A 1153433-nucleotide genomic window follows, 5' to 3' on the forward strand; every position below is an offset into this window, starting at 1 on the left:
CACCAAACATCAAGCAAAAAAAACGAGTATTGGAACATCTGCGGTCTATTAGATACAACAACAGGCTATACCCCATAGCTCGGCACTTTTTTGAGAGCCACATGCAAGATGACACACTAGTACGCATGGTGGTTATTGTGAATCTGGGTTTGAGAGGGGGCAATAGAGAATTGTCCTTGAGAAAATTGGAATCGAAGTACATTATCGATTTGGAAAGTTTGGCACCAAAGGGGTTGAACCTAAGTGAGGAATTGGCAGTTCATTTATATGATTAAGTATTCACTAAGAACATTGGTCCGCAGTTTGTTTATAATATTAATTTTAACATATACTTTTTCCTAGGTTTGCACTTCCTCTTGTTACTATCCTATCACAGTGTGAGAAGTTACGTTGATGAATGGAATTGACCTACTGGATCGCATATGGATGCCCATATTTATTGAGAAAACTTCACTCTGTTTATAGAAAGAATAATTTTACTACGAAAATATGTGCAATATGCCCACTGGGGCAATAAATGTAAATGTATGTGGATATATCGTTTTTGTGCCATAACCCACTTGGGGAATAAGGTTAAGTCACTAAGATTGAATAGTGTATCTTTATTGCTCGCTGACACCGACATCCGTTTAGATCATTGCCCTTATCACGTGCCAGTGAATATATTTGGATGGTGTATACCGAAAGACAGCGGAGGCATATAGAACGCTATTGTCCATACATACATCATATTAATCAAGCTTGAGCTACATGACTTTGTTAGAAGATAAATTGGGCATCTTGCGATCTTTATTCGTACATTTATAACATCATATGTAACAAGCGGTTCAAAATGTGGACTCGTATTCAGGATGACACTTGAATTTAGTTCGCAAGAGTAATTGATTCTTTTGTTATTATTTATTGCATTTAGGATGTTAAATGGATTACCAATGAGGATATCTGTACCTTTCCAAGATGGCCGCCATAGTAACAATGGTGTGGAGGCATTGATACGATAAGTCCGTTTTTTGTACATGCAACCAGGAAGTGTATTTAAACATGGTGAATGTGTATACATACGAGCGTGAACAAGGCATAAAGCTGAAACGCGTAGTTTTTTACCCTGCCATTAAAATTATTTGCAGCATTCTGAGCGTCTGAGTTTCTTCCTGGATTGGTAGAGAGTTGTGGAGTGCATTATAAGGAGTATCTGTATCCTACCTCGGACCGCCCACCACAGCCCGATTTATTGCACCGATATTTGTGGATTGTATATATATTACCTACTGGCGGTCGCCAGTAGGTAGTTATAGTTAGGACCACGTTTCCATAGGAAATCCGCAACATTCTATTTTGAATAACTTTGGCGCCGGTCGACGAATCCTCGCGAATTTTTCAAAATAGGTGGGGCGCTACGCTCCGCTCCTACCCTGAAAGTCTCGGGGGGATTCGTCAAGCGGGGGCTGAGATAAAAGGGGGGTCCCAAAACACGTTTTTCCCATGCATTTTTCCATAGGACCTTTAGACAGGGCTACAGCCCGAACGGCTAAACAGAATTACTAGAAATTTGGCAGAGAGGTAGTCCTCAGGTCAAGGAAGTGCCTTTTGTAGGTTTGGTGTAAATCTGTTCAGTAGATTCTGAGAAAATAGCCTTTAAATCAATATATATATCTGAGCCAGCTTACGGTGCGCTTACGGTACGCTTACCGTACGCGTACGGTGGCGTGCGCGAGCGCGATTATGATTGGCTCTTAGATCTTAGTAAACATTCGAATCGGCCGAAACCAGGAAGCGGCGGCCGCCATTTTCTCTCTCGCACTGAGAGTGATTTCTAAAATATAAAGCCCAAAAACATGTAAAGGAGCTGTTTAGACAGCTCCCACACACATACGCATGTTGAGGGAGTCCCCAAAGATCCCCCAAGGCCAAAAACGGAATTTTTATTTTTTCGGTAATTTCGCCGATTACGCTTACCGTACGCGTACGGTAAAAAATTATAAAAAAAAAAAAAATTATCCACACTCTCTCCACCCCGTGTGCAATAGGTGCCCGAAGGTCACCAATTGTTCATGGCTTATGTGGTGTCAGATAAACTAAAATATTTTAAAAAAAAATAATAAAAAAAAAAATTATCCACACTCTCTCCACCCCGTGTGCAAATGGTGCCCGAAGGTCACCATTTGTGCATGGCTTATGAAATATACGAAAAATTAAAATATTACCTTTCAAAACGAAGTGCATCATATGTCCTCCATGTGCGCACGGTGCGCGAAGCGCATCGTGCGTACATGGCCCATCTAGCGTAACGTGGGCCCGCGGTGCGCGTAGCGCACCGCGTGCCCACCGTGCGTGCATGGCACTAACTGCGTAAAGTGGGCGCGCGGTGCGCGAAGCACACCGCGTGCTCACTGTGCGCGCATGGTGCGCGAAGCGCACCGTGCGCGCACGGAACGAACTGCGTTAAGTGGGCGCGCACGCCACGAATGGCGTAAAGTAACTTAGCATTTAAAAAACCGTACAAATTCACTGAAAAAACCATAGGTTTCACACACGTTATAGTTAGGAATTAGCATTTAAAAAACCTTGCAAATTCACTGAAAAAACCATAGGTTTCACACATGTTATAGTTAGCTGGACATTTTACTGATAAAAAACCAATGAAATTCCCCCGTTATAGTTACTGTAGGCAACTATAACTCACGCGACCGTAATCCTCTGCTGATGACATATGTGTCTTTATGAAAAAAAAATATTTGTAATATATGTATAGCTAAAATTTAATGGAAGAAGACATGGGCAAATAAGTGTCTAAATACAGTATTAGCATCAGCAGAGGATTGCGGTCGCGTGAGTTATAGTTGCCTACAGTAACTATAACGGGGGAATTTCATTGGTTTTTTATCAGTAAAATGTCCAGCTAACTATAACATGTGTGAAACCTATGGTTTTTTCAGTGAATATATATATTTATATAAATAATTAAAACTTTTTTCAAATATAGTAATATTTTTGTAGATTAACATTTTAAATAGGCCTGGGCGAAGCACTACGCTACGCTCGCGTAGTTTGCGAAGTTCGCGCTACTTCGCGCTACGCGAACTGCACGTAGCACAGTGCGAACACGCGTAGCGTAGTGTTGCGTAGTGCTGCGGTCATTTTTTGCTTGCTCGCGGTCCTCAACGTCAAGTTGGCGACCGCGAGCAAGCAAAATGACATCCTGGCGAGACTTTTTCCTTGTTCGCGATCGCGAGCATGGAAAATAAACCTCCCGGCGAGATTCCCAACGCGAGAAGGTCAGGTTTCTCATTGCGAGGGGTCGCGTATGCTCGCGACCGCTCGCGATGAGAAACTACCAGTTCGCGTTGAGAAAGCTGCAGCTCGAGTAAAAATCTACTCGAGCAGCAGAAAACTACAGCTCGCACTGTGCAAGATGCCATTTCAATGATTGCACAGTGCCGGTTGCTTGTCTGCACTGTGCAATCATTGAAAACAACATCTTGCACAGTGCGAACATGTTACTTCGCAGTTCGCGAAGTGCTACGCGTAGCTCGCGTAGTGCGAACTTCACTTTGCGTAGCTTCGCGAAGTGCTACTTCGCGAACTACGCCCACCCTTAATTTTAAATACATTACATATAATGCCATATACATTAATATTTCAATATTTGACTCAATATTTTTGACACAATATTCTTTTGACACGATATTATAGTATAACGTTATTTTGTCATACAACGTAGATATAATATGAGATTAATAAACATGTATTTCTGAAGATGTTTATGGAGTAATCACAAATTTTGGATGACTGGACTTGACTTTGGGTAAAATGACTATTATCCCTTAGTTATGCTATGGCACATCGATTTGTAGAGTGCAACTTATCATCATCACCAATGAGGGCATACAGGCGCTGGAGCAGGAGCGAAGATTGGGAGGAACTCCTAGTTGAACAGCCAGGTCTTCAGTTTCTTTGACACTGATTGGACCAAAATACAGCTACCGATCAAAGCTCGCCTTACCTCAGGTGTTGCTCATCACTGCTTCTTGCCACTCCATGGAACACAGTGTAGACTCAGAATAAAATGCATGATTTGAGTTTGCTGCCACCGTTCATGGTGGCATTGTCAGTAGGTGGATGCGGATGTGATACGAATGGTGTATGAGGGTAAATTAATAGATAGATTTCTTTCTTGAATGATAACTGAGCCAGTACTGTCAATTTTTCAGTTTAAATGACTCTTATCCAGCAACTTTGTGTGCCTCTGGTTGTTCCCTTCTCTGGGACATACCAGCCACAGCTGGGCAGGTCAACTCTGCAGTTATTGCTGCTAAAAACATCTTGCTGGGCCTGATCAGGTATATCCATAGATGTGTAAATCATGCATTAGGAAAGTGTACACATCCATATGTCATGGGAGTCTAGAAGGAGGGGTTTCTCCAGAGAAAAAATATTTTGTTCATGAAGAAAACTATGAAAAGAGAAATATGTGGTTTTGCACATTGCCTCCAAGCGTAAAATCCACTGAAGATAGCATAGTGGACAGTAGATCTGGAAATATGCAATTTGCATAGATTTCTAAATGTATGCCTATAACGTTTTGTGACTAACCGAAATTAGAAATTGAACCCAATTTTGTAACTGAAAACTACAATTTGCGAATTTGCAGTTTGGTGAATCGAGCCCTGCGCACTGAAGAATTCTCTCGTTTGCTGTTGCACATTCTGTCTCGCTCTGCCATTCTCTCAATCTCACCCTCGAAGACTCGGCCTGTCTTGCTTCCTTTCTCAATTCTCTCAGTCTCTCTCTTTGGTGTCCTTTCACTGGCATCCACTTATTTCATTCTGTGTCTTCTATGTTCACCACTGCTCCACTTCCTCCACCATGACCATGTTTCCTTTATCTAGCCATTATCCTCTTTATCTCTCTCTCTCTCTCGCTCTCTCACTCACTCACACACACAGGCTACCCTGTTTCCTTGAAATAGTCATTCTTCTCTCTCCTACACACACACAAGCTTATACATATTACCCTGTTTCCTTACCTAGTCATTCTCTTTCTTTCTCTCTCTCTGCCTCTCTCTCTCTCTCTCTCTCTCTCTGTCTCTCTCTTTGTCTCTCTCTCTCACACACACAGTCTCTCTCTTTGTCTCTCTCTCTCACACCCACACGCGCACACACTCATACCTCTTTAAAAAACGGTCGTGGTTTAGTGAAGTGCTCCATACCTTTTTCACAAATCAAAAAGGGCCAGCACCTTGGTGTTTTAACGAGTGAGACAATCAATCCACCAATCCATGAGATAAAAAAAAGCCTAGGGCCATATTATGATGGGCTTTGCTGGAGCACCGCAGACTCAAGCGCCTGTTTTATGCACCTGCTGTGTAGAAAGGGAATTCATTTAACCCAGTTTTCCTCCTTCTGCTTTATTTTCAAACAGTACAGGCCAGAACCCGTGAGCAAGCTTTGCCTTTTTCTGTTTTCTGGCCCGGGATGTCTGAAAATAAAGAACTGACTCAGACAAATATCTGGTGTAATTAATTCCCTCTACACACTGCATAAAAGAATCTCGGTATTACACAAGCAGAATCTTGCACAACTTCCATGTTTCGTGCTGCACATATTGTACATAACTGTTTTCCTCGAACAGTTGTTACAGCTGTTCATGTACTTTTCATCTGAGAGAGACTGCTTCAAGCAGAACATTTCTTGCAGGAACTGTAAAACTGATGTCTGCCGCCTCATGGAACTAATGCAAGTGATTTATGTTCTCTGGCACAATGATCACTCAGACAAAGGGCAAACTGCACGCCCTGCAATATGTATATCTTTCCCTCACCCATTATATTAATGTTGAGATTGTATTACATTGTGGACACATTTGTATAGCGCTTCTTTTCCACGATGAAGTTTCAATGAACTTTCTGTAGACTGGTAGCTGGTTACTCCTTAGGTTGTGCTTGGACGTTTCTCTCAACTGTTTGGGGTTCTAAGGCTGGTGAGTAGTTTTGGAATGGGGTTCCATTTAATTCAACGGAGAGTGAAATACGTTTTGGGGGGGTGTGCATAGTTTCCAGGCAGGGTAACCTCATTATGGTCTTAGGCAGCCTTGTGCTTATTTGGAGGGTGAAGATGAATCGCTGACTGCAATTGTGGTGAGTTAATAGCAATGACATAGGCCCTCATTGCAAATTTTCCTGAGTGGTGTCCATGAGGAATACAACTCTGAACGACTGAAAGGTTTCCGGCGTCTCTGGCCTCAGAATTGTAAGGCGCTCAAACTCCTGAACCCTACAATTATGGGCCTGGAGACACCAGACACAGAGACTTGTGAGGTGCTATGGGAAACTGGGCGACGGCTGAAGCCAGACCCCACCTGCCCTTATACTTCAGAATGGAGGGAACAGACCCCCCTCCCCACACCCCCCACCCCAAGCGGACTTAAAAAAAACTCTTTCGTCTCACCACTCCTTCTGGGGCCAAGAAAAAAAGCCCCCATACATTTATCACTTGCTTCAAGCCCTGGATAATGTGTGCTAATTTGGGGGCATTATTTCAACTGAAATGGGGCAAAATATGCAGAATTGTACCAGTATTCCCAGGTCCACATGTTATTCCCAATTCTGGGGGGAATAACTCATAATCGTTGTTAGATCACATGGAGAGATGGTCAGGAATCGTTACTCCTGGTTTTGGCTGCAGAAGTAACAGGGAACCCGTAATGCAGGCCTTGGAAAAGTTTGCTTAAAGCTTGAAGATGTGTAGGGTTCTGCCCCATTCGTGTTGTAGCCAACAGGGTGGTCATATTGGACCATGAGCGAAAACTCACTGAGATGAATATGGACTTTGAGTCGGCTGCATCTGGATAAAAATGCATCAGTCAAGCGAAAAGGCTTTCAGCGCACAGTCACTTCCCATTGCCTGACTCCCACATTTTCATAGAGAATTTTAGAACACATTTTATTACCTTAAATATCCTTGTCTACGAAAAAATGAGAAATGTGAACACTAAAGAGCCTCGTGATCTATTCAAAGCCGCGTCTTGGATTCAAAGTGCATAATTTAAAACCAAAAAAAGTGCCAATTAAGAAGAGACCCAAACCGTGCTGGGAGCTGAGAAATAATTGTTAATTACCCCCACAATATCAGTTTGCCTTCATTTCATGGTTCCAAGCATGCCATTACCGGAGCGTAGAAAATTGTTAGCTTTCACCCCACAGTCATGCAGGAGTTAAAATAGCACTTTAATTGGCTACAGCGAAAAAAGGGATGCGGTTACATTATGGAATGCTGTTAATTTGGCTGCAGGGTCACACTAGATCCTGTACCTTTAAATACAAAAAAATAATAATTGAGCCTAGAGGGCAGTGGAACGATTTTGACTTTAAAGAGAGCGAGAGAGAGAGACAGGGAGAGGAAGGAGTGAGCTTTAACAACTCCTGATACAGTCCCTGGGCATTCATTAATGTTTCATGGTGCTTTCAATTATTGCCTCCTCTGCCACTGCCGTCATCTGTCTCCTCAAATCGGCGGTATAATAACCACTCAGGCAGAAATCCACTCTGCTGTCTGCCTGTCCTCCCTCCCCCGCCCACTCCCAGCCTTGAGAAGGAGCTCTCCCCAGGAAACCTGTTTCATCTCTTCCTCTTCCCTCAGACGGGCTTGGAGAGGCGCGTGAGCGTCCGACCGCTTCCCAAGCCGAGGAAGACGCTCTCTCCCTCAGCCGAGGGACAGGCGCTCCCTCGGGTCCCACCGGAGAAGTGTAAGGGCTGATATCCTGCCCCGCGAAGAAGCAGCCCCCACGCCCCCTACTGGTGAAGTGTTCCCCCTCCCAGTCGCAGCCGAAGAAGAGGTCCCAATGAATCGCGCTTTGCTCTCCCAATCTATGGAGAGGTGATTCCCTGCCCCTTTCCTCTGTTGAGGGAAAGGTGGGCTGCACTCCTCCAGGTGGTGATGAAGCCATCATCCTTTGCTCCTCGGGCCAACCATGCCAGCTCAGGAAAGGGCTGCCCACACCCCCCCTCCAACCCCATGCATGTTCCACCCTCAAGCAGACTAGAAGCAGGCCTACATGGCCTACCAGATGAAGGGAGCCCCCACAGTCTGAATCAGAAAAGATTTGGGCAACACACAGCAGTAAGGAGGTGGCCGGACTCCCTCAGCTGGAGTGCTAGTGGCCCACACTCTCTTAGAAGATGAAGTACAGGCTCGTGCTGCCAGGGCCAGTGAAGTGGGTGGACTCACGCTCTCAGCTTGTCCCATGTGGAGGTGGTTCTCATTCCCGTGGCATCTGAAAGGCAGACCATGATCCCCTAGCTGCTTCTTCAACAAACATTTTTGGTAGTCGACCATCTTAGAATAAACCGATTCCACAAGAATGGCTTGGTGAGCCTCCTGAGCTGTGCATTGGGGGAAAGATTGATCCTTTGTGGTTTTACACAAGTCTGACCAATAAAGGGTGGAGAGAGAGCCAGTGGAGGGCTCTATACACTTCTAGCATACAAAAGCACCTCTGAGATTGTAGTGCCTAGTGCCTCCTCCAGACATTATCTGGACATCCAAGAACAGCCGTCATCTCGCAGAGGAACCCACAAATGCGGAAACCCTGAAAGGGCTGAAGTACCATTACAGCCCAGCAAATACCAAAGAACCCCCCAGCAGCTGCACCGCCCCTCCATGTTCTAAGTCCCAAAAATGAACTCAAAAACAATCATTCCAATGAAATCTTCAAGATCATTGGTCTGTGCTTTTTGGGGTTCTACAAAAGTTTCTTGGAAACTTAATGTCTCTATCTCACCTAGGTCTCACCAGGGTAAAAAAAGAAAAAGAAAGCCCACCTGTGGGATTATTTTATTCTAGTCAAGACATTGGCCTTTAATCCAAGCACACTTCATAGAATGCTGTGGGCTTATATCCCTGGATTGAATTTCTAGCAGGGACCTCAGCCTGGGTTTCTATATATTTCCCTAAATGTGCTCGGTGTTCATTTGGGACTGGGTCTTCTTCGAATTTCGTCCCACTAATGTCAAATGACTCATCTATTACATTAAATTCATTTGATTCCTGGCTCCATCAAAAATTCACAACATTGTCATACGGTGATAGATCTAGTTTCGCAGCAAGTTAATGATCACTGTGAAACTGGGGAGCAAGTAATAAACAAGGGGTTCATGGCACTGAACGTTTTCTTTTATATCAGTCTTTTACACTACCGCCCACAAGACCATAGTCGAGATACTAGTCAACCTCAGTATATGTGGTACTGCAATACAACGATCAAATGACTCCTTTCCAACAGCATAAGTGGTCACAACAGCATCCTGTATAATGACCCGAGAGCTAATATTTTGTGGCATTCCTCAAGGCTATTTACTGTCTTCCCTGCTTTTCTAATGAATCATATCCTCTCATATGGTATATGATTTTTCCCATTATTCTGATGACGCTCAGCTGAAAGCAAATCTTGCAGAAGCCACAACTGAGGAACATAAAAGCATCAATTGCCCAAAAGCCTAGGATCTGTCCTTGTGAAATACGGCTGAAAGTATGTGTAGAAGGCCTACTTTCCACTCAGTAGGTAAAAAACCTAAGCTTGTTAATTGACATAGAGTGATCGTACACTGTGTGAGGAAAAAGGCAGATATTCCGGTTCCTAAACTTTCAACGCTGCACTTAGGCGCTAATGGCACTGGTCTAAGGTTATGATGTATGAGTGAACTGTGAATCTCCAACGAGTCGCAAATTGGTTAGCGAATGCAAAAAAAATACATCACAATGTATCAAGGCTAACAAATAGGTCACAAATTCTGCAAAGTGAACTGAGTAAATACCACATCCCATAAAACCGACACAAAATAACGCAATGCATGCATTTATTTTATTCCACCTGACTTGTACTGACCAAGAAAGGCGGGATACAAAGGAAATTTGCTTTTCTTAAATGGCTGCATTTTAGTCCATGGCAAGTCAAATGAGGGCTCCGGTAGAACAGTAGAGGAGGGTGATGAGGCAGGAGAGAATGTTGAGGGTCAGGATCAAAGGTTTTGATCAATGAGACACATTTATCAAGGGCAGGTTGAAGCAGCAAGTGAGTAGGGAAGCACACAGCAGTGAGGCCATTCCTACTCATGTGCATCTATTGGCCTCATGGAGTAATCAGGGAATTGGTGCCACCGCTGCCCTTCTTACAAGCTGTTATGCAGCTTTAACTCATATCTCAGTACCTCAGATTGACTCGTCTCAACTAACTTTGAAGCTGGGGAACCAGGTTCGAGTCTGGCTGGAGGCTCAAGCATCCTGTGATTCTAGGCAAATCACGTAAACTCCCGGTGCATACATTTAAAAAAAAAAAAGAATGTGTTCATTTGTAATGCAACTGGTGGTCATGTAAAGCACTCTGATACCTTGGGGTTGAGTTCCTGCTATATAAAAATGCTAAAAAAAAGAGTACTAGTGACAGTATATCGTGCAGCATTGAACTTACCAAATCAGAGATGTTTTAAAGCATGGGCAAAGTGGCTCTGGCCCAGGGCCCCAGACATTCATGGGGCCCCCTTAGGGCCAGCTATGTTTTGCAGAGAGGCTTGCCCTGATGACCTTTATAAATTCCTAAACAGACTGTTTTGAATACTTTTTTCCTTTCATTTATTTTTAATGTGGGTGGTGTGTGAGAGAGTCTACAGACATTTGAGAAATGTTGTGTTTATGTTTAATACAGCATCCATCAAAAAATATCTTTTTAACTAAAACAGAACCTCACATATGAGAGAGGGGAGGGTGTCACGGAAATTATTTGCCATAATATTAGTGAGCTTCTGCTGTGTTACAATATTGAAAACACACATCACTATCACTGAATATTGGATGTAAACACATTTAGAATTTGGACGAGTGTGCCTGTGCACTGTCAATGGCCTAGCCAAAGAGGGCATGAAAGAGCTGAAACTGGATCATCAATTAAAAGTTGTTCTGAACAGGAACCCCAAAAATACTTTTGGCCCAGGGCCCCCAAAATCCTTAAAATGTGCCTGTAGCAAATAAGAACTTTTTAACAACTGATCGCCTGCTCCCACCTCTGTCCCTCTGTTGATAGCGCGGAATTTCCCTCCGGGGGTGATTCCTGTGCTCTACAAATCCTTCATTCATTCATTCAAGACCTTGTAAGTTTTTCGACCACCATCACTGAGTGCTTAAAGTGTGTTGAGCAGGACATTGTAATAAAAAATCACAACCTGTTCCAATACTCCTTATCAAGAGTCTGAATGTAAAAGTGTTTAAAAATTGTTATTTATCCTGCTCTCCTCTGCTCAATAAAAATAAAAAAAAATAAAAAAAAAAGAGTCTGAATGTATTAGGGGTCTAACTATTAACACCTATGCAATGCAGTCCTGAGGATAGTCTCACCTATTCAGTAAATCGGAGACCGAAACGTTGACAGAGGTTCCACTTCTTTTTTAAAACCCAACAGGTAAGAGTGGATTACCATTCGTTCATCAAAAGAGACTCTGCAGTTGTGTATTTGTTGTTTACTTTTTGGTTTCAATGGATGCATGATCTCTGCTAGTTGAGACATAACCCATATTGATGTATTACATTTTTTTTTACTGTAAAGCTTATTAATCGAATGTCTTTACATGTGTGCGCCTTTTGATTCTTACAACTCTGTGAATGCCGACATTTAATTATTATTTTGTTAGATTCTAAATACTTTCTCACATAGATATACAAATAATATGGAAACAGGCAATAAGAATACATGTAAATGATCCCCATGTTGGCCATTTACCTCAGTAGAGGCCGCAGGCGGGGTGTCACGGAGTACATTAGCTACGTTTTTCTATACGATTATTGATTTCATGTTATTAAAGATGCTCGCCCACATTGCCTTTCCCTATACTGTTTGGGAATTGATTAACACCAAAGTTGATTTTTATAGAACACGACAATTTCCTCAAGTGCAGGTGATGTGTTGTGTATATGGTAGACATGCCCTCATCTACCAACCTTCAGCAACTGAATTTCCACCAACACTCAGGAAACATTCATGGCCATATTTGTCAAGGGATTTGCATCACCCTTGTGCCACGCAAGGGGGCGCAGGGTGATGAAAAACCTATAATGAGATTTACCAAGTCACACAATGCCAGCTTGCATGGCCCTGTGCTTGGTAAATCTGGTGTAATGTAACGCAGCGCAAGTCGCTTCCTTGAGTTACTCTGCCCCAGGGAGGCATTCCTTGGGTGGAGTGAGGGTGTTCTGCGCATCCCCCCATGGATTCTGAAGTGTTCCCATATTTATCAATACTGGTAGACCAGGGAATGCGCCAGAATGCTACACCTTCCCAGGGGAGGTGTAATGAGGATAAATATCCTTATTTCTCCTCGTTTTGTTCTCCTTCTGCTTGTGCTGCACCTGTCCCTTTCTGCAGAAAAGCAATCCTGCCTATAAATCAGCCAGCCTGAGTTGGGGCTAGGCAGCGATTTGTGTGCCAGCGCAAGTAGAGAGCAGGAATGCACCATATCTTGATAGAATTGGCACATTTCCGCCGTCTCCCTTTCACGCAGCATAGCAAGGTGTCCTGCTGCACTGTGCTGCGTGAAATAATGATATATAAGGCCTTCAGATTGTATACATTGTAGAATGCATTAGTTCACTTCTTATGGCACGCTATCTTGGAAGTACACAACTCCTATGTGTTCAGACAATATGACTTCTACAGCCGTGCCATGAGGAGAGATTTTGGAGATGGCATCATATTGAGTAAATCAATTATTTTGTGGAATTGTTTCATAACATCCATTACATTTGATACATCAATGAGCATATTTTTGGGGATTTCTTTAGTAGGTGATAGTGCATATGCCACATGACCCTGGGTACTCATGCCATCTCTAAATGCTGTTACAGCTAGTGAAAGGAGTTACAACATAGCTGGTACCACATGAAAGGTCTGTAGCAGAACATACATTAGTACTTCTGAAGTGCAGATTCATATAAGTAAGAAAGTCAATTTTTTATTGTATAGTTAAATAAAACCATTGGTAAACAGAGAATAGTACAATCCATTTTCCTGTATTCAAATGTACTTTGTCGATGTAACCTTGAAATGCCAATAAAAATATGTTTAAAAAAAATAATAATAATAAGGCACCTAATTTCTTAGTTAAGAAGTACTTAATTAACACCACAATTACCATATTTCCAAAGGTCGGGTAACCTAAGCAATGTACCTTGTTTAAAAAAAGCAAAGTGCTTTGGCATCTGACCAAAACTAGAATATATAAACATCATTTTTGAAACAACATCACATTACCTCTAAAATTCATAATCAATGTAAGAAGTTACTCACAGTACAAAATAAACAGTGTGCACTCTGGGCTAATATATAAAGTGCAGTGAGCTATCTAAAACTGCCACAGGATGGAATACAATATACAAAAATAAAAGGTGATACTATGTGGAAGATAACAAAGTATACACTAGCCAGGTTTACGAAAGATATGAAGTGCAGTGAGCTATCTAAAACTGCCACAGGATGGAATGAAATTAACAAAAATAAAAGATGATACCATGTGGAAGATATACAAAGTATACACTCGCCAGGTTCACGAAAGATATAAAGTGCATTGTGCTATCTAAAACTATCACACCCATTAGCTCCTGCATGCCACCCTGATACCTCCCTCTCCTAGGGATAGATTCAGAGTGCGGATATAACTAGGGGAAACACACAATCTAATCTTTGCTTAAGGCATTCTTAAATTCTATACTCTTGCTTACCCCATAAAGTGCTTTTGCGTTGAAATATCTAACAATATATAATGATAATAAAAATAACTCTGTTATGACTTTGCTACTAAGCCCTTACAACTACCCTACCATATTTACTAATATTTTGTGCAACGCAGCACATTAAAACAACTTGCTACTCTGCATTAAATGGAGAGGGCAGGAAGGCGCCATATGTAATTACATATTAGCACATTCCTGCTCTCTCTCTGTTCTTATGCATTTGTGGCAGCAAAGTGCCAATGTAGCCACCCTTGCACCATGGTACAAGAGTGCATGTGTTACAGGCAGATTTGGTTTTGTATGCATTTGGGCCTTATTCTTTTCCTCCTAATACTCTGTCCAGTTTATTTCAGAGAATTAGATGACTTACCTTTCCTATTACGGATGCCATTTTTATGATTTTTGCTGTTAATTGGGACATAATTCTGATTTTTGTGACCCCTGCACATGAGCCTTCATGGCATATATTTTGCGTTTCTCTGTACTACTTAATGCGAGCCTGTAATAAATCCCTTTATCGTTTTCATGATCTAGAACTCAGTTATTGAGTAGTCCCAGTTACTATTTTGTTACTTTGCTAAACTAATGTTGGGTCTTATGTCCAGAAGGGTGTTTATCGCTAGATCAATGATGTGGGAGCAGAGTCTCTTAAAGTAAGATTTTGGGATGCATACGTTTTTTGGGGTTTGAGGTTCTGCTCCTACAGCTGCTTTGTAAACATAGTCCTGCACTTATATATGCTGATGATGCGATGCAGTGATAATGTACAGGAGGGTAAATGGACTAAGATAACTGATTGATTGTTACTTTAAGTATATGGATAGTGTTGATCATACCACTAATATTTCTAACTAGTTTATTTTAACCTTGGGCCCCAAATCTACTAAAGTCAGGGACTCTTCTATTAATGATGATACTGAGAAAATTGCAGATGTTTTTAATATTTTGGTATCTGTTTTGATAATTAATCTAGCTGGACAGTCTCATACATGATAGAAGGATAAAACATTTCGGGGATCCGCCTGACATTATACACCACCCATCACCCATTTCCCCCCACCATATTAGTATGGCGGGGGGGTCCCCGTCAGACGGAAAGACCGTCCGCCGGTCGACCGGGCGGAAAAGGGGCTGGATATGGTGGCAGTGTCTGGAAGATACCGCCATCCATATTAGCATACAGGCGGATTAGTGCCTTTCCATGGTGGCGTTGCCGCCATGGAAAGGCATGCGGTGCATGACTGTGGGGGCCAATTGCGGGCCTCCAGGGTGTTAGGGGTGCACACGGGGGGTACCTATGGTACCCCCCTGCATTTGCATGCACAACGTGGCAGGCACCGCGCGGTGCCTGCCATGTTGTGCAGGCAAATGCACAAGGTGCAGCCACAGCATTGTGGCGGGCGGTGCTGAGTGCACCGCCCGCCACAATGATGTGAATGGGGATGCCACCGCCACGGTGGCATCCTAATTTCCTGTGCGGGACTGCCGCACCACTGGCAGCCGGTCCCAGCACCGCTAGGGTGGCGGGCGGACATAAGTCCGCCCGCCATCCTAATAGGCCCCATTAAATCTATGGGTTTGGTATTTAATTTTATATCTAAAATTGGGAGCATGTTGGTGAAAGTATTAACACTTTACATATGACCAGGGCTTTAAGTGGGCCGGGTCTCACCGGTGCTGGGACACGGAATTATTTTAAAGGGGGCCTCGAAACGGGTCTCTATCGGGCTCTGTTTTGTGCCCTAGCACAGGTGGTCCGTTTTTTTCTCCGAACTGCAGTGACAGCAGGCACATGGATGTGCGCTGCTCACTGCTCACACTACTCACTTCTCACCAGTGGAGAAGTTACGGCATGACGTCATGCCAGGTGAGCGTGGTAGGGGAAGGGAAATACTTTAAAGCGATGCATTTTCTCTCTGGATTTCCCTTCTCTTTTAGAATCTCCGGAGCAGCAACATTTTCGTGGTGTCACCAGGGCTTTAAGTCGAAGCTTTTTCAATATTATATACAAACCATAGTTGCTGCTTATTTATCTTATCAACTAACAACCATGGACAAAGCAAATAGTCTTAACTTGTTATAGGTATGATGTCACTTGTTGTATCATATATCTGGATGCAATGACAGAAACAGCAAAATACAGGGTGGCACACTATGCTAAGCAGAGATTTTTAGCCCACGTGTTTGAACCCGCGACCTTAATTACACTGGCCACTCCCCTTTGAGAGACCCCCCCAATTTTTTCATCCTACTTAAAGCCCTAAATATGACCAAATGCGTTTGAGTTTTTCACAGAGCGGGTGTCTGAGGCTAGGCTGATGTGAGAGGTCTGCAGGAGGAAGAAACCCTTTTTTTTTTCGTATGAGAATGATGGTTTAAACACAGGCGACTCCTGCTTTAATCTGCCATGAGAGACTCCGCTATTTGGAAGATTCGATTCACCTATCCTCCTTTTCTTCTGTGGCTACACTACGCCACTGGAGTCAAGCTATCCTGGCTGAAGAGGGGTGAAACCCTGAAACCGGTCCTAGGATGCTTGATTCCGGTCCAGGGAAGACATGGCTTGGCAGTTCGGGCTGGACTGTTCCCATGAGGCACATGGTCAAGACTGATTTGCATATGGCCATTTCTGAACTGGGGTGGCGTGGTAAGCAAAATAACAATAGATTAAACCCAGATCTGTGACTGGGGGTGAATGTTTTGCCAATGTGCAACATTCCGCCCATCATCTTGTGTGTGTTAAACACAGGTGACTCCTGATTTCATCTGCCATGAGAAACTCCGCTATTTGGAAGATTCGATTCACCTATCCTCCTTTTCTTCTGTGGCTATTCACTGGATGATAGTGCAACATGGAATCAGGAAATTATCCACAATTGTGTCAAAATGAACTCCAGCAATAACGTTTCATGGTCGCCCTTACATGTTTTCAATCTGTAGGATGTTTTATAAAAATATAAGTCTATAGCTTAGAAATTGTACTTTGAATTCAGAATCATGGTGAGTGAAGATCCAGCACTTCCTAAAGCATTGAATAGAGTATACTGGCCAAATGTCGGTAATATTGGTTAGGGATTTATCTGGAATTAGGAGCCCTGTTGTGTTGCACTTGCACCACACGATGCAACTCAAAAATCAGATTTATAAAGCTACGTACTACCACCTTGCGTGGCCCTGAGTGGCTTCATAAATCTGGAGTAACCGAACGGAGGGCAAATAGCTGCTTTGCGTTACACTGCCCTTGGAAGGCGTTCCATAGGCTCTGCGTGGGCGTTCCCACTAAATTCCCATGGTCTATGATGCATTTCCAGATATACCAGAGCTGGTAAACTGGGAATGCGCCAAAAAATAAGTCTTCTCAGGGGTAGCGTAAGGAGGAAAAATATCTTTATTTCTCCTCGTTACTTTCTCTTTCTCCATCACACATAGATAGTGGAAACGGTCTCTGAGGATTGTTTGTGTGCAGGAAGGTGCTCCTTCCGGCACACAAACAATACTGCATGCAGTGCAAACACCCTTGCACCATGGGCGCTAGGCAGCCAAATGGCACCAGAGCAGGGACATGGACAGGAATGCACCACATTCGGCAAATTCCTGCCCTTCCCCTGTGCCACACCCTCATAAATATGCCCTTTAGTACTTAATTATTTTTTTTAAAAATTTTTTTATTTACTTTGCTCGGGAGACCAATCAATACAAGGTTGTGCATGAATATCAGTACAGAAAATAGCATTTGAAATGACAAAGTATAGCATAATGAGACACATGCGGGATAATTAATAGTTACACTCCCCCCTCCAAGTCCACTCCTGATCCCCTGTATTGCAGCCATGCCCCCACACTTTCTTCCATTTCTTGCCACACCCTCTACTTCTGCATACAGTTTCTTCAGCCCTTTGGCATCAATCAAGGTCTCGCCTCCATTCTTCCCACTGTGGGGCTGTCAGTGCCCCCCACCCCCTGGCAATGTTGATTTGCGCCACCCCCGCTGCCAATGCCAACCAAATCTTCATGTATCTGGACCAACCTGAGTCGCCTTTAATCATTAACAAGAGCCACTTTGGCTCCAGCGGAACCGTCTCGCCCACTACCTCCGACATAATGTCAGTTACTTTGGTCCAAAAGGGAATGACCTCCGGGCACTCCCACAGTATATGAAAGAAGGTGCCCTACTGTTGACAACCCCTCGCACAGAAGGCCGTGTGGCTTCTAACCCATGCATAAAGGTGCGTGCGAGGGTAGTAGGTATGGTGAAGGATTTTTAAATGCACCAGTCTGAACCTTGCACGGATTGCTATTTCACACGGACTCTGTATGGTATCCTGCCAGTCCTCGTCATCGAGGTTGCCAAGATCCCTAACCCATGCAGCCCTGAGAGTGGTCAGAGGATCTGGAAAGTTGTTTATTAGTTTACGGTAGATGGTAGATGTGGGCTTCTCTACTATGTGATCGAGTAGTAGTCTATCCTCCATGGGGGAGTATTCCGGGATAGACGTATCGCTACGTATGTAGGAGTGCAGGGCATTGAGGAGGCGTATGTGTTGGTACCTTTGCGACTCGTGGAGGTTGTATTCTTGTTGAAGGTAGTCAAATGATCGGGGGGCATCTACTTTCCAGACATCACCTAAGTAGTCGATGCCAATTAACTTCCACACCTTGAATCCTGTCAACGCCGCCACCTCCCTTAGTTGTTCGACCAGCCACAGAGGAGTTCTCCCTGTCAGTGTGTCTGCCCATCCTAGGAGTTTATTGGCCTCTCTCCAGCACTGCAGAACCACTCTGGTATGTTCGGGCCACACCGCCCGTGACATCCGGGCATAGAGGAGAAGCTCACAGTTGCCCCCCGGCATGGCCATCCTATCTACCCTGTATGTCAGTTCGGTACTGTCCATGTAGACTCAATCATTAAGTACCTGGAGTTGCGAAGCCCAGTAGTACAATTTGACATCTGGAAGCGCCAGTCCACCATCATACACTCCTCTGCAGAGCTTGTGCAGCGCAATTCTCGGGGACCCACCATCCCATAACAGCATGCGTATCGCTTGCGATATGTGTTTAAAGACTCCCGGGGGGACAGGATATGGCATATTCTGCAGGATGTTTAGATGTCTCGGCAGTGTGAGCATTTTGAATAATGCCGCCCTGCCTATGAGGGAGAGCGGAAGGGAACGCCAATGACTTACGTCTGCACCCAGGCGAGCGATTTGGGGCTTGAGGTTCCTATCGAAGAACTCCTTCTTGTCCCTCGTGACATAGATTCCTAAGTAATTGAACCCGTCAGTTGCCACGGAGGCTTGGCACCGAGTGGGGATCCGAGGGGCGGGGGCCCCGATAGAGGGAAAATCACTGATTTGGACCAGTTGATTGTGTAGCCAGAATAGCTGCCAAACAGCTCAAAGAGGTGTAGCACCTGAGCGATTGAGTGGTACAGTCTCACCAGGTATAGAATAATATTGTCAGCGTACATGGAGATACGCTCTTCCCACTCATCTGTCGCCACCAATCCCCATTTCGCTGGGCCCCTCCTAATCCAATGGGCAAATGGTTCCAGTGCCAGAGCAAAAAGAAGGGGGGACAGTGGGCAACCCTGTCTGTTGCCCCTCCCAAGTAGTACTTAATTTTTATGAACGTTGCCTTTCAACTAGATTTAGAGCTGAAATTATGTAAATCCCACTTTCCACTCCAAGAGCATTTGTTGTAAAAATCCCTCATACATTGTACTGATATGGTAATCTATTTAAACCTTTGCTGCAGAGATTACAGTTTGACAATTGTAGAGCTGAACCCTCTTTTTATTCCTACAGATGTTGCCCTCTATTGTCTCTGCTATGCTGTGGGAATGTTTTCAGATAGCTCATGTATTTAAGATCTAATTGGTAATTTGCTCAATAATTTTATTGATTAATTTTGTAATATCATTTATTATGCAATTTTCGGAGAAGAAACCTGCTTTGTATAACGTGATTGTTTTTATCGCATTTAAATTGGCGATCAAACTATTTTATTGCTTGATTGATAATGGTCAGCATCTGTTCTAAGCATTTATTGATACAGTAGAAGGATTTATCAACAGAGGTGACAATGTTTTATTGGGGCAATGGCAGCATTTCTGGTGTGTGCCCTGAAAGTGAATTATTCATTCATTAAGGAATTGTGGCAGCATTTTTCAGCATAGGTAAAATAAATGTCATCGGACAATGTGTTCATTTTTCAGCAGACATGCTAATCTTTTAATGGGACAGTATAACCATTTCTCAGCACCGGAACTATACCATTACTGGGACAGTAGCGGGTTTTCCCAGCAGATATGCAATGCAAGCAGCTGGTATTGCTGCATTTCTCAGCAGGACTTTTGCTCATTTAGTGGGACTGAGTTAGTTCTTGCCACCAGTGGCTGCATAGCTTAGTCAGCACTTGCATCTTGTCTTTCTGCCTTCAATTCAAGAGTTAACCTTACATCCCCCAGAGGTCAGCTGCTAGAATGGCTTCTGATTGGAGTCCAAAACGTTCTTGTCTGAGACGGTACTTCCTCTGTGTAGCAATCAAACTTTGCTCCATGCCTATTTTTTTAATAGTTAGAATAGTTTTATTTCTGTTGTTTTCTCAAAGAAAGAGAGGGTTTTTATTTGTCTGCGTATAGCACGGACGATTTTATTACCACCCTCTATGTCAAAAACTGCTTCTGAAGAAAGGCGAAAGAAGCTTAAAGGAACAACAGAATGAATTTTACAGAACCTTGGGGCATATTATCAAGACAGGCGATAAAATTATCGCCGCTTTAGCGGCAGAAAACTGCCGCTAAAGCGTCGATGATGGGCTTGATAATATGCTCTATGGAATTCCAATTGAAGCTCAGGTTAAATGTCCTTCACATCTAACACGGGCTTCAATTGGAATTCCATAGAGCATATTATCAAGCCCATTATCGCCGCTCTAGCAGCAGTTTACTGCCGCTAAAGCGGCGATAATTTTATCGCCTGTCTTGATAATATGCCCCCAAGACACACAGCAGCGGTAGAGAGGGAGCTCTGGCTTACAAGGCAAAACAGGCAGAACACAGACCAGCCGGAAGAGAAAGGCATGTGATCGGGCAAAAGGAGTCTAAATTGCTCACTTTAGAAGTCATTTGCCTGATCCATTCTTCAACACTCTTTCAAGAAATCTAGCTGATGCTCTGAGTGTTAGTGCGTTCAAGAGGGCCTCTTCTGCTTTGCTCAAGTGTAGTCTGTCCTCCACCTTTCCACACAGAGCTGTATTTACTTTCCTATGCCCACAACGTCTTGGCTGGACCGTAGCAGTGTGGGCTACTGCGACATTCACGAAATGCTGTAAACACTGCCCTGAGGAGCTATGAAGGCATACGGTACCATGAGGCTCAGGAATCCGGGCTGTTTAACCCAAACCAGAGGCTGCAAACAATATGTCATGGGCAACTGGCTGATGCTTCTTGCTTCCACTTAAATCAAAAAAGCATTGGCATAGCCAATAGGTATCGCCTTTGGGACCTTATAATTGTTTAGCCATGAAGCACATTATCCTGGGTACTGTGCCACCTGGAATTGAAGAGCTGTGCAATTGACCATACCCGCTGGCATCTGTGGTCTTAACATGGTCTAAATTGGGGCATGTGCTCTGTTCTTATCGGTTTAATAAGGTTGTTGCTGATGCGTCTATTTACGCTGCTACTCCAGTTCCCATAGCGCTTACAGGAACATGCTGGAGAAGCGTTCCTGGTGCTGTGTGTTCCTGCCATATGCGATAGGGGATGGGTATTCACATTCATATATTAGTGCTCCGAGCCAGACACAGTGACGCTGAGCGCTATGTGTGCTTGAGTGTATGTGCTGCGTGCCAATGTTACACGAAAAGCAGACAAACAATAAAAATTACAAGCAATACTTAAAGCTGAATATTTTTGATTTACACAATATTACACTAGCGCAAAATGTCCCTGTGACCACACCTGCAACATTTAGACTAGTGCTGGGGGGAGGCCCAGAGCAGGAGCTTTGAGCGGGAGACCAGGGCATCCGCTTTCATTAACAAGCTACGCATTTTATCAGCTTAGTGAAGATAAGTGGTTGAGTGAGCCCTGATGCATTTTACCCTAAGCTTCCTTCTTCAACTCCTGTTTGGGTTCCATCCTCTTACATGGCAGGCTTGTTTTAAGTGGGTATGTTAGAGAGTAAAGGACGCCGCCTCCCACTTGAAAGTGCCACAACATGGCCCTTGTGCCAAAAAGTACGTGCCCTGCACACTAACCACATCATTAAAAGCATCAAGTTAACTTGCCGGCAGGCTAATAAGTGGCCTTGTGGCACAGATCAGAGCAGTGGGTCTGCTGGGAAACAGAAGGCTCCGTAAGGCGAGCAGATGGCGAGTAACAATTGCACTGTTCGGTGGGGCACACTAGCCTGGCGGCACTTCCAAAACCCAGTCTGCCTCACTGGTTACAAGGAGCAACAGTTACCACAACCCCACGTGCTGGTTAAATATGCGACGATTACCTACATGGATTACAAATGTCCATTACTTATGCATGGACAGGAGGAAAAGCAACACGACTTCATACACATCATTTGTTTGCAGATATTAAATTAAGTGCAATGTTGTGCTTCAAAATCACAGAGAAACAAGTAGATAGTAACCTGACCCGAGGAATGCAGCTGCCACCCTGCGTGCCGCTACTCGTTCCCGCAGGAAAAACACAGTGGGAGTGAACACGTAGATAGTAACCTGATCCGAGGAATGCAGCTGCCACCCTTCGCACAGCTGCTCACTCCCGAGAGCAAAACGCCATGGGAGTGAACTTTAAAAAAGAAGGTGGGACATGCACCCGCCTTTAGCCATTTGCGTGCTTTCATTAGTGAAAGACACATGCAAAAAGCCAATCCAATGTGTGGGAGGAGTTAGACCCACACAGAGAAGTTTAGAGTACTTACAAGAAGCCTCCCATAGAGCAGCACATGCGCGCTGCTCTAGACTCGGCCTAAAAAGGGGGAAAAGTTGTCCCCTCCATATGCTGATTCTTTTTAATTCTGTAAAAATCAAACTTTCAAATGGCGGTGCAGTGGCAAAACTATATAACTCATGAATGGCAGTAGCAATCACCAAATGGTTGGGGAATGTGAGATGATACACACAAAAGAAGATGGGAGGATGCTTGCAATAAGTCTAACTAATGGCAATCACTCAGGGTAGTATTCTAACCAATCATTCTTTTGCCCACCATGCCACCTTAGTTTGGACCCGGACATATGCAAATCAGTCTTGGTGCTGCTCCAATAGGAACAGCCCAGCCTGAACTGACAGGCCAGGTCCTCTCTGAACTGGAACACAAGCAACCCAAGACAGGTTTTGTCCTGATTGATGCTCTTCAGTCAGGTGTAGCTTGGTTCCAGTGGTGGCACAGTGACCAAGGGATCCAAGTCTAGTCATACCCTTGCCACTTAAAACGGTACATCAAACTCACAAAAGGTGATAGGAAAAAATGCTTGCCAAACGTCTAACCACTGGGAATCATTCAGGGTAGCATTCCAACCCGTTGTTCCTTTACCCAGCATGCCACCTCAGTTTGTGCCTAGCATATATAGATCAGCCTTGACCCTCTTCTATAAGGAACAGTTAAGCCAGATATGGCAGGCCAGGTCCTCTCTGAACTTGAACACAAGCAACCCAAGACAGGCTTCACCCTCATTGGGGCTCTCCAGTCAGGTGTAGCTTATTTCCAGTGGCACAGTGAGCACGGGACCCAAGTCTGCGAATACCCTTGCCACTTAGGGCAGTACTTCAACCACATAAAAGGTGATGGGAGGAATGCTTGCAATAAACCTAACCACTGGCAATCACTCTAGTAGCATTCCAACTCATAGTTCTTTTGCCCGCCCACACCATCTACATTTGCTCCCAGCCATATACAAAATAGACTTGACCCTGCTCCAATAGAAAAGGTCCTGCCCGACTACCAGGCCGGGTCATCCCTGAACTGGAATATATCATGGATATATCAATCCCAGTTAAATCTTCGTCAGAAACAAAGTCTCAAAAATCAGTGCTATGCATGTGGCAACCAACACTTAGCTGCTGTTTTTTAACAATTTTTGGGGGCTTAGCTCAGTATCTACATAGACGAGCACTTGGTTTGTTTATGCAATGAATAAGCAGTTAGTATTAAAACATTTGTCACCAAGTCTCTAAACATCAGTATCCATGCAGTCTGTTTTGTCCTTTTCATTAAAGTCCTAATAGTATGATGGATTGTGATGAGAATCGTGCCCAAGAGAGCATAAAGTACTAAGAGCTAATGATGATTTTGAAAAATACATGATATTCTTGAGCTTTACTTGCATTGTATTTATCACCATGTGTGCATTGAACTCCCCATATGATCAAACTGGGGTGACCTGAAGGAATCAGGATGGATTAACCCACTAGGGTATTATAATTATTTCATTTCAATGCGACAAAAATGTTTATAGATTATACCACTCGATTGTTTTATTGTTCTTGGGCTTACCACAACATTTGATATTGTGTCTGGTTAATCACAAGATGTCATGGGACATTTTTCAAATTATTGTCTCAAAATACCCATTGGAGTATAATGACTATTGCATTCCATGTGGCTGAATTGTTCCTGGGTGATACCATCAATTTACTATTGCTCATCATAATATATCGTACTGAGTTCAATCAGTGACTAGATGTCAAGGGACATATCTCAAATTATGACTTTAAAATTCCCCTGGTACATCAAGGGAAGCATGACACTATGTGTGGGGTAAGTCACAAACGTCATAACATTGTAGTACTAAGTGATCCTCCCATTTATATATACGAAAAAGTGATATATGAATTCCAGGGTGGTCCCACATACTATAATGTTTAGGAGACATTGCACAGCTCTCCAGATATTCCTTGGTTGAAAACATGATAATAATAAGTTATTTACTGTTAATTCATTAATTTATAATCAAGCATTTGAAATTGTAAAAGTGGCTTCTATGACTTTGTAAATATGTAATTATGAATTTACTAGAGATGATTTGGTTTTGCTTGATGTACTTTTTAAGTCTATTTTTCGATTTCACTGTATGTGCTTTACATAGCTTCTGTGGGAAATGAAGCTTGTACTTAAAAAAGGCGTGGGAAGCCGAAATGCGTTATACATGTCATTGTGATTGTAAAGTCCTACTTTTATGTTGAAGTAGTCACTCTGGGAGCTTTATGCATGTATTAGCATACAAGAACTGACCTGTGACCAAGTAGCTACGAGCTCCAAAACGCGTCGGGCTATTATTGCTGCCAATTCTGAATTAAACACATTGTGATAATTGAGCCCTGGGCTGTGTTCCTTCTTTTGGATGAAAAGAGAAATTATTGTAAGTGTCGGAAGTGGTCTATATATATCACTGTGTCCTTACAGTTTGTTTTTTTAATAAAGTTTTATATAGTGCGAACTAGACCAGGGAAATCAGGTATAAGAGTGCTTTACATTTGCACCAGTTTCGTTACAGAAGGACACATGCAGTTTTGTTAGGCACGGGGAGATTACGTGATTTGCCCAGAATCACAGGATGTTGAGTGACGTTGCCGCGGCTTGAACCTGGTTCCCCAGCTTCAAGGTCGACCGCTCTAGCCATAAGGCTACATCCTTAGTTAGGACCATGATTCCATAGGAATGGCGTTTAATATTTTACTTGTAACTTTGACGCTGTTTGACAAATCCACACAAACCTTTCCAAAAACAAAGTTCATCCACCTCAGCTCCTTTCTTGAAAGTTTCTGGGTGATCAGTCAAGCGAGGGCCGAGAAAAAGAGAGGGTCAGAAAACATGCTTTCTCCGTGCCGTTTCCCATAGGAAAATTGAATAGTGATACCGCAAAAACGACTGAATGGAATTACACTAAAATGTCGAAAAGCTAGATCTTGGTCCAAAAAGCATGCTTTTTGTGATTTGGTGTATATCTGTTTAGTAGTTTTTGAGACATTAAGGTTCAAATGTAATGTTTACATAGAGATGCAGAGGGTCTGCAGATTAAACAGATCAAAGGATAAGATTTGATTGGCTGCCACAACATCAACATATTAGCAGCCATTTTAGGACCCTAAGACTCAATTCCCTGTTATGTAAAAAGATTAAAAAAATATTTAAGTTGCAGGGTAGGGTTACCTTGCCCCACTTGGTCTGGCGGAGACCAAAAAAGGCATTTCTTACTGCCACGTGGAGGATTCCTGGATTCACATATCTGTAAAACAATAAGACAGGCTCCAGCCCTTTTATTTTTGAAACCCCTCAGGTGAGCTAGGTCCCATGGGTTGCCAGTTTGCTTATTTATTCTTTTGGGGAGAAGAGAGTGAATGGACTCCCCCTCCCAGAGGGTTCTAAAGACCCTTAGGAACCCATCCCCAAGGGCGATCTCATTCTTTTGGGGATTTGGGGAAAGGGGTGTGGGGCCTCCTCCACAGCAGTATTATGGGAATGGGGACCCCACCACCAAGGGCTGATTTCCTTTTTTGGGGGGCTAGGGGGTGAGGCACCCCCACCCCAAGCCAAAGTATGGACCAGGGGACACCATCCCCAGGGTCAATTTCTCTTTTTGGGGAAAGGCCATGGGGACCCCTCTCGAACTGTAGTTCAGCACCGTAGATGGGGGCATAGTTGTTGCTTGGATGGGTGCTGACCAGGGAGCCTTGGGGGCCACAGAGCCCAGGGGCTCCCTCGCAGCCCCCAACAAATTTTACTGATGTGAATGTCCTGGGTAGGACCAGGGCACACACCAAAAACAAAAATTGTCTGACTCCTGCTGGCACCCACAATGTGTATGCCCTCAATAGGGCCCTAGGTCTCCTCCCCACAGTATCCAACAAAAAACCTAAAACTGTGGGTGTCCCGGATAGGACCAGGACATTCACAGAAAAAGGAAATAAAAAAGAATTGGGGGAAGTGTAAAAATGAGCGACTGGCGCTGCGGACTCATAATTCACTGCTCCCGGGTAGAAGCGCACTATAATGCCTTTTGTGGGCTAATTTAAATATATTTTGGTGCATTGTGATTCCCCAATATGGGCAGCGGCACCACTCACTTATTTGTTTGTGTTGTAGGGGGTTACAAGGAGTACAGCAGCCCCCAGAAATACTTAAAAATATTAACCCTAGAAAAATGTGATGGTATTTTTAAGTGTTCTGAGACCTGGCGCTTTTGCTCGTCAGCTTGAGAGTGCAGTGTCTCTTTGTCGTTGGCCTTCTGTCTGTATTTTGTGGCTTCATAATTGTTAAAAGAAAGACTCTGACACATTAATGTTGTTTTGATTATAAATGCTTTATTTTAAATGTAATGTTTATTGACAGACATTACAATGATCCCTTGACAAAACAAATAGGTCTAGAAATTCACTGAAAAAACAATTTCGGTAACAATATCAGTTGCAAAATAACATTTTAAACTAAAAACAACACGGTAATTCACCAGTTACAGTTTCAGTTACAACTTGAGCCCTCAAATAACTATTACTTGTGCCCTTGCCATGCACTGCTTATACCCTCCCATATTACATCACACAACACATGTTCAAGGACAGCACTTATGGTATGAAATAACATCATTTATGATAGGACTGTGCATGGCAGGGGCATGAGTTATAGTTACTTAAGATTTCAAAATATAGCCACTTCAGTTAAATATAACAGGTGATTTTTTGTTTTTTTAAGTTTAAAATGTTATGTTGCAACTGACATTTTCACCTACCTATAACGTCACTTTAACCTTTGTTTTTATTTCAGTGAATATCTATCTATCTATCTATCTATCTATCTATCTATCTATCTATCTATCTATCTATCTATCTATCTATCTATCTATCTATCTATCTATCTATCTATCTATCTATCTATCTATCTATCTATCTATCTATCTATCTATCTATCTATCTATCTATCTATCTATCTATCTGTCTGTCTGTCTGTCTGTCTGTCTGTCTGTCTGTCTGTCTGTCTGTCTGTCTGTCTGTCTGTCTGTCTGTCTGTCTGTCTGTCTATCTATCTATCTATCTATCTATCTATCTATCTATCTATCTATCTATCTATCTATCTATCTATCTATCTCTCTGTCTGTCTGTCTGTCTGTCTGTGTGTGGGAAGTTCTTAAACCTCTCTGTTTACTCCCCTTGTCACTATGGACCTCATTTATGGGGATTTAGCATAGGGCAGCACAGCAAGTCAGCTATCTATCTAGCCATCTAGCTATCTAGCTAGAGATAGATATAGATATAGTTAGATAGACAGAAGATTGATGCATAGATAGCATATCAAACAAGCATTGGCATAGCCAATAGGTCTCACTTTTGGGTCCTTATAAGTATTTAGTTATGCAGCACAATATCCTTGGTGCAACAACATTAACTGTTGCATGGTTAAACACTTATAAGGTCCCAAAGGCGAGACCTATTGGCTCTGCCAATGCTTGTTAGACTTTACAAGCGCTTCCCTCAGACAGTGCACTTACTTCTAGTGGTACAGGAACTAGTCATCAGAGCTCAGCTTCTGGTCACTCACTCCCGTGAGGCAGTTACAGTGGTAAGTAGTGCAAGTTAGACACATTTAAAAAGTCCTGCTTTAAACTGCAATGCTGAGCCTGACTTAAGCAAGGATCCCACAAGTAGCAGCTTTGGCCTGTAGATGTGTCTCTCACGTACAGCAAAACGTCTAGTGTTTGCCGATTTCACCACAGCAGAATTTGACCAAGACATAAGGGATACAAAGTGATATCACTTTGCCTTTCTCCCCATGATGATAATATAATAAATGACAGAAAACAGTTGTAGAACTTGATACAAAATTCCACAATTTCTATGTAAACTGTGCTCCAACGTTGTAATTCTACATGGTCAAAATGAACAGCGATTGAAAGTAGCCAAATCTATATTTTCTGCACTATTTATATATCGATTACGACCAGTGGCGTAGCAGGGTGCCAAGGGCCGTACTGCAATCAAGGAATAAAGTGTCCTGATGTCTGGTTGGAGTGAAACACAGCAAGAATCAATCTTCAGTAGACCACTCCCGCTTCTAGGCCCCTCATTACGGTGGTTTATGTTACCGCATATTTTTTATTTCATCTCATTCTTCCACTGTGCCTCATTCTTCTGGTCTCTCTACTCCGAGTTCTTGGCTATGCAAGTTATTCAAATAATATTGCACCATTTAATTTATTTCTGTACATCACATTTTCGAATTCGCTTTAGAAATCATGTAAAAAAAATATATATCGTACGCCCAACTAATTAACTCATAGGGGGTCACAAAAACAATTTAGAATGGCTGCTGTGCTTTGCTTAATCAGCAGTAGTTAGCCATAAGTGATGCCGTGCGAAGGTGGGACCCTAGAGTGACCCCTCTTGTGTAGTGCCTGAATTTGTTTGGTTGGTGCTGACCTCTGTATCCGTGCACCTTTACTATAATACTCCCCTTGCTGTGCCAGTAGCTTTTCTTGATAGAGTAGCCTAGATTTCCGCGGGAGTCTCGACAATAATCAGAAGGGAACTGTTGCGTAAGGATATGTAAAGAGGCTGTCCCAATGCCTTTGAGGAGGTTACTCGAACACTTAAGGGAGGGCGGAATAGATATCCGTATGTCGGCACGTCTAACATGAAGCATGATGGCCTGCACAACAGGTAGCGTTTCCCTCTAGGACTATTTGCTGGACTGAAGCAGTGTTTTCAATGAGTCGTTGGGCAGCGAACCTAGGGACAAGTCAGAGTGATACTCCGCCAGAATACAGGCAAAGGAATGTCTGCTTCCCTCACTCCAAAAGGGGCATGGAGGAGGGAGAGGGAGTGGAGAATGAGAGGAGAGAGAGCGAGTGAAGGGAGAGGTGGGGGTTGTGGGGAGAGAGAACAGAAAAACGGCAAGGCGAGAGAACGCAAAGTGGGGATATGGGAGAAGAAAGGACGAGGTAGAAGAGAGACAGGTGAGAATGCTGAAAACTGGAGAGAAGGAGCGAGGATAGAAGAAGAAAGTAACGATGAAAGGTGAGGGGAGAAAGGTAATATTTGTAAGGGGAAGAGGAGAGGACGAAATGTAATATGGAGAGAGCAAACACAATAAATTAAAATGATAGAGAAAATATACAAGAAACAGGTTGGAGAAAGAGTGCTAGTGACAGAAGGAATAAACGACAGAAGGCAGAAAAGAGGGATGGAAACAGAAACAAAGAAGTATAAAACAGAAATTAAAGGGAATTGAAAACAAGCATTGGCCGCGCGGCAGTAAAAGTAACGCCGCGCGGCCGTAAAAGCAAAAGTCATCGCGATCACTCTGAAAGCGAAAGTGATCGCGATGACACGCTAAAGCACGCTAGGGATGCACGCGCAGCAGCGGGGGGTGGGGCATGGTGCTGAAGGCTGGGGCAGGAAAGGCAGATGGCTGGGCGAGAAGGGAAGGGGTATGCGGGGAGCAGCTGTGTGCGTGCACGCCATTGTGCACTGAAGCTTGTAGCCAGCACAAAAATGTGGGTAGCACTTTCAAAACCCACCTACTAAATGTCTCACCAGACCAGCGCATACACTGGGTCAGGCGAGACCTAAAAAATTATATCAGTACTGTAGATTAGTTTGTCTGCAGACTGTGACATAACCAGCAGCATGTGTGTGTGTGTGTTGCTCTCAATTCCTTCTGAAGGAGGATCATCTCCTGAGGAACCAGAATATGATAATATTAGTGGTGGAGTTTAGATCAGTTCAGTCAGGGCTGTGGCAATGATTACCGCATTTATTGGTCCTTTCATACTTGAGAGGAAGAAGGATGCTTTTGACTCATCCGGTGTGTTTCGATACCGCACCGCTCAAGTCGAGTGAGTTGAGGCTTTGGAGCGTCAACTGGCAGCATTGCAGCTGATGAATTCTTCAGTGAACTACAAGTCTCTGCCCAGTCCCACGTGGGTTTCAGTTCAGTAAGGAACTGTTATGAGCAACCACTCAAAATCTTACCAGGAATAGTAGTGCATATTTGAGGCCAAGAGATCGCAGTCTTTTTATCTCAACTTGCATGAATGACATATGCTTATGATGTACAGCAATTATATATTCAGGGAAATATATCACCTGAGCTTTGTCAATCTTTATGCGGCCCTTTTTCCTGGCAGCCACCTGAATAGCATCTCTGTTATGGGAATTTATGATCCGAACCACTATTGGTCTAGGAGACAACCATGACAGCAGGTGTCTCACAGGTAACCTGCAATCATGTTCCATCATAAGCGAGTGGGACAAAGACAGGGGGTTATATCAATTTTCAACTACTCTTCAAATTAGAGACTGGTATCATTGCTCTCAAGTCCTTCAGGCAGCACAATTATGCAAAAGTTGATACATCGAAAGCGGCACTCCTTATCTTTAAGCCTTCCCTCTGAAAGATCTTGGACTTGATGAGCCTAGTCATCTGTGCATGGGAGCAGTTCTGTGAAAGCAAGATCATTATTGATGACTTTCTCTGATAGTTTGCAATGGTTTTCCCAAAAGAATAGTTGAGCCAATTGTTAGGTTGTCTACCTTTGCCTCCAGGGCCATTTAAGTCTCTGTGATAGCCACCAGTATCATGTCAAGTTTGTCTGAGTGTCTGGAGGAACCATGCAGAGAACTTGGTGGAGCCACAAACTCCTACATGACAGACATAGTTGAAAGAGAAGTGTGTTGGCCATCTTCTTAAGCCAAGGGTCTGTATGAGCATTGTAGATTGCCCATCTGGGAAAGTGTCAGGCTAGTGCTGCGGGATCAGTACTATGTAAAGTAAGGTGAACAGTCTCTGTAGCCATAGCATACAGGCAGCAGCCCATCTAGTGTGATGACTTGTAACAATCTAGCAGTTCACTCACAACAATTGGTATGCCTGTATGCACACATTATGCCTGTTGTGCCCAGATCATTTGACCTTGATTATGTACTTGCATGCACACAACCATCTGGGGACACATGCAGCCACAAGGGCCAGTATGTGAGGCTCTTAGCATTTCCCAGAACAATATGTGCCTTCCAAGCCCAAAACAAACATCCTGTCTGACAAGGCTACGCAGTCTTTTAGTGCTCTTCAGTCGGCCACATTCACCTCTCCAGCCTTCATGTACTCCATGCATCCACAGTGTAGCCAAGGAGTAGGGGCTTGCAGGTGAAATCCGGCGAGACTCTAAATTCAGGCCACTCTGCTCCTGTCACACAGCCACAACTGAAGTTTATTGATAGCAGGGAATCGGGGTGCCAGGGTGAGGGAAGGGCCACATGGAGGCCAATGTCACCACGGCTCAACAGAGCAGCGAGTCTCACAGTGTGTGTCAGTTGTGTTTGCTCCCCAGAAAAGGAGCCGCCCTCCAGCATCATCACTATCCTCTGTTGGCAGTGCTGCATCCCACAGCATCTCCCCAGCCTCCGATGGAGCACATCTAGTAAGTGCAAGCCCAGTTTCAGTGGGAGAGTGGTTTGTAAGCTGAGCAGGCCACAGAGATTCGCAGCAACCTGCAGTGCCAGATAACCCTCACTACTCATTCAGCACCAGTGACTCCTCTGTGGTCACGGCAGTTGGCCTGCAGATTGGCAACGTTTGCGGGCTTTATCCTGATGTAGACGGAAAGTGTCGGCCCAGTGTAGTGCTTTTTCAAGTGGCAGCCACCATGATTGGATGCTAGCCATGCCCCCCTTGGCTTCTCAGCAGACTCTTGTTGATTGATGAGGAGGAGGAGAAAGGGCATGAAATGGAAATTCCACATTTTTTAATTTTTCTTGTAGAGCTCTTTTTTCTACCTGGTGATGCCATCATGACCCCTAAGAGCAGTGGAAGTAACGGTAGTGCTTGGGGTATCCAAGCTACCTAGTGGCTACCTACGCTACCCCTAACTGATACCACATGAATAAGGTGAGTTGCATGCCATGTCGTCTTATAGGTAACAGGTTGTACCCCAGCTGTGCCTCTGCTGTTAAATCCACCATGCAGGTGGTACATCTCTTGATTGCCATGGGTGTCAGTACACCTATGGTAGAGAAAGAACCTTCAGGGAATCTTCTGTACTTAAAATAAATTAACATGCTTTACAAAGGCTGTTCTGTGGACTGAGGTGGAAACAGGCGCACTCTGTCACAACAAACTGTTACTTTATTCGAGAGCTGCACAATATTTGAAACAATTGTGGCCAACAACTGGCAAAAAATGAGCCCCCCTGTTGTGCTTCTGTTCTTTTTACAATTAAACACTGGTACAGTCTGTCTATTATTTCCTTCTTTTGAATTACATTTTTTATCACTCTGATGTTGATACTCAATACACGAAAGCCCATCTGAAGTGCAATGGAGCGCTGCACATAAAGTTTAGACTAGGCACCTATTTCTTATAATATATGTAAGCACGGCTGGACTGGAAACAGCAACCAGCCCTGGCAGATTGCTGCTCGACAGACCCCGGGAGTTAGGAGAAGGGAGGGTGCTAGTGAGAAGCACCGCTCCCGCTTTTGTTACAGGGGGCTGATATTGCAGCACTGCTGCAAAACCACCGGCCCCCAGTAACAAAACTGGCCTCCACGGGTACAAAACCGCCCCCCACCCCTACAGCCCACCGGGGAAATGCCTAGTGCCCGCTACAGCCAGTCCGGCCCTGTATGTAAGTGAGGAGGTATCAAGAGATTGTTCGTGAGTGGATGTTCAATAAAATGTCCTGATGCTCGATTCTCTGCCCTGAAACTTTAGAGCTTGAACAACCACTGTGTCACAACTGGTCGTATAAAGGAGAGTTGAAAATTGAGAGATTTATGCATCCAGAGGTGTTTTCCCAGCCTGCCCCTGGCTGGGAACTTCATAGTCTTATACTAATGTTGGGCAAGCCAGTCTGGAACTATTCCAGAACTGTACACTTATGAGAACGGAACCCGCATGACTGACGCAGCAGTACTTGGCTTCCAACCAAGATCCCATGACTCAGCATATGAACTCTAGGTCACACAGGGTAAGTTCTGCTTCTCTGAATGCCATCTGTTTCTGAATGTGCCCTGAGAAAATCCCAGGTTTGTTTTATGCCAAGCTTCTGAAAACTATTCATACACATTCTGAACTGTCTAAGTTTTCCATGTATTCAGAGTTTGCTCCACATGCCAACGTAGATCCCAAAAGGGCTGTACACTTTGTTTAAGCTCTACAGGAGAAGCAGGCCTTGCATGATAGTAGAAAAATGTTTTATTTTTACAGTTCTTTGTTGAAGAGCACTGCACAGCAGAGCAATGCTGAATGTGTTTGGCAAGCCCTTACCAACCTTGTGAGTATGCACAGTGTTGTGTCACGGTATAAAGTGTACCTTCGGGCACATGGAAGCTGGTAATATTCTTTTGATTACAGCTGTAACAGCTTAGACCTACTAAATAGAATATTGTGTGTAAAGACTGACAAACTCTGCTGTGAGCAACCTTATTAAAAACATATCTATATAATGTAATATATAACATAAATAAAATGTTTTTTTTTAAAATAACATTCCCCCAGGGCACTAATTTTTCATGCATAGCTAGAAAAATAAAGAAAATAAAAACTAGGAGAGACTCCAATCTTAGAGGGTCATTAGGATGGCGGGCGGACATCCTGTCGTGGAATGGGACCGCCCACCATTGGTGCTGGGGTCCCGTTGGTGAAATTAGGATGCGGGTGGTACCATAGGTACCCCCCATGTGCACCCCCCACCCCCCCAGAATCCCTGGGGGCCCACTACGGGCCCCCGTGGGGAAAACCGCCAGCTTTTCGCCGCCACGCAAAGGTAACACCCCGCCTGCATACTATTATGGATGTCGGTGTCTACCAGACACCGCCACCATATTAACTGCTTTTCCGCCCAGTAGGCAATCGGGCAAATTGCCCACCGGCGGAAGACCGGCAGACGGTCTTTCTGTCCGCCGGGGTTCCCCCCGCCATGGTAATGTGGCGGGGGAATTTACATGCGGGCGGTGGGTTTCTGCAGATCGCCACCGCCATATGGGCGGTGGCGATCTGCCCGATATCTTAATGAGCCCCTTAGTGTAGAAATTGTGTAGGGCCACAGGAGCTAAATTGACCTCTGAATATTTGTGTATTACATCACTGCCCCATTGATATTCCGCTAATGTTTGTGGGTCAATTCTTCAGACATGCACCCAGGTTAAGTGTTTCCATGTGATCTGTTTCTGAAGGCATCCGAGCTCTAATGCTGAAAATACCACTTGGAGCGCCTTTTGTGTAATCAGATTCTGTCACGGTGCTGTGAAAATGCACAGGTAAAAAGTAAATATTTGGAGTTCGGTGAGCGTTGTAACAGTTATTTGAAACATATCTTCTCTGACAAGACTATATGTCTTTTAGGGAGAAGTAAGTTCTTTAAGCTATCCATGACAGCCCGAGTGAAAAAGGTGCCGCCCGGATGGGGTACCCATGGACTTATTTAAGGAGGACGCAGGATTCTGGTCACCGGTACTCATTTCTGTCTTAAATACAGTTTGCAGTGATGGGATATTACCCCTCACTGGAGCATTTCAATCGTTGTACCTATCTTTAAAAATGGGCAATGCCAACGACCATGAGGGTGCTAAGGACAATTATCCCTGCTTGACTCCACCACTAAAATAAATGGTAGCGTGGTTTTAGATCAACTTTTTTGGTGGACAAGGGAGAATAACATCATATTGCGAGTTCAATGTGGTTTCCAGAAGACCTTGGTACAATTTAGCAATGTTTAAACATACATTCATCATTACCAAATATAAATATTGCAAGGGGCATCCCACTCCATCATGCATTTATAGACCTATCGAGCGTCTTTGACTGCATAAATAGGTCAAAATTGTGGGCAATCCTTGAACTTATGGGTCTTGAGGCAGACCTAGTGTCTTTTCTTAGACTCTTACACCAGGATCGCATAGCCTTAGTAAGATTTGGTGAGGCCAAAGAGTGTACTTCTCCATTTAAAGTCAATCGAGGAGTACGCAAAGGTTGTGTACTCGCCCCATCCTCTTTTTATTATATAGTAATGATTTGGAGAGGACAATAGATGTTGCTGGGGCAGATGTACAGCTTGTTAAAAATAAGATAAAGCAGTGCCCGCCACATTATATGTAAACCTGGGCGGATAACTTCGCTCCGCCAGCGGAGTTTACCTAGTTTTGCCCACTGGGTGTTCCGTTGTGAATGCGGAGTTCAGACAAAACTACGACTTTGTGGCACATAAATAGTAACTTTAATTGTCATGTGAGATACTTTACTGAAACTCCAACAGTGTCTCTCATCAGAGAAGCATCAATGGCAGACGCCTCTCTTGTATTTCTTCGTCTATGCTGATTGGAAGTCAGCAGTAGAAATAGGTGTCGATCTCAACGTTCACCCGTTGGCTTGACTCTTTCCCCACTGTTTGTCGCAGTCGGCAAGAAGCTGGGCTTATGAAGGTTACTCATCGAGGGAGAGCAAGTGAGCTAGGAGGGACAGGGTAAAGTGCGATGGGATGCTGTCCAAGAGCAAGGGTTCTGTTCCTGGGGATCCTGGAGGACACTGTAGAGCAGTACAGTACTTGTGGTGCTGCTATCACAGAACCAAGTTGTCATGATCTTAACTTTCTGATGCATCATCACATTCTTCTTCACAGAGAATGACCTGAGCGTCATCATGTTCTTTGTTCTAGAGTGTTGGTTCCCTTGAGTGTACACATGATTCCTTTGTGTCAGTTGCTGTCAGCCCAGTGTGGATAGGACGTATATTATAACCTGCTTACTACTATCTGCTGAATAAACCTCCTTTCATCAACCTGATACCAGTGTACTTACTTCATTACACTGGCGACTAGGATGGGATATAAGGTGGAGTCTCATACCATTCTACCTAATAATACTCCCTCTTGACCTAAACAACAGTTATTTATATATAACGGGTCTACCAGCCATAATGGGAAACCATACCTGTGGTTCCTGTCACGCTTGTAACACTGCTTTGGTTACAGACGTATTTGTGTATCAGGGACATACTGCCAAATTGAAAGATCTCACAAACTGTAGAAGTCGTAACATCATTTATATCCTCCTATGTCCTTGTAATCTAGCTTACATAGGAGAAACAGCACGTGAGTTCAGGGTACGTTTTAGCGAACATAAATCTGCGATCCGTACTTGTAAGGCCTCTGCTCCTCTTGTTTAACACTTTTGTACTCAACATCACACTGAACAAGACATTAAATGGTGCATTCTGGAGAAAGTGAAGGGCCAAGAAGGGGTCCCTATGGAAACCCTGCGCAAAAGGAGAGAGACTTTCTGGATTTTTACTTTCGACAGTGTGAAACATGGCCTTAATGAGGAAATTCAATGGAATATTACTAAAACTTGGTAACTGTTTATGTAGATATTCTCCATTTCAACCCTCGATGCTAGGCTTGCCTATACCTATGGATTCCTGTTATATTCTGTTAGGAATCTGATTGAGGGATTTACCGGTAATAGCTATATAATTTGGACAACCCACGGTTACCTCGTCACGAGACTTAGGACCTAGTGTAACTATTACCTGAGACTTTCCCTGTATGTTCTATTGGGAATAGTCTTAATGAGTTTTCTAAATGAGCTGACTTTTCTTTATGTTGGGCTTCCCCTACAGTCCTGGAGTAAAATGTTCACTTGGCCACAGTGTTTACCTATAATTAAGCGTAATCTATTAGATTATTACAGGTTTTTTATATTCTCCTTGTTCTTTCTGAGTGAGCATATGTATTATCAACTCTGATGGAGACATATATATATATATACAGCTGGTTGTACACTATGATGTTGAGTCTGTCAGTTGTCGGATAGCTTTGTGTGGATAGTTCATGTCGTAAGAGAAGTTGTGCCCTTGCTCGAGGGATTTTCTATATTCTGTTTCCAGATTTCGTGGACAGATGGTCATACATGGACTGCTTGCTTGCAGTAGTGGTGCGAGTTTGTTGGCCTTGATACGTTCCTTTCTGTGGCGGTTTGTGTGTGCACTTATTGGTATAGTAGGTCGGGCTGAGGTGTGCATGCCTCCTCGGGTTGTGTATTTTGGGTGGAAGTCTTTTTTTGGGAGCTCGAAGGTTGGGTTTGGTTGTTTGTGGTGTACTGTTCCAAGATGGCGTGCAATAGTGGCGGTACCGGGTTAGTCCCCTTTTCTCTTTCTTAAGGTGACCTGACACACACCACTACAAGATGGCGCTGACAATAAATCCCTTCTCTGTAATTAAGAATCGGTGTGCCGGTAAGTCATGGCCTTCACATAGACCTTTCTTGCTTATTTCAGGCATGATACTAGTACTTATACTCTAGAAAACCCTGTCTTTGTACAGTATGCATACTAAGTCGGACTAATGCGGTCTCTGCTGATATAATATATTACACCTTTCAAAGATGGCGCTTTGATTAGCGTACATTTGTTAGTCCCTTTTTAGTGACTACCTCATCCACTTATTGGTATAGTAGGTCGGGCTGAGGTGTGCATGCCTCCTCGGGTTGTGTATTTTAGGAGGAAGTCCTTTTTTTGGGAGCTCGAAGGTTGGGTTTGATTATTTGTGGTGTACTGTTCCAAGATGGCGTGCAATAGTGGCGGTACAGGGTTAGTCCCCTTTTCTCTTTCTTAGATGACCTGACCCACACCACTACAAGATGGCGCTGACAATAAATCCCTTCTCTGTAATTAAGAATCGGTGTGCCGGTAATTCATGGCCTTCACATAGACCTTTCTTGCTTATTTCAGGCATGATACTAGTACTTATACTCTAGAAAACCCTGTCTTTGTACAGTATGCATACTAAGTCGGACTAATGCGGTCTCTGCTGATATAATATATTACACCTTTCAAAGATGGCGCTTTGATTAGCGTAAATTTGTTAGTCCCTTTTTAGTGACTGCCTCATCCACAGGTGATACGGTTTTTGACAATCTTGATTACGGAGGGAGGAGTATAAGTAGAGACACGCATTTGGATGTAGGCTCACTTCTTGACGGCAGGACGATCTAAGGGCGCCTACGTGTGGCTGAAGGACTTAGATGTTTTGAACGCTGGTGAGTTAGGAGTAAAAAGCTTGAATTTTTGTTTCCTTTTTTTTATTTTAAACTGGGGCAATTTGTATGTTTGCTCCTTTATTCCTTGTCAGTAATCCAAGCTAGCGCCTACCTCACTATTACCTTTGGTTAGTTGGGTACCCTATTTCACTAACAAGTTTTTAATGACTACCTCTTTCACAGATGATACGGCTTTGACAATCTTGACTACGGAGGTAGGAGTAGAAGTAGATACACGCATTTGGGTGCAGGCTCACTTCCTGACAGCAGGACGATCTGAGGATGCTTACGTGTGACTGAAGGACTTAGATGTTTTGAGCGCTGGTGAGTCAGGAGTAAAAAACGTTTGAATTGTTATTTTTCTCTTTAAACTGGGGTAATTTGGGTCTACTATTGCTTGTTAGTACTCCAATCTAGCGTTTGCCTCACTATTACCTTGGGCTAATTGGGTACTTAGCTTTATTTAAGAGTTAAGCATTGTAACTTTCCACCAAACGAAGGTAGGCTTAGACCTATATAGAATGGTGAAAAATAGCAGGTCTCTATCGAAAGTGTACTTACTGTTAAGTAAAGGGTGCATCTTGACATACCCCCTTATACTCATCCCCACTATTTTAGTGAAGCACAGTCATGATCTTGGACGTCCGCTGACTTTACTATTGGTCCCATGCTTTGGGACACAGACTTTATATATGGGTCGTTAATATTAATTGACCGTTATCGTTTTGGCTGTCTCTCTGTATCTCTTTTAGGGACACCGTAAAGAATTGCAACAGCGTGTATTTGTACGGTTGAGACTCTGCCTATATCTGGTTATGGATGGAAATATTATACTTTGGTGATCTTTAAACAAACTTTCTTTTAAAGGTATTTACAATCATTTAAATCTGGTGATAGTGAGTAACAATTGATAAATAGGAGACAGACTATGATGCAGTATATTTTAAACTTCCCCACACAGATACATGGAGTACTACGGAATCATTGTTGGATGTCTCCTAGCCGCATACTGCATTTAGTGGGATTTAGAGTCTAACCACTATCGGTATGTAAACTCTATGTGGATATCGTTGCCCACGGCCAATATTAAAAGAACTAGCAGTACCTAAATAGAGAACTTGGAGCGATAATTAAAATATGCTATAATCTTGATCAAGGTTTTTTCTGCCTTAAATTTCACTAGGACATCTACAGATAAACAGACAAATAAGAGGAAGAATTTCCACTGTGATTACGTCTTACAGTACAAACAGCAGGCTTTGTAGGGTGATATTGTCCCCCTAAATAGTAAGTATCCTTCTTTACTGTATTTATAGGACTATTACCAAAAAAACAGGATTTCCTTACATAGATCCATACCTTTCTGATCAGAGTAGAGAAGAGTATTATAGGGATTATTTCCACTCACACACTTTCTCTTTTTAATTTCTGTCTAAGGTAACTCTCTCTCATTAGAAATTGTACTTCATATCGTACTAATTTGTGTGTTGACTCTCTCAGACTATCTTTATTATTCTTTCTTCTTCTCATTTTTACTTGAATGCTCAGTTGTATAGATTGGCCCAACCGGTGTCTTTTATTATAGCACACAGTATTGACAATAATAATGTTTAGAGACTAGTGACTAATTTGTCTTTTGTATGTAAAAATTCTCTTTTCTTTAGATACCCCAGGTTTTGAGAACTTGCGCTAAGAGAAGTAGCTGGTCCTGAAGAAGGTGGTTTCCACGTTTGCTTATACCACCGAAACGCGTTGACCAAATCTTCTTGTAGATCCTACAAAAAATTTTTTGTAGCAGCTCCTTTCTTTGGGGGCTATTATGACTACCTTACCACTCATTATGTGTTAAGTGGTAAAGCTACTGAGATATATGTGTACGGAATGTCTGATATGTGTCTGCATGAATGAAGAGTTTGTATGTGCAGTGTTCTTTCTCCCTGGGTTTTGTTTTCCTTTTTTTGTCATGAATCAAAAGAATATCTTTGTCTTATCGAATTGACATGAACAATGTGTAAAGTATAAGTGAAAACGTTCATTTATGAAAAATTGATTTATCTGTTCAAAATTGATTATATTTTTATACTGAAAAAATGAAAATATAAAAATACGAAAAATAAAAAAAATATTAAGAATACACTTTTGTGCTTTGTGTGCTAGTTTATATATAAATAACTGTTGTTTAGGTCAAGAGGGAGTATTATTAGGTAGATTGGCTTCATTTTCCCCTTTTCTCCCTGACCTATTGGAAAAGTATCTCGTATAAAGGGGGTCCCAGTATTTTCTGCATTGGAGTCTCATACCATGAAATCCTTTCCCAAACTTTCCGAGCCACAATCGTCAGGGCTAAGAAATCCTTTCCCGGGTTGGTGCTACCATTGTAACAATGTTGGCTATCTCGCTGATGACAAGTCTTGTCCTGCCAAAAAAGCGCAAAATGCCTCAATTGCGGAAAAGTAGGACATTTAGCAGAAGCGTGCAGACTGCAAATAAAAGGAAAGAAAAAACGAGTTAAAGAAGTTTGGATACAAGATGAATCTGAATCAAGTTCTGATGATCTTCATTGTGGTGAGATTTTGACAGAAGTTGCCCATACTAAGAGCTCAAGCCCTGTTGACAGCGTCCTAATAAATGGCCATCCTGTTAAAATGCTGTTTGACTCAGGGGCTAAAATCACTCTAATCCCTAAGTCCTTTTACAATGCTTTTCTTATGGGAAAACTGAAAGTCTTGAAACCTGACATTAGACCTCTTGCATACGGAGGGCAACCCATCAAGCTGTTCGCCTACTTCCTTGGTGATATTGAGTTCAAGAACAGACTTACAGCTGGGAAGATATACATCTCTTCCAAGGGAGATAGTATAGTGAGTTGGATTCATCAGGCTGAAATTGGTGTCATGCTAGTTCCCAGTGGCAGTCCTTGCATTGTCTTGAGGGATGAACTGGTTGACCTTCTCAAGGAGTCACATGTCTCAACACATACACCTACCCGTAGACTTGAACTCACTGATGTCATTCAAGTAGACACTCTACGCTCCGAATTTAAACAAGTTTTTAGTGAGCGTTTAGGCCGTTTATCCAACTACACTCACAAGATCATCTTAAAACCAGACGCCATCCCTGTAACTTGTAAGGTACGCAATGTGCCTTTAGCTATGAGAGATTCCATGGAGAGTGAACTAAAAAACTACTCGAGGAGGACATCATCGATAATACTGAGGCAAGTGATTGGTTGGCCCCTGTTGTTCTTGCCCAAAAAGCCTCAGGTGAAGTCAGACTTTGTGTTGACCTGCGTTCACTCAATCGCGCTGTCGTACCTGACAGGTAACCACTTCCAAACATCGCAGAGATGCTGACTCAATTGACTGGAGCTGAGGTATTTTCTACACTTGACCTCAGGGCCGCGTATCACCAAATTAAGATCGACCCTGAGTCACAGAATCTCACAGCCTTCATAACGCCCTTCGGAACGTTTAATCTTACTAGGCTCCCTTTTGGACTTAATTCAGCAGCATCTGTAGTCCAGAGAGCCAACGAAGATGTTTTGCAGGCACTGCCCAGTGTTAAAATTGATCAAGACAATGTGTTAGTCCACGGCCCATCTCAAAGTACGCATGATGTTAGGCTCCGAGCGGTACTGGATCGCTTCAAATCACGTGGTTTGACACTACGAGAGAATAAGTGCAAATTCAATCTGGACGAGATCGACAACTTAGGTCACAAGCTATCCAAGAAAGGGGTCAAACCTATTGATACATTAGTAAAAACTATTGCTGATCTCCCTGTACCTCAAACCAGAGATGAGCTTGTCTCCTTTTTAGGGATGGCAGAATATTATAAAAAATGTGTTTCTCAAATTGCCTCTCGCACCTACACCCTCCAAACACTTCTTAAGAAAGGAGCAAAATGTACTTGGTCAAAGGCGTGCCAAGAGGAATTCGAGGATGTGAAGAGAGCTTTGGGTGAAGCTCCTTCACTTCAAAGCTTTGATACCTCTGCTTCCTCCATACTCGTTACTGATGCTAGCTCTAAGTGTCTTGGAGCCGTTCTTAAACAAGTTAAAGATGGTCATGAAATGACTATAATGTTCCTATCAAGAGCACTCATAGGGGCAGAGTTACAATATTCGGTAATAGAGAAAGAAACACTCTGCATATTCTGGGCAATTAAAAAACTTAAAAAGTTCCTCTGGGGAAGCTCCTTTACAGTACAGTCTGATCACAAACCTTTGAAAAACTTGTTCATGAAAAAGAGTCTTGATGCTGTCTCCTTGAGGATCACCAAATGGATAGTTGCGTTACAAGACTATGATTTTGTTGTTCATCACATACCTGGTGCACAAAACAAAGTATCTCATTGTCTGTCTCGCCTTGTTAGGAACGACTCAGTTGACACGAGTGATAGGTTAGATGAGACGTGTGAATTAGATGATTATAAAGTCTGTGAAGTCACGGATGGCGTTTTGAGTGCAGATGAGTGGAAATCCTCCATGACAAGTGATTCAGTCATTCTTAAAGTTTGTGAGTTGGTAACAGAGGGATGGAAGGGTATAAAAGACCTTGATGTGGAGACGAGGAAATTCTGGAATGTACGGCATGAGTTTCCTCTGGCCTACTTCGGAGAGGCACTAGGTTAGTTCCACCCATTTCTCTAAGAGAGAGAGAAAATTGCTCAACAAGCTCATCAGGGACACCAGGGGATCTCTAAAATGAAAGAAAGAATCTGTTTGCACTTCTGGTGGCCAGGAATTGATCTGTTGGTTGAACGTATGGTGAGAGATTGTCAAGAATGCAACTCTTCTAATAAAATATATAAGACTAGAGTTCAACCCATGGCTGAACGAGAGGCTACCACTCATTGCTGGCAAGAAATAGCTCTGGATTTTCTTGGCCACATTTCTAGTAACTCTGGACAGTCATTTGTTTTAGTCTTAATTGATCTGTTCTCAAGATGGCCGGAGATCAAAGTTTGTCACAGTATTGAAACTAAGGATATCGTCACATTTCTAGATGAGGTTTTTTCTCGTGAGGGTCTTCCTGATTGTCTTCTTACCGACAATGGGGTCCAGCTAGTTTCAAAAGAGATGGAAACTTATCTTGCAAAGAAAGGGATCAGGCACAAACGTTGTGCCCTCTATCATCCCGAAACCAACGGAATGGTAGAGAGGTTCAACCGTGTACTTAGAGAATCCATTCAACTAGCTAGGTCCCAAAACAAGGATTGGAAAGCAGAGATCCAAGAAAGAGTAATGATGTATCGCCTTAATCCCCATTCGACAACATCCGTGGTTCCCTTTGAACTGTGTCATGGTAGAAAACCCAATACCCGTATATGTGTCAATCATGGATGAGAGGTGAGAGTACAGATCCTGGTTTGAATGTTGAGATGAATTTATTTCCTAATTCTAGTATGGGGTCTCAAAATGTTGGTTCGACCTCTTCAAGTCCTAACTTTAGGACTCCTAAACTGAGAAAAATCCTAACTCTAAGACTTTCGGTATTCACAGAGGGCATTTAGGAGTCCTAAAGTTAGGAGTCCTAACTTTACTACTCCTAAACTGGGAAAAATCCTAACTTTGAGACTTTCGGTATTCACAGAAGGCATTTAGGAGTCCTAAAGTTAGGACTCCTAACTTCTGTGAATACCGAAATGAGTAAGTGCCTTCTGTGAATACCAAAATGAGTAAGTGCCTTCTGTGAATACCAAAATGGTAGTAAGTTTAGGATTTTGTTTTAAGTTAGTTCTGTGAATCAGGCCCTGCAAGTCTTGTCTGAAGTTGTGTTAAAATAAATATTTTTTACTTTATTGCGGTGTTGCCAGCTATTTGGGAAAGGAGCATCTATGATAGCGCTTTCAACTCTGTCACTGTTTGAAGCACTAGCAAAGGAGCTCTTAAGAGTGTACTGTGCCATAATTGCAGGCTGCTCCTGATGCACAAGTAGACACCATCTCACACAGCAAAAAGATTTCTGTTTCACTTGGGAGGGATCACTATGAAACGCTTTATAGTGCAGACTGTCTTTTTCAGAGGAGGGAATATGTATGATGACATGCAGTCTTGCGGTCAGAAATGTTGCTTCATTTTTGCAGTGCCCACAGCGAGCATGAGTGAGCTATGAATCCTGTCAGATGGCATCACCATTGAATCATCACACCCCTGTATATCCTAAAGCCCCATAAGTAATATCATGGTAACGGCATGGAAAGATTTGATGGGTGGATTGTTAACAGTGGGTTTTTTTAGAGGTGGAAGGGCATGGGCAGGCACTCACTGTTGTACTGCAGTACACCGACATATATTCTACTTTATTTTGTTACCAATCTCTTTTTTTATGCAACAGCATATATTTCAATGCTCATGTTTAAATGAAACTGTGTAGGCAAATGTACTTAATATAAGATCCTTAAATCACCAATAATTTAACAGAATTGTAAACATTCAGAAAATATTAATTTCCGTAAACATTACCAGAATTAAACTATCCTGATATGTGAGTGAAGCTACGTTGCAGCAATGTGCGACAATGTGCTTCATGGCTAAATACTTATAAGTAGGGGTGGGCGGAATTTGTGAAATTCACATTCGCAAATTATCGCAAAAATTTTAAAAATCTCCGCAAACACGCGGAAATATCGCGAAGATGCGGAAGTTTTTTTCCCGCCCGTTCGCGGTATTTTCTGCGTGGTCGCGGCTCGCCAACTTACCCATGCGGTTGCTCGCGGGCGCGGCCATCTTGTTTTCACTTGTCTCGCGGTGCATGATCGCGAGAAGAAAGACGTGATCGTGCGATGAATGACGTTACTGCGGGCGCGAACTGTCGCAAGACAGCGCAAATGGCTACCAACAATCCAACATCTCGTGGAGAACGCGACCAGATCAGGAAAACTTGTTGGCGAACGCGGGGATTCAGGTAAGGCGATCGCGCGCACTCGAGAATGTATTATTTTACAGCGCGAGCAAGCAACAAATTTCCGGTAAAATGCGGATTGCGGAAATTTTGACATTTTCGCACTCTCTGCGGAACGCGAAAATGTCAAATTATCGCAATTTCCGCGAGTGGAACGGATTTTTAGGCCAGGCCTACTTATAAGATCCCAAAGGCGAAGCCGATTGCATTGCAAATGCTTGCTCTTTTAATGTAATATGATAATTTTGTCTGTATTTTATTTGTATATATTTGTATATTTATGTAAACAAGTACTGTGTCACTTGCAGCCCTGAAAAATATTTAGAACAAACCACGTTGGCTGTATTGATTTTAAAGAAACACCTAATTAAGAATATTTTGAGAATCAACACATAATTATCTCTATTGGGAAATTCACAAGAATGACTGGATTTAGAGTGTCTCCTTATTTCATCGTATTGTTCTTTCTAATTTTTAAAGTGTTGTCAATTACATTTTCAGAGATAACACTGATATTTACCATGAGTTGCTGACTTTGCCTTATAGTATCCCATCCCAGTTAAATCAACCTCATCTACTTAAACGATAGTCAACTCATGTTGGAGTTATCAAAACCAGTGAAACATTCAGTTATTGATGACTCCTTATTGCACACTTTTGGAGATAAGGATCAATGAGTGCTTTTGAGGATGTTGTTTATTCAGCTGATTCGTCGACTACTTCTATCATTCTCCTATTGATCAAAAATACACTGTTCATTGGGATAGGTTTAGCCTGTAGTCTTTCTGTGGTTAGAGGCGCACATTATCATTGCACCAATTTAAATACCCTCAATCTGCTGCAGCCCCTACTAAAAAATCCCACGATATTTCCATCTATCGTCCACTGGGAGACTATCACTTACAGTCATTGTCGGCTGTTCTATAAATCAAATGATACTATTCCTGAAATGAGGAGTTCTTTCAAACAGAACAAAAACAACAAAAAAATTCCTGCAGAAACTTTTTAATTTTTCCCCTGGGCTCGCATGGATAGGCTGTTCCCGGTGTATACAAAGGGCATAGACAGGGGATTACTTTCAGACTCCATGAGAGGGGCCTTAATAGTTCCCTAGTCATGTACTGATGGAGCACTTGCTACCCCACATCCCTACTCTGATGCATGCCGATCAGTCAGGTTTTAATCTGCTGAGAAATGCTCTGCGCAACCTGCGTCGGCTGACTCGCGTGCTCCAGGTGCCCAGGCTTGACAAGGACAAACATACACTTGTCTTTCTCGATTTTGAGTAAGCCTTCGATTCGGTGCTCTGGGGCTACCTTTGTCAGTTGCCTAGATAAGAAGGGAGTAGGGGGCACCTACATCTACAGGGTTAAATTGCTCTACACAAACCCGGGAGCGAGGGTGAGAACTGGGTAATATGTCTCAGCCGAGATTGTCCTACAGCGGGGCACTCACCAGTGGTGTCCGCTGTCCCCCCTAATCTTTGCCATTGTGATGGAACCGCTAACATGCCAGCTCAGGCAGACCCTTCATGGGTGAGGAATACAGATAGGTAGTACAGAGCCTGCGGTATCCCTGTATGCAGATGATGCCATGATTTACCTGCGCCAGCGGGACATATCTGGGCCGATGATGTTTAATGCGATGCATGAACTCTGGGAATTCTCAGGGCTCTTGGTTAGTAGTGCCAAGTCTGCGCTGCTCCTGTGGGGGCGTTTGGCAGGCCTCCTTGTGGACAACCTCCCGAACATGGGACTACCCTGGAAGTTGGACATTGTTAAATACTGGCATTCCGATTGCCCACAGAGAGCGACAATCATATGACTTGAATTTGGGCCAAGTGCTCCAGAATCTGTGCCCCTCAATCCCATTCTGGGATATACTGAAATCATCCCTAATGGGAATGATAGCGCTAATTACACTGGTGGTTTTACCCCAGTGTTTGAATGTGCTACAGGGCGCGATGCCCAAAATCCCCAAAGGGTGTTTTGGGAAATGGAATTGATGCTGGTAGAGTGAGTCCCTCTGGGCCGGCAAGATATGTAGAATAACCCTTAGCCCCTTGAAAAGGGAGTGAGATCACGGGGGGAATGAAGGTTTTGGATTTGGAAATGTACTATCTGACGGCGCAACTGCAGCACACGGTCCACTGGCTAGACGGGGAGACTAACTGGGCGTGGTTCCTGCTGGCGGCATTCATGATGGGCACCAGCTCAGGGTGCTGTTGATGAGGGGGTGGTGATACCAGCTGATCTCTTGCATGTGATCCATCTGATGGGCAATCTCTGGGAATGAGTGGTACAACAAGTATTGAAATGGCACCATATGCCCCTGACTTAGACATATTGATAGTGTGCCCCTTCGTGTAGATGGGGCGCCTGATGGCTGTACATAAATGTCAGGCTGAGGGCTGTATAATGATGTTGGGCCTATACCCAGCGAGACGCTTCATCACTATGCAAGACGCCATTGAGACGTTTGGACTGAGGGGTGGACAATTTCTCCAGTATGCAAATATTGCGGCCATTGCTCCCCAACTATGGCCGATGTTCCCCAGGGCCCCTACCTTTGACGCAAACTCATAACGCACATATATATGCCGTGCCTTACATGCTGATAGATTGTGTTGCTCCGCATAGGAGATACCTGGCAGCACCTTAGCGACAAGCCTATTACCCCAAAAGACTGGCAGAAAATACATGATGAGGTCTGTAGGGTATCAATCTGCTCTCGGTTTAAGCAGATAGAGTATAACATAGAACATATGACTTATTTGTCCCTCAGACGGCTCTATGCCATTTAACCGATCACTGCTGTGCTCGTTGCGCCATGGCAGAGGTAGGTTTCCTGCACATAGTATGACACTGCCCAGTTATTATATCATATTGGTAGGATGTGCTCTCACAGCTTAAGCGTGCCACAGGATGGGATGTACCACGTAAAATCAACCAATGCTTACAGGGGCTCCTCCCTCAAAACCGCAAAAAGATGCTGAAGAGGCGGTTCAAAATAATAGGGCTCATTGTGGCTAAAAGGCGCAGAGCAATAAGTTGAACTCAAGGGAGGTACAGGAGAAGGACCTATTGGAGTGGGAGGTGCAGAAGAAGTGCACATAAGGAGAATCCATAGGGATGCAAAGGTAGCAGATTCCCTGCTTTTCTGTGATGCGATGACACAGGTGCTGCTGGAACCTGCAGAGGAGGACCAGCCTGTAGGTGATACATGGGCTGACCCTACAGAGTGGGGCTGCTAGGTGAAGGTATGGCCAATGTGCCAGGTAACAAGATTCCATACACATTAAGAATTGGAAACATAGGACTGATGGATAGAAGGGAGGATAATTCCATATTCACTTGAGCACCGCATATCCAACTGGAAGCAGGAGGGTTGGGAATTTTGGGGGGAACTCTGTCTTCCATTTTGTGTGATTGCAACGTGTTCACGTTTAGGTTATTAACTGTAGTACCCTTGTATTTCAGTGCTGGAGTGCTGTGCAGTGGCCCATCATTGAAGACTGAGCGGCTGTAGGTGTGTACTCTGCATACTTGAACATGGGAAGAGTATTTTCTAATACCTTCTGTGTAATAAATTGCCAGATTTTCCTGTTCAGCCTACTGTGCGGGTGAATACGACAGGCTGCTGTCCTATGCTGTTCAGTTATTAGAGTGCAATGTATGCTGTACTGCCACTTGAAATGCCATTAAATAAATATTTTTTAAAAAGCCTCGGTGTACAGTGGTGCTGGTGCTATTATCAAAGTGGGGGTGCTGCCATCAATGTTACATCACTGAAGTCATAGGGATTGTAAAAAACCCAACAGTCACACTAAAAGCAAGTATAGCAAATTAGTCAGGCCCATTCAGCAAGAGAGTGGTAAAGATGTGGTACGTAGCTGTGGTGTATTTTGAAACACATTGTCCCAAATATATCAGCAAAGCATGGTGTGGTAGCACTCTGACATTTACTGACAGCACATTTTCCATTGAATTGTCAACTAAATTTGCACATAAACAAAAATAATTAATCAGGTCAAATATAATAACAGCTTTCAGAGGGTCTCCAACCAAGAGACTTATTACTATGTCGGTCGGAGTCACCTCCGACTGACAACATCTCAGTCTCGCGACTGACTGACCGCCTGATTACTATGCGTCTGAAAACTGTTCGGTAGGATACTCACATTTCTCTAAGGGAGCTTGCGTTATGGCCGCAGTCTAAAGGGGATTACAGTGCGGTTCAGACTGGCTGAGAGCCTGTCGGAACCACGTCGGAATGAACGGTCGGTTCATGCACTGACCGCTGACATCGTAATTTAGCTGTCGGACCTCAAACCGACCGTGCCGGTCTGAAAGCTTCCAACTAGTGGTTGGAGGCTATCAGTCCGATCATCGTAATCAGCCCCCATCGTAATCGGCCCCCAAGTGTCTCTTGATTAAGACAAGTCTATGTTTTTAGGATAAAAAAATCCCTCACCCACCATTAGGTGGCATGCTTCATCATTGGGTTCCTCCCACGCCACTTCCCAAAAGCCAGTGGTGTGAGCTGTAACTCCCAAGAACAGGAAGGAGCACAATAGTGAACAATCAATGTGCGATATCTGTTGTATCATTCGATTTTCACACATACTCTTCACCTTATCCATGTACTTCTCTCGCAGAGCGATAGATATTTCGGTCCTGACAAATGCCACACACCTTATTGTAGGGTTTACAGACTGGCAGAAACATGTTTACCCCGTCATCACGATTGGGTTGAAGTCACATTCCCCTTATATTTAATATATCCCTTGGGGGCATACAACAAACTTGCGAATCAGTACACCAAGAGGAATCTTTAGCTTCTTCACATTTTTCACTGTACACTCTGCCATACTCACTTGTCCCACACATTGTAGCTCACATAGGGTGCTACCATTTACAAAAGACCATAAGCTCGCTCCACTGACTTGGGAAACCACAAGAAATAGGAAATAATCTGTGAAATTTGACCTGGAAAATCTCAGTCCTCCACATAGCTGTTCTCCATTCAGTTAGGATTAACTCAAAACAGCTGGATTTAGGTGTGGGTATACCAGCTGGAAATGCTATTTCCAGCCACATAGTGCTTCCTTACTTAAATTCATCCTACTTTTAATTGGAGCCCTAATGTTGTTTTTTGCCATTTCGGCACTCAGACCATGGCTCAGATTTATTATGATTGAGTATTTTGTTGTGCACCCCTGACACAAAATCATTTTTGGCATTTACTAATCCAAGCAAATCCACTTTTTGTCATTTAGTAACTACAAAGCAACTCAACACAGTGCACAGCGCTGCCATGCATGACTTTACTTTGGGTAGGCGTTTCATGGGTGTATCATGTGAGTTCCCATGCACCCTCCCATGTATTTTGAAGCAAACCCAGATTTATAATGACTTGCAAACCTGTGTTTTCTCTAAAATTGTGCGCCTACCAGACAGAGGTGTAACATGAAGAAATAACTTTATTTCCAGGCCTGGGTGTAGTTCGCGGAGTTTTGCTACGTGAAACTCTGCGAAGTTCCAAGAGTGGTGCAGTGCAGTGCGAACTGCAGTTTGTACTGGCATTCCTGCCGCTCGGGTAGAAATTCTACCCGAGCAGCAGCTGGCGCTCACGAACTTGCCATTCCCGATCGCGAACTTACCATTTGCGAACGAGAGCAGGAAAAAAACTCTGCTGCACATCGCGAAGCAGAGTTTTCTGCACTTCGCGAGCTCCGGTGAGTGCGGAGTGCAGAAAAATCCGCAATTCTCCGCGAACGGAGCGAAGGTCACTGCCCAAGCTTATTTATTTATTCTTGGTACTTCCTCTTTCCATGTGTACTGCATTCTGCAGCACACATAGAAAGAGGAATATGCCTCTAAGGATTGTTTTTGTGCTGGAAGCTGTCCACTCTTGCTCAAAATCAATCCTGCCCATAACACATTCACCTTGACTCCATGGTGCATGGGTACCTGCATTGGCATTAGGCAGCACACAGTGCACCAGCACAAGGAGATAACAAAAAAGCTCCATATCTTTTTAGTTATAGAGTATTTCTGCTCGCTCCCTTTCACGTAACGCACCGCAACAAGTTCCCTTGCTGCGCCACTTAAAACTTAGGTAAATAATTGTAAATGTGCTCCCACATCTTCTCACTCATTCTACTCTCTCAACACTAAGCACTCCGTTTGGTTGATGTCACCATTCACCTTCAGGTCATGATAAAAGACATATAATAAAAGCCAACATATGCTTGCTACCTTCTTGGTAACAATGACTATAGACGAAGTAGTCAAATCTTTAATCTGTATTCCCAGAAAATAGGGCTCCTCCATCCTCTCTTCCTGCACTTCTATATCTACCTTCAGTTGTCAAATCCGGAAGCCAAATTGAAATCCATTTCTAATCATTTGTGTCCTCTGATTATATGGATAATGTAACAGCACCCATTTCATGTCACATAAATGAACGTAAGGACTGAGCTTTTTTCACCAGCTTTCTTGCTTGTTTAAGGAAAGCGTGTCTTTAGATTAGAGCAGTACTGTGCTGGTGGTCGTCTGTGACCACACTTGTATCATTTGTGCTGAAAGAAGATGAAGGACAACTAGTAAAAGCACCTCTATTAAATACTCAGTACGTGACTTTCCCTCTTGCTGCCTTTTTTGGAACTCCACCCATACCTAGGTAGTGTGCCTGGGAAAGCGCATGCATAGTAAAGATAACATACTGCCAGTGTACATTGTCGGGATCAGTCTCAACACCCACTAAAGCCACGTGTCGGTGTCACCAGGTGGGGCTACTGCGCTAAGGCACAGGTGCATCACCCCACTGCTTTAAGAGCAGTGCAGAGGAAAAATAAAATGATAATACCAAAACATTATTATCATCTCATATTTCTGTTCCTAGGTGTGGAGAGGGGCGGGGCTGGCTAGAGCAGGAGAGGAGTGGTGAGCACACTCAATGTGCGCATGAATATTTGAACGGCGGTCTTGGCCCGGCTAAACATTCATTCGCACTTTGCATGTTCCCTACCAGGCTACAATACTCAATTTGGTGGAGAACATGCACAGGCTCCCTGACCACATCTGAGCACCTAACCATGGCGCTCAGACCAATCACAATACTGCAATGCAGCAAGGTGATTGGCTTTGGGGAACTTAGGGGAACCAATCACAACGGTGCATTGCAGCGTTGTCATTGGCTTAGGAAGCCTGGGTGCTTCCTGCAACGACAAGGAGAGAAGGCGGCTGGCAACGAAACCAGCAGGTATGTTTTCTTTATTTTGTTCTTTTCTTTTTTATTTTCTACCCCCTTCAGCCCCCCCAGATTTTCCCCTACCGTTCCCTACCAGCCGCCACTGAGTGTCGCCATTTTGCTGCTGTGTTTTTGCTTATCTTACAGCAGAATGCTTCATCATGAACATCATTTAGGGGTCGCAGCTACAATCCTTGGTATGTCTTTACAACCCATGACACTTTCCTTGTAACCCCAGGCAACATTGGTCATACTCTGCACAGGTATTTCCCACTGCACTGCTGACCTTGGGGAACACATCGCTGCAATTTCTCCCTGCATGCGCTGTGCAGGGGCAGCAGTTTCTTTCCCTCCTTCAGGTGCTATATGCCTGTAAATTATGTTTTTTGCCCCAAGTGGCATGTGAAAAGTTGCAGTGGCAATCCAAGAACCAGGAGACTGAAGACCAGTTTCTGCCTCCAAGGTCAGTAGAAAGACATTTAGCTCTGCATGTGTCTTTAAGGATACCTGCCAACTTGAAGAACAATCTCACTGTGTGAGGAGGGGTGGGGCCTGGGAGGAGGCAGGGCCTCATGCCGAGAAGTACCTACAATGCACTTTTGAACCCCACCCTGCCCTCAAGCACTCTCCTCCCAAAAGAAAAAAATCTTGCTGATGCTGGTACCAATGTTCTGGGGTGCTTTCACATCCCTTAATGGACATCGGCAGTTCAAAGCCTAGGAAAACAAGCTGGAAAACACAATGTACAGTGGTTTTCAGCTTGTTTTCCCTGTCACCGCGTTATATCGCCGGGAGACCGTGTGATGAGAGCCAATATCGTGTGTCATATGGTGGCACTGTGTGAGCTAGCAGGTATGCATTAAGAGCCATAGGCTTTCAATGCACATGTACAGTAAAATCAAAAATACACTTGCCGCCACCGAGTCCCAGGAGAAGAGGGCCGAATGCAGGGAAGCACATAAGAATCTGGTGACAAATGTAAGAAACACTTAATTCCACCGATCAAAGCCATGGCAAAGCCCAGCAGTTTCTCACAGAATACTCTCCACACCTGGCTGATCCAGGCTAGCTTTTTGATTGTGTGGCCATCAAAAGGTGTTCTTACCATTCGCATCCACTACCTCAAGAGAACAGAGACCCCCTACTACCTCAAAGACTTTCAAAATGTCCTTTCCCATGTCCTCATGCTGTTTAAACTGTGCATTAATTTAAAATCAGGGTGCCTTTCTAATATTGATTTCCATACCAGGGACAATCTCACCCTTTACTACCTTAAGGCCCCGTATATTAGCCCAGGCCCGAAAACTGATGCACTTTGCTAACTTGACTACATTTTGGTTTTGCATTGAATGATAATTTTTGTGTGAGGAAACGTCCCACTCCATGCACAAAATAGTTCACAGAGTTATAAATCATGTACACACACACATATGTTAAATACTGGCGGTTGCCAGTAGGTAGTTATAGTTAGGACCAATTTTCCATAGGAAACTCGTTTTTTGTTTTCCCAATAACTTTGGTGCCAGATGACAAATCTTCGCGAAATTTTCAAAACTCGTGGGGCGCTCCGGTCAGCCCCTATCCTGAAGGTTTCGGGGTGATTCGTCAAGCGGGGGCCGAGAAAAAAGGGGGGTCCCAAAATGCGTTTCCTCCATAGGAAACTTTAGACACGACTACAGCCCGAATTGCTGAACGGAATTACACCAAATTTGGCAAAAAGGTAGCCCTTGGTTCAGGAAGAAATGGTGTTAATCCGTTCAGTAGTTCCTGAGAAATTCAAAAAATAAGAGTCAAAAAATCAATTTCCAATAGGAAACTTTATGCAAGGCTACAGCCGAAACTACTGAACGGATTTACCCCAAATTTGGCAAAAAGGCACTGCTTGGCTCAGAATGTGAAGTTGCTGAGAAAAGCAAAAATAAAAGTTTTGATCTTTAGAGGCACTGAGGATCCGCGCACCCTCCCGACCACGAGCTGTATTCTAATTGGCTGTCAACACTCCAAACCAGGAAGTGTTGGCAGCCATCTGGTGCCTCGGTAGAACCAAGGCACAAGAAACCAGGGAAACAAACACATAAAACAAGAAAAGGGGGCAGGGTAGAAACACCCTGAACCCTAGGCCTGCTTAGGGGGTCCCACAAGGACCCCCAGGGCCCAAAAAAACATTTTTTTAAATAAAAAAAATTGGCGAGATTCACGGAGGCTCTGCGGATCCGGCCGTGAAAATAAAAAAAACAAAGCGTGGGCTCCCGCGCTTCGTTATTATTTAGCCAAGTTCCGGGGGCATTCAATAATGTTATTGCGGGGGCCCATGGAGGCCCCCGCAGCCCCGGGGACCGCCACCCCTGGGGCTTTCCATAAATATTTGCAGGGGGCACATGGCCCCCCCGCAGCCCCGGGGACCGCCACCCCCAGGGGCTTCTTATTTTTATTGTGTGGGGAGCCTCCAAGGCCCCCCAAGCCCTGGGGACCGCCACCCCTGGGGGCTTTTATTAATTATAATCGCGGGGGCACATGGTGCGTTTTAAGTTGGGGAATTAATTCCCCTTCAATCCTGAGGGGCCCTGGGGGCCAACTAGCCCACCAGGTACCTCCAGTAAGCGCCACAGGTCTGCGTTGCAGATAGGTGGCCCAGGCCAGGCCCCTTTTTACACCTCTCTGCAACGCAGCTCTGTGGCGCTTACTGGAGGTACCTGGAGGGCTAGTTGGACCCCAGGGACCCTCAGGATTCAAGGGGACTTAATCCCCCAACTTACAACGCGCCAGGGGGCATGTTTGCAGAGTGGTGGAGAAAGGGGGCGTGGCCTTTGCCTACCTTTCACCAATGCCACTGCGTGGGGCTTACTGGAGGTAAAGGGTAGGCTTATTGGCCCCTAAAGTACCCCCAGCAGTGAAGGGGACTTCAATCCCCATCCAAGAGCATGCCAGGGAGTGCGTTTGTAGAGTGGTGGGAAAGTGGGCATGGCCTGGTACGAGTACTTAACAATGCTGCTGTGTGGGACTGACTGGAGGTAATAGTTTGGGAAGTTGGCCCCGAAGGATGTCCTTGGGGGCCAACTACCCCTCTTGGTACCTACAGTAAGTTCCACATAGTGGGTTTGCTAACACGTTCTTCGGAGGCCATGGCCCCCTTTCTCGACCACTCTGCAAGCGTGTCTCGTGGCAGACTACGGGATGGGGGATGAAGTCCAATTTAGTCCTGAGGGAGTTTGGGGGCCAAGAATCCCTCCTGGTACCTCCTGTAAGTCCTAAGCAGTGGAATTCCTAAGCGTTGGTTGGACGCCCAGCACCCTTTCCCCACCACTCTGCAAACGCGACTACTAGTTAAAGTAGCATATTTCTGCTCCTCTGATTTAGAGGTAATTTTAATCCCCCTGCCCTATTATGTACTAGGGGCTTACAGAGGAGGTCAGGCTAATCACAGGGTTACCCCAACGCATAGTGTTCCCTAGTGTATGTAGGTCTTTTCACTGTATTCTAAGTGTCTTTTAGCATAGAACTGTCTCTAGGCCTGTTTAGTCAGAGTTAGTTACCACCAGTACCCGTCAGAAAAAGTTGTGGGCACAGGATGATTTTGCCTCTTTCTGCTTCTCTGTTGGTTCTTTCTGCACATGTCTTGCTTCTTCCTGCACTTTTCTTCGTCCTTGTTGACTTCTGTTACTTCTTTTTGCATTTCTTTTGCTTCTTTCTGTGCCTTTTTCTTCACATGTCCTACCTCTGTAGGCATAGTTAGAAATTAGCATTTAAAAAAACCTTTGAAATTCACTTAAAAACCATAGGTTTCAGGCACATTATAGTTAGAAATTAGCATTTAAAAAACCTAAGAAATTCACTGAAAAAACCATAGGTTTCAGGGCCGTTATAGTTAGTTGGACATTTCACTCGTACAAAACTATAGAAATCCCCTCGTTATAGTTAGTTCAGCTAACTATAACTCACACCCCCCAATCCACTGCTGATGACGTCACATATTACATCACTCATGACATGATCAGTGACATCACTCATGACATCACTGATGACATTACAAATGACATCCCTGATGACATCACTGATGACATCATCCTTGTGATAGAGTGTCAGACCTCCTATCACCCTACTATAACCTTTGATACACACACTCTAAAATACAAAATACCATTTTCAAAACAATGGACACACCAATACCAGTTACAACATACCCATTCACTTATTCCAAGATCTACACACACATCCACTCATTCACCAAAAGTCCTATACAGTCACTCATACATGCACTATTTCATCATATGTACTCATACACCTATACATACACTTACACACCACCACTTATTCATAGAGTTACTCACACACAGTCACACATGCAAAGAAAGTATCAAACATCCATTTACTTGCGTATACAGTTATACACACACCACCGCACTTACTTCTACAGAAACTAACACATATCCTCTTAAACAATCACTTATAGAAATACATACTCATTTATACAGGTACTCTTCCAATCTCTCACTCTCACATATACTCACTTACATACACCAATACTCACATATACTAGTTTAAAACATATGTAGTTACTCATAAAGACATTACTGAGACAGTCATTCACTCACCAACACACCCATACACACACTCATCCACCCATACAGTCCTGCACACATGCTGTCCTCAACACATACAAACAGTGACTCACTCATTCATGCATCTATGCAGAAAGTAATACCCCCAACGAACCACACAGACACTCAGACACTCATACTGATACTCAAAAAAACAACTAATAACCCATATAGACACTCATGTAGCTAGCTCACCAACCCATGCTGCCACTTATACACAAAGTGAGAGACTAATGCAGATATTTACACATTTAAAGATTAACCGCTAACCCATGTATTCACTAAGATACACTTAATCAGTCAGTTATACAATCAGGTTCACACAAACAAAATCATCTATTTAGGCACTTATATACCCTCTTATTTTTCTATCAACCTCGACATATACATATACAAAACATATTTAAATTTCACAAAAACACACATTCACTGGATGATGTCATCAGTGATGTCATCAGTGATGTCATTTGAGATGTTATCAGTGATGTCATGAGTGATGTCACTGACCATGTCATGAGTGATGTAATATGTGACATCATCAGCAGCGCATTGCGGGGGCGCGAGTTATAGTTAGCTGAACTAACTATAATGGGGGAATTTCTATTTTTTTGTACGAGTGAAATGTCCAACTAACTATAACGCCCCTGAAACCTATGTTTTTTTCAGTGAATATATAGATATATGCATCCACAATGGCAACCAATTTGAAGTCAGACAGAAAAGAGAGCACTCACAGGGTTTGTAGCAAAGTGCTTTAACCCCTTCGGTGCCCGCCCCTTTCCCCGCCCTGTGCCGGCCGTTACATTAGCGGGCGGGGTTTGTGACGAGCTGGACTCGTCATGGGCACAGCGCCACCGCGGCCCATGACGAGTCCAGCTCGTCACGGGCATTGAAGAGGTTAATGTGCAAGACCTCCGGGCACTGACAGATGAGTTTCGGCACTACGCCTTTTTCGATGTCAGTTTGTACCTAATCACAAAGCTATTTTAAAGTTTATCAAATGCTTCTCTTGACAAATATCATCAACAGCAAAGGTGGCCTCAGATGGATTTTACAATTGAAAAATGTCAGCGAACAACTTATAACATGTTTTGAAACACCAAATCGGACGTTAGGCAAATGAGCAGAAAAGGAAAAGCAGAGGGCAGAAAAACGAGCACGAAATGCAAAACAGAGGTCAGAAAAGTGAGCAAAATAGGCAAAACAGAGCAGAAGAGGGCAAAACAGAGGGCAGAAAAATGAGCAGAGAAGGCAAAATGGAGGGCTTAAAAACAAACAGAAAACACAAAACAGAGAGCAGAAAAGAGCAGTAAAGGCAACACAGAGGGAAGAAAAATGAGCAGATTAGGCAAAACATAGGACAGAAAAACCTGTAGAAAAGGCACAACAGAGCAGAAGAGGGCAACACAGAGGGCAAAAATATGAGCAGTGAAGGCAAAAGGGAGGGCAGAAAAACAAGCAGAAAAGTCAAAACAGGACAGAAAAATTAGCAAAAAAGGAAAACAGAGGCCAGAAAAATGACCAGAACAGGCAAAACAGAGGGCAGAAAAATGAGCAGGAAAGGGAAAACAGAGGGCAGAAAAACAAACAGAAAAGACACAACAGGACAAGAAATGAGCAGAAGAGGCTGAGAGAGCAGCAGGTAGACATGCAGCAGAGGGTAGAGGAATGTGGGCAAGCTGGACAGGAGAACTGTTGCAGGGGGACCTGGCATGAGGACCTGCTTCACCTTTACAGAAATTAAACCTCACTGAGAAACTCTTACATACATAAATATTTCAGGTGCCCCAATCGAAGCTCCACTTCTGTAAAGACAAATGATCTTGACCTCCTGGGCTTGACAAAGGCAACACAAGTGTGTTTTCTCTGCAATTCCACATTAAAAGACGATCTGAAATGCTTTGTGGAGGTGAATGCATTTTTGATCTATTGGATCGCAATGTGTAGTGACAGTGACGAGTGTGTTCTTTCTTGTCATTACCTGTTGAGAGCAGAGTCCATGGTTCTCCCTTTAAATGACTAAGAGTATACAAATGTGCAAAGTAACCTGAAGCTTGCCGGTTTGGCCCTGCCCGGTCCACCTTAGTGGTATGCAATGGTCTTCTTGCCTTTTGCCAGGATTATGGGCAGCTTACAAAAAGCCCACTCCAGCGCTTTTCCTGCTGATTTTGGTGATGCATTCATGATGCTGAGGAATGTAAGGATCTCTCCACCAAACAAAGAAGCACTTACTTCATATAGTTAAGAGGAATTACCTGGGTTTGGTGGAGAGTTATCTTTTGAACTATGGTTGTTTTCCCTATAGGAAGATTCATGTAATCACACATTTCTGGTTAAAGATTCAATCACATTGTCAAAACGCACACAACGTTACTGCTGATATTTCCTCATGCTCCATCATGCAGCTGTAGTGTAGAATACGTACTGGACATTTACCCAATGAGGTAGCAATTAGTAATTAACCAGTAAAAAGTATTCCACTTAGATATTTTGTGCAAAACTGTGTGTCCTTTTTGCATAAAGGGGCAGGTGTGGTTCTGTTGTGGTCCAATCACTGACACACCCACCCAAACAGTTAGACACTCACTCACACACTCAGGCACTCATATACCCACTGACAGAAACACTCACTTACTGATACACTCACTCACAGACCCACTCAGACACTCACACACCCACTCACAGACCAAATCATGCACCAACTCACAGAGCTACTCAGACACTCTCACCTTCACTCATAGACCCACTCAGACACTCATGCACACACTCAGAGATGCACTCACACACTCTCAAACCAACACAAACCGACTCATGCACTCATGCACCCATTCACAGAACTACTCAGACACTCTCACAGCCCCTCACAGACCTATTCAGACACTTGTGACCCACTCACAGATCCACTCATGCAACCACTTACAGACCCATTCAGACATGTACACCCACTCAAAGACCCACACAGATTCTCATGCACCTACTTACAGAACCACTCATACTCTCTTACACCCACTCAAAGATCTACTCAGAGACTCTTGTACCACATCACAGACCCACTCAGAGACACACACTCAGTTACAGAGACTCATATTCCAACTCACAGACCTACTCACAGGCCTACTCAGACATTCAGGCCCTCACTCACAGACTGACACGCACACACACATTGAGGCACTCTAAAACACATTGAGGCACTCTAAAACCCACTGAGACACTCTCATACCCACTCACAGACTCTCATGCATCCACTCAGACATCTACTCAGACACTTACACACCCACTCACGCACACATTGACACACACACACCCACTAAGACACAAATGCACTTATTCACACACTCACTCTCAAAAGTTACAGGTTATTGTTAGGAAATACACGTTTTAAAAGCTTAGAAATTCCCTTAAAAAACAAAGGTTATAGGGACATTATAGGTAGGAAATAACAATAAAAAAACAGAAATTCATGAAAAAAACAGAGGTTACTGGAACATTATAGTTAGTGAATAACATTAAAAACCTTAAGAATTCACTGAAAAAAACCGAAGGTTACAGAGACGTTATATTTAGGCTTACATTTCACTCATAAAAAAAGGTAAAATTCATCAGTTATAGTTACCTGAGCTAATTATAGCTTACTCCTCCGCAATGCACTACTTATGACCTCACATAGTACATCACTCATGACATGGTCAGCGACATTACTGATGACATCACTCAGGACATCTTAAATGACATCACTCATGACATCATCCAGTGAGTGTAAGAGTTTATAACTGTTAAACATATATACTAAGCTTATTTAAAAGTTAAATTAGTATATTAGGTGTAATATTAATGAGGTATACTACATCTAACATATATTATGTGAGTGGCTGAGTGACTGTGTGTATCCATGTGAGAGTGGGTTTCTGAGTGGCTGTATGGGTGTGTGAATAGTTCTATGGGTGTATAAGTGAGAGTGTGAGTAGCTCTGTGTGTGTGTGTGAGTGGCTGTATTGGTTAGCTAGTGGGTGTGTCAGTGGCTGTATGGGTGAGTAAGTGGCTATATGAGTTGCTGTATGGGTGGGTGAGTGAGTGTGTGAGTGATTCGGTGAGTGAGTGGATGTCCGAATGACTGTATGAGTGAGGGTCTGAGTACGCAAGTGGCTGTATGGATGAGTAAGTGGCTGTTTGAGTGGGTGTTTGGGTAAGTGAGTTGGTGTGTCAATGGTAGTATTGGAGAGTGAGTGTCTCTGTGAATGGCTATATGGGTGAGTAAGCAGATGTGGGAGTGTGTGTATGGGTGTGTGAATGGATATGTAAGTGGCTGTGTGGGTGTTTGAGTGTGTGAGAGCTTGTCTGGGTGAGTGAGTGGCTGTGTTGAGAGGCTGTATGGGTGAGTTAGTGGCTGTATGGGTGAGTGACTGGTTGTGTGAGTGACTATATTAGTGAGTCATCGGGTGTGTGAGTGGCTCTATGGATGAGAGATTGTTATGTGAGCACTTGTATGGGCCTGGAATGAGTATGTGAGTGGATGTGTGTGTGTCTGAGTGAGTCTATGAGAGGTTGTATAGGGGTGTAAGTCGGTGTGTGAGTGGGTTTGTGGACGATGTCATCAGCGATGTCATTTGAGATCAGTGATGTTACTGACCATGTCAAGAGCAATGTAATATGTGAGGTCAAAAAAGTGCAATGCGATGGCGTAAGTTATAGTTAGCTCAGGTAACTACAACTGCTGAATTTCACTGGTTTTGTACGAGTGAAATCTGAGCCTAACTATAACATCCATGTAGCCTTCATTTTTCCCCAGGAATATATATGTATATAAATTACCTACCGGTGGTCGCCAGTAGGTAGTTGTAGTTTGGACCTAGTTCCATAGGAAGAACTTTTTTTGTTTCGCTAATAACTTTATTGCAGTTTGACGAACCTTCATGAAATTGTCAAACCTAGTTTGCCATTCACCACAGCTGCTGTGTGGAAAGTTTCAGGGTGATCCGTCAAGTGGGGGCCTGAGATCAACGGGAGGTCCTTGGGGGAATATGCCATGATACCATATTCTTCTAAGGCATTGGTTGTTTGGGATGTCTTATTGTGAAGTCGGCTGCTTAGGGTGAGGGATTTATCAGTGTTGTCTGTAGAAAGGTAAGGATCAAGGCAGCATCTACAAATTGAAGAGTGAAGTTTTTACTGCTTTCCCCATGCAATTTCCCATAGAGATTTTTGACTCAACTACACATAGTAAATCACTCATGACATGGTCAGTAACAATACTGATGACATAGTTATCTCAAGTAACTATAACTCAAGGCCTTAGGTAACTATAACTCACGCCCTTGTCATGCACTGCTAATTACTGCACATATTTCATCACTCATGACATCTTCTATCACAACATTGAAAATGTCACTGCAATGTTTGCAGTGAAATTGTTGTTGAGAAAACTGTGCATGGTGGGGGCACGAGTTATAGTCACCTTAGGGCATGAGTTATAGTTACTTGAGATAACTATAACTAAAATAGGTGAATTTATGCGTTTTTGTGAGCTTAAAGCGTTACATTGTTACTGAACATTTCACCTAACTATAACACTACTTTAACCTTTGATTTTGTCAGTGAATATATATACACAAAGGAGCCGATTCGGATCCTGGAAATAATTTCCCCATACGAATCGTATCCGGGATTTTTACCGTACGAATCGTACAAGTAGCGTACAAACTGCCAAGTACGATTCGTATGGGAAAAAGTCCATACAAATCGCATTGGGAAAATATCCCCACACGTCCTCGGGTCGGAAAATGTGTCCGACACATCCTCGGACGATTTACCCTACGAATCGGAAAAATGAAGTCCGACCGCGCAAGTACGATCCGTCCCAACCTTCCAATTTTACAACCGTATGGAAAATACACCGTACGGACCGAACTGCAATAGCAACCATGGAGACATGTGCCTGCATACGCGCCGAAACCCCCCCCAGACCCCGCAGATGTACGTGCCGTACCCCCACCCGTGTATGTACGAGTCAAACCCCCACCCGTGTATGTACACCAGTGTATGTAGGAGTCGAACCCCCACCCGTGTATGTACACCCGTGTATGTACGAGTCGTACCCCCACCCGTGTATGTACACCCGTGTATGTACGAGTCGAACCCCCACCCGTGTATGTACGAGTCGAACCCCCACCCGTGTATGTACACCCGTGTATGTACGAGTCGAACCCCCACCCGTGTATGTACACCTGTGTATGTATGAGTCATACCCCCACCCGTGTATGTACACCCGTGTATGTACGAGTCGAACCCCCACCCGTCTATGTACGAGTCGAACCCCCACCCGTGTATGTACACCCGTGTATGTACGAGTCAAACCCCCACCCGTGTATGTATACCCGTGTATGTACGAGTCAAACCCCCACCCGTGTATGTACACCCGTGTATGTACGAGTCGTACCCCCACCCGTGTATGTACACCCGTGTATGTACGAGTCGAACCCCCACCCGTGTATGTACGAGTCGAACCCCCACCCGTGTATGTACACCCGTGTATATGTACGAGTCGAACCCCCACCCGTGTATGTACACGGGTGTGCATACACAGGTGGGGGTTCGACTCGTACATACACGGGTGTACATACACGGGTGGGGGTTCGACTCGTACATACACAGGTGTACATACACGGGTGGGGGTCCGACTCGTACATACACGGGTGGGGGTTCGACTCGTACATACACGGGTGGTGGTACGACTCGTACATACACTGTTGTACATACACAGGTGGGGGTTCGACTGTACATACACGGGTGAGGGTTTGACTCGTACATACACGGGTGTACATACACGGGTGGGGGTACGACTCGTACATACACGGGTGTACATACACGGGTGGGGGTTCGACTCGTACATACACGGGTGTATATACAGGGTGGGGGTTCGACTCGTACATACACGGGTGTTCATACACGGGTGGGGGTTCGACTCGTACATACACGGTGGGGGTTCGACTCGTACATACACGGGTGTACATACACGGGTGGGGGTACGACTCGTACATACACGGGTGTACATACACGGGTGGGGGTACGACTCGTACATACACGGGTGTACATACACGGGTGGGGGTTCGACTGTACATACACGGGTGGGGGTTCAACTCGTACATACACAGGTGTACATACACGGGTGGGGGTTCGACTCGTACATACACGGGTGTACATACACAGGTGGGGGTTCGACTCGTACATACAGAGGTGTACATACACGGGTGGGGGTTCGACTCGTACATACACGGGTGGGGGTTCGACTCGTACATACATGGGTGTACATACACGGGTGGGGGTTCGACTCAAACATACACGGGTGTACATACACGGGTGGGGGTTCGACTTGTACATACACAGGTGTACATACACGGGTGGGGGTTCGACTCATACATACACCGGTGGGGGTTCGACTCGTACATACACGGGTGTACATACACGGGTGGGGGTTCGACTCGTACATACATGGGTGTACATACACGGGTGGGGGTTCGACTCATACATACACGGGTGTAAATACACGGGTGGGGGTTCGACTCATACATACACGGGTGTACATACACGGGTGGGGGTTCGAGACTCGTACATACATGGGTGTACATACACGGGTGGGGGTTTGACTCGTACATACACGGGTGTACATACACGGGTGGGGGTACGACTCGTACATACATGGGTGTACATACACGGGTGGGGGTTCGACTCGTACATACACGGGTGGGGGTTCGACTCGTACATACACGGGTGGGGGTACGACTCGTACATACACGGGTGTACATACACAGGTGGGGGTTTGACTCGTACATACACGGGTGTACATACACGGGTGGGGGTTTCGACTCGTACATACACGGGTGTACATACACGGGTGGGGGTTTGACTCGTACATACACGGGTGTACATACACGGGTGGGGGTTCGACTCGTACACACATGGGTGGGGGTTCGACTCGTACATACACGGGTGGGGGTACGACTCGTACATACACGGGTGTACATACACAGGTGGGGGTTCGACTCGTACATACACGGGTGTACATACATGGGTGGGGGTACGGCATGTACATCCGCGGGGTCTGGGGGGGGTTCGGTGCATACCGGGCCCCCAATTCCGCTCGCATCGCGCCGTACTTCGCTTTTCCGGCACTTTTTTGGTGCCGTAAAAATATTGCCGTCCGGACTGGTGTTGGTACGATTCGTACTTTCTGGTTCGTGAAATGCAGCCTGCATGCGTCCCGACGTCACGTCGGCGCTGTCCCGGATCACATTGGTATGTGTTTTTACAGTCGGTCGGTGTTTTTTCCGACTCGTACGGAAATGGTGTTTCCATACGAATTGTAATTGCAAGTTTGTAGGGTTATTTTACCGGGTACGAGTCGGACGGAGAAAACCCTCCGACCGACGATTCGTACCCGGTTTTTTCAGGATCGGAATTGGCACCAAAGTGGCTACACACCTCTCCCCTTTACACACAACATAACACATATCCACATATCAAAAATGTCCATGGAACTGCATGTTTTCCATTCTTTTGTGAGGTATGTTCATGGCTAACATCTCACATGATGTTACTTTAAGACAAAATGGTATTACATGAATAAGGGCATTCCCACATAGATTTGTCGACTGACTTTGGGGGTGTAATAAACTGGCATTTCTGAGGGCATGAATATTGAAATGGTACATCCGTAGTCAACAATAAAATGTTTGTTCGGCCTGAGTGTAGAGTATATGGAATTAAGATGGTTGTCAATATTGGAGTCCTTTTATATTTTGTCAATTTATTACACTGTCACTTTTATGTTACTATTGAAATTTAATTATTGTATCTTCATTGCCAATTGATTAATCTCATGCCTGTCCCTGTGATGTTGTAATGTATCTATATATTTAGGAATGTAAGCATATATGCACTTTACACAGTCAAAGACAAGCATAAAGTCAATTATTGATTGGAGAGGTGGCTGGTTTGCGGACAGGTAATGGATTATAATGTAGTGTTCCTTAAAGAGATGTGTTTTCAACTCTATCCCAAATTGGAGAAGTGTTATGGTAATCCTGATGAATACGGGGATGTAGTTTGAGATCCTGAGTGCATAGATGGAAAAAACTTGCTGCCGTGTTTTTTGTTTTGTTTTTACTTTTCATAGTCTAGAGCTGTGGTACTCATAGTGCGGCCCGCGGGCCGCCAGCGGCCCGCCAGGCCTTCCTTGGCGGCCCGCGGACTTTGCAGTTAATGCACCTATGGCCTCCCAGCTTTTCGAGATTTCACAGTGAAATTAGGCAAGGAGCGCGATGGCTGCAATTAAATGAGGGTGCCGCGAAAAACAAGCGTTTGTTCCCGCTCAGTAGTGCATTTAGGACTGCCCAAATCGATATTATCTCTTTATTACACAAATAAATTAAAGCATAGAAGACTCAGGAAGTGAACAAACTGAATATTTTGTGGTGTGGCATGCCTAATAATTATTGGAAAGCATGTCTGCTTTGTGCAAGTGATTCTGTTTTTAGTTTTCTTTACCGAAAACTCCCTGTATCAATGTGTAGCAGGTTTTTAACTAATTGCACTGGTGAAAGGATACAGGTTAATGCTGCTAAGTTTAAAGTCATGATTGCCCGCCCAGATAAAAATCTAAGAAAGGATTTTGTGGGATAACTAAAAATTTGAACTGATGGAGAAATTCCATTATCTTCCTTTTCGAATTTGACCATATAACATGCACTCAAACCATTTTTTCAAAGAAACCCAGTTAAAGAGGAACACTGAAACAAATAGTACTGTTGGCCAACCAGTTATGAAAATAGGAATAAACTGCTTTATTTTGAATGTATTTATTGTGTTTGCGTAGAGCTAGTGCAGACCAAACATCACTTTTTGGTTGTATATTGCAGAAATAAATTTTGAAGGACATTTCCCTTACAAATGTAATAATTTTTTTGAAAGTCAAGAAAAAAGTAACATGAAAAAGAAAAATGCATAATTTTGGAAACTGTTATTATGAGATCGTATAATTTTTTCCTTAGGATGAATTTCCCTGAGCTAATGTACAACCTACCAAGATGGTCTGTTTCCGAAACGCTGTGTGATGGCATCACTGACACATGCCATTGATTCGCCAGATGGACTTTGCTCCTCTACTTTGACACATTGTGGGTGCTGTAGGGGCACTGAGGAGAAAGCGCATGGCATTTCAACCAACCAAACTGTGTGACATTGTCACTTTTCCACACAGGGGTGGGAGAGAGTCAGGAGAGTGTTGACAGGAGAACATGCTAGAGAATAGAGAGAAAGACCAGTTGAGACTAGATTTTTTTCTAATTTATAAATTATTTTATTAAAGTTTTGTGATATATATAAACGCAATAATAATAAAAGAAATTAGGAAGTTGTCTTGCTGTTTCATAACGGAGGGCAGTTCCTTCCACCGACCCCCATTTACGCATTGCTCTCTGCCATGCAACTCGTATTTGAGTGGCAGAGGCTCTCCATTGTAGTGTAAGTGTCAGTTTAGCCAGTAAGAGGGCTAACCCAGTAAAATGAGTGCGCACTGAGTGTTTCTCCTTGCGCTTAAAAATACACTGTCTGGTAATGTTTTGAAAATGTGATGATTTTTTTTGTTAGACTAGCCCCGCCCCCTACTGGCGTGGCCCTCAAATACAAACCACACTGTAATTTTGGCCCTCGACAGAAAGTTTGTGAGTATCCATGGTCTAAAGTCTGATGGTGTCCAGGCTATGGGTGTGTCATGAAGAATCAGATATGGAGAACTTGTCTGCAAAATAGGCAGGGTGCTGGTTGTGATGACTTTATAAATGTTGCAGCAGGTTTTAAAGATGATGTGGGTCAGCAAAGGAAGACAAAGGTGTTCCATTAGGATGGGGGTGTGTGATCATATTTCTTCAGCCCCTGAATGAGAGACGTTCTGCGGCATGAAGGATGTGCTTAAGGTGACGTCCTGTGGCATGAAGGATGTCCTTTAGGTGGTGCAACTGTAGAGTCTAGGAGGCCATGGAGCAGAGAATTGCCAGCATCCTAGAGGCAAGAGTATGAGGGTTTTAACAGCAATTCTGAAGTTGCTTTCTGGAAGAAACAGTTTCACTTCATTAGAAGAAAGAACTAGTACCAGGCTGTCTTTGTTATATTGCCAATGTATCCCTTGAAGGTGAGGTAGGTGTCCAGGGTGCATTCAGGTGACAGCATTGAAACTGTTCAAGTAAAGGAGCTAGCTCTCTACTGTTTCTTGTTGGTACTTCTTGGCAAATAACAGGAAGTCTGTCTTGGCTGTGTTAAGCTTTAGGTAGGCGCTGAGCCTCCAGGTCTGGATGATGTGTGCTTGAGGCATTGAATGTCTGAAGCAGAGGAAACTTTCAAGTAGAGTTGTATATCATCAGCCTAGTTTTGTGTTTCAACACTATTATCCTTGAGGAGAGCACCAAGCGGCTGGATAAAGAGGTTGAAGATGACAGGGTATGGTTTGAAACCCCGGAGGACACCGAAGGCGATAGGGATTTTTTGTACCTGGTGGTGCAAGTGTGAACAAACTAGTATTGGTTGTAAAGAAAGGAGCAGAACTAGAGAAAGACATTGCCGGTAAATCCCAATAAAGACTCAAGGATGGAAATGAGGGTGGAATTGTTGGCTGTGTAGAAGGGAGTTGCCTTTAAGAAATAACTGGAGGCATGGGTCTTTTTCATCTGTGGCTAGGAAGGCATTCTCTATTATGCAAAAGGCTGAGATATTCATGCTACAGAGGGATTTGATGAAACCTGTAAGTCATGCATGAGATGGTTAGAATTAATTCGATCTTGGAGTTGAACATAAACTTTTTTTTATAGATTATATATTATTATGTTAGAAGCGTTTTAGTCTATTTTACAATAAAGTCTTACACATGAGACAAATGTTGCAACTTACACAAATTATAAATATTGTTATGTATGGCTCTCATAGCTAGCCTCAATCGTTTTTTTCAGTTTCTGAATCTCATAACCCATTGCAATGACATCACAAAAGTTGGTAACAAAACTGGTTACCCACTGTTGTGATGTCAAAATCCTTCCAGGTCAGGCTACCAGGCCTCCGTGAGAGCCTGTCAGCGCAGCTCTGCTTGGCTGCTTTGACTGAAATCAGAAAGCTAAAGCTGTAGGAGGGGGAAGGAAGGCACGGAAGGTGGTTGGGACACGGATACATACCAGAGTCTATGCTATGTATGGCTCGATAATTACTCCTCTGCCACTGCCCAAATGGGGGCCATACATGACGCAAGATTATAGATGGGTCTAGGGTCAGATGGGTTCACCTGTTGACAAAATTTGGTAAAGGTAACATATAGAATTATAGATCTGTAAAAAGAGAATTATGGGGATGTTTTTCACCTGGGGTTCTGCGTGACATCATATAGAACTCGAACATCGCTCGCTTTGTCTAATTGATGTCACTCCGAACCCATCGGTGAAAAACATCCCCGTAATTTACTGTCACCCATCCATAATTCTATATGCTACCTTCACCAAATTTCATCAACTGATGAAATTTCATACACAAAAGTTTAAATTTGATAGTAAAGTTTCCTGCATGACCTTTTGCAGACAAAAACCTTTTTCAGGGATTTCTGAAGTTGGAAAGTTTAAATAACTTTCCACATTTGTTGAAAGGCAACACAGTAAACCTCCCTTATGCTTAATACAAATAGTAAATTGTATTGATATTTTTCATATGTTCGGAGGTACGATCAATGCACATAAATAATTACATATCAATTTGAAATATATAAAGTTTTAAAGTACGGCTGGACCAGATTCTGAATTTATCCATATGAATACTTTATCACAAAGGAGTAAAAGAAAAGTGATGCTGCAAAAACAAAGAACCTGCCGTGACTGGCATGAGCAGCTTTAAAAAATTCACCATGAGCCATGTTTCTAGAATGCTAAGTTCTTTTGTACTTTTGTTTGTTTTAATGGAAATAGTAGTCAACCAAACAAGATCCAATACATCCTGGTCAGTAAGAATTTTACAAGTAAACTTGATTTGCTCCTTGGATAAAAAGCTTGCATAGAGAAACACCTGATGTCCTTTACTAGTATATGTGGATGGTGTATAAGGTTGTTTGAAGTGTACACAGCCCTGTCAACAATTATTTTGCAACATACTTTTGTACCTTAAGAATATGATCTGTTTTTATTCTGACCACTACAGAAGGCTAATGAAGAGTTTTGACACGAAACAATAGCATAATGTTTTTGGCCAACTTGGAGTCGAAAATATACTTGTGCGAGATTTGTGGTATTGACTAAACTTGTTAAAGCCTGTTTTTTTCAAGACATCAACTTCAAAGACGTCTTCCTGCAAAGCTCGATTTTTTGGGAGAACTCTCCCAACAGTAGGAAATGTGCTTGTAGGAAATGTGTCCGACTTATGAAGTTTAGTGATTGACTTCTCACTTTGTGCAATTTTTAAAGCTTGTGAAAGGTGTACAAATTGAAGTTGTTTGATTTTGCCTGCTGCATAAGGTTTTTTCAAACTTCAATAAGTTGACAAAGTAAGTAAAGTTCTTTTAAAAATAGCAGATCCCACATACATCACAGATACATTTTCCTGGGACAGTACAATTAAGTATAAAAATAGGGACCCTTCTGAATAGTGTTGATCGCTTCTGTTACCTATCTATCTTATTACCTGCTACTCAATTATTTTCCTGATTTGATAGATATTAGCACAGGCTACGTTATATTATCTAGAATTTGAAAAGCACACAAAAACCACTAATGTGGCTTCATAACGGTCGAAACTATGTGGGGTGATTCTTGTGGACCTATTGGGTGCGATGCTTGTGGTTGCGACACGTGGTGCTTTGAGTTCCAATGAAATTGATGCTGCAAGTATTCATGCAATTTAATAGAGTATTAGAGATGGGATAGAGTCTGGTTCATGAGGGGGCTCCAACCAGTAGCTTGTGAGCTACTGTAGCTCTCCAGCTACCTCTGAGTAGCTCACCTGTGTGCAGCCCAGCTTATTAAATTAGAAAGCTTTTGCTTGGATGAATTAATATACAAATAACAAAAGTGAAATCATACAGCACTAATAAGATTAGTAGCTCTCAATGTGTTTCATTGAACATAAGTAGCTCTCAGAACAGAAAAGGTTGGAGACTCCTGTATTGTAGCATTTGTTCTACATACCTGAAGAATGAGTAATAGTGCGATGGGTGTGTTCCTCAATTATTTCACTTAGAGATCTTGGTATGGTGCATCAGGCATGCTTGAACATACTTGGGGGAGTATGCCATGATACAATATAGATACGTAGAAGGCATTGGGGCTTATTGTGAAGTAGGTTGCTTAGTTTGAGGGATTAATCAGTGTTGTCTGTAGAAATTTTGAAGACCTGAAGAAACACCTGGAGGAGAACATGGCAGCCGGCTGAAAGTTCCGGTCGGGAGCACCAACCTGCTCTGGACGAGATAATGTGAAATTAGCGCTACAAAATTCAACTTTCCCCCTTTAAGCACAGCCCCGATAAGGAAATTTACACGAACCTTACAGGCACCAAGGCACTCCAGGGAAATTCCCAACGACTGCCAGATTAGCGCAGTGTATCCCGCAGAGGATGCCGCCGATTCTTGGTCCGGCAGGAAACGAGTCTCTGGTCCCAGGAGCAGTCCGCGGAGACAACTGCGCACGGACATAGCGTGTGGGCAAAGGCAGCTGAAGGGCTGCACACGTCTCATAGAGCGGCTGCCAGAATATCGTATAGAGGTTTAGTGGGCTGCATTAAGAGTGGTCCCAAGTACGCAAGGAGCAGGAGCTGCAGGAGCTGCAGCAACAGAAGCTAGGAGGAGACGGAGAATGGAGGACTGTGTATGACTCCGGTAAGAGGCAGGGGGAGGGATGAAAAAAGTTTAAGGCCCCCTAAAAACCCCATAGACCTACCTCTACCCGCAAACACTGAACAAAAGGGGAAAAGGGGACGAAGACAGTTTACAGATCTATCTAAGGGAGAGCAACGGGTTTACGGGGCTAGTTACTGTCTTAGGAGTAGGAACTTTGATGTAAAAAGCTCTGGTCCCGAAATAACAAGAAAGAGTCTAGCAATAACCTCCACAGTTCGTAAAAGCAACTCCAAATACAGCACCACGTAAAATAAGCGGGATATATTTCAAAACCAGGGGGGGTATCACCTCTTCACTCCTCATACCAGGGCAGAACAAACAAGGAGGAACATTTTAAATTACCCCTTCACTTCATTCTTATTTTAAGATTCAGGAAAAACAATCTCCTCAAACTACATCTCTTGGAGAGGCAAAAATGCAAAAGGGGTTTAGGAGCTGTACAGACATAAATATGCAAAGAGACACACAAACCCCCAAAAGTGGAGAGATTGCGATTAGTGACAGATTTCAAGCGTTAGTCACGGAAGAGCCTGAAGCAGAAATGCCGTACTCTGGGTGAAAGGAAGGTCCAGAAATAGACGAGACTCCGGCACAAAGCACACCTCAAAATGGGAACATAGAGTTCGGCCCTAAAACATCCTTGGATCAAACCACAGAATCAGAGATGGTAAAACTCATGGGAACCCTAATTGGCGAAATGAGAACTAATTTTGCTAATTCAGAAAAAAAACAGGAAAAGATTCAAGCAACATGTGAGGCTCTAGAAACAAAAGTAAATTCTTTAATGGATCGCATGCAATCAATTGAGGCAACAGTAGATAAACTTGAAAGAGACACCCTGGAAAACCAAGGGGAAATCCTCACCTTGAGAGCAAGTGAAAGAGGGCTTAAGGACAAAATTGAGTCATTGGAGAATAACGCAAGGCACAACAACCTCCGAATCTTAAACATACCAGAAGGGACGGAAGTACAAAACCTTAAAAACGTAGTAATTAATCCTATGAAAGAGTTCATCCCTTGGATAGAGAGAGGTTAAGGCCCTAGAAGAAGATATTCAAAGAATTCATAAAGATCCTTTTAAGCTAGGGAAGCCCAAAAAAACCCAAGGAAAATCCTAGTTAATTTTAAAACCTACACACTTAAGTAAAGGATCCTGAGTGAGGCATTGAAAGCAGGAGTCTTTACGAAAGGAGAATACAATTTCAGAATTCGCTCAGATATAGCATGAGCGACACAGGAAAGGCAATGGGAACTTGTGAACCACATGCAGGAATTCAGATCCCTGGGAGCAACAGTTCAGATGAAATTCCCCGCCACACTAAAAATCATGTGGAGAAATCAAATGTACAGCATTCGGGAGCCAAATAAAATGCCAGATCAAATCAAAGCAATAATAAATAAGAACCTGGAGAAACAGGAAACAGGAAAATCTCAGTACACAGAGGGGGCTTCTTGAAGAGGGCAAATCCGATCAGCCCCACAGAAGCAGGGAGGGTTCTCCAGGGTTGGGGAGGAGCAGGGGTACACATAGCATAAGTATAAACACGAGGTGTGGGAGCATTTGGGAAAAAATGAAAAAAATTAATTATTCCAACATACAATACATAAGGAAAGACAAGGCCCTATCTCTAGAATCTCAGTAATAATTGAGCCTGGTAGTAAAGGTAGAAAGAAAGAATATGTCAAATAACAAATTAAAGATCATGTCTTAGATAGTGAACGGTCTTGGAGTAAAAAAAAGAAGACATTATATTTTTGAAGTTATATTCTTACAAGAGGAACAAAGCACCTCCTACAAACTGAAGAGCAAAGTTTTTTTTTTTTTATTTCAAATTATCTTTATTAATTTTCTGAAGAATCATAACAAGAGCTGGTAACAAGGTCGAGTACAACCGTATACATGACAAAGTATTTAGCTGAGCATAAAGCATTACTAGCGATAGGTGTACATCTGGACAATGAAGTGACCTCTTAGTCAACAGCTCAAGAAAGGAAAAGATAGAGTGAAAAGAAAAGGAAGGAGGAAAGGAGAACCAGAAAGGGAAGAGAAGAGAGAGAAGAGACAGTCCAGTGCCCTAACCCATTACGTAGTATGGCATAATACAGTAAACATCCAGCAAGCACAAATTCCAAAAATGTAAAGACCCCATAGGAAATATCGAACCAAATAAAGAGTTCATGGCGGTTTATGAGAAGCAAAGTAGTCGTCCAGGGTAGACCACATGCTCCTCGTTGGGGATTTCCAAGGCGAGTGTTGCAAGACGATGTTGTCTGCCCCCCTGAGGTGTATGACCCAGTTCATCCAGCCGTTGTAAGAGGTTTTGCTAGTGTCTTTCCAATTGGTGAGTATCATTTTGACTGCAGAAATCAACAATAGGTCAAGAAGAGCTCGGTCATCTTCCGATTGCAAGTCCTCCTGTAAAAAAGCAGTTACCACAGTCTGCAAATTCCTGGGGAGTACACAATTAAATAATGTATTCAAAAAAGAAAGGACCCTATCCCAGAAGGGCTTCACTACAGTACAGTGTATTATAAGGTGAGCCAAGTCTCCCCTGCCCTGGTTACAATTCCAGCAGATGTCATTCTCCCGGATCCCCACGGAAAACAGCCTAGCTGGTGTCCAAAAAGCCTTGTGCAATAACCAGAATTTAGTTTGAGAAAGAACTGGGGAAATCTTATTGCGTGAAACTGAACCCCATAAGGAGGGCCACATCTCTACAGTCAACTGAGTAGGCGAGAGGAAGTTCCAGTAATCGACTACCTTAGCATTAATCTTTGAGGATTTTGGGCGCAACAGTTTGTAAATCTGGGAGACCTGATGGCCAAGCCTATTGAGTTTTGTTACAAATGCGGGCAACGATGGGGAACTAGAGGACAGTCTGGATTTCGCAATGGCAGCCCTCACTTTCAGGAAATTATCAAATTCAATATCGGCTAATTGATATCTAGTTTGAATTTCTCTGAATGTCAATGGGAATGCAGTGTTTTCCAATTGATGGAGAAAAAAGATACCCTTTTTGCACCAGGATTCAAAGAATAGTGGTTTACCATTGTAGAGGAACTTGGAGTTTAGCCAAAGCGATTCCATGTTGGAGCCCCTCATCCTGACCTCCAGGGTCCTATCTATTTTCAAGAGAGCTAATTTAGTGTTTTTAAAGATGGGCTTGGAATGGGAGGCGACAAGACGATTGGCAGTGAGAGTCGACAGATGATGTATGTTATTGAGGAGGGCCTTCTCCACTTCTAACCACACTGGTGTATAATTACCAGGGGGAGAAACCCAAAGTAGGCCTTGTTTCGCCAAAAAGGCGTATTGGTAGAGGCGAAAATCCGCCAGGTTAACGCCTCCCAGTTTCTTATCGAGCCTCAGTTTACGGATGCTGATTCTGGCTTTTTTCCCGCGCCAAAGGAATGACGTTAAAAGGATGTCTAATTTATGATGAAAGGAATCAGTTAGCATAAGTGGGAGCATGCATATGAGGTAATTAACTAAGGGGGTAACCATCATCTTGACAGTCTCAATTCTTCCCCACCACGTGATAAATTTTGGGGACCATGCATCCAAAAGTTTCTTAATTTTCTCTAGAAGCACCTTCTCATTTTGATACAGGGTGTCCATGATGTTGTTCCCAAATTCAATCCCCAAATATTTAATGTAGCCTGCCTGCCATGCCAACCCAGAGTCCCCTAGCATATCGCTAGTGCAGAACACATTTAATGGTTTAACTTCCGATTTATCTCTATTGAGTTTATACCCGGAGTGTATAGAATATAGTGCAATTGTGTCCATCAGGGCTGTAATTGAGGAATCCGGGCACTCAGTGACTATCAATATATCATCCGCGTAGGCGGCCAATTTGACTTGTACGCCACTGATGTCTACTCCTTTAATATCTGTGTTGAACTTAATGGCCTGAAGAAGAGGCTCCAATGCCAAGAGAAAAAGTGATGGAGATAAGGGGCATCCCTGTCTGGTACCCTGATAAAGGGGGAAGGCCTCCGAAAGTGACCCGTTAACAGCTATACGGCCAGTCGGTTTTTGGTATAGTGACATAACCATTTTAATAAACTCATCACCTAAATTGGAGAAGTGCAAGCAACGTTCCAAAAACGCCCAGGAGACTCTATCGAAGGCCTTCTCGGCGTCTAACGTAATGGCAACAGAGGGTTCACTTTTAGTTGCCGCATTTTCCAATACGTGGCATAGCAGACGTGTGTTATCATTGGATAAACGATTCCGGAGAAACCCCACCTGGGAGTTGCTTATCAATTTATGAAGGACCGAATTTAGCCTAACCGCAAGAATTTTGGCATATATTTTACAATCGACATTTATAAGCGAAATAGGTCTATAATTTTTTGGATATACGGGGTCTTTCCCATCCTTGGGGATAACGACAATGTTAGCTTCGGACATAGAGTCAGGCGTGCGTCCTGTGGTGGCACTGTGATTAAAAACCTGTTTCATAGTAGGGCCTAATTGAGCTAAAAAGGATTTATAGAAGGACGCCGTGAAGCCATCTGGTCCTGGCGCTTTATTCTCCTTCAAGGATCTGACCGTCTTTTCTATCTCCGAGCTATTGATTTCCATACCTAACATGGCCGAGTCCGCTTCTGAGAGTTGTGGTAGATTGAGATCGCGGAGGAAAGCAGAGCATCTCTCACTGTCAAAAGTCTGGTTATTAGAATACAGGTCTTGATAGAATTGTTTAAAAGTACTGAGAATGCCATTATGTGTTGTGTGAGTTTGGTTGTTAGCGTCTTTGATTGAAGAGATGACATGTTGGTTTTGTCTATGTTTAAGATATGAAGCTAGGAGTTTCCCAGCCTTATTGGCTTCACATAGATTCAGAGCTTTAAATTTATTAATCCACACCCCTGCTCGTTCACTTAGTATCTTATTGTACTCATATTTCTTCTTTGTCAAAGACAACAATAGAGTGGCATCGTTAAAGGACGCAATGTGGGCAGTTTCTAAATCTCTAATTTCTCGTTCTAGTAGGAGTAGGCTTTGGTTCAGGCTTTTATTTATTTTCGTTTTTATTGCAATGACTAGTCCCCGTATAGTGGCCTTCAGTGCATCCCAGTGATTGTTTATGTTAGTATCATTCACCCCATTGTGACTAAGATAATCTGTAATGGCCTCCGCAATCTTCTCTCTGTCTGCGGGGTCTGACAAAACATCCTTGTTAAATCTCCATCTTTTAGGAGTTTGTGTCTTGTGGCTTCCCGTTAATTTAAGCGAAATGCAAGAATGATCAGAGATCAGCCGTGGGGCTATATCAGTATCCTCTATGAGGCAGGTGTATGCCCCAGATACAAGGATATAGTCAATCCTAGTGTACGAGTTGTGAGGGGCCGAGTAGAAGGTGTAGTCCCTTGTGTTTGGATGTTGGAGTCTCCATGGATCTTTAAGGTTAAGTTTAGAGCAAATAGTTGTGAGTATCGCATGTGAGCTCGTGGGATGATACTGGCAGTTAGACTGCCTGTCAATTATCGGGTCCAGGGGCAGGTTGAAATCTCCTGCCATTACCATAAGATCATCCTGGGGTATACTGACCAATCTGTCTGAAACGCTGGACCAAAAGGTGGGGTCGTCCGCGTTAGGCCCATAAATATTGACTACATGTATTAAATCCTCTCCTCTCCTCAAGTGAGTGATCAAAAAACGACCATCGTTGTCGTGCGCAGAGGATTCTAGCGTTATGTTAGCAGATTTCGAAATCAAGGTAATGACACCTCGTTTCTTCTTATCAGCTGGAGAGCATGCCATTTGCGAAAACCAGTTACCTTTAAGGAGGGTAATGTCATCCTCAGAGAGCTTTGTCTCTTGTAACAACACAATGTCACTTTTTGTCTTGGCCAAATACTCTAAGACTTTACGCCTTTTCACAGGGTGATTAAGACCCTTAACATTTAGAGACACAATCTTCAGATCGCTCGATAGGGCACAGTGTTTGTCAGTGGCCATCAGGGTCGGTTGCAAATGGTGAAATCATTAAGTATGGGACTTGACACAGGAACAAATGCGGATAGTTATAAAACCATATAGTAGGACTCATATGGCAGCCATCAATAACACATATATGCAGCAGCATAATCAATTTAGAGTCCCGACATTCAAATCCTGAAAATTGTATATGGGATGCAGGGCACCAGACATGTCTAACGAGCAGAAGAAGCCGGGAAAGGAGAAGAGTGAAGGAAAAGGAGAAAAAGAAGAAAGAAAAGAAGAGAAAGAAAAGTATATGGAGAGCAGCCGAGGAATCAACAATAAAATCAGTGAAAACGTTACTGAAATCATGGGCGCTCTCAACCCAGACCCCCCCCTTCCCCTCCCTCCCCACCCCAACCGGAATACTTAGCATGTGGGAGGTGCGACGACAGAAGTGTCCGCCCGCACCCCGGAGGAAACCTCAAAATCAAGACATATACAGATCTTCCCAATATCTAACGAACAGTTAACAGTTAACCTTCGGCTGAAATGCAAGCCTAAATAGGAACAGATATCAACCACCAAAATACCATCTCAACCCATAAAGGGCGTGTACACAGACTCAAGTTACGTATGATTAGTTGCAATACCCCGGGTCCTCCGGGTCATCCAAAGGGAGCAATGTTATGAGATACGATGGAGACAGTGCCCTCATTACGTCGGACCAGGTGAGGACTTTCTTTTACTGGCAGAAATCTGTGACGAGTCCATGTCTTGAGCAGGAGGACCCTCTAGATAATTCTCAAGATCTCTGGGGTCGGTGAAAAAGAGGTGTCTACTCCCATCAGTGATCTTAAATCTAGTAGGGCCGACAAAAGAAAACAGAATACCTTTGCTCTTCAGCTTGTCCCTTAGATTAAGGAAACCCTTACGCATATCAACAGTAGGTTTCAAGAAATCTTGGGTGAAAATAATTTTGTGACCCTTCCAGATGAGTTGATGGTTTTTCCGGGCATAGGTAAGTATTGCTTCAACCTGTCGATATCGCAGAGGCTTACAGATAATTGGACGAACCCCCTGCCGTGCAGAGGATTTAAATGATGGGATTCTGTGTGCTCTGTCCAATTCAAAGGGGTGGTCAAACGATAAGCCAGTAAATTTCGGGATCCAGTCCTCAAGAAAGGCCAAGCAAGAACCTAGAACCTCCTCCGACCCCTCCGGAACACCAAGTATTCGAATGTTGCCTCTCCGATTACGGTCTTCCAACTCAGCTGACTGTCTCAGGAGCATAGACGACACCTTCTGCAAGGATTTTACCTCAGAGCTTGACTTGGCAGCGATGTCCTCCACGTCACTGATCCTCTGTTCAGCTACAGAGAGTCTATTATTCACCGTGTTCATATCTGCTCTAATGGCCGTTATTTCCAACTGTATAGAGTCTGTGGTTTGTTTAGTTGATTTGGCTAGCTCGTGAACATCGGCCAGTTTTTTAAGAATTAAGTCTAATGTGTTGTTGATATCTGGTTTCATTTTGATGGGCGAATCTGACTGTGAGGGTTCACCTTTATTCCTTTTGTGCATCGACTTAGAGTCGCGGTCCGCCATATTAGAGGTAATGAGATGCGGTATATAAATGGATAACTAGGTGGTCGCCTGCCTGGGTAATGAAAACGTCTAGGGACTCTCGGGAGCGCCGTGCTGGGAGCAAAGAAAGTCACATAGAGGGCCCTTATAGAGCTGGCAGCAGATCAGAGTGACAATGCGTGGTCATAAAGTGTGATCATATGAAGGGCTATTGGACCAGGTAGCCGTGAACATGGCGATTACAATGTTAATTTACCCAGGTAGAGTAGGAAAAGCTGGCCTGCACCCACGCATCTGGAGAAAGGAACAATCCTGTCTCCGGTTTGGTGTATAGATCCTTCCCTCTACAGTTCGCACCAATAGAGCTAGGCGTGCAACACCCACCCTCCGCAAATCTCAGCAGAGGAGCACACACTAGGGTGACAGGGCACAAAGATAGGGAAAGCAGGAGAGTCAAGGCTGCTACCAGATACCAGGGCCCGAGCCATGTTCAAGTGGCTGATGGAACGGCGTAAGAGGACCCCAACCGGGACACTAGCGGACACATGGCATGCGCTGGGCTCAGGCCGGCTGCTCGAGAGCAAGCGAAGTTGAAGGGCCGAGATTGGATCGAGGTTTAGTGCAGCCATACCGCCATCTTGAAGTCAGGCATGCCGGTACCCCAACAGACAGCTCACCAGGTCATCCAAGACTCTGAAAGGACCTTGGCCTCACCTCGACATCAGCGCGAGTGAGCAGTCTTGCTTCTCCGATCTCCATGTACCTGTCAGGAGACGTCTTGTCAGCCGCACGGGACCGTCAAAACGAGACATTCAGGACGGCGCCATTTTGGTTCTCCTCGCAGCGCGTCGTGAAGCGGGTCTCACCCCAAAGACGATTTTTCCAGCCTCCGCCGTCAACTGCAAGGGGCTCCCCGAACTCCATACACCTTACCGAGCGATATCAGCGCCATCCGGTGCACGCCTAATCGGTCACAGGGCTCAGGGAAGACAGCGTATTCCTCCGGTCCGACGGAGCGGCGAAATCAGGCGGCCATTTCCACTGCCGTCCAAGCCACGCCCCCCTGAAGAGCAAAGTTTTAACTGCTTTCTAAAAAGTGAGATCATTCTGTATTTTTCCTATTATGTTGAATTTCAAAGGTTACTGTCTTTGACCTTAGTTTCATAATTTGTTGAAGGGAAGCACTTAGAGTTGTTACAAAGTGTTGGAGTGGAGACTGTGTCGATTTTGTTAAGTGTGGAATAATTGTTGCAGGAATCTCGGCGGAATTCCTTGGAATGCTCAAGAAGATACAGTACTCATTACAGGTGATCCAAAGTAAAACTGGGAGAAGTCTGTCCCTTGAGGTTTGGACATGTTGAAATTAATTCAGGAAGATTTCCGCTGCTCCTAGGTAAAGCCTTAACTTGAGAATAGAGTTAACAAGGAATTTAGACCATTTTTCTTTACAAGAGTCAACGCTAAATACCATGTTGCTTATTCCAAAGCACACCATATGGCACCCTTTTCTTTACATTCATCTCACTTCTACTTGCTTTTCTCACCTCCCACTTTTAAACGTTATTTCTTTCTCCCCAAGTCACTCACTGTCACAGCTGATGTGAACACTAACATTGTCATCCCTACTGTCATTAATTACATCATCTGTCATATATCTTGTCATCAGTGATGTGATAGGTCTAACCAGCCGCGGCCCGTGCAGGTAAGAGCGGGGGGTGGCAGGGTGTGGGGGATTTCCACAGACGATGCTGAAGGAAAATTAAATAAATAATACATTTTCCTTCGACATCATCTGTCGAAATCCCCCCCACCTGGCCTTTCCGCCCTACCGCTCTTACAGGCCTCTGGGCTGGATCTAAACTGATCATGTTTATGATAATTATAGTGGTGGCTTAATGAGCAATCTCATAGAATCCATAGACTTGTGTTTCTTTTACAACTTGTTTTGACTGAATGTATGTATCTGAGATATCTTAAGTATTTGGGGGCTCTGGACGAACGGATTTTGGGGGTCCAGTTTTCAAAACAACTTTGAATTTATGATCCAATATCAGCTCTTTCATGCCTTTTTTGGCCAAGTCACTGACAATGCACAGGCACATTTGTCCAAATTCTAAATGTGTTTACATCTAATTTTCAGGGATATTGACGTGTGTTTTCAATATTGTAACACAGAAGCAAACAATCTCTGTGACACTCTTCCAATTCTAATATGTGAGGTCCTGTTTTGATCTAAATAGATTTTTTCATGGATGTTCCATGAAAAATAAACACAACATTTCTGTGTAAAATGTCTGTAATAGACTTACACATCACCCACATTAAAAATAAATTAAAGATAAACAGTATTTCTGTTCAAAAATTGTTCAAGGTCATCAGGGCAAGACTCTGCAGAACAGAGCCTGATCTATCAGGGGCCCCCCTCAAAGGCTGGGGCCCTGGGCCAGAGCCCACTTTGCCCAGGACTTAAAACGTCTCTTGTATGCATATCTGTAAGTGTGGGCAATTCTAGAATACAGTTTGGGGGCAATATTTGTCTCCCTGTTGCTGGTTCATTCGTTTGAGGCAAACAAACAATATTTGTGTGTGTAACTGTGGTTTGCTTTGGTGACATGCATGTGGCACTAAATGTTTAGATACTTATAAAGTTAGCTTTGTATACAATTAAATAGATGAAGAGTTAAAATATTATTCCAAAGATCACACGCTATATGCTTCTAATCAGGACCTATCTGTAACCACATGCGAAAAAAAACAAGCAGATCACAACTCCCAGTGTTAACACTCCTGGCTAAGTCCATCGTCAATTTCCATGAAGCTATTCCATTGCTCCTGAGCCAGGTGAAGCGGACATATTTGAGACTTTCCGACCACAACGCATGGCGGCTTGGGGATTTGGTTTAGCAGTGCATCGTCTTCTCCCTCCCTCTCTGACTCCCTCTTTGCTAATCCTCACAAATGCTAAGATATTCAAATGTGGTATTTTCAAATCTAATCAACGCTCCAAAGCTGTTCTGCCGCCACTCAAATTTAATTTGATCCTTTCGCTAGCTTTGTGGCGCATCTAATCAAAGCGGGAAGACAATTAGGTTAATCTCAGAGGTCACACGGGCAATGTCTCCTCACCAGTACTGGAGACAGGGAGAAGGACATTAGCTGCATTTTATCGATGCAGGTCAGGATGCGCAACCGCGGGAGCTCAGAGCCTTCAGGCTTCGAACTCAGATGGCTGCATCACCGGCTTCCAGAAAGAAGCAAACCTGCTTCTTTTTCATCAGTGCAAAATCTGTAGATCTATATAGAGTGCATCCCAAATATGTTATATCACAATATTATGTTAAATATAAGTTTTTTTAGTGCAATTGACACTGGTCTGTTTTACTGTAAATTGATGATAAATGTCTTAATTTCAGGATTGCTGAAGCTGCATCAGTTTTTAACTGACACATGACAATATGCTTTCGCCTCCATTTGTCTTCACCCTCTCCCATCCTCCACTGGCAAAAGGGTGTCATCAATGATATTTGTGTAAGAAACCTAGGGGCCAAAGGTTCTTCTTAAGGAGGATTTTGTTGAATTCATATAAGAAATACAATCAGATTTGTTTGTTTTTTTAAGTTTAAAAGGAGGGGGGCCAAAAGTTCTATTTTTTTAATATGAAGTGGTTCTTTCATATGCCTGTTAATGCATTCATCTGTTTTATAAGAATGAAAGTGATGAAAGTGCCACAAGTTCAACTGGGTAATAAAGTAATGACAACATCTTGTTTTCCTATTCACATCTTCTGTCTACTCCACACCAACTCGTGTGGCGTACTTGGCGCCATTAATGCAGTCAGAAAGCAGCCACAGGTGTCGTAATGAGGGACCATTGAGCAATAAAAGGCAGTTTGTATCCTTAAAGTACATTAGATCAGTTCCTCTGGTCACAGTCTGAATCCTTGGTTAATTTCTTTGATGGTATAGCCTCAAAATGCATGATACTAAACCCTATGGGCCTGATCTAGATTTTGACAGAGGAAGAATAGTCCATCAGGGTGGCGGAGGACATTATGTCTGCCACTCTGACGGACTGCCATGCACCAAATTTAAAGATCACCACCAGCAAACCCATAATCTCTCTACCTTGATGGCAACCTCCATCATGCCGTTTCTTGTCAAAGTGCAAATATTTTGATGAACAGCTGCTGTCGGTTTTTACAGCAGTTCACAAAACTTTACCAAAGATTTTTGGTTTTCTAAAATTTGAGGGGCATATTTTCAAGCCCCTTGTGCCACCGGAGCATCTCTTTTTTTGACTCACAGTGCAGACCCATATCTACAAGGCCGCACAAAGCCACCCGCGTGTCTTTTCGTGGTTTTGTAGGTAAAAGTGTAAGGCCACATAACGTAAGTCGCTGCGTTGCCTTACATTGCGGCAGGGAGGCGTGTCATGGGTGTTGCTGTGGATGTTCCCACGCAACACCCATGGATTTTGACATTGCCTCAGATTAACAACATAGAGTGAATATGGGGCAACACCAAAAACGTAGGCCTCCCCTGAACAGGCGTACGGAGGAGAAATGTTTACATTTCTCCTCGTTTTTTCCTCTTTCCACGTGTGCTGCATTCTGTATGGTATGGTGCAAGGGTGCTTGCGTTGGCACACAGCAGAGATTTTTGCGTTGTATGTATGATTCATAATGTGTTGCAAAAGCTTTTCGTAAGTCAGAGTTTTCAGATTTGTAAAATGGCTTTGTACATTTTAAAAAGATGTTTTCAGTTTCAAACCTTGTGTGTTTTTGAACCTTTGTACAAGAGGTTCAATTATCAGCATCGCCCATCAATCCACCTCATGCTGCCTGCTCTCTGCTACTGAAAATATGGGATGCTTGATGGTCCAGTGGATTTGGCCAAACTCTAAGGAGCACTTGTGATTTGCCAATGGGGAATTAAAAAGGTAATTACCCACCAGAGCAGCAACCTTGCATTGTTCACTTTGAACAGTTTAAACTTTGGCACTGTATTCTCCTACCAGCATCCCTGCCATATCCTCCAATAGGCCTCTTGATGCCTGCTCCCTCTAACAAAGCAGGTGGGAGGAGTGATGAGCCAGAGGGTGGGGCCAAACTCAAAGTCAAACACATAATTTGCCAAAAGAGAGGATTTTCTGTCTGAAGAGGAATGAGGGAAGTGAAACACGAAATGCGTAAAATGCACTTGCCGTCAGGCTTTGCGACTATAGGACTGTACACCATAGAAAGGGGACGTATTTAAATCAAGAGGCAGACAGTTAATTGTTTAGACCCATTATTACTTGGAGCCAAACATGATAGGCTTAAAGACAACATTTATTGAAAGCTATCCTAAATGTAAATGTCAAGGTACTTATAGAGTGCACTGTCACCAGACGGACACCTTGCGGTGTCACCTTTGCGGTTTCCTGGCGCTGATACTCATACCGCTGTGGAACCCCTCCTGGCTTTCCCTGTGAAGTATCCACTCCTGGGCACCCCCAGGGTGAAGCCAGGTATCCTTAGCGCTGTTGGGGCCGGTGTGGAGGCTAAGCAAGCTATTGCCCAGAGTTGCAGCGTGGGGCCCGTGATTAGAATAGGCATCGAGGCGAGAATAGACAGGTCCGAGAAAATTGAGGCCGAGCCCCGCCGAGGCAGGAATAGAACCCTGGTCCCTGGCCAGAACTCTGCTTCAGGGTCTGCCGCTCTAACCATTGAGCCACACTCCTTCTTGAAAGCTATCCCAGTGGTAGCTATGGAGAACAGCCTTCAGGCTAAGTATTGAAGAAGTGTAAAGCAGCTTGGTATACCAGATTATAACCTCTTGAATCACTAAATGAAAGGAGAACCACACAAGGTATATATCAAATATAGGTATTTATTTCTAAACACTCACAACTCTTTATGAGATTAAAGTCCAAGATACACAATAATACAGTTCTAAAACGACAGTAAATAGCACAATATACAATGGGCCCTAGGGGCGGACCAAACCATATATTAAGAAAGTGGTATAAGAACCACGACTTGACTAGACACAGTGCCTAGAGCACCTGGAATCGCTGGGACCCCAAGGAACCACCCAAGGTAGTGACACAGGGGACGCGTGCAGTGTGAGAACACAGGCACGAGTCCCGTTCTATTCTATGGGAAAGTCGTGGTTGGAATTTTAGAAGTTAAGGACACTTAGGAGAGGACTTTGAGAAAACCGCTTTAGACTTAGGGGGTTCTAGGGCCAGCACCCATGGGAGCACCGCAGTACTCGAGTCACTTCACCCAGGGAAGCCGGGTGCATAGGTGTCAAATGGTGTCGGGAATCGTCGTTGATTTCAATGGCGATCTGCTGCAAAGTACTGCTGCCAGGAAGAAGAAAAGTGTCCAGTGTGATCCAAGCCTGGATCGAAGATCAGAAGAACCTGAAAGCAGACGGGACAGAGTCTGGGTCACTTGCCAGTGACCAGGGGCACGATAGATGAATGCCCACCGATGTCGGGTGTTTCAGGTGCGAAGAGGTGACGCTTGACTCTGCAGCCACGAGGACCAGGAGGCATCGACGATGACCAGGAGCTGGATTCGAGCTGTCCCACGTAGGAGGTCGAGTGCTGCGGTGTCGGTGCTCAGATTAAACACAACAAGCCTTAGTAACAGAAACCCACGCAGGAAGAGAAAAGATGCTTCGGTGTGGACCAGCAAGGTCCTGGGGACTCCCAAAGCAATGGAGAGTCAGGGCAAGTCTGGAGCACTAAGGTAAGCCCAATTAGAGTTAGAGTTGCCTTCACAGGGACCCACCAGTCGACGGACTAGGGATCACAAAGGGACCTCATGAGAAAACACAAAGGGCCAGCTCACGGAACACTCGTGGAGTGTAGGCAGGCAATCTTCAGTGAAAATGCTGCTCGGGATCAGGGCCACAAGTAACCCAAAGCTCAGCTGCAGGAGTCGCTGGAAAGCTGATGCGCCTGCAAAGTGACGTGGTGTCCAGGGGTTCAGGCTGCACGGTCGCCACAAGGGATACGGGCCTCAGACTTGCTGTGGGCACTGATCGACCTCTAAGACAACGGAAACCCACCTCCTGTGCTGCAAAATTCTTCGGAGACCGGCAGGAGCTTCGGAGATGCAAACCGGTCAGACGCGTCTTTGGTGCCTGCCTTGCAGGGGTGTAACTCCTTTACTCCAAGGGAGATTCGTCAGTCATCTAGTTCAATGTAGATCATCGAAGTTACAGGATTCTGTATCAGAGTTTCGTCCAGGTGTAATCTAAATTCCTGTAGCCAGGGGTTCCCTTCTTATACCAAAGGAAGGGGTTGGACAAACTCTATGGACCCACCTATGGGAGGGTCAGGAAAGAGGGGTGGCTACACCCATTTCCTTTGTCCAGTTTCACACCAGAGCAGGGGCTGGTAGCCCCTGCAACCGGTTTGAGCTGGACTATGCACAGGGACACCAAATGTGCCCCCAGTGCAGACTTCAAAGCACTCTTGGAATGCACCCACCCAGCCCCAAAACACTAAAACCTATCTGGGAGGAGGTGACACCTCCCTGTGACAGGAAACCTATTGTCCAGGCCTCCCCTGCCGGAGTTTCATCCAGCAGCAGGAGCGCAGACTCGTGTCTGTGGCTGGCAGCATCCATTTTGTGATGCCAGGGCTCTGTTAGCTGGTACCGGGTATACCGGTGCTGTCATGTCTCTCCCTCTAGAAGAGTGGGATCATACTCCCACACCAGTTACTGGTGTGGGGGTATGATTCCAAGGTGTTTGACACCAAACACAACATGTTTCCATGCAGCCATTCCAAAGTTAGCATTTACCGTTTGGTTATAATGCACCCAAGAGTATATGGTCTGGCTGCATCACTAACAACCTTGGAATAAAGCTTCCGAAAGCTGCAGAGGGGCTCTGCTCATGCATGGGCACCCTTTCACATGAATCCCAGCACCCTGCCTTCAGGATTGTTAAGGCCTGCCATAGGGGTGACTGATAGGTTTATATGTGCAGTGATATGGAGAGATATAGTGAACCTATATCTCAGTAAGGGGTGCATGCACCACCTTACCCAGGCTGCAGTACCAGACCTGTGGTGTCATTTTGGAAAGCTTCCCAGGGGTGGCATAATACATGCTGCAGCCCCTGGTAGGCCTCTGGGGTACCTATGCCTTGGGTACATAGTATACCATATACTAGGGACTTATAAGGGTACCCCAGAATCCAATCTGGAGTGTACCTAAAGTACTGGTAATCAATTTAAAGGGGAAAGCAGATAGGCTGGGGTCCTGAATAGCAGGATCCCTGCAAAACTAAGTCAAAAACCAGCAAAACACCTGGAAAAAGTGGGGGCAACTATGCAGTCAGATTTCACCTTCCTACAGGGCTCACGGATACCCTCTACTACACCGCAATGGCTGTGCAGAATATTTACCACCTGGAGGTGTGATCAGGCCATCCCACAGGCACCTGCGAATAGGTGGTCTCCAATTCCCCTTGTCCTGTGGAAGACCTGCGAGCTGAGGATATAACTTACCCTCCATGCGCCAAAGTCGGGTCAACATTCTTTCCCAAGTCGGCCTGTACCCTACACCACCTTTAGCCTGTCCCACCACAGATTATATTTCTCTGTTTCCTTGGAAGTAATCGTGAATGACATTATGTTTTGTAGTATTGAGCCTGGAGCTGGGCCGGGATTAAGATATTCTGTGCCAATTTGACTGAATGAAAAAATAGAATTTCCGAGGCTCCAGTCTCCACTTTCCACTTTGTTGCCCGATCATCCATATCATCTTTCATTAATGAATTAAAGAGATTATAAACTACACGTATAGATAGGTCACTGTTTCTTCTCAATTTATCAATTGTATCATTATTAGTATATCCTATTGGCCACCCACCTTTCTTGTTTAGAAAATCTCTTATTTGAAGATATTTATAAAGTCCATCCAATCTAACGCATACTTTAAGATTTTTGAAAGAGGCTAGACCTGTTGGAGAAAAGAAGGCTCCGAGCTTCGCCAGCCGCGCATCGCCCCACCTTTTGATGATTGGGCCTTTAAAAATTTGTGGCAAGTTGGGGTTATTGCAAAGTAGTGTGTAGTAGTTGAGCCGGCCAATTCAGATGAATTTTTGAACTGACTTCCAGATTCTATACCCCCTTGCAGTGTTTTAAAACTAACTTTCTTGTGATGGTTGTAATTTAGAAATTCGCCAGACCCAAACCCAAGGAGAGGCGTGATTCAAAGGGAAAGTGTGCTGGTCTGAGTAAATATATATGTATATATATATATATATATATTAACCAACAAACACTTGAGAGGTCACTGTTGCCTTGAAACGCGTCGGGCATGGTGTAACGTGGGAATCAAAGATAGCAGGCTGCAAGAAGGCTAACAAATCCGGAAGGTAACAGAGCACCGTCGAGTGACCTCTCAAGCGCAGTGGTGTTTGTTGGTTATTATATATATATATATATATATATATATATATATATATATATATATATATATATATATATATTTCTCCTCCGTTTGCTTCGGTATGCCCACCACCTCCAAACCAGAGGGCGCGTCGACGAACGGACCTCCCAAGCACGGTCCGATAATATCAGGCAAAACTTCCTCCCAAAGCAGGGAAGCCGACGCCGTGTCTTATGCGCAGAGTTTTCTTTATTAGTCAGCTAAATCGTTAGACACGTTTCACTTGTCCTGCAAGCTTGTTCACTAACAATCTCCATAAAGTTTTTCCGCCATTTTAAGTGCTTAGTGCATGCGTGATATGTGTAAAACTACTAAACAATAAAGAGTGACAACAGACTCGTAGTTCAAACTTAACAAAGGACTTATAGGCAACTCAAAACGGAATTACATAAATTCATCTCTTATTGATACACTCAGTCTGCCCTTATCCTTAAAGTCACTAACAATTCTAAAATAAAAATTGTTGACAATATTTAAGTATAATACATATTGTAGTGTGAAAAGGGAAGATAATCAAATAGAACTTGGGTGAATATCAGCACCACTCATAAATACACGATATGCCCCAGTGGGCTAATCTCCAAACACAGTGACCCTACATAAATTGCAATAGCAGTAATAAAGAACCCAAGTTATACATGATTCAGCCCAAGTGGGCAAATGACATCGTTCTGAGCCCCCAAACATGCCCATTATACGTGCAGTCTACTGCAATAGACAAGTCTGTTAAAATGTGAATGTGTACAAATAATAATAACTCAAAACTTTCAGGAAATACAATTTAAAATTCATTCTAAAAAATTATTTCAGGCATAGGGAGTAAAGTCGCAATAACTTTACAGATGTGTGTGAAAGTCTTCTTCAATGTTGAGCCCTTCAGGGATCTTAGTATTGAGCCTAATAATGTAATTTGATTCTAATCTCCTTCATTTTTTAACTCGATCTCCACCCCTCTCTCTCACTGGGACTGCATCAATTACATAGTACTCAAGTCCTTTAACATTGCTGTCATGGAAGTGATCAAAGTGTCTGGCCACGGGGTAGGTTTTATCCCCATTTTTAATGGCTCTCAGGTGCTGTAGGATTCGCTTATGCACAGGGAGTATTGTGCTGCCAACGTACCGCAGGCCACACGGGCAGCGAAGTACGTATATAGCAAAATCCGATTTACAGGAGTAATACCCCTTAATTTTGGTCGCATATGGCGAAAGGCCTCCCATGAAAGTAGAGGTGTTTTTACCATGGACACATGCTTTGCATTTAGCACACTTGATAAATCCCTCCTTCCTACTAAGCCAATTTTGAGCTGTTTTTCCTTGTGTCACTGGGAGCATGTTACTGACCAAAGCTTGTTTAAGCGACTTGGCCTTTCTGAAGGTTATCAGTGGTCTACGTCCCACAGATTTCTTAAGGATGGGATCGTTCACAATGATATGCCAGTGTTTTTGCAAGATTTTTCGTAAATTACCTTCTTGTGTGTTGAAGCCGGTAATTAATCTGCATTTGCTCTCACTATCACTGTCCTGCATACCTGATCCATTCTCACGGCTAAAGAGTATTTCCTCTCTTGATTTTTTGCGGGCTTTCCAAATAGCTGTGTCCGCCCAAACCCGGGGATAGCCTCTGGCTGCAAAGCGACCCTTCAGACACGCTAATTCTGCATTGAGATCTTCGTTGTTGCTACAATTCCTCATAGCTCTAAGGCATTTACCATAAGGGATACTTCTCACTAAATTATTAGGATGAAAGCTAGTCGCATGGAGTAGGGTATTCCCATCTGTACCAAACAACAAATTTATAAGAGGGTCAAAAACATAAGGGACTTGGTTTAAGGACTGAAACACCTCCAATCCCAAATAGACACAATGAAACCAGCAGAAGGTGCCCAGTCCGTTGAAGAACAGAATAGCAAAACAATAGTTATTGTAGAGAAATACAAGAGATCCTGCAAATAGTTGGGACAACCCCTCACAGGAGGTAGGAGTCCATCAGCCCACCCTTATTGGCGGAGCATCGTCATCTGGTACTCCAGGGAATCACTGTCTAGGCCCGAAATCGCAGATCCCCAAGGACTCTGCCTGGTGCGCAGACCAGTGATACCCAGAAAAGGAATACACTCCTGCCAGGGTGTGTGCCCAAGTAGTCGAGGGCTCCAGAGGTGTGCAGTGCAAGAAAGTGATGTGGATTTAAAAATGAATACTTGGTCAAAAAATATGTTTAATGTGAATCAACCAAGTTTCATGTCTAAAAGAACCTATAGTCTGGTATATATTTTACAGGCTAATCTTTGGTTCGTGTGTAAGTGTGGTCGACATGTTTCAGCCGATACGGTGACTTAACCCGGCTTTCATCAGGACCGAAAGAAAAAAAGCTACTGCCAAAATAATTATAAAGTGATAAAACTAAGCCCATGCACCAAATGTGAGTGTGGGGTACCAGCGTGGCAATTGCCACCCTACCAGAAAAGGCTCAAACTTGAGCGTAAGAACAATGTCTTCATTCCTGAAAAAGAATAACAACATGAACCTCAAGCTTATCAAAACATAACTACTGATTGCCAAACGGCAGAGCTGATTCAGCATTGCCCAGATTAATAACTAAACTCAAAATGATGTTTTTAAATACACAATTTGTATAGAAAGATGAAAAAGACTCACCCAGCTTTGTGTGGGAGAACAGCCTCACCTCACCCGGCTGACTGCTCGGAGAAGGAGGCACCACTCTGTTTAGATGTGGAGAAAGAAACCAGACAGATTGCCAATTGATACCCATCTGCTCAAAGCTCAACACACGTATTTTTAAACAAGTTAAAAAAGGGGGGGGTCCAGAATTGATTAAAAAAGTTCAAGACCTCGTGGCTGCCCAAAAGGGTCTATTATTGTTAAGGCGATGTCTCATTAGTACAACCTCTCAGACATCCAGTGTGACCAGGTATAACTATGAATGATAGTTGTTAGATGGATGAAAAGCTAACTCTAGTCATAGAATCTGTCAACAGGATTCCACCAACCAATTTTGTGTTGAAGAACATAGGACAAGCAGCCTACCACCTTGCCCAACTGGCGATACCTCTGACTGACTAGCATGCTGTCTAAGAGGTATCCGCAGGGAAGGGAGGATGCTATTTAGTAGCGATCGTGTTTGACGTGCGCATCTTAGATTGAAGTCGCATTCAAGAGACAAGTCCAAAACCTCATGACTATGTCTTGTGTTGTTACGTTAATGTCTCTGTAAAACAACCTATCAGGTATCCAGTATGACCAGGAACAGATATACCTATGAGAGATTGTTGATAGAGAAAAGCAAAACTGCCTCTGGTAATAGAATCTATCAGCAGAAATCCACCAGCCAATCCAGTGTTATGGAATATATCCAACGATGGAATGAGCAACAAAACGAAAGCATAAGCAGCCTGCCACCTTACCTGTCCGTCGATACCTCTGACTGACTCGTGAGCTGTCTGGGAGGTATCGGCAGGAAGGGGAGGCTCCTATTAATAGCACTCGTGTGAGACGCGTGCGTCTCAGATTGAACTCAGCTGTGTATTCACGTTAAGGAAACAGCGTCTGTGCGCCGTAGAGCATGCGCCTGGGGCGGATGCTGATTAGGTGTAGAGCGCGCATGCGTTAGTAATAGACACTACGATGGTGTACCAGTTCCGTGCAAATTTGAATGTATTACCAATTCGTAAAAAAAGGAAGGAACGAGACACCACTTGATAAAACCGCCAGCGTTCAGGGTGCGGTATAGGGTATAAATCGCGCCACAAGTGGGGGCCTCGTATGTCTGGCGCGCATGCGTCGTGGAGTAATTAAATCTATCCGCGCGTGCGCCAGACATCTTCACACACCGGGAAATAGGGAAACCCAGTCTTAAGTACCGATGAATCGGAGGATTCAAGTATCACTGATCAGTGATGGTCATGTCATCTGGCGACTTCATCAGGAATAAATTAAATTAAACAGTTTGAAGTTTTACATACTTTGGAACCTAGAAAAAGCACAAGGAGTGGTTGACCCACCAGGACTGTGGGACAGTTAATCATGTATAGTCCCTACTGAATTTCATGAAGTGTCAGTGTGCCCTAAGCTCCAGAATAAGATCTTGTGTGAGTACAACAACATCTTCATTATAAATGATGGCCAGCACGGTCCTCTCTAGGAAAGAATATTAAAGAGTGTTCTATTGAACCTTGATGTTTCCAATAAAACTAACCTCACAGTTTGTGACAACAAGGGTTGGGGAGATGATCACTCCCCTTAGGCGATCGAGCCCCCAATTAGTGTGCTGGTCAAAAGGATAGGTCCCTCTAGGACGGTCACCCTAGGTCCCCGAGTTTGACTGAGGAACACAAATCAAAGTACAAGGACAAAAACTAACGTCACAATTCGTGACAACTAGGGTTAGAAAGATGGTTACTCCCCTCAGGAGTACGAACCCCCAAGTAGCGTACCGGTTAAAAAGGAATAAAAAGGAATAATCCCTCTAAGACGGTCACACTAGGTCCCCGAATTGGACTGAGGACACAAATAAGCACAGAATCGAGACAGGTGGAACTAAAGCTAAACATATCCGCATGTTGTGGGATATTGTAATAGCATATGTTCAGTTAGACATCGGAAAAACCTTTAAACAGTACCGTAATTTATTTTCTGCTTTTTTAACTTTTAAAACTAGATCTCCTTGAAAGACTTTTTAAATTGTAATTGTAATGCTTTTATGGATCGTAAACAATCCGAATAAAGTTTATATTCATTCATATGTTCAGTGGACACATAGCGATGTATTTATGGGAAAAGTATAACGACTGAACCCTGGAGTACCCACAAGGGTGTAAAGGAGCTTATTCCTCCCACTCAGGAAGACATCTCGTGGTGATGAGGGGACTGAACTAGATACAATTAACTGTAAGACAGTCTGACTGGTTCAAGTGTAGACAGAAGCCCACGGTATGTTGTCGTTCAGTCCTTTGGTGTCAGTCTTCAACTTAAAAATCCATTTTTGTTCTTTGAGAAATAAGAACTGGGAGACGTCTGTTATGTGTTGAGGAATAAACGGGCGTTCGAGTACAAGCCACCTAAGTTCCTCAGCCTTATGTTTTTTGGCTAGGAAATGCTCCGTCATCCGAGTGGATTGTCTCATGCAGCGGATGGTACTTTTGTGCTCGCTTATGCGAAGCTTCACTTTACGTGTGGTGTACCCGATGTAATGTAGGGTACACGGACATGTGATTCTGTATATTACGCATTCTGAATTACAGTTCGTATGATTGCGTAATATCCAGGGACGTTCTGTGCCTATGTCCACTGAGGTGGTCTTAATGGTTTGTTGACAGATTCTATGACTAGAGTTAGCTTTTCATCCATCTAACAACTATCATTCATAGTTATACCTGGTCACACTGGATGTCTGAGAGGTTGTACTAATGAGACATCGCCTTAACAATAATAGACCCTTTTGGGCAGCCACGAGGTCTTGAACTTTTTTAATCAATTCTGGACCCCCCCCTTTTTTAACTTGTTTAAAAATACGTGTGTTGAGCTTTGAGCAGATGGGTATCAATTGGCAATCTGTCTGGTTTCTTTCTCCACATCTAAACAGAGCGGTGCCTCCTTCTCCGAGCAGTCAGCCGGGTGAGGTGAGGCTGTTCTCCCACACAAAGCTGGGTGAGTCTTTTTCATCTTTCTATACAAATTGTGTATTTAAAAACATCATTTTGAGTTTAGTTATTAATCTGGGCAATGCTGAATCAGCTCTGCCGTTTGGCAATCAGTAGTTATGTTTTGATAAGCTTGAGGTTCATGTTGTTATTCTTTTTCAGGAATGAAGACATTGTTCTTACGCTCAAGTTTGAGCCTTTTCTGGTAGGGTGGCAATTGCCACGCTGGTACCCCACACTCACATTTGGTGCATGGGCTTAGTTTTATCACTTTATAATTATTTTGGCAGTAGCTTTTTTTCTTTCGGTCCTGATGAAAGCCGGGTTAAGTCACCGTATCGGCTGAAACATGTCGACCACACTTACACACGAACCAAAGATTAGCCTGTAAAATATATACCAGACTATAGGTTCTTTTAGACATGAAACTTGGTTGATTCACATTAAACATATTTTTTGACCAAGTATTCATTTTTAAATCCACATCACTTTCTTGCACTGCACACCTCTGGAGCCCTCGACTACTTGGGCACACACCCTGGCAGGAGTGTATTCCTTTTCTGGGTATCACTGGTCTGCGCACCAGGCAGAGTCCTTGGGGATCTGCGATTTCGGGCCTAGACAGTGATTCCCTGGAGTACCAGATGACGATGCTCCGCCAATAAGGGTGGGCTGATGGACTCCTACCTCCTGTGAGGGGTTGTCCCAACTATTTGCAGGACCTCTTGTATTTCTCTACAATAACTATTGTTTTGCTATTCTGTTCTTCAACGGACTGGGCACCTTCTGCTGGTTTCATTATTCCCATCTGTAGCCTTACGATAGAGTTTCGTCTGTAGTTTGTCACCCTCAATGTATACAGTCACATCTAAAAAATTGACGCTAGTTGTACTGATCTCATAAGTCAATTTCAAATTAAGGTCATTGACCTGCAATCCATTAACAAACTTACGTGCACTTTCCTGAGAGCCTTTCCATACAACAAAAAGGTCGTCAATATAACAGCACCAAAACATTACATTATCCTGCCATTCCTTAGGAAACTGCATTTGGATCACCTGCTCCTCCCACCAGCCCATATGCAAATTCGCATAGCTGGAGGCGAAGCAAGTGTCCATCGCAGTCCCGCACACTTGGTGAAACAGTTCTCCATTGAATAGAAAATAATTATTGCCAAGGCAGGTAGCGGTCATAGTTAATAGCATCTGGGTATGGTGCCATAGCTGTAAAGGCCTAACACCCAGATAATGCTTGATAGTATTAAGACCATCTACATGCCTGATGCTTGTATACAGAGTTGTTGCATCAATGGTCATCAATAAGTAATCTGACTCCCAAGGTATGTCATAGATCTTCCGCAAAAAGTCACCCGTATCTTGTATAAAAGACGGGAGTTTTTTGACCAAGGGATTTAGAAAAAAATCAACATATTTCGAAGTATTTTCCAGTGCGCTGGAAATGGCTGAAATAATCGGCCGACCCGGGGGGCTCTCAATGTTCTTATGCACCTTAGGTATTAAATAAAAAACAGGTGTCGTTGGATTGTTAATTTTTAAAAACAACATTTCATCATTGCTGATTAGATCACGCCTATACCAGTCCAATAACAAATTGTTATATTTATCGTGACTTGCAATCATTGCTTCCTTGCTTACTCTTACATAATTTGATTTGTGGTTTAGCTGTTTATACGCTTCCTTGAGGTATTGATCCTTACCCCACAACACCACGTTTCCCCCTTTATCAGCATCACGAACAATACATGCATCATTACTTGACAATTGTTTGACTAAAGCATAGTATTCTTTGTCACGCTGGGTATATGCTTGTTTCTTCACTTTTAATGTGCGGCACAAATTCTTAACATCATTAACCACTAGGTCATTGAACACATCTACAGAATCCCTGCTTGTTAGTGGCGTGAATTTAGAATTTAACTTAAACTTGGTCGGTGCGCTCTGCTCTATAATCAAGCTCTCATTACAGGCTAAACCCAGTGCTTGCTGTAGAGTGTTGCGCACTTCCTGGCATGCCTGAGCATCACGGTTTGAGTCATTATTTAAATCAGCCATTACTAGCATTAAGTTCATGTCATCAACAGCTAAATTACTAGATTCATTTGCCACTAGATTGCTACTTTGTCCAGCCGGACGTTTAGGAGCAACTGCAAAGAATTTCTTCAATTTCAGCGATCTAGTAAATTTGAAGATGTCAACTCTAGTTTGTACATAGTCGATATCGGCTTTAGGGCAATAAGATAAGCCCAATTTGAGAATGTTTTGCTCTTTATCCGATAGCACAATGTCCGTAAGGTTAATGACTGTAGCAGCATTGCTCTGTTCTATTTGTTTGATTTCGTCATCCTCTTGCCGTTGTTGCTTGCATTGCTTTGCCCCCTTGCGCCGCCGCTGCCTCTGCCTCTTCCTCTTGGAGGCCTGGCGTTTATTGGGGGGCGTGGTCGTAGGTTGAATCGTCTTTCCTCCCTTAAAAAATCAAATTCATCAATGACTGATGGGACCAATGCTCCAGTGCTGGGCCCCTCCTCCAAATCTGTATCCTATTCAGAACTTTGTAAACTACTCAGTTCAGATTGCTGATCATGTGATCTTCCACTGGCAACATTGAGTCTTTGCTTCCGCATATTATCAAACTTTTTGGCAAACGTGTAGATCGGCAAATCTACACGTTTGCCAAAAAGTTTGATAATATGCGGAAGCAAAGACTCAATGTTGCCAGTGGAAGATCACATGATCAGCAATCTGAACTGAGTAGTTTACAAAGTTCTGAATTGGATTCAGATTTGGAGGAGGGGCCCAGCACTGGAGCATTGGTCCCATTAGTCATTGATGAATTTCATTTTTTAAGGGAGGAAAGACGATTCAACCTACGACCACGCCCCCCAATAAACGCCAGGCCTCCAAGAGGAAGAGGCAGAGGCAGCGGCGGCGCAAGGGGGCAAAGCAATGCAAGCAACAACGGCAAGAGGATGACGAAATCAAACAAATAGAACAGAGCAATGCTGCTACAGTCATTAACCTTACGGACATTGTGCTATCGGATAAAGAGCAAAACATTCTCAAATTGGGCTTATCTTATTGCCCTAAAGCCGATATCGACTATGTACAAACTAGAGTTGACATCTTCAAATTTACTAGATCGCTGAAATTGAGGAAATTCTTTACAGTTGCTCCTAAACGTCCGGCTGGACAAAGTAGCAATCTAGTGGCAAATGAATCTAGTAATTTAGCTGTTGATGACATGAACTTAATGCTAGTAATGGCTGATTTAAATAATGACTCAAACCGTGATGCTCAGGCATGCCAGGAAGTGCCCAACACTCTACAGCAAGCACTGGGTTTAGCCTGTAATGAGAGCTTGATTATAGAGCAGAGCGCACCGACCAAGTTTAAGTTAAATTCTAAATTCACGCCACTAACAAGCAGGGATTCTGTAGATGTGTTCAATGACCTAGTGGTTAATGATGTTAAGAATTTGTGCCGCACATTAAAAGTGAAGAAACAAGCATATACCCAGCGTGACAAAGAATACTATGCTTTAGTCAAAAAATTGTCAAGTAATGATGCATGTATTGTTCGTGATGCTGATAAAGGGGGAAACGTGGTGTTGTGGGGTAAGGATCAATACCTCAAGGAAGCGTATAAACAGCTAAACAACAAATCAAATTATGTAAGAGTAAGCAAGGAAGCAATGATTGCAAGTCACGATAAATATAACAATTTGTTATTGGACTGGTATAGGCGTGGTCTAATCAGCAATGATGAAATGTTGTTTGTTTTTAAAAATTAACAATCCAACGACACCAGTTTTTTATTTAATACCTAAGGTGCAAAAGAACATTGAGAGCCCCCCGGGTCGGCCGATTATTTCGGCCATTTCCAGCGCACTGGAAAATACTTCGAAATATGTTGATTATTTTCTAAATCCCTTGGTCAAAAAACTCCCGTCTTTTATACAAGATATGGGTGACTTTTTGCGGAAGATCTATGACATTCCTTGGGAGCCAGATTACTTATTGATGACCATTGATGCAACAACTCTGTATACAAGCATCAGGCATGTAGATGGTCTTAATGCTATCAAGCATTATCTGGGTGTTAGGCCTTTACAGCTATGGCACCATACCCAGATGCTATTAACTATGACCGCTACCTGCCTTGGCAATAATTATTTTCTATTCAATGGAGAACTGTTTCACCAAGTGTGCGGGACTACGATGGGCACCTGCTTCGCCCCCAGCTATGCGAATTTGCATATGGGCTGGTGGGAGGAGCAGGTGATCCAAACGCAGTTTCCTAAGGAATGGCAGGATAATGTAATGTTTTGGTGCCGTTATATTGACGACCTTTTTGTTGTATGGAAGGGCTCTCAGGAAAGTGCACGTGAGTTTGTTAATGGATTGCAGGTCAATGACCTTAATTTGAAATTGACTTATGAGATCAGTACAACTAGCGTCAATTTTTTAGATGTGACTGTATACATTTAGGGTGACAAACTAGAGACAAAACTCTATCGTAAGGCTACAGATGGGAATATCCTACTCCATGCGACTAGCTTTCATCCTAATAATTTAGTGAGAAGTATCCCTTATGGTGAATGCCTTAGAGCTATGAGGAATTGTATCAACAACGAAGATCTCAATGCAGAATTAGCGTGTCTGAAGGGTCGCTTTGCAGCCAGAGGCTATCCCCGGGTTTGGGTGGACACAGCTATTTGGAAAGCCTGCAAAAAATCAAGAGAGGAAATATTCTTTAGCCGTGAGAATGGATCAGGTATGCAGGACAGTGATAGTGAGAGCAAATGCAGATTAATTACCGGCTTCAACACACAAGAAGGTAGTTTACGAAAAATCTTGCAAAAACACTGGCATATCATTGTGAACGATCCCATCCTTAAGAAATCTGTGGGACGTAGACCACTGATAACCTTCAGAAAGGCCAAGTCGCTTAAACAATCTTTGGTCAGTAACATGCTCCCAGTGACACAAGGAAAAACAGCTCAAAATTGGCTTAGTAGGAAGGAGGGATTTATCAAATGTGCTAAATGCAAAGCATGTGTCCATGGTAAAAACACCTCTACTTTCATGGGAGGCCTTTCGCCATATGCGACCAAAATTAAGGGGTATTACTCCTGTAAATCGGATTTTGCTGTATACGTACTTCGCTGCCCGTGTGGCCTGCGGTACGTTGGCAGCACAATACTCCCTGTGCATAAGCGAATCCTACAGCACCTGAGAGCCATTAAAAATGGGGATAAAACCTACCCCGTGGCCAGACACTTTGATCAATTCCATGACAGAAATTTTAAAGGACTTGAGTACTATGTAATCGATGCAGTCCCAGTGAGCGAGAGGGGTGGAGATCGAGTTAAAAAATTGAGGAGATTAGAATCAAATTACATTATTAGGCTCAATACTAAGATCCCTAAAGGTCTCAACATTGAAGAAGACTTTCACACACATCTATAAAGTTATTGCGACTTTACTCCCTATGCCTGAAATAATTTTTTAGAATGAATTTTAAATTGTATTTCCTGAAAGTTTTGAGTTATTATTATTTGTGCACGTTCACATTTTAACAGACTTGTCTATTGCAGTAGACTGCACGTATAATGGGCATGTTTGGGGGCTCAGAACGATGTCATTTGCCCACTTGGGCTGAATCATGTATAACTTGGGTTCTTTATTACTGCTATTGCAATTTATGTAGGGTCACTGTGTTTGGAGATTAGCCCACTGGGGCATAGCGTGTATTTATGAGTGGTGCTGATATTCACCCAAGTTCTATTTGATTATCTTCCCTTTTCACACTACAATATGTATTATACTTAAATATTGTCAACAATTTTTATTTTAGAATTGTTAGTGACTTTAAGGATAAGGGCAGACTGATTGTATCAATATGAGATGAATTTATGTAATTCCGTTTTGAGTTGCCTATAAGTCCTTTGTTAAGTTTGAACTACGAGTCTGTTGTCACTCTCTATTGTTTAGTAGTTTTACACGTATCACGCATGCACTAAGCACTTAAAATGGCGGAAAAACTTTATGGAGATTGTTAGTGAACAAGCTTGCAGGACAAGCGAAACGCGTCTAACGATTTCGCTGACTAATAAAGAAAACTCTGCGCATAAGACACGGCGTCGGCTTTCCTGCTTTGGGAGGAAGTTTTGCCTGATATATATATATATATATATATATATATATATATATATATATATATATATATATATATATATATATATATCAACCACCGACTCCAATCTTCAACAAAAGAAAGGACACCGACACCAACGACTTCACTGGATTCACAGGTTTTAATGATTTCATTCCATTGCTACGCGTTTCCGCATCACCTGCCTTACTCATGCAATATATATATCCACACCTTCCATTTCCCCGTCGAGGCTGCCCACTTCTGGCACCTGCCCCAAACAGTACAGACACAGACCTCAATTCCAGTGCAAATGTTTATTAGATTTCTTGCGTGCTAGTCGCCATAACGTTTCGGCTCAGCCTGAGCCTTGTTCACATGATAACGTGAATACTATAGACACACCCTTTTGTAGGAGAAATATACTCTGCACGTGATACCGGAGAATTGGCATAGACATGGTAAAAAGACTGTACATGATTAAAAATTTCCATATACAATGCCTTTGTACTCACTCGATGTATGTAACAAGTCTTATTGTAAACCTTTGTACCGTAATTGATCAAGTTGCCTTAGCATCCACTGTTATCATTATACATTGTAACCAAAGTGGCTTGAAATTGAATTTAAATTTAAGTGACAATAGCCGATATGCCCACCTGTTTATGGATACATGGATTCCACGAACACTGTTGATACATAGTGTTCACGGCATTCTTATTTGAAGCTTGCACTACATCGTGAATAAAATGTTAAATATTCATGCTTTGACATATTCTGATATCATAAAATAAATATATAGATATTCCTCATGTAAGTACATGTGTATAGCTGAATCTATATCACAAAAGTGCAAACATAGCCACTACATATATTGCAGGCATTGGTAATTATCTATACATTGCGATCTATATTGGGTACAGCATTCACGTTTTACATCAAAGCACATTATAAACCACAGATTGCTCAATTTAAACATAACGGGAAAAATCCCTGTGTCTTCCATACCATTCAAACAGTACCAATTTTCTGCTGCAGGTCCCTGCAACTGTGCAAACAAAGGGGAGTGTAATAAAGTGCAATGTGGGTAAATAGTGTGACACCACTAAATATGATAATAAACATTTTTTTTTTAAACAGGTAAGCAGCAGTTCTTAATTCAAAAATGCATGGAGTGGGCTGACTGAGCCCAGTCATGTCCAAAAACTAATATTGTGAGCCCACAATGAATTATTGACAACAGTGGTCAGTATTTCCATATTTCTAACGCATACTACCTTATAATCTCTTATGGCTCATGGAGTGCATAAATGAGGTATCAATATTGGGGTCCAATTAAAAGGAGTGAAAATGATGTCAAAGTGCATCAGAGCCTAGGTTCTGCTTGTTTCAAGCTTTCCTGAGTAACATATATATATATATATTCACGCTCAGGCTTGCACCCTCCTCATAGGAAGCACTCGAACACCATCACGAACTTCCAAGCCAAAAGTTCTTTATTAGGTACGGAAGCTGCCAGAACACACTGCGCAGTCTAATTAGGAGCAGCCCATCCAGGGCGCGCAATTACGTGCATATAAGGGGTAGTGCCGGACGTGCTTCGTCTTACCAGCAGCCTTTGAAAAAGAAGAAATTCGAAACGCGTCAGGCAATACTGGTACACGGCTGTGAAAGAGATCGGCGAGATAAAGCATCCGTACCTAATATAGAACCTTTGGCTTGGAAGTTCGTGATGGTGTTCGAGTGCTTCCTATGAGGAGGGTGCAAGCCTGAGCGTGAATTTGAAAGGCGGTGGCCCAGCCGCCAGGAATGCACCACCCCAGATCTACAGGGGGCCACGGGGGTTGGTATTTACCGGCCTCCCACTGTGGGGCACTTTCACAGGATTTAGGAAGCTTTTACTCGTCGAGGCCCATTTGCGGGCTTTGAACATGTCCGCAGAAATAATCTTGCACTTTAGGGGAACGCATTTTCCCTGGCACTACAATACCCAGGACACACTGCGCAGTCTAATTAGGAGCAGCCCATCCAGGGCGCGCAATTACATGCATATAAAGGGTAGTGCCGGACTGTGCTTCGTCTTACCAGCAGCCTTTGAAAAAGAAGAAATTCGAAACGCGTCAGGCAATACTGGTACACGGCTGTGAAAGAGATCGGCGAGATAAAGCTTCCGTACCTAATAAAGAACTTTTGGCTTGGAAGTTCGTGATGGTGTTCGAGTGCTTCCTATGAGGAGGGTGCAAGCCTGAGCGTGAATTTGAAAGGCGGTGGCCCAGCCGCCAGGAATGCACTACCCCAGATCTACAGGGGGCCACGGGGGTTGATATTTACCGGCCTCCCACTGTGGGGCACTTTCACAGGATTGAGGAAGCTTTTACTCGTCGAGGCCCATTTGCGGGCTTTGAACATGTCAGCAGAAATATTCTTGCACTTTAGGGGAACGCATTTTCCCTGGAACTACAATACCCAGGACACACTGCGCAGTCTAATTAGGAGCAGCCCTTCCAGGGCGCGCAATTACGTGCATATAAAGGGTAGTGCCAGACTGTGCTTCGTCTTACCAGCAGCCTTTGAAAAAGAAGAAATTCGAGAAACACGTCAGGCAATACTGGTACACGGCTGTGAAAGAGATCGGCGAAATAAAGCTTCCGTACCTAATAAAGAACTTTTGGCTTGGAAGTTCGTGATGGTGTTCGAGTGCTTCCTATGAGGAGGGTGCAAGCCTGAGCGTGAATATATATATATATATATATATATATATATATATATATATATTACCTACTGGCGGTCGCCAGTAGGTAGTTATAGTTAGGACCACGTTTCCATAGGAAATCCGCAACATTCTATTTTGAATAACTTTGGCGCCGGTCGACGAATCCTCGCGAATTTTTCAAAATAGGTGGGGCGCTACGCTCCGCTCCTACCCTGAAAGTCTCGGGGGGATTCGTCAAGCGGGGGCTGAGATAAAAGGGGGGTCCCAAAACGCGTTTTTCCCATGCATTTTTCCATAGGACCTTTAGACAGGGCTACAGCCCGAACGGCTGAACAGAATTTAATGAAATTTGGCAGAGAGGTAGTCCCCAGGTCAAGGAAGTGCCTTTTGTAGGTTTGGTGTAAATCTGTTCAGTATATTCTGAGAAAATAGCCTTTAAATCAATATATATATCTGAGCCAGCTTACGGTGCGCTTACGGTGCGCTTACCGTACTCGTACGGTGACGTGCGCGAGCGCGATTCTGATTGGCCGTTAGATCTTAGTAAACATTCGAATCGGTCGAAACCAGGAAGCGGCGGCCGCCATTTTCTCTCTCGCACTCTGAGGGGGGGAGGATAAACAAAGTGTAAAAACATGTAAAGGGGCTGTTTAGACAGCTCCCAAGCACCTAGCCATGTTGGGGGTGTCCCCAACGATCCCCCAAGTGAAAAAAGGCAATTTTTATTTTTTTGTAAATTTCGCCGATTACGCTTAATGTACGCGTACGGTAGCAAATAATAAAAAAAATAAAAAATATCCAAATTCTCCCCACCCCGTGTGCAAATGGTGCCCGTAGGTCACCATTTGTGCATGGCTTATATATACCAAACAAAACATATATTTTACCAGTCACAACAATGCTCATCATATGTTTCCTCCATGTGCGCACGGTGCGCGAAGCGCATCGTGCGTTCATGGCCCATCTAGCGTAACGTGGACACACGGTGCGCGAAGCGCACCGCGTGCTCACTGTGCGCGCACGGTGCGCGAAGCGCACCGTGCGCGCACGGAACGAACTGCGTTAAGTGGGCGCGCACGCCACAAATGGCGTAAAGTAACTTAGCATTTAAAAAAACGTACAAATTCACTGAAAAAACCATAGGTTTCACACACGTTATAGTTAGGAATTAGCATTTAAAAAACCTTGCAAATTCACTGAAAAACCCATAGGTTTCCCACATGTTATAGTTAGCTGGACATTTTACTGATAAAAAACCAATGAAATTCCCCCGTTATAGTTACTGTAGGCAACTATAACTCACGCGACCGTAATCCGCTGCTGATGACATATGTGTCTTTATGGAAAAAAAATATTTGTAATATATGTATAGCTAAAATTTAATGGAAGAAGACATGGGCAAATAAGTGTCTAAATACAGTATTAGCATCAGCAGAGGATTACGGTCGCGTGAGTTATAGTTGCCTACAGTAACTATAACGGGGGAATTTCATTGGTTTTTTATCAGTAAAATGTCCAGCTAACTATAACATGTGTGAAACCTATGGTTTTTTCAGTGAATATATATATATATATATATATTCACTGAAAAAACCATAGGTTTCACACACGTTATAGTTAGGAATTAGCATTTAAAAAACCTTGCAAATTCAGTGAAAAAACCATAGGTTTCACACACGTTATAGTTAGCTGGACATTACACTCGTAAAAAACCAATGAAATTTCCCCGTTATAGTTAGTTAAGCTAACTATAACTCGCGCGCCCGCAATGCACTGCTGATGACGTCACATATTACATCACTCATGACATGGTCAGTGACATCACTCATGACATCACTGATGACATCTCAAATGACATCACTGATGACATCACTGATGACATCATCCATGTGATAGAGTGGCAGACCTCCTCTCACCCTAATATAACCTTTGATAGACACATTCAAAAATAGAGACTGAAATTATCAAAAAAATGGACATACCAATACCAATTACAACAACCTCTTCAATAATTCAAAGATCCACATAAACATCCACTTATTCACCAACAGTCCTGTACAGTCACTCATTCGTGTACTCACACATCATATGTACTCATACACGTATACATCCTGTAACACAATGCCTCTCATCCATAGAGTTTCTCACACACATAGTTACTCATGCTAATAAAGAATCAAACATACATTTATTTGCATATACAGTTATATACACACCACCACACTTACTTCTATGGAAACTTACACATACTTAGTCTTTTAAACAATCACTTATAGAAACACATACTTATTCATACAGGAACTCTTTCAATCTCTCACTCTCACATACACTCACTTATATACACCAATAGTCACATATACTAGTTTAAAACATATGTAGTTACTCATAAAGACACTATTGAGACAGCCATTCACTCACTAACACACCCATACACACACTCTTCCACCCATACAGTCCTGCACATATGCTGTCTTCAACACATACAAACAGTGAGTCACTCATTCATGCACTTATGCACTACGTAATACCCCCCACCGAACCATACAGCCACGCAGACACTCATACTGATACTCAAAAAACCAACTAATAACCTATATAGACACTCATGTAGCTGCTCACCAACCCATGCAGCCACTTATACACAAAGTGAGAGTCTGATACAGGTATTTACACATTTAAACATTACTCACTTAGCCATGTATTCAATAAGATACACTTAATCAGTCAGTAATACAATCAATTTTTCAAAAACAAATCATCCATTTAGACACTTATATACTCATTTATTCTTCCATCGACCTTGAGATATACATATATAAAACATATTTAATTTTCAGAAAAACACACATTCACTGGATGATGACATCAGTGATGTCATCAGTGATGTCATTTGAGATGTCATCAGTGATGTCATGAGTGATGTCACTGACCATGTCATGAGTGATGTAATATGTGACGTCATCAGCAGTGCATTGCGGGCGCGCGAGTTATAGTTAGCTTAACTAACTATAACGGGGAAATTTCATTGGTTTTTTACGAGTGTAATGTCCAGCTAACTATAACGTGTGTGAAACCTATGGTTTTTTCACTGAATTTGCAAGGTTTTTTAAATGCTAATTCCTAACTATAACGTGTGTGAAACCTATGGTTTTTTCAGTGAATTTGCAAGGTTTTTTAAATGCTAATTTCTAACTATAACGTGTGTGAAACCCATGGTTTTTTCAGTGAATTTGTATGGTTTTTTAAATGCTAATTCTTACCTATAACATATGTGATTCCCATATTTTTTTTATTGATTTTGTATGATTTTTTTATTATAAATTCTTATATTAAATGTGTTTTTTTTTTAAAAAAAAACAAGTTTTTTTTAACTTTTTATTCTCTTAAAGCACTATGTTTTTTTTATAAAAAATCTGCAATATATCAAGTTTTCTCTTTTTTTTTTTTCCAAACAGGTAAGATATATTAGTATAACTTTGAAAATATTTTTTTTTTATTTATTTTTTTTTTTTTTAGTGCGCGTACGGTAAGCGTACGGTAAGCGTACGGTTTACGCAATGTCCGTAATTTATCTACTCTGTTTGCGTATAGTTATGCATTTTGCATAGCCGCGCATACTGCGCGTGGGGCGCGTAGGCGTGTACGCTACACGCGCACGTTACGCGGAAGTGTTGGGGAGTGACTGTTATGCGCATGCGCGCGAGCGCGTGTCTTTTTTACGCGCATGTGTACTTTTACCGTAAGAGCATCGTAAGCGCACCGTAAGCGTAACGTAAGCGTAACGTACGCGCACGGTGGGTCATGTGATCATGAAACACAACTTTTGATTGGTTGAAACTACTTTCAGTTCTAGAACTCTCCTACACCACACCCATTCCCCTCATTTCTGCTTGTGATCCCTTAGGTGAAGGAGCTGACTTGTCTTTGTGATACGATGGCAGACCAGCACTCTTCTACTGAGAGTGAGGCTAGCAGCACCACCATCAGGCAGAGAAAGAGGAAACAGAAGAGCTCTTTCATATGGGAGTATTTCAGTTTTCCAGAGGGTGAGAAAAAAGTCAATGCTGCCTTGGTGACTTGCAAGCTGTGCCAGCGTGTACTTTCGCGAGGTAATCCCAACAAGAAGTATTCCTTCGGGAATCACACTATGTTGAGACACCTTCACGACGTACACCCTAGGACACATGCTAGACATACTAGGGGCAACCCTAGAGTAAGTCAACCAAGCACATCCACAGCAGCTCAGCCGAGTTCTTCTTCGGAAACTCCGCAGAGCCCTTCATCTGTGGGGGCACATTCACCTTTTTCTGATCCTCTGGAAACGAACCCTCGGTTTGGTAGGGTTACTATGCGGTGTTCATTTTGTCATGATCTAATTGTTCATAGGGAGACCAGTGTTCCCCTCATTAACAACAAAATAGACCAGCACAAATGTCCAACCAGCTAATGTTCCCATACTTCCTTTCCTCTGTCCCTGCATGAACACAACGGCTCTTTTAAGAGCAAACCTTACCTCTCAACTTTTTTTTATTTTTTCTTTAAAACTTTTTTTTTTTTTTTTACCGTACGCGTACGGTAAGCGTATTTTTTTTTTTTTTTTTTTTTAAAAACACTAAAAATCAATTACCACATCTCAAGATCCTTGAGGAATTAATAACTAAATACTAAAAATCTTTTTGAGATAAAGTGGAAGAAAGAGACCTTCTAATTTCTCAGTTACCTGACCCACCCAACAATTTAATTTTTAATTAAAATGTAATTGAAATTACTTGAAAAAATGGTTGGGTTTTTTTGAAAATTTTCTTTCACAATCTGAAAAAAAAGAAAAAAGTATTAATATTTAATAAATCAATATATAACACAGTACACGTATTTACATATTTTTCCCCAAAAATGTTTTGCCTTTTTTTTGCTGTTTTCAGAATATATTGCATTTCACTATAAATTGTGAAAGCAATTGCATTCATCATTTAACAGCGGGCAAAAAAAAAAATAACAATCTCAAAGATTGTTTTAAAAAAGCCCACACTCTCTTTTTACTTATACATAACATTATAGAAATGCATAATATTCTAAAAAAATATCATCTAATATCAATACTTATTTCTTTAAAATACCGTCTGACATTTTTGTTTCAGAAGTATAATCACAAAAATATATCTCAAATAACTCCACAATACATCTGGTTCCATTTCCTTTAGGCCAAATAGTAATTTTAAAATTCTTTTTTGATTAAATTTCCAATGGTAATCCAATAAAATTCTAAAGTTTAAATTGTACAGATCTCACCGATTCTCTGTAACATTTTGGTTTCCGAAACATTAATTAATAATTAAATAAGTCCACAATACAATTGTTTACCTTTCCTCATGGCCAAATAGTAATTTTAAAAATCTTTTTTGAATAAATTTCCAATGGCAATCCAATAACATTCCAAAATTTAAATTGTGCAGATATTACCGATTTTGTCTAAATTTTTGGTTTTCCAAAGTTTCATTAAAAATTTAAAAAGTCCACATTACAATTGGTTACCTTTCCATTAGGCCAAATGATAATTTGAAAAATCATTTTTTTAAAAAATTCCAGTGCATGATTCCACAGGATAAGCAGCTGGCTGTGTGCTAAGAGTCTGCTTCTGCACAAAAAAATAGCTCCCCCTTTACATCTAATGCAAATGTAAAATCACCAGAGCAATACGCAATAAATCTCTGCCTGTAATTCCTCTTTGCACACAGAGTCATGTTTTCATATTAGTCAAAAAACAAAATTTCTTTGCCAATTTGAAAGCACACTTACTACTCTTTTTTTTGGCAAATGATAAGTACTTTTACAGTCTGACACATTATGAATCCACTTTTTAGATTCTTAAAAAAGCACATGTCCAAATAACATTTTCAGACCAGCATCATGTGTAACCTGGGTGACTGAGTACACTCCAGCAAGGGCAACCAGCCTTAGTGAAGCTGAATGTATTTGCATTACTGACTGCAACCTCAAACCCCACTCGGTTGTGAATACTGTGCATGATTCCACAGGATAAGCAGCTGGTTGTGTGCTAAGAGTCTGCTTCTGCATAAAAAAATAACACCCCCTTTCCATCTAATGCAAATGTAAAATCACCAGAGCAATACCAAACAGCTTTCTGAGACCAGCAACATGTGTAACCTGGGTGACTGACTACACTCCAGCAAGGGCAACCAGCATTAGTGATGCTGAATGTATTTGCATTACTAAGTGCAACCTCAAACCCCACTCGGTTGTGAATACTGTGCATGATTCCACAGGATAAGCAGCTGGGTGTGTGCTAAAAGTCTGCTTCTGCATAAAAAAATAGCTCCCCCTTTACATCTAATGCAAATGTTAAATCACCAGAGCATAACGCAATAAATCTCTGCCTGTAATTCCTCTTTGCACACAGAGTCATATTTTCATATTAGTCTGAAAACGTAATTTCTTTGCCAATTTGAAACCACACTTACTACTCTTTTTTTTGGCAAGTGATAAATACTTTTACAGTCTGACACATTTTAAATCCACTTTTCAGATTCTTAAAAAAGCACATGTCCAAACTGCTTTTTCAGACCAGCAACATGTGTAACCTTGGTGACTGACTACACTCCAGCAAGGGCAACCAGCCTTAGTGATGCTGAATGTATTTGCATTACTAAGTGCAACCTCAAACCCCACTCGGTTGTGAATACTGTGCATGATTCCACAGGATAAGCAGCTGGGTGTGTGCTAAGAGTCTGCTTCTGCAGAAAAAAATACCTCCCCCTTTCCATCTAATGCAAATGTAAAATCACCAGAGCAATACCAAACAGCTTTCTGAGACCAGCAACATGTGTAGCCTGGGTGACTGACTACACTCCAGCAAGGGCAACCAGCCTTAGTGATGCTGAATGTATTTGCATTACTGACTGAAACCTCAAACCCCACTCGGTTGTGAATACTATGCATGATTCCACAGGATATGCAGCTGGCTGTGTGCTAAGAGTCTGCTTCTGCAGAAAAAAATACCTCCCCCTTTCCATCTAATGCAAATGTAAAATCACCAGAGCAATACCAAACAGCTTTCTGAGACCAGCAACATGTGTAGCCTGGGTGACTGACTACACTCCAGCAAGGGCAACCAGCCTTACTGATGCTGAATGTATTTGCATTACTGAGTGCAACCTCAAACCCTTAAAGTATTCCTTATTTATACCAGTACACCTTAATTTATCGTGAAAACATAGTCCATATTATTTTACATGTTCCTCACATTTAAATTTCTCCCAAAACAGAAAATGATAAACACAACTTCAACAAAAGGAATTCCAATTCTATTATTCATTTCTTAATTTACCATATACATCCCCTCTCAAACTCTAAACTCACCTTTAAAATTAGTTAGCTGTGAAAGAAATGTGGCACTCAAACAGCAGATTATCAGAGCCAGGATCTCTGTTCTGTACACCTCTCTCCTCTCAGCAGAACCAGATAATGGCAAAGTTTCCCTCTCTTTTTCCACACATATACATGTTAATTTCAAATCTCAGTGCTTCCCCCTTTTTTTCAAATGTAATCACACATTTCTATTGGTTGAAAACCAACCCTTTTCCAAAAGTACCCTTCCCCCAACTTGACTTCAGCCTAGTACCCTTCCCCCAACTTGACTTCTGCCTGCTACCATAGCAACAGCTCTTGAAACACTGCTGTTTAGAGTTAGGTCAGAAGTTCACCACACAATGTTTCATTTCCAAAGAGCAGGAGTGCTTGACTTTTCAAACCTAACAGCAAATCCATAGTACTGTTCTTTGGTAACACATTTTTCTGTACCAATACAAAACATGCTTCTATAAATTTACACATACAGCCTAGTTTTTATTGTAGAATGGTATGAAACAGCCAATCAGTTTAAAAAAAAAAAAAAAAAATATGTATGCCTCCATTTCCAAACTGTCTTTCATTTCTTTTTTCCATTCTACTGAAATACACCTCCTGAGTGCATCCAGATCTCCTTTGAAGATGTTCACAGTGTGGATTGTAGGGCACAGCTATGTCTTCTGGAGTGAAAAGTATGCAGAGAAAACAGGTATGGTGAGAGACCTTGCTTTGCCAAATGTAGACATTAAATGGATTGGTCAGAGAGGGTTAAAGTGGCACCAATCGATGCCATTGGTGAAATCCTTCATGCAAATCCAACACCCTGACCTCATAATAGTGCACTGTGGTGGCAATGACCTAGGCACTTTGACTGGGGTAGGTCTGGAAATGCTTATGAAGGAGACCTTTGCACAACTGTTTTCACTTTTCCCTAAAACTGCCTTTGTGTTTTCTAACATATGCCAAAGGCAAAAATGGAACTGGTCCAATCATTTCTGTCCACAGATTGACAAAGCAAGAAAGCACGTCAACAAATCTGTTTCTGCTTTCCTCCGTGACTATGGTATGGGTTCCATTTACCACAACAACTTGCGTTACGACATGCAAGACATTTATAGAGGAGATGGTGTACACTTCAATGATGAAGGGAACAGAGTCTTCCTCTTGAACCTTAGACTCTGCATCGGTACTTACTTGTAGGTACCACTAAAAAATCACTTCATAAACACAACGGCTCTTTTTAGAGCCCCCTAATATCTAAACACTTAAATCTGCATTTCATTTCTTTTTTTTTTTTTTTTTTTCTACCGTACGCGTACGGTAAGCTTACCGCAAGCTTACCGTACGCGTACCCCGCGATTTTTTTTAAAATTAATAAATGTTTTTTTTGTACTTTTCTGTCCTTCTTTGACCCCCTTTCAAATGTTATGGGGTCTGTAACTCTATTCCTTGCCCCCTTTTCAAGTTATCACCCTAAGTTATCACCCTTTTTTTCTGAGTGAAACACACAAAATGGCGGCCGCCGCTTCCTGGTTTCGACCGATTCGAATGTTTACTAAGATCAAACAGCCAATCAGAATCGCGCTCGCGCACGTCACCGTACGCGTACGGTAAGCTTACCGTAAGCGCACGGTAAGCGCACCGTAAGCTGGCTCAGATATATATATTGATTTAAAGGCTATTTTCTCAGAATCTACTGAACAGATTTACACCAAACCTACAAAGGCACTTCCTTGACCTGAGGACTACCTCTCTGCCAAATTTCATTTAACTCTGTTCAGCCGTTCGGGCTGTAGCTGTGTCTAAAGGTCCTATGGAAAAATGCATGGGAAAAACGCGTTTTGGGACCCCCCTTTTATCTCAGCCCCCGCTTGACGAATCCCCCCGAGACTTACAGGGTAGGAGCGGAGCGTAGCGCCCCACCTATTTCGCGAGGATTCGTCGACCGGCGCCAAAGTTATTCAAAATAGAATGTTGCGGTTTTCCTATGGTAAGAGGGTCCTAACTATAACTACCTACTGGCGACCGCCAGTAGGTAATATATATGTATGTATATATATATATATTGTACTGTATTGTACAAATGGCAAAAGACTTTGGGCCATATGTAGAAAGGCAAATTGCGATCGCAAATGCAGAAATTCGCAGAATTTCAGCGTTTGCGATCGCAATTTGGGCAGTATGCTATGTAGGGAACAACAACCCACATGCAAAATAAGGAATCGCAAAATTTGCGATTCCTTATTTTGCAAATGCATTTAAAGAATCCCAAATAGCGATTCCTTAAATGCAATGCAGAAAGCACCCAAGTTGTGCTATTTTGGCTTAAGGAATCGCAAATTACCACCAACTTCAGGTTGATGGTAATTTGCGATTTCTTTCAATAATGTAGTTTTTGCATTATTCAAAGTGCCATGTGGCACACATACATGCCCTTAGGGCATGTATGTGCGCCACATGTGCACCCATGATCATTACAGGGGTGCAAAAGGGTGTCATGTTGACACCCTTGCCCCTTGAAATTGCATTCTCAATTTGCGATTCTCTAATTGAGAATCTCAAATTGAGAATGTCTTCCTATTCATTCCTATGGGCCTTTTAGCCCATAGGAATGAATGACAAGGTATTCCTTATTTGCGATTCTCAATTAGAGAATCGCAAATAAGGAATAGGTGGGATTCGCAAAAAAAATTGCTAATCCTACCTACATAGCATTTTGCTATTCTCTAATTGCGATTCCCTAAAAATTGCAATTAGAGAATCGCAAAACACAGCCTACCTACATATGGCCCTTTGTCCTTTTCTATCTCGGCGTGGATGGCACTGTGCTAATCCTATGCTTAAAGATTTTGATAGAAAAACAAACATTTGAGGTGAGCAGATCTAGAGTGTCGCTGGTGTTGAGAGTGCTCCATACAGGAGCTGCTTTCCACCTAAACTTGAGAACTACCCAGAGTTCTCTGCTTCTTTTTTGCATAATTTATTCGTCACTCTATGCCTGAAAGGGTATTTCTTTGACTTATACTTGGTGCTCCCTTGTGTCTGGACAAAGCTATACCTCTCTGAAGAGCTCTAATTAGAGCGAAACACTGTGTCAGGGGTTGATTTTACTCATTTCAGGTTGGCTTGATTGGTATTTTACCAACTCAAAGCTGTAATACTGTGCCTGGAGTGGTAATTGGCTTTTGTCATTTTACAGCTCGGCAAGGACAGCACTCTGCTAGTCCTATGCTTAAAGACTTTGCTGTACAAATGGCAAAAGACTTTGTCCTTTTCTATCTCGGCGTGGATGGCACTGTGCTAATCCGATGCTTAAAGATTTTGATAGAAAAACAGACATTTGAGGTGAGCAGATCTAGAGTGTCGCTGGTGTTGAGAGTGCTCCATACAGGAGCTGCTTTCCACCTAAACTTGAGAACTACCCAGAGTTCTCTGCTTCTTTTTTGCATAATTTATTCGTCACTCTATGCCTGAAAGGGTATTTCTTTGACTTATACTGGGTGCTCCCTTGTGTCTGGACAAAGCTATACCTCTCTGAAGAGCTCTAATTAGAGCGAAACACTGTGTCAGGGGTTGCTTTTACTCATTTCAGGTTGGCTTGATTGGTATTTTACCAACTCAAAGCTGTAATACTGTGCCTGGAGTGGTAATTGGCTTTTGTCATTTTACAGCTCGGCAAGGACAGCACTGTACTAGTCCTATGCTTAAAGACTTTGCTGTACAAATGGCAAAAGACTTTGTCCTTTTCTATCTCGGCGTGGATGGCACTGTGCTAATCCTATGCTTAAAGATTTTGATAGAAAAACAGACATTTGAGGTGAGCAGATCTAGAGTGTCGCTGGTGTTGAGAGTGCTCCATACAGGAGCTGCTTTCCACCTAAACTTGAGAACTACCCAGAGTTCTCTGCTTCTTTTTTGCATAATTTATTCGTCACTCTATGCCTGAAAGGGTATTTCTTTGACTTATACTGGGTGCTCCCTTGTGTCTGGACAAAGCTATACCTCTCTGAAGAGCTCTAATTAGAGCGAAACACTGTGTCAGGGGTTGCTTTTACTCATTTCAGGTTGGCTTGATTGGTATTTTACCAACTCAAAGCTGTAATACTGTGCCTGGAGTGGTAATTGGCTTTTGTCATTTTACAGCTCGGCAAGGACAGCACTGTGCTAGTCCTATGCTTAAAGACTTTGCTGTACAAATGGCAAAAGACTTTGTCCTTTTCTATCTCGGCGTGGATGGCACTGTGCTAATCCTATGCTTAAAGATTTTGATAGAAAAACAGACATTTGAGGTGAGCAGATCTAGAGTGTCGCTGGTGTTGAGAGTGCTCCATACAGGAGCTGCTTTCCACCTAAACTTGAGAACTACCCAGAGTTCTCTGCTTCTTTTTTGCATATATATATATATATATACACATATATATATATAGATATATACATATATATATATATAATTCACTACGTGTCCCAAAAGCCAAGGTGATTCCTCCAAACAGGGGTCCTAGCAAGAACACCTATGTGAATGACACTTCTCACTCAGAATTGAGTTCAGCAGGTGGCAGTGACTCTGAATCTGAGATACGGAATAGTCTGGCAGCAGGCTTGATCCCCAAACCAACCCCAGCTGAGGAAATGAATTTTTTATGTGTAGAGAGGAGACAAACTCTACGCCCAAGACCAACAACAATGAGTCACGACGCAAATGCTCAAACTACAAATGTAGGCAGAGGCAGAGGGCGAGGAAGAGGAGCCTCAAATCAAAACAGGAAGAGAGGAAGAGGATACTGGGCGAAGAAGTAAGCTCTGACAATACCAATACAATAATCAGTTTGACTCCTTTAACTCTCACGGAGGATTATAAGAGGATCCTCTCTTTGGGTCTATCGTTTGCACCTCAGGTCAACTTTGACTATGCGGCCACACGTCTTGATATATATAAAACAGTGCGCAAACTTAAACTCAAAAAATCTTATGCGCTCAAAAACAACCAACAAGATAGTCTTAGAAGCACACCTGAAATATCTCTTTTGGACGCTATACAGGAGCTGTGGGATACTGAGGGAACAGGTAATCAAATTAACCCCAATTGCCAAGATGGCATTAATCCATTAGTGCCTACAACTCCGTTCAGACCTAATTCTACATACAATCCTATTATGCCCCGTGATGCTCTTGATATTTTCAATAAGAACTTGACAGCTGAGGTGAAAATTCTACACAAGGAGACTCAGAGGAAACAACGTTGGTACAACCGACAAACTCAGCAATTCGAACAGCTTATGTCGAAACTCAAGCAGAATAAAAATATCATTATTCGCCAAAGTGATAAGGGTGGTAACATTGTACTATTGACAAAAGAACAATATGATCAAGAAGCGTATTCACAATTAAATGATAGAGACTGCTATGCCCGCACTACTACAGCAGCTATTCAAACATCCAACAATGAATTCTATTGCAAATTGGCTGGTTGGAAGAGACAAAAATTAATCTCTGAGGCCGAGTATGGTTTTTTGAAGATGGGTAACCCGGTCATTCCTACCTTATATTTTATCCCGAAGGTCCATAAGGATTACAACAGGCCTCCAGGCAGACCAATTATTTCTGCCCGTAATGGAATGTACGAGAAAACTTCACAGTACATTGACTTCTTTTTACAGGACTTTGTCAAATCTCTAGACTCTTATGTACAGGATACAGGGGATTTATTGCGTAAAATTAGTAAAACCAAATGGGAAACTGGTTACTGGATGTTGGCACTGGATGTAACGTCATTGTATACTAGTATCAGGCACAGTGACGGCATTCAGGCCACGAAATATTATCTTTCACTCAAACCAGTACAGTTCAAAGATCACAACGAGATGCTAATTGAGATGTTGGAATATTGCCTTCTCAATAACAATTTTATGTATAATAATCTTCTGTATCGCCAGTTGAGAGGCGTAGCTATGGGGGCTAGTTTTTCCCTAGCTACGCCTGTCTCCATATGGGTTTTTGGGAAGAGATGGTACTTAAGAATGAGCATGCCAAATACCTGAAAGATAATGTAGTTGTCTGGTTGTGTTTTATTGACGACTTATTTGTGATATGGAACGGCACATTGGAAGAGGCAACTAATTTTATTGAAGTTTTAAATGTAAATAATCTTAATCTTCATTTTACAGCATCATGTAGCCAAACTAATGTCACATTTTTAGATACAGAAGTCTATATACATGCAGGTAACATTGAGACTAGACTGTACCGCAAACCGACTGCTGGTAACTCTACACTGCATGCAACCAGCACTCATCCTTCCCATCTCATTAGAAGCATACCCTATGGTGAAATGCTGTGTTTAAGAAGAGTGTGTAGCAATGATATCGATTTAAAAATGGCACAGACCTCGAGTAAACAAAGGTTTAGAGAAAGAGGTTATTCTATTAAAATTATCGATAGTGCCATTACAAGAACTAATAACCTCAATCGGGAACAACTACTACAGCCTACCACTAATATATCTAGGAGAGCAGCAACACAGGATAACACAGTAAAAAATGTAAAAAATCCCCTCAATGCCTTTAGGATTATCATGGGCTATAGTCGACAACAGGCTGATTTACGCAGAATTATCAATAGGAATTGGCCTATTGTACGCAGCGACCCCATCATCGGTCCAATGCTCCCCCAGCGGGCCATGATAACTTACAGTAGGGCCCCCACTATGAGAGATGCCTTGGTCAATACAAATCCAGAGATACTTGAAAAAACTTCGTGGTTGCAACTTAACAGTGGCTTCTACAAATGCAAGACCTGCAAAGCCTGTGCCCATGGGATTAACACCAAAACATATACTGATCCTTTTAGCAGTAGACAGCACAAAATCACTAAATTGTTGACGTGTAAAACCGAATATGCTGTCTACGTCCTCACCTGCCCTTGCAATCTCAGTTATGTAGGCAGTACGAAATTAGCTGCACACAAGCGCATTCTGCAGCATTTACGTGCAATTTCCAATCAGGACAATACCTACCCTGTTGCCAGGCACTTCAGAGAAACCCACAAAAGTAACATCAGGGGTCTCAGATATTATGTTATTGACACCATTGTGCCCAGCAGGAGGGGTGGGGACAGAGAATCTAGCTTACGTAGACTGGAGACACGGTACATTTTACAACTTGACACAAAGTCTCCATCAGGTCTTAACATAACAGAGGACTTACACACGTGTTTAGGCTAATTATATGTCCAAAATACTGTATCAGTTACATTACGTGAAGGACAGTTATATGAGACCCATGATTATATCCCATACAAGATTTTATCTATAGATTTGTAATAAGGTAATAGGATCAGATGTGTATACAGCAATTTATATATTTTTAGACATTGGTCTTAATCTATTTATTCCTCTCTTTTATGGTTATTTATTTGTTATTTAGTTTACTATTTATTACAGATAAATTGTACTGTATGCAGGAAGTTTGCACATTTGCACATTTGTATCCGCCCTTATACTCTGGATCAGATCTTGGGGTATACTGTGATGACTCTGACTTTAGCAGCCTAGGAGCTTACCAAATTTGCCTTCATTATGAGGATTAGTGACTCCCGACTTAACTCTGACTCTATAGACTATATTTAATTTACGAACATGAATGAAATGATATTGTTTTTAGCAAAATAGATATTTAGTGATGCACCGGAATATATGATTTTCTTGATGATGCACATTTCTGATACTTTTGTTCTCTCAACCATCAGTACAAGCACTATTACACTTTAAATTGCACTGTAACTCTTTTTATCTCATCAGACAGGGGGAGGACTATTTTTACCACTAGTTATTGATTTCATGCTGTGTTCATTTCCATATAGATGGCAGTATCATTAGTCAACAGCAATCAGTTACTGTACATATTGTTATTTTATATTTACTCCCTGTTGAGTGAATTGGCATTTACGCCATTATTGGATTTCAGTATTGTATATATTATATATGATATAACAGTGTGAAATATACTATGTGGGGCCATTTACGTATTTGTATGGTCCAAATATGTTTGCTGTGGTAGTATTTCTTCAGTGGCAACGATGTCTCCCCCACGTGATGCAATTGTTAATCTGCACTGGCACTTTAAAAATCCGGCACTTTGTAAATGACGCTGTCATGTGAGTGTCCGGAGGATTACCGAGGCTGGCAAATGCGGTATTCAGGATATATATATATATATATATATATATATATATATATTATCTACTGGCGGTCGCCAGTAGATAGTTATAGTTAGGACCCTGTTTCCATAGGAAATCCGCAACATTCTATTTGGAATAACTTTGGCGCCGGTCGATGAATCCTCGCGAAATTTTCAAAATAGGTGGGGCGCTACGCTCCGCTCCTAGCCTGAAAGTCTCGGGGGGATTCGTCAAGCTGGGGCTGAGAAAAAAGGGGGGTCCCAAAACGCGTTTTTCCCATGCATTTTTCCATAGGACCTTTAGACACAGCTACAGCCCGAACGGCTGAACAGAGTTACTTGAAATTTGGCAGAGAGGTAGTCCTCAGGTCAAGGAAGTGCCTTTTGTAGGTCTGGTGTAAATCTGTTCAGTAGTTCCTGAGAAAATAGCATTTAAATCAATATATATATGTGGGCGGAGCCTAACCACACATCTCATCCTGAGATCTGATTGGCTGTAAGCACTTCATCCAAGAAGTGTTGGCAGCCATCTTGGGACCAATATACATGATAGCACCTCATTAAAAAGCATTGCAGTTAATAGAAGGTTTTAAGACTTTAGTTACATTATAAATCATTTGTTGATGGTACCATACTCATTTTAGGAATTGTGGTATGTTCTAAGGTGATTTCACCATGTGAAAAAGCCTTCTGCTGGGATATCATGATTGAGAGAAAAATATTTTCTCATGCTTTTACCACAGAGGTTTGGAAGGTGATCTATAAGCTAAACTGAGAGCTTATTTTCTGTAAATTCACATTATCTTTCTCAGTCATGTGAGAATGAAGTCTGACATTCTCAGTAAAACATGTACATCCAACAAGGGCAGAGACTGTCAGTTGATTCCTTTGTGTTCTACTGCAGCTTTCCAGAGTGTTCCAAAGAACTACTAGAGCGCTAACCGTCCTACTTATGATAAATGTATGGCACACCTGAAGCCATCTTGCTTGGATTAAAGTGGTAACTCTTAAAACATTTAATTTAAAAAGGAACAAAATGAGGGGGTTCATTTTTCCATAAAAAGTATGATTAGTGCTGCAGAAAGAAAAATTAGGGCACATTTTGAGTGACTTCTCAAATCCTCTTCTATTTCATTAAAAAATTCTGACATGCAGACTGAAACATGCACTTTCAATACCAGCAGCAGTTTTCCCTGGTGAGCAGTAGCTTTACTACAGTGATCTAATGAGCAAAAAGAGTGCTAACATTCTGATTTTATGGCAAATGTGTGACACATTTGAATGCCTTCTTGATGGAATCAAAGTAAAAAACTGAAAGTATTTCCTACTGAGGAGACTGCAGTAAATGAGGAAATTAGGAAACTTCATAACAAATAAGTCTCCCAAGATGGCCACCAGAGACAAAAGAGCCCAAATGTAGCCCAAATATCACCCAGATGTAGCCCAAGTATAGCCCAATGACAGAATGTCCAAGAATGTTCTTAAAAACAACTAGAGCACTTACTGTCTTCATTATGACAAAAGTATGGCACACCTGAACCCATCTTGATTGGAATAAACTGGTAACACTTAAAACATTTAATTTAAAAAGGAACACAATGAGGGGGTTCATTTTGCCATAGAAATTATGATTAATGCTGAAGAAAGAAAATGAGGGCACATTTTGAGTGACTTCTCAAATCCTCTTCTATTTCATTAAAAAATTCTGACATGCAGACTGAAACATGCACTTTTAATACCAGGAGCAGACTTCCATGGTGAACAGTAGTTTTACTACAGTGATCTAATGAGCAACTAGAGTGCTAACATTCAGAATTTATGGCAAATGTGTGACATATCTGAATACCTTCATGATGGAATCAAAGTAAAAAACTGAAAGCATTTCCGACTGAGGACACTGCAGTACATGAGGAAATTAGGAAACTTCATAACAAATAAATCTCCCAAGATGGCCACCGGAGACAAAAGAGCCCAAATGTAGCCCAAAATCACCCAGATATAGCCCAAATATAGCCCAATGACAGAAGTGTGCAAAACACTTATTATTTTGTGTTTTTGCAGTGTTATATAGTGCAGACTTGTCAGGTATTGGAGTGCTTTACATGAGCATTGGTTACATCACACAAGAACAAATTCATTTTGGTTGTAGACATGGGGAGACTTAGTGATTTGACCAGAATCACAGAATGTCGAGCTGAAGCAGAAACTTCAACCTGGTTCCCCAGTTGCAAAGTCTGCAGTTCTGGAAGTAACACCACATCCTCTCCCCTAAGTGCAACATTTAATCAAGTTGTCAACTAGATAAAAAAACATAAAGATAACAAATAATTTAAAAGTGCTTTGTCGCTATTTGAAAACTCAGAAAATATGTCCTTATTTTAGTCTTTTAGAGCACTAACCATAATTTTGATGCCAATAAGACCCTCTCATATATGTAATTTCTAAAGGAATGCTCTAGGTATTACAGTTTTGATTACATCAAGATGATGTCAGGCGTTCCACACTTTTGTAATAAATATAGAATGTTAGCAATCTAGTTGTTCATTAGGATACTGTTGAGAGGCAGAGGCCAGGGGCACGGACTCTGAAAATTGAAGCCAGGTAGGAGGGTGCAAAGGCAACAATTTAACCACACTGAGCAGGCAGGAAGGGCCGTGGAAGCACAACAGACTATGAAGGGCAGTGGAAAGGGGGGCAGGGGCAACAAACCAACAATACAGGACTTGCAAGAGAGGCTGTTGGAGGGAAGATCTATTACGGGTCAAGGAAGCTAGGGGCGGTCCCCAGAGCCCCGGGAGCCACCACAGAACTGAGCAGGAGAGTGAGTCAGGGACAAAAGGGGCACCTTAATTTGAGCCGGGGTGCCTAGGAACGCTTGCTCCAAAAATGAAGAAAACAGACATATGAGACATGGAATTGGAGGCAGAATACAATGGCAGTTTAATGAGAAGATGCAACTTCAAAGAAACCGCAGAATAGAGACATAAAGTACAAAATACAGAATCCAGATAATCATACAGCTGTCATGATATTCTCTGTATCTCAATTAATGGACTGACAGAGAGAGAGAGAAAACACATCTATAAATGCATCATGAGAAACAAGTTACACCAAGGAAAATGTTACCTAGGAACACTCACATTTACTCTTAGAGCAAGCATTCCTGCAATTACAATACAACATCTTTTAAATGCAAAAGTAAAGAGAACAATGGTTAAACATAACATGACATTTCATATAGGTAAAATAGAATAAGATACTTCAAGCAAAGCAGAGCAAGACATTTTAAGCAAAGGAAGACAAGAGCTCCCAGTTCTTGGGGAAAACCTGCACAGCCTGTTAACCTACATACAGACGGCGAGGTTGTCCGTTGATATCTGTGGGTGATCCCTTTTTATATCATTTTGTGGGCTCCTTTGCACGCTACATCTACCTACGTATGCTACCCAAAAGCTTCGTCTGCAGATTTTACCAGACATTTCGTCATTTACCCACTTAATGCTGACAATGGACTGGGTGAAAAGGTCAGTCTCTCAGGACAATCGCTTATCGTAAGTTCCATAGAGCAAGCAGAAAATAATGGGTATTGTACAGGAATTCAATATATTCATGTATAAAATCTCCTCAGTTCTCCTAACTTGATGCTCTGCGGTTGCCACTTCCTTAAAAGCGGGAAACCTGCCCAGGAAGCAAGTACCAGTCCAGGATGCAGCCTACTGTAGGTCGACAGCTTCAGGGGGATGTTGAACTTTGATACCGAGCACGGAGCACTCGGGTAGGGTGGGGGCTACTAGTTTGGAGCAGAAGGCCTCGCAGACCTGCCTTCAGACTGCTATACACTAAAATTGCAGAGCTATGGTCAATTTAACAAAGAGGCCTACATATTGAACAGAAGGGCCTACACAGGGGTTTTATGCTGGCTGAGTGGTAAGGATGTCGCAGGATAATTATATAGCAACACAGGACCCGCTGGTCAATTTAATACGGCCTACAAATGCGGCTGGCAGGGCAAGGACAAGGGTCTCATACTTCAGGTGTGGACAGAACGGGCCAGGGGCCCCCTGTGATACAAAATCTACCCTCCTTCAAGGCTGTGGCAATGTAATAGACCATTGTGGGCAGAAGGAAGAGGCAATGGTAGTACAACCATACATGCCAACAGACCCGATTCAGCCAGGAAACGTCCAATGTTTTTAAGCTCAAATGGGCTTTATTTGATCTGTCTCCTGTCTACAATATCCTCTTTTTCAATGTAACTCAAAGGGGAAAATCAATACCCCAGTTTTTTTTCAAAATCTCCCTCTTACCAAGTTCAAAATGTTCGCAAGTATGGTACATTGGATCATGGAAGGAAATGGGATAGGGACATGGACTTGGATAACAGAGGACAGGAGAGACATGGAGAGGTGCACCAAACTGACCCTGCAGGGCAGGCATCAGGGTTTGCAGCAGCACAATACACCACACAGGGCATGCAGGACGGGAGTGCAGCACAACAATCCATAGAAAGCAAGAGGGAGGGGACAGGACCATGCACATGGACAACAGAGAACAGAGGGGCAAGAGGCAATGGTAGCTAGCTGACCATAATGGACAGACAGGAGAGAAGGCTGCAGCATAACAGACCATAAAGGGCAGGAGGGACGGATCAGGGGCATTACAATGGAACAGACAAGCCAGGAGGGAGGGAGTAGGGGTCTGCACATGTAAACAGAGGGCTGGGGGCAAGGGGGCAGGGCAGGAGCAGCAAGATAGCCATGGAGGTCAGGCAGGATGGGCACTAGAAGCAAGACACAACATGAAGAGCAACAGTGAGACTGTGATGGCATACACACAGACCATGGAGGGAAGGTGGGAGGGGGTCAGGGGCAGCTAACTGACCACAGAGGGAAGGTGGGAGGGCCATGGCAGCACAGAAGACCATGCATGGCAAGTGGGAGGGTTAGTGGCAGCACAATGGCTATGATGGGCAAGGAGGAGGGTGCAGGGGCATGCACAAAGGACGATGGAGGATAGAAGGGAGGGTTAGGACCTGTGCACAGACAAGAAAGTTCAGGGGAAGGGGCCTCACAACAGACCACACGGGGCAGGCAGGAGGAGCAGTTGCAGCACAACAGACCAGGGAGGGCAGAAGGGTGTGGCAGTACAATGGACCATGTAGGACAGGAGGAAGAGGATAGAGGCATGGCATGTGGACAGGCAGGGTGGAGGTGGCAGGGACAGGTTACAGTCATCTGACAATGCTAGGCAGGTGGGAGGGGAGTGGCAGCTCAACAGAACACTCAGAGTAGATAGGAGTGGCAGGTCCATGGGACATGGTGGGCAAAAAGGATGGAGCAGGGGCATGCACAAAGACATCGGAGGGCAGGGGGAAGGAGAATAGGGGCAGCAAGCTAAGCACAGAGTTTAAGCAGGAGGTCAATGATGGGGCATAGAATTGGGCAATGGAGGGCAGGAGGAGTGGACTGGTACATCATACTAAATTGAGGGCAGTGGCAGCACATCAGACCATGCATGGCAGGAGGTAGGAGGCTAGTCCATGGATTCACACAACAGAGGATAGGGAGGAGGGGGATGGGGCAGCAAGCTAACTGTTCAGAGAAGGCGGGTATTAGAAACGTTATTGTTTTTAAAACATTTTGTCTGTGCAAACTACTTAAAATATGAACAAGTATGCAGCATAATCTCACTTTTATTCAGGAAGAAGAAGACGTTAGTGACTGTGACTCCGGGCTCACTTGGCAAAAACACCCCCTGACCCTCCACCCCCTATCGCAAAATGTAATGCCCGTGAAAAGGGTAGGTGAACACAGTGTTATATAGAACATAGTCCTGAGAGCACGATTGAAAATGAAAACTAGATATAGTGTATGGTATAAACTATGCACCAAAAAGTGTGATATAAGATGAACCAGGCGTGAAATATAATATGCAATACATTGTGCGCAATGACAGATTCATTGGAGAGCGCGAGATAGCACAGGCACTAGCGCGTGCTATGCGATATGCGCCTTGGAGTGTAATATGCACAGGGCAGTGTTGTGTAACCTAACTAGTCTCTAAAGTTGTAATATAAAATATGTGCTGGGGAGTGTAACGTTGCACATGCACTGTGACAAAGATATGGATCCCAAATTGTAATATGTATGGCATAGCACTGTGCGTTATAACATAGGCATCGAGGAAGGCACGTTTGATGGGGCAATATAACCCGTGCGAAGACAAGTGTGGCATGACATATTCACGGGGTGGTGTTACAGTGCACATGGGCTAGAGAGTGTCATAGCATATGCACTAGCTAGTGGAATACAACACAGAGGTGTGTGGTACTCGGCAGGCAATGGTGGGTGTAACACAGCATTGGGCTCTGTCAGGAGCGCGCTGTGACTCGCAAGTGATGTTCGTCCCCTTTCCAGAGAGTAAAATAAAAAGTATTACACATCCGGCAGTGGATGTGTGTTTTATTTACCGTGAGGGGGGTTTCTTGCATAGTTTTGGTCGAATTTTTGTCGAATCCCCTTTGAATGGCTTGGTGTGCATGTGTATTAAATGTGCCCGTCAATAGCTACCCATGTTTGTATAAATAAACGACAAGGGTGTCTACCGGGATTAGGCACGGTAGAGCATCAGACATGTCAGAGCTTCACTAGTGGTGTAAATACATTCCACGTGGATTAATTGCATGCATAGTCGCCTTTTAATGAATATCACGCAAATCGTCATGGTGATAGGTACGTACGGTTTGTCCAGCATGTCCTAGGTGTGTCTATAAATATATATTTTTTAAAAATAATAAAAAACAGTGGCCGGCCCTGGGGATTGGGGTCAAAAAAATATAATTAGGAGACAGGCCCTGGGGGATGGGGTCATCAGGGCCAATAAATTAGAATAAGAAGGGGAACCACACAGCCCCCCTTCTTAAAAAAATAAAATAAATAAAAGACTGGCATCGTGCCGGAGGCCATGCCCCCTCCGTGCAGCACTCTGCAAACGCGCCCCCAACAGGCATCTCCAGTATGCGCCAGGGAGCTGCGCTGCAGACAGGTGTTCTGAGGCCAAGCCCCTTTTTACACCTCTCTGCAACGCAGCTCTGTGGCGCTTACTGGAGGTACCTAGTGGTCTAGTGTGACCCTAGGGACCCTTAGGATTCAAGGGGACTTAATCTCTCAACTTAGAACAGCCACAGGGCGCGTTTAAACAGTGGTGAAGGGAGGGGACAGGGCCTGAGGTGACGTGTGCAAACACGCACCATGGCACGTTTTAAATTGGGGATATAATTTCCCTTCAATACTGAGGGCCCCTGGGGGCTAACTAGCCCACCAAGTGCTTCCAGTAAGCGCCACTGAGCTGCATTGCAGAGAGGTGGTCCAGGCTGTGCCACTTTTTACACCTCTCTGCAACGCAGCTCTGTGGCACTTACTGGAGGTACCTAGTGGGCTAGTTGGACCCTAGGGACCCTCAGGATTCAAATGAACTTAATCTCCCAACTAAAAACGGACACAGGGCGTGTTTACACAATGGTGAAAGGAGGGGACGGGGCCTGAGTGAACGTGTGCAAAAACGCCCCGTGGCCTGTTTTAAGAGGTAGTTTTAATCCCCATGCCCTATTATATACTAGGGGCTTATAGAGGAGGTAAGGCTAATCACAGGGGGACCCCAACGCATAAGGTTCCCTAGTGTATGTAGGTGTTTTCGCTGTATTCTAAGTGTCTTTTAACATAGCACTGGCTCTAGGACTGGTTAGTCAGACTCAGTTACCACCAGTATCCGTCTGAAAAAGTTGAGGGTACAGGATGATTTTGCAACAAGGCTTCTTTCTGCTCTTCTTTTTGTTCTTTCTGCACGTTATCCTTCTTCCTGCACTTATCTTCGTATTTGAGGACTTCTGTTGCTTCTTTCTGCACTTCTTTTGTTTCTTTCTGTGCATTTTTTCTTCTTTCTTCACATGTCCTATCTCTGTAGGCATAGTTAGAAATTAGATTTTAAAAAACCTTTGAAATTAACAGAAAAAACCATAGGTTTCAGGCACGTTATAGTTAGGAATTAGCATTTAAAAAACCTCAGAAATTCACTGAAAAAACCATAGGTTTCAGGGGTGTTATAGTTAGCTGGACTTTTCACTTGTACAAAACCATTGAAATTCCCCCGTTATAGTTAGTTCAGCTAACTATAACTCGCGCGCCCGCAATGCACTGCTGATGACGTCACATATTACATCACTCATGACATGGTCAGTGACATCACTCATGACATCACTGATGACATCTCAAATGACATCACTGATGACATCACTGATGACATCATCCTTGTGATAGAGTGGCAGACCTCCTCTCACCCTAATATAACCTTTGATACACACATTCAAAAATAGAGACTAAAATTTTCAAAACAATGGACATACCAATACCAGTTACAACAACCTCTTCAGTAATTCTAAGATCCACATACACATCCACTCATTCACCAACAGTCCAATACAGTCACTCATACATGTACTCACTCATCATATGTACTCATACACCTATACATCCTGTTACACAATGCCACTCATCCATAGAGTTACTCACACACATAGTCACTCATGCTAATAAAGAATCAAACATACATTTACTTGCATATACAGTTATACACACACCATCACACTTACTTCCACGGAAACTTACACATACTTAGTCTTTTAAACAATCACTTATAGAAACACATACTTATTCATACAGGAACTCTTTCAATCTCTCACTCTCACATATACTCACATATATACACCAATAGTCACATATACTAGTTTAAAACATATGTAGTTACTCATAAAGACACTATTGAGACAGTCATTCACTCACTAACACACCCATACACACACTCATCCACCCATACAGTCCTGCACACATACTGTGTTCAACACATACAAACAGTGAGTCACTCATTCATGCACCTATGCACTACGTAATACCCCCCACCGAACCATGCAGACACTCAGACTGATACTCAAAAAACCAACTAATAACCTATATAGACACCCATGTAGCTACTCACCAACCCATGCAGCCACTTATACACAAAGTGAGAGACTGATACAGATATTTACATATTTAAACATTACTCACTAAGCCATGTATTCACTATGATACACTTAATCAGTCAGTTACACAATCAATTTTTCAAAAACAAATCATCCATTTAGACACTTATATACCCATTTATTCTTCCATCGACCTTGAGATATACATATATAAAACATATTTAATTTTCAGAATAACACACATTCACTGGATGATGTCATCAGTGATGTCATTTGAGATGTCATCAGTGATGTCATGAGTGATGTCACTGACCATGTCATGAGTGATGTAATATGTGACGTCATCAGCAGTGCATTGCGGGCGCGCGAGTTATAGTTAGCTGAACTAACTATAACGGGGGAATTTCAATGGTTTTGTACAAGTGAAAAGTCCAGCTAACTATAACACCCCTGAAACCTATGGTTTTTTCAGTGAATATATATATATATATATCATGCATTTGACTTCCATTGTACATATGGCCCTTTCTAGTCTAGAGGAATCGATGTGTACATGGAGCAGCTGCCTCAAAAAGTGGTGGGTACCTTTTTTTTAAGAGAAGGAAAAGTTCTGCTGTTCATGTATGTTATAGGTGCCCTGTGATTAGTTTGAGCAAAATCCTCTCCAACGCCCCAGGATCCAATTATGGATAATTGAAGCAACAAGACAGTAATGGGTGGACAAAACTCTCCCCTTTCTCAAACATCGCCGCTTCCTGCCCACACCCTGCCCTTTTACCTAGTTTCTATCCTCTGTTACTACCTTTGATCCTTGGTGGAAAGATTGCATTTGCAAAGACATCACTTTCAATTCAGAAACTTCTTTCTTTCTTTAACAGCTGCACAACCATTAGCCACAGAAACAAATTCAAACAGATTCTTACTTGCCTACCCACACAGAACATTCTTAGCTTCTCTTGCACCTTTGGCAACAAGTCTTGCACAAATGGCGCTCCAGCCATCTCTAAAGCAGTTTCATCAACGTTCACAATATTAGAATGATGATCAAGAATATCCTTAAATTGATCTAGGAAGTCAGCTGGAGATTCACCCTTATTGTGTTAACAATTGTTTATTTTGATCCATTCAGTCTTTGTAGGGTCAGTCTCAGTAATAGCATTTGATAAAGCACCTCTAGCAGCTTCCAATGTATCAATATTCTTCGGTGTCTGTTTTGGCCAGTATGCCTTATTTACCAATTGGTCCTGGATTTTGGATTTGGAAAAATGTCTAGTAATATTCATCATGGTGTGGTTAGGAATCCCTTTGGTGGGAATGTCAGTTTGCTGTGACTCTCAAGTGCCCCTTTTCCTCATATACCCTCACTCTCACGCAGGTAAAAGCTTTAGGTCCTATGCCTTGTATCATTGCATCTTGTTCCAAAGGAGTGGGAAGGAAGGTTTTATGATAAAAGGGAACGAAGGGTCTGACAGCTTTTCTTGTCATTTCATATCATTCTAGGAGAGAGAAAGGAAAGCACTCTCACTATTGCCACTGGCCCCCTAGCAATTGAACTACCTCCAGTAACAGCCCTTCGAGGATCACAGAATCTCTGGGTGGTTAAATGAGTGTACTTCTTTCAACATATAGATCTGTGTTAGGGGTACTTAAGGAATCAGAGTGCCATCCCTCCACAGCCTCCTGAATATTATTGATAATTATCACTCACATCTTTTCCTCTCGACTCCCCTATTTTCCTACCAAATAATTCCTTCCCATCGTTTCTGACAGACATTACTTTTTTCCAAAATTACAGTAAAGAAGAAAAGCTTGTGTTTGCTCAATAAATACCAAACAAGCAGAATTCAACTCACATAAGACTTTTATCTGACCAGACTGGGGAGCAGAGCATTGGGATATCCTGGACCCAAATTCCCCATTGAGAAATGTCTTTATTACCTTTGGCACCTGGTCAATTGGAGATCCAGCACAGCTCTGGTCACTATTCCTCAGTTAATCCACTGTGAGTCAATGAACCAAGGTATTTTGAAGATAACTCTATCTCACATTTAGCACGAGCCTGCACGGCACTTATAGCCTGACAATCACAGCAACCAGTGACAGTGAAGTATACCATAACTGCTAAATGGAGATACGCTCCCGATCAAATGCAAGATTACAATGGAATTACTATTCCTGGACCTTTGGATTGGTTTGGTGACTGTCTTTCTCTCTCTTCTGAATGGACACAATCTACCAGAACGCTCTGCAGTACAACTTGTGAACTTGGTACTGTAATTTTATACTGTACTAGGACAGTTTCTAGCATTGATATTGTGACTAAGTTCTGATCAAGAATATAAGGAGATGCATAGCTGAGATTATGAGTGCTAGCACTTGGCCTTCACAAGTAACAACAATATAAACAATTTTGGCTGATCAAGCTAGTGTGTGAGTTCTATACCTCATGTGAGGCTCATCATGACTCGGAGGTGGGCACACCTGGTGAGCAACGTTAGCATGAGCTACAAAATATGGCATTTACTTTAGTCATGCGCAAAAACTTTAAACTTCACAATGTGGTTATAAGAGGATGCACTAGATTTACACTAGTGCAGCAAAATGTGAAGGGTGTCAATTCTCTGGAAACCAGACAGGGAACTGAAAGCACAGTACAAAAAGGAGGGCAAGAGGAAATATACAGACAAAAAAGTGAACTATATTGTTGAGGTCCTCAAAATGAGGATTCCAAAATACAATGGGCCATAATAAAGTAAATGAGTCAGAGAACACAGCAGTTCCGTAATCTAGTAATAGTGTATCAAAATAGCAAAGGTCCCAAGCATATCTGCCATATGTTGTAGAAAACGATGGATGAAAAGCTAAGTGAAGGGGGCTGGAACCTAGCATTAGAAAGAGGAAGCTCGGACAGTGGCCATTTTAAAGTAAGGAAGATCCTCAGGTATCAAACAGCGTAACCATGAACCGATAAAAGTACAATCCAGATTTAGGAGTTCTCTCTTGTTTCCTTTCTTTTGTACCCTCTTTCTAAGCTTTACTACACCAATCTCTGACAAGGTTCAGTTGAATCCCTCATGGAAAAGAAAGAGGACCCTGTCTTTCTAAAAAGGTACCAACTTATAACTCTGTTAGATGTATAATTAAAACTCCCACTGTTTAGTCTGTATGAATATATATATATATACACGTAATTTGGTTTGAAATGTCCGTGACTTTAATTTCTGGAACAGCTACATTTGTAAACTAATCCCTATCTGATGGACATAGACTACAGGCAATAATAGACTTTTAGTTGGGGAAGGATAACCTGGTTTGGACAATCTCAAGATAGGGAAATATTTAATGAATACATCAAGATTAATATTCTTCCTCCCTCTACTAGACTTTTTTGAGGTAGGTGTAAGTTTTTCCTGATCATGGAGTTCAGAGCCTCATTGAAAATGCAGTTGCACACACCCAGGTATGCAGGTTATTTCCACTTTATCTGCATTTGTAAAGGTTTTCTCAAAGACAGAAGCTATTAGGTGAACATTGTACCATAATATTGTCAGAATATCTCCTGACATCTTGTTATAAATATCAAAAATTGCCCCATTAGAGTTATTATTACAAAAGCTACAATCTATGGAAATATATTTTTGTAACCCATATTTAGGAGACAATACTTATGACTGATGATCATTTTACCAACAATTTTCCTCATTACAAACACTGCCAGATTCCGCTAATTAACAATCTGGGATTCAGGTGCATGAGGGAGAAGCTGGACTGTGTGTTACACATCTTCAATTGATTGGGTGTTTTTTTTAGCTGTATTGATTGTTTATTAAATTGATCCACATCAACTAGGAAAGTGGCTTCACTTCTGCCTTCATGTACCTATTTCTGCCTACCTGGGGTGTCCCTATTGGCCCATGAAAGGATTCTCATCCACTAGGGTTGCTAGTGGAATACTTCATCATTCTGTCTTGATTTCAGATACAGTCCATATCGCGGTGGGCTCAACCTTGGTAGTCAAGGAAGCTCTTTGCATTTTATTGTGAAGGTATCTGAACTTAAGATTGCCTAAAGGTATCATGTTAATTTCAAAAGTTTATACCGAGGCCCTTTGGTAAGGTTAAACAAGCATTGGCATAGCCAATAGGTCTCGCCTTTGGGAACTTATAAGTGTATAGCCATGCAACAGTTGCATAACTAAATACTTATAAGGTCCCAAAAGCGAGACCTATTGGCTATGCAAAGCGGCCGTGCGGCCGCAAAAGTGAAAGTAATTGCGGTAAAGCGCGGCGCGCGTGCCCGCGCACATGCACTGTAGCTCTAGGCTGGCCTGGTAGCACTTTTTGGAGCCCTCTCAATAAGTCTCGCCAGACCAGCGCATGCGCTGGGTCAGGCGAGACCTAAAAACAGGGGGTATTGTTATGGAGTGCACAATGAACTCGAACATCAATAGGTCTACATGTTTCAGCCATTTAATGGTCAATTAGCTTACTCCAAGACCAAACCTAGGAGCCCTAATAAATGCAATAACCTAAATTAATGCACGCTCTTTGCCAGGTTCATCTCACTCATACAGCCAAACTGACTGCAGCATTCAAACCAAATTGAGAACTATACTGAGCTGTATATTCATTCTGGAATTGTTGTAGGCTCCATAGAGGATTAGAGGTGGGCAGACCTTGTAGTCACACTTTTGTCAAAGGTACTCGTCTGCAAAGGACCTAATCTGCTCCTCTGATCTCTGAATCTGCTTCTTCTTGAGATGTGCCCCTCAGACGGCCCCCAGCGCCTAGAGACCCTTACGGATGATTGTTCGCGCTTTACAAATGTGGATTATCATTATAATATTATTATTATCAATATGTTGTTTCCTTAATTCAAACAGGAGGACAAGGCCTAAAGTGAACATCTTTTGTATAATATCAATGTTGCCCATCCTTGGGTTTGGGATGGCACAAATGACATTTACATATGTTAAGGATGTGCCCTGCTCTAAGGAAAGACACAGCAAGCCTTTGTAAACACTGAGTGGTAAGCACTGGTATATTTTAGCAAACCATAGAGATGACAAACTACAGAGTATTGGCAAACTGATTCAAAGCATCCAAGTGTAAACCTTCTTCAGTGTTTCAGAGCGGTTATCAGAAACAAAGACTTTTGAGGAATGGGTGACTCTTGAGGGAATGACACCCTGCTCATTGTATGGTTTCCAGAAATAGCCAGGAGAATAGATGCTATTTTGACCTCTCTCTGTGATTCTAACTGAGAAAGGAGACACTTGCTTACCACCAAGGCGGCTGGAACTCACCCAGTGTTGTCACTAAGAAGACAAAAAGGAAGACCAGTGCTTCTGCCATCTTTAGGAAAGGTTAAAAGAATAAATGTTTGCGTGCGCAACAACCAGATTCACTAAGTTTTTATAGAGATTTAGGATTTGTTCGGTGCTCCTGGGGTGACGTATCGGTCCCTATACGTCATATGATATGATCAAGAGTAGCACATTCAACAATTATAACACGTGTTCTTAAACAGCATCGTTAATAACATGTGCTTTTATACGATTAAATAATTTCACTTGAACACACGAATAATTACGTTCACCATAAAACACACGATCCCCCAATGTTTTGCGTACCGCTCCAGCATGGCTGTCAGTCCGCTTACGCGTATGATTCGTTTGAATCCCTCTTTAGTTTCCACACACTCTATGAGTCCGTCATTTATAAAACCACATAACAACACGCTATACCGAAACATAGCCACCAGACGCTTGAACTATTGAAATCCCGGACACCAAATGTAAGTACCTTACACTTAATTCTCCAAATGTCATCATGACATTAAAACGTTCACGTACTGTTTTCTGTAAAACTATTCTCAACCGGTCATTTTTTTACCGTAAAACTCTATCAAATATACTCATAGTTAAGACCATGTAAAACAGCCATTTTAACTTTTACAGCCAGCGTCACGGCAGGAAATAAACACACAAATCCCCGTAAATGCTGATCTGACAAGTGTGTGTACCAGAATCAATCGAGGCATACTTTTTCTCCCCTAGACAGAATTTGAAGTATGACATGTTTAAATGCAAATACAGTGAATAGATTGTGTTACACGACTCCAAAACATTTTTTTAAAGCCTCCTCATCTCTGATTGCGTTTACCGGTTTGTCCCTGACGAAGGGTTCGTAGTAACCCGAAATGCATTGGATTACAAACAAACATTGATGTCATGAAAAGATGTATATACTTTAAAGAAAAACAATGAATTGACAACGTTGAAAACTTTATTGATTTAAGCAAAGCAATGAATAAAATTGCCAAAACAAATGAACAATTGTAAACGTTTTTCTTCTTCCTGAGTGCCCAGGGGGACACACTCAAATTTGAATGTGCTACTCTTGATCTTTAGGAAAGGTCCCATGAGGTCTTGTAAATTGTAATGTCTATGACAAGGGAACCAACTGACATAACCTTTTCTGTTTGGGAGTCAACTTCTATCCTGATAGAATAGCATGTTTTAATGATACTCGCTGGCACACAGTGCAATCCACAATGAGCAGCAGTTATGCGACACTAACCCCTGTAGATATATTAAAAGACATGGGTGTATTGCACAGTTATACACATGCTAGAAATCATTGGTGTAAACCCTACAACTATACTAACATGCAAGTGGAGAGCATGTGGCAACTTCTTTGCTGCATATAAAGATAGATGCAAAGTACATACTTAAAAAAATAAGAAAGCCCTATTAGGTCCTGGATTATAAGATTGAGTTGGATAAGCTAATAACTATCAGCAAGAACAAAGAGTAACACGAACTATAGAAATATAACATAGAAAGCCCAGCCTGGATAGATGAGATTTCAGAGTTCCCATTGGAAAGTAGAAGGACTATGGTGTGGTATGTTTGGCCAATGGAGAAACATGTGTGTGTGCACCTGCACTAGGGAAACTAGATCAGAAAGATAGAAGCATGAGGGAAATGCTATGGGTGAGGTAGTGGGTATTAGTGAAAGAGCAGCACACTTTGTTAACAATTTATGAAGATTCAGCAACTAGCTATAGGATAGGATTATTCAAAATTGTCTGTGGTAAATCGGAAAGAAAAGTTTTACTGAATGGGATTAAAAGTAGCAGTTGACTTCCACTGAATTATTTGAAAAAATAATAATAATAATTGAACTATATGAGTGACGTGTTCATCAAACATGAAACCTAAGTTCCTCACCACACTAGTAGGGTAGGAGGATGGTGGTGATCCAACAATTGATAGCCATAAGACAGTTCAAATATTTGGCTATAGACACCAGATCTATCTATCTATCTATCTATCTATCTATCTATCTATCTATCTATCTATCTATCTATCTATCTAACTATCTATCTATCTATCTATCTATCTATCTATCTATCTATCTATCTATCTATCTATCTATCTATCTATCTATCTATCTATCTATCTATCTACCTACCTGTCTGTCTGTCTGTCTGCCTGTGTGTGTGTGTGTGTGTGTGCGTGTGTGTGTGTGTGTGTGTGTGCGTGTGTGTGGGGTGAGAGCAGCTCTTCTGTTTTTCGAGCAGTTTTATAATTGTAGAATAAGACCAATGTGATTGAAAATGAACTAGAGAAGTGGCAAAGCATTTAGCCATTTTTTAGCAAAGTCTCTAAGCATAGGATTAGCAAGTGCTATGCACATCAAGCTAAAAACTGACAATAGCATTTTCCCATTCCAGGAATAGCATTGCAATTTTGAATTATGCAAAATAACTTACTACAAGCTGGATTAAGTAAAAGCAGCTCCATACTGAAGTGGTTTGTCCTATTAGAGCTCTTGAGAGAAGCATAGCTTTTTTCAAACACAAGGGAGCACCCAGTATAAGTCCATGGAATGCCCATAGAGTCTTAGAGTGCCACAAAAAGTATGTAAAACACAAATAGGGAATGCTAAGTAGTTCCCAGTATTTGGGAGGAGAGCAGCTCCCTTAATATGGAATGCACCTACGACACCACCAATGCTCTAAATCTGCTCACCTCAAATGCCTGTGTTTCTGGCAGAACGTTTGAGCATCAGACAAGCTGCCTCCATCCGGCCTTTCTCAAAATGGCCACTCTCAGACACTCTTCTCTGAGGACCCTCACCACAGTTCCCCATTCTCCTTTCCTAGATTTCCGCTTTCTCATGGACAACCTCAATTGCTCCCTCATCATTGATGGACTACCCTTCCAAGTCTGGGTTAACGTTCTGTTCAACAAAAGTCCTGATGAAGTCTTTGAGTATTACATTCCCAGCCAACGTTGCACTCATTGCACACGTTGCATAAGTACCTCCTATTCTCCAGGGGCTCAGCTTTGTCTCCCTACTGTGACACCACTGGTGTCCCCACTTTTAGAGTCCCATGTTTTGTGACCATATTTGAAGCCAAAATGGATCAGATGGAGTAAAAAAAGGAGGTTGAGTAAAGGGCTCTTGCTACAGTGTTACAACTTGAGGCTGCTTTCAAGAGCCTAGAAGATAGCTGCCTGAAAAATATGTAGTTCTAAAAGTGTGTGCACCAGTGGGGATGCACATGGAAGATAAAGTTGTGCACTTTGAGAATGCGGAATCTGCAAGTGCAAGCAGTGGTGGCTGCTCCAGTTTTGGGATGGTAGGGCAAAGGGGGGGATGGAGGTGAGAGGAAAATATATATTTTTTTAACGTACCTCCTCCTGTAGCCGCCGCCTCAGTGCTCCTCTTCCAAAGCTGGTCATGCGGCACAGGCTCCCAGGGGGGCAATCACAGCGCAGCCCTCCTGCTGGTAATAACAGCATGAGAACAGCGCTTGGCCTGGGTGGGCTGACTTGACTCTCGCTCAGGCCCAGGGAGCCTGGGACTTTTCTCAAACCCGGCTGTACAACACAGCTGGGTTGGAGAAACATGGGTGTGCATGTTTGTTTGCCTGGTGCATGTTTGTTTGCCTGGCTGAGACGGCTGGCCAAACAGACATGCTCGGCAGGATGCCCCCCCGCCCTAATCTCGGCTGGGAATAATGAAAAATAAAATGATAATAAAGTGGTTTTATTATCATTTTATTTTTCAGTGTGGCGACGCTCCTCTACAAAATGGATGAGCCACCCCTGAGTGCAAGCTGGTCAGCAGTGGACAAGTCTCATAGCCTCACAAGGTTTTTTTGCCACACATTTCCTTTGGAAGATGTTTCACCCAGACATGGAAGGGAAGTCCAACTGGCTAGCAGAACGAGCTACTATACCAGCACTTGCTAAAGCAGTAACACAATATGGAGTATATTTAGATGCATACCTTTCTGTTGGGCATCATTCAACAATGGCAACCAAAAACATTAATTTTCATCCAATGTTGTTGGGAATGATCATCGTGTTGCTTCAGCTTCATCACTGGATCAGACTTATGACAACGTTGGTGGCATGAAGTCTGGCCTATTTGTATGTGGTCGATGTTGCAGCACCAGGAAATGAGATACAGAAACTCCAGAGACTACAAAGCCAAAAAACAATACTTCTAATAAAGGAAATTGCCTCATATTACATACGCTCTTAGGGCCACATGCATCAAACTTCGTAATTGCGATTCCTAAATTGTGATTCTAAAGAAATCGCAATTTAGGAATCGCAATTCCTTATTCATGTAGAATCGCAAACAAATTTGTGCTTCCCACACATTCCTTATTTGCAACTCGCAAATTGCGACTCGCAATTAAGGAATTGCTTCCCATTCATTCCTATGGGTCTAGAAGCCCATAGGCATGAATAGGAATTGCACGTGCAATTTGCAAGTAACAAATAAGTACTCACAAATTGGGCATGCAATTGCAAGGGTGCCAAAAGGACACCCTGATGCACCCTTGAAATTGCCAAGTTACCACAAGGGCATGTATGTGTGCAACATGGAACTTTGAAAAAGGTACTTTTGCGCATTTTTCAAAGTTCTCGCAAATTACCATCAACTTTGAATTGATGGTAATTTGCGTTTCTTAATTGAGAAATCGCAATTTTTTGGAGGTTAATGCATTGCATTTAGGGAATCGCAATTTGCGATACCCTAAATGCAATCGCAATTTAAGTAATCGCAAATTCAGCTATTACTTAAATTGCAATTTTTACATTTGGGATCATGCATCCCAAATGCAAAAATACCAGTCGCAAAGGGGCAGATTAGGCGAATCTGCCCACTTGCGACCGGTATTTTGAATGATGCATGTGGCCCTTAGAGTACTATATTGGCAGCCGGTGATGCAGAGAATTAAGTTCAACGTCCTCTGAATTGTTTCAAAGCTTGGAAAGGAATCAATCCCAAAGTGCTTCAGTTGCTGTTCTTGTCTTGTACTGAGAAGCACAAATGAAAATTCAGCCATGTCAATATGCTCACTGAAGCCAGACTGTGCTGAAAAACCTGTTGGGCGAAGGTCAATCCAGGTCGTGGAAGTTTAGGGGCCGATTCACAGAACTAATCTGAGACAAAATACTAAATTTACTACTTTTGGTATTCACAGAAGACATTTAGTAGTAGTAAAGTTAGGATTCTGTCTTAAGTTTGACTTAAGACAGACTTAAGACAAACTTAAGACAAAATCCTGACTTTACTACTACTAAATGCCTTCTGTGAAGACCAAAAGTAGTAAATTTAGGATTTTGCCTCAGATTACTCCTGTGAATCGGGCCATTAGATCTGGACATCCGTTAGCCTGCCATCTTTAAATAAACTGAAAATAAGACTAATCAGAGATGCCTTTCCATCAATTCATCGCAACATTCAAGAAGGGGCGGGCAGGGCTTAATCCGGTATATGAGGAATGAATGAATGATAGCCACTGCATTTTCATTTTGCACCCGTAAAAAACATTTTTTGCTAGATTTTCAAAGGAAAGTACGTGTAAAACCCAGGAATCATGTCTGGAGCACATGAGCAGTGCATAGCGACCTTTCGGAGCTCCTGGGGTTACATCTGTAGTTGTGGACTCAGAAGGCGTGTGGATTGGTTGAAAGAGTGAGTAAACCTTCATGAGTCACTGAATGGTGGTTGAGTCTGTGTGTGGCTGAGGTGACTCAGTAACTGATTGGACTATCTGATCACCCTTCACCTGTGTGGTATGTATGTAAATGTTCTGTGCGTAACAAACAGTGGGATTGCTTGTAGAATGAGTGCTTTTGAGCAGTAGCTCTGAGCAGATTGCATGTCTTGGTCTCGCACCATGAGATTCTCAGGTGCTAGCTCAGTTTCTCGCTGGTTCCCCCATTTTATGAGAACTTGCGTATTATTTCAGTTTTCAGGGTTTGGGTCAGACCCAGTCCAGGAGCTGAACATGCATGTGCTCACCCCTTCTCTGGTGCTAGAAAAGCTGCCTAGCGCCAGCGCAGGCACCCTTGAACCATGGTGCACTATTGCCTGCTTTGCAGGGATGATTGTGTTTGTGCAGGAAGGGACACCTTCCTCCACAAAAACAACCATTAATGGTGTTTTGCTCCTTCTATGGACATATTTACATGAAAATTGCGCAGCGCTGTGCCAGAAACAATTCTGCTTTGCCGAGCAGAATCATTTTCAAAACTCAGGAATGCACCTTATTTCCAAGAATACAGCACATCCCTGTGCTCACACCAGCGCCAGTGCTAAAAAAAGCTGCCTAGCGCCAACGCAAGCCCTGTGGTGCAAGGGTGCCTGCGTTGCAGGGATGACTGTGTTTGTGCAGGAAGGGACACCTTCATGCACAAAAACAATAATTAATGGTGTTTTTCTCCTTCTGTGTATTCTGCAGAATGCAGCACACATAGAAAGACAAACAAAAAATGAATCGAAATAAAAGTATTTCTCCTCATTGTGCCACATTAACGCCTCCTTTTGAATGGCGTTACTTTTTGGCGCTTCCTCAGATTTACAAATCCTTGTAAATCTGGAGCAGAGTTAAAAAGCTATGGGTGTTGCTGAGAACACCCACAGCAACACCCATTGGACGCCCCTTTGCCACAGAAAACTGCATTGCAGAGGGCCATATTTACAAGGCTGTGATAAGCCAGGCAAAGTGGCTTAGCTCTGCATCGTAAATATGGGCTTGCATTGAGCGCCACCGGAGAGTAAAAAAAAAGTGACACCCCGGTGGCATTGGTGGCTTGTAAATATGCCCCGTATTTTATTATGATTTAAGCATTGAGGGACAGGAAACGCATAAGAAAGGGAGGAAAGCGGTCAATTTAGGAGCAGGGAATTGGAATGGGCAAGAAACTTTATTTATGAGCAACAAACAGACTTAAAGCCCATTCTATTTATGCACTTAAGTACTGCTTGCATCTATCTCTCTGCCAGCTAAAGCAGCCTGTAGCAAGACCTAAAAAAGACTTTAATGCAGTTCAAACTAGGACAGCTCAAGACACACAATCAAGGCTCCTGTTAAATAACAGGTCACCTTCCCCAGAAGCCTATGGTTTTGAATGTCCAGCTATTAGGCGAGAGGCAACCATAAGAGTGAGTCTGCTGTGCCTGAATACTTTTAGAAGCTCTGGCTCTTGTTCCAACGTAGCCAGCCCCATACCAACTTATCAGTTTGCTGTTAGATTGCCTTTCTAAAACTGCTTTAATGTTTCATATATTGGCTCTGCATTTTGGTTGGATTGAATTAAGTTTGCGTTGTTTTCACTGGTAGAGAATCACGCAGGGGAAGGCATCGATGGCTGCAGGGGCCTAACTCAACCCCCTGCAGCCCAGGCGAGCCACCAACCCTTCTGGGGGCCCCCAACTCTTCAAGCGGGCCCCATTCAGCCCAAGGTCAATCAATATCTGTGAGATATGGAAAACTCAGGGGCCCCTCATCGCAGCCTGCAGGTGGGTCCCATCATTCTGCGTCACGCCACTGATTGACAGGTCAGCGTGAAGCAGAAACAGCCGCCGGTGTTGCTTTCCGTTCATCACCCAGGTAGTGTCTACGTCTCGTTTGCACAGTATCATCCGGGGCTTCCTTCCAGGACAGCCAAGCTCCAGACAACAAACAGTAGCAGTGTGTGACGTGTGGCTCTGGTCCAGCCTGTCAGGGGTTGCCCACGCTACGCCTGAGCCATGCCTTCATTACAGCTCATGAATTATTTTGATGGAAAGGTGTAAACTGGCCAGAGCAGGGCCTCTGCCGCTCTAACCACCCTACAATGCGTATTAAAATAGATATTTTATATAATACTTGACATACCCCACGAGACATAGGACCTGGCAAAAATTTATTATTTTACTAAAAGTTGACATGTCATATTTCCCCTGAATATAGCAAGTGGATGGAATTGTTTAGACCGTTATGAAGAGAGGCCGCAGATAACCTTCAAATGGGTAGAATGCTTGGGGGGGGGATGAAATTCAAGTGTAATGTCTACGTAATTGAATAATTTTCCCATGATAACTCCACTTTTATGCAAACCTTGCAATAGGCATGCTTTTTTTATATTTGTGCAATCTTTACAGCATGCCCCCCCAGGTGAAACCGAACCCACAACAATTCATTAAGGGAGTTTTGTTCACAAGCCATCCCTTTGGGCCTGTCAGCAGTGCTGTCAGGGTACATAAAGGAGGGAGATTGTAGTATTTGTTTAAATGACCAGATGAATCAAAGCCATCATATGAAATGTGAAGTACAGAACTGGAACATCCAAGTTCCATCCTGTCTGAGCCCTAGCGCGAGAGCGGATAGGATGGGCTTCTATATACGAGAATGCCAGTCCACGGACAAAACGAAGGAAATGAAAGGACAAGAACGGACAACCAAACAAAGCCATTATGTAGGCTGACAATAGAGCCAGATATACAGATATTACATCCTGGTCATTGTAGATTTGGAGGACATGAAGGCCCTACTCTGAGCTGAAATGGACCAGAAACCCCTCGTTTTAACGCTACAAAGAAGTGGTCATGCGCCTCATTCTTGGGTCACCAGGGGTGCCACTATGACCGCTGGTGCTACCCTTGCAACTTCTGGCAGCCCTGCCAAGTACCACGCATTCGGTGTGATACTAACGCATTTCAGTGAGGTGGTCCGCATCACTGCACTGAAATGCAAAGTCACGCTGAATAGCGACTCTTCAGCTATCAAGCTGGAGCTCTGGTATTCATGCACCATACGGTGACTGAAATTAAGCTGGAGTGGCAGCGCTATTCCCGGCATGCTTGAGAGCTGGCTCAGAGTCCGCAGGACTAGCTGGTACGCTCACAATGTAACAATATTCACCTGACACCACCTCACGTCTTTGATACATCGGTAAGGATGTGACTCACGCTTCAGTAGCCAAGGCGGGACGTCCTGCTGCAGCAGCCCGCGGCTGCCATTCAGGAGAATAAAGTTGCAGGCTTCAGTGGCAGTGGCAGTGCTGCTCGCAGTGCGTATGCCAAGGTCATCATTAAAAAATGGGGATATCACGACTGCCGACGACCCACCAGCGGCTGAGAGAACCGCAACGACCGCTGTGGCTGCTGGAGTGGTTCCCCAGCAGCGCCAGCCCAGAGAACACACCACCAGTCCACTTTACTGGCCTAAAAGGGGGTGGTACCAGGAACATCAGAACAGGAACATTTGACTGTTCAAAATGCTCCAGAGGCTTGTGGCAGCGTTCCTCAAGATTGTAACTGTTGTAACTGTTACAAATTGGCCTAATCAGTTGAAATGTAGCCAAGCAACACACTTCCCAGACCACAGACACCCCCCCCAGTGGGACCTGGAGCCTTCAATATTGCCCAGATTAAACTGCGCAGGAGAAGAAGTTGTGTCTAAATTCAGGCAACCTTTGCTGTTCAGATATGAAACCTGCTGAGATGGCAGAGAGTCATAATATATGCTTTTATTTCGCATTTTATATTCATATCAGCGCATGTTTAGTTTCACTGCAGCATAACGTTTTTAAAGGATCCTATTTCAGGCATTTGTTTTTAATTTAAGTTTGTGTGAGAGAGAAAGTGAGACTTCACAGACCAGCAGGACTTGAGTAAGGGTTGCGGCTAAAGATTGATGTGTATGCATTGAGTACCAAGTAGGGGATACTACAGCAACCCTGCCAAAAGCCATACATCAGGGGTTACAATTAGGTATTTTGCTACAATTCCGGCATCACAGCTCAATTTCAGATTGTCAAGCAATCAGCTGAGCAAATAAACTGAGTGGTGTCTTTTTCTGCTTTATGGCCGCACTGCCGCATACTCGTTTTTCTAAAGCTAAGCTCTAACCAGAGTCAGTCACACTGGGAGCGGGATCACTGCACCCAATCACAGACACGGGCTGAGCTGCCCACCTTTGTTGAACTCTTCTGTTGTTGCTTAGCTAACTAGGCTGGCCTCCACTGGCTAACTTAGTGCATCACTTGTGGAACACTGCTTAGCACAACCTGCCCAACTCTGCCACAGGTTTGTCTACCTACCCTCAGGCACATGTATTTCAAAATTGGGTTCAGAGTCATTTGGAGTAAAGAAGCCAAGGGTGATGGGAAGAGGTGTGGACTCGGTAGTGACTTCCGGGATTCTTCTGATGTGAGACAAACTATTTGCTAACTCTGGAATTTTGGTGAATCAATGCCCACGGAAGTTCATAGTCCATTGACGTCAAGGAGGATGGCCAATTAATTAATTGTTGCAAACAGTATATTGGTAAGATGGAATCAAACTGACGTTTAGAAAGACTGGACAGAAATTTACAGCCAGATATTGAGAAATCTGGGATGTCCTTACAAGGCGAAGGTTACAAGAGATTATGAGAGGGTCATGCTGGCACATTAGTCTTGAAGAGATTTTTCAGTAAATGATCTCTTAAACATAGGTCATCTAAGAAAACGCAAAACAAAGGGTTTGAAGAGTGTAGGGCCACTAAAGCACAATTACTTGCTACAGTTTCATCTGCCTTTGAAGAAAATTGTGATGGTGTACCAAGGATTAGAGGAGAGTATCAATTGCAAATTAATAACAAGCATTTACAATGCAATGGTCTCGGCATTGGTAAAGTTAGAGCTATTGGCATTGCTCATGACATTATTTTTGCTTATGTTTTTTGTTTTTAAAACATTTAAAGAAACGGCATTGTCATGAGCAATGCCAATAGCTCTAACTTTAACAATGCCGAGACCGTTGCATTGTAAATTAAGTTCTTAATGATAATATCAACTCCATTTTCATCTTTAACAAGCATATGTGTGTTCAATAAACGTAGCCATGTTACACGGCTGTGTGTTTACTAGTCTGTTTGGCGGGTGGGAGGACTGCTTAGCGCATGTGTGGCCGAATTTAGCGCTCTAAAATGACTGCATACCTGAACTCAGCGCTATACAAGAATTCTTAGTAAACATATACACGAGACACCAGAGGCGCAACTAGAGCCAAACTTCGGGGGGGGCTAAGAAAAAATTTCGGGGGGGGGGCTGAATCCTTAAGCAATAGTCAGAATGGAGCTGCAGGGGCTCTTAGAAGGGGTGAAACAACAGCGAGGCCTCATTAACATCCAAATGGTCTTTTAAAGACCTGTGAAGAGCTCGGGTGCGGCCTTGTGTGCGCCGGGAATCTGTCTCCTCCCGGGCTGCCACACACGACGGGGGGGGCTGAAGCCCTTTGAGTCCAATGGGTGTTGCGCGCCTGCGAGACACGCATAAGAAGTGAGGGTTAAATGGCTTCCTGGTGGCAGCTTCGAGTTTAAGATTCCTGAACAATGCCAGACATTACAGGATTGCTGGATTGGGGTAACGCGACGAGGCGCCCTGAAGCACGCAATGAGCCCTCGCCACAAAAAGGGAACACGTTCTGAGGAACATATTAAAAGAGGGAAACGTGAAGATTGGTGATGTGATAAGGGATTTAACAATGTGTCACTGAGAATCTCCTTCCCAGGGAAAACATGTGTTCTCTGGCAAAACTACTGCCCGGACCTCAGTTTCAATCTGGCGCCCTGCGTAACAATCCCAGCTCCGGCACTAGACCAACCAGTCGTGTGATCTGGGGCACATCACTCTGTGCCCTGCTTGAAATTCTAAATGTGAAAAACGACAATGTGCTGTCTAGTAGTGTTTCAGCTCCTCGTCTCTTTTGTGTCCCGACTAAACCGGTCTCCCGGGGTATCCCCACACACCATCCTGCTCCAATAAAAATGTTCTCTCTGCAGCCCCGCGCTGCCCCTCGAGGCCTGTCATCTTTATATGAAATACCTGAAGCAAGTAAAGGGCTATTAGTTCTATAAGTACGCTCACGCCCAGAGCAAATGCTCTCGAAAGATGCGTGAGACTTGTTTATTTATAATCCCTGGTGTCCACGGCTGTTTGAACCATGCCATTCACTTTCGATAACCGGGTGAATAAAGCTTACGCTGCCTTTTTATGTCCCGGGCAGACTCATTACGGCTGTTTGTAGTGAAAAACGATGACACGGCTGAACGAGAGGGGCGAGAAAGCACAACGCCGCGCGCGCTCGGTTTCACTGGAGATACGGAGGGTATAAAATCGCTCATTAATCGGTGCGACTTCACAGAGCTAAAAAAACAATAATGAAAATAACAGGCTCGCTGGGAGGAGGGGGGAGAGAGACAGAGAAAGAGAAGGGAAATATAGGAGGAGAGGGAGAGAAAAGGAGAGGAGGAAAAGAATCAAATGGATCGAGCAAGGGAAGCAAGAGAAAAAGAGAGACTGCGATAAGGAGACAAGAGAGAGGAGGGAGAAGTGAATGGGGAGGGAATGAAAGAGCAGGAGAACGAGGAGAAGGTGAAAGATTTGTCCAAACCAAGCGCGACAATCAGCCGAGGGGCCGCCGCAGCAAAACAAGGCTCAGTCAGACACATGTGAAAATCCCGCAACATGGCCGCCATTCATAAACGTCAATCGGGTAATTAACAACACTTTTGTTCAAAAGCAAACCCGCGCAGCAGGATTTGGCGCCGAGTGTTTCTTCCCTCTCTCTCTCCCTACCCGATTGGAAATTCAGCACCATGCTTTGGCCTTTCTAAAAGTGATCAAGCGGTGGGGCTGCAGGGCGATTATCAGCTCTTGCTTTGGTTATCTGCAGGAAACATTATTCCTTGACGCCGCTCTCCCACAGGTGCCTTTGTGAGATAGAAAAGACACGTGGCGCCAAAGCGGAGTATAAAGGACTCTTCCTCCGGGGCCACTTTCTGAGGAAAGAAAAACATCTACTCTCGCAGCCTCGGCGGGAAAAATACGGGTTCCGCAGCGACTGGGGTTTTTCCGGTGATTGGAGACTCTACATGCCTCGGTAGAGAAGCCACAGGCCTCTTGAACAAGGAGATCAGGTGAGGGAGCAACGCCGGGACACCACCGCCTTTCTCCGAGGCCGAGCAGAAATGCCTCGGAGAAAGGCAGCGTACTTTTCGGATTCGGGGGCGTGTTTTGCTGTTGTCTCCTCCCTGAGACTTTTCGCAAAAAACACGCCCCCGATCCGAAAAGGACGGGGCCTAATCGGAGTGACTGACCTCTTCTCCAGTGGCTGGCCAGCATTTACGAGGCCAGCCAATGGAGAACAGGGGAGAAGAGGGGCGGGTTCAAGCCCCTCTTTTCCAAGTCATTATCTCTCGCGAGCAAGACTGCGCAAGCGCAGCCTTCGCTAGCCGAGACCTAAAAAGGAAGAAATCAGGCATGAGGAATACTGGGAGACTGAAAAAAGAGAGGCAAAGAATAAAAAAAAGTGGTTGCAAAGTACAGTAACTATGTACACTGTAGAATAGATACTCGTCTCTCAGATGATGAATGGTTTAATCGCTTCTCATCCTACCCAACTCCCATGGATATGGACGCATTCCCAGATTAACCATTAGTGGCAGACCTGGCAATGTGCCACAATGCTACGTCTTCCTAGGGGAGGCGCAACGAGGATAAATATTTCTATTTCTCCTCGTTATGTCCTCTTACTATGTGTGCTGCATTCTGCAGCAGACATAGATAGAGGAATGTGCCACTGGGGATTGCTTTTGTGCAGGAAGGTGTCCATTTCTCCACTCAAACATTCCTGCATGCAATGGAGGCACTTTTGCACCATCTTGCAAGGGTGCCTGTGTTAGCGGTGGGCAGCCTATCGTGCGTCAGCGCTGGGTAAAGGACAGGAATGGATAAATATGTGCATTCCTGCCCTCTCCATGTAATGCAGTGCAGCAAGGTGTTTTGAGATGCTGTATTGCCCTGTGTTACTTTCTCATAAATAAGCCCCTATTTATGGTGGTTTCTTGACTTTTTTGCATTTTACTTGTCCTTGCCTTGGGGGCACTGGCTTATCATACAGTGGGTAAGTTATTAAAATAATTAATTTCAAAATGGAAAAAATGGAAAAGAAATCACGCTTGCTGACCATGAAGTAGTGTTTTTGCTTAAAGTGAACACTATCTCCCTCATGCTTGTTGCAGGTTTTAATTTTTAATTTCAGCAACTTTTCTTCGTCTACTGGGAAATAAATATAAACCTTAAGTCATGCTTTTACAAGTTACTTACTGCAGCGTAGCAAATTTTTGCCCCTAAAAGTGCATCTGTAAAATTAGTCAAATTATATTGTCTAACAGCAAAAATGGTGCATTTGCTAGTGTCTTCTGGGAGCTATCCTTTACAAAAATTGCATAAATAAGTTCCCTATACTTATGTTTAGTTTTATTTTGTTTATGAAGTTCTCTCTGCATTACTTAATTGCTTCGCGGCACTCAAAGGAGTTTCGACAGGGCCGTATAGGAAAGCTATTTCCATAGTGTTCTGAACACAATTTGGGCTGGTAGGCACTTCCTTCCATCACATCACTCTGGGCAATCTTGAATACGTATAATATGAACTATATAATGCCATTTATCAATCATGCTCTATATATGCCAGTATTTATGCCCCCTCTTGTCAGGTATTGATGAGTCTAAAACTGTAAGGTTGCACCCTGCTTTCCTAACCATGCTGCTTACTTTGTAGGAAGGGCTCATCATCCTTGTGGAAACCCTGATTAGCACCGGCTCTAGCTTAGAAAATAGCTATATTTTAGGTTAACATTACCCACCCTCAGATTCAGCACATTAAGGACAGTCCTTGCCACACACACACTTATTACATGGGAACATCTCTAAAGGTCGGTTTCATCAAATTCCATCAGCGTTCTCCAGTCTGTCACACTATGCACCCTTGTTCCAGACACCCGTCAAAAGGTGACCTCTAGACAGAACACCTTATTCAGATCCCTTACACGCTCATGCACTGACCACGAATCCATATATCTGCCAAAGCTGGATCATACCACCAGCACTGTCACTTAACTCCAACATATAACTTTAAACCACTCAGATAAATCCATTATAAACACACCTCCCTCTCATGCGTTCAGTGTTGCATCACAATGGCGTAACTGGAATATTAGAAATAGAGAAAGGACACTTTACTCTGGCTGAGACGTGAAAACCATTCACCCAGCGCTAAATTATGCATTTGTGTCAATCACATTCATAACTTTGCATCAGCCTTTTATCAACAGTTTCGGAAGTATCAGGTTGTAGGTGGTATCCTGTGTCACAGTGATGGTTGGCAAATATGAGTTTTTAGTTTGCTCTGATGCTTTCCAGGTTCGTTCATATATTTTCGATTTGCAGAAGAAGGTTTTTCTTGAGGAATAGCTGGTGACTGAGCAGCACCTGTTTCCCCCACATTTGCATTTCATCCTAAGGTTGTTGGTTGGATGCGATCGAAGGGGCCACGGTGAAAGGTAACCTTTGATTTTTCTTTTGAATTATGTTGAGGTAGATACCTCCAGAACAGGCGTCTTGTTGCACTAAAGTCTCTATATAGTATCTGGGTAGGATGGTGTACAAAGCATTATTTAAAGTGATGCAGACATTGACTAGATCACCCAAAGCATGGGGTGGGTTGCTTTTAGACTGAAGGGCTGCATTCTCAATGTAGTGGAATATAGATTTGGCTACGCTACCTATTTTTGTGTTGAGGCTGAGGCCGACATCCCAAACTTTGCCTAAGTTTCCGATCCTGGCCTTGATTAAATGTTTGAGTAGGTGGGTCAACAAACCATGCTTCCTGACTTTTCTATTAAAAATCTGTGGAGTTCCATTATGACGTTTGAGACTACAAGAGAGCGTCTAGCGCAGTGAATAGACAATAATTGTAAATTGGCTCCAGCATCCAGGTGTTCTCTTGGACATCCTTAATTATTTGAAAAATCCTAGCTTCACCAAGAGTCTCCATTCTAATTTCATTAATGATATTCACAATTCATAAAGAATGTAGAAATATCTAGAGTATCATAAAAAAAAATAGCGACATATATACATAGATTAGAAATGAATAACCAGCATACCATGTATAAGTGATTGCATTTTATACACGGTGGTGGGTTCTCAACCCTGTTATTGGATCTAGTACTCCTTGACCCTATGAAATCCGTACTATTGTTTAAGTACTCCTAATATAAAGGGGTAGGTGTGAGCACTCTTCAAATCATAAATTCACAGCTCGCATAAGGCCTCCAGAGGAATATTGTTTGGGGGTCAGGATGTAAAAATATTGTCCAATGTCAACTCAGCCTTGTCTATAACTTAAAATCTGACCTTCAGGATATATCATGTTTCCCCAAAATTTGGGAAAATAAACGTTTATCTCCATAGGGGTCTCCAACCTTTTCTTTAATGAGAGCTACTTATGTTCAATGTAACGCATTGACAGCTGCTGATATTATTAGTGGTGTATAATTTCATTTTATTTTTATATGTATAATAATTAAACCAAGCAAAACTTTTCAAATGTAATATGCTGGGCTGCACACAGGCTGAGCTACTCAGAGGTAGCCCGAGAGCTAAAGTAGCTCACGAGCTACTGGTTGGAGACCCCGAGCTGCCATCTGCGCTACTTAGCAGGCAAAAGATGAACTTGTGAAAATGTACAGAATTTAATTTTGTGATTTGTGATATACTTTTCTGTGAAACGAAGGCTAAACTAAACATTTGGGGGCAGATTTACAAGCCCCTTGCGACACATTTATGCCGCCGTTGCGTCACTTCTGTGACGCAGCGGCGGCGTACACTATGCGCCATGTTGCGCCGTACTTACAACGTGACGCATCTAGGGAGATGCGTCACGTTATAAACCCCTGCGCCACATGAAACCTGCGTCAGGCTTCATGTGGGCATTCCGGCACAGGGTGGGCGTTCCCTCGCTGGTACGCCTCGTAAAAGTGACGCAGTGAAATCTACAAGATTTCGCTGAGTCAGTTTTACGGCCATGCTGCGTCAAAATCCTGCACCTGCTTGAAGCAGGCGTAAGGAGTGACGCAGCATGTTAGGCATAGGGCACCCCCGAGTCTTGCTGGAGCAGCGTTGTGCTTGCGACGCAACTCCAGCAGTGCGCAGCATTCCCGCCGGGGGATGCGACACGCATCTGCCCATCCGTGCGCCATGGCGCGCCACATTTACAATGCGGCGCATCAGTGGTGGCGCACGGATGGTTTTGCCTGTCGCAAGTTTCCTGTCGCATCCCTGCTAATTTGCAGGGATGCGCCAGGAAACGTAAATCTGCCCCTTTATTGGGAAGAAGAAACATGGATCGTCCCTTTTCACTGTTGTATAAAGACCTTCCAATATGTTTGTGAATTGAGCTCTGTTTCCTGTGACCTGCAAGTGCGAAGGTGTCTCATTGGCATAGGTCAGAGTGACTGTGAAGTGTCCATTGGCAAAGGTTAGAGAGTGAACGGGAAGTGTCCATTTGTGGAAATTTAGTTTGCAATTGAACATTATCTGCGCCATCTTGCCTCTCCCCAGCGCCACGCACCGAAAACGCACGGCAGCCATTTTAGGCACCCCACTCTCTCTCCCCGCTCATCGCCGATCACCAGCGTGCCCCTCAGGCGCTGCGAACATCCCCCGCGCGCTGGCCACCCCCGCTCTCTCGTACATGGGCTGTAAAACCTCTCCTTCTGCGCGACCCTGCCATGGAATCGCACCCCGTGCCTGACCAACACCTCCTTTTCATCCCATACATGGTCATACATCCTTTCTGATAACCCCCTTCCTCCGCGCCCGATTGTCCGAACCGATCCCAGGCCATCACCTAGCCCTGCGGATGCAGTTTATTGCCCCTACTGTAAAGGAAACACCCCACATCAAAGGGATTACAGCAGATCAAGGCCCCCACCCCCTGGGACCCGACCGGTTGCACACACCCCCGGGAATTGGCGGAATGTCCAGCTGTGTGATAGCCATCTCCCACTGTGGGTGGGGTGGGGACTTCCACTGTAGATATGTGTGGGAACGAGCTTGAAGTAGGGATTCTGAGGATGTTCTTTCATGTATCAAAGCGATCTCAAGAATGTGCCATGAATGATAACCCTGCAATAAAGTCATAAACGTGTGTATAAGAGACCAGGTCTCTGAGATGCAGTTAGAGCACCTCATGACGATACCTTGCTGTCTGACCTGACGTGTTCTCCTCCGGAGAGAATAAAACTTTGTTTCCTGCCTTCCAGTCTCCGGCGCCTGCCTCTTTGTTGGTTTAGCATCGAATGGTATAAGAGGCGATTACCGCCGGGCAATACTTGAAAGGTTATCGACTACGACTGCCGCTACCATTTAACAATTGGCGTCCCAAGCGTGGGGCCCATCAGCGACACGTGGATCCAGTGGGAGAGGTCCCGACGACAGAGTGAACGACTGCAACGATCGGGAGAGCTCCTGCCCGATAGACCCTCGTCTGGCAGCCGATCATCCGAACTTCACTGGTTCTGAGCAGACCTCTCTAGAGTGATCTACGGTCCTGACTGGGAACCATCAGGAGTGCCGCGGCAATAACGGAGAGTAGAGGACGATCGGGCGCTGGAGGCGGAAGACGAGAAACTGTCCACGCGGTCCGGGTAAGGTCGTGAAACACGACAAATTGCGAAACGATTGATTGATTGATTGAAATACTAGTATTTGCTTATTGATTGTTCTCTTTGAGATATTCGCTGTCTACAAACGGGGAGGAGTAGAAATACTCTCTCTTCCTTTGCAGATAGTGAAGGGTAGGTAACGCAGACTTTTGTCCCCATTGTAACCTGTCGTGCCTATTTTTATCTCCCCACTGATTGATTGTCCGAATATTGATTGTTTTGAAGGATAGTGCTCTTTGAGATATTCTCTGTTTGCAAATAACGTAGAATAGAAATATTCTGTCTAGTCTTTGCAAATAGTGAAGGGTAGGTAACGCAGACTTTTGTCCCCATTGTAACCCGTCGTGCCTATCTCTTTCTCACCATTGATTGATTGATTGTCCGAACACTAGTTGTTCGATATTGGTTCTTTGGAGGTATTCTCTGCTTACAAATAACGTGGAATAGAGATATTCTATCTAGTCTTTGCAAGCAGTGAAAAGATAGGTAGTCCTGACTTTTGTCCCCGTTGTAACCCATCATGCCTAACTTCTCCCCACTGATTGGTAGTTGGTTCTGCCCGGACCGCTTATTAGAGGCGAACCATCCAGCTCCACTGGAAGACACCCCTAATAAGGACATATTTACTAAATATGGATTAGTCGCTGTAGCTTACAGCAAGCTAGGGCATAAAAATCGCTATAAAGAAACAAAAATAATCTAGTGAGACCAGTAGACCGCTGATGGGACCCTTTTTGACCCTACAAACACAAGAAACGCTAGGAAATAGCCCTTTACGAGGAATATGAAACTAGGAGGAGGAGCCAAGCCCACGGTCGAGGTAGCCACGAGGTAGCTCGGCTCCGCCGCTCTCATTGCCTAAAACATGTCTGCCTTACTGCCCACCCCGCCTAGTAAACGGGACAAAATCCTGCACCAACGGAAGCCTGTTGGTACCCACTATCGACGTCACCGAACTGGGCTAGATCGCGCACAATTGGGCTATGTTATTTTCCGGTTGCACAGTAACATCCTCGTGCTCGTTGCCAGATTGCAAATATATGCAACACTCCAACAAAGTAGTACAATTATAACATTTTAATAACTTATAGGTATAACAACACGCCAACAGGGTAAACACATTAAAACATGTTTTAAACAACTATTTACATGACAGTCCTCGCCCCTCCTTCTTCGAAATAGCAACATTGGCCTGTTTTGGGCGGTCCTTTTAGTTGGCTTTGGGCTATAAAAAACCTGCAAAATCCATCGGCCTGTGAGGCGGCATCAGTGGCGGACGATTGTGCGAACAGGCCGGAGGCTACACGCAGCGCCGAGGCCCTGGCAGCGCCAAGGTGGAGTCCACCACGTTGTACTGGTCTTCCCATTCTCTGCTTCGACCGGCAGCGAAGGGTGCCCTGGCAGGGGTGAAGCGACGCGGACGGGCCTCCCCCGCCTCCCCAGGTGGAGGCTCGCCAGCAGAGAAGGCACCCCTGCCGTTTCATTCGCCGGCCAGCTGAGTTGCACCCAGCCGTTTCACTCGCCGTCCAGATGAGTAGGCGCCCCTGCACTCACCGGCCAGCTGCAGCAGGACAGCCATTCACGTCTCGCCTGCCGGGCAACCACTCAGGCGCGGGTCCACTAAGATTGCCATTAGCGTTTGACTCGAGAAGTGGGTCCCCGCAGCCGAGTGATCGGGGAACCCACCCCGGTGGCTGTAACGAAGAGCTGCTGCTGCTGCTGCCTCTGGACTCTGGCGGTCGGTTCTTCAGATCCAGGCCTGGCCCACCGAAAGACGGCCCTGGACTCGGAAGCTTGTCTGCTCGGGCGTGGGCCCCACCCTTGAAAAACACCTTCTCAACTTTGCAGATTCTGCGGGAGTCATTGACATTCGACTCCCGTGGACTTCCGGTGGGGGCAACCGCCGCTATTTGCTTGCTTATTCCACATTAACTTGTCTTTGCCCCGGGCGGCAGCCATCTTGCCTCCGTTTGGTGCCGTAAAAGAAAGACTGATTCAAGGCGTCGGCGGAAGAACCCGCCTGCTGTCCCGCCCCAAGAACGGACCACGGCATTGCTACAAGACCGCGGTGACGCCATGCTGACGCAAGCTGACGCTAACGAAAGTTCTCGAACTACCGAAAGGGATTCTGGTCCGGCAGCTAGTTAGTGGGAAGACTTAGACTGTGCACTGGACCCACCGACCTCGCCCCAAAATAGCGCCAATGTAGGAGGGGCCTGCAACTCCTTATGGCGTCCCGGTTACTTGACATTTATGTATGCAATGTTTCCACACATGATGGTCGGAGGGACGGGGAGGGTACTGAATTTATGCTAAAGTAGTGTTGCTCATGATACTCGACGCCTTTCACACCGTGGCCGGCCTGTAGCGGTTGTAGGCCCGTACTTGTATACTGACATTGTTTTAAATAAAGGGCTTCTTAAAGGAATTACGGAATCAGCGTCATGACAAATCATCTAGGTTGGTAAAGGTTTTTGAATAAATGATTGTTACTCCCAAGCAATAGAAAGCAGATAATGCAGACCCTATTTGCCTGAATTTTTTTTTGATTAACGGAATTTGTACCCGTCACACCTGTCTTTTTCCAAGAGTTGTCAGAAAATGGTCGACTATAGCTTAAGGTATATGCCGAATGCAAGGTACGGTATCTTGCACCATAATATACGACCGATTGAGAAATAAATGTACGACCAGGGAACCCGAATTTAGGAGATGAATGAAATAGAGCATCTTTGTATAATCGAAAGAAAAGAATAATAGGTCTGTGGTATTACCCACTCCTGCGGCTAGCCTGGTACGTGGTAAGTAGAACTTTTTTCGTGTCTACGCGCGCTAATGTACTTTGAATGCTGCGCACCCCCCCCCCTTCTTCTCTTCTCTATAGGCCACATCGGAATGGAATTCCGACTGGAGAATGGAGTGAACATGGACCGCACCGTGCTCAATGTAGGGAAAAACATAGACAAACGTTGTGGGATGGTGCGTGAAGCACAGACCACCACTGGGAACGTGAAAAACTGTATGGTATAACTGTGCGTATGTGCCCTGATTGTACGGTATGAATGTGTACGTATTGTATATGCCTGGGTCGCTGGAGAGAACGTCGTTGTATGGACTGAGACGCTTGTCTATCGACCAAAGGGAGGGGAGTAAAAAGTCCGACCCCCCCCCCAAAATGAATTACGGAAAATACTGAAAAATACACAGCACGCGTAGAAAAGGGGACAGGAAAAGAAAGGCCCCTTTTCCCTAATTAGCTCTGTGTCTTCGTCTTCAGTTTCTGCGCTTGGTGTATGTACTGTCATGTCCTATCCGGTATTTGTGTGTACGTGAACGATGAATTTATGTTTTTCCAGCCTATGTTTCTTTACGTAAAACTGACCCGTGCTGCTCTGCGTTGTGTGCACACCAAGTAGCCTATAATCATACACATTTATCGCTCTCTCTCTCTCTCTCTCTTTATGTCGCACGTTTATCAAATAGCCTACTTGATGCGCACGTACTCTCTCTCTCTCTCTCTCTCTCTCTCTCTCAATAAATGATGTACTCTCTCTCTCTCTCTCTCTCTCTCTCTCTCTCTCTCTCTCAATAAACGATGTACTCTCTCTCTCTCTCTCTCTCTCACTCTCACTCTCTCTCTCTCTCTCTCCCTCTCCCTCGCCGAAGGCTCCCTTGCCCTCTTTTTAAATAAATGACGACACTGTACCACCCCAGTAGATATATAATTGGCCTAAAACACGGCGGTGTTCGAACAAATTGACAGAAACAAAAACGACCGTACTTTACCACGTTACTACCTCTCCTTTCTGCAAATGTTGAACTTAATTGGCTGAGAAAGAAAGGACAGGTAAGACGACTGATGTCTCCCAATCTGGCCCTCATCACGGGGACTATTTGTCAGTGGTTTTCGTTTTTAGAGCTCTAACGACACCATCTCCACCGCCCAGAATTGCCCCCGCCCAATTGTTCCGAACTAGAATGTCTAAGCACCCCGTCCTCCCAGAATCACCCCAGCTCTGTACTAGCCGTCCCAGAGTATTTCGAACAAAACAGCTGATGACTTTATTTTCTAAAGGTACATCGCCTAAGCTGATGAGGGTTACCTATTGTCTCCAGCAAGATAAATGTTTAGCTTGTGTCCCTCCCCGAAATAGATATCTGTGAATCCATGACAGTAGCACCTCGCACTTTTTCATAAACTTAGCAGTCCTCGGAGGAAAATGTGTTTTAACAGAACTTGTGTTAAGAGGAACGAGTCTCTACCGGAGAAGCCGGTTCGAATTTTTGACCAGAAAGTTGACAGATGTCAGGCTTCCTGCCACGATTATAGGGCACAGGAATCGACACCTAGCAGGCCAGACGATGGACAGGAACACCCACAGAAACCTGCACCACAGCAATGATTAATAAATTAGTAACACACACCGACATAAGAGTTAATAGACATCAATCATACAGCGACCGATAAAAGCATTTCCCAACTACTCGGTGGTTGGGAGAGAGGATGAAGTGTGTAAATGTCTTCCCTGCCAACTCTCTAAGATTTTGTTTCTTGTACCCATTCAAAGATAACCTGCGGCCATCGGAAGAGAGGGGTCGGACGTGACGCACAGCCTGGCTACGGACCATGGAACATCTATGGCATCGACCAAGGGGGAGCCACGAAGCAAAGGGATGCGGGACGAGGCACCATTCACAGCATGGAAAGCAATAGAACGAAAGGCTATCCCGAAGCCCCCTGCTCGCTGATCAGCTCGTGCCTGGAGTCCCAACCCGTCGGGCCCGATTGATGGGCCCAATGCTGAAAGATTCTGCTCTCCTTGGTCCGCCCTTTGATCCAATCCCACTCCACCCCCTCTTCCCTCGGCCTCCCAAAAGCACCCCTATTTTTCGACATTGACCTTACAAAAGAAAAATGAGAAGCGGGTACCCAGTCTCAAGGTACCTACGATAAGACCAGTCAAGGGAAAGGACAGAACAGGACTGTGATCCAAGAGCAAAGGATGATCACACCCTGAAACGCTGGATTTGAGCTGGACCTTAGCTCCACCGCCGGTGCTCAACAGTGCCAACGAAAGAAGAAGAGAGAGCTTACCAGTGATGGCTCACTGCAATAAGACACTGGAAAGCAGAAACACCCTCTGACTGTAACCCATGTTGAGTTGTATTCCTCTCCCAACCACTTTTTGATTTGACTACCTCCCAACCAAGTTTCCAAGATCTTTTTTCGGTCGCTTCCAGCTACACACTAAATAGATGAGGAAACATTAGCTTATTATAAATGACAATTGTATAGCATCAACCGTACACATGACTATGCTGTTTAGCTTGATCCACGCGAAGTCTAGGCCTTTAAGTAAATGAGCGTAATTATCCCTTGTTTTACCAAACCTTTTTCAAGTATCGAGTTTGTGTTCAAGCAAGTTTCCCTCCACCTATCTCCGTGTCTGATATCTGATGCAGCTAATGAAATTCTGTATACGCTACGTCATCAACTGTCACGTCAACCACATGTAACTATGTACAATTGTGTCAGATTGCTCCCGCCTGTCCTAAGACTCTGTACTTTTAAGGAACGCATGAAAACATTTACGATATTATGGCTAAAAGGTTAACGAAGGTGAATGTCGGCCAGACAAGCTGGCGAGATATGTTAAAAGGGAGGACTGTGGAAATTTAGTTTGCAATTGAACATTATCTGCGCCATCTTGCCTCTCCCCAGCGCCACGCACCGAAAACGCACGGCAGCCATTTTAGGCACCCCACTCTCTCTCCCCGCTCATCGCCGATCACCAGCGCGCCCCTCAGGCGCTGCGAGCATCCCCCGCGCGCTGGCCACCCCCGCTCTCTCGTACATGGGCTGTAAAACCTCTCCTTCTGCGCGACCCTGCCATGGAATCGCACCCCGTGCCTGACCAACACCTCCTTTACATCCCATACATGGTCATACATCCTTTCTGATAACCCCCTTCCTCCGCGCCCGATTGTCCGAACCGATCCCAGGCCATCACCTAGCCCTGCGGATGCAGTTTATTGCCCCTACTGTAAAGGAAACACCCCACATCAAAGGGATTACAGCAGATCAAGGCCCCCACCCCCTGGGACCCGACCGGTTGCACACACCCCCGGGAATTGGCGGAATGTCCAGCTGTGTGATAGCCATCTCCCACTGTGGGTGGGGTGGGGACTTCCACTGTAGATATGTGTGGGAACGAGCTTGAAGTAGGGATTCTGAGGATGTTCTTTATGTATCAAAGCGATCTCAAGAATGTGCCATGTATGATAACCCTGCAATAAAGTCATAAACGTGTGTATAAGAGACCAGGTCTCTGAGATGCAGTTAGAGCACCTCATGACGATACCTTGCTGTCTGACCTGACGTGTTCTCCTCCGGAGAGAATAAAACTTTGTTTCCTGCCTTCCAGTCTCCGGCGCCTGCCTCTTTGTTGGTTTAGCATCGAATGGTATAAGAGGCGATTACCGCCGGTCAATACTTGAAAGGTTATCGACTACGACTGCCGCTACCATTTAACACATTGACAAAGGTTAGAGAGTGAAAGTGAAGTGTTCCTTGGCAAAGGTCAGAGTGAAGGTGAAGTGCTCTGTGGAGGTCGAGCAGTTTCATATCAATACTAAAGTAGGTGGCGCTGGTGAAACCATTGGGGAACATCGTAAAGAACAGGGTTGAGAGAAGATTTCAGTTCTCCTTCCCTGTTTTGCTTCCTTCGCCAGGTAATGATTTCACTATTTTATTTCAAGTCTGAAGCAGTGTCAGTGTTTGCTCAGAGGCAGTGTGTGTGGATGCCATGGTGAAGAGATAAGTTGGGTCAGCATGCTAAATGCATCTCGGTCTGACCCTTCTAAGAAGTTGCTGCCGACATTGATCAGAACCATCTCCTTTCTGTGTTTGGGTGTAGGAATATGTTAGTTTCTATTTGGGGTGGGAGCAGTGACTACTCTTTCCATACTTTGGAGTGCCCTGCAAGCCCTATCAGGTGGTGTTAGTTGGTGGAGTGTATTAGGTTTAGAGTCACTTTGTTTCAGGAAGGGTTGACAAGCAAGAGTTTCAGTGGTGTAGAAAACACCCACTTGTAGACAGCTGTTTATAGATGCTTTTATAGGACAGCTAGACTTTCGATTTGCAGCTGCACCTACTGTGATGCTAGGATTCCAGAGTTTTTTTTTCCAGATCTTGGGCTTTTTAGCACAATGAGTATTTCTTCCAAATTGACCTAGGTGAGAGAGAAGCCGTTTGGTATAGACTGTTCTTAATTCTGGTTTTGCTGGGAGAAGTGAGGTTTGTAAATGAATGAATGAATGAATGATTTAACTTGATATGGCACACGACTGGATTGCACAACTAAATGGAAAGGCTGTGCTCAATTTCTATCCTATAATGTGGGGTAGCTTTACGATATTGAGGGTCATATTATCAACGGCTGGCGACAGCATTATCGCCGCTTTAGCGTCCGTTTCCGGACAAAAAGCGGCAATAATTTTATCGCATTCTCATCAAGGACACGCTGGCGCGTGTTTCCTTGACTTAATGCCCGTTTCCAGCACACCTAGCCTCGCATACTCTAATGAGATGCAAAGTAGGCGTGCCTGACACAACTTCATGACAAAATATCGCAAAGGAAGCTTCGCAATATTTACAACAATGGCGTGCCGGCGTAGCGATAAAAGAAATCGCGCTAACTGGCCCTTATCGCTGGATTTTAATGTCTGCTAAAATCCAGACTTATGTATACATGACATTGAGGGTGGAGTATGCTGATATGACCACAGGGTCGTATCGGCAAGGTTATCGCCGTTTTGCTTGTGACATCGCTGGTTTTCCAGCGATGTTGGCCCATTTCCCCCGATATCGCTGGAATATTAATCACCATTGAGCTAAGCATTGTTAATACAGCGCTAGCATGTCGATATATTCCAGCAATACCCGGCGATAGGAAAATTCGCAGTATGCGCGGGCAGCGATGATTATCGCTGCCGCTTGATAATATGCTCCTGGGTCTCTGGACCATTTCGAAGACTTTATGGAAGCTGTTTACATCTGCTTGGTCCTTTCCTTGAGAACAGCAACGACAGCAACTCGACAACCCTGATCGATAACCTTGCCAACCTCGGCTCTCACAACACCTACCCACTCCGCCGGCCACACGCTCGACCCCGTCTTCTCCTCAAGCCCCCACGTCTCCTTCAGCCACACCACCGAACTCCTCTGGATCGACCACCGCTGCATCCACTTCACCTTCCAGAAACCCACCACACACCACCTTACCCAACAGATCCCTCTTCGCTGCTGGAGAAAAATCACCGAAGACCAACTACACGCAAACCTCGCTCTCAGCCCACCCACTGAACCCTCCAACACCGATGACGCTGCCCACAGCTTCAGACGCTGGAGCGACGGCTGCGCCAACACCTTCGCTCCGCTGAAGAAACCCCCCACAGAGACACCAGCAAGAGGGCCAGCTGGTTCACCCCAGAACTCCTAGCCTCCAAGCGAGCCTGCCGGAAACCAGAGAAGAAACAGCACAGCGAATAGATTCTGGACAGCCACGCAGCCCACAAGGACGCCACCCGCAACCACCATCACCTCATCAGGACTGCCAAGAGGACCTCCTTCAAAGACCGCCTCGACAACAACACACACAATAGCAAGGAGCTCTTCAACATCGTGAAGGAACTCTCCAACCCCAGCTCCAACACCAACGACATCCCGCCGTCGCAAGCCCTGTGCGACCCCCTCACCACTTTTTTCCATCGCAAGATAGCAGACATCCACGATAGCTTCAACACCCAGACAGCCCCAACAGACAGCAACACAACAGACTCTCCGCACACCATCGACCACGCCCCCCTGCTAGCCTGGTCCAGCGTGAGCATTGATGACACCATCAAGACCATGAGCACAATCCACTCCGGCTCCCCGTCAGACCCATTCCTGCACCACATCTTCAACAAAGCCAGCAGCTCCATCGCACGACACCTGCGCAACGTCATCAATCTCTCCCTCGAGACCACGACATTCCCAGAGAGCTGGAAACACGCAGAGATCAACGCCCTACTCAAAAAACCCAAGGCAGACCCCAGAGACCTCAAGAACTTCCGGCCCATCTCTCTGCTCCTGTTTCCAGCCAAGGTCATCGAGAAGATCGTCAACAGACAGCTAACCCGATACCTTGAAGAAAACAGAATCCTGGACCCTTCCCAGTCAGGGTTCTGCAGCAACCACAGCACCGAGATCGCCCTCATCGCCGCCACCGATGACATCAGAACCCTGCTGGACAATGGTGAGACTGCAGCCCTCATCCTCCTGGACCTCTCCGCCGCCTTCGACACCGTCTGCCACCGCACACCACGAGCACGCCTCCACGCCGCAGGGATCTGAGACAAAGCTCTTGAATGGACCACCTCCTCCCTCTCCGGCAGAACCCAGAGCATCCGCCTCCCCCCATTCCGATCCGACGCCTCCGAGATCATCTGCGGCGTACCCCAGGGATCTTCCCTCAGCCCGACACTGTTCAACATTTACATGGCCCTGCTCGCACACGTCGCTCGACAGCACGACCTCAACATAATCTCCTACACCGACGACAATCAACTGATCCTCTCCCTCACCAATGACCCCATCACCGCCAAAGCCAACCTCCCTGAAGGAATGAAGACCATCGCCGACTGGATGAAGATCGGGCGACTGAAGCTGAACACGGACAAAACAGAGGTTCTCATCCTCGGCTCCAACCCTTCAGCCTGGGACGACTCCTGGTGGCCAACGGCACTGGGGGCAGACCCGACACCCACCGACCATCCACGCAACCTGGGAATCATCCTCGACTCAACGCTCTCCATGACCAAGCATGTCTCCTCCTGCTTCAACACCCTCCGCATGCTCCGCAAGATCTACAGGTGGATACCGACAGATACAAGAAGAACAGTCACTCAGGCCCTCATCAGCAGCAGACTCGACTACGGAAACGCCCTCTACGTGGGAGCCCCGACCAAGCTCATCAAACGACTGCAACGCATCCAAAACGCCTCGGCACAACTGATCCTCAACGTACCACGCCATGGCCACATCACCCCCCACCTGAGAAATCTGCACTGGCTCCCCGTCAACAAGAGGATATCCTTCAAGCTCCTCATCCATGCACACAAGGCACTCCACAAGACCGACCCAGCCTACCTCAACAGACGACTTTCCTTCTACATCTGCAACCGCCAGCTCCGCTCCACCGACCTCGCACTCGCCACCGTCCCGCTCATTCGAAGAACAACCACCAGCGGGAGATCCTTCTCCCACCTAGCCGCCAAGATCTGGAACACCTTCCCACTGAGCCTACGACAGACCCAAGACCTGCTGACCTTCAGGAGGCTACTCAAGACCTGGCTGTTCGATCAGTAGCGCCCCTCCCCCCCCCCAGCGCCTTGAGACCCTCACAGGTATGTAGTACGCTCTACAAATGTTTGATTGATTGTTTTTCTGAAACATGTTCGTATTTATATTGAAAAGAGTCTTGTTGTGGGTGCATGTTGCACGTTTGAGGTCTAGTGCTGTTTATGATGGATGATCTATGCCAGGCTACTCCAGGGATCCCCATCACCTCATCAGGACTGCCAAGAGGACCTCCTTCAAAGACCGCCTCGACAACAACACACACAATAGCAAGGAGCTCTTCAACATCGTGAAGGGACTCTCCAACCCCAGCTCCAACACCAACGACATCCCGCCGTCGCAAGCCCTGTGCGACCCCCTCACCACTTTTTTCCATCGCAAGATAGCAGACATCCACGATAGCTTCAACACCTAGACAGCCCCTACAGACAGCAACACAACAGACTCTCCGCACACCATCGACCACGCCCCCCTGCTAGCCTGGTCCAGCGTGAGCATTGATGACACCGGCTCCCCGTCAGACCCATTCCTGCACCACATCTTCAACAAAGCCAGCAGCTCCATCGCACGACACCTGCGCAACGTCATCAATCTCTCCCTCGAGACCACGACATTCCCAGAGAGCTGGAAACACGCAGAGATCAACGCCCTACTCAAAAAACCCAAGGCAGACCCCAGAGACCTCAAGAACTTCTGGCCCATCTCTCTGCTCCTGTTTCCGGCCAAGGTCATCGAGAAGATCGTCAACAGACAGCTAACCCGATACCTTGAAGAAAACAGAATCCTGGACCCTTCCCAGTCAGGGTTCCGCAGCAACCACAGCACCGAGATCGCCCTCATCGCCGCCACCGATGACATCAGGACCCTGCTGGACAACGGTGAGACTGCAGCCCTCATCCTCCTGGACCTCTCCGCCGCCTTCGACACCGTCTGCCACCGCACACCACGAGCACGCCTCCACGCCGCAGGGATCTGAGACAAAGCTCTTGAATGGACCACCTCCTCCCTCTCCGGCAGAACCCAGAGCATCTGCCTCCCCCCATTTCGATCCGACGCCTCCGAGATCATCTGCGGCATACCCCAGGGATCTTCCCTCAGCCTGACACTGTTCAACATTTACATGGCCCTGCTCGCACACGTCGCCCGACAGCACGACCTCAACATAATCTCCTACACCGACGACACTCAACTGATCCTCTCCCTCACCAATGACCCCATCACCGCCAAAGCCAACCTCCCTGAAGGAATGAAGACCATCGCCGACTGGATGAAGATCGGGCGACTGAAGCTGAACACGGACAAAACAGAGGTTCTCATCCTCGGCTCCAACCCTTCAGCCTGGGACGACTCCTGGTGGCCGACGGCACTGGGGGCAGACCTGACACCCACCGACCATGCACGCAACCTGGGAATCATCCTCGACTCAACGCTCTCCATGACCAAGCATGTCTCCTCCTGCTTCAACACCCTCCGCATGCTCCGCAAGATCTACAGGTAGATACCGACAGATACAAGAAGAACAGTCACTCAGGCCCTCATCAGCAGCAGACTCGACTACGGAAACGCCCTCTACGTGGGAGCCCCGACCAAGCTCATCAAACGACTGCAACGCATCCAAAACGCCTCGGCACGACTGATCCTCAACGTACCACGCCATGGCCACATCACCCCCCACCTGAGAAATCTGCACTGGCTCCCCGTCAACAAGAGGATATCCTTCAAGCTCCTCATCCATGCACACAAGGCACTCCACAAGACCGACCCAGCCTACCTCAACAGACGACTTTCCTTCTACATCCGCAACCGCCAGCTCCGCTCCACCGACCTCGCACTCGCCACCGTCCCGCTCATCCGAAGAACAACCACCAGCGGGAGATCCTTCTCCCACCTAGCCGCCAAGATCTGGAACACCTTCCCACTGAGCCTACGACAGACCCAAGACCTGCTGACCTTCAGGAGGCTACTCAAGACCTGGCTGTTCGATCAGTAGCGCCCCTCCCCCCCCCCCAGCGCCTTGAGACCCTCACAGGTATGTAGTACGCTCTAAAAATGTTTGATTGATTGTTTTTCTGAAACATGTTCGTATTTATATTGAAAAGAGTCTTGTTGTGGGTGCATGTTGCACGTTTGAGGTCTAGTGCTGTTTATGATGGATGATCTATGCCAGGCTACTCCAGGGATCCCCATCACCTCATCAGGACTGCCAAGAGGACCTCCTTCAAAGACCGCCTCGACAACAACACACACAATAGCAAGGAGCTCTTCAACATCGTGAAGGGACTCTCCAACCCCAGCTCCAACACCAACGACATCCCGCCGTCGCAAGCCCTGTGCGACCCCCTCACCACTTTTTTCCATCGCAAGATAGCAGACATCCACGATAGCTTCAACACCCAGACAGCCCCTACAGACAGCAACACAACAGACTCTCCGCACACCATCGACCACGCCCCCCTGCTAGCCTGGTCCAGCGTGAGCATTGATGACACCATCAAGACCATGAGCACAATCCACTCCGGCTCCCCGTCAGACCCATTCCTGCACCACATCTTCAACAAAGCCAGCAGCTCCATCGCACGACACCTGCGCAACGTCATCAATCTCTCCCTCGAGACCACGACATTCCCAGAGAGCTGGAAACACGCAGAGATCAGCGCCCTACTCAAAAAACCCAAGGCAGACCCCAGAGACCTCAATAACTTCCGGCCCATCTCTCTGCTCCTGTTTCCGGCCAAGGTCATCGAGAAGATCGTCAACAGACAGCTAACCCGATACCTTGAAGAAAACAGAATCCTGGACCCTTCCCAGTCAGGGTTCCGCAGCAACCACCGCACCGAGATCGCCCTCATCGCCGCCACCGATGACATCAGGACCCTGCTGGAAAACGGTGAGACTGCAGCCCTCATCCTCCTGGACCTCCCCGCCGCCTTCGACACCGTCTGCCACCGCACACCACGAGCACGCCTCCACGCCGCAGGGATCTGAGACAAAGCTCTTGAATGGACCACCTCCTCCCTCTCCGGCAGAACCCAGAGCATCTGCCTCCCCCCATTTCGATCCGACGCCTCCGAGATCATCTGCGGCATACCCCAGGGATCTTCCCTCAGCCTGACACTGTTCAACATTTACATGGCCCTGCTCGCACACGTCGCCCGACAGCACGACCTCAACATAATCTCCTACACCGACGACACTCAACTGATCCTCTCCCTCACCAATGACCCCATCACCGCCAAAGCCAACCTCCCTGAAGGAATGAAGACCATCGCCGACTGGATGAAGATCGGGCGACTGAAGCTGAACACGGACAAAACAGAGGTTCTCATCCTCGGCTCCAACCCTTCAGCCTGGGACGACTCCTGGTGGCCGACGGCACTGGGGGCAGACCTGACACCCACCGACCATGCACGCAACCTGGGAATCATCCTCGACTCAACGCTCTCCATGACCAAGCATGTCTCCTCCTGCTTCAACACCCTCCGCATGCTCCGCAAGATCTACAGGTAGATACCGACAGATACAAGAAGAACAGTCACTCAGGCCCTCATCAGCAGCAGACTCGACTACGGAAACGCCCTCTACGTGGGAGCCCCGACCAAGCTCATCAAACGACTGCAACGCATCCAAAACGCCTCGGCACGACTGATCCTCAACGTACCATGCCATGGCCACATCACCCCCCACCTGAGAAATCTGCACTGGCTCCCCGTCAACAAGAGGATATCCTTCAAGCTCCTCATCCATGCACACAAGGCACTCCACAAGACCGACCCAGCCTACCTCAACAGACGACTTTCCTTCTACATCCGCAACCGCCAGCTCCGCTCCACCGACTTCGCACTCGCCACCGTCTCGCTCATCCGAAGAACAACCACCAGCGGGAGATCCTTCTCCCACCTAGCCGCCAAGATCTGGAACACCTTCCCACTGAGCCTACGACAGACCCAAGACCTGCTGACCTTCAGGAGGCTACTCAAGACCTGGCTGTTCGATCAGTAGCGCCCCGCCCCCCCCCCCAGCGCCTTGAGACCCTCACAGGTATGTAGTACGCTCTGCAAATGTTTGATTGATTGTTTTTCTGAAACATGTTCGTATTTACATTGAAAAGAGTCTTGTTGTGGGTGCATGTTGCACGTTTGAGGTCTAGTGCTGTTTATGATGGATGATCTATGCCAGGCTACTCCAGGGATCACCATCACCTCATCAGGACTGCCAAGAGGACCTCCTTCAAAGACCGCCTCGACAACAACACACACAATAGCAAGGAGCTCTTCAACATCGTGAAGGAACTCTCCAACCCCAGCTCCAACACCAACGACATCCCGCCGTCGCAAGCCCTGTGCGACCCCTCACCACTTTTTTCCATCGCAAGATAGCAGACATCCACGATAGCTTCAACACCCAGACAGCCCCTACAGACAGCAACACAACAGACTCTCCGCACACCATCGACCACTCCCCCCTGCTAGCCTGTTCCAGCGTGAGCATTGATGACACCATCAAGACCATGAGCACAATCCACTCCGGCTCCCCGTCAGACCCATTCCTGCACCACATCTTCAACAAAGCCAGCAGCTCCATCGCACGACACCTGCGCAACGTCATCAATCTCTCCCTCGAGACCACGACATTCCCAGAGAGCTGGAAACACGCAGAGATCAACGCCCTACTCAAAAAACCCAAGGCAGACCCCAGAGACCTCAAGAACTTCCGGCCCATCTCTCTGCTCCTGTTTCCGGCCAAGGTCATCGAGAAGATCGTCAACAGACAGCTAACCCGATACCTTGAAGAAAACAGAATCCTGGACCCTTCCCAGTCAGGGTTCCGCAGCAACCACAGCACCGAGATCGCCCTCATCGCCGCCACCGATGACATCAGGACCCTGCTAGACAACGGTGAGACTGCATCCCTCATCCTCCTGGACCTCTCCGCCGCCTTCGACACCGTATGCCACCGCACACCACGAGCACGCCTCCACGCCGCAGGGATCTGAGACAAAGCTCTTGAATGGACCACCTCCTCCCTCTCCGGCAGAACCCAGAGCATCCGCCTCCCCCCATTCCGATCCGACGCCTCCGAGATCATCTGCGGCGTACCCCAGGGATCTTCCCTCAGCCCGACACTGTTCAACATTTACATGGCCCTGCTCGCACACGTCGCCCGACAGCATGACCTCAACATAATCTCCTACACCGACGACACTCAACTGATCCTCTCCCTCACCAATGACCCCATCACCGCCAAAGCCAACCTCCCTGAAGGAATGAAGACCATCGCCGACTGGATGAAGATCGGGCGACTGAAGCTGAACACGGACAAAACAGAGGTTCTCATCCTCGGCTCCAACCCTTCAGCCTGGGACGACTCCTGGTGGCCGACGGCACTGGGGGCAGACCTGACACCCACCGACCATGCACGCAACCTGGGAATCATCCTCGACTCAACGCTCTCCATGACCAAGCATGTCTCCTCCTGCTTCAACACCCTCCGCATGCTCCGCAAGATCTACAGGTAGATACCGACAGATACAAGAAGAACAGTCACTCAGGCCCTCATCAGCAGCAGACTCGACTACGGAAACGCCCTCTACGTGGGAGCCCCGACCAAGCTCATCAAACGATTGCAACGCATCCAAAAAGCCTCGGCACGACTGATCCTCAACGTGCCCTCTTCCCTGTGGCTTGATCTCCTCTTTCCTCCTCTGGATTCTTGTGGTTAGCGCCGGGACGCCCCTTTGTTGGGGCAGCTGTGCGCTTTATAAAAGCTTTAACATAACATAACATACCACGCCATGGCCACATCACCCCCCACCTGAGAAATCTGCACTGGCTCCCCGTCAACAAGAGGATATCCTTCAAGCTCCTCATCCATGCACACAAGGCACTCTACAAGACCGACCCAGCCTACCTCAACAGACGACTTTCCGTCTACATCCGCAACCGCCAGCTCCGCTCCACCGACCTCGCACTCGCCACCGTCCCGCTCATCCGAAGAACAACCACCAGCGGGAGATCCTTCTCCCACCTAGCCGCCAAGATCTGGATCACCTTCCCACTGAGCCTACAACAGACCCAAGACCTGCTGACCTTCAGGAGGCTACTGAAGACCTGGCTGTTCGATCAGTAGCGCCCCCCCCCAGCGCCTTGAGACCCTCACGGGTATGTAGTACGCTCTACAAATGTTTGATTGATTGTTTTTCTGAAACATGTTCGTATTTACATTGAAAAGAGTCTTGTTGTGGGTGCATGTTGCACGTTTGAGGTCTACTGCTGTTTATGATGGATGATCTATGCCAGGCTACTCCAGGGAACATTATTCTTTTTTTGAGTTGGTCAAAGTGTCTGTGAAGCAGGGTTTGGGTTTTTTGCAGGCCAGATCTTGTTTTTCTCGAGAGGGATGGACTTGTGTACTGCCTGGATGATGACTGTGGTCAGAGAGTCGATGAGTGGTGTGCAGTTAGAGATTTTAAAGCCAAAGAATATTGCTTAGCAGCGAAAGTTGATGGAACATCCAAAAGAACTGGAGGTTGTGAGCAGAGGAGGGGAGGTTAAAACACTTGTGTGAACCCCAGCTCGCGACGTATGTCTTAGCTTCATTTAGAGTGAGCAGTGTATATGGGCAGCTAGAATTTTCTCAGAAATTCACACATCTCAATCACAGACTGTTTCAGAAAAAAATTAGCATTTGAGAATTTGTCCATGAACCAACATGCTTCACCATCAACATTTTGCTCAATTGACAATGTTGAGCAGATCGTAGTCATTGGAGCCAGGAGTGGAAAGGGAGTGGATCTCAGGAGAACACCGCCTTTCCTTTGGCTTCCTTATACACTTTCAGGAGATGCTGAACAATCAGCTCCGATTCCCACATTGCATTAAGGGACAAAAATGCTGTCATGTGACCGTCTATTAGTGCTAGGCGAGGGGAAAAGACAACCTTAAGATAAGGCACAAACTGATGTTGTGGAGAAATTCTGCTGCCTGAGAATATGTGGAAATGTGCTCAGTACATAAATAATTTATTGATTATAAGTGGCAGAGTTTTCTAACCAAGGTCCAAGAGGACAGAGCGAATAATAAAAGTTTTTATGGTAGCTTCAGAGTATGCAACAAATTACACATTCATGGCATGTACATTTAGCTTATACTGCTATCTCAAAAGCCTGACATGGATTGGTTCATCTAGACCAATGTTGGGCATGGTTTTGCCATGCAATAGGGTGAGCATGTGAGTAGGCAATCCTGGGAAACTTTCATTTAAACCTTGGATGGGCTGCAGGTTTTGTACACATTGGGCTTAAGTGGATCTTTAAACCATGATGAGTGACTGGGACCAGCAGGGGATGATTAACTTTAGAGTGGATGGAGTCGTAGGAATCTTTAACAGCGGGTAAAGGCCACAGAGGTGGATTGTTACTGGAGCAAGGCATGGTGTTCAAAGACTTTGTATGCCTGCTGACAAGGTAAGCCAAAGGACCCTTTTGAAAAAAGGCTGGTGGGCTATAACTATGTGGTGGATGTTCAGGTAATAGATGATTCGGCTGTGGATGGAAGATCTAAATTCTGACGTCCTTTTTAGAAAGACAGGAAATATGAATGTTTATCTGATGGTAGGCATGTCTATAGCAAAGCAATGGCAGTTCTCTGTTAGGTGTGAATCTTTCATTTTTTACTGTCACACACGGGGCCGGACTGGGACATAAAATAGGCCCAGTCACTAAACCTAAAGTGGCTCACACTAGTGAATCAGATAGCTAAAAAAAGAGGCCCGCATTTGCAAGTAGGGCAGTTTTTAATTTGTAAAGACACGCTCTATATGTTTTTTGCAAGGTATGGAGGCAACATGCATTTGTGCTTGCTACAGATAATGTTTGTGGTCATAAAAGGGAACTTGGTCCACCATACCATAAACAGGGTCACAAACCTCAGAAAACCCAGCCCACACATTGATAAATTAGACTAGCTCCCGGGCACTGCCTGATTGCCCTGTGGGCCAGTCCGACCCTGAGGACATATGAACAGATAGGGGTAGAAGTCTGTGAGCCCCCATGAGCAAAGGAGATTTATTTGGCATAGGTGCCAAATACAATGTTGTTTTGTAGCTTAGTGGGTTGTTTGTGCCTTAAAAAGGTGGCTGGCACAAAGGGACGAAGATGCTTGGTAGAGCAGCGTGGAAGGGCAGTGGGATATAAAACAAAATCACTTACCTGCCACCTCGTTGCTCCTCCACCTCTCCTCCTCCAGAAGTGGATGGGCCTGTGTTCTGCTTGGGTTTTCGGATCAGATAGAACCCGCTCATCAGAGCCTCACTAACCCAGCCAGAACGTTACCCCCTCCCTAGGGCCTATTTACAATAGTGCAACCACATATATCTACCACCTAAGGACAGGGAATTCCTACTATACATACCAAGACCTCTTATAATCGGCGGCCTCGCGATCCCATACGGATCCAGACCTCTCTGCCCATACGACAGTATCACAAGTGGCGGCCTCGCGATCCCATACGAATCCAGACCTCTCTACCCATACGACAGTATCACAAGTGGCGGCCTCGCGATCCCATACGAATCCAGACCTCTCTACCCAGACGGCAGTCTCAGCACAATCGGCGGCCTCGCGATCCCATACGAATCCAGACCTCTCTGCCCATACGACAGTATCACAAGTGGCGGCCTCGCGATCCCATACGAATCCAGACCTCTCTACCCAGACGGCAGTCTCAGCACAATCGGCGGCCTCGCGATCCCATACGAATCCAGACCTCTCTACCCAGACGGCAGTCTCAGCACAATCGGCGGCCTCGCGATCCCATACGAATCCAGACCTCTCTGCCCATACGACAGTATCACAAGTGGCGGCCTCGCGATCCCATACGAATCCAGACCTCTCTACCCAGACGGCAGTCTCAGCACAATCGGCGGCCTCGCGATCCCATACGAATCCAGACCTCTCTACCCAGACGGCAGTCTCAGCACAATCGGCGGCCTCGCGATCCCATACGAATCCAGACCTCTCTGCCCATACGACAGTATCACAAGTGGCGGCCTCGCGATCCCATACGAATCCAGACCTCTCTACCCAGACGGCAGTCTCAGCACAATCGGCGGCCTCGCGATCCCATACGAATCCAGACCTCTCTGCCCATACGACAGTATCACAAGTGGCGGCCTCGCGATCCCATACGAATCCAGACCTCTCTACCCAGACGGCAGTCTCAGCACAATCGGCGGCCTCGCGATCCCATACGAATCCAGACCTCTCTGCCCATACGACAGTATCACAAGTGGCGGCCTCGCGATCCCATACGAATCCAGACCTCTCTGCCCATACGACAGTATCACAAGTGGCGGCCTCGCGATCCCATACGAATCCAGACCTCTCTACCCAGACGGCAGTCTCAGACAGTTCATCCTATGATCACCATAACATACAAAAGGGAATCAGTCTCACTATTCATCAGATCACACAAGGACTGCCAGTTCGAGCATAGCCTGTTCTCCGGTTCGAGGGGCTCCTCTTTCCCTTATTCAGTTACCACTTACCTGATCAGGGTTAACATCTGTTCATGTAGCCGCAGCTGACTAGAAGAATAGGCTACCCTCTCATACAAGAACACGCAGCTAATGTTGGTTCACTACAAACTGGGTACTTTATTACTCATTACATACGCAATCACATAACATTACAATATAACACATAACCTGCAAAGAAAAGTGAAAGATTAAGTTGTACACTCTAATAAGAAAGGGTCGACATCACCTTAGTAGTGTGTAGCCTGCACTCAGTGGTCATCTAGGTTCCCTTCTCGTCTGTGCCTCGGCTCGCCTGGAAGTCACACCTCCGCAGTCACGGATACATGTCTGCACCACTATGCGCTGTTCTCTTCACCCTTCTCCGAGTCACTGGGACCTCTTCCTTATCGGCTACTCTCTCCTCTCTGGCTATTCTGCTAGGAGAGTATCTGTCTCTCGGTTCTTCTCCGCCTTCAAGATGGCGTCTGTCTTCCCTGGAATAAGTAATAGCTTTACTGCTAACGGCTAGATGCCGCCTACGGACTGAACATGTAACTGCCTCAGACTTTCACTAATATAGAGGTGCGTTTCCTCATGGAAAATTCCGGCCCGTAACCTGCCGCCCACCAAATTCTTGTACCTCCCCGTACCAAGGACACTTTCCCAGCCGGCCGGCCTGATGTAGTGTCTTCGGCATGAAGAAAAATACAATCCTTTGATAAGGGCCGGCCTGAACCGGTTCTCTCCAAGCGAATAACACCTCGTAACTAAAACATTACATTTGACCTAGAAGCATCCCAAGCTGCCGGAGCAGAAAGAAAGATGGAGTCTCTCCCGTTTGAGGCCTACCAGGCCTGAATTCAGCACGGCTCCATGAAATACCCTCACTACAGGACAGGTTATCCCTAATACTAATGAATCTATCCCCTAGGCTATGTGTGCAAGCCCTGATCTATGGGGAAGAGCACAGGATCATGTCGAAGTGCCTAGTAAATAGGCTCCATTCACTACTCTAACCCTTAGACTTGAATGGTAAGAGACTGAAGTCACATTCAATTACTTTTCAACACAAGAAGGCCGGGAAAATCGAGCAGAACATTTCACCCTTGACTTCAGTCTATTATACATTCATTAAACAGAACCAATATCTGTGGAAGAATAATATGAAACAAGACTAACTGATCTATGTCTAGTACCAGGTGTGCAGAATTGAAATAGTGAAGGAATACACTGAATAAAGCAACAGATAGAAATCAAAATGCCGATAGTAACCAGAATACCTCCTAATATCTGACGTAACATATGCAAATCAGGTAACCAATTAAAGAGCCAGTCAAACCAGCCCTGGTCAATGTGTTTTCTAACTTCTTCTGTCAAGTCATGTAGTTTATCAATGTGAGCTTGAATGGATTTTGTATGATCCGACAAGTTAAAACAACAAAGACCCTCAAAATCAGAACAATCGTGTCCATGTTTAAGCAAAAGATAATCAATGGCCGCTCGATTTTGCAAGATAGCTCTACGTTCACCCTGGGCGTCTAATAGCATGTCAGACAGGACTGTAGAAGTATGATTAATGGATTTTACCATCCAGCAGGCCATTTTCCCAATAGATTTGGCATTATAAACTGCCAAAGCAGGAACACCAACAATTGAATCAGCCAGGCTAAGGTATTCAGACTTGGAATATAAATGCAAAGATGAGTCACAATCCTCCTGTAACCTCACTGTATCTCGAATCACACGAGAGTTGGCATTCGGATGTGATGAAAACATTAACAAGCTCAGTCTAGTAATGGCACAAGGGCCTCCAGAAATATTTGCGGGGATATATGGCCAGGAAGTATTACCACATGAGAAAAGCCATCCGGCAGGTAGTAACATCGTGCGATAATGACTGGGGGTAACTACCATACTCTTGCAAGTCATGTCATTCTGAACAGAAGTACATGTTTTCGGTGTCCTTTGAAGGCACAAAGTTCGTTCATGAGCGGTGAATGAAGTGGCACCTTTCAATCTTAAACGCATACATTCAGAAATCGCACTAGGATCACAAGTAAGGAAAAAACACAAATCACCCTGTGTGATATTATAGGTAACTATTTGGGACTGGATGGGGGGTATCGGGTCTGACAGTACAGTACACAAGGGGCAATACTCATGGGTAGCGAAATCGCCCAGAAGAACATTGGGGCGAGCATTCGATATATTAAAAATATGAGTCAAAGTCTCCAATGAAGCAGGGACAGCAACTAAGCAAGTCGCTAGAATGTCAGTCACCGATCTCATCGGTGTCAAGCAGAAATGAGGGGCTTTAGTTACTCGTTTGGCTAACGTAGTCCAAAAGTTCGACGACGAATCCCACGCAGCGAAGGAACGCGACACTCGGGTTCTCAACTCAGCCCGGGTTGATGGGATCCCTCCTCTCTCGTCGTACCAGCCCAAAAGGAGTCCAACGCCGACACATCCTGCAGCAACAGTCCAAAGAATGATCTGAAAGAGAATCAAATACAGGCATTATTCATTCTCGTAAGTAACATTTGTCAGCCGGGACTGCTTCCCAGCTATCTTTCCCTGGTCTCATAACTAAAATGGTGTTGTCTTGACCGGTTGCAATGACTTTTGCTTGTTCAGGGGGATTCTTAGGCGACTTCACCCAAACTCTGGCCCCAGGATTATCTGTGGAGCCAAAACCTTTCTGGCCTCGTACAGTTAGCAACGTTGGGGCAGTGCCTTTTGTGATCTCACCACTGAAAACAGGCATTATTAGCAATTGAGCCACTCGGTCAGTTTGATGTATCAGTAAGTCAACCTCACTGCTATTCAGCAGGAGCACCTTAATCTCTCCCTGATAATCACTGTCAATTATTCCTCCAAGCACCTGAATGCCTTTTACAGCCAGCCCCGATCTAGGGGCGATTAATCCGAAATTCCCAGTTGGTATATGAACACCAACACCAGTTTCAATGATGACTCGATCCTTACTTTTTATAACGGTGTTATCCATGGCATGCAAGTCTAAACCTGCCGACCCTGGGGTCGCTCTACATGGAGCCAAAGCTCCGGGAGTAATCTCCCAGTACATCACAGTCTCTCTGATTTCATTGGGCTTAGCATCAACATTCGGAGGAAACAAACGCATGAGTGGGGATTCAGCATTTAGAAAAGGTCGGTTATTCAAAATCAATTGCGCTTGAGGCAAAAAGTCTCGCCAATTCTTATACTTGTCATCTGTTAATTTACGTAACTGATCTTTCAGCAGGCCATTCAACCTCTCCACAAGACCCGAGGCCTGTGGATAATATGGTATATGAAACACCCATTCAATATTGTTTTCCACACAGAATTCCTGTACCAATCTTCCACGAAAATGGGATGCATTATCAGATTGAATTTGGAATGGCACACCATAATACATCATAATCAATTCCAATGTTTTAATAGTATTCAATTGGGTAGCTTGCTTACAGGGAAGGGCCACCAACAGGCCACTGTATGTATCAACAATAGTGCAAACATATTGACAATTCCTACTCATAGGAAGTGGACCGATGTAATCAATCTGCCAAATTTGAGCGGGCAATTTCCCGCGATGTAAATGACCTTTAACAATTTGGGGCACTTTGCGCTGCCTGATATGCTGACAAATGGGACAATGTAGAATAACATTTTTGATTAAATCTAGGGGAATATAAATTCCTCGATCAGCAGCCCACCTGCTAGTGGCTTTCTCTCCAAAGTGTCCTGCTTTCTGGTGGGCCCATTTCGCCAATCCCGCAATATCAGAATCTTGCCTGTCCACCACTGCCTCAGCAATTTTAGATTTCTCATCTGCAATGTTATGAAAGAATTTGTCAAGAGAGTCTATCGGGGTATGAGCATCCACATGGAAGATTGTAACAGTACTCTGTGGGAGCATTTCCCAAATCTCCTGCCATAATTCTTTTCCCCACAGTTCTTTTGAATGGATTTTCCAACTATGGGAATGCCAAGTCGGTAACCAAACTGCCAGTCCATTGGCAGTAGACCAAGAATCGGTGAAAATATGACATGTGCCAGGTAACTCTTGTTTCAGAACTTGATAAACAGCATAGAGTTCAGCAAATTGACTGCTCTTACCCTCACCAGTTGTACTCAGCAATTTTTGTGTGATCGGATTATAGGACACCGCCTTCCAATGCCGTTTCGTCCCTATGAACCTTGCTGAACCATCCGTAAACCAGACATGGTTTCTGTCCTCTGCGGACAAATCATCAAAAGGTCTACCCCACTGAACAGGAGACTCCTGTACTAAAGGTACGGAACATTCACTCTCAGTCTCAGTCGATGGCGCCCGTGCCACCTGCTCATGCAAAGATGCAACTCCTTTTTGTCCCACACGTGCCCTGTCTTGTATATACCATTTCCATTTAATCACACTCGCCTCTTGAGCGTGTCCAATTCGGTGAGTTTTCGGCGAACTCATAACCCACTGCATGATAGGAATTTCAGGTCGCAAAACTATATCATGTCCCAAAGTCAATTGCTCGGTATCCACCAGAGCCCAATAACATGCAAGTAACTGTTTCTCAAAAGGTGTATAACGCTCACCAGCATCAGGTAACTTTTTGGTCCAGAAACCTAACGGTACTCTACTCTTGCCTTGTTTCTGCCACAAACTCCAATTCGCATAAAGGCCTTGTACAGACACATTCAAATCCACATCACCATCACATACAGGCCATAAATCCAGAGCATGCTGAATTGCTTCTTTTGCCAGACTGAACGCATCTTGCTGTGGTTTATCCCATTCAAATGCATTCTTTTTACGAGTGACATGGTACAAAGGGGCCAATATTTGACTCAAATGAGGAATATGCTGGCGCCAAAAACCAAACAAACCAATGAAGCTTTGGGCTTCTTTCCTATTCCTCGGAACTGCAAAATCAAGAATTTTCTGTTTAACCTGAGGGATCACTTCTCGGTGCCCCTCATGCCAATTAATACCCAAAAATTTCACAGCCTGGGACGGACCTTGTAATTTATCCGGGTTGATTTCCCAACCTTTCTCACGCAGGCACTCAATGACTCTGTCCAATTGGGTCTGAACTTCCTCTTGTTTTTCGCCTTGGATCAAAATATCATCAATGTAGTGACATATCTGAATTTGCGGATGAACCGGTACCTCAGTCAAATGCTCTGCCACCAGCCGGTGACATATCGTAGGACTATGCACATAGCCCTGAGGAAGACTTCTAAACGTCATCTGACGCCCGTTCCACGTAAAACTGAATTGTTCCTGACACTCAGGGGCAATCGGAATCGAAAAGAAAGCATTAGCAATATCAATGGACGCATACCATGTACCTGGATGTTTTTGGATTCTTTCAATTAGGGTAATAATATCCGGTACTGCGACAGTCAAAGAGGGTATGTGTCTATTCAATTCTCGATAATCAACAGTCATGCGCCAAGAATTATCACTCTTACGTACAGGCCAAACAGGATTATTCCAAGCAGAAGTAACTGGGGTTATAACTCCTGCATCCACCAACTCCTGAATAGTGGTACTAATCTCTTCATGACCACCTGGAATACGATACTGCTTCTGACGAACCACTTTTGTCGCCTGGGGAACTTTTATGGGGGGCATTCTTAAACGACCAACCCGTACAGGCCTGGGCGATATATAATGTTTAGTTCCAAATTGGTAACATCCATCATCTAAGTGCAAAGTCATTCCTTTCAAAATATCAATTCCAATTATGAATTCTAAGAGTGGTACCACTAATACAGAGTATTCTTTTCTAGGAATTCTACCTATTCTCATTTCAAGTAAAGTTTGAACTGCGGGAGTTTCCTTTCCACCTAATCCGGTAATTGTAAAAGGCTGACCTTTAAACTTCTTTGATTTTCCATGAATAAGAGTGGCCTCCGCTCCTGTATCTACCAATGCTCGGGCCCTTTGGACATTACGATGTCTCCAATAAATATCAATATCTACATAGGGTCTATTATCTCTGTGAGCCCATCTGTGTACTGGAGCTTGACCTATTTCCTAGTCATTTTTACTGCGTTCTGTGTACCAGGATAAATCAGGATAAAGACTCTCACGTTTCCCAGGTATCGATACCTCCTGTTCATATCCATCTCCATTACGAAATGGATTCCTGTTCTCTGCATTGTACTGCGGATTTCGATCGGCCAATCTGTGTCGATCCTCTCTCCTTCTCAACTCAGGGGATTGATCCCTATCATCTCTACGTCTGCTGTTAACATAATCCTCCCTCCCCCTTTCTCTTTCCCCCTCTCTCTCTCTGTCTCTCTCACGACGGGGGGACAAATCACGTACATAACGTCGATCATCACGACGATCAGAGCGCCCACGGCGGTCGTCATCACCGCTACCGTCAGAAAAACCACGATCACACTCAGTCGTCCGAACACGCCGGGCACCCTCCTTTCGATCCAAGCCACGTTTGCGAAACATTTCCCACAAACGAGAAGTAGTCTCACCGTCAATGTCCTCCTTCCGCATACCATCGGCCATAAGACCAAAAAACATATCACGTCTAGTAAGTTTATTGTCACCAGGAGTACGAGTGTCAGGCCGGGATTGCCGTTCAGGTTTAAACCACTCACCCAACTCACCGAGTTGGCGTACCGATTCCAGCACCATAGACAATACGTTACCAGTCTGATTAATCAATAAAGTCATCATGACCTGCTTATAAGCAACAGGGGAAGAACGAATAATACGATTCCGCACAGAAGATGTCAACAAACCATCAAGCAACCTGTCAGCAGTATTCAGAAAAATTGCCGTTTTCATCACCTCCTCTTTGAGACGTTGTGCAGCATCGCGCAAAGTATACCACGGTTTGTCATTCACAGGCCAGTCAGACTCAGTAGGATATTTTTGATTACAACCCTCAGTCGCCAATTGAAGCAAAGAAATTTGACCACCAACATTAAAGTTACGAAAATGATCCTGTACAGTAGAGTCCGAACTCAAGGAACAAAACTTCAAACAATCGCCAGCATCCAACATAATGCCAGCAGCGCCCAGTTCATAAAGGCGCACCATCCATGTGAGTAAGGTCTCACCAGCTCGCTGCCGAAATCGCTGCAAAATATCACTAATTTCTTGTTGAGTAAAATCCTCCAAAGAGTCTAAAGCAATACCATTCGGAGCACCGGGAGCCTGCTGCAACTTCCGCCGAAAAACTGGATGCACCGAGACCGCGGGACGAGCATCACAAGGAGCTTGACCAGTACACGTAGAGAAACAATCAGTGCAAGAAGCATCGACCCCGCTCGAAGGACGAGCGCAATCACGGGGTGCACCATCAGAGGCGCAAGAAGCAGACTTACAATCACGGCCGGAGCGAGAGGACTCGCGCTTGGCAGACTCCTCACCCGAGGAAGGAGAATCACTCGAGTTCCAGATATTACCATCCCATTCATCAGGATTCCAATCCAGTCCGGCTTTCGCCACGACCAGACGCACCTTTCGCGTCGAAACCCGACCACGCCTATTCTTGTATTTATAACGAGCAATTCGCACAGCCGCCCTCTCGGCAATAGTTTGGTACGTCTCAAGTTTGTCAGCAAGCAACTTATTTTGACACCGCAACAAAGTATGAGCATTCTGAATCTCAACAAAGTTCGCTTCCACATCCTTATGCAATGTCTGTAACTTCAACAACCTCTCATGCAGAATCCTGTACGCAGACAGAACAATCCAACCTCTGCGCCCCAAAACGGGAAGCTCATCACCCTTAGATACCGGCGCCTTCTGTAAACAAGTAATCACATTAGCCGGCTCCGCCAGCTCCAAAAAAGAATTCCAATTCACACTCAAACCAGTAGAATCAGCCCACTCACGGGCTAAGGCTTCATAAGGCGTTGAATCCCAACCGGGAATATCAACGGGCAACTTAAAAGTAGATTTCGACTTTCTAGAAAACATCTCGGAAAAGAAAGAAAAAGAGAAAAAGAGAAGGAAAGAAAGGAAAAACAAACTACAGACAATTATATAAAAATAATATACAAACGAAACCACGCACGCGCCGAAAGCAAACACGATACAACCACAACGCACACAGGTTTCGTAAACGGTTCGTGACGCCAAATGTTCTGCTTCTTGGGTTTTCGGATCAGATAGAACCCGCTCATCAGAGCCTCACTAACCCAGCCAGAACGTTACCCCCTCCCTAGGGCCTATTTACAATAGTGCAACCACATATATCTACCACCTAAGGACAGGGAATTCCTACTATACATACCAAGACCTCTTATAATCGGCGGCCTCGCGATCCCATACGGATCCAGACCTCTCTGCCCATACGACAGTATCACAAGTGGCGGCCTCGCGATCCCATACGAATCCAGACCTCTCTGCCCATACGACAGTATCACAAGTGGCGGCCTCGCGATCCCATATGAATCCAGACCTCTCTACCCAGACGGCAGTCTCAGCACAATCGGCGGCCTCGCGATCCCATACGAATCCAGACCTCTCTGCCCATACGACAGTATCACAAGTGGCGGCCTCGCGATCCCATACGAATCCAGACCTCTCTACCCAGACGGCAGTCTCAGCACAATCGGCGGCCTCGCGATCCCATACGAATCCAGACCTCTCTACCCAGACGGCAGTCTCAGCACAATCGGCGGCCTCGCGATCCCATACGAATCCAGACCTCTCTGCCCATACGACAGTATCACAAGTGGCGGCCTCGCGATCCCATACGAATCCAGACCTCTCTACCCAGACGGCAGTCTCAGCACAATCGGCGGCCTCGCGATCCCATACGAATCCAGACCTCTCTACCCAGACGGCAGTCTCAGCACAATCGGCGGCCTCGCGATCCCATACGAATCCAGACCTCTCTGCCCATACGACAGTATCACAAGTGGCGGCCTCGCGATCCCATACGAATCCAGACCTCTCTACCCAGACGGCAGTCTCAGCACAATCGGCGGCCTCGCGATCCCATACGAATCCAGACCTCTCTGCCCATACGACAGTATCACAAGTGGCGGCCTCGCGATCCCATACGAATCCAGACCTCTCTACCCAGACGGCAGTCTCAGCACAATCGGCGGCCTCGCGATCCCATACGAATCCAGACCTCTCTGCCCATACGACAGTATCACAAGTGGCGGCCTCGCGATCCCATACGAATCCAGACCTCTCTGCCCATACGACAGTATCACAAGTGGCGGCCTCGCGATCCCATACGAATCCAGACCTCTCTACCCAGACGGCAGTCTCAGACAGTTCATCCTATGATCACCATAACATACAAAAGGGAATCAGTCTCACTATTCATCAGATCACACAAGGACTGCCAGTTCGAGCATAGCCTGTTCTCCGGTTCGAGGGGCTCCTCTTTCCCTTATTCAGTTACCACTTACCTGATCAGGGTTACCATCTGTTCATGTAGCCGCAGCTGACTAGAAGAATAGGCTACCCTCTCATACAAGAACACGCAGCAAATGTTGGTTCACTACAAACTGGGTACTTTATTACTCATTACATACGCAATCACATAACATTACAATATAACACATAACCTGCAAAGAAAAGTGAAAGATTAAGTTGTACACTCTAATAAGAAAGGGTCGACATCACCTTAGTAGTGTGTAGCCTGCACTCAGTGGTCATCTAGGTTCCCTTCTCGTCTGTGCCTCGGCTCGCCTGGAAGTCACACCTCCGCAGTCACGGATACATGTCTGCACCACTATGCGCTGTTCTCTTCACCCTTCTCCGAGTCACTGGGACCTCTTCCTTATCGGCTACTCTCTCCTCTCTGGCTATTCTGCTAGGAGAGTATCTGTCTCTCGGTTCTTCTCCGCCTTCAAGATGGCGTCTGTCTTCCCCGGAATAAGTAATAGCTTTACTGCTAACGGCTAGATGCCGCCTACGGACTGAACATGTAACTGCCTCAGACTTTCACTAATATAGAGGTGCGTTTCCTCATGGAAAATTCCGGCCCGTAACCTGCCGCCCACCAAATTCTTGTACCTCCCCGTACCAAGGACACTTTCCCAGCCGGCCGGCCTGATGTAGTGTCTTCGGCATGAAGAAAAATACAATCCTTCGATAAGGGCCGGCCTGAACCGGTTCTCTCCAAGCGAATAACACCTCATAACTAAAACATTACATTTGACCTAGAAGCATCCCAAGCTGCCGGAGCAGAAAGAAAGATGGAGTCTCTCCCGTTTGAGGCCTACCAGGCCTGAATTCAGCACGGCTCCATGAAATACCCTCACTACAGGACAGGTTATCCCTAATACTAATGAATCTATCCCCTAGGCTATGTGTGCAAGCCCTGATCTATGGGGAAGAGCACAGGATCATGTCGAAGTGCCTAGTAAATAGGCTCCATTCACTACTCTAACCCTTAGATTTGAATGGTAAGAGACTGAAGTCACATTCAATTACTTTTCAACACAAGAAGGCCGGGAAAATCGAGCAGAACAGCCTGAAACTGAAGGCTCTCCACCCAATCCAGATGCTGCTCTCATTGGATGAGAGCAGCAGCAGGATTGGTCTGAGTGACCTTGTTTGCCGCTCAGACAGTGCCTGGGAGCTTGTGTCTTTACTTGGAGAAACATAAGTGCGCATGTCAATTTGGCTGGCCTAAGACGGACGGCCAAACTGGCATGCACACTTAGAAGTGCACACTACTCCTCCCTGCCATGGCCCGGCCCGCCCCTCCCACCCCAACTATAGCAGTGCAGACAGAGATAAATAAAATGATACATTTTATTTATCATCTTCTGGCAGTGAGACGATGCTCCTCCGCCATCATGGGGGAGCCGCCCCTGTGAAGATGAACTGTTAATTTTTATTCAATTTCTTTTTCTGTTGCTCACTCAACCAAGTGGTATCAGCACGTTTTATATTATTAAAGAATTGTGAAGACGGAGTGTCTCAATTTACATTATTATCTTGCTCTACATTAAACATAATTATGCTCCTTCATGGTGTGTGAACGAGCTCAATAGTATGATGGTGAGCCATGTAATTTCACACCACTTTCAACACGGTTGCGTGAAGGCAGGGGGAAAAAGGAGGAAACCGATGAGCCTTGTAGGGTTGAAGGCCCCTTTAGCATGGACCAGGAAGTGATGGGCCATGCTTGAGATGGAAGGTATGCAGCTGATCGTGTGGTGAGATAGTGCATCAGCACTTGGGGAGAGATAAGGCAAAAGTGGGAGAGAAATTGACCCTAGGTCGAGGTCCTGGGGGACCAAGAGGAAAAGATGTGATGACATCCCTCAGTTCCTTTAACAGGAGGTCTAGGAATTAGTAAAAGAGTGGCAGGTATGACTCCAGAGTCCAAACACAGGGACTATCTACAGTGGGTCTGATTAAGGGAGGCGGTACAGAAAACAAGCATTGGCATAGCCAAGAGGTCTCGTCTTTGGGACCTTATCAGTGTTTAGCCAGAGCTTTTGGCTATACCAATGTCTTTAAGCTATGTTGTACAGCAGTGTGGCTGCTGTGCAGCATGTTGAAAAGTTATAATAGAAAAGTCTTATGAGCATTTTTATTACCTTATATATAATTAAAAAGGCATTATGAACAGCTGAACGACCCTATTAGAAAATTAACATTAAAAAATGTCTTCTAGTTTTTTTGTCCTTGCAATGCTGACAACTTCTTTCTCTCTGTTCTAATGCTTGTTTCTTATAGCTTTTTTTGTTATGTGGGCGGGCACATAAACAACAGGAGGGTGGAGGTTAGGAAATAGTACCTGAATTACAACACAAGCAGTGGAAGGACACTAGAGGAGAATCAACAGATGCCAGATTCTGAGGGCAGATTGAGGTGGTGCTGAGTGAGGCTGAGGTGGTACTAAGGTGGTGGCGTACTGGTCCATAGGTGATGCTCAAGTGTTCCTGAGTGATACTGAATTGGTGCTGTGCTGAGGTGATGCTCTGCTGATGCTGAGGTGGTGCTGTGCTGATGATGAAGTGGTGCTGCATTGGTGCTGAATTGCTTCTGAGATGGGGGTCTCCCTGATAGTGGTGCATTGATGTGGAGGTGGTGCTGTGCTGATGCTGTTATGGTGCTGATGCTGAGATGGTGCTGGGTTGATGTTGAGGTGGTGCTGTGCTGGTCCTGAGGTGGTTCTGCACTGGTGCTGAGGTGGTGCTGCACTGATAGTGGTGCACTAATGAGGATGTGGTGCTGTGTTAATGCAGAAGTGGTGCTCATGTGATGCTGAGTGATGCTGAGGTGGTGCTGGGTGATGCTGAGGTGGTAGTACTGCGCTGGTGCTTAGGTAGTGCTGAGCTGGTGCACAGGTCCTGCTGAGTGATGCTGAGTTGGTACTGTGCTGAGGTGCTGCTACACCGATGTAGAGGTGATGCTTCACTAATGCTGAGATGGTGCTGCATTGGTGCTGAGCTGCTGACTAGGTGGCTCTGCACTGATGGTGATGCACTGATATGGAGACGGTGCTGTGCTGAAGCTGAGATGGTGCTCTGCTAAGGTGGTGCTGTGCTGATGCTGAGGTGGTGCTGTGCTGATGCTGAGGTGGTGCTGAGTGATTCTGAGGAGGTGCTGAGTGATTCTGTGTGGTGCTGAGTGATGGTGTGGTCGTCATATTGTGGTGGTGCTGAGTTATGCTGAGGTGGTGGTGCTGCGCTAGTGCTCAGGTGGTGCTGAGTGATGCTGAGTTGGTGCTGTGCTGAGGTGAAGATGGTGGTGGTGCACTCATGCAGAGGCTGTGCTCTGCTGATGCTGAGATGGTGCTGTACTGATCTTGAGGTGGTGCTGTGCTGGTGCTGGTGCTGCTCTGGTGGTGGTGCACTGATGAGGATGTGGTGCTGTGCTGATGCTGAGATGGTGCTGTGCTGATACTGAGGTGGTGCTGTGGTGGTGCTCAGGTGATGCTGCGTGATGCTGAGGTGCTGCTGAGTAATGCTGAGTCATGCTGAGGTGGTTGTCCTCTGCTGGTACTTAGGTGGTGCTGAGCTGGTGCTCAGGTGGTGCTGAGTGATGCTGAGTTGGTGCTGTACTGATGCTGCACTGATGCGATGCTTCACTGAGGTGAGGCTGTACTGGTACTGAGGCGGGGCTGCACTGGTGGTGGTGCAGTGATGCAGGGGTAGTGCCATACAATGGAACTTGTGCGCCAGAAAATAGAAGCTACACAGGCTAAGCGGCCTGCTAAGATTAAAGTGACCAATACTGCCTCAAGACAGTTACTATCTAACAATTGGTGAGAAAAGGAAACATTTTATTCACGAGGCATGACACAGAGTTTTCAATAATGTGTTGGAAGCAAGAGAAGACAGAGTACTCCTCAAGACACCGCTCACATCGCCTTTACCTTTTGATCACTGGTTTGCAATCTTACACTCTAGAAGATATGATACTTTACACACATTAACACTACCCAGCATAACACGGGAATCTAGCGTTCATTCAGGAGGGCCATACCCATGCTTGCTTTTCAGGATAGCCAATTACTATGTTCCATTTAGATTATATGTAGCCTAAGGACATCCGAAAATTTAGCATAGATCCGATCTTCATAGACCTACGCTGGACACCACTGCAGTATGAAATGTCAGCTCCCACATTAAAAGAGAGAAGAATTCACTTCAATTACTCTTGATACAAGTAATGACCAACACGAGTGCTGGCGGGGAAATGAATTATCCAGCTGAACAGCACTTCTAAAGGTCAGCTACTTTTAAAAGCAGGTAAAGAAAGCAAACAACTACGGGAAGCAACTAATTCACAAAGACACTACCAAAACTGGTACTAGACCACAAGCAAGTGAAGAGTGTGGACAGTGGCCACCTGTATAGAAAGCAACTGCTATTGCTCCTATGACTGCCCAAGCAGGAACTACTAAGTGAACCATGGAGTGATATCTGTAGTTCCATGAGAGATCACACACCCAGCTGCACATTGTATCTTGTAAACGACATCTCTTAAATCAGAATATCTCACAAAGTGCCTACTAAATGAGCAAGTGTAAGGTGACATCTCCCTCCTCAACAATTCTTATACTGGCCACATCCCCAGTACATAGAATATCGCTCGACAGCTAACACTAAGATGTGAGATCATAATAACTAGTCTATAAAAAAAAACACACGTCACGTGCTGATCCACAGCAAAATATCAGCTCTTCAAAGTTATAGATGTTGCAGGCAGCACCCAAAACCAGACATTTTATAGCATGAGAGCACTTGCAACAACCTTCAGCCTTCCTTAACAATACAGCACACAACTCTGACCCCAACAAGCTCATGTTTAGAGAAGAAACATGTGCGCACTTCCCTCTCCAACAAGGGGGCCCATACTTCATTGGAACGCATAATAATTGTGCGTTCCAAAGTAGTGCCAGCCATCTTAAATGCTGATCAAGAGGGGAGAGTGTAGTGTCGCGGTCTAGTTGACGCGCACTACGTCGAGGGGCAGGAACGCGCGTAGGCCAGATCGGACGCTAATGCGCATGCGCGTGAATCAGCGCGGCGCGAGAGCAGCGAACGGAGCGTGTAGCCCGGCGCTCTCTCGGTAAAGTGAATTTATAGATGAATAAAGGTTTCCTCAACCTTACAACCAGTCTCCTGTGTGTCCTTGGGTAGCACCAGCCCCCCTACTGAGAGAGGTAACTTTACAGTGGTGACGAGGGTGGGATAGAGCGGACCCGGTGACCCTCAGTGAAGGAGGCGCCCCCAATCAGCACATAGAAGGTAGCCCTACGCAGGGGGACGACACAACAAGTGGAGAGCAGATCCAGGAGGTCGAGGACAGACCCCAACGCACCGAGAGAGCGCGGCAGCGGCGGACGGACGCCAGAGGAAGGCACGAGAGCAGTGAGTGTGCCCTCCACGTGGTAGGAGACAGCCAGGGGCCTAACACCGGTCGCCAGGCCGGCAGCGGACACCGACGTGTTCAAACACGCCCTGGAAGATTTGGACAACCACTATCGTCCTGCAGTTTGTACCTCCATCGACCGCTACAACTTCCAGCAGAGGAAGCAAGAAGCGGGATAAACAATAGATGATTATGTGGCGGCACTGAGGAAACTTGCGATAACATGCAAATATGGAGTTCTACAAGACGAATTCATCAAGGACCAAATCGTGATGCATACGACAAGCAAATCAGTGCAAGATAAATTGTGGGCGAGTGGTGACGCGACGCTGAAAGACGTGATCGCCATAGTGAAGAGGGCAGAGCTGACCAAGCGCTGCGCAGAAGCAGCAAAGAGAGATCAAGCCCCAAGACTCACGATAAACAAGGTAGACGACGCGGACCAGTATGGAAGAGGAAAACCGGCGCCTGGAGACTACAGGGGAGCATACAAGGCGAAAGGAAAACCGGGACAGCCGTGGAAACCAGACAAAGGAGAAACGGCGAGATGCTACAGATGCGGGAGCCCGAGCCACGCGGCACATGACAAACGGTGCCCCGCCTCCAGAGCCAAATGCGCATTTTGCGGCCTGGTCGGCCACTACAAGAAGGTGTGCAGAAGGAAAGGGAAACAACGCGAGGTGAAATTCGTGGCGCAGGACATAGGTGAAGAAGAAGACGGCCAGGAGGAAGACGATGAAGTCCTGTGCGTGGAAGACCAGGTACTGGGCATCGAGGGTAAAAGAGCGCGCAAGCCCCAGTGCGACATGCTCATCGGAGGGGTAGGAATCACCATAGTGGCGGATTCGGGGTCTCCTTACACGATTGTCCAAAGATCGGTATGGAACGAGAAGTTCGAACCCACACTGGGCCCACGCCTGGATCCACCCGACATACGACCAGTCACCTACACAGGGGAGCCCATCCCGATGGTGGGATTCAGGTGACTGCCATTCCAGTTCAAAGAACGCAGCGCCCACTGTAAACTATATGTCGCGGAGAAGGGACCATCAGTCCTCGGGTGGATGGACCAAGGAGAGTTGGGGATACAGCTGAACCCAGGAGGGGACATCCAAGTGCTGGTGACTTTGGACGGAGAAGAGTTGACAGCAGCGAAATGGCGGAGCGGACACCTGAAAGTGTTCAGCGGCAAGATTGGTAAACTTGAGAAGTTTACCCACAAGATCGTCCTCAAGGAGAATGCCAGCCCGGTGGCGCATAGAGTAAGGAACATACCGATTGCAGTGAGAGAGGCGGTACGACAGGAACTACACCGACTGGAAGACGGGGGAATCATCGAACCGATCGACAGCGCGGAGTGGTTGGCGCCACTGGTGGTGGCCATGAAACCGTCAGGCAAGGTGCGCTTATGAGTGGACCTCCGTGAATTAAACAAATGCGTCGTGGTAGAAAAATTCCCCTTGCCGCGCATAGAGGAAATGTTGGCCCGCACGAAAGGTGTGAAATGGTTCTCCACCATCGACCTGCAATCGGCATACCACCAGGTGGTGCTGCATCCCGCGAGCAAGAAACTAACGTCATTCATAACGCCGTTTGGATGCTATTAATTCTGTCGCATGCCCTTCGGACTAGCGTCTGCAGCAGCAGTGTTCCAAAAGCTGATGGCCCGCCTATTCAAGGGTGTAGAGGGAGTACAATACTTCCAGGATGATATCCTAGTAATGGGGAAGGAGCTAGAAGACCACGAGGAGAAGTTGGAAGTGGTGTTAAAGATCTTGGAGGAACACGGACTGACGGCGGAGTGGGCGAAGTGTCATTTCGGAATGACATCGGTCACATACCTGGGGCATGAGATAGGAGAACAGGGGATAACACCGAAAAAAGGGAACGTGAAGGCCATCTGTGACGCGCCCCCGCCCACGTCCAAGGAAGAAGTAAGGTCCTTTCTGGGAATGGCGGAATACTACAGCAAGTTTGTCCACCATTTCGCCACGAAAACACACAATATGAGACAACTCACGAGGGACAAGACGGTGTTTGCATGGACAGAAGAGGAGCAAGAAGAATTTGACACAGTGAAACGCGAAATCAGCCAGGCGATCCCGCTGCACGGGTACGACCCCCGGGGAAGATCTATACTGATGACGGACGCAAGTGAAAAAGGGCTAGGAGCGGTACTCATGCAGGAAAGGCCAGAAGGTGGAACGGAGACGATCAGCTTCGCATCCAGAACGTTGACGTCTTCCGAACAAAAGTTCAGCGTAATCGAAAAAGAGATGCTAGCCGTGGTCTGGGCCATGGGAAAGTACCGCCAGTTCCTGTGGGGCACACGTTTTCAAGTGAAGACAGACCACAAACCCCTAGTGAAGGTTTTGACGTCCTGCGGCCATGCTAGCGCCACACCCCGGATTGCAAAAATGACGCTGAAACTCCTGGAGTACAGGTACGACGTGGAGTACATCCCGGGCTCGAGGAACAAGATAGCGGATTACCTCAGCAGGGCGTCAGCAATGGAAAGGGCCACCAGTGGCACGGAGGAAGAAGACGAGATGGTAGCCCTGATGGACGACCCGGAAAAGACCATCAGTAAACAGGAGTGGACAGACGCGTATGCAGCAGACGGTGATCTGGGCGACATCAAGGAGTACGTTATACAAGGGTGGCCGGAGAGAAGACGACAGAAGCCCAAGGTCCGGCAGTTCTATGAGGTTCGAGAGGAGCTGTCGGTGGGGAACGACGGAGTGTTCGTGTACAGAGGGAACAGAGTGGTACCACCGGAGAATATAATACCGGACCTGCTATCCATATTACACGAAGGACACCTGGGAATTGTGAAGACGAAGGTCAGGACCAAACAAACATATTGGTGGCCGGGGATGGACATGCAAATAGAAAGGCACGTGAGAGAATGCGCGCAGTGCCAAGGAGCGGACAAAATACTAAAGCCAATGAGGCCGGCACTAGGGAAATTCGCGATTCCCAGCAACCCATGGGAAGAGGTGGCAGTGGACATCTTAGGACCCATACTGGACGATCAGGGGATACCGAAATACCTATGCGTATTGGTGGACAAGCACTCGAAGTGGCCAGAGGTACACACCCAAGAGGTCATGGACACAGACACAATCTTGCGCTTCCTCAAGGAGGTGTTCCTCAGGGAAGGCATCCCCAGAACGATAATCAGTGACAATGGACCCCAATTCACCTCGGACAAATGGTCCAAACTTGCTGAAAGGAACGGCATAATACTCAGGCACACGTCGATTTATCATCCGGCCAGCAACGGACAAGTAGAGAGGTTCAATAGGGTACTCATGGGCTCTATACAGGCCGCCATCACGAGGGGCAAAGACTGGGAAAAGGAAGTACAAAGCACCATCTGGGCATACCGCATCACCCCCACTGGCACAGGGTACAGCCCCTTCCAAATCCTACGAGGAAGGCAACCATTCACCAGAGACAATGTTGCTTGGCAAGAGAAGACAATCACCAGTAAGTGGTCTCCAGCGGTTGTACAACACAATCTGGAACAGGCACAACGCATTTACACGGAACACTACAACCGCAACCGGAAGGTGAAGGAGGCAAAGTTGGAAAAAGGGGAGTGGGTCAGAGTGAAGCTGGCAACCCTAAAGCGAAAAGGAGAAAGCAAGTACTCCCCACCCCTAAGAGTGGAAGAAGTGTACGACCGAGCAGCGTTGCTCAGTGACGGAAACGTGTGGTCCCATGACCGCATGGCTAAGTGCAACAAAATCTTACAATGGCCCCGGGAGGACGCGGAAGGGGCGACACCATCAGAAGGCACGACAAGGGGAGCAGGAGCTCCTAAGGGAGAAGGTGGAGAGAACAGGAGAGAAGAAAAAGACAGAGAGAGAGACATACAGGATGGATGGGCCCCAGAGGAAAGAGCCCGGGAAGACGAGGAGGAAGGAGAAAGAGAGGGCCAGGGCACTACGGAAGGTAGAAGAGGGAGCCCGGTCGCAGAAGGAGGTCAAGAAGGACATACCACCCCGGTAAGACACACCCGGGTTGGGCGTGCTGTGGTGAGACCAGCCAAGTTCAGAGACTATGAAATGGACTGACCACCAGAGTAGGCTTAGAGTGTTGTGTGGTATAAAAGGGGGAGATATGTAGTGTCGCGGTCTAGTTGACGCGCACTACGTCAGGGGGCAGGAACGCGCGTAGCGGCCAGATCGGACGCTAATGCGCATGCGCGTGAGTCAGCGCGCCGCGAGAGCAGCGAACGGAGCGTGTAGCCCGGCGCTCTCTCGGTAAAGTGAATTTATAGATGAATAAAGGTTTCCTCAACCTTACAACCAGTTTCCTGTGTGTCCTTGGGTAGCACCAGCCCCCCTACTGAGAGAGGTAACTTTACAGAGAGGATGTGTGCCGTAAGGGCTAGAGCAGTTTGAGTATCAGTGGAATGGTCAACATCCTCTGTTTCTTTGTAAATCACTTAATCTCTCTGTGCTGGTTAATTCTCCGTGCTCTCCCTGTGTGTAATGAAACTGGGGCTCGTTTAAAGTGCTCCGATACTTTGGGGTGGAGTTCGCCGCTGTGTAAAATATTATTTAATGAACAAAGTAGAGCGCCTCTAAAAAAAACAAATAGAAAAAAAATGGCAGGATACGGTACTAGTTCAGGGGAGTGATCAAGAGACGAGAAGGAGGGACATATACCAAAAATAAACCATAGGGAAGAAAGCTCTTACGAACTATGTTCTCATTAACAAATCAACAGTAATAGGCGGGCTGAAATTCTACAGACTGAATATCAGGGGAGTAACACAGGTCCCCACACTACCGGCGATGCAGGGGGGCCCCTGAGCTGCAGGAGGCCCCTCAGCACAGTACTCTCATCCGAGACCTCTTAATAAAATCAAGAGGAGGGCCCCAGCCATGCACATTGCAGGGGGGCCATCTCAACTTTCGTTACGCCACTGCTGAATACAGCAGGCAGATTTACAAGCCGCTTGCGGCACATTTATGCCGGCGTTGTGTCACTTCTGTGAAGCAGCGGCAGCGTAAACCATGCACCACGTTGCGCCTTATTTACAATGTGACGCATCTAGGGAGATGCATCACGTTGTGAAGCCCTGCGCCACATGAAACCTGCGTTAGGTTTCATGTGGGCGTTCTGTCGCAGGGTGGGCGTTCTGTCACAGGAAGGCCTCTTAAAAGTGATGCAGTGAAATCTACAAGATTTCACTGAGTCACTTTTCCAAGGCCGCTGCGACAAAACCTTACGCCTGCCCGAAGCAGGCGTAAGGAGTGGCGCACCACGTTAGGGATAGGCGGCCCCTGTGCATTGCTGGATTTGTGTCGTGCTTGCGACTCCAGCAATGCACTGCCCTTACGCCACAAGATGCAACAAGCATCTGCCTATCCTTGCGCCACGGTGCGCCGCATTGTAAATGCAAAGCATCCGTGGTGGCGCAAGGGGAGATTTGCGTGTTGTATGTTTTCTGGCGCATCCCTACTGATTTGCAGAGATGCGCCAAACATTGTAAATATGCCCCAGAATGTCTTCGACTAGGCTCGACCGAAAAAAGGAAGTAAAACATGTCATAGATGACCCTGCTGCCACATCACTTCTCTCATTTCCCCTTTTTATAGCATATTGATCAGACTTACTATCCAGAAGATCAACAAAAATGTTTAGTTTGACAGATCCAAAGAGTGGCTTGCTGATGTGTGCTCTATTGGTGAGACAAGCTTTTGGGACAAAAATCCAGTCCAGCTCTTGCGTTCAGCTCGTGCGTTCAGCCGACTGTGTCCAGGAGCAGTAACCGCCGAAAACGCCGAGGACGGCCCCTCAGAGAGAGCCGCTACCAAACGCAATTTTGAGAGCCAGCTTACGGATTTTGTTTCCCCTCTCGCTCCCCCTACAATCCTGCCATTATTAAGTGGCTGCGGGGGTCGAGCGAAGCGAAAACAAGTGTAAGCGACCGCGCTCCCGAGGGACCCGGGGACCTAGCAGCTGGCGGCCCCTCGGCTCAGAGGCAGTCAGAGGCGGTCGAGAGGTTGCTACTCACTGGAGACTGCAGGTTGCTGACAGCTCACGGACAGCTCACGGACATTGGATTGCTGTGGCTGCGGACTGGTTTCCATCGGTGAGTGGCACAGGGAGTTTCTTCCCCCGTAATGAAGTAAGGGTAAAACGTAAAAACGTTGATCAAATATCAGCTTTGTGTTTTTTGCGCAGAGAAGGACGTAGAGAAGGACGCATTAACCCCTAAGACCCAAAACTCCAGATTGTCACCTGGCTCTGGTAGTTCTCCTGCACCTTCGCACCCATCCATCCATTCAGCGCCAAAGTACTAAACTGTGCCGGAAAATTAAAATTACAATTAAAAACGCGCAGAAAAGGCAGAAACAGCAGAACCAACAGCACCACGACTTAATCACAACCCTACCCTGTTAAACTGCAAGCTTAGTCTCAGGGCATTCAAACTGCCCCTACTGTCCTCACTGCCTAACTGCTTGACTGCCTGACTGCCTGATTGTATGTTGTTTCGCTTGATTACACCGCTCGGCGGACCCTAAAGAGACCTGATGTGTGGCTTGCAACGGGCCTGAAGGAACTGCGAAGTAAGGCTAAGCAAAGCAAGCAGGGCAGTAAAAGCAAGGCAAGGCAAAGTACAACGCAAAGTAAAGCACTAAATAAAATAAAGTAAAGTAAAACATCAAGCACCAAGTATTACTACCTAGCAGCCAGAGATGCGTTCAGGAAAAGCCAGAGGAGCGCCTCCATCCAAATTAAAGCACAAAGCTAGGGAGAAACCCACGGTACTCACCACAGCCCTTCTTAGCAGGTTGTTGTCCAGATCGGATCTACTACGTGGTAGAGATCCAGACTTCTTGTGCGAGCCTGCACCCTCGAAACTCCTTATAGCCTCTGCCAGTGCAACCCAATTTGAGTCAAGAATTGAGTCAATAGCGATTCCGAGTAAACATACAGCATCAGCCTCGGACGCCAAGTGGAAAAAAGGCACTATAGCTTCTTGTATGACCCAAATAAGGTCCCACTCAGGCCAAAACAGCAGTAAACGGGCCCTGATTACTGACTTTCTAAAAATCGCCGTCAAAAATACCTCGGAAAATCAACACTACAATGACCCCAAGACTCCGAATTGCAATAAATTAACTCAACCTACCTCAGCCTCCACAAACGAGGCCCTCACGGGTCCTTTATGGGATGGAACAACCACAAGGAGCGAGGACGATAGGAGTGGCTGGGTTGCCACATCCAAAACAACCACCGTAGTCCCAAGCCTACAAACTCTATCTTCTAATGCATTTCACTCCTTGGACTTGCAACTAAAGCCAACACCGTCGTAATTGAGGCACAAATTCATCATCATTTTCAGTCGTCTAAGTCTCTCTCAGCTCCTCCGTGCTTGCAGTCACCACTCTCACCCTTATTCTTATTAGGCTCTCAAGACCTCAAAAGCCTCAATGACGGCACCCCCAATCCCCAATTGACCTCAAATACTACGAGTCCTCTTGGCAACCTGATCATGCTATCAGGCGGCTGCCACCTCGAGGCGAAAGAGCCTTCCAATCTTAACACAAACAGCAGAGATAGGCCTGTACAGTTGTCATACCAGCTGGAAGCTGTACAAAATAAATATCAACACCCTAGCCAATTTGAACCACTGGAGGAGTCGTTCTTTCAGTTCAACACATACAGATCCACCCCCGCTCTGCTACTCTCTCAATCCAAGGGCAAAAGAATAAGGGGCCTATCTCGTACGCCACATAGAAGCCAGAGTCAGAGCGATCGGCTCCCAGCCCCCACCAGTAACAACACCATGCTCAGGTTCCCATCGAAGAAACCAGCTGTTCCCCAACATCTTTTGTCTGGCCACTCCTGCTCAACACCTTAGACACAATCAGCAAAGCTATGACCCTCCACGCTGACAAGCTTGACACTCAAGTAGATCTTTTAAACATTCTAGCTACTCACGTTCAGGGGATTGAACAAAAAATACATAGCTTCAACGATATGATCGTGAAGGTACAGCGAGACCAAGAGACCACTTACCAATTGCGCCACTGTCACTGCACTCAAATTATCGACAAACTTGCTGTGGTTCCAATCTTACTGACAGACCTTTTGGGCACCACCAAGGAAGCCCTTTTAAATAATTCTCCCAAGGCAGGGAAAGCTCATGGCACGCCCTAGGCCCACGGAAGGACTACTCATCGGCAGCATGGGCCCATCTTCAACGTCAATCTTACAAATGCCCATGATAATTCCAATACCTCGGCCTCTCAATTTTCCGATAATCATGACCAATCTCTTGGAAGGCCGATTGAACCAACCAAGCCATTAACTAAGCGGGAGAAAAAACGTCATAGAAAAGCGAGAAAAAGTAAACAACCAAGTCATTTAATTAACGTAATTATTGTCCAACCAGAAGAGGGAAGGAAACAAAACACCAATAATATTTTGGAAGCAACAATCAGCAAAGAATCCCCAATTGCCCCACTTGATTCCGTCGCCACACTCAGCAGTCCAAATTATATTAAAATCAAAGAAACGTTGCCAGATAATCTATACAGTTTATTCAAACCACCAACTAAGAAAGAGAAGCAACATCTTAACACTCGTTTAAACAAACAGCAAATTCTGTAACTTTGTCCAGGATTGAACCACACTATCCAACCACAATGTGCCCTAGTGCGGAGAACTCGCCAAAGGACAACGCCTGGAAAGACTGTCGTAACTTTGGAAAAATTGAAAAAAAATTGATAAGCCAAGTCCGGGATGCAACGTCACCACAAACATAAAGGCTAATAAAACAATACTAATGTCTCCCCGTACTTGCCTTTGACACTTCCAGGGCCTACAGAGGGAGCAACCAAAACGGAACATGGCTCTGACTGCGCGCCGCAGTTTGAGATCTTCCCAAATAATAAAAAATTGGACTTTATCCCCCACTGTGTCTCAAGGGGCAACCATGACTTCCTTAACAGAAGTGTTCTGCTGAAGTTATTCAAGGCACTGCCCACTCTGAGCCACATTGGCTCCAGGGACACTGAAAGCATAGGGTTCTATCAGAATCAGCATTGAGTGGAACTCCAAGAATCAACCACCGCCACGTTCACCTACTCCCTCGTCACTGAGCAAATCTGGCAGCAGAGCTTTCATTTGAAAAATAGGGCATTGAGTTAACCCCCATGTTATCTCAGTCCATTACACATGCCCAAACATCCAGCGAGCCTGTTAAAAGGTGCCAAAGGCCCGGACAATCGAAGTCCTCTTCCAGGCATAGACTCCAAGGCTAGGACAATCACAATCACCTTTGTTCACCCTGAAGTCAGTCAGCCCACTGGACCCCGGCACTTTAACAAGCCTGGAATCTTCCAAGCCGGGGCATGAAAAAATCCACAAGTTGCCATAAATGTATTTAAAGGCTACCAAATCTGCTCCTGGAATGTGTTTGGCCTCGGGATGAAATTAGAAGACTCTGACTTCATGGAGTTTATTATACCGTACAAAATACTCCTCTTCCAGGAAACCTGGCTAATAAAATCTACTCCCCTAGCAAGCTATAAGGAATTCCAGAATCTAGCCATAAAGGGGACTACTCAAGGGAGAGCAAAAGGGGGCCTCTCCACCTTCATTTCAACTGATATTTCTGGACTCGCCGTTGCCATAGACCTTGATTCCCCCTGGCTGTTATGCGTCAAACTAGACACTCCGTCTTCCAACAGTCTCCTGATCATAAATATTTACATCCATCCAGCGTCCAAACAAAAATGGGCAAGCATTGACCACTTATTAGCCTCAACTGCCACTCTAAAACTTGCTTACCCGGGCGCTAACATCATTCTGTCAGGGGACTTTAACATGTCTTTATTGCAAGCAACAAATGGCACCAGGCGGCACACTCAGGCTAAAACTCGACATGACACTCTCGGCAAGCAATGCGCAGTTCATCTGCATGACCTTTCACTGCAAATGCTTAATGGGCACAGCCCGACTGACACCCCAGCGGCATACACAAGGGTCACTCAAAAGTCAGCCTCTAGCATTGACTATTCTTTCATAGATTATAATCTCGCTCCCCAGATTACAAACTTTCAAATCTTGGACAGAGCAGAGAATGACCATCAACCGCAATTCTTCACACTCCTAAGAAATAACATAAATCCAATTCTCACTAACGCAAAGTCTCAAGAACTCCATTGTTATAATCTCAAACGCCTAATTTGGAAAAAGGATAATATAAGTGACTTTATGGAAACATGCATTAGCATCTTGGAGAAATCCAAATTCGAACCATCCAGCATTTGGGCCTGGGAGTCATTCACCATTGAATTATATCAAAAATGGTCCAAAACGAGTACTAGCAAAAAAGCTGGTAAACTGTTGGGGGCAGCATGGTTTACCAAAAGCCTCAGAATTCAAAAACAACAACTGAACAAAAACCTACGCAAACTAATAACACAGGGCTCACCTTCTACTAAAGACCAATTGCTTTTAATTTCCAAAGCCAGAAAAGATCTTAAAAGAGACATCATGGTGGCCAAGAAAGTATTCCAGGAACATCTCTCGGCGAAACTCCATTACTCTTGCAAACAAAGAGACTCCAAGCTTTTCTGGGAAATCATTAACCAGTTAACCAACGGCAGGAACCGACACTATAACTCGGACATCATGGAGGATACATGGGGAGCCCACGTTGAATCACTATATAACAAAAACTTTCCCCCAGGCATTGCTGTCTGCGGCTTCCAAATTAGTATCAGAGCCACCGTTAGAGATTTAAAGAAAATCAACTCTCCCTCTGATTCAGACTTTCCCCCACGGATCCTTAAAGAACAAGTACTGAAAACAATAAAAAAATTAAGATCTGAGGGTGCCCCTGGGCCTAACAGCCTCCCAAATGCCTTGTTTCGGCACAATCCACCATTCTGGGCAGATCATTTGTCTCCTCTTTTCTCATACATTCTAACTTTTAACATGATCCCTGACTCTTGGAGGGGACGCATTCTAAGCCCAATATATAAATTGGGTTCTCGTTCCGATCCTGCAAATTACAGATTGATCGCGTTAATTGACATGGAGGCTAAAATCTACGCATCAAACTCACTGGTAGATTTAGAGGACTGGGTGGCACGAACAAACGTTATTCCCCCAACGCAAACCGGATTTAGGGCTGGGATGGGCACCCTGATGAACCTTTCCGCAGTAACACTCATGGCCAATCAAGCCCTCAGAAAATCGAGGCCACTCTACGTATGTTTCATCGACCTTAAAGCGGCCTTTGATAAGGTTTCAAGAGCTAAGCTATGGGTAAAACTGCGCAACTGGGGTGTCTCAGCTAAGTTGCTGGAGGCCATAACCAATCTGTACTCCCAGACGTGGGTCCAGATTAGGAAAGGAGATGGACTCAGCATTACCAAGAAGATCCACACACTCAACGGGCTAAAATAAGGGTGTGTGCTGGCACCGTGCCTTTTTAACATTTACACCGCTGACCTGGATGAGCACCTTTGGCCAATCCAATGTGACCCTCCGAAACTTGGCACAACACCCATACCCAGCCTTCAATACGCGGATGACATTGTCTTATTGGCGCAAACGTAATTGGTCTGCAACGATTAATTACTGAACTTGGAGCCTATACCACCTCGGTCCAACTGACCATCAACTATAACAAGCATTGGAAATGCAATAGGTCTCGCATTTGTTGGAGCTGGAGCTATTGGTATTGTAAATGGCAATGTTTTGTACTTTGAAAAAGGTCTTTTGTTTGTTGGAGCTATTCACATTGTAAATGGCAATGTTTTTTATTTATCCTTAGGGTTTCATATAGCACGAACTTAACAGCCTCAGTTGTGAATTTCGATTCATTAAAGTTTTGTGAGCCCTGAAATTTGCACAAGTAAAGTGCTAACAGTATAAATATGGGCACTGTTTAATAAACAAAGCCACTGCAATACAAGAGCAAAGGTGACCGAGTGACTGCTTCTGGGTTGACGGAGTTGCTTACACTCACTGGCCGTTAAAGCTAGCTAGCCCTCTACTATGAGTTTATCAAACTTAATGCTATGTTTTCTAATGTTATGTTATGCTATGCAATGCTATGTTTTGTTTTGTTATGCTATGCTATGTTTTGTGTATGCTATGTTTTGTTATGCTATGTTTTGTTTTGTTGTGTTTTGCTATGCTGTTTTGTTTTGCTATGCTATGTTTTGTTATGCTATGCTATGCTTTGTTTTGTTGTGTTTTGTTATGCTATGCTATGTTTTGTTGTGTGTTGCTATGCTATGTTTTGTTATGTTATGCTATGATATGTTTTATGCTGTTTTCTTGTGTTTTGTTATGCTATGTTTGTTTTGTTATGCTATGCTATATTTTGTTTAGTTATGCTATGCTATGTTTTGTTGTGTTTTGTTATGTTATGTTATGCTATGTTTTGTTATGCTATGCTACGTTGTGTTTTGTTATGCTATGCTATGTTTTGTTCTGTTATGCTATGTTTTGTTTGTGTTTTGTTATGCTATACTATGTTTTGTTATGCTATGTTTTGTTTTGTTATGCTATGCTATGTTTTGTCATGTTATGCTACGTTTTGTTATGCTATGCTATGTTTTGCTATGCTATGCTTTGTTTTGTTATGCTATGCTATGTTTTGTTATGCTATGCTATGTTTTGTTATGCTATGCTATGTTTTGTTGTGCTCTGCTATGTTTTGTTGTGTTTTGCTATGCTGTGTTTTGTTATGTTATGCTATGATGTTTTGTTTTGTTTTGTTATGCTATGCTTTGTTATGCTATGCTATGTTTTGTTGTGTTTTGTTATGCTATGCTATGCCATGCTATGCTATGTTGTGTTTTGTTATGCTATGCTATCTTATGCTATGCTGTTTTGCTGTGTTTTGCTATGCTGTGCTTTGTTATGCTATGTTTAGTTGTGTTTTGTTATCCTATGCTGTTTTGTTTTGTTATGCTTTGTTATGCTATGCTATGCTATGTTTTGATATTTTTTGTTGCTATGCTATTTTTTGTTGCGTTTTGTTATGCTATACTATGTTTTGTTATGCTATGCTTTGTTGTGTTTTGCTATGCTATGCTTTGTTTTGTTATGCTATGCTTTGTTTTGGTATGCTATGCTTTGTTTTGTTATGCTATACTATGTTATATTATGCTATACTATGTTATGTTTTGTTATGCTATGTTATGATTTGTTATGTTATGTTATGTTAGGCTAGGCTAGGCTATGTTTGTTTTGTTATGCTATGCTATATTTTGTTTAGTTATGCTATGCTACGTTGTGTTTTGTTATGCTATGTTTTGTTATGCTATGTTTTGTTGTGTTTTGTTATGCTATACTATGTTTTGTTATGCTATGTTTTGTTTTGTTATGCTATGTTTTGTGTTTTGTCATGTTATGTTATGCTACGTTTTGTTATGCTATGTTTTGCTATGCTATGTTTTGTTATGCTATGCTATGTTTTGTTGTGTTTTGTTATGCTATGCTATGTTTTGTTATGCTCTGCTATGTTTTGTTGTGTTTTGCTATGCTGTGTTTTGTTATGTTATGCTACGACGTTTTGTTTGGTTGTGTTTTGTTATGCTAAGCTTTGTTTTGTTATGCTATGCTATGTTGTGTTTTGTTATGCTATGCTATGTTTTCTTATGCTATGCTATGTTTTCTTATGCTATGCTATGTTTTGTGATGCTATGCTATGCTTTGTTTTGTTATGCTATGCTTTGTTTTGTTATGCTATACTATGTTACATTATGCTATACTATGTTATGTTTTGTTATGCTATGTTATGATTTGGTATGTTATGTTAGGCTAGGCTATGTTTGTTTTGTTATGCTATGCTATGTTGTGTTGTGTTTTGTTATGTTATGCTAGGTTTTGCTATGCTACATTGTGTTTTGTTATGCTATGCTATGTTTTGTTTTGCTATGTTTTGGTGTGTTTTGTTATGCTATACTAGGTTTTGTTATGCTATGTTTTGTTTTGTTATGCTTTGCTATGTTTTGTGTTTTGTCATGTTATGCTACGTTTTGTTATGCTATGCTATGTTTTGCTATGCTATGCTATGTTTTGTTATGCTATGCTTTGTTTTGTTATGCTATGCTATGTTTTGTTGTGTTTTGTTATGCTATGCTATGTTTTGTTATGCTCTGCTATGTTTTGTTGTGTTTTGCTATGCTGTGTTTTGTTATGTTATGCTATGATGTTTTGTTGTGTTTTGTTATGCTATGCTTTGTTATGCTATGCTATGTTTTGTTGTGTTTTGTTATGCTATGCTATGTTTTGTTATGCTATGCTATGTTGTGTTTTGTTATGCTATGCTATGTTTTCTTTTGCTATGCTGTTTTGTTGTGTTTTGCTGTGCTTTGTTTTGTTATGCTATGTTGTGTTTTGTTATGCTATGCTATGTTTTGTTTTGTTATGCTTTGTTATGCTATGCTATGTTTTGTTTTGATATTTTTTGTTGCTATGCTATTTTTTGTTGTGTTTTGTAGTGCTATACTATGTTTTGTTATGCTATGCTTTGTTGTGTTTTGCTATGCTATGCTTTGTTTTGTTATGCTATGCTATGTTTTGTTGTGTTTTGTTATGCTATGCTTTGTTATGCTATGCTTTGTTTTGTTATGCTATACTATGTTATATTATGCTATACTATGTTATGTTTTGTTATGCTATGTTATGATTTGTTATGTTATGTTAGGCTAGGCTATGTTTGTTTTGTTATGCTATGCTATATTTTGTTTAGTTATGCTATGCTATGTTTTTTTGTGTTTTGTTATGTTATGCTATGTTTTGTTATGCTATGCTACGTTGTGTTTTGTTATGCTATGTTTTGTTTTGTTATGATATGTTTTGATGTGTTTTGTTATGCTATACTATGTTTTGTTATGCTATGTTTTGTTTTGTTATGCTATGCTAAGTTTTGTGTTTTGTCATGTTATGCTACGTTTTGTTATGCTATGCTATGTTTTGCTATGCTATGCTTTGTTTTGTTATGCTATGCTATGTTTTGTTATGCTATGCTATGTTTTGTTATGCTATGCTATGTTTTGTTATGCTATGCTATGTTTTGTTGTGTTTTGTTATGCTATGCTATGTTTTGTTATGCTCTGCTATGTTTTGTTGTGTTTTGCTATGCTTTGTTATGCTATGCTATGTTTTGTTGTGTTATGCTATGCTATGTTTTGTTATGCTATGATGTGTTTTGTTATGCTATGCTATGTTTTGTTATGCTATGCTATGTTTTGTTATGCTATGCTATGTTTTGTTGTGTTTTGGTATGCTATGTTTTGTTATGCTATGTTTTGTTTTGCTATGCAATGCTTTGTTATGCTATGGTATGTTTTGTTGTGTTTTGTTATGCTATACTATGTTTTGTTATATGTTTTGTGTTTTCTTATGCTATGCTATGTTTTATTTCGTTATGCTATGCTATGTTTTGTTATGCTATGCTATGTTTTGTTATGCTTTGTTATGCTATGCTATGTTTTGTTTAGATATTTTTTGTTGCTATGCTAGGTTTTGTTGTGTTTTGTTATGCTATGCTATGTTTTGTTATGCTCTGCTATGTTTTGTTGTGTTTTGCTATGCTGTGTTTTGTTGAGTTATGCTATGCTTTGTTATGCTATGTTTTGTTTTGTTGTGTTTTGTTATGCTATGCTTTGTTATGCTATGTTTTGTTGTGTTTTGTTATGCTATGCTATGTTTTGCTATGCTATGCTATGTTATGTTGTGTTTTGTTATGCTATGCTATGTTTTCTTATGCTATGCTGTTTTGTTGTGTTTTGCTATGCTGTGCTTTGTTTTGTTATGCTATGCTATGCTTTGTTATGTTTTGTTATGCTATGTTTTGTTATGCTATGCTATTTTGTGTTTTGTTATGCTATGCTATGTTTTCTTATGCTATGCTGTTTTGTTGTGTTTTGCTATGCTGTGCTTTGTTTTGTTATGCTATGTTTTGTTGTGTTTTGTTATGCTATGCTATGTTTTGTTTTGTTATGCTATGCTATGTTTTGTTGTGTTTTGGTATGCTATGTTTTGTTATGCTATGTTTTGTTTTGCTATGCTATGCTTTGTTATGCTATGGTATGTTTTGTTGTGTTTTGTTATGCTATACTATGTTTTGTTATGCTATGTTTTGTGTTTTCTTATGCTATGCTAGGTTTTATTTTGTTATGCTATGCTATGCTATTTTTTGTTATGCTATGCTATGTTTTGTTATGCTATACTATGCTTTGTTATGCTATGTTTTGTTTTGATATTTGTTGTTGCTATGCTATTTTTTGGTGTGTTTTGTTATGCTATGTTTTGTTTTGTTATGCTATGCTATGTTTTGTGTTTTGTCTTGTTATACTGTGCTATGTTTTGCTATGCTATGCTTTGTTTTGTTAGGCTATGCTATGTTTTGTTATGCTATGTTTTGTTGTGTTTTGTTATGCTATGCTATGTTTTGTTATGCTCTGCTATGTTTTGTTATGCTCTGCTATGCTGTGTTTTGTTATGTTATGCTATGGTGTTTTGTTATGCTATGCTTTGTTATGCTATTTTGTTGTGTTTTGTTATGCTATGCTATGTTTTGTTATGCTATGCTATGTTGTGTTTTGTTATGCTATGCTATGTTTTCTTATGCTATGCTGTTTTATTGTGTTTTGCTATGCTGTGTTTTGTTATGCTATGCTATGTTTTGTTTTGTTATGCTATGCTAGGTTTTGTTGTGTTTTGGTATGCTATGTTTTGTTATGCTATGTTTTGTTTTGCTATGCTATGCTTTGTTATGCTATGGTATGTTTTGTTGTGTTTTGTTATGCTATGCTATGTTTTATTTTGTTATGCTATTTTTTGTTATGCTATGCTATGTTTTGTTATGCTATGCTATGCTATGTTTTGTTTTGCTTTGTTATGCTATGCTTTGATATTTTTTGTTGCTATGCTATTTTTTGTTGTGTTTTGTTATGCTATACAATGTTTTGTTATGCTATGCTTTGTTGTGTTTTGCTATGCTATGCTTTGTTTTGTTATGCTATGCTATGTTTTGTGATGCTATGCTATGTTTTGTTGTGTTTTGTTATGCTATGCTTTGTTTTGTTATGCTATACTATGTTATATTATGCTATACTATGTTATGTTATGTTTTGTTAGGCTAGGCTATGTTTTGTTATGTTATGTTAAGTTATGGTATGCTATGCAATGGTATGCAACGCTAGGCTATGTTTTATTATGTCAAAGGCAAAGCTGGCTGACATTGTGTATCCTCTTGAGTGCATACGTGAATGAGAACGAGTCAGGAGAGAAAACAGAGGAAATAAGATGCAGTTTTCAGAGAATGAGATTTGAGAGGAACAGGGAGGCATTCGGCGTGAGGGAACGGATCAGAACGCTGTGCAAAAGTGCCATGTGTAAGGATTAGGCTATGCTATGTAATATGTAACTTCGGGCACTAGAGTGTTGCTGCAACTGAAAGAGAAAGGAGTGACGGGAGAGGAACAGAGCAGCAAGCGACGAACATAGGGGGTGACAGATCATAGGGGAAAGGTAAAAGAATAGAGACTAGAAGGGACTAGGCAATCGTCAGGAAACTGTACAGAAGACACTACACAGGAGAGTATGAAAGCGTAGACAGTAGGACAGCGGGGAAGGAGAAACAGCAGGAAAGGGAAGAGAGAAGGACCAAAGGACATACAAGAGGGAGAACGAGCAGGAAAGGGAGGCGAGAATGGCTAGAGGACATGGGGGGGGGGGGGGGAGAAATGCAGTTGTGTAAACACAGAAGTATTCCACACATTAATGTCGGTATGTTTAACGCATATCAAAGAACTTGGCTGGTAGAGGGCCCGGTGCTGACAGACCTGTTACCCGCTTCTACATAACACAAAATTAGAACATTTCCTGCAAGTGAAGTAAACTAAAGTAATTAAAAACATTGCGTTTGCGATCAAACATCAAAGCAGCGAAAGTGAAAGTAATGGAGCAGTGCATCAAAGGGCTGGGTGAGAAGGGAGGGGGGAATGCAAGGGTCAAAGCGGCTAAAGTGAAAGTAATCGAGCAGAGCATCAAAGGGCTGGGTGAGAAGGGAGGGGGGAATGCAATGAGTAGAGGAGCAGCTGTGCACGTGCATGTGATCGTGCACTCAAGGTTTAGGCCAGCCAAAAGACTGTGGGTAGCACTTTGAAAATCCCACATATAAAATGTCTCTTCGAGCCTTTGGCTCGCGAGACCTAAAAAACGAAGGTGAGGTGCTTTAACAAACATCATAAAGCAGACCGCAAAGTTACTTGGACTTTGGACAAGCGACCTTTGACTGAGGTAGATTCATACAAATACCTTGGCTTCCAAATTGATCGCAAACTCATCTTTAAGATTCACCTGTCCCAAGGTCATATGAAATCCAAACAGCTGCAATTTGCCTTCATATTTTAAAAAATAAACTTGCAGGTGGATCTATTGGGCACTTATTAAAGGTTATAGCAGCAAAATTCCTGCCTTCTATCTCATATGGTACAGAAATCCTGAATGGTAAGGACGCTATAGGCTTGAACCTGGAACAATCAATCCTTTTTAAGAAGTTGTTTGCAATCCCCCGCCACATTCCGCAAGCCCAAATTCGACTTGAGTATGGTCTAAAAAACCAGATCCCTGACAAACAAGGTACACTAGTCAAGTATTATTGGAGGATGCGGGATGCAGAGGAAAACACACTCGCACATTATTGCTGGGCAGAAATCGTAAAGCAAGCTAGCTTTAAAAATTCAATCTTCGAAGCTCTGAAGGCCTCCCTCTCAGCACTGAAGTTAGAGGAGGCATGGCTTACAGCTCCCACCTACTCCGGCTTTAAATTATTGGTCAACAAAGCCATAAAACGGCATTCCATTTTATTAGACAAAACTGCCCTAGCAAAAAACAAACACGCCTGGGACGTGATTCAGTCATACCAGAGGTTGCAACCCCAATCCTACCTGCTAGACCACTTTTCGCACCAGAAAAAACATTTTTTAACTTTATTAAGGCTTGGGTCATACCCATCAAAGGACCTGACCCCAAAATGGAAATACGTATGGCAATCAAAGGAATGCCGCTTGTGTGTAGCTTGGGATGAGTCCTTACTGCACCTACTATGCATCTGCCCTGCTTTGGCAGAAACGCGCAAAAAGGGCCTTCGGGAGTTCTTTAGGACGGAACAAATAAGAACTTGTAGAGCAGCAGTGATCCACTGTCTCACGGGCTCATCTATCCCATTGTCCTGCAGAGCCATAAACTTTTTTTAAAACGCGGCAAGACACCTGGCCAATGCAGAACCTGTTAACCAACTCATGCAGTATTAGAACATCTGGCTTTGAAACCATCTGACAGTTCTGCTTACACGTTAACTTTTTATATTTTTTACAAAAATAATTACAATGTATATTCTTGTAAGTTGTATTCATGGTGGTTTTTCCACTCTTTTATGGTTTTTTTACGAAATCAAATGAAAGTAGTCTACTACTACTACTACTACTACTACACTACTATTGGTGAGAACACATTTTTTTCAGTTATGGATAACTAATCACTTTTTCTAGTGATATACAATATATGAAAATAAATTGTTTTGTGGTGTTACTCTATTGGTTGTCAATGCTATTGGAAAAAATTATAACAAATTGCAGGGGAATATTTATCATTAAGTCATGCAGCGCAGCAAGCCACGTTGCTGCCCTGCACTGGGTAACAGGGAAAGGGCAGGAGTGCACCATATTTAACATAATACGGCACATTCCTATCTTTTCCCAGGGCTGGCACACAATGTGCTGCCTAGCACCAACAGAGGCACTCTTACACTATGGTGTAAGGGTGACTGTGTTGTAATCAGGATTGTTTTTGTGCAGGAAGGGACACCTCTGTGCATAAAAACAATCCCCTAAGGCATTTCTTCTTTCTATGTGTACTGTAAAGGTCAGCACACATAGAAAGAGGAAAGAATGAGGAAAAATGAAGATATTTCTCCACGTTATGCCTCCCCTGGGGACGCATGCCATTTTGGGGCATTCTCATGTTTACCAGTAATGGTAAATCTTGAAATGCGCCAAAGTAAAAGGGTGTTGCACACACCACCCACACCACACCTTCCTGGTGCAGAAATAACACAATGCAGTGATTTGTGCTGTGTTGCGTTACTCCAGTTTTATCAAGCCACTCAGGGCCATGCAAGGTGGCCTTGCATGGCTTTAAAAATCACACTTAAGGGTTACATCACTATTGCACCCCGTTGTGTGGCAAATTATGCCCCTAGGTGTCAACTTCACCACACTAAGCCCAGTTATTTAAATTACTGCCACCCAAATGCATAAATATTTGAAAAAGCACACACAATTATAATTATATGCACAATTAATTGAAGCTAGGCATTAGACACCAGATTAGGAGGTCAATAATTAGCCAATAATACACTAGCGCAATTAAGTCCCATCTGTGGGAGGCAGGGACGGTTCAGGATTAATCCAGTGAGGGCTGCACTGGCCACTGAATACCCTGTCCCGGGAGGGATTACTGCTTAATGTAGACTACATTTCCTGTTGAAAGAAAAATTATACCAACAGAATGAGACAAAAGCTAGCAATTGGCCACAGAAGCAGAGCTTGGAATGCGTACAGGAAAACTGACAGTCAGATCCAGGCACGGGCAACACACTGCAACAAATGAGCACATTCGCAGCAACTATGAGAAACACAGAGTCGGAGTCCTCCGAACTTGGAAAAGGAGCTTTGCAGACTAGCTTTTGACTGTGATCAGACCAGTAATCTCACCTAGACATTTCTGATCCCGAAGGAACCCGCAGGTGCTATTATATACTAACGGGCCTCAAACTAGGCCTGGGCAGAACTTCAATTAGAACAGAGTAATCAAAGTAATGTTGGTAGCTCTTTGACACGGAACTATCCATACTGTGATTACACCAGTTCATGTAATTAACAGTAATTTGGGTGGAAAATCCTACTGTGAGAGCACATTTAGTGAGAGTGAGTGGCTGCTCGCATTACTATTTATGATAAATTGCATTTATCACTATTTTCTTAGTAAAAAAATGCATCCTTGCATCCATTTTGGATCCGAGGGTGTAGTTAAAAGCTGGCCGTAAATTGGGGGAAAATCCCACCCCAAGTATACATTTAACAGACGCGAGCAGCCCCTCGTGCTCAATATTTATGGTCTGTTACATTTAGAGCTATTTTTAATGCAAAATGCATCATCAGGTGAATTACTCTTCTTGTGTAATACTGAAAATGTTTAGAGTGATGATTACGCTACACAAAAAAACACGTGTTATGCCCACCTCACCTCAGACGTTGTTCCTAGAGACCTTACTTGGGGGCATATTAACTAGCCATGCTTAGCGATAATTATATTATCGCAGGCTATCTCTGGTATTTATCACGCTGGTAGCGCGTTATTAACAACGCTTTACTCCAGTGCGATAAAAATTGCAGAGATAGCGTTTTCGCCAAGATTTAATGTGTGCTAAAATCATGTGGGCTGCCTTGTAAATATCGCGATGTAAACATCGGCGATATTTGCAAGGCAGTCCATCTTGAGTATGCCCAGTAACGCCCACTTTGCATCTCATTGGAGATGCAAAGTGAGGCGTTGGGAAATAGGGTGCTAACATGCGATTATGCATGTTAGCACACTCTTGTAAACAGGGCGCTGGTTTTATCTCTGCTTTTTTGGCTTTGTAAGCCAAAAAAGGGTTACAAAGGCCGTATTTACAAGGACACGAAAAGCAACGCAGGGTGGCTTTATGTGTCCTTGTATATATGGTGCAGCAAGATACACTAACGGTGCGTCTCAAAAAGTGGCATAGCGGCTGCTCAAGGTGCTTGTAAATATGCCCCCTAGTGTTCACCCAATAGGCATTCACCATTTGGCTTCGCCTGGCACAAAGCCCAGTGTCTCCTGCCTCTCAATCTCTGCCAGCAGGCACGAGGAGACGGCCAGCAGCCACCTGTCCTCGTGGAAGTAGAAGTGCTACCCTCACACGTCCTTGATGGAGTTCAGATGGAGAATTAACAATAAAGAGGCCTTTATTAATTAGTCTTGACGCATTTACTGTGCTTTAAAGAGCAAACTGTCTCAAGGTAGGCAGTTCGTGTGACAAAGTGCTGCTAATTATTTTAACATGCAGAGCTCTGTTTACTGTTCCTTCCTATGACTGCCTCTTTATGGTTATTTGTGATTTAATTAGTGACACTCTTGCTGTAGTACAGGTGAAAGGAGATGGCCACATTAGACAAGAGGCTTTCTAACACATTTTTAAATAAAGACTCCTTAATTTTCGAAGGAAAAAGCAAATCTCTCAAAATATGTCACCAGCAAGGAAATTACAACCAAGGCACTCAAGTAAAGTGATGTGGACGGGAAGTACCCCCACTCTGGAATTTCTTCCTGCACCATCACCTTAGTGCCAGGAAGGCTCAGGAGCAGGGTGCGTGTGTGTGTTTTTCCATGTGTGTGTGGTGTACACTCCAACTGTGCTCGGCACTGTGGGGTAGAAAACTCTTAACTGTGCTAGGTCGACATCTACGAAACCAAATTTGATGTGAAATTACAAGAAAAGGGCAGAAAACATGTATTTTGCTTAGCTGATCGGGTGCACTTCAGCAGCAAAATTATATTTTGCCTGTAAATTCATCCATCCTTCCACCGCTTTTGTCCTGTATAAGCATGTATGATGTTGCCCAATGTAAGGTGATTATTTCTGATAAGTGTGTACAAGATTTAAGCAAGTCAAATCAAGGCAGAAAAAATATTTTAACTGTTTCACCTTCTCCAGTGCAGATATCACTACATTTCACCAATGACAGGAGTGTTCAAAGAACTCATGGGTGGGTATTCTCAAGAACTTGTGTTAATCATCGCAAAATTAGCTTAACGCAACTACCCACATCGCAGTCCAGCACGGGAAAATAATACCATGTCAACGTAGTATTCTTAACCAAGCGGCACCATGTGATAGTCCCACGATAACGCTTCAACTCACTGAGTTAATATCAACGCGACGCCGCAAAAATGCGAAACACGAACGCGAAAAAAGTTGCAATGAGGCCAATCGCGATACAAAAATCAGCGATAACCAGTTAAAGGCCTGCAATTCCAACGGGTCATGCGAGGAAAATGCACCATAAAAGCAGAGTAAAAAAACGGTGAGATGACAATGTATGAGCACAACCCCACAACCGTGACGTAGAACAAATGACCATTGTCCCGCATCAAATAGGCATCTCCTCACAGTCACAATATACATTGATATGCAGTCTGCATGTAAACTGTGCCAATGCTGAAACTTGCATGGAAAACACTGTGAAACTGCATCTCCCCTTCACATTGCAGAGGGACAAGCAACCCCACCTGCACACAGATGTATCATGACCATGATCAATCAATTATGAAAGCGTGTACGAATGTAGGGGCAGTGACTCCCACTTACGTACATGTTGACCATGTTGTGGGACTTGAGTCACAGGGGGCATCTCTGCATCATGGTGGTACATATCTGACCCCAAAAGGAGCCCTGTTGTCACCTGTAGGTCACAAATGGCAGCCAAAACGGAATGATTGAGGACACATGTGAAACGCCAGACTGGGATTCCCTACTAACTGTGACACACAGAACTGGCAGTTCGAATACATGACACCCTTAACAGCCTCTCTGCACAGAGGTGACACACCCACCATTCATGAACAAATCATAAAATTGTTAGCGCTACATGTCGCACTCACACTTGTCTGAGTGATGTGCCTGTACAGATGTGTGACATGCACTCAGGGAATGTGTTTTTGGAATGCATTTATTTGTACCTGCTGTGCCTGGGGTTATTTTGTCCCATGATTGCTAAGGACGGTCACAATGTGACGTGCTCATGTGAAGAAATTGTCAATGATGATGTTCCTACGGGCTATTCCTGCTGCGGCTGCAGTGGGGTGTGGTCCACCTGCCTCATCTTCATCATCATCGTCCGGTGCATCTGGCACTCGTATCCATGGGACATTGGTGCGTACACATATGTTGTGCAACACACAACATGCAACGATCATCTTTCACACGATATCTGGGCTGTACAGGAGCCTTCCACCTGTGACGTCCAGGCACCTGAAACTTGACTTCAACACACCAAATGTGTGTTCCACGATGCCCCTGGTGAGTTTGTGGGCCTCATTGTACTGCCTCTAGGTCTGTGTGTTCGGGACTCGGAGGGATGTCATCATCCAAGCGCAGAGTGCATATCCTTGGTCACCTGTGACAGTGCAGAGAGACATGAGTCAATAGTTGGTTCTGCATAATGTGTTGGCTGGCCCACTGGTTCATTGGTGTGTGATACGTGTGACTTTGTGATTCCTGTATGACATGTACTGCTTGTTGCAAATGAGCGGCATCAATGTGTACTACATAGCCTCACTGCTGCTCCTCCCTCCCTCGAGCCTATTCACTAGTGTGCGCAGCGCGGTTGCATCACTTGCACCCCTACGGCACACCATTGTCATGCCTGTCTGCGCTTGTCCACAAGCCTGACAACGACACAGTGATGTTGTGCGCTGAAGGTGGGCTGCCACGTGTGTGTAGGCCTATGGTAAGGACAGGGCGGACACAGATGTAAAGTTCATGCCTGGCTGAACTCGCCATGCGGTTGAGGCTTGGCTTATGCTGCGGAAATAGCGACACAGCAGTTGGCATGGCTGATCCCTTACCCCAAGCAGGCTTGCACACCCTCACTTACCCCTCGGCTGAGCCCGCACTCTGGGGGCATGCTACATAGCAACATTGTATATTGAGTGACGGGTGGCGCTGACACTACACCAGAGACACGCGCATAAGTAACTCCCTTGGCAAGGCCTAAACTCAACCGCGCCCTGAGCCACTTGTTGAATGACCACACCCCTACGCCGTACTGCCGTACGCCGGTCCACTCCCTTACACTCACATGGGGGTCGGGTATGCCCAGACGTGGGTCCCGTGCTCTCCATGCCACTGGAGTCAAGCTATCCTGGCTGAAGAGGGGTGAAGCCCAAAAACCCGAGTGGGTCCGACACAGCTAAATGTCCCAGGTCTAGCCTACTGCCTGAGGTGACAAGGTTGCGCCCCCTGTACACAGCACAATGTAATGTGGTATGGCCCGGGGCCCTCATGCATACATAATGACCACACGGACACACTGAGATCATTTGTGGAACTGGCTAAGGGGACATGCGCTCGGCAGCTTTTATTGCCAGGGTCACATGTCCAGTGACGCCTGTGCTGGATTGGTGTTGGGTAGTGTAAGCCACCCCTCAGGGGTTGGTTGGTGCTGGCAACAACTACAACAGTGATCAGACAATCAGAAGTTCAAAGTACAAACAGCAAGGGTCCATGACTTGAGCTGCACAGTGTTAGTGGCCCCGGATGCACTGCGGCCGGCACAGGCACACCCACAAGGGACGGTGACTTGCTGTGCAATGAGATTGGGGCATGTGAGCTGAGCGGGTCCTCGTTGATGTCCAAGGAGAATGTTGCGGAGTGTTACGGGGGACAGTGGAAGGTGTCCATCCAAGGCATGATGCAGAGGGCAGAAGCAAGCAGAAACAGGCAACATGGAGCAGTTGAATGCTACAGTCTTCTTTTCCCACCATGTCAGTATCAGCTACATGATGATGAAGACAACCCCCAGGCCATAGACTCAGATGCCACCAAAGTTCAACCAGAGAATGTCCATGACTCCTGGGGCAAAGAGTCAGTGGCACCAGAGCTGGAAGGGGATGCAGTCTGCGATGAAGCCTGTACAGTGATATGAACTGTGCCATGAAGAAATCAAGACTCAGTTCCAATTGTGTGTCCTACTCGACTGCAGTGTAGGCCGGAGGCAGCGGTCAGCACGGGTCAACCACTGTGCAGCCAGCTCGTCCAGGATCTCTAACACACCGCGTTGAAATGGCATGTGGAGAAGATTTCTGGTTGACGGAGGTGGAGGCACCAGAACTGAGCGGGTGTGCACCCTGCGACGATGCCGTGTCCTGCCTGGTACAGACTGTATTGGATTTGTGTGGGGCCTGCTGGACCGCAGTGTAGGCCAAAGGCAGAACGCAGCAAGTGCCCACAGACACGTGCGGTCAGAATGCTGTGCATAGAGTTGGTGGCACCACATCGAAGGGAGTATAGTGACATAAACGCAGCCATTAAATAGGTACTCTGCCATTGTGTAATCAAGACTCAGTTCCAAATGTGTGACCTACTTATCCACTGTGTATGCCGGTGGAGTACGTCAACGAGAAAGGAGTACTGCGGACCTTGCTCGCGGAGGCCGTGATGGTCTGAGGAGGCTGCCAAGGTTGCGGGCCTCTGGCTTGGAGCTTGCACCGGCACGTGGTGGGCCCTCTTGGAGACATGTCGGTGTTGGCAGGTGAGAAGTGAGGCCTGGATGCGCAGGGGCAGGCAAGACGAGGTCTGAGGACTAGTGGCCTGGGGTGCAGCAGGCGCACAGGATCGCAGGCACCACCGCTCACGGTGTCGCCCTCATGGTGGGGTGAGAGGCGCCACCCAGGCAGACACTTTGGCCATTCCAGAAGAGAACCACGCCCAGGGCTATGTGCTTTTTATTCACACCCCTACGCTAGCCTTGCGTACGCCAGGCCACCCCAATCTGCACACGCTTACAGGGAGGACCTAACAAGCTACATTTCCGAGATCTTCCCACTGGCTGTGGTGACATGGTTGCGTCCACTCTCCACAACACTACCACCACCAGCAGTATATGTTGAGATGGAAATGTCTGTGGTCTGCATACTGCAGTCTGTACAGCACATCCACGCCACACCTGGCATTGTGTGCATTCTCATTCATGGGTCATTCACCTCCTCCCCACATTCTGCTATTGTGTAGCTGAGGTGCCATGCCATTGATGGCTCATGTACATAGCTTGCCCATGTTACCGAAGTACATTGTGCTGTCGTGTATGGTGGGTAGGCATGTTGTTTGGCATGTTGTATGTGAGTATGTAACATGTGCATTCCCAGAGTTGTGAGTTGCATGATTGTGGAGTTGCGGTGTGTGGTGTGTTCATTTGGTACTTACCAACAAGCACTGCATTTCTGTAGGTGCCATCCTAGAAGTGCCTGTTGATGATGGACTGTCGGAAGATGTATGAATCATGCACACTGCCTGGGTAGTTGGCGACGACATTGGTGAAGAGTCCTCTGTAGTCCACTATTGCCTGCACATTGATGGAATGCGTGTGCTTTCTGTTGCGGTAATTGTGTGCAGTGTCGGCAGGGGGCACAACTAGGACATGTGTGTAGTGTAGTCAATTGCCCCCAACACATGCGGGAATCGAGCTATGGCATAGAAGCCTTGTTTGGTCTACAGCTGTTCCTGCTCAGTGTGGGGGAAGTATAGGTACTGGGGTACCAAGCTGATGATGGCATCCAGGACAGATGTGAGGAACTTGAATAGGGCTGGCTGTGAGTCTCCTCCAACTCTGGCGGTTGTTGGTTGGAATGTCCCAGAGGCCAACAGGTGCAGCACAGCCAGCAACTTTGTCTGAGTGGGATGTTGGTTGTCCGCTGTGTTGGTACCGTCAGCCTGTGGGCTATGATGTTCAGGATGCAGAGGATGGTTGTCCTTTTGAGTCTGTAGTGGGCAATGACCTTCTCTGGTGTTAAAACTGTGAGGCTGGTGCGTTTCCTGAAGGTCCGCTGTCTTTGTCTGCACTGCCTCTGTGGTGGTCCGTGGGGGGCGGTGAGGACCCGGGGGGGGGGGGGGTTGGCGGGCCTATGGGTGGTTGCGGTGGGTGTTGTGGCCCTGTTGGGGCTCCGAGCTGCATGATGAGTAGCTCCATGGCATCTGTTGTTCTTCAGGTGTGGCTGTGGGCTGGGCTCCCTTTTCTGGTGCAGGTTGTCATCCGACTTTGCACCAGGTCAGAGTAGGTGTTAATTTCCTGCTGCTAATGCACCTTATCGCCTGTTTTGTGTTCTTATCGCCGAACTAGCTGGTCGTTGAGAATGTTGAGGTGTGGTGTTGTCGCGGCTTTTTGGTCCTGGAACGCCTACTCTGCATCTCATTAGCGATAGTTGCCGGGCTCATCTGTGGCAATGTTTTTTGCGGCTGCTATCGCAGGTAAATTGGTTATATCGGCTGTTTGCACCAGCTTGTGAATGGGGCGATAAATTTATCACAACTTTGGCTGCGATAAAGTGCTGATAACTCGCCGATAAATCCTTGAGAATATCACCCATGGTTTCATTAGCAGTTTCATCTCAATTACATTGCCTCAACTATACCGCCCAGCCACACACCATCACCACTACAGTGTGTGTTATTACTTTCTGTCATGTAAGTTAGTTAAACCCAAAGGGTTGGTTTGATAAGAAAATACGCTAAATTAGAAAAAAAAATGCATTAAATTAAATACATTAAAACATCGGTAACAGAAGGATATCTCCTATGTACTAACCCAAAATGCAGTTGGGGAAATGTAGTTGTCAGGCTATCATAAAATTACAGACACACAATTGATGGACGGAATGAAGAACCAATCAAAACATTCACCCCCAGTCAAGAGATCTGGGTTAAATCCATCATTTGTTTGCTCACCATGCCACCCCAGTTTAGACCTGGCCACATGCAAATCAGTCTTGGCCCTGTGCCTCATGGGAACAGTCCAGCCCGAACTGCCAGGCCAGGTCCTCTCTGGACCAAAAACAAGCATCCTAGGACCGGTTGCAGGGTTTCACCCCGCTTCAGCCATGATAGCTTGAATCCAGTGGCACAGTGAGCCCTGGACCCACGTCTGGGCATACCCGGCACACTTAGGGCGAGAAAGCAAAAGACACTCAATTGATGGACGGAATGCAGAACCAATCAAAACATTCACCCCCAGTCAAGCGATCTGGGTTAAATCCATCATTCTTTTGCTCACCATGCCACCCCAGTTTAGACCTGGCTATATGAAAATCAGTCTCGGCCATGTGCCTCATGGGAACAGTCCAGCCCGAAATGAGTAAGTGCATTCTGTGAATACCAAAATGGAAGTAAGTTTAGGATTTTGTCTTAAGTTAGTTCTGTGAATCGGGCCCGCAGTCATTAAATGTGACTGTCATCCTACAAATTCGTTGATCACGTGCAGGCACAACATCAAAAGAAACACAAGATTGACTAGGTGAGCTTGTTGATGAACTTGCAGTAGGACTGGATATATTGCATTAGAAAAGTCTATCATGTCTAAAACCAGGTCCAAAAGTGAAATCACCATCATCTTCATCAGACCTCTTGGCATAAACTTTGTTAAAACATTTTAACTTGGTTGTCAGTAACTTTAATAACATTGTTCTTATTCCACCAACCTCTGTTTTCTAAAAGAACAGAAGGTTTGGTGACTCTGACAACCCGAACAGGTAAAGTGAACTTAGATTGCCCTTTGCAGACTTTGTAAGGCTTCTTAATAAGAACCCAATCATTGACTTTGAGAAGAGGGCCATGAGATACAGAACAACCATCATAAGAACTTTTTTGTAATGCTGTTGAAATGTTTCTCCAATCATGTAAAGCAGAACCTACGGCTAAATCATTGAACCATTGTGGCATGAGTTTAGATCTAGCTTCTATGCCCCTGAGAGCTTTGAAAGGTGTTATTCCAGTGGTGGAATGAGGTGTTGTTAACTCCTTCCCTGTGCTAAGCCTTTTTTGGGCTATTTGGGGTAGTGTGCGCTTATGCCCCTGTAACTTTTTGACCACATAAGGTATCCACACCAAATTTGCGTCCTTTTCTCTAACATCATGGGGATTCTAAAGGTACCCAGGGTTTGTGGATTCCCCTGGAGGGGACCCGGAAATTAGCCAAAATACAGCTAAATTTTGTTTTTTGGGGGAAAAATGGAAAAAACGGGCTGCAAATGAAAGCGTCTGGGTTTTCCCTGCAAATTTTATCAAAAAAGAGTTTGTGGGGCTGATATCACCATTTCCCCAGCTTTTAGGGAATGACAGACTTTTGTCAGAAAACCAACATTTTTTACACAGTATTGGCATTTTTCTGGGACATAGTCTATTTTTGCTATTTTTTGTGCTTTCAACCTCCTTCCAGTTAATGGTAGAAATGGGTCTGAAAGTAATAATGGATCCTGGAAAGCTATACGTTTTAGAAAAGTAGACAAAATTCTGAATTCAGCAAGGTGTCATTTGTGTAGATCCATCAAGGTTTCTTTATAGAAACTAAAAGGTAAATTTAGGAAAAATTGAAAATTAGTTGAAAAAAACAGCCTTTTGTGTCAACGTTTTCACCTCTAATTTCTTCTAATTATGACATCTCTTTGAAAGCAATATACCGTTACATCCGCGGGACCTTCCTGGTTGTGGGGATATATAGAACTTGTAGGTTCACCAAGAACCCGACGAACCCAGAGTCAAAAACTGAGCAGCAATTTGCAATCATTTTTTACTATGTTCCGGGTATATAGCAATTATTGTAGGAAAATGTATACATGGAAATATCGGTAGGAAAAACACCTATGTATTTCTGAAATGGGAACAAATTATAGAGTTTAGAAACAGCATATATTTGCACATTTTCGAAAATGGGAATTCTCATACTAGCATGAGAATTATCGGTCGTTTTTTAAAATGACTTCTTTTTTACACAATCTCTTTCATTTGGAAGGCAGAAATGCATAAAAAATCAACAGGTAAAACACTTGTGTGGGTAGGCATAGTGCCCACGACAGGAAATGGCTCAAAACCCAACGTGAACACACCACATTTCCACAATGAAAATGTACCCTTTTTTTGCGAAGTGTCTTGCTGTAGTTTTTTAACACTAGCTCTGCCGGGACCTAGGGAAACCTAGCAAACCTATACATTTTTTAAAACTAGACATGCAGGGGAATCCAGGATGGGGTGACTTGACTGCCTCCCACCAAGTTCTGTTACCCAGAATCCTTTGCAAACCTAAACATGTTTTTAAAAAAACACATTTTCCACATATTTCTGTGGTGGAAAGTTATGGAATCTGCGTGGATCCACAAATTTCCACCCACCCCGCGTTACCCAAAGTCTTATGAGAAAAATGGTACCTCACTTGTGTGGGTCGGCCTAGTGCCCGCGACCGGAAATGGCACAAAACGCAACGTGGTCACACCTCAATTTCGCAGTGAAAAATGACCCTTTTTTGGCAAAGTGCCTAGCTGTTGTTTTTGAACCAAAGGTCTGCCGGCACCTAGGGAAACCTAGCAAACCTATACATTTTTCAACTATAGGTCTGCCGGCACCTAGGGAAACCTAGCAAACCTATACATTTTTCAAAAACTAGACACCCAGGGGAATCCAGGATGGGGAGACTTGACTGCCTCCCACCAGGTTCTGTTACCCAGAATCCCTTGAAAACCTAACAAATTGCCCAAAAAAACAAATTGTCCCCACATTTCTGTGGTGGAAAGTTCTGGAATCTGCGTGGATCCACAATTTTCTACCCACTGCGCGTTCCCCAAAGTCTTCCGAGAAAAATGGTACCTGACTTGTGTGGGTCGGCCTAGTGCCCGCGACCGGAAACGGCGCAAAACGCAACGTGGTCACCCCTCAATTTCGCAGTGAAAAATTACCCTTTATTGGCAAAGTGCCTAGCTGTAGTTTTTAAACCCTAGCTCTGCCGACACCTAGGGAAACCTAGCAAACCTATACATGTTTGAAAACTAGACACCCAGGGGAATCCAGGATGGGGTAACTTGACTGCCTCCCACCAGGGTCTGTTACCCAGAATCCCTTGCAAACCTAAAAAATTGTCCAACAAACCACATTTTCCCCACATTTCGGTGGTGGAAAGTTCTGGAATCTGCGTGGATCGACAAATTTCCACCCACCCCGCGTTCCCCAAAGTCTTACGAGAAAAATGGTACCTCACTTGTGTGGGTCGGCCTAGTTCCCGCAACAGGAAATGGCGCAAAATGCAACGTGGTCACACGTCAATTTCGCAGTGAAAAATGACACTCTTTTGGCAAAGTGCCTAGCTGTAGTTTTTGAACCCTAGCTCTGCCGGCACCAAGGGAAACCTAGAAATCCTATACATTTTTGAAAACTAGACACCCAGGGGAATCCAGGATGGGTTGACTTGACTGCCTCCCACCAGAGTCTGTTACACAACTTTCCCACACAAAAATGTGTGAAAAAATGATTTTTTCAGCTAAAATTGAGGTTTGCAGGGGATTCTGGGTAAGGAACCATTGGGGGATCCACGCAAGCCATACCTCCCTGGAACCCCCCGGTGTCTAGTATTCAGAAATGTGGGGATTTGGTAGGTTTCCCTAGATGGCTGCCGAGCACGGGGCCAAAAACCCAGGTGACCTCCTTGCAAAACCAGGTGGTTTTGAGATAGGCAATTTTGATGTCGCCTCACTACGTTTTGGGCCCTTGCCTGTCGCGGGTACTTGGGCCTCCCACACAAGCAAGGCCCCATTTTTACCGGGAGACCTGGGGGATTGCTGGGTGGTGGGAAATTTGTGTGAGCCCGGTGATGCCACAACTTTCCCACACAAAAATGTGTGAAAAAAGTGATTTTTTCAGCTAAAATTGAGGTTTGCAGGGGAATAGGGTAAGGAAACGTTGGGGGATCCACGCAAGCCATACCGCCCTGGAAGCACCCGAGTATCTAGTTTTTAGAAATGTGTGGGTTTGGTAGGTTTCCCTAGATGGCCGCCGAGCACGGGGCCAAAAACCCAGGTGACCCCCCTTGCAAAACCAGGTGGTTTTGAGATAGGCAATTTTGATGTCGCCTCACTACGTTTTAGGCCCTTGCCTGTCGAGGGTACTTGGGCCTCCCACACAAATGAGGCACCATTTTAATCGGAAGACCCGGGGGAACACTGGGTGGTGGGAAATTTGTGTCAGCCCGGTGATGCCACAACTTTCCCACACAAAAATGTGTGAAAAAGTGATTATTTCAGCTAAAATTGAGGTTTGCAGGGGATTCAGGGTAAGGAAACGATGGGGGATCCACACAAGCCATACCTCCCTGGAAACCCCTGGGTGTCTAGTTTTTAGAAATGTGTGGGTTTGATAGGTTTCCCTAGATGGTCGCCGAGCACGGGGCAAAAACCCATGGGACCCCCCTTGCAAAACCAGGTTGGTTTGTGATAGGTAATTTTGATGTCACATCAATAGGTTTTGGGCCATTCCCTGCCGCGGGTACTTGGCCCACCCATACAAGTGAGGTACCATTTCTATTGGGATACTTGGAGAAATACAAAGGGGTTGGAAATGTGTTGTTACTTTCCGCCGTGTGAAAATCTGGGTACAATAATGCAAGGAAAATGTCACCGTCACATTTTGAGGTTTGCAGGACATTGTGGGTAAGATAACTTGTTGGGATCCACAAGAGAGACATCACCATGCACTCCCATGGGCGTTTAGTTTACGGCAAGAACTACAGTTGTTAGGTTATTCTTAAATGAAATGTACAGCTTGGCAGAGAGACAAAACAGACAAACATTACTGCACAGCCATCTATTCCTCAAGCACACACACATACTGGTTGGATTAGGCATGAGGGCGAGTGATGGTTCAGTATATAACATTTTATTAACAAGAGTTTTCACAAAAATGAAATGCACTGTCAATAATTGAAAGGACAAAAAACTGAACCAGTGACTCGCAGCTTGTGAGCTGTAAAGCCACGTCAAGGCACCAACTGCTTTCCAGGCCATTCACACACCTTTCATACATGATACTTACAAGACCGTTCACACCACCAGGCACAAAACCAACACATTACAACATTCACAAAAAGGGACAAGGTACACCTTGCTTGACAAAAACAGAATAGAAAATGTATTCTACACAACCATCTATTCGTCAAGCACACATACATACTGATTAGATTTGGCACGAGGGTGAGCGATGGTTCAGTATATATAGTTGTATTAACCAGAGATTTCACAAAAAAGAAATGCACTGTTAATAATTGAAAGTACGAGAAACTGAACCATTGACTCACAGCTCGTGAGCTATAAAGCCACGACAAGGCACCAACCTCTTTACAGGCCATTTATACACCTTTCATATGTGTGACACATACAAAACCATTCACACCGCCGGCCGCGGGCCCAGCACATTGCAACACTCGCACCAGCAGACAGCGCCATTCAAGGGCCCATCCCTTTCACTTGCTCACATTCTTGACACAGCAACCACACCAGCTCACAGATTGCGTGGAGTGGCGTTTGGCTAGCAGTGTGTGTAGTGACCAGCAGCCAGTCACTACTCCCACACCGCCAGCCAAGTGCCAGTCCACACACACCGCCAGCCAAGCACCAGTCCATACACACTGCCAACCAAGCGCCAGTCCACTCACCGTCAGCCAAGCGCCAGTCCACACACACCGCCAGCCAAGCACCAGTCCACGCACACCGCCAGCCAACCGTCAGTCCACGCACACCGTCATAATTTTTTTTTAAACAAGAAAGAAAATACAAACCAATTGCAACTAGATACCAAACTATAACTACAAAAACAACAGCAGAAACTAAAGACATCATTCTATTGCCAAACGTGAAACTGAACAACTATATCAAACCATACAGACCAGGCAGTACACTATTAGACTCACGGTTGCGCCCAAAAACTCTTTTTAGTGTGATCCAATCTGAAACATGAGGGCACACACAGCCCAGGATTAGGAAGACAATCAGCACAGTGCATACGACTCTCCTTCCGCACACCTCTTCGCAAGCAGACTCTACATCTCTTACAGGGATTGTTTTTTTTGGGCGTGGGAGGAATTAAATCAGGAATGTGGCGACCTTTCTATCTATCCACATCCTCCCCCACTCCAACTCTAGGAACACTTGCCTGTTCCACAACAACAAGGCTTCCTATCACAGACTGCTGAAATTGAACAAAAGTCAACTTTGACTCAGGAGAACACTCCTTGTACACAACAAAAGCATTGAAAGTTGCTAAATTGAAGAGATGGATGGCCAACTTTTTGTACCAAATGTACACCTTACGAATAGCAGTGTAAGGTTCCAACCTCTGATCTACTCTATCAACACCACTCATGTGCTTATTGTAGTCTAAAATGCACACCGGTTGGCGTACTTCAGCAAACTGATCCCAAACAGCCACAGGTGAAGTACTCTCATCATGGATGGTAGTCAGCATGTACACATCCCTCCTGTCCACAAATTTCACAGCAAGTAGTTCATCACTACGCAAGGAACTGCACTGCCCCCTCTGAAGTATTTTGGAAACAATCTCTTTTGGATAACCTTTACGGTTAAAGCGGATTGTACCTGCTGCACAATTCCTTAAACAATTGCACAGCAGTGTATAACTTATCAAGGTACAAATGGTGGCCTCTGTTAAACAGTGCTCTAGCAAGATCCAACACAATTTTCTCTGAAACTCTAAAAGTGGACGGACAACCAGGGGGGTCAATAGTGGAATCCCTACCACTGTTCACACGGAAATTAAAAACATATCCTGTCCTACTCTCAGACAACATATACAGGTTAATTCCATAACGTGCCCTCTTGCTAGGGATGTACTGCCTGAAGTACTCTATAAAAATCCCAAGGGCCACACTTACCAGTGGCCCGCAATATCCTTCAAATAATAGTCTGTTGGCAACGGAGAAGGTTCAGAAGTTTTATTGACCAAAGCAAAACTCTATATAGAGGAGCCTCATCGATCCTCACCCATCAGGTGCGCCGAGGAAGACTGCTGGCCCCCTGACAAAACCACACTTATATACATAACAGATTCAGCATACAAAGCCTTACAAGTGGAAAAATACCAGTTAGTCCATGGGCTCCTGGATGAGCTCATGCAGTGTTCAGTTTCAGTCTCACATAAAAGGTTGCTATCTATACAGAGGAGGTCGGCAGGGTGACTCCCTTTTCGTCCCAGGGCCTGAAGGAATTTGCTTAATACTCCCTACAGCAGATGTGACCTTGGGCCTCGGCCGTAAATACAATTAACCAGTCTCTGGGCTGGTACGAACTAAATCATGAGGATGGTAGGCAAAGGAAACCACGTGATCTGACACATGGTCTATCGCAAACCAAGATGGCCACAGTATGGTTTTCGGCCCTTTTTGTCGTGTAGTAAGAAACAAAAGAAACGCTTCTTTTAGAACATATGAATAGGTGTTTATCTGATCAGAATTACCGTCATAGATACATTGTGCTAACTTTACATGGTGCGAATAAACAGAACAATTGATTTTTATCCTTCAGATCGGCCCTTTTAGCATAATGTAGCTAACATACCAACTTAATCTTCAAAGATGCCTTCATCTATCTGCATCATGTCGTATATCTCCTTCTGTACTAACTGAGTGCCTATCTTAGCTGAGCGTGGTTTAGATTCGGAAAGGGCAAGAAGGAGTCGATTAGTACAATAAGAACAGCAAGCAGGTCTATATTGTATGCAGACACAAGAGGTGAAAAGGAAACCTGCTGTACCTAAAAGGATCATAAGTAATTTCCATCCCCAAGTGGCAAAGAGGCCCCAGAACCAGCTAGAAAGAGACCAGGTACCGGTATCTGTATGAATTTCAGATGCTAAACGGTGCAGCTTTTGAATGGCTAAATGCACTGAGGGGGCGGAGTCAGGTATATACACACAGCAAGAACTGCCAATCACTCTGCTTGCTCCTCCATGATCAGCTAAGATAACGTCTAAAACCATACAGTTTTGAAGCGTTACAAGCCTGGTCGCTTGAAGCTCAACAGTTATGTTAGTTAGTATTCCGGCAGTGATATTCACTACTCCCTCTACCACTCTAGATAATCTTCTGATTTCTTTACTGGTCAAAATGGGTCCCCATATGGGCAGGACTCCTTTCATTATGTCCACAAAGTCTTGTGCAGGAGTATCGGTCTGATCAGTAGCATCCCCCGTAGTAGCTCGTTTTCCTAAACTCCGCTGGTTCAGTAATTGGGTCTTATGATAGTCAGAAGGGGCTATATAGACTGGTGGGTATAGGAAAGACAAATAGCATCTACCTGACCATCCTCTGTGGAGCCATGTGTAGGCATTTTCCCCCCATACAAAATACACATTCGGAGGAGTAAGCATTGGGGGGCTGCTGAACGTTCGTAATCTGTACGTATAATTGCATTTACTAAACCCAACTGATAGGTGACCGGTGCCATGTATACAAAAGAAAGATCACGCATTCAATACAGGGACCGGAATAACCTTATCATCTGATACATTTCGTTCCTGAAAATATTTAAAATACTCAGTGAAATTGAAAGACATAAAATCCAATACTTCATCCCTTAACCAAGTGTCATTTGCATATTCAGTATACTCATTCATGCAAGCAGTTGGGTCTAGAGTACCATCTGTACCATCTTCATTCGGAGTGAATCCCTGATGTACTTCTATATATGCTAGAATCATTTCATAATCCTTTTCTGAAAATCGGTGTTCATCAACAGTATAGTGCGTATATATCATCGACAGCAACTTAAACCATGCTTCACAACTGCCTACATATGACAAGGGCATTGAAATAAAAAGGTCATGTTTGTGCATAACCGAGGGGAGGAAGCCACAGACCCAGCAATTTGTAGCATTAGTCGAGCTATGGGTTTGGTGCAACATTTTAATAAAAGCATTCTTTACATATGTCTGACGATGTCTTTACTTATGCGGGGCGAAAGTATGGAAATTATGCTTTTCAGGAACAGGAGTAGAAGTTACCAGGGTGTGCACAGGGTGACGACATTCTAAATAAATGAATACACCTAAACATGTCACAAGTGATATAGTTATTATAGTTATGAATACTATCTTGATACGCAAACTCCAAGTAGAAAACATAGGCATATATGGGTGCAAAGGACGTGGTGCTATAGGTCGCTCCTCTTCGGGAACAAAGCGAGCAAAGGGATACATTCTTGCTAAAAGTTCAAATATAATCTAAGGGGAATGAGCCTACTTGCAGTCCAACCTGCCAGAGGGTGCTTCTTTCCTGTGTCCGTTCAGAGCCTCACAGGCAGACTCCTATTGTTCATAAAAAAGAAAATACCAAAACAGAAAAATTGCAAAAACTTCTTGCGTTGGGGCTGCACTTGACGCAGCTCTTACTGAAAGACTCCACCTGGGCCCACTAATCAATCAATGTCTCTATTTTCTTTCTGAACAGAGCTTTACTGAAAGTTCCGAGCTCTCAGCTGGTTCAGTCCAGTGTTCTTTGATTATACCAGGATTTACTCAAGTCTCTCTTCTCTTTCTCTAGACTGAACCTGGTATCTTTGCTTTTTGTCGGGGCCGCAGGTTATAGCGAACATGACCAGGTGTTCGGGAATCAGGAAAAAGAATGGGCACAGTAGGATCAAATGAAATACTGGAGGTGTGATCTTTCTGATCAGATACAGCATTACCGGGAGCAGAGCTGATAGTTGAGCCAGCTGCTGTAGGCGTTTCTGAACTCACAGTGCCTCCCTCTCGCCCGTTCACTTCTCCTCGGGCTTCAGAGAGAGATGAATCTTCAATGAGCTGCTCACCATCATGCACTAACCCTTCACTCTGGTCCTGCTGGTCATCCGGCAATGGGAGAGGAACTCTTTTTAAGTGTGACACGTGAATCCAGTGCCGCTTCCCTTCAACCTTAACAGCCGTTCTTGTAGAAAGGAGTATCTGATGGGGTTTGGTCCATCGTGGATCCAAACTCGATTTTCGCTGGTAGTTCCGGATCAAAACCCACTGTCCAGGTTCAAGACGATGTCCAGGACCCTCCGGCAGGGGCTGCAATACCGCTGATATCTGTTGATGAATGGAACGAAGATCTTTAGTTAATGCGTAAAGATAATCTGTCAACATCGGGTACTCAATGTCCCTAAAGGATTTCGGTCTCGGTACACCCCAGATATTAGCGGGCCTACCAAATATCACCTCATATGGTGATATTCCAGAACGAGAGTGAGGAGTGGTTCTCACCGACAACAAGGCTAAGGGTAAGAGATCAGGCCATTTCAACCCTGTGGTGTCTTGCAATTTAGCCAATTTCAACTTTAGAATCCCATTATACTTTTCTACCAACCCCGCTGATTGAGGGTGGCGGGCAGCGTGAAATTTTTGCCTAATGGATAAACCGTTACAAATGTGCTCAATAAGGTTGGCATTAAAATGCTTTCCGTTGTCACTCCAAATTACGCGTGGCAAAGCATATCGAGGGAAAAATTCCTTTACTAAAGCTTTGGCTGTGGCTAGAGTGGTATTTTCCTTGGTGGGGTATGCCTCCACCCATTTACTGAATGCACAAACCACTACTAGCACATACTTGAGGTTATTTACCCGCTCTAATTGAATGAAGTCCATTTGTAACACCTCTAAGGGTAAGGTAGGAGGCGCAAAATTACCTTTCAGGACAGGGACACTACCTCCTGGATTATGCTGTAAACAGATCATACAGTTCTGGACCAAATGTGTTGCAGTCTTATTAATATTGGTGATATACCACACAGAATCTAGTACTGCACAAAAACCTTTAACACCTATATGCGCAGGGCCGTGTGCCATGGATACTATCACATTCACAAATGCATTTGGCAGTAACCACCTGCATTTGTCTGACAGGTCGATCCAACATCCATTTTCGTCTAGTTTCCCTATCTGCTCTTGCCAATGCACTAGTTCTTCAGGGGTCGCTTCTTGTTGTATTTCTCTAACACTATCCATAGTGCTATTGAATATTTCTGTTTCTACCATTCCTCTCGATGAACTGGTTACAAACATAGAGGTGGTGTTTGACTGGGCAGTTTCTTTAGCGATTCTGTCAGCAAATGAATTTCCTTTGCCTACAGCATCGATTACAGCTTTATGGGCGCTACATTTAACAACAGCAATTTATTTTGGTAAAGTCAGAGCAGTCAACAGTCTCAGAACCAACGGGCCGTTCCTTATCTTCTGGCCATGCGAAGTAAGGAAACCCCTTTCTGCCCATAACCTACCAAAGCTATGCGCTACACCGAAAGCGTATTGGCTATCGGTGTAGACATTTACTCTCAAACCTTCACTTAACTCACAAGCTCGAAGCAAGGCTACTAATTCAGCAGCCTGGGCAGATTGATAAGACACTTTAGCCGTTTCAACTACAGTTTGGAGAGTGGTGATCGCATAGGCGGATGTGGTAGTGCCATTCGGTAACTTAAAACATGAGCTATCGACATATAACTCCCCTTGTGGGTCAGATAAGGGAGTGTCTGTCAGGTCTATCCGTCCCTTCGTTTCTTCCTCTGTCCGAAATATACAGTCATGTATGTCCTGATTTTGCTCTTCCGAAGGGAGGGGTAGTAACGTGGCAGGATTCAGAGTGGCACATCTTTTGATAGTGATGTGGGGTGCAAACAGGTTCAATTCATACCCTGTAAGACGCGCACTAGTTAAGTGCTGCGTCTTGGTCCTGTTTAATAATACATCCACAGCGTGAGGCACCATCACCGTGAGGTCAGTATTCAGGACGAGCCCTTCTGATTGTCGAATTGCCACCGCAACAGCCGCCGTGGCCCTTAGACAACTGGGAAGTGCTCTGGCGACATTGTCCAATACCGCCGAAAAATATGCACAAGGTTTTTGCTTACCACCAAAACCCTGTGTTAACACAGAAAGCGAGCAACCGTCCACCTCATGCACGTAGAGTGTAAAAGGCTTCCGGTAGTCAGGAGTGCCAAGCACAGGAGCAGCACAAAGAGCAGACTTCAGAGAGACAAAAGCATCCTGACATTCAACAGTCCAAGATAAAGGTTCATGCACATCCTTAGTTGTCAGATATAGTAGGGGTTTAGTCAGAAGAGAAAAGTTAGGAATCCACTGGTGACAATAAGAGGTTATGCCAAGAAAAGCGCGGACATCACGTTGCGTGCAAGGAACAGGCATGTTAGAGATAGCTGTTATACGATCAGGAGTTAGACGCCTACCCTCCTTCGACAGGAGATGACCTAAATAAGTCACCTCCGGTCGACAATATTGAAATTTAGACAAGGATACCTTATTACCATGGTTTGCCAAATGCGGCCATGTCTGAACTGGGGTGGCAGAGTGGGCTAAAGAACGGTGATGGATTAAACCCAGATCAGTTGACTGGGGGTGAGTGCTTGCAATGTTCAACACTCCGTCCATCATTTCCTTTGGTTTTTGCTTTGTTCGCCATAAGTTGGCAGGGTATGCTCAGACGTGAGTCCCTTGCTCACTTTGCCACTGGATTCAAGCAAGCCTGGCTGAAGACGGCTGAAATGCCAGAAACCGGTCCTAGGAAGCTTGATTCTGGTGCAGGGAAAACATGGCTTGGCAGTTCAGGCTGGACTGTTCCCATGAGGCACAGGGTCAGACTGATTTGCATATGGCCATGTCTGAACTGGGGTGGCAGAGTGGGCTAAAGAACGGTGATGGATTAAACCCAGATCAGTTGACTGGGGGTGAGTGCTTGCAATGTTCAACACTCCGTCCATCATTTCCTTTGGTTTTTGCTTTGTTCGCCATAAGTTGGCAGGGTATGCTCAGACGTGAGTCCCTTGCTCACTTTGCCACTGGATTCAAGCAAGCCTGGCTGAAGACGGCTGAAATGCCAGAAACCGGTCCTAGGAAGCTTGATTCTGGTCCAGGGAAAACATGGCTTGGCAGTTCAGGCTGGACTGTTCCCATGAGGCACAGGGTCAGACTGATTTGCATATGGCCATGTCTGAACTGGGGTGGCAGAGTGGGCTAAAGAACGGTGATGGATTAAACCCAGATCAGTTGACTGGGGGTGAGTGCTTGCAATGTTCAACACTCCGTCCATCATTTCCTTTGGTTTTTGCTTTGTTCGCCATAAGTTGGCAGGGTATGCTCAGACGTGAGTCCCTTGCTCACTTTGCCACTGGATTCAAGCAAGCCTGGCTGAAGACGGCTGAAATGCCAGAAACCGGTCCTAGGAAGCTTGATTCTGGTCCAGGGAAAACATGGCTTGGCAGTTCAGGCTGGACTGTTCCCATGAGGCACAGGGTCAGACTGATTTGCATATGGCCATGTCTGAACTGGGGTGGCAGAGTGGGCTAAAGAACGGTGATGGATTAAACCCAGATCAGTTGACTGGGGGTGAGTGCTTGCAATGTTCAACACTCCGTCCATCATTTCCTTTGGTTTTTGCTTTGTTCGCCATAAGTTGGCAGGGTATGCTCAGACGTGAGTCCCTTGCTCACTTTGCCACTGGATTCAAGCAAGCCTGGCTGAAGACGGCTGAAATGCCAGAAACCGGTCCTAGGAAGCTTGATTCTGGTCCAGGGAAAACATGGCTTGGCAGTTCAGGCTGGACTGTTCCCATGAGGCACAGGGTCAGACTGATTTGCATATGGCCATGTCTGAACTGGGGTGGCAGAGTGGGCTAAAGAACGGTGATGGATTAAACCCAGATCAGTTGACTGGGGGTGAGTGCTTGCAATGTTCAACACTCCGTCCATCATTTCCTTTGGTTTTTGCTTTGTTCGCCATAAGTTGGCAGGGTATGCTCAGACGTGAGTCCCTTGCTCACTTTGCCACTGGATTCAAGCAAGCCTGGCTGAAGACGGCTGAAATGCCAGAAACCGGTCCTAGGAAGCTTGATTCTGGTCCAGGGAAAACATGGCTTGGCAGTTCAGGCTGGACTGTTCCCATGAGGCACAGGGTCAGACTGATTTGCATATGGCCATGTCTGAACTGGGGTGGCAGAGTGGGCTAAAGAACGGTGATGGATTAAACCCAGATCAGTTGACTGGGGGTGAGTGCTTGCAATGTTCAACACTCCGTCCATCATTTCCTTTGGTTTTTGCTTTGTTCGCCATAAGTTGGCAGGGTATGCTCAGACGTGAGTCCCTTGCTCACTTTGCCACTGGATTCAAGCAAGCCTGGCTGAAGACGGCTGAAATGCCAGAAACCGGTCCTAGGAAGCTTGATTCTGGTCCAGGGAAAACATGGCTTGGCAGTTCAGGCTGGACTGTTCCCATGAGGCACAGGGTCAGACTGATTTGCATATGGCCATGTCTGAACTGGGGTGGCAGAGTGGGCTAAAGAACGGTGATGGATTAAACCCAGATCAGTTGACTGGGGGTGAGTGCTTGCAATGTTCAACACTCCGTCCATCATTTCCTTTGGTTTTTGCTTTGTTCGCCATAAGTTGGCAGGGTATGCTCAGACGTGAGTCCCTTGCTCACTTTGCCACTGGATTCAAGCAAGCCTGGCTGAAGACGGCTGAAATGCCAGAAACCGGTCCTAGGAAGCTTGATTCTGGTCCAGGGAAAACATGGCTTGGCAGTTCAGGCTGGACTGTTCCCATGAGGCACAGGGTCAGACTGATTTGCATATGGCCATGTCTGAACTGGGGTGGCAGAGTGGGCTAAAGAACGGTGATGGATTAAACCCAGATCAGTTGACTGGGGGTGAGTGCTTGCAATGTTCAACACTCCGTCCATCATTTCCTTTGGTTTTTGCTTTGTTCGCCATAAGTTGGCAGGGTATGCTCAGACGTGAGTCCCTTGCTCACTTTGCCACTGGATTCAAGCAAGCCTGGCTGAAGACGGCTGAAATGCCAGAAACCGGTCCTAGGAAGCTTGATTCTGGTCCAGGGAAAACATGGCTTGGCAGTTCAGGCTGGACTGTTCCCATGAGGCACAGGGTCAGACTGATTTGCATATGGCCATGTCTGAACTGGGGTGGCAGAGTGGGCTAAAGAACGGTGATGGATTAAACCCAGATCAGTTGACTGGGGGTGAGTGCTTGCAATGTTCAACACTCCGTCCATCATTTCCTTTGGTTTTTGCTTTGTTCGCCATAAGTTGGCAGGGTATGCTCAGACGTGAGTCCCTTGCTCACTTTGCCACTGGATTCAAGCAAGCCTGGCTGAAGACGGCTGAAATGCCAGAAACCGGTCCTAGGAAGCTTGATTCTGGTCCAGGGAAAACATGGCTTGGCAGTTCAGGCTGGACTGTTCCCATGAGGCACAGGGTCAGACTGATTTGCATATGGCCATGTCTGAACTGGGGTGGCAGAGTGGGCTAAAGAACGGTGATGGATTAAACCCAGATCAGTTGACTGGGGGTGAGTGCTTGCAATGTTCAACACTCCGTCCATCATTTCCTTTGGTTTTTGCTTTGTTCGCCATAAGTTGGCAGGGTATGCTCAGACGTGAGTCCCTTGCTCACTTTGCCACTGGATTCAAGCAAGCCTGGCTGAAGACGGCTGAAATGCCAGAAACCGGTCCTAGGAAGCTTGATTCTGGTCCAGGGAAAACATGGCTTGGCAGTTCAGGCTGGACTGTTCCCATGAGGCACAGGGTCAGACTGATTTGCATATGGCCATGTCTGAACTGGGGTGGCAGAGTGGGCTAAAGAACGGTGATGGATTAAACCCAGATCAGTTGACTGGGGGTGAGTGCTTGCAATGTTCAACACTCCGTCCATCATTTCCTTTGGTTTTTGCTTTGCCAAATGCTGCAACAATTGAACTGTAGCATCCCGGCAATCCTGTTCGGTATCCGACGCCACCAATAGATTATCTATGTATTGTAACAGTACGTTACCGTCGGGCAAAATTAGAGTATCCAATAGGGCTTTGAGGGCTTGACTATAAATACTAGGGCTTTCTGTATAGCCCTGAGGAGCACGACAAAACCTGAAGCTGCGACCAGCTAATGAGAATCCGAAAAGATATCGGGTATCAGGATGAATGGGGATGCTGAAGAAAGCATTTTTCAGATCAATCACAGAGAAATATCGAGCTGTAGGAGGAATCATAGTTAATATGGTGGTTATATCAGGCACCACGGGATACTGAGGTACCACGATCTTGTTAATTTCTCGCAAATCAATCACAAAACGATATGTATCTACATAATCAGGATTGCAATCTACGGGGGCCCTTTTAAGAATAGGAAAAATGGGACTATTACACATATTGGAGGCTGTCTCCTCCACCACCCCAGAGCGGATCAGATCCTGTATAATAGACAACAAGGCTCGTTCACCTGCAGGGGCAATTTTATATTGCGGTATTTTCGGTAAACAAGCATTTTGCTTCAAGGTAATTGAAATTGGGGGTATCCTCAACAAACCCACATCAGTGTCTCCGGTAGCCCAAAGGGTTTTTGGAATCTTCGCGAATTCAGGGGGTAAGGTGTCCGTCTTAGAGAAGTACTGCACCGAAGGAGCTTGGATAGTCAAATAGACACCGTCTGGGGAACAATATATACGAGCAGATAACCTTTTCAATGAGTCTATGCCTAATAAATTCTCCCCACATTGCGAGGTTAAAAGAAATGGCGAATCAATAGAAATAGGGCCCAGAGTGAAAGAAAGAGGTTGGGAAATGGGGCTCACCACCGGAGTTCCAGAGAAACCTACGGACACATTATTCTGGCCAGACAGAGCAGCCCCAGGGACAAGGGCATGTGAAACAGAACTGTTCATAGCTCCTGTGTCAACTAGAAACTTACCCGATGCGCCCATTAAATGTGCATTAACATAAGGTCCGTTCTGATCTATAGGAATTGACACACCTCTCCCACTCTGCCTTTGGCTGTCCTATGCACAAGGATAGCCTGCCGATGCAGCGCTGCCACATTCTTCATTGAAGTACTCTTTTCCCTGACCATGATCAAAATAGTTTTGACTATTCCCACCTTGTCCAGACTCCTCCTGCCGTGTATGTCCACCCCGACTACCACCACCGCGTCCTCTCCCTTGGCCTCGCGTAGTGCTCTTTTGCGCATATAACAACGGACACTGGGAACGCCAATGTCCTTCCTGTTTACAGAATGCGCATTGGTTTATTCTTAAATCAGTTCGTCCTCCACCCGGTACTTGGCCCGCCCTACGTGGAGCAGAGGTCGGCCCTCCCCGACACCTTCCACGGCCTCTCTGAACCTGCTGTAACAGGACCCGCGTTTTTAAATCCTTTGCTTTCTTTTCCGTTTTATCCTTACTTTCATTCTCTCGGTGCTCATAGTATTGAGCCATGCTTAATATAATTGAAGGAGTAGACGTCGTCCAAGTACTTTCTGCTGCCTGGAGTCGGGCCGAAATTTCGGGCAGTAAATTCGTTACAAACCTATTGACAAACAAGCGTATACCACCCTCCTTGGATAAATCTTGGCCACTGAAGTCAATAAAAACACCTTCAAATCTAGTGAAAAAATCCGACACACTCTCATCTTTCTTTTGTCGGCACGCTGTCAATTTATCCCTATCAACTTTTCTAGGAGGGATTAACGAATGCATGTATGTAATTATTTTGTCAGGTAACGTTAATATTTCAGCCCTGGGCTTATCTCCTGGTTTTCGATCTCTATCCCAATCTTTCAATTGATCCCATGTTCCCCCAAATTCAGTCACATTATCTTGGTCATGTACCTGACGCCATATATCCACTGGTACAAATAGAGCAAAGAATAATTCTATATCGGCCAACGTCATTACCGCCGACGAGGCGGCTTCAGTAAGTTCTTTATAATATGCTGTAGGATTTTTCCTAGGGTCGGGCAAATGAGCTTTTAATGACAGCACTTCACTGCGTTTCCACGGGGCGTACACCCACTGTTCCTGAAAACGAGCATCTACTCGCGGGCAGGTAACCGCCCCCGTTGCATCTACTATTTCAGTAATTTCCGCAGGAACAGCAGGTTGAAGTCGAGTTCTATAACTAACCAACTTTACAACATTTCTGTACACCTCCTCCGGGCTTAATTGAAATTTATGCGCATGGTCATGAATATTATACAATTTGCCGGGGCCTTCCCCCCTGTATGAACCTGTTCCCATAATGATATCAGGCATGCAGCCATATGGTCTAACGCATGCTGTTGCATCACGGGCTCATAGTCTTTCATAGTGCTCCATATGTCGGACAAAGTGTAAATAGGCTGTCGCATCCATTGTGATGCTTGTTGCGCAATGACCTTCCTTTCCTCTAATTTTAAGGCTGACCGGGTAAACAGTTTCTTGCCCTCAAGAAAACCGGGCGGATGTACCGGAGTGGAAACAGCTGGTAAAGGAGTCGCGCTCGCCGAGGAAGAGGTCAACACATGAGGAGAATGGGCTGACCCGGGTGACAGCTGAAGAGTTTCAGCTGTCGCAGATGACAACAAATTGGGCAATAGAGTCATAATCTCTGTAACAGACGAGGACAACCGGGACAAATTGGTTTGAGGCGCAAGGAGGGGAGGGGCTGGAGGTGCCAACGCAGCAGGAGCTACCGTCGTCACAGCTGAAACTTGCGCAGGGGCGACTGGACCCGCAACGGCTGATACCGGGGCATCTGGTACCGCCGGGTATAACTGTTGCGGGACATATGGGGGTGGTGGACGCAGGTCCAATAGATCTCCCATTTCATCTTCAGCGTCGGGCCGAGCCACGTAACTTTTATCGACCTGTAATCTAAACTCACGATTCACACATTCAATCCCGTCTTCTGTTCGGGCTCTGTCGTAGGCAACAGCCTTCTGAGTAACAGTTTGCCCTGCTTTAATTCTAGCTAGTTTCTCTTCTCTCATTCGCCTCCGCTTAGATTCCTTCTGCCAGGTGTTTAATGCTTCAAACATAGACTGCCTACTGCATCTAGAAAATAACTGATCCTGCAAAAAGGCAATTTTCTTTTCATCGAAGGAACCCATTTTAGGCCATTGCAATTCTTCATTCCCTCTGGTATACTTATGCCACAAAGTATTAAACAATAGAGGAGTTATTCCGTGTTTTATGTACATAAAATGGCTGGGACTGCCTACCGGTGGGGCAGGCTGGCTTTCGGCCAGACGAGAGCCACCAGTCCGACAACAACAACCCAAACAATTCACTTTACTGAAGCACGGAATTGTTAGTTAGCAGATGAACACCATTAACGTACAAAAAAATTCTTGTATCACATATAACACATATTGATTTTTCTATATAACGTTTTCTGCAGTTCAACCTCAACCTACTTATTCAAACTTGATGCATCCAAACAAACGAACCGAGCCCGTCGACTCCCGTTCGTGGAGAATTATTCAAAATACCAGACCGACAGAATCACAACAACCTTTCTTTCCAAAAAAACAGGCAAGAGGCAGTCAGACAGGTGCGACCACGGACTGGACTACAGACCATCCTATGACCTCCTTGGTTCACCACTGAGACTGTTCTGATGTGGTGCGAGCATCACCTCAGGTATGTCTCACGGCTACCCAATTACAGCCACAGGCTTTTCCGAATACAATCCGGCCATGTGTTACACACAGGTAACAACTAGGCATCTGATCAGTGTCTCCAAATCACAAAAGATCCGTGGAGTCTCTACAGTCAGTCCTTACCGGACCACCCTGCAAGACCTCCGTAATTCTCCTAGGGTACTCATGACCCCCAAATCAAAATACAGTTAACTGTTCCAAATGCACCGCTCAAAAGCATGCGTCAAACAAACAAATTACTCACCGGGTGCACCCAGGTACGGACGTTCGTTCTCCGCTGCCAACTTTTTGGGACCAACACGGTCAGCTCCTGGGTTAAGCCCGCAGGACCCCGTTGAAGGGCTACTAGCAGCAGAGGACACCCTGAGCGGGAGTGCGGAGTGGACGTGGCCAAAGAAAAATATCGATCAGGGAGAAGGCAAAATAAAATCCCTCTCCCCCACCCGCCCGATCAGAACACCCTCAATCCTACCACCCGAATACGGGGGAGGAAGAGACCCTATCACGGGGTCCCACCAGAGTCGCCAACTGAAGTACTCAATAAATATCCCAATGGCCACACTTACCAGTGGCCCGCAATATCCTTCAAAAAATAGTCAGTTGGCAACGGAGAAGGTTCAGAAGTTTTATTGACCAAAGCAAAACTCTATATAGAGGAGCCTCATCGATCCTCACCCATCAGGTGCGCCGTGGAAGACTGCTGGCCCCTTGACAAAACCACACTTATATACATAACAGATTCAGCATACAAAGCCTTACAAGTGGAAAAATACCAGTTAGCCCATGGGCTCCTGGATGAGCTCATACAGTGTTCAGTTTCAGTCTCACATAAAAGGTTGCTATCTATACAGAGGAGGTCGGCAGGGTGACTCCCTTTTCGTCTCAGGGCCTGAAGGAATTTGCTTAATACTCCCTACAGCAGATGTGACCTTGGGCCTCGGCCGTAAATACAATTAACCTGTCTCTGGGCTGGTACGAACTAAATCATGAGGATGGTAGGCAAAGGAAACCACGTGATCTGACACATGGTCTATCGCAAACCAAGATGGCCACAGTATGGTTTTCGGCCCTTTTTGTCGTGCAGTAAGACACGAAAGAAACGCTTCTTCTAGAACATATGAATAGGTGTTTATCTGATCAAAATTACCGTCATAGATACATTGTGCTAACTTTACATGGTGCGAATAAACAGAACAATTGATTTTTATCCTTCATGCCTAAAAACCAAACAGCCCTTCAACAGGACCAAAGACTCATCAATAGATATTTCTTTCCCTGGAGTGTGGAGCTCTGAAAATCGATCTACAAAGTGATCAAGAACAGGCCGAATCTTAAAAAGACGGTCACAGTCAGGGTGATCTCGTGCCAACGGCAAAGTATTATCAACAAAATGCAACATCCGAAGCAAAAGTAAATACCGATCACGGGTCATATTCACAGGAAATATGGCTGTTTCCATCAAGGGACTGGTAGACCAATATGAAGCCATGGACGGCTTCCTTATCAAGCCCATCAAAAAAGTCAAACCCCAAAACTTCTACATCTCATCCAGATTTGTGGGAGTCCACCGGGTAGCTCTAGAGTGGGGCTTAAGTGTGGCACTGTGGTCCCTCAAAAACTGTTCAGCATACAAATTAGTCTCCTCAACAATCTCAGCCAAAAATACATCATCCATAAACAACTGAAAGAACTGTATAGGCAAAGAAAATTCTCAACCCACTCTACACCCTGCATCCACACTAAAGGCAGGCAACACAGGCTGCACCATGTTAGAATCAACCCAGAGTCCATCACTTCCAGTAGGAAAAACATCCCTGGTGGCCTAGTGGGCACACACCTACTTATTTATTTATTTATTTTAATAGATCTGCCCAATGGGGGCACACACACATTTTTGTAATATAAAATATTAACGATCTACCCCCCCAAAGGGGGGCAGACCCAACTGCATACATTTCTCCCCCAAGGGGAGCGACCCTTGCCCAAGGGGGCGCTCCCGACACAATTTGGGCTTTAAAAAAAAATGATCCCTGGTGGCCCAGTGGGGGCACACACACCTTTAAATTATAAAAATAATTATTGGATCTGCCCCCCGAAGGCGGGGCAGACCCAACTACATACATCTGACCCCCAAGGGGAGCAACTCTTACCCAAGGAGCCGCTCCCCGACACAATTTGGCATTTGAAATTTAAAAAATAAGCTTTCCTGCTGCACAATCGCACCTCAGCGCGATCGTACAGCAGAAATGCTTTTTAAAAAGACATCGGGGGAAAGGAAAACGCTTTCCTTTCTTCCGATGCCTTTTTAAAAATACCCCTCCACCCTCCACGGTGAAAAACTCACCTTTCTTTCCCGACGCGCTGGAAGCAAATGGCTTCCAGCGCGTCGGGTAAACAAAGGGAAACCCTCAATGACGTCAGCGCGCCTCGCATGCTGATGTCATTGATGACGTGGCAGGGGGGTTGGGGGGAGGCAGGGGAAGCCCTTCCCCTGCCTTCCCCGGTACAGGCAGGGAGATCGGTGTCCCACGGGGAAGCGCCAGCGCTTCCCCCGTCGGTGGGTGTCATGACGGCCTGGAGCCGTCATGAGCACAGCCCCACTGTGACTCATGACGGCTCCCGGCCACCATGAGCACAGTAGGGGTTAAGTAGGCCCAAACCTTCTTTTGTAGGAATTCACCTACATCAACATTGGCTGCTTGTACAAATGAGTAATATAACCACTTAGAAAGGTAGTCTACGGCGACTATGCAGTATCTTTTATCCATGGGCAGTAAGGTGAAAGGTCCTGAAAAATCCAAGGCAATCTTATCCTAGGGGAATTCTGGGAATGGAACAGGAATTAAAGGTTTCTTGTGGACCTTCCAATGTTTGTCAGAAACAATGCAACTAGGACAGTTGTCTATGAAAAGGGCTACTTGTCTGTCCATACCTGGCCACCAATAAATATCTTTAAGTGTCTTACAGGTTGCAGAAATACCCAAGTGACCTTCGTTAGCAATATTTATGATCTTCTCTCTGAGAGAGCTAGTAGGGACAAACAGTCCATTCCTCACACAAACTCCATTTTCAAAGGATAGTTGTTCACCAATCTGTGCAAAGCACCTCACGTCATTGCTCAAATCCTTATTAGCAGGCCATTTGCCTTTGATGAAAAGTTCCACTTTCTTAAGAGTCTCATCAAGTGCCATAGCAGAAGCCCATTCATCTTGTGAAATGCTTCCACTGCACATGGAGACAGCATCTACAAGACCAACCACACAATATTTATGGAAATCATCTTCACCCTCACTACAATCAGGGAGGGGAATACGAGAGAGACAGTCAGCATGGACGTTTTCTCCACCTTGAATGTATTTGATATCGAGATTGTACTCTTGTAGTTTTGAAAGTAGTCTGACCAGCCTTGCAGAAGACTTTACGAAATCATTGCCACATAATAAAGACACAAGAGGTTTGTGATCAGTGAAAACCTCACACCGAGTACCCCAAATGTATGTCTTAAATTTCTGAACTGACCAGACAATGGCTAGTGCCTCCCGTTCAATTGTGCTGTAGTTGCACTCAGTAGACGTCAGAGCGCGAGAGGCGAAGGCAATAGCCTGTTCTTTGCCATCAACCATTGTCCAAAAACTGCTCCAAGGCCTTTCTGATTAGCATCTACAGACACAAAAGAACTAGCATTGGATACAAACGGATGCAAGGCAGGTGCATTTATGACTAAAGTTGTTACCTTTTCAAATGCATCACGTAGAGTATCATTCCATTCAAACTTAATACCTTTCTTAAGGAGACACCTCAGCGGTTGAATCAATTGTGCATAACCAGGTACGAACCTGGCATAGTATTCACAGAGGCCAAGGAACGAGCGTAAAGCATCTTTATCAGAAGGAGAAGGGGCATTACATATTGCTTCCACATTACAAAACTTTGGTCTGATGCCTTCGCTTGAGATGTTGTGACCTAGATATTCAACATCATTAACCATTAATTTACATTTACTCGCTTTTACAGTCATGCCTTTATCTTGTAAAATGGTTAATACTTTGTGGAGGATTTGTACGTGTTCTTCTTTGGTTTCTGTATGGATTAACCCCTTCGCTGCTAGGCCTTTTCCCCCCCTGTGCTAAGCTTTTTTTTGGCTATTTGGGGTGGTGCGCGCTTAGGCCCTTGTACCTTTTTTGACCACATAAGGTATCCACGCCAAATTTGCGCCCTTTTCTCCAACATCATGGGGATTCTAAAGGTACACAGGGTTTGCGGATATCCCTGGAGGGGACCCGGAAATTAGCCAAAATACAGCTAAATTTTGGTTTTTGGGGGAAAAATGGGAAAAACGGGCTGCAAATGAAAGCGTCTGGGTTTTTCCCTGCAAATGTTATCAAAAAAGAGTTTGTGGAGCTGAAATCACTATTTTCCCAGCTTTTAGGGAATGACAGACTTTTGTCAGAAAACCAACATTTTATACACAGTATTGGCATTTTTCTGGGACATAGCCTATTTTTGCTATTTTTTGTGCTTTCAACCTCCTTCCAGTTAATGGTAGAAATGGGTGTGAAAGTAATAATGTATCCTGGAAAGCTATACATTTTACAAAAGTAGACAAAATTCTGAATTCAGCAAGGTGTCATTTGTTTAGATCCATCAAGGTTTCTTTATAGAAACTAAAAGATAAATTTAGGAAAAATTGAAAATTAGTTGAAAAAAACAGCCTTTTGTGTCAACGTTTTCACCTCTAACTTCTTCTAATTATGACAGCTCTTTGAAATCAATATACCGTTACATCCGCGGGACCTTCCTGGTTGTGGGGATATATAGAACTTGTAGGTTCACCAAGAACCCGACGAACCCAGAGTCAAAAACTGAGCAGCAATTTGCAATTGTTTTTTATTATGTTCCGGGTATATAGCAATTATTGTGGGAAAATATATACATGTAAAAATCGGTATGAAAGACACCTATGTGTTTCTGAAATGGGAACAAATTATAGAGTTTAGAAACAGTATATATTTGCACATTTTCGAAATTGGGAATTCTCATACTAGCATGAGAATTATCAGTCATTTTTCAAAAGGACTTCTTTTTTACACAATCTCTTTCATTTGGAAGGCAGAAATGCATCAAACATCAACAGGTAATAACAGTTTCTTTACAAACCTGAATTACCCTCAGTCTCCCGATAACAATGGTGCCTCACTTGTGTGGGTAGGCATAGTGCCCACGACAGGAAAGGGCTCAAAACCCAACGTGAACACACCACATTATCACAATGAAAATGTACCCTTTTTTTGCGAAGTGTCTAGCTGTAGTTTTTTAACACTAGCTCTGCCGGGACCTAGGGAAACCTAGCACACCTATACATTTTTGAAAACTAGACACCCAGGGGAATCCAGGTGTTACCCAGAATTCTTTGAAAACCTAAAAAATGTTTAAAAAAACACATTTTCCCCACATTTCTGTGGTGGAAAGTTCTGGAATCTGCGTGGATCCACAATTTTCTACCCACCCCGCGTTCCCCAAAGTCTTCCAAGAAAAATGGTACCTCACTTGTGTGGGTCGGTCTAGTGCCCTCAACAGTAAATGGCGCTAAACGCAACATGGTCACACCTCAATTTCGCAGTGAAAAATTACCCTTTTTTGGCAAAGTGCCTAGCTATAGTTTACGAACCCTAGCTCTGCCGGCACCTAGGGAAGCCTAGCAATCCTATACATTTTTTAAAACTAGACACCCAGGGGAATCCAGGATGGGGTGACTTGACTGCCTCCCACCAGGTTCTGTTATCCAGAATTCTTTGCAAACCTAAAAAATTGTCAAAAAAACACATTTTCCACATATTTCTGTGGTGGAAAGTTCTGGAACCTGCGTGGATCCACAAATTTCCACCCACCCCGCGTTCCCCAAAGTCTTACGAGAAAAATGGTACCTCACTGGTGTGGGTCGGCCTAGTGCCCGCGACAGGAAACGGTGCAAACGCAACATGGTCACACCTCAATTTCGTAGTGAAAAATGACCCTTTTTTGGCAAAGTGCCTAGCTGTCGTTTTTGAACCATAGGTCTGCCGGCACCTAGGAAAACCTAGCAAACCTATACATTTTTAAAAACTAGACACCCAGGGGAATCCAGGATGGGTTGACTTAGCTGCCTCCCACCAGGGTCTGTTACCCAGAATCCCTTGCAAAACTAAAAAAATTGTCCAAAAAAACACATTTTGTCCACATTTCTGTGGTGGAAAGTTCTGGAATCTGCCTGGATCCACAAATTTCAACCCACCCCGCGTTCCCCAAAGTCTTATGAGAAAAATGGTACCTCACTTGTGTGGGTCGGCCTAGTGCCCGCGACAGGAAAGTGCCTAGGTCTAGTTTGTGAACGCTTGCTCTGCCGGCACCTAGGGAAACCTACCAAACCCACATATTTCTGAAAACTAGACACCCGGGGGCTTCAAGGGAGGTATGGCTTGCGTGGATCCCCCAACGTTTCCTTACCCAGAATTCCCTGCAAACCTCAATTGTAGCTGGAAAAATCACTTTCTTCACACATTTTTGTGTGGGAAAGTGTGGCTTCACCGGGGTCCCACAAATTTCCCACCACCGAGCGTTCCCCCAGGTCTCCCAATAAAAATGGTTCCTCACATGTGTGGGAGGCCCAAGCACCCACGACAGACAAGGGCCCAAAATGTAGTGAGGCGACATCAAAATTGCCTATCTCAAAACCACCTGCTTTTACAAGGGGGGTCACCTGGGTTTTTGGCCCCGTGCTCGGCGGCCATCTAGGGAAACTTACCAAACCCACACATTTCTGAAAACTAGACACCAGGGGGCTTTCAGGGAGGTATGGCTTGCGTGGATCCCCCAACGTTTCCTTACCCAGAATCACCTGCAAACCTCCATTTTAGCAGAAAAAATCACTTTTTTCACACATTTTTGTGTGGGAAAGTTGTGGCATCACCGGGCTGACACAAATTTCCCACCACCCAGCGCTCCCCCAGGTCTCCTGATAACAAGCATTTACAATGCAATGGTCTCGGCATTGTTAAAGTTAGAGCTATTGGCATTGCTCATGACATTATTTTTGTTTATGTTTTTGTTTTTAAAACATTTAAAGAAACGGCATTGTTATTTACAATGTCAATAGCTTAATCTCTCTCAAATGCGAGACCTATTGCATTTGCACCCACACACAGAGCCACACACACAAAGCCACCCACACACACAGAGCCACAGACACAGAGCCACCTACACAGAGCTATTCACATAGAGCAACCCACACACAAATAGAGCCACTCACACAGAGCCACCTGCACACACAGAGAGAACTGCAGTTACACGCAAATAACGTTTTCATTTTTTTAGCCAGTGGATTAATTCCTGAGAAATTATACTGTGACCAGATATCTGAGATCTGCCGGGGGCGCTCCAGTTTTTCAATTTCTAACCGGCAAATTTTAGTAAAAGTGCCTAACGTGCTGGTTTTTAAAGAGAATTTACGAAGCACAACCCGAAACTAGTTTTCATCTGCACCTGTGCAGGATTAGCTAGCTGCACTGACCAAGAAGAAATTTAAGTCACGCGAAGACTGACTGGCAAAGTTGCATTTCATACTCCATGTTATTACCACAAATGACCAGTCATGGCAACTTAGTACCTTTTAGTCGTGAGTGTTCTGTGCAGAACAAATCTCTTTAGCTCAGGTGGAATCAGTGGTATACATTACTTATACAGTAGTCCTACTTCTATATCAGTGGTGTGTGTCGGTTTTTGGCTTTCAAAATCTGGTAACGCGTACGGGGACAGAAAGCTTAACATGCAGGTTATAAAATATTTGATAAGCAGGAGCATCAACCACATAATTTGCGTTACAGGATTGAAATCCGTAGCCCACAGATATTCACAAATCTTTGGAACAAGTGCATTGAGCACAAGAACAACTGAGCTGTTCTACTTTGACTGATACCAGTGACACAGAGATCTCTACAGAAGATGCGAGAAACACAGACATGCCAACCCTCCGAATTCAGGCGGGAGACTACAGATTTCAAGGCTAGTCTCAAATTGTGTGATCTTAGGCAAATATTTTATTGTATAGAACCACCTTTTTCTTCATTATTGCATATGTAAGCCCCTTCAAATAGACAAGTTCTAATGCTGTCATCATGGTATCATTCCACCTCGACACTTGTAACATGGCTACAGTAATAGAGGGACCTTGTGACACCAGTTTTCCAGTTCTTTATTTAACGTACAAATCGACAAAAGGGAAGCCCATGACTGGAAAACTGGTGTCCCGTTGCCACGGCGTCATCTCGACACCCAGCGGGGTGACCCAGTCCAGACATTTCAGTTTGTTGCTGTAACTGACGCGTTGGTCCACCTGCCCCTTCAGCATTCCATAGTATAAGCGTTCCTCGCATACCCAGCATGTCCAAGACTTACCTGTTCTGCAGCCCAGAGCGCGCGGGGAGTGATGGAATGGGCGCGAACTCTGGCTGGTTCGGAACTGCTAATTCCTCGAAAACCTTTTGCCCTGTCTGGATCGAAGACCTTGGAGCCGAGGATTGCACCAAGTGTGTCACATGGGATGTTACAAAACGCAGGCTCAGCAGAGGGGGCAATGACAATTGAAATGGTGATACCAAGACTCAGAACCGGGCCAATGATGACGACATTCACAGGGGGATCTTGCAATGCACAGCAAGCTCAACTACCCTACCTCTCTGCAAGCAGCTGTCTTCAGGCTAGAGCGGCGTCACGTGCAGTACTCCAGGCATTGACGAGAAGAAAAGCCCAACCGCCATTAGAAAGAGGCCCGAACTCCGAGTGATATTTCCCAAGAAATAGGTACCGCGGGTGTTCGTATGCGCAGGGTATGTATTGAGAGTGGTACAAAGCGGGGAAAATACTAAACACTGAAAATCCTAAAATGTAAAACACTGGTTACATTTAATACTTATAGAATGCTTATCGTTTAACGTCATCAATGTGAAAATCAAACACATGAATCTGTTCGAGTTAATGTGTGTCTGTTTGCTGCAGAGCAGGAAAGTGTTTTACCACAATTACAAGTGACTTAATTGTATTCATGACATGCTCGCCAACCAGTTAATGGGTAGTTACTCCATTCAAAGCTGGCCCCCGCTTACTGCAGGGGAGTGGCGGCCTCATCCTAATGATTTACAAACGTTCTCTCGCAGAAATGCTAGGCGGTGGTTTTCAGGGAATGATGCAGCTGCCCGTAGGGCTGTGGGTGGTCTAGTAAGACGCAATATAACACCCGAAAATTAGGACTTCAGTGCCTACTTGCTTTTCTGTTGGTCGGCCGGTTTGATGGAATGCTTAAACAAATGTTGGCAAAGGAAAGAGGTCTCGCATAGAGTGGGTGACCCGTCTTTCTCCGAGGTCAAGCAGAAATGCCTCGGAGAAACGCAGCGGCATTTTCAGATTCGGGGGCGTGTTTTTCTTTCTCTCCTCTTGCCATTGGCTGGAATGTTTACATTCCAGAGGAGAGAAAAAAAGTAAAAAACACGCCCCCGAATCCAAAAAGGACGGGGCTTAAACGGACAGACGCCCCTCTCCTCCAATGGCTGGCCTCCGTTTAGGAAGCCAGCCAATGGAGAAGAGGGGCGGGTTCAAGCCCCGTACTAAAAAACATTAAATCTCGCGAGCGAGACTGCGCAAGCGAAGCCTACGCTAGCCAAGACCTAAAAATGGTGCCTCACTTGTGTGGAAGGCCCAAGTATCTGCAACAGGCAAGGAGCCAAAACGTAGTGAGGTGACTTCAAAATTGCCTATCTTAAAACCACCTGGTTTTGCAAGGGGGGTCACATAGGTCTTTGGCCCGTGCTCGGCCGCCATCTAGGGAAACCTACCAAACCCACACATTTCTGAAAACTAGACACCCGGGGGCTTCAAGGGAGGTATGGCTTGCATGGATCCCCCAACGTTTCCTTACCCAGAATCCCCTGCAAAACTCACTTTTAGCTGAAAAAAATCACTTTTTTCCACACATTTTTGTGTGGGAAAGTTGTGGCATCACCGGGCTCACACAAATTTCCCACCACCCAGCGTTTCCCTAGGCCTCCAGATAACAATGGTGCCTCACTTGTGTGGGAGGCCCAAGTACCCGCGACAGGCAAGGACACAAAACGTTTTGAGGCAACATCAACATTGCCTATCAGAAAAAGTTTTGGGCCCTTCCCTGTCGCAGGTACTTGGGCCTCCCACACAAGTGAGGCACCATTTTTATCGGGAGACATGGGGGAACGTTGGGTGGTAGGAAATTTGTGTGAGCCCGGTGATGCCACCCTTTCCCACACAAAAATGTGAAAAAAAAGTGATTTGTTCAGCTAAAATGGAGGTTTGCAAGGGATTCTGGGTAAGGAAACGTTGGGGGATCCATGCGAGTCATACCTCCCTGGAAGACCCCCGGTGTCTAGTTTTCAGAAATGTGTGGGCTTGGTAGGTTTCCCTAGATAGCTGCTGAGCCCCGGGCCAAAAACTCTTGGGACCCCCATGCAAAACCAGGTTGGTAATTTTGACGTCGCCTCAATAGGTTTTGGGCCCTTGCCTGTTGCGGGTCCTTGACCCATCCACGCAAGTGAGGTACCATTTTTGTTGGAAGACCTGAGGAAACACTGGGTGGTGGGAAATTTGTGTGAGCCCGGTGATGCCACAACTTTCCCACACAAAAATGTGTGAAAAAAGTGATTGTTTCAGCTAAAATTGAGGTTTGCAGGTGATTTTGGGTAAGGAAACGTTGGGGGATTCATGCAAGCCATACCTCCCTGGAAGCCCCTGGGTGTCTAGTTTTCAGAAATGTGTGAGCTTAGTAGGTTTCCCTAAATGGCCGCCGAGCACAGGGCCAAAAACCCAGGTGACCCCCCCTTGCAAAACCAGGTGGTTTTGAGATAGGCAATTTTGATGTCGCCGCACTACGTTTTGGGCCTTTGCCTGTCACCAGTACTTAGGCCTCCCACACAAGTGAGGCACCATTTTATCGGGAGACCTGGGGGAACGCTGGGTGGTGGGAAATTTGTGTGAGCCCGATGATGCCACAACTTTTCCACACAAAAATGTGTGAAAAAAGTGATTGTTTCAGCTAAAATTGAGGTTTGCGGGGGATTCTGGGTAAGGAAAAATTAGGGGATCCACGCAAGCCATACCTCCCTGGAAGCCCCCGGGTGTCTAGTTTTCAGAAATGTGTGGGTTTGGTAGGTTTCCCAAGATAGCTGCCGAGTCCCGGGCCAAAAACTCTTGGGACCCTCCATGCAAAACCAGGTTGGTTTGTGATAGGTAATTTTGATGTTGCCTCAATAGGTTTTGGGCCCTTGCCTGTTGCGGGTCCTTGACCCACCCAAGCAAGTGAGGTGCCATTATTGTCGGGAGACCTGGGGGAATACTGCGTGGGAGGAAATTTGTGGATCCACCCAGATTCCAGAACTTTCCCACACAGAAAGTTGCGAAAAAAGTGAATTTTTCGGCAAAATTTGAGGTTTGCAGGGGATTCTGGTTAGGAGAATGATGGGGGACCCACGCAAGCCATACCTCGCTGGACTCCCCCCGGTGTCTCGTTTCCATAAATGTTTGGTTTTGGTAGTTTTCCAAGATGGCCGCCAAGTCCGGGGACAAAAACCCAGGTGACCCCCCTTGCAAAACCAGGTTGTTTTGTGATAGGTCATTTTGATATCGCCTCAATAGGTTTTGGGCCCTTGCCTGTCTCGGGTACTTGACCTATCCACGCGAGTGAGGTACCATTTTTATGGGGAGCCCTGGGGAAACGCTGGGTGTTAGGAAATTTGTGGATCCACGTAGATTCCAGAACTTTCCCAAACAGAACTTTGAAAAAAAGTGAATTTTTCAGCTAAATTTGAGGTTTGCAGGGGATTGTGGGTAGGAAAACGTTAGGCGACCCACACAAGCCATACCTCGCTGGACTCCCCTGGGTGTCTAGTTTTCAGAAATGTGTGGGTGTGGTAGGTTTCCCTATGTGCCGGCTGCGCTAGGGCCCAAAATCCACAGGTAGGCCTATTGCTAAAAACAACTCCGTGCCTAGTCGGCTTTCTGCCACCCGGGGTGGTATCGGGTGTGGGGGTTGCCCCGATATGCCCCCAAGGGGGGCAGAAACACTGTGGCTATATTTTTGGGGGGCATTGGTATGCCCATTCTGGGCAGCCCCCACCCCCACACATAAAAAAAGCCAGCGTAATCATTGGCGTCTAGTGGGCTTTGTGCCCCCCGGGGGGCAGATTAGGGGCTACTGTCCCTATCTTCCTTCCGGGGTGGCAGAAAGGCTGTAACTGTTGTGGGTGGGGGGTGGGGGCATTGACATGCCCGTTTTGGGCAGCCCCCACCCTAATTATAAATTTGCCCAAAAAAATCCCTGGCGTCTAGTGGGCTTTTTGCCCCCCGGGGGGGGCAGATTGGGGGGTACTGCCCCATCTATCCCCCAAGGGGAGCAGGAAGGCTGTAATTTTTGCAGGGAGATGGGGGCATGGGCATGCCCGTTTTGGGCAATCCCCACCCTAATTTAAATTTGTCACAAATAAATCCCTGGCGTCTAGTGGGCTTTTTGCCCCCCCCCAGCGGGGCAGATTGGGGGCTACTGCCCTATCTGCCCCCCAGGGGGGCAGGAAGGCAATTATTTTTGCGGGGAAGGGGGTGAGGGCATGGGCATTCCCGTTTTGGGAGCCCCCAACCTAATTCAAATTCACCCAAAAAAAACTCCCTGGCGTCTAGTGGGCTTCTTGCCCCACGGCGGAGCAGATTGGGAGCTAATGCCCCCATCTTCCCCCCAGGGGGGCAGAAAGTCCACTAGACGCCAGGGATTTTTTTGGGCAAATTTATAATTAGGGTGGGGGCTGCCCAAAACGGGCATGTCAATGCCCCCACCCCCCACCCACAACAATTACAGCCTTTCTGCCACCCCGGAAGGAAGATAGGGACAGTAGCCCCCAATCTGCACCCCGGGGGGCAAAAAGCCCACTAGACGCCAATGATTACGCTAGCTTTTTTAATGTGTGGGGGTGGGGGCTGCCCAGAATGGGCATACCAATGCCCCCACCCTAATTAAAATTTGCCCAAAAAATCCCTGGCGTCTAGTGGGCCTTTTGCCCCCCCCACCGGGGCAGGAAAGCTATTATTTTTGTGGGTGGGGGGTGGGGGCATGGATATGCCCGTTTTGGAAGCCCCCACCCTAATTCAAATTTGCCCCCAAAAAATCCCTGGCGTCTAGTGGGCTTTTTGCCCCATGGCGGAGCAGATTGGGGGCTAATGCCCCCATCTGCCCCCTGGGGGCAGAATGTTCACTAGACGCCAAGCAGTTTTTGGGCAAATTTTAATTAGGGTAGGGGCTGCCCAAAAAGGGCATGCCAATGCCCCCACCCTAATTAAAATTTGCAAAAAAATCCCTGGCGTCTACTGGGCTTTTTGCCCCCCCTGGGGGGCAGATTTGGGGCTAATGCCCCCTTCTGCCCCCTGGGGGGGAAGAAAGGCTGTCATTTTTGCAGGGGGTGGGTGTGGGCATGGGCATGCCCATATTGGCCAGCCCCCACCACAAATTATATATTTTTTTAAATCCCTGGCGTATAGTGGGCTTTCTGCCCCCGGGGGGCAGATTAGGGGCTACTGCACCCAACTGCCCCCCAGGGGGGCAGAAAGGCTGTACATTTTGTGGGGTGGGGACATGCCCTTTATGGGCAGCCCCCACCCTAATAAATTATGCTGCCAAAATTAAATATCCCTAGTGTCTAGTGGGCTTTTTGTCCCCTGGGGGGGCAGATTGGGGGATACTGCCCCCATCTGCCCCCTGGGGGCAGAATGTTCACTAGACGCCAAGCAGTTTTTGGGCAAATTTTAATTAGGGTAGGGGCTGCCCAAAAAGGGCATGCCAATGCCCCCACCCTAATTAAAATTTGCAAAAAAATCCCTGGCGTCTACTGGGCTTTTTGCCCCCCTGGGGGGCAGATTTGGGGCTAATGCCCCCTTCTGCACCCTGGGGGGGCAGAAAGGCTGTCATTTTTGCAGGGGGTGGGTGTGGGCATGGGCATGCCCATATTGGCCAGCCCCCACCACAAATTATATATATATATATATTTTTTTTTTTTTTAAAACCTTTATTGATATTTCAATCAATTACACGTATGGGCCTACAACCCCCGGGGCCGGCCGCTAAACAGTCAGGATACCAGAAAGCAAATCTATCACAGTCAGCACCTCGGGGTGCAAAATCTCGACGTTAGCATACTCTCAGTCTCTGAACGGCCCAAGTAGGAGACAAGGATAATAAAGGTTTACATTTTAATAATAGAAGAGGATGGTAGGATCAGGCGCCAAACAGTTTCCCAGCAGCGAAAAATGGCAGGCAGAATGATGAACGTAAACAATAAACAGCAGTCTATCTAGGCAATGGCGCTGAAACAGGAAGTTCAGGATGTGAAGGATTGACACGGCCATTTGCGCCTGCGACCCCCCTGCCCCAAGACCCAGGAAACTCCACGGAAATTATGGCACTCCGGAAACAGCAGTGATTAACAACAAAGGAGTTCTACCATGCTGATCCCAGAAAAAGACAGAGAAGAATAAGAGAAGAAAAGGAGGCCATAGAAAAAAGGGGTTAAAAGACTAAAGAATCCCCCCCCCCAACCCCCCACCCTGCACCTCTGCAGATGAGTACGGCCCCCCCCCCAGCAGTGTGCGTGTCGCCCCTGAACCAGACCCGAAATATAGAAGAAACAGAGAAAAAGAGTAGGAAAAGAACCCCCACCAGACGGGGGGGTAGAGAGAGTATTAATAAACTGGAGGAGGGCCTGTAAAACACGCCCCCGGCTTCTCCCTCCCGCACCATACGTTTTCCGGCAAAGCATACAATACAGAACACGAAATCGACCCTGTCAAAGTGAAGTAAGGAGCATTACGCACTTGGTACACTAACAGTTATGCCGTGAGAGCACACAACGCCCGAGCCCGCCCGCCTAGTAGATGACCATCTCTGAAGGGTCAGCCTCATCCTTGGCCACTCTTTGCAAACCCACCCATGCATACCCCTCGTCCCAGTGCCATGTCCAGTGTTACCAGGAAGAAAAGCGTCCAATAAAGATCAGGAAGCGACACACACAAGTAGGGTAGAGGGCTCTGAAGGTCGACACAATCAGCTCTATGGAGGGTCGTCTTTCCCAGTGCTGAGCCAGGATTTACACTGCACACCAGGCCCAGGAAGGCGGAATCAGGCAGAGTAGGCGACCGTTGCTTGGATGGTGCCTGAGTCGTCGGAGGCCGCGCACGGGACAAGGCCACCACCCCCCACTCAGGTCCGAAACCTCCGGAACAGACCAGATCCACAGCCAGCTGATCGCACGTTAATATACTGTCCGGAGAGTCCAGGCGTGCACTATTCACAGGGGCGGCCACTACACTGTCCCCTCGTGCGCGGTGTAAGAAGTCCCAGTGTACCTGGGGATAGGCAGGCGGCAACTGTTCCAACGCTTATGTCACTCCATCGAGCTTGCTCCCCAACACCCAGGCGCCGTGAACCAAGGTGGAATGAAGGGCACCGAGGGCCTCGAGAAGGTCACCGTACCCCAGTACAGCTCCCGGCGCTTGCTCCGCTATGCTCCTCAGAGGCGCACCCTCCCAATCCTGCTGCAACCCACTGTACAGGATAGTGGACACTGTCCTACTAAAATGGCCGCTGGGTAGATCCAACCCAGATCGGGACCGGGACTCAGGCCCAAGCGCCTCGGGTTCCATGTCGCTGGAAACAGGGTTCCGGGGGCAGGCAAATGATGTGTCCGGTGTGTGGTCACGGGCCACAGTCGTCCCCACCACGGACCAGCGCCCGCGAAAATCCGGGAGCAGCCCGCGAGAATCGGGGCGAGTTACGGGCGGCGTCCGGGCAGCTCACCGGCGAAGGCTGAGGCAATCACTGGAGAGTCTTGGAGTGGCCACCTCGGGCACGCACCCGTTCCGCTATGCGTAGTGGTAGGAACGACCACGGCGAAACGCAGGCCGACATTCGCACCACTCCGGCATTCCGACTCCACCCAGTCACCGAAGGCCGCTGTTGTTACACTGCCGCCCGGCCACGGCGTCCACTCGAGGTCCCGGCTCCAGGTCTGCACAGGCCGCAAACTTCAGACGGACATTTCTCCGGCGGTATCGCTGCCAGAAACTTCGGGGTCACACGGTCGGTTGCCGCTCGCGTTCACCAACACGGGCAGATAGCGCAGGCTAAGGATCTCGTGCAGGATATCTGTGCGGGGTGCGGAGGTTCACGGAGCCGGGAGCCTACGCTGCCATCCCGGTCGCCATCTTGGCTCCTCCCCTATATATTTATTTTTTTTTTTTATTTTTTTTTTTTTAAATCCCTGGCGTATAGTGGGCTTTCTGCCCCCGGGGGGCAGATTAGGGGCTACTGCACCCAACTTCCCCCCAGGGGGGCAGAAAGGCTGTACATTTTGTGGGGTGGGGACATGCCCTTTATGGGCAGCCCCCACCCTAATAAATTATGCTGCCAAAATTAAATATCCCTAGTGTCTAGTGGGCTTTTTGTCCCCTGGGGGGGCAGATTGGGGGCTACTGCCCCCATCTGCCCCCTGGGGGGGGCAAAAAGACTAAATCACACCCAAAACATTTGGGGGGAGCAAAAGCCCTTGTCCAAGGGCCCGCTCCCCTCTCCCTGGTGTCTAGTGGGTGGATCTCTGCTTGGGGATCGCCCTCCTGGGGCGATCCCTAAGCAGGGATCCACTGGGGAGGGGTACCATTGGAAAGGGGAGATTCTCCCCTTTCCAATGATACGTCTCCCGTCTTTCTACGTGTCCGGGGAGCTAAGATAGCCCCCTGAGCACATAGAAAGTGAAACTAAAATGAGCCTAAAGGCTCATTTCAGTTTCGGTTTCTGTGCAATGACGACAGCGCGACGTGCACGCTGATCGTCATTGCACAGAAGCCAGGGAGGGGGCCTTGGGAGCTGGGGAAGCTCTTCCCCAGCTCCCCAGCTCCCAAGGTCACAGGGAAATAATAGAAATCACTCTGCTGTCTGCAGCAGAGGGATTTCGTGGCCCTGGCCTCATGACGGAATGGTTCTGTCATGAACACAGGGGCATCGATGCTTATGACGGAACCATTCCATTATGAGCATCAAAGGGGTTAAAACAACATCCTGATATGCTTGCACTGGGGAAAGATCACCAAACAGACTGTCCATCATTTTTTTTTAAAATACTCTCGGTTGAAGCGAGCCCAAAAGTCAATCTTAAGTATTTAAAGGCCCCAAAAGGAGTCACAAAAGCAGTGAATGCTTGACAATCCAGGGAGAGTTGAATCTGATGATAGGCGGAGTGTAAATAAATGGTAGAAAAAAACTTTGACTTTCCGACCTTAGCCAGCATTTCATGTATAAGGGGTAGAGGGTGACAGTCTACAAGAATATTTTGATTTAGAGATATTAAATCCACACATATCCTCAGGTCTCCAGTCTTTTTTTTCTGTAAAACCACCGGAGAAATCCATTCTGAGGAGTCAATAGGGCAAATTATTCCTTCAGCTTGTAGGTTATTAAGTAAAGACTTTAAATCCTCTCTGACACTAAGAGGTACAGGTCTAACTTTATGTATTATGGAAACAGCATTTTTATTTAACATGATTGTGTGCTCATAGCCTTTAACAGTACACATGGCATTTTTTAACACATTTGGAAAGATCGTAAGAGATTTTCAACAACTGAATCAGGTTGGTTGACAGATAAAATATTGGAAGGAAGATCACCAAGTACAATTGGAGGATCTTGTCCAGGACGCAATATGATACCAAGGAGAGAAAGATCCTTCCAGCCTATGATGTCTCTTCCTTTAATGGCTACATACATTTTTGTCCTAACAGATCTGCCAAGACATTCCACTCTGTCCCAAAAATAACCTAAGAGATTGATGTCTTGTTCTCCAAAGGCTTTCGGGTCTATATCAGGAGTGTGAAGTGACATATCATTAGGCCAAAATTTGTAAACCGTACAATCTGCAAGAATAGTAACAGGAGCACCTAATTCAGCCATTGCTAGAATAATTTTCCCATCGATAGAAATGTCAACCAACGGCCCTTTAATAGGTTTTTCAGAAGATTCAGGGACTTCAACAGTGACCACAATATTAGCAAATTGTGAAGTGCAAGATTGGACATCAGGAGTCTCCAAAGAAATGTTAGAAATCCTAACCCTGCTTGAAGCTGTGTTCATACCACCTCTACACACTCCTTGAAAATGACCAAGTTTTTGGCATTTAGTACACTTTTTTCCTAAAGCAGGACAATTGGGATTATTTCCTATGTGGTTTCTAGAACCGCATCGAAAACAAACCAACTGCCCTCTGAAAGATTGATTCTTATAAGGTCTATTCTTGTTAAAAGTCTGTTTGGTATTAACAGCACACACATCATTGTCATCAGAAATTAGACTTACATTAGAAGAAACCGTAGGTTGTATAGTTGAGTGGGTAGGAGAAGCCATAGTTTGGTTACTCGGACCAGACAAAACTTTAGATGTAATGATTGACCTTTCAATGCTCTTAGCAATATCAATCGTTTCAGCCAAAGTGGGATTACGTGAAGTGAGAAGGCGCTCTTGAATTTTCTTTGAAAAACAATAGAAAACAAATTGGTCCCTATTGTAGGTATCAATATTGGGGCCAAACTCACACTTCTCAGCTAAAACTCTTAAAGTCGCTATGCAATCCTCAACTGAGTCTTCACAGGATTGTTTGCACATGGCGAAATTAAACCTTTATAACATAACACTTGTGGAATCAGAATATTGCTTAGCCATGCGCAACTTTGCTTTGATGAAAACTTTTCATACAGCATCTTCAAATGTAGGGGCAGGATGGCATGGTAAATTATCAAAAACCCTGCGACCAGCTGGGCCTAAATGATTTACTATAAGCCTGGGCGAAGCACTACGCTATGCTCGCGTAGTTTGCGAAGTTCGCGCTACTTCGCACTACGCGAACTGCACGTAGCACAGTGCGAACACGCGTAGCGTAGTGTTGCGTAGTGCTGCGGTCATTTTTTGCTTGCTCGCGGTCCTCAACGTCAAGTTGGCGACCGCGAGCAAGCAAAATGACATCCCGGCGAGACTTTTTCCTTATTCGCGATAAGCAACATCAAGTTGGCGATCGCGAGCATGGAAAATAAACCTCCCGGCGAGATTCCCAACGCGAGGAGGTCAGGTTTCTCATTGCGAGGGGTCGCGTATGCTCGCGACCGCTCGCGATGAGAAACTACCAGTTCGCGTGGAGAAAGCTGCCGCTCGAGTAAAAATCTACTCGAGCAGCAGAAAACTACAGCTCGCACTGTGCAAGATGCCATTTTCAATGATTGCACAGTGCCGGTTGCTTGTCCGCACTGTGCAATCATTGAAAACAACATCTTGCACAGTGCGAACATGTTACTACGCAGTTCGCAAAGTGCTATGCGTCGCTCGCGTAGTGCGAACTTAACTTTGCGTAGCTTCGCCAAGTGCTTCTTCGCGAACTACGCCCACCCTTAATTTACTATCAAAGCTAATTCCTTGTAGGGGAGTAACCATCTGCATCAATGGCAGTGAGGTAATTTTCAAAGTCTCTAAGCCACTCTGACCTTTTTAATTCAAGTTTGCCTGGTTTCAATAGGAATGGCGCCAGCTGAATGACACCCTGACTGGAAGCCATGAAAAATGAAAGTAAGTAAAAAGAACCAATAAAAAGTACTGTAATGCTGAAGTGAAATTAATATGCTTGATCCACCTGAAAATAGCACAAAATGTAAACTCACTGTCACTCAAAAGCAGGAACAAGCAGGTGTGTGAACCACTGTGTGTCACACTGAAGAAGAATGCTGAGTAAACTCACTGTCACTCAAAAGCAGGAACAAGCAGGTTTGTGAATCACTGTGTGTCACACTGAAGGAGAATGCTGAGTAGACTTCAATCCTGAAAACAGTGTTAAACTGAGTGAGGTGTGCGAATCACCGAACACGATGCCGCACTTGGCAGAAACCTGCAATCAACATCAATGTGACGTGGGAAAGATCGATCTAAATTGCGCTTGGAGACACAAAGAAATCCACTTCCCGACTCATCCAATATGGCCGCCGACGAGCGAGTGACGTCAACGCGCGTCCCAGGATGCAAAGCGGCAATAGTCGTCGTCCGGTGAGAATAAGAGATGATGGAACTCCGGAGTTGCTGTAGTCTGGAACGCCAAGGTAAGAGCGAGCCAGGCAGCAATGCAAATTTTTTAAATGATGCCGCGAGGTCAACGGAACAAGACCTGTGCGTACTAAAAATCAAAGAAAAAACATTTTGACTAACCTCGATATAATCTGAAGAGGTCGTCAAATGCTGAGTATTAAATAAAGATAGTCTGGTATGCTCCAGAAACCTTGCAGATCAGCGTAGAGGCAGAAAAAATTTCCAGTGCCTCACTCCTGGTACCAACTTGTAGACTGGGGTATCCACAAAACTCCAGATATTGGTAGAATTACTAATAAAGTAAATGCAGAAGAAAGAGCCCACTGGCAGGAGCGACTGAAGTAGTAAGAAGCCAGCAGCAACTGTCGTGCGTAGCATAGAATCATTAATGACATAGCAAGGTTCTAGACAAAGCATTCCACAAATTAAAGAAACAGTAAAACCACAATAACAACATATGAATACCACACATCCTAGGACCGGTTTCGGGGTATCACCCCTCTTCAGCCAGGAGAAAGCAAAAGACACACAATTGATGGACGGAATGCAAAACCAATCAAAACATTCAACCCCAGTCAAGCGATCTAGGTTAAATCCATCATTCTTTTGCTCACCATGCCACCCCAGTTTAGACCTGACCATATGCAAATCAGTCTTGGCTCTGTGCCTCATGGGAACAGTTCAGCCCGAACTGCCAAGCCAGGTCCTCAGTGGAGCGGAAACAAGCATCCTAGGACCGGTTTTGGGATATAATTACAACCAATAATCAGGAGCGTCCAATGTATGTCCAAGAGGGCTGATCCATCCCTGGTTTCTAGGATAGCCACTGAATATGGGACTGCGTTCTATTTCAACTGGTTGTGGGTACATTTTTCCTCTGTGGATATTATGAACACCTGGCATAGATCCAGCCATGCAGGACGTGAGTCAGACGCCCTGCACTTAGAGCACAGGCTGTGCTCAAGAATCACAGAGCTGTGCATTTAAATTCTATGGAGTATATAACATGATGCAGAAGGTTAGTACTTCACAGCTCCACAAGAGCATGAATATTCTGCGTGGTCCTGAGCCTGGTAGTTCTTCATACTTCCTTAACGGCTCGTTAGTCCATCTCAGCCTCATATCATCATCACAGGGAGTGCTGGACCGTAAACCATCTGATAGGATGGTGCTATTGCTTGGCTGATCTCATTTCGAGGTACTACCTTCTCCAATGAATTATTCTGATTAGTTCTCATTTAAATTGCAGGAAATATATAGGGGCATATTAACAAGCCAGGCGATAAAATTATCGCCGATTTAGGGGCAAAAAACTGCCGCTAAAAAGGCGATAATTTTATCGCCTGGCTTGATAATATGCCCCATATTTCTTAATTTGCAGATTTAGCAAAGCAACATTTTCCGCCGTTTATTTATTAAATCTTGAAGCTGTGACAGAAATATAGTTTTTTTCTTTAGAATGTAAACAAATATAGAACATAGAGATTTTGTAAACGTGAAGTGGAGAAATATCACATGAAATTAGACACGAATCATGCATATTCTAGTTTTACATAACTTTGCTTAGAAAGGGACCTGACCAATAATGTAGAGGCAACAAAATATGTGGCCTGCCTGGTACATAAATCCAGCTTGATGACTGTCTGTCCCCTCAGTGGTGATATATAAATCATGGCTCCATCTTTCAAGAGTGTGCAAAATCAAGGTCTTTTGGTTCTCCTACCAACTTCTGGTCCATGATCCCTGTTCTTGTCTTGTCACCCAAAGAGAGAAGCATTGTTCTAGTCACTGGCCTCCTGCAGGTCAAACTGGTACCAATGGGTGCCATCTTGTACACAATGGTTCAATCACCAGCAGAAGAAAGTTCAAACACTTCTACCTTGAAAGAACTGCACTGGCCTGGTCTTACTGACAGAATCTACTTTAAAGCATGCTGTTTGAGCTACAAGGCGCTCACCTTGAGAAAATCTGACTAGTTTCCCTTTAAACTCAGTTTGTCAGTTGATGGTCAAATTGTTACCTTCCTGCACTCACAAAGAATGCACATGTCTCAGGCTTTCTCAGCTTATTGACAGACACTCTGGCACAATGTCAATTTGCACCCCAGAGTTACCCCTTCATTGGTGGAATTCAGACAATGCCTTAAAAGCCACCTCTTTACAATCTCGGATGTATCCTCTCAGAGAGTTCATGGCAGCGGGTATTCCAAAAGGAGATCCCGCCCCGAGTGCGGCGATTCTGCACTCGTAGCTTTACTACACGTCAGTCCCTTTGTGAATCGGACTCTAAATTCTGCCTAATGCGTTTCAACACTATAAGTAGTTATATAACATATCAACAGCGTTACAGCAAATTTGCAAAAATCACTCAGTCAGTGATCTACCACCCTTGGGATATTAGATGGCAAATACATGTCAGTCCATTCTCAGGGTTTATGTGGACAATTTATTTGGCAATCAATTAGCAGCTGAAACAATTTGGAAGTGAAATCAGTTTTTAAGAATTGTTTTAAGCAGTAGTTTCAGGACTTCACATCCAACGGTGTTGCACATTTTTTTACTTAATTTTGATACTTGTTTTGCAACAATTATTTCTGTCTGTTTCCCTTAGAGAACAAGATTCCAAAATAAACATATACAGTTAGAAATTATTTGTACTGACCAAATCTTAAATCCGATTCTATAGAATATGGAATATAGACCTGACTTTGTATTATATATAAATGCCATTAATATAGGGCTTCATACCCCCAGTGAGACGCGGAAGGGCATTAGCAGACAAATTAATTGGTGCATCATGGGGGTTGTTTGATTGGATGAGTGTGGCATGGAAGTGTGGCCTGCGTGGAAACATTTTGGTACTGTGCATGAGTCACCCGAGTGCTGTATTTATGTTTTCTTAGGTCGCTACACCTAGGCGCGTGATGGCAGGAAAAATAGTGAGGTAGAAGGCATGCAATTTACGTAATTCATTATTGTGCTTGATTGAGCAAATTTGTTAAGAGTCACCCATGTGCAAGAGAGGAGAAGCTCGCAACATATACTGAGCACAGACATTTATGTCGGCTGTTACTTATATTCCCCTGGAGCTATAGGTGAGTGACCCCCCGGCATGTATAATCTATACAGCCTGCCATGGTAAACCATTTGAGTTCCCAAAGGTACGACAAGGGATAACCCACAAGCATGCACAGGAAAAACTCAGTCATGGTAATAATACTCTGTACGGGCTACCTGGGAGCAATATAGTACGTGCAGTGGTGATAGGGGTTGAGCCCTGTGATTTTGGGTGAGTTGCGCTCTGCGCACTTGAGGACTCGCGCAGTACGAGAACAAAACAGACATCCACACTGGTTCACTGAGTGGGGTGAAAAGACCCCGATCAGTCTCCACCCATTTATTTTACCAACTCGGGCCACGCCTGGCTCTGAGGGTGAGGTATGACAGTAATTTGCTGGTGAATGCTAGGGCTTCCCTGGGCCAGCACTGCTCCGAGACCCACTGAGCTGGCATCCACTAGCAGTTCGGTGTGCTTGTCCGGGTCAAAGCATTTTATTGTCGAGGAGGGCACGCTTGATGCACTGGCATGCTTCGTCTTCACAGTGACCCCAGCCCCACTTGTCTGTCCGAGCTAGGGTCCTCAGTGGTGGCCAAGTCCATGATAATTCGCCGCAGTACCTGCCATCCTGAGGAAACTTTGTACCTCAGACATGGTTGTGAGTTGCGGTGCTTGTTTTATCACAAACTTTGAGGGTATGCCTGTATCACGTTCTGGTTGAATATGCATCCAAAGAACTCTATAATCTGTTGAAAGCACAGGCATTTTTCTCAGTGTAGTGTGACGCCATACTTGTGGAGATGCTTCAGTGTGGCCCGGAGGTGCTTGTAATGTTCAGCCGCTGTGGCGGAATTATTATTCTTATTTGAAGGTTTTATATAGCGCGAACAAGACCCTTGCGGGTATCAGAGCGCTTTACAGGGCAGATGTTGGGAACAGTTACAAGCATTGCAATAATAGCAATAAAAATATAGGTGATTCACATACAAAGTGATAACTAATACAAACTAGTAGTTATATGATAGTGATAAGTAAGTAATTCAAGTAAATTTAGCCATGAGAATCGATTTCACTCCTTTTTTGAAGGAGGCAGTAGAGGGGTTCAGTCTTGTTTCTGTGGGCAAAGCATTCCAGATCCTGGGCGCTATTCCACAAGAGGTCCGGTTGTATGTTTTCTTCTTGGTAAATCGTTGAGGTTCCAGTAGAAGATTCCTGGAGCTCCTGGAGGATCTATTACCACAAGACAGTACCAGTTTCTGAGCTAGATAACTTGGAGTATTGTGATGTAGTGCCTTGTGTGTCAAACAAGCGATTTTCTGATGAATTCTAGCCTCGAACGGTAGCCAGTTGAGGGCTCTAAGGTCTGGGTAGATGTGACAGTTTATTTTTGAGCCAGTGGTGAGTCTAGCCGCTGAGTTGATTGAGGCTATTAGAGGGGCCGTCATCAATCTGGGGAGGCCACATGGAGCGACACTCCCATATTCCACTCTTGGGATTACTAGGGCTTGAACTTCTGTTTGAAGTCGTTAGCTGGCAGGAAGGGTTTCAGTCTTCTCAGGGTGTTCATGTGGAAATTTGCTCCTTTTGTGAAGGCGCTGATATGTTTTTGTATATTTAGGTTTCTGTCCAATGTCACTCCAAGCAATTTCGCTGAGTCAACAATGAGAGGTTGCCCTTTGAGTGCTGTTAGGTGATTCAGCCAGTCGAGGATGATGGTCGATTGGATGGGGGGGGGGGGCGATTAAGAGGATTTCAGTTTTGAGGGTGTTTGGTTTCAAATGGTTTTCGGGCAGCCATGTTTGAGTTTTTTGTAGCATTGGGTTGAGAGATTTGATATCCTCAAGTAAGAGGATCTTTACGTAGAGTTGGGTGTCATCTGCGTACTTGTAAAAGTGGACCTTGGAGAGACTGAGAAGTTCGCTGAGCGATTCCATGAAGAGGTTGACAGGGGTGGGTGAACAGGAGGATTCCTGCGGTACTCCTAAAGTGACTAGGATGGGGTCGGATAAGGATTGATTAACCTTGAATCTTTGAGATCTATTTTGGGGGAAAGAGGTGAACCAAGTAAGCACAGATCCAGATAATCCCATTCTGTACTTCAGGAGCTCCAGCAGGTTGTCCTGTTTGACGGTGTCAAATGCAGATGAAAGGGCAAGTAAGATTAGTAAGCAGGCTTCGTTTTGGTCAAGGATTTTTAGTGCGTCGTCTATTATGTGGGTCATGGCTGATTCCGTAATGTGACCTGCACGGAAGCCTGACTGATATTGGTTGAGCAGGTTGAATTGTTCAATGTGGTTGCTAAGCTGCGTGTGAACACATTTTTTCAAGAGTTTGGCCATGTATGAGAATGTCATCGCTGACATTTAGGACGCCTGGCAGTCCTGTTAGGATCTCACATATTGCCTTTTGAAACACCTCGGCTGCCGAGGACATGCCAAAGTTGAGGCGTTTGTGGCAGAGCAACCCAAGGTGTGTGCTGGAGGTGGTTATATAACTGCTTTCCTCTGCATGGGACCTGTTGGTGATATCCAGCTTTCAGGTCCAATTTGGAGGTCCTCTGGGAGCTGTTGACGTCAGCTACGATTTCAACCTTGGTCGGAGTTTTGTGGCGTTCTCTCCAGATGACTTTGTTTGGAAGCCGAATGTCGATACATAGTCTTATCTTTCACCGGCTGTTTTGGCTTCTCGGCGATGACCATTGGAGAGACCCAGGGAGTCGACAAACAATTTTTCTATGACTCCTTGTTCTTCCAGTTTTTGCAGTTCGCGCTCCACCATTGGTCGAAGGTAGAATAGGATCCGGCAGTGTCGGAGTGCCGTTGGCATTATTGTTGGAACGATGTGTAGTTTCACGGGTGGATGTTTCATGCCACCCAGTCCTTTGAAGAGGATTGGGAATTGGTCAAGGAGGTTGTCTGTTTGTTTTGAGTTAACGCTCCTCCCGAATGACACTAAAGCTAGTTTTTACGCAGAGTGGCTGCTGATCAGTGTGTCCACTTCCTGGTTGATGACATGGATCATTGTCGTGATCTGTTTATCTTCTGACTGAAAGGGTACTGTCATCAGTCTGCGAAGGGGTAGAGGTGATTGACTCCCATATGCAAATATTTTGGTCTTGGATGGCACTAGCTGCATCCTAGTACATGGGCGATTGTACTGCTGTATCCCCATGACATTCACTGCTGCCCCAGTGTCGATGACTGCCTTTACGTCCGACTCTGCTATGCGTATTATGGATGTGGGTAGCAGTTTCCGGCACTTTCTTCAGCTCACTTGTGAACAATGTGAGGACCGTTTCCTCTTCTTCGTCCTCCTCCCCTCGAGAGGAGTATTCCACCTGGTAGGTCGATTTAGGGGCGGTCTTCGAGTCACTAGCATGTGTGAGGGTGGTGCTTGACAGTTGGCGTACCACTTTCCTCAGTGGCTTATTGCCTCGGGGGTCTCTGCCTTGGGTTTTCTTTCAGCACGCTGAGGTGAAGTGATTGGGTAGTCTGCAGTGAGAGCATGTTCGGCCTAGTTCGGTGCAAGTGTTGATTGGATGTTCTTCCCACCCACAGTATCCGCATCTGTTCTTCTGGGGCTGGATCGGACGCCCTCTGGAGCCATTCACTCTCTCCTTCGTTCTTACTGCATCTGCTCGTTCCATCTTGACGACCTTGCTCTAGTCTGATGTCCCAGTTAGCGCTAGGTCCTTCGCATCGTCTCTTGCAGCAGATAGGTTGTGCAACCTTGCGAGGAGTAGGATGTTGTCCAGGCATATGTTGGGTTCCTTTAGGATTAGTCCGTGCAACGTCTTGTTATGGCATCCTAGATTAGCTGGGCTCGTTGCGGGACTGCCCAGCTCGTTGAAGAAGGGTAGAACACCCGTGAGGACGTATGTGCATGATGACATGGCCGAGATGTTGGGCAACATTCAATTCATCCCTAATTCTGAGGGTATAGTGTGAGTCTTCCTCTTTGTGATTCTCCTTGTCTGACAGTGGGTGGTGCTGTTTTTTTTTTTTTACTTGTTCCTGTATACCCTTGGTCCCTTATGTGCTGTTCTTCTCTGGGGATGTGTGTTCCAAATTATTTTCCTTTGTACTATATATGCTGGTGTACTCCTGTTTTCCCCCCCTAGCTGATAAGCACTGGACTGGGTCTTGAAAACACAAGTATTGCCTTGGCCAATGCTTGTTTGTGGCCATTTGGATGGGCAGACTAGAGCTTGAGACAGTACCTCTTGACTGCTGCAGTCCCTGGTGCAAGCAGAGGCTGGAAGTCTCCTGGCAGGGAGCGATGCTCAGCAGTATGCGGTGTATTTCTGCCTCTTTTGCCTGCCAGGAATTAGTGTGTGGCAGGTCACAGAGTGTGTCCGCCTACTAGGCTTGCCGACGGCAGCTTGCGTTGCCGTAGAGCATAGGAGACATGTTGACGGCTTGCTGCCGGCTTGCAGGTTTGCCCCGCAGCCGACTCACGGATCGCCTCGGGTGTATCTCCTGCTCCGCTGCACTGCCGGGCCTTGCTTGGGATGTGAACGACATGCGGGCTCGCCCCTGCCCTCGTCGGGTTGAGCTCTGTGATTATGGGTGAGTCGCGCTCTGCACATTTGAGGCCTTGCGCATCGTGAGAGCATAACGGACACTCACACTGGTTCACTGAGTGACCCGAGGGTGGAGTGTGACAGTATACGGCTTGCCCACAGGCAAACAACAGGACTGCTGACCTTCACAACAGGTGGCCAAGCCAAACGCTCTATAGGTCTATCCTAATGTGGCAAAAGAGCAGACAATGGCATGCTCCACTTAAAGCCCAGTATACATGTTCTGCAGGGAACATCCATGATTGACAGAATAGTACCTTGCTACATGCATTAGACTGGAAGGATAAATGTCCCAAAGTGGCCACCCAGATGTGATGGAGGAAAGGCCCACTTGAGAGCTCTGGTATGGCCAACCACAGTAAATGTTCCATGCAGGAGTAACAGAAGAGCAACCCAGGGGCATGCAGTGCATACAGTCAGTGATCGTAAATGGTGTAAAGAATCTGTCCATGAGCATCAAAGTATAATTTGCAGACTTATATCCATATTGAATGCTCTTCCAAAACTACACAGTAGTGATTGAGCTCCAGTCTGTAGGCATAAAGGGCCTTATTTGCAAGAAATTGATGCAGCACAGCACTGCAAGCCATTTGGCTGAGCTGTGCTGCATCACTTTCAAAGTACAAGAATGCATCATGTTTACAACTATATGATGTATCCCTGAGCTCTCCCCAATGCTGGCATACAATTGGCTGCCATGGGCCAACGCAGGCACCCTTGCCCCATAGTGCAAGGGTGTCTGCGTTTTTAGGGAGATTTTTTTTTTGTACAGGAAGAGACACCTTCCTGCACAAAACAATCACAAGAGGTGTTTATTTCTTTCTGTGTGTGCTGCAGAATGCAGCACGCATAGAAAGAGGAAAAGATGAGGAGAAATCCAAATATTTCTCAGGTTTACAAACATTGTAAATCGTGGAATGCAGCAGAATCCATGGGTGTTGTGTGGAAATACCCACAGTAACATCAATGGCATGCCCCTTTCTCGCAAAGTGCTACGTGAAAAGGGTCCGTATTTACAAGGCCATGAAAAGCCATGCAGGGTGGCCTTACGTGTCCTTGTAAATATGGAGCACCACACTGCGCCACCGGTACATCAAAAAAGTGATGTGCGGGTGGCACAAGGGGCTTGTAAATATGCCCCATAGTGTTTAGAGGCAGTCAGGGCCCCAAAGTCACGGTCAGTGTGCAGGCCCACAAAAGAATCTACACAAATGAGGCAAACAAATGCAGCAGGTCAAAAAATGAGGGAGGCGCTGGCCTACTGCCAAGCATGTGTCACCAACATTCACACTTTGGCTGTGACTGTGGAGCGGAGGAGGTGAGATCCAGTGAATATTATAGAAGTCCCAGAGGAGCAGTCTATAGCGTCAACCCCAAAGCAGAGAATGGAGAACACATGGATTATGACTGTTATCTCAGTAGAGTCTACATGGCCCACTCAGAGGTGGAGAAGGTTCAACCCAAGGATTTCACAGACAACTCAGTAGAGGTTAGAAGGTCCTCAGAAGTGTTTAAAATAAAAACCAAGGAATTCACAGAGACCTCTGATTAGATTCTGTGTTATTTCACCTAAGGCGGTGGAAGTGCAACCACAGTGAAGATGAGATTTGGGAAAGTGAATTGAGTAAGGGGCAAAAAGCACAGAATTTCCCGGCGAGACCAAAAAAGATGCCATGAAGAGTCTCCCTTAACATATCAGCCCCTCAATTGGACCCCCAGATTAGACATGCCTGGAGAAGGGGAATGAGAAAGGGAGAGTTGGTGGATCATATGATCGCCCACGCAGCTTACGGTCATAAAAAAAAGTCTTAAGTGGGCAGAAAGTGTGATAAAAATAGGGCCTCGTGGTTAGTGACTTGTGGTGGGAAGGACATTGGGAACAGGAAAACAAGACTTGAATATGGATGGAGTCCCATGCATATGGCTGCTCAAATGGCAACCTCAGAACAGCAAATTGCTTTTTAAAGAACCTGGCAACAGTTTGCAAATAAATGAATAATACTAAAGACATCACATAGGTGTTAAATCATACAAAAGTAAAGCAGTTGTGATGCACAAATAAATGGAAACAGTCTAGAATTGTGGTCATTTGGAATGTGGAGTAGCATATGTCCCCAGATTTGGCCCAACCCCACCTAAGCAATCTAAGATCAGGGTTGACGTTGAGCATCATATTATTATGTACATGTAGCACTTTCACAAAATAACCCCCTTTTGGAAGTAGATTGCTTTGTCTCCCAAATGTAGGTCAAGTAAATATTGGCCACTTTCCATGAGGTAAAAACCTAACAGAGGGTCAGATATATGAAACAATTTTATGGTCACAAAGACTCTGTGTCAGACCGTAGTTCATTCACAAAATATTGAAGTTACTGACTCCTGTGTAGAGGTGCTAACCTATTCTCAATACAGAACAGATTCTCTTGGGATCTCCTCTCCTTTGTGAATGTAAAACAAGTTTGTTGAAGAGAGTTTGTTGATACAGAGGACTATTCCCAACCCTCAAACAAATTTTATAAAAAGAAAATTGGGGCCAGCTTTTTGTGACAGTGTTTATTTAGTATCTACCTATTATATGCCAACTGCAAGTAATCATCAAGCAGAAGAAGAATATGGAAAGTAGGTGAGGTCAGTATATTATTGGGATATCTGTGAACAGAAAAAGAAAAGGGTGTAATGGACAAAGATAGGACTTGGTGGCTCAGTTCTAGCACACATGATATGTGGGTCACACTCCATTCGCCTTTGGATCCCATTGTGGGCTAGTCTTTCTGTACTCTTTCAGTAAAATGAAGGATAATAATGTGGCATTAGTGACCACATTTGTGGTTTGTAATGCTAGCTAATGCTCTTCACCTTATTTATGAGATCTAACTTTCAGAGTAGGTGACCAGCTTCAAAGCAAGGCAATTAGACCATATGTCTGCCAGAATGAAAACATACTCCTACCTATTCCTCCCAGGTCAGCTGTGTGGCGTGAGAGAGCTCAAGTGGAAGGTGTTTTCTGCTAGTTATGGACTGCACTCAGAGCATTAAGGGTAGCTATCTGAAAGATCTGCACCAGAGTCTTAATTTACAATACAATTGAGAGAGTACATTGATCTGCTTGTAAGCAGTACACTAGCAAAGCTACATAAACTCACAAATGAGACAAAACTCTTCAGCATTTCAACAATTCAGTCTCCTCTACAACTCCAGACATGCGCACATACCCTGCCACTGTCAATGGTGACTTCACATGCAACTCAGCATTAGGACATGGAGTTGGGCAAGGACCATAAGAAACACTAATGAATTACTGCTCTCTTTGTGAAAATGTTCACACAATAATGAGCTCCCTCATTGATCATAATCAGGGTCAGCTTTAACATTGGTGGCGCCCAGTGTGACAATCTTTGTTGATGCCCCCGAATGACCTCTTTCTTCTCTGATTCCCTCAATATCATTCTCCAATGGTACCTTTCATCTCTTCTTAATCTTTCTCTCATATTTATTTATTTTATTGTGGTCATCCCAATGTAGACTGTCAGAGGAATTTATTTCTGAGACAATGAGGCATACAAGTGTGTAAAAGGAAACAATAAGGACTACAAGCTGTAGGAGTCACCTTCAGGAGCAAGAGCCCTCACACACCCCAAGGGGTGTCATGCTTCATCATATGGCAGCTCCTTATTGGGCCGGCGCTGCAATGCCCAATGGGCCCCGCGAAGGGGCTCTTTGCCAGAGTTCTTTTAAGCTGCCGTTGTGAAGTATGGGTGTGATGGTGAGGGTGTAGTGAGTGAGTAGAGTGGTAAGTTTAAGAGTGACTCTTAGGGAATTTATAAATCAAATTTGAATGTGTAACACCCTAGGTTATGTTAAAAACATGTGTAGGCCAAGGTTTGTATGATGGTCCACATTACCTCAAGGTGTAAATTTTGGTCAACATGTTTCTTGCTAGTAAATTCACAAAAGATCTAGGCAATTCATCAGGATGGTGAAATGTTAAAAACTAAACTACTCCAAGGGAAGAAGTCAAGAGCACATGTGTCATCTAGTGCCGTGCTATCCCAAATGCAAGTGAGTATTGAATCTACCTTGTTGCAATTGATAAATGTACCAACCGCTATACATAGGAATCTGTGCTCCAATGAGCAAGAGCGGAGGTGCGCTAAAAGCGTTGTCCAGTGGTTCTGGATCGCAGCAGACAGCCTGCAACCTACCCGTTGCTCAGCTGTTGCTTGTATGCGGGCTAGCATTGGGATAGCATGGCACTAGATGACAAAAAGTACACCTTGAGCTAATGTGGACCATCACAGAACTGGTAGCTCAGGTATTGAAGCCTAATTGTTCTTCACATAAGGTGCAAAAAGACCTGTCCCTTGTGAACAATTATGTATTTCCTGTCCCGGATGGAATTGTTTGGGATAAGGTTCTATTTGATATTTTTGGTCCTACGGAAACTTTAAATATTCCTTATGTATTTAAAATCTCCATGGATGATGTTATCACTCCTGATAGTACTTCAGATGATTGGGATGTCACTACTGTGAAGAGCATGCTTTCGGAACTCAAATCTTACACAGAATCCGAAACCGAGGATTTACATAGGAATTCAGATAATTAAGGTGAAATGTTTTGTTATCATAATTACGCACACCAATATTTACACAGAGATAGTACTCCACATGTAGTTTTCAATTACACACAATCAGAACATTGCCCGACACCACCAGTGGGTAGTTCAAACACATACCTGCAAAAGTTTGCATATTTTTCTGGCATCAACCCTTTAGACCAAACTTCTTGTTATTTTAAACTTACCCCTTCCCCAGCAAAGAAAAATATGCTGCCCCAAACAAAATTAATCTATTCAGGCTCATTCATTTCCCAGCTGTGTATACAAGGATATGAATTTTGGAAAGACAACATTGAGTTGAAGTCAGTTTGAGGAACATGAACTTGGCAAGTACTAGGCAATGAGGGTTTGTTTAAGCTTGTCTAATCCCTAGACAAATAACTTTTCTGAAAAAGTCAGTGCAGCAAACCACCTGCCTGGGTTTCGATGAACTTAAAGACGTGAACACAGGGGGCGTGGTCTGGCCACGCAGGAAGATGGCCGCCTGAGCAGTGAGCTCCGCCTCGGGTCGGGACTCCACCGGTCATATCTTACCGCCCGTTGCACCTGAAGCTCTCTTCTCCTGTTCCGATATAGTCGGAGGGTATGGAGGTCACTCGGAGCGAGTTTCCTGATGTCGGTCGGCACGGGAGGTCCTGTGCCGGGCGCTGACGAGGTCTCCTCACGGCCCTGCTTTTGCCAACGCGTCTCGGCTGACGTACCTCACTGGAACGCGCCTCCTCAAGCCGCGCCTTTTACTTCCCTGTGAGGCCGCGCCTTCTCGAATGACGGGAATACTGAGTTTTTTCGAGACGCGCCTCTTCGTCTAATTGATGCAACGGCACCACCTCCAGGCTATTGGTGAGAGAGGAGGGGAGACTTTCAGCGCTGTAAGGTATTCGTGAGACGATGCCCTTCTCCCTGACAGGGTCGTCTTTATTTATATGACAGCACCAGCGCTTTTGGCCTTTTGCTCTGCTTTATTTTTAATATACTAACTTATGATGCTCAGCTTTGCATATGGAGATTTTCCCTGGATGTATGCTGCCTCTTGGTCCTTCCTGTGGTTACACCTTTGCGCTCCTCAACGTTGCAGGGGCTTGTGCTCCCTGTTTGCTTATGGGCTGCATCTCCTCAACTAATTGACACTGCACTTTCATGGTTGAATATATAATATATGGGAGGCTTCTTTCTTCTTCTCCTGACAGGAATGCTCCTCATTAATTTTCTGACAAACATTTTGTACTAATATTTGTTACAAGAACAGCATATTCACACATTATTAAGGCCTCCTCTTTTCTGCCAACGCAGCAATTAATTTTGCTACACTACCTGTATTACATACTAATGTATGAACATCGAATGTAGTTTTATTGGAGAAAACCAGATTGCTGTTATTTCTTGTCTAAATACGCTCTTAATTATACTGCTTTTATGAATTTATTCTTCGCTTATTATATTGTCTTCGATATTGCAATGTACTAATAATAAGTTTTACTCTATCAGCAGTTCACTATTTTGCACGTTTGTCACATCACATTGACAGCAGTCTTGATTTTAACAACTTTATTCCACTGCCCTCTGTGTACCTACATACTCATATCCGACGCCAAAGAACGGCCTCCTCACGTTTCTTCAGAGTTTCTTTTAAAAGTCCTCTACAGATGTCTACTACTAAGCACGGCAACAAACATTCTAAACAACTGTTTGCAGAAGCTCTTAAACAATCCACTAATATGCCAACAAAAGGTAGTGCACCTTTACCGTCCAACTTATCGCCAAGCCCTCCTCCTGCCACTGGGCACGCATCTACAGAAGCTATACAACGTATTCTCCAGGAAATCTCTGGGGTTAGTCGTCGGTTGGAAGGTATGGATATTACAATCACATCCTTGGCTGAAGAGACTAAATCAATTCGAACAGATATGGCGGGCTTTTATGCCAAAGTTGAGGGTCTCGATTCTAGAATTCTTGCAGTGGAGAAACGTCTGGATTCACTCCCTAACAAAGATCAAGACCTTCTCTTTCTTCATAGCAAAATCATCGATTTGGAAGATCGTAGTCGGAGGGATAATATCCGCTTTTTTGGTTTTCCAGAACAAATTGAAGGCCAAAACACAAAATCATTTCTTTATAGCATCCTTCCAAACCTGACTGGTATTTCCTTTGTTCCACCTTTGGAAATCCAAAGAGCTCACAGAATTGGCCCTCCACGTAAAGACCCTGCAGCGCGTCCAAGACCGATTATTGCCTGTTTCCTTCGCCATGAACAAACACGACAATTACTGGCTGCAGCTCGTTCACAAGGTTCCTTCTCATTCAAGGGTCATACAATTCATCTGGCAGCTGACTTTTCCAAGGAAACAAATGAGCGTAGGAAAGCATTTCTCTCTATGAGGCCTCAATTGCGCCAACTAGATATCAAATATGGCTTATTTGAACCTGCGCGTTTTCGCATCACCAGAAATGGAGATTCCAGAGACTTTTATGACCCAACACATCTTCAAGAATTTTTAGATTCCATCAAGCTTCAAGATATGGACGTTCAAGTTCAACCTTCAACAGAAGATTATCCTCAACCAGCTTCTGCTTCTTCTCTTACATTACCAGATCACAAGCGACAAAGTCTTAGTAACTCAAGAGTTCGTGGTAGAGACTCTGAAAGACTCCATCGTCTCCAAGAAGATAAGAATTTAGCCCTTCATTCTGTTTCTACTGCTACTTTTACACAACATCCGCATAGGGACAAATCCAGATCTCCTCTTAAATCTCCCTCAGATGCGGATTGAATAATCTTTTGTCTTACAAGCTGTTCTTCCCATGTTTAAGCTGTAGTTGATTGAAGATCTTATATTCATTCATCTTTTTACCCTTTCTTATCATTATCAATACTAAGAATAATTAAGATGTTCTTATATTCTATTATATTCACACAATGCTAGATGCGTTATAGTCAGATATGTGCTTTATTTTCCATATTTGCAATTTTTATCTTTAGCATGTTTCTCTCCATTATAGTGGTTACCTTCAATTTGTTATTCACTATCAATATTACAACTTATAACATGTTATCATCAGTCATGTAATTATTTAACCATCTCAACACTCACTTATTGGACTATTGTTTTAACATTTTATTCCTATTTTCTATTTTATGTTGTTCACATTGTGCTTTATTGCCATTTCCTGTTTATTATAAATATAATGTACATTCTTTAGCGTTATCATAAGTAACTTAATTGTTAGTTTTTTCTCCTCTACAATGGAATGTACTATAGCTTTTAGGGCCTACCTTTATTTCTCACTTACTTTCTCGATTTTCCTTATCGTTATCCTCACTCCTTATCAAACTACTATCAGGAACTCTATTCTATATTAATATTTACTCGCTTTAACTCCCTTTCTTTTCCGGGGGGTCCTTTCCCGTGGCGGTGCTCTAGTGCGCCCAGACCCGCAGTTAGCAGTTTAGGTCCCCAAATCTCTTTCTTTCTATATATACGTTTGTTTCCACTTATTTTCTTTCTGTTTCCCCTTCCTTTCCTCATTTCTCTCCCTTTTCTCTTTGTTTGGTTCACCACGTTGTTTTGTGCTTTATATTATTTTCTTCCTCCTGATTTTTGCTCTATTCTACTATGACACAGGCACATTCTCTTAATGCGATCACTTGGAATGTACATGGCCTCACCCATTACATAAAACGGAAGAAAGTACTCTCCTATCTCCAGACCAAACATGTAGATGTGGCCTTGCTTCAGGAGACCCATTTGGATGCTCTAGAGTCAGATAAACTTTGCAGAGACTGGGTGGGCAAGGTTATCCATAGTAGTGTTCAACAAGGCGATTCCTCAGACACAGGCCCTCTCCGCAAATGTGGAGTAGCAATCCTCCTTCGCAAATCCCTCCCGGTCACTGTCTCCAAAACATGGACAGATGTAAATGGCCGCTATGTATTTGCCAAACTTAAAATTGGAGGGTCTCACATCTGTGTAGGGTCTGTTTATGCCCCTACGGGTACCAAAAAAACCATTCTTTCTTCAATTATCCCGTTTGCTGCTTGAAATCAATGCATCACAATATTTGATTGGCGGAGACTGGAATGTAACGCAAGATTCCATTCTAGACAAAACTGGCCCATTAGATAAGGGCAACGCGTCAGACAGAGCCTTGTTGGGGGACATCATATCAGATATTGGCTTGGTTGACCATTGGCGTTTTAGCCATCCAAGGGATAAGGAATATACTTTCTTTTCATCGGCTCATGGTACATTTTCTCGTCTTGATTACTTCCTTATTTCTCATAGCACAGTTCAATTCGTTACAGACTCCTGCATCCTGGAAGCGGCTTTGTCTGATCACTCTCCGGTTCTCCTTTCCCTTGATTTGGGTCTTTCTCGGCCTGGACGTAAACCATGGCGAATGAACATCCAACGCCACAGGACTCCCGCTGGTAAGTCCCAACTGCAATCTCATCTTCAACATTATCTTTCAACTAATCAGGGGTCTGTCACCTCCAGCAGGACTCTTTGGGCTGCGGCGAAGGCTACTTTGAGGGGGCAATTAATGCGCGATGCAGCAGTTGCTAATAAACAAAATGCAAGGAGACAAAGTGAGCTTGAATCTGACATACGAACTTATTCTCGTTTATACACCATATCTCCGTCTCTACAAAACCGTAAATTGCTTGAGCAAGCTCGAATGGCCTTAAATAGCCTTTTTACATCTAAAGCAGAATACGCTTTACAGAAAATGAAAGGTCGGCATTACGAGCAAGGGGAAAAGGCGGGAAGGTTACTAGCCGCGCAGCTGCGTCAAAGGGAGGCGTCCATGGCCATTCCGGCCATTAGATCTACGCAAGGTCACCTGTGCACGAAACCTCAAGACATTGTTAATGAGTTCGCCTCCTTTTACGAATCTCTTTATACCTCTGACAGTAGAATGGACACGGATAAAATGACTGCATTTCTTGCGAAGGTGCATCTTCCTTCTCTTTCGGCGGAGGGCAGAGCCATCCTAGAGGGTGAAATAACCAGAGATGAGGTTTCTAGTGCGATTACTGCCCTACCTTACCACAAGGCCCCTGGTGAAGATGGATTTCCCCCTGAGTTCTATCGCTGGGCAGGTCATAATATTATAGATACCCTGCATGCCGCATTCCAGGAGGCGGATAGTTCATCTTCACTAGGACCTCTTTCTAACAAGGCTATTATTGTTGTGCTTCCAAAGCCAGGTAAAGACCCCCAGCTCTGCAGTAGCTATCGCCCCATCTCTTTATTGAACACTGATATTAAAATCTTGGCCAGCATTCTTGCTTCGCGTTTGCGTAAAGTCTTGCCTTCCTTGATACACCATTCTCAAGTAGGCTTTGTACCGGGTCGATCCTCTCGGAACCATCTGCGTTCTCTGGCCCATGCATTATGGTCGGCTCAACATCTCAAGGATGATGCGTTAGCCCTTTCACTTGACGCAGAAAAGGCGTTCGACCGCATTGAATGGAACTATCTCTTCAAAGTCATGGATAGATTTGGTTTAGGCACGAAATTTATTGATAAAGTACGCTTATTATACGACCATCCTTCTGCTCAGGTAAATTGTGGTGGGTTTCTATCAGACACCTTTACCATTAAGAGAGGGACACGTCAAGGATGCCCACTATCCCCTCTTTTGTTTCTTCTGGCTATGGAGCCCTTGGCCGCCACCATTCGTCAATCGGATGAGGTCTCTGGTGTCCCCCTTCCAATTGGACATTCTAAAATATACCTGTATGCTGATGATATTTTACTCACCCTTACTCGTCTTCCCCGGTCGATTCCTTCCCTTCTTCACATTATTAATGATTTCTCTTCTTTTTCAGGTTATAAGATTAATTGGGACAAGAGTGAGGCTTTGCCCATCTCTAACGGTACCACAAAAGCAGCCATTTTTGGATTTCCTTTTCATTGGCAGCCTTCACGCCTTAAATACTTGGGTGTCCTCGTTAATAAAGGATTGCAAGATATGGTTGCAGATAATTTATCTCCTCTTATATCCCAAATGCAACGGGATTTTGACAAATGGAAGGCTCTGGGCCTTTCTCTTTGGGGCAGAACTCAGGCGGTTAAAATGGTTACCCTTCCGAGATTTATATACATTCTAGGGATGCTTCCTTTGCAGATTCCTCTATCCCTACTTCGATCAATAGATGCCCAGATTAAAACTTTCATCTGGGGTACTATGAAGCCGCGCCTTGCTATCACTAAGTTGAAGGCTCACCAGTTATCTGGCGGAATTGGTCTTCCTTCTATTGAACACTACTCTTTGGCGTTACATATTTCCCAAATCTCATATTTTTTACCTGGCATCAAAGATTTACCACAATGGGTTCAAATAGAAAGACATCTCCTATCCTCAGAATCAAATCTTTCTCCTCTGTATGGTACTGGCTCTAGTCGTTCTGACCCAAAAAACCCGATACTATCTGCCATGCATAAATCCTGGCAGAGAAGTCATAGATTATTAGGCTCAAACTCCAGAATCCATGCTAAGGCTCCCTTGTGGAATAATTCGGGGATCCGTCTTAATGGTCGTATGTTATCCTGGCCTGAATGGCGAGCTGCAGGTATTCTCCATTTGGATCAACTTCTACATGATGGGGATTTTAAGTCATTCTCTCAGCTAAGGGTAGAATTTGATCTTCCCCTTTATCATTCTTCCAAATATCTTCAACTCCAACAATGTTTAAAGACCCATATGGGGACATCACCATGGCTCCTGCAGGATTCCCCTATATTATCCTATTTGCACGTTTGGGGGAAATTTAAGGGTGTTACTTCTGGTATATACAAAATTTTTTCATCTCATCTTTTTTCTAAACCTCTTTCACATGATCTCCAGCGTAAATGGCAATCTCGTCTCTCCATTTCCTTTTCCGATGCTGAGTGGGATTTGATTCTAGAGAGTTTAAATAAGGGAGCCCGTGAATCAAGGCTTAAATTTTGTCTTTTTAAAATTCTGCATGATTGGCACTGGTCTCCTGTCAAATTACACCAAGCTGGTCTTCTCTCTCATTCTAACTGTTGGAGATGCTTCAATTCAGGTTGTGATATTACTCATATCATTTGTGAATGTCCCAGTATCCAACCCTATTGGACTTTTATCGGTGTTACCTTGAAATCCACTATGCCCCTAAAATTGCCACTCACATCTACTAACATTCTCCTACATGACTTACGTCATTCCCCAAAGCTCACGAAGCCACAACTCCGTCTTTTTCATACTTCAATTGCTACTGCCAAAATATGTATACTGCGTCATTGGAAATCAACTATGCCTCCATCACAGGAGGACTGGTTGGTTGCAATGATGCAAACTGCTTCCCATGAACGTATAATCTATAATCTTCAAGATCAAAACGACACTTTTCTTCGAATATGGTCTCCATTTCTTAAATCAAATGCTGATGATTCTCCGGCCTCCACTTCTACTCAAACACACTAATCAACTTTCACTTTTCTGTTTTTTGTTTTTTCTCTTCTCTCTGTTCCCTCACAATCCTTTGCTCCCTCCGTTGTGTTATTCTTCTGCTTTTATTTAATATTTTTCCTTTGTTCTATTTCTTTATATTTCCAGCACTTTATATTCTACTATGTTTTTCTTCTCTCTCTTTTCCCTATTGCTCACTCTTATTACATGTCATTCTGCGTTTTGATCTCATTGTTGCATTAATTCGTATTTATCTATTTAAACGTATATTTATATTGTATTTCTTTATTAATATCTTATTCCATGATTCCTTCTAACATGTAATTATTCTCTTTTACTCACTATTGCATATGCTCTAATGTATTTGTCTTATAAAATTCAATAAAAAATTTCAACACAAAAAAAAGACGTGAACACACCTAACATTCCCTCTTTTGCACGTTTTGACAATTGGCAACATTTTGCAAATTACACAGTTCAACAACATACTGCAAAATGGTACATATAATTCTTTACTTTCAGGTTCAGATGGGTGGCTAGTGTGGCCAATAGACACTAATAGTTGTCATGCGCTATTTTTAAACACCACAACCGGTTTCTAAGCAAGCAGTCCAGACCCCCTATATGTGCAGATGGGAAACAGCCTTTACACTGCAATCGTTGCAATGCATGCATTTACGCCACATGCCGTTGCAACGAAAAAGGTGTGTAGCAGTGGGTAGAAGGTGTTGGATTTAACTCCAACACCTTCCCTACTGTTGCACACACTGGAGTTGTAATAGAAAATTAATCTATTCCAACTTCCAGCACTCCCCCGACAGCAAGTTGCGGTAAAGTTTGGTGTTACAACGGCATGCGGGGTAATGGCATGCGCTGTAGCGTCACATAACCGTGCAGATACAACACTCAGGAGTGGTTACTATCTGCATTGTAGGGAAATTATGCCAGCAATACTTACAACATTCAACTTTATCTGCAGTTAAGGACATTTTATCTCTCCTTTCTAATGACATGAATGCACAAGATTTCTTGTTGGGTCCTAGACCACCACGTTCTAAATTTTTCTTATACGTCATATTAAATGAACTTTGGAAAGTTTCCCAGGAGGGAATTTTGAGAGAAACTGACAGGGCTAATTTGGAAAAGGCTTTAACTGTTGTACATAATGGCATGACCACATTGTCAACTCATATTCTCTAAATGATATTGTATCATATTCGATATAATACAGAATGACATGTCTCTTTTCTAGCATGGACAAAGTCAGCTGAGACTGATTATACAATTGAGTTGGACATTGCAGATTTTAAAATCAAATTGTGTGCCATGGAAATATCTGAACACAACTAATTTATTTTGGCTTATAATGTCAAAAAAGATGCGACTTACACAATGTTAAGAATAGAGCAATAAGAAAAATTTCCGTATATAGTAGCTGAGATACCATCAGCCGTATGATTGATTCATGGATTTATCTCACTACCCATTGCAATGTTTCATTTTACATCTTGTTTGAAACACTTTCAAGAAAGTGGAGTTAGGAGAGAGATTTGTACAGAAAACCTAAGTTTTACCTTTCGATTACAGGGATCAGAAGGGAGAAACTAGGGGTTTTCTCAGCAGAAACTAAAGTGAAACTTTGTTTTGCCACTTATTAGTCTGCAAAGAGGTTTTTTTTCCCCACTCAGCCCCAGTCACAGATATGTTCAATTATTGGGTTTTTAAGCAACAAAAAAAATCAGATACAGAAAAAGAAGATAAAACAGATCACATTACTAACTATCACATTCATTTGGTTACATAGGGGGTCGTGTTTGTATAGCCCAATTAGGATTGGGCCTGCTCGCTACATCCAGTCAGCAACCAAGGCAGTGTTAGATATGTATAACCAACAGGCCATAGCACCCAACCAGGGTGTCACATCGTCATTACCCCATTCATTGGTACAGTTTCCTTTGTCAGCAGAATAGGTAGCCTAAACATTACAACAACATGTACATCACCCTGCCCAGTCCCCCCAACCATGTCCCAGAAAGATAGTTGCTAATCTTGATTCAAATTTTTGTCTTGCTGTGTTGCTCGGTACTGTACATACATACCCCAGAAACGTTTTGGCGGACTACAGGGGGCAATATTTCATTGTAGACCTCTGATTGGGTATTACAATATATCATGTCCTTTTCCCACTCAGCCACCGTTGGAACGGGGCCCCGCATCCAGCACATTGCTAGCCTACGTTTCGCCAAGAGTAGACCCATAGCCACCAATTTTCAAACACTCTTACGTAGAGGTTTTATGTAGCCCAAAAGCGCCATTTGGGGATTAGGGGAGAGTGGCAGCCCCACCACCTCAGTTAGCACCTGGAAAATGCTCCCCCAATAGCCCTCCTCCAGAGGACACTGCCAAGCAAGATGATAAAACTCAGCTCCCGGCATATCACATCTCTCACAACAATCAGTGTCTCGCAATCCGTACGTACAGAGTCGGAGGGGAGTGTAATGTACCCTGTGCAAGAATTTAAAATTGGCCAACCGATGGTGGCCATTCAGTGAGACTTTGCGAGTAGTCTCGCAGCAGTAGAACCATATAACATCAATGATTGGGACCCCAAGATCCGCCTGCCATGCCAGCCGGGCCTTAGTGTATGAAGTTATCCTGGTAAAATGTGCTGAGGCGTATAGGCGGGAGACTAATTTCACAGGTGATTGTGCGCGCACTAGGATAGATATGGTCGGAATTTCCAGCGGCTCCAAAAGCTCGTCACCGAGGACAGCACGCAGCGCATGGCAAGCCCTGAAAAAGTAGAAGCCCGTCAGTGCCGAGGACTCTGCTATACCATTGGTCACATCCTCCTACAAGCGCACTCCGCTGTCCTTAAATAAATCACCCATTTCATACACATTGAGACCGTTCAGCGAGCGAAGAGCCCCACGCTCGGAGCTAAGGGAAAACCACTGACACCATTCCACTCTCAAATGCAGCGAGTAGAGCTGAGCCCCATCATGCATACGAAGCAGCACGTGCCAATCATGCACCACAGAGTTGACCGAGTCTAGAACTCCACAGCGACGAGTGGGCGGGTTGGTTAACAACCTCGGCAAAGGATCCGGAGCAGCAGCCACCTTTTCAATCTGAAGGTGCGGCAAATCATACGGACCATGTGTCCAGCTCCCAGGCCCCCCGCAGTGTAAGGCAAAGTGAGGATGTCAAACGCGATTCGGGAGTCGTGCCCGCCCATGCCAGCCTATTCAACAAAATACGTAGTTCCCTGAAGTCTGCAAAGAGGTAACACTTCCTGGTGTATGTAATGCGTCTATGGCCGATTTGGTCTAGTTCTCTCAAGGATATCCCTGCTGTGTGGTTTAGTCAGTATTCAGATTAATTTCAAATGGAAGGTATTCGATTCTGAATGACCAAGGTTGTTGTGGGATGAAACCAGGATGACCATATGTGGTGACGGTTTCCAGAGTTGTGACTTGCTGTAGTAATGTTTTGTTCCCACCTGCACACACAGTCAGGGTAGTTACCGTATGGCCATTAATTGCTATTTCTAATGTTAACTTTGATAACACCATCAATGACTGCTGATTGGGCTGGATACGACCATGTTTATTCATTGGAACATGCAGTCTGGGACACTGTGGAAACATTGTCAGTGATTGTGGGTTCCCTCTGGGATCCTATTGACTCTCCTAGCACTGAAAACATTTCGGGAGCCTCCTAAAGTTTAATTTTGCATCTTGTTTTTATTTCAAATTGAGTTTTATTTGTTTTTTTAATAATTGCCTGCTTTAATTGCCATTTTTAATGCGTTATGGTTTTAATTCGCTTTTATTATTAAAGTGCCTTTTACATTTTAGACGTCGAAAAGGCCTTCGATTCGATTGAATGGAAGATTATGCATGCGGTGTTGCGTCGAATCGGTGTCGGTGAGGTCTTTCTGCAGTTGATCTCAGTGCTATATAACTCGCGTATGGCTCGAGTTTGTACGGGTGTGGCAGTCTCAATCCCATTTTCAATTTCCAGAGGCACCCGTCAGGGATGCCCTTTATCACTGTTATTATATGCAGTGGCTGCTGAACCCCTGTTACGAGCGCTGCGCGAGTATCATGGTAATAGAGGGCTTCGCTTTCCTAACTACAACCTAATCACCTCAGACTATGCTGATGATTTACTCTTGTATGTTCGCGATCCCGAGGTCCATCTTGCTCCTGTTATACGTGAGGTGTTACGCTTCGGGGGACTGTCGGGCCTTAAAATTAATTGGGATAAGTCCTTAATATTCCCATTGACTCCTGCTACTGCGCAGTTCCCGCTTGATTTCCCACTACAATGGACTACAATGGACGTCCGACCTCGTGCGTTATCTAGGCATCCAAATACACTCAGATGCGGATGTGGTAATTAAGGCTAATTACGGCAAGGTGATTGATAAGCTCGGTGATGATATAGAGAGATGGATCCATCTCCCATTGTCCTTGGCTTGGTAGGGTCTCATTAATGAAGATGGTAGTGCTCCCATGCCTACTTTTTCTTTTTGTAAATATTCCTATAGTGGTGCCCCAACACCTATTTTGAGAACTTCGATCTCTGATGACTAAGCTTGCGTGGGAGGGTAAGTCCTCTAGAGTCGCCTTGGATACCCTCATGTTCCCGTACACAGCTGGAGGATTGGGTGCCCCGAATCTTGAACTTTATTACAGGGTAGCGCAGGCCTCTCATGCATACAGCTGGGTGCATGGCCCACATGATTTGCCTCAACTCCAAATAGAAAAGGTCGCTCCTGCCCCACACACATTGCCTCGCTTTATTACACAGGTACTCATGAGGCGTTGCGGAATACTTGACTCGGTCAACTCCACTGTTCATTCATGGAATGCACTTCTTAGAATGTTCAATGGTGCACAATTGTATTCACCTTGGTTGCGTGTGTGGTGGTGCCAATGGTTTGTTCGCAGCTCAGAAAGGGGACCCTAGACTCCCTACACAGTCTGCAAATAAATACTATTGGATATCTGTTCAAACACGGGCTGGTGAGCACATGTGAAGAGGTGGCTGGTGATGAGAATCCACAATCAGTGCTGACAAAATTCCACTTCTTTAGAACCCGGCATGCTATGCGAGCTGTACTCGGGAACGAGCTCCTAGAGCCAATGGATATCCCACCCCTGACTATACTTTTGAGCTCACAAACTCCTGGTAAGCTTATTTCTAGGCTTTATGCCTCGGCCTTAGCCACTAAGACTTCCACTCTCAATAAGGTAAGACAGGCTTGGGAAGGCGTCCCAGTCACGGATGAAGTATTGTCCTATTGCTGCGAAGTCACTCGCAAGATTTCCTTAAATGGTCGTCATAGGTTGACACAGTTTTAATTTTTAAATAGAGTTCATTATTCCCCACTATTCCTCTATAGATATGGCTTACATGATTTTGATAACTGCGAGCGCTGTGATATGCTGGGGGCTGGGTTCTTTCATCTGGCCTGGCAATGCCCTCAGGTGGAGGCCTATTGGGGTAAGATCTTTCAGAAGTTGAATGGCATAATTGGGCTTATCCTTGCCTCGGATCCTTTGCTGGGGCTCCTAGGGTACACCAAGCATCTCCGTAAAAATGTGTGCAAACTCGTAGCGCTGGGCCTCCTGTTAGCTAAGCGTAGACTGGCGCTGCGGTGGATGAGGTGCCCTGTACCTACTGTTGCAGAATGGGAACGTGATATGATCTACTGTAACACTCAATCAGATGTTTATAATTAAATGCTCCCGCCAAGTAACCGCCCTAAAAGCTTTTGGGGCCTGTTCGCCCAATATCGCCTAGCCCAGCAAACATCTAAAGACGTGCAAGAAGGTTAAAGCATTCCTGTTGTCATTATTTTATGTTTAATGGCCGAGTGTATTTCTTGCTGATAATTTGACACTATATTATAAAAGCAATGGGGTGACCCTGTGTCCCTCAGAACCTGGGTAGAATTATTACAAAAAACAATGGTTCTGTCGGGTATTAAATAAAACAATCGCTTTGTTATACAAATAAATCAAGAGATGACCACACAAACTAAGAGTACAAATCACACTGATGCTAGATTTGGAGGGTGTGATGTCGTTTTTTATATAAATTTCAGCATTTATATAGGAACCCCCATATTACTTGTAACGCAAGGTTACCAATGAAATAAACTTTAACGTGAAGTAGTGAATCAGTGACAAGGTGACAAGAGTGACAATTATGTGCACAATATTTACAAAATACAAAAGAAACATTCTATGTACATCATATACGAAGGAAACATTCTATGTACATCATATACAGGAGGGCCAGTATTAGGGAAAACAATGACGCTGTTTCATGAGTGAATCAAATAAATTTTTGATTCACTCATGAAACAGCGTCATTGTTTTCCCTAATACTGGCCCTCCTGTATATGATGTACATAGAATGTTTCCTTCGTATATGATGTACATAGAATGTTTCTTTTGTATTTTGTAAATATTGTGCACAATTGTACATAATTGTCACTCTTGTCACCTTGTCACTGATTCACTACTTCACGTTAAAGTTTATTTCATTGGTAACCTTGCGTTACAAGTAATATGGGGGTTCCTATATAAATGCTGAAATTTATATAAAAAACGACATCACACCCTCCAAATCTAGCATCAGTGTGATTTGTACTCTTAGTTTGTGTGGTCATCTCTTGATTTATTTGTATAACAAAGCGATTGTTTTATTTAATACCCGACAGAACCATTGTTTTTTGTGATAATTTGACACTGTCATGTGATTTATGACCAACTGTCTACAATGCTCATCGTTGTATAATTTCCTGTGTGCAACTAAATTCTCCTGCAGTGGTGTCATTCATGCTTTTCCCCCTCCCCCTGCTCATCACTATACCTGGTATCGACTTTTTGTGTTTCAAAACTGATTTTGGTTTATGTGATCTGCATTTTTTTGTCTTTTTGTATTTCTGTTCGTGTTGTTGTGATTTTAAAACTCAATAATTTTTTATTTTTTTTTATGTAAAAGAAAGTGCCTTTTACATTCATGTTATAATCATTAGGCTTATATATTAAGTTTTCTTTTTTAGGCTAACTTTTAAGTTTTAGTTTGAAGCAAGAGTCTACCGCCGGCCAAGGAGTGGGTGTTGTAAGGTTCAACAGGGCCTGCTCAAAGGTCTCCATTTTAGTTACAGGTTTAAACTTGAAATCTTTTTCTAAACTGTGACTTTTTACAGCATACGTAGAAATTATTTTCCTTGCAGTATATTTCTTAGTAAGCTTTTTATCATGTCGTTCATACACTCTGTCCAAGGCTGAGGAACACTGAACACGATGCCCTTGCATTAGGTGTTTCGGTTGGAGACAGCTATGAGTCTCGGGACAAACAATCCCATCGGCACTGAACTTCTGATACAGAGCAATTGAAACAGTGCTTTTCTAATATAAACCACCTCTGAGCCAAATTCAGTGGTGGAGCACATCTGCGTATTATCCTGGAACGCTGTGCCTGTGACTGAGATGCAGGCCAGTTGACTCAAATTTCCATCCTGCAAAGGATGGTAGCCTGCTCTACAACAGATCAGGTTCATGATTCATCATATACAGGTATGGGGGGTTGGATTTTTCAAAGTGATCTGGCAAAGTGTACTCCCACTATGCTCTCAATAGTGTAGGTAGTATTAGGTAGGAGTATAAATATAAATGTACTCATGATCACACTGTAATGTTATAATGGTTGAACTGTTTATCTTTTTTTACTATTCTTGTAATGCTGGTTACAATGCTTTGTTTCGTTATATTTATAATAATAGCAGTCCATTCTTTTACACAAAAATACACTTTGTATCATTCGTGTGCCTCCCTGAGTGACAAAAAAAGGGAAAATCTGTTTCCATGATTTTCTTGGGAAATTACAGTGGTCATTTTCTGCGGTTGCAGGTTCCATCTGGTAACCTGGAAGGTTAGGGGTTTAGGTGGCACAATGTGAGCTAGCTAGGAATTGGGACAACATACTCCGATGATATATATGGACTCAGTCCCTATATTCTGATGGTTATGTTGTCCGGATACACAGTCCTACTTGATTAGGAGGAACCGTATGACAGCTTGGGCAAGTAGATAGTCAAACAGCTTCCCTCATAGAGACTCTAATTTGCAAAAAATCTCAACAGACTGTCTTATCAAATGACCACTAAGGCAAGGAATCTATGATTGCTGTGCTATATATAAACCCTGAAACATCACATAATATGCCAGTTCTTTGTTCTGTTTCTTCTCTAGACTAGGCCAGTGACATGGATACCAATGAACTACACTACTAGTCAGAGTACCATAACGTTTCGCCAACCTATCTGTCCAATCACACAATAAAAACAGGACATCTCAGCCCCATTGACTATGCCCCATTGACTATGCTCCAGCTTTTCTGGTGCTCGCCTCAGATAATTTAGTCCTTCCCTTCAAGTGCTCACTCTCATCTTGAACACTGCTTAGATTACTACATCTGCAATGCAGTGATCTTGAGTCTTTGTGGATCCCATAGTGGTGTCGAAGAGACATGCACCATTTTGGGTCACAGTCAAGTCAGAGATCAACGTACGCAGACTAGTGACTTTTACTTACTGGGTGGCACAACTTCTTCTTTCTCTTCATGGCAGAAATAAATGATCACTTCAACTTTCAAATGTGTGTCTGTAAGAAACGGGTTACTGGTTGTGAGAGGTGAAACCCTACTCAGGCAGTAACTACAGTCATTGTCAGGGTGAAGTCACAAGCAAACACCAAATTAACCTGTGCTCAACCCTCAGGTAGCTTGGCACAGGGCAGTCAGGCTTAACTGAGAGGCAATGTGTCAAGTATTTATGCAGCACTACAGTAATAAAGTAAAAATACAACACCAATAAAATCCTGCACCAGCTTAGAGTAACTTTTAATAAATAAATCAAGACCAAAATGATAAAAATCCAATAAGTAGAACCGGAGGTATGTCATTTGAAAGATGTCAGTGAAAATAGGGCCAAAATCCACAAAGCACCAACTTTGGTTATCTGGTCTCACTAGACCATGACAAAGTCACAAGTTCAGGCCAACCACAATAGAGTGAAGGCTGGCTCCAAGGAACCAGAATGCCTACTGAACAAGAGGACCCTAAATTATGGCTGCAAAGCCATGCAGAATCCCATGTTGATGATGTATCCCACAGCAGAGGTGATGCGAAGTCTGGGCGAGGAGATGCATCGTGCAGCGGTGGTTCTGAACGGCTGCGTTGAGAGAGGTGATGAATTTGCATGGAGATGCATTGCACAGCGGTTGTTCCAATGGGTTGGTAATGAGGAATCCTAGAATCGGGGAAGTCCATGCAGCACAGGCTATGTATCGGTTCTGAAGGCTATGCATAGAGCAGCAGAGGCTGTTCACCAGTTCTGAGGGAGATGCGCTGAGTTGTGGAGGAGATGTGTCAGTTCTGCTGGATCCACAGATGGGCTGGAGGAGCACCTTTAGGCCCGCTTCCAAGGGTACAGGATTGGGGCGGCAACAATTGGGGCAGCAGGACTCACAGAAGGCAGAGTCCAGGTGCTGGGTTTAAGAACTTTGGAAGCCTGATATGTCCTTGAGGCATCTGATCAGGAGGCTAGCCAACAAGCTATTAGAGTCAGTGTGGGGAACTGGGTTCAGAGATGCAAGTCCAGTCCTTCTCACCAAAGTTAGAGGGCAGCAGGCCAGCAGGGCAGCAGTCTTTCAGAGCAGCAGTCCAGCAGAGTGGAAGTCCTTTCAGCAGCACAGCAGTCCTTCTTCCTGGCAGAGTCCACAGGTCTAGAAGTGTACCAAAGATTTGGATTCTGGGGTCAAATATTTATACCTGGTGCCCACTTTGAAGTGGGGGAAGCTTCTAGAGGTTCCCACCCTACTGAACTGTCAGGTATCCCCTTCCTCCCAGTCCTGGCCCCAAGTATGTATGCAGTCAGAAAAGACTAGTGACAAACCCTTTGTGACAGTGCTCAGGCAGAACCTTTGTGATGTGCAAGTGTGGTAGGTCACATCTCCTAACCCTCAATAACTCAGAGTGGCCCATCCTACCAATACCTAGCTTTTCTTTGTCTCACTGTGTGGGAGCAATACACAAATACCAACTGCCAACCTCACCTAGTCATGCGACCCAGGATCAGGCTGCAGGCAACAAATGGTTAGGACAAGAAAATGCTGACATTCTAAAAGTGGCATTTTCAGAATTGTGATAAAAAATCCAACTTTACCATTAAAGAAGTCTTTAAATTTCTTTAGACACAAAATTTTAAACATGTCTATCTGCTCTCAATTGGAATTTACAGCTTATTAAATCTGATAAAATAACCCCAATATTATCCTATGGGAGAGGTAGACCTTGCAGCAGTGAAAAACATGTTTAGGAGTTTTTCACTGCAAGGACATATAAAAGTTAAAAATACATGTCCTCAGTTTTAAACACCTTGCACCCTGCCCTTTGTGCAGTTTATAGCCTACTCTAAGGGTGACATCTATGTATTGAAGAAGAAGGTTTGGGCGTAAAAAAAGGCTTATTTTGCCAGGTCGAAATGACAGTTAAAAACTGCCCACCTGGGGCGGAGCCAAGCAGTCCATCATGGCGGACATGCTCTAAGCTAGCTCCGTGGGCCTGCAATTAACGTGAGCTTGGCCTGCACAACGGAGGATGGCGGGACCTAGAGAGCCTGCCCTGCAGACTAGTGTGTGACAGCTGGGGGAATCCCTAACAAATGCTTCAGAGCTCTGGGGGGGGCTTTGATCTGCGCGCCTGGGTTCATGAGGCCTGGAGTGCCGGCCTTGTGGAGCTGTATGCAGTGGCTGGGGGCACGTGCCTGAGACCTGCTGGCGCTTCTGGGCCGGATCTGTGGCCCACACACTGTGAGACGCCGCATGAAGTACTGGAGGATACTGCCGCCACATTGGGGGTGAAGGTCCACTGGCACATCTGGGCCCGGACGGATCGGAGGCCCACACTTTGGGAGACATCCAGGCCTTAGCAAAGAGGACAGCTGCAGGCAATGAGATGAGGCTCCCATAAAGGGGAGAGGAGGCGTGTTCTCCTGGCCGCGGAGGAGGCTTAATTAGATCCCGGTGCGGCTTGCGGTCGGGTGGGGCCCTATCTCTGCCACCCTCCTGCTCTAATGTCAGGGGCCCTGTCTAGGGCGTTGCCCCCTGGCCAGTGGATATAGCACAATATCACGAGGTAGGGGCCCAGAGACAATACAAACCTGGTACTTGGGTCGCTCGGGGATTGCAATTGGGGCCCACCAGGGTTCATTGGCACATGAGAGGAGACATACGGCTGGAGACCCTGTGGTACGCACACCTCTTGACTGGCTGTGCCGGTTGATAGCTTATACACCAGCGACGGACTGGGCAAGGGGTGTTGTCGGGGGCCTTGTCTTCCCCTCCTAATTTCTGTCTCTGGGCAGTGAGGGCCCATTGTTGGGTCTTGGTGCACAGTGACCCTTGACCTGAGTGGGCACTTGGTATAACGCACGGCTCCGTCTTTAATACCCACACAGTATGTCCAGGGATAAGGTCTTGGGCCTGGGCCAAAACAGAGCACTATGGACTGCTTTACGGCCATGGCGGCGCCCCCCACTGGGAACACGGAGACCACTTCTGGCCTGCCAGACAATACTGCTCTCCTGCAGGCCATTACCTAGTCCAGACAGGCATTGGAGTCTCAGATATGCCCGGTGGGGACAGAGGTCACACTCCTGCGCCAGGACCTCAGCAACGCTGTTAACTACATCACCGAAACAGAGACAAGAGTCTCAGAGTCAAAGACGCTGTAAACAAAATGAAACTGTTGTAAATAGTTATCACATGTTCTAGTCTTTTCTCTATGCTTTGCTGGGGTTCTTTATGTAGAACATCTGTGGGGTTCTAATTACGTGCGGGTGGCAAGCGGTGTTCTAAACTAGGCAGTTGGTGTTCAGTCAGCTGGAGTGGTGTACGCTTCATCTGTTCCTCTCCAATAAACTTACCTGAAGTAAAGAGAAGCTTCAGCTTGTTATGTGACATTTCTATTTGCATCATTTTGGCGACGATCGTAGCTGACTGGACGAGTGAGAGGGCTTTCTACGGAACAGATCTCCAAAGCGACACCCTCCGCAAGAATTCACGCGGTGTTGAGGCACGAACGACTACTTCACAAGGTCTCTAACCCAGGAAACGGCGAAAGGGCTGGCGGAAAAAAAAAGGACTCAGAGCAGCGAACTGTGAGTTAAACAAGTTTATCGGCATTTTCGGGGAAGGAGTTGCTAGGCAGCAGTGCGCTCGCTCCTCAGCGCGCGCTGAGTTCGAGTGCTGCTAAGCAACGGTCCTGGCTCAGCGTCTCATCCCGTATGCTCGCACATCAACGTCCTGCGCAGCCGTGACGGCGTGACGTCACACGCCAGAAAGCGCCATTTTGGATTGGGGAAACGGAATTGAAGGAAAATTCAACGAGAGTAGTCTGCGATGACGGCATTTACGTGTTAATGCCAATGGAGTAGTTTTGTTTGGTGAAATATCATCAATAGGATAACGAGTAGCAGTGAAATAAAAAAACAAAGGAAAATCTGGTTTTGAACATTTTCGGTGGAAAAAGGAGTTGTACTATTTTTTTTTATTTTGTTTATTTGGGATTAAGGTTCAGAGGGAATTTATCTGCTCCAGTGAATTAGGTGTACCATGGCGCAACAGTCGAATCAACAGGTCACCGTCACACTACCACCCCAATTCCTCAGTGAACCAGGCACTCCGTCAATTTCTTGGGAAGACTGGATACGCATGTTTGACAACTATCTAGATGCCCTAGATGGTCAAGAGTTTTCTGCAAAGAGGAAAAAGGCGTTACTATTAAGTGCCTTAGGGAAAGAGGGCCAACGTGAATTTCAATATCTTCCTCAAGCTTTACAAGCAAGTGGACAACCCATTCCAAATGAATATAAGGAGGCTATAACCAGACTAGAAGTGAGGTTTGGCAAGGAAGAAAACCTTGTTATGAACAGATACAAGTTCTACACTCACAAACAACGTACAGAGGAATCTATTGATGACTTTGTAGCACGACTCAGAGAACTCTCTGTGAAATGTAATTTTGGGGCAATGAGTGATGAGTTGATACGTGATCAGCTCATAGTACAGTGCAACAATAGGAAAATTCAGGAGAGGTTGTGGGCGGCCAAGAATCCGTCCTTGAAATTAGCTATTGATTTGGCGAAAGTTGTGGAAGAGTCGGAGAAATGTATGAAGGAACTAGATAAATATAGTTCACAGCAGATTTCGGTGGTGTCAGAAAAGCTTAAGAGTGAGTGTGAGATAGAAAATGAAGAGGCTATTGGGGTAGTCAGGTTTAAAGGGAAAAATCCTTTAAAAAAGAATAGTTTAGTAAAATATCCCAATAGTAGATGTTGCTCAAGATGTGGTAGTATGAGTCACAGCTCAGAAGCAAAATTCTGTTTTGCGAATAATAAGGAATGTCTCAAGTGTGGAAGATTGGGTCATTTCTCTAGGATGTGCAGAAGTAAAGGCAGCGTTAATGTAGATGTCATTGAGGATAAACCTATCGAAATAAGACGTGAGAAAGATAACATTTTGAGTGTGAGTGATGAGGTTAGTAGTATTGACAATGAGAAGAGGGAAAAAAGACCTAAAGCTGAATTTACAGTTAATGAGTGCCCAGTAATCTTGATGGTCGACACTGGTTCGAGACACACAATAATTCCCCAGGATATATTCAAAGACAAGTGGGGTGAAACGAAATTGAAGGAAAGTGATATTTCTCCAACGGGCTACCAGGGGGAGAGAATAGACTTGTTGGGGTATTTTGATGCAGACATACATTTTGAGAACAGGTCTATCAAAGGGAAAGTATATGTTGCTGTAGATGGTCCACCAATTCTTGGATGGATTCATCAATATGATCTGCATATCATAGTGAATCCAAGAGCACCCAACCAGGTAATGGTTATAGATGATAACACGGTTAGTGACATACTTGATGGTGCAAAGAATGTTTTTAGAGAGCAGTTGGGTGAACTAAAGGGGTATGTGCACAAGATCGTGATAAAGAAGGGCACAATTCCAGTACGGCATAAAGCAAGAAGAGTACCGATATCAGTCAAAGACGAAGTTAGAAAAGTAATTGAAGAAATGTTGCAAGGGGGTGTTATTGAACCTGTTGAGGCATCTGCATGGGTGTCTCCGGTAGTTATCACGCAGAAGGCGGATGGCAAAATTAGGTTCTGTGTGGACTTAAGATCGTTAAATAAGCATGTGGTAGCAGACACGTTTCCTCTCCCTAATATAGGGGAGTTAGTGTCTACTCTACAGGGGGCAAAGTTCTTCACAAAACTAGATTTGAAGAGCGCTTACCATCAGATTAGACTTCACGATGAATCTAAGGAATTAACAGCGTTTATAACCACTGAGGGCACATTTCAGTTCACCAGACTTCCGTTTGGGTTAATATCAGCTGCCAGTGTGTTTCAACGGTTAGTCACAGAGATTTTTACTGGCATAAAGAAAGCAGTGTTTTTTCAAGATGACATATTGGTGTTTGGGGACACTGTTTCAGAACATAATTCTGTGCTCAGAAATGTATTACAAAGAATAGATGATGCTGGTTTGACGTTACGAAAAGAGAAATGTTGTTTCTTGGTTCAACACATAGAGTATTTGGGCTATGAGATTTCAGCTCAAGGTGTTAAACCAAAGAGGAATCTTTTAGAAGCCATTAATCTAGCTCCACCTCCCACTGAAAAAGAACAACTTAGGTCATTCATGGGACTTATTGAATTTTATGCTAGATTTGTGAAGAATTTCTCGGACAAGACGTTGGTGTTGAGGGCTTTGTTAAAAAAAGGAGTAAAATTTTGTTGGAATGTTGAGCACCAAGAGTGTTTTGATTTGATAAAAAAGGAATTGAGTGAGGCCAGGGTTTTGACTCCCTTTAATATCAAGCGCATGTCTATTTTGATGGTGGATGCGAGTGCTACAGGCTTAGGGGCAGTTTTGTTGCAGAAATGTCATGAAGGGGAGAAAACCATTGCTTTTGCGTCGCGTACGCTGTCTGCTTCTGAACTGAATTACTCAGTAATTGAGAAGGAGGCGTTAGCTGCTGCTTGGGGAGTACAGTACTTTAGAACATACTTGTGGGGTACAAAATTTCAGCTCAAAACTGACCACAAACCCTTAGTAAAAGTTTTGTCTCCAGGAGGTGCCGGGAAGGGTTCACCAAGATTGGCAAGGTTGGCCTCAAAACTACAAGAGTATCAGTATGATATTGTGTATATTCAAGGTTGGCGTAACATACAAGCTGATTGCCTTTCAAGGCTCCCAGTCAAAGTAGAGGGCTCTGAGAATGAGTTTTCTGATGTGCATGTGGATGGGGATGTAGCGGTCATTCAGGATGTAGTAACGTTGAGTGGGGGTAGTTTTACTAAAGATGAATGGCTTACTGCAATGAGAAATGATGTAGTTCTCGTCAAAGTGATGGAGTTAGTAAAATTAGGATCCAGAAGAGAAAGTTGTGTTCAGCCTTCTGTACGGCCATTTCTCAAAGTGTTGGATGAATTGTCGACTTGTGGCGACAGTATTTTAATGAGAGGGGACAAGTATATTCCACCTTTCAGTTTGAGATGCAAGCTGTTATTATTGGCTCATGAAGGCCATCTAGGGCAAACGCTTACACAGCGTAGATTAAAGGCAGATTTTTGGTGGCCAGGCATGGATGCTCAGGTAGCGTCTTGCGTAGAAAATTGCACAGCTTGTAGGGATTGTGAAAAGAGACTCAGAGTTGGCTCCAGTTCAGAGGTGAGCCACATCACCACGCCGGATTTACCATGGCATAGTGTATGTTTGGATTTTATTGGTCCTATGGATGAATTACCGTGCACTCAACGCTTTGCCATAGTTATTGTTGATGTGTATTCCAAATGGCTTGCTGTGGAATTTGTTAAGGATATAACCACGGACTGTACTATACAATTTCTTAGGAATATATGTCTTAATGAAGGTTATCCTTCAGTGTTGATTACGGATAATGGAACTCAGCTTACCTCGCAGAAAATGCGGGTGTTTTTATCTGGGTGTGGAGTGACTCATCATCGTACTTCGCTCTATAATCCACAGGCAAATGGTGTGTGTGAGAGGGCTAACAGAGTTGTGAAAGGGATAATTCAAATGGCGTGTGCCTCTGGTGGATTTGCTGATGAAATGGTTAAAGATATGGTGTGGGCCTATCGAACCACGGTTCATAAGGAGGATGGCAAATCTCCATTTGAGCTCATGCGTGGAAGACGTCCAGGTACTAAGCTTACTCCCTCTTGGATTAAAAATTATATTGTTGAAGGCACGGTTTCAGAGTTGAAGGGGTGTATCTCTAAAACAATCTCTGTTGGTGATTTGGTTAAGGTGAAACCTGGGAGAGTAGTAAGGGGTCTTACAAAATTTAGAGGGCCATATGTTGTCAAGGAAGTTTTTCCACATTATGTTGTTCTGGATAATGGTGAAAAGTGGAATCTTCGCAGGGTAGCACTTTATTGTAGGTCAACATCATCTAGTGGCTGTAGTAAGTTGGTGGAACATGGTCTACCCAGTAGTGGGTACTTGTTGGCTACTCCTGAGTCTTCGGTTTCTTCAGAGGTAATTCATTGTAGGGAGAAGGGTGGTGGAGATGCTACCATGGCTGATAACTCACAGGTGGGGGTTTCTTATAGTCATGATTCTCAACCATCTGCTCAACAATCTGTTGTGATTAGAGATGTAAGGTCCCGCAGACCTCCTGTCTATCTGAATGATTATTTATGTTGATGTATTTGATTTATTATTTATGCTCATGCTTATTGTATGTGTAATATCTGTATGGTAGCTTAACTGTTCAATATTTAGGGAAGAAGATGTGTTGTAAATAGTTATCACATGTTCTAGTCTTTTCTCTATGCTTTGCTGGGGTTCTTTATGTAGAACATCTGTGGGGTTCTAATTACGTGCGGGTGGCAAGCGGTGTTCTAAACTAGGCAGTTGGTGTTCAGTCAGCTGGAGTGGTGTACGCTTCATCTGTTCCTCTCCAATAAACTTACCTGAAGTAAAGAGAAGCTTCAGCTTGTTATGTGACATTTCTATTTGCATCAGAAACGCAAAGTTGCCTCTCTGGAACAGTTGACCAAGGGCCTCGCCCCACGGGTGGAAGACGCAGAAGGACGGGCTGGGAGAAATAAGCTCCACTTTGAAGGTTTTCCCAAGGGGAACGATGCTAGACAGTTCCTTACACAATGGCTCGCCTTTTGGATCCTAGACACCGCTCTCTCGTCGTGCTTTGTTGTCGAACGTGCGCATAGGGCCCTGCAGCGGAGGCCTCCACTCGGGACCAGACCTCGACCCATGATCGCATGAATTTAAAATTTCCAAGATCGAGATGTCATCATGCAGCAGGCTAGGCTTAAGACAGATCTGGTATATGAGTCTCATCGGATCATGATTTTTCCAGTCTACACGAAAATGGTGCAACAGCAGCACCAGTCTTTTACCGCAGCGAAGGCACGTCTCCATGACCTCAAGATCCCATACATGCTCCTGCACCTGGCCCGCCTGAGTTGTTTTTAACTCTTGCACCATATTTTTAATCACCCCGAAAGAGGTTTTCACATGGACTGATGGACCATTGCCTATTAAACCACATACTCTGTCACTCAGGGACTCGGATTCCCCAACGGGAGATTCAACCAGGACACAATTGAAACTCAAAGACAAAAGATGCCATAGATCCAGATCCACGGGGCGATCCAAAAATATAAAGCAAGACCTGGAGAGTTTGTTGCCCCCAAAGAAATAACAATGCCCGTGAAAGAATTCTGTTCCCTGGGAGGGGTTGTCTAGATATTTTTAATGTATACTTGCTGATGAGCAAGAAGAATATGGGCCACATGTATGGGTTACTCCAGTCCCCCCAGTAGGATTCAGAACATTTTAGGGACCTTGAGGAACCATGTGGGAGTCGGTGTTTCGCCTCCCTGTTGGTGGTGGGATGGCAGGCTTCCTGTGACAGATACTTCAGCTGTTTGAGGTTTTGGGGGGGTTGGGTTGTTGTACAAGTTCTGGCTTGCTTGGTTCTGATTTGTTTTGGCTGCGTAATTCTAATGTCCCTGTGCCCCCCTTCTTCCCAATCATTCGTTACCACATACGACTCTCATATGACACAATGGCGGCAAATCCCATAGAACTCTCCCCTGGGCAGCTACATATTGTGAGCTGGAATACTCGGGGGTTGCTCGAAAAGATCAAATGGGGTACGGGTCTCCGTCAGGCCAAACACATAGAAGCAGAAAGCCTTCTTTTACAAGTGACACACATGCTTGGCATGAAGGCCCTCTGTCTTGCCCCCTATGGCTTTGTGCACACCTTCCATGTGGGGTTCACAAGGGGTTCCAGGGGGGGTGGCCATCCTGATCAACCGCCGTGTTGCATTCACTCTGATACAAAAATTGACTGATATCCGCGGGCATTATCTATTCATGCTTGGGGCTGTGGCTGATGAACACATAGTGCTTGGTAGTATATATGACCCCGCCCCTTTTTTCAGAATGTCATAGATCAGTTGGTGGAGACTTGGAGTACCCTGCCCAATGGACTTACAGTGATAGGTGGGGATTGAAATGATGTGATGTCCCCGAGGGCAGATAGGTGGCGCCCAAAGAGTGCTGTGGTAAGACCCTCTAATTCCAAACTGCAGACTCTGGTGGACATGTTCGGGTGGGTCGATGCTTGGTGGACACATAACCCAACAGAGATCTGTCTCACTTATTTCTCCCACAATCTCACTTCTTACTCCAGGCTTGATTATATATTTATCCCATGTGCCTTTGCTCTCAGAATACCTACTGCAACGATCCTTCCCAGAGGCCTGTCAGACCATTCCCCCCTGGTCATACATCTCCCGATAGGCCCGATCCGACTCCCTTTTCGCTTGCGGCTTTCGACTTGGCACCTACAAAACCCGAAATACCATGCCAATATACATAATGTGCTCTCTGAATACATTTTACATAATGAAGGGACTGTATCCTCGGCCTGTACCTTTTGGGAGGCCGTGAAGCCCACGCTGAGGGGGGTGGACATTCGCTTTTGCACAGCAGAACGCGGGCCACGGCGTCAGTCCCTCATCCAGCTAGAGGCACAAATCATGACACTGGAACTAAGTTCCAATGATAAAATCAGTGCTGTGACACGTTGGAAATTGTGTCTGGTCCAGCAGCAATACCAAGGTGTGCTGATGGATGAGGCATGGGACACGTGGCTCGCTACACAAAGTAGGATCTATCAGTGGGGTGACAAATCCCAAAAGCTTCTCTTTCATCTGAGTGAACAAGCGCAAGCATACACTCGACTCCTAGGACTCGCGCCGCTGATAATAGGCAGTATCTATTACTTGGTCTCCATGGCTGTTTTTCAGCCATGATGTTTGCTGCTCCTCTTGGGACAGACCTGGAGATGGCACTTTGCTCTCTGAACTGGCAGGGAGCTTCAACTCAGAAGACAAGCCCTTCCCCTCAGCTAACGGCTGCATTTCCGAACCCTCATGTGGGCCCTGCTGTGGCCTCTGCACATCATCCTCTCTATTCTGGTAATCTGCTGTGGTCTGCAACTGCTGGGCCCCTGGCCATGCTCTCAGAGCCTTTTGGAGCTCCACTCTCCTGGCCCTTCATCTGGGAGGCAGCCCCATCTCCTTACAAAATTCCTTGAGCTCAGCCACAGTGTAGCTGTCCAGGTTGAGGATCTCAAAGTCCAATTGTGCAAGTGAAGCCACAGACACAAACAGTCAGGCAGAGTAAGGGCATATTTGGAGGGAAAAAACTAAATAAAAAGTCCAGTCAAGGACAAATTTAAACTCAAATTGGTCTTAGATTATTTATCTGGGATTTTCAGTGAAACACAAAATCACTGTATGGCACTTCTATCCCTCATTAACTCATAGTGGCCCATCCTCCCAATATCTATCTTCCCTTTGTCTCACTGTCTATGAGCAATACACAAAGACCAACTGCCAGCAACACCCAATTATGTGACCAGGATCAGCCTGCAGGAACAAAATGTTTAGGACAAGAAAACGCCAACTTTCTAAAAGTGGCATTTTCAGAACGGTGATTAAAAACACGACTTTACTATTAAAGAAGGCGTTTAATTGCAATTCTTTAGACACCAAACTCGATCTGTTTAGCTGCTCCCAATTGCAAGTTACAGCTTACTAAATCTAGTAAGGCATCTCCAATGTTATCCTATGGGAGAGGTAGGCCTTGCAGTAGTAAAAAACTAATGTTGGGGTTTTGCACTACCAGGACATGTAAAACTTAAAAGTACACATCCTACTTTTTAAACACATGGCACCCTGCCCTCTATGCTTTTCAAGGCCTGCCTAACTTATATGTGTTAAAAAAAGATTTAGGCCTGTCAAAAAGATTTATTTTACCAGGTCCAAATGGCAGTTTGATACTGCAAACTGAGGTTGCAATGGCAGGTCTGATACATGTTTAAAAGGGTTACTTAAGGAAGTGGCACAACAAGTGCTGCAGACCCACTATTAGCACTTAATTTACAGGCCATGGGTACAGGTAGTGCCAAGCACCTTAGCGCTAGCTAGTAGTGCTAAAGTGCACAGAGTCCTAAACCCAGCAAAAAATAAAGCTAGCAAAACTTCAAACAAGGATGTTTGAAGGCAAGAAGTTAAGAGAGAACAACGCCAACTATGCCAGTCTAACACTGTCTTTGGCAAGGACCTGATTGCAAGCACTCCCTTGTTATTTGGTGTTCTTCAAACCCTGAGCTTCAGAGCTCTGTGGCCAGGATATGCACAGTGAAAGTAGACAAAGTTACAGAAAACAGAATACTACCAACATAATTAGGCTAACCTGTTGACTCAGGCCAGATTACAATAAACTAGAAATATAGCACATTGCAAGTACTGAAACGAAAGGCTTTCAATGAAACATTAGATTTACGCCCGGATCTACCTGTAAATGAGAGCAATGATGAATCTCATTGAAGTTACGTAAAATGCCTAAGAGTATAGTAGTGTGCCAATTGCCATATGGAAAACACCTGAACATCTATCTACCCTCTTATAGTTACTGTGGATCGTGCAGCCTTTCTCATTGCATCATCCATTGTGACACGCTCTAGTTATTGCGTTACTGACTCAAAACGAGTTGCTGTAGATGGTTGTATGTGATTTAATATGAAAACGATTTCATGGGATGCAATTACTGAGAAACCATTTCACTTAAAATGTTCAATAGAAATTTTCTGAATGAATGGCGTTTACCATTTCATAGAAACCAATTCATAGAATGACTTTTGGTTTAAAATTAGCTTTTGTACGCTTATTGTTTACTGTGTAAATAAAATGTTTGCAGGTCTTACTTGCAGAAAACGCTTTGCCAGAAGTATTTATTCCAATACTTTGTTACAGGCGGCATTATTTCAGATTTATATATTTTACATTATCAAACAATTACTTTGGATGCTTTTAAGTCACTGACCCCTCATAGCTGCTAAACACCATCCATCCCTGATCCATCCCAATCCCTAAACACCATCACTCCCTGCCCCCTAAAGACTCCTCACCACAGTTAAACTAAACCCATCCCTGAACCTTAAAAGCCCTTTCTACCCCTTAACTCCACCCATCCCAAAAACCTAAACCTAACCTCACTACACCTAAACTACACTGAACAATGACGCCTAAATAAACCCATTCCTGAACCCTAAAAAGCCTTTTCTACCCCTATGTTCAATTCTTCCCTGAACTGAAAACCCCTCACTAATCATATTCTTCTCGCATTCTTGCACAATTAAAATACCTATTAATTAACCCCCATCCCTGACCCCTTAAAATCAATCATCACACCCAAACTCCACCCATCTCTGAACCATTAAAAAAACAACTTACCGCCCTTAAATGCCACCCATCCATGACCCTTAATAACCCTTCACCACCCTAAACTCCACACAATCCTGAATTCTAAAAACACTTCACCACCCCTAACGAGCCATAAACGCCACCCATTTACGAACCTAAAAATCCCTCAACACCCCTACACTCCACCCATTCATGAACTCTAAAAACACCTCACACCCTTAAACTCCACTCATCCATGAGCCCTAAAAATCCCTCACCATCCCTAAACTCCACCCATTTCTGATACATTAAAGAAACTATAACACCCCTAAACTTCACCTATACCTGAACACTAAAAAAACATTTCTATACCTGAACTCCACAAATTGCTGGTCCCTAAAAACCCCTGACCACCCCATAACATTACCCATCCCTGAAAGCAAAAAAACATTCACTAGTCCTAAACTCCATCCATATTTAACATAGGTTTGGATTTTTCCTTAAAATTATCTTTCCTTTAATTTTCGATGTATCTGTATTTTCTTGAAATTGTCTTTTGTTAAGATTGGTTTTCCATGATTTGGTTTCCTGCAGTGCAGGTTCTCAGTTTTCATTTTTCCATTACTTCACATACCTCAGCTGAAGACACAGACGTCTTGACATGCCAGAAAGGCCTAACCCGAGTGCTCCTGCACTTGAATGATACCAGCAGTCTCACTGCTACTACTTTTGTGGGAAAAGAATAAAAATGTATTTCCTATGACAGCAGCCGCTTGAAATGAATTGTCTGCTTCTCTGAAATTTCACATGACAGCTGAGCCATTTCCTCTTCATCAGGAGAATTTGTAACACCCTGTTCTGCGGCTGTCGCTCCACCCTACATATCTCACAAGGACTGTCATTCAATGCACTGCAACTCATTTTCTTTTTCTGATATGAGAGAGACAGATTTTGAGCTGCCTAGGCAAAAGTCAAGTCTAGGACCAGATTCTCATGCAAGTTCCTCAGGGTACGAATAAATGCTGTAACCGGATTGGCTGTCAAAACTGCTCAGTGTTCCAATTAGATGTTGATGGCATTTAAATGTTTGCTTCCAAGACCCTAAGCCTTCCCGAATGCAGTGGCGAGCCTTGTGACACGGCACCGGAAGGAGGACCAAGCACCATTATTTTTTTGACATATCTGCTTGTTGCTCATATAGTGACCCATAATTCCATGCTGGAGACCCCTTAGCCTATAACACTAAAAAAAAGACTAGCCTTTGTTCCCCTAAACCCTCATTTAGCATAGCTTGGAGAGGAATATAGAGTGAGATACCTTCCTGGGCAACTAAGGGTTGTATGACAGAGGCACGCATGGCTGAACCACGCGTGCCTCTACAATGCGGTTCCAAACACGAATGCGTCTTAACTACGCATTTGTTTACCACACGTGCCTTTACCATGCAATTTCATTGTAAAGTTATGATTGGTAAAGGGATATGCATGGTAAAGATCACCACTATCCGACCACCCTCCCCGCCCTAAGCCCTAAAATACTATCCCACCACCACGCCCCCACCCTGTGACCTAAAACCTACCTCGCCCTGCCATCAGATCCACCCCTTCCCCTCTCGACACCCTGAGGGCTAAAAATCTTCCCACTCCTAAAAACTACCCCGACCCCCACCCCCCTCACTCTGAGCCCAAAAACGTACGCCTGTGTTGCCCTTAAAACTACCTCTGCCCTTTTCCCCACCAAGGCCTAAAACCCTACTCCCCTCTAAAAAAACATTCCTGAATCCCCCACCCAGAGCCCTAAATCCGACACCAATCCCTAAAAACTCCACCAAACCCAGCCCTTAAAACTACCCCTCCCCCACCTGAGCCCAAAACCCCTGCCCCCTTTTAAAAAGACTGCCTCAACCTCCCAGCCCTAAACCCTAAAACCAACCCGACCCCTAAAAACAAACCCCCTAAACCCAGCCCCACCCCTAAAAACAAACCCCCTAAACCCAGCCCAGCCCTTACAACTACCCCGACCCAACCCCCTCCCTGAACCCTAAAACCTTGCCCCTTCCAAAAACCACCTCAACCCCTCCCACCCTGAGCCCTAAAACCAACGCCACCCCTAAAAACTACACCCCCAAACCTAGCCCCACACCCACTTACCTGTCCGCATCCAGGGCTTCCTGTTCTCAGGCTTCCTCTTCCTCTCCCCGCCCATATGGACATTAGAGGGTATCTGCCATAACCACACTTATGAGTGGTTAAGGCAGATGCGTGGTTCAGGCAAGTGTGGTTCAGCACACGTTGTAAAGGCTCGTTTCCTGCAACTAAGAAATGTCCAGATTTTCTGGGTTTGTTATCCAGCACTGGAAGTACCAGACCAGTTTTACCAGGTGTGGATCCACACCGCTAAAACCATGGGTGGATTTAGAAAGGGGCTGCAGATGGAGGCACAGTTTGGACCCTGCTTGACACCCACGCACATGGGTGAGCTGAAAAAGCTCCCCCAAGAAAGGTTATATCCTCAAATGCCCTCCCCAACCCAACACCCCCAGACATACATTGCACCCCGCGTACATATTTGCCGCCTGCTGCTCGCAGAAGGTGGTAAATATCAGCTTAACAATCTGGAGATAGTCTGCAGTGATGGCCCCAAGAATTCCAGGTTTTACAGATTATTCTCCTTTCTAGCGTGTTTCACTTATGGCCCCCATTAATTCTCAAGGAGACACCAGCTGTAATTTGAATTACATCCCCGGTATCTCTTGTGGAGTTCCCCTGAAAATTGGAATTAAGGCACTAGTGAGGTCACAGGGACAACTGAAATCCAGCCATTCTTTGCCTCGTGCAACAGAACACTCTTGCCTTGTTTTAAGGGGTATACAGTGTGGGTGGACAAGCCCATTATGAGGATGAGGCAAGAGAACAATGCATCAACACTAGTACATGGCAGAAGAGAAAAGACAGTTCTTCAACAATCAGTCCGTCAGATTGTATTCAACCCCAAGAGTAACTGGAAGAGAGTTCCATTATTCTGTGGCCAGATAAGAGAAAGACCAAAGTACAACTTATGAATTCTGGGTACAGTTGCAAGAAAACCACAAGAAGAACAAAGCCCTTACACAGTAACATAGAAGCAGAGTTTCTGCTGAAGAAATGTAAGTACTGAACTAAAAGGACTCCATAACAGAAGGACAATTCTTTGAAAACAACTCACTTGGCCAAGTTTAGTTTGTCAGAGATAGAGGAGTCATTTGAAGTACCAACAGAAACCTGGCAGCCTCATGTTGGATGAGTAGGAGTTGGCACAGGCGATATTTAGGGATGCCCAGATAAAGAGAATAACAGTATTCGATTCTGGACATAAATTAAACTTGGACTACATTTTATGAAACTCAACAAAAAGGAGTAGAAGTGTATTAGGGTAATAGCAGGACAAGGTAATTTTTATGATTTATTAGTCGAAGAAGAGGTTGTTGGCATTTAGTATACTAAGATTTCTTATTGCCTTGGCTGGCACCAGTGGTCACCATGATTTTTAGGCCATCAGTCTGGGGCTCAGAAAGGAGGGGGATCCTTTGAAAATATAAAACTTTTTGATTTTGACTCTATTAAGTTTGAGACCATTAGTTTGCCCCCAGAAGGCAACTGCCAGGATATATAATCTGAAAATAGTTAAGAATGTTGAGGTCATCTTTAAAAGATATATTGAATGTTCATCTCATTGGCAAAGGACATCATGCAGAGTCCACGATCTTGGATGATGAATGCGGGAGGGGAAATGTAGAGATTGAGAAGAAATGGTTTTATGGGCAATCCTTGAAGGACTTTGCAGATATATTTAATAGAGGAACAAACAGGTGTCAGGAAGACGGTCAAGAGTGATGCAATCCAGCGGAGCATGAGCCCACAGATCCCTAACAGATTAAGTCTGTGAATCAAGGTGGGGTGGGAGACTGAATGAAAAGTCATTCTTAAGGGCCTTATTATGAGTTTGGCGGTCTTCCTTTGGGACCGCCACGTCCATAGTGAACCCACCCACTATATTATGAGCTAAATCCAGGGCCACACAGTGCATGCACAAAGGTTGTACGGGGGCACAACATGTGCCCCCCCCCGCACACACCCCTATGGCCAGAGTTGCCTTGCTGCATTTCCGCTACCCTTTTCATGGCAAAATTCTAACTCAAGGCAAAATACTAACTAAAGACAAAATACTAACTTAAGACAAAGTCCTATCTTAAGCCAAAATCCTAATTTAAGACAAAATACTAACAGCAGCCTGATCATGGATTGCCTGGAGCAGGACTCTCCCTCATCTGCGATTGTACAGAACTTTGAACGGCCCTGCATTAATGTAGCTAATAGATTAACATGCTCAGCCAGGCCCAAACAGCACTGTGAGATCCGCTGGTTTAACACGGAATGCTCTAGAGCCCATAAGATCTTAAAACCTGCCCTCCAATCACACCCACGTAATAGAGAACAAATAAAAAGTGCGATACATTTATATAAAAATACCATCAGAGATAGAAAAGAGGAACTGAGGCGCAGAGCGTGGGATGATCTGGAGAGAGCCAGTGCTCTTAGTGATAGCAAAAGTTTCTGGGCCATCATCAATCGACCCCAATTCACTGAGGAAGCGGTGAAAATGGAGTCAATGATCCTGGGTGATACCTGGGAACTACATTTTGCGTCCATCTTTAATCCAGATGGTAGGGAGTTGTCGGTGTTTAATGAGGAGCTCCCAGCCGCTATGATACAGGCAGTAGAGTTCAGTGCCTCACTTACTGTGACAGAGGTGGAGGATGCACTCGCAAAGGGGATAAGCAGGAAGGCTCCAGGCCCAGATGGAGTCCCACTAGATTTTTTTAAGTTAAATACAAACCTTTGGGCACCCCTGTTAACTCATGCTTTTAAATCGGTGGTGACTGGTCCAATCTCAACATCCTGGAAAGAGGCCATGGTTGTACCCGTGTTTAAAAAAGGGAATAGAAATTATCCTACCTGTTATAGGCCTCTTTTCCTTATTGACTCTACCGTGAAAGCACTGGGTAGGGTAATTCTTGCGCGACTAGAGACATGGGCAACTAGCAAGAGGATTATCTCAAAAATGCAGTATGGCTTCCAGAGGGGGATAGGAACAACAGAGCAGTGCCTAAATTTGTCTCTGATCATAGGCAACTACATGAAGGCAAAGAGTGTCTCTATCCACCTTGTCTTCATGGACTTGTCCAGCGCATTTGATACCGTGAACAGGGGGAAAGTGTGGGCACTAATGATAGAAATGGGTTTTGAAAGTGCACTAATCCTGCTCCTAAAAAGGCTACATGCCTCGCGGGGAAAGGACGAAGACTATTGCCTCAACCGAAGGAGTTCGACAGGGGTGCATTTAGCTCCTTTCCTTTTTTTAGTTTATACGAATGGTCTGGAAGCGTTTTTATTGGGCAAGAAAATCAATTTTCCTCGCATTAAAGGTCAACCAGTTCCGCTGCTTTCGTATGCGGACGATACAGTACTCATGGCCTTGACGGCCAATAGCCTGCAAACCTCCATGGACGCCTTTACAAACGTCATGGCGGCATTAGACTTGAAGGTTAATTGAAGGTTATTTCTCAAAGTCTTGCATAATGGTATGTGGCCCAAAAGCGATTAAAACCAGAAGATTTAATGTAAGGGGCAAGTCCATTGAAAGGGTGGAACAGTTTACATATCTGGGGAATATGTTTAGCAAGGATATGAAATGGGATTCCCTGATTATGGCAAGGGCCAAGCAAACAAGTAGAGTAGTGGAGGGGCTCTTCAGGTTTACCTGTAAGTTAAGCCACAAGCCAGTGCGTGAGCTTGTTGCCTTATACAATGCAAAATGCATGTTGGTTGCATCGTACGGGGTAGGTGTGTGGGGCTACCAAAGAAGCCGCTCGCTGCAAGTGGTGGAAAATAAGTTTATAAAATGACTGCTGATGATTCCAAGCAGCTCTGCCACCTCTTTCTCTCACCAAGAAGTGGGAATGGAATATATAGAAGATCACACAGGCTCTGCCCCTTTGTCCTTGTGGGCCAAAATATGGGTCACAGAAGAGTTACAGTTTTCCAGGGAGATCATCGAAGACTGTATTAATTTGGATAAATCTGTGAAGATTCCCTGGCTTCGGTTTGTGAGGGATAGGTTATTTGAGATTGGGCTGGGTGAGTACTTTGACACTTTGGGATGGCTGCATCAAAACATGTTGTGTTTGGTGTCAAATGCTTTGGAATACTACCCCCCCACCCCCCGCCAGTTCTGGCGGCGGGGGTAGCATTCCACCCTTCTAGAGGGAGAGACATGTTCACACTGGCTAAACCCAGTAGAACTTTCCTGAGCCCTGGCATCACAAAATGGATGCCTCTGCCACAGACACGGGCCTCCTGCTGCTGACCGAAACTCTGGCAGGGGAGGTCTGGACAATAGGTTTCCTGTCGAAGGGAGGTGTGACCGCCTCCCCAGACAGGCAGATGTGTATTGGGGCTGGGCGGGAGCACTGTCTAGTGCTTTGAAGTCCTGCACTGGGTGCACGTTTGCTGTCCCTGTGCATAGCCGAGTTCAAACCGGTTGCAGGGGCTACCTGCCCCTGCTCTGGCGTGAAATTGGCCAAAGGAAATGGGTGTAACCACCCCTCTTTCCAGGGCCACCCATAGGTGGGCCCTTAGAGTTAGTCCATCCCCTAAACTTACTATAAGTATAGGAATCCAGTCCCTAGGACTTTAAATTACCCTGGATGAAACTCTGCAATGTACATCCTGGACCTTCAACGTTCTATTCTGACTAGAAGACTGAAGAGATCTCCCTTGGGGTCAAGGAGTGACTCCCCTGCTTGGCAGGCACCAAAGAAGTAACTGACTGGTCTGCAATTTTGAAACTCCCGCCGGACACCAAAGTCTCTGCATCCCCAGAGGTAGATTTCCAGACTTCTCCAGGGCTACCCTGAGTCCACAGCAAATCTGAGGCCCGTGGCTATCGTGGGTGATGTGGAACCGTGACCCCTGAACACCGTGAACTTTTGCAGCAACACTATCTTCCTGGTCCTCCTCGAAGTTGTGCTTTGGGCTCCGAGTAGCCCCAGCCTTGAGCACCTCCTGCAATGAAGATTGTTGGCCTCCACTTCATGAGTGACCCATGGGCCAGCTCCAAGTGCGACCGCTTGAGGCTCCTTCGCGATCACTAGCCCATTGGCTAGCAGGTCCCCATGAAGGCAACTCCTTTCCTGATTGAGCTTACCTAGTTGCTCCAGACATGCCCTGACTTACCCTCACTGGGTGAGTCCCTCAGACCTTGCTGGTCTGCACTGCAGTCCTTTCTCTGAATTCCAGTGACTTACCATTGCCAAGGCTTGTTGGGTCCATTCTGGTCACCGGCACCGCAGCTCTCGACAGACTTTGTGGGACAGCTCAAATCCGGCTTGTGGACTTCGTCGATGCCTCTTGGACCTCGTCGCTGAAGAGTCAAGACACCCATCAACTCACCTGAAGCACCCGACATCTGTGGGCATTGGTCCATCCTGCCCTCGGTCACTGGCTAGTGACCCAGACTCTGTCCCCTCTGCTTTCAGGTTCCTTCCATCCTAGATCCAGGCTTGGATCTCTGCGGACATTTCTTCTCTTCACGGCAGAAGCAGTTCTTTTCAGGCTTCCATTGAAATCGACGACGCGACCCGACACCAAAAGACACCTATGCACCCGGCTTCCCTGGGTGAGGTAACTCGAGTACTCTGGTGCTCTCGTGGGTGATAACCCTAGAACCTCTTAAGTCCAAAAGGGTTTGGTCCCGACTCGATTAGAAGTTTCCCTAATCTTTAAATTTCCAACCGCGACATTGCCCATAGAAGATAACTGGAACCCGCGGTTGTGTTTTCACACTGCATACAGTCCCCGTGGGTCCCCTGTGTCACTACCTTGGGTGGTTCCTTGGGGTCCCAGCGATTCTACAGGCTATAGGCCTAGTGTCTATTCCAGTCGTGGTTCTTATACCGCTTTTTTGGTATATGGTTTGGTACGACCCTAGGGCCCAAACGTGTATATGTGCTATTACTGATAATTGCTGACTTGTAACCAAAGTACTTCGAACTCCAGTCTCATAAAGAGACTAGAGGGGTGTGTTTTAACCTAAATACATATATTTTGAATATATACCTGGTGTGGTTGTCTTTTCATTTGATCATTCAAGAGATTATAGACTGGTAAAACAAGCTGCTTTACATTCCTTCAAGACTTAGCCTGAAGGCTACTCTCCATAGCTACCACTAGGATAGCTTTGAATGAAGGTTGTCTTTAACCTATCACCATAAGGGGTTGTTTGGACTGATACAAGGTGCCCACTAGAACTAGTGGACAGCATATATCAGGCCACCTTCCCACATGAACATCAGTGATATTTGCAAGGTTGTCCTGCCCAGTGACGCCCATTTTGCATCTCATTAGAGATGCAAAGGGAGCCGTTGGGTAAAAGGGTGCTAACATGCGCTAATGCATGTTAGTACCCTCTTGATAATAGGGCGATAGTTTTATTTCCGCTTTTTTGGCTTTAAAAGCCAAAAAAGCGAAGATAAAGCCCTTGTAAATATGCCCCTTAGAGTTCGGTGGATGGGCTACTCTTTCCTGTTCCCCATATTACAAGTGCACTATATCCAATGGCACTTGGAATACAGCGGACGGGAAATCCATCACGTTTCTGTCCACCGAACTCTAAAGAAGGCCCTTTGACTGAGAACCGGGTCAGGGCTCCTGCTGGCCCTGTTGTGGAAGTCACCGTCCCTGAGCTCCATTCTCCAGTCTGTGTTGTCTCATACTGCTTGAGATGGGGTCCTGCAAGCAGCCAGAGGATGTATACCCTGCCTGATCAGGTTTAGAAACTCAGACTGGGACCCGTATCAGAGTTCTGGCTGGCCAGGGAAGAAAACTTCCAGCCATGGGCCCCATTCTCTGTCTAGCTGTTTCGCAAAGTGCCCAGACGGGGGGCCTCAAGGCACCGGGAAGGCTTCCCTGTTTGGACGGGTTAAGAAGCTCTGACCGGACACCGAGTAAGCACTTAGGCTAGCCCAGCAATGAAAGCCCTGAGCCCTGGCCTCCATTCTCTGGCCCAACATGTCACATAAAATCTGGGAAGGGATGCCGCAGATCTAGGGACATCTCCCCTGCTTTGCCTGGTTAAGAAGTGCCAACTAGCCCACAGTCAGAGGACAGGCAGGGACGTGGGTGGAAGAATTGAGTTCTGCAGGACCTGGAAGGGCTCCCCAGCTTTTCTTAGAAGCTCTGATCAGAGCTCCGGCTGGCTCAAGGGTGAAAGAATCCTTCTCTGGGATGCCATGTTGCAGAGTGTGTGGACGGGGTCCCACAAGCACCAGGTTCCCCTGCTTGGCTGGGTTAAGACCTCTGACTGGACCCTGGGTCAGTGCTCTAGCTGGTCCATGGGCTGAAGGCCCTGTCCCTGAGCTCCATTCTCTGGCCCACCCTTGTCACTTAGAGCCTTGGACAGGTTTCCACAGGCACCAAGAGAGCTCCCCTGCTTGGATGGGTTAAGAAACTCCAACCAATCCCTGGGTCAGAGGTTCAGTTGGCCCATCAGTAGAAGCCTCAAGTTGTGGGGTCCATTTTACAGCCCAGAGTGTCACTTAGAGCACAGGATGGGGTCTTGCATGATTGGGGGGACTCCCCTGCTTGGCAAGGTTAAGAAGCTCTGATTGGGTCCCAGGGCAGAGCTATGGCAGTCCTAAGGGTGGAAGCCAACAGCCCTAGAATCAATTCTCTGGCCCGCTGTGTGGCAGAGTTCCCGGGACGAGATCTTGCAGTCACTGGGACGGCTTCCCTACTTGTCAGGATTAAAAATTTCTGATTGAGCCACCCTGGCAGGAATCCAGCTTGCCCAGGGGTGGAAGTCTCCAGCCCTGTCCTCTATTCTTTTGCCTGCAATGCCAAAATGTTCCTAGGACATGGTCCCACAAGCAACAGCAGGACTTCCCTGCTTGTCTTGGTTAAGAAGCTCTGAGTGTGCCCCGGGTCATAGCTCCAGCTGGCCCTGGGAGTGGAAACCTCCACCCCTGGACTCCATTGCTCAGCTTGCCATGTCACTTAGGGCCCATGATGGGATTCTACATGCTCGGCAAGGGCTTGCAAGCTTCGTTGGGTTTAGAAGCTCTGACTGGGCCCAGGGTCAGAGCTCTAACTGCCACTGGGATGGAAGCCCCTGGACCCCTGTTTTAGATCAGAGCTCTGACTGGCCCCTGGGCTCCATTCCCCGGCATGTCATTTTGAAAATTGCCCTAGATGGGCTCCAGCTGGCACCGGGGGTGTTCCCCTGCTTCACCAGGGTGAAAAGGTAATTCAGTCTACGAGTCAGAACTGCGTAAGGACCACACAACTCTCAGCCCGAGGCCCAGTTCAGACACTGAGAATCCAGTCAGTTTAGCCAGCCACTTCATGCCAGGCTGATCCCTCCAGGGAGTGAACAGAAACTTTTTTATAAGGCACAGTGCAGCCAAAAGGCTGCTGTTCAAGCCCAGCAACCCTGTTGCTCCGAGTCCGATCATCTGGTCACACACAAAATGTATGATGGGTCCAGATGGCCAGGCTACCCTGGAATTCCTAATGAGCGTTCATTAGACTCAATAAGCCCAGCTAGGGCTTCAGGATGTTGCATTCTTTGACTTGAATGCACCCCCCTGTTACTAGGTCTTCTAGGCTGGTGTCCTTCCTCCGAATTAGTAGGAACAAGGGACTAGGGATCCGTTTGTCATCCAGTTATTCTTCCCAGACAGAGTAAGGGCCAAAGCCAGCCTGCACTGGGCCCCTAGGGCACAGATTATGCAACCGCCTTTCAACCCTGTCAGATGGGACTTTCCTATGTGCCTACCTTCCCAGAGAGCAGGTAGGAATGCAATGCTGACCTCCCAGTGCAGGGTTGCCTGCTCATAGACGGTCTAGCCAGTACTGTACTATGATCAATTGGGCACACTTTAGTCAATTTAGGGATGAACTGGTTCACCAGTCTTGGCTGTTGTTTCAAGCAAAGAGCTTTCCCAGTGCTTGGAACCATCCGAATGTAGGGGCCGATTCACAGAACTAATCTGAGACAAAATCCTAAACTTACCAATTTTGGTATTAACAGAAGGCATTCAGTAGTAGTAAAGTTAGGATTTTGTCTTAAGTTTGACTTAAGTTTGACTTAAGACAGACTTAAGACAAACTTAAGACAAACCTAAGACAAACTTAAGACAAACTTAGAACAGACTTAAGAGAGACTTACTTAAGACAAAATCCTAACTTTACTACTACTAAATGCCTTCTGTGAATACCAAAAGTAGTATGTTTAGGATTTTGTCTCAGATTACTTCTGTGAATCGGGCCCTAAGCCACCCAGAAGACAAGTAAGAAGGTGATATAGGGGAGATATCCAAACCTGAGTGAAGCATGCCCATTCTTTAGTTTACTAAATTAGCTGCTTTAACCGCTTCAGCGCGGCGCGGATTTCCGCGCTGTGCTGAAGGGGCCATGACGGAGCGGTTCCGTCATGCACACAGCGCATGACGAAACCGCTCCGTCATGCGCATCGAAGGGGTTAAGGTGTTTGATCCTGACTAGAGATTCAGAAAGAAACCAAAGTCCCTAAATATTATTAATGGGAGCTGTATCCAAATATGTACGAGAAATAGAATAAAAGGAGTAGGCATCCATGGAATGCATTTATGCAAGCAAAAAACGTCACATTGCAAAATTGTATTAGTAAAGCGCTTCGATATTTTCAGGTAAAGTTTACGCAATACAAAACTCATAAATATAAGTAAAAAGTCAGTCATGCAAAAAGAATCATGAAATGCACTCCTTACGGTGACACGAGTTTTCTGGATCTTCACAACTTTATAGCTTTAAGCTTTAAAGCTTACCTAAGCTTATCAGCACCTGATACTATAATTTATATAATATATACTTTAAGTTGAAACTGGTAATGTCTAGGAAGATAGTAACACATCTTGAGTCACTTCTCAGCTCTCACTCGTCCATGTTGAACTTTACATATAACTCTTAATGGGTTCTACATACCACACCCAGATCTTCAACTGCTCAGCCGACACTGCCCACTTTCTTAAGAACAAAACCAGAAAACGAACATTTGGTCCCCACGTATTTTAAGTCACCGACTGTTAACACTTGTGTGGTGGAAATAATTCATTCCACCCGCTTAACATTCCCATTCCCTTCCGGCCTCACTCTCCTCCCAAGGCCACTTCAATCATCCAGTTTGTTGGAGATTGAGAAATTGAGCACTACTAAATTTGGAAATTATAACATATTTTCATAGTGCTTCAAAATGTTTAAAGAGCAGCATGAAGCGCTGTATGTCATTCAGTGTCCTATTTCCAGATACAACAGCATACTTTGCACAGCATTTTCTGTTTGACAGCGCTGCAAATATCAGTGTCAAAGATGATGAATGGAATGTTGAACATTGTCAAACATTCACCACCAGTCACAGATCCGGGTTTAGTCCATCTATATTTTGTTTGCCACGCCATTCCAGTTTGGACCCTGCAATGTGCAAATAAGCCTTGACCCTAGGAACAGTCCAGCCCGAACTGCCAGTTCGGGTCCTCCCTGGACCGGAAAACAAGCATCCTGGGACATGTTTCAAGGCATTAACCCTCATCAGCTTGGCTTCCTTGAAACCAGTGACGTAGCAAGCACAGGACCCATGTCTGGGGATACCCTTTCCACTTAGGGTGAAAATATAACATAAAAAGATGATGGACAGAACGTTGGACATTGTCAAACATTCAACCCCAGTCACAGATCTGGGTTTAATCCATCTTTATTTTGCTCGCTACGCCATTCCAGTTTGGACCCAGCCATAGGCAAATCAGCCTTGCCCTGTTCCCCATGGGAACAGCCCAGCCCGAACTGCCAGACGTGGGTCCCTTGCTCGCTGTGCCACTGGATTCAAGCTAGCCTGGCTGATGAGAGGTAATACCCCAAAACCAGTCTCAGGATGCCTTATTTCCGGGCCAGGGGTGACCTGGTCTGGCCTGGCAGGTCAGCAGTTTGGTCTGGGCTGTTCCGATGAGGAACTGGGTCAAGACTGATTTGCATTTGGCTGGGTCCGAACTGGGGTGACATAGTGAGAAAAAGAACAATGGATTAAACCCAGATCTGTGACTGGGGGTGAGTCGTTAACAAGTTTCAGCACTCAATCCATCATCTTGTTGTGTTTGCTAATGGCCGAAGGTGTCAGAGTTACATAAACAGTGAACCATTCTGAATGAACACAATATCGCATGCAAGAGGAAGGAAAATGTTGCTAAAGGATTTTATGCTAGCAGGCTCTTCAAGAATAGTGTTATTCAAAAGTAAACAATCCACATCTTGGTGTAGATAGCATCAGGCAGAAATATAATCTGAGAATGAACATAATGATGCAGCATCCATCTTAATTAAAATGGTGGGGAGGCCAAATTGAGGCCTAGCTAGACGAAGCCAGAAAAAGAAACTTTAAGGTGTCATGACAAATTAGCTTCAATTGTAATAGTTCCATGTATACACATGCAAATTTCATAGTAGATTAATTGTTTTGCTCACTATTATAAATACACATTTTGATTTGAAACATCCAAAATCTCCAAAAACAATATACAGCACGCTAATGACAAAGTGTGAAAATCAAGTTTCAGCGAATATTTATCATTTGTGCATCACCAAGTAAATGTCTTGATTTGTTTTGATGCTTTTAAATATTCGTTTCCATCACAATTCAGATTTACAAAAGAAAGGTCTTCATGTGTAGTTTCCTTACTGCTGGTATATTTTGAAATAATTGTACACAATATGTTTTGTTGCGTGTTTAAAAAAAGTCAATATCCAACAGCCTTTTCTTTCACACTCATGCAGATAGTCACAGGGGCCCAGATTTATAATTTCTTTATGCAACGCAGCAAGCCACCTTGCTGCATTGCTTGAGATGGAGTGGGCTGGAATGCGCCATATCTGTGAAGATATGGCACGTTCCTGTCCTCTCCTTGTGCTGGCACACTCAATGCAGCCTAGTGCCAATGCAGGCACCCTGGTTCCATGATGCAAGGATGCCCGCATTACAGGCAGCATTGTTTTTGTGCAGAAAGGGACACCTTCCTGCACGAAAACAATCCTTAGATGCATTTTCCTCTTTCTAGGTATGCTGCAGAGTGTGGCTACCCACAGATTCCAGAACTTTCCATCACAGAGATGTGAGTAAAAGGTGCTTTTGCCAAATCTTGATGTTCGCAAGGGCTTCCAAGTAAATTTACCTAGTGAGATCCAGGCAAGTCATACACATGCATACTCCCCTAGTTATCTAATTTTCAAAATGTACAGGTTTACTAGGTTTCCATGGGTGCTGTCTGAGCTAGGGCTCAAAATCCACAGCTTCCAATTTTGCAAAAAAAAAAGGATCAGTTTGAAGTGGAAAAACATGATGTGTCCACATTGTGTTTTGGATGTTTCCTGTTGTGGGCACTAAGCTTACCCACACAAGTAGATACAACTTTTATTGGGAGACTTGCGGGTATACTGGGTGGAAGGAAGGGTGTGGCTTCCCACAAATTCCAGAACTTTCCATCTCACAAATGTGAGGAAAATGTGTTTTTTTGTCAATGTTTGAGGTTTGCAAGGGATTATGAGCAAAAATACCTGATGACAGCCACACATCACCCACCCTGGATTTCCCCAGGTATCTAGTTCTCAAAAATGTGCAAGTTTGCTAGGTTTCCCTAAGAGCAGGCTGAGCTAAGGCCCAAAATCCACAGCTATCCACTTTGCAAAAACTGGTCAGTTTTGACCGAAAAAATGTGATGTATCCATGTTGAGTTTTGGACCGTTTCCTGTCGTGGGCCCTAGACCTACCCCTACCAATGAGGCTTGAGGGAATGCTAGGTGGAAGGAAGTTTGTGGTGCCCCGCAAATTCTGGTACTTTCCATCACATAAAATTGAGGAAAATGTATTTTTTCAGCCAAAGTTTGAGGTTTGCAAGGGATTCTGTGTAAATAAACCTGGTGAGAGCCATGTAAGTCACCCCATCCTGGATTACCCCATGTGTCTAGTTTTAAAAAATGTGCCCTTTTGCTAGGTTTCCCTAGGTGCAGGCTGAGTTAGTGGCCAAAAAGGGTGAGTTTTCTGTGGAAAAATGTGCTGTGTCCATGTTGCGTTTTGGGCCCTTTCCTCCCACAGGGACTTGGATTACTCACACAAGTGACATAACATTTTTATCGGAAGACATGTGGGAGCATAGAATAGTGGAACATTTGCAATTAATAATTGAATTTTGCTGCATTTGTGCCTTCAAAATGTAAGCCAATGTGAAAGAGAGAAGACATTTTGAAAAATACCCTTTAGATCATATGCTAGCACAACTACCCACAAATTCAGAGATGTACAAATAGCCACTGCTCCTAAACTCCGCATTTTATGCCCATTTCAAAAATACATAGGTTTCCTTGATACACATTTTCACGCTACATATTTCACCATACAAAGTTGTCTATACTTGATACACAATGAAAAACAGTGCAGCTCAGTTGTGGGCCCTGTATACCTTGGGTTCTTGGATAACCTACAAACCCTATATATCCCCGTAACCAGGAGGGTCTAGCTGATGTAATGGTATATTACTTTTTTTAATTGTCCATACTAACAAAACATTGTGGATGAAAACTTTGTCACAAGTTACCAATTTTTCCTAATTAGGGCCTCATTTGCATGTCGGTCCAACCACCCTCGACGGGCTGTTGGTGGCGGCCCCACCGACATCCAGGCCATCTGTCCGACTGCCGCATTATGATGCAGACGGTGGGCCTCTGCAGCCTGGGTGACAGACCGACGTCTTTGCCAAGACATAGTATCCCGTTGGGGCGGCAGTCAGACTCCTAACCCTAACATTAGGGTGGTGCCTGCACGGGCACCGCCGTGGGAATTAGGATATCCCCTTCCGACTGCCTTATCTTGGCAGTCCCACTGCCTTATCTTGGCAGTCCCACCGCCAAGGAAAGGCAGCCAGAAAGAGACTTTGGGGGCCCAAGCAGTGCCCCTGACACTCATGGGCCACTGCTAAGTATCCTGGGTGGCACATTTCATGCCCCCCTACACATTTGTGCATCGTGTGCCAGGCACCACATGGTGCCTGGCACACGGTGCGAGGATGTGCACAGAGCGCCTTTTACGACTGCGGTTTGTGCTGCTGCCCTTTTCCTGGGCCGCAGCGCAAGCCGCAGTAGAAAAAAGAACTTTCCGACCACCTGCATAGTGGTCTTATCATGATAGGGTAGGTGGGCCTGCTGGCTCATTGTCGGCCTGTCTCACGCCTGTAGAGATGGTGGTCGGACGCTCGTCCGACCGCCATCGTAATGAGGGCCTTATTTTCAATATTTCTTTATTTCAACAGTTAGCTTCTTTGGGAATACCTTGGTAGATCTCCTCATATGACCCCTTGCTGAATTTGGAATTTTAGCTACATTTCAGAAATCTACAGCATTTCTGGATCACCTATCGGTTTCACAGTGGCTTCCACAACAAACTGGAAGTATGTTTATAGTACAAACAAATAGGACAAATGGGCTCTCCGTTTCATAAATTTTAAAACTGTGGTAATAAATTCATTTTTTTTATTCAGCTCTGCATGTTCCTTGAAGCTGGAAATATTGTGACTTTAGCACAGGAAACCGTTTGTTGATGCCATTTTTATGAAAAAAGAACAGACATTTTTATGCAGAACACTTTTTTATAATTTCCCCCCAAAAACTCGAAATTTAGATTTATTTTCCTTGTCCCCTTTAGAGAAATCCACAAATCCTGGGTAACTTTAGGATGCCCAGGATGTTATAAAAAAAAGACACAAATTTGGGATTTCTCAGGTGAAAAACAAATATGGAGCCCTAACCCTAAACCAACCCAAATAGCCAAAAAGGACTAATCATTGGGGGGGAAGGCCCAGCAGTTAAGGGGTTAATAGTTGGTTGCTTTGTGCATTGCTGAATCCCATCTGCTTACATATCCAGTGCAACAGTTACATTTCAATTGTTTACTTGTCTCCTCTCGTACTAATTTTAATTTCGAAACATTGGCCAGGACTATTACATTTGGACTAGCAGAGGGGGGTAGGCTCCAAACATCCAGATTCAAAGGGAAATTATCATTGCAAGGAGCCTGCTGGGTAGAATTACCGAAGCCAGCTATACATCCAGAGCTAACAGGTGTGTTCATTGTGGCAACTAAGAGGGAGGGGGTTAACAAGTGGGGAAGCTGGAGCGCAGGAGGCAACATGGAAGAAGGGCCATTAGAGTTGCCATTGTCTGCCTGCTGAGCACCTACAGACAAAACAGAGGCATTGCTCCCAACAACAGGGGAACTGGAGGAGCAGCCTCGAGAACAATAGGAGAGTCCCCAGTGGTGGTGCAAATGGTAAAAACTGAATGTAATGAAAACAAATTAAGAAAGTTGAAAATAATGTATGGACCTCGACAGCATACACAATGTAAGGTACATACACCATGTAAAGTTGGATACAAAAGAATATTGTTTATTTATATTTTATATTCATATTATTTCTGTACAATTTAAAAAGAAGAACATGCTGAGAGGATGATACCCTCTATACTTGAAAATGCATAATATTTACACATTTACAACTCTACTTCCTATCATAAATCCTGTCGCTGTGCTATAAATCTTTTTCCTCTCACGGTGTCAACAGCGAATATTCTTATATGTGGAATTAGTTAAACATTCATAAAAAATTATACAAGTTCTTATTTAATTTTGTAGAGCTGACATTCATTTCTGGCATGGCTCTGGAGATTTTAAATCCTACGTGCGTTTCGGCTGTACGCCTTCATCAGGAAGCCATGTACATAGGTCATGAAAACCTTGTAATATATGGTGAGCGCTCCAGCCTCTAAAAAGTTCAGTCTTTGTGGCCTCAGTAATGGTCTAGTACATTAAGTTCTCTGCGAGAGATGGACGAAGAAGATCTAAGAGAGTATTATGGTTTGTCGTTGTCAAAAATGGATCTCTAGTTGTTCCTTGGAGTGTCAGCCTAAAAGGTCAGCACGTCAAAATACATCCACTGCTATATCAGACACTGGCGTCGATAGGCGACGATACTAAATGTAGCAATGATGATGAAACAACGGAGCGCATTCAGAGTGGTTGCCGCTGTTCGGACGTAAAAGGGGGGACACTTAGAAATTTCCGGAGACTCTATATTTGTCCTTGGGTCCGTGTGAAAGCTCTTTTAACAAGGACCATCTTATAAGATCAGTCTCACGAAAGGACTTCCTCCGAACTAGTGGCGACTTGATGAAAATCCTAGGGTTCCGAATGTTTGCTCTCGTTCACGGAGCTGGAAGAGAAACGTCTGACCTGATGGACACCTCCATCCTCTACAGACGGCATTAAACAGGATAAAAATGTGCTTTCGGTGTAAAATTGCTCTGGGAGAAGAGAGCAGCCCAATTAGGAACCTCTTTTGGGGAGGAAAGGGAAGAGAATGGAGATGGCCCCCCCAAGCAAAGCAAACAGAAGTAACTTAGGGGCATATTAACAAGGGCCGGCGATAAATATCGCAAAGCGCGCTTAGCGCTTGCATATTTATCGCCGGCTATCTCTGGAATTTATCGCCCGGTTTGCATGTTATTAACAACACGCATCGCCGAGGCGATAAAAATTCCAGAGATAGTTGGGATATCGCCGTTTTCCATGGTGGAAAACGGCGATATCCTAGATGATAGGGCCTGTGGTCTTAGCCACAAAATCCACCCCCCATGTTAAGTATGCCTTAGTCAGGAATTTAACAGACGTTAAATTCCTGCGCTAAGGCATACTTAACGCGATTTTAAAAATCGCTACCCTCCCTTGTTAATATCGCGAAGCTGCCTTCGCGATATTTTCCCAAGGGAGTCTTGTCAGGCACACCTTCTTTGCATCTCATTAGCGATGCGATCGGAGGCGTGCTGCAAATAGGCGCTAAGTCAGCAAGACATGCGATAGCGTGTCTTTGCTGATAAGGCGATGAAATTATCGCCGCTTTTCGCCGGAAAACGGACGCAAAAGAAGCGATAATTTCATATCGCCGCCTTGTTAATATTCCCCTTAATAACTTGGAAAAAAAATAAAAGTAACAAACCCCCTATCTATCAGAACTTTGTAAACATGTTAAATAACTGATGAAAATGTTTGCTGCTGGCAAATGGCAAGCAGTATATTGACGTCAAGCCCAGGTAGGAGGCAAAAGTGGCAAGATTTTCAGAGTTTGCTGGATGAACTGAGCTGTGGGATGTGAAGGGAAAATGAAGGAACAGGGGCGGCTTTGTCTGAAAGTCTCTTAGGACTTAGGTGAAGCCAGCCACGTACTGGGATTCTAATCTGGAATATCTATGCCGGGGTACTGAATGGTCGCTATATCATGACCAAAATATCAACCACACTGCTCAGGAGAACATGGCGGCCAGCTAGGTAGCAATTAACAGTTGTTAAAAGAAAATCTAAGGAAGAAAGAGTAGTGGTACTGGCTGATACTGGACACTGAAGAAGGGGACTTTGAACTGCCAGAGGGGGTAAAACTGAGGTCACAGATCACAGATTTATGGTAAGTATCAATGTGTACACTTTGTAGTACTGTAAAACCTGCCTATTTAAGAAGGAAACATCTCTTCTCCATTCACTGAGCGTTTTGGACACCCTATAGGATCTCGAAGTTGGGGAAAAAGAATTCTGTTCACTGCATAAAGTGTGGTCTAGAAAAGGCTGATGATCTCCACATGTTCATGGAGTGTCCTATAATCCAACAGTATTGGGAAGGAGTGGGTAAGACAATTCCCAATATCCTCTGATTGGCTATCAAGGTGAGCCTTCAACTAACCATTTTTGGGGGCATGGATGAGTCTGAGAAGCTAAGTAATGTCAATAGTAAGTTGTTCTATCTGATACTGTAGGCAAGGAGGGAAATCTGTAGAAAATGGTTCTCTAACGCATCACCTATGACAGCAGAGTGGCTTGAATCCGTAATGTATGTCTTAAAAATGGACACATGTTACATCCACCAAAAGATCTAAGTTATGGCATATAAATATTCTGAGTTTCAATATTCTGGTAACGACATTGCTACCACTCTATATCCCTGCTTCGATATTCAGATCCCACACCCATTCTTGGAAAACCTTACACATGGAGGACATAAAAAGCATGAAATTGTCATCTTCTCGCCGTTTGTGTCAGAGTTCACCAGATGACCTTTTATGTGCTGCTCTAAACCTGCCAGAATTCAAAGTCTAAAAATAAAATCTCCATTAGGACACCCAGGCATAAATGCCATTACCAGATCGACCCAGCATTCAGAGGCACAAATCCTCAACTCTGAGAAGTTTGGGCGGGGACCTCAGCCCCTGGGCATCGCCTGACTCCTGATCATGACATTTACTAGATTTGCACAAATCCTGAGAGGACCCCTGGACACTGCCTGACCTTTCTTACATTGTACCATCCCTAGGTGCAGCCCCGGCCCCTAGACACTGCCTGACCCCTGACCCTGACCTTTCTTACATTGTACCATCCCTAGGTGCAGCCCCGGCCCCTAGACACTGCCTGACCCCTGACCCTGACCTTTCTTACATTGTACCATCCCTAGGTGCAGCCCCGGCCCCTAGACACTGCCTGACCCCTGACCCTGACCTTTCTTACATTGTACCATCCCTAGGTGCAGCCACGGCCCCTAGACACTGCCTGACCCCTGACCCTGACCTTTCTTACATTGTACCATCCCTAGGTGCAGCCCCGGCCCCTAGACACTGCCTGACCCCTGACCCTGACCTTTCTTACATTGTACCATCCCTAGGTGCAGCCACGGCCCCTAGACACTGCCTGACCCCTGACCTTTCTTACATTGTACCATCCCTAGGTGCAGCCACGGCCCCTAGACACTGCTTGACCCTGACCTTTCTTACATTGTACCATCCGTGGGTACAGCCATGGCCTCCGGACACTGCCTGACTCACGACCCAGACCTTTGTTCAGCTTTGCAACTAGAAATTCCCAAAAATTCAAGGCCTCACAACTTCACGTGCATTTTAATTAAGTTTGAAAGTGTGAAACTGACGAAGAAAAACTAGAGAGTCAATTAAAGGGGCACTGGGGTAAAGGGGATCCGGAATGTTACTGCTGCTCTGCAGAGCTGTGAGCATTCCACTCAGGAGCATTTACAGTTTGCGTGAACTGCATCCCTTCTTTACCCTCAGTCAGAATTGCACTCCAAAGATGACGCATCTGCCAAGCATTTGCACTTTATGGTTCCCCACTGCCACTAACGAAGGAGGCATCCCTGAGTGAAAGCGAGGAAACACTGGGGCATATTATCAAGCCAGGCGATAAAATTATCGCCGCTTTAGCGGCAGAAAACTGCCGCTAAAACGGCGATAATGGGCTTGATAATATGCTCTATGGAATTCCAATTGAAGCCCATGTTAGACGTCCTTCACATTTAACATGGGCTTCAATTGGAATTCCATAGAGCACATTATCAAGCCCATTATCGCCGTTTTAGCGGCAGTTTTCTGCCGCTAATGCGGCGATAATGTTATCGCCTGGCTTGATAATATGCCCCACTATTCCCTACACCTTAACGTCCCATTTCGTGTGTAATACAGACATCCAGCTGCAGGTAATGTCAAATTTTGCTTAACCTGAAATATGGAAACTGTGCATTTTTTGCGAGGATTCCGAATTTTGCCAGCTTTGCCCTTTTGCCCTATAAGGACCATTCAATAAAGATTCTGTTTAGTTATCAAATGAGCTATCCGTGCACATGAGATGCTCAGACTCATTCTTGGACTCAAGATGAGGCAAATAACTGGACGTTTGGCTAGTGGGAGGTTTTGGGATATTAAAATAAATGAAGTTTTGTGTAATACCGCCTGTCATCTAGCCCACTTAAGAGCGCTGGGAGAGAAAGACGCAGAACAGGAAACTTCTGAATCGAGGGGACTTGAAGACGAGCCAGACGCGTAGGATTAGCCGCGATCAGGCCATCTTCCATGATCGCATGCTGTTGCTGGAAATAGCCCAATGCCTGTTGGAGGAATGGAGCTCAAAGTTACTGGAGGACACAGAGCAAGAACCCTGGTTTTAGGGGAAACAGGGGATGAAAGAGAATCCGATTGCAGTTCCCCTAAAATTTTGCAGAAGCCCATGCTGCCTATTTCAGCCGAGATACATTTGGAGGGTGTATTCCAAAAACTGACAAGGCCAGCCAATTTTTCAAAGAAACCATCACTGTCAGTCTCATTTCCAGGAAAGTTTGACACCCCTTCTGGCAGAAGCAAAGGGGCTTGCCCCCATGAAGAGAAAGAAAGGGAAGAAAACAGCTCTTTGGCAGCCGGCAGCACGCGGCCAGCAGGAAAAGCAGATGCAGCGAGGGGGAAGCGAAGCGCGGCAATGGAACAAACAAGATGTTTGTGTTTTTTTTACTTAGTATTAAATATAGAATTTTAAGCAGCGACTAGATATGAGTACTGGAGAAATGAAAAGGTAACGACGGTGACATTTAAATAGAACAAATAATTGACAGACAAAAAGGCAAAACTAAACGTCTGGAGAGGGATTAAATATGACAGATACAAAACTTTCTTCAAGGGAGATATCCTTTTTCGTTCGAAAACACTCCCGGCATTCTTTGCTTCTTCTTCTGTGAAAAAAAAATACCTGGTAAAGAAATACGTTTCCATCTTAATTTGATGATTGAAAGTCACTCAAACAAGAGAAAAACACTAGTAAATCCCTGGGTGCTGCAGTGTTCCCAATGCAGTGGACATGGATGCTGCCAGCTTGCTGCCTTCTGACACCATAACCTTCATCGTTTCACTAGAATTATTGCCACCCAAGAGCAGCAACTATGGCTTTTGGGCCTAATTACGAGTTTGGCGGTGCATAGGACCTACAAACTCGCAGTAGAGGTGTGGTGGCGGGCGGGGACCGCCGCAACAGCGGTCCGACTGCCATATTATGACCATGGCAGTCAGACCTCCGTTGGACCGCTGCAATCGCCAAGGATCCGCGATCACTGGCGTTGGTGTGGCGGTCTTGAGGCCATAATATGGTTGGTGGTGCTGCTACGGCACCGCCAAACATATTATGAGTTTTCTCACCACCAGCAGTCTCATGGTGGTTCTTACGCCATAAAAATGCTGCTGGTAAGGCCTGTTCCTCAGGGCCTAGGGATGCATGCAGGGGTGCACCCCATCTGCATACAGTCCCAGTTCCAGCACGGCATGGACGTTATAGTCCATGCCGTGCTGGAACATGCTGTGGTGGGCCCATGGCTCTGCCTTTCTAAGGCTCTCCTATGATCCGTTGAAAGTCAGCACCGTGGACCCCCTGCCGCAGGACAGCCCACCCAGATTGCAACTTGTAATCCGGTCTGCTTTGGAAGTGTGGGAGCGGATCAATGGCGTGGCGCCCTGCTCCCACACCGCCAAAGTCATAATTAGGCCCTTAGTCTCGAAGGTGGCTCTATTTTGGCAAATTATTCCAGAGTCGTGGCACTAGATAATTAGGAGGACACCTCTCCAACTAGGTTGTAAATATTTGCTTTTTAGGCTTAATCATAACGATACTTAATGATTCCCTACTCGACAATATGATTTCTTATATGCTTTATCACAGTATGGTCCGGATATATCATCAAAGTCAATTACGTAATTTTAACCTAGGTGGACGCACACACATCTATTTCAGGTTTGAGCCATTTTTTTTATTGCAAACCCTGCTATTCACAAAATTACATGGTTTGCAGCCACAAGAAGATTTTAGGTATAATTTAAACCCATTTTTTGAGTTTGAGAAGCCTTTCTGACTCACAACATGGCTTTAGCAATCCATGCCATATCGCAAATAGGAGGTGGTCTAAAAGGAACATTGCTTTGGAATTACAATTCGGTATGGCATGTTTCTTGTCGTCTTAAATCATTGATAAGTTATCACCACCTAAGAAGAGGTGGTAAGGGATTCTCAATGGAGAAAGCATCCCCTTGGCAAATGGTGTCGGGCTATGTCAGGAGGAGAATGCCTGTTCCCCAATTACGGCACTGGTTCCTTTAAGGCACAGAGGTCACTTAAAAAAAAATGTCTTCCCTTGGGTGTACAGATGAAGGGGCCGGGGGTCACAAAGAGCACTCTGCTTAATTTATATTCATTTAAGTACCTCTTTCTGTGATCCCCGATACTGGACGTTTTGCGATGCGACCTAGTAGTATGCAGTTTCCATTGCAAAACCAGAGACAGAGCACAAAAAGTTGGCGCAAAATTTGCTTCCACTATTTGCGATCAGTCTTTTTGGGGCACATGCATCGAGCCTTTTTCCATTTGCAAACAAGCTAATTCGCAGAATCGGCCTGTTTGCGAATGGAAAAAGGGCTTTTCCGGTGCATGTTCCTTTTGTCATTTGCAGTTTAGGTAATCGCAATTTTTTGCGATTAACTAAATTGGGAATGCATTAAGGGAATCGCAATTTGAGAATCGCTATTTACCGATGCTTGCAGCCTTTCCTAAATGTGAACTGTGCATTTAGGAAACGCTAAATACCATCAACTTCAAGTTGATGGTAATTTGTGCATGCTTCTAAAAATGCACAAAAATGCATTTTTCAAAGTGGCAGGGCATGTGTGTGCTTCACATGTGCACACTTACCTTTTTGTGGGGGGTGCTTTAGGGGGGCCTTAGGCCGCCGGGCACCCTTGGATTTGCAATTCGCGATTACCAATTTGGTAATCCCAATTTGCGAATGTATTGCCATTCATTCCTATGGGCCTGTAGGCCCCTAGGAATAAATAGAGTCACATCAGCTAATAGCGGATCACTATTAGCTAATGTTAAGGAATCACACATTTTATTGCGATTCCTACATGCATAGGCATTTGCGATTACACAATAGCGATTCCTTAATAATCGCTATTTGGTAATCTCAAATGAGGAGTTCGATGCATGTGCCCCATAGGCCCTAAAAGTTGTGACATGGAACTGCGCTGGGGTAAAATAGAAAGTTGATAGCGTAAGGCTACAGCACCGACCTGGGAGGTGTGAACACAAGAAGTTGTCACAGGAAAGGTTAAACAATAGGGCTACATTAGGTTAACAGGAATTTCAAAATAGAAATTGAAGCAAAGGGCAACGTGAGGTCGACAGGAAGTTGGAAAAATAAGGATTGCAGCACAGTGTCACATATAGTTAAACGAAAGTTATCTCAGTAAAGGTTTAAGCAGATTGCTACTCAAGGTAAACAGGAAGTTGTCACAGTAATTAATTGCTGTAGGGTGGGACTATATAGGATTAGCAAGGAGTTGCTTTAATGGCTGCAGCATCGGACCTTGCAAGGTCAATGGGAAGATGTCAGAGTTTGTCATGTCATGCACGGTTATATAGGGTAACAGGAAGTTGTCATTATAATGGTTTCAGCATAAGCTACGTATGATTGAAATGGATTTGTCACAGGAGGGGATGCAGCTCGGGGATGGTAGATGTGAACAAGGGTTGTAACAGCAATGTTGCATCACGGGTAAGACAGGCATCTATCATCATTTTTTAGAATGAGCTGGGGGACGTGAGCATGGCAAAAACTGCCGCACTACTAGGCAGTGGGATATGAACACCGGAAGTTGGCTAAGCGTTTCAGCACATGACTGAGAGATGCGAACACAGGATGGGTAGCGGCACAGTACTGGGAGATGGGAAATGAGGAAGCTACCTCCGAAAGAGTTGCTGCCAGGGCCGGACTGGCTGTAGCGGGCACCGGGTGTTTCCCCAGTGGGAACGAGGGGTGGGGGCTGGTTTTCTGGCCGTGGGGTCAGTTTTGTCACTGTGGGCTGGTTTTGCAGCAACCCCCAATTCCCCCCAGGGCCGGTGGAGCAACAATCAGCCAGGGCTGGTTGCTGTTCCCAGTCCGCCCTGGTTGCTCCACATGTAATGCCCAGGATTTTACAGTTTGGATTTCTCTATTTAGGAACTGCTTCAGGGGTATTTTATGGAATGGGTAAAGTGGGCCATTGCCTGGGGTCCTGCCCTTCCAAGGTGCCACCTAGAAAAAAGACCTGCTGTAAAAAAAGTATATAAAGAATGAATTCCTTTTACATTTGACTGTCAAGCACACCCGCGCCACAGAAAGTTAATGAGCACCACTGGCCTGCCCAACCTTATTCCTGGCACTCTCAGGCAGTTGGTGTCAATTTAATTAAAGAATAATCTGTCATAGCAGGCAAACTATTCTATTGGGCTTCTTGGCACATGAGTGGGCTGAAAAATATAGACCAGTTGTACAGTGGTGGCCTCCTTAAATCATTTCAGACACTAAGGGCCCGATTGCGAGTTTGACGATGCAGAGGAGGGACTGCCCCATCGCTGCACCGAAAAACCCGGGTGGGAAAATATGAAATAGGCACAGCAATGGGAACGGCAAAGGAAGTTCCAGCATTGCATGGACTGTGAAGTGCAGGCAGACAGGGGTGCACATGTTGTGCCCCTCTGGGTGCATCCACATGGAGTGAGGCACAAGGGAGCCCTGTAGGGCACCCTTTCTTTCCTCACCACCACTGTTCTCATGGAGGAAAGACCTCCATGAAATCAGTGGCCGTGAGGAAAGTCATAATATGCTTGGAGGAGCCTCAGTGGTCCCACCCAGCATATTGATGCCGCTTGACTGTCGCGTCACTGCTAGGGAATGGTGGTTTTACCTGGCAGAGTCAGCAGTTACAGTGTGGTATGACCGGCAATGATGTAATGTGGCAGTCAGAAGACTGCCACTGCCGACTCACCACGAGACTGGTGGTCCAAGGACCGCCAGACTCGTAATTGTGCCCTAAAAGTTGAATTTGGTCTCCGCAATGCTGATCATAGGTGGTATTGTCAACTGGCCCATTTGTCTTTGTGCCTCGCTGGCTGCCCCACCAGCGGTGCTACCGACCTCCTCCTCACTTCAGTAGCTCAAGATCTGGAGCCATTTCAGGGAGCTGGTTTCTAGGTGTTAAATATGCGGAAAATATCAGTCTGACAATAATATTATTTCAAGCACGTTTTCCATCATTTCATCTTGTTTGGTCAGATATTTCAGTATTCGTCCCTTGAAATTGTCTCTCTTCCTCTCCTCAGGTATCTGAAGGCCAGGACGGACCGTCAGGAAGTCCGATGCCCCTCATTCAGAAGAAAACGCTACATGTAAGTGTTGCTGCTTTTCTTTTTTTATTTTATATAGTTTCTTTTATTTCAGGGAGGCGTTGTGAGGAACAAGAACCTATTCATTCCACCTAACCCCTCACCAAGGGGCGTATCAGCAACAACCGGCGATAATTATGGCTCAGCGCTCTTAGCGTGAGGATAATTATCGTCGGGTAACGTGGATTTTTATCGCTGAGATAGCATGCTATTAGCAACGCTTATCTCCTCAGCGATAAAAATCCTCACGCTAACTGCCTAATGTGAGATTATCGCTGGAAACCCAGCGATAATCTCACACAATGTGGCGTTGGCTCGCTGATAGGGACTCACAAACTTAGCCATGATATCCACCTTCCATAGGATATCATGGCTAAGTCAGTCCTGAAGCAGGCGTAAGGAAAGTAGCGATAACAGGGTACTTTTCCTGATGCTATGCTTCATAGCGTGGGGCTTGATGATAGGAGAAATGTCGCTTAGCGACATTTCTCCTGTCATGTTAGGTCAGGAACGCCCACTTTGCATCTCATTAGAGATGCAAAGCTGGGCGTTAGGAATCCTGACGCTAAAGCAAGGTTTCACGCGTTAGCGTGGCCTTGCTAATTAGGCGATAAAATTATCGCCACCTTTTGGCCAAAAACAGCCGCAAAAGCGGCGATAATTTTTCGTCGCCAGCTTGTAAATATGCCCCTAAGTGTGTCAAAGGTTCTTATAAATCAAAAGGAAAAAGGAGACATGCGCAGTCTCGCTGGCGAGATTGAATGTTTTGGTTAGATTTCTCTAGTAGGCTTTAAGCCCCGCCCCGCCCCTCCTTTCCATTGGCTGGCGTCACCGTTTATGCTAAACGGTGGCCAGCCATTGGAAAGGAGCGTCTCGTGACGTACACTTTTCGCTTTTAGAGCTGTCCCAGTTGGACTGGCTGCCCCGACTTAATGCTGGCGTAAAAGGTTTTCTTATCTTTATGGGGCCAAACACATGGTCCCATAAAGATAAGAAACCAGTCATGCGAGTCAGTCCAACTGGGGCGGCTCACGAGCCAGTCCAACTGGGACGGCTCTAAAAGAGGAAAGAGAAAAACAACGTAATTGCGAGCGCTTGTTCCATTAGTGGGCTCAATCTACTCCCGCATTTTACAGCGTGGCTCCCCATCCCTTGCATTTCAGGATTCGCTTTGCGCCACTCGTTTTCGTACATCAACTCAGAGCCCCATCTCCCATTTACTTTTCCCCTTCCATTACCCTTACCCGCAGCCTCGCAACCCTGGAGAGCAGTTTTCGGCGTCGGTGCTAGGCCCGGGCCGGGCGGCAGTGACTGGCTCCGGTCCGATGGGACTGAAGAAAGGGGGTGGTTCTGTTGGTGCCTCGCTCCCACCTCTCAGAACAATAGAGCCCGAGTAAAACCGTATATAGCCACCACCGAACATCCAGTACTGCGCAGGCACGATTCAGCTGCTCCATGGTCTGTGAAAACCACACCTCCCATGGCTTCTGCGCTTGCCTGCACTGAAGTAGCGAGGTGAATGCTGCACACCGTTACCACGAAACGAAGACACAGCGGCGGCTACACCTCCCATCACAGCACGCACGGTGTACCTGGAAACAGAAGAGATGTTTCCGGTAAGTCATCAAAACGTATCACCCAATCAGAGTTAACGGCCACTTCGGTCCACATGGCCACCCAAGCATTTCTAAGGCATTCACGGCTCCTTGCTAATTAATATAAGTGTGGTGTTACCTTCCAAAGTTAGTGAGCGTCCCCAATACAAAATGGCCTTTAGCTAAGACTGCACTGCTAAATATGCCCCCACAGTGTTATTTTAGCCATCTCATAATCCAACGAATATCAGACTACGTCCTAAATTGCAAATATGTCCATCCTATCAAATATGACCATTTTGCCTCGAAGTGAGTACTCTGATTCAGTATTTATCTCCGTCGTAAGATTACAAGACACTGCCCCAATGCGATATGGATTCAGAAGGCTCTATCCAGCACTTCGAACAAGCAGTTGCCTTCACGCGAGCCTCTTCAGTTCAGGTCATTCCTTAGACACGCTAGGAATCTGGTTCTTGTTCCAAACGCTGAATACCATGAAGTACTTGGCTCCTCTTCACCCGGAAGTGTATATGCTCGTCAAACACGCATGCGCTTTGACCAGACGCTCTAGTGAAACAGCTCTGCGTTAGCAAGATGTAACACACCAGGCTCGAGAGACTACTATAATGTAAGGAACCGGGGGAAAATGATGTTACTTGGGAACCTAGGAATATGGAATGCATTACGACAGTTAAGGTGGTTTACCCAATTGAGTTCCAATGATAAAAGGAGCTGCCATACCCAAGGATTTGACTTATGCAATAGGTCTTGCCTTTTATTAAGTTAAAGCCATTTGCTTTGCTACACAATACCATTAGCAAAGCAAATGGCTTTAACTTAATCAAAGGCGAGGCCTATTGCATTTTCAATGCTTGTTGACCATGACAGGGTGCTCAAGGAGTCACGGTTAAAGTTCTTGTATTTCAAGATTTTGACCAGCTACTGGGACCCCATAGAAACGAAAACAAGCAAAGCGGCTATCCCATGATCACTTCTTGGAATGAGATGTTAACTACTGCAACTTATACCACGTCCTTTGGTCTTGCCTAGCATTACATTACTGGACAGGAGTGTGGATCCATTTACAAGTTTGTGGCACCCTATCAATTCCCTCTTTCCCTTTAACTAGCAATCCTCCATAACATGTCTGATACACCTGACTTAAATACTCATACTCACAGCTTGTTAGCTACCTCCCTAGCGATGGCCCAAATGTGCTTCTTTAGACGTCGGTGCCAGACCTCCATATCTACATGCAATTAGTGGTTTTTTGAGCTACACTGACTGGCCCACCACGAATGGACAACTTATACACTCAACAACAAACAAGCACCTCCTAACTCTGCTCCTCCCCTAAGCATGCTCACTTGGTCCCCTGTTACTCTAGACCAGTATGGCTTTATAGTTCACTCCTTCATGCAAATCTAGTGGTAGATATCCTCAACACCCAGCACTGGTAGTTACACCCCTCCCTATTGTGGCAAAGTTATTTCTTGAAGTATTCTGTTCCTGTGAACCTCTCACTTCTCTCCAGATCATGGTCCCACACCTTGCTTCACCTCCTCTTCACTATTCCTTGCAGTGGCAGCTGGCACGGATCCGGGGTGGCAGGGCGGGGGGAGGTGAAGGAAAATATTGCACCTACCTCTTCACAGCCGCCGTCTCTCCTAAACTTCTCTTCCTGATGAGCAGGAAGCACACAGGCTCCCCTAAGCCAAATATGACGCTGCTGTCGCCAGCATGACAGCAGCGCCATGATTCGCCTGAGCACCGTGGTTCGGTGCTCAGACAGGGACTGGGAGCCTGTGCATGTTCTCCACCCAGGCTGTGCAATACAGCCGGGTGGAGAACATGCTAAGTGCGCATGACTGTTTTGACCACCCACTGGCCAAACCGTCATGCGCACTTAAGAGAGTGCCCACCACTCCTCCCCCTGCTGGCTGTGATGACAGCCAAGCCCCGCCTGCTCCTAAACTGGCTTCAGCACAGAGAAAAAGAATGATAACATTTTGTTATTATCATTTAATTTTTCCTTTTTTGCACCACTGAAAAGCCAGAGGGGCTGCCTCTGATCCCTCGCCTGATCCCACATGTATAGAAGACTCACATGAGCCCAAGAGGTGTCACTTGTCTGATAATGCAGACGATCTTTATTTTCACTGCCATGTACACATATCATATATGACACAACCCTGGGACATGGGGAGGGAGTGACGAGGATGATGCTGTTGTCTATTTTGCTTATGTTCATTGATGCTAGTCATTGTAATTCCATCTTCATTGACCATGTGTTAAATGTTTTTGTTATTGATTTAGATCCAGATTTAATGGATATATGTTTACACTCCCACCACACCCCTGGAGACTTTGATCGTTTATTACCCTGATGTCCTTTCCCACTTCCCTCATCCTACATCCCCTTATCCTTTATCCCAAATCTGTGCATCAGAGGGTTTCAAAGTTGCCTGCAGGTGTTCGATGGCTTCTACAAATGATCATAGTGTTTTCCTGTCAAGGGTCAGTAATTATTGTGATTGTTAGCTTCTTCAAGGCAAGCCTTTTTTATTGAGGCTCTGTATGACGTATGCATGTGCCCCACCTGAAAACTTGAATTAATAAATATATGTAGTAATAAAGAAGAATCTGTCTCTCTTCTTACTTCACCACACTTCTTCATCCTTCCTCACTCTTTCCCTCTCTTTAGACCTATTGCCATATTACTATGCACCTACTCTACTCTTCTTCTACTCTCCCTAAGTCATCTATATCTACCTGAGCACTGTCTACCCTTTCCTTGTACTTCACCTCTCCTGATATATTGTTCTTTGCACCTCTATCCATCTCCTGTTTCTGCTCTTCCATTTGTCTTATGTTGTAGAAGGTCACCGGGCCATATTCACAAGGATCTATCGCCGACTTAACGGCACTTTATCACAGCCAAAGTTGCGATAAACCTATCGCCCCAATAACAAGCTGGTGTAAACATCCCACAGCACCAGTTTACCCGCGATAGCAGCCGCAAAAAACATCACAAGAAATGACCACCGCAACTATCGCTAATGAGATGCAGAGTAGGCGTTCCCGTGCCAAAAGCTGCGACAACACCACTCCACAACATTCACAATGAACAGCCAGAACTGTGATAAGAATACAAAACAGGCGATAAGGTGCGTTAGCACCAGGAAAATAACACCTGCTCTGACCTGGTACTAAGTCGGACCACAGCCTGCACCACAAAAGGGAAACCAGCCCAGAGCCACACCTGAAGAACAACCAATGCACCCGGGCAACTGAAAATGCAACCCGGAGGGCCGAAAAGTCAACAACATCCCCTGCAACCACCCCCAGGACCCGCTCCCCGGTACCCCCCCCTCGACCAAAGACATGCCACATCAGCTACACCCAAACACGTACAAAATAATCTGCCTGATGTCGCAGAATCACAACTGGTGACATGTATGTGTCGTCACAAAAATGACCATCGCACATTCATTTCCGAAGCAAAAAGTAAAACTTTATTAAAATGAACACTGAAATGAAATGAAGACACATGGCGGCTCCCCTCGGGACAATCCGTAGGTCACAGCCTGCAAGACAAAAATCATGATGAAAAGGTGTGTCCTGCACACATCAAAGGACAGAGAGAGAGCGAAGGGGAGAGAAAGAGAGAGAGAGAATACCTACACTCCTGAGGCGGAAAGCCGGGAGAATCGCTGCCACTGCTTTTTAACCTGTTATTGTGATACTTTGTGTTTTAAACTCACTATTCCCCCCGGCACTTGATCCGGTGACAGGGCACCTTGTGGGCTTCCCGTGCAGCGGATTTCAGCGCTGACGCGGGGCTCATTTCTTTTTGCCGCCATCTCCCCGGGCCACGCCCAAGCCACGCCCACTATCGCTAGGCCACGCCCCTTACTCTGACGTATATAAGTCGCGCTGACTGCGAGCGCGCTCAGAGAATACCTACACTCCTGAGGCGGAAAGCCGGGAGAATCGCTGCCACTGCTTTTTAACCTGTTATTGTGATACTCTGTGTTTTAAACTCACTATTCCCCCCCCCGGCACTTGATCCGGTGACAGGGCACCTTGTGGGCTTCCCGTGCAGCGGATTTCAGCGCTGACGCGGGGCTCATTTCTTTTTGCCGCCATCTCCCCGGGCCATGCCCAAGCCACGCCAACTATCGCTAGGCCACGCCCCTTACTCTGACGTATATAAGTCGCGCTGACTGCGAGCGCGCTCAGAGAATACCTACACTCCTGAGGCGGAAAGCCGGGAGAATCGCTGCCACTGCTTTTTAACCTGTTATTGTGATACTTTGTGTTTTAAACTCACTATTCCCCCGGCACTTCATCCGGTGACAGGGCACCTTGTGGGCTTCCCGTGCAGCGGATTTCAGCGCTGACGCGGGGCTCATTTCTTTTTGCCGCCATCTCCCCGGGCCACGCCCAAGCCACGCCCACTATCGCTAGGCCACGTCCCCCTTCCCCCTTATAATCATGTGCCTTTCAAGGACGCGCAGCGGACGAGCGCAGCGGGCGCGCCTAAGGCAAGCCCGTCTGCGCCCGTCCGCGCCTGGCCGGGCCTAGGGACTAGGCAGAATGGAGAAAACTATCGTTACACCTCCCTTGAACTCCGTTCTCTGCAACACTCTGGCACCCCCTACCTCGATCCCGCCTCACGCGCCTGCCTAAAGGCTAATAACATCTATCCTCTCCACCTAATGCAGGAGACCTCTTCTACCACGCCTCAAGGCTCTAACCCCACTAGTTCTACTCCAAGTCCTAATGCCTTGACACTTCGCTGCCTATTCCTTAACACCAGATCTCTGGTAAAACACCAACTAGACATCTTCTTACTGCTTAACTCGGATAGACCAGACATGCTATTCGTCTCTGAAACCTGGCTCACTGCGGACTCCCTACCGGATATCCTTACAGCTCTACCGGCAGACTATTACATATTGTTAGCAAACAGAGAACCAGGAAAGCCTGGGGGTGGCGTTGCCGCCATTATCCATAAAGATCATACGTTCACCACCTTACCTTCCTTGGACCTACCAGACACTGAATACCTTGTAATCAACTCTGATACAGACAAGGGAATTATGGTGCTGGTATTGATCTATCGTCCACGTAAAACTATGCTTACATTCCCAGTTTCTCTGACCTAGCAAATGGCTAGCCTAGTCGTTAATTATGATAAGGTTATGCTGATTGGGGACTGGAATTATTGGTACAATGACCCGGCAGCAGGACCCCAGGCCACAGAACTTTTTGAGCTTCTCTCCCATCTGAACTTCTCTCAATCAGTCCTGACCCCCACCCATGAAAAGGGACACATCTTGGACCAGATTTGGTCACACAATGTCCCATTATCCACCCCGACGACAATGCCTTGCATATGGTCCGATCATCACCTACTGCAATTCTCTATCACCTTTTACGGCCATTCAAAGGCCCCCATTTCCGCGGGGGGGCTAGTAAGGAAATGGAGTTCATTAAATAACCTAGACTTTCTGTCCACCTTGGCTAATTCCATCCCAGCATCTTCCCCAGACATTAACATTATGGATAAAGATCTCACGGAATGGCTCTTGGCTGCCTGCAACGAGCACGTTCCACTAACCAAGTTCTCACGTGCTCGCCGCATGGACGCCCATAGGTGGTTTACCGCAGACTTAAAAAAACAAAAACTAGAAGTGCGCCAATTGGAGAGAAAATGGAGACACGGGTACTCTGACGAAGATAGATCATCATATACATCTGCCCGTAGGAAGTATAAGAACTCCATCTTATCTGCTAAGGCAGTTTTCTTCTCCGAAAAAATCTCCAATGCTCAAAACAAAAACAAAGAGATATCTTTAGAGTCGTAAATGACCTATGTAATGATGTTAGAACCTCCCCCTCTCAACCCCCCACTCAAATGATGTGCAATCAGCTTAATGACTTTTTTAAGGATAAGATCGCCATTATAAAAGAAAGTATCCAGATTAGCTCTACCACGGCGGACAGAGTGGATATCTGCAGAAACCCCTAGGAACTTGAGGCTATCCCTCCCATAGACCAATCCAAGCTAGCTGAGTTGATGAAGTCCGGGTCTCCCAACGACCCCTGTCCCCCGCATGTACTAAAGGAAGTTTACTCTACACTCCCCCGAGGAATACTCCCCCTCCTGAACGAGTCCCTATTGCAGGGTATAGTCCCCAACTCGTTTAAAAACGCTACGCTGGTCCCATTAATTAAAAAACCAGGTGCCGACTCATCTAATCTATCGAACTACCGGCCCATATCCCTCCTCTCTTTTGGTGCAAAGATTCTAGAAGCCCATGTGGCCAGTTGTATCTCTAATTTTATAGAGACATCTGACTACCTGGAGCCTAACCAAGCCGGCTTTCGCCAGGCGCACTCTACCGAGGCGGTGATCCTCACTGTCCTGGACACAATGAGGTCTAATGCCGATAAGGGCATACGTCAGGCCTTGGTGCTCCTGGACCTGTCGGCAGCGTTCGACACGGTGGATCATACCATCTTCTTACACTGTGTCGAACAAGCCGGCCTACGAGACGCGGCCCTCGGCTGGGTCAAGTCCTTTCTGAATGACCGATTCCAGGCAGTCAAGTTTGAGAACTTCATGGCGCCCAAACTTTCCACCACCTGCGGCGTTCCGCAGGGCTCATCATTGTCCCCCCTCCTGTTTAATCTATACCTCAAACCCCTATTGCACTCTCTAAAAAACAGGAAGGTTACAATATATAATTATGCGGACGACCTGCAGCTTATATTCCCACTAAACTCAACTGACTCCGTCGAGGAATTTCAGGCCACTATGCTGCACATTCAAGGGTGGATGGAGGTGAACCACCTAAAACTCAACCCTGGAAAGACCGAGCTGGTACTCCCGGGTATAAGTGCAACCAGCTGGGGCCCTCACTTCTGGCCGTCATCAATGGGATCTCCTCCGTCTCCCTCTATTTCGGTGAAAAGCCTCGGGATCACCCTCAACTCCGATCTCTCACTGAAAAGTCAGGTGGGAACGGTGATCTCATCTAGTTTTTTCCAGCTACGGAAGATCAAGAAAATTGCTCATCTGCTCACGCACTCTGCCCTCATTCAGGTGGTAATCGCCTTGGTCCTCTCCCGCTTAGATTTTTCCAATTCCATTTATTTAGGTCTCCCCCTGACTCTGTCTAAACGCCTGCAAATCGTGCAAAATCAGGCGGCCAGACTAATCTTTAAAAGCAACGGCAGGAGCTCGGCGAAACCACTGCTGGCCACTCTTCATTGGCTACCTATAGCCCAACGGGTAACTTTTAAAGTAGGCTGTTTGGCCTTTAAGGCTCTCCATGGAAAAAGCCCTAAGTTTATTAACCATCTCATAAACAAACATGAACCAACTCGTAATCTTCGCTCTGCCCACCTGTCCCTCTTCACCTTGCCCTCCTTTAAAAAGAAACGGAGGGGGAGAGATAGATAAGAAGAGTGGGGGAGAGAGAGAGAGAAGAAGAGAGGGGGAGGGAGAGAGAGAAGAAGAGAGGGGGAGAGAGAGAGAAGAGAGGGGGAGAGAGAGAAGAAGAGAGGGGAGAGAGAGAGGGGAGAGAGTGAGAGAGAGAGAAGAAGAGAGGGGGAGAGAGAGAGAGAGAGAGAGAGAGAGGAAGAGAGGGGGATAGAGAGATAAGAAGAGAGGGGAGGGACGAGGGAGAGAGAGAGAAGAAGAGAGGGGGAGAGAGCGAGAGAAGAAGAAGAGAGGGGAGAGAGAGAGATAAGAAGAGAGGGGGAGAGAGAAGAAGAGAGGGGGAGAGAGAGAGAGAAGAAGAGAGGGGGAGAGAAAGAGAGAGAGAAGAAGAGAGGGGGAGAGAGAGATAAGAAGAGAGGGGGAGAGAGAGAGAGAAGAGAGGGGGAGAGAGAGAGAAGAAGATAGGGAGAGAGAGAGATAAGAAGAGAGGGGCGGGAGAGAGAGAGAAGAAGAGAGGGGGAGAGAGAGAGAAGAAGAAGAAGAGAGGGGGAGAGAGAGAGATAAGAAGAGAGGGGGAGAGAGAGAGAGAAGAAGAGAGGGGGAGAGAAAGAGAGAGAGAGAAGAAGAGAGGGGGAGAGAGAGAGAGAGAGAAGAAGAGAGGGGGAGAGAGAGAGAGAGAAGAGAGGGGGAGAGAGAAGAAGAGAGGGAGAGAGAGAGAGATGAAGAGAGGGGGATAGAGAGAGAGAGAGAGAGAGAGAAGAAGAGAGGGGGAGAGAGAGAGAGAGAAGAAGAGAGAGGGAGAGAGAGAGATAAGAAGAGAGGGGGAGAGAGAGAGAAGAAGAGAGGGGAGAGAGAGAGCAGAAGAGAGGGGGAGAGAGAGAGATAAGAAGAGAGGGGGGAGAGAGAGAGGGAGAAGAAGAGAGGGGGGGAGAGAGAGAAGAAGAGATGGAGAGAGAGAGAGAGGGAGGGGTAGAGAGGGGAGAGAGACAGATAAGAAGAGAGGGGGAGAGAGAAGAATAGAGGGGGGAGAGAGAGAGAGAGAGAGAATAGTGGGGGAGAGAGACAGATAAGAAGAGAGGGGAGATAGAAGAAGAGAGGGGGAGAGAGAGAGAAGAAGAAACGTCTTGGCGGATGCTGATTTGCTTATTTGGCCCCAAAGATCTGGAACTCTTTTCCCTTGTCACTCCGGAGATGCACAAATCTGACGGAATTCAGGGGCGCACTGAAGACCTGGTTATTCAAGCAAGCGCACGGTTAGGTTACTGTTTACTATCTTTTCTCACCATCAGCGCCATGAAACCTCTGGGTGCCCGTGCGCTTAACAAATCTCGAATAACATAACATAACATAACAGAGAGAAGAAGAGAGGGGGAGAGAGGGAGAGAAGAAGAGAGAGGGATAGAGAGATGAGAAGAGAGGGGAGGGAGAGAGAGAGAAGAAGAGATGGGGAGAGAGAGAGAAGAAGAAGAGAGGGGGAGAGAGAGAGATAAGAAGAGAGGGGGAGAGAGAAGAAGAGTGGGGGAGAGAGAGAGAGAAGAAGAGAGGGGGGGAGAAAGAGAGAGAGAAGAAGAGAGGGTGAGAGAGAGAGTAAAGAAGAGAGGGGGAGAGAGAGAGAGAAGAGAGGGGGAGAGAAAGAGAAGAAGAGAGGGAGAGAGAGAGAGAAGAAGAGAGGGAGAGAGAGATAAGAAGAGAGGGGAGGGAGAGAGAGAGAAGAAGAGAGGGGGAGAGAGAGAGAGAAGAAGAAGAGAGGGGGAGAGAGAGATAAGAAGAGGGGGGAGAGAGAGAGAGAAGAAGAGAGGAGGAGAGAAAGTGAGAGAGAAAAAGAGTGGGGGAGAGAGAGAGAGAAAAAGAGAGGGGGAGAGAGAGAGAAGAGAGGGGGAGAGGGAGAAGAAGAGAGGGGAGAGAGTGAGAGAAGAAGAGGGGGGGAGAGAGAGAGATGAAGAGAGGGGGATAGAGAGAGAGAGAGAGAGAGAGAGAGAGAGAGAGAGAAGAAGAGAGGGGGAGAGAGAGAGATAAGAAGAGAGGGGGAGAGAGAGAGAGAGGAAGAGAGGGGAGAGAGAGAGAAGAAGAGAGGGGGAGAGAGAGATAGGAAGAGAGGGGGAGAGAGAGAGAAGAAGAGAGGTAGAGAGAGAGAAGAAGAGAGGGGGAGAGAGAGAGAGAGAGAGAGAGAGAGAGGAAGAGAGGGGGAGGGAGACAGATAAGAAGAGAAGGGGGAGCGAGAGAGAGAGAGAGAAGAAAAGAGGGGGAGACAGAGAGAGAAGAAGAGAGGGGGATAGAGAGATAAGAAGAGAGGGGAGGGACGAGGGAGAGAGAGAGAAGAAGAGAGGGGGAGAGAGCGAGAGAAGAAGAAGAGAGGGGAGGGGGAGAGAGAAGAAGAGAGGGGGAGAGAGAGAGAGAGAAGAAGAGAGGGGGATAGAAAGAGAGAGAGAAGAAGAGAGGGGGAGAGAGAGTGAAGAAGAGAGGGGGAGAGAGAGAGAGAGAAGAGAGGGGGAGAGAGAAGAAGATAGGGAGAGAGAGAGATAAGAAGAGAGGGGCGGGAGAGAGAGAGAAGAAGAGAGGGGGAGAGAGAGAGAAGAAGAAGAAGAGAGGGGTAGAGAGAGAGATAAGAAGAGAGGGGGAGAGAGAGAGAGAAGAAAAGAGGGGGAGAGAAAGAGAGAGAGAAGAAGAGAGGGGGAGAGAGAGAGAGAGAGAGAGAGAAGAAGAGAGGGGGAGAGAGAGAGAGAGAAGAGAGGGGGAGAGAGAAGAAGAGAGGGAGAGAGAGAGAGAGATGAAGAGAGGGGGATAGAGAGAGAGAGAGAGAGAGAGAAGAAGAGAGGGGGAGAGAGAGAGAGAGAAGAAGAGAGGGGGAGAGAGAGAGATAATAAGAGAGGGGGAGAGAGAGAGAGAGAGAAGAAGAGAGGGGAGAGAGAGAGAGCAGAAGAGAGGGGGAGAGAAAGAGATAAGAAGAGAGGGGGGAGAGAGAGAGGGAGAAGAAGAGAGGTGGAGAGAGAGAGAAGAAGAGAGGGAGAGAGAGAGAGAGGGAGGGGGAGAGAGGGGAGAGAGACAGATAAGAAGAGAGGGGGAGAGAGAAGAATAGAGGGGGGAGAGAGAGAGAGAGAGAATAGAGGGGGAGAGAGACAGATAAGAAGAGAGGGGAGATAGAAGAAGAGAGGGGGAGAGAGAGAGAAGAAGAGAGGGGGAGAGAGACAGATAAGAAGAGAGGGGGAGAGAGAAGAAGAGAAGGGGAGAGAGAATGAAGAAGAGAGGGGGAGAGATAGAGAGAGAAGAAGAGAGGGGGAGAGAGAGATGGAGAGAGAGAGAGAGAGAGAGAGAGAGAGAGAGAGAGAGAGAAGAAGAGAGGGGGAGAGAGAGACAGAAGAAGAGAGGGGGGTCAAGAGAGAGATAGAAGAAGAGAGGGGAGAGAGAGAGAGATGGATAGAAGAGAGGGGGAGCGAGAGAGAGAGAAGAAGAGAGGGGAGAGAGAGACAGAGAAAAAGAGAGGGAGAGAGAGAGAAAAAGAGAGTGCCACCCCTGTGCACCCAGGCCACACTCCTCACCTGCTGCCACTGGTGTGTCTCCAACCACTTGCCGGTATGTAGTGCAGTTCATTAGGTCACACATCTAAGACAGACCCGTCATCTGAAACAGAGTCCAGATACATGATTGGCACAGTACACACCATTGCACAAGACAACATCACCTGCCCGCCCATGCCCACCCAGACAGAAGCACCCCAGCCCCTCCCACCGCCCATCGGAGCATGTCCACCCATGCACACCCAGGCCGCACTGCTCACCTTATGCCACCGGCGTGCAGACAGGAGTTCCCACCACGTGCCGCTGCCAGCCACAAGCCCAGGGCCCGCTCACATGGCGCACTCCACACCGTGCAGCCCCGCTCCGCAGGCCACCAGGTCTCACGTTTGGTGCTGAGTCTTGATTACTCCATGGCAGAGGACATACCAGTGCACAGGGCATCATCGCAGGCTGCACACTCACTCAGCCCAATAGGTGCCACTAACTCTGTGACCCACGAGGCCATGCCACGTGGCGGTAGGCCCGCGCTGCCCGCTGGCTCTGGCCTACACTGCGGTCCAGTAGGGCACACAAAACCTGAGCTGTTCGGACCGCTGGGGCGGGGCATCATCGCAGGCTGCACACCCGGTCAGCAGCTCAAGGTGCCACTAACTCAGTGCACCCAAAGACACTGTCCCGTGGCGGGGTGCCTGTGCCGGCCGCAATGCTCCAGGTGCCACTAACCCTGTGCAACCCCAGTCAGCACCACGTGGTGGTAGGCCCGTGACGGCCGCAAGGCCTCGGGTGCCACTAACCCTGTGTGCAACAACTCATGGCCCCTTTATGATTGAGAACCATGGAGCATCCGTCATCCAGTCACCACCGGCAGAGGGAAATGTGAAGTTGTCGGCCTCTTATGTTGGCGGAGTCACATGGCCTGTGACGCCTGTGCCGGATGGATGTGGTGTGCGTGAAAACCTGCCCTCAGGGAGTGGCTGTGACATGCTGACAACGAGACTAGTGACCTGCACACCACCAGCGAGTACGCCTGTGACGGGTAGCAATGAGAACCCCCCTTGGAGCATAAGTGGAGTGGTCTGGCCTGCCATATGCCGGACCAGCGCAGGGCTTGCAACAATGACTCATTGGATCTGAGCGTGGTTCAGTCCATGTCTGGACATGGAATTGACTGATGCGTGTGTGCCTGTTGTAGTGTTCATGGGACCCGGTACACAATATGCAATGTAGCACCCTCTGACGGGCATCCCACAGGATGAGCATCATTAACGCATGGGACATCACTGTCCCTACATTCACCCACACATTCCTACATGAATGATGAAATACAGAACACAGCAGTGCATCACTGGATGTTGATTACACATCCAGTGCAGTTCTGCAGCTGGAGCGGTACAGGGAAAATGCCAAGCACACTACACAATATGGTCCCGTGGAGGGCCAGCCAGAGTCCATTCAGGAATGACAAGTACTGCGGAAGAGGAAGGGTACAGTCCGCAGTCAGGTGGCCGTGTCATTGGTCATCAATCAGGATATGGCAGTCCATTTTGCTGTCCAAGGTGAGTTCATCGGAGTGTAACGGGGCTCAGTGGAAGGGCATGGGGCCATGTGCGGCACCAAGCAGGAACAGGCCAGGTGGCGGTAATGAAAGCTAGTGCCTCCTGATCACAAACCCATCCACGTCCTCGTCCCCGGATGTGTGCTCTGCCCCACCTGTGGGTGTTGCAGTACCGGCTGGGGCACTGTGTGCCACTGACATATCAGGGGCTGGAGGAGGGTTGTCGGCTGCACTGTGTGGCAGTGACACATCATGTGCCTGAGTGGATACGCCTGCCGCACTGTGGGGCACTGACACAAAAGGGGGCAGAGATGTGGATGGTGTGGGGTCAGCAGCATTCATCTGCGCCAAGCCTTGTGGCAGCAATGCCATGATGAGGATCTGCAGGGCATGGTAGATCCCAGCTACATTTCGGTGGTGTGCAGCGGTGGCTGCCATCCTTTACGCCTCCATCCACACCATGTTGTCCATGAACCTCGCCATGTGTGCCTGCTCACGGCTGGTATGGCTGGAGCCACTCTTAGCGGACAGGTGTTCCTCTCTCCGCGTCAGGAGTCCAGCGATGTCAGTCAGGGCTCGTTGGAGGCCAGGGAGCGGGTTTAGACACCAATGGACGGCATCCAGTTTAGTAGCCATGAGGTCGAGCCCCACCCGCACCTGCTCAGACGTCTCCATCTGGGCCTCCAGCACACGGCGTTGGGAGGCCATGTGTTGTTCCTGGGGGTCTTGGGAGACTGGCAGGGTCGTGGGTGCCTCCTGCTGGGTGGTTTGGGTGGTGGGTGGGTTCTCCTCGATGCAGCTGGTCATCCCTGATCCTGTAGGTGAGTCGCGGATGATGTCAGTGATGTCTAGGAAGGCTTGGGTGTGGATGCTGGGGTTGTCGTCCTCGTCATCAGTGAAGAGTGGCTGGGACTGCTCTGCAGGGGGTGTTGACGCTGTCCCTTCAATGTGAAGGGGCGATGGTGTATTGAAATGTGTCCACATGTATGTAGCCGCATGGGACATGTTGACATTCAGACAGCATGGCATTGACATTGTGACAGTCTATGGATCTGGGTGATGACCCAGAGTCATTGAGGGTGTGCACTGTGTTCTGCTTGATTGTGCATGTGTGCCATCGTGGCCATCTCTACCCGTCCCCCCCAGTACCTGGTGGTCACTCACCCTGTTGCGGTTGTATTGTGTCCGGTCGAGCAGTGTCAGGTTCCCCGACTCCAGCCACAGTATCCACACTGATGACTGTCGACACCAGCTCCTCCATGTCATCCAGCTCGAGCTATGGCACTGAACCATCACCTCCAGTCTGCATTGCTGCCTTCTAGTTGACTGCGAGTTTCTCCTTGGTCTTCCGCTTGATGTCATTTCATCGCCTCTTGACCTCGTCCATTTTCCTCTTGTGCTCTCCGACGGCATTCACCTTGTCCACGATATCCCGCCATATTCCTGTTTTGGTGCCCAATGACACCTTGGAGGTGACGAACACTTGTTGTGTGGTGTTCCATCACCTCCGTGACTATGATCCTGTTCGCCTGTGGACTGAACTTCGTCTTTCGCTTCTTCTTGTCATTGCCCTTCCCTGTCCCCGAGGTCCCGGGCTGGTCGTCCGGGGTGCTTGTGGGGTTGCGCTCATCCTCTGCGCCTGCTCCGGCAGCCTCCATGGTGCTTGGGTGTTGGTCAGTTTGTGTTTGGGTGTTTTTTCTACTTTTATGGTGATTTTTCCTGCCGGCCAGGTGTGTGTTGCAGGCCTGGTGCTACTTATCGCTGATTTCCTCATCACGCTTTGGCCCATCGCAGGCTTTTTGGTGTTGTGGTTTGTGTTTTTATCTCCATCGAGGTGGTTGTATCGCGGGCATTGTCCACGGTTTCGGCCGACTATCGCATGGTACCACCTTGTTGTGAATTCCACGTTGACATGGGGTTATTTTCCCGTGATAGGCTGCGATGTATAAAGTTGCGTTTACATTTTTGGGTGATGTTTAGCACACGTTCTTGTGAATATACCCCACTGTGTAGCCATTAGAATTGTGCACCTATATCGACAAGAGGAGAGAGAAGACAGGGGTAGAGAATTCAGCAGAATATTATGAGGTTGAATGGTAACAGTCCATGGGGCAGTACACTGACTTTCATGGCTGCAACCTGAATCAAAGTTATGAGGGGGATTTATTTGTAATTACAAATATTCTGCAATTAAAGCTATGATTTAAAAAAATATGTACATGTGACTTGGTTTAATATTATGCAGTAGTCCACTTAACATTCACTTCGGCACACGTACCTGTTTGTTTTCAAAAATAGAAGGAACAGGGTGGTTAGTGACATCCATGTAGAATATTGTTGTTGCAATACAAAAAAAATTGTGATCCAAGGTAAAAAAAGAAATGATTTTATCAATGCTTGTTCAAACTTTATTTTGGTCTGGTGATTGGAAGAAGGACACTGACATCTTGAGCTTTCAGCAGTTTTTTCATGCCCCCCTTTCATAAACTTTAACAAATAACTCAATATAGCTTGGAATCAGAAGGACTTGGGGGCATATCAGCAACGAGGCGATATAAAATTATCGCCGCTTTTGCATCCGTTTTCGGGTGAAAAGCAGCGATAATTTTATCGCCTAATCAGCAAGGTCACGCTATAGCGTGAAACCTTGTATTAGCACCCGGATTCTTAACGCCCAGCTTTGCATCTCTAATGAGAAGCAAAGTGGGCGTTCCTGACCTGACATGACTGGAGAAATGTCGCTAAGCGACATTTCTCCTATCATCAAGCCCCACGCTATGAAGCATAGCGGCAAGAAAAGTAGTGATAACCCCTGTTATCGTTACTTTCCTTACGCCTGCTTCAGGACTGAATTAGCCATGCTATCCTATGGAAGGTGGATATCATGGCTAAGTATGTGAGGCCCTATCATCAAGCTAACGCCAAACTTTGTGAGATTATCGCTGGGTTTCCAGCGATAATCTCACGTTTGGCAGTTAGCGCTAGGATTTTTATCGCTTTTGAGATAAGCGTTGCTAATAGCACGCTATCTCAGCGATAAAAATCCACGTTAGCCGGCGATAATTATCCTAGCGCTCAGTGCGCTTAGCGATAATTATCGCTGGTTGTTGCTGATATGCCCCTGTATTTGTCTGATAAAGGGTAATATCTTAAAAATTGACCCAAACAGAGGGCCCAAAATATGTCTTGCTTGGAGCTCCAAAATGATTAAGTTGGCAGTGAACTGTTTGGCAGGATGGAGGTAGGCTGCCGCTAGCCCTAGTTTTCTACTAGTTTAATATCCCTTTCATGTTACGCATGTAAGAGATTTTACAAACCTTACTTGGTTGGAAGAAACTCATAAAATAGATATGGCTCCGTGAGGCGAGAGTTGAACCCTGTAATTCAGGGATTACTAGTGAATTTTCAGGACCCCCAAATGAATAGAAAATTGCTACCCATAGACTGAAACAGGAAGCAGCAGATAGGACAGCATGTATGAGGGTAGAAATCATCAGGAATGTTCATCGGATTAGAAAGCCAGAAGAATTGATCACGCTGTGTTGTGACAGTAAGAGTCTTATTTGATCTCAATTATATCTACAGGAAATCTGCAATTTCTGCATGGTCACCCCAGGTTGTATCCTTTTATACACCCTATTTGCATGTATTATGATTTTGTGCACTGTTACGCTGTTATTGAATTTCACAGTGTGTGCACTCAAGCTCTACAATGCTACTCTTAATGTTAGTTTCACTCAATTGATCAATTTAACTTCCTTTAAGACCATGCTAGATGGTGCAGAAAATTCATCAGTCGCATGGAAATTACACGTCATATGTGGGCTGCCGTGTGTACTGGTCAGGATTGCAGCAACCTTGGCACAAGATCCAATGGCAGTTCTGCCTTGTCTGTCTCTTACTCTCCCCACCAATAACCACATACACTAGATATGATGACCAGTGGAACAAGCATTGGCATAGCCAATAGGTCTCGCTTTTGGAACCTTTTAAGTATTTAGTTTTACAGCACAATATCCTTGGTGCAACAACATCAGCTGTTGCATGGCTAAACTTTGTACATTATAAGTGTTTAGCCATGCAACAGTTGATTTTGTTGCACCAAGGTCCCAAAAGCGAGACCTATTGGCCAAGCCAGTGCTTGTTGGAAGAAGGAACTCCTACCACCTTCCTTTATAATCAAACCTACTGCTTGACTGGACAGAAAAAACCCCACACGAAATGATTAAAATTAGGGTTGAGGTGATTTTAACTGTGAATAAACACTGGCAGCTACAAGAAAACACTCAATACAGCCATTAACACCCAGTCCAATCAAGGCCCACGAACATCCTAGGCTGCTCTCTAAGCATGACAAGCATTTGCAATGCAATAGGTCTCGCATTATAAAAGTGTGAGCAGTTGGCATTGCTAATAATATTGCAACACTAGCTATTGGCTTTGTAAATGATAATGGCATTTATTTATGTGTTTGCTTTATAAAATGGATTAAAAAAGGCATTGTCATGAACAATGCCAATAGCTTAAACTTTTGCAAATGCGAGACCTATTGCATTGCAAATGCTTGTTTCAGTACTGCAGGCTTTTTAAAAGTTTTAGTCACTACTCAAAATGTAATCCATTTTATCAGCGTTGCCAGTGCTCCTTTATGTTTAATGCCATAAATGAAACACAATGTTCTAAGCAGATTGCTAAATAGCATCTCCAGCCCCGATCACAATGTCTCACTTCATGCTGGACAGTGGGCACCCAGTTTTCATGCAGCACGAAGACGGGGTGAACGAATGCACAGACTGAGGTCTGTTAGCCTCCGAGGCTCAAAGCATTCCTTGCAACAGTCCACTGTGTCAAGGCATTGCCATGTGTACAGCACACACTCTGAAAAAGCAAGTGGTTTCAAAGTTGGGGGTGACTTCCCAAACTTTCCCGAGGTGTTCATAGTGTTTGGTGACAGCGTATTTATGCTGACAGCCCAAAAACTGTTTGTGGTTGTGTGTGGGTGGTGTGTGTGTGTGTGGTTGTGTGTGTGTGTGTGGTTGTGTGTGTGTGTGGTTGTGTGCATGTGTGGTTGTGTGTATGTGGTTGTGTGTGTGTGGTTGTGTTTGTTTGTTTGTGTGGTTGTGTGTGTGGTTGTGGTTGTGTGTGTGTGTTTGTGGTTGTGGTTGTGTGTGTGTGTGTGGTTGTGTCTGTGTGGTTGTGGTTTGTTGTGTGTGTGTGTGTGTGTGTGTGTATATATATATAAATACATATATATATATATATATATAGACACACTGGCAGAGATGTACAGTCGACACAGCATAAAATTATGTGTAGTAAGAGGGAGAACCTGTGAGCAAAAAGGAGAAACGTTTGATTGAGAAGTGGCCCGAGTGTTTATGAGGGTGCGTGGTGGGAGTGCTGGAGCGGGTAATACAAAATTTTGTATACCCCCCTTTCTGCATGTTTATACTAATTTAAATAATTAACTAATAGTAATCAGATTCATTGGTTTGCAGTGAAACATTTATCAATCATACTAACAGAAGAATTACACGTGGGAATTGCACTTTGCATGGCTATACTAATTGTGAACTAACTTAAGTACGCATATTAATAGTAGGGAAATTAGAATATTACATGTTATATGTTGCTTTGGTGATGTATTTGTGATTTGTGCTTTATTCAGTGAGTATAAACCGGTCTGAGTGTTACTTCTGCTAGATAAATACACACACATATGGGTATTAGCAAGGGAATAACATTTTATTAGCCATTTCTATGTTTTAATTACGTTTTTGTGTTTCTTTTTCTTAAGTTGGCCAAAACAATATGGCTGAACAAGACGTTGAACGTGACTGCCCTGACAACACGAGGTTCTGGGTGAAGTGCGCATGCGTCACCGCTAGCAGCAGTGGCCTGGACCTAACCCCGGGAGAACATGTACCCTTCAAGGACGCTCCGGGAACCTAGCCAATTCCAAAGACAATGCTTGATTTAAAAACCGGAACCAGCAAGTATGATGAGTTCATCGTTTGGACACCCTGAGAACTTCACCTCACAACCTCAAGTCGACCAATCAGGACTTTCGAAACCCCGATCTTGATACTTTTTGACATTATTTTCATTATAAAAGTAGGTAGGGAATTGAGCTAGATGAGCACGCTCTTCTTTGACGAACTTGATTTCCTGACGTTATGCTGACGGAGAGGATGGTGACGCTGCTGGACAGCAGTTATCCTGAATCTTTGAGAGACTGAATTGCAGCCTAACTTTGCTGAATAAAATTCTTCCTTGACTGACTGACTTAGAGGACGAGTTTTGCCAGAATAAGTAAATATGATGCTCTGAAATGCTGATGATGATTTCCTAACGTTTCTTGCAATATTTCTTAGGTAAAGAATACTTGATTAATTGACTAATGTGTTGTGTCGATTATTTGAAGAAGAGTATTAGGATAAATAAGTAATGTGTAGATAGATGAGTTTAGTCACTAATATCATAAATAACAACTAAATGATCCATCTCCTTATGAGAGGGGTATCTTAGGTTTGAAGTCAATGTGTTTAGGGTAAGGTAAAGGTATTCCTTTCATGTCAGCGTTTGGAAGCTTATTTTCCCTAGGAAAGCAGACCAACGGAGTTTAAGAATTGGTGTTATGGGCCCCACCAATGAATGTATATGAATGAATTTGATGTTGAGGTATTTGGTCTGTGACGAAGGGGAATTTGATGTTCCACACTGCAACAGTTTTTCTGGTAGCAGAGTTATGGTTGTTATTGTTTTGGTTTGGTGATTATTGCTTGTAAATAGCTTATTGATTATTGGTTATTTATATTGGTTTATGTACTAACACTCTATGTTGAGTCGTGTTGAGTTTTATGTTGTTTGCACGGTTTCTGGGATGTAGGAAGTCGGAAGTTTGTAACGGTTCCGTAGTAGAACAGAGGTAAGCGCTGTTCTCGGGATAGACGGAATTGTTGTTATCCTGTAGGTACACAGGAGAAACGTGTGACGATTGAAGTTGCACGACGCATTGTCTCGGTTCAATTCGGTGAAATAGCCGTGTGTTGCCATTAGAGACATTTTCTGTATGAGAGAAGTGTGTATGATAGTAAAGGTTACCTGTGAAATTCTGGTCTTAGGTACCAGGGTTCCAACTGGCATTCCGATAACGCTTATCACTGGAAAGGTAATAGGTACTCTCTGAGCTTGTTAGAAGGACAAAGGAGAGGTAAGCGCTGCTTTGTTAACATATGTCATAAATCCGTAGTAGGACAGACTGTTCGCTGTTCTCGGGAAAGACAGGATTCTGTGTGAATGTACTACTTTTTCATGTGTGAAAGTGCGTGAATATAAAAGGCATTCGGGTTAATTGTGAAACTCTAGTTTTATTTCTCAGGAGCATTGGGTCTCCAAATATGTGTCTTAATTCTGTAGAAACGGTTGACTAATGCTTGTTAGAAGGGTGAAGTAGAGGGATGTGCTACTTTATCAACGGAAGTAACGATTCCGTAGTAGGGCAGAGGTAAGCACTGTTCTCAGGAAAGATGGAATTCTTGTGAGAAAGGTCTATTGCTATTCCTTGGTTAGCGAAGCGGACAATGGTGGCGTTTTTATGTTGTTACTAACAGAATTGTAGAAATTGAAACAAAAACTTACCGAGCAGATTTGTAAAGGAGGGGTAGACAGGAGCAGGAGCTGCCGCAGCGGCTGCTGATGTCAGAACGACCGCGCTCGGATTGGACAGTCGGTCAGAAACGTAAAACGCTCCGGATTGGTGCGTTAGTGTGCGCCGCGCTAGGAGTAGAGAAATAAAGGGTGACGTAAATGCTCCAGATTGGTGCGTTAGTAAGAGTCGCGCTGGGATTAGAAAATTATAAAAGTGACATAACCGTTCCGGATTGGTGCATTAGTGTGCGTCGCGCTACAATTGGACAGAAAAGTGGTACAGTTGTAAAAGAGACTAGTGAAACACGAAAGAAGGGAAAATTTATTATGATCCACCAGAAAAGGAGAAAAAGTCTTGGTTTGGTAAAATTAAGAAGTGGTTTAAGAAGGACAAACCGATCAAAACTAGGGAAGGACAGTTACTTCCTCCACCGAAAACCCCTGCATCCTTCATGGTTGCGAAATATGGATATCACACCTGTATTTGGTTAGATAACTGGGTAAAATATACCGAAAAGGACGGAGTATTGGCTTTTCCAGAGCATGGTTCATTTAATTTGGCTGTTTTGAGAAATTTGAGAGAGAAAATTATGAATTTAGAACCGAGACCTAGACCGGCTCAATTTGAGGCTTTGACGGAGTGGGAAGACGAGATGCATAACCGAGAAAGACAGAGAAATGGTAGAGGATATAGGTACCTGTTTGGCAGATCATACGGACATGAGATGCATGATGATCGAATGAGAAGGTGGCGGAATGCGAGTATGACTGAGGGTTTGTTTCCCGTAAGAACTGCAGGAGAGAATGAAGGACGAAACTGTGTAGAAAAGAGGCATAATGTGGAATCGAGAGGGTATGGAATGAATGAATCAGAGGATGATGTACTTGATGATATGTTTTATAAGAATCCACCACCATATCGACCAGAACCAGAAATATTAACTCCAAGTGCCCCAATGAAAGAAACAGTACGAATCATAAAATCGGAACCAGAGTTCCAAGATTTGGGAAGAAACAATTCCATTAGAGTGGTAGAAAAGAAGTCTGGAGGAAAATTGGATGGAGAAAATTCAGCAGAATTAGCAAAAACGACCCTAGAATTAACCGAGAAAATAAGAGAATTGACTAGGAATTTGGAAGCGGTAACTGTTCCAGTAACAAGAGGTCCAGTAATGCCTATTTTTGACAAGCAGAAAGACAGCGAACATTGTTTGACAGTCCCTTAGAAAAGTAATAAACCGGTTGAACAACCAAGAATGAGTCAGAGTGAGAATCCATGGAGACAGACTATGAGTATGATTGAACCGAATTTTTCAAATAACCCATTTGTAGGTCAAAACTGTGCAGAAAAGCGTATGACAATGATAGAGACAATGTCAGAAACTCAAAAAGATTTTGGACAAGGAAATGTAGAAAAGCCAGTAGGACCGTCTACAGAGGAGTTGAGTGAATGGTTGAGAATCATGCAAAAGAAAGCCAAGGAATATCAGTCAATAGATGTGGCAAAATTACGAATGGTACTGGAAGAATTAATAGTAGGAACTATCCCGACAGAGAAGTTAAAAACATACCAAGATGAGGAATTGTTATTTCTGTGCAAAAGCATAACATGGAGAGCAAAGAGTCTTCATGAAAGATTAGAAGAAGTGGCAAATGAAATGGGTATTGATATTGAAAAGGTAAAAGCTCTACAGAAACCCTATCGAGTAGATTTCACTGAAAAAAATATTGAAAACATGAATACCACAGGACGAATAGGTCAGATTAAGGAAATAATTATTTGGTTGAGAAAATGGGGAGATGTGGACAAATGGAAAAGCAGATGGTATCACAAACGAGACGAAGTTTCAGACAAAACGTTTTCAGCTTATCCTGTGAGATAGAAAGAGAAGGTTGTGACAGAATGCCCTAAGAGAGAGATTCCGGGTGGAGGATATGTACATGTACCATGGACCAGACAGGATATTTTGTCATTTACGAATGACTTCCCTCTACTGCGTGAAAAACCCGTCGAGTGGTATAGACAGGTGGACAGATTTGTGAAGCTATCCAAAGTATTGTGGATTGATCTGAATAGCTTGTTTGACATAATAGTACCAGCAGATCTATGGACAGAATGCAAAATAGTAATAGATTGGCCGACACAGGAATACCCAAGGGCTCCAAAGACAGGAGCTCCAGACCCCGAGGTAATGAAGAAATATGAACAGATTATGGCATTCTTGAAGAACAAGGTACCCCCTAAAGAGACAGATTGGGTGAAAATTGACAGAACACATCAGGAAAGCAAAGAATCAGTACACGCCTATTATGAGAGGTTAATTTTAGCCTTTAAACAATTCAGTGGAGATGAAAATTTGAGTGACAAGGATTTGAGTCATTTCGTATACAGATTTGTATATGGTCTTCGTCCAGAAATTAGTGAAATTATAAAACAGCATACGGTAGATTGGCAAAATAAGAAAATAGACGAAGTATTAAGGCATGCTAAATATTTCAGTGATGAAATTGAAGCAAAACAGCGAATACTAAAAGAGAAGGCTATGTGGGCACAAGTAAAAGTAGCAGAGAGACAGGGAGCACAATTAGCAGAACAAGCTGGGTCAAAACAAAGATTTAATCCTGGGAAAAATAAAGGGAATATTGAGGAAGCTAAGAAGAAATTTCCGTGTCATAATTGCAGTGGGATAGGGCATTGGAAATCCGAGTGTAAGAATCCACCAAGTACTAATGATGAAAATCCATCCTTGAATCCACAGGTGCAGAATGAGGTGAGTGGTCAACAGCAACGACAACAGCAGGATGTAACACAACAGAATCAGGTGCCAAACCCACCTTTTCCACACAACAAAAATTGCCAGAAGTATAGTAAGGAGAATAGATTCCACATCGAAGAACAGGTAAAGAAGCCCCAACGCGCTAGCGCTGCTTCGAAGTATTGGCTGCAACGCGATGAAAGTGATTCAGACGAGGGTTAGTGCCGAAGGGAGGAAGAAGAGTGAGTACTTGGCGCAACTCTAGAAGTAGACCAGACAGGCCCATTTGTAGATGGAAAAGTTAATAATGAAAATATTACTTTCCTAGTTGATACTGGTGCTACTCGATCAACAGTTAGATCAGCTGATGTCAAGAATCTTCCTCTCTCGGATGAAACGATCCAAGTAGTGGGTGTGTCCAACAGACAGATTAAAATTTACCTTACAGAACCAGTGAAAGTTGGTATAGGGAAATTTTCTGAAATGCACAGATTCGTAGTGTGCAACACCAGTCCTGTGAACCTGTTAGGTAGAGATTTATTGTGCAAGATGAATTGCACTATATTTTGTACTCCAGATGGAATAGTCTTTGAAACACCAGATGATGGTGTGTTGTATAAAATGACAATGGCAAACAGAGAGAAAGAGGTAACAGGAACCTATGCTGTATTTAACCCTGACGAATTACCAAAAGAATTATTAAAACAATCAGTAAAAGCAGAAGTTTGGGACTTTACAGGAGAAGACGTAGGATTGATGAGGAATGTAGATCCAGTAAAAATAACTGTAAAAGAAGGAGTATGTTACCCAAATGTCCCACAATATAAATTGACACCTGAAAAAATCGAAGGAGTTACTCCGGTGATTGAGAAAATGATAAAACAAGGAATTTTGAGAGAAATAATGAGTAGCCCATGTAATTCACCAATAATAGGACTGAAAAAGCCTAGTGGTAAGTTCAAGATAGTGCAAGATCTGAGAAAGATAAACAAAATTGTTGTACCATGTTGTCCCATTGTACCAAATCCATCTGTGATTTTATATCAGATCCCTCATGACGCAGAATGGTACACAGTGATTGATTAGTGCCATGCTTTCTTTTCCATCCCATTGCACCATGACAGTCAGCAAAGTTTTGCATTTCGTTTCGGCGAGCGTATTTTGGCGTGGTGCAGAATTCCACAGGCGTGTACAGAAAGCCCCTCAATATTTAATCAGCTATTGAAAAAGTCTTTGGAGAGTTTAGAAATGCCTGAAAATTCAGTACTAGTCCAGTAGATCGATGACCTACTTGTGGCCTCGAAAACTCGTGAAGCTTGTGAGGTAGACGCGGTAGCCTTGCTGAATCATTTGGCAGATGGAGGATTAAAAGTGTCGAAATTACAATTTTCTAAGAAAGAAGTCCAATATTTGGGACACAGCATTGAGAAAGGACACAGGAAAATAACCATAGACTGAATCAGGATCATAAAAAGAATGAGTCCACCCAAAGAGAAGTGAGAATGTTTCTGGGAATGGTTGGATATTGTCGTCAGTGGATAGGCAATTTTTCATTGGTTGCAAAACCTTTGGTACGTTTGACAAGAAGTGATGTGAGAGATCCAATTGATTTGAACAAAGAGGAGTTGGCAGCATTCAAGAAATTGAGAGAAGGATTGTGCGAAGCGCCTGCATTAGGGATGCCTGATTATGACAAGGAGTTTGAGTTGTATTGCAGTGAGCGAAATGGATGTGCACTCTCTGTTCTAGTACAGAAGCATGGAAAACTGAGGAAACCAATTGCGTATTTTTCATCCATGTTGGACCCAGTAGCTGTAGCCCTTCCTGGGTGTTTGAAAGCAGTAGCTGCTACATGTCGAAGTTTGGAACAGAGTGAGGAAATTGTGATGGGATATCCTGTGAAAGTGTTTGTACCTCATGATGTGGCGATTCTTTTAACAAGGAGTCGTACTCAGTATATGACGCACAGCCGACTGACTAAGTATGAAAAGGTCATTTTGGGTGCAACAAATGTGAGTCTTGTGAGATGTGTGACTGTGAATCCTTCAACATTGTTGCCAGATGCAGAGCATGTGGAGGTAAGAGATGAAGCATATCATGATTGTTTGGATGTACTTGATTTCTGTACGAAACCAAGACCTGACATAAAAGATGAACCTTTGCCAGAAAGTGATTATGTCATGTTTGTTGATGGATCTTGTTAGAGAACAGATGAAGGAGTGCTGAGTGCAGCATATGCGGTATGTACAGTTGCAGCAGTGATGGAAGGATCATATTTGAAAGGAGTAAGGTTGGCCCAAGTAGCTGAACTTGTTGCCCTGACCAGAGCATGTAAGATTGGGAAAAGTATGAGAGGGACTGTGATAACTGATAGCCAGTATGGCTACGGGGTGGTCCATGAGTTTGGCCAAATTTGGCTGCAAAGAGGTTTCCTACCCTCAAGTGGAACTCCCATTAAGAATGCTGAAGTGGTTGGAAAGTTGCTTGAGGCAATACAGCTGCCTAGGCAATTGGCTGTGGTAAAATGTGCTGCTCATAGTCGCAGTGGTGATTATATTGCCACTGGAAACACATTTGCCAATGATATGGTGCAATATTGTGCACGAAATCAGAATTCAATCAATCGGGCAAAGGAAAAGGAGTTGATTTCTTGTTTCCCAATGTTTACTAACACCGTGGGAACATGGGAAGAGGTAAGACAATTGCAGGAAGAAATAAAACAGTGGGTAAAAGCAGGATGTGCACCAAGAGAGAAAGATCATCTGTGGGTCTATCGAGATGGAAGACCAGTTATGCCTGATAGCATGATGTCTGCCATGGCACGGATGTATCATGGACAGGGACATCTAGGGAGAGACACCATGATTAGGTCCTTTAAACAAACTTGGTATAATGCCAAGGTCAGGCTTGTAGCAGAAAGTATTTGTCAAAGATGTCTAATTTGTCAGCAATACAATCCAGGAAGAAAGACAGTGGTGAGTCTAGGAACAATAGGTCGAGAGGGATGACCTTTCACCAGAATGCAAGTGGATTTCATTGAGATGCCTCCTTGTAACAGGTTGAGGTATGTTTTGGGGATGGTTTGCCTATTCACCAGGTGGGTAGAGGCGTTCCCAACAGGAAGAAATGATGGAATGACAGTGGCAAAATTATTGTTGAGGGAATTTATACCTAGGTTTGGGTTCCCAGTAACAATTGAATCAGACAGAGGAGACCATTTTCATAATGAGATCATAAAACTGATTTGTGAAGCATTGAATGTACGACAAAAACTGCATTGTGCCTACCGACCAGAGGCTTCTGGTGTAGTAGAACAAATGAATGGTACTATCAAAAATAGAATAGGGAAAATGTGTTTAGCCACAGGTATGAAATGGCCCGATGTCTTGCCTCTAGTACTCATGACTATTAGATCAATAGCAGACAGAACTACTGGTTTGAGTCCGCATGAGATCCTCATGGGACGCGCCATGAGACATGTATTTATACCATTCAACAAGATGATGACAATAACTGATGAGATGGTATTGGAATACTATAAAAGCCTGGCTGACGCAGTTCATTCTGTGTTTCATCAAGTTGGAGCGGATGCCACCACTCTTGAAAAGAAGCCGGCTCATGATCTAAGCCCAGGGGACTGGGTAAGGATAAAAGTACACAGGAGAAGAAACTGTTTGGTTCCCAGGTGGGGAAAACCAAGGCAAGTCATCTTGACTACAACAACAGCTGTGAAGTGTGCTGGATTGAAGAACTGGATCCATGCAAGTCATACTTTGAGAATTCCAAATCCAGTTGACTGTAAAGAAAAAGAGTACTTTGATGAGTCAGAATCCAGTACTGAGTCAGATGACGGAGAGCCAAAAGACAAAGAAAGAGAAAACCCTGAAAGGGGGGAGACAGAGCCATGGTTAACTTTGGTCCCCAGAAGTATTTCCCTGAGGAAAAGGTTACAGATTTCTGATACCAGTTCAGACTCAGAGACAGAACAAAGACCACATTTGTCCAAGAAAGAACAAGGAAAGAACAAAGAATGGGACAGGGAAGAGACAATAAAAGAAATCCGTGAAAAGGAAGTGCCAGATGAAAGATTGAGAGAAATTCCACCTGTAAATAACACCTTTAGATGGAAGGTGCCAGATACAGAGAGAGAGGGAAAGATTATTGCGGAAGACCCCTGAGGAGGTGTAGGGAACTCCAACATCCAGATAGAAGTAGGGACAAGTAGTCAGCAGGAAGATTGCGTGACGGAGATTCGAGGAGGGACAGAAGTAGGGAAAACAAAAGAAGAGGTGGAAAAAGAACTCGTTGAAGGTAAAAAGGAAGTTGGAACAGAGTCTGAGGAAAGCGAAGATGAAATACCAGAAGGCCGAGTTCTGAGAAAGAGAGCTTGCACAACTGAAAAGAATGATAAAGGGAGTAAATTGAAAAGAGCAGCAAAAGACGAGGTGTGGCCAAACAAAATAAAAAGATTGAGATATCGATTGACACGTGTAAATTCGCCAAGAGCTGAACAGGTGAATGAAGTAACGAGTCAGGAGAAATCGAAAGTGGAAGAACAAAAAGTAGTCAAAGAAAACAAAAGAACAAGAAAACCTAACCAGAAGTATAAATCACCGGAATGGACATATGTGGCCTTGCCTGAAGTGAATGAAGAGGCGGATAGCCAAGGAAATCCAGAGGTGGTTGTACCGGAAGTGGTTGAGGAAGACGAAGAATCAGAAATCTTGAGAGTTATCTTGTCCAATATTGGAGAAGAAGCGGATGTTCAGGACAACCTGTATGCTGAAAACGAAGGGAAAGTGAAAGATGATGAGATGCCAAACTGAATGAGACAAGAAAGTTACTGACGGAAAGACAATAAAATACTAAAAAGAAAAAAACTGGTAGAACCACGTAGGTTCTTAGAAGCCTTTGGTTAGAAACTAGTTGTGAAGTAGAAGAGGCTAAGTCAAAAGACACGGCTCATTTTAGAAAAGATGGCAAACATAGAAAGTAGCAAAAGTAGATGTACCTTCCTTAGAAGATGGTGCAAAATGTGTTGTTGTTGTACAGGATTATTAATGCTTCTTTGGAGTATTCTTGCTCTACTAATTTCATTTAAAGTTACTGTAGATACATTAGAAGGACATAGTGATAACATAACTAATATAGGGAAAGTTCAAAAGGTAGTTCCAATTAGAATAGATAAAAATGATTTACATAAAGACAGGTCAATAACATATTTTTCTAACAATGTGTTTTCAAAATTGTTGTATGAATATGTTAAAACAATGGACGTAAGGGATTGCTACGTTTGTATGCAATTACCTGCATCTGTATCTGAAGGAGTGACTTATCATCACCTTCCTGTAACATATGGAATAACATGTAGTGTAATAGCTAGTTTATTTTATCAAACAGGTAAATTAGAGTATTATTTTTCAGATGTAGATACTATATTTTCACAAGTACCAGCAATTAAAAAACTAAACAAGGTAAAACCTGCAAAGGTATTAGGTGAATTATTCTTAGAGACTAAAGAACTAACCTTAGAATATATATTTAGAAATAACTTGACTTGCAGTTTAAAGAAAGAAGAGAAGACATTTTTGGATATGGTTGAAGAAAGGAGATTGAAAATGCAAAGAAAGGCTTCAGAAGGGAAAGTGGAGAAAACAGTTTGGGATGTAGAAATGGAGAAACACTTGAAAGGAGAAACGAGTCCAACTATGGCTTTAGATTGGCCTCAGAAAGGGAAATTGTGTATAAGAGGGAATCAGACGGCATATGACAATTATTTTCTAGGGAATAGTGAGTGCCATGATACATACCGAATCATGGGAGGATGGGGATTTAAAGGTGGAAGAGATCCAGTCTTTCCAGGACTGTATTTCATTTGTGGGAACAGGGCATATTATCATTTGCCAGACCATTGGTATGGCACATGTTATGTTGGCCTGGTTTTTCCAAAGGTTTCACATGGATAGAGGAGAAGATGGTGTACATAGTTTAGGTAGTTATTTAGCACGTAGTAAGAGAGAATCTTGGACTGAAATTGTGGGTGACATTTTTGGAGCACTGATACCCGCAGTAGGAATATCTCTGAATGCAAATAAAATTAGAAAACTTTCAACAGTAGTGGATCGCTTGTCAACAAGCACCGCTGGAGGATTCTTATTGGTGAATACAGAAATGGTTGCCATGCGTGCTATCGTAATACGAAATCGACTTGCCCTTGATATTTTATTGGCAAAAGAGGGTGGAGTCTGTGTAATGCTGAAAGTTCAACATTGTTGTACTTACATTCCTGACGAAAGTAGAGATTTGAACATTTATATTAAGAATATTACAGAATTGCATGACAAAATTGTACCACTGGAGGTTGAAGGTGTCTGGGAGAAGATTGGTAAGAAAATATCAGCTATTAAAGACTTTGTGGTAAAATTAGGTAGTACATTTATAGGTAAGATATTATTTCCATTAACATGTGTGATTACCCTAGTATTAATAATTAGACTAGGTTGTATTTGTTGTAGAAAAAATAAAAATCAGAAAAGAATAAAAAGAGAAAACTTAAGGAGAAGGGATAAGAAACAAGAAAGATAATTCAAAGAAATAGAACTAGAAGAGTTAAAGGATAGTATGTATAAAACAGCAAAAAGAGAAGAAACAGGGGAAACTGAAATATGAACGAAACAAGAAATCAATTGAAATTTCCGTAGAAGGCATACAACATTTTTGATTAGTGATGGGATAGAATCACCAAAGGGGGGATTGCTGGAGCGGGTAATACAAAATTTTGTATACTCCACCATTCTGCACGTTTATACTAATTTAAATAATTAACTAATAGTAATCATATTAATTGGTTTGCAGTGAAACATTTATCAATCATACTAACAAAAGAATTACACGTGGGAATTGCACTTTGCATGGCTATACTAATTGTAAACTATCTTAAGTACGCATATTAATAGTAGGAAAATTAGAATATTACATGTTATATGTTGCTTTGGTGATGTATTTGTGATTTGTGCTTTATTCAGTGAGTATAAACTGCTCTGAGTGTTGCTTCTGCTAGATAAATACACACACATATGGGTATTAGCAAGGGAATAACATTTTATTAGCCATTTCTATGTTTTAATTACGTTTTTGTGTTTCTTTTGCTTAAGTTGACCATTTCGGCCTAAACAAGATGGCTGAACGAGACGTTGAACGTGACTGCCCTAACAACACGAGGTTCTGGGTGAAGTGCGCATGCGTCACCGCTAGCAGCAGTGGCCTGGACCTAACCCCGGGAGAACATGTACCCTTCAAGGATGCTCCGGTAACCTAGCCGATACCAAAGACAATGCTTGATTTAAAAACCGGAACCAGCAAGTATGATGAGTTCATCGTTTGGACACCCTGAGAACTTCACCTCACAACCCCAAGTCGACCAATCAGGACTTTCGAAACCCCGATCTTGATACTTTTTGACATTATTTTCATTATAAAAGTAGGTAGGGAATTGAGCTAGATGAGCACGCTCTTCTTTGACGAACTTGATTTCCTGACGTTATGCTGACGGAGAGGACGGTGACACTGCTGGACAGCTGTTATCCTGAATCTTTGAGAGACTGAATTGCGGCCTAACTTTGCTGAATAAAATTCTTCCTTGACTGACTGACTTAGAGGACGACTTTAGCCAGAATAGGTAAATATGATGCTCTGAAATGCTGATGATGATTTCCTAACGTTTCTTGCAATATTTCTTAGATAAAGAATACTTGATTAATTGACTAATGTGTTGTGTCGATTGTTTGAAGAAGAGTGTTAGGATAAAGAAGTAATGTGTAGATAGATGAGTTTAGTCACTAAAATCATAGATAACAACTAAATGATCCATCTCCTTATGAGAGGGATATCTTAGGTTTGAAGTCAATGTGCTTAGGGTAAGGTAAAGGTATTCCTTTCATGTCAGCGTTTGGAAGCTTATTTTCCCTAGGAAAGCAGACCAACGGAGTGTAAGTATTGGTGTTATGGACCCCACCAATGAATGTATATGAGTGAATTTGATGTTGAGGCATTTGGTCTGTGACGAAGGGGAATTTGATGTTCTACGCTGCAACAGGAGCACCAATGTGTGATGGAGAGTGGTAGAGCCCGGTGTGTTTGATGTGCTTTTCTAATGAAGATTAAGTCAGGACGGCACGTGTGTGTGTGTGTGTGTGCATTTCTTTGAAAGGAAGAGAGGCAAACTCTGTGTGCGAAGGCCGGTTGTGGTGGTAAACTTGTTTTGTTACTGAAATATTAGTGTTTTAAGTAATTCTGATTTGTTCCCTTTTTATGGGAAATAGGCTCCAAGAACATAAAAGCCATGAAATACAGCCAGGTCCGGCATTTCTGACATTCCGTGGAATTAATCGAATTAAACTTGCTGTTATCATTTCCCTCTTTTTGGCCACGTAATGTGATTAGCAGAGTGTGGGTCCTGTGGCTTTTGGGAAAGAGGTTCATAGAGGCAGACCGCATCCTTAATGTAATGAGGATCTGCGATGGGAGGAAGACTGGAGGGGTGAAGACTGCGAGCCCGGGAGGACCAGCATCCATAATGTGACAAGGGCCCTGAATATGGTGAGAGGCATTGGGTGGAGGGGGGTGCTTAAAGGCCTGAGAGGACCAACATCCCTAAGTACAGAGAGTCTAGATTTAAAGGATGCGCTGTAGGAGCAGCGGATGAGGGCCGAGAGGCGAGAATATAAGGATGGGATGGAGGAAGCAGAGACTGAGGGCTTGAGAGGCCCAGATTCATTCATGTCACAAGGGCCGATGTAAATGTATGTAAATGTATGTGTCTTGTAAAGCGCACTGCTGCCCTGAGGCATCGTGGCGCTGTAGACCTCTGGGGAACCCGTCCTGGCTATCCCTGTGAGATGGTCCCTCCTGGGTATCTCCAAGGTGAAACCAGGCATCCCCGGCGAATGTGGGGGGCCGTTGTGGAGATGAGGCAAGCTAATGCCCAGAGTTGCCGAGTGTGTTCCTGGTTAGAGTAGGTACCGAGGCGAGAATTATCGAGTCCATTTTGACCCTGGTCAACGACCCTGCCGCGACGGGAATTGAACCGTGGTCCCTGGCCGATTCTCTGCTTGCGGATCTGCCGCCTCTAACCAGTGAGTCACACCTCTCCGATGATATGGAGAGTGAGGGTCGGTGGAAAAGAAGGCCTGAAAGAAGGTAGCATCCTTCAGGTGACAAGGGTTTAGGAGGCGGTTGGGTGAAGGTACAAAGAGAGATGTGAAGGTAAGGTAACAACATCCCTAGTGTAGGGCGGATGACGTGGAAGAGGTGGAGGCAGGGAGCCTGATAGGGACAGAAAGTATCTTAATGTAATGAGAGCTGAGGAGGCCGGGGTGGGGGCACGATAGAGAGGCAGAAGCTGGCACCACGGGAGGGCAACATCCGCAAGGCAAGGAGAGCTGAGGAGGCTGCGTGGGCTGGACAAAGGTACAGAGGAGAGGTGAAGATTGATGCCCTTACATGAACAGCTTCCTTAAAGTAGCTAGAGACCCATATCAGAGTGGGGGTGTTTGAGGGAGAGATGAAGGGGTATTTTTGTGAGGGAATGGGGCAGTTCTGGATGAGAGCGCTCGTTCACTCTTCCATGTTATTAGGATTGCAAGGAATGTGCAGAGCAGAGTGCAGCTGCGGGGTTACGTGGGGGACATAAGAGCAGTGTTTAATGAGTATTAAAAGAATGAAATTCGGCACTCGCGCTTTAGATTTAAACATCTGAAGCTAAAGCGTGGGTGCCGCAATTGCTTGAAAAGTAAAGAAATAGAAAAGCATTATTTTTCTATTCCTTTACCTTTGAAGCAATAGCGGCACCCGCGCTTTACTTTAAGATGCTTAAAGCTAAAGCACGGGTGCCGCTATTGTAAACATTAGTAAATAAACAGACAAAAAATGCATGTGCCTGCTTCGGTGATCGCAAGATCACAATTAACAGCAAATAAAAGCGTGGCCGCCATTGAGGCATGCCGAGCTGGTTCTATTTTTTTTTTTAAGTTGCGAAAGAACCTGTCCTGCTTACAACAGTAGGCATGAGAAAGGCAAATAAAAGAAAGACGTGCCCATGTCACGCTGGCTCAATTAACAAGCAGGAAGTGGGATAAGGAAGGGGGTGGCAAATGGTGAGCACTTTCGCTGCCGCTTCGATGTTCTCAGTGGCCGCGCGGCTCACTGAGAACATCAAAGCGGCCGCGAAAGTGATCAGGCAGGCTGACAAATGGTGCGCGCGCCCGGCGCACATGCACTGTATTTGGAGGCCTGAAAAGCCACTAGTCTGCACTTCCAATGCCCGCTTACTAAAGCTCACGCCAGAGCAGCGCTAAAACGCTGGCTCAGGCCAGACCTAAAAACCGGGGAAAGGGGATTGGTTAAGAGAGGGAGTACCTCATCACTTATGGGGTCAAGAATGTCTGCACGTTGCAGTGGATCACTACAAGGTAAAGAGTAGTCTTAAGTAACTTATCACTAGAACACTGAACATAACTTTTAATTGTGAAGTGATATACCTTAGTAATATCTCTGTATAACCAATTCTCTGTGCTTTGACAGGTACCTGAAATTTCCAGAAGGCTAAACATAGTATCACATGAATTTCTTACCAAATACATAGGTAGTTACACACTCTCCCTACATTTGGAATAACTCTCTGAAAATGGGCCACCATACACTCTTCTGTGGAAGAGGAGTGCACTTTACTTGACTTCTGTAAATCTGGAAATCGAATAAAATAATGAACATTCTGTGAGCAATATATACAGAGCCTGGAAATATAATGCCAAATAGAACATTTACCTACAACTAGAGGTCTTGACTCAAGAAAATCAACATCCATGTAGCGAGGTCCGCCTGCAGAAATATTGTAGCACAATTGGTTGGCAAGGATGCCGAGCACCACGAGAAAAGTTACACCTGACGGTCCAAGATGGCTACCATCTTCCTAGGCGCATGACCATCAGTGGCTAAAACGTAGTATACTGTCAGTGAGATAAAGAGCAGTGCATTTCCAACATGCATGCACTCTAAATCCAGACAGCGCTCATTCCTTGTAATATCGGTCCCTCTTGCCTTTGCTGAAAGGTTGCCGTCACAGGATGTCCACATGGTACTGCATGTTCCTCTCACTGTCTTGAGCTGGATTCGCAGATAAGCACCACCTCCAGGTCCTCCCCCTGACAATATTTACGTCACCCACACATGTGACAATAATAGATGGCTGCCGGTAGAACCACTGTGCTCTTGCTGGGCAGATGCCTTGCGGTGCCATGTGAAAGGGGAAAGTTTATTTTCCATGTTGGAAAACCTGCTTAAATTCAATTCTAAGGTGTGACTTCTTAGCCCACAAGTTTGTGTGCTTATTATATAGAAGTGCGGCATAATACATATTGACAATATGATACTCTCACAGTAAAGTTATCCAAATACTGTTTTCACTGTGTAGATAAAGATGTAATGTCCATGAACAGACCTAGGTGAAATTGAAATAGGTACTTTATACTGGCACTTGAAAAAATGCCTCCAGAACAATTCACATTCCTGGCTGAGAGTTAACCACCCTGCTGCCAGAGGACAATGACTTGACCTCTCTGCCCAGCAAGGTGTGGTAACCAACTGGTGAAAAAATTGATTACCCATCCGGGAGGGAGCAGTAACAATAGGCAGAACAAAGGACAGCCTTCACACTTCCACTTTTGGTTTGGAGATACAAACCGGGGCTGAAAATATCTGCTTCCATCCATTTTGAGAGCCTGCCTAGACTTTCAAGCTCCAACCCCCAGCAAGAGGGAGAAACATTTCTTATCCTGACAGATGGGAGCTCACCTCATCCAAAACTGGGGATGACTTGCCTAGGGGAGAGACAGAGAACCTCCAGATGGAAGAAGGTGTTAGCTGGTTCGGATTTAGGACTTCTGGATTTTTTCAGTATAGGGATTAGAGAGTTGTGCAAAAGGAGGTGGATTTAGAGAAAGAAAGTAAACAGGATTTGATGGAAAATATCTCCAATTACTGACTAGTGCAAAGGATTAGACGGACAGCTCACAAGCACACCTCCAAAACATACAATAACCTCTAAAGAAAACACACATAGAAAGAAGACACTACTAGAAGAAGAGGACTGAAGAGCTCCTGACTTCTGCTGGTAATAAGGGACTGGAACTGCTTCACAAATTTCAAGTGTGCAATCTCCTGATTTCGCGTTCCAGGGGTGCAATAAGTCGTAGGAATCTGAGTGCCCAACGGATAATAAAGGACTCAACCTTGCAGGAGTCACCATTGGAGAAAGACCTGGTGCTCCGAAGACTCCCTCAGGACCTGGAGCTACAGGAGTGACCAGGAAGAACTTTTCCAGCTGTTTCAACCTCTAAGGATAGGGAAAAGGTGCTGAGACTTTGCCATGGAGGGCAAAACGTGTGTTGAAACGTGCGTTGTCTTTTGCTGCACTGAATACTAGGTTAGTTGGACTTTACGGTGAAGGAAGCCTGCCACGCTTGAACTTTCAGCCTTGCCCTGCTGGTGGATTTTGAGATCCAAAAAAGTGATTTATCCTGATGGTAAAATCTTCAACTGGGGTGAGGCAAGGGGACATATCTTCACCAGTGGCAAAGCAACGTTGGCAGGTATGAAATCCAACTTTGTCCCGCTTGAAGGTTTTGGCACCAAAACCAACGCAACACAGAAGCTTGATGACAATATATCTGGCTTTGGTTGACCTACACCAGCGTCAGTCTTGGGCCTTGCCCCACAGAAAGGCTTCGACCTTCAAATACTACACTTTTATCTCCTTGTCAGGGACACTATGAGAGATATCAAGGAAGGACATTACGACAGGCAGGGTTTAGCAGAATTTTAATTGCTTTTTTTCAAACATATAAATAGAGCAATGTGTTCTAGATATTGGGGCAACTTCTCAGTGCCTTAATCTCTATTTTAAGGTGAGACCACCACTTTGCATCATGGTTGGGTGTGTGGGGTTTGATTCTGGTTTTCTGGATGTCTGCTGTCTCATTTTGCATACAGAATAAGACATTACTTTGGTTTTGAGACATATAAAGTAACCAGTGGAAAGATCTTCATGGAAGGATTGTGTGGTCTCCAGGAATTCGTTTTGCATCAAGTTGGTGAGCAGGTGAATGTTGAAAGGAGCATGTGATGACAATTCAGATGTTGCAAAGTGTGCAAAATTCATGCTTCACATATCTTGCAAAGTATTGCAAAGTTTACAAAACTTTACCTATTGGTGAACATTCTTGGAATAGAGATTTTATGAGAGAATTCATCAAGCAAAAGAGAGTTTGCTGAGGTGTTGTCCACAAAACCTACTTTTGCCAATTTGTTTTCTAGCAGTATGGAGAAAGAATTTGAATTTTACTATGAAGCTTTATAAACTCATTAAGATTGCAAATTAAAAAATTAGCAACATTTTACAAATTGTATCACAACAATATGATAAAAGAACTGAACAGGACTGTTTAGTGGCTGTAGTGATTTGTGCCATGGGCAGTGGGAACTTTAGTATGGTATGGAAGAAGCAGAAAAGGGTTTAGTTGGACAGCTCACCAAACCTGCGTCTACCCAGGATGAACCTTTTGGCATGTGTGATGATAATAATTTCTCAGAACAGTCTTAGACCTAAAAGAACAACAAAAAGAAGTAAGCCTAAATGCATTGAAATATTCCTTTGCACCCAGCAACTGTAATTGCTCTTGAAGGGTCATCTGATTGGCCTCCTATCAACTAACAAAGGAAAACAAAAAGCAAAGGCAGACACCATCCCTTGAAAAGGATCTAGCAGCCAAGTTGTGAATACTCGGCACTTGACATTTTGAGAGAAGAGGTCCAGCGACCGTTCTGGTATCTATGAGTCGTCTGCCCTGATGACTTCAGGGTTGTAGGAGAGACCTAGATTGGCTTTCATAGCATTAAGGAAACAGGATTTACACATTTTTCTGATTCATGGAGGACTGGAACAATGCATCAAACCTTCCCAAGCAAAGAGCAAGCATTCTGGCTACAGATTGTTGGTTTGCCCCACTTGGAGCATTTTCGCCTGGCATTAAAGGTATAACATGTGATTACTACAGAAGTGCATCTAACACTGTATAGTCCCTCATCTACAGCCCTCTACCTTGCCCTGCTGAAGAACAACAAGAATAAAAAGTGAATAGGTCCAAATGTTGGACTTGCTAATAGGGCAAAGCAAGGTATCTATCTCATAGGCCAAGCAGTGGCAGTGGCCTTGAAATTCATGTTGACAACAACGTATCCCACTTCGAGGAACCCTCTTCAGCATATTAGCTTGCTTCACTGAATGATTTGTAAAATCAAAAATGTTACAAAGGGTAAACACTATAAGCTCTGTGACCCACTAGTCTTCTTCAACCGGCTCTAGAACTATGAACCTTAATTAATGCCAGGGTCCTGATCTATCAAGGCCATTCACTCATTCATGCTTAGCAATTTCTTTCCACTTTTCTGCCTTACAGATTTAAAAATCGCCAGTCCTCTGTTTAATCATGTATGTGTGTTGTTGTTTCATAACTTTTACTTCAATTTTCTAAATTGAGTTCAGAATTTTATCGTGTAATTGCTTTATTTTCATGTTGTTTGGTACTGCTTGAGCTTAACCCACATCACGCTGACAAATTGGTTGTTCCTTCTGCCATAGATGCCAATTTTATGCAGAGTTTCACATTGAACTGCATAGTGACCTAACTAGTTTCTATTTATTAATATGGTAGTGATACCCACTTCAAAATTAACAACATTTTTGGCTCAGTGAATATAACACTTATGGAAGCAAGCCTGGTGGTGCGTGGGTAGTGGATAGAAATGTATGGCACAAAATATGGATAGTGAGAATGGAAAGAGAGCGTTAGTGCTTGCAGTAAGATTCTCCATCCTCCAATACCATTAGTAGGTGGAGTTCCATCTCCCACAAGAAGACAACCTCTAAAATCAGGTTTGCAGCTCTGGTTAAAAAGGTTTAAGCATAATGTCTGGCCTCTATAGTGAATTAGACTTAACAATTAGTCAAAGCCCTATCTAGTGTGCTGGCTGCCTGGTCTCATACAGCCTGCCACCACGGACATGTTTCTGACCCCCTGCAGGTGAGAGCCCGCGCTATCTGAGGCCATAAACAATGCCTGCTCTAGAGGAAGATTTTCACACCTCCTCCAGCAGGATGGCTAGTGAGTTAGCATATCAAGGCCAGGGGCTTCAAAGCCCCTGCCGGCTTAGATATGCGACCCTGGCTTACCCTCGACCTGGTAGATGCCACCCCCTGCCCTGAGGCAGATTTGGCACCAGGGCAGGCGGGAAATTAGCTATGCAATTAGGTGTGTTGCACCATGCCTAGTCAGAGGGCTACCTGATGTGCTTCTTGAACGAAGGGTTCCACCAGTTTGTTTTTGGTGAAATTAGGAACTCTGGGACAGGGTTATGCCCACTCCCCCACAGGAAGTGGTCATATATGGGGTGTAGTGAGCCCAAGGGAAGTAGCCCATTGACTGCTACCCTTCCCTCCCCTTAACACCCCTAAATTCAGTATTTAGGTGGCCCCCTGACACCAGGAACTCAGATTCACCTGGCCAAAGAAAAAGAAGGACAAAGAAGAATTGAAGCACACAAGAACCGTGGACTAGCTGTGGGCTTGACGCCAAACCCTCCCTGCCTGCTCCTGTCTCAAATATTGCAAAGACATGACTCGTCCTGCAGCTGTGCATCCTCCAAATGCCTATGAGGGCTGTCAGCGCTTCGGCAACCTGTCCGCATCTCTTTGATGTGGGGAAGCCACTTCCCTGCAGCCTGCAGTCTTGAACTCCAACATCCGGTTCACCGATCAGCTGACCACTGGGCCCAGCAATGCAGAAGCCTCTCAGGATGAGGTCATCATGCTCCAGGAGGTCAAATCCATCCCTCCACCACGTTTGGAGAGGCCAGAACCCCTAGGAGCTGCACTGCACCAATACCCGGGGTACCACACCAGTCAAGGCTTATCCAATGTCAAGTCTGGAACACCAACACCCCCATGAATGACCTACCATTGAGGGACATCAACTTCACTGAGGCCTGCATGGAGAATGGCCCTGCTGTCCTGTTTTGTGCCTCTCTCCAGGTGGACCCTAAGAAGTGAGAGCCTCCAACGCAAGCAACCTGCGGGACAGGAGCCCCACAGCCCGAGTCTGACCTGACTGATGGTGCATCCTTGCTCCAGAGACCCTCAAGAACCAAGCCTCCCCTTTGGGTTTTGCGGGACTTGTCCACAAGTCCCGACTTGCAGCATCTTTCTATTACAGGCTCTCTCCATAGAAATCAGCTGTAGCGTTCGAGGCTACTCTTGCAACCAGCACCTCTGTACCTGGACACACTATGGCAGGTAACCCAAACCTGCTGGTAGTTCTAATGATCTTTGCCCCTACTTACCTTAACTCTAGAAGAACTACCCTGTAACTCAATTGCAAGTACCACCATGCAGTGCATGCTTCTCCCATAGGATTACGTTACCACGTTTGAGGCTCAAGCCTTAACTCTGACAGCTTTATTTTCAAAATGTATGTAAATCGCTAACTCGGAAAGTACTTACCTAATCTCGTAGATCTTTGTGCCTAAATTAACATAAAAATCTATGTTATTTTTCTAAATTGATGTCAGATTTCCTTATTGAGTGTGTGTCTAATCTATTGACACTGTGTGTGCACGAGTTGCCTATCACTCCCCTCTGATAAGCCTAAAACTGCTCTACTGCTCTACCACACTGCCACAAATAGAGCACCTTGGGATTGCTAGAGCAAGGCTCTGTTTACCAATAAGGGAAACCTGGACTCTCTGCACAGTGCAGCTCATTCTAGCACACAATATAGAGAGCCAGCTTCCTACAACAATGTTCTGAATGGTACAATCGAAGGCTAACATGCAAATTAGGCACTTTTTTTTCGAAAATAATATTTATTTTTAAGCTCTTAATCCCCCCCTCTACCAACATTTTGATAAAAAGCTGAAGATGCAGAATCCAGGTGATTTAGCTAGGTCCACACATACGCAGAATGCCTGGAATCCGTACTTTAAATTCCACTCCTACCTGTTGCAGGGAACTAAAGGACTGTTTCAACCAACCTCACTGGCCCAAACACCAAACAACTGACCGGCCCAAAGACACACATGGAAAGAGCAAAAAACAAGGAGAAATGAATAATTTCTTCTCGTATCTCCAGTCCAAGACCATTGATTCCCTGGTCTTAGTTTTTGGTGCTGCCCCAGCCTTGTAAATATGGGGTAGCGTCGAAAGCAACGGGTGTTGGAGGCGAAACGCCCACTGCAACACCCATTTCACACCCGTTTCACATTAAGTGAAGTGTGAAAAGGATCCTTATTTACAAGGCAGCGTTGAGCCACATTAAATGGCTTAACAACGCTTTGTAAATAAGGGGAAGGGGATATCACCACCAGAGCGTCGCTGAAAGTGACGTTCTGGTGGTAATATCCCCACGTAAATATGCCCTTTCGGGTTCTCTTAACTCATAGGCTTTGAGCAAATAGCAAATGCATAACCGAGCACCTCCATAACGAAATTACAATCCAGTTCATGATAATAGAGATTTACTTCAAAAATAATTTTTATGCAACTTCCATTAGAATCTCTTATAACTAGAGCTTATCATTTCTAATTGAGTATGTTCTTTGAGTGTCATCTGGCCAAGAAGAAATAAGTTTAACTAGTTCTCTCAGTGATGGTTTCCCCAAAAGTAATAATTTTCAGAGTAATCTGCTTTAATGGTGTCTCATTTGTAGTCAAGGAGGGCCATTCTCCATTTAGAGCTAGGCACAATGCAACATCCATTAGCAGTCAGACTAAAGAGCAGGTATGATGCTACAATTACAGAATATTTAGGTTATGTGCTGAAAATGAAGGCATTATTTCATTATAATAGTTTAATTGACGATGGCATTATCTGAGTCTTCCTCCAATGTATTTCTGTCCATTTTTCCATTTCATTTGATTCTGGGGGATTTATACAGTGTGGATCTAGCTATAAGAACAGTGGTGTCTTTCACCTGCAAAGGCACCAGTTCATCACACACCACCGCAGAAACCAATGTTGGTGGCAAGTCCAGACCAGAACTGGTTAAAAATATACTATGGGCCAGATTTACTATTTTTCATTGATGTTGTGCCACTTTTGGGGTGCAGCCAGCCGCTGCCCGTGCAGGTAAGAGTTGTGTGGTGGTGGGGTGCCGGGTTTTGACAGACGACGATGAGGAAAAATGAATTATTTATTTAATTTTCCCTCATCGTCCTCTGTGGAATCCCCCCAACCCGGCCCCACCGCTCTTACCCGCACGGGCCGCGGCTGGATGAAACCCGATGCAAAATTCATGCTGTGGTTTACAAAGAAAATCAAGATTTGCATGGCTTAGTGTGGGATTTTATCCCAAAGGTAATGGAAAGCAGTGCACAGCACTCTTTAGCATTAACTTGCGTAGAGGAGGCATTACAGGGCTGGAGCATGATTGTTTCTACACATCCACCCAGGCATTTTGATGAAAACCTATATTCATTAACGTCAGTACGCATGTGCTTGCACCAAAATGGTACACTTACCTCAGGTTGGCTTAACAAGGAGAAACAATGATGAGATAGATTTACTTGCTATTTACTCTTTGAATATGTGCTGAATTTTGCAGCACACATACAAAGAGGAATAGGCCTCAGAGAATAATATTTTTGTGCAGTGAGGTATCTCTAAAATCGATCTGACCACAACGCAGGCACCCTTGTGTCAAGGCACAAGGGTGTCTGCATTGGAGCTAAGGAGCCACAATGCGCCAGCACTAAAAGGGAGCAGAACACTGACATATATTAGCTGATATGTCACATTTCTGATCTCTCTCTTTGACGCAATGCTTCCCTTGCTGCAACTTCCCTTGCTGCATTACTTTGCATCAATATGGCCCTCAGACTCCCTTAAAAATTCAAGAAAGGTGCAGCACCTGTTTGTCTACAAAACTCGCACACTCTCCACCTAGTCACTCTGTCCAGTCCACACAGATTAATATCTTAAATATCCTTAGAACCTCCTGCAACACTACAAATCATGAACAAATCTATATAATGAAGTCAGGGGACGCCGTCTACGACAAGACATCTGTCAGTCTTCATAATACCCCAACCTCATGAAAATAAGGGCAAAACAGGAAGGCCCACTTCTTCCCTGCCCCGACTCCCGATTCAGGGAAGACGCAAATTGCAGTAATACAACAGGACTAGGGGCCATATGTAGGAAGCCAAATTGCGATAGCAAATGCTGAAATTCGCTGAATTTCAGCATTTGCGATCGCAATTTGGGCAGTGTGCTATGTAGCACACAAAAACCCACACGCAAAATAAGGAATCGCAAAATTTGCGATTCTTTATTTTGCTAATGCATTTAAGGAATCCCAAATTGCGATTCCTTAAATGCAATGTAGGAAGCACCCAAGTTGTGCGATTTTGGCTTATGGAATCGCATATTACCACCAACTTCATGTGGCGCACATACATGCCCTTAGCGCATATATGTGCGCCACATGTGCACACATGTTTATTTCAGGGGTGCAAAAGGGTGTCCTATTGACACCCTTGCAACCTTGAAATTGCATTCTCAATTTGCGATTCTCTAATTGAGAATCGCAAATTGAGAATGTCTTCCTATTCATTCCTATGGGCCTTCTAGCCCATAGGAATGAATGGCAGGGTATTCCTTATTTGCGAATCTCAATTTGGGATTCGCAAATAAGGAATAGGTGGGAATCGCAAAATATTTTGCTAATCCTTCCTACATTGCGTTTTGCAATTCTCTAATTGCGATTCCCTAAAAATTGCAATTAGAGAATCGCAAAACACGTTTTACCTACATAGGCCAAGCACGCGACCAGTCAATACCCAAGCAAAGAACCATGAGTTGAGAATGAAGGCAATTCCTGATTACCCCTACCCTAAAAAAACACAAGGCCAACAACCCGGGCAGCACAACTACGTCCTGACACAGAACCATATGACATGTAATGCAAACCACATTTATGAAACGCAAGCACTATGGCAAGGTAATATTCTTAGAAGCACTTTGTAACTTACTCGCACTGTAGATCTACTTTCTCTCTAAGAGTGCTTAGAAAAAATATTGAACCAACAAAGCTCTGCCTATAGAACAGATTGATTACAAACAAATTCAATGCTTGACAACATAGGCCATGATTAAAAACAAGTAGGAATTCCAGACCCCCAGTGATTGTAATCAGAATTAATGGCTGTATTTACACATTAAATTTCACTCATTATGAGTTAGATCCCTGAAAATAGAGAATAACTATGTGGACACAGAAAAACTATTCTGAGGGCCCTATTAACAAAGAAATAACGCAGTGCTGTTCCGCAAGACATTGGGCTGCACCTCACCGTGTTAATTCCGAAGCACAGGGATGTGTCATATCTACATCGATATGATGGATCCCTTTGCTCTCCTCTGTGCTGGTGCACAGCTGACATGCACAGCTGACATGCGCCGATGCAGGCATCCTTGCACCACGGTACAAGGATGCCTGCGTCAAGGGGATGATTGTTTATTGTCAGTAAGATGTCCCTTCCTGCACATAAACAATCTGAAATGGCGTTTGGAAACTTCTATGCGTGCTGCATTAGCACATATAAAAGTTGCAAAACTTCATTTTTTTTAACACAATTGGTGATTTCCTCAGTCTATGTGTGCTGCTGAATGCAGCACCCATAGAAGGAGAAAAGAAAAAACAAGGAGAAATTAATGCATTTCTCTTCATTGTTTCTCCCCATTGTGCCTCCCCTGGGCAGGCATAGCATTCAGACGCATTTCCAGGTTTACGATTTCTCATAAATCTGGAAATGTGTCAGTTGCCATGGGTGTTCCATGGGAACACCCACAGCAACACCCATGGAACGCCCATTTAACGCAAAGTGCTCTGGGTAAAGTGGCCGTATTTTCAAGGACAGGAAAAGACACGCAGGGTGGCTTTTCATGTCCTTGTAAATATGGGGCAGCAAAATGTGCCACTGGTGCGTCACAAAAACTAACGCACAAGTGTCACAATAGGCTTGTAAACCACCTGCTCTGATCAACACCTCATGCAATTGTACCAGCCGAAATTACCAGCCAGTATGTTTATGGTGTTCCCTCACCCAGAAAAAGTGGGTGCAGAAGCACCAGCGCAGTTGTGATCAGACAGTGTGGAACTAAATATGGTAATTTCACTCCACCTGACTCATAATCAGAGCCTAGGTTGGATAATTGGAGACTTACTTAATGGTGTAAGGCGACAACCTGACTAATGGACAGTACTATGCCTGAATTGGGATGAGCAAGCGGTGGCTTTCACAGTCGAATGATTGGCTGGTGTACAATGATTGCCTCCACCACCACCTGCCTTTAATGACTGAATAATGTTCAGAAGTTTAAAAAAAGAGTTGCATGTTTAAATGATGTGAACACTCAGAAGAGCATGTTTAAGCTGTCTGCCCGGACATAGAGCACTATATATAATGTATCTTTCTATAGCTTACATTCTCCGATTGCTTGCAAACTCAGAAAGCCATCTCCTACTATTGTGCTTTGTCCTGCATGAAAAATGTACCTTTTTGGACTTTCTTTCTTTACAGTGATCCTCTTCTTCTCTTCCATCCTCTGCATGCTTCTATTTTGGAGTATAGCCACCTCTCGGTCTCATGCCTGCCTGATTCAATCCTTGTTATTGCAATTCTGCAGTTGGCTGATACCTCATTTCATAGATCACAACCAGGCCTGGATGGATTTCCAGGAGTTCTGCCATGCGGAAGTGACCAAAAACTCCAAAGCACTACCAGGAGTTACGCAAGTGGAGGTTTGTCTAAGGTCACGACGTTTGGCTCTGATTTTTAGCGCCGGGTGTTTGTCCCATGCTGGAAAATCAGTGCGAACAGCACTATGCACAGTGGAAGAGGGCGCTGCTTATTTCTGCCGCTCGAGTGGATGTTCTTCTCGTGCAGTTGCTTCCTCAACAAGAGCGGATGGTTTCTCAACAAGAGCGATAGCGGCCATCTCACAGGGAGGTGGTCTGCAGTAAGATTTTCCTCGCTCGCGCTTGCCAACTTAACATTGACGAGCGAGGAAAAAACTCTGCTCCGCGTATCTCCGCACTACGGAATTTCACGCACAGGTCTAATCACACTTTTTCATCTTCAAAACCCTATCCCTGTAATCTAACATTACCGAATCTCTGCCAGTCCATCTCACCAACCATCCACCTAAATCCGCATAACCCCGCTAATGATCATACCTACCTAATATTAATACATCACAAGTAACTGGATTTAATGCATGCAATCTTTTCTTGAACACACATGACTGATCACAAAAAACTTCCCTGAGTGATTGGTTCACTTCTAAAACCAACCACTGTGTAGATAGCGCATTACTATAGGTCGTGACGACTTGCCAAGTGATTATTTACACAAAAGGTGAGAAATCTGTTGACCACGACTACGCAAACCTAGACACCTCTGATCATTATAATTGGCGGTGACATCTGTAATGTTTTTAATTGAGACGAGTGGGCTCGCAGATTAACCTCATTTTGGAGCACCATCTCGCCTCATTTTATTCTCCTACACATCTTTCAGATCACATCTGCACCACTAGGCCCCTCACCCGCACTTCACCCATACGGCTTGGGAAAAAGCTCTCCGCAAACGAGCCCCTCATAGGGTGCCCATTAGGCACTGCAGCGCCGGCTTGACAAGGAGCAAGTCCTATTGTATTGTATTGTAATTGCATTTGTATAGCGCTTACTACCCCTGACGAGGCGCCAAAGCGCTTTTTCGGCAAGTAGCACGCTACTCCGACCCATAGAGGATTAGTGTTGAATTAGTATAGTAAGACATGCAAGTAAATTTTAAGTGGTGGATGGGTTAGTCTGTTATTTGAATTCAGAAGCATGATACCCAACCGTGTGTGTGAGGTCCCCACTTCCCATATTGGGAGACACCCTAACTCTACTTTAGAGCAGGGGGTTGACCAACCCAGCCTCTGTCATTTCCATCCCTTTCCCATAGGAACTGCATACTCCTTCGTTGCTACGTTGCTCACAAAAAACACCAGATTAACCACCCATCAAGGGTAGTAAGTGTTATATAAATCCAATTACAGTGAATAAGCAATGGGACGATCCATATACCGTTGACAAAGTCAGCAGCAGGAAAACTATACTGAAATGAGAATGACTGATTTACACCTACCTCAGCGTCCATCTTCAAAAAGCGACCTATTGCAGGTGTTTCTGAAACAGGCGGGTCCATATTGCAGGAGTACAGCCAGCGTTTGACACTGCTTTTAGCGCGTATGCATCCTCTTCTGTAATGAACACTCAGTCAGTGCACAATTTATGCCTCCTCTCCATGTAAATAAGGCAGTATGCGTGCATGTGCACGTTCTTCATGGTACATCAATCAATCAATAGTTTAATTCGAAATCATGTTCCATAAAACATAACATACGCATATTTACAATAAATAAAACATCCATAAACCACTCAAAAATACTTGTTAATAATACGGTGTCAAAAATGTAACAAGACATAATAAAACAGCAATTTCCTCATCATGCAATAATTCATCACTTTAGCAAGCGAAATTATAGGTACCTTATGTCAAATTAATTCGAGGCAATTAGGTTTTTTTTCTTCGATTCCAAGCATAATGTACTTAGAGACAGCAACTATTCCCACCTGAGTTATTTCAGCTTTATATAGTCTAATTGCTATCTCATTGTACCTGACCCCAGATACGGCAGGCATAGGACCTAGTAGCTTGTCTGATACCACATGTGCAGCAAATCAAAAAACAGGAAGTGGCCTCCAGTCTCAGAACAACAAACTGCAGTCAATGTTTGCCTTTTGTAGACCACACTTGCATGAGAAACAGCCCAATCGGAAAGTTTACTTGCAAGTAGTATTACGGCACCCGTTCTGTCCACCATTATTCTTACTTATTATCAGGGCCACTGGAATTATGCGGCAGGGGAGGGCCAAATGATGTGGCAGGCTTGAGTAAATTATGCGGCAAGAAAAGGCAAATTATGCAGCATTATGTGGTACATTTTGTGGTAGCATTAATTTTAAAGCTTGTAAACATTGTCTGAGCATTGTTTTCACCTCATTAGTACCAGTTTAACAGCCACATGTAGTAATAATCTGCAAAAAGGTGACCAACTGCGCTGCAAAACGTGTCGCTCAGTTTTTACTAACTTTTGAACTATTTGAACTAGAAACTAAGGGGCATATATACGAGCCCCTATCGCCACCACAACATCACTTTTTACGACGCTGTGGTGGCGATAGGGGCACTTTACGTGGCTTAACACTGCCTTGTAAATAAGGCCCCCTATCACACTATGCCTAGCGTGAAAGGGGTGGGCAGTGTGTGTTGTGGTGGGAGTTCCACTGCTCCAGCCATTGATTTTGATGCTGCTCCCTATTTACAAGGGCAGCGTACATGGGAGGCAGCTCCAAAATTAAGACCAGGGAAAACCTGGGCTTAAGTTGGCGAAACGAGGAGAAATGCATTATTTCTCCTAGTTTTTCCTTTTTCCATGTGTGCTGCCTTGTGCAGCACACATGGAAAAAGCAAAATGCCTTGGATTGTTTATGTACATGAAGCTCCCCCTTCCTGTACATAAACACTCTTCAAAAAATGCCATTTTGTGACTTCCATGTTTCCTGCATTAAGCAGCACACCTAGAAGTGACAAAATGGCATTTAAAGATTGTTTATGTACAGGGAGGGGGACCTTCCTGTACATAAACAATCTTTCCTCTGCATGCAGACACCTTTGCACTATGGTGCAAGGGTGCAGGGGGGAACGCAAGGCTGCACCATATTGTTGTAAATATGGTGCAGCCTTGCGTTTCTGAAGTGGCTGAGTGAGTCGTTAAGCAATGACGGCTAACGCCTCACTCCGACCCTTCCTTGAATATATGCCCCTAAATTTCTTTGTTAAAATCTACTGATTGTGTGGAAGATGATGGAGTATGTGGCAAATGCGGCAAATCTACAACTATGCGAAAAGCACAGAGGCCGCACGTTTCCATAATTCCTAGGGCCTTGCTTATTATATATTTTTTGCCTTTTTTATAACCTCCTTTTGTATTTACTTTTGGCAATGCTCCCCTCTGTCATTTTAGGTCTTGCACTTAGATCTCCAGGGTGGGAATATCCAAGAAACGTTGCTATCATTGGTGGGGTGCTGGGGAAGGGGGTTCTCCCTGGTAAAACTGTTCTCCCTGTGGAGAGAAATTGAAAAGAGCGCATCTGCAATTATGCAGTACCTGTTTAGCATGCGCAGTTCTACACTGTTAAAATTACTCATGTAGAAATGGCACTGCATAAAAATCAATGAGTAATCACAAGAGCTTTCCAGGAGTACTCCTGGCAAAATGCCACTACCATTGGTTTCGTGGAGCGCTCTTGAAAGCTTAGCGAATTACAAAAGTTTATAAATCTGGAATCAGGTTTATGCTTTTTTAAGAATCTGACCTATTGTGTCATTTGAATCAACATATTAATTTAACTAACTTAAATCGTGCCTCTACACATTTTAGGGTTGGGATATAAATATGGCTGAGAAATACTATTTAAATACCTGTCATACTGGGTCTCTGCACCCTCGCGGTGCACTCGTAGCCCACTATTACGGAGTGACTCCTCTGTTGAACCCTAGGGCCCCGGTTTTAGCCCTGTTTGGCGCTGCTAGTGCTGATTGCGCGGAGGGCATTACAGACCTGACACACGCATTCTGTCACTTCTGGTGTCCGCAGGCATTTCCGGCCACAACCACCTATTTAGTTACATGCCTGAACCGAAGGCGTGCCAAAGGCAAACCCGTCTGCGCCTAGACAACACCAAGCGCCACAACCCCGGCCCGTTTTCCTCTAGAAGGTGGGTCTGTCATTAAATACTCCAGGACCTAATTGCTGTCACTACACATTGTAGCCATTAATTCTAACTGCTACCTATTAGATTTGCAGAATGAGCCCAGGAAATGTAAACATTCGCAATTAGGAGCAACATATGTGCTCCAGGGCATGCTTATTAACACTTGATCCCTTCCAAAACACAATATAGAATTCGCAGAGATGGCGGGCTCTCATAAGCTCGAGTTAGCATTTGCCACCGAAACTTGGGCTGACAAAATTTCTAACACAGATTTGGGATTGACCATTCCAGCAATTTTAATCATGCCTAATACATACTAGAAATCATGAAATATGAACCAAAGAAGCAGTTTGTAACAACGAAAACTAGTGATTACATAACAGTGATAGTGTGAAGCCAGCCAATAATGTATATTGAAATTACTGTTAAAAGCGACACTACAAACTTGTGGCCTGCTGGTGTTGTAATGCTGCACCAAAGAGTAGAAGGGGAAGAGGATGAAAAGTAAGAGGGAACAAACACAAACAAGGGGTAAAAGCAACAGCTATGAGCAAAACCACAGTCAAGACAGCCTAAAGACACATATACTCGTACGAAGTACTACAAGTAAAAAACACAAAGGCCAAGATAGAAAGCGGAAGCAACGGAAGACCACTCCCAAAAAGTGAAGCAGTACTAGGTCTATGCTCCAGGGATGGCGGGAACACATGAACAGAAATTGAAGCCAAAGTGAAGCCAGAATACGTTTTTCAAACAGGAGCCAGCAAATAAGACTGACAATGAAGCCCCCGAATGAGATGAATTGGGCAGGCTCTAAGTCACCTGTATATAAACAAAATGTTTTGCAAGCAACAGTACATGCTCTGCCTCAGGCGAGACCTGGTGTCATGTTAATAGTTAAATGCACTTTGATATACACAAATTCCGGATTAACTAATGAATTGAAATTAACTATTTGAGTGCTAAGGGAGAAGTGCCTTTGCAATTGTGAAGACTGCAGTGCTTCCCTTTGTGCTTTTCTCCTGCTGCTTTTCCTCGTAGAAACCAACAAAGGCTGATACTCACCCAGAGAATGCATCACTCAACATCACTCTAATGGACACAAATGATTCTAGATTTCGAGATTTACTAGTTTTACTCTAACTACTCATAATGTCTAAATCCAAAACCAACACACAAGCCATGCAATCTAAACCTATAGACAGCCTCATCACATATTACCAAAATGCATCCAAAAACCCATATCTGTGCTTTAATCAAACATTCAACTGAACTCTGTAGCCAACCATAACACCACACATCATAATTCCATTCCAATCTCACTCACAAATGGTGTTACTCAGGCAGCACATGCTAGACACAACTCCTTCATTGTCAAGACACAGCAAGGATACCACCCATATGTCGTTCATCATCATCACAAGGGCAATTTCAAACCCACCAATGGAGACGTGAAGTTCTACCATCAGTTTGGGAACGGGTTAGCCAAGAGTAAAAATTGCAACATATGAAGAACTGTTGTATGCTATCTGTGATTATGGCGTGAACGCTTAAACGTCTTGGGTTCCCTAAAATGGACATTTCGTGAAATTAATTATTGAATTTCTCCATATTACCCCATCAATGGACGAAGAACATAATTGAATCTTTTTTATTCCACAAATAATTTGGGTCTGAAGCAATGCATTTCATTGTGTTATTCTATATCAGCAAAATAATAAAAACACATAAATGCGAAGAACATGCAGCATATGAATTAAGAAAATTAAATATGAATTTAAAAGACTGGGGGCATATTAACAAGTGGCAGAGATAATTATCGCTGGCCGCTCTTAGCGAGAAACATGTTATTGCTGGCTATCGCAAGAAATTATCGCCATGCTAGCGTTGTATTAACAACACATAGCGCAATGGCGATAATTTCCCAGCGATAGCGATGTTTTCCATGGAACATCGCTGGTTTTCCAGCGATGTTCCATGGAAAACGGTGATAGCCTTGCTGATACGACCCTGTGGCCGTATCAGCATAATCCATCCCCAGTGGTAAGTATAGCTAAGTCTGCATTTTAGCAGACGTTAGTTTTTGGAGAAAACAGCGGTTTTCTCCAAAAACTAACGTCTGCTAAAATGCTGGGGCAGCCTTGTAAATATCGTGATGTGTACATCAGCGATATTTACAAGGTTGTACTGCCCAGTGACGCCCACTTTGCATCTCATTAGAGATGCAAAGGGAGGCGTCGGGTAAAAGGGTGCTAACATGCGCTAATGCATGTTAGCACCCTCTTGTAAATAGGGCGATATTTTTATCTCTGCTTTTTTGGCTTTAAAAGCCAAAAAAGCGGAGATATGGCCCTTGTAAATATGCCCCTGGGATGCAGAAAGATTACTGATAGCATTCATGGTGTCACGTGGTTTGTGATGTCAACTGCAAGATAAGAGTGCCGTGTAGTGCTGTGCACATTTCTTGAATTGTGCATTTTAGTGTCCTATAATTCACGGTACTGTCACAAAAAACTGTGGCTACATCCAGTCATCATTTCCCTTATTTCTGCTCGCAAAACCATGCAATGAAATGAGTGTCATACGTGTTAGGCATCTCTCTATCCCACGCGGAAACCTCCCCTTGTGCTATTCAATATTAATCTCACTTGTTCATTGATCCTTCAGTCACTGATCAGGTTTCTGTCCAGTTCACGCCATCCACTCATGTCATTTGTTTCCTGTGTCTGTCTCCCTTCTGTCATCACAGTTCTACAATATCCAATCTGCTGCAGCAGATGTCAATCAGAGGCCTCAACTTTCACAGTCAGCCTATCCCCACCAATAAAACCCAGGCAGTGCCTAGGTTTCACCCACTGCACGTGCACCGACATGCACTGCCAGGCTCGTTCTCTGCAACACTGCAACCAATCTAGGCATTTTTTGACAGCCTTTGCTCTTGTCCAAGATAGATATGTGTTGATGTTTTCCAAACTTCTGGTAGCAATGGCTACCAGAAAATCCTTGCTACCGGTCAGGGCTGGGGAGTCACAATAGCGAAGTTTTAATTTTGCCCTGGTAGATAGAGGGGGATTTAGAATAGTACATAAATTCTGCCCTACATATGATCACCTTGACAATATAGTGGAAGACAAGATTGTGGAGTTGATGTATATTCCAATCTATATAATTAACCTCAATGCATCATCTCATACCTCTTTTACTATTCAGATCTCCCAAACAAGCTTTTCTAAACCCATCCCTACGACTCCTCCACCCTCTACTCATCCCAAATCTGCTCCTGCTGCTATGAACTGAAAAAAACACCTTTCTAGCCCATTCTTTCTCCTATCCCACCACTATTGTTTTCAATCCAACAAACAGACTCATATGTTCACTGCTCAAATTAACATCATATTTCCCCATACTAATTCCCCACTAATCCTGTTGGGTTCCGTAGTACTACCTCCTGAAAAGCACTTCAACACTTCATCAGGGGTAGCAAGCGCTATATAAATGCAAACCCTTCCCTCTTCAATCCTTCCACTATCCCTTTTCAATCCAAAAAACAAACTCAAATGTCTACCGCTCAAATTAATTTCATATCTCCCTAGAGAAAGGTTTTTGTGCAGGAATGTACAGCTTCCTGCACAAAAACTATACTGACCATAATGCAGACACCCTTGCACTACGGTGCAACGATGTCTGCATTGGTGCTAGACAGCCCAAAGCGAGCCAGCACATGGAGAGAGCAGGACTCACCCTTTCTTTGAAGATATGGCACAGTGACTCTCTCTTTGGATGATGCAGCTCAGCATAGCAACTTTGCTTGCAGCGCTGCGTTGCACAACTTCTTTGAAAATATGCTGCTTTGGGAACGGTTTACCATAGAGGTACTCCTTGAACGGATGCTAAATTACTACTTTTTTAAATTCACAAACGTCATCAGTACATAGCCTGGAAATCTAAACCAGTCTCAGGTTTCCAGGAATACTACTGGCAATCAAACAACCAAAATGTGATGAGAGGAATGATTGCAAATAATCTAACCATTGGCGGCCTATGGAGGTAGCATTCCAAACCATTGTTTTTCTCCAAGTGTGCCACTCTAGACATACAGCCTGATTTAGGATTTAGCAGCCAAAGTAAAGGCAGACAGGATGGCAGAAGACTTTACTATCTTTACTCCCCTGCCAAATTTAGAGATGTCTGCCAGCCCAGAGGACATCGCAATACACTGGCAGAAACCGCTGACACCACAGTTCCTGTCAATGTAGGAATGGACGGCTGGCCTCAAAGTTTTCCAAAGCTTTTTATTTTCTGAAATCCTACCCCTAAAGGGGGAGTTTTTGTTGTTGTTTTTTTAGATGAAGAAATGACCCCCTACAAACAGTTATTCCCATGATGTGGGGGTCATTTTCCTTTTTTTACTGTCCGTCACTGCCAGAATATACCTGTTGGTGTTGGACAGTAACAAAAAAAAAGAAGCCGGCCAATCTAAATAGGGTGGGCGATTCCTTGGCTTGCTGCCTATGGCACCTACACCATTAGGTTGTCGAAAGGCGTTTTATTCTGACAGAGTATGGCTTGCTCAATTGATGCCAAACTTGCAATCAGCCTTACTAAAAATCAGCTGGGTGATTTGTGGTTGTGAGTTTGGTGAACAGGGTGTTCTGTCACCATTGCAACAGAGCACCTGTCTGCCATACACTAAATCAGCCCTAGAAGCCCACATAGTGCAAATCAGTACTGACCTTGCACCTCATGGGAACAGTCAATCTCAAACTTTGGTCAGCTCACACTTTCACCTTGTGGCCCACTGCTTTTTTAGCTGAGAAATTTGAGATTTATCTCCCGAATTTCACTGACTAAGCTTTGCCCCTGACAGCTCACCCACACAGGCTTTATGGAGGCGTGTTCAATTCAAGCAGTAGCTACCCCAGTGCAGCAGTTCCTGAAGTTGGCTTTTTCACTGTACTCTGGAAGCCCACCAATTTAAGTAATGTAAACAGAAACAGATATGAAAAAGGGTCTCACTTCCTCACTTCACTCACCCCAAGCCTGCTCAAGTTCATAAAGTTTGGCAGCTTGACCTCAAAAGATAGAAAGATGTTGTTAAGCTGTCAGTCCAATTCATAAAGGAGTACTTCCTGACAGACAGACAAGCCTGTGATATTCATCCATCAGTCAAGAATCAAAAGTTATGTTAATGGTGCACCTTGGATCATATCGCCATCTGGACTTTTATGATACTGAGGCAACAGGTATGGACCACAGCAAAGAGGGAAGGAAGCCCTTGTTGATTATTGGTCAGTGTACACCAACATTACATGATCCTCATAAAGGCTTTCTACTTTCTTTTCTGCCAGTGACCTTGAGACAACATTTGCCCCATAAATCTGCATTGGGCTGTGTAAGACCACATCTGAAGCAATACTTTCATCAAGTCTTTTGTAATTGGAGGGGTTGAGAAATTCAGCAATGTTCGAGATGTGCTCTTGGAAGGTCTCCTGAAATGTTAATTCATTGGCCCCGTCTATGAAGCGCACACTAGCAAGATATGGATATACAAGGGAACTGAGTGGTGGCACCTCATATCACCTGGACATTTTGACTGTAGATTGGTAGGACAACTTTATAGAATCTTGACCTCTGGGCATGGATGGCTTCTTGTTTTGGGCAGAAGTTCATCCATATACATCAAAAGGAGGAGGCTTCTGAAGAACCTGCTGAGGGTTGGTTTTTAAAGAATTAAATATTATCTGAACTGTTTCTGGTTACTCATTAGGGAAGCTTTTGCCAGGATTATGATTTGAGCTGGGTTTGGGCCTGAAATTTAGAGAGTGCCACCTTGTTCCCTACTTTCTAGCCCTTGTGGAAGAGGTTTTCCGAGATGCCTCAGGCAGTCTGTCAGCAACAGTGCAGAAGAGAATTAACATCAACAGAACCTGTCTCCAAGGCGGGGCGTGGCTAGCAGCCAGCGAGCATGGTCGCAGCCTAGGGAGGCTCCCGATCCCCCGCCCGGTTCTCCGATATAACCATCCTGCTACTGCCTGGCAACACCGTGCGAATCAGGGGGAATCCCTGGGGACACCTTGGGCGCTGCTCCGGGCTGAGCTGAGTCCCGGTGAAAGCGCCGATTGTGGCGGAAAGTGCCGCGGCGGCGCTGGCGCTCCGATAACCAAGAAGGCGGCTGCCCCGGACCCGCGAAGAAACGGCCTGCGGTGGCGCTGAGGAGCGGCGGCCGTCCGGCTGCATTCCACCGGAGTGCACGTACTTTGCTGCGGACTGCCTCCGAGACACCGGCCGCCGGGGTGCCCGAACCGGCGCTAGATTCCTCCGGGGCGAGGCTCCTCCCCCCTCCTTCTCGGCTGTGGAGCCGGCTGGTGGCCCTGCCCTGAGGGGAACTCCGTGGGCGCTGGTGAATAGATCCTGCTTGTCCCCTGCTGGAGCCCTGAAGCGCGCCTGGAGGCAGGCGGCGATCGACCGAGAGTGGCTGGTGAGGCGGCCGTTACTCCTTCTCTCCCCTGCGGGAGTCGCTGCATACCTGCCCTGGGGACCGGGGCGGCGTGCGCTCCTGGAGGCTGCTGGGTCCTCGGAGTCCCTCCTGCGGCGACAGTGGTGTGCTTTCAATTGTCCTGCGCCTTGCCTGGCAGACTGGGGGCAGCGCGACCGGAGGACTGGCCCTGTGGTCCGTGGCACGCTGCGGACCGGGCACGACCCTGTGCTCTGGCTACGGGCGCCGCGCTTCATGCCTGGGCCGCTTGTTAAGCTGACTGCGGCGGAATCCTGAGACTGCGCCTGACCCCGCCGCGGGCTGTGACCCGGGCCGGAGAGCTGCGGCAAACTGGACGAGGAGACGGGCCTGAGCCTTAGCTTGCGGTGGGAGCGAGGGGACGCAGCCGTGAGGCCCTTGGGCGACTGACCCCGCTGGGGGGTGCACACTCAGTGGCCTATTGTCTCGGCGGGAGGAGCATACCGTGAGCCTCGGAACTCTGGGGACAGTTGGATCGTGCATAGCGCCTCACCATGGGAAAACCAAAAGGGGGACGGGGTGACGGGGGCCCCCCCACGGGGGTGACTGCGGGAACCCCGCAAAGCCCAACGGACCTACAACTGATGCAGGACCGTATCCTGGAGGCCATCGCGGCCACGAAGGACGCACTACACCAAGACATCGCACAGGTGGCGACGGGGCTGGGTCTCCTGCGGGCTGATCACGGCAAGTTGGCGGACAGGGTCAAGATTGCGGAGTCCACCCTGACAGACCTCATACCGGCGCAAAAATCGGTCGAGGGCCGGCTGACAGAGGCGTTGGACCGGATACAGGCCTTGGAACGGAGAGCGGAGGATGCCGAAAATCGCAGCAGGCGCAATAATGTGCGCCTCGTAGGCCTTCCGGAAAAAGTAGAGGGTTCCGACATGGTGGGCTACCTGGACGGTTGGCTGCGAACGGTCGTGGCCCCGGAGGGCCTATCGCCCTTCTTCACGCTGGAACGCGCGCACCGGGTGCCTGCCAGACCCCCTAGACCGGGTCAGCCACCACGCCCCATGATCATTAAACTCCTGCACTACAAGGACAGAGACTGGCTGTTGCAACGGGCCAGGGATGCGGGCCCCTTCCAGGTAGAAAACAGCAAGGTTACGCTATTCCCGGACTACACGTTCGAGACTCAAAAGCAGCGCGCCTCTTTTCTGCCTATCAAAAAAGTACTCCGCTCTGTGGGCCTCCAATATTCGCTACTCTTCCCGGCCAGGCTCAGAGTGGTAGCGGACGGTAACACGCTGTTCTTCCACACGGCGGAGGAGGCATGGTCCTGGTGGGACACATACAGGGTGGACGCAGCCGGGACCGGGGTCGGAGGAACCATGAATCACCAACCACAGCGGCCAGCGAGGGCATCGCGGAGTATCCGGGAGCGCAAGCGGGGGCCCAGACGACCGACTGACTCCCAGACGGAGGACGGCAGGAGGGCCGCGTTGCAGGCGGTGATGGTCCTGTCAGGCGCGGCGTCGATCCCGTCGGAACGGGCCTCCGGCTCAGAGGACCGGGGCACAGACTCGGAGTCGGGGCACTCGGACTCAAGCAGCACGAAGGGACCGGTGGTTACGCCGCAAACATCGGAAGAGATCATCGAGAGCTGAGAGTCGGAACAGTGTCCCCTGCAGTGCTACGACGGCCGGGGCCCGCAGCTACAGTCACCGGAGCAGACTACAGTAAGCTTGGACTTTAGTGTGCCTCATGTGTATTGTGGGGCGGGGGGGGGAAGTGCCAGCGGCTGGACTCGTGTGACTAGTCGTCGCCCCACAAGGCCCCTAAGGCCTCCGTAGTGTAGACTGCGGATTAGCGGGTTTGCGAGAGCGCGGGTGCTCGAGCACAGTTTGGATGGGAACAGCTTTTGTGAAGTCAGGTCCTGTTCTGGGGGGGGTGGGGCCTGGAGTAGTTGGGGGGGCTCAAGGCGAAGTACTGGGAGGGGGGATAGGGATAGTGTTGTGGGGGGGAGGGGATAGTGCCACCGTATGCCCCTGGGGTTGGTTTACCTGTGTTACATGCCGTGCGATATGGGACAATGGCTAATGCGGGATCGTTGAAATGTGTGACTTGGAATGTGCGGGGGCTCCACTCCATGGCACGGAGGCATAAGGTGCATGCCTACTTGGTCCGTAGAGGGGTTCAGATAGCGTTCCTACAGGAAACCCACCTTACGAAGAAGGAGGGCATCGCCCTGCAGCGCCGATGGAGGGGCCAACTGTTCTACACCACGTACTCTGCATTCGCTAGAGGGGTACTGATATGGATACGGGCGGGGACTCCCTTTCAGGTAACCCGACACATAGCAGACCCGGAGGGGCGGTACGTAGCGGTGGAGGGTAAACTTAGGGGCAAGCACATTGTCCTAGGGAACATCTATGCCCCTAACGTGGACCAGGCGACTTTCTTTGCGCGTCTCTCGGGTGTGCTGGCTGGCTACCTAGCGGGCCCGGTGCTGTTAGGGGGTGACTTCAATTCCATTGCAGATACCACACTAGATAGGTCGCACCCGCCACTGCCCGCGTCCCCGATGTACCGACTGGCGAAAACTAGGTCGGATTGGCAAGACAGACGGGGCCTGACTGACGCTTGGCGCGCTCAGCACCCGGCGGAAAGGGACTATTCGTTCTACTCCGGCCTCCATGACCTTCATGTCCGACTGGACGCCTTCCTGTGCTCTTCTTCGGTCCTCCCTGCGGTGGCTGGGACGGAATATTTAGCGCGCACCGTCTCCGACCATAACCCCCACCTACTGATGCTAGGCTGGATGAACGAAGTTCCGCAGATCCCGTCGTGGCGACTGCGGCCGGACACGTTAGACGATCCACCGTTCCGGGTGGCACTCGGGGAAAGGATTGGGCACTACTTCGCTGAGAATGACGGCACTGCGGCCTCCAGGGCAGAGGAATGGGATGCCTTTAAGATCGTGGTGAGGGGCCATTGCATAGGGAAGTATGCGGGGATACGAAAGTCCTTGCTGGATGACCTAGACAAAGCCGAACGCGCGCTGAGAGAAGCCGAGGTGGCGCGCCCCGGCCGCCCCGAACTGCAGGGTAGGCTTTGTGAGGCGCGCGAGGCAGTGGCGGTGGAAGTTGAGCGGCTTCGTAGCTTCGATTATAAAACGTACCTGACTAAAACGCACGCCGAGGGGGATAGGGCTGGGACGCTGCTGGCCTGGTTAGCGAATCCTACTCGACACAGTCAGCCCATCTTAGCTTTGCGGGACGGGGAGGGCCGTGTAGGTACCACGCAACCAGCCATCTTGGACGGCTTTCGGTCCTATTATGTGCGCTTGTACAAGAGTGCGCTTCTAGCACGGGGCGAAGAGGTAGAGGCGTACCTGGACGAGTTGTGTCTACCACGATTGGACCAGGAGCATGCAGACACCCTAGGGGGCCAAATCGAATTGGCGGAAATCAAAGGAGCTATAAAGCGGATGGCCCGTAATAAAACTCCGGGCCTAGACGGCCTCCCCATAGAGTTTTACGGTCAGTACCTGGAGCAGCTGGCTCCCCGGCTTCAAACTGTCTACAATGAGGCCAGGGACAGAGGACGGCTCCCGCGCTCCATGCGCGAGGCCATAATGATCCCCCTATTAAAACCACGCAGAGAGAGCGCTGACCCCGCGTCCTACCGGCCCCTGTCAATGCTCACTACCGATTACAAGATCCTCAGCACCATCCTGGCGACCAGACTGTTGCGCCACATGCAAGAGTTGATCCACAAGGATCAATCTGGGTTCATACCCACCCGCAATACCACCCACAACATCCGGCGGTTGATCAGACTGGTAAATGATCCCCCGCCCGAGGCGCGGATGCCCCTAGTACTGTCGATCGACATTGAAAAGGCGCTCGATAGCCTTGAATGGGAATACCTGTTCGAGGTGATGCGGAGATTCGGTCTGGGAGATAAGTACATACACTGGACGAAAGTGCTCTATTCCTCGGCGAAGGCACGCGTCAAAGTGGGTACGTTGGTCTCGCAGCAGTTTGAAGTAGATCGTGGCACCAGGCAGGGTTGTGCACTATCCCCCCTGCTGTTCGCATTAGCGATAGAGCCCTTGGCGGCTATGGCTAGACTGGGCAACCATTTCGGCGGGCTGGATTTTAGAGGGCACCGCCACTATATATCGCTATACGCAGACGACCTCCTTCTCTTCCTGGAGGACTCCGACAGTGCGGTGAGGGGTGCGGAGAGGCTCCTGGAACGCTTTGGAAGAGTGTCTGGTCTCCGAGTTAACTGGAGCAAGACCTGCCTGTTCCCCCTGCGGCACGCGGAGGCGCAGCCCCCCGCTTGCCAGTCGATTAGATGGGAGCCTCGCTGCCTCGACTATCTGGGAGTGCACATTTATCATGATGCCCCGGACTTGCTGGAGGGCAACATAGGGCGTTGCATCCGGGCCCTACAGGGGTGCATGTCTTTCTGGGCTACCCTGCCACTGTCAGTGGCGGGCCGCATATCCCTACTGAAGATGATCGCCTTGCCCCGCTTGCTATATTTCTTCCGGACCCTTCCAGTGTGGGTGCCTGGAGCGATTTTTAAACACCTCAGGTCTCTAATAATATCCTTCCTGTGGGGTTCAGGCAGACGCAGAGTAGCGCTCACGACGCTGACCCGTCCAAAGGACGACGGGGGCCTGGCGGTCCCAAACTTCGAGCTCTACTACTTGGCCGCGCAGCTGCAGTCTTTCACGCAGGAAATAGCGAGAGTATACCGTGGCCCGGAGAGTGAGAGGGACGCTGGAACTCCCCGCCATGTCCTAGCTTACATCGCCCTCCAGCAGAGGCTGGCACCTGGGGATCTGACCCAAGAAGAGCGCACCTTCCGTCTATGCTGGAATAGCTCGCAGAGGAGAGCTGGAGTCAGACACCCATATGCGCCCGAAATCCCACTGGGCATGGTGACGGCACTCCCTCATGGGGGTGATTGGTCGAGGCTGCAGTTATGGGAGGAGGCGGGCCTGCAGATGTTGGGGGACCTGTATGACGATGGCGTGCTGTCCCCGTTCCAGACTCTGCGGGATCGCTACGACCTCCCGAGAGGGGATTACCTCTTGCATGCGGCAGTGGTGAGGGCTATACAGGCGCACTGGGGCGAGGGCCTAGTTGAACCTACAACGACACAGGTGTGCCAATATACGATGATGTCGGCTGGCACCTTTAAGGCAGTGACGTGCCTTTACTCGCGGATGGTGAGGGAGACACTCCAGCCCCTAACTGCATTAAAAAACAAGTGGGAGCTGGATCTGCAGGTGGACATCCCTGACACCACTTGGGCGCAATTGGTGCGCAGAGCCAGAAAAAGCACGAGAAATGCGCGATTCCAATTGATACATTTTTATGTGCTCCATAGGGCATACCTTACCCCAGGAAAAATTAGGAAATATTTTGGAGCCGCGGAAGCTGCGTGCCCTAGATGTAATAGAGTGGGAGCGGACCTGGTCCACATGCTGAGGACCTGCCCAAACCTGCAGGAGTACTGGGAGGGGGTCGGCGACACGTTGAATGACGTAGCAGATAGGGACCTACAATACGACGCGGCCGTTTGTATACTCCACTGGTTCCCGCACACGCCCAAGAATAAAATGTCCAGCAAGTTTATAGACATGGGCCTTCTCCTAGCTAAGCGAGAGGTGACGAAAGGGTGGAAGTCGAAGGCGGGGCCTACACACCGGCGATGGCTCAATGAATTTCTCAAATGGGCGGCTAGCGAGAGCACACTCAGGTACCAACTAGCTCACCGAAAACCGGACGACCGGGCTCAGGCGGCGGCAATGGTATGGGAGGTGATGGTGCAGGCCCTGCGAGATAGCCCAGCCAGTGGGGAGGAGGGTGAGAGCTCTGAGGAAGCAGCGGACGAAGTCGTACCACTGGCCCCCCTGCCAAGCACGCACGATTAGGGATTACTCCATTTTTCCTGTTACCCGCCACACATGCTATATGTTCCTGACCAGGCGCAATCGGGAGGGCACTAGGGAGGGGTGGGTGGAGGGGGAGTTTTCAAGTTTAAGGTTTGCTGAAAGTAGGTTGTAAGTTCTGTAGGTAGTTAGGGGAGCAGAGGGACAGCGATCAAAAGCGGGCAGCGGGGTTCTTCACCGGAAGTATGCTCCTGACAGTTTCGTATTAATGTGCCATGTTTCTATATGACGCCGCCCGGCCTCTGGGATGTGGGCAGTACGGCTGTGTATACTACACGGATTAATGATTAAGGGGAGGATGGGAAACCTGCATTATTGACATGCATCCTGGTTACTGTAAGCTGTACTTGGTCCTGCAATAAAAATGGTTTGAAAAAAAAAAAACAGAACCTGTCTCCAACAACTTGAATAGTACAGGTAGGACATTGACCACTGCATCATGGAAAATAAGCGAAAAGGCATCTCAGTGTGCAAGAAAGAAATAGAATAGTGTCAAGGAAAACCCTGCCTCCTATTTGAAAGTTCCAAAACTAGAGCAACAATAGCAAGAAATATTGTTTGATTTGGTGATTGATCGTTTGATGGTGTTTATTACATGGTCCATACCTTCATTACTTTATTCCCTTTCATTTATATAGCACTTCATACTTTGGTGTGGGTGTTTGTGCTCTTTAGATAGGCACGGTGGCTATTATTACCCAATAAAGTTTGTACTCACTGTATTGACTTACGAAGAGTGAAAGTTGGAGGGAACCTTGGTTGGAGATGGAGCTTTGTTTTCAGTTGAAAAGATTAGGCTTCACTCATCCAGTCCCTTTAAAGTAACTTTGATGGGCTCTTGGCCAACATCATGTAAAATCACCTTATATAAGTATATATTTAGGGCCTCTTTGAAAGTGTTCAGGAGGAGGATAGCCAAAGATCTAAAGGCAGCAAAAGCCAAAAGAAGGATTCTAGAAAGGGAAAAATACCTGCGACTTGAATTTGATAAAGAGGACAGAAAGAAGAAGTTTATCTTTACTCCTTTGTTCCCTTATACAGCAATTCAATGAGATCCTGTTAGAAAAATAGGATGGCAAGATCGTCAATGCATCTGACCACAATAAAACCCAGATCGCACATTATTCTCTCACTCGGACAGAGCCAATGAAGAGATCTTCTGACTTGAGTGAAGTTCTAACCTGTTGAGTCCTGCAATCAGTTAGACATCTGCATACTGTACCCTCTGAAGACAGTGAATTTGCAAAGCCAGTAATCCAATCCATAGGGAGTTGCTGCAACTAAGATGGGCAATGACAGAAGCACCCACTGCCAATGCTTTGCGAAACATTTAATTCGTAATATAGTTAAGTAATTAATTTTTTTGTCTGGTGGAAGCAGGTAATCACGAGTGAATTTACTTCAGGTTTTAAAGATAGGCTAGAATAAAAGTAAATTTCCAGAATTGGTTACGGTAAAAGAACATTGCTGATGGAAGACATCTGGGGAAGAAAGTAAGGGACCTACCTACCACCTTGTACCTATCTCTTTTTCGAAAACGTATCAGTTTTTCAAATAAATTAGTTGGGAACGCCCACCGCAACACCCACTGCCCGCCCCTTTCACGCTAAGTCTTCCCGTTGGAGGTAGTGGATGTGGGCAGTTCCACCGACATGCCTTTGAAAGGACAGAAAAGGAGTTATTAGAAGGGTTTGACATCTCAGAGAGTTTCGGTGAATGAGTGCGAGACCTCCACCATTTTTATCTTCCCAGTCGCGATGCAAATTAGAGTAGTTGGGAGGAAGAAGAAGGTGTAGTGAGTGGTTTCTGTGAGGATAAGGGTGTCAAGATTAGGAGACGGAATAGAGTCGCATATCTCAAGATGGTGATTGACTGCAGACTAGCAATTGTGTAATATGCAGTTCAGGGGGGAGAAGCTGTTGTCTTTCTCCTCACTTCGGCTCTAAAACAAGAGTTCAGTGAGGGTAGATGGGATTTTTAAGTTAAGAAGGGATGAGCGTACACTGTACAGATGTGCGTGAGTTTGAATATGGTCAGAGATGATGGTGGAAATTGAGGGCACCCTGCAGGAGGATAGGAAGAGGGGGTAGCGGAAGGAGTAGGTCTGAGTTATCTAGGGGTGATTGAGTCTGTTTGGGTCTGGATAGGTGGCTGTCTCTCAGTATGCTGGAAGGATGTGCCACTGGATTCAAGCTAGCCTGGCTGAAGGAGGGTGACTTACCCTGAAACTGGTCCCAGAATGCTTGTCTCCAGTCCAGGGAGGCCCTGGCAGTTCAGTCTGGACTGTTCCCATGGGGCACAGGGTCAAGACTGATTTGCATATGGCTGGGTCCAGACTGGGGTGGCATGGTGGGCAAAAGAACGATGGATTTAACCCAGATCTTTTGACTGGGGGAGAATGTTTGCATTGTCAGCATTCCATCCATCATTTGTTTGCTGTAATACTATATCTACAGCAGGGGTCTCCCTCCCTCTCCTCAGTCACAGATGGGGCAGGTACAGTGCCCGCAGCTGGGAACTCCTCTAGCCCACCCCTGCTGAGAAGGGGCAGAGCCTGTGCCCACCACATCACCCACGTCTGCACATGAAGGGACAGGTACAGTGCCCACTGGAGAGACGTCCTTTTGCGGATCTCTACAAGAAGTTGTACATACAACCAACAGGAACAAACTGGGGCCTGTAAGAAGGCCTGACCCATCCTGGACCAAAACTGCTGCACCCAATGCGGGCCCTGAAGATCAAACATTCAATGGTTACCCAACTTTGGTGCATTTTTGTGTAACTAGAACTGGAAATATACACGTAGCCTGGTCCTATTGTTCGTGGATTAAAGCATCCACATCAGGGATCCACGTTTGACATCTGTGACCACTTAGCCTTTCATCTTTCTGACGATGATGCGTAGAATATATCAGATTGTCAATGGCCCCAAGAGACACTGAATAATCCCCACTGCAAGTTATCATGTTTGGGTAACACTTGCATGTTTCATCGTGCCACAAAACCAATATATTATTGCATGGTATGGGCATGTCCCGAAAGAAGAAAACTTGCATGCCCACGAGTGTACATAGCGCTGAGTGTAGGGTCAGCAGGATCTGACTGCTGTTTAACCTAAAATGAGAAGTCATGGTTCATCCACGAGTGCTCAGGTCGGAAACCTGAAATAAGAAGACCTAGTTCCCAAGGTCCAGCTTCTACAGACCACGTCAGTGACCAGCTCACAAAGACTGAAAGTAGTGACGTAACATAAAATGATTGCGGCCCTCCTAAGATTGTGAGGGGCCCTCAGGCTCCCATACCTCAGAGATATTCATAGGCCCTATTCTGAAAAGGGGCTCCCTGAAGCACCGCAGGGGGTTGGCTTAAGGCCCTGGCAGGAGGCGGCAGACGGTGCCCCCTACAGGCTGAAAGAGATACAACAGCTCCTTAGACTGAATCAGAGACTTGCACCTCTGGGCTGAAGGAGTGACGCCAGCTCCCAGAGGCCGAGACCAGCACCAGTAAGCTGCGACATGGGCTGGGGCCACCCTGCTGTTAATACTGACTCTTGAATAACCTGACTCCAAGGCATGTGTGTGTGTGTGTGAGTGTGTGTGTGTGAGGTCCATACTGGAGTGCTGCACACCTGCCCCGGAAGTGATGCAGGCTCAGGAGCATAGGTGTCACCTTCAGGGTTCCAAAGCATTCTTCAAGTGCAGGTTCCATGGGATTGCATCTTAGTGGAAAGACTGTACATTGCTTCCATTATGTGGCTGTACAGATTCACTGCTAACACCAGAATAACTCTGAAATATACTATTGCTTCCAACTTTTTGTTAAAAAAAATGTAGGCAGCAGCATCTAACAACTAGTTCAATAAATGGCTGCAAAACCTTATCTAAAACGTGTGCTCAGTAATATTATTTTACACATATGTGCATTGTCCAATAAATGCAAGTAACAGCTATGTGGCACTAGATGGAATGGAAACTCAGCAGTGCATGTAGGTTTCAATGAAAGCATAGCACAGAAAGCAAATTCACAGTGGTTCCCTTGATAGCCAGTGGAAGGAAAAAGATAGTAAAGGGAAAGCAAAACAAGCATTTGTAATGCAATAGGTCTCGCATTTGCCCGAATTTGAGCTATTGGCATTGTAAAAGACAATCTGGCACATACATCAACGTAGGCTTTTGCGATTCCTTAATTGCGATTATTAAGGAATCGCAATTAAGGAATTGCAAAAGCCTATGCATGTAGGAATCGCAATAAAAATAGCGATTCCTACACATTCCTTAACTGCGACTCGCAAATTGCGAGTCGCAATTAAGGAATGCCGTCCCATTCATTCCTATGGGCCTTCAGGCCCATAGGAATGAATTGGAGATTGCATGAGCAATTTGCGAGTACCAGTAGGTACTCGTAAATTGCTCATGCAATTTCAAGGGTGCAAGGGTGTCAAAATGACACCCTTTTGCACCCCTGAAATTGATCTGTGCACAAATGTTGCACACACACATGCCCTAAGGGCATGTGTGTGCGCAACATGAAACTTTAAAAAATGCACAAAAGTGCATTTTTCAAAGAATTTGCAAATTACCATGAAGTTCAACTTCATGGTAATTTGCTCCCCCTATTAGCGAAATCGCTAATGTTTTTACTTTAATGCATTGCATTTAAGGAATCTCAATTTGGGATTCCTTAAATGCAACCGCAATTTAAGGAATATCTAAATTACGATTTTTGCATTTGGGATGATGCATCCCAATGCAAAAATACCGGTCGCAAAGGGGCAGATTCTGAGAATCTTCCCGTTTACGACCGGTTTTTCCTTTGATGCATGTGCCTGATAGCCTTTTGGGGTTTTAAAACATAAATAAAAGGCATTGCCGTTTACAATACTAATAGCTTAAACTCTCGCAAAGGCGAAACCTATTGGATTGCAAATGCTTGTTACAATTGGTACCATGATTGATTCTCCCCATGATGGAAGGAAGCCTACTAGACAACAAGCTCTCAAAACTTGGGTCAACAGGGGTCCCCATAAATTAGTGTTATCTTTATATAGATCGACAGGGATTGCATCTGGCCCTGGTGCTTTCCTCTTCTTACTGGCAAGAATAGCGTCATTAACTTCCTCTTGGGAAAACGGGAAAATAGAGGAGGTTTGGGAAGGGATTCTGTTTTCAGTAGTCACTTGTCCCTAGGCTTGTGGATTTATTATGTTGGGTTCAGAGTAGATATTTACAAAATGCTAAATCCATTCTTCCTCCAGGATAGCAGTCTCAATTTTAGGGGAAACCTCTACCCTCCATTGTGAGGAATTAATTATCTCCCTAAACATTCTCTCATCATTACTAGCACTAGTCTCCTGTAGGGACTCCTGGGCAGACTCGCTTAGATATAATTTCCTCTTCTTTACTGCCTGTTTATATTCTGCTCTACAATGATGGACTTCCCCATTACACTTAAGTAGTGCGTCCTTCAAGCTATTGTGGGCTTTAGAGCAAGCAGTGTCAAACCACCCTTTTTCCCGTTTTTATCTTCCCTTTAGTTGCATAGAGTCTCTCTTTTACACCCTTTGCAATAGCCAGAAAGGCCCCGATAATATCCTTTGGGGATGTATTTTCATTTAGGCTTAAATCAAAGTCACCTTTATTATCAGTTATTAACTGTTTAAGGAGATCCTCTGGATTGATCTGTGTCTAGCGCAAGGTGTATCCTTTGCGTCTTGCTAATTCAATCCCCTCTACCTGCTGTATAACATTATGGTGGCTGTGTTTAAAAAAAGGGTACAGTCACTAATTGAAGGCTCAATGGGAAGTGATCACTTAGTGCAATCTTGTGTGTACAAAAATTTAAAATGGAGCCAGCGCAGTGGTTTCACAATAAAACATGGTCAATGATGCTTTTATTAGTTGACCCATTCAAAGTTTTCTTTCGGTACGCATAAAGTGTTGAAATTTCATTTGCAAATGACAAATCAAATTTAATTATTAGTTCATTTAATTTGTTGCAATATATACTATGTTCAAAGTGTGGGTGATCTATGTCATCTGAATTTATCATTTCAGTGATTTTACCTTACTGGATGTTGCATTGTCGTTTATTAAAATCACCCCCATAAGAATGTAAGATACTTATTTCTACCCACGATAATGCACTCTAAATCATTGTTTATTTCATGTAGTACCTCAGTTATTACTCTCGCGTAGCATTGTTGTAAAAATTATGTATTACTAGGCAAACATACTCTTTCGAGTTGCATACCGTTACTTGATAGAATGGGGTGTTGGTAATAAAATCCATGTTAGTGAATTGTAGAGTTTTTCCTATGTAGGTGCACAGACCCCCTTAGCCCTTCCATGGAATGATGCTATTGCCTGAGTAAAGTATGTCCTATACCTTTTTATATGGGTGACCTCAGTAGGCCATGTCTCTTGAAGACAGATGATTTGGTATTCGCTTATAAAATCTAACCATTCTGGGGTCTGTATTTTGCCACGAAGTCCAGCCGCATTCCAAAACATACATCCAAAGGATTCAGTTTTAGGTTGTACTGCTTTGTCGAACTGAGTATTTGTCATGGGGGCTTGCCCATTAGGAGTGGCTAAATGAGGAGCTATTTGTTGTCTCTGTACAAATCTTTTTGTGTTATCGAAGGGGTTGATGGTAGTGGCAGCTCCCACTGGGTTTTCAATGTCAAGACTTGTCTGTGGTTTATCTTCTCCTGTCAAGTTTGCCCCCTGCTTGAGTCAATCAGGACCATCCAGTGGCGTTAAGCATTGAAACCTATTATAAGTTGGGATTGCGAAGTTTAATAACCTTGATCTCTGTTCATCCCTTAGCTGTGGGAGCAGGTTGTTTCTTTGGTAAGGGGTTGATAAAAAATATCCAAGAGGGCGTGATGAGATACCATTTGTGCGGGGGAAGCCAGTCCTATTTAGAACCGCGTCCACCTGCTCGGGACATCTAAACGTCAATACCACACAATCGCCATTCTGGGTTTTATTCCCTCTCCCTACCCACTTAACTCTCCTTGCCATCTTAAGATCTCAAAATAGCTGGTCGGTTAACCCACTTCTCACACCTAGCCAATTTAAGGACTTATTTCTCAGCAGAATCCAGTTCTCCTTATCATTAACGGGGAGAGAAGGCACGTTGGTCAAGACTACCACATATGGAGCAGCTGCTGGCGGAAGGTCCAAACGATCAGATGTATATTCAGTTAGCTCTTCAACTTGATTGTTAACTGCTGGCATTTCCCGAGTGCTTCTATTCCCGTTACTATTGCTGAACCCACCTCCTGACCTTGACCTGTCCCCCTCCACCCCTCTTATATTTTTCATGCCTTCATTGTTAGAGGGTTGAATCGTGAAACCTCTTGTTGTACTATTCTTAGATGTATGATCATTTGTAAGTTCAGTTGGTACTCCGGGAGGAGGGAGGTGATCTACTTTATAAGGGACCTTCTGCTTTTGGCCTGCTGAGAAAATTGTCAGATATTTCAGGCAGGAGTTAGTTCTTACGTTGCCTTTGATTAGTCTAGAATGTATTGTCCAGATGGTATCTTTCACATTCTGGTCAAGTGTTTGAAAAGCCTTTGTTAAGGCATCTAATTTTCCAATAATTATGTTAATAATGGGGACTGAGAGAGTAGTAGGTGCAATTAACTCCATCTGGACCGATTCCTCGATGTGAGAGCTACCCTTCTTGTTCCTAATCAAGTCACTACTAATTACAGCAGGTGCATAATGGGGTCGGGCTTTTTTTTTTACCCGTTTAGGTGCGGCGGGGAGCTAGATTTAGTTGGGAAACACTGTCATCTACAAATTGTATACGACCTGTTAACCACTTCCCCTCGGTTCTTCCTAGTGCTTCCCTTGACTGTTGTTGTACCTCCAGTGAAATCAATAATGTTGAGGTGAATCCCCTCAATTATGCTGGTGGTCTTAGTAGCTACTTCACTCTCATTTTCCCTTCTAGAACCCCTCCCTAGTATTGCGCCTCCACTGGTATCATGGTCGTTAGTAAGAGTCTGAGCTTTTGTAATTACGACTGTTTCGTTTCCCCCTCCTGATAGGAAATATTCTTCTACTGTCAAGATCTGCTTCTCTATGGCTCCCGTCGCTCCAGTAACATATTTTAATAGAGATGATTGTGTCTAGTCTGGGGAAGGGACTTTTCGACCAGTGGCTAAAGGCTTGCATTTGCCCATATTAACAACAAGTATTGCTAATACCTCTAACGTACGTTGTCTTAAAGGAACAGTCAAAGAAAGTAGAGCTCGGTAATGGTCAGCGCCTTTAGTGGGGGAAGGTGAAGGTAAGGGCTTATCACAGTGTAACTCTCAATGTAGCTCAGATGTTCAACCATTTACCCACCCAGCCAGCTTCTTACTCATTGTTTACCTGGGTATAACTACCCCTAGCCCTTCGCCCCCTTCCATTCGCACACAATGCCTTTACACCTACGCTAAAATGTATGTAAAACAGTCTGATAAAATGCCTGCTGATATCCTTCAAACTCCTTATACAGAAGAGAATAAGAGGCTTGACCAAGCAAGTGTCTTAGTGGAAGCCTAAAGGGATAAAATAATAAAAAGTACTTTAACCTGAGAAGTCCCAATGCCCCCAACCTGCTTTTCTGACCTAGGCAGGGATTTTGTGCATAGTAGGCTGTAAATTCCAGTGCTTTGTTGGTCACTTTTGCTGCTTGATTTATTCGCTCAGGTCTAGGATAATAGAGGAAATGGTCAAACTTTGATGTAACATCTGATTTTCCAGGAGAAGCCAAATCAAAAACAAGGGGGATGGCCCCGCCCGCCTCCTCCTGTCGCCGACGGGCACAGGACGGGCCCGCTCTTGGCCCGGACATGACCCACGCCACGGGAGCCCCTGGTGTAATTTATGTGCCTCCTGGACGCCGCGATGATGACAGTGGTGCCGGGGAGACTGGGAAATGGAGTCCTGGCTCCTGGCTCCTCTCCCGCTTCCTCTGGTGCCAACGCTGAGCTCACTGAGCTCTCCTGTGGAGTCCTTGTCGGCGGATGGCTGGGATAAATTTCACCCTCACGGCTTCTTTGATTTCCTGGCTTGATGACTTGGAGTAATCATCCACAACCATCTCTCCTCAGAAAAAACATTGATTGATAAATGGCAAAGCATTCCATTTCAACCTGAACATAATTGGCACCTCACTCAGCAACAATATGGGAAATCTGTTGCTGACGTCTAAGTAGCTTCTCACATTGATTATTCAGTCTCTTATCGCTAGCTGATTGTAGCTGTTTAGATGTGTTGTAAATGCTTTCTGATCAGAATACTTTGTTCTTCTCCCACCTTCAAAGAATGTGATCACATTTTACTAGGCACATTGCCACAGATCTGAGATATATATATCATGGTGTTGAGGGTGGTCTATACAGAAGCTGCCTTCCACCTAAACTTGGGAACTACCCAGAGTTCTCTTCTTCTTTTTTTGCATAATTTATGCATCACTCTATGCCTGCAAGGGTATTCTTTTGACTTATACTGGGTGCTCCCTTGAGTCTGGACAAAGCTAAACCTCTCTTTAGTTTAAAGGAGAGTTTATTAAAATTTGAGAATAACAGAGTTATAATAAAACCGACATATATAAATTCAACTAACAATGTAACATTATCATATGTGTGGGGAAAACATAAAGAAATAAGGGAGGGACATAATCATTGATATATAAAGTATGCAAAAGGAGTATACCGATACATTAAATGTACAAAGACTTCTCCAATAACAGTGCAGAAATAAATATAAAACACTCCATATGCATATATGTTTGAAACCAACAGGAAGAGTTTCATGGAGGCTTGGGAACTTCTTCAGCACAAGGATTATGTGAGGGTAGAGAGCGTGCAACCATATTTAAAAAATGTGTAATTGGTACCCACAATAAATCACGTTTAATAGCAAGCGTAATGGGATAAACATAGGCCCTGTCTAACCTGTGGTGATAACAGACCCCATACCACCAAGCCTGAAAAGAAACTTTGGAGGCATCCTTCCAAGACTTAGTGATTTGCTGGAATGCTACAGCTATAAGTAAATCAATAATGGAGGTATTAGTAGTGGAAGAAGACCATATGTCTGAGAGACTACCTAAGAAAATATGTGAAAAAGTAAAGGAGAAATGAGTGGAAAAAAGTTTGTTGATCTGTCGCCACACGTCATTCCAAAATTTATAAATCACTGGGCATGTAAATAGCATATGCTTAAGATCTGCCAGTGAGGCGGAACAGGTCCAGCAAGTAGGGGGAATAGAGGGATCAATCATATTTAGTTTAGCAGGAGTGATTAAAAGTCTATTGTATATAAAAAATAACGTTTGGGTCGTGTTAGCTGCTCTAAACGATTTCCTCAATTTGATCCAAATTTTTTGCCATAAGGGAACAGAAAAAGAGTCCTCTAAATCTAATTCCCAATCCCTTTCTACTTTGGATTTGTCCCGAGTGTTAGAAGTATCTCTTAACTTTTTGTAGATTTGGGAAGCAGAAGAAGAAGCAAGTAAAGAAGGGAGGGGAAGAGGAGAAGAGTTGGTGTGAGCGATGGAGGAAGAGAGGGAATCATAGCTATTTTGTGTAGCCGCACGTAATAGGTTGTAGTTAGATTCAAAGGATACTGGCAAAGAAAAACGGGATTGAAGGGTATCAAAAGAGACACAAGTACCTGCATGAAAAAGTTGATGAGTCCAACGAAGACCAAAATCCCACCAGTCCCTCCAAAAAAGCATCTTATTTCTTATTTTAATAAGAGGATTAAACCACAAGGAAGACTGCAGGAAACGTGTACGATCATCGGAACCGTCCAGCAAAAAAGGAGAAAATATTTTCCGAGAGTTTTTAAGAATGGGAAGAGAGAATCTCTTGGGAATATGGGACAATGACACAAATTCTTCAAAATTGAAAGGATGAAAGAAAGATGATTCAACGTCTACCCATAGAGGCTGAGAGGTGCTATCAGAAATATGATCAGATAAAAGGGGAACAGAATGCCGAAGAAAAAATGAAGTATGATAAGTAGCAAAATCCGGAAAGTTAACTCCACCCAGTTGTTTAGGGCATCTAAGTTTGGCAAAGGACATCCTAGCTTTTTTATGATGCCATAAGAATTTTGATAAGATGGAATAGATATTCTTATAACAGGATTTAGGGATGTTAATTGGAAGATTAGAAAGATAGAACAAAATTATTGGAACTAACATCATTTTAATAGAATCTAACCTACCCCACCAAGATAAAAACAAGGGATGCCATCGAGTTGTAGAGTCTCTTAGAGTTGTTAGTAGATTGTTAAGATTTAGTGTTACAGTGTCTTTAATAGAAGGTTTAAACCACAAACCTAAGTATTTGATCTTAGTCGGGCTCCAATGAAAAGAAGAAGCCAAAAAATCTATATGGAGGCAAAACTTATTTAGAGGAAGGATTTCACATTTATCTACATTAAGTTTATAACCCGATACCTTCGCAAACTCAGAGACTTCAGATAAAAATGATGGAATAGAGGATTGGGGGTTGGAAATAAATAAAAGTATATCATCCGCATAGGCCGAAAGTTTCAAATATTTATCTCCATAGGGAAAACCGGTGATATCTTTATTTTCTCTAATTTTTATCAAAAAGGGTTCTAATGCTAAAATAAAAAGAAGAGGAGAGAGGGGACATCCTTGTCGGACGCCTCTAAAGAGGGGAAATGAAGATGAAACAAGGCCATTAGCTAATATAAAGGATCTAGGGAAGGAGTATAATAAAGAGATGTACGCAAGAAATTTCAGGCCAAAACCAAACCAAACAAGAACTGCGAACATAAATTGCCAGTTAACCCTATCAAATGCTTTTTCAGCGTCTAATGCAATAGCAGCTAAAGAGTGTTGGTAAGAGTGAGACTTGCTTAATACATTAAAAAAGAGTCGAGTATTGTCAGAGAGATGACGGCCCTTAATGAAACCACACTGTTCCTTACCAATTAACTTAGGTAAACAATTTTCAAGACGAAGCGCTAGAATTTTTGCAAATATTTTGTAATCCAGATTGATTAGAGAAATGGGTCTATAATTTTTACATAGGGAATGGTCCTTATTCTCTTTGGGGAGGAGACAAATTAAGGCTTCCTGAAAGGAGCCTTCAGATTTTTTGGACGATATAAAGAATGAAAATAGTTGATGAAGTTTAGGAACAAGTAACTTGGAAAAATGTAAGTAGAATTCGATCGTGAATCCATCTGGCCCAGGAGCTTTGCCTTTTTTAAGCAAGTGAATGGAGTCCAGAATGTCTTTAGGACCTATATCTGCTTCTAAAGGGGCAAAATCAGTTTCTGGAAAAGAAGGGGAGGGAATAGAGGATAAATATTGAGCAATGTCAGTTAACAGAGGAGGAGACTCCGGAGTATAAAGCTTTTCATAAAAATCAGTGAATTCCATCAGAATATCCTCATCCTTATGGAGTGTGATATCTGATGAGGAGACAATGGATTCGATTCTTGTACGTTCTCTTTTAACTTTAAGATACTTGGCAAGAAGATTACCTGCCTTATTCTGAGCAGTATAATACTTGGCACTAGATTTAAGTAAAAATAGGTTTGCAGATTCGGTGGAGAATTTATTGAAAGAGAATTTAGCTTTAAGAAGCTTATCCAAGTCAGAATGGGATTTGGTTAAGTAGTAAGAATGCTCCAATTGTTTAATTTGCAGGTTAAGCGATTGTAAGGATTGAGAGGCAGCACGCCTTTTACGAGAGACAAATGAAATAATGAAATCTCTAGAAGCAGCTTTAAAAGTGTCCCATAACACCTGAGGGGAAATCAGAGGAGATTTATTTTCTACAAAGCAATAGGGATGAAAACTCAAGAAAAGCTGGGGTAAATTTGGGGTCTAATAGGAGACAATTATTAAACCCTATTTCAGAATGAGTAATATGTTGAGTCAAGGCTTTAGAAATAAAAATGTAGTCAATTTGGGATTGGGAAGAATGGGCTGGTGAATAATACGTGTATTCCCTAAGTGTAGGATGGCAGAGCCTCCAGGAGTCAACAAGAGAACGTTGGGAAATAGTGGAATTAAATTGAGTGTGCATGAGAGAGGGCAAGAAATGGGAGTTGGACCGTCGATCTATAAGAGGATCCACCACTGTGTTACAATCCCCCCCAGAACAAGGTAATCATCAGAGAACTGCATCAATGAGGTGAGCATCTGGGGCCAAAATAGTTTATCCTGTGTGGTAGGAGCATACACATTAACAATAGTTATAGGAATGTTATCAATCAACAAAGATACAGTCACCCACCTACCCTCAGAGTCATTGGCTTGGTTTATAACTTTGATATTTAACCGCTTATGGCAGAGAATAGCAACACCATTACGCTTCCCGGAACCAGGAGATGCAAAAACATGACCTACCCAATTACGACGTAATTTGGTAATTTCAACTTCTTTTATATGAATTTCTTGCAGTAATACAATATCCCCTTTCAAACTTGCTAAATGAGATAACACACGTTGCCGTTTAATAGGAGAACCCAATCCTTTAACATTCCAGGTAAGTATAGTTATCAACATCTAAAAGTATAACTTATACTAGAAAAACTGTGTGAAATTCAAATATATACAAAGGCGATAAAATATAAAGCATCTTATAAAAAACATGAGAAAAAATGACACTGCACCTGAAGAAGTATTGAAAGAATAATATAAGGAAATATGAAATAAGAGAAAGTCTTGGAGAAGAAAGATTGTAAGCAGAAAGGTATGAAACAAAAAGATTGAGGATCAGAAGTAAATAAGAAAAGAAATAACAAGGATAGAAAAAGGGCCAGAAAGAGAAGGAAAGAGAATAAAAAATAAAGTAAAAAGGTGAGAAGAAACGTATATCACAGTAAACAAAAGTACAAAACGACAAACACAAATGACGAAAAAATATGGTAACAAATAGACATACCACCAGAAAGAATGAAGAACGGGGTTGGTGAAGCCACATGAGGAAGATGGAACACTGAGACTGGAGACTCCAGGGCGACGGTAAGGAAGGGACATCTGCTAGGCAAACTTAGGATAACAAGGAACGATGAGGGACCACAAAGTCGCTACCTGATAGAGGGAAGAAGAAGGAACAAATTAGTCCAACAGAACAATATACGATACATTAAGGGAGAAATTAAACAGCACTAAGGATGAAACAAACAGATGGTATTAAAATAAATAAATCCATCATGACTGAGGTACTTCCATGGATTCCGTTCTGCAACTGTTCAGAAATTGTTGGAGCAGCGCTGGATCTTCATAACTGGTAGTCTTGTTATTATAAGTCACCTTAAAAAGACATGGATGAAATAAACCGTAACGTGCGTTTATGTTGCGTAACGCAGGTCTCATGTCTAAGAATTTTTTCCGACGGTCAGCAGTCATCTTAGCATAATCTTGGGCAAAGAACAGATTAGAACCTTGCCAAGCAATTTTCCCTCGTTGTTTGGCAGCTTGGAGGACTCTGAGTAGATTCGTATATTCCAAAAAGTACAAAATGACTCCTCTCGGTTTAGTAGATGGTGATGGAGAAGAACGGGATAATGCACCTAAACGATGCGCTCTTTGAATATTTAAAGGAGGCGTTTCAGGAAGACCCAAAAGAGTTGGCAAAAAAGATTTGAAAAAAGATATTGGATTATCACCTTCAAGCCCTTCAATTAATCCGTAAATGCGCAGATTATTGCGCCTATTACGGTTTTCCAAATTTTCAATCTGTTGTTTAAGTTGAAAAACCTCCTTAGAAATAAGAGGAACTTGAGCTGTGAGATTTTGGACAGAATCAACACGTAATTCCAGATCACCAACTCTTTTTTCAGTGAGAGACCAGTTGGCTTCTAGATTTTGAAGTCTGGCGTTAGTTTCCTCCATATGTGGTTTTAGGGCACGAATTTCATCAAGAATGAGTTCCATAGATATCGAGGAAGATGAATTAGTGGGAGAAGGTGGGTTAGCTTTAATCCGTTTACCAGAAGTAGATGGTGACGCAGAGGGTATCTTGGAGCTTTGTTTAGCATTTGAACGAGGGGTGAGCGGTATAGTAGACTTGGCGCCAACAGAGTCTTTGATAGTCTCCTCAGTATGATCTTGTAAAACATCAAAAGGATTATAGCTCTCTAAATTCGCCTCGGTGGAGGAACGGGCAGCATTACAGTTGCCGCGAGGCATTATGATAGAAGAGAAGATACTCAGAGTCCGTCAAAAGCGAGCAAAATTGGGAAAAAATGCAAAGAAAGTGGAAGACAGCAGTCCAGGGTAATATCAGGAAATAATGCTGAAATAATGCTGAGAAGTAACTGCAGGCACCGAGGACAGATAATATAAGCGCTGCTCAAAAAGCGCAGAAAGAACGTGATAATAGCAGAGAAGGCAGCCAACTGTTTAACAGCCTCGTCACACCGCCTCAGGAGGGAAGCCTAGGAACGTTGAAAAAACAAAATGGCGGCCGCAACGGTGAGGCAACAGAAAAAACATTAATTTAAGCGTGCCAGTCTCACCCTGTGGAAAAATAGAGGCAGCATTCTGATGAGCGGCATTTCCGATTGCCGAAATAAGTAATTCCGATGTTTTTGGCGCAGAAAAGGTTGCCTGCAGAGGTCGCGCTCCCTCACGTCCCGTCGGAGCTCCCGGGAACAGCGGCCATCTTCAAAGGCTCCGAAGCCACGCCCCCAAAGCTAAACCTCTCTGAAGAGCTGTAAAGACAGCGAAACACGTGTCAGGGGTTGCTTTTGCTCATTCCTGGTTGGCTTGGATGGTATTTTACCAATTCAAAGCTGTAATACCCGGCCTGGCATGATAAATGGCTTTTGTCATTTACAGCTCGGCATGGATAGCACTGTGCTATTCCTATGCTTAAAGACTTTGCTGTAGGAATGGCAAAAGACTTTCTCATTTTCTATCTCGGCGTGGATAGCACTGACCTAATCGTATGCTTGAAAACTTTGATAGAAAAGCAGACATTTGAGGTGGGCAAATCTAGAGTGTCGCTGGTGTTATACAGAAGCTGCCTTCCACCTAAACTTGGGAACTACCCATATATATATATATATATATATATCTATATATATATATATATATATATATATATATATATATATATATATATATATATATATATATATATATATTACCTACTGGCGGTCGCCAGTAGATAGTTATAGTTAGGACCTATTTTCCATAGGAAATCCACAACATTCTATTCCCAATAAGTCTGGCGCCGGTTGATGAATCCTCGAGAAATTTTCCAAACGTTTGGCCAACGCCGCTCCGCTCCTACCCTGAAAGTTTTGTGGTGATTTGTCAAGCAGGGGCCGAGAAAAAAGGGGGGTCCCAAAACGCGTTTTTCCCATGCAATTTCCCATAGGACCTGTTGTCGCAGCTACAGCCCGAACCGCTGAACGGAATGACACCAAATTTGGCAAAGAGGTAGTCCTCAGTTCAGACTAGTGCCTTTTGCATAAATGGTGTGAATCTGTTTAGTAGTTCCTGAGAAAATTAGAGTTAAAAGTACATATATATCTATGGCTGGAGAGGATCCGCGCACCCTAAACGCACTGTAAGCGCACCCTCCTCGAACCGAGCGCGCACCCTCCCGATCGCGCACTGAATGCTAATTGGCTGTCGAGTGTCTGTCTACATTCAAAACCAGGAACTGTTGGCGGCCATTTTCTGCCTCAGTAGAAGCGAGGCTGAAGAAGCAAGGGGAATAAGTGTGTAAAACATATAAAGGGGGCAGAGTGGAAATACTCTGACCCTGTAGAGGTGCTTAGGGGGCCCCAGAAGGACCCCCTGGGGCCCTCTTTTAAAAAAAAAATGGCGAAATGCGTGCACTGTGCACGCATCCTACCGCTTTTGGTGCACGGATCCTCTCGCGTTGGGTGCGCGGATCCAAGGAAAAAAAAATTGAAAAAAGACAATAAATCATTGGTTGTATGACAACTTTCTACACTGAAAGGTAGGGTGTATATTTCTGTTTTTTAAAGGCATGATTCTTATTGGTTAACAAAAACTGATTGTAAGGAACATTATATATGATAAGCTGATATGTTGAAAAGTCAAGCACACTTGCTGTCTTGTTTAGCAACATTGTGTGCTGAACTTGTGACCTGTGTGCTCAGTGCAGTGTTCCATGACCGGTTTCTATGGTAACAGGCAGAAGGCAGATTGGGGGAAGGGTTGAAATGTATTTCATTTGGAAAGGGTTGAAATGTTAAACCAATAGAAATGTGTGTTTGCTTTTGAATTTATGTGTGAAGGATTGTGATTTGATGTTTACATGTATATTTGTGGAAAATGAAAGGGAAACTTTTCCATTCTTTGTTTTTGCTGAGAGCTGCACAGTGCAGAGATTCTGTAAAATAAAATCTGGTGTGTGACTGATATACTTCTTAATCTACAAAACAACTTGAAAGGTGAGTTATTTATTTGTGAGGGGATGTATGTAGACTATTTTGATTTTATTCAGACTAATGTATTTCTCCTGCTAAAGTGTAGGGAGTACTTTTTTTCTCTACAATCTTATTGACAGTGTGTGTGCATGTAGAAACCATTCTGTGATAAGCATTTGTGTTTTTCATGTGTGTGCAGACAGATAACTGTGCTGTTTTTATATTTTGGTAGAATTAGAAACCAGTCATTGTTTATGAATTTGTGAAATGAGTTATGTTTCTATACTAAAATGTAGTACTCCTTCTAGATGAAGAAATGTGTTTTGGTATAGTGCAAGGGATAGTGTTGTTTGTCTAGAATCACAAAGTGAGTATGTGTGCATTTGGGAACCACTGTGAGAGAAGCATTTGGTAACATTGTGTATTGGCTGACAGATAACTGTTTTAAAACCTGTCATGTTGTCAAGTTTTAGTAGCATTAGAAGCCAGTCTTTTCTTATGCATTGATAACATAAGTCATGCTTTGACACTAATGTGCTGTACTTTAATATGTAGATTGTGTGTAGTCTCCTTACCCCTTGCACAGTAGTGAATGAGTTTTGGTGAGCTGCTAGGGATAGTGTTGCTTGTCTAGAATCACACTGTGAGTCTGTGTGCATTTGGGAACCACTGTGAGAGAAGTATGTGGTAACATCGTGTATTTGCTGACAGATAACTGTTTTAAAAAACCATTAGAAGGCAGTTTTTGCTTATGCGTTGATTAAATGAGTTAGGCTTTGACACAAAAGTGCAGTCCTGAAATATGTAGATTGTGTGCAGTTGCCTTACCACTTCCACAGTAGTGAATGATTTTTGGTAAACTCCTAGGTATAGTGGTTGTTGTCTAGAATCACACTGTGAGTCTGTGTGCATTTGGGAACCACTGAGAGAGAAGCATTTGGTAACATTGTGTATTTGGTGACAGATAACTGTTTTAAAACCTGTCATGTTGTCAAGTTTTAGTAGCATTAGAAGCCAGTCTTTGCTTATGCATTGATAAAATGATTCATGCTTTGACACTAATGTGCTGTACTTTAATATGTAGATTGTGTGTAGTCTCCTTATCCCTTGCACAGTAGTGAATGAGTTTTGGTAAGCTGCTAGGGATTGTGTTGATTGTCTAGAATCACACTGTGAGTCTGTGTGCATTTAGGAACCACTGTGAGAGAAGCATTTGGTAACATCGTGTATTTGCTGACAGATAAATGTTTTAAAACCTGTCTTGTTGTCAAGTTTTAGTAGCATTAGAAGCCAGTTTTTGCTTATGCTTTGATTAAATGAGTCAGGCTTTGACACAAAAGTGCAGTCCTGAAATATGTAGATTGTGTGCAGTTCCCTTATCACTTCCACAGTAGTGAATGATTTTTGGTAAACTCCTAGGAATAATGGTTGTTGTCTAGAATCACACTGTGAGTCTGTGTGCATTTGGTAACCACTGTGAGAGAAGCATTTGGTAACATTATGTATTTTCTGGCAGATAACTCTTTTACAACCTGTAATGTTGTCAAGTTTTATTAGTATTAGAAGCCAGTCTTTGCTTATGCGTTGATTAACCCGTTCCGTGCTCATGACGGAACCACTCCGTCATAAGCCACGGGTGCGCTGTGCTCATGACGGAGTGGTTCCGTCATGCTGCGGCCGTTGGCGGCCGCTCCGCCCATGCGGCGCTAATTCCCCGCCTGTGCGGGCGATTAGCGCAGTGGGCGGAGACGTGACGGAACCACTCCGTCATGAGCACAGCTCACCCGTGACTCATGACGGAGTGGTTCCGTCACGAACACGGCGGCACCGCAACTGCCCCCAAACCCCCCCAGCGCCGCGGCGGAATTCCTGCCGCAGCGAAGGGGTTAAATGAGTCATGCTTTGACACTAATGTGCTGTACTTAAACATGTAGATTGTGTGCAGTACCCTCACCTCTTCTAGACTAGTGAATGAGTTTTGGTAAACTCCTAGGATAGTGTTGCTTGTCTAAAATCACACTGTGAGTCTGTGTGCATTTGGGTAAGGATTGTGATAGAAGCATTTGGTAACATCGTGTATTTGCTGACAGATAACTGTTTTAAAACCGGTCATGTTGTCAAGTTTTAGTAGCTTTAGAAGCCAGTCTTTGCTTATGCATTAATAAAATGAGTCATGCTTTGACACTAATGTGCTGTACTTAAATATGTAGATTGTGTGCAGTACCCTTATCTCTTCTAGACTAGTGAATGAGTTTTGGTAAACTCCTAGGATAGTGTTGCTTGTCTAAAATCACACTGTGAGTCTGTGTACATTTGGGTAAGGATTGTGATAGAAGCATTTGGTAACATCGTGAATTTGCTGACAGATAACTGTTTTAAAACCGGTCATGTTGTCAAACTTTTGTAGCTTTAGAAGCTATTCTTTGCTTATGCATTGATAAAATGAGTCAGGGTTTGACACTAAAGTGCAGTACCATGTACTATTCTCTTCACTGCGTCAGAACTGAAAATGTAAAAGTTTTACCCAGGCACTGTCCTAGCAGTAGTCTGATGATTTAGTCAATTTCCAAGTACTCATGTTGTGAACCATACATTACCACATAGACTGCTTCAAATGTCTATGCAGTATGCATGCAGTCTTCTAACATACTATACACTTGTCTTTCACATCCTTAATTCCCTAGTCAGTATCCATACAGGCCAGCAAAAATCCTGTCACTCCCTTTGCACTCCTCTAGTGACCCATTCAGTACCAAGTACTAATCCATTCACTGTGCCAAAAGCCAACCACTTATAAATTCACCCAGGCACTCTCTTTGCTGTACTCTAATCATTCCGTCAGTTCCAAAGTACTCATACAGTGAGCCAAGCCGTAGCACATAGACTGCTTCAAATGCCTATTCACCATGCATGCAGGCCTCTAGCCACCTACACAGTTGTCTTTCACACCTTCAATTCCCCAGTCAGTATTCATACACTTCTAGCAAACACCCTGTTACTCACCCAGTGTGTCTCCTTATAGTACTGTAATCATTCAGTCAGTTAGCATGTAGTCTTTTAGTCAGGTAGGCTTTAGGGCATGAACTGCTTCAAAGTAGTATGCACTATGCATGTAGGGGCAGATTTATGAGGTTTTGCCGTAGGGAAGCGCAGCAGGCCTTCCTGCTGCGCTTCCCTACGGCAAAAGAAAAGGGCAGGGATGCGCCGTATCTATAAAATGCGGTGCATTCCTGTCCTTTTCCCCTGCGCCGGCGCACAATGGGCTGCCTGCGCCAACGCAGGCACCTCTGCACCATGGTGCAAGGGTGCCTGCGTTGCGGAGATGAATATTTTTGTATAGGAAGGGAAAACTTTCTGTACAAAAATAATCACAAGAGGTTTTTCCTCTTTGTATGGGTGCTGCAGAATGCAGCACACATAGAAAAAGGAAAAACGAGGAGAAATAAAGATATTTCTCCCCGTTGCGCCTCCCTTACGCCTCCCCTGGGGAGGCGGAAGCTTTTGGCACTGCCTCAGATTTACGATTTCTCGTAAATCTGGGGCAGTGTCAAAAGGCCATGGATGTTGCTGGGAACACCCCCAGCAACACCCATTGCACGCCCCTTTAACGCAGAACACTGCGTTAAACGGACTGATATTTATGAGGCAGCATTAAGCCAAAAAAAGTGGCTCAGTGCTGCCTGATAAATATCACGCAGGCTTCTGCGCCACGGAACGTCACAAAAAGTGACGTTCCGATGGCGCAACGGGCCTCATAAATCTGCCCCGTAGTGTTTTAATCATTGTCACACTTGTGGTTCAGGGCTATAGTTTCTTAGTCAGTTTTTATATAAAATGTGTTAGTATAAATTTAAAAGTTAGTAATATACATTTATTTGTGATTCTTTTTTACAGATACAGAAGAGGAGTGTTTCTCATCAGTTTGCACTCTTCTCGTGCAAGATTGTTTGGATGAAGGGTCCTTCGGTGTTTCATCATACTTGCCGTGCCGTACGAGTATTTCTTGTTAGGATCTCCTTGCAACAGAACTCTTTTGCAAATCTTGCACGTGACCAAGGTGGCATTGATCTTTGTTTGCTCCTCGGGAAAAGTAAAAAATGTCCACAGCACTGAAGAAAAACGTTGTGGGCGTGGTGCCTCGTCCAAAAATTCATCCTTAGATTCGGTGAATCTTTTAAAGCGACAACATTTACAGTTTTTGTAAGTTAAAATTATAAAATTTTGTTAGCTGTAAGCATTCTATATATCTGTGATTTGTATCTTGTGGTATTTTGCTGAGAATAGCATGTTGGTTTTTTTTTAACAGTCTTTCTGATTGGTTTTATTTTGCCCGCTGTTAAGTGATGAGTACGATTGAAATCACTATTTTTAGTGAAATTCAATATATTCTGAGAACAGCAAAAAAAAAAAAAAATTGCTTTGTGGAAATTATGCTGTGTTGTAAAAAATGTATTATTACATGTTATAATTTTTTTTTCCTTTTCTTTCACAGATCCAAATTTAAAAATAAGCAATTTATATGAATTTAGATTGCAATGAAAATCTGAAAAAAATGTATACCATTTTTTATTGCTATTACTGTGAAGGTAAGTTTAACTAAGTCTCAATATGCAGAATGAGGAGGTCTGCAAGACGCAAAAAGTTGAAACACGTTTCTAAAAACACTCTGTTTATACCTATGTAGTTTTGAAATCTGACCATAATCAAATATCATGTGACCTGCAAAAAAAGAGATTTGAGGGGTTCATAATATTTCCCATTGTAGCTATTGAAGGACCGCAATCATTTCAATCATTCTTCTTTGAACATCTTTGCAGACAAAACTCTGTGCTTACCTTCTATCATTTGCAAGGAATTTTTAAACTGGAAATATCTCACTTTTTGTAACATAGTTATTGCGCAAGACACTCTTTCATATTTACAAAGAGAGGGAAAGGCACTCTGTGCACTTTTTATACTCCATGTAAATACAACCTCATTATGCACACCAGTTTGCGTTGAAAGGGTGTTCTATAAGTGCCGTTGTGCATGATTGCACTGAATACTCATAGAACAAGACACATGTCTAGATTTGTCAGAAATCATAAATCTCGATTTGTGTGTGAATGCTGCACCATTCTAAAATTGGTGTAGGAAAGCACAACAAGGAGAATTGTTTGCATTTCTCCACATTTTCATATCTTCAATGCATACTACAATGCTCAGCATACATTGAAGGAGAAAAATGCCTTTACTGATTGTTTTTGTGCAGGAAGGTGTGTCTTCCTGCACAAAAACAAACAGCACATGACACAGATATCCTTGCACTATGGTGCAAGGGTGCCTGTGTCACCACATAGCTGCAGTTTAAGCAGCCGTGCAGAGAGAAGCATAGATTTGCAACATATTTATGTACATATGTTGCATCCCTGTGCTTCTGAAGTACTACAGCACACTGCAGTTAAAGAGGTTACTGTGTGATGCTGTGTGATGCTGCAGCACTTCCTCATAGTTCTGCACTTATACATTCACCATACGCTACTAATGCATTCATTCAGTCAATTACGTACTACACATACATTCATCTAAACTTTCACACACTAACAAATAAATGTAGCTCTTTTTTTAAACCAGGAAAGTTAGTTCTTACAAGAACTTTTTTTTTCCTTTTTCTTTTTTTATATTTTTTGGGGGGTTTTCTGAACAATTTTTAATTTTTAACTTCAGGGAACATTAAAAACAACAACAAAAAAACTAGCAAATGTGACTTTTTTGCCGGCGGCAGATCAGATCGATCGACTGCTCACCGTAGCACAAAGTCGCATTGCACTTAGTGCAGAGCACTTTTAAATATTGAAATTGAGGACGGATGTCCAAATTTTGGGTTGATGGATGCATTCTTGAAGTGCTCGGCTGCAATGAGGTGGAAGGCGCAGGAGCAGGAGTGTTTCTCATCCGTTTGCACTCTTCTCTTGCAAGATTGTTTGGATGAAGGGTCCTTATGTGCTTCATCATACTAGCCGTGCCGCACGAGTATTTCTTGTTAGGATCCCCTCGCGACCGCACTCTTTTGCAAATCTTGCATGTGACCAAAGTGGCATTGGTCTTATTCTGCCCCTCGGGAAAAGTAAAAAATGTCCACACCACTGATGAAAAACGTTCTTTGCGTGGTGCCTCCTCCAAAAATTCATCCACAGATGTATGAGGAGATGCAGGTGATGCCTGCTGCCCTGAAGCCATTTTTAGTTGAAAAAAGTTAGAGCTAAGTGTAAACTTAGTCTAAAAAAATCTTCTTCTCTGCAAAGAGATGCTCCTCCAAAGAAGGTCAAAGAAGAATGATTGAATTGGGTTGGGTCTTTCAATAGTTAGAAGAGGAAGTGTAATGAACCAATCAAATCTCTTTTTTTGCAGGTCACATGGGATCCGCGCACCCTGCGCATCGGCAGCACGCACCCAGCGCGCATCCGCAAAATTGAATTAATAAAAATTATAGGATTAGTTGTAAAAATATATTAGTTTTAAGACTAGTTTAGAGTTTGTCTTCAATTAATATTCACATGAAGTACATATATATATGTTTTTTTAAATGTTAAATATTTTGCAGGATCCACACACCTACCGCCTCGTAGACGCAGATGACGCATCACGGAAGCGCGTAAACATCGCGTTACGTACATCGAACGTGTTGCGTATAGGCTGGGAGTCGCGTACCTGTCGCATTGCGATCGCGCACTAAACACGTACCCAACGCATACCATGCACAGATGCTAACGCGTAGGGATCGAGAACGGTGCGCATAGGGTGCGCGGACCCAAAAACATTGCAAAAAATATATATAAAATAAAGTTTTGAACATATAGTTAAAAATATATTTTTAAAAATATACAAAATATGTTTGAAAAACCCAATAAAAACAAATAATATTTTTAATTTTTAAAAGAATTAATTAAAAAAATTAATTTAAAAAATGATGATAAAAAAGTATTTTAAAAAAAAACATATTTAATGAAATTGACACACTTAATTTGAAAAATATAGAAATCCAATCAAAATCATTAAACATGATATCTTTAGAGATAAGTTATAGATAGGAATTAGCACTTAAAAAACCTTTGAAATTCACTGAAAAAACCATAGGTTTCATGCACGTTATAGTTAGGAATTGGCATTTAAAAAACCTTTGAAATTCACTGAAAAAACCAAAGGTTTCAGGGGCGTTATAGTTAGGAATTGGCATTTAAAAAACCTTAGAAATTCACTGAAAAAACCATAGGTTTCAGGGGCGTTATAGTTAGCTGGACATTTCCCTCATACAAAACCCTAGAAATTCCCCTGTTAGAGTTAGTTCAGCTAACTATAACTCGCGCCCCCGCAATGCACTGCTGATGATGTCACATATTACATCACTCATGACATGGTCAGTAACATCACTGATGACATCACTGATGACATCTCAAATGACATCACTGATGACATCACTGATGACATCAATCCATGTGATAAATGAGTACATCTTCTAACACCCTAATATAACCTTTGATACACCGACTCAAAATTTCAGACGGCCATTTTGAAAACCATAGATACTCCAATACCAATAACTACATACCCACTCATTAACTCTTAGGTCTACATACACCTCCACTCACTCACCTGTACAGTCACTCATACTTACAGTCACTCCGTACAAGACTATCATATGCATTTGTACACCTATATAGACACTCACTCACCGCCAATCATCCATTGAGGTACTGACACACCTAGTCAGTCGTGCAAATAATTAAACACAGTCCAATTTACTCACCTATACAGTTAAACACACTCAAGATCACTAACTCATAAAAATAGTACCACATTCTTACGCTCTTATACAATCATTGATAAAAACACACACTCATCCATACAGTCACTCTCACAATCACACACTCTCACATATACCCACTTATATACTCTTCCACACATATATACTGCCTTTCACATATGTAGTTATTCACACATGTACCACTGAGATATACAATCAATCCCTAACACACCCATACATACATTCACCCAACCATACAGTCCATCACAGATGCACTCTTAAAACCATGCACCCATAGAATCCCCCACTCACACATCTATGCATAGAGTCACACACACCCTACCCACACAAACACTCAGGCACCCATACAGATACTCAGACAACCAATCAATAACCCATATAGACACTCATATAGCTATTCACAAAACCATGCATCCACTTATACACCAACACACAGACACATACAAACATTCACACAGTTTAGTCACTAGTCTGCAGTAAGATACATTTAATGACTCACTTATAGATCAGTTACGCACCTAGAAAATCATCCATTCACACACTTGTACACCCAATCATTCTTCAACAGACCTTTCCCTATATACATTAAGCATATTAAAGCTGTACAGAAACACATACTCACTGGATGATGTCATCAGTGATGTCATCAGTGATGTCATTTGAGATGTCATCACTGATGTCATCACTGATGTCACTCATGTCATGAGTGATGAAGAACAAAAGCATTAGCGACAGTCAAAGTCAATTTGTTTTTTTTATTGTTACAGTTAATTAAAACCATAACAATACAATTACTAAAATCTAAAATGGAGAACTGTAATAAAGGATTTGTTTTCCTAAAAGTCATAAAAATCTTTTGCTTAACAATTATTACACTCAAGTTTACGTAGAAATAACTTTAGTTCAGTCAATTTAGTTATTAATAAAATGCAGACGTTTTCAAAGTACGTAGTTTGCAGTTAGTGAATCTGGAGCGTTGTTTGACACATAGTCCGCTATATAAAAATTGACAAATGTTCCTCCCAGTGTTCTTGTATTGTTTTCCCTTGTGTTCAGAAAACATGATCTGCCACTGACCAGTCCATCTTATTTGATGTTAGGGAGCAACTCACAAGATTCTGTTTTTTAATGCTTGCGCATGAACGGAGAGGAACTTTATTAGTTGGCAGTTCAATTAAGTGTCTGTTGGATCCAAGCCTGCTATAATTGCTAATCTGCAAGTCCTTATACCTCTAATGTTCATGGCGTGTTTTAATAAAGTGGCTCGTGCTTGTGATAATTTAGGACAGATGGAGACTAGGTGAACAAGGTCCTCTTTGTTGCTACCACATAGTCAACATTCTTTCGACCCTTCTTAGACCCAAGTTGGCTGGTCCGCATGGACCGCAGTTTACCTAGACACAGGGCCATTCGTTGTAGCTTTCTGTAGGCCGAGAACATGATATTTAAATATGGTGCTGGGATGAGTGTCTTATAGTTAGCCATTACCATCCAAGCGTGTTTTCTCGTACTGAAAGTATTTTTTATCAACAAACAGCGAGTTAAGCTTTGCAGATTTATTTATAGTTTGCTTAAAGGCAGAGTAGGGAGGTTGGTTTCCCAAAGCTTATCTGTGCAGGTTTCTAGTAATGTATTTTTTAGGTATTGATTGTATGGGGACTTTTCATCTTTCTCTAATTCGTCCCATAGAGCCTTATTCAATTCCGAGTCTACAGTGTTTTGCTTCAGGCTGTACCATTGCTTGATGGTTGCATACATTCTCACCAGCCTTTCGTTGGTTACCCCAAATTCTAGTCTAACCTGTGCTGAGGATGCTGCCTGATGAATTTGAAAGACTCTTTTTTAGATTGTAACTTGAGATTTGTTTAGCAGGTCGGCGTCTTTTCCGTATATAGCTGTACTGCCATATGATAGTGTTGGTAGCATTTTGGCTTTTATTACTGCTGGTAAGGGTTTAAATGATGGCCCCTTAAGATTTTTTTTAAAGGACCTGAAGGCGAATGATAAGACTTTTGTTCTCTGAATCATGTAAGCTTTTTGCTCCCAGTGGTCGTGCCTGTTGTTGATGTAGATCCCCAGATACCTGTAGTTAGATACTACTTCTAACTTTTTGCCCTATAGTTGGAATTGCTGTTTAGATGTCTGCCAATAACCATTGTTTTGCTTTTTGTAATGTTTATCTCTAGCTTGTTGTTGGCTATAAATTCCAGCATTCCTACAAGTGATCTTTATAAGCTGATCTTGGTTAGGCTCATCAAAACAACATCGTCCGCATATGATAATTGGGATAGTGGTAAGGTACCTAATTTAGGTGGATGGGATATGATCTTATTGAGTTTTGGCGAGAGGTCTGCCATGAAAATATTAAAGAGATGGGGGGCCAGGAAACATCCTTGTTTGAGCCCTTTGGTGGTTTTAACTTTTCTTGATAGCCTTGCACCATCTCCCAGTTTTACTCTCATCCATGTATTGGAGTATAAGAGCAATATTCCTCTAAGTATTTTATCAGGGATGTTCCATGTGCGCAATTTTCCCCATAGAATATGATGGTGCACGCTGTCAAAAGCTGCCTTTTGGTCGACAAAACAGAGGTGCAGCTGTTGTTTCCTTCGGATATATTTGTCAGCTATCAGTGAGAGCGATAGAACATTTGTAATCGTCCCGCACCCTTTTCTGAAACCTGTTTGGTTAAGTGGGATTTGTTTTGAATTATCGGACCAGGTAATCAGATCTTCCAGTAGTAGTGAGGCATAGTACTTTGCAGCCACTTCCAAAAGTGCTATCAACCTGTAATTTGCTGGAGACGTTCTATCTCCTCCTTTAAAGATTGGAGTAATTACTGATCCTTGTCCTTGCCAACTTTACAGAGTTCGCCATTCTCTCTCTACTTCTTCAAACAGGTTTTTCAGTCTTCCGCTCCAGAAGTCTGGAGCTGATTTGAAGATTATTAGGGGGATACCGTTTGGACCCGGGGCCCCGTTTCCGCAACCCTTAGGAGTATTCTTCTTACATCTTCATCACAGAAGCCTGGATTTCCAGATGCAGGTTCTACACCACAAGCTTCTCTCCATTGGGCCACTTCTGTGTTTTGCAGTTTAGACCGTTGGCAAGTTAGGGCACTGTTTGTATTTTGTAGGACACTCCTGTCGTAGCTCAATTGTTCTTCTTTCTCCTCGAACAACGCTTGCATCCTCGCCCTCCATTCTAGGTGATTCGATGGTTCAGTGTCTGTGAATCTCTTTGTTAATAGTGTGGCCCAATCAGTTTCTTGTACGCTTGAGGTGATTGAGTTCGCAGGACGCTTTAGCCCATTTATTATTCCCCAAAATGCTCTTGAGTTGAAGTTTTTCGCCATGAATAATAATAAGGCCCAAAAGTTGTCCTCACTTCTTCTTTTGTGTTCCCACAGTATCTTTTTCTTGAGATTCCGTCTTCAATCCCAGTCTAGGCGTGACGTCACTGCTCTTTTCAGTATCCTTGCATTTTTCCTTATTACTTGCTTGAGTTTAACCAGTTCAGTTGAAATTGACTTGGTATTTTTTGACTCCCCAGCTTGTTTGGGTTTAACAAACATAATTGTTGTTAACTTGTCGATTAAACTTTCCCAGTATTTTATCTGGTTATGTTCTCTTGTTTCGCTTTCCATTTTAATTCTCTGTACTTTTACTTGAAGGTCTTCAATATTATCTGTTCACCATTTCAGTCGTTTCAATCGGTTGAGAGCGTGCTATCTGCAATTATCATACTGTTTTGATGCTTAGGAGGCTTTAAATTGAAAGAAATATGCTGTTATGAGTGGTCACTTTTAGTCGTAAATTCAATTGAGAACTGCTTGAGAAAGGGCAGTAGTGAGAGTGATACTGCTGCGTAGTCAAGCCTAGATAGCGAGGTCCCTACGAGATGGGTATACATTGGAGGGTAGTCTTCTGGTGTTCTACCATTTAGGAACCTCAAACCCAAGTATTCCAGACTTGTTAGCAGGTGCTGTCCTACTGGGTCGGGACGCTCTGATTTAAGCTGATATTGAGGTTGTACATTCCAGAACTCGTTATCTGCTGCTAGCTTCTCGTCCTCTTCTGGTGTATAGATCACATTTGATTTAAAATCGCCTGTTAAAATAATTTCCCAGAAGGGGTTGTTGTTTTGTATGGCATTAATTATGGTTATTAGCAGATTTATCTGAGCTTTCTTCTCTTTCGTAGATGGGTGCACGTAGATGTTGACTAGTAGTACAGGTGCTGCTCTGCCCAGAAAAGAGACTTTTATTAATTGCAAATTTGGACCATAAGGAGCTATTTGCTCAGATCTGATGTTAATGTCAGTCGCAACACAGACTGCTAACCCCCCTTTTGGGCGACCATACCTGCTGTCTTTTTCTGCTGTTATGCTGAAGTGTGTGTACCCGACGAGCGGCAGCTCCTATAATGCCCAAGTCTCCTGTAAGGCGATTATGTCACATGATGCCCAATTTTGAACGGGCCAGCCATCTTCTAGCCATTTCCTGTCTCCAGCTATATTCCATGATATAAGGTGAATGGTTCTTGGCTGTTGTTCGTTGTCTGTTTATGTAAGGTCAATTAGCTTTCCCTTTATTCAGCGTACCTGCTAGCCAGTTCCAGTGATCCAAGACAGGTTCAGTACTTGCTCCCTCCCTGGATTTGTCCACACTACAACTTACTGTTGGTGGGCTGTGCCCCCTTGCATTCCGGAGGACTGAATGAACCTGTTCCTTTGTCTCTGGGGTATACCCCATGTTTCCCTTCTCCACCGGTGTCTCCCTTAGTGGGCCTGGGTACCGTGGTTTGACCGGTCTCGAAAGCCTTATGCCCCATGTGTCAAATTGTTGTTTAAAGGTAATAATTAGCTGAATGATCTCGTCCGTTTGCCATGTCGTAAGAGTTTGCTCCGTGGTCGTGTTGTGTCCTGCCTTGCAGAATTCCACTGAAAGTAGGTGGGCTGAATTGAGATGTTTTAACCCTGGGACAGTTGCAATCAGTTTGAGTATATTGCCCCTATTTAACGTATCATGCAACCCCTGGACTTGTACTCAGTGTTAATAGTAGTTGTTGTGGCTGTTGTCCGTATTTCCCTGTGCTGCTACTGTTATTGACTTCTTGGTCTGTTCCCGCCAGGGTAGATATTTGTATTCTACGCTTGTCGCCATTAGGCTTATTGCTAATTTCGAAGTCTTGTAGTGTAATTGTTAGTGGCGACCTACTGGCCTTGTTGTTCTCTTTCCCGGTTACGCTGAAGGAATTACTTTGGGGTGTTAGTTCCTTTCCAAAAGTTGCTTCCCTTGGGCGGGTCACATGTGCACCATCCCAAAGGTGGGGAGGCTTCCCCCTTATTATTTATGCTGACTCTCAGGCCTCTGTGTGGTAGGACGGTCTTTGTGGCTGAGCTAGGAGGTGGGCTCTTGGCGTTCTTATTTGGGGAGATCTTGGTGTCCTTGCCTCGCGGGATTTTTTCCACATAGCCATTGAGGCTTTGTTTGATATTTGCAATTTCCTCTTGGTTGTTCCCCGTTCGTTCCGACTGGCTCCGGTCATTGTTCCCTGGTGCCTCGCTTTGTTTCTTGCTTTGTTGTGAGTTTAATCCTTCTTTTCCAAATAACGTACCTTTTGTCCCTTCCTTCTGCTTCTCCTGTTTGGCGCAAGGTTTGAGCCCATGCGGCGTGAGTTTTTTGATTTGTCCTTCTTGTTTTCCTTCTTGTTACCTTGTCCCAGTAAGTTGCAGACAGTCGTGGTGTTCACTTCTTTGATGATTTCCTATATTGCCTTTAAAAGGGCTTGGTTCCTCTTCACTCTCTATATGGATACTGCTCTGTAAGCTTGATGTTAGTTTTTTCTGAACTACAAGTTCTACGCTCTTCCTGGTCCTTGCTGCTTTTTCCTTTCCATTTTGCACAGGCTCTACTATGCTATTCGCATTAGAGGCTCCTTGTTCCTTGGGGACTTGTTCCTCCTTTCCTGGTATGACTAGAGACCACTTTTTTGGGGCCTCAGTTGATATGTCCATTGAGCCCTCTGATGATCTTGCAGTGTTTAATGTGTAATCAGCTTTTTTAATTGTAGTGAATATAGGAAACACTTTGGTTCCATGCTCCGTGTTGCCTGCTGATAGTTGGTTCCTTGCTTTCCTTTCACGTTTTTTTTGTCTTCTTGTTAGTTTGGCTGGGTTAAGTAAAACAGGCAGGTTTAACATGGGGCCTGCTTTTTCAATCTTTTTCGTTTTTTTGTCGTTTTTTGCATTTCCTTGTTCACCTGTTTGAAGGAAGCTGGTTGTGGTTTACTTTCAGCTTCTTTAGGCTTGGAGCGTGGCAGACTTGATTGTCTGAGTGCTATCATTTGTTCTAAAAGAGTTGGAAGGAAGCTATAATTGGACCGCAGGCGCAGGGATTTAGTCTAGCGTGTATTTTGATTGTGCTGTTGTTATTAGCTTGCTAATATTGTCAAGTTTAGTGTCTATCCCTGCTATGTGGAGGGCTATAATGTTCATTAGGTCTATTTGAATGTCCAGTTTGTCCGATTGCCAATTAAGTGCCTTTGCATATGATTGGAGTGTTTCTATTATGGACATGAGAAGCTCCGGATGAATTGTAACGGCACTAAGTGCATTCTCTTGCTGTGATATTTGACTGGTGCCCAAGTGTTGTTCTGAGTTTGACAAGCTATTACTGATGTTCAGGGCTGATGTCATTGCCGTTCCGATTTTGTCCAGATTTTTATCTGGATTTTCCCCCAGGTTGGTCAGCTCCCCTTTGATATGCTTGGGGGATTTGTTGGCCTCTACTATCTCAGTTTTGGTTTGATTATGTGGTGTCTCCTTGTTTGATGTCGGGCTCGATGTGGGGCTTAGGAATTTCAACCACAAATTTTCTAAGTCTTCCAAGTCATTAGCTTGAGCTGCACTTGTCCTGTGTATCTGGGCTTCAGTTCTCTGTGCCAATTTAGGAGCAGGTGGCTTTATAAGTGTACAGGGGGATGTGGGTTTTAGGGTAATACTTGAAGCGGTTTTAGGGATCGCGTATGATACTGGTGTGCTGGACCTTACGCCTTGCTTCTCTCCTTCCTTACTCAAATTGCTGTCCTTGACTGGAGGAGTCGTAGCTATTGCCTTTAGGTTTCCCAAGCCCTCTGCTGATATTTCCAACTGGTTTGCTGGTGCTGTTAATACCCCTCTTCCAACCATTAGCGACAGATTAACTTGCAAGAGAAGTTTTGCAGTATATGTGTCTATGTCAGACGAAATATATAAGAAGCATCATGCTACCATTGCATAAAAGAATATTATAACACCTAAGAGCAATAGAGAACATTGACACAACATACCAAGGGGCAAGGCATTTTGAAAAGGTTCATAATAAGGATGAAAGGAGATTGAAATACAGTGGTAAATCGCATGCTCCTAAAGGTTTTAGGGGAGGAGATAGAGAATTCAGAAAATTGGAGGCAAAGTGGATATTGGAAATGGATTGTATTGAGCCTAATGGGTTGAATGTGGACAAAGAATGATGTACCTTTCTGAAATTGAGTGTACCAAGCTTCTGAACCCGGCATGTGATGGAGCATAGAAATTACCCCCACCATGTGGAAGCAAACACAGGTTTCCCTGCTCACACTAGTGTGGGCAGGGAAACTGCTATAACCCGGGGAGGGGACACCCCAAGACATAGCAGAAGCCGGCCTTGGGGGATGGGTTCCCCAAGGCCAAAATGGCTCTGGGACGGGGTCCCGTGGCCCCCTTCACTTTTCTAATTACAGCCAGTCCACAGGGCTGAAATAGGACCTGAGAGGGGGGCTGCATGCCCCTTTCTTAACTACAGACGGGCACCGGGGAATGGAGTGCCGGGGGGGAATTGGCCCAGAAAGGGGCTGTGTGCCCCCTCCCAGTTTATTACTATGTCTCAGCCTCAGGGGATGAGGTCCCCAGGGATAGAATTGGCCTGGGATGGGGGCCACCTGCCCCCTCCCAGTTTATTTCCACAGCCAGTCCCAGGAGTATAGGGTCTCCGGGGCCGAAATTGGCCTCGGGCAGGGGACTGCGTGTCCCCCTGTCCCTTTCTAATATCAGAAGGGGCTCGGGGATGGGGTCCCCAGGGCCAAAATCAGCCTGGGAAGAGGGACCACGGACACCCCCTTTCCCTCAAATATACATTTAAATACCCCCCAAACCTGAACCACCCGGGCGGCATAAAAGAAAAAAGTTAGGTGACAGATTTGCTTTTTTATTTCATATTATGCCACGGATTAACCGATTTTACACAAATTTGTGGTATCTGTGGGATCCCAGCACCAGGCCTAGGGGGTCAGGGTATCCCAGCCTTGCCCCAATGTGTTTTTCTTTGCATTTTTCTTGGATCTCAGGCTGAGTCCCGATGCCGAAGATGGCTGCCATCACTTGCTGGCTGAGGTAGTAGCAGCCAATCAGATCTCACCATGAGATTGGCCAGATCCGCAGTACCTCCATCTTCCTAGATATACATAACAAAAACATTTAATTACTTAAAAATTATTGGACAAATTTAGACCAAAAAAATGCACTCTTTCTGGACCAAGATTTAGCTTTCTGCCAAATTTGGTAAAATTCCGTTCAGTGGTTTGGGTTGTAGTTGAGTTCAAAATTCCTATGGTATATTGCATGGAGACAATGTGTTTTGGGACACCCATTTTTCTCGGCCCCCACTTGGCGAATCCCCCTGACAGCAGTTGAAGTGAGTGGCAAGCTAGTTTTGAAAATATCGTGTAGATTCGTCAAATGGCACTAAAGTTATTAGCAAAACAAAAAAATGCTATTCCGATGGAAACTAGGTCCTAACTATAACGGAAACAGACGGTACACCGCAGCCTCAGCCACGCATGTTCCAACATCGCAAGCATTACCAGGCTTGCCTTAACCACGCCTATGCCTTACCCACACATATGAGTGGTTCAGGAAGCGCGGTCTAGCTGCTGACTGCTGCTGGGCATTAGCAGGAAGACTTCACCAGGAAGAGAGCCAGAGGATGTGTTGAGGTATGTAGGGCTGGGCTGAGGGGGTGCAAGTCTTGTTTTCAGGGCTGGGGGAGGGTCTGGGTATTTTTCAGGGCTGGGGGATTGGGGTAGTTTTTTTAATTAGGGGTTAAGATGTTAAGCCTAGGGGTAGTGGAGGAGGTTGGGGTAGTTTTAGGGACAGCGCAGGGGTGGGAGGGGTTTGTGTAGTGACTGTTAAGGGTTAGGGACAGCACGGTGCAGTGTAGTGTATGTTAAAGAGCAGGCTTTTAGGCCTCAGGGCAGGGGAGGCGAATCGGTAGTCGAGGTAGATTTTAGGTCTTAGGGTAGAGTGGGGCAGTTTTTGGAGCTCGGGGGTGGGGTCGTTTTAGGGACAGCATGGTAGTGGGAGGGGGTTGGGTCGTGTATGTTAAGGGTTAGGGACAGCACAGGGGTGGGAGGGGGTCAGGGTAGTGTATGTTAAGGGTCAGGATTTTAGGGTTCAGGGCAGGGGGAGGGGAATGGGTAGTTTTCAGGGAAGGTTTTCAACCTCAGGGCAGGCGGGCAGGTAGGGGGTTTGCAGCTTAGCGCAGTGGAAGGTGGGTCAGAGTAGTGGCAACCTTAGCCACGCATACCACACCATGCATGCCTTTACCACAAAATGGTGTGGTAAAGGAATGCGTGGTTAATATGCATTTGTGGTTTGGGCTGCATGGTAGAGGCAAGCATGGTTTAGCCATGCGTGCCTCTATCATACAACCTAACTACAATTACCTACTGGCGGATGCCAGTCGGTAATATGTGTACATGTGTTGGGGGGGCATGTATAACCCATGCTGTGAGGACCAGATCATGCCTCGCAGTCTGGGTAAACCCTGACAGAATCAGAAAAATGCCCCATATGATGAGAATGAAGTGTGAAAGGCTTTGGAAATCATTATTAATTCTTTTTCTTCTTCTTTTTGATCACTGCGCACATGCACCCGTCTACAAACACTTCTATTTTCACTCTATTTGGAGCAACCATTATGAAATAAACTCCATGAATATTGAACACACTATGAATGATTTTGATATTTTTAATTTGGTTTGATTATTTAAAACACCATTAATTGTGATTTATTCATACGTTTCTGTGTCTTTGCTTGCCTACATTGCAAATTAAATATTGCATTTCTCTTGGATTACATGCCAGTAGGACCATACTGTTATATGTACTATCATATAGATGAGCACATGAGCAGAAAACAGACACATGAAACAAGACTTCTGAGAGAAGAGCACTGCGTCTGCTGAGATGTAGAGTGTTCATCTATGTATGCTAAGTTACAGGATCTACCAGTAATCCCAGAAATCTTTCATATATAATCATTTAGCTTCATTAGCAAGGGAGAGGGGTTTAGGTTACTCTGTCCTATAAAATGACCAGGCTAACAGTATTTTTCGTATGCATTTTGTTAGACCTGGCACAATTGGTGTGGGTCTCCATTGCATTTTTTGCCTTTGCCGCCTGTGTTTTTGCTGTATGTTGTACTCCGTTTTGCCGGTCTAGATTCTTTTGGCACTTTGCCACTGCTGTTCAGTACCAAAGATCAAGTGCTCCCTTTGTAAATTGTTGTTATGGATTGGTGTTTCCATGATTGGCTGATGTGATTTACTAGTCAGTCTCTAGTACAGTGCACTGTGTGTGCCCGAACCTGTAAATCAAATGCTGCTAGTGGGCTTGCAACACTGGTTGTGCCACCCACCTAAGCAGCCTGTAAATGTAACTCTGACCTGCCATTGCAGAGCCTGTGTGCAGTCTGGTACTGCCATGTTGACTTGGCAAGTGCACCCACTTACCAGACCCTACCTTTTCCTTTTCTTACATGTCAGCCACCCCTAAGGTAGGCCCATGGTACCCCTTGTGGGCAGGGTGGAGGTGAAAGGTAGGACATACCCTGGTGTGTGTGGCTTGTCCTGATAGTGAGTTACTGCCAATTCAGTTTTTCACTATTGCAAGGCTACAGACCTATTAGATAGAATGGGGAGTTCGTTTATAACATCTTATAAACATAACTGCCCCTGGGAACAAGGTAGGGAAATAAAGTTTAGTATGCCTGAACTCAGAATGTTAAAATGCATCTTTTAGTGAGGGTGATGTTTGCCTTCTGTGTTTGAAAATACTACTTTCAGAAAGTGAGTATTTTCTTGCTTAGCCATCCAGTGTGCCTCTACTAGGTTTGTGTATTGCATGTCTGACTTTTGGATGATAGGGGCTGGGGAGGAGCAGTGGCTCCAGAGAGCCTAATGAGTCATGGCTGGGCTGAATAGGCCTGGGCTGCATTTAGAGTAGGCCGAGGAGTTTTCCTTTCACCTGAATGGGCCTGGTCTGCCATTGACAATGCTGTCTCCACCTCCTGCCAGGAAGCTGCACCATGGAGGACAGAACCGGTTTGGACTGAGCACAGGGCTTCTCTGCCACCAGAAAAGAAAGGATTTTGTAGTATAAATATTGGGGCCCAGACCCCAGAACTTTAGATCAATTTTGGAAATCAAGTGGAACCTTTGCCAAGGAGAAGAGCCGGAGAAGCTGAGGAGGAATACTGCCCCTCTGCTGTTTGCTGTCTGGGGTTGGCCTGCAGTGGCTACTTGCTGCCAAGGAAAGGAGACAGTACTTTGCTGTGTCCCCTGCTTGAGCAAGATCTCCAAGGGCTTGAAATGAGCTTGATCCCTGTTCACAAGGTCTGAGGAACATGAAAGACCTCACCAAACTTCTGGGCACCATCTCTGGAACTGCTGGTTTCAGTTGCTTAGAGAAGAAAATGGTAACCGACTCTGTCATCGATCGAGTCTGTCGCAGGATTCTGCATCCTGAAAGCACCGTAGAGAGCACCCCCTCATTTCGCAGAGCCACCCTGGTCTCACCGACTCCGTCAATGAGCCACTTCTTGCACCGCGTCCTGGCGGCATCGCACTTCACAATGTCTCGCTACACGCTGCCGGGACGTCATCGACACCGTCGCTATAAAACTCGAACATCGACCGGCTCTGTCACCGCCTCGTAACCTGCCAGCACCGCATAGAGCACTGCCTCACCCTGCAACGTGAGGACACCGCACACTGCAACGCTTCGATCTCACAACACAACCGTGACGGTTGCCCCGGACCGGCTCGTACCCTAGTGTCAGCCGCAGCAACAAAAGGTACTGTCTCCGAGTCTATCGACGCTTCTGCTAACCCGTATTGACGCGGTTGGCTGGAATTGTTAGACTCTGTCGTATTCAGAATTGCTGTAGCCCCGGATGGAGCTACCGAGTCAGAGGAACTGTATTTTCATGTTTTTCTTGCAATTTAAAGGTTATTTTGCACAGTAACTATTTTTAAGAGTGTTGTATTTTGGATTGTTGTCGTTTTTTGTCTTGTTGGTTTAGATACAGTTTACTTATTTTTCTAAACTGGTGTGGTGTTCATTTGCAGTGGTTTCACTGTATTACTGTATGTGTTCACAAATTCTTTACACACTACCTCTGAGATAAGCCTGTCTGCTCGTGCCAAGCTACTAAGGGGGTGAGCAGAAGTGTATGCCACTTACCCTGACTAGGAAGAAGGGTCCCTAGTTGGAGAAAGGTACCTACCTCTGCCAACTAGAGACCCCCATTTCAAACACATTTTTTTGTAATTGTGACACGTATACTGTATTTTAGAGCACAATAGTTTAAAAAATATTCTAAACTTCCTTTGTGTCTTCTGGTTACTTTATTGTGGATGAGTGCAAGTGAGAGAGCAAAAGGGTGTGTCTTGTAACCGCGATCCCTGAGAGGGTCGAGAGTGTTGTGTTCTGGGGTGTCAATTCACTTGTTTCTCTGGTAAGGCTAGGAGGGCAAGTGAGGCACTACAGCTAGTCAGATTAGAACCTCTAGGTACTAAAGTGATATGGTGACTCAGTCCCTACATATTGGTGTTCTATGGTTCTGAGCATACCTCTGTTCCAATAGCAGAATTGCAGGAACCATTACAGGACTCAGGACCTTAGTCTTCGGGTCTGTGCTTTTTTATTTTAATATAAGGGGGCAGACTAGAGATGCCCAGTCCCTCTAGGCTTTTCTTGGGGGGGTCCCAGAGCGACAAATCCTGGGGCAAAAATATTTTTTACGAGAAAGCTGCAATCCTGCATATCCCACAAAACTCTCACAGGATTGCAGCTTCTTTTTAAAAAAATAACCCCTGCCGGTGTTTTAAATTGGGATTACTGGAACCCCAGTGGGCCTGGGCCTAGGGGTTTTATTTTAAATTAATTGGAGATGGGGCACACCCCTGTCCCTGAGCCTCTTTTATGCATCAAGGACCTCATCCCTCATGGCCAAAATGCTAATAGATGGGGAGAGGGGCCACATGTCCCTCTCCCTGTGCTGATATTAACCCCATCCATCAGGGTGAAAGTAATCTATAGTGTGCCAGGGAAAAGTTTGCTCCTGCCCAGATGGGAACAAGGGAAAGGTGCAAGCTCCCGCCTGCACTCAGTACAGTGCTGGCTGAGGAGCTGGCTGGGGCCATGGGGACAATAGCTCCCCCGCAGCTCCCAACATAGTGGTTTGTGGGTGCCTGGGTGGGCACCGGGTCACCCACTGGAGGCACCGGGGATAGGGCCCCCAAGGATGTAAAGGCTCGGTGGGGGGAACACATCCCCCTTCTCCTTTTTTTAATAAAATAAGGTCACAGAGCATGGGATCCCAGGGGCCCTTGGTGGTTCAGGAGAGGGGATTCACACTCCTCTCTCTCTCCAATTTTTTTTAAAGGCCCCAGGGGGTAGGGTCTTTAGGGCCACTAGTGGCTTGGAGAGGGTTGCCGCACGTCCCCTCTCCTGGTGGTTGTGATCAGCAAAGGATGTATGGTGACTGATCAACGTCCCCGAAAATCCATCAGAAGAGATTCGTCACTCTTCAAGCACCTTCTTCGATACTCGTCAGCTCCAGATGTCAGAAGTGAGGCCTCGCCTGGCCACCTGAAAGTCTGGAGAGCCCACCTCCTATGCCTACATCTGCCTGAGACCGGCCTTGTTTCTTTGCTTCATCAACTTCACATGTCTAGGTGTGGAAGACTGGTTCAAGCACCTTGATGACTCATTGAGGAACTATGATGTACATGTGCAATTTTTATACTTTATATTTAACAGAAGGGGAGATGTAGTGTCTTTCAAATATGCATAGCGGGACCCTTCTAGTCACTGATGGAATCAATAGAAGAATAACATAATTGTTTGGATGTGTCTGGGTGTTGTTAATAAAGTTCATAATGCAATGAGTACAGCTAGTTAACGGTTACACTCTGAATAATAATGACATGCTCTACAGGGTGTGGTGTGGTCATTTGCATGCTACCAGGCTGGAGAGGACGCTAGATTACCTTCCTGGATTGTGATGCATATATAAAAATCACTGCACTCTGACAGAGTAATGGGCAACATATCGCCCAATCTAAACAAGCATTAGAAATACAATAGGTCTCGCCTTAAATTAAGTTAAAGCGATTTGCGTTGCTATACAATACTATTAGCAAAGCATGGCTTTAACTTAATCAAAGGCAAGACCTATTGCATTTTCAATGCTTGTTTTATTTTACAATCTATCACTCACTCCCGCCCCCAAGCCCCAACCGAGACTTATAGGAAGGGACTGCAAAGAACGTCGCCCAGAAATAGAAAGATCTGCTGTTTATAAGTCGCAGGTGGTAGATGGCCCCTTGTGTTACTTGGAATGTATGGAAGTGTCAGATTGTAGATGGCCCGTTGCAAAACCTGAAATGTAAGAAGCCCTTGGTGGTAGCTGTCCATTGTATTTCCTAGAATGTTGTGCAGTATTACGAGTCGACTCCAGGTGTTAGAGGAAGTGTAGGCGAAGAACCCAGGCACCATATACGCCCATTGTGTTACCGGGAACGCAAAAGGACGCCTTTGGCTGGGAATGGCGGCTTTAGTTTCAGGGAGGTAGGGTCCCCCCTTTGAACGTTGTTTCTTGTGCTACTTGTAATGCAAGGAAGCACGGGACCGTATTTAGGCCCTTTGAGTGAAACTCCATATAGTAGAGGCTCACTGGAATGTTAGTGTAGTCTTGCAAAGTACGTAGGTTGCTTGTAGTAAGTACACTTAGTGCAGGAGAAGACCACAGACAATATATGGGGCCCCTGTATGTGTCTTCACCTGTAGGTATGCCCCTTGTGTTACATGGCACGCACGGAATTCCCAGACAGTAGTTACTCGTAATACATGGGAGCCGTGGGTAGTAAGCAGGTCCCTTGCATCAACTGGGATGAATGCAATGCCTGTGGCAGGTAGTAGGTCACTTGTGCTACCTACAACGAACGGAAACCACATGCAGTTCGAAAGTCCTCTGTGCCACAAGGACTGCACGGGATGCCCCTGCCAGTAAGGAATGAGGGGGGGCAGACTGCATTTATTTATATTAGCACCATGGAATGCAGGGTATGACATGAAGAAGTACCAGGCCCATGTGGTGCACAGAAGCCCCGGAATTACTTGCTTTCCTTTTGATACACGGAATGCGAGCCCCATAACACAGGCCCTTTGCCCAGCACGGACTGCAGGGAAAGCCCTGGTAATGCAGGTTGTCCTTGAGAAGAGCAGGAGTTGGGCCTCATAATATATTAGGTGTTCGACGGTCTCTACAGGCCAAGGCCAGGTCTGTGACAGAAATGTGAACGCTTTGCCAGACTCGCAGCCAGTGTGCGTGAGAGAAGTGACCTCACCGGGACCAGCTGTGGCGTGCGTTTAATGTCCACCACCGACATGGCACAGGTAAACAAGTGTGCCCCTCATATAGTCGTCTGAACAGGACGCTCTTTGCTATCGTGGGGTGTGGGGGGCAATCCATGGTATAGCATGAATGTGCACAGGGATGGAGCAGCACCATGTCCTATGACGGCTGCCTGCTGTGCACCGTTAATAAGTGCACCATAGGCAGGTCCTGTGGAGTCACTGTGCACGTGAAGCTGTAGTGCACTGAGCAAGATTGATGCCCACAGCAGGCTGGCACACTGCACCAAGGGACGCTGACACAGAGCAGGCTACACAAATCACCATGGTGTGTAATAACTAAAACATGTATGTTCACCTTATTAATAACTGTGGCGGGCCTGCCCCTTGAGTCGCTGCAGACTATGCGGTGTTGAACATGCAGCGGAGGACAGCCTTGGTCGATAAGTGATTGTACACGAAGTGTGCCAGCCCTTAGGTAAAGTCGAGGGAAGCAGGGGTCTCAGTATATGTATTGGAGGTCTGACTGTGTGGGGATATGTTGTGTTGCAGAGGCCTCTGTCAGTGGGTAGTGGGATTAGTGCGGGGAAGGGCAGCTGGGTGGGTAGGGGGAGTTACTAGTCACTATGGTCGTGTACTTCGTTCTAGCTGAAGTAGTACCGAGTGATGGGCAACACTTTTAAGTCTGAGAATTGGGAACAGCTGGAGTAAACAGGAGGGGACACATGGTGGATGTGTGCACACATGGTGGACGTGTGCACACATGGTGGAAAGCCTCGGGTGGCGCTGTGCACTGTCAATCTTTCCATGTTTGATCTGTGCAGAGGGTAGTGTTCGTGTGCAGGCTACTGCTCTGTATGCACAAGTGCAGGGCGGTATACAAAAGTCAGGATGACAGTTTGTGGAAAGTATTACACCCTGCATGTGCGTGCGTGCATGGTTTTAACTGCCCATCCTCTACAGCTGTTGTATTGATGGGGGTGAGTAGTGTTTAGTGTGCAATGAGTCTGGAATCCGGCATCACGTACCAGGTATACACACACACACGCACGCATACACACAGTGTGCAAGCCCTCATACACTTCGCAGATGCAGTTGCAGGCGCCTCTCATTAGAATTTTACTATGCACATACACACACCGTGTGCGAATACTTAAAGTGTGCAATACTTAAAGTGTGCAGGGAGTGACTGGGGGATACATGTTGCTGTCCCTCGTGCAGGAGGGTAGTGTACCACAGCATGCCACATGTTCACACACTGCACGCAGCCCCATACCTCCCTCGCAGGACTTGTGGCAAGGGTGGAAAGGGCCAACAGGGGGAGGAAGGAAAAGCGAAAGCACGCGTGCGGACAAAGAAATGCACGCGCGTGTGCACAAAGATGGCGTCGGCCTGTCCACATGCGCGTGCATTTATTTGTCCCTACGCGTGCATGTTTTAGCTTTGCGGGCGTCAGAGCAGCCATGTTTGTCCATCTGGACGCGAGTTCATTCAGCTTTGGCTGAATCGATTACAAAAGGTCCTCTTCATGGCGAAACAGCGCATGCGCTGCTTTCGCCAGGCGAGACCTAAAAAACAAAAAGTGTTTCAGTAAACCTACCCATACATAAACAGCCCTTCAAAAACCCATTGGGATCAAACTAATGTTACTCTCACGCTTTCCTACACAAACTATTTCTAAAGGATACATTGGAATAGTTCTCTACTAACCTCACACAACCGAACTCTAACAATAGATTGATGGCATAAGGCAATAATGCTAGTTATAAGCACTATATAAGTTACAATAACACAGTCAAATTCCTATATCACATGTTATAAAGAGTATGACTGACCAGTGACTATAACACAGGCCTAGTAATTGTGTTTAAATTACGGATATGAGCGATATTGAATGTGACATCAATTTCTGTCAATAAATTCCACAGGACATTGCTGCAAATTGCATATGCTAATTAGTCCACCAGCTAATTTGTTTTGGGTCCGGGCCCTCACTTGTGGTACTAAAAGCAGCATGTTGGTGATACAAACGAGAGTTGTGAGGAATGTTTCATTAGAGCTCTTGGAAGGCCAGCTCCTGTGATGGTATATTCTGAACCGAGCCAATGAAAGAAAGGCACCGTATTGCGACGGGGAATTCCGCAAGGACTAAAAATGTGCGGGTCCGAAGGAGTTAATCCGCCGCGAGGCTTTGCGTGAGCTGTGATGGGGAGGCTTGACACACGGCGCTGAAATAATGAAACGTAATCCACATTAATGGGACCTCCCACTGCTGATGGCTTCCGCTCCAGTGGGCACAGTGAGGCTTCCTCTCCTGTCTTAGCAGTCAGGAGAACAGGATGCGACACTGAGCTCCCTCTGCTCACAGCCCTCACTCCCAAATAGTGGGTCGCACGTATCTCGACAGCCAGGCTGAAGAGAGGAGGCTTGGGCAGAGGAACTCACAGCCGCTCGAGCTACGAGAGACCTCCCTCCAGCCTCGAGGCAGAAGCTGAGACGGCCTCAAAGGCCAGGAGACAGCGCCCCCTAAGGCAAAACAGTACATGAAATAGCCTCTCTCCTGCAACAGGGCGACAAGGCAGAAGAGACAGGCTTTCCTGTGATGAGACAGGAGTGCATACAATCTCTCCTGTGACCAGACAGGAGAGAGGACAGCCTCGCCCTTTGCAAAAGAGTAACAAGGGCGCAACCAGACGATACTGACTTCTGCTCCTAACGTTAGTTTTATAGCACGGGGAAAAATGGAGCAAAGGGAAGGTCAAAGTCTTTTGACAAGCTCCCACTGTCCTGCCGCAAGAGCCTGAGGCTGTAAGCTTCTTTCCTGCACCACAATCCAGCAACTTTCTTACGTTTTTCCCTGAAAGGACAGAGCCGACTCGTCACCGTCTTGTAGAGAGAGACTGTGGCTTCTATCTCGGCGTGAAGCAGCTATGCAGCACTTCGGGGAGTTGGTAGAGTTAGACTGACCTCTTCCTCTGAGAGAACAAGATAACTGGCAAAAGACAAACCATGGGGGCCTGTGAAAAACAGGAAGGACTAGCCATAGAGCGGGGCATTTGAAAGGACGAGTGATTCCGGCGTGGAGTCACGGAGCAAGTCATGTCACAGACTCATAGGGTGGGGGTTCGTTTTGAGCATGGGCAGTCAAAGGCTGGTAGGGATGGGGTGACTCACCATGACATTGAGCTATCCAGAAGGAGTTCTGGGGTGACTCACCATGGCATTGAGCTGTCAAGGAGGACTCGATGACTCAGCATGACATTGAGCTGTCAAGAAGGAGTAGGGTTGTGGACTGTCACTGTTAGTCTTTTGGAATACTAGTAAAGGCCTGCTGTGGCCTGTGAAACGCTTAAACCCGAGGCCTTTGAAATGGTGGCAGGCCTGTAGTCTACAGCAGTGCCTGTGAACGGCTGCAGCACCTTCACCTGCACCTGAGAGGAAGGCGGCTGCGGGTCGAGGTGACAAAAAGGATTGATTGCCCATTGCTGAGATTTATTTATGTATGCATTTATATATATCTATTGGACATCACCCAAAGGTGCTAGAGTGCTTTACAAGGTTTGTTACCAAGATACATGGTTACAAATCCGTCCAAAGGGCACAGATTAGATATTCCCGAGATGCAGGGCACAATTCGGGGGCATACGTGGGCCGGCTTATTCCCTGAGATTTACTGGGCACACAAAGATCTCAGCAGCAGGTGCCTTAACTCCATAAGATATTTTTCAATGCAGACTTTGCAACCAATTAAGCAGAACAGATTTACTGCCCATTTCTCCTTGCTGCCAATTTCTTAGTGGCAGAGCTTGAAAAAAATAAATGTATACGTTGAGGCCCAAATTTTGTGTTGTGATTGCGTCACATTTTTGGCATAAATCCCACAGCAAAATCTCCCTTGTTATATCTCAGAATGCACTCAAATGTGCTTGCGATAAAACTGCTAAACATATGTCTGAGGTTCTAAGATCTGATGTCACTTCGTGTGATGTCACTTCCTGTGAGGTTATGGGTTGTAATGTCACTTCCTGTGATGCCATGTGTGCTGTTGCGCACCGTGATGTCATGTGCCATGATGTCGCTTGTATACTGCCTAACTTGGTTAGTCGCCCCACTTCTTTTATTAACTCTTGTGCCCTGCTGAGATGTACATACAATACTGGAGGTAGCAGCTTGCCTAAAGGTGCCCAAATCTAGAAGAACTGTTAAAGCCATGATATGGGTCATTGTTGAAACTACACAAAAAGTCTTGGAAGTAGAAAGGCGTTCAATTCTGAAGACAGCCATTAAAGTAATGGTGCATAAGTTCATAGAAGCGTAGATCCTTTAGGGTCAGTTTCAAACAGCAAGCTCAAAGACAACTCACGCCCTTATGCACTTGCCGCTCCAGGAAGTGCTTTTTCGCATGTCTTTATCTGCGGCACCCTTTGTTATGGGCTCCTCTTTACCACCGCATACAGCCCTAATATGCAGTAACCCCAAACTTAGTCTGTACCAATTTGCAGTGACTGCTAATCATTTGGGGGCATATTAACAAGCGGCAGCGATAATTATCGCTGGCCACTCTTAGCGAGAAAAATCTTATTGTTGGCTAGCGCAGGAAATTATCGCCATGCTAGCGTTGTATTAACAACGCATAGCGCAATGGCGATAATTTCCCAGTGATAGTGATGTTTTCCATGGAACATCGCTGGTTTTCCAGCGATGTTCCATGGAAAACGGCGATAACCTTGCTGATACGACCCTGTGGTCGTATCAGCATAATCCACCCCCAATGGTATGTATAGCTAAGTCTGCATTTTAGCAGACGTTAGTTTTTGGAGAAAACAGCTGTTTTCTCCAAAAACTAACGTCTGCTAAAATGCGTGGGCAGCCTTGTAAATACTGCGATGTGTACATCAGCGATATTTACAAGGTTGTACTGCCCAGTGACGCTCACTTTGCATCTCATTAGAGATGCAAAGGGGGGCGTTGGGTAAAAGGGTGCTAAAATGCGCTAATGCATGTTATCACCCTCATGTAAATAAGGCGATATTTTTATCTCTGCTTTTTTGGCTTTAAAAGCCAAAAAAGCGGAGATATGGCCCTTGTAAATATGCCCCTTGGTGCTTTCAAACCTTTTTAGATTTCCGAAAAGTCGGCGTGCCCGTCCGGTTTGCCTAGTCTAGTGCCTGGCTGTTTTGTCTTTATCAACAGTGAGATTTTGAAGCTATTTTATTCTTTTTACACTTGAGGTAGTATTGTATTGTGCTCTGTGATATCATATCTCCGGGATTGGTCATTTCACTTATGCTAGCTCTACAGTTCTGACTGATACTGTTTTATTTCTAATACATATTTACCCAAATACAGCAAATGATTTACTCTAATATTTACTCATTGATCTGGCCTTCCCTGGCTACTTCTAGTGAGCAACCAAGTCTCCATAAAGATACTGCAGGCAGTGTAGCCAAATGCAAAATGCACTTGTTCTGAAAAGTGAAATCATGTTTGAGGTAAAGCCCATATTATCTTAAATTACCCATTGTTTTTTCAATATTTTTTCCCAGCACATCACAATGTAGTACAAGAGTGAAAGCATTACACCAATAGATTGTAGCCTCCAGTCAAGCAACGCGCTCACTGAGTGAGGCTGCATGGGAAGGCCTGCCACACACCTGAGAGAGCAACCAGATTGTCTTCTGCTGTGTAAGGGAACGCTGCATGGAGACTTCTTCATCCTCCGAGGGACTTTAGGTCTTTATCTGATTGAATCATTCTTTTCCTGCACATCCTGGTGGCTGCTCAAATGTACCTCATTAATTTAAATATATTACCTCTAAGTTGTATTACTTTGAATAGTGTACTTTTTACAATTATAACATTTATATGTTTTACCACCTCTGTCTCATTTATGTATTTCTTATTTTGTCTTTCTTTCTTTTTTTCGTTCTTTATTAATTTAGCTATTTTCCCTCTTTTTTTTCTCTTACAGACAGTAACTCACACACTCTATTTAGCTCTGGCCTGGAAATTGTTGAATATGTTTTGTCAGCTTCATATTTATTAATAACAATAATAATAACTATAGTTACTTATATATACGGAGGCTTTTGTCCAGATCTTTATGTCGATTGGTCTGGTATCGTATCACTGCCTGTGCCCTCCAGCATACAGAATGCTTCAGTGGGTGTGCCCAATTCAGCCCTTGAATCTTTTCACTGTGAGATGCAGCTTGTTCTCGTGTATGCGTGTGCATCTTCCTAAAAAGTAGTCCACTGGCGTAAGTGCCAAGACTAACAGGCCAATCTCTGATTTCAATTCTTGTTTTTTAAATTTATTTTTGTGATAGGTTCGTTTTTACTGATTTTTTCCAAAAATATGCAGAACTCTCTTAGACTACGACATTTTGCGTTTTATTACTTTTAAAATATTATTGTCTATTGGAGATGATTAATAAAAATACAGGCTTTTCAAGGTTAGCCCTACTCGCTTGGCCAATGCTTATTTTCCTTCGTCCCTCTTCCCTTTTTTGTGTCCGTCTCTTTTAGCACCGTTTTGTTCTTATATTCCCTTTTTCCCAACGTCCTCTTTTTTCCGCTTTTATCTCTAGCTCTGTTTTGTCTTTCTTCTTTGTTTTCCTGATCTCCTCCCGGCCTATTTTCTAATTTTTCATATTGTTTTCAATTTGTTGAATATTTAATTATTTTTGTAGAACTATCATGGTAGATATATTCGATTTTTCAATTTGAGCTTGATAATATTGTAGTGTGCAGTTCTTGATGTCAGCTCTGAAATCACCCTCAAAAAATGGGATATGGGCTTGCGCATCCCATTAGCGAAGCCCTATGTGCACTTAAAGGGGTTGTGCCCAGGCATCCCCTGCCTTACTTGAAAACGAACCAGTTCTGACCCAACTCTAACTCTTGTCATCACTGACACAAGCGTGCACGTGCCCCCCTTGTAAAATATCCGAGCGGTCTGTCCGCAATCTTCCTGAACATTTTAACTGTCCACAAACCCAGTGTCATACCTGTCAACCTCTCGCCTCAAAATGCGGCAAAGTCAGGCGTATAAGAGGTCAATGGGGAATGAGCATTTTTGGAGGGTGTCTTTGAAAAACAATTGACTTCATTAGGTCTGCAGAAACGTTTTATTTGTCAGGTGGGTAAATCAAAGTAAAAAAAGCCAGTATGAAGGGTATGCCCCTCCACTCTGCGCAGTTTTACCACATTGGTGACGAGATGCAAGGCACCTGTTACTAGCACGACTTCAGCACCCATGGTGTGAGCTCCACGTGCTATCCTTGTGCACACACATTGCAACCCTTGCTACATTTCCACTCCTTCTCGTGGCGACTGCTGTTGCTAGGCAACAGGTGTGCTCAATCCATGCACTGCCCGGTGCATTATTAATGTTCAACTCCTTCGTGCTGAAAAGGTCCGTCATTGTGCATTTAAACTAGCATCCAGTTGTGACGTGTTTACCAAAATTCACCCAAAATATGGATGTAGAAACAGAGGCTGTTGAGCGTCATGTCCCCTGGCCTGTCCACTTGAAAGACTGCACGGCATGGAAGCACACTGCGTGCAATCTTAAGAGGCCCGTCACCGTTCCTAACAAGCATGCCAAAAGCAATTACATCCATCACGGCCCGTCAGTGAGTGCTTTGCAGCAAACTGGTGCCTTCAGCCTTCAAAGGACGGGTCACTGGATCTTGACGCCTGTCAGGAAAAAAAAAAAAAAGGTGGGGAGAACCAGCGCTGCTAGGTCCACGAGCCCGAGGCGCTAACCGGCTGCATATTCCTTTTCTGTTTGGGCTGCCACCAACTAGTTAACGTTTTTCTGTGAGAAGCTCAAGGTGCAGGGCAGCAGGGTGAGACACTTTTGTGGCTAAAGAAGTCTTGGGTGAGCCATACTTTTTAAATTCCTTAGGTGGTGCGCAGTGTCGGATTGGGATCACAATCCGGCCCGGGCACCCCCAAAAAAGAGGCCCACATTCCCGGATCACAGCCGTTTATAAAACAGTATTGGGCTAGTCTCATAGGGCTCGTTTTTAGAGAAATGTTGTCTAAATTATGTATTTTGAAGCTCAAAGAGCCAGAAACATTGGTGACAGCTAGAAGCACTACATTTTAGCTGGGCAAGTGAGGTGAAATAAAGTGGCCCAAAGGCCACAACTCCTGACGTGGCTATGTTTGCCACCTGGCCATTTTTTTTAACCAGCCTTAACAGTCTTTTAATGTCCTGGCCAGTACTAAAATGATGAAAATCACCTAAAGCTTGTATTTTCTCCTCTGATCAATGTGCGCTTCAAACAATAAACATAAGGTAAACGCAGTTTAAAATGGGGTCTAAAGCTGCTTTAATGATCTGTGACAGATAGTTAAATACTAAACAAAGGCAGAAAAGCCATGTCAAGAAGGAATATGGACGTTTTTATAATTGTTTAAAGAATCCTCTTTTATTATTATTCCAGCTTTGCAGACTCTTCAAACATGAGCAAACAGAAGGTTATTTTTGTTGTAGTTTTAGCATGAACTCAAGTTGCTCAAGGACAGCCATAATATGAGCACCAGTCACGTTACAGAAGATCAAATTAATTTTTATTTTAGGCCTTAGGCAATTAAGTCATTTACCCGGAATCACAGGATGTTGAGCTGAGGCTGGGACTTGAACTTGAACTTATTTCCATAGTTCCAAATTCGGCAGCTTTGACCTTAACATTGCATCCTCTCAATTTTGCTCTCTGGAAAAGATGCCTCACAGCAAGGCCTATGAAACCATGCCCCCCTAAACCCCTGCCCCCCAAGGCGTGAAAGACACTGGGGACCAGGTGCCAACAACAGGCCCTCAGTGAAGCCGCCTCACTTACTCTTCCCCATCCCCAGCGCACTAAGGGGCATATTATCAATCCAGGCGATAAAATTATCGCCGCTTTAGCGCCAGAAAACTGCCGCTAAAACGGCGATAATGGGCTTGATAATATGCTCTATGGATTTCCAATGGAAGCCTATGTTAGATGTCCTTCGCATCTAACATGGGCTTCAATTGGAATTCCATAGAGCATATTATCAAGCCCATTATCGCCGTTTTAGCGGCAGTTTTCTGGCGCTAAAGCGGCGATAATTTTATCGCCTGGCTTGATAATATGCCCCTAAAACTTCAGGGCGATGGCCAGGTAGGGGAGGGCTGAAAGAAAAGCAGGGAGCTGCTGCTGCTCCAGGGGAGATGAGGTGATCATGGGCCAATGCCCACATCACCTGCTCCCAGCCACGGGCCTCTGTCTAAGAGCACAGCAGGGAAGTGGGAGAATGCTTCTGAGAGTCAACACTGGCCCAACGGGGGACACTAAAGTCTGCAGCAGCCAGAATCTGGCCACCTAGTGACGTTGCTCAAGCTTCCGCCTCCGAGCTTGCCTCCCCATGATGCTGGTCCCACATTACAGTGGCCTGTCGGGGAAGAGGCTCTGTGGGCCGGCTCACAGAGCGTCTAACAAAAACCGGGCCACAGGTGACCCTTAGGCACAGGCCCATAGGTCAATGCCGGACTGCCCGCCTTCCCAATCCGATGCTGGTGGTGCGTCATATCACAGTTTTGCCATCTATAGCAGCTGTTACTACTAACAAAAGCAGTGGCACTTAATTTACCAACCCAAGAAGGGTGGAAGGTTGAATCGGTATTGTTATTACCGCCAAACATTTAACTCACTGAGACTTTCAATGCTAACTCAGGTTTGATTTCAAACATGGCTGAGGATTCCCCAGTGAGTTTGATGACATCTGTTTGGGGGTCTCAGCAGTCTTGTAGAAGTGGGTACTCTGTTTTTGGGTATTAGTTTAGCTCTGGCAACTCACACTGTTCTGTTTTTGTGCTTTATGAGAGAGACTATTAACTGAAGGGGTTTGTATAGCTACTCGAAGGCCTTTCTCCACCTAATTTTCATGGCCCAGTTATTCATTATAGCCGTGGCCATGCAGGAACTTCCTAGAAGATACCACAATTAGTAACTAATTGACACACTAAAGTCTTAGTGTGATAGGTAACAAATAGAGTAGTGAAGTACAGGATAAAAGAATGAGGTGGCAGTGATACGGTAAAGACTAAAGATAGGTGCCACTGTGGTGTACTGTAGGTTAAAGACAGAGGGAAAGGTTCACCAGAAAGACAGAGGTCTTATAGGTGAGGCGCAGGACACAATTAGAGGTTCTAGGGGTGAGGTATAGTTTGAACACAGAGGCAGAGTGGTGAAGTAGAGGCCCAACACAAGGGAGAGGTAGTGGCATAAAAGATGTAGATAGAGGTAGGAGAATTGTTGTTGACAGAAGGCAAAGAAGATGAAATGGAAGTTGAATAGAAAGGGTTGCTGAACTAAAGAGTGAAGCTAAGGATACTGAAAGAAGATGTAGAGGATAAAGACTGAGGTACAGTGGTGATGTAGACTATATAGGCAGAGCCTTGAGACCCTCCGGGTGAGCAGTGCGCTTTACAAATGCCTATGATTGATTGATTGATTGAGGAGGCATGGTGAGGTATAGCATCAAAACGGAGAAGAGGTGAGGTAGAGGATGAAGACTGAGGTAGAGGATGTGATGTAGACAGAAAGGTGTTGATGGAAAGGCTGAAGAAAGAAGTAGAGAATGGTTAGGTAGAGGCTGAAGACTGAGGTACAAGGGATGATATAGGAGGAAAGAAAGCTGGTCAAGTAGAGGTAGGAGGTAGAGAAATCGGTGGAGAGGAAGAGGAGGTAAGGAGATGTGAAGAAGTAGAGGATGACGACAAAGCTGGATAAGATGAAGTAGAAAATAAAGACAAAGGTAGAGAAAAGTGAGACAGTAAACAGACTTAGGTGAAGTAGAGATGCAAACAGAAGGAGATGTAGAGGTAGAGGATAAAGGCTGAGGTGAAGGTGGTGATGAAGGATTTGGGAAAGGAGTTGAGGAAAAGCCTAATGATGGAGGCGGAGAAAGGAGAGTTAGAAAATAAAATCTAAGGGAACAAAGATGGCATAAAAGGTGGAGAGGGTAAGATAGTTAGGTGAAGCTTGGGGTCAGGAATCAAAGGGAGTAAGCAATATCAAGACTGGAATAAGATATGGCTACATGGCTCCAAAAGAAATCCAATATTAGTGGTAGTACAGTGAAGAGAGAGACCACTAATGAGCATGCAGACTAAATGGGGAGTGGGCTGCGAGGAGTGGTCTAAATGTGACAAGGAGTGGGGAGAGAGGCAGCAGGATGCCCAGTGATCTATGGCCCGGGAGTCGGCGATGTCCCATGGGTACTTACCATTCCATACAAACATCCATGTCAATGACAATGCCATGAGCCCATCTCTTTGAGTTCAAGGTCATAAGACACTTGGCCGTATTTATTATTTACACACACAAAAACATTTTTGTCAAAAATGTGTACAATAACCACATTTTTCATATCTTGTTTGCAAGTAAGGCCTAGCTCTAACAGAGACTCTAGTACATGGGAATCACATAACCATAGCTAGTCTGTTCCTCTGCAACCAACAAAAAACATAACCTTTCCGAGTGAGATCACGACTGGTTCTAGATTCTTAACCAGAGAGGCAAACAAAATAGCTCATTTATATAACAAATGCGCCCTGGCTTCCCGCCATATCATCGGCTCTTCCGAGTGGGAGAGCCTCTCTAAACAGTCTAATTTGAAGGTCCTTGCTTTACTGCTAATGCTCTTTACTCCTTTATCTCACCGTTTTCCCAGTACAAGCTGGAGAGCGTGGTGAGGGATCCCTGGACGGACCTCCTGGTGGCTCCACGCACTTTGGGAGGGTCTCATCGGGTGGAGGAAGGGCGCCACCTTATCACTCACTTTTACAGAGCCCTTAGGAGTGATATGCAACTGTGACAGTATCTTGCTCTGTGAGCCTGGGAGAGAGATTTAGGTACATCCATCTCTGATCTGGACTGTGACATTGCATCAAATCTTGTTCATACAGTGTCCTGTAACAACAGGTTTTATTCTTGCATTTCTATTTCCTGCATCATGCATATGCCAATCCGTGTAGTCTCAACAAAATAGATCCTGCGAGGGGGTGCTGCTTGAGCACGCTGTGGGGAGGTTGGGCCAATTATTTGCATTTATCTTGGGAGTGCGCTGAGGTCCAGGCTTACTGGGCCCAAGTAGTGCAACGCATAGGAACAGCCACGGGGATTAGTGTCCCACTGGCACTGCTTGCATGTTTCCTGGAAGTGGTGGTGCATCCTAAACGAGGCAGGATTCCATATAAACTAGCCCTGTTGGCCTTGTTATTGGCAAAGAGAAGGGTGGCCTTTGGGTAGATGGGAGTGATGGCCCCGCTGATGACATACTGTTTGGGGGACCTAATGGAGTGGGGTTGCAGAGGAACAGCACATCCAACTCTCATACAATGACAAGGGGGTGTCTGAGGCTATAATGCAGTCGGCCCAACTGCTGGGTATGTTCGGAGATGATGATGATCAGTCTTCTGAAGATGGGTCTGGGTTGGAGGATTGATGGGGAATTGAGTGACTGCCTTTAATATTTCCCTGACGATTGAGCGTATATTCATGTTTTATTGTATGGTGATCTGCTCTCAGTCGTGGTCCTGTATATCATTGCTTTGAAATAGCATCAGACAAATGAATAATTCCACATGTGAATTTTATATCTTGCTGGAATGTATATCCCTCTGCTATATATCAGACACTGGATTATGTCTAGCACTGTCAACACTTAGGTGCCGATTCCAATCCTGTAAAACCCGGGTACGAATGGTCGTACGGAGCGTATTCTCCGTACGACTCGTACCCGGGAAATCCACCTTACAAACCAGCAAGTACGATTCGTACAGAAATACCATTTCCGTACGAATCGTAAAAAAACACCGTACGGCTAAAAAATACCTACTATTCTGATCCTGGACAGCGCGTACGCGACGTCCGCACGGAGTCAGCAGCGTTTTACGGACCAGCAAGTACGATTCGTACCTACAGCACTCCGCACGGCTATTTTTTTATGGGAGCCAAAAAGTGCCGGAAAAGTTAAGTACGCTGCGATGCATGACGAAAAGGGGGCGACGTACACGCCATCAAATGTCATCATGTACGGTGCGTACCCCAACATTGCATATGTACGGTGCGTACATACGCACTGTTGGGGTACGCACCGTACATAGGCCAACATTGCATATGTACGTTGCGTATGTCTGCACCGTACCCCCCCACCCGCGTATGTCCGCACTGTACCCCCCCACCCGCGAATGTCCACACCGTACCCCAGGCATACCCCAATCCCCGCGTATGTACGGTCCGTACATATGCGAGGATTGGGGTACCGCCTGGGATACAGTGCGGACATACGCGGGTGGGTGGGTATGGTGCAGACATACGCGGGTGGGGGGGTACTGTGCGGGCATACGTGGGTGGGGGGAGGCTGGGGGGGCCGTACAACTCGTACCCCGGGCACAAGTGTACCCGGGATAGGGGTCGTACAAAGTTCGCTCTGTACGGGACGTTTTCCATACGCTTGTGTATTCGGAACGCCGGTATGGATTGGACTTGTGCGCTCGGACTTCAGTTTTACGACTCGTACGTAAAACTGTCCGAGGACGTCTCGTAGACCTTTTCCCGATACGATTCGTATTTATTTTTTAATGTACGAATCGTACTTCACCGGTTGTACGGGACTTGTACGATTCGTACGTAAAAAAATACAGATACGAGTCGTACGGTAATTTTTTTTAACGGATCGGAATATGCCCCTTTCTGTATGTTTTGTTGTTTGCTAAAAATCAATAAAATACAGTTTAAAAAAAACATGCATTTCTAGGAAGACAGACTACATTTATATTGCAGGTTTCTGTAATTTCTGAGGAGTGCATTAGTGACTGATTTCCCATATAGACTACTATGAGAACATATATGCTGGTCTAACCCCACACTTGAAGAAATATACATATATGACTTATTGTTAATGATTTATACATCAGAATGTGGCTTGATTGGCGCACAACTAGATTCACCTTCCCACAAGTAACTACAGCTGGGAAAATGTTTTTACAATTGCACATAACTTGATAGATTTGAATACAACTTCTTGAATTCTGGTATAAAAGAATATATATCGGTGTGGCTCCCAATCGATACCACTGCACACAAATCAACATGGCACTCTAAGTGAGTGGGTGAATGGGTGAGTGAGAGTTGCAAAGTGACCCTTTCTTGGGTGGCCACTCCAAAGTTTTCATTTATTCAGACTCACCTGTTGGTAGTCTTGAACTCTAACACTAGGACCTTGCTGTCCTGTGTACAGTGTATGTGCTGTGAGCCCTAAAACATGTCAAAATTGTCTTAAAACCTGATTGGCACATTTAACTTCCTATAAGGCGATAGTATATGGTGCATGTGAGAAATTGGATTGTTGGTTGAGGGGTGTAAGCCCTCCTCAAGCAATCTTGTTAGACAGAGGCACAAAAGTCACTAAATTAGCCTGTGCCTAACCCTCTGGTAGCTTGGCACTAAAGCAATAAGGCCTAACTTAGAGGCAATGTGCGAAGAATTTATGCAGCACACAAACAGTAAGAGAGTTCAAATACAACACAGGAAAACTCCCACACCTATTTCGAAAAACAGAGTAAAATTGAATAAATAATTTGACACCAAAGCACCAACGACCCAATTAGTAGAACTGGAGATATTGAATTTTAAAGATTTAGATCAAAAGTCATGCTGGACCTGGACAAATTCACAAGTTCAGGCCAACCACGAAGGCCGGGCACAGAACCAAGTTTCACCTGCTGAGGATTGTACTTTATGTCCTTTGTGTGCGTTCTGCACAGCATTACTTTGCGAGGGTTCGCATCATCCAGGGTCAGTTCTGGTGAAACTATGTGGTGAGGCATTGTGGGGCTTTGCATTGTTCCACATTGGTATAGAGGAGCTGTGCGGCAACTCTTTGTGGGGCTTCGTATTGCTCGACTTCAGTTCCGAGGAGGCTGGCAGCTCTGCAGAAAGGCTTTGCAAGGCGGTGTGTCGACTCCAAAGGTTCTCTGATATAATATCGACACTACTAATATCGGCCTACAAAATTATAGTCAGAATAACATAGTTAGCAAAAATATCAAAAGTGTATACTTCTCTAACAAAACACACTAATATCCCCCAAAAAATATAGTCTACAAAAATATCTATTGTACAAATATCGAAAACAAAATTATCGTAAGCAAAATTATCGTCACTTTTTAAATAAAAATAGCACACAGCAAAAATATCGAAAATAACAATATCGACAACATAAATATTGTAAAATAAAATAACACCTATAAAAAATAACAAACACAATATTTATTAAATAAATAAAAATAAGAAACTATAATTTAAAAAATATGAATTTTATTATGCAATTTTAAACAACATTAATTGCCGTTTTCTAAATAAGGACATAACTGACAAAATAATTAAACAGATGCTATAGCAACCAATAGTATCAAACTACAAAACAGAACAACCAATAAAATACTTATACCATTTAAATAAACAATATAAAAGCCAGTAAAAAATTATGAACAAACTACCTCAAAAGCAGCAATGACTGGAGGAGAACGAAACTCTGTCGGATTTTCCCTACAACAGAGAAGACTCCACCAATTACCCTATATATTAACTAAACAAAGTAAGTGTATTTTCTAATTAAAATAAAAAATAATCTAATTAAAGTTTAAAACAATATATCCTAATAAACATTTATTAAATAACTTTTTGATAATTGACCCTTCTGGACATATTCTTCCATCTTCAATCAAATTCCATCATCAAGCACCCAAAGAAAGCAATCAATAAACGTAAGTATATGTACAAAATACCTTTAAACCTAGTTAAACTGCTATAGAAACAACACCCTCAACCTATCCCTCCTTAAACATCAAATTTTCAAAAAGCATAATAATTAAAAAAATATATATATTGCACAAAAAAATAGCAGCCTGAAAACATAAGATTGTAACAGAAATGTTTTGCAGAAGCTGAAAACTTCAAACCACAACATATATGTAAGTTTGCACTGAAATGCTGGACATTTCAATTGTAAAATATTAACTTATTTTTTAAATAACTCTTTCTGTATATTTATTTAATCACAGTCTATAAAAAGACAATGGCAGAAGGCGCAAAATGTATCTCCTCACAAAAGGGGACGTTTTTACTATGTTATATGGGGTACACATTTCTCTTGACTATATGGGTACCCCATATGATATAGTAAAAACTCAAAATGTACCCCCATACAACCATAGTGGTTTGTTACTACCATTTTAATCAGAGTATATGGTGTCACCTACAAAAGTCTACCCTAAGGGTAGAGTACGCCACCAACAGCCAATTTGCTTATGAAATAGAAAAAAATGAATAGTTCTAGCCTTCGTCACTTTCACTGATGTAGCACCCTAGGACAACAGGCAAAAACTAACAACGCAGTGGAAGGATGACATAATACTTTCCAATCCACACTGGGAAGAAGTCAACCTACCCTTCACAAACTAGTAGAAGCTATACAAAAATAGCAAAGCTACCAGGGACTTAGACTAGAACAATCGGTCACACAGCTCAACCATAAACTAACTAAACAGCAAAAAATACATTCCTCAAAGTAATCCTCAGTCTCTTGATGCCATTACAAACCTACAAAATAGGTTTGAAAAAGAACTGCTCCAAGAAACCTGAAAAAAAGAAAATCTACACAGAAAAATAGTTTGAAATAAACTAATAAAGTCTTCCTTTAAAAAAAAAGAAACATAACATCCATGTTCCATAAAAGAAAGTCCTTAGCAATAAACCTTTAACAAATAAACACAACACCGCCCTGCACAAATATTAACATTTTCATAGTTACACTACATAATATAATTGCATATAAAACTACACATTATTTAGTATAATACACATAACTAATCATATACAACACTATACATGCTATACAAACCCATATATCAACGCAACCCCAAGCACTATCAAAAAACCCTATGCCATACAACAACCTTCAAAATGACACACAAATTACTACATATATGACTTAACTACCCCCTCCCACCTTCAAATTACCTTAAAATAATTAAAAATAAACTTACCTTAACCGATGAAACACAACGCCCAACCGTAACCTTTTTTCGAAACAAACGACCCAAAAATAACAGAGATAGAATACAAAACATAGGGCCTGATTAGGATGCCGGTCTGATCAGCTTTTGCGGTCCTGTCGGAGGTGGTCCGTCCCCCACGGTCTCATCGGAAAGGGTCGGTCCTACTGCCGGATTATGATGTATGCCTCCTGTACTCTGTCCGACTTCTGAAAGATCGCAGACTCCTACAATCTTTCGACGACCGCCGAGATGGTGGTCAGAGAAAAACAACATCCATTAAACAGTACAGGGATGTCTGACCGCCGTCCAAATTACGATGTGTGTTTCCAATGACCCGACCATGGTGGTTCGACCTCCTACCTCGAGTCATCAGAAATGATGGATTAGGGGTGCATACTCTCCAAAACCAGCTTCTCCGCGACGACATCCAGCATGGATCCTGTTCTCAAGGTCCCCCTTACACCGCGGCAGCTGAAGACTATGACCCTGTGGGTGCCAGAATGCAGCTAAGTCCGTAAGTGGCATGTATCCCAATTAATTGGACTGTGCACAGACTGCGCACACTCCACTAATGGGGTACATAGTGCACAAGGCATATCCCCACATATGTCATGCATGTGTGTACATTTCACGTTTCCTGTGCTTTTGTACGCACTTGCAGCTACATATTCAAGGGTATGGGCACTGCCGCCACAGTAGCCGTGATTGCATCGTAATATGGTGGGGGGAACTTTACCGGTCTCTGCGGTTGGAATCGGATCACGGGCACGGTGGTCGGTCAGTCGATCCTTAGGGCCCTTAGGACCTGATTACAATGAACTCTGTTATCACAAAAGATGTGATTTGCTATATCATAACGACCATTGTAAATACTATATTTTAGATGGTATAAGTGATATAATATAAAAGGGTATAAGCAGTACATAGAGAAGGCACAAGTTATAGCTGATGTAGTGTGGCTACAGGTGCACCACAAAACTGCTCACTCTTTACATGTCACTAAAATCTAAATGCAAATGATACCTGACACACAAAATGAATGTACACTTTGCAAAAGAGTCCTACGTGTCAAATTAATTCATGCACTCGTTGCATTTGACACTGCTCTTGCAGGAGAATCTTTACTTGTAGAATTTATTGTTCTCGTATAGAATGTTTACTGATGTCGAAAGAAATACTTTTGAACATTAAACTTAGTAACTGTCTTTACTAAATAAGAGATGCATTTAATAAAATAATCTAGAAATAACCAATTGATGTTGATAGATAAAGTGACTGACATGCAATATTAAAACGTAGATGCTTCATTGCAACTAAATGGATTTACATTTTTAACGTATACTGCCATGCAAAAAGGAAAATTAGTAATGCGTAATTATTTTGAAAAACCATCCCCTTTACCTCACTGTTGAATCATTGCTCACAATTCCTAAATGGGTGCTATATTGTCAGTGTAACTGTTAGGGATAATATTTTATTTATTTATGGAGTTTTATATAGCGCTGACCTGACCCGGGGGTATCGGAGCGCCTAACAACAGTGTTTCATAATTGTTACATAGTAGAGCAGTCCTAAAAACATAAAGTTCGGCAGTCCAAAAGTGCTGAGACTTCTTGAGGTAGTGGTTGAGTCCTGAGGTAGCCTCGTTGAATGCTTTATTGAGGTAGTCAGAGGTCTTGAGGCAGCTTAATTATTTGTACACTTGTCTTGAAGCTGGTTGAGGTGGATCTGAGCGATGTAGAGTCAGTGAGCATCGGCGTCAGGGATAGCTGGCGGGCGGCGGCTATCCATTCAGGAGGGAGCGGTTGAGGAGGAGGGCTTTTAGGTGTTTTTTGAATTATGTAAAGGACGAGATAGTTCTGATATCTGCTGGGATGGAGTTCCAGATTTTTGGCGCGATTCCAGCAAATGACCTTGCGGCAATTTTGTGTTTGTGTGTTCTCAAGGGGATGAGAAGGAGGGAGTTCGACCTCCTGAGGTTTCTTGTCTGCCGGATATTGTGTTTTTTGCCCTTAATGATCCTTATATGTGTAGGATCCTAACATAGGTTAAACGACAAAATGTAATCAATATATGCATTAATGCAACATGTACGTACTTTCAACGTAGTTCCCATTTATACCCACTATTCTGCAGTTTGATTGCTTATTGTGTGATCTATGTGATATCAACTAAAAGTAAAATAAATGTTATATTTGTATATGTTTATGTTTAAATCTTTTTTATTATTAACAGAGTATCATCAACGGCATCAGCACCCATCTCTTACAACCCTACGGGCCGGCGGGTTACTGTACATGTATAGCAGTATGTAAAAGCCCCCGCAAGATCATTGCGGTCAGATCAGATTTAAACACAGCATGCCGCCTACAACCCCTCGGGCCGGCCGCGTCTCAAACTGGAAAGGGCGGGAAAACCCCCGTCTACTGGAGACTGATGCCGGAAATCCATCCACCATACGTAACCCCGTCTCCAGATATACCATGTAAGAGCTGACCCACAAGATACAGGCCCCCGAAGTGTGCCACCACCTGGTGGCCAAAGTTCCGTAGTGGGCGGAAGGCTCCGCAACTATAAACCATGCGTTAGGCCTTCAAACCGTCTCGACACTCAAAAAGAAAAAAAAACACATTCCTTCCCCAAAAACCCCCTCCCTGAATCCCAACTCCCGACTTCCCCCTACCCCTAGCCCTCCCCTCGTCCAGTGCGCACCGTCGATCAACCCCACTGTTCCCACGTCGTCCTTTCCCAGGTATCCCCGTCTCCAGCTCGTTTAGGAGGCCAAGTCCTCCGGTTTGTTGAGCCTTAAGAGTCGAAGGTATCTCGGGCAGGTCAGTTCTCTGAATTCTGTAACCAGTAAGGACTGGAATGGCTGCCATATGTCGAGGAACTGCCCCGCATCCCCTGCTACTGTCAACGACATTTTCTCCATTCCTAGCACATACCATAACCTGTGGAGCCAGCCCGAGACCGTGGGGAGTGTGGGGGAACGCCAATGTATAAGAATGTTCTGTATGGCTGATCCCAGCGCAATGGCTATTCTGCCTACCCCTGCGAGATTTCAGTGGGTACATCGGTTTGTTCGGGAGACCTAATAAGATATAGGCTGGGAGGCGCGGCAGTTCCGTATCAAAATTGGAATCTGCATTGTCTATCACCTCTTGCCAGTAGGTATCGAGGAGGGGACAGTCCCACAAGACATGCGTCAGTGTACCTATCCGCCCGCATCCCCTCCAGCAGGTGGCTTCTTTACTATGGTCCATGTCGTGGACCCGTTCCGGTGTATAGTACCAATATGTAGAGACTTTAGTGAAGGTTTCAGTGAGGCCTGTGTGATATGCCGAGTGTCTGGCTCTGTACGCTACCTGTTCCCATTCTTTATGGCTCAGGGACCTACCCAATTTCCTCTCCCAAAGCTCCCTCCCTGGATTATAGAAGTGCGAAGAGGGCGGTTGAAGGAACTGATAAAGGTCACTTATGAGCTTAGCATCGGACGTGCGTGAGAGTAGCCAGCGTTCATAAGGGAGAAGTCTTCTATCAGCCGTCTCTCGCACCTGAGGGTTCAGCGCCCAGTGGCGAATTTGCATGTAACGCAACCTCTCTGTCTCCGGGAATGTGTATTCTTGTTGAAAGCTCGTGAAGGGAATGGCCCCTTCCGAAGCATACACATGGCACTACGCCCTGCACCCCGCCTTGCGCCAGTGATCAAATGCTCCCCCGTCCAATCCTGGGGTGAAATCAGGATTATCCACCAGGAGCGTCAGCGGCGAAGGAAATGTCGTCAGGCTGTGCGTGGTGTTTGTGGCGTCCCAGACCTGCAAAGGCACTCTAGTGATAAAGGAGGCATATAGATTTGCGGGGCGGAGAGTCCTGCGTAGGAACGGTACCTCCTGTAGAGGCCTACCTGCCACCGCCTGATCTTGGAAGAGCCAATGTTTGTCGGACTCCCACCTGCTCCATTCCACGAGATAGCGCAACTGTGTCACTTGGAAGTATTTGCGGAGATCCGGAATTCCGAGTCCACCCGCCTCCGGTGCCAGCATCGAGAGGGCCCTCCTCATCCGGGGCTTCTTGCCCTGCCAGATAAAGCGTGCCAGGTCACACTGCATCTTCTGGATCCATCCAGTCGGTGGTTGCAGCGGAAGCGCCCTAAACAGATACAGCACCTGGGGTAAAATCATCATTTTAACGGCCGCTATTCTCCCTAGCAACGAAAAAGTGTTGCGGTCCCACCGGGCTAATTCCTCCCGTATCTTCCTACCTAAGGCGGTGTAGTTAGCCGTTACCATAGCGGGCAGGGTGGGGGCCAGCTGAATGCCCAGGTAAGGCACCGGATCCGTTGACCAGACTATCGGAACACGGGTTTGTAAAAGGGTTCTGGCTGCGGGCGAGAGAGAAAGATCCAAGGCTACCGACTTCCCCATGTTCATCTTAAAGCCCGCCACTTCCGCAAAGGATGTCAACTCCCCGATGCAGGCCGGGAGGGCACGGAGCGGATCCTCCAAAGACAATATAACGTCATCCGCGTATAAGCTAACAGCGTGAAGAAAGCCGCCAAACTTCACCTCCCTCACTGCCGGGTTGCTGCGTATCCGCTGCGCTAAAGTTTCCATGTATTAGGCGAATAGTAGGGGCGACAGCGGGCATCCCTGCCTCGTGCCTCTTTCTATGTTAAAACTCTTGGAACAACACCCATTCACCCACACCACTGCTGTCGGGGACCTGTAGCAATTGAAAATCATACAGCGGAATTTGTCTCTTATCCCTACCTTCGATAACACCTGTTCCAGATAAGGCCAATGAACACGGTCAAACGCCTTTTCCGCGTCAACCGATAGCAACATTCTCTCCCCCAGAATCCGCGATGCCTTTTCTATGAGATGGGTAATCCTTTTGGTGTTGTCCACTGTTTGCCTCCCTGGGACGAAGCCTGCCTGATCTGGATCTATAAGTCCCGGCAAATGGGGGGCCAAGCGGGCTGCCAGGATCCCGGTGTACAGCTTGAGGTCTATATTTAAAAGAGAGATCGGCCTGTAAGAGCCGCACTGCATTTTGTCCTTCCCTGGTTTGGGGATAACTACGAGAGATGCTCGCAACAGGTCCGGCGGAATGGCCCCCGGTTCAGCGAAGGTATTGAAAAGGCGCGTGAGGATCGGCGCAAGTGAAGTACAAAACGTCTTATAGAAGAGAGACGTATAGCCGTCTGGCCCTGGGGATTTGCCATGTTTAAGGTTGGCAATGGCGGATATAACTTCTTCGACCCGTATGTCTTTGTCAAGAACCTCCGCCTGTGACAGTGTCAAGGATGGGAGGGAGACTGAGTCCAGATACCTCTTTGTTGCGAGTTCATCCGGGGGATCCCCGGCGTAAAGGTCGGCATAGAACCTGCGGAAGAGCTCCGCTATGTGGGCGTCTTCCGTGGCCGTCGATCCCGTTGGGTCGGAGATCGCCCTCACCAACTGTTTTTGTCGTGCCACCCGTAGCTTACTCGCCAGCAGCCGGCCGCACCTGTCCCCCCCGTGTAATAGGCATGTTTTAGGCGCACTGCTGCATATTCCGCGCGATCCATGTCCAAAGCCGTCAGGTGTTTTCTCGCCTCCTTGAGCTGCCACCAGATCCGGGGGGCCCCTGTCCTGCAGTGCATTTGCTCCAATTCACGGACCCTCTGAGTGAGTTCCTCTCGCTTATGCCGTCTTTCTTTATTGTCCGCTGAGGAGATGGCGATAAATTCCCCCCGGAGCACCACTTTTAAGGCAGCCCATTGGGTCGCCCGAGACGTGTCAGAGTCCTCGTTGTGAGACAAATATTCCTGTATCGCTTTCGTGACCTGTGTGACCACTTCCCGCCTGTGTAGAAGGGTGTCCCGGAGAAGCTAGACCCGAGGAGGGCAAGAAATCGGCGGCAAGCAAAGCGTGGCTGTGACTGGGGCGTGATCCGACAGTGAAACTACCCCCATCTCCGCCACCGTAGCCAGGGTGCACACCGGCCCTGTGACCAAAACGTGGTCCAGCCACGCGTAGGTTTTGTGAGCGTAAGAGTAATAAGAATAGTCCCTATCAGTAGGGTGCAGGCGTCGCCAGAGGTCATGTAGGTCCATATCCGCAAGCTGTGCCTTGCACCCCGCTGAGAATTCCCCGGTCTGCAGTGAGAGATGTGCTGATCTATCAAGAGCTGAGTCAAAGACCATATTGAAATCGCCTCCAATAATAATGTGCCTGTCCTGTGTAGCCGTGACTTCCCTCAGGGCCGAGCTAAGAAAGCGTTCCTGCCTGTCATTCGGGCTGTAAAAGGACCCAACTGTGAAGGAGAGACCCGCCACTCTGAACCTGTAGACCAACAGCCTGCCCTTCTGTTCCGCCTGTTTGTGGAGGACCTCCCCCTGAAAGTGCCGGGCCACCAAGATCGCCACTCCCGCTGTTTTAGTGTTGCAGGACGAGAAAAATTGTGCCGGGAATGTTTGTGAGCGTAGTCTAAGGCAGTCTCGGGGCAAAAGGTGCGTCTCCTGAAGGAGACAAATATCCGCCTGGGTGTTTTCTAACAAGGACAGCACAGCGCGTCGCTTAACCGGTTTGTTGAGGCCCCTGACGTTAAGCGTCACAATTTTAAGTGTTGTGGGCCTCATGTGAAAGGACGGGTGTGACCGCGCTGGCCTTTAGTAGACCTATGGTTCGTGTCATAAGTGCCGCTGTCGCAGCCAGAACCCCATTCGCGCACTGGACGACTCCCCCATCCTCCCTGGTTCTCCCACCCTCCCCCTAGGCTTCCCTCCCTCCCCCTCCCCCCGACACCCCTGATAGAACCCCCGAACTACCCGCCATCCCACCCACTGGCAACGTGCCAACACCCCTAGTAGTTCGGGGAGAGTGCGTTCCCCCTTCTTCCCTCCTTTGTTGCCTGCCATTGCTGTGGGGATGTAAGGTTGCCCGAGCCGTCGGTGCCACCATCACCCTGCAAGGTCCTCTGTCTGCTCCTGCCGCCTCCCGGCCCCTCAGGCAGACTCCGCGGTCGCACCCCTCCGCCGCTCCCTCCTCCGTTCCTCGAAGGTTCCGCGCGTCTGACAACAGGATCCTCTCCTGGCCCCGTTCCCCCGGACCAGCGTCCGCTCGTCCCCTGCTGCGGCGAGGGCCTCGCACTCTGCTCCGGCCTGTCCGCGTCCAGCTCTGGGCCTCCCAGTGGGCGGTGCCCCTGTGTCTTCCCCCGCTGGCGTCCGCGCTGTGCCACTAGTGCAGGTACAGGCCTCTGCGCCCTCCACGCGCTCCAGGCCCTCCGTGGTCACGAGCCGTGAGCCCTCTTCCTCTCCGTTGTTCCCTTTTTGTTACCCGCCTGTCTGGGAGACAGCCGCCAGGGGGGGTCCCTCACCCCCGCTTCCTCCGTTATGCACTAGGCTGCCCCCTCAGTAGACCTTCTCCGAAGCCATGCTGCAGGCCCCATAGACCTGGTCGCGCTCACGTGGACCCCCGACAGGTCCCGCCACCATTGCTCTTCCGTCTCGTGGGCCGTCCTACCTCCAAGCCGTGAGCCAAGACCCCGCCGCCTCCGCCACCACCGTCTCTAGTCTCCAGTTGCCCTGCTCCTTGGGGTCCGTAGGCTCACTGAGGACCGCAGCACTGCTGGTCAGCCGCCCCACCGTCTGCCTGCCAGGAGAGCCTCTGCGCCTCCCCAGGGCGCTGACCGTCGCTGCGTCCCCCTCGTACCTCTCGCCAATTTCTGCTCTTAGTGCCGCTCCGCCGCCGGTGCCTCAGCTCCTCTCCGCAGCCCCCCGGGCTTCATGCAGGGATCATGTCCCCTCCCTCAGCTGCGTCGTCTCCGGCCGTTCGTGGGTGAGCAAAGTATGTCCCGGGGCTTAATGACCCTCCGACCGCCTCCAGCCGGTGCCTCACCCCTCAAGTCCCTCCACGATCTACCACAGCCTGCCTCGCTGCCGCGTAGTGGTAGGCCGAACTTATGGGCCCGGACACTCGCGTATTAGTCAGTCCGAGGCTGCCTCTGCCGGGCTCGGCCTGTTGCTCCGCCTCCTCCCCGCTCCGTCTGTCCTCAGAGCTGCTGGGAGCCGTAGGCGTTCCCCGGGGATCTCCGGCTCCGGAATACCACCCGTCCGCACTACTCAGCATTCGTCGCCAGTTTCCCCGCAGAATAGGGGGAGATCCTGCAAATAAACCTGGCCTAGGGGCTTAGGGATCCGGGAGCTCGCGGGGAAGTCAACCGCTCAGCACGCCATCTTGGCCACGCCCCCTCTTGTATATGTTTAAATGTGCACACGCATATTAAATGTACATCGTTGATTTAAAGTCTTAAGTTAGCATTTTCTCTAAAGGCCTGTATTTCAGTGTATTTTAATTCATAAATTACCATACTCCCGTATTCTGCTGACTTGCTTTTTTCACATTGCTAGCTTAGAATAGGTACATTTCTTCTAACAGCAGTAGCTACATGTCTGCAAAAGGAAGTTGACTACGAGCACATGAGAAACCTGTGGATGAATAATGGACTATTATGTTCTAACCTAAGTGTGTGACCAAAACAGTTTTCCCATGTCCAGTGTGGGATTTTCCTCTACTGTTGCAGTGTGAGACATGAGAATTCCCAAAGAGATTGAAACAAAAACAATGGACTTCTATTGATAATGCAACCAAAGGTTGTAGCCTTACGAACTTGTGGACTATAACTTATCGACTACTCCGTTGAACTTGGTCAGCCAAGCTTTTTCTGACTTGCATCTGAATTCTGCAGATGACTTCGGACTCTCCTCGCTGAACCCCCTTTCCTGCAGAACCTATGCAGAACATTCCTTGGAATCCTACCCGAACCATTTTCCAAAACCCCCATTGCCTTTGGATAAATTCTTTAAGACATTCCCCTATGTCAAGCTGTTTTCCCTAAGTGTGATGTAGACTGATACTTATTTCTGACTTACCGAGGACTCCTGACCGAGTTTCTGTAATGCTATTGCTGGTGTTGCTAATACTCTTGCACCATATCCCTATTGTTTTCTGTGGAGCAATTTGATTTCAGAACTCTGAGTATTTCTGTGCCTTGGTCTGTGCTTGGAAGACTTAGATTGCTAATGCATGGAAAAGACCAATTGATATTATTTTCAGAGCTTCAGATTCTCATGTTATTGATATGTATTGAAGCAACCGAGCTCCTTGTTTGTTTAATTCTTGTTTGCCTTAGTTTCTTCAGGATACTTGGTCTCCCTGTTGCAATCTTGTACTTATATAGTATGGTCTTGAGAGTGATCTATTTGAACCTAATTACTAATTTGCAATAAACACTCTTTAACTTGGCTACAAATTCATGATCCTCATTGTGTAGTCAAATTGTTTGCACTCCTAATTGAAATTGAGCATTGATTGGAAAAGACATGTTAAATCTCTTTCCCCTCAGTGCCACCTAAAAGATCCATTGATGGAGCAAGATAGAAAGTAAGTGAGTTATTTATCCAGTAAAGGGAGAAATCTAAACCCTCCTACCATGGGCCCAGAAACACTGGGTTAAATCTGAATTCGATACATTGTGTATGGAGGTGTGCAAGTTAAAGTTTTGAGGTGTTGCATAATTAGGAAAAGTGTTTTTTACTTTTCTATTAGAACATTAGAATGTCGGGAGCTCCATTGAAGACAATGGAGTGCTCCATGCTTTTACAGGCCGGTAAAGGCCCGCAAAGCAACATTCCGATGTTGTTTTCAAAGGCCTCTCAGAGTCCGAGGGAATTCAAACCCCTCAAACTCGGTGAGGCCTTTGTTTTTTTTGTTGAAACATTCTACCCTCTAGTGGCAGAATTCTCTAATAGCCTTATAGCCCTTTGTAGCTGGGCTATACCAACTAATAAAGTCCCGCTCTCTTGTTAAAGTCCCTCGCCTTCGGCTCGGGCCTTAAACGCTGGAGCGGGCCTTTATTAGCCAGTATAGCCCGCTACGGCAGGCTATAAGGCTATAGTATCTTTGATTCATTTTGATGAATCTGCCCAAAACTTTCCCCAAAAAAGGTTCATCCATCTCAGCTACTTCCTGAAAGGTTTTGGGGTAATCCATCAAGTGGGGCCCAAGACAAAAATGGGTTCCAAAACATGTTTCCTCGTATTAATTCCCATAGGAAACTTCGGTCACAGATACAGAAACAACGGTTGAACGTCATTGCTCCATATTTGGCAGAAAGTGAGAACTTTTTTCAGGAAGTGTGCTTTTGTGATGTGGTGTAAATCCATTCAACTGTTTTTGAGGAATTACAGTTTGAAGAGGTGCTTGGGGTGGTTATTAAGCGGTGAAAAATAGGAATGTCTGGACTGTTGGGGCCTGATTCTCAAAGGTACTTACATGTACTAATGTTACGAGTGCTGAGTCTCGGCACTCATGGCGGAATCTCTGCACTTGGGGTGAAATCTTCACATGGCGCACTCTCTGCAGTGTGACATGTATAGAATCCACCTCAAATGTGGATATTCTGCCAACCGTTCAGAGACACCGCACCTGTAACTTTACTATACATAAGTACCTTTGTGAAGCGGGCCTTTGGGTCCACATTTGCTCAAATCTGTCACTTCACAGGGGCCTGGATAATCCAAATTGGCTGGCCACACATGAACAGTCTGTTATGGTAGCCTTTATAAGACGTAGGGACATGTTCCTTGCACCGTCAACCCCCCCCCCCCCCCAAAGGCATATGGGGACCCCAAAACATTGGCTGGCTGCAACATTGACAACCTGTTGTAGCAGCCTCAGGACCTAGGGACAAGGTCCTTAAAAAAACATAAGTGGGCAGTGAGACCACCCTAACCCGGGCCCTCCACCCCCTTGATTGGCTGGGCACAACATGGACAACATGCTGTTACAGCCATTACAGGACGCCGGGTCATGGTCCTCACTGAAATGGATTACAATGAATGTCAGGTTTTTGGGGGTAAGAAAAAAGAGCACATATAAAGTGCGATATCAGATTTTAGTCACAATCTAAATAACTTGTTGTTAGTGCCAAACTTATTTTGGGAATTCTGGAGAGATCTCAGGTGATTTCACAATGTGAAAAATCCTGACCCCCCCATGTTGTAATTTGATGAACCATGTTTGAGAGAAAACGTTTTTTTCTCCTGATATTCTTACAGTGGTTATGGAAGGTGCTCCAGAAGCTAAAATGAGAACACATCCTCCACGGTGTGATATATATAAAGATTTTGAGGCTTAATTGCTCAAAAACTACTGAACAAATGTACACCAAATCACAAAAAGACCTCTTTCTAGACCAAGATCTGGCTTCCTGACAAATTTGGTGTAAATCCATCCAGCCGCTTGGCTTGTAGCTGTGTCTAAAGTTCTTATGGAAAAATGAATGAGGAAAATGCGTTTTATGCCCCCCTCTTTGAAGCCTGACTAGATATTTCTCCCCGAAATTTACCAAATGTAAACCCATCGAAAAGTAGCACTTTTTTGGAAAGTTTTGTGGAGATTTGTCAACCAGCACCAAAGTTATTAGCAACGCAAAAAGGAAATTTCCAATGGAAACACAGTCCTAACTATAACTACCCAGTGTCAGCCACACACGCACACACACACACACACTCACAAACAAAAATTACGTTATAGATGGATTACAACCTCAACTTATGCTAAGAAACACAGAAATTCACTGAAAAAAACAAGTTACTATTAAGGGCCCGATTATGATACGGTTTGGAAAGCTTCCTGACCGAATGGGTTTGGGAATGGTTTACAACCGAATCGGATCGGGAGAGTCCAACCGACGAGTATGGTGCATCCGGATGTTTCAAGATACGATTTGGTTGGACTCCCATTGTCTTCAATGGGAGCCTTTGTACTGACCGAATGCATAGGCTCCCATTGAAGAAAGGGGTGGCTGGGGAAAACCAGGCACCCCCTGGTGCCTGCCACACTGTGCATGGCTGGTAAGGGGGGACCCATGGCTACCCCCATGGGCCCGATTGGGAAGGCTCTGGGTGCTGGCAGGCCCACTATGAGCCCCCAAATCCTGATTCCGACTGCTGATTTGAGTCAGATGGTACCATTCAGAAAGACTGTCCAAATCCAGCATCGTACTCGGTCGCTCGGAAACGCAGCCCGGAGAGACGTACGATTCTGCTCCGTAAGGCTCTGTCATTCCAAATGCCGTCGGGTTGGGATTGGGATATTCTAACGCCTAACTCGCATCATACTCGGTCGGTTGGAAACCTTTACGAGCCGGTCGGAAATACACATTCCCAATCCAAACCACATCAGAATCAGGCCCTAAGTGTGGGAAAAGCACATGAGCTAACATTAATGAAACAAAAAACACTGAAATAGTAATAGTTTACTGAACTAAATATAACTTGCAGCCCCCACCATGACCTTATTATGACCTCATATATTACATCACTCATAACATATTAAATAATATTATTGATAATATTACTTATGGCATCTCAGTCATAGCCATTGGCCAGATCATGCATCCAGTCCACATTAGGACTTGGACTCAGTGCCTCAGCTCTGACAAGGCCCTGCTCCCAACCCTCCTTAAACATCAAACCGCCACTGCACAGGATCTTCAGCCACTCATAGAACAAGCTTGGCGCAGGGCTCTTTAGCCAAACATAAGACAGGTTTGACATGGAGCTTAGCAGTGGCATAGATAGACCTTTTGCTGTCCATGGCTGTCCCTGCGTTTGCCGCCCCACGATAGCTACAGGTAAGAGCTTGGGGCGGCGATCTCTGGTGTTTGCTGTCCTGCGATGGCTGCAGGTAATGGGGGGTGGCCACCGCCCCCAAAACTCGTGCTGCCCGGGACGGATCACCCCCCCTCCTTGATACGCCACTGGAGCTTAGCCTGTGTCCAGGGTCAGCCCCCACCTAGCCACAAACGGCCAACCCTTCCTATGCACAAACTTTGGACATACACATCAGCGGCTGTCCCTGCATCCATCATACCATAGGGGTTTGGCAGTGGACTTGGCCTATGGCCAGACCATGCACCCAACCCTCCAAATTTGAGTAGCCCATGTTACGCATGGCCTTCGGATTTAGGGGCATATCAACAACAACCGGCGATAATTATCTCTAAGCACACTTAGCGCTGGGATAATTATCACCGGCTAGCATGAATTTTTATCGCTGAGATAGTGTGCTATTAGCAACGCTTATCTCATTAGCGATAAAAATCCTCACGCTAACAGGCTAACGTGAGATTATCGCTGGAAAGCCAGCGATAATCTCACGTTACCTTGTTGATAGGGACAGGCAAACTTAGCCATGATATCCTCCTTCCATAGGATATCATGGCTAAGTCAGAAAAATACCAGACATAAAAAACCAGCGTTAACCGCGGTTAGTGCTGCTTTTTTTGTCTCTAACAGGGTTAGCGACATTCTTGATAATAGGAGAAATGTCGCTTAGCGACATTTCTCCTATTATTTTACTCTGGAACTCCCCCTTTGCATCTCATTAGAGATGCAAGGGGAAGCGTAGAGTAAAAGGGTGCTAACATGCAAATTTGCATGTTAGCACCCTGTTGTTGATAGGTCGCTAGTTTTATCTCTCCTTTTTTGGCTTTTAAAGCCAAAAAAGGAGAGATAAAGCCCTTGTTGAGATGCCCCCTGGTTTGGACATTTTTGCCAGTGCTGATTTTGGTTTCCAGTCCGGCCCTGGTGGTTCGTACAGCGCCACGTGTAGGGGACGCAGCTCAGCACTAAAAGCACATCCCATTGCATCCAGCAAGCTATGGTAGCTTCCCACGGGACATAAAGCAGCTCTACAATGGCAGATAGAATCCACAGTTAGTGAAAGGATTTGTGGAATAAAAGTTTTGAGCTCCTTACTGATTTTGAAGTAGAACAATGCAGCTTTCCGATCCCCACGTGAATTGCCCCCTCCTCTCAACCCCATTCTTCCCACACACGTGCACACTCTCTGTTTTCTAGCTGTAATTACGAGTATCTTTTTGCAAAAATTATGATTGCCGGGGTGGGGGAATTGATAGCATTAAGTGCTTTTTGGAAGAAAAATCATGGACCTTTCCATTGTACATCATTTAGCTAATTGTTCTCAAGTACAGTGGCTCGTTATTATCCTTCATTTGGCTGCCATTACTGGGTATAGCTGTTAAAAGTCTCAGCGTGATTGGCGCGGGGGAATGTCCGCAGACGCAAGGCCACTGGCATCTGTCTGTGGGCCGCTGCGCGTGCCACGTACGCCTGGTGCCGTCTGCCCGCGAGGCACTTCCCTGCAGCCTCGTCCCTCTGCGCGCCGCTCCACGAGGCATGCCCTGGGCAACGTGAAGGAAATCAGATGGCGCGTGTACAGGCCTATCTGTCACAGAAGGCCCAGCGGGAGAGGCTTCGGGGGACCTCCAAGGGTTTCTAAAGCAGTCCACCATATGCGTCTCTCAGATCGGTGACCAAGCCATCGACGGCTATTTCCACAACAATAAGCGTAGGCAGGCATATGCGCGCCGAATCCATGGCCAGAGCAGTGCGACGTCACAGGCTTGGACATAGCTGTCAATGGTGCAGCAGGTGCTGTGGTGCCAGGGCCAGTGGTCTTAGGTTCCTACTGAACCACCATGTTTATTACTCTATTTTTGCTAGCCGACTAGCAGAGACGCGTTTTCCTTGCATGCCATTTGCACGCTTCCTATGCTACCGGTTACAGTCGTGCTGTATTTCTCGTACATTTTGCATCACCACTATTACGTTTTTCCTGTGCGAAAAAGTGCCACCTCTCTCAGAAGTTAGATTTTAACTGCTTATGGCAATGTATGATAAGCCTGTCTTGTGAAATGTCCTGTCTCCATCAATATGTTAGGCAAAAAGGCGCACAGGTTTCTGTCACTATCTCTATATTAGTAATTACCTCCATCAGTGCCAAGGACGAAACAAACATTTGCAAATCCAACATGCCTGGCCTTGGTAAGCGTCCAATTTTTTTAAGGTGTGGCATTTGCCAACACCTTGGGGCAGATTTATGAGGCCCGTTGCGCCATCGGAACGTCACTTCTTGTGACGTTCCGTGGCGCAGAAGCCTGCGTGATATTTATCAGGCAGCACTGAGCCACTTTTTGTGGCTTAATGCTGCCTCATAAATATCAGTCCCTTTAACGCAGTGTTCTGCGTTAAAGGGGCGTGCAATGGGTGTTGCTGGGGGTGTTCCCAGCAACATCCATGGCCTTTTGACACTGCCCCAGATTTACGAAAAATCGTAAATCTGAGGCGGCGCCAAAAGCTTACGCCTCCCTCGGTGCCAACCACAGCACCGAGACCGCCCTCATCGCCGCCACTGACGACATCCGAGCCCTGATGGACAACGGGGAAACAGCGGCCCTCATCCTCCTAGACCTCTCCGCGGCTTTCGACACGGTCTGCCACCGCACCCTAATACAGCGCCTCAGCAACGTCGGAATCCAGGAGAAGGCGCTGGAATGGATCGTCTCCTTTCTCGACGGAAGAACACAAAGAGTCCGCCTACCACCGTACAAGTCAGAGGCCACCGAAGTCATCTGCGGCGTCCCTCAGGGATCCTCACTGAGCCCGACTCTCTTCAACGTCTACATGAGCCCTCTCGCGGCCATCGCACGCCAACACAACCTCAACATAATCTCCTACGCCGACGACACCCAGCTGATCCTCTCCCTGACCAACGACGACCCCGCCGCCGCCAGAGCCAACCTGCACGAAGGGATGAGAGAGGTAGCCGAGTGGATGACGACGAGCCGCCTGAAGCTGAACTCAGATAAGACGGAGGTCCTCATCCTGGGCTCCTCGCCCTCCGCCTGGGACGACTCCTGGTGGCCCCCCGCCCTGGGCACCGCACCCAAACCGACAGACCACGCACGCAACCTGCGTTTCATCCTGGACTCCTCCCTCTCCATGACCAGGCAAGTCAACGCCGTCTCCTCATCGTGCTTCAACATCCTGCGCATGCTTCGGAAGATCTTCTGGTGGATCCCCACGGAGACCAGGAAGACCGTCACCCAGGCCCTCGTCACCAGCCGACTGGACTACGGCAATGCACTCTACGCCGGAACCACCGCCAAGATCCAGAAGAGACTCCAGCGCATCCAGAACGCCTCAGCCAGACTCATCCTCGACATCCCACGTCACAGCCACATCTCCGGACACCTAAGAGACCTGCACTGGCTCCCGATCAACAAGAGAATCACCTTCCGCCTCCTTACCCACGCACACAAAGCTCTCCACGACCAAGGCCCGAGCTACCTCAACAACCGAATCAACTTCTACGCTCCCAAGCGCCACCTCCGATCCGCCAGCCATGCCCTTGCCACCGTCCCACGCATCCGCAGAACCACTGCTGGAGGAAGGTCCTTCTCCTACCTGGCCGCCAAGACCTGGAACTCCCTCCCGGCCGACCTGCGCCTAACCCAAGACCACCTCTCCTTCAGGAAGAAGCTCAAGACCTGGCTGTTCAAGCAGTAGCGGCACCCCCCCCCACCCCCCAAGCGCCTCGAGACCCTACGGGTAGGTAGTGCGCTCTATAAATTCCTTGATTGATTGATTGATTGTAAGGGAGGCGCAACGGGGAGAAATATCTTTATTTCTCCTCGTTTTTCCTTTTTCTATGTGGCTGCATTCTGCAGCACCCATACAAAGAGGAAAAACCTCTTGTGATTATTTGTGTACAGAAAGGTTTCCCTTCCTCTACAAAAATATTAATCTCCGCAACGCAGGCACCCTTGCACCATGGTGCAGAGGTGCCTGCGTTGGCGCAGGCAGCCCATTGTGCGCCGGCGCAGGGGAAAAGGACAGGAATGCGCCGCATTTTATAGATACGGCGCATCCCTGCCCTTTTCATTTGCCGTAGGGAAGCGCAGCAGGAAGGCCTGCTGCGCTTCCCTACGGCAAAACCTCATAAATCTGCCCCATTGTGTCTCAAGTAAACGTGTATGTATAATATGCATATTTGTAGTGGTTTTTAGCCAGCCATCTTCATCCATTGATGTGGTATTGAGTCATTCACATTTTTTCTTCTGTCCACTGCAGCATACAGCATGGGGCAGTGGGTCAATCAACTTCAGTCACAGTGCCAGCCCACTTGAATCCAAGTGAGTGACAGTATCCCGTCCTTTCACATGCAGCACATCAACATGCAAATTAGCTCCCTTAAGTACAGGAGATTACCATGGGGATGTGAGCTTTTTAAGACCAAAAATAATTTTTGCTTGTAGCCAATGTTTTTTTTTTAGATTCATGAGTGCCCAGCAGCTTCCCAAACAACAGAGTTTTGCAAATACTTTGACAAAAAACAAACATTGACAAAGCAAAAAGGCTTGCGACCTAAGACAGACCTATTGACTTTGCCAATGTTTGTTTCTTTAGTTATCACATGTAACGTGTAAAACAAAGCTGGGCAACAGTATCAAAAAATAAAGGTGTGATCCTGCAGCACTGGCTCACCAGTCCTGGCACTAAAGTACGCTCTTTTTCATGGCCGCTTGGCATATGTGAACATGCAAAATGTCATCATTTGCAGTGGACAGCCAATGGATGAAGTGGACTCTCCCATTATTCCATGCTGAATGCTGTAGTGTGCAAAAATAATATTTGAGGCACACTTGTGTGAGTCAATGGTTGACGAGGACTTACTGAAAAGCCCCTGTATGTAAGCATATATGAATCAATATTTTTTATTATGATTTTCCTGGAAAACATGATGATGGCGAGGCAGCTAAAACTGTCTCTAGGCCTGATCTAAAAACTTGCTTATACAAGATCAGCAAAGCCAATAGGCCTGATGTTGGGTGGCAGACATTTGGTTTTGTCAATGTTTGTTTTCTTGTGTCATGCTTTTTTGCTAAAACACTGTTATTGAGGGAGTTGCTGGGCCTTCGCCTGTATAAAAATCAAAAACATTGGCTAAAAGCAAAAATAGTTTGGTACTGAAAGGAACTACTTTGCCCGGATGTGCTCTTTATGAAATAGCAGAATGCTAGCACTCATGGTGAAGTTAGCCTGTGGCTGCAGTGATCTAACCTGCTGTAGTGGGAGGAAGAAAAACATGAAAGACACGACAACAGATCACTGATCAAGAGGGCTGATGGAAAGCCTCTATACATAGATATATTACATATGTAATTTTAGCTAAATCAAAAGTCTTGGCTAAAGCCAGACTTAACAAGCATTGACAAATCCAATATGCCACACATTTTTAATCTATTAACTTTGCCAATGATTTTTGTCAATGTTGTGTAGCATCAGCAAAAAAAAGAAAAAGACGCAATGATGTGGCTTCTTTTGGCAGCTGCATCATTTCATAGGCAGGCAAATGTGTGATGTTGTATGCGTTCACCTGCGTCAAAACCCAGGCACATGCAAGGGAATGATGCCAGTGCCATCTTTTACAATCTATTTAACCGATCCAACCGAATTGTAGTGGGAAAGCAATTTTTTGATCCTGGGAGCAGCCTGACAATAAATTGGGCATTAACAAACAAGGTGATGGATGGAATACTTGAATTAATTTCAGCCTCTGGCTATTAACTCGGAACCAAATCCTAACTCACAATTTTTCACCTACCATGCCACCTCAGTTTGGACACAGCCATGTGGAAATCAATTTTAACCCTGTGCCACCGGCAGTAGGCCAGCCCAAACTGCCTGGCCGGTCCTCCCTGAACTGGAACACAAGCAATCCAAGATCGGTTTCCCCCTTATTAGGGATCATCAGCTAGGTATAGCTTGGTTCCAGTGGCACAGTGAGAACAGGACCAATGTCTGGGCATACCTGTCACTCTTAGGGCATCAAAAAACAAAGTGATGGATGGAGTACTTAAATTAAACTCAGCCTCTGACAATTACTAGTGGTACAATAAGATAATGTCCCAGTGGAAAGCAATTGCAGAAAGATAGCTGTGTACAAGAGTTAATCCATTGTATCTGAACAAAGTCAAGCACCACTATACAATATAACAACCAAATGAGTGTGATTTTATTTCATCACAACATTGAAGTTAATCAGTTTACACACAGTAGAATACAATTCATAAGTCGGTATTTCTCGAGCAAAAAAAGGTGCACAGAAAAGTGAGGTGGTAAGTGCATGGGAGGGATTGTGATGATGGACAGTAGTGCGCATATATACACATCAATAAATTGATAAACAACTATCCAGACAGTTTCCTGCCAAATGCATTAAATGACAAATCATAACATAATTACAGATATAAATTCTCTGTCATATATGTCTGACAATACAAACAAAGGAGAAATGTCGACGTTTCGACCCCTAAACGGAACAACCAATTTTGCGCATTGTGAACGGGGTCTTCATCAGGACCAAGGTGAAAGTAGGGGAGTGGGCACCAGTAAAAACAGCTATATCGCTTCTGGCTGTGGATATAAAAATGGGGCTGTGTACGCGCTCAGATATATTCAACAATGTTCGTGTTGAACAGGAAGTTAAGGCCCAGGTTGCTCAGTAACCTGTGGCTGGGGGCTGCTGGCAGGATCCAAAGCTAGCGTTCCACAAAGCACTCCTATGATCCCGCTTCACCTAGACCTAGGGAGGAAAAATATAGCGGACCTAGCAAAGTTACGGCCACTCCTCTATTGGAGACGTCTCTGGGTCACTCCGGAACTTGCGCAATATGCCCTGGGCTTCAAGGATGTGATCTTACGGGACTGCTTCCACAGAGTAGGTTGGCTAAAAGAGATCAGGTCCCTTCTCATTAAACTGGATCTAGAGACACTTTGGGACAACCCTGAGACGGCAGTCTTCCCATCAAAGGTGCAACTGAAACAGAAATACTGGGAAATGGTCTATGCATCTGTAGTTCACTCCAGTATCTCAACCAGCCTAACAGGTCGCTTTCTGGATTCTAAATCGTGGCCAGTGTGTGAGGCCTACTGGGATTTGATCGTGAGGCCCTTTGACCGAAAACTTTATATTCAGTTCAGGATAGGTAGTCTACCCATCAAGACCTTTACCTGTAAAGGGGCTTCTAGAACTGATGACAAATGCCACTGCTGTATGGCAATGGCTGAGACCATTCCCCATGTATTTTTTGTTTGTCCGTTATATGCGGCCCCACGGCGGAGATGGCTGAAGCCGATTTGTATTTTGCTGGGTGCCCGGAGATGTGCTGTTGCGCTGAGAATCTTACGGTCTGATTGTAGTCCTAGTATAGCTATAGCAGTTGCCAAATTCCTGGGCTGGTCCTTGATCATACGCACTCGCACTTTAAACAAAACTATTGCTGCTACCTAATCCTAAGATGTACTTTTTAAATATGATCTGCTTCACTGTGCTGTCTCTCCTCTTTTAACTGTTCCTAAGGTTTTTTAGATATATGACAGTATATGGAATTTAATTATTTTTTATCGTGTAATTGTAATGTATTATGTGTTATTTATTTATTATGTTGAGTGATATGTGTTGTATTTATGTGCTTTTATGACAAACTGTCGAAATAAAGCTTTTTTTGAATTTGTATCTGAACAAAGTCAAGCACCACTATACAATATAACAACCAAATGAGTGTGATTTTATTTCATCACAACATTGAAGTTAATCAGTTTACACACAGTAGAATACAATTCATAAGTCGGTATTTCTCGAGCAAAAAAAGGTGCACAGAAAAGTGAGGTGGTAAGTGCATGGGAGGGATTGTGATGATGGACAGTAGTGCGCATATATACACATCAATAAATTGATAAACAACTATCCAGACAGTTTCCTGCCAAATGCATTAAATGACAAATCATAACATAATTACAGATATAAATTCTCTGTCATATATGTCTGACAATACAAACAAAGAGAAATGTCGACGTTTCGACCCCTAAACGGAACGACCAATTTTGCGCATTGTGAACGGGGTCTTCATCAGGACCAAGGTGAAAGTAGGGGAGTGGGCACCAGTAAAAACAGCTATATCGCTTCTGGCTGTGGATATAAAAACGGGGCTATGTACGCGCTCAGATATATTCAACAATGTTCGTGTTGAACAGGAAGTTAAGGCCCAGGTTGCTCAGTAACCTGTGGCTGGGGCTGCTGGCAGGATCGATGAACAGCTAACTCAGAGATAGCTGTTCATCGTAGAGCGTACACATCCCCGTTTTTATATCCACAGCCTGGCTCTGGAACCTGGGCCTGCCAGATCACAGCTGGATCATTAATAACAATGGGGTATTCCAGTAACATGCAGAACCTGGGCAACACTAACAGTATATAGACAGTGGTTCTGCCATGCAAATAGTAACTACTTGAATAATCCTTGGTAAATCCACTGTTACTTAGGACTGACAATCAATGTTACATTAAAATGCATCAAAAATAAATTAAAATAAAATAATCACAGCAACACTCAGAACTGAAAAAGTGTGTGATCGATATATTAAAGAAACATATATCGTATATATTGCCAAAAATCTTAATATTCCAAAGACAGGACAAATGCATAACAGTTAAACTCTACAGACACATATGCTTAATACATTACACATACGTTGAACACAATGGAACATAGACATATTTGACATAAAATCACGTACACAAACATACGCGCATTAAAAATTTCAAGTGTTCAGACAACCATTATTCCCTAGACAGCCATATGTTTTTTCATCCTACCATAGATGTGCATGCTGAGAAATGGAACACTTATTTAGATGTGAATTAATATATCGATCACACACTTTTTCAGTTCTGAGTGTCACTGTGAGTATTTTATTTCTTGTTTTTTTGATGCGGGGCCCATACGGAGTGATGGCCTGACTGTGAGGGGCTTGGCCGGGTACTCCTGGACCTTATATTGCATAGTGCCACCCCAGGGGCAAATGGGACAACCACTGAGTGTGCCCAGCCTACCAACCACACAGTGGGGTGCTGCCAGCACAGCCCTCCAAACAACTTCTAGGATGGCCTGCATGCTGCAGAGCAAGGGTAGCGATGAGACCAGTGCCTGCTGGATGGCTGAGTATCGCCATGCCTAATTACAAGTTTGATTATTGTTCACGCAAATTCTGTACGCTATGTGCCATGTTTGCTAAATTGCCTCAGTCTCCCAGAGAGGGCAAAGGTAGACCTCTACATGCCCTGCAGTGTTAGGCCTCTGGCTTGAGGCGGTCCCGCCGCACCCCTTCCCTCTTCAACCTCCCCACAGGTTTAGTGGTTTTGTTACTGGTGGTGCTCTGCGCCACATTGTTGATGTTCTTTCCCCAAGTAAGCCAAGCTGCCTACCTCAGCCCCCTGTCTGAGCGTTCCAGTGGCTGCATGGGTCCTGGATGTCATTAGTCCCCCCATCCAGGATCGCTCTTTACTTGATCACCCCGATGCCCCCATCATCGGATTGCCACCGCTCCAACAGCAGTCCCCCATTGCCACACTGCTACCGGGCACTGACAACCCACCCTTTACATCCCAACCCTCCCCACCCCTGTCCACCTCATCGCATTGGGCATTGCGCCTACCTGATAGGGGTGGTGAATCCTCATCCCACACCACGCCCATGGCACCTCAGGTACACGGGTGCCTGTCTCCCCCCACCAAACCACCCTAGAATGCTACTATTTGCCTTCTGCACCAATTGGACCTGATAGCTGTTCTGTGCCCCGGGTACCCATACCCATTACTGCTCAGAACACCCTTCCTTCCCAAAAGGGTTGCTGATGGCATGCAGTCTCCCCAAGCATAGACCTGCGGTAAACAGCTCAGTGCTCCCCGTGCTGCCCTTCGCTTGAAGCATCTCGCCACAAATTCCCTCACCTTTCCTCCCACATCACACCTCCTTGGACTCCTTGGTTACCGTGCCTCTCACCGGCTGGTGCACTTTGGGGAGCACCCTTCCTACATGTCCAGAGTGCCGGCCGCCCATCCTCCTCCCCACTCTCTCCTACTACTCCACCCACCCACGAGGCACCCTACCACTTCTGCCCTCACTCGCCCTCCCCCACCCACCTGTTGCGTTTCCCATCTCCCAACCTCTCCCCATCCTATTACCTGTGCCTCTTCCACCCTCCTCACATTGGCCTCCTCACTGACAGCCTCGTCCTGCCGATCATACACTTCCTTGCAGCTTGGAACACCTCCCTGCACTACCCCCTCTCCCTCCTTATGCCTGGATCTCGCGCCTACACTCCACCTCTGCTGTGCACCACAGTGGGCCCCCTAAGAGCCAATAGCGGGCCATGCCACACCCACTCCCATCCCCTTCGCATACTATCTTGGAATGTGAACAGCCTCACACACTATATCAAACAGAAAAAGGTACTCTCTAACCTCCAGGCACAGAGAACGGATGAGGCCGTCTTACAAGAGACGCACCTTGATAGCCTAGAATTTGAAAAGCTGCTCCGTGACTGCGTGGGCAGGACAGCAGTGTTTTGGTGCCATCATTCACAGAGGAAGGGACGCCCCCTAAATGTGAAGTGGCAATCCTAATCCAGAAATAACTGCCCGTTTCTGTTGTAAAAACATGGTCCTACCAGGACGATCGATACACATTTGCTAAATTGTGGCTGGGGGAGAGGTCCCTCTGTGTGGGATCGGTGTATGCCCCGACAGGGGCAAAACACCTCTTCATTCTCTAATGTACCACCTGCTAATGGAGATAAGAGGGGTGAGGAACCTCGCCCGAGACACAATATTGGACAAGATAGGCCCTCTAGACAAAGGCACAGGGCCCTACTGGGAGACGTGGCCTCTGACCACAGCCTGGTGGACCACTGGCACCTCAGCCACCCGACTGACACAAAATACACCTTTCTCTCACTGGTTCACGGCATGCAATCCTGGATTACTTTCTCATCTCCCAAAAAACAGTGGCCATTGTCGGAGAATCTCAAATACTGGAAGCTGCGCTGCCCTGCTATCCATCGACATGGGACTGGTCTCCCTGGGCCGCAAACCCTGGTGCCTGAACGTGCAACAATATCGCATCCCTCAGGGCAAGTCCCAATTGAAAGCCCACGTGGACAACAAAAACTCAGCGGACTCCCACAAGGTCCTATGGGCAGGCGCGAAGTCAACAATAAGGGGTCAACTCATGAGAGGTGCTACAGTGTCCAACAAACAAACGACTCTCCATCGGACCGAACTGGAAGGGCAGATAGCCTCTCTCACCCGCCTCCATTCCTCTCACCCCACAATACCCAAACAGCGTCAGTTGGAATGGGCCTATATGGCCCTCAACAGCCTCTTCGCCTTCAAAGCCGAATACGCCTTGCTACACCTGAAGGAGCAACATTATGAACAGGGGGAGAAGGCGGGTTGCCTACTGGCAGCCCAACTGCTGCAACGAGTATCTACCATGACTATCCCTGTCATACACTCGGCAAGTGGGGAGGTTCTCACTCATCTCTGGACATTGCCAAGTTTGCATCCTTCTATAAGTCATTGTACACCTCAAAAGGCGCTGGCTAGCACACACCGGGTGGCTACCTTCTTGGAGGGTGTGGACCACTCCCACTATTGGACAAGGGTAGGTTGCTACTGGAGGGGGAGATCAGCAAAGATGAGATAGCGCTTGACCATCTCCAAACAGCCCTCTCACAAAGCCCAGGAAGAGGATGGCTTTCCCGCAGAGTTTTATAGATGGTCAGGAGAGGACGTTGTTGACGCCCTGCATGCCGCCTTTCAGGAGGCAGAGCAGACGCCATCCATGGGGCCTCTTTCCAACAATGTGGGAATTGCAGTCCTCCCCAAACCTTGGAGGGACCGTTTTGCTGTGCGGCAGCTACAGACCCATCTCACTGTTGAATGGTGATATTATAATTCTCGCCGGCATCTTAGTGGTGCGCCTTAGTAAGGTCATCCTCTCCTTAAACCTCAGTACGCAGGTCAGCTTTGTACCGGGCCGATCCTCGAGGTATTTTCTCCAGACCCTGGCCCACACGCTCTGGGTGGCCAAGGATTTACCGGTTGAGACTGTGGCCCTCTCCCTGAACGCCGAAAAAGCATTAGACTGCATTGAATAGTAATGCCTCTTTGCCACCATGAAAAGGTTCGACCTGGGAGACCAATTCATTGGCAAGGTTAGGTTGCTGTTTGATTGTTCAACAGCCCAGGTCAACTGTAGGGGCCTCCACAATCCGCCATTTCCACGTATCATGGGCATCCCCTTCCTGGGTGGACCATCCAAAAAGTACCTGTATGCAGATGATGTCCTGCTCACCCTCACTGACCTCCACCGCCACTACCGGACCTATTGGAAGTCATTGATGGCTTTACGGCCCTATCTGGCTAAAAAGTACACTGGGACCAGAGCGAGGCCCTTCCACTCTCAATCGGCACCACAAAAGTAGCAATCCACTGGTACCCTTTCACCTGGAAGTCCTGGCACCTCAGATATCTTGGGATAATAGTCATGCGGAGGTCTGGGCCTCCCATCCGTGGAGCATTACTACCTTGCTCTTCATCTCTCGCAAGTAGCATACTTGCGCCCCAGCATGCCTGACCCACTGCATTGGGCCCATACTGAACGATTGCTTCTCTCGACAGACGAGGAACTTGGCCTTCTTTACGGGGGCCACCCCCACCAACCATGTCCCCCACATCCTGTGCTGCAGGCCACACAAAAGGCTTGACAACACGCTTGTCACCTTCTCGAGGTGCATTCGTGCTTGCATGATGGGGCATCATTGAGGGGTAACGACAGTTTGTGAACTGATGGCCAGGCACTATGCTTAACCCACTGGATGGAGACAGCCATACTCTCCCTGGACCAAATATTGCTCAACGGAGACCTGAAGCCCTTCGACCATCTGAGGGTGGAGTTTGGTCTCCATACACAGTAAGCTTGGCATCACTTGCAGTTGCAACAGTGCCTAAGACGTTGCTTAGGTCCTTGCCCATGGTCCCTACAATCTTCACCAGTGGTATCCAACCTGACTACATGGGGCTGTCACAAGCGAGTGATGTCGGGACTCTACAGTACACTTACATGCTACCTCATTTCCCAACCTCTAATACGCAGCCTCTGTGCCAAATGGCAGGCCCGCCTGCAGCCAACCCTTGAGAAAGAGGATTGGGCAACACCATGGAGGCCCTGGATAGGGGCACTGGTAAAGCCCGTTTAAAATTCTTCCTCTAAAAAATGCTCTATGAATTGCCCTGGACTCTGACAAAACTGAACAGCACTGTTTTGTTCCCCATATGAATTGCTGGAGATGTGTGGACACCCACTGCGATCTCACTCACATCCTCTGTGATGCCCCTCGGTCAGGCCCTTCTGGGCATATGTCGGGAACACCATGGGAGCATCCATACCGCTGCGACTCCCCCTTACTCTCCCCGCAAATTGTATTCCATAACGTTGGGGACTCTCCAGATATCTCCCATTCCACAACACCGCCTCCTCCACATGGCCCTAGCCATTGTCAAGATATGTATCGTCCACCAATGGAGATCGCCCACACCCCCTTCTCAGGAGGAGTGGACAGTGGGAATGATCCAGACAGCGACTCATGAGCAAGTTATTTACCACTTGCAAGACCAGGCAGAGGTGTTCACGCAGACGTGGGCCCCTTTCCAATGGGAAGATCCCTGAAATGGGAGGCACCACTACTACCCTCTTCCCCCATCCCATCCCTAATAATGAGATTGGCAAACTAGTGGGCCACTTAGGTGACTCTTGAGGCAACCTTGGGAGGCCCGGTATCACCCCTGCCCCAAAGCCAACATTCTAACACTCTTCTACCTCAGCCACACGTCCTGCCTCCTCTCTCCTCCATGACATTTCCCCCCCACCCTGCCCTCCCCTATACCTCCTCTTCCCTCTCTCCTCTTCCCCCACCACCCCTGCCTCTTCATATGCTTTTCCTGTACCTCCCCAACCCCTATAACTGTTCCTCCCCACCTCAACCCTTTACCCTCCTACCCCCCTTTCTTCCTGCCAACCCTGCTCCTTTACTCCTGGCCCCTCCCACCCCTTCCCCTGACAGGTAGTTATGTGGACACCTTGAGCATTGATAACCACCATCGCAACCCCCATCACCCTCTACGCATTGTCGCGGGGAGCTCACCCTTCCCCCCCAAAGATGGGTCACGGCATACACCAGCCCGATAACATGGGCCCACCCCCCAATGACAGCACGCATTCGCCCTTTTATCCCTTTTATCCCTGCTGTCCACACCAACCTTCTTCCAGGGACGTGCCCTCTCCCCCCTCTTTCCTCCAGCAGGCCAACTGAACGGGCACTCAATCCCCCACCCCCTGCGGATTTCAATGGTCCACCGGCTCTTCAACACCTTCTACCTAGCAGGATATGAGGTACAAGGAAAGTTAGTCTTATCAGTTCTATGTATACAATGTGGCCTTCCCCTGTATCCCCCTTTCTCCCCTCCTCCCCGCTCTTATCCCTTCCACCAAATTGTACCACTTATAAACTGTTGTTCCACCATGTGCACATGCTGTATGAACCTTTTTCAATAAAATATTAAGACACAAAGAATGCATTGTGCAGAGGCGGGTCCGACAAGCTGCAGGGCAACAATGAAGAGGATGCTGTAGTCAGGGGACTGGTGATGTAAATTTCGATGTTGAGAATGTCACGCAACAGCTGTTCCAAAGAAGCTGTGGGACTGTAATGCACAGTTGTGTGTCGTCATCAAGGATGCCGTTGATGAGTGGCTTGCAATACGAAATCTTCCGTTGAGGATGTGTCACGGAGCTGCAGTTCTGAAGGAGCTGTGGACTGTGATGTGAAGCCCTACATCTGGGATGCATCGCTCAGTGGCAGTTCCTAAACGGCTGAGAGGAGATGCATCATGCTGCGGTGGTTCCGCTCAATGGAATACATCTGGGCTGGCAATGCACGTTCAGTCCAGGACTGGGGTGGCTCTACTTGGGGGCAAGATTCACAGTAGATAGAGTCCAGGTGCTTGGTTCAAGGTGGTTGGAGCCTTTTTTGCCCTTGAGGCTCTGATCAGGAATCCAGACAACAAGCCCTTGGACTCAAAGACTAGATAAACAACAGGTAGCTATGCTACATGCTTGCACATCAAAATCAATCATATTGGATAGTGAGTGAGTTCCAAGTATCACAAGGAAAAATAGGAAGTCCTTTTGGTGGTGCTCACATGGTGACAGCACCTAGCCACCTAGGGTGCGTATTACCATACTGTATGATGGTACGGACAACATGAAGGAAAAGCACCAAAGCACACACTCTACTACTGTTTCTATGGATTTTTTGAGAAGTCAATGGAACACTAAATAGAAGAATCTGACTTGTGTGTTCACTTGTTTCATTGACATATCAAAGAATCAATGGAAACAGTAAAGTGTGTGCTTCGGTGCTTTTCCTTCAAGCCCTTGGAGTCACTCTGGTGGTCCTGGGATCAAGATTAATGTCCAGTCTTTCTTACTTATGGCAGCAGGGCAGTAGGACAGCAGTGTAGCAGTCATTACAGAGTGACACAGCAGTCCTTTTGAGTCTTCCACATGTCCATAGGTGTACGAAATAGCTGGGTATGATGGTCCATTATTTATACTTGGTGCCCACTTTGAAGTAGGAGAAGGTTCTGGAGGTTTCTACCCTCAGAGGTGTTTGGAATTTCCTACCTCCCTACCCTGGTGTCAGCTTGTCTGGGGTCACAAAAGACTAGTGTCGAAATTTATGTGAGTGTGCTGGGCAGAGCCTTTGTGATGCGCAAGTGTGGTAGGAGACAGTTCCTCCTCCTCATCAAGTGAAGGACGGCCTATTCTGCAAACACCTATTTCCCCTTTGTGTCGCTATCTGAGAGCAATACATAATGACCAACGGCCAGCCTCACCTGGTTATGTGACACAGGATAAAGGCACCAAATGGTTGTGACAAAAAAATGCCAACTTTCTAAAAGTGTCATTTTCAGAATTCTGACCTAAAATCCGACTTTACCATTAAAGAGGGTTTTAAATTACAAGTCCTTAGAAACCAAACTTGTGATTCCTACCTGCTCCCAATTGAAAGTTATCACTTATTAAGTGTAATACGTTAACCCAATGTTATCCTATGGGAGTGGCGTGTCTTGCAGTAGTGAAAAACAAATTTAAGAGTTTTTAACTGCCAGGACATGTAAAAGTCAAAGGTACATGCCCAACATTTTAATTAGCCTGCACCCCTCCCTCTGGGACATTTAGGACCACCCTAGGGGTGAATTATATGTTTTATAAAGGAAGGTTGATGCCTGGCAAAATTGTTATTTTGTGTGAAATAGATCAAGCGCGATAGACTGAAAGGAACCGTGTGCACTGCAATTCAATGTTGTGCTGACTTTACAAAGTTGATACACAACCAATTGAACATTTTTGTGCGTAACATAAACAAAAACAATAATATGCATGGAGTGTTTCAGTCGTATTTCATTCAAAACATGAAACATTACAGAAAATAATCAGCTCGTTCAATCAATATAGAGATGGTTGTATCATCATTGCTAATACAAACACAATTATACAACAGAACAGCATTACAAAGATTCAGGTTAACATTGTGTATGATGACGTCGTGCCCAACACATTTTGGGACCTTAATACTTTAATGTGTTTATGTTTACATTGTAGTGGCCCCTGAAGAAGGGCCTTAAGGTCCCGAAATGCATTGGGCACGACGGCATCATACACAATGTTAACCTGAATCTTTGTAATGCTGTTCTGTTGTATAATTGTGTTTGTATTAGCAATGATGATACAACCATCTCTGTATTGACTGAACGAACTGGTTATTTTCCATAATGTTTCATGTTTTCAATGAAATACGATTGAAACACTCCATGCATATTATTGTTTTTGTTTAAGTTACGCACAAACATATTCAATTAGTTGTGTATAAACTTTGTAAAGTCAGTACAACATTAAACTGCAGTGCACACGGTTCCTTTCAGGCTATTGCTCTTGATCTATTTCACACATTCATGTTCGATGAGGGACTGGCAGCCCTCAGTCACTGTGTAGCACGCATTAGGAAAAAAACCAGTAAAACTATCCTTTACACTCATATAGATACTCCAGTACTTCTTGGTGTGCAGTGCGCCAACATTCATTATTTCCTTCAAACATTTTATTTTGCCAGGTCGAAATGGCAGTTTAAAACTGCACACACAGACCTGGGGCATATTTTGTAGTGCTGCTTTAGTGGATGGCACAATGGGGGCAGCTACCTACTTGTAGCATTTAATTTACACAACCTGGGCACATGAAGTGCCATTAACTAGGGACTTACAAAGCTAGTTAGGTTTAGTCTAATGTTATCATGTTTAAAGAGAGAGCATAAACACTGTAACACTGGTTTATGGGGTAAAGTGCACAGAGTCATAGTGCCAACAAAAATGAGTTCAGACAAAAATCAGGGAGTGAAGGCAAACATTTTTGGGAAATACCACACAGAGGATGTCCGTTCTAACAGAGGCATATAAGACAGTGAGAGGTACAAGAACGTGTGATAATTACCACAAGAGTAGCGTAACGCAACTTTCAATATCGCAGCCCATCACGGGAAAATACCCCTATGTCAACGCGGAATTCAGAACAAGGCGGTAGCATGCGATAGCCACCAGATAACGCGGACAATGTCCACGATACAACCACCCCGACGGAGATAAAACATAAACCACAAAACCAGAAAACCTGCGATGAGCCCTTCCGCATTGAGGAAAGCAGAGATAAGCAGCGCGAGGGCAGCAATACTCACACGCAATGCGGGAACAAGCACAAGAACAGCATACTGAAAATGCCACTAAACAAAATACAGCAACAGCTGAGTACCGCGGATGCACCCTGGCCAACTGCAGAGGACAACGTGCACACCACAACATCCAAGCACCGTGGAAGGACAGAACCGACAGGCACACCGCATGAAAGAGACCAGTGGCAGACAAATCTGATCCACTGGAGCGACACACCCACCGTGCAGCATACACACATAAGCAGAAGTGCACCTCGACATTGGCAACATCCCGGTACAAACAGTAACTCCTCCACAACTGAACACAGGACACACCTGGACCAGCAAATGTGCACAACTAGGCAAATCACATCCGTAACCCCAGGGATATGTAACATGACAATGCACAATTCCAAACGTCAACCCTCAATAATGTTTAATTCACACATGCAGTGCAATTGGACATCTATTACAGTCCCATGATTGCCACAGACTGACACAATGTGACGTGCTCATGAGAAGTAGGTGTCAATGATGTAGTTCCTTCGGGCCATTCCTGCCGCAGCTGCAGTGGGATGTGGCCCACCTGCCTCATCACCATCATCATTGTTCGGTACCTCTAGTACTGGGATCCATGGGGCCCTGGTGCAAACACAGATGTTGTGCAACACACAACATGCAACGATCATCTTGCACATGACGTCCGGGCTGCACAGGAGCTTCCCACCTGTGTCGTCCAGGCACCTGAAACGTGACTTCAACATGCCAAATGTGCCTTCAACGATGCCCCTGGTGCGTATGTGGGCCGCATTGTACTGCCTCTGGGCGGGTGTCTTCGGGTCTCGGAGGGGTGTCATCATCCAAGGGCAGAGTGCATATCCTTGATCACCTGTGACAGTGCAGGGAGAAAAGAGTCAATACTTGGTTCGGCAGGATGTGATGGCAGGCCCATCAACTCAGTGACACCTGTGCTGGCTGTGTGTGGGGTGAGTGTAAGCCAGCCCTCAGGGAGCAGCCCTAGATGACCATGGAGTGGTGTAGTCATGTCTGGTAGGTGGACGTGTAGTCTGACATGTCGAATGTGGCTTGGTCACATGTGCATCCCCACTGATGTGCTTTGTGCGTTCTTGGCTTTGGGATGTGTGGTGTGTTGATTTGGTACTTACCAACGAGCAGTCCAGTTCCATATGTGCCATCCTGGAAGCGCTGGTTGATGATGGACTGCGGAAGATGAAGGAATCGTTCACACTGCCTGGGTAGTTTGCGACGACATTGGTGAAGAGTCCCCGGTGGTCCACTATTGCCTGCACATTGATGGAATGTATGTGCTTTCTGTTCGGTAGTGGTGGACAAGTGGAACATGTGTGCAGTCAATTGCCCCCAACACGGCCGGGTCCTGGGGGTGGTGGCGGTCTAGGGGGTGGTGGCGGTGGGTGTTGTGGCCCTGTTGGGGCTACGAGCTGCATGATGAGTAGCTCCATGGCATTGTTTGTTCTTCGGGTATGGCTGTGTGAGGGGCTCCGTTGCCTACTGCAGGTAGGTGTCTGTCTTTACACCTGCTTGAAGCAGGTGTTAAATACCTGCTGCCACCGCGGCTTATCGACAGTTTTTGGTTAGCTTCGTAGCTCTGGCAGTTCATTGTGAAAGTGGTGTTGTTGTTTTTTTCGTGTGTTTTTGCACGGGTACGCCTACTCTGCATCTCATTAGAGTTAGTTGATGGTGTCCGCCATGGTGTTAGATTTTGGGGCAGTTATCGCGGGAATACTGGCGATGTCTGCGGTGTGCACTTGCTTGTGAATGGGGTGTTAAATGTGTCTCCACTTTTGTTGTGTGAAGGTGGAGATAAATCGGAGATAAGTCCTTGTGAATATGCCCCTGACACGTGGGAAGGCTAAGGCATATCTCAGAGGCAAGGAATAGGACAAGAAATTCATAAGAGTGGCTTCAGAAGAAAGTAATTGTCCTGGAACATGCATACACCTCGACCAATTACCTACAAGCACAGGCAAATATGCCCTTCTTCAGCAAAGGAAAATTGCCAGTCAGTTTGGTTCTCAAGCAAGAAAGACAGTGTACATTCATTAAAATGCAACATCTCCTCCCAGTACAACAGATAACATTAACAAGCATTATTCGCACCATGGATTCAGCTTTGAGATGCAGCTGCCAAGGCTGAGACGGAAACCCCATGATACACCCCCTTACTATCCCACGCCAACATGAGCTGAACTCTGAAAAATATTGTTATTAATCCTACTTGCTAAATCTTAAAGAATGCTCACGTGCTGTAGCAGAGTTTCACGTGATCTAATCAAGATGGGGTCTTTAGGGTTTTATGATTGTGGCCTTCTCGCTCACGTAAAAACTGCCAATACCTGCCTTTTCTCATGTACATCAGTCAGCAACTATTAGAAGCTCTGTTTATGGAGTAGGAGATGGGAGAGGCTCTGGAAACTATGCAGCCATGCAAGACACTGGGCCCAAACTGCCCTTCCGACAATTGCTTCAAGGGGCCTTCCTAGGCCCACACCTCCTGATACTCATGAATGAAGGTCCTTTGCATTGAACCTCTAGTGAGCCATGATCTTGGCCATACTAAAACTGGGACGACCCCGCAGACATCTGTGCATTCTGTCAACCCATCTCGCTAATAAACACCCTAATCCAAGCACAGGTGCTGGTGAATAGACTAGTGGGAGTGGCGGCATCGTTGATCCTCTCATACCAGAATGGATTTATGCCTGTCCAGAGCATGCACTACTGCCTGGGGCATTTACAGATTACTTGGTTACACTCAAATATTTAGGGCCCCTAAAACCTGTGGATCATGGATTTTGGAAAAGCCTTCAAATGCCAAAGATGGAGTTTTATTGGCAAGCCTTGTTGCGATTGAATTTCAACCACAAATTTCAGTTTTTTGTGTACACCCTATAGAAAGACCCATGGGTACAGGTCTGACTGATTGGTGTTTTGCCGGACCCTTTTCCTATCAAGCGTGTCACAAGACCTTCACCATTGCTGTTTGCCCTAGCCATCGAACCTTTGGCTGTCTGTCTCAAGAAGGATGGTTTTTCAGTTGGCTTTCAGTAGAAGGGTGGACTAGAGGACCAGAGGTTGCTGCGCACAGATGGCATGATGCTGTTTCTCTGCTATTCGAGACAGATCGGTTAGAGGTTGATGAGGATCCTCCATCTCTACAGGGAGGCAAATAGCTTTACTGTAAGTTGGGACAGGTCTATTGTTGTTCCAGTGAAAACACAGGGAGTCGATGGTTAACCGCGAGCCACAACATCAGATACAGACACATAATTTCAAATATTTAGAGATAGACACCTCCTTTGTTCCAGCAGTATGTTGGGATCTCAAAATTGCACCTCTCATGGCTGACCTACAGAGATACCTTTGAGGCTGTGGGGCAGATTAACAAGCCCCTTGCACCGCCGGTGCATCATGTTGCGTGTTGCACCTGCAGCAACCTGCTGCGTGATATTTACAAGCACAGGTAAAGCCACCCTGTATGGCTTACCTGTGCTTGTAAATACTGCCCCTTTTCACGCGACACTTTGCATGTTAAGGGCGTGACATGGGTGTTGCTGTGGGTGTTTCCACGCAACACCCATGCCCATTGATGCATTTCCAGATTTACGAGCAATCGTCAATCTAGAAATGCGTCAGAATGTTACACCACCCTAGGGGTGGCGTAGCGAGGTGCAAGGAGGAGAAATGTTTTTATTTCTCCCCGTATTTTTCCTCTTTCAATGCGTGCTGCATTCTACAGCACACATTGAAAGAGGAAATCACCTCAATTGATTGTTTTTGTGCAGGAAGGTGCCCCTTCCTGCACCAAAACAGTCTCCCCATGACGCAGGCATCCTTGCACCATGGTGAAGGGTGCCTGTGCCGGCGCATGGCAGTAGTGTGTGCGCCAGCGCAGGGGGAAGCACAGAGATGTAACAAATTGTTGTAAAACTAATGTGGCGCTGCAAAATGACTTGCGGCACTGAGCTGCATTAGTTTCTTGTAAATCTGCCCCTAAATGTTTATTTTTAAAATGGTAGGGGCCCTGAGGCTCCTTTATGGTATTGAAAATTATCCATTCGAGATTCCACATCGATACAAAACACAGTGTGGAGAATGTTGGAATGCGTCCCTGTGGAGCGGGAAGTCCCACTGACTCTTGTGGGACAACTGAATCCAGCCAGTGTATGATGACTGCCTGGTAATGTCAGATATAAGTCTATGTAGTTGTTTGTCAAAAATGACAGGTTTTTGTCCAGTGAAGATGCAGTAATTCACACAGATCTCGACGAATTTAAACTGCACACAGATCCCTGACTCCTTGCCCACACCTACCAAGATTGCACTGGATTGCTAGAAAAGGTGAGGAGTAGAATGGGCTGGCAAAGCTGGTTAATGAGAGAGATGCCCTGTGGGAGGGTAAAAGCTTCGCATACGTGACCAGATTGGAGTATTTCTGCTCATGAGACCTCATACGAATTTCCAAGTTGTTTGATGTTTGGGGTCTTGGTCACTTTAAATCCTTTGAGAATCTGTCAAGAATGATCAGGCTACACCAATCCCAGTACTTCAGATAGTTTTAGTTGTGGCATGCCCTGGGTCAGCACAGTGCAAATCTGAAATCACTCCCAGAATTCAACCCTCTTATGACTAAAATAGTGATCAAGTCATGGGGCAGATATTGGATCTCACAAATATATAATTTGCTCCTAAAAATTGCTCCCAACTGCATTGCAGCCTTGCAACCCCATTGGGAAGGAGAGGTAAGTTTCCTACAGAAGGAAGAGTGGACGGAGGTCAGAATGGAGTCTTTATGCCTCTGCCTCATCCAGTTTACTTTCCTACATAACTACCCTGTGCTCCCATAGTGCCAGGGAAAAAAGAAGGGTCTCCTTCAACAGCAAGTGTGAAACGTGTTGCGGATTAAGGTGATTTCTTTCACATGACAGGGAGCTACTCAACAATTAATGCCTACTGGTAGAGAATTAAATCGAAACCTGCTGGGTTCCTGGGTCTCCTTGTGGTGCTTTCACCAAAGCAGGGCTTGCTGGCCATTATGAGAGACTGATGGGCAGTGGCGTAGCAAGTGTGGGGCGGTGTACCCCGGGCGGCATGAGTTTTGGGGGCAGGGCCTCCCCCCACTTACCTGCGGCCATTGCGGGAACTCTCAGCACCCCTACCCTCTGGCAGAAAATGCAGGGACCGCCATGGGCGGCACATGGTCTAGCTATGCCGTTGCTGGTGGGGTACATGACATGAGCGTATCTTGTTGGGACTGGGTTGCCCCCTGGCCAAGAGGGATGTTGCTCACCAATGAAGATCAAATGGAGTCCCGTCTTATGCAGAGTGGTTAATGTGGATAGACTGGTGCACATTCATGGAGGCAGTGGTATACCAAGCCAGAGGATGCCTTAACAAACACAAGAAAATATGGGGCCCTTCGTGAGATCATTTGGGACTCGATGCACCATAGATATGTTATGCTTTCTGCACTTCCTGCGCTCCCCTTATGTGCTGCCCAGCTCACTCTGCTTCCACTCATACAGTTCCCTAGAACTATTCTTGCATGAGACATACGTACTACCTATACATTTTACTGTCAAATCAATAAAAAGAGTTTCTGACAAGTATACAATCTGGTAAGGTGACCTACTCTCAGATTGAGGGCAGCCAATCCTAAGGTCTAGGTAGTATTTTGAAGCACCTACTAATATGGGAGTTCAATTCACTCCACTGCCATGTCATTGAGAGACAGGAATGAAACAAATCAACTATTTTGCCAGATTAGAGTAAACACATCCAGTTAAAAGTTCACCGACCGGCTTTAACATTGAGATTCTTCCATAATGAGGATTTCATTTTTAAAAAGTACTCTATTGCTGCCAAATAGATCACAATCCCCACTTTTCATAACTGCAAATATTCCATAATATGGATTTTCAAATTAGTGGGGAATTAAAAGAAAGTTGTTACAGCTGTACACAGCCAAACGTCATGAGATCTACCCCAAAATCTTACATGTGCACAGTTTGTTGTTGTGGAATTGAGGTCAGTGTTGAATGGGGTGACATGGATATTAATGCAGGGCCTATGATCAGCCCTGGACCAGTCCAACCCTGTCACAACTGACTATGCACGACAAGCTATGAATGCTGATCCTGTTTTATGGCCTGGTTTTGTGCCCTGGCCCATCCCAAACCACAAGACTTGGCTGTACACAGTGGGCTCTGGGTAAGCCAGGCCTGAACCCAAGCCTCATTTCACCAAATTAGCTGCCCAATGCCTTCCTCTGATCAGATTCTTTTACTTTTCAGTTTTTTTGTTGACAGATTTGGCAAATCCAAAATTATGGTCCAGCTATCAAAACATGTAAAAAAAAGTACCCAATTGAGAAGTAGTGTTCTGACTTTTTTGTAAAAAACAGTAAACAGATTTTTCTTAACCACAGTAGTATTACGAACGTCTTCGCCTCCATCTAGTTGTTTTTGCTGTAGGTGCTCTAGAAATTACCCTTTGGGATTTAAGATGGGGTTCTGCACTGTAAGTCCTTTCTAGTGACTAGACCTGGACAAAATGTTAGTTACTCTGGCGTAATTGCATAATTCTGGGAATTTTGCATTACACATGTTATTCCCAGTTCATCAAATGATGCCATTACGCAAGTCGTGTGATTTCACTGCCAAATGCAGCATAAATATGGCTGGAGCGCAGGAACAGTGCAAACAGCCAGAACGCGAGCAGCTGTTGTTCACCACAGTTGTGTTTTTGTGCTCTTTTTAGTGCAAAATGTATCCTCTCCTCAAAAATGAACGTGAGGACGTATTTTGTGCTACTATTTACCACTAAATTAGGTATTTCCATTTCCTTTAATTTCCCCAAAAGTTTGCATAATAATGTGAAAGCAAATTACACACATTTAATGCACCGCTACTAATAACATTTGCCTTCCTTGAAAATTATTTTCAAAAGTCCTCAGGATTTGATCAACATGGATGACTCAAACTTTAGGAAAGTTTTGTGCAGTTTCATCAAACAGCTTGAAAGTTTAAAAAAATACAAAACACATTGGGCCTTACTTACAAGGAATCAACCCAGCATGGTGTCGCAAGCCATTTGGATGCGCCACGCTGCGTTAATTCCAAAGCAAAGGGAAGCGTCATCTGTACAACGACATGACGGATCCCTTTGCTCTCCCCTGTACTGCCACACAAGCTGCCATGTGCCGATACAGTTACCCTTGCACCATGGTGCAAGGGTGCCTGTGTCACTGGGATGATTGTTTTTGGTGCCGTGTTCCCAGCCAAAAAGCTATTGAAAACATTATATTGGGAACAGGTAAATCACAGGGTATGGGGTTCTTTTTCTGCCCCTACAATGACCAGCCGCTTTTTAGAGGCTAAGGTCTCACCTTTCCTAGAACCTTACTGGGATTTGATTACTTCACCAACTGACAGGAAACTTTATTTCCAACTCAGAGCAGGCTCCCTTCCACTAAGGGCTTTAACTTGCGGGTGGTTTAGAACAACTATATGCACTTGTCCTGCTTGTGATGCCAAAGAAGAAACAATCGCCCACTTCTTGTTTGTCTGCCCGGTATATGTCATTCCAAGACGTCATTGGCTCTCTCCTTTATGTAAACTTTTGGGTACAAGGAGATCCGCCGTTGCCATTAGAATCCTACTCACAAGCACCTTACCATTACACTCAGTAGTTTTAGCCAAATACATGGGGTGGGCATGGTCCCTTAGATTAAAAGCCCTTCGGTCCAGGGGAAAGGCACATAGGTAGGCCCTTAAATATGATCATTAATTGTGTATTAACTGTTTTAACACTATTTGATTATTGATGTCTAATGCATATCATCTTGTCTGTTTCAATGTTTAATACCCCTTTTATCTAAAATTTTTATCTATTTATTGAAAGATTTTAGATTTTAATCATTCAGTGATCTGTTCTATTTTGTATTTGTTTTTTTTGTGTTTGTGTCTTGTATGAATTATTTTAATTCGAATAAAGACTATGATGATGATTGTTTTTGTGCAAGAAGGGACACCTTCCTGCACAAAAAAAATCACAAGAGGTGATTTCCTCTTCCTATGGATGCTGCAGAATGCAGCACACATAGAAAGAGGAAATAAACAAGGAAAAATTAAAAAATTTCTTTTAGTTGCACATCGCTATTTGCAAAGCATTCAGACGCATTCCCAGGTTTACGATTTCTCGTAAATGTGGGAATGTGTCAGGTTCGATTGGTGTTGCATGGGAACACCCGAAGCAACACCCATGGAACACCCCTTTCACGCAAAGTGCTGGGTGTAAATGGGTCTCAATTTACAGGGATAGGAAAAGCCACACAGGTTGGCTTTTCGTGTCCTTTTAAATATGGGGCAGAAAAATGCACCGCCGGTGCATCACAAAAAGTGGTGTACCAACAGCGCAAGGGGCTTGTAAATAATCCCCAGTATTCTTACGGGCAGAGTGGTGCAACTATAATTAGAGTCACATGGAAATTGAATGCTCATAATGAAATGGAACATGAAGCCATCTTGAGACTGGTGCCAAGGAAATAGGAGAAAGGCACCCGTTTTAATACTTCAACACAGGATGGGACTGGTGAACCAAAAGCAGCCCTGGAAGAAAATGTTCTAGCCAGCTATGCTCCCTTTCTTCTCTTTCAGTTCTTTCCCTCCTCCTCTCCCTCTTTCTTCTCCTGCCTCTCGTGCCTGCTGTAATAACCTGGAGGACCTGGAGAAGTGCAGAGCTGCCAACCTCCAGACAAAACTCACCATCTGAGGTAACCAGGAGGGGGGCCAAGGGAGAAGGCGGGGCCAAGGGAGGGGGCGGATCCTTGAGCCCCTTACCTCCCCAGCCATGGAAGTGCTTCTGATAGACGGAGCCAATGAGAGGGTGCAGGGATTTGTGCAGGTGACTACCCCTGAGCAAGTCTACACCTCTTAAAAAACAAGCAAGGCTTCAAAGGCTGCCACTGGCTTCCAGGTGAGGTTATTGTTTTAAAACCTCCCCAGGAAACCAGATGTGCTCAACCGCCACACAACGTGAGTTGGAAATGATCTCTGTAAGGGGTTTCAACTCACATTGTCTGCCACCATGAGATATCAGCTCCTCACCGGGAGACCGTGTGAAAGGAGTCTATATCGTGGGTTACAGAGTGGCGCAGTGTGAGTTGGCAGGTCGTATAAGTGGCAGAGACACTAGCATCGGCCCTCTGGTTAAATAAAATGGCCTCAAATGGCTTCAACCCACCAGGAAATGCCCGATTTAATGAAAAGGCAGTGCTTCAACAACAGACTTCACATTTAGATGGCCAAACAGCGCCTAATTTTCAGTAAATAAGGATATACTTGCATTCTTTGTACATGAAGTAAAGATCTGCCAACTGGTTAGTATCCATTGAAAAAATCCTCAATTATTTTCCTTACAAATTGAGAAGAACAAAATACAATATGCATTTACTTTGCAGTTCGTCACGCTCTAAAATACACATATGTTATTTTGCCTCACATTAACTGGAGTTAATCAGAGTAGTCTTAAAATCTAATTGCAAGCTTTAAGGAAGCTATTTATAAGCTACATATTCTCAACTTTAGCAGACACAGTGGCACAGCTAGGCCTTCTGCTGCTTGTGGCAGCCGGTGCGTTCACTGCCCACGGTGGTCAGATATAATAGCGGGTGCGAAGTGCTGGCGATTTCTGCCTTTGCCACCATGCGACAGCCACAGGTAAGAGTGGAGGGGCCGATGTCACCAAAACTCGTGCCACCCGGGTCAGACCACAACCGCCCCTCCCTTGCTAAGCCACTGAGCGGACAAGGAAGAAATTCTTTCCATGAAGATCAGCAGCATGAGATTTCTAAAAAGACGTGTATGACTTAGTATTTCATTGTTCTAATCCAGTGTCAAGTGTTATAGAGTCCCGGAGGGCACACACTTTAGGCCTGTATGTGCTCAGTTCGAATACAGTCTTTGCACAGCCTAAAGGAATGAGCACAGATTCAGGACATCCCTCAGCCAATACCACCAACTCCTGAAAGAGACGAGCAGGAGTACTCTTGCAGACCGCATCGAAGCCAATGCTAACCACAGCAAAGAACTCTTCAACATTGTCAGAGTGTTCTCCAACTCCTCAGCTGCTGAAAACAACATCACACTTTGCCGTCAACTCTGCGACACCCTGGTGGACTTCTTCACAACAAGATGTCCACTATGCACAAAAACTTTTAACCCCAACCCACCACAGCCAACATCCTCAGCCTCTTGCTCCACAGATACAAACCCTGACCACCTGCTCATCACCTGGGACCAGCTTGCCACGCAAAACGCCACAGCCATCATGAACTCTGTCCACTCAGGAGCACCCACGGACCACTGTCCCCATCACTTCTTCAACCTCAGGAGCAAGATGATCATCAACGAGCTCAACCCCATTTTCAATGTATCCAACACCATGGCCACCTCCCCTGAAGAATGGAAACACACAGAAGTCTAACTCCTTCTCAGAGAACTGTCTGCCGACCCCAGCGAACTCAAGAACTACCATCCCATCTCTCTGCTCCCATTTCCCGCCAAAGTCCTAAAAAAGGCCATCAATCAGCAACTCACAGAACACCTGGAGAGCAATAATCTTCCCGACTCCTCCAAATCCAGATTCCGCACCAACCACTGCACCGAAACCACCCTGATAGCTGCCACCAACGACATCAGAACAGTCATTGACTGAGGAGAAATGACAGCCCTGATTCCCATGGCCTCTCAGCAGTGTTCAACCCGTATCCCACCACAACCTTATGAAGAGGCTTCACCACATTTGATTCCAAGGAGACGACCTCAAACGGATCGCCTACTACCTCACAGGAAGCACCCAGAGAGTACACCTACCACCTTTAAACTCTGAACCTAAGAAAATTATCTGCGGCATCTGTCCCTCAAGGCCCGTTCCTCAGGCCTACTCTGTTCAACACCTACATGACTCCCCTGGCCGAACATAGTCAGAACCCATGGACTTAACATCACATTCTATGCTAACAACACTCAGCTCATCCTCTCGCTTTCAGAAGCCTCCTCCACCACAATGGCCCACTTCCACAGGTGCATGACGAGCGTCACCAACTGGATGAAAGACAACTGCCTAAAACTCAACCAAGACAAAACGGAAGTGTTGATGTCCGGGAACAACACCTCTCCATGGAATGACTCGTGGTGGCCTTCCAAACTAGGATCCTCACCCATTCTGAAAGACCATGCATGCAACCTTCTGTGGCATCATCCTGGACAGCAAGCTCACCATGAAAAACCAGATCAACGAGGTCCCTTCTGCCTCCTTCCTCACTCTTTGCATTCTTTGTAAGATCTTCAAATGGCTCCCTGTCAACACCAGATGAACTGTCACACAAGCCTTAGTCACCAGCCGCCTGTACTACGGCAACACACTTTACATAGGAATCACTTTGCACCTCCTGAAGAGACTTCAGACCAAATAGAAATCAGCAGCCAGATGCATCCTCGACCTCCAAACACTGACCCACATCACCCACCAACTCAAGAAGCTCCTCTGGCTCCCCATTCAGAACAGATCTAAATTCAAGATGGTGATCCATGCCCACAAAGCCCTACATAACCAAGGACCATCGTACATCAACCACCAACTGGACTTCCATCAACCCTCCAGACACCTGTGCTCCACCTCCCTCTCTCTTGTTTACATACCCCAAATCTGCCGAAGCAACAGTGGAGGATGCTCCTTCTCCTACCTCACTGCTAAGTCCTAGAATGACCTCCCCTTCACCTCTGGACCTCATCCTCTCTGCTGGATTTTAGGAAAAGACTCAAGACCTGGCTGTTCAACTGAACTCTCCCAAGCAGGAGGGTTCTCAGCTCCTGGATACCCTCACAAGTGATTAGCCGCCCTGTATAAGTCCCGTTTGAAGGATTGATTGACAAAGGTCTTGCACCGTGAGTGGTTAATGGAAAACAATGGACAGCTGCTTTACCAAATTTCTCTCATACACACGCACACCCACAAACAAACACACACACACGCACACATACACACTCTCTAAAAAAGGACCTACTTTACCATTCAGACTGATTAACTAACCGTAGAGTATTCTGTAGAATATGTGAGCCCCTGTATGATACAAATTGAAAAATTGATACTTGGGTAAAATGCGACACACTACCCACACAAACCATGCCAGGATCCACTTTGATGTTTTAAATGATAGCCGCATACACTACCCACAAGAAGCATCCATGTCAATCAGACCAACCTAATGAAGGTCATTCTGGAAACTGTGCATGTGCCTTACTAGCTGACACTAACGTACTTTTGTATGCTATGTTCGTTTAGCTATCAGTGCAGCGAAGTCAGTGGCACCTGTAAACAGGGGTTTTAGAGGCCCCTCTACACCCCAGTTATGGCAATCTTTTACTACCTAACTGTGTGGCATCGGGTTGAACTACATATACAAGTCCTCCAGTGCCATCTACTATTCTTCACCCAATCACCACACCACAACTCTTACGCTAAATTCTCCTGCCTATTATCCAATGTTTTTAGTCAATCTTGGAGCAGCAGTTGGGCCACCAAACCCTAGATGTCTTCTGGGCTTCCGGCGACCCAGGAAGGCTTTAAGACTCAGGAGCGGCCTGTGTAGGTAAAAGCAGTAGGGCTGGATTTGGGGGATATTTCGACAGACGACGATGAGTGAAAATTAATTATTTATTTAATTTTCCCTTGTGGCGTCTGTTTGAAATGCCCCCACACACTGCCCCACTGCCCACCGCGCTTACCTGCACAGGCCGCTCCTTGTCAGACCAGAACGACTGCTGAGCATTACCTTATGAACCATTCTTTGAAATAATGAAAGATTGCCTTAATTGTTTTCCTGCAAACCCAGGATGGACACTAGTAGTACTGAGTAGGAGAGGGAGAGGTGTGGCAAAGTGCCAGAGTAGCTGACTTCAGAGTGGGGGGTTCATGGGTCGATCACCAGCCGCAGCTCAGCTAAGCATCATGTGACTAGGCAATAGCTCACTTAATCTCCCCGATGGCCCCCAGCCACTGGATACCCTTAGGGGTGATAAGTCGCGCTTTACAAATCTGTAATTTAGAGTTTAGCACCATATAGTGCCTGCCCATTTAAAGACCCCCGCGAGTGCGACTGAATTCACGGCTGTGGGACTGTGGGAGATTGAGCACTTCATTACCTTTCATTTGGATACACCTATCCAGCTTATCTCAGCCAGCCTTAAGTTGTACACATGACTCTGGTGGGGAAGGAATAACACCATATAAATGAAAAATATCGGTATTGTATGATTGTTCTTTTATTTGCAGCAGCTCCCACCTGTTGTCAAGTGAGAAACGCGCTGCAGCTCTCGCTTTGAAAGCTGCAATTAGCACCCACTTATTGTCAAGTGATTGACACGGCTCCCTACATTTTCCTTCGGAAATGGCCTTGGATGGCACAAACAGCATGTTAACAGACATCAATTATCCATCAATTGATGGCTTTACAAGCACAGGAATGCTCAATTTGCATATTCAATATTTTAACCTGTGCGTTAGCAGAAAGAAGGACCGCTTAGCCCCGCAGGCTCACATAAAAAATGCCAATTATATATTTCCGAGCGTCAGTGATTTGTTTGTACACTTCTGGTACATCTGGCTCTTTTAAAGCTTTGTATTTTGTTTGACACCACAGCATTATAGTCTGGGACTACGCACCGTTTCTCATTGGATGCTTCACAACCCAGGGGCCATGAAATGCAGTCCTAATGACCAAGGCCACTGGAATTATGAAGCAGTGGAGTATCAAATTATGTGGCATTAGTAACTAAATTTCGAGGCAATGAAAGGCAAAATGTGTGCAATATTATGTGGTTAAGGGCAAATTATGCAGCACGTTTTGCAGCGCAATGTTGAGTTATGTTGACAATTTACTAAAAAGATACAAAAATTACATCCATTGCTATGAAATGCAAATGATTTTTAAGAAAGAAAATTGCACATTTTCATAAATCTATATTGACAATGTTATCCTTAGACATGATATTTTTGTTTTGTGAGAAAGAACACGGGTGCCATTTTAAGAGACTGCCCTTTCTACTTCCCAGGGTAAAACAGGTTGTGTAAATATATATATACAATGTTGCACTCCGAAGAATACAAGCCTACATGTTAATACTCCTGGCCTGAGACCGCCTGACTGATTCCGGATGGGGGTGCGCTCCATGTACTTTGCAGGTGGCCCTTTTAAATTTCGCTACGGCGCTGAGTAAAATGTTTGATTAGTTTACTCCTCGTATCGAGTTATGTTATAAAAAATGTAGGAAAAGGTAGCAATGGACTATTAATCACACCTCGTATTAGTGTACAGATTGTAGTGGGAATGCAGTAATACATGCAGAGCACAGAAAACTTTGGGGTGGTGCTTCTGAGGTTATCCCACACCCTACTACCAAAGGTGTGAGTTACAGAAGAACCAATGATCCTCAGTACATTTACGTTTCTCTCAAAATTGATGTTCTTCAGTTCTTGATAATAAATAACACGTGTTTCGTCACACAGTGACTTTTTCAAGGCTTGGAGGTATAGAAGTATGTACCGTAAGCAAGTCATAGCTAGTACATTGTTCTGTTTCAGAAAGCAGCCCTTGGGGACTAGTAATGTGTTGCTAGTAATACGTGAAGTTGTACACTGCAAAGAACAATAAAGTGTGGCAAGAAATGTACAATCTAGTAATGGCAGCGAAATTTCTGATATGCGTCAGATGCAGTTCCAATGAGTTCAGAACAGCATATAAAAGAGATTTTAGTCTCACCGTGCTGTGTACCAATCATGGGCACCTTGATAAGCCCCCGTGCCAGGCAGAGTCCCTCCCAAACTGTAAGGCAGCACAGCCTTCTATACCTCCAAGCCTTGAAAAAGGCACTGAGTGATGAAACACGTGTTGGCTGTTATTCTATATCAAGAACTGAAGAACGTAAATTTTCTGAAACGTAAATGTACTGAAGATCATTGAATCTACGCATCTTAACAATAAAGAGATATCTAATCTCAACATAAGTCCTCACTGTTTGGATTCTATATGTCTTTTTATGCAATTGAGTTCTTTGAGTTTCCCTGTTATAAAAATGTTCTAAAAGATGTCTGCAGCTATAGCCCTTCCATATGTTTAAACTATGGCGCTTGGGAAGCACAGACACAAGTCTTTCCCCAGTCATTCAATTGAGGATGCTCTCAACTTATGGCCAGCTGTGTCACAATGCCGGGACTCAACAGACGAAGGTTGACCAGCTAGTATTTTCAAGGTGTTAGGCATGGAATTACATCCCAGGTGTAACAATTATAGAAACCTTTGAACCCTCTGCGCTGGAAAGTTGTTTTGTCAAAATGAGCAAACTATGCAGCAAATTGTGCAAAAAGTGTCAACTGCTGCAAATTTGGTTTTGTAATGAAAAAAATTCAACATTTGCATTGTGTTTTGCAGTGGCCCTCCTCTTGATTAACACTCTGTGGTGAGTCTTCACTTAACCGCCCTGGAATCAACTGTTGGTAGCATATGCTTCCCTCAAAATATCAGATATTTCCACAAATGGACAATGAAAATCTTTGTGACTTTGCATAAAACGTGCCCTCGTTTGTGCTTTCCGGGCCTGTCCTTTCCCGCCCCTGTCCTTTCCCGCCCATGCCCTTCGCAGTGGTGGCTCCAGGCCCCCGCAAAGAGGGATGATTCCAGGGACTGACCGGTGGAAAATATTGTTGGGCAGATTTACAAGCCCCTTGCGACACATTTGCGCCGCAGCTTAAACAATGCACCACATTGCGACACATTTACAACGTGACACATCTATGGAGAGGTGTCACGTTGTGAAGCCCTGCGCCACATTATACCTGCTTCAGGTATACTGTATGCAGGGTGGGCGTTCCGACGCAGGAAAGCCTTGTAAAAGTGACGCAGTGAAATCTACCAGATACTGCGCCACTTCTACGACGCCACTGCAGGCGTAATGAGCGATGCAGCACAATAGGTACAGGCCTTCCTGAGCATTGCTGGAGTTGCGTCGTGCTTGCGACATGACTCCAGTAATGCGTGACTTCTACACCAACAGATGCATGACGCATCTGTGAATCCTTGCACCATGGCGCGCCGCATTGTAAATGTGATGCATTCATGGTGGCGCAAGGGTGTTTTTTGCATGGCGCAAGGAAACTGAGGCATCTCTGCTATGATGCAGAGAAGCGTCACTTTCTTGTAAACATGCCCCTTTGTTTTTCAACCAGAAGGGTCCCTGGGGAATAAGAAGAAGGCATGCCCTGTTTTTGGTATTTGTGCGGGCAGCTTACTTCACATATCTTTCTATCTTCAACACTCCATTCATACAGAAAAATGTTTACAAGCAGGTCAGGTAGCAAAGCAGAAATGATTGTGATAATTGTTTTCACTCATGTGTTTTCCTGTTCACAACAATTAATGTAATCACAATTGCAGAATAATCATTATAATTGTTACCATACTGTTTAACTTATTTTTTAAAAAGAGTGGGTCCCTCTGCCCAGAGATCACAGGAAGGATGGTCACTGGGTGCACCGACTGCTCTTCGAAACTATATAATTCCTGTTATCATGGAGAAACTAAGTTACGCGCTACTATTTTAAGGTCTGCTCAGGGTAACCATTAAAGTACTAGATTTACAGTTTGAATGGGTCTTATATATTAGCGGCTCCTCGAACACAACCAAAAAAGAAAAAATCCCAAACTTACTTCTGGTGACAATGTGAAAAACTAAATTATGAGAAGGCTGTCAGTGTTCATGGCGGAAGCTCGTCCTCATACTAAGGAAAAATAATTCTCTCAAAAGGATGCTTGCAGGGCCTGATGGACGAAGATTCCACTCACAAAGAGTGGTTGCAAATTGCGCAGTGACTTTTTGATAATTACATCTGATTAGACAAACCAACCTATGTACTAATAGCTCGGTTCACAACATAAGGAATTACAGGGATGCACAGAATGACCTGCCTAATAAAAAGTTATTTGGCGGGTTGCAGTTTGCAACCCCTGCTGCTGGCAACCATCACTGGAATGGTGGCATGCTTGGGGCAGCGGCCACCATTACTGTGATTGTATTCCATAATGGAAATATTTTTTAAAGCAGCCAGTGTTCCTGTAGAAACTGATGCTGCTTTAAAAAATAAAAGATTTCCAAATTGCAAAACGTCAGGGGAGCAGTGGCCACTACCTGCTCACCCTAAGGACACTTCCCCCGATTCCCAAAAGGAAGAGAATTCCAAGTTGACCTCTTTCCCTTTACGAATGAGTTACCACGGGGCATATTAGCAAGGGCTGGCGATATAATTATCGCCTCTTTAGTGTCAGTTTTCGGGCGATAAGCGGTGATAATTATATTGCAATATCATCAAGGACACGCTAGCGCGTGTTTCTTTGATGTAGAGCCCGTTTTTTCACAGCCTCGCCCCGCATCGCTAATGAGATGCAAAGAAGGCGTGGCTGTGAAAACAACACATAAAAATATCATGAAGGCAGCTCCGCGATATTAACAAGGAGGTGCAGCGATAAAAAAAAATTGCGTTACCTCGGCCTTAACGCTTGAATTTAACGTCTGTTAAATTCCAGACTAAGGCATACTAATAATGGTAGGTGGATTATGCTGATACGACCACAGGGTCGTATCAGCAATGTTATCGCTGTTTTCCATGGAACATCGCTGGAAAACCAGCGATGTTCCATGGTAAACACCGCTATCGCTGAAATATTATCGCCATAGCGCTATGTATTGTTAATATAGCGTTATCATGGTGATAATTTTCAGCGATAGCCGGTGATAATTTTCAGCGATAGCCGGCGATAATATTTCTACCGCTATGTGGGGCCAGCGATAATTATCGCTGGCCCTTGTTAATATGCCCCCCCCTTCTTTGGGAAGTCTGTAACTGGTAAATGGCTTACCATTGGGATTCTGATCTCAAACCATTCATACATAGGTTACTTGAATCTCAATTTTGAAGGAGCACCTCTTTCATGCCCCATCTAAATTACAATTCTGTATGAGTCTCAGAACTCATTTTACGAGTTGGAGAAAGTTTTCTGATTCACAAATGGGATTTGTACGCTGCAGAGAGAGATTTTGTAGTGGAAAACCCAGTGAATTTACGAATCACACAGTTAGCGAGATCCTTCGCACATCTGTCTCTAAATCCCAGAGGTATTCAGACATTTTGATAAGAAGATGAAGTGTTACAATTCATTGAAATTGCAAAGGTAGCATAAATAATTTAAATGTTTGCACACATATCATCACCTTTGAATTCCATTTGTTTTTACCAGCTCCTTCTGTGTTATGGCCAGCACAAGTTATTCTTCACTCAAATAAATTTTGAAAGACAGTTCGGGTTGCACCTCGGGAAACATGTTGGCGCCTTATTCTGGAAAACAACCAAAATAATATGCAGCAGTCACCTTTCATGTAATGTTACACCCTCATAGGGCCATGGAAGTGCATAATATTGTACACAAATATTTTGAAATTAGACCCAAAATGTTAAGGGTCTAATTTACAATACCAATAAAAAGCCAACAGCCAACGGAAACTAGAACCCACTGGGCAGTCCCTAAGGGAAGGGTTGGAATGTGCAGTACTGTTTTATATGTGTTGAAATTATAAATATTGATTTTAGGCCTTGTGCATTGAGAAGTGTATTTTATTTGTGATCAGGTAACATAAGTGCATTAGACCTGAAATTCAGACTTCAAGATGCCATTAGCTTTGTGCAAGCTGTATGGAATGATTGTGTGTGCAAAACGGTCACATCTTCTGTTATTTCATTCAAATGCAAATCTTCACTTCACTCACTGAATATTAGCGGTGGATGCAGCAGAGCTCTTTAGGATGGCCTTGTGCAAAATGGCAGCCTCCATGGCTAGCGGATACAAAGCAGCAATCTAATATTTCGCGATAAAGGCATTGCTTTCAACTGAGTAGTGCTAAAATGGGTTTCCAAACCACATTCAAGGAAGAAAAGGTGTAAAAAAATCACCCATATATTGGAGGAGAAACTGGTCGCTGGGTGGCAAGATGTAAGTGGGTACGCTATTTGAAGGTTCTGGCCCGCAATATGGGAGGGTATTACATGGTTCAGCGGCCAACTAAATAATAATATGATGTGTCAAGGAAAACAGGGAGTTTTATACTATTTGGTTATGGATGTGTGATAAGCAACATTTGGGTGCCGATTCCAATCCTGTAAAACCCGGGTACAAATGGTCGTACGGAGCGTTTTCTCCGTGCGACTCGTACCCGGGAAATCCACTGTACAAACCAGCAAGTACGATTCGTACAGAAATACCATTTCCGTACGAATCGTAAAAAACACCGTGCGGCTAAAAAATACATACAATTCCGATCCTGGTCAGCGCGTACGCGACGTCCGCACGGAGTCAGGCAGCGTTTTACGGACCAGCAAGTACGATTCGTACCCACAGCACTCCGCACGGCTATATTTTTACGGGAGCCAAAAAGTGCCGGAAAAGCTAAGTACGCCGCGATGCACGAGGAAAAGGGGGCCCGGTACGCGCCGTACCCCCACCCCCGTATGTACTCGCCATACCCCCAGCCCCCCCCGTATGTACACGCCGTACCCCCACCCCGTATGTACATGCCGTACCCCCAGCCCCCCTGTATGTACGTGCCGTACCCCCAGCACACGTATGTTCGTGCCGTACCCCCAGCCCCCCGTATGTACGTGCCGTACCCCCACCCCCGTATGTATGCACCGTACCCCCAGCCCCCCGTATGTACGCGCTGTACCCCCAGCCTCCCGTATGTACGCGCTGTACCCCCAGGGAGCTGGCTGGGCCCACGCAGCAGGAAGGAAGATGGGGCCTGAGCGAGGAGTGCAGCCAGTTCAGTGGCTTATTTTCTTTTTGTGAGTGATTGATTTTGTTTGTGTATGTATTCACAGTGCCACCTACTGCTCCAGAACTCTGGCACCCTCTGATCTTGCATAGATTGCTGGACCACTGCAATTGGTGCTGGCAGCAGTGGTTTGCCCGCCCTAGGCTACCACTCCCCATAGCTGGCATCCGCCTCTTTGTGATGGTCCACCAAACTCTAAATAAAATCCCATATCCAGTCAAACATTTGATTTTGGTGTTTGCAGGACCTGTCAAATATTTTGGTTATATCTAAGCAATTCATTGAGGGCAGTAGAACCCCATGTAAATTAAGTCTGTGCGAACTTTGAAGTATGTCGGTGAAATTTGTGTATTTTCCAAATTGCTTGATGCACAATTTTTGCATGGGGGGCAGCAGTATCCTGTTCGTATCTCATGAGGCATTTTTAAATTAAGTGAGCTTACATGAAAATCATGTGAGACATCGACAAACCATGGACCAACCAATTACTTGGGCATGTGCCAGTTATGGACGAAAACCCTCACTCACCCGAGGGTGACATGCTTCATCATTGGATTCCTCCAGCACACGGGGAGCGCAAGGTACCCCATGTGGGCTACGACTTAACCCTAGATGTCTACTTAGGGGCAACAATTTTATTCTTCCTGCCTCAGTGATTGTGATTAAAATGCAAGTGAGTATAGGGTTAGACTCTGCAGAGTCTCTGAAGCAGCACCACGTGTTGATTAACATATCGAGCGTGATGTAAGACTCTGAAGTCGGTTTAGTTGAGACACACGAAATATGCTTTAGAGCCCTCTGACATATCACGTTGAATGATTGTGCGTTTAAAGGTCAAGATCCTGAGGCCTAAGTATATATTTAATTATGATTTGTGCACTGATACAGCAGAGTGACTATCTTTTGATCCTGATGAATGCCTCGAACAGCCATGTCACCTGGGCAGAAACATGTTGATCAATAGATAGGGTATTTCTAACCCTATACTCACTTGCATTTTAATCACTATCACTTAGGCAGGAAGAATAAAATTGTCGCCCCTAAGTAGATAGTTTTTAACCTTCACTTTTTTCAGTTTATTACTTTGCACTCTGCCCCTCCTTACCATTTTGAGTTGGTAGATCCAACGTGTGCTTTAGCATTCCTGCTCCTTTCCTCTAGGGTTAAGTCGTAGCCCACACGGGGTTACCTTGCGGTCCCCGTGTGCTGGAGGAACCCAATGATGAAGCATGTCACCCTCGGGTGAGTGAGGGTTTTCGTCCATAACTGGCACATGCCCAAGTAATTGGTTGGTCCATACTTTTTAGTGTGCTACCCTATATCACATGTGAGATTTATTCATTTTGGAAGATATATAGGACAACGGATTGTTGAAGGTAGCCTTGCTCTTCCTTTAACCCTTCTTCGTGTGAGCTACACATCGACAAACCATACATCACTGTAACAGCATAATGTTCCTTAATGTGGCAAAAAATGTAATTTATATTGGTATAGAAAACAATATATGATTCTGTAATGTAAATTCGAGCTGTCTGCATTCAATATCGGTGGTTGAATCCCTTTCAGAGGTTTGGACTAATAGAGATTTAGTGAAATCTGAGTGATTTCTAGTCTGGTAGACATGTGAATGCAAAAATATCCATTTCCATTGGGAGTGTAGGGAAAGAAAAGGGCGTTACATTTGAAAGCATATTCTAAGAAAGAAAAAAGAAACAAAACAGAATATTTTCCTGCACATTTCTGTTTTATGAGAGCAGGAGTGTCAAACATATTGAGTGTGTATTTTGTAAATTAAACATCTTTATTTATTCACCGCACAAATAATGCAAAATACAGATAAACCACACGTTTCTACCTCTTAGCATTTTTTTTATCTCCAGCCCTCAGCAAGACTTGTAAAGTTTGGGAAAGTTGATGCACTTGTTAGGTGCCATTACTCAAACATTGTCTTGTTATGTGATATGAACTGTAATTGATGGTTGATCAATGATGCAAACTGCAATGTCTCCAGTGACACTATGGGCCAGATGTACTAAGGTTCCTATTAGCGATTACTACAGGTTAGGAATTGCTATTAGGGAATTACAAATAGGAAATGCCATTGCATTCCCGCCCATGTGCGAAATAGGAAATAGTTTGGATTGAATAAATTGTGATTTCCTAATAGGAAATCAAAATTTGAGAAATGTAAAGCAAAGGGTGCCTCTGGGCTTAAGGCTCCCCTGGAGGTACCCCGAGTTTCCTAGTACCCATTTAAGAGCACATATGCCCTATATGTGCTTCATATCGCAATTTTGAATGCATTTTTTATTTTGTACAAGGTTACCATCTACTTGAAGTCTATGGTAATTGCATTTCCTAAATGCCCTATTCGCATTGAGGAACTGCTCGGTACATGTGCTTTCGGAATCGCAAATAGGTAATCCCCATTTGCAATTTCTAAATCACGTTCACAATTTGCGATTTCTACCGGTTAGAAATCACAAATTGTGACCGGTTTTGGTCCTTTGTACATCTGAAAAGACCATTTAGCTTTTCTTAATGGCCCGAAATAGCAATTCGCCCCTTTTAGAAATTCTATATGGCTTTGTATATCTGGGCCTCGTGTGAGAAATTTAGCAGTGCTTTGGTGGTGTTATGGTGTCATAGCTCACCATAGCTAGTAAATCTGAATGTTTTTGTTTCAGCTCATCATAACCACAATGTCCAACTGACGTTTTCAGAAAAATGTGTTTCTTTGTTCTACCCACATGACCTCACCAATGATATCAAGTACATCATTAACAAAAACACAGTTCCAAACTTGTGCTGATGTAGAAACTACTGTGGTTGTGCATGCCGACGTGCTGGCAAACAAATGTGTTGCTTCACTTGTGCACTTATTTGACATCTGATGTGAAATCCTATTACTGCATTGTTTTTCTCTGTACTTATTGATTTGTACCAAAATATGATACAAAACTCCTGCTGACATTACACCCATAGTGATTTGTCTTCTAAATTTATGTGTGCACCTGAATGTGATTTTTTGCTCCTACAGGAATTTTCACATTCCTGTTGATGTCAAGAAGCCCAATTTTGGACCTGAATGTGGTTTTACCTTAATAGTGATTTTGCTCCTTTCTAAGCAACGTAAGAGACATTGCACCCAAAAATGTTTTGTTTACCTAAAAGTGATTTCTGTAAATAAATGGGATTTTTGTACATATGTGTGAGTTGACACATAAATGATTTGTGCCTTTAAACGTTTTTCACACTCATGCCAATGCTGCTCCAAGAATGATTTTGTACTTCAAAATGCTGTACACCAAATGCAAGGTCATATTGTTGTACACTTTTTGTCCTTTAGGTGGAATTTTACTGCAGCATTTTCTCGCTGCACTGAGTGCTACCATTTACCGGCTCATTGTGACTGTCGCACTGAATCGGCTTCCCATTATAAACAGTTTCACATTTTATTCTATGATCTTCAAGACCTGGCTCTTCCGCTGAACTGCAGATCCTCGCCCCCCCCCCCCATCCCCCCAGGGCCTTGAGACCCTAACGGGTGAGTAGTCATGCTTTACAAGAATCCTGATTGATTGATTGATTTATTGTTTGATTGATTGATTGATTTACCTTATTGTGGTCACCAAACCTAAAACTAAGAGTTCTTTATATCAGATCAGACTCTGGCATGCAAGGAACAACACTTCAGAGATCTTATTCTCTTGGGTCTATCCAAAGCTACCACCACATACCATGAACACTAAGTCCTGATAGCCAAGCTGGAAACCACAATCAGTTACAATTATCTTAGAATCAGACTGGCCTGCTTTAAAATTCACCTTTCTCTTTTTAATAACTAAGGAAATATTTTCATGGACTAATACACTATACTCTTTCCTTTTAGATTTAAAGAACCCTAAATCCATTAGAGGCAAAAACACATGATCTCATGTTAGCATAGCCATACACACGAGCTACACATCACTCCGATTGAAAAACCAAAGGTCATTATCCCCTCCCTATCGACATCCATATCTTCATAACCTTGTCACCGTAAAGGCCCTAAAAGCTTCTACCAAGCATATGAATTTTAACACTGAAACCCAGTCTACCTTCTCTTCTGACTACAACACCACTACACCACTAGCTCAACCTCCTCCACTTCACCATTATCACCCACACACTCTTTAGGAATAAAACCACACAAAATAATGGCAGAATAAATCAAGCAAGTCTGAAGCATAACCTGCAACAAAGCTCTACCTTTTCTCCCACAGACATAGTGTCAAGGACCAACCTCACAGTGCTCTCTGCAGCCACCACTCCTCTTCAGCACAGCCTCTCTACCAACCAACCTCCTGTCCCACTGCACCAAATTAAGAGCCTGCAAATTGATGCCCACTAAAAGGACTCAAACACACATGGGCATGACTCTTAGGAGAGGTGTGATGACGCACCTCATATTTCACTACATCCACTTACTACGGACCAGTGTACAAATCTCTTATCCACTCACCAAAATTAACTGCTTGACATCAAACTGAAGTCAGATCACCTACAAAAACTTAAACCACACTCTTTGTCTCTGCCACAATCATCGCCATCCCTGGGCTGCTGTTGCAACCCCACCTATTGCTAGACTCCAAGCAACACTCCTAATACTGAAGAGCTCAAGATACGCACACAAACCAATGCTTCGAGGTATGCTTTTACTCACATTAGCTCTAACACACCTCACATACTTGAATAATTTGTGATCACAGATACCGAAACATACCCTATTACCACAAGCTACAAAGCTAAATGTCCTGAATACAATGGGAAATCAATCTGCAAAAATAACCTTATACAACCCAAAGACATCACATCAGAGTGCCTGATCTGTACGTCTATTGTCTCTAGTTCGAATTCCATCTATGTCCTCATCCAAGACTTATCTAGTTGCACTCATAGTAACCTGTTTCTTCTCTTCCTTCATATTACTCTGCTACCTCTGGGATACAGTACCATCCTCCTGGATAAAACAGAAAAAACCGGTGTGATGTTGCTTGTATCTGCAAGGAGTCCCTGAAATGCAAAAAGATTGACTCAAGAAACCCTCCTCATTCCATTATCTCACAGTGAAGATTACAAACACAATACATAGGCCGCTGATGTTGAACATCTTATACTGTCCACATAGTAGCGAAAGGAGATTTTTCATAGACCTTTTTCTTTAGGCTTTAACAGTCTCAGTGTTTCTTAACCATGATCCTGCAAATATCTTAGATTTAGCATAATGCCTTTATAACCCACTTTTTCTTGCATTAAACAACTATTGTAACACCCAAGCTATACCAGGACATTCCAGTTGTATGTTTTATCTAATTTGATCTCTTCCACCCTTATGTCCTATCTTTTCTTTCCTTTTCGACAATATACTTAAGGCCAGTGTACTGTTCTCGGTGGTCTAATATCTGGTGGATCAGTCAGTATTCTTAATAATTTGGCCCATTCCATACTGCTCTCTGCCGCTACTTTATCAGTTAAGGTAGGTTTTATATGCTCTTCCTCCTCGAATGTCCACTTCAGCAAGTCCTTTTTCCAAATGTTCTTTAATGACGGGTGTATCCTAGTATGGATAGCCTTATTCTCAAATTGGCCCAATAAGGTTAGAGACCTGCAGTAATGTGTGGTCTTCCTTTTACTCTAGACACTTGTATCAGCCTTCTAACGCCTTCTCACATTCTTCGCACAAGTAGAGCCTAGCATCTCCTCATTAGCGCCTATCTCTAGTTTCTGTCCATCACGTGTTCCTGATTAAATTTTTCGCTTTGAGAAAAAGTGTAAAATGTAGCATTCAAATGTATGGATTTTATCATTACTTTCTCCAGCTGAACAGGCGGTTAAGCTCTGGTTCATTTATCTTGCTTTTTGACTGTGCCTATTTTAAGGTTTACTGGATATTTTTGCACTAAACATGTGCTATAATTTTATATGCTATCCCAAGTGTCTGTTTTCTTTAACATCATCAACTGGTTTGGACTGGAGTCTACCAACACTGACTGACATGTACCACATCCACCTGTTTGTTTGTCTTTTTTTGAAGCTGTGTATGTTTGTGGTTAGCCCTGACCCCTGCAAAGTTAAGTATGCTCTCCTTTGTATGAGTAGTGGCAGGAAGGGGGCTCATATTTCTTTTGCTCTGCGAGTCATCCTAGCATGCTGCAAAAATTGTCCTCTACCCACTCTAGGCATCTCTTGCGCCTGTACAAAGGTACTGAGGGGCATATTATCAACGGCCAGCGATAATTATCGCTGGCCGTGCTTAGCGCTAACTTTTTTATCGCAGGCTATCTCTGGAATGTATCGCCCTGGTAGCGCGTTATTAACAACGTGTTTCTCCAGGGCGATAAAAATTCCAGAGATAGCGAGGTTATCGCCTTTTTGCAGGGAACATCGCTGGTTTTCCAGCGATGTTCCCTGCAAAACGGCGATAACCTTGCTGATACGACCCTGTGGTCGTATCAGCTTAATCCACCCCCTATGTAAAGCATAGGTAAGTCTCGATTTTAGCAGACGTTAGTTTTTCGCGAAAACAGCCATTTTCGCCAAAATCTAACGTGTGCTAAAATCCTGTAGGCTGCCTTGTAAATATCGCGATGTGAACATCAGCGATATTTGCAAGGTAGTCCATCCGGGGAACGCCCAGTGACGCCCACTTTGCATCTCATTAGAGATGCAAAGGGAGGCGTTGGGAAAAAGGGTGCTAACATGCGATTATGCATGTTAGCACACTCTTGTAAATAGGGCGATATTTTTATCTCTGCTTTTTTGGCTTTTTAAGCCAAAAAAGCGGAGATAAAGCCCTTGTAAATATGCCCCTTAATTCTTTACTACTATAAAGGTCCCGTCCCCCATTTTTTCACATGCCTCCTGTCATTCTTCTCTTATTATAATTGCTTTCATCATAAACTAGAATAGCCGGGTTATCTATAATGGTATCTCTCACATAAATGGGGGTGTTTTCATATTTATCAACCACTTTCTCTCAGCCAATAGCTACTTTCCCGTCATCAAACACACTTGGTAGTGTGCACTGTGAGTATGTCCACTCCAGTAGTGATGATTTGCAATTTTTCTGGTTATCAAAAAATATAACTGCATGTTGTAATTGTGCTGTAGCAGAGTAGAGAAACATATCCAGTCTCACCCAGCTCTCAGAGACAATTTAAAATATCAAACTTCACCCTACTTCTCATTCCATCCCATAGCAGCTATCCAAAAGAGAATCTAGTTCCCAAAATTGGGGGCATATTTACAACGAGGAGATAAAAAATTATCGCCGCTCTAGCGGCCGTTTTCGGCCGAAAAGTGGCGATAATATTATCGCTATATTAGCAAGGTCATGCTAACACGTGAAACCTTGCTTTAGCGTGGGGATTTCTAACGCCCAGCTTTGCATCTCTAATGAGATGCAAAGTGGGCGTTCCTGACCTGACATGATAGGAGAAATGTCGCTAAGCGACATTTCTCCTATCATCAAGCCCCACGCTAAGAAGCATAGCGTCAGGAAAAGTAGCGATAACACCTGTTATCGCTACTTTCCTAACACCTGCTTCAGGACTGACTTAGCCATGATATCCTGTGGAAGGAGGATATCATGGCTAAGTTTGTAAGTCTCTATCAATAAGCTAACGTATGATTATCGCTGGGTTTCCAGCGATAATCTCACGTTAGCCAGTTAGCGCTAGGATTTTTATCACTGATGAGATAAGCGTTGCTAATAGCACGCTATCTCAGCGATAAAAATCGGCGCTAGCCGGCGATAATTATCCGAGCGCTAAGTGCGCTCAGCGATAATTATCGCCGATTGTTGTTCATATGCCCCACAGTCTCTTTCCCTAGGATATTCCAAAAGAGAATCTAGTTCATTAGAGGAGGAACACCATTTTAGCTGGGAATACTCTCCACATAATAGCTAAATAGAGTAATTTCCAGGATTGAGATTTATCAATACTTTGTCCATATTTTCCTCTTCTCTGTTTACAATATGGGTAAACCAGACAGCAAGGTATCTGAAGCTATTCAGTTCCGAATGAATTCCCTGAGCCTATACCCTTTCAATCTCTATTCCTTTAAGCATTCTCATAGGGAAGATTTCAGTTTTTTCCCACTTAAAGCGTAAACTCTCGAAAGTATTCCAGTGCTGTTAGCAACACAGATATAACTCTCTCTGGATTATTTAGATAAAGCAGCATATCATCTGCATACATGGATACCAGATGAGTTATTTGTCCCACTTTAAGTCCCGCTTTGTCTATGCCCTGTCCCTACCTTCATGCCAATGGCTCCAGTGCTAATGCAAATAATAATGGTGACAAAAGGAAGCCTTGCTGAGTTCCCCTCTTGGATGCAACCTCAGCTTTCGGATACAATTCCACAAGTTTGAACACTGGACTTTGGGTGGTTGCATATCAACTTGAGCCTGGTGTAAGTATGCCTGACTGAAGACCCTCTGAGGTAACACTTGCAGCATATACTCCCAACCTACAGTATCAAACATTTGTTCTACATCTAGCACTGCGAATGCTGTAGGTGACTCCATGGTGCTCTATGTATGTATCACATGCTTCTAGCTTATCATGTTACACACAGTGCTCTTTGTGGTCCAGTACGCTTACAACCTTAGTGATCCGATTTGTCAACAACTCACTCAAAACATTTACATCAGCATTTAACATTGACAATAGTCTATAGGACAATATTTTGTGGATCAGTTTCAGAATGATCGTGATGTCGTCAAAGGTGTCATTTGAGATATCAACAGTGATGTATTATGTGATGTCATAACAAGTGCATGGAGAGGGTGACATTTATAGTTATCTCCGTAACATATAACAAGTGAAGTTCAGTGAGTTTTTTGTTTTAAAATAATAGTTTTGAGTGTATCACAAATGTTTAACTATAACGTCATGTTAGCCTAATATCTGAATTTCTAGGATTCTTTTATCATAAAGCAAGATATTATTACCATGCCAAACAATAATGTCACTTTAACCTTTGATTCATTCAGTGAATTTCAATATATTTTTTGAAGGTAAGGTATGATCCTATTACCCTTTGGTTTATTTACTGAACTTCTCGGCACAAGAAGAGCAGCAGCAGTGCAACCTTTCTTCGCACAAAATGCAGGTAGTGTGTTGTAGCATTTTCGAAATATGCAGAAATGTGCAAATAGAATCTGAAAATGATCTTTTGATAATAAGGGTTGCTCCACTTTTGCACAACACAATGGGATGCAAAAATGATAGCACCCTTAAGTGTGATTTACCAGGACACGCAAGGCCACCTTGTGTGGCCCTGAGTGGCCTGATAAATCTGGAGTAACGCCACGCAGCGCAAATCATTGCGTTGTGTTACTCTGCCCCAGGGAGGCATTCCGTGGGTGATGTGTGGGTGTTCCCACGCAACACCTATGGCTTTTGGCCCATTCCCAGATTTATAATTGCTGGAAGACCTAGGAATGCGTCAAAATGCTATGCATCCCTAGGGAAGGCTTAACAAGAAGAAATATCTTTATTTCTCCTCTATTTTTTCATCTTTCTATTTGTGCTGCATGCTGCAGTACACATAGAAAGAGGAAAAGGCCTCAGGTGTCCCTTCCTGCACAAAAACAATCCTGCTTGCAACGCAGCACCCTTGCATCATGGTGCAAAAAAGCCTGCATTGGCGCTAGGCAGCACATTGTGCACCATCGCTGGAAAAAGACTGGAATGAACTGTATAATGTTAAATATGGTGCATTCCTGCCCTTAGCCAGTCATGCAGCGAAGGAAGGTGGCTTGCTGTGCTGCTTTGCGTGACTTACTGAAAAATATGGCCCTTGGTGTAAATAAACTGTGGCGGGCCGGGCTGTCCTTCCTTTCCCCCCCAAGCAACAAGAACAGATTCTGTGGGCAGATAGGAGGGCAGATCGGCCCAACTACTGCAGCTGAGCAGAACCGAGGACAAAGCTGCCAGGAGCGCCCCAGATATATTGCAGAACTTCATGCCCCATTGGGGCCTGCAACGCAGTGAGCTCGATTTTTGACCCAAGCCGCGACCTGCACCACTTCGCAAGGGAAGCATTCCCAGAGCACCCCGGGAGCTGCCTAGGGGGGCAGCCCGGATGAGCGAAGTTCCGGTAATTGCACCAGAGACGCGGACCTCCACACTGAGTCGTTGCTGACCCCTCCGGGTTCATATTGCCGGTGTGATCGGCGGTGGCCGGGAGGAGGAGGGGCCCGTAGCCACGGCCCGACCGGCTCCCACTGGGGTCTATATAGTCGCTGTCGGGGACAGAGCTGTCCTCCCCTTGCTTTTTCTCTCCTCCCCCCTCTCAATTGATAAGAACAGGTCCTGCAGGCAGATCGGGGACGGATCGGCCCTTCTGCCATTATCTGGCTCGAGCGGGAATCCTGCCGACGGCCTCTCCTGTTGTGGAGCAGGGGGCACAGGTAAGGGATAAGGCAACACCTGCTGTGACTACATCTGCTGCCGGCCAGGACAGGGCCTTTTTCCTCACTGCTCCTCCCCTACAACAAATAGTGGATCCTGCCCCCGATGGTGGGGTGGATCGACCGCAGTGAAGGTGCCCGGAACCAAGAGACATAGACGCATCTAGGAGCCTGGGACTGACACCTTTGACTGTTGGAACTCCACCATATATTGGGGGGCACGTCGACCTTGGTGGCTTATCTGGCCCGCCTGGAGTATATGAGTAACCTGTGACTCACCAGGTGCTACCGGGGGGCCCCCTCCACCAAAGGCTCCGAACGTGCCATCATTGAGCCCCCCCCAAACAAAATTACAGAGACATGAATTGAGGGGAGAGCAAAAGGGCCTAGCTGAGATTGTCCGCCCTTTCGGAATAAAAATCGTTACCTACGCCGACGACACTCAGCTAGTGGTGGCTCTCAATCAATCTTCATCCCCACAAAATAACCTCAGGGACTGCCTCGAGGAGGTTATCAAATGGATGACTTTATCATGCCTCAAACTCAACGGGGACAAAACGGAATTGATGCTCTTAGGCAACTCCTCTCCATCCCCCATCACCCTATCCTGGCCGACCTCCATCAGTCCCCCCCCCACCCCTAAAGACAAAATAAAGAGCCTCGGCATCTGGCTGGACAAATCCCTCAACTTTAATGATCAGGCAGTCAAACTGTCCGCCACCTGCTTCGGCCTACTACGGCTCTTACGTAAGATTCTCCCCCTTCTGCCGCCCCAACCTCGACAGATAATGGTCCAGGGTCTCATTCTGTCTCGGTTGGATTTCGGGAACACTCTCTATCTAGGGGCACCCCAAGCCACTCTGCACAAGCTCCAAACTCTTCAAAATTGCACCGCCCGAACCCTGCTCATGATACCCCGGCGGACTTCTGCTAAACCCGGCCTAAGGAACCTCCATTGGCTCCCAGTGAAGGAAAGGATCGATTTCAAGGCCCTATGTATTGCCCATCGAGCCTTCTGGAAAACCGGTGCGTCCATCAACCACTCTCTGATCAACCCCTACAAACCCTCCAGACCGCTCAGATCATCCTCCTCCTTCCTCGCCACGGTACCTAGGATAAAAAGAACCAGGAGTGGAGGCCGCTCTTTCTCCTACAACGCGGCCATCCTTTGGAACTCCATTCCCCTCTCCCTTCGTTCTGAGCCCAACCTTCTTCGGTTCCGTAAGAAACTGAAAACCCTGCTTTTCAATAGACCAGTATAGTACCCAGTTGCACACCTACCTGCTCTGTTCCGTAGCGCTAGGACGCCTCAGGGTAGCTATCGCGCTCTATAAATTGTCTTTTCATTTCATTTCATGATTTGAGGGCAGAGCAAAAGGGCCTGCCAGGATGAAGGCGACGAAAGGGAGAGGCTTATGGCGGCTGGGCCAGTGGGAAGGGTCCACAATGGAACACTGAAGAACGGGCCGGCGCGAAGATCCTGATGGTTCTTTTCGGACCAGGAGCAGATACCAGCGAATATTATGTGCTTTAACAACCGCTTCGAAGCACGCTGCCTCCGTAAGAACCTGGGACACTCGTAATAGAGCGGCTCAGTCCGAATAGCGCTGCAAATCATTGTATCATAGGGGAGTGGGCCTGCCAGGTGGACTTTACTGTCCCCTTTTTACTCTCCTGTCAGACCAGCTCATCACTAACAATGGGGATAAACGAAATCAAGGGCAGAGGCATCCTTTGTGAGAGCCAGGTCCCGATCCTCACCCTCTGAGGCCTCCTCAATGCATTCCATACCAGGCGAAGATGAAGCTCCAACCCCCCCAACAGATAAATTGGACACCATATTATAAGAAACACAGGAGGCTAGATCAGCCATTGCACAGCAACTGGGAACTATCTCTACAGAGCTTAATTTGTTAGAAGACGACCACAGAAAGTTATCAGAACAGGTCAAGACTGAACTGTACTGACACTGGACTCAGTAGCACCTAAGGTGAAAGAACATGATGTGCAGCTCCTGCAACTGTGCCAACAGATTTTCAGGCACATGCATCAACCATTTTTGCGAGTGCAAACAGTGCGATTCGCAAAAATCGTCCGTTTGCGCCCGCAAAAAGGGCATTTGCGATGCATCTAGGTTCAAGGCACTCGCAATTTAAGAATTCGCAATTAATTGTGATTTCTCAAATTGCAATTGCATTTAAGGAATCGCAATTTGCGATTCCTTAAATGCAATGCAAGAACCACTTTAAAGTAGCGATTTCACTATTTGGGGCCCCAAATTACCAAGCAATTTAACTGGTTGCTAATTTACAAAAACTTTGAAATATGCACTAAACTGCATTTTTCAAAGTTTCATGTTGCGCACACACATGCCCTTGGGGCGCAACATGGGTGCACATCACAATTTCAGGGGTGCAACAGGGTGTCCTTTTGACACCCTGGCACCCTTGAAATTGCATGCGCAATTTGCGAGTACCTATTGGTACTCGCAAATTGCGCATGCAATCTCCCATTAATTCCTATGGGCTTGTAGACCCATAGGAATGAATGGGGAACCATTCCTTAATTGCGACTCGTAAATTGCGCGTCACAATTAAGGATTGTTTAGGAATCACTATTTTTATAGCGATTCCTAAATGCATAGGCTTTTGCGAGTCCTTAATTGCGATTCCTAAATAATCGCAATTAAGGACTCGCAAAATCCTCCCTTGATGCATGTGCCCCAGAGACTCTCCATGTCGAGCAGATGATGCAGAAGGGAGGTCCCGACGGAACAACCTGAGAATAGTGAGCCTTCCTGAGGGATTGGAGGGCCTGCAACTGACATTGTTCATTGAGGACCGGCTCAAAAGAAAAGTGGCTCCCACAGGATTGTCAGATCTCTTTACAGTGGAATGCGCTAATCGGTTACCTGTAAGAAAACCTATCCCTGGCGCAAATCCGTGGCCGGTCATAGCCAAAATCCTGAACTTCAGAAACCATGATATACTCCTGCAAGCAGCTCAAGACAATGGCCCCTTATTGTTTAATAATGCAAAAATGTTCCCATATTATACACTGGCAGTACAGCGTCAATGCTCCTCATTCCTGGAGGTCAAGACTTGATTCTGTGCTGCCAGCCTTACGTTTGCTCTCTTATTCAAGTTAAAAATTCTTCATATCCAGCGCTCCCACTTTTTTGTAACGACAGACAGTGCCTGGGACTGGCTGGACAGACATTTCCCAGAGATAGGTGGAAATGGCCGCCAAGAATAGTCGCATCCAAAATCACAGAGACCCCTACATAGGCGAAGGAGAAGACTAACTACACAAGACAGCCAGTCGGGGGCCTCATTCCATAAAGTGGTATTATATTATGTTATGGATTTTACTTGAGCGCATATTTCATCCGAAGGTCTCAAAGCACCAGCCTGCCGTAGGAAACCGAGAGGGAGGAGAGAGGGGGACTGACTGACGATGACACAGCCTCAGAACAGCCAGGTTTTGAGAGACTTGCAACACTTTCTGTGGTCAGTCTCAGTGTGGAGATGAAGAGGGAGAGCATTCCACAGGGTGGGGACGAGACAAGAGAAAGATCTTTCACCATTCCTGGCGGTGCGGATCTTGGGAGGGATGAGAAGATGTTTATTGGCGGATCGGAGAGTTCTGGAAGGGTGATACCTTTTCAGTTTATTAACAAGGTAGTGAGGGCCGTGGCCATTGAGGGTTTTGTGAACTAGACAGTTGATCTTGAATGTTATACATTTTCTGACGGGGAGCCAGTGGAGAGCTCTCAAACAGGGAGCCGAGGAAGATTGAGGTGGTAGATTTAATACTAGTCTGGCCACCGTGTCTTGAAGTACCTGGAGTTTTGTTAGGTGCTCTTCATTGGTGGAGGCCAGAAGGGCATTACCATAATCCATCTGGCTGATGATTAGTCCTTGCACCAGAGGCATACGGGATGACAATGGGACCCATTTGAAGATCTTATTAAGTCTGAAAATTAGTCCGTAACAGAAGCTGGCCACATGATTGACGTGGTTAGACATGGAGAGTTGATTGTCAATCAGCACTCCTAGATTACGAACTGCCGACTTGGGAGAGGGACATATGCCTAGATTGGGATGCCACCAGTCACTTGACCACAGGGTTTGTGCTTTACCGAAAAGGATAATTTTGGTGTTACTGGCATTGAGTTGTAAGTGATTGTTTAGCATCCAGAAGTGTATGTCAGACATACGCTGCCTGAACCGGAGTTTGGTGTCAGTGGGGTCAGGTCCGAGCATGATTAGTAACTGAGTATCATCGGCGTACGATACTGTGTCAAAGCTGTGAGTTTTTATCACGCTGGCTAAGGGTGCCACGTACAGGTTGAAGAGTGTAGGGCTCAAAATGGAGCCCTGCGGGACACCCTTATCTATGGGTTGGCTGCTGGAGGCAAATGAGCCCCTTAGTACTTTGGAGGTTCGATCTGTCAGGTAGCTCCTGAGCCAGTTCAGAGCTGTGCCCCCAACACCCATCTCCTGCAGACAAGTGTTGTGGGAGATGGTGTCAAAGGCAGCTGACAGGTCAAGAAGGACCAAGATGGCGGATTGTCTGGCATCGAGAGAAAGTCTAATGTTATCCGACTATTTCCAGCAGGGCGGTTTTGGTGCTATGTGAAGCCCAAAACCCAGATTAAGAGGGGTCCAGCAGATGCGAAGTGGGTCGCACACCGCTCGTCATACTAGCAAATAGCCCCATAGGATTCTGGAGAATGTAGTGACAGCGGCGGGTACACCTATGCCACGAGTATATAGTTTAAAATGCCATCCCTGGACACGTGTTTCGAGGTAATTGCCTCTCGTCAGCAGGGAGCAGGTATGTATGCGGGGTGCTGTAGACTGCCAAAAAATTATCAGGTATAGTACCTCTCACGGCGCGCGGGTGCGGGATCCGGGCTCGTCAACCCATAGCTCAGGGAGCTTTAAATACAAAATGCGAAGTGGGTCGCACACCGCTCGTCATACTAGCAAATAGCCCCATAGGATTCTGGAGAATGTAGTGACAGCGGCGGGTACACCTATGCCACGAGTATATAGTTTAAAATGCCATCCCTGGACACGTGTTTCGAGGTAATTGCCTCTCGTCAGCAGGGAGCAGGTATGTATGCGGGGTGCTGTAGACTGCCAAAAAATTATCAGGTATAGTACCTCTCACGGCGCGCGGGTGCGGGATCCGGGCTCGTCAACCCATAGCTCAGGGAGCTTTAAATACAAAATGCGAAGTGGGTCGCACACCGCTCGTCATACTAGCAAATAGCCCCATAGGATTCTGGAGAATGTAGTGACAGCGGCGGGTACACCTATGCCACGAGTATATAGTTTAAAATGCCATCCCTGGACACGTGTTTCGAGGTAATTGCCTCTCGTCAGCAGGGAGCAGGTATGTATGCGGGGTGCTGTAGACTGCCAAAAAATTATCAGGTATAGTACCTCTCACGGCGCGCGGGTGCGGGATCCGGGCTCGTCAACCCATAGCTCAGGGAGCTTTAAATACAAAATGCGAAGTGGGTCGCACACCGCTCGTCATACTAGCAAATAGCCCCATAGGATTCTGGAGAATGTAGTGACAGCGGCGGGTACACCTATGCCACGAGTATATAGTTTAAAATGCCATCCCTGGACACGTGTTTCGAGGTAATTGCCTCTCGTCAGCAGGGAGCAGGTATGTATGCGGGGTGCTGTAGACTGCCAAAAAATTATCAGGTATAGTACCTCTCACGGCGCGCGGGTGCGGGATCCGGGTTCGTCAACCCATAGCTCAGGGAGCTTTAAATACAAAATGCGAAGTGGGTCGCACACCGCTCGTCATACTAGCAAATAGCCCCATAGGATTCTGGAGAATGTAGTGACAGCGGCGGGTACACCTATGCCACGAGTATATAGTTTAAAATGCCATCCCTGGACACGTGTTTCGAGGTAATTGCCTCTCGTCAGCAGGGAGCAGGTATGTATGCGGGGTGCTGTAGACTGCCAAAAAATTATCAGGTATAGTACCTCTCACGGCGCGCGGGTGCGGGATCCGGGCTCGTCAACCCATAGCTCAGGGAGCTTTAAATACAAAATGCGAAGTGGGTCGCACACCGCTCGTCATACTAGCAAATAGCCCCATAGGATTCTGGAGAATGTAGTGACAGCGGCGGGTACACCTATGCCACGAGTATATAGTTTAAAATGCCATCCCTGGACACGTGTTTCGAGGTAATTGCCTCTCGTCAGCAGGGAGCAGGTATGTATGCGGGGTGCTGTAGACTGCCAAAAAATTATCAGGTATAGTACCTCTCACGGCGCGCGGGTGCGGGATCCGGGCTCGTCAACCCATAGCTCAGGGAGCTTTAAATACAAAATGCGAAGTGGGTCGCACACCGCTCGTCATACTAGCAAATAGCCCCATAGGATTCTGGAGAATGTAGTGACAGCGGCGGGTACACCTATGCCACGAGTATATAGTTTAAAATGCCATCCCTGGACACGTGTTTCGAGGTAATTGCCTCTCGTCAGCAGGGAGCAGGTATGTATGCGGGGTGCTGTAGACTGCCAAAAAATTATCAGGTATAGTACCTCTCACGGCGCGCGGGTGCGGGATCCGGGCTCGTCAACCCATAGCTCAGGGAGCTTTAAATACAAAATGCGAAGTGGGTCGCACACCGCTCGTCATACTAGCAAATAGCCCCATAGGATTCTGGAGAATGTAGTGACAGCGGCGGGTACACCTATGCCACGAGTATATAGTTTAAAATGCCATCCCTGGACACGTGTTTCGAGGTAATTGCCTCTCGTCAGCAGGGAGCAGGTATGTATGCGGGGTGCTGTAGACTGCCAAAAAATTATCAGGTATAGTACCTCTCACGGCGCGCGGGTGCGGGATCCGGGCTCGTCAACCCATAGCTCAGGGAGCTTTAAATACAAAATGCGAAGTGGGTCGCACACCGCTCGTCATACTAGCAAATAGCCCCATAGGATTCTGGAGAATGTAGTGACAGCGGCGGGTACACCTATGCCACGAGTATATAGTTTAAAATGCCATCCCTGGACACGTGTTTCGAGGTAATTGCCTCTCGTCAGCAGGGAGCAGGTATGTATGCGGGGTGCTGTAGACTGCCAAAAAATTATCAGGTATAGTACCTCTCACGGCGCGCGGGTGCGGGATACGGGCTCGTCAACCCATAGCTCAGGGAGCTTTAAATACAAAATGCGAAGTGGGTCGCACACCGCTCGTCATACTAGCAAATAGCCCCATAGGATTCTGGAGAATGTAGTGACAGCGGCGGGTACACCTATGCCACGAGTATATAGTTTAAAATGCCATCCCTGGACACGTGTTTCGAGGTAATTGCCTCTCGTCAGCAGGGAGCAGGTATGTATGCGGGGTGCTGTAGACTGCCAAAAAATTATCAGGTATAGTACCTCTCACGGCGCGCGGGTGCGGGATCCGGGCTCGTCAACCCATAGCTCAGGGAGCTTTAAATACAAAATGCGAAGTGGGTCGCACACCGCTCGTCATACTAGCAAATAGCCCCATAGGATTCTGGAGAATGTAGTGACAGCGGCGGGTACACCTATGCCACGAGTATATAGTTTAAAATGCCATCCCTGGACACGTGTTTCGAGGTAATTGCCTCTCGTCAGCAGGGAGCAGGTATGTATGCGGGGTGCTGTAGACTGCCAAAAAATTATCAGGTATAGTACCTCTCACGGCGCGCGGGTGCGGGATACGGGCTCGTCAACCCATAGCTCAGGGAGCTTTAAATACAAAATGCGAAGTGGGTCGCACACCGCTCGTCATACTAGCAAATAGCCCCATAGGATTCTGGAGAATGTAGTGACAGCGGCGGGTACACCTATGCCACGAGTATATAGTTTAAAATGCCATCCCTGGACACGTGTTTCGAGGTAATTGCCTCTCGTCAGCAGGGAGCAGGTATGTATGCGGGGTGCTGTAGACTGCCAAAAAATTATCAGGTATAGTACCTCTCACGGCGCGCGGGTGCGGGATCCGGGCTCGTCAACCCATAGCTCAGGGAGCTTTAAATACAAAATGCGAAGTGGGTCGCACACCGCTCGTCATACTAGCAAATAGCCCCATAGGATTCTGGAGAATGTAGTGACAGCGGCGGGTACACCTATGCCACGAGTATATAGTTTAAAATGCCATCCCTGGACACGTGTTTCGAGGTAATTGCCTCTCGTCAGCAGGGAGCAGGTATGTATGCGGGGTGCTGTAGACTGCCAAAAAATTATCAGGTATAGTACCTCTCACGGCGCGCGGGTGCGGGATCCGGGCTCGTCAACCCATAGCTCAGGGAGCTTTAAATACAAAATGCGAAGTGGGTCGCACACCGCTCGTCATACTAGCAAATAGCCCCATAGGATTCTGGAGAATGTAGTGACAGCGGCGGGTACACCTATGCCACGAGTATATAGTTTAAAATGCCATCCCTGGACACGTGTTTCGAGGTAATTGCCTCTCGTCAGCAGGGAGCAGGTATGTATGCGGGGTGCTGTAGACTGCCAAAAAATTATCAGGTATAGTACCTCTCACGGCGCGCGGGTGCGGGATCCGGGCTCGTCAACCCATAGCTCAGGGAGCTTTAAATACAAAATGCGAAGTGGGTCGCACACCGCTCGTCATACTAGCAAATAGCCCCATAGGATTCTGGAGAATGTAGTGACAGCGGCGGGTACACCTATGCCACGAGTATATAGTTTAAAATGCCATCCCTGGACACGTGTTTCGAGGTAATTGCCTCTCGTCAGCAGGGAGCAGGTATGTATGCGGGGTGCTGTAGACTGCCAAAAAATTATCAGGTATAGTACCTCTCACGGCGCGCGGGTGCGGGATCCGGGCTCGTCAACCCATAGCTCAGGGAGCTTTAAATACAAAATGCGAAGTGGGTCGCACACCGCTCGTCATACTAGCAAATAGCCCCATAGGATTCTGGAGAATGTAGTGACAGCGGCGGGTACACCTATGCCACGAGTATATAGTTTAAAATGCCATCCCTGGACACGTGTTTCGAGGTAATTGCCTCTCGTCAGCAGGGAGCAGGTATGTATGCGGGGTGCTGTAGACTGCCAAAAAATTATCAGGTATAGTACCTCTCACGGCGCGCGGGTGCGGGATCCGGGCTCGTCAACCCATAGCTCAGGGAGCTTTAAATACAAAATGCGAAGTGGGTCGCACACCGCTCGTCATACTAGCAAATAGCCCCATAGGATTCTGGAGAATGTAGTGACAGCGGCGGGTACACCTATGCCACGAGTATATAGTTTAAAATGCCATCCCTGGACACGTGTTTCGAGGTAATTGCCTCTCGTCAGCAGGGAGCAGGTATGTATGCGGGGTGCTGTAGACTGCCAAAAAATTATCAGGTATAGTACCTCTCACGGCGCGCGGGTGCGGGATCCGGGCTCGTCAACCCATAGCTCAGGGAGCTTTAAATACAAAATGCGAAGTGGGTCGCACACCGCTCGTCATACTAGCAAATAGCCCCATAGGATTCTGGAGAATGTAGTGACAGCGGCGGGTACACCTATGCCACGAGTATATAGTTTAAAATGCCATCCCTGGACACGTGTTTCGAGGTAATTGCCTCTCGTCAGCAGGGAGCAGGTATGTATGCGGGGTGCTGTAGACTGCCAAAAAATTATCAGGTATAGTACCTCTCACGGCGCGCGGGTGCGGGATCCGGGCTCGTCAACCCATAGCTCAGGGAGCTTTAAATACAAAATGCGAAGTGGGTCGCACACCGCTCGTCATACTAGCAAATAGCCCCATAGGATTCTGGAGAATGTAGTGACAGCGGCGGGTACACCTATGCCACGAGTATATAGTTTAAAATGCCATCCCTGGACACGTGTTTCGAGGTAATTGCCTCTCGTCAGCAGGGAGCAGGTATGTATGCGGGGTGCTGTAGACTGCCAAAAAATTATCAGGTATAGTACCTCTCACGGCGCGCGGGTGCGGGATCCGGGCTCGTCAACCCATAGCTCAGGGAGCTTTAAATACAAAATGCGAAGTGGGTCGCACACCGCTCGTCATACTAGCAAATAGCCCCATAGGATTCTGGAGAATGTAGTGACAGCGGCGGGTACACCTATGCCACGAGTATATAGTTTAAAATGCCATCCCTGGACACGTGTTTCGAGGTAATTGCCTCTCGTCAGCAGGGAGCAGGTATGTATGCGGGGTGCTGTAGACTGCCAAAAAATTATCAGGTATAGTACCTCTCACGGCGCGCGGGTGCGGGATCCGGGCTCGTCAACCCATAGCTCAGGGAGCTTTAAATACAAAATGCGAAGTGGGTCGCACACCGCTCGTCATACTAGCAAATAGCCCCATAGGATTCTGGAGAATGTAGTGACAGCGGCGGGTACACCTATGCCACGAGTATATAGTTTAAAATGCCATCCCTGGACACGTGTTTCGAGGTAATTGCCTCTCGTCAGCAGGGAGCAGGTATGTATGCGGGGTGCTGTAGACTGCCAAAAAATTATCAGGTATAGTACCTCTCACGGCGCGCGGGTGCGGGATCCGGGCTCGTCAACCCATAGCTCAGGGAGCTTTAAATACAAAATGCGAAGTGGGTCGCACACCGCTCGTCATACTAGCAAATAGCCCCATAGGATTCTGGAGAATGTAGTGACAGCGGCGGGTACACCTATGCCACGAGTATATAGTTTAAAATGCCATCCCTGGACACGTGTTTCGAGGTAATTGCCTCTCGTCAGCAGGGAGCAGGTATGTATGCGGGGTGCTGTAGACTGCCAAAAAATTATCAGGTATAGTACCTCTCACGGCGCGCGGGTGCGGGATCCGGGCTCGTCAACCCATAGCTCAGGGAGCTTTAAATACAAAATGCGAAGTGGGTCGCACACCGCTCGTCATACTAGCAAATAGCCCCATAGGATTCTGGAGAATGTAGTGACAGCGGCGGGTACACCTATGCCACGAGTATATAGTTTAAAATGCCATCCCTGGACACGTGTTTCGAGGTAATTGCCTCTCGTCAGCAGGGAGCAGGTATGTATGCGGGGTGCTGTAGACTGCCAAAAAATTATCAGGTATAGTACCTCTCACGGCGCGCGGGTGCGGGATCCGGGCTCGTCAACCCATAGCTCAGGGAGCTTTAAATACAAAATGCGAAGTGGGTCGCACACCGCTCGTCATACTAGCAAATAGCCCCATAGGATTCTGGAGAATGTAGTGACAGCGGCGGGTACACCTATGCCACGAGTATATAGTTTAAAATGCCATCCCTCGACACGTGTTTCGAGGTAATTGCCTCTCGTCAGCAGGGAGCAGGTATGTATGCGGGGTGCTGTAGACTGCCAAAAAATTATCAGGTATAGTACCTCTCACGGCGCGCGGGTGCGGGATCCGGGCTCGTCAACCCATAGCTCAGGGAGCTTTAAATACAAAATGCGAAGTGGGTCGCACACCGCTCGTCATACTAGCAAATAGCCCCATAGGATTCTGGAGAATGTAGTGACAGCGGCGGGTACACCTATGCCACGAGTATATAGTTTAAAATGCCATCCCTGGACACGTGTTTCGAGGTAATTGCCTCTCGTCAGCAGGGAGCAGGTATGTATGCGGGGTGCTGTAGACTGCCAAAAAATTATCAGGTATAGTACCTCTCACGGCGCGCGGGTGCGGGATCCGGGCTCGTCAACCCATAGCTCAGGGAGCTTTAAATACAAAATGCGAAGTGGGTCGCACACCGCTCGTCATACTAGCAAATAGCCCCATAGGATTCTGGAGAATGTAGTGACAGCGGCGGGTACACCTATGCCACGAGTATATAGTTTAAAATGCCATCCCTGGACACGTGTTTCGAGGTAATTGCCTCTCGTCAGCAGGGAGCAGGTATGTATGCGGGGTGCTGTAGACTGCCAAAAAATTATCAGGTATAGTACCTCTCACGGCGCGCGGGTGCGGGATCCGGGCTCGTCAACCCATAGCTCAGGGAGCTTTAAATACAAAATGCGAAGTGGGTCGCACACCGCTCGTCATACTAGCAAATAGCCCCATAGGATTCTGGAGAATGTAGTGACAGCGGCGGGTACACCTATGCCACGAGTATATAGTTTAAAATGCCATCCCTGGACACGTGTTTCGAGGTAATTGCCTCTCGTCAGCAGGGAGCAGGTATGTATGCGGGGTGCTGTAGACTGCCAAAAAATTATCAGGTATAGTACCTCTCACGGCGCGCGGGTGCGGGATCCGGGCTCGTCAACCCATAGCTCAGGGAGCTTTAAATACAAAATGCGAAGTGGGTCGCACACCGCTCGTCATACTAGCAAATAGCCCCATAGGATTCTGGAGAATGTAGTGACAGCGGCGGGTACACCTATGCCACGAGTATATAGTTTAAAATGCCATCCCTGGACACGTGTTTCGAGGTAATTGCCTCTCGTCAGCAGGGAGCAGGTATGTATGCGGGGTGCTGTAGACTGCCAAAAAATTATCAGGTATAGTACCTCTCACGGCGCGCGGGTGCGGGATCCGGGCTCGTCAACCCATAGCTCAGGGAGCTTTAAATACAAAATGCGAAGTGGGTCGCACACCGCTCGTCATACTAGCAAATAGCCCCATAGGATTCTGGAGAATGTAGTGACAGCGGCGGGTACACCTATGCCACGAGTATATAGTTTAAAATGCCATCCCTGGACACGTGTTTCGAGGTAATTGCCTCTCGTCAGCAGGGAGCAGGTATGTATGCGGGGTGCTGTAGACTGCCAAAAAATTATCAGGTATAGTACCTCTCACGGCGCGCGGGTGCGGGATCCGGGCTCGTCAACCCATAGCTCAGGGAGCTTTAAATACAAAATGCGAAGTGGGTCGCACACCGCTCGTCATACTAGCAAATAGCCCCATAGGATTCTGGAGAATGTAGTGACAGCGGCGGGTACACCTATGCCACGAGTATATAGTTTAAAATGCCATCCCTGGACACGTGTTTCGAGGTAATTGCCTCTCGTCAGCAGGGAGCAGGTATGTATGCGGGGTGCTGTAGACTGCCAAAAAATTATCAGGTATAGTACCTCTCACGGCGCGCGGGTGCGGGATCCGGGCTCGTCAACCCATAGCTCAGGGAGCTTTAAATACAAAATGCGAAGTGGGTCGCACACCGCTCGTCATACTAGCAAATAGCCCCATAGGATTCTGGAGAATGTAGTGACAGCGGCGGGTACACCTATGCCACGAGTATATAGTTTAAAATGCCATCCCTGGACACGTGTTTCGAGGTAATTGCCTCTCGTCAGCAGGGAGCAGGTATGTATGCGGGGTGCTGTAGACTGCCAAAAAATTATCAGGTATAGTACCTCTCACGGCGCGCGGGTGCGGGATCCGGGCTCGTCAACCCATAGCTCAGGGAGCTTTAAATACAAAATGCGAAGTGGGTCGCACACCGCTCGTCATACTAGCAAATAGCCCCATAGGATTCTGGAGAATGTAGTGACAGCGGCGGGTACACCTATGCCACGAGTATATAGTTTAAAATGCCATCCCTGGACACGTGTTTCGAGGTAATTGCCTCTCGTCAGCAGGGAGCAGGTATGTATGCGGGGTGCTGTAGACTGCCAAAAAATTATCAGGTATAGTACCTCTCACGGCGCGCGGGTGCGGGATCCGGGCTCGTCAACCCATAGCTCAGGGAGCTTTAAATACAAAATGCGAAGTGGGTCGCACACCGCTCGTCATACTAGCAAATAGCCCCATAGGATTCTGGAGAATGTAGTGACAGCGGCGGGTACACCTATGCCACGAGTATATAGTTTAAAATGCCATCCCTGGACACGTGTTTCGAGGTAATTGCCTCTCGTCAGCAGGGAGCAGGTATGTATGCGGGGTGCTGTAGACTGCCAAAAAATTATCAGGTATAGTACCTCTCACGGCGCGCGGGTGCGGGATCCGGGCTCGTCAACCCATAGCTCAGGGAGCTTTAAATACAAAATGCGAAGTGGGTCGCACACCGCTCGTCATACTAGCAAATAGCCCCATAGGATTCTGGAGAATGTAGTGACAGCGGCGGGTACACCTATGCCACGAGTATATAGTTTAAAATGCCATCCCTGGACACGTGTTTCGAGGTAATTGCCTCTCGTCAGCAGGGAGCAGGTATGTATGCGGGGTGCTGTAGACTGCCAAAAAATTATCAGGTATAGTACCTCTCACGGCGCGCGGGTGCGGGATCCGGGCTCGTCAACCCATAGCTCAGGGAGCTTTAAATACAAAATGCGAAGTGGGTCGCACACCGCTCGTCATACTAGCAAATAGCCCCATAGGATTCTGGAGAATGTAGTGACAGCGGCGGGTACACCTATGCCACGAGTATATAGTTTAAAATGCCATCCCTGGACACGTGTTTCGAGGTAATTGCCTCTCGTCAGCAGGGAGCAGGTATGTATGCGGGGTGCTGTAGACTGCCAAAAAATTATCAGGTATAGTACCTCTCACGGCGCGCGGGTGCGGGATCCGGGCTCGTCAACCCATAGCTCAGGGAGCTTTAAATACAAAATGCGAAGTGGGTCGCACACCGCTCGTCATACTAGCAAATAGCCCCATAGGATTCTGGAGAATGTAGTGACAGCGGCGGGTACACCTATGCCACGAGTATATAGTTTAAAATGCCATCCCTGGACACGTGTTTCGAGGTAATTGCCTCTCGTCAGCAGGGAGCAGGTATGTATGCGGGGTGCTGTAGACTGCCAAAAAATTATCAGGTATAGTACCTCTCACGGCGCGCGGGTGCGGGATCCGGGCTCGTCAACCCATAGCTCAGGGAGCTTTAAATACAAAATGCGAAGTGGGTCGCACACCGCTCGTCATACTAGCAAATAGCCCCATAGGATTCTGGAGAATGTAGTGACAGCGGCGGGTACACCTATGCCACGAGTATATAGTTTAAAATGCCATCCCTGGACACGTGTTTCGAGGTAATTGCCTCTCGTCAGCAGGGAGCAGGTATGTATGCGGGGTGCTGTAGACTGCCAAAAAATTATCAGGTATAGTACCTCTCACGGCGCGCGGGTGCGGGATCCGGGCTCGTCAACCCATAGCTCAGGGAGCTTTAAATACAAAATGCGAAGTGGGTCGCACACCGCTCGTCATACTAGCAAATAGCCCCATAGGATTCTGGAGAATGTAGTGACAGCGGCGGGTACACCTATGCCACGAGTATATAGTTTAAAATGCCATCCCTGGACACGTGTTTCGAGGTAATTGCCTCTCGTCAGCAGGGAGCAGGTATGTATGCGGGGTGCTGTAGACTGCCAAAAAATTATCAGGTATAGTACCTCTCACGGCGCGCGGGTGCGGGATCCGGGCTCGTCAACCCATAGCTCAGGGAGCTTTAAATACAAAATGCGAAGTGGGTCGCACACCGCTCGTCATACTAGCAAATAGCCCCATAGGATTCTGGAGAATGTAGTGACAGCGGCGGGTACACCTATGCCACGAGTATATAGTTTAAAATGCCATCCCTGGACACGTGTTTCGAGGTAATTGCCTCTCGTCAGCAGGGAGCAGGTATGTATGCGGGGTGCTGTAGACTGCCAAAAAATTATCAGGTATAGTACCTCTCACGGCGCGCGGGTGCGGGATCCGGGCTCGTCAACCCATAGCTCAGGGAGCTTTAAATACAAAATGCGAAGTGGGTCGCACACCGCTCGTCATACTAGCAAATAGCCCCATAGGATTCTGGAGAATGTAGTGACAGCGGCGGGTACACCTATGCCACGAGTATATAGTTTAAAATGCCATCCCTGGACACGTGTTTCGAGGTAATTGCCTCTCGTCAGCAGGGAGCAGGTATGTATGCGGGGTGCTGTAGACTGCCAAAAAATTATCAGGTATAGTACCTCTCACGGCGCGCGGGTGCGGGATCCGGGCTCGTCAACCCATAGCTCAGGGAGCTTTAAATACAAAATGCGAAGTGGGTCGCACACCGCTCGTCATACTAGCAAATAGCCCCATAGGATTCTGGAGAATGTAGTGACAGCGGCGGGTACACCTATGCCACGAGTATATAGTTTAAAATGCCATCCCTGGACACGTGTTTCGAGGTAATTGCCTCTCGTCAGCAGGGAGCAGGTATGTATGCGGGGTGCTGTAGACTGCCAAAAAATTATCAGGTATAGTACCTCTCACGGCGCGCGGGTGCGGGATCCGGGCTCGTCAACCCATAGCTCAGGGAGCTTTAAATACAAAATGCGAAGTGGGTCGCACACCGCTCGTCATACTAGCAAATAGCCCCATAGGATTCTGGAGAATGTAGTGACAGCGGCGGGTACACCTATGCCACGAGTATATAGTTTAAAATGCCATCCCTGGACACGTGTTTCGAGGTAATTGCCTCTCGTCAGCAGGGAGCAGGTATGTATGCGGGGTGCTGTAGACTGCCAAAAAATTATCAGGTATAGTACCTCTCACGGCGCGCGGGTGCGGGATCCGGGCTCGTCAACCCATAGCTCAGGGAGCTTTAAATACAAAATGCGAAGTGGGTCGCACACCGCTCGTCATACTAGCAAATAGCCCCATAGGATTCTGGAGAATGTAGTGACAGCGGCGGGTACACCTATGCCACGAGTATATAGTTTAAAATGCCATCCCTGGACACGTGTTTCGAGGTAATTGCCTCTCGTCAGCAGGGAGCAGGTATGTATGCGGGGTGCTGTAGACTGCCAAAAAATTATCAGGTATAGTACCTCTCACGGCGCGCGGGTGTGGGATCCGGGCTCGTCAACCCATAGCTCAGGGAGCTTTAAATACAAAATGCGAAGTGGGTCGCACACCGCTCGTCATACTAGCAAATAGCCCCATAGGATTCTGGAGAATGTAGTGACAGCGGCGGGTACACCTATGCCACGAGTATATAGTTTAAAATGCCATCCCTGGACACGTGTTTCGAGGTAATTGCCTCTCGTCAGCAGGGAGCAGGTATGTATGCGGGGTGCTGTAGACTGCCAAAAAATTATCAGGTATAGTACCTCTCACGGCGCGCGGGTGCGGGATCCGGGCTCGTCAACCCATAGCTCAGGGAGCTTTAAATACAAAATGCGAAGTGGGTCGCACACCGCTCGTCATACTAGCAAATAGCCCCATAGGATTCTGGAGAATGTAGTGACAGCGGCGGGTACACCTATGCCACGAGTATATAGTTTAAAATGCCATCCCTGGACACGTGTTTCGAGGTAATTGCCTCTCGTCAGCAGGGAGCAGGTATGTATGCGGGGTGCTGTAGACTGCCAAAAAATTATCAGGTATAGTACCTCTCACGGCGCGCGGGTGCGGGATCCGGGCTCGTCAACCCATAGCTCAGGGAGCTTTAAATACAAAATGCGAAGTGGGTCGCACACCGCTCGTCATACTAGCAAATAGCCCCATAGGATTCTGGAGAATGTAGTGACAGCGGCGGGTACACCTATGCCACGAGTATATAGTTTAAAATGCCATCCCTGGACACGTGTTTCGAGGTAATTGCCTCTCGTCAGCAGGGAGCAGGTATGTATGCGGGGTGCTGTAGACTGCCAAAAAATTATCAGGTATAGTACCTCTCACGGCGCGCGGGTGCGGGATCCGGGCTCGTCAACCCATAGCTCAGGGAGCTTTAAATACAAAATGCGAAGTGGGTCGCACACCGCTCGTCATACTAGCAAATAGCCCCATCGGATTCTGGAGAATGTAGTGACAGCGGCGGGTACACCTATGCCACGAGTATATAGTTTAAAATGCCATCCCTGGACACGTGTTTCGAGGTAATTGCCTCTCGTCAGCAGGGAGCAGGTATGTATGCGGGGTGCTGTAGACTGCCAAAAAATTATCAGGTATAGTACCTCTCACGGCGCGCGGGTGCGGGATCCGGGCTCGTCAACCCATAGCTCAGGGAGCTTTAAATACAAAATGCGAAGTGGGTCGCACACCGCTCGTCATACTAGCAAATAGCCCCATCGGATTCTGGAGAATGTAGTGACAGCGGCGGGTACACCTATGCCACGAGTATATAGTTTAAAATGCCATCCCTGGACACGTGTTTCGAGGTAATTGCCTCTCGTCAGCAGGGAGCAGGTATGTATGCGGGGTGCTGTAGACTGCCAAAAAATTATCAGGTATAGTACCTCTCACGGCGCGCGGGTGCGGGATCCGGGCTCGTCAACCCATAGCTCAGGGAGCTTTAAATACAAAATGCGAAGTGGGTCGCACACCGCTCGTCATACTAGCAAATAGCCCCATAGGATTCTGGAGAATGTAGTGACAGCGGCGGGTACACCTATGCCACGAGTATATAGTTTAAAATGCCATCCCTGGACACGTGTTTCGAGGTAATTGCCTCTCGTCAGCAGGGAGCAGGTATGTATGCGGGGTGCTGTAGACTGCCAAAAAATTATCAGGTATAGTACCTCTCACGGCGCGCGGGTGCGGGATCCGGGCTCGTCAACCCATAGCTCAGGGAGCTTTAAATACAAAATGCGAAGTGGGTCGCACACCGCTCGTCATACTAGCAAATAGCCCCATAGGATTCTGGAGAATGTAGTGACAGCGGCGGGTACACCTATGCCACGAGTATATAGTTTAAAATGCCATCCCTGGACACGTGTTTCGAGGTAATTGCCTCTCGTCAGCAGGTAGCAGGTATGTATGCGGGGTGCTGTAGACTGCCAAAAAATTATCAGGTATAGTACCTCTCACGGCGCGCGGGTGCGGGATCCGGGCTCGTCAACCCATAGCTCAGGGAGCTTTAAATACAAAATGCGAAGTGGGTCGCACACCGCTCGTCATACTAGCAAATAGCCCCATAGGATTCTGGAGAATGTAGTGACAGCGGCGGGTACACCTATGCCACGAGTATATAGTTTAAAATGCCATCCCTGGACACGTGTTTCGAGGTAATTGCCTCTCGTCAGCAGGGAGCAGGTATGTATGCGGGGTGCTGTAGACTGCCAAAAAATTATCAGGTATAGTACCTCTCACGGCGCGCGGGTGCGGGATCCGGGCTCGTCAACCCATAGCTCAGGGAGCTTTAAATGCAAAATGCGAAGTGGGTCGCACACCGCTCGTCATACTAGCAAATAGCCCCATAGGATTCTGGAGAATGTAGTGACAGCGGCGGGTACACCTATGCCACGAGTATATAGTTTAAAATGCCATCCCTGGACACGTGTTTCGAGGTAATTGCCTCTCGTCAGCAGGGAGCAGGTATGTATGCGGGGTGCTGTAGACTGCCAAAAAATTATCAGGTATAGTACCTCTCACGGCGCGCGGGTGCGGGATCCGGGCTCGTCAACCCATAGCTCAGGGAGCTTTAAATACAAAATGCGAAGTGGGTCGCACACCGCTCGTCATACTAGCAAATAGCCCCATAGGATTCTGGAGAATGTAGTGACAGCGGCGGGTACACCTATGCCACGAGTATATAGTTTAAAATGCCATCCCTGGACACGTGTTTCGAGGTAATTGCCTCTCGTCAGCAGGGAGCAGGTATGTATGCGGGGTGCTGTAGACTGCCAAAAAATTATCAGGTATAGTACCTCTCACGGCGCGCGGGTGCGGGATCCGGGCTCGTCAACCCATAGCTCAGGGAGCTTTAAATACAAAATGCGAAGTGGGTCGCACACCGCTCGTCATACTAGCAAATAGCCCCATAGGATTCTGGAGAATGTAGTGACAGCGGCGGGTACACCTATGCCACGAGTATATAGTTTAAAATGCCATCCCTGGACACGTGTTTCGAGGTAATTGCCTCTCGTCAGCAGGGAGCAGGTATGTATGCGGGGTGCTGTAGACTGCCAAAAAATTATCAGGTATAGTACCTCTCACGGCGCGCGGGTGCGGGATCCGGGCTCGTCAACCCATAGCTCAGGGAGCTTTAAATACAAAATGCGAAGTGGGTCGCACACCGCTCGTCATACTAGCAAATAGCCCCATAGGATTCTGGAGAATGTAGTGACAGCGGCGGGTACACCTATGCCACGAGTATATAGTTTAAAATGCCATCCCTGGACACGTGTTTCGAGGTAATTGCCTCTCGTCAGCAGGGAGCAGGTATGTATGCGGGGTGCTGTAGACTGCCAAAAAATTATCAGGTATAGTACCTCTCACGGCGCGCGGGTGCGGGATCCGGGCTCGTCAACCCATAGCTCAGGGAGCTTTAAATACAAAATGCGAAGTGGGTCGCACACCGCTCGTCATACTAGCAAATAGCCCCATAGGATTCTGGAGAATGTAGTGACAGCGGCGGGTACACCTATGCCACGAGTATATAGTTTAAAATGCCATCCCTGGACACGTGTTTCGAGGTAATTGCCTCTCGTCAGCAGGGAGCAGGTATGTATGCGGGGTGCTGTAGACTGCCAAAAAATTATCAGGTATAGTACCTCTCACGGCGCGCGGGTGCGGGATCCGGGCTCGTCAACCCATAGCTCAGGGAGCTTTAAATACAAAATGCGAAGTGGGTCGCACACCGCTCGTCATACTAGCAAATAGCCCCATAGGATTCTGGAGAATGTAGTGACAGCGGCGGGTACACCTATGCCACGAGTATATAGTTTAAAATGCCATCCCTGGACACGTGTTTCGAGGTAATTGCCTCTCGTCAGCAGGGAGCAGGTATGTATGCGGGGTGCTGTAGACTGCCAAAAAATTATCAGGTATAGTACCTCTCACGGCGCGCGGGTGCGGGATCCGGGCTCGTCAACCCATAGCTCAGGGAGCTTTAAATACAAAATGCGAAGTGGGTCGCACACCGCTCGTCATACTAGCAAATAGCCCCATAGGATTCTGGAGAATGTAGTGACAGCGGCGGGTACACCTATGCCACGAGTATATAGTTTAAAATGCCATCCCTGGACACGTGTTTCGAGGTAATTGCCTCTCGTCAGCAGGGAGCAGGTATGTATGCGGGGTGCTGTAGACTGCCAAAAAATTATCAGGTATAGTACCTCTCACGGCGCGCGGGTGCGGGATCCGGGCTCGTCAACCCATAGCTCAGGGAGCTTTAAATACAAAATGCGAAGTGGGTCGCACACCGCTCGTCATACTAGCAAATAGCCCCATAGGATTCTGGAGAATGTAGTGACAGCGGCGGGTACACCTATGCCACGAGTATATAGTTTAAAATGCCATCCCTGGACACGTGTTTCGAGGTAATTGCCTCTCGTCAGCAGGGAGCAGGTATGTATGCGGGGTGCTGTAGACTGCCAAAAAATTATCAGGTATAGTACCTCTCACGGCGCGCGGGTGCGGGATCCGGGCTCGTCAACCCATAGCTCAGGGAGCTTTAAATACAAAATGCGAAGTGGGTCGCACACCGCTCGTCATACTAGCAAATAGCCCCATAGGATTCTGGAGAATGTAGTGACAGCGGCGGGTACACCTATGCCACGAGTATATAGTTTAAAATGCCATCCCTGGACACGTGTTTCGAGGTAATTGCCTCTCGTCAGCAGGGAGCAGGTATGTATGCGGGGTGCTGTAGACTGCCAAAAAATTATCAGGTATAGTACCTCTCACGGCGCGCGGGTGCGGGATCTGGGCTCGTCAACCCATAGCTCAGGGAGCTTTAAATACAAAATGCGAAGTGGGTCGCACACCGCTCGTCATACTAGCAAATAGCCCCATAGGATTCTGGAGAATGTAGTGACAGGGATGGCATTATTTTTTACACTCGTGGCATAGGCGTACTCTCCGCTGCCACTACAGTATCCAGAGTTCTATGGGGCTATTTGCTAGTATGACGAGCAGTGTGCGACCTACTCTGTTTTTGTATTTAAGCTCCCTTGAGCGCTTTGGGCTGACGAGCCTTGGTACCGCACCTGCGCGCCGTGAGAGGTATTTTACCTTTAATATTTTGGCAGTCTACTTGGCACCCCTCACACCTACCTGCTCCCTGCTGACGAGAGGCAATTACCTCGAAACACGTGTCCAGGGATGGCATTATTTTTTACACTTGTGGCATAGGCGTACTCTCCGCTGCCACTACAGTATCCAGAGTTCTATGGGGCTATTTGCTAGTATGACGAGCAGTGTGCGACCTACTCTGTTTTTGTATTTAAGCTCCCTTGAGCGCTTTGGGCTGACGAGCCTTGGTACCGCACCTGCGCGCCGTGAGAGGTATTTTACCTTTAATATTTTGGCAGTCTACTTGGCACCCCTCACACCTACCTGCTCCCTGCTGACGAGAGGCAATTACCTCGAAACACGTGTCCAGGGATGGCATTATTTTTTACACTCGTGGCATAGGCGTACTCTCCGCTGCCACTACAGTATCCAGAGTTCTATGGGGCTATTTGCTAGTATGACGAGCAGTGTGCGACCTACTCTGTTTTTGTATTTAAGCTCCCTTGAGCGCTTTGGGCTGACGAGCCTTGGTACCGCACCTGCGCGCCGTGAGAGGTATTTTACCTTTAATATTTTGGCAGTCTACTTGGCACCCCTCACACCTACCTGCTCCCTGCTGACGAGAGGCAATTACCTCGAAACACGTGTCCAGGGATGGCATTATTTTTTACACTCGTGGCATAGGCGTACTCTCCGCTGCCACTACAGTATCCAGAGTTCTATGGGGCTATTTGCTAGTATGACGAGCAGTGTGCGACCTACTCTGTTTTTGTATTTAAGCTCCCTTGAGCGCTTTGGGCTGACGAGCCTTGGTACCGCACCTGCGCGCCGTGAGAGGTATTTTACCTTTAATATTTTGGCAGTCTACTTGGCACCCCTCACACCTACCTGCTCCCTGCTGACGAGAGGCAATTACCTCGAAACACGTGTCCAGGGATGGCATTATTTTTTACACTCGTGGCATAGGCGTACTCTCCGCTGCCACTACAGTATCCAGAGTTCTATGGGGCTATTTGCTAGTATGACGAGCAGTGTGCGACCTACTCTGTTTTTGTATTTAAGCTCCCTTGAGCGCTTTGGGCTGACGAGCCTTGGTACCGCACCTGCGCGCCGTGAGAGGTATTTTACCTTTAATATTTTGGCAGTCTACTTGGCACCCCTCACACCTACCTGCTCCCTGCTGACGAGAGGCAATTACCTCGAAACACGTGTCCAGGGATGGCATTATTTTTTACACTCGTGGCATAGGCGTACTCTCCGCTGCCACTACAGTATCCAGAGTTCTATGGGGCTATTTGCTAGTATGACGAGCAGTGTGCGACCTACTCTGTTTTTGTATTTAAGCTCCCTTGAGCGCTTTGGGCTGACGAGCCTTGGTACCGCACCTGCGCGCCGTGAGAGGTATTTTACCTTTAATATTTTGGCAGTCTACTTGGCACCCCTCACACCTACCTGCTCCCTGCTGACGAGAGGCAATTACCTCGAAACACGTGTCCAGGGATGGCATTATTTTTTACACTCGTGGCATAGGCGTACTCTCCGCTGCCACTACAGTATCCAGAGTTCTATGGGGCTATTTGCTAGTATGACGAGCAGTGTGCGACCTACTCTGTTTTTGTATTTAAGCTCCCTTGAGCGCTTTGGGCTGACGAGCCTTGGTACCGCACCTGCGCGCCGTGAGAGGTATTTTACCTTTAATATTTTGGCAGTCTACTTGGCACCCCTCACACCTACCTGCTCCCTGCTGACGAGAGGCAATTACCTCGAAACACGTGTCCAGGGATGGCATTATTTTTTACACTCGTGGCATAGGCGTACTCTCCGCTGCCACTACAGTATCCAGAGTTCTATGGGGCTATTTGCTAGTATGACGAGCAGTGTGCGACCTACTCTGTTTTTGTATTTAAGCTCCCTTGAGCGCTTTGGGCTGACGAGCCTTGGTACCGCACCTGCGCGCCGTGAGAGGTATTTTACCTTTAATATTTTGGCAGTCTACTTGGCACCCCTCACACCTACCTGCTCCCTGCTGACAAGAGGCAATTACCTCGAAACACGTGTCCAGGGATGGCATTATTTTTTACACTCGTGGCATAGGCGTACTCTCCGCTGCCACTACAGTATCCAGAGTTCTATGGGGCTATTTGCTAGTATGACGAGCAGTGTGCGACCTACTCTGTTTTTGTATTTAAGCTCCCTTGAGCGCTTTGGGCTGACGAGCCTTGGTACCGCACCTGCGCGCCGTGAGAGGTATTTTACCTTTAATATTTTGGCAGTCTACTTGGCACCCCTCACACCTACCTGCTCCCTGCTGACGAGAGGCAATTACCTCGAAACACGTGTCCAGGGATGGCATTATTTTTTACACTCGTGGCATAGGCGTACTCTCCGCTGCCACTACAGTATCCAGAGTTCTATGGGGCTATTTGCTAGTATGACGAGCAGTGTGCGACCTACTCTGTTTTTGTATTTAAGCTCCCTTGAGCGCTTTGGGCTGACGAGCCTTGGTACCGCACCTGCGCGCTGTGAGAGGTATTTTACCTTTAATATTTTGGCAGTCTACTTGGCACCCCTCACACCTACCTGCTCCCTGCTGACGAGAGGCAATTACCTCGAAACACGTGTCCAGGGATGGCATTATTTTTTACACTCGTGGCATAGGCGTACTCTCCGCTGCCACTACAGTATCCAGAGTTCTATGGGGCTATTTGCTAGTATGACGAGCAGTGTGCGACCTACTCTGTTTTTGTATTTAAGCTCCCTTGAGCGCTTTGGGCTGACGAGCCTTGGTACCGCACCTGCGCGCCGTGAGAGGTATTTTACCTTTAATATTTTGGCAGTCTACTTGGCACCCCTCACACCTACCTGCTCCCTGCTGACGAGAGGCAATTACCTCGAAACACGTGTCCAGGGATGGCATTATTTTTTACACTCGTGGCATAGGCGTACTCTCCGCTGCCACTACAGTATCCAGAGTTCTATGGGGCTATTTGCTAGTATGACGAGCAGTGTGCGACCTACTCTGTTTTTGTATTTAAGCTCCCTTGAGCGCTTTGGGCTGACGAGCCTTGGTACCGCACCTGCGCGCCGTGAGAGGTATTTTACCTTTAATATTTTGGCAGTCTACTTGGCACCCCTCACACCTACCTGCTCCCTGCTGACGAGAGGCAATTACCTCGAAACACGTGTCCAGGGATGGCATTATTTTTTACACTCGTGGCATAGGCGTACTCTCCGCTGCCACTACAGTATCCAGAGTTCTATGGGGCTATTTGCTAGTATGACGAGCAGTGTGCGACCTACTCTGTTTTTGTATTTAAGCTCCCTTGAGCGCTTTGGGCTGACGAGCCTTGGTACCGCACCTGCGCGCCGTGAGAGGTATTTTACCTTTAATATTTTGGCAGTCTACTTGGCACCCCTCACACCTACCTGCTCCCTGCTGACGAGAGGCAATTACCTCGAAACACGTGTCCAGGGATGGCATTATTTTTTACACTCGTGGCATAGGCGTACTCTCCGCTGCCACTACAGTATCCAGAGTTCTATGGGGCTATTTGCTAGTATGACGAGCAGTGTGCGACCTACTCTGTTTTTAGGGGTCCAGCAGATGATTACTCTCGATGTAGGTGGTGAGTTGTTTGTTGACTTATGACTCTAGGACCTTCCCGAAGAGAGGGAGCAGGGAGATGGGACGATAGTTGTTAGGCTGCTTGGGGTCTAGAGTGGACTTCTTTAGTATGGGTCTAACCATGGCCTCTTTCCATCTACTTGGAACGGTTGAGTCTAATAAAGATGAGTTGAGGAGCTTGGTTAGGCCAGGAATAAGGGCTGGCCCAATTTTGGACATAATATGAGAGGAAACTGGGTCAGTAGGGGATCCGGATTTGACCTTACCGAGAGCGATTCTGACATCCTCATGGGTGAATTCTGTGAATTAATTGAGGGAGGTGGAAATCGGAGGGTTATTGCTGGCAGGCCCCTGATGTTGTTTGTCATTGCCTGAGTGGGGGAAGAGACTATGAATGTTGTTGATTTTGTCCACAAAAAAAGCGTACAAAGTATCCACCCACTCTTGCGATGTGAGCTGCGTTGGCTGGCATGAACTTGGGCTGGTAAATTCTTTTAATATTATATACAATTATTTGTGAGAGTTGGAGGCCTGATTGATTCTGTCCCCATTGTAGTTTTTTTTGCCTTGGCTATAAGATCGAGATAGTGCCTGTGGGTGGATTTGTAGATCTGTCTATCAGCGGTGCTTTTTGAGTGCCTCCACCTGCATTATGCCTTCCTGGTGGCTAGTTTTAGGTCGGCAGTAAACCAGGCTGATAATTTGTGGTGACGTTTAATTTTGTTTTCAGGCGCAATGCTGTCTAGGGTCCGACAGATTGCTACCTCGAAAGACTCAGCTGCCGAGTTGGGCTTGTCAGTATCGGCTATGGGGTGGTGGTAAAACAGAGAGAAAGTGGCTAAATTGACTTTGTCCCATGACCTACTCAGTGTAGGTTCTTATGTGGAGGTCAGGGTTACCTATATATAAAATTTTAATATATGATGGTCAGACCAAAGAACTGGAATTGGGGGCTCGACCTTAATGTGGGGCGAGTTGGCAAATAAAAGGTTGAGTGTGTGGCCTGCTGAGTGTGTGGGACCAACTATCAGCTGGTTGAGACCCAGAGTACTTAAGCTTGAGATAAGAGTGTAGGTGTGAGTATCGGATAGAGGTTTGGCATGGTGGTTAAAATCTCCTAATAAGAGAAAGTTATCGGCGGCCAGGACATGGGGCGCGATGGTATCAATCAAGTGACTTGAAAAGTGGGCTTTATTGCCCGGGGGACGGTAGAGTAAGGCATCTCTCCAGGACCGCTTGGTAAGGCAGTTCAGTTTGAAAATGCAGAGTTCTTCCCAATCTGAGAGGAGGGTATCGATTATACTGAGTTTAGAGTTGGCTCTGAAGGCTATTGCTAGACCACCTCCTCTCTTATGTGTCTGTCCAGTCTAGTCAGTTGGTAGTCAGGGGGGAGGGCGGTAGTGATGTCAGGGAGGTAGGACTCATAGAGCCATGTCTCTGTGACAAAGATGTCAGGTTTCTCAGAGTCTAACAAGGCCCATATTTCAAGGGCATGTTTAGGGAAAGAACGTGCATTACAATAAATCCCAATTAGATGGTTGGGAGGGTCAGACAGGAGCTCACTTGGGGTGTTAGTAGGGCATGGTTTGGACAGGGATCGGCCACTGAGAGGAGTGGCTGTATGACCTTTGGTGATCTCGGCCAACTGAGGGGAAGTTATGAGAGGGCAGACAGGAGCCTCTCCGCTCAGCAAATGCTTTGAGATCTATCCGCCTACTCATTAGCTCCAGTCCCTTAGGAGGGGCGAGATCGGACTCGGACTCGGGGGGAGTGTTGCATTGTTTCCCCCCATAGTCCACATCGCTAAGTAACCCGTAGGGTTGCGATTTGCTGAAAAGTTGGGAGGAGGGATGTGGATCGTTCCCCTTGTTTTCACTATTTGTACACCTTTAGGGGGGTTCAGCGATTGATAGTAGGCACTGCTAGCCTAGTTTTTCTTTTGCAGAGTTTTATATAGCGCGAACTTGACCCGAATCCAATCGGGTATCAGAGCGCTTTACATAGCACCAGTTACGTTACATGGGGACACACTTTCATTTTTTGTTAGGCAAGGGAGATTAACACCCTTATGCATCAAGCCAAAATCCAGTCGGTAAAATACCGATTCCTTATTAGCTCCCGGTATTAAGTAAAAAATTCCCAATCCCAATGCATCAACCCAAAAGCAGAAATCGGTATTTAAGGAATCCTTAAATAGCGATTCTTTAAATAGGGATTCCTTAAATACCGATTCCTTAAATAGCGATTGCATTTAAGGAATCCCAAAGTGAGATTCCTTAAATGCAATGCATCAAAGTTAAAAAATTAGCGATTTCGCTAATAAGGGGAGCAAATTACCATGAAGATGAACTGCATGGTAATTTGCAAAAACTTTGAAAAATGCACTTTTGTGCATTTTTCAAAGTGTCATGTTGCGCACACACATGCCCTTAGAGCATGTGTGTGTGCAACATATGTGCACATATCATTTTCAGGGGTGCAACAGGGTGTCCTTTTGACACCCTGGCACCCTTGAAAGTGCTCCAGCTATTAGCGAATCGGTAATACCGAATCGCTAATACAGAATGGCTTTACATTCATTCCTATGGGCCTCCAAGCCCATAGGAATGAATGGGTAGGTATTTCTTATTACCGATTCGGTATTACCGATTCGGTAATAAGGAATGTTAAGGAATCGCTATTTGAATAGCGATTCCTACATGCATAGCCTTTTGCTATTCCTTATTAGCGATTCCTTATTTTTCGCTAATAAGGAATCGCAAATGCTAATGTTGATGCATATGCCCCTTTGTGATTTGACCATAATCACAGGATGTTCAGCGTCATTACCGAGACTCGAACCCAGTTCCCCAGGTCCAAGGTCGAGCGCCCTAGCCATTAGGCCAACTCCTCTAGTTTGCTGTTATTTAGAAATAACACGTCTTGTAAGTAAGGTAGCGACCTGTTTCCTATAATGCACGATGGTACTGACATATAAACCAAGGGATATTAAAGCACGTCATACTAAATCAACCTGAGGCCTGGCTCGTACCTAGTTGGAGCGCATATCACATATAGTCCTCACGTCCATTACACTTTTAGCCTACCCCACAAGCGAAGTTAACCATGTTACCGGTTAAGGTTCAGTTTGGTCGAATGAAGATGACTCGTTTGACAGAGTATTAGGATGTTGTTTACTTGTTAAGCTTGACAGTGGTCTGGACAATTACATTTGGAGTGGAATACTTGGGGGCTGGGGGGCAGGGCCTTTGATTTGCATGCTATCTCCTAATGGCATCTGTGGTTAAGTCATACAATTTAATCACTTGGAAAAAACACAGTATGGGCTCGATCCAAAAGCAGCACAGGATACTGGCTCAATTGCACCAACGCCGCGCTCAAATAGTATACCTTCAGGAAACACACTTAATGCCTACTGAAACCCTCAAATTACATAGAAGATGGAGATTGCAATTGTGTACGACTGCTTATTCAGCCTTTTCACGTGGAGCGGCAGTGTGAATACACGCAAGGGTACCATTCTCCTTGATAGATAGCAAGATTGACGACAGAGGCGACAAGGCAGATATGTGCTATTACATGGCACATTGGATGGGAAACGGGTGGTATTGGGGTCAATATATGCACCTAATACTGACCAAGAGTAATTTCTAACCCACCTGTCAATCGCCCTATCGGAATCAGTATCCATGGCTGTTAGGGGAAGATTTTAACACTGTCCTTGATGAGGGACTAGACTGATCACCCCTTCCCCCTACTGTGAACAATAACTTTACAGCAGGCTAAGGTACTGCACCAATGGGTGGCAGGGTGGAATCTAGAGGATGTCTGGTGACTCCAAAACATGAACATGCGTGAATATTCCTTTTTCTCGCACCCCCATGGCTTGCACTCTTGGCTAGATAGATTCATATGCGTGCCGGACCTACTCTCATCTATACCGCATACTACCTATTTAGGCAAGACTATCTCAGAACACAACCCGCTTGAATTGACCATTAAATGGGACGGGGTCCCATCCCTGATCTCAACTTGGCGCCTACAGCCTTTACTCCTAGAGGACCCTGTGCTTAGAAGCACTATACTCATGTCAATCACCTCCTACTTTGCTGACAATGAGGACACAGCCAGAACGAGATCCGTGAAATTGGAGGCCTTAAAAGTAACGATTTGTGGGGTATCAATGGGCATGGTGGGGGGTGCCAGGCATGAGGTCCCCCGAGATATTACAGAATTGAAAGCGACATTGAAAGCACTGGAAGTAGCGGCCCAGACTGATGCACTAGGGTAGGAGAAACTTTAAGATGCCAGAGTGAAATATGCAGAACTACTAGAGCACCTGTGGTTCACACGCAGAAGCTGATAGCTATGGTACATTACTGGCTCGTATAATATGGCCTCAACCTTCCACCGTGCCAATATTAACTGTACACACTAGGGATCACAAATGGGTTACCACGCAGGTTGAGATTAATGGGACGTTCCAAGATTAATATATACAGCCCTCTTTAGAGTCTATGAGGAGTTCCTAGCGGCCATTCCACTTTCTGTTATCCCACATGCAAATGTCGCAGATTTAGCCGCTCCTATTACCCAAATAGAAATCCGAGGAGCCATCAAAGGGCTCGCCCACAATAAAACGCTGGGCTCTGACGGGCTCCCTATTGAATTTTTCTCCATGTTTGCGACAGTTTGTCCCCAAGTTGCTACAACTCTATGAAACCTCACTGGAGGAGGGAATTTTGCTCCCCACAACCAGGGAGGCGATAGTGACTTCCCTATTAAAACCTGATAAACATCCTATAGACTCCTCCTCCTATAGGCCCTTGTCCATTCTCAACACAGAATACAAGATACTTAGTAAGATATTGGTGTTGCGTCTCCTTCCCCTCCTTCCCTGGCTGATCCACACTAATCAAAGTGGCTTTATATCCAGTCGAAGCACTTCCCTAAATATATGTCGCCTCTTCACCTCAATTAACTTGGCCCAGGATCATCTTCCTTATGCAGTATGTCTGTCCATAGATATCCGACAAGCTTTTGACACTTTAAGCTGGTCTTATATGCTGGCGACATTGAAAAACGTTGGGATCCCCAACCAACTATCGCCGTTGGGTATAATTTCTATACACCATGCAAACAGCACGAGCAAAGGCTGGTCACAACATCTCCCCCACATATCACATATTCCGAGGGACACGCCAAGGTTGCCCCCTTTCACCACTGCTATTTGTATTGATGTTAGAGTCCCTTGCCGAACAAATACACCAAGTAATGGGAACTTGTGGCATATCAACAGGCCTGGTCACACACTTGGTGTCTCTCTATGCCGACGACATGCTGTTGTATTTTAAAGACATGCAGATCGACTTACATCCACTGGCGGTTCTTCTGAACTGATTCGGCGCCATATCGGGACCACACCTGAATGCCTCCAAATAGATAGCATATTCTTTTCAAAATAATAATTACTATTTGCCCGTTTCACAATTTGGCTCAGCACAGCTCAAGGTAGAACCAGCCACCTTTAAATACCTGGGCATCCAGGTATATAGAGCCACTCACAACACATTGGAAAGAAACCTGCTCCGTACAATCAACTCCCTAAAATCACAGGATAGCCTTTTGGATTAAATTGCCATTGACCACGGCAGGACGCCTTGCAGTGGCTAAGATGGTGATGTTGTCAAGGCTCCTGTATCACTTTGTTAACCTCCCAGTCGTAGTTCCGTCTTGGATATTAAACATTTTAGATTCTTTATTGACAGGCCTGATATGGGGATCGGGACGCCACCGGATTAGCCTCGCTAACCTACAATTGCCCACGTCCAGGGGCAGTATGGGAGCCTCGACTTTATGGCCTATTGCATAGTCGGACAGTTACAATGGCTGGCATATTGGTTAGCTGGTCATAATCTGTTTGAAATTGGGTATACACCTGCACAAGTACGGCTCAGAACACTACAGACACTACTCTGCCCAGAACCCGGGAGGTTGAGGGATATTCCCCTCCTTCTCACAGCAGGGCAACACTACTGGAAAGTAGCACTGAAATTCACTAATACACCTACACCATACGCCCCAAACATCCCCCTCTGTGGCCTACCAATACAGCAGGGGGTTTTGTCGATCACAAGTTGGTGCCTTGGGAGGAGGCTGGAGTTACGACAGTAGAGTCCATGTTTACTAATGAAACCTTAATACCCCACGCCGAGTTAGTGCGCACCTAGGAAGTACCCGCTACATTGTTTTTGCCCCATGCCAGCATAACACACTTTATTCGTCGACACTGGCTTGTGGAGCAGCAAGAGCCCCCTACATTCAAACTGTTGCAAGCATTACACTTATGGCCCATGGAGCCAATTGGATAGATGGCTATACCGGGGCTTGAGGGAACATTTAGAAGTCCTTTTGTTATCCCTCTGGCAGAAGTGGGAGATGGATATCGCAAGGGCCCTCACAGACGAAGAATGGGCATTTATTCTTGAATACCCCAAATGAGTCTCTCGTAATGTCCGATTGCAATTTATACAGCTCTCATTATTACATAGGGTATACTTAACACTGCACAGGGTCCATGCAATGTACCCTTCTGCCTCCTTGGAATGCCCTCGCTGTCACTTGCCTGATGCCGGCTTAATCCATATGCTATGGTCCTGTCCCTCCTCACAAGGGTATTAGAGGTAAGTTACTGCAGGCCTGTTGCACCTATCCGAAAGACCTGGTTGGTCCACTGTCTCTTGAGCCTGTCCCCACTTCCGAAAGAATTGGTGGTTCTGCGCCGCTTCACTGATCTCTCCCTAATCTTGGCCAAAAGAATGCTCACACGGCATTGGAAATCCCACTCAGCACGAGAGAGGGAGCATGGCGGGAGGATGTAATTCGTTAGGCCATTGCAGAAAAGGAGGCCCTGCGGTGGGAGGAATATAGAGGACTCCGGAAAAAACAATCTCAATGGAGTGGGCCCACTGCTAGAACAATTTAAAGCTTATTCCACTGACGATTAGTGAATATACGAAAAGACCCTCCCGATCATATTCAACCGCCACACCGTCGGATGATGGCAATTGCGCCCACCTCCTCCCCTCCACATGTTCACGGCCTCTCCATGTGAGGCATAAATACCAGCCCAACCAGACCACACAAGCGAGTTTATGGGGGTGGAGGGAAGAGTTGAGCACTTTGCTCTAAGATAATGTTATGTGTCTTGTCTTTAACAGGTTAAGCTGTTGCATATATACGTCTATACATAAGTCATGTTTACTGTATTCTATAACTGTACGGACTCAAAGTAGTATGTGCATTATATTGTTTAAGATGTAAACATTGTTGATCAAAAGATGCAGAAATAATAATGTATATGAGAACAGCGCTGAAAAAAAAATGAAATGTGTTTAAAAAAAAATATGCCCCTTAGTGATTTAATGATGTATGGTGAACTAATGATGTTGCACTTGAAACAAGTTGCCTAGGCCAGATAGAAGAGTGACTAATGCTATGAAGACTTATGTCAAATGTTTGAGTAATACGCCATTATTGTTAAAACGGTTGTTGTATCTGGTGTTCTGATCAACTTGCTCCTGCACATTGACCCCCCCAATCAGTGTCCCGCTGCAAAGTCATCTCTCATCATGTTTCTGCGGAGCATCAAGTAAGTGACGTCAATGTATTAGCAATATGTAAGGTTGTTCGAAAACATGTACTGTGAATGGAGCTCCCATTGTGTACCCAAAGTATCATTTTCAAGGACTTCCTCTGGAAGTGGTGGTGTAGATCTGCAAATTCTATGAGTCATTGTTTGAGAGAGGCTTCATTTGTGTTGATCATCTCTGGGGCGCAGTTGCTGAGAGAGCAGATGAATGATTTCTTTTAGCTTAAGAAATGGGTTATTACGATACCTAATTATGTTATCACATTAACCTTTGTTTTATTTAGTGAATTTCTGGGCACAGTAGGAGCAGCATCAGTCAAGATTTTCTTCACACAAAATGCTGGTATGAGCATGCAACTGCAGTCTAGGTTACCCTTACAAATGGGTAGAGGATGCTAAGCAGTGCTTTAATGGAAATATAGAAGTGCAGGTACCGTAGTGTAGTTCCTATATCCCTGATAGGCTCTGCGCATTGGAATAACATACACTATAGATTTGACATAGGACTAAGGTCAGTATGTCTCTATCGAGTATATTAAACTTAATTACTTGTGTGTGCCAGCTAACTCAGAGGACACTAGAAACTTCTCGAATATACACGAAGGGATTAGTCTCCGACAACCGCATAAACATGACAACTTTGTTTCCCTTTAGAATCGGAACAGTCTCAGAATCGTGGAAACAATTGATAACAGTTTCACTCAGTCAACCATGCATTCTTCATTTCTACAGAGTTGCACAGAAATAGAGAGACGGGCGTTTCAATAAAAGGGTTTATTGAACAGTCTTATTTCTCATGCAAGAGATATGGAATTGCTACAATCGTAAGACAGACTGCGAAGTACAATATGTACAAGGTTAGCAGTAAGATAAAATAATACTGCAATAGCATGGTTTGTAGCTATGACATATATTAATCAAAATACATACATAAATAACATAATGCTAAAATGTGATACTCATCTGATGCTTCTAAATTGTTCTACCCCAGTGCACCTAACCTAAGTGCAGTATGAGGTTTGAAGTAGGTGCTGTTTCCAAAGTATAGCGAGCAATATTTTAGTTTAGCCAAGAGTTGCCAAAAGTATCTCTAAGTTCTAGTCAGCTCTATACCTGAGAATGAGAGAGGTTGGAATCTCTTTTCTGGACTCGATAGTCTAACCCCCCATAAGGGAAGTCAGAGAGCACTGGAGCTGGATTCTCTGCAAGGAGGATGGCAGCATCAGGTCAGTGCATCAGGCTGGAACTCGATCTCCTTCCGAACTTGCCGTGGCAAACCGCGTAGTCTGGGTTGGATCGAATCCTCCGGGAACTGCAATTTGCCAAGGCAAGTGCTGGTATATTTATACCTTGAAGGTGTCTAGGAATACCACTATTGACGTAAAAGTCGGGCAGAGGAATGTCATGAATGAACCCCTAAGGAATAGATGTTCATGCATACTTAATGAGTTCTTGGAGAAAGCTGAGGGAAATTCCTAAAGGCTTAAGGGTCTGGTTTTCCAAGAAGTCATTGTGACGTGGATGGACGGATGTAGGTGGCCATGCCTGTATTTGGTTTGTACGGACAATGTCTAAATAAGGGCCGGATTTCTATGTACAAATAAGGGCAATGTGAATTGTACCTATATAAGGGCATAAATAGGGAAACCTATATACGGAATCTAAATCTGCACACAACACCCACTTCAGTTTTGTATGAATGGCGTTACTAAATCCTAAACGTTCTAAACATATCTTAAACCAGAGTATCGCATGGGATTGCTAAAATAAGCTAAAAACTTATCTAAAACATATGTTGTAAAAATACATTACAAAACCATTGCTATGCATAAAATGTTGTACATATTAAAGGCAATGTTTCATTCTAAGCATAGGATTACATTGGAATGCTAAATGAATGAACCAAAATATATACATGTGATGAAATGGCTCGTAAATACAGAAGAAAAAGGGCCGAAACCATTTAGGTTACTTAAGTCAAATTGTTATTCATGACAAGGTGGCATACTGTCCCTGGAAGTGTTATCAAATAATTCTGTTCTCTATGAATAGTTCTACTATAAGCAGATTACTGTGCCAAAAAATGCAAAAATACAAATCTGGAGAAAAAAAAAATAATCATAGGAAAAAAAGTTCCATAGTCAGTAGCATTGTTGAAAAGGAATGAAGGCCAAATTCAGAGTCTCTCCGGAACACTGTAAGCTTGATTCAAAAGTCAGTGTGTGGGGATGGAGAAAACATAACTTTTTCTAAACTTGTAGACAACAAGTCGTCTACCGTTGTGGGTGAGAGTTGGAATACCTCGTTTAGAAGATCAACAGCAGAGAGATGCGAACTATCGCCTTCAGCATGGGAAGCATCAGCAATGTCCGGATTGGATGTTACCTGCGCGCCGGGTGTCTCCTCTCGTACCTCAGCAGTAGCATGTTACGTCTGTGGGATCTCAATGAATGCCACCATCAGGATTGGTAGCCGCTGGGGACAACACATAGCATGGGCCGTTATCGGGTCCAGCAGAGTATCGATATCTGTAGGCATGACTGATGGGAGTGTCAGACAAATGTGCAGCACGCATTCTTCACCGCATAGCAGGCAGCGTAGAACAGGTAAGATGCAATCTTGCCAAATTAGTCTGAATGACAGGAACCAAGTGGTGTTTAATTCTCGTAGATGAGGTAAACCCAGAATTTGGACGATGCGCTCACAACACTTCATTTCCAATAGATTTCTTTCCATGGTGAACTGGGTGTCGCTGGTGATTTGGCTTGCCATATCGTAGCGATAGGAGCAAAAATAGTATCCCTGCAATGAGTGCTAAAAGGAGCGGTAGACCGCCAAACACAGAGTGCACGAAGGTTGGAAAAATTCCTAGGACTGCTTGAAAAGGTGCTAACAATCCTGCACACACGTTCTTAAATACATGTACAATACCGCTCGTATCAGACATGTTTAAGATACGACATAACATTTCTGAGAAATGCACAGGGCAGTTTGTATACAAAAGGGTATATATCTCCACAGAAGTCCTTGCGTCTTGGAGGTCATAGGTTTCTTTAGCAGAGGTCAAAGGCACAGTTTTTTGTAAAATAATGGCTTTCATTCTGCTTAGAGTATCAATTCGTATAGAAGAGATATTCAGTGAAGGCCATAAAGGTGACTCCCTGATATGTCTATTTGTGGAAACAAGACTTGCATACAGCAAGTGACCCTGGATGTAACCGTTACTAGATATGGGATACCTGGCAGCATGCCTCAGCAGCTGTGATCATTCAACATAATGTAACTCCCATTTGAAAGTTGACCAAAGATTGGATTAATCACTGCTGCCGGTGAACCGTGCAGGTGGCAGGTTAAGTTTGTAGTGGAACCGTCACAGGCCCCGTGTAAGTTAATACCCTGACTAAGGAGAGAACCGCTTAGTGCGTGTTCCCAGTTTTCACCGCTAAGAAACACTTCACGTCCCCCACTCCAACATCTGTGTGTGTAAGGTAAATCGCAGGATGTCTTGATGTATTCTTTACCCAACCTTTCATATTTGCCTGCTGGTATATTTTTTAGGCAATACTGAAAATGGAAAGTCGTAACAGGCAGTGTAATTTTACCATGTATGATCCACTCATTAGCTGTATTTTCTGCCTCTGTGAATGGTAATTTCTCCAGTTTTTCAATGCTAAGCACCATATAGTCTGCTCCCCTTTGTGCCAATTTGATGTCTATGAGTGAGATTGAATTCTGCAAACAGTGACGTAGTATTGATTAAACGCCAAGGCACATAGCCAGAATGCAGGTTTTGAAGTGTCCAGCCTAATAGCATGATAGAACGTAGCTGAGACTTACCATGTTGCAACATGACCAAGTCTTGTTCCATGATGTCTATGACAGAGGATACAATGCTGTCCAAAGAATATATCCTGGATGACAGAGTCGTTAACCCATTGTCTACTATAGAGAGAGATTTCTCTAAATTAATACGATCAATTTCTCGTATTCGTTCTGCAGTCCCTGCTTGGGTGACCTTCCATGCTTCATTATAAGCAGCGTAGATACTGGCATATATATATATATTTTTTTTTTGCAGAGTTTTATATAGCGCGAACTTGATCCAAATCCAATCAGGTATCAGAGCGCTTTACATAGCACCAGTTACGTTACATGAGGACACACATTCATTTTTTGTTAGGCACAGGAGATTAAGTGATTTACCCAGAATCACAGGAAGTTCAGCGTCATTACCAAGACTCGAACCCAGTTCCCCAGGTCCGAGGTCGACCGCCCTAGCCGTGAGGCCAACTCCTCTCCCCATATATGAAACGTTTTTGACGCGGTTTTCTTGGTCCTAACAAGAAATCCCTAAGTTCTGCGTCTTCTTGAAGTAAAGTTAAGTGTTGTTTTACATCCTCTAGTGTAGCTCTCTGTAGCCAATCAAGGCAAAGTTTCCCTACACTATAAGTTGTTACTACCCCCGGATGCTGTCTTTGGACATAACGTGGGTCTGGCCTATGAAAGGAAAAACCTTGTGTTTTGTTCAGGAATCTATCTTGACGGTTGTTTGTGTCTAAGGGCCAGAGCAATCATTTTTTCCATTCAGGATCTGATCTGTTGTGATGCAAAATAATATGTACGTCGACCTCCCCCTGTGTAGTGCTTTCACTTGTAGGTACAGGTATAGAAGGAGTATTCATGTCTTTTATCTTGGCTATTCCAAGGCATGATGTTTGTTGGACAGTGTCGTTCAAAAACATAATTTTCTCAGGAATGTACAGGCTCTAAACAAAGCTTCCATTCCCTGTACTTGCCAACCTTTAGTACCCCAGACAGTTTACGTCTCAACGTTGCCTTTCCATAAGTCGTAACCCTGTCTAGACAGTTGGGTAATAAAGGCTGTAGAATAAATATGTTTGGTATTCGTTAACATAGTTTTCATTCCTGTCTTATTGACATTCTTAAAGTAAAATGTCTCTGCATTCGAGATATTAAACCCTTAAAAATATGGAAATTTCATTGCAAATGTTTTTGAGCTACCCTTTGGTGGCGTAGGACAATGTTCCCATTAATTATACATTAATACATTTCTAGGTGTTGCAGATTTGTGCAAGAAATGATGACCATTGTGGTTATAACAATACAATTGTTCATAGTCTGATGAACCTTGCAAATATTCATTATTAGTAAATGCAGTTGACATCTCTAGATCAGACATCATATTATTATTGAAGTCCCAATCATCAGAAAAGGTACTGGAGGTAATAAAGTCACTTAATGAAATTTTAAACAAATGTGGAATCTTTAAAAGCTCCGACGGACCAAAAATGTCATATTCTGTTTTGTCCCAAACTATACCATCAGGTATAGGAATCGCTGTGATGTTCACTGCTGATAAGTCTCTTGCTTCACGATGGGATGATTTGTGTGGCTGGAGAAGTAAGTTCACTGTTTTACTTGCTGTGTCCATTTGAAAATATCTTCCATTAATCAGCATACCCAGAGTGAATACCAGAGCTAACTAAAGTAGAAAGAAGAATATTCCCAAAACAATCCATAGTTCAATCCAAGGTGAAACCAGATGAGCCTTTTTCAGGAGTTGAAAAAAGTCTGTTGCTTGTTCTTTGCAAGTTCTTTGTACTGGCGTCGTTTCAGGCTCGCTGGGATCCTCAGAGAACGTATCAAAGTTCATGAAATAGACAGAAGCAGTTCTGTCAATGGTTGGAATTGCATCAGGATTTGTTGAATTCACTAGAACCAGTTGATCACTTGTTACTTCGTTGTAGACATGTGTATCAGGACAAACTGTTATTTGGGTCTCAAGAGGTACAAGGTCCATAGCATTGTTGCTTAGTCCTCTATTTCTTACTGTTGAATCTTCAAAGGTGATGAGTCTCTCAGTTTGAACCTCTTGGATTGTAGCTAGAGGAGTGCGTCTGCTACTTTGGCGGAGTCCACTTGGCCTACTGTTCAGTATCGGCAACATGGTGTGGTTTGCTCAGGTCGATGGACACAAATCTTTTCTTCTTTTTACCAGCAAGGGGCACCAAAAGTACTGTTCTTGATCCGTGGATTGCTATGACAGGTACTGGTTGTCTGTAAGAAGGCCCAAATTCCTTCTTGTCCGCAATCTTTTCTCTGACTAGATCCCCAAGCTTTGGGATCCAGAAAGGCCTTGCTGGGACGGCCGGATGTTTCACAGTGGTGGTGGGCTTCAGGATCACGTTGCTTTGTTTCGTTCTTAAATCATTTAAGCCCTGTAAAACAGCCAAACGATCTTTGATATCAAATTGTTTGTTTTCCACCACTGTGCCTTTCATATCTAAGTCCGGAAATAAACATCCTATTCCCAAACAGGACCTCATATGGAGTGACACCCCCTAGAGAACTTCTTGGGAAGTTGTTAAGTGCGCGCTGGACCCCATATAAATGTTTGACCCACCCATCACCCGAACCTAATACCCTAGCTGTTATAGACTGCTTTATGTCCCGGTTTTTAATTTCCACAACATAATTTCCCTCAGGATGAAATGGAGAAGAATACCGCAATGCTACACCCAGACTGGCCATGGCTTCTTTGTAAGCCCTAGAGCTAAACGCAGGACTCTGGTCAGAATGTAGTGTGCCTATTGCATATGTGCCGATAAAGACTCGCAAATCTTTTATAACAGTTTGAGCGTCAGCCGAGCGCTGAGGCCACATCCATAGGAACCTAGACTTAGTGTTTCTGGGATTGCATTTGTCCAAGAGGACGCCTGCACGTAAATAGTCTAATGCTGTCAAATAATGGTGTCTGAACTGGGCTGGCTATATTGTAGTCAGGTATCTGGTGGCGTTCTGTACTGCGATCTCTATTGCAGTCTATGCAGTCATTAATGAAGATGTGAATGAAAGTATTCATCTCTGGCCACCAGTACATCTCTTTTAGTTCTAAAATTGTCTTTGAGATCCCCTGATGTATCAGACCCTCTCCCAGATGCACTTCGTAAATCAAAGCCGCTCTATGTTCCCTGTTTGGAATTACTCTATCCCCCACTCCAGGTATTCGAGCAAACGGAATGCCATTCGCATCAATTATATACGATTATTTGAGTGGAAACTTATTAGGTAATGCCGCACTGCTGCCTTTGCTTGATGCATTATTTCACTGTCTATTTTCGTTTTTGAATGAGTGATTGCAGCTACAGAAGCCGTTTGCACAGCCCCTTTCGCGGCTTCATCAGCCAATGAATTCCCTTCAACGTGAACGTCATCACGTTGGTGACTCTGAGGTCTGTTTCGCAACTGAACTACTTGTTCCCATAGTAATTTGTGCTTGATTTTGTCACCTTTTGCATCTTTGAAACCATTTTGAATTCAATTCTGTAAATATTCATTGTAAGATTGAACACAGTAAAAAGAATCGCACACTATGAGTGTAGGGAATTTTCGATCCGTGTTTTCAAGTGCCATCTTAAATGCTTGTAGTTCAGCTCGCTGAGCTGTACAATCCCCTAGAGATTGGGTTTTTGTGACCATTGTTCTGAATTTGCCATCTCACATGCGACCTTTAACGATAGCACACGCTGCACTGTAAGCTTGTTTACTCCCCGTAGCGGACTGTGCAGATCCGTCAGTATAAATTATAAATTCGTACTGGTCAAGAGGGAGAATTTCAGTAGGCAGAGGACATTCTTGTTCATATTGCAGGAATGCTTGTGTTTTAGATATGGATCAAAAACGTATTCAACATCAGTTGCAGCAAGAGAATTAACCCATTGTATCCATCTCGGATGTAAAGCTTTTGCATTTGGAATGCTAGCCTTTGTAACTGAAATGAAATGAAAAATTATATTTGTATAGCGCATAACTACCCGGAGGCCTCGTCGCGCATCAACAGATTACTGTAACGAGCTCCATGGTGCATTAACACACTTTTGCAAACAAATGAGTTTTTAGGGCTTTCCTAAATGCCAGCCGATTGTTAATCTGTCTAATGACCAAGGGAAGGGAATTCCAGAGTCTAGCGGCAGTGTGAGAGAAAGAGCGGCCGCCCCATCGAGCTTTAATAACCTTTGTTGTAGTTGCTAGGTGCAGTGAACCGGAGCGGAGGGCTCTGGAAGGGACGTAAGGCACCACAAAGGGGAACAAGATGGCAGGGCCTGTTCGATGGAAAGATTTGTGCACAATGCACATAGCCTTAAACTGTGCTCTGGCAGCTGTTGGGAGCCAATGCAGCTCCTTTAGAGCTTTCTTGGCTGACTGCCAACGGGGAATGTTAAACAATAGTCGGGCGGCACAGTTTTGGGTGACTTGGAGCCTTTTGGTCACCGCTGCGGGGGCGCCTAAATATAAGGCATTCCCGTAATCCAGGCGGGAGAGAATCAGGGCCTGAACCATGACTCTCCTCGCCTGGAAAGGAAGCAGAGGGAGGACTTTGCGGAGCATTTTCATTAGCCCAACACATGTTGAGGCCGTTTTGATAGCTTGGACCGAGAAGTCAAGCGCACTATCAAGCCAAATTCCAAGGCTCTTTATCTGGGGTTTAGGGAGGGGAAGAGTGCCAAGACATGTAGGCCAAATGGAGGCCAAAGTGGTCGGTGGGGAATTACCTAATAACATGATCTCCGTCTTCTCCCCATTAAGTTTAAGACAAGAGGAATGCATCCACTCAGCAACAGCCTCTAGACACGGGCCCAAGGTGTTGGACGACCCCTCAGTGTGGTCCAGATAGACCACCAGTTGGGTGTCGTCCGCGTAGGTGACAATACGCACACCGAAGGGCTGGACTATGTGAGCTAGAGGTTGCATATAGACGTTAAAAAGAGTGGGGCTCAGGGACGAGCCCTGCGGAACCCCACAACTAAGTGGTTGCTTAGGAGAAACCATCTCACCCTCGAACACCTGAAAAAAACGCTCATCCAGGAAGGAGGTCAGCCATTCCAGGGCCGCGCCCGACACGCCCATGCCTTTCAAACGATGTAATAGAATGGCATGGTTAACAGTGTCGAACGCGGCACTGAGATTGAGTAGTATGAGGGCTGCTTTTCCTCCCTGGTCCAGCACAGCTCTAGTCTCTTCTGTCACTGCTATAAGAGCAGTTTCGGTTCCATGCTGAGGGCGGAAGCCCGTCTGAGAGGCACATAGTAGGTTGTTAGATTCTAAATAATCTACTAAGATGTTATTAATGTGCCTCTCAATTAGTTTGCTCATCCAAGGAAGTAGGGAGATAGGGCGAAAATTGGCCAAGTTGTTCTGATCTAAGATGGGCTTTTTCAGAAGGGCCCTAACCATCGCACACTTCCATGGAGCTGGGACAGAGTTCGAAGCAATGGAAGTTTTAAGGACATCCAGGATAACAGGGCGGATGACGTCAATGACTTTAATGAGAGTCTGAGGAGGTGTTGCCTCTAGGACTGGTACAGGAGTCACAACCTTAATGCGTTTCCCCTGTGCTAGGGCTCTTTCTTTTGCTTCAGCGGTTTGAAATGTTGTCAGAATTTTTTCTGTAGAAGTGAACTTCATTTCTGCTTGTGTATACAAGTGTGATTTGTATGCAATTGGTACTTTTTCACCTTCATTAAAAGTTAAGTAGGTGAATCCGCATTGACCCAGAATTATTCGGATCACTAAGTTGAGTATGTTTACGCGTGTTTGCAAGTGTTTCGTTGCTAACATGTCTGTTTGTAGTGAACCAAAATTTCTGTGTGTTTTTGTGTCCAATGTGTGATTTTAAAATCAGGTTTGATTAATTCGTAGAGAGGTTTCACCCTTTCTGCGTAATTTAAAATGTAAGTTCTTCCAAAATTCTGGAAACCTAGAATCGATTGTAAATTTTTCAGCGTTTTTGGTGGTTGGAGCAGCGCACACTTTTCTAAAAAGTTGGCTACCAGGCTTTTGCCTTCACTTGATAGTTCATTTCCTAGGAAAAGGACGTTGAGGTGGGCAATTCTTGACTTTTTAAAGTTGAATTTGTAACCCTCTGAGGCGAAGCCCAATATTATGGTGCTCACCCTGTTCAAGTGCCTATCCAGGTCATCGTCTGTCAGATAGATATCATCGACATATGACAATGCCTCGTCATCATAAGTTTGTAGTAAATCTGTTACTCTTGCTGAGAATAACCCCGGGCTGTTTTTGAATCCCTGGGGCAGTCGACAAAATTGACTCTGTGTCCCCATTATTGAGAAAGCGGTCAAAAATCTGCTTTCTGGTGCTATATTTTGACAAAAGAAACCATTTGAAATGTCTAATGTCGTTTTATATTTTTTAGGTACAATGTTCTTCATTAATGCTGTACTGTGTGCATTTTGCACTGCAAATGTTTTAAAACAAGAATTTAAGTGTCTGTAATCCAAAACTAGACAATATGTGTTGTCTGGGTTGGAGACAGGAAACAAAGGATTGTACATTGATGAGGTGCATGTTTCAATCACCCCCTGATATTCAAGTTGATCTAAGATCTCCCTGACCTGTTTTTTAGCTTCTTGCTTAACTGGGTACTGCCTTTGTGCAGTCGGTTGATTTTTTAACTGGATTTCATGGTGAGGTGAGTCCTCATCCCATCCTACATGATTTGTATACAGTGCTGGGGCTTGGGCTACTGCCCATTTCCTGGCTAATGTATACTTTAAATGAATTGGAATACGGTTAGAGAAGGCTGGCATAATGATGTCCTCGCCATGTGGGCACTCCCTGACAAACTCTGGTGGCCAGTCCTGTTCTGCTAGAAGTATATCATAACCCTTTGAAAGATGCTCCCAAAAGAGTCCTTTAACTTTTCTTGGTATGTCTCCCTTCATCCGGAGTGTTATTTCATATAACCTATGTGGAGAACTAACCCTGGTGTCTACAGTCTCAACTTGTATATCTTAATTTAAGTCCACTGTCTCCAGAAATCCCTTCAGGTTCTGGCGAGCTATTATAACTTCTGCTGTACTGTCCAGCATGGACTGGGCCCACTCTCCGTTCCTGAGTTGGGTTCTCAGTATTCTCGGCATGTCTGATCTTTAGACCTGCTACCTTTTTCTTGGAGAATTGAGGTTTTGTCTTATTCTTCTGAACTTGTTGATCATCTTTGGACTTCACGTGTTTTTCTTTGTTTTCTGACCGTCCTCTTCTTTCGGATGTCTGTGACGATATCTGAAAGGAACGAGAGGAACGTGTATCATTATCTTGAGGTTTTCTCAAAGTATCCCTATTCCTGAGGTTGTACCTCCTTTCAGAGGGCTCCTTCTGTGGAGGAGAACTTGCTCGGGAATGAGAACGCTTCTCTTTGGAAATCTGTTTGCTATTTTACCACTTCTTTTTACAAGAGGTAGGAGTGTTTTTTGTTAAAACCTTATCAGGACTTTCAGACAATTGTGGTTTAGCTGGTTTCCCTCCCAAACTGTCTCTGCCTAATGCTTCATAAGATTTTTCAATTACTCTGGCTAATTCTTGAGGTTGTTCTGTTACATCAAATTCCTTTAGTTTCTGGTGGATCGCCACTGATGCTGCTTCTCCTTTAATATTAGATAATATTATTGTTGAGACCTGGTCAAATTGTTTAATTAACTTCATACTTAAATTCAGAGCAGGCTATGCCCCATATTCGTTTTGAATCTGTTTCAGGACATCTGGTATTACCCCCATGGATGGAACACCATGTGTTTTTGTGTACATTGCAGCAAAGACTGTGCCCCAAGTGGTGCAGTCTTCCAGATGTGGTGTGATCCCCATTAGTAAACAGATTGTTAGAATTCTATGTTTCTCATAAGGGCTAGTAGTAGGAAATGCTGCTTCGATTTGAGTAATTTTTTGAGCTATCCAGAATGGAATTTGTTCACATTTTGTGGGCATTTTTCCCATGACTGCATGTAAAGTCTGTGGAGTGATTTTTAGTGTATTCCCCTGATGAGGTGCTGGATTTTGAATGGTTAATGGTGGTTGGACTGTGAAAGTCCGCATGACATATTGAACAAATTGTCTATAAATTTTGATTAGCTCCTTGAGTTGAGCTAGTAGATCCACATCTGACATTTCTTCAATGTCAGGATGAGGTGTATAGCCGGCTAAAATCGGCCATGTTGCTCCTGGTCTACCTAGTTGACCGAGCCTAGTAATGTGATTGTAATGTTTAAGTGCGCCTTTAAACCAGAGCTCATGCTCCTGGTATGTGAGTGGAATTTCAATATCCTCGAAAGGAATATATTCCTCAGGTGGTTCATCTTCTTTGTAGAAGTGAAACAAGTGTGTTACTGGGAATACTATCCATGAGTAGAATACCTCTGTCTGGTGAGATTCATGTGCCTCTATCACAAAAACTGCTCTACCACCTCTTGGTGTTAGGCCATGTTTTATAAGTTTTAGAGTGATGGCTCTCCTTAAATTTGGATGAATGTTTATAGCATCCTCGTCGGTTTCTTGAAAACCTGTACGATTAAAAGCTGCTGCGACTTGGTCGGCTACAGCCCCACCAGCATCGGTGTTTATGCCGTTTTCGGACATTTTGAAATGAAAAATGCAGAGCAAGTTTCAAGGGAACAAAGATAAGGTGCACAGTATTTTGGAACACTGTATCCTTTCAACGTTGAACAAAACCAAACAGCTAATACATAGGACTTTCGTCCTACTCAGCTATGGTGGATATTATCCCTACCCACTCCAGACGTCTTATGGAGTTTTATGAGTAGAGGGTCTCTGAGAAAAGCACAACTGAGTTACTTCAGTATCTAGCGTTAAATTAGTGCCTTGCCAAACCGTTGGGCGCCATGTAGTGTAGTTCCTATATCCCTGATAGGCTCTGCGCATTGGAATAACATACACTATAGATTTGACATAGGACTACGTTCAGTATGTCTCTATCGAGTATATTAAACTTAATTACTTGTGTGTGCCAGCTAACTCAGAGGCCACTAGAAACTTCTCGAATATACAAGAAGGGATTAGTCTCTGACAACCGCATAAACATGGCAACTTTGTTTCCCTTTAGAATCGGAACAGTCTCAGAATCGTGGAAACAATAGATAACAGTTTCACTCAGTCAATCGTGCATGCTTCGTTTCTACAGAGCTGCACAGAAATATAGAGACGGGCGTTTCAATAAAAGGGTTTATTGAACAGTCTTATTTCTCATGCAAGAGATATGAATTGCTACAATCGTAAGACAGACTGCGAAGTACAATGTGTACGAGGTTAGCAGTAAGATAAAATAATACTGCAATAGCATGGTTTGTAGCTATGACATATATTAATCAAAATACATACATAAATAACATAATGCTAAAATGTGATACTCATCTGATACTTCTATTCTTCTACCCCAGTGTACCTAACCTAAGTGCAGTTCGAGGTTTGAAGTAGGTGCTGTTTCTAAAGTATAGCGAGCTATATTTTAGTTTAGCCAAGAGTTGCCAAAAGTTTCTTTAAGTTCTAGTCAGCTCCATACCTGAGAATACGAGAGGTTGGAATCTCATTTCTGGACTCGATAGTCTAACCCCCCGCAAAGGAAGTCAGAGAGCACTGGAGCTGGATTCTCTGCGAGGACGATGGCTGCATCAGGTCAGTGCATCAGGCTGTGACTCGATCTCCTTCCGAACTTGCCGTGGCAAACCACATAGTCTGGGTTGGATCGAATCCCCTGGGAACCACAATTTGCAAAGGCAAGTGCTGGTATATTTATACCTTGAAGGTGTCTAGGAATGCCACTATTGACGTAAAAGTCGGGCAGAGGAACGTCATGAATGAACCCCTAAGGAATAGATGTTCATGCATACTTAATGAGTTATTGGAGAAATCAATATTCAAGCTGAGGGAAATTCCTAAAGGCTTAAGGGTCTGGTTTTCCAAGAAGTCATTGTGACGTGGATGGACGGATGTAGGTGGCCATGCCTGTATTTGGTTTGTACGGACAATGTCTAAATAAGGGCTGGATTTCTATGTCCAAATAAGGGCAATGTGAATTGTATCTATATAAGGGCATAAATAGGGAAACCTATTTACGGAATCTAAATCTGCACACAACAGTACCTCCTCTTTAGAGTACTTGTTTGCTCCTGAGAGAAGCAGGTACTTTCCCATTAAATGTACTGCAACAGTGCATAGACGTGCAGGTACACCACCTTCAAATTAAATATGTGCAGGTACTCAGTACTGGACAGTACTTACCCATTTAACGCACTTACAAACCTAACACACAAAGGGGCATATTTAAAAGCCCTAAATGCCACTGGGCGTCACTTTTTATGGTGCTCCGGTGGCATAGCGGCATTTCCCATATTTACAAGGTGGCGCTAAACCACTTAACATTGCTTAACACCAACTTGTAAATATGCCCCTTTCTGCGGCAAAGAGGCGTGCAATGGGTGTTGCAGTGGGCATTCCACCGCAACACTCATTGCTTTTTGACGCTGCCCCAGATTTAGAAGGCTGTGGCAGCGCAAAAAACCTAAGGCCAGGGAATACCTGGTCTTAGATTGGCGATACAAGGAGAAATTATTCATTTCTCCTCATTTTTTGCACTTTCTATGTGTTCTGCAGCACTTAGAAAGAGTAAATCGCCTTTAATGATTTTTTATGTGCAGGAAGGTATCCCTTCCTGCACATAAGCAATCGACCCTGCAGAGCAGGCACCATGGCAACAGGGTCGCAGGGTGCCTGCGCTGGCACTTTTTAGCGCTAGGGGAAACACAGGGGTGCGCTGTAATCTTGTGAAAACAGTGCATCCCTGCATTTTAAAAATGTCTGAGCCCGGCGTTGCCAAATTTGGCGTAACACCATGCTCCAACATTTTTAGGGAAATATTCCCCACAGTGCGAATGAGAAAGTGGCATCCAAGTTTGCCTCATACATAATGACGTCACAGGGTTATTTTTTTGGCACCACATGCGAGGTAGAGTTTTAGCAGCCCATTGCCAGTATTTTTGATGCCTGAAAAGTATGTACAGCTCACCCCGAAAGGGCTCTGCAATGCAATGAGGAGAAGTATTGATTCATTTCGTGTTCTTTAATTATGCATTCAATCTAACAAATTTCTGAACCTTCGTGATTCAGCCTCCTGAATCATCCCTTAATCTGCCTATAACAACTCCCCAATCAGTGCTTGCTCTTGCGCGCCCATTTGTTCCCATCTATACCACTTCTGTTCAATGGCGATCTTAATCAATACACCCGCAATGGGTGATGCCATGAGAATGACGCGATGCAATTCAGCTCTTACGCAGATAACATAATCCTTTAGCAAAATGGATATATTTGAACTTTTAGACCTTTTCTTAAGAGATGCAAGTCAGTAATGACTGAAATGAAAAGGCCTACAACAACTTCGTTAAAACGATACTTTTTATTTTAAAACCATGTATGTGTGGCTTGTTTCGTAGGGTGGAACAATTGTACTAAACAAGGTGTGACTGCCTATAAAAAATAAATTGACATGCAGCGTCCACAAAACCCATACATGAAAAATCAACATAAAAAACAGGGCCACCAGGTATCAGGCTTACAAAATAGTCAGATATTCAGCAGGTAAATCTGAAGCTGCACTTGAAATGGCTCTGGGGCACCTTCCTCTCATGCTTGCAGGAAGATACACAGATGTGCAGACATGCTATGGACAGAAAGCCCAGGTGAGCCAGCATCATCCACCCGAGCCATGGCCTTATCCTGGAGTACGGTCAGCACAACCACATCAAGACTGTGAAACCACCAAACCATTGGTGCTGGTGGAGATTGCTTATGTGGCTTATAGCCAATGAGGGCACACCGCACACATAGAGCAGATTCAGTATAGGCAGTAGCTACATTCTGCCACAAAAACTCATAGAACAGGTGTGCATCATGGACAGGAGAAGGGAAAGCCATCCTTACACACAGAAAATATACATTTAAGCAGCAGTATTGCAAATTTCCTCACACACACCTACACACACACAGAACAGGTGCAATATGAGAAGCAGCTGCACAATATTCATTTACAGAGATCATGTAAACCAAATGGAGCAGCAGTGCAAGCTTCATCCACACACACACACACTCATGCACGTGATCATAGTCACAGGCACAGCACAGGTTTTCCCTCACACACACAGATGAAGGACAGCAAAGGCAATAACACCACTTCAACTCAAATTATCCCCACACACAAACACAGAAGAGTTATAAAATCAGTAAGTTGAGCAGCAGCAGTTCAACCTTCCCTTTTCCATTTAAAATAAGTGCATCATGAAAAGCCATGAAAAGGCAAAGATTTTTTTTATTGCATTCAACAAGTCACCTCTGCCCTACGCCACAAATGGAAAATTATTTGAATACATCTAATAACCTGTATTTGAAAGCCCATTCAGTAGCATAGACTAGACCCTTCTGACTGCATACTCCCCCTACCTGCACCCAGATTCTTTCAACCATGGCTCCAGAATCCTCTCACTGCTGAGTTTTCCTCTAGTGCAGTCTGTGGCAGCTGCAAACTGCCACTCCACTCTCTGTATATTCTTGGTTCCCTTGCACACACTGCAGTCAAGCTGCAAAGTTGGAGTGCCACCATAGTCCTGCCGGTGTCCTAGTCTGGATGCTGCACTAAAGTGGGAGATTTTAAGGGAAGCGTACAGGGAAACACCACCACAATGCTGCATCAGTGACCTCATCACTGCGAGCTTCCAATCGCTACCGAATCCCTGAGATTGTGTCGTCCATTGCCAGTCCCTGCAGTATAACCTGGTTCACGTGCTTCCTGGACAGCTCACAAATGGATGACCTTCTCACTCTCCGTTTATCATTCCACTAGATCCCACAAAACATGATGACCTGGAGCTGAAGTGCCACCAGCAAATTCTTCCCTCCACAACCACAAGGCACGATCCACCCACATTCTGGCAGGGTGGGATGCTGGTGAGACGTTGAGGTTCAGGTTTAACATCTCACCACTTCCTTGTGAGTAAACCATACTCCCCTTCTATCAAAGTCTGAATATATTATCTATGGCTGTACAATGACTATCGTCACTTCAAGTGTCACACTCCAATTTGTATACCACATGGATCAGCGTGTCATTCTTGCACCTTACCTTCCTAAACTAGTGACCATCTCAAGAAGTTTAAGAAGTCTAAGAGGCAAATCACCCATGTTCTCTGAGACAACGATGTTAAAACCAATTCAGGATCCTAAATACACATTCACTAGAGCTGCGTCAGCAGTCTGGAGGTTCCCAGTGCAAAATTACCCCCACGCTGGTCCCAGTATCTTCTGCAAAAACTTGGAAGCTTCAATTTTCTGATGTTGTGTGTAAGAGTACATATAGCTCGTTTGCTGCACCTTTCACTGCAATCACTTCCGAACCACTGCTATAAACTGTATTTAATTCCGTTCTGCCGATATTAATCTCCACTGGAATCAAATGAATAAATCAAGAAAGACAGAGTGGAGCAAAAGCGCCAGAGCTAGTGAAATTCTTGGAGCAAAGAACCCAACACCTTTCTTAATCATGGGGCAAAGACCAAACACTTCTCTTAATCTTAGGCCATAGAACCTAATGGCTCTAAAAAAACCCGATAGCAATGCACCCAACTGCGCAAACAAAAACCGTGCAAGAAACCCCACATAATGAAAGGATTGGATGTACATGATTACCACAAAGCTCTTGAAATAGGAAGAGCCGGGGCCAGGAGTTGCCATGTTGGATTTATCTGCAACATCTACAAGGAATTGCGTTGGCCACTGTATTGCCTGATATATAGTGTGTGCCCCAAACAGGATAACAAGTGATCTTGGCCAACAACTCCAAGCAAAATGGGAGGCACGTCAAACTATGATAGAATGTAATTTAAAAATTGCCAGGCAGAAGAGGGTTCCTCTCGAAGATGATTGAGTTGTATAATGGCAGTACAAGACACCCTGTCAGAATATGTGCAATTTTTTTTACTTCAAGTGCAATTTAATTTAAAAAAAATAAAAACACGTCATAGCTACTGATGCCTGCCTGTTCAGAGCCCCCTTTTCACAGTCCAATTCTGCCAGTGCCAGGCTCAGGTCTTTTGCAGTGTGACGTCACCGCGGCCTAAGCCCTTACGGGCTCCCAGTGGATCTAACCGTCTGCACGACACGCACCGTGCTCTATCGATGCCCTGAGACCGAGGAACGTGCTGTAATTACCCAAGACAGCAGGGGTTGCGTCTCCAGGCGCGACAGCCACTGAAATTAGCAGCTGTTTAAGTCCAATGACCCAAACAAAATCAATCGTTCAACTCGCTCAAGCTGAAACTGCGTCGGATTCTCTCACTCCTTTACAGAATTTCTACTCATTGATTTTTCCAAGAAGGCGAGAGGCCGCTAATTATTTTAAACCTGCCATTTCCTTCTGTTTCAGAGAGTCGGTTTTGCACAGGGGCTCTACCCGAGTATCGGGCACGTGGGACACGTTTCAAGCCAAAGGAGCGCCATTGCCAGTGATGGATGGTGGAATGTGGAGAGCAGAACGATTCTGGCGGGAGAGATTTCCCGCCTCCGCGTGCTCGCTTTCTCAGTTCTCGCGCTTGAGCGGTACGAGCAAAGGCATCTCGTACAGATGCTACGCACACCACTCAACTTTCCCAGGTCTGCCTGCGCATTCCTTTTCAAAATGCCGGTCCAAGGCACGCGTGCAATATACTCAGCATAAACAGAAGCAGGAACGACTGGCCAGGAGTAGGGTGACCAACTGGCATGGGTGCAAATTCAGGACAGTGAATGCAAAAATTCAGGACAAAGGGTCAAAATTCAGGACAAAAATTCAGGACAGGTGGTCAGAATTCGGGACGAAAATTCGGTACAAAAGGTACGTTTTGCATACACATCAGAGGAAGTCACACAACAGTGCATACGTAAATAGACAACCAACACAAGCACAAGTCAAAATAAGTTTACTTTAGGTTGAGAGAACCTTGCACTCACTGCATCTGTTGTGTATGTGAGTGAAACACACCTGTGTTTGCATATTCAAAAAAAAAAGTGAAGAAAAAAAGATCAAAGCTGAAGGCTTCTCAGATCTTACATGCCCCCTCTCCCCCAATGAAAACAAGCATCGGAATAGCCAATAGGTTTGGCTTTTGGGACCTTATAAGTGTTTAGTCATGCAACAGTTGTTGTTGCACCAGGAATATTGTGCTGCATAACTAAATACTTATAAGATCCTAAAAGTGAGACCTATTGGCTTTGCCAATGCTCGTTTTTTCTTTTTTACAAATTAGGCACCAGGTCATTGCTTACCGACAGCCTGATGAAGACCCAAGCACAGGGAGCATTGGATGACTTTACAGGTCGGCGTTTAAGAAGGCAGTAGGTGGCATTGCTGTTTGATCAGGAGTCTTGTGAGCATGAAGCATCCCTTACTGCTGTGAAACATGCCTAAAACAACATTGACAAGACCAATAGATCTCGTATAGGTAAGACCTACTGGCATTGCCAATGCTTGGTTTTTTGACCAAGGTCAAGGCTGTCGCAGGCACTGTGAAACCAGGCGGTGGACCTCAAACTCCTCAATGGATCACAAAAAGGCCTAAAGGCCGCAATTGTAAGCAATGCGGGCAGGGCATGAGGTGGGTGGGGTTAGGGTGCAATATAGCAGCAAGGGGGCAGGACAGGCAAACAACACCAGGAATGTGGGGGGATGCAAGCAAAACCACAGACAGTGAGAGGTGGGAGGCAAATAACAGCACAGACAGTGGGAGGATGGTGGGACGGAGCAAACCCAACACTGAAGGCGGGAGAAGGGAAACATATGCAATCTTATGGAGTGCAACAAAGAAAATTTTAAAAGTTCTTTCAGAAGCACGTATACAGTGGAAATACATTGGTCGCAATCAGGAAACTGTACTTGGCCCATGCTTCATGGAATGTCCAAACACTGGAAGAGAAAGTGAAGGCAAGAGGCATTGATCTAGGAGAAGCAAGGAACTGACTGTTGTTGAAGTCAGCCCCATGTAAGTAATGGGCATACTCTGAGCCCTTTTATAGTTTTTTTGTTTACAGGAGACTTGCAAGTGACATCTCATCCGCTGTACCAGGTGACACTTAACAAAAGACAACATCATTCTTTAATGTACAGTAACAATGAAGAGACAACCAAATATGCACACCGTTACACGTCGCACACAGAGCCATCTGTCAATGCGAAAAGAGACTATATACATGACCGTGAACGGCCACAACCACAAACCCTAAACAGTGTCAAAGTGCCAGTGCTCCCTGTATAAAGTGTAATGCTAATTGGTTGTCTATGATTGGTATTTTTGCCTTACTAGTAAAGTCCCTAGTAAAGTGCACTATGTGTGCCAGGGCTGGTAATGCAAATGCTACAGGTGGGCCTGCAGCACTAATTGTGCCACCCACACAAGTAGCCTTAAAAAGGGAACTCAGGCCTGCCATTGCAGTCCTGCGCGCAGTTTGTAAAACTGCCATGTTGTTCTGACAAGTGCACCCACTTGCCAGACCGTACCCTTCCCTTTCTATGCACATCAGACACCCCTATGGAGGTCCATGGTACCCCCTGGGCAGAGTGCAGTGCATGTGAAAGGTAGGACATGTACTAAGGTGTGTACCATGTCCTGACAGTGAAATGATCTCCATTTCGTTTTTCACTGTTAAAAGGCATTCTTCCCCATAGGATAGAATGGGAAGGCTGTGTAATATGTTTTCCAGCCTATCTTCCCAAAGGCTTAAGATGGAAAAGTGAAGTTGAGTGCGCCTGAACTCACAATGTGAGAGGCAGGGGATGGCATCGGCCACGCCGAAATTATGGCGGTCGTGCCAGTCCCCCGCCCACAACCCGAGAGGCGGGTGGGCGCAGAACACGCCCCCGTCTCCCTTTCCTTAATGGGGCTGTTGTCAGCGCGTCACCCGGAAGTGTTTGAATCACTTCCGGGTCACATGTTTGTCGGACAACGTCGGGGGCTGGTTTACACTGGCCCCCGGCGGAAAATTGTCCTTAAAAGGCTCGGGGAGCCCGACAGCATCCTCTTTGCTCGCGGCTCCCTCAACTGATCTAATCTCAGACCTCGCTAGGAGGTTCTAGTCAATTTCACCGACCCGCCATCCCCTAAAGCAGAAGTTGTCGAGTAATGTGTTTGTTGTTTGTAGTGTTTTTTTTCTCCCATAATAAGATAATAATGTTTTGTGGTTATGATGTTTTCTCCTCTAAAACAGGAATGTATGATTGCTTATTTTACAGGTTCACCACTTATTGTTGTTCAATTTTGATATTAATTGTCGTATTTGATTGTGCTATTCCTTGGTAAGGTCATGATTGGTGAGCTTAAATTTAATGTCTTTTAGGGTGCCGCCATTTTGTAATGGGGACGCCCGTGGGGAGGAACAAGTGGTCTCTCATAAAAGTCCAGGGGCAGTTACAGCTGGTTGGCTGGAAGGGTGCGGGGGGAGGGGAGTTACGCTTTCTGGTAGGCTGGTTGGCCACCCCGCATGCGCACAAGGGCGCAAGTAAGCTGCGCATGAGTGCATGGGCCCCTTATGGAGATAATTCTCTGGGCGTAGGGGTGTTCGGGGGGAAGTACCCTCCCGGCGAACCGGGGAACCGGGCCCCCTGCGCATGCGCACTCCGGTTATGGAGATAATTTTCTGGGCGTATGGGGGTGTTCGGGGGGAAGTACCCTCCCGGGACAATGGGTCCCCTGCGCATGCGCACTCCGGTTATGGAGATCATTTTCTGGGCGTAGGGGGTGTTCGGGGGGAAGTACCCTCCCGGGGAACCAGGCCCCCTGCACATGCGCACTCCGGTTGGAGTGCGGGCATAGCTTGATCAGGATCTGGGGGCCAGTTATGACCTTGCCGTGGGCTCAAACAGGGATACACAGAAAGATAGTGATATTTGTTTTCAATGTTTAGTTTAGGATAGGAATGTCTATGTATTAGAAACTTGTTAAGGTTAGGCAACAAAACATACGTACCTATCAATATAACTGTTTGGACTTTCTGCATATTGTACTGTATTGTATGAATATTAATTTTTAATATTAATTGTTTAATCCAAAACGTTGTGTTTTAATGGATTGTTCGCTTTGGCGGAAGATGGGAGGTGAGCATTTTGGGACACTGAGGTGGGACCCATCTTCACACAGGGAGGGGTACACAGAGGGGGACTAGGCCGTACCTGACCATAGTAATAACACATCTTTTTATGAAGGTGGTTTTTGCACTGTGTGTTTAGAAGCCACTCTTTTACAAGTGGCTGCGTTTTTGTGCTCTAACATTTCTGTGTGTCTCTGCCTGGTTGTGGATTGACTGTTTGGATTTGAAAGCAATAGGATCTGGGGAATTTCTTGACCCAGGGGAGGAGGTGAGACAGCAACAGGCTGAACTGCATCTGGAGTGTAGGGGGAGGAGTTGCCCCTAGAGGTGGAGGCCTGGGTTGTTGCAATAAAACCATTGTCCCATCGCCTGCTGAGTGATTGAGAATCCAAACCCCCACTAATCGAAGGAAGAAGGTGTTACTGGCAGGGAGGCACCCAGAACTGGTTTGAACAGGGGTCAGTGCCCTCCTGAACATAAAGACCTCAAAGCAATTGAGGGGTATAACTATGAGAGCTGAAGCCCCTGAACTTTGGAGAATGGCTTGATCAAGATTGAACAAGACTGGAGCTACTTCATGGTCAAGAGGAACCTTTGCCAAGGAAGAAACAACTGAAGAGGCTTAAGGAAAGGACTGACCCTTGCTGTGTGTTCTGAGGCTGGCCTGCAGTTTGCCGTTTTAACCAAGGAAAAGCTAAAGGGACTTTGTTGTGTGCTTTGTCCCCCTGCTTGAAATGACTTTGCTGTGCTGTGCCCTGAAGTAACTTATCCCCAAGGGCCCGAGCTGAGCTGGCTCCCTAATGCGGAAACTCAGGAACACAAATGTTTCCAGGAGAGTCTCAGCGGCGCTGTGTGCGTGTGCTTGTTGCAGCCTGAGACCCTCGTAAGAAGTGCCCTGTGATCGTGGGCACCTGGAGTCCAAGCGAGGAACAGCGATGCTGTGTGCGTGTGTTTTTTGCAGCCTGAACCCTTTGTGAGGATTGTCCAGTTACCGTGTGCACCAGAATTCAAGTGAGTCTCATCAACGCTGTGTGCATGTGCTTTGTGCAGTGCAAGACCTTCGTGAGGATTGCCTTGTTATTGTTGCCACCCGGAATCCAAGTGAATCTCATCGACGATGTGTGCGTGTGCTTTGTGCAGCATGAGAACTTCATGAGGATTGCCTTGTTAACGTGCACCTGGAGTTAAAGAGTGTCTCAGCGACGCTGTGCACATGTTCTTCGTGCAGCCTGAGACCTTCATGTGGAGTGCCCAGTGATTGTGCACCCGAAGCTCAAGGGAGTCTCAGCGACGCTGTGTGCATGTGCCCTGTGGCAGCCTGAGATCTTCGTAGCAGTAGCGGCCCGGGCTGGCAGCCCCGGAGGAGCTGAGGCCCCAGCCAGAGCCCGCCATTGCCAATTCACAAAGATTGCATCGGAGGCCCAAGTCGCTGGACGAGGAGAGGAGTGTGAGTTTGCGCCAACCAGGTAACGTGTGTCGACTCCTGGGGCAGAGTGCGGGCTCGGAGGGAGACGCTCTCGGCCTCTCTCTCATTCCGGCAGGGCAAGCCTCTGCTTCGGCTCTTTACACGACCCGTATTGCCAAGGGAGTGGCTGTACAAGGGCTGGAGTGCGAAGCTGCAATTTTTGTTACACCATACCCGTGTTGGGGGCAATTGTTGACAGAGGCTGACTGCGAGTCAGAAGGAGTGGCGGAGAGACCGCCTAAGGCACCGTGATCGGTGCCTAAGTGTATTACGCAATATCTTATTTCTGCATAACGGAGTACCTGATTGTCGTATTACACATTGCATAATTTCTGCATCACGGAGTACCTGATTAGTGTATTACGCATAGCATTATTCCTGCACAACGAACTACCTGATTAGTGTATGATGCATGGCATTATTGCTGCATAACGAACTACCTGATTGTGGTTGACTAATTGCATTGGTTCTGCATTCCGAACTACCTAATTAGAGTATTACGCATTGCATCATTCCTGCATAACGAACTACCTGATTAATGTATTACGCATTGCCTTATTTCTGCATAATGACGTACCTGATGGTTGTATTACGCATTGCATTATTTTACATTGCAAAGTGCTTGATGGTTGTATTACACATTGCATTATTGTTACATCGCAAAAGTGCCTGATTCTAGCATTACGAACTGCATAACATGGTATTAGGATTACAGTGGAATGTTTAGAAGTGCTCATTAATATTGTCAGAACTTTACAAGGGCTGGCTGGCCCAACAACTAGCCACGAGAAATATTACACAAACTCATATGTTGGAGTTATATTGTGTGGTCTTATCGTATATCTTTTTTTATAAACTTTATATTCGTTTTTATAAAACTCGTGTGGTGTATATTTGTGGTGTCATCATTGGGTTGCTGTGAGCGTGGTTGCAAATACTTTACACATTTGCCTTGAAGACAAGCCTGGTTGCTCGTGCCAAGCTAACAAGTGGGTGAGCGGGGGCTATCTCAGAAGGTGACCTTCCTTTCCCTGACGTGGAAACGCGGGTCCCTATTTGGCCTAAGGTAACTACCTCAGCCAACCAGGGATCCCGGGTCTAACATTTGGTGGTCAGCGGTGTGGGATTCGAATGTGTATTTGCAAATTCACTCACAGTGATTGGTATACATCATACGTTTAGTGCACACCACGATGCAACCACATATTGTGTTCTTGATTTGTTGGTTTTATTTTTGAGCAACCTTTAAGCCACACATCATGTCTCAGAGGAGCCAGGTAGCCAGTGAGGCTGCAGAATTAGAGTTCGACATTGAGGCATTGCTTACCTACAAAGTTGATCAATTGAGGCAATTCTGCAGAGCTTTGGGATGTCCCATGAAAGTAGCACCAAGAAGGAGGAGCTGCAAATGGCCTTGAGGGCCTGTTGGGAAGCCAAAGGGGCTCAGGAGGCGGGTGATGTTGATGTGGATGAGGATTACCCAGGGAATGGATTTGGTCCACAGGATTTGCCAGTGGAGGGACCAGCTTCAGGGGCTGGTAGTAGCCATTCAGGGATGAGTTTTTCACCAGAGGAGCTGGAGGAAAACCAAAGGGTCAGAGAGCATGAGTTGGAGGTTTTAAAACTTAAAACTCAAGCAGAAGAGAAGAAGCTGCTCATTGAAAGTGAAAAGCGAGCAAAGGAGAGCAGGAACGCTCCCGCCTTGGAAGAGAAAAAGATTCTCTTAGCTCATGAGTTAAGCATGAGGGAACTGGATAGTAAGGTTAAAAAGGCAGAGTCCAGTTTGAATGGTGGCACCGTACAGCCAGTGCCAAGTGTGGATGAGTACAAGCGTTCACTGGATGACTGGGTGTTGGTGAGGATGGCAAATGATTTGAAGGAGTTGCTCAACCTTACCCCTAGGGAGCCTAGGCTCAGTAATTGTTTTCCAGGATTGTGCCAACCCGTGTTAGGGTGCGAGCTCTTTGATTCCCGGGAGCTGGCACAAGAGCCGGATCCCTGGTCATTGGTCCAAGGGACTGAAAAGGCCTTAGAGAGGGAAGAGAGTCGATGTAGAACCGTTAGGTCCCAGAGTAGTGGGGGGGGGGCATGCGGGCTAGCGCCCTGTCTCAAAGGAGAGGGACGGAGTGTGAGCAGCATCCCCAGGGGTTCACCACCCCATCCCAGAGACTGGAGGGTTCCTTACAGGAGCACCAGGTGGGAGGTCTAGCGCCTACTGGTCAGCTGTGTGAGGAAGAACACCTAGAGTCAGGAGGGCATGGGGCGTCTGTCACCAGAGCTCCCGAGGCCCTGAAGTTGTTTTTTTTGTCCTCATTAGCCTCAGATTGCCTTCCATAGCACCTCCATCCATAACCGCCCTTTTTCGTGCCGTGAGAGCAAGGTTCTGATAATTGCCTTACTTATCAAAAGACCTGGCGATTGCACTTCGAATAGCCAGTCTCCTTGTCTTTCAACTCTCTCGACCAACAACCACTGATCAGGTACCGACCCTCCATGAGAGATACGAGAAATTTAGGAGTGGCTTGTGCATTTTACAGAGGTCTGCTTTTTAGGTATAATCATTGGACTGCCCTTCCTACCTCTCCAACCATTCCATTACCGGACGCCAAAAGGCATATCTTCTCTTATCTAGGGAGATTGCATCCAAACTTAAAATATATATCAATGTTGAGTTCCACTCTATATAAGTAGGAGGGTATGGGCTAGTCCATTTTTTACACAGCTCTCTTCTCGCCAACAACATAGCATGAAAGATTAATTTTTGTTCATCTCTAACTAACTCGCTGTCCACCCCAGAATATACTAGGAGAGGGCTTACCTGAATCTGTTTCTTTAAAATTTCAGCCAAGGCACTGCACACCTCTTCCCGAAATCCCTGAATATTTGGACACCCCAAGAACATATGAATGTAATTCGCCACCTTCAAACCACATTTGGTACCATCTCTCCTCTGTTCCCAACCTTCAACAACTTTTTTGGAGTCCAATACACTCTATAGATAGAAAAAAGGTGGTTTCTCTTTAAATAGGCAGGTTTGATCAATTTATAAAGTGTAGAAAAGGATACTTGCCATAATTATTCCAACGTTGCTCCTGGCAAGTCAATCCCCCATAACTCTTGTGGTTGAGTAAACTCCCCCTCCAACTCTTCCATCATTCGCCAATACCAATATGATGTTTCCTTCTTCTTAGGGTCATCTAAACTCATTTCTTCAAGTTCGTTGGCTCCTCCTATCTTATTGTCTAATGCTTGAAACCAACTTTGAATCTGAAGATACTTGAATCTTGAAACTTGATTTTGTGTTTTGTTTTGAAAACTCTCCCATGAAATCATCAGTTTTTCCTCTAATAAATCATCCCATCTTTCCACTCCAGCTTTGCTTAATGCCCCGGCTAGTTTGTCCTTTGTCAATTCTGGTGATCCGGGCGAGTCCCAAATAAGGAGCCATGGGGCCATATGTAGGAAGCCAAATTGCAATCGCAAATGCTGAAATTTGCAGAATTTCAGCATTTGCGATCGCAATTTGGGCAGTGTGCTATGTAGCACACAAAAACCCACACGCAAAATAAGGAAATCGCAAAATTTGTGATTCCTTATTTTGCGAATGCATTTAAGGAATCCCAAATTGCGATTCCTTAAATGCAATGTAGGAAGCACCCAAGTTGTGCGATTTTGGCTTAAGGAATCGCAAATTACCACCAACTTCAGGTTGGTGGTAATTTGCGATTTTTAGGAAAAATGCACTTTTTTGCATTTTACAAAGTGCCATGTGGCGCACATACTTGCCCTAGGCGCATGCATGTGCGCCACATGTGCACACATGTTTATTTCAGGGGTGCAAAAGGGTGTCCTATTGACACTCTTGCAACCTTGAAATTGCATTCTCAATTTGCGATTCTCTAATTGAGAATCGCAAATTGAGAATGTCTTCCTATTCATTCCCATGGGCCTTCTAGCCCATAGGAATGAATGGCAAGGTATTCCTTATTTGCGAATCTCAATTTGCGATTCGCAAATAAGGAATATGTGGGATTCGCAAAATATTTTGCTAATTCTACCTACATTGCGTTTTGCGATACTCTAATTGCGATTCCCTAAAAATCGCAATTTGAGAATCGCAAAACACGTTTTACCAACATATGGCCCCATGTTACTATAATGCATCCATTTCAATCTCCTTCTGATCCTATACCAGGTTGCTGCCACTCCTCTGAGAATCTTCAATCTAACTTTTTTGAAGTATCTAGGGTCTGCATACTTCATCATAAATCCTGAAGGCTCTCCTTCTATATCTATTATCAGTCCCGTAAACAGCTTGCCTATTTCTGAATCTGCGGGCCTATCTAGAAGCATCCTGTTATTCTTAAGCTGGAAAGCCCATGCATATAATTGCTAGGCTGGAAGAGTCAGGCCACCTTTCTCTTTCCTCTTCCGCAACTTTTTCCATGATATTCGGGAACCTTTTGCTGCCCAGATAAAGGAGCCAATCTTACCCTGCAACTTTATAAGCCCCGCTTCATTAAACAGCAAAGGTATAGCGTTAAAAAAAAGGTCAACTTTGGTAATAAAATCATTTTCACTAAATTCACTCTACCAAAGATAGTCCGGGGTAAGTGCATCCAACTTGTCATTAAATCACAAACTTCTTTTTTCACCCTGTTAAAGTTCGTTTCTGCTAACTTATTGATATCTTGGGTCACTCTCACTCCTAGATATCTCATTTCAGTTGTGATTTTTTCTGCCCCTTCATCTAGGTTCCACACCATAATCTCGGATTTATCCCTGTTTATCTCATACCCTGATACTTTTTCCGAATTCTTCTGCAATTTTTACTAGACACTCCATTGTATTTTCAAGGTCCGCCGTATATATCAACAGGTCATCAGCATATAATGCCAGTTATTTTAACCCAATCATTGCATTGAAAAGGAATTATCCCTGGCTCTGCCCTCAGTTTTTTTACCAATGGTTCCACATATAGATTAAATAATAATGGGGACAGCGGACACCCTTGTCTTGTCCCTCTTCTAATAGTGAATGCTGATGTTAATGCTCCATTCACTAAAATTCTTCCCTTTGGTGACTTGTAGACCCCGCAATTATTCTGCAAAATCTGTCACCCAACTTAGCTGTTTCCAAGACAGATGCCAGAAAGGCCCAATTTACACGATCAAATGCCTTTGTAGCATCCAAGGCTATAACCGCCAAAGGTGCCTTATTCGCGGCCGCCACAGCTATTCCCTCTATCAGAGAGTAAGTTAACTCATGTAACGACCTTCCTTGCATAAAGCCTTTTTGGTCCTCATGTACCAAATCTCCCATTAGGCTCTTGAGTCTATCTGCCAGAATTTTTGAGAAAATCTTGTAATCGCAATTTGAGAGCGACACTGGCCTATAAGAATCACATATATTTCTGCTCTTGCCTGATTTTAGAATTAGAGAGATTATAGCCTCTGACCAGGATTCTGGTTGGGATGTCCCTTGCATAAATAGCTTGTTAAATAATCTAGTCAGGATTGGGGTCAACACCTCTTTTAGTGTAATGTAAACTTCTAAGGGCAAACTGTCTGGACCAGGTGCCTTTCCCCGCTTACCCATCTTCAGTACCTGCTCCACCTCCCCCTGCTGGATTTGAGTGTTCAAGAAAGCAGTTTTTCCGTCTTCCAATGCCACAATCTCACCCTCCCTAAGCCATCTATTTCTCTCCTCTTCCGATGACACCAATTCTTCTTCATACAGCGTATCAAAATAGTGATGGAAAGCCTCTTCAACCTCTTTTCTGTTGGTTAAAATCTTACCCGTATTCTGACATTTAATTTCTTGTATAAAGTTTTTCACCTGATCTTTTCTTGTCTGCCAAGCTAGCAATTTTCCACAATTTTCCCCATATTCAAATTGCGTTACCTTGCTTGCCTCCCACCTCTCCCTCACCCTCTTATCTAGAATACCGGCAAGTTTAATTTTCAAGTCTGTTAATTCGATCTGTCTAGACTCCCTCTGAATGTTGTTAACCAGATCTCCTTCTAGTACTCTTATCCTTTCCTCCACTTCTCTTATCTCTTCCCGAATGACTCTCCTCTTCCCAATCGCATAGTTTATTAACTTCCCCCTCAAGTAAGCTTTGTAAGAATCCCAGACCGCCTCTGCAGATGCTGAACCCCAATTAAAGTAAAAGAATTCGGCTGTATCCTCCTCTAATCTCCTCATAATTTCCTTACCTAACAACAGGCTGCGGTCTAATGTCCATCAGGGGGAGGCACTATCTTCCTTGAGGCAAATCTCCAATAAAATTGTAGAGTGATCAAACAAGTGTATCCCGATATGTGTGATACTCCTGACTTGTTCCCGCAGACCTAAGTCTAACAAAATATAGTCTATCCTCGATTGGTGTTGATATTTCTTATTTACGTATGTGTCTTCTCTTTCATCTCCCATCCTCCATCTCCAACTATCATATAATCCCAGTTGCTTCATCATAGATTTTATCAGCCCCTTCATTTTTTGGTTTGCTCCTGCTCTACTACTAACTGATCTATCCAAGGTACTGTCCAATACCACATTAAAATCACCCGCCCAGGTTAATAGAGCACTTTACGGCCAACGAAGTGCCCGTGACTTCATGGGCCCAGCGATGCATACTATTCGTATATGGCATACGGTAAACAGACACCTGGGATGGACGGGCAGATTTACACAACACACGCCCTTATGGGACACAGGCCAACTAGGAATACTAGGCAACAGTAAAGGGTTTCGAAACTGGGACCTGATCAGTATCTCCCGGCTGGGGGACCTTTGGCATAAGGGAGAGGTAGTCAGTTTCGCCTATCTTCAAGAACAGTAAAAAATGGCCCAGAGAGAACAGTTCAGGTATATGCAAATTAAACATGCCAAAGAGGCGGCCCTCCCTCCTACCGAGATTCTCCCGGGGTCGTCACCCCTAGAGGACTGACTGCTCATGGATTACTTATATAAACGAGCAACTTCACTGACATATATAAAAATCATCAAAAACGGGGCAGATCCACTTGCCCGACTCAGGGAGGCCTGGCAGGTAGAGGTGGGAGACATGGATGACCCTGATTGGCGAGACTGGTGCAGTTCAAAATACTACATAGGACCTACTACACCAGGGTTGTTTTACACAAGATGGGAAGGTCCCCGGACCCAGGTTGTTTACGGCAGTGTGGTGACATAGGTACTTTTTACCACACCTTGTGGGGCTGCATGAAAATTGTACCATTCTGGGAGACAGTGGTAAGAACCATTACAGAGGTAACATGGAAGCATGTCCCGCTGGAGCGTAAATGCTGTCTTCTCAATGTGTGGGGGCCTACGGATCTTACTCACGCTGAACGACAATGGGCAATGACAGGTATGATGATAGCCAAGCGCAATATTGCGCAAAAGTGGGGGATTGAGAATGTACCATCTGTGATGCAATGGGGTAATGATATGGATGTAGTCATGGTAGCAGAGAAGGCCACATTTATTATTAGGAAATGCCCTAAAAAATGGGGAAGAGTATGGGGAAAATGGAACACATATAGGGGAGATATCTGCACCCCCCCAGAAGAAGAGAGTGATTCAGACGATGGCGTGTAGTGGTGGTGAAGGCATGTGTGAATTCTTAAGTATATAAATGTATTGAGTAACTGTAATGCAGTGATGTTCGGATGTTAAATTGTACATGCAGATATCTGTTGTTTACAATAAAATGTAATAAAAAAAAAAATCATCCGCCCAAATAATTGGGTCAGAGGAGCAAGACAACTCCACTAATAACTCTTGCAGTGGTGCTATGTCATCCACATTCGTCCTGTATTATCCTGCTAACGTAAAGCCGTGACCCCTCACTTTCAATTTAACTACGATCCACCAGCCACTTGTGTCTGAGTTACTTTGTATAATAGAAATATTTGGGTCTTGTTTTACTAATATCACCACTCCTTTGGTTACAATAGTTTGCTTAGTGCACACCATTTGTTGCACCCACTTTTGGGACTTAAATACTTCCTTACACTCTTTCTCTGACAAATGCGTCTCCTGAAGCACACAAATCTGGGCATTACAGTCTTTTATATACTGGAGGATACGCTCCCTTCTTGGCCTCACCCTTAACCCATTAACGTTCCAAGATAAAATCTTCAGACTCCATCTCTGTCTCTCTCCCATATTTCTATCTTTTAGTAAGCTTTTTAACTAGTGAATCTGAGACTTCAGAGGATTTGTTTTCTTTTTTCCCTAATTCCCCCCACCCAGTAACCCCTTCACTTTCCCCTCCCCCCATGGAAAACCTTCCTCCCTTTCTAATGGCCTAAGCCTAAGCCTTTGGGTTTCCCCCAGGTGTGTTTATATCTCTATCATACTTCTAACATCTTATTTTACATTTCAACCACTGTTTATTGCTCTTCCTGTATAACTACCTAATTTATCCATTAAGAAATTATTTACATGTCTATTTACAAGACCCTATAAAGTCGTCCACTTCGCTCACCGCTTTTAAATTATGCATCTTGTTATTCATCATAACTTTTAGCACCGCCGGGAATTTCATCTGTACAGTGACTCCAAGCTCCTTCAACTGGTCCATTCTCTTTTCCAACTCCCATTGTCTATTGGAAGTAACGTACGAAAAATCTGACCTAATTTCACAAGATATTCCATCTACCTTTACTGTTTTCATTTTTAGAGCACAGGATAGTTCATAATTTCTTCGGAAAAGTATCTTTTATTGTTTCTTTCAGGGCAGCTGGCTGGTAGCCCGGAGCAACCTTGAGTGGCACAGTTGGGTTAGGGTCGCGTAGAGGCCACTGCTGCTGATGGTGACACATGCGCACTTCCCCCAGAGACGTTCACAAATGGAGTCAATTCGTCAAATAGGGATGTCGGCCATTTTGTGGCCACTTCAAATGGTCAACTTAAGCAAAGAAACACAAAAACGTAAGTAATACATAGAAATGACTAATAAAATGTTATTCCCTCACTAAACCCTTTATGTGTGTGTATTTATCTAGAAGAAGCAACACTTAATGCAGATTATATTCACATTAATAAAGCACAAATCACAAATACATCACGAAAGCAACATATATTCATGCAAAATTCTAATTATCTATGATCAATATGCATATACAATTTAGTTTACGTATTAGTTAGGCCATGCAAATGCAATTCCCAAGTTTATTTCTTATTAGTAAGGTTGATTAACTTCCACAGCAATCCAATTAATACAATTACGATTAGTTAATTATTCTTATTAATGTAAACATGCAAAATGGAGAGGGTATACAAAATTTTTAGAATAAAACCCGCTCCAGCAATCCCCCCTTTGGTGATTTTATCACCAAAACAACACTAATTTATTCACCCTTTTACGGATAATCGAAATGCATTCTTGCTCTTATTCATAATTCAGTTTCCTCTTCATCTCTTTTTGCCTTTTTATACATACTTTCTTTCCATTCTTCTAAAGTTATCTCTTCTAAATCTCTGTCTGGATCCTTTTCTTTTCTTTTTAGTTTTTCTCTTTTTATTTTATTCTTTGTTTTCTTGTTTTTACAGCACATGCAACCTAATCTTAATATTAATAACACAAAAATTACACATGTTAATGGGAATAATATCTTACCTATAAATGTACTACCTATTTTCACTAAGAAGTTTTTAATAGCAGCTATTTTCTTCCCAATCTTTTCCCAAACACCTTCAACCTCCAGTGGTACAATTTCGTCATGCAATTCAGTAATATTTTTAATGTAAACTTTCAGATCTTTGCTTTCGTCTGGAATGTAAGTGCAACAATGTTGAACTTTCAGCATTCCACAGACTCCACCCTCTTTTGCCAATAATATATCAAGGGCAAGTCGATTTTGCATTACCATAGCACGCATGGCAACCATTTCAGTATTAACCAATAAGAATCCTCCAGCGGTGCTTGTTGACAAGCGATCCACTACTGTTGATAATCTTCTAATATTGTTCGCATTCAGAGATATTCCCACTGCTGGTATCAATGCTCCAAAGATGTCACCTACAATTTCTGCCCAAGATTCTCTTTTACTACGTACTAAATGATTACCTAAACGATGTACACCATCTTTACCTCTGTCCATGTGAAAGATTTTTGGAAAAACCAGGCCTACGTAACATTTGCCATACCAATGGTCTGGCAAACGATAATATGCCTTGTTCCCACAAATAAAATAAAGTCCAGGGAAAACAGGATCTCTTCCACTTTAAATCCCCATCCACCCATGATTCGGTATGCATCATGGCACTCACTATTCCCTAGAAAATGATTGTCATACGCCGTTTGATTCCTTCTTATACACAGTTTCCCTTTCTGAGGCCAATCTAAAGCCAAAGTTGGATTAGACTCTCCCTTCATATGTTTTTCCATTTCTACATCCCAGACTGTTTTCTCCCCTTTTCCTTCAGATGCCTTTCTTTGCATTTTCAATCTCCTTTCCTCGACCATGTCTAGGAATGTCTTTTCTTCTTTCTTCAAACTGCAAGTCAAATTATTTTTAAATATATACTCTACTGTTAGCTCCTTAATTTCTAAGAAAAATTCACCTAATACCTTAGCAGGTCTTACTTTGTTTAGTTTGTTATTAGCAGGCACTTGCGCAAAAATATTATCTACATCTGAAAAATAATATTCTAATTTACCTGTCTCGTAAAATAAGCTAGCTATCACACTACATGCTATTCCATACGTTGCTGGAAGGTGATGATAAGTCACTCCCTCTGACACAGATGCAGGTAACTGCATGCATACGTAGCAGTCCCTTACGTCCATAGTCTTTACATATTCATACAATAACTTTGAAAACACATTATTTGAAAAATCATTAATAGACCTATCTTTATGTAAATAATTATTATCTATTCTAGTCGGAACTACCTTTTGAATCTTCTTTATGTTAGCAATGTTTTCAGTGTGTCCTTCTAGTGTATCTATAGTAACCTTAAAAGAAATCAAAAGAGCAAGTATGCTCCATAGAAGCATTAATAATCCTGTACAACAACAACACATTTTACACCATCTCTTCATGAATGTACATCTACTTTTACTACTATCTATGTTAGCCATCTTTGTTAATTTGGACTGTGTCTTTTGACTTAGCCTCTTTTACTTCACAACTAGTTTTCTAACCTTAGGCTCTAAGGCCCTACTTGGTTCTACCAATATCTATCGTTTGACTCAATTGTTATTCCTTCATCAGTAGTTTTCCAAATTTTCTCAGTTTGGCATTTCATCGTTTTTCACTTCTTTCTGTTCATCCAAGTACAGAATTTCCTGATCTTCCGTTTCTTCTTCTCTGATGCCGGATAAGATAACTCTCAGGATTCCTGCTTCTTCTTCCTCTTCAACCACTTTCAGTACAGCCTCCTCTGGATTTCCTTGACTATCTGCCTCTTCTTCCTTTTCAGGCAGAGCCACGTACGTCCATTCCGGTGACTTATACTTCTGGTTAGGTTTCCTTATTCTTTTTCCTTCTTCCTTATTTTGACTAGTCTCTTCTTCTTTCGATTTTTCTTGGCTTGTCACTTTATTCACCTGATCTGCCCTTGGTGATTTCACTCGTGTCAGCCGATATCTCAATCTCTTTATTTTGTTTGGCCACACTTCGTCCTTTTTAACTCTTTTCTGTTTACCTTCTTTATTATTCTTTTCTTCTCTCCAAGCCCTTTTTCTTAGAACTCGACCTTCTGGTAATTCATTTTTACTCTCTTCAGATTCTGTTTCAACTTGCTTTTTCTTTTCAACAACTTCTTTTTCCACCACTTGTTTTGTTTTCCCTACTTCTGTCCCTCCTCGGGTCTCCGACACGCAATCTTCCTGCTGGCTACTTGTCCCTTCACCTAGCTGGATGTTGCAGTTCCCTACACCTCCTCGGGGGTCTTCCGCAATCTGTCCCTCTCTCTCTGTACCTGTCCCTTCTCCACTTTGATCTATTATTTCAGGTGGAATTTCTCTTGGTCTTTCATCTGAAACTTCCTTCTCTCGAATTTCTTTTACTGCTTCTTCGTTGTCGTTTCCTTTTTTCTTTCTGTGTTCTTTTCTGGGACCTTGTCTCCCTTGTTCGTCTTCAGAATCTGAACTGGTATCAGAAATCTGCAATCGTCTTCTCAGAGAGATACTTCTGAGGACTAATATTTGATCAGATTCTTTTTCTCCCCTTTCAGGATTTTCTTGTGTTTTTGGCTCTTCGTTATCAGATTCAGTACTTGACTCTGATTCGTCATAATACTCTTTTCCTTTGCTGTCAACTGGATTTGGTATCCTCAAAGTATGACTGGCATGGATCCAGTTTTTCACTCCAGCACACTTCACAGCTGTTGTTGTAGTCAGAATGACTTGTCTTGGTTTTCCCCACCTTGGAACCAAACAATTTCTTCTTCTGTGGACTTTTATCCTTACCCAGTCTCCTGGGCTCAGATCATGGGCTGGCTTCCTTTCAAGAGTGGTGGCATCTGCTCCAAACTGATGAAACACAGAATGAACTGCGTCAGCCAGGCCTTTACAGTATTCCAACACCATGTCATCAGTTATTGTCATCAGCTTGTTGACTGGAATGAACACATGCCTCATCGCTCGTCCCATGACTATTTCATGAGGACTTAACCCTGTGGTTCCGTCTGGTATTGCTCGAATTGTCATTAATACTAGAGGCAAGACGTCAGGCCATTTCATACCAGTGGCTAAACACATTTTCCCAATTCTGTTTTTGATTGTACCATTCATCTGTTCAACCACACCAGAAGCCTCTGGTCGGTAGGCACAATGTAGTTTCTGTTGTACATTCAATCCTTCACTAATCAATTTTACAATCTCGTTATGAAAATGTCCTCCTCTGTCTGATTCAAGAGCCACTGGAAACCCAAACCTGGGGATGAATTCTCTCAAAAGTAGCTTAGCCACTGTCATCCCATCATTTCTTCTTGTTGGGAATGCTTCCACCCACCTGGAAAATAGGCAGACTATAACCAGAACATACCTCAGTCTGTTACATGGAGGCATTTCAATGAAGTCACTCTGCATTCTGGTAAAAGGCCCTCCTTCTCGGCCTATGGTTCCTAGACTCACCACTGTCTTTCTCCCAGGATTGTATTGCTGACATATTAGGCATCTCTGACATAGGCTTTCTGCTACAAGTCTGAATTTTGGATTGTACCAAGTCTGCTTAAAGGACCTAATCATGGCGTCTCTCCCTATGTGTCCCTGGCCATGATACATCCGTGCCATGGTAGACATGATGCTATCAGGCATCACTGGTCTTCCATCTCGATAGACCCACACACGGTCCTTTTCTCTTGGTGCACACCCTGCTTTTATCCACTGTTTCATTTCCTCATCTCCTGACTCTTCCTGCAATTGTCTCACTTCTTCCCAAGTTCTCACAACGTTAGTAAATATTACTGAGCAAGAAGACATTTCTCTTTCCTTGGCCCCATTGACCGAATTTTAATTCGTGCACAATACTGTCGTTCACATACCTGTTTCCGGTAGTGATGTAATCACTACCTTGACTATGGGCAGCACATTTCACCACAGCCACTTGTCTAGGCAGCTGTATCACCTCTATCAATTTTCCAACCACTTCAGCATTCTTAATAGGGGTTCCACTTGAGGTCAGGAAACCTCTTTGTAGCCAAAGCTGGCCAAAATCATGGACAACCCCGAAGCCATACTGGCTATCAGTTATCACAGTCACTCTCACACTTTTCCCGATTTCGCACGCTCTGGTCAAAGCAACAAGTTCAGCTACTTGGGCTGACGTCACTCCTTTCAAATAAGATGCTTCCATTACTGCTGCAACCGTGCATACTGCATATGCTGCGCTTAGCACTCCTTCATCTGTTCTCAAACATGACCCATCAACGAACAACACAAAATCACTTTCTGGCAAAGGTACATCTTTTATATCTGGTCGTGGCTTTGTGCAATACTCAAGCACGTCCAAACAATCATGATCTGCTTCATCTCTCACTTCCACATTTTCAGCATCTGGTAACAATGTTGCAGGATTCACATTCAAACATCTCGCAAGGCTCACATTTGTTGCACCCAATATGACCTTTTCATACTTAGTCAGCCGACTATGTGTCATATACTGAGTACGACTCCTTGTCAAGAGAATCGCCACATCATGAGGTACGAACACTTTCAACGGATATCCCATCACAATACCTTCACTCTGCTTCAAACTTCGACATGTTGCAGCCACTGCCTTCAGACACCCAAGTAGAGCTGCAGCCACTTGGTCAAGCATTGATGAAAAATATGCAATTGGTCTTCTCAACCTTCCATGTTTCTGGATCAACACAGAGAGTGCACATCCATTTCTCTCACTGCAATACAACTCAAACTCTTTATCATAATCAGGCATGCCTAGTGCTGGTGCTTCACACAAACCCTCTTTCAATCGTTTGAATGCTGCCAATTCTTCCTTGTTCAATTCAAGGGGATCTTTTACATCACTTCTGGTCAAACGTACCAAAGGTTTTGCAATCAGGGAAAAATTACTTATCCACTGACGGCAATACCCCACCATTCCCAGAAACATTCTCACCTCTCTTTGGGTCATGGGGGCTCTCATTCCTTTTATAATTCTGATTCTGTCTATTGTTATTTTTCTCAGTCCTTTCTCGATTTTATGTCCCAAATACTGTACTTCCTTCTTACAATACTGCAATTTTGCTGGTGACACTTTCAATCCTCCGTCTGCCAAATGATTCAGTAGTGCTATTGTGTCTACCTCGCAAGCTTCACGTGTTTTCGACGCCACCAAAAGGTCGTCGATATATTGCACTAGTACTGAACTTTCAGGCATTTGCAGACTTTCCAAAGATTTCTTCAACAATTGATTGAATATTGAGGGTCTTTCTGTATACCCCTGTGGGATTTGGCACCATGCCAAAATCCGCTCTCCAAAACGAAATGCAAAAATGTGCTGACTGTCATGATGCAATGGGATAGAAAAGAACGCATGGCATAGATCAATCACTGTATACCACTCCGCATCATGGGGAATCTGGTACAGAATTACTGATGGGTTTGGCACAATGGGACAGCATGACACAACAATTTTATTCACTTTTCTCAGGTCTTGTACTATTCTGAATTTCCCATTAGGCTTTTTCAGTCCCATTATGGGTGAATTACATGGACTACTCATTATTTCTCTTAGAATTCCTTGCTTGATCATTTTCTCAATTATTGGAGTTACTCCTTCAATTATCTCAGGTGTCAATTTATATTGAGGGACGTTTGGATAGCTTATTCCTTCTTTTAAAGTTATTTTGACTGGATCTACGTTTCTCATTAACCCCACATCTTCTCCGGTAAAATGCCACACTTCTGCCTTCACAGACTGCTTTAGTTCTTTAGGCAATTCATCAGGGTTGAATATTGCATAAGTCTCAGTTACCTCATTTTCTCTGTTAGCTATGGTCATTTTATACAGCACATCCTCATCTGGTGTTTCAAATGCTATTCCATCTGGAGTACAGAATATGGTGCAATTCATTTTGCACAACAGGTCCCTACCTAATAAATTTACTGGACTGGTGTCGCACACAACAAAGCGGTGCATCTCTGAAAATTTCCCTATACTAACTTTCACTGGTTCTGTCAGAAATGTCTTTATCTGTCTGTTGGACACACCAACTACTTGGATTGTTTCATCCGAAAGAGGAAGATTCTTAACATCAGCTGATCTAACAGTTGATCGAGTAGCACCAGTGTCCACTAGGAAAGTAATATTTTCATCATTAACCTTCTCATCTACAAATGGTCCTGTCTGATCTACTTCTAGAGTTGCGCCAAGTACGCACTCTTCTTCCTCCTTTCGGCACCGTCAATAGCTTTCTTCTGAGTCACTCTCATCGCATTGCAGCCAATACTGTGAAACAGCGCGAGCGCGTGGTGGTTTATTTACCTGTTCTCCATTGTAGAATCCCGATTCATTACTATACTTCTGAGTGTTTCTGCTCTGCGGGAAAGGTGGTTTTGGCACCTGATTCTGTGAGGTAACCCCCTGCTGCTGTTGCTGCAGTTGACCACCCACCTCATTCTGCACCTGCGGATTCAATGATGCATTTTCATTATTAGTACTTGGAGGAAATTTACACTCAGATTTCCAATGCCCTAACCTACCGCAATTATGGCATGGGAACTTCCCCTTTCCTGGGCCAAATCTCGGTCTAGTTCCTGGGTTATTTGCTTGTTCGACCAACTGAGCTTCCTGCCTTTCAGCTACCTTTACTTGTGCCCACATTGCCTTTTCTTTTAATTTTCGCTGTTTGGCCTCAATTTCATCACTGAAATATTTAGCATGTCTCAATATTTCATCTATTTTCTTATTCTGCCAATCAACCGTATGCTGTTTTATCATGTCACCAATTTCTGGGCGTAAACCATATACAAATCTGTATACGAAATGACTCAAATACTTATCACTCAGGTTCTCATCTCCACTGAACTGCTTAAAAGCTTGAATTAGCCTCTCATAGAATGCATGTACTGATTCTTTTCCTTCCTGATGTGTTGGATCAATTTTTACCCAATCTGTCTCTTTAGGGGGCACTTTGTTTTTCAAAAATACCATAACCTGTTCATACTTCTTCATTACCTCAGGGTCCGGAGCTCCTGTCTTAGGATCCCTAGGGTACTCTTGAGTTGGCCAGTTGATCATCAACTTGCACTCTGTCCACAAATCTGCCGGTTCTATTATATCAAATAGACTATTCAAATCTATCCATAGTACTTTCGACAATTTTACAAATCTGTCTACCTGCCGGTACCACTCGACGGGCTTTTCGCGTAGTCGAGGCAAATCATTCGTAAATAACAAAATGTCCTGTCTTGTCCATGGGACATGTACATATCCTCCTCCTGGAATCTCCCTCGTGGGGTATTCAGTTACTGCCTTTTCTTTCTCTCTACCAGGGAATGCCGAAACTGTCTTTTCTGAGGCATCATTATGTTTTCTATACCATTTACTTCTCCATTTATCCACGTCTCCCCATTTTCTCAATAAAATGATTATGTCCTTAATCTGACCTATCTGTCCTGTGGTATTCAGATTTTCAATGTCCTTTTCAGTAAAATCAACTCGATAGGGTTTCTGTAAGACTTTTACCTTATCAATATCTATACCCATTTCATTCGCAACTTCTCCTAGTCTTTCATGCAGATTTCTCGCTCTCCATGTCACGCTTTTGCATAGGAATAACAATTCCTCATCCTGATAAATTTTAAATTTTTCTACGGGAATAGTCCCTACAATTAATTCTTCCAATACCATCCGTAATTTAGCCACATCTATTGACTGGGATTCTTTATCTTGTTTCTGTAACCCTCTTAACCATTCACTTAGTTCTTCCACAGAAGGTCCTACCGGGTTTTCTATGCTACCCTGTTCTGGATTTCTTTGGGGTTCCAACAAAGTTTCTACTGTCGTTCTACTTTTTTCAGCATAATTTTGATTTATAAATGGATCATTTGTAACATTTGGTTCAAACATATTTATTGTCGGTCCCCATGGATTCTCAATTTGACTCCGTTCTGAACTCTCAACCAAATTATGGTTCAGGTATGGTACCGTCAAGCAATGTTCGCTATCCTTTTGCTTCTCAAAAATGGGCATTACTGGACCTATGGTCACTGGAACTGTTACAGCTTCTAGACTCTTAGTTAATTCTCTTATTTTCTCTGTTAATTCTAGAGTTGTTTTGGCCAATTCCGCTGAATTTTCACTATTTATTCATTTCTCCGACTTCTTTTCTACTTCTCTAATGGAGTTTCTCTTTTCTAAATCTGGTGACATAGTCTCAGTCTTGATAATTCGTAATGTTTCTCTCATTGGGGCGTTTGTTGTCAACATTTCTGGTTCTGGTCGGTATGGTGGTGGATTTTTATAAAACATCATCCAGCACATCATCATCTGATTCATTTGCTCCGTAACCTCTTGATTCCACATTATTCCTTTTTTCCACACATTTTCTTCCTTCATTCTCTCCTACCGCTCTTACAGGAAACATACCCTCAGTCATACTTGCATTCCGCCATCTTTTCATTCGATCATCATGTGTTTCATGTCCATATGACCTGTAACTTCTACCATTTCTTTGCTTTTCTCACTCATGCATTTCGTCTTCCCACTCCGTCAATGCTTCAAACTGCGTCGGTCTAGGTCTTGGTTCTAAATACATCATCTTCTCCCTTAGATTCCTTAAAACGGCCAAATTAAAGGAACCATGTTCTGGAAATGCCAGGACTCCATCGTCCTTGGTATATTTTACCCAATTATCTAACCAAATACAGGTATGATATCCATATTTCGCAATCATTAAAGATGCAGGACTTTTTGGTGGAGGAAGTAACTGTCCTTCCCTAGTTTTGACCTGTTTATCTTTCTTAAACCACTTCTTAACTTTACCAAACCAGGACTTCTTTTCCCTATCTGGTGGCTGGTAATACATTTTCCTGGTTTCTGTGAATCGCTAGTCTTTTACAACTGTACCGCTATTCTGTCCACTCACAGCGCGACTTACACTAACGCACCAATCAAGAGCGTCTACGTCACTGTCACAGTCCTCTAATCCCAGCGCGACTTCCACTGACGCACCAATGGGAAGCGTTGACTTCACCCTGTACTTCTCCAATCCTAGCGAGGCTTTACACTAACGCACCAATCCGGGGCGTTTTACACTTCTGACCAACTGTCCAATCCCAGCGCAGTCGTTTTGACGTCAGCAGCCGCTGCGGCAGCTCTGCTCCTGTCTACCCCTCCTTTACAAGTCCGCTCCGTGAACTTTTATTGCAACTTTTACAATTCTATTAGTAACAACACTAAAACATCTCCATTGTCCGCTTCGCTAACCAAAGAATAGCAATAGACCTTTCTCACGAGAATTCCGTCTTTCCCGAGAGCAGCGCTTACCTCTGCCCTACTACGGAATCGTTACTTCCGTTGATAAAGTAGCACATCCCTCTACCATACCCTTCTAACAAGCATCAACTAATCACTTCTCTAGAATTAAGACACCTATTTAGAGACCCAATGCTCCTGAGAAATAACACTAGAGTTTCGCCATTAATCGGAATGCCTTTTCCATACACACACTGTCATACAGGGAAAAATGTAGACCATTCACACAGACTTCTGTCTTTTCCGAGAGCAGCGCTTAGCTCTGCCCTACTACAGAATTATGACATTCGTTAACAAAGCAGCGCTTCCCTCTAACAAGCTCAGAGAACACCTGCTACTTTTTCAGTGATAAGCGTTATCGGTATGCCATTTGGTTTCCTGGTACTTAAAGACCAAAAATTTCACAGGTAACCTTCGCTATCATACACACTTCTCTCACATAGAGAATATTTCTAATGGCAACACACGACGATGCTGCCGAATCAAACCCAGACAATGCGCCGTGCAACTTCACTTGTCACACGTTTCCCCTGTGTACCTACAGGGCAACAACAATTCCGTTTTTCCCGAGAGCAGCGCTTACCTCTGCTCTGCTACGGAACTGTTACAAACTTCCGACTTCCTACATCCCAGAAGCCGTGCTAACAACATATAACTCAACGTAACTCAACATATAGTGTTAGTACATAAATCAATACCAATCAATAATCAATAAGCTATTTACAAGCAATGATCACTAAACCAAGACAGTAGCTAACCATATCTCTGCTACCAAGAAAACTGTTGCAGCGCGGAATGCAAAATCCCACCCTTCGTCACAGATCATAGATCACACTCAATCACTACATTCGCTGGTGGGGCCCTTAACACCAACATTCATCCTCTATTAACCTGTTTCCAAGGAGGCGATTGTTCCATTCGCTGTAATGGAAGGAAGTACTCATTTATCCCTAATAGAGTTCCCTACCTTTCTCTATTTATTAAGGCCTAAACTTCACCTTTAGTACTCCTCCCATGAATAGGCCATGAATCAGCTAGCTGCTGGTTGAAGTGATAACCAAATCTATAATTTATTTACATAAATACACTTTTCATAATAACGACTCAACACAGTTCTTGTAATAAATCTTAAATTTTTATCTAAATAATTGAAAATCGAATCTTTTGTTTAATCAAGCAGTAGACCATCATATTTGCCTATTCTGGCTAAAAGTCGTCCTCTAAGTCAAAATCTTGGTCATCAGCTCAAACTGTCAGAGTCTTAGGAAACAGCTGTCCTGCAGTGTCACCGTCCTCTCCGTCAGCATAACGTCAGGAAATCGAAAATCTTCTGAAGGGTCTTGCTCTCAACCTCTCTATTCTACCATCTTTTATAGTAAAATTACATTCCAAAAGTAATGAGTAATATTTTTGAATGTTCGTGATTGGTTGGTGTGATCTGTTCCACCAGTTTCCCATGCGGAAAATGTGTCTTTAGATATAGTTCATAATTTCTTTGGAAAAGTATCTTTTATTGTTTCTTTCGGGGTAGTTGGCTGGTAGCCCGGAGCAACCTTGAGTGGCACAGTTGAGTTAGGGTCGCGTAGAGGCCACTGCTGCTGATGGTGACACATGCGCACTTCACCCAGAGACGTTCAAAAATGGAGTCAATTCGTCATATTGGGATGTCGGCCATTTTGTGGCCACTTCAAATGGTCAACTTAAGCAAAGAAACACAAAAACGTAATTAATACATAGAAATGACTAATAAAATGTTATTCCCTCACTAAACCCTTTATGTGTGTGTATTTATCTAGCAGAAGCAACACTTAATGCAGATTATATTCACATTAATAAAGCACAAATCACAAATACATCACGAAAGCAACATATATTCATGCAAAATTCTAATTACTTATGATAAATATGCATATACAATTTAGTTTACGTATTAGGCCATGCAAATGCAATTCCCACGTGTATTTCTTATTAGTAAGGTTGATTAACTTCCACAGCAATCCAATTAATACAATTACGATTAGTTAATTATTCTTATTAATGTAAACATGCAAAATGGAGAGGGTATACAAATTTTTTAGAATAAAACCCGCTCCAGCACCTATCATGCTAAGACAATGACCACAGGGACACACTTACTAAGATGTGGGTTTGGGGGGCATTGGCGGTCCTGGAGTTGTTGAGATGAGTCTTCTGGCCCTCATGGGTATCCCTGTATCATGCTCATTGACTCTATGGCACCTGTGGGTGTTCTAGTGTGGCTCTTGGCTGTGTTCCCTTTCATGGTGCAGGTAGTTGTCCTGCTTAACACCAGCAGAAAGCAGGTGTAAAATCCCTGGTGTTAACGTGTCTTATCGCCAGAATTTGTTTCGCATTGCAATTGGTGTGAAAGTTGTGATATACGAACTGAGCAGTGTATCTCGTTAAGATTCAGCACCTGACGCACTATTCCCAATCAATATAAATACAATGAGATTTCTTAATAGATTTTGTGTGTACACTGTAAGTGCAGCCAATACCTCAGTGCAATACAATACAGGATTTTGGTATTTAGAATAAATCGCAAAGGTGCACCTCGTGTCTTTTTGCACGGGAACGGCTACTCTCCATTTCATTATCAGCACTTTAACGGAAGTAAAGTTGAGATAAATCTAACACACTATTCAGAAGTTGGTGCAAACTGCAGATATCACCAGTATTCCAGCGATAAGTGCCCCAAAATTTAACACCATGGTGGACTCCATCAAATAACAGTAATAAGAACAAGAAAGAGTCACACAGCAGTTAAGAGAACAACCCAAAACGTTATGATTTCTTTTTTCAAATTTTATTTTTTATAATAATAAATATATAAACGATAAACTATTTTCAAACTTTATTTTTTTATTAACATAAATATAAACAATAAACTAATAAACAAAATGTAACAACAATAATACAAAACAACAAGGCGGAACACTCCTGTGGGAACCACGAATGTCGACGACAGACCTGGAAAATCAGAAAGATTGTTAAAAAAAAAACAACATGGTATTCTCAACAAAATACCACAAGAAACAAATCACAGATATATAAAATGCATACAGCTAACAAAATTTTATAAGTTTAACTTACAAAAACTGTAAAATGTTGCAGCTTTAAAATATTTACCGAATCAGAGGAATTGTTTTTGCAGAAGGCACCACGCCCACAACGTTTTTCTTCAGTGGTGAAGAAATTTTTAACTTTTTCCAAGGGGCAAACAAAGACCAATGCCACCTTCTTCATTCACAAGATTTGCCAAAGCGTTCTGTTACGAGGGGATCCTAACAAAAAATACTCGTGCGGCACAGCAAGTATGATGAAACACCTAAGGACACTTCAGCCAAACAATCTTGCACGAGAAGAGTGCAAACAGATGAGAAACACTCCTGTCCTGTATCTGTAAAAAAGAATCACAAATAAATGTATATTAATAACTTTCAAATTTATACTATTCCATTACTGTACAAACACATTTTATATAAAAACTGACTGAGAAACTATAGCCCTGAACCACATGTGTGACGATCGTTAAAACACTACATGCATAGTGCATACTACTTTGAAGCAGTTCATGCCCTAAAGCCTACCTCACTAAAAGACTACATGCTAACTGACTAAATGATTACAGTACTATAAGGAGACACACTGGATGAGTGACAGGGTGTTTGCTAGAAGAGTATGAATACTAACTAGGGAATTGAAGGTGTGAAACACAACTGTGTAGGTGATTAGAGGACTGCATCCATACTGCATAGGCATTTAAAGCAGTCCATGTGCTAAGGCCTGGCTCACTGCATAACAACTTGGGTACTGACTGAATGATTAGAGTACAGCAAGGAGAGTGCCTACGTGAATTTATAAGTGCTAGGCTTTTCGCACAGGAAATGGATTAGTACTTGGCACTGAATGGGTCACTAGAGGAGTGCAAAGGCAGTGACAAGTGCTGGACTGTATGGATACTGACTAGGAAATTGAAAGTGTGAAAGACAAGCGTCTAGGTGGTTAGAAGACTGCATGTATAGTGCATAGGGGTTTGAAGCAGTCCATGTGCTAAGGCCTGGCTCAGTGTATGAATACTTAGGCACTGACTGAATGATTAGAGTACTGCAAAGATAGTATCTTGGTGAATTTATAAGTGTTTGGGTTTTAGCACAGTGAATGGATTAGTACATGGTGATGAATGGGTCACTAGAGGACTGCAAAGGGAGTGACAGGGTATTTCCTGGAAGTGTATGTATACTGACTAGGGAATTGAAGGTGAGAAAGACAATTGTGTAGGTGGTTAGAGGACTGCATGCATAGTGGATAAGGGTTTGAAGCAGTCCATATACTAAGGCCTGGGTCACTGGATGAGTACTTGGGTACTGACTGAATGATTAGAGTACTGCAAGGAGAGTGCCTGGGTGAATTTATTAGGGTTTGGCGCAGTGAATGGATTAGTACATGATGCTGAATGCGTCACTAGAGGAGTGCAAATGGAGTGACAGGGTGTTTGCTGGAAGTGAACCGATGCTGACTGGGGAATTGAAGGTGTGAAAGACAAGTGTGTAGGTGGTTAGAGGACTGCATGCATAGTGGATAGGGGTTTGAAGAAGTCCATGTGCTAAGACCTGGCTCAGTGCATGAATACTTAGGCAGTGACTGAATCATTAGAGTACTGGAAAGAGAGTGTCTTGGTGAATTTATAAGTGTTTGGGTTTTGGCACAGTGAATGGATTAGTACATGCTGTTGAATGGGTCTCTAGAGGACTGCAAAGGAAGTGACAGGATGTTTCCTGGAAGTGTATGGATACTGACTAGAGAATTGAAGGTGTAAAAGACAAGTGTATAGTATGTTAGAACACTACATGCATACTGCATAGACATTTGAAGCAGTCTATTTGGTACTTAGAAACTGACTAAATAATCAGACTACTTCTAGGACAGTGCTTAGGTAAAACTTTTAAATTTTCAGTTCTGCCACAGTGAACAGAATAGTAAATGGTTCTGCACCTTAGTGTCAAACCCTGACTCATTTTATCAATGCATAAGCAAAGACTAGCTTCTAATGCTACTAAAACTTGACAACAGAGGTTTTAAATTAGTTATCTGTCAGCAAATACACGATGTTACCAAATGCTTCTCTCACAGTGGTTCTCAAATGCACACAGACTCACAGTGTGATTCTAGACAACAACCACTATACCTAGGAGTTTACCAAAAATCATTCACTACTGTGGAAGTGGTAAGCGAACTGCACACAATCTTCATATTTCAGGACTGCACTTTTATGTCAAAGCCTGACTCATATAATCAAAGCATAAGCAAAGACTGGCTTCTAATGCTACTAAAACTTCACAACATGACCGGTTTTAAAACAGGTATATGTCAGCAAATACACGATGTTACCAAATGCTTCTCTCACAATCCTTACCCAAATGCACACAGACTCACAGTATGATTTTAGACAATCAACACTATCCTAGGAGTTTACCAAAACTCATTCACCAGTCTGGAAGTGTTAATGGTACTGAACACAATCTACATATTTAAGTACAGCACATCAGTGTCAAAGCATGACTCATTTAATCAACGCATAAGCAAAGACTGGATTCTAATGCTACTAAAACTTCACAACATGACAGGTTTTAAAAAAGTTATCTGTAAGCAAATACATGATATCACCAAATGCTTCTCTCACACTGATCCCAAATACACACTAACTCACACTGTGATCCTAGACATGCACCACTATCCCTAGGAGTTTACCAAAACTCATTCACTACAGTGCAACTGGTAAGGGAACTGCACACAATCTACATATTTCAGGACTGCACTTTTCTGTCAAAGCCTGACTCATTTAATCAAATCATAAGCCATAACTGTCTTCTAATGCTACTAAAACTTCACAACATGACAAGTTAAAACAGTTATCTGTCAGCAAATACACAATGTTACCAAATGCTTCTCTCACAGTGGTTCCCAAATGCACACAGACTCACTGTGTGATTCTAGACAAACAAAACTATCGCTTGCACTATACCAAAACACATTTCTTAATCTAGAAGTAGTACTACATTTTAGAATAGAAACATAATATAACTCATTTCACAAATTCATAAACAATGACTGGTTTCTAATTCTACCGAAATATAAAAACAGCACAGTTATCTGTCTACAAACACATGAAAAACACCAATGCTTATCACAGAATGGTTTCTACATGCACACACATTGTAGAGAAAAAAGTACTCCCTACACTTTAGCAGGAAAAATACATTAGTCTGATTAAAATCAAAATAGTCTACATACATCCCCTCACAATTAAATAACTCATCTTTCAAGTTCTTTTGTAGATTAAGAAGTATATCAATCACTCACCATATTTTCTTTTACAGAATCTCTGCACTGTGCACCTCTCAGCAAAAGCAAAGAATGAAAAAGTCTCCCTTTCATTCTCCACACATATACATGTAAACATCTAATCACAATCCTTCGCACATAAACTCAAAAGCGAACACACATTTCTATTTGTTAAACATTTCAACCCTTTCCAACTGAAATACATTTCAACCCTTCCCCCAATCTGCCTTCTGCCTGTTACCATAGAAACAGGTCATGGAACACTGCACTGAGCTCACAGGTCACAAGTTCAGCACACAATGTTCCTACACAAGACAGGAAGTGTGCTTGACTTTTCAACATATCAGCTTATCATATATAATGTTCCTTACAATCTGTTTTTGTTACCAATAACAATCATACCTTTAAAACACAGAAATATATACCCTACCTTTCAGTGTAGAAAGTTGTCATACAACCAATGATTTCTTGTCGTTTTTCAAAAAACGTTGCCGTGGATCCGCGCTCCCACCGCGAGAGAATCCGTGCATCCAACGCGATAGGATGCGCGCACCGTGCGCGCATTTTCCCGTGTTTTTTTTTTAAAAGGGGGCCCCAGGGGGTCCTTCTGGGACCCCCTAAGCACCTCTAGAGGGTCAGAGTATTTCCACTCTGCCCCCTTTATATGTTTTACACACTTATTCCCCTTGCATCTTCAGCCTCGCTTCTACCGAGGCAGAAAATGGCCGCCAACAGTTCCTGGTTTAGAATGTAGAGAGACACTCGACAGCCAATTAGCATTCAGCGCGCGATTGGGACGGTGCGTGCTCTGTTCGGGGAGGGTTCGCTTACTGTGCGGGTAGGGTGCGCGGATCCTTCCCGGCCATTGGGCATGGCAATTGTTTCATAAATCCACCTGAATTTATCCTGAAAACGAGTGAGTGTGTCTTAACTTCGCTGGAAAGCGAGAATTGTTGCATATATATTTATATATTCACTGAAAAACCCAAAGGTTACAGGAAAATTAGGCTCAGGTATCACTCATACATAACCACAGAAATTCCTGAGCTAACTATAACTTACGCCCCTGCACTGCACTGCACTGCTTATGACCTCATATATTACATTACTCATGACATGATCAGTGACATCACTGATGACATTTTAAATGACATCACTGATGACATCCACAGAATCACTCACACACCCACTCATATCCCCATACAGCCTCTCATACACCCACTCACACACCCACACAACCACTCACATGCCCATTAACAGACTCATACAAATACTCACACAACCACAGGGTCAAAAAAGCATTCATGGTCCCAGGGGTGTGCCGGGTCCCGGGGAATTTGCATTCAAAAGGCTTCTGGGGCTTATAAATGCCTGGGGCCCACCAACTCCCGGGGCTTATTAATTTTTATATGTAGAGGCCTCTCGGACCACCCTTAGCCCCAGGGACCACCACCTCCCTGGGACTTAACCTAAAAACTATATGGGGTGTGCAGACCCCCCTGTAGCCCCAGGGGACATCACCTCCCTGGTGAAAAAAACAAGAAAGGAGGGGGTCCCACGGACCCCCTCTTGGAGCCATAGCTGGCCCTGGGGACCGCCACCCCCTACGGCCAGCTCTTGTTGTGTCCCTGTTTGCTAAGGCTTGGTGAGAGTTCCACTGCTCCTGCCTAGCCATAACAAACGTTCAACTTCCAGCAAGCTAGGGCATAAAGAATGCACGCCCCTTTTTGCACCACTCTGTAAACGCACCTCCTAGTACACTACTGGTTGAAGTCCCCTTGACTCCAGAGGGGCCTTGGGGGACAAATACCCATCCTGGTACCTCCAGTAAGTCAATCACAGCAGGATTGCTGAGAGGTAGTTGGAAGACATATCCCCTTTCTCCACCATTCTGCAAACGCACCTCCTGGCGCACTACTATTTGGGGGATGAAGTTCCTTGGGATGCTGAGGGTCTTTGAGGGCCAGAAAACCCTCCTGTTATCTCCAGTAAGTCCTAAACTGTTGAATTGCTGAGAGGTTTTCGGATGCCACACCCTCTTTCTCCACCACTCTGCAAACGTGTCGCCCGGCAGACTTCTGGTTGGGGGATGAAGTCCTCTTGGATGCTGAAGGTCCTTCCGGCCAAGAACCCCTCCTTTTCCCTCCAGTAAGTCCCACACAGCAGGATTGCTGTGAGCTTGTGGGAGGCCCCGCCCCTTTTCTCCACCTCTCTCCAAACGCGACTATTAGTTAAAAAAAACTAGAAATTTACTTAAAAAAACCAAAGGTTACAGGGATTTTATAGTTAGGAAAGAGAATTTAAAAAACCTTAGAAATGCACTTAAAAATCCAAAGGGTACAGGGACATTATATTTAGGAAATAGAATTTAAAAAACCTTAGCAATTCACTGAAAAAAACAAAGGTTACAGGGACGTTATAGTTAGGCTCAGATTTCACTCGTACAAAACCATAGAAATTCAGCAGTTCATAGTTACCTTTTAGGATGTCATCATTGACGTCATCAGTGATGTCACTGACCATGTCATGATTGATTCAATATGTGAGGTAATAAGCAGTGTATTGCCGGGGCGTAAGTTATATTTAGCTCAGGTAACTATAACTACTGAATTTCTATTGTTTGTTTGAGTGAAATCTGACCCTAACCATAATGTCCCTGTAACCTTTGGGTATTTAAATGACTTTCTATTGTTTCTTTTAATTCAGTATCCTAACTAGGACGCCCTTGTAACTATATCTATGTATGTATATATATATATATATATATATAATATATATATTTATTTATTTATATATATATATATATATATATATATATATATATATATATATATATATATATATATATATATATATATATATATATATATATATATTTTCTGTATGCGTAAACACCTGCAACCTCCAGGCGGCGAAGAAGGAGAGAAGGACCACTCAAGTCTTCAAGCAAGATGTTTATTCGACCATATCTTCACAGCAAAATGACGCGTTTCGGGCTTGAAAGCCCTTGTTCACATGCGGACCATAGTCAAACTGAATGATGTATTGTAACCAGTTAAGCTGAAAGATTGAGATCAATTTCGATTATCGATATTGTATCACGCCAGTATGCACATACCATTTGGTTGGAATATGTTCTGAGTTTTAATGAAAATAAGAGCTTCCTTTGAATGTCTGTACAGTATGGCAAAAATAATGAATTTGTTGCCATTCTAATTGCACATTACAAAATGGCGCCGTTATCGGCTATTATGTGCAGAGTCCCTTGTTTACTACGATGTACTTCTTTAAGAGTTTAAAGATGGCGACTTTTGGCTATGCCGGTAACACCGAAGAAGGCAGTTCGCCGAAACGCGTTTGTTTGGTCTGAATAAAAGATCCTGAGGAACGTCACCCGTGAGTGCTTACTTTCCTTATAATACGGGAATGAGAGCTGTTATATTTTGTTGAGTTCACCGCCACTGGATAGCACCCGTCTGCGAGTGATTTCAATTGAGTGCAAAGAGAGCATCAATAATATATATATATATACACACATACATATATATATATGTATACCTTAGCTGTATCTACATTATACAACGAGTATACATCATCAGGATGGCCTGAGGGCAGTACAACACTTCCTTCGCAATGAGGCCCATAGGCTTTGCCATGCATAGTACCATGCTTTTGGAAATGATTGAGTGGTGCCTCAAGAAGAATATTTTTATCTGTGGGAGTCAGCTTTACCAACAACAAGGAGGAATGGCTATGGGCTCCTGCTTTGCCCCCAGTGATGCAAACCTGCATATGGGCTGGTGGGAGGAACAGGTGATCGGAGGCCATACCATTGAACACTGGTCAAAACATGCAGGACCATATGTACAAGGACTGGTGAAAACTATTGGTAACGTTAGTTAACAGCAGTTTTCTTACCACCTTGTACCGCTGAAAACTATCGCCATGTTAGCGACTTATTTACAAGCCGTCGCTACATGGTGATAGCTTCAGGGATCAGCGGTGAAAACTGCTGCTAACATTAGCGTGATGGTGATAGGAATTTCTGGCGTTAGCAGACGAAAACCAACAGAAGGCCCATTAACGGCAAAAAACACACATGCTAGTCCGCCCAACATGAGCTTTTTTGCCCCTTTTGGAAAAATAGCCTATCATCCGATCTCCAATAGAAAATAGGCAAAAAAAACAATGAAATGCAGAATGGAGCAGCCATGAGAGCCTGGATGCCTCGCAGGACCTACGCCTGCAGCCTGGATGTCTTGCTGGACCTGCACCTGGAGTATGGCTGCCTCGCTGGACCTGCGTCTGGAGCCTGGATACCACACTGGACCTGCGTCCGGAGCCTGGATGCCTCGCTGGACCTGCGTCTGGAGCCTGGATGCCTTGCTGGACCTGCGTCTGGAGCCTGTATGCATCGTTGGACCTGCATCTGGAGCCAGGATGCCTCGCCGGACCTGCATCTGGAACCTGGATGCCTCGCCGGACCTGCGTCTGGAGCCTGGAGGGGGATGCAGAGTAGCTGTGGAGCCGATGAGCTGTGGCGGTAGACATTGAGGTGCGGCGATCCCCCGTATCTGGTGGTGAAGTCTGGCAGGTCTTATGGAGACATGTTGCTGACCTGTCTGAGAAGACCGGCTTGAGCCCCTTGGAGCTGTGAATGGTAGAGGCGCTCCTGCATACCAACATAGGGAGGTCTGCATCTCATACTATGATCCACCACTACACCAGGGTGCACGAAGGGGATTACCAACATTGGGCAGCACCTCTCTGCATCACAGGCTGGATGATGTTGCACTGGCCGGAAACTGTGGAGGGTGAGGCCCCTGAGCTGCCCTCAACTTGTGTGGTGGGAGTGCTGCAACTTCACACCTAAGAGGCCCTGCTGCATCAACTGCATCGGGAGGTTCACCAGCGGACTTGTCGGCGGCTGCGGTGTCCAGGCTTGTGAAATCCCACCTGGCTGAGGCTCCTGCTGACAGATTCACAGATTTGGAGAGAGTGCAGCAGATTGCACCATAGTGTCAATGTCCAGGTAGGGAGAAGGTGGGACGCGTAGTGGAGGAGGCTCGTGGGTCGAGTTGCACAGACCTAGCACCTGTAGATGACACACCCCAGTGGCGACTTATCCGCTATGGCGGAAGAGCTTTCAAGCAGTGCAAGGAGAGGAAAAATCATCACAGATGATAACTTCCTGATGTAATCGTGCTATGTTTTCTTTGCGGGCGGGAGGGTGGGTAGGGCTGCTCCACTTACAGGGCAGAGTGGCATACCCATTCAAGTGCACAATGACTGTTTGGTTGGCCCACTCAGGCCGCCCAAAGCAGTCATGCGCACTGTCCTGTTCGCAATGCAGGTTGCATTACAGCCTTCATGAAGAACATGCCCACCCCTCCAGCCCCTGGCTGAATGCCTTGTCCCGGCGCCAATGACCAATCCTAATATCGCATTGCAGAGTTGTGATTGGCTTAGGGGAGGGAGCCAGGCTGCCTACTTCCTGTTCCTGGAAGCAGACTCAGTAGAGCAGGAGCAACGAAGACACGGGACCCGGCCTCCAGGTAAGATTTCTCCCATTTAAATATTTACAACACCCTCTCACACACACCCCGTGTCCACGCCCCATCCAGTGTCCTTTCCAGAGTTTCCGACCACCCAGCTGTCCAGTCCCCCCTGCAGCACTTCTCAATGGTGACCGTTGTGCTGCCATGCTCAGCGGGAGTGCCACTGGTGTGCCAAAGGTATATATGAAGTTATGGCGCATACCATTTCATCGCATTCCATTACAATACATACTAATACTAGGCATATTGCAACAGTAGGGAAAGTGTTGGATAGTGGAGATGTAAATATTACTATTCCCACTGCAGTGAGTGCAACCAAAAAACTAACCCTTGCACCCCAAAGCAAACCCTGAACCCTAAAATTCATCTTTGAGCCCCCAAAACACACCCTAAATTCATTTTTGACCCAAATGCACACCCCAATTTTCATAATTGACCCCAAAACACACCCCAAATTTTGAATTTTACCCCATAATACACCCCAAATTTAACCCCTTCAGTGCCCATGACGAGCTGGACTCGTCATGGGCTGCGGTGGCGCTGTGCCCATGACGAGTCCAGCTCGTCATGAACTCCGCCCGCTAATACAAAGCGCGGCACTGGGCGGGGAAAGGGGCGGGCATGCAAGGGGTTAATCTCTGACACCCAAACCCATACCCGCCCTAAAAATTAAAAATATCCAATTGCTGACCTCACAATGCGTTGTAATGGAATGCGATGTAAAGGCCCTTGCGTTGTTGTAGTTGCATTAGGATGTAATGCCTGTGTTGTAATGGACGTCTCCCGTGCCAAAGGCAAGCCATAGGCAAGCTCGTCTGTGTCCGTCTGCCTCTGGAACACGTTCAGCACCAAGCACCCTTCCCTAAGGACACTCCACTGCTACGATGCCAGCACCCTCCTCATCATCAACCCTGGACGATACATCGCCTGCCAGGACCAACCTCTACTCCGGACCGGATATCGCCATCACCATCACTGACGGCTACTAAATCACCCATAAGGACTACCCCGACCGTCCAGGAGTAGGCATTGATATCACCTACAGAAGCACACTCCGAGTGACCACACACTCTAATGACCCAACGGTGACCATGGAACACCTCAACTTGCAGATTCGGACCAACCCCATCCTCTGAGGCACCCTCATCGGCAGGTCCCCCTGGCCATGGAGCCCCATTATCCGATACAATTGTAGGCCTTATTGCACCCCAGGCTCTCCCATCCACCATTGACATCCTACTCAGTGAACTCAAGTTCCACCTGGACAACCCCAGTGACCAGAACACCACCTCTTTCTGGGGAAGCTCCCCAACATCAGACTCAAGCAGCTAAGCACCACAGTAAGGTGCATAGCAGGACACACATTCAAGCATGTCTCCTCTGCCAGCAGGAACTTCAACTACAGCCACACCACCGGTCTATCCTGGACCGACCATCATTGTATACATCACGTCTTCACCATGCCCACCGTACACCACTGCCATCATCTCCCCCTCTCGCAGCTGCATCAAGGCCACAGAGTAACATCTTGTCAACTCCCTCAGCACCACCACTTCGCCAATGCTTACAGACGATGACACTGCAGTGCGCAACCGCCACCGATGGATCTCCAACTGCACCGACACCCTGGCACCCCTCAAGAATGGACTAGGCAAAACTAGCATCACTTTGCTCCTTATTTGCAAAGTGATGCATGTATGCATATGCATGACCTTGTGAAGCCCTGTGCCACATCATACATGCACCAGGTATGATGCATGCAGGGTGTGCATTCCCACACGACAAGGCCTCATAGGAGTGGCACAGTGAAATCCCTCAGATTTCACTGCGGCAATTGTAGGACGGCACTGCACCAGTACCTTTTGCCTACCTGATGGCATGCGTAAGGGTGACGCAGTGCCCCATGAATTGCTGAAGTTGAGATATGCTTGTGAGACAACTGCAGCAATGCGTGACTTGGGCTCAGACAGACACGTCAGGATTCCTGACGTATCTGTCATTACTTGCGTAATAGAGCGATGCCCAGTGAATACAGCGCATCCGTGGTGTCGCAAGAAGGGCGTATTGAAAAGTGTTGCAACGCTGTCTTGTCGCAGCGCTGCAATACTTTTCATGACTGAGGCCCAGGAATGCGCACATTCTTATTGATGGTGCACATTCCTGTCCTGTAGTTTTGTCGCAGGGCAGTGCAGCAACATTGCTTGCAGCACTGTCCAACACCAAAACCTGCTGAAATGAGGCCCCAAGTGTTATCTCCATTTTTAAGGCCAGCTATTTTCTGGTCTCTATCTGCAGTTAGAGGCAGTTTTTTTGGGTCCTCCTACCTTCAAGGATTCCCTTGTACATATCGCAAAGTGGGGTTAGCGGCTGTGTTTGCATGGGAACGCCTCCCATGCATGTCATTATCGCTAACAGAAGTGGCGATCTTTTCTATGAGCGTTTTCGACGGAAAACTGCCGCTAACAGAGGTTAGCGACAGCTTGTACATATGGCGATATAAATTTCGCTGCAAAACCATCGGAAAAGTGCTGCTAAGGCGGCGTTAACTCCTTGTACATATGCCTCACAGTGTTATGGCTTAGGTACATAGACAACCTGTTTGTGCTTTGGCAGGGCACAGAGGGGGAAGCTGTACAATTTGTGAGAGAACTGAATAATAATGATCTTAACCTAAGATTCACATCAAAGATGAGTCCCACATCTGTAGATTTCCTAGATATTAATATTCAGGTAGAAGCAGAAACATTAAAAACCTCAATATTTAGAAAACTCGTCACAGGCAATACAATACTCCATGCAGGTAGCTTTCATCCTCCCCCTCTGATCAAAAGCATTCCTTTTGGAGAATTATATAGAGCTAAACGGACTTATAGTACACAAGCGGAATATGACAAAATAGAGATGGGTATGATTATTCATTTCAAGCAATGAGTATACTCTGATGCCATGCTTAATGCTGCTTCAAAAAGAACCTGTGAACTAGACAGGAAAAAAGCCCTGTTTAATCATTCTCAGGCAAGCTTAAAAAAAACAGACATGACACAATCTCATTGATTTATAACAAGATTTATCAAGGAACACTTCAGGATTAAGAGAAGATACCATGATAGGCAAGCAGATGCCAAGATACCCCAAGATAAGTGATAGGAAATCACAATCAATGAAGGACTATTTGGTTAAAAGTGAATACAGTACAAGCTTAAATTCTACTACATGGTTAGCGCAGCAAGATGGATTCAGAAAATGCACTAGGTGAAAAGCCTGCAATAATCTATCAATGTTAGTGACACCGTATAAAAAGAAAATCAAACTAAGAGGCAGCCTAACATGTAAATCAGTTTGTGATACATATTCTTACATATCCCTGTAAAAGATGATATGGGGGGAGTACCATCTTACCCGTACATAAAAGAATACTACAGCACATCAGAGCAATTCCAAACAAGGATAGAGGTTACCCTATGGCATTTTGAACAATAGCATCAGAGTAACCCTTCAGTTTTAAAATACAGTTTTATAGCACAAGTTCCCAAGAGAAAGAGAAGAGATGACAGGGAGCAGGAATATGACAATTGTAATTGTGGTTTATCTTGGAGCCTGACAGTAGTAATCAATTGGTTTTAATATGGATGAAGAATTACATACTTGTCTTCTCTAATGTATTCATGGCTGTACATACTTTTCAGAAGGTGCCATAGGGCCTCTGGGAAAGCCATATAGATTCAGAAGGTTTAATGTGTTTCCGAAGACAATATTGAATTTTTGCTGTTCATGTCCATTCTAGATATTTGATTGCGATATGTTGGACACATACTTATCTCCTCACTTCAGTATGGTTACGATGTGAATTACTACAGAACATGTGTTTTAGTGGCTTGCAGATTTAAAGTAAAATAATGATTTTTTAATTTATTTAAGCACACAGCACTTTTTTGAGGTGAGAGGAGAAGTTATTCGGAAGGATAAATAGGCACTTGCCATTTTCATAATTTTTTTTTTAACACTTCTTTTAATTTTGTAGTATTACTAAGGGTTAACAGCCATGCAATTAATACTATTGGTATTAGAAGCCATGGAAGGCCAGTAGAAATAACATTTTTATATATGTCTAGCATTGTTTTTGCTTGTTTCATTTGAAGTATTTATTGAGCAATCAGTGGCTGAACTGTCTACAACACAGTTAACAGTGTAGTTAGATCTTTTATACTGATGGTATGTAACAACAGGAGAAGATTGGGTGCCTTTGGAAATTGGTTTTGTTCACCATATGCAACTTTGTATGTATAACAATTATGGTATGAATTGCATCTATTATTGTAAGGAAATACCAGAACAAAACATTCCCCCTAACCAAAAGCTGTTTTTTATGTTTACTTGCACTTTTGTATTTAAACTGCACACTAGATGGCGCATACTGTCGTGAACAAGGTACGTTGACAGTCACTCAAACACATCTAATAAAGGTTTAAGAAACTCACGAGGAGTGACGCTGTAGCCCTGTGTGGGCAAGTGGATACAATTTGCAATATATATATATAATTCTAAACAGCCTAATGGGTTAAATGTAACTGAAGATCTTTACACTTGCATATGATTACCATTAACTGTACTTTTCAAAGGACTCTCTGGCACTACCATTAGATGAAATTTTCATAGTCATCATTTTTCACACTTGATGACTCAATTATCCCCATTTTTTCACACATGTTTACATATTTAGAGACATGTGGACCCATATTTAACTATTTATATATTTACATATTTATATAACTTTTATATGTAATTATTTATTTATTTATTTGACGGACATGATCCCTATCTATGAAATGTGTATGAACAATTGTCTTTATATTATTCAAATTATCATCTGATGATTAATATCGTACATATTCACAGAAATCCCTCTATAGGATCTTTTAAACAAAATATTGTTAAAAAAATCTCTCAGCGGCACAATGTGATAGGTCCACGCTCTAGTTTCCTTTGATGTACCACCACACTAATATCTAGGCTGATTTTGGGCCTTTTTCTTTTGAATAGTCAAAACTGATGTGTTTTAATCCTTCTAGATCAAGCACAAGATTATTCCTTAGACATGCCTTAAGATATGAAAAATTTCCTAGCGCCTCTAGTATATTGATATTCTTCAGTTAAGACTAGTGGTGATGTCATACAACAGAATTGTGGATATATATAAATATTATTTCTTCTTTTTTACACTTTTATATATAGCACATTTGCACAGAAGTTTAATTTTATGACAGTTTTTAGAATGTTACCACATCAAGCCATGCTTTTGAGATATTAGATATCTGAGAATTAGATAAATATCCATATTTGGGATTTAACCTACGGATATTTTAATATACTAAACAACAGGTTGATAAGTCTCACGCGATTAAAAAATTGAGAATTATAGCATGTACACCAAAAGAGATTTTTATCAAATTGGTCTAGTAATTTTACATTTAAGTACCTATTTGCACCTATGGAATACCATATATAGGATGAAATACAACAAAAATGTACTAACTGCATTTTTCAACCCAGAGGTTTAATTGCTGCTACATTTTACCAATTGACTTTTATTTGGCCTCATCCAGATGTTATTGTTATTTATGTATTTATATGTATATTTATTTATTTATATTTACATGTATGTATATATTGGTTCAGAATATTAGCTTAAAATTAGTGAGCACAAACTAAGTATATGGCCTGAACATGGAATGAACTACAAAATGAAAGATGTCTTCTATGTCTATGACTGTCGTCAATGCACGTTATTCACTGTGTATGCACTGTCACTTTAAAACTATCGCAGCATTGTCATGTGAACACGACTCCGTGAGAGTTGAAACGCGTAATGGCGACTGCTAATTAAATAACAACACAGCAATACCTGTGGTCCGTGTCTTCTCTCCACTAATGATGTTGGATTGGGCCAACTGCAATTTGGAGTAATCGAGAAAACTAATTCAAATATTAGTCAAATATGTAGCCATTGACAGAACAGCTTTACTTCTACAGATTGACAAAATTATTGAGGAAATACAGAAACTAGACCTGAGTGATGAAAGTGCAAAATTGCATAAAGAAATGCTTGTCCGTTTAAAGAAGGAAGAGGACAAAATTAAAGACCGTAAAGCTTACAAATTTCAACGCGATAAAACAGATTATGAACTCGGCCAAATCTTTACATTTTCCAAGAGATACTATGCCATTCACAATATGAAGGAATATCACAAAAAAAGTGATAAACCATTGCCCAAGTACATCTAGAATAGATGAACAGCCTTTGCAAACCTCCAACTCAGATTTAAGTTCTGCCCAGGAAAGTGGATCAGATTCTGAATTAAGAGATCTTAATCAAGCTAACCCACAAAATAAAAAAACACCTGGCGAGGAAGTTCATTTTTAGTAATGGACCGCAGGGCAACTCTACGTTCATGAAATCCACAAATACAAACATCAGGAACAGAACCTACAAACGCAGACAGAGGAGAAAGGCGAGGAGGCAACACATCCAGACCCAGACGAAGGGCCACGGTTCGGTGGAACCGGCGCTAAACAACCATCTCATTGATACTGATAGTAAAACTATTGTTAACTTGGCAAAAATTAATCTCACTCTTGCAGAGGAACAAATTCTTAAATTGGGCCTTTCACATTGCCCCGAAAGTAATTTCAACTATGTAAAAACGAGAATGAATGTATATTGATGCATCAGGAAGTTAAAACTAAAGAAATACTTTATGTTGAACAACAAAAAAGATAGCACCTCACAAGATTCAAGTCAGCCACAACAAACAGTAACTTCTGCGCCCGATACTGACTGTCTGTTATTAACAGACCTTGAAGACCTATGGGACGAGGGCAATACTGCAGTTACACAGATAACGACAACTAAAGCTAATACCAGCATACATGCTGAGCCCCCCCAACCAACTCCCTTTCGCGGCAAATCGACTTTCAATCCCATCATGGGCAGAGACTTTATTGACATCTTCAACGAACAAATTACAACGCAAATAAAAAAACTACATTATAAGGTGGAGAATTCCAAGAATAAAGTCAACCAACGTATTATGAACTATCACAAACTAATGACTCGATTAGACATTGACAATTCCATTGTAATCAGGACCTCGGATGAAGGCGGAAATATAGTAATTTGGGAAAAGAAGAGGACACTTAGGAAGCATTGTGACAACTATCAGACCATTCTTGCTATGCTAAAAGTAATGGAGCAGAATTGAAACAAATATATACAAATTTCAATATTCACCTAAATTATTGGAGAACTATTAATCTGTTAACTAGTGATGAATATAACTTCTTAAAAGAAGAACACCCTGTGACACCTACGATTTACTTTAGCCCCAAAATACACAAGAATGCCGAACATCCGCCAGGAAGACCTATTATCTCAGCACGCAATGGAATCCTAGAACATACTTCACAATATGTAGATTACTATTTGCAAGGCCATGTCCAGTCATTACCTTCATATGTGCAAGATACTAATTATTTTTTGACCAAAATAAACGAGTGTGATTGGCAAGAAAATTACCTTTATATTACCCTTGATGTAACCTCTCTTTACACTAGTACACAACATACAGATGGTTTAAATGCCCTCCAATACTATTTATCCAAGAGATCTGATTCTTTGACATCACATAACAAAATGCTTATTGATCTGGTAACCTTTTTGTTTGAACAATAATATATTTATATTCAACAACATGTTTTTTAAGCAAATCAGGGGCGTAGCCATGGGAGCTACCTTCTCCCCCAGCTACGCATGTCTTCACATGGGCTGGTGGGAGGAGTTGGTGGTCCACACAAAATTTCAGTTTGAATGTCAAAACAACACTATTGTATGGCTGCGATATATTGATGACCTTTTTGTCATATGGTCAGGATCAGAACAGTCTGCACTCAACTTTATCAATGCTTTGAATGACAACTCTTTGATTGTACAATTGACAGCAACAATCATGGTATTAGAAGCCATGGAAGGCCAGTAGAAATAACATTTTTATATATGTCTAGCATTGTTTTTGCTTGTTTCATTTGAAGTATTTATTGAGCAGTCAGTGGCTGAACTGTCTACAATACAGTTAACAGTGTAGTTAGATCTTTTATACTGATGGTATGTAACAACAGGAGAAGATTGGGTGCACTTGGAAATTGGTTTTGTTCACCATATGCAACTTTGTATGTATAACAATTATGGTATGAATTGCATCTATTATTGTAAGGAAATACCAGAACAAAACATTCCCCATAACCTTAAGCTGTTTTTTATGTTTACTTGCACTTTTGTATTTAAACTGCACACTAGATGGCGCACACTGTCGTGAACAAGGTGCGTTGACAGTCACTCAAACACATCCAATAAAGGTTTAAGAAACTCACGAGGAGTGACGCTGTAGCCCTGTGTGGGCAAGTGGATACAATTTGCAATATATATATATATAATTCTAAACAGCCTAATGGGTTAAATGTAACTGAAGATCTTTACACTTGCATATGATTACCATTAACTGTACTTTTCAAAGGACTCTCTGGCACTACCATTAGATGACATTTTCATAGTCATCATTTTTCACACTTGATGACTCAATTATCCCCATTTTTTCACACATTTTTACATATTTAGAGACATGTGGACCCATATTTAAATATTTATATATTTACATATTTATATAACTTTAATATGTAATTATTTATTTATTTATTTGACGGACATAATCCCTATCTATGAAATGTGTATGAACAATTGTCTTTATATTATTCAAATTATCATCTGATGATTAATATCGTACATATTCACAGAAATCCCTCTATAGAATCTTTTAAACAAAATATTGTTAAAAAAATCTCTCAGAGGCACAGTGTGATACGTCCACGCTCTAGTTTCCTTTGATGTACCACCACACTAATATCTAGGCTGATTTTGGGCCTTTTTCTTTTGAATAGTCAAAACTGATGTGTTTTAATCCTTCTAGATCAAGCACAAGATTATTCCTTAGACATGCCTTAAGATATGAAAAATTTCCTAGCGCCTCTAGTATATTGATATTCTTCAGTTAAGACTAGTGGTGATGTCATACAACAGAATTGTAGATATATATAAATATTATTTCTTCTTTTTTACACTTTTATATATAGCACATTTGCACAGAAGTTTAATTTTATGACAGTTTTTAGGATTTTACCACATCAAGCCATACTTTTGAGATATTAGATACATGAGAATTAGATAAATATCAATATTTAGGATTTAACCTACGGATATTTTAATATACTAAGCAACAGGTTGATAAGTCTCACGCGATTAAAAAATTGAGAATTATAGCATGCAAACCAAAAGAGATTTTTATCAAATTGGTCTAGTAATTTTACATTTAAGTACCTATTTTCACCTATGGAATACCATATATATGATGAAATACAACAAAAATGTACTAACTGCATTTTTCAACTCAGAGGTTTAAGTGCTGCTACATTTTACCAATTGACTTTTATTTGGCCTCATCCAGATGTTATTGTTATTTATGTATTTATATGTATATTTATTTTTTATATTTACATATATGTATATATTGGTTCAGAATGTTAGCTTAACATTAGTGAGCTCAAACTAAGTATATGGCTCGAACATAGAATGAACTACAAAATGAAAGATGTCTTCTATGTCTATGACTGTTGTCAATGCAAGTTATTCACTGTGTATGCACTGTCACTTTAAAAGGCAAAAAAACTATCGCAGCATTGTCATGTGAACACGACTCCGTGAGAGTTGAAACGCGTAATGGCGACTGCTAATTAAATAACAACACAGCGATACCTGTGGTCCGTGTCCGTGATTTCTCGCCAGAATTGAAGCGTGATGGCGTTTGTATATATATATAGATATATATATATATATCCACCAAACACACGTTTGCTTCAACTCGAGCCACAAAGCGACGGTAGGCCGTGGCGTGTTAGCGAAGCCCAAACATCCAAAGTTCCATTGTAATTATTCCAAATGACAACAGTCCACGGCACCACAATGCTTTCAGGCAGATTTTATTTTATGGCAAAGATACGACTCTACGCATTTCGTAAAACTAGTTTCCTTGCTCACGAGTGCCGAGGTTGTGTGAAACAGGTGATTAAATAAACATCATGTGACTTGTGACTTCAGTGAAAAAACGTGAAGACAGACTTCACCACTTGCGAAACGAAATACATTTCACTGTATTGAATCATAATATCACGTCATATTGTGTTGTCAAGAATTCAAGCATTTTTTAAGGTTGGAAACATTCAAAATCTAACATTGTTAGACCAAATTTAGCAGATCTAAATATTTTCGATTGTGCTGTATCCTGGTTGTTACAATTCAAACTTTATTGTTTCCCAGTCTCTCCCACTAAGGACATTGCTTAACACTCGTATGTCTGACATGAATGGAAATTTCCCTCACTAGTGTTCAAGAGTTTCATAACCAAATCACGGATACAATGTAAAACACTAGTAAAGATAACATGCCCCCTATTAAATGATTTGCTTTACAGGATTGCTGAATAAACGACGTTCAGCACTTGTGCGCAGGGGCTTTCAGGTATGAGGAAAGAATACACATATACACACACACACACAAACACACACACACACACACATATGTATGTATATATATATATATCTATATATATATATATATTCACTGAAAAAAACATAGGTTTCACACACGTTATAGTTAGGAATTAGCATTTAAAAAACCTTGCAAATTCACTTAAAAAACCATAGGTTTCACACATGTTATAGTTAGCTGGACATTTCACTCGTGAAAAACCATTGAAATTCCCCCGTTATAGTTAGTGCAGGCAACTATAACTCACGCGACCGCAATCCTCTGCTGATGACGTCAGATATTACATCACTGTATTTAGACACTTATTTACCCATGTCTTCTTCCATTATTTTTTAGCTATACATGTATTACAAATATTTTTTTTTCAGAAAGACACATATGTCATCAGTGATGTAATATCTGATGTGCGCGCCTATAGATATATATATTGATTTAAATGCTATTTTCTCAGGAAATACTGAACAGATTTACACCAGACCTGCAAAAGGCACATCCCTGACCTGAGGACTACCTCTCTGCCAAATTTCAAGTAATTCTGTTCAGCCGTTCGGGCTGTATCTTGGACTAAAGGTCCTATGGAAAAATGCATGGGGAAAACGTGTTTTGGGACCCCCCCTTTTTCTCAGCCCCCGCCTGACGAATCCCCCCGGGACTTTCAGGGAAGGAGCGGAGCGGAGCGCCCCACCTATTTTGAAAATTTCGCGAGGATTCGTCAATCGGCGCCAAAGTTATTCCAAATAGAATGTTGCGGATTTCCTATGGAAACACGGTCCTAACTATAACTATCTACTGGCGACCGCCAGTAGATAATATAGATAGATAGATATATATAGATATATTTAGATATATATAGATAGATAGATATATATCACCACTTCTGTCAGTACAGGTAATACCTCCATAAAACGGATACGGACTACTGTTCTGTGCTTAAAATCCTTTATTCCACAGTCGCCATAACGCATTTTGGCTCTGGTCGAGCCTTGATCACATGACAAGGTACCATGGTAACGATTCAATTTTTAAAGTGACCAGTGCTGTTTGTGGCATACCACGTGACCAAGACAGCAATATACATATATATCCTTTGATAGCCTCCACACCATTTCCCACAACTTCGCTGCAGGCAATCCAAAAATGCACCACGGGAAGAAAGGAAGACAGCAGCAAAGCACAAGTTCCCAATCCTCTTGTTTATTTCTCCCTAAGGTGCCAACAAAGAACACATTTCAGCCATAGCCTTCATCATGGTCATAAGGTTACAATAGTGAAAGTCGTGTATATAAAGGTACCAACCCCTTATTTCACATCCTTTAAAAACAACAACTAGACTGCTACCTCTCCTAAAAACATGACCCATTCTTGACTCCATTTTATATCAAGAAATAATTTATTCTTTATACAAATGTCTGTAAAATTCTCATATTTAATGACATGTTAATATTATATTCAGCAAAACAACATTCAATTTCCAATAATAAAATAAATAATATTAATCTTTTTTCCTTTTTCTCTTCTAATTTTCAATTTCATATATCTTAGAAATGTCCTACTTAATTTTTATGTTTGTTTTCTTCTTTGTAAATTAATCTTATTTTAATATAGATACCATCTGGAAATTGTCAATGTGTACAGCTTTCTCCAAAGCTGAAAATGCCATTAGTTGAAATTCCAGTTTAAGAGTGAAGAAGAAAAATAGATGGGTGAGAAGGACTGAGAGAAGAGGGGAGAATGGAAGTGATGAATAAAGTGGCTAACTGTGCATTAAATTTATGGAGAGACAAAGGGGAGGATCAAAGAGAGAGAGTGACAATTCCTCTTATTTTATAAGGATATCTAGGCGCCTATAGGTTGTCTATACTATTGACTTTGAAACATAGTTTTAGAAACGTGACTTTTCAAAACAGGTACTTAAAGTGCAAATGCCTCTTTGATTCTTCAAGTATGTTTCACAAAGTGCAACATTAATGTAAACAATATTCATGTAAACAATAATCTATGTGCAAAAGTCCACAGGCACTTGATCACATCATTGAATATCTAAAATGAATAAATTATGTACTATATTAAATTGAACATAAATTATAAAACATTAATTTCAGAACAGTCACAAGAAATATGTGCAAATGTCAAACAGATTTTGTGTTGTACACATGTATTGGTCTTATAAAGTGCAGTTTCTTTTTGAACCATAATTGATGTGCAAAATGTGCAATCTTTTGATCGTATTTCAGTGTCATAATAATACTTCTATAATGTAGAAGACATTCTTTATCTTCTTTCAATCAATTTTCCTCCAATATTCATAAGTTTCATGAAGTGCAAATGCATTGCACTTCTATAAAGTTCAAGACATTCTTAATCTTCCTTCAATCAATTTTCCTCCAATATTTATAAGTTTCATAAAATGCAAATGCATTGTAAACAATAATCCATGTGAAACATTCGCATACAGCAGTTTACAAGTTTACTACTCAATTAGTCCTAATAAAAATACAGTACTCTAGATATAATAACCATCATATAAAACTTATAAAATATGGTACGATCTGATAGGAAACACTGTATATTTTCTAGCCTTCTCTCAGACCTCACATGTTTTTTCTCTAATTCCATTTATGTTCCCTGTTGTTAAAAAAAATCATTATAAATGCACATGTAGTTCCTCATCTGTATTCAAACCAAGCAGAATCTCCGTACCCCTTAAGATAATCATTCTAGATTCCGCTCTCCGATGATCTAGGGGCATATGTATCAACCGGATTTTTAATCGCAAACACTGCGATTCGCAAAAAACAGCGTTTGCGATTAAAAATTCGCAAAACGGGATGTATGAGGCAAATTCTCATCTCAAATTTAAGGAATCGCTAATTTAGCGATTTCTTAATTTTGCATAAGCATTTAAGAAATCGCAAATTGCGATTTCTTAAATGATATGTAACACGCACCACAGCATTGTGAATTATCTTTAAGAAATCGCAAATTACCACCAACTTCTAGTTGGTGGTAATTAGAGATTTCTGTTAAAAATGCACTTTTTGGAATTTTACAAAGTTCCACGTGGCGCACATACATGCCCTTAGGGCATGTATGTGCGCCATATGCACACACATGCTCATTTCAGGGGTGCATCAGGGTGTCATCATGACACCCTTGCACCTTTGAAATTATTCTCAAATTGCGATTAGCAAATTGCGAATCGCAATTTGAGAATTACTTGACATTCATTCCTATGGGTCTCCTGGCCCATAGAAATGAATGGGAAGGTATTCCTTAATTGCGATTTCGCAATTTGCTAATCGCAATTAAGGAATTTTAAGAAATCGCAAAAGTTTTGCGAAATTTTAAATACATCCCGTTTTGCAATTCTCAAATAGCGATTCTTTAAAAATCGCTATTTGAGAATCGCAAATGGAGATGTTGATACATATGCCCCCAGTTACCCTATTCCCCCCTCTCATACTTTATGCCACGTTTTACTCCATAATATTTTATACAATTAATTTCACCATTATGTTCCTCCAAGATGTGCTTAGTTACGGCATACTGATTTCTGTGTTGTAAAATGTGGAGTTTGAGTTTATTAACAGTACTTCCCACATTCTTTTTACCGCATGTGCACTCCAGGACGTACACCATGAAATCCATTTAGCAAGTGATCCATTCCTTAATTTCACTCATACTTTCATATATTGTTTCAAATTCCATGGAGTTAAATCCATGTGCCCAAGCTTTACATTGGGGCATCTCCAAAATCCTCTTTACTTATTTTTATTTGTTAGCTAATTTGTACTGATATTTTACTCCAGATGTTCAGGTTTCATGTAACTGTTAGTTAACAAATCTCCCAATGATGCTGTTTTTCTATATTTTATTTTGGGAGATTCAAATAGTATACCTTTGAGATCCTCGTCTATTTTGAGGAGCTTCCAATTTCGTTTTAACAATTCTCTTGTATCTTGATTTGCCATATCATAATCTGTGATGTATCTGATGATATCATCGTTGTCGGCTGTCAAGGCTTCCTTTGGTTTAACTAACAGTAGTACAGAAACAACAAGTGTCAACAACAATGACAATTGAGAAGATGGTACAGAACTATTTGGATGACCCAACAGAGGTCTACCTGTATCGAAACCTATTCACCATTGGTATTGGAAGAAAGAAATAAGCAGCCTGGCAAAAAAAGTATTTATCATGTCCTGTAGCCATTGTATCTTTGAAGGACATGTTCAGTGTAGCTGGGGCAATTTTCAGGGTCAGAAGGATCAGTCTCTCTCCTCAAAACATGAGAGCACTCACAATGATTAAAATTAATAAACATTTCATACTGTGAAATTATTAGGCTCAAGAAGACACAACCATGTATAAGGTACATTCCTAAGACAGCACAAGTGTGGTAAGTGATCAACTTGCAGACGACTTCCTTGTATTTGAAGATGAACTCTACTTTCCAGGTTGAAACAGAAATAAAAACACAACAGCAATGGCTGTTGGTGTAATGCTATTGTAAATAAACTTCAATGGGCATTAGCACACAAACAGTAACAAAGTGAAAACACAGCACAAGAAAAATCCTACACTCATTTATAAAAACACAGTACATTTTAATTAATAAATTGACACAAAAATAAATAACATAAATCAGTAGAACCGTTATGAATTTTTTACGTTTTTTAATTAATTCTAGCACCTTAAAGATCAAAGCACCTACTGTGGGTCACGGTCAAAAGCTAAGGCTGACCACCATGGAGTCTGGGTCATATACAAGGGTGGGATTGGGTCTGGTCTCATCTTACATTCGGTCTTAGAAAAAAATCTTGAAAAAGTGCTTGAGAAGGTAGAGTCTCAGCAGGCGAGGCAGCAGGCTTTATTTGAGGATGAGTCGTCAACAATGCTGAGCCACTGGATGAAGTCTCGGTGAAATGGTCAATGAAGGCGGTAAAAGCGCAGTATGGAAGAAGCTGGAATCCCAGGGCGAGGAGGTAATTGCTGTGGATGGGGTGCTGGCTGTCGTTGAGCCCTGTAAAGATGTCTACATTTAGACTTAGACGTTTTCTGGAGCTCAGATTCACCCAGCAGGGAGAGGCTGAAGGCCTTAGCTGAAGAGGGCTCTGCGTTGTTAGATACTGCTGTCAGAAGGTGCCTGTGAAGAGGACTGGCTACTGTGGAAAAGACCATAGCGGAAGATGTAGCAATGTCAGTCCCACTTGCAATGCACATTAATCGGACCAGCTTGCAGGTAGGCCCCGGTCTCCTGACGATTTTCAGAACAGTTTTTGCTTAAAAAATATTCCAAGTCTGAGGTTTTGACTTTTGCTAGGAGGAGGCCACTATAGTCCCACACCGAGGGTCCAGTACCTAGGGTAGTACCACCTTGAGGGCTAGGATTCACTTCAGCAGGGACCAGCAGCAGCAGGCATTGAGTTGCAGGGTCTCTAGAGATTGTTGTTTCTCTGTAGCTCACCCAGGAGGCCAGCTATTTAGCCCTTGGAGTTACTCTGGTGTGCCTGGATTCAAGGAGCTGGCCCAATCTTCTTTCCTAAGGCAGTATGCTAATCCTTTCATAAGTAGGTAAGCAGGGCAGTACCTGCCAGCTATAGGGCAGCAGAGCAGTTCTTCTTCTGGCACAGGTCCAGAAGATATGTTATGGGATTTTATGCTATATAGTATTTCTAAAGAGCATCATTCTGCTAAGACTATCTTGGCGCTAGTAGTTCATAAGAGAAGCAGAAGCGGAGACAAAACAGCATAAAACTGTTTACACAAAAGCCTGCATAAAAAGCCAGTGCTTTCCCAAACGAGTGGTTTTGGGGGTCCAATATTCTTACCTGCTGTCGGTCTCTGGGTGTGGAGAACACCATGTCCTACCCCCACATCTGGTTCTTAAAAGTTCTTTCTGTCCCCTGTCAAGGCTCCAAACTATCTGGGGTGACAAAAGGCTGGTGTCAGGTTGCTTCATGTGTACTGGAGGCAGAACCCTTTGAAGTATAAGTGTGGTAGGGTACAGCTCCTCCCCCTGTTATCCTGGCAGGATGGCCCATCGTGTCCACACATGGGGGCATATATAACAAAGATCATGCCTCTTTGCATTGATGATTGTGCTGCTGCCTGGAAAAAGACCACAGCGCAAGCCCCAATGCCAAAAGGCATGATTTTTAAATCTGTGCAGCGTGTGGCAGGCACCTCACAGTGCCTGCCACATGCGGCATGGATGTTTGTGTGGGCAACACAGGTGCTCCTCTGGCCACATAGCGGTGGCCTTGGTGGGACGGGGGCCCTGCTGTTGGCCCCCAAATTCCGTTTTTAACAGCCTATCAATGGCAGTCAGACTGCCATTGAAAGGCCGTCTGAAAGGGTCATTGTAATCCCTACGGAGGTGCCTGAGCAGTCACCACCCTCATTGTACGGATTACCATAATGACCGCTTGGCGAACAGACTCATTGAGCCCATTGGAACCGCAGCCGCCAGTCCCTCACCCATGAGGTCAGAGCGACCGCATCGTAATGCAGCGGCCTGACCGCTGTTTCAGATGTCTGTGGGACTGACACCGACGTGCCGTCAGTGTCGGTCCCACCGACATCGTAATGAGGCACTTAGTACTTTTTGCTTGGGTGCTCATTCTGGATTAACGCTTCAACTTATCAAAAATAATGTTACTTGATTGTCTTTTTGTTAACTGAAGCCCATAATCTCTTGGTTGTTCTGAGACCAGTCAGTTTACCTAGACTACACTAAGACTCAAATTGTGTGTTTTCCTTGTTCACCAGGTCTATCTTGTTTTTGAAGAAATATAAAAGTACAGTCAACAACATCCAGAAGAAGGACCAATGTCTATCTACTTATATGGAAAATAAGAGTACTGAAAGAGACCTACCACTGTGAACTGGAAAGAGGTGAGTTGATTAAAATAATGCAGACTAGTGATAAATGCTTATTAAGTGGCTGTGGACCTCCTGGGCACCGCTGAAGTTTGTTATTATTTGGGTGATCAGGGTACATGACATAGTGTCTGGGATCAGTATGAGATTGGCTCTTAGTAAGTGGCACACCAGCCGGTGCTCTGCACTCTGGCACCTTGTGCACTATGCTTACCTTAACTTTCAAATATTGTCATCTTTTTTTTCATTCACAGGCATTGTCTTCTGCATGAAATCTTCATGGTGCTCCATTTCTGAGGTTCAGCCCCACTCCACTTCCAAGACAGACAATGCCAGAGAATTCAGTTGAACAGAGTATAATTTTTCCTTAATTTTATCATAAATATTTTTTAAACTATTCAACCTCTAGGGGTGGGCAGAATGTTTTATTCTGCCAGCGGATTTGGAGGAATTTAGTAATTCGGCGTTACTGATGTAACTCGGAATTACTAATAAATTCCGCTGCTCCTACGGTGCAATTAATCAGCACTGTACTGCTTTCCAAACAATGACTTCAGGTACTCCTGGCAGCAGGGTTAAGTGTGGAGGTGACTGTGGGATGGCTGAGAGGCCCCATTACGAGGGGTGTTGAAGGAGCAGTGTTTGTCAGGAGGAGGCCAGTCTTCCAACAGAAGCACTGGGAAAAGGAAGGGTGGGGGAGAAGGGGAAACAGGGTTTACAACACTGCTATTACCACGCAGGTAGGTAACAATGTGGTTGTTACAATGACCGCGTTGTTACCACGTGTGGCTTTACATTGCAAGTTGTTTCTACGACTTGCGCTAGGTGGCGTGCAACACCAGGGAATGTGTTGGATTTTAAATCCAATACATTCCCTGCTGTTGCACTAACTGGAGTAGGAATAGTAATTTATACTATTCCTAAGTCCAGTGCGCCACCTAGCGCAAGTCGTAGAAATGACTTGCGATGTAAAGCCACATGTGGTAACAATGCGGTCGTTGTAACGACCACGTTGTAACCTACTGCGTGGTAATAGCATGCATTGTAACGTGCTATATTCGGGAGACGTGCCCTCCATCCCCGAAGGTGACAAGCACTATGGTCTAGACACTGCTCGCTGTGCTGCGCCAGGACTGCTCTAGCATCCAGACAGTCCTGGGCCGCTCCCAGACTTTCAGGCACCCAGTCACTATTCAAGGTGTACAAGGGCCAAGCAATAATAGGTGCCTACATTTGAGGCTCTGTGAGTCTGAGGTCCTTCAGCCGACCCTCTGGCCCTGGAAGCATGGCCAGGAGGCAAGGGTCAAAAACCCCACATGAGGGATCCGGGATCTCTTGGGAGTGGGATTCTGCTGGATTAATGGGTGTATCACTTTTAACTTTTGTGTAAAATGCTGTTAAGTGAGAACAAGTAACACAGACTCCCCAGTAATATTCATAGATGGATTTCAAACAGGGGGACTCATTAATTTTAAATTATTTAAAGCTTTGCGGCATGTGACACCCCACCGTATGATATCTGGGGGTCACATGTGTGCATTTTGTGCCGCTCTCAGATTCAGCTGCCAGGAGCAGAGCAGGAGCAGTTTTAATACAAGTCATGTTCCTCAATTCTGGACTTGCTGTGGTGGCTGGCTGCGTTCTTGTTTTACACGGTTGCACAATAGGCACTGACCTAATATTTAACATTTCTGGGGGGGTGCTTATCAATATTCTAGCAGATGCAGCGTCCAGTGCCGGATTAAACCCTGTGGAGGCCTCTAGGCAGTTGAAATTTCTCCCGACCCCCTCGTAAATTATCTCCTAATACATTTTTAATTTTGCCAACCAACAATTTTAATAAACCAATTTTACTACACAAAACTAAACATTAACAATTATTAATGTTATAAAAAAAATCTTAAATATTAATAAACCAAAAAAACTTTAAATATTCACTTTCCTCAATTTATTTGTGGTGGAATCTTTCAGGGTATCTTGGGGGGTCTACTTTTTGCAAGACGTCATATTCAGGTAAGTGGCACGCAGAGGAACCAATGAGAAGCCAGGAAAGAGAGGAGGTGAGATGTAAGTCCCTTTTAAGTTTATATTAAAAACAATAGATTTGTGCAGGTGAAACCCACAAAGTGACGCAATTGCTCTTGAAGTCTGATGATATTTAATTTATGGGAGTGGGCACAGGTTTCCCTGCCCGCACTAGTGCTTTTCAGGGAAAACGCTATGTCCTGGGTGTGGGCAGCCCATGGCATAGCAGATCCTGGCCGTGGGGCTCATTGATAGTTCCTGGGGCGGGGAGGGGGGGGGGGGTCGTGCGGCTGAAATGTCTAATGCACAGCCAGTTCCTGGGTGATGGTGTCCCTGGGACAGATCGCAGCCCCCACCCCCTTTTTCAGTTCTGGGCCCAAGGGGGGTGAGGTCCCCAGGGTGGAAATCGTCCCGGGGAGTGGATATGCGTGCACCCAACCCCTTGTATTACACAGCTGGGCCCCTGGGAGGTGGCAGTCCCAGGCCTGAAATCAGCCTAGGAAGGTGGACGCATGACCACCTCCTCCCATATCATCCCATTCCACCCTGGACTCGCCACGTTTCTCCCCAACTTCTTCCTAAGCTTCTTTTTCTCATAGCTATTCCCAGTATAGTGTTGTAGAGTGTAATAGAGTGGAGTAGAGTAGAGTGGCATGTGAGTTGGGCATACTGTGGAATAGCGTACCGTGAAATGGTGTACAATGGAGTGTTGAATACTGGAGTTCGGTTCAGTGGAGTGGGGTAGAGTACAGTAGAGTAGAGTGTAGTATCTTAAAGTACAATAGAGTAGAGTGGAGTGGGGTAGGGTGCAGTGGCATAGCGTACAGTGGAGTAAATTGTTATGTAGTGTAGTAGCATGTTGTATAGCACAGTGGCATGGAGCACTCTACAGTGAACAAGTGTAGTACAGAGTCAAGTAAATTGCTACTAACTGAAGTGGCATTTTGTACAGAATAGTAGAGTGGTGTGTTTAAAGTGTTAGAAAGTGTTGTCGAGTGGAATAGAGTTTTGTATATTAGGGTGTAGGGGCATACAGTGGAGTAGAGGGTTGTACAGTATAGTGTAGGGGCATACACAGGAGTAAAGTTTCTTTATAGTGGCACAGATTGTAGTAGAGTGTTGTAGAGTGGAGCGGAGTATGGTACAGTGGGGTGGTGTAGAGTGGAGTGTTGCAGAGTGCCTTGGAGTGGGATAAAGTGTTGTGCAGTGGAGTGGAGGTTAATGGAGTCCAGTGAAGTGAAATAACATAGAGTGGAGTAGCATATTCTACAGTACAGTGGCATGGAGTAGAGTACAGTGGAGTGACATACTACACAATGAAGTAAACTGTTGTAAAGTGGAGTGTTGTGTGGTACAGTAGAGTAGACTGGTGTGTTGTACAATGTCATATAGTGTCGTAGAGTGGATTAGAGTGTCACAGAGTGGCTTAAAGGTGTTGTACAGTGGAGTGCCATGGAGTAGAGTAAAGTGCTGTAAAGTATAATAGAGGGGAGTGGGATGAATAGTCATAGAGTTTACTGATATAGAGTAGCGTACAGTGGAGGGGTAAAGAGCAAATTGATGTAATGTTTCCTATAATAGAGTGTATTTACTGAGGTGTAGCGGCATAGAGGCAATTGGGTAGAGTGAAGTAGAGTGTTGTTCAATGCTATAGAGTAAAGTAGAGTGCTATACAGTGGCATTGAGAGGAGAACATTGTTGTACAGTGTATTACTATATAGTGGAGTATAGTGTGGTACAATGGAGGGGTGTAGGGTGTTGTTGGGTGGAGTATAGGGTTGTTGAGTGGAGCGTGGAATAATGCAGAGTGGATTGCTGTAGAGTGGCATAGACTGAAGTGTTGTATAGTTAAGCAGCATGCAGTGGAATAGCATAAGGTGGAGCGGCGTACAATGGAGTGACATAAAGTGCAGTGGCATACACTGGAGTGTTGCAGGGTGGAGTGGAGTAGAGTGGAGTGTGGTAAAGTGTTGTGGCGTATAGTGGCATTGTGTATACTAGAGTGGAGTGGCACAGAGTGGAGTGGCGTACGGCGGAGTAGGGTATAGTACAATGGTGTACAGTGGAGTGGAGTACAGTGTAACGGCATATACTGGAGTGTTGTAGAGTGGAATACCATAGAATGCAGTGTTGTACAGTGGAGCAGGTAGAGTGTAGTGCATTAGACTATAGTGGTGTATAGTGTAATAGCATACTATGGAGTGGCGAACAGTGGCATAGTGCTGTGGCAGTGAGTGGAGTGACATAGAGTAGAGGGGCATACAGTGGAGTAGCATAGAGTGGAGTAGTGAAGAGTGAATAACATTGAGTGTTACTGGCGTACAGTTTAATGACATAGAGTGGAATGGCATATAGTGGAATAGCGTAGAGTAGATACTATAGAGTGGAGTGTCATACAAATGAATAGTTTAAAGTGTAGTAGTGTAGGAGGGTAGAGTGGATTGATGTAGAGTGATGTGGCGTTGAGAGGAGTGGCGTAGAAATGGAGCAACGTACAGTGTAATCGAATACAGAGGACTGTCATACAGTGGAGTGGAGTAGCACACAGTGGAGTGGCTTACTTTGAAATAGCATGCAGTCCAGTGTTGTGACGTACAGTGGAGTGGTATAGAGTGGAATAGTGTAGAGTGTAGCATCTTAGAATGAAGTTGTGTACAGTAAAATTCCGTATAGCGGAAGTGGAGAAGAATAGAGTGGAGGTGCTTACAGAGAAGTGACATATAGTGGAGTGTCATACAACGTAGTGGTGTAGAGTGGAGTGGCTTAGAGTGAAGTGGGATAGAGTAGAGGGGCGTGCAGTGGATTAGCATAGAGTGTAATAGCATGGAGTAGAGTGGCGTAGAGTGCAGTAGCATAGAGTGCAGTGGCATAGAGTTGATTGGCACAGAGTGGAGTGTGGTTGTTGAATTAAATGTACAGTGAAAGTGTGTAAATTGTATAGTCTAGCCAGGGGAATGAGGACAGAGCCCAAGTTTCCTGGACAGCGATGATGTCATAGCTCTGAAGATATTGTATTGCGTCTCTTTTGTCTTTGTCGTGTAATAGCTTAGAGTAGAGTGGCATAGAGTGTGGTGGCATAGAGTGGATTGGCACAGAGTGGAGGGTGGTTATTGAATTAAATGTACAGCAAAAGTGTGTGAATGGATGTAGATGTACTGTGGCAGGAAAATACATTCTTGGGTGCAAATGGTAATTTTTGGTAGTATGAGTGAGTAATGTAAGTAGTGTTAAAGCTATAGGGTTTAAAACAGCCACGGTCAGTAGTAGGAGTAACTGCAGGGCGGTGACGTGGGGAGGGGGAGGGGCAGGGTGGGGGTAGTAAACTATGGATTACGGAGGTTTACAGGTAAGTTAACATATAAATTAATAAAACCGCCCTGCAGTTACTCCTACTACCGACCGCGGCTGGTTTAAAATACTTAGTTACATATTGTGCCCCGGTATATCAGTGTAAGTTTGCAGTATACCGCAGTACATGTGCATTATAACGCAGTAGGCGATTGGTTAATGGATGAGTTTACCAAACATAAAACACAGCCATGCAGTTTTAAGCACATGTTGCCTGCTTTCTGCATTCTGTGTTTCACTGCATTCCAGGTTGGGGCCTTAGATATAGGTTAAGGTTCTTGTTGTTCCCTACCTATTACTACTTTGTTAAATTGTTAATAGGTAGAGAAATTACTTCACAATTTTATATATATTTTTACAGCAGTTTAGAAAGAACTTCATATAAAAAAAGAAAATTAAGTAAGACGATCATTTGCAGGTATTACTATAGTACTGTAAAGACCTTTTTGTGACGATTTAAATATGTTAAAAATAGGAAAAAACATTGCACTACTCTATATTTTGTGAATTTCAATGTTTTTTATAATCATAGTAACAACTTTGCCATATTCGCCCAGTTTAGTTTATTTGAGTGAAGTATTATCAAGTGGAGTGTGGGGTATAATATAGTGGAGGATAGTGTTGTAAAGTGTTCTCTGGCATAGTGGGTAAGTCTGGGCGTAGTTCGTGGAGTTCCGTGTAGCGGAACTCCGCGAAGTGCAAAAAAAAAACTCCACCGCACTACGCGTAGCTCGGTGAGCAGCAGAGTGCCTTAAATAAATGCCAGTTTGCGGTGATTTTCAGTGCCAGGTGCTTGTCCCCACTGTTCAATCATCGCGAAAAACCCTGGGCGTAGTTCGCATAGTAGCGCAATGCGTAGCTACGCGAAGTGCACTTCGCACTACGCGAGATACGCGTAGCACTATTCGAACTGCGTAGTACGCTGTTTGCGATGATTGCACAGTGCCGGATGCTTGTCCACATTGTGCAATCATTGCAAACGGCATCTTGCACAAAGCAAGCGGTCGTTTGCTGCTGCTCGAGTAGATTTTTACTCGAGCGGCAGCTTTCTCAACGTGGACTGGTAGTTTCTCATCGCGAGTGGTTGCGAGCATACGCGACCACTCACAATGAGAAACCTGATCTCCCAGGGTTGAGAATCTCGTCGGTAGGTTTATTTTCCACGCTCGTGATCGGCAACTTGATGTTGCTGATCACGAACGAGGAAACAGTCTCGCCGGGATGTCATTTTGCTCGCTCGCGGTCGCCAACTTGATGTTGAGGACCGCAATCAAGCAAAAGATGCCAACTACGCTACACGATTTTGCACTGTGCTATGTGCAATTCGCGTAGCGCGAAGTAGCATAAACTACGCAAACTTCGCGAGCGTAGCGTAGTTGTCCGCCCAGGGTTAATCGCGAACAGCACCATGCACAGTGCAGGCGGGCGCTGCTTCCTTTCTGCTGCTCAAGTAGATTTTTACTTGGGCGGCAGCTTTTCTCAACGCAAACGGACAGTTTCTCAATGTGGGAAGTCACGAGCATACGCAACCACTCGCAATGAGAAATCTGACAGCCCGAGTTGAGAAATCTCGCTGGGAGGTTGATTTTCCGCGCTCGCCAACTTGATGTTGACGATCGGGAACAAAGAAAAATCTAGCCAGGAGGTGGATTTTCCTCGCTCGCGCTCGCCAACTTGACATTGATGAACACAAGCAAGGAAAAAAACTCTGCTCCGCAACGCGAAGCAGAGTTTTTCGGAACTCCGCGAGCTTCGCATAACGAGGAGTGCGGAAAACTCCATAAACTCCGCAAGTGGAGCGGAGTTCACCGCCCAGGCCTAATAGTGGGTTGGAGTAAAGTGGAATGAGGTATATTGGATCAGTGTTTAGTGGAATGACATACGGGGGAGTGGTGTGGAAGTGGAGCCGCATACAATATAGTGGCGTACAGTTAAAATAATGTCATAATTAGGTGTTAAATTGAAACATAAGGTTAGAAAACCCCCAAACTACTGAAATAAGTCAGTTATCATTCAGTGAACTAGCTGTAACTTGCACACCCATTATGCACTGCTGATGACCATGCATATTACATCACTCATGGCATGGCATGTTAAACGACATCATTGATAACATCACTGATTTTATTTAGAAATAACATTGTTGCAATTACTAATAAGATCACCCAATGATTCTCGCAGTGCACTATTGACTTTGTGAATGAAGAGTAAAGCAACAACGTAAATCGATGGTTTGAGTCTTATATGCTTGTCTATAAGCTTTTGAAAGATACAAAAAAAAATATTTGGATGTCATTGTCTTTTTACTTATATTTCCCCCAATGGAAGGGTGCAGTGGGGGTAGGTCACTTGCGGAGAGATGGCTAGTGAGCAGCATTTCAGAATAGACCCTTGGGTCAACTTCTGCTTGTGAAGGGCTGACGGCTGAGCAAGTAGAGTGTTAGGGGGTAATGGAGGGGTAGGCAGCCGGAGGCCATGTGTCCAACTCGCACTGCACAGCACGGTTGGACCAGGTGCGAAGGTTTGGGTGCAATGCCTGGCAATAAAGCAAGTCTATCGGCCAACCTGTATTGTATGTTGAATGTAGGGTATGGTGTGACACCAAACTTTTCAGAAAAACACCACTGTGAATGTCCAAAATCTTGACATAGTGGGGGTTACCTGCTTGTGGAGGGGTGGGTGCAGACCCTGTCCACAAGTTAACCCCAATGTCAAACTTGTTCTTTGTATCGCTGAAGATCGGATGCATTGGAAGTTTGATGTTTACAGAGGGTTGGGTGCAGAACCTAGACTTCTAGTCCAAGTCCTGATGTGGATTGGATGCAGTGACTGGCTGGAGACTAGCACTGAAATGTCAAGTCAAGTCAACAATAGCTTTATTCGGTTAAAAATTTTAAAACCATCAAAGCATACGACGATATTTCATGTTGCAAATAGTTACAATTACAATAATCTGAAAAATCCATTAATACAATACCAAAATAAACACAATTAACAATGTTTCATATATAATGAATAATACAATATAATTGGCAAACAATCACAGTAAAAAGTATGTCATCCCAATGATTCTACAATTTTTTTGCATCTCCATAAAACCAAAACTAATTCATTAATCCACGTTCTCCAACTATCAGACAAAACTAAAAATGAGGGAGGAACCCAAAGAACTACACCCGATTTCTACACCTGATGGCCCCTATGATGTAGCTGGCTACCCCGAAACATACCAGTGGTGACCTTAACATTTGCAGATAAACCATTGCGGGCCTCACTTGCTCAAAATAACGGTTCTTAAAAATGGGGCGGATAAATTTCTTGCGCTGCAAAGTGTAAAATTTACAAAAGAAAACCATATGCAGCGTATTTTGTTCTGAGGTGTTGTCACAAGGACAGGGCCCCAGGGTACCCTCTTTGAAAAAACCCTTCGGGTAAGCTAAAAGCCAGGGAAGCATGCCATGCTTGAACCTTATTAACAAAAACAGATGGAATGGTTTGCTTATATAGGTCAGGTATGGCTGAATCTCTCTGCCTATACTTAATATGACAAATCTCCTGACTGTCGGCATACCCATTTCCCCTCCTTCCCTCAGCAACATTGCTCTACTCACGAACTGAGTCTTGAAGGCCTTTATTTCTATTTTACTCATCATGCTTGGTTTATCAAATAGGTCAAGGTAATCGAGTGACTCCAAATTAGATTTGATATATCGCAACCAAGGAATACACATGGCTTTATCAAGAGACAAACAGTCTTGAATAATAAGTTGATTTAGGTTCGGAGGATGCTGAGCCCAAACTCTTAACCAGCCTAACAATGGAGTCACAGAAATTTGATCCGTAAGGTAACCTACCCCCAGGTCTTCATGAATATTAAAAATAGGAGCAGATGTGGGGAGTGACAGCAATTTCCGGAAAAAGGCACTTTCTACTGATTGGATCTCTGTTGAAGCCTTGTAACCCCATACCTCGCTACCATATAGGGCCATACGAACACACTTGGCGCTATATATCTTCATAACCGCGGGCAGGGGTTTACAACCCAAACGTTTTGCAAAGCCCAACAGGGCTCCTGTAGCCCTAGCAAGAATATTCTTTTTCTGGGAAATGTCATGAGTGATGTCATCAATTATGTTATTTAATGTCATGGTTCATCTAATATGTGAGGTCATAGGCATTACATGACCTCATATTTGACAAAAAACAATGAATGCAATTACTCCAAATTAGCCAGAAAGATAGAACTTCACTCAGATAGTGAGCTTTTTGTTATCTGGTGTAAATCAATATAGTAGTTTTTGAGAAATTCATATTTAAAGTGGTGTGTGGGTGGTCATGAAGTGTTTAAAAAATAGGTATATCTGGACTGTTGGTAACTGCTGAATGCCAGGTTTTGAGGGTCACAAAAAGAAGCACATATAAAGGGTGATAACGGATTTTAGTCACAATGTAAATTATTTGTTAGTGGCACTATACTAAGTGCAGGAAATGTGATGAGTTGTAAGATGATTTGAACGAGTGAAAATGCAGATCTACTGCCAGGTTTTAATGAACCATGCTTGAGAGTATTTTTTTTTATCCCTCATGATTATCTCATAGGGTCCGATTCACAGAAGTAATCTGAGACAATATCCTAAACTTACTACTTTTGGGATTCACAGATGGCATTTAGTAGTAGTAAAGTTAGGATTTTGTCTTAAGTCTATCTTAAGTAAAACTTAAGACAAAATCCTAACTTTAGTACTACTAAATGCCTTCTGTGAATACCAAAAGTAGTAAGTTTAGGGTTTGTCTCAGATTAGTTCTGTGAATCAGGCCCATAGAGGCTATGGGTAGGTGTTCCAGAAGTTAAAACGAGAGCATTTTTTCTATAACTTCACACTGACACTATCTTCCTCAGCCATGTGAACATAAAGTCAGATTCTCTGATTAAAACATGTGCTGCCAGCAGCAGCAGGAGCCTGGCAGTTCATTCCCAATGTGTTATACCGCAGCCTCCCACAGTGTTCTAATGATCAAATCTGTGGCTAACATTCTGTATTTAGGACAGAAGTTCATTTAGAAATAAACAAAATGAGGGGGTTAATGTTATTATCGAAAGTATGATTAACATTATAGCATGCTAAAATAAGGATGTGTTTATTATGAATTGTCAAATGTCAGTAAAACATTCTGACATGCAGAAACGTGTACTTTCAACACCAGCAGCACCCTTACAGCTAATCACCAGTGTGCCATAACAGCTTCCCATAATGATTTAATAAACAATTAGAGCGCACACATTTGTATTTATGACAAAAATGTGGCTCACCTGAAGCCATCTTGATGGAATAAAATCTGTAAAACTTAAAGTAGACAGCAGGGAGTGTGGCAGCACAACAGACAGTGGAGGACAGGAGGGAGGGGGCAGGCACAAACCCACGGAGAACAAGGGGGAAGGGGCAGGAAGCTGAAAAGTCAGGGCAAGCGGCACTGGCAGCAAAGTGGATGGCAAGAGGGATCATGCAGGGACTATCACACAAACAGCGGACAGGGGGGTGGGAGTAGGGGCAGAAATACGACCAGGCAGGGCAGTCGACAGGGCACTGGTAGCACAATGGAATACAGAGGGCGGTAGGGATGGCACAGGGGCATGCACATGGACAACGGAGGGTGGGGAAGGGCAGAAAGATAAACAGGCAGGGCAGGCTGCGGTGTAGGGGCAGCACAATTTACCACAGAATGTAGGAGGGATGAGGCAGGGGCACACACATGGACAACAGAGGGCACGAGGAAGAAGCACAGGCAGCATTTGGCCAGACACAGCAGGTGGCCGGGGCAGTGGCAGCACAACACACAATGGCGTGCAGTAGGGAGGGAGCAGGGGCATGTTCACAGACAATGGGGGCATGGAGAGAAGCACAGGGGCAGTAAGCATTACAGGTAGGAGAGAAGGGTAGGATATTGGTAAAACAATGCACCACGGACGGCAGGTGGGGGAAGTAAGGGTCCATACACAGAGGGCAGATGGTAGGAAAAGGGTCAGCAAGCTGGCCACAAAGAGCAGGCCTCAAGTGGAGAGATAGCAAGCAGACTTCAAAAGGCAGACAGGATGAGCCACGGGCATGCACTCAGAGAATGAAGAGCAGAAAGCATACAGGCGGTGTCAACAAGTGGACCATGGAGGACAGACCAGCATGGGCAACAGCAACACAACAGAACAGGGAGGGCAGGAATGAGAGAGGAGGGTATTGCTAAAGGGGAATTGAGGGCAGGGCAACAAACTGACCACAGAAGCAGACCGGCATGGTCAGGTAGGTGACCAAGAAGGGAAGGTGGGACAGAGCAGGGGCGTGCAGATAATGAAAAAAGAGCAGGCAAGAAGAGGAAAGGGGCAGCATGCTGACCACATTTGTATTTATGACAAAAGCGTGGCACACCTGAAGCCATCTTGATGGAATCAAAGCTGTAAAACTTAAAGCAGGTGGCAGGGACAGTGGCAGCACAACGGACGACGGAGGACAGGAGGGGGGGCTGGTGCACGCACATGGACAATGGAGGGCAAGGGCACAAGCAGGAAGGTGAAAAGACAGGCAGATGGCAGTGGCAGCACACACATGGCAGGAGGGATCGGGAGAGACACTCACACAGACAACAGAGGACATGGAGAAGGGGCAGAAAAATGAACATGCAGGGCAGGCAGCACAATACAGAGGGCAGGAGAGATGGGACAGGGGCATGGACAGCAGAGGGCAGGAAGGAAGGGGGAGGGTCAGAAAAATGAACAAACAGGGCAGGCGGTAGGGGCAGAGGCAGTACAATGGACCACAGAGTGTAGGAGGGATGGGGCAAGGGCACACACACGGACAGAGGGCACAAGGAAGGAGCACAGGCAGCATGCTGAACAGATAGGAGAGGGGGTCGGGCAATAGTGGCACAATAGACAGTGGAGGACAGGCGAGAAGGTGCATGTACATAGACAATGGAGGACAGGAGAAGGGGAGCAGGGGCAGCAAGCCTACCAGGTAGGGCTAGAGGATGGGGTATTGGTAAAACAATGAACTGAAAAGGGCAGGTGGGAGGTGGCAGGGGCAGACACACGAAGAACGAAGGGCTGGGGCAGGATTAGGGGCACCAAGTTGGCCACAGAGAGCAGGCCGCAAGGGCAGAGGCAGCAAGCTGGGGCAGGCGGGAAGGGCCAATGACACGCAGACAGAGAATGCAGTGTAGGGGGCATGTGGGGAAGTGTCGACAGGCTGACCACATAGGGTAGGCCGGCATGTACAATGGCACCACAACAGAACAGGGAGAGCAGGAGGGAGAACGCAGGGGAATGCACCTGGGGAATCAAGGGAGGGTAGCAAACTGACCATGGAGGTATGCTGGCATGGGCAGGTCAGGTAGCTGACCAGGAAGGGCAGGTGGGATGGAACCGGGCATGCAGATAATGAAGAGAGGGCAAGCAAGAAGGGGCAGGGGCACCATGCTAACCCTAAATGGCAAGCCTGCATGGGCAGGGCACCACAACAGACCATGGGGGGCAGGAGGAAGGGGTCAGGGTCATATGGAGAACAGGGGGTAGTGGAACAGGGGAGTACAGGGATAGGAAGCTGACCACAGAGAGCAGAGGGCATGGGCAGCAAAATGGACCAAGGAGGGCCGCTTGGAGGGGGAGGTGTACGTATATGGAGAACTGATCACAGGTTAGAGGGAGGCTGGGACAGGGGCAGAAAGCTGACCAGAGAGGACAGGCCAGCAGGGGCAGAAAGTGGATCAGAGAGGGCAGAAGGGAGGCGGCACGGGCAGCAAGTGGACCATTCAGGGCAAGCCAGCATGAGCGGGACCAGCACAACGGACCACGGAGGGAGGGAGCTGGCAGGGGCACTAACACAAAGAACAGATGGCAGGGAGAGGAGGGCGGCCGGGGCAGCAAACTGACCACAGAAGGGATGTTGGCATGGGAATGAGCTTCAAGCTGACCATGGACAGCAGGCAGGAGGTGTATAGGAGCACACAGACTGAGAATGGAGAGCAGGGTGTGGGAGGTAGTGGCACCAAGCCAAACATGGAGGGCTGGCTAACATAGGCAGATGAAGCTTAATGGACCATGGAGGAAGTGTGCAGGGGCACACAAAGGTACAATGGAGGGTATGGTGCATAGGTGAAGGGCAGGGGCAGCAGCTGACTGCAGAGAAGAGGTCATCATGAGCAGCGGCAGCACAACAGATGAAAGAGGGCGGGAGGAAGGTGGCAGGGATACACACACACATGCACAGAAAGTAGTGCAAACAGTATGGTGCAGCGGCAGCGACCTGATCACAGAGGACAAGCTAGTATGGGTAGGGGCAGCAAGCTGACCACATAGGGTGGGGGGAGCAGGGCACTTAAATGGAAAACAGAGGGCAGAAGGGATAGTGCAGGGGCAGCAAGCTGACTATTAAAGGTTGGCCAGCATGGACAAGTACAGAAACCTGACCACGGAGAGCGGTAGGGAGGTGGCAGAGGCACACCGAAGGAGAATGGAGTGCAGGCAGGAAGAGGAAGTAGCGGCAAGTTATCCCAGAGGGCAGACTGCTGTGGGTTGATCACCCGTGTTGGTGAGCCTGGGCCTAAACCCACTGCATACAGCAAAAGGCCATGCGCCGTTGGGGATGATGGCTGAATGACCCAAACACCCCAGAAATTCAATGAAGAAATGAGACATTAAAGAGACTTAAAAGTTAGATATGGTGATATGATCTTCCCTTTCATTAAAAAACTGAAATTCACTGACAAAATTACTTTTAAAGTGACATTATAGTTAGATATTGAAATGGGTCAAAGAATTACAGTTTATAAACCAATGCATCACTGAAATTCACCAGTTATAGTTCAGTGAACTAGCCATAACTTGCGCCCTCAACATGTGCTGCCTATGACCTCACATAATATATCACTCATGATGACGTCTCAAATGACATAATTGATGGCGTCACTGATGATGTTACTGATGACATCATACAATGAATGTGACAAGCTCTCCGCTTTTGATACTGGATGGTATTCAGCAAGAAAAATGGAGACCCAATTTTTTATAGCCTCTTTAGTGCTCAGATGGTGAAACCTTTCGCAACATGGAGAACATGAAGCAGATCTGTGAAATTCCCCACATTTAGTAGATACTCTCTTTTTTTTACTGGTATTCAGGGGGTAAGAAAAATAATGTCTCTGTAGACATTCATACGATCAGCAATTTATGTAAGAGCAAACTTACCCATGTTAATTACTTACAAGTGTAAGTTACCTTTGTGAATTGCCCTGGTAATATCTCTGTAGGCGGCAATGTAATCAGCAGTTTATTAAACCTTGAATACTGTTCGAAAGAGTATTTGACGAATATTCACCGTAATAAGATGTACCTGTTAAATACTTCATCTGACATTGAATTATAGGTCAACCACTTCGATTATCCTCTGATAAAACATGCACAACCAGGTCTTATGCACAACCCTCTGTAGTTTGTAATACCTTACACATATTCCTGAAGTGAGAAGAATGGCACACAACATTAGTCACCCATACATTATACATTCTTCAACAATTTAAAATGTCTCAGAATTTTCACGTAACTTCTGGAAATAAATATCTGCACCTTATAAATCTCCAGTTTTTATAGATATTGTCATTCGCAGTTCATGACAACTCTTTAACATCAGTATGTGCACAGTAATCTAACGATCTAGGTTTTTGGAGGACTAAGGGGAGCAGTAGCTTGAATGATGTCACCAGTGATGTCATCCATGATGTCATTTGAAATGTCACACAGTGGGGTGGGGTGGTTACTGGGTGATGTAATTACCATCTCTTCTGAGTTCCCCTCCTCAGATTGAGGCCTAACACGTGGAATCAGTGTTTACCGCAATAAGTACTGCATGGTTTGCATTTGTGTCAATAGAAAATTGCAGAGTATGGTAATAGACGTGCAATTCAGAATTTGATTGGTACACACAAATCCATGTGTGCTCCAATCAAACTTAAAAGCACAACTTTGAATCAGGGCCTAAGTAAAGTCTGTAAGGTTATAGAAGACAGAGATAGGTTTTGTTAATAGAAATGTATCTTTCTCTCTGTTGCTTTTATTATGGCATTGTAGTGTTGTAAGGTTCCAGTATATTTTATTATATTTTCATTGTATTTTAAAAATTCTTAAAACTCCTGATGAGGCGTTGAGGCTCACTACTTTGTGGACATGCTATGAAAGGAGCATGTTTGTCATGTGTCCTATATAGGTTGTGTATATGTTATGTGTGAGGATCACAGATGTGCTAAAACCATGTTGTGTCGCTGCTTTTATGCATAAATTTGAAGTGAAAGAGTCAGGGATGGATCACATTTGATTGATTCTACTGTATGGATGGAAAGAAATGAGTGAGTGCTCTGAGGCCTGTTTGAAGTGTTTTCGTGTGAGGTGAAGGGTTCAATCATTCCAAGTTGTAAAGCTGGTCATTCAGCCAGCTAAAAAGAAGTTCACTCATTCACTTATAAAGCAATTTCCATGGAAGGAAAATGCTGCATAGACTTCAAAGTACAACAGAAACTACAGCACCAGCGGCGCCCGACACATATAAAAAGAGTTGGAGTGGGTGGAGAGGGTGCAGTGAGAGCGTGGGAGGGTATGGGGGTGCTGAGGAGTAACCAAAGTTCATCCTCCTGGCTTCACCTAGATCCCCTTCTCTCTCAAGTATGGCAGGCTCTTTCCTGAATGCAACCGGCGGAAACTCATACATCATCGTTTACACTCCTAACCTCTCCAGGACTGCTGCTAAAGCCTTCAAACATACCCTCCTGAGAAGACACCCTGAGACTCTGATCTCTGACCTTTACTTCAACGCTGACAAAGGCACCATTATCAATGACCTTATTTTCTACTCAAGAAAAACAGCACTATGGCGTGCTGCCATTTCAAACCTCCTGAGCGTACATGAATCCAGAAACATTCCGTACAGCGCCAAACTCACGATCGTGCCCTCCTAAAATGTAAGATCTGACCTTACCATTTCCTTATATAAAAACGGCATCATTCTGATACAAGCGCCAGACAAAGATCTCAATAAATTCACTGATTTATTCACCATCCGTAATAAGCAAGTACATGACTCTTATCCCTTTAAGCACCCGCCATCTGATGCTTGTCGTAGCTCCGGTGAATACAGCTTAATGGCCAAGGGTATGGGCTTCCTATTGATGTCTACCAAAACTTCAGCTACTCCCCATGCACCCCTTCACTCCCTCCTAAAGTTCTGCCTGGCATGACAACTTAGCACAAGTACCCTTATCCTCCCTAACTCACATCACATGCCCCGACCCTCCACTCTCTGGCCTCCTACTTAACTGCCGATCAGCAGCTAAGCAAGCCTCTGACATCGCCGCACTCATCCTGAGCCATAAAACTGAAGTAGCAATAGTAAACGAATCATGGCTCAACTAATCATTGTAACCTGACCTAGATTTATTGATCCCTCCAAATTATAACATCGTGAGGCTTGACAGGCAATTATAAAAGGGGGAGGCATTGCTTGCATCTACCACTCCGACCTCCTTGTTACAGAACTTCACACCAGCCCCAACGATTCCTGCGAATATCTCGCACTCTCCATATGCAACGACGCTTCCCAGTTGTGCAAACTGTACATCTTCCACCAGCCCCCAGGTAAGAACGACACATTCATTGACCACCTAATGGAAATTATTACAGCTAAGATTTCCCCCCACTCCAATGACATTTTCCTCTGTGACTTTAATCTGCACTGCAATGACCTCAATGACCCTCAGGTCAACGCTCTCAAAGACTTCCTTGCTGACCAATCACCTACTCAAGCCTGCTCATTACCTACTCACACAAAAGGCTCCACGCCGGATTGGATCATTGTCAAGTCAGATTTAACTCAATAGACCTTTGCGACTGGTCAGACCACCACGCTATTGCCTTCCTAATGCCTGGCATCCACAAGAAAAGGCCAGCGCAACCTGTGAAACCGAAACTCTGGCTCAAAGACACAAAGAGCCTAGATCTCGAGATGCTGGCTGCACGTTGCATGAATGACCTCCACCACCCCCCAAATCTATCCAAGGTCAACGTCCTTACAGAGCACTGCAACTCAACTATGTCTGACGTAATTGATGATCTTGCCCCGCTAAAGCTAAAAAGATCCCAAATCACAAACAAAAACCCCTGGTTCAACGGATCCCTCAACAACGAAAGGAGAACTCTCCGGCTAACAGAAAGACACTGGAGACAGCACTCCCAACTAAAACTTCTCCGGCAGACCATAAATGCATACAACAGGAACTTCCTGAAATTTAAAAAAGAGTTCTTCAGATCGGAACTGGAAAATGCTAAGAACAGACCTCCAAGCTTTTTGAAATGCTCAAACACCAATCAAACAAACTGCTAAAACCTCCAAAGAAATTACAAAATCCCTAATAACCTGTGAGGATTTCTCCTGCTTTTTTACAGCCAAAACTAACTCCCTAGAAAATTAACTTAATTCAGCCACCAACTTCCGACCTCCTCCTGGCGGGACCCAACTCTCTTCTCATTCCGCCCAGGCAACACCCAAAAACCAAGTACACTGGTCCACCTTCAAGATATATGACAACCATTCCATCTCGAAAATTCTATCCTCCTTAAAACCGAATAACCATATTAATGACCCACTCCCTTCCAACTGCTTGGCCACGACCTCCCAATTTCTCATTCCCAGTTGGACTACAATAATCACCGCTTCGCTACTACAAGGATCCTTACCTGACTCTCTAAAAACCAATCAAGTCATCCTCATCTTAAAAAAAAACACCTTGAACCCTGCTATTCCCAACAGTTTCAGCCCAATATCCAATATTTCACTTCTAGCGAAAGTTCTGGAGAAATGTGTGCAACTTCAACTAAGCCAACACATCACCAATTTCAACCTGCTAGACAAATTCCAATCCAGGTTCAGACCTGGACACAGCACGGAAACTACTATCCTCCATATTGTAGATGACACTCTTCAAGCCCTTCTTCAAGGCAAAACATGTCTCCTAATTCTATTGGATTTATCCTCCGCAATCGACACAGTCAACCATGAGAAACTAATTGAACGCCTCGAACATAGGATGGGAGTGAGGGAACCGTTCTCGAATGGTTAATATCCTTCCTCCGGAACTGCTCCCAGAGATTCTTAGTCAACAGTAATCTCTCGGCTCCTTCTCCAATAACGATCAGAGTCCCCCAAGGCTCAACGCTTTCCCCAAACCCTCTTCAATGTCTACCTGGTACCGTTAGCTGAAATACTACGTACCGCCAACATCTCCTTCCACATGTTTGCCGATGACACTCAGATCTACATCAAAATCTCATCACTAGGGGAGATCAACTCTTTGAATGTGGCTCTAAAGCTGACTGTTCAATGGATCGCCAGCAACCAGCTCAAACTAAATGCTCAGAAAACAGAGTTCCTTCAAATCTCCCCGCCTAAAAGTACCACTGACATTCTGGAATGGACCAAGTCGATTACAGCACTAAACTGCTCACCGACCATAGGAGAATCTGCCAAATCTTTTGGAATAACCCTGGACAGTAATCTGAATATGCGAGACCACATCAACTCAATGGCCAAAATTGCCAGATTTCTCCTGAGCTAGTTGAGGAAACTAAAACCCTTCCTTGATGCTTTGGACCTAAAAATGGCAGTTCAGGCATCAATTATCTCCAGAATTGAAAACGGATGCTCAACCCTATCTGGCCTACCCAAGATCTCCATGGCCCCCCTAAAAGCTTGCCTCAACGCAGCTGCCAGACCCTTAAGAGGCTCAAAAACATTCAACCACATCTCACCGCATCTGAATGCGCTGAACTGGCTTCCTCTTGAAGCCAGAGTCATCTCAAACTGGCATGTATCATGCACAACGCGCTTCAGGCGAAATCCCCTGCAAATCTTGCCTAGAAAATCAGGGTTTCTGGTGGAAGCAGAAACTCCTGGTTCACCAGATCTTTGTGCTTTAGCCACACCGCCCCCAAAAGGAAAAACCTCACAATTGTGCCTTCTCCGGGGCGGTACCATGAATCTGGAACTCGCTGCCATCTTTCATCAGAAGAATACCCTCTCTGTCATTATTTAAAAAGGAAGCTAAAACCTTCCGAATGGGCAAGTTCCTCCCATAAATCTCTTTCATTGCGCACACCGCTCAGCGGCATTGCTTTATGTTTTCTGCTAGACTCTTGACTGCTTGGTTGCTCTTTGTCTTTGTATTGACCTGTTTCTCTCACATATATAACTGCTGGATATCTCAACAAAATGCTCACATGTTCACTGCTCTTAATATTGTATACACCCCGTTATTCCCTTTGTAGTCACTTCCTTCTATCCCTAGATTTATGTCTACTGTCTATGTCAAACTTGTTTATAACATGTTACCCCTGTAAAGCGCTCGGATACCCTAATGGGTCACGCTTGCGCTCCATAAAAATCTAAATAAATAAATAAAACATACCTGATGCTGGTTCTGCCGCCTTGCCCCTTGGTGCTCCTCTGCTTCCTGGCCCCAGCAACCCCTGGGGTAGCATCAGAGACTCCCTGTGCAACCCTAAGACGGCCGGCCAAACAGACATGCACAGTTAGCAGTGCACAACATTCCGCCCCATCTGTCATGGCCCGGACCCGCCCCTCCCCTAACACGCTGGGTCAGCCAGCAGCTGAAAAATAGAACATTAATTAAATATAATTTTATTTTTCAGCTGCTGGCTATGATCCAGTAGGGCGGCGCTCCTCCGCCATTGCAGAGGAGCCGCCACTGTACAGCACCCACAATGCACTTTGCTAAGAACAACAATGGAATCAGAGGAGCTGACATATTTGGAAGGTTGGGGCTTTAATTAAAATCACAGATAGAACCTGATGTAACATTTTTTTCAGTTTTTCAGTGAAGATTCTGCTTTAATGGAGCTTTGTGTTATGAATGGGTTCAAGGCCTTAAGAATAAAAAAAACACAAAAAAAAGTTTGAATTGTCTTATACATTTATTTTACATTTTAATTGCCATGTAAAATCTTAGATTGTGCTTGCTGTATCAGCATCTTGGACCTCACAGGAGTTAGGAAAGAACTATAGAAATGGCAGTGTAATAGAATATAGCTGTCCCTCTCAATTAGAATCTTAAGGATGTATGCATTAGCTCTCCTTTGTAGTATTTAAGAGTGTGTAAGGATACATTTGCAGTGCATTTGTCAATGAGAAGAGATGTGATAATGCAGCCATTCATTCCTGTGTAGTAGTTAAGAGAGTGACAAGGTGCCATTGCAGTATATTTGTCAATGGAGAGAGATGTGTTAATGCAGCCATTCATTCTTGTTTATCTGTACCCACCAAGTAATTAATTGACACACTGCAAGTGGGAAGCGAGAGCAGGACCGCAGGCAGCACAAGAAGCATGGCTAAATTTACATGAGCTCTATCTCCTCAGACCTGAGTTCTCTTGTTTCCTGTTATAATAGACAGCACCATGCTTTAATCCTCCTACTTTATGTGCACCAACTATGCTTTTATATGATTGTTTACCTGCATATTTTGTATTGTTCTACTTACATCCAGCTGTTATGTAAAGCGCTCTGATATCCGCAAGGATCTTGTTCGCGCTCTATAAAACTTTCTAAATAAATAAATAAAATAACAAGGCCTCCACTACCTTTAAAAGGCCTTTGGATGACCTGCGAAGTACTATAGATGAGACTAGCATTGAAGTCTCAGGCCCAGTCCAGCTCACACATAAAACTAAGAGAATTAATTGTGTGTGTCATCCACGCAGCAGGGCTGCAGCACACGAGGAGCTGAAGCTCTTCCAGCCCAATGGGCGTTGTCAGCCTGCTCGCACAGAAGAAAGTCATTGAAACCTTCACCTGTAGGCCTCCGCATCTACAGGCAAAATGGCTGCTGCGCTTTCTTGTTTTCAGGGCTTCCCTCAGCTAAGAAGCACTGGCATGAATCAGTGCAGAGTGGTACTGGTGCTTGACTGGCAGATTATTTACACACGTGCTCTAGTTTGAAACCATCAGCAGTCCTTGCGCTGCACAAACCAGCACCTGAGCCTGCATCATTATGAGTACTGATACCCTCCTTGGACGAGGAGAAGTTCTGTTACTCAAGGGAAGAAATTTTATTAAGCGGCGATATTCAGTATCTGTGAGTACCTGCCTATTTCGAGCACTGTCCTTCAGACTGTAAGAAATCAACAAATGCCCTTATGACAGTGGAAGCCAAGTAATGAGAAGCTACAGTTCAAACTGAAAATTACAAATATCCAAAGCTGAAGGACTTGCAAGGCCTTCACTTGGACAGACAAGCATCGGCAAAGCCAATAGGTCTTGGCAACGCCCGAGCTAATGGCCTAATGTGAGTGTCTTTTAGCCCTATTGTCTAGCAGCACGTCTGCTGTTCACCATGTATGAAAGTTACTGAAAGTCCAGAATCACAGGATGTCGAGCAGACGCCGAGTCTCTTCGCCCCGCATCTTGAGTTTATTGTCCTGCCCCTGCTAACACAAAAAAACACTATGACGTGGCTGGGTTGGCCGCATCATAGAGCTTTTTCTGTGGTTTTCAGCTATGCTGAGCAGCGGATGTGCTGTTAGACACCATGGCTAAAAGGCATTCACATTGACAAGGCCAATTGCTCGGGCGTTGCTGAGGTTTACTGGCTTTGCTGATGCTTGTTCGGTGTTAACAGTGTCTTGCAGAACAAATGTGGAAGTGATAGTGCGAAACAGTTGAGGAGCTTTGAAGTGAAGCAAAGTTGTGGCGTAACGCATGAGCTGCCACTGGGGGAACTGAGGTATCAGGTTCAAATCGCTGGGTCGGCTGAACAATTTGTGATTCTGGGCAAATCACTTACGCTTCCCCCTGCCTACAACAATGACTGTGTGATTGTGTAATGTAACTAGTGAGTACAGAAAGCACTCCAACAACATCAGCTGGTGTTTTCACTATGGCAAGATAGAGGACAGAACTATCATTGTGTTATATCGTGACTGTATTTATGTATGCTTCCCAGCCTAGCTGTATTCTAGCTGCTCAGCTAAAGTGAGAGTTGGTATTGGAATGTTGGTGTGACTGTGATGCGTGGAATGCTTGGGTGCCTGTGTGGATGAGTGGTGACAGTTGTAGATGAGCTGAGCAGCAGGCAGGCTGCTCCTGGTGGAGCTGGTGTATGAGCTGAAGAGGCTGGAGTGTAAGGATTACCAGGCTGTTGGACAGATGTACATATTTACCATCCTGCAACCAAGAAGTTATTAAAGAAATACTTATAGACAACTCGGCTACGTCTTGTAAGATATAACACATTGGATCATGCAAACCAAACAAAGGAGCAGATAAGAGATAGATAGTGCGATAGTGTGAGGCCGGGTCAAGCAGCGAAGCAGGAGGGGATGGGGAGATGGGCAAGCAAAGACGGGGGAAAAAAACTTAATTGAAGCAAGATCAGTGACAAAAATGAATGTGTCATTGTGTAATGTAACTGGTGAGCACTCCAGTACTCCAATACCATCGGCTTGTGTTGGCGCTATGGCACGACGGATAACGAGCGAGCTCTCCAAGTGCTGTTCATGTTTTAACGACTTTTTAAGAAATGCATTTGTTTATGTACATGCGCATACATTTGAGTATTGTGTGTGTGTGTGTACAAGTGGGAAAAGGCCCAAAAACACAAGTACTCCTATGTAGTGCTTGAAAACAAAGAAAAACATAGCTCCGCAAACTAGAAGCAGTGTATGGAGACATGTACTTGGTCCATGTGCTATGGACGGGCCAAACGAAAGGAGACGGCATGACGCCTGCATGCCATGATGAATGGCATCAAAGAAAATGAGAGCAACACTGAAGTTTACCAATGGTAGGAAATGAGAGGCCTCAGGTAGAACACAACATGTCTCTTCAAGATAGCGCATGCGCTGTCTAGCAAAGATCTAAAAAATTATGACTGCCACATAAAGGCCCTCTAAAACGACCCTAAAAATATGGTAGTGTCTAGGGGGCCGATTCACAGAACTAATCTGAGACAAAATCCTAAACTTTCTACTTTTGGTGTTCACAGAAGGCATTTAGTAGTAGTACATTTAGGATTGTGTCTTAAGTTTGACTTAAGTTTGACTTAAGACAGACTTAAGTTTGACTTAAGACAGACTTAAGACAGACTTAAGACAGACTTAAGACACACTTAGGACAGACTCAAGACAGACTTAAGACAGACTTAAGTTTGACTTAAGACAGACTTAAGACACACTTAAGACAGACTTAAGAACACTATGACGTGGCTGGGTTGGCCGCATCATAGAGCTTTTTCTGTGGTTTTCAGCTATGCTGAGCAGCGGATGTGCTGTTAGACACCATGGCTAAAAGGCATTCACATTGACAAGGCCAATTGCTCGGGCGTTGCTGAGGTTTACTGGCTTTGCTGATGCTTGTTCGGTGTTAACAGTGTCTTGCTGAACAAATGTGGAAGTGATAGTGCGAAACAGTTGAGGAGCTTTGAAGTGAAGCAAAGTTGTGGCGTAACACATGAGCTGCCACTGGGGGAACTGGGGTATCAGGTTCAAATCGCTGGGTCGGCTGAACAATTTGTGATTCTGGGCAAATCACTTACGCTTCCCCCTGCCTACAACAATGACTGTGTGATTGTGTAATGTAACTAGTGAGTACCGAAAGCACTCCAACAACATCAGCTGGTGTTTTCACTATGCCAAGATAGAGGACAGAACTATCATTGTGTTATATCCTGACTGTATTTATGTATGCTTCCCAGCCTAGCTGTATTCTAGCTGCTCAGCTAAAGTGAGAGTTGGTATTGGAATGTTGGTGTGACTGTGATGCGTGGAATGCTTGGGTGCCTGTGTGGATGAGTGGTGACAGTTGTAGATGAGCTGAGCAGCAGGCAGGCTGCTCCTGGTGGAGCTGGTGTATGAGCTGAAGAGGCTGGAGTGTAAGGATTACCAGGCTGTTGGACAGATGTACATATTTACCATCCTGCAACCTAGAAGTTATTAAAGAAATACTTATAGACAACTCGGCTACGTCTTGTAAGATATAACACATTGGATCATGCAAACCAAACAAAGGAGCAGATAAGAGATAGATAGTGCGATAGTGTGAGGCCGGGTCAAGCAGCGAAGCAGGAGGGGATGGGGAGATGGGCAAGCAAAGACGGGGGAAAAAAACTTAATTGAAGCAAGATCAGTGACAAAAATGAATGTGTCATTGTGTAATGTAACTGGTGAGCACTCCAGTACTCCAATACCATCGGCTTGTGTTGGCGCTATGGCACGACGGATAACGAGCGAGCTCTCCAAGTGCTGTTCATGTTTTAACGACTTTTTAAGAAATGCATTTGTTTATGTACATGCGCATACATTTGAGTATTGTGTGTGTGTGTGTACAAGTGGGAAAAGGCCCAAAAACACAAGTACTCCTATGTAGTGCTTGAAAACAAAGAAAAACATAGCTCCGCAAACTAGAAGCAGTGTATGGAGACATGTACTTGGTCCATGCGCTATGGACGGGCCAAACGAAAGGAGACGGCATGACGCCTGCATGCCATGATGAATGGCATCAAAGAAAATGAGAGCAACACTGAAGTTTGCCAATGGTAGGAAATGAGAGGCCTCAGGCAGAACACAACATGTCTCTTCAAGATAGCGCATGCGCTGGCTAGCCAAGGTCTAAAAAATTATGACTGCCACATAAAGGCCCTCTAAAACGACCCTAAAAATATGGTAGTGTCTAGGGGGCCGATTCACAGAACTAATCTGAGACAAAATCCTAAACTTTCTACTTTTGGTGTTCACAGAAGGCATTTAGTAGTAGTACATTTAGGATTGTGTCTTAAGTTTGACTTAAGTTTGACTTAAGACAGACTTAAGTTTGACTTAAGACAGACTTAAGACAGACTTAAGACAGACTTAAGAACACTATGACGTGGCTGGGTTGGCCGCATCATAGAGCTTTTTCTGTGGTTTTCAGCTATGCTGAGCAGCGGATGTGCGGTTAGACACCATGGCTAAAAGGCATTCACATTGACAAGGCCAATAGCTCGGGTGTTGCTGAGGTTTACTGGCTTTGCTGATGCTTGTTCGGTGTTAACAGTGTCTTGCTGAACAAATGTGGAAGTGATAGTGCAAAACAGTTCAGGAGCTTTGAAGTGAAGCAAAGTTGTGGCGTAACACATGAGCTGCCACTGGGGGAACTGGGGTATCAGGTTCAAATCGCTGGGTCGGCTGAACAATTTGTGATTCTGGGCAAATCACTTATGCTTCCCCCTGCCTACAACAATGACTGTGTGATTGTGTAATGTAACTAGTGAGTACCGAAATCACTCCAACACCATCAGCTGGTGTTTTCACTATGGCAAGATAGAGGACAGAACTATCATTGTGTTATATCCTGACTGTATTTATGTATGCTTCCCAGCCTAGTTGTATTCTAGCTGCTCAGCTAGAGTGAGAGTTGGTATTGGAATGTTGGCGTGACTGTGATGCGTGGAATGCTTGGGTGCCTGTGTGGATGAGTGGTGACAGTTGGAGATGAGCTGAGCAGCAGGCAGGCTGCTCCTGGTGGAGCTAGTGTATGAGCTGAAGAGGCTGGAGTGTAAGGATTACCAGGTTGTTGGACAGATGTACATATTTACCATCCTGCAACCAAGAAGTTATTAAAGAAATACTTATAGACAACTCGGCTACGTCTTGTAAGATATAACACATTGGATCATGCAAACCAAACAAAGGAGCAGATAAGAGATAGATAGTGCGATAGTGTGAGGCCGGGTCAAGCAGCGAAGCAGGAGGGGATGGGGAGATGGGCAAGCAAAGACGGGGGGAAAAAAACTTAATTGAAGCAAGACCAGTGACAAAATTGAATGTGTCATTGTGTTATGTAACTGGTGAGCACTCCAATACTCCAATACCATCGGCTTGTGTTGGCGCTATGGCACGACGGATAATGAGCGAGCTCTCCAAGTGCTGTTCATGTTTTAACTACTTTTTAAGAAATGCATTTGTTTATGTACATGCGCATACATTTGAGTATTGTGTGTGTATGTGTATAAGTGGGAAAAGGCCCAAAAACACAAGTACTCCTATGTAGTGCTTGAAAACAAAGAAAAACATAGCTCCGCAAACTAGAAGCAGTGTATGGAGACATGTACTTGGTCCATGCGCTATGGACGGGCCAAACAAAAGGAGACGGCATGACGCCTGCATGCCATGATGAATGGCATCAAAGAAAATGAGAGCAACACTGAAGTTTGCCAATGGTAGGAAATGAGAGGCCTCAGGTAGAACACAACGGGCCCGATTCACAGAACTAACTTAAGACAAAATCCTAAACTTACTACTTTTGGTATTCACAGAAGTTAGGATTTTGTCTTAAGACACACTTAAGACAGACTTAAGACACACTTAAGACAGACTTAAGACAGTCTTAAGACAGACTTAAGACAGTCTTAAGACAGACTTAAGACAGACTTAAGACAAACTTAAGACAGACTTAAGACAGACTTAAGACAGACTTAAGACAGACTTAAGCTAGGATTTTGTCTTAAGTTTGTCTTAAGTCTGTCTTAAGTCTGTCTTAAGTTTGTCTTAAGTCTGTCTTAAGACTGTCTTAAGTCTGTCTTAAGTTTGTCTTAAGACAAACTTAAGACAAAATCCTAACTTCTGTGAATACCAAAAGTAGTAAGTTTAGGATTTTGTCTTAAGTTAGTTCTGTGAATCGGCCCCAGCATGTCTCTTCAAGATAGCGCTTGCGCTGTCTAGCCAAGGTCTAAAAAACTTATGACTGCCACATAAAGGCCTCTAAAACGACCCTAAAAATATGGTAGTGTCTAGGGGGGCCGATTCACAGAACTAATCTGAGACAAAATCCTAAACTTTCTACTTTTGGTGTTCACAGAAGGCATTTAGTAGTAGTACATTTAGGATTGTGTCTTAAGTTTGACTTAAGACAGACTTAAGTTTGACTTAAGACAGACTTAAGACAGACTTAAGACTGACTTAAGACAGGCTTAAGACACACTTAGGACAGACTCAAGACAGACTTAAGACAGACTTAAGTTTGACTTAAGACAGACTTAAGACACACTTAAGACAGACTTAAAACAGACTTAAGACAGACTTAAGACAACATCCTAACTTTACTACCACTATATGCCTTCTGTGAATACCAAAAGTAGTAAGTTTAGGATTTTGTCTCAGATTAGTTCTGTGAATCGGGCCCAAGGAGTTTTCACACCTAACTTTCACAATTGTAGTGCTTCTGGACCCAATCAAAGACAATTTTGCATACCAAAGGTTCATAAATGTTGATGTTCAAGTGAGACATAAAGGGCTATATCATGAAGAGATGTGCCAGATCAGCACAGAGCAGAAGCATGATTTTAAGTGTCTGAGCTAGAATTCAACCATATAACTCAGAATGCTTCTGAGTTAATGCATTAACCTTACATAGAACAAGTGAAAACATAGAGAGATAATCCCTACTCACTGTAGAGGAAGTGCACAACAGTAGAAATATTGATAGGGTGTATGGTATGAGTCTATAGCCGCAACAGGGTCGGCAAATCCTCCAAAACATGTAAATCTACAAGTACAGGTAGGGCCACACAGTAAGAAAAGGAAATTATGTGGCACGTTTCAGTATTACCTCAATATTTTGGCATTTTTACATGTAAACACTTTCTGGGCAAATGTACCACTTAAACACCAAAATAAACAAATAAGCTACAGAAAGATGATCAGTCAACCTTTGCAAAGGGCTTTCTAATCAGTCGGCAGCACATGTTGCGGTGTTTTTAGTGACTTTTAGTCAGTTCGATCTAGAAACATTTGTTTTTACAAAAATCTGCAGAATATGCAACAGATTATGGATTATGTGGCAAAAGCAGCGAATACATAATTATATGGAAAATGCTGCAGCCGCAAAATTGAATAACTCCATAGGCATGTGTCTATGGTGTATATTTGCACATTTCTGATCAGGCCAGCTAGTAGTGTAGGTGCACTAATCGATTGGAAAGGTTTGGGAATATACTTAAAGTTACAATTTATTGCAAATTCATCGGATCCCCAGGAATACCCTTTTGCCCTTCCTTGGGTAATACATATATTCCTATCCCTAAACCTAGTCATAAGATTGCAAAAAGTCTGAAGATTTTGCTGGTTTCATAAGGCAGCAAGTTATACCTTTGTGGGCAAATGTCTATAGATATTGATGTAGGAAGGCGATGTGGTCTAGCGGTGAGTCTGCGACGTTTTGAACCTGGAACTTGGGTTCTAATATGGGTCTCAGCACTTGACTGTGTGCTTCTGGGCAGATCACTTAATCTTTCTGTGCCTAAAAATATTTGCAATGTAATTGTGCAATTCAAAAGGTAAACAGCTCCTTCACATACACAAACTACATCTCCTTAGATATGTTTGAACTGCACAAATACCAGAACATATATTCATGCTAGGGTCCCAGATCACACATGGCAATTTTGTCATGCTTGAGTGAAACTTAGGTTCTTAAAGACATTTGAGAATCATACCTAATAAAATCGATTGATGAAGAGGTTTGCAATAAAAACAATTGATGAAGAGATTCACTTAATTTAATCAAAAGAACTGCGTTGCTCTATATAGAGACAGGCGTCTTTTTTGTTCAAAATCTGTTATTGATTATAATCAAACAATACTTAAATACATAGAGAAAATAGCACTATAACTGTAAGGGATACATTCTATACATTTACAATATGTCAATATATTACCAATAACTGACATAAGCATATTAGAGAAATACACGTGGGTAATAATCTAAGAGAAAAGAAAGCAAATAATAAGGGCTACTATAGTAAAAACGAGGGCAGAACAGTCTGAAGACTATAATGCATTAGAAGTACTGATATAAGAGTCAAGAGGATATCATATATTGGATGACAGCATAGGAGATAATAATGAAGAGTATCCATGTCTTAGAAATATTATCCAGTCCTACCCAAAATGAACAGATAATAAATTAACATTTTTCCAATTTGTGGTGGCTGATTTTACAGCTGTAGAAATAGGAAAATCAAATAGTTTAAAATAATCATTGGAAAGTGAATAGAGAAGATAATGAGATTTACAAATAGTAAAAGGGAACGATAAGCACAGTTGACAATTAGAAACTTTTTCAATGGTTTTCCAGGATATTACGGCCCTAATCTAGATGACCCTGCCTATACGTACCCTATTTTTGCATTTAGTAAATATAAGTGACCCTATCATAATGGGGGAGACTTTAATGTTTCTCTGGATCCAGCACAAGGCACAACCTTCAAGAGGGCAGCGATGTCAACCCCTAACACGAGGGGGCTTTGAAACAACTGAAAGCTGACACAGGTCTTGTAGATATTTGGAGGACTATGAGTTATAGGGATGGGATAGAAGGGGGAAATTTCACCTTCCACAATAAAAAACACAGCCATCGTTCCAGGATAGATTTGTTTTGGTAGACTCAACTATCATTAAAAACATCAGGAAAGTCTTGCACGTTCCTGAACATTTATCGGACCATTTGGCAGTCTCTCTCGAGATCATGTTCAGAGATAAAGCCCCTCTGTGACGATGGACTCTTAATCGTACATTCGATCCTTCGGCTGTGGAAAACCTCTGAGCGCCCACAAAGGATTTTTTTTCTTTTTAACCATCGATTCAGCCCCTTTAAATATGGGAAACATATAAGGCGTTTCTTAGAGGCATCTTATCCAGCTTAAGTTCTGCTCATAGCAAGAAGGTCAGGGAGGAAATTGATACTCTTGAAGCCTCCATAAAAACTCTGCAAAGTGATCTGGCACAGGCGCCTACCCCTTCAAGTATAGACCAAATCGGGCAGGAACTGCAACTAGCAAAATCCTTACTATAGCCTCTGGAGGCTATAGTAAGGCGGAAATGGGAAGCCAGCAGGTTATCCCATTACGGATATGGGGAGGAGTGCGGAAAATTGTTAGCTTGGAAAATCAAAGCTATCCAGTTCAGGAACTTCATAAAAGATCTAAAATGCCAGAGTTCAGGTAACATAATTTCAGAAGCCTGCGAAATTGAAAACGCTTTTGTACAGTTTTTTCAGGACCTACAGTTGGAAGACTTGACATCGAGCAAGGAACAAATTGAGGCATTTTGTCAAGATTTAACCCTCCCACATCTCCAGGGGGCAGCAAGGGAAAAACTGAATAGCCCTATTTGTATGGAAGAAGTTGCTAAAGCTATTGGTAGCTTAAGGAAAGGGAAAGCTGCATCCCCGGATGCTCTTCGAAATGAGATATATACAATACTAAAAGAAGAGTTAGCTCCTATTTTGCTGCAACTTTGTAATTCCATCTTTAGCTCTGATTATGATCTTCCATCTTCGTGGAACTCCACCACCATAACCATCCTTCTTAAACCAAAGAAAGGCTTGTGAGTAGTTTAGACCTATTTCAGTGCTCGATAGTGATTATAAAATCTACTCCCAGATACTAACTAAGCGTCTAGACAAGATTATGGGAACTCTGGTCCACACTGATCAGAAAGGCTTTTTAAAAGGGAGACAGCTGCACGAATTGACTCACGAGTTAATCGGTGCAATTGACTTGGCTAAAGAGTTTGGCAGCCCATTGACGGTTATGACCTTAGATGATGTGAAGGCTTTCAACAGGGTTAGCTGGCCTTGTTTGAATGAGGTGATCCAACGTTTTAACTTAGGAGAAACTTTTCTGGCAGCTGTTAAAGCCCTGTACAAGAACCAGTCAGCCAGAGTGCTAGTCAACGGGTATCTGTCTAAAATCTTACACATTGGCAGGGGGATAAGACAAGGATGCCCCCTATCACTGCTTCTTTTTAGTCTATATATTGAGCCTCTGGCAGTGAAACTAAGATTGTGCAGGAATATCTCCCCCTTTGTGTGTAATGGCTGGTAGAAAAAGAGTGAGTTGTACGCGGATGACCTGATGATTTTTACAGGTCACTTAGCTCTGTCACTTCTAGCAATTTGGGAAACACTAGAGGGCTTTGGGAAGGTGTCGGGTTATGCCATAAACCAACAAAAAATTGAGATAATGCAATAGAATACGCATTCCCCGACTGATTTAACCAGACATAACACAAGACATCTAGGCATCCAAATTGTACATAACATAGAGAATATAGCAAAAGTGAATTTCGATAATCCAGGTCCAGTATGCGGAAACAACCACAGGCCTTCCTCTATCATTCCTAGGTAGATCTAATTTGATAAAGGAGTCCTTTCTTCCCAAATTCACTTTTTTGCTTTAACACCATCCCGCTGGAATTTAAGAAAGAGTGTCTTAAAAAGGTGCAGAGAGAGTTCACTAGTTTTATGTGGAGAAATAACATGCCCAGAATCGCTTGGAGAAAACCCAGAGTGAAGAAGGCAGGGGGTGGCATAGCTATCCCGGACCTCCTTCAGTATTATCGAGCTTTTCATTTTAAGATCTTTAGACAGCTGTTGAGAGACACCTCAGAGATGTCATCACTTTCCCGGGGTCTCACAGCTAGTCCCCCATACCTTAATAGTTTTTTCCTCTTTAAATTTGATCACCACAAGTTTAAAAAAAATGTCAGGCTAAAGGTCCTTTTGAGTGTGTGCAAGGTTTGGTACCAAATAAGACTATCTCTACAAATACCCTACTTTATTCATAACGTACCTATTTGGATCTCACCGGGTACGGCAGCCTGCCTTCGAGACTCTTTAGCAATTCCCCTAAAGGAGTGCGCCATCCTCAGATGGGGCCAACTCCTAGATGACACTGATTTAATTTCTTGGCAGCGTATGCAGAAAATAACGGAAGGGACGGTATAAAAATTTAAATTCTACCAGATAATGAGTTGGGCAAAATGCTTGGCAAAGTCGGAAAAAAGAGTCCATTTTGGGAGTCAAAGATAGTTTCCCGCACCCCTTTGGCAGAAAGAGGTATCGGAGTGGTACTGGATGATGATTCAGATATCTGAGGAGGTGCAAGCTCCACCGGTAGCGATCTGGAACAGGGAACTGCCGGCTCTTGACTTCATCCAGATACGGCAAGTGTCTATGTCTTATTTATGGCTATATGCAAAGTCTGCTCCACTCAGGAAGAATGATCTCTTTACAGTCCATAAGGCCTGTTGGACACCTCAGAGACTTTTGAAATTGGGAACACAGGCGGGGAAGAGGTGTCCCAAGTGCGGTGAGGTCAACGCAAACAAAGTCCACATGTTCTGGCAGTGTCTCTCTATCCAGATCATTTTGCAGCTAGTGGGTATGACACTATCAGGAATTTTGGGCTAAGAACTGCAGGTGAGCTTGGCTTTGGTTATTTTTGGGGTGATGTTAGAGGGAGAGGGAAACAGGGCCTTTACTAAAGCACATAAAGCTCTTGTATTCATGTTAATTCTCCCTGCATGTAGAGAGCTTTGTATTAAATGTATACTGCCCAGCCCCACCTAGAAGGTGAGTGGGTGAGATCAATACAAATAGGGGGGAATCACCTAATAAGGGGGGGAATCACCTAATTGCGACCACGAACCAGCGACCGGCGAGTCTTCTACTCGGGGAGCAGTTGACCGGGGCATTTCTGTCAGGAGTCTCCCTCGCTGGCGGACTAACTCACCTGGAGCCGCGAGTGGAGACTACAGATCCCAGCAGCCCCTGCTCCTTCCCCGACGGCACTTCCGCCGCCTGCGCGCCCGGAGGCGCTAGAAAAACGCCAGCTTCCTCGGCGGAGCGGGGGGAATCACCTAATTGCGACCACGAACCAGCGACCGGCGAGTCTTCTACTCGGGGAGCAGTTGACCGGGGCATTTCTGTCAGGAGTCTCCCTCGCTGGCGGACTATCTCACCTGGAGCCGCGAGTGGAGACTACAGATCCCAGCAGCCCCTGCTCCTTCCCCGACGGCACTTCCACCGCCTGCGCGCCCGGAGGCGCTAGAAAAACGCCAGCTTCCTCGGCGGAGCGGGGGGAATCACCTAATTGCGACCACGAACCAGCGACCGGCGAGTCTTCTACTCGGGGAGCAGTTGACCGGGGCATTTCTGTCAGGAGTCTCCCTCGCTGGCGGACTATCTCACCTGGAGCCGCGAGTGGAGACTACAGATCCCAGCAGCCCCTGCTCCTTCCCCGACGGCACTTCCGCCGCCTGCGCGCCCGGAGGCGCTAGAAAAACGCCAGCTTCCTCGGCGGAGCGGGGGGAATCACCTAATTGCGACCACGAACCAGCGACCGGCGAGTCTTCTACTCGGGGAGCAGTTGACCGGGGCATTTCTGTCAGGAGTCTCCCTCGCTGGCGGACTATCTCACCTGGAGCCGCGAGTGGAGACTACAGATCCCAGCAGCCCCTGCTCCTTCCCCGACGGCACTTCCGCCGCCTGCGCGCCCGGAGGCGCTAGAAAAACGCCAGCTTCCTCCGCTTCGCAGGACGCGCGCGGGCGACGCCGGGCTGAGCCCGGGCAGAGGGCGGGCCGTCTGTGGCCGTCCGGGGCCGGAAGAGGCCGGGCTGGGCTACCCCTCTGACCTGCGAGTTGGCACACCAAGGTACTGTATTGTTGAGATTCTTCCATCCCCAGTACAAATCTGGGCCCATAATATACTATACAGCACTACCATCTGTGAGAACTTGAACTAAGTACTGTCGTTGTATATTGCTCCCTGATTGTACACTGTTCCCAGGTCTGTGGCGTTGTTGTTATCCTCCATTTCCCTTGTGCTTTTACCATGGCTAAAAGGAAATCTATGGAAGGAGGTGGGGACAATGCCTCGAAAAAGGGGAAGAAAGCAAAAAAAGTTAACCATGCTGCTGGCAACTGTATTCTAGATAGGCTTGAAGCTATTGTGGACGATTGCCAAGTCATACTAGAGGATTCTAGCTCTGCTCCTCTTACCACTGGGGACTTGACAAAAGATTTGCCATCTAGTATCTGCATTCGCAAGATCCCTAGTATGTTTACTAAAGCCAGGGAAGCCCCTTCCAATGCACCCACTTCCCTTACACCTATAGTGCATAATCATGAGTCCTATCAGGAAGATAAACAGGCTACACAGGGTCTTACACCAGTCACTGAATCTCTCTCTTCCACCATTCAGCTTGACCTCACTTGCTCTAATAGGTTTGCTGTCCTGGAAGATCTAGAGGAGGATACAGCTGCATGCCAAGCGGCTGGTCCCTCGCTCTCTAATGCAGCTCAGACCCCTGTTTTGTATGGGGTCTCGATGGAACAAAAAATCGATCAATTATTGTCCGAGATAGTATCCCTGAAGAACATAGTCATGGAATTGAGCAAGAGGGTCTTATTAACTTCTATGCAGCCTACAACGTTTAGTAGTTCTGCGGAGCCAACATCACTTGCACCTTTAACCACCGTCCAAACAGGCCCTTTGTCAATTACTCGTAAGGCTAAAGATCTATCCCATGCCACAACTAACTTCACTAGTCAGCTAACTCTGCCCCCTTTTAGCCGGAGTATACCACCAAACAGGGATACTGTAAATAATCTGAGAACTGACAAAGCTACCACTTCTATCCCACCCTTAGCTGTAGGAACTGGACCCTTGAGACCCAGCAGCCAGAGGTCTGTGCCATGCCCTGGAGATAATATCGCACTTAATACTACTCTCGCTGGTTCACTGTCCAACCCAACTGTAGTATATATGACTGGGGTACCAAGACTTACTAATAACCAATCTCACGAAAATGCGGACTCCCTTACAAACAAAGCCATACACTGGGTTAGGTATGTCAGGGGCTGTAGGTCCATTATTCGAGAAGACATTACCAAGGCCAGGAGACTGTCTCATTATACTAGCCAATTTGACTGCATTGAGCTTACTCTCTCTAACAGTACCCTGGCCGAGAACTTGGTACTCCTCGAGTATCGTACCTCGGCCCCGGACCACTCCGGTATCCAGATAAGGCGCATTCCGCCTTGGATCCCAAGCAACGCTTTACCAGCGGGTAGACAGAGGATTTTTAGCAATGATTCCAACTTGAATAGGGTGGACTGACTGGCCCAAAATCCTCCTCTTGAGGTTTGTCTTATGGAGCCGGTCACTGTTGTTCCTAACGACATTACCACAGCCCCTGAAAGTTTGTCCCCCCCTTTTCTGCCCTCCCCGTCCTGTGAGATGCCCCCTGTCACTCAGTCTACCATCTCACCTGCAAAGCCTACGCCCCTTTTTAATCTTGTGTCATGGAACGTTGCGGGGCTCACCAAAAAGCTTTTGATCCCGGAATGGCATGATTTTATTGGCACATTCGACGTATGTGCATTCCAAGAGACATGGAGTACAACCCCGTTATATAAATCAGGGTATTCCACATATTTTTTACCGGCCATAAGCTCAGGGAAAGGTCGCCCTTCCGGGGGACTGCATGTGTGGATAAATATTAAGCACAACTGGCAGGTTCAGTGCCATAACAATGTTTCCCCTGATCTGCTACATCTGACAATAAAAGGCACGCATGGCGGCCCCACCCTAGATCTCTTTAACATTTACGCTAGAGGTTCTATGGGTGGACAGATCTCTCAGACAGTGGTTGCTCTGGAACATGAACTTACACATATTGACCGGAACTCCACTATTATTATCTGTGGAGATTTTAACTGCACTTTCGAACCCTTAGCCTCAGAATATCTACTCGGGCTTAGTGATTCAGATCTCACTTGGGGAATCCCGCCCTTGGAGCTTGCTCCGATTAAGAAATGGTCACAAAGGGCCATCCAACTGAACGCACTTACACAAGAATTTAATCTACGTGCAGTGAATGGCAGATCTATATCTGACAAGGGTGGCGCCTTTATCTTCAACAGATTAATCTCGCCATCACGCATCGATTATATCCTTGTCGATATCCATTCCTGGGGGCTCATCATAGATATGGTCGTCAAAAATACAATAGATAGCGACCACAATCCACTATGTTTACAAGCCAAAGACCCTTGGATGATAACACCCAATGTGGCCAACGAACCCCTACTAATGGCAACCAAGGAGGTGTCACTGGCAGGGGGCTGTCGACGCCTTAAATGGCACGGGATCTCCCAACATGAGGAGAAGCTTGCTCTGATCAAAGAGCTTTTAGCTAGGAAACTTACCGAACTCCATGATGCTAGCACTAAAATGGATGATCCCCACCTCATAGCCTCTGTCTACTATGACACCATCAGTAAAATAGGGGACTTCTTTATTGTGGGGGAGAAAGCCCGCCCCAAGGCGGACTCCTCGAGGAGCGGGAACCCTTGGTACTCCAAAGGTTGCAGAAGGGCCAGAATTACTCTGTCCCAAGCCTTAAGGAAACAGGATAGAAACCTAATCAGTAAGGCAAGACAAGACTATTCAAGATCACTGAAAGATGCCAAACGGGATTGGGAAGAAAGTCATTGGCAGGAACTCAAGGAGGCGGCTTTAAACCGGAATTCTACAGCCTTCTGGGACATTCTGAACAGAGCCAAAAGGGCCAAAACAATAAGTATCCCAAATCATATAGCGGAGCTGCAATGGTTCGACCATTTCTCTGCTATATATGAGGGGGTGACTGCCTCTGACACACCGGTGGCGGAGGATTCGCCACCCATTGTTGAGTTCCCAGCGGAGACCAACTTTGGGATCCACGAAACTATCTTGGCCATCAAAAGTATTGCCCCCGGTAAGGCGGCTGGGCCTGATGGCATACCAGGTGATCTTCTTCTACACGACCCAATTCCCTGGGCCTCATTCATTGTTGTTGTCATGAATGCCATAGCTAAGGGTTCCATAGTACCTGTGTCCTGGAAAGCCGCGGTGGTTGTACCAATTTTTAAAAAGGGCAATAAGGAGGACCCTGCTAACTATAGACCTATCAGTCTAATTGATGTAATACAGAAAGTAGTTGGCAGGGTTCTCCTAATGAGACTGAGATGCTGGATTGGGAATGGGGATGTTTTATCACATTTCCAAGCAGGTTTTAGACAAAAGGTAGGCACCATGGATCAAGTTTTTAGATTTTTTATGATATATTGGAAAACGGTAGTCTTAGGCAAGGGAACCCTATATTTAGCTTTTATTGATTTAAAGTCGGCTTTCGACCTAATTCCCCGCCAACGTTTGTGGCAGGTTTTATTTCAACTAGGTGTTCCCCATGAGATTCTTGCCTTTTTAAAGCTTTTACATGAAAATAACCATGCCAATATCAGATGGGGGGCCCAAGGCCAGCTTACAGGGAGTGTCGCGGTGAATAGGGGGGTACGCCAGGGCTGTGTGCTGGCTCCCACCCTGTTTTCTCTATACATTAATGGGGTGGTGGACTTCCTTAGAGAGGTCCCTGCCGATGCGCCAGTCCTGGCTGGTGAAAATATCCCCACCCTCCTGTTCGCCGACGACACTCTCCTGATCTCAAAATCCCCGGCTGGCCTACAAAGAAACCTAGACAGATTTGCTTTCTTTTGCAAATCCTATGGGCTCATTATTAATACCGAAAAAAACAAACTAATGGTTATAAACCCTCCGAGACGTTTTAGTTATACTTTTACCCTCGATGGCACTCCCCTAGACATTGTAGATTCTTTTGATTATCTAGGGATACGCATTGCAAAAGGGATGAAGTGGAGTGCACACTTGACCAAGATGCTTCTGTGCCACAAGAGGGTTTCCGGTGCCATTATAAGAGAACAACACCTCTCTACTAGCCGACCTGTGGCACCGGCTCTTGTGGTATATGAGGCCCAGGCATTGTCTAGCTCTATGTATGGGGCTGAAATTTGGGGCTACGAAAACATTCACGATTTGGTTGTCTCAGAGAACAAATTTATGAGGAACCTCATCTCTGTCCCAGCATCATCCCCCTTAAAACCTTTGCTGCATGACCTGGGGAGACACTCCATTCAGGACATTGCACGTCTACGCCCTTTATTATTCTGGGCAAGACTGCGGAGGACCCCTGAACTTGCTAAATATGCGGCAGGTCTAGATGATCTCCTATTAGCAGACACTGGGCGGAGGTTAAAATGGATCACCCACATAAAGCAAACACTGAAATCCATTGGCTACGAAGACTCCTGGGTATCTCAGGTACCCCCTCAGAAACAGGATCTTAAGGAAGCATATTGGAGTTGGGTAAATACAAGAGATCTGAATAATCCCAAATTGGGGAAGTTGAGTGTGGCTTTTTTCGAACATAAGCCCGTTTGTAAACTGGAGGCATATCTTGACTTCATCCAGTCCCCTCTGGACAGATCCCTGTATGTACGATTCAGATTAGGGTCCCTCCCCCTTAATTGTGTGACTGCTGGTTGGAAGGGATCCCTACCGTCATCTGCTGGCTGTCCGAGTTGCACAGCACCTAGTGAGTCTATTCCTCACTTCTTATTTGCTTGCCATCATTATCGAAGGCCAAGAGCTAAATGGCTCCGTCCGATCTGCAGAATGTTGGGATGTCGTGACTATTGTACTGTGCTACGCATTCTGCAGACGGATACTTCGTCCCTTACTATTGTCTGCGGCATTGCCAAGTACTTGGGTTGTGCGTGGCTATTGCGTAAGAAAAACATTCCATCCCAACTGCACTGATCCACTTATGAGATCGACGGCTACCTTGTATTTTAACGAACTCTAAATAACTAAGCACTTTATTCTCTGTTTCTTATATGTTGCTTTTAACTGTTTTTACAACTTTTTAAGACGTTTTCGACTACTGATGTTTTTTATGTACACTTGATCCTTTTTTTTTTTTATCATTGTATGTTGTGCTTTTATGATATTTTATATCGAATAAAGCTTTACCTACCTACCTCAATACAAATAATAACGTCATTAGACCGAGCTACAGCGAACTCTAAGAGAACGAGGTTTTAGGACCCATGGGATAATTGGGCTAAGACTGCATGACTTTGATTGGTTTTTCTTTTTCTTTTTCTTATTTTTTTTTGTTTTGTTGCTTTTTTTAAATACCTTCCTATTTCTTCTGATTGAGTGTGTCACTTTCACTGGTCCAATGACTAACAACATGATATACAGGTAGCTTGAACGGGAAGAACGTGTCCTCCCGTCCATTGGTTTCGTGGTCCAACGCTCGGCACCTGTTTAAAGGAGTCAGTTCCAGGTTGGCAGCGCACATAAGATTCAGGATGTTTTCACATCCCTCCCTCGGGGGAGAGGTCGAAGTCTTTCAGCCAGCTGCAGTCGCCTGAATCCTTTTGACACCTAATATGAAAAATGGCAAATGAGGACTAAAAAAATAGAAAAAAATAATAATAATAAATAAACAAATGACCAACAAGCAGGTGGTTAATTATAAAGGTATTGGCAGGGCCTGCTGTGACGGCTGTTCCTGCCAGTGAGTTTTACTGTTTGCTAGGGGGCTCCGTTGGAACGATGCAAAGAGTTTCTTTTTTTTACTCTTAAAAAAGAACATTCAGAAACAGTATTTAAAAAAAAAAAAAGAAAACACACAATGCTCCTGCCGCCATGGGAGTCTTCTCCCGTGGCAGGGGGAGCATTATAATGTTTTTACTGTTCCTTACAACAAAGTTTTACCTGGTGGTAAGAAACAGTAAAAACTGACTCCATGTCCCCCTCCTCTATATTGGGTGGATGGACATGTAGCCATCTCTCCGACGGTTGTTACTCCCCACAGCCATAACAAAAGTTTGGCCACTGTACATTGGTATTCACCGTGGCCAAACTTAAGTTCTGCTTGCAATTAAATTTGGTGGGCGGACTTCTATATTGACGGGAAGGGAACTCCATTGCCATTGCGACGGAGTACACCCTCCGCCAATATATATATTAGACCCTAAAGGATACATGCATCAAGCTCATTACCGGTCCCAAAAGGACCGATTTCTCAAAATCGGCCCCTTTGCAACTGGTAATTAGCCTTTTGGGATGCATCAAGCCCAAAGTCATTCGCAAAATTGGTAATGCACAAAATTTGCGATTACCTATTTTGCGAATGCATTTAAGGAATCGCAATTTGCGATTCCCTAAATTCAATGCATGAAGCATCCTGAGAATGCGACTTTGCATTAAAGAATCGGCATGTGTGTGCGCCACATGTACACTCATGACATTTTTGGGGATTCATCAGGGTGGCCATTTGGCCCATTAGCACTCTTGAAATTGCATGCGCAATTTGCGATTACCTTTTTGGTAGTCGCAAATTGTGAATGGTTTCCCATTCTTTCCTATGGGCCTGTAGGACCATAGGAATGAATGAATGGGAAGGTATTCCCTATTAGTGAACCTCAATTTGCGATTCGCTAATAGGGAACGTGTAGGAATCGCAATTTATTTAGCGATTCCTACATGCATAGGGAGTTGGGAGTCCTTAATAGCGATTCCTTAAAAATCGATGTTAAGGAATCGCAATTCCTTACATTGATGCAAGTGCCCCTATGTGTCCTGAATGACTAAAGATGTTTATGCATAATTCCATACCAGACATTTAAGCTGATGGGATTGAGTTAGAATTAGCATTATGAATGGAGTTGCTAGGAGTTCTTATTTATAATGATCAGTTTGGGGAAGATAGAGTTTACCTTGTAACTCATTAAAGGAGTAAAATGTATCTCTTTGGCAGATTTCACTAATGTAAACAATGCCTTCAGTAATCCAAGAATTCCAAATAGAAATATGTTTGTTTTGTTTCAATTTAGGGTTATTCCAAAGTGAGACCTTTTAGAAGACCGCTTAGAGGTCTGGGCGGTGAACTTTACTCCAGTTTGCAGAGTTTTTTGCACTCCACACTTCGCAGAAAACTCCACTTCATGATGTATAGTTGAGTTTTTTTCCCGTTCGCGATCGCGAATGGTAAGTTCGCGAGCGTGAACTGCCGCTCAGGTTGAATTTCTATCCGAGTGGCAGGAACACCAGCACAACCTGCAGTTTGCACTGCACTCCGCCACTCGCGGAACTTCGCAGAGTTTTTTTGTAACTTTGCGGAAATCCGTGTAGCAAAACTCAGCGAACTACACCCAGGTGGTTAAAACTGGTGTGTCAAAGAATAATAGAGCAATTTTAGTGGCATTATGAATAGGTGAAAGTTTGCCAATTATTTGGCCTGATTCACAAAGGTAAACTTAAATTTTTGTGTAAGTTTGCTACTTTTTGGTATTCACAAAGGTAAACTTAGATCAAAAGTCTAGCTTTACTACTTTTCGGTAAGTTACTAGTAGTAAATTTAGACTTTTTTGGTCTAAGTTTACCTTTGTGAATACTGAAAAGTATTAAAGTTAGACTTTTGGTTTAAGTTTACCTTTGTGAATACCGAAAAGTAGTAAAGTTAGACTTTTGGTCTAAGTTTACCATTGTGAATACGGAAAAGTAGCATACTTACACAAAAGTATGAATCGGTCCCTCTGTGTTTGCCGGAGAGAAAAAAGCAGGTAGAAGAAAGGGATATAATAGAGAACGTTGTATACATAGCCATGTTGAAGATTGTATAGGGTTGCTTAGTTGTAACCATAATGAACTTTGAGCAATGATAAATTCCTTATAGTATTTCTTAAAATCTGGCAAGCCAGTTCTCACGTCTCTTTTGGGAACTTGCAAAGTTTTAATGATAATATATGCAGGCTTATTGTTCCAAAGAATTTGATTTATTAATTTATATATATTCTTATAAAAGCTGGGCGAGAATCAAATGTATAACATAGATAGAGCATATAATACTTATATTATTGTAAATGATGAACAAAACCAATTGCTGTTGATTTGTAAAGCGCTCTGACACCCAGGATTGGGTCATGTTCACGCTATAGAAAACACTAAATAAATAAAATAAATTACGAAATATTTAGGGTAATATAACCATTTTAATTATATCCACTCGACCTCACCAGTTTATGCGAGGAGTTGACCTTTTATTAAGCTTGTCTTTAGTTTTACAGATTACACTGGTACAATTTGCCTTGATCATAGTTTTGATGGAATTTCCAAATATAAGACTTAAGGGGTCTATTTATTAAACAGTTTGCATCGCTCTTGTGTTGTGCAAGAGCAACGCAAACCTTACATGTGAATAAGACAATGCAAACTTTACTAGTGAATAAGACAACGCAGCGCAAAACGTTGCATTGCCCTTCTCTGCCCTGGGAAGACATTCCTTAGGCATTGCGTGGATGTTCCCACGCAACTCCAATGGAATTTGGACGCATTCCCAGCTTTACCAGAACTGGTAGACCTGGAAATGTGCCAAAAATGTACACCTTCACAGGTGAGGTGTGATGAGGAGAAATATCTTTATTTCTCCCCGTTTCTTTCTCCTCGTTTCTTTCTGCAGCACACATAGAAAGAGGAAAATGCCTCTCAGGATTGTTTTTTTGCAGGAAGGTGTCCCTTCCTGTACAAAAACAATTCTGCCTACACTGGTACATCGCTGCCAAAAGTGCCCCAGCGCAGGGGAAAAGGCAGGAATGTACCATATTGCCTTCCATACTTTGCATTCCTGCCCATTCTCTGTCTCGCAGTGCAGTTAGGTGACTTGCTGAGCTGCACTGCGTGACATTCTCATAAATAGGCCCCTAAATATTTAAGAGTATAAGAGTTCCATAAAATGTTTGTGTTTGCTAATTTATTAGAAGTACAAAAAGTATTTAAAGGAAATAGTTCTGTTTACTGATATCTAACAGAATAACATTGGTATAGGCTGAAACGTGTTTTAAACAACTCCGGTATATTCTTTATTCATACAAAGAGAGCATAAGAGAGGTTCAATTGTAATAAGGTGTAACAGAGGTGATACAGGGCACCCTTGTCAAGTATCTCGATATAAATAAAAGACAGGAGAAAAAGTACTATTACCAAGGACAGTAGCTGACGGTGCAGCATACAATGCTTTAACCATTTTCAGAAACTTAGGACTGAAATGGAATGTTTGCAATGTGTGAAACAGGAACTGTCAATTGACTTTGTTGAAAGCTTTTTCTGCGTCTAATGCTAACAAACCGGCAGAGTCCTTGAATTTATCAACAGAAGATAAAACATGACATAGAAAGCATGTGTTGTGTGCGAAAGTCTGCCTTGAATTTTCAGGTTGATCTCTTAGCTAATATTTTAGCATACATTTTACAGCCTTGTGAATGCCGGATATTGGACACTAATTATCAATTAAAATAGGATTTGTATAAGATTTGGGTAAAACAATAATGATGGCTTCTTTTGAAGGAACCTCCAACAGTGGAAGTTAGTTGGAAATCATGAGATAATGAAAGTAAAGTAGTAGATAGTTGAGTCTGATTTTTTTTTTATTCTGCTGGAATAGTGTAAGGCCCTGGAGACTTTTTGGAGTGAAGCGATATGATTGCTCAATGGATTTCTTGGTTTTCCCTTGGGTTTTCCAATTTAAGCCGGTCTTCTGTAGAACTTTTGGGCAGTAGGCAGTCCTTTAAAAAAGTATCAATGATGCCATTTTATAGGACTGCAGGTTTGACATAAAAAGAAAGTATAAGATTAAAAATTATTTTTCAATCTTGTCTGCATTAATATGTAAAGTACCATCAGATTTCCTGATAACATGAGTTTAGTTTTAATCTTTATTAATCTGTAAACAATTAGCTAAAAGCCGTCCAGATTTATTGGCATTAAATCAGTAGTTTGCTTTTTCCTTAGAAACAAGTAAACTAGCTTTTTTACTTACCTTGTTGTTATTCTCGTATCTTACTTTTTTGAGTTGAGATTTGTATTTATTATCTCCAGAAGAGGTAAAAAAATCACTCTCATTGGACTATGTGTCTCTCTAGTAAAGGTAATATAGCATACAATGTTTTATCTTCATGTGTCATCAGGGATATGGTGACACCACTGACACATGCTTTAAATACATCCTATAATAAGTGATTTTTCTGAAAACAATCATCTATTGCAGTGGACATTTTAGTAAAATTAGCTAGATATAAGACTATGGGACACATGTACAAAGCCTAGAAATTGTGATTCCCTATTTGTGAAATATTGCGGATCGCACATAGGGAACTGCAATTCGGGATGTAAGTTGGCCTCACATGTGGAAATTGTGACTCGCAAACCTTGCAAGTCACAATTTTAGGAATCACATTTTACAATTACCAATTTAGCAGATGCATTCGCAAATTGCGAATGCAATTTCAAAATAGGGAGAAAGACTTCCTGGAACAATTGCCACACCCAAAGCCCAAACACCTGAACCAGAAAGTGCTCCACAGTGGCTGCCAGACAAGGAGAGGGGCAAAAACTGCTGATATCTGTGAGCCTCTGGAAACAACACCCCTACCCCAACCAACATGGCAAGCCAGAAAGAAAAGAAGGAGATGGAGGCAGGAAGAGAAAATATAAATTCAGCAAAAAATGGATTGAAATACTCACGGATGAGTAATTTACGTAGTGGGTCGCGACACTGCTCGTCATACTAGCAAATAACCCCAAAGAATTCTGGATAATGTAGTGGCAGCGGTGAGTACGCCTACGCCACGAGTATGTGAAATAATGCCATCCCTGGACACGTGTTTCGAGGTAATTGCCTCTCGTCAGCAGGGAGCAGGTAGGTATGCGGGGTGCCGAGTAGACTGCCAAAATATATAGGTAAAGTACCTTTCAAGGCGCGCAGGTGCAGACACCAGGCTCATCAGCCCAAAGTCGCTCGAAGAGCTTTAAATAATTTACGTAGTTGGTCGCGACACTGCTCGTCATACTAGCAAATAACCCCAAAGAATTCTGGATAATGTAGTGGCAGCGGTGAGTACGCCTACGCCACGAGTATGTGAAATAATGCCATCCCTGGACACGTGTTTCAAGGTAATTGCCTCTCGTCAGCAGGGAGCAGGTAGGTATGCGGGGTGCCGAGTAGACTGCCAAAATATATAGGTAAAGTACCTTTCAAGGCGCGCAGGTGCAGACACCAGGCTCGTCAGCCCAAAGTCGCTCGAAGAGCTTTAAATAATTTACGTAGTGGGTCGCGACACTGCTCGTCATACTAGCAAATAACCCCAAAGAATTCTGGATAATGTAGTGGCAGCGGTGAGTACGCCTACGCCACGAGTATGTGAAATAATGCCATCCCTGGACACGTGTTTCGAGGTAATTGCCTCTCGTCAGCAGGGAGCAGGTAGGTATGCGGGGTGCCGAGTAGACTGCCAAAATATATAGGTAAAGTACCTTTCAAGGCGCGCAGGTGCAGACACCAGGCTCGTCAGCCCAAAGTCGCTCGAAGAGCTTTAAATAATTTACGTAGTGGGTCGCGACACTGCTCGTCATACTAGCAAATAACCCCAAAGAATTCTGGATAATGTAGTGGCAGCGGTGAGTACGCCTACGCCACGAGTATGTGAAATAATGCCATCCCTGGACACGTGTTTCGAGGTAATTGCCTCTCGTCAGCAGGGAGCAGGTAGGTATGCGGGGTGCCGAGTAGACTGCCAAAATATATAGGTAAAGTACCTTTCAAGGCGCGCAGGTGCAGACACCAGGCTCATCAGCCCAAAGTCGCTCGAAGAGCTTTAAATAATTTACGTAGTTGGTCGCGACACTGCTCGTCATACTAGCAAATAACCCCAAAGAATTCTGGATAATGTAGTGGCAGCGGTGAGTACGCCTACGCCACGAGTATGTGAAATAATGCCATCCCTGGACACGTGTTTCAAGGTAATTGCCTCTCGTCAGCAGGGAGCAGGTAGGTATGCGGGGTGCCGAGTAGACTGCCAAAATATATAGGTAAAGTACCTTTCAAGGCGCGCAGGTGCAGACACCAGGCTCGTCAGCCCAAAGTCGCTCGAAGAGCTTTAAATAATTTACGTAGTGGGTCGCGACACTGCTCGTCATACTAGCAAATAACCCCAAAGAATTCTGGATAATGTAGTGGCAGCGGTGAGTACGCCTACGCCACGAGTATGTGAAATAATGCCATCCCTGGACACGTGTTTCGAGGTAATTGCCTCTCGTCAGCAGGGAGCAGGTAGGTATGCGGGGTGCCGAGTAGACTGCCAAAATATATAGGTAAAGTACCTTTCAAGGCGCGCAGGTGCAGACACCAGGCTCGTCAGCCCAAAGTCGCTCGAAGAGCTTTAAATAATTTACGTAGTGGGTCGCGACACTGCTCGTCATACTAGCAAATAACCCCAAAGAATTCTGGATAATGTAGTGGCAGCGGTGAGTACGCCTACGCCACAAGTATGTGAAATAATGCCATCCCTGGACACGTGTTTCGAGGTAATTGCCTCTCGTCAGCAGGGAGCAGGTAGGTATGCGGGGTGCCGAGTAGACTGCCAAAATATATAGGTAAAGTACCTTTCAAGGCGCGCAGGTGCAGACACCAGGCTCGTCAGCCCAAAGTCGCTCGAAGAGCTTTAAATAATTTACGTAGTGGGTCGCGACACTGCTCGTCATACTAGCAAATAACCCCAAAGAATTCTGGATAATGTAGTGGCAGCGGTGAGTACGCCTACGCCACGAGTATGTGAAATAATGCCATCCCTGGACACGTGTTTCGAGGTAATTGCCTCTCGTCAGCAGGGAGCAGGTAGGTATGCGGGGTGCCGAGTAGACTGCCAAAATATATAGGTAAAGTACCTTTCAAGGCGCGCAGGTGCAGACACCAGGCTCGTCAGCCCAAAGTCGCTCGAAGAGCTTTAAATAATTTACGTAGTGGGTCGCGACACTGCTCGTCATACTAGCAAATAACCCCAAAGAATTCTGGATAATGTAGTGGCAGCGGTGAGTACGCCTACGCCACAAGTATGTGAAATAATGCCATCCCTGGACACGTGTTTCGAGGTAATTGCCTCTCGTCAGCAGGGAGCAGGTAGGTATGCGGGGTGCCGAGTAGACTGCCAAAATATATAGGTAAAGTACCTTTCAAGGCGCGCAGGTGCAGACACCAGGCTCGTCAGCCCAAAGTCGCTCGAAGAGCTTTAAATAATTTACGTAGTGGGTCGCGACACTGCTCGTCATACTAGCAAATAACCCCAAAGAATTCTGGATAATGTAGTGGCAGCGGTGAGTACGCCTACGCCACGAGTATGTGAAATAATGCCATCCCTGGACACGTGTTTCGAGGTAATTGCCTCTCGTCAGCAGGGAGCTCCCTGAGCTATGGGTTGACGAGCCCGGATCCCGCACCCGCGCGCCGTGAGAGGTACTAGACCTGATAATTTTTGGCAGTCTACAGCACCCCGCATACGTACCTGCTCCCTGCTGACGAGAGGCAATTACCTCGAAACACGTGTCCAGGTATGGCATTTTAAACTTTTTACTCGTGGCATAGGTGTACCCGCCGCTGTCACTACATCCTCCAGAATCCTATGGGGCTATTTGCTAGTATGACGAGCGGTGTGCGACCCACTTCGCATTTTGTATTTAAAGCTCCCTGAGCTATGGGTTGACGAGCCCGGATCCCGCACCCGCGCGCCGTGAGAGGTACTAGACCTGATAATTTTTGGCAGTCTACAGCACCGCGCATACGTACCTGCTCCCTGCTGACGAGAGGCAATTACCTCGAAACACGTGTCCAGGGATGGCATTTTAAACTTTTTACTCGTGGCATAGGTGTACCCGCCGCTGTCACTACATCTTCCAGAATCCTATGGGGCTATTTGCTAGTATGACGAGCGGTGTGCGACCCACTTCGCATTTTGTATTTAAAGCTCCCTGAGCTATGGGTTGACGAGCCCGGATCCCGCACCCGCGCGCCGTGAGAGGTACTAGACCTGATAATTTTTGGCAGTCTACAGCACCCCGCATACGTACCTGCTCCCTGCTGACGAGAGGCAATTACCTCGAAACACGTGTCCAGGGATGGCATTTTAAACTTTTTACTCGTGGCATAGGTGTACCCGCCGCTGTCACTACATCCTCCAGAATCCTATGGGGCTATTTGCTAGTATGACGAGCGGTGTGCGACCCACTTCGCATTTTGTATTTAAAGCTCCCTGAGCTATGGGTTGACGAGCCCGGATCCCGCACCCGCGCGCCGTGAGAGGTACTAGACCTGATAATTTTTGGCAGTCTACAGCACCCCGCATACGTACCTGCTCCCTGCTGACGAGAGGCAATTACCTCGAAACACGTGTCCAGGGATGGCATTTTAAACTTTTTACTCGTGGCATAGGTGTACCCGCCGCTGTCACTACATCCTCCAGAATCCTATGGGGCTATTTGCTAGTATGAACGAGCGGTGTGCGACCCACTTCGCATTTTGTATTTAAAGCTCCCTGAGCTATGGGTTGACGAGCCCGGATCCCGCACCCGCGCGCCGTGAGAGGTACTAGACCTGATAATTTTTGGCAGTCTACAGCACCCCGCATACGTACCTGCTCCCTGCTGACGAGAGGCAATTACCTCGAAACACGTGTCCAGGGATGGCATTTTAAACTTTTTACTCGTGGCATAGGTGTACCCGCCGCTGTCACTACATCCTCCAGAATCCTATGGGGCTATTTGCTAGTATGACGAGCGGTGTGCGACCCACTTCGCATTTTGTACTCACGGATGAGTGTTGCACCCACACACAACATGATGTTTGGCAAGGCCTCCATGATCATTCTTGAGGCCCAAAGAAAGAAAATCTGGACTGACATGCAAGCAAAAATCAATACTGTTGGGATCACTCAGCACTCTGTGGAGGAAAAATGTAAGAGGTAGTACCACTTCAGCTCAAGGACCAAGGAGAATGTTGCCAGATGCCCTACAGAGATCTGTGCAACAGGGGGTGGACCCTCAACATTACCCCCACCTATAGCCATAGAAACAATGGTGGAAGGCACCATTGAGCTCGAGGCAGTTGCTGAATTTGGACACTTGGGCACCTTAATTCCTGGACCCAACCCAAGTAAGTGCTCTATGTACATTGTACTGTTGATGCAAATGGGTCATACCAATGCATCATGGGACATGTAGTACAAACACACACAATAAAGTAAATCAAAGTTTATTGTAACTAAAACACAAAGGTATGAGTAGTTGGCACACAAACAGATAAAACAGAAGTTAACTAGCTTTCTTCTGCAACACAGGTGTATCTGGACAGCCACAGAAGGGGCAGAGTCCAAGGCAGGTGAGGCAACTAACATGGATGAGGAGGACGACACAAATCAATTCCAAAGTGGACCCTCCATATCACATACAATCCCTGCCAGTGCAGTCTTTCCACCCTAGCCTGCATCACCAGAGGAGGATGAGGGCCATCCAAAAACCAGTTAGACTATGACTCCCATAGTGAGACCATGCCAGCCGCATATATTGGGACATGGTTGACAATGACGTAGGTTACAACCTGTGCCACAAACACTTCCACCGATCCCAGAGGCATCATAGGACACACAGGTGTGTGGAGGGGTGTAAAAATCTATTTTGCAAATTCACCCTCTGCAACATAAACAGATGAAGATAACGAACAGGAAGTTGCAGAGCATGCATGACAGTGTTGCAGTGGAATTTGAAATTGTTGCCAGACAAATGACAGAGAACCAAACCTAACTGGACCACAAAATGGACAGCATAACAGCTGCTCTCGAGAAGTGTCCACAACTCTCCAACACTGACTCTGGTCAGTCATGCAGGGATAGACATAGTGCTGCCAATATGGACATAGTGCAGGAAGGATGGACACCATTATCCAATCTATTGAGTGACTGGCACATACTACAGCAACCATGTGCAGGTTGAAATGGGCTACTTTAGTGGTGATGTGACAAGGGGTCTGCAACAGATGTCGAGGCAATGCAGACTGACCATATTGCAGGGGTCACAGGCAGGGAAGGGGCCGATAGCACAGACAGATCTAGCATCAGCAGTGTCTCTCCCATAGATGCCAGGTCTCTGAGACACAGTAGCAGCCAAGCATATGCTACAACTCTACAAGGAGGTAGCTCATCTGGCCATAGGAGCAAGAGATATTGATGTGACTATGCAGATTCGTATGTCATTCCTGAGTTCACTCATATCTGGTGAATTAAAACGCAAAGTTGTTTTTTATGAATGTGTGTTTAGTTTGACTGCAGACTATGTACCTAACAATGAAGGTATTTTGGTCAACATGCATCAACAGTGTCTTGTGTTCTTTTCACTTCCACAATGCATTATTATTGACGACGTACCTCCCAAAGTAATGTGGTTCCTGTCCCTTCTCCTAGGCCCTCCTCTGCTCCCATCTGCTCACTGCTGTTCTGGTGGCTCAAGATCTTAAACCTCTGAATCTGGCTCAGCCACATCGATGTGCATGCCTCTCCTGTTGGCAATATTTTGGAGGATGGCACACATTGCTACTATCTTGCAAGCTATTTAGGGTGCATATTGTAACTCACCCCCACTCTTGTGCAAGCACCTGAAATATGATTTCATTTGGCCAAATGTCGGCTCAATGGCACTCCTGGTGTGTTGTTATATTGGTGCTCATTTTGGGAGGCGGGAACAAAGTATGGTGTGAGGATCCATGGATGTGGGGCATACACACTGTCACCTGCAAAACGGAGATAGTTGTGAGGCTAAATGACATAATAAATAGTTGTCTTCACACACATATCTCCTGGTAACTTTCTATTCTGTACCTAAAAGATATCCGCAGCGTCTAAACATGAAGGAGTCATGGGTGCTTCCCGGATATTGTAACACAATATCAGTTATGACATTGTGAGCATTGCATACCACCTGACTGTTGAGGGAATGTGTACTTTTCTTGTTTTGAAAAATGTATTTGAGATATGATGGGGGAAATATGGTCATGTGCCCCATCTATACACCCTGACATGGGAAAAATTTGCAATCCTGTGAAAATCTAATTTGGTACTATGCATTTCCTGGGCATTCCTGGGTAGGTAAATAGGTTGTGTTGGTGAATGTAGATCAGCAAGACATCTAGAAATGCAGAGAAGAACCATGAAAGTGCCCTTTGTGACACTCCTCTTGCTACTGCAATCACACCCTGGTAACTGCTAAAGCTAATAGGTGTAATGAGCGTAACACCTGTACATGAGTAGGGATTGCATTACTGTGCAGACTCCTGCTTTCAAGATGTGGGTGAAAGAGTAAAATAATCTCCAATATGACAGTGCTACTTAGCTTGTATTTCTCACATATTTCTTCCTCAGTTTGTTGAAATAGGGTCTGCCGGACTTTAAATATCCACTCTTGTCTCCCCCACCTCCTCCACTGAACAGCCAGTATTTGCATCCTCCGTGCAATAAGGTAAAGAGCAGCGATTGTGGTAAATCTGATGCATTCTGGGTCAATTTATAAACTCTCCATTCATTTAGCACCTGTTAAAATTTTGTGCTAAATCACATGTGCAAAAGCTCCCTTTTGCGACCATTTGCTATTTGCGAATGCGATGAACATACCGTTTGCAAGTCGCAAACAGTGATTTCTTATTTGTGAATTGGTATTTGCATTCACAAATTTACACACTTGCAAAACAGGCGCATCGCAATTTGGGGTTTGTGAATGGCTTATGTACATCGCGGACAGCCATTTTTGCAGTTATAAACCCCTTTGCAAAATTTTTGTACAAGTGGCCCTAAAGTGATAGACATTCTCAATCCAGTTTTTGGGGAACAAATATCCTGTAGTAAAAGAGAGAAAGAAATTAAAGCATGGTCTGAAATGTAGATTTTTTTCAATTTTAGGATTTATATTCATAGTAAATAGATGTTTTGAAGTAAGTAGATAAGCAGGTCTAGAAAACGTAGAATGCGTGTTAGAGAAAAATCTAAATTTTTTGACTGTAGAGTTAGCTAGTCTCCAAATATCAATCAGTTTTGTGGTAGAGAAAAATGATTTGAATATATGCAAGGATTTATTGGGTCTAAATTTGGATGTAGACAATCTACCTAAAAGGGGTTATCAGATAAGATTAAAGTCTCCTTTCATGATAATAGGGACAATTTCGAGTTTTATGATTTCAGTAGTGACAGTTTTCCAAAAAAGAGGGCCATCCATTGTAGGAGCATAAACTAGACTAAATTGCCGGTATGGTTGCTGATTTTGATTTGAGTGTATGCAAATCTGCCATCTGAGTCATGATAGTGATTTAACACTTGTTTGTGAGAGTTTCATGAGAAAAGAACGGCCACAACATTTTGTTTTACTCATTAGGTTTGACTTTAAAACAACAACTCGGACCACAGTCCAACAGCAACACAGCACTCATTAGCACTTCAAAGAATTTGAAATTGTAACAATGTGTATGTTATTAAATGTGTCTCCTCACTGCACCTTCTTTCCACCAATACAGGTTGTTGCGAGATCCGCCTTCTATCTGCGATTTCAAGGGGTCTAGTTCCCTTCTCTAAAATTATTAATCAAACCGTAAGTTCTGATAGCTATTCAGCTTAGTCGCTTGTACCTAGGTCAGCCATGTATTCCTTGAGTGGCCCACAGATGTTCAAAGGTGTCTATGCCAGCTGTAAAGTCTCTACATATAGCTCACTAAGTTGTTACACATTAACATGTCCTTTAGACAGTACTTCAATTGTCATTACCGCCCTACGTCGACCAAACAGAGTCTCCATCTCCAGCAATTTACTGTAATGTTTCTTGGCATTGAGGACAGACCCCAGCAGTGCCACCATTGTGATATTGATATTACCCCGTCATTGCACTCAATGCTTGTATCACTTGTGGCCAAAATTCAGCTATTGCTGGACAGTCACATGCTAAGTGGAAAACATCTGCTCGCATGGCAAAAGTTGGGGTTGGCAGATAACCATGCCAATGGGGTGAATAGTATGCCTGATCGTGTTATCTGAGGTATAGCAACCTATACTTCCCATTGGGGGAGATCTCCTTAGGCTGTGCACAGCAGAACTCCCACTGCTTTTCAGTAGTTTCCAAGGAATACAGTGACCGGGCATTCAGCTGCAGCACAGAGTTTGGCGCATGATAATATTGTACACTCAGAGTTTGCGCTCATGATACTATTGTACATACGAGTCATCAAATGCATTGGTGATGAGTTTGCTAGTAGGTGAGAATAGTTACAGTCAGCTGGGGCCTCTGGGAAAGATGGAAGCAGTTGTTTTAGATTATAGTATCCCAGTCTGCTAATCGCCTTAGTGGGTGTCTGGGATTGAAAGTCTTCAAGGGTTATGGATGTTTTGGAATAGGTTCCCCATCAGCCTAAGCCTCTTGCATCGTAATGCTGGAAACAGTGCAGTGTTAGGGTCTGTGTGAGTGTATTGGTAATATGTGATGTCTGAGTGAGTCGATATCTAGCCTGCTTAGCCTATAATTCTACAAGCTTTGCCAGAGCCCATCCCGTGCACCTCAACTTATCGATCTCACAATCTGGTCGGCTCGGTCTACAGTTTAGTTTGGCCCATAAAGGGACAGGTTCTGCCATCCCACCCTTCAAGTCAACATGTGGAGCCTTTTGTATATTATGTATCCAGTATTGAGTGAAGTAGGCCTGTGCCACCAAATAGAAGAATTAAAAATTTGGAGCACCAAATACCCCTTGACCATTGATTTTTTCAGCTTGGACAAGCCAATGCATGGTAGTTTCCCTGCCAATGCTAGAGTGATCAGGATGGATCTCAATTGAGTGAAGAAGATAAGGGGTATAGGAATATTGTTGAATAGATACAACAATTCTGTCAGAACCACCATTGTTGTGGGGGCAATTCTGCCTGCCACAGTGAGGGGAGGTTGGGTCCATTTCGCTACTAAGTCAGTGATTGTGGACAATAATACTCCATAGTTTGCTTTACTAATCATATCTATGTCCTTGTGGTACATTATGCCCAAGTAGCGTACAGGGTCAATGGACCATCGCAGTGGAAACTCAAGCTCTGACTGCGCCATGGCCTCCGTGAGCAGTATCAGTATGAATTGACTTCAATTTATTTAGATCCACGACCATCATCTGTAGGCTACAGTATCTCTTATGATCAGGTGTAGATTGTGATCAGTAGCAGTATGTCTTTGGCATATATTGACAGCAGTTCACCCCATTTCCGAATCCAATTCGCCAGGTATGGTGTCCGTCGCTGAATAGGCAAGCCAGGGGCTCCGTCACTATGACAAACAGAAACAGGGATATTGGTCAGCCCTCTGTCCATGGCAAGTGCGGCCGATAATAAGTTATTAACCTTTACTCTAGCCTTGAGGGACCTATATATGATTTGTATCCATTGCAAGAAAGTCTTCCCCACCCCTGTCCTCTCTAATACTAGTAGGAGAAATGACCATTCAATAGAGTCAAAAGCCTTTTTGGGGTCTAGAAATGCTGCTACCACCTTCAACATTGTGTCCAACTGGCGAGTGACAGTGAAGAATGTTTTCAGTTTGTCTGCCGTGGAGCGGACTGGGATGAATCTCGACTGATCTGGGCACACTAGGGCAGGCATTAAAGGTAATAGCTTACTTACTAATAGTTTTGTTATTGTATTGTCCAAATTATTAAGGGACGGGAGGTGATATGAGCTGCAGGTGTTGGCTGGTTTCCTAGGTTTTAGCAGCATTATAATGACAGCCTCTGCTATAGAGGCAGGAAGGCTGCTCCTTTGAAATGCCTCCTCATTTAGCTTTAGTAGTGTTTGATTCAACTCCTCTACATAAGCTCCAAACAATTCTTCCAGAAGTCAGTTCATTCCTGGAGCACTTCCATTCTTTAGGTAGGTAGTTACTCTCCGTATCTCCTCTACTATAATTGATTGGCATACCACTTTGCGCAGATTAGGGGCCAGTCATGCCAAGTGAACATCATTGAGAAATACATGGATTTCTCGCATAGACTCCATCAACCCAGAAGCAAATAGGTGTTTATAAAAGATAGTACAGGTCTCCAGCATCATGCGTGAGCCATGTACAATGTGACCGTCAGCGGTGGCAAGCCCCAAAACATACTTTGCTGCCCACTTAGGTTTTTTTTAAAGGATGCTAGGGTTGCTTCCCCTCACCCCATATGTGTGCTCTTTTATATTTACTGCAGAATCGTATTTTCCCTTCTGCGGTGCTGGTGTAGTCCTGGATCTTTGTGTGTAATGATTTCAGTATTGCTGCCTCCTACCCTCCATTGAACTGCCTTGCTAATGTTTTGATCTCTGCCTCCAATTTAGACAGGGCACCCCAAATGGACTTCAGAATTCTGTTACTTTTAGCAATTCATTTCCCCGGATCAATGCTTTATACGCCTCCCACAGAGTGGAGACAGAATCAACTGAGACTTTATTCTTTTTAAAGTAATTGTTTGTGGCTTTGCATATGTCGTGCAAGAAAACCTTATCCAGCAGGTTTGCCGGTTGCAGTGTTCTGTGGGGGGTAGCAAATCTAGGAGCACTGGTAAGTGATCTGACAATGTATAGGGGAGAGGTTGAAAAGGTGTAGTCCATCCCAGTACATCTTTGGTACTAAACTAGACATCTAGTCTAGAGGATGAGTCATGTACCGAGAAGTAGAATGTGTACTCTCTATTTTGAGGGTGTATCTCCTGCCATATGTCTACTAGGTTATTGTCACATAAAATATTGACTATAGCCTCGCCTGACTTGTTGTATTTTCGAGACAGGCCCTTAGTGCAATCCATGACTGGGTCTAGTACCACATTATCGTCCCCCACCCATACTATGAATCATGAGTCCTGCATATGGATGCGGGAAATTAGATGGGCAAAGAACTTCAGCTCATCCGTGTTTGGGGCGTAGGAATTTACCAAGGTGACATGTGTGGTGCCAAAAAGCCCTTGAACTAGTATGTACCATTCATCTGTGTCCGCAACTGTGGTGAAAGCTAGCCAATCTATTAATTAAAATTGCAACCCCTCTGTAATATGATGCAAAGTAGGGGTGGTCTCCCAATGATTTGCCAAAATGCTGATTCTGCTGCAGCGCTAAATATGTAGCAACGCAATAAAAATCAGGTTTCTCGCAAGACACGCTAGAACTTGCCAGCATTTAAGACGATCACGGAGCCCTTTAACGATCCCTGAAAGACATTTCAATGACACGTGGGGTCCAACAGGAGAAGGGTCAAGGTCCCTAGCAGGATCTAAAGTGTGATGTTGTTGCTCTAATAGTGTGGCGATTGGAGAAGAGCCTGGTTACACGTAGAAGCTGTGCATGCCAGTTTAAACAGAAAATACACACACACATCAAGCCCCAACCACCACGTGAATTACCCCCAACTGCCCCCTACAACTAAACTGAGCAAACAGTATACTTATGTGCATTAATGGAAAGCTGCGAGGTTTAGTGGCTCTATGCCTAGAGGGGCCAGAGATGTAATAATCATGGAATAGGTCTCTGCTTCCAGTGCGAAAGGGACCAGCGCATTCAAGAAGAGCCCAATATCATAAAATGGAAATGTATATTTCTTAATGACATGCCACATTGAAAAGTTCTTGTTCGGTAGCATCCCTTAATTCTGGAAAGGATTTGTTTTTTTCTTTGTTGTGTTAGTTGAGTATCGAGGCCGCTTCGCTGAGATCTCTGAAGATCAAACTTTTGCCCTTTACAGTGAACCTAAACCTGAATGGATATACCATGCCATATTGGATTGCCATATCCTAGACATTATTTTAATGGAGCTAAATTTACAGCGAGCTTCTTGTACCTTTTGGGTAAAGTACGAGAAGAACAACAGAGACATGCCTTCATATAGGATAGTATATTTTTCTCATGCCAGTTTTAAAATAGTGTCCCTGTCACTATAATTGAGAAACTTTGCAATGAGGGGATGTGGCAGAGCTCCTGGGATCAGTCTGGCAGCCAGCACATGATCTACTTGCTCCACCGCCAGCTCCAGAAATATCACAAAGTAGTTTTTTCCCGTAGTCCTCTGTGCGTCCCATAGCCTTTGACTCCACCACTCCCAGAATTTTAATATTGCCTCTGCATGAGCACTCTTCTAAGTCTTCATTCTTTAGTTTGATTTTGTCATTTCTTTCAGCATTGCATTACGTTGTGCCACATACTCTTCAGTTTCCAAGATCCATTGCTTGGCCAAATCTATATGTACATGCCGGTTCTCCAGCCGCTCTTTCAAATCATCCAAGTGGTGGGTGAGAGAGTCTAGTTTGGAATCTATTGTAGAAAACGTAGTCCTTATTTATTGCAATAACGAGGCAGCCTCATGGTGGATTATTCTCAACTGGTTCCCCCGCCTCATCATGGGAAGCTAGTTCCAGCGATTGTTTATGGATCTTGCTGGCCTTGAAATTGAAGCGGGATTGCTTATCTGACATGCCCATAGTGAGACATGTTGCACAGAGATGTGGTCATAAGCCAGTAGCAGGACAGAATTTACTCTTACCAGTAGGGAAGATCCCACACGTCTGGGATTCAAATGTTATTCTCAGCCTTAGTGGGCCAGTGGATATTGCAGTAGCGGTAATGTGCAGGGGGGCCACAGAGCACAGTGCTCCGGCTCCAATGGTTCCAGCTGACTGAGCCATTCTTACCATCTGGAATTATAGACCAACAGATCTGTACATAGAGGAACCCGCCAGACAGGGAGCGGGAGTACACGCACCCTGGGCCCCCCAACCAGCTCACAACCATAGAGCATCCATCCTGCCTCAAGATTTCTGGGCAGGGGCCTTACAGCTTCTCTCCAGCATCCCCCCCACCTGCCAGAGATCCTTCATGCAGTCGCCCTCCTGTGCCACAGGCCTGCTAGCCGACCATCCCAGCCTGCTGTACCTGATGCAGTGGTGTCAACCAGGCTGCAGCAGGCCACCCTCACATAGCTGCAGAGGGGGCAGGGTCTCATGTAACCTACCGCCCGCAGCTTGTGATGAGCAGAACCCCCAGACAGGCGATGCAGTCCAAGTCTGGGCTTTCCTCAGTGCATTATGCCAGGCAGAGGCTTAACAGGGGGCTGGGCGGGCTGACAGTCTATGCTCTGCCCACTCACACTTCTGCTCAGTCACCAGCTCCTCCAGCGGAGATGAGCAGGTCATATTGCATCTTTTACTGTCTGTAGCCGAGTGCCTCCAGCCACCCACAGGAGCACAGTAATTGCACAGTAGGCTTCTTCCTCCACTCACTGGCACATGCAGGCTATGTCAGGTGGCGGGTGTTGCGATTTAGAGGATAGGGCTGACGAATAGAAGCTCCAGCCCTCAGAGCATTTTTAGAAAGCCTCTATCTTGTAGTGACTCTCTGGCGCCCCACGCCACACTATTCTGGGTCCTAAAGCCGGGGATGAAACAGTTGTATCCACTCATCCTTTGGACACTGAATTTGAAGTTTTATTATTAGTATAGGTTTCTTGAAGGAACAAATATCTGATATTCTACTATTATATGCATTTTGACTGGATGCCATAGACCTTTACATTGAGCGAAAAAAAGTTTTTTTCTACTGAGTCTATATTAAAGTCCAAGGTAAAGCAAAAATAAGAAAAACATAGAATTAGAATCAGTGAAGTAACCGATGAAAACTAGACAAACATAGCAAACATAACATACAGCGGTCATACCCAAAGATCTCATATTATGTAGATAGGTAGAGACAGAGGTGCGAAGCAAGATAGAACACAACTGTAAACCTGTCACTATAGCTTAAATGTAATATAAACTGTGAGGAGCTAGACTATCCAACACAACCTGAAGATAACTAATCCATTGCAATTGGATCATGGTGATCTAGATAAGTGATCAGGTCCGCAGGAGAGGAAAAAGATTTTAACCCTTTCGATGCGCATGACGGAGCGGTTCCGTCATGCGCATCGGTCGCGCTGTGCTTATTACGGAACCGCTCCGTCACGGCCCTGCCCGCGCAACGAACCTTCAGCACGGCGCGGTGATCCGCGCCGCGCTGAAGGGGTTAAAATATCATTTTACGCATTGTGAAGGGGGTCAAAAAGACCATAGGCCTTATTTATGAAGGCCTGCGTCACTTTTGCACTGCAGTTGTGTCACTTTTAATGAAGCAGCGGTGGCATAAATAAAGCACCATTTTGCGCCATATTTACGAATTGATTCATCAAGGCAGATGCATCACTTTGTAAACCTGCATCAGGTATAATGTATGCAGGGTGGGCATTTCCCCGCAAGAATGGGTAGTAGGAGTGCCCCATGTGAAAGGAACATTGCTGGGGTTACGTCACGCTTCCGACACAACTCTAGCAATGTGCCACTTTTGCGCCGACAGATACTTCAGTAACACTGACGTATCTGTCATTCCTTGCAACATGATGCTTCATACAGTAAATATGATGCACCTTTCGTGTCGCAAGGAGAGCGCACTGAGAAGTGTTGCATCGCTGCTTTCACACAGTGATGCAACACTTAACATAAATGAGGCCCCATATTTCTATCCTGAATCTTTCAGTCTAAGTCTTAAATTTGAGAATTGTCACAGGAGTTTTCACAGTTTCTTTGGTAATCTTGATGGATGTACACTTTTTTGCTTCTAGTAGAAGCTTTGGAAGTTCCTGTGCAGCTTTTCTGATTAGGAGAAGATGTTGATGTCGTAGAACTTTGAAGATGATCTGTGTGGGCTTTGAGTGATGTGGTTTGTGATGAGACGGGTTATGATGAGCTTTGTCTGTGGTGGGCAGCAAACTCCCCATCGCTGGCAGACTTTGCAAAGTTTTTCCCACTCCTCACTCTGCTTGGAGCATGGAGTTTGGCAAAAAAAAACTCCACCAGCGGAGCAGAGTTTAGCGGAGCTCTCACCCCTAATTTCGCAACATAATGTGTCTGCAATCATTATATCTGTAACATGATGCAGCATCTTCAGATTCAGGATATCGGTGTGGTCCTTGGTGACACTTAATGCTGTGCTGTAAGATACAGAGCGGTATGACTGGTTTTATCTGCATAAGTAGTTCTTGACGACAGGCAAGACACATGAAATCGCAGCGCTCCACCCCATGGCTCCCTAGCCCCTTCCCACAGAACTCAGCACTCCCTACCACAGCCATTGGTCAATGGGTGGTGGGAGACGGTGACCGAGTCACAGGGATCTATGTGACTAACTGGAGCGAGCTGCTGCTCCACCTGCTGGCAAGAGATTCCTGTGACAGTTCTGAACTTTACTCCTTTGCCTGTCACTCCTGGTGTTCCGGAGAGTATAACTGGCTGCTCACCCACTGCGGCCTCCCGGCCACTGAGTGTCCTTCTTGGACTGAGGTCTCCTCCCGGTGTCTCTAACTCAGCAGAGAGTTGTCCCAGTCTCAGAGAGAACACAAGCACTTTGTGGAGCATTTATACACATTACACTCTGTAAAACACGAAGGATAGACCCTACAAAGAAAAGTGGCCCTGCACCCAAAGCATGCTGCTACTATGAATGGGACGGACAGAGCCATTTACCAGCCCTGCTTTTTGCATGACACGTTCCTCGCCTTCCCCAGCTGGACTAGAAAAAGAAAGTGCCTTCGTCTGAAGACCACAATCCCATGTGCAAAATGTATTTGTGCATCGTTTGCCTCCTCCCGAATGCTATTTTGCAGTGGCGACTCGCAGAGGGCGTCGCGGGGTGGGGCAGCGGTGAGGCAGGGTGGGGGGGTAGCAAACACGGACATACTACGGAACGGAGGAACGTAATAATTACTTTCCTCCGTTCCATAGTGTGTCCGTGTCTGCTACCCCCCACCCTGCCCCGCCCCGCCCCACCACCCCGCAGCAAGCCCTATGCGAGCCGCAACTGATTAAGTGGAAATACACACATTTCCGGCGGGAGCAGCTGAGTTTTTTTTTTATGTTGCATATTTATATAGCGCAAACTCGACCCGAAGGTATTGGAGCGCTTTACACGAGCACCGTATTTACATTACACATTCATTATGTGCGTAAATGAGTGGGGGGGATGGCTATTTGCATCACAGGCTACAATGCCTAAAGGTCAGTGGCAACTTCTCCCCTTAGTGTCAGGCTTTCTTGAAAGCTTCTGGTTGTTTTTGATTCTGAACTTGAAAGTGAGGAGTCCCTTTCTGAATAGTTCACCTTGTTTGTTTTACATTCTGCTACTTGTAGTACTATAATCTAATTAAGTCTAAAATGTCAGGTGATAAACTACACCGATGCTGCCAGACTAGTAACCACTTTTAATGCCTTTGTACTTTGTGAAATGCTGCTAAATCACATCTGTGGCCTTTTTCTCATTCTACTTGTTAGTTGTGCATGCCCTAATGAATTAAAAAACACTCTAGCCCTGTCAGAAGTAGAACACCAGAGAACCAGCCTGGCTGCAAACTATCCTAATTTGCCTGACAGGATTTCTCGATAACGTGTCAAATGTCCGCGATAAAGTCAACGTGACGACGCAAAAACGCGAAATGCCAACAATGTTGCGATGATGCCAATCGCATCACTAAAACCAGCGAAAACCAGCCACAGTCCTGCAATTCTCACGCGTCATGCGGGAAAATGCACCATAAAAGCCACGGAAATAAAAGGGAGATAAAAAGCAACTGCGTAGCACCATGGATGCTCATGGACTGAGTGCAGAGGCCAATGCGAACCCCACAAGCCCCACAAGCAACCAGCAAGGAACAGCGGGCTCGAGGAAGGCCAAGGAGAAGAGTGAGAGGAAGACGGGGTGCAGTCCGCAGGAAAAGGAGATCAGCATCACGGAGGTGACAGAACACTACCATCAACTGACACACAATTATTCCACCGTGTATGCAGTCGGAGTGTAGAGGAGGTCAATGGAGGAGGACCAGAGGCGCTGGCATGATGTGAAAAGCCAAACCAAGCACAAACCCGCTGCCAACAGGCAGGCAGCAAAAGGAGGTGGGAGGAAACTGAGGCACAGTCATCAGTGTCGAGATGCTGCAAGGAGGTGGGAGTCAGGACACAGCCCGAGAGGACCTGACACAACATCAACAGGGTGAGTAATGACCAGGGACTGGGGGGACGGGGGGAGATGGGCACAATGGCACACATGCACAACGATGTGTAGCACACTGCACACCCACAATGACCCTGGAACATGTCCCTCATTCCCGTGGTACACAGCAGCGCACACACATAGCAATAACAGCACATCCACATTGACGACAATGTGTCACAAAGTGCAACACCGACACTGCAGAACAGAGGAGACAACTGGCTGCGCTCATGCACTGAAACAGGCCAACCACATCTAACAGAGCAGGAATCTGTGAGAAGGAAATGTATGCGTACAAACTCGCATCCGTCATGTAGTCCAAATGTCCACTGTCCCGCATCAAAATCCAGCACCTCCCAAACAATGTACATAGTCATACAGTCTGCATGTAAACAAGGACAATGCGCCAACATACATGTCAACACAATGTCAACATGCATCTCCCCTTCACATTGCAGAGGGACATAGAAAACACCTCCAGCAGAACAGACCAGACTACCCATCAGTGATGCTGGAGAGGACCACCCTACCATCGGCACTGATGCCCTACAACAGCCCATGGACATCTTAAGCAACCCACCCCCAGGAGCAGGGCAGCCAAACCACACAGAGGAGACCCCAGCCCCTGCACAGACCACACAGCAGGAAGCACCCGCCAACACGGCTGGCTCCCAACATGTCACCTAGGCACACATCGCATTCCAATGCCAGGTGTCAGAATGACAAAAGGAGGTGACCGAACTGGTGCGGGTGGGGCCTAAACCCATGGAACACGAACTAGACCACATGCGTGGTTGTCTAATTCCCCTCAGGGACCACCTACACCACACCAAGGAGACCCACACTGCGACAGACACTCATACATGTGCACATTTACAGTACTGAACCACGCCCAGAGGCACGCAATTATCAATCACACACCCACGCTGGACCTGCGTACTACGGCCCAGTACACTCCTCTAACATATTGAGTGGGTGACGATAAAGCTAAATGTCCAAGGTCTAACACACTGCCTGTGGTGACATGTTGGCGTCCGCTGTACACAACACAATTTAATGTTGTTGAGCACGGGGCCCTCATGCATACACCATGAACGCAAGGACACAAGCAGATAGTTCTTGGAACTGGCCACTGGCACGTGCGCCCGGCCCCTTTATTGGCAGGGCCACATGTACAGTGACGCCTGTGCTGAATGTGTGTAGGGTGAGTGTAAGCCAGCCCGCAAGTAGTTGTTTGTGCTGGCAAAAACTTAAACAGTGAACAGCAGTCAAACAGAAACAGAAAACACCAGCATAACAGAGACAACAGCGGAGCATCATGGAGCATCATGGAGGTAGCCCGAGCAAGTACAGAGGTCACCCTATATGCAAACAGAAGTGTCCGTGAGTTGCAGTGCACTGAGGTTGGGGTACCTGGAGTGCTAAGCAGGGTATCAGGCAGATGATGGCATCCACCACAGGTGTGAGCAACTCAGTTAGTCTGCCAGTACGACTGTTTCGACTCTTGGCGGTTGGAGGTGGACCGAGCGGTAGTGGCGTGTGCCTCCTGCAGTGATGTGTCGTCCGGGCCGCTCAGGACTCGATTTGATGTGTGAGCCCTGGTGTAACGCAGTTGAGGCCGGAGGTAGGGGACAGCACAGGGCCACAGACACATGGCGTCGATGATCCCAAGGCCATCGTCTCAGAGGCCATCCAATATCTCAGAAGACAGGGTGCCTGACTTGAGCTGCACAGAATTAGTGGCCCTGGATGCACTGCGCCCGGCACAGGCACCCCGCCCTGGGACGGTGACTTGCGGTGCAGTGTGATGGGCCACTCAAGCTTAGCAGGTCCTCATCGATCTCTGAGGTGCATGTGGCGGGGGACAGTGGAAGGTGTCCTCCAGGGCATGATGCAGAGGGTGGAAGATGTCCGGAAGAAGCAAATGGAGGAGTGGAATTCCACAGCATCGTTTTTGCGACAAAGTCAGTATCACCGACATGATGGTGACGACAACCCCAAGTCCAAGGACTCAGTCACCACCAAAGTTCAACCAGAAAGTGTCCATGGGTCTCGGGGAACAGACTTAGTGACACTGGGGCTGAAAGGGGATGCAGTCTGTGATGAGGCTTGTACAACGATATCAAGTCAGCATACATAAATTAAGACTGAGTTCAAAATGTGTGACCTACTCGACCGCAGTGTAGGCTGACGGCGTAGTCATCAAGGGCCCACAGACATGTGTGGTTAGGATGCCAGGCACAGACTTGGTGTCACCACATCAAAGGGAGTACAGTGATGTAAACGCTACATTAATGTGTGTACTCGGACAATGTATGATCAAGACTCAGTCCCAAATGTGTGACCTACTCGCCCGCAGTGTAGGCCGGAGGCAGCGGTCAGCAAGGGCCCACAGCCAGGGTTCGTTGTCTTGCAATGCACAGAGTTAGGGACACCAGGGCAGTTGTCGGTAGTGTTCGATCACCTCCGTAAAGATGATCCTTTGTTCCTCCTGACTGACACGTGTCTTCCTCTCACACCTCTCCTTGCGTGCAATGATATGTACTCTGCCATTGACAAATCAAGACTCAGTCCCATATGTGCGACCGACTCAAACGCAGCGTGGCCCGAGGGCAGTAGTCCACGTGGGCCCTCGGACACATGTGGATGGAATGCTATGCACTGACTTGGTGGCACCACATCGAAGGGAGTATAGGGAGATAAAATCAGCCATAATTGATGTTCTCTTCCATAGTGTAATCAAGACTCATTTCCAAATGTCTGACCTACTTGTCCGCTGTGCATGCTCGTGGAGTACGTAAAGGAGAAGGGGGTACTGCGGGCCTGTGTCGCGGAGGTCGTGATGGTCTGAGGAGGCTGCCAGGTTCGCGGCACTCGGGCTTGGAGCTTGCACCGGCACGTGGTGAGCCCTCTTCGACACACGCCGGTGTCGGCAGGTGTGCATTGAGGCCTGGGTGCGCAGGGCTTGGCAGGACTGGTACTGGGACCTGCGGCCCGGGGTGCAGCAGGTGCACAGGAACGCAGGCAACACCACTCACGGCAACGGCGTCGGCCTTGTGGCGGGGTGAGGGGCGCCACCCTGGCAGAGACGTTGGGCATTCCGGAAGAGGACCACACCCAGAGCTACGTGCTTTTTATTCACCCCCTACGCTGGCCTGGCATACGCCGGGCCAGCCCACTCCGCTCACGCTTACAGAGGGGGACATAACAAGCTTCATTTCCGGGATCTTCCCCACTGGCTGGGGTGACAAGGTTGTGTCCACTCTCCACTGCACTCCATACACCAGTGGTGTATGTCGACATGGATAGGTGTGTGGTCTGCATACTGCAGTCTGGCCATCGCTTCCACGCCACACTTGGCATTGTGTACAGTCTCATTCATCAGTCTCCTTCGCACATGCCTGGTCCCCACCTCTTTCCACAATCTGCTATCGTGTGTCTGATGTGCCATGCAGTTGATGGCTTATGTGCATGGCTGGCCCAGGTTGCCAGAGTAAGTTGTGCTGTCATGTCTGGTGGGTGGGCATGTTGTTTGGCATGTTGTATGTGAGTTTGTGACGTGTGCATTCCAAGTGTTGTGAGTTGCATGATTGTGGAGTTGAGGTGTGTGGTGTGTTCATTTGGTACTTGCCAACGAGCAGCGCATTTCCGTAGGTGCCAACCAGGAAGTGCCGAGTGATGATGGACTGTCGGAAGTTATAGGACTCATGCACTCGGAATGGGTGGTTGACGTCGACATTGGTGGAGATTCCCAGGTGGCCCACTATTGCCTGCACAGTGATGGTATGTGTGTGCTTTCGGTAGCGGATTTTGTGTGCAGTGTCACAAGTAGGACATGTGTGCATTCAATTGCCCCCTGACACGTGAGGGAAGCCAGATATGGCTTAGACGCCTTGCTTGGTCTCCAGCTGTTCCTGCGTAGTGTGGGGGAAGGATAGGTAGTGTGGTACCAAGCTGATGATGGCATCCAAGACAGTTGTGGGGGGCTTGTATTGGGCTGGCTGTGAGACTCCTCCGACTTTGGCAGTTGTTGGTTGGCAGGTCCCAGAGGCCAACAGGTGCACCACAGTCAGCAGCTTTGTCTGCGGAGGGATGTTGGTTGTCGGCTGTGTTGGTACCATCGGCCTGTGGGCAATGGTCTTCAGGATGCGTAGGATGGTTGTCCTTTTGAGCCTGTAGTGGGCAATGACATCACCTGATGTTGGGTCTGTGGGGTATGTGCGTTTTCAGCAGGTCTATGTCTTTGTCTGCGCTGCCTCAGTGTTGGTCCAAGGGGGGTCGGCGGGGGGGACCGGGCGGGGGTCCTGGGGGTGGTGGGTTTTGTTGTCCTATTGGGGCTCCGGGCTGCATGTTCAGTTGCTCGGGGGCATCTGTTCTCCATGTTTGGCTATTGGCTGTGCTCCCTTGTCTGGTGCCGGTTGTTGTCCGACTTTGCACCTGGTAAGAGCAGGTGTTAATTTCCTGCTGCTAACGCACCTTATCGCATGTTTTGTGATCTTATCGCCGATCTGGCTGGTTGTTGAGAATATTGTGGAGTGGTGTTGTCGCGGCTTTCTGCACGGGAATGCCTACTCTGCATCTCATTAGCGATAGTTGCCGGTGCAATCTGTGGTGATGTTTTTTGAGGATGCTATCACCGGAAAACTAGTGATATGGGCTGTTAGCACCAGCTTGGAAATGGGGCGGTAACTTTAGCATGAGTTTGGCTGCGATAAAGTGCTGTTAACTCGGCAATAGCTCCTTGAGAATATGCCCCTATGCTTCTCAGGTAAATGCTGATATATAATGTTGAGTTAAGCAATGTACAATAGAGAGAAAGAGAGAGTTTGGTTAAGCCAGGCAAAATACATTGTAAAACCAACCAGTATACCAAAAAAGACTTGAAGAGGGAGGATGAGCATGCTCCTCTGCTGAAAAGCGGGCATAACTGAAGAAACCGCCTTCTACCTCCAGGGCGAGCCTCAGTGTGAAGTCGGAGCTGAGGAGATCATTGGCAGAGACTTGCGCTCTTACCTCACTGCAGCAGACCTGCAATAAGCCTCAAAACCTTCAAAATGGTACTGTTGACACCTGCAGCACAAGCTCCAAGGACCAAAGTCATCTTACTCCGCACTTCATCAAACAATTGTTTTTATGCAGATAAGAGGGTCAAGCTTACACTGCAATGCCCATCTTAGTCACACACATTATTGTCTCCCTCAACAGGCGTCTTTTAGAAATCCCAGTCTATAATAAGGGGTGTCTGATATTTTGTTTCGTGGATCATACTGTGAGCTAGAAACTAGATATTGAAGAGAGGAGCACACGTCATGCTCCAAATGTGAGGACATATGGCAAAGATGTGTCTGAGATCAATTTTAAATCTTTCCTCCATAGAAGTGCAGTTCAAACACCTAATTATTAAGAGACTTTCTCCATGTCTGTTTTGCATTGTGGATATAGATGTTTCTACAGGCCTACTTTTGAGTTTGAAAGAAAATGAAAATCCTCCAAACTTCAAATCTTGCGTATAAACCACTCGAGGAATTTCCTCCACCCTATCAGTATTATTGTGGGACCTGTCATCCTTACGGTGGTCTTTCCCCCAACACTTCGTCTCTCATTTTTGCTGATCTTTTTGTTGGCCTTCGGATTCAGAGCACTTTACCACTGCTCACCATTTGCTAAAGTGCATGTGCTTCTCCCCTAAACCTGATGACATTGGTGTATACCTGATTGACATATTTGTTGTGCTGGTAAGTCCCTAGTAAGATGCTCTATCATATGCCCAGTGCCTGTACTTCAAATGCTACTAGTGGGTTGCAGCATTGAGTGTGCCACCCACAGAAGCAGCCTTTCTAACCTGCCTCAGGCCTGCTACTGTAGTGCCTGTGTGTGCAGTTTACTACCACTTCACCTCGGCATTTGAAACTACTTGCCAAGCATTGAACTTCCCTTTTATTGAATATATGTCACCCTTAGGGTAGGCTCTAAGTAGCCCCAAGGGCACACTGCCATGCAAGTAAAAGGTAGAACATGTACTTGTATGTTTTGCATGTCCTGGTAGTGACAAACAGCATATGTCATTTTTCACTACTGTGAGGCCTACCCTGCTCATAGGCCATCTTTGTGAATTCCTTAATACACTTTTAGGCTGCAATTCCTCACCAGAGAGGAGCAGCATTTTCATGTTTCATTTGTTTGGAATGGTAATGATAAATCCTCCTTAGTGGTGAAGTTGGATTTAACATTACTGTTTTAGAAATTCCACTTTTAGAAATTGTACATTTCTCTGTACTTACTGCTCTTTGTGCCTGACAGCCTGTCTCCAATACATGTCTGGGTTGGGTGATAGCTACACTTTGTGCATTCCCTCTAGACAGCCACAAACACAAGACAACATTCATTTGCATTCTGAGCCCTCATCTGCATTCTGATGGGTCTTCCTGGGCATGGAGGAATGGGAGGGGCTGACACACGTCAATAGGTAGTGCCCTGTTCACTCACAGAGATCTGATTAACCTTCTGGGGTTCACCTGTTAGACAGGAGTGGGTCAAAAGCGATCCTTGTGCACTTCAGAGAGAACTTTTGAAGTCTCCCCCTACATCAAAGGCACTGGGTCTATCACCTCCCAAAATCAGACACTTCTGGATATTCAACTGAACTTCTGTCAGAAGGACTGCTGTGCTCCTTAAAGGACTCAATTGGGCTGCTTTTCTAGAAGGACTGGTTTTCTGTTTGTTGCCCTGCTGCCTGCTGCTCCCTGACTCTGCTGGAAGGACTCTGCCTTCCTTCCAAGTGATCTCCAAGGGCTTGCTCGCTTGACTCCTGTTTTCTGATGCCTCAAGGACGCAAAAGACTTCCTACGATTCTGCTGTTGCTGCTGGACTCTACCTTCTGTGGGTTCTATCCTTGCCTGAGCTGCCACTTCCAAGCTCTGGGACTCAGAATGGGGTTCTACGGCAGCTTTCATAAAAACACAACTCATTTGCATCGGCTGTGTGAGAAATTCTGTCGCATCACCCTTCGATACCGACGCGGAGGCTGCCCGATGACAGCAGTTCGACAGCCTGAAAGGCTCGACAAAGAAGCTCTGCGCGGGTCGACGATGACACAGCTCGGCTGCTGAGTTATCAATAAAATTTCACCGCTGTGCGAGATAGCACCACTCAAGAAGGAACATGGGGCGCAACGTAAAGAATCTTCTTTAACCTGTATGCGGCATCACAGTGCTTTTAAATATGAACCGTGCAGTTTATATTCTGAGGCCCACTGGAAGGTTGAACATTTTATTGATAACTCTGCAGCCGCGCAACACCTACTGAAGGGCTGTAATTGACTAAAGGTGCACTACGGATACCAGAATCCTATGCAAAATTACTCACCTGCAACCTACTAAGGCAATAAATTGGGAGCGAAACAAAGAGTGCACTTTTGGTGTTTGTTTGCGCTAAGCTGTGGTTGTGCCTTTGAGAAAGGAGCTTGGGGCTCTGAAACATCTTAGGCTGTGAATTCAACTCAGTAATAAAATTGCCGGTTCCCCTGGATGTAAAGATTTTGTTAAATCAGCCTGCAATGGAGTGCGTCCTCAAGCTCAGGACACTCTTGCAAAACAATATATATGTATATATTTTAAAAACAAATTAAAAAACAAAGGTAAACTATAGAAACAGGAGAAATTATAAAGTTATAGTTATAACTTAAGGACCCTATTTACAAACTTTTATGCAATGCAATGAGCGCAGCACAGCAGTTCCCCTTGCTGTGCTGGACTGCGTGACAGGTAGAAGTCAGGAATGTGCTGTATTTAGGGTAATATGGTGTATTCCTGCCTCTTCCCCTGCTTTAGCGCCCTTTTGGCTGCCTTTCGCCAATTCAGGCACCCTTGCACCATGGTGCAGGGGTGCCTGTGTTGCATTCACTATTGTTTTGGTGAAGGAAGGGGACTCTTCCTGCACAAAAACAATCCTGAGATGCAAATTCCTCTTTCTATGTGTGCTGCAGAATGCAGCACACATAAAAAGAGGGGCACAACAAGGAGATATAAAGACAATTCTACTTGTTACGCCTCCATGGGAAGGCAAATATATCTGGTGCATTCCCAGATTTACCAGTTCTGGTAAATCTGGAGATGCGTCAAAAACCATGGGAGTTACGTGGGAACACGCACGCAACGCCAATGGAACACCTCCCTTGTGCAAAGTAACACAATGCAGTGATTTGTGGTGAGTTGCTTGACTCCAGATTTATGAAGCTACTCAGGGACACGCAAAGTGGTCTTACCTCATTTAGGACTTGTGTCGCTCTTGCGCCACCTTGTGTGGTGCAAGAGCGACGCCACTCCACTCGTAAATAGGCCCTTAAAATTCTAATTTACGCACACTAGATAGTACTAAAATGTATAATTTATGCACCACCTTCAATTTACAATACTTAGCGCACCTCCGTACAAATCTTCTTTCATCATTTGCCACACTACATTAACTATAACTCGCCATTTCTCCATGCACTGGTTATACCCTTGCATATTTTATCCTTTAAAGCATGTGAAATCAGAGCACTTATAATAAGACATATGTCATCTGAAATAACATCATTTGTCAGGTTGAGTGGTGAGTTCTGGTAAATTATAAATCTAAGTTCCATATAGTGGTGCATAAATTCGAAAGTTATGTTATAACTATAACTTTATAATTTCTCCTATTGGTATAGGTTAAGTTGGGTTTGTATATGAAGAATACATACAATTTGCCTAACTATAACTTAGCTTTAACTTTAGTTTTTTTCATTCAATTTAAATGGTTTTTAATTTTCATAAAAATTACTTTTAAATCATAATGTTGAGTGTCATTTAATAGAGTGTTGTTAAGTGCAATGTTGTAGAGTATAATAAAGGAAAGTGTAGTACAGAGTAGTGTCATATTGTCTAGTGTTGTGGAGCGGAATACAATAGAGTGGAGTGGCATTGCGTATAGTGTAGATAATTGTTATATGGTAAAGTGGCGTGGTGTGTCATATAGTGGAGTGGAGTATGTAGTGTGTAGTGGTTTGTTTTACTGTACAGTTGAGTGTCATACAGTGGAGTGTCGTTGACTGTACTTTGGTGGAGTCGAGTGTCATGAATTGGTTTGTCCTCGAGTAGAGCGTAGCAGAATGGCATACAGTTCAGTGTAGGGACATACAGTGTAGTAGGATGTTGTACGTTGGCATAATGTATAGAGTGTTGTTGAGTGTAGCGACGTACATTGAAATGTCGTACAGTGGCTCACAGTGGGCTAAAAAAAGTATAGGTGAAGTGGTGTCTCATATAGTACAGTGTTGTGGAGTGTAGTACAGTATAGTGGCGTAGAATACAGTGGAGTAAAGTATTATAGGGTGGAGTGACATGTTATACAGTGGAGTCGTATCCCATGTTGTGGAGTGTGTGAAAACTGTCGCAGAATGGAGCAGAGTGTAGTTGCATAGAGTGGAGTACAGTGTTGTCCATTGGGGTAGAGTAGATTACAGTGTGGTAGAGTGTGCTACAGTAGAGTGGCATATAGTGTTGTATAGTGTAGTGGCATAGAGTGCTGTTTAAGTGTACAGTGGAGTGACCTATAGTGGAATTGTGTACAGTGGAGTGTCATAGAGTGGAGAGGTGTCCACTGGAATACCATACAGTGGAGTGGCATACACTGGAGTGGAATAGAGAGGAATAGCATAGTGGAGTTGCATTTAGTGAGTGCATTTAGTGAGTGTCATTGACTGGATTGGCGAGCATTGGAGAGGAGTAGACTGGAATAGTACAGAGTGGAGTGGGATACAGCGGACTAGCTAACATTGGAGTGTTATAAAGCGGAATAGCGTATAGTGGAGTGGCATAGAGTGGACTGGCATATAGTGGAAAACATCATAGCTTGGGGTGACATACAGTGCTATGCTGTGGAGTGGAATAGCATACAGTGAAGTAGCATGCAGTCAAGTGGCATACACTGTAGTGGCATACATTGGAGTGGCGTACAGCATAGTCGGGTAGACTGGAATAGCATAGAGTGGAATGGCCTGGAGTGGAGTCGCATAAGGATAGAGTAGAGTAGATTGTTGTAAAGTGCAGTTGTGTACAGTGGTGTGCCATAGACTGGAATGGCGTACAGTGGATTGGCATACATTGGAATGGCGTAGAGTAGAGTGGCGTATGCTGGAATAGCATTAAGTGCAGTGGGATACAGAGGAGTGGTGTAGAGTGGAGTAGCATTGAGTGGAACGTGGTAGAGTAGAGTGGAGTGCATACAGTGCATGAGCGTACACTGGAGTGGCATACAGGGAAGTGGGGTAGGGTGGAGTGGCATACAGTGGAATAGTGTACAGTACACTACCATACAATGAAATACTGTGCAATGGAGTAGCGTACAGTGGATTGGCATAATGTGGGGAGGTGTACACTGGAGTGGGGATACTAGAGTGGCATTTGATTGCAATAGCGCACAGTACAGTGGCGTACAGTGCAGTGGCATACAGCGGAGTGGCATAGAGGGTAGTGAGGTAGATTGAAGTAGCGTACAGTGCAATAGATTACAGTGGAGTGGCGTACAGTGGAGCGGGGGTACAGTGGAGTGGCATAGAGTTGAATAGCATAGAGTTGAGTGGTGTAGAGTGTAGTTGCTTAGAGTAGATTACTGTACAGTGGAGTGGCATGGAGTGGATTGGCATACAGTGTAATGGCATTGAGTTGAATAGCATACAGTGGAGTGTTGTAGAGTGGCATAGAGTGGAGTGACATACAGTAGAATAGTGTACAGTGGAGTGGTAAAGAGTGGAGTGGTGTATAATGGCATGGGGTAGAGTGTAATAGCATTCAGTGGGGTCCCGTAGAGTGCATTAGTGTAGAGTGGAGTGGCGTAAAGTGGAGCGAAGTACAATATAGAGGCATACAGTAGAATAGAGTGGAGTGACAAAAACTGGAGTTGCAAACAGTGGAATAGCATACAGTAGAGTAGCATCCAGTGAAATAGCGTACACCGGAGTAGTGCAGAGTGGAGTGGCATACAATGTAGTGGCTTACACTGTAGTGACACAGATTGAAATAGCATACTGTGGATTGGCGTAGACTGCAGTGGCATACAGTGGAGTGGCATACAGTGAGGTACCAAACACTGGAATGGCATACAGTGTAGTGGCGCAGAGTGGGTGTGGCATAGAGTTGAATAGCATATTGTTGAGTGGCATAAAGTGGGGCTATGTACAGTGGAATAGTGTATACTGGTGTGGCATAGAGTGGAGCTGGATACAGTGGAGTGGGGTGGAGTGGAGTGGCATTGAGTGGAGTGGCATACAGTGGAATACCATAGAGTGGTGTTTTGTACAGTGCAGTGGTGTAGAGTGGGGTGGCATACAGTAGAATAACAGAGTGGAGTGGGAAAGTGGGGAGTGGCATAGAATGAAGTGTGGTAGAGTGTAATAGCTTTTAGTAGAATAGCGTAGAGTGCAGTGATCTATAGTGAATCGGCGTACAGTGGAGTGAGGTACATTATAGTGGCAAACAGTAGAATTGCCTAGAGTGGAGTGGCATGGAGTGGAATAGTTTATAGTGAAATGGCATACATTGGAGTGGGGCAGAGTGAAATAGCATAGAGTAGAGTAGCGTAGAATGGAATAGCATACAGCGGAGAAGCATTAAGTGAAATTGCGCACAGTGGAATAGTGAAGAGAGGAGTGGCATACAGTGGAGTAGCGTATATTGTAGTGGCATACATTGGACTAGCTTACAGTGGAATGGCATAGAGTGCAGTGGTGTACAGTGGAGTGGCATACAGTGGAGTGGAGTAGAGTGGAGTACCGTGCACTGGAATAGCATGCAGAGGAGTGGCATACAGTGTAGTGGGGTAGAGTGGAGTGGCATAGCATAGAGTTGAGTGGCATTGCGTGCAGTGTAATGGTGTATACTGGAGTGGCATGAAGGGGAGTTGAGTAGAGTGGAGTTGTGTAGAGTGGAGTGGCATAGAGTAGAATAGCGTGGAGTGGAGTTTTGTACAGTGTAGAGGGGTTGAGTGGATTGGCTACAATAGAAAAACAAGGAGTGGAGTGGCAAAGCATGAACTGATGTAGAACTAAGTATGGTAAAGTGTAATAGCGTACATTGGAGAAGTGTAAAGTCCAGTACCGTACAGTGGAGTAGTATATAGTGGAATAAGGTGCATTATAATAGCATATAGAGTGGAGAATCTTGGAGTGTAATAGCCTATATCAGATGATGTACAATGGGGTAGCGAACACTTGAGTGTTGCACAGTGAACAGTGGAGTAGAGTGGAGTGGAGTGGAGTGGCTTAGAGTAGAATAGCATAAAGTAGAGTGGTGAGATTGTAGTTACATACACTGCAATAGAATAGAGGGGAGTAGCATAGAATAGAGTGTTGTACATCCCAGGGCATAGACTATAGTGGCATAGAGTGGAGTGATGTAGAATGGGGTGGCATAAAGCGGAGTTGCATTCTGTGGAGTGGGGTACAGTAGAGAGGCATACAGTGGAGTGGTGTACAGCAGAGTGGCATACAAAAGAATAGCATATAGTAGAGTTGCGTAGACTGGAGTAGTGTAGACTGAAGTGGCATAGAGTCGGATAGCATAGAGTGGAGTGTCGTACAGTGGAGTTGCGTACATTGAAATAGTGTCCAGTGGATTGATGTACAGTGTAGTGGCAGACAGTATAATGGTGCAGACTAGAGTGTTGTACAGTGGACCGATGTACAGTGAAACAAAGTACAGTGGAGTGGTGAAAAGAGCAGTGGTGTAGAGTAAGTGTGGCAGAATGGACTGGCATGCAGTGGATTAGCGTGGAGTGGCATAGATTGGAATGGCACAGAGTGGAGTGGCGTAGAGGGTAGTGATGTTGTGTGGACTGGCATAGAGTGTAGTGATTTACAATGTAGCGGCGTACAGTGGAATAGCGTGGAGTGCAGTTATAAGTTTTACAAAATTTTGATATATATTTTGTCATGGTATACCACGGTATGCCGCGGTAAGTTCGCATGAGAAGTCAGTATGTGATTGGCTAATGGCTGTGTTTACCAAAGGTAAAACACATCCATGTCGTTTTTAGCACAGTTTGGCTGCATTCTGGGGTTCACTGTGCTCTGGGTTACGTTCTTCGATATAGGTAAATAGTAGATTTTATTGTTGTCCTCTACCTAGTACCACTTTACTGAAGAAGCAATAGGTAGAGAAACAGGCGCGCAATGCCCATTGGGCTAAATGAGCTTCAGCCCGCCCGCCCCCCTCCCCCCCCTCACCCCTCCCAGTCGTCGTCTCCAGCCCGGGCTGCTGATTTACATGCACTACAATACCGAAAGTAAGCAAACTGTTCTTCCCCAGTTTAATTTTTTTAAGGCTGCACATCGTAGCTTTTTTATTATTGGATGCTTTAGCATCACATCTGAGAATTCGATTTTAACTACCACTTCAGAGAGGCCCAGGTTCAGCCTGAGCCAGCCATCCTCTACAAAGTTTCAGCAAACCGCCCTGCCCCCCACTTTGTTTTTTTGGAGATGGGCTGCCACGGAGGTGCTATCCCTCCTTGAAGGCAGGGATTTCACCTAAGCAATTTCGATGTGCTGTGAAGCATGGAGTGGGAGTGGGAAGATGTGCACAGCAGGGGGATATGACGCCTGCAGGATTTCCTTTACAAAAGAAAAGCGCCACCTGCACTGGCCATCCCTTTCCGCCTGCTGTGCACATCTTCCCACTTCCAGCACCAAGTGTCCTGTAGTGTGAGCTTGGGTTTCGTGACTCACCTTTCAAGTGAGGCCCTGCCTTCCCTGGGTATTTTGGACACAGCTTCTTGAGGAACACTTCAACCGAATTTTTCTCAGGAGCTGTCCTTACTTGTATCCAGTCTGTACTTTGGAGCGTCGTTTTTGTGCTCCTAATTTTGTTGTTGGGAGGACAAAAGGATGAGTGGCTGCGCCGGGAATCAAGCTTATGATGCAGAGTGTGACCTGCCGCTATGCGCACAGTACATCTCAGGTTTACACACATGATCAGTTCCAAACTGAACACAGTGAATGGGGGCACGCGAATGAGTGCTGCTCATTGCGCCCATTGGCCCATTCATTGATTGGAAGTGGTTGTTGGGGTGGAGAGGGGCCTTGAATGTGTGTAAGCACGAATATAGCACCTAGTGGGTTTTGGCACTGGTGACAGTGCTCGTGCTGGCTATGAAAGTGGCACATTGAGGTAGGGAGCATGAAAGCACCTACAGTTGGTGCCTGGAGTGGCACTGTCACCAGAATCAGGCTAAAGTGCTCCAAATTCTAATAGGAAGGTGCTAGCAGCCGTGCGTAAAGCAACTCTTTAATTTAATGCCCGCCTAGTCCTTTCTATGATCAATCCGTTTTTATCATTTTTAAAAAACTTGCCACTGAACGGCCTTACTTGGTTGGAAATAACACGTAAGGCCCTGGTACCCCACGATCCTTCCGCATCAATGGATGTATGTGTTTTGATTCCGTTTCTGCACTCCTGTGCTCCAGGGTCAAGGGTGAAGCGAGAGCAGAGATCCTGTGTTGAGGATGATGGCTGTGAAGTTGTGCGACACCTGGTGTGTCCTGACCTTACACCACAAGTGTGATGGAGCTGATGGTCAGGGGCGCGTGCTAGGCCCCAGTTCATCGGAGTGTGCTTGGGGCAGTGATGCCACGGGTATCTGCCCCTGTGTCTGCTGAGTGGGCCGGACAGTGGTGCCATGGAAGGGTGGTATTTGCAAGAGATGCTTTTACGAAGAAGATCGTGGCCTCATCTCCAGCAAGTGGGTTTCAGGCAGTGGTGCCCCTGGCATGTCTTTGCAAGAGATGTGAAACAGAACAAGATCCCCTTATCTGCTGAGAGGCCCGGACAGAGGTGCCACAAGTGGGGATGTCCCCGTCTGTGATGTCGATTGAAGAATGTGGGGCCCATTTCTAATACATCCAGTCAACGGGTAGGTTGATCTTTCTAAATTAGTCTGCAGGACTGTGACAACAGAAGATGGCCGAATATGTCTACAACGTCCTAAGTCTGGATCGGTGGTATGTGTATTGCAGACAGGTTCCTAAGTTTATTTGTGGATTTTTAGTTTATTTACACATTTTTATTTGATTCATCATCTATCTCAATAAAGGTTGATAAAACCTGCAAATCTTAAACATTCACTGTGCTGAAATTCACTTGTTACACCATCATAATACACATTTTAAGATGCCTCTTGCAGTTCTTTGTAGGAATTTCCTCCATCTGAAGCCAGACCCCAATGTGTTAAGGGATTTATAACACCAGGCCTGTTCCCAGGCCATGGGGCTAGTTTAAGATAACTACTTTTTCTTAGTTTCATTTAATTATTTGTTGACTATGCAAATTGGCTTGTGTGTGATCTTATTTTGTTATTTTCTTCATTCTATTGTGTTATTTGACTATTTGTTAAACGTGATCGTTCCCTCACTAGGAGCCTCTTGGCGCTATAGAAATGAAACCTATAGCAGATTTAGCTTGGTGGAAGGAGTTACAGTGTGAAAATACAGGTTTTTAGCTTTTTCCATTATTTCAGGTGGGATAGTGATCTGAGTTTATTAAATGCAACTTAATTCTACATATATTACCTTCCTTATGCATATATATACCTTCCATGTATTTTTATATTTAATACTTTGCTTCTAATTCAGCATATCCAATGCACTTCCCTAGAGCTCACTCTATATCTCTCGCAATATATCCTCTACCTCCACTCTGACTCTTCTCAAATCTCACTCTGCTACTCTCTCCAGTGTACCACCATATTTCTAATGCTATACCTCTATCAATATATCCTCTGCTTCCACCCTTTCATTCATCCCAAGCCCCCTACTCTTTGCTCCTCTAACCCTCCTTGCATCATCTTATACCTCTTTTACTAGTTAGATCTCCCAAACAAGCCTTTCTAAACCCTTTCCTCTGGCTCTTCCCACTCCACTTCCCCTTTACTCATCCCAAATCCCTCCTACTGCTATGAACCCCTCCAAAAAAGAAATTCTAGACCCTTCCTTCTTCTATCCCGCCACTATTCCTTTTCAATACAAATAACAGACTAAAATCTCAACCTCTCAAATTACTTTCATATTTTCCTATTCTAATTCCCCACTAATCCTGTTTGGGTTCCGGAGCTGCGTGCTACTGCCAACAAGCGCTTCAACACCTCCTCAGGGGTAGCAAGCGCTATATAAATGCAAACCTTTTCCTTCTTCTATCCCTCCACTATCCTTCTCAATCCAAATAACAAACTAACATATTCAACCCTCAAATTAATTTCATATTTCACTATAGTAATTCACCACTAATTCTCTATGGGTTCCAGAGTAGCGTGCTACTCATCAAAAAAGCGCTTCGATGCCTCGTCAGTGTTAGTAAGCACTTAATAAATGCAATTACATTAGGAGCTGCACCAGCTGAAGAGGTGAGGATTGGAACTTTGTGACAGGGATATAATTACCAAGTGCTGTGTTTTAGGAAGTATGCATAGCCTGGTATTTGACCTGTATTTTGAAGTACACCAAATGTAACACGATATTATCAAAATGTAAAGGCTTTATTATTTCTCATGCACCCTCTAAATTTCAGCATGGTTATTTTGGGGGTGCTGCTGCACAGCACCCCCGACCCCTATTTCCACTGCCTATACATTAAAGCACCATGTTTTAATGACTTCACGGCATATAAATTAATGTTTTTTTAGTGCTATGGTTTGTAACAGCACGGCAAATAGGCACATTGCAAAATCTTAACTTCCTTCTGTGTCTTTAGGGGGTGGACAAGTATATGACACGTGTCCAGAGTCCCCTTTTTGGGTGAATTATATTTTTGACCAGCCTTGGTTTTTCAGAGAGTAGCATGTTCTTCTGAGCTCATTTGAACCAGTTTTATGAGCATTTCATTAGAAAAAGGGTGTAATTTTATCCATTTACATAATATCGTTGTGTGACAATATAATACATTTGAGTGACACTTTATTGAAATATGAACAAATCCCTTATGTCTGTTATTATATAAATGGTTGACATTGCCCTCTGTTCCTCAATTTAATTCTTTAATGTCTAGATTCAATTGCAGAAGTTGCCACTTCTTTTTCTCAGCTTGGCCTGTGCATTACCCGATCCTTATTGTCTGCCATTTTAGCCCCGTCCCCATTGATTAACATATTTGCCACGCCCCTTTGTTTGCCATGTTAGCCCCCCCCAAAGTTAAGACCTAGTTGCGCCCCTGTAGAGAAATGTATTTATACATTTCTATATATTTGCACAGCAATTTAAGGAGATCTACCCATTTTTAAAAAACATTTTTAAAGTAGCGCAGTAATTTGCAAGTATGACTGCAATACTAACAAACAACTGCGTACATGGAAGACGGACCCTATGGCAGTGTCACATGTTTGCTGAGGGTAGTGCCCAGCTGAAATTTATAACAAAGAGTCCTGGAACATCTTGTTCAAAGGAACAACTAGCACTCAGGACAAACGTTGCAGGAGGTGCAATTCATTTCCCATGATGCGTTTCAGCTGTAAGGATTCTTGCGTATATGATGTCAAAACAAAACAGGAATGTTTAATAGTCTGAAGTTTAGCAGACATAAACAAGGGACAACACAGTGTCTAAAGGGAGCACAATCTTAGAGTAAAGTAAAGACCCCTTCATACAGACATACTTTTATAATATGCTAATTATCAGAAGCAACTCCAAGGCAACCAGAAATATACTAGGCATGTATGTATGTGTATCAGCCTAGGTAACACAAAATCAAGAAATATTGCGTATAGTCATACAAAATAAAAGCAAAACCATAGTTTTGTCTGTTGCAACTAGAAACTTGTGTCTAAAGACGAGGATAGGGTGTCGACCACCTCTCACAAGATAGTCCCTTCCTAGCCTCCTGTGGAGAGTGAAAAGAAAAAAAGCATTTATAATACATACAACATAACTCATAAAACCAAAGTATGAGAACAAGACAGCATATCTGGGTCATAATCAACATAATTCCATAAATCGCACTTCACTCTCCTAAATGAATTGTTAGCTCCTTCTCAAGGGTTTTTGTTTCAAGGTCAATGATTTACTTTGACTCTTTACATCTCAACTCAACCACACGGTTGCCAACCCTGGGATTTAGCTCAATCTTCTCAATTCCATAGTATTTTAATCAGATTTCGATCAGAACAGTGAAATTCAGCAAAATGTCAGGTCACAGGACAATGATGATCTTTTTTTTTCGATTGCTCACTTATGCTCAAAATTCATTTCTTTACTGGATGGATGGGGCTGTCAACATACAGCTTACTGCAGGGACACAATAAAACATATACTACATATTTTGTACTCCATGTGATGAACTTCTTATTCTGTTTTTGGCATCTCTCGGTTTGCACAGGGAAACTTTTCATGTTGGTGCTGTACCGGCAGGCTTTACACTTGCCACAAATCTAAACAAGCATTGGCATAGCCAATAGGTCTCGCTTTTGGGACCTTATAAGTGTTTAGCCATGCAACAGTTGCATAACTAAATACTTATAAGGTCCCAAAAGCAAGACCTATTGGCTATGCCAATGCTTGTTTCTGTTTATTACTGCTCTGTAGTAATGGCGGCGCACGGGTGCCACCATTACTACATAGAAGTAATAAACAGGAAAAAAAGCGAAGAGAACAAGTGATCGCGATTAAATATCAAAGCGGCCATGCGGCCGCAAAAGTGAGGCCCGCGTGCCCGAGCACATGCACTGTAGCTCTAGGCTACAGTGGTAGCACTTTTTTGAGCCCTCACAAAAAGTCTCGCCAGACCAGCGCATGAGCTGGGTCAGGCGAGACCTAAAAACCTTTGAGATCCAACTCAATGCCCTTTTTTTTTTCCTCAAAAATATCACTGTGTACTAGCCAGTCACAAATTGATCTACTCTTTTGGTATGTAATCCTAGGGTGTGTGGACATTGGATTTGCTATGATACTGTCACTTGCCCAAAATTCCAAATTCTTTTTCAGAATGATTTCAATTTTCTGTGATATTTTGCAAAATGTAGATATCATGTGGGTGTCCTACTGTACTGGTTGGATGCTTTTAACCTAATTCCTCTCAAACAAGGTGTTAACTTGGAGGCTTCTACTACCCTTTTACTGGCTTGATCCAGTACCCATGAAGGGTAACCCTTTTCACGGAATCTCCTGACCGTATTTTGAGATTAATTTTCAAAGTCTTTATTGGAGCTACATTTCATCCTAGTCCGTAATATTTTACCGTAAGGGATGCCCCACTTATGGTTCTCAGGATGACTACTATCCGCATGCAGTTAGCTGTTGCTGGCTGTGGTATTGCGATGGAGACTGGTTTCTAGCTTATTGTCATTCACCATTACCTCTGCGTTAAAAAAAACTCTTTTGGTGTCACTCATGTTACATATAAACTTCAAATTTAAATAGCTGTTGGTTATTTTTTTTTAAATGTTTCTAGCTGTCAGCTCTGACCCTCCCCATATTACAAATAAATAGTCAATGTACCTTGACCACAAGATCACCTCCATATCTTCCGTGAACTCAGGGGTCATGGACAGGTGTTCCTCCTACCAGCCAGTGTGAGGTTCGCAAATCTGGGTGCTTATTGCAGTCCCACACAGTTGTTTTTGTAGTATGCCATTAAACAGGAAGATATTGTTTTCCAAAAGGTATCTAATCATATCAATGATCATAACAGTGTGAGCATATAAAGATATTGGTCTAGCTTTGAGGAAATGTTTACAGGCGTTTAACCTATGTCATGTTGAAAGCTCATATAGAGTAAGGCAAAACATGTAATTAACAGAAAATCTTCCCCCCACAGTATCCCTTCTGTCTTCTTAAGGAAATAGTTTGCGTCTTGTTAATGTGATGGCAATGTTGATACAAAAGGTCTTAGAAAAAAGTCTACTATTTCAATGTGTTCTCGAGTAGGCTGCTGATGGAGTACAATTGGTGCCCCTAGGGGGTCTTTTTGGTCTTTGAGTATCTTAAGTAGTAGATATCCTATGTGTATATGAGGATTTTTCACTTTACAGATAGCAAAGTTCTTCCTATTCAATTATGCCCTGATCTTTTCATATGTTAAGCAAGTTCCAATATTCCTCAGTAGTGCTCAGATGCATCTCCCTGTTAATAGGTATATAGCTTTCATTAACAGATATCTTTCTCAGACCTTTATTGAGGTACATTTCTTTCGGCATACAAGTGATGTTACCTCCTTTGTCTGTAGGGTGGGTGACATTATTTTCATCAGAGGCTAGATTTCTTATTGACTGCTTCTGGGGCCACGTCAAATTATTTTTACCTTTGTATTTGTCTCTTCTCAATTATTAAACGTCATTTGTGACTACATCATGAAAAGTGTCAATGCAACCATGAGTGACTTGTGGCATGAAGCGAGATCTGGGTTTAAACTCACTCGGGGGACATTTATCGTAACCTAACTCGTAAGGTTCACCTCTGCTTATTGTAGTTCCTGTAATGTCATAAATAAGTCAAAATCACTGATTTTTAGGGAGACATTTATGTTAGAAATATGTTTTGCAACCATATTGTGTTCTGTTTTTTGATCGAATATTTAATTTAATTTGAGTTTCCAAACAAATTGGAAGAGGTCATTCCTAGTCTGAACATAATCAAAATCCCTGCTGGAAAAGAAGGATAACCCAAAATTTCAAACATTCAGTTCCTCATCTGTCCATATTCTATTAGATAAATTAATACATTTGTATTTGTTCCTGCCATTAATGCCCTTTCTTCTGACTCCTCTTTATTCCCACTGAGCTCCATTCCGATGTTGCACTTCTGTTGTTTTCATTGATGTTCTTTCCTCTTACTGTGGTTCTGCGTAGACTTTTTTAGACATATTTAAATATGTTCAAAATAGAAAATACACTGTAGTACACTGAGGTGCCGATTCCGATCCTGTAAAACCCGGGTACGAATGGTCGTATGGAGCGTTTTCTCCGTACGACTCGTACCCGGGAATTCCACCTTACAAACCAGCAAGTACGATTCGTACAGAAATACCATTTCCGTACGAATCGTAAAAAACACCGTACGGCTAAAAAATACATACAATTTTGATCCTGGACAGCACGTACGCATGTCACCGTACCCCCCACCCCCCGTATATACGGACCGTACCCCCCCACCCGTGTTTGTCCGCACTGTACCCCAGGCGTACCCCAATCCTCGCGTATGTACAGACCGTACATACGCAAGGATTGGGGTACGCCTGGAGTACGGTGCGGACATACGCGGGTGGGGGGGTACGGTCCGTACATAAGGGGGGTGGGGGGTACGGTGCAGACGTACGTGGGTGGGGGGGTACGGTCCGTACATACGGCGGGTGGGGGGTACGGTGCAGACGTACGCGGGAGGGGTGGGAGGCTGGGGGCCGTACGACTCATACCCCGGGCACAAGTGTACTCGGGGTAGGGGTCGTACAAAGTTTGCTCCGTACGGGCCCTTTTCCAAGCGCTTGTGTTTTCGGATGGGCGGTACGGATCGTACTTGCGTGCTCGGACTTCAGTTTTACGATTTGTATGTAAAACTGTCCGGGGATGTCTCGTAGACTTTTCCCGAAGCGAATCGTATGTATTTTTCATGTACGAATCGTACTTCGCTGTTTGTATGGGACTTGTACGATTCGTACGTAAAAAAATACGGATACGAGTCGTACGGATCGGAATCGGCACCAGAGGGGGATATTTACAAGAAAATGCTGGTGCGCTGTGTTACGCCAAATTTGGCAACGTCTTGCTCCTACATTTTCAAAAGACAGAGATGCTCTGTATTTACAAAAGTATGGTGCGCCGAAAAAGATGCCTAGCACCAGCTGGGCACCCTTGCACCATGTTGCAAAGATGCCTGTGCTGTAGGGGTAATTGTTTATGTGCAGGAAGAGACACCTTTCTGACCATGAACAATCAATAATGGCGATTTGCTTTTTCAATGTGTGCTGCCGAATGCGAAAGAGAAAAAAAAGGTTCACTGACAAAATATCGATGTTAAAAATATAGAAGTAAAAAATATCGATGCAAAATTATAGAATGTAAAGATATCGACTTAAACAGGTAAGTACAAAAATATTGGGAAAAAATATTGATGTAAAAAGTATCTAATTTTATATATACAATTGTGTTTGGACTATATATATATATATATAGTCCAAACACAATTGTTGTTAGTACGCTCTCAGGAAGGAATCAGGCAGCAAACAGGGAAAATCTTCCAAATCTTTTAATCTACACAACGCGTTTCGGCAACCGCCTTGTTCACGTGTAGAAACGTATGGTGTAACAGACATTAATAAAGTTATTGTTAGGTCTGCAGAGTAGTGACATAAACATAGGACAAGGGTATCTTGTTCCGCTACGGCTGCCATTTCGTAATGAAGCTGTACATGCAAGTTGTTTCTATTTCATTGCAATTATACATATTTACAATGTTTAAATTATTACGACATAATGTATATACAATTATTGCCTTTGAATATGTAACTTAATTAAAAAGTACATATGAAAACATTGTAGTACCACCTAATAATGGCGTATTACTATAGAAAGAAACCACAAATGAAATACGGCGGCCATCTTGAAAAGATAAACTCATAATGATAAAATTGCCGCCGATATCCGTATTTTAGCAAAGTAATGTCTACTTATCATCATCACATTGCTAAATCCCAAATAAAGGGAAAAGAACCAACCTAAATTTTCACAACAATTATGTATGCTTGCAAAACCTGCGCAGGTTGTCGGCATCATAATCCCAAACTGTTTTGTTAATCCATGAAATGGGCCACTGCCCCTAGATTATGATCAGCCAATTCAGTTATAGCCAGCCATAGACAAAAATAAAAATAAAAAATTGCCACTCTGTCTTTCAACACTAAGTCACTATTGTTGTACACCAAACCATATCATGTCTCTATCAATAACTGTCTAATAGACAAACTTTTTAAAATTCTTTTTGTTTGGAAAAATTATTTCAATTTAAGAAAATAAAGGAAATACTTGTATCACCCTTACTATGATAAAATCAGGAGAGCAAGAAGAGGGTTTTGTAGAATGTCCATAAAAATGAATGCATATCTAACGGACCCCTTCTTTTTCTTCTGTACATCACATGAAAAGAGAGAAAAGAAGAAAAAACAGATTTGAATAATTAAAATCAGTTAATTCTATCTTGCATTTAAATTATAAATTCATTTACCATTTTTCAGCAGCTAATAAAATACATAGACTTATGTATAATTTTTTCAGAATTGTGTGTTACTCTTGTAAAACAGACAATCACTGTACATATATACAATCTATATACACCGGGGCACTGTCCCCAAATTATGACCCTACCCTGAGGTGAATTGCTAATTCCTCATCGATGTTCAAACCTCCCGGACTTTTTGTTTGAAAATCTATTATATAGCGACATTCTCGCTGTCGGAGATTGAGGAATCTGTCCCCACCTCTGGGACGTTTAGGGACATGCTCCAAAATCAAAAAGCTCAGATCTGCAATGTTTGAGGAATGTTTTTCATCAAAATGATGAGCTACCGGGTACTTTTGATCGTGATTAGTAATAGCTCGTATGTGTTCTAGGATTCTCTTTTTGGCTGAGCAAATCGTGCTCCCAATGTACCAGAGCTTGTATGTGCATTCAATGGCATAGATGACAAAATTGGTCCCACATGTCAAAAATGTATTAATTTTTTTGTTTATGCCATTGTAGCTTAGAGAACCTCTATATTTATTGTGCCTGCAGGCCTTACAATGGCCACAAGGATAAAAACCAATGAGGCCATGGCTAGTGATGTTAGAGTAGTTAGTTATGTCATTCCTAACTACTAAGTCTCGTATGTTTCTATTACGTCTGTACGTTATAGATGGTCTCTCTGTTATACTTGTACCTAGAACATTATCAGTTTTCAATATGTCCCAATTTTTTGCGAGAATTCGTTTAACCTGTTGTGACTCAGAGTTAAAGGTAAGGATTATGCGAGTAGTGTCGTTTTCACTCTGAGTTTCATCTACTCTATCACATAATGTGTCAGATCTTTTTACCTTTTCTGCTCTCTCAGTTGCTTTCTTAAGGACCCAATTAGGATATCCTCTCGTTTGGAATCTGACAATGATGTTATCTTTCTCAATCATGTAGGCCTCAGTGTTATTACCGTTCCTCTTTGCCCTCAGCAACGCTCCATAAGATATACTCCATGGGTAAGGTATACTTATGTGATGTACAGAAGAAAAGGAAGGGGTCCGTTAGATATGCATTCATTTTTATGGACATTCTACAAAACCCTCTTCTTGCTCTCCTGATTTGATCATAGTAAGGGTGATACAAGTATTTCCTTTATTTTGTTAAATAGAAAGAATTTTTCCGAACAAAAAGAATTTTAAAAAGTTTGTCTATTAGACAGTTATTGATAGAGACATGATCTGGTTTGGTGTACAACAATAGTGACTTAGTGTTGAAAGACAGAGTGGCCATTTTTTATTTTTATTTTTGTCTATGGCTGGCTATAACTGAATTGGCTAATCACAATCTAGGGGCAGTGGCCCGTTTCATGGATTAACAAGACAGTTTGGGATTATGATGCCGACAACCTGCGCAGATTTAGCAAGCATACATAATTGTTGTGAAAATGAATGGTTGGTTCTTTTCCCATTATTTGGGATTTAGCAATGTGATGATGATAAGTGGACATTACTTTGCTAAAATACGGATATCGGCGGCAATTTTATCATTATGAGTTTATCTTTTCAAGATGGCCGCCGTATTTCGTTTGTGGTTTCTTTCTATAGTAATACGCCATTATTCGGTGGTACTACAATGTTTTCATATGTACTCTTTAATTAAGTTACATATTCAAAGGCAATAATTGTATATACATTATGTCGTAATAATTTAAACATTGTAAATATGTATAATTGCAATGAAATAGAAACAGCTTGCATGTACAGCTTCATTACGAAATGGCAGCCGTAGCGGAACAAGATACCCTTGTCCTATGTTTATGTTTATGTCACTACTCTGCAGACCTAACAATAACTTTATTAATGTCTGTTACACCACACGTTTCTACACGTGAACAAGGCGGTTGCTGAAACGCGTTGTGTAGATTAAAAGATTTGGAAGATGTTCCCTGTTTGCTGCCTGATTCCTTCCTGAGAGCGTACTAACAACAATTGTGTTTGGACAATATTGGAGTACCGGCATGCTCCGCCGGAGTGTACGCCACCTTCCTTAGGGTCCCAGCATCCCGGAAGGAGCTTTTGGAAACGATTGGATTTATTGAGGGTTGCATTGGACCAGCCACGTATATGAACCTATTACGAGATTTAGAAAATTGCCCTTTCTAGCGGAAAACGAACACGGAGGTAAGCCTGCCTAAGTCCTGTCCGTCCCTTGTGGGTAGTGGGGGGTCGCGCATCTGCTGAGGTGTGAGGCGTACACATCCCCGGGGCAGCGGCGGGAGTGGCAGAAGCTACCCAGTGTTTGTTTATATTAAAGATCTCTTCTGTTGTTTTTCCGTTTCAAGTCCACATGAGGCTTAGTAGGTATTTCAAACATCTATAGTAGTTACAACTGTATCGATTGGGGACACTTTAATGATTCTGAAACAATATGGACTTTTAAAAAAATCGACATAATGAAGATTTCGTGAAAATTACCTCATCACTCGTGCTCATCTATTTAGATTAGGTTCAAGTTCTGAATTTATCGAATCACGTGGCAGAATGAACTTTCTATATCAGAAAGGGGAAGGCAGGCAGCTAATATCAGTGGAATACATTTCTGAATCTTGAAGCACATATGGAGGAGGAAGCAGAGAGAAGAGTGGCGGCTCTTACATTATTCAGCAGAAAACCAGGATTCTCTGGCTTGCAAGATAAAACAGGCAAAACAGATCCAAAGAGTCTATCTCTTGAAGAGAAAAATAAAAAATTGGAAAAACTAAAGCGAAGTGAAATGTCCAAATGGTGGGAAGCCACCTCGTTACAAAATTATGTGGATCAGGCAATGGCGCCGAGGGGTTTAAGGATCTTCATTACCCCCACGTACGAGGCACCGAATCCAGCAATGTTACAGGAATGGTCAGAACATTCAGCATCCAGTATCATGATGGAAATACTTATAAAATATGCCTGGAAAGACCGAGATGAGATATTAAAACTTATTAAAAACACAATGATGGAACTGTCTCAACTTATGGACAGTGACACTCTGAATAAAGCCTTGGAGCCTATGAAAGAACGCCTTACCATACATGAGGAGGAATTTAAGGCAAGAAAACAACGTAAAATGAATCGTGATTATAAGGACTATGAAAGTGGCAGAATATTAACATTTAGTAAGAAGCATGACCATTTGTATAAGGATCAAATAACCGCAGATGTTATGGCTAGTGTAACCAATACCATACCTGATAATCCAATTGCTAGCGATACAGAATCTGATGTATCTGATGGGAATGCATCAAGTGAGGAACGTAATATCAGACAGATCAATTTTTTAGACGAATTCAGAGTGATGCGGAAATACGGACAGACTATGAAGAAAAACCCATCAATAAGAGTGAGAGGACGTGGTCGGGGAAGAGGCAGAGGACGGGGAAGCGCCGAAACAGAAAAGCGAGAATCAAACAACGCTGGCAACACAGACAAAGGAAGGGGCGGAATGGGAAATCGGAAGACACGCTCCAACAAAACATAATAATGGATATGTCCATGGTCAATAAGACTGTGATTAATTTGTCCAATCGACCTCTAAGTGACGTAGACAAAAGAACTCTATATTTAGGCCTATCTTTCTTTCCCTCCTCGTTATACAACTATACAGACACCAGAATTGATGTATTTAAATTTGTAAGGAAATTAAAATAAAAAAAATGGCATAAGTTGAAAAAAGTTGGGTACAATCACACTAGAAATTTTAACACCAGGATTGATGACAACAACTTACAAATTGGTGATGTAGATATGTTGATTACTGTAGCAGAATTGAACGAGGAGTGTGACCCCGCAGACAATCTAGATAATCAAGGTAGTCCCATACATAATCAAGTGAGCACCACACAGATTCTAGAAAATATGCAATTGAAAACAGGGGCATCTGCTGGAACTGATTTTAAAGTCAAATCCACTTTCATACCCTTACTTCCTCACGACAATATAGATATTTTTCATGAATGCACAACTAAGGCATTAATAGATCTGAGACATAAGAAAAATAAGTCTAGCAAGATCTAAGACAACTTATCCTAAGATCAGAGGCAGGCTCTGAAATCTCTGTACGAAGATACAAACATTGTAATTCGCCCAGCCGATAAGGGGGGCAATATTGTCATCTTGGATCGCAATGATTACATTACCGAGGCTTTAAGCCAACTTAATGATATTAGATTTTACATGTCTATTACATTGGATATTTATGATCATAGTATCACAGACATTTGAGAGAAACGCATCAATTGGAGAGATAAAGGACTCCTGGAGTGGGAAGAATTTTGTTATTTAAAAAAATGACCATCCCAAACTCCCAATATTATATCTAATACCGAAGTTGCACAAAAACAGTACTAAGCCACCAGGGTGCCATATCGTTTCATCCATCGGTAGTGTATGCGAGCATATCTCTAAATATGTAGATTACTTTTTGAGGGACTATGTGGTACAATTGCCCAGCTATTTGAGAGATACAAAAGACTTTTTGGGAAAAATTGACAAGTTGGTTTGGAATTCTGATTTTTTATTCATTGTCCTGGATGTTCACTCACTCTATACTATAATTGATCATCAACAAGGATTGGAAGCGTGTGAACATTTTTTGAAACAGAAACCCTTGAAATACCGAGAACACAGTAGGATGATCATTGAGATGATAGCATTTTGCTTAACTAACAACATATTTTCATTCAATGGCGCCCTCTATAGACAGATCAAAGGTACTGCAATGGGTTCCTGCTTTGCTCCCAGTTTTGCGAACCTCTTTATGGGGTACTGGGAGCAAGAGATCTTTGGCAGTAACACTCTTGCCAAGGATCTCCAAAAAGTCGTTGTGTGGCTACGCTACATTGACAACTTGTTTATCATCTGGCGGGGATCCAAAAGTGAAGCTGAAGAGTTTATTGACAAACTCAACACAAATAAATATAACATTTTGCTCACTGGCAGTATTGATGCAGTAAGGACGGACTACCTTGATGTAAGCTTGGAGATCAAACAGGGTAAAGTCTGTACTTCCTTGTTCCGGAAAGCAACGGCAGGGAACAGTATCTTGCATGCCCTCAGCAGTCATCCAGAGGTACTCAAATGGAGTATACCTTATGGAGAGCTGCTGAGGGCAAAGAGGAACGGTAATAACACTGAGGCCTACATGATTGAGAAAGATAACATCATTGTCAGATTCCAAACGAGAGGATATCCTAATTGGGTCCTTAAGAAAGCAACTGAGGCTTTTGCTGGGTTTGGGCCCCCCACCTTACGGTGCTCGCCAAATGTGGCGTTTTAATGCGTGGTTCCTGCAGGACAAGACGCTCCGTAAGGAAGTGGGGACCGCGCTGGCACTCTATTTTGGCGACAACGACGGATCGGTCTCCTCGGCGGGCACCCTCTGGGAGGCTTGTAAGGCCACGGTTAGGGGGGTTGCTAAGGCACAGGTGATGAAACACCGCCTGGCGCAGCTGCAGCAGCTCACAGCCTGCGAGGCTCAGGCGCTGCGCCTGGAGCAATCCGTCTCTGACTCTGCCGACCCGGCCGAGACCCGGCAGCTACGGCTCCTACGTGAGGAGATTCGTCAGCGGTCGCTTGACGCAGCTAAACTTCTTTGGCAATCTTCGGTGGCGCGGGTATACGGCTGGGGCGACAAAAACGGGGCGCTTCTACACCGGCTGGCCACGTACCCCAGGGCATCACGCATCATCCCGGCGGTGACCGACTCGGGTGGCGCGCTTCAGTCTTCATCCGTGGCTATAGCGGACGCTTTCGCTCAGTACTACTCACAACTCTACCGGGCACGGGCATCGGATCTGTCTTTGGCTTCCTTGCTCGCCGCTGGTGCCCTAAGCCTTCCCCGGCTGGGGCCGAGTGATTGGGAGACCCTGGAGGCTCCCATCTCCCCTGAGGAGATCGGAGACGCGATAGGGCGCACGTCCGCCGGGAAGACCCCCGGCCCGGACGGGTTCCCGCAGGAGTTTTACGCCACCTACAAGGAGCACTTGGTTCCACGGCTGGGTGCCCTGTACGTGGAGGCGGTTGAGAGAGGCTCCTTCCCCCCAGAGGCCGACATTGCCACAATTGTGGTCCTGCCTAAATCCATTCCGCCGCCCAGTGACAGGTCGGCCTACCGGCCGATCTCTCTGATCAATACCGATATCAAACTATATGCCGCGGTCCTAGCCCAGCGGCTCCGGCCCTTCCTATCGCGTTTGGTGCACCCGGACCAATGTGGCTTCATGCCGGATCGAGGCACTCGCCATTGCCTCCGCCGCCTCCATGTGGCTCTGGCGCACCGCCACCGCCTATCTCCATACCTCACTCTCCTGCTGGCCGACTTCGAGAAAGCCTTCGATTCAGTGGGGTGGCCCTACCTGTTCGACGTCTTGGCTCATATGGGTTTTGGTCCCAAGTTTGTTGGGATGGTGCGGGTTCTGTATGCGCGCCCTCGCGCCAGAGTGTTGGTTAATGGGGCACTGTCAGGAGCGTTCCGGATCGGCCGGGGCACGCGGCAGGGGTGCCCGCTCTCACCCCTCCTTTTCGCGCTCGCAATGGAGCCCCTTGCCGCCCTAATCAGAGCGGATCCTCTCATTCGGGGATGGGAGTGGCCGGGCCTCGAGGAGGACAGGATCGCCCTCTATGCGGACGATGTCCTGCTGTACCTTGGTGACCCAGCGCGCTCGGGTCCTCGGGCTCTCCACATTTTGAGCCGCTTTGCCCGCGCCTCTGGCCTCCGCCTCAACTCGCACAAGTCGGTCCTCGTGCCTCTTCATCCCTCCCGCGAATGCTTCGATTGGCAGACCACGATTCCCCTCCGCCGACTGTCCTTCAAATACCTGGGCATCTGGGTCTCCCTCCTCCCGGAATTGAGCTGGGCACTCAACGTGGCCCCTTTAGTCAAAAAAGCCAAAGCAGACCTCACTCGGTGGCACTCGCTCCCGCTGAACCCCCTGGGGCGCGTGGCGCTCTACAAAATGATGATCCTCCCTCGGTTTCTGTATGTATTGCAGAACACCCCGGTGTCCTTTCCGAGGTCGTGGTTTCGCGAGTTGGACGGGATGGCCACCAGGTTCCTCTGGGGTGGTGGAAGGCCGAGGCTGGCCTTGCCGATCTGCCGCCTCCCCACCTTTGATGGGGGGCTTGGTATGACCAACCTCTACCTTTATTACCTGGCCACCCGGCTTCTGGTCATCCACGACTGGTTTGGGGGGGGATGGTCCGATCCGGCCTACAGGGTGGAGCTGGAAGCCCTGGGTCTCTCCAGCGTTCAGGACCGCATGTACGGCGCCCCGGTTCCCACCTCCTGCCCCGACATCACTAGGGCGGTTTTCCTGGCTTGGCGGGCTGCGCTCCGCCACACCGGATGGACCAGGACATTGACGCGCGCCACCCCTCTCTGGCATGGGACATGGTTGCGGGAGGTTGTGGGGCTGGAGGGCTTCGGACCATGGGATTTGCTCGGTATCTCCCAGCTGGGGGACGTGTGGCGGGGGGGGCGCATGTGCTCATACTTAGAACTGCGGGCGCGCTTTTCTCTCCACTCGTCCCAATTCTATAGATACCTCCAATTGCGACACGCCATACGGGCACACACCCCGCTGGACATCCGGCTGCCGGACCATAGCCCCCCAGAAGCTCAGGTTTTGATGGGTAACCTAGGGAAGGGAGGCATATCCAGAATATATCGTTCCCTTGTTAACAATACCCCTGTGCCCCAGGAGGGTCTGAGGGAGCGATGGGAGGAATGGGTGGGTCCCTTGGACGAGATCGACTGGCGGGACGCCCTTATGGCCCCCAGGCTGGTGACGGCCTCCGCCAAGCTGAGGCTCATCCAAATCTATTATCTGCATACGGCGTACCTTACACCAGCGCGCATGCGCCGTGCGGGTCTTTCCACCGACGCAGCCTGCCCTCGCTGTGGCTTTGACCAGGCCGACTTCATCCATATGGTATGGTCATGCCCGGAACTGGAGGGGTACTGGCGTAGCATTGAAACTGACTTGACGGATGTCCTGGGGTGGGAGGTGCCACACGACCCTAAACATATCCTATTGGGTATCACTGATGGCCTGGACGGCACCCGCGCTGAAAAATTGTTCCTTATGACAGCGCTAATGGTGGCAAAGCGGGACATTGCGGCAGCCTGGAAACAGCCGCAGCCGCCCAGTCTGACCAGGTGGAGCGCGGGAGTGGACTGGTGTGCGGCGCAAGAGCGGACTCTTTACCAAGCTCGGGGCTGCCACAAAAAATATCGTAGGGTGTGGGGGAAATGGTTAGGAAATGTAGTGTGATCTGGTGGAGCGGGGTGGGGGCGGGGGGGGGGTGGTCCGGGGGGGGGGGGCTGAGAGGGGGAATGATTCCCAGATGGGACTACTGTATATTGTTGGTCTGAAAGGCTCACTGTTTTTGTTGCACAAAACAATAAAAACTTGTTTATCAAAAAAAGAAAGCAACTGAGAGAGCAGAAAAGGTAAAAAGATATGACACATTATGTGATAGAGTAGATGAAACTCAGAGTGAAAACGACACTACTCGCATAATCCTTACCTTTAACTCTGAGTCACAAAAGGTTAAACGCATTCTCGCTAAAAAATGGGACATATTGAAAACTGATAATGTTCTAGGTACAAGTATAACAGAGAGACCATCTATAACGTACAGACGTAATAGAAACATACGAGACTTAGTAGTTAGGAATGACATCACTAACTACTCTAACATCACTAGCCATGGCCTCATTGGTTTTTATCCTTGTGGCCATTGTAAGGCCTGCAGTCACAGTAAATATAGAGGTTCTCTAAGCTACAATGGCATAAACAAAAAAATTAATAAATTTTTGACATGTGGGACCAATTTTGTCATCTATGCCATTGAATGCACATGCAAGCTCTGGTACATTGGGAGCACGATTTGCTCAGCCAAAATGAGAATCCTAGAACACATACGAGCTATTACTAATCACGATCAAAAGTACCCGGTAGCTCGTCATTTTGATGAAAAACATTCCTCAAACATTGCAGATCTGAGGTTTTTGATTTTGGAGCATGTCCCTAAACGTCCCAGAGGTGGGGACAGAGTCCTCAATCTCCGACAGCGAGAATCTCGCTATATAATAGATTTTCAAACAAATAGTCCAGGAGGTTTGAACATCGATGAGGAATTAGCAATTCACCTCAGGGTAGGGTCATAATTTGGGGACAGTGCCCTGGTGTATATAGATTGTATATATGTACAGTGATTGTTTTACAAGAGTAACACACAATTCTGAAAAAATTATACATAAGTCTATGTATTTTATTAGCTGCTGAAAAATGGTAATTGAATTTATAATTTAAATGCAAGATAGAATTAACTGATTTTAATTATTCAAATCTGTATTTTCTTCTTTTCTCTCTTTTCTCTTTTTATGTGATGTACAGAAGAAAAGAAAGGGGTCCGTTAGATATGCATTCATTTTTATGGACATTCTACAAAACCCTCTTCTTGCTCTCCTGATTTGATCATAGTAAGGGTGATACAAGTATTTCCTTCATTTTCTTAAATAGAAAGAATTTTTCCAAACAAAAAGAATTTTAAAAAGTTTGTCTATTAGACAGTTATTGATAGAGACATGATCTGGTTTGGTGTACAACAATAGTGACTTATTGTTGAAATACAGAGTGGCAATTTTTTATTTTTATTTTTGTCTATGGCTGGCTATAACTGAATTGGCTAATCATAATCTAGGGGCAGTGGCCCATTTCATGGATTAACAAAACAGTTTGGGATTATGATGCCGACAACCTGTGCAGATTTTGCAAGCATACATAATTGTTGTGAAAATTTAGGTTGGTTCTTTTCCCTTTATTTGGGATTTAGCAATGTGATGATGATAAGTGGACATTACTTTGCTAAAATACGGATATCGGCGGCACTTTTATCATTATGAGTTTATCTTTTCAAGATGGCCGCCGTATTTCGTTTGTGGTTTCTTTCTATAGTAATACGCCATTATTAGGTGGTACTACAATGTTTTCGTATGTATTCTTTAATTAAGTTACATATTCAAAGGCAATAATTGTATATACATTATGTCGTAATAATTTAAACATTGTAAATATGTATAATTGCAATGAAATAAAAACAACTTGCATGTACAGCTTCATTACGAAATGGCAGCCGTAGCGGAACAAGATACCCTTGTCCTATGTTTATGTCACTACTCTGCAGACCTAACAATAACTTTATTAATGTCTGTTACACCACACATTTCTACACGTGAACAAGGTGGTTGCCGAAACGTGTTGTGTAGATTAAAAGGTTTGTAAGATTTTCCCTGTTTGCTGCCTGATTCCTTCCTGAGAGCGTGCTAACAACAATTGTGTTTGGACTATATTGGAGTACCGGCATGCTCCGCCGGAGTGTACGCCACCTTCCTTAGGGACCCAGCATCCCGGAAGGAGCTTTTAGAAACGAATATATATATATATATACTCTGCCAAATTTCAAGTAACTCTGTTCAGCCGTTCGGGCTGTAGCTGTGTCTAAAGGTCCTATGGAAAAATGCATGGGAAAAACGCGTTTTGGGACCCCCCTTTTATCTCAGCCCCCGCTTGACGAATCCCCCCGAGACTTTCAGGGTAGGAGCGGAGCGTAGCGCCCCACCTATTTTGAAAAATTCGCGAGGATTCGTCAACCGGCGCCAAAGTTATTCTAAATAGAATGTTGTGGTTTTCCTATGGAAACAGGGTCCTAACTATAACTACCTACTGGCGACCGCCAGTAGGTAATATATATATATATATATATATATATATATATATATATACATATATATATATATATATACACACATATGCACACACATATATATATATACACATATATATAATAAAATAATAAATATTAAATATGTTAAATAATAAAATTAATTGAAAAAAATAAAGAAGGTTTATTATAAATTTAAAAAACATATCATAAATAAACTTAATTAAAAAATGTTAAACACACATACATAATAATTCATATATATTTACTTTAGAACTATTATAAATTAAAACAGACTATTTAAAAATCTTCAAACTTACATTTCCCACTCCAGTGAGTGCAACAGTAGGGAAAGTGTTGGATAGCAGAGGGTTAAAAATTACTATTCCAACTCCAGTGAGTGCAACAGTAGGGAAAGTGTTGTATAGCAGAGGGTAGAAATTACTATTCCCACTCCAGTGAGCGTAACAGTAGGGAAAGTGTTGGATAGCGGAGGGGTAAAAATTACTATTCCCACTCCAGTGAGTGCAACAATAGAGAAAGTGTTGGATAGCGGAGGGGTAAAAATTACTATTCCCACTCAAGTGAGCGTAACAGTAGGGAAAGTGTTGGATAGCGGAGGGGTAAAAATTACTATTCCCACTCCAGTGAGCGTAACAGTAGGGAAAGTGTTGGATAGTGGAGGGGTGAAAATTACTATTCCCACTCCAGCGAGTGCTACAATAGGGAAAGTGTTGGATAGCGAAGGGGTAAAAATTACTATTCCAACTCCAGTGAGTGTAACAGTAGGGAAAGTGTTGGCTAGCAGAGGGGTAAAGATTATTATTCCCACTCCAGTGAGTGCAACATTAGAGAAAATGTTGGATAGTAGCGGGATAAAACTTACTATTCCCACTCCAATAATTGTAAAAGTAGGGAAAGTGTTGGACACGGGTGGGGTAAAAATTACTATTCCCACTCCAGTGAGTGCAACCGTAGGGAAAGTGTTGAATTGCAGAGGAGTAACAATTAATATTCTCACTGCAGTCAGTTCAAAATTAAAAGCAAACACTATTTTAACAACAATATATAAATATGTTAAAAATTGAAATACAAATATATTTAATATTACATTTTTGCATAAACCATATTATAATGTTAAATACATATAACAAATAGCTACAATTATTATATTAAATAAAATAAAAAATAATTTCCAAACAAATAAATATTTTTAATTAAGAATTATTTAGGAACAAAAACATTAATTATTACATACATTTACTTTTTTTATTTCCTGCCCTATAACACCACACAATTCACAACCCACATCTAAATTAAAATACAAATGAACTTCCTCAACCAACATAGTTAATTACCAGTTAAAGAAATATTATTAATTGAAAAACAATGTAAAACTCATAAAAACAATTTAACTTCCCACACGTTACCCCTATAATCCCCACAGCCCACAACTAAAATTAAACTGTAAAAAAAAATTACACAATTCAAACTTATTTTCAATGAAAAAACTAATAGTATTTAACAATAATTATAAAGTAAGTAAAATTAATTTACTTTCCACACTGTACCCCTATAACAATAAAACACACACACAAAAAATATGAACAAATACCAGAAATAAATAAAAATAATTCATTAATATTAATGATCAACTAATTTTGAATTAATGAAACAAAAATTACTTCCCACCCTTTACACCTATAAACCCCACAACCTACACCTAAAATTAATTACACAATCTTCGTAATACATTTTCTATCAATTAATATTAATTAAGAATTATTAATTCATTAATTGCAAATAAATTATTTCCCACCCTTTACCCCTAAACCCCACAACCTACACCTAAAAGAAATTACACAATTACCAAAATTAATTATCAATTAATTAAATAATATTAATTAAAAACCAATTAACAATTAATTACAAAAAAATACTTCCCAATATTACTGCTATAAAATCTAAATTGAATAAATAAAAAAAACATTAATTTATTATAATTAAATTACTTCCCACCCTATTCCCCTATAAACCTACAACCCACACAATACTTATACAAAAAAATACATCACAAACATTTAAATTATAAACTGAAATACATAAGACTAATTTAAAAATCGATATTTTAAACATCTGTATTTTTGCAAACAATATTAGTGACTCCTATATCTTTAAAAACGAAATTTCTTAGCATCCATTCGATATTCTTGACCACAATATTCTTGCTGTCGATATTTCTGAATCGTGATATTACCAACTCGATATTTTTGTAAGTCGACATTTCCAACTCGATATTCTGTTTCAGCGCCCAAAAAAACAAGGAGAAAATAATAATTTCTCCTCGCATCTCCATTCTAAGACCAGTTATCACCTGGCCTTAGCTTTTGATGCTGCCCTAGCCTTGTAAATATGGGTTAGCGTCAAAAAGCAATGGATGTTGCGTTGGAATGCCCACTGCAACACCCATTGGCCGCCCCTTTGCCGCTGCAGACTCCGGCAGTAAGGGGCATATTTACAAGATGGAGGTAAGCTACTTTAAGAGGCTTTGTGCCTCCTTGTAAATATGGGGAATGGCGTAACACCACCAAAGCGTCAAAAAACGTGAGGCTCCAGTGGCGTTAGGGGCTTGTAAATATATCCCCTAGTGTATTGCAGTATATTTGTTCCACGGTACTGTAGTGCTAGAGGCACTCTTATGGTCTGACACACTGTGATGACCTTTGACTATCATCATTGTAATTGAACTTGGTGTGTTACGACGTCCTGCATATGCCTTGTTTCTCTTAAAGGTTTCTTTCTTGTAATCATGCAGTTTTTCAGTGGGAGCTGTCACACCGTAGGACAACCTTGCCAAGAACAGAACATGTGGGATATGCATTTGAAAGCATGAGAGAAAGAGAGGTGATAATGTACTTTTTGGTCTCGAAGTGCGGTGTCATGAGCAGCGATGCATAAATGTGCACTGTGTTGTACATTGAGAGAGGAAGTGTTTGATGCTATAAGCAGTGGTGCACAAATGTGCACTGTGTAGTACTATTATTAATTTCTTACTATTGGCTTTGCTGTGGCCTCATGTCATCCTGAATTCTGACTCTGCCTTGTTTGAGTTATTTTCTGTGCACACAGCCAGGCTCACAAGTTGTTTGGGTTAATCACGTTCAAGGATTGTTTTTGTGAGAGATTTTTTAATGTACGCTGGAAGGCTTTTGTGAGCTTCCTTAAGATAAAGGCTGAAACATGCGAGAATTTAGAGGGGATGTGTGAACTCCTTCCTGCCATGGAATTCTTGCTTGGAAGCTGGCCAGTCCCAGTAAGATTCCTTTGGCGCAGGGGGAAGACTCTCAAACCTTCTAGTGTGTGTTTTGAGACTTTAAAGCTGAGGTTTGTTGCCAGCTGAGTTGGGAGCTCACTTACATAGTAAACATACTGCTGTAAGACAAACGGAACTTGAGTCCCGGTTTTGAGTCCAAACCAGCTAAGGACAGGCCCCCCCAGTGTGAATTGGCAAGGATGTTGAGTGAACAATAGGGTGAGGTGACTTGTTTCTGACTAGTGCCATTGTGCGTGGTTCCAGCGGCTGTGGACATTTGAGGTGTTTGAGTTTTGATTATTGCCATTGTAATGTGTGGCCGGTGGCTTTGATCATTTGAGGTGTTTTCTTTGTGATGTGTAAATGAGTCAGAGTGCACATCCAAAGTAATAGTTTAAAGGATTCAGTGTATATATCTTTCTTATCTCTTGCAGGACGTCCCATAATATTTGCTTGAGTCTTATTTCATATTATTTGCTGCTTGTTTATTCATTAGTATCATTCATGCATTTAACTGTTGCATTTACATAGGGTGTTATTATTGCATGCATATAAATATATATATCTCTATGTATTTGAATGTGATTTATTTTGGCATCTGGGATAGCCTTTCTGTTAGAGAGCATTGCATAAATAAACCCCAAGCCTTATTCTAAAAAGAGAGTCTTTGCATTTTGTAAAATAAAACCCTTTTCTAGGTGTTGTTGTGTTTTATGTCTCCTGCTTCGCCACGTTTGAGCCACCTTGTGGGAAATTCTGTATTATCTGAAAGGCGAAGCAAGACAGGTACACTGTGCATTTTTTCCAAAATAGATATATATAAACGTATAATTCTTTTCTCCCACCTTTTACCATTTTAATAAAGTGGTAATTGGTAGGGGAAAAATATCAACCTAATACTTACTTACATCTGAAGCCGTAACACAGAACAGAGCCAACGTGTACCCAAAAGCAACATGGGTGCCTTAACTTTTGTAAAAGCAGTCATTAGTCAATCACACAATGACTTGTCATCACTATGTACCGATGTACTTCTGCAAAATACCATCAAATTGCACTAATATACCACATCTACAGATATCATTAAGTTAAAATACCTAATAACTTAAAAGCATACTTACCCTACTTACCTGTAGTGCCCCAAAAAATCATCTGCACACTGTAATGTGTAATCCTGTCAAATTTAATTGAAATCCCTCTGGCTGTTTTTGTGCCTCTTGGTATGTTATGTTATAAGCTGCTTATAGAGCGCACGTACACTCAGGGGTTTCATGGCGCTGCTTGGGACATACCGGGACCAATGGGGAGTTATTCGTGAGCTCTCATGAACAGCCACGTTTTAAGCGATTTCCTAAATTTGAGTAGGTCTGTACAGGATCGGATCTCCAAAGGGAATGAATTCCATAGTCTATGGGAAGTGCTTTAGTGCCCAAAGGTTTTTGGGGATCTCCTTTTTTTTCTTTGCACCCCCTTGATAAATATTTGCGATACTTTGCAAACTCTGCCAATGTAGAAAGATGACTATGTCTGCAAAGTTTTGTGGAGATTCTTCAAACAGGCACAAATTTATTAATGTGAAAAATCTGAGGAATTCCTATCTCAGGTAACACTAACTATGTATATATATATATATATATATATATACGTATATATTATATATATATATATATATATATATATATATATATATATATATATATATACACACACATACAGCAATTTCTTCAATGAAGAGAAAAATAGGGTCGCACTCCAGCTCGTATGATCAATTTATTCTTGAATCATTGTTAGTCAGCAAAAAAATACAGATCCCAACCAACGCGTTTTGGTATTGCAAAATACCTTGTTCACGGTTGTTTGTTTTGCCCAATCTACCTTGATTTTACACATTTATTAACGGGAAAAGCTACTACCTCATTTCCTGTTCGTGATGGGATTTACTCCTCAGAATTCTGGGAGTTGTGGTCCCTTCTATTTACAGTGATGTTACAGGGATATAAAAAGACAGAAAATGAAATCATTCAGTTTCAGATAAATGAATCAAAGAAACCAATTAATACATTTTGGCATCAGGATCGACCAAATTGCAAACCAATAAATCATTTCAAATCAAACCAATTAAGTTCTTCAAAAATTTGCTTCCAGATAAAATATCCAGGGTTTAACACGATCAAATATTGAACTTAACTCTTTATATCAATGTCCTGCCACATTGGCTATCAATTTCAGTCCGAGATGCAATTTATATAGTCCCTTCGGTGGGGGTGTTTTATCATTTCAATGCACATCACCTACATTCTATTGTGCCTATTTGTCCCTCTAATATAAAATAAATGTTCACTCCTCCAGTGGGGATAATTATCTCATCATGAAAACTATTATTTTATATATTCGTGTTACATGTATACTGACATTTTTCATTGGGTTGATCGTGTCCCTGTGAGTGTCTCTTTATCAACATGTATTGGATATATTCACCTTATATCATGTTTTATGATTTACTGATTATTGATTAAATATGTATGTACAGTTCTTCCGACTGGTTTAAGCCATGTGGTGTCATACTTCTGAAATTTAAAATATGTTGCGATTCCCTTTGGCGCAGCATTTTCTCCCTGTTGCCGCCTCGTGAAATTATGGGTATGGTTTCTATTCCATAAAATTTCAAAGATTTCCAATTGCTGTTGTGGTAAAGTTCCATATGTTTGGCCACTGTGTTGTTCTTATCTTTATTTTTTGTCGCACAAACATGTTCGAGTATTCTTTTCTTTAATTCACATATGGTGCTTCCCACATATTTTAACTTACATGGGCACTCAATCACATATATAGTATATTGACTCTAGCACGATATCAGTTCTCTTATTTGCCAGACTTTATCATTTGCCATAATTGTCTCTGTTGTTGGTTGTGCAATTTGGCACGCTTTACAGTTGTGGCATTTAATGAATCCTTTAGTTTTGAGACATGTATCTTTAGGTTGTTTTGCTTTGAAGTGGCTATGCACTAGCCAGTCTTTTAAGTTTGTTGCTGTACGATATGTTATCGTTGGCTGAGGTCCAATCCTTTCGCCAATTGTGCCATCCAACTGCAAAATTTTCCAGTTCTTTTTAATTATACCAACGATTTCCTTGGATTCCGGAGAAAAATCCATTATTAATCTTATGGGTTCCATATCTGGTTGTTTCTCCTCATCTTTTGGTTTAAGGCACTTGATCCTTGATCTTTCATTTGCTCTACTCCAACATCTATTTACAATGTTTTCATTATATTTTCTGGCTTTGAATCTTTTTATTGTCCCAGCACTGTGTTTCCTCCATTTCATTTCCTCACTGCATATTCGTCGTAAATGGAGAAATTCTCCGTATGGTATGTTGGATATTAGAGAAGGTTGGTGGAAGCTTGTTGCCTCCAAGGTGGCATTTGTTGCCGTAATCTTGCGGTGAAGTGTGGTTTCCAGATGATTGTTCTTTACATAAATTTCAGCATCCAGGAAGGTTACCCTTTCCTTGTTGATGTCATATGTAAATTTCAAATTAGATGTACTGTTGTTTAAAATTTTGGAATAATCCTGAAAATCATCCACATTCCCGTTCCAAATGATTAAAAGATCGTCTATGAATCGGGTACAACTGACTATCTTTTTTGTGTATTTCTCATGTTGGATATTCCATGCCACCTCCTTCTCCCACCAGCCCATTGTTAGACATGCATAACTAGGGCTGAAGGAAAAACCCATACCCGCCCAGTTCTTCTGTCGAAATAGATCTTCACCAAACAATAAAATATTGTATGTGAGGCATTTTGAAATCATGTCTAATAACATTTCATTATGTTCTTTATAATGAATGTTTCTTTCCTGTAAAAAGTGATTGACAGCTTTCAAACCCAGCGCATTGTCGATGTTGGTGTATAAGGCGATCACATCCATCGTTATTAAATGGTATGTACTGTGCCAAGTCACTGTCTGTAGAATCCTAAGTAAATCCGTTGTATCCTTAACATATGAGCTTAAATCCGCTACACATGGGATGAGAAAATAGTCAATCTAGTTTGCCATGGGTTCCAACAGGGAGCCTTACGCTGATAAAATTGGCCTCCCTGGTGGTTCCTTTTGATTTTTATGTATTTTCGGGAGAAAATACATGGTCGCCAGTTTTGGGAAATCCACGGATAGATATTTACTTTCCTCTTCATCTATCAGATTTTTGGATACCCATACTCTCAGTTTTTTTTCAATTTCAGCTTTAAAAACCAAGGTGGGATTTACTTGCAGTTTTTCATAGTATGTGACATCCTGTAGTTGCCGCAATGCCTCTGTGATGTACAATGTTCGATCCCATGCCACTACTTTACCCCCTTTGTCTGCCATTTTGATTTCTATCTCATGGTCATTGATCAGATTTTCCAAAACTTCTCTTTCCTGCTTCATAAGGTTGTCTCTGTATTGTGTTTTTTTCAGTTTATAAAGGTCATGAATAACCACCTCTTGGAAGAGATCTATTTTTTTACCAGGGGGTAACTGTGGGTAGAACTTTGATTTGGGTCGTTTTTTACTCAAACCTGCCCCTAATTGTGGGCATGCTGTTTCTAGGGATATTTCTTCCCCTTCTTCCGCATTCAAATTAAGTAATGTAAGGAAATCATTTGATTCTTTTGCCAAGAGTGTTGATGGAGGTATTTCCATTGGTTTTGATGGCTTATGTCTATTTTGATTTTCTAAAAAGTATTTTGCCAATTTTATTTTACGTATATATAGGTAAAGATCTATCCTGGTTTGTGCTAGGTCCATTCTTTACACTGGGCAATAATTAATACCCCATTTTAGGAGTGAAATTTCAGCTGGAGATAGTTCATGTTTTGAGAGGTTCACCACTTGGAGCTCATCGGTTATTGCTCCTTCCTCTGCCTCATACTCCTGTTTTTCGTACCAATTCTTTCGACTGAGCTGTTTACATCTTCGTCCCCTTCATTTCTGTTTCTTTGGTGCCATGGTTTTCCTATTCCCCGTCCACGTGGTTGCCTTTGCGCCATTTGATTTTGTTCCCATTGACGTTGTTGGAGGACAAGGCGCATGTCCCCTAAAAAAGTTTGCTTTGCACTATCCACTGGGGTTTCAAGTTCTCCCCCACTTAAATCAGTGGATGCTAGGGAAGAGAAACTGCTTGATGCAGCCATGAAATTGCTACCAGTTCCATGTTGTTTAAAAGGATAAAATTTTCGTGCGAAGGTGAATATCCTTCCTTCGGCATAGTCAATGGTATCTCCTACAAATTTGTTGTGTTTACGCTGCCTTACTACATCTTCGTGTTTATCAATTTGGCGTTCTAAATCTTCCTTAAATTTAGAAATTTCAGTGTTTAATTTCAAAGATTCCAGTTCTTTCTCAACCTCTTGTAAATGCTCCTTGATTTTTTGTAAGGCTATTTCAATATGTTTCTCAAGTATTTTTATTAGACCCAATAACGAATTCAAAGTATATTCGCCCCATTCTTGTAACAAATCATTTGTTGCGTCTTGGTGGCAGGGCATTAGCATGATTCTCAGTCCCCTCGGGACTCTTTGCACTTCCAGGTATTTCTGTAAAGTTATCATTTCCCAGGACTTGTTTATTTCTTTTTTACTTAGCTTTCACCACAGTCGTAATTTGCTTTTAATGTCGGTTTTCCCTGATGCATTTGATTTATCCGGTTCTTTTTGTAGGTTTCCTTTTTCAAACATAGTTGTTAATTGTTCCTGTCTTTTTGCCTCTCTTTTTTCAATTTGAGCCTGTGTTTTTTTTTAAATTGCTTGACTGTTAATATTCTGTTTTAATTTCAGTTACATGGATTCACTCCGTTATTTCAAAGGATGCTGTTGAGGTTCTGTATATCCGACAAGGATTTAGTAGTATATTTCTCTAAATTGCCCGTTTCAAGTTGAAACAAAATTGCATTAATTTCCAAACATCTACCTTGTCCACAGTCCCCACTTTATAGCAGATTAGTCCAAGTGAAATACTTGTATTTTGGAATACTCTCATGCGCTGGTGATTTAAGATTTACAATAACACGTTCTTACCTCGGATTAATGCAATTTTTTGCAGTGATGTCATTTGAGATGTCATCAGTGATGACATGAGTGATGTCACTGACCATGTCATGAGTGATGTAATATGTGACGTCATCAGCAGTGGATTGCGGGCGCGCGAGTTATAGTTAGCTGAACTAACTATAACGGGGGAATTTCATTGGTTTTTTACGAGTAAAATGTCCAGCTAACTATAACATGTGTGAAACCTATGGTTTTTTCAGTGAATTTGTAAGGTTTTTTAAATGCTATTTCCTAACTATAACGTGCGTGAAACCTATGGTTTTTTCAGTGAATTTGCAAGGTTTTATAAATGCTAATTCCTAACTATAACGTGTGTGAAACCTATGGTTTTTTCAGTGAATTTCAAAGGTTTTTTAACTGCTAATTTTAGAATTTTTTGATATATTTTTTAAATATTTCTTTTACAAAAATTTCCCTATATATACATTTATAAATTATCTGTATCCTTTAATTTTGTGTGGGTCATTTATTTTTTTTACTTTGAATTTGGATAAAGTTGAACAGCATAGTCAATATCTTCTATTAACTTATGTCCACTTTATTTCTTTTTTTTTTTTTCTATAAATTTTTAGGGTGCGCGCACCTAGTACGTTTGCGTACGTTTTTCATGTATGCAGGCGTACGTTATCTATGTACGCATACATACGTTTTAGTGCGCGCTCGCAGCGCGCACCTAGTACGCATGCGTACGTTTTTTGTGTACGCATGCGTACATTATATACGTACGCATACGTACGTTTTAGTACGCGCTCGCAGCGCGCACCCAGTATGCATGCGTACGTACGCATGCGTGTGTCGTACGTGCTCCACGCGCTACACTCGCGTATACGCGTAGAGTACGCGCGCTGACGTTCGCGCATGCGCGCGTGCTGCGTATGCGTGTTACATACGCGCATAATACTTATGCGCGCGTTCGCGCATGCGTAATTGCACGGTGCGTGCTCTGAGCTTGCTCCGTGCGCGCACCTCGGGTTATGTGATTAATAAAACAACACTTTTAATTGGTTTTCATTACTTTCAGTTTCAGATTGTTTCAACACCACACCCAATCCCCTCATGGCAAGTCATGTGATCAAGAAACATCACTTTTCATTGGTTCAAAGTACTTTCAGTTCCAGATTCTTCCAAAACTACACCCACTCCCCTCATTATTAGTTCTGATTCCCTTGGAGAAGGAGCTACTCTGTTTTTGTGAGACAATGGCAGAGCACCAGCCACCTTCTGAGAGTGAGCAGGACACTCTTGAGAGACAGAGGCAGAGGAAGCAGAAAGACTCCTTTATATGGCAGTTTTTCACTTTTCCTGAGGGACAAAAGAAGGTGAATGCACCAAAGGTCACCTGCACACTTTGTCACCGCATCTTGTCACGTGGGAATGCTAATAAGAAGTACTCTTTTAGTATTCACACTATGATGAGGCACGTTGAGAAAATGCATCCTGTGACTTTTCGTCAAGCTTCTGGAGCAAACCCTCCACCTGCTCAGCTGACGACATCTGCAGCAGCTCAGCCGAGCACATCTTCGGCAGCTCAGCCGAGCACTTCTTCTGCGATGGTGCCTTCACCTTCTTACACATCTCTGGATATTCGTCCTTGTTTTGGGAGGATGAGTACACGTTGCATGGATTGTGGCACTCTTATTACTATGGGTGAGAGCAGTGTTGATCTCATTCAGAGAAAATTTGAGGAGCACCCTTGCACTAGGCCATAGTTTTGTTATTTTTTTTTTCGTTTTTCTCTTCCTCTGTCCCTACATTAACTCAAGGGCTCTTTTTAGAGCCACCTAAAATCTAAACACAAAAACTTGTTTTTTTAATCTATTTGTCAATTTTTTTTGGGGTGCGCGCTTTTTAAAAAAAAAAAATCTTTTTTTTACTTTAGTAAACCTTCAGGGACTCCCTGACAAAGAGAGGGGAGTGGCAAAGTAATTAAAAAAGAGATGGTGTACATTTCACAGATGAAGGGAAGAGAGTCTTCCTATTAAATTTTAAACTCTGCATCAGTACTTACGTATAGGTACCCTAAACCTATCAAAAAAGATAATAGCTCATTTTAATGCTGCGTTTGAATTGGCTGTATTTACAAGGAGAGGAAAAGACACACAGAGTGGCTTATCTTCTACTTGTAAATATGGAGGAGCACCCTGTGCCACTAGTACGTCAAGAAAAGTGACGTAGTGATGGCGCAGGTGGCTTGTAAATCTGCCCCAGAGATGTTAAGGAAATTAAGGGTAAAACAGACAAACAGAGAGTGACAGATACAGAGACAGAAAGCAAACAACTGAGAAGGAGTAAGGCAGTTAAAAAGACTAAGACATATGGATACAGAGAAAGAAACATGGATGAAAAATTAGTGATGGAGGTAGTAAAGGTAGGGGAGTAGTACAGAAGGAGTGAAGGAGTTACAAAAGAGTAGTAAAGCAGGAAGAGAGAGTGAGAAGAGAAATGAGAAAAGCAGAGTAAGGAGAGGTGAAGAAAAGGAAGCATGAAACGAAAGCAGTGACACATACAGATATGTTAAACTTACCTGACCATCAAAGTAACTTATTTAGAAATAAATGTTTTTTTTTATTTGCAAGGAAACTGAATTACATTTTCTAAATTTTCTTTCTAGTTCTGAAAAAAAGTATTAATATTCAACAATACATTTTATTAAACAGTACATGGTTTTGAATACTTAGCAAAGCAATTTTTTGCCCTTTTTTTGCTGTTTTCAGAATGTTTTGATTTTCACTGAAAATAGTGAAATCAATTTTATTCATCATTTAACAGCGGGCAAAAAAAAAAAACAATCTGAAAGATTGTTTAAAAAAGCCCCAAATGTATCCTCACTAAAACATACCTTAATAGAAATGTCAAAAATACCTTTTAAGTACATTAACAATTTTCAAGAAATAACATCTGTAAACCTTGTTGCAAAAGAACATTTTCCAAAATAATATTTGTCAAAGAAGTCCACAATTGTTTGTTTTACCTTTCCTTGAGGCCAAATGGTAAGTTTAAAATCCTTTTTGAATGAAATATCCAATTTGAATCCTTTAAAATTTAAATAATGCTTTCTCCTGATGCTGATTTTAGTATTTAAAATTTGGGTTTCAGAAAAATTAAGTAACAATTGGGTAAATCATAAGGCAAACGTTGCTTGAAAATCAATTGAGAATCATTACACAGTGTCCATCCTTTTTCACATTTAAGATAAACTGTGTAATGACCAGAAGTTATAGAAGGACCGTCATGAAAAATTATTGCAACTGCTACAAAAGTTTTTCCAGATATAGATAATTGATTACCAACAAACTTCTTTAGTAAAGTTTCCAATTTTGTTCCATCAGCTCTACAACGTTGTACCCTTAAAATTACATACTGTCCATATTTCCTTAAAAATAACGTTGACAACATTTCAGATTTACATTTAGAACATTCCATGTTGTGATTAGCATCTTTAACTAATTTACTAAAAGTCACTGTTTTACTTTCTGGTAATGGTAAATATATGAACCTTTCAGAATCAACATTACTACTGCTTGTGTTCATACAGTTATCACAACAATGTTCCCATTTATAAGAGACACCAAATACATTTTCTGCTTCTACTCCTTCATCTTCTAGTACCATCAGGATATACATCAAGAATTCCTGTGCATCTTGCTGGACATTTTGTGTAAACTGTGTACATCCAGAACATACATCTAAAAGATTTCTAACATCAGAAGCACTTTCTATTTTATTTTTATCATTACTCAGCTTCTCATAAAGGAGACTCAGCAAAGAACAGAATCTTTTTTCATGATTTAGTATTATCTGCTCTTGCAAACTTTCAAGATGAAATACAACATTCAGCACTACATTTGCGTAGCAGTTGACACCAGAGCTATTTTCAAAATGACAACCAACAACCTCTTCCACACTGTCCTTTTTCTTTTTGCTTGCAGTCACATCACTGTCTTTTTGTTTTCTCTTCTGTACATCCTCATTACAGATATTCTCAAATCTCCTTTTCCGACAAACAACACGTTTTTCAAACACAGGATACTGACCTAAATGAGGAGCATAGCTTCTTCTTAATCTATTATACTCCTTTACACAGTTTGCATCAGCACTTACTTTTGAGTCATCAAAGTCTATCATGAATAAACCAGATAATTTTTTCACGCGTAACAAAGCAACATATGCCATACCTTCTTTGAACACAGTAGATCCAATGTTTACAAAAGCACTATCAACAGTTAATCCTTGAGACTTGTGAATAGTTACAGCATATGCTAGAGAAATCAGAAACTGCTTCCTACGTACATATAAGTCTTTCACTAGCAAAAAACGAACTGAACAACGACTAATGACTTTAACCTCTTCAATCTGATCAAATTTTATTTTTAAGAATTCAATTCCATCTTTTTTCTGGTACTTTACAAAACCCACAACTTTACCCATAGCTCCATTCACTAAACCTTTTTCTACATCCAAATTACGTCTTAAAATTACTCTACAGTTCATACACACATAAAGATTATTTTCCAAACCAGCTGTTTTTGAAATGTTTTTCTCCAGAGAATCCAATTTAGTAGCCAATTTGCCTGTCAATATAATAGTTATTCGTTCATGTTGAATTTTATCCACATCTTCCAGTTTTATGATCTCTTCATTTTCCAATTTCAAAAGTTCTTGATTGAATACAGACCATTCATGTAGTGTTGGCATTAAGCAGATTACAGTATTTTTTTCAGCAATTTTCTTGTATATTTTCTCTGGAACTATTTCTTCTGTTGTAAACAAATTAGTCAGCAATCGACTCTGTAATACTTTTCTGCCATGTTCTGTGAGTAGTCCAATTCTTATATCTTTCAGAATACTTGCATAGTCCTCATCATTGGCTTGCCTCATATTGGTAATGAGTTCCTTATACTCAAAATATGTCCAAATATTTACATTGCCTATACTTCCTAACAACTTTTTCGTGTCTTCATGTGTAAGTGTATGGAATACCGGTTGTCCTTTAACTGGAGTAAGTTGCAAAAGATCCCCAAAAACTATGACGTGTTTTCTTCCAAATAACACGTCATACTCTGTCTTCAGAATTTGCTGCATTCTTAACTGCACAAAGGCAAGCATTAAGTTTGATACCATGCTTACCCCATCAATAATGAGTACTTTCAATTTCTTCAATACTCTTGAAACTTCCAAGCATGCTTCTCCTGCTAGTTTGTGGTACTGTATTTTGTTCTCATGCTCTACTGGTAACATTAGCAAACGATGTAAGGTAACTCCTTTTATGTTATACGCTGCTAACCCAGTTGGAGCAGTAACAACACAAGACAAAATGGAATCCATTTTCTTCTGTAGGTAGCTTCTAATTACATTAATTAAGAAACTTTTTCCAGTTCCTGCTTGTCCACTTACATACATTCTCATTGGTTCAAAAGATGTGCATGAGCACTCTTTATTTTCATGTAGTAATCCGTGATCAATTTTTTTCCTGACTTCTTCATAAATTTGTTTTTGTTCTTCATTCAGTTGCTGCTCCAAATATGTTAAGTCTACTAAATCTTCCTGAGCTTGATTCATAGCTGTTTCCACTTCATTCAAGGCTATTGCTGCTTCATTTTCTATGATTGGTTGTCCTAGAGGATCTTGACTGAATGTCCCAGAACTTTGACTGTCTTGAGAACTGTCTCTAGCTACTTCAGCTGCAATTGTTGCTTCTTGTTCAATTTCTTCATTTAACATTTGAACATAAGTTGTGATAGTACTGCATTCTATGCTGTCTTTGCTAGCATTGAAGGAATCTTCATAACTCTGGAATTCTCCAAGTAGTTCGTCCTCTGAACGCCATGGTTTAAACAGCTGCAAAAGTGCCAAGTAGTAAAATTCCTTTTTGTCAGGAGTGTCGCAACTCAGCTTCCGGTGATTTATCAAACTTCCTTTTGTTTGGTTCACCAAACATCCTTCCTCACCACTGACTTTATATTTTCCATTGTTGATATCTTCTGTGGCATTCCGTTTAAAAATGAAGTTCTGCAGCCCTTCATAAAGACACATGTCCTCAAGGTGATGACTTCTTTGTGGGTAATATGTGTCCAACATGTTTGTTCTTAAAATGTCTGTACTTTCTGGTTCGAACTCTGCTAAATATTCAATTTCTCGAATAGATTTCAGTACCCGATTTCGCATTCCTGCAAGGCCTAAACTTACCCAAATTATTCTTCTGGATTTCGAGTACAGACTTGCAGATGATAACCTATCTGAGCATTCGTAGGATCCAATTTCTCGATGCGATAACATCTTTAAACTGAAACTGTATAGCTTCTTACTGACAGTCTTCTCGTGAGAAATCTCTTCCCACATTTCCTTCAATTCCGTTTTCTCAGATTTAGTGATGTAAGATGTGATATACCGAGCAACAGCAATAGAATTGTCAGCCACATACTGTATATCCATGTTAGCATTTCACATGGATAAAATGACTGGATTGTAGTCATTTATATATTTTGACTCTTCTTTTCTTCTTAGGTGTAGGTATTCTTAGGCGATTTTCTAGTAATAGTATGTCGCACAGCTGACATAAAACTGTTTACTCTGCCTTTTGAAAGAACAGGTCGTGGAAATCCAAATCGACATTTTGTGTAGAATTTATCTTTACTCTTGTACTTTCGTCGACAGTATTTTCCACATCGATGACTTTGGAAACGTAAAGCTTTCTCTTTTAAGTTTTTCTCTTCTGTGCTTTTAGGTATAGCACATGTTGCATATCCTTCAATGAAAGATAAAACTGCTTCATCAGCATCTGTTCCAAATTTTGGGGCATCCTTGATCCACAACAGCATATGAATATGAGGAGCACCTCTTGCTCCAAAAGAAATCCACAACTTCTCCAAGAGGTGGATTTTTTTTATTGCAGATGAAGGACATCATAGCCTCAAATCTATGATTAAAATATCTGCAAACATTAACCGGATCCAATGAGCACAATTCTCCTGCTGTCTTGTATTGTATGTTTTTAATGTTTGAATTTGCCTCTTGCAGAAAATCCAGTAAATCATCCCAAGCGTACTCAGCACAGCTCAGGGTAAGGAACCATGTAGGAGTTCCTAAATTCCGTAACATACACTTCAATTCTCCATGGCGTCGTTACCAATATTCATTAGTTCCACACTGACAAGCCATCAAATTGATCAATTGAGATTCCAAATGATCATCTCGCTGTTGCACTTTGTTGAGAAAGTCCTTTGCTGACACATTATGTAGATGTACTCCAGTTTTCAAAATGTGATTTACTGCATAAGATAGTGCAGACAAGTCACTTTCAAATAAAAGATGGAACAAATAAGGAATACTTTAACGAAATCTGGGATCTTCTGCATATAATCTTGTAGTCCGATACTCCGAAGCAGGAATCTGTACTGGACGTTCATCATATCGTCCACCTTCTCCTGTAGGAAACAGTTGGGGAAAACAACGAGCTTCCAAGCTCTCCTCCCATACACTCACAGGAGTTCCTTTTGCTTTCTTCATCTGAAACAGATAAAAAGTGTTTCCCATAACTTCTTTAGAATGAAGAGGATGTATGCTGAAATGTTCATAAATTTCTTCTTCTTTTGACTTATCCACTTTTTCAATTTGCCCAGTTGGTATTCATGTGTCTTCTAGTATTTCTTCTTCATCTTCATCCATATAAATGGCTTCATACCATTTATTATTTTTTTTAAAATACAAATTTGCTCTTTGTACTTTTTGTACATCCACCAGCTCCTGCCAAATTTTCTTATTCTTTGTAGGTACACCATTAACCAGAATAACTAATGGTTCAGTTTCCAAAGTATCTGCATCAATTGTTTCCATATTGTTTTTCAAATCTAATGGCAAATAGACAACTCTTCCTTTTAAACCTCTTTGTAAATCCGAAGGAGGTAATTTACCTGTTTTTGGCTCCATACGCACTATGGTCTGAAACGGATGGACACATTGAATGAGTATAGACTCATGCGTATTTAAATCAGAAAGTTCTGGAGGAATATCAACCAATTCTAATTTATTATGTACAGCTCTTGCTGGCATTCTATTTTCTTCTAACTTGTTATAACAGTATTTACAAATACGCTGATCTTCACCCAATTCAAAACAATTTTTCAGAAATATATATGTTGCAAAATCTTTCCACTTATAATTATCTTCATTTTCACTTTTTTTATAGAGATCAACATTCCTTGTTTGACTTTTATAATGGCTTCTCCGGCAACAAATACAAGTAATATTTGGTCTTTCATTAGAGATGATAGTAAATTTTGTCATTTCATCTTCAAACTTTTTACTAACAGTAAGTTCTACATTCTCTTCCACATTTTCATCAATAACGGTGTCATTTTCTGCACTTTCTTGTTCTGGACCAAAGTAACAAAACTGAATCTCATCAGTAACCTTCACTACATCTGATACAGATCCATGGAACAGAGCATTATTCAACTCATTTAACTTTAGTGCTGGACTTTTAGCAAAATACAATGTTCTCACAAACTTTCTCATTTCAGTATGATGAACAGCCAGCATCCTAAAATGGTGAAAAACACTTTGACACACTTTCCTAGATAGACAAGCCAGAGAATGTCCTTGCAAACCAGTATTCTCTCTCACTCTGCATGGATCTAGTCTTTGAAGCACCTTAATTTTCTGTTTAACACTCTTTTTACTATATTCTCTTAGAAAGTCACGTAATTTATCAATAGATTCCTGACGCACAGCACAAATACTACTACAATTCCAAGTGTACACTGGGGCTTTAGGATGTCTCCCCATAACCTCATCAGCCATCACTTCTTCCTCATTTCTTGGAACCATTTTCTCCTTTTCCATTACACAACCATCCTTAACTTCATATGCTCTACCATTGGTGTCAACTGCATGCAACAAACTATTACTTTGAAGATAACTCTCTTCATTAAAAAATGGTTCAGTACTTGAACTATGCTTTCATTCTCCTAAGAACACTTTACAAAAGTTATTTTTTTTTACTTCTCTTTTCCTTTTGCTTTGTGACTTCATTGCATTGACTAATTTATCTAATCTACGCATCCTGTTCAAAATTAAAATGAATAGGTTTTTTTTATTTCTAATGCCTTGGTAACAATACTTTCAATTAATTTCTTTTGCTTATAAAATTTGGTTTTCTTCTTACATTTTTTCACATCCTTTAGCAAATTTAACATCACTCTTCTCTGAAACATTTTTCGACTAATGTTTTTAAAATCTATTTTCCGTGTTAAGTCACTCTTTCTTACTTCTGAGTCTACATTAGCATTTTGTTTTTGCTGTCGACTCTGTTGTTGTTTTGTACTTGAAACACTGTTTGAATTTATCTTTTAATCATTATTTTTTTTTTGAAGATATTTAAAAAAAAATCTTTAGTCTGCTTACCAGAAGACTTTTTCTGTTTTCCAACACGAGCTTCTCCTCCTATTTTTTATTTACCAGTTGTCTTCAAATATAGTTGTTGTTGCTTTTCTTTTCTCTTTCTTGACTTTATAGGCATCTTTAAAATTTTTCACTGTTGCTCAGCAATACCGGCAAAAAACTAAAAAAAAATACCTTTATGTAATTCTAATTCATTACAATTTTTTTTTCAGCTTTTCAAATCCTATCACATGAGCTGAAACTTTCCTACGAGTCCAAGTCTTACAAAACAAGAGAAACATGAATTAAATCTCTGACAACAATTCCTGTGTGCACACAGACTCATGGTGTGATTCTAGGCAGAAAACGATATTTGATTGGCAATTTGAAAGCACATTTACTACTGTTGAGGAGCAAATGATAATTACTGTGACAGCCTGACACATTTTTCTTATATTTTAGAGAAGCAGAAAAGAGCACATGTCCTTACACCTATTTGAGACCATGGCCATGTGTTACAGGGTGAGTGATTAGACTAGAGCAAAGGAAATGAGCCCTAGTGACATTGAATCTGTTTGCGTTACACACTGCTATCTGAAACACCACATACAGCTGAGTAGTACGCACGGGAGTGTACAAGAAGCTGCTGCGTGTGTGCAAAAAGTGTGTTTCTGGAGACTGTGTATTGTCAGTTGCAAGAGAGATCTGCATGGAAACTTGCACAACTGCATGAATAGTGCAGACATGCGTATAAGAGTAGATGTATGGTAAGGGTTAATTTGAGTTTTGAACATGTAGGAACTACCTCCGCTATTGCAAGATTTGAGGGTAAATCTACCTTGTTGATTTGAAATGTGTTAGCATTTGCCTCTCATTTTTGAGATAGTGATTTCTGCTCAGTGCTAACCAATACATTTCAAGAAAATAAGCTGGCCCTTTCCTGAACGTGCAAGTTTTACAGAACAACAGCAACACAAATTAAATCTCTGACAACAATTCCTGTGTGCACACAGACTCATGGTGTGATTCTAGGCAGAAAACGATATTTCCTTTGGCAATTTGAAAGCACATTTAGTACTGTGGATGGAGCAAGTGATAATTACTGAGACAGCCTCACACATTTCCATTATATTTTAGAGAGGCAAAAAAGAGCACATGTCCTAACAGCTACTTGAGACCATCAGCATGTGTTACAGGGTGAGTGATTAGAGTAGAGCAAAGGAAATGAGCCTTGGTGACGTTGAATGTGTTTGCATTATACACTGCTATCTGAAACACAACACAGAGCTGAATATTATGCATGGGAGTGTAGGAGAAGCTGCTGCATGTGTGCAAAGAGTGTGTTTCTGGAGACTGTGTATTGTCAGTTGCAAGAGAGATCTGCATGGAGACTTTTTCAACTGCATGAAGACTGCAGATATGTGTTTAAGAGTACATGTTTGGTAAAGGTTAACTGGAGTTTTGTACATGTAGGAACTACCTCACCCATTACAAGATTTGATGGAAAATCTACCTAGTTAATTTGAAATGTGTTACCATTTGCCTCTCATTTTTCTGATAGTGATTTCTGCTGAGTGCTAACCAACACATTTGAAGAAAACAAGCTGGCCCTTTCCTGAAAGTGCAAGTTTTACAGAACAACAACAACACAAATTAAATCTCTGACAACAATTCCTGTGTGCACACAGACTCATGGTGTGATTCTAGGCAGAAAACGATATTTCCTTTGGCAATTTGAAAGCACATTTAGTACTGTGGATGGCGCAAGTGATAATTACTGAGACAGCCTCACACATTTCCCTTATATTTTAGAAAGGCAAAAAAGAGCACATGTCCTAACAGCTACTTGAGACCATCAGCATGTGTTACAGGGTGAGTGATTAGAGTAGAGCAAAGGAAATGAGCCTTGGTGACGTTGAATGGGTTTGCGTTACACACTGCTATCTGAAACACAACACAGAGCTGAGTATTACGCATGGGAGTGTAGGAGAAGCTGCTGCATGTGTGCAAAGAGTGTGTTTCTGGAGACTGTGCTCTCATTTTTTTTATAGTGATTTCTGCTGAGTGCTAACCAACACATTTGAACAAAACAAGCTGGCCCTTTCCTGAAAGTGCAAATTTTACAGAACAACAGCAACACAAATAAAATCTCTGACAACAATTCCTGTGTCCACACAGACTCATGCTGTGATTCTAGGCAGAAAACGATATTTCCTTTGGCAATTTGAAAGCACATTTAGTACTGTGGATGGAGCAAGTGATAATTACTGTGACAGCCTGACACATTTCCCTTATATTTTAGACAAGCCAAAAAGAGCACATGTCCTAACAGCTTCTTGAGACCATGACCATGTGTTACAGGGTGACTGATTAGACTACAGCAAAGGAAATGTGCCTTGGTGACGTTGAATGTGTTTGCATTATACACTGCTATCTGAAACACATCACAGAGCTGAATATTATGCATGGGAGTGTAGAAGAAGCTGCTGCATGTGTGCAAAGAGTGTGTTTCTGGAGACTGTGTATTGTCAGTTGCAAGAGAGATCTGCATGGAGACTTTTTCAACTGCATGAAGACTGCAGATATGTGTGTAAGAGTACATGTTTGGTAAAGGTTAATTGGAGTTTTGTACATGTAGGAACTACCTCACCCATTACAAGATTTGATGGAAAATCTACCCTGCTGATTTGAAATGTGTTACCATTTGCCTCTCATTTTTTTGATAGTGATTTCTGCTGAGTGCTAACCAACACATTTGAACAAAACAAGCTGGCCCTTTCCTGAAAGTGCAAATTTTACAGAACTACAGCAACACAAATAAAATCTCTGACAACAATTCCTGTGTCCACACAGACTCATGCTGTGATTCTAGGCAGAAAACGATATTTCCTTTGGTAATTTGAAAGCACATTTAGTACTGTGGATGGAGCAAGTGATAATTACTGAGACAGCCTCACACATTTCCATTATATTTTAGAGAGGCAAAAAAGAGCACATGTCCTAACAGCTACTTGAGACCATCAGCATGTGTTACAGGGTGAGTGATTAGAGTAGAGCAAAGGAAATGAGCCTTGTGACGTTGAATGTGTTTGCATTATACACTGCTATCTGAAACACAACACAGAGCTGAGTATTATACATGGGAGTGTAGGAGAAGCTGCTGCATGTGTGCAAAGAGTGTGTTTCTGGAGACTGTGTATTGTCAGTTGCAAGAGAGATCTGCATGGAGACTTTTTCAACTGCATGAAGACTGCAGATATGTGTGTAAGAGTACATGTTTGGTAAAGGTTAATTGGAATTTTGAACATGTAGGAACTACCTCAACCATTGCAGGAGTGGAAGGAAAATCTACCCTGTGGTTTTCAAATGTGTTAGCATTTGCCTCTCATTTGTGAGATAGTGATTTCTGCTGAGTGCTAACCATCACAGTTGAAGAAAACAAGCTGCCCTTTTCCTGCAAGTGCAAGTTTTACAGAACAACAGCAACACAAATTAAATCTCTGACAACAATTCATGTGTGCACACTGTCTCATGGTGTGATTCTAGGCACAAAACAGTATTCCTGGGTGATACCAGGACCTTTCCTGAAAGTGCAAGTTTTACAGAACAACAGGAACACAAATTAAATCTCTGACAACAATTCCTGTGTGCATGTTGTCTCATGGTGTGATTCTAGGCAGAAAACAGTATTCCTGGGTCATACCAGTACACCTTAACTTATGGTGAAGACATACTCCATAATATCTTTCAAGTTCAAGGCACTTAAATATCTTCCTTAACATAAAATGTAAAACACAACTTTTAAAGTGGTAGGAAAATGTGCCATGCTATTTTCAAATGTGTTTGCATTTGCCTCTCATTTTTGAGATAGTGATTTCTGCTGAGTGCTAACCAACACAGTTGAAGAAAAGAAACTGCCCTTTCTTAAAAGTGCAAGTTTTACAAAACAACAGCAACACAAATTAAATCTCTGACAACAATTCCTGTGTGCACACAGACTCATGGTGTGATTCTAACCACAAAGCGATATTTTGTTTGGCAATTTGAAAGCACATTTAGTACTGTGGTGGAGTAAGTGATAATTACTGTGGCAGCCTGACACTTTTTTCTTATATTTTAGACAAGCAGAAAAGAGCACATGTCCTAACAGCTCCTTGACACCATGACCATGTGTTACAAAAAACAAGCTGCCCCTTTCCTGCGAGTGCAAGGGTAATAGAGCAAGACCAACACAAATTAAATCTCCGATAACAATTCCTGTGTGCACACTGTCTCATGGTGTGATTCTAGGCAGAAAACAGTATTCCTGGGTGATACCAGTACACCTTAACTTATAGTGAAGACATACTCCATAATATCTAACATGTTCAAGGCACTTAAATATCTTCCTTAACATAAAATGTAAAACACAACTTTTAAAGTGGTAGGAAAATGTACCATGCTATTTTCAAATGTGTTTGCATTTGCCTCTCATTTGTGAGTAACTGATTTCTGCTGAATGCTAACCATCACACTTTAAGAAAACAAACTGCCCCTTTTCTGCGAGTGCAAGGCTAACAGAATAAGAGCAACACAAATTAAATCTCTGACAACAAATCCTGTGTGCAGACAGACTCATGATGTGATTCTAGGCACAAAACAGTATTCCTCAGTGATACCACTACACCTTAACTTACAGTGAAGACATAATCCATAATATTTTACAAGTTCAACACAGTTAAATATCTGCTAAAACACAAAATGTAAAACACAACTTTAAAATAAGAATGACAATTCTAATATTTATATAAAAAATCACCACATACATCCCCTCTCAAACTCATAACTCACCTTTAAAATTAGTTAGTTGAGAAAGAAATGTGGCACTCAAACAGCAGATTATCAGAGCCAGAATCTCAGAGCTGTACACCTCTCTCCTCTCACCACAACCAGTAAATGGCAATGTTTCCCTCTCTTTTTTCACACAAATACATGTTAATGTAAAATCACAGTCCTTCCCACATTTTTTCAAATGGAATCACACATTTCTATTGGTTGCAACTTTCAACCCCTTTCCGAATCATCCCTTCCCCCAACATGACTTCTGCCTGCTACCATAGCAACAGGTCATGGAACACTGGTGTGAGCAGAGAGGTCAAAAGTTCAGCACACAATGTTTCAAATCCAAAGAGCAAGAGTGCTTGACTTTTCAAACCTAACAGCAAATCCAAAGTAATGTTCAGTGGGAACACATTTTTCTGTACCAATCCAAAACATGCTTTTAAAAATGTAAACATACAGCCTAGTTTTAACTGTAAAATGTTTTGAATCAGCCAATGAGTTCTTTTTATTTTAAAAAAAAGTGTGTATGCCTCCATTTTTCAACTGTCTTTCTTTTCATATTGCCATTCTACTGAAAGACACCTCCTGAGTGCATCCTGTTCTCCTTGAAAGATGTTCACAGTGTGGATTGTAGGTCATAGCTATGTCTTCTGGAGTGAAAAGTATGCAGAAAAAAGAGGTATTTTCAAAGACCTTGCTTTGCCAAATGTAGACATTAAATGGATTGGTCAGAGAGGATTGAAGTGGCACCAATGAATGCCTTTGGTGAAAACCTTTCTACATCTCCCACAGCCTAACCTTATTATTGTGCACTGTGGTGGAAATGACCTAGGCACTTTCACTGGGGTAGGTCTGGAAATGCTTATTAAGGACACCTTTCTGCAATTGATGTCACTTTTTCCACAAACTGCCTTTGTATATTCTAATATATGCCAAAGGCAAAAGTGGAACTGGTCCAACCAATTTTGTCCGCAGATTGACAAAGCAAGAAAGCACGTCAATAAGTCTGTTTCTGCTTTCCTCAGAGACTATGGTATGGGTTCTATATACCACAATGTTGAAATGATGGATTGTAGTCATGAGGTAAGTCAAAGTAGATGTTTATTAGTAAGTTACAGGATGGTAGTTACAAGTAGATAAGTTGGTTAATGGCCCAAGAAGGCTAGTTCAGGATCCCACCAGGAGCTGCATCTTTGCTGCTCAGCCTACTCCCTCTAACTGTCATTCCTCCAGTCCACCAGGCACACCAACATTCCACACAGTCATCAAGCATTCCAACATTCCATACACACATACTCATGCATACTGGCTGAGCAGCAGGAAATGTAAGTACAACACATCCTCTTCCCTTGAGAAATCAAAGAACTAAAAATAGAACAAGCCTATATGAGAGTAGCACCAATATGCAGAGGGCTTGTCAAAACATTGCATCCAAAAGAATATCTTAGGTGAAGAAAAACACAAGATGAGGAAGGACATTGAAGCTGCAGAAAGATAGGTACATATTGCAGAAGAACAGAGGATGGAAGAATGAGTGAAAGTACACAGCAAGGAAAAGAGTGCAAATGAGAAAATACGAACATAACATAGCACATCCCCTTCCCTTGGAAACATAAAGAAGAAAATCCCGAAAATTGAATAAACAAGAAACTGCAAATATGAGATAAAGAGGAAAAAACATAAGCAATTCACATGGAAATGAGTATTTCAGATGAAAAATGAGAATAGGAGGAAGGCTATCCTCCAAACAACTATATTAAATTCAATTATAGCATGGAAATACTGTGCAGGGTTGGGAGAAAAGTTGATACCAATAAGGTATATAACTCAAACTAGTCACCCATTTCAACACACCGCGCACTAAAGAGGGCAAGGTGTAGGACTTGGAGAATGGAGGACACCCGCGGAGTGTAAATTCCAAACCATTCACACTGTTCTACACTCCACAACCATATAAGGGACACTAAGGAACCCATAATGCATTTAAATAAATGCGTACAAAATAATCTACTATAGGGTACACTGCCCATTGCGCACCAAAATATATATAATGAATAAGGAACACGGCCCATTGCGCACTATAAATTTAAGAAAAGGGTACACTGCCCATTGCGCACAAAAATATATATAATGTATAGGGAACACGGCCCATTGCGCTTTATAAATGTAAGAAAAGGGTACACTGCCAATTGCGCACTAAATATTTTGAGAAATAGGTACACTACCTATTGCGCATGTATGCAGAAAAAAGAAAATAAGTGTAAAGGAAAAGTAACCTGCACTGCTAGGTAGAACAAATATACAGGAAATATACGGGTAATGCAAGTGTAAAAGGGTAAACAACCCACACTGCTAGGTAGAGCAAATATACGAGTTCACACAAGTGTAAAAAGGTAAACAACCCACACTGCTAGGCAAACAATCTATACTAAATTTAGGCACAAATGCTGTATAAGGTGAAATCAGTGTAAAGGATGTGTGCATCACCCACGCTGAAAGATAAAAACAAGTGTATAGAGACCGGCTCTAATACACAACTACCCTAAAGGAAAAATCTAAGCTTAGTGCCCTGAAGATATCTAGATCGGCCAAATCATTAACAAATAAAGCTCACACTAAATGCATACCACGTAAGCAAAAACTCAATTAAAGTATGAGTAAAAGATAGAATAAAACACAGTGTATATAACAGATTACTTAGTGTACTAAATAAGATAAAAAAACTGTGGTACACCTCCCCTTACACACCAATTGTCAACACATAAGAGTCTCGTTTGAATTATTACATAAGTCAATGCAAGCACATTAAGCTGTAATTCTAAACCAATAGCAGATGACAATATATGAGAAAGAAGGGACAAACGCCGGTGAGCGAAATTTCTCACCCGAAAAGTGTTGAACCTGTCCCACGCCGTTTAATAAGTCCTTCAAATGTTAGTAGTTGGAAGAGAAAAAACTGCACCCTCTGGCGGTTGACAACGATGTTAATAGTTTTAAATCATGAAAAGATTGCCAAAAGAATTGTAGTACCAATTCACCTCATCCAAGCATTTTCGGTGAGTTGCGCAGCTTGACTTCAATACGTCAATGTTCACAGAGACTGCAAATATGCTGCATTGATCGAGGGTAGCACAACGAGAGCACAGCACAGGAGCACTAACATCGAATGAGTGCGAAGAGCTACGGAGCATGACTAGGAAGCTGACAACAATCACTAATATGATTGCTTGGTGTTGGATGAAGAGAACGGTCAATATAACTTTATTGACACGCAAAAAAAACGTGGTTGGCAAACATCGTATTGTGCGTGAAATTGCTGGACACGAAGGAGAGCGCCAAACACAAAATGGCGGCACGCACCGGTGACGCCGCGCAGGATGGCTCTCGGCACCACCGTGCTGCAAAGCGTAGTGCATTGAAGCCTTGGAGACCCACAAATGTCACAGAGGAAGCACAGCAGCTTCGCTGGACACTGGAAGGCGGTAAGGCTGCACGCGCAGTGTCCACACACAAGGTGAGCGTGTGGTGTGGTGATTTGAACTGGGCGATTGAACTGTCACTTGTAGAGGGAACGGCTGGGGCCCAAATTAAAATCCAAAAATTGGGCTTACCTCCATATGTCCGGAACATCACGACTTCGGTACACATGAGAAGTCGAACATTCGGCAAACCAAGATAGAAAAACGTACAGTGCTGCTCTCGCCTCACCCAAAGCGTCGCATTAAACACCCCTTACACAAAGTGCCCTTCGCAAAATTAAACATTGCCATGCATTCTTCTCTTCACCACCGTCTCCGAATGTCTCTGAATGTCCAATTGTGTAGCTAAACGAGAAAATATGCCAGACCTTGATGTATGCTGGTCAGCGCTGTATTCGTTTCTTCTGAAATATAAAACCACAAGGAATGTGAAGCGCCCTGGGTAGGCTGTCCAGATGGTGGAGGACACTGGTGGGACCTGTGAGGGCGTTCTTTTCCTTGCTCTTTAAAGTTGTTTTGCTTTGAGTAGTTTCTAGTACAAATAAAGTTCTGTATAAATGTCTTCACCTTCAGTAGTCTTGTCACGCAGGGTTTCTTCCAGATCGTCGGCAATGTTGAAATGATGGATTGTAGTCATGAGGTAAGTCAAAGTAGATGTTTATTGGTAAGTTACAGGATGGTAGTTACAAGTAGATAAGTTGGTTAATGGCCCAAGAAGGCTAGTTCAGGATCCCACCAGGAGCTGCATCTTTGCTGCTCAGCCTACTCCCTCTAACTGTCATTCCTCCAGTCCACCAGGCACACCAACATTCCACACAGTCATCAAGCATTCCAACATTCCATACACACATACTCATGCATACTGGCTGAGCAGCAGGAAATGTAAGTACAACACACAACAACTTGCGTTACAACATGCAAGACATTTATAGAGGAGATGGTGTACATTTCAATGATGAAGGGAACAGAGTCTTCCTCTTGAACTTTAGACCCTGCATCGGTACTTACTTGTAGGTACCGAAAAACACTCAATGAACACAAGGGCTCTTTTTAGAGCCACCTAATATCTAAACACTTAAACTTGATTTTTATTTCTATTTTTTTCTATGGTTTTTTTCGGGTGCGCGCAGAGTGCGCGCACCTCGCGATGTTTTTTTAAAAAATTAAAATCATTTTTTTTGCCTTTCGTGGTCCTACTGTGACCCCCTGACAATGGCTTGATGGGTCAAGAACTCCCTACTCTGCCCCCTATTCACGTTCTCCACCTTTCCTTTTCAGTGCGACAGACAAAATGGCGGCCGACACTTCCTGATTTCGACCGATTCAAATGTTTACTGACATCTAACAATCAATCAGAACTACGCTCGCGCACGGCAGGGTGCGAGCACAGGGCTTGCACAGTGCGCACACCCTGCGCGCGTATAGATATTGATATGCCTTTAAATGCTATTTTCTCAGGAAATACTGAACAGATTTACACCAGACCTGCAAAAGGCACTTCCTTGACCTTATGGCTACCTCTCTGCCAAATTTCAAGTAATTCTGTTCAGCCGTTCGGGCTGTAGCTGCGACTAAAGGTCCTATGGAAAAATGCATGGGGAAAATGCGTTTTGGGACCCCCCTTTTTTCTCGGCCCCCACTTGACGAATCACCCCGAGACTTTCAGGGTAGGAGCTGAGCGGAGGTTTGAAAATTTCTCGAGGATTCGTCAACCGGCGCCAGAGTTATTCAAAATAGAATTTTGAGATTTCCTATGGAAACACGGTCCTAACTATAACTATCTACTGGCGACTGCCAGTAGATAATATATATATATATATATATATATATATATATATATATATATATATATGAAAAAAGTGATTTGCTCGATGACCGTATGCTTTTTTTTCCCAAAACGTTTTGTTGGGATGACATGGTTCCCTTTCTAATTTCAGAAACATGCGGAGTTGTAAAAAAATACATTTTACAAGAGTTTTTGCAATTTCCTAAGTGGTGATTACTAGTTTTATTTTTGCGGATTATACACGCTTGCTGTTTATTGTAAAAGGTGTCATGAAACCCATGCACAGAATTGAGAAGGCAACACATTTCCGAAATGAGGAAAAAAATCGGAATTAAGCAAGTGGTCATTTCTTTATATCGCTCATGAGTTTCCAAAAGAAACTAATAGTTGAAATAAAATAATAGAGAAAGTTAAGAAAATTAGAAATAGGAGAGAATATTTGCATCTGTAAGTTTTTTAACTGAGTTTCAATCTACAAAGTAATATAGTGTTATGCAACTATATGCAGTCCTTCGTGGGTTGTGCAAGAGCGCACAATATCTAGAGCCATCAAATGAACTGCAGCTAAAATAATTTTTCAGAGTGGACAACGTGTGGGAATGAAAGCTAAGCATTTTGGAAACATGTCTAATGATATGAGCATATGATTAGGAGTTATTCTTGCCTCACTGCATTTGGGATCGCCTGTAATATATGGTGATTTGAAGGGGTTTTTACAAAATGTATTTTTTGTGTGTACTAATTTCATTTTGTAAGTCAAAAAATGTAGAGAAATTCAAAAGATAATATCTACCATTCTGCATACCCATACCTCCATCGCATGTGACAAGAAACACCCACAAATACACCATGGCAACTGTAGCAATTATGGAGGGCACAGCTTACAGGTAAGTTTGGAGTTTTTTTCCAAATACTATAAGGTGGGCACGTACATGAAGGAAACATCATCTCAGCTTTCCATCGCTCAACTCCAAACGCCACCCACAGAACTCCTCAACTTCTCTCATTCCACATGAAGTAATTCCATTCCACACAACACCAGTGGCGTAACTAGCCCTTAGGCTGCCCGTGGGGGCCACTGCGCCTGCCGCCCGTGGTGGCCTAACCAAGAGTGGGGGGGTGCTGGCACTTCATGTGGCCGCGACGGCCGCAGGTAAGATTGGGGGGAGGGGGTGATACTGATTCTTACGACCGCAGGTAAGAGCCGAGGGAGGGGGTTCGGCTGACGCCCCCAAAACTTCTGCTGCCTGAGGTGGTCCACCCCCACCTCCCCCCTAGCCACGCCACTGCTCAGTACACTCACCAACCCACTACCAGCTTGCTAACATACATCTCCCTTTTTTCTATATTAAAAAGAAAAGCTAAGTATAAAATAACATACCTACAGACAAGCAAATCAAGCACAATGCAGCACACATACATATGTACACATAGCACATGGACTCTTCTGACAGCACAGCTACACCACAAAGATTTTTTTAGAAAGAAGTTTACAGCGTATTCTTTGCCCGAAGAAAGAAGCATGCACAGCCCCCCTTCTCCACACTTGAATGCTCATGATGCTAACAGAAAACTAAGAATCCAAACACGACTCTGCAACAGTTCCAGCTAATGAAGTAGATCCAGATCTTATATTGAATCTAGAGAAGCCATTGATAAAGGATGTCGGCGTCGAGTCAGATGAAGCTTTCAGTTACGTGGGGAGGAGTACTCTCTGAACATGACCACAGGTTGAGGATCCTGGGGAAAGTACTTGGGGATCAGGAATCACTCCAACAGATGTCAGCCGAGAGGAAAAGGTCAGTTCCAGTTGGGTCTAGGCAGCTGGGAAGCAGGAAAAGCCCTTTGTAAGCTTGTTGTAAACCAGTTGCTAAAACAGGAGGTCAGCCAACTGACCATTAGAGTCACGTCTGGGGTCCAGGCTTCAAGGCAAGCAGGTCCAGTCTTTCTTCAGGTTCTTCATAGAGCAGGGCAGTGATTCGTCTGGTTCTTCTCCAATCCAGGAGTGTTTTGAGGAGGGTACTGGGGATGTCACATTTATGTCCAGTGCCAGCCTGGTGGTAGGGAAACTCCTGGCTACTCCATAACCAATTGGGTAAAGGTTTCTAGTCGACAGTTCTTTCTATGTGTTTTACTATAACCATACTGCCCCTCTCTCCCTTAATCCAACATGACACAACATCTCTTACCCTGGTCTTAGCTCCTTGTGCCCACACAGAGGTGTGGCTATAGAAATAGGCAATCCCTCTCTTGTGGTCACTCCAAACCAGCTTTAATGGAGCTCCCCCCGTCACTGGTTTTGTAGCACAGCTGAGTAGTTTGGCAAAGGAAGGGGCCGACCTGGTGTCAGGCTCATTTGCTTGTGGCAGTGTAGGCCTCTTTGAAGTCAAATTAGTCCTTGGGCACAGTGTCCAGGCCACCCAGTCAAGGAAAGGCCAACATCGTCTCACATCCAAGTCCTTTGTCCTCATTCTGGGAGAATCCCACATCTCCTCATAGGGGAGCCATCAGCAGACAGGTGACAGATGAATACTGACAGAAACACCTCCAGATGCTTAGGCAGGGACAGGTGACTTTTCTTGAAGTACTTTTTCCAATATAGGTAGTCAAAATACGATGTTACTATTAAATTCAATTTGTGATACTTATTAAAAAGAGTCCTTGAAATATATAATTTACAGGCCCTGGGTACGTGCATTACCATAAACCACACAATCAAGTGTATGCCAATTCCAGTGCTTTTTATGGGTGAGTGCAGCACTTTACTACTGGTTAGCAAAAGTATAGTGTGCAGAGTTCTAAACTCAAAATTAGTTCAAGCAAAAATCAGGGGGAATACCACGCAAAATAGGGTCATGTTCAATAGAAGTCAACAAAAGTCCCACCACTCAATGCTCTACACATCTCCTGATAAAAACAGCACCCCAATTGTCTAGGTATGCCAGTTGCCTGTGATAGCAAAGGTCTCCAAATTGTAACATTAAGGTTTCCTTAGAATGTCATTCTTGAATATGAGGCGCTGCAGTGTTGGGCCTTGGGTCAGCTGGAAATCAGGGAAATCTACCATTTCCAGACATTTCTGTAAACTAGACACCAGAGGAGCCAAAAATGGTGAGGCTGATCCATCCTATCGTCCTACCCCCCTTGTGGGCAGACAGGGTTGAAAACTCCCACCTGAGCACAAGGGGACAAAGTGAGAAAATGAATAGGGTGTGGGTTTTGCCTGTCCTGGCTTTGGGCTTCACCTCCATGTCTGGGATCTAGACAGTCTTTCTGTCCCCTTAGGGGATTGATTGGATGGTTCATCTCCATTCTTCCTGTCTGGCAGATAGCACACTAGACATTGGAGTCCAAAAGAAGGATTGTTTGCCTTGGCATTGTGTACCACACTTGGGCACCAGATAACCTTTCTGACCCTAAGGCAGAAAGAATGAGGGATTACCTCATCTATTATGGACCATATGTCAATACTATCCCTAAAGAGATTACATTTTCCCTCATTTGCCATGGGTTGGACGTAGTGTTGAGGTTCTGGGCTCTTGGGGGAGAAAGACTTGCTTGTGCCAGGGGATGGTTGGGGCACCCCAATGCCTGTTTGGGCCAGAGCACCCCCCAACCTGATTACTTTAATTTATATATGTACTTTCCCTAGTGTCTGGTGGCTCTTTTAGCCCGCATGGGGGAGGGGGCAGAAAGACTGTTTGGACTTCAGGAGTGGGGATGGAGCCAGTTGCCAGAACAGACTCCCTCTAGTCCCATACATACATAATAAAACAGGTAATAAGGTAATCCCTGGTGTCCAGTGTTGCTTTCTGCTTATTGTAGATGGGCAGATTAGGGATAGATACTTCGATATGCCTCCTGGGAGGAACAGAGAGATTCCATGGGCCCCTGTGTTGGAGGCGTGTGGCCCAGTGCCAATAATGGCTGGTCCCTGTCCCATGCAAAATCAAATAAAATGAACATCTCTATCTAGTGGTGCTTTCTTCCCTCCTCCCCCCAGACAACCCCACAAGTGCAGATTGAGGACAGACTCCCGAATCTGATACCCAGGTGAGCAGAAAGACTATGTAGATCTCTAGGGTAGAGGTATAAGACCCAATTCTAATATGGACCAGTCTTCCATCTTATATATTTTTTTTACGCAATGAAGTAGTCAATGGTGTCTAAAGCTGCTTTCTGTCCTCGTTGGTGGACAGACTGGTGGAAAACCTCTCAAAGAAAGCGTTTTCCTTGCAGCCTGCGATGAGGGCTTTTCCATGTTCTTTTTGGGATGTGCCCATGCTGCCCCTCAGCCGCAGAAACCAAGTACAACTCTATAGAAGTGTACTAGATATTCTTGTGCTGGTGGTAAAGGTGGAGTTGCTTTAATTGTGGGCTACACCAGATATTAAAGACCCTCTACTTGAACCGCCGGAAAGGGACAATTACAAAAGAGATTGTTGTACCTTGTGCCTGGCTCTTTTCTTCTTCTTTGTACTGATGTCATGTTTTGTCATGGTTCTGTGTATCATGTGGTTTTTCATGATTCTGTGTCTATCAGTTGAAACCAAGAGAAGCCACATCTGCCTGATCTGAAAACATCAACCACTTGTTGAGGGAGTGACCCATATACCTTGTCAGCTAAATACTTTAAGGATCTACTTAGTAATACATATTTCAACATCTTTACCTGCCTGTCACTGGAGAGCTTTACCTGCAGCCACTAATAGCCAAATGATAACTACTGGAACATTCTAACCCTTTCTAACTAAACAAGAGAGAAACAAAAACACAAATACTGGATTGTTGGAGAAGAAAGGCAATAGCAGCCATTATCATTTGGCACTTTATTTATCTTGAATGGAGCTCTCAACATTCCAAACATCTGATGATGTCATGGAACTGTCTTCCTGTGTCTTGTTTTGTGTTCCCCAGCATGTACTTTGATTTTGGAAATGGAAAAGGAATACCATTTACAAAGGCCATGAATTTGTTTTTCAAGATATCAGTTGACTGAAGATTACAAAGTATTGGTTACTTATTATTTTTTTATTAGAATGCTGTATATTGTTGCTTTCTGGACGAAAATAAAAAAAATAGATGTTTGGGAATGTAACATATAGGTTCGTTCTTGAAACGAGAAATTATGAAGCGGGTATTTAAAGTCGTTATGTGCTTTTTTTCATCCTTGAGACATCAACACGAAAGCACACAAAATGATGCCAGATGTTTTCATTATATTAAGAAAAATTGATCAACTTAAAGAGCTGTTAATCGAGCTTGAGTAGTGGCACAAAATAAAGTGCATGGATCGGCTTAATCGATGACAAACTGATTTAGTGCATGACTTGGAATACGATCTATGTTTACTCAGTATGGTTGCATCAGCATTCCCAAGTCATGGTGCTTGTTTAGTGCTTTACTCCGCCATGAGCGCACCTCAAAGCGCTGCGGGTTGAGTTGTTGGAGAAAATATGGAACAAGGAGCAAGAGAGAGGAAAGAAGCAGAGAACATAGCAAATGTAGAGCAGGTATAGAGGAAATAAGAAAGGAGCAATGTAGGTGGAAATGGTGTTCTCCAAACCACAACTATCGCAGTGAACAGAGCAATTGTGCTTCTTGGATAACCCTTCGTAAACATATGACTAGCAGTTTGGAAGAAAGGACACAGGCGTAATATTAGGAGAAGAGAGTCAAGAACACAAGATGTGAAAGCGAGGGGAATAGGAGCTCGAGCTCAGACTATAATCACTCAATCAATCATGCATTTGTAAAGCACACTACTCACCCGTAAGGGTCTCAAGGCACTGGAGGGTGGGGGTGCTGCTACTACTCGAACAGCCAGGTCTTGAGAAGTCTCCTGAAGGTCAGCAGGTCCTAGGTCTGTCACAGGTGGATGGGGAGGGTGTTCCATGTTTTGGCGGCGAGGTGGGAGAAATATCTGCTGCCGGCGGTCGCTCTTCAGATGAGGGGGACGGTGGTGAGGGCAAGGTCAGCGGAGTGAAGCTGGCGGTTCAGGGTGTAGAAGGTGAGTCGTTTGTTGAGGTATGCTGGTCCGGTGTTGTGGAGTGCTTTGTGAGCGTGGATGAGGAGCTTGAAGGTGATCCTCTTGTTGATGGGGAGCCAGTGCAGGTCTCTCAGGTGGGGTGTGATGTGGCTGTGGAGGGGGATATCGAGGATGAGGCGTGCAGAGGCGTTCTGTATGCGTTGTAGTCGTTTCTGTAGTTTGGCCGAGGTTCCCGCTTAGAGAGTGTTGCCGTAGTCCAGTCTGCTGCTGACGAGGGCCTGGGTGACTGTCCTTCTGGTTCCAGTGGGGATCCATCTGTAGATCTTGCAGAGCATGCGGAGGGTGTTGAAGCAGGACGAGGAAATGGCATTGACTTGCTGGGTCATTGACAGCGATGAGTCCAGGATGAACCTCAGGTTGCGTGCGTGGTCCGTGGGTGTCGGTGCAGCTCCCAGCATGGCCGGCCACCAGAAGTCGTACCAGGCAGAGGGGGTGGAGCCGAGGATGAGGACCTCCGTCTTGTCTGAGTTCAGTTTCAGGCGGCTGTTCCTCATCCATTCGGCAACAACCTTCATTCCTTCGTGGAGGTTGGATTTGGCGGTGGTGGGGGCCTTGGAGAGGGAGAGGATCAGCTGGGTGTGGTCGGTGTATGAGATGGTGTTGAGGTTGTGCAATCGGGTTATGTGGACGAACGGTGCCATGTAGACATTCTGCCGGTGAGGAAGGAGGTGGTCCAGTCCAGGGCTTTGTTGTGGATCCCTGCATTGTGGAGGCGTGTGCGTAGGGTGTGGTGGCAGACGGTGTCGAAGGCGGCTGAAAGGTCCAGGATGATGAGGGCCGCGGTTTCTCCGTTGTGCAGCAGGGTCCTGATGTCATCGGTGGTGGCGATGAGGGCGGTTTCGGTGCTGTGGCTTCTGCGGAATCCAGATTGGGACGGGTCCAGGATGTTGTTCTCCTCGAGGAAGAGGGTCAGTTGCCTGTTGACAATCTTCTCGATGACTTTCGCTGGGAACGGGAGTAGGGAGATGTGCCAGAAGTTCTTGAGGTCCTTAGGGTCCTTAGGTTGTTGAAGCTGTCGTGGATATCTGCGATCTTGCGGTGGAAGAAGGTGGCTAGGGAGTCGCAGAGGTCTTCCGATGGCAGGATGTCATTGGAGTTGGAGCTGGGGTTGGAGAGTTCCTTCACGATTTTGAAGAGCTCTTTGCTGTTGTGTGCGTTGTTCTCGACGCGTTCCTTGAAGGAGGTCCTCTTGGCGGTTCGGATGAGTTGGTGGTGTCTGCGGGTGGCGCTCTTATGGGCTGCATTGCAGTCCGGTGTCTGTTCGTGGTGCCACTTCCTCGGGCCTTCGGCAGGTCTGCTTGGATGCCTGGAGGTCGGCGGTGAACCAGATAGCTTTTCTGTCTGTGCGTCTGTGTTTGAGGGTTTCTTGATCAGGGCAAGAGTGTTGGCGCAGTCGTCGATCCATTGCCTGAGGTTGCAGGCGACAGTGTTGGTGTCAGCAGTGTCAGTTGGTGGGTTTTGGGTGAGGGTGGCGATTAGCTGGTTTTCGGTGATTTTGCTCCAGCTACGGCGGTGGGTCCGTTGTGTCTGGTGGTGCGTGGTGGGTTTCTCGAAGGTGAAGTGGATGCAGCGGTGGAAGGCGGTACAAAAGGGGGTGGTGATGGACGGAGCATCAGAACCAATCAAACACTCACACCCTGTCAACAGATCTGGGTTTGATCCATCACCGTTCTTTAGCCCACTCTGCCACCCCAGTTAAGACATGGCCATATGCAAATCAGTCTGACCCTGTGCCTCATGGGAACAGTCCAGCCCGAACTGTCAAGCCATGCCTTCCCTGGACCGGAAACAAGCTTCCTAGGACCGGTTTCTGGCATTTCAGCCGTCTTCAGCCAGGCTTGCTTGAATCCAGTGGCAAAGTGAGCAAGGGGCTCACGTCTGGGCATACCCTGCCAACTTATGACGAACAAAGCGGTACAAAAGGGGGTGGTGATGGACGGAGCATCAGAACCAATCAAACACTCACACCCAGTCAACAGATCTGGGTTTGATCCATCACCGTTCTTTAGCCCACTCTGCCACCCCAGTTCAGACATGGCCATATGCAAATCAGTCTGACCCTGTGCCTCATGGGAACAGTCCAGCCCGAACTGCCAAGCCATGTCTTCCCTGTACCGGAAACAAGCTTCCTAGGACCGGTTTCTGGCATTTCAGCCGTTTTCAGCCAGGCTTGCTTGAATCCAGTGGCAAAGTGAGCAAGGGACTCACATCTGAGCATACCCTGCCAACTTATGGCGAACAAAGCAAAAACCAAAGGAAATGATGGACGGAGTGTTGAACATTGCAAGCACTCACCCCCAGTCAACTGATCTGTGTTTAAACCATCACCATTCTTTAGCCACCCTAGTTCAGCCCACCCTGCCACCCCAGTTCAGCCGTGGGCGAGGTGGCGTCTTGGAAGCTGGTGAAGCTGCAGCTCCAGCAGGAGAAGGGTACTTGGGTGCGCCTCTGGGTTGCCAGGAAGCAGGTGTATGATCAGCCGGCGTGGAGTGCATGGAGGGTGCTGGCGTTGTAGTGGTGGCGGGCATCATAGTGTTCACGGGGGCCAGGGGGTCTGGAGCTGGGCACGGTCCAGGCGCGGACGGGCGCAGATGGGCTTGCCTTTGGCACACTGCACAGCTGCCACCATAAGAAGGGGAGGTGGGAGGGAGGAGCAGCTGGGAGGCTGGAGCAGGACGAATGGGCGAGCGGGGGGCGGGCCGCAGGGAACGCAGCGGCGGGACGGGGAGAGGAAGGCTGGAATGCTGGAGGGCTACAGAGCGAAAAACAGAGAGAAAGCACAGAATACAAAGAAAAGGAGTACAACAGTGGGCACAAAGTAATACAGCAGCAGAATACAAAAAAGGAATACAACAGTGGGAAACGGATACAACAAACAGTAATGCAACAGCAGACAAATAAAACAGGCAAAAAGGAACAGAGCGAGCACAAGATACTTATGGCTCCCCATTGGGCCACCAGGGATGAGGTGCAGGCGGGAACCTGCGGGTGGAGGAGGGCCTCGAACTTGCGGCAGCAGCGAGATCAGGGAGCAGGGACACGGGCACAGACAGGTGGAGCTGTGCGGCGTGGGGAGCGACCTGCCTGGAACAGGCTCAAGGGTTGCTATAAGAGGAATCAGGCATTGCAACTTGAAATGATGGCAAAGAGTTGAAGAGAATCTAGGGTGGACCAGAGAGAGTACCAGGGGAAGCAGGACCAGTCTCCATCTCATATCCACAGTGTCTACCAGTGGACCTCTCATGAAGCCCAATATGTTATATATTTAGTTATTAATTATTACCGAAGTTTTGTAACACACTGCTCTGTCGCCTTCCTGTTACTTCTCAGTAATGGTTATAGATAGAGGTATCCAATGTGTTTGAGACTAAGGGCCTCATTTACAAGAAACTGACGCATCGGCATTGACACGTCAGATTCCTTGAGCCTGTGCCAAATGTCCTTGTGACACCATGGATGCATGGTATTTGCATTACAGGGGTCCATGGCACAAGGATTTAACAGATGCGTCAGAAATTCTGACACATTTGTTGGCACAAAAGTGATGCATTGCCGGAGTTGGTCGTAAAACTGATGCAACTCCAACAAAGTGTCAGAACACATAGAAAAAGTCCCATTGTAAAAGCCCTGCATCAATGATTATGCCTGGTATGAGCAATCGTAATGATTTTGACGCAGTCAAGTCGTAAAGTGACGCAGTGAAATGTTGTAATTTTCACTGTGCCACTTCTACATGGCTTTTTACGTGGGACCACCGACCCTGCATACATTATACCTGGCACAAGTAGAATGTGACGCAGGGATCTACAAACTGATACATTGGACCATATGCGCCAGTTTGTAGATATGGAGCAGTGTGGCGCACTGATTGCACTGCCGCTGCGTCAAAAAAAGTGACGCAATTGCGACTCAAATGGCCTGTAAATAAGCCCCATAGTTTCATGAATACCACTCCCCTCTATGTGTACTCTGGTGTAGACCTCTGCATAAGTGTTTTATTTGTAAGTAATAGTCAGTTTTGGAGAGGAGAGGGATGGAATGATGTCCAGTGAGAGTTTATTCATGGGAACAGATGGCCTTCTTTGAATTTGTCTGGCAGTTAGAGTCCAGACTAAACAGAACTGGTGTTTGGTGTGGCCTTCATCCTGTTGTGTGTGAGCATGCTTTCATTATATGTTTGATAATATTAGATGTGTCACAGATAGTATGGGTATGAGTATCTGAATTTCTAAACATAAAAATGTAGTTGGAGGAATTGTTGCAACTGGTATAAACAACAGCCAATTGCCCTGGGTAGCTATGCAACCCATCATTTTTCTCCACCTGTGTAAATGGAAAGAAAGGCCTGTCTTATGGATATCGATACTGACCCAGCTTCTTCTTGGAATCCTTGGAATGTTAACCAGAGTGAGTACCAGTGATTTACATAATTTCAAGCATTCAGTCCACCTTTGTGTGATTAACAAATACACAATAGCCCCTGTCCGCTTCCTAACCAGTTAATTGAAGCACAGTCCCCTATCTAGAGTAGTGGATGTAGGATTACAGTCGAAAAAAGCCCCCATCTGATCCTTAGATATTAATGCATAAAACGGTTATGAAGGATTCTAGAAATTGGGGCGGGACAGGCAGACTGATAAATTGCAGGGGAGAAATGCTGAAAATCAGGGCTCAAAAATTAGGCTTACTGGCATGCATGATTGCACGTGCTTTAAAAGACTCAGCAAATATTGTGATATATTTGAACCTAATGCACGATGCTGTGAACCAGCAAAATATAAAATAGTTCATAAATTATAAAAATGTGTTATGCATGTATGGTGAACAATATTCAGGGGTATCTAGCTTTCACCACTATTCTCTTTCCTATTGTATAAATGTGTATTATGAATAATGATTCCTCAAATGATTTATCTAAGAGTAGCATATAATGCTTGCTAATATGCCAATATAATATCAATATTTGTGTGTGTACTAATTCTACATTTCAGGGTCGGGCTTTGCTATGTCACCTGCAGATGTAAGATTGCCTGACTCCTAACACTCCAGCTCCACAAGAGAATAGCTTAGTGGGAGGGTGTGAGAGACACCTGCCAGTTCTCTTTTCTCTGAAAAGAACTTATGTGCCGATATAGAGTTTGGTGAATGGAGTTTATTCTGTCTGGTTGGCGGAGAACATTATCTCCCCCATCCAGAGGGCTCTTCACTGGTCAAATTCGGAGAAGTGTATCAGCGCCACTGATATCTTTCCACATTGACAGCAACCGCCGTCATGGGGGTTCCTGTCAATATAGCAAAAGTTTGACGGATGGTGCTGTCAGTGTCAACCATGAGGGGCAGCTGTCTAACCTTTCAAAGGTTTTTTGATTTTCAAAAACAGAATCCCAATGTAGGAGTTTGTGTTTGAAAAACAAAACACTAATGACCCCCTCACTCTGGGAGTTTTTTCCCCAGGGTGTGAGGGTCATTTTTATTTTTCCAGGTCCTCACCAGCAGTCTATTCCTGGCAGTGACAAAAGAAAGGCATTTACATCATCTGCCCTAAATAGTGTAGACTGTGTAATGTCCTTCCTCCAATGGGAAAGTATTGCATTGAAGGAGTGTGGTGTCTTGGGCTTCTGTTATTCATAGGGGTTTTGCTATTGGTTATCGGTATGTTCTGTTAGGGAATGCAGTGATGTGCACTTTAGAATGTTGGTTAGTTGGAGCTGATCTCCTGGGCCCTTTACACGTGTAACTAATGGCTCCTCGTTTATGTTAATTAAACTTTGTTAATTCAACTACTTTGCTTGGTCACTTGGACTTCCACACGCAGCCAACTGGGACTCCTTTGGAAGAATAGTTATGGCCTGCTAATCTCTAAATGAGGCAGATGGACCAAGGGCTTGGCCAGTAGGGTACTGCATCATGTTTACGAATGAGAGCCTTGTCCTCCAAGCTCTAAATTGCTCCATTAACTTCCTTAAGGGACTCAGAAAACCACAGAGTTGTGACCCTGTGAAATGTTTCAAATGTGTTACAATAACAGTAAACTTCTAATAAGGGAGAAGAAGAAACACTAAGTAATTGGTCTCCAAGAACCATTTTTGCTTGTTACGGTTTCCAATTCCCACACTGTAACTACCCCTTTAGCAACAAAGAGGAGGCTGCTGAATGACTAAGGCTGGAGAAGGGGAAAACGTTGTTAGGTCCTTGGGTGGGCAAACTGTGCCTGATGTCAGTCACCTACCCCTGCCATTTTGGTGACTCAGCCTCCATGGTTCTTGATATATTATGTTACATTTAATTGAATGTGTTTATTTTTAGATCAACATATTAATAAACATTTTTTTTGTTTAATGCAGATATAGTTTGTAATTTAGTAAGCTTCAAAACAAAAAGAATTGAAAACATTGATAGAGAATAAACTAATCAAAGTAGCATGGTAGTCTTCATGAAACCGCTTCATCACCTCACCCACAGAAGTAAGCACCTTTTACATGCAACTGCAATACAATAAACAATACAACTATTTTCATTATAAGCATGTGAATGAACAGATAGGTGGGCATTTGATGTTCGTTGCATAATTATTCTTTGTCGTTCAATAGGTATTTTTAAAAACAATACACTCAAATATTTTAAACCTCTGATTGCAGCAGAGGTTTCTCAGTAACATGCTATTTGGACTCTGAGTGAAAGCCATGAGGAAGAGATTCCATGGGAGAGATGTGAATAATCATGCAGAATGTATGTACTAAAGTGATAGCAAAAATATCTCTTTAGTTATGGTTAAATCAGATTTTTAATTGAAAAGACATTTTTTTTGTTTTGCTAATAAATTTGGTGCTGTTCTATGAATCTGCACAAAGCTTTACTAAAAACAAGTTAATCCACCTTGTGTTCTTCATGGCAAGTTTTGTGGTGATCCCTCAAGTGTGAGCCGAAAAGTGGGGCTTAAAAGTGATGTTTCACATTTTATCTCCCAAAGGATTCTTTGCTTCTTGATGCAGAAAAAAACGGCCTAATGGAATTAAACCAAATTTGGCATGAAAGTAGAACTATACATGGAAAATCCTTTCTTTGGTTTGGTGTAAACTCCTTCTGTGGTATTCCAGAAATTAATGTTTAAAAAGTATGCGGGCCTGAGCATGAAGACGTTACATTTTAGCGATATCTGGACTGTTAATTCATGGCGTTCCAAGACCTGGATTCAAGGACTTCGATGGAGAAAAAAATTGACAATTTGAAAAATATTCAAATTTGATTAACTCAGGGTAGCTTTTTCTTCCGTCATTCATTTGAGGTTCCCTAATCCAACAAATGTTTGTGAACATGAAACAATATGAGTGGCTGGCTGCAACTTTGAGAAAAAATGTCCAACTGTGATTACTAAACACAGAACCATAGTTCCCACATCCCGAAAACCAGTGAAAAATAAGCACACAGTGTTTGTGGATCTTGGGACTGGGTTCATGGCCTCCGTGCAGTCGCTGTGATCTCTATATCATGGTAGGGGTCCACAGGCCTGGCACAAGCTTTGTGGGCACGGGACTACAAATCCACAGCAAGATTCGTGGACCCATGTTGACCTATTTGTAGCTTCTACAAATCATAAACCAGGCTACAGTATCCCCACAGAAGCTCCAACAGAGGTCCATGAACCAGTGAATGTTTGTAAATCCTATGTATGTTACAAGAAACCTAAAGAACAAAAAAAAAAGCCTTTGATGGCTAAATGCCTACAGCGGCATGGGTGCAGAACCTGATCATAAGCCAGATCCTTCAGCAAAGCGAAAGAAGGGCCTGGCCTTAGGCCAATGCATGCTGAGGTCAGGAAACAGGGCCAACCCCAACTGGTCATTGCCAAATCCTGCATGCAGCAGGTTGAGCACACTGTCAGGTCATAGGCTGAAGGCCATGTACAGTGACCGTTGCCTGGAAATAGAAGATCAATCAATCAATCACTGCATTTGTAAAGCGCGCTACATACCCGAGAGGGTCTCAAGGCGCTGGGGGGGGGGGAGGGGGTGCTACTGGTCGAAGAGCCAGGTCTTGAGCAGTCCTCTGAAGGCCAGCAGGTCCTGGGTCTGTCGTAGGATGGTGGGGAAAGTGTTCCAGGTCTTGGCGGCGAGGTAGGAGAAGGATCTGCCGCCGCCGGTGGTTTTTCGGTTGCGAGGGACTGTGGCGATGGCGAGGTTGGCTGAGCGGAGGCTTCGGGTGGGGGTGTGGAAGCTGAGTCGGTTGTTGAGGTAGGTGAGTCCGGTGTTGTGCAGTGCTTTGTGTGCGTGGATCAGGAGCTTGAAGGTGATCCTTTTGTTGACGGGGAGCCAGTGCAGGCCTCTCAGGAGGAGTGTGATGTGGCTGCGGCGGGGGACGTCGAGGATGAGTCAGGCCGAGGCGTTCTGGATGCGTTGGAGTCGTCTCAGGAGCTTGTTTGTAGTTCCTGAGTAGAGGGCGTTCCCGTAGTCGAGTCTGTTGGTGATGAGGGCCTGGGTAACGGTTTTTCTCGTGTCGAGGGGGATCCATTTGAAGATCCTGCGGAGCATACGGAGGGTGTTGAAGCAGGACGCGGAGACGCCGTTGACTTGCCTGGTCATGGAGAGAGTGGAGTCGAGGATGACGTGCGTGGTCCTTGGGTTCCGGGGCTGTGCCTAGTGACCTGGGCCACCAAGAGTCGTCCCAAGCTGATGGGATGGGTCCGAGAATGAGGACCTCTGTCTTGTCTGAGTTCAGCTTCAGTCTGCTGTCCTTCATCCAGTCGGCTACGGCCTTCATTCATCTGTGGAGGTTAGCTTTGGCGGTGTGGGGATCTTCGGTGAGGGATATGATCAGCTGGGTGTCGTCGGCGTAGGAGATGATGTTGAAGTTGTGTTGTCGGGCCATGTAGGGAGGATCCCTGTGGGACGCCGCAGATGATCTCGGTGGTTTTGGAGCGGAAGGGTGGGAGGCGGACGCTCTGGGTTCTGCCGGAGAGGAAGGATGTGGTCCAGGCCAGGGCCTTCTCTTGGATACCGGCGTCATGGATGCGTGCTGATAGGGTGCGGTGGCAGACCGTGTCAAAGGCTGCTGATAGGTCCAGGAGGATGAGGGCGGCTGTTTCTCCTTTGTCCATCAGGGTCCGGATGTCGTCAGTGGTGGCGATGAGGGCGGTCTCGGTGCTGTGGTTGCAGCGAAAACCGGATTGGGAAAGGTCCAGGATGTTGTTAACTTCGAGGTAGCGGGTCAGCTGTTTGTTGACAATCTTCTCGGTCACTTTTGCTGGGAAAGGGAGCAGGGAGATGGGCCGGAAGTTCTTGAGGTCCTTGGGGTCCGCCTTGGGCTTCTTCAGAAGGGCGTTGATCTCGGCGTGCTTCCAGCTTTCTGGGAAGGTTGCTGTCTCGAAGGAACAGTTGATTGTTTTCCGGAGGTGGGACGCGATGGTTGCGCTGGCTTTGTTGAAGACGTGGTGAGGGCAGGGGTCTTATGGGGATCCGGAGTGGATGGAGTTCATGGTTTTGATGGTGTCTTCATCGCTTACGCTGGACCAGACGGTCAGGCGACTGGTGCGAGTAGTAGTCGCAGGGGTGGTGGACTCGGTGGTGGGTGCAGGGGGGTCGGAGTTGAAGCTGTTGTGGATGTCGGTGATCTTGCGGTGGAAGAAGGTGGCCAGGGAGTCGCACAGGTCTTGAGATGGCGGGATGTCGTTGGTGTTGGAGCTGGGGTTGGAGAGTTCTTTCACGATGCTGAAGAGTTCTTTGGTGTTGTGTGCGTTGTTGTCTAGGCGGTCCTTGAAGGCGGTCTTCTTGGCGGTCCTGATGAGTTGGTGGTGTCTGCGGGTGGCGCTCTTGAGGGCTGTGTGATTGTCTGGTGTTCGGTCGTGGAGCCATTTCTTCTCCAGCTTCCGACAGGTGTGCTTGGAGATCCGGAGGTCCTCGTGAACCAGGCGACTTTCTTGTTGGTGTGGTTGGTTGTAGAGGTCTTGAGAGGGGCGAGGGTGTTGGCGCAGTCGTTGATCCACTGTGTGAGGTTGGTCGCGGCGGTGTCTGGGTCGATGGGGTCGGTGGGTGGTCTCAGGGCAAGGGCGGTAGTCAGTTGGTCCTCGGTGACCTTGCCCCAGCAGCGGCGTGGTAGCTGTTTGGTGCAGTGGTGTTTGGTGGGTTTTCTGAAGGTGAAGTGGACGCATCTGTGGTCGGTCCAGTGTGGTTCAGTGGTGTGGTTGAAGGAGACGTGGGGGCTTGCGGAGAAGATGGGGTCGAGCGTGTGTCCAGCGGCGTGAGTAGGTGTCGTTACGAGCTGTTTGAGGCCGAGGTTGGCGAGGTTGTCGATCAGGGCGGTGGAGTTGGCGTCGTTGTTGTTCTCGAGGTGGAAGTTCAGGTCCCCGAGGAGGATGTAGTCCGTGGAAGCGAGGGCGTGGGTGCTGATAAGGTCGGCGATGGTGTCACTGAACTGTGGGTGGGGTCCGGGAGGTCTGTAGATGAGAGTTCCTCTGAGGGTGGTGTTGGGGTCGGTGTGGATCTGGAAGTGCATGTGCTCGGCGGTGGTGAGGGTGTCATCGGTGTTCGTTGAGATTTTGATGGAGTCTTTGTGGATGATGGTGATTCCTCCTCCCACTCCGTTGGTGCGGTTTCTGCAGGAGATCTTGTAGCCCTGTGGGATGGCTATGGCGATGTCTGGTGCAGAGGTGGCGTTCAGCCAGGTCTCCGTCAGGAAGGCGACGTCGGGGGCGGTGGAGTCTAGGAGGTCCCAGAGTTCGATGGCGTGCTTGCGAGCGGAGCGGGTGTTGAGGAGGATGCAGTGGAGATGGTTGGGTTCTCTGGCTGGTGGTGTGGAGGGTTGGATGCTGGTGAATCTGCAGTTCCGGCTGGTGAAAGTCCCCTGGGTGCGTTTCGGGGTGGCCCGGTAGCAGGGGTGGTCTCGTCTGGTGTTGAGAGCGTGGAGGGTGCTTGCGTCGTAGTGCAGTCTGGCGTTGCGGGGGGTGCGGGGTCCAGGGGTTCTGGTGCTGGGTGCGGTCCAGGCGCAGACGGGCGCAGACGGGCTTGCCTTAGGCACGCCTTTGGCTTCGCGGCCTCCATATGAGGGCAGAGGGAGGGAGGAGCAGCTGGGAGGTGGGAGCGGGGCGGCCAATGGGAGTGAAGGGGGCGGGGCCGCAGGGGCTCAGCGGCGGGGGAAAACCCAGGGAAAACCCAGGAAAAACACGGCGGGAAAAGACGGCGGGAGAGGGACAACAGAGCACAGGGGTACAGAAGGCAAAACACAGGGGCACAGAATGAAAAAACAAAGTGGCACAGAAAACCAAGCGCAGGGGTACAGAATAAAAGAGGGAGCAAGCAGTCAGGCGGCAAAAGCGGCAACGGAGGTTCAACCCACAGGGGGCTGCGTGGCGGATGGGGGGAGCGACCTGCCTGGTGACAGGGTCGAAGATTGGAGACAAGGAACAGTTTGATGTGGTATATGATTAAAAAATAGAAATTCACTGAAAACAAAAAGGTCAAAGTGAAGGTGTGGTTTCCCTTTATTATAAGACCATAACATCTTTTTTTTAAAGAAACCTAGGAAACTCTGTGGGAAAAAAAACACTTGAAGTGGAGTTCTGGTTACAAAACAAGGCACAATAAACATTGAAATTCAACACTTATGTTTAAGTAAATTAACTCATGCTCGTGTCATGCATTGCTTATCATCTTACAAATGACAGTGACATCACTGATATCACTGATGATATAAATATATATAAAATACAAACACACAAATACACACACACACACACACATACAAACACGCATCTAAATGTGTTTCTTTACCACACATCATCATGGAGGCTAAGATAGTTGGCATTTTAGCATTAAAATAAGGAAACTAGAAAACATTCTCAACTGGGAATGTGATGTTTTCATTAACTTTTTTGAAAAACGGGCATTAGTCAATGCTTAATTTGAGGCGGTGGTTTCAGGTGCTAGGCACCAGCACTCAATTGTCAACCCAGGAGCTTGTGATAATCTGCCACAAGAGGGTGATGTGTCTAGCTAATTCAGGGATGACCACAACAATAGTTAATTATGAATTCAATTATTAATTCAATATACACTAAAAATTAATATTATCTACCGCCAAAGCCATTCTTATAGCTTTGTGGTCTTAAAAAAGTCCAATTTATCACACTTGCAGGAGTGTGGTGGTTAGTAGTTGTGTTCTTACTATCATCTGCAGCTTAGCAGTGGCAATGTTTGGTGCAAGCTGCAGAGACCTCCCGATGAGAGCCCTGGAACTTCTGTTTTATGCAAATTAAGCACTGAAAATAGTCCTTTGAAAATCGCCTGGAATGGAGGAATGCCATGCAGACATTAATGCAGAAAGGTCTCATTCCAGGGTTATTCCCCATTCCATAGGAAGCTGCAGGTAATCCTGGGGTACTTTTTCTTCCTGTAATTAATTCCAGATGTGAAATTACAGCATAGAGGTCACAATCCAATATCAAGGGCCCAACCTGTGGTACATTCTTCAAGCCGGCCGAGAAGTATCTCAAAAGGTTGTAGTCCTACCGAAACAAAAACTAATAGCGGGTACAAGAAAAAAAGTTTCTCCAAAATGTTTCTTTCCATTTACCGCCACCGCTATTTGGCACTTCAGCTCATTTACTTCAACCGGAGGAAATCAAGACTACCATTCTCAGACTGTGTTATGTGCCAAGAGATCGTATATCATATGCTTTTTAAAAGTTTGTCTGTATACAGATAATCAAACCAGGAGGAGAAAATGTAGAGGACTAGAATAAAAGGAAGGTAGAAATATGGAAAAAAGCATTTCTTATCCCACAGTTATTAGATAAAATTTTTTTTGGTGGGCACCGAGAACTTGGGACATATACAACAGAAATGATGGGTCGCACTAGATTATAAGGAGAACATGTAGAGGAAATATATAAAAAAAAGTGGTAAGAGTTGGAAAATCATTGGGAACAATACTGCAGGAGAGAAGTGCCCAAGTTGGATTTTTTCATTTTGAACAGAAAAAAGTATCATGAGCATTCGGAAGTTTAGTCTTTCATATTTTCCCCTCTAAAATTCCACGTTTCTCTAAGGACTCCTGCAGGTCCTTGGGGAGTAATCCCAACTAGTCCGAGAAGACACCACTATTTAGCTTTACTTCATCTGATTCCTCTCTAGCTGAAGACTTTTTTATACAATATATTTTTCCTTTACTGACCCACAATGAAACTCTTTAGGGGGAAGATTTACAAGCCCCTTGTGTCAATTTTGCGCCGTTTTTGTGTCACTTTTGTGAAGCAGCGGCGGCTTAAAAGTTGCGGCCCATTTACAACGTGAAACATCTAGGAAGATGCGTCACGTTGTAAAGCCCTGCGTGACATAATACCAGCCGTTCCCACACAGGAAAGCCTCATAAAAGTGATGCAGTGAAATCTACAAGATGTCACTGCATGACTTTTAGGACGCCACTGCGTCAAAATCTTACGCCTGCTTGCAGCAGGCGTAAGGAGTGACGCAGTGTATTGGGAATAGGCAGCAACATGCATTGCCGGAGTTGCGTCGTGCTTGCGATACGACTCCAGCAATGCGTGACTTTTCCGTCAACAGATGCGTCAGAATTTCTGACGCATCTGTCAATCCTTGCGCCATGGTGCACCTTATTGTAAATACGGCGCATCCATGGTGATGCAAGGGTTTTGCAGGGTGGCGCAGAGAAAGTGACGCATCTCTACAGATGCGTTACTTTCTTGTAAATCTGCCCCTTCCTGTTTTTTTCATACTCCAGGTTCTTCATTTAAATGTCTTGATATTGATATAATCTCAGGGAGCAGATGTGTTTGTTAGCCGTGTCACAGTGATAGGAAGAAGAACTGGAGGAAGTCTTGCTTATTTCTTGCCTGGGCCTACATATCAAATACTTGTCAGCCAGTGGTTGCTCAAGTCTGAAATAGGGGTTAGAGATGTGTTGCTTTTTGCCCATCTGTTTGGGTGAATTTGATTGAAGACAAAAAAATCATTTAATATACTTTTTTGAGAAATCATTTTATTTAAACGGAATTATCAAAACTTTCAGAATGGCTACCATTTACAATTTCATAGTAACTATGTGGCATCTAGCATTAGTTTAGTTTTTTTTTCCAAATTGAATTTTCAGTGTTTTTTAATAAGTACCAGGAATGTCTTTAACCATGAACATCAGTTTCTCTGCTGGTTTTTCAACAAGGTTTGCACAGATAAACACTTTATACTTTTTGAGACACTTTTTTCCTTCACATCCTTTCCCATCCCACGGTCTAAAACTGGAGGCCATTTCACATTTTTAAATTGCTGCTGCGGGGCTATGCTCAAACTCAAGCCCAAATCAAAATTAGTTCTGTCACGCCAGCGCCACACTGCAGTGGTTGTGACTAGAACGAGGCTTTCATGGTTATGTCATGGTAGCCCATCCAACTGTAAAAGCAGCCTCTAGGCTGCGGCCCACTGGGAAAATGGCAGCCTGTCCCACTGACCAGTCTGGCCCTACCGAGCCACTCGTCCTTCTTGCCACTCCTTTCCCCTTTCACATTCCTTTTCTCTTCATATTCCTTTCAACGTGTAGCTCCTGTGTTCCACTTCTTTTTTGGGCGCCCTCTTGTGTACCCAATTTCTCTACTTGATGCCATTTTCACCATACTTATTTTCATCTTTTTGTCCTTACGTTTTCTTTCTATCATAACAGTAAAACTATATTGCCTAACCAGATTATACTATGGAGGCTACTGTTTATGTCTACCAACAAAAAAGAATCATGGAGGGTCTAAGGGTACCCCTAGTACCGACGGATAGAGCGGGGCCTCAGTACACCGAGGAGTTGCCGGGTGAGGTGAGGCGTAATCCCACATAATGTTGGGAACACTCTGACATCCCTTAAACAACTGGACAAATCAATGACTGTTTGATTTTGGTAGGGTATTGTCATGGTGATGTTCTTGTCAAAGTATCTTTGCAAACACACATTTCTGCAGTAGCATTTCACCATACATGGTCCTGACGAAAGCCAGGTAACTGTAACCTTTTGGCTGAGACATGTCGACCTCTATTGCTATAAGATAGTTATTATTTTTTCAAACTATCAGTTTTTCACTTGCTTTTTAATCTTGGCACCTTTTCTTGACACCGAATAAAAGTTGGGTGGTGTTATCAGGTAGCCATTTTTATTACACTTCTCTTCTGTTTTGCACTGCATTTCACACCTTTTTCAGTACCACTGTGTTTTGAGACTTTTTCTCTGGAAGACTGCAAACTCATTGCATATACACAGTGATGGTTCCCCTGAAATAGGGTGCATTGCAATGAGTTGATCCACCTTACTCCCAGATGATTATGTTCTGCCAAAGCGGTGGGCTGATGGGATTTGTCTCAATTTAGTGGGCTGAATCTGTCTTTTTCTCGTTGGCTCCCAGTTTCTTTACATATTGACCGGCTCTCTCCTCTTTTGTTGTTTACTGTTTTTGTCTCTCATTAAGAACATACAGTTTCTTCAATAAATCAAAATACGTGTTTTGGAATTGTTCTTTTTTCTATTATTTTAAATCAGGTTTCATTCATTTGCTTCCGCACTAAATATCTTTTCATTTTTTAGTGTTCTAACAAATGGGTTTTTATTATTCCGCTTTTTCTGTGAATTTACATAATGTAAGCTTGAAGCCTTCTTTGTCTCAGTCAACTTCTTTCTTCTTGTATTCAGACAGTTAGAGATGAGTCTGGAATTGGCCTTGAAGCACTTTCCACAGGGAACATCAAACAGTTACTCACATGATTTACCACAGCTCAACATTGACTGAGCCTACAGGAAAGTCTGTATAGCGCAAACACTGCTACCCTTTATTTTACTTAGGTGACACAGCATCGCACTTAGAGCTGGAGCTTGAAGAACAAGTGAAATAATACCACCAGTAGAGCCGGGCCAGATAAATATGTAATACAACATAACAAAGTGGGCCAGAGAAATGGGAGGAGGTCACTCATGTGCTGCAGTAATTGATAGCAGCTGGAGCGTGGTAGATTTTAGGGTCACTGAATTCGAACGGCCTTCGAAGCCGATCACACATGACAGCCAAAGCTATGGCAAAGCACAGGGTTTGGTTCTTTATTTAAGTTACTTACACCTACAACTGTTCTGCTCTACGCCACTCTACTCTGCACTATTCCACTCCAAGCCACTCCACTCCACTCTACACAACTCCACTCTACGCCACTCAACTTTACACCACTCCACTCCAGGTCACTCCACTCTACTACACACCACTCCACTCCATGCCACTCTATGCCACTCCAAGCCACTTTTCTCCGCCACTCTACTTTACTCTACTCCACTCTCCTATACACAACTCTACTCTACTCCTCTCCATGCCACTCCACTCTACACCACTTCACTGCACTTTGTACCACTCCGTTCTATGTTACTCCATGCCACTCCACTTTATACCACTCTACTCTACGCAACCACACTCCATGCTACCGTATTCTACATCATTCCATTTAACTCCACTCCACACAAAGCCACTCTACGCCTCTCCACACAATTCCACACTTGAGCCATGCCACTCCACTCCACTGTATGCCATCAAACTCTATGCCACTCTACTCTAGGCCACTCCACTATACAATACTCCACAGCAATTTACACACACCATTCTAGGCAACTCCACTTTACACCACTCTATTCTATAGTTATCTACTGTACACCACTCCACTCTATGCCTTCCTACTCTATGCTACCCTATGCCACTCTACTCTACTCCAAAATACTCCATTCTACTCCACTCTACACCACTTCACTCTACACCACTCTACTCTATACCACTCTACTCTATACTACTCCATTCCACTCAATGCCACTCCACTCTACACCAATGTACCTTATGCCACTCCACTCTACACCAATGTACCCTATGGCACCCCAATCTATGCCACTCAAATGTTACTCTATGCCACTCCACTCCATGCCCATCTACCCTACGCCACTCCAGTCTATGCCACTCTGCACCACTTCACTGTACTCTATGCCAATCCATTCTATGGCACTCTATGCCACTCCACACCATTCTGTGCCACTCAATGCTAATCTCTGCCACTCTACTCTACTCCACGTCACTCTACTCTTCGCCACTCTACGGCATCCTACACAAGTCTTAGCCACTTCGGGGCCCCACTCTACACCACTACACTTCAGGCCTCTCTACTCTATGGCATGCCACTCTATGCCACTCCACTCTACGCTACGCCACTGTATGCCCCTCGGCTCTTCACTACTTAACTCTTTACCACGCCACTCCACGATACTCAACTCTACTCTATGCAACTCCACTTGACTATTTGCCACTTTAACCTACACCACTCCACTCTTTTCTATGCCACTCCATGCCTCTCCACTCCAATCTATGCCACTCCATGCCACTCAACTCTACTCTGCACCCCTCTACCTTATGCAAATGTACTCTACTTTGCTTTTCTCTATGCCTCTCTATGCCACTCTACGCCACTCCACTCTACATCACTCTACGACACTCCACTCCACTGTATGCACACTACTGTGCACCAATTCACTCTACACGACTCTACTCTATGCAATTCTACTCTATGCCACTCTAGTGTACGGCTCTCCATTCTACTCCACTCTACTCCATGCCACTGTACCGCATTCTCCTCTATGGTACTCTTCTCTATGCCTCTCTACTCTAAGCCACACCCCTAACTTAAGCCATGCTGAACAGCAGCCACACTACCGTATAGCATGACTAAAAATACATTGGCAAAGCCAATAACTCTTGCAAAGGTGAGGCCTATTTGTTTTTCCAGTGCTTGTTTACATTGGCTCTCTATTCTCAGCCAAATCAGGTTCAAATGACTATTGGGCCTTTCACCAATTTCACCCTAGTATCTCCAACAGAAACGTAGCCACAGCATGCCCTTGCATTCTAAATCCTCTTCATTCCACCTTGTCTTTCCACAAGAACAAACTCTGTCATGCCGGATGACAGTTTTTCTCGTACCCTGCCACCAAGTGTTGAAGTTCTCTATTCTATACCAATATCCAATTTGATCAACAGTTACCTGACAGCAACCTTTTAATCTGTGTACCCTGATTTTGCCAGCTGATCCTTACCAGTATACACTAGGTGACAGTACGCTTGAAAAAATGAATTCTAGACTAGACTCGCACAATGTACGAATCACATTAAATATATACCCAGGACAGAAATTGAAATTTTTTTAGGTAAACGGAATATGATTCAATCGCATATTGGAAAAAGCGCAAAACACCGGGCACAATGTATATCTAAAAATGGCATCTCAAATCTAGATTCAACTGAAATATCTATAATGGAAACAACAATACGGATACGCAATAGCAATTATATATCGTTTTCATTTTAATGTTCCTATATCTTTTTTGGGGGTAAAAAATATTTTTTTTAAATATAAATAGAAAATATACAAAATGTAAATAAATTTGCTTTCTTTATGATATTTTGTAAACCACATATATTCTCTTCTATGGACACAAATTACATATCAGATGATTCTATGATTTTACATTTCAAATAACTATCATCATATCAATTAATTTGTAGATCCAGAATTTTCTCTTTTTTCATTTGTCAATTTGGTCTGAGGAGATCAATGATAAAAACTAATAGATCGCAAAAAGCACAGAGACTGGCGGCTTGTTAGAAGACAACGCGTTTCGGCTCGGCCTTCGTCAGGACTCCGTCAGTGGTTTAACTAAAAATAAATATGTTTATATATTCATGAATTTGATCTAGAGTTTACATGCCTCAGTCAATGATTAAATTGCAAACATTTCAATTAATTTAAAGCACCCCAGAAAACTCAGTGCTCCATCTGGAAAAAAAAAGTTCAGTGGCCCAAAATACACAGTGCTGTGCAACAGCTGCAAATGCTGCGCCACGTGAGAAGGAGAGAGTAGGAGAGCACCATATTTACAAACATATGGCATTCCCCTCCCCTCTTCCTAGCGCATGTGCAGAAATGTGCTGCCATGTTCCACAGACACACTTTTGCACCGTGCATAATGCAAGGTTGTCTCTGTAATTCTAGCATAGGTTTTGTACCGGAAGGATACCCTTACAATATAAAATACTATGCTTTGACTAACTTTAAACCTTTTTCCACTTTATATGTGTGCTGTACAGTGCTGCACACATACAAAGCCAGAAAAAGAAAGGGTAAATTAAAGCATTTCTCCTTCATAGAGCATATTTGCAATGGGCAAAGCTTTTTCCCGTAAAACCCTGTCAAATTGTTAAGTAAATAGGGTTCTGCATCTCAAAATTGCATGGGAATGGGAAAGGCCATGCACCACTCATGGTAGGCCGCCTTGGCGCTAAGTAATGCAAAGAAGCAGCGTGCTGCTTTGCGTCACTTTAAAGTGATGTTCCAGTGCTAAACAGATTTAGCGCTGGAAAGTAAATAGGTAAAAAAAGATTTTGCGTGAGATTGTGTCACTTTTGTGATGCAAACACAGCATACAATCATATGAAATATATTCCCCCAAGTCTTGAATCTTCCTGCTGTCTGTTTCATCCACCTCCCTACACGTATTGTTTATCTGTGTCCTGAGTGTTCTTTTTCATCTTTCCTTTCACCCTTCGTCACTGCTTACCTATCTTCAGTGGGGGTTCCTCCTCTATGGTGGAGGAGCGTCGCCCCGCTGCTTTTGAGCAGTGTAAAGGAAAGGAAATATAAAATGATAAAAACTTCTAGTTATTATCATTTTATTATTCCTTTGCGGGTAGGGCTGGCAGGCGGGTGGGTGGGCAGGGCTGCTCTGGTCACAAAGCAGGGCAGGGGAGGAGTGGGTTGCCCACTCCTAAGTGCGTAATGACTGGTCGGCCCTCTCGTGCCTCCCAAACCAGTCATGCACACTTTCCCCGTCATGGATAACAAGCCCAGGCCCCCATTCCCTGTTTGAGCTTTGAACCAGGATGCTCAAAACCAATCACAACGCTGCATTGCAGCATTGTGATCGGTATGGGGAACCTGGGTGCTTACCAATCACAATGCAGCATTGCAGCATTGTGATTCGTCAGGGGAGCCTGGCTGTTCTTCCTGTCCCATGAGTAGAGCAGGAGCTAGGAGCAGACGCATGACCCGGCGCCGGGGACAAGGTAAGTGTATAATAATATTTTGTTGTTTGTTTTATATTGTTGAACCTCACCCCACTCCCCCTGCGACCGCCCCCGGCCTGCCACCCGCGAGTCATGCCAGTCACCAATGCCTATCTTTCTCTTTCTCCTTACTGCTCCTTTTTCAGCCTTTCCCTCTCTTCCTCTGGACCAAAGTCGGATGGTGAAAAATAAACCCAGGACCCCAAATTCAAGTGCCACCACTTGCTCAAATTAAGCACTGAAAAAATATTTGGTTTTCAAATTGCACCTGTGTTTGTTCTCCATATTAAAATTTTAAGTTTAAGGAAATCAGAGCAAACTGGGCACATGTTTTTGTTGCAGGCTTGCAATTACTTGGAAAGCAAACTAATTTACGGAGTCATTAATCTAAAAAAGTGCTAAGGCAATAAGTTAACAAGACATTATAAATTTATAGGATGACGCAGCGTTGGCTCCTCCATTAAGACAGAGGAGTGTCGGCCCCCTGCTTTATTATTCTGTTTGCTGCCGGCATTGCTAGTGCAATTGTAATGATGGGGGCGGGGCAGACAGATTCCTGCGTACTGCAGGATGACTGTCCAGTGCGCATGACAGCGGCCAATCTGTCATGCGCACTTTAAAGCCTACAATCCCAGTGCTGTAAAACAGCCGAGGGATTGCAGACACAGACCCCCAGCCTCAAAATAAGCGCTGGGTTAGCCTGTTCCAACCAATCCTGGAGCTGCCTTCACCAGATGCAGGATTGGTTGGATTCATAACCAGGTAGTAAACTACCTTCTTTCCTACTGATCGGGAGAAGCAACATATCGATGAGTTCACGGCGCACTGCACTGCACAAATTTTACCAGTTGCTAGCCGCACCTGGAAATGGATGACGGGGGGCCATCCTGTTTGTCTATGCAAAGCTGAACAGGCTGTAGTCTGACATACACATTTTTAGTTCGAGCCTACCAGACAGCACACACTGTCTGGTTGCAAAAGACCTACTGTGGGCTTACCAGGAATTTGCAGGGGTTTACAGCCTAGTGACTGCTTACCATTGGTTGACTCTATTACCAAGTGGAGTGCGCCGATTTGGGTCAATCAATAAAAAATTAAAGCAAACGGCGCCTGCATAAGTCCACTGGCACCACACATGCACGACCAATGGAATTATATCACTGCTAGGAGTGGCTATGTAATCTCATCTTTCATTTGTTTATTTTTAGGTCTCGCCTGACCCAGCGCATGCGCTGGTCTGGCGAGACTGTTTGTGAGGGCTCAAAAAAGTGCTACCACTGGAGCCTAGAGCTACAGTGCATGTGCGCGGGCGCGCGCGCCTCAATTTTGCGGCCGTTCTCTTTGCTTTTTTTCCTGTTTATTACTTCTATGTAGTAATGGTGGCACCCGTGCGCCGCCATTACTACAGAGCAGTAATAAGGTCTCGCTTTTGGGACCTTATAAGTATTTAGTTATGCAACTGTTGCATGGCTAAACACTTATAAGTTCCCAAAAGCGAGACCTATTGGCTATGCCAATGCTTGTTGATGATGCTGCACAGTGTCAGGAAAAAGCACAGCCAAAAGGCATTGACAAAGCCAATGGGTACACAAGGCAAGACTATTTAGCTTTGCCAATGTTTGTTATATGTTCTTCTTCATGTAATTTAGACTGCAAATTCAGTAAAAGAAGTAAACACACATTTTTGGATTAAAAAAAATGTTTGTACTGTGTTAGAGCAGCTTGCTTTCATTTGAAGGATGATTCTTGCTGTGTTTTTTGGCATTTACCAAACTGCATTTTGGGGATTGAGGATTGTGGATCTATGGGGAAGGAAGAAGTTCTCTGACTCATCTGTGGCTAGACTGCCAGCTGGGGTCAGGCTTGTGCCTGCTTTTCCCATCTGTAAAACAAACATTGGCAAAGCCAATAGGCTTTTTGAGTCCTAGCTAAAATATTTTATTTAAAAGGCCTGCTGAAGTGACATAACAAAAACTTTGCTTTCGGAATACAATGTCTATGAGATAAACAATGTAATGTGTCATGATTCGGTGCACTATTGAGATGTAAAATATTCCAGTGTACATTGGAATACAAACGCTACTTTGGAGGAAGAATACGCCACCATATAGCCAATGTCATGATGTGACTGAGAAATACTTCTTTGGCGGTATACAACGCCCACTCTTTGTATGTTTTAAAGAATGTGTTACAATTGGTCGTGCGGACAGCTGTGCTTTCAATGCGCACCTTAAAAGAAGTGGCTGAGGCATTAAAATCGGCACCGGAGAAACTTGAGGCCTTATGATGATAGGGAAAAAAACAAACCCTACTTTTCGGATCTGCAAACCCAGAGCACATTTGCATGCAAATTTGCCAACTATTGGCGACTTAGCTGGTGTCTAGAGGTCAGTCAACCTGCCATATGTGAACAGTATTTTAGATTTAGTCCTTCTTTGATTTTTCTCACCCGATGAGGGTATTTAGAAGAGGAGGTGTACATTGGCATTTAGTAAGCAGCTCCTTGTCCTCCGCCCCCACACTCCCTAAACACATACGGGCCTCATTTATGAAAAGTGTTGCATCACTGCGGGAAAACAGCGATGCAACACTTTTCAGTGCGCCATCCTGCCACACCATGGATGCACCGTATTTACTGTACAGTGCTGCATGTCGCAAGGATTTACAGATACGTCAGTGTTTCTGACGTATCTGTAGGCGCACGGTGTTCCTGACATATCTGTAGGCACAAAATTGACGGATTGCAGGAGTGTCTGAAAACAGACACAACTCCAGCAATGTGTCTTTTCGCATGGGGCTTATCTTTTCACATGGGGTAAGCCCCTGCATCACTCCTTACGCCTGCTTCAAACAGGCGTATTGATTTGACGTAGTGATGCCCTAGAAGTGGCGCTGTGAAGATTTCACTGCGCCACTTCTACGTTCCTCTCCTGCGTTGCCCACCCTGCATACATTATACCAGATGCAGGTATAATATAGCGCAGGGCTTTACAAAGTGACTCACTGCCTAGATATGTCACTTTGTAAATATGGCGTATTGTGACGCAATGGCAACGTAAGGGCCTCATAAATAAGGCCCATATGTGTCTCTGCTACAGAGCAGGTGGCCTGGGCAAAAAAAGCAGAGAATTGCTCCCGCCCTAAACACCTAGGGGCTTATTTACAAGCCCCTCGCTCCACCCGTGCGTCATTTTTTCCCATACTAAAAGTGACGCACCGGCGTCGCAAGGGGCTTGTAAATAAGCCCCCTAGGAGGGGACCGCGTGGAGTCCCCCTCCCCCTCACCCTCCCCGTCATTATTTCTATTGCAGATATACATTTTGTAAGGCGCTTCGAGTTTCTGTCTCAGCATTCAAGACCCTTCTAAAATGTTTCATTTTACCAACAACAAAAAAGTCCCCTTGTCAGTTTGCAGGGACAGAAGGATAGGTTTATGTACAAGCTGTACCGCTCTCCAGAAAGCACTTACATTTATATGTTCACGGAATTTACTGCCAGTTGGCAGGGCCGCCTTCTCCTCCCCGCCTGCCCAGCAGCCACCCCGACAGGATGGCAGGCGGCAATAAGCAGTCCTCACATTTAAGTGGCATCCGACGCCTCTCAGCGCCTCGGCCTCCTGCGCAGTCTTGAAAACTCTAACAAGCGGCCACTGTCCCTCCTGCCCGGGGAGCGCATTCCGAGCAGCGTGGCCTTTTCAGAAGGCGAGGGGGAAAAGGCCCTCACCTCGCTCCTAATTAAGGTTAAATAGCTCCGTGTTTTCTGGCCAGTTACACTCTTTCTTCCCCCCTCCCTCCGCCTCCCCGCAAGGCAGCGCTAATTGGTGTCTGCTCCTCACATAGCACACATGCTTTGATAGTCAGACAGAATGGGCCCCCAATCCTTCAGACTTGCATTGAAAGGCTGCTATAATGTGAACCATGTGTGTCTGGCGCAGCACAAAGGCTTCTGTGGTGGCCCCCACTTCAGCGCCCCCCACTTCGGGAACAAGGCGCTCCTCAGCTCTGACCCCCTCTATCCCCACTTACCGCATCTTCAGTGTCCCGGGTAAGGCCGAGCAGCCGGTCCCCAGCAGTGAAAGGACCGGCACTGCGACGTGGGTGGCAAAGAAATTCGTTTTGGTGGAGCAGGGCACAGAAGGGGCTGCGGGCGAAATTGGTGCAACCGACTACAAGGCAAGGGGCAAAAGAAAATAGTGTGTGCACGTGTGTATGTATGAGTGTGAGTCTTATATCTATATTTATACATGGGGTTTAGAACGTGTTGGCCATTACCTTTTGATTACTTCAGAGAATTAGATGAGCTAATATACAGATTTGAGAAATCAAGGAAGAGTAGACTCTAATAATTTTTAGTTTGTAGATTTTTATAGCGCAGCTTATCACCAGAGATGGTATCCAGGCTCTGCCCATGGGTATGGGGAGATTAAGTGATTTGCCCAGAATCACAGGATGTTGTCCCGACGCCGAGATGCGAACCTGAATCCCCAGCTCCTGAGTCGGCAAAAGGAAGGACAGAGACCTCCTCTGATGTTATGTACTAATGACCCATGATTTGAGACTCGAGACTGCAGGAGTTTCCTGAATCAAAGGTGGTTGGGTGAGGTCCTCAGGGTGGGTTAAAGGTATATATGCATGTGGGGTATGCAGTTCCTGAAGAAGAATGAGTGTCTATGTGAGTCAACGACTATTCTGTAAGGTACACAGTGGGCATGACCCTGCAAGAATCAAATGCCCTCACACACCTGGGTTAGCAGTATACCACAGGAGGGATCCTTGCCCTCCCCATTATATGCATCTCTGTTTTATCCTCTTGAATGATCGCTGATGGATCAGGAGGCAATCAGATGTTCCTGGCTGGAGAGCAGTGCCGAGCCATTTCCTGCGGATATTATTGACCCTTTTCCCAGAAGACGTTATGGATGGTGCAGAGGTCATTGAATTGGATCTCGGCCTCTGCAGGAAGGTAGTGGAGAGCTTATAGGGGGGGCTTGAAAAGGAAACATTTGAAGATAGTTACAATGTTGCAACCTGGTTTTGGATTCTTAGTAATCTAGCAATTAGTTTCTTGGGAAGACCAGTGCAGAGGATGTTACAGAAGCCCAAGCGCACACCATGGCCAGGGACTGGGTTAACAACACCTGGTGGTCACTTTGGGGAACTGGTAGAATTTAGGAAAGTATGGACATCTGTAAATTCTTACGTTTAAACACTGAATAGACTTGACGGGCGAACAAGATTTCAGAGTCAAAACAGATCCCCAGGGTCCTGGATATTTGTGTGGCTAAAGGAGGCATTCTGAGATATTGGGGCCGGTCAAAAGAGAGTTTATCCTATGGCAGGTCCTTGCGAGACAGCCAGCGGGAGTGAAAAGACCTGCTTGTCGCTTCTCGGCCCTTTTTATGGGCGGGGCCCGATTTGCACAATGAGCGCGTGACCTGGAAGTACTCCAAGTGCTGCCGGGGATCATGGCGCTGCGGCTCTCCAATCACCGACGACCGAACAGAGGTGCTGCGCATTGTGCCGCCAAACCCCAATGACAGCCCTGCGAGAACTGCCATATGTGCAGCTCCCCCAATATGGGGAGAGCCTTTGCCATATGGCCTGGTATCGTTGAGGTCTCCCTCCCCTAATCACAAATCCTATCACCAAACCCCTTCGATCCCTCTCCCGATCCTCAAGGAAGATGCACAACCTTTTCATAAACCTCCGGCCGTATTTTATTAAAACATACAAAACATCATTGCAATTACTTATACACAGTAACCAACAATATTTGCTAATTTATTCACATATGCTGATGCCTGGCCTTCACAGAGATGCTAATACATCAGATTTTTCCACCACTATCTAGACATGGTCCTGCATACCAATATTTATGCCCTCAAGTGAGATCATGACTGGTCTTCGTTGTGTTTCCTGGTCCAGACCCACTATTTTCGTCCATCAGACCTGTGATGGGTCCCTCCTTCGGTGAGGAAACCACCCACCCGCATCCCCTGTCGGGGTACACCTGTGCAGGGGTTTATCCTGTCTGCCAGGATACCTACCTCAGGCACTCCCTACACCCATCACTACTCCCTCCCAGGGGCCAGTGCCAGCTTTGCGCCCATTGCGCATGCATGGGTGGTTGGCCAGAAGTACCAGATGCCAGCAATTGCTCACAACCCCCATACCCTGGATCCTTGATTCAACTCCCTGTGAGCACCCCTTAGAGGGCACCATGACCCCTCTGTCATGCTTATGTAAGGAAATGTATGCCGAATTTTCACACCAATCATGACCTCACCCACAACAAGCCAGCATAGGTCCCCTGCTATCTGGCCTCCACCCCAATTAGGCACCTTTACCAAGGACAGTGAACTAGCCAGGCCAATAAGTTCTCTAGAAACATTTCATTACCAATCCTTGAGAGGTGTACTTTGTCCTGTAGGAAAAAATGCTTACTATTTATGTAACCATGGGGTATCGAAAACAGCTTATGTGATCTGAACAACTTACTAACCTTGTTGTTTGTTCGCTTCACCTAATCATTCAAAACCCTGACCGATTTACCATCCCTCCATTGTAATCTCAGGATGATGTTAGACATTGCCAATACAGCATGAGGGAATTCTTTTGCAAGCTAACCAATCTCAGTGAGTAATAGTTCAAACAGCTCCCTCCGACCAATGTGCACCAAATCATTTCCACCCAGATGTAATATGATGAAGCCAGGGGGCGTGCACCCCTTGAGTAACATCATGCCCAGTAAAGATCTGAGGTGCACCAGCTGCATGCCAACTAGACCATAAAAGAACAGGCAGTAGCCAACTTGCCATGGCCAGGACGGAAAACCACCTACAAAATAAGACTCCTTCGGGTACTTCACATAGGAATTACCTAAGACCCGCGCGTCTGTAATTCCGATCACCTCCACCTAGACAGGGGCCGCCGAGAACTCCAGTCGCTCACTCAACTCTTTGCACCCACAACCTGCATAAGCATGAGAAAAGGAAAGAGAGGCAGGGATCCGGCACAGTCTTTACAACATATGCAATCTCACGTAGTGCTTGTAGAAGTCCAAAGACCACCTGACAATCCTTCACACCGCCAAACCAGAGAGCCTTATTGCTGCCGCTGCAGTAGCCGCACCAATTCTAAAGAAGTGAGACCTAAACTCTGATGGGTTATACCCAAATGCCCGTAGGGCCCTTTTAAGGATTCTGCAGAACTAATACATTGTCAGAGGAGTCCCATCAGTATGGACAAGTAAGAGACCCCCCACACCCTGAGTCCAATGAGCTAGGAATGCCTCCAGGTTTTCTGCTAGGCAGCATGCATTACCCTGGGCCCTATGCAACAATATGTGGTCAATTTTACCTACCTGGTCCATCTTGGAGCAAGGGATATTCAGTGCCATTGTCCCAGTCCCTTCCAATCACTGAACGTCTGCCAGTTGTAAGCCCCTTCCTGTATCTTTCTTGTTTTTGTGTACCAACTCACTCACCCTGAGGGCCCCATAAAAAGCAAGAGTAAATGCTGCCCTAAAGAGGTGGACATCGTTCAGTGACCCAAGACATGTCTACCCGGGACCCGAGAATTGCAGCCAACTTGCACGTATCAATGGGGCATCTAGAATACAACTTTGACCCCTCTAAGTGCTGTCAGCTCCTCAAGGCCCTCCGAACCTAGAAAGACTTGGTCACGTCAGTGTGTCCCAGCATTTTTGCAAAAATTAATATTGCTGCTGTGGGGAACCTGGCGCAAGCCGCTGACCTTCACTCGCTAGCAGTGGCCCTAGGAATGCCATGACTGATTTGGAGGTACACAAGTCCGGAGATCCTACATACTCAAAAAAGTCACAATAGGCGATAAACACCCCTTTATAAGCACGCCTGGCCCTGAGAGCTAATCTGGCTGCCACGAGGTCTGATAAGCTTGGGCACCAAGATGGTCTGGGAAAGCCGTAGGTGAGTCCACTGCTCCTGGGTGATAGAACCTGAAAGCCTGCATCTTGAAACAAAACAATACATCAGTGGTATTGTTTAACAAGCCTGGGACATGCTTGGCTTTGAACATCACATCTAGCTTCAAACACAGAAGAACAATTTCCTCTGTTAATTGGTGAATTGCTCAGTCCAAATAGACAATTCCACTAAAATTGGAAACAGCTCAAGGAAACCTATTTCAGTAACCAAACCAGACGGCACCCACTCCTTGGGCAACCGCTTTGCACACCAAGCTGATTCTAACATGGCACCAAATCCTTCGTTACCCACTGCATCGGCGAAGAGACCTAGCTCCTCATTGGTTCTAGGTTGACCCAGCCTCACCATCGTTGCATTAAAGTCCTGGAAAAATTACTCGCTAGACAGCCTGGTAGGATGATGTTTTACTTTTAGGCCTGACATGGCCCGTGCAATGGACTGGGAAAAGGGGCGTCCCATGAGAATGTTCCACAAGGCAAAATTCAGCTGCCCAACCAGCAGTGACTGCTCCTCCGCTAAGGCAGAGGAGCGACACCCAACTGCACGCAGAGTAGAAGAGAAACAAAAATGACAATAACATAAGTTATTATCATTTTATTTTTAGTATTACCAGGTTAGGGCTGGGCAGGGCTTGGCTCCCGTGACGTCTGGGAGGAGGAGTGGTAACTGCATTCTAAAGTGTGCATGATGGCGTTGTCGGCCATCTTGCCCCGGGCAAACTGTTATGAGCAGCTTGGTCTCCACCCAGGCTGCATTACAGCCTGGGTGGAGAACATGCCCAGGCTCCAATTTCCCATTTGAGTGCTGAACCGCATCGCTCAGACCAATCACAACGCTGTACTGCAGCTTTGTGATTGGCTTAGGGGAGGATGGGTTCTTCCTGGCTGAGGAGGATCCCACAGCTAGAAGCGGGAGCCACTGCTGGCAGGACTGCTTTTGTGTCCACTCTACTGCCCATTTTGCTTCCCTCTGTGGGTGCGGTTGCAGCTTGCAGGAGCTCCTAAGTCATAAGAGCCCAGTGATGGCCAGAACAAATCTCCCACTGGCATTCTCTAGGATGTGAGCCTCGGGCACAAGAAATTTCACTCTTGCACATCCTGGGGGGCACAAGGCATGTTTAGAACACTCACTCCCTCTTAATTATTGCTATGTGTTTATTGCACAATCCTCTTGGTGACAGAGGCTTGAACACTCCCTTTGTTTTCCATGATTCGGTCTCACCTGCCTTAGCCTCTGTCTGTTGACTGCATTTGGGGTTTTGGGTGGCCATTTTCGTTGGGTGGTTTTCCTCGTGTCCTCCCCTCGTTGGCTGGCCCTTTGGTTAGGGGTGGCTGTTGTTGGTCTATTTTGGCCCTACCTCTCAATTTTGTTGCACCAGCAGCATTGTGAACTCGGAGCAGGGCTCCACCTGGTCAAGGGTATCCGGACAAAGGAGAAATAAAGGGGTGTTATGTAGTATTGTTGGACACTGTAGATATTGAGGGGGAGCTTCTGGTTTAAAAAATGTTTTGTATGTGCTACTGGTTATTTGTTGCTCTTATTTAACATTATACTGGGTATTATTTCAGACATGCTGCCCCATTTCTTTTGTCGGAGCACTGAAAGTTTTGCTGCTTTTGATTTAGGGGGTGCAAAGAAAAAAGGGGGTCCCAAAACGGGAGTAAAATCCAATGTATTTTACATAGACTTTAGATTTTTTCACGTAGCGTGAAAGCCGTCTGTGGGATTTTTATTAAATTTGGCAGGATTAGATATTATGGTGTACATATGATTCTGTGGTGTACAGCATGTAAATAGGGTAAGTGTTTTTTAAGTTTTAAGTGTTTTAAACTAAGTGATATATGTGGCCGCTGAAGTACCTCAGTACTACCGAGGTATTTAGCAATGAAAACTCATTAGGTGATTAGCTAACAACTGCCTAAAGAAAATTTACATGCAACCATGTTGTTTTCAGCTGAAGTATCCCTGTGTTCTGCGTTAAGCCTTTCAATCTCAGTAAGTATGTTTTTTACTATTGTTCCCATGTCTTTTACCACTTTAGTAAAGTGGTAATAGGTAGGGAAAAATAATTATATGTTTATATATATCTTTTTTCAAATTTAAAGTACTGTGGTACTAACATCATACAAAATAAATAAATAAATAGGTTTGACATGCACTCTAAGACAGTATATTTGATAAATATAGTGTGCTAAAGGGTATTTTAATGTTTTTACATATTTTAAATATGGAGAAAAAAGAGTACAGATTAGCATGTTAATTAGTTAAAATTACAGTGCTGCTTTAAAAAACACGCACGTCACCGTACACCAGTATAACAATTCATAGAAATGTATAAATGAAAATGTTAACTGTACAAAATGTTTTTGGGATACCACTGTAATACTACGTTACTCCGTATTTTTATTTTTAAAAATATATTCAAACGTATAAATATTTTGCCTTACTATTACTAGGGTTGCACGGAGTTTGCAGAGTGAAAAACAAACTCAGCGAGCTCTACCTAACTCTGCATGAGTGGGTGGAGTAATGCTCAGCAGCCCATTTGCCCTGATTGGTGCATTTAGCACACTCCACGTAGCAACATGCATACGAACGGCACAACGGGAGCCATTTTCTTTTTCCTAGTCTGCGCATGGTGCAGGGCCTACTTCTGAAACCTAATTATATCTTTGCGATCCTGATTGGAATTAAATTATCCTCCCCTGTTTTACATTTATTTCCTTAGTGTGTGTATTTGTATATTTGACGTTTGTCTTTTTTTTTATTTTCAGTGACTTTTATTACTTTTCACCTAACTTCATCAAACTTCCTAATTTCTCCCTCTCTAGTCTAGTCCTTTTCCACCTGTCTTTATTTTTTTTCTTATTCACCCAGTGCCATGTCTGAGTGTGGGAGAGGCAGCACCAGTGCAGCGAACTGCACACCCTGTGGGCGCCGGATGATGCACTACTGGGCTGACCTCCTGGACATTTGAGAGGGATCTGCTCGACCTGCTGGGCACCCAGGTTGCAGGGCTTGGTGAGTACTAGTAATTAATTATTACAAATCTTTTGTTTCCTATTCTATAATGCAATTTTTTTCCAAATAGCAGGCTGTTAAATCTCAAAGGTAAACTAAGTTCATGTAACTATACGAATATTATGTGATCCAATTTGATGTACTCGATGCTACCTAATACTGCTCATTGCTGTAGGCATTCGCTTGGGCTGATTATGTAAGAAGTTATGCTGACTCCACTGTTCATCTCCCACTAAGATAGTGGTGCTTTGGTAGCAGTAGTAATATCTTTTTTTTTGCATTAGTGTTCTCTGTGTCTTTCTTTTTATGTAGCTTGTACAGTACCAAGCAATCTTCCAATGATGTAGTATGCAAAATATGCAGCCGCAGCCCTTGCAGGTAAGAGCTGTAGGGCGGTGTGCAAAGGAGGGTGGGATTGACCACGAGGGAAAATTAAATAAATAATTAATTTTCCCTCGTGGTCGTGTGTGTCGAAATCCCCCCCATCCGGCCCCAAAGCTCTTACCTGCACAGGCCCCGGCTGAAAATATGCATGTAATCATTGGAAAGGGAACTGACTGAGTTGGCCCATCAAAGGGGGTTAGATTTGTGAAGCAAAAATAGGTCCACTGTATAATATAGGCTTTCTGTTTTCAAAAAGTATAATGTCAATATGTTACTGCATTTGTCTTTGCCTGTCAAAATATTTTCTAGGAGATTGAATGTACCACTAATCTATCTTTGTTATCTTCTATTTTTCTTCAGCACCCAAGGGTGAGAAGAGGGCATTAGGGGGTCGGGTCGAGGAGGGTGCCACTACAAGTGCTGCGGCGGGTGGAAGATCCACAGCCACCACCAGCACCGCGGCGGACGGCAATGCTAGCCCCAGTAAGTTCTCATTAATATTATTTATTTCTCTAACTTTTACCTCTCTCCATTGGATACATGTTTCCTCCGTTCTGTTATACTGTAACTTTTTTTGAATGCTTGTCGTTATATTTAATGTTTATTCTTGGTACTCATCCCTCCCTGTATTATCCTTTTTTCTATAATTCTTCTTTCTCTATCTGACATCCTCCTGTGTCTGTACTAATCTGTAGCTTAAGCTTCCTTCTGTTTGGTTATGCTGTCCCTCTCCAGTAACTTTATACCCTGTGGACTGGTACTGTAAGACTAATACACTAGGGGGGCATATTTATAAGTCCCTTGTCACCACAGGAACATCACTCTCAGTGACGTACCTGTGGCAATATGGGCTTCGCCTTATTTACAAGGCAGCGTTAAGCCACTTAACATGGCTTAACGCTGCCTTCTAAATAAGGCACCCTTTCACGCTATACTTAGTGTGAAAGGGGAGAGCAATGGGTGTTGCAGTGGGCGTTCCACCGCAACACCCATTGATTTGGATGCTGCCCCATATTTAGAAGGGTGGCGTAAATATGGGGCAGCGCCAAAAAGGGAAAGCCTCGTCTTACCCAGGCAAAACTAGGAGAAATGCTTTATTTCTCCTCATATCTGCTTTTTGTATGTGTGCTGGGTTGTGTAGCACACATAGAAACAGCAAAACGCCATTGATTCTTTATGTGCCGGGAGGTGTCCCTTTCTGCACATAAACTATCATTAAAAAAAATGACGATTTGCAACTTCCATGTGTGCTACACAAAGCAGCCCACATAGCAGTTACAAAACAGATTGTTTATGTTCAGGTAGGGACACCTGCCTGCACATAAACAATCCTTCCCCTCAATGCAGGCACCCTTGTAATATGGTGCAAGAGTGCTTGCGTTGGTGCCAGGCTGCTAAATTTAGCAGCAGCGCAGGCAGAAATGCAAAGGTTCACTGTATTCCTGCAAATACAGTGCAGCAACAAGGCTAACGCCATGCTCCGTCACTCCTTTTGTAAATATGCCCCTAGATTAGGTAGTCTACTGTGAAGATTGAAGAGTTTGTCGACCCTAATAATCTCTTGTATGCTTGTTTGTTGTGTAGGCTTTCTATTTTTTGCTCATGCTCAAAGGACAAGAGAGTGGCTATGGTTATTCGTGACTCCCCCCAATACTGTGTTGCATGTATTATTTAGAATCCCAGCAATTACGATGACAGTGCAGCATGGCAGCAGAGCAGTATGAGGATGGTCCCATTGTATTTGCCAAGCAAAAACATATGTCCTTTATTGACCAATTTAGTCTACCCCTTCATTGCACTTTAAATGATTCACAGTTATCATATCTCTGCCCCTCCATCACGGTTGGCTTCACTATTGGCTTTTATAGCATTGGCAAGCAGCAAAATGCCCAAAGTGATATTTTAGATGGGAGAGGAAATACTGCAAACTGAACTGAAGTCATGTGTTGCAGTTGTATTTTGTTTAAAAAAGATCAAAAGGGGGATGTGTATCGGATTTTTAAAATGAATAATGTTTTTTTCTAGCTGCACAGACCACCAGTGAAAGGGCCAGCGCCAGTGCACCAGCGCCAGCAGCAGTTGAAGGGGGAGTCTCTGTGGCAGCAGGGACGGGCGATGGTAAGTCACATTGCTTGGTTATTGACAATTACTAGTATACCCACTATATTTGTTAAGTGAGGCAGATCCCACCCATCATCATTCATCCATACATGACCTCCTTGCCCATGGCCCTTTGTGAGATGCGACCCACGGGCCTTTATCCCACCCAATTGCAGCATGGTTCAATCCAGCACTGCAGTTTTGGATGTGCCGTGTGCATTTGCTTCTGCTAATGTAGCATTTACAAAGCATTTAATGAATTACAAACTGAAACAAAAACAAGGTGCCTTTCTCTTCCCTTCCAGTGCCCAGTCAGTCACTTACTTCCTAGTACTACAGTTGTTTATTTAAATGTTTCTGCCCCTGTCTACCAGAAACATTGGAAAAAAACATTTATGGCGTGTGTCACATGCTACGGAACAAGTGGTTCATATGGCTTCCATAATGGATTTATTCCTGTTCAAATTTGACATTCATCAACATTCAGTTTCAACTACAGTGACTGACTAAGCCTTATCTACATCAGTGAACCATCCCCCCTCCCCACTATTCTATAGCAAAATCTTTACTATACCTACCTGGCCTTTTCCCTGTACCTTAGCCTGCTGCAGCAGCCTAAGGGCCTGATTTGTAGAGTTTGGTGGAGGGAGTTAATCCGTCACACATCCACCGTATTATGCATCGTAATATGGCAGAGGGATATATGTAACGTTTGTGACGGAGTAACCCCTTCTCTAAACTCTAGTCTAAATCAGTCTCGAAGTCAAGTTTCCTTCACTTACTGCCAAGCGAATGTTTTTCATTTAAATAATTTATGTTTGAGTGTGAGGCCAGGAAGTAAAGTGGGATTAAGTATCTGTGATTTTGTGTTTTGCAGATGGGAGACTCTGTGACCAACGTGGCACGTGACAATAAAATCTATAGGTCTCATTCTTTTCCCTGCACAGCATTGCATCGTTTTTGCTACCATTTACTTACGGCAGGCAGGATATCTATTCTCGACATGTTATACATGACGTGTGGCATATTATTAATGATCTGCCTCTTTGGAGTCAGAGTAGGATTGAAAAGCATTTGGAGAAGTGCAGGGCCACTGGAATCAAAAGATAATGTTTTGTCCATTGCAGCTTCCCCAGCTGCAGACTGCAAAAAACAGCAAATTTGTACATGATGCGATACCTAGAACATTTACAATCATTTAGCACAAGAATAGAATACTTGTACTCCATAGGGGATGATTCCTTACTCATTAAACAGAGTTATTTATTTTCTTTTTTCCACAAAAAATGTCTGTTTGGTTTAATTTTTTTTAGGAAATCCTTAATACTCTGTTTTTGTAATCTTATGCAGCATCCTTTCAGCCAGTCAGTGCTATTGTGAAGAACGGGTTGTTAAAATCATGTCCCTGTGACTGACTTTTCTAATAACATAAAAAATGGGATCAGCAAATGTAATTACACTGCGCCACTACATAATTTTTTCTTTTTTTTCTTTCTTGATATGGCTACTCCTGCTCGGCCACCACCACCAATGACCTGGCAGGAAACCGGGGTCCAGCCCCGGTGGCAGATCCTGGAGGCCACTAGAGAGCTCTAACAGTGGCTGGTGGACCAGGAAGGCCCGGCACATGCCCCAGCTCAAGCTCCTGGATGCAATTCCACCAGCCAACCGCCTGCGCCTCCAGCCCACACCAGTGTTGCTGGCAGCTCGAAGCTGCCCATATCCGTCTCTGTACATTCCCCCTTTCAGACTGGCTGCATAGCAACGTGCTGCGTGATTTAGACCACTTAGGCAGTCAAATGACATGCCTCGAGGCCTGCATTCAACATGGAAAAGACTACTCTTAGCTCTTTTTAAAAAAAATATTTTGGTGAAAGGGAGTTGTTGTGGGTGGGAATTTGGGTAGGGCATTTTTGGAAATTTGGAGATGATTTATATTTATTTCGAACATTCGTTGGGGATGTGGAAATAATGTGGGAGAGGGGTGAGTCTCTTGTGGGTGGAGAGGGTGGTATATCTATCTATCTATCTATCTATCTATCTATCTATCTATCTATCTATCTATCTATCTATCTATCTATCTATCTATCTATCTATCTATCTATCTATATATATATATATATATATATATATATTCACTGAAAAAACCATAGGTTTCACACATGTTATAGTTAGCTGTACATTTTACTGATAAAACACAAATGAAATTCCCCCGTTATAGTTACTGTAGGCAACTATAACTCGCGCGACCGTAATCCTCTGCTGATGCTAATACTGTATTTAGACACTTATTTGCCCATGTCTTCTTCCATTAAATTTTAGCTATACATATATTACAAATATTTTTTTTTCATAAAGACACATATGTCAGCAGAGCATTACGGTCGCGTGAGTTATAGTTGCCTACAGTAACTATAACGGGGGAATTTCATTTGTGTTTTATCAGTAAAATGTACAGCTAACTATAACATGTGTGAAACCTATGGTTTTTTCAGTGAATTTGCAAGGTTTTTTAAATGCTAATTCCTAACTATAACGTGTGTGAAACCTATGGTTTTTTCAGTGAATTTGTACGGTTTTTTAAATGCTAACTTACTTTACGCCATTCGTGGCGTGCGCGCCCAGTTAACGCAGTTCGTTCCGTGCGCACGCGGTGCGCTTCGCGCACCGCGCGCCCACTTTACGCAGTTAGTGCCATGCACGCACGGTGGTCACGCGGTGCGCGCAGCGCACCGCGTGCCCACATTATGCGGGATGGGCCATGTACGCACGATGCGCTTCGCGCACCGTGCGCACATGGGGGACATATTAAGCGCATCGTTGTGAAATGTTTTGTTTATTATTTTCGTTTAGTTGTTAAGCCATGCACAAATGGTGCCATTCGGGCACCATTTGAACATGGGGTGGGGAGAGTGTGGATAATTTATTTTTTTTTAAACAAATTTTTACCGTACGCGTACGGTAAGCGTAATCGGCGATTTTTCGAAAAAAAAAAATAATTTGTTTTTGGCCTTGGGGGTTGTTTGGGGGCCCGTATATCACTGCTGGGTGATTATTATCTCAATATACTGCCCCTTTACACATTTTTGGGCTTCATTTATGCTGCCCCACTCAGAGTGCGAGAGAGAAAATGGCGGCCGCCGCTTCCTGGTTTCGGCCGATTCGAATGTTTACTAAGATCTAAGAGCCAATCAGAATCGCGCTCGCGCACGTCACCGTACGCGTACGGTAAGCGCACCGTAAGATGGCTCAGATATATATATTGATTTAAAGGCTATTTTCTCAGAATCTACTGAACAGATTTACACCAAACCTACAAAAGGCACTTCCTTGACCTGAGGACTACCTCTCTGCCAAATTTCAAGTAATTCTGTTCAGCCGTTCGGGCTGTAGCTGTGTCTAAAGGTCCTATGGAAAAATGCATGTGAAAAACGCCTTTTGGGACCCCCCTTTTATCTCAGCCCCCGCTTGACGAATCCCCCCGAGACTTTCAGGGTAGGAGCGGAGCGTAGCGCCCCACCTATTTTGAAAAATTCGCGAGGATTCGTCGACCGGCGCAAAAGTTATTCAAAATAGAATGTTGCGGATTTCCTATGGAAACGTGGTCCTAACTATAACTACCTACTGGCGACCGCCAGTAGGTAATATATATATATATATATTATCTACTGGCGGTCGCCAGTAGATAGTTATAGTTAGGATCGTGTTTCCATAGGAAATCCGCAACATTCTATTTGGAATAACTTTGGCGCCAATTGACGAATCCTCGCGAAATTTTCAAAATAGGTGGGGCGCTCCGCTCCGCTCCTTCCCTGAAAGTCTCGGGGGGATTCGTCAAGCGGGGGCTGAGAAAAAGGGGGGGTCCCAAAACGCATTTTCCCCATGCATTTTTCCATAGGACCTTTAGTCCAAGCTACAGCCCGAACGGCTGAACAGAATTACTTGAAATTTGGCAGAGAGGTAGTCCTCAGGTCAGGGATGTGCCTTTTGCTGGTGTAAATCTGTTCAGTATTTCCTGAGACAATAGCATTTAAAAGCATATATATATCTATAGGCGCGCTCCGTGCGCGTACGGTAAAACTTACCGTACGCGCACGCTGCCGTGCGCGAGCGCGAATCTGATTGGTTGTTAGATCTTAGTAAACATTCGAATCGGTCGAAACCAGGAAGTGTCAGCCGCCATTTTGTCTCTCGCAGTCTGAGGGGGTGAAAAACAAAGGTGGAGAACATGAAAAGGGGGCAGGGTGGACAGTTCCTGACCCCCTAGCCTTTGTCAGGGGGTCCCAGAAGGACCCCCAAGGGCCAAAATTTCCTTTAATTTTTTTGCGAAAAATCGCGGAGTACACGTAGCGTGCGCGAACGGTAGAAACGGAAAAATTCCGCGAACTGCGTAACGTGGGCGCGCGGTATGCGAAGCGCACCGTGCGTGTAGGGTACGCGAAGCGAACCGTGCGCGTACGGTACGCGCATGGTGAAAAACCTTAAAAAAAAAAATACATAACTTAGCATTTAAAAAACCTTGCAAATTCACTAAAAAAACCATAGGTTTCACACATGTTATACTTAGCTGGACATTTCACTCGTGAAAAACCATTGGAATTCCCCCGTTATAGTTAGTGGAGGCAACTATAACTCACGCGACCGCAATCCTCTGCTGATGACGTCAGATATTACATCACTGATGACATATGTGTCTTTCTGAAAAAAAAATATTTGTAATATATGTATAGCTAAAAATTAATGGAAGAAGACATGGGTAAATAAGTGTCTAAATACAGTGATGTAATATCTGACGTCATCAGCAGAGGATTGCGGTCGAGTGAGTTATAGTTGCATGCACTAACTATAACGGGGGAATTTCAATGGTTTTTCACGAGTGAAATGTCCAGTTAACTATAACATGTGTGAAACCTATGGTTTTTTAAGTGAATATATATATATACATACTTCCACAGTGGCCCACTTTCTGACTCCTGGGCGCTCTATGGCGGTGCAGCTTCAGTACGGCAGAGCCAAGCTGTTAACAAATAACACCACTTCTCCCCATGGAGATTCCAAACCCACTCACGATTAAGGAGAACTCCAACCAGCAATTATCACAATTCCAATTTATTATAGCATGCCAGAAATATCTCTACACGTTTCTGTCCCTTCAGAGACCTTGCTCACGAGAATAGCAGACGGCAGACTTAATCGTGAGTACATTCGGAATCTCCGTGGGGAGAAGTGGTGTTTTATATATATATATATATATATATATATATATATATATATATATATATATATATATATATATATATATATATACATATATATATATATATATATATGTATATATCAAACCAATACTCCCTCTAAGTAAGAAAGAGTGCGGGACTGCTCCGGGGTGCAGAAAAGTGGCTTTATTGATGAAAAAGCGCCTGCATTACGAGTCCATGTAACGCTGGCAGACGCGTTTCAGCCCTTGAAAGCTTTCCTCAGTGCCCGTTTTCATGTTCTCATTCCATCTCTGGGGATGAGCTCAAAAGATCTTTAAATGGCGACCTCATCCAGTCAGCTGATTACTTGCCCCTCCACCTGCCTCGATGATATGGCAGCACCTCACGCTACTCCTCCCAGACCACGGCATGCTGGTAGATGGAGTCCTCAGAGCAGTCCCATAACGTGATGGGGTATTGCACAACACCATGTGATGTCCCATTATGTGGCTAATGAACCCCACACCACCGCAGTTGTCCGGAAGATCAAGCCACTTTTAGTATCAATCTTGCCTCCTCTCCCCCCAGGTAACGGTAACCTCCATATGGAAATCTGCTGTACCAGGGAGGGAAACGCGTTGCAGTTCCATGCGACGACCAAAGCTGCAGGCACACCGCGTAGCTCCTGAACGAGAGGGCGTCCTGCTAAACCAGCAGCCTGCTCGCTGGTAAAACACCAAACCAATACTCCCTCTAAGTCAGAAAGTGTGGGACAGCTCCGGGGTGCAGAAAAGTGGCTTTATTGATGAAAAAGCGCTGGCATTACGACCTCATCCAGTCAGCTGATCACTTGTCCCTCCCCCGCCTCGATGATACGGCGGCATCTTGCGCTACTCCTCCCAGAACACGGCATGCTGGTAGATAGAGTCATCAGAGCAGTCCCATACCGTGATGGGGTATTGCACAACACTCCCTTCAGAGACATTGCTAACTAGAATGGCAGACGGCAGACTTAATCGTGAGTGCGTGCGGAATCTCCGTGGGGAGAAGTGGTGTTTTTTATATATATATTCACTGAAAAAACCATAGGTTTCAGGGGCGTTATAGTTAGCTGGACTTTTCACTCGTACAAAACCATTGAAATTCCCCCGTTATAGTTAGTTCAGCTAACTATAACTCGCGCGTCCGCAATGCACTGCTGATGACGTCACATATTACATCACTCATGACATGGTCAGTGACATCACTGATGACATCATCCAGTGAATGAGCGTTTTTCCAAAAATTACATATGTTTTATATATGTATATCTCAAGGTCCATGGAAGAATAAATGGGTATATAAGTGTCTAAATGGATGATTTGTTTTTGAAAAATTGATTGTATAACTGGCTGATTAACTGTATCTTAGTGAATACATGCCTTAGTGAGTAATGTTTAAATATGTAAATATTTGTATCAGTCTCTCACTTTGTGTATAAGTGGCTGCATGGGTTGGTGCGTAGCTACATAAATGTCTATATAGGTTATTAGTTGGTTTTTTGAGTATCAGTATGAGTGTCTGAGTGTCTGTATGGTTCGGTGGGGAGTATTACGTAGTGCATAGGTGCATGAATGAGTGACTCACTGTTTGTATGTGTTGAAGACAGCATGTGTGCAGGACTGTATGGGTGGATGAGTGTGTGCATGAGTGTGTTAGTGAGTGAATGACTGCCTCAATTGTGTCTTTTTGAGTAACTACATATGTTTTAAACTAGTATATGTGACTATTGGTGTATTTAAGTGAGTATATGTGAGAGTGAGAGATTGAAAGAGTTCCTGTATGAATAAGTATGTGTTTCTATGAGTGATTGTTTAAAAGACTAAGTATGTGTAAGTTTCTGTAGAAGTAAGTGTGGTGGTGTGTATATAACTGTATATGTAGGCTGTGGGGTTTTAGGTTTAAACCTATAATAACTGATTAAACCCCACTGAAAGAGAAATAGCCCTCACCAGTGAAAACATATAAACACTGAAAAAACAAATGCACAACCCCAAACTAAATGCCATTCAAAGAAAGGAAAAAGAGAGTGAAAGAGTCATTTTATTTCATCAAGAAGGGGCCAATACAATGTAACTTTGTTATACAAGATAACAGTAAATAAGACTGGGCTAACATTATTCTGCTTGAATTTTGTCGTTTAGGGATGCCACTGAAATATTGTTTCTTCTTGCTTTTGCTTTTTTCAGTTTTGTGGTCTTTGGTCTGAAGATGCAGGGATTAGGTCTCTTTTAGTTATTGTATAAACTGTAGAGAATCTGGAAATATCAAAATCATATTTGATATTTTGGCTGCGTTTGATTCTTTCACTGATAAAATGGCTGGTTTCATAAGAATCTTACCTAATATGTGTCATCACATTTACCCACAGAGAATGGGTAAAAACCCTTAATACATCAGCCCACAGTTTCTAGTGGGTCAGTATTGATAGTAGGTGAATTGCCAACACCTCAGGCTTTACACATTCAATGCAAAGTATAGTGACAAGTATATGTATAAAGAGCGCTATCACCGAGCATCTGGGATAGTGGTGAAAACATGACACCAGACTTTTGGAAAACATGGAAAGCGGTGTCACTTGGAATGCTCTGCAAAAAAGGTTCTTTCCGAGTTCAACGAAGATTGGAGTGATATTGTTTTGTATTTGCAGTGATTCAGCTACGTATATGAAAAAGTTGTGTGATGACCTGTCAAAATTGATACCCGAGCTGAAGTGATTCCCTGTAGGAGATCCTTGCCACTTGTTAGATGGTATGCTGAAAGCATCTTTACAATCTTCAGAGTTAATGATGGATGCTATTGACTTTTTAATCTATTCTGGTGCACTGTTTTCTTATGCACAGGAACTAGAATGCAAATATTTATCATTTCGTGCTTTGTGTGGCTTCAAAGAAAGAGTCACTCCAACTGTGTCCTTTAGCTGATAGTTCTCAGTCCAAGGGGCTAGGAATGCTATAATATCCATGTCGCAACCCTTTGCAGCATTTTTGACGAGTGATGATGCCAAAGGCAAGAAATGTGAGGATCTTTGGTGGCATATTGATAGTGATGTGAAAAAAGTACACTCTATTGCATTATTAGATTTTTACAGGAAAACATAACTGCTGAAGTGGACATAATAAAAAAACTAGTCTGAAAAAACCCTTGCCTGCCAAGTGTTCAGCATAATTGGTGTAGATGCGAAACATCTCCTTGAGAGTAAGCTGGGCGACACCTTTAGTGACTTTGGCACTGCAACATGTTCCATGTTAGAGTGCTTGCCACTTTGTAAGCAAAGTAATGTTGAGCAATTCAGGAATGTTTATTTTACAATGTGAGAAATGGCTTGCAATGAGGCATAGAAATGTCCCTTCACCACCAACGGCATTTATAGTCAATGAAACCTCACTGTGGTACTCTGTACAAGTTCTAGATCCCTTTAGTAAAGGTGAATTTCCTCCGTAGTTTCAAAAGTGCTGCTTCATTTTTGACCGCTTCAATAACTCTGAGTACATAAGCGCCCAGCTCAACACAAATGTTGCAGAACCTGCCCTGAGAATCGCAATCCTCAAGTTCACCAGTATTGGCATTGAAAGCTATGTCAGTCGCCAGAGTTAACAAATTGTGTACTGGCTGTTACGGCATTGCCCTTCTCAAGTGCCAATGTTGAGAGGGCCTTTTCACAGAAGTTTACATGGGAATTAACGAGCGAGCGCACATGACCAAAGACTCACTGAAGAAGTATTGTATGGTGTACTACAATAAGTTTAATTTGTAAAAATATATTTGGACCTCATATACACTATACGCAAAACGTTCCATAAACACCGGAAAAACACTTTTTCTGTTGTTTTTAGTGGCGTGAAAATGTGTAACCACTGATAACGACTGTTTTTTTGAGATATTGAAATCACTTGAAAACACTGAAAAAACCCCACCAGAATTTACCAAAAATAGAAACTGAAAACAGGAAAGCGTATGTATATGCAAGTAAATGGATGTTTGATTCTTTATTAGCATGAGTGAGCTATGTGTGTGAGTAACTCTATGGATGAGTGGCGTTGTGTAACAGGATGTATAGGTGTATGAGTACATGTATGAGTGACTATATAGGACTGTCGGTGAATGAGTGGATGTGTATGTGGATCTTAGAATTACTGAATAGGTTGTTGTAACTGGTATTGGTATGTCCATTGTTTTGAACATTTTAGTTTCTATTTTTGAATGTGTGTATCAAAGGTTATATTAGGGGGAGAGGTGGTCTGCCACTCTATCACAAGGATGATGTCAGTGATGTCATCAGTGATGTCATTTGAGATGTCATCATTGATGTCATGAGTGATGTCACTGACCATGTCAAGAGTGATGTAATATGTGACATCATCAGCAGTGCATTGCGGTCGCGCAAGTTATAGTTAGCTGAACTAACTATAACGGGGGAATTTCAATGGTTTTGTACGAGTGAAAAGTCCAGCTAACTATAACGCCCCTGAAACCTATGGTTTTTTCAGTGAATTTCTAAGGTTATTTAAATGCTAATTCCTAACTATAACGTGCCTGAAACCTATGGTTTTTTCAGTGAATTTCAAAGGTTTTTTAAATGCTAATTTCTAACTACGCCTACAAAGATAGGACATGTGAAGAAAGAAGAAAAAACGCACAGAAAGAAAAAAAAGAAATGCAGACAGAAGCAACAGAAGTTCTCAAAGACGAAGAAAAGTGCAGGAAGAACAAACAGAAAAGCAGAAAGAAGCCTTGTTGCAAAATCATCCTGTACCCTAAACTTTTTCAGATGGATACTGGTGGTAACTGAGTCTGACTAACCAGTCCTAGAGCCAGTGCTATGTTAAAAGACACTCAGAATACAGTGAAAACACCTACATACACTAGGGAACACTATGCGTTGGGGTCCCCCTGTGATTAGCATGACCTCCTCTGTAAGCCCCTAGTATATAATAGGGCAGGGGATTAAAACTACCTCTTAAAACGCACCACAGGGTGTGTTTGCACATGTTAACTCAGGCCCTGTCCCCTCCCTTTACCACTGTGTAAACACGCCCTCTTGCTGTTTTTAGTTGGGAGATTAAGTTCATTTGAATCCTGAGGGTCCCTAGGGTCCAACTAGCCCACTAGGTACCTCCAGTAAGCGCCACAGAGCTGTGTTGCAGAGAGGTGTAAAAAGTGGCACGGCCTGGACCACCTCTCTGCAAAACAGCTCAGTGGCGCTTACTGGAAGCACCTGGTGGGCTAGTTAGCCCCCAGGGGCCCTCACGATTGAAGGGGAATTATTTCCCCAACTTAAAATGCGCCATAGGGCGTGTTTGCACACGTCACCTCAGGCCCCGTCCCCTCCCTTCCCCACTGTGTAAACACGCCCTGTGGCCATTTTTTTTAGTTGGGTGATTAAGTCCCCTTGAATCCTGAGGGTCCCTAGGGGCAAAATAGCCCATTAGGTACGTTCAGTAAGCGCCATTGCAGAGAGGTGTAAAAAGGGGCACGGCCTGCACCACCTCTCTGCTACGCAGAGCAGTGGCGCTTACTGGATGCACCTGTTGGGCTATTTGGCCCCCAGGGTCCCTCAGGATTGAAAGGGAATTATTTCTCCAACTTAAAACGCGCCACAGGGCGTGTTTGCACACGTCACCTCAAGCCCCGTCCCCTCCCTTCACCACTGTGTAATCGCACCCTGTGGCCTTTCTAGGTTGAGAGATTAAGTTTTCTTGAATCCTAAGGGTCCCTAGGGTCAAACTAGCCTACTAGGTACCTCCGGTAAGCGCCACAGAGCTGCGTTGCATAGAGGTGTAAAAAGGGGAGTGGCCTCAGAACACCTGTCTGCAACGCAGCTGCCTGCCTGGCGCATACTGGAGATACCTGTTGGGCTAGTTGGCCCTCAGGGACCCTCAGTATTGAAGGGGAATTAATTCCCCAACTTACAACTGGTCAGGGGGCGCGTTTGCAGAGTGCTGCAAGGAGGGCGCGTGGCCTCCGGCGCGATGCCGGTCTTTTATTTATTTTATTTTTTTAAGAAGGAGGGCTGTGTGGCCCCCCTTCTGTTTCTAATTTATTGGCCCTGCCGACCCCATCCCCCAGGGCCTGCACCCTAATTTGTTTTGTTGAAAAAAATACATTTGGCCCTCCCAAGGCCTTAATCGGCCCCGGGGACCCCAACCCCCGGGTCATGGCCTTTTTCTTTTTTAATTCTTTAGGAGGGGGGCTGCATTGCCCCCCTCGTCAGGCCACTTATGGCCCCCGGGATCCCATCCCCCGGGGTCGGCCTTTATTTTTTATTATTTAAAAAAAATATATATTTATAGAAACACCTAGGACATGCTGGACAAACCGTATGTACCTATCACCTTGACGATTTGCGTGATATTCATTAAAGGCGTCTATGCATACAATGAATCCACGTGGAATGTATTTACACCAGTAGTGAAGCTCTGATGTGTCTGACGCCCTACCGTGCCTAATCCCGGCGCCCCCGCCGGTGGGTACTCTCCAAGTAGACACCCTTGTCGTTTATTTATACAAACATGGGTAGCTATTGACGGGTACATTTAATACTCACGCACACCAAGCCATTCAAAGGGGATTCGCCCAAAATTCGACCAAACTATGAAAGAAACCCCCCTCACGGTTAATAAAACACACATCCACCACCAGATGTGTAATACTTTTTATTTTATTCTCTGGAAAGGAGACGAACCTCACTTGAGAGTCACAGCGTGCTCCTGGTTGAGAACAATGCTGTGTTACATCCACCAGTGCCCGCCGAGTGCCACACACCTCTGTGTTGTATTCCACCAGCTAATGCGTATGCTATGACACTCTCTAGCCCATGTGCACTGTAAAACCACCCCGCGAAATGTCATGCCACACTTGCCTTCGCACAGGTTATATTGCCCCATCTAACGTGCCTTCCTCGATGCCTATGTTATAACGCACAGCGCTATGCCATACATATTATAATCTGGGATCCATATCTTTGTCATAGTGCATATGCAACGTTACACTCCCCAGCACATATTTTATATTACAACTTTAGAGACTAGTTAGGTTGCACAACACTGCCCTGTGCATATTACACTCCAAGGCGCATATCGCATTGCAGGCGCTAGTGCCTGTGCTATCTCGCGCTCTCTAATGAATCTGACATTGCGCACAATGTATTGCATATTATATTTCACGCCACGGTTCATCTTTTATCACACTTTTTGGTGCATAGTTTATACCATATACTATATCTAGTTTTCATTTTCAATCTTGCTATCAGGACTATGTTCTATATAACACTGCGTCCACCTACCGTTTTCACGGGCATTACATTTTGAGATGGAGGGTGGAGGGTCAGGGGGTGTTTCTGCCAAGTGAGCCCAGAGTCACAGTCACAAATGTCCTCTTCTTCCTGAATAAAAGTAAGATTATGCTGCATACTTGTTCATATTTTACGTATGCACAGACACACATTTTAAAAACAATAAAGTTCCTAATACCCACCTTCTCTGAACAGTTAGCTTGCTGCCCCATCCACCTCCTCCCTATCCTCTGTTGTATGAATCCATGGACTAGCCTCCTCCCTTCTGCCATGCATGGTCTGATGTGCTGCCACTGCCCTCCATTTAGTATGATGTACCAGTCCACTCCTCCTGCCATCCTTTGCCCAATTCTATGGCCCATCATTGAACTCCTGCTTAGCCTCTGTGCTTAGCTTGCTGCCCCTATTCTCCTTCCCCCTGCCCTCTGATGTCTTTGTGCATGCCCCTGCTCCATCCTATTTGCCCACCATGTTCCATGGACCTGCCACTCCTATCTACTCTGAGTGTTCTGTTGAGCTGCCACTCCCCTCCCACCTGCCTAGCATTGTCAGATGACTGTAACCTGTCCCTGCCACGTCCACCCTCCCTGTCCACATGCCATGCCCCTATCCCCTTCCTCCTGTCCTCCATGGTCCATTTTACTGCCACACCCTTCTGCACTCCCTGGTCTGTTGTGCTGCAACTGCTCCTCCTGCCTGCCCCACGCGGTCTCTTGTGCATGCCCCTGCACCCCCTTCGTGCCCATCATAGCCATTGTGCTGCCATTATCCCTCCCGCTTGCCATGCATGGTCTTCTGTGCTGCCATGGCCCCTCCCACCTTCCCTGTGTGGTCAGCTAGCTGCCCCTGACCCCCTCCCACCTTACATCCATGGTCTGTGTGTATGCCATCATAGTCTCACTGTTGCTCTCCATGGTGTGTCTTGTTTCTAGTGCCCATCCTGCCTGACCTCCATGGTCATCTTGCTGCTCCTGCCCTGCCCCTTTGCCCCCAGCCCTCTGTTTCCATGTGCAGACCCCTATTCCCTCCCTCCTGGCTTGTCTGTTCCATTGTAATGCCCCTGATCCGTCCCTCCTGCCCTTTATGGTCTTTTATGCTGCAGCTTTCTCTCCTGTCTGTCCATTATGGTCAGCTAGCTACTATTGCCTCGTTCCCCTCTGTTCTCTGTTGTCCATGTGCATGGTCCTGTCCCCTCCCTATTGCTTTCTATGGATTGTTGTGCTGCACTCCCGTCCCGCATGCCCTGTGTGGTGTATTGTACTGCTGCAAACCCTGATGCCTGCCCTGTTGGGTCAGTTCGGTGCACCTTTCCATGTCCCTCCTGTCCTCTGTTATCCGAGTCCATGTCCCTACCCCAATTCCTCCTGCCTACCATGATCCAATGTACCATACTTGCGAACATTTTGAACTTGGTAAGAGGGAGATTTTGAAAAAAAACTGGGGTATTGATTTTCCCCTTTGAGTTACATTGAAAAAGAGGAGATTGTAGACAGGATACAGATAAAATAAAGTCCATTTGAGCTTAAAAACAATGGATGTTTCCTGGCTGAAACGGGTCTGTTGGCATGTATGGTTGTACTACCATTACTTCTTCCTTCTGCCCACAATGGTCTATTATATTGCCACAGCCTCTCTTGCCAGTCCTGTATTGTTGGTTTGTTTTCCCTGCCCTCCTTTCCACTGCCCTCCATTGTCTGTTGTGCTGCCACTGCCCTTCCTGCCTGCCCAGTGTGGTCAAATTGTTGCCTCTGCACTCTCCTACCTGCCTTCAATTTTCAGCGTCCGTGCCCCTGGCCTCTGCTTCTCAATCGTATCCCAATGAAAAACTAGATTGCTAACATTCTATATTTATTACAAAAGTGTGGAACGCCTGACGTCATCTTGATGTAATCAAAACTGTAATACCTAGAGCATTTCCTTTAGAAATTACATATATGAGAGGGTCTTATTTGCATCAAAATTATGGTTAGTGCACGAACGTATGGCACACCTGAAGCCATCTTGATTGTAATAAAGTGGTAACTCTTAAAACATTTAATTTAAACAGGAACAAAATGAGGGGGTTCATTTTGCCATAGAAAGTATGGTTAGTGCTGCAGAAAGAAAAATGAGGGCACATTTTGAGTGACTTCTCAAATCCTCTTCTATTTCGTAAAAGAATTCTGACATGCAGACTGAAACATGTACTTTCAATACCAGCAGCAGACTTCCCTGGTGAGCAGTAGCTTTACTACAGTGATCTAATGAGCAACTAGAGTGCTAACATTCTGAATTTATGTAAAATGTGTGACACATCTGAATGACTTCTTGATGGAATCAAAGTCAAAAACTGAAAGTATTTCCTACTGAGGAGCAGTGTTGCCAGATTTCTAGACCCGTTCCAATCCCAAAGCCGCTCAAATATAAGCCCAAAATAAGCCCAATCAGACCAGTTTGAGCCCAAAAACCAGCCCAAATTAGCAAGTCTCCAATTAAGCACAAATTGACATCAGAAACAATTTTAACGACAAATATACATTCTATTCAATATACAGATGGTGGGAGGGTGTTAACTGGGCACCTGCCTTAATGCTACTCAGAAAAATGTTGCATAACTATTCATAGCTTTATTCACACTTCTCATTGGCATAGGAAACTCGCTCCAAGTGCAACATCATAAGTTCATCATTTACAACTCCATACATCATTAAAACATCAATTATCAAACATTTTTTTCACGTATTGGTGTGGAGCACCAGGTACTAGCGAGATGTGAGAATAAGACCCAGACACTGAAGGTCACCAGAGAGATACACCCCCACTCAGCTAAATGTCCAAAGAGACAAGGGGGAGACTGGCCTTTGGACTGCAGATATGGTGGAGGAAAATATGTTATAATGGTGTAATCAATGCGAAGCACAGTGTATGAGAGTGGTGGGTGGGAGAAATCAGGGAAAACTTTACAGATATCATTGTAACCAAATTTATCTGTTTTATTATGTTTTCTGTTGGTTTGCAATGTTATTTGACAACCTATGTCAATTTATATAAAAAAATGTATATTTCACTTGTTATTTGCACATTTTGCATATTACGAAAATGCTATTACATTTTATGTATATTGCCGGGTGTGGAGCCTGCATAAAATGAAAAATGGGGCTCAAATGTATTAAAAGAGATAGTGTATGGATTTTCTCTTTTTGAGTAGGTTTTGTTCTATTATATTTATGTAGCCTATATTATCTACATTTCACTGACCACACTTCCTGTCATTTCACAAGCTATTCTAATTCTTAGAATTCTGAACATTTTAAAGGTCTGACTTTTCTCATTGTGGTCTGATGTGTACATACCCAGTTTTTTCTCCAATCTTTCAGATATACTGCTGGAGCTGTTATTAGGAAACACACTGAGCAGGCAGACACTGATTCACTCAGAGTCACGTCACGTGCGCGTGCCGCCCCCGGGCTGTGCTGTGGGTGGCTGGCAGTGCACTGGCAACTTGGCAAGCCAGGCAGTGGCAGTGGCAGTGGCAGGGCCTGGGCTGGGGCTGGGGGCTGGGGCTGGGGGCTGGCATGGCTGGGCCTGGGGCTGGCGTGGCTGGGCCTGGGGCTGGGCCTGGCCGCCTGCTGACTGTGGTGGCCTGGATGACCACTGACCTGACCATAGTGGGCGGCAGCAGCAGTGACACCACCACAAGTCCTCCAGTGACAGTCAGTGCCACAGTGGTGAGTGACTGACTGCCTGCTGCCTGGCCTGCCAATTTAATCGACGTGCGTCACGAATATAGATAGTCGCCGTCGACTTCGTCCGTCACTCACCCGACCGCCGCGCCGAAAGAGAGCGTGCTCAGTCACGTCAGCCCCCACATTATATGGGAAACGGAGGGGCTGACCAAAAAATAATACCCAGGGCCGTCATTGGTAGCGTTTTCGGGAGCTACAAGATTGACGGCCCTGGGGGACCCCCACATTGGCTAATTTGCCTTAGAACTTAGAAGCGAGCAATAAGAAAGTTAGGTGGTGACCTCTGGGGTGTGCGTGCGGGGGTGCAGCGCGCATGTGCACATAGGAGTGAGAGTGTGTGTGCACCAGCACTGTCTGCAGCCTGCAGGGCAGCAGCACCGGCTACAATAATGTAACAAGTGTGCAACAACAACAAGTTAGCAAGCATTGGCAATGGCAAGTCAAGATGATTGATGGATGCCATTGCCTCTGGCTGCTGCTCTAGGGGGTGGGCGGGATGCCGGGGATCATCATCAATCATGTGCGCAGTTTAGGCAGAGGCAGGCCCCCAGGATCGGACCTCCAATGAGTACCCACTCTTAGCACGCGCTGCGCTCTGAATTGCCCCCACAGAGTGACTGGCATCACACCACGGACTCCTCATGGTGGGCGCCCGCCCAGGCCAGTAAATTGCGCACAAACACTCCATTCCAGCCCAAAAAGTAGCCCCCCGCCAGGCATGGGTTTTTCCCACACAACTGGGAAAAAAGTCGCCCAATTGTGCGGGAGATAGCCCAGTCTGGCAACCTTGCTGAGGAGACTGTAGTAAATGAGGAAATTAGGAAACTTCATAACAAATACGCCTCCCAAGATGGCCAACAGAGACAAAAGAGCCCAAATGTAGCACAAATATCACCCAGATGTAGCCCAAGTAGAGCACCAATGACAGAATGTCCCGGAGTGTTCTAACAAACAACTAGAGCGCTAACAGTCTTACTTATGACAAAAGTATGGCACACCTGAAGCCATCCTGATTGGAATAAAGTGGTAACACTTAAAGCATTTAATTTGCAAAGGAACAAAACGAGGGGGTTCATTTTGCCATAGAAATTTTGATTAGTGCTGTAGAAAGAAAAATTAGGGCACATTTTGACTTCTCAAATCCTCTTCTATTTCATAAAATAATTCTGACATACAGACTGAAACATTCACTTTGAATACCAGCAGCAGACTTCCCTGGTGAGCAGCAGCTTTACTACTGTGATCTAATGAGCAACTAGAGTGCTAACATTCAGAGTGTATGGCAAATGTGTGACATATCTGAATGCCTTCTTGATGGAACCAAAGTAAAAAACTGAAAGTATTTCCTACTGAGGAGACTGCAGTAAATGAGGAAATTAGGAAACTTCATAACAAATAGGTCTCCCAAGATGGCCACCAGAGACAAAAGAGCCCAAATGTAGCCCAAATATCACCCAGATGTAGCCCAAGTATAGCCCAATGACAGAATGTCCCAGAGTGTTCTTAAGAACAACTCGAGCGCTTACTGTCTTACTTATGACAAAAGTATGGCACACCTGAAGCCATCTTGATTGGAATAAACTGGTAACACTTAAAACATTTAATTTAAAAAGGAACACCATGAGGGGGTTCATTTTGCCATAGAAATTAGGATTAGTGCTGAAGAAAGAAAAATTAGGGCACATTTTGAGTGACTTCTCAAATCCTCTTCTATTTCATTAAAACATTCTGACATGCAGACTGAAACATGCACTTTTAATGCCAGCAGCAGACTTCCATGGTGAGCAGTAGCTTTACTACAGTGATCTAATGAGCAACTAGAGTGCTAACATTCAGAATTTATGGCAAATGTGTGACATATCTGAATACCTTCTTGATGGAATCAAAGTAAAAAACTGAAAGCATTTCCTACTGAGGAGACTGCAGTAAATGAGGAAATTAGGAAACGTCATAACAAATAAATCTCCCAAGATGGCCACCAGAGAGCCCAAATGCAGCACAAATATCACCCAGATGTAGCCCACATGTAGCCCAATGACAGAAGTGTGCAAAACACTTCTTTTTTGTGTTTTTGTAGTTTTCTATAGTGCAGACTTGTCCGGTATTGGAGTGCTTTACATGAGCATTGGTTACATCACACAGGATCAAATTCATTTTGGTTGTAGACATGGGGAGATTAAGTGATTTTACCAGAATCACAGAATGTTGAGCTGAAGCAGAAAATCCAACCTGGTTCCCCAGTTGCAAAGTCTGCAGCTCTGGAAGTAACACCACATCCTCTCCTCAAAGTGCAACATTTAATCAAGTGGTCAACTGGATAAAAAAACATGAAGATAACAAAAAATGTAAAAGTGCTTTGTCACTATTTGAAAACTCAGAAAATATGTTCTTATTTTAGTTTTTTAGAGCACTAACCATAATTTTGATGCAAATAAGACCCCCATATATGTAATTTCTAAAGGAAATGCTCTAGGTATTACAGTTTTGATTACATCAAGATGATGTCAGGCATTCCACACTTTTGTAATAAATATAGAATGTTAGCAATCTAGTTGTTCATTAGGATACTGTTGAGAGGGAGAGGCCAGGGGTACTGACTCTGAAAATTGAAGGCAGGTAGGAGGGTGCAGAGGCAACAATTTGACCACACTGGGCAGCCAGGAAGGGCAGTGGCAGCACAGCAGACTATGGAGGGCAGTGGAAAGGGGGGCAGGGGCAACAAACCAACAACACAGGACTGGCAAGAGAGGCTGTGGTAATATAATAGACCATTGTGGGCAGAAGGAAGAGGCAGTGGTAGTCCAACCATACATGCCAACAGACCCGATTCAGCCAGGAAACGACCAATGTTTTTAAGCTCAAATGGGCTTTATTTGATCTGTCTCCTGTCTACAATCTCCTCTTTTTCAATGTAACTCAAAGGGGAAAATCAATACCCCAGTCTTTTTTCAAAATCTCCCTCTTACCAAGTTCAAGATGTTCGCAAGTATGGTCCATTGGATCATGGAAGGCAGGAGGAATTGGGGTAGGGACATGGACTCGGAAAACAGAGGACAGGAGGGACATGGAGAGGTGGACCAAACTGACCCTACAGGGCAGGCATCAGGGTTTGCAGCAGCACAATACACCACACAGGGCATGCGGGATGGGAGTGCGGCACAACAATCCATAGAAAGCAATAGGGAGGGGACGGACCATGCACATGGACAACAGAGAACAGAGGGGAAAGCGGCAATGGTAGCTAGCTGACCATAATGGACAGACAGGAGAGAAAGCTGCAGCATAACAGACCATAAAGGGCAGGAGGGACGGATCAGGGGCATTACAATGGAACAGACAAGCCAGGAGGGAGGGAATAGGGGTCTGCACATGGAAACAGAGGGCTGGGAGCAAGGGGGCAGGGCAGGAGCAGCAAGATGACCATGGAGGTCAGGCAGGATGGGCACTAGAAACAAGACACACCATGGTGAGCAACTGTGAGACTATGATGGCATACACACAGACCATGGAGGGAAGGTGGGAGGGGGTCAGGGGCAGCTAGCTGACCACACAGGGAAGGTGGGAGAAGCTGTGGCAGCACAGAAGATCAGGCATGGCAAGCGGGAGGGTTAGGGGCAGCACAATGGCTATGATGGGCAAGAAGGAGGGTGCAGGGGCCTGCACAAAGGACCATGGAGGATAGAAGGGAGGGTCAGGACCTGGGCACAGACAAGAGAGTTCAGGGGAAGGGGCTTCACAACAGACCGCGCGGGGCATACAGGAGGAGCAGTTGCAGCACAACAGACCAGGGAGGGCAGAAGGGTGTGGCAGTAAAATGGACCATGCAGGACAGGAAGAAGGGGATAGAGGCATGGCATGTGGACAGGCAGGGTGGAGGTGGCAGGGACAGGTTACAGTCATCTGACAATGCTATGCAGGTGGGAGGGGAGTGGCAGCTCAACAGAACACTTAGGGGCATATTTATGAGCCCCTTGCGCCACTTTTGCGTCACTTTTCCCATGTTAAAAGTGACGCAAAAGTGGCGCAAGGGGCTCATAAATCTGCCCCTTAGAGTAGATAGGAGCGGCAGGTCCATGGAACATGGTCAGCAAAAAGGATGGTGGAGGGGCATGCACAAAGACATCGGAGGGCAGGGGGAAGGAGAATAGGGGCAGCAAGATAAGCACAGAGGCTAAGCAGGAGGTCAATGATGGGGCATCGAATTGGGCAATGGAGGGCAGGAGGAGTGGACTGGTACATCATGCTAAATGGAGGGCAGTGGCAGCACATCAGACCATGCATGGCAAGAGGGAGGAGGCTAGTCCATGGATTCAGACAACAGAGGACAGGGAGGAGGTGGATGGGGCAGCAAGCTAACTGTTCAGAGAAGGTGGGTATTAGGAACTTTATTGTTTTTAAAATGTGCGTCTGTGCGAACTACTTAAAATATGAACAAGTATGCAGCATAATCTCACTTTTATTCAGGAAGAACAGGACGTTTGTGACTGTGACTCTGGGCTCACTTGGCAGAAACACCCCCTGACCCTCCACCCCCCCATCGCAAAATGTAATGCCCGTGAAAAGGGTAGGGGAACACAGTGTTATATAGAACATAGTCCTGAGAGCACGATTTAAAATGAAAACTAGATATAGTGTATGGTATAAACTATGCATCAAAAAGTGTGATATAAGATGAACTGGGGCTTGAAATATAATATGAAACACATTGTGCGCAATGACAGATTCATTGGAGAGCGCCAGATAGCACAGGCACTAGCGTGTGCTATGCGATGTGCGCTTTGGAGTGTAATATGCACAGGGCAGTCTTGTGTAACCTAATTAGTCTCTAAAGTTGAAATATAAAATATGTGCTGGGGAGTGTAACGTTGCATATGCACTGTGACAAAGATATGGATCCCAGATTGTAATATGTATGGCATAGCGCTGTGCGTTATAACATAGGCATCGAGGAAGGCATGTTAGATGGGGCAATATAACCCGTGCGAAGGCAAGTGTGGCATGACATTCACGGGGTGGTGTTACAGTGCACATGGGCTAGAGAGTGCCATAGCATAAGCACTAGCTAGTGGAATACAACACAGAGGTGTGTGGCACTTGGCGGGCCCTGGTGGGTGTAACACAGCATTGGGCTCAGCCAGGAGCGCTCTGTGACTCTCAATTGAGGTTTGTCTCCTTTCCAGAGAGTAAAATAAAAAGTATTACACATCCGGTGGTGGATGTGTGTTTTATTAACCGTGAGGGGGGTTTCTTGCATAGTTTTTGTCGAATTTTTGTCGAATCCCCTTTGAATGGCTTGGGGTGCGTGTAATAAATGTGCCCGAAAATAGCTACCCATGTTTGTATAAATAAACAACAAGGGTGTCTACTTGGAGAGTAACCACCGGCGGGGGTGCCGGGATTAGTCACGGTAGGGCGTCAGACACATCAGAGCTTCACTACTGGTGTAAATACATTCCACGTGGATTCATTGTATGCATAGTCGCCTTTTAATGAATATCACGCAAATCATCATGGTGATAGGTACATACGGTTTGTCCAGCATGTCCTAGGTGTTTCTATAAATATATTTTTAAAAAATAATGACCGGCCCCGGAGGATGGGGTCCCCGGGGCCATAAGCGGCCTGAGGAGGGGGGGGAACGCAGCCCCCCTCCTAAAGATTTCTTTTTTTTTTAAAAAGGCCATGCCCCGGAGATTGGCATCCCGGGGCCGATTAAGGCCTTGGGAGGGGGCCACGCGGCCCCTTTCCACATTTAAAAAAAAAAAAAAAAATTTAGGGGGCAAGCCCTGGGGGGTGGGGTCCCCAAGGCCAATAAATTAGAAAAAGAAGGGGGGCCACACAGCCCACCTTCTTAAAAAAAAAAAAATAATAAAAGACCAGCATAGCGCCGGAGGCCACGCCCCCTCCTTGCAGCACTCTGCAAACGCACCCCCTGGCCAGTTGTAATTTGGGGAATTAATTCCCCTTCAATACTGAGGGTCCCTGAGGGCCAACTAGCCCAACAGATATCTCCAGTATGCGCCAGGGAGCTGCGTTGCAGACAGGTGTTCTGAGGCTACGCCCCTTTTTACACCTCTCTGCAATGCAGCTCTGTGGCGCTTACTGGAGGTACCTAGTGGGCTAGTTTGACCCATAGGACCCTTAGGATTCAAGGGGACTTAATCTCTCAACATAGAACGGCCACAGGGCGTGTTTACACAGTGGGGAAGGGAGGCGTCGGGGTCTGAGGTGACGTGTGCAAACACGCCCTATGGCGCGTTTTAAGTTGGGGAAATAATTCCCTTTCAATCCTGAGGGACTTTGGGGGCCAACTAGCCCACCAGGTGCTTCTAGTAAGCGCTACTGCTCTGCGTTGCAGAGAGGTGGTGCAGGCTGTGCCCCTTTGTACACCTCTCTGCAATGACACTTACTGGACGTACCTAGTGGGCTATTTTGCCCCTAGGGACCCTCAGGATTCAAGGGGACTTAATCTCTCAACTTAAAACGGCCACAGGGCGTGTTTACACAGTGGTGAAGGGAGGGGACGGGCCTGAGGTGACGTGTGCAAACACACCCTATGGCGCATTTTAAGTTGGGGAAATAATTCCCCTTCAATCCTGAGGGACCCTGGGGGCTAACTAGCCCACCAGGTGCTTCCAGTAAGCGCCACTGAGCTGTGTTGCAGATGAGGTGGCCCAGGCAATGCCACTTTTTACACCTCTCTGCAACACAGCTCTATGGCGCTTACTGAAGGTACCTAGTGGGCTAGTTGGACCCTAGGGACCCTCAGAATTCAAGGGGACTTAATCTCCCAAATTAAAACGGCCACAGGGCGTGTTTACACAGTGGGGAAGGGAGGGGACGGGGCCTGAGGCGACGTGTGCAAACACGCCCTGTGGCACGTTTTAAGAGGTAGTTTTAATCTCCCTGCCCTATTATATACTAGGGGCTTACAGAGGAGGTCATGCTAATCACAGGGGGACCCCAACGCATCCTGGTCCCTAGTGTATGTAGGTGTTTTCACTGTATTCTAAGTGTCTTTTAACACAGCACTGGCTCTTGGACTGGTTAGTCAGACTCAGTTACCACCAGTATACAGCTGAAAAAGTTGAGGCTACAGGATGATTTTGCAACAAGGCTGCTTTCTGCTCTTCTGTTTGTTCTTTCTGCACGTTATCCTTCTTTCTGCACTTTTCTTCGTCTTTGAGGACTTCTGTTGCTTCTTTCTGCATTTCGTTTTTTTCTTTCTGTGCGTTTTCTTCTTCTTTCTGCACATAACCTATCTCTGTAGGCATAGTTAGAAATTAGCATTTAAAAAACCTTTGAAATTCACTGAAAAAACCATAGGTTTCAGGCATGTTATAGTTAGGAATTAGCATAAAAAAAACCTTCGAAATTTACTGAAAAAACCATAGGTTTCAGGGGCGTTATAGTTAGCTGGACTTTTCACTCAGACAAAACCATTGAAATTCCCCCGTTATAGTTAGTTCAGCTAACTATAACTCGCGCGCCCGCAATGCACTGCTGATGACATCACATATTACATCACTCATGACATAGTCAGTGACATCACTCATGACATCACTGATGACATCTCAAATGACATCACTGATGAAATCATCCTTGTGATAGAGTGGCAGACCTCCTCTCACCCTAATATAACCTTTGATACACACATTAAAAAATAGAAACTAAAGTTCTAATAAAAATGGACATACCAATACCAGTTACAACAACCTATTCAGTAATTCTAATATCCACATACACATCCACTCATTCACCAACAGTCCTATACAGTCACTCATACATGTATTCACTCATCATATGTACTCATGCACCTATACATCATGTTACACAACGCTACTCATCCATAGATTTACTCACATACATAGTCACTCATGCTAATAAAGAATCAAACATCCATTTACTTGCACATACAGTTATACACACACCACCACACTTACTTCTACAGAAACTTACACTTACTTAGTCTTTTAAACAATCACTTATAGAAACATATACTTATTCATACAGGAACTCTTCCAATCTCTCACTCTCACATATACTCACTTATATACACCAATAGTCACATATACTAGTTTAAAACATATGTAGTTACTCATAAAGACACTATTGAGACAGTCATTCACTCACTAACACACCCATGCACACACTCATCCACCCATATAGTCCTGCACACATGCTGTCTTCAACACATGCAAGCAGTGAGTCACTCATTCATGCACCTATGCACTATGTAATACCCCCCACCGAACCATACAGACACTCAGACACTCATACTGATACTCAAAAAACCAACTAATAACCTATATAGATACTCATGTAGCTACTCCCCAACCCATGCAGCCACTTATACACAAAGTGAGACTGATACAGATATTTACATATTTAAACATTACTCACTAAGCCATGTATTCACTAAGATACACTTATTCAGTTATACAATCAATGTTTCAGAAACAAATCATCCATTTAAACACGTATATACCCATTTATTCTTCCATCGACCTTGAGATATACATATATAAAACATTTAATTTTCAGAAAAACACACATTCACTGGATGATGTCATCAGTGATGTCATTTGAGATGTCATCAGTGATGTCATCAGTGATGTCACTGACTATGTCATGAGTGATGTAATATGTGACTTCATCAGCAGTGCATTGCGGTCGCGCGAGGTATAGTTAGCTGAACTAACTATAACGGGGGAATTTCAATGGTTTTGTACGAGTGAAAAGTCCAGCTTACTATAACGCCCCTGAAACCTATGGTTTTTTCAGTGAATATATATGTGTATATATATATTCACTTAAAAAACCATAGGTTTCACACATGTTATAGTTAGGTGGACATTTCGCTCGTAAAAAAACAATGAAATTCCCCCTTTATAGTTAGTTGAGATAACTATAACTCACGCGCCCACAACCCTCTGCTCATGACGTCACATATTACATCACTCATGACATGGTCAGTGGCATCACTCATGACATCACTGATGACATCATCCTTGTGATAGAGTGGCGGTCGCGCGAGTTATAGTTATCTCAACTAACTATAACGGGGGAATTTCATTGTTTTTTTACGAGTGAAATGTCCACCTAACTATAACATGTGTGAAACCTATGGTTTTTTAAGTGAATTTGCAAGGTTTTTTAAATGCTAATTCCTAACTATAACATGTGTGAAACCTATGGTTTTTTAAGTGAATTTGTACGTTTTTTTAAATGCTAAGTTATGTATGTATTATTATATTTTTTTTAAAGGTTTTTCACCGTGCGCGCACACCGCGATTTTTTGAAAAAAAAAAAAAATGTTTTTTTCACCCTTCGGGGTCCTTCAGGGACCCCCTGACAAAGGCTAGGGGGTCAGGAACTCTCTACCCTGCCCCCTTTTCACGTTCGTCACCTCTCTTTTTCACTGTCGCACCCAAAACAAACAAAATGGCGGACGACACTTCCTGATTTTGACCGATTCGAACATTGACTGACATGTAACCACCAATCAGAATTACGCTCGCGCACGTTAGGGTGCGCGCACTGTGTGCGCACGGTGCGCGCACGGTGCGCGCCTATAGATATTTATGTACTTTTAACTGCAATTTTCTCAGGAAATACTGAACAGATTGACTCCATATATGCAAAAGGCACATGCCTGACCTGAGGAATAACTCTTTGCCCAATTTCAAGTAATTCTGTTCAGCCGTTCGGGCTGTACCTTCGACTAAAGGTTCTATGGGAAAATGCATGGAGAAAACGCGTTTTGAGACCCCCTTTTTTCTCAGCCCCCGCTTGACGAATCACCCCGAGACTTTCATGGTAGGAGCTGAGCGGAGCGCCCCATTAGTTTTGAAAATTTCGCGAGGATTCGTCAACCGGCGCCAAAGTTATTCAAAATAGGATTTTCAGATTTCCTATGGAAACACGGTCCTAACTATAACTATCTATTGGCGACCGCCAGTAGATTATATATATATATATATATATGTATATATAGATATTATCTACTGGCGGTCGCCAGTAGATAGTTATAGTTAGGACCCTGTTTCCATAGGAAATCCGCAACATTCTATTTGGAATAACTTTGGCGCCGGTCGACGAATCCTTGCGAAATTTTCAAAACTAATGGGGCGCTCCGCTCCGCTCCTACCCTGAAAGTCTCGGGGGGATTCGTCAAGTGGGGGCTGAGAAAAAAGGGGGGTCCCAAAACGCGTTTTCCCTATGCATTTTTCCATAGGACCTTTAGACACAGCTACAGCCCGAACGGCTGAACAGAATTACTTGTAATTTGGCAGAGAGGTAGTCCGCAGGTCAAGGAAGTGCCTTTTGTAGGTCTGGTGTAAATCTGTTCAGTAGTTCCTGAGAAAATAGCATTTAAATCAATATATATATCTGTGGCAGCGCTCCGTGCGCTTACCGTGCGCTTACGGTAAGCTTACCGTACCCGTACGGTGCCGTGCGCGAGCGCGATTCTGATTGGTTGTTAGATCAAAGTAAACATTCGAATCGGTCGAAACCAGGAAGTATCGGCCGCCATTTTCTGTCTGTCGCACTGAAAAAAAAGGTTGATAACATGAAAAGGGGGCAACGAAGAGAGTTGCAGACCCCCTAGCGTTCGTCAGGGGGTTCACGAAGGACCAAAAATTATGAAAAATAAATTTAATAATTTTTAAAAAAAATCGCGGGGTGCGCGTACGGTAAGCTTACCGTACACGTACGGTAAAAAAAAAAAAAAATAAATAAATAAATAACAATCACATTTAATATATAAATCTAAGGACCCCCAAGGGAGAAAAAAACAATTGATATTTTGAAAAAAATGGCGAGGCGTGCACGGTACGAAATGCGCAAAAATTAAAAATAAATACATAACTTAGCATTTAAAAAACCGTACAAATTCACTGAAAAAACCATAGGTTTCACACACGTTATAGTTAGGAATTAGCATTTAAAAAACCTTGCAAATTCACTGAAAAAACCATAGGTTTCACACATGTTATAGTTAGCTGTACATTTCACTCGTAAAAAAACAATGAAATTCCACGTTATAGTTAGTTCAGGCAACTATAACTCACGCGACCGCAATCCTCTGTTGATGCTAATACTGTATCTTTAGCTATACATATATTACAAATATTTATTTTTCATAAAGACACATATGTCATCAGTGATGTAATATCTGACATCATAAGCAGAGGATTGCGGTCGCGTGAGTTATAGTTGCCTGCACTAACTATAACGTGGAATTTCATTGGTTTTTTACGAGTGAAATGTACAGCTAACTATAACATGTGTGAAACCTATGGTTTTTTCAGTGAATTTATATATATATATACATGATAACCAAAGTCCTTATTGCTGCATCTTTTCTCAGCAAAACAAAACAAGTACAGACCACAATGTGGAGAGTAAGAAATCCTTTTTATTGCAGATTTGAGTGCATCAAAAAAATAAATCAAGCAATTTATACATATATATATATGTTAGCAAAGGGGAAATCTTTTATAATTTACTTTATGTCTGAAATTTTGTGTGTGTTTTACTTCAGCTTTGCACGGATGACTTTTCACGCAGCCTGTCTTTAGTATTTCTTAAAGTGTATGCCAGTTAGGAGAATATACTGCCATTCCATATCTTGCCTACAGGAACATAGATAAACAATTAAGTTATCTCATCTGCAGTGCAAGTTAGTTACTTATTGAGTAACACTTTACCCCATAATTCTCTTACCTGAATAAACGTAGTGATGGCTGGAGGCTGCTCCCTCTGTCAATCTCCCAACACCTGGAGGACTTCCCAAGGTGCCTACTTTATAGTAGTGGTAGTGTGCTAACAGTGAAGGAATCACAGAGAGGTTCCACTCCCACCTAGGTGATCTCCAAATGTGGGATTAATTAACAGGATCACAGGCAACTAAGTTAAAAGAAAAACAGAGAGAGTAAGTATGCTATACATATACATTTATATTATAGCTTTAGAAAGACGGAGGGCAGACTACTACCACCATGACAATCAAAGAAAAGAATGCCACAAACTAACAATAGTAAAATATTCTGAGCAAGAGTGAGCATGGGATTTGAAAACCAAAGTTATGAAATCCTCATGTCAGGGAAAATGTACTCAAAGTCTGTAGTCTGTAGTCAACAAGGTTAGGCGTTTTATTTACGCATAACAAAGGCCTGAAATGTTGATTTTGATGAATGGCGTTGCTCATGGTTGGGTAAGTGGAGCTGCTGTGGGCTATTGCTCAGGTAATAGAAGATCCCACAGTGAGCTGATGTCACATTTAACCACATCCACTCCACCAAGTGTGTGATCTATTTGGTATATATTAAGACACACCTCAAAAAAGAATCACACAGCCTGGGGGAAGAGGATGGCGGGTTTAATGAATAGATTAAGTCTGGGCGGTGATCTCTGCTCCGCTGGTGGAGTTTGCATAGTTTTCCGCACTCCGCGTTATGGGGAGCTCACGGAGTTCCAAAAAACTCCACTTCGGGTGGCGTTTTCTCGCTCGAGTGTTTCAACGTCAAGTTGGCGAGCGAAGAAAATCCACCTCCTGGCAAGATTTTTCCTCATTCGCGATTGTCAATATCAAGATGGCGAGCATGGAAAATCAACCTCCCGGCGAGATTTCTCAATCCGGGCAGTCAGATTTCTCATTGAGAGTGCTCACGTATGCTTGCGACCGCTCGCGTTGGAAAAGCTGCCGTTCTAGTAAAAATCTACTTGAGGGGCAGAAAGGAAGCAGTGCCCACTTGCACTGTGCATGGTGCCGTTTGCGAAGATTGCACAGTGCAGACAAGCACCTGGCACTGAAAATCACCGCAAACTGCAATTAGCTAACGCACTCTGCTGCTCGTGGAGCTCCGCGTAGTGCGGCAGACTTTTTTTTGCACTTTGCGAACTCCACCCAGGTTTAGAATAGATGGGAAAGGGGATTTGGGGAAAGGTATGACAAAGACAAACACAACACAAGAACAATATTCATGAGGGCGATGAGCAGCAAATCACCATCAATCTGTTGTGGAAGAAAACGAAGGAATGAGTATGACATAGAGAAGTTAAATGCATTTGCAAACAGTCCTTCTGCCCCAGAGACCCAAGTTATCAGATATCTAAATCTTCTGTGTTCTAAGTTTGAGAAAATCATATTATGGAGGAGTGAATTGAACCCACCAAGTTCTAAAAATATGATTGTTAAAAGAAAAATGATAATGTATTCCCAAATTTGGTGGTGCATCTTCACCTTGGTAATGTCTGTCACTCTTGGGTGCCTGTCTGGACCGGTCTGGTAGGTAAGCAGGAGTGTTGAGCTCAGCTTCTGCCTTTCGTTCGTACAGGCGAAGAGATGAGAAGGCCTGAAGATTGTAAAACCGAAACTGTATTGTAGAGTCAATGAGAAGTACAGGAGTAAGTTAAGCTTCATTAGGAGTGTACCAAGAAGGCTCAGAGGTAGAGCAAAAAACAAGATGACTCGTAGTTTCTCTTTTGCCACCAGTGCAACACACACTCAGCAACAGTTCTCAAATCAACGCACCTCTCTTCATTCCTCATAGCTGAGTACTAGGCCTAGGAGTCATGGTTTCCCTTTGACGTCGATAACTTTCTTCTCCTAACTGGTGATGAGGTAGTCCCGCTCTGAGTCCTTCTATCCTCCTCCTGACTCCGAGTAACTCCACCCTATTCCCGAACCGAGCAAGATAGATACATAGTGCAGTGTTGTTGAAGAACAGGTAGCGAAACAGAATTGCAGTATTTTGTATTGGTTTGTTAACTAAAGTGACTGGTCTGGTCTCTAAAGAACCAGAAAAAAGGACGGACCCTGCACGAAAATCTTGCTAAGTGTGAAAGGGCCAATCACCTTCAAGAAAAATTATCACCCATCAGGCCCCAAACATTGCAAATCCTCGAAATCAAGATTACAACTTAGATTAACACCCTCCCTCACTATCTGACACTACGTGAATCATCAATTTTCACTCACAATCACTCAATAATATATCACTCATTGGTGCAATAGTTACCTGTTCCAATCCAAGCACGGTGGTAGGCATGCCATTGTATCTCCTCTTTGATGCAAGTAAAACATTGGAATTTGGCAGTCTTGCAAATCAATGACCTTCTGGGACAGCCCTTCTAAGTGATGAAAAAAAGAAGGATCATATGAGTAGATTGTACAGGTAAACTTTCGCTAAGTAAGTTACACCAATCATCTTCAGGAAAAATGATCACCTCCAGGCCCCAAACATTGCAATTCATCGTAATAAGGTTAACTTTACTATTAATTGAACACCCTTCCTCACTGTCTGGCACCACATAAATCATCACTCAGAATCACTCACCAATTGTTGAAATAGTTGTAGTTACCTCCTCCAATTAAAGAACAGGTAGGTTAGATAGTAGGTATGCAATTGTATCTTTGACACAGGCAACACATTGGAATTTGATATTGGCACTCTTGTAAATCAACGATCGCCTGAGGCAGCCTGCTAAGTGATGCAAAAAAGGACAGGCATGCGAGGTAGGCAGGCATTGTCCTCAATATCATGAAGGAATTGTGGATGTTTCTTCACTGCACACTGGTCCAACTGCAATTCGGCCATATACATGACCAAACAATGCAGGGCAGCACAAATCTGACACAAACATAATGTTCCACTAACTCATTTTTATTTTATTTCTGCAAAGAAAGAATTTAGCAAAGTGCTATGGTGGCACTGGCATACTCAGTCCGGGAAGCAGAGTTTGTCCTCAAACTCAGGTGGTTAACCCAGAAGTTGGTTAGCTAACACATTTGATTCTGACCAATCCTCCTCCTCCATCTCCTGTGCTGTTTCAGGAATTGTGCAATTATGTGGTATGAAAAGTTGGTTTAGTTCATCATGGTCAATCTCTCCATATTTTGAGGCCAGAGACTGTTCCTTCTCACTGTAGCGACTGTGCCAGCTGCACTGAACACACTCAGCAGATACACTGGCAACAAAAAAGTCAGATACTTTATCGCCAGCCTGCTGAGCTCTGGCTATTAGTGGCTCTTCCTATACCAATACATGAATGGGTTATGATCCACATAGACATTTTTGGATCATCCAGATACTCTTGGATCATCCTCTGGATGGTCATGGGTGGTGCCACTTGCTCGACCTCTTTTGCCATCGACTCTGCACTGAACTTAATCCCTGTCATTTGAAACCAATCCAATAGAGAGGTTGGATCTGATCCTGCCGTTGCTGTTATTGCCGGTGTTCTAGTTGCTGGTATTTGCTGCTGTGAGACAAGACTGCCCTCTCTTTGCTTCAAGCTTTGGAACTCGTTGCCCCCCTTCATTTCTAATGCAGACTCCCTCTCGGTCTTCAGAAAACTTCTGAAAACATGACTATTTCCTTCTTAATTGGCCGATAGGGCTCCTCTCTGTGCTTTTGTCTGCTCAGCGCCTTGACACCTTCGGGTATAGTGCGCTTTACAAATACAATCCTATCCTATTCCATCCTCTGGAAGTTGAAGGTGGCACCTCAGAACTGCAGAGTGGGACTCTAAGTTCTAACCATTCTTCCAGGTCTCTGGCTTGCGCAACAATCTACCTCTTGTATTTTCAAACATCCCTTTCAGAAAATGGAATGAAAGTGGGCACAATTTGTTTACCGTAGATCAAGTAGTGTGGCACAGATGTACTGTTTGAATTAGATTATGTCATTATGCATCATTCTCTTACAAGCCAAGCAAAAAAATAAGCTCTCAACCACGGCATGCACTTCTGTGTTTTCGTTCACACCTGACAGGGCGAACCTTTCAGACACCTTCTTTAGCTGGTCGTTTAGCAGATGCAATATAGGGATAGCTTGGTCCATAGTAGTGTCCTCCTTGCTAACTTCCCCTGTGAAAACCTCAAAACGAAGTAGCATCTGAGTCAGACATTTGACTAAGCCCCATTTGTCGGCATCCATGTTAATTACATCCCCTCCTCTTTGAATGACATAGTCAGTAATCAGTTAGTACTGCTCAAACTGATGTTGCCCTACGTAATAAGTTGAGTTCCAATATGTTGGCACCTCCTGTATTAGGGCTTTAACTGTTATTCTATTAGCACCCTGAATAATCTGTCACTGCCTCCGGGCTTTAAAAGAATGGCTGAAATGAGTGCTCATTCTTCTGCAAGTGGTCAGTATGTTTCTGACAATGTCTTCTTTTTTCAGAAAGTCTTGCACCACTAGGTTGATGCAATGCGTTAAAGACAGTACCTTGAAGTAGCCAACGTCTGCCGTGGCCTTTACTATGTTTTGTCCGTGACAACAAATCCAGTATGAGACATCTTGGTTGCAACGATTTGGACACCTTGCTGTTAAATTCGTCCAAGATGTTTGCAGCTGTATGTGATTTCTCTATGGCGAACATGGCCACTGTTGCATGCAGTCAAATGCTTTTTAAACATTCTTCAGGGCCAAGACCTGTTTGCTTTACCCCCGCAAAAGAGATCCAGTGTGCGGTGAAGCACATGTAATCAGTTGCCTGACAAATGGTTCACATGTCTGTTAGGTGGATGGTGTCAACAACACTTTGCTTCAAAGATTGTTCAACCAATTGCAGCACGTCGTGATGCTGTGATGGAACAGCAACTTTGTCAAAATGGGTCGGACTTGGAGCCTTCTATTTTGCACAGATGGCTGTCACAAATTCTAATAATTGCACTCCATCCACAAACGAAAAAGTAATGAGATCCAGCCCTTACATTTTTGCCAGCTTCCCATTGTACAAATCTGCCATTGGGTGGTTGAGGGTGTAGGACCCCTCCTGCCTAAACATGCCCGTGATAGTTGCCAGTATTTTTACTTCTTTTCTGGTGCAACTGACACTTTGAGAAGGTGGTGGTAGACTCAGTGCACGTCGTGGTGGGGCAGTCACTGTATGCTGTGGTATCCCCATCTGACTTTGAGTCTTGTGCCATTGTGAAGTCGCTGAGGTTGGTCAATTCTGCTGATACACTGCTGGGGACAGGGCTGGTTTATGCGAGGATGTCACCCACTTCTTTCTCATCATTCCCCCCCCACTGTGATTGGCATTGTAGTTGATGTTCCTTGGCTCTCCTCACCTTCACCACCACGACCACGTTCAGCAATTTTTTTAAGGTGCTCCTCCCACCGGATTGTGTGCCGTTTTTTTTCATGTCGTTCGTTTGGCTTCCAGTATCATAATGTGAACCAAGTTTACCTCGGCAAACATTTGTGTTGCAATAGCTGCATACTGCAATATGCTCCTCGTGTGTGCTAACCATAAAAATGTCAAAAACGGGGGAGAAGTACTTTTTTACTGGGCCACTGCCAAAGCCTGAAGAAGAACTGGAGGTAGGCCGGTATGTCGTCAATTGCCTCTCTGCAGTGCATACTTCTACTGAGGTCGGGGCTGGGACTTTGCAAATATGGGAGCTGACGGTGCTACCTGATCCACATCAAAGGAGCAGGTTGAATATGTTATGTTATGTTACTGCAATTTGTATAGCGCAACAGCTACCCCAGCAAAGGGGCGTCCCGGCGCCGTCAGCAGAGTGACTAACACGGAAGAAGACAGGAGGTACACACAGGGAAATAGGTATGTTTTTATGGCCTTCCTAAACATCAGATAGTTAGTATGGCTACGTTTGTGAGAGGGCAGTGAGTTACAGCGGAGGGCTGCCCTATTACGGAAGGAACGACCACCTGCCCGTACTTTCAGGAACCTAGGGACCCTCACCAAGTGTTGTCCAAGTGACCGTAACTGGCGTGTGGGAACATAGGGGGTGACCAGATTGGCCAGAATACCCAGAGTGCTGCACTTCAGGGCCTTAAAAATGATACACAGGGCCTTAAATTCAATTCTCCTGGCCACCGGCAACCAGTGAAGCTTGTGGATTGTGGGTGACACTGGGCAGGACCTGCGCAGGCCAATCAGTAATCTGGCTGCTGCATTCTGAACCCGTTGAAGCCATGCAATCTCGGCCTTATTAGCCCCTAGGTACAGGGAGCAGGCATAGTCCAGTCTGGACATTATAGCTGCCTGAATAATAATCTGGCGAGTCGGAGGGGTCAAAAAACCCCAATAGGGGTCTAAGCCCCCGCAGGAGCCCAAAACACGTCCCTGCTACCTTTTTAGTTTGAACTTGATAGTTAAGTAATGAGTCTAACCATACCCCCAGGTTTTTGACAGCTTGCTTGAGGGGGGGGGCTCCCCAGGTTTTCTGGCCACCAGAGCTCACTCCACAACCCATGGTCCTTTCCCACCAGCAACACCTCAGATTTACTGGCATTCAGCTGGAGGCAGTTAGCCGTGATCCATTCTGCGACCACCGCCAGGTCTCCCCGAAACTTCAGAGCGTCCCTCTTGGTGTTTCTCAAGAGTGCTATCACCAGCTGAGCGTTGTCGGCATAGGAGACCATGGTTAGTCCGCTATTTCTAGCTACCGCTGCCAGCGGTTGGACATAGAGATTGAGTAGCAGGGGACTCAGGGAGGAGCTCTGTGGGACCCCTTGTTTTATGGGGTAGATGCCAGAGGCAAAAGGGGAGACAGAAACCCTAAAAGACCTCTCACTGAGGTATGAGGTGAACCACTTCAGGGCCGAGCCGATGATCCCCACCTCCTCCAGACGTTGTAACAGAATGGCATGAGACACTGTGTCAAACGCTGCGCTGAGATCCAGCAGGATCAGCGCCGATGTTTGCCCAGCATCTAAAGCAGACCAGAGATGTTCTGTCACAGCCAAGAGAGCAGACTCTGTGCTGTGACCAAGTCGAAAACCATTCTGGGAGGGGTCCAGCGTATCATTCTCTGTTAGAAAAATCGAGAGGATAGAATTAACATGCGCTTCCAAAATCTTAGCAGCCCACGGGAGTAAAGAGATGGGGCGATAATTTTCGGGCTTGGCCGGGTCCAACACAGGTTTTTTTAATAGAGGTAGCACTTTAGCATGCTTCCATGCTTTGGGCACCATAGCGGTGGAAAGTGACATATTAATTACCTGTTTCAGGGAGGGCAAGATTGTAGGCAGTACCCTTCTGAATTGTTCCGGTTTAAGGGGATCAGCCGGTGAGCCAGACTTAATTTTCCTACAGTGAGCTTGCAGTTGGTCTGTGGAAATGGGTGCAAGAGACTCCAAGGTATTGGCAGATTGATCGCGCCCAACCACTGGCAAGTTGATAGCTGTAGCAGGAAAGGACCTATAGATGTTATCTACCTTCTTAATAAAAAAGGAGGCGAGGTCCTCACATTGCTCTTTGGACTGCTGTAATTTAAAGCTGGAGAGTATCGTGAATACGCTCTTTGCTGGGTTATCGCTATTACGGATTAGGTCGGCGTAGAACGTTGCACGTGCCGATTGACAGGCCTTATGATAGCTTTTAACTGCCACCCGATAGCTGTCCTTCGCCTTGATGTTAATATCTCTTCTCCAAATGCGTTCCAGCCTTTTGCGCACTCTACGCAGATCGGCCAGTTCGCTGTTATACCATGGCTTAGATCGAGTTTTGCGGTTCGGGGATAATTTCTCAGGAATGAGACTAACCAGTGGCCGACTGATCCAGTCTGTAAGGACGCTATAAGCCTCTTCAGGATCATTAGGGAGGCTAGGGCATGGAATAGACAGACGGGCCTGGAAAGAATCCCAGTTGAGCTTATGCCTGGGGCGTTTGAGCGAGGAAGTCTGGTCGGAGCTCTGTAAGGGGGATATCTCCTGAAGGGACATAGGGACTAAATAATGGTCAGACCATCCCATAGGCATAGGGGCAGGGGCTGTGAGTGAGGGTATATTAGTAAAAACAGGGTCCAGCAGTGGCCAGCCACGTGTGTGGGGCCTGACGCAAGTTGTAGAAGTTGGCAAGCTGCCATATCTGCTATAAACTTTGCCACATCAGGGTCATCAGATTTCTCTAAATGAATATTCAAATCCCCGGTGACTGTAAAGTTGGCAGTATTAATAACTAGCGCGCTGACCGCCTCTACAAGGGCAGCCTTAAAATCATTGGCTGGGCCAGGGGGCCTGTAAATCAGAAACCCTGAAATGGTATAATTGGGGCTAAGTGTAACCTTGAAGAGGGCACATTCACTACCAGATATAATATGCTTGGTAAGCCTGCATGGGTAGACTGATTTAAAATCACTGCAATGCCCCCTCCTCTGGTCATCCTATTAAGGGTAAGAATGCTATATCCTGCAGGAAGCGCCAGGACAGGTTCTGTCGTTATCTCATCCGAAAGCCACGTTTCGGTGAGGAAGAGTACATCCGGGGAGGAGTCCTCCAGTAGGTCATAAATGTCAGCATGGTGTGTAACCAAAGAACGACAATTAAGGTTGAAAATCTTAATTGTCTTCTTGGATCCTGGGAGAGGAGCGCATAACGGCGGCGTAGAAGTAGTGCTGAAGCCACAATTCATACAACAGAAAGGTCCCTCAATCATATTCCCACAAGACTGTCTAGATTTGCTCACCCCTTTTCCAATGGCTTTTAGCTCCGTTTTTGTATAAATCTGCCCAACTTTGGTAGAAAGGGCAGCATGTCCAGCGTAGCGCGATGCATTGTGGATTTAAAGGAGAAGCGTGATCAGCTGTGGCAGCTGATTGGAGCGAGGCTGGAGCAGGGAAAACCCTCCTTCTAGCACCTAACCGTCCCTCCACACAAACCGAAGAATCGGTGGTGGACCGGGGACGTAGTGCAGGTAGGCTCTTCAACAGTATGTTTTTTTAAAAAGCATTAACATTTAAAAGCAGCGATCAAACAACAATATGTGTGATAAAATAGAGCAGACTTGCGTAGACTAGAGAGACCGGGAGCCCTTTTCCAGGCGCTCCTCTCAACTACGGTACAATAGCAATGTTGGACTCCTCTGTGTCCACTTCCACAATGACCAGCTCGTTGTCATCCTCCTATTCATCCCCTATCACAATTCTATGGCTTTCTGGAACTTTATTTTCCCTTGCCTTTTCCGGCATCTCCCGAACTCTGGCAGGGTCTATGCCACATCCCTATCATCATCATCATAATCATCAGAAGTGGTGCTTGAGGAAGATGGTGGAGCAGTACCCTTCCTTTTCCTTGCTGGAGGTCTGAGAGCCAATGATTCTAAAAAAGGAGGTTTTTGCTCAGCAGAAAGCTCGACCTCCTGTTCTACTCCAACATCAGGAAGATGTAGTATTGCTGGCTGCGGCTGCTGTCCACTTTGCTCTGTTTCCGGAAACAATTGAGTAATACTTTGCGAAAGGAAGAAATCCAATTTAATGTCACTGCTCATTGTTGCTGCTTCACTGACAGATATGGTCTTGAGCTTAGGTTGGAGTTGTGCTGTTGATGCGGGACTGCTGCTCCCAGCTTTCTTTCCTGAGGCTGGTGCGGCAGGCACACGATGCTGTTCGAATAAACGTTATGACAAACACACCACTGGTGGAAAGCGGATTCTACTCACTGACCACTTTTTTGACACCAGCCTTCTTTGGGGCCATCTTAAAGCTTTCAGATGACAGTGGCTCTAAGTTGCACAAGTAGAAGAGATTGTAGGATGTCACTGTAATAGGCCTTCTGTTAGGCAGTACTGGGGGTGATGTCTCTTCTTTTCTTGTGCACCTAAAAGCAAGAAAAACATTGAGTGAAACGTGGTATTGTTGCAGTTTGAAATAGTAAAGACGAAGGCAATTTTAGTGTGGTTGGTTACTTAGGTAATAATAAATCAATCACATTAATGTCAAACCACTCCACCATACCATAACATTTAATTTACCTTCAGGATAACACAACATACAGATAGAGTTGTTTCATTTATAACTATATAATCAAAAGGAGAAACCTGTGGCACTCAGGGAACTGCATTGGTAAATGGAATAATTATATTTAAAAAAATTGGAGGTTAGTGTGCGCCTATGGCATAAAAAAAAATGAATAATGCTGATGTGTCTGCAGTGCACTGCAGCCAGGGTGACCAGGAGGAAATAGAATTATACCCCAAAAAACTGAATGCTGTTGTGCGGCTGTGCCCCTATGGTGAATGGATGGATGGATTGGTGAATGGATCAACTGACACAAAATTATTATAAATTTTTTTAATGAGAAAATATTTAAAAAATATTTAAAAATTAAATAAATAAAAATCAAACATTAAATTTTAAAAAAGGATCAATGATTGCCGATGTGTGTATGGAAGGATGAGAATAAATCTACTGTGAGACAAGGAGGTGTAAAATAAAAAAATGCATGTAAGATATAAGCACAAATCATATTGTTAATATACATATTACATTTACAATGATCCTCAAGCCTATTAAACTGATATCATATCCATCCATGCATGCCTATGGCAAAGGCGCACTGGCTGGATACACAAAATGGCTGCCAGCCAGTCCCACATGGTCAAACAACAACAGAAAACAAGGAGGCATGGGGAACAAAGAACACATGCTAGTCTATGGCAAAGGCACACTGGCTGGATGTACAGGATGGCTGCCAGGCCCCCTGTGAAACACGGTCAAAGAACAGCAGCGAGCAATGAGGCAAGGGAACAAAGAACACATGCAAGCCTATGGAAAAGGAACTGGCTAGATTAGCAAAATTGCTGGCAGCCAGTGCCACATGGTCAAACAACAGAAGCAAGCAAGCAGGTATGGGGATCAAAAAACACACGCAAGCCTAAGGCAAATGGAAACTTGCTGGATGCGCAAAATGGCTGCCATCCAGTGTCACATGGGCAAGCAACAACAGTGAGCAAAGAGGCATGGGGAACAAAGAACCTAGAACACACAAAAAACCCACGGGTCTAAAAATGTAAGTTGGATACAGATGTGAACAGTAAGAACCCTATAACTCAAAGGGATAAAGGGAATATCCCTTTTAAAGGACAACTCCTCTCACACACTAATGATGTCATGCTTCATCATAGGGGTGCCTCCTCGCGTCAGAACCTAGTTCTGGCGCGGGCTACAACCTCCTCTCTACGAGGAGGGAGCTCACGGATGTTTTTTAATGTGGGCACATGGGTTATCCTAAAAACCCTATGTGAGCGTGTTGTGTGGGAAAACAAAGTGCAGTGCTGATTGTATGTGTCGATAATATATACAAATTCATAAACAAAAAAGTTAACCTATCACCACTTAAATGAAGTGGTAATAGGTCATTAGCAACCATAAAACCTAATACTTAACTATGTGTAAGACCCTAACCCAGAATGCTGCGAAATGCTGACCTTACAATAATGCAAAATTGTGATAAAAAGTACATGGGTGATTTTTATCTTTGGCAAACACAGGCATCAACAAATCACAGAACCAGTTCTCAGCACCATGTACCGTGGTATATCGTGAACTTCACGGAATACCATAACACAATATACAGCTATGTTTTATACAATTTATAACTTTAACATTACTTACACTATTAACATATACCACCAAAAAATTAACATTTACATATTATAATATATATTTCGGAGACATAACACCTTTTCAAACACTTTAACGGTGCATTTCCTTTAATTTACACACTCTACTTTTAGCCATTCTACAGTGTAACAGTTGCCTTTATGCCACTCTACTGTACAATATTCAGAGTATGCTACTTCAGTTTACAACACTCCAGTATATGCCACTATATGGTACGCTAATCCAGTGTACGTTACTCCATTATTCTCCACACAACTCTTTTGTATGCCACTCCAGTCTACACTCGTATGCTGTACACTATTATACTGTTCACCACTGTGTTCTATTACACTTTTGTGTATGCAAGTTTACTGGATGCCCCTAAGCTATACTGCTCACCACTGTAGTCTATTCCACTTTATGCTACTCCACTATATCCTATTCCACTGTGCCTATCTTGATGGTACACTACAGGAGTTAACGCTATTCCAGTGTATGCTACACAACTCTATGGAACTCCATTGTACTGAAATGCAATATATGTCACTGGACTGTATCACAATCCACTGTGTGCTATTTCACTTTACAAGACTACATTGTGCCCCATTCAACTAAACAACACTTCTCTGCACATCACTAGAGTCTACGCTTCTATAATAAACCCTATTGAATTCTACAACACTCTACTGTATGCATCTCCCCTATATGTCACTCCAATGTCTGTCTGAACACGTACTACCACTAAATTCAATTCTACTCTACTCCACTGTATGGCACTACACTTTATGCTAATCCACCATAGTGTACACTATTTCACTTTGCACTACTGCACTGTACGGCACTCCAATATACGGCACTCCAGTTTACACAATTTTACTTTACAACACTACACTTTACCACAATCGACTTTACATCAGCCCACTGTACACCACTGAAATGTACCCAACTCCACTGTATGGCACTCCACTATACACCACTTGAGTCTACTCTATTCTAGTTTATGCCACTCCACTGTACGCCACTTCACAGTTGGCTATTTCAGTATACCATATCCCAATATATTCCCCTACACTGTACAACACTCCGGTATATAGCACTCCACTGTACACTAGTACAGTGTATACGAATACACTCTACAATATTTACAGGACTTTCTCCACTTTACCAAACTCTCTGCTATCCCACTGTATACTACTGCACTGTACACCACTATACTCTATGCCATTCCAATATACGCCACTCTACTGTATGCGAGTTCAGTCTATGCCACTCCACTGTATGCAACTCCATTCTATTCCACTCCTGTATATGCCATTCCAATGTATGACACTACAGTATACATCATTCCAGTTTACTCCACTCCACTATACCACAATATACTGTGCCACAGTACACTTTACAACACTATTCTCCACTATATTTGACCACATTTCACTTAATAACACTCCTTTTCCACGAGACTGAACTGAATGACTATTACAAATTTGTCACTAACATTATAAAAACCGTTGAAATTCACAAAAAAACAAAGGTTAGAGATAAGTTATAGTTAGGAAAAGTTTATTTATGTTTGGCATGAACACCCAACTTAAGCAACACAAACATTAGAAACTCTAAAGTTATAGTTATCTCTTAAATCTATGATTTACGCACAACTTATGCACTTATTTATTTCTTATTTGTGACAAACCCAACTTAAAGTACACAAACATAAGAAATTCAAAAGTTATAGTTATGTGTTAAATTTATCATTTATGCGCCACTTTCTTATTACTATAAATCATACTTATAACTCACATTTATACTTAGGCACCAACTGTAAATTAATATAATACATGCAACTCTGTACACAGTTTTGTCACCTCACTTGCCACACTACATTAACTATAACTCGCCATTGTACAATGCACTCTGTTCTGGCAAAAATTATAATTTCAGATGCCATAAGTGTTTTAATTAATGCAATGATTTACATACTATAATTTATGTATAGCTGGCGCTTGGAGAAGGGGCAAGTCGTCGCATGGTAGGGTGTTGGCTGCAGGGCTTGGCCTTCGGCTAGGCCTTGCAGCCAACCCCACTTCCATACAGCCAACCCCAAACTGTACAGCCAAAAGAAGTCGGCCATAGGGGCCCAACCCTTGGGACCCCATCACCCAGGGCCAGTTGTATTTTAATTAGCTGGGAGGGGATCAGGCATCCCCCTCCCGAGCATTGCTAGGCCCTGGGGACCCCTTCCCCAGGACCATTTCTAAAATTAAAGGGAAGTGGGCCATGTGGCCCCTCCTGCCAAGCTTCTTTAGGCCCTGCAGACCAATCCCACAGGCCAGCGTATTTTTTAAAGAGGAGGGGGGCTGCGTTTCACCCCGTCCCAAGCCATGATCGGCCAAGGAGACTCCATCTGCTGGGCCACAAAATTAAATAAAGGGTAGGAGAGGGCCGCATAACCACCCTCCCTGGGCTTTGTTAGGCCCTGGGGACACCATCCCCCTCCAGGGCCACTCTTAAATAAAGGTGGCTGGACACATGGACCCCCTCCCTGGGGCAGTTTTAGCCCTGGAGGCACAATCCCCAGGGGCCTGGTGTTTTTTTGAAGCGGAGTTGGGTGCGCATGGCCCTCTCCCCTGGCTGATAATGGCCCTTGGAGATCTTATCCCTCAGGGCCGGTGGTATATTTATGGGGAGGGGGGCACACATCCCCTCTCCCTGGGCTGATTTAGTCCCCGGTGACCCCATCTACTTGGGCTCAGTGTAAATTCTAAGGGATGGGGGCATGCATCTCCACTTCCCAGGCCAATTTGAGCCCAGAGGACCACATCCCCCAGCAATATTTGCAGGAGAAGAGGTGCATGTGGCCCCTTTCCCTCGACTAATTTTGACCCAGGGACCTCATCCTTCAAGGCCTGGCGACATTTTGGAGGCGGAGGGGGGATGTGGCCCCCCTCCCTGGGCGATTTTGGTCCCAGAGACCCCATCCTAGGGGCCCCCGCTGTGAAAGGTGGGTGCCCTGGTGCCCACCCAGGGCACCCACCATACTTTTGTTGGGTGCCGCAGGGTAGCCCCAAGGCCCCTGCATCTCCAGCTGGCTTCCCACATACAGCAGAGCTAGAATGGCTCCTGCCCACAGGGAGCAACTCCTAATGCTGCTCCCTGCAGGGGGGAGCAAAATTTGAATCTGTTTTTCTGCTTGCATCACTGTGGGCAGGGAAACAGCTCAAAGGTCTGCTCTCAGTGTCTGGAGCATTTTTTAATCGACTGGTAGCAGACTTGATGTTTGCTCCCACTTGGCAGGAGTTTTGAAAATGCTCCTGGCAGGCAAGAGGAAAGACAGGTTTTCCTGTCCATGCCGCTGTGGGCAGGGAAACCGCTATGTCTAGGGGGTGGGCTCCCCGAGACAGGGCTCGCGAGCCAGCCTTGGGCAATGGGGTCAAATGAAGCTTATGCAGGTAAGAGCGGTGGGTCTGTGGGGCCGGGTAGGGGGATTTCAACAGATGATGAGGAGGGAAAGTTAATTATTTATTTAAATTTCCCTCATGGTCGTCTGTCAAATCCCCCCAACCTGGCCACACTGCTCTTACCACCATAGGCCATGGCTGGATGGGGTTCACGGGGCCATTAAGGACTCAAGGAGGGAGGGCTACTCAGAGCCTTTCGAGGCTTGCGGAGGTGGGCCGTGTACTCCTCCTCCTCGTTTTCTTAAATTTTGGCCCCAGGGGTGGGCTTCCTAGGGCCTTTTGAGGCTTGGTTAGGGTGGGCCCCACAGCCTCCCTCCTCTTTTTGTAACCTTTTTGCCCCGGGGGTGGACTCCTCAGAGAATTTAGAGGCTCATGAAAGGAGGGTTGCATTGCCCCCTACCCATATAAATACATTTTGGCCTAGGGGTGAACTCTCCTTGGCCACGGGAGGCTCAGAGGGTGAGACCATATGGCCCTCTACCCCATACAAACTATTCTTAGACCTGAGGTAGGCTCCCTGAGGTGTATGCAGGCTTGGGGAGGGATGCCACACATGCCCCTCCCCTTTATGAACACAGCCCCAGGGGTAGGCTTCCCAGGGCTTAAAGGAAATAAATGGGGCCTGGCCACCATTTCGTCTCTCTTGGGATCGAAATATTCTTTGACCCTGGGGGTCCCACCCTATGGGCCTCTGCCCTGCCTTCGCCCCTTTTTTCTCTGCCTCTGTTTGATGGATAACCTCAAAACTTTTCAGCCAGAAGCTGAGGTGGATTAACTATTTTTGGGGGAAAGATTTTTGGAAGATTTCAAATGGGGCCAAAGTTAGTAGCAAAATAAAAGTAAACACTCTTTCTATGGAAAAGCAGATCTAACTATAAATACCCAGTAGTAAACGCCACTAGGTAATATGTATATATATACATATTCACTGAAAAACCACAAAGGTTACAGCGACGTTATAGTTAGGATCAGTTTTCACTCATGCAAAACCATAGAAACTCAGTAGTTATAGTTACCTGAGTTAACTATAACTTACACACTGCTTATCACCTCACATTTTATATCACTCATGACATGGTCAGTAACATCACTGATGACATCATCAAGTGAGTGTAACTGTCTTTAAGTGTTTATGGGTGTTAAAAATATATATACTAACCTACTACGTAAATTTAATTAGCATACTAGGTGCACTAATTATGAGTGATACTACTTTTAACATATATGATGTGAGTGGCTGTGTGACTGTATCCTTGTATGTATGGGTATGTAAGTGGCTGTATGGGTGTATAATAATAATAATACACATTTGTAAAGCGTGAACAATCACCCGTTAGGGTCTCTAGGCGCTGGGGGCCATCGGGAAGATTAAGCAAGCTATTGCCCAGAGTCACATGGTGCTGGGCTAATCTGCTGTCGGCGCCGGGGATCGAATCGTGATCCCCAGATTCTGGAGTCAGTCGGCCTGGCCACAGCGCCACACCTCTTTAGACATAAGTCTGTATAAGTGGATATGTGAGTAGCTGTGTCAGTGAGTAAGAAGCTGTCTAAATGGCTATTTTGGTGACTGACTGGGTGTGTCAGTGGCAGTATGGGTGAGTAAATTGCACTGTGAGTGGCTCTATAAGTGGCTAAGTGGGTGTGTAGTGACTGCATGGGTGTGTTAGTTGGTGTGTGAATGGCTGTGAGTGGCTTGGTGTGCAAGTGTCTGTCTGGGAGAGTGAGTGGCTATTTGAGTGGGTTTTTAGCTAAGTGAGTTGGTGTGCGAGTGACTGTATTGGTGAATGGCTGTACTGTATGGGTGAGTGAGTGGATGTGTAAGTGCTTGTATGGATTTGTGAATGGGTATCTAAGTGGTTGTATGGGTATGTTAGAGAGTGTGTGAGAGTTAGTATGGGTGAGCGAGTGGCTGTGTTGAGAGGCTGTATGGGTGAGTGATTGGGTGTGTGAATGACTGTATAGGCAAATAATTGGGCTTGTGATTAGCTGTAAGGGTGAGTGTGTGGCTATGTAAGTGGTTGTATGGGTGAGTGACTGGTTGTAGGAGTGTCTGTATGGGTGAGTGAATGGTTATATGAGTAGCTGTACGAGTGAGTGGGTGTGTGAGTGCCTCTATGGAGGACTGAGTGGGTATATGAGAGCTGGTATGGGTCTGTGAATGGGTATGTGACTGGTTGTTTTGAGGTGTGAGTAGGTATATGAGTAGGTGTGTGAGTGATTCTGTGGATGATATCATCACTGATTTCATCAGTGATATCATTTTACATATCATCAGTGATGTCACTGACCATGAGTGACGTAATATGTGAGGTCGTATGCAATGCATTAACTCAGGCAACTATAACTGCTGAACTTCTATGGTTTTGTCCCAGTGAAATCTGAGCCTAACTATGACGACCCTGTAACCTTTAGTTTTTAAATGAATTACTAATGTTTTTCAAATTTGATTTCCTAACTATAATATCTCTTTAACCTTTGGTTTTTAGATTTGAGATCTTTTCATTAGTTTTAATTGAAAAAAGCATGAGCAGCCCACCTCCATTCACTGGCTGGTGGAGTTTAACTGAGCACCCCATTGTTTCCTATTCACAGGATTCTTTAGCAGTGGTACGCACGGGGCTGGCCCTCATGTGGTCCTGAAGAAGAGCTTTAGGGGAAAGCTCGAAACATGCCGACCCAGTACAAGGGACACCATGCTCATTACAGTTAGGTCTTTCACTAGTATTAACCCCTGATTTTAAAACATACCAACTAGGAGCAGGAATAAAATATTAGCTCACTTGTAAGGTATTTTTAACCAATTTATTCCCACTCCACATCACTGCACCACACATATTTTCTAAAAACCAAGTGCTCCTACGTAGTTCTCAAGTCGCAGCATGCCTCAATCCGCAGCGGACCGCAGGACCCCAATGATGAAGAATGCCACCTAGGGGTTTTCACACATGATCAGTGGAATCCCTGTTCTTCTTATGGTTAGGTTTCCAATTCTGGTATTCTGGATGTTACGTATAGATATCCTCATTGGTATGCATGGGGAAGTGCAATATATGGCATGCTCGAGATAGAGGTGGGCCAGGTTGAGTGACACATGCTATAAAAGGTATCCTGGGCAAAATAGGAGCAAGAGGAGAGAAACAAGAAGAAGAAACATAGATTAGGAAAGGAGAACATGGAGTTAAAGATGCCCCCCCACCTGGGGACAACATTAACTATCATAGGAGGGTCCATGTTATGGCCGAAAACTCTGTACGATCAATTTCTCCATAGGCTGGTGGAGCTACATCGTCAAGCTTGTAGGCTTGAAACAAATGAAAGTCGCTACTAGCCTGGTTGAGAACTGGATCCAAAAAATAAGTGGGCGGCCCTTCCGCAAGGGCAAAATCAAAAGAAAAGTCAGTGATCGACATCCGCCTCACGACATCATCCCCATGTTGTAGTTGCTTGAGTAACCGGGCACGTTCCCTACGACTATCAGTTTCAGAGGTGTTATTCACAAATCTCTTCCTGCGTCGAGTGGAATGCCGGGAATCAAAACCAGCAGCCACTGGATCCTGGAATGGAGAAGAGGCCTGCGAATCAGGTTGAAAGGAAGGCATTTCAAGGGTGCAAATTACATGACAAAAAACACGTGCGAAATCCTTGGGTCTGTTATGTGCAAAATATTCATGAATACAAGATAATTAAGCCATAGACTATAACACACAGACTTAACCGTGGGAAATTCCCTTTTCAGGACGAAATCCCTCACTTACCAGAGGTGACATGCTTCATCATATGGGATTCTCCTCCCAAAGGAAAAACCTAGTTCCTTTGAGGGTTACAACCCCCTCTCTGAGAGGGAGGAGCTCAGGGATGTTTTGGAAATCTAATTTTAGGATATTCTAAATCCACTTGTGATGAGCAGGATAATATGAGCGAGGGTGCAGTGCAAAGGAAATACAAAATGTGAAGGAAGTGTGGATAAAACTAGCTAGGGGCGTCAAATATAGGTTTTATTCGGGAGCACCCTCTGCCTGGATTAAAAACAGTGCACCAGCGACATGGATTTAAGTCGCAGTGGTATGGTGGAAAATAATGGTCAACATGTTTCAGCCTAGAACGATCCTAAGTCGGGCAAGGCTTTCTTCAGGACCTATACAGATGCTGCTGCTACAGTGCTCAAGTGAATGTACAAAAAAAGGATAAATGAACCAAATGTGTTCAAAATCCAACTGCTCCGGAAGGTGAAATTACCTAATGGAAACAGAATCATCTATTCAAATTCATACAACCTGTGGGAAAATGATATAACAAATGGATTAAATCTACTGTAAGTGAGAAAAATGGAAGAAAAAGCATTGTTACCCGCTATTGTTGGGTACAGAACTCCACCTCCACCTGGCAACAGCTCAGGATGGGGGCACCGCTCTAGGAGGAAGAATAATAGTGAACCAACTATCATTATAATATCCTGTACTATTGCAGGTCCATAATGGAAAACACTTCATGGCGGCTATTGAAGTGTTTTTACTCATTAGCCGAAGGGCTTTCCGCCACTGTAAAGTAAACATAGAGAGGTCCTGATATAGCCACAACTTATGATCCTCAGATTCACTGACTGTCTTGTCACGCGTCACAGTCATAATAGCCTCCTTCTGGTGGTAGTAGTGCAAGCAAGTGAGTATGTCCTGTGGCTGATCCAGTGCGCTGGCCAGGCTTTCAGCTCGATGGGTGCGGTCAAGGATGACCTCCTGGTTCCCCAGAGATGGAGCCACATGTCTAAAGAGACGGGTAACAAATTCCTCAAGATTACCTGAGACTGCCTGCAAGGGTACACCCTTAATGAGTATATTTGAGCACCAGGACCTGATTTCAAGGTCCTCAAGCTGATAGTGTAGCTCCTGATTATGATCCCGTAACTCCAGTATTTCTCGACGGTGGCCATCCAGTTTCTCCTCTCAGCCGTCCTGGCCCTGTTTCAGCGAGTTCACCCTTTGGCTGAGATCCTCCATGTCGCGCCAAATGTCTTTAATCTCTGTGGCTATGTATTGTTTGAGGCCTGCAAAGTCATCTCAAAGAGTCTCAAAGACCTGCATCAAAAATGCTTATATTATCGGAGCATCTCCGGCAGGGGCGTAACACAGGCCCCCGCAGCCCCTGCAGTGCGGGGGGGCCCTAGCTTCAGGGGGCCCCCCTCAGCACAGCACTTTGGCCAGAGAGCTCCTGATAGAGTTCAGAGGGGGCCCCTCCACGTACCTTGCAGGGGGGCCCCCTCAATTATTACACCACTGATCTCCGGAGATCTTCTTGTCCATCTGAGCACCCTCAGTGCTGATACAGGTACCTCTGGTGTCTGGTCTGCCTTCTTCATCGAGCTCTTGGCAAAAAGATCCTTCAGAGGGCCCGATACTGATGCAGTTAGGAAGGCCTCCTAACGGCATTTGCTTCTTCCAAATCGGATCGGGAACGTATCTTTTCAACCGAATCGGAAAGGTTTCCGACCAACCAAGTACGATGTGAGTTAGGCGTTAGGAATATCCCAATCCGAACCCAGTGGCATTCGGAATGACCGGGCCGTACAGAGCAGAATCATACATCTCTATGGGCCTCATTTCCAAATGACCGAGTACGATGCTGGATTTGGACAGCCTTTCTGAATCGTGCCTTCCGACTCGACTTCGCAGTTGGAATGAGAATTTGGGGGCTGTATGAGGTCCCCCTGCTCCCGGAGCCTTCCTGCCTGTGGGGGCACCCATGGGTCCCCCCTTACCAGCCATGCACAGTGTGGCAGGTACCAGGGGGTGCCTGCCACAGTGTGTCCGATTTTCCCCAGTCACCTCTCTCTTCAATGGGAGTCTATGCATTCGGTTGGAACATAGGGTCCCATTGAAGTCAATGGGAGTCCGACCCAATCGTATCTGGAATAGGCCTGGGCTAAAATTTCGTTCCGTTCGCGGAAATTGCAATAATTTGACATTTTCGCGTTCCGCGGAAAGTGTGAAAATGTCAAAATTTCCGCATTCCGCAGCTTGGCGATAATTTGTTTCTTGCTCGCGCTGTAAAATAATACACTCTTGCGCGCGATCGCCTTACCCAAATCCCTGCGTTCGCCGACAAGTTTACTTGATCCAGTCGCGTTCTCCATGAGATGTTGTATTGTTTTTAGCCATTTGCGCTGTCTCGCGACAGTTCGCGCCCGCAGTGACGTCATGCGTCGCGCGATCACGTCTTTCTTCTCGCGATCATGCACTGCGAGACAACTGAAAACAAGATGGCCGCGCCCGCGAGCAACCACATGGGTAAGTTGGCGAGTCGCAACCATGCAGAAAATCTCGCGAACATGCAGGAAAAAACTTCTGCATCTTCGCGATATTTCCGCGTGTTTGCGATCATTTTTTACATTTTCGCTATAATTTGCGAAAGTGGATTTCGCAAATTCCGCCCACCCCTAATCTGGAAGCATCTGGATGCATCGTACTCGGTCAGTCAGACTCTCCCGATCCGAGTGGGTCAGACCACCATTCCCAAACCCATACGGTCGGGAATATATCCTAACCACATCGGAATGGGGCCCAGAGAGGGGTCCTTCTTCGTGGTGCATTACCATGACATGACAAAGAAGGTAATGGCCCCCCCGGGACAGAAATGGCTGTCTCAATGCATCACCAGAGCCTCCTGCGACCAAAGTTGTGCTCCTGGCACGTGAGTGGTCAGGGGTTCCAACAGGCGTTCGACTGGGCGAGATCCACTGTTGCAAGGCGTGGATCTAGTTCTATAACCAAGGCAGATGTGGACAAGGCCTCAATCCATGAGGTGTAGTCTTTTGTCCAACGAGATCAAAAGGTGCGCCTCTCCTTCCCCTGCAATCTCCAGTACAGATGACAAGGTGCCAGCCACTAACAATTGCATAGGGGGTGCCCATGACAACACACTGCTCCACTAATGTGTACCCAACACAGTTTCAGACCAGCTTATCAATCGGTCCCAGGAGGCTTGTGATAAGCTAGTGGGGGGGAAGAAACAATGGAGATGGGCCAGGCCACTGCCAATGGGCTGCAGAAGGCCTGTGCTGGTAGACCCTCGTCTCGTGTCTCGCTCTCAGTGATCTATAAAGTCTAGCAGGTAGAAGGATCAAAGTCACAGAGGTGAGAACGTCACAATCCCCACTGTGCCTAGTGCCAATTCAGTGACACCCACTCGCTGCTACACTCCCCAGCTGAATGGAGGAGACGGGGTAGGGAGAAGTGAGAAAGAACACAAGGCCAGTCTTTAATCCGTGTGAGCAGCCAGGGCATAGAGGGCGAGGAGGGCCGCCGATCACTCAGTGACCCTGTCACCCTGGCAGCTCACATGCAGAGTACAGGGAGCTCATGGAGGCCACAACCGCTGACCGCCGCACCCTGCCCCTGGCTTACAGGTATGCACGCCAGCCAAAAAACGAGCCAGAGCACCGGGGACTCAGGCAGGGGGAATGGCGCCCCCTTACACGGGGAGCGGGCCTATCATTACACTCCCCTCCATCGGCCTTTGCTTGATGCGCCTGCCGTTCATCATCTGACCGCACTGCCTCTGCCGGATCGAGGGGTGCCTCAGTCACTCAGCAGCATCTACCTCCCTAGTCCATGGGGACAGGTGCCAGGTGGAGTAAGGGCAAAAAATGTAGCGCTGGGGCTCCCATTCAACCCTGGTTTCACCCTTCTCCAAAACGCAGTCAACAGGGCTCCAAAAGACACGGCTCACTCAGTCGCCACCTAGTCTCTTTTACAGAGTGGTGGAGAAAGGGGGAGCCTATAACCAGCTCTCCGGAATTCTGCTTTGTCAGACTTGCTGGAGTCAACAGAAGGGCTTCTGGACCCCAAGAACACTCAAAATCCAAGATGACTTCACCCCCCCCAACCAGCAGTGTGCCAGGAGGCAGGCTGGAGAGTGGTGGAGAAAGTGGGTGTGGTCTCCAAAGTCCTCTCAGGAATCAGGCTGTGTTGGATTTACTGGAGGTAACAGGAGGGCGTGCTGGCCCCCAAAGGCCCTCACCATTCAAGATGACTTGATCTCCCAATCAGCAGTGTGCCAGGAGGCACTTTTGCAGAGTGGTGAAGAAAGGGGGCGTAGCCTTCAAAGACCTCTCAGCAATCTTGTAGTTTGGAACTTACTGGAGGTAACAGAAGGGCTTGTTGGCCCCCAAGGATGCTCTGCAGCCAAGGGGACTTCATTCTCTAAACAGTTGTGTGCCTGGAGGCACGTCTGCAGAGTGGGGGTGAAAGGGGTGGGGCCTCCAGCTAATTGCAGGTCTTTTTTATTATTTTTTTATTTATTGGGGCAGGGAGGGCCACATGGCCCATCTTCCCTGTGCCAATTTCGGACCCAGGGACCACATCCTCCGGAGCCAGGCCTATTTTGAATGGGGAGAGAAGTAATGTGGGTCCCTATCCCAGACCAATTTCAGCCCCTGGCACCCCATCCCCTGCGGCCCAGCCTTTTTTTTAAATAATCCAAAAGGAAGGGGGCCAAACGGCCCCTCGCCGGGCTGATTTCGACCCCATGGACCCCCTCCCCCAGGACCTGGTCTCTCTTTTTTAATTTAAAATAAATACATAATGGGAGGGGGTCACGCAGCCCACCCACGCCCCCCCCCCCCCCACCTGGGCCAATTTTGTAGACTGAAGTTAGAATAGTATATTGTACTGCTCAAAAGCCCAGGGCAAGTCGTTGTAAAAACTTGCATCGTAAAGGAACGTTTGGTTTAACCATGAGTGGTTCTGTCAAACAACTAAAAACAATGACCCATGAACTTAAAGCGTGAATTTTGCTGCCACTAGGGCAGCAGGGAAAGGGGGCCTCTGAGGTGACGCGTCTGAATGACCGCATGGTGCCTTGTCAGGCATTGTGTGAAATCGACGAATTGACTGGAAGTGTACAAAAAAAGATGCATCGGCTGAAAACATGACGCAGCCGCCCAGGAAGTGATGTGGTGGATCATGCATACTGCAAACCAGGAACTGTAAAGTTACTTTCATTTTCACTTTAAGTCACAGTTTTACCATCTGTGCTTCTGAGTGGTTGTGTCTTGGCTGTGCTGGAGAGTGTTTTGGTGTGTCTGGAGCTGGTTAGTTGTGTCTGCTATTCCTGTTGTGCTCCTAAAGTCCTTTTTGTGCTTTCTTGTTGTGTATTGTTCTGTGTTCAGTCAGGTGTTTGTCTTCTGGGGTATTGTTGTTATAGGATTAGTTGTGGGTTTTTGGGGAGATCTGTTTTGTTTGGGCGTTTGTTGTGTTTGGGTGGGATTGTGCCTGGGAAAGGTAGGGCTCGCCCCATGAGGGAAGAGGAGTTTGGGAGCTTCCCATGGTGTGAACTTTTACCTACCCAACATGGTACACAGTAAGGGACGTGCAGTCCTGCGCTACCCCGTCACGGTGCGGAGGCAACGGTAGGAGAAGGTGCGGGCTCAGATGCAGAGGCTATTTGGATTCGAACGGACAGTCCATCAGCTGAAACATCGCTGGGCGGATTTGGTTGGCAAAGATTCAGACCTTCTAGACTATATTAGCATCCAAGTAGGTGGTGAAGTTGGTAACTACATATGATTTATGTGTTCTCCTATGTGTCTCATTTAGCCATTGATGAATAGTGGTAACATTAAGTATGGCTCACATAACTTTTTGCTCAAAATAGCTATGCCCCCATGCACATGAGGGAAATGCTGTGGCAATAGCGCTGGCACGATCTGTTCACCAGTGCTATCTGTGGTGCTGAGCAAGCCACAAAAATGGTAGTGTCTCCTTAGGTGATACAAATGAGTCCCAGGGAAGCATTGAGCTGATACACATGTTTGTAACACATCCAGACAATCCATATGACGACAACCCAGGTAGTGCAGAATAGCTCCAGAGGTGCTTCTTTCACCACAAGCATTTGTCAGGTACAGTTGTCATGGGCCAGTACAGACTATACATTACACATAGAGGGGCTTAGTTACAAGCCCCTTTCGCCGCAGGGTCGTCACTTTTTCCCATATTAAAAGAGATGCACTGGCGGTGCAAGGGCCTTGTAAATAAGGCAGCCCCAAAGTTGTCTGCAAGCCTATGTGGGAGTACAATTTAGAAGTAATGGTGCTGCACAGCTCAACTAGGATTTGCCCTGTGCCGCCCAAAAGACAAAGAAAAATCAGATTTTGCACAAGTCATTGATGAAGGTGCAGTCCATTGAGTTACAGCAGACCACCTTACCAACAACAATGTTTATTTAGAAGCCCCTAGCGGTGGATCACTTTTCATAGGCTAGCAAGTGAGGCCTCGGCGGTGCAAGTGGCTTGCAATTTCACCCCTTGGTGTTGTTAGTATACACACGCACCCTTGACCAATGGTGCACATGTGTGTGTTGTTGACATGATTGGTATGGTACTGAAAATGAAAGCTCTCAGCACAAAGAATTGCAAAGGCAGAGTATAACATGTTTGTATGTGTGCACTGGAATGCAGCACACATACAGTGCTAAATTACACATAGTGATGTGCTGATGATCCTCCTTGACATATCTCCCCTGGGTAGTCATGTACTAATGAGGTCTGCCATGGCTTACACAGCTTAGGTAACCTGTGAATGTGCCAAAACACATATGACTGGTCTTGAACAGCAATCCCTATATAAAAGGTATGGTTCCTTGATTTCCACTATGGCTACGCTGTGTTTTGCGCTGGCTTGCCTGACTCCATAACTCTGAATGTATAGCAAATCCCACATGCTGCCTTTGTATGGCCTCATGGAAGTGATTTTGAGGCCAGAGCTACTGGAGCTGTCCTTACATACGAGTCTCCCGCTGTATATGCCTCTTGTATAAGAGCCCCAATGTATGTCAGAGGGGAGCACACTCACGTGGTACTGTATCTAAGGGTATGCAAGCCTGAATCTGACACATCTCAACATATCCCATACATGTTGGTGTTCAATTTTCATTGATATACTTAGGGAAGCAAGGGACACGTCTGAACAATATCTGGTATTCTGCAGCACTGAGAGAAATCAATTACCTTAAGGAAGGAACAAGTACGCATAATGTGTGATGTATGTAACAATTAAGAGGGCATGGGTATTACAATACTTTGCTGAGTATGGTATGTGAGTTATGAAGGTGCAGAGACTCATCAAAGTCAGCTACCATAGTGAGATATAGTAGTTGTGAGGTTGAGGAACTAGTTCCGCAAATTGGCCAACAGTTGTATGTTTTGAATCGTGATATGTACGTACACTTCAGCCTGCCTTACCGATGTGTTTCATTCAGGCATGTCAACTGTGCCATTTGATTATTTACAACCGTAAGGTTTGCATAATGTAGGGCAGTGCAGCAAGGCACCTTGCTGCGCTGCCTTACACCAAAGTGAAAGGGCACGAATGCATCGTATTAAGCAATACAGTGCATTCTTGTCCTTTCTGCCTGCGATGGTGCCGTTTTGGCAGCCTGGCACCAACGTATGCACCCTTGGACTGTAGTGCAAGGATACCTCCGCTGCATACAGGATTGATTTTGTGAAGAAAGGGGCACCTTCCTGCACAAAATCGATCCTGCACGTTTTTTTCCTCTTTCTAAGTGTGCTACAGAATGCAGCACACATAGAAAGGGGGAAAAAACAAGGAGAAATAAACATATTTCTCATTACGGCTCATCTTGGTAGGCATACAGGATTTTGCACTTCACCAGGTTGAAATCACTTTATAAATCTGGGGTACCGTCAAATTCCATGGGTGTTGCATGGAAAAACCCACTGCAGCGCCCATGGAAGGACTCCTGGTTGCAGAGTAAGATAAAGCAGTGATTTGCGCTGCACCGCCTTACTCATACTTTATGAGGCCATTCAAAGCCACGCAGGGCGGCTTTGCATGGCTTCATACATCTTTATGAGAGCTCTGCATCACGCATGTACCATTTTACATAGTGCAAACCTGACACAGGGGCCCCTAGTGTAGAGTTGGTTTTAAAGCATGCTTAAATCGTACTTTAAAAGCATTTGTTTTGCATTGTATATCTAAAAAACAGCCCCCACCCTGCCAGCTCACCAAAATGCATGGTGCCTGCAGGCCCTGGTTGATAGGTTGTTGGTGAGATGTTTTATCTACGGTGGCCCCTTGTGTACACCCATCAAACCATATCTAGAGGCGTCACTCTCGGTTTTTATAGCTGCATTCCGCCAAATATTTTTTGCAGTTTTGTATAGCACAAACTCGACCCAACGGTATTGGAGCGCTTTACATAATCACCAGTAACCTTACACAAGGACATATTCATTTTTGGTAGGCACAGGGAGATTAAGGGGCATTTCAACAACAACCGGCGATAATTATCTCTAAGCGCACTTAGCGCTAGGATAATTATCGCCGGCTAGCGTGAATTTTTATCGCTGAGATAGTGCGCTATTAGCAACGCTTATCTCAATAGCGATAAAAATCCTCACGCTAACAGGCTAACGTGAGATTATCGCTGGAAACCCAGCGATAATCTCACGTTACCTTGTTGATAGGGACAGGCAAACTTAGCCATGATATCCTCCTTCAATAGGATATCATGGCTAAGTCAGAAAAATACCAGACGTAAAAAAGCAGCGTTAAGCGGTTAGCGCTGCTTTTTTTGTCTCTAACAGGGTTAGCGACATTCTTGATAATAGGAGAAATGTCGTCCTATTATTTTACTCTGGAACGCCCCCTTTGCATCTCATTAGAGATGCAAGGGGAAGCGTAGAGTAAAAGGGTGCTAACATGCAAATTTGCATGTAAGCACCCTGTTGTTGATAGGGCGCTAGTTTTATCTCTCCTTTTTTGGCGTTTAAAGCCAAAAAAGCAGAGATATAGCCCTTGTTGATATGCCCCAAAGTGATTTGACCATAATCACAGGATGCTGACCTGAAGCCAAGACTCGAAACTGGTTCCCGAGCTCCAAAGTCGACAGCTCTGACCCTTACGCCACACTCTCTCCCCTCTTCAAGTAAGGGAAGTTGGATTTAGCTATCTAGCAAACCCTGGTCATGCGTATGCTAGTGTGACTCAAGCAATGACTTGTTCATATTGTCACGCAGTATATCTCTCAAAGTTTTCTACTCCCGGTCTTCTGAAGGACATCTCCCACAATGCTGAATGATTGACGTGAAGTATAAACAAACGAAGCACGAGAAGCTTCGAGATGCTACGTCGGATGCTAGATCATGGGAGTTTCTGAATCTCCCCTCACAGCAGATTAGCTCAAGCAGATTCACCATAGAGGAAGGATCGCCCCCTATTATTCTTAAACTCCCTTCCTCTTCTTCTTGGATTACAGTCATGGCGCGCCCGCTGATGCCGTTTGACGTGTAAATCATACTTGCTTAAATTGTTAGTTAAGAATGGAGGGGTGGAAGCGCCTCGGCTGATTCATGTGGACATTGGCTGGCAAGATTGTCAAGATGTAAAACCTTATTAACTGCTCATTACTTCCGGGTCAGCAGCACTAGTGACAAACGTCTTCCTGGACGTGAGATCTTGATTCCATCAATAGGTAATATCCAGCCTTTATAAAACAAAAAGGTACACCTTACCTCAGGGTATTACATGGCTAGTTGATACATGTAGAGTGGGAAATTTTGTATTTGCATTTTCTTAATTGTAGGGGTGCATCATAATCTCATGTATAATCCTGTCTCGTGTAAACGTGACTGTTAGAATTGTGACTGTGTTGAGGCATTTACATGATATATTTTAGCTCACTGACAAAGTAGTATGGGAAATAATGTAGAAAATAAATGTAACTAGTAGAAAATGTTAATGTGAAGAAACCGTGTTGTGAAGTGTTGACATTACTCATGTGATCGATGTGTTTAATAATGAGATTTCCATCAGTAGGTAAACGTGTTAGCGGAATGTAATGTAGTTCTGTAACTTCTAATGTTAAAGTGATGTAATCTTACGTTAACCAAAGTTGTAGGCCTGAAATGCAATTCTGACAACTCTCGCTTTAGGATTAATGTTTTGAATGTCATGTGCACTATGGAAGCTGTTCTTTCTCACGTTTTACATTGCAGGTGCAGAAGCGCTCTTTTAGGCAAAGTAATGTCGGGGCACATCAGCAAGGAACGGCGATGAATAACGCAAATCGCGCTTAGTGCTTTATTATTCATCGCCGTCTATCTCTGGAATGTATCGCCCTGGTAGCGCGTTATCAACAACGCGTTGCTCCAGGGCGATAAAAGTTCCAGAGATAGCAGGGGAAATCGCCGTTTTGCAGGGAACACCGCTGGTTTTCCAGCGATGTTCCCTGTAAAAGGGTGATAGCCTTTCTGATACGACCCTGTGGTCGTAGCAGCATAATCCACCCCCTATGTTAGGGATGGGTAAATCAGGATTTTAGCAGACGTTAGTTTTTGGAGAAAACAGCGGTTTTCTTCAAAAACTAATGTATGATAAAATGCTGGGGCAGCCTTGTAAATATCGCGATGTGCACATCAGCGATATTTGCAAGGCTGTACTGCCCTGTGACGCCCACTTTGCATCTCATTAGAGATGCAAAGGGAGGCGTCGGGAAAAAGGGTGCTTACATGCGATTATGCATGTTGGCACCCTCTTGTAAATAGGGCGATAGTTTTATCTCCGCTTTTTTGGCTTTTAAAGCCAAAAAAGCGGAGATAAAGCCCTTGTTAATATGCCCCGTCTTTCTTTTAGGTGCTAGGCAAGGAGAGAAGAAGTTACAATCATATGGCTCAAAGGCGATAAAGGAAAGATGCTAGTTTCACACGGGAGAAGGCCTGGGAATCCAGGATGAATTGTTGCAAATGATGTGCATGTAGGGCATCATGGACAAGTAGGCTCATGGTTGTACCCATTGTGCATCACAAGAAAGCTACCCGTGGATAACTGATTCTTGGAATTAGGAAAAATGTCAATTTTCTTTCTTGCCTTCGCAGAGGGAGCATCTTTGAATTCGCTATTTCTTTCTGACAGTGGCTTTATGCTACTTGACCCATCCCATGGTGGAGAGACTTTGTATGAAGACTCCACGACAGACAACTTTCCTCCTGATTCAAAATGAGTATGTAGGAAGAACATGGGCGAGTAGACGCTTTTATTCTGAGCTCCGCACAGCGGCCCGCTTTATTCCATCATCCTCAATGATCTTGACCTCAACAAACAGCAGACCGGTGAAATAAAGTGGTATAGATCCATGCCCGAGATGTTCGGGACACAAGATGAGCAGGGCTGCGGTGCAGCCTAGTAGCGAGGCAGCCGCGGCCTCGGGAGATGAGAGGTGCCATCTTGAGCCAGCGGCGGTGCTGGACATGAGCGCCGGAGAGACCAGAGGATAGACTGGGAGGCCCGGGTTCACCGAAATTCTTGCTGGCCATCCGGGGACTGAAGTCGGCCATCCTAGCACCCCTGGGGAAACTGGAGGAACGGTGGAATCTGGCAGAAGCTGCGGCCTTCCCCAGGAAGTCATAGAAGGACACAGAGGTACGCGGCAGCTGCCTACTGGGGAAGGAGGGGAAGTGAGGAAGAGTGCCAAGGGCGCTAACGGCCCAGACATAACTGGAGACGTGTTTCCTGATTCCCGCAGTGAATATACGAGCTCACGTATGCGGTGCTTTCCCCGGGGCTGCTGGTGAGGATACTAGGCAGCGGCAGGCGGCAACAGCGAGGCCCTGCTGGGAAATGGCCAGGCGGATTCTGTCAGTGCTGGGTCGGTATAATTTGGGGATACCGATTGGAGGCGGCAGGGGCAACGAAAGGGCCACGAACTGTAGGCCCGGATACACAACCTGGGAGTTTGTTCGACGTGACTGATGCCTCACTGACTGGGTTGCAGTGCCGGTTGTCCTCTTCAAGCATCAAGGAGGGAGCCGCTGGTCTGGAGGGGCCCCCTGGATTTCAGAGAGTATGCGGGGGCTTGGGATAACTCGTGGGGGATACCTTTATGCACCCGAGTCCCTGAAGGCAATAGCATGGACAGTCGGATAGTGAAGGCACGATCATCCCCGTTGAGAGTACCGAGACTAGGAGAGTGAGTGAGGTCCCTAGGGCGACTGGTTGGGAGGCCCGTGTGAATCAGGTTTCTGATTGCCAGGGCAGCACAGAACATACTCCCAGAGGGAAGTACGACCCAGTCGACGACAAATACGGGGTAGGACAGGATCCCCAAGCCAAAAACAAATGAAATCTCCAATTATGCACAGCCACTGGTGCAGGGACTGGAGTAACATGAAGACAATAATGGTGATGACCAGGTACCTCCAGGTCGAAAGGATGACGGTCTCCCCACATTGGTGGATGTGATCCAAGCCATTCAAATGACCAGGAACGACATGGTCAATAGAATTGACTCTGTGGCTGTAGACGTCAACTTGCTAAGGAGCCATTCTGCAGAAAGTGTCGGATGGAGTGGCCACTACTGAGAAATATGTTAGTATGCTACAATCCGAGGTCAAGTCCCTCAGTGCCACAGTGATTAACCTAAAGACGCAGATGATACAACTGGGCGAGAGGGCGGAGGACTCAGAGGGGAGATCGCGTAGGAATAACTTATGTTTTGTGGGGGTCCCTGAAAAAGCAAAAGGCCCCTCCACAGAATTATTCCTGAAAGACTGGCTCACCAAGGTGATCGCTCACAAGACCCTCTCAAATGTTTTCAACACCGAACGTGCACACAGGGTGCTTGTTCCGCCCCAGGCTGGGGGCACCACCGAGGGCTATTATTGGAAAAATTCTTTAATTACAGAAACAGAGACTACCTGCTGCAGTTGTCACGAAACCGAGGCCAGATTCTTTTCAAGGGCCATTTCATCTTCATATATCCAGATTATACGCAGAGAGTACAAGAACAAAGGAAAACCTACGTAGCGGTCAAACGTAGGTTTCGCAAATTGAACCTGAAATACAGCCTCATGTTTCCCACGAAACTGCGGGTTGAAAACGAAGGACCAACTCTTTTCTTCTACAAAGCAGGGGATGCTACTGAATGGTTGGATGCCAGGGGACCACGAGGACGACGACTGGTATCATCTACAGAATCCTCTGGCAGTCACACCGTGCCAGACACACCAGATGACCGTCAGCGGTCGCAAAGACAGCTACAAATGGCCTCACAGAGGGGACCTGGCCGTATCCAAGTTCTTCAAGATGGCACATTGGACACATCTGACATCGAGACTGCTCCGGAATCTATTGTGGTGACTCCGGATCCGGAGACATACAAGGGAGAACTGGGGATTGAACAGGAATGATGGTGTCTGTTCTTCGATAGAACGGAAGAACAGATAAGTGCTGCTGCCAGCGTTTAAGCACTATTGGGCTACTAACCATACATGGTCTGAAGGTTTGTTGAAGGTTATAAGAGACTTATCGATAAGGACTTTTCTTATTGTTTGAATAAGATAGCGGGAGTGGGCGACCACGGGATTGTGACACCCCCACCAGAGGTTGACCCCACGAAGTACGCTTGAGAGCAATCTCGCACCTCTGTTGGGTTCAGAGCTCTTGCACAGCACTCCATCTTATATATTCAGACTAGAGCCAGAGCTTCGGCTCTCTTTGTTATGCTCTAAAAGATATTTTGAAGGGTGGGGGATGGGAGGTTTGGGGCGGTACATGTCGAATTTTTCGCTGGATGTATTGCTAGCAGCGGAACTCGCGTGACTGCCCAGGGGTGGGGAGGGCAATGGGACAGTTCAAGTTATAATGCTTTCAAGGTTAAGGGGGGATACACGCGGTTATGGGGTGAGTTGACTAATGGGCAAAGTACAATAAGCGGGAGAAAGGGGATGAACAAGATGAATCTATCCTGATACACCTCATTACACGAACAGACAATAATAGCGGCACAAACTCTGAAACTACTTAGCAGTGGCTCATTCTATGGAGCGTACCCGGCTGTCGGCCATCCCGCTTTGGAGACTCAGGGAGGAAGCACTTTCGGATCCACCCTACACCACAGTGGTGTTGGAGACTCCACAAAATTATTTCCATGAGAACTGGGGTTCCGCTTCTACCAGATCGATTTAATGGGAAGCCATGAAGGTGGTTATAAGAGATGTGTGTGTGTGTGTGTGTGTGTGTGTGAACCTCCTACAGGCTGAGAAAGCAGTTAAATAGGGACATCACAAAGCTTGAACGCCAATTGAATGGGCTGGAGGGCATCTTACATGAGCCACAGGAACACTTGGCTGAGTGGACCAGGGTGCGTGGGGAACTTTCAGACGACTGGGCCAAGTTGGAAAAATCCACATATACATCGAATAGGCAGCGGCTGCACATGCAGGTGGACAAGTCGAGGGCACTACTTGCAAGGCTAATAAAAACAGAAAAGGAACATACGCCCATATTACAATTACAGACTGGCTGCGGGATCCTACTGTAAACGCAAGGAGTGATCCTAAGGGAATGTGCATCATATATGGAATCCACATGCACAGCTACCCGACGCACCACCCCAGGGGGTTACTGGAGTTTTTGGATGGGATGGCGCTTCCCACGCTGGGTGATGAGGAGACAGAAGCCCTCGGGGCACCGAACTCAGGGAGGAAATCCTAGCATCTCTACAGAAACTGAAGTCGGAGAAATGCCCGGGAGGAGATGGGCTCCCGGCGGAGTTTTATTAGAAGTATGCGCCTTTATCGGTGGATCATCTACTCAAAGTGTTCAATGAGGCCTTGGACAATAAAATGCTCCTGAACACAATGTCAGAGGGAATTATATCTATGCTCACTAAACCCGATAGGGATCCTCTTTTGGCGAGGTCCTACAGACCAATTTCGCTCCTTTATGTGGACGCCAAAATCTTGAGTGGGATACTGGCATCCCGGCTACTGCCGTACATGTCCCAACTGATCCATCCAGATTAGGTGGGGTATATTCCCAAACGGAATACCACTCATAATTTGTGGTGCTTAGCGCACGTCTGGTATGCACCGAGTCTGGAGGCAGAAAACTGGGCGCTGGGTCTATTGGATATCCAACAGGCATTTGGCTCTGTAGAGTGGGATTATATGTGGGCAGTGTTGGCTGGGATGGGGGTAGTACAATCAATTATAAAATGGATGCAGGTCATATACAACAGACCAACCGCAAAGGTTCGCATTCAAGGGCAAGTCTCAGAAAGTTTTTGTTTGAAAAGAGGCACTCGGCAGGGGTGCCCCTTGTCCCCCCTCCTGTTTACCATCGCAATGGAGCCACTGGCCATCACTTCACATACAAAGATGGAAGGATGGGGGGGTTAAATTGGGGGAAACAATACATGTGGTCTCTATGTATGCCGACGACACGTTGGTATATTTGAGTCGGCCGGAGGAGGCAGTTCCGGTGCCACTTTAGTTATAAGGTAGGGATAGATTTAATGCCTTTCACTCATTAATCCTCGATGCAGGGCAATTTGGACTCATGCTTCTTGATTACTGGATCCTACTTCGTGAGCTAATAGTTTTGTGTATGTTGCACCGGCTGAACTGGGTGCGTTGATTTGGCTTTATGCTAATCCCTTTGTACTTTATTACCCTCATGTTGAGATGCCTTTATGTTCAATTATTGTAGGCTTTGTAATAAAAAAACTCACCCTACTAAATCTGTCCTTTGGATATTATGTCTCGGAAGAAGAGTCTTGATCTATAGTGCATTAATGGTTTTCTCCACTTTACACTTTCATGCTGCTAAAAAGAACCACCGGAATGAGTCTCTAGAAAAGTTTCAGAACGAATTAGCCCGGGCCTTTTAGTTGGTGGCAGAGTAGGATGGTTTGTAAATGTAAATGTAAATGTCAAGGTACTTATAGAGTGCACTGTCACCAGACGGCCACCTTGCGGTGTCGCCTTTGCGGTTTTCTGGCGCTGATACTCATACCGCTGTGGAACCCCTCCTGGCTTTCCCTGTGAAGTGTCCACTCCTGGGCACCCCCAGGGTGAAGCCAGGCATCCTTAGCGCTGTTGGGGCCGGTGTGGAGGCTAAGCAAGCTATTGCCCAGAGTTGCAGCATGGGGCCTGTGATTAGAATAGGCACCGAGGCGAGAATAGACAGGTCCGAGGAAATTGAGCCCGAGCCCCGCTGAGGCGGGAATCGAACCCTGGTCCCTGGCCAGAACTCTGCTTCAGGGTCTGCCGCTCTAACCATTGAGCCACACTCCTCCAAAGAACAAGTGGTGCGCGCGCGCGCCACTGCAAGCCATATGTTTTCAATTAAACCCCCTACAAAAGGGCTCGTCTGCGTGAGCAGTGCTGCGCACTGCATCACGAGGGGCGAGCCCTAAAAAGGTGTCCTTTACAGGGACCCCCCCCAAAATATATAGATGTTGGACGTTAAGGTCCTTTGGCCTCGAGAAATGTGTTTCATGTCCTGCAGGACACCAACCAAATATACCTGTACGTTACATAATGCAACATGGATGATGAAAAACTAAAGATCTCTCCTTTCTCTTTCTCTCTGCCCACTATATCGAGAGATGCCCTGCTGCCTAGTAGGGACCTGTCACTTCAGTGCATCTGGTGATGGATGGGATGCACTGAAGGCACAGTTCAATGTAGATTGTGCATCATGCTTGTTTGTCCCACTTGACATTTATGTTTTTTCTCATTCAAACTTCCACAGCAAGAGTTTGTATCAGAAGCACCCAATCACTTTGCATCAGAGACACCGATTGTTTTCATGCCTGTCCTGGCTCACCAGGGCATGGGTAGTCAGTGGCAGTAGCCTAAATAGAGTGCCCTGATGGCAGACAGGTCAAAGGTCTCTGGTGGCAGAGCTAAATGAGGCTCTGCTGTTGGACACTGAAAGATTCAAAATGAGGCTGAGAAGCAATACTTTTGGCACCACAAATTATGTGGATCTATTCAATAGCTATTGCTTGGCAGTCAATCAATTAATCAACTATCTTTATTCGGTTTCTTCCATAAGAACCATAAAAGTATAAGAAAAGAGAGTTAAAAGCATTCGCAGATAAAATGCAAGTTAAAACTATATCCCTGGTTACATGAAAAAGAATTGGCTTCACATCAATATTCAAATAACGCTTTTCTCCCACCAACAGCACCAGATAAAAAAAAGGACCACAGTGAAGCATATGTAATTATCTGGTAGTGACATTAAGTAAAAAAGTGCAGGCCGGACTAGTGCAAATTGAGTTTCTTTAAACAGTGGTGAGATAAAAGACCTTCTTAGAATTTTGTAGAAAAGGCAAAACATAATAAAGTGCAGCGTGTCCTGGGCTGAATAACTATTGCAGCAACATGGGCTAGGGCAGAAATGTACGAGCTACCACAAAGAATTGTTAACAAATGATGTATTGAATTGAAATGAAAATGGATCAAAAGAAACCGATGACAATGAGACATGTTGTACATAAAGTACGGTTCAAGGGAAAGTGTGGTCTGTAGCGGTAAATAATCTCTTACGGTAACTCTATACTTGGCCAATAAAGCTCTCTCGTTGGCCCTCCTTTCTGAAAAAGGATTCTTAGTCGAGAGGTGGTCCTGCGCAACTAAAGTTTCATGGTGATTAAACATTTTAGGGATGTCTAATCTGGTAAAACCAACCTTAATATAGTTGGTCCACTGGATACTAGCAGAACAGTCAAGAGCCCGGCAATCTTTTAAAATGTAGAGGTTAAAATGCTTAGCTTGGAGAACCGACACCGAGATCTAGAGGAGTAAGGGTTGAGCCATCAGTATGTCCTCAAGGTACCCAATCCCTAGTTCCTCATGGATAGTAACAGAGGATGTACTCTGAGGTAGGCAAAGTAGGTTTCTAAAAACCTTATTTTCGAGGACATGCAGCGAAGACACATTAGTGTACATCCATATATGGCTTCTATATGAAGCTATGGCAACACATTTGGCTTTAAAAATACCAATCATAGCCTTGATGGACTTATGACCCAGCCTGCAGGCAAAATCACAGAGAAACGCCATGCTTCTAGAGAACAAATGTCCTCGGGCAGATACAAAGGTGGACCTGGATAAAGCGGAGTCAAAAATAACTCCCAAACAGGGAAATACGGGCACTCTGGTAGGGTGGTTGCCTTTCACGCGATACGATCTAGTCCTGGTTCTCCGGGGCCTAACTCCATAAATGGGAATCACTAAATTTAGTGTTTAAACCAAAACTGTCTATAAATTCTACATATCGGCTGAGTAGAACATCTAATCCCAAGGCGGTTCGTGAAATTAGGCCAGCATTGTCTGCATATAGCAATAACAGAATTGAGCAAGAGCCCGCTTTGGGTAAGTCTTTGCCCACTTCAATCAGTGACTTTTCCAGGCTAATGATAAATAAAGTGAACAAAAGAGGAGACAAGATGCAACCTTAATGAAGCCCCAGGTTAAGATTAAAGTGATCGGTGCATTCTCCTCCATTCTCGAATCTCACTGAGGCTGAGAAATTACAATATAAATTGAGCAGAAAATGAACTATCTGAGAGTCCGCCCCCATCCCCAACATTGTTAGAAATGAGGCCTCTAGTTGGCACCCTGTCTAAATAGGGACCCTCACTCTAGCCATGGTAAGGGAGTCACACATCTAAGATAACCCCTGCTCACCTCGTTGGTGGCTTGGCACGAGCAGTCAGGCTTATCTAAGGCATTGTGTAAAGCATTTGTACATAGACACACAACAACACAGTGAAAACACTACAAAATGAGACCACACCAGTTTAGAAAAATAGTTAATACTTATCTGAATAAAAAAAAGACCAAAATGTCAAAAATCCAACATTCATACGTAAATATATCACTTTCCAAAGGTTAAATAAGTTCAGTCCATAGAAATCGATGGATGCTTCACTCTTAACACAAAGTACCTTGGATGTGTTCAAATTCAAAGCGAGGACAGGCGCAGTGGAGGTGAGACACCAGAAAAGAAAAGCGATGCATCGATTACTTACTCCCAGAGGAGGTGATGCGTCGGTCACTTACTGCTGTCCAGGGGAAGTGATGCGTTGGTTCCTTATTGCTGTCCAGGGGAGGTGATGCGTCGGTTCCTTACTCTCAGGGGAGGTGATACCTTGGTTCTTTACTGGAAGGGGAGGGGATGCATCGATCCCTGGGCCCACGGCCTCGGTTCCTTACTGCTGGGCAACATCGATGAAGAAATCAGCACCAAGGGATGATGTGTCGATTCCACAGCGATGGCTCAGGCACTGCATTGTAGTTTGAGCTGTGGTTCCCAGACTTGGGTGCTGCAGTGTTTGAAACTGACGCTGCAGCGGTGGTTCAAATGCGCTGGCTGTGATGGAAAGCTGGGCTTTCAGTGAAAGCCGTGGTCAATACAACGATCAGGAACCATGCTGCGTTGCTGGAAATAGTGATTACATTGGTCGTTAGTACTTATTTACTCATCTTTTGTGCCAGAGACAGGGAAAACACTGTTTGTTTTCACAATAAATATACGTTCAAACTTAAACCATAATCAAACATGCAATTTGAAAACCAACTTCACCAAAGGATGTACTTTTAAATTGTGAGTCTAGAGACCCCAAACTTCAAATCTCTATCTGCCCCCAATAAGAAATTAAACTTAAAAGATATTTCAAGCCAATCCCCATGTTACCCTATGGGCGAAATAGTCCTTGCAATAGTGAAAAACTAAATTAGCAGTACTTCACTATTAGGACATGTAAAACACACCAGTACATGACCTACCTTTTAAATACACTGCACCCTGCCCATGGGGCTGCCTTGGGCCTCCTTTAGGGGTGAGTAAATGTAGGAAAAGGGAAGGTTTGGGCCTGACAATTGGGTGCACTAGCCAGGTCGAAATGGCAGTTTAAAACTGCACACACAGACACTTCCGATTGCAGGTCTGAAACAGGTTTGTAGGGCGACTCATGTGGGTGGCACAATTAATGCTGCAGGCCCACTATTAGCATTTGATTTATAGGCCCTGGACACACATGGTGCATTTTACGAGGGACTTACTAGTAAATCAGATATGCCAATCATGCATAAACCAATCACCAATACAATTTACACATGGAGCACTTGCATTTTAGCACTGGTCAGCAGTGGTAAATTGCCCAGAGACCTAAAACCAGAAAAAACAAAATGCAGCACACAGTTAATAACAGGAGGTAAAAACAAGGGAAATCACACCAAAAGATGCCAGGTCTAACAAACATTATGAATAAAAGCTTCTCCCTATTGGCCTTGTTGAAGGCTGTGCTGAGGTCGATACATGCAACGTGCAAAGCTCCTTTTTCAGCAATAGTGTATTTGACAATGAGTAAATACAATTAGGAACTAACTAGGAAAATGGGCCTGTGACACCAGGGGGCACATTTACAAGGGCATTGCGCCACAGGAACATCACTTGTAATGACGTTCCTGAGTCGCAATGCTCTGCTCCATGTTTACAAGGTGACGTTTAACCACTTAACGTAGCTTAACACCACCTTGTAAATATGCCCCTTACCGCAGCAGTCCATGGGACACCTTCTTGCACATGAACAATCATTCCATGCAATGCTGGTGCCTGCGTTGGCGCTAGGCAGCTAAATTTAGTGCCAGCACTAGGGTAAACACAAGAGTGCACTGCATTCTTGTAAATATGGTGCATCCCTGTGTTTTGAAACTGTCCGAGAGTGACTTTAGCAATTTTGGCTTAACACTGCGCTCTGACAGTTTCTTGTGAATATCCCCATTAGGGGCTTGTCTGTTTCCTTTCTTAAAGATAGGAACAATTACAGAAGAGGACCGTGCTTCTGGAATGCATGTTGTACACACTGAATTCGATATAGGTTCAATAAAGGAGCCCAAAAATCGGTATTAGATACAATAAATCAAGAGTGACCCCATAGAGGCCTGGAGCCTTATTAGCTTGGAGCACCTGAATAGCATTTTGGACCTCGTCCAGTGAAAAATTAATAGTGGATAATAGATCATCAGACAGATTAGAGGGGCCTGTAGAATTAAGCAAATCGTATATGGTTTCAAACCCCAGGGTGTGAATAGTAGATTGCATAGCAGGTTCTCAGGCTGCCTTGAATAAAGAGCGATTGACAATTTCCCAAAACTTTGAGCTGTCCCTTGTTGGCTTACAGCAAGCATCTGTTCCCAGGCTCCTTCCCTCAGGAAGTTTGTCCGCTTTCACAGAGTATGCTTATATCTAGCGCAACAAACATAAACCCACGTGCAAACATTGGGGACAACCTTGACAGCCTGCGGTAAAACACTTGGGGGCTAAGGCGGCGATAATGGGCTTGATAATATGCCCTTGATAATTCCAATAGAAGCCCATGTTCTGGTGTGAACATGGGCTTCTATTGGAATTCTCTGAGGCATATTATCAAGCCCATTATCGCCGCTTTAGCGGCAGTTTCGTGCCGCTAAAGCAGCGATAATTTTACGCCGTTCTTGATAATATGCCCCTATGTGCTCTGGTACACTTGGAATCAAACCATTTAAATGGTATAGAGATTCTGTTGGTATTACATTTGCCAGTTAACATAGAATGTATACAACAGGAGATCACATTAAAAGACTTAACATTAACTGTGGTAACAGTACTGGCAGTCTTGTAGCATACAGGCCGCTAGATCAAGGATTTACCAGTGTGGATCTGGCTGAGGCTCCATACTCGGAAACCGAGCTGTTCCCCTATATGAGTAAGGGAAATTGAGAGTTTTGCCCTAAAACTTTTCACAAAAGTCTCCTTTTCTTGTGGGACAGCCTGATGAGGCAGGGTGAATCAATGGAACAAACTGACGATACACAGAAGCGTTTAGAGTGTCTATTATGTATTGATGTATGTGTTTCCTCAAATACACACAAAAATCAACGCATGCACGCACTTGCAGGCAAGACTGCTGAAAGGATGGAAATCAATAGACGTTTGAAGCAGCTTTCTTGTTTTGTATTTTTTTCCCGTAGATACCACAGACTGGATCCCAGTACCCTCCTTATACCGGGGCTGCTACTGGGGCGCTGGGCACCCTGGGAGGGCCTGCTGCAAATTGCTCTTAAGGAGTCATCTCCCCTTAACACCACTATTGAGATGTTATTGGTTGCTGGAAATAATTTCATAATTTATTTTGGTGGGGATGGGGGGGTTACGTGTGACTGTACTGCATGGGTCTACCTACCGTCACCCAATGTAAAGGCTTCAGTTCCCCTTTAAAAAGACCATGGGGCAGATTTACAAGCCCCGTGCGCCACTTTTTGCGTCACTTTTCCCATGTTAAAACTGACGCAAAAGTGGCGCAAGGGGCTTGTAAATCTGCTCCCCTATTCCTCCTCATTCCAACTGTATGGGACTACTGTGAATTTGGCTTCAAGTGACTATGTGTGACTCATTCTAGATGTGCTTCTGCAAGCCCAAAGTCATGGCTAGTTCTTGCTCCCCTTCTATTCTCCTAGGTTCAATAACAGGGGTATGCACAAACAATGGACCCCAAGGGGCAGATTTACGTTTCCTAGCGCATCCCTACAAATCAGCAGGGATTCGCCAGGAAAGATGCGTGACTCAAGTTAACCCTTGCACCACCACAGATGCGCCGCATTACAATGCGGCGCATTATGGTGCAATGATAAATAGATGCGTGTCGCATCTGCCAGCGTAAGGTTGGCGCAGTGCTGGAGTTGTGTCGCGAGCGCGACGCAACTCCAGCTCTGTTCCAACCTGGCCTATCCTCAACATGGTGTGTCACGCCTTACGCCTGCTTCAAGCTGGCGCAAGGTTTTGACGCAGCGTAAAAGTATCTTGCAGATTTCACTCAGGCACTTTTCCTGCGACGGAACGCCCACATGAAACCTGGCGCAGGGCTTTACAACGTGACGCATCACTCTAGATGCGTTACGTTGTAAATAGGGCACAACGTGGCGCATGGTTTACGCCGCCGCGTCACAGAAGTGACGCAACGGCAGTGCAAATGTGGTGCATGGGGCTCATAAATCTGCCCCCAAGTGGCTACTTCAAAAAAAGTGTGGAAGCATGAACTGAAATCTGCTCAGTTAGAGGGAGCAGGAGCGCCTCCTAAACATCCATACAGTAAAAACTGAGGCATTGGTATTTTTAGACAGGTCAGTTGCATCTGATTCAGCGGATCTATTTTTTTGTTGCAGATTTATATAGCGCAAACTCAACCCAAAGGTATCAGAGCACTTTACATGAGCAGCAGTTGCATTAAAGATGGACACATTCATTTTTATGCACTGGGAGATAAGTGATTTGCCCAGAATCACAGGGTGCTTGAACCTCCCACCAGACTCGAACCTGATTCCCCAACTTCAAAGTCAGCTGCTCTTGCTGTTACGCCACAACCTCTAATCCTCATTGCTAATTTGTTCCCCAAGTTAGAGACTTACATGGTGATGCCAGTGCTTGATTTCAAATATATTCAGTCCCTTTGATCATAGAAACTCTATCTCTTGGGAGGAACAATACACATTAAATTTTATACACGCTACATTTTTTTGAGGTTCCTCGATCATCCGCTTCGTTCATATTGTCATTTACACGATATTTGGGCCCTCTCCAAATAATTATATTTGCTGAAAATTATACATTTTTTCTATGTCGTTTGGATAAAGCCAAATGTTTGGGCATTATCCATCCTGCTAAAATGTCTCGGGAGATTTTGAATCATTTCGAATTATTAGAGCTACTGTGCAGTAACTGTACCAAAAATATGGACGGGCTGACACTCCATTGTCCTTAAGCATCCGGATCATATAAAACCCTGGACTTAAAAAAATACCTTTGCTTCTGTTGGATAAAAAGCCAAACCATAGACTCTTTCGGCCAGATTTACGTAGTTCTTGCATCAGGTTTGGTTACTTTTAAAGCGCAGCACCGGCGCAAAATCTTTTTCATGATTTTCAAACCAATGCCGCTAGGTATTTGCGTTGGTTTGTAAGAAAAAGTAACGCAAAGCAGTGTGAAGCGCTGTGAATTAAGGGGGCATACCGTGGTTGCTGCTACATGAGTGTTCCTATGCAACCACTCATGGATTTTGATGCAAACCCCTTTCTACTAACAATAGTACAGAGGTTTGTGCCAACATTTACACCACCTGAAAGCAGTTGTTAAAAAGGAGAAATGCTTTTATTTCTTCTAAATGTTCCCACTTTGCATGTTTGCTGCACTGTACAGCACACATCCTAATTGGGAAAAGTTTTAAAGTCTGTCCAAGCACAGTATTTTAGACTGGAAGGTTACCCTTCCAGTACAAAGCATATGCTAGACTCAGGCAGACACCTTTGCATTATGATGCAAATGTGTGTGTGTGTGGCGTTTGGTTTCCTGATTGTGCGCCGGTGCTAGGGAGAGAGGAGGAAAGTGCCATAACTCTGAAGATATGGCGCTGTCCTACTCTCTCCGTGTCACCAGTGATGGCTCCTCCGCTAAGACTGAGGAGCGTCACCCCACTGCTCAGCGAAAAGTTTAACAAGCACTGGCATAGCCAATAGGTCTCGCCTTTGGGACCTTATAAGTGTTTAGCCATGCAACCGTTAATGTTGTTGCACCAAGGATATTGTGCTGCATAACTAAATATTTATAAGGTCCCAAAGGCGAGACCTATTGGCTATTTCAATGCTGGTTATAGATGTTCGTTTAAACAAGAAATCCGCATTGGAATTTAAAGATAGAGGATCTCATGTAGAATGCTCTCACGTAAATAAGTGGTTGGAAACGGACAAAAAACATGCAATTGTGGGCTGATATACACATGTATATCGTAACCATAGGGTGCTCCTTAGTTTCAACTATAACAGTGCTAACACACACAACCCTCTTGCGCGAAAAGGCAATTATAAGGGAACTTTTGATTTCATCATGCGCTCACCCCGTGAAAGTTTCCAAACGTGTCTAACTCTTTGCCGACGGCGTCTGTACCTCATTGCTCGTTTTACTTCCACGAAAGTGTCACAAATTGTGTCACTGAATGTTACTTAAGTATACAGAATCCCCCAAATCGTCACATATAAGTAATCTGAAACTTGGCAGCTATGAAGAACAACTCATTTTTATTTAGCAACCGAAATCATGTTGCAAGCGAGACCGCCATTCTTCTTGCAATATTGCCAATCTAAATTTGAAAAGCAAGCATATCGGTGACCCCGGGTCATATAAGAAAATTAAGGCTGCATTTAAACCAGACAAACTTCTGAACCAATTTTAATATTAGACAAAAAAAAACTCTTTCAAGAGAGGTCATGCCGAGGCACGAAGTAAAATATGAATGTCAAAACTAAAAGAACCGTGAACAGCAAAATAAACACATGGAATTGGTTGGACGTCTTACTTACTGCATCTTAGTTTTCTGAGCTCATAAGACCCTGGAACGCCATCGGATGCACGTGCAGCTAGAAAATGGGGAACAACCTTAGAAGGAGGGGCCACGGCACTAATGAAAGCTCGTAGTTGGCAAAAGGTATTATGGGACATGTAGTATAACTACCTGCACTTCGAAGAGAAACTAAAGCAACAACTGCTGTTTGTCCATTACCATTACTTATTCGAGATAAATGAAATATACAAGCTTCCTTGAAAACCAAAAAAATCCGTTCTCAAGTTAATTGTGCGAAATCCGTTCTCAAGTTAATTGTGCCAAATCTATGCAGCGGGAGGAAGTGACCTCAACAGACTTTAAACAAGCTGCGCTCTACAAATCGATTGACTGATTGATTATTATTGGACAGAACAGCTTGTGAGACATAGACTCTGTAAATTGGCAAAACTAAGAAGCTTTGGGCTTGCCAGTGTGTGCAGGGGTGCCAGTTCTTTATTAAACAACTCACTCTTTCCGTCAACAGGGGATTAAAAGGATGACCGAAACATCTTAAAGCGAAAAACAGATGGTCACAAAACCATAATGATTAGTATTAAACTGGGTACAAGCGGTATTCCATGTAAGAAGGAAGCGAGCGTGGGGCATCGTATGCAAAAACAGAAGTGGAGCATCAGTACATTTTTACAAAAATTCAGACAACATAGAATCAGCAATATGACTAGTAGGAGAAGCCTCTACAGCCATTCTGCCTCTTTCTGTGTGTTGTGTGCTGGCGTGAGGTCTCACACTGACAATCCCTCATCGCGATCACTCTAAAAGCGAAAATGATCGCGATGACGCACGTTAGGGATGCGCCCGCAGCAGCGGGGGGAGGGGTAAGGTGCTGAAGGCTGGCGCAGGAGATGGCTGGGCGAGAAGGGAGGGGGGAATGCGGGGAGCAGCTGTGCGCGTGCACGCCATCGTGCACTGTAGCTTGTTGCCAGCACAAAAAGGTGGGTAGCACTTTCTAAACCCACCTACTAAATGTCTTGCCAGAGCAGTGCATGCGCTGGGTCAGGCGAGACCTGAAAAGGAAAACAAAAATGATAATATTTAATATTATTATCATTTTAGTTTTCCTTCCTGCTTTGTTGCAAGGCGGGTGGATGAGGCTGGGCTGGCAAGAGCAGGGGTCTGGGGGAGGAGTGTTAAGCACACTCTAAAGTGAGCAGGGAGGTCAAACAGTTCTGCACACTTTGCATGTTCCCCACCAGGTGCATTACACAGCCTGGTGGGGAACATGCACAGCCACCCTGTCCATGCCTGAGCACCAAACCACGGCGCTCAGACCAATCGCAACGCTGCTGTAAGGCAGTGTCGTGATTGGCCAGGGGATTCTGGGAGGCTGGAGGCTTCCCGTTGTGACGCAGAGAAGATGACGGAGGAGAGGCAGCAGCCGGCGGCACCCAGGTAAGGCTTTTATTTCATTTTATATTCCTCCCCTCCGCTCCTCCGCTCCCTCTCACCCATCACCCCCGCTCAGTAGCAGCCGCTACTGCCTGTCATACAACATAGCGTGGCAACTTAGTGTGCTGCGCTGCGTTCCGTGACAGTTCCTTAAATCTGGGCCTTCATGATTTAAAAAGTGTCCAAATAAATAGCTCTAGAAATGAGTGACATACTTTCAAAATCATCACACTCTTTCAATTTTTGTGAAAAGATTAATAAATTCTTGGGTGTTCACTAAGAATTCTCAGGGGCTATAAGGGAATGTATAGTGTGTAACTAACATAAGATAAACACATCTAATCACAATTAGGGCAGTCAACGTGGCTGTATCTTTCAATGATTTCATTCAAATTGTTAATTTTTGAATTACTATTGATCCAAATGAACCATCACAACAATAGTTCATTCGGATTCATTCATTTGCTGAATACTTAGTGAGTTTTGGGCAATAGATCCACCCTTCATTTGGAGATTTATCATTTTATCTGTGCATAATAACACTTCTATGACTTAATTTTTTGACAAAACTTAGGAATTACATAGCAATCTCAAAGGTATTGCAATCTTACTTAATAGATAAGTACACCATTGAATTCCTTGACCTACTTCTCTACTGTTTGTCGGCAATTACAACAGACAACCACTAAGGGCCTGCTCTCTTACTTCTCTTCATAAGTGTCATGACAGGACTTCCTTTTCCGTTTCTAACTTAAACGGATCACCTGTCCCTCAGTATCTAACACATCTGCCTGAGATCAGGTAAGCATTGCTTAAGTCTCGCTCCTAACAAAGGTTCTAAAAAGAGGGAAACAGCCATTACAACGCCGCAGTTTCGAACCAGGCCATTACAACGCAAGCATTACAACGCATGCGTCGTGACAACGCATAGACTTTACTACGCATTTTTTTTACTACTCAATGGCTTTTACCAAGCATGCCTTTACCACGATAAAGGTATGTATGGTAAAGGCATATGTGTAGTAAACAAATATATGCATATGCGTGGAAACAGACGCGTTGGTAGTCAATCTACGTCATTAGAGGAAACGGAGAGACTCTTCCACTTCCTCACAACGGCATGCACCATCCCCCTCAGACCAGCTACCTGTACGAACCACGAGGAGAGAGGTAAGGGGGATTGGGCCTTGGCGGAGGGCTACTATTTTGGGGGCTGGGAGTCAGCGTCATGCAACCCTAAAAAGGTCTCATTCTCCTGATTGAAATACAATTGATCAAATCAAATGATTTTTTTGCAAACCTTTTCAATCTCTGTTGTTCAAACTAGTCTTGACATCGTTTGTATTTAAAGAGGTTTATTCTCACCAAGTTGCCTTGTGCCTCTGGATGTTCACTGTTTTAAACTGATCTCTTTCTTTGTGCTGAATTTCTTTATTTTCAATGCCTTGCTAAGGTTACAGCAAATGAAGGCCACATCCTGCTCATTCCCATGGAATCTAAGTAAATAATAAAAAAGTGCATACCTTAAACTAAACTCCGAAGAGTCTCCTTGAATAGCTTAATTGGCCCTCGTCAACAAATCAGGCAATTGATAATATATGGGATAAATTATGCACTGCTATACATCATAAGAATATTGCAAGTCACCAAGGAGTGACCATATAGCAGATCGAGGCTAAAGGTAAAGTCCCTTTAAAAGGTCATGGAACTCATAAGTAACTTGCAATACCTTTAAAAGTACGGCAAAAGGAATTTTAGTCCTTATAATACACAGTCAAGCCACCATACTTTCACTAAATCGCTTAAGTACTTGGGGCCTCATTTATGACAAGTGACGCATCACTGCGTGAAAACAGTGATGCGTCACTTTTCACTGTGCCCTCCCTGCGACTCCAATGATGCGTCATATTTACAGTATGACGCATCATGTCGCAAGGAGTCACAGATACGTCAGTATTTTTGACGTATCTGTAGGCGCAAAAGTGACGCATTGCTGGAGTGTGTCACAAAAGTGACGCAACTCCAGCAATGTGTCCTTTCACATGGGGCAAGCCCCATGTGAAAGGGCCTGCGTCAGTCTTACGCCTGCTGTGAGGCAGGCGCAAGATATTGACGCATTTGCACCCTAGAAGTGGCGCAGTGAAATCTCGTAGATTTCACTGTGTCACTTCTACGATGCATACTTACGTGGGAACGCCCACCCTGCATACATTATACCTGACGCAGGTAAATGTAGCGCAGGGGTTTACAAAGTGACGCATCTAGGTAGATGCGTCACTTTGTAAATATGGCGCATCATGGCGCATGTTTTACGCCACTGGTGCATCACAAAAAGTGACGCACCGGTGGCGCAAAAGTGACGCAGGGGCTCATAAATGAGCCCCTTGGTGTCTTTCTTATTTATGTGAAATAGAGGTATGGTTGCAGACATGAAGTATACAAGCTTAACTTCTAGTGCAAAACTAAACACACCAAAAAGCAGTAAGTAATTTGTTGCAAAAATAAATTTGAATTGTTTTAATGTAAATCATATTAAAATGCTGTCGCTTAGAATGTCTAGAGAAACATGCAGAACATTGTAATTTCCCTGCAAAAAGCTACACAATGCGAAAACATAAACAGGCTTCCACAAATATCTCCTTTCTACTGATCACTATTTAATTTAGAAAAACTGATCAGAAGAATGAAAAGCGGGCTCTCTTACCGTTGTTTAAACTGCAGCAGTAATGTTATATATATAAAGAGGAAACGAGGATGTAGGAAAAACTAACAGCTCTAGTCTAGCTGCCCTGACTGATTGCTCAGTCCCTGGGATCTAATTGGTCAATGTATGTGTATAAGGGTGAAAGGGGCAGCAAAGGGCACTTCGCCTGGAAGGTTGGTGTGGGTGTGCCCAAGTGATCCCATACACAAAGCTGATGCAAAATGCACACTCTGGCTGGTACTACACCTGGGCCAATACAACAGCTCAAAGAGGAGGTGAAGATCAGATGTAGCAAGAGGGGAAGGTTGACATGCAATTGGCACATAAAGAAAATGGCTCTTGACTAAAAGAGTAGATTGCTAGTCGTGAAAAGGCAGTTAAAGGGCTCCTTTGTGGAGTGGAGTGTGCCAGGGAACTGTAAAGAAGAAATAAAAGTTAATTGAATTTGGACATTGTAATTTGTCAGATGCCCTTAACTGCTGCCATAAATCACGAACTCACTGGTGTGCAGAACCTGCTATCCTGTTCAAGTCTGTGAGATTTTCCTCCAGAGATACCTTGCAGGCACTAAGAGCATCCAAGACGACAAATGGCTCAATGCATCGCGAAAAGGGGTACTACTATGTGCCCCGGTAATACCGTCGAATGAAATATTCTAGAAACTGCCCAAACCAATGCTACAGAAGGCATCATAAAGAATGCATTTTGGGGCCTTATAATCTGAGATCAGAGGATTCTTTGCATGCTGACTAGGAAGGGCTGCTGCTTGTTTTTATCTTTGATTGTGCATTGATTTATTTAGGTGTTTTCTACGGCAGTGGCTTGTGACAGGAGCCAGTTTGTAGCACTGATGCGCATTAGAAATCCTTGCACACGTGGAAGCCCCAAAGGATGGGATCATGTAAGGGATTGGTTAGGATCGACTCAAGATCGTTTGCTTACAGTCTTCCTCGATGTAGGTTTCCCACTTTTCTTGGTTGTGTACCTCAGGGGGGAGTGGACACAGGTTATCTAGAGAACTTCGATGGGGGGGGGGACACCTTTTGAGGTCTCGCCTGACCCAGAGACTTATTGAGAGAGCTCCAAAAAGTGCTACCAGGCCAGCCTAGAGCTACAGTGCATGTGTGCGGGCGCGCGCGTTGCGCTTGACCGTGATTACTTTCACTTTCGTGGCCGCACGGCCGCTTTGATGTTTGATCGCGATCACTTTCGCGGCCACACGGCCGCTTGGTATAGCCAATAGGTCTCGTTTTTGGGACCTTATAAGTATTTAGTTATGGAACTGTTGCATGGCTAAACACTTATAAGGTCCCAAAGGCGAGACCTATTGGCTATGCCAATGCTTGTTTGAATAGCTATGGTTATACCTTTTTCTTGATTGAAGTCAGATAAGAACAGTTCCTGAAATCTGCTGCCAGCGAGATGGACATTCTTATTTGTCAGCTGCCCTGAACTACAGCATAAGGTTGCATCATATTCCGTTTCTATCGAGGGGGCATTCAGTGTAGAGAAAAAAATAGCCCTCAATCTCCAACAATCACCAACAACAAGCATTCTTGAATGTGGCTTTGTTTGCTTGGGTCTAGCGATGCCTTTTGACATTCACTTACAGCACTCTTTAAGTTAGAGTGACACTGCATGTTAGACCTGGCATCTTTTTTTGGAGTGTTTCCCCTGTCTTTTTACTTTCTGTTTTCAGTGGTATGTTGAACTTCGTTTTGCAGGTTTAGTGCCTCTGCTCACTTTCTCACTGCTGTTGATTTACTACCAATTCCCTAGTATAGTGCACTGTGTGTGCCCAGTTCCTGTAAGTCAAATGCTGCTAGTGGGCCTGCAGCACTGATTGCACCACCCACACAAGCAGCCTTTCAAAGGTGTCTCAGATCTGCCACTGCAGTGTCTGCATGCACATTTTACTGCCATGTCGAACTGGCAAGTGCCCCAACTTGCCAGGCCCTAACCTTTCCTTTTCTTATAAATAAGGCACCCCTCAGGTAGGCCCAAGGTACCTCAATGGGCAAAGTGCAGTGTATGTGAAATGTAGGACATGTCCAGGTATATGTGACCAGCCGCGGTCAGTAGTAGGAGTAGCTGCTGGGCGGTGATGTGGGCAGGGGCAGGGTGGGAGGGCAGTAAACTATGGATTACGGAGGTTTACAGGTAAGTTAACATATAAATTAATAAAACGAATTTCGTTGCGTGCACTGCATCCCCAAATGCGATGCAGTGCACGCAACAAAATTCATTTGATTAATTTATACGTTAATTTACCTGTAAACCTCCGTAATCCATAGTTTACTACCCCCCTCCCCACGTCACCGCCCGGCAGCTACTCCTACTACCGACCGCGGCTGTTTGTGACATGTCCTGATAGTGAAATACTGCCAATTGCGTTTTTCACTATTGACAGGCTATCTGTCTCATAGGCTAAATTGGGAGTTGCTTTGTAACATCTTACAAGCCTAACTTTACATTGGGACAAGATAGAGAAATAGAGTTTAGTATGCCTGAACTCAGGATTTTAAAAAAGCATCTTTTAGTAAAGATGATTTTCATAAATAGGGGCCTTTCGTCTGCCCGTCACCCTAGCTGTGCTGGGACCGGCCGCTAGTGGTGCGGTGGTCCCGCACCGGCAATTAGGATGCCACCGCCACCGTGGCAGTGGCATCCTCTATTCCCAGCATTGTGGCGGCCGGTGCTCAGAGCACCGCCCGCCACAATGCTGGGAATGCACGTTATGCATTGTCATGCACAAGGTGACAGGCACTGTGCAGTGCCTGCCACCTTGTCCGTGACAATGTAGGGGGGTACCATAGGTACCCCCATGTGCATCCCCCACCCCCCCAATATCCCCCAAAAGCAAAATCCGCATGGCATTCCATGAGAGTTGGTGGGGGAGAAATGGGTTGCGGGCAGATTGCCACCACCATGTGGGCGGTGGCGATCCGCCCTACATCCTAATAGACCCATATGTGTTTGAAAAATACCACTTTTAGAAAGTGGGTAATTTCTTGACTGACCATTATGTGTGCCTCTGCTGGTTTGTGTAATTACTGTCTGGTTTTGGAGTGACAGTGGCTGGGGATGTGCATTCACTGTAGAAAGTCACAAGGAGGGGTGAGGTGTGTCCTGCCTTTCCTGGATGACTCATACTTGGGATGAATAGGCCTGGTCTGCATTTAGAGTGGTGAAAGGAGTTTTTACTAGCACCTGAATAGGCAGTGTCTCCTCTGCACAATGCTGTCTCCATCTCCTGTAGTGAAGCTGGGCCAGAGTGGGTAGAACTGGTTTGGGCTAAGAGACCCTTGCTTCAAAGAGGACAAAGAGTAAATGTGGTATAAATATTAGGGCCCTGACCCCAGGACTTTAGAACTCTTTTGGATCAAGGCACCTGCCAAGAAGAAGAGGTGGAGAAGCTGTGAGGAGGAACTACCACTTTGCTACGTGCTTTGCTGAGCTGGCCTGCACAGGCTGCTTCTGTCTTGGGCAGAGAAAGGACTGAACTGAACTTTCTCCAAGGGCTTGAGGTAGAGCTTGCTCCCTGTTCAAGAACTCTCAGGAACAGAAAAGACTTCAAGTTCATCTTGTACCAGCACTGGGAACTGTGTGTTTTGTGCTGCAACAGAAGAAAGAGCACCCTGACGCCTTTAACGGTGCTGCTGCCGGCTCCGTGTCCTGATGGCACCACAGAGGGCACGCTGCACTTCGCACCATAACCCTGGTCTCACTGACCATGCCGCCTGAGGCCACCACCGAGCCTCTGCTAGCACCGTGACCTGTGGGCATCGCACTCTGCGCTGCCTTGCTTCACACCATTTCTCTGGTATCCCCGACGTTGATGCTCCACTCCGACATCGTGCACCGCGGTCTGAAGGCACCGCTAGTAAGTTACACGACGAGCACCGCCCCATCCCACACCGCAGCTTTGGTCTAACAACGCCAGCGCCATCGACTCCAATTCGTCAGCCGACTACAGGGCTTCAGCAATAAAAATGCTGTTGCTTTCACCATGACCCGCTAGCACCGCAACGAGCACCGCCCCACTTTGCACCGCAGCCCTGGTCTCACTGGCATTGTTGGCTGACTGTCACCGAGCTGCTGTTTGCACCTGAGGGCACCGCACGGTGCATTTTGCACTGCAGTCCCGCTGACGCCAGCACTCCTGACTGCAACCACACAGAGTTTGATATGCAATGAGTATGACTTCAAGGGCCCGAAGACTCCTACAGCAACTTCCAGAACCGACACCTTCTGACGTCGGCTCTTTGGAACTCAACGCCAGGTCCCAGTGCTCTGCGTTTCTAAAGGTACTGTTTGGTGGCTAATCCCGACACCGTAGCTGGACCGCGACGCCACGGTCTGCAAGAACTGTTTGGGTTTTTGTTCACAACGCCGTGATAGCCCCAAATGCGCTATCGACTTCAAGGAACTATATTTTAAGTCTATTTTTGCATATTCATATTTATAATAACTGTATGGTGGACTTGAATTGTTTTTGGTTTTGTTTTGCACAGATAAAATATTGGATATTTTTCTAAAACTGGTGTGGTGTCATTTTGCAGTGTTTTCACTGTATTACTGTATGTTATGTACAAATGCTTTACACCCTGCCTCTGAGATGAGCATGACTGCTCGTGCCAAGCTACCAAGGGGGTGAGCAAATTTATTTTTAGAAGTGTATCCCCCTTATCCTGACTAGGAAGAAGGTCCCCTACTTAGACGGGGTAACAACCTGCCAACCAGAGAACACCATTTCTAGCACTGCACATGCCACAGAAAACAAGATGGTGGGTCTCAAATGATATTGGAAATGGAGCATGGCTGAAATGTAGGAAAGCAGCCATGTTTTCAAGCACTTTTAACATCTCTCAGCCATGACATTCACCTGCTGGTGAAGAAGGAGGGAGTTTAACTATGCAACTCACCATAAAAATGGCAGTGTCAATGCCCCAAAGCTATAATGTACATTGTAAGACCCTAGCATATGAAAGTCAGCCAGTGATACTTACCACATGCAAATCAAGGCATGTTCCAGAGGTAACGTGGTGGAGACAACACAGCCATTGAAAACCAGAATTAATTGACATATATTCATTGCTTGGTTTTCTGGGACAATGACTTTTAGTTTTGGGAGACAACTTTAAGAATTTTGGAACCCCTTCCATAGCAAGAAATATGGGTCCTCCACCCCAGATGTGGTTTTAACAGACTCATAATTGGGGTGAAAAGGGCACCTCACACCACTACCAGTGTCCCTACTGAATAATTGGTGGCTACAACGTTGATCCAGGATATTAAAATGGCTACGATCAAAGAATACAAGGATATATAAATATATATATAAAAATATATATATATATATATATCATATATATATATATATATTCACTGAAAAAAACATAGGTTTCAGAGACGTTATAGTTCGAAATTAGCATTTAAAAAATCATTGAAATTCACTGAAAAACCATAGGTTTCAGAGACGTTATAGTTAGAAATTAGCATTTAAAAAACCTTAGAAATTCACAAAAAAAAACATAGGTTTCAGGGGGGTCATAGTTAGCTGGCCATTTAACTCGTACAAAACCATAGAAATTCCTCCGTTATAGTTAGTTCTGCTAACTATAACTCGCACGCCCGCAAAGCACTGCTGATGATGTCACATATTGCATCATTCATGACATGGTCAGTGACATCATTGATGACATCACTGATGACATCTCAAATGACATCACTGATGACATCATCCAGTGAATGTGGTTTAGTTTGAAATTTAAATATGTATTATATATATACCAATGTGTATTGAAGATTGAGTGGATATATAACTGTCTGGATGGAGGATTTAGTAGCTGTCTGACTGTCTGTTTAAGTGAGTAATTAAAAGTGTCTCACTTAATACATGGATTAGTAACTAAAGTATGTGAATGTGTGCAGCACTGTCTCTGTTGTTGTATAACATGCTACATCGGTGGGCCACTAACTACATGAGTGTGTATATTAGTTATTGATTAGTTTGGTGAGTATTTGTGTGGGACACTGAGTTTGTGTGTGGTTGGATGTGGTGTGTGTAACTCTATGCATAGATGTGTGAATGGTTGATTGACTAGGTGTATAGGTTTAAGAGTACATGTGGAAACTGTTGTTTGGGTGACTGAGTGTATTTATTTGTGTGTTGGTGAGCAAATATATGTTTTAGTTGTACATCTTCAACAAAGTAAAAAAATAAAAGGCATTGTATGGGAGAGTTGGTGTATATAAATAAGTATGTGTAAGAGTCAGTGATTGTGATAGTAACTATTTGAATGAGTGTATAATTGTAATCGTGATTTTTTAACATATTAACTATGAGTTACTATGTGTTTGAATGAATGAGGTGTTGTTGGATAATTGTGTAAGTGAGTAAATGTAAGTGTGATTAATTTTTTTCATGAGTAAGTAGAATGACTGCATAACCGACTAAGATGACTGCTGATGTGCCAATGTCTATATATGTGTATAAGTGCATTTGATAGTGTTTTATTAATTAGTGACTGCATGTATAAATGATTCTGTTGTTGAATGGGTTGTTGTGTGTGTAGACTTAGGAATCAGTGAGTGGGTATGTAGCAACTGGTATTGGTGTGTCAATGGTTTAAAATATGGTACTCTGTATTTTACAGTGAGTGATGAAAGGTTATACTAGTATATGATGAGGTGTATCAGATTGTCACGTGGATGATGTCATCAGTGATGTCATTTGAGATGTCATCAGTGATGTCACTGGCCATGTCATGAATGATGCAATATGTGACATCATCAGCAGTGCATTGCCTATTTTTTGTACTGATTTTCTAGAGTTTTGTCACAATTTATTTATAAATATTTAATTCATTAAATACCATTACATATTTTTCTGAAAATTGCACGATTTTTTTTTTTTATTCAAACTGAAATATTGATTAATTTACTTGTTTTCATTTTTTATTTTAATATATATATATTATTTTCTTTTTTAAAAAATCTAAAAAATTTCCGGAGTCGCACACTCAAAGCGTACACATCGCGGTGGGTGCGCGCATTCTAGACGCCATTCTAGAAAAGTCGTGAAGGATCCACGTATGGTGTGCGACGGCTGCGTGTTTTTCAGTTACATCATATACACTTAATATTACGTGATGTGTGCGATTGGTATGCGACCAGTCCACGACTCCTGCTCCTGCGCATTTGCGACACATGCGCATTACGGTACGAGATGCTTGCGTGGTTGTGCGTCCCGCGTGACGTCATATACCTGCTGGGGCGCGCTGGGTGCAAAATGATATGCATGTGTCTTTAATATACATATTAGGGCATGAGATTATCTAAGATACTCATAAAAATAATATAGTTGTACTTATAATAAACTTATATTAATTTTTAAATATATTTTCGCGAAGTCGGGTGCATGCATCGTGAGTGCAGAGAACTAGGTCAGCAGAGCTGCTGTAGAGCCAGAGAAACCAGGTCAGCAGAGCTGCTCTAGAGCCTAAGAAGCAGGTCAGCAGAGCTGCTCTAGAACCAGAGACCCAGGTCAGCAGAGCTGCTCTAGAGCCAGAGACCCAGGTCAGCAGTGCTGCTCTAGAGGCCGAGAACCAGGTCAGCAGAGCTGCTGTAGAGCCAGAGAAACCAGGTCAGCAGAGCTGCTTTAGAGGGAGAGAACCAGGTCAGCAGAACTGCTTTAGAGCCAGAGAACCAGGTCAGCAGAGCTGCTCTAGAGCCAGAGAACCGGGTCAGCAGAGCTGCTTTAGAGCCATAGAAACAGGTCAGCAGAGCTGCTCTAGAGGCAGAGAACCAGGTCAGCAGAACTGCTTTAGAGCCAGAAAACCAGGTCAGCAGAACTCTTCAGAGGGAGAGAACCAGGTCAGCAGAGCTGCTTTAGAGCCAGAGAACCAGGTCAGCAAAGCTGCTCTAGAGCCAGAGAACCAGGTCAGCAGAGCTGCTTTAGAGCCAGAGAACCAGGTCAGCAGAGCCGCTTTAGAGCCATAGAACCAGGTCAGCATAGCTGCTTTACAGCCAGAAAACCAGGTCAGTAGAGCTGCTTTAGAGCCAGAGAACCAGGTCAGCAGAGCTGCTCTAGAGCCAGAGAAACCAGGTCAGCAGAGCTGCTTTAGAGGGAGAGATCCAGGTCAGCAGAGCTGCTTTAGAGCCAGAGAACCAGTTCAGCAGAGCTGCTCTAGAGCCAGAGAACCAGGTCAGCAGAGCTGCTTTAGAGCCATAGAAACAGGTCAGCAGAGCTGCTCTAGAGCCAGAGAACCAGGTCAGCAGAGCTGCTTTAGAGCCAGAGAACCAGGTCAGCAGAGCTCTTTAGAGGGAGAGAACCAGGTCAGCAGAGCTGCTTTAGAGCCAGAGAACAAGGTCAGCAAAGCTGCTCTAGAGCCAGAGAACCAGGTCAGCAGAGCTGCTTTAGAGCCAGAGAACCAGGTCAGCAGAACTGCTTTAGAGCCAGAGAACCAGGTCAGCAGAGCTCTTCAGAGGGAGAGAACCAGGTCAGCAGAGCTGCTTTAGAGCCAGAGAACCAGGTCAGCAAAGCTGCTCTAGAGCCAGAGAACCAGGTCAGCAGAGCTGCTTTAGAGCCAGAGAACCAGGTCAGCAGAGCCGCTTTAGAGCCATAGAACCAGGTCAGCATAGCTGCTTTACAGCCAGAAAACCAGGTCAGTAGAGCTGCTTTAGAGCCAGAGAACCAGGTCAGCAGAGCTGATCTAGAGCCAGAGAAACCAGGTCAGCAGAGCTGCTTTAGAGGGAGAGATCCAGGTCAGCAGAGCTGCTTTATATCCAGAGAACCAGGTCAGCAGAGCTGCTCTAGAGCCAGAGAACCAGGTTAGCAGAGCTGCTTTAGAGCCATAGAAACAGGTCAGCAGAGCTGCTCTAGAGCCAGTGAACCAGGTCAGCAGAGCTGCTTTAGAGCCATAGAACCAGGTCAGCAGAACTGCTTTAGAGCCAGAGAACCAGGTCAGCAGAGTTCTTTAGAGGGAGAGAACCAGGTCAGCAGAGCTGCTTTAGAGCCAGAGAACCAGGTCAGCAAAGCTGCTCTAGAGCCAGAGAACCAGGTCAGCAGAGCTGCTTTAGAGCCAGAGAACCAGGTCAGCAGAGCCGCTTTAGAGCCATAGAACCAGGTCAACATAGCTGCTTTTCAGCCAGAAAACCAGGTCAGTAGAGCTGCTTTAGAGCCAGAGAACCAGGTCAGCAGAGCTGCTCTAGAGCCAGAGAAACCAGGTCAGCAGAGCTGCTTTAGAGGGAGAGATCCAGGTCAGCAGAGCTGCTTTAGAGCCAGAGAACCAGGTCAGCAGAGCTGCTCTAGAGCCAGAGAACAAGGTCAGCAGAGCTGTTTTAGAGACATAGAACCAGGTCAGCGGAGCTGCTCTAGATGCAGAGAACCAGGTCAATAGAGCTGATTTAGAGGGGGAGAAGCAGGTCAGCAGAGCTGCTTTAGAGCCAGAGAACCAGGTCAGCAGAGCTGCTCTAGAGCCAGAGAACCAGGTCAGCAGAGCTGCTTTAGAGCCATAGAACCAGGTCAGCAGAGCTGCTTTAGAGCCAGAGAACCAGATCAGCAAAGCTGCTCTAGAGCCTAAGAACCGGGTCAGCAGAGCTGCTCTAGAGCCAGAGAACCAGATCAGCAGAGCTGCTGTAGAGCCAGAGAAACCAGGTCAGTAAAGCTGCTTTAGAGCGAGAGAACCATGTCAGCAGAGCTGCTTTAGAGGGAGAGAACCAGGTCAGCAGAGCTGCTTTAGAGCCAAGGTACCAGGTCAGCAGAGCTGCTCTTGAGCCAGAGAATCAGGTCAGCAGTACTGCTTTAGAGCCATAGAACCGGGTCAGCAGAGCTGCTTTAGAGCCAGAGAACCAGGTCAGCAGAGTTGTTGTAGAGCCAGAGAGCCAGATCAGCAGAGCTGCTCTAGAGCCTAAGAACTAGGTCAGCAGAGCTGCTCTAGAGCCAGAGAACCAGGTCAGCAGAGCTGCTGTAGAGCCAGAGAAACCAGGTCAGCAGAGCTGCTGTAGAGCCAGAGAACCGGGTCAGCAGAGCTGCTGTAGAGCCAGAGAAACCAGGTCAGTAGAGCTGCTTTAGAGGGAGAGAACCAGGTCAGCAGAGCTGCTCTAGTGGGAGAGAACCAGGTCAGCAGAGCTGCTCTAGAGCCAGAGAACCATGTCAGCAGAACTGCTTTAGAGCCATAGAACCAGGTCAGCAGGGCTGCTTTAGAGCCAGAGAACCAGTTCAGCAGAGCTGCTCTAGAGCCAGAGAACCAGGTCAGCAGAGCTGCTCTAGAGCCATAGAACCAGGTCAGCAGAGCTGCTTTAGAGCCAGAGAACCAGGTCAGCAGAGCTGCTCTAGAGCCTAAGAACCGGGTCAGCAGAGCTGCTCTAGAGCCAGAGAACCAGGTCAGCAGAGCTGCTGTAGAGCCAGAGAATCCAGGTCAGTAGAGCTGCTTTAGAGCGAGAGAACCAGGTCAGCAGAGCTGCTCTAGAGCCAGAGAAACCAGGTCAGCAGAGCTGCTTTAGAGGGAGAGATCCAGGTCAGCAGAGCTGCTTTAGAGCCAGAGAACCAGTTCAGCAGAGCTGCTCTAGAGCCAGAGAACCAGGTCAGCAGAGCTGCTTTAGAGCCAGAGAACCAGGTCAGCAGAGCTGCTCTAGAGCCAGAGAACAAGGTCAGCAGAGCTGTTTTAGAGACATAGAACCAGGTCAGCGGAGCTGCTCTAGATGCAGAGAACCAGGTCAATAGAGGTGATTTAGAGGGGGAGAAGCAGGTCAGCAGAGCTGCTTTAGAGCCAGAGAACCAGGTCAGCAGAGCTGCTCTAGAGCCAGAGAACCAGGTCAGCAGAGCTGCTTTAGAGCCATAGAACCAGGTCAGCAGAGCTGCTTTAGAGCCAGAGAACCAGATCAGCAAAGCTGCTCTAGAGCCTAAGAACCGGGTCAGCAGAGCTGCTCTAGAGCCAGAGAACCAGATCAGCAGAGCTGCTGTAGAGCCAGAGAAACCAGGTCAGTAGAGCTGCTTGAGAGCGAGAGAACCATGTCAGCAGAGCTGCTTTAGAGGGAGAGAACCAGGTCAGCAGAGCTGCTTTAGAGCCAAGGGACCAGGTCAGCAGAGCTGCTCTTGAGCCAGAGAATCAGGTCAGCAGTACTGCTTTAGAGCCATAGAACCGGGTCAGCAGAGCTGCTTTAGAGCCAGAGAACCAGGTCAGCAGAGTTGTTGTAGAGCCAGAGAGCCAGATCAGCAGAGCTGCTCTAGAGCCTAAGAACTAGGTCAGCAGAGCTGCTCTAGAGCCAGAGAACCAGGTCAGCAGAGCTGCTGTAGAGCCAGAGAAACCAGGTCAGCAGAGCTGCTGTAGAGCCAGAGAACCGGGTCAGCAGAGCTGCTGTAGAGCCAGAGAAACCAGGTCAGTAGAGCTGCTTTAGAGGGAGAGAACCAGGTCAGCAGAGCTGCTCTAGTGGGAGAGAACCAGGTCAGCAGAGCTGCTCTAGAGCCAGAGAACCATGTCAGCAGAACTGCTTTAGAGCCATAGAACCAGGTCAGCAGGGCTGCTTTAGAGCCAGAGAACCAGTTCAGCAGAGCTGCTCTAGAGCCAGAGAACCAGGTCAGCAGAGCTGCTCTAGAGCCATAGAACCAGGTAAGCAGAGCTGCTTTAGAGCCAGAGAACCAGGTCAGCAGAGCTGCTCTAGAGCCTAAGAACCGGGTCAGCAGAGCTGCTCTAGAGCCAGAGAACCAGGTCAGCAGAGCTGCTGTAGAGCCAGAGAATCCAGGTCAGTAGAGCTGCTTTAGAGCGAGAGAACCAGGTCAACAGAGCTGCTTTAGAGGGAGATAACCAGGTCAGCAGAGCTGCTTTAGAGCCAAGGGATCAGGTCAGCAGAGCTGCTCAAGAGCCAGAGAACCAGGTCAGCAGAACTGCTTTATAGCCATAGAACTGGGTCAGCAGAGCTGCTTTAGAGCCAGAGAACCAGGTCAGCAGAGCTGCTTTAGAGCCAGAGAACCAGATCAGCAGAGCTGCTGTAGAGCCAGAGATACCAGGTCAGCAGAGCTGCATTAGAGGGAGAGAACCAGGTCAGCAGAGCTGCTTTAGAGCCAGAGAACCAGGCCAACAGGGCTGCTTTACAGCCAGAGAACCAGGTCAGCAGAGCTGCTCTAGAGCCAGAGAACCAAGTCAGCAGGGCTGCTTTAGAGCCATAAAACCAGGTCAGCAGAGCTGCTTTAGAGCCAGAGAACCAGGTCAGCAGAGCTGCTCTAGAGCCTAAGAACCAGGTCAGCTGAGCTGCGCTAGAGCCTGAGAACCAGGTCAGCAGAGCTGCTCTAGAGCCAGAGAACCATGTCAGCAGAACTGCTTTAGAGCCATAGAACCGGGTCAGCAGGGCTGCTTTAGAGCCAGAGAACCAGTTCAGCAGAGCTGTTGTAGAGCCAGTTCCAAGCCAATTGCGCACATCACGTAATATTAAATGTATATGATGTAACTGAAAAACACGCAGCCGTCGCACACCATACGTGGATCCTTCACAACTTTTCTAAAATGGCATCTAGAATGCGCGCACCCACCGTGATGTGTACGGTTTGAGTGTGCGCCTCTGAAAAAAATGTGATTTTTTAAAAAAGAAAATAATATATATATATTAAAATAAAAAATGAAAACAAGTAAATTAATCAATATTTCAGTTCGAATTTGAAAAAAAAAGAAATTTGTGCAATTTTTGAGAAAAATATAAAGGGCCATATGTAGGTAGCATCACATTTACCGATTCATAAATACCGAATTTTACCGATTCGGTATTTATGAATCGGTAAATGTAATGTAGGTAACCAATCGGTAATTATTACCGATTCGGTAAATATCGGTATTTAAGAATCGGTATTTACCGAATCGGTAATAATGCATCCCTTCCCATTCATTCCTATGGGCCTGGAGGCCCATAGGAAAGAATGGGAAGCCAGTTACCATTACCGATTTGGTAAATACCGAATCGGTAATAGGGGAGGCATTATCATGGGTGGCAAGGTGTCACATTGACACCCTGTTGCACCCCTGATTCGTGCGTGTGTGCACATGTGGCGCACATACATGCCCTAAGGGCATGTATGTCTGCCACATTGCACTTTTCAAATAGCACAAAAATGCTTTTTGAAAGTTATTCGTCATTTACCATCAACTAGTAGTTGGTGGTAAATAACGAATCCAGACACCAATGATGCACTCACTTGAGTGCCCCCTACATAGCATTTCTGGATTAGGTATTTACCGAATCGGTATTTTACCGATTTCTTAATTTCCGAATCGGTAAATGCCGAATCCAGAAAATCTGCCACCTACATCGCAAATGCCTAAATACCGGTCGGTAACGGGATATTTACCGAATTTCGGCCGTTACCGACCGGTATTTGGCTTCCTACATGAGGCCCATAATGTTATTTAATGAATAAAATATTTATAAATAAATAGTTAAAAAACTGTAGAAAATCAGTACAAAAAATAGGCATAACTACTATCACACTTAAAAATTAGCATTCAAAAATCTTTGAAATTCACTGAAAAAAACATAGGTTTCAGAGATGTTATTATTAGAAATTAGCACTTAAAAAAGCTTTGAAATTCACTGAAAAAACCATAGGTTTCAGAGACGTTATAGTTAGAAATTAGCATTTAAAAAACCTTAGAAATTCACAGAAAAAAACATAGGTTTCAGGGGTGTTATAGTTAGCTGGCCATGTCACTCATACAAAACCTTAAAAATTCCTCTGTTATAGTTAGTTCTGCTAACTATAATTCGCACGCCCGCAATGCACTGCTGATGGTGTCACATATTGCATCATTCATGACATGGTCAGTGACATCACTGATGACATCTCAAAGGACATCACTGATGACATTATCCACGTGACAATCTGATACACCTCATCATACACTAGTATAACCTTTCAACACTCACTGTAAAATACAGCGTACCATATTTGAAAGCATTGACACACAAATACCAGTTACTACATACCGACTCACTGATTCCTAAGTCTAACCACACAACTACCCATTCAACAACAGAATCATTTATACATACAGTCACTAATTAATAAAACACTATCAAAAGCACTTATACACATATCAAGAAGGCATTCAGATGTGTCACACATTTGCCATAAATTCTGAATGGTAGCACTCTAGTTGCTCATTAGATCACTGTAGTAAAGCTACTGCTCACCAGGGAAGTCTGCTGCTGGTATTCAAAATGCATGTTTCAGTCTGCATGTCAGAATCTTTTAATGAAATAGAAGAGGATTTGAGAAGTCAAAATGTGCCCTAATTTTTCTTTCTGCAGCACTAATCATAATTTCTATGGCAAAATGAACCCCCTCATTTTGTTCCTTTGCAAATTAAATGTTTTAAGTGTTACCACTTTATTCCAATCAAGATGGCTTCAGGTGTGCCATACGTTTATCATAAGTAGGAGTGTTAGCGCTCTAGTTGTTCTTTGGAACACTCTGGGAAGCTGCAGTAGAACACAAAGGGATCAACTGACAGTCTCTGCACTTGTTGGATGTACATGTTTTACTGAGAATGTCAGACTTCATTCTCACATGACTAAGAAAGATAATGTGAATTTACAGAAAATATGCTCTCAGTTTAGCTTATAGATCACCTTCCAAACCTCCGTGGGAAAAGCATGTGAAAATAGTTTTCTCTCAAACATTTAAAAAGGAACAAAATGAGGCGGTTCATTTTGCCATAGAATGTATTATTAGTGCTGCAGAAATAAAAAATAGGGCACATTTTGAGTGACTTCTCAAATCCTCTTCTATTTCATTAAAGAATTCTGACATGCAGACTGAAACATGCACTTTCAATACCAGCAGCAGACTTCCCTGGTGAGCAGTAGCTTTACTACAGTGATCAAATGAGCAACTAGAGTGCTAACATTCTGAATTTATTGCAAATGTGTGACACATCTGAATGCCTTCTTCATTGAATCAAAGTAAAAAACTGACAGTATGCCTACTGAGGAGACTGTAGTAAATGAGGAAATTAGGAAACTTCATAACAAGTCTCCCAAGATGGCCACCAGAGACAAAAGAGCCCATAATGTAGCACAAATATCACCGAGATGTAGCCCAAGTATAGCCCAATGACAGAATGTCCCAGAGTGTTTTAAAGAACAACTAGAGCGCTAACAGTCTTACTTATGACAAAAGTATGGCACACCTGATGCCATCTTGATTGGAATAAAGAACAAAATGAGGGGGTTCATTTTGCCATAGAAATTATGATTAGTGCTGCAGAAAGAAAGATTAGGGCCCATTTTGACTTCTCAAATCCTCTTCCATTTCATTAAAAAATTCTGACATGCAGACTGAAACATGCACTTTGAATACCAGCAGCAGACTTCCCTGGTGAGCAGTAGCTTTACTACAGTGATCTAATGAGCAACTAGAGTGCTACCATTCAGAATTTATTGAAAATGTGTGACACATCTGAATGCCTTCTTGAGGGAATCAAAGTAAACAAGCATTGAAAATACAATAGGTCTCACCCTCGTTTAAATTAAAGCAATTCTGTTTGTAATTAGGTGGCTTTTTAGCTTTGCTTGTATTAGAGTTGTTCAAACTTTCAGGTACATACCATGCATATGTATGCATATGTGTATAAGTATATGTTTGCATGCATTTATATTTATATAGATATGCAGATTATATTTATATGTTTATATATGTATATATTATCTACTGGCGGTCGCCAGTAGATAGTTATATTTAGGACCGTGTTTCCATAGGAAATCTGAAAATTCTATTTTAAATAACTTTGGCGCCGGTTGACGAATCCTCGCAAAATTTTCAAAACTAATGGGGGGCTCCGCTCAGCTCCTACCCTGAAAGTCTCGGGGTGATTCGTCAAGCGGGGGCCGTGAAAAAAGGGGGGTCCCAAAACACGTTTTCCCCATGCATTTTCCCATAGGACCTTTAGTCGAAGGTACAGCCCGAACGGCTGAACAGAATTACTTGAAATTTGGCAGAGAGGTAGTCCTCAGGTCAGGCATGTGCCTTTTGCATGTATGGAGTCAATCTGTTCAGTATTTCCTGAGAAAATTGCAGTTAAAGCACATAAATATCTATAGCCGCGCACCGTGCGTGCACGGTGCGCGCACGGTGCGCGCACCCTAACGTGCGCGAGCGTAATTCTGATTGGTGGTTACATGTCAGTCAACGTTCGAATCGGTCGAAATCAGGAAGTGTTGGCCACCATTTTATTTGTTGTGGGTGCGAGAGTGAAAAAGAGAGGTGGCGAACGTGAAAAGGGGGCAGGGTAGAGAGTTCCTGACCCCCTAGCCTTTGTCAGGGGGTCCCTAAAGGACCCCGAAGGGTGAAAAAACATATATTTTTTTTAAATCGCGGGGTGCGCGCACGGTGCGCGCAGCGGACCGTGCGCGCATGGTGCGCGCATGTTGAAAAACCTTAAAAAAAAACCCATAACTTAACATTTAAAAAAACGTACAAATTCACTTAAAAAACCATAGGTTTCACACACGTTATAGTTAGGAATTAGCATTTAAAAAACCTTGCAAATTCACTTAAAAAACCATCGTTTTCACACATGTTATATTTAGGTGGACATTTCACTCGTAAAAAACCAATGAAATTCCCCCGTTATAGTTAGTTCAGGTAACTATAACTCGCGCGACCACCACTCTATCACAAGGATGATGTCATCAGTGATGTCATCAGTGATGCCACTGACCATGTCATGAGTGATGTAATATGTGACGTCATGAGCAGTGGATTGCGGGCGCGCGAGTTATAGTTATCTGAACTGACTTTAACGGGGGAAATTCATTGGTTTTTTACGAGTGAAATGTCCACCTAACTATAACATGTGTGAAACCTATGGTTTTTTAAGTGAATATATATACACATACATATATAAAAATGCAGATGCATATTAATGCATATATATATATGTGCATATGTGTGCATGTACAGAGAGGTAGAGAGGTAGAGGTGTATAGGTAGAGGTGTAGAGGTAGAGAGGTAGAGGTAGAGAGGTAGAGAGTAGTAGAGAGAGAGGTAGAGAGAGGTAGAGAGGTAGAGAGTAGAGAGCGAGTAATAGAGAGTAGAGAGTGAGTAGTAGAGAGTAGTAGAGAAAGTATTAGAGAGTGAGTAGTAGAGTGTAGTAGAGTGAGTAGTAGAGAGTGATTAGTAGAGAGTGAGTATTAGAGAGTGAGTAGTAGAGAGTAGTAGAGCGTGAGTAGTAGAGAGTAGTAGAGAGTAGTAGAGAGTGAGAAGTAGAGAGTGAGTAGTAGAGAGTGGGTAGTAGAGAGTGAGTAGTAGAGAGTAGTAGAGAGTGAGTAGTAGAGAGTAGTAGAGAGAGTAGTAGAGAGTGAGTAGTAGAGAGTAGTAGAGTGTGAGTAGTAGAGAGTAGTAGAGAGTGAGTAGTAGAGAGTGAGTAGTAGAAAGAGAGTAGTAGAGAGTAGTAGAGTAGTAGAGAGTGAGTAGTAGAGAGTGAGTAGTAGAGAGTAGTGGAGTAGTACAGAGTGAGTAGTAGAGAGTAGTAGAGAGTGAGTAGTAGAGTGAGTACTAGAGAGTAGTAGAGAGAGAGTAGCAGAGAGCAAGTAGGAGAGAGTGTGTAGTAGAGAGTGAGTAGTAGAGAGTAGTAGAGAGTGAGTAGTAGAGAGAGAGTATTAGAGAGTGAGAAGTAGAGAGAGTAGTAGAGTAGTAGAGAGTGAGTAGTAGAGTGATTAGTATAAGGTAGTTCATAGCGAGTAGTAGAGAATGAGTAGTGGAGAGTGAGCAGTAGAGAGTAGTACAGAGTGAGTAGTAGAGACTGAGTAGTACAGAGTGAGTAGTAGAGAGTAGTAGAGAGTGAGTAGTAGAGAGTAGTAGAGTGAGTAGTAGAGAGTGAGTAGTAGAGAGAGAGTAGTAGAGAGTGAGTAGTAGAGTAGTAGAGAGTGATTGGTAGAGAGTAGGAGAGAGTAGTGGAGTGAGTAGTAGAGAATAGTAGAGAGTGAGTAGTAGAGCGAGTAGTAGAGAGTAGTAGAGTAGTAGAGAGTGAGTAGAAGAGAGAGTAGTAGAGAGTGAGTAGTAGAGAGTGAGTAGTAGAGAGTAGTAGAGAGCGAGTAGTAGAGAGTGAGTAGTGGAGAGTGAGTAGTAGAGAGCGAGTAGTAGAGAGTGAGTAGTAGAGAGTGAATAGTAGAGAGTGAGTAGTAGAGGGAGAGTAGTAGAGAGTGAGTAGTAGAGAGTAGTATAGTGAGTAGTAGAGAGAGAGTAGTAGAGAGAGAGTAGTAGAGAGTGAGTAGTAGAGAGAGTAGTAGAGTAGTAGAGAGTGAGTGGTAGAGAGCAGCAGAGAGTAGTAGAGTGAGTAGTAGAGAGTAGTAGAGAGTGAGTAGTAGAGAGTGAATAATAGAGAGTAGTAGTAGAGAGTAGTAGAGAGAGAGAGAGTTGTAGAGAATGCAGTAGAGAGTAGTAGAGAGTAGTAGAGAGTGAGTAGTAGAGAGTAGTAGAAAGTAGTAGAGTGAGTAGTAGAGAGTGAGTAGTAGAGAGTGAATAGTAGAGAATAGTAGAGAGTGAGTAGTAGAGAGAGTAATAGTAGACAGTGAGTAGTAGAGAGTAGTAGAGCATGAGTAGTAGAGAGTGAGTAGTAGAGAGTGAGTAGTAGAGAGTAGTAGCGAGTGAATAGTAGAGAGTGAGTAGTAGAGTATTAGAGAGTGAGTAGTTGAGAGTGAGTAGTAGAGAGTGAGTAGTAGAGAGTAGTAGAGAGTCAGTAGTAGAGTAGTAGAGAGTAGTCAGTCAGTGTCAGTCAGTCAGTGTCAGTCAGTCAGTCAGTGTCAGTCAATCAGTGTCAGTCAGTATCAGTCAATCAGTGTCAGTCAGTCAGTGTCAGTCAATCAGTGTCAGTCAGTGTCAATCAGTGTCAGTCAGTGTCAGTCAGTCAGTCAGTGTCAGTCAGTCAGTGTCAGTCAATCAGTGTCAGTCAGTGGCAGTGTCAGTCAATCTGCGTCAGTCAGTGTCAATCAGTCAGTGTCAGTCAGTCAGTGTCAGTCAGTCAGTGTCAGCTAGAGCAGCTCTGCTGACCTGGTTCTCTGGCTCTAAAGCAGCTCTGCTGACCTGGTTCTCTCTCTCTAAAGCAGCTCTGCTGACCTGGTTTCTCTGACTCTACAGCAGGTCTGCTGACCTGGTTCTCTGGCTCTAGAGCAGCTCTGCTGACCTAGTTCTTATGCTGCAGAGCAGCTCTGCTGATCTAGTTCTCTGGCTCTACAACAGCTCTGCTGACCTGGTTCTCTGGCTCAAAAGCAGCTCCGCTGACCCAGTTCTAAGGCTCTGAAGCAGTTCTGCTGACATGGTTCTCTGGCTCTAGAGCAGCTGTGCTGACCTGGTTCTCTCCCTCTAAGGCAGCTCTACTGACCTGGTTTCTCTGGCTCTGCAGCAGCTCCGCAGACCTGGTTCTCTGGCTCTAGAGCAGCTCTGTTGACCTGGTTCTTAGGCTCTAGAGCAGCTCTACTGACCTGGTTCTCTGGCTCTAAAGCAGCTCTGCTGACCTGGTTCTATGGCACTAAAGCAGCTCTGCTGACCTGTTCTCTCCCTCTAAAGCAGCTCTGCTGACCTGGTTTCTCTGGCTCTACAGCAGCTCTGCTGACCTGGTTCTCTGGCTCTAGAGCAGCTCTGCTGACCTAGTTCTTAGGCTCTAGAGCAGCTCTGCTGACCTGGTTCTCTGGCTCTACAGCAGCTCTGCTGACCTGGTTTTGTGCACTCACGATGCACGCACCCGACTTCCCGAAAATATATTTAAAAATAATATATAAGTTTATTATAAGTACAAATATATTATTTTGATGAATATCTTACATAATCTCTTGCCTTAATATGTATATTAAAGACACATACATATCATTTTGGAACATAAATTATTTTTGCGGGAGTCGCGCACCCAGCACGCCCCAGCATGTATATGATATCACACGGGACCCGCAACCGCGCAAACATCTCGTACCGTAATGTGCATGTGTCACGAATGCGCGGGAGCAGGAGTCGCATACCAATCGCGCATATCACGTGATATTAAATGTATATGATGTAACTGAAAAACACGCAGCCGTCGCACACCATACGCGGATCCATCATGACTTTTCTAAAATGGCGGCTAGAATGCACGCACCCACCGTGATGTGTACACTTTGAGTATGCGACTCCGAAAAAAATTGGATTTTTTTTTAAAGAAAATAATATAAATATATTAAAATAAAAAATGAAAACAAGAAAATTATTCAATATTTCAGTTTTAATTAAAAAAAAATTGTGCACTTTTCAGAAAAATATATAATGTTATTTAATGAATAAAATATTTATAAATAAACAGTTAAAAAACTGTAGAAAATCAGTACAACAAATAGATATAACTACTATCACACTTAAAAGTTAGCATTTAAAAAACCTTTGAAATTCACAGAAAAAAAACATAGGTTTCAGAGACGTTATAGTTAGAAATTAGCATTTAAAAAACCTTAGAAATTCACAGAAAAAAACATAGGTTTCAGGGGTATTATAGTTAGCTGTTCATTTCACTCGTACAAAACCATAGAAATTCCTCCGTTATAGTAAGTTCTGCTAACTATAACTCACGTGCCCGCAATGCCCTGCTGATGATGTCACATATTGCATCATTCATGACATGGTCAGTGACATCACTGATGACATCACTGATGACATCTCAAATGACATCACTGATGACATCATCCACTTGACAATCTGATACACCTCATCATACACTAGTATAACCTTTCATCACTCACTGTAAAATACAGAGTACCATATTTGAAACCATTGACACACCAATACCAGTTACTACATACCCACTCACTGATTCCTAAGTCTACACACACAACTACCCATTCAACAACAGAATCATCTATACATGTAGTCATTAATTAATAGAACACTATCAAATGCACTTATACACATATATAGACATTGACACATCAGCAGTCATCTTAGTCGTTTATGCAGTCATCCTACTCACTCATGAAAAAAATGTATCGCACTTAAATTTACTCACTTACACAATTATCCAACAACACCTCATTTATTCAAACACATAGTAACTCATCGTAAATATGTTAAAAAAGCACTATTACAATTAAACACTCATTCATATAGTTACTCTCACAATCACTGACTCTTACACATACTTATTTATATACACCAACTCTCACATACAATGCCTTTTCTTTTTTTACTTTGTTGAAGATGTACAACTAAAACATATATTCGCTCACCAACACACAAATAAATACACTCAGTCACCCAAACAACTGTTTCCACAAGCACTCTTAAACCCATACACCTAGTCAATCAACCATTCACAAATCTATGCATAGAGTTACACACACCCCATCCAACCACATACAAACTCAGTGTCCCATACAAATACTCACCCAACTAATCAATAACTAATATACACACTCATGTAGTTAGTGACCAACTGATGCAGCATGTTATACAACAACAGAGACAGTGCTGCACACATTCACATAGTTTAGTTACTAATCCATGTATTAAGTGAGACACGTTTAATTACTCACTTAAAAAGACATTCAGACAGCTACTAAATCCTCCATCCAGACAGTTATATATCCACTCAATCTTCAATACAGATTGGTATATATATAATACATATTTAAATTTCAAATTAAACCACATTCAGTGGATGATGTCATCAGTAATGTCATTTGAGATGTCATCAGTGATGTCATCAGTGATGTCACTGACCATGTCATGAATGATGCAATATGTGACATCATCAGCAGTGCATTGCGGGCGCGTGAGTTAAAGTTAGCAGAACTAACTATAACGGAGTAATTTCTATGGTTTTGTATGAGGAAATGGGCAGCTAACTATAACACCCCTGAAACCTATGGTTTTTTCTGTGAATTTCTAAGGTTTTTTAAATGGTAATTTCTAACTATAAAGTCTCTGAAACCTACGTTTTTTTTAGTGAATTTCAAAGGTTTTGTAAATGACAATTTTTACATGTATTAATTGTTATATTGATTTTTTTGATACTGATTTCCTACGTTTTTTTAAACTATTTATTTTTAGATATATAGGGGCCTATGCATCAACAATGCCATTTGCGATTCCTTATTAGCGAAAAATAAGGAATCGCTAATAAGGAATAGCAAAAGGCTATGCATGTAGGAATCGCTATTCAAATAGCGATTCCTAAATATTCCTTATTACCGAATCGGTAATACCGAATCGGTAATAAGGAATACCTACCCATTCATTCCTATGGGCTTGGAGGCCCATAGGAATGAATGTAAAGCCAGTCTGTATTAGCGATTCGGTATTACCGAATCGCTAATAGCGGGAGCACTTTCAAGGGTGCCAGGGTGTCAAAAGGACACCCTGTTGCACCCCTGAAAATGATATGTGCACATATGTTTCACACACACATGCTCTAAGGGCATGTGTGTGCGCAACATGAAACTTTGAAAAATGCACAAAAGTGCATTTTTCAAAGTTTTTGCAAATTACCATGCAGTTCATCTTCATGGTAATTTGCTCCCCCTATTAGCGAAATCGCTAATTTTTTAACTTTGATGCATTGCATTTAAGGAATCTCACTTTGGGATTCCTTAAATGCAATCGCTATTTAAGGAATCGGTATTTAAGGAATCCCTATTTAAAGAATCGCTATTTAAGGATTCCTTAAATAGCGATTTCTGCTTTTGGGTTGATGCATTGGGATTGGGTATTTTTTACTTAATACCGGGAGCTATTACCGAATCGGTATTTTACCGACTGGATTTTGGGTTGATGCATGAGGCTGTTTATTTTTTAAATTACATTATAATTACATTATATATTACATTACAAAATATACTTTCTCAGAATGAATTACTTTAGTTTAAATACTTTGCAAATAGGCAATAGACTTTTAAGTACAGTAGTTACAGTTGTTGCAAAGGACAACACAATTTCAAACACAATGCACCATTGAGCTCAATGTGAATTTCTAGTTAAATGCAATTAGTTACTTTATGGATTACTTTTCTAACCACAGGACTGGATCCTAGATTCAGTCCTTGGACATCTCCTGTAAACAGTTGAGTAAAAGCGTGTTGGTTACAGTAGTGATTTTTAAGGAATATTATTGTATTTTAAAAGTTGAACACATTTTTCACATAGAATCACCAATGTTATCCTATGGCAGGAAATTCACTTAGCAGGTAAGTAGTGTTATCGTCACTTTTTCTTACTCAGTGGTGGATCCCGGATCCAGCACTGGTGCATCTCCTGTAAACAGTTGAAAGAATGCGTTTAAGTCATACAGGCGATTTTTAAGGAATATTTTTAGTTTGTGAAAATAGACAGAAACTTTTCTGCTGAAAACCAGACAATTGATTCCTACGGAAGGAAATACAAGTTACTGGTAAGTATGGTTAGAATTACGTTTCAGGGTCAGTGCTGGGCTAAAAGATGCAGCACTGAGGTCTCTCCTGATAACAGGTGAGTAAATCGGAATTCGTAGTTCTGCTGATTTTATAGGAATATTTTAAAGTTCCAAAACTCCACACTTAGAAGAATTTTCAAGTGAAACCAGTTAATGTTACCCTATGGAAGGACATTCAAGTTACTGGTAAGTATGGTTAGAATTACTTTTCAGGATCAGTACTGGGCTCAAAGATGCAGCAGTGAGGTCTCTCCTGATAACAGGTGAGTAAATCAGAATTCGTAGTACATCCAGTAAGCGCCACAGAGCTGCGTAGAAGAGAGATGTCAAAAGGGGCACGGCCTGCACCACCTCTCTGCAATGCAGCGCAGTGGCGCTTCCTGGAAGCACCTGGTGGGCTACTTGGCCCCCATGGTCCCTCAGGTTTGAAGTGGAATTTTTTCCCCAACTTAAAACGAGCCACAGGGCGTGTTTGCACACATCACGTCAGGTCCCGTCCCCTCCCTTCACCACTGTGTAAACGCGCCCTGTCACCGTTCTAAGTTGAGAGATTAAGTCCCCTTCAAACCTAAGGGTCCCTAGGGTCAAACTAGCCCACTAGGTACCTCCAGTAAGCGCCACAGAGCTGCGTTGCAGAGAGGTGTAAAAAGGGGCGAGGCCTCTGAACACCTGTCTGCAATGCAGCTCCCTGATGCATACTGGAGATACCTGTTGGGCTATTTGGCCCTCAGGGACCCTCAGTATTGAAAGAGAAATAATTCCCTAACTTAAAACGCGCCACAGGCCATGTTTGCACAGTGGTGAAGGAAAGGGGCGTGGCCTGAGGTGATATGTCTGCAAACACACCCTGTCGCACGTTTTAAGTTAGAGAATTACTTCCTCCTCAATCCTGTGGGTCCCTGGGGGCCAACTAGCCCACCAGGTACCTCCAGTATGTGCCAGGAGGCTGCATTGCAGAGAGGTGGTTAGAGGCCACGCCCCTTTTTACAACCCTCTGCAACGCAGCTCCGTGGCGCTTACTGGAGGTACCTGGTGGGCTAGTTGGCCCCCAGGGACCCACAGTATTGACAAGGAATTAATTCCCCAACTTAAACCTGGCCACAGGGCTTGTTTGCACACATGTGAACTCAGGACCCGCCCCCTCCCTTCACCACTGTGCAAACGCGCCCTGTGGCGCATTTTAAGTTGGGGGATTAACTCCCCTTGAATACTGAGGGTCCCTGGGGTGCAACTAGCCCAGCAGCTACCTCCAGTAAGCACCACAGAGCTGCATTGCAGAGAGGTGTAAAAAGGGGCGTGGCCTCAGAACACCTAATACTGGGGTCCCTGGTGGTACCTGGTGGGCTAGTAGGCCCCCAGGGACCCCCAGTCTTCAAGGGGAATTTGCTCCCCCTCTGCAAACGCGCCGGGGGTGCGTTTACAGAGTGGTGCAAGAAGGGGGCGTGGCCACCGGACCGATCCCGTTTTTTTTTTTTAAAGAAGGAGGGCTGTGTAGCCCCCCTTCTTTTTCTAATTTACTGGCCCTGGGGACCCCATCCCCCAGGGCCAGCCCCCAAATTTATTTTTCAAAACAAAAAAATCGGGAAGGGGGCAGCATGGCCCCCCTCCAGAGGCCATAATCTGCCCCGGGGACCCCATCCCGTTTTTATTTATTTTTTATTTTGGAGGGGGGCTGCCTTGCCCCCCTCCTGTGGCCATTTATGGCCCCAGGGACCCCATCCCCCGGGGCCGGCCCTTTGTTATTTTTCATTAAAAAAAAAATCATTTTGGGGAGGGGGGGCCGCGTGGCCTCCCTCCCGGGCCACTAATAGCCCCGGGGACCCCATCCCCCGGGGCTGGCCCACTCCGTTGGGGACCGTGGGGCGGTCGCCAATCCCCCCACGGTCCGAGCCGGCTCCCCGCATCCTGCGGGAGCCGGCATTCCTTTTCCCCATGGGGAGCAGCTAACATGCTGCTTCCCATGAGGAAAAGCAATCTGCTTTGCTATTTGGAAGAGAGAGCAGGTTTCCTGCTCTCTCTTCCAAATAGCAAAGCAGTTTGCAATGACAGGGTGGGAGCCGCGGGGCTCCCGTCCTGTCATTGCAAACGGCAGTGTCCCGGGGTGGGCACCCCAGGACACTGCAGGAGCCGGCCCTGGGGGGTGGTGGTCCCCAGAGCCATCAAGGACTCCAGGAGGGGGGCTGCGCGGCCCCCTCCCACCTGTTTCAAAGCCCCGGGGGGTGGTGGACGGACCCCCAATTTACATATTTAGAGCCCTGGAGAGGTGGCAGTCCCCGGGGCGTGTGGGGGGGCTTGAGCCCTCCTACACAGGGTATATATTTTTTAAATAAAGCCCCGGGGGTGGCGGTCCCCGGGGCCGTGGGGGGGCCGTGAGCCACTAATAGCCCCGGGGATCCCATCCCCCGGGGCTGGCCCACTCCGTTGGGGGCTGTGGGGGGGTCCCCAATCCCCCCACGGTCCGAGCCGGCTCCCCGCATCCTGCGGGAGCCGACATTGCTTTTCCACATGGGGAGCAGCTAACATGCTGCTTCCCATGTGGAAAAGCAATCTGCTTTGCTATTTGGAAGAGAGAGGAGGTGTCCTGCTCTCTCTTCCAAATAGCAAAGCAGTTTGCAATGACAGGGTGGGAGCAGCGAGGCTCCTGTCCTGTAATTGCAAATGGCAGTGTCCCGTGGGTGGGCACCCTGGGACACTGCAGGAGCCGGCCCTGGGGGGGTGGCGGTCCCCAGGGCCATCAAGGGCTTCTAGAGGCTCCCCTCCCACCTGTTTCAAAGTCCCGGGGGGTGCTGGTCCCCGAGGCTGGGGGGTCCATCACAGTCCCCCAATTCACAGATTTAGAGCCCCGGAGAGGTGGCGGTCCCCGGGGTGTGTGGGGGGCTTGAGCCCCCCCATTCATTTTTTTAAGCCCCAGGGGTGGCGGGCACCGGGGCTGGGGGGCCCCCATTTACATAACTATTGCCGCTGGCATTTGGCCCCCCGGGGGCCAATTACCAAAGAAGCGTGGGAGCCTGCGCTTCTTTTTTTTTTTTTCGGCCGAAATTCACGCTGAGTGCACGAATCTCGCCGATTTTTTTTTTGTAAATGCTTTTTTGGCCCTGGAGTACTTGTGGGACTCCCTGAGCAGGCCTAGGGGGTCAGGGTGTTTCTACCCTGCCCCCCTTTTGCAGTAGGTAGTTCAGGGGTCAGACTACGCTGCTGATCCTGCTCGACCTCACCGCGGCTTTTGACACCCTGTCCCCCACCATCTTGGCCTCCCGTCTCAGTGAGATGGGGGTGGAAGGTTTGGCCCTCAGTCTGCTTACCTCCTTCCTCAATAACAGGGAGCAAAGGGTCAAATTGGGTGACTTCCTCTCCACTGCCAAGCCCTTGCATTGTGGGGTCCCGCAGGGCTCTTCTCTGAGCCCGACTCTTTTCAACGTTTATGTGGCCCCACTTGCTAGGCTTGTTAGATCTTTTGGTCTGGAAGTACTCTCGTATGCCAATGACACCCAAATTATGGTCTCCCTGTCACAATCTATTGGATCTGCAGCCCTAAATTTTAGGAACTGTATGGAGGCTGTGGCAGGCTGGATGACATCTAGCTTCCTAAAATTGAATGGGGAAAAGACGGAGATTCTGGTGTTCGGGAGCAACAACGAGGTGTGGTCAGCCGACTGGTGGCCATCGACTCTGGGAGTCTGCCCCCAGCCATCCCTGGCTGCCCGTAATCCTGGAGTCCTATTCGACACCTCTCTTACCTCTGACAAGCAGGTGAATAGGACTGTTTTCACCTGCTGTGGGGTTCTAAGGGTGTTGAGAAAGCTCACCCATTACCTCACGCCCGACGCCCAGAGATTAGTCTCGGTTGCCCTTTTATCTTCGCGCCTGGACTATTGTAATGCCCTCTACCTCGGGATGAACAACAAATTGGTCCATCGGTTGCAAGTGGTTCAGAACGCGGCAGCAAGGTTCGTTGCTAATGCCCCTAGGCGCTCCTCTGGAACCACGATCAGGAAACATCTTCACTGGCTACCGGTGTATGCCAGGATAAAATTCAAAACTCTGATCCTTACTCATCGGGCTCTTCATGACGCAGGGGCCGAGGGCATCAGGTCTCTCTTGTCCTACTACACCCCAGGCAGGGCCCTGCGATCCACTAGTCTGAAGTTGTTAACCGTCCCCCGCGTTGCGAAAGCAAGGTGGGGAGGCAGGGCCTTTTCGCCCTTGCCCCCAGACTTTGGAATGAGCTTCCCCCTGACCTTAGGAATCAGGAATCTTTTATTTTGTTTCGTCGAGCACTTAAAACTCTGCTCTTCTCTGAGGCCTATCCCTAATGTCTCTTTCCTGCCACTTGGCTGATTGTTTTCCATCATCTGCGCCTTGACGCCCTTGGGCAAAGTAGCGCAATACAAATCCCTTATCAATCAATCAATCAATCAATCAGGTTTCTTGTGCCTCGGTTCTACCGAGGCACAAGATGGCTGCCAACACTTCCTGATTTGGAGTGTTGACAGCCAATTAGAATACAGCTCGTGCACATCAGGGTGCGCATAGGGTGCGCAGATCCTCCGAGGCCATAGATATATATGTACTTTTAAATGTCATTTTCTCAGGAACTACTGAACGGATTTACACCATTTAAGCAAAAGGCACGAGTCTGAACTAAGGACTACCTCTTTGCCAAATTTGGTGTAATTCCGTTCAGCAGTTCGGGCTGTAGCTGCGGCTACAGGTCCTATGGGAAATTGCATGGGGAAAACACGTTTTGGGACCCCCCTTTTTTCTCAGCCCCCGTTTGACGAATCACCGTGAAACGGACCGGAGCTGGCCAAAAGTTTGGAAAATTTCGCGAAGATTCGTCAACCGCCGCCAGACTTATTGGGAATAGAATGTTGCGGATTTCGTAAGGAAAATAGGTCCTAACTATAACTACCTACTGGCGACCACCAGTAGGTAATATATATATATATATATATTCACTGAAAAAACCATAGGTTTCACACATGTTATAGTTAGCGGAAATTTTACTGATAAAAAACCAGTGAAATTCCCCCGTTATAGTTAGTGCAGGCAACTATAACTCACGCGACCGCAATCCTCTGCTGATGCTAATAATGTATTTAGACACTTATTTGCCCATGTCTTCTTCCATACATTTTTAGCTATACATATATTACAAATATTTTTTTTTCATAAAGACACATATGTCATCAGCAGAAGATTGCGGTCGCGTGAGTTATAGTTGCCTGCACTAACTATAACGGGGGAATTTCACTGGTTTTTTATCAGTAAAATTTCCGCTAACTATAACATGTGTGAAACCTATGGTTTTTTCAGTGAATTTGTACGGTTTTTTAAATGCTAAGTTACTTTACGCCATTCGTGGCGTGCGCGCCCACTTAACGCAGTTCAGTTAATGGATTTTGGTTTCCTGCGTGTGGCCTCTGATGAGAAGCGCGAATGCTTCGAAACGCGTAAGGCCAATGGGACGAATTACCATGAAGGGAAGCTGCAATGGTTTGAATAAAGGTTTTGAGAACCTCCTGCAGGCGAGTTGCGGCCTCATCTCTGAGCAAATTGGTGATAATACACATTGCGGCGGCTCCGGCCGTGGAGGGATCGCGCTGCCTGAAAATGACGAACAGGACCACAGAGAGGTAACGTTCCTCTTTGACTGGCGCCAGCAGGGACACTATTAACATTGCAGAATCTTTTCAGGGAGCCCAATGGAGGGCTTGAAATGGGTCCCGAAATGGCATGCAGGAAGTGAACCCACTAGAGGGTAGTGAAATGAGCGACGTGACTACATTTCCCAACATGCACTGTGGAAAATGAACTCTACTTAAAGAGATTACACCTGAGACTATTGGGAGTCTCTGTAAAGCATGCTGGGAAGATACAGCGTTAATGGATTTTGGTTTCCTGCGTGTGGCCTCTGATGAGAAGCGCGAATGCTTCGAAACGCGTAAGGCCAATGGGATGAATTACCGTGAAGGGAAGCTGCAATGGTTTGAATAAAGGTTTTGAGAACCTCCTGCAGGCGAGTTGCGGCCTCATCTCTGAGCAAATTGGTGATAATATATATATATATACATATATATGAAGATAATTCTGGTTTGTTCTCAAGTTTAGGTGGAAAGCTAGGGCAGATAGGAAGGGACAACGTCTTTTGCCATTTCTACAACAAAGTCTTTAAGCACAGGATTAGCATAGTGCTATCTATGCCAAGTGGTAAAATGGCCAAACCCTTTTACCACTCCATGCACAGTATTATAGATTTGGATTGGTAAAATACCATCCAAGCCAACCTGAAATGAATACAAGCAACCCCTGACATGGGTTTCGTTCTCTTTAGAGTTCTTCAGAGAGGTATAGCTTTGCTGAAAAACAAGGGAGCACCCAGTATAAGCCAAAACAAAACTCTTTCAGGCATAGAGTGATGCATAAATTATGCAAAAAAAGAAGCAGAGAACTCTGGGTAGTTCTCAAGTTTAGGTGGAAAGCAGCTCCAGTATAAAGCACTCTCAACACCAGCGACACTCTAAATTTTCTCACCTCAAATGCTTGCTTTTCTATCAAAGTCTTTAAGGGTAGGATTGGCACAGTGCCATCCACGCCGAGATAGAAAGGGACAAAGTCTTTTGCCATTTCTACAGCAAAGTTTTAAGCATAAGATTAGCACAGTGCTATCCATGCCATTCCATACACTCCGAGATAGAAAGGGACAAAGTATTTCGCCATTTCTAGAGCGATGTTTAAAAACTATATATATCCACGCTGTTTTGAGCCCTCCGATTGGACGCGGCGCTCTTTATGATGGTGGTGCGTAACCACCGGCAGGGCTAAGTCGGAATTAAATTTCACAGCCTAGCACTATGTGCGACAAAGAGGAGAGCACAGTCACTGGAATTCTGCTGCAATATTCTTTATTTGTGCAAAAAAGCGGTTACCATGCCCAACGTGTTTCCTTGCCCAACGCGTTTCGATATATATATGTTTATAAATGTTTATATAGGTGTTTGACTGTCTGTTGGACTAATGTAGACTCTGCATTACAGTAACTATGTAAACGAAAGCCTCTAGGGATGATTTGCAGCGCTCTGTTGCGTGGCTCCACTAAGACATACTTATAAATGTTACCGGAAGTAAATGGAATCATTTTTAATCAAGAGTTTATGATGATTGAATTAGGACAGACTTTACTATGAACCTCAGAAGCTCTCTTATCAGAAAAACATTGCTTTTTTTGTTGTGATCTATTGCGTTTGCCAACAGGAAGACTCAACCATAATGTAAACCCTCTTTCCATTTAAAAACTGCAGGCATCTTCGCTTGCTTCTAATATTTGTTGCAGAAGGACCTCTGAGACTTCTGGTCTTCAAGTATGTAAAACATAATTCCGTTGGTGTAATTTAGCATTAGATAAACTCAAATGTTTTTTCTATGTCTTAAAGCTAATAGAATCTTATTTGCTAAGAGGTTTCCTGGCTTAAACCAGTCTTAAGGCAGGGAATAGTCCCTGATATCTAGGTTTTGCCATAGCTTAAGACTTTCTTATGTTTGTCTTAAATCAGATACAGATGTGATATGGTAAGCAAAATTAGATGGACAGGGATGCAGCCCGAATAATTAACAGTGGCTGACATTAATACAAGCATTCCATCCATCAGTTTTTTGTATATTTCAATGTGATTCCCTGAGTGGGACGGATATGCCCAGACGTGGGTCCTGTGGACACTGTGTCACTGGAACCAGGCTATACCTGACTGAGGAGCCCTAATAAGGGCAAAACCGGACTTGAGTTGCTTGTGTTCTGGTTCTGGGAGGACCTGGTCTGGCAGTTCGGGCAGGACTATTCCTTCCTAGTGGAGCAGGGATAAAACTGATTTGCTTATATATGGCTACGTATTGAAGTGGCATGGTGTACAAAATAATGTTGGACTTAGACGCGGGCTTGAGTAACTAATAGTGGATGAGGTTAATTCATGCATTCATTCCATCCATTACTTTTTTGTATGCTTCGGTGAGATGCTCTAAGTTGGGCAGGTATGACCAGATGTGGGTTTTGTACACACTGTGCCACTGGAACCATGCTATACCAGATTGATGAGCTTAACAATGGCAAAACTAGTTGTGGGTTGATTGTGTTCCAGTTCATGGAGAACCTGGCCTGACAGTTCATGCCGGGCTGTTCCTATTGCAGCAGGGTCAAGGCTGATTACATATGACTTGGTCCATACTCTGGTGTCATAGTGTGAAAAATAACAATGGACTGGTTGTGATCCAGTGGCAAACCAACAACAGATACTCCACTACCATATACTCACCATGGCCCATAAACTCACATTCGAGTAAACCGCTGGTGTCAAGTTTATAGATTTCATAATATTCATGATTAGTTATTCGGTACCTCTGTTCATTTCTAACTAACCCTTCACTGATCAAGACGTTCTTTACTCTGGTCAATGGACTATTAGTTGAATTAGTTGATAGTGATAATTAAAATAACTTTACCTATTCATTTATTTCTGAAGTAAATAAATAACCACAGACTCAGGAAAATGTAAATCTTTATCTAAATTAAATGTGTGTGAACCATCTCAAAAATACAGCACAGTCACCAACATTCATAGGAGAGAAAATTCAATTAATAAACACCAACATATAAGTCGGACTCATACAATAATCAATGCTAAGAAAGGAAGAGGACAGAGAGAAAAGAACATCACCAAATAACGAGAAATTATAATTACCAAGGATGGTGTGAAAACCCAACCCCCTGGCCAAAGGGCTGGTAAGGGTCCCCTGGGATAGGTCAGGAGACAAAGACTTCAGGACAGGAATCAGGACAGGATGGTTGACCTCTCTAGAATCCCGACGGTCGCACTGCACCCCTCTCTGACACTCTCTTCCTCCTCAAAATTCTTCCGCAATCTTCTGATCTAACCCAATTAGATTAGGATTGAAAGTTCTGCTTCAGGTTCTTCAGTCGGCTGATCATCAGCAACTCAGCATCTCACAGCATTGTCTTCTCTCCCCAACAGCAAGGCTTCATCATCTGCATTCGGCAAGTCTTCATCCACTCCGTCGTCATCTGCATTCAGCAAGTCTCCCTTTTCATCTCGTCATCTGACTAACTAAGTAAAGCTTTCTTAATGATACCTTTCGTTCTGCATGTTCCACCCCTTAATGTTTCAATATCATAAAAATATGAAATTTGATTGGTCAGGCAAGGGGGAAGCTCCATCACACCATGCTTACACGTCACACAAATAAATTCAACTATTGTTCGCAAACTCATCCCCTTAATTTGTATTCATATAATTTAATTCCCATACACCCATGTTATCTGCATTAGAAACATTATATTTTGTTATGAATGCAACTCTTCATTGTTAAACTCTTCACCATTCTGTTCTCATGCTGTAGCACTTGTCCTCCTTGGCTCCCTATCAACTGCTTTGTCATGGCCTTCATGGTTCACTTCAGTGGGCATGTGCAGACTTCACGTCACCCAGCTCAATTCAGTTATGCCAGAGAGGCCCAAATACGCACTAATGATAAAGTCAGAAAGACAAGTATTAATTTAACAAATAAAGTGTTTGCACTGTATACCACCGACCTCTACTCTATCCCATGTATTTATTAATACTTTTTCCCATATTAGCATTAGTAAAATAACTTGTTTTCATTTCAGCTAAGCAGGTGCCATGCACATGAGCCTCCAAGACTCCATTTTAGGTGCTTCTGCTCAAGCGCCAGAATTTCCCTCCAAGCATTAGTTCGTCATCCTACGTAGATGTAGTTGACGCATGTGCAAAACAGATTTCCAGTTTAAAGCGATATTAGTCCTTTTTTAATTGTTATCCGCATTATTACACACATACGCCAGCTTCACTAACCCATGTGTTCATGTACTGCATATTAGTTTTCACAAAACTTTATTAATATCTTGTTAATGAGTTAAACGAGTGGATTGCTTTCGGGCAAGTCTCTTTTCAACAAGGCCTTGCTCCATCAGTTGCACTCCTGAGTAATTACCAGTGACTGTGATTAAGTCAAGGATTCTATCCATCGCTTTTTGTATAATTCAGTCTCAGTTAAAGAGAGACACAGAATCTTAAGTTCCAATCTGTAAGGTAGAGATTTGCAGAGAAAAGTCAATTCAGATCAAAAAGGTTCCATACTGCTATGCAGGTCATTGGTGCATCGCCACTCCAGAACAGTGTGTTGCACAATGAAGGTGAGGCATCACAGAAGCAAGTGAGCCATTGGTTCCTGGAGGCTGTGCAGAGCTTTTGAGCCGCTGATGTCGGGGACGATCCGAGGCGCAGGGGAGGTGATGCGGGGGTTGTGGTGAGGAGTCAATTCTGATGGCGGTGCGGTCTCATTGAAGCGTTGAGGGTCAAGTCATGAGGCGTCGACTTTGTGGCATCGATGTCACACCACAGGGCTACAGATGCTGTGGCAGAGTTGGGTTGTCAGGGACTTTGGTGGCCCAGTACTCAAGACTCACACAGTGGTGGTTCTTTGGAACTGCTATTGCAGCGTAAGGGCTTGCACTGTAAGTCAAGATTGTTGCTTGGAGAGGGGACCACGGCTTTGGTGCAGGCAGCTGTGCCAGTTCCATAGCGACGCTTGAAGTCAATGTGCGGATTTTCTTCTCTTTAGCACAACAACTCACTTCCAAGGTGCCAGGAACTGGATATGGTGCCACTTGGAAGCACCTGGGTGCACAGGCACTCAGGTGCTGCAGGTGAAATCTTTGATGCCCCTGAAACTTCCAACACAAGGCATGCTCAGCTCAAGCCCTTGAAGAACATTTAGAAAGCAAGATGCAGAGAGCAAATTCCAGTCCTCTCACTCCCAGGCAAGAAGTAGCAGGCAGCAGGCCAACACAGCAACGAAAGCAGAAAAGTGACAGTTCCCCCTGGCAGCACAATAGCTCTTCTTCTTGAATGTCCTCCGTTCCAGAAGTGTATATGGTATATGAGTATATGGTGTCAGAGGTCAAACATTTAGGGTCCGATTCACAGAACTAACTTAAGACAAAATCCTAAACTTACTACCATTTTGGTATTCACAGAAGGCACTTACTCATTTTGGTATTCACAGAAGGCACTTACTCATTTCGGTATTCACAGAAGTTAGGAGTCCTAACTTTAGGACTCCTAAATGCCTTCTGTGAATACCGAAAGTCTTAAAGTTAGGATTTTTCTCAGTTTAGGAGTAGTAAAGTTTGGACTCCTAACTTTAGGACTCCTAAATGCCTTCTGTGAATACCGAAAGTCTTAAAATTAGGATTTGTCTCAGTTTAGGATAAACTGAGTAAAATCCTAACTTTAAGACCTGGAGTAGGTGAACGTGCCAGGTTGACATTGCAGTTTTACACTGCACACGTAGGCTCTGCAGTGGCAGGAAACAGACAGGTTTAAAGAGTTACTTGTGTGGGTGGTACAATCAGTGCTGCAGGCCCACTAGTAGCATTTGGTTTACAAGCCCTGGGCACATGTATTGCACTGTACTAGGGACTTATTAGTAAATCAAATATGCCAATCATGGAGAAGCAAATGGCAATATATTTTAGACACAGAGCGCGTGCACTTTAGCCCTGTTCAGCAGTGGTAAAGTGCCCAGAGTCCTAAAACCAGCAAAAATGAAGTTTAGCACACAGTCAAAAACAGGAGGTAGAACCAAAAAGACAGAGGTAACCACGCCAAAAGATGACAGGTCTAACAAACGTGTTAAAAGAAAAATGTGTATTTGGTGTGCAATATATTTCTGGTCAATAATTTTTGCTAGTTATCCTTTTGCCATGTCTTGGCAGTATTGCAAGACCATACTAATGGCAATATAGCCCTATAGCAATCTGCGCAACATAGTATTACATAGGTGTAATGGGTTTGTATTTGGAATTGTCTTTACTCTTTGTTCTATTTTGTCCCGTGCTTGGAGTGTGCGTGTTTTGGAGTTCGATCGACTGCTGTCAGTTATGATCGAACTTCTGAAGGTGCTCTGCTCCTTGCCGTGGCTGAAGTTGTATTGGAATAAACTTACCTTCATTGTAAGAAGTATGTCTTCTTCATAGTATTTGCTTACTTACCACATTTGGAGACAATCAGGAACCAGCTTTAGCCACCTGAAGAACTCCTCGCGTTGGGGTCAGCTTGTTGATCGCAGTTTTCCGGCCTTCGGTGACTTCTTGTTGATGACTGAAGGTTGGCCGTTTCACAGGTGCCAGAGGAGGTCTGGTAGGATCCATTATCTTCATTTTGGGCGCAGTTGAGACGATTTTGTTTGCTTGGCCGTTGGTGGCTCACGCTTGTTCTCGCGCTGAATTGTAGGTTCCACGGTCATCACAGGCTTGGAATACTCAGTGCAGTGCATGGATGAACGTCAGGCACACCTCCTAACGCGCTGACGCTACGTGAGGATGTGCGGCGGCCATCTTGGCTCTGGTCGCAGTCCTTTTAATACAGAGATTTGGAATCAGCTGTTTGCGCATCGCAGTGATGTGCACACCTCTCCTTCTTCATTCATTTCTTTTACAAGTGTGTCTGCAATTGACGCACATCTCGGTGATTTGCACACCTTTTGGTCAATGTCATTTTCATTAAGCAACATACCATCGGATTACTACTAGATATACTGGTTTTAACATGTGCAAGCAGATATATGATTTTAATGAGCACAAGCCGCGCGTTATGGTGACATGCACAGCCTTGCATTTTCTTGGTATCACACCTTTATTAAACCTCTGGTGGTAATTAAAAGTAATTTAAAGTTTTTAATTTTAAACATGGCTACGGATCACTGACAGAATATCAAGAGTCAGAATATCGACCTACAGAAATATCGACGCAAGAATATCGATGTACAGAATATCGAAGTCCTATCTACATAAAGGTAAGTACAAAAATATTGATAATAAAATATAGTTGTTAAAAATATCGCTGTTAAAAATATCGTTTTTTTATGTATAAAAAATAATGTAAAATAAAGTAAATAACACATATAACTAAAATAAACATAGTTACAAATATTTTTAAATTTTTTTAAAAATAATACATATAGGGGCCGATTCCGATCGGGTAAAATTATTTCCCGTACGACCCGTATCCATATTTTTTTACGTACGAGTAGTACAAGTCCCGTACAAACGGCGAAGTACGATTCGGACCGTAAAAATACATACAAATTGCATTGGGAAAAGTCTACGAGACGTCCCCGGACAGATTTACGCATGAGTCGTAAAACTGAAGTCCGAGCGCACAAGTCCGATCCGTACCGGCGTCCCGAATACACAAGCGTATGGAAAACGTCCCGTACGGAGCAAACTTTGTACGACCCCTACCCCGGGTACACTTGGGCCCGGGGTACGAGTCTTACGGACCCCCCACCCCACCCACATATGTACGCGCCGTACCCCAGCACCCGCGTATGTACGTGCCATACCCCCCCACCCCAGCACCCACACCTGTACGCGCCGTACCCCAGCACCCGCGTATGTACGCGTCGTACCCCCCCACCCCAGCACCCGCGCATGTACGTGCCGTACCCCAGCAGCCACGTATGTACGCACCGTACCCCCCCACCCCAGCACCCGCGCCTGTATGCGCCGTACTCCAGCACCCGCGTATGTACGCCCCGTACCCCCACCCCAGCACCCGCATATGTACGCGCCGTACCCAAGCACCCGCGTATGTCTGTGCCGTACCCCCCCACCCCAGCACCCGCGTATGTACGTGCCGTACCCCAGCACATGCGTATGTATGTGCCGTACCCTCCCACCCCAGCACCCGCGCATGTACGCGCCGTACCCCAGCACACACGTATGTAAGCACCGTACCCCCCACCCCAGCACCCGCATATGTACACCCCGTACCCCCCACCCCAGCCCCGTACTTGGACGCACCGTACCCCAACACCATACCCCAGCATCGCGTATGTACGAATCGTACAACCCCATTGCATATGTGATCACTGTACAACAACATAGCTATGGACGCACCTTAAATACGCGAAAATAACTCATACTGAACCAGGACACTGTAAAACAGCACAAGGAGGGTCAATTTGACTCGCACAACACCACAAAACACGTCTACAGGACAAAAAACAACTAAAAGACTGACCTGGCACATCCAAACAGTCAAACAGAGGCCCAAACTCACAACCACCTCTTATAACACACCCACCAAAAGTTCAAACCCAGCCACACCCACAAATGGACCAATAAAAAGGGCCCACAATCACAAGCCATGAGCCTTTGCAACAGACCCATTGCTGACAGACATCACACACAAACAACTGCACCCATACACCTTAACTTACACACCTTCACACAACCTCCTTCACACAGACCCCCTCTACACATACACACACACCTACACATTCACACCCACACACCCACAACCATCCACACCCACACCCCACACCATGCCCACAGACAAGAATCCAAAGTTCACAAGGGAGGAGCTGGACATCCTTGTCAACAAAATCATCAGAGTCGAGCCACAGCTCTTTGGAACATTGGTCAGACAGACCAGCATATCCCAAAAAACTAGCCTGTGGCAGAGGATCGTCGATCGGGTGAATGCTGTTGCGCCCATCAGAAGGACCAGGAATGAATGCCAAGCCAGGTGGTACGATCTGCGCAGGGCAGTCAAGCGCAAAATGAAGAGGAATACGCCCAGAGTACCGGTCAGAGTGCCCCCCAGACCGGTACATTACCATCCCTGGGAGGAGAAGGTGATGGCCCTGCTTCTGCCGGTGGGAGTACACGGAGTCGAAGGAATTCGAGAGCCTGGTGAGTACACAAACAACACACATAACATAATAGGGGGAATGGCATCCACACCCCAACTACAACAAATGCACTCACCTACCCCCAAGCCCTCACCTGACACAACCACACTCTAAACAACGCTCATGCCACTAACATGAGTATGCCCCATTCACAAAGTAAGGCCATGCCATGTCCCAGCCTACACAAACCCAAGACAGGATGTCCGGGATGCTGGGAGGGTGGGGATCACTAAACATATTGTACAACTCAGAAACAGACACCATTGCCCTTAGCCCATATGGCCCAGGTACATACCCATGCACCATGCGCAATGCACAGGGACTGGCAAAGTACTGACAAGGTAGCTGACACTTGGCCCTGCTGTAGCCAGCACAAGGCCCTCCTGTGACAACTGCAAACTCAAACACAAACACAACAAGCTCAGAAATCTAGGACAGGAACTCACACTCACTGACATGGCAGCATGCGCCATGGTGGGACAGATACATCACCTGGGAGACCCACTGCAAAATCACACCACACCCACCAGCAGGCACCGTCAATCAATCAACAATCGATCAGGGTACTTGTAAGGCGCGCTACTCACCTGTGAGGGTCTCAAGGTGCTGAGGGGGCAGGGGGGTTCCACCACTGCTCGAAAAGCCAGGTCTTGAGGAGTCTCCTGAAGGCAAGTAGGTCTTGGGTCAGTCGTAGGTGGGTTGGGAGGGTCTTCCAGGTCTTGGCGGTGAGGTAGGAGAAGGATCTGCTGCAGGCAGGCGTACGTTGGATGCGGGGGACAGCTGCGAGGGCGAGGACGCCGGAGCAGGGTATAGAAGCTGAGTCTGATGTGCAGGTAGGCTTGTCCGGCGGTGTGTAGTGCCTTGTGTGCGTGGCTGAGGAGCTTACAGGTGATCCTCTTGTCGATGTTGAGCCAGTGCAGGTCTCTCAGGAGGGGGGTGATGTGGCTGTGGCGGGGGGCATTGATGATCAGTTGTGCCGAGGCGTTTCCGAAGCGTTGTAGCCGCTGTTGGTGTGTGGATGGGAGTCCTGCGTAGAGTGCAGTGGCGTAGTTCAGTCAGCTGCTGACGAGGGCCTGTGTCACTGTCCTACTTGTTTATGTCGGGATCCACCAGTAGATCCGGCGGAGCGTGCGTAGTGTGTCGTAGCAGGAGGAGAAGACGCCGTTGACCTGCTTGGACATGGAGAGGGAGGATGCGAGGATCAATCCTAGGTTGCGTGCATGTTTGGTGGGTGTCGGTGATGTCCCCAGAGCGATCGGCCACCAGGAGTCGTCCCAGGCTGAGGGTGTGGGTCAGAGGATGAGGACCTCCGTCTTGTCTGAGTTCTGTTTCAGATGGCCACTCCGCATCCAGTCGGCGATGGCCCTCAGACCCTCGTGGATGTTTGTCTTGGCGGTGTGAGGGTCCTTGGTGAGGGAGAGGATGAGCTGGGTGTCGTCGGCGTAGGAGATGTTTTTGACGTTGTGGTGGTGGGCCACTTGTGTGAGGGGGGCCATGTGGATGTTGTACAGCATCGGGCTGAGGAATGATCACTCACCCCTTACACAAGCACACCCCCCCGGGGCAGCCAATGGAGTCACACACTCTCACAATGGACATGTGACACAACAAGATCAAGCCACAGCCAAAGAAGCATCCAAGTCCAAATGCGACATGTCAAAGACCCTGGATAACATTTCAATCAGTCCCCTGCAACATACCCATCCACAAGTGAACATTGATGTGAATGCTAGGCACATACAACTACCTGGAGGAACTGTGGCAACTAGAACATGTATGAAACATGGATTTCGCATGAAACAGCATTAACATTGTCTCTCTCTCACACACAGGGCAACGTCATGGATCTCCCCCCAACACTGGGGGGGAACAATCACAGGCCCAGGCTCGGCAGGAAGATGATCCCACCGGCAGCGACGACTCTCAGCACTCTGTGGATGACCCCAACCAACCTGGACACTCTGGTGCCCAAGCCCCTCAGGCACCTGCGTCAGGTACATCTGTGCCAACCACCACCCCTATTCTTGCCACATCCCAGGAGACACCCAGGAGCCCTGCCTGCACAGAACAGTTGAGCCAGTCTGACCTGGAGGGACAAGGTTCTCCGGCCACCCAGGAGGAGGCAGACAACCCTGCAAATGCCATCCCTCAGGGGTCCCGTAGACACGATGTGCCCACAACGGCAGGCCAGGCTCGTGTGGGCAGGGGTGGTGGGAGTAGAGGCAGGCAGAGGCGCTGACCAGCCAGCTGAGGGAACCGGTATGTCACACATACACCACATCTTGGACACATACCGGCATGACACCAGGGGCATCAGCCAGGTAGTGGGGATCCTCAACGAGATTAAGAACCAGCAGGCCGAGCAACACGCCAGTCAACAACAACACCAAGGATGGATGGAGGCAAGACTGGCTGAGCTCCTGGCGGTGAAAACGGACATAAGCCGTTCACTCCGTCGGATCGCCGACAACATGGGCAACCCTCCCTGTGCCACCAGGCGCAGACCAGCACCAGCCACAGGGAGGGAGGAGGAGGAGGATTTGTCTGACGGAGCGTCCCAAGCATCATCAAGGCCTGCATCTGAGGGTCCCGCGAGGAAGGTGGGTCGTCCACGGAAAAGACCGTGAGAGGCAGCGGACCATCCACATCTCCCAGATCACCTGGCCTGGCACCTGGCCCTCATGCGCAACAGCAGCACCTCATCCAATGACATTCTCTGCCACATGGTCTTGCTGGTCACAGTCTGACCAATGATGACCAACACTGTGGTCTGGACTCTGATGACTCCAAAGGACAAGGATCCCATCTCCCCCTGTGAACTTTGGATTCCATGCACACTGTATAGCACCTATTTGTCCACACTAAACAGGCCCCCCACCGAGAATGAATCTTACTTTCTACAATTACATGTTGCATTCATTTTGCATGAGTACACAACCTACGTGTGGGGAAATGTCAAACTATGCCTGAGTGTTGAACTAACTCCAGCCATCCATACCGTGGAATCTGAGTCTGGGACAGGACACACATGGCTCACAATGTATCATACAGTACAGACATGGAGCACAATACTCACCCGTGATGGCCTCAAGCTGCTGAGGGGGGGGCATGCAATACTGTGCGGACAGACCAATTGGGAAGAGTATCCTGAAGGTGTAGAGGTCATGGCTCATGTGGATGTTGCCGGGAAGGGAGTAGCAGGTATGTCTTGCCAGGTGGGAGAACTATGTCCTGCATGCTGGAGTACGGTGGATGTGAAGAATGGTGGCCAGGGCAAATTTGGATATACGGAGTTGGCACAACGGGGTCTCGGATGACAGACGGCCAAGGTTGGTTTGGGGTCTGGGGTTGTGGCCTGCCTCCTGAGCGTGGGTGAGGAGTCTGAAGGTTATCCTGCAGCACACAGTGATCCATTGCAGCTATCTCTGGTGGACGGTGATGTGGCTGGGGCGTGGGATGTTGAAGCCGAGGTGTGCACATGCAGCCTGGATGTGGACAAGTTTCCCGAGAAATAGGATGTACTTGCTCCGTAGAGGGCGGGGCAGTAGTTGACACGGCTGGTGTCGTGGGCCTGGGGTTTGGTCTGTCTTTCCTTTGAGTGGATCTATCTGTGGATCATGCGCATCATGCAGAGAGTGTTGCACCCTGAGGTACAGATGCTGGTGATTAGCATGGCAAATGTGAGTGATGAATCCATGATGCACACCATCTTGTGTGCGTGGGCACTGGGTGCATGCGCAGGGCTCTTGCGGGTGGGACACAAGCAGTTGACGCAGCTGTAAGGGGACAATCATCAGATGATTACCTCAGTCCTGTACAAGTCCAGCCTCAGGTGGCTGATGTTCAGCCATTCATCAATGGATCTCATGCCTTCTTGAATATTGGAACTGGCAATGGCTGCGTCTTTGGTGAGGGTGAGGAGCACCTGGCTGTCAATGGCATACGAGCTGATGATGAGGTGCTGTGCGCATGTGATGCCAGGGAGGGGGACCTGGACACATTGAAGATTGACACGCTAAGAGATGATACCTGGGCCATGTGCCAGATGATGCCACTATACTACATGCTGAAGGCTTGAGTCCCACTCACATGGCCTTGCTGGTGTACGGAGCCGGTGGGGTGTAGGAGGGACATGACCTGGTTGGTGTGACAGGGCCTGGAAGGCGGGGCAGCGCTGTGTAGGCAGTTGGAGTTGTACACTCATCATGCAAAGGTGTTGTGTGTGCGCCTAGGGTATGCCTGAGAGCAGGCGGTAGATTTTCGGATGGACAATGCTTGGAGGATGGCTGCAACATCAGACTGTAATGTGATGTGGGTCATGTAAGGACATAAGGGTCGTGCAATGTGCACGTTGCATGCGCTGACGGTCCAGCCTTTGGCACCACGTGGGCGCAACAGTGGCACAGACAAGCTGATGCCAGCCAAATGAATGGGTGGAGGGAGGAAGGGAGGAGCATCTTTGAGGTGTGTGTGTTGCCGAATCTGTAAACTTTGTGGGCCCTTGCTGCAGGGGCCACAGCAGCAGGCAGCATGTCCTGGAAACTATGCCACAAGTTGCACACAAAGACAAGGATGTCAGAAAGGACAACTGCAACAGGCGTATGTAAAGGAAGGAGTGTCCGGTTTCCCATGGCACACCCAGAGACAATGGATGCACAATCACCAAAGATGACTGACACAGGATCATGAAACTGAAGGTCGAGCTGCGCACAGGATACACACACTCAGCAGGTGTTGACGGCCCGTTGTGGTCACCAACATGGCCAAATACATACACAACCATGGACATCATGCACAATAGAGATTCTAATCCCTGAAGAACTGCATGCATGTTTCTAAACTACACAGAGACTCATATTCACAATCTTTGACAACTATGCCAGAGATGCCGCATGCAAAGTGGCAAGAGACCTGCTTTGACAGAGATGAGGCACCTTGGAGGGTGAGGAACACCTTTATTACTCAGGTTCACACCCATGGAAATGCATCAATATGAACAGACTCACAGGTCATTTGGCTGAACATGTGGGACCTACACTGGACACCCCCTTCACAACACAGACGCTGTAAATCCATTGAACTGGCACACAAGTGAAGGGGTGAGCCAAACACCCCCTGCTGCACACGGAGGGGCTGCAATTCCCCATTGATCCTCTCATGGGGATGTCCCACACTATGTCCACCCGTAGCATCCCGTATGTTTCAGAGGGAAGTTGTACACACATTGATGCCTTCATCAGAATCCACAGTCCCATTACAGATGACTGTTATGAAGGGTGACTATCAATACATGGGAGTCATGCAACATGTCATGTGCCCCATGGAGAGTCGACATGTATGTATAGTAACACAACATGCACAGGAGCAGTGCCCACACATTCCAAACACCTACCAACACCAAAATGCCTTGCAGCAATCCTTAACCAAAATGACTTTTCACCATGTCCGTGCATGGGACGCTGTTTCAGCACACGTTGCAATACTCATGAGGAATAGCGGGAGGCCAAGGATGACACGAGCAGACAGCATGCGCAACTACCTGGGGATGACAGACACACAAGAAGTCAGGGAAAAGATTGTCATCCGCATGCATGGTCATTTACTCTACAGGAATAAGTGTGTCACCATGCTATTTTTAAATTGAGTGTCTAAGCTAAAATGTGTGGAAGGACATCATCACTCGAGTGACACATCTGAACACACCTCTAAGTCACTTAGCATACAGTCAGCTGGACACACACATTGCAACACATGCCACACAAGGCTCCAAGCGTGCACACTCAGACCCATGGACTCACCATTATGAGAAGAAGTTGCGTATGAGCTGACTCCGGATGTCGTCCTCCTCCTCATCCTCACTTGCCTCGTGACCAAGCCCTTCATCCTCCACGGGTGGATGTTCCTGCTCATCCGGATCCAGGATGAGTGGCACAGCCTTCTCCACTGCCATGTTGTGCAGCATGCAGCACACGAGGAAGATTTTGCAGACCTTCACCGGTGCATATGGGAGGGACCCGCCTGTCTTATATAGGCACCGGAATCGGCTCTTCAGGAGGCCAAACGTCCTCTCGATCACTCGCATGGTCTGCCCATGTGCGTTGTTGTAACGGTGATCTGCAGCTGTTCTGGGGTTGCGGAGAGGCGTCATCAGCCATGGCATGTTGGGATAGCCAGAGTCCCCTACATGGAAACATCATGTAAAGAAGTGGGTCGGGAGATGCCGTAAGATACAAAGATAGCGCTAAGCACAGGACAAACTGAGTATACCCACCAACAAGACATGCTCGTTCGTTGTGCATCCACAGCATCATTTCTGGCACCCTGCTACGCCTCATGATGTAGGCAACGTGTGCTGACCCTGGAAAACCAGCACAGACATGGGAAATCAGCATGTTAGCAAGACACACCACAAGGGCATTTATGGAGTGGTAATGTTTACGGTTGCGATAGGCGACCTCCTGTGCCTGTGGTGGTACCAAAGCCACATGTGTCCCATCAATAGACCCAATTACATGGGGCATCCCTCCCAGGGCATAGAACTCACCCTTGACACCTGTCAACTGCTCACGAGTCGGAAAATGGATGAATTCGTCCAGGTGCTCCAACATGGTTTCTAAAACATCATGCAGGACACGGCTGAACATGGTCTGTGACATGCCACCCACATCAGCTATGGTGAATTGAAACGTACCAATGGCAAAAAAATATAGGGCTGCGATCACCTTCATCTTGGGGGTCAGCGCAGTAGGATACCTGTGTCGCGGTTGGAGGTGTGGTTCCAGATTTGCGGTCAAGTTCTCAATCAACTGTTGCGAGAAGCAGTAATGTCTTATGCAGTCACGTTCCCTCATGGCACCCAAGTCTGGCATTGGTCGGGGGAGAGGCGGTGCCCTGCAGAAAATTGGAAGGAATAACGAAGAGTGAGTACATAACAACATCAATGTCAATGAACTGAGCACATGCTCAACTGCTACTACACAGCTGCTAAATACAGAGTCTGGTATGTGCAATACATCCAGGACACGTATGCCAGCCAGGTGATACTCCTACGACAAGCCAGCTACAACCGGTGATAGTCAAGTTCTACATGACATGCCCCGAAACTAGCTGTGGGCCAGTGTAAGTGAACAGCCAGGGACATCACAGGATTCACATACATCCACATATCTGCATTTGAAGGATGTCATCTCATACAGACAGCTGGCGGCAAGCTAGACGCACAGGTCACATGTCATTGAAAATGTACAGATCACACACATTGCGATAAAGGGGTACACGTGAAAAACGAAAACACAGACATGGATACGACGCAGATATGTCCTCATGTCAAAAAATCCTCTTCGAAGCATCCAGACACACGTAACGTGTGAATCCACATGTGGCATTGTGTACGTATATGTGTGCCATGCCCATCTACACACAGACACATGTTGGATGCAGCAACAGCAGATGCAGTTGACAGAACACCAACAGCAAGCTCATGGGAACACATGACACAAACAGGACATAGTCACATCGGGGCACGCTGGTACTTAGATGTCAGGTGTTAGTGTCCCTGTCCCTGGCATCAGAGGACAGTTGCGGGTGTTGGTGACTGTGCCATAACAGTGATGCAGTGCTTGACACGTTTGTACTACATGCACACATGTGCAAAGTGGGAAGGGGAAGTGTGCCACATACTGCCCCATCACACATGATATGTGTACACAGGTCATCACACATCTATAGTGCTAAAACATGAGGAGACATGTGCCATATCACTGTCTGACACACCTAGGTCCTGCACATGAAGGACTGCAATGACAATGACTTGATGTACAGCCGTGCACGAGGCTGACACCTCCATTCCTTTCGTGTGCACCTCTTATCACCGGTGTAAGCTGTGAAACGCCCCGCACACACGCTCTGAGGGCGTGTGCATGGTCCGTACCATTATATTGGTGTTCCTGCCCGAGTACTGGTGTGTGTACGGACCGTACACACATACGTGTACACGTACATGTACGACCAGTGTGTACACGTACGTGTACTACGGTCGTACACGTACGTGTACGACCAGTGTGTACACCTACGTGTACGACCAGTGTGTACACGCACATGTACTACGGTCATACACGTACGTGTACGACCAGTGTGTACACTGCTGTGGGTGCACTGTGTGTACACCCTGGTCATACACATATGACCAGTGTGTACACGTACGTGTACGACCGTTGTACACGTACGTGTACACACTGGTCGTACACGTATGTGTACACACTGGTCGTACACTTACGGGTACTACCGTTGTCCACGTACGTGTACACACTGGTCGTACACCTATGTGTACACACTGGTCGTACACGTAGGTGTACACACTGGTCGTACATGTATGTGTACACACTGGTCGTACACTTACGGGTACGACCGTTGTCCACATACGTGCACACACTGGTCGTACACCTACGTGTACACACTGGCCGTACACATACGTGTACGACCGGAGTACACGTACATGTACACACTGGTCGTACACGTATGTGTCAAACGCACTGTGCAACTGGTGCCATAGGGGTACGTGTGAAACGCACCGTACCTGTGTGTGGGTTGCTAAATTACATAGGGACACATGAGGGACAAGTATTAGGGCCTAAATGCATGCTGGTTGTCATGGATACCGAGTTTCCAGTTCAAATTTTTCCATCAGGTGGCCTGTAAGAGGCAGTTGGCAACTTAATACAATGTTGCAAAGTGGTTGTTGACTTCACATTATGCTCAAATTTTGAACCATGCAAAGGCACTCACTGGTGTATGTTTAAAGGGATTGGAGGAAACGTAGGATGCAAATGAGACTGACCAATCACTCTGTACTCCTGTAAATGAAAAAGCCCAGCAAGGCAGATATAAGTCAGCCAGAATCCATGAGAGGGCACTTGCCTGCAATACCTTTCAGTCGACACCACTGCTGCTGCCTGTGCTTCCTCTGGCACCATGTCAAGGTCTGTGGAGAGGGCCCAGCCATTCACCCAGGAGGAGAATGAGGCATTGCTGGATGTCATCCTCCCACAGTACACCAGCCTGTATGGGAGACCAGGGGAGCAGGTGAGTGCTGACTCCACTACCTTTGACTGTGCACCTTTTTTGTGACTGTCACTTCTGGCATTGTGTCCAGGTGTGACAGACATGCAATGTAGTTTAGAGTGGGTCCCAGGGGGGCAATTGCTTATGTCTCCCATGCAGAGCATGATGTAGTTCCTGTGTGCACTCCTCACTTGCATTGTGCTTACTGTGACATTCAGTGCATAGTGCATGGCACATTCAGCCTGCCCAATCATTTGGGCCATTTTTGTTCTATAGTCCAGAGGTGATTCAGTGGCCCCCCGGTGTGACAGGTGACTGTACCCACAGATGTGTGTGAGTTGAGGGGAGCTGTGGTGAGAGTGTCCAAATGATGTGTATGCCCCCTGGAAATTGATGTGTGTGAAGGTTCCTTGTCATGTGGGCGAGTGTCTATGTGGAGTGTTGCACCACAACTGCATGGAGGAGGCAACAGCTCCACCCATCTGATGTGAGAAATTAAGCCGTGCGGAGTGTCTGACTTGCTGAGCTATCACCGCACCTGTGACACCCCACAGGCAAGTGGCACATGTGCAGAGTGAGGTTTGGATCCGCTGTTGCCAATGGCAGGTGATTAATCTGTGCCTGTGTGTGTCTGTGTACTCTGCTGAGGTTGCGTCAGTGGCCTGGGGCATGTGACTGCTTGGAGGTGCTGTCCATCAGCCTGGTGTTGCATGTGATGCACAGTGTGTGCCATGATCAGGGAGTGTGTTGCACCCCTCATGCCACCTGTGTACTTTCAATGCCATGTGGTGCATTGGGGCTTCCACAGAGGCTAATGTCCCTATGACAAAGGTGCTGTTTGTTGCAAGCATACTATGCCCTGTTCAACATATCAAAGATGTTCAAATATGTGTCTCTGTGACATAAAGCAGGTGTAGTGATGTTGTCTCACTTTGTCATCCTCACAGGTAACTGCCTACGAGAAGGGGAAGATCTGGAAGCGGGCCGTCAGGGCCGTGAGATCGGTGGAGGGTCGCAGTCGGCGCCTAGCCCAAGTGAGGAAACTCTGGCAGGACATCCGGTGCTGGACCCGGAGGATCGCCCAGTGCCAACTGAAGGACTCACCTCCACGTAAGCACGGCGGGCGCCGACGCCTGACCCAACAGATGAAGCGTGTCCTGACGGTGGTCTTCCCTGACTTGGATAGGCAGTTACAGGAGTTGCAGCAGCAGGAAGGGGGTAGGTACATGTGTGTTTGTTGTGTGTCACCAGCTTTTGGAAGTGCTCAGTCACCTGGATACACTGCGAGGGTTAATTTGTGCAGTGCATATCCTGTTCCCCAAAGTCAACCGGTGCTGTTCTTCCTCCCTGCCCCTCCTTGACATGTGTTCCCTGGTCTGTGTGTAATCACTATTGCACATGGTCATCTAGGCTGCCAGTTAATCCAAGTGCACATTGCTTTCTGCATCATGTGGGGGGGGGGGGTCTGAGACATGTGTTGTTACCTTGCCTGTGCCCTGTCCTGTTCAGTCATTTGGGGGTCCATATTAGTTGGCACTGATGCTGAGTCTCAACATAGTAGTGTGAGTTTTCAAATGAACAGACTTGCAGCATGCATGACCGATGTTGTGGCCTCAGACATGATGTGCATGAGTGGGAGATATGCATAGGGCCGGGACGGTAGCTCATGTTACAGTCAGATCATTCCAGGACCATGGAGCAGTGTGCCCACTACAGTCCCTTAAGACACCCTTGCCTCGGAATCATGTGTGTCATCCAACACTGTGCCCATTCTCTGTGTGTTCAGCATAGGTTGGCCTCTGTGGCATTGTTCCCTGGCCTCATTTGTATTTATCTAAAGTGTGCTACATGTGCCCATTGTACAGGCTGACCCCATTTGGCTTGTGCATCCTCACACTGGGCAGTGCCTGTGTGTCTATGTACAACTATCTGTTGATGGTTGTTTGTCACAAATATGTGTTGGTAGCCTAACGAGGTTATGTGGAGTACATTTAGGAATTCTTGATGCACATTTTAGTAAACCCAGATTAAGAGGTGTAACTTCTTGATCTGTCTCAATAACATTGTCTCAGGTATGGGGGGTTTGTGCGGGCAAGGCCTACATGTCCAAACCTTATGTCTCCTTGCCAGGTCTGACCTGTGTGTGATAATTGTCTACACAGACACTCAACATGCAGTGACCCAGTAATGTTGTGCAGGGTTTAATGTTTGTGCTTTGCAGCATGTGTCAAAATTTAAAATACATGGTTCATGCTCATCCATTTTTGCCACCAGTGTGTGGTCGAGATGCTACGTAGTTTGATCTGTGTGCGCTGACATCTGTGTGGACATTCTTGCTTGCCATTAGGGTGTCTCCTCAGTGCAGGTGCTCCTTATCCCGACACAATTGCAGGCCCATTAGCTAATGCATTGTCCTGCGTTTGGACATTTGTGCCACTCCACATGACAGGCAGTGGGTCAGATGTGTTGCCAACTGTGTCATCATGGTACAGTTGGCCATGTGACAGGTGGCATGATTCAAGTTGTTAGTCAAGAAGTATTGTACCTTGGCACTCACTACACTTGTCATCATGTCTCAATTTTTCATAAGCTTGAGTTTGCAGTTTGTTGTGAAGGACAATAATGTGCCTGCATGACAGATGTCTCCCAGGGAAGTGCAAAAGAAAGTACCTTTACACTTTCCGGGGACACGCTGGCACATTTTAAAGAAAGGCACAGTTTGATTACCACTTGTTTTCTGATTATACATATCCATGTTCCCACAGTGTGTTTGCATTGGTGTAAGTCCTTGGTTGTTGCTGATACCAACTTACGAGTGTCAAGTCATCCAGACCACCGTGGTGCCATGTATATGTACTTACCAATACCCCATTTCTTCTTGACAGTGGCTTATTTGAATTCGGCGGGCAGCTCATACAATGACTGTGTAAATGTAGTTTTGTGTGCACCTCCTTGTGTGACTTCTGTTATACAGGCACATGTGTGTCCTGTTCACAAAGTGGCACATTCACACATTCTAAACATGTACATTGTGTAAAGTGTTGTGAGTCCCAAGGGATCGCAATGTTTTTCGTTTGGGTTTCAAAAGTACTCACAGGTCTCAGAGTGTGGGGACACCTTCAGCATTGAGGTCTGTTATTTGGCCTTGGGTGCACCAATACTGTTTCGTTCACAGTGAACAAGACGTGGCATGCCTTCATAGTCTTGCTGTGCTCAACTGTTCCCAGCACTGGCTTCTCAGTATAATTCGATATCAAGTTATTTGCTGTTGTGTCATAATCTCCATTGTTTCCAAGTGCCATGGTGGGTCAACCAACTTGGGAGTGCAGGGTTACATATGTGTGGAGTATTCTAGATGTTACTCATGATGCATTTCCTGATATGCACTGTGACATTTTCTGTTTGGACTCATGTGTCAGATGTATACAGGTGACTGATTATTTTCTGTATCTTCACCTTGCCCACAGCATCATCGGAGGACACCGAGGGAGACACCTGCACGGACCTGGAGGAGGGATCCAGCACCGCTGCCACCACTGCTGGCGAGTCTGCGGGAGCAAGTGGCACGGAGGGCGAAGGGAGTCAGGCGGAGGACCTGTCTAGTGGCAACATTGACTATGACGCTGACGGGTCCGAGGCAGAACTCCTCGAGGGGGTGGAGGCTGCTACAACACCTGGCAGCAGCACTACATCTGTCACCGCCCCCTCCATTCCCATCACCGCCCTCACAGTTGCTCCGGTCCCTTCTGTCCGTGCAGGGCACCACCGTGTCTCCTTCGTGCCAGGCACTGCACCCCCTGCCCCTGTCCCCCCTGCTGCCCTCACTGCAGAGTCTGTGGACATTCTGCGGCAGTTGCAGGTTGGCCAGACATCGATGCTGAATGTCCTCCATGGCCACACCAGAATGATGACACAGATGGTGTCGTACATGGAGTGCATGTCATCAGCGATGTCTGACCAACGGATGTTGCTGAGGTCCATGGACTCTTCACTGACGGCAGCAGTGAGTCTCCTGCAGTGCTTCGTCTCCCCCCTACACCTGCACCATCCACACTTCCCACTCCCATGCCTGTCCCAAGCACACGCAGACATTCCCAAGCACGTACCCCACCAGACACAGGCAGCACACCAACACGTAAGGGCAAGCGCACTCCTCCTGGCACTCACACTCAGGGGGATGAAGGCACACCCACTGGGTCTGGGGCACACAGGCATACACGCAGCCACAGTCCGAGTCCGCATGCCGCACTACCCAGTCCCTCCAATGGAACTCCCCTCGGCTCCCCTACCACACAATCTGACAAGGAAGCCTACTTGGCTGTGCTGGGCCTCAGCCCCTCTGGCTCTCCAGCCCGCAAACGGGAACGGCACTCCACGGGTCGGGGAGTTGAGTCCCCCCCCCTGTCCACCCCCTCCCCCAGTAGCGCTGCACCCCATCACTCCGACCCCCCCCCCTTCCTTTGAGCCTGTGTTTTCTTCGGGTGCAGGGGATACGCTGGACGACCTGGCAGCAGTGTGCAGTGCCGAGCTGACCTCCACCTTTGGCGCTGCCCCACCCCCTGTGGTGGAGGTGTCCGTCCCTGCACCCACCACACCTACCCTTACACCACCTGTCCCTGCGGTGCCTGGTCCTTCCCCACATGATGCCCCCCCCAGTCGACGAACCTGAGGGTTCTAATGTGCAGGCAAGCTAGGGGAGACGCGTGGCCATGTGTCCCCCCCAAGGACTTCTGATCTGGACTGGCCATGTGCCTTTGTAAATAGTGTCCTTTTATAATTTTTTATTTAATGCTGAATAAAGCATTTTCTTTTCACTTTGAACACTATTGCATTTCAGGTATTGATGTGGGTGCTGATGCTCCAGGAGTTGGGGTTGTGGTAATGTGTCATGTTTCAAGAAAATGTTGTAGTCTGATGCTCATGGGGTGGACCATGGTATATGCGTGCCATCACAAGGTCTCTGCAAAGAATCTTTGGTCGTGTGTGCTATTTGTGTTTGGAGACATTGTCCCAAGGAGTGTTCCTTCCTCTGTGGCACCTGACATCTTCCCTGCAGGGAGTTGCACAATTGTTGTGCTGACCTGTGTCTACATTTCCTTTGTTGGTGACGGATCCCTTCAACTATGGCCATGCCTGCTCAGCAATGTCTCCGGTTGCATCGTCTGTGCCATCCTTGCTAGTCACTGTACTTGTGTATTGAGTATGTTGTAATGCCTTAATGGCGAATTTCACCATTTTCTGCACTATGCATGTGTTTTATCCCAGCCTAGCACACAATTGGTACTTGTTCTGCAGGGTATTTGGGCACCTGACTGACAATTGTGGGCATTGTATCTGTGGGAACTCCACCCTATTCCTTCCATGAGAGGCAACATCTTGGTGGCTGTCCCAGCACCTGTACATTCCTATCAGTCCTGGGATGTGCGTGACAGTGTGTGTTCCCTTTGGCTCTCTTAGTTTAGTAGGCATTGACATGACTATACAGTCTTGTTGCATGATCTCTGTGTGTGTAGTGTGCTGCATCCGCCAGGGGTGGGTATGCATGTGTCATTTGTCCTCACACCCACATGTGTTGTGTCATGCAGTGGGGGAAAGACATCCATCCTCATGGGAGTGGGACACTGCTATCAGTGATGTGTTGTTATGGCACTATCCACATAGTCGAACCTTAGGGATGCGTACATACACCCATGGAGTTGTGGTCATCTGATCATGATGTACACACCCCCATGTCTCTGTCCACTGCTGGGAGTGATAGGCACCCACCCCTTACATGTCTCTGTCCACTGCTCGGAGTGATAGGCACCCACCTGAAGGACTGGGTTATTCTAAGACCCAGCGGTGCCAGGGGACAACACCTGAAACCTTTGTGGGTTACCTGTTCTGGCGTACAAAACACAGAGACACGGGACACTTCCAGCGACGTCAAAGATCAGCGTTTATTTACTGCAGGGATACAGAAATCACAAGAAGTACACAACGTGTAGGTTCTCGGAGACTGCTTCGAATTGCAAAAGTGGATAGCTCCTTTTATACACGTTTTTGCCATTGCACAGCATGGCAAACAAAGGTTACATCTCAGTTCCCACAATAAACTTCAAAAGAGTCGTATTCATGTTTCAGGAGGCCGGAACATAATTACAGCAGCATTGCCGGTTCCCAACTGTAAAAACATATCATTCCCACAGTTAAACACATTCCATTCTGACCGTAAACACATTAAGAGAAAGGACAAAAACAGATGCAAAGAAAGAACAAGGATGCACGACAGATTAGAAAGAAGTGTTGGGAGTAATAACGGAAACTTGATAACAGGATCAAAGACCTCGTGCCCAATGCATGCACGACTGAAACAATAGACGAGCACGGCAAGATGAGCCTCGAGCGGGGCCATCTGCCTTCGCCGTGTCATTTCCCCTATCATAAAAGTCACCCTCAAAGAAACACGTGTCCCTCGTGTAAGCTTGGGAGTCCCAGGGTCACAGAGCGGACAAAGTCCGTTCGCTGGCTACTTGAGGGCAAGAAACAAAATGGATGCCGCATCTAAAATGGAACCCGAGGGTTCGGATGGACAAACCCAAAAATGAGACGAACCATCCGTGGTTGCGTAGCGAAACTGCGTACACCCACTAAACTCGTCATTTGCGGTTCGTAGACACCCAACTCATCCATATTTGACAACACTCAATAAGTGTCGTTCCGTCTCGCACGGAACCTCAGACGCTCCTTTTGCCCTCATGTAGGCAAGCACTAGTCAAGATCGGAATCGATTTCAATATTCATCAGATCGTTCAACTGCTGCTGGAACATCATTCTATCCATCAACGTCTCCTTGGTAACAGATGGCCGTCTTATACACGTTGTAGCACAAAGACCACATAAGGCAGGACCACACTGTACACAAAGACAACACGTGAATAGAAACGTTACAACAACCCCTACGATCATCAGAATCTTCCAACCCCAAGTTGACATCAAACCCCAAAACCATCCTAGAAGTGTCCAATTACCTTCGTCCACGTGTATGGACTCGGAAATCTTGTGCAACTTTGAGATGGCTTGGTAGACAGTTGGAGCATTGTCAGGAATGAAAATGCAACAACTCGAATGGATAACTTTGCACACACCACCTCTATCTGCGAGAACAACATCTAGAACCATCCGGTTCTGCAATGTCATGAGTCTATCCGCCTGAAGTTCAGCTGTTAAATTACCAAGAGCACTCGCAGTAATATTAGCAGTCGACTCGACTACACGGGTCAACTGTCTTAGGTTCCTACTATTAACCATAGGTCCCCAAAACGGCAAGAAACCCTTAAAGAAATCTCCTGCTTCTTGACCGGCAGTATCCTCTTTGCTAATAACGCCTCTCACAACTCTAGTCTTGTGATAGTCTGAGGCAACTGTAAAAGTCGGTGGTAAAAGATTCGCAATATAACAGGTACCCGAAAAATCACGGGGTAACCATGTATATGCGCGTTCATAACATACAAAATAAGTGCCCTTAGCAGTCAGAAAAACAGGGGAGGAGAGCATCGGTAGGACATACGTGTCAGTACAAGCACTGTTCCCAAGTTGTGCTCTCGGATTTCGACCCAAACCTTTCAAGCAGAAGTTACCGAGGTGTGGTACAATCCATATTGGGGACGAACTCTTAAGCTGTCTATCCCCTACTGACGTACTATACTCGGCCTCACTCAGATCCTTATAGGCTTGCACCTCTTCATCTGGGATAAGCGATGCATCAAAAACATCTCTATCTAAATCCGCAATCGCTATCGCCAAAGGCTTGTGGTACGGACCAGGACCAAAGTTGACAGAACGTGGCTCTCGACTGGGGTAGGAATCTAGTGCACTACGAAACATAGTTTGGAATGCTCGAGCTGACCCTTGGGAACTATAAGGAAGGACCAAATACGGAATACCCCTATCCATGGTATGTGGCATTAACCCACACACCCAACAGTTGGTAGTATTCATCACCAACTGATGCTGATGTAGGAGTTGAACGAAGGAGTTATTCATAAATTCCGCACGTCTAACCTGTTCGTGTTGAGGCAGGGGATGAAAAGAATGTGGGGAAACAGTGGTAATGGAGCTTAGTTTAGGAGAAAGAGTAGGTGAAATAGAAGGTAACAACAACTGTATTCCAAAATATACTCCACCCACCAATAACATAGACACAGTCAAAAACAGTAAGAATACCTGAAACAGAAAACATTTTGTCTGTACAATGTTATGCAATTCTGATCTCTGCGCCGACATCCTTTCTACTTCCAACAGCTTAGAGAATGCCATCCTCTACAAACCGTCCGTGACGTACTTGACGCACTCTGTTCTGAGTAGCAATTATCAACTCCCAGGAGTTCCCAGGAATCGACAAAAGTAACTGACCTAGTGTCAGAAACCTGCTAAACAGAAAGGAGTACCCGCACGGCCCTACGGTAACCCGGATGGTAGGTTTTCTCAAAACGTTCAGTTTTAATACAAATCTCTTAGCAGTGAAAAGCACATAAAAACTCAAAAAGAAAGGATGTAATTGTCCATAATGTTCATAGCACCAGGAAAGGGGAAAAACAAATATTATAAAACTAATTTTTATTAGTCCTTGCTACGTGGACGAAGGAAGTATCGACTTCTTCCAGGTCGAGTCTGCTCTTCAAACAATTGTTCAGCTGGCGCAACAGTGTTCGATGAAGTGGACGACGATTCAGACCTTGGGTTCTCTGCTACTGATGACTCCACAAGTGTATTTGGCAGCGACAAATTGTCTCCTACTGGTTGAGCATCACTAAATGGCACAAAGCTTAAAGGGGTCTCAGTGTCCGTTGCCGCAATCCCAGTTCTCACCCAACCGTCTGTTGGTGAGGGGATCGGTACCTTTTTCGTGTTGCCAGCGTGAACCCAGTTCTTCCTGCCTTCCAATCGAACCGCAGTCCTCGTTGTTAACAAGACTTGAAAGGGTCCCACGAATCTTGGCTCCAAGTTACGTTTTCGACCAAAATTTCGGGTAACGAGCCAATCGCCTGGCCAGAGCTGATGTCCAGGACCCTCTGTCTGCGCCGGTAGAGCTTCAAAAACCTGTTGGTGAATTAACCTCAGTTTAGTGGTCAAATCATGCAGATAATCAATTAGCATCGGATACTCAAGACTATCAAAGGCCTTAGGTCTCGGGACTCCCCAAATATTCGCAGGGCGGCCGAACACAATCTCATATGGGCTAAGCCCTACTCGAGAGTGTACAGTCGCTCTGGTTGATAGGAGAGCCAGAGGCAAGGCATCAGGCCATGATAGACCAGTCGTAGCTTGTATCTTTGCAAGTTTCAGCTTCAGGGTACCGTTGTACCCTTCAACTAAACCCGCTGCCTGAGGATGATTAGCGCTATGGAATTTCTGACGAATTCCAAGGCCCTTACACACACTCTGCATCACACTTCCCACAAACTCACTTCCATTATCCGACCACACAATCCGTGGCATTCCATACCGAGGAAAGTATTCCTTCAGCAGGATTTTCGCTGTGGACAGGGCAGTATTATCCTTAAGAGGATAGGCCTCAATGCATCTGGAGAACGCACAAACCACAACTAAAACATACTTCAAATTATTGCATCTCTCCATATGGATAAAGTCCAGTTGGATAACCTCAAAGGGACAAACAGGGGGAGCAAAATGACCAGGTGGAGTGGGGGTGCCTTTGCCAGGATTGTGCATCAAACACACCATGCAATTCTTAACCACTCTCTCAGCACACTTAGTAATACCCTCATTCTTCCATACAGGGGACAAGAACTTGCATATCCCTTTTGCACTAATATGTGACAAACCGTGAGCCATCGTCACAACAGCTAATACATACGCATCTGGTAACATCCACCTCTGACGTTCCGTCAAGTCAACCCAACAACCATGCATATCCAACTTTCCCGTACTTTCATTCCACTTGGTCTTTTCAGCTTCAGTGGCCTCATTCTGAATTGCCTTCACACTTTCAACAGTGTCTTCACACATACCAGTTTCCGTCGGCCATCTCGCTGAACTTGTCACATACATTCGGGTTGTAAGATTCTTAGCCGTTTCTTTAGCAATCTCGTCCGCAAATGCATTACCACGACCAACATCATCCGTCACTTTCCGATGTGCACTACATTTAACAATCGCCACCTGTTTAGGCAATGTAAGTGCATCCAAAAGATCATTCACGAGCTGCCCGTGTTGGATCTTCGTACCATGTGATGTCATAAATCCTCTTTCTCTCCACAGTCTTCCAAAACTGTGCGCAACGCCGAATGCGTACTGACTGTCGGTAAACACATTCACTCGCTTTCCCTTAGACAAAACACATGCTCTTGTCAATGCAATCAACTCTGCCGCTTGCGCTGAGTTCTGATTCAATCTAGCAGTTTCCACAATCGTGCTCAACGTCACTACAGCATACGCAGTCGTCACATCGCCATTCGGCAATTTAGAACAAGAACCATCAACATACAAAGTACCATCGGGATCTGTCAACGGAGTGTTTTTCAGGTCCACACGACCCTTTGTTTCTTCCTCAGTTCGTAAATAACAATCATGTGGTGGTACATCATCTGATTCCATATTAGTCGGCAACAATGTCGCCGGATTCAGTACATTACAACGCTTGATCTGTATATGACTTGCCAAAAGGGTCAGCTCATACCCAGACAACCTTGCGCTCGTCAAATGTTGAGTTTTTGTACGATTCAAGAGAGTGTCAACTGCATGCGGAACCATCACTATGAGCATATTATCCATGACAAGACCTGCGGATTGTCGAATAGACGCCGCAGCTGCCGCCGTCGCCCTCAAGCAACTCGGCAACGCTCTAGCTACCGGGTCTAAGGTCGAGGAAAAATATGCACACGGACGCTGCTTGCCACCAAATTGTTGCGTTAAAACACTCAACGCACAACCTTCCCTCTCGTGGACGTATAGTGTAAATGGCTTGCTGTAATCAGGAGTACCTAACACAGGAGCCGAACACAACGCATCACGGAGTTCAGAAAAACTTTTCTGACATTCTTCCGTCCATGGCAAAGGAGTCGAAACATCCTTGCACGTGAGAGCTATCAATGGCTTCGCTAACAGTGAAAAATTTGGAATCCACTGTCTGCAGTATGACGTGATACCCAGAAAGGCACGCACATCTCTCTGAGTCGTCAGCACAGTCATTCGAGCAATTGCTGCGATTCTTTCAGGGGTCAACCTTCTTCCCGCCTTTGACAATAAGTGACCTAGGTAGGTTACTTCTTGACAACAATATTGCAATTTGGAAGGTGACACTTTGTGATGTAAGGCACATAGATGCTGTAACAGTGACACTGTAGCAGTCTTGCAAATTTGTTCAGTGTCTGCAGCTACCAACAGATCGTCAACGTACTGAATCAAGGCCGTACCAGTTGGCAGCACAAATGCATCAAGTTGACTCTTAAGAGCTTGACTGTAGATCGATGGACTCTCACAGTAGCCCTGAGGTGCACGTTGGAACCGGAAGCTACGACCACCTAATGAGAAACCGAACAAATCTCGACTTTCCTCAGCAATCGGAATGCTAAAGAACGCATTCTTTAGATCGATTACCGAGAACCATGATGCAGAGGCCGGAATCAGAGTCAGTAAAGCTGTAATGTCGGGCACCACAGGAAACTGTGGGACAACAATTTTATTTACCTCCCGTAAGTCAATGACTAGACGGTACACAGGAGGCTTGGAGGGATCAGTTTGCTTCAAAATAGGCAACACAGGACTATTACACACGTTACCTCGTGTTTCCTCAATAACATCTTTATCGATCAAATCGTAAATGATCGCTAATAGTGCCCGCTCACCATCAAGGGAGATACGATACTGGGGTATGCGCGGTAATCGCGCGTTGAATTTCAATTGAACAACATAAGGTGGTATATCCAACAGGCCCACATCATTGGGACCTGTCGCCCACAAAGAAGCCGGAAGAGAACTCAATTCCGGTGGGAGCTTATCGATCGAAAGATACATAGGGGAGATCACTCTCTGACCCAATGTAAGCTCCACTCCCGTAGGAGAGCAGTACAAAGTCGCATGTAACCGTTTCAACAAGTCCAAGCCCAAAAGATTCTCACCACAACCTGTAGTCAAAATCAAAGGAGCTTCTAACTCATGAGCCCCAATCGTAAGGGGCAAGGGACTAGAAACTGGATTTCGAACGGGGGCGCCAGAGAATCCAACGGACACATTCGTTAAGCCAGACAAAGGCGCGCCAGGGAGTTTCGAATGCATGATGGAAATTTTCGCTGCACCAGTGTCCAACAGAAAAGGCTCAACGACGCCCAATGTGGCAACCGCGACATAAGGCCCTCTCTGATCAACCGGAACTGAAACTTCTCCCTTCCTCTGTCTATGGGTGTCCTAGTAGATACCGTCCGCATCAACATCATGCTCGACATAATAGTCATCCACATGATACTGTGCAGATCTACCAGACGAGAGATCGCGTCGATCGAAACAATTCTGCGAGTCCGAGGAAGTGGCAAGACGCTCGGTCTGATTCTGAGTAACACCGCGACCTCTACCACGTGAAGCTTGTTTAGGACCACTACGACCTCCTCGAGCCGACACACCATTGTTCCTGTCACGTAGAACTGGACAATTAAACTTCAAATGGCCCTCTCCTCGACAATATGCACATTGATTATACCCCAACACAAAGCGAGGTGCGGAAGAGTCATTGCGCGCCTGCGATCTAGAAAACTGTGATTGTGATCGATTTGGCTGTTGCGAGTCATTGTAATTCGAGCGCGGAGGATATGCTTGCTGCAATAAGACCTTAGTTTTAAGATCCTTCGTTTTCTTATCTGCCCGTTCGCTTTCTTCCTTCTCTCTGTTTTCGTAATATTGGGCTGTGGCCAATATCTGAGCAGTGGTAGAAACAGCCCACGAACTCTCAGAATTCTTCAACTTGTTGCTGAGTTCGGGCAACAAGTTCGATACAAATTTATCAACGAACAACCGCTGACCACCTTCCGAACTCATGTCCTGACCACTAGGATCAACAAACGCCTCCTCAAATCTCGTAAAGAAGTCGGAGACACTCTCATCCCTCTTTTGCTTGCACGCGGACAACTTGTCCCAATTAACGCGCATTGCTGGCATAAGTGTTTTCATAAGAGTAATTATCCTCTGGGGCAAATCCACAATAAGCTGCTCGGATTTAGCCCCACCAACTTGCTGGGCATCTGCCGCCGCAAGGGCAGCCCAGTCACCGCCTAACTCAGCCACGTGATTCTCATGACGAATTTTCGCCCAAATCGGTTGAGGCACTACATTGCCAAACAACATGTCAATATCGGCAAGATTCATAACAGTAGCATCCACTAGTTGGGACAACTCCTTATAATAACCTGCAGGATTTTTACGTGGATCGGGCAAAGTTTGCTTCACCTGCAAAACTTCCGATCGCTTCCAAGGGAGGTGTATCCAAACTCTCTGAAAACGTCCTGGGACAGCAGGATTAGCATTAGGATCACCTGGCATCCATACTGGGGGAACTTCCCGCATAGGATACTGACCAGGTTTTGCCATCCACTCTTCAGTCTCGTCTTTAAACAATGCTCGAGGTTGCACTGTACATCGAAAGGATAACAGGCGTTCTAGAGCACCTCGAACCTTATCACCTACAATCACACCAGTTGTAAATTGATGCTGGAGCTCAGAAACCTCAGACGGTACATTATCGACCACATCATGATCCCACTCTTCCCTCAACGATTTACACATTTCCTCAAACACGAATCGTTGTGTGGGCGCATTAAACTGGGAAAATGTTTCAAACACTATACGCGAAGTGTACTTAACAGGATTACGAATCCATTTACGCGCCATTTTTACCAACGACTCACGTTCCCTACCATCAGGAATCTGACTGCGCCTCTGGGCGACATCAGAAAGAGTCGATCCAAGTATTGGCCCAAAAAGCGGAGAATAAAGAGTAGCAACAGCATTTAGGAGACGGCTACGGACAGAAGGAGAAGAAGAAGGAGGTACAGGAGCAGCAACAGTAGGAGTGGAGACAGTAGAAGTGGACGCGGTACCAGGAGTAGCGGGAACGACAGGCTGAGGAGGGACTGGTAAAGGGGCAGTAGGAAGAAAAGCCGGTAAAGGAGGATGGACAATTTGCGGCACAAGAGGATTCGGGAGAGCGGGAGGCTGTCCAGCAGCCGCCAAAACAGCAGGTTGAGGAATAGGAAGAATCATAGGACCCACGGTATCTGGAGCATAAGGAGGTGGTGATTTCAACAAATAAGACAATAGCGAATCTTCTATCACTTCCTCTCCCGTCTTATCAGAATTAGACGGTAACACCGGATAACACTTATCCACCGCCATTTGATGAAGTCGAGCACTAACTTCCTGCTCCTTCTCATCTTTGTCTCGCTGATACTGTTCTGCATTTCGCATCACCGTGATAACACCTTCTCTCTCATTTTTCTTACTCTGTTTGATTTCTTTCTGATTGGCCTCTTTGCGCCATAACCGAAAGGAATCAAACATGGCTGGCCTAGCTTTCTTTTTAAACAGTTTAGCTTCAAGATTATCTAAGACGGCAGTTTCGAAACTACCATGTGATGGCCAACTAAGAACGCCATCATTTTTAGTGTAGCGAACCCAATATTCATTATATACGATAGGACCCACGCCGTGGCGGCTATAGAGCTCATAAATTGGAGTTCCAACCGGAGGTATCGGGCATGAATCCTCCAGCCGGGAATCCGTTCTGCAACATTTAAGGAAACCAAACAAAGTACTACGGCCAGGCATCGTGCACACTAACCGAGTTTACAAACTTCAAGGGCTATCGAATTATGATGTCCTCGCACAAAAATGCAAGACCCTCGGTTTTTGGCAATTGCAATCGTCAAATAAAACCCAACAACTAAGAACCAACAACTAAGACCCACAAATGCAATGGAACCATGCAAACAACAAAGTAGCACAGGGAGCGACCCACAAATACTTAACTGAAAGAGCAATGCCGTCACCAGGAAGGCCCGTCTATCGTCTCGCCGTACAAAGGACTACGCCAGGCGCCAAAACAGGTCGACAGTCAGGGCATCAGTCCGTCGCAGCCGTCGGGAGGCGGGGATCTTCGCGGGAAAAGACTTCGGGCCACTTATCTCGACAACTGGATCGATGAAGCGGGGTGCACCTTCCCTCGGAGATTTCACACGAAGTTCCTCACGATCGTCGGGCTTTGGACCGGTACCGCTGATATGGCCCTACGTTGGGCGCCAACTGAAGGACTGGGTTATTCTAAGACCCAGCGGTGCCAGGGGACAACACCTGAAACCTTCGTGGGTTACCTGTTCTGGCGTACAAAACACAGAGACACGGGACACTTCCAGCGACGTCAAAGATCAGCGTTTATTTACTGCAGGGATACAGAAATCACAAGAAGTACACAACGTGTAGGTTCTCGGAGACTGCTTCGAATTGCAAAAGTGGATCGCTCCTTTTATACACGTTTTTGCCATTGCACAGCATGGCAAACAAAGGTTACATCTCAGTTCCCACAATAAACTTCAAAAGAATCGTATTCATGTTTCAGGAGGCCGGAACATAATTACAGCAGCATTGCCGGTTCCCAACTGTAAAAACATATCATTCCCACAGTTAAACACATTCCATTCTGACCGTAAACACATTAAGAGAAAGGACAAAAACAGATGCAAAGAAAGAACAAGGATGACCGACAGATTAGAAAGAAGTGTTGGGAGTAATAACGGAAACTTGATAACAGGATCAAAGACCTCGTGCCCAATGCATGCACGACTGAAACAATAGACGAGCACGGCAAGATGAGCCTCGAGCGGGGCCATCTGACTTCGCCGTGTCATTTCCCCTATCATAAAAGTCACCCTCAAAGAAATACGTGTCCCTCGTGTAAGCTTGGGAGTCCCAGGGTCACAGAGCGGACAAAGTCCGTTCGCTGGCTACTTGAGGGCAAGAAACAAAATGGATGCCGCATCTAAAATGGAACCCGAGGGTTCGGATGGACAAACCCAAAAATGAGACGAACCATCCGTGGTTGCGTAGCGAAACTGCGTACACCCACTAAACTCGTCATTTGCGGTTCGTAGACACCGAACTCATCCATATTTGACAACACTCAATAAGTGTCGTTCCGTCTCGCACGGAACCTCACACCCCTCACATGTCTCTGTCCACTGCTGGGAGTGATATGCACCCACCCCTCACATGTCTCTGTCCACTGCTGGGAGTGATATGCACCCACCCCTCACATGTCTCTGTCCACTGCTGGGAGTGATAGGCACCCACCCCTCACATGTCTCTGTCCACTGCTGGGAGTGATAGGCACCCACCCCCATGTCTCTGTCCACTGCTGGGAGTGATAGGAACACAGCCCCATGTCTCTGTCCACTGCTGGGAGTGATAGGCACCCACACCTCACATGTCTTTGTCCACTGCTGGGACTCCTAGGCAGACAACACCCTTGGTGCTGTACACTGCTGTCCTGGCCATGAACACACCCCAATATACTGGTTAAATGCTGCACCAGGCCCTAAGCCAATATTTGTGGCATGTGTACGCCTTGTATCACTAATGTACTGGTGCCCTAGGGGTACGGGTGATGCGGTCCGTACCCCCGCATTCATAGGTTTGGTACGGTCCGTACCACGAGTACCCCTACATCACCACTACAATAGTGGTACAGGCGTACCCATGCTTTGAGGGCGTGGGAACGGCCCGTACCAGCATTGTAGTGGTGATGTAGGTGTACGCGCCGTACCCACGCCCTCAGAGCGTGTGCCCGTCCCGTACCACGCGTACCCCTACATCACCACTAAAATGGTGGTACGGGCCGTACCCACGCCCTCAAGCGTGGGTACAGCCCGTACCACCATTGTAGTGGTGATGTAGGGGTACACGTGGTACAGGCCGTACACACGCTCTGAGGGTGTGGGTACGGCGCGTACACCTACATCACCACTACAATGGTGGTATGGGCCGTACCCACGCCCTCAGAGAGTGTGTACGGCCTGTACCACACGTACCCCTACATCACCACTACAATGGTGGTACGGGCCGTACCCACGCCCTCAGAGCGTGTGTACGGCCCGTACCACGCGTACCCCTACATCACCACTACAATGGTGGTACGGGCCGTACCCACGCCCTCAGAGCATGGGTATGGCCCGTACCACGCGTACCCCTACATCACCACTACAATGGTGGTACGGGCCGTACCCACGCCCTCAGAGTGTGTGTACGGCCCGTACCACGCATACCCCTACATCACCACTACAATGGTGGTACGGGCCGTGCCCACGCTCTGAGGGCATGGGTACGGCACGTACACCTACATCACCACTACAATGGTGATACGGGCCGAACCCACGCCCTCAGAGCGTGGGTATGGCCCATACCATGCATACCCCTACATCACCACTACAATAGTGGTACGGGCTGTACCCACGCCCTCAGAGCGTGGGTACGGCCCGTAGCAGCATTGTAGTGGTGATGTAGGTGTACGCGCCATACCCACGCCCTCAGAGCGTGTGTCCGGCCCGTACCACGCGTACCCCTACATCACCACTACAATGGTGGTATGGGCCATGCCCACGCTCTGAGGGCGTGGGTACGGCACATACACCTACATCACCACCACAATGGTGGTACTGGCCATACCCACGCCCTCAGAGCGTGTGTCCGGCCTGTACCACGTGTACCCCTACATCACCACTACAATGGTGATACGGGCCGTACCCACGCCCTCAGAGCGTGGGTATGGCCCATACCATGCATACCCCTACATCACCACTACAATAGTGGTACGGGCTGTACCCACGCCCTCAGAGCGTGGGTACGGCCCGTAGCAGCATTGTAGTGGTGATGTAGGTGTACGCGCCATACCCACGCCCTCAGAGCGTGTGTCCGGCCCGTACCACGCGTACCCCTACATCACCACTACAATGGTGGTATGGGCCATGCCCACGCTCTGAGGGCGTGGGTACGGCACATACACCTACATCACCACCACAATGGTGGTACGGGCCATACTCCTGCCCTCAGAGTGTGTGTCCGACCCGTACCACGCGTACACCTACATCACCACTACAATGGTGGTACGGGCCGTACCCACGCCCTCAGAGCATGGGTACGGCCCGTACCACACGTACCCCTACATCACCACTACAATGGTGGTACGGGTGGTGCCCACGCTCTGAGGGCGTGGGTACGGCGCGTACACCTACATCACCACTACAATGGTGGTATGGGCCGTACCCACGCCCTCAGAGCGTGTGTCTGGCCCATACCACGCGTACCCCTACATCACCACTACAATGGTGGTACGGGCCGTACCCACGCCCTCAGAGCGTGTGTCCGGCTCGTACCACCATTGTAATGGTGATGATGGGGTACATGTGGTACGGGCCGGACACACGCTCTGAGGGCGTGGGTACGGCCAGTACCACCATTGTAGTGGTGACGGGTACGCATACACGGGGATTGGTGGACACACCCGACGAAGTGACCAGACCCTGGAGGTAATGTATGGACAGTATATGGTATTTTTAAAATTAGGTAGAGGTTATGTTTCCTGCCCCTCGCCCCCCCCTTTGCCCCTGAGTGTTGTGCTGACCTTCTGCGGCGTGCGCGGCAGTTTCGGTGCACCAGGTCATAGGCTAGGAGGGCCGGGATGACACGTAGGATGGGGTCCATGGCTGTCCGTCGCGTACCGCTGCTCCTTCTTCGCGTCGTCCTCAATTTCTTGGGAGTTTTTGGCTGCCGTAAAAAATGATCCGTGCGGAGTGACGTAGGCACGAATCGTACTTGCTGGTCAGTAGAACGCTGCCTGACTCCGTCCGGACGTCACGTACGCGATGTCCCGGATCGGAATTGTGGGTATTTTTCGTCTCACGTAGTGTTTTATGATTCGTACGGAAATGGTATTTTTGTACGAATCGTACTTGCTGGTTTGTAAGGAGGATTTCCCGGGTACGAGTCGTACGGAGAATACGCTCCGTACGACTATTCGTACCCGAGTTTTACAGGATCGGAATCGGCACCATAATGTAAAAATAAATTAAACGTATATATCTAAAAAATATAATATATATACTTACTTAATAATATTTCTAAATAATTATTTTAATAACTTATAAATCGTTAAAAACATATTAAAAATTATAAATACAGATGTATATATATATATATACACATACATCAATATTTATAAATTAAAATTAAAATATATATATAACTAATTAAATTATTACAATATTTTCAATCGTATTAAAATACATATTGCATTACATTAACTAAAACAGTAGAGAAAATATTTGATAGCAGAGAGGATAAAATTACTATTCCTACTCCAAAGAGTGCAACAGTAGGGAAAGTGTTGGATAGCGTAACGGTAATAATTACTATTCTTACTCCAGTGAGTGCAACAGTAGGGAAAGTGTTGGATAGCCTAGGGGTAAAAATTACTACTCCCACTCCAGAGAGTGCAACAGTAGGGAAAGTGTTGGATAGCATAGGGGTAAAAATTACTATTCCCACTCCATGAGTGCAACAGTAGGGAAAGTGTTGGATAGCGTAGGGGTAAAAAATTACTATTCCCACTCCAGTGAGTGTAACAGTAGGGAAAGTTTTGGATAGCAAAGGTTTCCAATTTATATACTTATCAATTAAATAATTATTCAAAATATATAATCAATTAATAATTAATTATTTATAAATGAATTATAAATACTAATAAATAAATATTAATAATTACTTTTTTTTATAATTAAATTACTTCCCACCCTGTTCCCCTATAAACCCACAACACACTCCCAAACAAATAACAAAATTAATACAATTATCTATTATTTAATTAATATTAATTAATAACCAATTAATAATTCATTCTAAATTAATTATACATACTAATAAATAATTATTAATAATTACTTTATTATAATTAAATTACGTCCCACCCTATTCCCCTATAAACCCACAACCCGATAAAGAACTAAATTACGCAAAAATTAAATTCACATAAAAATATTTACTGCAAAAAAGAATTACACAATTTATATAATTATCTATTAATTAATCAATATTAATTAATAATGATTAATAATTAAATAATAATACATTAATTATACGTACTAATAAATAAACATTAATAATTACCTTATTATTATTAAATTACTTCCCACCCTATTCCCTTATAAACCCACAACCCGCTACAGAACTAAATTACGCAAAAATTAATTCACATTAAAATATTTACTACAAAAAATGTAACACATACATTACAAAAAAAACACTTATACCAAAAAATTACCTCACATACTTTTATCAAACATACTAAAATACAGAACACTAATATAAACATCAATATTATTAACAATAATATTTTTACAAACGATATTACTGTCTTCGATATTAAAAAAAACAATATTTCTTACTTTACTGTCGATATTCTATACCACGATATTCTTGCTGTCAATATTCTTGACCTACGATATTTAGAACTCGATATTATGGTAGGCCATAATAAAAAAACTCGATATTCTGTCTGTCCACCCATGTCTGCACCTCAACAAATTACACAACCTCCCCCATTTGTTGGAAAACCAGGTAAACTATCCATGTTGTGGTCGGAATTTTGCTTATTTGAGAATCACCTGGTGGCTATTGATTCTACAGAGTACTCACCTGCTCGCAAATTTGCTTTACTTTTTGGCAGTTTAGGTCAATCAGTGTGACACATTTTTGACAGTCTGCCTCCAATTCCTTCTCCTGCAGGCCAATCTGGTGATAGACAATAGAACATTTATTTAGAGGCAATTGCTAGACTTAAGAAGCAGTTTTCGGGAGCGCCTAATATAATGCTAGAGAGACACAATTTTTACAAATGCAAGCAGGGCGAAGAGGAAAAAGTGGAAGAATACTAGGCCTGGGCTAAATTTCCGTTCTGCCTGCCGAAATTGCGATAATTTGACATTTTCGCATTCTGCGGAGAGCGCGAAAATGTCAAAATTACCGCATTCCGCAGCTTAGCGATAATTTGTTTCTTGCTCGCGCTGTAAAATAATACATTCTCGCGCGCGCGCGATCGCCTTACCTGAATCCCCGCGTTCGCCGACAAGTTTTCCCGATCCGGTCGTGTTCTCCACGAGATGTTGAATTGTTGGTAGCCATTTGCGCTGTCTCGCGACAGTTCGCGCCCGCAGTAATGTCATTGGTCGCGCGATCACGTCTTTCTTCTCGCGATCATGCACTGCGAGAAGAGTGAAAACAAGATGGCCGCGCCCGCGAGCAACCGCATGGGTAAGTTGGCGAGCTGCGACCACGCAGAAAATACCGCGAACGGGCGGGAAAAAAACTTCTGCATCTTCGCGATATTTCCGCGTGTTTGCGGAGATTTTTAACATTTTCCCGATAATTTGCGAAAGTCACTTTCGCAAATTCCGCCCACCCCTAAAGAATACATCTCAGCTTTAAGGGTCCTGGCTACTACTTACTGGTTTGGGCCTTTATTCGACGATTTCATTAGGGATCAATTCATTTTTAATTGTGCTTCTCACAAAATAAAAGAAAGGATTTTAAGGTGTAAAAATTCTCCCCTCTCTGAGGTAATAGATTTAGCTTTGAGCATTGAGAGGTCCATGGGCCCGATTCACAGAACTAACTTAAGACAAAATCTTAAACTCACTACCATTTTGGTATTCACAGAAAGCACTTACTCATTTTGGTATTCACAGAAGGCACTTACTCATTTTGGTATTCAAAGAAGGCACTTACTCATCAATGAGTAAGTGCCTTCTGTGAATACCAAAATGAGTAAGTGCCTTCTGTGAATACCAAAATGAGTAAATAATAGTAAGTTTAGGATTTTATCTTAAGTTAGTCCAGTGAATCGGGCCCCATGATTTCAACAAAAGCCATGCAACCGGGCTCCTCATTTAAAGTTAATATTGGTAATTTTCCTAACTATCCAGCCATGGGTAAACCCTGTTCTATTTGTAAAAAGGTGGGACATTTTCAAAAAGTTTGCAAGAGTCAGAGAAAACCTATTCAAGTGGGCAGTGTAAATGTTGAAATGGACCAGTGCGCAGAGTCTTTTAACAATTTACTTTTGACTTTGGATTATAAAGAAGATCAATTGGAAGTTAAAGGTCCCTTATGTGATGCTTTAATTGATGGAATGGAAACCAAGGTTATGGCAGATTCTGGATCACCAATAACAATTCTTCGAGACTCTTTTTTTCTACGGGAACTGGGGCAAGAAATTTGCTTTATCACATATGGATGTAAATCCTAAGGCCTTTGGAGAGAAGGACATTGACATGTTTTTTTTTTATGACTAATGTAGAAATTTTGGGTCGTAAGATTCTAACAAAAGTGTACGTTGCTGTCAAGGGAAAGAACATTGTGGGCTGGAAGGATCTTGCTCGGATGGGTTTGTATTTGGTGCAAGGTGAAGACAATCCAGTTAGAGTCAAGGAAATCTCCATGTGTTGTGTGAGTGAGTCGGGGGTTGACTTTGTGGGTCTTTTAGCTGAATTAAAATCTGTGTTCATTGACCACGTCAGTTGTGTAAAAGGAATAGAACACAAAATTAGATTGTTACTTGATGCTCAGCTAGTGATCCACAATGTTAGAACTGTACCCTTGAGTGCTAGAGAGGAGTTAAGAACTATGTTGGAGGAGTTGTGTGCCCAAGGTATTATTCAACCCACTGAGTCCTCCCAATGGGTGGCTCCCATTGTCGTTGCCCGTAAAAAGACTGGCGAGTTTAGGCTTGGCGCGGACTTGAAGGGTCTAAATAAGAACATCATGGTTGATTGCCATCCCCTCCCCAAAATGTATGAACATTAAGCCAATTTGGCTGGCGCTAAACGGTTCTCGTTAATCAACCTAAGGGCAGCCTCTCATCAGATTCCATTGGCTAGGGAGTCTCAGGAATTGACCACTTTTGTTACACCTTTCGGCGCTTATGAGTTCCTGAGGCTTCCCTTCGGTCTGGCATCTGCTGCTAGCGTTTTTCAGAGGGCAATGGACACCCTTTTTAAGGGTATGAGAGGAGTTTAGGCCTATTTGGACAATATCCTGATCTTTAAAAAAAGTTCTATTGAGCATTATGTTTTATTGAAGAAGGTGTTATCGACCCTTGGCGGCGAGCATGGCATGACTCTGAGGGCTGAAAAAATGCAAGTTTGGGGTGAAGGAGCTGGAATACCTGGGTCATACCGTGTCTAGTAAAGGTATCAAATCAACATTTTCTGTTATTAGGGCTCTCAATGAAGCTAGTCCACCTTGTAATGAATATACTATCTGTTCTTTCCTGGGACTTCCTGAGTATTAAGCTAGATTTGGTAGCAATTATGCTCAAATTGTTGAGCCTCTACGGGTCTTGCTCAAGAAGGGTCTGAAATTTGTGTGGACACAAGAACTGGATGGAATGTTTGCAAAGGTGAAAGATTTGATTATTTCTTCTCAAGCGCTGCATGCTTTTCAGGGTGATTGTTATTCTATGATTACGGTTAATGCAAGCATGAATAGTCTGGGAGCTGTTCTTAGTCAAAGGGTAAATGGCAAGGAACAAACTGTGGCATTTGCATCAAGATGGCTCAAACATTTTGAGCGAAATTACAGCACCATTGAACGTGAGGCGCTGGCTTTTGTTTGGGCGGCTCATAAATTCAAAATGTATATTTGGGGTTGCAGATTTGAAATCTTTACGGTTCACAAGCCGCTGACTTTTATTTTCAGCAAAGTCACGAATAATAACATGTCTGCCAGGGTGACTAGGTTAGTTTCAAAGTTACAAGAGTAGAATTTCGAAATGAAACACATCCAGGGTGGTAAAAAATTTCGAGCCTTTTTTTTTGTCAAGGAGGTTGATGGAGAATGATGATGAAGAAGATTTGGAAGAAGATGAAGTGAAGTATTTTGCTGTGCTGGATGCAGTTGAGAATTGTAGTGCAATTATTTCAGAAGCGGAATGGAAGGTTGCTTGCTCAAAAGATGTTATTCTGTCCAAGGTGCTGGAATACTCTACAAGTAAATGGCCGGAGGTGAGGAGTTAACTGGAGAATTGAGAAATGTTGCTTTAGTGGCTGAGGAACTTTCTGCGAACAATGGATTTGTGTTAAGAGGGGATACATTTGTTCCACCAGTTAGTCTGAGAAGTTCCATTCTTAGGGTCGCTTACAAAGGACATTTGGGTGTGACGAAAACATCCATGAAGATCAAACAACATTACTGGTGGCCTGCTTTAGATGTTCATGTTAGGAGCTTAGTGGATGATTGTGACGAATGTTTGCTTTCTGACAAGCACTGCAACTTTCGAGGTAACCTTTGCATCCAACTGATTTTCCTGGGAAACCTTGGGATAAAGTTGGTTTGGATTTTTCTGGACCTTATAATGTTCTGGCAAATGATTTAAGGTATTTAATTTTGGCTATCGACTACTATTCGAAATGGATGTATTACAAATTTGTGGATTCACCGAATACTGATAACACCATTGTTTTTCTAAAAAAGGTGTTTTTGTTAGCGGGGGCTCCTAGGTTTTTGGTGACAGATAATGGGACACACTCTGGTGCCAATTCCGATCCGGTAAAAACCGGGTACGAACCGTCGGACGGAGCCTTTTCTCCGTCCGACTCGTACCCGGTGCGAAATCCATCCGAAAATGCAAGTACGATTCATACGGAAACACCATTTCCGTACGAATCGAACAAAACACCGACCGAACAGAAACTAAACACAATTCCGATCCTGAAAGGCGCCGACGTGACGTCGGTACGCATCCAGCCTACGTTTCACGAACCAGGAAGTACGATTCGAACCGACGTCATCCCGCACGGTAAATATTTACCGGCTGCCAAAAACTGCCGGGAAATCAGGACGAGACACGCAAGGAGCAGCTGGACGCGACGAACAGACATGGACCCGAACCTACGTGCCATCCCTGCCCTCCTAGCAGTCCACCTGGCGTACAGGAACCGACGCAGACGCCGCAGAAGGTCAGCACAACAACCAGGGGCAAAGGGGGGGGCAGGGGCAGGACACACAACACCAACACATGGTACCAAATCACACATGGCCTGGACATACCTGACCATCAGGGCCTGGACACTGCCAGGGTGTGGGGGCGAGGCCAGCAACGCAAGCGTCCGCCACAACGGAAGTGGATGGTCACGCGAACCTGTACGTACCCTACCCAGGCCGCAAGAGCGTGGGTACGGAACGTACCACGCGTCCCCCTACGTCACTCCAACAATGGCGGTACGGCCCGTACCCACGTCAGAAAGGCCTTGGTACAGCTCGTACCAGCATTGCTGGGGTCATGTAGGGGTACGCGTGGTATGACCCGTAGCCACGCCCCCAAGGCCTGTGTACGGTGCGGACCCCACGGCACCGCAACAATGGGGGGACGCACCGTACCCACCCACCAAAGGCATGGGTACGGCCCGTACCCAGGCACGCAGAGCGTGGGCAGGGGTATGTACGGACCGTACCCCCACCCGTAGAAGTACGGCCCGTACCCCCACCCGTGCATGTACGCCCCGAACCCCCACCCGTGTATGTACGCACCCAAGCACCACCCGTGTATATACGCCCCGAACCCCCACCCGTGTATGTACGCCCCGAACCCCCACCCGTGTATGTACGCACCGAACCCCCACCCGTGTATGTACGCACCGAACCCCCACCCGTGTATGTACGCACCAAACCCCCAGCCGTGTATGTACGCCCCGAACCCCCACCCGTGTATGTACGCACCGAACCCCCACCCGTGTATGTACGCACCGAACCCCCACCCGTGTATGTACGCACCGAACCCCCACCCGTGTATGTACGCACCCAAGCGCCACCCGTGTATGTATGCACCGAAACCTCACCCGTGTATGTACGCCCCGAACCCCCAGCCGTGTATGTACGCCCCGAACCCCCACCCGTGTATGTACGCACCCAAGCGCCACCCGTGTATGTACGCACCGAAACCTCACCCGTGTATGTATGCCCCGAACCCCCACCCGTGTATGTACGCACCGAAACCTCACCCGTGTATGTACGCACCGAACCCCCACCCGTGTATGTGCGCACCCAAGCGCCACCCGTGTATGTACGCACCGAAACCTCACCCGTGTATGTACGCCCCGAACCCCCACCCGTGTATGTACGCACCGAAACCTCACACGTGTATGTACGCACCGAACCCCCACCCGTGTATGTACGCACCCAAGCGCCACCCGTGTATGTACGCACCGAAACCTCACCCGTGTATGTACGCACCGAACCCCCACCCGTGTATGTACGCACCCAAGCGCCACCCGTGTATGTACGCACCGAAACTTCACCCGTGTATGTACGCACCCAAGCGCCACCCGGCCACCCGTGTATGTACGCAACGAAACCTCACCCGTGTATGTACGCACCGAACCCCCACCCGTGTATGTACGCACCAAACCCCCACCCGTGTATGTACGCACCGAACCTGCAATAAGAATGGGGTGTGCCAAACACCCCCAGCAGTGCCCAGACACAGGAGGGGTGGGTGCAGGGTCCTCCCAGCAGTGCCCAGACACAGGAGGGGTGGGTGCAGGGTCCTCCCAGCAGTGCCCAGACACAGGAGGGGTGGGTGCAGAGTCCTCCCAGCAGTGCCCAGACACAGGAGGGGTGGGTGCAGAGTCCCCCAGCAGTGCCCAGACACAGGAGGGGTGGGTGCAGGGTCCACCCAGCAGTGCCCAGACACAGGAGGGGTGTGTGCAGAGTCCTCCCAGCAGTGCCCAGACATAGGACAATATACCCCATCAACAAGTTCAGTGACCTACAAGGGTGATACCCCAGATGCAGGCGGAGCCATCGCTGAGCCAGCATGGCTATATTGAACGGCAACCCTCACACATCCAGGAAATGTAGACACAGCACAGCACAGCATTTGGGAGACACCCTGCAGGGAAAATGGCCTGCTCCACAGAGGATGGAACACACCTTGGGACAATGTCACCATACAGTGAGAGCAAACATGACCAAATACCATTGGCAGAGACCTTTGTGATGGCACGCAGATGGCAGGGTACACCCCATGAGCAGCACACTCCAACATTTCACAGACCCCTAACACATTATCACCACCCCAACGCAGGGAGCACCAGCACCAACAGCAAGTCCAGGAAAGCATCAGTGTGCAAAACCAAAATAAAAGGCTTTATTCAGCAGGAAAATATATCTGAGAAAATGTCCACTATGTACAAGGGCCATGGGCCAGCCCAGCAGCAAAGTCCGGGGGGGGGTACACATCGGGACGTGTGTCCCCTAGCTTGCCTGCACAGTTCACAAGTCCATTTCATCCACAGAAGAGGGGGCATCAGGGGGGAGGGTGGAAACAGGCACCGCAGGGACAGGAGGGGAAAGGGTAGGTGTTGTGGGTGCAGGGAGGGATGATTCTGCCACAGGGGGGGTGCCAGCGCCAAAGGTGGAGGACAGAATGGCGCTGCACACGTCAGCAAGTTCCCCCAGCGACTCCCCCGCACCCAATCCAACCACAGGCCCCAAGGAGGGGGGGGGGCAAAGGGATGGGTCGCAGCGCCACTGGGGGAGGGTGTGGACAGGGTGGGGGACTCAACTCCCCTGGCCGGGTCCCGCCTCCACCGCTTGCGGGGTGGTGTCATCCTGGGGCTGGGGGGCACACTCGCAGTGGATGATGCTGTCACTGACTGTTGGCCAGGAGAGCTAAGGGGAGTGGATTTGGAGGGAGTGGGTTGTGTGGAATGCGGACTCCCACTGTGGCTGCGTGTTCTACGTTTCCCCCCCGACCCAGTGGGTGTGCCTTCCTCACCCTGTGTGTGCGTGACAGGAGGTGTGCGCTTCGACTTCCCTGGTGGTGTGGTGCCTGTGTCTGTTGGGGTGCGTGCACGCTGACGTCTGGATGTGCGTGGGACAGGCACGGGAGTGGGAATTGTGGATGGGGCAGGGGTAGGGGGTGTTACGCAGCGCTGCAGGAGATCCAGTGCTGCAGTCAGTGTGAAGTCTATGGACCTCAGCAACTGCCGTTGGTCAGACTGCGCAGCCGACATGCCCTCCATGTATGCCTCCATCTGGGTCAGCACCTGGGTGTGGGCATGGAGGACATTTAGCATCGCAGTCTGACCAACCTGCAACTGCCTCAGGATGTCCACAGACTCCGCACTCACCGCAGCAGTGGTGACAGGGGCAGGGGGTGCGGTGCCTGGCAGGAAGGAGACATGTGGGGACCGAGCACGGAGGGAAGGGCCACGAGCATGTGGGAGGCCGGTGATGGAACCTGAGGTGGCGGGGGGATGTGGAGGGCTGCCATCAGCTGGGGGGGCAGACTCCGCCACCTCTGGGAGCTCAGCCTCGGACCCGTCTGCGTCATAGTCTGTGTTGGCAGTCAACAGGTCCTCTGCCTCACTCCCTTCGGCCTCCGTGCCACTCCATGTGCCAGACAGGACAGCACTGCTGGCACTGGTGCTCAATCCCTCCTCCCGGTCCGTGCTAGTGTCTTCTTCCGTGTCCCCCGGCGATGCTGTGGGCAAGGTGAAGAGACAGGAGAAAATCAGACACCTGTACACATATGTCACATGAGTCAAATATACATAGGTCACATTGCATAGCCTGAAAAGCAACAGGAGTAACACCTACAAAACAATGTACACATGTAGGCCATGGAACACACAGTTTTTCGACCCACCATGCCACTGAGACACAATGGAGATCATGACACAACAGCAAATCACTGCACCTGAAATTTTAGAGAGGAGCCAGCCTCTGGGGACAAATGTGCACAGCACCTGCACCACACTGCGTCGTCAAAAAGGGATGAGCATGAATCATATCCATTTACTCTTGCCGCATGCTGCAAAGGCAATACATGAAAGCAGGCCACACATGACAGGGTCACTGCACCTTGAGCGTATGTCCAGTCAAACATCACACACAGGCTAAACCCAGCAAGGAGGATGAAGCTTCTGACATGTAGGCCTTGTACGCACAAACCACCCACACCTGAGACAATCTCATTGAGACGGCGAAAGTATGTACACCTCTTACTCTGGGATGGAAACACATGGCCTCCACTAATTCATGACTGTACACACACAGCCCCTGGTGGCCATGTCCACACATCATTGACAGGCAAACATCATCAGATTGTCTCAACAACACACACAGGTAATGCCCACTGTGAGTATGCACAAGCAAAATGGGTCCCCCTGTACAGTGGACACATGTAGCAACCTGTAGGTCCTAACAGTTGAGCCCAGGGTACAATGCCACCCTACCCAACCCATGGTGAAGACACAGTGAATGGCCATATTGTTGGATGACGCACATGATACCTAGGAAGAGGTGCCCCAGGGCACAGTAGTGCCCACAATCCTCCATGGTCCAGGATGGACATGACTGCAAATTAAGCAACCGTCCCTGCACTTAGCAGGCCTCCCACTCAGGCACATCATGTCAGAGGGCACACAATTGGACATGCATGCTGGAAGGCTGTACATTTTGGAGACATACCCCTATGTCGTGATTCACAATCAGTGCCAAGTGACATGGACACCACAATGACTGAAATTGGCCATGGCACACGCAAGGTCCCCATACCTGTGGCACATCACCCCCACATATGATGCTGATAGCATAGGGCACCTGCATGAACTGCCTGCCTAAATAACCTTGTGCAAGAGTGGCTACAGACAGACCAGGGAACACATTGCAAGGAGGGGAAGGGAGGGAGTGAGAACAGCACTGTGCTACTTTGTGGAGAAGTTGACGCACTGCACAATCAAACCCTGGCAGTGTATCCATGCAACTGCACACTTACATTGGCTGGGGACACACAACTGACACACATGTACCTACCCCCTTCCTGCTGCTGCCTCTCCTGTAGGCGCCTGTCCATATCGGGGAAGACCACCGCCAGCACACGCTTCTGGATGTGGGTCAGACGACGGCGCCCACGGTTCTTACGGCTCTCAGGTGAGTCCCCCAGCAGGAGCCGTGCAATCCTCCTCGTCCAGCACCGGATGTCCTGCCAGCGTTTCCTCACCTGAGACAGGCTCCGCCTCCGACCCTCTGTACCCCTCACGGCACTGACGGCTTCCCTCCAGATCTCCCCCTTGGCAATGGCGCCTACCTGTGAGGATGCAAAAGAGAGAATACATTAATCCACATGAGCAAAGACACAGAGACACACATATAGAACAATCCTCATTATGAACAGGCCATGGTATGCATGCAACTAATTGCACCTTTGTCATAGGGTCATTATCCACTGTGGAAGGCCAAATGCACTACGTGCCAGTGAAAGCACACGGGTGGCATGAGGGGTACCACACACTCAATGACCAGGGATCACACTGTGCCTCACAGGCTACACCAGGATTATGTACAGCACCTCACAGCAGTCACCTGCCCCAGCACACTGATGCTACCTCAGCAGAGTACACAGACACACACAGGTACAGGACAATCACATGGCATTGCCAACTGCGGGTACACACCTCACTCTGCCCATGTGCCAGTAGACGGGGGTGTCACAGGTGTGGGGCTGGCTCAGCACGGCATGCACACAGCACTGCTCCCTGCTCACATCGGATGGCCAGGCCATATCCATCCCTCATGCTGCTTGTGTGCAACACTCCCCATATGCACTCACCCACATGACAGGGGACTAACACACACACCAATGTGCAGGGGACGAACACGGCCTTTGGACACTCACAGCACAGGTACACTGAACAAACACACATCCATGGGTACTGACACCTGTCACACTGGGGGGAACACAGGATCACATCAGGACTGTGGAAACAACATCCCCAGGAGGAGTATGCAGGCAGAATGTGGCATGCACCTTGCATTCATTGTCACAGTAGGCACTATGCAAGTGAGGAGTGCACACAGGAAACACAGCATGCTCTGCATGGGTGACATGAGGCCTTCCACACCCTGGGACCCACTCCAAACAACAGTGCATGTCTGTCACACATGGACACAATGCCAGAAGTCACTGTCACACAAAAGGGGCACAGTCTAAGCTAGTGGAGTCTGCACTCACCTGAACCCCTGGTCGACCATACAGGCTCTGGAACTGTGGGAGGATCACATCTATCAGGGCAAGGTTCTCCTCCTGGGTGAATGGCTGTGACCTCTCCACAGTCCTGGACATGGTGCCAGAGGAATCACTATCAGCAGCAGTGGTCATGGATGAATGGATGTGCAGGCAAGTGCTCTCTCATGGGACCTGGCTGCCTTATATATGCCTGGCTGGCCTGTTCATGTATAGGAGTACAGATTGATTGGTCAGTCACATTAGCATCCTACGTTTCATCCAATCCCTTCAAACCTACCCCAGTGTGTGGCTTTGCATGGTTTCAGTTTTGATAATGATGTCAAGTCAACATCCACATTGCAACAATGTAGATTCTTTCAAACTGACTTCTGCTGTGCACCTGGTGCTCAAATTCAAAAATTTAACTCAGTCTCCATGGCAACCATCATGCATTTAGGCCCTTATACTTGTCCCTCATGTGTCCCCTATGTGTTTTCATACATTTACACACAGGTACGGTGCGTTCCACGCCCTAGGGCACCCCACAAGCAGTGATACCGACCGTACAAGCGCTTGTACGGTCCGGATCACAATATGGGCGCTGGCGTATGCGTACGCCACAGTAGTACGGACTGTACAAGCGCTTGTACGGTCCGGATCACAATATGGGCGCTGGTGTATGCGTACGCCACAGTAGTACGGACTGTACAAGCGCTTGTACGGTCCGGATCACAATATGGGCGCTGGCGTATGCGTACGCCACAGTAGTACGGACCGTACAAGCGCTTGTACGGTCCGGATCACAATATGGGCGCTGGCGTATGCGTAGGCCACAGTAGTACGGACTGTACAAGCGCGTGTACAGTCCGTACTACTGTGGCGTACGCATACGCCAGCGCCCATATTGTGATCCGGACCGTACAAGCGCTTGTACGGTCCGTACTACTGTGGCGTACGCATACGCCAGCGCCCATATTGTGATCCGGACCGTACAAGCGCTTGTACGGTCCGTACTACTGTGGCGTATGCATACGCCAGCGCCCATATTGTGATCCGGACCGTACAAGCGCTTGTACGGTCCGTACTACTGTGGCGTACGCATACGCCAGCGGCAATATTGGCCCAGGGACCCTATACACGCACTCCGAGCGTATGTACGGTGCGTTTCACAACTGTCAGTGGTGACAGGCGGCACACAGACAGGAATGGAGCGGACAGGTATTGCCAAGGGTGGACACCAATGCATTGTCTGTGCAATACCACATGTGTGTGACACAGGTGTGTCAGGATGTGATGTGGCACTTTACCCCTGAGGTGTGGCCAAAGCACATGTACGATGAGCTGTGTACACATGTCGTGTGTGATGGTGCGCATTGTACAACACATCCCCTGCACTCCTTTGACATGTGTGCATGTCGTACACACTAGTGGAGCCATGAGTCACTTGCATGTCCCAGTCACGGACACCCGCACCTGTCCCCTGATGCCAGGTACACGGAATATTACACATGACATGTGTATGGCTGCGTTGCACGCTGCAACCATGTCATGTGTGTGGCATGTCTTTCCATGATTTTGCTGTAGGTGTGTGGTTCAATGCATCAGCAGTTGCTGCTGCCAACATGTGTCTGTGTGTCGATGGGCATGGCACACTGTTCCGCACACCAGCCCACATATGTGATTTGCCATGAGGTGTGTATGTATGCAACTACACGGAGTATCAACACAAGTACATATCCACATGCTCCCTATGTATGTTCTGTCTCGACATGTACTCCTCAAAGGCAATGTGTGTGGCCTGTCCTATTCCTATGACATGTGACCAGTGCATATCGCATCCAACTACCTGTCTGTACCATACGCATACTACTTCTGCACATGTGTGGATGTCTGTGAATCCTGTGATGCGTGTGCATGTTCACTCACACTGGCCCACAGCTAGTCTCATGCCATGTCATCGTGAGCTTGCCCCCCTCCGTTAGTGGCTGTCCCTTGGTAGGAGTGTCACCTGACTGGCGTACGTGTCCAGGAAATGTGGCACAGACCTGACTCACAACGTGGCATATGTGTATTGGCTGTGTAACATGTGCTCAGTGCATTGACGATGTCGTTGTACAGTGCTCACTCTTCGGTGTTCCTTCCATTTCACTGCAGGGCTCCGCCTCTCCCTCGACGTATGCCAGACATGGCTGCCCTGCATGAACGGGACTGTATACGCCGCTACAGATTCAGCCAACGGTTGATTGATGAGTTGACTGGCCGGCTGGAAGCACAACTCCTCCCGCGCCACAGGTATCCCAGTGCACTGACACCCAAGTTGAAGGTGATGGCAGCCCTACATTTCCTTGCCACGGGTACGTTCCAACATACCATTGCTGATGTCGGGGGCATGTCCCAGACGATGTTCAGCCGTGTTCTGCATGATTTCTTAGAGGCCATGTTGGTTCACCTGGATGAGTACATTAAATTCCCAATTCGTGAGCAGTTGACAGATGTCAAGCGTGAGTTCTATGCCCTGGGAGGGATGCCCCATGTCATTGGGTCCATAGATGGGACACATGTTGCGTTGGTACCACCACAGGCACAGGAGGTGGTGTATAGGAATCGCAAACATTATCACTCCATTAATGCCCTTGTGGTGTGTCTGTCCAACATGGTGATTTCACATGTCTGTGTTCGCTTTCCAGGATCAGCACACGATGCCTTCATCATGAGGCGTAGCAGGCTGCCTGAAATGATGCTGCAGCTGCGGAACGAGCGAGCATGTATTGTTGGTGGGTAGACTCTGGCAGTTCAGTGTTTGGCGTCATCTTCCAATCTCACTGCCTGTGCTGACACACTTCTGTCCATGATGTTTCCTTGTAGGGGACGCTGGCTATCCCAACATGCCATGGCTGATGACGCCTGTCCGCAACCCCAGCACGGCTGCCGAGCACCGCTACAACAACGCACATGGGCGGACCAGGAGAGTCATTGAGAGGACGTTTGGCCTTCTGAAGAGCCGATTCCGGTGCCTCCACAAGACCGGCGGAGCACTCCCATATGCCCCGGTGAAGGTGTGCAAGATCATCATCGTCTGCTGCATGCTGCACAACATGGCAGTGGAGGAAGCTGTTCCACTCATACTGGATCAAGATGACCAGGACCATCCACCCGTGGAGGATGAAGGCCTTGGTGACGGGGCAAGTGATGTGGAGGAGGAGGAGGCTGTGGAGGACATGCGGAGTCGGCTCATACGCAACTTCTTTGCTTAGTGGTGAGTTCCAGTGTCTGAGTGTGCACGCATTGGGCCGTGTGTGGCATGTGTTGCAATGTGTGTGTCCATCTGCATGTCTGCCAAGTGAGTCAGTGGTGTGTATTGAAGTGTCACTCAAGTGATGGCGCAATGGAAGGATGTTGTCTGAGGGTCATCATTGTCACCTGTCATGTTGACAACATGATACGTGTTGAGTACATGCTTGCGGATGTGCTCCTTTGTGCTGACTCCTTGTGTGTCTCTCTTCCACAGGTCCATGTGCATGCTGTCTGCTGGTGGCATTGTTGTGCTCCTGCTACTCCTCATGAACACAGCAACATGTGCTGATTCAGCGTCACATGCACGGGCAAGTGTTGAAATCTCCTTAGGGTAAGGGATGCCTCACGTCGTTTTTGGTGTGTGAATTGTTTGTAGTCTGTGTGCACTTCTCCGGTTCATGTGTGTTCCATTTGCATACATGGTGATCCTACATGGGGAACATGACATGGGGCAGGCTTCACCTGGAGCCATGGTCAGACTTGGTGACTGTCATGTGGCAGGGGATTGGGGATTGTGATGAGGCCATCATTGTGTGTAACACTGGCCTCGGAAACATACAGGTTGCACCGGGTTGACATGGTGTGTGATTGCCCCATCAGGGCCTCAATGGTGTATAGCGGCCTCTCCGTGGCAGCAGGGGGTGTTTAGCTGTTATCCGTCACTTGTGTGCCAGGTCAATGGGATACCAGCATCTGTGTTGCAATGGGGGGTGCCAGTGTTGCTCCCACATGTTCATCCACATGACCTGTGTATGTGTTGACAGAGTATCATTGTCATTCCAACACACATGACTAATAAATTTGTCCCTCTGTCTCCAAGGTGCCTCTTCCCTGTCAATGGTGGCCTGTTGCCACTGTGCGTGCGGCATGTCTGGCATAGTTTTCATAGGTGGTGCATATGTGTCTATGTGTAGAGTGACAAGATGCTAGGGGTTTGTCAGGGAGTGGGAACTGTATTATGCACAAGATGCACAGTTCCATCCACCTCAAGGCAAGAGAGACCATCCCCCAGGGCAACTACAACATCCGTGTCGAATCCTACCCTGCAGTCTACGGACATGTGCCTTACGACTCCCATGGTACTTGTACATATCCGGAGTGCATCTGCACAGCTCTGCTACTGCGTCGGGCAACCAGGCCACATCAACGTCCAAACGGGATGGGGGGAATGTTTCACAGCCAGCTGCAGGATGACCTTCTCGATCCACGCCCACACTCATGATGCAGCCCACAACCCCAACACAACCATGTGGCACTGTGATCCTAAACTGCATTCTGGCATCTCCATGCATCCAACCTTGGCCTAGCCACCATTCTCAACATCCGCCTGACGCAAGCATGCTGCACATTGTAGGGACACATGTCTAGACATACCTGGGAGCGGCAAGCCAGGTCACTCCACATGATCCCTGACCTCTGCGCATGACTGTTGCTCCCCTGAATGTGTCTGTAGCCACAGTTGTGCGGGAACCACTCAGCTGGTTGGGCCCAGCACAGGTGAGTATGGTACTCCATGACTGTATCAGATGATACATTGGGACCCATGTGTGTCCTGGGCAAGACTGCGACCCCACGGTTTGGATGGTTGGAGTTAATTCTGAGATCAGGCATGCTTTGACTTCACGACACACACATGTATTGTAATAATGCAGAATCACGGCATCATCTTGTAAGTGTGATTAATTTATTTGTGGTGGGGTACGGGTTTGTGGGGATGACAAGAGGTGCACAGCGGGAGTGTAGAATCCAAAGTTCACTGGGGGAGTTGGTATCCTTGCCGTAGCAAAATGTCAGAGTCCATGCCACAGTCTTCGTCAACATAGGTCAGACACTGACCAGCAAGTCCATGTGGCAGAGAATGTCATGTGCTGCTATTGGGCCAGAGGGCCAGGTGCCAGGCCAGGTGACCTGGGAGATGGTGATGTTCTGCTGACTCTCACAGTCTTTTTCGTGGACGACCCACCTTCCTGCGGGGACCCTCGGAAGCAGTCCGTGACGATGTCTGTGACGCTCCGTCGGATGAATCCTCCTCCTCCTGATCCCTCCCTGTGTCTGGTAATGGCCTTCGCCTGGTGCCACAGGGAGGGTTGCCCATGTTGTCGGCAATCCGACGGAGTACACCGGTCATTTGGGTTTGCACCGCCACGAGCTCAGCCTGTCTATCCTCCATCCTTCCTTGGTGTTGCAGTTGACAGGCATGTTGCTGGGACTGCAGGGTCTTCATCTCCTGGAGGGTCCCCTTGATGTCATTGAGGGTGGACGCAATCTGGTCCATGCCCCTGGTGTCACGCCGGTATGTATCCAGGATGTTGCTGACCTGGGACACTACCGGGTCCTGAGCTGCCTGGTCAGGTTCGCGCCTCCGCCGTCCTCCACTCCCGCCACCCCTGCCCACGTGCACCTGGCCTGCCGTTGTGGGTGCATCGGGTCTCCGGGACCCCTGAGGGATGGCATCTGCGTTGCCGCCTGCCTCCTCCTGGGTGCCCGGAGGACCGTGTCCCTCCTGGGCAGACTGGCTGGGTGGTCGTGTGCGGGCAGGGCTCCTGGACGTCTCCTGGGATGTGGCAGGAATGGGGGTGGTGGTTGGCACAGTTGTACCTGACGCAGGTGCTGCAGGTGGTTGGACACCAGAGGGGCCAGGTTGGTCTGGGTCATCCACGGAGTGGTGAGAGTCATCACTGGCGGTGGGGTCCTCATCCCGCGGAGCCTGGTCCTGTGAGACTTCCCCCCCAGTGTTGGGGGGTGTTCGTCGACGTTGACCTGTGTGTGAGAGAGACAATGTTAACAGTGTCAGATGTGGCATCCATGTTGCATGCATTTCTGATTTGGCACTCTTCCTCTGGGTAGTTGGATCTGTCCTGCATTCCTCTCACAGTGCACTTGTGCATGGCTATGTCCCTTGGCCACAGCTGTCAGGGCTTTACGCATGTGTGAGACACAATCTTAGTTGATGCATCTATTTGGGTACACAGTCAGCAGTGTGGTGTGCGGGCGTAGCGAGCCATGCAGAGGTGCCTTACGTGTTGCACTGTACGTGGCCAAATGGTGTTTTGCCAAGGCAATTTGATGTTGCAGGTAGGGGACTGAAGCATTTGTGACAGGGTTCTTACCGACACAGTGGGTGGGTATACTGGGTGTGTGGTTAGGTCTGTGCCTGCAGCACGGATGGACTCGTGCACAGATTGACACATGGACCGGTCTTCATCTACGGAAGGGGGGGTTGAGGCACTGCCAGACCTGGTCTGCATGCACACAGTCCACCGGCTGACGAGTGGACATGGCCACACCACCCAAGGGTGATTTAGTCTCCCTGTGTCTCCCTTCCTCCCTCCCTCTGTCACCCTCCTCCTTCCCTCTGTCGGTCTCCCTCTGTCACCCTACTCCCTCCCTCTGTCTGTCTCCCTGTCTCCCCCTCTGTCACTCTCTGTCACCTCAGGCCAGCTTCCTGGGCACACACAGTTAGCCGGTCTTTGAATGGCCATTGGCTTGTTCATGTGAGTTAGTCCCTGTTCTCCGGGCACCCATTGGGCAGTGTGTCTGAGTGTAGGCTGCTGCTGTGGCGGTGTGTGCTGAGACTCTATCAGAGCGATGCATCTTCATTGTCTGCTGTTATGTGCAAATTGTGCCTTCAGACCCATGTCATCCTGCATGGCAGCCACCATTTGCAGGCAAGACAGTACTGTGTGGGTACACACAGTTTGTATGGCTGTGCCCTGGGCCATATGGGCTGAGGGCATTGTTGTGTGCTTGTGAGTTGCTCAATGTTAGTTTTGATGCCCCCACTCCCAGCATCGACCACATCCTGTGTTGTGTTGGTGTTTTGTGTGGCCTGTGACTTGGCATGGCCCTGATTGATGCATGGGGCATGGAGGCGCTAGTGGCATGTGTGTGTTTGTGGAGTGTTGTTGTGTCCGGTGGTGGCTTGGGGGGGGTGGCATGCATGATTGATTGTGTATGGCATCCCCCCCATGTGCGGTGAGTTGTTTGTGTACTCACCAGGGTCTGGGAGTCCTGGCAGTCCGTGTAGTCCCTCCACCGCCAGCGTGGACATCACCTTCTCCTCCCAGGGATGGTATTGTACCGGTCTGGGGGGCGGCCCTCCTCCAGTGATGTTCCCCTGGTTGTGATTGTCAGTCATCTTCCTCTTGACCGTCCTCCGCAGATCGTACCACCTGGATTGGCACTCGTGCCTGGTCCTTCTGGTGGTCCCAACAGCATTCACAGAATCGACGATCCTCTGCCACATGGCCGTTTTTTCGGATATGCTGGTCTGTCTGACCAATGTCCCAAAGAGCTGTGGCTCGACTCTGAGGATTTCGTCGACAAGGATCTCCAGCTCCTCCTTTGTGAACTTTGGATTCTTGGTGGTGGACATGGCGTGGGGTGTGGGTGTGGATGGTTGTGGGGGTGTGGGTGTGGATGGTTGTGGGGGTGTGGGTGTGGATGGTTGTGGGGGTGTGGGTGTGGTAGTGGAGGTGTGTGTGTGAATGTGATGAGGGGGTGTTTGTGTAGGTGGTTGTGTGAAGGTATGCAAGTGTGAGGTTCAAGTATGGTGGTGTGGGTCGTCTGTGGGCTCTGGCAGCAGTGGGTCTGTTGCAAAGGCTCATGGTTTGTGTGTGTGGTCCATTTTTATTGGTCCATTTGTGGGTGTGGCTGTGTTTGAAATTTGTGTGGGTGTGTTATGAGGAGTGATTGAGTTTTGGGCCTCTGTTTGGCAGTTTGGCAGTTGCAGGTGAGTGTATGTGATGTTTGTGGGGTTGTTGGGCATGTTTGCTGGTGTGGGGAAACTCTACTTGACTCTCCTTGTGTAAGTATGGTTTGTCCTGGTTCAGTACGTGTTTTTTTGGCGTCAGTACGGTCCGTACATGCACTGGCGGGGGTGCGGGGCGTACATACACGGCTGGGGTGGGGGTTTGGTGCGTACATACACGGGTGGTGGTTCAGTGCGTACATACACGGCTGGGGGGGGGTTTGGTGCGTACATACACGGGTGGGGGTTCGGGGGCGTACATACATGGGTGGTGGTTCGGTGCGTACATACACGGCTGGGGGGGGGTTTGGTGCGTACATACACGGCTGGGGGGGGGGGTTTGGTGCGTACATACACGGCTGGGGGGGGGTTTGGTGCGTACATACACGGGTGGTGGTTCGGTGCGTACATACACGGCTGGGGGGGGGTTTGGTGCGTACATACACGGCTGGTGGGGGGGGTTTGGTGCGTACATACACGGGTGGGGGTTCGGGGGCGTACATACACGGGTGGTGGTTCGGTGCGTACATACACGGCTGGGGGGGGTTCGGGGGCGTACATACACGGGTGGGGGTTCGGTGCGTACATACACGGCTGGGGGGGTTCGGTGCGTACATACACGGCTGGGGTGGGGGTTTGGTGCGTACATACACGGGTGGGGGTTCGGTGCGTACATACACGGCTGGGGGGGGGTTTGGTGCGTACATACACGGGTGGGGGTTCGGGGGCGTACATACACGGGTAGTGGTTCGGTGCGTACATGCACGGCTGGGGTGGGGGTTTGGTGCGTACATACACGGGTGGTGGTTCGGTGCGTACATGCATGGCTGGGGGGGGGTTTGGTGCGTACATACACGGCTGGGGGGGGTTTGGTGCGTACATACACGGGGGGGGTTCGGGGGCGTACATACACGGGTGGTGGTTCGGTGCGTACATACACGGCTGGGGGGGGGTTCGGGGGCGTACATACACGGGTGGGGGTTCGGTGCGTACATACACGGCTGGGGGGGGGTTCGGTGCGTACATACACGGCTGGGGTGGGGGTTTGGTGCGTACATACACGGGTGGGGGTTCGGTGCGTACATACACGGCTGGGGGGGGTTTGGTGCGTACATACACGGGTGGGGGTTCGGGGGCGTACATACACGGGTGGTGGTTCGGTGCGTACATACACGGCTGGGGTGGGGGTTTGGTGCGTACATACACGGGTGGTGGTTCGGTGCGTACATACACGGCTGGGGGGGGTTTGGTGCGTACATACACGGCTGGGGGGGGTTTGGTGCGTACATACACGGGTGGGGGTTCGGGGGCGTACATACACGGGTGGTGGTTCGGTGCGTACATACACGGCTGGGGGGGGTTCGGGGGCGTTCGGGGGCGTACATACACGGGTGGTGGTTCGGTGCGTACATACACGGCTGGGGGGGGGTTCGGGGGCGTACATACACGGGTGGGGGTTCGGTGCGTACATACACGGCTGGGGGGGGGTTCGGTGCGTACATACACGGCTGGGGGGGGTTCGGTCCGTTCATACACGGGTGGGGGTTTGGTGCGTACATACACGGGTGGGGGTTCGGGGGCGTACATGCACGGGTGGGGGTTTGGTGCGTACATACACGGCTGGGGGGGGTTTGGTGCGTACATACACGGGTGGGGGTTCGGGGGCGTACATGCACGGGTGGGGGTTTGGTGCGTACATACACGGCTGGGGGGGGGTTTGGTGCGTACATACACGGCTGGGGGGGGTTTGGTGCGTACATACACGGGTGGGGGTTCGGGGGCGTACATACACGGGTGGTGGTTCGGTGCGTACATACACGGCTGGGGGGGGGTTCGGGGGCGTACATACACGGGTGGGGGTTCGGTGCGTACATACACGGCTGGGGGGGGTTTGGTGCGTACATACACGGGTGGGGGTTCGGGTCGTACATACACGGGTGGTGGTTCGGTGCGTACATACACGGCTGGGGGGGGTTCGGGGGCGTACATACACAGGTGGGGGTTCGGTGCGTACATACACGGGTGGGGGTTCGGGGGCGTACATACACGGGTGGGGGTTCGGTGCGTACATACACGGGCGGGGGGGGTGGTGGGGTGTTCGGCGCGTATGCGGGCACATGTCTCCATGGTTGCTATGGGAGTTCGGTTCGGACGGTGTTTTTTGCGTACGGTTGTGAAATGGGGAGGACGGGAGGGATCGTACTTGCGCAGTCGGACTTTATTTTTCCGCACGGTGGGTTTTTCGACCGGGGACGTGTCGGTGACTTTTCCCGACCCGAGGACGTGTGGGGAAATCTTCCCAATGCGATTCGTATGGACTTTTTTCCGTTCGAATCGTACTTGGCAGTTTGTACGCTACTTTGACGATTCGGACGGAAAAAAATCCGGATACGAGTCGGACGGGGAATTTTTTTACCGGATCGGAATTGGCACCTCTGTGTCGGATAGGATGTGTAAATTTTTGGAGACAAAAGATATCAAACATTTGAAGGTGGCTCTGTGTTCACCGGCCTCCTATGGACTGGTGGAACGGGGTAATAAAGTTCTTAAAGAAGGAATCCAAAAAGCTCAGGCTTCTGGCCTTGACGTAGGAAAGTTTTTGGAGGAAAAGGTGTGGAATTACAATACTTCTCCACACTGTACCACTGAAACCACTCCTTCTGAGTTGTTGAGGGTTAGAAAGGCAACACTACTTTGTTTCCATCCTGGCTGGATAGTAGAAAATCTATTGTTAATGGCTCTGGTTTTAGGAAAGTGGCAAATATTGTCAAGGAGAAATAGTTGTACATGAAGAAAAAGTTTGACAGGAAACGCAACTTATGTGATCTGAAAATGTCTGTTGGGGATTGGGTTTTGTTTAAAAAACCATACATGTTGAAAAAATGAGAATCTGTATTCACTGATCCTGTTCTAGTCTGTTAAGTATGTAAAGGTGCTGCGTTTTTAGATGGTAAGGGTTGGTGGAACAAAAGGCAGTTGGTGAAGTCGACACAGGATCAAGCTGAATTAATTAGAGGCAGGAAAGTTTCATCAATAGAGCATGATCAGGAGTGGACGCATTGGTCGCTTGATCTGAGTCCAGGAGTAAGAATGTGAATCCATCGGTTGGTGAGCCTGTTGGTAGTTCTTTGGAAGGTGGTTTAGATGGTTCTGTTCGGGGGTGTCGTATTAGAAAACCTCCTTCCAAGTTCAAGGATTTTGTTAGAACTTACTTTTTGAGGTTCTTTGGGGTTCTATTTCTTTTTGTGTTAAGTGGGGAGGTGATGTAGCCGGTTTGTATTTGGAATTTTCTTTATTCTTTGTTCTGTTTTGTCCCGTACTTGGAGTGTGCGTGTTTTGGAGTTCGATCGACTGCTGTCAGTTATGATCGAACTTCTGAAGGTGTGCTGCTCCTAGCAGTGGCTGAAGTTGTATTGGATTAAACTTACCTTCATTGTAAGAAGTACATCTTCTTCATAGTATTTGATTACTTACCACAGTAGGATCTCTTGGCTAATAATTACATCAATTGCAGCAATATGTTTATATCCTGAAAGTCACAGTTCCAACTATCTAGCCTTTCTTACTGTGATTTCTTTGAATGTAGTACCTTTGAGAAGGGTCATTATGACATTGAGGGGCCGATTCCAATTCCGGCCACAAAACGAACCGACCGACATGGACCCGGACCAGATACCGACTGACACGGACCAGCGCCGTACGACCCGTGCAGTACGATGCAACGCGTGTGAATTACAACCGACACGTACGGAATACAAGCCATACGACCGAGCGTAGGGAAAATAGTGAACGGCCGGAAAATCGAGGCGATTTTCACCGACCGATACGAACCCGGAATGAACCTGACTGACCCGTCCCCGTGAGGTCCGATCCGCGCAGTACGATGCAATGCGTGTAAAACCAGACCGACTCGAACGGAGACCAAGCCGAACGACCGACACGCACAGACAACCGGGCCAACAAGCAAGAGACCTTCGTGACCGACACGTATGAAACACAGAAGATAGGCAGCGTGAACGAGGCGGAGAAGCCCGCACAAGACAACATCAGCATCTGTATCCGTCAGATGAACGTCTCCTTCATGCCTACAAAACCCAAAGGAAAAAAGACAAAAAAAGGACCAAACAAGCAATGAAAAAGCCAATAAATATCAAATAAAAAAAACCTGGGACAAAGACACACCCACAACTCCAACTATATAAAGGACTACAATCACTACCATCATCCCTTGCAAACAGGAGACACAGCCAGCAGCAAACACCATTACCCAGAAACTACAGACACACTCACAACTCACCCATCACACAACCCACACACCATCAGCCCCTCATACAAAAGCACACATATACAGCCAGCAAAACCAACACCAACCCACCCTCACTTGCACCCTCACACACACATCCCTCTCCACCACCACCCATCACCATGCCCCCAAAGAAGAATCCAAAGTTCACAGATAGTGAGTTAGAAGTGCTGGTAGACGAGATCATCAGAGTAGAGCCACATTTGTTTGGTACATTGGTCCAAAGGACCCCCATGTCACAGAAAACAAAGATGTGGGCGAGGATTGTGGACATGGCGAATGCTCAAGCACCAGCAAGGCGCACAAAGGACAATATCCAGAACAGGTAGTATGACGTGCGCAGGAGGGTCAAGAAACTCATCGAAAAAGATCACGCCCTGAGTCAGTGGACCGGCGATGGCCCTCCTGCCAAACCAATCTACTTCAGGACCTGGGAGGAGAAGGTGCGGGACATCCTACCACCAGAAGAGCGTCCATTGGCTAACAGACAAACCAGAGCCTGGTGAGTACACAAACAACATAGCCAAGATTGTGTGGCAAGGTGACTGTGAAACCATGCACCACAAGCAAAGCTACAGTAACCAATAGATAATCATCACAAGATGTGTATGCCAGTCAGACAAACACAATACCTGCCATCTCATAGTGACTTGGAACTGTGTCATGACATGCACCAACCTACAAACAAATAGAGCAAGGCAATGGCACAAAGCTTAATTGACACTGCCAGACAGTTTGCCACCACAAACACACCACCTCACAGTGCAGCTGACTGACAGGAAGGAATAGTGGAGATGCAGGTGAAGTGAGTGTATCCAAAAGCATGATGGGGCCTGTAGTCAGAGAAAATGCTCCCCCTCCTGATTTGCCCATCAAGACCTCTCTGAAACATGCCCACATCACAGGGAGTGGAAAATAACTGACAAGATGGCTGACACTAGCTCCTGCTGTGGGGAGCACAAGGCCCTGGTAGGGCATTTGCGCAAATCAGAAGCAGGACACCACTGACTGACATCCTGAAAGACAGCTTGCATGCCCCAAAATGGAAGCACGTTTCATGGTGGGATGTCTGGCCGGGTGGGAAGGAGGACTGACAGCTCTGACCATACTTACCAGCATGTGGAGACACACACACCCCTCAACTCAAACTCCACACAACTCACTGTGTAGAATGCATTGACCCACACCTCTGTGAAATATCAGCAAAAGATACACCATACTGGGTGCTGCTGTGTGAAGCACAGGGGCTCTCTTTGGACTTGTAGTCAAACAAACACCAGGATTTCACAGTAAGCCATCTTGCCATTGCTGTCACACCCCCTCACAGGGACGCAGAGTCAAGAGGAAGGAAGTATGGGCATGCTGGGAAGGGGGTGTAGCCAAGAGTATGATGAGAGTCGCAGTCACAGAAAATCTACACCCACCCACATGGCCCAGTAAGCATACACTGAACCATGCTCGCCTCACAGGGAGTGGGAAGGGACTGACAAGATGTCTGACACTGGTCTCTATTGTGGGGAGCACAAGGCCCTGCTGGGAACTGGGTACCAACAAACACCAGGACTTCACAGTCAGCCATCTTGCCATTGCTGTCACACACACTCACAGGGAAGCAGAGTTAAGAGGAAGGAAGTATGTGCATGCTGGGAAGGGGGGTGTAGCCAGGAGCATGATGGGAGTTGCAGTCACAGAGATTTCCCACCCATCCACATGGCCCAGCAAGCTCACACTTAACCATGCTCACCTCATAGGGAGTGGGAATGGACTGACAGGATGTCTGACACTGGGCTCTGTTGTGGGGAGCACAAGGCCATGCTGGGAACTGGGCAACAACAATATCAAACTCTGTCCCTGACAAGCTGGGAAAAAGCAGTATACAGGCAGGCATATGTTCGTAAAGTAGAAAATGTCATGTTTGTGAACCATCAATGCATGTAGAAACATAACTCACATTGTGTGTCTCTTTCAAACACAGGTGGTGCTGGGCACCCAGCACCAAATGAAGAGGATTCCCAGTCCCAGACTCTGGCGGACACTGAGCTCTCTGGTTTGACTCTGTCTCTGTCCTCTTCGGATGACGACGACCAAACTGGCCCCTTCGGTGTGGGTCATCATGCAGCACCAGCAGCATCAACTTCTGCAGTCCCTGTACCCACGCCTCCAGCATCTGGAAACCGACATGGCACCCTGCCAACATGGACAGACCAAGGCCACTGAACACCCACAGCACAGGGACAAAGGACCCTCCGGAAGCTACAGCAAACACCACCAGCAACACCACCCAAGGGGTCCCAGTGTCACCTCTGCGTCCCGCTGCTGGTCCTGCCCGTGTGGATAGGTGTGCTGGGAGGGGTGGGAGGCAGAGGGTGCGCCTTGCAGAGAGGTCTGGACTGCATGATGACCCCCAACTGGCACGCATCATAGATGCGTACCAGGATAGCACCGGAGGATTTGACCAGGTAGTGGGGATCCTCAAGGACATGCAATAGGAGCAGGCTGCCCACCATGCCCGCATGGAGGCCAAGTGGGATGCCCTTACTACGGTGCATCGGGACATACTCCAATGCCTCCGCCAGATCAACACAAACCTGTCCACACATCCCTGTGTGGCCACAACATCTGTTGCAAAACCATCTGCCAGCGCCACAGGGAGGGAGGAGGACTCTGGCGGAGAGTCCCCTTCACCGCAGAGGCCTGCACCTGAGGATCCCCCCCCCCCCAAGAAGAAGAGGGGTCGTCCGAAGAAGGACATGTGAGAGGGAGATGTCCCAGAACATCCCCCAGGGCCTCTAAACCTGTTGTGGTCAATGTCCTTTCTGCGCAACCCGTTCAACTTGTCCAATCGCACACAACTCACCCACATGACATGGAGGGTTCATGTTGGGCCAATGTAGCAGATGACTGTGGACTTTACTCTGGACATTTCATCTACCAGCACATCCAACTCTAATGTGAACTTTGGATTCCAAAACCAATGTACAGCACCCACCATCCTGTGCACTTTTCTCACACATGTTGGAAAATAAACTCACCAGTACACCATACTTGCCTCTGTTGTGATTCCAACTTGTCATGTGTCATGGAGATGTCGATCTGCTACACAACACAGTGCATGGCAAATACTGCAACAATGTGACCAACGTTAGGTGAGTCATGGTGATGTGACACATGTGAGGGAGACACACCACTATGGCACCACAACACATACTCACCATGGCCATGTTACTCATCCCACACAATGATGTTGACCTGAAACACATTGGCATGCACAGACACACCAACCCCAGTCAGTGGTAACAAGTCTACAGGTGAGGTAAGCAGATGTCAGTCAGATGTGGGAAGACAGACAACGCACATAAAAAAGCGTAGCACAGGTTCATTACACATCAGCAACATGTTTATTCCACAATAGTTGCAAGGTAATTCTACGTAACAGTGGACACACGCTCACAAAGTTTTGGAGAATTGAAGTCCAGGGATGTGTGGTACATCAGTTGATGGGAATTGACAACTTCCACACTGGTGTTGGATTCTGGGTGTTGGGGGTCAGTGTTGATCAAACAACAGGCAAAGTACCCTGGGAAGGACAGACACAAGACACAGTCAAAAGCACAGCAGAACAGGAGAGAAATGCAATACACATGCACAAAACATGTCGCAAGAAACCTACACAACAACAAGTTAGCAGTACTACCCTATTGTGGAGTACACACCACCTGAATAGACACATCACTGCACGCATCAAGTCAAGTGGCACACAGACACACTCAGACAGCAACAGAGCAGCCACAACACATTCCAGGCTAACTCCATACATTGACATAACAGCCCTGTAAACTTACATTCAGGTGAAGAAGTTGTTGATGAGCTGTGAACGGATGTCACCCTCATCCTCATCATCACTGGCACCTTGGTCCAGGCTGGGATCCTCCACAGGTGCCGGAGGTTGGTCATCGTCATCCTGGATGAGAGGCCCCTTCTTCCGCACTGCCATGTTGTGTAGCATGCAGCATACAAGGATTATTTTGCATACAAGGATTATTTTGCACACCTTTGCAGGCTCATATGGGAGGGCCCCTCTGGTCTTGTCCAGGCAGCGAAAGCGGCTTTTCAGGAGGCCGAATGTCCACTCAATCACCCTCCTGCTCCGACCATGTGCCTCATTGTAGCGCATCTCGGCTGGTGTCACAGGGTTCCGGAGGGGTGTCAGCAACCATGGCATGTTGGGGTATCCGGAGTCACCTACACACACAAAAATGAACAAGTAGCTGAGTTTTGTAGGAGTGCGGAATACATTGACAAACACACACAATGAGAAACAGTCAGTACACACCGACAAGACAGGCATGCTGAGCTGGCATCTGTGACATCAGCGTTGCAATGCGCAGAACCAGGGAACCGTGCACACACATGTGTGATAGACATGTCAGTAAGACATACCACCAGAGCATTGATGGAGTGGTAGTGCTTCCTGTTCCGGTATGCCTGCTCATGTGCCTGTGGTGGTATCAGGGCGACATGTGTCCCATCAATAGATCCGATGATGTTCAGCATCCTCCCCAGTGTATAAAAGGCATCCTTTATTCCAGGGAGTTCAGCTGGGCTCGGGAACTTGATGTACAGGTCTAGGAAATGCAACATCCCCTCCAAGACATCGCGTAGCACCCGACTAAACATTGTTTGCGACATACCACCAGCAGTAGCCACTGTGTACTGGAAGGTACCAGTAGCAAAGAAGTGCAGTGCTGTCATCACTTTCACCTCTGGGGTCAGTGCTGTAGGGTATGTCCGGCCAGGTAGCAGGTGTGGCGCCAACTGCTCCGCCAACTCCTCAATCAGTGGCCTGGTGAAGCGGTACCGTCTGATGCAGTCGCGTTCCTGCATGGTCGCAAGGTCTGGAAATGGTCTATGGACAGCTGGTGCCCTGCAGTACAGAAATGCACAAAGGAAGATTGTCAGTTCATCCACCCATGTGGCCATGACCAGGCTCAATATCACATGATAGATCATGACATTACACAATGTACTGAGGTGTGTGCTGCTGGGCATGGACACATATGTCACCTACAGGACCATCACCTCACATCTCAAATCCACATGTCCACATGAGTCCCATGTAGTGCAATGGCCAATCATGTGGCTGTGTCACCCAACCTATGTACTGCTGTGACGTTACAAACACACACCACGGTGACAAGTGAGGCCTGATGTCTCCCAGGCATCACAGATATTTGCCATGCAGAAACCCAGGGTCCCTGTATTGCCACATCGACACTGGCATGGACATAGTGTATCACGAACACACCACAAGGCAAGCGTAAGTCCCACAGGTAGTGGCCACTGTTGTTCCTGCAGGCCCTACATATACGTCTCTTAGACACACACACACCATCAAGGTTGATGCTTATACCACATGGATGTGGAGACTGTCACCCATTGGGCACATTTGATCAAACACATCTGAGACACAACATGCACACAGACTGTGGGTGCACATCAGTATTGTGGCTACAGGTCTCACTGTGACGTACATGCCATCACCCCCTGGACTCAGGGTGTAAGTGACATGCCCCAAACATATCCAACATGAAACTGTGTCCGTGACTCATGCCCATTACTGTACAATTGCACATCACAGTGGTAATGTGCATGACACACAAAGGATTCTGCCCCATGTACATGTGCACAGCCTGGGAGTGGCTGCACAAAAGTGCCACCCAACAAACCAAATGTGGCCCCCCCAAACACCCAGGGAATTCAGCCTTACATGCCATGGGACACTGTGTGGCCAATGCTGTAGTGTGGTAGGTGTGCACAGGTGTCCCTGGCAAGTAATTGTATATTGAATCTGTCGAATAGTCACACCATTGAGGTCTGACGCGGGTGACAATGCGTACGCATTACACGGTTAATGACCGAGCCATGCGTACGCTTTGTCATTTACTGCAATGAGGTCCGACGCGGGTGACAATGCATACGCATTGCACGGTTCATGACCGAGCCGTGCGTACGCTTTGGCATTGACTGCAATGAGGTCCGACACGGGTGTCAATGCGTACGCATTGCACGGTTCATGAGTGAGCTGTGCGTACGCTTTGTCATTGACTGCAATGAGGTCCGACACGGGTGACAATGCGTACGCATTGCACAGTTCATGACCAAGCCGTGCGTACACTTTGTCATTGACTGCAATGAGGTCCGACGCGGGTGACTATCATGCATACGTGTCGGGCAGGCATGGTCCGAGACAGGCGTATGCCTTGGCCATTGAATCGTATGGATACGGGTGTGTGTGTATTTTCAAAATACGCGTCGTACAGTCAGTTGACCAAGCCGGGCGCACCCATTGGCTCTGGACTGTCATGGAGACGGATGTGGATTCAAAACTTGTACGAGTTGTGCACTGGAAATTCAGTTGGATGCCTACAACAATGTTCCAATTTCAAGTGTTTCATGAAGGTGCAGATTTGAACGATGCGGAAGGCGTGTACGAGTCGTACATTTCCATGGATTGGCCAGCTTCATAGAATGCAACCGTGTTGGACCTATCACTGGGGACATATGGCACAGAGTCTGCCTCTGCAGCACAGATATAAGTCTGGCTGGCCCACAGGGAGCTCACTTGCCTGCACTACATGCTCCTGGACCACATCCCTGCTTCCACTGCTGCTGTCTCTGCATCCTCTGGATCCTGCTATGGCACGTACTCTGGAGAGGGCCCCAGCCTTCACTGAGGAGGAGAACCAGGCCCTAATGGACGGGCTCCTTCCACAGTACAGCAAGCTCTATGGGAAACCAGGGGAGCAGGTGAGTGTGCAGTCCACTGCCTTTCTAATTATGCATGTTGTCTGACCAGCAGTACTAGCAGTGTGTACACCAGTGGCAAGCATTCTCACTGACTACTTTCATCCCCCAAAGTGTGTAGGTACATGTAATGAACAGGTGTCCTGCTGCTAAAGTGCATTAGTGCAAGCTTAAACTATCCAGGCATTGTTAACATGTCAGACATGCAGGTGATTTGTCCTTCCCCATGGTTGCACTACCTGTGTAACTCATTTTCCTTTGTGATGATGACATGTATATCCAAATGTGTGCAGCACAAATCTGGGGCATGTGTGTTAATGGACTTTTAACTTTGTCATCCTCACAGGTTGATGCCCACCAGAAGCAGGAGATATGGCTGACCATCGCTGGCGGTGGTCTTCCCGGACCTGGATAGGCAGCCGAAGGCCAGACAGCAGCAGGAAGGGGGTAAATCCATGCCTAATCTGTGTACTATGTCTGACATGCTAATTGCAGTCTTTTGGCGTGGTAACACTTCCACATTACGTAGGTCTTGTAGTCCAATACTCAGGTCCCTCAATTGTGTGATGCACCCTCCTCATCTGTTCCACAGGTGTGGCTCCTACAGTCTGTTGCTTGTGTCACTAGGGCACTGTGTCCCTTCAGTCAGCTATGCTTCATCTACCGGACAGCATCTGTTCCTGTTACTCTGTTGTGTGTTTCATGGGTGGGTCAATTGTTTGCCCAATGCCTGAGATCTGACATGTGATCTGTGTGTGCCCTTGAGATGTGTTCCAATTGCTGGTCTGACTCGCCACATGTGGCTGGGGTATTCCAAACAAACCCATGCAGCAGGGGATACCAATTTTGGGGCCTCAGGAGTATGTATATCAAGTATGTCACACTTGCTTAGCCACCTGACTACTGTCCAGGGCCAAACACTGTTTCATGTAGACCTGGGGAGTCATGCCTCCCCAAGGGCATTTATAAACACTCTGTAATCCCACTCCTGTGTATTAAATTACAGGTTGTGCTTAGTGACATGTGCACACAGGTGTCTGCCTCTGTGTCATTATGGTGTGGCATGTTGTTACGTACAACTGGGGTGTCCATGATTCAGAGGGTCAGCAGGACATCTGAGATGTGACTGTCAGAGACAAGACCTGTGTGACATATAGGTGTGTGATCATCTGACAGCGCACAATGGTGTATGCAACTGTGTCCTTCATGCAGCTGGGTTACATGCGTGGCAGACTGTGATGTGTTAATGTGCAGGGAGTTGTGTTTGCAGACACTCATATGTCTGATTTGCATGAAGTGGGGTCTTCTGGGTCCTGGATATGTTGTTTGCAGGCGATGGGCAAGTGCGCCGGTCATCTGCAGAGTTAGGTTTACCCCTGAGCTAGGATTGTGAGTCAGTGCATATTGTTGTTGTCTGGATGCCCTGCCCCTGTGACAGGAGACAGTGTTGACTGACTTTCCAGGCATCCCAGTGCCATGGCATTTAACTTGCTATGAGTGATCCTGCATTGTGTTCAAGTGTGCACCATGCACCCCATTGTGGCATTGCCCATCAGGACATGAGAACATCATAGTGTGTGTTTCTGGCATGCATCACAAACATGTGAAATGAGTCTCTGCCCATCCCTTCATCCGGACACCTGTACTGAGTCAGTAGCAAGAGATGTGCTGTGTATATAGTGACATACTCCTACATGTTCACTTGCATGTCCAACTAATGTGTGGGTGGTGCATGTCGGCACATTGGGGTAATAGCATCCAACATGCAACAGACATATGTTTGCAAGTCAAGGAGGGATATGTGTGCCATGGTTGATGTTGAGAATGACAATTGGCTTATTCTAAACAGTGTTGGCACTTTGTGCTGTGTTCAGCTGATGATGTCAGGGCTTGCCCTATGATGTGATGTACTCACTGTGGTGTGTGCAGTCAGTGCAGGTGACTGATGTTGTTCTCTTACTTCCTATTCCAATCCAGATACATCCACGGCCACAGGAGGGGACAGCTCCACGGACCAGGAGGAGCCACAGAGCCTGACAGGGACAGAAGGAGAGGAGTCGGGGGGACCCAGTGGCATGGAGGGTGAGTGGAGCTACACAGAGGTGTCGTCAGCACCATCACCCCCAGCTGAGGGCCACAGCAGCTCTGAGGATGACTCCCTTGTGGAGGCGGGTGTCAGCAGCCACCAAACCCCAGCTAGTGAGGCTGTCCCCGCCACCGCCACCACCACCACCATCACCACCCTCCCATGGGCTCTCATCCCAGAGGTCCCTGTAGGCTCCTGTGTTCGTGAGCATGTCTCCTTTGTGCCAAGCACCGCACCCCCTGCCCCTGTGTCCCCTACTGCCCTGAGTGAGGAGTCTATGGACTTACTGAGACAGATCCATGTAGGGCAGACATCAATGCTGAAGGTCCTCCATGAACACACAAGTCTGTTGACGCAACTGGTGTTGTTCATGGAGGGCATTTCATCGGGCATATGTGCCCTACATAGGACCAATCAGTCCATGGCCTCCTCCCTGACGACAGCAGTGTCCCTCCTCCAACAGTCCCGTACCCCTCCTACCCCTGCACCACCCACGATTCCTAGCAGCTTACCTGTCCCAAGCACACAAACACCTGCACATTCTCACAGAGCCACAGATACAGGCAGCACACAAACACACAAACCAAGGTCTAGACGTGCACACAAGCAAGTGCAGGGGACTGATACCACACTCACAGGGGCTGGTTTGCAGACACACACACACAGTCATCCACAACCATTACACAGTCCTCTGAAGCCTCTCCCTCCCAGCCTCTTCCCTTGCCTCACCTGCAACCCATCTCCCCAGAAGCTCTTCCTCTGTGACCTTGGCCTCTTCCCCACTGACCCAGCATATCCTGATTACAAGGTGAAGAAGAAGTCCAAATACACAGAGGGGAGTGCCCCTCACACCCGGACACCCTCCCCCATGCACAGTCATACTGAGAACCCCACCCGCAAGTCCCCCCGGAGCTGGAAGAGCAAGACCCCTCGGCCACCACGCAGCTCCAAGGCAAAGTCTCCGTCTTCCATTCCCCAGGCCACCACTCCAGAGGTTCCCCCGCCACAGCCTGCCCCGGTTTCCCCCACCCACAGATACACCATCCCCAAAATGCTAAGACCCTCCCCCCTACCACTTGCTCCTCCACACCTGGTCAGACGGTTAGTGCCACTGATGTGGGGACCGTGTCCCCCCCATGTCCTACCGACCTCACCTGCACCCCATTCCGCTCCCATGGATGTAGGCACTGCAGTGGAGTCCACGACACCACCCCGTCTGACTTGGGCACTGCAGTGGGGACCCAATCCACTCCATCTGACCTGCCCACTGGAGTTGTGCCGGCACCCACCCCATCTGACTTGTGCCCCACAGTTGTGACTGCACCCACCACTTCAGTCAGCTCCACTGCAGTTGCAAGTGTCTCGCCTGCATCCACCACCTCTTCACTGCCTCCTTCTGCTGCGCCCTGATCCTGTCCCTGCGGTGCCTGGCCTGCCCCATGTATGCCTCTCCGAAGGGATGACCCCGGTCCTTAGCAGTGCAGGCAAGCAACGTGTGACAGTTGTCACTCTACTTCACTCCTTGGCATTTGGACATGGACTGGCCATTGGCCTTTTGTTTGAACGGACGTTTAACTTTTAATATGCTGAATAAAGCTTTTTTCTTTATCCCTGTGAACTTGATTTAGCTGTACATTATGTTGATGATGTTTAACATGCCCTTGCACCTGTAATGCTTGGTTTCCAATGTTGAATACTGATGTGTTGATGTGAGGTACTCCATGTGGTCCATGAGATATGTATCCTATTCTGATGGGTATCCATGTCATCCTTTGCAGCTACCTGGGTGTGTCATGATCAACTACTTGTGGACATCTCTGTGAATATTTGTCACATCTCTGGCTTGCACACATGCACATATGATGTGCTTCCCATTGTCCAATTTGTCAATTTCACAGACTTTGTGCGCATCACCACTGGACCGACAGGTGTGGGTATCATTGGTATAGGAGCAACTGGGTCCTCTGTGCAACTTGCTAGACATATGTTTTGAGTATGTGCAGATGGCTTAGGGGAGACTCACGTACTCGGGCTGTTGTGACCAGAGCTTTCATTGTGTGGTAACTGATGGCTGACTGACCAAGTGTTCTGCTGACATGAGTGAGACGTGCTGTGAATATGTTTGGCACAGCTGGGCTTCCACAGGAGTTTGGTCCCCTCAAGTAAGTGTATTGTCCCGTGACATAGCCTGGGCCCATGGTGTGTGTTGTATGAGCATGTTTGTGTGTCAACATCCCTTTTCAGACACAGGCAGTGTTCCCTTGATATGTTCCTGTTGTTGATGCTTGCTGATTGGTACTGTGTTCATCCCACTACTTTGCCATGGGCTACCAGATGTGTGGGTGCATTACACACTACTGTTAATTGGTGTATCATCATTGGGATTTGTCAGTTCTGAGTGTGGATGATGTTGTCAGACACAGATGGGACACAGTCAGGGTTCCCCAAGGCACTTGTTTATTCGCAATATCATGTAGTTGTCCCTAGGTGGTACCTTTCAGTGATTGAGACATGTGTATGTGTGTGTGACTGCTCCCACTTGTCGGGTTCACGGCTCCAATGTTGTCAGGTGTCAGCATGTGTGCCTTGTGGTTCTCCTCGTCGTCTGCATTGTCCTGGGACTGTGGCAGGTATTCTGAAGGTTACGTGAGCTTTGACGTCATGGCCATGTATCGCATACTGTGCAGTATTTCTGTCATTCCTCAGGGTTGTAAACTGTCCTTGTGTGATGAGTCTGTGCACCTTAGTTCCTCTCAACATTCCTGTGTTTGTCATGGGTGTATGTGCAATGTCACCTGTCCATGTGGGGTTCACAGATGCACATTGTTGCAGTTCAGGGTGTGTGGTGTTGAGGGTGGACTGATGTAAATGTTTGCATGGATGGTCCTCTGGCTCCTGTTTGACCATGGATGAGGGGCCATGCTGAGTGATTTGTGTTTGTGTATGTGTGATGTATGTTTGGGGAACAGGACACATGTCTGGATTTGCCAGTTTGTACGACATCTGCCTTTGTCATCACGGTGGAGGTGTCATGCATGCTTGTGTCACCCCAATGTCTGGTCACCGGGGGTAGTGCTGTTGTGTGTCAGTCTCTTGCTGTGTTAGTTGGTGTTCACTCAAGCTTGTGTCACATGTGTCTGTTGTGCTCCCTCTCATCTCACAATGCCTGATCGCCCACTAAGTGTGTCCCAATAATGGTTTACTTTTGTATGGCACTGTGTCCACATCTGTGTCACTGTGGTCCAGCCCCCCTCATGTGTTGTGTAGTTGCCTGGGGATACTGAGACACACACACACACATGTTGTGTCAGATGTGCAGTTGAGGTTGCCTGTTTGTGTTTGTGCATCTGCATCAGTGCCTTGGTATTGCTGTTGTGGGCCTTTGTCTGGATGCTGTTTCTGTGAATTTCCCTGCTGTCCCTGTGAGTCATATCACATCATTGTGCACATTCATCCTGGTTGTTAGGTGCCATTGCTGACATGGAATGGGAGTTTGTGAGCTGACACCTACAGTCTACACAGGTTGTCTTGATTAGTGTGTCTATTTTCGAGATGTGTGTATGCCTTGTGATGGTCACTTCTGCTCTTGTGTCATTGTACACTGTATGCATTGTCAGCCCCCATGTGTGGTGCCTGTCTGCACATAGCCGAGAGTGTGTTATGTTTTCACAGCACTGTTAGCCTCACCACATCTCTGTGGGAATGGGACACAACCACTACTTTGCCCCAGAAGTGTTTAATGTGTTGGGAGCATGGATCATACATGCTGTTTGTTATTTGCAGCTTTGACCATGATGACACTTACCTTTAGGTCACTGTGATGAGGGGGGGTTTAGACCCCATCACCACAATGCTCAACATCTGCTGCAGTTTGGAAGCCCACACTTAACTTTTGTTCTACACAGTGAGGGGGTGTTCTTTTTACATTGACACAGTGCTATAGTGATGCTTGCCTTGTGTAGGGCACACTCATTTGTTGGTCACACATGTGCTGTTAGTTACATTGTATGTTCGAAGTCATAATCACTGTTGTGAACATTTTTCACAGACTACACACTGTTGTCATGATGTTAGGGGAGATGTATTTTGCTGACATACCTAATATTGGAGTATGGATGTGTGGCGCATCACCCATCCTATGAGTGGGGGTGGCAGGGGTGATGGGCAACAGGTCCTCTATGAGTAGGGGTGGGGGTGGCAGGGGTGATGGGCAACAGGTCCCCTATGGGTGGGGTGGCAGGGGTGATGGGCAACAGGTCCCCTATGAGTGGGGGTCGCAGGGGTGATGGGCAACAGGTCCCCTATGGGTGGGGGTGGCAGGGGTGATGGGCAACAGGTCCCCTATGAGTGGGGGTGGCAGGGGTGATGGGCAACAGGTCCCCTATGGGTGGGGGTGGCAGGGGTGATGGGCAACAGGTCCCCTATGAGTGGGGCTGGCAGGGGTGATGGGCAACATGTCCCCTATGGCTGGGGGTGGCAGTAGTGAGGGGCAACAGGTCCCCTATGGGTGGGGGTGGCAGTAGTGATGGGCAACAGGTCCCCTATGAGTGGGGTTGGAAGGAGTGCTGGGCAACATAAGCCCTATGAGTGGGGTGGCAGGAGTGCTGGGCAACATAAGCCCTATGAGTGGGGGTGGCAGTAGTGATGGGCAACATGAGCCCTATGGCTGGGGGTGGCAGTAGTGATGGGCAACATGAGCCCTATGGCTGGGGGTGGCAGTAGTGCTGGGCAACAGATCCCCTATGGGTGGCGGTGGCATTAGTGATGGTCAACATATGCCCTATGGCTGGGGTGGCAGGGGTGATGGGCACCAGGTCTCCTATGAGTGGGGGTGGCAGGGGTGATGGGCAACAGGTCCCCTATGGATGGGGGTGGCAGGAGTGCTGGGCAACATAGGTCCTATGAGTGGGGGTGGCAGGAGTGCTGGGCAACATAAGCCCTGTGAGTGGGGGGGTGGCAGTAGAGATGGGTAACATGAGTCCTATGGCTGGGGGTGGCAGTAGTAATGGGCAACGTGAGCCCTATGGCTGGGGGTGGCAGTAGTGCTGGGCAACAGGTCCCCTATGGGTGGGGGTGGCAGTAGTGATGGGCAACATGAGCCCTATGGGTGGGGGTGGCAGTAGTGCTGGGCAACAGGTCCCCTATGGGTGGGGGTGGCAGTAGTGATGGGCAACATGAGCCCTATGGCTGGGGGTGCCAGTAGTGATGGGCAACATGAGCCCTATGGCTTGGGGTGGCAGGGGTGATGCACAACAGGTCCCCTATGGATGGGGGTGGCAGGAGTGCTGGGCAACATAAGCCCTATGAGTGGGGGTGGCAGGAGTGCTTGGCAACATTAGCCCTATGAGTGGGGGTGGCAGTAGTGATGGGCAACATGAGCTCTATGGTTGGGGGTGGCAGTAGTGATGGGCAACATGAGCCCTATGGCTGGACGTGGCAGTAGTGCTGGACAACAGGTCCCCTATGGGTGGAGATGGCAGTAGTGATGGGCAACATATGCCCTATGGCTGGGGGTGGCAGGGGTGATGGGCAACATAAGCCCTATGGGTGGGGGTGTTAGTGGTGCTGGCCATGCAACCCCTATGGTGGCCTGTTGTTAGTGGCTAGGAGGTGGATCCCCTGTGTGTGTGTACCACATTGTGGGTACGTGTCGTTTGGTTGTGTGGTAGGTATCTGACTTACCGCGTGCGCCGTCGGCGTCGGTTCCTGATCCGGTCATAGATGTAGAGTACTGGTATGACCTGCGCAATGGGATTCATGATGTGTTCGTGTCGTACACGCTGCTTGTCGCTCCGTCTCGTTCCCGCTGCAAGCTGGTCCGTCTTGTAGCCGTGGATTGAGTTGTGGCGCGAATCGTAGCTGATATGCTTGTTTTCTGGATGCTGTGACGTGCCGTACGTGGCGACCCGTCCGGCGCGTAGGAAGTATGCATTGTACTTGTCAGGGCGGAAACTGCTATGGATACTGCTTCCGGGCGACTCGGTTCAGCGTTCGGAGTTACGGCTCGGACGGAGAATGAAGCTTGAATCACAGCCTACGTGTCGGTTGTGTTTTTGGCAGTTATGCGCATCGTACTTCATCTACAGGACGGACCGGCTACGGGTACGTGTCGGTCGCACGGTAAGGCTACGGACAGCTCTCGGAGAGCTGTCCGACCCGGGATTGGAATCGACCCCTAATTATTTAAAAAAGACCATAACTGTGAAGGGTAAATCCCCACTTGCTCCTCCAATTATAGTTTATACTTTTGGGTTCAGGACTCACTCTTGACTAGGCAAGAAAAAAGGGTAACAAGGTCTTTGAGTAAAAAAGCATGTAGGCATTATAAGAAGGTAAAATTTTCAAGCAAGTGTGAGTTGTACTCAACACTTGATATGCAAGTCTTTCATAGGCGACTTCTAACGTATTTTGGCTAAATCTGATCCCGCAGTTGCTAGCTGGCTGGCACAGATCGACAGAATCTTTAATCTGTACCTGTGATAACCTTACTGCACTTGACACTTTACATATTGTTTTTATCTGTCCCATTTTTAAACAGCTTCATTTTAAGTATATTCACCCTTTACTGTTGCCACTGGCTTCACACAAGCGAGGCCGACCGTACTCTACTTACAATTTTAGGAGAACAATAGAGTTTTTAAGTGTCATAGTTTTTAGTGGGAGTTTTTAGTTTCTTTAGATGTATGGTTTTAACATTTCTATTGTTTTTAATGATAATATATTGTATATACTTATATGATTTATTATGATAAATCGAAAAAAGTGATTTCATTGATTGAGTGATCGATTGACTAGGCATGTGAGTATTTTTAGGTCATAAACATACATTTGAATGTATCCCAATTATTGGGCTCCTCATCACTTGAGTAATATTCCGGTTTCCTTATGCTTCCAGGTTAGCTTTCTCTTGAGGGTGGGTTGGAGCAAAAATGTCTTGCAGGACCTGTGAAACTGGATGTAGGTGCTGTGCGAGGCTAGAAGCATTCACCACACAACTTACAGACACTAAACAGTGGACAGCCGCATGGGAAATATTCACAAGATCACTTATAACCGAAACAGATGGTGACACCAGAACAATTGTGATTATCCCTCGGAATGCCACCCTCGCATTTCTTGCAGGTCTGGCTACATATGGCTTCAGTTGAATGTCAAACTTCAAGTTATCAATACTTAAAAATGTTCGACACAAAGTAGTATAATCTAGAGTGGGCTCACGGTCAGCCTTTATTAACCAATGGCTTTCACCAGTTTGTCCTGGTTTAGCATTGTTTCAGTGGCAGTCAGTCAACTTTCCTTCGTTTCGTAGAAAGTTACCAAGACCTAACAGTCAGTCAGAACTTTAACCCTAAGCCCTAAGTCCAGTAGAAACCCTAGACATAGGAATCAATTGGAGCACAGATGTAACAACAAGTATAAAACTTAAATAAAGGGGCATGTGAACTTAAGCACAGGCTGGTGGGAAATTAACTGCTCCTGAGGTCAGGATCTTCTTGGAGACAGACAGGATCAATCCGCACTCTGTAGTTCCTGTTCAGCTCTGCAGATAAGGCCCAAATCTAAAGCCGCTAAAAATACTACTTCTGACGCACTTAAACATATCACTCTTCAAGCCAAAATCAAGAGCTACATACACAGTTTAAACTCTAAAAGCAGACTAAGCAGTCTCTTAACCCCTTCGCCGCGGCACGAATTCCACCGCGGCGCTGGGGGGGGGTTCGAGGTCAGCGTGGCACCGCCATGCTCGTGACGGAACCACTCCGTCATGAGCCATGGGCGCGCTGTGCTCATGACGGAGTGGTTCCGTCACGACTCCGCCCGCTCGCATTATTCGCCCGCACAGGCGGGGAATCAGCGCCGCGTGGGCGGAGCGGCCGCAACGGCCGCAGCATAACGGAACCACTCCGTCATGAGCACACGGCGCCCGTGGCTCATGACGGAGTGGTTCCGTCATGAGCACGCAAGGGGTTAAACACACTCTGCTTAGCCTCTGAGGTGTACCTTGCCTTTTTACCTTGTTAAGATAAAAGGGAGGTGGTAGTTGATTGCCTTCAACACGTCTTAGCACAGTATAGGGGAAAACTAGGGGAGAAATGTAAACAGTCACGGGCAGAAAAAATCAGCAGTTTTAAAGCACAGAAAACAAGAGAAGCATGTAAACAGTCACTGGCAGAAAAACAGACATGGGTAGAGAAAAGAGCACTTTTAAAGTTTCAAGAATACACAGCACAAAGTGTTCTTACTACGGGGCATATTAACACCGGCCAGCGATAATTATCGCTGGCCCCACAGAGCGATATTATAGCTGGCTATCGCTGAAAATTATCAGCATGATAACGCTATATTAACAATACATAGCGCTATGGCGATAATATTTCAGCGATAGCAGTGTTTACCATGGAACATCGCTGGTTTTCCAGCGAAGTTCCATGTAAAACAGCGATAACATTGCTGATACGACCCTGTGGTCGTATCAGCATAATCCACCTACCATTATTAGTATGCCTTAGTCTGGAATTTAACAGACGTTAAATTCCAGCGTTGAGGCTGAGGTAGCGCAATTTTTTTTATTGCTGCACCTCCTTGTTAATATCGCGAAGCTGCCTTCGCGGTGTTGTTTTCACAGCCACGCCTTCTTTGCATCTCATTAGCGATGCGAGCCGAGGCTGTGAAAAAACGGGCTCTACATCAAAGAAACACGCACTAACGTGTCCTTGATGATATTTCGATATAATTATCGACGCTTATCGCCTGAAAACGGACGCTAAAGCGTCGATAATTATATCGCCAGCCCTTGCTAATATGCCCCTAGCTTCTTTGTCTTTTGCTCACTGCGCTGTTCGGACACAGAGAACCTGAGCTATAAAATGATGGTTACTAAGTAACTGTTGTGTGCTCTGCTCTAAATAAGACAAACAGCTCCACTATGTGAAAGACTTTCATATGGGCCGATGTTGACTAGTAATCGCCAGTGCCAAGCACCGGAATCCACTGGCTCAAATTAAGCAGTGGGTGTATCCCTGAAGCATGCACATTTGCTGTTGAATTCCTAAATTAAGTTTAAAAAATAAATCTCCACCAGAATAGTGTTAAGCTTTCATGAAATGGCATGAATAAGCCTTGAAATGCCAGCAAGAATCTAAAGTTAGGGTTCCTGAAGACAACAGAGAGTACTTTGGGGCATATTAGCAAGACCCGTTTTAGCAGCAGGAAACTGGCGCTAAAAAACGGCGATAATGGGCATGCTAATATGCGTTATAGAATTCCAATAGAAGCCCCGGTTAGATGTGCAGGACATCTAACCTGGGCTTCTATTGGAATTCTATAACGCATATTAGCAAGCCCATTATCGCCATTTTAGCGTCAGTTTCCTGCCGCTAAAACGACGATAATTTTATCGCCGGTCTTGCTAATATGCCCCTTAGATACAAAATTAGTCACATGAGGAGTAGCATCTGAAATTGCTTTCCGACTGCACCACTTTCCTCATATCTCATTGCCCAAATTACTGATTAGGTCTTAGAAGACAGAAAGAAGGATCTCCTAGATATTTTGATTTTTCCCATTACGTCCAATAGAGATTGAGATTAAGCCTGGGCAAAGCACCATGCTACGCTCGCGTAGTTTGCGAAGTTCGCGCTACTTCGCACTAAGCGAATTGCACGTAGCACAGTGCGAACACGCATAGCGTAGTGTTGCGTAGTGCTGCGGTCATTTTTTGCTTGCTCGCGGTCCTCAACGTCAAGTTGGCGACCGCGAGCAAGCAAAATGACATCCCGGCGAGACTTTTTCCTTGTTCGCGATCAGCAACATCAAGTTGGCGATCGCGAGCTTGGAAAATAAACCTCCCGGCGAGATTCCCAACGCGAGGAGGTCAGGTTTCTCATTGCGAGTGGTCGCGTATGCTCACGACCGCTCGCGATGAGAAACTACCAGTTCGCGTTGAGAAAGCTGCCGCTCGAGTAAAAATCTACTCGAGCAGCAGAAAACTACAGCTCGCACTGTGCAAGATGCCATTTTCAATGATTGCACAGTGCCGGTTGCTTGTCCGCACTGTGCAATCATTGAAAACGACATCTGGCACAGTGCGAACAAGGTACTACGCAGTTCGTGAAGTGCTACGCGTAGCTCGCGTAGTGCGAACTGCACTTTGCGTAACTACGCCTAGGGTTAATTGAGATACACTAGTCATAACACCAGCTGGTAGTGCAGATGAGACTGCCAAAGGCGTACAAGTATGGCCAGTGCATGTAGCGAGGATGCAGGTAGGCACAAAATGTAAAATGAGCAAAGTGAGCAGCAGTTCAGCTAACAGTGGAGTGACTGATGTTAGTGCGACAAGTGCGAAATCTAAATTAGAGGCTAACAAAATAAAACCACAGTTTCCACCTGTAGTACTGGTGCCTCACCATTCCGATGTACTGTTGTGAGGTTAATAGGCCCTGTGCACAAATGCTTCCATTTTTACGTTCTCACAATTAAAGTAACATATTTGCTTATGTACCTGTATGAGATAGTGTACTCAGAAAAGGGTTGCTTACAAATAAACTTCTTCATAGGCTCATTATCATACCTTTGAACATTCTGTTCAAGGACCGGGTACACTGCACAAACTGTCCTTGTCTGTTGTTGTCTGTTCAGCGACAGCTCTGGGTCGGTAGAACCATTTCCTCCATGTTGTCTAGCTCCTCCTGTGGTGCAGGACTCCCACCTCCAGTCTGCATTGCTGCCTTCTGGTTGTTGGCAAGTTTCAGCTTTGTTTTGCGCTGGACGTCATTCCAGCGCCTCTTGACCTCTTCTATTGTCCTCTTCAGCACTCCGACTGCATTCACCTTGTCCACGATGGACTGTCATAGTCCATTTTTTGTTGCCAGTGGAGGTGACAAACAGTAGTTGATGGTGTTCGACCACCTCCAGTATCAGGATCCTGTTTTCCTGTGGACTGAAGCGCTTCTTCCTATTCTTCTTCTCCTTGCCCTTCCCTGACCCCGAGGTCCCAGGCAGGTCCTCCGGGGGGCTTGTGGGGTTCTGGTTCTCCTCCGTACTTGCTCCGGCAACGTCCATTGTGCTTGGCTGTTGTTTGGCATTTATTTGTCAGTTTTTTATCTACTTTTATGGTGATTGTTCCCACCTGGCGTGTGTGAATTGCAGGCCTGTAGCTGGTTTTTGCTGATTTTTGTATCGCGATTGGCCTCATCAAAGCTTTTTTGCGTTCGCGTTTTGCATTTTTGCTGCGAGGGGTTGATTTAATAGCGGGCAGTTGACTTGTTATCTGGGAAATATCGCATGGTACCGCCGTGTTGTGAATACCTGGTTAACACGGAATACATATCCCGTGATGGACTGCGATGTTGAGGGTTGCGTTAAGTAAATTTTGCGATGGTTATCACACGTTCTTGAGAATATACCCCTACGTGTTTAAGCCTTGACGGAGTTCGCGAAGTTCCGGAACTGCTGCGTTACATATCGTTCACGGTGATTTTCAGTGCCAAGTGCTTGTCCACATTGTACAATCATCAAGAATGGCACGATGCCTAAACATCTGGGAACCCACAGACTTGCCGGTAAAGGGCAGGATATGGGTTACGCTGGGGCTGGTGATCGCAAAGCGTAACATAGCGCGGCTGTGGGGGGCGGGGGCGCCGCCTACACTTGGAGCGTGGAAGAGAGACATGGACTGGTGTATGCTGCAGGAGAAGATAGTGTATGCCTCGAGGGGGTGCCCTGGAAAGTGGGCGGCGATCTGGTCTCCCTGGAATGCCTACCGTGGTAACGTCTGTGAGCCCCCAACCTATCCCTCAGTTGAGGAACGGCTAACCCAAGAACGTGGGGATAATTTACGCTCCTGATCTGTTGTGCCATGTTAAGAGATACGAATGTCTAAGAGTCCAAAGTTGTGCCACTGTAACTCAAAAAGATCTAAGATTTGTAAGTGACCGGTCTGTTTATTTTTTGTCAATAAAAAGAATTTATAAAAAAAAAAGAATGGCACGATGCACAGCACAAGCGGCCGCTGCTTCCTTTTTGCCGCTCAAGTAAATTCTTTCTCGAGCGGCAGCTTTCTCAAAGCGAACAGACAGTTTCTCAATACGAGCTGTCACGGGCATATGTGACCATTTGCAATGAGAAATCTGACTGCCAGCATTGAGAAATCTCACCGGTATGTTGATTTTCCAAGTTTGCGCTTGCCAACTTGATGTTGAGAATCGCGAAAGAGGAAAAATCTTGCTGGGGGTGGGTTTTCCTCGCTCTCGCTCGCCAACTTGACATTAATGAATGCAAGCAAGGGTTTTTCGGAACTCCTGAGCTCCATGTAACACAGAGTGCGGAACACTCCGCAAACTCCGCGAGCGGACTTCACCCCCTAGACTTATACTTGTTCACATTCAAGGAGTGCTTCTTTTTTTGATAAATCTCCTAATATTACGTCCGTTGCGGCTAGAGTTACAGATGTTACAACTGGGTAATTAGCTAGAACCGTGGTTTTGGTGCAACATCTTGTGATTCCAAGCAAATTGCTTAAATGAACTGTGCTTAAAAACTGTTGTGTAAGTGGAGCTGATTTTCTTGTGATGGGCTATAATGCCCTCAGTTCAACTTTGCGATAATAGTGCTGGTCAGGCGAGCAAGGACAGGGAATAGGTGGGATACGGGCAACACTGACGTCAGGGAATGGAACGGGGCAGCAGCACGGTGATGGGGTTGGAGGGTTGATGAAGCAACTTGGGAAAAAAGAAATAGTACCACAATCACAGTGCGAGCAGCTGACTGACACTAATCAGTCCTTGCTCCACAGAAGAAACTGGAAGTGATGCCTGGCACTCAACAGCCAATTGGGAGGCAGCAAATAAGAGTACCAAAGAAGTCAACAAATAGTATGCAATGAGCAGGCTCCAAGCTCTTTTTGTAGACAATAGTGTCTAACAAGGGAGATGCATGCTCTAGCACATGCTCTCACAGGTTCGACCCTAAAAAGATCTAGTGATGTCAAAAAACCATCAACACTGCATGACTATCTGACTATACAAATATGCTTGCAGTGCAATTCATTTTCTTTTCTTCTTTCCTTTGACTATCCTGCTGTGCCCACCCATGGCCTATTCCCAGAGCCTGAGGTAAGGAGGATCAGCGTTGGTGGAGATAATCATTTGGAGTGTCAACAGGAGCTCCAGACCTTAGCAGTGTCCTTCCATGTGGCACCCATTGTGCAGAAGGAGTAGGCAGGAGCTGCTGCTTCTTGCAGTACCCAGCTGGCAAAATAGAGGGCAAGGGGGCGAGGGACAGCTTACACCACAGCCAGTGCAAACCGCTAAGTGAGCAGTCCCGCACAGCAGCCAATTGCCCTTCCACCTCTTGAACCACAGAGATCCTCTTGCCCACATTTTTCAAAGATTTGAGAAAAATCGAAGCCACCCAGGGGACTTTGTAGAAAAGACTCGGGCCATATTTATTATCATTTGGTGCAACTCAACAAAGCAAGGCAACATGCTGTGCTATGATAAATGGAGAGCAAAAGACACACAATTGGTGGACCGAATGCCGAACAAATCAAAACATTCACCCCCAGTCAAGAGATCTGGGTTAAATCCATCATTCTTTTGCTCACCATGCCACCCAAGTTTAGACCTGGCCATATGCAAATCAGTCTTGACCCTGTGCCTCATGGGAACAGTCCAGCCCGAACTGCCAAGCCAGGTCCTCCCTGGACTGGAAACAAGCATCCTAGGACCGGTTTCAGGGTTTCACCCCTCTTCAGGCAGGATAGCTTGATTCCAGTGGCACAGTGAGCCCAGGACCCACGTCTGGGTATACCTGGCACACTCAGGGCGAGAAAGCAAAAGACACACAATTGATGGACGGAATGCAGAACAAATCAAAACATTCACATCCAGTCAAGATATCTGGTTTAAATCCATCTTTCTTTTGCTCACCATGCCATCCCAGTTTAGACCTGGCCATATGCAAATCAGTCTTGACCCTGTGCCTCGTGGGAACAGTCCAGCCCGAACTGCCAAGCCAGGTCCTTCCCAGACCGGAAACAAGCATCCTAGGACCCGTTTGAGGGTTTCACCCCTGTTCAGGCAGGATAGCTTGATTCCAGTGGCACAGTGAGCCCAGAACCCACGTCTGGGCATACCTGGCACACTCAGGGCGAGAAAGCAAAAGACACACAATTGATAAACGGAATGCAGAACAAATCAAAACATTCACATCCAGTCAAGAGATCTGGTTTAAATCCATCTTTCTTTTGCTCACCATGTCACCCCAGTTTAGACCTGGCCATATGCAAATCAGTCTTGACCCTGTGCCTCATGGGAACAGTCCAGCCCGAACTGCCAAGCCAGGTCGTTCCCGGACCGGAAACAAGCATCATAGGACCGCATTCGGGGTTTCACCCCTCTTCAGTCAGGATAGCTTGATTCCAGTGGCACAGTGAGCCCAGGACCCACGTCTTGGCATACCTGGCGCACTTATGGCGAGAAAGCAAAAGACATACAATTGATAGACGGAATGCAGAACAAATCAAAACATTCACCCCCAGTCAAGAGATCTGGGTTAAATCCAGTATTCTTTAGCTCACCATGCCACCCCAGTTTAGACCTAGCCATATGCAAACCAGTCTTGACCCTGTGCCTCATGGGAACAGTCCAGCCAAAACTGCCAAGCCAGGTCCTCCCTGGACCGGAAACAAGCATCCGAGGACCGGTTTCGGGGTTTCACCCCTCTTCAGCCAGGATAGCTGGATTCCAGTGGCACAGTGAGCCCAGGACCCACGTCTGGCCATACCTGGCGCACTTATGGGGAGAAAGCAAAAGACATACAATTGATAGATGGAATGCAGAACAAATCAAAACATTCACCCCCAGTCAAGAGATCTGGGTTAAATCCAGTATTCTTTTGCTCACCATGCCACCCCAGTTTAGACCTAGCCATATTCAAACCAGTCTTGACCCTGTGCCTCATGGGAACAGTACAGCCAAAACTGCCAAGCCAGGTCCTCCCTGGACCGGAAACAAGCATCCTAGGACCGGTTTCGGGGTTTCACCCCTCTTCAGTCAGGATAGATTGATTCCAGTGGCACAGTGAGCCCAGGACCCACGTCTGGGCATACCTGGCGCACTTAGGGCGAGAAAGCAAAAGACACACAATTGATGGACGGAATGCAGAACAAATCAAAACATTCACCCCCAGTCAAGAGATCTGGGTTAAATCCATCATTCATTTGCTCACCATGCAACCCCAATGGAGAGAGCAGGAATCCCCATGATTACTAACATATAGAGCATTCCTGCTCTCTCTCTATGCTGGCACATTTGTGGCTGCCAAGCGCCAATGCAGGCACCCTGCCGTCATGGTGCAATGTTGTCCACATTACAGGCAGGATTTTTTTTGTGCAAGAAGGGACACCCTCCTGCACAAAAACAATCCCCAGATGCATTTCCTCCTTCCTAGGTGTGCTGCAGAATGCAGCACACATAAAAAGAGGATATAGCGAGAAAAAATAAACATATTTCTCCGTCTTACATCTCAGCTGAGAAGGCATAGCATTTTGACGCATTCCCAAATTTACTAGTCTTATTGATTCTGGGAATGCACCAATGTTTATGGGTGGATGAATGGAAACACCCAGGGTCCACCCATGAAAAGTCTTCCCCACACTGAATAACGCAAGGCAGCAACCTACGTTGCATTGCGTTACTCCAGATTTACTATGCCATGCAGAGCCACACATGGTGGCTCTATGTGGCATAGTAAATCTGTCTTAAGGGCTAGTGGTGCCTTGCGACACCATAAGTTGCCTTGTATGTGGAGGCAAGGGCAACGCTAGCCCTTGATAAATCTGGCCTCAATATTGTAGAGGGGCATCTCCATTAGGTAGAGGGTAGGGCTTTTGCAGGTGGTGAAGGTGACAACAGTTGAGGAAGATGTTTTTTAGTTTGTTTATTGCATTAGGTTTATGGAGAGGGGTGGGAGTGTTGCAAGCGAAGAGGTTGGTGTGAGTTAGGAAAGGGGTAGGCTTAGTTTAAGTTGTTAGTAGTGTTTTATGTGTTTATGGAAGGGGTGGGGCTGTTGTCGATGAGTGGGTGGTTTGAGTTGTTAAGGGATAAGATTAATTTGTTATGTCTGTATTTTAGATTTTAGAGAGGGGCTGGGGCTGTTGTGGGTAGAGTGAGTGGTTGTTTGTTACCTAAAAATGCATAAAATAAATACTTTTTTTGCTTAAGGATTATTTTTAATTAAACATATTTGTGACGTGTTTACGTTAGTGGTTACTGTTGCATCTCCATTAATTAAAACCAGGATCAGAGGCAGGGCCCTGAACCTGCCCTATCACAAAATATTGTCCAATTTCGTACCCCATCTTCCTCTCTCTAGTCTCCCTTTACCAGACCAGAGATCCCTTAACTAGCTACCCCCAATGAAACCTCCAGTTCACTCTCTTGAAATCAGTGTTAGAAATTTGCCCTCCCTCCCCCAATTTATTCTGAGTGGAGCAGGTGAACCAGCAAAAGTATTCTCAAAGTGCAGAGTTCTGTGTGTAGCTCATTGTATCGGCTGTATTGTGAAGGAATTTCTAAAAAAAAGAAGCACTCCACAACATACTGGTCACCTATTACAGGATTTGCATTCATTTTCGTCATTCCTTCAAAGCCTGAAAACAGTTGAGGATCTTTCAGCGAGCTAACAGTGTACCTGTACAATCCCTCAAAGAGGAGGCCCCAACCCATTTCAATTCCACCTCCTACATGCTTCAAAACCTGTTTGTTCATAACAGGTGTCTCAATAATTATATACTATATAGAAGAGGGCATGCAACTGCCAAAGCCATGGCAATTGGTGCTGACAAATGGGGGCTAGTAGAGTGCCTGATCCAAATGCTACTGCCTTTCAAGATGCTGACACAGAAAGTCAGCAAGGAGCATTGTACCATGAGCCAAGCCACTCCACTGCAGCATTTGCTGAAGGACGATCTGCAAAATGTGGAACAATAATATATGAATGTCAAGAAAGAATGAAGAAGAATCTGCTCCCCTCATTAGCTTAATCATTCATGAATACGAATTAAGGCGGCAAAAAGAGTTCATGTTCTACGAAGAGTATATCTGAGCAATGATACTAGATCCACAGTACAAAACAGGGCTACTCACATTCATTCGCTTTTCATCAGTGGATGTCTACATTTAAAAGAACTGAATCACTAGGAAAGCAAATAACCTAGAAAATGAAATATTAAACTTTGAGGCCATACTAGAAATTAAGTGCTACCTTGAACCTGTGAACTGAGCAATGGTGACTCAGAATCCATATGCATTTACCATTGCAGCAGCAGCTCCCACCTACACAGTCCCTCCTACTAAAAACCTACAACAGCATCACTTTCCCTTCCAAGATTTGCAACAGACTGGTTTATGAATATTCCAGGGCTTAAATAAAGCATGGTAGCAACTTAGGAAGAGCAAATGTCTACAACTATGGCAATGGAGAAAATGGTGCAAAACTACTTAGATGACCAAAAAGATGTATTTCTGTGATCAAGAATCATTGACTTAATGGCATGTGGAAAAAGAACAGGGCCAAAATGCAGCATGCTGGTGTCCAATAAAGTATTCAGCATATCATGTAACCAGTGTATCCTCGGAGCAGGTTTTCAGCGCAGCTGAGTAAATTGTCACGGTTGGAATGACCAGTCTCTCTCCTCAAAATGTGGAAAGACTGATGATGATTAAAATGAATGAAAACCTCATACCAAAGAAATATAGGTCTTCACAAGACACAATAGTGTATAATGGCAATTGTCCAGACATCACAAGTGTGACGAAGGATCATCCTCAGGAGACTTCCCTGAATTTGAAGATGAAGTCTACTTTCTAGTTTTACAACAAATAACATTGCACAACAGAAATGTCTCCTGATAAAACTTTTTTTTATTTTTACATATTCGGCATGCTCCTTATGTAAATAAACTTAAATGGACCTGTGTCCAATGGGAAATATTGATAATCAGGGAGGATGGAGCCATTCAGCCTGGTGACTGAGTGGCGAGAGGTGACAAAGAAAGAACATAAACTAACTCAACCTTAGAGTCAAGTCACCCTAGACTTTCTAGTGAGCAAGGCATCTAAGTTTGAAATTGACACTGCCACTTCCTGGAAGAGTAAGACACCTTTCATTCTCAGCTCTCAATTAATCAGGCGTTTGTTAAGCGCGACTACTCTCCTGTAAGGGTCTCAAGGTGCTAGGGGTGGGGGGGTGCAGGTTCCAGTCCATCAAGGAGGGAGTCTGTCGAAGAGCCAGGTTTTGAGGTTTCTTGCTAAGATGGGGAGCGATGTTGTCTGTCTGAGGTGGAGCGGAAGGGCATTCCAGGCTTTGGCCACGAGGAAGGAGAAGACCTCCCAATCTGGTCTGTCTGGTGCGGGGGACCACAGCGTAGGAGAGCTGGGCGGATCGAAGAGTCCTTTGGGGTGCGTGGAATTTGAGTCGTCTGTTCAGGGATGTTGGTCCTGTGTCGTGGAGGGCCTTGTGTGCGTGGGTGAGTATCTTGAAGGTGATTCTAGCCTCGACGGAGAGCCAGTGGAGTGTGCGCAGGTGCTGGGAGATGTGGCAGTGTTTTGGCAGGTTGAGGACCAGCCTTGCGGCGATGTTCTGGATGTTCTGTAGCTTGCGGGTGAGGTTTTTGTTTATTCTGGTGTATAGTGCATTGCCGTAGTCGAGTCTGCTGTTGACCAGGGCGTGAGTGATGGTCTTTCTGTGTTTGAGGGGGACATATTTGAAGGTCTTACGTAGGAGGCGGAAGGTGTGGAAGCAGGAAGACGAGACAGAGTTGATCTGGCTGTCCATTTTGAGCTCGGAGTCCAGGATGATTCCCAGGTTGCGTGCGTGGTCCATGGGGGTTGGTGGGTTCCCGAGGGCAGGGCACCACCAGGCGTCGGGTTTGGGCCCATGATGAGTACTTCTGTTTCGTTGGTGTTTAGTTGTAGGCAGCTGTTTTTCATCCATTTGGCGACGAGGACCCCAACACCGCATTCCTAACCCTGCGTAGATGGATCTCGGGCAGCACCAACACTACAGCCCCCCTCAAGAAAAACAACAATACCCGCGCCAAAAAAGACAGATGGTTTACCACCGAATTTCGAGAGACCAGACGCTTTTGCCGCCGCCCCGAAAAAGGCCTGGAGGAACACCAAATCAACAGCAACTTCAGAGCCGCCACCAACGCTCATCACCAACTCATCAGAGAAACAAGGAAAAAAGCGATTGAAGACAGAATCCCCACACACGCGCACAACAGCAAAGAACTCTTCAACATCATCGAGGAGTTTGCCCAACCCACCCAACCCACCCAACCCACCAGCAAGTCTACTGACATCCCTCCCTCACAAGTCCTCTGTGACAGTTACTGACGTATCTGTCAGCGTAAAAATGACGCATTGCTGGAGTTGTGTTGGAAGCATGGCACAACTCCAGCAATGCAGGTGGGAGGGCTATGAATATAGCACTGGGTCATCCTTACGCCAGCCAAGAGGCAGGCGTAAAATTTTGATGCATTTGCGTCCTAGAAGTGGCGCTGTGAAATCTCATAGATTTTACTACGTCATTCTACGAGGCTTAATTGCGTGGGAACGCCCCCCCCTGCATACATTATACCTGACACAGGTATAATGTAGCACAAGGGTTTACGAAGTGATGCATCTGTTTAGATGCATCAATTCGTAAATATGGTGCAGCAGGGGGCATGTTTTATGCCGCCAATGTGTCACAAAAAGTGATGTAACAGCAGCGCAAAACTGTCGCAAGGCCTCATAAATAAGGCCCATACAGTTTACCTTGACTAGATTAAGACTCAAATTGTTTTTATTTTCTTGTTTAGTCAGACTAGTTTTTAGGTCTCGGCTAGCATTGCTGCGCACATGCGCAACTCGCTCGGCGAGATTTAATGAAATTGAGTACTTTTAGAAAAGGACTTTAAGCCCCGCCCATCTTTTCCATTGGCTAGTGTCACCGTTTATGCTAAACGGTGGACAGCCAGTGGAAAAGAGCTTTGTATGTTGCCTCCCTTTGGCTTTTTCAGACGGCCCACTTGGACGGGCTCGCCTACTTTCCTTTTGTCGCAAACGTTTTCTTATCTTTATGGGGCCACGTGTTTAAACACATAACCTCATGAAGACAAGAGATCAGCTGCAGCGCGGTCCTCTTTCACTTTCGGGACCGCGATTGCTGCCTACGATGCTCTGTGTGCTTAATGAAGGAGTTATTTTCATATTGGGGATTTTTCCTGGTGTGTTTCAAAGGGTAAGCAATTCACACTCAGCACCTTCCAAGGGTATAATTTTTTCTCCCTTGCGTACGATCTTTCTATTTATTTTTTCCAATCTCTCTGGTGTCCACAAAGGCCACCTTACCTTTAATTTTTTTTATCTAATTTCAAAGTGAGTCGGTTTCCCTTCTGCTAGAAGCGTGCGCCTGCGGCGGGTGACCGCCCCTCGGAGGCGGTGCTTGGCTGGTGCCACCCCCCTGCCAATAGTATTCACAGGGGAGGAGAAGGCGAGAAGGACTCGTTTCCGCGAACGACTCTCCTGTTTCAAAATTTCCTCTGGTGCCACTAACGCTGGCTGCTGCGTTTTCAGCCAGTTCACCTGCGAGGACAAAGAGGCGCAGAGCGCTAGGGAGTCGGTGCACCCTCCTCGGGGTAAGTCTTAGTGGTGGGCACGGAAATCCTGCGGTGGAGGGACAGGGACCCCGGGCAGGCACGTCTTGTTCCCCACACCTCCCTTTGCGTGCGCTGAACGGGCGCCTAACAGCTTATGCTTATTTCCTACCCGCTCCAATAAGTTGTAATGTTTACCCCCTTTGACACTGGTCAGTTTTAGCCTATTCCTACGTGGTTACAGCGGGAATTAACTTCAGCATTCCCGGCTCGCGGGTTCAGCTACATGGAGCTCAAATTTTATATTTTTGATTTATAGATGATTCCTGACTTTCAGACAGGGCCTAGGTAGGACTCTGCTGCCAGGGTGCTCCCATTCTTTCTAATACTTGACCATAGTAATGAGATGGTGGTGAGAGGGGGGAGTTACGCCACTGCTTTGATACTTTTATAGTGCGCACGGGAGACAGCACTCAAGCTCTCATAATTCCTTACACCTAGGGGCGACACTGTTTCTTTAGTAAAGTGTTTCAGCATGTGTTGCACCTGACCAGCGCTCTGTCTGTGTTTACGTATGTCTTTTAGGCGTATAGCAGAGCGCCGTCTATGTCACGTGTGCAGTCCCAGTAGATTGTGGTGGTGTTGCTGCACCCTGCACTGTATTTCCCTAATCGAAAAAAGGGTTACAGAAAAAAGGTAATTGCTCCTAATTAAACATGAAAATTATCCTCATTCTTTGGTCACTGACGAATCGCTGGTTAGTCCCTGCGAATTTGTAAACCAATTCGTGCATAGCCGGGTTTATATAGCCAGCTAATGCTGGATTCGATTATTCACGGGGACAGTTGATCGCTGCATGGGGAAGAGGTGTTGTACCCCAACGCTTCCAATATCAATCGTAAGAAAGGAAAATCGCACCCCAGCAGTAGGGGTTATGCAACCGCGCAATCGGGAGGCGATGCTTGGAGAGATATAAAAAAAATATGCGAGTATCCCCGTTGTCAGATTTCTAAGGCTAATCGGGGCCCGTCGCAGCTAGAGTCGTTGCATTTATTCTAAATTATTCCAAAGAATAGCAGTGCACCTTCTTGATGACAATCATGTGTAACCTTTTTATTCCTAGCAAATCTCGCGAGACAGGTTCACTTTATATGTGGCAGTGGTCGTACAGTTGCATTTTGGATATGTGTAATAATGCAATTCAATGGTCCTGGGGCCACAGATACAATGTTTACATGCACTGTTTCTGTAATGTTTTCTATTGCTGGAACTGAAAGTAGAGAAAAACGGCAAACTTTCCTAATATGGGAATCTGGGTTTAGTTTGTCTTTGAAGTCTGTTTGTGTGTCTTGGCTTAACTATGTAGGATGTGGGTTCTGCGTGTTTCCGCCTCACATAGCAGCACCCTAGGCTCTCACTGTGCTTGTTTTTTTTTTATCTGTGCTTCTTAGTACAATGCTCTTTTCAGGCCTGCCACCTAAAATGGCTCCACAGTGTTTACCACGATATCGACACTTCACACTGTTCAGTTGTGAAGAGGCGATATCACAGTAAGCTAGAACCCCCTGCGGGGAGCAGGTTTCCATCTCATTACATGGCATCTGTGGCGACTGGCGAGTCGACGTCCATCAGGGCTTTAGAACCTCCCCAGGATGTCAGTGGAAGTCTCACAACTGATAGAGCGTCATGTTAATCTGAAATTTGTAGGGGTGCACCATATTCACCGCTAGTCAGCACCTGCATATTAATCGATGTCGGTTAAGTGTGCCATAGAAATGTATTATTAGAATCGTTTAACATAGAGGTGATTAGAAATGTAACCATGCTTTTCATGACAAGTAACGTTGCAGATTATTGTGAATGTATTTTAGTAAAGCATAATGATTAGTTTACGAAATGCAATGTATTAGATTAAACGTGTGCCATGTTAAAGTTACACGTGCAGATTGCTTATTCACGTATAAAAGTGATGAGCTAATGCTCAGAGTGTGATGTAGTAATGTGTTTAACAGTGTAAAGGCCTGATCGCATATACGTTTGAAGAGAAAGGCCTGTTAAATTTTCTTATGTTAGCTAAATGTTGTCGGCTGAAAATGATTTCCCTTGGTAAAGGCTTTGGGTTGTTGGACGATGAAAATCTTAGAGAAAAGAAAAAGTTTTTGTTCCCATGTTTCTGTTGCAGGTGCAAGGACATTTAGCTCGTTAGTGAGACTAGGTCTTTGTTTTAGGAGTTAGGATGCTATGAGAAGCCAAAAGGGGAGTACGTTGGAATGTGAGGATGATACTTTCAGCGGAGAACGTGCCTGGGACCCAAGGTCAAGCTAACTGTCGTTGGATGACTTACAAGTTTCGATGGAAAAGTACTGGAAGAAGACCTGGCTGAAGAGGTGTGCCTAAGGGCGTGTTCTACGTTTTTGGGATTTTGTATTAGGGACAGTGCCCCCAGGGTTGAGCAGTTGAGGTTTAGACGAGAAGCTAGAAAGAGCATTTTAGAACGAGCTCTGACTAGGTGAATGTACTTCTTAGGAAGTCTTCACTTCTGACACCTTTTGTTGTCTTGCCTGGAAAGGGAAATGTTAAGTAGGGATGTCACCTTAGAGGTAGAGTAGGGAAAGACTAACGGATTTTCTTTAGGCTAATGATTCCTAATATAGATATTAGGTTGACCATTGCATTTCTTATGCTTCTTGAGCTAGTCATTCTTTTTGTTCTGAGTCGTATGAGACCTTTGCGCAGATTGGCATTTGTATTAGTGCCCATCTATCTTCTTCACCTTGTGCTAAGGTGTTTGTATTTTCAGTTAATTTTGGTTGTAATAAAATCCTACAAATTTTAGATGCGGAGTCAGTGGTCCTTTCCAAATGAGATCGAATTTTGGTGATTATGTTTTAATAATTATATTTCCTTCCCTCCACACTATTTAGCAGATAAAAAGATCCTAGCGAACTGAGAGGATTCTTGGTGATAACCCGGTAGACAAGAATCCGGCCGTAACACAACTCACTGTGTTTTGTTTTGGTCGACAGTGGGTGTGTCTGCGCGGGCAACGCTTGGATCTTAAACCTTCCCCAAATCTTTGTTTCCCTTCTACCCTCCCTCTCGCCCTTCCCGTTACATATGCGTGTATTTTGTCTGCATGTTCAATACAGTTTCACGTTCTGTTTGTTACATGTTATATCACAGGTTACAAAGTCAACGGGGCCCAGCGTGAGGTTTTATGACATTGTGGGATATTTCCGCTGACTGTAGCAGGAGACTCTAGGAGACCCCAGTTGACTGAGCAAGCCCCCGACGCGCTGTAGAAGAGTCCAGCCATGATTCAGTCACTGCAGTTTCATGGCATGAGCGCCCCCCCCCCACCCCGATACCGGAAGTGAGCCTTACAAAAAATGAAGGGCCCTTTAGCATATATTTACTGGAAATCAACAGCACTCTTTTGAGCTCTGCTCCCTTCTATGACCCCCCCATCTATTACCCCGCCCATTCCCTCCACACAGCTCCTCGCCCCCTATCACGCACTTACTCTTGCTCCTTTTTATTACTCACAGGTCTGTCCCTATTGATGCAGACGCATGCTTATGCACACGCCCAAAGTCACACGGTGCGCTTGAGCAAAACGTTGTTTATATTGTTATCCACGACGTGCTTAATGCTCCGCCACTATATGTGTGTCTCTGTTCTGTGAGTATGAGATGCTCTTGACACACACTCAAACTAGGTGAAGAAGAGGGAACCTAGAGCGGCATAGAGGGAGTGCAAGATAAATGAACCAGACTCAGGAAAGACCAGAAGGGCTGGAAGAGAGTCAGTGACATGTCCTTTAATATGTAGAACTTCCCCAGACCCCAGCCCTTGAGGCACCGGCTGTTATTTATTTATTAATTTGATATAGCACTATGTGTGGCCTTAAGGGGGCGCAACACAGGCCCGCAACCTTCAGGGGGCCCCCATTCAACTGAAGACCAATTCATAAATGTAATATATGGGATACTAGGGCTCCTCACAAGATATGGGATACCCAGACCCTTCTTCATATTCTGCAGGGGGCTTGCATTATCATACATGCCAACATTGTGGAAGAGGAAAAGGGGAGATTTGAAAACAAGCTTTAAAAATGCAATAGGTCAAGCCTTTCATTAAGTTAAAGCCATTTGCTTTACTATACAATACCATTAGCAAAGCAAATGGCTTTAACTTAATCAAAGGCGAGACCTATTGCATTTTCAATGCTTGTTGTTTAATGAAATAAAGTCTGCAACTCCTGTTAGCATATTTGCGAAGGTTCAGTATCTATCTATTTCTTTGGGGGAAAACTACTCAGAGAGCCCTACCGCTGTGGACTGCAAAGGTGGGATCTATTTAGGATAATTCAATTAAGTGGCATGTGGCGAATCCTAAGTAAGTATAAAAAATGTTGTGGCCATGATGGGCATAGTAAGCCTTTTTTATTGTTTGCATGACCAGTCATTCAGGGCGCATGAAGCTGGTTGTCTGGTTGTCTGGATTGGTACAAGATTGTTCCTTAGGTTGGTATATGCTAGATTATGCTCCCCACTCTATCTGCTCTTGTACCATGTTTACTGTTGGAGCCGGCCTCGTGGAGTGGTCCTGTTCCCCCTCGCTAAGCCGCACGAGGTCCCATGCACCTCGGGGCTCCTCCATTTTGGATTGTATGTGACTCTACGTAACCACCTACATGACCCCGCTCCACCCGGCCTCGGTCCAAGCGAGGCCCGACATCAGGGCGCCAACCCCTGGCCAGGGGGATACCACGGGAACACCTCCCCACTCCCGGCGGAGGGCAGTATCGATGGGACCCCCAACCGTCCTTCCACACCTAGGTGCAATCGCCCCACAGCTCTCTTGGGCCTGGCGCCTCTCCTGCTGGGTGTCTGGCCGCTCCCGACCCGGCCTCTCCGCCCCCCCCGGGCGCAAGGGTCCGGACATCAAAGGGCTCCAGACCTATATCTGGGGCGACCCGGCAACAAGACGGCAGTTGTATCCCGGAGTCCAGAGCCCTGCTGATCGGATCGCGGCTGACCCTACGGAGAAAGACTCATCCTGACACTACACTCTGAGCCCTGCTGACGACGTCGCGGCTCCATCGTGCTTAAAAGACCTCCACGACCCTTTGGGGCCCTGCTGACGCTGACGCGGCCCGACCTTGTTGAACTTACCATCAGAGCCCAGCTGACCTCGTCGCGGCTCGACCGAAGCGGACCTACCACCGGAGCCCTGCTGACTGTGTCGCGGCTCGACCCAAGCGGAACTACCACCCGAGCCCTGCAGACACCGTCGCGGCTCCCCACGTCCGAGCTGCTTTGAGACCAGCACGCAAGGTCTGGCGCAGAGCCTCCCCGTACCAGGCTGGTACTAAGACTGTCCCGCTACCCTACCCCCACAAAGACATTGAGACTCTTCTGGATCACTCGATCCCCCTGTAAATATATTGAATGTGCTACCATTGATAAAGTACCGAGATAAGCAACTGATACGGAGTCCTGTGTAGTGGTGTTACTGGGCCTAGTACGATCACAGGAGAAGGACCTCTCCTAGGAGGCTTCTCGGCGGCGCTCGGCTATAACTTTGTGGTAGGAAGGGGCCCGGAGTAGTCCCCCCGACTCCCCGGTGGTCCTCCCTCCAACATTTGGTGGCCAGCGACGGGATCCGAGCCAGACGCAATCGTACAGGCAAGTAACGCACCCACTACCTAACCAGACGAAAGAAGGGAACCATGAACGGCCAAGAAGCAACCGTGGCCGCAACCTTCCAGTCGGAAAGGCTGGAAGAATACACCCACAAAGAACTGAAACAATTCTGCAAGGACAAAGGGATCCCAACCACAGGATTGGGCACCAAGGAAGAAATGCAGAAAGCCCTGAAAGCCTGGGCAGAATCCGAGACCACTCCACCCCGAGCCGAAGGGACCTCGGCCCGGGACGGAAACCTGCCACCGACCATGACCCCGACAGATGGGGGGCGAAGCATCCCGGAAACCGGCCTATCCCACGAAGAAATGCAAGAACGGAAGAGTGTCCGGACACACGAAATGGACCTCGCACGACTCCGGCTGGACGGTGAACTCCTGCTGGCGGAGAAGAAACTAGCCTTGGAGCAACTACGGCTGCAGGAGGAAATCGAAGAAAAGAAACGGCATCGAGAACTAGAAGAGAAACGGCTACCCTCGAGCACGAGAGGGGCCTCAAGGAACTCGAACTAAAATCCAAAACGGGGGAGACCAGCACCCCCGGGGCACGGGACGCTCTGCCACTGACCGAACCAAAGGTTCATATCCCCAAGGATGTCGTCAAGGAATACTACAAAACCGACGACATCCAGCAGTGGTTCCGAGCCTACGAGGTGGCCATGACCTCCCATCGGGTACCCCGGAAGGATTGGGGTGCCGGCCTATGGGGGAGGTTCCTCAGCGAGGGCCGGGATACCCTGCTGCAACTCCCCGACGCGGTGATGACATCATACGACCACATGAAAGAAGCCCTACTCACACGCTACGGACTATCAGCCGAGATGTACCAGCAGCGCTTCCGGGACTGCAAGAAGCTCCCCGGTACCACATGGGTCGAATACGTGGACTTCTTCAGCCGGGCCTTTGAAGGGTGGATAAAAGGGAGCAAGGTCACCTCGTACAACGAACTGTTCGACCTCATTGTCTGGGAGCACCTCGCCAAAAACTGCTTTGTGGAACTAAGGCAACACCTCCTGGACAGTAAGCTGACCGAGCCCCGGAAGCTCGCCGCCGAAGCCGACCGATGGGTCAACACCCGGGTCCCCCGGAACCCCGTGGGAGACTACCAACGGAGTACCACGGGACCTCCTCGCCAGCGGGGTGGAGGAGGGGTGTCCCACCGCAGTCGAGAATTCCCGGCAGTGCCGCCCAGAAGCCCGCCACGAGGCCAAGCCGTCAACCACACGTCCCCGACCATGGTCCGAAGAGGGACCCCCATCGCCCGGCCTGGACCCCGACCAACAGTGACCTGCTTCGGCTGCCAACAGACAGGCCACTATGCGAGCGACCCGGCCTGCCCCGTGAACCGACGGAACGGGACCGCTGGGCCCCCTCCCCGACAAATAGCCGCCGCAGCCCTCGGGGAAGGAGAGGAAGAGGAGGAAAACCGTGAGGACGGGTCCCCCGAGTGGGAACCAGCTGCCATGTCCCTCGTATGCCAGGGCCCCCGAGAAATGGTGCCCCGAGCTTGCCATCCCAAGCAACACCCAGAAGTACCAGCAGTGGGTCACCATCAATGGACAACGGGCCGAAGCCCTCCGGGACACTGGGGCCAGTGTGACCGCTGTCCGCTGCCACCTGGTGACCCCCGAACAAATCCTGCCGCATGTCCTATGCCCTGTCCGGACCGCGGACAACACCGAAAGCATGTGCCGGATGGCCAGAATCCCCTTCAAGTGGGGAGGAGTGTCAGGCACTCTAAAAGTAACTGTCCGCGACGACGCCCCGATGGACTGCCTCCTGGGGAACGACCTAGAGAGCTCCCCCTGGGCCCAGGTGGAGCGCCGAGAGCATCTGGGGATGCTAGGGCTGCCCGAGTGGGCCTGCGCCACCACCCGGTCCATGACCGCCCAACCAGCCGCTGCCGCGGCCCCCGACGAGCCTACGGGTCAAGAACTGCCTCCCTCATCCGGCACGGAGGAACCTGACGATGAGGCCGGAACCTCCGAACTTTCCCCCGACGAGGCCGCCTCCCTCAGCGAAATCCCCGAGCTGGCCCAGTGGCGCCATGACGGGGGCCCCACCCGCGAACAATTCCAGCAAGAGCAGAAGGCCTGCCCATCCCTCGAGGGGGCCCGACAGCAAGCGGCCGCCCAGGCCTCGGGGGACCCCACGGGAACCCACTGGATCTATTGGGACAATGACTTATTGTATAGCGAGCAGAAAGTCGCCGAACTGGGAGCCGGCCGGGTGTTGGTGGTTCCCCTCCGATTCCGAGAGTTCCTCCTGAACCTGGCGCATGACGTGCCCCTCGCCGGACACCTCGGGCGAGACAAAACTTACAGCCGCCTAGTGACCCATTTCTATTGGCCCCGAATGCGGAGAGACGTGGACCACCACTGCCGGTCCTGCCCGACCTGCCAAGCTAGCGGAAAGACTGGGGGTCGAGTCAAGGCCCCCCTCCAACCGTTTCCAGCCGTCCACACCCCGTTCGAACGGGTAGGGATCGACATCGTGGGGCCCCTCGACCCCCGAACCGCCCTGGGACACCGCTTCATCCTGGTACTGGTCGACCACGCCACCCGATACCCCGAGGCCATCCCACTCCGCACTGTGACAGCTCCAGTGGTGGGCCGGGCCCTGATGGGCATCTTCTCCAGGGTGGGGTTCCCCCGAGAAGTGGTGAGCGACAGGGGTACAAACTTTATTTCGAAGTACATGAGATCCCTCTGGCAACAATGTGGGGTCACCTACAAATTCACCACCCCTTACCACCCCCAGGGGAACGGACTGGTCGAGCGGTTCAACAGAACTTTGAAGGGGATGATCAAGGGCCTGGAGGAGCCCCTGAGGAGGAGATGGGACGTCCTGCTGCCCTGCCTCCTCTTCGCCTATCGAGAGGTACCACAGAAATCCCTGGGATTCAGCCCCTTCGAACTATTGTATGGGCACCCCGTCCGCGGGCCCCTCAGCCTGGTCAAGGAGGGCTGGGAGGCGAACATCCAAGATGCCCCCCCCGACGTCTACCGGTACCTCCTGACCCTGCGGAACCAGACTCGGAAGTTCCGGGCCCTGGCAGAAGCCAACCTCGAAGCCAGCCAAGAAGACATGAAACACTGGTATGACGAAAATGCCTCGACCATCGAGTTTGAGCCGGGCCAGCAAGTCTGGGTCATGTCACCCGTGGACCCCTGCGCCCTGCAGGACAAGTGAACCGGGCCCTTCAAGGTGGTCGAGAGGAAGAGCCACGTCACCTACCTGGTCAACATGGAGTCCCCGAGGAACCCCCTCCGGGTCCTACACGCCAACCGGCTCAAGCCCCACTTTGCCCGAACTGAACTAAGCCTGCTACTGGCTACCGACGATGGGGGCGAAAGCGACTCCGCGCCCCTACCAGACCTCCTGGGGTCCTCGGGCCAAGACGGCTCCTTGGAGGGCGTCCACCTCTCCGCCACCCTGACACCAGAACAGCGCCATGACTGCTGGAAGCTGCTGCAACCCTTCGCTGCCCTCTTCTCTCTCACGCCCGGGGTGACCCCCTGGTGCGTCCACGACGTGGACACCGGGGACAGCCCCCCTGTGCGACACCGCGCCTACAGAGTACCCGACCGAGTCCGAGCCTGCATACAGACCGAGGTCTCCAAGATGCTCGCCCTCGGAGTCATCGAGCCATCCGACAGCCCGTGGGCCAGCCCTGTGGTCTTGGTGCCGAAGGCCGCCGCCCCCGGCACCCCCCCGGAACTCAGATTTTGTGTAGACTACCGGGGCCTGAACGCAGTCACCAAGACCGATGCCCACCCCTTGCCACGGGCAGACGAGCTGATCGATCGCTTAGGGGCCGCCCGCTACCTAAGCACCTTTGATCTCACCGCTGGGTACTGGCAGATCAAGCTCACCCCCGGCGCCCAGGAACGATCCGCTTTTTCCACCCCTGATGGGCACTACCACTTTCGGGTGATGCCCTTCGGTATGAAGAACGCCCCAGCGACCTTCCAGAGGCTGGTGAACAAGGTCCTGGCCGGGCTAGAAGCTTTCAGCGCGGCCTACCTCGACGACATTGCCGTCTTCAGCAACCACTGGGCCGCGCACCTAGGACACCTCGGAGAAGTCCTGGCCGCTCTCCAAAGGGCCGGGCTCACGATTAAGGCCAGCAAGTGCCAGATCGGTCAAGGATCTGTGACCTATCTGGGCCACCAGGTGGGGAGTGGCCAGGTGGCGCCCCTCCAGTTAAAGGTCGATGCCATCCAGGCGTGGGAGCCCCCCGCAACCCAAACCGCTGTCCGGGCCTTCTTAGGCCTCACAGGCTACTACCGGCGATTTATTAAGGATTATGGCAGTATTGTGGGGCCCCTCACAGAGCTCATTTCCAAGAAACAGCCCAAGGCAGTGCACTGGACGCCCCGCTGTCAGACCGCTTTTGAAGCCCTCAAGGCGGCCATGTGTGCTTCCCCTGTGCTACAGGCCCCTGACTACAGTAAGGAATTTGTGGTTCAGACCGATGCCTCGGAGTACGGGGTCGGGGCGGTCCTCTCCCAGATGGACACCGAGGGCCACGACCGACCTGTGGCCTTCATCAGCCGCCGACTGCTGCCACGAGAACAGAGGTGGAGCACCATCGAGCGGGAAGCCTTCGCCGTGGTATGGGCTCTCAAGAAGCTCCGGCCCTACCTTTTCGGCACCCACTTCAGAGTCCAAACTGAACACCGGCCCTTGCAGTGGCTAATGCAAATGCGGGGCGAGAACCCCAAGTTGTTGCGATGGTCCATCTCGCTGCAAAGGATGGACTTCACCGTGGAGCACCGGCCCGGCAACGACCACGCCAATGCCGACGGCCTGTCCAGATTCTTCCGCCTCGGCGAGGAGAACCCCCAAGGAGATGGGTGACTCTCCCTGCCTTCAGCTGGGGGGGACGCGTGTTGGAGCCGGCCTCGTGGCGTGGGCCTGTTCCCCCTCGCTAAGCCGCACGAGGTCCCATGCACCTCGGGGCTCCTCCATTTTGGATTGTACGTGACTCTACGTAACCACCTACGTGACCCCGCTCCACCCGGCCTCGGTCCAAGCGAGGCCCGACATCAGGGCACCAACCCCTGGCCAGGGGGATACCACGGGAACACCTCCCCACTCCCGGCGGAGGGCAGTATCGATGGGACCCCCAACCGTCCTTCCACACCTAGGTGCGATCGCCCCACAGCTCTCTTGGGCCTGGCGCCTCTCCTGCTGGGCGTCTGGCCGCTCCCGACCCGGCCTCTCCGCCCCCCCGGGCGCAAGGGTCCGGACATCAAAGGGCTCCAGACCTATATCTGGGGCGACCCGGCAACAAGACGGCAGTTGTATCCCGGAGTCCAGAGTCCTGCTGATCGGATCGCGGCTGACCCTACGGAGAAAGACTCATCCTGACACTACACTCTGAGCCCTGCTGACGACGTCGCGGCTCCATCGTGCTTAAAAGACCTCCACAACCCTGTGGGGCCCTGCTGACGCTGTCGCGGCCCGACCTTGTTGAACTTACCATCAGAGCCCAGCTGACCTCGTCGCGGCTCGACCGAAGCGGACCTACCACCGGAGCCCTGCTGACTGTGTCGCGGCTCGACCCAAGCGGAACTACCACCCGAGCCCTGCAGACACTGTCGCGGCTCCCCACATCCGAGCTGCTTTGAGACCAGCACGCAAGGTCTGGCGCAGAGCCTCCCCGTACCAGGCTGGTACTAACACTGTCCCGCTACCCTACCCCCACAAAGACATTGAGACTCTTCTGGATCACTCGATCCCCCTGTAAATATATTGAATGTGCTACCATTGATAAAGTACCAAGATAAGCAACTGATACGGAGTCCTGTGTAGTGGTGTTACTGGGCCTAGTACGATCACAGGAGAAGGACCTCTCCTAGGAGGCTTCTCGGCGGCGCCCGGCTATAACTTTGTGGTAGGAAGGGGCCCGGAGTAGTCCCCCCGACTCCCCGGTGGTCCTCCCTCCAACATTTACCTTGGCTGTCAAAGATTCTAATTTTTCTTTTCTCATTCGACAGGCCTCCTGCTCTGCACGGAATCTCCATAGTGCTCTAGCTCTGCAGTTCAGCCCTGCTCCTAAGACAGACAATGCAGAAGAAACCAGTTATCCATTTGAATACTGTATAATTCGTTTTAATTTTTGTTTCAAATATTTTTTAACAGTGTATATCCTCGCAATTTTGGATTTTAGCCAAGAATGCCATAACTAACGCAAGGGTCTGTGGGCTGCTATAGACCTCTTTAATAGCGTAATGTAACTGTCATCATTTTTCAATGACAGATGTGCTGTGTTCATGGGGTTGCTAAATGCTATTTTTGTCTCTCCCTATCGTTTTTTAGGTCTCGCCTGACCCAGCGCATGCGCTGGTCTGGCGAGACTTATTAAGAGGGCTCCAAAAAGTGCTACCAGGCCAGCCTAGAGCTACAGTGCATGTGCGCGGGCGCGCGCCGCGCTTTACCGCAATTACTTTCACTTTCGCAGCTGCACGGCCACTTTGATGTTTGATCGCGATCTTCGCGGCCGCACGGCCGCTTGGTATAGCCAATAGGTCTCGCTTTTGAGACCTTATAAGTATTTAGTTATACGACTGTTGCATGGCTAAACACTTATAAGGTCCCAAAGGCGAGACCTATTGGCTATGCCAATGCTTGTTGAATGTTGTACTTTAAGACCGGGCCACAGTGAGAGCCCAGTATGCACAGCCCTTAGGAGCCCGTAGCATACAGCGCAGACAGCCCCGTAGCATACACTGCAGCCAGCCCGCAGTATACACTGCAGCCAGCCCAGCAACATACGCAGCAGCCAGCCCAGCAGCATACACAGCAGCCAGCCCCGCAGCAGACACTGCAGCCAGCCCCGCAGCAGACACTGCAGCCAGCCCCCGCAGCAGACACTGCAGCCAGCCCCGCAGCAGACACTGCAGCCAGCCCCGCAGCAGACACTGCAGCCAGCCCCGCAGCAGACACTGCAGCCAGCCCCGCAGCAGACACAGCAGCCAGCACCGCAGCCAGCCCCGCAGTATACACCGCAGCCAGCCCAGCAACATACACACCAGCCAGCCCCGCAGCATACACTGCAGCCAGCCCAGCAGCATACACAGCAGCCAGCCCCGCAGCAGACACTGCAGCCAGCCCCGCAGCAGACACTGCAGCATACAACATATTAAGCACAGCATTTGAGCGTAGAGTGTGGGCTGGCCACGTCTTTCGCTGACTTTAAGCTGTGCACTACTTCCAGCCATACTCTGCTACTAACCCCTGTGCTCCAGAACCTTACGTGCACAGCTTGGGTCGTGTGCAGTGAGCCTCTATAACGCCCTAAGCATGACCGAAGGACGCAGAGCCTCGCTTATGGTCACTGCTTTTAGACAGGGTGTGATTCTCAGTGACGCCCTGCACCCCACTATCAAAACATCCCATGCACATGCATGTGCCTAGTCCCGCTACCCAGACCCCAATGGGGTATTTCACACTGGCATCCGGGCCATGTTGCCCCACAAGCTTTTGTGCACAGATATCTCACAACTATAAGGGTTCAAACTCTGCGCTGCTCAGTTAAAGCTTGAGTACTTATGTCTGCATCCCTTCAGTCCGGTGGGGTTGGGTGACAACCATTAAGGACAAAGGGTTTGAATGAAGTGGCGCTTAAGGGACGACATTTACAGTTTCTATTCTTGTGATAACATTGCGTCTGCTGGTGGTTTTCGTATTCTTTAATAGAGTACTCCACCTTCTTACCACAAATCACTGACAAAACAACAACATTGCGTTTCAAAAATATTGTGTCCCCATACTTATAATGGTACGGACAAAAATATTGAAAATCAAATACTTCACACTAATATAGTTAAAAACATACATATATATATATTCACTGAAAAAACCATAGGTTTCACACATGTTATAGTTAGCTGGACATTTTACTGATAAAAAACCAATGAAATTCCCCCGTTATAGTTACTGTAGGCAACTATAACTCACGCGACCGCAATCCTCTGCTGATGCTAATACTGTATTTAGACACTTATTTGCCCATGTCTTCTTCCATTAAATTTTAGCTATACATATATTACAAATATTTTTTTTTCATAAAGACACATATGTCATCAGCAGAGGATTACGGTCGCGTGAGTTATAGTTGCCTACAGTAACTATAACGGGGGAATTTCATTGGTTTTTTATCAGTAAAATGTCCAGCTAACTATAACATGTGTGAAACCTATGGTTTTTTCAGTGAATTTGCAAGGTTTTTTAAATGCTAATTCCTAACTATAACGTGTGTGAAACCTATGGTTTTTTCAGTGAATTTGTACGGTTTTTTAAATGCTAAGTTACTTTACGCCATTTGTGGCGTGCGCGCCCACTTAACGCAGTTCGTTCCGTGCGCGCACAGTGAGCACGCGGTGCGCTTCGCGCACCGCGTGCCCACGTTACGCTAGATGGGCCATGAACGCACGATGCGCTTCGCGCACCGTGCGCACATGGAGGACATATGATGAGCATCGTTGTGACAGGTAAAATATATGTTTTGTTTTGCTGTAATAAGCCATGCTTACGGTAAGCGTAATCGGCGAAATTTTCAAAAAAATTAAAATTGCCTTTTTTCACTTGGGGGATCGTTGGGGACTCCCTCGACATGGCTAGGTGCTTGGGAGCTGTCTAAACAGCCCCTTTACATGTTTTTGCACTTTGTTTTTCAACCCCCTGTCAGAGTGCGAGAGAGAAAATGGCGGCCGCCGCTTCCTGGTTTCGACGGATTCGAATGTTTACTAAGATCTAACGGCCAATCAGAATCGCGCTCGCGCACGTCACCGTACGCGTACGGTAAGCGCACCGTAAGCGCACCGTAAGCTGGCTCAGATATCTATATTGATTTAAAGGCTATTTTCTCAGAATCTACTGAACAGATTTACACCAAACCTACAAAAAGCACTTCCTTGACCTGAGGACTACCTCTCTGCCAAATTTCATTAAATTCTGTTCAGCCGTTCGGGCTGTAGCTCTGTCTAAAGCTCCTATGGAAAAATGCATGGGAAAAACGAGTTTTGGGACCCCCCTTTTATCTCAGCCCCCGCTTGACGAATCCCCCCGAGACTTTCAGGGTAGGAGCGGAGCTCAAAGCCCCACCTATTTTGAAAATTTTGCGAGGATTCGTCGACCGGCGCCAAAGTTATTCAAAATAGAATGTTGCGGATTTCCTCTGGTAAGAGGGTCCTAACTATAACTATCTACTGGCGACCGCCAGTAGATAATATATATATAAATATATATATATATATACACACACACACACACATATAGTTTAAAATAGTAAATTTTACATATTTTAATATATAACTAATAATGTAAAATTAATATTTAATACTACATATAAATATATACTCATATAAACACACACATGTATGTTTATATATACATATATATATACTGTAACACTTATTCAAAAGACATGTTACATTATATTTTTTTATGTACTATTGAAAGTATATATAATATATATATATATATTAAACATAAAAATATTGACAAATCAAAAGCAAAACAGTAAATACATTACCAAATGTATACAATACAAAAAAATTAAAACCCAACAAAGACATTCACTAAAATTATATTAAAATATATAGATATCCATATATAGATATACATCAATCTATCTATCTATCTATCTATCTATCTATCTATCTATCTATCTATCTATCTATCTATCTATCTATCTATCTATCTATCTATCTATATACTCAGCAACTTGCGCTCCTTCAGCAGCGTAATACGGGCCACACCAACAGTGCTTTTAAAGGTTATTTATTTCAAGACCAACAGGCATTACGCGTTTCGAGTCATGCGACTCTTAATCATATGCCACTTGCTGTTACAGCGGTGGGTTTGTTGGCTTTTAAATTACGTAACTCTTTAGACATTGAAAAAGGACAATCGTCAATTCTCTCAATTACAATTTAAAAGGGCAGTCAATTCTTGGTTTTTAGTTTGTGGTTCATGCCATATATCACCAATGCAACGAGGGTGAGTACAGTTTCTTATTTCAGGTTATCCATTTAACCCCCAAATGGTTTTGCAAGAAGTGTGTTACTTCGTTGTAAAATTACATTAGTTTTTTTTTTTATAATTTCTGGGACTGCCACTCCCAAAGTGCTCCATAACTGCCCTTTACCTTCTTTTGTTGGTTTTCAATGTCGATTTTGGCAAAACTCAACTTGCTTCGCTGTTTACCGAGTGTAACACTTCAAAAGGACATTTCCATAACTCGGATATATATATATATATATAAATATATATATATATATATACACACACACACACACATAATATAAAGAAAACAAATAATATTAATATAGTAACCACACTTCAAAAACAGTAGGGAAAGTTTTGTGCTTCGGAGTGTTTACATTTATTATTCCCACCCCAAACCAGCACAAAATTAGGGAAAGTGTTGGATTATGGAGGGTTTGGATTTACTATTCCTACTCCAATATGTGCAACAGTAGGGAAAACATTGGACTTCGGAGGAATTAAATTAACTATTCCTACTCCAGCCTGAGCAACTCGCCTTTGGGACCTTATACGTGTTTACCCATGCAACAGTTGATGTTATTGCACCAAGGATATTGTGCTGAATAACTAAACACTTATAAGGTCCCAAAGGCGAGACCTATTGGCTATGCCAATGCTTGTTATTATTGCCCCAACTCTTCCAATCATCAAAATCCTAACCCTCTTCACCCCAGGCTGTGAGATTTATTGTGTTGTTATGTATTACCACCATCAACATATCTAACTCTTGGTGGAGAGCTGTATTGTAATCCACAAAAATGCTACAGGGGAGGTTACAAAAAAATAGCAAATTTGCCTACATTACATTAGCGCAGACAATAACTTATAACAATGGTAGGCAATCCCGAGGGCTAGTAGTGTGTACTTGTTCACAATCCATGCCCCACAGATAATCAATCTACCAACCTGACAAAACGATTCTGCCAAATGAACCTCCTGCAGACACTTGAATGTTCATTACACTTTGTTTTAGCAAATGACTATCTCTACACTGAGTTGATTTATGCTTGTCTCGCTCTTGAATTTTCCAATCTCTCTAGCACCTCTTTTAGCTTCTTGTTGCAGGATGAGAATTCTCTTGCTGGTTCACTCTGTCAGCCTTGACTGGACATTGTCAGTAGCAACAAATTCAATGCTAAGACATTTGGGTTGAAGTCATTATTAGCCATTGGTATTAAAGTCTTTCTGGATGTTCGAAGTGGTATGCGATTTCTCCATGAAGACCACTGCTGATAAATGGCTTGAATAACATCAGCATTGGTAAGACCATTGGCTAACCTTTGTTTAACCACTTTGTACCACCTTGAAGGATACACAGTGTGTACAAATACGCTTGTTGTCTGCGACTTGACAGCCGGTCCTCATGTCTGTCCTGAGGTGGGTTAAACGAACAGCTCTCTCGTTCAATGCTTCACAAACCTATTCGGTACTTGATGGTGCAGTGCAGAGTTGAAAAATATGGCTAACTTGAAACCCTCTATTTTGGACATAAGGGGGCAGATTTACAAGCTCCTTGTGTGACTTTTGCGCTGCAGTTGCGTCACTTTTTTGACGCAACATCGGTGCAAACAATGCGGCCTACTTACAACGTGACGCATCTACGGAGATGCATCACGTTGTAAAGCCCTGCGTCACATTATACCTGCGTCAGGTATAATTTATGCAGGCTAGGCGTTCCCACGCAGGAAAGCCTCGTAAAAGTGACTCAGTGAAATCTACAAGATTTCACTGCATCACTTTTAGGACACAACTGCGTCAAAACCTTACGCCTGCTTCAAGCAGGCGTAAGTAGTGACAAAGTGTAGTGGGAATAGGCCTCAACAAGCACTACTGGAGTCGCGAAGTGCTTGCGACACGACTCCAGCAATGGGTGACTCTCTCACCAACAGATGCATCAGAATTACTGAGGCATCTGTCAATCCTTGTGCCATAGAACGCTGTATTGTAAATACGGTGCATCTATGGTGGTGCAAGGGTTTCTAAGGGTGGCGCAGGGAAAGTGACGCATCTGCACAGATGCGTCACTTTCTTGTAAATCTGCCTCTAGGTCTATACAAATTCCAGAATCACCTCTCCTTCTGCCAAACAAAATGGGGGGAGGTAAAGCATTAACTGTTTGTCCAGCTTCCGCAGATATAAATGGACAAGACTATTGGTTCGGAGGGACATCGACTCCTTGCTGATCATAGACTTTGCAAAGGATTGTTGTGTGTGTTGTTTTCTTTGTACTAATCCCACCACAGTTAACTTGAGGGGAACAGGTGTGCTGTGTGGACACTTTGGGGTGACTGTATGCCTCTTCTGCTAGTGCCAAGACGAGTTTGTTGTGGGAATGGCTTCACATGATGACATCTTTCTCTTTTTCACTGCCTCCTCTATTTGTTTGACTTCTTCTTCTCTCTTGGCATCAGCTACTCTTTTTAGATACTGTTCCCTCACACTTGCATGTTGCTTTTTCAGATGGGCCAGTTGGCCCTCGGTACCATATGGTCTACCTGGCTTCCTGCGACACAGGGGTTAGCAGCAAATTGTGCAGTCTGCGATGTGTTCGTCATGTGAGTGTAAAGTAGTCCCTAACAGGGAAATAAAGTTTTCTTACAGAGCCAAAGCCCAAAAAGCTTGTTATAGCAGTGTTAGAAGGCTGTATTTGCCTTTTCCTAGGATGGGCTGAAACTGCAGTAGGGATGGCTGTTGGTGTAGGCTTTTGAGTTTCTGAAAATATTGAAGCAGGTGGTTGTACTAAATGATTCAGGTTGTATAAAAGTTATCTGAAGATCCTCTGTGCCATTCTCAACATGAACAATCACAGGTTTATTGTCCTCACTTCCAACAAGGCTTTCTAAAGCCTTCTTTTTCCCTTACCTCCCATGGTGGGGCTCAGGAGTCTAATCCAAGTCACAATCTTCTGACGGGGGCTTGGAAATTATTCAGGAGTTTTTATTTGTTTTCCTCATAAGAGAGTGTGAAGATATGTCCAATGAAAGAACAGTTACAATATCCTGCTCTGCAGCAGGTTTAACGTCCTGCTCTTCTTTTACCTGTGGAATATTAGGTATAGCAGACTTCAGCTGATGTTGAGTTATCGTTTTTCTGCTGGGACAATTTGATTTTGCATTACGTGCCCTCAGCTATGACTGCAGCTGGTGCTCCATGTTGCCACACAAAGGATGAGTGCTTGATGCCAGTGCTGACAACAATAGCTGCTTTTTTGGCAGAAGCCTGCCTTTTTGGGCCATCTTCTTTACTTCTCCTATTGTTGGTCAGCAGCATGAACAAACACACTTAGCAGACAGGTCTCTGGTATCAGCTGATTCAAAGTTCTCTCCATATTAGTGTAGTTTTGTTCTCCATCTCAGTGTTGTCTTGTTCACCTATGATCTAAAAATTACGGTAAGGGAGGTCGGGAGACCTGCCAAACCTGGGGGAGTTGGGGAGATCCTTTATTGTGTTAAAGGATGAAGGCATATGTCCTCCCTGGAAAGAGGCACTCAACATCAAGGTATCCCTCTGTTAGAAGAGACACTTTTAAGAAAGGGGTTGTTATGTGCCACACCTATACACCACTTCAAAAGGAGCTGGGAAAAAGGGAAAAAAGCATTTTTTATAAATAACACTCACCCACTCCAATAGTGGCATGCTTCATCATCGGGTTCATCTTGACCCCTAAAAGTCAAGGTAGGCTCGACCATGTTCCAAGGAGCCCTTTTTATATTGTTGTCCAGGGGAGCGTTAACAATTAAATAAAAATTCTTCATCCACTCCCAAGGAATTCCTTAATTAGAGAGGTGATTGAAAAGATTAAAACTAAATATAAATGCTCTGTATGCCCACTCACCAAAAAGTCAAAAACACTGGACCTAGGCAGGGAAAAACACAACAATCACCCATCTCATGCAAATACAACCACACGCACACAACAAAAGGGTGGACGCTCACATGGATTAGAAGGTAGATAAAAACAAAGGAAAATGCCTAGCTACATGGGACATGTACACCTGGGGCCACTCCAACGTAATCACGAACAAACACCGGCAGACAAAATATTGCCTACATTTGAAATGACTACAAGGCCATCCCCAAGCCCCTAAAATAATAGAACATATCTCTAGCATAGCAGCAGTGAGAATGAGAAAAATACATTAAAGGCATACAACATACTAGGCCCTAAACAGTACAAATCCACAGTACAATAGCAAATGTTGACAACATTTAAAAGAACAAAAGGCAAATAAGGAAATATATACATTAACTCCATGCCTCCATCATCCAAAAATGTCCATTGCCCTTACATTCTGCTCCCTTAACCCCACGTGGGCCTGGCTGCACCATATAGTCCAAACCATCCAGCAACAAAGAAACAAAATGAAATAATGAACAAATACAGTGGTGCCTTTCCCAGAACAAAATTAAATATTCCAAAGGCGGGTGATGCAGCAGGAGTTGCAGGCAAAGGATGAATGATGCTGCCCTCCAAAATACAAATCAAACAGTGATCAAAGGCTGATCTAACAACTGGAAGGAGTCGTCCGGACAGGAAGTGGAAGTTGATTCTTTATGTTCAGTAAACTCCCAATCTTTATGACGCTTATACCTGTAAAAAAAATAATAATAATGCTGTGCACTTCATGAAAACATTACCTCAACAGTCTACTTGAGTAAAAAAAATCATTTTATTAAGGGCTGCATTAAATAACTGTTGCTCGCATATGGGCTGGTCACATTGTTATTGTGCTCCCACAAAATGTTTTCTCGTTTACACAGCCTGTTTACACAAACTGGAGTAATGGCATAATCTTGGGCATTATGTATCACCTTGCCAACACAAAAAGCTGTAGATTACGTGAGGTTACGTTGGTGTAATCAAAATTGCACTCGGGCCTAGTGTAAATTAAACTATATTGTCTCTTGCACTAGTGATGGTATTTTTGTGGATGCATGTATGGATGGATGGATGGATGTATATGGTATTTCTATAGCACAAATCTAACCAATCTCGGAGCACTCTACATAGTCAAAGTCACAGAATGTCAATGAGTAATAGGAAAGGAAGATGAGTTGTGAACAGTTAATAATTTTGGTGTACTGTTCTTTAAAGAGGTAAGTGAATTTTAACTCTTTCCTAAATTGGAGCATTGGGGTTTTCCTGATGGATTATGGAGATATTGTTCAAGATCATGAGTGCATAGGTGGAAAAGGCCTGCCATCTTGTTTTTTTCTTTTATACACTTCTTAGTCTGCAGTCTGATGGTGTCCTGGCTGTGGGTGTCCTAAGAACTGCCAGAGATAGTGAGATTGTCTGCAAGATAATCAGGGTGTTGCTCCTGATGGCTTTGTAAATGATGCAGCTAATGTTGAAGAGAGTGTGGGCTGGCAAGGAGAGCCGATGGAGTTCGATGAGCATGGTGGTTATGGGATCATATTTCATCAGGTTCTGGAGGAACGTGCTGATGCGTGTAGGATGCCCCTTGGTGGTTCAGAGTGGAGGCTGAAAGGTCTTTGAATAGGGTGCTAGCACCATCCAGATGCAAGAGTACTAGGGCTTGAATAGCAGTTCTGAAGATGCTTTCTGAAAAAAACAATTTGGCTTCCTGTATAAGAGATGCTGGCAACAGGCCTTCTTTGTGATTTTGTGGGCAATGTGTTCATTGGGGGTGAGATTGGTGTCCAGAGTGAATCCAAGTGACTTGGCATTGAGTGATAGTTGGGGTTCAATGGTCATGAACCGTCAAGGTCAACGTCAACCATCAAGCCATCAAATTGGGGTTCTACAAGGATTGACTCTATCCCCCCCACTATTCAACCTGTACATCGAACCATTAACAGAAGTCTTACAACAGGCTAACATTTCCTTCCACATGTATGCAGACGACACCCAGCTGTATATGAAGATTTCATCACCAGAAGAGATCAACATAATGAACCAAGCACTACAGAGAACCGTTGAATGGCTAAGTGACAATCATCTCAAGCTTAACTCACAAAAAAACGAATTCCTTCTGATCTCCCCTCTTAAAAGTTCCGCTAGGAGTAAGTAATGGACCAAGTTGCTACGCTAAGTCATGGCCCTAAACGATACCCCGATTATAGTAGACGCAACTAAGTCTCTTGGTATCACACTCGACAAAGAATTAAACATGCAAACCCACATAAACACAATGGCAAAAAACGCCTGTTTCCATCTGAGTTACCTCAAAAAATGTAAGCCGTTCATGGAGTCAGATGATCTCAAATTAGCAGTCCAAGCACTGGTCATATCAAGAATTGAGTATGGATGCCCAACTCTTTCAGGGCTTCCTAAGATTTCGACAGCTCCACTAAAAGCTTGTCTCAATGCAGCAGCTAGACTTATAATGGGATCAAAAAAAATTGACCACATCACTCCACATCTGAAAGCGCACAATTGGCTACCATACGAGGCAGAATACAGCTAAAGATTGCATGTATTACACACAAGGCAATACACCACAAACACCACATTACCTGGCACAGAAAATTACGCTGTCGGGAGGCAGTAGACCCTCCTGGGGTCCCGAAGATTTTTTACTGAAACTAGCATTCTTCTGTAAGAAGAGAATTTACGATAGAGCGTTCACGGGAGCTGCACCAAGCATTTGGAATTCGCTACCACCGAATATTAGAAGAATCACCTATGCTCCACGGTTCAAAAAGGAGACTAAGTCCTTTCTAATGGGCAAACCCCGAAACCGGTCCTTGGATGCTTGTTTCCAGTCCAGAGAGGACCTGGCCTGGCAGATCGCACTGGACTGTTCCCATTGGGCGCAAGATCAAGACTGATTTTCATATGGCTGGGTTCAAACTGGAATGGCATGGTGAGCAAAAAAACGATGGATTTAGGCCCAGATCTCTGTACTGGGGTTAATGTATGACATTGTTCTGCATTCTGTCCAGCAACTGTTCTTTTTGCATTTGTCACCCCGAGTGGGACGGGTATGCCCAGACGTGGGTCCCGTGCTCTCCATGCCACTGGAGTCAAGCTATCCTGGCTGAAGAGGGGTGAAACCCCGAAACCGGTCCTAGGATGCTTGTTTCCAGTCCAAGGAGGACCCAGCCTTGCAGTTTGGACAGGACTGTTCCCATTGGGTGCAGGATCAAGACTGATTTGCATATGGCTGGGTTCAAACTGGAATGGCATAGTGAGCAAAAAAACGATAGATTTAGGCCCAGATCTCTGTACTGGAGTGAATGTATGACTTTTTTTGCATTCTGTCCATCAACTGTTCTTTTTGCATTTGTCAGCCCGAGTGGGACGGGTATGCCCAGACGTGGGACCTGTGCTCTCTTGTAGAAAATAGGCCTCAGCTAGGCCTACCAGTGCAAGGGGTTCGCCCTTCTCTGCACAGAGTCCTCAGACTATTAGAAAGAAGTTGGCACAGAAACTGAAATAGAAAATACAAAGTTTAATAAACCTTCATGAAGTGGAACCACATTCACCCAGCACCCTGTGGTGCTGAATGAAGGTAGCACCAAGAGTAGAAGAACCATGGGTCTTTTATACCCACACAGGGGCTCAGAAAGAGGGCGGTACAAGCATACATGAGAAGAGTTACATACATAGACGGTCATACAGAAATGCACAGTCGACAGTAAAGGAGGAGCTAGCAGTTGCTGACTCTGGTAGAAACAACCTGATAGTTACAGACTAAAAACAGATGTATGGACAGTTAGATATTCCTGCGCATGTGCAGGGTAGCAGAGTCTAAGTATAACCAGTCCTTTAAACAGAGCACAAGGGTAAACAAAATGGCTGCCAGAAATACAAAATGGATTCCACAAAATGTACAAGATAGCCTCTAAATACCAGATGGATTCTGCTAACGCTAATTTAATCGCAGCCAATTTACGACAGACGACCCTTTTAGCGTTAGCTGAAGACATCTCCCATAATCCAGTAGGAAAACGAAAAATATGCATATTAATTTTTAATTAAAATTATGATGGCTAGAGTATCTATTATTATTAAGGAAATGCACCATCTCTCTACTGCTCAGATGAACTTTTCTCTCATAGAATAAACATTATTCCTAATACAATTATGAAAGCAGTCAGACATATTATTACAAAAATGATCCTGGATCCAGAGGACCAGGAGGACTACACAGGACCATGAGAATTAGGACGAAGAGCTGCAAAGGGCTGCTCCTCCTAAAAAAATGGGACGACCAATGGGTTACATTTTCAACAAAAAAGAAAAAGAAGTCCTTGGGAAATTAAAGCCGCTGTACAACCAACCAGAGGGGAATCTTCTCCCTGTGTCCGTTTGAGCCTCACAGGCAGGCTCTTGTTGTTCCCACGGTGGAGCTGCACAACTCGCAACTCAGGAATCATGGCTTAGTTTCAAGGGAAAAGTTTCCTCTTTCAGGATAGGGCAATCACTCACCAGGGCAAATGCGCTCAGCGATCCTGTCCAGTGTCTCAGGCAGTGCACCAGTTTTCTTCATTTCAATGTAACAGGCACCAGAGACACAGCATCTGTACCCTGAACTCAAGTCCTTCCCTAACAGCCACTTTAGGACCAGGATTCAGAGGCCTGATGCTAGGTTCTCTGAAGCAACCCTTGTTTCAAAGGGGGTTACCTCAAGCAAAAACTTTCTCGCCTTCCTGGTCAGTCTGTGACTCTCGGCTGGGCATCAAAAGCTTGATCCATGATTTCTCCTTTCTGATTTATGACCCCGTCTTTCGCCCAAGATAGTAGCAGGGTTACATTCATCCCAGTGCTTCCGGCCTTCTACCTTCACTGAGGTCCTGGTTGCCAGCAATGCCTGTGCTGGTTACCTTCACTTTGACTTCAAGCTGGACTGGTGTTGACTCCTCAAGCTAGATCTGATGTCCACACCCCTCTGGCAATGGTTGTAAAGCAGCAAATATCTATTGGTGGACAGAACAAAAGGTCTTTAGACAAGGCACAGAAATAATCTATCAACAGAGAGGATAGTCTCAGAGTACTTCCTAGTCTAGGGACGCCCCATATATTAACAAGGCACCCTAGAACCACTTTCATATATGTGAGAGTAAATAAAACAACAGCCTGAACCTATTGGCAAGTATAAAAGGAACTCTCTAATGAACTGACAAGAGTAATACGTCACCCAATCCCAAGCAGTCAAGGAAGTCTGTGTTCATTTCTAAAGACCCTCAAGAAAAAGTCAATGTTATACACTTTTACTCATAGACTTTGCATTACTTGTACAGGACTGCAGACACTTCTAATATGATTTATCTTAATAAAAGCACCTACATTGTATACTTAGGACCATGCTCTCATGTTATAGGAGCAACAGGAAAATCTAAAACTGCTAATTTAACAGGGATTCCTATTACATACAGAACTAAAAACTTCAACATAATGGGTACATGTTCTCCAGCGGAACATCTTGTGACTAACAGACTCCTATAAAACAATATTTTCCTCAAAAATGTTTGCTAAGGATCACATGGGCATCTTCTCTGCATTCTATTTTTCACAATCCAAACTATGCAACATCAGCTCTAGTAAGGACTGTCAGTTTATTTACACAGACTAGCTAATAAAAACTAGCAATGCCCTTGCAAAACTGTATGTAGCATGAGAATAACAAACAATAGTGGTGTTGTCACCTGAGAATTTTCGAACAAAAACTACCCACAGCTAGTTCCCCTTAAAGATCAAATAAGGAAGCAGCAATCTAGACTACTCATCCTCTCATAATTCCATCAGAGAGGATGGGTAGTAACATAGCAAAATATATTATTCATTTTATTAATGCTAATAATGTTTAAAACAGTATTACTGAATAGCCAATTAAATGTCTCATGAGAAATTAAGAAAAAGAGGGAGAACACATAAATTTGCCTACCCTTAAATTGTAGAGGAGCTAGCCATCTCTCCCCAGTTTTGACAGTAAGAAACCTGTACCAGGTTTCATTCTGTCAACACTATCAACCCCAATTTGTAGCAACTGGGCATAAACAAACTCTGAGGAGCTAAATAGCACATTTCAGCTAGCCAAAGAACATATTCCTTTAGCAAATGTACTAGTGCAACATGAGGGCACATGAATTCAAACTAAATCCCATAGCTGCCTTAATCCAGCCCTAAAAGCATCAGTGCTATATATATATGGCTGAGACATTGTCTTTTAAAGAGAGGTCACATATACCATTATACTATGTTCATTGAGTGCACAAAAACCTGCTTTTGCCAAAAAAAAAAGGTAAGCAAAACCTCTTTCTTTCCCTGCCCTGCCATTTCGTCTTTAAAATGTCGAAATGTCAAAACACATATTGCGCTGAGCCCTGCCAGGCTTCTAAATGTAGGAGTTCGGCCTTTAACCTATGCAGCTGTTCCATCTTGTATGCAAGATTGCCATGCGGTGCTCCAGAGTCAAAGTGACCCTAGAGACCGAAGGCAACCCACTCCAATCGTGTCTACCAGCAATTCAGAGGTAAGCTTAATAACTTCTGCCAGTTTTTGTATATAGTTATATGTATAAGCAGTGTGCCGAGTGCTTGTCTTAGCAGTATAGATGTTTAGCTATTAAGTCTATGCTTACAGATGTGCATTTATTAGAGCCTAAGGCAGTTTATAAGGTGTTCTGACTGAAAAAACCTCATTTAAATAGTGAATTTTACTCAATTTCGACTTTGATGTGTAAGGCACTTAAAAATTAATATCCTACAATGTTTTTGCATAATAGTCATCCCCAGAATGTCCTCTACATATCCCAGAGATGTGGCATCAGAAATGTATAATGTATACCCTTATAAAAATGAGTTTTGTACGCCTGGGTAAAGTGACATCTCACATATAAATGACCCCCTATTGCTGTATAGCACGGCTTAAATTCAGTTTGGATACTAGGAGGTCACAGCATCATGATTAGGCATTATGAATAGTAAAAAACGAATTTAATGCACCTATTTGAAATAACATTTTTTATATAATCAAAATATATATATTTTTTTTTAATAAATCTAATCATTTTGATGAGTCTACATATGAAAAGCGGGCTGCATCCCTTGCCTATCATATTTAAACGCAGTCATTCACAGCCCTAAGAACAGAAACTTAACTTGAGAGTCTGCGCCACTTTTAAAAGACAGTCATTAATATTTAACATCAAAAACCACTCTTATCCTTATTTTAAAAGGCATTAAGAAAATAAATCCCTACTGTCAATCTGTCCTCTATTTATCAAAAATAATGAAACTATATTTCTAACTTTTAAAACAGCAGTCTGAAATGCTGCATTTTACACCGCGTTTGACTTCAGCTGTTCTCTGTGGCCGGAGTCCGAAATAGAAATAGTCTTGCTGACACAGCTGTTTGACACGTAAAGGAGTCGAATTCACACGCCCTTCAAGTAAACCTTTCAAGCCAACACAAATCTGTCGTTCTGTAATATGTACTTTAGTGCAGGAACAACCAACTCACTCAGATAATGTGAATGCCTTTTAATACCTAATACAGAAGGATAAATGCTGTGACGTTTGTATCTGAATTTAATCTATTGTAAAACACACAATTTCGTTTGGTTTTTGTTTTAGGCCTTTTATCCCCATATAAAGAATATGAAAAAGGAAACCTGATTTCCTTGTACTAGTATTAAAATAGAATTGTCAATACGACAAAACAAAACATATATAAAATAAAAATATATATGCCAAGCCATCAGTATACCAAGCACAGAAAGCATAGACAAATTACAATAACATATATAAATGAGCAGTGATGCGCAATTACTGAACCTACAGCTCAGAGTCGAATATTCTGGCCTGCTTAATTTGTCAAGCTTAAAATCAATAACTGATTTCCTTGCCTTACTCACCCCCATCTGACAGTAGGTCATCTTTATGATGACCAGCTGTCAGCTGAACTGCCTGTGTCGCTTCTGACACACAGATCATCTTAATTGTAACTTTCTAAAAGTAAAACTACTTATCTGAGAGTCCATGTTAGCTTTGGGCCACAATTTCCAATGAGAAAATTAATTCTTAATTGGAAAATCGTTTTTATATAGGCATATAGCCCTTAAAATTTCAAGCAAGAGCCTCTTTTTACTTTTTGTCTAGGATTAATGCAACAGTTTTAAAAAAAATAAAAACAGTTTTCTATGGAAAGTCTAACTAGTCTTGCACCAAATAGGGCCAAGGAAGGCTCCTTGAGGTTCATTCCTCAGCTGCCCTGTCTTATCAGAGAAGCTAAAAATAGCCCCTCAGCGCAGAACCGGGCCACAGCGAGTGCTCCTGGCCCCCACCTTACAGGCTGCAAGGTCAAAATCTGCCTCGCACAGCCCTGAAGCTGTCAAAGACAAAAAGCCTTCCTAATTTCATCTAAACTGCAATAATTTGGCCTATGGAAAAATTTATTTTAATATACAATTTCCTTTCAGGGGTCAGAAGTTTATTTTCAATTCTCAGATTAGCAGGATCAACTTAAATTAGAACCTACAACCCTCTGGACCCAGCACATTGGCTCACTGAACCACCAAAAACACAAAGCTGCATAGGAACAATTTGCAAATTCGAAATACCCACAATTTACTCTTCATTAATACTTTTGTACATTAAGGGTGTCATCAAATCACAGGGGTTGCTCTTTTTCTAGCTACACCCCTCTCAATTTCCTTTTGCGACTTATTGATGGTGATGAGATCAAATTAAATTTACTCCTTAACAATTTCACTTCTCAGAATTCTTTCACATATTCACAGTCATTCAATCACACGCTTTTTCCAGTGCTAGCAACATCCAAAACACAATTTACCACACCATAACATTTAAACACACATTTAACCCACAGATCAACACTTAAGACAGAAACAAAAGACAGCCCACAGACTGTACTTAAACCAAACCATTTGTAAATACTAGTTGCAAGTCATATTCACTAGATTTGGCTGGCAGAACACCAGAAAAAACGCTCTGCATCTCATCACTTATGAATGTTACTAAGTGCACAGACCAGGATCCTTTTATGTGCATTTTTAGTTCCTCGGGGTACTAGTCACCAACGAAGAAAAACTTCTATATACCTAAACCTAGTTAAGTATCCCCTCTAGGGGAGCCGGCTAATTATATACAAAAGAAATGGTACATCCAAGAAAGCAACACATTCATTCATTCACGCACCTTTTCTCCCACATTCGTACACAATCAAACATCTCTTTGCCTAGTCTTTTGCTGAAACATACATTGTTCCACATACTCAATCTTTCGTAAATCAAATGACCCATACATAGGCCAACGCAACTCAGGATCCTTACGAGTGTATTTATTCCATAATGCACTGTACATTATAGAACGAAAAACCATACTTAATATACATATCCCTATTAGGCGTCCCCTCCGGGGGCCTGGTTGTGCTTCATCTAGTTTCAAAATTCTAATTGGTACCATTACCAGAGCTACACCTCCAATGAAGTGTGCTAAAAACAGGCATGCCAAAAATAGTGCAGAATATGCAGTATTATAATCAAAGTAGCACTTAAGGTACCTTTAGTACGATGTGCCGTTCAAATCAATTCAGATAGAGAAAATTCTCCTCATTACCTGCCTATATAGATTGCAACCCATATATCAATATATCATAACAAACCAAGTTGGCCAACACAAATCTCCAAATCCAAAAGCCACAGTAAGCGTTACTAAACTACCCTCCCAATCCCAGGCATCAAAACCAACAGCAAGCGCCACAGAAGGACACTTACCAATCACTTGGTGTCCAGGTTCCAACTGCCAACTTCTAAAATTGACCAAATGGTCACTGCACGGCGAATCAACAGAAGAGATCTCAGTCGAGGACCGGCACCACCTGGATGGTCAGATCAAAAGGAAAGGAAAAACGCCGTTGTTGCCAAGACTCAGGTCTCATCGGGCAGCGATCGCGTCCAGAGCGAGATTCCAATCCTTTTGTCGCGACCAATCCTTTGGGCATCTGAGTCACCGATGAGTCCCACTTTGAGGCGCCAATTTGTAGAAAATAGGCCTCAGCTAGGCCTACCAGTGCAAGGGGTTCGCCCTTCTCTGCACAGAGTCCTCAGACTATTAGAAAGAAGTTGGCAGAGAAACTGAAATAGAAAATACAAAGTTTAATAAACCTTCATGAAGTGGAACCACATTCACCCAGCACCCTGTGGTGCTGAATGAAGGTAGCACCCAGAGTAGAAGAACCATGGGCGGTACAAGCATACATGAGAAGAGTTACATACATAGATGGTCATACAGAAATGCACAGTCGACAGTAAAGGAGGAGCTAGCAGTTGCTGACTCTGGTAGAAACAACCTGATAGTTACAGACTAAAAACAGATGTATGGACAGTTAGATATTCCTGCGCATGTGCAGGGTAGCAGAGTCTAAGTATAACCAGTCCTTTAAACAGAGCACAAGGGTAAACAAAATGGCTGCCAGAAATACAAAATGGATTCCACAAAATGTACAAGATAGCCTCTAAATACCAGATGGATTCTGCTAACGCTAATTTAATCGCAGCCAATTTACGACACTCTATGCCACTGGAGTTAAGCTATCCTGGCTGAAGAGGGGTGAAACCCCGAAACCGGTCCTAGGATGCTTGTTTCCAGTCCAGGGAGGACCTGGCTTGGCAGTTCGGACTGGACTGTTTCCATTGGGTGCAGGATCAAGACTGATTTGCATATGGCTGGGTTCAAACTGGAATGGCATGGTGAGCAAAGAAACAATGAATTTCGGCCCAGATCTCTGTATTGGGGTGAATGTATGACATTGTTCTGCATTCTGTCCATCAACTGTTCTTTTTGCAAATTCCTCCCATAACAATCATCAGGCAACACTTAGACTGCTCTGAGATCTGCAGACACCACATTGATCCACTACTTTCAGATGCTCAAATAGGCTACGGTAAGTAGGATTAAGTCCTGCTAATCACAGAACAAAGACACTTGTCTTTACATGAGCCAGTTGACCTTCTTTGATTGAACTCTAATGGCTATACTAAGCTAGGTCAGATACCGTTAGTCACTTCAACTGTCAACTGCGATGTTGTCTATGGACAAGGACCTCAATCAATCCACATGTATATTTGATTAGACTAGCAATAATATAACCAGTATAGATAGCTAGGATATCAGTAGGGATCTTATCTTGAAATTTAATTATGATATGGCATGTTTTTTAAGGTAACCTTGTGATTTCTTGTATTTTTCATTTTGTGTGGTTTGGGTAAGTGTAAGCATATGCCAATATTATTGGAATACGGATACATGTACTTGACGTTAAAGAATTGGATACCCACTGATTTTGAAGTTGGTTGTAATGTAAAGCGCTCTGACACCCAAATTCTGGGTCTTGTTCGCGCTATAGAAAACATTAAATAAATAATGTCATTGAGTAAGGTTTTTACTGTTTCTTGCTGATCTTATCAAAGAACAGGAATTCTGTCTTGGTTGTGTTACGCCTCAGGTAGGCGCTGGATTTCGAGGTGGGGATGGTGTGCTAGCAGTATTTTAAGCAAATGAGAATGTTAAATAAAGTTCTGTATCATTGTCATATTGGTGAATCTTGATGTTGTTATCTGCAAGCAGTGAGAGTGTATCTCCTGAGGCGGAAAGACGGGAGCGTGATTCGTGCTATTTTAAAAATTTGAGTGTCACTATTCTCTGTGTTTTTACTACTCACCCTGCTCCCTCCCAGCTCCTCTTCGGTAACTTAATCTCCCAATCACGCCGCGCAGCGGATCCAGCACTGCTGCGGTAGTTGACCCGGGATACTCTTGGCGCCATCCCCGGCGCTGGCCGAGGCCACGCCCCTCAGTGAGGCCACGCCCCCTTCGAGCCCTTTAAAGGCGTTGATTACAAACGCCGGGCAGACAGATTGTATCTCCTGAGGCGGAAAGCAGGGAGCGTGATTCGTGCTATTTTAAAAATGTGAGTGTCACTATTCTCTGTGTTTTTACTACTCACTCTGGTCCCTCCCAGCTCCTCTTCGGTAACTTAATCTCCCGATCACGCCGCGCAGCGGATCCAGCGCTGCTGCGGTAGTCGACCCGGGATACTCTTGGCGCCATCACCGGCGCTCGCCGAGGCCACGCCCCTCAGTGAGGCCACGCCCTCTTCTTTCCCCGCCCTTCCTCCTATAAATCATGTGCCGTTTCAGGACGCGCAGCGGGAGCGCCTAAGGCAAGCCCGTCTGTGCCCGTCCGCACCAGGTCGGGCCCTAGGGCACGCCACGCTGACCATCTTATCACGTATTCACCCCAATTACTCAGAGATCTACAACATACTACCACCATGCCATCCCCAACGGCCATTCGCCGCATAGTCACTGCTGGCCTTATGCGCCCTGACCAACTCCATCTATGCGGACGCACACCTTCAGCTATGCCGATTAGGAATACCACGTCCATCAGGGTGTTATATTTGAACACTCGTTCGTTAGTGAAACACTCCGAGGACATTTTCATCTTGTTATCCAACACCAATCCTGAAATGCTCCTGCTTACGGAAACTTGGCTAACATCAGAGTCCCTCCCAGATATCCTGGCTGCCCTTCCCCCTGATTATTACATCCTCCACGCCGATCGCCCTGGTGATGAGCCCGGGTGTGGGGTGGCAGCCATCATATCTAAACGCCTGAACTCTATCTCCTCTCACTCTCTTCCCCTCCCGGAGGTGGAGAACTTACTCATCAGTGTGCAAACGGTCATCGCACCCTTACTTTCCTCCTCTTATACCGGCCTCCTCATTCCATGCCATCCTTCTCCTCCATTATGAGTGAACAACTGGCCACACTGTTAACGCTGCACTCCAGTTTCGCCATCTTTGGCGACCTAAACTACTGGTTTAACGATACCAATGCCGGCCCCCATGCCACAGAGCTCTTCGAGACTCTTAAAAGTCTGAATCTCACTCAACAGGTCACCCAACCCACCCATATCAAGGGACACATCCTGGACCAGATCTGGACTTGCAATCTGGCCCTGTCCCCGCCAGACATACTCCCCTGCGGCGGGTCCGACCATTACCTAGTTGACACCACCATCACAGTCGCCGGTCAGATTTCTGCCCCCCTGATGGCTGGTGGCCTCTCACGGAAATGGAGCACATACGACTCTCAAGGTTTCCTCACTGCCCTGGCCGACACCCGCCCAGCCTCTCCCCCTTCTAACGACATCGATGAACTAGAACAAGACATCGGCTCCTGGTTAGAATCGGCCAGCGACCTGTTTGCTCCCTTAGTCAAATTCCCCCGCACCAGGCATCGGAACTCCCATAGGTGGTTCTCTGACGACCTCAAGGCTCAGAAATTAAAAACGCGCCAGTTAGAACGCACCTGGAGACGCGATTATTCCGATTCAGCCAGACAGTCCTATCTGGCCGTGTGTAAAGATTATAAAGCAGCCATCAGTTTAGCTAAGATGGAACACTTTTCCAACAGGATCTCTTCGGCGGTCGACAAATCTAAGGAGGTGTTCAGAGTCTTGAATGAGCTAACTAAAGATGACAGAACCCTCCCAGCCCAGACCCCCACTCAGGAGGCTTGCGACACCCTCAACTCTTTCTTCTTGGAAAAGATCACAAAAATTAAAAAATCTATCCACCCCCCTTCCCCAGTCACATTCACTGGATATCTCCTCTGATAACTCCTCGACTTTTACCACTTTCGATTTAGACCCTACTTCCCTGGCGGAACTTGCCAACCGCGTGAAATCTGGCTCCCCGAATGACTGCTGTCCACCTTCCGTTCTGCGGAGTATATGCCTCAACTTGCCAAATTGTATCCTACATTTACTTAACAGGTCTCTTAGTAGTGGCATCTTTCCTACTTCTTTCAAGGAGGCCATCCTAGTGCCTCTCCTCAAAAAACCCGGGGCCGACCCTGTGGAGCCGTCGAATTATCGCCCCATTTCCCTTCTCCCATACTTCTCTAAACTAATGGAGGCCCACGTAACCCGGTGCCTGTCAAACTTTATTGAATCTTCCTGTCATCTTGAGCCTAATCAGGCCGGCTTCAGACCTGCCCACTCTACAGAGGCCGTCATCCTGGCAGTCCTTGACACACTCAGGAGCAACGCGGACGCGGGGCTCCCCCAAGCCCTCGTTCTCCTGGACTTGTCGGCCGCATTCGACACGGTGGATCATAACATCCTTCTCCACCGTGTCGAGCAGGAAGGCATCCAGGGTATTGCTCTTGAGTGGGTCAGGTCCTTCCTCACTGGAAGAACACAGGGCACCAGTGTCCCTGGCGACATTTGGTATCGTTGTGCTTCGCTTGTATTCTAAACTGCCTCATTATTTTGCCTGCAGTCTGCCTAGGTTGCCGCTTTGCTTTGTATGCACTTTTAAATTGCCATTGTAACTTTCCCTCTGATTGCGCGTTTTCCTCAAGCGCTCTGCTGTGCTCACCCCTCCGCTGCCATTTTGTTTGTTGTTGTCGTCCTCTGTTGCCCGCCCCGCCTCCCAGCTGAGCCGCCCTCGCCCCTCCCCCTCCACTGTCCATATATGACAGTTGCTCCCGCACGCAGCGTTCACGCGCAGCGACCGCGCCCAATCCGCGCCGAAGGTGCGCCAAAGGTAAGCCCGTCTACGCCCGTCCGCGCCTGGACCGCGCCCAGCGCCAGACCCCCTGGTCCCCGTATTGCCCACCCCTCCCGCATTACTTACGATGCCACCACCCTCCTAGCCCTCAACCCTGGCCGCTCCCCCAACTGCGTCCAAGCCGCTCCTGGACACACCCATGGACCCTTTTCCTGCTACTCCTGCAAGTTCGACGGCACCAAGAACAACTCCGCATCCACGAACACACAACAGATATCCGATCCCAACCACCTACAATGCTTCCTGCTCAACACCCGCTCGGTCCACAGACACGCCACTGACCTCTGGAATCTACTCGACACCATCTCTCCGGACGTCGCCTTCCTAACAGAAACATGGATGAATGCCTCCTCAGCCCCAGACATCACCATCGCCATCCCGGAAGGCTATAAGATCATTCGCAAGGACCGCACCGGCCACACAGGAGGAGGCATCGCTATCGTCCATAAGAAATCCATCCGTATCTCAACCAACTCAGACGTCAACCTCGCCAACTCTGAACACCTTCACTTCCAGATCCACATCGACCCCAAGACCACACTCAGAGGCACCCTCCTTTACAGGCCACCAGGACCCCGCGCACAATTCAGTGAGGACATCACGGACTTCATCACTCCACACGCGCTCCCCTCCGAGGACTACATCCTTTTGGGAGACCTCAACTTTCACCTTGAAAAGAACAACGACCGCAACACCTCCACCCTTTTGGACAACCTCGCAAACCTTGGACTTAAACAACTTGTCACTACCCCCACCCACATCGCAGGTCACACACTCGACCCTATCTTCACCTCCAGCAAGCATGTTTCCTTCAGCCACTCCACTGCTCTCCTTTGGACTGACCACAGCTGCGTTCACTTCACCTACAACAAGCCCACATCCAACAACCACCCCCAACCCACTCTGCAAAGAAACTGGAACAAAATCACCATCAACCAGATCTCCTCATCGCTTCTTCAAAAGCCCCCCGCCCACTCCTCAAACCCAGACCAAGCAGCCACCAACCTCACCCAATGGTTATCCAACAGCGCCGACATCCTAGCACCACTGAAAAACCGACAAATCAAACTAGGCAGCAAGAAGGCCTCCTGGTTCAACGATGATCTTAAGAAATCCAAGAAACTCGGTCGCTCCCTCGAGAAGGCCTGGAAAAAAGACCCAACCACCAGCACCAAGGACGCCTTCAAAAACGCCACCCGCATTCACCACCAACTAATCCGAAATGCCAAGAAAGCAGCCTTCAAGGACCGTCTAGACAACAACGCCCACAACAGCAAGGAACTATTCAACATCGTCAAGGAATTTACCAACCCCTCAGCCAACTCCAATGACATCACCCCCTCTCAAGCCCTCTGCAACTCCCTAGCCTCATTCTTCCACAACAAAATTGCAGACATCCACAACAGCTTCGACAACCAACCAGAAGTCCAAGCCTCCCAATCCCCTGCAGGTTCCCCACCCCCCCCGAACATCCTCAACGACTGGAAGCCAATTTCCACTGAGGACACCATCCATCTGATGAACTCTATCCACTCAGGATCCCCCACAGACCCCTGCCCTCACCACATCTTTAACAAAGCAGACTCCATTATTGCACCGCACCTCCGAGACGTCATCAACTGCTCCCTCAACTCCGCAACCTTCCCGGAAAGCTGGAAACATGCCGAACTCAGCGCCCTCCTGAAGAAACCCACAGCTGACCCCACCGAACTCAAAAACTATCGCCCTATCTCACTCCTTCCATTCCCGGCCAAAGTCATCGAGAAAGCTGTCAACAACCAGCTCGCCGCATTCCTCGAAACCAACAAATCCCTCGACTCCTCACAGTCCGGCTTCCGAGCCAAGCACAGCACCGAAACCGCCCTCATCGCAGCAACAGACGACATTCGAACTCTACTGGACAATGGAGACACAGTCGCCCTCATCCTCCTCGACCTCTCCGCAGCCTTCGACACAGTCTGCCATAGCACCCTTCTACAGCGCCTCAAAAACATCGGAATCCAAGGAAAAGCACTGGAATGGATCACCTCGTTCCTCTCCGGAAGAACCCAGAGAGTCCGCCTCCCACCATTCAAGTCAGAGGCCACTGAAGTCATCTGCGGCGTACCTCAAGGGTCCTCACTCAGTCCCACCCTCTTCAACGTTTACATGAGCCCCCTCGCGGCCATTGTACGTCAACACAACCTCAACATCATCTCCTACGCCGACGACACTCAACTGATCCTATCAATCACCAGAGACCCTAACACGGCCAAAACCAACCTACACGAAGGAATGAAAGAAGTAGCCGAATGGATGAAGCACAGCCGTCTGAAACTGAACTCAGACAAAACAGAAGTCCTCATCTTAGGTACCTCCCCCTCCGCCTGGGACGACTCTTGGTGGCCAGAGGCCCTTGGAATAGCACCCATCCCGACGGACCACGCACGGAATCTGGGCGTCATCCTGGACTCCTCACTCTCGATGAACAGACAAGTCAACGCCGTTTCTTCATCTTGCTTCAACATTCTTCGCATGCTCAAAAAAACATTTCGCTGGATCCCTACCGAAACTAGAAAAACAGTCATCCACGCTCTGGTCACGAGCCGACTGGACTACGGAAACACCCTCTACGCCGGCACCACCGCAAAACTCCAGAAAAAACTACAACGCATCCAGAACGCCTCAGCCAGGCTCATACTAGACATCCAGCGTAAAGAACACATCTCTGATCACCTGAAAAACCTCCACTGGCTCCCCGTCAATAAGAGGATCACTTTCCGGCTCCTAACCCACGCACACAAAGCACTCTACGAAATCGGACCCGAATGCCTCAACACACGACTATCCTTCTACACCCCCTCCCGCCAGCTACGATCCTCCAACCAAGCCCTTGCTAATGTACCTCGCATCAACAAAACCACCATGGGAGGTAGATCCTTCTCCTACCTAGCAGCTAAAACCTGGAACTCACTTCCCACTCACCTTCGCCTTACTCAGAACCACCTAGCATTCAGAAAGCAACTCAAAACGTGGATATTTGACAAGTAACTCCCCACCCTTCTACAAGCGCCTTGAGACCCTCTGGGTATGTAGCGCGCTATACAAATCTTTTGACTTGACTTGACTTGACTAGGCGGTCCGCCTGGGTCCCTACACTGCCAAAAAAAACCCCACATCTTGCGGAGTCCCCCAAGGCTCCTCCCTTTCCCCGCTTCTATTTAATCTATATCTCCGGCCACTGATTCAATCTCTTTTGAAATGGGACATTATCGTCTATAATTACGCCGACGATCTACAAATCATCCTATCACTCAAGTCACCACATGCCATCAATACGTTCCACGCAGCCATGATTCACATCCAACTCTGGATGAACCAGAACCAATTGAAGTTGAACTCCGGTAAAACTGAGCTCCTTCTCCCTGGACTCAGTCACGCCCACTGGGGCCCGCAGTTCTGGCCTCCGGAGCTTGGCTCTCCCCCTGTTCCGGCAAAAACAGAAAAGAGCTTGGGTGTTATCATTGACGCCGAACTCTCCCTTAGAGCCCAAGTTGGAGCTGTAGTCTCATCCTGCATGTACCAACTTCGGAGGATCCGCAAAGTCCGCCACCTTCTTCCCCCTGCGGCACTTACCCAAACTGTCATCTCACTTGTGCTCTCCCGTCTGGACTTCTCCAATTCCATTTACCATGGTCTCCCACAATTCTTGCTACATCGCCTCCAAGTCGTCCAGAATCAAGCGGCCCGCTTAATTCATGGAACCCCCAGATGGCAATCAGCCAAGCCTTTGCTCCATAGCCTTCATTGGATCCCAATAGACCAAAGGGCAGCCTTCAAGGTGGCTTGCCTCACTTTCAAAGCCCTTCACTGCTCTGGCCCCGCATTCCTCAAATCTCTCATCCGTCCTCATTGTCCAATACGCAACCTCCGATCAGCTCACCGTCATCTGCTAGTCACTCCTAAAAATAAAACCAAGAAATTCGGCGGACGCCATTTCTCCCACCTGGCTCCCGTGCTTTGGAATCTCCTTCCTCTCTCAATCAAATTCTCCTCTTCCCTTCTGAACTTCAGGAAATTGCTAAAAACTCACCTCTTCCCTCCCCCTAGCTAGAGTCCCGCCATTCATCCTCTCTCATTCTGTCTATCAGCGCCACGAAGCTTCGGCGTCAGTGCGCTTTACAAATTGCACCTAAGATAAGATAAGATAAGTGCACCAAGCAGTTCCATGTAAAGGATGAAGATGACAGAAGATAGTATGGAACCCTGGAGGACTCCTGAGGTGATAAGGATCTTTTGTGTTCTATCTTTCAATTCTGGGGCTGGATAAGATGCCGGTCGGATCGTAGAGAAAGAGGGACCACCCAACAAGAAGTCAGAGGTCCTGCTTCCCAGATTATGATCTAACCACCATGTTGGTGGTGAGATCCTGTATTTTTCCAATTACAAAAAATGCAGAGTTTAAACATCCCAGTACCGTTTGCCCCCCATTCCCTATAGCGGAGGGCCAGGCTGTAGGGAGCCCTGCTAGGCACCCCCAATGTCACTTTCCACCTGCCTTTTTATGGCGGGCAGCCGACCATGAAAGGTCAGGTGGAAAGCGAAAGTGTAAACCAGACGGTGTAGCCAAGGCTGGTTCTGCTGCCATTTGGGGACTACATTTCTGACCACTGCCCCTATAGGCTCCGTGAGCCAGTCGGAATCGGAATAGTATTCCACCGTGGGTTTCCCGCTGACCACCAGTATCATAATGCGGCAGTCGGAGGGAAACCACTGTTGTCGGACAGAAAGCCTCCGATGAGCTGTCAGGTGGCTTTCCAACCGAGATCTTAATGAGGCCCTCTGATGTGACACTATATGTATCTTAAACTGCTGAACCTCTCATGCACACATTACAGGATCTTGACATACATAGGAACTATGGGTGAGCATAATTTGTATCATTTGCTTTTGCGCAATTATGTGAAATGTCAGAAAAAGTCTGCAAAATTATGCATAATTATACAAACTACAAATTTAGCACACATTTTTAGCATGAAAAGTGTCTTCACATTTTTTGAGGCAAGAACACATTCTGCACTAAAAAAGGTGCATAAAAACAAAAGCACTGCCAACAACAGCTGCTTGTGTTCTGTTGTTACCGTGCATTCATGGTCATTTTTTTACAACTAATGGTGCGTTCATGCATCATTGCACATTTTTACTCTGAATGGTGAGTGATTATGCACAGTGGTTAAATGGCATAATTTCAGGAATTTTGCTTAACAAGTGTATTGGAAAAGTCTCAAAATTACTACGCTGTAATATAAATTTCGCCCAGCCCTGATATGTACAGGTGCCTGAGAAGAAAAAAGATTTTTATAATATGGGTCGAGTGTGAAAAGTTGGCCTGGTATATTCTGTCCACTGCTTAAAGTGGGCACCTTACACTAGTCCAAACAACCCTTATGGTGATTTAAGAGGTCAAAGATTACCTTAGAAAGCTATCCAAGTGGTAGCTGTGGAGAGCAGCCTTCAGGCTTCGTCTTGAAGGAATGTTAAGCAGCTTGTTTTACCAGAATGCCACCTTATAGTATTGGTTAAATGAAAGAACCACACAGTAGTTATAAAAATGTGTATTTATTAATGTGACACTCTCTAGTACGACACAGTATCTCCTACACGGATATAATCACAAAGCACACAATACTTTAGCACAGATATGACAGTAAATAGCTCTAAAGCACCGTAGGCCCAAGGGGGGGACCAAACCATATCCTAAATAAGTGATATTAGAACCACGACTCGAGTCAAGACTGTGTCGAGAGGACGTAGAATCACTGGGACCCTAAGGATCCACCCAAAGTGAGTAAGCAAGGAACCCACAGAGGACGGGTGCAGAGTGGGAACACGACTACATGCTCCATACAATTCTATTGGGAAGTCGCAGTTAGCGTTTTAGAGTTTAAGGACCCTTTCCAGTTGACTTGGGAGAAACCCCGTGGATCACAGAAGGTTTGAGAGCCACCCCACCCATGGATACCGAAGTACCAGAGTTACCGATCCCAGGGAAGCCAGGTGCATAGAGCTGAAGTGGCGTCAGATACCGTTGTCGATGGAGGACTTCATGAAAGTGTTGGAAGGAAGAAAAGTGTCCATTGGAATCCAAAGGTGGATTATTGTCGATGAGTACCTGAAAGCACAGGGAACAGAGTCTGGGTCACTCAGGAGTGACCAGGGGCTCGTAGACGAATGCCCACCTATGTCGGGTGCATCAGGTGCGTTGAGGGAGTCCTTGACTCTGCAGCTACGGAGAACAGGAAATGTCGAGGACAACCAGGAGCCGGATATGAGCTGTCCCATAAAGGATGTCGAGTGCTGAGGGGTAGGTGTCTGGCACGAGCACTCACAAGCCTTGGCAACGGTGACCCACGCAGAAGGTCAAAGTTGGTTACGGTTCGGACCAGCAAGGTCCAGGAGACTCACCACAGTAAGGGGAATCAGGGCAGGCCTGGAGCAACCAGGGGAGCCCAAGAAAAGTAAAGATGTCCCTCAAGTGGACTCACAGGCCGGAGGCACAGGAGTCGCAAGAGGACCTTGAGCGATTTCACCAAACAGCAGCCCATTGGAGCACTCGGTGAGAGGAGGCTGGAGTTCTTAGTAGGAAATGGTGCCAGAGGTTAGGGCTACTCGGAGCCTAGTGCACTTGTTCGGGAAATGCTAACAAGCATATGCACTTGCAAATGTACACAGTACACAGGGGTTTGGGTATTGCAGCCCCCATGAGGGATTCTGACCTCAACCTTGGTGAGAGGGCAGCTCGGGCCTCGAGTGACGTAGAAACCCACCACCTGTGTTGCTGAAACCTTCGGAGTCCATAGACGCTCAGCGTCAGCAGAGCGGACAGCAGTGTTGCGGTGCCTGCGAATGCAGGGGAGTGACTCCTTCAGTCCAAGGGAGATATCTTCAGTTGCATTTGATGCTCCACAGGTCCTGCATGAAGTCTGTATGATGCATGGGCACAGACAATGCTTCAGACTGAGAGGAAGACGAAGTCGGGCTCAAAACAAAGTCCAGCGAAGTCCAAAGTGTCCATACGGTCGAAGTTCAGTGGTTTCTGGTTCAGAATCTTGTCCATTTCGAATCTAGGGTCCTACAACCCGATAAGCCCTTAAGTACCCATGGGAGAGGGTTGGACAGATTCAGGGGACCCTCCCAGGGGAGGGTCTGGACAGTGGGGAGGTTACTCCCATGTCCTTTGTTCAGTTTTGTGCCAGAGCGGGAGCCAAGGGCTCCCAACACTGGTTTGAACTGGACTATGCACAGGGACATCAAATGTGCCCCTCATGCAGACACGAAATTATGTCTGGGAGGTGGTCACACCTCCTTGTTACAGGATGCCTATTGTTCTGCCTTCCCCTGCTCGAGCTTGGCTCAGCAGCAGGAGGGCGGGTATGCGTCTCTGGTTGGCAGCAACCATTTTGTGCTGTCCAGGACTAGATGGCTGGTACCGGGAACACCAGGGACCCTTACGAAGCTCGCTTCTGAGTGGTGAAATCATACCTTCCACACCGGTTACCGGTGTGGGGGTATGATTCCATCATGTTTGATACCACACACGATAGGGTTACGTCCAGTTGTTTTCGAGATGGTCATCTAGCGGTCACATAATGCACCTCTACCTACATGTATGACTGCTATACTGACAATGTGGGAGAATTAACTCCATAGGCTGCAGGGGTGTCCTGCTCACAGAGTGTGACCCTCTCACTTAGAACCAAGCACCCTGCCTTCAGGATAGTTAAGGCCTGCTATAGGGGTGACTTGTAGGTTTTAAGTGCAGTGACCCTTAGATATAATAAACCTATATCTTAAGTAAGTGGTGCATGCACCAACTTACACAGGCTGCAATGGCAGACCTGTAGTTCTATTTTGCATGGCCTCTCATGGGTGGCATGATACATGCTTCAGCCCATGGGATGCCTCTGGAGTACCTATGCCATGGGTACATGTGTACCATATACTAGGGACTGACAAGGGTACCCCAGTATCCAATCTGGAGTGTACCAAGGTACATGTTGTAACGGTTTAAGGAGAAAGCGATAGACTGGGGTCCTCATTAGCAGGATCCTAGTCAGACTAGTCAAAAACAGTATTACATTTAGCAAAAAGTGGGGGTAACCATAAGAAGCAGATCATACTTTCCTACATTGAGTGTCTCACACAAACAGATGAGTTGTGGCAAAACAAGCATAGTAAAATCAATTGCTCCAAGGATACTCTTGCCAAAATCAGCCTGCTTGGATCATAGTATTGCTCATGTCAGTCAGGATGATATCATAAGGTGTGCAGGTACTCACTGGTTTGCACCCTATTTTCCTTGCATTGTCTAGCATATTGTCTTATGACACTAAGACAACCAGAGCTCCCCCTCATTCCCCCTGGGCCCTTTTGTAGATGTTTAATAGGTTACTTTAAAATGCTACAATGTTTTGCTTCAGTTATGCATTATCTATGGATGTCTAGCAGCCTATCCTGTGACTGAGATGATGCTATCACCATTGTCAAAAGACTGATCTGAGACTTTGTCCCAGGGTTTGCAATCACACTTCAGCTCAAAAGTGACTTTACGTGACCTTGAAAATATGGGCCTGCCCATTGGGCCACTGGTGCATGAAACAAAGTGACGCACCGGCGCCCCATCTGGCTTGTAAATAAGCCCTGAAATATTTAACAAATCAACAAAAACTTACCTCAGAAGGGGCCTTTCTATGGAATAAACAGGGAGTCCAGTGGGATCACTGACAGAATATCAGGAACAAAAATATTGTGTGGACAGAAATCGAGTCACATATATCAAGTGCCAAAATATCAAGAAGATAAGTGCAAATAGGCAAGTCTATATATATTATTCTTGACTCCACACCTATGTACCTTAAACCTATACATACTGTCATGTTACTTATATGTAGGGTTATATAAACAGTAAGAATTGCTTACCTATAGAAACTTACCTTCACAAATATTTTTGTCCTTGATATTCTTGACACAATGTTTTGTCCCACTATATTTTTGTTTCCGATATTCGGTGTAAACACTATTGGGCAGATTTATGAAGCCCTTGCGCCTCATTTACGCCGCCGTTGCATCACTTTTGTGACGCAGCAGCGGCGCAAATCCTGCGCCATGGTGCGGGGTATTTATAACGTGACGCATCTGGGAGATGCGTCACGTTGTAAAGCCCTGCGCCACATGTAGGCGTTCCAGGGCAGGTGGGGGCGTTCCGGCGCAGGAACGCCTCCTAAAAGTGGCTGAGTGAAATCTACAAGATTTCACTCAGTCACTTTTGAGCCCATGCTGCGTCAAAACCCTGCGCCTGCTTGAAGCAGGCGTAAGGATTGACGCAGCATTGTGCAGATAGGGCACCCTCGAGCCTTGCTGGAGCTGCGTCGCGCTTGCGACGCAACTCCACAAATGCGCCACTTTTCTGCACAGATGCGTGACGCATCTGTGCCGTTTTTGCCCCATGGTGCGCCGCATTATAAATGCGGCGCATCCATGATGGCGGAGCTGGGGTGCAAAATAACTGGCGCATCCCTGCTGATATGCAGGGATGCGTCAGTTATTATAAATATGCCCCTATGGGCTTAGTTAAGAGAATGGCAGTCCACGGACCACCAGAGTCGTGGGGGCGCAGCGGTCTCTCGACTGCCCTATCACGATAAAGGCGGTGAGGCTGATATTATCCCACCGCAGCTGCCAGCGAACCACTTTTGCCCAGCGGTGTTGCAGCAGTCAGGAGGCTGCAATATGCTTGGCGGGACCAGGCATATTATGAGTTTCCTCTCCGCCGGCGGTGTCATGGAGGTTACTACTTCATGAATATTGTGATGGATAGGAAAAAAGGGGGCCCTGTGCCTCCTCTGCATGGGGAGGCATGCAGGGGCGCACAACTTGTGCCCTCCGTGTGCATTCACTCCAGTTACTGCACGGCACAGACTTTTTAGTCCATGCCATGCAGGAACTGTTTTTGGAATTCCCATTATGGTGCCCATTTTCTGGGTATCGCAGTGGGAATGTCAAAAACAACGCCCCCCAGACAGGAGAAACTCCAATCTGGTGGTGGGCCTGACCACGGCTTTGGCAGTGAGGTGGCGCAATGGATCCGGCGCCACACCGCCAAAGTCGTAATCAGGCCCTATGAAAACTGCACTGTTGCCGAATGGATTAAATTAACCTGCTCAACTCCTAGCCAGTGACTGAGCACTATTGGACCAGGATCCTCCTTTTCACAGCTCGTACTCAGCTCCCCCTTTTGTCATCTAACATAGAACTCTCATGAAGCATTTTACAGAAAATATAAATTCACAAGTACCGAAAAGAGAAGAAGTTGCAGAACTGGCGGACTGCAGCCTCCTTCAAGCCCACGGAACCGGAGACCCGGGTTCCATATGCAGGCTGAGGGACTACCACACAAGGCGCATAAATAAATAATATCCCTGCGCGAAAAAAGAAGGTCTTAATCTTCATTTCCAAAGCTTGGAGTATCACAATGCTGAAACAGAAACGCCATCTTATTAGCCCCAAGTGCGAGTTTCTGTCTTTTCTTCCAGAAGCTCATTAATTGCAGGTCACCGCTCAACAAGAGAGCTCAGGCACTTGAGTTCTGCAGGCCCTCATTAGGCACCGAGCTGAACAGTATGTGTGAAATTAACAATCACCTGAGTACCTCTATAATTTCATAATTATGAGGCCTAATGGGTTATGCGCTGCCAAATGCTTTTAACCCATTGTGGAGAGGCTGGGGAGGCAGGCGGGGGTGGAAATATTTGCTTTCATGCCCAGGTGCAGTGAAGTTGTCTCAGCTGGGCAGATTTGGAGAAGGGAGGAGAGCAAGAAATTGTTTTGTGATGCAGCTTTGTGTTTTTTAGCATATGGTTAGCTTTGCATGATTAATGCACTGTCCCTGCAAAAGGATGCGTGAGAAGAGCGGCGGCGGGAAGGGAGGGAAGACAACTTGGCTTTTCCAGAGCTAAAATACATTTTGCAGAAAAATAGGCGACATTTAAGTGCGCATTGCTTCGAAACATGTAGACACTGGGCGATTTTTGTAAATAGATTAGTTATAGGTTGCTGTATTGTTATAAATAAATGGCAAGAGTGTATCTTTTAGCACCTTATTAAGTGGCAAAATCGAACTGTCAATCGTCGACTATCTCGGGAATAAGATCTCGCTGGTATGGAAGGAGGAAGTGTTCGAGCTTGAGGTAGAGGGTCAAGAAGAAACTCCTCAGGTGTGCAGGGATCCCCTGATGGGATATTCATTCTTCGCTGGATTACTTTAGGGGGGATATTTACAAGAAAATGCTGGCGCACGGTGTTCTGCCAAATTTGGCACGCCGCGCTCTGACATTTTTAAAAAGTAGGGACACGCCGTATTTGCAAAAATACGGCACACCCCTGCATTTCCCTTAGTGTTGATGCTGAAAAACGTCTAGCGCCAGCGAAAACACCCTTGCATGGGTGCCTGCGCTGCAGAGATGATTTTTTATGTGCAGGAAGGGACACCTTCTTGCACATAAACAATCACTAATGGCGATTTGCTCTTTCTATGTGTGCTGCATTATGCAGCACACATAAAACGAGTAAAAAAACAAGGAGAAAATAACAATTCCTCTTCGTATCGCCATTCTAAGACTAAAAATGCAGAGAAGGCCACCACAACATGGTGGCCCATCTGGCATGCAATTCTGTCAAAAGTGTCAGCAGAAGCAGTTTAGTCAGAAAGGACCTGTCAATCAAGTGGAAAGCTTTAAATAGAGTGGATGATCTGCCATTGGGGTCAGAGAGGCGGGACTTTCCCCACCTCAGCCAGACTGACCACCAGGACCTAATTAAACCCATAAGTGTCTCATTTGAAAGGAACACTTTTTGGTAGGGATGGTGTGAGCTGTTAATTTCAGGCTAAAGATGGTTCGACCACCTTTGGGACCCCGTCCCTTGTCCAATGTGAATTAGAGAGTTTTCCATTTTGTTGGGGGGGAGGCAATTGTGGATTTGGGGATGTATCTTTCCCTTTCCAATTTTTGGGAAAATGTGTTAAAACAAAGGGCCTCATTTACTACAAAATGATGCAGGGCTGCACCGCGAGCCATTTTGCTGTGCTGAGCTGCGCCATTTTAAAAGCACGGGGATGCATCACATTAACAACAATACAACGCAACTGTGTGCTTTTCCCCTGCACTGGCGCACAATTGGCTGCAAGGCGCTAGCGCAGGCACCCTTGTGTCATGTCATGTTGCAAGGGGGCCTGCGTTGTGGGGATGATTGTTTTTGTGCCGGAAGGGATACCTTCCTGAACAAAAACAATAATTGATGGCATATTCCTCTTTCCATGCATGTTGCATTCTCTAGCACGTATAGAAACAGGACAAAATGAGGAGAAATACACGTATTTCTCCTTGTTGCACCACTCCTATGCCTACCTTGGGAAGCATAGGATTCTCACACATTCCCAGCTTTACAAAACTTTGTAAGTCTGGAAATTTCTCAGGTTCCATTGATGTTGCATTGGAACACCCCCAGCAACCCCCATGGAAAGCCCCTTTCACTCAGAGTAATGCGTTAAAGGGGCCCATATTTACAAGGCCATGAAAAGTCACGCAGGGTGACTGTAAGTGGGCTTGTAAAAATGGACAAACTATTGCACAATGGGGTTGTAAATGAGGCCAAAAGCACTCGTGCAGAAAAGAGAAAGGCGGGGCTGCTTGCACAGAAAATAAAAGTCATGGATGCAGGAATCAGAGCATGTCCATAGGTCCCTGCTGCTCAACAGGAGAGGAAAGATGATTTACTTTCTCTTTTCTTTCTTAGCAAAAGATTAATTCCCCCTTTCAAGTAGGCACACAGTCACTCTGTAAAACGAACAATATGAAACACAACAGTTTAAAATTAAAAACAACAAGAAATTTTAAAGGAAAAGCAATGGTAAACAAAAGCTAAGGTGAAGCAAAAAAGTGACATTTCAATATTTAAAGAAATGTAGTTATTGTGTACATAAATGCAAGTGATAGATTTCCAGATTCCAAATATTCTTGGAAGAAGACACAGAGATCCAACAATATATGAAAAACCATCTGTGCCACAGAGTGAGGGTCACGCCGGTCGAGCTTTGCAGGTCTCTGTGCCCAGATCAAAGTGAATATAGATGCATATTGCAAGTCAGTGCAGACCGTGGAGTATGGGAGGGAAATCTTGAATGCAAGCAATGCCTTCTCATTGAGACTTCTTAACTGACACTATCTACAGCCATATCACAAGTGCAGGTGGAAAACTCACTTCTACGTCACCTATGTGCCTTCACACAAAACATGGACCATCCATGCACAATTGGTGACAATGGGGTCACAAACCACTGGGCCCACGTCAAATAAATTAAAAAAAATATTGACTAAAAGCAAAAACATTTCTTGGGCTCCAAAAGCACACATTGTAAAAGTGTTATGTGGAAATCAAGGGAACTACTTTGTGTGTGTATATCTTGTGAAAGTGCTGGTTGCCCGTCACTCACAGTGATGTTAGCCAATGGTAGAAGTGGGCTGAACTATTGCCAAATGCCGAAAAAATGTAGTGGGCTGAAGAAAAATGACACAATAACAGACCAATGGATGAAGAGGGCTGGCTGAAAGTCCTGGTGCCTTTACTTTGAGGGCAGTAAAATACCTACCATTTGAAGTCACTTATAGCATACCTTTGAGAGGAGAAATGTGCTATATACAGGGAAATCCAGTATATTAGTAGTATAGTTTACCTAGAAAAACATGCAGGTCTTCAACACATGCCCCGGACAGGAGCCCTAGGCAGATGACTAAGCTTGCCTTTTCTCAGGCCGGTACCTGTGTTTTAGACAACTAATGTTATATTTGGAAGTAAATCCACAGCCTATGCCAGACACTCAAAATATGAAAGGCAGTGACAAACTGAAGGTCTTCTGTGCTGTCTTATCCCTGTAGTGTGCCGCGCACTACAATGAAAAAATGCTGATGGCAAAATTGGTGATTAACTTTAAAAACAACTTTGGCAAGTTTGTTCTATTCTCAGTACTTGTAAAAAAAAAGGTTGGTAGTAACATGCGAAAACTCTTAGGAAAGAGAAATGGAATCGTAAGGATAATGAACGCCTTTCTGTAAGAAAGTGAAGATAAAGCTGAAATGTAAATGCATTAGTGTCACCTCAGGCCCTCCCCTTCCTTGGCCTATATTCTTAGAGGAGTTGGCTGGTTGCCCTCCTTTGCCTGTCTTGGCGTCTGAGGAGACACTCACACCCTCATTTAAACTTGTTGTGATGCGCTTTCTGCTGATGTTGTTTCCGATTCCGCATGAACCGATATTGTGACAAATATTACCCCATTTTTTAGACAGCTTGTGGTTTTGATGAGGTTCTCATTCCGCACCTGCACAGTCAGCAGATGTTCACCTGTTCACAGCCATTCAAGGTGAGTGGGAAAATGGCGGCTCAACGGAGGCTCGTGCCAGGTGTCTGGCTCCGGCCCAACCAAAGGCCCTTTAAAACTCTCTCGCCAGAAGCATGCAGATCTTTCGTTTGTTATGCTTTATACCCACAGGCTCCCTCTTGTAGGATCTTGGGCCCTAAGCCATATGCTCAGGAATAATGGGCAGACAGAGTGGGTGTGGTACTGTAACTGGCCCTTGGCACATGCGCCCAGCCCCTTTTATTTGCAGGGTCACCTGACCGGTGACACCTGTGTTGGGTGGGTGTAAAGTGAGGTTACAGCACAAGGCTGAACACTAGAACGTGTCCAGCAGGACACTACATCCCTCCCAAACTTTAGTGGAAATTAACCAATCAAAATTCCGACCTAAGGGAAACAAAACAACAATGCACAGCACCATTGAATCTCTTCAGGCCATCTACTGGGCAGTGCTGGAGCTCTGGACTGCACGGTCAGGAGGCCTTTGTCCACCTCGGCGATGTAGTTTGGACCGGCGTGGTCTTACGGTGTTGGAGCCTATTTACGCAGTTCGGAAAAGAGGTGCATCTGGAGCAGCGGTGGAGTCCATTTCAGAGATCTTCTTGAAAACACTCAGGCTACGCACTCAGGCTACGGTGGACGGCAAGCCTGCAAACACTGAGGATGACCTTGGTAGATAAGAGCCTTCCCAGAAGGAGATGATGCTTCCCAGCCACAAAGAGTGGTGTCTCAAAGTCTGTGTCCTTCGCCGTCAGGACTTAGGCTCACTTGCCTTCATCAAATGGCCTTTGGATAACCATTCTCCGTCCGTGACCTCTATGCTTTCTGGTGCCTGTCGAGGGCTTGCTGCTGACTCATCTCTCTTGTTGGTATCCCGCTCTCACCGGACTTCCCTTGAGGCCCTTGCCCCTGGATTGCCACATGACTGCGTGGGCTGTGCAGGCCTCGTAGGCTGCGCTGAGGGTTCGCTGCAGAACTTCCAACAGGACCCGGCCAAGCCTTGTTCAACCCCATGGGTGGATAGTCCAATGGTCGAGTATGCTCTTCTTCGGCAAGCCTCAGGTTTACGGGGGCACACAGAAGGTTCCTTGGTGGCTAGCTTCCCACGGCACCAGGAATATCTTATTGGTCTCCGGATGTCTCAAGTGTTAGAATCCACTCTGGTGGTGCGATGCTCCTTTGGTGTTTCTGGTGATGCACCTGAGTAATGAGGACCATTACCTTCTAATGTTTGTGCGACAGGTGGTGATATCATGCTTGAGGGAATATCTTGGAGTGAGGAGGACTAGAGGGACTTTTTGGACACTTGCACTTGTCTCTTGGTAGGTGCACTTGCTAGTTGTGATGCTATTCATGCTAAGCAGCCGGTGACAGGTGATTGGACGGTGGCACTGCGAAGTGTGGGGCCTGGACGCAGATCGCGCTTGCTAGCGACTTACGGTTGGTCCTTCTGCGGAGCTGCCTCCATTGACGCCTCTGCACCCCAGTGGCTGAACTAGTCCTCTGTCTTATCGCTCTGCTCCCTTTTTTTCTTGCGCACCTGTGGTGGTTGTTCACCCTGTAGCATTGTGCCACTCTCTTCTCCTCCTTCACGATGTGGCATCCTGCCACGCTCTTCTCTTTTTCCAGACCAGGTTCCTCCTTGTGATGTGGCGTCATGCCACCTGACTCATGTTCGTGTCACATGGTCATCTCGCTGGTCGCATCCTGTTCTTAGGACTGTGCCCTTTCTTTGCTGCGGACCTGACGCAGGTCTGTCCTGTCGCTAGGACATGCTGCTTCTCTTTGTGGACCTTTAGTAGGCCTCATCCCCTCCTCAGGGATTTTCGCTGTGCTCCTCTGCCAGGATGGCAGATCACCTTCTTCGCTCGAGGGCACCTTGGGCCATTGTGGCGCTTGTTCCTGCCTCGTTCAGGCATGCTTGGTAGGGCTGGTCTTCACGTGACGTGCACAATGCTGTGCTAATGGTGGCCATACTGTGTCGCAGGCGGCCGGCTGGTGCAGCCTCTTCGTGTTCAGCATTGCTTCTTCTCTGTGGAGAGCTCTCACTCTCCTGGGAGCCTGTCTATGCTGTCAACCTTCAGCGCACCTCAGACTCTGCGCTCTTGGTCCTTCTTCAAGATGCCCTTTTCTGGTGCTTGGCATGCTTGCTCTTCTTCCTTGTGGTGGCGGCCGTTCACCGCCAGGGGCATGTGCCGCAATTTCCCTGCTTGTGGTGGCATCAGACAGCCACTGGGGGTCGCACATGCAGCGCATGTTCTCCTTACGCCTTCCATGAGGCTTGCTTGGCTGCTTCCTGTCCAGGAGAAACAGTCCTTTGCTGTTGCTTCTCCCAGCCTCATGAGAAGGCTGCTCTGCAAGGTATTCTTGCTTTTTTTGGCTACCACTTCTTTAGTGCTGCAGTGGCAAAAGGCAATCACCTGGGTATGCATGGTATGCTCAGCACCCACCCTGGCTTCTTTGTGATTCGCGCAATCATGTAGTGGGATCACAGAGGAACCAGTTGCTCCTACCAGTGCCGTTCATTGGTTCCCACTAGGTGGCACGGTGGACAGTTCACTCTGGCCGCGGCAGCGTTCTCTATGCTGCGGGCCAGCTTTTGGGGTTGCAGGTGTAGCTCAGACACTTGGCAGCAGTGATGTGCTTCACTGGGGGCCTGCCTGGCCCCCACAAGCTTGTAGCAGCAACAGGCTGCTTGAGTCGTCCAGAGCTTCTTTCACGAACTGGCTGTCTTTTCCAAGGGGTGACGATCGGCACGGGGCCTCATGTGCTTATTTTGTTTGTGTGCAGTACCATGGGTGGCCACTAGGTGGCAGTGCAGCATTTAAGTTCACATGCCCTGGCAGCCTTTCCTGGAATTGCGGACCTCTGCTGACACAGGGGATGTCGGTAGTGGGCCATGTGCTGCTTTGGTGCGGTGCAGCGACCCATCAGCTAGGTGGCGCTGCAATATCTTTCTTGGTGCCACAGCAGCTTCACTGTCTCTGCGGGACAGTCACCTCGGGCCGCGGCACTTCTGCAAACCGGGCGATGACTCCCCATTAAGAGGTGAGCGGGTTTGGGTGGGGGTCTGCAGTTCGTGGTTCTTTTTTTTTCGTTCTGGGTGGCAGAGCGCTGCAGCTATGGCACGATTGCTGCCTCCTTGCCCTGCAGGCACTTCTCACATGCTGCAGTAGCTTTTGGGCAGGCCGCATTGCTCTCACGGCAATCTTCCCAGGCCACTGTGTGGTGCGGCAGATAATGGCACTGTGGTGCTGTACAAAAGGGGGTGGTGATGGACGGAGCATCAGAACCAATAAAACACTCACACCCAGTCAACAGATCTGGGTTTGATCCATCACCGTTCCTTAGCCCACTCTGCCACCCCAGTTCAGACATGGCCATATGCAAATCAGTCTGACCCTGTGCCTCATGGGAACAGTCCAGCCCGAACTGCCAAGCCATGCCTTCCCTGGACCGGAAACAAGCTTCCTGGGGTGCTGTAGCCACTATCCCTTTCAGGTTGCAGGTTCTCTTGCTGCTGCGGGCTGCTGGATGTGCCAGTACAGGGGTTTGCATGCAGGAGAGGCCTTGGGCTCTGATTTTTTACTTCTACACCATGTGGGCTTCTTCCAGTGCTGGTGCTGTGGTTTCTTCCGAGCAGGCAGAGGCAGGTTGTACCACTCACCAGTTGCAGCAGGGCAGCCAGCCTTTACCCGGAGGTTTGCCCAGTCGGGGCCATCTCATGAGGATGTGCTGCTGTGGGCTGCTACTGCCATCAACGAGTTGCTCCTCCAGGCACTACGATGGTACGGAGGAGGCAGACCAGCTTCCATGCAGCGTTACAGTATACCAGGAATGCCTCCTAGGGCACACTTGTCTCCCGCTGTGACCCCGTTACCTGTATCTGTGGGGGCTCGGCATGCAGGGCTGCAGGTACCCGCTTGGGGTTTATACGTGTCGTGCCATGTCAGGAACCGTTTCTCTTTCTCCCCTCACCAGAACAGACAGTTTGCGGGCGTCTCAGCACAATATGATGGGGACATGCACCAGCCTTTCCGTATTTGGAGGGTCTTGGGACGCAATCCCTTGTCTGCACTGTCCTGATCTCGAACCCCGGGCACTGCCACGTCCGCTGTCACCTTTTCACGCCAGTGCTTGCTTACCGGGTGGACAGACCTGCTGGCAGGGGTGCCTTAGTGTACAGGCTACACTTTTCCCCATGCCAAGCTGAAGAGTTGCTGCACACCCACATGGGGCGGACCCGCTCGTCGCTATTGTAGAGTCTTGGGCCCTAGGCCCACATGCTCAGAAATAATGGACACAGACACAGTGGGTGTGGTACTGGAACTGGTCTAAGGCACGTGCACCCAGCCCCTTTTATTGGCAGGGTCACCTGACTGGTGATGCCTGTGATTGGTGTGTGTAAATTGAGGTTACAGCACAAGGCTCATCACTAGAACGTGACCAGCAGGACACTAAACCTCTCATAGCTGTGGTATACCTTCTCACAGATCACAGATCTCTATAAGGACGGCAGAGGGGCAAGAAAGCACTCCAGGGTGGTTTTTGATTCCATAATTTTACCATCGGGAGCTGGCGGAGTGGACGTCGGGTGGAAGATATGGTCTGAGTTCAAGGTATCAGGAATTCGGCAGCTTTGCCCTTTCTACCTAATCCAGATGTACCACTGCAACTTATAAACGTATGAATATATTCTTGCCTAGGTTGTCGCAGGATCAAATGGCAATTCTTCAGGACCAAAAATGAATAAAAACTATCTACACAGTGGTTGGTTTCCTTAATAGCATCCAGGGTAGACCAAGCACACGGATAACCGAACAGAGAGGTACCTGATTTTTAGACCGACTCGGGTTGGGCGGATCACCAGCAACCTCAAATGCTGGTAGAGGAGACATCAGAAAATGGCTAACGTTGGTTGAGCAGCGGCTCAATATCTGATCGACCTATCCTCTCTCCACCAGTTCGGCTTTTTGATCCCTATGAATTGCCATTTGATCTTGCGACAACCTAGGCAAGAAACATGTTGACCTTAATACTTTAGCCACTAGTGAACATAACATCAGTAGAGTGCCACCATCGTTTTTAACTGAGATTAGTGGACTTGCTGATTAAAATGTATTATGAGTACCACTACATCCCATTTTACTATTTGCACCTCCACTTTGCACCCACACCTTTTACACTCACCTATACCACAAGGCCCTACACCCGCACCACACCAAAGGGCATTGGGAATAAAAGATCTCAGACAAAGAGCCCCTCCTCGGGTGCCCGTCAGGCATTGCAGTGCCGTCTGACGAGGAGCACATCCTATGATGAAGAATGACACCCAGTCGGGTGTGTGAGGAGCCTAGTCCCACAAGTGGGAGACCCCCTCTCCCCCTTTTGGGACATTAACACACAACGACCAGTCCTCTCCTTCTACATTTCTAAGAACTGCATACATTTATTGTTAAATAGATACCCAGGGACGTGTATGCTGGACATACAAGCACCCTCAGCCCCCCTTTTCTTGTTTGATGCTTCGAGTTCATGTGCAGAAATCATCAGAGTCCTGGACACTTCACCAACTTCAATGCACATGTAGATACCGTGGTGAGCAATGACGGATAAGTAAACGCGTAAGTTTGGCTGTTGTATGTTGAATAAAGAATAAAAGGATCTACAAAACTTAAAAGTGAAGGACTTGACATTGCTGTCATCGTTTTTGTACATTATTTGTGGGATTCGTACCCTATGAACTTGTGTTCTCATGACACTGCCTCTCCCCTCCTTGAATTGCTATGTTATGTTTGAAACCATTGTTGGTGGCTGGTTTCGGGAGGTGGGAATAGATGGTTAGATAGTACAGTGTAGTTTGTGCAGCAAAATACACCCTGCCGCCTTTTGTTGTATGAAGTAAAAGTAAACACGTAAGTACTTGGCTGCAGCTCACAATACCCTACCCAGGATAATCAGTTCTGTCATATGTGGGCGAGGCCTGTACCCTATTTTTCCAACCAAGAGCGACAGTATCGACACCTGAGGGACCAACAAGGAGGCAGCAATAAAATACATTGGACTAAATTATTTCCTGCTGTGTCCTAGTAAATCAGGTCATCATAGGTCACTTCCCTAACCTCTCTCCCAAGCCTCTTGGCTACTGCAAATGCAACCCATGCTCAGTTGTGGCAAAGGTCTCAGGCCATCTAACCTGTCAGGTCCACAAATCCCTCAATGGCATGGACCCTAGTGAGGGGCTCAGGGTTGCCTCTGATCAAGCCTTTAGACACTAGGGGCCATATATACAAGGTGGCTTAACACCGCTTTGTAAATAAGGAGAAGGGCATAGCACCACCAGAACGTCCCTAAAAGTGACGTTTTGGTGGCGCTATCCCCTTGTAAATACACCTCTAAACGTTCATCTTCAAAGAGGATTTTAACCTTCTTGAAACAAACTCTAAAGAGGAAAGAGGAGATGGGGAGAGAGAGCGCGCGGCATGCTGTCTGTCACTGCTAGGCAACTACTTTGTGAATCCCAAAGCCCTTGATGATGGCACAGATGCGCGCGCTGTCAAAAGATTTCAGTGCCCGCCCCGGCACGCTGTATTCACCAACATGACTGCACTGAGAGATCAAGGTAGTGGGAGGTGATGAAGGCGGAAAGGAAGGGGGGGGGGGCAGCACAAGTGGAGAGGGATAGGACAGTCTTTTCATAGCCGCGTTTTTAAGAGAAGAGAAGTCTCCGGCGTCGGGCTTTCACCTTACCTCTCCTTGACATTTCTGCGGCCCTGTTTTAATGAAGGAGACCCGCCATCACCCCGCGCACGGATATTGACGGTGTGCGGAGAACTCTAAGGCAGCGAGGAGATTTTAGAGTTATAAATGTTGTCTGACAGGCCAAGGTACCTCATAATGCATCCTAAGCACTTAAAAACATAACCCTTTCAGCCGGCCTTCCTTGGCATAACTAATGTCTCCTTTATGAATAAATCATGCCGCCGAGGTCTGCTGGAAAGAGCAGCATCCCGGGAGCCAGGTGCCTTTGTCTTCATTTGTGCTGGGACAACAAGGGATCCGCGGATCTACATCAGGGCTGCGCGTGCAGTGAGAATCCGGGGAGTCACGCGCTGCTGGGGCGAGAGGACCTTAAAGATGGCGGACGGGTGTCGCTCGCGCTCCCGAAGCAAAAACTGCAGATAGCTGAAAAGGAGGCCTAATGGTGGACCGTTAGAGATAGGGGCCTTTCTTTCCACTCCATGGATGCGCCAAGGCCGGCTGTGGCTTACTGAAAAGCAGTCACTGCCAAAGAATTCCGAACATTTCCTTCCCTGGCTAATATCCTTTTCTTTTGTGTAGTTCTTTTGTGATTCTAATCGAAATTATGTTCATATGTCTTATGCAAAAAAACGTCTCAAACGCATTGTATAAAACCACTTACGAGGAAGGGTGTTGTGATTCACAAAACATATTTCAGGCGTTGTTTTCTACAACCAGAGTGTGTCAATGAAGATATCTTTGCTAGGGCTCAAAGCATGTCTTTTTCTATACGTCTCACATCTGCAGATTCAAACAAAAACATTTCGATAGATTATCCAATGTATCTATGTCTTTTCAATCCTATTGAAATGTCCCATCAAATCTGAGCACCACCCTGGAAGATGGGTGGCCACCTCAGAGAGGGTGGTGGCCCAGGCATAGCGGGACTCATTCTTGTGATTACTCCTTACCCTGAAAAGCCACTAACTCCCAAGTGTCTGCCCATTTGTCTTACCAATAAAATCATGTACACTTGGGGATATACTGTTACCCAACAAGTATGCTTCTCCTCAGAACAAAGTGTGTTAAAATATGATTTCTACATGGCCTCTGATTTCCTGAGTCTATATTTATTCCAGGATTCAACATACACTAATCTCATATGATGTACAGCAGCACAGAGGGTACAGAGAAAGAGAAACCAGCTGAATGTCATTATGAATGGACCCAAAGGTGTATAATCTAAGTATGTAGGAGGAATCCACCGACACTGTTGTACGTCAGAATTTCCTCCATGGAATGTGCGGTGGATTTTGACTTCAGCTCAAGTCCTGGTTGTAGTGTGTGGTGCACAAATATAAACATCAGTTCAAAGGGGGTTTTTACCTTTAAGTATATTGGAAGTCAAATGCAAGCAGTGCTCCCTCACGTGGTTTGCACATGCAGTTTCCACCAAGTCCTCCCTTAGATCACCCATTGGTTGAAGTAGGACACGGTCTTGTATTCTAAGGTCGCGACCTTGTCACAATTCTCTTAGTTTAGTTAGGGCTTTTCGGTCTATAGCCTACCAAAAATGAGAGATTGTTGACACAATTGACAGAAGTTAGTGGTTTGCATCCTAAATTGTACCCTTTGATGAATTACAACCCCCCAAAAGCACATGTGCATGCCACCCTACTCCAGCCAACAGGACAAGGATCTGAATTGTTACACAAGTTTTCCCTATTGCATTAAAATCTACTATTTTACTCCTGTTTGTGAGTCAATTCTAGGGTATTATGGCACCGAGTGTGCCAGCCAGGAAATAGAAAGTGTGTGGGTGTCATCTAATTAGTCAGGATAAGTCCAACACTGACGCTGTCCCGTCTTGACCTTGTTAAATTCAGCACTGCTGTTGGTGATTCGTCGAGTGGCGCTTCCCGCTTGGATGTCTGTGGTGCACCAATGCACACGCTTATTACCAGTTGGCGGCACAGAGTTCATCCGCACCACACATTGTCATTGTGTTCCTGTTAAACGCTGCCGATACCCCTTCCAGCTTGCATCGCTGGAGCCATGCCCAGCCACACTTCCGATGGGGAATGAGAGGATCCCAGGGGGTCGAATATTTCAATTTTGCCCCACACTCCTCTGCCCTTTTGGAAAACAAAGAAATTTAAAGTATATGTGAGCATATGGCAACCTATACTCAAACTGCCTATGCAGCCAATTTCCTGCATGTGGCCATATGGCGCTGCGTACTTAGCAGAAGTACAACTTGACGAGCTCTTTTTCCATATGGGGGTTATTGTGCCTTAATTAATAACACTGCGAAAAAACTCCTCTCTAAGGATTTTAAGATTTTCTGCCAGCGTGGTTTCAAGGCGAGCTTGAGTGAGGGCGCGGGGAAGTTAAAATAGAACTTTAAGATGTGTGCAAACCAATGGGCCTCCGCTTCTATCACAGAAGGTCACCACTGCTGGCTGTCTTCAGGGTAGTGCATTGAAGACCAGTTCCACTAATGGAACATCAAGTTTGCGGCACAGCTTGAAAAGTATTCTCGCTGCTAGGGTTTTACCAATGCAAGTTAACCTGAAAACCAGCCAGACAGCTTTTCCCACTCTCTGAAAACATAACACAGCCCAATCCAATAGGCCACTAAAACAGCAAATCACCACACCCATTTTTGTAAATGACTTGTAAATTACACAATAGCTTGATCTCATTGGGGACCACAAGATAGGGTGCAGCTGAGTTATGTCAACATTAAATCACATCAGCAGCCCCCAGCAACGGTAATAGATTGCCACCGTTAAAGACGTGGCCTAGACTATCAGCTCAGTCCACCTCTGGTGTCACCACACTCAATGGTCTTTTTGGGTGGCATACAGGATTTTATTTGAAAATCATTAACTGATAGACATAACCTAATTGCAGTTAAGGGGAGCAAGTTGTTGTGAATGCGGCCTGCCGGTGTTCGGAGGCTTCGGTGTTGTGGCTCCTGTGAGCCCCAATGCCGCAGTACATGGGTACCACGATACCGTGGTAGAAAGGAGGCGCAATCTGCCTTCTGCAGCAAGTGTCTGCAGGCCAGGGGAACAACACTTACCTGAGGCTAGTTTTCTTGAAGCTTCTAAGCTCCTTGCTGCTGCTGGGCACTGCTGGCCGACCCCCAAGGGGCTTGACTACAAAAGGGTATTCACTTGCTTGAAGGTTTGCAGATGGGCTATGAAGGGACTCCTAGTTATCTAGTTTTGTTTTCCCTTTTTCTTTTCTTCCCTTTCCAATATGGTTGCTTCTTCCTTCAGTTTCAATTAGGTTCCCAGTCCATCACGGGGACTGTCACGAGAGGTAGTCATCATTTCCTGTTCCTGTCTGTATCCTATATAAAGGCTCCAGTTTGGTGAGATGGGTGCATCGCAGTGCAGCTGGGTTCCTTCGACAGTTGTTAGTTCCTGCCTCTTACTGGTTCCTGTTCCTTTTGTAAGTAGGTGATCCATCCAGAATTCTTCACCCTGTGCATTGGGATCATCCATTCTGCCTTTCGGCGTACTTCCACCTGCAAGGAGGTTTTTTGTGCCTACAGCTTTTTCCTCCTTAGGCTGTAACAGCTTCTTGTGGGCACCTGCTTATCGCATGTTCCGCTAGTGTGATTACATCGTGGCTTCAGGTAGCTCGTACAGTCTAAGTTCTTGTTCCAAAAGTTATCTTAGCGTCCAGTTTTGAACACAAGCAAGCACAGGAAAAAACAATATTTTACATTATATAAAATAGGATATTTGCCCAAGGTTCCTGAAATGGTGCGTCAGGATATGCAGACTTTATGTCGCACCAATTTCTTGGCATCTTGACCCTGAGTGTCATTTGTTGTGGATGAAAGTCTTGTGAGGGGAAATGAGCCACTTTCACAGATTACAATGGGTAACATCTCCTGAGAGCCCCCTTGAAGTTGTCCTGACCTTGAAATGATTGGTCTCTGTGGAAAAGTAGTCATTTTGGGGCATATCAACAAGCAGGCGATAAAACATTATCGCCGCTTTTGTGGCCGTTTTCGGCCGAAAAGCGGCGATAATTTTATCACCTAATCAGCAAGGCCACGCTAACGCGTGAAACCTTGCTTTAGCGTTAGGATTCCTAACGCCCAGCTTTGCATCTCTAATGAGATGCAAAGTGGGCATTCCTGACCTGGCATGACAGGAGAAATGTCGCTAAGCGACATTTCTCCTATCATCAAGCCCCACGCTATGAAGCATAGCGGCAGGAAAAGTAGCGATAACCCCTGTTATCGCTACTTTCCCAACACCTGCTTCAGGACTGACTTAGCCATGATATCCTATGGAAGGTGGATATCATGGCTAAGTTTGTGAGTCCCTATCAACAAGCTAACGTGAGATTATCGCTGGGTTTCCAGCGATAATCTCACGTTAGCCAGTTAGCGCTAGGATTTTTATCGCTGATGAGATAAGCGTTGCTAATAGCACGCTATCTCAGCGATAAAAATCGGCGCTAGCCGGCGATAATTATCCGAGCGCTAAGTGCGCTCAGCGATAATTATCGCCGGTTGTTGTTGATATGCCCCTAAGTGATTTAACTCAGCTTGTGCAACGCAGGAAGACTCATGGACTCCTGCTGCTCCTTCTGACCCTCATTTTATACACACAACTGCAGAGGAAAATGCTAGGACCACTCCTGTCTTCCCACTAACAGCAATAGTGTGGAGTCCCTCAATGATCTTCCCCGTTACCTTCTACCTTGACCATCTCTGTCTCCACTCTGATGACTGGTGTCATCTCGTAAGTCAAAAGACTTCAGGTGCCATTAGTCTGAAAGTCGTAGGCGACAAATAGATCTGATGTGTGGTCGGTGCATCTCATCATGTGCCATGTATTCTCTGAAGTATCCACCATCAGACCCCGACAGGCGTCTCCAAAAGACACTGATTGGATGAGCGGAAGCAACCGTGAACCGCAGATTTAATTACACCATTTCTATGACATACATATCATAACAGAATTTTACCAGATGGTTCAATATAGAATAATATACATTAAATGGCTTCACAGGCGTACTTTAAAGAATTAATTTCCAGTCATATGCCAACATTTGCCCCCAGGTACTATGGTCTTTCTTCTGAAGCCTCCAGGGTTTACTCACCCAGATGACTGTCTCTGGTTTAACCCAAAGAAGACGATCATTCAATGCAGTTATGAAATGCTCTGTGCTTCAAAATATATACGTTAAGGAAATGTGGATACACAGAATGCTACATTACACATACCAAAGCAGTAACCAGGGCCGGCTTTAATGCTTGTGAACCCTTTGCCACAATCTTTGTTGGCGCCCCCCAATGACATGCATCACCATGCAGGCCCCCACTTCCATCCTCGAAGGGTGCCCCTCATCTCTACGTAACCCCACTCTCACATGCATTTAATTTCTTTCATAGTCCTACACAAACCAATGCAGGGTGCCAGAGCACTTTACATCACACACACATTATGCAGAGACATTTAATCATAGAAGTATTCAAATCAATGTATATGAAATATTACAAAAGACAATGAGGACTACAGGGTATAGGAGTCACATGTCATCCATAATGGTAGGCAATGTATTTTAAGAGGGCTTGGTCTGGAGAAGTACAAACTCAGGATTTAAAACTTAACACAGAGGTTGGCTTTCGATTCACTAACATGAACTTGTTTCTACCCAAACAAACCCTTTTTATCATCCTTTGTATAATGAAAGACTGAGGAAAAACATAAGGTTCTAGGCCTATGCTGTGCTGTTTTCAAGCAGTGCTTTGATGCCAGTTCATAGCTCACTGTTCTATATTAGAGGTTTTATAACTTATGAACTGCAAGTAACAAAATTATCTCTGTGGCAAAAGAAGGAACCCATGGAGCTAAAACAATTCTGTGATCTACATGTTACACATGCTTTGCGGCAGGAACATTAACCCTCATCATTACTTTATTATGAGTTAAAACTGCTATCAGCCTGCAGGTACATTAATCACTTGAGGTCTCTTGACATGTTATTATAGGCTGAATGTTGCAGGGCGGACAAAGAAGTCTATAGCAGGTGCCGATAAACCCATAAGATATTTCAGAATGCAGCGCCCCTTGAGCTCCGCACAAGGTGCGACGGCACCGGTCACGCCCCCTAATGCCGGCCCTGGCAGCAAATCTAGACTTTATGAAAGGGAACAGGCAGGAACAGTGGAAACTGCAAGTCCTGTTTTGTGTCATACTGTCAATAAAGCTGTTCAATTTCAAGTCCCTCTCTTCCTCAGCCAAAAGAGCTTCCACGCAAAAGCCCCAAAACCTGTTTAAAAATAGTAAGCTCCACAACCCCATGCAGCTCGTTGAACTTACCTACCCCTTCTCTGTAAGAAAGACCACAGCTGAAAAGCAGGTAAATGGTTCAAACTTCAAGGGCGATCAGCTCCAAAAGATACAGCCTTAGACACTCTTCGTAGCGACAAGACCATATCGCCACCAGAAAAAAATCAAAAGTCAACTTTGCTAGAGTTCAAATCTCTCCCATGCCCAGAAAGAGTCTTTCTGAAATTAATTTCGTAGAGCTAGGTGTTTAAAATTCATTCTTGATTCACCCAGTCATTCATTTTGATCTCAGATGGTGTAATCCAAAACAAGCAGACAGTTTACTGGATTGTGGGGCCTTTCAGCCTCCCTACAGACTCACCATAGCCTTAACCATAACCATAACCTCTCAGGCTCCCCGCTGGTTCACTGTAACCTCATATTATTTGATTGTAGACTCTCTACGCTGCCTCAAAGGTTCATCATAACCTCAGACAATTGGATTGCAGACTCTCTCACATTCCTCAGGGGTTCACTTCACTGTAACCTTAGCACCTGACAAAGGAGAATGAAGCTTGAAAACTACAAATTTCCATGACTGTGTAGTATGGCAACTTATAAAAGATGCTAAACATATCCAAATAAATAGCCAAAAGTCTTCCTTTTCTGCGCACAGCTGTCTTACCCCTAGATCAATAGCTTCTTGAGTACATTGAATGCCCACTAATTCCTGAGGAAGGGATCTGACTTCTGTTCAAGTCTTTTTTTACTCTTTACTCAGACTTGGGCGAATCATTGTCTAATATCAAGCCATAATTTTTAATGCACTTGAATCTCATTAAGAAACAAAGCAAAAGATCCATGAATAAATTATGAATCTTTGTAGTCTAGAGAAGGGAGAAGATGCGTTCACTTACAGGGTGGATATCCATGTGAATATCAAAACTCTTGTAATTCTTTCATCATGAGATCTCGATTTGAGCATCTGTTCATGAGACTAAATACTTATGTGCACCTTTCATTTATTACACACCAGTGTCTGTAAATTGCACAGTGAATGTTGCCTGTGCTTGTGGCGCACATGTAGATTGACAGTTTCTATGAGACAATGTTTGAGCCAACTCCTCTCCCAGAAGAAAAAGCGATAAGGTTGTCATAAGATTAAGGAAAATAGGAATAATGAAAGCTTCAAGCACCCCAATTATCAGGATTGACTAATTTAAGTTCTGAACTGTGGTAAATATATGATCTTCATTTGGGCTCCCGACACCCCATACGCACTCACACATTTTCTCTAGCTCTAGCGCTCTATAAGCATTGCCATTCCGTGATGACTCCTCCACCACCAGCATCTCTTTCAAGGTTTATCACTCAATCTTTCTGCACTTCTTGGTAGAGGGACATCTTCTTCACATAGAATGCCACATGAAAGAGTCTACTGATTCATTAGTCACTGACCCATGTGTGCACCCTGCTAGTGGGACAGGATTACTCACCTTTCCTATCAACATTACCTTAGTTTGCTACAATCAACACTAAATACCGTTCAGAGTAAATGTTGCAACCTTGTCTGCCCCCCTTATAATCCTCCTCCTTGCTGATGCATAGGCCATTCTCCATTATCCTGGTTTGGGCTTGCAGCAGAGCATAGGCATGAAGTTGGCTAAAGTAAAATTTGTAGCAAGTACCCAGACCAAATAAAGTCCCTTTTCAAAACAACAGCCATCTGAACCCAAACTGTACACTTTGAGAAGTATTTGCCTCCACAGTTTGCCATCTCAAAATCTTGAAAATGTTCTGTAAGTAATCATGAATATTTTTAAGTATGCACCCAGATCTTTTGTTCATGACAATGTGTTCTCTGGGCAGCAAAAGAAACTGACGAAGTCCACAATCCATGTGTTATGTGGACCCCCCTACGAAGTGGAAACTAACATTTTATATGAGCCATGTCTCACGTTGGCTTCAAAAGAAATGGAAACCCTAGCTGTACAAGAACAGTGTCTCATGTTAAATTCACCAGAATTGGAAAATTACATTGTCCTTGACGCATGTCACACATTGACTTCACCATTGTCATGAGCGATGTGTCATGTTGACTTCACCAGGAATAGGAAATTCCATTGTGCGTAAACCACATCTCACATTGACATCATCATGACTGAAAAGTGACATTGTCCATGAGTCTTGTCTCACATTGACTTCAACAATGATCCTCAGCCCTGCTCTTCAGGAAGGATCTCATTCAGATTAGATGTCAATCCTGTACCACATTTAATCATTCAAGGATGGCTATGCTGTTGATTGACCATGTACTCAACCAATGGCGTAGACCTGGCTTACAGGCTTTCGGAACACGCAGACCACAGCACCAGGACTTCAGAAAATTGCATTTGAGATTAAAAGACTCCTCAGCTGGGAATCCAGTGCTGACAGCCAAAGAACACAAAAGACTGTCTCACAATAGTATGCATTATTCATAAACCTCCACTTGAAGAGGGCCCAGAATATTCAACAGCCACTTTGGTTACCTACTTACCTGGAAAAAATCATGTTTATTGTTACCCCCATTTTTCTCGAGGGTCTGAATGGAAACTAGAGTTTCCTCAATGCTGAACCCTTACCCCAGAAATAATCTTCCATTTGTGATTGTTTTTTTTTTTAAACAGTTTTTATTAGAAACAAAAGGCAGCAATAGAGACAATTACATTGACAATTTAGGCAAGCAAGTTCATAAGATTAAAAATCGAGCCCTTCTGTCATCAATCCGGCAGGAGTCCAGGGTATCATATTCCAACAATTGCCTTTCAATCCGCATGAAATCACTTACACGTCCCCGGGTCAGGAAACTGCACACATAACTTTCTATTCCAGATTGCCCGCCGCATGTGTCATCATATCATCAGCTCGCTCCTCCGACCCCAGGAGCCTTTCCCTCCTTAGTTCCACTGTCGGAGAAACACATATCTCCCCCCTATACTTATTCCAGCTCCCCCACTTGTGGTCCCATTTACGTGGACAACCCCTCCCTTTAAACACTGTTTTTTCGGCGATCATAGCATGATCATATCATTTGCCCAATCTCTCATAAACGGTATGGTGTCCACACCCCACTTCTGGGCAATGTTCCGCTTCGCTATACACCACCCCATTGTGGCCCATGACTGTTCGGCCTGCGTGAGGTCTGTTGCTTCCCAGATATTGAGGAGACACAATGTGGGAGTCGGGTGGATAGTCTTGTCACACATCCTAGTCAATTGTCTGGTAACGTCCGTCCAGTATTGTTGAATGTGAGGGCAGCCCCATAGGCCATTTGATCAGAAATGTGGAAATGTAAAGGTGCTCATGGGACACAAACAAATATTTGGAATTTAACAGCTGGGGGCCTTAGTTTCTAACCCAGACTTTATCTTCAGCTCATACATGAAAACCTAGAGCTGCTGCCAGATTACAGTTTTGTATTAGGTCTGGTTCAGAGACAGACACATTTGTTCTCTTGTTCTGTCAGAGTTGTAGTGTCTTCCCCAACCCGGGAGCATGCAAACGAGCATTCCACACTTGGAGCTCTGTAATAAACGTCTTTATTCTTCAACATACAATCACATTCTGCACGCATTGCATCATAACTTTCACAACCACACCTTTACACCTCCTAGCAGAGTACATAATTCTTGTTTAGAATCCGCCCAGAACCGTGAGGTTCCTAGCATGCATAATGTCAACAACACTACATCTCTCCCTTTGTTAAATTAAAAGTACAGACAACATTAGCATCATATTTCCCCAATGAGCCGTCAAGGCCCTCGCACTGGTCTTCCAGAGATGGTGGTATGTGGTAGTTGAGATGCAATTTCAATATGCACTGGTGACATAGGCTCAGATGTGTGACATGGATATTCAGGCAGGGTCACCTTGCTCGTGATCTCAGGAGCTGACAGATATTGAGGTGGTGTTTAAAGTGTGACAAGTCCTCTGTGTGGACTTTCTGCCAGTGATGCACTGTCATTATGTGTCTTTGCACGTTACAACCCTCAATGGGTCAACAGCAAACGCAGTGTCAGTTTTCAGCTTCAATTTCTGTTTGACCAGTACCCAGTCGCCTTCGTAGACTGTTTCCTAGGCGCGTCGGCGGTGATCAGCATATGTTTTAATTTTGCACTTTTTAAAAGTGGCTGTGACATGAACCATATTGGCATTCAATGATCGGTCCAATGTCTGTTCCAATAGTTTGGTTCTGATTGCTCTACCTAATAGCAAGGTGGCAGGACTCTCACCAGATGTGGAGAGAAGTTGACCGATAGTCACAAAGAGTTTGACACATGGCTTGGTTTAGATCGATTCCCTCTATCGATGCTCACTGAATTACCCTCTTGAGGGTGGGCATAAAACGTTCAACACCATTGACTTGGGGCCAGAGTGTGTACTCTTTTGATGCTTGACATTGAGTCGAACAAGAAACTCCTTGAATTCTTTGTTATTGAAAGGCGAGTAATTATCAGATTTGAGAATAGCGGGGATACCCCATGCTGTTAAGATGTCATCAAGCTGCTCGATGACTTTGTCATGGGTTGTCGATGATAAGTCTTCTACCAAAGAAAAACACGAGTATTCATCAATAAGTACCATGATATGATGCCCATTTCCTAGGGGCTCAAAGAAATCAACTGCAACTCTCTCCCAGGCATGTACAAGAAGGTCAGACAGTGTCAATGAATGCTGCATCACCTTAGGTAATGAACACTTACAAAGGTGGCACACTTTCAGCTTTTTTATCAACGCGTTCATATAGGTGAGGGAACCACACTCTGGGGCATATTTACAAGCGCAACACACACAAAGGAATAGGAAAGTGTATATTAACGAGTACAAAGTGTGCGTGAAATAGGGAAACCCTATGTTGGAAGAAATGCATTCCACAGATACCTAAGACAGGATCACAGGGTACTACGTTTTGTGATCCGGAGGGTCCTAATGAATGCGGGAGTGACCCGGCACTGTGGGCATGATTTAAACGGCAGAAACATGTTGACACCTTGGCAGTAAGGAGGGGTGAAGGAGTCTTAATCTTCTCCTTTCACCACCATCCTTCATGTTCTTAAACCTAACCGGATGGCCCAGGAATAAGATTTCGAGTGGGTACACATCCAAGCTAGTTTTAACTTTCACTGGCAGCACTTTTCTTCGGTGATCCCAAAATGTCATTGTTTGTATTGTTTTCTGCTCCCTTATGTGTCACCCCAGGCATGGGTCTGTGCAGGGGGTTAGTAAGCAAGCCCAATGATGCAGCATGTCACAACTTTGTGAGTGAGGGTAGTTTTTTCTCACTGAGCACGTGCCACCTTTTAATATACACTTTCCTACTCCTTTGTGTGTGTTGTAGTTATCGATAGGGGAGGTCAGAGTAGGGATGCTACCTCTCCCCTCTTCAGGTTGTATAAAATGCATATTTACAAGCCCCTATAGTCACAGGAAAGTCACTTTTATCGATGTATTACTGTGGCAATAGGGGCTTCGCCTTATTTACAAGGCGGGGCTAAGCCACATATTGTGGCTTGACTCCGCCTTGTAAATAAGGCACCCTTTCATGCTCTACTTAGTGGGAAAGGGCTGGGCAATGGGTATTGCAGTGGGAGTTCCACTTCATCACCCATTGATTTTGATGCTGCTCCTATTACAAGTGTGGTGTGAATAGGAGGCAGCACCAAATTAAGACCAGGGAAAACCAGGTCTTAACATGGCAAAATGAGGAGAAATGCTTTATTGCTCCTCGTTTTTGCTGCTTCTATGAGTGCTGCATTGTACAGGACATATAGAAACAGCAAAACACCATGAATGATTGTTTAAGTGCAGGAAGGTGTTCATTCCTGCACATAAACAATCATTTAAGAAAATGACAATTTGCAACTTCTACGTGTGTTGCACAACACAGCACACATAGAAGTTACAAATCGCCATTCTGTTTTTTTATGTGCAGGAAGTGACACCTTCCTGCACACAAACAATAATTTCCTCAACGCAGGCACTCTTGTACTATGGTGCAAGGGTTGTGCATTGGCGCTAGGCAGCTGAGTTCAGTGCCAGGGAAAATGCATGGATGCACCATATTATTGTAAATATGGTGGATCCCTGCGTTTTCAGAATAGCGGCGTTAGCTATTTTGCCTTAATGCCTCCCTCCGCCATTCTTCTGTAAATATGCCCCTCTGTCTCTTAGGGCTCTTTTGGTGTCTACAATGCCACACTGTTCTTCATGAGCTAGCTCAATGACTTGCTGTCTCACGCTCTCAGTTATGAGGATTCTCGAGCCTCTCCATATTATACCATCTCAGGTGACGGATACCTCATACTGTATATTTAAAAATTTGGGTAATTCAACATAATCAGCAAAGGTTTGCATACTTTTCTTCCAAGATTGCAATATAATGAGGTCTTTGAAGATGAGTATGTCTTTATCTACATTGGTAGCAGCAATAATCCGTTCAATGGGTGGAGCTGCTGTCATGACAGACCTCACAATGAGGTTGATGTACTCTTCAGCTGCTTTGGGTGTAGAACTGTGGAGATGTAGCGGCACTCATGAAAAGTAATCTGAAGGGTTTTGGTCTTTCTCCGGCTTGTGTACAATCACATAGTCACACTGTTGCAGTCACACCTATCAATAGGAGGGGGCATCCTAGCTTTTGGGTTTCCAGAGATAGTGAGCAATGCCTGGTGGTCTGTGGTGATAGTGAAACATTTCCCATATAAAACACATGAAAATGTTTGCAGGCCCACATTACAGCCAGGCTCTCCTTCTCTGGTTGAGAATAAGCACTGTCTGTTTTAGACAGGCTTCTACTGGCAAAGGTCACAAAGTGTCTCTTTCAATCAGCTGGCCATTGTGTTGAACAAGGATTGCCATCAGCCCCACCGGGCTTGCATCTACTGTGATCTCAGTATGTAAATGGGGGTCAACATAGGCCATTTCAGTTGCATTCTCAATCGCTTTTTTTATTTCTTTGAAACTTTGGTTGCATTCAGGAGAACATTGTTAAGTCTCTCAATGTGACACTCACTGTAGCAAAGTTGCAAATGTACCTTGAGTAATAACTGACCATGCCTAAGAACGATCGCAGCATATTTACATCTTGGGAGGGGTCGGGGGGGGCAAGAAGATGACAGTTCTGGCACCTTATCTGGGTCAGGAGTCATTCCCCCATCAGAGAATATGTGCACAAAGAATTTAAGTTTAGTTTTGTGAAACTCACACTTTGTTTCATTCACAGTGAGGCCTGCCTCAGCAAGTTATTGGCACACTTGTGTATGATCCTTCTCATGCTCCTTTTGTGTTGTCTCAAATACCAGTATGCCATCACTGTAATTGAAATATCTCCACTGCCGAAGATACTCCAAAACACATTCATTTGTATCTGAACAATCCAACATAGGTCAAAAATGTAGTTATGTACCTACAGTTCTATTCCAGCTCGAGCTGATGGCACCCTTTGTTTGGGTCAAGACGGGAGAAGACTTTGGCTCAGTTCAGCTGAATAATCATGTCTGCAATGTGGGGAACCAGGATGGCTTTCTCTCTTGGTTGATTTGTTGGCCTGGTGCATATCAACACAAATATGTACTGCAACTCCACTGTCTTTTTTGGCACCACAACTATGGGCAATATTCATGGCGTAGGACCTGTGGAGCATTCAATTCATCATGCTTTAACTGTGTTTCTATTTTTTTCTTAACTGCTTCTTGTAAGTGAAAAGCAACTCTGCTGTGCCATTGGGCAACAGGGTCATTTCCCCATTAAAATGAATTTGCACACAATTTCAGACTGCTCACGGATGTTGTAGTTGAGAGCTATTAGTCCCACATCAGCAGCAGTGGCAAAGATAGTAGGCATGCACTAGGTGAAGTTCCCTGAAGGACATGAATTGGCATTGCACTGACATCGTTTTATGTTGCATGGTTGTTGTAAATTACTCTGTAACGGTTTAGAAGCAGTCCATATGTATTGTGTTTGACAGAATAAGGCATGGCACAGGAGATAGGCTGTTGAACTTTTCTACTGGCATGAGGTTATTCGACACACCACTGTCTATAACAAAGTTTATGGGGTGGCCATTCACTTTTAAGGTAATTTTAGGACAGTGTCCAAGTGAATTTTGTTGCTTCGTTTGGTGATTCTTCTTCAACTTTTGATTTTCTTTCCAAGAATATAATCCTACATGTGCATGTCATTCCTTTGTCGATAACATCAACGCACATCCATCATCTTCACTAGTGCTTGATAATGACATTGAAGAGCCTTTATATGATGAATTTGACGATGATCGACTGTGCTTGGTTTCTACTTGTCATAATTGATGTGGTCTTTTGGAATTGTGGGCGTGGCGAGAATGCTTTTGGAAACGTTGGCGTCCATTTTCTTTGCTCGCTGTTACAGAATTGGTTGCTCTTTTGTGTTGTAGAACATGATGAAGTGGTTTTCATTCCTAGAGCTTTTGCATAACTGTCCTATGGCTGGACATTTATCTTCAGGGGAAATTAAAGCCCACATCAGAAGCATGACTTTTTCTTCTTCGGAGATGTCAACTTGTATGCATCTATTTTGTGCTTATGCTTGCTTTTTATGATCAAAGCTGATTCATTATGTGCTGTTCCTACTTCCACATCAGCAGCTTGTCGATCTGCTCATTCTTACGGCCTTCCAGCCATTAGCATTTCATCTAAACTGAGTGTCTCTTTCAACATGTATCTTCAGAAGGAATCTGAAAGACAGCCATCAATGACTCTGAGGCTCATGGCTTTTTGATCGTTAAAGTCACAGAACTTACAGTGTTTGAGTGCATCAAGCCTCTCAACAAACTCATCATCCATTTCACCAACCTGTTGTCCTGCTTGGTTGAAGATGAACCTTTCATAGAGAACATTCGGCATCGGATTGAACTTGGCTTACAATGCATCTTTTATCTTTTGGTACAATGTTACATCAGTTTGTGAGACTTTCTTTAGCACTTCTTTCACTCCATTATCTGCAAGATTTTTCAGATATTTGAGGATTTTCTTATTTTCTTTTCATCTTCTTCTTCTAGAGCATCTATGAAGCCATTAAATGTTTCGATCTACGCCGCTCACCTTTTCTTTGCTGTGTCAAATGGCGGTGATGTCTTAAGGAATGTAGCAGCATCATACTTTGCAATCCATTCTGTCGCCATTGTGAGTACATGCTCTTCAGGCTGCGTTCTTAAAGCAAAGCAAGCCCGGCAACCTCTCCATGCAACACCCCTGTTGCTTGGGCCTGGTCATCTCATCAGATTTTGAGGTCCTATAGTACATCACTCGCTTGTCCCAGTTGTACGTTTCTGCTTTCATACCTGATTGTCACTACCTTTAGCATTTGCTCCATTTGAATAATGGCTCTGTGTTATGGTGTGGTGCAGTATCTTTTCTTCCAGTCTTACCAGAGGGCTTTGGTGGGATTTTTCAATGTGCTCCTCTATAGGGTCTTCAACTACTTGGATGTCTGTGTATGGGCTGGAGTAGTAATTTGACTCCACATACGCCAACAACAGACCACTTTGCATCAATTTGAGGTGCTTTGTGGCATGCACAAGCAGTTTGCTGTACCTTTGCAAACTCTCAGGGAGAGCAGCCTTGTTTTTCGGGCCACGTATTCCATCCTCATCGCCAGTTGTAGCGTCTTCCCCAGCACGGAAGCATGCAATAAACACAACACACACGGAGCTCTGTACCAAATGTTTTTAACATACGATCACGCTCTGCATGCATTGCGTCACAACTTTCATAACCACACCTTAACACCTTCCAGCAGATTACATAATTCCTGTTTAGAGTTCGCCCAGAACCGCAAAGTTCCTAGCGCGCATAATGTCAACAAAACTACAAGAGTAGGGTGGAGTATTATGAAGCTTTAGTCACCAAGAAAGCAGCAGCTTCTTACAACGAAAAAAAGTGATGACATACATCTTTTGTTTTCTTGAGAGCAGCTGCATTTTTTTCAAATGGCAGCAGAGATAGTTTTAGCGCATCCGAGAATGCCATTTCTGTACAGCAAATTAATTTGAGGGACTGTATTTCCGTCTGCCCACTTCCAACTACAACTCCTGCAGATGGAGGCTCCACCAACTTTATTTGACTTAAGAGTAGCTAGAGAAAAGTTTTTCTTGTAATGCAAAGACTGTAGCGTCTCTGTGACCCAACGGATAGCTGTCTTGTCAAAAGCCAGTGCCTGTGGTGTCTGTCTGCACTCTGAGAGATTGCTCTGCTTAGTAAAGCCAGAGAGTCTGCTAGGTCCAATCTGAAAAAAGTGTGTCCTGTCTAAAAACAGAGCCGGTGACATCTGTGTCGCCTAAAGGATACCACCGAGCCGGTTCCTTCTGTGCCGTCTGAGGGATAGCACCGAGCCTATTACACCTATGTCACCAGAGCACCAGGCCGGTCACATCTGTATTACCTGACGAATAGCACAGAGTCTGTGACATCTGTGTCACCTGAGGGATATCACAGAGCGGGTGCCATCTGTGCCACCTGAGGAATAGCACCAAGCCTGAGGGATAGCACCCAGCTTGTGACATCTGTTAACCTGAGTGATAGCACTGAGTGGCTTCCATTTGTGCCATCTGAGGGAAAGCTCAAAGCCTGTGACATCGGCGTCACCTGAGGAATAGTACAGAGCCAATGACATCTATGCCACATGAGGGATAACACAGAGTGGGTGAAATCTATATCATCTGAGGGATATCACTGAGTGGGTGACATCTGTGACATCTGAGGGGTATCACTGAGTGGGTGACATCTGTGACAACTGAGGGATAGGTCCAAGCCTGTGACAACTGTGACATCTGAGGGACAGCTCCAAGCCTGTGACAACTGTGACATCTGAGGGATAGCTCCAAGCCTATGACATCTGTTTCACCTGAAGGATAGCACCGAGTGGCTGACAATGTACCATCTGAGGGACAGCTCCAAGCCTGTGACAACTGTGACATCTGAGGGATAGCTCCAAGCCAGTGACATCTGTTTCACCTGAGGGATAGCACCGACTGGCGGCCATCTGTGCCATCTGAGGGATAGCTCCAAGCCTATGACATCTGTTTCACCTGAAGGATAGCACCGAGTGGCTGACAATGTACCATCTGAGGGAAAGCTCCAAGCCTGTGACAACTGTGACATCTGAGGGATAGCTCCAAGCCAGTGACATCTGTTTCACCTGAGGGATAGCACCGACTGGCGGCCATCTGTACCATCTGAGGGAAAGCTCCAAGCCTGTGACATCAGCGTCACCAGAGGGAGAGCTCCAATGTCTACAGCCAGACTCCTTGACCTTTGTACTACCTGAAAGCTTTGTTATACCCAGCCTGCGCCTTTGTCATCTGTTCACCCTGAAGGGTATCTGTGATGTCTTCAGCCAGACACCTTGACATCTCTGTGACATGAGGACAGCTCAGCTGTCTGGAGCTAAACCCTGTGACCTCTGTCCAAATTGAGGGCTAGGTCTGCTACCTAAAGCCTACCTAGGCTACTACTATTTTAAGTATGAGCATGTTCATTCTGTGTCGCATGAGGCATACCTGCAGGCTGTCTGCCATTTGAGAATGCTCTGTTGCTGAAACTTTGTGAAATGTGCATAACCTTTGGGGTTATTGTGGTACTGCACATTCACCCGGAAACACACCAGAACTTCAAAACGACACCCCCTCTCTTCGCAGCCAATGCTCGGTTGCTGAACCTTGAACACATTTGTCCCCTTGGCACTTTTTGGCTAAGTCAAGGCTTGTTAGTGCCTCTTTCAGTCTTTTGATTTCTCAGAGGTCAAAGTCAGAGGTGACTTCTAAATGTATGGCCCCCTAATGACTCTAGCGCCTGCGCCTCAACATCTTCTTCCACTGAACAGATTCCACCTCATTAATCACTTCAATAAATTAGCATTTACAATGAGCTCTTAAATCACCGACTCCAGCAAGAAAGCTTGAACAAGTGAGATGCCTTTTAGTATCTGCAGCCCTCCTTGCCTTCTGTCCTGGCGTTCAAAGAACACCTGTCCAGGCGCCCCCACACCTTCCCTCTTCACTCTTAATTAGGCCCGAGCAGAATTCAGGTTACGCCTGACAAATCAATGTAGTTTCGGTAATTCTACATTACTCTTCAATGTGGAATTATCAATGATCAGAATTGTCGATAATCAGCCGATTACTCCTCCTCGTAATACTAACATTAATTTTGGGGAAAAATGTTTTCAGCAAGAACACATGTACTTGTGGTCTGCTGCATTTGGTGCTGCTTCTTAGCGCAAAATGCATTGTACAGTACACATACAAAGTGAGAAAAGGTTTCAGGTTAGTCTAAGCATGGCATTTTGTACTGGAAGGCTTTCCTTCCAGTATATAATCTATGCTAGATTCATGGAAACGCCCTTGCACTATGGTGCTAAGGTGTGTCCATGACGCATGGCAGCATATTTTTGCGCTGACGCTGGAGAGAGGGGAGGAGAGTGTCAAATTTCAATAAATATGGCACTTTCCAGCTCTCTCCTGCTCACGCATATTGTGACATTGTGCAGGATGGTTGAAGGCAGGAAAATGCACCAAAAGCTACTGCGCAGCATAATTGACGTTGATGGAGCGTCATTGCATACGAAGAAACAGTGGAGAAACGTCGTGCTTATGTGAGGCTGCTCGCGCTGGATGAACGCGCAGTGTGTCAACACGAGCCTCATTTGAATCAAAAGGTGGCGGTTCAACTGCCGATACGTAGAGGCAAGTAAAAACATATTTAAATTGTAGAAATCCACACCAGTACATAAAAATTGAAATCCCATACGCTTATTTAAAGATAATGCGGTTGATGCATTTTCATTAATGCTGATAAAGGTTGAAACTGTCAAACGCAATGCCGCATAGATGAAACTGGGAATCATGACGTTGAATAAAAGGTGAAAGAAAAGAAAAAATAATGCTTGATTCATGGCAGTAGGATAAAACACTGCAGGCTTAGAAATCAATTGCTGCCTTAGTTGTAATGAATGTCTTAGAAACCAGGGACTGGCAGATCAGGATGAGGACGACCAATGCGGTCCGCGAGGTTTGGCTTCGATTAGGTGTCATTGTATGCGGGGTTCAACGTACAAATGTACGAGATCGCCGCATCCCCTCCGGTGACCATGAAGCACAGTGTTGCTTTTTCTTAAACCATTGTGCTGACGTACATTACGTATGTATTTTAAAACGCATGCCTTACAATTGTGGCATCACACTTATTGCACCTAATTCAGGTTAACTAGGAGTGGCAAGTTTCTCGACACTGGGCTGGTCCCAGTGTAGTCCTGACGAAGAGCTGGGGAAGCTCAAAACTAGTTGACCAGAACATATGCTAGGCACACCTTTCCATTATTATTATTATTATTAGGAAAGTTTATAAAGCGCCTGGTTACGCAAAAGCGTGTCCCCGCGCTACATTTGCAAAAACTCAGAGCAGAGGAGAGGAGGGGTTCAGTTACTTTGAAAAGAGGTGAGTTTTTAGGTTCTTGCGGAAACTGGATTCCGAGGGGTCTAGGCGGAGATTAAGAGGCAGAGCATTCCAGCATTTAGCTGCCAGGTGGCGGAAAGAGCGTCCACCCATACGGGCCTTTCTGATTCTAGGGACCACCAATAGACCTCTGTGAGAGGAACGCAAAGCACGCGAGGGTACGTGCTTGATGGCTAGGTTCTGGAGCGGTACCGGCGCTTTCCGCGCAAGAATGCGATGACATGTATAGAGGGCCTTGAATTCCACTCTGCGTCTTACAGGTAGCCAGTGAAGGCTATGAAGAGCAGCTTTGGAGTCTGATCTTTTGGGGAGTTTTAAGATGAGGCGGGCTGCCGCATTCTGTAATACCTGGAGGCGTTTTACTGCCTTACAGGTGGCACCTAGATAAAGTAGGTTGCCATAGTCCAGGCGTGATGTCACAAGGGCATGTACCAGCGTTTTCCGGGCGGACATGGGGAGGAGGGCAAGGACCTTGTGTAAGATTTTTAAGACGCTGAAACAGACACCCGCTACCCGGTTTATTTGGGGACCAAAAGACATATCAGCATCAAACCATATACCAAGGTTCTTGACCTCCTGACGAGGTACCGGAGCCTCCCCCAGGCAAGGGGGCCGCCACGCAGACGACCAAGCGGAGGGGCTCCCCCCCACCACGAGCACCTCTGTCTTGCTTCCGTTTAGTTTAAGGCAGTTGGTAGACATCCATGTAGCAAGATCTTGCATGCAGGCCTTAAAACTACTTGAAGCAAGTCCGGGTTCTCGCGATAGGGAGATGACCAGTTGTGTGTCGTCTGCGTATGACACGATTTCCAGACCATGACTCGCGGCAATCGAAGCCACTGGGGAGATGTAAAGATTGAATAGGGTTGGGCTCAGGGACGATCCTTGGGGAACGCCCTGTCCCAGACCCATGGCTCTCGAGTAATGGTTGCCCAGGCGGACTTGGAAGCTTCTTCCAGTCAGGAAGGATTGGATCCATAGGAGTGCAGCTTCAGATATTCCCCCATCATTTAAACACTGTAGCAAGTTGGCGTGAGCTACAGTGTCGAATGCTGCGCTCAAGTCCAATAAGATGAGGGCCATAGTGTGACCCTCATCCGCCCCCTGACGAAGAGCCTCCGCTGCAGTTAAGAGAGCAGATTCTGTGGAATGACGGGGACGGAAACCGAATTGTGTCTTGTGCAGTAATGCCGCTTTTTCGACGAAGTCCATCAGTTGTGAGTTGACCAATTTTTCGGCTACTTTGGCCAAGTAGGGGAGAAGAGAGATAGGGCGAAGATTCTCAAGCTTCTCGAAACTGATGGTCGGTTTTTTCCTAAGGGGTAGGACCACCGCCTTTTTCCAATCTTTAGGTACAGTGGAGCTACTAAAAGATGTATTAAGTAGGTGCCTGATATAGGGTTCTAATACCACTAGGCTGTCTGCCAGGCGCTTAGGTGAAGTGGGGTCTCGAGGAGAACCCGACTTCACTGATTTGCAGATTTTTACGAGGTCTTCAGGTGGAGGGATAGCAAAGTGGGTCAGTCTGATTCTGTTGCTCCATTCCCTGGGGCTTTCGATGAATTCTGCACCCGCTCTGGGTTGTGTTGGGAACGCTGCGTATATTGTTGCTATTTTCTCGGAGAAAAAATTGGCGATTCTATTGCAAGCGTCGGGGGAACAGTCATCTGGGACACTGGATGATTTCCCGCTCGAAAGGGTTTTGTAAAGCGAGAACAGCTCTTTAGTAGAATTACTGGCTTCACTAACTCTAAGCGTGTAGTATGCAGTTTTGCTCTTTCTAATTTGACCGTGGTAGAGTCGCCTCTCGGTTAGGTAGGTGGCTCTAGATTCTTTAGAGAAGGTCTTGCGCCATTCTCTTTCGAGTTTCTTCAGTGCAGATTTCAAGGATCTAAGTTCATCGTTGAACCATGGAGCTGTTTTTTGTACACGGCCCCCGGAATTAGTTTTTTTGATTTTTTGAAGAGGAGCCGTGCAATCAAGTGCCTCAGTGATACGTGTGCACAGATTAGTGTTGGCTAAATCTGCGTCAGCCCCCCCGGGCTTCCCCCTTTAACCAGTGCCTCGCAGAATTTACTCTGGGAAAAGGTGGCCCAGTTACGCCTAAGATGATATAGCAAAGCCGGCTGCGGAGGTCTATATCCAGGGATCCGAATGGTAAAGGGAACTAAATAATGATCCGACCAGGGGATAGGAATAGGGGGTTTAGATTCTACTTCCTCCCAATTTGCAAATATAGGGTCCAAAAGATGACCCAACTGATGTGTAGGGCCGTTCACTATTTGTGTCAGCTGGAGAGCACCTAATGCCTGGCTGAAGTTCGTGCTTGTACTGTTTGATGGGTTGTTGAGATGCAAGTTGAGATCACCAAGTACCAGAAATTTATTGTTGCATAAAGCAGTCTCCATGATACCTTCTATTAGGCTTTCCTCAAACTTGGCAATGGGACCAGGGGGTCTGTAAACTAGCATGCCCTTTAGCGTGTAGCTGTTGTTCACTTTAATGGTGAATTTCCCAGCCTCGCTATCCAGGATAGGGGCACTTTCAAATTGGCATTGCAGACTTTCACGGGCAATAATTGCGATGCCTCCTCCTCTACCAGTGGTTCTGTCTTGTCTATATATAGTGTATCCCACTGGTAGTGCCTCAAGGGCATCGGCTGTAGACTCATAATCTAGCCATGTTTCTGTAAGGAACATAAGGTCCCATTTAGTCTCAGAGAGAAGATCATGTAGGTCCAACTTATGTTTCCTTAGTGAACGCACGTTGAGTAGTCCACAGTGTATAATGTGGTCGCTGGTGTTCGGGTTCTTGTCAAGGACATAGTGGAATTGGCAGTGTTCACAACCTGCAGTGTTATCTACATGTAGCTTGTGCATGCATGACACGGTGACCGTACGACGTAAGGCAAGTAAATCCTGCTTGCTCCATCGTATGTGGTCGTTCCGGGGGGCATGGGGTCTGGCCCTGGACCGCGTACGATCGCGGACGGGCGCAGACGGGCTTGACTTTGGCTCGACTTCGGCGCGATGCCGGCGCGCCCGCTGCGCTCGCCCGCTGCGCGTCCGGAAAGGGCACATTGATAGAGGACGGAGAGGCGTGGCCTCACAAGTGGGCGTGTCTGCGGTAGCGGGCGCGCGAAGGTATCAGCGCGTTTCCTCCCTGCAGCAACGCTCGGGACAGCAGAGCAAAGCTTCGCGATTTCCCAGGGCTAGCAGGTCAGTGGGTGCTCAGGGTGTAAGTGCTCAGTTAAAACAAAACGAAAACAAAGTATTAAAAGCAGTAACAGACAGACCTCCCGGCTTCCGCCTCAGGAGTGTTTACAAGGTTATGGCGCGCTTGTCAATCAGCGCGACTATATAGGCGGGGAAAGGGGCGTGGCCTAAGTAGGCGTGGCCTCACAAGTGGGCGTGTCTGCGGTAGCGGGCACGCGAAGGTATCAGCGCATTTCCTCCCTGCAGCAACGCTCGGGACAGCAGAGCAAAGCTTCGCGATTTCCCAGGGCTAGCAGGTCAGTGGGTGCTCAGGGTGTAAGTGCTCAGTTAAAACAAAACGAAAACAAAGTATTAAAAGCAGTAACAGACAGACCTCCCGGCTTCCGCCTCAGGAGTGTTTACAAGGTTATGGCGCGCTCGTCAATCAGCGCGACTATATAGGCGGGGAAAGGGGCGTGGCCTAAGTAGGCGTGGCCTCACAAGTGGGCGTGTCTGCGGTAGCGGGCGCGCGAAGGTATCAGCGCGTTTCTTCCCTGCAGCAACGCTCGGGACAGCAGAGCAAAGCTTCGCGATTTCCCAGGGCTAGCAGGTCAGTGGGTGCTCAGGGTGTAAGTGCTCAGTTAAAACAAAACGAAAACAAAGTATTAAAAGCAGTAACAGACAGACCTCCCGGCTTCCGCCTCAGGAGTGTTTACAAGGTTACAGTTAGGTTTCCTTGTCATATTACCCCGTTTTATTTTTTCAGCTTAGAGCACTAATAAAGTTTATTTTTAGCCCACTAGCTGATTATTTTAATTATCCCACTCCACCACTTCTTCACTTACACTACACATAGTCCACAGTTTTTAAGTGCTCCTACGTAACACCGCAAGTCGTAGCACGCGTCAGTCCGTAGAGGACTGGGAGGACCCCTATGATGAAGCATGTCACCGTGGGGAAACCCTGGTGAGTGAGGGGACTATAGAAAGAGATAATCCTTCCCTTTCTTTCCAATCGGTGTTCTTTAGGATCAAATTGTTTCCGACACCATTTGTTCTTCCTGGTTAGGTTCCTGTTTACTTGACCTGTTCAGGTAGTTTTTTGGCACTTGTATTAGTGGAGGGTGAACCTAACCGATAACCTCTACTTCCCCCTCATGTTCTGACGACCAATGTGTGGAATGGTCACTGGTGGGGTTTTTTAATGTGCCAGTATGCAAGTAAGTCAATTGAAAAAAGTAAAACTTAAATGGTTACCTTGTTGAAGAAAGTCCATTTGTAGCTGCTTGAAAATTAGAAGTCAGATAAAGCTGAAGTGCCCAAATCGTCCCCAAAAATGATGATCAGGTCCACGTAGGTTCTTGTAAGAATAGGTATTTTGTAGTGGCCCAACCATTAACCACCACCTCATACACAACATTAACAGTGTTTCAAAATTCTGGGACCTGTGTCCCTTCCCAATTCCAATTATGGGACATGGCTCTCCGTCGTGGTTCTAATTCAAGCACTAAGTCAATGGGTGACTTATCCACATACTATCAACCAACAACAAATATGTAGTAATGAGTGACTTAACAGAACACAGCCATCTCATACACGACTCAAACCAATGAGTGGCTTAACACTTAACAGCCACCTCATACACCATATCCACAGTGGTTCATATTCTGGGACACTTGTCCCTTCCCAATTCCAATTATGGGACTTGGCTCTCTGTCGTGGATCAAATTCTGGGACACTCTATCCCCTTCTAATTCTGGCTCAATGGCCAGCTCCTGGGATCACTATCCCGGTTCCAGGCTCTATCTGGAGGCTGCTGGATTCTATCTCCTAGGATCACTGTCCTGGCTCTGGGCTCTATGCCCCTTATCACACTCCTGCTTTTAGTTACTGTCCCTGTCATGGATCAGGTTCTGGGAGATTTATCCCAATTATAGATCTTATAGTCATTTTGGATTAAAGGGCACACTGCCGATATTCAGCAGGGAATCTTCAGCTTTTCAATAAACTCTATCACCCAGGCCAGTGATGTAATTGGCAAACGTCAGCAAAGGCAGGATCTTTTCCTCTCACTTGTGTTTTTTTTTTTTTAGACATTCTGAGTTAACGGACACGCCATTGATATTCTCACAGTAATTAACACAGTCATCTTCAGCTGGTAACAAAACGATATATCCCGCATCAGCAAGGAAAGAAGTTTAAAACTGATAAAAAATACTTCACATATTTCTCTGACTAACAGCCGATCTCAGCGCAGCAAGGTTCCTGTTAATCTGAAACTCCCAATTGACATTGTTGTCAATACCTGGACCTGTAAACTGTGTGCGCCTGGGTTATTTACATAAAATGGAGGCACGCACATCAACGTAGAACCGGGTGGTTCTCGGCATGAACATGCACCCATAATCGCCACACAGAAGTACTGACGCAGATTGGAATGAGGAGTCGTCACAAAAGAGATGGTGACATGGTGACGCCGAAGGTCTCCATGAGGAGGTAAGTTGGCGCGTGTGTTGTCCATCTCGTGCAGGATTTTTTTTCATTTAAACTGTAACAGTTAGTCCGTTACTGAGGACACAACCGCACATACACGGCACACCTTGACAAAGCAGTGAAAACCAATGAATAACGTTGAAATTACGACGACATGAGCACATCTCTCCTCTTGAAAACGTTTGCTGCCACATAATATAAGCATTGTTTGAAGATGTATCAAACTCAGAGACTTCAAATAATCATTGCCCTCACTCGACACTTCCAAAGGATCGATGTAATTCATTGCCCATAATCTCGACACTTCCAAAGAATCCAAACAGCATCAGACAGCAACGGAGCCCGTATTTAAAGCCAACAAACTGCTTAACAGCTTCTCACCGGGGCCCGGTCTTTGCCCCCGAGTAATATATTCCAAAATACACACCGGAGCTCGATCTTTGCCCCCGAACGACACACATAAAGGTTCTTCACACTGAAACCTGAATCTTCAATAATTAGCACTGAGGCCCGATCTTTGCCCCCGATCAACATATTTTAAGTGAAATACAGAAACTCGTATTTTCCCATGATTAACACTAAATCTGGCACGCTTGGGTTAAAGGGCGACCGTTGGCAGGGTCACTGGTGGGGTTAGGGTGCCAGTCAGCATTACATGCGTACTTTTACTTTCCGTAAGAAGTCTTTTACCTTGTGGTTTCCATGGCTGTTATTTTCTGTACCTGTCAGATTTCAATTCTCCTACATCCTTAGACTTCTCTCTTCTGTTCCTGTCGAGTTTCTTTTTTTTTCTGTAAGTTCCATTAGGTGGCACACGTGGATTCCTCTTCTAAATCATCGCCAAAATGTAGTAATCCAAAAGAAGTTCTGATGTTCTAGCGTAGATTAGTTAAGTTCTTTATTTAAGTTGTTACAAGTATAAATCAGGAAAACCCCACCAGGAGCAGCTGTCCTGCTGCTCAGCCCATACCCAACTGACATTCACAGACATCCAACATTCCATCCATCCAACATTCCACACCACACTCATTCTGGCTGAGCAGCAGATAAACGTAAGTTACAACATATTTATTGAGTAGAAAGGTACAAGGTGGTAGTTCATAAATATTAAGATAATAAGAATAAGATAAAACCAAAGTAAACCCCACCAGGAGCTGTCACCTTCCAGCTCAGTCCCAAGCTCCCACCTGACTAGAGCTCAGAACCCAACATTCTAATATGTCATCATGAATGATCACATTCCAAATGATGACAGTAGTGATTAAGCTGGAAAGCCAAGCACAACAACGCATCGCAGCATGTGCAGTGGCTGCACTCTGCTCTGTGAGTCTAGTAAATCTGCTTCTGACTAATACACTGCTGTGTATGTGATAGTCTGACACTGGTAGAATCACAAGGAGGACGCCAGTAAAACTCAGGCCTTGACTTGGGCCTTGGACAGGAGAAATTATGCTCAAGCCTTCCATGCCTGTGGATTGGCACCAGCCAAAGAAAGAGGACTAATGTGTAAGAACATGTAAGATCTTAATGTGCCATTTTTATTACACACGAACAATCTTGTCTAAAGTTCAATTATTGGGCTATTTGTATCCTGCATAAATTCATTTTTCCATACACCTATGCTGACCTCTCATGAGAGACTTGTTTTGAGTACAAAATGTCTTGAGGGAAATTGGACCTGTAGGTGTGCTGCAGCTGCTCGTGCTTTGCTTGCACCATTCACTGTGTGACTTCAGAAACTAGATGGCCTTATATTGGACCAAGTTCCTCCCGAGCCTTTCGTAACTGTGGGCATTGTATAGATTACTGTGTGTCCCCATTCCCTGCATGCCTGAGCTAGTGTCTGGAATGCTGAGAGCAGATGATGCAATAGAATGTTGGTGAGTGGTCTGGAGTGGAAGAGAGGAGATGGGGAAAATTGAAGAGAGGACCAGGCCCTGACAGGAACCAGCTGCTGTTGCTGTAACCCAATGGCCTAACATGAAATAAAGAACTCCAGAGGCTCAAGACTCTTGTCTGAAGACCCTGCCCTGTAACTACAACAAATTTCTTGTTTATGATTTTCACAAAGACAACCGCTCAAGCGCACTATTTTAAAGCATAATTCTCCTAAGTCAGGGGCGTTACACAGGCCCCCGCAGCCCCCGATGTGCGGGGGGCCCCCAAGACACAGGGGGGCCCTCAGCACAGCACTCAGGCCTAAGCGCTCCGGATAAAATCTGGAGCGTGGACCCTTCAGTGTACATTTCAGGGGGGCCCCCCTCAACTTTTGTTACGCCAGTGCCCAATAGTTACATATATCACACATGGGGAAAAAATCATGCAATACCACCCTCTGCTATTAGAAATTATCCACAGTTTTTAGCCAGATTACAAAATGTCCTCTGCTCATACCCAAGATAAGCAGAGATATTCTCATCCCAACAATTGAATGGAGGAAATGAAAAACCCCTCCATAAGTCGGACAGTGCTGGCCATGATGGCGCTTTTGGGCAGGTTGTTTCTGCAAGCGTGAATCCTGCTTCGCCGTGTGCACTGCACCTTATTGAAGGGAAGCAGCATCTCTCTTAGTCACCTGTATATGGGGTTACTATACCGCAGTCAAAACAACAACCAAAAAATGTTGAATGCACAAAACTGAGTACTACTATATTGTGAAGGTAAGCAGAGGAGCAGATTTGTAAGTCTATGCATCCCAACGTATACTAACTTTGACAATATTATGTAGTTAAAACAAAAGAGTAAATATTAATGTCCATGTTATTGTGACACATTACGTCACTTGCTATTTAGATGATTGCAAAATTACAAAGAATCAAGCATTCAATATAAGTACGGGATTCCCATTATGACAATCCTCAAACAGCCAAACCCATAACCTGATCTTTGGTCTGAGACGAGGAAGATCTTTCTAATTTCACATTTTCTGCTTAAACATGGACTGATCATGACCGCTTCCAAGTCATAGAAGTTGGAAACGACCAGAAAATCTTTCTTTTACAGTATTTTAGATCTCCCCTCCCCTTTGTACTAGAACAGTAACGTTTGATACAAATTTACCTGCTCCAAAAAATGTTTACATTTAGTTTTACATTTACATTTCACATTTTATTTAAGAGTTCCCTTTCAAACCTTTGGCCATTCCAGAATGCTTTAGCGATTGTTCTATTCAGAGAGGCATGTTAGCAAGACACAGGCCTTATTTATATCTTGTCAAACTGGTTACTCTGTCATAACGGTGACAGATATCCCGTCTGCTGATATATAAATCCCATTATATCCTATGGGATTTATAATTGAGTGGACGGAAATATCCACTATCACTGTGATGGAGTAACCCCTCCACCAAGATCTAACTCAGGCCCATAGTCTTCAAAGAGTTCATTAAAGAGTTGCTTCAAAGAGCTGGTTTGCTGTTGAATTAATGCTTGTGATCAGACTGGGTAGTTAGTATGAGAGTGTAGGTGTGAAAATTATAATGAGCCATAGGAAATAGAGGCAACAAAGTGGTAGTCATGAGCCTCCTGGACTCCGTCATCACTTCTCAGAAGAGCGTTTTCCACACTGGCAAATGCCTTATCAGTGAATAGGGCACCTACAACCACACCCGCTCTACTCTTAAAGTTCTTTACTGGAACCCCTCCCACCTAGCATGCATCAAATTCGAATCACTTAGCATCATCATTTGTATGTCCAGTCCACATAGCTGAACTGGATTACCAAAATGAAAGTCATTTGCATTGCGGCTGTGCCCAAATCGCCCATAGTTTGTGCATGATCCTAAACAACCGCAATGGACCGCACTCCGCTAGCCCCTCCTCCGGGTCGCCCCAAGGGAAGCTGGTACATGAAGTTCTTGAGTGGTTCACCCCAGTGGGTGCAAGTAAGTACTTGTTGAACTGATGATCTCTGATGGAGTTCTTGAGTGGTTCACCCCAGTGGGTGCAAGTAAGTACTTGTTGAACTGATGATCTCTAGACCCGATACATGTCCCGGGTTTTAAAATATTGCCCGAGACATGGCTCGGGTTTCGGGATAACTTCCCTCCTCAGTAGAGAAAATAATTAGGGGTGGAAGAGAGGGCCGCCAAGCAACCGTCAAGGTCCTCAGTGCCCGCACAGGCACGCAGGTGCGTCGTCCAGGAGCTTGTCAGCTCAAAGCTCGAGGGAACCATTTTTATAAACAACCGCAATGGACCGCACTCCACTAGCCCCTCCTCCGGGTCGCCCCAAGGGAAGCTGGTACATGAAGTTCTTGAGTGGTTCACCCCAGTGGGTGCAAGTAAGTACTTGTTGAACTGATGATCTCTGATGGAGTTCTTTAGTGGTTCACCCCAGTGGGTGCAAGTAAGTACTTGTTGAACTGATGATCTCTAGACCCGATACATGTCCCGGGTTTTAAAATATCGCCCGAGACATGGCTCGGGTTTTGGGATAACTTCCCTCCTCAGTAGAGAAAATAGTTAGGGGTGGAAGAGAGGGCAGCCAAGCAACCGTCAAGGGCCTCAGTGCCCGCACAGGCACGCAGGTGCGTCGTCCAGGAGCTCGTCAGCTCAAAGCTCGAGGGAGCCATTTTTATAAACAACCGCAATGGACCGCACTCCGCTTGCCCCTCCTCCGGGTCTCCCCAAGGGAAACTGGCACATGAAGTTCTTGAGTGGTTCACCTCAGTGGGTGCAAGTAAGTACTTGTTGAACTGATGATCTCAGATGGAGTTCTTGAGTGGTTCACCCCAGTGGGTGCAAGTAAGTACTTGTTGAACTGATGATCTCTAGACCCGATACATGTCCTGGGTTTTAAAATATCGCCCGAGACATGGCTCGGGTTTCGGGATAACTTCCCTCCTCAGTAGAGAAAATAGTTAGGGGTGGAAGAGAGGGCCGCCAAGCAACAGTCAAGGGCCTCAGTGCCCGCACAGGCACGCAGGTGCGTCGTCCAGGAGCTCGTCAGCTCAAAGCTCGAGGGAGCCATTTTTATAAACAACCGCAATGGACCGCACTCCGCTAGCCCCTCCTCCGGGTCGCCCCAAGGGAAGCTGGTACATGAAGTTCTTGAGTGGTTCACCCCAGTGGGTGCAAGTAAGTACTTGTTGAACTGATGATCTCCGATGGAGTTCTTGAGTGGTTCACCCCAGTGGGTGCAAGTAAGTACTTGTTGAACTGATGATCTCTAGACCCGATACATGTCCCGGGTTTTAAAATATCGCCCGAGACATGGCTCGGGTTTCGGGATAACTTCCCTCCTCAGTAGAGAAAATAGTTAGGGGTGGAAGAGAGGGCAGCCAAGCAACCGTCAAGGGCCTCAGTGCCCGCACAGGCACGCAGGTGCGTCATCCAGGAGCTCGTCAGCTCAAAGCTCGAGGGAGCCATTTTTATAAACAACCGCAATGGACCGCACTCCGCTAGCCCCTCCTCCTCCTTGTGCATGATCAACCTGGAGGTTGTCAAGGCAAGAACTGGAAACATTAAGACAGAATTCCTTCCTCTCCTCCGGCTCACCTAGATCAGTAGGCCTCTTTATCCTCTTTTACCTATTCACCTGTGACCTTCTAGAAAGAACTCCAAAAACATACTCATCTCTTGTCATCTCCCCCACCTCCTCCCTGACCTCCATTCTATACTAAACATCTTCATAGGTAAACTTGTGCTTCTGCACATGCTTGTCTCAGCCTCTTTAATCTTTATATACCAGAAAACACATCATGTTATGTGTAGGGTACCCAGCTGCATTGAGGAGCTTGGACCCCACTAATTTGAACACCCCAAGTCGATAAAAACAAAATATAAACAAGAAGAATTATATCATGACATGTGGGAAGCCAGCTGCTCAGTTTTCTTTAGTCACTGTCCTGAGTTCCTGCTTGCATGTTGATTATTGATGGTCGACTGCAGATATTTTCCAGCCAGTGTAATAAGAGGGTGCTCTTACTTTTTTCCTTCTGTCTCTCTGTTTTCCAGAAGGATATTATCTGGTGACTTGTGTACATTGCACTATATTGAGATAACTATCTGTAGCTGAAGTAGTTTTTGAACATCTAAAGCTGAGTGATGACCATGCCACCATGTTGGAGAGAGAACAAGGGAAGAAAAAATTGAGAGAAGAAGAAGGATGTGAAGACTGCACTGAATGTGATTCTGTTGCCTTCCACCCAACAATATTAGAAAGCAATACTCAAAGTTTTGAGACATGTAACAGGGATCTGCCTATTTTGCCCTAAGGCCCTAGTCATGGCATATTTCATCAGCTTTTTACTTAAAGGCCACCTTTTAACTGCCGTCTACACTTTTATAAATTTAGTTATAAATTTTATGAGAAGCCACAAGAAGCATTTTGTTATCTTGGAACAATGGGTCTTTTTCCAGTCTTAGAATTGGGCAGATGTCAATGCTTTCTGAGGATGATTTAGCTGAATTTTTGTAAACCTATGAATAAGGTATTAATTATATCTTATCTTGACACAATTTTAGGTCTCATATAGAAAGCACATACACGGTCTTTTCAAGACCTTTAATTTCTATTATTGGGCTTAGAGACCACCCATTGATTGCTTGGTTAGTTTCATTGTCAGTCTTACTTGCTTACTTTCCATTGGTGAGCCGCCATAGACTTCCTTCCTGTACATGTGTTTTTTGTCACTCCCCTGGAACCTGGATGCATTACTTGTGTCATTCCACTGCTTATATTAGTAAGCGCTACATTTTTCTTTGTGTTTAAGCATTTTAGGAGAGTAAGTCTTTGTCAGCAGGTTCCCTTGTGTACTTCTCCACTCTCTGCTGTCTGTCTTCTTGCCTCCATTGTTGTCTGTGTTGCCTGCCCCGTCTGCCCTCTCTCACTATGTTGCTGGCCATTTTGCTTGCCTCATGCCCTCCTGCCTTCTTGTTCTGTTGCTTGCCCTCCCCTCCCTCCTTTCAAAGTTGTCTTTGTTGCCTTGCCCCCACCCTCACTCCTTTTACTGCTGTCTGTGTTGCTTATCTGCCCTCCCTCCGACTCTTGTTGCTCGTGTTTCTTGCTCCCACCCGCACTACCTTCTTCCATTGTTGCCTATTTTGCTTTAACCCACACCCCCTACCATTGTTGCCTATGTGGCTCGCCCCTACCAGCCCGATCTCCTTCCATTGTTGCCAGTGTTGCTTGCCCCTCCCTCACGTCTGCCTCCCCACTGTTGACTGCGTTGCCCCCACAACCCCATAACAAAAATAGAGCTATGACACAGACACTGCTGGCCGTGTCATAGAGATTATTTTCCTCATGCGCCCTCCTTATTGACTCCCGCCCTCGACCCACCAATAAGAAATCACGAGCTTGCTGCATCATAGTGTTTTTGTAACTTTCAGCCACTGCTATACAACAGGGCTAAACATTGACAAAGCTAATACCTTGCGTAGGCGAGTTGTATAGGTTTTGCCAATACTAACATTGTAAGTGACTAAATGCAAAATCGCTTGTAGTTAATGGACTTGTAAGAATGTGCTTCTTGTGTTTGCCTGTGTATGCTATATTAAGAACATATTCTTGCCCAGTATTTATGCGGGATTGATGGCAGTGTTATTGGAAGTTGTGGAGGACTCAGAAAATGATAGAGGAAATAAACATACAATTTCATTTCTTGGATTCAGATTGCTTGGAATTTATTGTATTGAAAGTTGACTGGCATAAAATAATTCCTGTTATCCCTGAAAAACCTCACATTTTGTGTTATGCTGTGCAAAGAGGAAATGAAATCTTTGGATAAATAGTTCTGGTGACAACGAAGGATGCAGTGGCAGCACATAAATTAAATAACTGTCTTGTTCTCTAGTCATGAGAAATTGTGTAAATCACTTTACTTTCCATAAGGACACCTTTGATTCAGTGGTCAACCACCTCAAAAGAGGTGTGCGCTCCACAATGTTGATGGCTGTGGTAGGCCCTGAATAATTAACACTATAAAATCTACTAGATAAATGTTTGCAAAGTGTCCTCTGTACCTCATCAAATATATTTTTTCATGCTAGTCAGTCTTGCTACATTGTTCAATCAAGTATTCACCTTTTCACATGCCTGTTTTTCTAGCACCATGATATTGCTTTTTTGCGATTACTAGATGTGTGACAGGCAAATTACCATTCACGTGAACGGCATGATATACAATCGTCCCTCAGTGTAGAAGACCAAAGAAGGACATTCTTTAATGTTCCCGTCAAACACAAAACTCAGATGTACAAATGCTCCTTCAAGAATGTTCACATAATTACATCCACTATAAAGGTTTGATGATAACTAGGATAAGAAGTTCAACTCTTCTTATTTCTAACTTTTGTTCTGCAGTCTTTTTTCACTCACTTTTTAAAAAAATCCTGTTTATAAGACCTGTCATCCTTAGGATGATCTTCCCGAATGTTTTGCCTGCTCACATCCTCCTTTTGCTCTATCTTTTTGTTGGCCTTAGGTCTCTGAGCCCTTTACTACTGCTGGCCAGTGCTAAAGTGTATGTGATTCTCCCCTAAACATGGTGACATTGGTGTATACATGATTGACATATTTAGTTTACTCATAAGTCATAAGTCCCTTGTAAAGCGGTATACCATATACACAGTGCCTACAATCAAAATGGTACCAATGGGCCTGCAGCACTGATTGTGCCACCCAAACAAGAGCTTTTCAAACCTGTCTCAGGCCTACCATTGCAGTGTACTACCACATTGACTTTGCATTTAAAACTTATTGATAAGCCTTAAACTCCCCTTTTATTACACATAAGTCACCCCTAAGGTAGGCCTTCGGTAGCCCTGAGTTGCTGTGTGAGTAAAAGGAAGGACCTGTACTTTTATGTTTTACATGTCCTGGTAGTGACAAATAGCTACATTTGTTTTTCACTACTGTGAGGCCTACTCCAATCATAGGCTAACATTAGGAAGTCCTTAATACACCTCACAGCTGTATTTCTTGATTAGAAAGGAGTACCTGCATCCTGTTTCATATCTTTGGAAAGGTAATAATAAATCCTCTTTACTGGTAAAGCTGGATGTAACACTACTGTTTTAGAAATCCCACTTTTAGAAAGTAGACATTTCTTTGCTCTTACTGCTCTGTGTGCCTTGCAGCCTTTCTTCAAAACACGTCTGGGGTAGGTGACAGCTACAATTTGTGCATTTCCTCTGCTGGAAGAGGGAAGGCGAGCAGACACTTACACTTGAATCGGCAGTGTCCTTTGTCCTGCACAAAGGTCTGATTACCCCCACACAGATAGCCTGGCAGACATCGCTGGGATGAAAATGGAATCTGTTTTGAAGTCACCTGCACTTCAAAGGCACAACTGGGTATAAGTACTGGTTCTCTGACCCTACCAAAACAGTGTACTACTGGACCTGTGAAGACCTCTGCCAGGAGTAAAGAATGATGTGCTCAAAGGATTGTCACTCTGACTGACTGCTGCTCTGAAGGAGCAGTTTTGGCTTTGCTGAGCTGCCCTGCTGCCTGCTGATCTCTGCCCTGATGAGGACAAGGACTGGATCCATCTCACTTAAACCACGAGTGACTCAAAGGGCTTGCTGACTTGCCCCCTGTTTCTAATGTCTTTGGGCCATCAAAGACTTCCTACAACCCTGCTGCAACTTCTGGACTCTGCCACCTGTGAGTCCTGCCCTTCCAGAGGTGCCACTCCAATCCTGAGACTTAGATGTGGGTTCTGTAGCTGTTTTGCTTCAAAATCAAAGCAGTTACAATTTTGCGTCAATGGGAACCACTCCATTGCCCTTCGACGCCGACCCAGGAGTCAATCGATAACATCGCCTCGACGGACTGCACCGCTCATCACTGATGGATAGCATGGATCGACAATGATGCTGCACCTGCATTGTAAAGGGGTTCGTCAATTGCGCAGATTGGCACCGACTCTTTACCTCTATCTCCTCTACCTCCCGAACTCCTCGCATCGTGTATTGGACGTCGACGCTTGCTCCATTCAAAGTACTTTGTCAGCGGGACTTGCATGACTCCTGTAGCCAGCCTGCCATCCATCGTGGTCATCCTGAATTTTGGTCATACCCTGGTCTAGTGTGACCTTAAGTAACCCCTTGCCCCATTGACTTCTAAGCACTATTTTTGGTTTATTCTTTAAAAATTCATAACGCCGGTTCTACTTATTGGATTTTTGTCATTTTGGTCTTGATTTTCTCATACAAATATCCTCTATTTTTGTAAACCTGTGTGTAGTATCTTTGTGGTGCTTTTATTGTACTACTGTGTGTGTGTTGCTGTTTCTATGCGTGTGCTCGTGTGCTGCACAAATACTTTACACATTGCCTCTTTAGATAAGCCTGACTGCTCTGTTCCAAGCTACCAGAGGGTGAACAAAGATTATCTTTTAGTGTGTATCTACCTGACTAGGATTGTGGTCTGTACTTGGATAGGGTGCCTACCTCTGCCAATCAGAGACCCAATTTCTAACACTGTTCCATTCTCTTCCTTCTGTTTTTCACTCTGCTTCTGTGAAATGTGAGGATATGTAGAATAGAAAAATATATGTATATATTTATTTTAATTTGTTGCTTTGTTTTTTTGCTTAAATCTGTTCAAGGCTGTGTGCAGTGGGGCCTGGCCATTGCTCCTGGCTCGAGGTCAGACGCTGCGCCCAAGTCACCCATGGGTGGTCATAACTCGCTGTGCATGCAGCAAGGATTGGCTGTAGGGCCAAGTCCTATGCCTCCCCCTCCAATGTGCAGCCATTCCCTGATGTACATGACCTTCAGCTGTACACGGCAGGTGTTGGCCACGGGCCTGCCCTGCGGCCAAACCTCTGCATGTCCACTGCACATGGTCTTCAGCCAGGTGCAGCGAGATTTTGTCTGAAGGCCTGTCCATTGGCCAGGCAATGCACCCAATACAGTGTGAGCAGTGGACCACCACAGTGCACAGCTTATTGCCTTGTGCAGCGGCCATTGGCTGTAGGCTCTGTGCCTAGCCTACAGCAGATGACCAACCACTAGATTACAAGCCCTGTAGTTGGAGTTGGGACATAGACCTTGGTCTTTAGCCTGGCCTTATTTGTTTGTTTGAGGGGGGGGGGGGTGTTGTGGTTTCTAGTTTGGAACCATAAATCAACAGCAAGCATGATACTAGGGTTTCAGAAACCTGGGTCAAGCTTCTCTGATCCATGCAACCTTTTGAGATGTTTGTGGTCCCAGTTTCAGAGCTGCCATTCTGTGATAGGAGATACATAGGTCAGAGAAGCTTACCCTGGGTTAGTGGTACCCAGGATTTAACCTTTCTTGAACTTGCAGTATCCTTTTGGGAAATGTGGATCCCCAATACCTAAAATTGTGGCCAGGCTGTACTGTTCCTAGAAGGGGACCCCATTTTCTATGTTTCATTTTGAAATTTGTCTCTAATTGTTTTTATGTATTCCATGTTGGGCGTCCTAAGGGTGTCCCCAATGTGGCCTAGAGTTAGGGTGTACCACCATGTCACCTTAAATGGCTGTTTATTTTATTTTCCAGGACAATGAGACCGTACCCACATGCTAAAATGGATTGCTTAGTTTTTGGTGTAAACCTTTTCAGCGGTTTTGAGCTGTAGCCGCAGGCAAACATTCCTATGAGAACTAAAAAGGTAAAACAAATCTTATTTCACTTCCCTTTACCTTTTTTTCCCCATGCACGTGTATCTACATAAATTGGCATGCCAATTGCTTAGCTGGCTATGCTAAGCAATTTTCAAATTTTGTGTATACTTGTCCAAGGGGGTCAAGAGTAACAAGCACATCAAAAAATACTTTTTGTATGTACTTGTGACATAACCACAACTAAATAACTACAATATCTAAAAAACAAAACATTTTTTAAATAAATACGTTATTTACATTTTCGAAATATTGTAACAGTCTACCGCTTATTGGAAAGGCACCCTGGGGCACATGTATGAGCCCTAGCACCACTGTAGAGTCACTTTTTATGACTCTCCAGTGGCGCAAGCTACAAAATTAGATTTGTGAGGTCACACAAAGCAACTTTGCGTGGCTTTGAATGGCTTCATAGATATGGAGTAAGGCATGGCAGCACAAATCGCTGGGTTGCCCTTACTCTGCGCTAGGTAGGCGTTCCATGGGCATTACTGTATGTGTTCCCATGCAGCACCCATGGATTTTGACACTTCCCCAGATTTACAAAACCCTGTAAACCTGGGGATTTGCCAAAACCCGATACGCCTCCAAAGGGAAGGCGCAACAAGAAGAAATAACTTTATATCTCCTAATTTTTTCCAATTTCCTTGTCCGCTGCATTCTGCAGAACACATAGGAAGCAGAAGAAAACCTCCCAGGGTTGTTTTTGTGCAGGAAAACGCCGCTTCCTGCTCAAAAACAATCTTGTCAATAACACAGGCACACTTGCACCATGGTGCAAGGGTGTCTGCTTTGGTGCTAGACTGCAGAAATGGCGCCAGCCAAGGGGGAAAGGACAGGAATTCAATCAACACTGGGCATTTCTACCCTTTCACTTTGACATAGGGCAGTGCTGCAAGGCGACTTGCTGTGCTGCCCTACGCCTAATGCCCATATATGAGGCCCCCTCTTCCTTTTGTGAACAAGTAGGTCAACTGGCACAAGAGAAAAAAACATGTTGCCTGACAATATGTCTAGACTGAGTGCAGGGGTTTTGGGGATAAGGAACTAGAGGTACATTTTCCCAGGTGACTACAAAATTATTAATGTGTTTCAATACTTTTGAAAGCTCAGTGTTTGATTCTGCCTTCATCGTTTGCTGTTAAGTGTCCAATAGAGAAAGATTTGATGGGTGAAATACATCTCAATAAAAGATATAATAGTGGGATTATGTGTTGAGGGGGACCGCATTGTGGTGAAAAGTTTAACAAAAGATAGACCATAGCAGCAAGTGAGTTTGCAACATCAATCAATCAGCATTTGTAGAGCGCAGCACTGTAACCCCTAGAGGTATCTATCTGGGTGCTCAGTGCGAGATCTCCGTTGACAAGCCAGATCCTGAGGAAACAGCAGGAAGATGGAAGAAACGGGCAGAAAAAGACATAACGGAGGGCAGTAAAAAAAGCAGAAAAGGCAAAACAAAGGGCAGAAAAATGAGCAGAAAATGCAAAACACAGCAGAAATGGGCAAAACAGAGGGGAACGAGCAGAAAAGACCAAACAGAGGGCAGAAAATGATCAGAAAAGGCAAAACAGAGAGTAGAAAAACGATCAGAAAAGGCAAAAAAAGCAGAGGCAGCCCAAAGAGATGGCAGCAGGTAGACAGGCAGCAGGGGGTAGCGGACTGCGGGCAAGCTGGACAGGAGAACTGACGCCGGGGAGCTGGCATGAGGACATCAAAGAGCAAAATCAAAGAGCAAAGGTCCAAATGCCATGTTCTCGGCCCATCAAATTTGCCACACTCAACAAACCGTATGGTTGGAGAGAAACACTGTGAGTTGAGGAGACTCCAGCAGGAACGTTGCATCTTTTGAAAGATATCTCTCCCATAGAATGACTCTCCTATTGCCACACAAACGTATCAGGAATACTCTTGAGGGTTGGTTGATTCTCGCCTGGCCTCTGTACTCCTCTAAAGCGGCTACCATTCTAAGGCAAGAGGGCCACTCCACTCGAGACATACAGTACTTCAAAAACACCTTGTAACACAGGAAATGCTCATTTTACAAGAGCCTGATGAAAGACAGGTAACTATGCTGACATGCAAACCTTCTTGATGTATCTGCTCTCAATAATACTTGGTCATCTGTCATCCGGCTGGATTTTTCTGAGTTAGTATTATGGTCATCTAGAGAATTGATGGGTAAGTAAAATACAAAGCTTCAACATGTTCTTCCCTATAAGACTCAATCTCAGCTTTTCCTATTAGGACTCTTAAGGATGCGTTCCGCATCACCCTCCAAAAGATTTTTGTTCTAGGCTTTGGCAGCATTTTAGAGGCATATGCTGCCCCATTCCAGAAAACTTTTCATTTCTTCATACAATTTGCTATATATTTCTGTGGAGTTATATGGGTAATGGAACAACAATAAAATCCATGGCGTCCCTTTCAGAATGTATGTACCTGTTACCTCAGCTGTGAAAGAGCGAGGAGGCACACATAGCGAAACTCTGTAAACTAAGCTACCTCTGGGTTATTTCTACCAGAACGCAATGTCTCAGTGTTGTTTAACACTTAGTACTAGTCCTCAAAAATGTGTTGCACCTCATTTTTTGACTGGTACAGGAACACCATTTTCCAAAGTCTCCCAATGTTATTTAAAGGGTATTGAAGTTGACCAAGAGTTTCTGTATCTTTTCCAGATAGGACACGGGTTTCAATTATTGCATTGACCAGGTGGTTGAATATTTCCAGGATAGGATAACATGCTCACTCCTGTATCCATCATGGCCATAAATTTGTAGTGACACATACACCAAACATTGGCAAAGCCTATTGGCTGCCAGTGTTTTGGGCAATTCTTGTTTTGTAACGTTTTTTGAAAAACTTTATTGCTTGGGAAGCTGCCATGCTCTCATCAATCTGAACAATTATGTTGGCTAAACGCAGCAAAGGTGTTGTAGTCTCAACGTCACACGTTGCCATAGTATTCTGTGGCACTGAAGAAAAAAAAGCAGTTAGGGTTGCAAAGATAGAGCACCTTTATAACCTTAATTTACAATTCATGTGACATGGTGTTAAAAAGCAGTAGTCAGATAAATGAAGCCCACATCAAAAAGAATTTACAACATCATTGACAGGAAACAGAAACTGATAAAGTTTTATTGTGCCCTGTGCTCTCATCTGATCGAAATCATCCTACTATAACATCAGGCTCAACAAACAAAGGCAACAATAAACAAATAATAAAGTAAAAATAAAAACACACTGAAGGGAACTATCTTGTGCGTGGATGTGCTCCTTGTGAGAGGGCTAAATGCAGTAACTCAAAGTATAGTTAACCAGTGGCTGAAGTCAGCTGACCCACTGCCCCATGCTATATGCTGTAGTAGGTGGAAGTAAATGTGAGTGACACAAAAAAAGACAAATGGGTGAAGAGAGGTGGCTGAAAGCCCCTGTATGTAAATATATATTATGCATATAATTTGAGTAAAATCAAAAGGTCATGGCTAGCGGCATCTTATTATGAAATGAGGGAGAAAGAAGCTGAAATTCATTCGGCTTCCAACCGATGGGTAGATAATCAAAGGAAAATGATTAACTTGTCCTGTTTATTACCAGGGTCTAGGGTTCTTACCGTCTGTAAAAACCCTCATTCACGTGAAAGCCGTGGGTGAGGTATATCTTGATTATCCACAGGGATTGCTACGTGAAAAGCATCATCATCAGGTCTTTTGTTATGCTTTCCTCCACTAGGAGGAAGACCAACTGGTATTCACAGTAGTGATCAGGGATAGTGAGGGTGTGGGTGAATTGTGTCTAAAATTACCTCCATCTATCAAGGCTAGTTTCTATTTTATTGATGATGGGGTAAGGCTAAAAGAAAAGGGTGGTGCGTAAATAAAAGAGACACGGTTCTATGGCACCTGCTTAGAAAGCGTGAGTGGTCGACATTTTTCAGCCAGTGAGTGCCCGGTTCAGTCGTTGGGCTTTTTTCAGGACCAATTTGGTTGCACTTCTACTGTTTTGTAATGTGCGTGGGTAAGTGGTGCACTTACCCTTCTTCTTAAAGTGTGCTTAATAGCACTGTGACTGGTCAAAGGTGTGTAGTACCTGTAACTGAAAAGGAAAAAGACCATGACAGTAGAAAACAATAATCGATCTCTAGTGATCTTGTCCTATGACATGTGATGCTCAAAATCATGCGTCAGTCATGTATTTAAAAATGGTTCATAAATATCCAGCTTCACTTTGAGTGACCTAGCGCCAGACCTAAACACTGAGCATGCCATACTATCCTGAGAGGAGATTTAACCTGCTGGCCAAACATATGTGGTGCAATAACTGAGTACATCTTTGGCCAGGTGAGACCCCCTCTCTTCGGGACAGGATGGAAGCCTCCGTTGTTGTGTCATATATATTTCACTCCTTGATCTAAGAACCCATATTTCATATATACACTCATACATTTTCGTTCAGGGACTCCGAACGAAAATGTATGATATGGTTCTTGTGACAAGCTAGTGTTCTCTAAGTAGGGACAGTGAATTTTAAAGTAGAGGGGAATTCACTTTTCATGCAATTGTATTTTTTTTTTTTTTTTTTAAATAATGCATATCACTTTATTTATAATATTGCTTTTCTATATATTATGGTTTCGATAGTTTATTGGATCTAAAATAAAATGATTTTACCCATTGAATGATCTTACAAACTCAAAACCTGTTAAAAAACTTGTCAATGTCCAGCTTATGAAATTGCCATCTTTGTTTGCCAGCGGCAATGTCTACATATTAGTCATCAAAACCTGTTAAAAAACTTGTCACTTTCCAGCTTATGAAATTGCCATCTTTGTTTGCCAGCGACAATGTCTACATATTAGTCATTTCATTTGCCATGAGCAGTGCAGTCAGAGAACATCTACATTGACGGAGGATCCAGAAACATCACCCCAAGCAAAGTCTAGAATTTAGATGATATCACACTATAAAGGCAGCTTGTTAATTAATGAGCCAACTTCTGCAAGTATCCTAAAAGACTGTTAAACTAAACATTTGGGCCAAATTGCAAAATACATTTCTGAGGGTTAACGCATCATAAGAAGCCAGGGCTTCACCAGAGGGACGATCACAACTGCAAACAAGAGAAAACCCCAAACAAGTTTTTCCTTCTTCCTTCTCAGGATAAGGAACATTGCTCCTCCGCACAACACAGTAGGCTCACCTCATCCCAGGGCAGCTATTTCCCAGTGTGCGCATCCTCTTTTCACTATGTGCAGTATTCTGCTGCTCTAGGGGGCAGACTTCAATCAATCAATCAATCAATCAATCATAACATTTGTAAAGCGCACTACACACCCGTGAGGGTCTCAAGGCGCTGGGGGGGGGAGGACGCTGGTACTGTTTGAAGAGCCAGATCTTGAGAAGTCTCCTGAAGGTTAGAAGGTCTTCGGTCTGCCGCAGTCGGATGGGGAGGGTGTTTCATGTCTTGGCGGCGAGGCGAGAGAATGATCTGCCACCGGCGGTCAGCCTTCGGATGCGGGGGACGGTGGCGAGGGCGCTATTTGAGCTGGGTTCGCTCCACAAAAGTGATGCAAACTGGTGCAAACTGTTTAATTTATGATTTAATATCCAGCAGAAAGCTTTATTTGCCTTCGAAAGTAGCCCTAAAGCTACACAAAGTAGTGCCTGCGCTGCTTGCTTTGCGTCAAGGGGGTGTACCAAAGGTGGCACAGGGGAATTCACACGTAGCCACTCATGGTTATTGAGGCTAAGCCCTATCCAATAACATTTGTAGATAGGCATTTGCACCTCCTCTATGAGGCTGGTGGTAACTTGGAGAAATATTTTTAAATATCCAAACATTTCCAACTTTGCATGTGTGCTGCACAGTATAGCACACCTACAAAGTGGGAAAAGAGTTACATTATGTTTGAGAATGTATTTTCTACTGGAATGATACCCTTCCAGTACAAAACCTATATTTAACCTATGCATTGGTTCATGTCAGCCTAAAGTGTGCCAGCTCAGGGAGAGAGGAAAACATGCCATGTCTGGGTAGATATGGCACTGTAATACACTCTCCCTTTCACACAACACAGTGCAGCAACTTTGGTTGCTGTGCTGCGCTGAATGAAAAGTTAGCAAATCTGACCCTGGGTTTACACTAGAAAAAGAGCTTCACATAGAGACACATTGCATTCACATTATTATCACCTCTCTTTGTAGAAATGTCCTTTTTTATGTAAGTATCCCAGAAAAAGCAAGAGAGTCCTTCATCACACCTTCCCAAATACCTGGGGCACTATAAAGACCCCCTTAGGATTGCTCACAATTTACCTTCACACTCAATTAGGGCCTCATTACAATGTCGGTCAGAAAGCATTCCGACCAAATTAGTTTCAGAATGGTTTCTGACCGAATGGGATTCGGGAAGTCAGACCGAACGATTACGATGCTTCCGGACAATCTTCGGTTGGACTCCTATTGACTTCAATGGGAGCCGGTGTTCCGACTGAATACACAGGCTCCCATTGAAGAAAGGGGTTGGTGGAGAAAATCGTGCCCCCTGTGGCGGGCATTGAAGAGGGGTCCCATGGGTACCCCGGGCCCCATTCTGAAGGCTCCGGGTGAAGAGGGGCCTGCTACGGGGCCCCAAATTTGGATTCCGACAGCTGATTCATGTCAAAACAACCAATTCGGAAAGGCTGTCCGAATCGGACATTGTAATATGTCGGTCGGAAGCACGGCCCGTAGGCCAGTATGAGTCGGCTCCAACTGACTTGTTTCCTCCAAATGCCGTCCGGAACCAACTCGGAAGGTCTGAACGCTTTCCGACTATCATAATCGGTCAGTCGGAAAGCTTTCCGAATTGGTCGGAAAGATGGGTTCCGAATCGGATTCTAACTACGCGAATGCCATTTGGAGCCTTTCCAACCCACATCGTAATCGGCCCCTTAGTTGTAAACTAAAGACGACGAGGCATCAATTGCAATCAATTTATTGCCTTCATAGTTCCCTATCAAAGGGTGCCCAGTTAAAGAGTATTCGGTGATGCTTTAGAAATGGATGCTAGCAATTTACAAATGTGAACAGCATTGCATAGCATACTCTGAAACTATTTGCAGGTTACTGCTCTGTCTTGATTAAGTACAACGTTACACGCAGCCCCGGAGGCCTTTAATGAAAAACCCCTAACAAATCTCACAAGCTCAATCAGCACTGCCTCAGCATTGCTTTAACAGTTACCACAGACAAGCAAATTCCCCTCAGACCTAAGGGTTATGGACAGGGCTTTAAGTGGGCCGGGTCCTGCCAGTGCTCAGCACTGACAGTTTTTAAAAGGAGGTGCTGGTATGGATCCCTATCGGGCTCTCCATTTTTAACCTCATAGTGAAAGGAAAAAAAACTTAACTCTGCAATAGTACAACTCGTCACTGCCTTTGATGTAACTTCAAAGAGACTAGTTTTTCAATTTTATATAGCGCAAACTTGAGCACCAGTTACATTGCAGAAATGCATATTCATTTTTTGAATCACAGGACGTTCCCGCTCGAACCTGTTTTCTCTGCTAGAAGGTCGGCTGCTCAAGCCTCACTCCACAACTCCGCCCACAACAGCGAGTAACATTTTCAATATTTTATACAACAAAGCCATAGTTGTTGCTTATTTATCATATGCAGCTTACAACCATTGACAAAGCCAATAGGCCTGGCTTGTTGTAGGTGTAATGTTACTTTTTGTGTTATATATCTGGATGAATGGACAGATGCAGCAAAATACCAGGGGGGCAGCACACTATACTAAGCACAGATTTAAGTGTTTTAAGCCACGCCCTTAATTACAGCGGCCATGCTCTTATGAGAGATCCCCTCCGTTTTTTCATCTCACTTCGGCCCTGCTTATGCAACCGCACTCTTGACTAATATTTAAATGACACTACAATGTACAACTTGTGAAATTCTGATCTCTGCTCAAACTCCTTTTTGCCCAGGGATCAGAATGTATCCCATAGCTCCAATGTGTGTGGCCTAAACTCTCTGTGTGATACGGCAGATAAAAAAAAAACAATCGCAGAACTGTTATTAGCAAAATCGACAATTCACACAGAATGGTAACATCAGCTAAGTAAGGTGTATGCCCTAAAGGCAGACCACGCCCAGTGTCTCTTAGGTGGCAAAGCTTGCCGAAGGTGACATTGTATTGGGCAGTGATTTCAGTGCACTGTCGGATGGCCCTCTCGATATCCAGGAGCTGCAAGGAGCGACCTTAAGACCTGGAGACATCTTAATGAAGAAGAGAAAGATTACACCTTCTTCTCACAAGTCCTTCACTCATATTATTTTAGGAGCAAACTGTTAGGAGCCATAGAAGAAGGTCATGTGTGCCACATTACAGTGGCATATCACAGAGGAGGGCGTTGATTGAACTGTCAAAGTGTTGTATTTCCTCTAACAATTACTATTGTTAAAGATGGATGTGTGGATGTTTGGACAGGTGGATGGGTGGGCGGACGGACAGACGGGTGGTGGATGGATGGACGGATACGCGAATGGATGGATGTTTGGACGGGCAGATGGGTGGGTGAATGGATGAACAGATAGGCAAATGGATGGATGGATGGATGGATGGATGGATGGATGGATGGATGGATGGATGGATGGATGGATGGATGGATGGACGGACGGACGGACGGACGGACGGACGGACGGACGGACGGACGGATGGATGGGTGAACAGACGGAGGCGGATGGATGGACAAATAGGCAAAAGGATGGATGTTTCGACGGACAGATGGGTGGGTGGGTGGATGGATGAACAGATAGGCAAATGGATGGATGGATGGATGGATGGATGGATGGATGGATGGATGGATGGATGGACGGACGGACGGACGGACGGACGGATGGATTGATGGATGGATGGACAGACGCGGGCGGATGGCTGGACAGATACTCAAATGGATGGATGGAAGGACAGACGGATGGATGAGTGGATAGATGGACTGACAGATGGATGGGTGGATGGATGGACGGACGGATCTACAAGTGCGGATCACTGAATGGTAGGAAATTGGCAGTGAGTCAACAGACGATCGACAATGCTTGGTTAATAACTGCATTGATCTTTAAAGGACTGTTGGGAACAGAGGGTAGACTTCCAGGCCGAGGGATGCACATGACAGGGAGACAAGCAGACAGAAAGAAGGACGCGCCGATCATCCTCAAGCCAGACTTGTTTTGTGAAAATAAACCCGTGAGCTGCTGCTGCTCCGGCGCACTCAGTATCCATGTTGTATCTATTTCCGCGAGACAGACATGGCCTTTACGCCACGGTGCCGGCTGGAGGCGTGAGTGCTGCCCCAGAGGCCGAGCCTAATGAGTAAAAACCGATCTGATATTTCCATTCTGACAACTCATCAGACGGATCCCATGTTTCTTTCTTATCTGTTTTGTTTATTCAATTTCATTTGGCAAGCCAGCTGCTCTAGTTAACTCTAAAAGTTCAGGCTCAGTTCATGTTCTCTGCTCATTATTGTGAGGTTTCTGTCTCCTTGGGGGGGTTTGAGGCTTTTAAACCTGTGAACAGCCAGACAACGCGTTATCAAGCAGGGCTTGTTGGAGCCCTTGTTGAAAGGGGTGTAGGGTCTTCAGATAGGCCCCCCACTAAATGCCTCCAGGCATTACATATAATGCCTATACATTTTATGTATAGTAAAATGCAGTGGAGGTAAACATTGAGACAACGGCAGTGTCCGAAGTTGTTTCGCCAAATCTCTTCAAAATAAAGATAACAAAAGGTGTGGGACACATTTCAACAAAATGCTAAGGCAAGCGGCCTGAGTACTTGCAAATGGCTGAGGTTAATTCACGCATTCCATCTACCAATTTTTTATATACTTCAAGCAAGGGGGTAGCCAGCAAATTAAAATACCTCCCACTTTGATCCTTATCTCGAATGCCATCAGGTGAGAGAAACAAATAAGCCGTGCCCAGCCTAGATGATGCCCCTTCATCCCACCTTCCTTCCATCTATCTCTCCGTCCTTTAAGACTTTCATGCATCCATTCATCTGCCCATCTTTTCATGTTTCCATCCAACCATCCTTTCACCACTCCATCTTCATTTACCATTCAGTCTATCCATTCTTTCATCATTACACTCTTCCATGAATCGCTCTGTCCTTCCACTTCCAGTCATTCATCCATCCATTCTCCCATCCATATATCCATTCTTTTTCCTCCATCAATCATTTCACCCTCCTTTTATCAATGCACCCATTCAGCCAGACTTCCATTTGTCCACCCACTCATTATTCCAGCCATTCTTTCACCCACCCATGCAAATATTGTTTTCAACTAGCATTAATCCCTTCATCCTTTCATGCATCTTTTCGTGTGCATTTGCCTTCCTTCTTGTCAGTCTCTTTCTTTTTGTATATGCCATTCATTTCACTCTTCCTTCCATCTGTCTCTCTCACAGTCTGAGTAGCATAGCCACTGCATTGTGGATCTTTGTGAAAGGAAAAAAATGCTCCCCTAGCTGGCATTTAATTGTTAAAATACAGCAGAAATTAGCGTTCAGTGGGCCCATTAAGCCTCTTGGCCTCGGTGGCACAGCACCTGCTGCACCTGTGAAAGCTACGCCTCTGCAAACTCTTTTCCCCTCTTTCCCTCATCATTTCACCTTTTGGGCCTCTTTTTCTCTGATTGTATTTGCACCCTGGACCTCGGTTTCAGTTTCCTTTGCACTGTGTTCTTGAGATCTTCGGTCTGCAGAGGTGCAGATGGACTAGGGGGCATATCAACAAGGGCTTTATCTCTGCTTTTTTGGCTTTAAAAGCCAAAAAAGCAGAGATAAAACTAGCACCCTATCAACAACAGGGTGCTAACATGCCAATTTGCATGTTAGCACCCTTTTACTCTACGCTTCCCCTTGCATCTCTAATGAGATGCAAAGGGGGCGTTCCAGAGTAAAATAATAGGAGAAATGTCGCTAAGCGACATTTCTCCTATTATCAAGAATGTCGCTAACCCTGTTAGAGACAAAAAAAGCACCGCTAACCGCGGTTAACGCTGCTTTTTTACATCTGGTATTTTTCTGACTTAGCCATGATATCCTATGGAAGGAGGATATCATGGCTAAATTTGTCTGTCCCTATCAACAAACTAACATGAGATTATCGCTGGGTTTCCAGCGATAATCTCACGTTAGCCACTTAGCGTGAGGATTTTTATCGCTATTGAGATAAGCGTTGCTAATAGCACGCTATCTCAGCGATAAAAATCAACGCTAGCCGGCGATAATTATCCTAGCGCTAAGTGCGCTTAGCGATAATTATCGCCGGTTGTTGTTGATATGCCCCAAGGTTCGTAAATAGTTATGTTTGAACACCACCCCGTCTTAATCTGAGAAAACGGGTTTCACCACGCCACTGGCTTCAAGGCTGGCAGAAGCTGCAGCACATGCCCACTGAAGATTAATAACTTCTTTGGAGCGCTTCATCCCACACTTCTGCTATTTCATAATTAATGTAAACAACTAGTGTTACTATTACCAATGTTAAAAGGCCTTAATCGCATGACCTTTGAACCCAACGACAACACAGAAAGTGACATCCTTTGACATTGTCCCTTGATGACATCAGAAGAAGTGACATTACTGATAAAATCTATAATAAGCAAAAGATTAATTAAAATAAGAAAAAGCCACCTTATGTTAACAAGAGTCCTGCAATCAAATGCAGGCGACAATCACTTGTTTATCCACAGCCGGCGCATGCCACTCACCATGTGCCCAGAACCTCAGCTGCCCGCTTAAAGTTCATGGGCCCGATTCACAGAACTAATTTAAGACAAAATCCTAAACTTACTACCATTTTGGTATTCACAGAAGGCACTTACTCATTTTGGTATTCACAGAAGGCACTTACTCATTTCGGTATTCACAGAAGTTAGGAGTCCTAACTTTAGGACTCCTAAATGCCTTCTGTGAATACCGAAAGTCTTAAAATTAGGATTTTTCGCAGTTCAGTAGTAGTATAGTTAGGACTCCTAACTTTAGGACTCCTAAATGCCTTCTGTGAATACCGAAAGTCTTAAAATTAGGATTTTTCTCAATTTAGTAGTCCTAAATTTAGACTTAGGACTACTAAATTGAGAAAAAGCCTAATTTTAAGAATTTCGGTATTCACAGAAGGCATTTAGGAGTCCTAAAGTTAGGAGTCCTAACTATACCACTACTAAACTGAGAAAAATCCTAATTTTAAGACTTTCGGTATTCACAGAAGGCATTTAGGAGTCCTAAAGTTAGGACTCCTAACTTCTGTGAATACCGAAATGAGTAAGTGCCTTCTGTGAATACCAAAATGAGTAAGTGCCTTCTGTGAATACCAAAATGGTAGTAAGTTTAGGATTTTGTCTTAAGTTAGTTCTGTGAATCGGGCCCCATATGTCCAGCCAAAGGTCTCAAATGTCCAAGCTTAACCATCGGCACATCCTCAAAAACCCAACAACCATCTTGTTAATAATAATATTAATAATAATAATAAGAAGAAGAAGAAGAAGAAGAACGAGAAGAAGAAGAAGAAGAAGAAGAAGGAGAAGAAGACGAAGAAGAAAAAGAAGATGTTTTGCACGTAGCGTTTCAATGTACATTTCAGCCTTTATTGCTACTAAACAGTCTCCAAATGTCCAGGCAAGGCCTCAGTACTGAGGCACAACCACTATGTACCTGTGCACTGTGATCATATTTTGGCTTGCACCTGAACTGATATTCCGACACTAGGAAGGCTGTAGAGGTCCCATAACACACTGGGGTTCTGACCTGTATCGTGGATGCTATCGAAACACAGAGACATCTAGAGAGTTCACACAATGCACCATGGTCCTTCCTTGCCTTGCCTGTGCTGAGACATCTATGGAGCACTTACTATATACCTGTCCTGATGCATCTTACATGGGTCTCCCAGGGATGAAATATCCAAACAGATGTAAATGAGTACCTCAATCCTGGCCCGGTATGCATTTTTACTCTATCTATGAGAAAAGGTTATCGCAGTGCATCTCAATCTTGTTTTACAGTGCACCTTGACATCATGATACTGCGACCACACCTTGATATCACGATATTGCAACACTACCTTGATATCATGAAACTGTGACAGCATCTTGATATCACGATACTGGAATAGCAACTTGATATCGCGATACTAGTCTGCAACTGCACCTTGATATCACAATACTGCAACAGCACCTTGATATCACGATACTGCAACAGCACCTTGATATCACGATACTGCGACAGCCACAAATGTACCTCTATTCAGAGTTGTGTCACACATAGGTGTGGAGACATCCACAGAGCTTTTACAGGGCTGCCTACCATGATTTGAAGTGCTCCCTGTAAAAACGGTATGCAAACATCCACATGGCCTTTGCGGCACACTTGGAGCCCATCTAGCAGGATGCCCTGATCATACGTTACTAACACATCCACAGAGCTCTTTAAAAACACATTGTTTTTGGGTGTTGTCCCCAAATTGGCGGCCAGGAATCCAGTTATACTGTTTGGAAGATTTATGAACTGGTCGCATTGTTGTGTTTTTGCGTGTATGTGTATGTAATACCATCAAGTAATGCATATTCACACAAACACACATCAGTGAAGCAGCAATATTAACTCCTGAATTTGTGTTACTTCTGGAGACTTTGGCAAGAGGGAAACACACAGATCTCTATGTCAGAGTCACAATCCAGGGATGAGAGGCATGTGTCATGCCAGTACTAGGAATTAAATGGTAGTCAGAGGCAGATGCATGCTGACTAACATCCTTCTTGGAGAGCAAAGTAAAGCAGAAACGGTAAAGAAGAACCAGCTGCCATATAGATGTCAGTGGCTTGGAAAAAGAAAAGCAATAAAGCAATGAAGGGAATGCTTGAACTAATTCCAGGCACTTGTATTTGGGCTTCATTTAGTTCATTGTTTTTAGATCATATTGCTACATTGACCAGGGACCGGCCATCTGCCAATCCGTATTGGTGCTTTTCTGAGGGGAACATGGCATGGCAGATGGGCTTGGACAGTTTCTATTGGAGCAGGACCAAATCTGATTTGTATATCACTGCTGTCTGCAATTGCACAGTGAGCAAAAGACAGAAATGCAGTACGAGCAATTACCAAAGGCTGAGAGTAATTCAAGAATTCCTCACATGAATGTTTTGTTTTTCGAAGTCAGAAAGTTGAAGCACCCACACCCATAGAAACCAGAGTGCAAGCACCATTCTTTGTGATACAGGGGTGAAAGTACTCATTGTACAGACAGCGGGAAGCTCTCGCCACAGTGGCAGTAATAGGTGTTGGGAAAGAAACTTGACTAGATAAACTGTAGACTAGATTTACAAAGAGTTCACTCAACACAGCTCAGCAAGTAAAGCTGCTGCGCCGTGTTGAATCAACTGGAGAGAGCAGAACTGCACAATATCTATTTATTTTTATAGCGCAAACTTGATCCTTGCGGGTATCAGAGCATTTTACAAATTTATAGAGAGTAGGACTGTGATGATAACAACAATATCAAATATATAGGTAGCGCCCAGAGAGGGGAGGGCATGCTTTAAAAGGTTCTGGGAGTAGAGGGGAAAATCAATAAAAGGCAAAAATAATGTTTAAAAAACTGTAGGAATTGGCAATGTCAAGAAATGGAAGGGTACATTCAGGACTGAACGAGTGGATGTCGTCGGTGTGAATGAGGGAAGAAGGGTGTCTTAGAATCTAGGGAAGAAATCTGTTCATAGGGAGACTTTGACTTCCTTCTTGAAGAAAATAGTTGAGGGATACCTTCTGACTTCAGGGGGCAAGGTGTTCTAAATTCTCAGAGCCATCAAAGAGAAAGATTGGTTGTAAGTTTTCTTCTTGAAGAATCTCTGTGGTTTCAAAATAAAGAATTTGGAGCTTCTGGATGGTCTGGAGCCACCAGAAAATAAGAGCTGTTGAGCAAGATACCTGGGGGTTTTGAAGTGGAGGGCTTTATGTGTCATGCAAGCAATTGTTAGCTGAATTCATACTTCATATGGGAGCCAGTTGAGGGATTCCAGATGAGGGATGATGTGGCTGTTTCTTTTTGAGCCAGTAGTGAGCCTTGCAGCAGCATTGAGCAAGGCCCTTAGCGGAGCCAGTTTGGATCTGGGCAATCCATAGAGGGTTACACTTCCATAGTCCATCCTGTGAACGACTAGGGCTTGCACTGCATGCTTGAAATCGTTGGAGTGAGGAAGGGTTTTAGTTTTCTTAGAATGGTCATTTGGTGATTCGCCCCTTTGGTGGTGGCACTGATGTGTTTCTACATGTTGAGATTCTTGTTTAGAATTTATCCTAGTGATCTCACTGAGTCAATGAACTGAGGAATGCAGTTGAGGGCTGTGAGATGTTTCAACCATTCTTCAATGGACAGGTGACTGGCTGGGTGGGGCGATTAGGAGGAATTCGTTTTTTTGAGTATTTTGTATGAGGTGATTTGAGGCTAGCCAATTCTGAGTTATCTGTAGAGTTCGGTTCAGGGCACTGATGTCTTCTGGGGAGGAGACTTGTCGGTAAAGTTAGGTATGCATTTCTGTTCTTTTACTGCGCTGGAGCACTTTTGGCAGCTATTCACCAATGCAAGTACCCTACTGCCATAGTGTAAGGGTGTCTGCTTTGTGGTAAGTAGCGTTATCTGCAGGAAGGGGTTCCTTCCTGTGTAAACATTATGCTTTAAGACGTTTTCCTCTTTGTATGTGTGCTGTAGAAGGATCACTGCCACTCTGGTGATACAGGTTCTAAGCTCAGTTGGGACACTGAGCACTTTTTTCTATGATATTACATACATCATGTTGTACAAATATTATTGGTCTGTGTATTGCAATCTGTGTGATTGGTCTTCTTTTTCAGCATCCCTATACCAATGCCAACTGTCATTGTGCACCGAGCGTGTTAAGTATCCTGTACATTGTCCACATGAACCACTGTCTTTTTAATACATGTAGAAGGATCACTGGCAATAGATCAGAATCAACAATATTGTGTAACACAAATATCTCATCAAAAATATCTTTACAAAAATATTGTGTGCCTATCCTTATAATGGTAAGTACAAAAACATCAAAAAAATATATTGTTTCACACTAATTTCGGTAAAAAACATACAAAAATGTTGTTTCCTAATATAGTTTAAAGTAGTAAATCTAAAGTATGTTAATATATACTATTAATATAATGTTAAATAAATAAATCTCACTAATATTTAATACTATATATAAATATATCCTTATATAAACACACATGTGTGTGTATGTTGTATACATATATTTAATGTAACAAGTTCACTAAAAATATACATTTTACATGATACAAATTTTTGTTTAGTTAATTTACTGCTATAAAAAGCACTATATATATATATATATATATATATATATATATATATATATATATATATATATATATATATAATTCACTGAAAAAAACCATAGGTTTCAGGGATGTTATAGTTAGGAATCAGCATTTAAAAAACCTGAGAAATTCACTGAAGAAACCATAGGTTTCAGGGGCGTTATAGTTAGCTGGACTTTTCACTCGTACAAAACCATTGAAATTCCCCTGTTATAGTTAGTTCAGCTAACTATAACTTGCGCGCCCGCAATGCACTGCTGATGACGTCACATATTACATCACTCATGACATGGTCAGAGACATCACTCATGACATCACTGATGACATGCAGAGAGATGTAAAAAGGGGCACGGCGTAGACCACCTCTCTGCAACGCAGCGCAGTGGCGCTTACTGGAAGCACCTGGTGGGCTAGTTGGCCCCCAGAGTCCCTCAGGATTGAAGGGGAATTATTTCCCCAACTTAAAATGTGCCACAGGGCGTGTTTGCACACGTTAACTCAGGCCCCATCCCTTCACTTCACCACTGTGTAAACACGCCCTGTGGCCGTTTTTAGTTGGGAGATTAAGTTCATTTGAATCCTAAGGGTCCCTAGGGTCCAACTAGCCCACTATGTACCTCCAGTAAGCGCCACAGAGCTGCATTGCAGAGAGGTGTAAAAAGTGTCACGGCCTGGACCACCTCTCTGCAACGCAGCTCAGTGGCGCTTACTGGAAGCACCTGGTGGACTAGTTAGCCCCCAGGGGCCCTCAGGATTGAAGGGGAATTATTTCCCCAACTTAAAACGTGCCATAGGGCGTGTTTGCACACGTCACCTCAGGCCCCGTCCCGTCCCTTCCCCACTGTGTAAACACGCCCTGTGGCTGTTTTAAGTTGGGACATTAAGTCCCCTTGAATCCTGATGGTCCCTAGGGGCAAAATGGTTCAGTGACTAAATATCGAGGGACATAATATACAATGCACAAAATATCGACACCAAAATATAGAATGACAGAATATCGACTCCCTATCTACAAAAAGGTAAGTACTAAAATATCGATTCCAAAATATAGAATGTTAAAATATAGTTAGCTAAAATATCGCATTTTTTAAATGTATTAAAAATAATATAAAAGTAATTAAATATTAAAAACTATTAAATAAAACATACATAATATAATATAAAAAAGCTTACAATGTAAACATAATAAAAGTAATGTAAAAAAAGTAGAGATTTTGTTGGATAGTGAGAGCGTAAAAATTACTATTCACACTCCAGTGAGTGCAACAGTAGAGAAAACATTGGATAGCGTAGGGGTAAACATTACTATTCCCACTCCAAAGAGTGCAACAGTAGGGAAAGCGTTGGATAGCGGGAAGGTAAAAATTACTATTCCCACTCCAGAAACTGAACAGCAGGGAAAGCATTGGATAACGTAGGGGTAAAAATTACTATTCCCACTCCAGTGAGTGCAACAGTAGGGAAAACGTTGGATAGCGTAGGGGTAAAAATTACTATTCCCACTCCAAAGAGTGCAACAGTAGGGAAAGCATTGGATAGTGGGACAGTTAAAATTACTATTCCCACTCCAGAGAGTGCAACAGTAGAGAAATCGTTGGATAGCGGGAAGGGAAAAATTACTATTCCCACTCCTGTGACTCCAACAGTAGGGAAAGCATTGGATAGCATAGGGGTAAAAATTAATATTTCCACTCCAGAAAGTGCAACAGTACAGAAAGCATTGGATAGCAGGAAGAGAAAAATTACTATTCCCACTCCAATGAGAGCAACAGTAGGGAAAGCGTTGGATAATGTAGGGGTAAAAATTACTATTCCCACTCCAGTGAGTGCAACAGTAGGGAAAACGTTGGATAGCGTAGGGGTAAAAATTACTATTCCCACTCCAGAGAGTGCAACAGTAGGGAAAACATTGGATAGCGTGGGGGTAAAAATTACTATTCCCACTCCAGTGAGTGCAACAGTAGGGAACGTGTTGGATAGTGTAGGGGTAAAAATGACTATTCCCACTCCAAAGAGTGCAACAGTAGGGAAAGCATTGGATAGCGGGAAGGGAAAAATTACTATTCCCACTCCAGTGAGTGCAACAGTAGGGAAAGCATTGGATACCGTAGGGGTAAAAATTACTATTCCCACTCAGTGAGTGCAACAGTAGTGAAAACGTTGGATAGCGTAGGGGTAAAAATTACTATTCCCACTCCAAAGAGTGCAACAGTAGGGAAAGCATTGGATAGCGGGAGAGTTAAAATTACTATTCCCACTCCAGAGAGTGCAACAATAGGGAAATCTATGGATAGCGGGAAGGGAAAAATTACTATTCCCACTCCAGTGACTCCAACAGTAGGGAAAGCATTGGATAGCGTAGGGGTAAAAATTACTATTCCCACTCCAGAGAGTGCAACAGTACAGAAATCATTGGATAGCAGGAAGAGAAAAATTACTATTCCCACTCCAATGAGTGCAACAGTAGGGAAAGCGTTGGATAGCGTAGGGGTAAAAATTACTATTGCCACTCCAGTGAATGCAACAGTAGGGAAAACACTGGATAGTGTAGGGGTAAAAATTACTATTCCCACTCCAAAGAGTGTAACAGTAGGGAAAGCGTTGGATAGCAGCAGGGTAAAAATTACTATTCCCACTCCAGTGAGTGCAACAGTAGGGAAAGAGTTGGATAGCGGGAGGGTAAAAAATACTATTCCCACTCCTGAGAGTGCATAAGTAGGGAAAGTAATGATTTAATTTTAAAATAAGATTACATTAATTATCAATACCAATAAAAAGTTAATTAAAAATAATTACCAATTAATAAAAATGAATTACCATTGAAAAAAATCAATTACCAATTAATAAAAATTAATTACCAATTGATAATTATCAATACATTTTCAATACATATAAATAAAAATTAATATTTACTTTATTACAATTAATTTACTTCTCACCAAATTCCCCTATAAACCCACAACCCACTCCCAATAATAAAAAATACAATTAACTTTATTATCAATTAATCAATTAGTAAAAATTATTTAGCAATTAATAAAAATTAATTAGCAATTCATACAAATTAATTACCCATTAATGCAAATTAATTACCAATTAATAATTAATTATCAATTAATTATCAATACACATAAATAAAAAAATTATATTTACTTTTTTCCATTAAATTACTTCCCACCCAATTCCCCTATAAACCCACAACCCGCTCCTTATAATAAAAAATACAATTAACATAATTATCAATGAATCAATTAATATAAATTAATTACCAATTAATAAAAATTAATTACCAATTAATAATTATTTATCAATCAATTAATTATCAAAACATATAAATATAATTAATAATTAATTAACCGTAATTCAATTACTTCCCACCCTAGTCCCCTATAAACCCACAACCCGCTACAAAATCAAATTACGCAAAAATGTAATTACATAACATTCGTTAGTTTTTAAAAATTAAACATACATTACAAAAATAATACATAATTTTAACACATATACTACCATACATAACACTAAAAAAAATCGATATTATAGATATCTATATTTTTAAAGTCGATATTATGGTAATCTATATTTTAAAATTCGATATTATGGAAATCGATATTTCATACCCCAATTTCGATATTCTGACCTATCTATATTTTGTTAATTCGATATTCTGTCCACTCTATATTTAAAATTCGATATTCGGGGAACTACCTTTACAACGCAACTTTTACAACGCTATGCTATTACAACGCATTTTTTACAACGCAAAAACTTTTACAACGCATGCTTTTACAACGCATGCTATTATATGGTAAGTACTTTTACAACGCATATACCTTTACAACGCATTCTTTGAAAATGCCTTTACAACGCATGCATTTACAACGCATGCATTTACAACGCATGATGTTATATGGTAAGTACTTTTACAACGCATATACTATTACAACACATTTTTTAATGTTGGTATTTTAATTTAAATAAATATATATATCGTATAATTAATTTTTATTTAAAAAAATATAATTTTTAAAAAGTGAGTAGTTTTTCAAAATATTAATACTTGAGTATTTTGTCTAATAGAAATGTTTTTTTGGATAGTTAAATTAATACTTGAGTATTTCTCTAAATAGAAAGAGTATTTTTAAATTTAATTTGAAATATATTAGAGTTAATAGTGAGTTTTTTTAAAGTTAAATTAATACTTGAGAATTATTCTAAATAGAAAGAGTATTTAATATTTAAATTAAAAAAAATAAGAGTGAGTAACGAAATATTAATACTTGAGTATTTTTAAAATTTAAAAGTGTATTTTTTAAATTAATTTAGTACTTGAGTATTTTTAAAAAAACAAACAGTATATTTTAAATTGAATGAAATAAAAAAAATTGAATACTTACTAAAAATATTAATACTTGAGTATTGTAAAAAAATATAAGTAGTAAGAAAGATTAATACTAGAGTATTTTTAAGTTTCTAAAATAAAGTATAATTTTTTTCCAAAAAAAGGAAGAGTACTTTTTGACTATTTTAAAAAAAAATAAGAGAAATTTTTAAAAAAAATTTATAAATATAAAAATAATTTAAATATTAAAAGAGTAATAAAAAATGCATTTAAAAAATAATAATAGTTAAAAAAAAAGAGAAGGAAAAAAAGTACTTACTTTTAAAAAAAAATTCCCACGCTTTTGCATTGAAGTCTATGAGCTTATTTGTCCTTCATTTATTTTGGCAGCTTCAGAATATACAACCCGCGGAACAAGAAAAGAAGGATCAGAAAGAGAAGAAAGAGGAAGTTTTGAAGGGAAAAGACAATAGAGTCGAGGTAAGGAACATATTTAGTAAATTTACATTTAAATAGTTACAATTTTGAAGTTTAAATGACTTTTTAAAAAATAATAACAGCAAACAATTAATGTTTTCAAAATATTTATTTATAGAAAAATCATGAAAAAATAAACCATATTTTTATTTAATTTTGAAATGTAAGTAACATTTAAAAAAAAACATATAAATATTTTATTTACATTTATAAACATTTATTTACAGATTAGTTAAATAAAGTAGTCCGTTGCAAATTTTGATGCACGCGATGACGTAATGACGTGAGCGTCGACGTAATGCGCCATTTTGCAGAGCATCGGAGGAGGAAGCAGCAGGAAGCTGATCTGCGGTCAGGTAGGAAATATTTTCATTTGAAATTATAGATTAAACCTTTAAAAGGGATACATATATAGTGAGGAAAGAATAAGGAGAGGTTGCGGGAAAACTAATTGATGTCTTAAATGTTTTTAAACATGTCCACATTAATGTCATTAATGTATGCCTATGTCGGGTCGCGAAAAGTTATTTTTTTATTTAAAAAAAGTATGTAACTGTTAAAAAATTTAAAGTTACTGTTCAGAAAGTTGATTTCTTTACTTAGGAAGTAACAAAAGTAATGTCGATCTTCATTTCTAATTGAAAAAAAGTAGCGCACTTGTAAAATTTGGAAATTAAAGATTGATTAAAAAATGGTGATTAAGCAGCAAAGTGCATTTTGGATTATGGTTTGACTTGTAGAATTTAGATATGTTTGAGTTTTGGTGATTTCTTAGGACGGAAATTAAAATGGAAGTTATCGGTAATTATATTAATGGAGTTCCGATGTTGAAAAATTGTTCAAATACTATGGGACAGTAAATTTGTAGACATTGGTAGTTTTTGCTAGAAATGAAGATTTGTTAAAAAAAAAAAAAGGACCCGACTTGTTTGTTTGAAAAAGTTTTTAGAAAAAAACATTGTATGCCAATTGTAATTTGAAAAATATTAAATTTTGATCAAAGCAGGAAAGTAAGTTAATACATTATTTTAGAAAGAAAGAATGTTAGAAAGATTTTCCAGGTAGTCTATAGCCACACACAACGAAAATTGTTGTAGAATTGCCAATAGTCTCTCAGACATTTCCCTTGTTTTGACTGTTACTCGTGGGTTTAGACTACCTGCGAGTGTTTGGGCTATTCTCATTTCTTGAAAACTTTGCTCCTTCTTCAAAGTTTCCAAAAAAGAGTAGAAGTTTGGATGTGGTTTGCCAATTGTGTGGTTGAAGGAGTTATGCCATCTCTCAATGGCATTGTTTGTTTTTGCTTCTCCCTCTAAACAACTCGTGTAGCAGTTCCACCACTCCACATGGAATCGTGGCTTCCTCCTGCGACCCGATCTGCTTAGGTGTCCAATCCATGTGTCCTCAAAATAATTTAGAATGGGTGCCAATTTTTCTTCGTTACTCGTATAATAAACAGATTCTATAATTGCAGTGTAGTACTCGTCCACACTATCGGGAGGAACAAAACAAAGTGCAGTTAATTTTTTTAGCTCAAATTGTAGTTTGCTATCCCGAGAATATTCTGCAACTAGGGATGTTTTTTGTAATTTACGCCAAAATGCCTGCGAAAAATGAAAAAAACATCCCTGAATTTGGGTATCCGTGTACGTTTTAGTGATCACATTGATCATGCTCAATTCAAAATCAATAATTATTTTTCGAGGACTTGAAGATGTTTTACTTTTAATCACTGATAAAAGTTCAGTGTATGTTGCAGAAGTCTTATCAGGTAGCAAACTATAAACTAAGGGAATAACACTATTGTTAATTTTAGCATGTATAGTGTAAATTTGAGTGAAAGGATGGGGTGTACTTTTAAACGTCCCATCCATCATCCAAATTTCACTACTTTCTAACTTAGCAAGGTTACGTGGGGTACTAAAAATGAGAATTCGTTTCTGAGGGTTTTCGTTGTCATGCAGAAGGAAAGGTTCATCAGAAAAAGAAATAGAAAGATCATGAGGAATTCTAATGTCAGAGAAAGAATGTGGTGTAGATAATTGAATGTTACTTGCCTGCTTTTGTCTCTGAATAATTCTTCTCAAATTAGGAATTATAGGCATGTTACTAGCAACATGACTGGGGACATGCTGTGCAACCTCTCTTAAAATGGATCCTGTAGAATCATTGGAGGTGCTTGCAATAGCTTTCATTTCGTTTATTGTTTCTCTAATTTATACCTCCATTGCAGAGGCAGAGTGGTTATGTTCTGTGGTTTTCACAACTAAATTATCAACAGTAACCGCTCTGCCACTGCAATGGGTAGTGTAGTATTGCACACACCTCCAATGATTTCTAGTTAAACTTATTCTTTCCTTACTATATATGTATCCACCATGGTTTAATAAATTTTTGCCCTTCCTGGATTTAATAAACTTTGCAGCTTCCAGACTAGACATTATCTGAAAAGAGAAGAGAAGAAAAAAAAATTAGCCTGACAAAATAAATGAAATACCAAAAACATAACATTTACACTATCCAAAACTTTCCCTACTGCTGCACCTTCCAGGAGTTAGAATAGTAAATTGCACCCCTACACCATCCATCACTTTCCCTACTGCTGCACCTTCCTGGAGTTAGAATAGTAAATTGCACCCCTACACCATACATCACTTTCCCTACTGCTGCACCTTCCTGGAGTTAGAATAGTAAATTGCACCCCAACACCATCCATCACTTTCCCTACTGCTGCACCTTCCTGGACTTAGAATAGTATATTGCACCCCTACACCATCCATCACTTTCCATACTGCTGCACCTTCCTGGAGTTAGAATAGTAAATTGCACCCCTACACCATCCAACACTTTCCCTACTGCTGCACCTTCCTGGAGTTAGAATAGTATATTGCACCCCTACACCATCCATCACTTTCCCTACTGCTGCACCTTCCTGGAGTTAGAATAGTAATTTGCACCCCTACACCATCCAACACTTTCCCTACTGCTGCACCTTCCTGGAGTTAGAATAGTAATTTGCACCCCTACACCATCCAACACTTTCCCTACTGCTGCACCTTCCTGGAGTTAGAATAGTAAATTGCACCCCAACACCATCCATCACTTTCCCTACTGCTGCACCTTCCTGGAGTTAGAGTAGTAATTTGCACCCCAACACCATCCATCACTTTACCTAATGCTGCACCTTCCTGGAGTTAGAATAGTAAATTGAACCCCTACACCATCCAACATTTTCCCTACTGCTGCACCTTCCTGGAGTTAGAATAGTAAATTGCACCCCAACACCATCCATCACTTTCCCTACTGCTGCACCTTCCAGGAGTTAGAATAGTAAATTGCACCCCTACACCATCCAACACTTTCCCTACTGCTGCACCTTCCTGGAGTTAGAATAGTACATTTCACCCCTACACCATCCAACACTTTCCCTACTGCTGCACCTTCCTGGAGTTAGAATAGTAATTTGCACCCCTACACCATCCATCACTTTCCCTACTGCTGCACCTTCCTGGAGTTAGAATAGTAAATTGCACCCCTACACCATCCAACACTTTCCCTACTGCTGCACCTTCCAGGAGTTAGAATAGTAAATTGCACCCCTACACCATCCAACACTTTCCCTACTGCTGCACCTTCCTGGAGTTAGAATAGTAAATTGCACCCCAACACCATCCATCACTTTCCCTACTGCTGCACCTTCCTGGAGTTAGAATAGTAATTTGCACCCCTACACCATCCATCACTTTCCCTACTGCTGCACCTTCCTGGAGTTAGAATAGTAAATTGCACACCTACACCATCCAACACTTTCCCTACTGCTGCACCTTCCTGGACTTAGAATAGTAAATTGCACCCCAACACCATCCATCACTTTTCCTACTGCTGCACCTTCCTGGAGTTAGAATAGTAAATTGCACCCCTACACCATCCAACACTTTCCCTACTGCTGCACCTTCCTGGAGTTAGAATAGTAAATTGCACCCCAACACCATCCATCACTTTCCCTACTGCTGCACCTTCCTGGAGTTAGAATAGTAATTTGCACCCCTACACCATCCATCACTTTCCCTACTGCTGCACCTTCCTGGAGTTAGAATAGTAAATTGCACCCCTACACCATCCAACACTTTCCCTACTGCTGCACCTTCCTGGAGAAGGAATAGTAAATTGCAACCCCTACACCATCCAACACTTTCCCTGCTGCTGCACCTTCCTGGAGTTGGAATAGTAAATTGCACCCCTACACCATCCATCACTTTCCCTACTGCAGCACCTTCCTGGAGTTAGAATAGTAAATTGCACCCCAACACCATCCATCACTTTCCCTACTGCTGCACCTTCCTGGAGTTAGAATAGTAATTTGCACCCCTACACCATCCATCACTTTCCCTACTGCTGCACCTTCCTGGAGTTAGAATAGTAAATTGCACCCCTACACCATCCAACACTTTCCCTACTGCTGCACCTTCCTGGAGTAGGAATAGTAAATTGCAACCCCTACACCATCCAACACTTTCCCTGCTGCTGCACCTTCCTGGAGTTGGAATAGTAAATTGCACCCCTACACCATCCATCACTTTCCCTACTGCAGCACCTTCTTGGAGTAGGAATAGTAAATTGCACCCCTACACCATTTAACACTTTCCCTACTGCTGCACCTTCCTGGACTTGGAATAGTAAATTGCACCCCTACACCATGCTACATTTTTACTACTGCTGCACCTTATAATGTTGGATAAAAATACCTTGTTTTTTCGAAGTTGCTTTTCTTGGTGACTCTTCTTAAGTGGGAAAGGCGTGTAGGCTGGAGTACACACTTATGTGTTGATTGGATTTGAAATGGAAAAATAAATGTCTGGAAAAGTGAAAAAAGGAAAAAAAGAGAAAACTGAACGATGTAGAGAAATGCGAATTTACAATAATTTTTTGAAAAATTTATAATCATTTTAACTTTTAGTACATAACACTTTCCCTAATGCTGCACCAACCTTTAGTCATGAAATAAAATTCTTAATTCTGCAACTCTTTCTATAATTATATTGGGTTTTTCTTTTACATTAACAATGAAATGGTTAGTCTAATATATAGAAGGTTAAGAAACCATGCTGAATATCAATACCTTGTTTTTTTGAAATTGCTTTTCTTGGTGAGGCTTCTGAAGTTGATTTGGCCTGTTGGCTCAAGATTTAACGTATGTGATGGAAAGAATCTTTCAGCAACAAAACAAACTGTTGTCTTTTGAAAAAAAAGAGGAAAAAAAAAACTTAACGTTGGTTTGAAATGTAAAATCTGATTAACTTTTAAAAAATAATGACATACAATATAACTAATACTACAAAACACTTTACTAACCACTGCACCTTCCTGGAGTTGAAATAGAGAAATGTACCCCTACACCATACAAAACTCTCCCTACTGCTGCACCTTCCTGGAGTAGGAATAGTAAATTGTAACTCTAAACTATCCATCACTTTTCCAAATTAGGCACTTTAGAGGAGTAATAATTGGAAAAGGAGTGATTAAAAATTTGAAGAAAAAATAACACTGATAATGTAAAATACCTTTTTTAGTTGTTGTTTGTTCTCGTGCCTTTAAGGTAATGCTTGCAGCAGGATAAAGTTTTATTTTGTTACAGATGTACTCTGGAAATAAATGAATGTTTAATAAATTAATGTTCCTTAGCCAACGTTGGTTAAAAAAAAAAACCAATTTTTAAACAATATGATATATGACAAATGAGTATGTGTAACAATTGGTGAAAGAAAACATAATACACATTGAATGCATTTTTACAAAAAAAAAATATTGGTTACACCGATACTATCACTCAATTACTGTAATGCTGAACATTCTAGGACTTAGAATAGTAATAGTTACCCCAGTAACATGAATCGCTTTTTCAGATGTAGTACCCAACTGAAGTCTTATTAGTAATTGTTACTCCTGCATCATGGTATATTTTCGTTTATGATGTAGTGAGAATGAGGTAAAAAAAAAAACACCTTTGCTATACATCACTTTAGCTAATTTTAAAAATATATTTTAAAAGTAAAACAATTAAAAATAAATTACATTTACCTTCACAATAGTAAAGGTGAGTCGATTACGTGGTGGTGATGCTAAATTAGGTACACCATTGTTGATTCTCAATATATTGCAAGTTTCTGTTTTTGGAAAAGAAAATACTTGTTTTAAGTTGGTGTATATTTTTAGTGATAAGAAATTAGAAACAGTACATTTTAAAAGTTATTATTATGAATTTTATCAAAAAATTTTTTTCGTTAAGTAAACATATTTTACGCAAAACCAAGGTTTAAAAATATTGTAATGACTTACTAGTAGTTGCTGTCTTATAATGCTTTTCCGAACGAATTCCGTGCTCTCTCTCAGGAGGTCGCAGTGGAGGTGACAGAGGGTCGGGTTTTGACGTCTGGTCTCTCTGGTAGTTGATAATCAACTGATTGCAAAATGGTGTCTTCCTGGTATTTATAAGTTTTACTCTGTGTCACTATTAATTTTTTTAAAAACTGCGTTCGATGTGTTTTTTTTTATACTTTATTTTACTGTGGAAAATGATAATTTAAAAATGCTTTTTAAAATGTATTGTTTTCACTCATTTGCTCCGTTTTGGCATCCATTTTGGAACATGTCTTTTGGTATTGTTTTCATAGAAAGTGTTGTAGGACAAGTTTTACAAGTGAGATGGTTAAAATGGCGCCTATGTGTATGTGTCTTTTGTTTTACTCTGTTTACTTACTTTCCGATTTAATCATGATAAAAATGTTTAAGCACTGTTGTTAAATCTATCGTTCTTTTTGTTAAACTTTGAAATGTGTGAAAACGGAATTTTATTGGGGATTTTGAGTATTAATTTTAATACTCGAGTATTAAAATTAATACTCGAGTATTAATTTGGTAATACATTTCAGTAGATTTACGTTCAGGTTTTCTCCACATTTTAATACACTTCCCCACCCTAAAACCCCTAATTTCCCTGCATCCCGTGCCAGATTTTATTGTACTTTTAATTAAAAAAAAAAAAAAATTGCGTTGTAATGGTATGCGTTGTAATAGATTTCGTTGTAACAGCACTTTTCAGTATTTTAATAGGTTTTGCGTTGTAAAAGTCTTCGTTGTAAAGTAATGCGTTGTAGTAGTACTTGCGTTGTAAAAAATGCGTTGTAAAGGTATGCGTTGTAATAGCATGCGTTGTAACGTCATACATCCAAATTAATTACCAATTAATAAAAATTAATTACCAATTAATAATTATTTATCAATCAATTAATTATCAAAACATATAAATATAATTAATAATTAATTAACCGTAATTCAATTACTTCCCACCCTAGTCCCCTATAAACCCACAACCCGCTACAAAATTAAATTACACAAAAATGTAATTACATAACATTCGTTAGTTTTTAAAAATTAAACATACATTACAAAAATAATACATAATTTTAACACATATACTACCATACATAACACTAAAAAAAAATCGCTATTATAGATATCTATATTTTTAAAGTCGATATTATGGTAATCTATATTTTAAAATTCGATATTATGGAAATCGATATTTCATACCCCAATTTCGATATTCTGACCTATCTATATTTTGTTAATTCGATATTCTGTCCACTCTATATTTAAAATTCGATATTCAGGTCAGTCGATATTTCTGAATCGATATTTAGGGTGTTCACCGGGTAAAATAGCCCACTAGGTACGTCCAATAAGCGCCATTGCAGAGAGGTGTAAAAAGGGGCACGGCCTGCACCACCTCTCTGCAATGCAGAGTAGTGGCGCTTACTGGAAGCACCTGGTGGGCTAGTTGGCCCCCAGAATCCCTCAGGATTGAAAGGGAATTATTTCCCCAACTTAAAACGCACCACAGGGCGTGTTTGCACACGTCACCTCATGCCCCGTCCCCTCCCTTCACCACTGTGTAAATGCGCCCTGTGGCCGTTCTAAGTTGAGAGATTAAGTCCCCTTGAATCCTAAGGGTCCCTAGGGTCAAACTAGCCCACTAGGTACCTCCAGTAAGCGCAACAGAGCTACGTTGCATAGAGGTGTAAAAAGGGGCGTGGCCTCAGAACACCTGTCTGCAACGCAGCTCCCTGGCGCATACTGGAGATACCTGTTGGGCTAGTTGGCCCTCAGGGACCCTCAGTATTGAAGGGGAATTAATTCCCCAACTTACAACTGGTCAGGGGGTGCGTTTGCCGAGTTCTGCAAGGAGGGGGCGTGGCCTCCGGCGCGATGCCGGTCTTTTAATTATTTTATTTTTTTAAGAAGGAGGGCTGTGTGGGCCCCCTTCTTTTTCTAATTTATTGGCACCCTAATTATCTTTTGTTTAAAAAAATTAATTTGGAAGGGGGCCGCATGGCCCCCCTCCCAAGGCCTTAATCGGCCCCGGGACCCCAACCCCCGGGTCATTGCCTTTTTTTTTTTTTTATTCTTTAGGAGGGGGGCTGTGTTGACCCCCTCCTCAGGCCACTTATGGCCCCTGGGACCCCATCCCCCAGGGCCGGCCTTTGTTTTTTATTATTTAAAAAATATATATATTTATAGAAACACATAGGACATGCTGGACAAACCGTATGTACCTATCACCATGACGATTTGCGTGATATTCATTAAAAGGCGACTATGCATACAATGAATCCACGTGGAATGTATTTACACCGCTAGTGAAGCTCTGACGTGTCTGCGCCCTACCGTGCCTAATCTGGGTACTCTCCAAGTAGACACCCTTGTCATTTATTTATACAAACATGGGTAGCTATTGACGGGCACATTTAATACACACGCACACCAAGCCATGTGGGGATTCGACAAAAATTCGACCAAACAATGCAAGAAACCCCCCTCACGGTTAATAAAACACACATCCACCGCCAGATGTGTAATACTATTTATTTTACTCTCTGGAAAGGAGACAAACCTAACTTGAGAGTCACAGCGTGCTCCTGGCTGAGCCCAATGCTGTGTTACACCCACCAGTGCCCGCCGAGTGCCGCACACCTCTGTGTTGTATTCCACCAGCTAGTGCGTATGCTATGACATTCTCTAGCCCATGTGCACTGTAACACCACCCCGTGAATATGTCATGCCACACTTGTCTTCGCACGGGTTATATTGCCCCATCTAACGTGCCTTTCTCGATGCCTATGTTATAACGCACAGCGCTATGCCATACACATTACAATCTGGGATCCATATCTTTGTCACAGTGCATATGCAACGTTACACTCCCCAGCACACATTTTATATTACAACTTTAGAGACTAGTTAGGTTACACAACACTGCCCTGTGCATATTACACTTCAAGGCGCATATCGCATAGCACACGCTAGTGCCTGTGCTATCACGAGCTCTCCAATGAATCTGTCATTGCGCACAATGTATTGCATATTATATTTCACGCCCCGGTTCATCTTATATCACACTTTTTGGAGCATAGTTTATACCATATACTATATCTAGTTTTCATTTTCAATCGTGCTCTCAGGACTAAATTCTATATAACACTGCATCCACCTCCTCTTTTCACGGGCATTACATTTTGCGATGGGTGGTGGAGGGTCAGGGGGTATTTCTGCCAAGTGAGCCCGGAGTCACAGTCACAAACGTCCTCTTCTTCCTGAATAAAAGTGAGATTATGCTGCATACTTGTTCATATTTTAAGTAGTTCGCACAGACATACATTTTAAAAACAATAAAGTTCCTAATACCCACCTTCTCTGAACAGTTAGCTTGCTGCCCCATCCACCTCCTCCCTATCCTCTGTTGTCTGAATCCATGAACTAGCCTCCTCCCTCCTGCCATGCTGCCACTGCCCTCCATTTAGCATGATGCACCAGTCCACTCCTCCTGCCCTCCATTGCCCAATTCTATGGCCCATCATTGACCTCCTGCTTAGCTTGCTGCTCCTATTCTCCTTCCCCCTGCCCTCCGATGTCTTTCTGCATGCCCCTGCTCCATCCTTTTTGCCCACCATGTTCCATGGACCTGCCACTCCTATCTACTCTGAGTGTTCTGTTGAGCTGCCACTCCCCTCCCACCTGCCTAGCATTGTCAGATGACTGTAACCTGTCCCTGCCACCGCCACCCTGCCTGTCCACATGCCATGCCCCTATCCCCTTCCTCCTGTCCTCCATGGTCCATTTTACTGCCACACCCTTCTGCCCTCCCTGGTCTGTTGTGCTGCAACTGCTCCTCCTGCCTGCCCCGCACGGTCTGTTGTGAGGCCCCTTCCCCTGAACTCTCTTGTCTGTGCCCAGGTCCTGACCCTCCCTTCTATCCTCCATGGTCCTTTGTGCATGCCCCTGCACCCTTCTTCTTGCCCATCATAGCCATTGTGCTGCCACTAACCCTCCCGCTTGCCATGCATGGTCTTCTGTGCTGCCATGGCCCCTCCCACCTTCCCTGTGTGGTCAGCTAGCAGCCCCTGACCCCCTCCCACCTTCCCTCAATGGTCTGTGTGTATGCCATCATAGTCTCACTGTTGATCTCCATGGTGTGTCTTGTTTCTAGTGCCCATCCTGCCTGACCTCCATGGTCATCTTGCTGCTCCTGCCCTGCCCCCTTGCCCCCAGCCCTCTGTTTCCATGTGCAGACCCCTATTTCCTCCCTCCTGGCTTGTCTGTTCCATTGTAATGCCCCTGATCTGTCCCTCCTGCCCTTTATGGTCTGTTATGCTGCAGCTTTCTCTCCTGTCTGTCCATTATGGTCAGCTAGCTACCATTGCCTCTTTCCTCTCTGTTCTCTGTTGTCCATGTGCATGGTCCTGTCCCCTCCATATTGCTTTCTATGGATTGTTGTGCTGCACTCCCGTCCCGCATGCCCTGTGTGGTGTATTGTGCTGCTGCAAACTCTGATGCCTGCCCTGTAGGGTCAGTTTGGTGCACCTCTCCATGTCCCTCCTGTCCTCTGTTTTATGAGTCCATGTCCCTACCCCAATTCCTCCGGCCTACCATGATCCAATGTACCATACTTGCGAACATTTTGAACTTGGTACGAGGGAGATTTTGAAAAAAAACTGGGGTATTGATTTTCCCCGTTGAGTTACATTGAAAAAGAGGAGATTGTGGACAGGAGACTGATCAAATAAAGCCCATTTGAGCTTAAAAACATTGGACGTTTCCTGGCTGAAACAGGTCTTTTGGCATGTATGGTTGTACTACCACTGCCTCTTCCTTCTGCCCACAATGGTCTATTATATTGCCACAGCCTCTCTTGCCAGTCCTGTAATGTTGGTTTGTTGCCCCTGTCCCCCCTTCCACTGCCCTCCATAGTCTGTTGTGCTGCCACTGCCCTTCCTGCCTGCCCAGTGTTTTCACATTGTTGCCTCTGCACTCTCCTACCTGCCTTCAATTTTCAGAGTCCGTGCCCCTGGCCTCCGCCTCTCAACAGTATCCCAATGAACAACTAGATTGCTAAAATTCTAAATTTATTACAAAAGTGTGGAATGCCTGACGTCATCTTGATGTAATTAAAACTGTAATACCTAGAGCATTTCCTTTAGCAATTACAGATAGAGAGGGTCTTATTTGCATCAAAATTATGGTTAGTGCTCTAAAAAACTAACATGAGGACATATTTTTTGAGTTTTCAAATAGCGACAAAGAACTTTTAAATTATTTGTAATCCTTATGTTTTTTTATCCAGTTGACCACTTGATTAAATGTTGCACTTAGGGGAGAGGATGTGGTGTTACTTCCAGAGCTGCAGACTTTGCAACTGGGGAACAAGGTTGGAGTTTCTGCTTTAGCTCAACATTCTATGATTCTGGTCAAATCACTTAATCTCCCCATGTCTACAACCAAAATGAATTTGATCTTGTGTGATGTAAACAATGCTCATGTAAAGCACTCCAATACCTGACAAGTCTGCACTATATAAAACTGCAAAAACACAAAAAATAAGTGTTTTGCACACTTCTGTCATTGGGCTACATGTGGGCTACATCTGGATGATATTTGGGCTGCATTTGGGCTCTTTTGTCTCTGGTGGCCATCTTGGGAGATTTATTTGTTATGAAGTGTCCTAATTTCCTCATTTACTGCAGTCTCCTCAGTAGGAAATGCTTTCAGTTCTTTACTTTGATTCCATCAAGAAGGGATTCAGATATGTCACACATTTGCCATAAATTCTGAATGTTAGCACTCTAGTTGCACATTAGATCACTGTAGTAAAGCTACTGATCACCACGGAAGTCTGCTGCTGGTATTAAAAGTGCATGTTTCAGTCTGCATATCAGAATTTTTTAATGAAATAGAAGAGGATTTGAGAAGTCACTCAAAATGTGCCCTAATTTTTCTTTCTTCAGCACCAATCATAATTTCTATGGCAAAATGAACCCCCTCATTGTGTTGCTTTTTAAATTAAATGTTTTAAGTGTTACCAGTTTATTCCAATCAAGATGGCTTCAGGTGTGCCATACTTTTGTCATAAGTAAGACAGTAAGCGCTCTAGTTGTTCTTAAGAACACTCTGGGACATTCTGTCATTGTTCTATATTTGGGCTACATCTGGGTGATATTTGTGCTACATTTGGGCTCTTTTGTCTCTGGTGGCCATCTTGGGAGACTTATTTGTTATGAAGTTTCCTAATTTCCTCATTTACTACAGTCTCCTCAGTAGGAAATACTTTCAGTTTTTTACTTTGGTTCCACCAAGAAGGCATTCAGATGTGTCACACATTTGCCATAAATTCTGAATGTTAGCTCTCTAGTTGCTCATTAGATCACTGTAGTAAAGCTTCTACTCACCAAGGAAGTCTGCTGCTGGTATTCAAAGTGCGTGTTTCAGTCTGCTTGTCAGAATTATTTGATGAAATAGAGGAGGATGTGAGAAGTCAAAATATGCCCTAATTTTTCTTTCTGTAGCACTAATCATAATTTCTATGGCAAAATGAACCCCCTCATTTTGTTCCTTGGTAAATTAAATGTTTTAAGTGTTACCACTTTATTCCAATCAAGATGGCTTCAGGTGTGCCATACTTTTGTCATAAGTAAGACTGTTAGCGCTCTAGTTGTTCGTTAAAACACTCTGGGACATGCTGTCATTGGGCTATATTTGGGCTACATCTGGGTGATATTTGTGCTACATTTGGGCTCTTTTGTCTCTGGTGGCCATTTTGGGAGACTTATTTGTTATGAAGTTTCCTAATTTCCTCATTTACTACAGTCTCCTCAGTAGGAACTACTTTCAGTTTTTTACTTTGGTTCCATCAAGAAGGCATTCAGATGTGTCACACATTTGCCATAAATTCAGAATGTTAGCACTCTAGTTGCTCATTAGATCACTGTAGTAAAGCTATTGCTCACCAGGGAAGTCTGCTGCTGGTATTGAAAGTGCATGTTTCAGTCTGCATGTCAGAATGTTTTTATGAAATAGAAGAGGATTTGAAAAGTCACTCAAAATGTGCCCTAATTTTTCTATCAGCAGCACTAATCATACTTTCTATGGCAAAATGAACCCCCTCATTTTGTTCCTTTTTAAATTAAATGTTTTAAGAGTTAACACTTTATTGCAATCAAGATGGCTTCAGGTGTGCAATATGTTTGTCATAAAAAACAGTGATGTCATCAGTGACCATGGCATGAGTGATATAATATGTGACGTCATCAGCAGTGCATTGCGGGGGCGCACGAGTTATAGTTAGCTGAACTAACTATAACGGGGGAATTTCTAGGGTTTTGTACGAGGGAAATGTACAGCTAACCATAACACCCCTGAAACTTATGTTTTTTTCAGTGAATTTCTAAGGTTTTTTAAATGCCAATTCCTAACTATAACGTGCATGAAACCTATGGTCTTTTCAGTGAATTTCAATGGTTTTTTAAAATGCTAATTCCTATCTATAATTTATCTCTAAAGCGATGATGTTTAATGATTTTCACTGAATTTCAAAAATTTTCAATTTCAGTGTCAATTCCTTTAATTCTGTTTTATTTAAATACTTTTTTGACACCTTTTTTGTAACTTATTTTTTCAATTAATTCTTTTAAAAATTAAAAAATCTTGTTTGGTTATTGGTTGGTTTTTAAAAAAATTGTTAACGTTTTAAAATATATTTTTATATTTTTTTAAATAATTTGTAAACTATATTTTCAAAACGTAATTTTTTATTTTTATTTTCCATTTTTTTGGGATCCGCGCACCCAACGTGTTAGGAACCGCGCACCGTGCGCGCATTTCGCCGTTTGTTTTTCTTTTAAAAAAAGGGGGCCCCAGGGGGTCGTTCTGGGACCCCCTAAGCAAAACTAGAGGGTCAGAGTATTTCTACCCTGCCCCCTTTATATCTTTCAAACACTTATTTCCCTTACTTAATCAGCCTCGCTTCTAACGCGGCACAAAATGGCTTTAAAAAAAAAAATTATTAATGTTTTAAAATATATTTTTATATTTTTTTAAATAATTTTTAAACTATATTTTCAAAACTTTATTATTTATTTTTTTCCCCATTTTTTGGGGATCCGCGCACCCAACGTGATAGGAGCCGCGCACCGTGCGCGCATTTCGCCGTATTAAAAAGAAATAAGGGGGCCCCAGGGGGTCCTTCTGGGACCCCCTAAGCAACACTAGAGGGTCAGAGTATTTCTACCCTGCCCCCTTTACATCTTTCACACACTTATTTTCCTTACTTAATCAGACTCGCTTCTACCGAGGCACAAAATGGCTGCCAACAGTTCCTGGTTTCGAATGTAGACAGACACTTGACAGCGAATTAGCATTCAGAGCGTGATCGGGAGGGTGCGCGCTTGGTTCGGGTAGGGTGCGCTAAGGGTGCGCTTAGGGTGCGTGGATCCCCCGAGGCCATAGATATATCTATCTTTTTTAGTCTAATTTTCTCAGGAACTACTGAACGGATTTACACCATTTATGCAAAAGGCACGAGTCTGAACTGAGGACTACCTCTTTGCCAAATTTGGTGTAGTTCGGGCTGTAGCTGTGTCAACAGGTCCTATGGGAAATTGCATGGGGAAAATGCATTTTGGGACCCCCCTTTTTTCTCGGCCCCCGCTTAACTAATCACCACGAAACTTTCAGGATAGGAGCGGACCAGAGCTGGCCAAAAGTTTGGAAAATTTTGCGTAGATTCATTAACCGGCGCCAGACTTATTGGAAATAGAATGTTGCGGATTTCCTATGGAAAATAGGTCCTAACTATAACTACCTACTGGCGAGCCCCAGTAGGTAATACATAAATAGATAGATACTTACATGAAACGTAAAAAAAACGTAACTATTCAATTCCAAACATTAAATAAATTCCCAAACAAATTTTAAAAAAAATAGACATTTACAAACAATATTATACAAATTTTAAAACAAATAAAAATATAAACAAGTACTATAACATGAAAATTATTGTAATTCTATTTATAATGCGCTTACTACCCCTGACACGAGGCATCGGATCGCTTTTTGGCAAGTAGCGCACTACCCTTGAACCCAAAATGGATTAGGGGTGAATTAGTATAAGGAAATATGAATTCATTTGAATGGTGGACATGTGGATCTGTTAGTTGGATTGAAAAGGAAAATGTGGGGGATAGAAGAGGGAAGAGTCTAGAAAGTGTTTACTGGGAGAACATAGTAGTAGTAGGAGGAGGTTTGGGATAAATAAAAGATAGATGGAGAAATCTATATAAATAGATGAGGGAGATTCTAGTAGTAAAATGAAGTCTCAGATGAGTCTAAGGAGGGATACATGAAGTAATTATGGATGGATCATAGTAGGAATAGGAGGTTTTGGATGAATAAAGAAGAGATGGAGGAGTCTCTAGAAATAGATTGGGGAGGTTCTAGTAGTAAAATTATGTCTCAGATGAGTCTAATAAGGGATCATGAGGGAAGAATTTAGAAAGGGTTGCTCTGGCGTTCTTAGTAATAAAATGAGGTTTTGGGTGATGCAAGGAGAGATAGAGGAGGGAAGAGTCTAGAAAGAGGATATACAGAGAGAGGTATAGGGTGAAACATAGGGTAGTGCATTGGAGAGACACAAATGTGTGTGTTTTGGTTTAACAGTAGGAGTAAAGAAATAGATATATAGATGCACAAGTACATGGAAGGTATATATGTATAAGAAAGGAAGGTAACATATCAACATATAGGTTGTATTTAATTACCTCAGACTTTCAAGCGTTGCTGTATTTTAAGCTAATTTATTTGGGTGTGTGTTTTTTTTCTTTTCAATAAGTCCATAGTGAAGCAAGTGTAGCTAAATAGCTCTGATAGAATTTACATATTGTGACAGATAAATGATTTATATTAAAACTATGCAATGACTAATATACATGCTGAGCGTAGAATAATATAATCATAAGTAATATGTGCATTTGTTAAGCAAACCTAAAGAATATCAATATATTTTTAAACATAATTATTATACATATTTATACAAAGAAATACACATATCTACATACATACATATTATCAAATTAAATGCTTATATATACAGGGATATGCTGTACATTTGTGTTTGAGCATGCTGGTTATGTAGGGAAGAGCCAACTCTTAAGTAGTCTTCGGAAGATTAGATAGTTATCCGTGGGTCTTAAGTTTGGGATAATGAATTCCATAGTTTAGCTGCTTGAACAGAGAAGGATGTGCCACTTATGTTTTTTTTCTTGTGTGGTGGTATTTTGAGGCGCACTGCCAATCTGGAGTGGAGGTTCCTTTGTTGAATGTTTGTGGTGATTTTGTTCCTGGTTAAAAGTGGCCCTTTTCCATGTCTTTGTTTGTGGGTGATGCAAAGCAGCTTGAAAGTGGATCTTCCGGCAACCAGTAACCAATGTAGGATTCTCAAGGCAGAGGAGTTGAGAGCTTGTGGCTTTACATGAAGGAGTAGTCTTTTCATAGATGATAAAGATGATCCGTGGTAGAGGCACTGGCGTAATTAAGTTTAGACAGTACAAGAGAGATAGTAGCCTGGACCGTGTGTGGAAATCCCAGATGGGGGAAGATGCGTGGCAGAGTTTTCATAGTAATGAAGCTTGATCTTGCTAATTTGTCCACTTGGGCATTCATTGATAGCTTTGAGTCCCTGGTAATTCCACAGTTTCTTACTTCCATAGACTTTACTTTAGGAGGTGTTCTTAGATCATCAGGCCAGGAGGCGAGTGGGTCATAATTTTCCATTCACCATATATGAGTATTTCAGTTTTGGAAGGATTCAATTTGAAATGGCTCCATGTCATCCCCTGATCAATGGCTCTGAGGCAATTTAAGATTTGTGAGTTTACAATGTCTTTGGGGCTTTCCAGTTTAAGGAGTATTGGTGTGTCATCTGCAGAGTTTTTGTATTATAGTGTTATGGTCAACTATGTCAAAGGCAGCTGAGAGGTCCAAGAGAAGTAGTGCAGCAACCCCGTTCCAGGATACAGTGTTCTTGAGGTCATCCCAGATGGCGATGAGGGCAGATTCTATGCCTCTTCCTATATTGAATCATGTTTGGAGGTTGGAAAGTATGGCGTTATCTACAATGAATTTTGACATCTGGACGAATGCGGCTTTTTCTGTCAGTTTGCCAAGGAAAGGTCCAGTTGTAATTGGTCTGTAGCTTTTGTCGTCAAGCGAGTCTAGGTTAGTTTTCTTTAATAATGGACATATGTATACCTTTTTTAGGTCTTCTGGAAAGATTCCCGTACTTAAGGAAATATTGATGATTCTTATTACTGGTGTGGCAGCAGAGGTAGTTAGAAGAATGTTCTTGAAGGTGTGTGGTGGACAATGGTCAGAAGGGCTGCAGGTAGGCCTGCTTGCTCTGACCAGATCCATAAATTCAGTTTGTGATATTTGTTTGAAGAAACGCAGAGGCTGGGTTAGCATACTCCTAGAAGGTTTTTCGGGAAAATGGTGGCGCTTGGGGTTTTCCTTTGTTTTAAATAGGAGTCCAACATGTCTGCTTTGGTTGTCTAATGATTTGCCATTTTGCCATGAATTCTTGAGTAATGGGACGAGCTTCTTCTATGCATTTAGGTGTACGCAATTAGGTGATAATTTTATAACATTATTTATTTGCACATTTAGCATTTTGGATTCTGTCTGAATAGTATCTTTTTTTAGCTTTTTGATTGTTGACTTGTATAATCTATTACATTTCTGTGGGTGAAGTTTGTGTTGATTACTGTGTGTCCTGAGCCAGGTGAGTGCCAGCTTTCTAATTTGCTGTTTTATCTCTTTTAGTTCAGTATTTGTCCAAGGTGCTTGTTTTCTTTTGCCCTGTTTTGTTGTTCTGAGTGGTATTAGGATCTCAATAGCTTCCTGTAGCCACTCATATAGCTTTTGAATGGAACTTATTGTGTCTAGATCTGTGATGGATGTTAGTTGTGCTACAAAGGGTCCGATTCCGATCTCGGTCGGAAGTGCACCGAATTGGATTCGGCCGGAAAACTATGAGCCGTACGCGTGTTTTCCGGCCGACTCGTACAGCTGTGCGAGTGAGCAAGTATGATGCGAGCTACATGAAATTCACCGACCGAGTCGTTTCCAGGTCCAAACCGCTCCGTACGTCCCGGTCGGAAGCTAACCGTGGCATGCAACGGATGCGATTTACAACCGAGCCAGTACAATGCACGCGTCGGACAGCCTGTGCGAGCCGGAGTGTCCGGCTCGCAAAAGCTCCCGGAGTCGGACTTTGGGGGTCCGCGTTGGGCCCCCTGACACTTACAGCCCTACGACTCGGACACAGGGGGAGACCTATGGGTCTCCTCAACACAAGCATGCGCGTACCCACTGTAGGCGGCGCACTTGTTTGAGACGTACCCATTCAGTCAATGGGAGCCCATGTACGCGTCGTACGACCGGCTCCCATTGACTTCTATGGGAGTCCGACCGAACCGAGTCCGATAGCATACGTGCGCATCGTACTCGCTCGGTCGGACTGTAGGGGTCCGGCTCCGTCAGAAAATACTCCGGATCCGACTCGGTCAGAGTGCTTTCCGACCCGGATCGGAATAGGCCCCAAAGTGTTAAAAATTAAGGGGCATATTATCAAGGAAACGTGATAAATTATCGCGTTTCCTTGATGATATGCCCCGTTGCCTCAGACGTACAATCCACAGTTACAAACCAGGCGTTACAAACTCATGATAAACGCGGTTAGCACGGTTTATTTCACCGCATCGCGGGTTTGCACGAGGCTTGATAATATAGGGCTGCCATGTCAGCGCAGATTTCCATTGAGAAATGGAAAGAAACGCCTACTTTGCATGTCATTAGCGATATTCATTGCTGACATGCAAAGTGGAGTTAAAAGGGCTGCTTACTCAAGGAAACACGCGTTAGCATGTCCTTGATAATTGTGCGTTAAAAAAATCACCGCTTTTCGGCTGCTAAAGTGGCGCATATCGGCTTGGTAATATGCCCCTGAGTTTGTTCCATGGTCAATAGGTGGAGGCATGGAAGGTGGTTTTAAAATTAGGAAATGTATTGGTGTCTGGGAATAATAGATATTCTATTCCCACTCCAGTTTATGCAACAGATGAGAAAATGTAGGACTTTAGAGAGGTTAAATATATTATTCCCAATCTAAACTGCGCAACACTTGGGAAAGCATTGGACATTTCAGGGGTTCAATTTACTATTACCACCCAGTCAGTGTAACAGAAGGCAAAGCGTTGAATTTCAAAGGGGTTAAAGTTACTATTCCCACTTCAATCTGTGCCACAGTAGGGAGAGTGTTGAACTCCAGAGGGTAAGATTTACTATGCCCACTCCAGTCTGTGCAACAGTAGGGAAAAGGTTAGACTTTGGAGGGGTAAGATTTGCTATTCCCACTCCAGTCAGTGCAAAAGTAGGGAAAGAGATATACTTCCGAAGGTTTCCATTTACTATTCCCACTCCAGTCTGTGCAACAGTAGGGAAGCGCTGGACTTCGCAGGGGTTACATTTAGTATTCCCATTTGAATCTGTGCAACAGTAGGGAAAGCATTGGACTACGTAGGGGTTACATTTATTATTCCCACTCTAGTCTAAGCAATAGTAGGTAAACTACTTCACTCAAAACACATTACATATTTGAATAACCCTATTAATTTATAAAAATATAAAATTCTTAATATAAACATTATTACTTGACATTAAATATATATGCATATATTAAAAAAACAATCAATTTACAAAACTCTTTAACAAAGTAATAATTACTTTTCCATTACAAAATAATAGGTATTTAATTACTACTTAATTAACTTGTCACACCAAACCCCTACAAACCTTGCCATCCACAACTAAAATATAGCTAAAATAAATAAGTATAACACAAGTTACATAATTGATAATCAATTGCATAACTATTTAATAAGTAATAATTAATTTGTTAAATATTTATTGATTGATTAAATTCCCACCCTACAACACTACAAACCCAGCAGCCCACACCTAAAATATAGCAAATATATATAATTATTAGACAATTTACAAAATTATTAATCAATTTAATATTTATTATACATTTATATATTTTTTCAATATTACTTAACTTTCCACCTTATACCCCTACAAACATAGCAACCAGCAGCTAAATTACTAGTACATTAAATCAGTATTATTCAATAAACAGAATTAATATCAATCATATTTTTACTTAACATTTTTAATTAATTATTAATTAATTACCTTCCCATCCCATCCCCTACAAACCCAGCAACCCATTGTGACACTAAATTACGATTAGGAATTAAACTAAAAAATGTAAATCACCTAAAATTTCAAACTAAATTAAAAACATAATTAGCAATTATGCAGACAATAGTAACACATAAAATTAATGTTACCTAAAAAACATTCAAATAATCTAAAAACAATATTCTTTGCAACTATATTATTCAAAACAATATTAACAGCAACAATACTCTTAACATCAATATTTCTTACCTGAAAAAACTATATTCTTGACAACACTAATTCTGCATCACAATATTTTTGTATCCTGATATTTCTTTCCGATATTTCTGTCTCCCGATATTTACAACTCGATATTTTGTTCAAATACCCTGTAGAATGGAGCACACATGCAAAGAGGAAAAACGATTAGAAATGAAAATATTTCACCTTGTCGAGTCTACTTTAGGGTGGTGCAGGATTTTCTGGCAAATCCCTGTCTACAGTTCTTTTTAGATTGGGATTTGCATAAAAACCCATCGGTTGTTGCATGGAAACACTCAAACATTACCCATGGAACGCCCCTTTTATGAAAAGTAAGGCAAGTTAGGCCATTGCTCTGCATTGCAATACTTTGGTTTACAATATAATGCAAATCACGTGTTTTCATTGGATTGTACATCCCACCAGTAGATTTGCGTAGGGTCTCAGTTAAAAAAGTAACACAAACCCAACATAAAGTCTTTGTAAATCTGGGCTAGGTTTCCATTTTGTTGATTTACACTAAGGTAGGGTCGGAGAGCATGAAATGGAAAGATGTTAAACACAAAGAAAGAGTTGTGTCCAGCATCATCATTTTCACATACAGAACGTTCAGGAAGGTCCTAAGTGAAGAGATGTGCCGGAATTGCCAATAATGGTACGTGGATGTAGAGCAATCCTTTATCCCATTAATACTACTACAGGGTCAACTATCTCAGGATTGGTGTTATAAGGAAGGATGGGTTGGAATGCTACCTCGAGCGACTGTCAGTCGTTGGACTTGTAAATATTCCTCCCATCACCCTTTAAGTATTTGATGTTATAAGAATTAGGTCTTTGTATTAGAATCTGACACTCACACATGTCAATGGGCCTTGTTTAGAGTTTGATGGACATGGTACTTCACAACAAAGGCAGCAGAGTACCCTGTCTGCCAAACTGAAGTTCCACTCGCTCCAAAGGCCTAGAGACCTCCATCAGTCAGACAGGGATCCCTAAATAAAGTGGGCAGTAGTGCACCAGGTCAGTAAAGGTTATTACCTCCACTCCCCTAGTGGACAGCAGTCTACCAACAAATGAGGCCCTACGTCCTCCTCTGCCTCCATCTCTTGCAGACCTTCCCACCTCTTCATTACCTTGTCTTAACATTCTTAACCCGCTCTGAAAGAAATGGTTGAAATCAGTCAACCATTGCATTGGCATAATATCCTTCTCTTAATGACATTTACAACTCAGTTACTTTATAGTCTGGAACTCAAGAACACACTAACAAGCCTAGTCATCTCTTTTCTACATTTCTATTTCATTCCTCCACATTCAATTTAATGTATTTAGAATAGCGCTTGATACCGTTCACGGGGTAGTCATGTGTTGTCACTGACTTACGATTTATTTTTCGAACACTAGATCAAGAACCAATAAAATAGATTTAGGATTAAGTGAGGCAATCTTCTTAAACACACACCATTTTATTGTGCCTTTAGGAGTGTTCTAAGAAACCCGGTACTTTGCCTGTCCTTGAGGGAGACAAAATCATATCTGGGGTCAAGTGATTCAAGACTAATAGTGTTCATGGACCCCTAGCAGCCATATCTGATGGGTACAGTGTTTGTCCTCTTGAGAGATCAGTGGTACTCCCAATGCATAAACGGAATGAGGAAGATGTTGTAGTTCATTGTGGATAGTGTCAGGTGGTAAGGTATACTCAAGGACAGGAAATTGGTGCAGCACCTTCTTATCCTCAGATATGTTACACCCCTTTGAAAATGCTGCTGGTTATCATATCACTGTTCCATAGGTCATAAACCAGGCAGGCTTGATGTAGATGACCGCCACGGAGCACATGTTGATGGCATGCATACACAGCAATGCAGCTTGCTGCTCCTGTGTTCACTAAAATTCAAAAAGCTGCAGAATGACCATTTCATGTACATACAACATTCTTTGTGATTTAATATTGCAGTTGTGACTTTGGACATTTGTATTGTGGACATTGATCATGCAAAAAAACAGGGCAAAAAACTTACAACAAACAGAAATCAGACAAGCTTCTCTATGTTAACACCTCGATCTACTCTATTGATATAAAAAAAACATACACAAGAACTGGATGGATACCAAGGACTAGAAAAGCCTCACTTTGCATTCACGTGGAGTAAGACTCTGAAAGATTAGCTGGCACACAGTAAGGTCTAGACCTAAGGCCTGGGAATATTCAGGTTACCTTTCAAACACAGCTATGGTGTCTACCTAAAAGCACAGGACATCATCCCGGTGGCCACTTTGGTGTGTGCACAGTCAGCAAATTAAAGGTTCAACTAAATCTAGGATTGGCAACTGCAAATTTACAGATTGACGGGGAGGTCTCGCCAGGTGGCAGTATCATCAGTGGAGGTGGTCGGGTCTATAGCTGATGCAGATCTGACACAGGATTTATCTTGTACGCGAGTACAGGCCGGTTCATAAAAAACAGATAGGTGACTACAGCCAACCTGAGCAGAGGGAGGTGCTCTGCAAGAGTGCAGGCACTGATGGATGTGGTGGAAGAGCAGGGTCAGAGAGATGGAAGATGAAGAGCAGTGGCAGAGGTAGGCAAATGCTCCACCAAAGTGTGTGTGCTACTGCAAGCACAAGAGAGACCTGCTGAGTGAATGGCTGCTCAAAAGGGAGAAGAGTTTAATTAAGTCCCAAAACCGGCCACACTTACGCAAGTTCTGCCTTCTGGGCAGGGTATGTGAGTCCCACTAAACTCTCCTTGCTATGCATCTCTGCCAAGCATGTCCATGAAACACTCCTTGCCTCTCCCACTTAGTCAGCTAATGTCTTTCCCTGCAATTGTTTCTCCCGAGACCATCCTCATCAAACCACACATAACAAAATTTGGGGCATATTTACAACAACTTTATCTCCGCTTTTTTGGCTTACAAAGCCAAAAAAGCGGAGATAAAACCAGCGCCCTATTTACAAGAGGGTGCTGCTAACATGCATAATCGCACGTTAGCACCCTTTTTCCCAAAGCCTCACTATGCATCTCCAATGAGATGCAAAGTGGGCATTACTGGGCTTACCCAAGATGGACTACCTTGTAAATATCGCTGATGTTTACATCACAATATTTACAATGCAGCCCACATGATTTTAGCACACATTAGATTTTGGCGAAAATGGCAGTTTTTGCCAAAACTTAACGTCTGCTAAAATCCTGAATTAGCCATCCCTAACATAGGGGGTGGATTATGCTGATACGACCCTGTGGGTCGTATCAGCAAGGTTATCGCCCTTTTGCAGGGAACATCACTGGAAAACCAGCGATGTTCCCTGCAAAAGGGCGATAATCTCGCTATTTCTGGATTTTTTATCGCCCTGGAGTAACGCATTGTTAATAACACGCTACCAGGGCAATAAATACCAGAGATAGCCTGCGATAATATAATTATCGCTAAGCACAGCCAGCGATAATTATCGCTGGCCGTTGTTAATATGCCCCTTTGGGAGTCCTAGTCACCCTTGAATTATCACCAGGCCCATGTTCTGCCCCACATGACCCAACCTGAGTAGCATTTATTCCACCCTCCAAGCCCATCCATATTGCTTTTTTGGAGTTGTTCCCATTGGTTGTTGTGGTCTGTTGTTGGACCAAGCATTTTAGCAATAAAAAGGCGATTTTCAATGTTAATAATATGGCGGCTGTCAATATTGTCAACAGGCATTCAACATAGAGTTTGAAAGTATTGCAGCTCTTTAGCATTTTTGTATTGGAGTGCCAGAGCTACAATGTGGTTTTGAGGGCAAGACATATTCTATGACTGGAAAATGGCATTGCTGTATCTCGTTCGCAGTGGCAGAGATTTTGTGGCTTGGCACTGGGGCAGACAAGATGAAGACATGAATGCAAGGCCACCTTTGGACCATAGAATGGGCTGTGTGATGGAATTGATCAGAGGCTCTTTGTTGGAATCCATGAGACAAGCATATCACCACGCGTGATCAGAGTTTTTGGATACGGGGGTCAGAGTAGGAGCAAGAAAGAGGGCACTGAGCAACGGAGGGCGGATATGGTAAACGTTTTAATTTTGTTTATTGATAGAAGGTTGTAAGCAGTGACTATCTTAAGTAAGTTAGCAGATCTGTGAGCACTCATTCCTGAAGTGGGCGGCATGTCAAGTGGAAAACTCGAACATTTGGCAAACAGTTGAGTTTTGTTAAAACCAAGGTTCAAATTAGGTAGTTTGGGAAAGGGTGGATGCGCTGGCACAATGTCTTGCCAAAGTTGGAGTTGTTTGCATGAGCCTCCTCATTTCCATGTGTGTTAGTTATTCATTTGGGGGAAATGATCTAATTGGGGGGGGTGAGTCAATAACCAGTCAGAATCAACGGATATAAATAACTGAGCCCCTCCCTAACATATTGGACACCTCTTTACCATTTAAGGGACTGGAGCGATGGGTAGGGTGGGTGCCGACAGGGGAAGGTTCCACTCGGGAATTTCCCTGGTGGACTGCAAGCCAGCTGACTCCATTCAGATCTGGATGGGCTACTGTGACCCAATGACGCCCTCATGGCACCTTTCTACTCAAAGTCTCCAGCTGTTTTGAAAAGTTTTGCTAAGACTAATTTTGGTTTCAATGGCATTAGAGTAGATCTATAAATTAAATGTGACTCTCCATTTGGGTGAGAATAGGACAATTATTGATGCAATGGAGACTAGCACATCCCTTACCCTTGATATGGTTGCTGGCGCCATTACAGTTATAAGCATATAGTGAAGGGGCTCTCGCCTAAACCTTCAATTTTTGTAGAGTACAGAAAAAAGAGATGCTATTCCACTCTTGGCAATGAGCACAAATGATACCTATTTCAAAAAAGGCAGTTCTCTGATCATTTCTCTTCCTAAAATCAATGTGAGAGTTTCCACCCACCACTTGTTTGTATAGATGGGCACTTCTTCCCAATACATGATCCAATGTGGATGGAAAAACAGCTTATGTTTTTTATGAGGTTTCACCCACATGCTATTCGTGTGGCATGCTTCCTCATCGGGGTCATGCCTGATGCCATTGTTGACATCAGGTGGGCTCAGCCCCACTTCTGGAGTAATCTCTTTGATATTATTAATGCTACTTCCTCCTAGCCTCACGAGGGTCACTTCAATACAGGAGCTGCCAGTGCAAGAGGATAGGTAAATTGGCCTGGCTTGGATCTCATGGAGTAAGTGTGATGCTGGGATCTGAGTGATGCCCCAGAGCCTAGGTAGCGGAAAAACCCTGGCCAAAGTATCGACCAGAAATATGAGAACTTCTAGGAAAGATGGAAGTAACTCCCGTAGTAAGGCAGTGGTAATGGTTTTGTGTGTGTGTATGGCATGAATGGGGTCCACACCCCTAATTGAGTCCTAACCCTATAATTTAGGGATTATTTGAGGGATTATACTGGTCCTGAACAAATTCAGACAATTGAATAACCAAATGAAAATGTGGGGTCCAGTAAGTGCCCCACAGCATCTAATTTGTTTTTATTGACCATGCAAATATTGGCATCCAGTCAATAACTAACAACCTCTAATTCATTTTTATCAATTTTTCCTAAATCCCGAAGAATAAAAGATCTAAAGGGTTTTTTCTAGTGGCAATTTTATTTACCGATTCTCTAGCCAGACAGCGAAAAACCACTAATATTATCAAAGGGAGCCCGATGATAACCCAGGCCACCCTTGTGAATAGCGCGTGGGTGAGGGCTCATGAAAAACAAAAGCTGCTTTTCTTTTCCTGATTGGATCTCATATTGGGAAATAGGTACAAACTACATGAACATCTCACATTGATACTCGAGTATCATGGTACATCAATGTTCATGGCCCATTAGCTCTTCTCCATTTCCCCCTTATTTTTGTGATATTTGCTCTTCCAGTCAGCGTAGCAACAATTTTTATAAACTGGTTTTAAGAGACATGCGAAGCTGGATGATCTATAATTATATACTCTTTCAGGAGAGGGCTGAAGTTTGCTAGGACCAAGGTGTAATGGAGCATCGCTTTGTACAACTTGAATAATACTTTTGCACAACTGCGTAGCTACTGGGTCACATTTGACTGGGATAACTATGTCCCTCTCTGAGGGAAATTGAAACAGCTACAACAAGAGACAATATGTTAATTTAGGACACCTTTAACAGTCTCAAAAAGGATGTGTCACCAAAGCATACCTTTCCTGAATTTTGTTAGTAGATTCATATGAATACCTAGCCACAGCTAAGGTTTTTGATGCCCTGAGCATGGCCAAGTTAGGTCACCCCTTTAACATATACTAATGACTTAGTGCTGGTCTGCAGAATGCCAGTATATGCCACATAAGCACCATTAAGACATAATGTGAAGGAAACCAGTTATCGGCTAATATCACCAAAATCCGGATTGTAGTGCTTAAAACCAAAAGATGTAGAAACTTCTAGTGGGAAGAAAAAGGCAAACAGTAAAATAGTACTTTGTTGCTTGTTAACAATATCCTAGTACCCCTTCTAAAGATACTTTAAAAGGGCCTCTCTCTGGCACAGCTTATTTTATTAAGGAGGGGCAGCACTGCATGGTTGCTCATCTTGTCACAAGGCATTTGTGTGGGACTGCTCTCAAAGGTTTAGTATGATATAATAAATCTATTTCATTATTTGGAAGGCAAGTACATATGCAGAGAAGTTGTGTAGCATAGGAGGGCCAGAGGGGTGGTTGCCCCGGGCGCAACATTTGTAGGCGAATTCTTAGGAGTGCAAACTTTTGAAAGAAAAGTGGGAGGATACTTTCCTGCCCCAGGTGCTGGCAACCCACGCTATGCCACTGATGCGGAGTGTCTCCCGCCACACTGGCGGCCCTCACTGGGCAGCACTTGCAGGCAGTGCTGCGCTTCTTGAGACAGGATGCGGCACGTACACAGCGGTGTTGTGAGCACACCAGATAATTATCACGCAAAACCGTGAGGATGGGCTGAAGAAGAGGGTGAAAGGTCATTAGTTTTCTTTTCTGTGTCTTCAGACACTTCTAAACATGCTAATGCTGGCATTATTTGTGTAAATAGATCCTTTTAGCAAGCTGGTATTTCAAGGAGTGTTAATCTAGCCCACTATGCGATCAAAACCCCAACATGCAAATTGCTGATGGCTAAAATGCCAAAATTGGCTGGCGGTGTTATACATAAGAAGTAGCCACTTGTCAAGCTAGCTTTTAAAAGTTTACAAAGTTGCCTACTCCGTTAAAAAAAAATGCTTCTATTGCACAGTGAAATCAAAAGTAAACTCTGCTCACATACTTTATGAGGGTTCACTCTTTTACTCGCATCATACATTAAAACAAGGATTGGCAATGTGGATTTTTTTTCTTACGTGACGTGGATAGTTATATACCTAGCTTCACAACACAATAAAGGTGCAATATGGACAGCCACAGTGCACCCTTTACGTAACGCAAATATTAACTTACGGAGCAGCAGCAGAAAGAACACATGATTCTCTCACACATACAGGACAGGCACAACACAGGTAGCTAAGCACTAAAGAGTGAGCGAAAGGTGTTTAAGGACTGTTGCGTAATTTTCATAAATAGACATAAACGTACAGGAAACCCCTGCAAGAAATAGCCATACTCCTTATGCACTTACTATTGATTCATGTGCACATTTTTTTTAAACTCTTTTTATTGAGGTTTTAATAGCATTGAAATAATAGTCGCCAGCTTAGCAGAGCTCAGGGGGAAAATGTACAATCATGGAAAGCAGTTTGTGCATTATTAGGATTACTCACAGAGACATTAATTCCCTGTTGTACATTACTATAGCTTGAGCGTCAAAATACATGAGTCGCAACATTACGGTATGTCCATAGATGGGGAACGTTTCACAGGAAGGTCGCTTTAACTTGTGAAGGTTAGATTAGACTGGTCCAGGTGACCCTTTGCTGAGTGGTGCAGTGCATGATCCTCTAAATAACGGTGGAGGAGAAAGTGGAGGTGAGGGGGTTGTGATGGAAAGGGATTAACAAGGTGACAGCATGAGCGAGGGAGCAAACGAGGAACTCAAGGGGATAAATGAGCGTAGGCAGGAGATTTCAGAGTGTGGCGATGTCTGCGGTGGTGGCCACTTGGGCAGCTGGATCTTCCTCTCGATAGAGATCGGGGTGAGGGGTCTCACAACAAACTGTGGGGTAATAGGAAGGAGGCGTGGGTCTGGTGGAGGGCATCAGTGAAAATACATTGGTTAAGGGGGATCTTTACCAGTCAATTCTCAAAATTGGATGAGCATGGTGTCCCAAGCTGCTGCTAGGGGTTGTTTACGGAGATCTTTGATTTATGTACTCATATAGGGTTCACACCTTCACATACCTCATGTATTGCGCATAATCTATAGGGTACATGTATTACACTGGGACGCATTCAAGAGTACTACTGTTGACTGGTTGTTGGGTTCCCTGGCTTGGGTGAGGTTTTCCTTTTGTTAAACCATTAGACCTATATTAAAATTCTAGATGCATGAGCGCAAAATGTTTTTTACTGGTGTATCCCTACCACAGGTTTTACAAAAGGAGACCAAACAATCGACACTTCGCTTTTCCATTGACTTGTTTTGGTGCTTCAGTTTTGCCCCTGTGAGGTCAGGTGTCTTTCCCAGAAATATAGGTATCTCACATCAAATGTTGTGTAGCAACCCTTGTTTTATAGTGTATGTTTACCAACCTCACAAGGGGGAGGGGTGATGGGGAAGGTCTGGCAACAGGCTATTGGCAAGGTTGCAGTATGCAGCATGTTTCCCAAAGCGAGTCATTGGAATCACAGCATGCGGCATGAAACAGACCATGCCCATGCAGCCAAGCCATACTCACAACTGACTGGCCGTGGGCAGTGGGAGTTCATAGGCCTTGAGACTGCGAACTATACGCCCAATAACAAAGCATCTCCTGCCTCACTGCTAGCGCCCAGGGCAGTGGTAGTTAGGTGCTGCTCATGTGGTTCCATAATTCTCTGTCTAAAAGAGCAGGAGGCTTAAGGGAAAAGCACTTGGCTCAGCCTGGCCGCCCGCTCTTCTGCAAATGTTGGTGACTGCCACCTTATTTATAGCAGAGGTACTAACGATTGAATGAAAAAGAGCATTTTAGATTGTTTTACATTAACACCTTATCATATATTACTCCCTTGAGCGGCCTTTATTAAAATTAGTGGACCACACACTTTCTGCTGTGACAATTTTATAAATAACTCAAGAGGCAAGTCACTTGTATTGTTCCTCCTTTATAAGCATTTTATATCTATAGATAGAACAACATTATGGTCCATTAATCCATAAACAAGAGACGTGGTTGTTGCACAGTGTGCTTCCCGAACTAGTTCAAGGTGCTCTCAAATGTGATGATCATGTAAAGGGAGGCACAGTGGAAAAAACATAATTGCCTAGAGTCACACTGTTTGATCAAGCTTGGAGCTGGGGTTGAGACAAGGTTTCCTGGTTAGACATTGTGCAATTCAGATCCAGGATGGATACTGCACTTCTGCCCTGATGAAAATTGTATTAATGATCCAAGAAGCATGTCCTCCTATACAGTGCCCTTATTGTTGTCATGGATGGAACAATATTATGGTCTTTTAAACTATATACAAAAGAGGTTCTTGTACAGTGCACATTCTGAACTAAATCATCTCAAGTTACTGTTGAGTTTGATTATGCATGAAAAAGAAACTTGAGTGAAGACAAGTGTCACACAGTTTGGACCAGGCCTCTGGGTCAGGGCCCTGCAAATAGTTTTGCCTTGGATCCAATAAAAGTCCTGGCTGGCCTGGACATGTTATGCAAGGTCATTCAAACAATACTTTGGGGCAGATTTACAACAAAGTAACGCAGCACGGTGCAGCAAATCATTTTGCTGCGCCGTGCTGCGTTAGTTTGGAAAGCACAGAGATGCGACATATTTACAAGAATATGTCGCATCTCTGTGCTTCCCCTGCGCTGGCGCACAAACTGCTGCCATGCGGCGGCACAGGCACCCTTGCACCATGGTGCAAGGATGCCTGCATCGTGGGGAGATTGTTTTTGTGCAGGAAGGGACACCTTCCTGCACAAAAACAATCACAAGAGGCTTTTTCCTCTTTCAATGTGTGCTGTAGAATGCAGCACGCATTGAAAGAGGAAAAAAAGAGGAGAAATGAAAACATGTCGCCTCGTTGCGACTTGCTACGCCACCTCTAGGGTGGCGTAGCATTCACACGCCTCTCCTGATTTACGATTTCTCGTAAACCTGGAGATGTGTCTTGTTCCATGGGTGTTGCGTGGGAACACCCACAGCAACACCCATGGAACGCCCCTTCAACGCACAGTGCTGCGTGTGAAGGGGCCATATTTACGAGGAGAGGAAAAGTCACGCAGGGAGGCTTTTCCTCTCCTTGTAAATATGGAGGAGCCCCCTGCACCACCAGTACGTCACGAAAAGTGACGTAGTTGTGGCGCAGGGAGCTTGTAAATCTGCCCCTTTGTTTTTTTTATGAGATGAGGAAACAGCAGTGGGTCACCCACAGAACAGATAACCTTGAGCAGAAACAGTGCAAGCATCCCGCCTTCAGAAGGCAGGTGCAGCTAGGGTGGCATAAGAATAAGGAAGTAATCAAGCAACTGCAGTGCAAGCTTTAGTTCCTCATAGAACAATAGCAAAGCAAGCTTCCCTCTTTCTCAGAAGGTAATAAGTGCAATTTTTCATTTCTTCTGAAAACATCCAGCATCGCAGAGTTATATATTCATTAATCGCTGATGGAACTTCAACAGTTAAGGCATTAGTGACATGTAGGTTATAGACAGATGTCTGGTACAGGTGCTTAACTCACTGAGAGGAAGGTGTAGGTGGATGAATGAGTGAATATGCAAGATCTGACACCATTCTCACTTAGGTGATATTGCATGTTAGCACCCTGAAAATCCTGGTGCTGTCACTCTGAGACCTGTTTTATTGATTATTTGTTTTTCCGTGTATTAAAAAATTGCAGTAACCTAGTAGGTCAATGTTCTTTGGAACAGCCTCACCACAACCTAAGTAACTGTGCTCTATGCAGGCACAAAGTTGTCAACTTTGTTCAAAAGACTTCGAATGAGCATGCTTCAGGCTGTGTGCAATCCCAGCCTCGGTGCCGCACCTGCTCAAAATGCTGAGGGTTGACAGTGTCGCGCCATTTTACTGAACCTTAGAGCTATAGCTGAAAATCAGGTTTAGTCTCTCTGAGTTCAGATGCTCTAGCTTTATGTTTTGAGCTTGGCCTGACCTTGTTTGACGAAGAGGCATATTCATCTATTGAAAGTTTTACTGAAACTCAAACATTCCCTGTTGAATTAACTATGACATTTACCTCTGAGAACTTCATAAACTTGAATATTGGTGTTTTTGAGATGTAAATCAGAGAATTTATGATATCTGCAGTAAATGTGAGATTTGTGTCCTTGAAAGTTCTTATAGGAAGGCTATTGTCTCATCTAAAGAGTTATGAAGGATTTGTTGTATTCCACTTAAATGAAATGTAGTGTCTGACATCATAAATAAACAATACGGCAATTTAGACCATTATGTTTGGATTCTAATGCCTATGCTTTATATTACATAACACATCTGAGACCCCCTTAGCTCAGATTTCAAAGTATACATCTGATCCTTAATGTATTACACGCAATGCCAAACTTACTGTCTGCAATATGACGTTGCCCTCTGGGATCATGTTCTCGTCCACTGGTCTACTATGTCATCTTATACCTATGTTATCTTATACCTTTTGCCTCTACTGTAAGTAATGACGAATATCTAATGCGTGTATATTACTTTATCTTTTATGTCTCTTTAACTATATACATACTGTAAAGCGCTTTTATACCCTCGTGGGTCACGTTCGCGCTATATAAAACCTTATAAATAAATAAATAAATACTGAGATTTGAAACCTGCCAGGTACTGTTTACCAACCAAATCTCTGGCAATTGTAAATAAATAAATTAAATTCCAGAAATGTGAACCGTGACTTATCCCTCCTAAGGATATCCAGGCGCTGGGGGCCATCAGAAAGATTAAGTGAGATATTACCCAGAGTCACATGATGCTGAGCTGCAGCCAGGTGTCGATCGGTGAGCCCTGCACCGCTCTGGCCGCTGCACCACACCTCTCCGAGAGGATCTGCTACGGCAGTAATCACTGAGCAATCACGTCTCAGTGGGAGGAAGGCGTCACTAAAAGGGCTGCCTTGGTTTTCTAGTCTTTGGCCGATTTCCAGGTTTACTTCAACGCATACTGACTGCCGGTTTGGCAGCTAGGCACACCAGGGCCGGCTTTAGCGCTGGTAGCGCCCTGTGCGACAATCATTTTTGGTGCCCGCACACCTAACAATTACCTCCTAGGATTCTCTCACTACCACTGGGAAATGTGACCCTCATCTCTCCAATCATAGGTTATAGGTAAACACAGCCCCCCCTCTTGAGGTCAGCGCCCCCTGCACAGGCCAGCGCCCTGTGCTGCCGCACCAGTCACACTGCCCTAAAGCCGGCCCTGAGGCAACTCTCTGTTACTCATATTTGTATGGCACCTACACTACTGTTGAAGCGTTGCAGCCCGTTCTGCAAATCGCCGCTCGTCGTGAAGATCCGGGACGGCCCTCGATTGGACTGAAGGAGCTGATGTTTGATAGTATCTGTTATTGGTGTTCGGTTGTGTGTGCTCAGTTGTACAGTATTAGGATTTTGAGAGGTCTGTGTGTGTGAAAGCTGAATGAGTCCCATCTATGAAGATATTTGTTGATGACTGTGGGAGGTTAGCTCCATGATTACCATGTACTCCTTTCCTATACCACTGTCACTACAAGGCCTTAGTCCAAAATAAATTGACTTACATTTGCACTGAAAGATTGTATGCTGGGGGGCATCAAGCGACTTGTCACATGTCTACTAGGAAGAAAGTATCAGAAATTCCCTCATTAGCTCCTAATTCTTTAGTCTCAATTCCAGTTGCTCCACCACGCTGATTTACACTGCTGAGGAACATAGCAATTTATTGTCCTGTAAAAGCTTGTAGGCGTGGGGATCTTGTGGCCTAATGGCTATAGCTGCCAATTTAGATTGGGACTGGGGAATCTAGTTCGAATCCGCATGTCAGCTCCATACCTGTGATCCAGGGCATATAACTGAGGGTCTGATGTAGAGTTTGGGGATGGCGGGCACTCCATTGGAATGGTGGAGGATATTAACTCTGCAAGCCCAATGGACCTCCGCCCGTCCAAATTTAGAATTGCCTGGCAGACAACTCTGAACATTGACAGGAGCCACTGTAACAGCGGTTCCTGTCAATGCATGAAAAGTTTAATGGACAGCACTATCAGCCATGACGGCTGCCCGTCAAACTTTACAAACACTTTTGGTTTATTAAAAACAAACTCACTGTGGAACATTGTTTTAGAAAAAAAAAAAACGAATGATCTCCTCATCCTAAGAGTGTTCTCCCAGGGTATAGGGGTCATTATTATTTGTTTCCTTCCCCTTTCCGCCAGGTTTTTCCTGGAGATGACAGACAGGTACAAAAAAATCTTTATACCATCAACCCTAAATAGGGCAAAGAGTATAAAGTCCTTCCTTCCACAGCACCTACTCGGTTGGGCTGGCGGAGGAAGTATTCTGCCGACATAGACAATGGGGCCTCCATTAACGGAATACTGCCAACTCTAAATGAGGAAGGCGTACGGTCAGTTTGACTGATAGAGTACTCCGTCTTATTTGCGATGGAGTACCCTAATCTCCAAACTTTAAATCAGGCCCTTTAAGCTCCACGCACCAAAAATAAAAAAAGGAAATTATTCTGATCTTGTGTAATGAAATAAGATGGGCATGTAAAGTGCTCTAATGCCCTTGGGCCATGTTTATGCTATATAAAACTGCAAATAAATAAATAAAGCCCAAAGGCAAATATCAAGACCAATTGGAAAATACAAGGTTTGCCAAAAAAGGTTAAAGGCAAACAGTCACAGTTGTTTCATTAGGTATAAAATGAAGATGGAAGTTAATAAAAGCGCAATTGAAAGGAAAGAGAACAGAGTATGCCCTAATAGAGCTGAACCTGAAGCTAAGGCAGGAGAAGTTCTCAGACATTTGCTGGAAGCCGGATTACTCGAAAACACCTTAATAAACTTTGCACCTCACAGAGACGATTATTCATGTCTGTCCAGCACTGCCACCTGGGACTCCCCTGGCACTGTGTGTGCCACCAAGAAAAATATGAACACCCCCTGCAGGAGCTCACAGGAAGCAGAAGCAAGTCTCAAGCAATTCCACATGTTCCAAAAATAAAAACAGCAACCCAATATTTTTCCTGTCATGTTAACAGAATATGGAATACTCTACCCCACTACTGGACCAGCTAAGCCTAGACTTCAGTCTTTTTCTTCAGACATGACCTACAGGCAAAGTCTATTGAAAATGTTTTTAAATTTTCAAGTCATGTCTTCTGTGATTACTCATGAGAGCATTTTTGATTCCAAGCGCTAGAAAGCCTTTGGGCAACGTCCAGACTGAACAAACACATGACATACATTTTTTAATGTGTACTTAAATGGGCCATCTTTTTTACCTTCCATGTTATGGAGAAAATAGTACTGAAAAATGGGAGTGTAAGGTTATTCGTTTAAGAGTGACTTGCAATCCATTGAGAAAGAGACCTTTTCACCCAGTTTCATGGGCTTCAGGGGGTGGCTCTAAAAGTGACTGCATGGTCACTGTATGATGGTATATAGTGACTAGACTAGAGGATAACTTTGAATCAAATGGACGTGTTGGTCTTAATATGAGGTAGGTAATCCGAGTGAGCCCTTCAACATGAAAGAGTCTGTGGAAAATAGTTAGAAAACGGACACATTGATAGCTGGAGACAGAAGAGTTTGCAACCAAGGGAAGGGTTATTTTAATACACTGCCAGTGTCAGGTTCCTCCCACTACCAGACAATAGACTTTATAAAGCATTTATTAGAGTAAGTGTGTGTACCCCATCTACACCAATGTAAACCCGTAAGCAATTTACTTGTTCTGCAATACCTCAAAAACTGAGGCCTGCTTCATCACTTTGACTGGGACGCCCCATTGCTGGGGTAGCCATGCGCTTTACAAATCAGATACCATAACTTCATTTAATGGACCAACGCTCCCTTGTGTACAGATCACATAAGTGTGCACTCATGCGAGATCGTCTTTTTGAGATGCGGGAGAAAGTTTTTTTTAATTAAATGTTATGTAATATAAAGGGCATTTCTAAAGCGCTCTGTTACTCCAAGGAGTGTCCTAGCACTCTGCACCTCCAGTGATAACTGACTGATAGAGATAACACTAATCCTGCTTAAAAAGCCATGTTTTAAGTTTCTTCCAAAACAGGCGGGAATTTACCTGAAACTTGGTGCATGTAGTCCACTGTCTCAGCACATCATTGTAGTACATGGAAAGGAACCTAGGAAGCTAAATCTACATACTTCCATTCTGCCACGCCACGCATCTTCCTGAATCTATCATTACTTTGGTGGTGTTCGACTGAAAACTGGACTTTCTAAGAGGTGATAAATCGCTACTTTAATTCGGTCAGGCTGGTTCATGGGCTGCTAGATGGAGAGGGGCTACCTTTTCTGAATCCGCTTGCCCGACCTCAGATGAGGAGTCCTTTTTATTTACATTACTGGATGAGTGATCGCTCTACCTAGACGCCACGACAATCTACGCAAGAGACTTAATAGCATCCTACATGGTACTGTGGACCGGCATATCCCAGAGACGACACAAAACATGTCAACAGTCTTGAGGGAGGTGATAGATCAACTGGGACACATGGACTCATGGAGGGCTCTTCATCCGCAAAGTAAATAGTATTCTTGCTATTCGAGCTCCAACAACGCGTACAGTAGACTAGAGCGGACGATAGTGTCTCAGGATCTAAGCAGAAAGGTCACTGTGTAGGTACCTGGGAAGGGTCCTTTAGGCAAAAAAATATAACACTGAAAAGCCTGATACATCCAAGAAAGCTCAGCTAAAGACCCCCGGGGCTCAGGCAACTGCCAGCCCTTAATCACTAATATTGCAGATATTTTAGAGCCCTTCCATATTCATAGATAAACCCGGGTACGATCTAATACTAGGGTCCCATCTTGATGACAAGAGTCAAGACAAGTACAAGAGTCAACACTTACATCAAAACTAACTGGGGATACACAGATAGCAGGGGCACTGAGTGGGAGGCAACAACAACAGCTGGATAAATCACTGGGCAAGAGAATAGGTTGGCTGACCTTCAAAAGTAGGAGGCACTGTGCATCAAGAAGGAAATCCTGGAGATAAAAAGAGAATGAGAGACATCTAGAGCACTGAATAAATTCATCTATAACAACAGAGACTGCATAGGAAGGGTAACATACCAGGGCAATTACTGGCTTGGCATTTAAGAAGGGAGAGACTGGACTCAATTATACTTAGACTAAGGTGACCTGATGGTACTGTAGTTGTGACTCACATTAGTATGAATAAGATGCTTCAGCAGCATCTCACTCAACGATATAGGAGACCTGCGAGGAACATGGATAGCCAAGCCAGAGCCTTTTTAGATACGATTGTGCTCCCTGTGTTGATAAAAGATCAAATGGTCGATTTGGATCAAGACCTTTCCAGCAAAGAAATAGCAGGAGCAACCTAAGCCAACCCAAACATGAAGACGTCGGGAGGAGATGAACTTCAGGTGGAAGTCCACCAAGCATACAAAGGGCATGTCTCAGAGAAATTGAGGGATGTATATGATTTATGTGGATAAATCAAGTAAGGATGGCAGGATGGGGTGGGAAGACAGCCAGAGTTAAAAATGAACAATCTTCTTTACCTGCAACGGCCGCAACCACCCAGCCTACCACAACGACTACTGAGAATCAGGGAAAGCGGATTGATATACGTGGGGGGAAGGGAGGAGAAAAAAAATGATAACACTGAGAAGGCTGATACAACCAAGAAAGCTCAGCTAAAGCCCCCCGGGACTCAGGCAACTGCCAATCCTTAATCGCTAATATTTTTGGCCCAATTGAGGGAAGCACGCATTGGGCTCTGGAGGGAAAAATAGGAAGAGGGAAGGGGGGCAGAACAAACAAATTACTGCTGCCACCGCCAACGCCGCTGCTGCCTCCACATCAACCCCAGAGGTGGCACCAGGGCCTAACCTTCAAACAAACTCTACCCCTAACCTGGCATTAGACAATAAAGAGGCTACTTTTAGAGATTCTATCCCTGGTCTCCAAGATGGCCAGCAGAAGTGCCAAAAAAATGTAGAAATAGCTGAGAATGAATGCTCCCAGGCCAGCAAGGACCCTGGAAATGAAATTGGAAACACCCCTCGGCCCCTGCCCAGGACACCTGACACCCTAGAGAAATTCTATTCCCTAACTGACAAATCTGAAATTTCAGACCTGAGTATAACTGCCTCCAGTGAAGAAGAGGGGCACAACAGCAATAGTATCTCTGATTCAGAACCACCCTCAAAATCTTATGGACAGAAAAAAATCAAAAAAAAGAAAGGAAACCGGAAAAAGAGGTGCGAGACCCCCGACTGCGGAAGCGCTGGGGACTTGAGATGGGATTATTCGGCTTCACAACTCACTATTATGTCAGATCAAACCATTCGCTCAGCGGGAAACCACACAAACACAGGCACCACTGAGGATGGAGGGTAGAGGATCCAGAACCACGGCCGGCTCTAGGTTGGTGCGATCGGTGCCACTGCACCGGGCGCTGACTTGGGGTGGGGGCGCCATGTTTATTGTTTTGAAAGCACCAGAAGTCACGTTCCTTGTCCCAGCAATTTTCAGGCATCAATAAAAATGTCACGATACCTCATTCATGTTCTTCCTGGAGAGAGACGAGAGCTTTGTCTGGTAGTGGAAGTTATGACTAATCATAGAGCAAAAGTTTAATATGCCTGCTGCAAAGAACGTGTCCCATTCAGATCCCAAAGTGCATACACTATAAATAGGTCAATGGATTATCGCTTTTGTCAGAGCGATCCTATTGTTACTTTCAGTTTTAAAGTTTAAATCCTAATATAGAGCAGTGAGCAGTAGAAATCAATTCTTATTATAAAAGAAAACACATAACAATGGTGTTACATTTTAAATTCAGAATGTGTGCTTTTCAAGACCAAGGACTCTTAAAATATACTGCCTACCAGTATAGATGACTTGAGATTCCTACACCTTGTAGTCCTCTGTTTTATATAAAATCCATCCTCTTCTTATATATATGGAAGCATGCCAACTTCATCTCTTTACAGAAGCTAATCTAGAACAATGATTGACAATATTTGATAAAATATTTGGACCTGATTCACAGCTTTTTAGGGTTATCTGAGGGAGGGGGAAAACTCAGGGGGGCAGCGGGGTTGTGACTACTCAGATGACATCATCCTGGCTCGGGCTGGGCCAGGTAACCTCAGCTATAGGTGGTGGGAGGGGGAGGCTGGGGTGGGGGGATTTTGGGGAGGGGGTCAGGACGACGGGGAGAAGACTCACAGGTATTTGCTTCTTTTTATTTTCTTCTTTTACATATACTAGATGGGTAAGATACGCATAGCCACTATTAATATTTATGGCCTCAATGACCCCAAAAAAAGACAGTATACTGCAGCTGGGTTTCGGTTATTGAAGGCGGACATTGTCTGTATGCAGGAAACTCACATCGAAAGGGCTCAATTGCACTTATTAAATACATTTGGCTACACGTTGGTGGGGGCAACAACACAAAATACACCGACATGTGGGGATCGATCTTGACATCTAACATTACCAAACAATTTAGGCGAACATCAGTGGATCATTTAGGGAGATGGGTAATAACTGAATGTCGTAAGAATAACAGGGATTTACTCACTATATGCTCGATCTATGGCAGTACCTTAGATGACCTAGCTGTGTTTGAACATATAAATATTGAACTAGCTGCCTGGTCACTCCCTATAATCCTATGTGGGGATTTCAACATAAATACACCTGCTGACAAGAAACTGAGTTCTGAAACTAGTTGGATATATAGTGGTAGGAAACCAAAAGTGTTTCGGGTATTAAGGACACTATGCTCAGATCACACGCTTTGCGCACTTTGGAATTGGCAAAATCCCTCTGATTCTGGTTTCACCTATTTTTCAGTTTCACACAGTAAACATGCCAGAGTAGACTTTATATTAGTATCTTATTCCCTTCACCATGACTGTGTTATTGAGAAAGTCCCACAAGGGGCGTAGCACAGGCCCCGCAGCGCAGGGCGCCCCCAGGTCCCCTTATTCTGGAGGGGGCCCCCATCCACTTCCAAAGCCTTCTCGCAAAGGCTTCTGGAAAAAACACGGCAGCTGCTGCCTGGCTGAAACCTGCTGTACGGGATGAGATATCCAGGCACAGTGAAACACATAACAAGCGTGCAAAATGAATCAATGTTGGCAGAGGAGGCAACCAGGAAAACACGCCTCCATGTCTCTTTATGTCAGTGAGGAAGGAAACACCTGCAGAAGCCAGGGTGAGGGAGGAGAAAGACAACGCAGGTAAGGAGAATGGCAAACTAGAAAAAGCGGACACTTAAAAGGCACAGATGAGAGGGAGAAAGAGAGAGAGAGAGAAGTGCAAAAATTAGTGTGAGGTAATAAAGAACAGGTTACAGAGTGAGGTGGAAAGGTGGGAGGGGTGAGAAAAAGGCAGATGAGAGAGGAGACAGGTATGAGACAGAAATAGACGCGAGACAGCTGCAAGAGAATTAGAGTGGAGGGGTGATAAAGAAGCTGGCAGGTGAGAAAGGAACAGTGTAGTGAGACAGAGAAGAGACAGGTGTGTGAGTGATAGGCAGATGAAACACCATGGCGAGCGATAGAGTGGAGGCCAGTTAAAAAGGTACAAAAGAGACTGTGGGAAGAAAAGAAATAGCTGGGAGAGAGAGACAGAGTGAGTGGGATAGTGGTTGGTTAAGAGACAGCCATGTTACAAAGGACAACTGAGGATAAATGTGTGGAGGAGACAGATGTGTGAGAGATAGCAGATAAGAGAGAGACAGGGTTTGAGATAAGGGGAGAGATGTAATAGAGCAAGACCAGCAAGAAAGAAAGACAGCTGAGAAAGGGACAGCCAGTTGTTGGGAGGGAGATAAGTTAAACACAAATGAGAGGTATGGAAGGAGAGATTTGTGTGAGAAGTGATAAAGATAGAGGCATATAAGAAAGAGGGCTGGGAGGGGAAGACAGGTGAGTGAGATAGAGTGAGTGATTAAGAGTGAGAAGTGAAAAAAGGACTGCAGAGTAGAAGAGACAGACAGATATTGGGGGGAGATAGGCATTCGATAGAGATGAAGAGAGGTGAAAGTCAACTGAGAGAGATAAAAAGGGTGGCAGATGAGAGAGGTTATAAAGAGACAGCCAAAAAAGCAATAGCCTCGAGAGAGCATTAGTAGTCAGAAAAGAGAGGGATGAGAAAGAGATGTACAGGTTAGAGAGAGAGAGGTGAGAAAGGGACAAGCTTTAGAAGAAATTAAGTGACAGACAGGTCGGAAATGCCACTCTTTCTATTGGAGTAGTTGAGATTACATTTGTTCCCGCCTGGACACACTCCCCTCCGGTCTACTGTTATTCCAGTGTGGCCCCAATACTAGGCCTTTGGATCCTTGGCTTTATATGTAGAAATTGTCTATAGCCCTACTCATACACTATACATTGTGTATTTTGATTGTTGATGGCTTTTTCCTGGCCACAAACCAAAATGACGAAGTCTGCGCCCTGATGAAGGAAACCTCAAGCAGTGGCATTTCCGAAACGCACGTCGGCGCTTTTCACCTTTGTCGTTTTATGTGCTTTATGTGATGTATTGGCTTTGTATTTTCTGTCTTATGTTTTTTATTTTTGTCCTGTTAGGATAGTTCTTTAGTTTCACATTCATGTGGGTTTGTTATTCAGTCATGGTCTATTTGGTAGTGAGTTGATCCTCTGTATAGTGTTGTTAATTTCTCTTTTTTTAGGGATTGTTCTGTCTTGAGATTATTTGCTTGTTGTACATATGAATGGTGTTATTTACTGTGTATTCACATTTATTCACTTAAAATATTTATGTGAAATAAAGAAAATATTTCTGGAAAAAAAAAATTTGCACCAAAGAAAAGTAATGAATTTTTAAATATGATGAATAAATAACTGTGCTTCATTTCTTCTGTGGGTGACACTGTTATTATATATGGAGCTACTGCCCATTAAAATTTAGGATAGCGGGGACATTCCTTCATGTTTCTTATTGTACTTTCCCTGGCTTGGAATTTCCCCCAGAACTAGTGTTCTCAGGGTCCCTCTTGTGTTCTCTTGCAAGAGGTGAGATAAAAGACACAGAAAGAGAGTGGAGAACCATAGAACAGGGAAGATGTGAAGGAGAGAGTAAAAAGAGAAGACCACATGAGGCAGAATATTAGTAGGAGAAGATACAGATGGGTAGAATAGCTATAGGAAGGGGAAACTTGTAGAGGAGTTCAACACAAAGGAGAAAAGTAAGCTTGTCCTATTACAAATACAGATAAACATTCTGGTGTTCTATTATGAAGAATGTGTATGTATGAAGAGTGGTGGCCACTGTACAAAGAACAACATCACCCGGTATAGCAGTAACTCATCCTTAGCTATACATTTTCTAGAAATGGCTGGTTTTTAACAGTTTCTCAGTTGTCTAGTTTTTCGAAGGCAATATGTAACACAGGGTAACCACAAAGATAGCAAAGAAGGCTCCACTGGAATGAGATAGGTCTCATTGGAGCTGAATATCTCAAATGTCTTCTGGGGCAGCATCTTCTAATGACTTTATAACGCACAAATCGCTTTTGTAATAAGTAGCTCTATGGGTAACACATGGTAACTTTAAATCTATGGAGCACAACATAATGTGGTTTCTTCACTCTGTAAATCAATCACATAGCTTGGTCTTGAGCCATCTGGAGCATGTAAATCTGACTAACAATTTTCTTGACATGAAGGACATTATAATAGGCCATACAAAATAAAATGTTAACCCTCATAAATGCAGCCCTTTTTGTTGAGCCCATGAATGAAACAAGATTTCGGGCCAGTCTGGACTAAACCTTTCACTTCTGTTCTAATTTTGGTAACTAAAGAGAGTTGATGGTCAGTATAGACTCTCAGTTTCTTAACAATAGAGATGGTTCATGATGCTGCCATAAGGAACTCCAGCCAAGAAAACAGAGATTAAGATAGAATAGCCACTCCATTTTGTGATATTTCCTTTTTTCCGCCACTGAAAGTCTCATCGCCACCTGACGCTATTATGTGCTCTCTCTCTATTGTCTATTGTCAGACATGAGGGGATGGCATACAACAACCCTCACTCTAAAATGGTACATACCTCCTGATCTAAAAGAAGAGGCAGCACCAAGCCTCAGGATGATGGCAGTCTAATTTCGGCCTTTCAAGATTGCGTCTTCGAACTTGCCGCTATAAATGGTTCTGGAGTGAAATGATAATCTGCAGTGTTGACCAGCTGTAGACTAGGCATGGATAGCAAAGAAACCAGAAGCCTGGAGTGACGCACTACTAGTTGAAATTCTGATCTGAAAATGCCTGGTACTAAAAATATCTGTCTGACGTGGGATAAATATAGTAGGCAAGTAGAAAAGTAGTATAATGGCACTGAAAAGGCAAAGAGGACCATTTGGAACTGAAAGACTGTAGGAAATCTAGAAGCGTCTAAAGACAAATAAGGATGCTTAAATGAGCTGGAGAGGTTCTCTACTGCAACAAAACACTGCGGCACACTGACAGTTGGAGCTAAACTCATTTTTAAGTGTACTGATACTTGAGCATGCTCAAGTGATCAGAGTTTTCTTAAAGGCATTTGCTGTATTGCGTTTACTGACAAGAAGGCATGTGCAAGATAACAGCTAATTCTGTGCTTGGTGTGGTTGCTGATGAAGGCTCTTGGATGAAGGCAATGATTCCATGATTAAATGTTGCCACCGAGAGGCCACAATCTCTGTGATCCCGTAAGAATGTGGGAACAGAGCCTGGCAACTATCTGGGTGTCATCTATTTAGTGCTGAAAGTCCAGTCCAGTTGAAAGTACAGCCATATATCCTTTAAAAAACAATGGATAAACTGCAGAATCTTGTGGCAGCGGAAAAACAAAGCTCCCTCACCATAGAATAATTATCTTAATCACTAAACCCGGTCTAAAGCTGATTACAGCCAAGCTTTGTACCTTAAATCCGTAGGGGAAAGTTTTCCACTTCCATAATAACAAAGTGATCTATTGTATCATAGGACACGGACAGGTTCAGTAAATAAAAATGACTGTCTCCGTACCATGGCCCAGTTGAAACCCTAATTAACATTTACTGAGTAAGTAAAATGTACAAACATGCTGCTGGATCATTTCATGTACCGCTCCCTCCGACATTTGGTCAATACCGGCAAATAAGAACTTGGTAATAAATTGGCAGTCATCCATGGGAAGACCTTCTTTTTTTAATGTAGGGAGTCACAACAGCTGTTTTAATCTATTGTGAGACCACACCTTCTTGCCATACCAGGGGCAGATACCACAACATGCTGCTGGGCAGGGACCCAACAGTGCCTCACCCAGTGAGATAAGGAGAAAAAAGTTGAGTTCCTGACTAGAGATTATTCATATTTTGTGCTAGATTATAATGATCTTGTGTTGAAAGGCAAGAGTCCCAGTTGGTTACCAAACTCTGTGAAGGCAAACCATCAGGGAGTAGCCTGATGGATGAGTAAGCTAACTGAATCCCTAGCAGCACGATGTCATGGCTTCCATTATAGTAGCAGTATAATAACGCTTTTACCTTTTTCCTACAGCAAGCACCTGTTTTCCTCAAATTCTCTCTTCCTCCACCTTCTTTCTGCTGTTCTACACATCTGCCTTTGGTGATAAATGGACAAAGTTTAGCAGGGTTTAGACTTATGCCTATTAGATAGACTGGCTGCCTCAGACAGAGGCACCAACATCTTCAAACAGGTGTTTAGGGTGTAATAAAAAGCCTCAAGATTTCTGGCTACCATGTCCTCAAATCCTGAAACAAAGTATTGAGCTTGTCAGAGCGCAGTGCTTGGTGCTTTTTGCGTGTGCACTACATAAGCTTCCTGATTGAATGATTTTCCTTCTTCTATAAAGTGGTTATATTCTGGCTCTGCCATTTCCTCACTTAAATAAAAGATCTTTTTAGATCTTCTGATTTCCTCTCTGCCATCACTAGCATTGCATACACTAAGAACAATAGTAATTTGTCTAAGATGCCTCTCTGTCTTCTATCAGTAACTTACCTACTTCCCAGTGTACCACCCATCTGGTTGATGCCATTTAGGGTGTACAGCCATAGACCTTTTTTTCATTTGAGGTACATCACTGTCTCAATCCACAGCCCGAAGATGTGTGCAATCTGGGAATAGTTCTGCTGAAAGTGTCTATAGGTTGTGAGATTCTGAAAGTCCTTGCAAAGGTGATAGATGAGGGACATAGATTGCATGTAGTTGAGCAGGGCCTCTTCATTGCACCTTGCATGGGGGCCTCCTAAAGTTTTGTTACGCCACTAAGCCCCACGCATATTGGCTGATCACAATCCTCTAATTGTAAAGATTAAGGGGAAAGTGCCAAAAGGTGGGGTGGCACTACATGGAGTTTTGAACGGCCTCTGCTTGTCAATGAGGAATACTGTAATCATATGAGGAAATGGATGCCTCAGTTTCTCATTAAGAATTTAGGGAGTGCAGGAATCGAGGTTGTATGGGACACGTTAAAAGCAGGAATACAGGGGGAGACTCTTAAATTCTCTCTATATCTGAATTTAAAAAAACGATCATTGATAAACGACATACAAATTAGATTGGCTGCAGTGGAAGAAGATCTGATTACAGTGCTCCAGTCTGGTGGGGACCCCGCAGAGGCTCAGGCAAAAGTGGCAGTTGCTAAGTCAGCGAAAAATGCTGCAGACATACTTACAGCATAGCGAGATAAAGTATACGAGTGCAGCGAGCAGGTAAGGCACCACCTGGCAATTAGAGCTAGACAAAAAGCAACACGGAACGTAATACAAGAAGTCAAAGACCCTGTGCTAGGTGTGGTTATACATCCAGATGGAATTAGAAATTTTTTCTATACACACTATCAAAAGCTAAATCAAGATGATTCACCTGGGGACCCGGGAGATGCTAAGGCATATCTGAACTCAATTCCAACGCAGAAATTCTCTTAGGAAGACAAGCTACTGTTAGATTAGCTCCCGCAATGGATCGAGGTATTATTATGCATCAACCGCCTCCCTAACAGTAAGGCCATTGGTCTAGAATAGTATTCCTCTGGAATTTTACAATAAATTCTCGACACAACTTAAAGACTGTATGACGCAGCTATTTATACATGTATTCAATGGTGAAAGACCACCAGATTCTTGGTCAGAGGCAAAAATGTTGATTTTTCTTAAAAAAAATAAACCACCATGCAACCCTGGCTCATATCACCCTACAACACTGAGTGACAGTAAGATCTACTCAAAATCCTTGCCACTCGCATGGCTTTGATTATTCATAAGGTAATTTCCATCCGGCAGCATGATTTATTCCAGGGCTGGGGACGACGGACCACAAAAAGAGGGTTATTTCACTCTTAGATGCTACTAGCATTTCCATGAACCCAATGGCACTGATGCTGCTAGATGCAGAAAAGGCCTTTGACAGGGTCTCCTGGTCTTTTCTTTGGGAGACCATGTCAAGGGTCGGAATTGGAGAGGCAGGCTATTTAAATGCTTTATTTCTACCCTACAGCAAGGTTATTTGTTAATGGGGCACTTACAAATCCTTTTAAAACAACAAGAGGCACTCAACAGGGATGCCCAAGTTCACTGTTGCTATTTGCAATCTATATTGACCTTTTTCTTCGACAACTAGAAAATAATAAGGCTATCAGACCCATTGTAACGCATGGCTGGGAGACCAAAGTTTTGCCATATCCCGACGACATTGCCCTTGTGACCGCCGACCCTGATACTGCTGTAGACGAAATTGAAGAAGAAGCAGCGAGGTATGGGACACTCTCGGGGTATACTCTTAATCGTAGCAAAACGCAAATAGTGGGCAATGAGAACTCAACGATCAATGATATCAGAGTAGTCAAAAATGCAACATACTTAGGGATTGACATATCTGCAAATACAGATTACATCGTTAAAGATAATATCGATCCCCTACTAGTTAAAGTCAAACAGGATCTGGTGAGACTGCATAATCTCCATTTGTCTATCATTGGTAGATGCAACATTATTAAAATGATATTTTTTCCCAAGTTTCTATATCTTCTGCGGGCAATCCCGCTTGAATTCGCAGCTGATTGCCTGAAGAAAATAGAAAATCAGTTTTCTAGATTCATTTGGGCTTACGCTAAGCCAAAAAGGGCATATACATTTCTCACTTTACCTAGGGAAAGGGGGGACTGGCCCTACCAAATATAAGACTTTACTACTGGGCCACCACACTATTACACAATGTAGTTCTAATACAAGAAGAGCCAACAGACAGAGCAATCAATGAAGTACTGACCCACCTGGAACTCATAATGGGGGCAGAAGCGTGGGATAGGTCTGGCGATATCTAAATGACAACCACTACAAAAAGGTTTGTTTTAAAACATTAAAAGGGGAGTTTAGAATCTGGAAGACAATTTGAACATTGATATGAGTGGGTTGGTTCGATTATTATACACCACTTTACAATAACCCTAATTTGCCAGAAATATTCAAAGGCCCAATAATCAAAAGGTGGGACGAGGCGGGGCTGACAAAGCTTGGAGCTTTTTTCTCTCACCTTGGTCTGGTTTCTTTCGAAAATCTAAAAGAATGGTTCCAGATTGATCAAAGGTTTTTTTATACATATATTGAAATAAGGGATTTCCTACAATGACATAATTGATAAACTGAGAGAGAACAAAGATCTATCTATACGAGTAGTTTATAACCTTTTTAGCTCACTAATGAAAGATGTGGAAAGCGGAAATTGGGGTCTCGTAAGACCTATGTTTTCACTCAATCAAATTGGCACAGAGTATCTTAATCTCGGCCCGGCTACAGGCACAATACTACAAAACCTGCTTTTCACTATATTATACTCCGAAAAAATTTGCCAAATGGGGGACGGGGAGAGGAACATTATGCCCCCGGTGTGCATTATATCAGGCAGACTTGATTCACATCTTCTCCTCTTGTGATGCGCTTAGCAAACTAAAGCAAGAGATCACCAACTTTTTTAAGGAGGCCCTAGGAGTCAATTGTCACCTCTCTACATTTCTAATAGGGCTTGGAGTAGACCAGGACATGCAGGGGATAATTCGAGAAGGATTAGTGTTTATTGGTATGGCAATCCTCTGTTTTTGTATTGCATCGGCATGATTAGATCCTAATCCCCCGGGTTCTAGCAGTGGCTTTCTCATCTTTTGGCAAACTATAATCTGGAAAAAGCTATCTAAGCAAGGAGGGGAATACGCTCACGAATGAAAGGCTTAAAAATCTGGGGACCATTGACTAGATGGATAGAGATAAATGGGTAACCTATAAAGAGGAAATTAATTTAGTGACAATACCAAGGACAACAGAGCGAAGCCACTCCCACTTATATAAGGATAAATAAAAAGGAAAAAAATGCATAATTGTTTTGTGATAATGAATTTCAATGGTTGTGTACACTAACTTATAATATGCAATAAAATTTATTTTTTAAATGAAAGTCCAGCGGGTATATCAAAATAGAAAAGGAAAGAGTAGAGTTTCCTCATCCTGACGGCCAAATCACAAAACCAACTCTTGGGTTGAAGTGGGGCTGTAAACAATGAGGACATTCTTTGTTGCAGTGGTCTCAGTGGGGCAGGCAGGTCTCTTGGGAGGGAGAGTTGGAGCTCTCTCTAAGCTGAGCTCTCTTTCTTGGATAAATGTCTAGGGAGAATACGACCCTTTTGTGTTCTGGATCCTGGAAGATGTAGCAGCATCCCAAGGTAAAAAGTGGTTGTATGTAATTGTGTTGAAATGTGCAAATAAATATATTTTCAGCAACAACAAAAAAGAGAGAAGTATTTGAAGAGACTAGAATATGGGGAAGGCTCCAGTCCACTTCAATTGCAGTATCATAATAATGATGCTCAAACCAGATAAAGACGCATTAGAGCCAGTGTCTTTCATTATCAGTGATGAACTTCTATTTTAAAATAATAATAATGCTGCTGGCAGGGTCCAGTTGATTAAACGAATAGCCAGGTCTTCATGGGCTTTCAGAATTCTGGAAGAGATGTGGAGGTTCGTTGATGAAAGGGTAGCGTGTTCCATGCCTTCGCTGCTAGGAAGTAGAAGGAGTGGCCTCCACATCTGCTGCATCGGATGTGGGGGTGAGGGTTAGAGAAAAGGACACGGAGCGGAGGGGTCTGGTGGGCTGTGGTTCAAGTAGGTGGGTTCACAGTTGTGTAGGACCTTGCATGCATGGGTCGGTGTTTGAACTGGCATCTTTTCTGTACAGGAAGTCAGTGGAGTTCCCTGAGGTAGGGCGTGAAGTTGGTTTGTCTAGGTAGATCCAGGACAGATCTGTCTGTTGTGTTCTGTATGGTCTGTAGTTGTCAAAGGAGGTGAGCTGGAATCCCTGTGTAGAGAGTGTTGCCGTAGTCCAGTGCACTGGAGCTGAGGGCCTCGTTAATGATGTGTCTTGAGCTTTGGGGTAGCCATTTAAATATCTTAAGAAGCATACATTGGATGAAGAAGCAGGAGGAGGAGACAAAGTTGACCTAAGTCATCATGGTTATCTTGTCGTTCAGAATGATGCCTGGGTTCCTTACGTGGTCATTTGGGGTAGGGGTAGGTCAGAGTTGAGAGGGCCACCAGGATGGGTCTCATGGGGAGCATTTGTTTCTAAAAATCAGTACCTCTGTCTTCTCTGAGTTGAGCTTCAGGCAGTTGTCCTTCATCCAGTTGGCGACATCTGTCATTCAGTTGTGGAATCTGGTCTTGGTGTTGATGGTGTCTTTGGAGAAGGAGAGAATGAGTTGAGTGACATCAGCATAGGATATGATGTTGAGTCCATGGGTTTTGGCGATGCTGGCTAGAGTTGTCATATAAGTGATCCTTGGGGTACTCCACAGATGATTTCCTATGTTCGGAGGTGAAATGGGGAAGGCTGACTTTTTGCGCTCTTACGGTGAGTGGAGACAATCCATCTGAGAGCGGCTCCTTGCATGCCTATGTTGTGCCGTCTTGTGATGAGTGTGTGGTAGGAGACCATATTGAAGGCTGCCGAGAGGTCTAGGAGGATCAGAGCCACAGTCTCTCCTCGGTCGAGCGGGGCTCTGATGTTGTCACTAGCCACGATGAGGCTGTCTCAGTGCTCTGCTTGCTGTGGAATCCGGATTGGTAGAAGTCTAGTGGGAGGCTCCATTCCAGATCTGAGGAGAGTTGTTGGTTGATGGCTTTTTCTAATACTTTGGCCGGGAATGGGAGATGGGAGATCGGTCAGTATCTATTGAGTGTGCTGGGGTCTGCCAATGATTTCTTCAGTGGGACATTGACTTCTGCATGTTTCCAGTCCTTGGGGAACATGGCCATTGCAGCTGAAATGTTGAACAAGGTGGTGAGTACATCACTGATTCTGGCTTTGCCTAGATTGAAGATGTGGTGAGGGCATGGGTCGGTTGGGGCCCCTGAGTAGACTGAGTTCATGATGGAGGGGGTATCCTGTGGGATGAGCTGGTTCCATTCGGTTAGTATGATGTCTGTGGTGGTAGCAGGATTTTTGTGTTGCTTGAAGAGGTTAATTGCCTTGGGTTGGAGTTTGAAGTTTCTGTAGATGTCAGCGATCTTGTTGTGGAAGAAGTATGCAAGGTTGTCGCAGATTTCCTGTTAGCGGGGAATGTTGTTTATTGCAGCTGAGTAGTTGGAGAATTCTTTGACGATGTTAAAGAGTTCTTTGCTGTTATTAGTGCTTGATTCAATGTAGGAGGCTAAGGCCTTTTTCTTCGATTCTCTCAATTGTCTGTGGTAGAGGTTGAGGGCTATCTCGAAGGCAGTCTTGTTGGTCGTGTCTTTCCAGTTGTTTCCAGTGTCGTTTAGTGGTTCTGAGGACTTCAGTGTACCAGCTAGCTTGCTTGGTGGACCTTCTGTGGATGCTGTTGCTGAGGGGAGCAAAGCTGTCGGCACAGTTGGTGATTCATTTGTTGAGGTTTTTGACATTCTGGTCTAGGGTGTTTAAGGGGATAGGGTGCCAGGTGTTGAGTACGTTGATCCATGTGTCCTTTTAGACTTTGCTCCAGCTGTGGTGGGGGAACTGGGCAGACTGTGGACAGAGGTTCATGAGCTGGTGATGTTGAAATGGATGATGAATTGGTCAGTCCAGGTGCAATCTGTGGTCTGGCTGTTCCTGATGCGGTCACTGGAGGTGAAGATGGAGTCTAGCATGAGGCCTGCAGCGTACCTAGGGTCGTGGAGGAGTTGGGTGAGTCAGATGTTGTTCATGTTGAGGAGGTTGGTAGTGTTGACGTAATTGTGGTCGCCGAGATAGAAGTTGAAGTTGCAGAGGAAAATGTAGTTGTTGGAGTCTATGGAGAGGGGTGTGATGAAGTTGGCATGTAAGTTTGCTCCCGATGGTGGTTTTGCTGTCTTTTTGGAGTCGGAAGTTGAGGTGTTCCATGGCTAGGGTAATGTCGTCATTTGTGGTAGTGCATTGGTTGGATTCCTTGTGTATGATGGCGAGGCCTCTGCCAGGCTTGTTGATGCAGTCGTAGTGGGGGATCTTGCATCCTTTAGGTATTGCTGTGGCCATGTCTCACGCAGAAGTGGGGTTGAGACAGGTTTCAGTGAGGAAGAGGAAGTAGGGTGTGAGGGTGGAGATGAGGTCACAAATATTTGTATTGTGTTTGCATAGCGAGCATGTGTTGAGAAGGGTGCATGGTATGGGTGGGCACAAGGAGTGAAGTGAGCCTAGATATGTTCAAAGTGGACCTAACCGATGGCTGCCTTGAGGTAGCGGACTTGGACTGTGTAGCCTCTCAACTGCAACATGCAGTGGGCTGGATGGAAGATGATGATAACTGGGAGAGGTGACTGGTGAAAGGCACCCTGGGCAATAAGACACTAGCAGAAGGACATTACCGTCCACATGTTGTAAAGCAGACAGTGGCCGCTTGGAAGGTGGTGGTTACGAGAGTCCTACGATAGCCTCCATTTGCAGGCTCCCTGAAAGTACGGCCTTTCAAACCATTTAAACAGATAGGACATGACATGTTTGTGTGTGGTTGGAGGGCGGGTGGGGGAATGTAACACAGTGAATACGTTCTACCCAGAGGGCACATTTATTACATTTGCAGAGACAGTGTTTGGAATTGGCCCACCTCAGCTCATATAATGCTCTAAAATAGCCAATATGGGCAGAGAAATATGGGCTGAGTTTCCCTTGACCTTAGGGTAGGTCGCTCCCCTGCCCCCGCAGCACCACCAGTGCTTGCCTGCCTCCTTTTGTGCGATTCTGTGTGATTATGACTGCTGCTCCCTTTTTTCCTTGTTCCCCGAGTGCGTGCCCGGCTGTTGTTGTGAGTGCTGCCCCATTTTTCTCCTTGTTCCCCGAGTGCATGCCCGGCTGTTGCTGTGAGTGCTGCCCCCTTTTTTTTTCCTTGTTTCCCGAGTGCGTGCCCCCAAGAGTGCCCGGTTGTTGTTGTGCCCCCCTTTTAGTGCCCGGTTCCCCTTTTGCTACCCCATATATGGCGGCCGCTGCGAGACAGAGGTAGCGACACTTGACCTTAGGGTAGGTTGCTCCCCTGCCCCCGCAGCGCCACCAGTGCTTGCCTGCCTCCTTTTGTGCGATTCTGTGTGATTCTGACTGCTGCTCCCTTTTTTCCTTGTTCCCCGAGTGCGTGCCCGGCTGTTGTTGTGAGTGCTGCCCCCTTTCTTTCCTTGTTCCCCGAGTGCGTGCCCGGCTGTTGTTGTGAGTGCTGCCCCCTTTTTTTCCTTGTTCCCCGAGTGCGTGCCCGGCTGTTGTTGTGAGTGCTGCCCCCTTTTTTTCCTTGTTTCCCGAGTGCGTGCCCCCCAGAGTGCCCGGTTGTTGTTGTGCCCCCCTTTTAGTGCCCGGTTCCCCTTTTGCTTCCTTTCTCTCGCTTCTCGTCTTTTTTCGCTTTTTTGCCCTCGCCGCTTTTCCCGACGTTTTTTCCCCCGCCTACCCTCCAGCCGCCCGCCTCCCAGCTGACCCCCTCCTTCCCGGCTACCCCATATATGGCGGCCGCTGCGAGACAGAGGTAGCGACCCTTGACCTTAGGGTAGGTCGCTCCCCTGCCCCCGCAGCGCCACCATGCTTGCCTGCCTCCTTTTGTGCGATTCTGTGTGATTCTGACTGCTGCTCCCTTTTTTCCTTGTTCCCCGAATGCGTGCCCGGCTGTTGTTGTGAGTGCTGCCCCCTTTTTTTCCTTGTTCCCCGAGTGCGTGCCCGGCTGTTGTTGTGAGTGCTGCCCCCTTTTTTTTCCTTGTTTCCCGAGTGCGTGCCCCCCAGAGTGCCCGGTTGTTGTTGTGCCCCCCGTTTTAGTGCCCGGTTCCCCTTTTGCTTCGTTTCTCTCGCTTCTCGTCTTTTTTCGCTTTTTTGCCCTTGCTGCTTTTCCCGCCGTTTTTTCCCCACCTACCCTCCCGCCGCCCACCTCCCAGCTGACCCCTCCTCCCCGGCTACCCCATAAATGGCGGCCACTGCGAGACCCACACCTCCCACGCCTGACCTACGACACCGCCGCCCTGACCAAACTCAACCCCGGCAGAGCGCCGGGCTGCTGCCGCACCACCCCGAGACGCACCCACGGTCTTTTTACCTGCCGCAACTGCCGATTCACCTGCCTACGGACCCCCAACGCACCCCACAAGAACAACACCCCCGGACACAACCTCGAGTGCATCCTGATCAACACGCGATCCGTCCACAGACACGCCATCAAACTGTGGAACCTCATCGACTCAACAGCCCCGGACATCGCCTTCCTCACTGAGACCTGGATGAACCCCTCCTCGGCACCCGACATCGCCATAGCCATCCCTGACTGATACAAAATCATCAGGAAAGACCGCACCAACCGCACCGGAGGCGGCATCGCCATCGTCCACAAGAGCTCCATCCGCATCACAACCAACACCGACCACACACTCTCCGACACTGAACACCTCCACTTCCAAATCCACAGTGACCCCAAAACCACCCTCAGAGGAACCCTCATCTACAGACCCCCGGACCACGCACCAATTTCAGCGAAGACATCGCAGACTTCGTCAGCCCACACGCCCTCCCCTCCGCCGACTACATCCTCCTGGGAGAACTCAACTTCCACCTGGAGAACTACAACGACAACAACACCACCACCCTACGGGACAACCTCTCCAACCTCGGACTCAAGCAACTGGTCAACACCCCCACCCACTACGCCGGACACACGCTCGACCCCATCTTCTCCTCCAGCAAACACATCTCCTTCAACCACACCACCAAACTCTCCTGGACGGACCACAGCTGCGTCCACTTCAGTTACAGGAAAACCACAACCCACCACCACGCTCAACAACCACCGAGAAGACAATGGAACCGAATCACCGCCGACCAACTCACATCAGCTCTCTCCCAGAACCCGCCCACCAGCACCTCAGACCCCAACGAAGCAGCCAACAACCTCATGAGCTGGATCTCTGACTGCGCTAACATCCTGGCTCCCCTGAAGACCCGAGCGAACGGAGCCAACCACAAAAGAAGCTCCTGGTTTAACTCCACCCTCAAGGACTCCAAAAAACGATGCCGCACCTTCGAGAAAACCTGGCGCCTCGACCAGACCGACAAGAACATGTCACATCGGCATGCTTCAACACCCTTCGCATGCTCCGCAAGATCTTCCACTGGATCCCCACCGACACAAGGAAGACCGTCACCCACGCCCTTGTCACCAGCCGCCTGGACTACGGCAACACCCTCTACGCCGGCACCACGATCAAACTACAGAAGAAACTCCAACAAATCCAGAACGCCGCCGCACGCCTCATCCTGGACATCCCGAGCCACCACCACATCTCCGGACACCTGGAAAAGCTTCACTGGCTCCCAGTCAGCAAGAGGATCACGTTCAGACTCCTCACCCACGCACACAAAGCCCTTCACAACCAAGGACCCAAACTCATCAACCACCGCGTCTCCTTCTACATACCCACCCGCACCCTGCAATCGACCGGACAAGCCCTGGCAGCCGTCCCCCGCATCCGCAAAGCCACCGCCGGAGGCAAATCTTTTTCCTACCTCGCAGCGAAGACCTGGAACTCTCTCCCCAGCCATCTCCGCTTAACACAGGACCACCTCTCCTTCAGAAGGCAGCTCAAGACCTGGCTGTACGAGCAATAACCCCCTCCCCCCCAGCGCCTTGAGACCCTTACGGGTGAGTAGCGCGCTTTATAAATGCCAATGATTGATTGATTGATTGAGGGGCCACAATCCACTGTTCATATTAGAATCTATTTTACAAATATGAGGAGGGCCTAGATTGGTATCCCAAGTATATAAAGCCCTGAAGGTAGACAAAAGGAAACTCCCTCAAAAGGCGAAGCAAAAATGGCAAAACAAGATCTTGGATACTATAACTGACAAGGAATGGGAAGCGGCCTGTGCCCAAGCCAACGTTTTGGGAAATGTCAGATTTAAGCGAACACAATTCTACTACCTACACCACACATATATGGCACAGCTGAAGATCAATAGGAGTGTTCCAGAAAGATTCTTAGCTTGCTCCAGATTTGTGGAGAGTGGGGGCACATTCATAAACATGACTTGGTCTTGTGGAATAATAATGGAATTTTGGAGGACAGTGGTGGATAACCTACTTCTAATTAGACAATGCCTGCTTAATATTATCCTGAATTCGAAAAGAGGGAAATTGAGATGCGAATTTGTAATCCTGGGATTGCTGCGTGCAAAGCATGAAATAGCCATTCACTTAATTCAACCCCATGGCATGCGAGAGGTGGGCTGGATGTGGTCTCTTATGAAGTGGACACTAGCGGAGGAGAGACAAATTAGGGCCACTAGAAAATTCCCTCTTCAATGACATCCTTGATGATGATGCAGAATCCCGCATCACAGCCCCGCAGCTTCTCCGGACCCTCCAGTTCGCGATGCATTTTTGAGGCAGGACTTCAAAACACGAGCACCTCATCAACAGCATCCTTAATGACGATGCAGGACTCCGCATCGCAGCTCCTCAAAACCACCACTGCATGACGCAAACTCCACATGGGATCTCGCAATGATCCGCAAACTAGGATTTAAGGAACTTTGTTCAGCGGGCATAACTGGGTCCCTGTATCAGGCCCACACATCATCTTGGTCAGCCTGAACTTGTGACTTTTTCCTGGCCCAGTGCAACCAGATATCCCCAGTTGGTGTTTTGTGCTTCTAAGCACTGTTTTCACCTAAAATCTTTATAATTGCCTAACTCCAGTTCTACTGATTGGATTTTTGTCATTTTGGTCTCAAATAATTTATTACAGAGACCTCCACTTTAAAGTATTGAGATACACTGCCTGCAGTAAAGGTGGGAGCAGGTCTTAGAATAGGGACAATTTAGGGCTGATGCAATTAAAGGTTAAAACTAAAAAACATAGAAGCTGAACTTTTTCCTAAGTTGTGACAATTTGAGGTGCACTGACTTTTACCTGTCACACGTCTTGCTGATGTTCCATAATCCCTGAAGCAAGAAGAGGGTAAGCATTTTCCTCCCTTTGCTTAGTGTCATCATGAAGTCTAAATAGCCATACCAGAATCTTTCAGGCACCACCTCAGACTTGGGACCTGTAGTGGGCCTTTCTTGCTGTTGATGTACTTGAGATATATGAGCCTGGTGGTCAGGAAGCCCAGATGGTTTGGTACTTTTCTAGCCCAGCAAGTAGGATTAAAAGATACAAGGAATGCTACTGGTAGCCAAAAGCCATTTTTCTCTAAAGCACTGTGCCCGTCTGTGTACAGGAGGGTGAGAAAAACAATTTGGCAAAGAGAACTTCGGATGGTGGAATCTAAGTCTGCAAAACCACAACTAGGAAATGTTTGAAAACTAATATATTTTCTATGAACCCTAGCAAGAAAGAGCTAAAGTACCAGCATTAGTCTGGCGAAGACATCATCCTCTCCCTGCTTCTTTAAAGCTCCAATTTGGCTCCATCTGTAGCTATTGAAACCTTTTCAGCCTTCAATATGTGAGTACTGACTATGGGAGAATTAAAATCACTGTACTTTTGCTAGAGAGGAAATGACCTAAAGAAAATAACCATTACATCCAGTAGAAGCCATTGATTGACCTATTGCTTTATCTGATGTTTTTCCTCTTCTTTCATCTCACCACAGTTACCTGTCTTACATTGTGGAGCCCGCATTACACCTGTGCTGTTGATGAAGCTTGAGACCTGCAAAAAAAGACGTTTGGGCCTCATTTAGAGTTAGGCAGGTGGCCCACTAGGATCACCACATTGGCAGAAGTCCCACCTTTGTTCGCCCACTTGGGGACCACTAGCTAAATTTAGAGATTGACACCATGTCTTTGGGTTGAAATCAGAGAGCAAACGTGATCAGTAAACTGTATGAATTTAATCAGACAATTACTGTACAACCCTGAATCTCTCTAGATTGGCCATTTCATATGGAGCTTATAAACATGATGCACAAACAAATTCAGAAGCACCTCTTCAATTGATTTCCCTTACTTCTAAAAGCAAAATGTGTGGATCACCTAAACATTTATTGTGACTCCGTGTTCTGATCTTCCAAACGCTCCAACCTGTTATCCATTCTCCCACTTTTTAAATATCCTCGCTCTCCTCCAGATCAGCTTTCTTGTCTACCTGGTATTCTTTTAATGCTGCAATCTGAAATGTGACTTTTCACATTACCGGCTCTAGTCCCTGCATTCTTCTGTAGTATGTCTATCATTGCTTCAGTTGCTTGAGTCTGTGATGTATATTTCTGGTTCTCATGGCACGGACAATTTGAGTGATTTGAAAAGGGTTATTTCAGCCTTTGTAAGAGTTCTGCAGTCATAAGTCCCAACATATGTGCCTGTTTGTGACATAATTGCTCTCTCTCTTCTCTCATGTTTTATTCTCATTGCCATGTTTACCACCAGAGGAAGAACCAAAACATGGTCCCCAAAGTTGCTATCTTATTGTCTCTTCCGTTGTGATGTAATGTTTTCACATAAAACAGTTGTATAATTTCCTTCATGTGACTCCATAACCCTGGTTACATTACATGGCTTTAACACTTGGGGTTGGAATATGGAATGTGGGAGATCAAGAGGAGAACGAGGTTCCTTGTGAAGTGTTGGGGCCTTAATTAATAAAGAAAAGACTCAATCCATTTACTCTTCGTTTTTACTACAATCTTTGATGTAGTTCCATCTGTTCACATCTGAGTTTCGTCTCATATGGATGGTGTCGTTTGCTGAATTGCTAGATGTCATTGGCTTCAAGTTAGTGGTACTTCATTAACCATGCTTCTAAGGGGACCCAGAGAAACTACATGGGGAACTTCTAGACATTTTTACCCGGCACTTTCCATCCCCCATCTTGAGTATTATGGGTGGAGGAAGCATTTCAGTCTGCAACTCTATGCCTTATCCCATTCACTTCCACTCCTTCCTTCATCTTAACCTAACACTAGTGATGCTGGTGACCCTCCAGCCTCTGATATTGAAAGGGATACTTCCTCAGGCATACTGGCACTGTCCTCAAGAAACTCTATATCTTAGCAGCAGAGATGGGGAGGCCAATAGTCCAGATGTCTCGCTACTACCCTCAGACATGGACGTTCTCATATCTTTATGACCTATACCATGTTATGTGAGCCTGGGATCTCACTGTTTACTAAGTACCTAGTCGCAAACAAGGGTGCATGGATATAGCCAGGAGCTTCAAGCTACAGAAAACATCTTCAGCCCCAGCAACTCCCACTGCCAGAGAAAGATCATTTCTATGAATTATTAGGCGTCCTTTTTAGAGTTTTGCCTGGAAGACTGTTGTGGGAACTTAGCTTTTGGGGCAATGGAGATTTTGGAGTAGAGGTTTCAGGTATTTGCAATGTATTGAGGCAGTCAAGCTTCAATCATGGCTCCAAACTCAGTGATGGAGCTGCAGCTAATCCTTGGAGCTCGGGTGAGGGTAGTCAGGCAAAGGAAGACCCAGTGAAGGTCAGAGAGAATGAGTATCACAGCAATGGTTATTGAGAGAAGGAGGCTTCAGAAAACCCCATTGAGGTCGAGATGTGTTACCTCACCCTGAAGAATCACCCTAAAAAGTTATAGTTAAATAGGCTGCAAATGGAGAAAGTGGGTTAGCATGAGGTTAAAAGAACATAGGCTGGCCTTTGAAGGACAAAGGCACCCTTCATCTCACAAAAGACGTTAAGTGCCCAAATAAAGGAAAGAGAAGAGAGGCGGGTGGTAGAGAAAATGACTCTGTAACCCTGGCACAGGCAATCAAAGAGCTTGATTATGTCATCCCAAAGCAATGGGAATGAACAACGCAACTATGCACATTCTAAGCCCATATTCAAAATAAGGTTTAGATAGTTTGTGATATGAAAGGATATATTACATTAGTTTTCTGGTTGGTGATTAGCTGCCTCTTGCATCATGTTGAGGTGGAGTACTGGGCTGTTAAGGTGGGCAGATTCTGTGCGCAATAGGCTGGTGACCAGTAACACAGGCTGATTATGCCCACCTGTAGAATGATCATCTGAGAAGTGTATGTTGCCCACAGGGTTATATATGAGGCACCTTAGGTACAGTACAAAGAAGAGGAACCAGACTTGAGAGACTTGGTTGGATATTGAACGGAACTCTCTAAATTGATTTATTAAAGGCAACCATGGGAGAATCGAATGAAAATATGAAAGTGTACTTGCTACAGAGCACACCCTGAGTAATGGGAGGTCTTACTTCTTGATTTTGCTGATGTAAAGCTGAAGGACACCAGAACATTTGCAAAGGGAGGTGCTAGATACATCCACGTGAGAGCACAGAAAAAAGACACAGGAGGCCCCTCCCGAAATGGAAACCACAAGAAAGTTGGTTAAAGGTACCCTAAATGTTGATAAATGGTGGTGGTGTCCCGGAACACCACTAGTGGTAATGCTCATGATTACAAAGGAGAGGCAGCCCATCTCCCAGATTCCCAGGGGGTGCTAAAGTTGTCAGAACTCTTTTGAAAAGTTAGAGCTCGACATCCTCGGAACATTGTATTGTGATTGTAGATCTTGCCAACTCCACTAAGCTGTAATGCCAAGGAATGTCGCTCCCCATTTGTTAGCTAGAATCCTATTCGGCATCTTACCATATCAACAGCGTGCATTCATGTCCTGGTCTAGTTCATTTGCTCTGGCCCGGTGAGGGTTACAAAGCTCTCATCGTCGTCACAACGGCAGACGCTGTCATAATACCCAAAACAGTTGCGGTCATGAAAAAGTTGGGGTTGTCCATTTTCCAGGCAAATTTGATTTTAAATTCAGGCTCCTGACCGATTGCCCTAAAGGTTGGTGTAAAGGAGATGTCCGCATTCTCCATCCCAGATGGCCACCTTCAAAGTGCAGTGATCCCTTTTAATTTGTGGAAGGCCCCAGTCATCAGCTAGAAGTCAATGGCCGTTCCCTGGCTCGCCTGGAGGACTTCAGTGTCACGTACTTGGATTACATTGCCTTTGTCAGTACTGACTGGGAGGAGCTTCATGAAGTTAACCTGACTCTCAGGTACAGTAAATACCAGAGCAGTCTATAGACCCCCTATTAGTCAGTGGGTATATACAGCCCCTCCAAGCCAAAACACACTTCTCCTTGGAACTGTGAACCTCTCAAAAGCCAAATATATTATGAAAGGGGATAAGTTGTTCTTGTGAACGTGTTTGAGAGTATCGTGGGTCCTTGTGCAGTACCCGCATCAAGAAGACAGACAAGGGTGATTAAATGGACCCTGCATGTCAGAGGGTCTCTGAGAATGGGGGACAATGCTCATAGGAGGGTAAGCGCCAAGTAGAAGCATTTCTCCAGTTGCAATGAGCACCCCATCTCAGCAGCACAAATGTATCTCAGTGCTAGTTAGGGTTGATGAATCAGCCCCCCGCTTTTAAAAGTAATATTGTAATAGAAATTGCTTTATCAGTTAGAAATTGGCAGTTCACAACAGCTGCAGCTAACTCTACTATCTTACCAAACTGAACCCTAAATAAAATGAGTTCACTTTTCAACAGAAATGATGAAACAAAGTTCAAATAACTTGATGTTTGTCTGCTTTTTTTAAGATTGCACAAAGATACAATTTTTGTGGGCAGGTTTAGGGTGTCAAACACATACAGGGTGTAGCCAAGAAATACTATAGGATTGACGCTTTTTTGCATTGCTCCAATGCATAGACATCCGAACTGCTCTAAATCATTTTTCATCATCGATAAGCTGACAAAAGGATAGCAGTGCTGCCTGAGGTCATATAGTAATTAATAGTGCCATAGTTAGAATATTTGGAACTTGTGAGAGGGGCATTTGTGTCCAAGTAACAATCCACCCAAGTTGTGTGAGCCTATGTATTCGGGATTGTGTGCTAATTACCCCAGACTGCGAGCTTGTTATGCACCACTCTAGCCCGTGGTGTGTATGTTAGATGTGTACTAGTCGATCCCCGAGTGCATGTTCATTATGCACCAATCAATCATGGTGTGTTTGTCTGTTGCGTGCTGAAAAATCTCTTGTTCATAATGCGCCTGTTGCTATATAATGTATTTTATTTATGTACGGGCTGACCTTGGTGTGTGTGTTTGATAGGCACCATTTCATCTCAGTATTTCCCCCATGTACTGACTCATCTGACGGTGTGTGCTTGTTAAGCTCCAGCTGATCTCAGAGTATGCTTTCCTCTATGTGATAGATAACTGATCTCAGATTGGGTTTCTTCTACGCTTCAGTTGATCGCAGAGTATATTTTCCTTGTGTGGTGGCTGATCTCATTGTGTGTGCTAGTTAAATTCCAGTTAGTTGCAAATTATGTGTTTTCCTATGTGGTGGCTGATCTCACAGCGTGAGTTTGTTAAGGTCCAGTTGACTCAGAGTATGTTTTCCCTATTTATTAACAGATCTCAGAGTTTGTTTTGTCAATGCATATTTTGATCTTCAAGGATGTTTTCCTTAAATGTTAGCTAATCACGTGGTGTGTGCTTGTTAAACCCCAGTTGATCCCAAAGTATGTTTCCCCTGTGTGCTGACTGATCTCAGAGTAGTTAGTCCCTGGGTACGGTTTCACTTTGTGGTAGCTGATATCAAGGTGTGTGGATGTTGAGTCTCAGTTCATCCCAGAGTATGTTTCTCTTTGCGGTGGCTGGTCTCCGAGTAGGTGTTTTCTATTCTTCAGTTTATCTCCCAGTATCTTTTCCTTATATGGTGGCTGATCTCTGTGTGTTTGCTTTGGGCTAGTTGATATCACAGTATGTTTTCCTTATGTGTTGGTGCTGGAGCGAGTAATTCAAAAAATGTTGTATACCTCCCCATTTTGCATGTTTATGCTAATTAAATTAATAAATTAATTATAATCGAACTAATGGATTGAAGTGGAAATTATTAATCAATCTTATTAATAATGGAAATACACGTGGGATTGCTTTGCATGACTTTATTAATTCGTAAACTAAATTATGTACCTATACTAATGATAGACAATTAGAATATTGCATGATATATGTTACTTTTGTGATGTATTTGTGATTTGTGCTTTATTCAGTAAGTATAAACTGCTTAAATGTTGCTTTCTGCTAGATAAATACACACACATATTAGCGAGGGAATAACATTTTATTAGCCATTTTTATGTATTAATTGCGTTTTGTGTTTCTTTTGCTTAAGTTGACCATTTGGGCCTACCACAAAATGGCTGCCTTCTGTATCTAACGTGACCGACACCATTACACGAGGTTCTGGGTGAAGCGCGCATGCGTCACCGCTAGCAACAGTGGCCTGGACCTGACCCCAGAAGAACATGTACCCTTCAAGGACGCTCTGGGAAGCCAGCCAGCTACTTTTGAACAAAGACTGTTTAAGAGAATCGGAACTAGCAAGAGTCATGACCTAAGAGACATTATTTTGTGTGAACTCTATCGGACGATCCCTGACTATCCAATCAGCAAAGCCGAAAACCAATATTCGTTACTTTGTGATATTGAAATTACTATAAATTACAGTAGAATAGTGAGGTCAATAACGCACGATCGTTCCTGGTATCCTGACGTTATGCTGACGGAGAGGACGGTGACACTGCAGGACAGCTGTTTCCCTAAATCTTTGATAGACTGAACTGATGCCTAAGTTTTGACTTAGAGGACGACAATTAGCCAGAATATGTAAATATGATGATTGGCGGCTTGAATAACAAATTATTTAACTTGCATTGATTAGATAAAGATTGATTTGATTAATTACCAAAGGAGTTGGGTTGTTTATTTATAGGAAATGTATTAATTTGAAATGAATTGAGGATTAGAAATTCACTTAAACCAGCAACTAGCAGATCCATGGCCAATCTATGAGAGGAATGCCAAAGGTGGAATTTAGGGCCTAATGAGTGAATGGTTAAGTAGATTTATTGCTCATTAAGGTAAAGAGGTATTTCCTTTCATGTCAGCGTTTGGAAGATAACCGCCTCCCGGAAAACACAGATTGATGGTGAGTGAATGTTGGTGTTATGGGCCCCACCAGTAAATGTATTAAATGCGTGTGAAATCTTTGGTCTGTGACGGAGGGAGGGATTTTGTATTTCACGCTGCAGCAGTTTTCCTGGTAGCAGAGGATGGTTTCTGTGAAGCACCTGCATTAGGTATGCCTGACTATGAGAAAGAGTTTGAGTTGTATTGCAGTGAAAGAAATGGATGTGCACTTTCTGTGTTGATACAGAAGCATGGAAAACTGAGGAGACCAATTGCATATTTTTCATCAATGCTTGATCCAGTAGCTGTAGCTTTACCTGGATGTTTGAAAGCGGTAGCTGCTACATGACGAAGTTTAGAGCAGAGTGAAGGGATCGTGATGGGATATCCATTGAAAGTGTTTGTACCTCATGATGTAGCGATCCTGTTAACAAGGAGTCGTACTCAGTATATGACACACAGTCGGCTGACTAAGTATGAAAAGGTCATATTAGGTGCAACTAATGTGAGTCTTGCGAGATGTTTGAATGTGAATCCTGCAACATTGTTGCCTGATGCTGAAAATGTGGAAGTAAGAGATGAAGCAGATCATGATTGTTTGGATATACTTGATTTTTGCACGAAACCACGACCAGATATAAAAGATGTACCTTTGCCGGAAAGGGATTTTGTGATGTTCGTTGATGGGTCTTGTCTGAGAACAGAAGAGGGAGTGCTGAGTGCAACATACGCAGTGTGCACAGTCGCAGCAGTAATGGAAGCATCATATCTGAAAGGAGTAAAATCGGCCTAAGTAGCAGAGCTTGTGGCTCTGACTAGAGCGTGCAAGATTGGGAAGAGTGTGAGAGTGACTGTGATAACTGACAGCCAGTATGGCTTCGGAGTTGTCCACGACTATGGCTATGGCTACAAAGAGGTTTCTTAACCTCGAGTGGAACTCCTATTAAGAATGCTGAAGTGGTTGGAAAGTTGCTTGAGGCGATACAGCTGCCTAGACAATTGGCTGTTGTAAAATGTGCTGCTCATAGTCAAGGTGGTGATTATATCGCCACGGGAAACAGGTATGCAAATGACATGGCACAGTATTGTGCACAAAATCTGAATTCAGTCAATCGGGCTAAGGAAAGAGAAATGTCTTTTTGCTCATTGATGTTCACTAACATTGTGGGAACTAGGGAAGAAGTAAGACAGTTGCAAGAAGAGGCAGGAGATGAAGAAATGAAACAGTGGGTAAAAGCAGGATGTGCACCAAGAGAAAAGGATCATGTGTGGGTCTATCGAGATGGAAGACCAGTTATGCCTGATAGCATGATGTCTACCATGGCACGGATGTATCATGGCCAGGGACACGTAGTGAGAGATGCCATGATCAGGTCATTTAAGCAGACCTGGTACAATGCAAAATTCAGACTTGTAGCAGAAAGTCTTTGTCAAAGAAGCCTAATATGTCAGCAATACAATCCTGGAAGAAAGACAGTAGTGAGTCTAGGAACAATAGGCCGAGAAGGAGGGCCTTTTACCAGAATGCAAGTAGATTTCATTGAGATGCCTCCCTGTAACAGACTGAGGTATGTTTTGGTTATGGTCTGCCTATTCTCTAGGGTGGGTGGAAGCATTTCCAACAAGGAGAAATGATGGGATGACAGTAGCCAAGCTACTGCTGAGAGAGTTCATCCCTAAATTCGGGTTCCCAGTGACAATTGAATCAGACCGAGGAGGACATTTTCATAATGAAATTGTAAAATTAATCTGTGAAGCATTGAATGTACAACAGAAACTACATTGTGCCTACCGACCAGAGGATTCTGGTGTGGTTGAACAGATGAATGGTACTATCAAAAATAGAATAGGGAAAATGTGTTTAGCCACAGGTATGAAATGGCCTGATGTCTTGCCTCTAGTACTCATGACTATTAGATCAATTCCAGAAAGAACTAAAGGGTTATGTCCACATGAGATAATCATGGGATGCGCCATGAGACACGTGTTTATACCAGTCAACAAGCTGATGACTATAACTGATGACATGGTGTTGGAATACTGTAAAAGCCTGGCTGACGCAGTTCATTCTGTATTTCATCAGGTTGGAGCGGATGCCACCACCCTTGAAAAGAAGCCAGCCCATGATCTGAGCCCAGGAGACTGGGTAAAGATAAAGGTCCACAGAAGAAGAAATTGTTTGGTTCCGAGGTGGGGAAAACCAAGACAAGTCATTCTGACCACGACAACAGCTGTGAAGTGTGCTGAATTGAAAAACTGGATCCATGCAAGTCATACATTGAGAATTCCAAATCCAGTGGACAGCACAGAAAAATAATATTTTGATGAATCAGAATCAAGTACTGAGTCAGATGATGAAGAGTCAAAAACACGAGAAAACTCTGAAAGGGGGGAAACAACCAAGTCTAACTTTAGTCCCCAGAAGCAGCTCTCTGAGAAGAAGATTGCAGATTTCTGATACCAGTTCAGATTCTGGAAACGAACAAGAAACACAAGGTTCCAGAAAAGAGCACAGAAAGCAGAGAGGAAAAGATAATGAAGAAACAATAAAATATATTTGTGAAAAGGAAATACCAGATGAGAGACTGAGAGAAATTCCACCTGAAATAACCAATTTAAGTGAACAAGGTACAGGTACAGAGAGAGAGGGACAGATTTCTGCGGAAGACCCCCGAGGAGGTGTAGGGAACTGCAACATCCAGTTAGGTGAAGGGACAAGTAGTCAGCAGGAAGATGGCGTGTCGGAGACTCGAGGAGGGACAGAAGTAGGGAAAACAAAACCAGTGGTGGAAAAGGAAATTGTTGAAAAGAGAAAGCAAGTTGAGACAGAGTCTGAAGAAAGCGAGAATTAAATACCTGAAGGTCGAGTTCTAAGAAAGAGAGCTTGGATGAATGAAAAGAACAACAAAGGAAGTAAGGTAAAAAGAGTTGTAAAGGATGACGTTTGGCCGAATAAAATAAAGAAACTGAGATATCGGCTGACACGAGTGAATTCGCCAAGGGCTGAACAGGTGAATGAAGTGACAAGTCAAGAAAAATCAAAAGAAGAAGAAACAATTGAGAATAAAGAAAGTAAAAGAACAAGGAAACCTAACCAGAAGTATAAGTCACCGGAATGGACGTACGTGGCTCTGCCTGAAAAAGGAGAAGAGGCAGATAGTCAAGGAAATCCAGAGGGGCTGTACTGAAAGTGGTTGAAGAAGAAGAAGAATCGGAAATCCTGAGAATTATCTTGTCCGACATCGGGGAAGAAGAAACAG

The sequence above is a fragment of the Triturus cristatus genome, chromosome 3_1, assembly GCF_964204655.1.
Source record: "Triturus cristatus chromosome 3_1, aTriCri1.1, whole genome shotgun sequence".
NCBI lineage: Eukaryota > Metazoa > Chordata > Amphibia > Caudata > Salamandridae > Triturus > Triturus cristatus.